This window comes from Lagenorhynchus albirostris, chromosome 2 (genome assembly GCF_949774975.1).
Source record: "Lagenorhynchus albirostris chromosome 2, mLagAlb1.1, whole genome shotgun sequence".
NCBI classification, from domain to species: Eukaryota; Metazoa; Chordata; class Mammalia; order Artiodactyla; family Delphinidae; genus Lagenorhynchus; species Lagenorhynchus albirostris.
This window is the reverse complement of record NC_083096.1, coordinates 133,100,420-134,203,459: the sequence shown is the minus strand read 5'-3', so window position 1 is coordinate 134,203,459 and position 1,103,040 is coordinate 133,100,420. Positions and strand designations below refer to the sequence as shown.

At 40.4% G+C, this 1,103,040-nt stretch overlaps 6 protein-coding genes, 1 long non-coding RNA gene, 1 other non-coding gene and 3 pseudogenes across 31 annotated transcripts in view; 6 read left to right on the top strand and 5 right to left on the bottom strand.

The window, feature by feature from the left end:
- The window catches only part of NFIA (nuclear factor I A), a 393,406-nt gene extending 162,980 nt beyond the window's left edge, over nucleotides 1-230,426 (top strand). The window contains exons 3-11 of one of the 5 annotated variants that reach the window (XM_060139906.1): nucleotides 22,121-22,186; nucleotides 73,446-73,520; nucleotides 95,120-95,237; nucleotides 101,466-101,593; nucleotides 143,909-144,037; nucleotides 165,192-165,355; nucleotides 167,629-167,794; nucleotides 193,013-193,104; nucleotides 223,083-230,426. In XM_060139906.1, the coding sequence (XP_059995889.1) occupies nucleotides 22,121-22,186; nucleotides 73,446-73,520; nucleotides 95,120-95,237; nucleotides 101,466-101,593; nucleotides 143,909-144,037; nucleotides 165,192-165,355; nucleotides 167,629-167,794; nucleotides 193,013-193,104; nucleotides 223,083-223,100 (956 nt within the window). In that variant the 3' untranslated portion in view covers nucleotides 223,101-230,426. Of the gene's footprint in view, nucleotides 1-22,120; nucleotides 22,187-24,535; nucleotides 24,655-73,445; nucleotides 73,521-95,119; nucleotides 95,238-101,465; nucleotides 101,594-143,908; nucleotides 144,038-165,191; nucleotides 165,371-167,628; nucleotides 167,795-193,012; nucleotides 193,105-223,082 lie in introns of those variants that run through there. The other 4 variants (XM_060139905.1, XM_060139908.1, XM_060139907.1 and 1 more) reach the window with 4 other exon arrangements.
- Nucleotides 32,935-47,344, bottom strand: LOC132514737 (uncharacterized). The gene is made up of 3 exons (XR_009538916.1): nucleotides 47,306-47,344; nucleotides 46,541-46,617; nucleotides 32,935-33,022 (listed from the first exon to the last, which is right to left on the bottom strand). It is a non-coding gene; the product is annotated as an uncharacterized LOC132514737 (long non-coding RNA).
- LOC132516460 (protein phosphatase 1 regulatory subunit 14B-like) lies at nucleotides 151,975-155,641 on the top strand (annotated as a pseudogene).
- Nucleotides 230,427-325,001: 94,575 nt separating the features above from the next.
- Nucleotides 325,002-325,837, bottom strand: LOC132515538 (small ribosomal subunit protein uS2-like; annotated as a pseudogene).
- Nucleotides 325,838-330,497: 4,660 nt separating this feature from the next.
- On the bottom strand, nucleotides 330,498-489,411 carry TM2D1 (TM2 domain containing 1). Of its 10 annotated transcripts, none has more exons than XM_060139901.1 (7): nucleotides 489,230-489,411; nucleotides 487,221-487,294; nucleotides 477,195-477,303; nucleotides 467,108-467,199; nucleotides 451,904-451,977; nucleotides 439,224-439,353; nucleotides 330,498-330,562 (listed from the first exon to the last, which is right to left on the bottom strand). In XM_060139901.1, exons 1-6 carry the CDS (start codon nucleotides 489,409-489,411, stop codon nucleotides 439,243-439,245), a joined length of 642 nt encoding a protein of 213 aa, XP_059995884.1. In that variant the 3' UTR covers nucleotides 330,498-330,562; nucleotides 439,224-439,242. The 10 variants fall into 10 exon arrangements, 8 of the variants coding, with proteins under 8 accessions (XP_059995884.1, XP_059995887.1, XP_059995882.1 ...); XM_060139899.1 differs by lacking the exon at nucleotides 330,498-330,562 and adding an exon at nucleotides 433,138-433,716; XM_060139898.1 differs by lacking the exon at nucleotides 330,498-330,562 and adding an exon at nucleotides 434,527-437,323.
- LOC132516156 (putative G antigen family E member 3) lies at nucleotides 402,372-402,713 on the top strand. The gene is given in 1 exon segment (XM_060142561.1): nucleotides 402,372-402,713. A coding segment is annotated over 1 exon segment (342 nt).
- Nucleotides 489,412-495,960: 6,549 nt separating the features above from the next.
- On the top strand, nucleotides 495,961-861,194 carry PATJ (PATJ crumbs cell polarity complex component). 11 transcript variants are annotated; one of them, XM_060139887.1, is made up of 46 exons: nucleotides 495,961-496,096; nucleotides 507,688-507,744; nucleotides 507,843-508,009; nucleotides 509,876-510,070; nucleotides 511,394-511,533; nucleotides 517,486-517,681; nucleotides 519,674-519,802; nucleotides 538,017-538,235; nucleotides 540,507-540,609; nucleotides 542,927-543,018; nucleotides 544,923-545,064; nucleotides 549,251-549,394; nucleotides 552,838-552,914; nucleotides 554,943-554,999; nucleotides 574,532-574,666; nucleotides 579,291-579,452; nucleotides 582,685-582,816; nucleotides 603,473-603,682; nucleotides 607,562-607,678; nucleotides 609,456-609,851; nucleotides 614,911-615,034; nucleotides 620,481-620,655; nucleotides 631,601-631,672; nucleotides 632,943-633,120; nucleotides 645,594-645,704; nucleotides 650,228-650,305; nucleotides 654,293-654,392; nucleotides 702,289-702,485; nucleotides 740,112-740,203; nucleotides 757,728-757,800; nucleotides 767,074-767,154; nucleotides 786,419-786,493; nucleotides 791,716-791,830; nucleotides 794,924-795,057; nucleotides 814,498-814,581; nucleotides 819,229-819,422; nucleotides 821,953-822,100; nucleotides 823,209-823,295; nucleotides 826,946-827,051; nucleotides 827,798-827,835; nucleotides 830,927-831,049; nucleotides 832,012-832,116; nucleotides 851,466-851,572; nucleotides 854,762-854,885; nucleotides 858,791-858,848; nucleotides 860,977-861,194. In XM_060139887.1, the coding sequence occupies exons 2-46, from the start codon at nucleotides 507,723-507,725 to the stop codon at nucleotides 861,015-861,017; spliced, it is 5,655 nt and encodes a 1,884-aa protein (XP_059995870.1). In that variant the 5' UTR covers nucleotides 495,961-496,096; nucleotides 507,688-507,722; the 3' UTR covers nucleotides 861,018-861,194. The 11 variants fall into 11 exon arrangements, with proteins under 11 accessions (XP_059995870.1, XP_059995873.1, XP_059995869.1 ...); XM_060139890.1 differs by lacking the exon at nucleotides 854,762-854,885; XM_060139886.1 differs by lacking the exon at nucleotides 860,977-861,194 and having other exon boundaries at nucleotides 826,949-827,051; nucleotides 858,791-860,778.
- A 32,040-nt stretch (nucleotides 861,195-893,234) lies between these two features.
- LOC132515537 (uncharacterized) lies at nucleotides 893,235-895,240 on the top strand. Its single transcript, XM_060141929.1, is given in 2 exon segments — nucleotides 893,235-893,769; nucleotides 894,091-895,240. Coding segments are annotated over 2 exon segments (1,467 nt in total). The 5' UTR covers nucleotides 893,235-893,452.
- Nucleotides 895,241-930,117: 34,877 nt separating this feature from the next.
- On the bottom strand, nucleotides 930,118-970,286 carry KANK4 (KN motif and ankyrin repeat domains 4). Its single transcript, XM_060142560.1, has 10 exons — nucleotides 970,267-970,286; nucleotides 964,707-964,794; nucleotides 956,507-958,414; nucleotides 955,085-955,196; nucleotides 951,879-952,097; nucleotides 950,316-950,403; nucleotides 948,011-948,230; nucleotides 941,196-941,338; nucleotides 937,569-937,769; nucleotides 930,118-932,009 (listed from the first exon to the last, which is right to left on the bottom strand). The coding sequence occupies exons 2-10, from the start codon at nucleotides 964,720-964,722 to the stop codon at nucleotides 931,905-931,907; spliced, it is 3,012 nt and encodes a 1,003-aa protein (XP_059998543.1). The 5' UTR covers nucleotides 964,723-964,794; nucleotides 970,267-970,286; the 3' UTR covers nucleotides 930,118-931,904.
- Nucleotides 970,287-1,012,029: 41,743 nt separating this feature from the next.
- LOC132516509 (U6 spliceosomal RNA) lies at nucleotides 1,012,030-1,012,135 on the bottom strand. The gene has a single exon (XR_009539343.1). It is a non-coding gene; the product is annotated as a U6 spliceosomal RNA (small nuclear RNA).
- A 49,367-nt stretch (nucleotides 1,012,136-1,061,502) lies between these two features.
- LOC132516154 (small integral membrane protein 10-like protein 2A) lies at nucleotides 1,061,503-1,061,704 on the top strand (annotated as a pseudogene).
- Nucleotides 1,061,705-1,103,040: the final 41,336 nt, after the last annotated feature.

The window sequence follows — 1,103,040 nt, the reverse complement described above, 5'->3', positions numbered from 1 at the left end:
GTACATGTTTTTACAGTTAAAATGCTTGAGGTGTATATGTTTCATAAAAAATTATCCATTTTTTTTAAACTAACCGACCAACTACTAGCCCAAAGAGTATTGGATAGGAATGCCTCTACTCTGTTTCTCATTCATATACTTTTCAGAGATTTAGAGATGTTCTGGTGTTTTGTTTTGTTTTGTTTTCCTAACAAGGGAAATTAGAGGGAATTGGCAGATACGGTTCATATGTTGGGCTATGAGACTTGAAAAGGGCCAAGACCTGAAATTATGATGTGAAAGTTGATATGCTGAGGTCGGTCAGTTCCATAAAAAAAAAAATCAATCCAGCCAGAAGAAGTTCCTGATTTTGGGTGGTAGCTTAGTGGATCAGTGGACAACGTGGAGGTCTAACTGGCAGAAGGTGAGAGTCCCCAGAATTGGGCAGAACCAAGAAATAGAGTCCATGGACAGGTGACACTAATCCAGGCAGGTGGTTAGCATCAGAGAAGTCTGTCATCAGGTAGCAGGGTTCCAGGTGCTAACCTGGATTTCAGGGCCAGAATTTCATTCTCGGGAAGCAGGTAAGGAAAAGCACAGCAGTATCTCCAGTTCCAGACGAGCCAGGGTACTTGACTGAACACTTAAGGTGGAGTTTACCTGTTGGAGAACATGGCACAGATTGCTGGTACCAGAGTTGGAGCGTGAGGACAGAGGCTAGGGGGTGGCTTAATGCTGAGGCCCCTGGGGAAATTTTGTTTCTCAGAGCCCCTCCTGTCTCCGGAGGACGGATGCGCTTACAGATGGGGACTGTTACACTATTGGACATCAAAGGGCTTACCTAGGGGTGGCAGAGAGCCAGGTGACGACTTCAAGTGTTCAAATAAGGAAGAAAATAAAATAGCTCTGTGTCTGTCTTCTTGAAGACAAAACCCAATAGCCAAAGGACTGAGAGTTTTACCAAGGAAACTGCTGTTTTTGAAAGAACGGTAGAAGATGCATCTGCTTCCAGTGTTAGATTAACCATACCTAAATAAGGTAAACTCTTTGTCTTTCATTGTTGCTGTTGTCTGTCCTGTCATTTAGTATTGCCTGGCACCAAAAAAAGCAAGGAATAATTTTTGGCTAATTTGATCTATCTGGATGGCATTTGTAATTGAGATTCATCCTTTATTAAAGCAAGTGCAGGCATTATTACTATTTTTTAAAATATCTACTTACTATTTTTGTAAGTTTGTTTTCTGGGTTTTTTTTTTTTTTTTTTTTTTTACTAGTTTGTTGTTGCTGGTGGTGGTTTGGTGGTGTTCTACAGTGAGGCCTACTTGTAGCTCAGCTAAGGTGTTTGAGTCAGACTTTTTAAGTATAAAAGTACTTTGCATGGTTTTATTTCAAGTGTATCAATTACGTCATTTGTGGCACTGAAAGTGAGATTGTAATTCCCAGAGCGCTGGGACAGTTCATTCAAAGGTTAGCCCACCTATGTTTATAGTAGTTCTCTGTAATATAATTATAACTAATTTCCACTGTTGTTTTTGGAGAAAACTGTAGACTATAATTATGTGTTAGCACTTTTTAAACAGCTCCCTGCATTGTCATATTATTTTAAATGGGCTCTGCTTTAAAATAACCTTTCAGGCTTTGATTTCAAGAATATAGCTTACATGGGTCTGTAGTTAGCAAAATACAAGGATCTAGCAAATCATAGAGAGTCAACACAACTGTAGAAGCATGTGTTAAATGTTTCTAGCACTGCCCTAGGTTTAGAGGGGAAGATATGGTGGGGGGGGGAGTAAAAATTCCTTGTCCTTTAACAGTCGATCAGCCCTGTTGGATAGGCAAGATATTACACAGAATAGCTAAGCCCCCATGTGGAAAAAAAATACATAGTAGTTACACAAATGTAAAAATGCTACACGCGAAACATATTGTATTTCATTTTTGTGGTCCACTCATAGGAATCTCAGAGCAGAATTAGAATAAAGTCCCATGTCCCAGAATTAAGGGCAGCAACACCATTTTATCTCTTGGCAAATGTTGCCTGTATCGTCCTCAAATGGCAGATATCTGCATATAGTTAGTCATCTGGACACACCCTTCCCCTGCTACATTTCATCGCCATATTAGTAATAGAATTTTAGTGTTGGTTTAAAAGACAGGCTGCCTTAAAGCAGATTGCATAGTTTGCACACTGTGAATTGTAATTAAAGTGTAAGGGGTGCTTATTATGTCAACAACTGGCATGAGAACCCCCGAGCAGCAGGTGACCCCGAGCATGTGACGTTTGTGACAGCTAGGATCCCCTTTCCACTGGCTTAGCAATCTGAAAGTCCAAATTGAAAGAAGCCCAGAGGCTGTATATTTCATTAGATCCCAGGGGAAGTGCAGGATACAGCTTCCTTCTGTTTTCCTGGGAGGTCGCCAGAAAGTTTGTGGAGCTCTGTTTCTGTCAGAGACTCAAAAGAGAAAAGCAAAAGCACACACAAAACAAAACAAAACACCATACACACCACAAAACCATCCACCAATCACCCCCAGGACCATAGATTTGACATTTCCCACAGTCTCTCGGAGACCACAGTGTTGCTGTGTCAGCAATATACCCCTTGCTTTGAATTGTTTGAAAGGAAGGCTCCATGTTCTAGCATTTAAAAAATGTTTAAGCTTCCATATGCGGTGATTCTTTGGTATAAAGCCATGAAAAATTATCAAGTACAGATATCATATGATTTGCTTTAAATACTTTTGCATTATGCATTACATTCTCCTCACCTTCTAGGATGGGGCAGAAGTCCGAATTTAGAAAGATGAAACCACACGAATAATAAAGGAAACAGACCAAGGAGACATGCCATATGTATTTCAGTTCTTACTGTGATGAGTAAACCATTTGAAATGTGGTCACATGAAAGGAGTGCTACTTCAGGAGGCTCGGATCCTTTTAAAAGTAGATTTTTATGGTATTCCATAGTGGGAACAGACCCCCACTAAGGTTCTGGTTCTGGTGGAAGCTTTTGATCTTGAGTCATCTTGGGACCTGACTGACAGTTGCTGGAGTGAGCAAAAAGGTGTCTCTTTTTTCACCTCACGTTGGATGGCAGGCTTCTTACTGTCACGGAGTTTCCATAGCACACAAAAATGGAAACTATGGTACTTTGTTGCTTAGTTTTGGTAACCCAGATCTTTTGGAGGTTGATTTTTCATTTGGGACTCAAGCTTCCTACATGAACTGATGGGCTGTGGCTTCTCTGCCCCCAGGAAAGCCAGGTTTAAGCCCAGCAGGAAGTATTGCTGGCCCTATAGATACCGAGCATACCTTTTAATCCCTAAGTGTTATTAAATTTAAACCAGAAAAGAAGAACTCTGTGAACCCAGGCTCCACTTTTTTTGTGCGTTTTATTTTTTGGTCAAGAAAGAAAGGTTAACAAGTCGCTGTTTGTAAACTTGCATGTGACTGTGTGTGTGATCTTATTCTAGCCTGGGAAGAGAACCTCAAGGCTTGAGAAAAAAAGATGCTCCGTTTTTATAAATTTGGTAAATAAAATAAAACCTTCCAACTTTAGAGCTGCATTCAAGTATTGTAATTAAGGGAGTACCAGTTATTTTTTTAAATTATAATACACCTATTTTAGCAAATTTGCAAAGAATTAATTTCTTTGTATTTATGTTTTTCAAGGTCAGTTCCTTTATTCAGCCAGAGAGAAATCCAATATCCTTAGCAGAATTTTACCTCAGTTTCCCAGAGAGATGAGAGAAGAATAGATTGGGCGTGGAATGTGACAGAAATTTGTCTGTCTGTGCTGCCTAAGATTAGCTAACTAATCATCAATTTCTGTAGCAATGTAAGCGTAGCGCGTGGAGGTTAAAAAAAAACTGTCCCAGGTCATGAATTTTCCATTTTTTACTTAACTTCTAAGTGAAGCTTTAAATTTTTTTTCTCTCATTGTGTTAATGTGAATACTACTTCCTTAATCTTTATTCTTAGTTTATCATCCTTTATCATACGTCCTCACCTGCCTTGAAAGTCTGCATTATATTGTTTTATCATCTGTACAAGATCACATCACTTTATGGATATTCTAAATATAGTCTGTTAATACATAGTGCCTGATAAAAGGTTAATATGTAGAAAATAAGCCATTTTCAGAACTTTTGGCTAATTTTAGAAACCGCATTCTCAACTTCAGGCCAGGTTTTAAAAAAAGAATTTAAGAGTATCTGAACTTATGTCTACATCAAGCCAAAGATAAATAGGGTGTGTCAAACTGGCCATAATTCCTATCAGAATTGGTCTTCAGCCTAACATTTTCAACACAGTTTCAATATTGGTCTTCTGAAATGCATGCTAGAATGAAAACCAAAAAGGAATTTTAACATCTTATTTTCGATTATCTAAATGAAACTTTCGATGTCTTTTTTTTTTTAACTGTAGTTACTCTTCTCTTACTGAGAGAAGCTTTACTGATACACCAGTCCAAACATGGTTATGTCACTCCTTCACATACTTAGTAAAGTGTTCTTGCTCTGTGATACATATCAAGGAGTCTTTAATTATGAAATCAGAAATGCAGAAGCCTATCACATACTGCAGGAATTTTCTATAGTAGGAACCTAAAAGATTTACATTAAACAAAATTTGTAAGCTTAGCCTTACTCTTCCTACTACAGATAATAGGAAATGTTTTTAAAGACTCTGGTCCCAGTATATTTGCAAATAATTGTCAGAATTGTCTCATGATTTGAGTAATCTCCTTCCCTTTTAAATTCTAACTTTTTGTTTGTTTATGTTTCAAATATTAAATTATCTGATAAGGTTATCGTGGGCACTAGACAAGCCATTTGCCCATCTCTGATAGAGAGGGGGAAGTCTTTCCCTTATATGTAGCCATTTCAGGAATTTTAGCCTTAATTGAAAAACCCTGCATGTTTTCTAACTGTACTTTGTTTCTGCTAGGAGATAGAAAAATCTATAGACCGTCTCTGGGATAACCCTTGCTTAAAAGTCTTGCCCAGACTAGCCTCTCCCCTCTATTCCTCTATTCAAGGTCACTTATTGAGCCTTTACTATGTGCAAGCCTTTCTTTAAACGTGTGCCCTCAAGGGCTTGCAACTTGTTGGTAGGGCAGGTGGGGATTATACACACGGAGAAATGAAATAGAAGCTGAGCCCTGTTCTTAGTAACCAGGCTGTAGGAAGCCAGAGGAAGGAGGGATTAATTCTGCCAGGAGGAAGGGAAAGGATCCTATCTTCATCCTCTTCTACACTGAATTATCTTCTAAATTCAGGACAGGGATCTGTGCTGTATAAATGTGACTAACCGGCATCGGAAAAGAAGGCAATTACTTTCCGTGCCTAAGTGGGTGTTGACAAAAACAGAGGGTAAAAGCAAAGACAGAACTCTATAAATTGACTGAAATCTTTTCAGATATTTGACAGGAAGCTTTGGGTAAAATGTTAGAGTTTTAATTACTGTATTTTAATGGCAGCTGAGGGTTAATAAACCCAATGGGCACTTGGCCTGGTCATCAACGTGTGGCTGCCATACAGTTGAGAATAGTAGTGTGGGCTGGGCTGTGCAATACCAGTGGGTTAATCAACTTTGCGATAGTCTGTCCCTCATTCCTCAGGCAGGGGAACATTTGAGTTTGCAATAGGTCATCCTGCGTTGCAGTTTTGTGTTTTAAATGTAGCTAAGTTTGAGCCTACAGAAAAAAAATCAAGAAAATGGAAGTGGTGAGTTTTTTTTAACTAAGGGAATTCGTTCAGTCACGGCAGAGGGCCAGTTTGAACAATGTAAGCCTGAGACATCTTTCACAGGGGGCTGTGTGCCCTTTCAGTGTTCTGCTTTGCTTTGCTTCTAAAGACATGATGTCTGTTTTCCGTAAAATTTCTCGGAAAGTATTTGTACCCATTTATTTTCTTTTCTCAAGGAACTTGCAAGCAGATCTTGCAGTGTGGTGAGCACACACACATTTTCTCTCCCCGTTGGTGCCGTCCTGTCCAGGGCAGCGCGCGGACTTGCGGCGGGTGATTCTGCAGAGGATGCCCGGCAGCTCCCAGGCCTGCAGGCTTCCTGGAACCTAGGTGTTGGGAGCCCAGAGCTTGTGAGCCTCCTGTTCATGGCTCTGTCTCCAGGGCTCACAAGAGTGCTGAGCACACAGTAGTTGCTTGATCCATATTTGTTGGTTTTATCTGTGGAATGATATGCTGACTAAATGATGAGAGTATATTATTAAGCAATTTCAGTTGAGTTTCCATTTCCTCGGTTGCTAGATTTGTAATATTTTAATCAGCATATGTCAACATTTTTTCAATTATTTCAGATTTATCAGTGACACTTGAAGTTCCACTTACTCTTTTGCAATCACTAGTTTCTTGGGACGTACAATTCTTAGGAAAAAATGATTTAGACTACAAGAATTTAGGAATTTTAGGGGAAAGCTAGAGCTCATTTACTTTAACAGCCCTAAAGATGAGAAAAATGAGACCCAGGTTTACGGAGCTTTTAACAATCGATTCTGGATCCCAGATTTCCTGATTCTGAACCTGGTGTTCTTTTTTTGGATATTAACCCAAATACCTTAAAGCTTTTCCTCTCTGTTGCTCTCACTTTTGATCTCTCATTTGTGAATACTTTCTTTAGACCAAACAGGGAATAATAAAGTACTCCAGGAGAGGGGAACTCAGAGGTGAACTTCACATGGAAATGTTACAGGCCTGCTGCAAGGTGCAGCCAACAAAAAAAAAGCGAGCTGGCAATCTGCCTTCCACGCAAAGGTTATTTTTCTTATTACAACAAAACTAATTAGTGGATTTTCTAATGTAAGAAAATGTTGCTGTTAGTAAAAGTTTCCTCTGTGCCAGAAAGCAGATGGTGGCAGTGAACAGTGTTTTCTTTTGCCAGGTTTTGTATATGCTTTCTAAACCTGCAAGAGATTTTGCTTTTCCAGATTCAGATTTCTGATCTTTTTTATTTTTAAACAGAAATAGAAACTTATATTTAAATGTACTTGCATCATGTGGTCTGTTTGACATATCATGGTTCCTTGAAAATGTTGAGTAACATTTGATGTTCTGCATGAATTTCTTCTCGAAGAGTCTTGGGACTTCTTAATGTTGTGCTATACTTTCCTTACGGAAATCCAGAGGTCGTGTTTTTGGGGGCGCCACAGTAGGGAGTTTAGGTGGGGTTATGAAAAGCAGTGTAGCAGATTTTCTTTATGTGGCAAAAGAAAAAAAAGATTTTCTCTTTTCTTATTTTGGTTTTTTATTTTTTGCTTCCAATCACTGTGTAAATACCAGCTTTTCTCAGTAAAGTTCCTTAGAGCCTGCCTCTATTCACGATGACGTCAGGGTTTGTATACAATTTTGAATAATTCATTTCCCTATCTACTGCCGGTGAGATGTTACACTCTTCCTGTTAATTTAAAATAGTCTTTTTGCCTAATGTTTTTTATGAAATTCCTTCCAAATAGGTTTGTTCAAAGTCTTCCCCTTTGAAGTCTAAGCATGTCAGGACAATACCAACATGGCGGCATTAAAACAAAGTGCTTTCTGATTTTAAGACCAGGTGGGAGAACATGTGACTACAGTAGTGTGATGTGAGGCTGTTTTGTATGATAAAAACTTAAGACTCTGTTGACTAAGACTTTAGAAAATTTCCCCTTTCTACAGGACAGCCATTTAGAGGAGAAAAGGAAATCATTAAATTGTTAGATGAGTTGCTAAAGTATAGAATAAAGATGGAAAATGAAAACCAGCCCGGTGATTTTTTTTTTTTTTTGGAGATCATTTGGATAAATATAACAAGAAATTATTGCCCCAAATTTACTAAATGGAAAAGAATTATGAAATTCTGTGCTGTTTTTGGAGGTGGTAGCCAGACTTAAAGGAAATAACGGAGGCCTTCATCCCTTCTTTTACAGCATTCCCATGTTAAGCTCTGCTATTGTTCCAACCATCCCCCAATACAAACCTGATAATTGAGAGACACCATGCAGGTATTATGTCACCTTTAATTCCTGAATAAACTCTGATTTTTTTTCTTGTAACTTTCCCCAGATCTGTTGCAAATAAGATTTCCTGTCTCATTTGAAGAGCTGCTATTTCTGACCCCTGTTCAAAGATGCCACTTGTTTTGTTACTGCGATTTGTTTTCTTTTTACTATTTCTTCTTTTTCTTTGTTTTCCCCACTTATAATTTGTTTTTAATCTTTTTTTTCTAGTAACCAAAAAATAAAATAGGACAGTTTAGAAGGGCCACTGAGCCATTTCAACCAAAAATGATTTAGTCACCTTTTATTCTTTGCTTATCTTTCTTATTTATTTATTTATTTATTATTCATGGCTGTGTTGGGTCTTCGTTGCTGCGTGCAGACTTTCTCTAGTTGTGGCGAGCAGGGGCTACTCTTCGTTGCGGTGTGTGTGCTTCTCATTGTAGTGGCTTCTCTTGTTGCGGAGCATGGGCTCTAGGAGCACAGGCTCAGTAGTTGTGGTGCACGGGCTTAGCTGCTCCACGACATGTGGGATCTTCCCGGACCAGGACTCGAACCCGTGTCCCCTGCATTGACAGGTGGATTCTTAACCACCAGGGAAGTCCCGTTCTTTGCTTACCTTAATATTGTAAATCTGAAAAGACAGAGGTGATATTGAAATCACTCTGAACCCCAGGTTTGGGCCTTGGCTGTGTGAATGCTGCAGGGGGTTAAACATTGCTTCAGGAAGCTCAGCAGGGATAGGGTGTAGGGGTGAGTTGGGGTAATAATGGGGTATGATTGGCAGGTAGAACTACTCGATTTTGTTCTGTACGCTGGTGCACCAGCTTCCTCTTGTCTGTAGGCTTCCACCGTGACCAAAAAATTGAAAAAACCATGGAACCCAGAGATTTGTCATTTTTGTTAAATAGAGAACAAACAGATAAACTATTTCCTATTTGTAGAAATCTCCACCTCCTCTCTCCTCCCCTAATAGACTTAGGAAAGTGTGCTCAGAAACACTTCATGTTACCACCCCTGGTGGAGATTGGGGGGTTGGGGGGGAATAGCTACTCTTAAAAAACAAGTAATATACACTTTAATAAACGATCCAGAGTTGAATGAGTGGAATTCTTAGTCAACATTATGAGCTACATCAGAACTGAATAAAAGCTCACAATGCCTTGCACACAGTAGGTGCTAAATGTTTGATGAACTGAAATAAGCTTCTTCCCCTAGGAATCACTAATTATTAGTCATTTTTTAAAGTGACAATGTTTCTTGAAAAGTGAATCAGAATGAAGTTCCAGTCACCCACTTAGACTTTTTGATCAGGAGCAGGTGTTGAAGATAGCACCTCTATTAGAAACTTTCCAGAAAACATGATTTTATTTTAAATCAAAATAAATCCAGGTGGCAAATAAGAAACTTTTTTTTTTTTTGCGGTATGCGGGCCTCTCACTGTTGTGGCCTCTCCTGTTGCGGAGCACAGGCTCCGGACGCGCAGACTCGGGCGGCCATGGCTCACGGGCCCAGCCGCTCCGCGGCATGTGGGATCTTCCCGGACCGAGGCACGAACCCGTGTCCCCTGCATCGGCAGGTGGACTCTCAACCACTGCGCCACCAGGGAAGCCCGAAACTTTTTTTTTTAAAGCACATCCCGAAGATAGTTCATTTGCCTAATCCTATGTAAACTATTACTAGACGTTGTATGGAAGACAGTTTAATTTTAGGATTATTACTAAGCAAATTACTCATCCATACTGAGTTACTGAAATGGAAAATACTTATCCCCCCTTCAACATAACCACAGAAAACAATGTACATTGCATCCTAAAATGAAAATAAAAATGACAGATAAAATGAACTTCAGATGAAGGTGAAAGCACATAAGCTCGACTGGCACCTAACTGGGTTTATGTGGGTAGGACCCCATGATCTGTGGTGAATTTCTGAAAGCTTTTCTGGATTCAAAGCTATGTAAGTAAATTCATGTGTTTTAATTATCTAGGTTCGTTTTTTTCTTTTTATGTAGGGTGTTTGCAGTTTTCTCATTTGTATCAACTCACACATTTTTGAAATTTTATAATTTAGTATAGTTTTGGTTATAGATTAAAGTTCACTGACTAATCTTTTTAGCATGTTTAACTGCTCCATGGTATAAAGATACACAGAACTTGATGGCTTCCAAGTGTGGTTCAAACATCCAAAGCACTTGAGATTAGCACCATGTGAAGAAACTTTAAAATATTGTACTGCAATTAATTTTAAATAACTTAGCACTGCATATGTCAGGGAGAAAGCCATGATAGAATCCAAATGGAAACTCCTAAAAGTGAAATGATTCAGTACATTTAAATCATTTTATCTATCATAAAGACATAGAAGCAAAACATATATGATTATTTCCACTTGCAAAATGCTTGGGTGAATTTCTAGAGAATCAGCTATCACTTGAACTTTGTTATGATGCTGTGGGAGTCTGAGGACCAGTTTTTGGTTGACCAAATGATAGCTCCCTGTTTTCATGCAGATTTGTTAAAAGTCCAGAAACCAAGTTGTTAGGGAAAAGTTATTGTCAATGTGGAAACTGAAAACACATTATTAAAAATATATATATTTTACATTACATATTATAACAACACAGGGATTATGGGCGCCAACCCTACACACAGTCAAAAATCCTCATATAACTTTTACTATAGAAAAAAATCTGCTTATACAGTGAACCGGCACAATTCAAACCTGTGTTGTCAGTGGTTGACTATATATATGAGAAGGTATATCTAAAGTGTTTTTGAGAAAGTATTGTCCTCAATACTAGTCCAAGACCTAAGACCTAGGCTAAATTCTTCAAGGATACCTTATACGGTAGCTCGTGAAACAAAAAGTTTCCTGGTGTTCTGAAGTACATAATGGGTTAAGAAATAAAAAGAAAACACTGTTTATTGGCTCCTGTAGTCAGGACTGGCCAAGTCACTGAAGCTAAACATTTACAATTCATAGTAGGGTATTTGTCATCATTTATAAGGTAAAGAAGAGATAGTCTGACTTATAATGATTATTGAACTCATGTTATTTCTAGTTGTACTTATGATCAGCAGCTAATATCACCCAGTCCCTTTTGATGAAATGTGGGTCCCAACCTTGAATGCAGCCAGAAGACCAACAACCTGATTGCTAATGATGTTTCAAATTAGAACTCTAGGGCTGGAAACAACCTTTACGGGTGCCTAACCCCCCTCATTCTGGTCCTGAATCTAGGGCCAGAAAGCCAAGCCTACGAGTCCCATAAGGTCTGTTCTCACCACATGGGATATACCACCATCCAGTCATGCAGTCTCCCCAAAGCTAGAAAATTTACCCCCAAACATCTGTTGACATCTCTCAAGATAGGCCCTACTGTATTTCATGGCCCTGAAAGAGCAATTCTTTCACCCTCTTCAATTCCATTTCAACAAATATCTGTTAGTACGTATATGTTCTAGATACCATGCTCTGTGCAGTAAAAATAATGAGACAAGGGCTTCCCTGGTGGCGCAGTGGTTGGGAGTCCGCCTGCCGAGGCGGGAGATGCAGGTTCGTGCCCCGGTCCGGGAAGATCCCACATGCCGCGGAGCGGCTGGGCTCGTGAGCCATGGCCGCTGAGCCTGCGCGTCCGGAGCCTGTGCTCCGCAACGGGAGAGGGCACAGCGGTGAGAGGCCCGCGTGCCGCAAAAATAAATAAATAAATAAATAAATAAATAAATAAATAAATAAATAAAATAATGAGACGAAATAAAAGTAAGTAGTCAATGTGATTCTTTAACCGGTTTCTATACATTAGCAAACGTATGCAGTGTACAGTTAGAGTTATAGCTGCTATAATTTACAAGGCATTTTAAGTCATGCCATTCAGGTCTCACAAACTTGAAAGTCAGGCATTTGGAAGATGAGTAAATTGAAATTCAGAGAAGTAAAGGGGCTTGCCCAGTTCCACAAAGCGAATATAAATGGCCAAGAAGGGACCCAAACTCAGGTTTTCTAATACCAAGTCCTCTACCTTTTTCAGTGTACCACAGCTACCTTTGTTAAACAGCCATTTCTGTTAAAGGGAGTACACCAGGCCTGATTAGGAATATTGTCTATGAAATTCTTTCTAAGGGGGAAAAAACCTGATTTTTAAAAACCATTTTGATATTTTACACCATTCCCAACAATGCTAACTATGCAGTAATATACCTTCATCTTTCACTTGAAAGGACTCTGCCTAAACCTCTCTATATCTTACTAGAAAAGTTAATCCCAACCATCCATTCCCACCAACAGTTAGCATCCAGGCTACTGTAAATTCTGTTACAAGGCTACACTTAGTGGTACAGTACTGATTGCGAATGGTAAGAGAATAAAAGCCATTACAAATGTGCACGATAACATGTTGCTGTACATTAACTTCACCAGAGGACAGGACTTAATCAAGAGGGGATGCCACAGAACCTTGATTTTATTATCGTTATTCCGATTGACTGAGAGATCCTTAAGAGCAGAGACCTTGCTTTTTAAAATTTTTATCACCACGTACGCAGGGAGAAAGGCTCATAGTAGATGCATTGATGAATGCCTGAATTAATGAATGGAACAAGTAAGCCCAAAGACAAGGAAGTTAAAAGGAAGCAGTGCTTTTTCAGGAGACTCTTCCAGTAGCATTTTCCCCTTTGGTTAGTAGTCGTGGTCTGAACATTGGAGCACTGCAGAATCCCAGGCTTCTCCAAAAATCTCTAGCTATCGCTGGTGTTAGGACTCACAAACACACTGATAGTCCTGTTTTCTCAAAAGCCTCAAGGGGGGGAAAAGAAAGGAAAGGAAGAAAGAAACAAGAAAACCCAAACTTCCTGATTTACCCAACTGCAGAATCTTCAGCCTTCTCATTAAGGCGTCTGCATTTTTTAGGCAAATTGTTACTATGCCCTTCTCATCATCTTCTTTGACAGCATTATTCTCTGGTTATGGATATGACACGGTCCAGTGATTTGATTTGTGAGAGGTTGGTCGTTTAGTCAGTGGATTGAAATCTCTTCCACCATGCTTTCTCCCTGTGTCCCAACCCTTCCCTTCCCACCCCCCACCAATTCTTAATTCCCTTTCCTCCTTTTTTCCTTTCCAAGCAGGAAAATGTCGCAGTAAACCCCACTACCTTGTCATCCAAAATTCCATGGGAGCCTTCGCTCAGGGGGTCTTCTTCTTGAGGCCTTCACCTTACTTTTAGACAGTTGTCATTATCTTTGTATAAAGGTCATAGCTAAATTGAATAAAAGGAAAGCTGTGTTTTCCTGTCGATGCACAAAGGCAGTATTGACTTCCCTAATCCAGTTTGCTGAGGGGTGAGAGAATTAAATTAGATATCTAAGCACAGAAATTGAGAGCCTTTGAAAACAAAGATAAGGAGACAAGACTGTATTTTCCCTTTTCCTGGGAGCTCTGGGCTCAAGATTTTGCAGGTGTGTCATCTGATCCATGGCTTGCATCGATCAAAACTGTGCCAATGCATATTTAATTAGCAAGGGGACCCTGGATGCATTATAGCCATCATCCCTATATTGAATGGACTGTCAGACTTTCTGCACACTTCTCCACCCCTACCGTCCCCTCAACCCATGCCCCCTCCCTTGCCTCCTTGTTTGGGAAGCTTCTGCATTTTGTCTGAGCAGCTAAAAAGTTTCTTTGTTTTTAGCTGCTGATGCATACAGCACCACTGAGGAGAATACAAACAAGTAGAGTCCTAAAGTGTTTATTTTGTCTAGGAAGACAAGCTCAACCAATTTGATGCCTTTGGTAAGATTTTCAAACCCTATAGAAAACCAACAAGAAAAATAAAAAGAAATACACTTTTCAACTCTTCATGTTTAGATTTTTTTAAAAGAGTCAGTTATATTAGGATTAAAAAAAAAAGAGGATCCCGGGATAGATACTTTAGTAATAAAATAAAAGAATAAACGTTTTACTATTACGATAGAAAAAAGTATATTAAAAAAAAAACCTCCCTGGTCTTGATCATTAGATAGGGCATGTTAGCAAATTTTTTATTTATCAGTCCAAATTGTATGGTAAAATTCGCCATTCTGTCCTGAGGCTATCGTGCCTTTAGGGAATTCAATGAGTGTAGAAAAGTTAAGGTAGAAGGTGAGCAAAAGTTAGAGTTGGATGTATTTTTTAAAAGTTTCAGAGGTTTCATAGGAACGTCTATTGGTGGGGGTCCTTAAAGTGTTGGGAGGTTTGGAGTTTTGCCTCCAACAGGTTATTTCATGGGATTATGGTCACCGTTGATTTTCACACAGGTTACAAAGCCAGACAGAGTGTTGTCTGATAAACAGATGTAAGGAACCAAGTCTGCTTAGAATAAAGAGCAACAGACTGTGAGCACATATTTAGGATTCATTTAAACTCATCAACATAGTCTAGCTCATAGTTCTCTGTCTCTAGTCTACTTTTGAGGTAGCTTCTTGCTGGTAAAGTAACAAGGAATTTTTTTTCCTTACTACAATTTGCTGTGGAGACTCATGGGAAATTCATTTGCATACATCTTGTTACAAAGACTGACTACTTCCTGGCTTAGACAAAGTGTTGCCTGATAAACAGACTTAACACACAAATGTCTGTCTGGAATAAACAACGGCAAGCTGAGATTTAAATTTCCATTATCAGAGATAATCTCTTTCCCAGTATATTGGAATTAAGAACCTTTACTTTAAAACCAGGGCTGTGATGCTGATGTTTTCTACCAGAATCATGTCATGTGTGGGCTGGGGTTGATTTTTTTAAAAGAAACAAAAATGTATATGGATGGGAAGATTTATATTGCAGAGGTAAAAGTACATTTCTTTTTGGGGGACCTTACAGTTTCAAAATCAGGTCTTCTTACATTATTTTATTTGATCCACACAACAACTCTATTAAATTAGGCAAAATAGTCATTAGTGTTCCCATTTTACAGGTGAAAAAAATACGAGATCCAGAGTTAAATTATATAGCTCAGATTTTTTTAGGATTCCATCTTTGTACCTTTTCATACTTCTTTCAATAGTGAAATATGAATGCAAAAAAAGTTAATCCTTAGAATACTAACTGAACTTAAATAGCCATGATTATCCTCAACAGAGATCATTTTATTATTTTAATGAAATTTTTTACAGATATCCAGACACATGAAAATAATGTGTATAGACTATAACTAAATTATGCATCATTTTCATTTGACACATTTGTTTTTATAGTATGAAAGTATACAGGGAGTTTTTCTACTTCCAGTTGTATAGATTGACTACATAAGTCATCTTCAAGTATATTTTCTTCTAAGAACCCCAAGGACTTACTGTTATAATTAATTTTGTTTGTGAAAAAAGTGACTCAAAAGGGGAAATTGAGCACAATTCTGATATGTAATAATGTTATACTCATGGCTTTTTAGGCAGGTCTTTGTTTACTCATGAGTGGGTAGGTAACCAGGTTGACTCACTAATGTGAGTTCTGAATTGATCAACAGATCACCATCACATGTTAACACAGCCCCTGTTATGAGAAAAACAAAATTCAAAGTGGTTATGTCAGTTTTAGTTTATTTTAGTCAGAGACCCTTGTCAAAGAAAATACGAGAAATTATAAATTTATTCAGAGTATCGTGCTTACATATCTTTTATAATCACCACATTCTTGCCATTGACTTCACTTATAACTTTGCTGAAAAACCCGATGATGACTGGAAATCAGCCTCATGCGAAGACTGAAGGTTTAAAGATTGAGTCATTTGGTCTTTACTTTCAGAGTGACTGAATTTGTAATTTTCAAAGCTTAGAAATGATTCCCCCTCAGTGTCATAACACAACAATGGTGAGACCATTTTACTTTTTTCTCAACGTGTTAAAACTGTGTATCATTCCACAACCTCCCTGTGCATGTAGCCAAATAACACGTTTATGAGTAGGTGATAAGACAGTTGAATCACTCTTCAACCTAAACAGTCTCATCATCAGACACAGCCCTGACTAAACAGATGGGCCTTGAATACCAGCATTAATGCCAAAAAATCTAATTCCTGCAAATTTAATATTTCACAAATTCTTCTTCCGAAAGGCATGTAAAAAAAAAGTTTTAAGAAAGAAAATGGTAGTCATCTAGATTATATAATGCTTTTAAGTTCCGACCCCGAAAATGCCATACCCGGGAGTGGCTAAGGGGTGGATCTCCCGAGCAGCTGGCAGCCCCCGGGGTGGTCTGGTGGAGCCCTTCCAAGTCTCTGCTGCGTGAACACAGCCTTCCCGCTCGGATTCGGATTAGAGGATTCAAGGGCCAACGTGTACAAACTAGCCTGGTCCTTTTGGAATTAGGGTTTTCCTTCTGCCCCATCTCCCCACCTCCCTTCTGGTGAAGAAGGATTTGCTGTGCATACCTTGATTACTGCGGTTATCATGACACACGCAATTCTAGCTTACTGGGAAAGTTACACAGATCAAATTTTGTATTTTAAATACAGTAAAGATAAGACTTCCCATTTAAAGAACCATGGAGTGTTTCCATTTTCAAAGATAAGAAAACTTTTATGGTGTGACTCACCTCATAATTTGGTTCAAAAACCAGGTTATTGTGTATTTGTTTTTCATTAAGTAGGCCACAGTCATATACATTAATTACCATTAAATATTGGTTTGATTGTTTACTGAGCTTAAAGGATTTGTCCATTCTCTGAAAATGCTGATGATAACTGAAGATTTTTGGTGGTCCAGATTTAATGATAGTATTACAAAATTCTGTTTGTTCTTTGCCAGACCATGATGGATACTGTTATATGTAGTGGATGGTATTGTATTCATCAGTTTTACTCGTAAGCCCCAGATTGTATATACATATGTGCACCTGTGAAGTGACATTCTACATCTCAAAGGTTTTTAAAATATTTCCTCACACCTCAGTCTTTAAGGTCATGGTGATACTGGAAAAAATAGACAATGTTCCTAAAGTTTATAAAGTACTACAATAATATTTCTTTTATAACTGCAGCTATGAGAGAGACTAATAAGCAAAATGTGACTATTATAGCCATTTTTCTAGATTTCCTTACTGTAATAAACATCTTACGGTACTGAATGATCAAAATAGAGTAATTCTAAGCCTTATACTACTAATCAGAAATAGATTTCTATAACATCATGGACGTAGAAAAATGAATCTTGGATTCTTTGGCTTGACTCTTTCGCAAACTACTCATCTTCCCAAACCTCTGTAAGAAAAAAAGAATCTACCTAAATTTTAAAAATCTTTAAGTGCTACAATCCTGGGGGTATTTATTATATTCAGAGTATAATCACCCTATTCCTTATTGTCTTTTTCCTCAGGAATGTTCCTGACGCTTCATTTATTTGCAGGAAAGTATTCATTCCTAACTTTGCCTTTTCTTTTTCACACTATGAAGAACAACTTCATCTCTTTTTGGCGGCATTTTCACTTTCTTTCACTTGACTAACTCGTCTTTGTTTCTGGATGCCTTCTGATTTCTTCGTATCACCTTTTAATTTGGGAAATTTAAAACTGGACACAAAATTCTAACAAAGACTTTTCAAGCTTCATCCTTAACCAAATCAGTATGCATGTAGGGAGGTTGAACTTAGGTGAAATTATTTTTCCCCTGGAACCTGAATTTGTACTTTCATGGTCCATAGACTTTTGTTGATATCATGTTGACTGAATAGGAATTACATTGGTTTGTTTCGGGGTGGGAAGGGTTCCCCACCACTGCGTGGCTGCTCTTCTTTTATCAGCTGTTCGCAACAGCAGTTGTTAGGATTTTGAGTCCCTCTTCGGGCATCAGAATATGGCAGCTTTCTCTTATCTTTGTGTTTTTTTGAATGTGTGAAATATTTCTGCCATCCATCATTTTAGCCTGCACACATTTCTGGGGGGCCTTTTATGTGTCAGACACCACTCTCAGCTCTTACTATTCTAAGGAGCCTCTTGTGGGTGTGTCGGCCAGGGGCTCAGAGGAGGTGATTGTCTGCAACTTCTAAACGCTGTGCAAGATTTCCTACTCACGAGCCAGAGGGATGTGTCTCTCTCTTCCTTGCCAGGTCCCACGAAGGGGGATATGAAGCAGAAATAAAGACCTTTTCTACCCTCCTTTTTCATTTCATAAGTCCCTATCTGCTTTTAGGTGTGAATTTAGTATATTTTCAGTCACTGGCAGTGGTTCAGCATTAGAAAGCTGAACAACAAGTGAAAATTCATCTCTTTAGTTCAGCGGTTAACAAATCCTTAGCTGGGCCAGGTACCCTTGGATGGTACTAGGGGGTAAGACTAGAGGAAGAAAGGAATTCTTTTCTTATGGAGCTCAAATTCTCATAGGAGATCATTGAAGAGTACCTTAGTGCAACATAATGTAAGTCACATTGTAAGAGATGTATGGCCAATAAAAGAGGAATCAGAGAGGAAAAGTTTAATTCTGGGTCGAGCACAAGGAAGATTTAACAACATTCCATCTTTGCATCACGCCTAGAGAACAGAAAATACGTGGAAGTGATGTCTATATTTTTGCCTGACCAGTTTTACCATATTGACATGCTTTTGTCACTCTTCACCGTACCAAAAGGAGTATTCTCTGAGGTTCCAGGTTGACGGGGAGCAGAATTGAGGTTAGGGGGACTGGATCCATGCATAAGTAGCAAATCCAGTACAAGGTTTCTGTTCCTGCAGTGCACATGCTTATGGAAGCAGAGGCTAGTGTGCAGGCATTAGGATTTATTTTATTCCTTTCCCTAGTGATTATATTGATAGTGAAATATCTTTGTCTGAGTACTCCAGCAATATAGCTGTAGGCGCCATAAAAATGCATAGGTAGATGACTACCAGTTCAATTAAGAGGTCTCAATCCAGCCTCCTATATGAAAACCCTGTCAATTTTAGGTTTAAATTTCTGCTCATAAATTTTTTACAAACCAGAAGAAAAATTGCTTTTCTTTTAGGTTAGGTTGAAGTCTAAGGTTCCTTAAACAAAAAACAAATCCCTAGAAGGAAAAAAAACTGATAATCCTAATATACTTCCTCACAATAGCATTTCCAACTCCATCATTTAAACATATTTTAAATTATATTCTCTTCATTGTAATATACAAATTTTCTGGCTTTCAACCAGGGAACCAGAGAAAGTCACTGCTGTGGGAGACTCAGATACAGGAAGGGCACCCAATTCTATGCAGGTGGTTCTTTTTTTTCTGGGGCCTCTAATTATTTCAGGTGGTGGGAATCAAAAGACCATGTGATAATTGTCCCCAAAAGTAAGACATAAAGTTACCTTGGCTTCTGACAAGTCTCTACCAAGTATTTAAAACAGAAAAGTAAATTAGTTGCTAACCTTCGTGATAGTGTTTTAATGCAAATGCTTAAGAAAGAGATCTTTCATTTGTATCAATTATGTATGGGTAGAAATTAATTTATAATTCTGGTTATCTGGTCGGCTCCATACTTAACAGCACTGGTGACCTTTTGCAATACCAGAGAAAGTATCCATGCGTTCTCAGCATAGAATTGCACCAGCACTGGGTAATTTTGTTCCTTGTTGGTTCAAAATAGAAACGGCATTCAACAGCCCATGGTAGAAAATAATTACCTAAGTCTTTAGATCATTTAACTTTTCTTGTAGATCTTTGGCCTTCCCTATCCATTACCAAGATGGTGTATTTTAGTATGCAGTCCTCCGGTGGAGAACAGTATCCCCAGCTTTTGAATAAAAGTGGAGAAATTAAATTCCGTTTTCAATTTGGCTAGATGCCTTCTCTAGTGTTTGTATCTGAGCTTTCACAAGAGTGCTGCGGCCCCTTTCAGACCAACTCTGAGCTGTTTTCCTGCCACTCAGTCATTTGCTGTTTGTTTGCTTCTTTTTCTGTGGCTTGGAATTTTAAACTTTCTTTGAACGTATCTATTGCCATCTTTTGTTGCTGTTCATGTTTTCTATAATTATGCTACCTTTCTATAAATATAGGGTGACAAACGTAAAAGAAAATTTAAAAGGACAAAGGAGTCCACTTTTAGATTATTAAAACAATTGTTTGAATCACTCATTATTTTTTTACCTTAGCTTAGTATTAATAGTTAAATATCAGAAAAGTAATTGGCTAGGGTATATTTAAATTAATTGAGATAAAAAATATTTTTCTTTTTGCAAAGTGATTAATCGTAAAGATATTACATCAAGAAAAAGAATACTGGCTAAGCTATCATATAGAAAGTTAGGTTTGCCAGTCTTATTCCAAAGAAAATGTTCTATTTGGCAAAATTTTATGTATCTATTCTGGGACATGATCAGAAAGAATTTTAACTTTCCCTAAGACAAACTTAGATATTTTCTTTAATTTTAATAGTGGATATTAATGGTTTAAAATTTTCTAGTACAAAAATAATGAAGGTATGCCTTTCTCCTAAAACATGCTGAATTACTTCTAAGAATGTTGAATTTGTAATTTTTAATGTCGAAATTACAGGATATTCCCTTAGAAAAAGAGAAGGTAGTCCTGCCGTGTTTTTAAATCATTTGCTATAAAAATAATGTTAATTTATGGAGTTAAAATTTCAAATGTAATCCGATATAAATTGTATTTCAATTTTCAGTGCAGATTTTGTATTTAACTTTGTGGTTCATTTTGAAAAATTTGTCTAAAGTTTTTTGACCTGTAATGCTTTTTGTTTGTGTCTTCACTATGGCTATTGTTACATTATGATAAAAGCTATCACTTTGCCAGACAAATAAAAATTCAAATTTTCACATCATTTGCTATTTGAACCTTTGAATCAATCTAGAATTTTTTCTCTAGTTACCAGGTTAAGAACATCTGAAAATTTTTAAATAGACATTTAAAAAATAGTACTTCCCAATAATTAAAATCTTCATTTGCCTAAAAGCAGGGGGCCTTTCTTAAAGTAATAACTTAGCGCTTCTCTCGACCTAGGGTCACTAGTAGTGCTGCTACCTTTTGCAGTATCTCCAAGAAAGAGAATGCTAAAACTGTAACTCTGTTGAAATAGAATTAATATTTTCAGTTTAATCACAGTTAAGTGTCATGACCTTTTGGATCTTGCATTGAACTTCTTGCTGAAATGTGGTCAAATTTCAGGCAGCCCATTCTAACCCTGTGAAGTCAAGGTAAAGTTCAGATCCAGGCTTTCCACAGATACAGAGATTTTTCTGAAACTTTGTTTTGCTTGTTTTTTGATAATGTTATATATTGTTTCAAGTCTCAGAAAATGCTTTACGTAAAAAACTCTCTCCTTGACATATTTTGCCTTTTTTCTCCTTTCCCCCCAAAATGTATCATAAGTATTCCTACTTCTAATTCTGTGAAATTTTTTGATCTAACTTAATTTTATCTCATCTTAAAATTAAATATCACTTTATTTTAAATTATCTCATTTAGAAGTTAATTTGATTGAATCAAATTTTTTCATTTGAAAATGATTGTGTTTTTAAAATAAAAAATAAATGGGATCCAATAAAGGTATGCAAGAACCTGTTTTTGCTCACAAGGCCTGTTAGGATCTCCCAAATGCAGCAGTACAAGAGGAAAATAATACTTATAAAGTGGGGGAGAAAGATATCTTTGAGTGATCCTGTTATTTTAAGTAAATGCACTAGAATATTAGGATTCTAGTATTTAATGGTGTTAGTCTGCATAGTCTGTTGCTGTAATACAGAGCTAAATATCAACAGAACTTGTTTCTGTTGTTTGGGTTGCTTTTATATACCAGCTTCAAAATATGTTTTGACACTTTATTATGTTCTGAATCAAGCTTCAGATGTGTGTAATGAAGGATGAAGTCTTTATCAGACTCTAGTGTATAAATAATGGAGAAGAGCAGTTTGGAAATGGTGTCTCTGTAAGAGGATGGTTTCTGAAGAGTTTCAAGTTATGATCTGGCGCAAGCCAAGCGCCACTGCAGGTGGCAGCAGGCCGAGAGTCATCTCTGAAGGCACGGGCTGCGGCCTCTGCTGCTTTTCACCCCCTGTCTTTTCTCTCTTCTTTTTTCGATCCTCATGTCACTTCTGTAACGTTCTCATTCCTAGTTTCCATGCTGAACCTTTTGAGAAAGTCTGGCACCTCTGATCCACTTTCCTTCACAGACCCTGTAATTTTTGGCTGTATTTTTATGTTTTTCAGATTCAAGTCAATCTGAAAGTCCCAGCCAGCCAAGTGACGCTGACATTAAGGACCAGCCAGAAAATGGTAAGTTTACTTTGGGACTCTTGACTGCTGCTCTGAGAGTCCATGGTAGCCAGCAGCCAACCAAGTACAAGGCTTTTGAGGTCTGCCCCTATGGGCGGCCCACGGTAGGAACCATCTTGAGGACTCAAGGAGTTTTCTGGGCCACTCTAGCCTCCCCAAACCCTTCCCCTCAGCCACAAACCCTATCAGGGTACTCATAAGAACCTTCGTTCCCAAGAAAGTTGATTACTGTGAGAGGCGGTGTTGATTTACCAGATCAGGATCTTTTACAGCGTAAGTGAGGCGCCAATGCCTTTTCATTTCAGTTCCTTTTAAGGTGGCAAGTGACCCACAATCTTCTTCACTAGTGATTTAAGTTTATTGACTGACAAGTATTTTTGAGGCCTTTTCAAAGCCTTTGCTAATTGCTTTAAGAAAATCATCTCTGCCTTTGAAGGATTTTTCACTTCAAATTGTCTAAAATAAAACACTAAGGATACGTGACAGAATTAAACTCATCAGTTGCATAAATATATAAACTTTCCGTGGCAGAAACTTGACTAACCTAGAATACACACTTTATATATGAATATAATAGTATCCACTAAAATACTAACTGTGTGGTATATGCACTCCAAGGACGAAAAAGGTTGTCATAGGTTAGAATTTAAGATTGAGTAAAGCCATCAGTTTCAATAAAAATCAAGAAGTAAACTCGTGATACCCATGACATGCTAAACGTTGTATTATACACTTTCATAGTATCATCTCATAAAATTCCAAAATGATCTTCCCTGGTGAGAGAGCTGAAGACTCTAATGGGAACTTGACCTTGAGGGACCTTTGAGGGGAATACGGCACGGAGGCTAAAAGCTCAGGCTGTGGTGTCAGACCTGTGTTCAAAGTCTGCCTCTACTTCTTCCTGCCTTTGTAATGTTGAATAGGTTATTTACCCTCCCAGAGTATTGATTTATTCCTCATCTTTGAAGTGGTATGGTAATAGTTGTATTGACATGTTGAAGAATTAAATAAGATAATGTGTATAACATACTTAACCATAGTATCTTTCATAGACTTTACACTAAAAAAGCTGGCTGTTGTTCAGTATTCCTTGTATTATTTTTCTAGTCAGTATAGTTCTACCATACATTGTTTTTCACTTACTTAGAATGACCTCATTCCTCCTGACTCTCTTCTTTTTGTTGTTCTATCAATTTTTCCGTTTTGATCTCCATCTGATCTTTTGGAATAGATAGGTAAACTGAATTATGTCAGTTTTGTGGGGTGGAGGATTGAGTTTACCACACTGAATATCCTATCACTGATTTCTCAGGATTCGTTTCATTTCCCAAGCCTGGGAAATTCTCTATAACATTGTTGGGCTCCCATATTAAATATACACTATCTGACTATTCCTCTCCTCAACCTGGTATTTTGGTGGTATTTTCCTTATCAAAGTCATCTTTTCACAGCAGGCATTAAAGAGAGAGAGAGAGAGAGAGAGAGCTCTGAAGGCTTGTTTTTAGTGTCATAAACAGCTACATCTTATTTTTTGTTGACATTTTAAAGAGCGATATTTATAGATTAGTTTCATTCTTTATTTCCCACTTGACTTATAGATGATGCCTTATAGTTTCGTTTTCTTCGTACATTATATCTCTATCTAATCTGCCTGAAGTTGTGTCCAGAGATATTCGTTTTACTTTCACCTTTAAGAGCTGGTGGGCTGCCGAGGTGTGTGGTTCACGTGTTTAGGTCTGGCCGCCCCTCTCGCAGGCCTGCGATTCATCTGTCTTCATAAAATGGCCGACAAGCTGTTCACATGCAAATATAAATTGAGAGCATGAGAGGCCTGGCATGCCTTTCTGGAGCTGCTGTAATACCGATATTGTGCGTTTCCCATTCCAAAAAGAAGCGAGGATCGAGCCTGGATTTTTCGGCCAAAGGCACAGAGAGACTGGCCAAGTTCACTGTTAACCCCAGATCACTTGGTGCCACCTCAAGGATTCACGGTACCATTTGGGAAGGATCGTGTGAGTTCAAAGAAAGAAAGTATTAATATCCAGGAGAGACAGTGATAAATTCCTATGTTTCAAATTTCTATTTATTTCAGAGAAAAGCTGAAGTTGGTTCATCTTAGACAATTCCAACTGGAGCTCAGACTAGAGGAATATCAGCCTCTTCGGTTTCCTCTTTCTGCCTTTTGTCAATCTCAGATGAAGTTATTGGAGGAAATATTTCCTCTTCCTTAAAGTCCTATAATCCCTAAAGGAAAATAAATGAGGATTTCAGGACTAGGTATTTACATGCATTAGATGACTTTCTGGGGTTGCTTTGATAAAGAGTATTCTTTCGTTTTCATTACCCCAGGTTATGGAAGATGAGTTCCTGAAAAGTTCTTGTTTGTTTGTTTATTTGTTTCATTTTTATTTTTAAGACGAGAACTCTCATAAGTATATCAACAAAACTCAAGAACTTTTGAAATCTTGGTGGATGAAGAAGTGACAGACTCTGGTCTTCAAAGTGGGAACTCATTATTCCTTATTTATGTATATATTCGAGGGGAAATAATATTCTTTTTATGCTAGCTCTTGAGGAGAAAGGTAATGGGAAACGAATGGTATTTTCCTAGTAAACCATGGAAAATGAGTAGACAAATGGTAACATGCTGTTTCATCCAAAACCATAAACTAGGCCATGTAACTTTACCTAAAGTGGATGCAGCTGTTTCTTCCCTGCCCAACTAGTCTGTTTTTTTCCTGTGGAATTTTTGCTTTCTTTTCTTGTACTCCCTTAAGACTCAACTGTAAAAGAAAACAAATCTTTGTCCAATTACAGTATTAGATGGGAATTTTGAAGGAATTATCTGAAGTCCAGAGATAAAATATCAGAATCTCTGAAGCTCAAAATTGGTATAATATAATGATTAAAAATTCCACCTCTAGAGTCAGACAGGCCTGATTAAATAATGGCTGGGCAACTCTGAATAAAGTCTTGCCCCAGCCTCAGTATTCTTATCAGTAAAATGGGAACACTAAAAGATCCTTCCTCATGAGTATTAAAATGAGAATATGCCTGTGAAACAGCATAATGCCGGGTTCGTAGTCAGGACTCAAAGAAAGGTAACTACCACCACTCTCCAGTTAAAGCTCGTATCTGTAATGAGATACACATATGCAAGAGGTCAAAAGCTGGGAGCCTTGGAGTGGAAGGGGAGATAATATCAGAAATAGAGCAAGACTCTTTAGATACAGCTTTTGTAGATACCTACTGTGTTCTGAAATGTCAGGCTTAAGTCTCTTAAATCTGTCCATAATCGCCACAGTGGCACATCTATTTCGCTGTTTAGTTCTCTTCTCCACATTCTGTGTACCTCCCAGGAGTTGAGAGCTACAAAAGTGATTCAGAGTTGCTAGAACCTTCAGAATGAATGCTCAAGAAAGTTATTCTGGACAGAGGGGACTCCACTTAGATGTCTTTAATTTTGTCTGAGTTTTTCCTTGGCACAAACCAAGTAGAATCTGGCTTATTAAAACTATAAGCCGATGAAAGATAGGATTCATGACCAATTCCATATGCCTTGAACATGACAGATACCTAGGATTTATTAAAATTAATAAGTAGATAAATATACTGTCATTATCCCCAAGTAGTTTTTGAGTATTTGCTCACTATTGATTTACCAAGAAGTGTTTAAGGAAAAAAAAAAGAAACCCTGGAGAAGTTGAAGTCTAATTTGAGTGTGGGTATAAGTTGTACAGTTGTATGTGTATGACACATGGGCATACATACACAGATATGACTAATACTGCTGGGAAACCAAAGCTATGGGCTATACTAATGACCATAGTAGATGAGAAGGAGGTGTGATCAAAGATATGCAGTACCAACAAACAACCCAATCTAAAAATGGGCAGAAGACCTAAATAGACATTTCTCCAAAGAAGATATACAGATTGCCAACAAACACATGATACGATGCTCAACATCACTAATCGTTAGAGAAATGCAAATCAAAACTACATTGAGGTATCGCCTCACATCACTCAGAATGGCCATCATCAAAAAATCTAGAAACAATAAATGCTGGAGAGGATGTGGAGAAAACGGAACGCTCTTGCACTGTTGGTGGGAATGTAAATTGATACAGCCACTATGGAGAACATTATGGAGGTTTCTTAAAAAACTAGAAATAGAACTACCATATGACCCAGCAATCACACTACTGGGCATATACCCTGAGAAAACCATAATTCAAAAAGAGACATGTACCACAGTGTTCATCACAGCATTGTTTACAATAGCCAGGATATGGAAGCAACCTAAGTGTCCATCAACAGATGAATGGATAAAGAAGATGTGGCACATATATACAATGGAATATTACTCAACCATAAAAAGAAATAAAATTGAGTTATCTGTAGTAAGGTGGATGGACCTAGGGTCTGTCATACAAGTGAAGTAAGTCATAAAGAGAAAAACAAATACCGTATGCTAGCACGTATATGTGGAATCTAAAAAGAAAAAAAGGTTCTGAAGAATGTAGGGGCAGGACAGGAATAAAGACGCAAAAGTAGAGAATGGACTTGAGGACATGGGGAGGGGAAAGGGTAAGCTGGGACAAAGTGAGAGAATGGCATGGACATATATACACTACCAAATGTAAAACAGATAGCTAGTGGGAAGCATCCGCATAGCACAGGGAGACCAGCTCAGTGCTTTGTGACCACCTAGAGGGGCTGGATATGGAGGGTTGGAGGGAGACGCAAAAGGGAGGGGATATGGGGATATATGTATACGTATAGCTGATTCACTTTGTTATACAGCAGAAACTTACACAATGTAAAGCAATTATACTCCAATAAAGATGTTAAAAAAATAAAAGAAGTAAAAATTCCAAAAAAAACCCAAAAATATTTCTTCCAAAAATGATTCTCTTAGTACTTGCCTTGGTCACCTAGAGACATATCAAACTAGACAGCTAGGGGCTTCCCTGGTGGCACAGTGGTTGAGGGTCCGCCTGCTGATGCAGGGGACACGGGTTCGTGCCCTGGTCCAGGAGGATCCCACATGCCGCTGAGCGGCTGGGCCCGTGAGCCATGGCCGCTGAGCCTGCGCGTCCGGAGCCTGTGCTCCGCAATGGGAGAGGCCACAACAGTGAGAGGCCTGCGTACCGCAAAAAACAAAAAAAACCTAGACAGCTTAAAATAAAGAATTCACTTTTTGTGACCTAAGTTTAAAACTTGTCTTCTGTACCAGAAAGAAAGTGAAATTTTATTGGGATAATAAATAACTTTAAAAATTAAAGACTCTTCCTAAAATTATAATTATGCTTATTACTAATATTTCCACATGAATGCACCTGGAAAATTAAGACTCTGTGTTGAGAAGAAAAAAAACTAGAGAATAGATATAATTGAGCAGCATTAACTTAGAAAAGTTACATTCAGGCAGTGGTTTCATGTGTTGAGAACAGCTTTGATTTTCCCCAGAACTCCAGTTACTATTGTTAAAATGTTAAACCTGAAGCAAATATAAGAAAAAATCAAACAATACATTAAAAGTTATTGCAATGTCAAAGACTAAAAAAAAAAAGATATGCAATATCATCATGTTCCTTTATGGTTGATAACCACATAGGGAATGGAATCCCGACAAAGTTCTCAGCTCTGACTGGTATCGTTCATTTAATCATTTTGCATATTACTGAAACCCCCTTTCTGGCTTTTCAAGAGCTGCTGAAGGTTTTAAGCCCTATTTGTTAGACTTTGACTTAGAACACCTACTCAAACCACCTTTGTGAATTCAAGAGTATTTGTGGATATTGGAATGCTTTATATTTGCAATGCTTTCTCGATATTTACAGGGCCTGTGAACAGTCCCCCAGAGCTTGCGTCCTGTGGTGCATCAGGTCAGGCATTACTGCGGGAAAAGCTCATGTGATAGCCCTCCTACTTAATTCAAGGCACACTTCTGTGTGACCACGCTGAGGGAATAGCACAGTCCAACAATGGTACTCTGAAAGCACACTCCCGCACTGGGACTCCCTGTAGATGCACCCTTAACTAAAAAAGGAAAGAAAATGTGGTGTTCCCTTGCTGGAAAAAGAAAAGTTGTGTTCACGTGTGTTTTGGTTTTTTTGTTTTTGTTTTTCCTATTTACTCTCTCTCATCACCTGCACAGGCTGCTAATAATAATAATAATAACCTCATCTTAGTGGTTTTTAAAATGTGATATTTATAACAGGAAATCAGAGTTGGTATTTAGATAATTTTCTTTAGTTTTAATCGTGTTTGCTCTGCCTCATTTATCTGGTAGTTGCACGTATGTCGGAGACATCAGCCCTCAGATGGGCCTTTGCAATCAGTGGAAGGCCATGAATCGTGATGCTTGCCCCAGATTTTGAAAATTTCCAGCTCTACCTGCCAGTGTGAAAATCACCCTGGAGTACTGGTTGAATCTAGCTTTCATGTTCAACATCTTTATTTATGTCATTCCCATCCTGTATCACCAAACTAGGGATTGTTGCTAAAAGTTGCTGGAGGAGCAAGGAATGTACTTTTCTTCAGTCTCAATTGTCACTATCTCATTGGTTATCAGTTAACTCACTTCTGTGAGTATTTTGAATATTTTAGTACTTACGAAATAAATTCCAAGGCTACTGACTTCCTGACTTAAGATTTATATGTAGGATTCACTTTGTAAAAGATTTATATGTAGGATTCACTTTGTAACTTGGAGGTGAGATAAGAGAGCTATAAATTTCTGTTTCTTTTTTGGACACACATTCTTTTATCTGATAATATTCTCATAAGAAAGTGCAGACCCTTTGCTTTAACTTGTTTCACTACCTCCTCAAATATGTAGTAGATACATTGCAATATTATGTTATAATATTAGTACATAGTTGGAAGGCAAAATAAAATTCATAACTCCAAATGCTAAGAATTGTTTCTTACTACTGGATGGACTGCTGTTTTAGGAACTATTTTTAGATTACTGGGTCATTATAGTTGGGTCATTTTAGGAATTTTGGAGGCAATGGGCAGCCGAGCAGTCAGCGTTTTATTGGGAAAGCAGGAGCATTCTAGCACCATTGACTTGTAAATGCAACTTGTCAGTATTTCATAATTTGCATGACTTTCTTTTGCAATTACCTAGCAACAGTTATTCTCAGCCGTGTTTTTTCCAAAAACCCTGCAGGGACAGACACAGTAGAGTGACCACCAAAATAACAGCAGTAACAGTAATGATCAATATTCTAAATATTGTAAAGGTCCCAACTCGGGGAGACATTAAAACCTAAATGCCTTCTGGTTTCCAGATCTGTGTAATTAAATTCTGACTGATGAATTTTCAGCAATGCAGTGGAGCTAGTCTATCTTCTTTTAGAGACTGGGGAACTAGAATTTGGTTTAATCTAAAAATGTCAGTCTGAGACCAGGTGAATTGTGCTTTCTTAAATATTGTTAGCAGATGTGACCCATCATTGTTTACAGGGGCTCTTGAGAAATGCCTGCAGACAAAGGAAATTCTTGGATCCTGCCTTTTGAAAGATGAGGTACCAGCTGAGGCTTCCCCCATCCGCATGCTGCAGCGTAGAGTATGATGAGCTTTACCACAGGATTCAGGGTAGTTAAGGAGCCTTTTCAACTGAAAAAGAAGGATGAAATTTGCAGTCATTTTAAAGAAGTAGTTTTACCTCTAACATTATGGGTGTTTTATTGTCTACAGACAGAGGATAACTAGCTGAACAGACTTTAAGTAGTTGGCTAGTAGCCAATATAGGGAATGTTTTAGACCCCTGTTCCCCTGATTTCCAAATTCTAAAACGGACTGGCTGGGTGGTCTATTTCAGACACAAACCCCACCTCCTCCCCTCTCCCAGTGCCTCACACACAAATAGTTACAGAGGAAAGAAGAAATAAAGAGGTGTCTTTCTGGTCCTCGAATTACTTCATGCCTGTGACTCTTGTTCCAGGAGAGACAACCATTTGGATGTAACATTGCAAATAGAAAAGTGTTTTTAAGTGTTTGTTTATAACTTATATGGGATTGTGTAAATTTATCCATAGATCTCGATTCTCAAAATATGAAGCAAAACAGTTCACGTAGTATTTGAATCGGGCTCAGAAAAGAAATCAAATGCGGTGCCGTCATCACATCACAGTTGCATGGAGAAGGTGTGGTGGAAGGTGTACCTAGTGTTTGGCTGCAGTGCCATCTGCCCTTGTTCTCTGTTCCCTGTGGTCGAAGCCTGGATGGGCTCTGATAGGACCCCTTGACAGATCTCCTTAGAAGGACCTGCAGTGTACTCCTAACGGTCACTTTCACATACCTCTCCATCACTGAAAAATCCGCATGATGAATTTTCAGCGAGGCTAGTTTGGGTCAGGAATAGTGTGTGAGCTTTCCTTGCCACAAATAACAGGGTCTGATTTGACATTTGACTATGAATTTGTTGATTTAAATCCTATATATTATTTTGGGGAAAGAATTATACATCTGTGGATCGTATTAGTAAACTGAATGTAATATAAATAATTTATTCAGGGATTTGGAGTAGCTAACCCAGCTTGATTAGTTGTCTGCTAGAAAAATTCATGTGACCACAAGGATTTTTGGCACCTTTTCTCCCTACAGCTTCCTCATTCTTTTTCTCTTCTTCAGGTTTCACTCAGCTCCAGGCAACTCTGTTCCCTTGGCATTACCTTGTCGTTAAGGAAATCTACTGGGATAGCTCAAATCGAGGTGGTGGAGGGGTAATACTTACTGCAGATTACTCTGCTCCATCTCAGTTGTTAATTTCTATACTTGGTTGATTTTATCCCAAAGGGAACAGGGGAGTCTCATATGCCTTATCCACAGGCATCGTATGGCAAATATCCAAAGAGAGAAGTATAAAGGATGTTATGGTGAGGCCCAGCAAAATAGTAATAGGCTTCCAACAATCTCTTCATGAAGGAAAGTCAGTGTTTTCTTAGATCTCTGTAGGCATTTTTGCAACCAGAGAGCTTCTCAGCAAGCAGCATTTGTAAACTCAAGAGATGAACAAGTAGAAGCCAAATCACAGCTTCCGAATAGGTCAGATTAGCAAAGGAGAGCTGCCATTATAAGCCTGACACTGAGCATCTGTTAAGGGGAAATCAGTTGTCCAAGTCACTTAAAGACCTGTACCTCAATTTTCTCATAAGTAATTTAGCAGATAGTTATTAAGAATCCGCTGGGTACATTTGGACTATGTGCTGGATGCATTGAGGGAATACAGTGATGGATCAGACATCCTGTTCTAAAGGACCTGATAGTCTAGTAAGGGGAAAGAGGCTTCATTCATTCATTCATTCATTCATTCAACAAATGTTTATCAAGTGCATTCCAAGAATCAGATACTGCACTGAGCAAAACAGATAAAATCTCTCTTATTCCTTCTGGTGGGAGGAAACAGACAATAAACCAACTAATATATATAATATACCAAATGGTATGAAATATTAGGAAGAAAAGTAAAGCAAGATAAGGGATAAACAGTGGAGGATATGGGCGCTATTTTACGGAGGGTGGTCAGGGAAGGCCTTTTTGATCTGTGGACTTTTGAGCTAAGACTTGAGGAAGGTGAAGAAGAGAATTATGCAGATACTTGGGACTTTTGTTCTAGAAAGAGGGAACAGTAAGTGTAAAGACCCTGAGGCATGTTGGAGGAACACTCAGAGGGTCAGTGTGGCCTGCGGGGCACAAATGAAAGAGGAGCAGTTGGAGGTAGGAGTAGCAGGAAGCCAAATTATATTGGACCTTGTAGGCCAAGGAAAGGACTTGGCACATGCTTGACAAATTATGATATCCTCTACAAGGTATGCACATACCCAATCCATTCATTTCTTGATGTGGTGGATATGCCCTGAGCCCCGACACTGTGTTAGATACTTAAAGTTAAGTGGTGAATAAAGCAAAAGGCCTAATTCATAGCATTGTCAAAGAAGGAGACTCTCGTCTGCCATGGCAATATCTTTTAGTATCCCCAAAGGTTTTCCCTTATGTGTGTATCACTGAAAGCAGAGTCACTTGCATGGGATAGTTGGCTTCACATACCCATCATGCAGATGATTCTCTTTTCATTTAATGGAGGTCTAAATCTGTTCAGCTGCAGTTTAACCCTTATCTCAGGACTCCATTTAGATTGTAAATCCCCAGGTCTCAAGTCCACGACCCTGAAGCTTGATTTTTCTCCCTAATAGTTGCCAGATTTAGCAAATAAAAATACAGGAGGCCAAGTTAAATTTGCATTGCAGATCCACAACAAATAAATTTTTTTTAGTATTACATGGACCCTACTTATTACAAAAAAGGATTTGTTGTTTATCTAAACTAAGTCCTGTATTTTATCTGGCCACCAGTCCTAGTTCTCTACACACTCCCATGGAGGTTACATGGGCAATAGTAACAGCAGTATAGGAAAAGGTTTGATTAGTCTGTGATGATTTCATTGATCACAAAGGGTCAAACCACTGGAATTTAACCCGCTGAAAATGAGACCTGGGAAGAGTACCACGAAGTTCTAATGACTTGACTGCTTAAATTCCATTCCTCCTGCAGCTGCCGGTACCTAGCCCAGTAGTTATACAATAAGCCACTTGTGTGGCACAGTCAGTGGGTACAATACTGCAGTTGAGAGGCACTCCCTATCCAAGTCAGTGTGTAAGTTTGATTTGTGGGATAGTAATTGAGTAAGGCGTTGGGACAGTGCGTGAGTCACTTCTTCAAAGGAAGTATACCTTGTCGCAAGATCCAGTTATTGGTAGACTGTTGCCTCTTGAAAGATGGTGAAAATCAGTCAAATAATACAGCACTGGAAAATTCCACCTTTAAAGGTGATATAGAGAAAAGACACTTAGATTGACTTGAAAATAGAAGGTGCCGTATTTTTATGCTCTATGGGAAACTAAATACATATGTTTTCACTTAGGACTGTTTTATTAGGAAGACAAAACTTGTCTGAATATGTTACAGAAGCATGGCGTGGTCTTTGTACCCTCCTGCCTTAAGAAAGGATCATGTTCACAGATTTAAGGAAAGCAGTTTTGGAAAGGAGGGTTAAACTCTATTGGGATTTAGAACCAGGTGATGATAGGAATAATGAATTTGGTGATTAACAGTCATGCTAGTAGCTCACATTCGTTGTGGACTTCCTGTGTGCTGGTGTGTTAGGTTGGGTCCCCCAAGAAGAATATGCCCTTATGGGATTAGATGTGCAGGGATTTATTGGGCTATGAAGGGAGGGAGCCAGGCTAGGTTGGAGAGACTTCAGACTGCAATAGTGATTTGATACCTGTGAAAGGAAACAGGAAAGGAAGGAGGATTGGGAAGGAAGAATCCTGGACATCAGTAAGCTTCTAAGAAAGTTTTGTACAGGCCAATGGAGAGTCTTTGAGCCAGTCACTTGTTACAAAGTTTTTTGTCCCACAGGAACCAGTCTGCATTAATATCCTCTTCTTTAGTCATTGACTAGGAGCCTGGAGGAAGCTCCTTGGAACAAACATGGTAATAAATCCAGAGGGGAGCTGTTGGGGTTGTCAGGCAGTCATGCTTCTTGTAACATGCGATATGACTGTCTCATTTTTTATGGCCACCAGAGCGAGGCACTATGCTAAGGGTTCTAGATTCATGATCTTGTTTCACTCTGATACAACCCTATGGAGATAGGTATTCTTAGGTTACCCATTTTACAGATGAGGAAACTGAGATGCAAAGAATTTAGGTAGCTTGCCCACAGTCAAGAAGCAGAAAGGACAGAGTTTTCAAACTTAAACTCCAGAGTCTAATTGCTTAACAATCACCTTGCATTATAGCAAGAATAGTATTCAAACTCTGGTTCTGTAACTTACTGATGATGGAAATTTGGGCAAGTAATTTAAACTCTTGGGCTTGTGTTTCCTCATTTATAAGGTGGAATGTTGTCACCTTCCCAGGAAATGTGTTTTATTTGCTGTTTCGTTTTGAGCTTAAACAATAAGCTCAATTCTTTCCTCGTGTTGTTCCCTCATCTAGGATGGTCATATCTTCCTTTATTCCCCGTCTCATTCTCTCAGTATCTGCCTCAGCCTTGCTCAGGCACCCACAGGCTTAATTACGTCCTCAGAACTAACAGGACTGTTTCTATGCAGATTATGTATATGAATATATCTCTATGGATGTGTGTGTGTATAAAGTGCCCAGAACTTGCAGTGATCCATAGGAGATACACAATAAAGTGTAGCCCACCTTCTCTTTCATCCACTTCATTGCCTCATGGACATGAACCCTGTGCTAGAGGGCAATCTAGAACATGTCTTTTTCTTGTTTTCAATTTTTGGGGCAAAATTACATTCTTTTGGAAAAATTACGTTCTTATTTTTCATATGAACATTCTTTACTCTTTTTTTCTACAGTTTCAAGCATCCTTAGTCTATAGCTCCACAATGGATACTTTGAAACAATGGACTAAATTTTTATTTGATTTTTCTGCTGGAGGTGGAGTGTATAAAAAGAGATTAGTTGTAAGGTATTTATACCAGATGCCATTGTGTTTGTGGGCTGGCATAAAACAATTATGATTGCCAATAAATTGGAAAGTATTTCACTTGCAAAAGATGTAGGAGTGTAGTTTTATTGAAAACATATAAAACATTTATTTCCACTCCCCATTTTTTGTGCAGTACAATAGAAATTTGCACCTCATCCGTTTGATTTTAGATTTCTGAATTATTTAAAAGAATTGGTTAATTCTCCATTTCAAGTGAGTTAGACAAAGTTCATTAGGATATCTGATTCCTAGCATGTCCCCCATTCACAGATCATGTTAACTCCTTAGAGAGGTTTATCTTCTTTTAAAATTGCAAATGCTGTCCAAACTGAAAGCTTTTCAATTTAATGCATTCTTACAGCTTTGGACTATAAGTAAGATCCTTAACAGTAGAGAGGGAACAATGAGGCACCTTGTTGTCAGAGCATCGGCCAGTTCTAAAGGTAGCAGTGCCCAGGACATGCATGTCCCTTGAGTTCTAGTGGATTTGCAAATTAATATCATGAAATATATATAAGTAAAACTCAACACATGCTAACACATGCTCCTGACCAGTGGTTGCCAACTGGCAGTTCTTGAAGGTGACCAAAGAAAAAAAAAAATGTAAAGAAATTATGCATTTTTCCCTAGATAATAAGATGCATAAGCTGACAATTTTTGCTTTTGACTTTGTGAACTCACTGGTTATCTTATACTTACAGAGACTCTGTTTGGCAGTTATAGTTTGGATTCATTTAGTTCAAGGTGGGGGAGAGATGAATTATCCATAATTTAGTAAAAATGGTAAATTAAATACTTTGAGAAATAGGCACCGTGAGAGGAAACTATTACAAGATGTCCTTAATGGTGAAAAGACACAGAAGCCTCTGCTATAGACCAGTGGTTGATAATAGCCTTTAACTTTTTCTTTTGGCAGGAGAGGGAAGAAGAGAAAAGCAGGTACCCGTAAGAGCCAATAAAGACGAGTTGTGCCCAGGGGCTGCTCATCATCTCCACAGTGCCTCCCTCCACTCATTCTTTCAACAGATATTGTTGAACTCACTTCTTTCTGAGCGGAATTGATAGTGAGGGCCAATGAGAAAAGCAGCTCAAAGTAGGAGACTCAGGTATGCACTTCTGTGCATAAATTGACCCAGGAAATCATACTTTTAGAATGTAAGATTTTCACAAAGTATGGCTAGCCTAATCATTCATAATTGTGTAGAACATTTGAGTTCTGGGTTCAGAGCTCTTTCTGTGTGGATTCTGTCCATCACTAGGAGAGGTGAGAAAACTGACCTTGGCACTAGGCACTTTAAATGGTTTGGCTATGTTGTCTTAATTTGTCCTAATCTAAGAGGTAGAGGATAAGGAAAACGAGGTTCAGGGACATTGAGGCACAGATCGCTGGTCAACAGCTAGTGAGTGGCGGAGGACATGCTGCTTTGTCTTCCTGGGGAAGGCTCTGCCATTAAACAGATAATGGATAGTGAGGTGCTTTGAAAGGTTTTGGAATGCTTTACATTCAGCAACTGTAATAATCTCAAGTAATTTGTATTATTAGTACAATAATTGTACTATTTCAATGTATTTTCTCTATGTCCTGTCCTTTCTTCCCAGGGAAATCGTAAACATGTGGTTGGAGAATGACAGTGGTGGGGATAGTGGTGGTGAATTAGTTAAAACTAGATAATCCATCCATTATTTTAAGTGAACACCAACAAATGAATAGAGTAATACGTCATAATGCGATGAAAATTAAACCAATAAGAGAGGGTCTGCAGAATTCCACATTTTCCTAGGGATACTGTTATGTACCGTGGGTGACACGTAACCATCTGACATAGGTACCAAATGAGGGAGATGGCACTGTTAATAACAAATTCATCATTATTTTTTAGAAGATGCAACATAAAAATAAGTAGAAACCCCAGTGTTTTCTTTGGGCCCCCTAATATGTGTTTTGAGAGACCACCCTTGGGGGAGAAAATTAATGTTTGGGTTGTATTCCAAACATAGTATCTGGCAATCAATAAATATTTTTGGAGAGAATGAGTAAGTGAGCAAATGAGTGTATGAATGGCTCTTGCCCTCAGGAGTTTGAAGTCTTTCCCACCCCCATCTCTATTTTGCCCCTCCCCCCATTCCTCTCCTCACTGGTAACCACTAGTTTGTTCTCTGTATCTGTGAAAAAGTCTTTTTCTAAAACTTAGCTACATTTGACATATAACATTGTGTATGTTTAAAGTATAAAACGTATTGATTCGATACATTTACGTTGCAAAAATATGATTGCCAGGCTTCCCTGGTGGCGCAGTGGTTGAGAGTCCGCCTGCCGATGCAGAGGACACGGGTTCGTGCCCCGGTCCGGGAAGATCCCATATGCCATGGAGCGGCTGGGTCCGTGAGCCATGGCTGCTGAGCCTGCGCGTCCGGAGCCTGTGCTCCGCAACAGGAGAGGCCACAACAGTGAGAGGCCTGCGTACCGCAAAAAAATATATATATATATGATTGCCATTGTAGCATTAGCTGACACCTCTATGGCATCACATAATTATCATTTTCTAGTGTTGGGAACAATTAAGATCTAGTCTCTTAGCAAGTTTAATGTTTATAGTATAGTTTTGTAGTCTGTAATCACCATACTATGTATTAAGTTTCCTGGACTGACTTACCTACTAGTTTCAAGTATGCACCCTGAAATAACATCTCTCCCATTCTTTCACCCCCAGCTTCTGATAACCACCATTTTAGGAGTTTAAAGTCTTTTAAGGGGAATAAAGTAATTCTACCCTCTTCCAATTCATTCTTTCTTAATTATACATATATTGCTAATCCTTGCGTTAGGCAATAGTAATATAAAGATAAATGAGATGCAGACCCAATGCTCACCAGATATATATTCTATCACGGGAGATGGATATTTAAATAGGTATTTTCCATAAATTGTGACTGTGATCTCCTGAAGGTAGTTAGATAGTGTTTGGGGCCAATGATGGAGGAAGGTACACATGATTAAAGCTATGCAAGAGGCAGCAATCGTTATAGGTGTTTATAGAAGAGCTTTATTAAACATTTGACCTAAATATTGAAGCATATGTATGGTATGCTGTGCTATGGCTGTGCTATCCTATGGCTTCCCTGCCTCTTAGAATGAGCTCAGAACCCCCATTCCACACTCTGAAGAAATCTAAACTTCGCCCCAGGATTTCTGCATGTTTCTGGGAGGGCTTTCAGGCTACAGTTCCCTTCTGGCTCTTGGTTCCTACACTTGCTGAGTTAGCTTAAGTGATAGATCATCTCTCAAGCCATACAACACTCTCTTCCATGGACTGTGCTCCAGATGTTGGGATCAGCCCCTTCTCCATTTTTCTGTTCTGTGCACACACAGAACATATGTGAGTCACTGAGGTTGGTAAGTTGCGTGGTAACGGGGTTGGGGAGGGAGCACTTAGGTTATGTCTCAGAACACACAAACCACTTCACACTGATTTTACACAACTCTGTCCCTAAAAACACTTAGGCGCCTGTGCCATGTTACCATGGCCCTCTCTTTTCTCCCTCCCCCCTCCTCTCTGAGCTTCTTCTTGTTCTTGTTTAGTTCTTAATGCAGAGGAGTTTCACTATATCTTATTTCCTTGAATTTTGCAAATTGATGTTCCTGGGGGGGGGTCTCCTTTATTAATAAGAAATGTACCACCAGTACATTTTCCTAATCAGTGAATGCTGGTGCTCTTGATACTATAATAAATGGGATTCACAGCTTCTGTATGTGTGAGAGGGAAGATGTAGCATCCTTATTAAGCAAAAAGAGCATTCGACCCACCACATTAGACTCAGTTTGGCTAAGGCATTGTGTTTCTGAACAGTTTCTAATACAGCATAGTCACATCATGTTTAATTCTTGGATGGCCAGTCATCTGCTATGTCTCCCTTGGAGTGAAGCTTGCAGGCTGCCTGTCTGACAGCTAGAAAGCATCCATAAATGAGAGACAGAGTCGAAATTAAAATGTGACTCCTTTGGCATCCACCTTTCGAACTTAGGCCTTCCCCCACTTTAATTCAATTTAGTAGATGTTGGATGGAAACTAATACAGTTAAAAAGAACTTCATGTAATCTCACGAACATTCTTAGAACATGATGCTCAAGGTTTTCTGGTCAAGGATATTTGCATTTGCATTTATAGAACAGTTAGAGGTAGAATTCTGTGCGTGTGAAAAGTCCTTGCTCTGAGAATGACATTTCCAAGCTGTCAAAACCGGATGCACCCGAAGCTAAAATCGAAATTGCCTTTTATTCTGTAAATATTGAAGACAGGGCTTAGCATGGCACTTGTGAATTTGCTAGCCAAGGAACTAGCCTACTGGGTTGAAATCAGAAAAAAGGCTATTTGTTGAGTTTAAATTGTCACAAAATTCAAGCTTGAGGGATGCAGTGAGAAAGTATTACAAGCAGTCCTAGCTCCACATTTTCCTGCCGGCCATTTAGCCCCTGTGACAGTATTTACTAGTGCATCATTTGGGGGTATAAAAAAAATGAATGAATATATGTTGCTTGACTGTTCTTATTTCCAACTTCTTGATGTTTACAGAGAACCACAGAGATAGTCACACTAAATCTTCACATATTATGTTCATCCATTCAAGCAACATTTATTTATTGAACATCTGCTGGAGGCCTGACACTGTTCCAGGCATTAGTTACAGCAGTGGTCCCCAACCTTTTTGGCACCAGGGACTGGTTTCGTGGAAGACAATTTTTCCATGGACCGGGACAGGGGGAGGATGGTTTCAGGATGATTCAAGAGTATTCCATTTATTGTGCACTTTATTTCTCTTATTATTACACTGTCATGTATAATGAAATAATTATACAACTCACCATAATGCAGAATCAGTGAGAGCCCTGAGCTTGTTTTCCTGCAACTAGATAGTCCCATCTGGAGGTGATGGGCGACAGTGACACCCGAAGTGTGTTGCTTATGTCCAGTCTACTCTGTAAGATGCAGCTTCATTGTCACTTGCCACTCACTGATAGGGTTTTTTTTGTTGTTGTTGTTTGCGGTACGCGGGCCTCTCACTGTTGTGGCCTCTCCCGTTGCGGAGCACAGGCTCCGGACACGCAGGCTCAGCGGCCATGGCTCCCAGGCCCAGCCGCTCCACGGCATGTGGGATCTTCCCGGACCGGGGCACGAATCCGTGTCCCCTACATCGGCAGGCGGACTGTCAACCACTGGGCCACCAGGGAAGCCCTACTGATAGGGTTTTGATATGAGTCTGCCAGCAGTTGATTTATTATGGTCTCTGTGCAGTCAAACCTCTCTGCTTGTGATAATCTGTATTTGCAGCCGCTCCCCAGCGCTAGCATCACCGCCTCAGCTCCCCCTCAGATCATCAGACATTAGATTCTCATAAGGAGCGCGCAACCGAGATCCCTCGCGTGCGCAGCTCACAGTAGGGTTTGCTCTCCGATGAGAATCTAATGCTGCCGGTACCGGTCTGTGGCCTGGAGGTTGGAGACCCCTGAGTTACTTCTCTGGAAACCCAGAGAAGTAAAGAGATGCGCCTCAGATAACACACAGTTTAGCCATAGACCTGAGACCCTGAATATCCCAGTCCCCCGTCCAGCATTGTTTCTACTGTATTATTACTCTACTTTTCTTAGGCTTACACTTTTCCCTACAAATAGACTGAAATCAAAAGGTTACTTGAAAGGCTATTGAAGCCGTTCTTTTAATTTGGCAACAAGTTGTAAAGTTTATTTGAAAGTCATTCACTTAGTATTTTGAATCAAATTTTGGCAATTTTAATATTCCATTTATTTGTGGGAATAATGTCTGCAAGGCCAACATCATTATAAAGTGGATTGTAAACTCCATGAAGGCAAGGAGTATTTATCCCTTCCTATTTGCCATTTTCTACTTAGCACAGTGCCTACCACATAGCGTGTGTGGATAAATATCTGTTGTAGATACAGAACTGAATGGCCATCTGATGCCTTAACGGTACTGCTCTTGTCTGGTGTAGTATGCATGCAGCACGAGCTCTCCAGAGAAGTCTGTCGCTGGAAAGATTATACGTGACGTGATCCATATTCGGTGGGCCTCTGCTGAGGACGTGTAGTTCCCAGCCCATATCCTCCTGTTTCAACGCTTAGATGGCCATCAAGCAGCTTAGAGTGTTGCTTGCTGGATTGTGGTAGCAACCTCTGATACCCGGGACACAGCAGACACAGCAAGGTGCTTTTATGGTGAGGCATGAAAAGTTTGCTGCCGGTCAGGGAGGGAAGGTTTTCCCTGGGACTTGGCTGGGGCTGGCGGCATTGCAGGCTCCACATTTGATGGTTCTCTCTGTGCCCCATCACTGCCATCCTCCTCTGCCCACAACTGTCAGCTTTCCACGCTCTGAAGGAAAATCTTGTAAGAGGCCGAGCTGGCTGTAGCTAGTCACAGTGTGAGATAAAGGCATGTTACCTGGCAAAGCTGACTTTGACATGAAGGGATCTTTGCGATGAGAGGTTGAGCAGAGCAAAGGAAAGCAAGAATAAGATAGAAGCGGATTCTGTGTGAGCGCGTGTGACAAGAAAGGCCAGCTCATATGATTTTAACAAGCATCAAACTATGTGGAAAAGCATAAATATTAGACATGGTCTCTTAGTTCACTTTTCTTTCTCACGATCTTTTAGGGTAAAGAACATGCATAAAATTTGAAGAAATAATGAGCTTGATAGTCACTTTCATTGGAGGAAGTTGGTTTTTGGAAGGAAGAGTGAAGTCCTGTGATTTGAGCTTTGACAGGTGCATGGGTGGAAGAGGGATGGGACACCCTTGACTTTATCACCTGCCTAGCTGTGAAATGTTTTTGAAACATTCAGACCTGGACTTCCCACACTTACGAACTGTAACTGACCCTGGAAGAGAACTAACCTCTTCGTGTCTCATCTTCCTCATCTGTGAAATGGAACTAGGTGATTCTTGCCCTTCCCTCCCAAGGATTTAGTAAGGATATAATGAGATAATGTATCTGAAAGCACTTTATGAGCAATCAAGCCATATATAGAATGAGCTATTGTAATAATTTCAGGTCATCAGGAATTCCTTCATTTCCATCCCTGGTTCTCTGAAACATGCTGGGAGGCCACTGAGTATATTCCACAGTTTTTTCCTTCCACCCCAACAGTACTCATTTTCAAGTGCATATGGTCCCAGAGCTGCTGCGTGGGAAGTGAACGCCCCTTTCCATGGGCAGCGTAGTTTACCATTTGGCACAGGGCTTCACCCCCATGAGTACCTACACCTGCAGAGAAGTATTCTTTCTGCATTTACCGTGGCACCACTTTTACCCTCTATTCTGAACCAGGCTGGAATTCTAAAATTTTCAAAGATAATTTTTTAAAAGGTAGGCATCCAAAATTACGTCAAATAGCCTAAAAAAATAGATACGTGAAACCCACAGTTGCTGATGAGATTCCAGCTGGTCCAGAATGCATCTAAGGAATCTTCAGACTATGTTAGTGTATCAGTGTTTGACTTCAAACTGACTCAGGTTTATTCGATCTTAAACTCCCTTGAATCCCCAGACGTTTCTTCTTATTTGCATTGAATATATTCACCCCAGTGGCATTTAAATCCACTTTTAGTTGGCTTTTATGTAAACTTTTCTTTTTCTGGGACAACCAGCTCAGAGACAAAATAAGCTCTGACCCTGTGTATCTGTTGTTTTGGCAAATCGATAGATTTCGCTAGATGGTGAGAGTTATAGGGATATAGTTGTTTCTAATAATTCTTATGTGTATTTAGTGGTCTTAAAAGAAAGTATTAGTGTCCTCATTCTTAAGCCACTGGTCTGAAAGATCTATCAAGCATAGACTTTAAGTTCCCTGACGAATTATCTCCAAGGTTCAGGAAGAAGTTTTGAGCATTTTCTGATTCCAACTTTTATCTCTGCTCTTGAGCCGCCATTTCTACCCACTGATAATTCCTGACCACAAAATATTTGTGTCTTCACGACATCAAAGTTTATTTTTAAAGAGAAAATAATGTTCCGTCGAACGAAAACATCCAGTATTTATTGGGAGGGCTATGATACATTTGCCTTTTCAGGCATTTTTCTGGTTGAACCAAATTCTCTCACCTCCCCTTCTCAGAAGAGTCTTCGACCCTGCCCATATAGAGGTGCAGCAGAACAAACAAGGTTTAGCCATTGCCAAGACCATTTTTTTTTTTTTTTTTTGCTCTGTGGTATCTGCTGAGGACGCTCTTACTTATACTTTGACATATATGACATGAATTGGTGGAGAAGAGCCTCTTTTGTTAAATGGTTCGTTCATTTCACTGGCCTGATGTAAGTTATATGAACCACAGTGAAGCACAACAATTACTAGTTTAATTCCTTTTCTACCCTGTATTCATTTAAAAGGTTTGCTCTATAAATATAGGACCTGTAGATAAAAGGTTTCTGTAAAAATCACTCACTTTTCAAGATGTTTTCATTAGTTGGTATTCATTTAAGCGGGTTCTACTCTGCATACCATTAAAGGTGTGTGTAAATGTTTTTATTGGTTTCTTCCCTATCTTCCCCTTTTATATGTCCTCCATAAGAGGCAATGCCATTAACCTTAGCAGTGCTGAGTGTGATTGTCTTTCGATCAGCCCCATCATTGCAAACCACTGATCCATAGCTTACATTACTTAAACCACTGGTTCCTAAACAGAAAAATAGCCCCATTACCTTCCTTGGAATGGTGATTGGCTGTCTGAAAAAGCCTTTCAAAAAGAAGAGTGAGCAAAAATACTCCCTAGTTCCTTTGGGAATAGTCCTTTCTTTGATAGAAGTGTTTGTAGTAGTGGAACCTGAGTTTCCTATTTTAACTACACATGAAACACTTATTGAGTACCTGCTGTGTTCAGGGTGCTGTTTAAGATACACAGATGATGCCACGATTTTTGGATGCAGTCCTTTAAGAGACATACTTTTTTCCTGCAGTTGATAGACATGTATGCTCCTAATAATAATGCAGGGTAAATATGCTACATGCTCTAAGAGTGAAGCAGACAAAGTGCTCTGAGGATGTAGAAGAGAGAATGCTTTAATTCAGACTTTAGAGACAGGGAGTGGAAAGTTACATTTCACCCAGCAGAGAAGAAAAGTGAGGAGGAAAGAGGAAGAGGCATGTTCAAATCAGTGAAATAGCCACCAGAGTCACTGTGTGGTCTGAAAGTTTGTGGTGAACTTTGAAAATAGCCGTAGTCTGGTATGACTTGTGCAAAGTAAAATGAGGGGTGATGGAAGGCATAGCATCTACAGGGATGACATTCATGTTTTAGCCTCCCCTTTGAGGTTCTCCCTGCAGTGTAAATCAAAGATCCTATCAGTCCACACATGTTGGTGGACTCACTACTATCTTCAGAATTTCACTTAACCCCACTCCATCACTCAACCAGTCAGAGCGTTAGAGGATGCCTTGAATTAGGAACCCAGAAAACTGTGTTCCATTCCTGGTTCAGCCGTTAATTAGCTATGCTCTTGGATAAGTAACTGTTCTTCTCTGAGCCTTGATTTACTCTTCTGTAAATTGGAGATAGTAATAGTACATACTCCATGGTTATTAAAACAGTCTTAAATGAAATAATGCATAAAAGGTGCTTAGTATAGTGCTCAGTATGTAGCTAGTGCTCAAAAAATGGGAACCACTAATTTAAAATGATACTTTGATACCTCATTGCCTATCTTAAGTGAACTGGACTTTATTTTAGTGATTGATAACTTACAGTACAGTGGGAAAAAGCCCTCTGTTCAACGTGGCTGCGTTAATTTGGAAACAAGATCCAGTTTATATTCTTCACAATAAAAATCACACTAAGAAAGTACTCACTTGTATTTGTAGAACAGGTATTTTGAAAATTTTGAGACCTGAAGGTTATGAAATTATACTTTAATGCATATCTAAAATAATCATATAATAGAGCTTTTCCCATTGCTTGACATTTGTTCCTGAGTGTTCCAGTGAGTTTATAGAAGTGAAGAGAAGATGGGCTTCTCTAGTTACATCCCGAGTGCTGAAGTTTTCCTTCTCTTACAGATTCCCATCCTGTATCAAAGGGCTCTAAAGATCCCTCAGATCACTGTTAGCATTTACTGCTGTTACAGCAATTTTGCATCTTGATCTTCTCATTGACTAGTATTTTCCCTTCCTCTTCAATCTTTTGAACTTGCCTCTGAACTTGGAAAAGACACAAGTGTTTGAAAGCTCGATCTTGGTCTGGCTTAGGCTATGGAGTTGAGAGTTTTAACTTACGTTCCCCAAATCAGGCCACTACCTCTTTAATTTTTCTTTTTAATTTAATCTCTATGTCTGTACAAGAAAAATTTTCACTTAAAGCATGACCTTTAAGAAAAGCATTTTTGTTAAAGGGAAATCTTAATGGAGAGAACTATAGATAACGAACTTGAAGAAAATGTCTGGCAACACAGACTTCTGCAAGTTTGAAGCTCTTGGTGAAATCTCAAATAGTCGGAATGGAAAATTACCCAGTCTGTTTCCTCAAGATAGACTTGTTTGTACAGCTACTCAAAGTTTAAATGGCAGAACAGTAGGTACACACGCTGTACTTATAAGCTGTGTTTGTATTACAATGCTGTGTTTTTAACCTCCTTTTAGTTTGGAACACAAGCTGGTTAATGTCTTAGTTCTTTGCTTCCTGGATTATTAGTGAATAGCTCAGTTGTATTTAATAACCAGAAAGAAAGGAAGAAACAGGCAAATAACTTCACTAAGATTTTATTTCTCTCTCATCACTTAGGTTTTTCCTTCGGTTTCATATGAAGACTATTTTCACATTAGATACTGAGTCCCACTCTCATGAGATCAAAGAATTTTCAAATATCTGAGGGTTCTTGTGTATACTCTTATTTTGTAGAGTCCCATTAAAGGTCCTCTCAATGAGCAAATGAACTAAGGATGACTTAAAATAATGATTTTTCTTATTTTTTATGGCTGTCTCGCAGTTATCACCATTCTTAGCAGTAAAATATGGTTCAGCTCTGATGATCATATTTTATATGCTATGGGTAACAGCAATGATAGCTAACATTTGTATTATACCCTGGAGTTTTACGAAACACTTTCCTATGCATCATCTCATGGGATATCTTGCAGATCTTCTTCTAAATATAATTACATGATATTCAAATAGATCTAAACCCATTTCAGTAGAGTCTGAGTAATAAGCATATTGAATTTTGAAAAATTGACACCTGTCTGAAATTTTTGAGAATAAGGCATTTTAGAAATTAGACTCCAAGAACTCTAAATCCACATTTGTATTAGGTAAAATAATATTACAGAAAATGCCATTAAAGTATGATATAGCTATTTCTGTATATTGGTAGATAGCCCACAGAGATTTGTTGAACTTGTTAAAATAATTCTCTACAATGAATAATCCAGTACAGCCAATTTTATTTCTGTTTCATGTAATCGTTCTTTCTCATGAAAATATACTAGTAAAATTGTAATCTTTACAGATGAGTGTATGTGTATAGATTGTATATATGTAATTTGTACATATATGAACTTCCATTTTATGAAGATTGGAAGACTTACAAAGAAAAAGTACAGTAAAATGGAAAATATATTCAAGTAAAAAATGAGGATTGGAAAATAATATAAATCAAAGTAGAAAGATAATTAAATTTGAACAAAGATTCTACTATACTGTTCTACATAGTTAATAGCATTGAGCCATAAGCTTGGTTCTGAACTTCCTCGCAGCCAAAGGAAAAAGAGAAATACACATGATTAATTATGTGCTTCTCGTTACCTATGAGATGATACATACCAGTTCCTCAAGGGAAGAAAGATTTTCATGGCACTTAGTTGTAATGCTTTTTCATGTGGAACTTCAGCAGTAGGACTCTGAGGGATAGAGCGGCATTCAGGACATGGATGCAATAGAGGATTTGGTAAGATAGCTTCTTTTGGGGTCCACTAACTAGAAACTGAGAAACTAATGCAAATGTCTAACTTCATGAAAATTATTTGGCATGATCAGTGACAGAACGTGCTTCTAATCCATCAGAAAATTTACAAAAGCTAGAGAAATTGACATTGTGATCTTTACAAAAATCTATGGAAGTAGGTAGGTCTCAATGTCTTCACATGGTTTTAAATGTTTCTCACAACTAAGCTTTTGATTAAATTTCCCATTGATGTGTTTTAAGAACTGATATTTGCTGAAAGACTGGATCTTTATACGTCACAGAGTAAAAAAAGCAGAGTTTGCCTTTCAGGGTAGAAACTGGCTCCTCAAAGATGACTCTTGCCCGGATGTAGGGGAAACAGGTATTTGCCCTTGTGGTTATTTTTTAAGTATTTTAAAATATTCTCTCTTGGGCTTCCCTGGTGTCGCAGTAGTTAAGAATCGACCTGCCAATGCATGGGACACGGATTCAAGCCCTGGTCCGGGAAGATCCCACATGCCGCGGAGCAACTAAGCCCGTGCACCACAACTACTGAGCCTGCCCTCTAGAGCCCATGCACCACAAGTACTGAAGCCTGCATGCCTAGAGCCCGCACTCCGCAACGAAGAGTAGGCCCCACTCACCGCAACTAGAGGAAGCCCACGCGCAGCAACGAAGACCCAATGTAGCCCCCCAAAAAAGGAAAAAAAAAATCTCTCTCAAGTCCCTCCCCAATTGCTTGAAGATTCATTTAGCAGTAGATCAAGTCTATTGTTGGTTAAAGGAAAACAGGACTCAATGCAGAACCTTTTGAGAGAGAGAGTGAGCACACGCTGATTTCATTCTTCTCCAAATAGAAATGATTGATATCAGATTCTTGTCTGAATGCACTTTTCCCAAGTGGAAAGAACTCTGGGTTCTTCAAGGGGAGTGACAGGGTAGGTTCTGTCCAAGCCAGGTCACCTACAAAAGCAAATGCCAGTGCCGCTTCCTAAGGTGCTTGTTGGCAGTACGCAGTCACCTCTGGCCTGGTGACCTTTCCGTTGAGTTTCATCCAGAGCACTCTCTGAGAGAGAACTTTTCCACTTACAGTATTAAACGCACACACCACTGTTGCTTAGGACTAAAAGGGTTGTTTACACAAGGGATAAAGTGGTAGTGCAAAGGTGTGTATTTTGACAACTGCCATTTCCTCATGCAGTGATCAGATTTTCTTTTGACCCTGTTCATTCATGGCAGAAAGGTGCAGGCTGGTACCCATATCCTCACCTAGGTACTTGGGATGGGGATTCTAGAAAAGTCTTCGCTCCTAGTAGAAACCACATGGAGTGTGGTCATGTTAACAACTTGCTGAGCCATATAGCCTGATGTTATACTGTTAAGCATAACAGTACAAAAAGAGGGTTTTGTTCCCCTAATTCCTGGCTTCAGTCATTTTTTAATGTGTAACTTCAGATTTATTTCATCAGAGAACAACTGGGAGGTCCCAAGACGGTGACTAAGTGGGAATACGCAGCAATGACGAGTGAAAGCTTAGTTCCTAAGAACCTCGGTTTTGTGGAAATCCCCCTTAGACTAATGATGGAAGAGAAAACATGTGGTGTGTGTTTGGTAGATCATTCCCTAACAGGATGTTTTATTTTTTGTGTTTAGTCTTCGTCCATAGTAACAATTATAATGAATGCATCAAAAATAAAGCATGCAGACCTTGCGACCTATCTTGCAATCAGCATAAATTAGTTTGGGGGCAGGATAATCCAGCTGCATATTCGTTTTATTAGATGTTCCCAAACATTTTATTGCAATATTTTGGAAAAAACAGCTACAAACAAATCTAAGTTTTCAATGTGTTTCCTATTCAATATGTATTTTGTTTTTGAGGGATAATTAAATTGTATGTTTATAATTCCTTTGTTCTTAATGCATCAAAATGCTGCCTTTTGGGAAAGCAGTTTCAACACAGGAAGATTATTCCTTTTCCCAACAACCTGTTTCTAGAAAGGGAAATGTATCTTTAGCCCTGCCACTACCCCTCCAAATGTTCTCCGGACTGTAAAAATGCTTTTAAAAGTTCAAACTATTACTTTTCACTTGGTTCTAAAGATATTGATTGAAGTACATTTTTTCCCCTATTCTGATGATCAGAATTGCTACTTTTAATTGAGTGACTAAAATGATCTGAGTACTGTAGGCTTTTCATCTTACTTAATCCTCTTTTTTGGGGGGGGGGGAAACTGAGGCTCAGAGAGCTTAAACACATTGCTCAGGTCATGTGACTACTAAGTGATAGAACAATCATTCCTCCTTTCAACATTCAATAAATATGTATTGAGTACCTACTTTGTGCCAGACACCTTTCTAGTGGCACAGGATATATCAGTGAATAAAGCGCCTAAAACCCTGCCCCCCCAACTATATTCTAGTTGATGGAGACAGAGAATTCAAACATAAATCAGAAAAATGTAGAGTGTGTCATCTGGTTAGAAGTGGAGAAAAATTAAGAAAGGAAGTGGGGTGGGGAGTCACGAGTAGTTTGGGTTTTAAAAAAGATGGCCACACGTGCATTACTGAGAAGCGGACATTTGAACAAAGACGAGAAGGAGGTGAGGGAGTGGGACAGGCACCTATCTGGGGGAAGACTCGTGAAGATGAAATGAAGGGAGTGAAGAGGAGAGTAGAAGGAGAGGGACTCCGGTAAAGGGCTGGGGATGAGGGCAGCTCATGCAGGACAGTGGTTGTCAAACTTTAGCAGCATCACCATCACTTGGAAGACTATTGTTAAAACACACATCGAGGGGCACTCCCCCTAGAGCGTCTAATTCAGAAGTTTGCATTTCTAACAAGGTTCCATGCGATGCAGCTGGTACCCCATCCCTGTGGTCCAGGGATCACACTCTGAGATGCACTGAGGCTGTTGTCAGACTTTGGCTTTTTACTCTCGACGCATGGATGCCATGGGCAGGATTTGAGCATGGGAGAGATAGGATCTCTGTGCCCTGGAGAGTAGGCTGTAGGAGTCAAGGGCAGAAGAAGGGAAACCAATTAGGGCACTACTACAGTAATCCAGATAAGAGATCATGGTGACAGCATTAAGCTCCGTTATCTCTATTCTGAGTTTATTTGAGCTTGACCTCTAAAGTAAAAGTGTACTAAGCCTTAGGTTTAACCTAAAATTCCTTTGGTTAAATCTCTAGCTAGAATGAGCGTATGAATTCCTTTGCAAAGAGCTGCTGGTCTAGAAGTTTGTGAAAAAGACAGAAAATATGGGGAGTTCTGAGTTGAGAGATTTTTCTAATAGAGCTTACAAGGATCTGCTCAGGAACACAGGACTTGGGGGAGTGACCCTTGGGGAGGCATCAAGGATGGTTGGTCGGAAAACACCCAGAGCTGACCTTCAACTGACCCTCTATCTACAAGCTGATCGCTGGTAGGACTGGAGAGGTGAAAGTGCCTAGCGTCCCAAGAAATATTGTTGGTAAGTGGATACCGTTGTTTCCTGAGACGCTCAAATCTATGAGGAATAAATAAGGAAAGAGAGAACTGAAACGGGGCACAGGCTTTTGCCTCCTTCCTGATAGGCAGCATGAGGAAAGGTGCGAGGAGAAAGTCGAACTTGGAGTCACCAGTCTCCAATGAATAACTGCATCTTTGCCCAGGTCTCTTAATCTCATCTGGAAATGGGAAGAATAATAATAATAGTGTTTGTCTCACGGCAGGGGTCAGGTGAGGCTGTAGATCAAATGTTAGTTGTAACTGCCATGATTGTCACAATGAAATTTAAGTAGATTTCTGGGCTTTTCAAGTCTGACACTTCCTGGTTCCTTGTCCAAATTCCCACTGCAAAGGAAAATAGCAGAGTGTAAAGTCAGGGCAAAGGGGAAATGGTGGGAATGCTGTGGATGTTAAAATGCATGGTGGGCGTGGGCGAGGGGGGAGCAGTAACCCCTTTGAAGGAGAGAGGAGGGGAGCAGGCAGGTAGAAAATGGAGATAGGATGGAGAACCAGAGGAGAGAGATGGAGATGGAGAGCAGAGGCAACGTGAAAAGGGGGAGGAGGGCATGAGAAAGCGTGGCAACGTGGAAGGAACCAGAAGTTCCTGAAACTGGCTGTGGGGGCAGAGGATAACATGGAGGCAGCTTGCTTCCAGGGCCCGACAGGCCGAGGGTACCTCACCGAGCCTGCATTACTCACAAGATGGCCATTGGCTGGCCCGGCAGACCTCTCTGTGCTTTTGAGGGGCAGCGTAAAACGACAAAAGAAGTATCAGAGAAATCACAAGTTAGACCTCAGAGACTCTACTTAGCAGCGGTGTCTGTGGCAAGAAGACTCATGAAATCTGATATCCATGCAGACCTTTTAGGCAGATAATCTGAGAACCCAGACAGTTGTTACAAGTCCCCATGGAAGCGTTTGAGGAATCCTTCCTCTGCACATCCTGGGGCCAAACCCGGAGTGACCTGCTCCTCCAATGGGGTGGAAATGAAAAGGCTCCCCCTTATTTTATCCTCCGATGGGCAGAATTAGTTCCATTTAGCAGATGCAGACTCTGAGGCTTAGGTTGGAAAGGGCTACGGCTGGAATTCAAACCTGGCGCCTGGCTCCAAAGGTCTGCCTTTCTGTTAGCCAGACACTGTCTTCTGAGTGTTTTCAGGGACTCATTCGTTGGCCTCTTTGCTTTTCTCACTTCCGTGGCGCTCGGCCTGCCTTTTGGCCATTCACCTCTCACCCTCAAACCCCGGGATCGCTCCTGGATAGGGATCTGGTATAGAGTTCTGTAGGGTTTGGTGTAGCGTTTCGTTGTTTCTTTGGCTTTTGTTTCTAGAACACTTTCTCTTTCACACGTGCCTCTTCTTTACCACTTACCATGATTGATGACTAGGTTCCCCACAAAATGATGTTGGCCCGAATCACCTAGTTCGTGGAGGTTCTTCACTAGCACCAGTCCCTCCTCACACACAGGCAGTGCCCAGGTTTTGGCCTGCGAGCTCTGAGGAGTTGTTCCCAAGCATCAGCAAGTATTCTCTGTTTTGCCACATCCAGGTGTGCACAGCCGGGCACTGCCTGTCCTGCACACCCAGGAATGCAAAACCCTCAGGATATAAGAAGAGTTGCCCCATGCCAAAGTTGGGGAACGACCCTGCCCTGGTGTGTCTTCCTCAGGGCCCATCTTGTCCGGTTCATCTTGCCTTCCTCTACCATATCAGGCACAGTACTGTGCGTACAGGAGGCATCCAGAAAGCACTGGGTTCATTAATGGAGAGTAGATTACCCATTTTAGCCTACAGCCGTGTCTTTAGGAAAAAAAAAAAAAATCCAGTGGGGTGGCATGAATATGGAAGGATCTAGGCATTCTACAATAACCATACCACAATCCAACACCAGAAAATGTGATTTTTCTAAACCGTGATGAAAACCAGTCACCTGGATAAGTGCGCCAAATGCCCAAGTGAATCAGCCAGTGGTCTATAAAGAATCATTTCCAGGACCCGCATGTGATCGTGTTTCCTTTTTGTGTTTGTATTAAGCTGCTCTGGAGTAATACCACTGTGAGTATTTCCCTGGCACAAGGAAGTTGGCAATTGAGTCACCTGTTTGTGATAGCGAAACTTTTATGAACCTTTAGCAGATCCATTTATAGGCATCTTTTAAAGACTGCAGATTTTCCGATGCATCTGAAGTAGAACTGGGAGCTATTCTTTGTCAAGAGTTAGAAAATACAGGCAGTCTTGTCTTCCCTATAAATGTAAGTTGTTGTTGTTGTTATTATTATTATGCCAGAGGTAAACTGCTCCCTGGAGAACTGAGATACAGCATCGCAGAGAGAGTGTGGCTGGCTGTGAAAATGGCAGTAGGAGTATGATGATACTATCTCGTGGTAATGAGTTTACCTTTATGACAGATCATTATCCCCTTCTGTAGCTGAACCAGATGAAGGACAAATCTAGCAGAATAACCTGGTGGTACTCGGGATTTATTGGCTTTAAATTTTTAAGCTGGAAAAATGCAGTAACAGCCAGGTTCTCTCTGTATGAATGTTGCAGAGGGGGACAGAGAAGAAGGAAGTCACATTTTCTTTCTGGTAATGGTAGAAAGCAGGTGGTAGTGACAATCTTTTAACAAAACAATGAATGCAGTTTTTCATATGCTTTGCCATCTTATTGCTTGAGTCAAGGGATTAAATGAATGGAAAAAAATCCATAGGACATCATCATCATCATTGATAATAAGAACTACTTGAGGTCTCAGTGTTACACTACAGGAAAGAGCAAAGATTTATTTTTAAAATGAATGAGATGCGATTTCCTTCCCAGGTGTGTATAATTCGAGTTCATGATTTCAAGGCTATATGTAACATGGGACTATCTTATGTTAGTGAGCTGGTGGGGGGTGGTGTAATAAGTTGTAGTTCTGCATAAAGGCGAGCTGTGGGGTAATGAGGGGGGTGTCCCTGTGGGAAGAAGATGGGCTTGGAATCATATAGGTTGACATCCTGGCTTTGTCTTTTACTTACCATATGACCTCAAGCAAATCAAACTTTCTGGCTCAGTTTTCCATTAGGAAGCAAAGAAGTCAACGCCTGACTCTCAAATTTTTTTATGCTATAGTGTCAAGTACCTAGTAAGTCTTCAATAAACGATCATTGTTGGTGTTCCTGCTATTGTTATTGTTGTGATTGTCTTGGTTCAGGAGCCCTGGTGGTGACACTCCATGCTGTCCAAGTAGGACCCACACTTAATTATTGTGAATGATTGAGAATCAACGTTGATGTAAAGGTCCTCCAACCCTGCATTTCTACAGAAGCCGTGAGAAACCCATCTCACTCTTCTTTAGTAATCTATACTGCAGGGCCTGGCTCTCAAACCATTTCCCATTTGCATGATCATCAGAAGAGAGACCAAATGTTCATTATCTCTTTGTGAATTCTCTATAGAGTTTCCCCATCTTCCTCCTCTTTTCTCTGATTTTCCTTACAAGGCCTTTACTGCTTTCATCTGAGCTCTGACACTGTACATTATGTTAATTATGTGGAACCCAGGGCCAGGCAGTCCTTACAGGGGGGGTTCATCTGGCTTGAATGTGAAGAGATGGCTAATTCGTGTCCCCTGGCTTCACTCCTACAAATCTCAGAGTCTTGAGTTCTTTCTTCAATATCAGTATCCATTATCTTCTATTTTGGGCAAAATGTGAGTGCCCCCCTCACCCGCTGAAAAAGCTCCCTGACCCACAAATCTATACATGATTCTTCCTTACTGAAATCTTTTCATGATTTAAATCTTTTTTTTTTTTTTAATCTCGCTTTCAACTGTGAGACAGAAAGCCAGGAAAATTCACAGGAAGGTTTATGTATGTAAAGACTTGGGTCCAAGTTCTCCTCAGTTCAAGGGGTGAAAGAAAACCTCAATGGTTTTCTTTAGGAAATTTAGGTGGATGTTTCCTTCTTTTCTTTTTTTTTTTTAAAATAAATTTATTTTATTTTTGCTGTGTTGGGTCTTTGTTTCTGTGCGAGGGCTTTCTCTAGTTGCGGTGAGCGGGAGCCACTCTTCATCGCGGTGCGCGGGCCTCTCACTATCGCGGCCTCTCTTGCTGTGGAGCACAGGCTCCAGACGCGCAGGCTCAGTAGTTGTGGCTCATGGGCTCAGTTGCTCCACGGCATGTGGGATCTTCCCAGACCAGGACTCGAACCCATGTCCCCTGCATTGGCAGGCAGATTCTCAACCACTGCGCCACCAGGGAAGCCCTCCTTCTTTTCTATTTCTTAGAATGATTGCATGGATAGAAGCAATTGCTTCCTTTTTACTTTTTAATACAGTGGAAGTCTGTTTTTAAGTCCATTTGCTTTGAACACAGAAGAATGCCTAGAGTTTTCCTGTGACAGAGATGGTTTACAAAGTAAGACCCAGTTGGAGTTGCTCAGTCTAGATGTGTTTCAGGTGAAATGTTAATCCATTCAGTGTTTCTTTGTGTTTTGGAAACCTCTTTAGTGTGCTGGGCTGGTGGCCACATTTCCTGTAGTACAGGTGTGGTATCAGACTTTATTAACAAGTCAGACCTTAACAAGGATGAGACCATGGTACTGACGTAGGGGAAAAACCCCTGGAAGTGGAGGGGCTCAACCTCCTTCCAGTTAGAACTGCCATTTTCACCTTCTCTTTGATCATATTACTGCAAGCTTAGTACTCTTAAGGAGCTCTTCAGTACATGAACCAAGCTCAACGGAGCAGGTAGTGCTCATGCTTTGGGAGGTATTGGTGACAAGTAGAGGGGAAGATGCCTGGGGAAGAAGCATCTTACTGCCCTTTAGTGTATGGGGAATAATAAAGGGGGGAGTTAGGGATGCTAAATACCTTATAATGCTCTGGATACTCCCATCTAATGAAGAACTAACTTTCCTAAAATGCCAGTAGTGCCCCCATTAAGAAAGGGCCTGGGGCTTCCCTGGTGGTGCAGTGGTTGGGAATCCGCCTGCCAATGCAGGGGACGCGGGTTCGTGCCCCGGTCTGGGAAGATCCCACATGCCGTGGAGCGGCTGGGCTCGTGGGCCACGGCTGCTGAGCCTGCGTGTCTGGAGCCTGTGCTCCGCAGCGGGAGAGGCCGCGACGGTGAGAGGCCCGCGCGGAAAAAAAAAAAGAAAGGGCCTGCCAGACTGTTCAGTCTCATCCCTTTGGAATCGCCTTTGAAATATTAGGTGCGTAGGCATAGCATCAGCTTAATATTAGGAAATGGTACCCACTGCATTGGTCTCCCATGTCTACAGGTACTATGCTGGGGTCTCTGCATTATTTCATGCAATCCTTGCTCCAGCAATAGAATAAGAAGCTGGGGCTCAAAGTGTTTGCATAGCTTGCGCACGTGGAGAAGGGCTGGGATCTGAGCGCACGTCTGCCTGTCAGCAAGGCCTAGGCTCTGTCCTATGCTGCCTCCCTGAGGAAGAGAGGCAGCCCACTTCTGTCTAGAGGTTGGCTGCCATCCAGGTGTGGAGAGCCATATGTTACCTCTTCTGCACAGTAACGCCTGCATTCTTTATATCACTGGCAACCCAGTAAATATCTGATAATGATAAGCCTGACTACGTAAACTTGTGGGTACACAATTGGCCTGCACTTTGAGTGTTGGGCAACAGAGTTCATGGAGGTGAACCGTGGCCAAGCAAGAAATTTATAATCTCCTTCATCTTTTGTCTACATCAGACCTTTGTAAATGCAGTGTCCACATCCCTTAATGGGCTCTCAGGTGAAAACATAGATATCAGCATTGCTCCAAGCTTGTTCTTTATTAGAATTCTTTATTACCTAACTTGAATGGCAAAGCCACGTGAGTTCTGAAATTGTGGTTCTTAGTGGCATTCTGTAATTCACTGTTGGTCCCCTCCCCAACATTTTTACTTGAAAAAATTTTAAATTGGAATTTCTTTACAATAAAGTTTATTCAAAGTCTCAACTGATAGAAAAAAAAAAAAACTTGTAACTTTTAGAATAATTCTGTCCCTCGAGTGACAGCTAACTCACAGCTTCCACTGTTAAGTTGGCCCTGCGTTAAGCTTGCACATATGAACAAATATACAGTAAATTAAGTAGTAGTCAAGGATGGATCAAAATCATATGTATGGTGAAGATGTAAGAGGGAAGTGGTGTTAAAGGATACAAATTGTTTTCAGAACTCGTGGTCTTAGTGGTACTGATGTGGAAGAATTAACCTTCCCCCGGGGTTGTTTGGTGAAGGACACTTCCCTTTGACTATAAATCTGGAGTTTCAGTTTGGGTAGAATCCACTGAGTCCACCATCTGGTGGGAAGGAAATCTACTGTAGTCAGATTTGCAGATCAGGGGTTTGTATGTATACACTGATGACAGTGATGCTTATAATCATGTCGTCATCTGCTGAGCCCTTTCTCAGTGCCTGGGCCTGTGGAGTAGATATTCTTATCCATGCAATTACGGACAGTGCCATGGTTGAGAGCATGGGTTCTTCAGTTAGATTGCCTGAGTTGAAATCCCAGCTCTGTCAATTACTATCTTTGTGACCTTTGGCTTAGATGATGTTCTGTGCTTCGATTGCCTCATCTGTAAAATGAGGACAGAAGAGTACCTACCTCATAGCACTTTGAAGATTGTAAGAAAATAGCACATGAAAAGCTGAGAAGAATAGCTGGCACGTAGTGAGCACTCAGTAAACATTCACTAGCGTCACCCTGTTGTTTTTCTCCTGCCCACAAAGAAACTGTGCCACTTTCCTCCACTTCACAGTGTTAATCCTGCTGGTCTTTGGGGATGGTACAGGACATCACTTCCCTTCCATGAAGCCTTTTTTTAAACCCTCCCAGACTAGTCTAGGACCCTCCTCTGTGCTCTCAGAGTCTGCTTCTACTACCAGGGCCTTTATCAGGTTGTGTTGTAATTGTTCCAATATTGGCCTGCCTCCCCGACTAGACTGCAAGTACCTAAAGGTCAAAGATATACACCCGAATGACTCCCATAGTGCCTGGAACAAATAGGTATTCAACATATGTTGTCTGGATAAATTAATGAAAGTTTAATTAGCTTATTCAAGGTCACAAAGCTGGTAACTGAATGAGAACCATGTCTTATAAACATAAATAATAAGCTATGGGCAACATTCCCCTAGTAATAATAATAATACATTAAATTATGATTCAAGACTGACCATTACTTACAGAATATTGTCCAAATTTATTGAAACTCTACAAATTTTGGCCCTATCATCCTTTCAAACCTTTATCTACTGGGCATATACCCAGAGGAAACCATAATTCAAAAAGACACGTGCACCCCAATGTTCATTGCAGCACTATTTACGATAGCCAGGTCATGGAAGCAAAGTAAATGCCCATCAGCAGATGAATGGATAAAGAAGATGTGGTACATATATACAATGGAACATTACTCAGCCATAAAAAGGAACGAAATCGGGTCATTTGTAGAGACGTGGATGGAGCTAGAGACCGTCATACAGATGAAGTAAGTCAGAAAGAGAAAAACAAATATCGTATATTAACACATGTATGTGGAACCTAGAAAAATGGTACAGATGAACTGGTTTGCAGAGCAGAAATAGAGACACATATGTAGAGAACAAACGTATGGACACCAAGGGGGGAAAGCGTGGGGGATAGAGGGGGGTGGGGGGATGAATTGCGAGATTGGGATTGACATATATACATTAATATGTATAAACTAGATAACAAGAACCTGCTGTATAAAAAATAAATTAAATTAAATTAAAAAAGACAACCTTTATCTACAGTAATACTTGCCATCTCCCCTGCTGCCAACATATACGCTTGGCTCCCTACCCATAGGGTTATCCTTGTTGATCCCCATAAGTTTGATCACTTACACTCTTGTCTTCTCTCAGACAGTTGTCAATATTTATTGAGCCTACAATGTAGAGGCCTGTGATGCTCTATGGATACAGAAATGAAATCAGAAGGTGATGACATTTGAATTGGGTCTTGCAGAGGTGAATCCAGTCTTCTTACTAGCTCTTCTTTGAAAGGTATTTTTGCTAAACTGAAGACAGGGAATTTGTTAATATTTGTTCCAAGTTCATCACTTAGACTTAGCTCATAGATTGGCATCAACAGATTTGTTGAATTAATGAATCAGGCTGTAGAGAAAACTTTAGGTTTATAATTAAAGCACCTTAAAACAACAACAACAACTACGTTTAACTTCTCCCTAACCCTTTTGATAGTAGCTGGAACCTCAGAAATTGGCCATTGAGCTTACTGATTTTGTCAAATGATTTACTATGTAACAGAGCAGAATGCTGTTGGCTTCACCAGCTGTGCCCAGAAGAGCTCCATGTACAAATTAGCCACAAATCATGTCCCTCATCGTATTGTTGCTAATGGTGACATTGAAGACCTGAAATGCCTACATTAGTCAAAAATATATTATTTGATGCCCCTGACAGTTTACATCTGAAAAGAAAGTGCTTTTCTCTGTGTTGGTTTTTGAGGGAGTAAACGAAATTAAACACACGTACGTATATGTACAGGTATGCATGCATGCACACAGGGCTCCCACCTGCCCTGTGACTGTTCTGCAACCTGGGAAGATTTTGTAGCTCCCCTAGTGTTAGGGGTAGGAAAGGAGCTAATGGAGTGCACCTTGGTGATCACAAAGCAGAAGGACTTCCATGCCACAGGTACTGGGTAGCTGCCCTTGGCTCTTACTTTTGGAAAAATTCGGTAAAGTATCAGAATGATTAAAGAAGAAAATGAGAGAGCTGGAGGAGCTGCCCTCCTTCAAAACAAACATTTGAGACAAAGGCAGTCATTGCGATTCCTGGTTGGTTGACAGCATGTAGCCTGTTGTTGCTTAGTTTAGTTTATTTTCATAGTGTAGTTGATTTGGTGCTAGCAACAGGGACTTGGGTCATTTTGGCCCTTTGTCTCTTTTTATTTCACCTACATCCTTTCTCTGAGAGCAGAGAGCAGAATGAATGTTTATTTTCAAGCTTTACATGTTACTTCATATTTCTGTAGAGTCTGTGGACTTGAGGTACAGTGACACTGTCATGAACAAACAAACTATTTGTGGGGTTCCTGGGAGTTTATTAACATTGAATGTATCTTCTCGGCAACAAGAGGAGATCAGAGAGGCTTGGCCAATATGTTCACGTACACATACAGACCAGTGAGCCAATATTTGAAATCAAGACTCTTCCAGAAAGGCCAAAATATGTTTTATATTTATGGACCATATATATGAGAGCCCCCCAAACAAAACAAAACTTACAGTATTTCTGATATAATTTAAAAAAGTCAAATTCTAACTGTAATATCCGGAGTAGCTACTTGGATAAGGGTGAGGGGTAGAGGGCAGGACTGAGGAGGAAGTGAAATTTCAAAAGAATTGTAAGAATCAGTCCCTGGCTTACAAGAGTTTGCATTCTAATCATAGAGACAAATAAGTCAGCTAAGTAGAGGGCAAAATTACGTAGTATCAAATACCTAATGCGATTTGTAAGACAGTGTTTATACACTAGAGAATATTTTTCACCAAAGGACCAAATGTCCCCCCTTGAGGGGAGTTCAAAACGTGTGAGGGCATTTTTGGTTCTCACAAGGAGGGGATGTTGCTGGCATTCAGTTGGTGGAGGCCAGGGATGCTAAGTGTCCTACACAGCATACAAGGTAGTTCTGGACATTGGAAGGAATCCCTCTCAAAATGCTGATAACCCTGAGGAGAAACACTGCAGAGATTCGAAGAAGAACTCAGTGCTCTGGCTTAGCTAAAGCCAGGTCTAAGACGTACCTGGTTACTCTGTGAGTCATACAGAGGTTCTGTTTTCCCTAAAATCAAGGAAATGGCCTGCCTCATGAAGGGCTTCAGTGATCAAGGTCAGTAAAGGGAAACATGTTCATCATTCTTCTGCCTAAAAGGACAGATTCTTTTAGCATTGATTTAAAGCTCTAAGGAATTAAGACCCTTCCTCTGATGATGCTTTCTGATGGCTCTCTGTCTATGTTGAAGTAAGGAGCTGAAGTATGGGGGCTCTGGATTGAGGGTAGTTCATTTCCAAAAGGTATTTCTACATTCGATGTTAATATTGGTTATTTTGTAGGCATTTTTAAGCCATCCAAAGGATTTTAACGTTTAAAAAAGTTTAAATAGTTTTCATCTGAAAAATACTGAAAAACAAAATAAGATTTTTAAATACCTCTTTTCTAGAACATGCAGCTTGCATTTAGTTACCAATAAGAATTTTTAGCAAACCAAAATTCTTTAAAAAAGTAAAATGTAACTGGCAAAATAAATAAGTGTGCCATTTTTCATTCTCTCTTTCTCTAAATACTCCTAAATATTGTTTATTGAAAAATTAGGTAAAACGTGATCTACAGGAAAAAAATTGACCTAGGGTCCATTTCTTGGTTGAGTCTCTATAGTTATCACCCCCAAGATAGGAAACCAAAATTTGTATCCCCATACCTAGGATAATGCTCGGCCCATGTAGACAGTTAAGGTGCATTTAAAGAATAAATCTATATTTAAAATTATTTTAGGAATTATAAATAATTATATTTTTACAAATATTCTGAATAAATATATTTATAAGTAAATATAGGAATCAGATTCCTAAAATTTGCACTCAGTTTATTTAGAACAATTGGGAGACTAAGTACTGCTTTTATCTCACTTTAAAAAAACCTGAGAAATGCTAGAGGATTTGTTTTTAATAAGTTTTTTGCTGCTTGCTTTAGAAAATAATTTCATTTCCACTCAAGAATTCATTATAAATAAAATTATATCATTTTTATTTGTATACACAACTTTTATATGGATATTACATTATTTATTATTCCACATCAAAAGAACATAGTTATTTCTACTGGTTTCTTTTAAAATTTTTCTATCTGATCAACATCTAAGATATAAAGAATAGATTTATTATTATAATAATAGCTATCATTTTTTGAACACATTCTGTGTTCTAGGTTCTTGGCCAAATATTTTAAATACATTTTCTCATTATTCCTAGCAGCAAATTTAAAGTAGGTACAACCATTAGTGCCATTTTACAACTACAGAAACTGAGGCCTAGGACATTTAGGATTCTGATTTCTGTAATATTTTCCCTACTACTATATGATATGTAAATAATACCTTGCAAATATAATTTTTGAAAGACACGATGAATGAACATGTTGCCATATTGATCCCTTTACAAGAGAAAAGACACATTGCAAGTTCATCTTGGTTTATACTTAGCCTACAGTGTTTTGTTTTTCTGATCGCCAACAACTAAAAACTATGAAACTGAGTATGTTTGATAATTACTTATTTTACATTAAATATATAACTTATTTAAGTGCAAAAGTAAGTTCGAAGAAGCTTGATAAGTGAGGCAGAATTAGCTTCCTTTTGAGTGAACTTTCAAAGCAATGGTAATAACTCGCTAAGAAGAATGGACACTGGCAGGTTTGAATCCTTGGTTGCAAGCTGACACTTTGAGGGAATGTTCTTAGCAAAACACTCACTTCAAGGGAAATTAGGTCAGGCTTCTGGAACATTTATCATGTGTACCTGTCACCAGCAAGACCCAGTCCTTAAAGTGAACTGAGATCACAAACAATGATCCCTCCTGCTCTGGGTTGCAGAGGACACTCTAAACCAATAGTTCTACAAGTATGTGAGCTTGGCAGAAACTCCCATAAAACTGAAGCCAACGCCCATATAGTTGCTGTGGGAATTGAATTCCTTAATACTCTGTTTATAGAATTTTGAAACAGCAAATGGATTCGGTCTGTTCTGAAAAACAATCTGTCCCGTGGCTTGTTTGGAATAACATCTAGAGTTGCTATAGAAGGATGTAGGCAGACAACGCATGTCTGCTTTGGAAGTCAATTTCACCAGCCTCTGCTTGTCTCACGCTGCACAGCCAGGTTGGTTTTTGCCCAAGTCAGGGTATTATTTGCATAAAGGAAAGGCTCCCTTCTACTGAAGCTAAGGAGTTGCTCATTTGATGTAGAAACTAGAGTCATTAGCAAAATCCAGAGCTAGAGAAATTAGCAAAATCCAGAGCAATGGAAGGTAAGATAGAGTGTATGGTAAAACCAAAACAACATAAATGAATCATAACTCAGTGTCCTTTCAGTAATCATGTGGCATCGTTCGGGTGGTTTCAGAACAATGTCAGCAAGTACGGGGATTCCGCATAGAAATTTGAGATTGCACCTGCATCAGTTTATGTACATTTCAGCTCAATGAATGTCATTCATTGAGGGTCTTATGGACCAAAATGACCACATTCACCAAGCAGTCAAATCTCTATATCTACTAAGTTAAGTTACCTTATCTTTGAAAGGAAGTAATTAACTCATCTTTTTCATAAATTCTTGTTGAGTAAACATACCTAAAGATGTAACAAAAAATTGCTAATTTATATGTGAAAATTGTTGAAGAAAAAGGTGATATTATTAAATGTTTGTGTGGGAACCTACCTTTATATCCCAAGAAGAATAAAAAGAATAAATGGATAAGAATAAATACTTCATTTCTGTGTTCCATTGTCATACAAATAGTGAGGACCCACCATATGCTAATCACTGTATAAATGGTGGAATTAAAAAGATGAGATAGATACAGTTCCTGCTTTCACTGAACTCTCATTTAAGTTGTGTCTGTGTGTGCATGTGTGTGTGTGTGTGTGTGTGTGTGTGTGTGTGTATGTATGACAGATCCTTAAACAAAAAATAATGATACTCTGCGTGAAATGCCAGAGGTTATTTTAAAACTCAGGAGAAAAAGTCAGGAACTTAAAGAAATTTTGTCTGTGAGAGGTATCTTGTGAAACAAAGTTTTGTTTTTAACTATGTCCTTAAGAAAGATGGGGCTGTTATAAATAGAAGCCCAGAAGATTTGAGGGGCTGAAGGGGGAGAGTAGGTATGGAAGAAATCTACCAATGATTTCTTGCTGGAAGAATTAAAAAAAAAAAAACTTTCATTATCACACTCTATTAAGCCAGGACCAGGAAACAATTTCTAATCAGCACTCTGATCTGGGCAGAGATTGTGCAGCCTTTTGTACCAGGCCTCAGATCTGTGTTCTCCATTCACACATGCTCACTTCCAGCTGTTGTCATTGAAATCCCACATAATCTTTCAAGGTCAAAGGGCAGTCACCCATGGCTGCTGCAGTTAAAAGGTTATGCTGATTTCTGTTGTCAAATATTGGCCCTTTTCTCTTCCAATCACTCCCATTCTACTTTTTCTAACAAGAAAAATCCAGGCTAGAATTGTATTACATGACTTTAAAGTCTTAAAAGTGTTCCCCCATTGTGCTAACACGACATGGCCTGAACAGTCTAATTCATTCTGTTATATTTCACAAAGAATTTTCTGCTACTTCTAAAACACTTTGTGTTTGTGCTGAGCCAGCGAACTTCAAAGTCTAGTGGCCTGCACAATTTGTGGCATGCCGTGGTATCTGCAGAAATGTATAATATAGATCCTATAATTTAATAAATGCTGTGAATTATGGCATCAGTAGCTAAGTAATTGCTGGGTGAGTAGGAATTGCACAAAAAAAATGACTTTAAAAAGGATGGAAGCTCTTTGTATTTTGTGGTTCTAAACATTAACTAATTTTATTATATATTTAGAAAATGGGACCTACCTATTTGTAATTTTTTTTTTCTTTTTGTAGTCTTGGACAAGTCATTGCAAGAATTCTTTTAAAATATATTGCTTCAGTTCATCAATGATTTTTCTTTCCATCCTTGGTGAACCAAAATCAGTGTTAAGTGTCTTAAAATTAGCACATGGCCCCTGGTCATCTTCTTTCCTTGTCATTGCATGTGTCCTCAGGTGGTTTAGCAAAGAGGGCTCTCTGTGAATGTTTTCACAGCAATGAGAATTAAACCTAAAAAGGAAGAACAGAATGATGGGCATTAATTTTTTTTTTTTTCTGTTTTACATCCATAAACCAGGGTAGCCCTCGGGTGATACAGTTTCATGTCTGTTTCATTTAAGATAATCAGTTTCTGATGTATTCAGAGAATGCATTTCCTTTTTTTTTCTCTAGTATATGTAAGAGTTTATAAGCAGACACTGAAGCTATTACAAATAGCTTGATCTGTTTGCAGATTAACAGTTGTTACTGTCCAAGTTTAGAGAAAACTTTGATTCAGAACATAGAAACAATAAGGTTGCTTAAAAACCCCTTTTAGTTCAAAACCAGGTTAATTATGAAATACTTTTAAGTTTATGATGCATTAAAAATAACAACATTGGGCTTCCCTGGTGGCGCAGTGGTTGGGAGTCCGCCTGCCGATGAAGGGGACACGGGTTCGTGCCCCGGTCCGGGAAGATCCCACATGCCGCGGGGCGGCTGGGCCCGTGAGCCACGGCTGCTGAGCCTGCGCATCCGGAGCCTGTGCTCCGCAACGGGAGAGGCCACAACAGTGAGAGGCCCGCGTACCACACACACAAAAAACAAAACAAAACATTAATTTTCAAATATTTATAAAATACTAATCTTATTATGCTAATATACTGGAACTTACTTTTTCTAACATGAAGCAAAAATTTGTTTTTTTTACGGTGCTTTGAAAAAAAATTCCCTAAAGCAAGTGTTTCTCTGTTCTTGTACAAAGCTAATTTGTAGCTGGGTCCACTTGCAAAATATCTATTTCTGCTTATTATAGGTATAATATATGTATAATTCTAAATGTTTAGGGGCAACGGGAAAATTAATTTGCTGACATGACAAAAGAATGAAAGGAAGAATGTTTAGCCTGGGGGAGAGAGCGGGGCTCAGGGACTGTCTTCATATATTTGAAGGGTAGCAAAATGGAAGGGAGATTACATTTATTCTGCCTGTTCCAGGGGCTAATGAGGTGAAGTTATAGGAAGGCAAACATATTAATGAATTATTTTTTAAAAACCAAACCTCACTATTTTATTAGTCTAAAATTCTTTATGACACAATGATTACTCCATTACTAATGATCTTTAAGATCCCTTCATTTCCAGTTCATTCTGTGATGTCATGCATCCAGTATTTCTAAACATACAAATAGGTAAAAATCTTTTTTCACTTTTTATTTAGGCGTTTTGATATCTATTAGACATAGTCCTTTAATTAAATGCTTAATCACTTGTAACTCAAATTCATAAACCCTCTTTATGTAAAGTTGAACCATGAAATTTAATTTAATGAAATACTACTCTTCCCTTATTAACTGCAGGAATCGGTAAAAAGATGTGATAAGGCCTCTGGGCTAGATTGGATAATCAAGTCTCTAGCATTATATTTGTTGGATTGAAATGCAATAAAATTCATTATATAAAGATAACTAAACAAACCTGTGTTCTAATCCTAATTCTGCCACTAGCTGTGTGACCTTAGGCAAGTCAACCTCATTGAGCTTAAGCTTCCTTTTCTGTAAAATCAGAATATTGCCAACTACACAGAGTTGCAGGAAGAATTAGAGCTAATATGACTAAAGTGTTTAGCAGAGCGCCAAACACGTAGTAAATACTGAATAAATGAAAGCTATGGTTTTGATGAAAATTAATGCTACCTAGAGTTGTTCTATGGAAAAATTTTCAGCTAGGTAGCTTAACTTTATAATACCTGTTACCAGCTTGATCCATTTCCCTCATGTAGATATTTTAAAGTGATTGCAAGTTAAGACGTGGAATATCCTTGAGCCTTGCCTTAAATGTGTTAATTAATAAGCTCAGACAGTTCAGATTCTGCTTTCCCCTTGGCACATTGGTACATAAACCAAATGGGGAAAATAGGAAAAGGAGCAGAATAGTGTATTAACAGAACAACATTTGCCAAAAACAAATGGTATCTTTGTCAAAGTATTTAGGAAATCGTGAGTTAAATGATATTAAGAAAGTTTGTTGCAGGAACTTTCAGAGGCTTTAATATGTAATTTTTCCTCATCATTCTCCAAGGGTGGGTGTGATAATGTTTTCTGAACTTATTTTACTATGGAAATCTTTATTTAATATGTATTTGTGTCTTTGTTTTTAATTCGTTTGTGGTAGAGCATTTTGGGGGACTATTCTACATAGCACGGTTTGGGAAGTGCTGATATGAACCCTGATATGGAGGATGGAACATATCAGTATTTGGAGAAGAGCAGGTGGGACATCTTGGCTGCAACACAGAGAGTATGTATTTGGGTGGTATTGGAACTACTACCTGAAATGCTGAGAAGGTGTATTAGAGGCCAGATTTTGAAGGGCTTTAAATACCTAGCTAAGAAATCTAAACTTAACTCTCGAAGAAATCATGAAATACTGATGGCTTTATTATCAGACAAAACACACCAACCATCCATGCATTCTCTCCCTATTGTGCTAGTAGATTAAAGTGGAGAAAAGATACCTAGCTGGCGTCACAAATTTCTTTGCCTATAAGGGCCTTACAGAACACTTAAATAAATAAAATACAATGAAGAGTATTGGGGAGTGTGGTATATTTGTAAGCTCGCTCTCAGTTTAAAAACCTTTGTATGCAAAAAAAAAAAAAAAAAAAATTAGTACTCTGCTAGCCAAGCAAAATGTGTTTGCAGACTGAAGTTGGCCCTTGGGCTGCTAATTTGTAGCACTTTCAATTCAAAAGGGAAAGACTGGCACTTATGTTGGTTAGGTTAAGTACTAGGCTGCTATAACAGAGACCAAAAAAATAGGTGGTTAAAGTACATTAAAATCTATTTTTCTTTTTGTAATTGTTCCAGATGACAGGCTAAGTTGGCAGGGGGGTTCCACTTCACACCATCATTCAGGGTCCCAGCTTCCTCTGTCTTATTGCTTTCCCATCCCATGGGCTCTGTCTTCGTCTGCAGACCAAAATATTAAAATTCGGGCTTAATGGATCAGTAGAAATATACCTCCACCCCACCTTAAAAAAAAACAACAACCTGTTTTCTAAGATACTCCAAAATACAAGTATAGAAGGAAAATGTGACTGGACGTAAGCTAAAATAATTTACATTGTGCTTTAGAGGACTACTAAATGAGGGTATCTCAAGGCGCTCATCTGAATCACTGAATCAATATTCATTACACACCTAGAAGCAGAGATTGTGCTGGGCCCTGTGGGCATTGTCAGATCAGGAGACACAGCCTGCTCTTACCTGGTTTGTTGTAGGAGTGCTGAAGGGCAACAGGAAAACAAATCACTGTCAAATAAAGAGAAAGAGCCTATGACAGAAGGCACGTCAAGCTGAAGGTCTACTCAACAGTATTGATTGAGCACAGCTGCTAAGTATGGACTGAACTGGGGGGACGGGGAAGAGGAAGGAGCCACATTCCCTCCCTTCACGCGGCTCATAAGCCAATGGGGAGCTCACCGAAGGAGGAATGAAAATTCCAGGGAGGAACAGTTGATGAAGTCAACTTTTCTTTAGGAGCAGGAGAACGTGAGTTCTGTGAGAGCAATGTCTTTGGGATTTAGCTCAGGGTCTTCATGTCACAGACAGTCCCAAGTACTTATGGAATATAGATGGCCTGACATTGAGGGAGCTCTTTTCTCTTTGAGGAGCCCAGACCCAAGCATGAAAAGTCCCAGACATTGGCCTGGCTTACCAGTGACGGGACCATGTTTACCGTGGGAGAACAGACTAGAGATACACTCGTCCCTCCATATGCGTGGATGTTGGTTCCAGGACCACCATGGATACCAGAATGCTCAGATGCTCAAGTTCCTTGTGTAAAATGGCACAGTTGGCCCTCAGTATCCACAGGTTCTGAACCCCCTATACGGAAGGCGGGCTGTACATTCTTTGTGGTGAAATGACCTGTGTACTGCAGTTGGCCTACATCTACTGGCCAGATGAGGTTTGATAATTTAGAACTGAGAGCTTTTGCTCTTCCGACAGGACAAACAAACATACCACCTCATGTATAAACTTTCCTCCTCAGATACATTAACTCTGTTTCATGGGCATTTCAACTTTCTTTAAAGACCAGCCCTCCAGATGGTTTGTCTGTTCCTTCCCCAACATGTGAAGGTTCTGCAAGGTTACCTGTGTCTCTGCAAATCAAACTTTTTTTCCTTTAAGAGGTAGATAGATGTGCAGTCCCTTCATGAGATAAGATTTGGTTACCATATAATGGCATTTTCCATAATAACTGCTGATATCATCAAGGTAAAGAGAGATGCTTCTCCTAACCACCCATAACAGAATTTAGCTTTTTATATTTCTGCCTCTCTGGAAAGCCTAATCTCTCCCCACTGTGAGTATGACTGACTCCAGGTATTGAAACCTGTACTGTAATTGGAAATTCATTGAACAAGACTTCAGTGAGGGAACTATTTTAGCCATTTTATCTAAAATGAGAAAGAATCTGCTCCTTATTTCAATGTCCTGTACAATTACTCCTGAACAGTAGTTCAGAATTGGAGAGAGTCAGATCAGTGTGCAGTCTGGCTTTTCACCTGAGACATACTTAACGAAAGTACATGTTTTGCATTCATTTCTGAGAGGCCCTATTCAAAACATAAATCTTGGGACCTTTTGGGAATGTTTAATCAGCTTTCTATCTGAAGATCTTTTAATGCTAACGTCTGAATTCTGAATTACGTACTTGAATTTGCCTTTTTATTGTCTTTTCTGTTTTTCTCTCATCTTGCAATAAAGTAGAACATCAAGATTGGTGTTATTTCCCTGAAAGTCATTTTTGTGATTTGGTTTGTGTTAGTAAGAACGAAATACTAATCTTGCTCAGGTTTGCTTAGTAATTACGCTAGCTGTGTCATATTTTCCATCATTTCTCAGGTTTCATTTCTCGTTGCTATCTTCTCCTAGAGTTCATCACTGGGTTTCCAAATAATTGGTGAAGGAACAAAACCAGTTTCATAGTCATTTAAAGTTACATGGACTGTTTACACTGGCCTTTCCTTGGGGACTTATTATAAACATGAAATAGTCAAGGCAATCTGATAATCTCATGATACTGTAAAGGGATGGTGGCTTCAGAGTTTGTGAAGTAATTCTACTCTTTATTGTTATTTTTCTGGTTATTGTACCTTGACATATATTTCATCTTCTAAATTACACATATTCTATTAAAATGGCTTTAGGAGGCAGGTTGCTGGAAGGGAAAGGAGGATCCAATTGTTATTTTTGCAGTGACTTTCAGGGTGACACAAAATCCTAGCTTTAGTGTGGGACTAGATCCTCCCCTTATGTCCATTATATAACGCTGCCCTTTATCTGTGTTTTTATTTGGTCTCCCCAAAATACTAACCATAATCACAACAATAGGACAACCCCAGACATTTCTCATCAGGGAAACTGATAGCACCATCTCGATTGGAAGCTTTGTGTAAGTGGTTTGCCCATCCTGTCCTTGTCCTGTTTAGTTGGGAGGAACTATTTTGATAGTTTATTTTAATAGTGTTTAGGTGCACGTTGGCTTGATTTCATTGCTAGAGGTGAGAGAGAAAAAGAGACAGAAATAAGAAGTTCTGTTAACGTTTTTATAAAAAAGGAAAGAAAGCATATTGAACCCAATTTGAGTTGTGTTCATTCAGAGGCATGTCTGGAGTGCGTACTGCATACCAGACACTGAGTTAAGACCTGAAGGGCTGGAGACGCAGAAGATGCTCTCTATTCCCGCAGAGGGCTCACAGTCTAATGTGAGAAAAAGACAAAATTACAATTCAGTGTGCTAAGTCCTAGGTTAGAGCTTAGTACACCAGGAGAATATTGAGAAAAGAGAAAAGAAGTCTTCGCCAGCAGTGGGGGTAACCAGGGAAGGGTTTTGATAGAGATGACAACAAAGCTGAGATTTAAAGGACAAGTAGGAGGTGGACAAACAAAGGGTATGAAGGACAAGGCATTTCAGGGAGGAGCATGTATTCCTTTCGGCCAAGAGGTAGGGCTGGAAGAGAAAGACAAGAGATAGAAAATGAGCCTGAAGAGGAAAACGGAGGGGGTGTGGAGGTCGTACGCCACGTGAAGGAGTTTGTACTAAACCCTGAACACTCTGTGGGGCTCTTGCAAGATTTCTGACAGGACAGTGAGCTCTGAACACATTGCGTTTATCTCAGATTCCTCAACACCTTGTTCTTTTCTACCTCAGGGCCTTTGAACATGCCAGTCCCTCTGCCTTAAGAGCTCTTCCTCCTTCTTTTCCGGGCTGTCTCCTTAGTATCTTTCAGATGTCAGCTCTTAAGAGAGACCTTCCCTGGCCACTGTTTCTAAAGTTTTTCTTATTTGTTTCCTTCATATTATTTATTCCCTTTATGATTTTTAAAATAATTCATCTGCTTTAGATTTTCAGCTGTGTCTAATCCTAGACTGTAAATTTCCTGAAGGTAGGGACTGTGTCTCAAGCCCTTGGCCCAATGCCTGGCACACGGGAGGTGCTCAAGAAGTATTTGCTGAATAAACCATCAGATTTGCCCATCAGGGAGACAGCTCTGGCTGCAGAGTGGGGAGCAGATGAGAGGAGAAGCCAAGACTGATGACAGAGAATGTAGGAGATTGTCCTATCATGCTGGTGAGAAGTAGGAAGAGCCAGGGCCACAGTTGGAAGGGAGAGATGGAGATATACATGGAGTGAAGAAACAGTATGAAATGGAATCAGTGGAGATTCGTTGGACATGAGTGTTTGTAAGAGGCAAGATTCAGGGATGACACCAAACAGAAAATGAGATGAACAGTGGATGGTTCATTGAAGTAGGGAATTCAAAAGAGTAAGAACAGGTTTTTGGAGAGAAGAAAAGGAACTCGGCTTTGGACATGTTTGGTCTGAGGATACCCGTGGGCTATCTGGATAGAAATATCTAATAAACATTTTGATTTATGGGTTTGGAGCCCAGGAGAGAGATCTTGGCAAAAGATAAAGATTTGAGAGTCATTGGCCTATAGATTCATTCATGCACTGATTCAACAAATCTGCACTTACTAACTGCTGTGTCCCAAGTATTAAATACAGTGGTGAAGCAAGCAAACATTTTTCTAGTTTCACAAATATCACAGTCAGGCTTGGTAGCTGATATCATGGAAATAAAGAAAATAACATAGGGAATATATATATAAGGAGAGATGAGTACAGATGCTGGAGAACACCAGTATTTAAGAGGTGGACAAAAGAAAAGGAACAATCCGGAGAGGATGATGGTTTGAATGGATGAACACTCAGGTTTCCCCCTCCCAAGTCCTTCTGCTAAACGAAACTAAGTTTTCAAAATAGATGGGTTGCTTTTTCCGGTGGCAGGATTAAAGTACGTTCACATTCACTCTGTTCAGAAATTCATTTTAAGTCATCCTTAAAATAAGGAATTTCACAGGTTGGAACTGAAACAAGTATCAGCCCGCAAGCAAGTGACGCAGACAGAGATGAGCAAGAGCTGGAGATCAACCCAGATTTTCCCACTCAGCTCTGAATTTCCTTGCTATTGTTATATGGGTCTTAAGTCAAACTTAATGTACGTTGTGGTTGGATTTCCTTTGTTATGGTCTGTGGGATAAATGTGATGTTAACGTTGTCACAGTAGAAAGAGATATTATGCTGTTTTGCCAAGACTTTGTTAGAAATATTTATTTATTTATTTGCTTGTTTATTTATTTATTTATTTTTACTTCTCAGTTCTTTTAACCCAAGAGACAACACCTCAGGTGCTTACCAAGTAGAAGTCAACTAAATACCTGGGTGTGGGTTGTTTTAAGAGGTGAAATTTCTTAGGCCCTTCTTCAAATGAATTTTGCCTTTTTAAAAAATTGTGGTGTATATACATGATTCTTTTTTTCTTTTTTTTATTAAGATATAATTGGCATAAACATTCTATGAGTTTCAAGTGTACAACACAGTGATTCAATTTGTATGTACTGCGAAATGATCAGCCCAATAAAGTCCAGTTAACATCCATCACCACACATCGTGCCATTTTATTTTAAAAAAGCAAGTTATGATTATTGTATATTCTAAAAATTAGAGCCGCTTCATCTAAAATATCATAGATTGTATGTTTGATATCAAAATTGACTGAAAATTGTCTTTTAATTCTCAGCCAAAACATGTTTCTTATGCAAAAGTCCAATGTAACCAAAAGAAAAAGAATAATTTGTAGGTCCATTTATAATTCTACAAAGCATGGTGATTTTTTTTTGCATGTGTTTATGTGCATGATATTTAACAAATTTATTGGTGCATAAACTATGCCACAGGTAAACTTGCTTCCTTTTAGTAGTGGGCAAAATCTTGCTTTTATCAATAACATAAATCTTATTTATTGATTGTTTGTTGTACATTCAGACTAGTCCTATTTCTTACATTGCGTTTCTTAAAAGTATGTTTCTTATTTCAAAGAACACTTATTTAAAAAAAAATCCCTTCAGCCAACTACTTTTCCTTGACCCTAATTTTAAAGCAGATTACACTAGCCCTATAAACAGATCCCTCAGCTAGATTCTACCTGTGAGACTCAGAATCAGAAGACTTTAGAGGCAGAGAGGGAAATGACATTCATAAATTATGTATTCCTTGCCATTTATAAATATGTTCCTGTATATACCATAAAAATAAATAAGCAGTTGGCAATTAGATGTAATATCAGATATCTTAAAGGAAATTATATCCAGCAAAAATAAAGCAGATACAGAAATCAAAGAGTAAGTCATTTTGAACAATTAATTTATTATCTTTTCTCAAAAAATAAGGTTCAACCCACCCCTCCACAAAAAACTCTTGTCTCAAAACAAATATAAAGTTTTATTTGTGCTCAAAAGAATTTGTGTTTATGTTTCAAGTGTTGGGGCTTGTCTTTTGCAGTCTCACTTCTTAAGGATTCACGCTATGGTGCCTGTAGAAATGAAGGGGGAACATCTTTAAATCTTCTTTGGTTTGAAGGAATGGATAGCTAATCCCGATCAGATGTTTCTTTAGAGAACAATGTTTAAAAACTGTTAGGGAATTTAGCTATCCTAGCTGATTCTTAGGTAGGCTGTTTTCATCCCGGTTGTGAAGGTCTCAGAGGTCAGCCAAGGTAACCATTTATTTTAAATCGTCTTTTGTTTCAGATTTCCTGTTGAACTTCTTTTTTTAACCATTTCAAAAATCACCCAGTTGTTGTGTCGTAGCTTTCCATAAGCTCCAGATTCAAAGATTCAAACCAAAAAACCATCTATGTAACTAAATGACTCTACCCTCCTACGTGACTCTAACTAGAGCAGAATATGAAATTAGACTTCACATTTTTTGATCACAATGAAACTAATATTTGAAATTCTCTTGTCAGATGTCTTCTATTTATGACACTTCGCTTCTTTTGTTTTTGTTTCCCCAGGACATTTGGGCTTCCAGGACAGTTTTGTCACATCAGGGGTTTTTAGTGTGACTGAGCTAGTAAGAGTGTCACAGAGTAAGTATAATTTTGCTTTGATTTGGTACAGATTTGCCTTGGGTTTGTGCTTACCTTTTGCCTAGGCCTCCTAAAGACATAAATACCTTTCAGAATCTCCTTTTCATACTCCCACTGGAAGAATTTTGCCACGTAGTTTGTTTGACAGCCAAGAATTTAAGTCAGGAAAAATTAATATCATTTTAATGTGAGACACAGGGAAAGAACTGAAATCCTGAGTGTCTCACATAGTCCCTAGTCTATAGTGTGAACCTGTTTTAAAAAAATTGAGGCTTCCTGGATTTCTAAGAAATTCTGAGTTTTAAAAGAATTTGGTTTTGACCTTTAAAGAATGCTAATGCCCTTAGCATGAGTGACACCGTGCAGCATGATCATTACCAGCTTGTCAATAATCACCAACAACAGTGAATTAAGAGCACCTGTCACCACCCTGTTCCATTGATCAAAGGGTCATTGATTGTATTTTTGCTATGACATAATCCAGACAGTCCAAGGAGAAAGTATAGGATTCTCCCTCTCCCTCCCTCCACCCCATGTAAACACACACACACCCCCACACACACACTCTTTGTTTTTATTTAAAACCATACCTATATTACCCACAAAAACATCTTTGTTTTTATTTAAAACCCTACCTATATTACCCCTGAAACTAACATAATGTCATACATCAATTATACTTCAAAAAACTAATAATAATAATTTTCATCACACTTCAAACAACTTTGCAGCCTTTGAAAAGATCATAGGCCTTAGGCATTGTGCCTATTGTGCTTAATGGATTAAAATAAAAGTTTCTGGCTCACATTAAAAAAGTGTATCTACAATGACTATGGTGTTCTAGGTCCCAATACCAAGGAAAATCATACTAAATATTAAAATTTTATTTTTTATTTATTTATTTATTTTGCGGTATGTGGGCCTCTCACTGTTGTGGCCTTTCCCGTTGCGGAGCACAGGCTCCGGACACGCAGGCTCAGTGGCCATGGCTCACAGGCCCAGGCACTCCATGGCATGTGGGATCTTCCCGGACCGGGGCACGAACCCGTGTCCCCTGCATCGGCAGGCGGACTCCCAACCACTGCGCCACCAGGGAAGCCCTAAAATTTTATTTTTTATCCCCCTTCAACTTCAAAATACCACTGGTGGATAAAATTTACATTGTTGAAATTGGTTTCAAGCTGCATCAAATTCTTTGTGGAATGAGGTGGAGTAAAAATAAATATTTTTATTTCAAGTTCATACCCTCCATTCACTGTATTACAGTCTTGCAAGCTTGACCGAGTAAGCAAGTCAATCTCATGACAAGATGTCAGGTCAAGCAAGCCCAGCCATCCTGATCTCACAGGCTCAGGTTCTTGTCTGTTCTTATTTCTTAAAAATCCAGAAAGTGGGGGCTTCCCTGGTGGCGCAGTAGTTGAGAGTCCGCCTGCCGATGCAGGGGACACGGGTTCATGCCCCGGTCCGGGAAGATCCCACATGCCGCGGAGCGGCTGGGCCCGTGAGCCATGGCCGCTGAGCCTGTGCGTCCAGAGCCTGTGCTCCGCAACGGGAGAGGCCACACAGTGAGAGGCCCGCGTACCGCAAAAAAAAAAAAAAAAAAAAATCCAGAAAGTGGGATACAAGGTGTGGGCAGGGGATCTGAGGGTGGAGGGAGAGTCTATCCGCCAAGCACTGTGCTAGGTTTTCATGTATGTTACATAAAATTAATCCTTGCAATAAACATGTGAGATTAAGAAATTACTCTCATTTTTACAAATGAGTTAAATCGAGGGTCTAGTTAAGTCATTTTTCCAAAGTCAAACAAGTGGGTAAAAAGTTAAGCTAAGTCTGTGTAGCACTGCAATCTGTACTCTTAGACTAGCCCAAAGGAACTTGAAGAAATCTACAACCTGAGACTAGACAGGGAAAACAGCAGGAAGGTAACCATGGGTGTTAGAATTCTACAGTCGGGAATCCTTGGTTAATGCTGGGATGTGCTGGTGTAGGGGGTCAGAACCCTAAAGAATGAAGCATTATGAGCAGCGAGGTATGACTTGGAATGGCGAAGTTGCTGCCATATGATGAAGTGTGCTTAGAGTACCAACCAGCGAGCTGGAGAGAAGATTGCCTTGTTAACTTGGAGGATATGTACTGCCCTAGCACAGCCGATGACCCAGTTATTTGCCGTAGACAAATAAAAATGCATTTGTATGTATATATTTTTACTTTTTTAAGATCTTTAAAAGGTGATCATCATCGTACATTTTTCTTGCAATTTTAATAATAAGAGTAATATAGAGTATATGTATTAGAGTATAACTGTCCTCATGGCATTACTGGGGCATACATTCATTCATAGAGCCCTTACTGGGATCTAATCATAGCCTTAATGAGTGAAAAGAAAACCCTTTTAAGATTGGTGCACAAGACCTTTTTAATTCTACCCTTGGTGCTGTAATACGTACATTTAGTCTTCATTACCGTCAGTGTCCTGAGGCCTGGGGGTTTGTATGTGAAGGCCTTCACTGCTCAGAACCATCCCCAGAATCTCATCCTTCTTCCACTGTCTCTGTGTCCCTTTAAGGTCTTATATCCCAAGCCTTATCAGTTCCAAACTTGACTAGATTTCCATTCAGTCTACCACACGTGGTTGCCAAGGGAATTCTCAACCTGCCTTCGAGATTGCCAGAGGGTATGGCCGGACCACACACTGAATCTACAGAGGGACCTGGTTTGTTTCCTGTCCCTGTTTAGAGGGCTGTGTTGCTGATGCCTGGCATAGCGAGCATCCTTCGGCCCTTGAATGCTTTTCGATTCTGTACACTGCTGTGTAATTGCTCTAGGACTCACTCACACATGCCCTCATGCTGACTGCAACTGTTTGGCAAGAGTGGGACTGGGCTGCGTCAGCTCAACCATGGCTTCTGGCCAAACTGCCATCCAGAGCCCCCTCCCTCCTACAGATCTTTAATCCAGGTTTGTTCAGGGTCTGTGTCTCGAGATTGCCTTGGCTGATGAGGGAAGGGTCCCCCAGCTCGTGTTTCCTCACCCACACACCTTTCTGAAAGACGTAACACTCAGACCGTATGATGGAGTCAAAATCCTTAACCATTCCTTACGGCGCTGCCCACCTCCCCACATTAGAAGAGCCAAGCATCCATTCTAGAGGTGCAGTGGACACTTTTTCCAGATAAGTGGGGCTGGGGTGTGTTCTGTAACCTTGAGATAGAAATAAGCTAACTGGCATGTAAGTTGATTAAATGCATGACGTTAGCCCTGGTAGGAGCATAATGTAACATATGAAAAATTACAGTAGCCAGCATTTATCAAGCAGACACCAAGTACCAGGCACTGTGCTAGGCACCATTCAGTCCTCCCATGGTTGCTGTTATTGTCCCTTTTTATAGATGAAGGAGTCGGTGATGCTCAAAGTTAAGAAACTTGCTCTTTTCACTCTACTGTACTCAGCTAGCTGCCTGTAGACATTTTTGTCATGACCTCTCCTATAACTGCATTATAGAACTAAACGATCCAAAGATTCTGTGCTTTTATTAAATTATCATTTCTTATGAGAGTTGATAAACTTTTCAATTGTTAATATGTGCATCAAACAAAACGTTTACATGATTTTCAGGTAAACCAAAACAAGTAAAATACTTAATTACAATTTTTTTCCTGGATTTGTTTTCAGGTTTGATTTTTTTTAATGAATAGACTCTCAATATCGCTTCCTCCCCAGTTTCCTCTATGATTAACATCTTTTGTCAGTGTGGTACATTTATTATAATTGGTGAGCTGATATTGATACATTACTATTAACTCAAGTCTGTAGTTTACATTAGGGTTCATCCTTTGTGTTGTACATTCTATGTGTTTTGACAAATGTTTTACAGTATCATACAGAATAGGCTATTACAGTATCATATTATTACACTATTACAGTACCATACAGAATAGTCTCACTTCCTTACAAATCACGTGTGCTCCTACTACTCATTTTCCCACTCCCCCAACAAGTGATCTTTTTACTCTTTCTCATAGGTTAGCCTTTCACCTGGATGTTTCTAATGGCCTCAGTGTCTTAGAATTTCTTCCACTGTGCTGCACATTTCTTCTTAACTTCCTCCTGTCTATCCCAGCCCCACCCAGTCCCCCCAGTCACACCTGGGACCACATACGTGGCCCAGAAATTTCACACTAATGGTGGCCTCAGCTTGAAAATTTTCCCTCTTTCTGGATCTTTCGAATTCAGTTTTTAAATTTGCTAATACAAATATTGACATTCCCGAGGTTTCCCGTTCGTTTCTGTTTTTAGTTTTCCTCCTTTCAAATTTAATAGAGGAGGGAGATGCTATTTCAGTATTTCCTCATGAGGATTCACTGAAATAACTGTGCTAAGTTTGTTGATTATAATCGTGTTACTACAGGGTGGCCATGGCCGAGAAACTCAAGAGAAAGCTGCTGGCTTAGCCTTGCACATTCAGAGGTGAAGGGTCAGGCGACAAGGTTGCTTGACATGAAATCATCCTCCTCAGATGCCTGGGGCTGTTGGAATCAGGGCCTCCTGCTGCAGTCTCCCACCAATTCCCCTCTTACCCTTACCTTCTGCCTGCCTACCTTTTAATTTTTTGCATCATCCAGACTCTGTGAAAGGCAAGAAAGGAGAGTTCTGTTTCTCTTAGCAGCAAAGAGAGTACTGTAGCATAAAAGTAAATGTATATTCATTCTCCTCCTACCTTTTCCCCCATGTGCTAGGACCATCTGAAAGTAGTTCTAGTTATTTATTACTTTGTTCCGGGGGAGGGAGGGCGACATACAGACCACTAGACACGTTGCCAGAGAGAGAGAGAAGTCTTCTCTGCTCTGGGGGAGGGGGTTTATAAGTGCTAACGATGAGGTTCAGAATCATTAAAGTTGTTTTAGCATAAGACTGTGAGGAAAGAGACAGGAACCATCTGTTGAAATGGCTCTTACATGATGCTGCATTTTAAAACAAAGCCTTCTAGAAGCATTTTCAGATGGGTCTCTTTCCCATGAAGTTGCTACAAAGAGAGCCCACTCTACTGGTGGCTAAATTGATGCTGCTTAGATAGCTCTCTGTCAGCACCCTCTCTTGTTTATTTTGCACCAGTGTTTTCCTCAAAGTGTGTGCTTTTGAGGCTGTCAAATATCCTTCCTGGTATGCACCCAGAAAATCCTCCCGAAAAAATCCACTACTTCTGCCCATATCCTTCTAAAGTGCTGACTCTTTTATTTGAAGTTGGTGGAGTGACTCTGAAACCTTAAATACTTCACTGGGAAAGAGGAAAACCGCAAATACACACAGGCCATTGTGACTCTGGCCTGACGGGTTCTAATTTTCTAGCAGTGGTTTGTACACCCGAGCTGGCTGCAAGGGTTAAGTAAACTTCGTGGCTGGGTATGATTTCATGGCCCTGGAATTTTGAAAAGCCAGGGTTCTCAGCACACTGTGGCCAGCCTTAGAGTCTTTGGGTGTGAAAACCACTCTCAGTTACCCAGACTGATTTTGGGTTCCTGTTGCATTGCTGCAGAATCTATTAAAATCCAGCAGCTGAATCGTCCTGGCTCTGCCACAAAGCTAGGCTGCTGGGTGGCTACAGGATTCCCGAGTTGTTTGTCAATGGAGAGTGGGAGTGAATGGAGCAAGGCATATGCCTCAGCCTGGCATGAGGTGGCACCCTAGTGGCTGTTTTCTGCCTTAGAAATGTGCACTCTTTCTGGATTCTCACACGAGAATTGTCATGAAGATCCAGATTGCAGTTCATTTGTAAAATTCTCTCTGAGGTCTCTAGGTCCTTTGTGTGTCTCTGGGGGCCCATACCCACACCCTTGGATTTTCTGACCAGCAATTTAGTAGGAACTATTGTCAATAGTCTAACCTGCCGCGATGGCGCTACTACAACAGAATTAACTGGGCTCCAAGGTGCAATAAGGAAACGAAGATCTTTGGTAGGGACAAGCCCAAACTTGAAAATTATGAAACGTTCCTGCAGAGAAGGACTCATGAGGAAACTGGTGTAGGATAAGGGATTCCGGATGTCCCAGTCCTTTGGGATGCTGTTTATTTGCCAGATTTTAGGTCTCTGTTGTGGAATAGATTTGAAACTTTCTTTTCTGAATAGGTGGCCTGTTGGTTCACCTTTGATCATGGCACTGGAAATTATTTTTAAAAGTAAGGTTATATTCTTACGCAAGCTCTCCTTTCGAAAGAAACCATTTGGGCTTGAGCATTAAAGGAAGAAACAAAAAGATTATAATAAAAAATACACTGCAGCCCTAGCATGAACAGTGGCTGTGACCTTGCCTCTTGTTTGCCATTATACAATTCAATGGCAGTCCACTCAAACTATGCTCTCGATCAATATCCTATTAAAGCAGCACAAAAAGTCTCCATAAACTTAGTGGTTAGCTATGTTTATAAATGGAACTCGGCATAATTAGATGGTCAATAGCAGGCTCTACTAGTAATTTTAAAATGAACATCACACATTTTCTATCTGTAGAAGTCAATGGCACCTCTTCCAGAGTAAGGGTATCGTGTGCAGCAGACAAAAGAGTAGGAGTCCCTTTAAAAAAATCATAATGCCTATCTCCAGAATGCAGTTTTTCAAGAAAATCTGTTACATTGTGGAATAGAAAATACTGATTGGCCCTATATATTTTTTCATTTGCCTGTCTAAGCCACCTTATTCTGAATATATTATGACATTGCCAATGTTTTATTTTCTAGTTTTAATCAACCCCTCATGGAGAGGTAAAATAATAAATATTGCCATACTCTTAGGAAGAAAAATACCAGTCTGGCTGGCTTAATTTAGTGGGTTTCCTCTACTATAATTCAATAAATTTTCAAAATAAATACTGAAATTGAATTACTTCAAAAGGATGTTTTGTTGTATCATTTTTTTTCTTTTAATTTTCTTGACATATTTGGGGTGAATATTTGGACAGTAAAGCTGGCAACAAATGAAATGAACTGGCAGTAGCAGAAATTTTCGTCAACTACTCTTTCTTCTGAATCCCGGCTCACAGTATGTGTGGCCAAACATGATATTTTTTTCTGTCCCACTCTCCTCACCCACTAGAGAAAGAGCCACGTAAAGTAGAAGGTGTTCCCACCCTTACCTACAAATTGAAATGTGCATATACCTTGTGTTTGGTGTGGGCTCTGTCAGCCGTGTTATGACCACCATGTCGGCTGAAATTAGAGCTATGATAAGAACAAGCTTATGACATCAGCAGACCCATCAGCCAATGCTGTGCATGAAGGTCTTGTCCTTTCTGTTACACTCATACCCCTACAGGCTTCCTGGTTAGAGCTGGCAGTGAGTTCTCATAGCAAGATTTAGAGGGCCTCTTGTTTTCTTTTCTTAGCTGAAGCTCCTACTAAATTTACCAGACTGTGAGCATTTTTATTGTAAAGGTTTGACTCAGGGAGAAGCAAAACACATAACACCTTGATGTACATACTATTTTGTTATCACGATCTCTTTTCATATATTTGTCTATTTCTCATCTTTTCTAGGTAATTTTTTCTTTGGGTAATTTATAAAATCTATATGCAGGATGGCATAATGGTATCATAAAATAGTCCAGGATAACAGATTTGGGGATCTGGCCTTACCAAGTGACTTTGGGCAACATTTAACCCCTCTCAGATGTGTTCTCCTGATAGGTAACCATCATTTATTCAATCAGCAAAGATTTATTAAGTACCAGTTCTGTGCTGGATCTAAGTCTGAGTGCTGGAAATATCGATTTCAGAATCGATAGCTAGTGGGAAGCAGCCCCATAGCACAGGAAGATCAGTTCGGTGCTTTGTGACCACTTAGAGGGATGGGATAGGGAGGGCGGGAGGGAGACGCAAGAGGGAGGAGATATGGAGATAATGTGTATATGTATGGCTGATTCACTCTGTTATAAAGCAGAAACTAACACACCATTGTAGAGCAACTATACTCCAATAAAGATGTTAAAAAAAAAAACAACACCTTTCAGGAGTGTTTCAAGGATGAAGTGAGAAAATGTCAAGAGTCTAGCACATAGTAGATGCTCAACAATGGTAACTACTATGATTATTATTGAACAAAGCCTCTGTCCTCGATCTTTCACTCAGCAGATCCTTGAGTTGACCACACTATCAGCAAATTTATTAAAAATGTGTGTGTGGGGCTTCCCTGGTGGCGCAGTGGTTGGGAGTCCGCCTGCCGATGCAGGGGACACGGGTTCGTGCCCTGGTCTGGGAAGATCCCACATGCTGCGGAGCGGCTAGGCCCGTCAGCCATGGCCGCTGAGCCTGCGCGTCCGGAGCCTGTGCTCTGTAACGGAAGAGGCCACAACAGTGAGAGGCCCGCGTACCGCAAAAAAAAAAAAAAAAAAAAAAAAAATGTGTGTGTGTGTCTATATGTGCTGAGTGTGTGTGTGTATGTATAAATTAAGAAGGACTGATTTTAGAATTCATGTTCTAAAAATCAGTTTATTGCAAGGACCATTCTAGTGACCCTTTCAGAGTTAGTAATTCCAATAGAAAAAGAGCATGCCAATACTAGATCTAATTCATCTGCTTTAGGAAGCCAGAAACTTCTTATTCCACACGTTTTCAGCCAAAGCCTATGTTTCTGCATTATTCTTGGAATTTCTCTTCCAGGGTATAGAATGGATAACAAGATGTTTAAAAATTCTCGGTCTAACATTGACACGTTGACAACTTTTTAAGTGGCCAGCCACACCATGGTTATTTTTATCAGAGCTTTTCAAAGTATTTGGTTCTATAGTATTTGAAAATTTTGCTTTCTCTTACATTATGGATGTAAAAATTCCAGTATGCTGGAGGTCATTACTGCCAGTTGGTTTTTAGTAAATCTTCATTTATGCACTCATAAGCCTCAGTTTTTAAAGAGCAGATATTCATATCCAGTAGGTAACATTGGGGAAAAAGGCATTTGGGGGCTTTCCAAAAGCCTGACACAAGAAGCCTGCAAATATTATTGAGATTTTGGCTGGAATATATTGTCCTCACTATAACTCTTTTTTTTTTTTTTTTTGCGGTACGCGGACCTCTCACTGCTGCGACCTCTCCCGTTGCGGAGCACAGGCTCCGGACGCGCAGGCTCAGCGGCCATGGCTCACGGGCCCAGCCGCTTCGCGGCATGTGGGATCTTCCCGGACCAGGGCACGAACCCGTGTCCCCTGCATCGGCAGGCAGACTCTCAACCACTGCGCCACCAGGGAAGCCCCTCACTGTAACTCTTAATGATTACAAAGACTGTTGCTGATGACCCTATAGGCATGTCTAGGATGAGATTGAGGGGGTTCACACTCAGAAAAGCCACATATTAGGTCAAATACTGGAAACTGAGTTAATCCAGTATGTGATTGGTGTGAGGACATATTAGCACCCAGAATTTTTCAAGAGATGGAGGAGAGAAAAAATTAAACAGTTCTTGGTGAAAATATTGAGAAGTATTGCAGACAGCTGGATTTGTAGGTTGTTGAGATGGGACTCTGTTGACATAGTTTGGTTTCCTAATTGCTAATGGTCAGATAGTCCCAGTGCACTCTTGGTTAAGGGGCTTATGTTTAGAAGCCCATCCTTGGTTTATAGATCATTGTGGTGAAAAGACCTCTTAGGCTATCATATCTATTCCCTGTCAGAGAAGACTTAATCCCATGGCTGAAGCTGTATCATATACTAAGCGGGTACCACATTTGACCTCAACCAAAAAGCTAAGAAGAGATGATACTCTAAAATGCAGAAAATCAATTTCAGTCCCAAAGGCAGAAGCCACTAATGCAAGAGATCTGTCAGCATCGCTCACCCCGCTGTGGGTTGCTCTGCAGGACCAGGTGTCAGGCCCTTCACCCAGTGAAGCACTGCCTGCCACTCTAAAGACCTGTAAAAACAAAGAAGGAAGGAGGAGGAAGAGGAGATATTTGTTTTGCCAGTTAAGTGGTAGGTGATAAATATTTCTCTATTTAAATCTTACTGAATTCATCTCCCCAGTAACCAATGGTGAAGGAGGACAAGGAGATGAAAAATGTGGGTTTCCCCTCTGTTTCTTTGGGCAGGTATCTAGAGATATCTGGGTTCAAATCCCTGCTCTGTCACATGTTTAGCTGTGTGATCTTGATCACGTTACTTAACCTCGTAGCTCCCTTTTCACTTCTAAATGAGAAGAATACAAGTGCATATTCCATGTCCCCATGCAAGGATGAACCTATCCCATTGCCTGCCTCTTAATAAATACTCGGTAAGTACTAGTTCTTCACCATCTTTCATTAACAAGCTCATATAATTTTAGTTCAACTCAGTAAACATTTGTTGCATGTGAGTATATGAAGCATCCTTCACTGTGTGCTGAGAATACCAAAATAAGTAGGAGACAGTTCTTTCCTTTATAGAGTAGATATGTACGTTTACTGAGATCCAGGACTGGACTTTATGGCGATAAAGTGCCTGAATACGCTTTATTTACAAATTGAACTCACAGTAATTATCTATCAAAGATAAACCATCTTCATGGCTCATAGTGGGGAGGAAGAGGGTATCAGTGAATGGTTCCCATTTTCGTAAAAGGAAATTATTGTTTTAGAAATAAAAATTCCTCTATTTACCTTCTTTGCCACCACAAATTTACATAATCCTTACCCTGTGTCCTCAAAACGTGAATGTGTGGAAACAGTGCTCTGTGTTAGCTGCTTTTGGCACGTAATGCCACATTTCATAATGAAACATTGCTTCAATCTTATAATAGCAGGGAAGTTCATTTTCACCTAGAGGGAAACCCTTGCTTTGGTTCAGTGCCTTTCTTTTATGTTCCATTCTGGAAAAACATACTCCAAGCCTGCATTGGGTCAGAGCTTTCAGAATGGAAGAGTGGGGAAAGGAGATCAGCACACGGTTTACAGACTAGAAATCTGCTTGGCAAAGGAGTTGCTGAAGACCGTGGCGTAGAAGCTGCAGAGAAAGTACCTTTATGATTGATTTGCATTCAAGTCAGACTGACTGCCGTGTGGTCATTTTTCTAACCCATAACTGCTCACACTGCAGCAGTCTGCTATCTGCAGGGTGTCTGAATTATAGCAGTCTATGTCCGTGTTCCCTCTTATACAAATTACTTACACTAGTTTCTTTTTCCATGCAAATTCATCAGTTTTACAGCCCTTCGAAGCCACAGTCAGGAAACTCTGGCCGAGAGCACAAATTGATAAAATGAGTTAATTTTACTATACTTACTTTTTTCTTTCTAAGAGCCCTCTCTCATAAGCAGTGTTCAGGAAGCATGTTACGGTAAAAGGAAGATAACAAAGGAGTTGAATTTTCTTGCCACAAATTACTTTCCAAGTTAATTCCCTTTAACGATGATTCCAGATTTGCTTGAGTTTTCATAGCATTGTGCGTTTACAACTGTGCCTTTGATAGAAAGAAGAACAAGTATTTTCCCATGTTCACTCCTTTTGTGCCAGTGACATGGACTTTCTTAACAAGATCTGTGCCGCTAGAATGCAAAACAACACTAAATTGTGCTGGGCCCGTAGAACTGTGTGCTGTTGTTGGACGTTTTCCCCCCCAGTCTTAAAGTACAAGTTCCCAAAGTCTCAGTCAGTACATTAGAGTATGTAATCCAGAGAGAAATAAACCTCTTTCTTTTTTTTTTTTCAATAGTTATTTTACAAGTTGGAAATCCAGTACTAAATCCTGATAGTCTTTTTGGGGGGATACCTATTAGCCAATATTCCATCTTCTTTAGTTGCCATGCAAATTTGAGGAAAGACCAGCTATGACTGTTAATCTTTAAAATGTAAACCCCACGAGGGCAAGGGTTTTTATGTATCTTGTCCACTGATGGATCTCAAGCATCTGGAGCAGAGCCTGACATATTAAAGGTGCTCCATAAATATTTGGTGAATTCAACTGAATGCAGCCTCTCAGAGAAGATGTGCCATTAGCCATAGGCTGGCCGCACTAGTCATTCAGTTAATGCTCCCCGCTGATTCCCATTGAACAAGTTGTGAACTCAGTGCACTGTCGTCTCCCAGGCAGAGTAGCTTGAAATTTTGGACAGAGTTTTTTTTTTTTTTCCATCATCTTCTCTTTCCAGCAATGCAAGCCTGAGCAGATTGTCTCTGGTGGATGGCAGAAGTTCAATAACCACAACCTTATCCAACTACGAATGTGTACAGAAGAGCAGGTCATTAAGAGGGTTGGCTACTAAAGTAACCCCTTTCTTCCAATAGCCCACATTACTGTAATGATTCCTTAATAGCAAACAGTTTATTAAGAAATGACACAAAGACTAGGTTCTACTCATGACAGGAAAGAAGGGTGGGGGGAGGAGGATGAATGACTTAGGAATAACATCTTAAGAGACAATTCCCCAACGTTAACCTTTGTGTTTTTTTGATTTTTTTTTAACATCTTTATTGGAGTATAATTGCTTTACAATGGTGCGTTAGTTTCTGCTTTATAACAAAGTGAATCAGTTATACATATTCATATGTTCCCATATCCCTTCCCTCTTGTGTCTCCCTCCCTCCCACCCTCCCTATCCCACCCCTCTAGGTGGTCACAAACCACCAAGCTGATCTCCCTGTGCTATGCGGCTGCTTCCCACTAGCTATCTGTTTTCGTTTGGTAGTGTATATATGTTCATGCCACTCTCTCACTTTGTCACAGCTTACCCTTCCCCCTCCCCGTATCCTCAAGCCCATTCTCTAGTAGATCTGTGTCTTTATTCCCATCTTACCCCTAGGTTCTTCATGACATTTTTTTTTCTTAAATTCCATATATATGTGTTAGCATATGGTATTTGTCTTTCTCTTTCTGACTTACTTCACTCTGTATGACAGACTCTAGGTCCATCCACCTCACTACGAATAACTCAATTTCATTTCTTTTTATGGCTGAGTAATATTCCATTGTATATATGTGCCACATCTTCTTTATCCATTCATCCGATGATGGACACTTAGGTTGCTTCCATCTATCTCCTGGCTGTTGTAAATAGAGCTGCAATGAACATTTAGTACATGACTCTTTTTGAATTATGGTTTTCTCAGGGTATATGCCCAGTAGTGGGATTGCTGGGTCATATGGTAGTTCTATTTCTAGTTTTTTAAGGAACCTCCATACTGTTCTCCATAGTGGCTGTACCAATTCACATTCCCACCAGCAGTGCAAGAGTGTTCCCTTTTCTCCACATCCTCTCCAGCATTTATAGTTTCTAGATTTTTTGATGATGGCCATTCTGACTGGTGTGAGATGATATCTCATTGTAGTTTTCATTTGCATTTCTCTAATGATTAATGATGTTGAGCATTCTTTCCTGTGTTTGTCGGCAATCCGTATATCTTCTTTGGAGAAATGTCTATTTAGGTCTTCTGCCCATTTTTGGATTGGGTTGTTTGGTTTTTTGTTATTGAGCTGCATGAGCTGCTTGTAAATTTTGGAGATTAATCCTTTGTCAGTTGCTTCATTTGCAAATATTTTCTCCCATTCTGAGGGTTGTCTTTTGGTCTTGTTTATGGTTTCCTTTGCTGTGCAAAAGCTTTGAAATTTTATTAGGTCCCATTTGTTTATTTTTGGTTTTATTTCCATTTCTCTAGGAGGTGGGTCAAAAAGGATCTTGCTGTGATTTATGTCATAAAGTGTTCTGCCTATGTTTTCCTCTAAGAGTATGATAGTTTCTGGCCTTACATTTAGGTCTTTAATCCATTTTGAGCTTATTTTTGTGTATGGTGTTAGGGAGTATTCTAATCTCATAGTTTTACATGTACCTGTCCAGTTTACCCAGCACCACTTATTGAAGAGGCTGTCCTTTCTCCACTGTACATTCCTGCCTCCTTTATCAAAGATAAGGTGACCATATGTGCGTGGGTTTATTTCTGGGCTTTCTATCTGTTCCATTGATCTTTCTGTTTTTGTGCCAGTACCATACTGTCTTGATTACTGTAGCTTTGTAGTATAGTCTGAAGTCAGGGAGCCTGATTCCTCCAGCTCCATTTTTCGTTCTCAAGATTGCTTTGGCTATTCGGGGTCTTTTGTGTTTCCATACAAATTGTGAAATTTTTTGTTCTAGTTCTGTGAAAAATGCCAGTGATAGTTTGATAGGGATTGCATTGAATGTGTAGATTGCTTTGGGTAGTAGAGTCATTTTCACAATGTTGATTCTTCCAATCCAAGAACATGGTATATCTCTCCATCTATTTGTATCATCTTAAATTTCTTTCATCAGTGTCTGATAATTTTCTGCATACAGGTCTTTTGTCTCCTTAGGTAGGTTTATTCCTAGATATTTTATTCTTTTTGTTGCAGTGGTAAATGGGAGTGTTTTCTTGATTTCACTTTCAGATTTTTCATCATTAGTGTATAGGAATGCCAGAGATTTCTGTGCATTAATTTTATATCCTGCTACTTTACCAAATTCATTGATTAGCTCTGGTAGTTTTCTGGTAGCATCTTTAGGATTCTCTATGTGTAGTATCATGTCATCTGCAAACAGTGACAGCTTTACTTCTTCTTTTCTGATTTGGATTCCTTTTATTTCCTTTTCTTCTCTGATTGCTGTGGCTAAAACTTCCAAAACTATGTTGAATAAGAGTGGTGAGAGTGGGCAACCTTGTCTTCTTCCTGATATTAGTGGAAATGGTTTCAGTTTCTCACCATTTAGGACGATGTTGGCTGTGGGTTTGTCATATATGGCCTTTATTATGTTGAGGAAAGTTCCCTCTATGCCTACTTTTGCAGGGTTTTTATCATAAATCGGTGTTGAATTTTGTTGAAAGCTTTCTCTGCATCTATTGAGATGATCATATGGCTTTTCTCCTTCGGTTTGTTAATATGGTGTATCACGTTGATTGATTTGCATATATTGAAGAATCCTTGCATTCCTGGAATAAACCCCATTTGATCATGGTGTATGATCCTTTTAATGTGCTGTTGGATTCTGTTTGCTAGTATTTTGTTGAGGATTTTTGCATCTATGTTCATCAGTGATATTGGCCTGTAGTTTTCTTTCTTTGTGACATTTTTGTCTGGTTTTGGTATCAGGGTGATGGTGGCCTCATAGAATGAGTTTGTGAGTGTTCCTCCATCTGCTATATTTTGGAAGAGTTTGAGAAGGATAGGTGTTAGCTCTTCTCTAAATGTTTGATAGAATTCGCCTGTGAAGCCATGTGGTCCTGGGCTTTTGTTTGTTGGAAGATTTTTAATCCCAGTTTCAATTTCAGTGCTTGTGATTGGTCTGTTCATATTTTCTACTTCTTCCTGATTCAGTCATGGCAGTTTGTGCATTTCTAAGAATTTGTCCATTTCTTCCAGGTTGTCCATAAATAAGGAAACACAAGCTTTAAATGATACATTAAACAAGATGGACTTAATTGATATTTATAGGACATTCCATCCAAAAACAACAGAATACACATTTTTCTCAAGTGCTCATGGAACATTTTCCAGGATAGATCATATCTTGGGTCGCAAATCAAGCCTTGGTAAATTTAAGAAAATTGAAATTGTATCAAGTATCTTTTCTGACCACAGCGCTATGAGACTAGATATCAATTACAGGAAAAGATCTGTAAAAAGTACAAACACATGGAGGCTAAACAATACACTACTTAATAACGAAGTGATCACTGAAGAAATCAAAGAGGAAATCAAAAAATATCTAGAAACAAATGACAATGGAGACACGATGACCCAAAACCTATGGAATGCAGCAAAAGCAGTTCTAAGAGGGAAGTTTATAGCAATACAATCCTACCTTAAGAAACAGGAAACATCTCGAATAAACAACCTAACCTTGCACCTAAAGCAATTAGAGAAAGAAGAACAAAAAAACCCCAAAGTTAGCAGAAGGAAAGAAATCATAAAGATCAGATTAGAAATAAATGAAAAAGAAATGAAGGAAACGATAGCAAAGATCAATAAAACTAAAAGCTGGTTCTTTGAGAAGATAAACAAAATTGATAAACCATTAGCCAGACTCATCAAGAAAAAAAGGGAGAGGACTCAAATCAATAGAAGTAGAAATGAAAAAGGAGAAGTAACAACTGACACTGCAGAAATACATAAGATCGTGAGAGATTACTACAAGCAACTCTATGCCCAACCTTAACCTTTGGAGGAAAACTCCTCGGTGGAACAAAGTCCACAAATACTTCAGGCTGGAGTAATCTCAGTACCGCTTAAGAGATTTGGAGAGCCAGTTCTCACTATTTATGTGTATTTACAGATTTCTAAGTGTCATTTTGCACTGCTTAAAGATTGGGAGAGGGGGTGCAAATGGAGAGGGAGGGTAGTTATTTACTCTTCTTAATTCAAAGTATATTTACTGATCATCAGCTGTTTGGGAACATAAAAGAGGCTGTGGGATCTGTAGGATTAAAGGCCATCTGGTATAAGGCCTCTGACTTCATGACCTAGGAAAGTTACTAAACCTCCTTGTGCCTCAGTCCTTCCTAGTGGTGTTGTAGGGATTAAATAGGATGAGGTGCTGAAAACTCTTAGCCCAGTGTCTGCCCAAAAGTGATGCTTAGTAAATGTTAGTCCTTGTTGTTGTGATGGTGATAGCTGTAGCAGTGATGGGTGGTGCTGGTGGTAGTGGTGGTGAATTTTCACTTCTATCATAATGAATATTAGAATTATGAGGTCCAAAGTGTTTAAGTGACTTAACCAAGTTCTGCAGGTGGTTATTGGCAGAGCTGGACTCTAAACAATCTCTCCCAGGCCCTGACCAACACTTTTTCTATGCCCTGGGATGTCTATCTTTACAGAGCTCAAATTGCACTCAATCTAGTTGGGTAGAAAATCTTATGTATGAATTAATTAAAGAATGATGAAGCCTATGGTCAAGTACACATGGAGCAAAATCAGGCTTCACAATATACAGAGCAGACAGGAAATGTTGTCGTTGGTCCAGTCCTTCCTTGACATCCCCACGTTTGACTGGCAGTGGCTATAAATCTCTGCACCACACCAGCAGGAAGTTAGTCATTAGCTTCAGAAGCCCAGCATGACATCCTGGACAGACACCTGACAAATCATTTAACCCTCTCTCGACAACTTGTTTCCCTAATTTGCAAAAAGGATGTAATACCATCATTAGCTAAGAAGCACATTTTGTTATATACATCTTTTTGATATTTTACATTTATTAGTATAATCGTTTGCTCGTTTATGCCCTTCCATAGTGTATAATTAGAAACATGTCTTTTATACCTGTTTACTATCCAGAAAGAGGTGACAGATACCAATTGTGAAAATTCTATTTTCTTCCTTGACAGTGTAGTTTAGGTCTCCATTCCCTTCCACCAGGACTCCGGAATCAACCTACCAACTGACCTCCCCACCTCCGGAGTCTTGGTCCCCTTATGCGCATTCTGTATGCGTATGTTATATTAACATTACTCAGATTCAACAATTATTTTATCACCCCGCTACTCAGAAAATGTCATGGTTTCCACAGATCACTCACTTACCTCCTACCTCCAAACTTAACGTACGTACTCTTTTGCTTAGAAACCCTCTCCTATCTCCTTCTGGGCCTCTTTACATCCCAACCATCCTTGAAGGCTCAGCTTAAGCACCCACCCTTCCTGGAGTATAACCCTTTTTCTGATCCCACAAGCCAGTGGGATCTATTACTCCTTTGAACTTTCCTAACACATTCTTTTCATTTTCCCTATGAGATTTAACACATTCAGCCTTGCATTAGATATTCAGGTATTATTTTATTATTCTGCTAGGTTGTAAACCCTGTGGGGACAGAGATACTACATACCCTTTTAGCATCTCAAGTTTAAGGCCAATATTGTACATGAAAGTCAGGGTGCTGCAGCAGGAAAAGCACAGGTTTCGAGGTCAGACATCCTTGAATTTTAATCCTGGCTCTCTCTCTTTCTTGCCTTTCTCTGATCCAGGACAAGTGATTTAACCTCACTCCAGGGCTTAGTTCTCCTCAACTAGAAAATGTACCTTTCCTGAAAAGATTGTTTTGAGGATTAAGTTAGATAATAAAGTGCTTCTCAAAACATGGCCCCCTAGGTACTCAGAAAAGCCTGCTGAAAGTACACCTTTTGAGTTCTTAGTTACTTGTCAAGACTATTCCTGTTCTTCAGATTAGAGGCACTGAGAATACCCAACCCATTGCAAGGATACTTTGACCTCTACAGTCAGATATAAGGCTTTCTCTTTGGCTGTCACAGTATCACTGAATCAGAATCCACGCCAATAAGCTGACATTCATGCCAAACATACAGACAGACAGCACCGGGTGATGTTTCCTTTCAAGACGCTTTTCAAGAAGGCAGAATTTGGATGCTCTTTTTTAGATTATAGCTACAGTGTACTAAATGGATCACAGGAAGTAAATACACAGGCAAGTTAAGGAACATTTCTGTGGGCTTCATTATTTTTTTATTCTCTCTGAGAAGTAGACACACCACATGCACGCATGTATTTTTCTTCCTTCACCTGTTCTGGCTCCCTTGACATTGTAAAAATATAAGCAAGGTAAAAGATATTTTCCAGGGTAGAACATGATAAAGTGTTAAATGGAAGAGCAGCTGGATGTTCATCAATAGGTGGAAGGCCTCAGACTTCTCTCAGTGGAGTCAAGTCCATCTCACTCACATCTTGCTCTGTTTTTCCTTCCAAGAGGGAGGGAGTGGGGTCATGCAGTTTCCACGGCGCTCCATCCGGCGGAAGCCTCAACCCCATCTTGAAACTTGTGAAGAAAATCTAAATCCAGACCCATGATACTGATTAGCCTTATCCTCTTTTTTAGTTAACGAGAGATGCCAATCTCTAAGCTCCATGATGGCACAAACATTAAGCACCTATTATATGCCATGTTGCTAAAAGGGGTAATGGGTGGTCCATGCCGATATTAGAGCAATCCCCTCCATACCCCATGGCCTATTTCAGGCATAAAATATTATGAAATCAAAGGGGAGATTATGTAAATAAATTTAATATAAAAAGCAAATTTGGGAACGACTAGCAAAATTATTAATTAGAACTCCCTTTACACTTATTGTCAAGCCTAACCATTTGTTTTTGAAGTAAAGGCCTTCCTCCATAGAGCCTGTCATTGAGAAATGTGTCTGAATTTCAGAAAGTATATGTGAATTTCAGAGCCTTCTATTTCTTAGCAGTGACTATTTCTATATAACAATAGTTGCGATTAAGGTTTAGCCATTGCTATTAATCAAACAACTAAATGTTTATTTTAGAAATTGCTGTGTCCTCTCATGCCTTTTCTTGATTCCATAGTTTTATTATGGCTTCACAATTCACCCAGTTTCCCAAGCAGCCGTCCTGGGAATTATCCCATACTCCTCCTTTCCCATTATTACCACACTCAAGAAGTCAGCACATTTTCTCAATTCTAACTCCTAAACAGCGGTCACCAGGCTCCTTTCTATCCCTTGAATTTAGACCACACCCCCATCTTCTTTTATTTAAATGAACTCCACTGGCCTCCACGGTTTTACTGATTATATTCTTTAACTGCCACCCCTACCCACTCCAAGCTTACCCTCCTGACAGGTGGTGTGTCTAGCTTATAAGGGCAAATTTGATGACAGCATTCCTATACTTTGTTGGTTCTCCTTTGACTAACAATCAGTTCCATTTGACCAATGCTTACTGACTGCCTCCTGGTGTCAGGGATTGTATTAGATACTAGCAGTATAAACCCAAAAGTCCCCAATGATAGTGGAGTGTGATAAGTCCTTTAATAGCTTATAAACTTGGGAATTGACTGAACTCAAATTCATGTTCCTTAAAGAAACCTACCTACCCTTCATGACCTGACCTTAAATCTCCCCTCTTTTCCCCATGTATTATATACTACATCATATCAAGTTATCAGAAATCCAATCACATTTTATGTACTCTTACCTTTTTTTTTTTTTTTTTCGGTACGCGGGCCTCTCACTTTTGTGGCCTCTCCCGTTGCGGAGCACAGACTCCGGACGTGCAGGCTCAGTGGCTATGGCTCACGGGCCCAGCCGCTCCGCAGCATGTGGGATCTTACCAGACTGGGGCACGAACCCGTGTCCCCTGAACCCGTGTCTCAACCACTACACCACCAGGGAAGCCCTGTTCTCTTACCTTTATAAATGCTGTTCCCTCTGCCTAGAATGCCTCCATTCCTCTCAGCTGGGTAAATCCTACTTGTCCTTTTAACATTCTTCCATAACATTTAACAGGCATCACATTTACTGAGGCCCTTTTACTCCCTTGAACCTCTTATCCCTCAGCTGGGTTACATACCAACTTTGTGCAGGCTTATCAATTTAGGAATAACTCTAGCAAAGGACAGACTGTATTGAAATTAATCTGTCAGCCTCACTCTCTAGAGCTGTTTCAGGGTAGGGACCATGTCATTCATTTAAGTGCCTTCCTTACCCAGCACAATTCTTAGCAATAGCAGACTCCCAGTAATCATTTGCTGAAAGAATGAAAGTCCCTGGTTCATGATTTTCCTAATTATCCTTTCTTCTTATGGATATGAGCCTCTATTTAATTTATTTATATATCCACTTCTATGGGCTTAAAACTCTCAAACTAATGCCTCAATACGGAAATATATGCATCTATTGCTCCCACCTTGTGTAATCTTTCAAAAGAACAGATTATTTGCACTTATATAGTTACATCACTGATTTTACACAGAATTGTTTTCCAAGATTGATAGATGTTATTTATTCATTTGAAAATATTTATTAAGCTACTCCTGTAAACAGGATATCCAAGACATAAAAAAGTACAGAGAATCACATCTCCCACAGGGGTCAGCTCTGAAAATCATGTGTTGTCAAAGTTATTTTTAACAGTCCCTTAAATCAGAGGTCGGCAAATTCTTCTATATAAATATTTTCTGCTGTGTGAACCATATGGTCTCTGTCACAGCTACTTGTCTCTGCTGTTGTAGTGTGGAAGCAGAGACAGTATGTAAATGAAGGGGTGTGGCTATTCCAGTACAACTTTATCTACAAAAATTATGGCTCAGGGACCATAGTTTGAGGACCCTGCCTTACATTAGAAGGTGGGACAAATAGTAAAGTAAAGATGTATGCAGGGTGCTGAGGTGATTTGGAGTAAGGAGAAATCACATGTTCCTCAGGGCAAGAAATTGGGAATGAGTAGCCTAGAAAGATGAATTTGCAGTTCAGAACTAATTCCAAAATACAGGTGAGTGGAAGCTCTCAGGATCAGACAAAGTTAGAAAAGCCCAGGGAGTATTTTGTCTGGTCATTTAAGAAAAGTTTCAGACCAAAACGTGGAGGTATTTTTGTTAAAAGCATCTAGGAATGTTGCAACCTTGGTGACAATTTACCATTACAAAAAGAGAAAAGATGAAAAGGTATGTTATAAAAAAAGTAAAAATAAATATGCCCTTCCGATGTAGATGATTTTTATTGTCAATATTCTTTTAAGGTCCGAGTTCATTACTGATTATTTTTGATGACCTTACCATATAAATTCAAAAATAAAATGTGTTAAATGCGACACTGAAATATGCTCTCATTGGTCTTTTATTTACAGAACTTACCTGATATTTCTTTCCTTTTTTTTTTTTTAATTCTAGCACCAATAGCTGCAGGAACTGGCCCAAATTTTTCTCTCTCAGATTTAGAAAGTTCTTCATACTACAGCATGAGTCCGGGAGCAATGAGGAGGTCATTACCCAGCACATCCTCTACCAGGTAATTTGATTGATGGCTCATAAAGAGGTCATAATTCATAGTTACATACCTTGATTTTAACTCTGGGCCTGCTAGACACTTAGCAGTGTGTCTGTAGTAGTAGAAGATACTAGAAATGGGTTCAGCCCCAGTGGATTTTCAGTCTCACTGGGGAGAGAAAGCAAATGCATATGCAGCATGCATATATGTGTATACACACACAGACGACACACACACTCACACAAGTCAGTGAAAAATTGTGTGGCATAGGCTGAAAATAGTTAAAGACAGCTTTATCCAAAAAGAGTGACTTGTGCTCAGCTATAAACTGTAAGCACTGGTCGGGGTTGGTGAGATGGAAAGTAAAGGAATGGTGTTCTGGGTGGGGTGGAGACACGAGCAAAGGCATGGAGGAAGGATGGATGATGGACATAGCAAGTTCTCAGGAAATTAAGGACAAACCTTGACTAGGGAAAAGGGGGTGTGTTTGGGCTTGTTTGGCAGAAAGCTGACACTGGTGACGTCAGTCCCAGTCTCCATGCCCACAACAGACATTACAGCTCAGTCCCAGCTCTTTTCCTACTGAGCCCCAACAGGTCTCAAAATCCAGTCTACTGGAGTTGCTCTGTGAGATGCAACCTATTTGGCATCCTGGTGTGAGGATGTAAAAGCAAATGCAGTCCCCCAGCCGTGTGAGGCCAGATCATAAACACTGTTACACCGGGAGCCCTTTAAAAGAGCAAAGCTAAAAGAACATAACCAGATAACAATTCTGGGGTTCTTGATTCCCTTGAGGTCACAAAGCCAAAATCAAAATGAAGCATTTTGCAAGATCCTGTTGTCTCTAGATAACCTGTACCAGAGGGAAAGGGATTAGGCATTTAAACCCACAGTATTCTTTTACAAATTGGCTTTAGCACTGGACTGTGACAACAAAGAAAAGAATGGTGCAGAACAATCTTTAATGTTTGTGTACTTCGCAGAAAAACGTTTGACAAAGGTATATTCCTCCTCAAGCAAGTACCAGAGTTTTAGGATCTAAAACAATGGCCAGATGATAGAAATTTTCCATGGTAGAGATTCATTCTTACCTTGACTTTTAACCATATTTTAAACATATATTTAATCATTACTTAAAAAAAAAATCAGCTTAGTCATTACCAATACCTTGAAGACAGTTAAAGAAACAGTTATTCCTTAAATATAACCACCAGATTCTACCATCATCTTTCTTGCTGTTTAAATGTCCCCCTCAGTTCACTGGGGTATCAGCCCCTCAGGAAAAAAAAGTCTCCAATCCGAAAAAAACACTTATAATAAAAGAATGAGATTGTGAACACATGATTGTGAACACATTTGGATGTTAATACATTTTGAGGATTTTGAATGTTTGCTGATGGAAGAGACATTGGGTGTAACTACACTCAGTGAACATGAAAGAGCTTTGCAAATACTTGTGGTCAGTGATTAATTTAAAAGTTGATGGGCTATTTGTTTTTCATATGTGTGCTGCGTATGTACCATGGACATCCCAAATATCCTTCAACTTCTCCAGCTGTTTTGTTGCCTTTTGCTGTGATTCTCTGTGTGGAAACCTGGTTATTAATGTTGTTTAAAAGGCTAGTGTTGTTCCTATAATCTGCAAATAACTAACCCTGATAAGGTGCTAATTATAAACAGCATCAGTAGTTAATAACTTGGTAATATGTTTGTTTTGCTCACATTAGGCTCTCCTAAGATGATTCTTTTAAAATTATTCTTTAACTATATAGACTCAGCAGAATTATCTGTGTACAGGTGAGAAAATGTGCCCAGAAGAATGCCCCAGATTTACATATAGAAAAGTTCATCAACCAATCAATATTTGTTCATGCTGTGCCACTATTAATTGGTCACCTGCTCTGTGGCAGGCATTGTATTAGGTGCTTTACATCCCTGATATGAGTTAATCTTCACAGTAATTTTACAATATAGACAGTGTTGCCATTTGACAGTGGGTCAGCCTAGAGCTCAGAGAAGTTAAGTAACTTGCCCAAGGTGACAGACCAAGTAAATGGCAGAGTCTACATTCAAACTCAGGTCTGTTGGAAGTTTAAAACCATGCTCTTTTCACACTGAATCCTCTTAGGAATGAGGCTCTCTCTTTTAGTAAGGAACAATAGAATGGGAAGCCCCCAGAAAGGAATATCCAGCATCTCTGCTTTTCCTGGACACTTAGCATTTACTATTTTGAATTATTATTATCATCTTTGAGGTATGTACAGGTCCTGCTTCCCCATCTGGACTGTAAACCCCTCAGAGAACAGTGTCTAAGTCTTCTAAATCAGCAACAAACATTTATTAGGTCCCAAGGATATTGTCCTAGGCACTGTGGATATAAAGTCAAGTACAGGAGCTTTGCAATCTCGAGGTAGAGACTAACGAATGAGTGGAGATGGTCAGTTCAGGGCACTAGGAACGCTCAGGAAAGATGTGTTTTGCTGTTTTGTGGGGACAGGGTAAAGCTTCTAGGCTCTGTATGTAGTAGGAACTAAGCAAATATTTGAAATGAAGGTAGTAGTCTTACCTTAATTTCTAGGTAGAATTGATAGGAACAAAACAAATTCCACACACAAGAGACACTGCTTGGAAGAGTATTTATCCTCCCTCTTATATAGAGATCTTACTGGTCCTTTCCGGGGTCCCTCAGATGTTTCTGGGAGAGTAGAATCAGTGTGTTAGAAAGTCAAGAGCAAGAAACCAAAACGAATGACTGATTCATTTCTAAATTTAAAAAAATAAAGAAGACTGATAAGCATTAACTGTAGGTTCTGTAACCCTTCATAGTAAACATCTGCAAAATCATAGAAGGGTACTGTAAAAATTGGGATAGTGTATACTTTTTTTAATCCCAAAGAACTTCATCAAGATAAATCAACTGCCAAGTTTGTGAAGTCAGTAACCTTTGTCTTGGAAGCCCTCCACTCGTCCTTCCTGGCACTTCTAATTTCCTTCCCTCCTGCATCCTGTTCTCTCCTCCAACCTGTGTCTCCACTTCCAAACATTTATCCTGTATCAACCCTTGACAGTCCTTGCTTTCAAACTAAGGGGTCAGCTAATATCTACAGATTCGTTCACCTTTAGGATTTATTAACTGCATGAGTATTTGCATTTTATTAGAGGACACCAAGGAAACCAAAAGCTTTAGAAACTCAGAAAAGTATTAATAGTGGGAGAATGACGGGCAGTGAAGTTGGCCTTTTGGGTGGGATCTCACTGAGTCATGACACTTGGGCGAATCCTTGTCACAAGTACTCATATGACTGTTTCTAAATCTGTAGCCAAAAAATAAATAAATAAATAAATAAATCTGTAGCCCAATTCAGCAGTTTTTGAGCATCTGTTATTAGTCAGAGATACTGTGATAGGCACTAGAGATTAAAAAAAACAAAACAAAAAACCTGACAGTCTCCTTCCCCAAAGATCTCACAGTTTTATCAGAATATGCATGTCTTACCTTTTATTTGCCAAGGAACATAAGGAAAATATTTATTTTGTTTCCAATTTGTATTCTTCCAACTTCCAAAATTATTTCAAGCGGTTTTCAATTTAAAAACACCACAGATAGTATTAAATATAGAAGGGACAGAAACCATATGGAAAGATAGGAGAGATTATTATATCAGGAACGTGAACCCAGAATTATGCCTTACGTTTAGCCCCGAAATTCCTGGTTGCCAAGGCAAGAAGGGGAAACGCTAGGTTATATCATGTGCATTTTCTAATAAAAGGAAACAGTAGAAATTCATTTAAAGAGACCATATTTTTTCTGGTTTTATGCATTAGGAGGAATTTTTGTGTGTATATCCTTTTATGAAGGACTTCTGTTAGATGCAGTTTTACATAAAATACAGAAAAGTTCTTTGAGTGGCTCTTTTTCATTGAACTTCAAGGAAAGCCAAGCAAAGAACATTAAATAAGCTACTAAAGGTTTTTCCTTTGGGTACTAAGCTAGCATGCTACAGATATGTTGCTTTCCTGTGGTCTGGCTTTAATGAAAATAGAACTTAGAGACTAAGAATCCTGGAATGCCAAATTTAATAACTAGAAATTCGTACCTTGAACTGGGTCCTCTGCATTTTTTTACTCAGGTTGCTGCAATAGCCTCTTAACTCTCTCCCTGGGGAAGGTTCCATCCCCTTCTTTTCCCTTTGCTTTTCAGAAGCCATCATCTGTGCAACTACCAGAGTGACCTTTCTAACAGATGACTCTGATGTCACTTCCTGTTTAGACTTTTTCAGGGAGTCTCCATTGCTTATAGGATAAAGTCCAGACATACAATATCTTCTATCACCCCTATCCCCTTCTTTTGCTCTGCCCTTCCTACTACTTCAGCCATAGCAAACACCTGCCAATTCTCTGCCTGTGTCACACTCTGCTCATGGTGTTGTTAGTGCCTGATATGCACCTCCCTCCTGGAGTGATGTTCAAATTAGCAGATAACCTGTGTGACTCAAGCATACCAGTTAGGACAGACCTGCCCTGCCACAGTGTGAAGTCCTGGAATGCCCCCCTGATATGCCAAACCTTAACCCTTTAGGTTTGGGATCATGAGTCTGTTCTGGTGCAAAGATGGGATGACAAGGTTGGGGGAGATGTATGGGGCATGGGACAATGGCACTTTGCCAACTGGTAAGAAGTATTTCAGTATTTTAAAATCCAGAATGGCTGCCTGAGGGGTGCATCCGCTGAATAACAGCCTGTCTCTGCCCTGTCCTTCTTTCTGCCCCACCTCCTGACACTCTCTTACAGACAGTTCAGGAACCATCTCCTATGGGAAGCCTTTCCTGACGTTCCCTGTGTATCACTTTTCCTAACTCCTTCAAAGAACCCACTATAACCTCTGTGTGGTTCCATCATCATACCTGTATTTCTCTTTGCACAATTTTGTTTACCTCTCTGTCTTCATCCATGAGATTCTAAACCCCATGGAGACAGGGGTTATGTCTGATTTATTTCAATATAGCAGCATTTAGCACAGCACCTGGCATGCAGGAGGTGCACAATAAGTGTTTGATGAATGAACACATATTAAAAATTCTGTACCCTGACACAGGAGGAAGAGATTTCCCAACAAGCACTTGCACCAGGTATGAAATCTACCAATTCTGGTATGTTAGTGTCATAATCAGTTAACACAATGAGAACAACATTAGGACCATGTAGCATTTCACTACCTTTTAACTCCCGAAGTCTCAAATTGGGAGGAAAAAAAATTCAGCCCTTTAACTGGTAGAAAATATTCTGGAAATGTCCCAACCATACCTATGCAAAACTAAAACATCCCCACCCTGATGGCATAGAATTTCATTTTGGTAATTTTGTTGTAGAGAAAGTGCATAAAAGTCACTGGGTCACTCTTTTTTCCATGTCCCTTATTCACACAAGGAAGTGTACTCCTTCCTTCTTTTTTTCTCGGTACGCGGGCCTCTCACTGTTGTGGCCTCTCCCGTTGCAGAGCACAGGCTCCGGACGCGCAGGCTCAGCGGCCCTGGCTCACGGGCCCAGCTGCTCTGCGGCATGTGGGATCTTCCCGGACCGGGGCACGAACCCGTGTCCCCTTGCATCGGCAGGCGGACTCTCAACCACTGTGCCACCGGGGAAGCCCATTCCTTCTATTTTTATCTTGTTTGTTCACTGTTTTATCTCTAGTGCCTAGATCAGTACCTGGATTGCTGTCACTGTGCAATAAGTATTTTTTAAATGAACAGATCTAAATGGAAGATGAGAAAACATGGCAAAAAAACAAACAGCAATCCGAGCTTTTCTTCAAGGGTCATGCACCCTGATTTTTCTCCTTTCTGGGGTACCAGGAGGGACTGAATTGATGTCTAGGGACATTGCTGATGGCTACGCCCCAGCCACTGCTCTAGGAGATGCAAATGTGAGCTTACTACTGAGTCTTCCAGGTGGAGACAGGAGCGGGAGCCAGCCACCCGTTCCTCAAAGGAAAAAGGAACCGGAGGTGGGGGGCAGCAGAAACTTGAGTGACAATAAAAATCAAACCCAGACACTTGGAACAACCAAGACCCAAGACTTTGTTCCACATCCAGTGACTCACTAAACTGAACAAGAGCCTAAAGAGAGACCATGAACTACACTGAGTTACCCAACTGCTTCCTCCCTTGCCTTTCTTTCCACCAGAGATGCCATGTCCAGGAGAAAGGTGCTTTGGATGACTTTTAAACATGTACCCGTTTGTTATTTCAGCTCCACAAAGCGCCTCAAGTCTGTGGAGGATGAAATGGACAGTCCTGGTGAAGAGCCATTTTACACAGGCCAAGGGCGCTCCCCGGGGAGCGGAAGTCAGTCCAGCGGGTGGCATGAAGTGGAGCCAGGTAAGCGGGCTGGGCATTGGGCTTGCAGCCGCCCCTGTAAAGTCTAGGATGCATGGGAGTCCACGCCAGGCATAAAGGGAACACAGCAAGCTCAGAGCAGTGGACTTTTTCCACGTGAACACGTGTTTGTACCTGACTGCTGCTTTTATGAAAGGGTGGTAGCGCAAGGATGCCATTTAACTGAGAAGAGAGACTGGGAATGGTGTGTAGGGTTTTCTACTCTTACATCTTTTCACCTACACTGCAATCCAGCGTTCCATTTGCCTTCGCTTTCATTTTATGCTAATTGCCTTTTGGGTCTGGTTTTATCTTTTAATAATCAAAATAAAAATCTTTCAACTTTTTCAACTACGTTGATAACATTAGAAAGGTAGGATGGGTTCCCTGTGTGATAGCTTGTACTTGGATCTTTATAAAATGAGGAGACTTTTAAATATGTTTTCCTGTTACTGGATTTCATCATGATTCTTTTTCTATTTAAAAGGAACAGCTATCTTTATGCCCCTCTTTCATGGACTAAGCAAATGATGACTGCTAGTTTAACCTCCTGGGGTAGTTCAGTCTTGGCTCTGGAGTCTTGAGTAATGTGACTAATTCTGATAGCAGAAGCTTTTTGAAACTTTTCTCAGTGTCTAACCTCCACATGGGCAAGGGAAAATCTTCTCCAGTGGCTTCCTCGATATGCAAAGTCAAATGCTGTAGAGAATAGAGTGAGCTTTGGAAAAAGACAGGCAGAGTGTAATCCTGACTCCAGCTCCTGCTGGCTGTGTGATTATGGGCAAATTACCTAACCTCTCTGAAACTAATTGTCCCCATTTTTATAATCTGTCAATAATAATAGCTATGTCAGTGCTCTTGAGAATTAAATGAGGTAATATACATAACCTGTCTGTGAATCACACCTCGTACAGTAAGTTTGAAAAAATTTCCCCAACTCGTGCCTCAGAGTAATTCCCTGCAAAAACAGACAAGCGCCAAGAAAATCTCTGAACCCCTTCATCTTCAAATCCCAACTTTTTTCTCTCCTCTCTAACATATCAAAAGAGAATCCTCAGAGGGTGTGACTAAAAAGGAAATAGCACAAGGGAGATTTGGGGGATGATGGAACTCTTCTGTATCCTGTTTGTGGTGGTGATGGACAGGAATCTATACATGTGTTAACATTCATAGAAAAGTATGCCTTCCACTCCTGAACCCCCAGGCAGTTTTGCTATATGATAATTAAAAACAAAACAAAACCTCAGGCCCCACTGTCTGATTCCTTTATCTTGTTCACTTTACTAAAATGCAGAAATTTCACTTTGCCTTACTTCTACCTAATCTTTTCACCCAACTCATTCATTCATTCACTCACACCTTCACTGGGAAATTTTCTCATGATGAGGAACTATGCCTGGTTCTGGGAACTCAAGGATGAATGGGAAGGCTATGGCTCCTGCTTTCAAGGAATTCACAGTGGGGGTGTGGAAGAGACACATAAGAAGATCTTTAGGGGAGATTGGTTCAAGATGGCAGAGTAGAAGAACGTGCGCTCACTCCCTCTTGTGAGAGCACCAGATTCACAACTAACTGCTGAACAATCATGAACAGGAAGACACTGGAACTCACCAAAGAAGATACCCCACACCCAAAGACAAAGGAGAAGCTGCAATGAGATGGTCGGAGGGGCGCAATCACAATAAAATCACATCCCATAACCTCTGGGTGGGTGACTCACAAACTGGAGAACAGTTATGCCACAGAAGTCCACCCACTGGAGTGAAGGTTCTGAGCCCCACGTAAGGCTTCCCAACCTGGGGGTCCGGCAATGGGAGAAGGAATTCCCAGAGAATCAGACTTTGAAGACTAGCGGGATTTGACTGCAGGACTTTGACAGGACTGGGGGGAACAGAGACTCCATTCTTGGAGGGTACACACAAAGTAGTGTGTGCATCAGGACCCAGGGGGAAGGAGCAGTGACCCCATAGGAGACTGAACCAGACCTACCTGCTAATGTTGGAGGGTCTCCTGCAGAGGCAGGGGGTGGCTGTGGCTCAACGTGGGGACAAGGACACTGGCAGCAGAAGTTCTGGGAAGTACTACTTGGTGTGAGCCCTCCCAGAGTCTGTCATTAGCCCCACCAAAGAGCCCAGGTAGGCTCCAGTGTTGGGTTGCTTCAGACCAAACAACCAACAGGGAGGGAACCCAGCCTCACCCATCAACAGTCAAATGGATTAAAGTTTTACTGAGCTCTGCCCACCAGAGCAGCACCCAGCTCTATCCACCACCAGCCCCTCCCATCAGGAAGCTTGCACACGCCTCCTAGCTAGCCTCATCCATCAGAGGGCAGACAGCAGAAGCAAGAAGAACTACAGTCCTGCAGCCTGTGGAACAAAAACCACATTCACAGAAAGACAGACAAAATGAAAAGGGAGAGGGCTATGTACCAGAGAAAAGATAAACTCCAGAAAAACAATTAAATGAAGTGGAGATAGGCAACCTTCCAGAAAAAGAATTCAGAATAATGATAGTGAAGATGATCCAGGACCTTGGAGAAAGAATGGAGGCAAAGATCGAGAAGATGCAAGAAATGTTTAACCAAGACCTAGAAGAATTAAGGAACAAACACCTAGAATAATTAAAGAACAAACAAACAGAGATGAACAATACAATAAACTGAAATGAAAAATACACTAGAAGGAATCAATGGCAGAATAACTGAGGCAGAAGAAAGGATAAGTGACCTGAAAGACAGAATGGTGGAATTCACTGCTGCAGAACAGAATAAAGAAAAAAGAGTGAAAAGAAGTGAACACAGCCTAAGAGAGCTCTGGGAAAACATTAAACACACCATGTGCATTATAGGGTTCCCAAAAGAAGAGAGAGAGAAAGGACCCGAGAAAATATTTGAAGAGATTATCACTGAAAATTCCCAAACATGGGAAAGGAAATAGCCACCCAAGTCCAGGAAGCGCAGAGAGTCCCAGGCAGGATAAACCCAAGGAGAAACATGCTGATATGTGTAGTAATCAAATTGACAAAAATTAAAGACAAAGAAAAATTATTAAAAGCAACAAGGAAAAAATGACAAATAAGATACAAGGGAACTCCCATAAGGTTAACAGCTGATTTCTCAGCAGAAACTCTGCAAGCCAGAAGGGAGTGGCACCATATATTTAAAGTCATGAAACAGAACAGCCTACAACCAAGATTACTCTACCTGGCAAGGATCTCATTCAGATTTGACAGAGAAATCAAAAGCTTTACAGACAAGCAAAAGCTAAGAGAATTCAGTGCCACCAAACCAGCTATATAACAAATGCTAAAGGAACTTCTCTAAGTGGAAAACACAAGAGAAGAAAAGGACCTACAAAAACAAATTCAAAACAATTAAGAAAATGGTAATAGGGATTTCCCTGGTGGCGCAGTGGATAAGACTGCGCTCCCAATGCAGGGGGCCCGGGTTCCATCCCTGGTCAGGTAACTAAATCCCACATGCCTGCCACAACTAAGAGTTTCCATTGCACAACTAAGGAGCCCTGGAGCCATAACAAAGGAGCCCTGGAGCTGCAACTAAGACCTGGCTCAGCCAAATAAATTAAATAAATAAATAAATAAATATTAAAAAAAAAAAAAGAAAATGGTAATAGGAACATACATATTGATAATTACCTTAAATGTGAATGGATTAAATGATCCAACAAAAAGACACAGGCTCACTGAATGGATACAAAAATAAGACCCATATATATGCTGTCTAAAAGAGACCCACTTCAGACCTAGGGACACATACAGACTGAAAGTGAGGGGATGGATAAAGATACTCCATGCAAATGGAAATCAAAAGAAAGCTGAAGTAGCAATACTCATAGCAGGTAAAATAGATTTTAAAATAAAGAATGTTACAAGAGACAAGAAAGGATGCTACATAATGATCAAGGGATCAATCCAAGAAGAAGATATAACAATTATAAATATATATGCGCCCAACATAGGAGCACCTCAATATATAAGGCAAATGCTAACAGCTATAACGGAGGAAATCGACAGCAACACAATAATAGTAGGGGACTTTAACACCTCACTTACACCAATGGACAGATCATCCAGACAGAAAATTAATAAGCAAACACAAGCTTTAAATGATACATTAAACAAGTTGGACTTAATTGATATTTATAGGATATTCAATCCAAAAACAACAGAATACACATTTTTCTCAAGTGCTCATGGAACATTCTCCAGGATAGATCACATCTTGGGTCACAAATCAAGCCTCAGTAAATTTAAGGAAATTGAAATCATATCAAGAATCTTTTCTGACCACAATGCTATGAGATTAAAAGTAAATTACAGGGGAAAAATGTAAAAAACACAAACACATGGAGGCTAAACACTATGTTACTAAGTAACCGAGAGATCACTGAAGAAATCAAAGAGGAAATCAAAAAATACCTAGAGACAAATGACAACGAAAACACAACGATCCAAAACCTATGGGATGCAGCAGAAGCAGTTCTAAGAAGGAAGTTTATATAAATACAAGCCTACCTCAAGAAACAAGAAAAATCTCAAATAAACAATCTAACCTTACACCTAAAGGAACTAGAGAAAGAAGAACAAACAAAACTCAAAGTTAGTAGAAGGAAAGAAATCATAAAGATCAGAGCAGAAATAAATGAAATAGAAACAAAAAAAAACAATAGCGAAGATCAATAAAACTAAAAGCTGGTTCTTTGAGAAGATAAACAAAGTTGATAAACCATTAGCCAGACTCATCAAGAAAAAGAGGGAGAGGACTCATCAATAAAATTAGAAATGAAGAAGGAGAAGTTGCAACAGACACCGCAGAAATATAAAGCATCCTAAGAGACTACTACAAACAACTCTATGCCAATAAAATGGACAACCTGGAAGAAATGGACAAATTCTTAGAAAGGTATAACCTTCCAAGACTGAAACAGGAAGAAACAGAAAATATGAACAGACCAATCGTAAGTAACGAAATTGAAACTGTGATTAAAAATCTTCCAACAAACACAAGTCCAGGACCAGATGGCTTAACAGGTGAATTCTATCAAACATTTAGAGAAGAGCTAACACCCATCCTTCTCAAACTCTTCCAAAAAATTGCAGAGGAAAGAAAACTCCCAAACTCATTCCATGAGACCACCATCACCCTGATACCAAAACCAGACAAAGATACTACAAAAAAAGAAAACTACAGACCAATATCACTGATGAGTATAGATACAAAAATCCTCAGCCAAACACTAGCAAACAGAATCCAACTGCACATTAAAAGGATCATACACCATGATCAAGTGGGATTTATCCCAGGGATGCAAGGATTCTTCAGTATATGCAAATCAATCAATGTGACACACCATATTAACAAATTGAAGAATAAAAACAATATGATCATCTCAATAGATGCAGAAAAAGCTTTTGACAGAATTCAACACCCATTTATGATAAAAAAAACTCTCCAGAAATTGGGCATAGTGGGAACCTACCTCAACATAGTGAAGGCCATATATGAGAAACCCACAGCAAACGTCATTCTCAGTGGTGAAAAACTGAAAGCATTTCCTCTAAGATCAGGGACAAGACAAGATGTCCACTCTTGCCACTATTATTCAACGTAGTTTTGGAAGTCCTAGTCACAGCAATCAGAGAAGAAAAAGAAATAAAAGGAATCCAAATTGGACAAGAATGTCACTGTTGCAGATGACATGATACTATACATAGAGAATCCTAAAGTTGCCACCAGAAAACTACTAGAGCTAATCGATGAATTTCGTAAAGTTGCAGGATACAAAATTAATGCACAGAAATCTCTTGCATTCCTATACACTAACAACAAAAGGTCAGAAAGAGAAATTAAGGAAACAATCCCATTCACCACTGCAACAAAAAGAATAAAATACCTAGGAATAAACGTACCTAAGGAGGTAAAAGACCTGTGCTCAGAAAACTATAAGACACTGATGAAAGAAATCAAAGATGACACAAACAGACACAGAGATATACCATGTTCTTGGATTGGAAGAATCAATATTGTGAAAATGACTATACTACCCAAAGCAATATACAGATTCAGTGCAATTCCTATCACATTACCAATGGCATTTTTACAGAACTAGAACAAAAAATCTTAAAATTTGTATGGAGACACAGAGGACCCCGAATAGCCAAAGCAATCTTGAGGGAAAAAAAACGGAGCTGGAGGAATCAGAATCCCTGACTTCAGACTATAGTACAAAGCTACAGTAATCAAGGCAATATGGTCCTGGCACAAAAACAGAAATATAGATCAATGAAACAGGATAGAAAACCCAGAGATAAACCCACGCACATATGGCCAACTAGTCTATGACGAAGGAGGCAAGGATATACAATGGAGAAAAGACAGTCTCTTCAATAAGTGGTGCTGGGAAAACTGGACAGCTACATGTAAAAGAATGAAATTAGAACACTCCCTAACACCATGCACAAAAATAAACTCAAAATGGATTAAAGACCCTAATGTAAGACCAGAGACTATAAAACTCTTAGAGGAAAACATAGGAAGAGCACTCTTTGACATAAATCACAGCAAGATCTTTTTTGACCCACCTCCTAGAGTAACGGAAATAAAAACAAAAATAGACAAATGAGACCTAATGAAGGTTAAAAAGCTTTTGCACAGCAAAGGAAACTATAAACAAGATGAAAAGACTCTCAGAATGGGAGAAAATATTTGTAAACGAATCAATGGACAAAGGATTAATCTCCAAAATCTATAAACAGCTCATGCAACTCAATATTAAGAAAACAAACAACCCAATCAAAAAATGGGCAGATGACCTAAATAGACATTTCTCCAAAGAAGACATACAGATGGTCAAAAGGCACATGAAAAGCTGCTCAACATCATGAGTTATTAGAGAAATGCAAATCAAAACTACAGTGAGGGGGCTTCGCTAGTGGCACAGCTGTTATGAATTTGCCTGCCAATGCAGGGGACACGGGTTCAAGCCCTGGTCCAGGAAGATCCCACATGCTGTGGAGCAGCTAAGGCCGTGTGCCACAATTACTGAGCCCGCATGCCTAGAACCCGTGCTCTGCAACAAGAGAACCCACCACAATGAGAAGCCCACGCACTGCAACAAAGAGTAGCCCCCGCTCACCACAACTAGAGAAACCTCATGCACAGCAACAAAGACCCACACAGCCAAAATTTTAAAAATAAAATTAATTAATTAAAACAAAAAACACTACAGTGAGGTCTTACCTCATACCAGTTAGAATGGGCATCATCAGAAAATCTACAAATAACAAATGCTGGAGAGGGTGTGGAGAAAAGGGAACACTCTTGCACTGTTGGTGGGAATGTAAATTGATACAGCCACTATGGAGAACAGTATGGAGGTTCCTTAAAAAACGAAAAATAGAATTACCATATGACCCAGCAATCCCACTACTGGGCATATACCCAGAGAAAGCCATAATTCAAAAAGACACATGCACCCCAGTGTTCATTGCAGCAATATTTACAATAGCCAGGTCATAGAACCAACCTAAATGCCCATCGACAGATGAATGTATAAAGAAGAAGTGGTACATATACACAATGGAATATTACTCAGCCATAGAAAGGAACGAAACTGGGTCATTTTTAGAGATGTGGGTGGGCCTAGAGACTGTCATACAGAGTGAAGTAAGTCAGAAAGAGAAAAGCAAATATTGTATATTAATGCATATATGTGGAATCTAGAAAAATGGTATAGAAGAACCAGTTTGCAAGGCAGAAATAGAGACACAGACATAGAGAACAAATGTAGGGACACCAAGGGGGGAAAGCAGTGGTGGTGGTGGTGGGATGAACTGGGAGATTGAGATTGACATGTATACACTAATATGTATAAAATAGATAACTAATAAGAACCTGCTGTATTAAAAAAAAAAAGTATAACCCCAGACTAACCATGAGAAGAACATCAGACAAATACTAGTTGAGACTCACTGTACAATATATTTGACCACTACTCTGCAAACTGTCAAGGTCATCAAATATAAGGAACGTCTGACTACCTACCACAGCCTCGAGAGGCCAAAGAGGCATGACCCCAAAATGTAGTGTGCGGTGCTGGATGGGATCCTGGAACAGGAAAAGGACAGTGCGTAAAAACTGAAAAGATGGGAATCAGGTGTGAACTTACAATAATGTATCCATATTGATTCACTAATTGTAATAAACATACCATAGTAATGTAAAGTGTCTGTAGCAGGGGAAACTGGGTGTGGGTATGTGAGAACTCTCTGTACTGTCGTCACATTTTTTTCTGTAAATCTAGAGTTTTAAAAAAATAAAGCTTATTTAAAAGAAAAAAAAGAAGAAGATCATTATGTGGTGACATGGGAGTCGCAAGGATGGGGAATTAGCCTCTGGTGCTGCCGTTTTCTAAGTGTTATCAACACAGCATTCAAGGTGTGGCGGGTCTTCTACAAAGGCCACACGTCAGCTTCACTCCACACTGATATTCATGCCAGTTTGCTGAAAGCAACTAAGAAATACACCCAGGCCTGAATGAACATGCTGACCACCCAGGCTGCCAAATGCATCATCAGCGCGACCTCAGGACAGTGCCAATGAGGAGCTTATGTGCTATTAAAAAATTTGCAGATCTAAATGTTCTTTGAACTCTTTTTAAAAGGCCAATTAAAGTCCTGGCCCGTTTACCTGCTTTTGTGAAAATCAGAATCAAAATATATAAGTTTGGGACATTGTGCCTGAGGGTCATACTGATGTGGTTTTATACAGACTGAGGTGCTTCATTGTGTCGAGGTACATGAAGTGCCTCCACCATAAGCCTGTCCTGTCAAGGTCGATTCCTTTGGGGCCTATCTGGGGGAAGCGGGAGTACGTTGAATATAGAGTACCTTGACCTAGTGACTCTTTTATTCAGAGTAATTCTGTTCTTCTCTGCATGTTATGATTCAAATGACCATACATTTTAACATCTGAATACCTATATCCTTTGTGGTCATTAAATAACTAAAATTTAATGGCTAAATCCTTTTTGGGAGGATATATATATATATATATAAAAAATATATATAGTAATAATACTACATATTATACTATATGTATATAGCATATATGTACATATAGTATAATATACTGTCTATACTATACATATATATGTGTGTGTATGTATATATATGTATATATATACATGTATATATGTATACATGTATACATGTATATATATATATATGTATGTATATATATATATAGAGAGAGAGAGAGAGAGAGAATAAGTGTATATTTGTAGGGGGGTTCTCTAAGAAAAAAATTTATATTTTTAGAGAAATCCCCCATAATTATACTGTATTCCTGCACGGATGCTCCATTCTCTATCCCTATTTCTTTACAGAAAAATGCAGTTTCATGGTATATGTGCAGGGGGTGGGGGAGGACAGTGAATAAATTTACATTTGGCCATATTCAGCATAGAAAGTCATAATTGAAACATGGCCTGATGGGACATTAAAACTCAGCTGAAGGATGTTGTACATGTTCGTGGTGACTTTGGTGTCATTAACTCACACCAGCCATTTTAAATGGATAATTTATGCTGCCAGATGGTCCTTTTTGGGGATTTTCCATCCAGCCCAATCCCCTTTTTGGCAGAGAGGACACCCTTCTGTTGTTCCCACACTGATCCGGGACTGCATAGCTTTTCCCCAGGGGTACAGTTCATTGAGTAGGAGGCTTTTAGTGATTCACGCATGTAAATTACCTTCAGAACGTGTTTGGCGTTATGTATATCTGAAGGCACCAGCCTCCTCGTAGTTGCCTACATTTGGGATAATTCTCTCAAGCAAGTACTAAAGGATACTTTGTTTATGCCTCAGATGTGACCCAGGAAGCAAGGCCTGTACTTATTCCTCACTCAGAGAGCTTTGCATCTTGTTTACCTGCCCTCAAATGCTTTTTCAGTGCTCCCCGGCCAAAAGAGGGCCGAAGGTTGCCAGAAGAGACAAATTTCCTGGAGCAACAGGAAGGCTTTGGAAAGTAAAACAAACCAGACATGCAGTAAATTACATGGGCTCTTTCAAATGTCTTTTGTAGTATCCTGTTCCCCATTAGTTTATCTCAGCACTTTTAGTGCACAGCTCTTATTATCTGGGAAGAGGGGCATAGGAGATTAAAGATGATGTTAGTTTAAAAACATCAGACAACCTCAAGCTGACTTTTGCTTCTCTTACAATGCTGCATTTGTTCTTTCCACTTAGTTTCGTTTCCCAGTTATCTCAAAACTGGGTTAGATTCGAAGCTTTGAAGCTAATCATGCACTGATGAAATGAGTCCTATGAAATTCTATCAAGCAAAAGTGCACATACCATCAACTCTTGTTTATCTGTACAAATGAAAAATTACAGAGGAACTGATAATGCAAATAAATAGGAAGGAAACCAACAGGCAGGCGCCTACACTGGGTCAGACGCTGCACATGGTGCTTTCATATATATGGTAATGATTATAGTTATAAATTGTTTAAGTACCTCCTGTGTACCAGGTTTTTTTTTTTTTAATTGCCCTAAATCATGCAAGTAGAATGAGCTTGCCTCTGTAGAGATGAAACTGAGAATTATAAAAAATTAGGTGACTTGCCCAGCGCCACAGAGATAGTAAACCTGTGGACCTGAATCCAGATTTCAACCTAAATCTGATTTCGGAGTGTAAGTTTTGTCTTCTGTACCCAGAAGACAAAATAACCTCTTTTACCATAAACATTTATGCTTGTATTTTAAGGTCTTATGTCCTGAGCTTGTATTTAAATATAAAGCATAACAATTAAAAATTTTTAAAAATTACTCATCAGAAAGACCAGAAAAATCCCCCACTTTCCTTATCCCAAACCCTTGTCATGCACCCAGGCCAGAGAAGGAATGTGGGTTTATTAAATACGCATAGGATATAATATATGAGCAAACGGTCTTAACTGTTAACAAAGTGAAATATCTACCATTTTTTGCCCATAAAATCAAACAATCCTCAGCACTGAGATCTTTGTTCAAATAATACCTTATCACAGAGGCTTCTAGTGATCTGAAATAGCTGCTGTTTCTCTTGCATCATCCTATAATTCATAACCCTGCTTGCCTTCCTTTCTTCATACCACTATCTCTTGTTATCATATGTTCTCCCTCTAGAATATACACTCTGAGCAGTGGGGCTGAGTCTGTCTTTTCCACTGCTGTACCCCCAGCGTCCGTGACAGTCTGCCACATAATAGGTACTCAATAAATGTTGATTGAGTGAATGAATGAAGCCTATAAAGCAGGGAACTTGGGTGCTTTCCATAAATCTGAAAGCAGATTTTGCCACCCGTAATTCTCTCAGAATTGATGTTTACTGTATTCTCAATCTGTAGGCTGTTATTCAGTCAAATCCAATTATTAGCAAGTAGTAAGCAAAACAATTGCTAAGGCTCAACCATGGGCCCTGTTGACAAGTGGTAGTGTTATCAAATTTTATTACACGTATTCCTCACGTTAAAGGGTATCCCTTTAAGTGAATCAAACCTTTTTTTAAAAAGATAATACTTTATTGTTTTCTAAGATAATACTTTTTTAAAAAAAGATAATTCGTTATCACAAGCTCTATATCAAGAATCCCAGTAGGGCTTCCCTGGTGGCGCAGTGGTTGAGAGTCCGCCTGCCAATGCAGGGAACACGGGTTCGTGCCCCGGTCTGGGAGGATCCCACATGCCGCGGAGCGGCTGAGCCCATGAGCCGTGGCCGCTAAGCCTGCGCGTCCGGAGCCTGTGCTCCGCAACGAGAGAGGCCACAATAGTGAGAGGCCCGCGTACCGCAAAAAAAAAAAAAAAAAAAAAAAGAATCCCAATAGTGAATCTTTATAGAATGTTTTATGTAGCCTTCCTGATATATGTCTGAAAATTTTAAGATTTCCACGTGAAATTTTCTTTTATACAAGCATAAGTAACACCCATATGAGACACTATGAGATCTGTATCACGTGAGGTCTAATCTTGCTATTCAAAGTGTGGTCTGAGGACCAGCAACATAGCATCACCTGGGAGCTTATTAGAAATACAGAATCTCAGGCTCTACCCAGGCCCACAGAATTTTAGCAAGATCTCTGGGTGATACTTAACACATGTTAGGGATTGAAAAGCCCTGATCTAGGCTCCTGCTCTGATTGTTCCTTTATGTAGGCTCTCACCACTCAATCATTGCCTTGTCTAATGGCACCCTGAACTTTCAGTGTTGCGCTCCCCCAAGCTTTCTCCCTACTTTAAGTAGGAATGCCTTTAACACTCTTCTAGATAGATAGAAATCTAGCCTATTTTCAGACAGATCAGAGAAGATGGTACCCTCACACAGTGATTCATACCTCAGTACAAGAAAGAAACTTCTCTCTTCTGCCTCTCTCATCTTCCTCCATTTGAAGTGCATGGAGAAGAAGAGCTGGTCATCTAATCAGTATAGTTCAAGTCGAGCCAAGTTACTGAATCTTTATTAAGTGCTGACTGTGTACAGTGCAGAGTAGTTACGAGATGACCCCGTCAAGTCCCTGTCTTCAAGGGCAAACCAAATTTCCTCCATTGTCAGTCACCATCTGTAAGATGGGCACTGTTGTTTCTGCCCCATCTCTGTCACAAAGTTACAACAATCAAATGATGAACTTGAACTTCTGTTCCAAATGCCAAAGTCCTTTGTTAAAATTAATGTTCTTTAATCATGTGAAGTATCATCAGAATTATTTTTTTCCCTTTTTAATTTTTTTTTACATCTTTATTGGAGTATAATTGCTTTACAATGGTGTGTTAGTTTCTGCTTTATAGCAAAGTGAATCAGTTATACATATACATATGTTCCCATATCCCTTCCCTCTTGCGTCTCCCTCCCTTCTACCCTCCCTATCCCACCCCTCTTGGTGGTCACAAAGCACCGAGCTGATCTCTCTGTGCTATGCGGCTGCTTCCCACTAGCTATCTATTTTACGTTTGGTAGTGTATATATGTCCATGCCACTCTCTCGCTTTGTCACAGCTTACCCTTCCCCCTCCCCATATCCTCAAGTCCATTCTCTAGTAGGTCTGTGTCTTTATTCCTGTCTTACCCCTAGGTTCTTCATGACATTTTTTTTCTTAAATTCCATATATATGTGTTAGCATACAGTATTTGTCTTTCTCTTTCTGACTTACTTCACTCTGTATGATAGCCTCTAGGTCTATCCACCTCATTACAAATAACTCAATTTCATTTCTTTTTATGGCCGAGTAATATTCCATTGTATATATGTGCCACATCTTCTTTATCCATTCATCTGATGATGGACGCTTAGGTTGTTTCCATCTCCTGGCTATTGTAAATAGAGCTGCAATGAACATTTTGGTACATGACTCTTTTTGAATTATGGTTTTCTCAGGGTATATGCCCAGTAGTGGGATTGCTGGGTCATATGGTAGTTTTATTTGTAGTTTTATAAGGAACCTCCATACTGTTCTCCATAGTGGCTGTACCAATTCGCATTCCCACCAGCAGTGCAAGAGTGTTCCCTTTTCTCCACAGCCTCTCCAGCATTTATTGTTTCTAGATTTTTTGATGATGGCCATTCTGACTGGTGTGAGAGAGACAAACCCTACCCAGCTCATGGTGGTTGGATTAAATGCTATTGGAGTAAAAGGAGAGAGCTGACTTTAGAATTAGGGACACTGCCCTCAAAAGGAGGCAACGAAACTGGGTTTCCATTGGAACCCAAATGAGAAACGCTCACACACTTGAAAGTGAGACATGATGTCTCTTAGCCTTTCAGTCATTGGTATATATATAAATTTAAGTGTTCTTCATATACCTTTCTTTCTAAGATACATGTATCTTGCAAGCCAGCTTTGTGGCTCTCCTGTGAAACTTCTCAGGTTGTCTGTGTCCCCGGAATTGACTCATCCGAGGGTTCAGTGGGCTTCATGGATTACTGAGTTGCACCCCTTTCCACATTTGAGACATACATACCAGTCAATTTCAGCACAGTTAAAGATAGTTTTTATTGTGAAAAAACATGAAGTTATAGGACTTTTTCAGTGAAATTTAGTTCTGTGTTTGAAAATAGGAGCCTCTTACTCCTTAATTTTTCTCCTGTAGGGAAGATACTCAGAACTCTAGCATGCCTTGAATTATTTTGTGATTGTAAAACCTTATTAACAGACACCATTACTTTAGCCAAGATGCTGGAAGTTCTAAACAGTTCAGTGAAAAGTTTTAAAGTCAAATTTGGTAAGTAGTAAGTTTAGCTGTAGTCCTTTCCTTAAAAACTTTCAGAGATAAACTTCTTTCAGAGATAGATTTCTTCCCGAAGGCTTAGCAGTCCTCATTTTTGAAGGTTAAAATTAAGCACTGTGATAGCATACTGTCTATTCTTATCACAATTATTGAGTCAGGAAATACATTTTTAAAGGCATTTGTAGAAGAATATTTGGTAAACATCTCATCAACCAGCAGCCCAGGACATTTAGAACCAGAGTTCAGTGTCACAACTGCTAGGAGCACAGTTGGATTTTGCAGACTTACATTGGTTCATTGTAGTTTTCAATACTCCATAATAAGTTCACTTGGATTCCCAACCCTGATAGTCCTAATTTGACTGTCAACAGTCATTCATCGGTTGTAGGAGTGGGAGAAGTTTGCCAACATAAACTTGTAGCTGAGAAGCATAGGCAGAGCCCCATTATCGATGCCAATAAAAAGGCAGCAGACTAGTAACAGTAATACATTGATCATGGACGCTCAGCTGTACTGGCATGTATTAGGGGAAATGATGAAATCTCCCACAATCTCCTGCTGTCATAGGAAGAGTCACTGTTACAGAACACTGCCATAGGATCAGTGTCTTGGCTTTTCTTCTACATTTATAGAGCAGTGGGAAATCATCATTATGTGACAGCGTTGTCTCCCATTAGCTCTTTAGTATTGGCACTTGCTCTTAGAGGCTGGTGCTCCAGGGAGCACCACTACAGTAACAAGGGTTCCTGCTCTTTAGTGACCCTCTTTTAGCAGAGAAATTTCATCCAAATAAGGTGTTATGAAAGGAAAGCTATATTACAAAATGAGCATTCCTTAACTACCCTTCAAAAATGTCCGAATTTTCTTCATCAAGCCTATTTTTTAAAGCCAAAAAAGGGGCGCTAAAACAACCTATTGTAATTGGAGTCTAAAACGTTACCTATTAGAAAAAAAGAAATACTCGTCTCACATATGTGCATGTAAACTATATATGTGTGGGTGTGTGTTTGTCAAATACGTAGATATGGTAGAACATGGTCCAAAAAATGACCATTGTATACCTGAAGCCTGTTATAGTACCTGGCACATGGTAACCATTCAACCAAGATTTGTTGGATAACTAAATAAAGAATAAGATGGGGACCACACATGTCTTATCTTGTCCTTTGAGGAGGGCAAAGTGCTCAGGAAGCAGAGTGCTGTGTACATCTGTTGAGTGAATGAGTACAGTTCGACTTGCGTCAGAGAACTCAGATGCACGATTTCGTGAATACAGAAGCTCCCAGGAAAACAGATGCAGCATTTCAGCTGGTCTTATCTGAGTAAATAAATTACCCAAGTCGCCAAATTTTTTATTTCATGTTTGAAAATGAAGCTGTGTTAAGTATGCTAGAAAGAAGGAAGGAAAAATGTATCCTATACCTTAGGTTTACACGGGAAATCTTCCTCCTTCCCCTGTTCCTATCACCGTCTTCAGTACAGCCCGAGTCTTAGGTAGCAAAGAGCTGGCTCATTGAGTGGCCTTATTTAGCATATTGTAAGGAGGAGCTTTAAAGTAAATTTCAGGGACTTCCCTGCTGGTGTAGTGGTTAAGAATCCGCCTGCCAATGCAGGGGACACGGGTTCGACCCCTGGCCCAGGAAGATCCCACATGCCGCGGAGCAACTAAGCCCGTGCACCACAACTACTGAGCCTGTGCTTCTAGAGCCCGTGTGCCACAACTACTGAGCCCACATGCAACAACTACTGAAGCCCACACGCCTGGAGCCCATGCTTCTCAACAAGAGAAGCCACCGCAATGAGAAGCACGCGCACCTCAATGAAGAGTAGCCCCTGCTCGCTGCAACTAGAGGAAGCCCGCGCACAGCAACGAAGACACAATGCAGCCAAAAAAAAAAAAAAAAAAAAAGCAAATTTCATTCCAGCCACAACAATCTTCATAGGCTTGCTGGGGAGGGAGAAAATAAGAGAAAAGTAGCATGTATTATAAAGAGGAGAAAAGTACAATTAAGATTCAAAAGCCTCCAATTCTTGGCTTCTGTCATGAGCAAGCCTGGAATTTTTAGCAAACGACTTCTCTGATTTTTCATTTCCTCATATGTCAACATTGGGTTCTATAAAACACCTTGGCCTTCCTAACTCACAGTTTTGAAAAGATCAGATGAGATTATAATAAAAACAGGAACTACCATTTATTAAGCACCAGCTGTGTGAAAGGCACTGTGCACGACACCGGACATAGGAGTACTTTTAATAAATGTAAAGTATACTTATAAACATAAAGCTTTATACAGATATTAGCTATCCCTTTTTCAAAATGCTAAAGTGCTATGTGAGTTTAAGATATTATGAAATTAAATGGAAACCCTAGTATACATGTCTGCGTCTGTTATATATAAAGCACTGTGCAAGATGGTAGAGGGCATATAAAAATAGATAAGACAAACCTTCTAGCCCAGTGAAGGAAGGACAGGTAACTGGTTAAACCAATACCCAGTTCTGCAAGGTATCGAGTACGCTAAGGGTCACGTAGGTTAGGATTTGATTCGTGGGCTTAGACCACCATCCTCTGCTGTAACTGAAAAAGCAGATGCATCAGCCATTCCATTATTAAAGGAGCATCAGTGAACACTGGTCCCTGTTTCCTTCCTTTCATACTATCAGAGTCTTATCTTTCTTTATCTCTGAGAAGCAGGTAGAATGCTGATGTGCTAGGAAACACTCTGGAAGCACACAAGGCAATGCCATCCTCCTGCAGCAAAAGATACAGCTTTCTGCACCCATGGACTCAACCCCTTCCTAAAGCAGTGTTCTGACTTGTAGATAGTGAAAATGGGCAGAATCTAAGCAAATATTTACTTAGAGGAAACAAAATTATTCTGAATTGAGATTAAATTCACCAAAGGGAAAAGTAACCAGAAAGTATAGTTGGAAGAGGAGAAACAAAAGATATAGATAGATAGATAGATAGATAGATAGATAATGAGACTTACCTAAGAATGTCCTGTGTTGATTTTCCTTTGTCTAACAGATTTTATTTATCTAATAAATACTAATAAATATTTGTAGAACTCAAACAGAATGTAGTTTTAACCTCTGATATAAAGAGAAAAAATACTTCTTAAAGAAGTGTTCCTACTTCCTCTGAACACAATGTAGATATTTCATAGACATGAGTAATACCACAATCTGATTAACAATAAAAGATAAATTTACTTGTATTTTGTCATTGGAATGCTGCTGAAAATTTTAATATATAAGTGTTTTATTAGAAAGGGCTAATGTTTATTGAGCACTTACCATGGGCCATACATTGTTCTAAGCTATCTGTATATATTTTTATATATGTAGCTACATATTTATACGTATATATGTGACAAATATGTGCATATATGTATAGATATAATGTGTATATGTACATATATGTTCAATTTGTAAAAGTGATACAGATCACTAATAATACTATTTGCAGACTTACTTCCCTCTCTCGGTCCTACATACTGATGATTCTATTTAAATGTTAAATAATCAAGTATGACACTGTCAGTTTATATGGGAATAAAGTTCTCTCTAGTTTGGCCACCAGTGTTTTTAATAAAATCGGTTTTCATGCTCTAGAATTAAGGGGCTTTCTATGGGGATGGGGGGAGAAAAGGAGGAAAGAAGGCCTCAGGTGCACGCAGGTCTCAGGAGGGAATAGCTTTTCCGCCCGTGCTGTGCAGCAGTTTCTGATGTGGCTGTGCACACCCCAGTCACTTTCCTGCTCGGCGGAGGATTACAATAATGCCTATTTATCCAACTCCATCCATCCAAGGATTTCAAATACATCATAAATTCATCAATTGATCAAAGATATGACATCCATATTGAGATGATGGGTGAATTACATCCTAGAAGATTACGAGAAACGCTCACATCAACGTAGTAAATCAGGGACTGTTTCCTGATGGATTCCTGAACAACCCACCAAATACTAAAACGGAGAGGGGTTCTTTCCTGCACTGAATCACAAAGTATGTCTCTCAAATAGGAGAAAACTTCAGGAATAAAAAAGTCACTTTATTTCTAAGTGATGAAATATTAAACCCTGATAAAATAACTGAACCCATTTCAATACAATTATGCAGCTTGCCTCTTCAGAGTAAAGTATTACTGATCTCCCTTTTGTAGCAATTAAAAATCCCCCTCTGAGTGAAACAGGAATAAAGACACAGACTTACTAGAGAATGGACTTGAGGTTATGGGGAGGGGGAAGGGTAACCGGTGACAAAGCGATAAAGAGGCATGGACATATATACACTACCAAACGTAAGGTAAATAGCTAGTGGGAAGCAGCCGCATAGCACAGGGAGATCAGCTCGGTGCTTTGTGACCGCCTGGAGGGGTGGGATAGGGAGGGTGGGAGGGAGGGAGACGCAAGCGGGAAGAGATATGGGAATATATGTATGTATATAACTGATTCATTTTGTTGTGAAGCTGAAGCTAACATACCATTGTAAAGCAATTATACTCCAATAAAGATGTTAAAAAAAAAAATCCCCCTCTGAAGCTTTTGATTTTTAAATACTGGGTTACTTTGGTTCCTCGTTCTCTGGTCTGTTTGGAGTAAGGGACTCTGTGCTGTGGTCCAGTGTCTCCAGCCACTGTGGGGAAGGGCTTCACAGACAGCTGTGAATGTTCATTCAGATGATGCTCCAGCCTTTCCGGATTTTAATGTGGTCCAGACATCTTATTGTCCTTCATTTTGAAGAAACATGCCAACCTCTAGGGGTTTTCCACTTTGTATCTAATGAGAGGTAAAGTTTTCATTTGCATCCTCGCACTCAAGTCATTAGGAATTCAAGGAATGGCAACCCAACATCCATTTCTAATCTGAAGTGTCCTCTGCAGTACCAGATTATTCTGCAGCGTTAGCTATCCCAACCCAGAAATCACTTCACTGTGATTAGCTTCTAAGATGAATGAATTCTAGGATATCATGATTGCTTGCGACTTAATGCCAGTTAGAATTCGCCATCTGCCTTTCAGCCATTTCGTGAACCTGAGCGAAGAGATGGTTTTCAAAATGGCTGTGCATCACCTCTCATGTTTTAGCACTCTTTAGGGACTTACATAAGCAGCGCTTCATGTTCTGATGTCAAAATACACGTGCGAGGATTAAAAGTAGTATGGGATGCATAAGAATACTTTTCAGGGCCAGCTATTCTTTGATATTTATCACTTCATAGCAGTGACACCTGCTTCTAATTTTAAGAGTTCTTTTTGCCAGTGGGTGATTTCTTTTTTTCTTCAGAAAAGAAATCGTATCCTCAAAAGACTTAACTGGTAACTTTTCCCCTTTTGATGTGCTTGATATTTTTATGAGTTTGTCCATTGGCACTGAAGCCTTAACATGCCTTTAGTTTAAAAAAAAATCTTTATAACACATAATTATTATATTAGGTCACATAAATTTATATCCTAGCCACACATTTAGAGACTTTTGCAGAGATATATTTGTTATAAATGTCATTATCTGCCCCCTTGAACTAATTGATAGTTGTCTGAAGTTGACCAAAGCCAGAGAAATAAACTCTCCCTTGTGGGAGAGGTTCAGCAACTTACATTCAGTACGGATATTTCCTTGTTTTTCACATTCAATTGGTGACAGTTGTCATTTGAGGGTTGGTAAGTAGAACGAAAAAAAGGAGAGGAACCTAGTTTTGTCTGTTTAGATACATATGAAGATAGTCCTTTGGCTTGGGTGTAGCCAGCCTACTTAAAGAGTCCAATGTAGTTTGCTCTTTTGTTTTTATAGTGCGTAAAGACCTTTTCCTAATAAACACTCTATAGAGTTAATTATCCTAGTAGAAAAAGATGCAAAAGATGGTACGTTGCTAGCATCCCATTCTGACTGGCCCGTGGGGAGTTGTCTGTATAAAATTGGATCCTTGTGCTGGGTTCCAAAAAAAGGTGTGAATATGAAGGAGAAGTGCTAAATCATGACTCCAGAGAAAATGTCGGCCATGAGCAGTTTTTAGTTTAAGTGAAAACCAAACTTTAGGATTTGGACAAATAAGACAAGGAGAAAAAAAGGTGAATCATTAAACTCCAATATAAAAGTGTTATGGTGATCAAGTTTCAGCAGACTTGCATAAGACACTCAACAAAGGCTGTGACTGAATGGAACTAACTCATCTACTTAATTGATGTGAAAAGCTTTGCCAAGCATTTATCCTTCACATCAGACAAGTAATTTTTAATAAAATATTTCCAAGATATGAAGACAGTTAAGAAGACAGCACAGTTTTTAATAATTGCACTCCTAAGTAAATGGATCTATCATTACATTGTCACAAAGAATGACAGTGAGAAGAAACATCCTGCTAATCCGTCTCTGATAAGTGTTCAACGTAATTAGACAGACACCGTCTCTTAAGTGTTCAACGTAATTAGATAGACACCGTCTCTTAAGTGTTCAACGTAATTAGACAGACACCGTCTCTTCTGTTGAATGTAGCATTAATCAGAAGTGCAACTTTACAAAGAATACTCTTTTCTAATATGTCATTTTGCTTCCAAAAATGACTCACGTAGTTGTGCACAGCTATTTCCTTTTGATTTTATGTTTTTGTTTGTTTTAGTAGTGTTTAATAATAGTGTGGGCCTTTTGCATCCACAAAGCTGCATTTGAGGTTAGCAGTTCATTTTGTTTTGCCAACTATCAGAATAACAAAGCTACTTGAAGTATTTTGAAGCTTTGAAATGACCTGTTGGCTCATCTCACTGAAATGAAGGCGTGACTCTTTTAGAGAGAGGCTTTCTTATAAGGAAGAAGCCAGACGTTTTCTGCATTAAACAAGAGCTCGAGAGAGAACGTGTCTCAGTGAAAAATTTAATGTTAAAATGATGAAATGTGTTGCCCCCTTTCAGCATCCACAGGCATTGCCTTTTTAAAAAATCCATTTCCTTTTGCTCTGTGGGCTTCTAGCCTGAACTATGAACTACCGCATAGTTATAAAGTGGTATCCGCTCCGTTCATTGCACGGCTCTACCTCCCCACTTTCTCAACGACTCAAAGGCCTTTGAAGGCAAAGAATAGGGTTATTGAAGGATGGGAGGCAGATTTCACTAAGTAACAGGTGGAGGTCAAAGTAGTTTATTTGTGGGGATGAACAGAGTGCAGAGATGAAAAATCAAATACTTTGCCGTAATAAGGTTTAGCAACAAAATGCTGACTACACTAAGCTGAGATTCTAGCTGACAGAACCTTTTCTAGTGTTCATTACTTGATTTCACAGTTCAAGCAATTTGAAGAGACCTAAAATTATATTGCTTTTTTCCCCTATGAAATGTTCCCATCAGTTTCAAATTTTACTTTAAATGAGGTGATGGGTGCTCTGCTTGTATCCAAGGAACATTAGGACTTAATAGATTCCCAGTGCAGGCACATCCCAAGCATGGAACATCGCAGACTGCATCTCTTACAAATTAAATTCTACCAGTAGGAACCTTAAACTCCAAGATTTCAATCATGTTTTAACACACAGACTGAACATATTTTAATAAACAGATAACTTCACATTATCTAAATGAATATTGTAGGTGAAGAAAAGTACCTAGAAGGATATTTACCAAGCTTGAGCACTGGGTTACCCCCAGGTTGTTGAACATAAAGAGGAAAGAGCTTTTGTTTTTTTCCCCTTTATACAATTCTGTATTTGTATAGTGCATATATTTTGCTTTTGCAACTTAAAAGAGGGTTAAACATGCTGAAACAATATATAAAAGTAAGATTTACCTACTGTTCTACAACAGGACCAAAAATGTTATTTGGTGGCATATAGACCAAAGCTATTGAATAGAACTTTCTGCAGTGATGCAAATGTTCTAAATATGCACTGTCCAATACTGTACCAACTAGCCAGATATGGCCATTGAGCCCTTGAAATGCGGCTGTGCTGAGCAACTGAATTTTTAAATTCATTTAATATTAATTAATTTAAATTTAAGTAACCACATGTGTCTAGTAGCTACCATATCGGACAGGGCAGATATAAACCAAACATATGTACGATTGAGTTTCTTACTTTTCATCTGGGTATCTAGTCAGAATGAATAAAACATTATGTTATATTGTACTATATTTATTTTTCATACAAAGAAAATAGTTTGGTTTTCTCAGTAATTTCTTCTTCATTCTCAGTCCTCTGTGAATGTGTGTGATTGCTATGTTGAGCCAAAATCAATCCTTCCCTGAACACATGGAAGGATGAGATGGTTAGGGGGAAGATGGGATGGGTAGGGAATCTCCAACTCGTAAGTATATGGAGCATGAAATGCAATTTTAAAATTTTAACCCTGACACTGGGGTGTCTGTATTTACCCTGAAAGGAGAGGAAATCCCCTAAAAAGTCATGAGACTTTATTGTTGGCCAAGGAACTAGATTTTTTTTTAACATCTTTATTGGAGTATAATTGCTTTACAATGGTGTGTTAGTTTCTGCTGTATGACAAAGTGAATCAGCTATACATATACATATATCCCCATATCTCCTCCCTCTTGCGTCTCCCTCCCACCCTCCCTATCCCACCCCTCTAGGTGGTCACAAAGCACCGAGCTGATGTCCCTGTGCTATGCGGATGCTTCCCACTAGCTATCTATTTTACATTTGGTAGTGTATATATGTCCATGTCACTCTCTCACTTCGTCCCAGCTTACCCTTCCCCCTCCCTGTGTCCTCAGGTCCATTCTCTACATCTGCATCTGTATTCCTGTCCTGCCCCGCCCCTAGGTTCTTCAGAACCATTTTTTTTTTAGATTCCTTATATATTGTTAGCATACGGTATTTGTTTTTCTCTTTCTGACTTACTTCACTCTGTATGACAGTTTCTAGGTCCATCCACCTCACTACAAATAACTCAATTTCATTTCTTTTTATGGCTGAGTAATATTCCATTGTATATATGTGCCACATCTTCTTTATCCATTCATCTGTTGATGGACACCTAGGTTGCTTCCATGTCCTGGCTATTGTAAATAGAGCTGCAATGAACATTGTGGTATATGACTCTTTTTGAATTATGGTTTTCTCAGGGTATATGCCCAGGAGTGGGATTGCTGTGTCGTATGGTAGCTCTGTTTATAGGAACTAGATTTTTTGTATGACGTTTTCCTTGTGTCTATTCTTTTTACTCTCTCTGGTTGTAAATTTTCACTTACAAGTGAACATTTGGAATACATTAGAGAACTCATCATTTCTTTTCTCCTGAATAATCCATATAATTTTTACTCCATTCTCCCAGTTTTTAAAAATTGAAGGTATCACTTGTGTCCAAGCCTTTTAAATTACCTGAACTTCTTTATGATGTGGTAATTCTTTGGGGGGGTCCTTTTAGCTCATTTTAAATAGTTGCATATAGAGCAAGAAGGATAAACCTCAGAAGCTGTATTAACTTTCATTTTATTCTCTCCATCATAAAAATGATTTTAAAACATTTTTATTCACTGAAAAAGGTTAAAAGTCAAAATAGTCTGAATGTTTTACTTTTTTATTGTTGAGTGTGTTAATCATAATAAATTACATTAGGATGAACCCTAATGGATTTTATCATTAGGACACAAATCTAAGATGAATACAGTATCTTGAATTACTTCCTCCTGTCACACAGCATGTGTTGATACCCAAGGAACAGAATGGTCCTTTAACTGTGGGATTAATCTATCCAAGCACAGCCTTTATTTAGCATCGTGGTTGGAGATGATCTCATCATAAGGTATAGCTGAAATGGTCCTAGGAAGGTCCAGTTCTTGCCCGGAGGGCAGCTGCTAGAGAGTGGGGCAGTGCTCTGCATCTGGAAGCCATGAGTCTGAGTGTAAATTTGCTGGTGGTAGGTGACTTGCAAAATACGGTACTGCTCCTCAGTTTTCATCCTGTGCTTGAGAAATGGCACTGCAGTTTATGCCGGCACAATTAGTCTGACAGACCTGACTGGCGTATCCATTCCCCATACTTAGACCTGGAGGTATAGGGGAATCTGAAGGCCCAAATGTACAGAGAACAGTACGACAGCAGTTAGCATGTCATTTAGGCTGGAGAAAAATATTTCCATACCCTTAATGAGCTCTATTTTAAACCAGCTTGTTTATACCAGTAAGATAGATAGATAATGGGACCTTTTTTCAGAAGTAGGCATCTGGGTGGAGCAGTACACTGAAAGGAGGAAGAGTTTTGGCTGGCTGGGTTCAAATCCTGGCTCCTCCCTCTCCTAATCTTGTGACCTCTCACCTTCTCCGGGACTTTGCTCCCTCAGTTATCCTCCCGCCAAAGCATGGCCTTCTGCCCACCTGCTAGACATGCCCATCAGAAGGCCAGCATGCCTTATTGGCTCCCATCTTCAGAAAGCTCTGCTTTGCTTCCCTCCAGCTCCCTAAAGCTACTACCCTAATTTTCTGCTCCCCTCTACAGACCTGTTTTATGAGAGAGTTGACTACAACCATTGTCCCTGCTTCTTCCCTTCCCGTTGATTTTTGCCAGCCATTCTAACCCATCTTCCATGGGCCTCACTCTCCTGGTGCTCATTTATTCTCATTATACTTGACCTCTCAACAGCCTTCACCGCAATCCATCACAGCCGTTTCCTTGAAATACTTCCCTTAGTTTCTGTACAACTGCACTTTCCTCTGAGTAAAATGCCTCAACTTAGTTGCCTACTTTGACACTGATGTTAGTAGCTCAGAGGCCTCCCTTAATGTCAAGACTTACTGAATTCTTAATAATTGTGTGTTAGACTTTACCTATGGTTACATGAGGTATTTCCGCATTATCATATAGACTAGGCTTGGAAGATGTCAATGATTCTTAGAAAAATTGTGATCCTTCTGCTGTCATTCGCAGGAGGCTGTAGAGAAAGCCACTCGTTGAACAGGCAAGCGGCCTATCGTACATATTAAATGTATTTACTCTTCTACAATTTAACATCTTTGGGTCGTTATCTATTAGAAGACTACTTCTAAGTCTGGGTGATATTTTTCCTTTGGAGGTTCTGTGTTAGAATTACTGGTAATACATTGAGTATATTTTAAAAAATACTAATTCCTACTAAGGCCAAGAAAAACCTTTGGTATGTAAGACAAGGTGATCCCTAGTACTGTACTTCAGAGTTGTTTTTATTTTTCACATATTCGTTTGCAGCTGATATAAACTTCCTTTGATTTTTTTCTTTGGATAACCATGTTAGAAACTTCAACTATGAATATATTTTGTTGACTTAAATAGGACACTTTTTATAGTATACAAGGGAAACTACATGAGGGAGTGTGGTATTTTACAAAATATCCAAGCTTTAGAACCAGAGAGACCTGGGTTGGAATTATCACTTAATGGCTGTATGATCTTTTTTTTTTAATTTTTATTTTATATTGGAGTATAGTTGATTAACAATGATGTGCTAGTTATAGGTGTACAGCAAAGAATGGCTGTATGACCTTGAGCAAGTTGTTTGACATCCTTGATATCTACTTTCTGTGACATTTCTCCTCTTTAAAAAGTTATAGGTAGGTAGGATAGTAATACCTACCATTCTGAGATGAAAATGTAAGGATTTGTAAGTACATGGTACATAGTAGGTACTCCTACTATGTAGGTGGCTTTTATTATTCTCAGTCTGTTTTTTGGAAATGATCAATATGTAGGAGTTTGATGACCATCTCTTTAGCTGCCTCCTGGCTCTCTTGAGGTTCCTCGGTGGATGAAGTCTTCCAATAGCCTTTAGGTTTAGTGTAATAGTTGTTCTGGTAAAGCGGTAAAGATAGGTCATTGGGAATTCGATCGTGACAGCAAACAGAAGAATGTCTGAAGTCAAACATGAACAGACGAACTTAAACAGCATTTTGTGGTCCTCTCTAACCAGCTTATATATTGGATTTTAAAATGAAAGTGCAGAGTTTGCTGGTTTCTCCCAAACAGATTGTGACTATAAATGAACAGTATTGAAACTAACCTTTTTTTTTTTTTTTTTGGCCGTGCCACAAGGCGTGTGAGATCTTAGTTCCCCGACCAGGGATCGAACCCATGCCCCCTGCAGTGGGAGCACAGAGTCTCAACCACTGGACTGCCAGGGAAGTCCCCTAACCTTTCTGTTCTTGACTTTGATACTTTGAAGAAAGAAACATATACCAGTTAAATCTTCTCTGACAACTGAAATTGCATCACGCAAACTCCTACAACAGACAAGATAAGGTCCTGCTGTCCTGAGTAGAATTAACCAGGGATCATTTTCACAGGACAGTGGATGTTTGACTAAGTCCTCTAACAAAATAAATACTAACCCTGACTTGTCACCTCCTCTTTAAAAATCCAGCATGTTGTTCCATTGTCATTGGAATAATTATAGTTTATTGTGATCTCTCCCTTCCCCCCTTCCCATTAATACTGTAGCTCCTTTGACTCCTAAAAAAAATCCCCTTTTAGAAGCTTTCTCAAGCAGAGAACAGCATTGTACTTTCTTATCGTTCCTGTAGGATTTGCTTCACAATTGTAACTGTAAAGTTCTTGATCAAAGTGTTTCGTAAATCTCATGATTTGGGTGAGAGGGGGAGTTGAAATTGATTATGATTTTTTCCCCTGTGTATTCTTTTTGTTACATCAGGTTGCAGCAAAAAGTACCCCTCCCCCCAAAAAACCCCTTGATTTGTTATAGGAGACCTCAAGAATTATTTTGAATTTTTTCATATCATTGATCTCATTTTATTATTGATGTTTCTTGAAAGAATCAGGAGGAAATAGAAAGTGTTTACACCATTGGAAATCACTATTTATTAGCCTCTTTCCTAAGAAGGTGTCTTACCATTTTCTCTGGGTGAGTGTAGGCTAATGGAATACCTCACTGCTAGGACAGACTTGCTAAAAATAATGGAAAATTCTGGATGTCTAGAGATTAATTAGTGCATAGTAGGCATCTCTAATACACCCATTCCTAGCATGAACAATAGTCTTGTATTTGAATATCATGTTAGTCTGCTATTGCTGTATAGCAAATTACAACAAACTTAGCTTCAAACAAAACAACACACATTTATTATCTCATGGTTTCCATGGGTCAAGAGTCTGGGCACAGCTTAACTGGTCTCTTTGCTCAGGGACTCACAAGGCTGCAATCAAAATTTTGTCCAGGTTGCATTCTTTTCTGGAGCTTAGGGTTTTCTTGCACATGCCTGCGATTGTTGGTAGAATTCTGTTCCTTGTAGCTTAAAGACTAAGGTCCCAGCTTTCTTAAAAGCTGTCTGTCAGCCACAGCCCCACTTAGTCCCTCGAGGTCCCTACAGTTCTTTGCCATGTGACCCCACAGACCTTTTTATCACAGGGCAGCTTACTACTTCAAAGCCAACAAGATAATCTCTCTGACTTCTAATTCTTTTTTTTTAATTTTATTTCTTTATAAATTTATTTATTTATTTTTGGCTGTATTGGATCTTCATTGCTGTGCGTGGGCTTTCTCTAGTTGTGGCGAGTGGGGGCTACTCTTTGTTGCAGCGTGTGGGCTTCCCATTGCGGTGGCTTCTGTTGTTGTGGAGCACGGGCTCTAGGAGTGCAGGCTTCAGTGGTTGTGGTTCGCAGGTTCTAGAGCACAGGCTCAGTAGTTGTGGTGCACGGGCTTAGTTGCTCTGCGGCATGTGGGATCTTCCCGGACCAGTGCTCGAACCCATGTCCCCTGCATTGGCATGCAGATTCTTAACCACTGTGCCACCAGGGAAGTCCCTGATGCTTCTTTTGAAGGACTCATCTGATGAAGTCAGGCCCACCCAGCATAATAATCCTTTACTATCTCAAAATCACCTGGTTAGGGACCTTAATTACATTCACAAAAGTTGGCAAAATAACAACCTAATCACAAGAATGACATCCATTTTATTCACAGGTACCACCCACTTTCAAGGGGAAGGGATTATACAAAGTATGCAACCAAGTGGCAGGGAACTTTGGGATCTTCTTAGAAATCTGACTACCACAAATACCAATGATGAAGCTAACAGAATCTTTATGAATACTGTATTTGGCCTGTACTTTCACTCACAACTGCCTCCAGGGAACAGAATCACTGAAAGACTAGAATTTCATGTACATTTGTTGCCTTTGTCCATTGAATGCTATTTGAAATGACTCAGATAGCTTAGAAAAATGGCTAATTGGAGAGAAATTCAGAAAGTCTACTTGTTAGAAAGCCAATGGCGAGCCAAAAATCTTCTTGAAATTCATCTCCTATTCTGTTTACCACCATTGGGTTATTATAGCAATCAATAGGAGAGAATGTCCCTTTTTTTTTTTAAAAAACATCTTTCTTGGGGTATAATTTCTTTACCATGGTGTGTTAGTTTCTGCTTTATAACAAAGTGAATGAGCTATACATATACATATATCCCCATATCTCCTCCCTCTTGTGTCTCCCTCCCACCCTCCCTATCCCACCCCTCTAGGTGGTCAAAAAGCACTGAGCTGATCTCCCTGTGCTATGTGACTGCTTCCCACTAGCTATCTATTTTACATTTGGTAGTATATATAAGTCCATGCCACCCTCTCATTTCATCCCAGCTTACCCTTCCCCCTCCCTGTGTCCTCAAGTCCATTCTCTACATCTGTGTCTTCATTCCTTTCCTGCCCCTAGGTTCTTCAGAACCACTTTTTTCTTTTTTTTTTTTTTAGATTCCTTATATATCTGTTAGCATACAGTGTTTGTTTTTCTCATTCTGACTTACTTCAGTCTGTATGACAGACTCTGGGTCCATCCACCTCACTACAAATAACTCAATTTAGTTTATTTTTATGGCTGAGTAGTATTGCATTGTATATATGTGCCACGTCTTTATCCATTCATCTGTCAGTGGACACTTAGGTTGCTTCCATGTCCTGGCTATTGTAAATAGAGCTGCAATGAACATTGTGGTACATGACTTTTTTTTAATTATGTTTTACTCCGGGTATATGCCCAGTAGTGGGATTGCTGGGTCATATGGTAGTTCTATTTCTAGTTTTTTAAGGAAGCTCCATACTGTTCTTCATAGTGGCTGTATCAATTTACATTCCCACCAGCAGTGCAAGAGGGTTCCCTTTTCTCCACACCCTCTCCAGCATTTATTGTTTGTAGATTTTTTGATGATGGCCATTGTGACTGCTGTGAGGTGATATCTCATTGTAGTTTTGATTTGCATTTCTCTAATAATTAGTGATGTTGAGCATTCTTTCATGTGTTTGTTGGCAATCTGTATATCTTCTTTGGAGGAATGTCTATTTAGGTCTTCTGCCCTTTAGATTGGGATGTTTGTTTTTTGATATTGAGCTGCATAAGCTGCTTGTAAATTTGGGAGATTAATCCTTTGTCAGTTGCTTCATTTGCAAATATTTTCTCCCATTATGAGGGTTGTCTTTTCATCTTCTTTATGGTTTCCTTTGCTGTGCAAAAGCTTTTAAGGTTCATGAGGTCCCATTTGTTTATTTTTGTTTTTATTCCCATTTTTCTAGGAGGTGGGTCAAAAAGGATCTTCCTGTGATATATGTCATACAGTGTACTGCCTATGTTTTCCTCTAAGAGTTTTATAGAGTCTAGCCTTACATTTAGGTCTTTTATCCATTTTGAGTTTATTTTTGTGTATGGTGTTAGGGAGTGTTCTAATTTCATTCTTTTACATGTAGCTGTCCAGTTTTCCCAGCACCACTTATTGAAGAGGCTGTCTTTTCTCCATTGTATATGCTTGCCTCCTTTATCAAAAATAAAGTGACCTAGGTCTGTTGGTTTATCTCTGGGCTTTCTATCCTGTTCCACTGATCTATATTTCTGTTTTTGTGCCAGTACCATACTGCCTTGATTCCTGTAGCTTTGTAGTATAGTCTGAATTCAGGGAGCCTGCTTCCACCAGCTCTGTTCTTCTTTCTCAAGATTGCTTTGGCTATTTGGGGTCTTTTGTGTTTCCATACAAATTATGAAATGTTTTGTTCTAGTTCTGTGAAAAATGCCAGTGGTAGTTTGATAGCGATTGCATTGAATGTGTAGATTGCTTTGGGTAGTAGAGTCATTTTCACATGTTGATTCTTCCAATCCAAGAACACGGTATATCTCTCCATCTGTTTGTATCATCTTTAATTTCTTTCATCAGTGTCTTATAATTTTCTGCATACAGGTCTTTTGTCTCGTTAGGTAGGTTTATTCCTAGGAATTTTATTCTTTTTGTTGCAGTGGTAAATGGGAGTATTTCCTTAATTTCACTTTCACATTTTTCATCATTAGTGTATAGGAATGCAAGAGATTTTTATGCATTAATTTTCTATCCTGCTACTTTACCAAATTCATTGATTAGCTCTAGTAGTTTTCTGATAGAGTCTTTAGGATTCTCCATATATAGTATCATGTCATCTGCAGACAGTGACAGCTTTACTTCTTCTTTTCCAATTTGGATTCTTTTTATTTGTTTTTCTTCTCTGATTGCTGTGGCGAAAACTTCCAAAATTATGTTGAATAATAGTGATCAGAGAGGGCAACCTTGTCTTGTTCCTGACATTACTGGAAATGGTTTCAGTTTTTCACCATTGAGAATGATGCTGGCTGTGGTTTTGTCATATATGGCCTTTATTACGTTGAGGTAAGTTCCCTCTATGGCTACTTTCTGGAGGTTTTTTATCATAAATGGGTGTTAAAGTTTGTCAGAAGCTTTTTCTGCATCTATTGAGATGATCATATGGTTTTTATCCTTCAATTTGTTAATATGGTGTATCACATTGATTGATTTGCATATATTGAAGAATCCTTGCATTCCTGGGATAAACCTCACTTGATCATGGTGTATGATTCTTTTAATGTGCTGTAGGATTCTGTTTGCTAGTATTTTGTTGAGGATTTTTGCATCTATGTTCATCAGTGATATTGGCCTGTAGTTTTCTTTCTTTGTGACATCCTTGTCTGGTTTTGGTATCAGGGTGATGGCGGTCTTGTAGAATGAGTTTGGGAGTGTTCCTCCCTCTGCTATATTTTGGAAGAGTTTGAGAAGGATAGTTGTTAGCTCTTCTCTAATGTTTGACAGAATTTGCCTGTGAAGCCCGCTGGTCATGGGCTTTTGTTTGTTGGAATACTTTTAATCACAGTCTCAATTTCAGTGCTTGTGATTGGTCTGTTTATATTTTCTATTTCTTCCTGGTTCAGTCTCAGAAGGTTGTGCTTTCCTAAGAATTTGTCCATTTCTCCCTGGTTGTCCAATAAGTGTATAGTTGCTTGTAGTAATTGCTCATGAGCCTTTGTATTTCTACAGTATCACTTGTTACTTCTGCTCTTTCAGTTCTAATTCTATTGATTTGAGTCTTCTCCTTTTTTTCTTGATGAGTCTGGCTAATGGTTTATCAATTTTGTTTATCTTCTCAAGAACCAGCTTTTAGTTTATGGATCTTTGCTATCGTTTCCTTCATTTCTTTTTCATTTATTTCTGATCTGACCTTTATGATTTCTCTTCTAACTTTGGGATATTTTGTTCTTCTTTCTCAAATTGCTTTCGGTATAAGGTTAGGTTGTTTTTTTGTTTTCTTTTTACATCCTTATTGGAGTATAATTGCTTTACAATGGGGTATTGGTTTCTGCTTTATAACAAAGTGAATCAGTTATACGTATACATATGTTCCCATATCTCTTCCCTCTTGCGTCTCCCTCCCTCCCACCCTCCCTATGCCACCCCTCCAGGCAGTCACAAAGCACCGAGCTGATCTCCCTGTGCTATGCGGCTGCTTCCCACTAGCTATCTACCTTACGTTTGGTAGTGTATATATGTCCATGCCTCTCTCTCTCTTTGTCATGGCTGACTCTTCCCCCTCCCGTATCCTCAAGTCCATTCTCTAGTAGGTCTGTGTCTTTATTCCTGTGTTACCCCTAGGTTCTTCATGATATTTTTTTTTCTTAAATTCCATATATATGTGTTAGCATATGGTATTTGTCTTTCTCTTTCTGACTTACTTCAATCTGTATGACAGACTCTAGGTCTATCCATCTCATTACAAATAGCTCAATTTCGTTTCTTTTTATGGCTGAGTAATATTCCATTGTATATATGTGCCACATCTTCTTTATCCATTCATCCGATGATGGACAATTAGGTTGCTTCCATCTCCGGGCTATTGTAAATAGAGCTGCAATGAACATTTTGGTACATGACTCTTTTTGAATTATGGTTTTCTCAGGGTATATGCCCAGTAGTGGGATTGCTGGGTCATATGGTAATTCTATTTGTAGTTTTTTATGGAACCTCCATACTGTTCTCCATAGTGGCTGTACCAATTCACATTCCCACCAGCAGTGCAAGAGTGTTCCGTTTTCTCCACAGCCTCTCCAGCATTTATTGTTTCTAGATTTTTTGATGATGGCCATTCTGAGTGGTTTGTGATGATATCTCATTGTAGTTTTGATTTGCATTTCTCTAATGATTAATGATGTTGAGCATTCTTTCATGTGTTTGTTGGCAGTCTGTATATCTTCTTTGGAGAAATGTCTGTTTAGGTCTTCTGCCAATTTTTGGATTGGGTTTTTTGTTTTTTTGCTATTGAGCTGTATGAGCTGCTTATAAATTTGGGAAATTAATCCTTTGTCAGTTGCTTCATTTGCAAATATTTTCTCCCATTCTGAGGGTTGTCTTTTGGTCTTGTTTATGGTTTCCTTTGCTGTGCAAAAGCTTTGAAATTTTATTAGGTCCCATTTGTTTATTTTTGTTTTTATTCCCATTTCTCTAGGAGGTGGGTCAAAAAGGATCTTGCTGTGATTTATGTCATAGAGTGTTATGCCTATGTTTTCCTCTAAGAGTTTGATAGTTTCTGACCTTATATTTAGGTCTTTAATCCATTTTGAGCTTATTTTTGTGTATGGTGTTAGGGAGTATTCTAATCTCATACTTTTACATGTACCCGTCCAGTTTTCCCAGCACAACTTTTTGAAGAGGCTGTCCTTTCTCCACTGTACATTCCTGCCTCCTTTATCAAAGATAAGGTGACCATATGTGCGTGGGTTTATCTCTGGGCTTTCTATCTGTTCCATTGATCTTTCTGTTTTTGTGCCAGTACCATACTGTCTTGATTACTGTAGCTTTGTAGTATAGTCTGAAGTCAGGGAGCCTGATTCCTCCAGCTCCGTTTTTCGTTCTCAAGATTGCTTTGGCTATTCGGGGTCTTTTGTGTTTCCATACAAATTGTGAAATTTTTTGTTCTAGCTCTGTGAAAAATGCCAGTGGTAGTTTGATAGGGATTGCATTGAATGTGTAGATTGCTTTGGGTAGTAGAGTCATTTTCACAATGTTGATTCTTCCAATCCAAGATCATGGTATATCTCTCCATCTATTTGTATCATCTTTAATTTCTTTCATCAGTGTCTGATAATTTTCTGCATACAGGTCTTTTGTCACCTTAGGTAGGTTTATTCCTAGATATTTTATTCTTTTTGTTGCAATGGTAAATAGTGTTTTCTTCATTTCACTTTCAGATTTTTATCATTAGTGCATAGGAATGCCAGAGATTTCTGTGCATTAATTTTGTATCCTGCTACTTTACCAAATTCATTGATTAGCTCTAGTAGTTTTCTGGTAGCATCTTTAGGATTCTCTATGTGTAGTATCATGTCATCTGCAAACAGTGACAGCTTTACTTCTTCTTTTCCGATTTGGATTCCTTTTATTTCCTTTTCTTCTCTGATTGCTGTGGCTAAAACTTCCAAAACTATGTTGAATAAGAGTAGTGAGAGTGGGCAACCTTGTCTTATTCCTGATCTTAGTGGAAATGCTTTCACTTTTTTACAATTGAGGATGATGTTGGCTGTGGGTTTGTCATATATGGCCTTTATTATGTTGAGGAAAGTTCCCTCTATGCCTACTTTCTGCAGGGTTTTTATCATAAATCGGTGTTGAATTTTGTTGATAGCTTTCTCTGCATCTATTGAGATGATCATATGGTTTTTCTCCTTCAGTTTGTTAATATGGTATATCACGTTGATTGATTTGCATATATTGAAGAATCCTTGCATTCCTGGAATAAACCCCACTTGATCATGGTGTATGATCCTTTTAATGTGCTGTTGGATTCTGTTTGCTAGTATTTTGCATCTATGTTCATCAGTGATATTGGCCTGTAGTTTTCTTTCTTTGTGACATCCTTGTCTGGTTTTGGTATGACGGTGATGGTGGCCTTGTAGAATGAGTTTGGGAGTGTTCTTTCCTTTGCTATATTTTGGAAGAGTTTGAGAAGGATAGGTGTTAGCTCTTTAAATGTTTGATAGAATGTGCCTGTGAAGCCATCTGGTCCTGGGCTTTTGTTTGTTGGAATATTTTTAATCACAGTCTCAATTAGAGTGCTTGTGATTGGTCTGTTTGTATTTTCTATTTCTTCCTGATTCAGTCTTGGCAGGTTGTGCCTTTCTAAGAATTTGTCCGTTTCTTCCAGATTGTCCATTTTATTGGCATAGAGTTGCTTGTAGTAATCCCTCATGACCTTTTGTATTTCTGCAGTGTCAGTTGTTCCTTCTCCTTTTTCATTTCTAATTCTATTGATTTGAGTCTTCTCCCTTTTTTTCTTGATGAGTCTGGCTAATGGTTTATCAATTTTGTTTATCTTCTCAAAGAACCACCTTTTAGTTTTATTGATCTTTGCTATCGTTTCCTTCATTTCTTTTTCATTTATTTCTGAACTGATCTTTATGATTTCTTGTGCTAACTTTGAGATTTTTTGTTCTTCTTTCTCAATTGCTTTAGGTGTAAGGTTAGGTTGTTTATGTGAGATTTTTCTTGTTTCTTGAGGTAGGATTGTATTGCTATAAACTTCCCTCTTAGAACTGCTTTTGTTCCATCCCATAGGTTTTGGGTTGTCGTGTTTTCATTGTCATTTGTTTCTATGTATTTTTTGATTTCCTCTTTGATTTCTTCAGTGATCTCTTGGTTATTAAGTAGTGTATTGTTTAGCCTCCATGTGTTTGTATTCTTTACAGTTTTTTTCCTGTAATTGATATCTAGTCTGATAGTGTTGTGGTCAGAAAAGCTACCTGATACAATATCAATTTTCTTAAATTTACCAAGGCTTGATTTGTGACCCAAGGTATGGTCTATCCTGGAGAATGTTCCAAGAGCACTTGAGAAGAAAGTGTATTCTGTAGTTTTGGGATGGAATGTCCTATAAATATCAAATAAGTCCATCTTGTTTAATGTATCATTTAAAGCTTGTGTTCCCTTATTTATTTTCATTTTTATGATCTGTCCTTTGGTGAAAGTGGTGTGTTAAAAGTCCCCTACTATGATTGTGTTACTGTTGATTTCCTTTTTATGGCTGTTAGCATTTGCCTTATGTATTGAGGTGCTCCTATGTTGGGTGCATAAATATTTATAATTGTTATATCTTCTTCTTGTATTGATCCCTTGATCATTATGTAGTGTCCTTTGTCTCTTACAATAGTCTTTATTTTAACGTCTGTGTTGCCTGATATGTGAATTGTTACTCCAGCTTTCTTTTTTTTTTTTTTTTTTTTGCGGTGCACGGGCCTCTCACCGTTGTGGCCTCTCCCGCTGCAGAGCATAGGCTCCAGACACGCAGGCCCAGCAGCCATGGCTCACGGGCCTAGCCGCTCTGTGGCATGAGGGATCTTCTCGGACCGGGGCACAAACCTATGTCCCCTGCATTGTCAGGCGGACTCTCAACCACTGCGCCACCAGGGAAGCCCTCCAGCTTTCTTTTGATTTCCGTTTGCATAGAATATCTTTTTCCATCCCCTCACTTTCAGTCTTTATGTGTCCCTAGGTCTGAAGTGGTTTTCTTGTAGGCAGCATATATACGGGTCTTGTTTTTGTATCCATTCAGCAAGCCTGTGTCTTTTGGTTGGAGCATTTAATCTATTCACGTTTAAGGTAATTATTGATATGTATGTTCCTATTCCCATTTTCTTAATTGTTTTCGGTTTGTTATTGTAGGTCTTTTCCTTCTCTTGTTTTTCCTGCCTAGAGAAGTTCCTTTAGCATTTGTTGTAAAGCTGGTTTAGTGGTGCTGAATTCTCTTAACTTTTGCTTGTCTGTAAAGGTTTTAATTTCTCCATCGAATCTGAATGAGATCCTTGCTGGGTAGAGTAATCTTGGTTGAAGGTTCTTCCCTTTCATGACTTTAAATATGTCCTGCTACTCCCTTCTGGCTTGCAGAGTTTCTGCTGAAAGATCAGCTGTTAACCTTATGGGGATTCCCTTGTATGTTATTTGTTGTTTTTCCCTTGCTGCTTTTAATATTTTTTCTTCGTGTTTTATTTTTGATAGTTTGATTAATATGTGTCTTGGCGTGTTTCTCCTTGGATTTATCCTGTATGGGACTCTCTGTGCTTCCTGGACTTGATTAACTATTTCCTTTCCCATATTAGGGATGTTTTCAACTATAATCTCTTCAAATATTTTCTCAGTCCCTTTCTTTTTCTCTTCTTCTTCTGGGACCCCTATAATTCGAATGTTGGTGCGTTTAATGTTGTCCCAGAGGTCTCTGAGACTGTCCTCAATTCTTTTCATTCTTTTTTCTTTATTCTGCTCTGCAGTAGTTATTTCCAGTATTTTATCTTCCAGGTCAGTTATCTCTTCTTCTGCCTCAGTTATTCTGCTATTGATTCCTTCCAGAGAATTTTTAATTTCATTTACTGTGTTGTTCATCATTTTTTTTCTTTCCTTTTTAGTACTTCTAGGTCCTTGTTAAACATTTCTTGTATTTTCTCCATTCTATTTCCAAGATTTTGGATCATCTTTACTATCATTGCTCTGAATTCTTTTTCAGGTAGACTGCCTATTTCCTCTTTATTTGTTTGGTCTGATGGGTTTTTACCTTGCTTCTTCATCTGCTGTGTGTTTCTCTGTCTCCTCATTTTTCTTAACTTATTGTGTTTGGGGTCTCCTTTTCACAGGCTGCAGGTTCATAGTTCCCGTTTTGTTTTTAGTGTCTGCCCCCAGTGGCTAAGGTTGGTTCAGTGGGTTGTGTAGCTTTCCTGGTGGAGGGGACTAGTGCCTGTGTTCTGGTGGATGAGGCTGGATCTTGTCTTTCTTGTGGGAAGGACCATGTCTGGTGGTGTGCTTTGGGGTGTCTCTGACCTCATTTTGATTTTAGGCAGCCTCTCTGCTAATGGGTGGGTTTTGTTCCTGTCTTCATAGTTGTTTGACATAGGATGTCCAGCACTGTAGCTTGCTGGTCATTGAGTGGAGCTGGATCTTAGCGTTGAGATCGAGACCTCTGGGAGAGCTTTCACCATTTGATATTACATGGAGCCGGGAGGTCTTTGGTGGGTCAGTGTCCTCAACTCGGCTCTCCCACCTCAGAGGCAGAGGCCTGACATCTGGCCAGAGTACCAAGACCCTGTCAGCCACATGGCTCAGAAGAAGGGGGAGAAAAAAAGAAATAAATAAAATAAAATAGTTATTAAAATAAAAAATGGTTATTAAAAATTTTAAAGTAATAAAAAGAAAGAAAGAAGAGAGTAACCGAACCAGAAAATAAATCCACCAATGATAACAAGCACTAAAAACTATACTAAAAAAAAACAACAAAAACAAAATCCTGACAGACTTTGAACCCTAGGGCAAATGGTAAAAGCAAAGCTATCCAGACAAAATCACACAAATAAGTATATACATAAATGCTTGCAAAAAGAGAAAAAGGAAAAAATATATATATATCTATATATTAAAAAAAAGGAAGAGAGCAACCAAATCAATAAATCTGCCAATGATTATAAACTCTAAATACTAAACAAAGGTAAACATAAAACCAGAAACAAATTAGATTCAGAAAGCAAACCCCAAGTCTACAGTTGCTCCCAAAGTCCACTGCCTCAATTTTGGGATGATTCGTTGTCTCTTCAGGATTTCCACAGATGCAGGGTACGTCAGGTTGATTGAGGAGCTTTAATCTGCTGCTCCTGAGGCTGCTGGGAGAGATTCCCTTTCTCTTCTTTCTCGCACAGCTCCTAGGGTTCAGCTTTGGATTTGGACTCGCCTCTGCATGTAGGTCGCCTGAGAGCATCTGTTCTTCGCCCAGAAAGGACGGGGTTAAAGGAACAGCTGATTTGGGGGCTCTGGCTCACTCAGGCCGGGGGGAGGGAGGGGTACGGATGCGGGACGAGCCTGCGGCGGCAGAGGCCAACGTGACGTTGCACCAGCCTGAGGCGCACTGTGTGTTCTCCCGGGGAAGTTGTGCCTGGATCATGGGACCCTGGCAGTGGCGGGCTGCACAGGCTCCTGGAGGGAAGGTGTGTATAGTGACCTGTGCTTGCACAGAGGCTTCTTGGTGGCGGCAGCAGCAGCCTTAGCGGCCCATGCCCGTCTCTGGGGTCTGCGCTGATAGCCGTGGCTCACACCCGTTTCTGGATCTCGTTTAGGTGATACTCTGAATCCCCTCTCCTTGCGTACCCCGAAACAATGGTCTCTTGCCTCATAGGCTGGTCCAGACTTTTTCCTGGACACCCTCCCGGCTAGCTGTGGCGCACTAGCCCCCTTCAGGCTGTGTTCATGCAGCCAACCCCAGTCCTCTCCCTGGGATCTGACCTCTGAAGAAGCCGGAGCCTCATCTCCCAGCCCCAACCCGTCCCAGCCAGTGAGCAGACAAGCCTCTCGGGCTGGTGAGTGCTGGTCAGCACTGATCCTCTGTGCGGGAATCTCTCCGCTTTGCACTCCGCAACCCTGTTGCTGCGCTCTCCTCCGTGGTTCGGAAGCTCCCCCGTCCGCCACCCCCCATCTCCGCCAGTGAAGGGGCTTCCTAGTGTGTGGAAACTTTTCCTCCTTCACAGCCCTCCCACTGGTGCAGGTCCCGTCCCTATTCTTTTGTCTCTGTTTTTTCTTTTTTCCTTTTGCCCTACCCAGGTGCGTGGGGGGTTTCTTGCCTTTTGGGAGGGCTGAGGTCTTCTGCCAGCATTCAGTAGGTGTTCTGTAGGAGTTGTTCCACGTGTAGATGTATTTCTGGTGTATCTGTGGGGAGGAAGGTGATCTCCGTGTCTTACTCTTCCGCCATCTTGAAGGTCTCCAGGAATGTCCCATTGAAAATAAACGTTATGGTAAATTTCTGCTTCCAATTCTATATAATTCTTTATTTTTACATATTGAAAGGAACTTTGAAGTAATACTTCGTTTGTTCCAGAAAAACGTGTAGCATTACTTTATAATCTTTTTTTAAAAATCTGATACTTCTAAAAAATAGTTCTAAATCAAAATTTTGACTCATTAAGAGAAAGCCAATCAGTCAATCTGTGCAGTAATTGTGTAACAGTTGTGCATAGCTATTTGGTAAAAGAAATTTTAACAAAGAGTTTCTTTTTAAAGTAACGTACAGAAACCAAATTTGATTTCAAAAATAAAAGGCAGGATTAATGTTGTCTAGCTTTAAACATAAAGCAGTTGACTAGCATTTTAAAACGTCATTTGGTCAATTAAGTATACAAAGCAAATTAACCAAAACATACATTATGCATATGGAGAAAATATAAGTAAATAATAAGGAAACATGCTCAATATGAGTCTTTAAAAATTGAAAACACAAAGTAATTTTGAGATTCATGACAGGCTTGGGGTTCATATTACTTGACCGTGATAAATTTAGAATATTATACAGAGTTTGGCTTGTTCTTCTTGTATGCAGAAAGTATTTCTTCTCTCTTTAACCCTTTCAAAGAGGATTTAAATTTTGATCATTTTGAATCCATTTACTAACCTGATAAGCATTTTGATGCTAATTGTCTATATTTGACTTCCACTTCCCCTTTTAAAAGCGTTAAGTGGTGGGTTTAAATCATGTCAACATTTCTGACGTATTTAGAATTGCATGGGTTGGAAAACATGAACATTTCAAAGAAATGACTTTTCCTTGAGTCCAGCCATTTGCTTTCTTTAATAAGATTAGTTCTGATACTGCATTTCATCATCAATTCCATCATCTGAAAAAAATTCTGCCATCTCAAAAGTTTTGACATTTTCATTTTCTATTCTATTTCTGTTCCATGACACATAATTCAGGCATTTGACTGAGTTTAAATCAGTGGACTGGTTGGAAGCCTAAAAATTGCCTTGCACAGAAGAGTTTTGAATGAATTGGGAGATTTCTTTACATTTGGGAGCTTTTTATTTCTTTCCTTTCACTTTTTAATTTGAAATCTCTCCTGTGATGTAATTACATGATGATACCTTAGGTTAGGTTACTTGTAATGAACGTTGATCCAAAATCTCAATTCGTCCTAAGGATGTTAGGACATTGGCATGCCTTGACTTTGGTTACTGATTCAGCGAGCAAATAAATATAGCTAAATCACTTAGTGATTTGCTTCTAATTCAAATCACACACATATTGATCTGTAGAACGGATCTGATCTGGATTTGTCTAGCTTGTGTGAAATCACACGCCACTTCATGTTGTCCTTATGTCTGACTATGCAAATGTGCTTGCCGATTTGCAATTTGTTTCTTTCTTAGGTGTCAATACCCCAAGTTTTGCTCTGTCCAGGCATCTCTTAGTAAAGCCACAGATAAAGCCGAGAACTGTACAGGTAGTTTACATATCTTTTCAGGCCACTTGATATGTCCTAGACTCTTTGTTAGATAGCCTGAAAATAGAGGCAGGCAAAGCAGACCTGGTCTCTCTCCTTATAGAATCTGTGGTCACACTTGAAGGTTGTCTTGTAGAATTTCATTAAGGAAATCTGTGATTAGAAATAACAAGGACATGTTTAGACAAACTAACTAAATTTCTAAACAGATCTATACCTATAAAGTGCTTAGAATAGTACATGGAATTTAGCAAGTACTCGGTAACGTTTACATGCTAATATCATTATTATTTTTATTACTTATTTTTCCAGTTCACCCAAATAATTCTCTGGTCATAGGCAGAACATAATACATGTAGATATGTATAAGTAAAATGAGATTTGGTTCTTTTAACATGAAATCAGACCAATTTTGTGCTGCAAATTTAAAAGAGCCCAAATCTTTCCTGTGATGTGGAGACTAGGAGTCATTTCCTTTATTTTTATATCCAAGTTTTCATTGTTTTAATTGGCACCCTACCAAACTGATAGATGCCTCTAGTTGTGTGTGTCAGCGTAGTTGCCGAGAACATTACAGATGCAGTAATTACAAGGGACCATTTTCCCATTATTTTCTTCCCAAAGCATTTCCTATGCTGGAAATGCTATGAAAAGTTTAGACTATAGTAAAAATACTATTTTTTTAAAAAACAAGCTTTTATTTTCTTAAAATATATTCATCATAGAAAAAACAAGTAAGCAAAAAGAAGCAGTGAAAATCACTGAAATCCAACATGCAGAGAGAACTACTGTTATAGTTTATGCATATTTTTTCCAGTTCTTTCTCTGTACATAGAAATACATTTTAAAATGGCATCATTGTATAATATCCTATTTTGTAATCGCTTTCCATGTCTTTATTTCATGTCATTAAATATCTTTCCATTGTCATAATTCTTTTACAGTGTTATTTGCATTGGTTATACCTTATTTAACCATTTAACTTTTATTTTTTAACTTTTACCTTTTCTTTTTTTTCTATTATAAATTATTCATTGGATGAGCAACTGAGTTACCATTGATGAGGGTTTTTTAAGTGTTAAAATAGCTAAATTGTATAAAATGTGGAGAGAGTGCCTTGACACTGAAGTAAAGTAACTGGCAAGATAAGATGATTGCATATGAGGTCCTCATATGCTTCTATAACCTTCTTTACAAAGGGTCCGAAAGGCCACTGGCTCGGACAACAACTTCAGGAAGCACTGGGGAAGTGGTGCTCCATAATTAGAGAAGATCAGTAACCCCCAAATGGACTGTGATTTAGGAGAGTAAGTTGAAATCAGCTCTATGCTGATATCAGGGGACCGTTCTGTCACCTGTTTGTTCCTATGACAAGTTCAAACCAATTCAAAACAAATTTTCCCTTTACAGGTAGATTTCTTTTTTAAATTCTTTTAAGTTTAATCTTTTAGGTTGCATAAACTGTTGTTCCGTGATTTAAGTGTGCTTGTCAATCCATCCTTCCTGCCAGGAATGCCATCTCCAACCACACTGAAGAAGTCGGAGAAGTCTGGTTTCAGCAGCCCCTCCCCTTCGCAGACCTCCTCCCTGGGAACGGCATTCACACAGCATCACCGACCTGTCATTACAGGACCCAGAGGTGAGCTGCTCCACAGGCACCCTTGATTGTGCTTAGATCATGACCTTGGGACCAGAGTAGCAAAATGAGAGACATGAGACCAGAGTAGCAAAATGAGAGACAATGAAGGCTCCCCCAGAGTGGTCCTAAAGGCAGCAAGTGTTCCAATTTCTTATCCTCGGGGGCTGCTTTGGAATTGTAGGGACCCAAAAGGTTTGGCATCAAACCCTGATCCTTACCTGTTTCTTTGCTGGTGGGATGTTGAAAAGAGGTGGGAGGTAATTTGAATTAAAGGAAAATCAAACCTGTCCTACAAATTGTACGAGGGGATCACATGCACGTGAATGTGTGTGTATTTGTGTGCGTGTGTTAGGTAGTTTATTTTTGTGTAGTCAATTACCTCTTTTCAAGCAATAGCTTATTTTCATTCTCTCACCCCTGCTGATTCCCTTTCCTTGAAACCTGATTTCAATATGTGGCATTTTGCATTGAGGTTGTCTGCAATCACTGTGTTGACGAGCCATCTTCATTCCCTCCTTTTGAAGTGGTAGATAGTTTGTCTGGTTTTCATTGCAATGTTTTCATTATTTTTGTCTCATGTGCTTTTAAGTTTATTATTAAAATGTGTCCACAAGAAATATGATTTGTATTTCACATTAAAGACAAGCTTTAAACCTCAAGAGAATGTCAGCAAATCACTTAACTTGATCTTATTGCAAGATGAAGATATTTATTAGTTTGTTTATGAAACTCCCACAGTAGGAGTACGAATAATTGTAACCACGTTTGCTTTCTCCCATCAGATTTTCGTTTAGGTAGGTTTGTGATCTACCAGCTGGTATCATAAAACATCCTAGAAAGTTATGGTCTCTTGTCTACTTTGACATACGCCTGGGGAAACTGATGTTTCTTGCATTAATCTCAATGTGAGTGCCACAAATCTGAATCCCTTTATGAATACTCTGTGTGCATCTCAGGGAAATATGGCAGCTGAGAGGGCTGGCCAATGCACACGTGCAGAAATCAGACTGAAGAAAATAAGTATTCTGACTATTGTGTGAAGCAGTTTCTCTCTCCACAATTATGGTTGCTCACTTGCCCCATCTTTGAACATCTTGTGATCATTGACGGAACTTTCTCAAGATCCCTAATTATTTCACTTGTGTGTGAGAGTGTGTGTGGTACAATCAGAGAAGCTAAATATGTATTTTTTCCTAACTTGAAAACCTTGCATCTGAATGGGATTATGTGGTCCCAGAATGAGTCTCTTTAAATGGGCCAGTATGATATTTTCCTCGTTGTCAACATTCCTTAAGCATTGAAACTGTGGTGCGAAGTAAGAAATACAAAGCCCTTTTAGTCAGGAGATTTTTGGTCTCAGGGAGATAAGGCATGTGGCGTTTCTCATCTTTATTATGGTCAGGTTAACATTCTAAATGGTAAATTAATGTGAAAAGCAGACAGTTCTGTAGGGCCTCAGAGGAGGGAACTATGGAGGTTCCTTCATCCATTAAACAAGGATTTGATGAGTACCTGTCACTATACAGACACTGGGAAATCAGTGGTTTCTGTCCTCATAGAGCATATCATCTAGTGCAGGAAAATAAGCATTTAGAAGATGATGTGGAATGCACTGTTACTTATCACTTTATATCAAATAAAGAGACTTCAAAGTGTACATAACATTGAAGTCAAATCTTAAAAGTTACTTACATGAATGGAGGGCATTCCAAGCAAAGAAAAGACTCGTGGGCACAGCAGGGCGATAAGAATTGGGAAGCAGCAATGTCAGAACTCAGGTTAGTTGGTTAAGCTGCCTCTTTCCCTTTCCACTTACCTTCTGAATTTTTTAATATCCTCATCCATAAAATGGGAACAATACTACTGCTGAATGAATATTTTCTCCCAACCTCATATGCTTATACAGAAACTACAATAAAACAATATTTGTAGAGACGCTTTGAGGAGCACAAAGCAAGGTGCATATGTTATCATTTATTCAATAAATACTGAATGCCTTCTGTGTGTCTTGCCTTAAAACCATAGTTCTAGAAATTACTGAAATGATTCTAGCAGTTACTGTGGGTGCCATGACTGGGTGCTTTCTTCATGCTAAACAATCACATTTGCTAAAATGACCCACACTGGGTTGGACCAGAGGGGACCGTCTTAGCCTACAGGACAGTGAGTTTTGATCTGTTCATACTCATGAAATTGTTTATGTGGAAAAGAGAAAGATGCTCAATTTAAGAATTATGGAATTCCAAAGATTCTTTTTTTTTCACCAGAATTCAAGATGGTTCCCAGCATCCTCAGTTCTCCTTTCTGGGAAATCTACTCAGGTACCCATTCTTATTGCATCCTGCCCCACTTAGTGGTCTGGTGAAGGGAAGTGGGGTAGTTGAGATGAAATACTTCAGCAGTATCTTTGTGGTCAGCATCACAGAATTGAGATAGACTAACATGAGACACTCTTGGGCTAAGACCTTTTTAAAGGTTGGTATTCAGGTGCTTATGATTTAAGACATACTTGCTACAGGTATCATAATCCCAGTTATTCTTCTCTGAACTAGTTGGAAAGCTAATGCTTGGAATGACATCACATCTGGGAGTAAGAGTTGATATTTTAGGAAGATGAGGCCGGATTTAAAGGAGGAGAGTCTGACCGAGGGAGCCAGTGTGGAATAAATGAGACATTGGACATAAAGGAGAATTCAACTGCACATGTTCTTTTTATTATAAGGAGTTACCACAGTCTGAAATGATAAATCATTAGAAAATCCTGACAGATGATCCAACTTCAAAAGGAAGAAGAGAAAGGTGTGTCCTTTATCAGGATCCTGGGGCACTGGGGAGGCTGTTTACTGCACTCTTGTTCAGAATTACATGGTATAGTCACCTCTGGATAGCACCTAGATTGCAAGACTTCTGATGCCTTCCTTAAAATTTCTCAGGGGACTACCTTGATGAGACAAACACCAGTTAGTAAGCAGTAGCTTTGTAACGTACCTCAGTGCCCAGGCCAAGGGTGGTATTTTAACAGAGTTACAGAAAAGCAAGGTCTCCTCCCTGAGAAAACAATGACCCCATTTTTCACTGCAAAAATTATCTATGTTTGGAAATTCGGTGGCCACCTTTTAAAAAGGAAACCTCTCTTTGATGATTGTAAAGCTGAGGCAGAAAAATAGAGCCTGGAAGGGAGTGGGTAAGTGCAAAACTTCGGGGGTCGAATGGACTGGTATTTGAATCCTGTCTCTACCACTTTCACCAACTGTGAGAACCTAGCACATAGCTTTCCTTCTTGGAGCCATGGGCTCCTCATCTATAAATTGAAGATCCTAATCTCAACCTCAAGAGAATTGTATTATCTAAGGAGTAGATGAAATCATGTATTTGCAGTCCATAGCACAGTGCCTGGAAGTAGAGTATGTACTCAGGTCATACAAACAATTAAATCACCCGTTTTCCTCCAGGGTTTGAAAATCTCAGGCTGTCCTCCTGCCTTTGCCTGTCCACATATTGCCCAACCTAAGACCAGCTTGGGTACCACCTTCTACCCGAAACCTGCTCAGCTCCACCCAGGCCACCATCATCTCACACTCCACAGACTCCGGGAGACTTTCACACCTGCACATTCCCTCCAACGACATGGTCTTGCTTTGTTAGTTAATGTACATGTCTTGTCCCTCCTCTAGAGCAAAACCTCTGAGAGGAAGGATCTCTAATGTGTGCTTTTGGGTATCTTCATTGTATCTCATACACAATGCTCAAATATGCTCAAATATTGCTTGAGTGAATAAAAAGTACTCAAGTTGCACATAAAGGTACACAAGAGACATTCATCCCCTCCCTGACACTGACAGATTGTCATTGCTTCAGAAGAACAAAGGATGACAAAGGATAATAGATTATATAGTACTTCTTTATGAGGAATGTTAAAGATGAGGAAGAACGATGGCCTTTCATCCAAAGAAAGCTTTTGCAAGATTATGAAGTAAGGCTTTGCTATTAAAGGCTATGTTTTTTCTTAGTTTATGCTATTCCAATCACTTTCCTATTTACCTTGTGAAGGTAGAGACATGTGGTTTCTTAAAATGAATCCCTTCTCTGATATTAGCTTTCTTTATGGCTTTGATAAATCATTTAACCTTGTGGCCTCAGTTTGGCCATCTGTATCATGGGGGTAATACTTTGCCACCTATGTAGTTAAAATTAGGTGAAGGGGTTAAACATTATGCAGTGTCCTAGGGAGTGGGGAAGAGATTAAGTTTCAGTAAGGGCATTTGTATTTTGTTATACATTATTACAATTACTGTGCACTTGAAGCTGAGCGATTGGGCTTTCAAAGACTTTCTTTTACCAGTACTTAAAATTTCAACCATAATAAAGTATTTAATCATGACAATTTATCTTATTCATGATAATGGAGAAAAAAATCCATTTTCTTCCTTTTGCCTTTTTAAGAGTTGTAGGTTTGCCTGATGATTTAAAAGAGCCTAACTCTTTGTGATAATTATTTGGAGTACTCATCAGAGATATTTTCGAACTTCTTGAAAGTTTGTCTTCTTGAAACTTATGTTTCTGCCTAAAGTCTGCTATTTTCAAAAACAAGATAATGAATGATACTTAATTTAAATGCTCAGCACTAGGTAAGGCAACTCTGTGCTTTCGGGATTGAGAAGCAGGGAGGGGCCTGCACTATACACGTTGTGAGGCAGAAGTTGAGAGTAATCGCAAATAAGCACTGATTGAGCTTCATCTAGAGCCATAGAATTTCAGAATAGTGCTCTGAGAATCTTCTGGTTTAATCCTTTCCCTGTATCCACTAAGAATGTGTTTGGCTGTAAGTAACTGAAAGTCGGACTAAGCAGGTTGTATTTTTCTCATATAGAAACAAATACATGATTCAGGACTGTCATGGTGTCACCAAAGCATCATCAAGGACTGAGATTTCTTCTTTTACCCATGCTTTAATGGGCCATTTTCATCCTCATGCTGTGACCTCATGGTCACAGCATGGCCACTACCCTCTTTCCACGCATCTGCATTCCAAGCAGAAAGAAGGGAACCGACAAGGGCAAAAAGTGCCCGCCAGCTCATTCTGCCACCTTTTATAGAATGTTACACGGCATGATCAGAACTATGCCACACAATCTCCTCTAGCTGCAAGAGAGGCTGGAAAATCTAGGTTTTATAGCTGAGCAGATTGCTGCTCTGTATAAAATTGGGGCTTTAGAAGTAGGTAAATAGGGGAGAAATATGCTGGCTAGCAGTCAGCAACATAGTTCCCATTACTCATAGAAATGTGAAATCTGAGCTGGCCAGAGCTAAGACTAGAAATCTAGTCTCCAGTGCTGTGCCTTTTTCACCATATCAGCAGTTTCTACCTTTTTCTCTACCACTGGGAGAAATCAGCTGCATTTATTTAAACAATTAGTTTGTTTGCACAATTTTTATTAGTCAAAAACATGACATAGCCATTTAGATCTTTCGATAAGCATGACATAACCTGTGTTATCACACTGAGTTTTTTTTTAATAACAGCCATAAACAGATCACTTGACATTTTTTATGAGCCCCTGAATCCTTGCTACTGGTAAACGCAGGGTTTCTGGTAGGTGCGAGTCACTTCAAAGACAACTTTGGAGGTCAGTTTGGCTTTTTTTGTTTTCTTTGAATATTGAAATTAGCTTGCAGACTCTCATTACGGGGACCCGTTCTGCAAGTATTTATCAAGCACTTACAGTGTACAAGGTGCTCTGCTACTTGCTTAATAGAGTGAAAAAGAGAAGCTTGGATTCTGGCCTCAGCGTGCTTACTTCCTGGTGGAGGGCAGACAAGAAAGCCAGCCGTTGTATTATTGTGATGGGGACTCCCGGGTGCCGTCAGGGTCGGGGGCAACCTCATAGAGGACTACCATGGCATTCGGCACTGGGCGAGTCCAAACAAGCGTGATTTACCCCTGTTCTCAGACAGAGTACCTCCTAGTCGTAAGCGTGCAAGGCTACAGCAGTCATGCTTTAGCTAAGTACTGAGGAATCCAGACATACAAAATGTGAGCACAGGGCTAAAGCCCCACTTCTTTATGGGTCAAAACATACATATATATATATACATATTTATACACACATACATGTGAAGGGAGTTTAGAAATCAAATTGCCCTGATTCCGAAAACATGCACAAGATGTATTAAAACAATAGCCATATAAACCAAAGATTTATTGTGCAGCTTTCAAAGAATCCTGCCAGTTTCTGTTCAGACGTTTACATGCTCTCTAAACCTCTCTAAGTCCATGATCCTCGTGGCCCAAACAGGGATCTTGCTCTTAGTGATGAAACATCTGAGGGTCTGAAGTTAACATCTCCCAGTTTGGCCAAGAAAAATATACTGCGGAGAATTATGAGAATTAAGATAACCTTCCAGGAAGTTCAGGTCACCAGGAAAGGTTGGAAGAGCGGAGACTCATAGACAATAATAGAGGAGGAAGGAAGGAGAGGTACCACAGGAAGGCAACAGTTATCACTAGATGACAGGGCCCATTAGAACAGGGACCATTCTTTATTCTTCCTCCCAATATCCTGTATCCCTCAGCCTTGTGCCTGGCATTAGGAAAGCACTCAATAAATATTTGTTGAATAAATGAATGAGAACACGGATTTGATTGAAAGCAAACAGAAAGTTCGGGAATAATAGGGAGTTCTTTCCATCCCCCATGTGTGATAATAATACAATATTCAAGTGTGTGTATTTGGCAACATTTAGGGAGATGCATAGCATGGTGAATGAATGCTCGATATACGTTTGCTTGGTTTTAATTAAGAACTTCTACTTTCATGGGCATTAAGAGAAATGCTGAGCACAAAATGATTTGATCCCCTTTTTATGGAATATTTTCTATGGTATTAGAAATGCGTCTGCCCAAACTAAGGATCCTGAAGAAGGAATAGTCCCTGGCGCCTCGTCACTCTCATAACCATGGCACCCTTCCTTGACATAGGCCCTCTACCTAAGCAGTAGTTTCGTTTAGCATTCTCGTATCATATTGGCAAACTTCTTTGCCTCTTAGGAAAACTTCTTAACTTAGTTGTGGAACACGCTGGTGCTCCTTTCAGTGGAGCTGAATCTAATTTGTCTCTCCTGGTTTAGTGCAAGTGAATCATCTCAGGAAAATGAGAAGCAATTAAGTACCTGTTGCTAACAAGGCGCTGAAATAATCTGCCAACAGATGCAAGGTGTTTATTTATTACTGGAGTATGTCATTTGAGAAGACATTACATTGTCTTCCTAACAATCAGAATTGACTTCCAAATGCAGGCATCACAGACCTAACAAGTACGACCTTTGAGGAGCACTAAAAAGAGAGTAAGAGGGCTTGTGAACACTGGGCAAGGTTAGCTCAAGTGCTGGTGTCCAGCCTAATGGGAAACGTTGTCGATGGGCTTTGGAGGAACTGGATGGTAAAGAGAAGCAGCTTTTTAGCAAAGGCCCTTTAAGTCCCAGTTCCGGAAATTATTAAATTCATTAGCCAGATACTTACAACCAACTATTACTGCCCAGCCAAAGGAAAACACAGTTAGAGCAAATGTTTCAAAACTACAACTAAACAAAAGTCAGGAAGCATGTAATTAAAACTGTACCTTTACTGTACTGTAAAGAGTTTCACTGTGACATGGAAAATATTTAAAGGAGAAGGCTGTTTAGCTAATTTGTCTGCAAGTGAACTGGTATCCTAAATGAACTGGAAGGCCACCCACCGAGCAAGCCTCATAAAGGGCCGTGGCGCTCAGCTTGGTTTTGTGTAACCGTTCAATAATTACTAGATAAATGCATAACTAAAAGCTCTATTACACTAATAATTTGTACTGAGGTAGATGTGTGGGACACCCTGCTGGGTTAATTTGTCATCCCAGCAGCAAACTTCTAAAGAGAGCTCTTCTGCAGTGGAATCTGTTAATATGTCGTCCCGAGGAGGACAGGTTAGAGCAGTAAGACCAATTGGCTCCTTATCTCTTAAAGAGGCAAAATGCCTCCCGGGTGAGCACCGGAGAGGAGAATAGGGTGATGGGTGATTAACCACGTGGACCCAGATTTAAACTCATCTGGACAAAAGAAGCTGCTCTCCATCTCTCCATCTCTCCCTCCCTCACTTCCACACCCCTACCCGCCCCCCAACCACAAATCCACACATGAAGCCACAGTGAAGGCGTGGGTTCTGAGCAAGGTTTCTTTGGAATTATGTCACTGATAAGACTTCTGGGTATCACTTGTACTATAAATCACATAATCAGATAAACCCCCAGGTCTTTCTGGTTTAGCTTAATATAATGTTGATTCCATGTTTAGATTGATTCTTTATTTTTCTTTTTTCAGAGTAGAATAAAAAGTCAATATTGGACTTGTATCTCCTCTCTATATGAGATGTTTTCTTCTGTCACACACACACACACACACACACACACACACACACACACACTTGCTGTTTTAAATATGAAGCTCACATTTAAGCTTCAGCACAGGGTTTTCAACCTCATCGATTGACAGAACCATAAATCATGTTAAAGTTAAGTGAATTACTGTAGCATGGAACTGTAGCTTTAACAATGTTTATGTAGTATCAGCTTATCATCCATGTAGGCAAAGGGGGCTGAGCACTGATACTCGAAATGGGAATGTACAGTCCTGTTAATGTAGCTGCAGGATCGCGGAGAGTTACCCATTTCACGCTGCATCCTTTGTATTGTTGAAACTAGCGTATTTAACCACTCAGGTGTATGGAATGTTTTTTAAAATGTGTATTTCCACAGTAAACTTACATTTGCCATATTTCTTAGTACTAAATGGCAGTTGCTTCCCCCAGCCCCAAACAATTCATTCTTCTTATGCACAAAACACATGTGAGGAACATCAGAGTTGCCAGGTTGTATTACGGTAATAAGGGACCTATGAGGCAAATATCATGAAAGGAAATAAGCCATTTGACCTCTGAAAAATAATTCAAATGGGAGCAGCAGAGTGCAGTGAAAAGAGCATGGACTGTAGAGTCAGCCAGGATAGAATGCAAATCCTGGCCAGCCACTTGGGATCTGCATAAGCTTGTGCCAGTCACCCATCCTCTGCTGGTCTCTTAATTTCCCACCTGTACAAAACGTTAAGGTGTTAATAGGAGGAGGAAGTGAAATGACACATGGAAAGGGCCACATATGTTATTAGTATGTTACTAAATGTTAACTGTCTCAGGGACTTACCTGGTGGCGCAGTGGTTAAGAATCCACCTGCCAATGCAGGGGACACGGGTTCAAGCCCTGGTCCGGGAAGATCCCACATGCCGCGGAGCAACTAAGCCCGTGCGCCACAACTGCTGAAGCCCACGCACCTAGAGCCCATGCTCCGCAACAAGAGAAGCCACCCCGCGCACCTGGAACCCGTGCTCTGCAACAAGAGAAGCCACCGCAAGGAGAAGCCCGTGTGCTACAACGAAAAGTAGCCCCTGCTCACCCCAACTTGAGAAAACAGCAACGAAGACCCAATGCAGCCTATATATATATATATATATATATATATATATATATATATATATATATATATTTTAATGTTAGCTGTCTCAGATTCCCCCCCATAGCCATATCATTTTTTGCGGTCTTTCTGTGTGGTTCTCTTGAAAGGATTCTCACTTCCCTCGTTCCTCACCCCGCATCCCCAGTTCTCTCTTTTATCTGCTCCTATGGGTCCAGAAGGAGTGTTTTTTTTCCCTTCACTGGGAGGAGCCTCATAGCCTAGAAGAGATGGGGCCTCAGGGAAGTGAAACAGCGTGGTTACTCCATCCCATTATTCTTGTGTGGTTAGAAGAACGCGGCGGCGGGGGGGGGGGTCTTCCCAGTCAGGCAGGTGAACCCCCTTCCATGATGATTAGCCCATAGCCATGGTGAAGACTGCTTTGGCTTGTCTTCATTCAGGCATGGCTCTTGCTAAAGGGATAAGCGCCAGGACTTCCCTGGCGGTCCAGTGGCTAGGACTTTGCCTTCCAATGGAAGGGGTGCAGGTTTGATCCCTGGTCAGGGAGCTAAGATCCATGCCTCGCGGCCAAAAAACCAAAAATCATAAAACAGAAGCAATATTGTAACAAATTCAATAAAGACTTTAAAAATGGTCCACATCAAAAAAAAATCTTTAAAAAGAAAGGGAGGTAAGCACCACTGTTATTTACGAGAGTCAATTCAGCAAATAATTTTTGAGAATGTATCATCTTCCAAGCACTGTGCTAGGCCCTAACGAGCAAACCAGACAAGCCAGTCCTGCCCCTGCAACCTAGTGGAACAGAAGAACAAATAATTATTGCTCGGATGAGATTCATGAGAGGGGAATTAGCAGGGATCACATAGCACAGGTATTTAAAGTGATTGTGGGAATTTGGATTTATTTGTGTCAGGTTGTATGGGTCCCTTCTATTGGCATACAATACAGATTTAGAAAACCTTGGTATTGCTGAGGGATATCTCTAGATCTTCCTGAAACCTCAAATTCCTGAATACCATAATAAGAGTTGTTGAACTGTTGCATACCCAGTAATGAACAGAAGACATGTTAATAAGCACCCTTTCAAGTGAAATATTCGTACAAGTGAAAGAACCCAGCCAGATTGCTTAATCACCCCTCCAGTCTCCCCAAAAGGAGATAATGGATTGGTTCATGTAACCGAAAAGTCAGAGGGTTTGCGGGTTCAGGTAGAGCTGGATCCAGACGCTCAGGCTATACCTTCAGAAATCTATATCTTTATCTTTCTCAGCTCTGCTGTCCTTTGTGTGAACTTGATTCTTAGACTAAATCTCCTCAGATCATGGCACTGATGATATGAGCAGCTCCAGACTTAATCCCCACCCATGTAACAATCCCAAGGGAAAGAGAACAGCTGTTCCACAAGAGATCTAGGGACGGTCCTACTCCCTAGAGTAGGATGCTTATGGCTCTGATTGGCCTGGTTTGGGTCATTTGCTCACTTTTAAAATAATCTTTATGTTTAAAAAAATAATGGGGTGGAGGGAGCTGCCAGGTGGACAGCCACCCCGCAGGGGGCACAGCATTGGCAGTCCTGGCCCCCAAGCTGGGCAGTGGCAGTGTCTGCTTTCAGAGCCCCCCTGGGGCTGCAGGTGAGGGCCCAGTAAGGTGCCAAGGGAAGGTGACGGCTAAGTATGACCCCGAGGAGCTACGGAAGCGCCTCAACCTGGAGGAGTGGATCCTGGAGCAGCTCCCCGGCCTCTACAACTACCAGGAAGAGGGGATCCTGGAGCTGGAGATTGCTGTGGGTGAACTCCTGGATGTGGAGAGTGATGAGACCCAGCTGCCAGGATCAAGGAGCTGCTGGTGGACTGTTACAAACCCACTGAGGCCTCCGTCTCTGGCCTGCTGGACAAGATCCAGGACATGCAGAAGCTGAGCACACCCCGGAAGAAAGGAAGGGTCCCCCACGCAAGTGAACAGTGGCTCCACAGGACAATCCCTGGCCCCCGCCCTCATAGCAACAGCAATACTGGGGGGCCCTGCAGCCAGGCCTGGTGCCATGAGTGGGGCTCCCCGTGCCTCTGGCCCAGAGGTGTCTTCCCGGACATTAAAAAAAAAAAAAGATAACAGGGTTTCTCATTGGTGTGGCCTGGGTTACCTGCCCACCCACAGAACTGGGGGGAGGGTAAAGTCTAGGCTAATGACAGACTGAGGTGGAGGGAAGGATAGTTACCCAAAGAAACATTAGAGCTCTGTTTCCAGAAGAAAGGGTGCAAGACTGCTGGGCAGCCAAAACTGAGAGCTGTCCAGTACAGGAGATAAGAGCAAAGCTGTCCTGTGTGCTTGGCAGTGGGCTTGGCTCTCCTACCAGCCAAGTGACTTCATGCTGCAGGTGGAGCTTACAGAGCACAGGTCAAACCCCGGTCTTAGAAGAGTGACACTTAGTCCATGCCGGGGACCTCCAGGGCCATGCAAACAGTTGAGCACAGTTCAAGTCTTGATTCCCAGTTATCTCAGGTTGCCACATGGCACTGCATGATCCTGATTACTTTTCGTATATCTGAATTTATCCTAAAAACACAACTCTAAGAATAATAAATAGCCCAGAATCAAGCACGCTGTCTGGCAAACAATATATTCTCAGCACATTCATTTTAAAGGTGTGAGCCCACTATGTACTAGGCACCTAGAATTAGAAATAATTCTAATTTTCGGGAAGATCTCTTAAATTATTGCCAGTTTACCCAATTTACAGACAAGGAAATGCAGGTTTGAAAAAGTTACATAACTTTTCCGAGACTCACATAGGGAGTGAATGATTTCAAACCCAAAATAGTTGAGCTCTAAAAACCATTCAGACATACAATTTCCATTTTGCAGCGGAGGAAACTAAGGTGCATAGGAGGCTGACACAGAGCTGGTTGATACCCAGCCTGGGGTAAATCTTTGGTACCCTGACTTCAAACACTGGACCAATTCTTCTCCTACTTCCTCCCCTTGTGAGAAATCTACCAGCAGTAGGATAAATCCCTAAATCCTGTAGGGTGAATTCAGGAGGCTACTTTGAAACCTGTGCCTTAGTAATCCTGTTGCTCAGAAACAGGGGCTTGAACTGCAATGTATACCTGCCAGTTGGGCGGGGGTAGTGGGGGGAAGGCCGTGAATCAATCATAGCTTTGTTTGTTGTGGGGTTTGTTTGTTTATCTGCTTGGTTTTGCCTTTTTTATTTTAAATGTCAGCCAGCAAAGACTCCCAAACAGCGCCGGTCCCAGGACTTGGTAGGCCTCGCATAGGCTAGAGAACCTCCACGGAGCTTACTTTTGAAATTCTCTTTTGCGGGACTGCCCTTCCGACAGGTCATTTGAGAATTCATTCTCTGCCTGTTTCTGTTAACCTCTGTGATCATCCAATCTATGGTGGTGGTTTTTTCCTTAAATGTTTTTCTTTTATTCATCTCTTGACTCGCAGTATTGCTTGCATATTACGTAGAAGCTCAAGTTCCCTTCATGGAACTGAAGTCTTGTCAACTTTGCGTAGTAACCAGTCACTCTTCATATCTCCAATAATCACAGCTGTTCTGTGGCATTTGAATGCATTGCACATTAGCCGTCGTGGCAGCTTAGGGGATTCGTGCACAAGTATGATCTCTTCAGAGAAGAGGTCCTGTCAGGACCCAAAGGCTGGGCCTCTATCTCACAGAGCTTGAACTGACACATTCCCTCAGGGTTTTTTTGTTTTGTTTTTTGTTTTGTTTTTTTTTTTGCGGTACGTGGGCCTCTCACTGTTGTGGCCTCTCCGCTGCGGAGCACAGGCTCTGGACACGCAGGCCCAGCCACTCCGCGGCATGTGGGATCCTCCCGGACCGGGGCGCGAACCCGTGTCCCCTGCATCGGCAGGCGGACTCTCAACCACTGCGCCACCAGGGAAGCCCCCCTCAGGGTTTTTAAAACTCTAAATATCACAGCCTTCCCAAAGGCACAGGCTCCTAGAGACTGAGTCTAGATATACCCTAGAACCTAATATCCCAGAAACGTTTAAAAAATAATTTCTTTTAAAAACCACATACTCCCGGGACTTCCCTGGTGGCACAGTGGTTAAGAATCCGCCTGCCAATGCAGGGGACACGGGTTCGATCCCTGGTCCGGGAAGATTCCACGTGCCGCGGAGCAACTAAGCCCGTGCGCCACAACTACTGAGCCTGCGCTCTAGAGCCCGCGAGCCACAACTACTGAAGCCCGTGTGCCTAGAGCCCGTGCTCTGCAACAAGAGAAGCCACCACAATGAGAAGCCCGCGCACCGCAACGAAGAGTAGCCCCCGCTCACCACAACTAGAGAAAGCCTGTGCGCAGCTACGAAGACCCAACGCAGCCAAAAAATAAATAAATGAAAATAAATTTTTTTTGAAACCCCACATACTCCCTTGTTTCACATTTTTTAGATTTCAGTGTTGTTACATATGGATCAGTTGTATTGTTATTTGTAAATGTAATCCCAGAGACTGAATTTCATTGAAATTTAAAGCTCGATGAGCTTCAGCAACTGTTTCGTTCAAACTCCTCATTTTGCAGATGAAAGAACCAGAGGAGAGAGAAGTTGCCCACATTTAAAGCCAGGTAGAGACAGCAACAAAATTAAAACCCAAGTCTCTTTATCTAACTAGAAAATTTTCCTAAAAAGTACCCCAGAGCTTCTAAAAAACTTTTTAAGCAGTTAACATATATTGGCTCTCTGATAAGCAACTCCCAATAACTAACACAGTGGGACATTTAAGGGCAGTGATAGAGATCTCCATTGTATGAGGCTATGACGAGACCATGCTCAGAATCTGATTAGGTCAGAAGTGTACCTAGGTAGCAGGGGTCTACATGGTAAAGGGGGAGGTCAGGATGGACACTTAAGGATTATAGGTCTAAGTAAAAAATAGAGTCTAGAGGGAGATAGCCCCATAGTTCTAAGTTTCTAGGTTAAGTCTTAGAGTCTAAGATTTAAGGAAAGGTAGGGATTCAAGGTGTATTTCATCCAAAAAGAGCCTTTACAGTCATTGTTTCTATGGAATCTATGACTTTTACATCAAGGTTGCTTCTGTTGCTTTGGGTTTGCATTTTGTTGTTGATGGAACTTTTTTCAAGACCCTCATGTCATATCCATATTGTTAGCTCATACTCTTTTATCAATATTTATGCACTCATTTGTCCAAGAGACAGATAGGCAACAGGTGCCTCTTACTCCACTGTTCCCTTCCCCCTGTGTATTCTACGATTTGAACAGGTCCCTAGCACATAGGAGCAAATTCCAATTTAGTCATTTCTCATCCCCATACCCATCCTTACCTATAATAGTATTACAAGTAAAAGAAGCTGTTTATTGATGATCACTTAACCGTATGGTCAGGAGCTGCTCCATATGCCTTATATACATTGTCTCATTGAATCCTCAAAACGAATCTATGAGGTGTAAGCCCCATTATACAGATGGCAAACTGAGAGAAGCTTGGAAACTTGAATCACAGCTGGAAATGATAGAGCTAAAATTTAAATCCATGTCTATCTGACTCCAAAGACCATGGTCCTTATATCACTCTACTTTTCTTCTCTTCTCTTTCCTTTCTTTTCTTTTTATTAAACTATAGTTGATTTACAGCATCCTGTTAGTTTCAGGTATACAGCACAGTGGTTCAGTTATACATATATATACATATATATATATAAATTTATATATATAAATATATTCTTTTTCAGATTCTTTTCCCTTATAGGTTATTACAAAATATTGAGTATATAGTTCCCTGTGCTACACAGTAGGTCCTTGTCGGTTATCTACTACTTTTCTGACTCGTATGTTTAATTTGACATGATATACACATGGATGTGGGAAACCAGCACATACACAAGGCATGTTAAATAATGGTGAAAAGGGACAATCAAAGAGTGACAGTGGATAGTTCGTGGAGATACAGATGGCAAGCAGGTTGCTTTGGAAGCCTTCAAAAAAGGTGAGGTTCTAGCAGAAAGGCCAGCTGGGACAAGGATGCAGTTTGGTAGGGAAGAGGTGGAAGGAACAGTGATTGGTGCACAACTCACGAGCAGAGCGTTGCAGGTGTTTGGAGGGTGAACAGGAATTATGTGGGTCTATACCAGGGGCCAGCAAACTATGGCCCACCAGTCAAATCTAGCCCTCTTCCTGTTTTTTAAAATAAAATTGTATTGGAACATGGCTACACTGATTTGTTTATGTAATATCTCTGGCTGCTCCTGCGTTTAGTGGCAGAGTCAAGTAATTGCAGCAAAAACCATGAGGCCTTGAAAGCCTAAACTGTGTCCTCTATGGCCTTTACAGAAAATGTTTGCCAACCCCTGGTCTAGACTATAAACCAGGGCATTTGAGCAAGAAAAGTCTTTCAAGAGCTAAAATTGATCTAAATTAAAATTTTAAAAGACCTTGGCCTGCCCCTCACCCCCTCTCTATTTTTTTTTTTTTTTTTTTTTTTGGTTAAAAACAGACCAAAAGATATTGGAATTTGATCTCTACCCTGAACCTCTACCTTAACTCAAATGGAATAGAATATATCAGTTATCTTGGAAATCTACTGTAACAGCAAGTTACTTTGGTAGCAATAATATAAAAATACTGGTGTTTTGCAAGTCATGTGATGTCATATATTTCTCTTATTTGACATACCCAGGTTCTTTTGCATGCCTCTCAGTGATGTTAAAGATGCGTACTATATGTTTTGAAAACCTTGGCTTGAGTCACAGGTTTGTTATTTAGAAAAGGTTCCACCTCCCAAAGGCTTGAAAACCATTGCCAATTCCTCGTTCCTTGTGTCTCTGTTAAAATAAATCCCATAACTCCAAACTTCTAGGCTTTCATAAATGGCAGGTCTGACTCATGCGTGATTTATAAATTATAGCCATGGACCATTAAGATAGATTTCTCAGCTTTAGGTAGGCTATCATGTTGTTATATATTGTGGTTTTGAATTTCTGAAGAAGCAAACTGCATAGTAGTTGACAACCCAAACAACTCAGGTTCCGTTTGCCCTTATAGAAGGCTTTTTTTTTTAAGCACAATTTTTTTCTTCCACTTTCTGCTCCTTTTAGAGCTCTGCCTTATTAAAATCTTTACTTTTAAATACGAGTAGTCAGGAGTTCTTAATGCCACCTTGTACTTTATGGAAATGGTTATTTTTGTCTAAACATCCTACCACTGAAGACAGATGAGTAGCTTTTTCTTCTAATGGTGCTAACAGAGTGAAACAAACATTTTGGAATCTCACCTGTTGCCACAGACAGTGTCAATTAACAGTAAGACTGAAGTTTCGCAAGTGCCAGGGCTTGGGAGTGGTCATTCATTCTGTGAGGGATGAAGGCTGTGTGTAACGCTGTCTTAAGAGCACGCTGCACCTGAAGGAGGATTAGATTTTATTGTTTGCACTGCTCTCTTGAAAGCTTATCTTTGGAGCCTCCTATAAAAGAGAGACTAGGATCTAAGGGCTGGTGCCGGAAAGCAAAAGCTAACATGAAAAGAATCCAAGTCTCTGTCCAGTCCGTGAGAGTCTGCAGTGGTTCATGGACAAGAAATAAAGGAATTAAGGCAATGTCAGGGCTAAACAGAAGAGCATATTTCTCTTCTTTGAGCTAGAAATGTGTCCATAAAGCCTCCTCCCTATAGTGGACTCTCAGACCGAGAATCAATTGTTGGACCACAAAAAGTCTCTCAACATACACAATAAAACAGTAATGACCTTGACCTTCTCCTTCCTCAGTCTTAATCAATTCTGCCTTAAAGAAGGAAGAATTTTTTTAAGTTAAAAATATATATACTCAATCACATTGAATTTTAAACGTTTTCTCTTTCAAGCTAAAACCAGGAGAGTCCTTTAAATAATCGGGGCCACTGTGTGGGGTGGTGGGTGGGTGGTGTGCAAACAGGTAAACCAACCTGACTGACCTGCTTTCTTGTTTTTAAGTATCCAGTAATATGATCATTTTGCAATAAATAACTGAGCCTACAGCTTTGGGAAATTCTGGGTCTCTGCTTCTTTAACGGTGGCTACTTTGTTCAGAACGTGTAGGTAGGGCCATTCCAGCCAAAGAAACCTGATCAAATTTCCTTCCTTCCCATCCTACTGGTATTCTTTGTGAAAAGCACAAGCAATTGTTTGAAACTAGTTTGGCCTCTGGTTAAAGTTTAAACTAGTAGTGAGATCCATCCAGAATGGAGTGTTTCTGACACTTTCTGCTGCTCCTGGCCTAAGGTATTAGACCCCAGAAGCAGCCAATTTTGTAGTGCCTTTTAATACACAAAATTGTATTAACATCAGCCTGGATACAGATGGATGCATTGCAATAAACTGTAACCACTTGAGAAAAGTCTTTATTGACTCTCAAGTAAATAATGCACATTTTAAAGGATCTAAATATGCATTTACATAATGTGCTATAATTTTTTATTGTGTCAACTACTCACACACACACATCCATAAGAGATGTTTTTCTGCGTCAAAAATTTGGACTCATACCATTTTTTCTGCATTGCATTAGCACCATGCCAGATTCACAATGGTATTTTCTCTTCTCTAGGGCCTGAGCTGACCATCTCAAAATACATTTAATGAATTTTGCTGATTGAATGATTTGTTGACTGATTTAACCCCAGTGACACTTTCTAAAATAATCTGCAACTACTTGGACAAAAACTTAGGCACACTGAAAACATCTAATCCAAGATAAAAGGGAGAAAACAAGAAATAGGGAAGGAGGAAAACCAAATTTAGACATGGCTGAAATCTTAAGTCTGAGCTTTAGAGCAATGGAAGAACCCAATGCAGTCTCATTGTTCAGGAAAAGAGTGCTGCTAGCAGGTTATCCAGAGAAATAGTGGGTATTTACTAATATTTAAGAGTACTTTGTGATGTCTGTAACACAACTGTTTTCTGTTTGAAGAAATTAAAGCTCAGGATCTTGAATGATTTATATCCAGTTCCACAGTGGACTAATGGCTGAACCAGAATGTCCAAGGCATGAGAAAGTAGGGTTTGTGAAGGATGACCCTTTGCAGTGCAGACTCAGCAGTTGTCTAATGTGAATCTACAGGCTAAATGATTTCCTGGTATTAATTAAGAATTAATTGATCCTTATAAATCAACCATTGTGGAATTAACTCCATATAGTACCATGTGTTCTTAGGTCTATGTTAAAATAAACTCTATGACACAGGAAAAAGGTGAATAAATTGTTTTTAGTAAAATGTAATAAAGAAACTAAGGTCTACATTCAAGTTGTTAATGATTTTCTTTTACATATTTAACAACAGCAGCAACAACAGGAGGGCAAGGATGCTTATTAACAATTAAGGGAGGGATTCCACGGTCCTGTTGAATTATTTCCTCTGTCAGGTTTCTCTAACTTTTATCTGTCTAGTCTTTGCTCAAGTGAATTTTTTCCCTTGGGCAGCATTCTCTGCTGGCCACCACAATTTCATAATCTCACAATCATTCATCACTTTCCATTGAGCACCCGAAGCATTGCCACTTTATCATTAAGGTCTGCTTCCTGGGGGCTCTTGACAATGGAGTTGCCCCCTTTGTGTTTGACATGCTGTAAAAGTTGAGTGTATCATTTTGTTGTGCTCAGTACATTCCCAGCCTCATTTGGGAGATGCCACATTCCAGCTCTAACTAGAAACTATTCGGTCAAATGCACGGCACTGGGTCAAAGCTTCTTGCTACCAGCAAAGATGACCATACCATATTAGATGAAAAAATTCCTTGGGTTCTTTAAAGCACAATTTGCAAAGTAAGAGATGACCAGAGCCATTTAACTTTTTAGCTGTAGATCTTAACTCAGACAGTAATGGATTCCAAGACTTACCATTCAGTGTATGAAGCCCAAAGTTTTACCAGTTTTTCTACAAGCTCTCTGGCTGTTTGCCAGGTTAAAAATATTTTTTTAAGTTTACATTTATTTGTATGGTTACTTTATTAATTTCTGTACCACTCATATATTTAATCATTCATTGAACCATCAACAAATATTTACTGAGTGCCAGACACTGTTCGAGGGATATGACAGTGAATCATTAAATGGATGGAAAAGCTATTTACTAATATGGAGAAGAGAGAAGAGCCAGTATGAGGGGTGGAAGGTGACAAGAATTCTAGTTCGAATGGGTTATGTTCAAGATGCCCTCAATTATGTGATTGAACACAAAACTTTGTATTGTCTCAGTGTTGTATCCCAAGCCCATAGTAGGAGCCTTGGAATATTTTTGGATAGGTTAAAGGTTGCATGAATGAAAGGATCCCATCAGGTCATCTGCAACGTATGGACTGGACTCTTGTTTCCACTCCAAACCCCTATTTCTACTCTTTAAAAACTACAGATGCCATTCTGAACCTCAGAGTCCTAGCCACTCTAATTATTAGTCAGAAAATGCTCCAGTCCTACAGCTACAGTAGGGAACAAAAATCCCGTGTCCGGGGATCAATAGAGATGCATCCTTTTTTGACAGATGGGATGGTGGTAGAAAGTGTGGCCGGTCTCACTTAGTTGTTCTTCGTTTTATGAGTCACCCTCAATATTAGGAAAGTCTTACTTTCCAAATATTTGGGTATTCCTTTGTTTTCTCTTTGCAGGGCCTTCTTGAGTTTAAAGATTTAAACTGCAAAAAGTAAAGGAAAAATAAATACTCTCATCTGCTTTTACTTGGCAGTTGTTTTTCTGGCCCTCATTGGGGAGTGAGAGCCGCCACCTCGGCGTTCCTTGGTTTGAGTGTCTTCAGCCCTTCCCATGTGCTGTTCTTACCCTTCAGCAGGCTTCACGAATCACCCTTCCACTTCAAGGGCAGAAATCTTCCCAGGAAAGATTATTAAGCACCTCACATACGTTTTTTAAATCTAATGTAATCTTCTTCCTGTATCAGTGAAACTCAGCAGGGTTCAAATATAAGGGAATGATGGTTGTCTGAGCCTTTCATCAGTTTGTATGAGCAGAGGGCCAACAATTTAGCAGGGGTCACTGCCTACCTACTCAGCCTGTGGGTTCCCCTGCTATAACTAACATCTATGCGTTTCTGAGTTTGGCTTTGAAATGGCCAAAAAAAAAGGCAACATAAACCTTCTATGTAAAGTGAGGCACCCAAATTGCATGGGTTCATTAAGTGATCATTTACTACAGACTTCAAAAAATTTCATCCTGAATTAGTCCCTAGAAATTTCCTTGAAAGGAGTATAAGAGCTTTAACAATGAATTATTGTCTATGGAAATCTTAGCATGAAAGGGGATCCGTATGTGCAAACTAGAATTTGTCATATGTAATGTCAGTTAAATCAGGCCTAATCTACCAAATACATTTTTTATTGCCTGCTTCATTAAAAAGGCTCTTAAGGTAATGAATAATCTTCAGCTTCACCAAGGATTATTAATGCCTTTATAACTCATGTCCACTGAAAATAGAAAGACAGCTTGAAACTCTACCCTCATCTAGCCTCCATGTTTGTCTTAGAGCTTTAAGGAAGAAAATCTATCAGACCTCTCCAGGGTTAAATGCTGTCACACGAGCAGTTACTAGGAATTGGGTCAGGAGAAGAAATTTTAAAAGGAAGTTGAATCCAGTTTAAAAGCTGTGGCAAAACAAGTCTTTCTCTTATTAACTCTGATGTTTTCTTTTCCTACAGCAAGTCCACATGCGACACCATCAACTCTTCATTTTCCAACATCACCCATCATCCAGCAGCCTGGGCCTTACTTCTCCCACCCAGCCATCCGCTATCACCCTCAGGAGACGCTGAAAGAGTTTGTCCAACTTGTCTGCCCTGATGCTGGTCAGCAGGCTGGACAGGTGGGGTTCCTCAATGTAAGGAAACTTCTTTTTTTTTTTTTTTTCAATTTTTTAGAAATATTAACCGAACGTAAAAATAACAAGGGAAGACCTTATGACCATATGACGTTGTGCTCTGATGTTGTGTTGACTGACTGCAGGCAAATGTCATATTTATTCTAGATTGTGGGAAAGTTAACTTACTCTAAGAGGGATTGGCCAGGGTTTAAAAACAGTGTTTGTGTTAACTTTGCAACTGTCAAGTTTATGGATATAAATCATCTCAAGGGTGAACTGTGTAACCTTCTAAGGTCTGTGGGCAGATAATTCCACCTCATGCATACTAACCCAAGGGCTCACGCAGTTAACAAAATAGAAAGACCAAATAGTTTGAAATAATGATTTTGGGTGGTAGGGAGAGGTAGGGGGAGGAGGGGGCACAGATGTTTCAGATCAACTAAGTTGATATTTTTAAAAAATAGTCCTCTAACACTTTACATCAAGTTGACCAGTACTTGAACTCAAGATTCTAGAAGTAGTTTATTATAGTTTGTTATTTCTGCAAGTAGTTATCTTTCCCACTTATCTTTGTATAAAGCTAAATAGTATTCAGTAGTTTCGAATGGAGGTTTTCATTTTTTCTCAAATGAACCAAATCACAATTTGAAACAATATTCCTAATGTAAAAGTGATTTTTTAAAATCACAAATTTTATTTCAAATATAGAACCAAATGTTTGCAATGGAGAGCTCTATCCCAAGGCCAATAATAATAACAATGAATTGGAAATAATGACCAGCATAAAGCCAAATGTGATTTTCCTTTTCTCCTAATAACTGTAATGAAGCCACAGATGGGCCATAATTATTACTGCCTAATTTAGAATATTATATCACACGACCCTATCACCGATTTTCTTCCCTCGAAGAAATACCTGATTCTGCATATCTGAGACAGAACAGGCAGCCTTGACTAATGTCTGGTGATGTGTTAGCAGATACATTTCTGTCTAGACAACAAATCAATGGACCCTTTTTTCTTTTTGCTTGTGTATTCATTTGCTTGGCTTATTCTAAAGCATTCACTTGTGGACTTTTAGCCCACTCAGAAATGGCACACAGGCAAGTTTGTTGGCAAGAAAGCACAACATTCTGACTGTCAGATGAGATTGTCTTTGAGGAACAATACTAAATATATAAGTGAATGTTGATGAGGCAGTGATACTTCCTCTGCAGAATTACTAAGCTTAAACTTAAAAGCCTGGGCCAGCAACTGAATTTTGATTCAGGACTAGAGCCTAAGTAGGAGCTGTTATTGTTGGTTGAATAGTGTCACTGAAGACCAGAGGCAGAAAGGCCACTTGGGAAGCCATGGAAAACTGAAGTGATCACCAGCATCAAGCATCTGACTTTTAAAATTTCTAACTCTTTTAATAGTCCTGACATCATCCCCTATAACTATCAAATGACCAGTTTTGCATTTTGATCAAAATTTTATAGGGTTTAAGGCAGGTCCTTCACGGGACTGTTTCGAAAAACTCAAAAATAAATGGATTTTATTGCTTTCTTCAGAAGGCAACTTTTCTTTTGTTAAAGAGCTGTTACTTGGTTGTTCTAACATCAGGCAGCCAGATAAATATGACTCTTAAGGCATATGCTTATATAATTTAAATCAAAATTAGAAGTGATATTTTTCCTTAGCAGAATTTTGACAGCTGAATTCTAAAGTTTCTGTGCCTGATGTTATACAATATGTGAAAGAAATTTTTTATGTTCACTTAACATATTTATTAAATGTTATATAATATCAACTTTGAAGAGTGAAAATAAAATATTTTTTTAATCTCAAATGCATGTTTAGGAAACTTTGTTATATCTGTATAAATAGACATGATGGAATAATTCCACAATCTATAAAACACTTATATATTAAATCAATATTCAATAATCATGAGAATGATGACAAAAGTCACAGTTAATACAGAATCAAAACATACCAAGCAAAAGTTGGCAGGTCATTTTCTAGAATCAGATGCAAAGAAGGTCAGAGTCGTTCAAGAGGTAAGCTTAGGGTGCATTGAGCATGTGTGCCTAAGACTGTACTTTTGTGGAATGCCTTAAGAGCAACCCACTGCTCTTCATCCATATGCTCTTACGGAAGAATTCAAGTAGCTAGAATACTTAGTAATTTACGTGAAAGGTGCCTAAGGAATCTTTTGTTTTCCGAAGCGGCTAATGGTTCTATCTGTGTCTTCTTTCTCTTGTGCGTGTTTTGTTTGGTTCCCACGCTGGCAGCCCAACGGGAGTAGCCAAGGCAAAGTGCACAACCCATTCCTCCCCACCCCCATGTTGCCACCACCGCCGCCACCACCGATGGCCAGGCCTGTGCCTCTGCCGGTGCCAGACACAAAGCCTCCGACCACGTCAGCGGAAGGAGGTGCCGCGTCCCCCACCTCACCAAGTAAGTATGGCTGAGATGCGGCGCCGGTCGCCGGTCATGCTCTGCACACGTGAATGCACACCTACGCCTGGCCCCTCACTGCATAGGCTTCAGTGAAAGGCACGATCCCCAGCGATGGCTGTAGCATGAGTTTGTAGAACCAAGACCAGATCAGAGCAAACAGCACTCTAGGGTGCTACCAACCACGTCAGGTGTGGAAACGACTGGGTGTTTGGGTGGATGAAATGGTGTAACTACATGCCAAGGGCTGAAGTCAAGATATGAAATATTAAATTTTGCCTATTATTTGAGTGGCTTTGCATGCTATCCTCATGATCATCAAACAGCATCTACTTTTATGGATTCTTATTAGAAAGAGTTCCTCATGCTTCTTAGAGCCCTGCCTTCCAGTAACTTACAATCCAAGAGAAATGCATGTGATGAGGTACCAAGGTTAATGCAACTCATCCATCAAATAGAAAAAAAGTTTAGATCAAAGTAACCAGTTCAAAGGTGTGTACGTTGAACATTCGCGAAGAATAAGAGCCTGGCAGAAGGTCAGAGCCAGTAGCCATGGCAGCTGCGTGGCTAGGCTTGGCAGAGGGAGGAGATGGAAGATGAAACTGGAAGGAAAGAGAAAAGAAATCTTGGCTTGTCTCTGAAAAGTATGGGAACATGTGATCAGACAGTACAGGATTTCAAAACCTTTTGGAATAATGGGAATCATTACTTGATGAATTAGAGGGAGAACAGCTCTCCTGATATTTTAAAGATGACAGGGAATAGAAGTAGCTTAAACACATAAATTTGGCTTTTCTTAGTACCTGAAACAATGACTAAAAGAGTGACAGCTGGAGGCAGAGTTCCCAGGTGATGGTTGGACTACCTGACCTTGACGGGGGTGTGATGACCACCTTCTCTAAAGCTTTACAGAGAGATCAAAGCACAGGAAAGAATGGGAACTGTGACAGTGCCCCTAAGGAGAGGAGATGTTCAAGGAGGTGAGGCTGAATGCAAGGAATCTACTGAGGAAAAGATGAGCATAGACCACGAAAGAAGTGTTAAGATCAAGAACTTGAGCAGCAGTTATAGAAGTTGAATGGAGGAGAGCACAAGAAGAAACGTCTTATCGACATAAGCTTTGGGATTGGACAACCACTTGGATGAATATAGTGAAGGATGAAGGATGATTCAGACTTCTCAGCACTGGGGACACGAGTACAGGACGGAAGGAGCCAAAGAGAAAAAATGAGCCTCTTGTGACACTGTGTTCATTGGATTTAATTTTGGTGACACTGAATCCCAAATGTCTAGAGTCTCTCTTGGGCATGGATGAGCTTTGGGCTATCTAGTACGTATCCACTTTGATAACACATGTAGCAGTGAGTGGCCCTGTGCATGGATTCTGGTTTCATAGCAAAAAGATTGAGGGTCTAGGGCCAATTCTGGGGAGGCTTACCTCTCTTGGTAAGAGGGGGTTCAACACTTTTCAACAAAGGAGAAAACTCTTGAGTGTCCAGTGACATAGGAAGCAAACTAGGCTTGCTCTAAGCATCTTGGAAGCTCAGCTTAGAAAAGAAGCTTCTGAGAAGCAGAAGCTCATAGGCCTGTCCTGCTTATTGTGTATTCATGTAACATCTTCAAAGGAGTCAGAGGAATAATCATCTCCAAACTCTATTTAGATCTAGTCACTGGGGATGTTGACTTACACATCGGCAGCCATGTGCTTAAACTGTGCTCTGTACATGCCTCTGGGTACCACTTTTCTGTTCATCTTCTCTCTGTATGTTCAGGACATTGGCAGAACCCTCAAAAAGCTTTGTTTAATGTTCTTTTTATTCTGTGTAGACATATCCTCACCTCCACCATCAATGTCTCATGCATCTGTAGTGCATTTTCCAGTAACGGGGATGGGGCTTTTCTGAGGCACTGTGGATGAGTGGAAATACCCTGGGCAGCTAGCTGTTGAAGTCTAAAGGATAGGGGCTCAAACCCTCACCTTTCACACTGCTAGCTCTATTTCTCTACCAACCCCAGTTTCCTCATCTGTAGAACGTGGGTGATTATACCTAGCTGTCAGGGTTATGTGAAATCAGCCACGATAAGCACTACCACCAAATAAATTGGAGCATTTTATTATCTGCCAAAACTCTTACCTAGTGGAAGCCTCTAGGCTTGGCTAATGAAAAAATATTCCTGTAGGACATGTAGAAGCTACTCAATCCCTAGATCAGGTTGATACCTTTGGGTCCCTTCCCTGGACTCCACTCCATGGATTGGATCTAATGCCTTGTATAAAAAGATACCCATGGTCCTCTTGTGCCCAGCCTCAAGCATTCTTTCAACATGATGGGAAGAAGTGTGGAGGGGGTCTGGGCAGATCCGGTTATGATTGCATGTTCATTAGCCAGTGTTTAGAGATTTTTGGAAAGAGAATATCAGGAAAGGGGACCCAAAGTTTGATATTTACATAATAATTTGAAACTTACTTTTTGAATCCTAGAATTCTAGGAATGTAGACAAAACAAAGTGTTCTACTGATGGCATAGAAAGGTTTTTATCATCATAAATCTTAGCCTTTTTGGTCTTTTCTGGGGTTTGCTGAATTCACAGTCATATGTTGTTTCACAGCAATTCTCACCTGACCATCTTCTACTTTATTATTAAGACAGTGATATTCTGGGAAACCGGTAATTTATAGCATAAGAGAAGCCTCTCAAGTTAAAAATCTCAAAGCCTACCAGTCCACATTGGGAAGAGATTTAAGAACCCCTGCAAAACAAATCCTCTTCCATGCCCCAATTTCTGAACTAATTGATAAATAAAATACAAGAAAAAAAATCAGATGGAAGACTAGACTATAACCTCTGCTATTAGGAAATTTATTTTTTAGCTACAGGCGAATGTGCTTCCTAATGCTGAAACACAAACAAACCCACCCAGTCGCTGGCAGTGCAGGACCACCGCAGGCCTTCCCATGGGAGGGGGCTGCCCTCCTGTGTAGAGCTGATGGAGGTCCAGGTGGCTCTGTGCTTCCTGGCAGCACCTGTCTCCCTAAGGGAAAGAGGAGAGGAAGGGGTGGGACGAGTCACGTCCAGTGTCTACTTCCAATTGCTACAATAAGTGAGGGAGTGGAGAGGCCCAAGAGTGGATGGGAGGGAAAAGATACCAAGAGTGATGTAGCCCCTCTTCCTTAACATTCATCTTTGATAACTACCTTCTTTCATTCATTTATTCATCCTTCATATATTGAGTATCCGTCATGTGCCAAGGACTGTGTTAGCCCCTGGGGATACAAAGATGATTCATCCCTGCTCTAAAGACATGTGGGATTTATTGCAGGAGACAGCTGGGAAACGGGTAGCTCACACTGACAACACTGGGACAGGGGTGCACATAGGTGCCACAAGAGACTTGGGAGGGATTTGGGTCCAGATGCGGAGCCTCAGGTAAGATTTTTTTGGAGTGAGTGACTTCTAAGCTGTTTAGTAGGAATATCATTCTGGTGTTTTAAGTCTGAGAGAGAAGGTAGAACTTCTCTTCAGAAACCAGCTTGTGGGTGGAAGGAGGGGGTGTCTAAAATTGGATTACCACTGGATAAAAATTTAGAGCAAAAGTATATTTCATAAATTCTGTGCTTTCTTAGAAATTAAAACCACAGGATGGTTGGATCCTGGTTATCTTTGTCAGTTTATTAGAGCTCAACTTTAGCGAGGAGAAACATCACAACAGAGTATTAAGTACAGATGTTCAGTATCCCAACAGTATGTCTGAAACTGAGGCTTTTTCAAAAACACTAACTGTATAACCTAGGACAGCCTTTCCTATTGAGGGGTTTAAGATGACTTGCAATAAAAAAAGATTTAAAAAGTAAAAGTAGGAAATCATACCCAGGATCACCTATATTACCAGCTTTTGTGGGCCTGGACTCCTGTGTCTGTTGGAAGAATACTTTGCTCTACACACTCTCATAGGTAGATTGTCAGGATGAACGGGGGTGACAGATGTGCTGTGCTATAGACAGTTAAAAGTCCAAGACATCATTTTTAATATGCTCTTATAATGAAATACAAATGGATACCAGCCTAAAGCAGAATATATACTTTTAAACTAATCAGTTGCCTCTGGCACCAATATGCAACTTTGCAGCTGTGGCCAGGAAAACAGGGTAAGGCAGATTTGGGGAGGGACATGTTTGCCTATAAAATAAATATATTTTAATGGGAAAAATCTTCACCAGTGCCTTAAAAAACAGAGTAGCGAGGGTGGAAATAAGAGTTCTGCTGTCTCTCAAGGAGGACATTCATACTGTTGATTCGTTTGGAGAAAGACTGATATACTATGCCTGATCTCTTTAGGATACCATGACAAATAGAAAGGATAACTGGTTAAGAGTAATTCACAATGGATGGGTTCCATTCCCGCTGATTAACTGGGTTTAGCTACCCAGCGAGAGATTATCACTTCCTTCATTCATTCAATAAATAGTTACTGACCATCCACTACATGCCAGCAGTGTTCTAGCTGCTAGGATTCTGCAGGAAATGAAAGAAATAAAAATCCCTGATCTTGCGGAGCTTTCATTTTACAGAAGGAAGAAAGGCGATAAATAAAATACTAAGTGTAATAGGTAGGAGTGATGTAAGGTGGTGATACATAAGTGCTACGTAGGAAAATGAAGCACAGAGGGGTTGGGATTAGTGGGGGTGGGATACAACTTAGATAGGATGGTTGGAGAAGGCCCGTCTGAGAGCGGGAGATTTGAACAAAGGTCTGACAGAGGTGAGAGGGTGAGCCATGAGACGGTAGAGGGAAGAGCTTTGCAAGCAGGAGGATCAGACAGTCCAGCCCGCATGTTTAAGGAACAACCCGGAGGCCAGTGTGGTGAGAGCAGAGTGAGTGAATGCGTGAAAGTAGGGGGAGGCCAGGTCTGAGGGGTAATGTGGATGAATGTGGATGTGACTGGGAGATGGCGGGGGCGAGAGGGCGTGGAGGAAGGAGGTTCTTATAGGCCATGGTTAGGGCTTTGGCATTTTCTCTGAGTGAGATGGGGAGCAGAGGAGTGATACTGCCTAGGTTTTTTGTTTGTTTGTTTTATTTTTTTTTTGCGGAACGTGGGCCTCTCACTGTTGTGGCCTCTCCCGTTGCGGAGCACAGGCTCCGGACGCGCAGGCTCAGCGGCCATGGCTCACGGGCCCAGCCACTCCGCGGCATGGGGGATCTTCCCAGACCGGGGCACGAACCTGCGTCCCCTGCATTGGCAGGCGGACTCTCAACCACTGCGCCACCAGGGAAGCCCCCTACCTAGGTTTTAATAGAAACTCTTTGAAGGCTTTGTTGAAAATAGGTTTCAGGGGGCAAGAATTAAAGCAGGAAGACCAGTTAAGAGGCTTTTTTAAAAAAATCAATACATATGATGAGTGTCTTCTGCATGCCAGCCACTATTCTAGGTGCCAGGGATCCAAAAGTGAACAAAGCAGACAATCGCCTTCCCTTGTGGAGCTTAGCTAGAGGGAGGGGACAAACAATAATTAAAGAATAAGTATGCTAGTAATTTAGGGACCAGTAAGTACAATGGAGAAAACTAACACGGGGAGGGGAGGTGGCACACCATTGCAGTAATGCAAGCAAGAGTTGCTAATGACCTGTACCAGCATCCGGGCAGTAGAGGTGGTGAGAAATATTTGAAAGGTAAAGCTGATAGGATTTACTGACACATTAGATGTGGGTTGAGAAGAAAAAAAAAAAAAAAACACTAGAGAAACAGCAGTGACTCCTAGGTTTTTGACCTGAGCAGTTGGAAGGATGGAGTTGCCATAAACTGAGACGGGAAAAATTGCAGGAAGAGCAGTTCTGGGCAAGGGGTGGGGATCAGAAGTTTGGTTTGACTAAGTTATATTTGGAGATGCCTATTAGGTATCTTACTGGTGAGACCAATTATAATAACATCCTACCTACTGCAGTTGTTTGCAGTGTACTCAGTTTTTCCACATGTACCATCTCATTAATTGCGGAGGGACTCCTTTGCAAACATGTAATAAAACAAGTGGATATTCCTGAGAGTCCTGAGGACAACAGCTCCAGAATAGGAGAAATCTCTCATTACGTTTGGGTCTGTTTGTGGTATGATAATTCAAAATCCACTATTCATTTTCTTAATTGCATTGTAAGATTCAATTTTTTTATAATAGGTTGGCACCAAGAACATACTATAAAAATGGGCTTTTCCAGAAAAGAAACTGAAGATTGGCATCATAGCTTAGAATTATAATGAAAAGAAAGAAACACTTTTGAATTATGATGGAAGATAAAACATGCATATTTTCCTTTTTTAAATTAATTACGAACACAAAAACTCAATTTAAAAATGCATAAAAGACTTATAAACAATTTTCTCCATGCCTTCTTAGCCATGAACTTGTGATTTTTTAAAACTAGAATTCTGTTAAATTAGAAGCATGTAATAACAAGTTCCCTTTTTTATTTTTATATCTCTGATGAATCTTGTATATATTCATTATATGAATGAGTTTGAACCTGTTAACCAGAAAGATAATAATCTGACGGGGATTGAAATTTCCTAGGGTAATAATTAACATATGTTCAGTGCTTTTTGGTTAGCAAAGCTCTTTACACATGTATGTTATCTCGTTCTGTCTTCCTAAGACTCCTGTGAGGTCAGGATTTTATAGACAAGGAAACTGAGATTCCAGAGTGGAGGTTACTTTCCCAAGATTATGTAATCCCATGGTAGCTTGGTCCTAGCTCCTACTGTAGCCAAATTACAAAGCAATGGGACTTGATTTTCGGTTACCGAGCAGGCACAACTGTCTGCTCTCGTCTGAAATTAATAACACAACAAACCATTGAGCTTTTATTAATGTGTCAAGCACTTTAAAAAATGTTTTTTATGTATTATCTTGTTTTAATCCTCACATTAGTGCTATGAAGTACGTACTTTAAAAAGTAAATACCCTAACTGAGAAAGACAAGGCACGAAGATATAGGTAACTTTCTCAGGGTCGCTTAGCCAAGGGTAGCAGCATCATGACTCACACCCAGCCACTTTGAACCTGTAGTTCATGCACTTGGCCAGAGCATCCGGAGCCCAAAGTTTCCATGTTTGCAGTGAAGACCCTGTGGGAATAGTACAGAGGAAGATATTAGTGGTCATTTATACTTTAGTGTGGATTGGTTTCTGTTGCTGAGAGTAACTTTTGTTAGCAGGGAAAGGAAGAGAGTAGAAGATCTGGAGGGAGATAAGACAAAAATAGCAAAAAAGGTAGACAAACAGGACCTATAGCTAAAGGCAGATTTTCTTTATTCCCCACTGCTCTCCAGAGCTTGAACTGTTGCTGAATGCTTAGGAGAATTACTTTCTGAGTTTTCACCCACATAATGACAGCTCTCTTTTTCACCAACACGTTTTTCTGTGTAAAACACACAATTTTAATCAGTAATTGAATTTAGAGCAAATCAGTGAATGATATGTCATATTTACACAATTTTTAAATGACTAAGGACTGTATTTCCTCTTTCAGAGAAGAGCCAGTGGATAAGGACAAGAAAGAATAAAAAAAAAAAAAGGGGGGGCTTTCCTAGTGGCGCAGTGGTTGAGAGTCCACCTGCCGATGTAGGGGACATGGGTTCGTGCCCCGGTCCGGGAAGATCCCACACGCCGCGGAGCGGCTGGGCCCGTGAGCCATGGCCGCTGAGCCTGCGCGTCCGGAGCCTGTGCTCCGCAACGGGAGAGGCCACAGCAGTGAAAGGCCCGCGTACCGCAAAAAAAAAAAAAAAAAAGTTAGCGGCTTCCTTTCACAAAACAGTTTTTCATTACTGATGCCTGCACTATTCCTTTAGTCTTTAAATTTTTTTAAAAAATTTACATTCAGTGAAATTCACTCTTTAATGTACAGTTCTATGAGTTTTATAACATCATAGATTCTTCCAGCCAACACCAGACAGGATACAGAACAATTCTAAAGAACTCCCTCCTCTTTCTTATCTACTCTTTCTTATCTACTCTTCAGTTATTGTCTGATGTCACTTAGTGCCAGGGAACTTATTTTACTTTGATCTCTCTATTTCCACGTTGATATTTATTCTTCTGTCAGTACTGCTACTATCCCCATTATATTTTAATTTTTTATATTCATCTGAATTAGAAAGAGACCTACATAACTACAGTACTTTAGTATATGATAATAGTGACATTTCTTATTGGAAGAGGGAAAGGGATTATTCAGTAAAGTATATTGGGATGACTGAGTAGCTGTCCAGAAAAAATAAAATTCCTTACACCAAAATAAATTCCAGGTGGTGCAAAAAATATAACATAGAAATCTTAAGCCTTAAAATACCAAGAAAAAAATAGGAGAAACTTTTTGTGAAATATTGGAGTGAGAAAGGCCTTTCAAATAATACAAAAAAAACAGAATCCATGAAAACAAAACTGATAAGTTCTACTCTAAAAGTATTAAAAATGTATACACTGGAAAAAAAACACTATAGACAAAGTCAAAAGACAATGATAAAGTGGGAAAAATATTTGCAACACCTGTGGCAGAGGGCCACATTATGTAATATATAAATAGTTTTTTTTTTTAACATCTTTATTGGGGTATAATTGCTTTACAATGGTGTGTTTGTTTCTGCTTTATAACAAAGTGAATCAGTTATACATACACATATGTTCCCATATCTCTTCCCTCTTGCGTCTCCCTCCCTCCCACCCTCCCTATCCCACCCCTCCAGGTTGTCTCAAAGCACCGAGCCAATATCCCTGTGCCATGTGGCTGCTTCCCACTAGCTATCTACCTTACGTTTGGTAGTGTATATATGTCCATGACTCTCTCTCGCCCTGTCACAGCTCACCCTTCCCCCTCCCCATATCCTCAAGTCCGTTCTCCAGTAGGTCTGCGTCTTTATTCCTGTCTTACCTCTAGGTTCTTCATGACATTTTTTTTTCTTAAATTCCATATATATGTGTTAGCATATGGTATTTGTCTTTTTCTTTCTGACTTACTTCACTCTGTGTGACAGACTCTGGGTCTATCCACCTCACTACAAATAGCTCAATTTCGTTTCTTTTTATGGCTCAGTAATATTCCATTGTATATATGTGCCACATCTTCTTTATCCATTCATCCGATGATGGACACTTAGGTTGTTTCCATCTCCTGGCTATTGTAAATAGAGCTGCAATGAACATTTTGGTACATGACTCTTTTTGAATTTTGGTTTTCTCAGGGTATATGCCCAGTAGTGGGATTGCTGGGTCATATGGTAGTTCTATTTGTAGTTTTTTAAGGAACCTCCATACTGTTCTCCATAGTGGCTGTACCAATTCACATTCCCACCAGCAGTGCAAGAGTGTTCCCTTTTCTCCACACCCTCTCCAGCATTTATTGTTTCTAGATATTTTGATGATGGCCATTCTGACTGGTGTGAGATGATATCTCATTGTAGTTTTCATTTGCATTTCTCTAATGATTAATGATGTTGAGCATTGTTTCATGTGTTTGTTGGCAGTCTGTATATCTTCTTTGGAGAAATGTCTATTTAGGTCTTCTGCCCATTTTTGGATTGGGTTGTTTGTTTTTTTGTTATTGAGCTGCATGAGCTGCTTGTAAATTTTGGAGATTAATCCTTTGTCAGTTGCTTCATTTGCAAATATTTTCTCCCATTCTGAGGGTTGTCTTTTGGTCTTGTTTATGGTTTCCTTTGCTGTGCAAAAGCTTTGAAGTTTCATTAGGTCCCATTTGTTTATTTTTGTTTTTATTTCCATTACTCCAGGAGGTGGGTCAGAAAGGATCTTGCTGTGATTTATGTCATAGAGTGTTCTGCCTATGTTTTCCTCTAAGAGTTTGATAGTTTCTGGCCTTACATTTAGGTCTTTAATCCATTTTGAGCTTATTTTTGTGTATGGTGTTAGGGAGTGATCTAATCTCATAGTTTTACATGTACCTGTCCAGTTTTCCCAGCACCACTTATTGAAGAGGCTGTCCTTTCTCCACTGTACATTCCTGCCACCTTTATCAAAGATAAGGTGTCCATATGTGCGTGGGTTTATCTCTGGGCCTTCTATCCTGTTCCATTGATCTATCTTTCTGTTTTTGTGCCAGTACCATACTGTCTTGATTACTGTAGCTTTGTAGTATAGCCTGAAGTCAGGGAGCCTGATTCCTCCAACTCCGTTTTTCGTTCTCAAGATTGCTTTGGCTATTCGGGGTCTTTTGTGTTTCCATACAAATTGTGAAATTTTTTGTTCTAGCTCTGTGAAAAATGCCAGTGGTAGTTTGATAGGGATTGCATTGAATCTATAGATTGCTTTGGGTAGTAGAGTCATTTTCACAATGTTGATTCTTCCAATCCAAGAACATGGTATATCTCTCCATCTATTTGTATCATCTTTAATTTCTTTCATCAGTGTCTGATAATTTTCTGCATACAGGTCTTTTGTCTCCTTAGGTAGGTTTATTCCTAGGAATTTTATTCTTTTTGTTGCAGTGGTAAATGGGAGTGTTTTCTTGATTTCACTTTCAGATTTTTCATCATTAGTGTATAGGAATGCCAGAGATTTCTGTGCATTAATTTTGTATCCTGCTACTTTACCAAATTCATTGATTAGCTCTAGTAGTTTTCTGGTAGCATCTTTAGGATTCTCTAAGTATAGTATCATGTCATCTGCAAACAGTGACAGCTTTACTTCTTCTCTTCTGATTTGGATTCCTTTTATTTCCTTTTCTTCTCTGATTGCTGTGGCTAAAACTTCCAAAACTATGTTGAATAAGAGTGGTGAGAGTGGGCAACCTTGTCTTTTTCCTCATCTTAGTGGAAATGCTTTCAGTTTTTCACCATTGAGGATGATGTTGGCTGTGGGCTTGTCATATATGGCCTTTATTATGTTGAGGAAGGTTCCCTCTATGCCTACTTTCTGCAGGGTTTTTATCATAAATGGGTGTTGAATATTGTCAAAAGCTTTCTCTGCATCTATTGAGATGATCATATGGTTTTTCTCCTTCAATTTGTTAATATGGTTTATCACATTGATAGATTTGCGTATATTGAAGAATCCTTGCATTCCTGGAATAAACCCCACTTGATCATGGTGTATGATCCTTTTAATGTGCTGTTGGATTCTGTTTGCTAGTATTTTGTTGAGGATTTTTCCATCTATGTTCATCAGTGATATTGGCCTGTAGTTTTCTTTCTTTGTGACATCCTTGTTTGGTTTTGGTATCAAGGTGATGGTGGCCTCGTAGAAGGAATTTGGGAGTGTTCCTCCCTCTGCTATATTTTGGAAGAGTTTGAGAAGGATAGGTGTTAGCTCTTCTCTAAATGTTTGATAGAATTCGCCTGTGAAGCCATGTGGTCCTGGGCTTTTGTTTGTTGGAAGATTTTTAATCCCAGTTTCAATTTCAGTGCTTGTGATTGGTCTGTTCATATTTTCTATTTCTTCCTGATTCAGTCATGGCACGTTGTGCATTTCTAAGAATTTGTCCATTTCTTCCAGATTGTCCATTTTATTGGCATAGAGTTGCTTGTAGTAATCTCTCATGATCTTTTGTATTTCTGCACTGTCAGTTGTTCCTTCTTCTTTTTCATTTCTAATTCTATTGATTTGAGTCTTCTCCCTTTTTTTCTTGATGAGTCTGGCTAGTGGTTTATCTATTTTGTTTATCTTCTCAAAGAACCAGCTTTTAGTTTTATTGATCTTTGTTATTGTTTCCTTCATTTCTTTTTCATTTATTTCTGATCTGATTTTTATGATTTCTTTCCTTCTGCTAGCTTTGGGGTTTTTTTGTTCTTCTTTCTCTTATTGCTTGAGGTGCAAGGTTAGGTTGTTTATTCGAGATGTTTCCTGCTTCTTAAGGTGGGCTTGTATTGCTATAAACTTCCCCCTTAGAACTGCTTTTGCTGCATCCCATAGGTTTTGGGTCGTTGTGTCTCCATTGTCATTTGTTTCTAGGTATTTTTTGATTTCCTCTTTGATTTCTTCAGTGATCACTTCCTTATTAAGTAGTGTATTGTTTAGCCTCCATGTGTTTGTATTTTTTACAGATCTTTTCCTGTAATTGATATCTAGTTTCTTGGCGTTGTGGTCGGAAAAGATACTTGATACAATTTCAATTTTCTTAAATTTACCAAAGCTTGATTTGTGACCCAAGATATGATCTATCCTGGAGAATGTTCCATGAGCACTTGAGAAAAATGTGTATTCTGTTGTTTTTGGGTGGAGTGTCCTATAAATATCAATTAAGTCCATCTTGTTTAATGTATCATTTAAAGCTTGTGTTTCCTTATTTATTTTCATTTTGGATGATCAGTCCATGGGTGAAAGTGGGGTGTTAAAGTCCCCTACTATGAATGTGTTACTGTCGATTTCCCCTTTTATGGCTGTTAGTATTTGCCTTATGTATTGAGGTGCTCCTATGTTGGGTGCATAAATATTTACAATTGTTGTATCTTCTTCTTGGATCGATCCCTTGATCATTATGTAGTGTCCTTCTTTGTCTCTTTTAATAGTCCTTATTTTAAAGACCATTTTGTCTGATATGAGAATTGCTACTCCAGCTTTCTTTTGGTTTCCATTTGCATGGAATATCTTTTTCCATCCCCTTACTTTCAGTCTGTATGTGTCTCTAGGTCTGAAGTGGGTCTCTTGTAGACAGCATATGTAAGGGTCTTGTTTTTGTATCCATTCAGCCAATCGGTGTCTTTTGGTGGGAGCATTTAGTCCATTTACATTTAAGGTAATTATCGATATGTATGTTCTATTGCCATTTTCTAAATTGTTTTGGGTTCGTTATTATAGGTCTTTTCCATCTCTTGTGTTTCTTGCCTAGAGAAGTTCCTTTAGCATTTGTTGTAAAGCTGGTTTGATGGTGCTGAACTCTCTCAGCTTTTGCTTGTCTGTAAAGGTTTTAATTTCTCCATTGAATCTGAATGAGATCCTTGCTGGGTAGAGTAGTCTTGGTTGCAGGTTTTTCTCCTTCATCACTTTCACTATGTCCTGCCACTCCCTTCTGGCTTGTAGGGTTTCTGCTGAGAGATCAGCTGTTAACCTTATGGGGATTCCCTTGTGTGTTATTTGTTGTTTTTCCCTTGCTGCTTTTAATATGCTTTCTTTGTATTTAATTTTTGACAGTTTGATTAATGTGTGTCTTGGCGTATTTCTCCTTGGATTTATCCTGTATGGGACTCTCTGTGCTTCCTGGACTTGATGAACTATCTCCTTTCCCAAATTAGGGAAGTTTTCAACTATAATCTCTTCAAATATTTTCTCAGTCCCTTTCTTTTTCTCTTCTTCTTCTGGAACCCCTATAAGTCGAATGTTGGTGCATTTAATGTTGTCCCAGAGGTCTCTGAGACTGTCCTCAGTTCTTTTCATTCTTTTTTCTTTATTCTGCTCTGCAGTAGTTATTTCCACTATTTTATCTTCCAGGTCACTTATCTGTTCTTCTGCCTCAGTTATTCTGCTATTGATCCCATCTAGAGTACTTTTAATTTCATTTATTGTGTTGTTCATCGTTGCTTGTTTCATCTCTATTTCTTCTAGGTCCTTGTTAACTATTTCTTGCATTTTGTCCATTCTATTTCCAAGATTTTGGATCATCCTTACTATCATTATTCTGAATTTTTTTTCAGGTAGACTGCCTATTTCCTCTTCATTTGTTAGGTCTGGTGCATTTTTATCTTGCCCCTTTATCTGCTGTGTGTTTTTCTGTCTTCTCATTTTGCTTATCTTACTGTGTTTGGGGTCTCCTTTTTGCAGGCTGCAGGTCGTAGTTTCCGCTGTTTTTGATGTCTGTCTCCAGTGGCTAAGGTTGGTTCAGTGGGTTGTGTAGGCTTCCTGGTGTAGGGGACTAGTGCCTGTGTTGTGGTGGATGAGGCTGGATCTTGTCTCTCTAGTGGGCAGGTTCACGTCTGGTGGTGTGTTTTGGGGTGTCTGTGGCCTTATTATGATGTTAGGCAGCTTCTCTGCTAATGGGTGGGGTTGTGTTCCTGTTTTGCTAGTTGTTTGGCATAGGTTATCCAGCACTGTAGCTTGCTGGTCGTTGAGTGAAGCTGGGTGCTGATGTTAAGATGGAGGTCTCTGGGAGATTTTCGCCGTTTGATGTTACGTGGAGCTGGGAGGTCTCTTGTTGACCAGTGTCCTGAAGTTGGCTCTCCTACCTCAGAGGCAGAGCCCTGACTCCTGGCTGGAGCACCAAGGGCCTTTCATCCACACGGCTCCTCAATTTGGGATGACTCGTTGTCTATTCAGGTATTCCACAGATGCAGGGTACATCAAGTTGATTGTGGAGCTTTAATCCGCTGTTTCTGAGGCTTTTGGGAGGTCTGAGGTCTTCTGCCAGCCTTCAGTAGGTGTTCTGTAGGAGTTGTCCCACGTGTAGATGTATTTCTGGTGTATCTGTGGGGAGGAAGGTGATCTCTGCGTCTTACTCTTCAGCCATCTTCAAGGTCCCCCCTCTGAATAGTTTTTTAAAGTCAGTAAGAGAGACCAATAATCCAACAGAAAGACAACAAAATGATATAAACATAGAGAAATGGAAAACATTTGAAAGATGTCTCATTCATGTAGCATAAAAGCAATACAAATTAAAACTCGAATGGTATTTTTACCTATCAGATTAGCAAAGATCAAAAAGGATCTTGACACAATCTTGGTAAGTGTGTGGGAAACAGGCACACTCCTATACTGTTAGAGGACTGTAAATTGGTTCAACCTCTTCAGAGGACAATTTTGTTTTATATATATTTATATATATGTGTGTGTGTGTGTGTGTGTGTGTGTGTGTGTGTATAAATTTTAAATGTAAGCCATGCATTGTGTTGGACATGTGAGCAAAGTTATACATCAAGTGTTCATTGCAACAGTGATTATAATAAAAGATTGGTAACACCAGTCATATCCACCAATTTGATATACATTAGAAACCCTTTAAAAGTAAGGGTAGGGGGACTTCCCTGGTGGTCCAGTGGTAAAGAATCCGCCTTACAATGCAGGGGATGCGGTTCGATCCCTGGTCAGGGAACTGAGATCCCACATGCCGCGGGGCAACTAAGCCCTTGTGCCACAACTACTGAGCTCCCGCATCTCAACTAGAGAGCCCATGTGCCGCAAACTAAAGAGTCCACACGACCTGGAGCCTCTGCACCACGACTAGAGAGAGAAAACCCGCACGCCACAGCTAGAGAGAAGCCCACGCGCCGCAACGAAAGATACTGCGTGCTTCAACGAAGATCCTGCGTGCCTCAACCCGACGCAGCCAAAAATAAGTAAAATAAGAAGTAAATAAATAATAAATCTTTTAAAAGAAAAAGTAAGGATAGGTCTGTATGAATTCATGGAATAATCTGAGTTATATTAAGTAAGCAAAAGAGAGCACTAAGAAAAAGTATGTATAGAATACCTACTGCCATAGAGTGGAGGATGTATATACACACTTGACTGTGTGTTGAAGGATGGAAACTGGTTCATTGGGGGGTAGTTCTTTAGTGCCTTGCCCAACGAGAATGAAAGATATTATTGAGTTTTAAATCCCCTTTTATGTCAAATATAATGCTTTGTTTAATTTTTAAAGTATTTGTCCAATGAACTAAAATTCTTCTTTATACCCCAACCACTAACTGTAGTGACCAAAACTCACACAGTGGAGGCAGGGAAGGGGGGTGGTCCATAAAATCCTTGGCAAATTTTATACATCTAGTTTTTAGTTGCCCTAACCTGAACTTCGGGTGTGATAGCAAAAATATGTGCTCTTTCTGGTAAAGAATACTATTCTTTTTCCCTCACAGAGAACATGGAATTGAGTACAAAGTTAGCATTTTCACTCTCAGTAGCTATTATTTGGTCACAAGTTCTGCTTTAGGAACCCATTGGATACAAATGCAAACATGCTATATTAAGTCATAATTTTTCATAAATACTTTTTGCAGAGTACTTCTACTTTTTGTACAACCCAAGTTTTTAATGTCTAAATTTGAAAAGGAAAAAGAAAAATAATTATTGGAAATCAGGCACTTCGATAGGTATTTTCATATGCGTTACCTTAGTTGCTCTTGATTGTTATTTTAATCCGCAGAATTGGACTCGTTAGCCCTCTTTTTAAAAAGAGAAAACTGAGACTGAACCAGAATTCAAATCGGGGTCTGTTGGACTCTAAAGCCCCGTGCTTTCTACTCTACCAGGACACTTACTGTGTTTCAAGATATAATATCATACACCTTTCCTCTGAAAATCCTAAGACACGCCATAAAGGACTTTTTTTTCTTTTTTGGCCTCACTGCGTGGCATGTAGGATCTTAGTTCCCCAACCAGGGATCACACCTGTGCCCCCTGCACTGAAAGCGGGGAGTCTCAACCAGTGGACCGCCAGGGAAGTCCCAAAGAACTTTTAAATTATTCCAATAAAAACTCTTGGGTACTTTGAAATGGATGAAAAACAGGAATGAGAGCAGGAAAAAAGAGAGAAGAAATGAACTTTGTAAAGAAGGAGTGAGTTACAAAAGAGAGCAGACAATAGATGATTACATTCATTTAGGTTATCATAACCCATTCAGGTCTTATTTTTGCCTCAGTTTTTTACTTTTTCAGATGACAGAAATGACAGATGAGTTTTAAGATTTTCTTCATAAAGATAACAATGGCAATGTAGGAAACTTGAAAAATACAGAAAAGGATTTTAAAAATCATATTCTCCTATAACCAGCTACTATTAACATTTTGGTCTGGTTTTCCCCCATTTTTTCAGTGCATGTCTATGTGTATATGATTGTGACCTACTGAATATAATATTTTGTATGTTATTTTCTTAACGAGTATTTTACACCTTTTCTTCATAAAAAAATAAAAAGCTAGGAAATGTGATTTTAAATATTTTTACTTATTCTCCTACCATAGACCATTAACTTTTGTTCCAACCTATGGAATATGCTCCAGCATATTGTCGAACATATATTTTTGTCCCCAGCTTGAATAATTTTATTAGGCTAGATTTCTAGAATTGGAATTACTAGTGCAAACAGTATGAATATTCCTCTTGATACACGTTTCCAAATTGCTTTTCAGAAACGTTGTGCCATCTTACACCCTTACAAATTATATTTGAGTCTGATATAACGTTAACCCTTGAGAGGTTTGAGTATTATTTTTTTAATTGGTGGAAGGCAGATATCTCAGGGTGTAATGCCCTTAATCAGATTTTGGAATCAGTAGTCCCTGATTGGATGAGTTTAGCAGTTTTCTTCAACTGTTTTAATATAAAGTACAGTGGGATTCTGGAGATTTCCCATCTTGTTGGCTAAGCCTCTCCTTAGGGATCGCTCTCTGGATTGCTCCTGTGGAGAGGGTCGCCTATTAGACATTCACAGAGTGGGTGAAGCCTTAAAGAGCTGGGAGTATTAGAGTAAATAATATTTACTATGCTGAACTTTTTATATAGAGACACTCAGAGAGGTTAACTGGCTTGCCAAGGTCACATTTCTAGTAAGAGACTGAATGGATTCAATCCAGGATTTTCTGATTCTAAAATTCATTTTCTATTAACTACCTTGCACTGCTGTAAAAATAAAAATATTACTTGGGGCTTTCAGGTTCTGTTTGTCTTTATTTTATTTAAGATTAAGAATTACTGGAAGGTGTTTTAAAATCACTCATAATCCCAGTCTTTAGAGATAATCACTTTCTGTGCATATTTTCAACATAATTGATCATGATATGTGTGTGTGTGCGTACATATATATACACATATATACAGCTTTGTAAACTAATTTTATTCATTTTATTTCATATTATAAACATGTGTCATTATTATATTAAAACATTTTTAATGGCTGCAATATTCCATCAGTTGGTTCCAGTTTGTTGCACTTATAAGTAATGCTGTAATGAACATCTTGGAGCATAAATCTTTATATGTACTTTTAAGTATTTGTTGAGGATATAGTCCCAGAAGTGGTTTTCCAAAGTTACACTGCCTTTGGAGAGGCTGCAGAAGCCTTTCAAGAGGGAGGGATCTAATCTATTGATCTACGTTTCTTTTTTTAGTAAACCCCAGCTGAATCCAGGGTTTATTCCCTGACTCTTTAATATTACTTTCACCTGTGCCTACCCGTCTATGTGGTTGCTTCTGATCAATAAGTATGTTCTATCAGTTGCACAACACGCTGGCATACACGTAAAAATACATGACATAGAATGTGGATTAGTTATTAGAAATAAATTTAAATGAACTGAAACAAGGCTGTATTCCTATCCTTTAAGTTATTACGAAAAAGAATATTATAGGCAGTATAAATAGGTTGTTTACAGGAAACACTCATTGTAAAGTACCTCTTTATCACACAGATTTTGGTAACATAACGTCAAAGCACCTCCAGTTTACAAGTGGCTCTGATCCCCTTCTCTCTGTGTGCACACATGAATTGTCTTATACCTTCCCTTCTGTACATTTTACCCCAAATCATGATGTCACTTGAGCCCCTGCCCCCTATGAAGATCCCTAATACTAGTAGAGAGACCAGCAGAGCAAAGCCATCTGCTTAAATTGATTCTTTTCATGATTTTTTGAGAACTATTGGCACATTAAACATTTCATGCAAATTGTTACCGTACATGTTAAGTAATGCTAATATATTAAAGTTCGAATTCATTAGCTTTTCAGGAAGAAGGCTTGTGGGTATGTTATTCTGTAATAATTTACTAGCGATAAGTAGGCTTTAATTTCATGCCCTGAGGGCTGTGTCTTTTTGTGTTGTTGGTAGCTTGTTTGTAGAGACAAAAGATCTGCAGAGATAATAGAATGAGGTAACTGACTGCACAGATGTGATCAAAGTAATGGAAATTCAGTGTGGTTATCTTCTAGATTCCAAACATCTGGATGAAAACTACAATATCCATTCATTCACGTGGGAATTTCTAAACCTCTGAATACTGGGGATTCATGTGTCAACAAAGGGTGTGTTTCCTTGGCTGTATAATTACATTAATAATGCTAACCCAGGCCCTGTAAACTTGTCGATACTCATAGATTTCTTCGAAGGAAAAAAACTCCAATATCCTCCAGCATTTCTTTTGTGACCTGGCAAGAAATAGTGCTGTTCAAGTTCCCAAATGAGTTCAATTGTAATGGACTTCATTTAGAAATTAGCCAATCTATTTTCTAATAGCTTCCACATTTTTTTCTAGAAATGAAAGTTTTCTCACAGGGCTTTTTTAAAAAACCAGTAACATGTGATAGTGCAGTTAAGATTGCAGAAACTATTTCAATCAGGTATTTAGTCATCTCACTGCTTCAGTTTGCAACTGAATGCGTTCTCATGCACCGTCAGGTGTCACTGATAAACATTTAGAAAATTGCAGTCTGAAGACACAGTGGTGTGTTCAAGTCTGCATTCCTAAACTTGTTTGGATGGCTTCTGTCCAGTAACCAGCACATTCCTGGGCAGGCAGTAAGTCTAGCTGAATGAAATTGAATTTTTGACTAGCATTTTTAAAGGGATATCTGCACATGTGAGTATGTCTGAGTTTCTGAACACAAGGGAACATGTGAAGTGTATACTGATTTTGAGATAGGAGGGGAAAGGTTTAAAGTGTTAGGATGCCTAACGGTCTTAATGGTGTTTAGAATGGAAATCTGGTATCTTTGATAATTTTATAAATTATTTCTTCCTCTTGAAGGAAAAATTCAATAGACTTTTCCTCCTCCATTTTCAAACATTCAAGTCTCTGATCCTTAAACTTTTATCTTCCCTGACCTTATGGCAGAGATATTCACAACGTCCCATCTTTTCTCCTTTCCCTCGGCGATTGACATCCCCATTACCCAACTCTGTTTCTTTGCTCATGCAGCTTCCTCTGTGATCCCCAATCCATCTGAACTTGTCAACCAACACATCTTTTACAGCCCGTCATCACAGCCATCTCCATCTCCTCTACAAAGCTTTTCCTATTCCCCTGCCAGGTGTCACTTTTCTGTCCTTCAACACCCTAAAGATTTTTATTTATATTACTTTTAGGCACTCATATTTTCACTTTCTGTACTCATCTCTCCCCACTAGACTCTAACATTTCATGGATAGCCGTGTGTCTGGCTTATCTTTTTAACTCCCATAAAACTTAGCATAGAGCCTGGCACAGAGGAAGTGTTCACACGAGAGAGAGACAGAGACAGACAAAGAGTAAGAGAGAGAGGGAGAGGATATGAATATATTAAACTATCTTTCCTTGATGCACCACAGCGGTTAGACTTGGTAGAGTTTAAGGGAATGAAGAATTGGTATTTCCTCCTTTTACGTAGTTGGAATCTCTGATGAAACAGATCACAAACTTCTCTTCAAACTTTGTGCCAGGGTTTGGGGAACTTTGTTGCTTCCTGTGTCTGGAAGTAAATTCAGAATGTCAAAACTAAGAAGGACCTACTGCAGAGCACAGGGAATTGTACTCAATAACTTGTAATAACCTATAATGGAAATGTATCTTTAAAAGAATAGGCACATATATATATATATATATATCTGAATCACATTGCTGTAAACTTGAAACTAACACAACATTGTAAGTCAACTATATTTCAATGAATTTTTTTTTAAAAGACAAATGTCTGTGCTCGCTTCGGCAGCACATATACTAAAAAAAGAAAAAAAGACAAATATCTAACGCATACACACACACACACACACACACACAACACACACACACAAAGAATGTCAAAGCTCACTAGCTGTCTTACATTGTCTTTCCTGCCAAGGTGCCTCACCAGGTCATCCCCCCTCCTCCTCCCCAGCAGAGGAGCTGGCCATCACTATCCTCAGGCCGTTCAGCCCCAGGCCACCTGGCCACTCAACCTCCTGGTAGCCGCTCTGTGGACACAGGAGGGGGCTTCGTCCAAAGGTCAGCTCTCCTTTCACACCCAAGCTCTACACAGAAATCTATCTAAATTTTCTCGCTCTTCTGTTTTTCAGTGATTACACGCAATTCAGGGGTCGCTAAATTTGAACTAGATCTTGAGTCTGGCTGCCTACTTTCAAAACAAGCTGATGCGCTCACATTTTCTAGTTTGTCAGATTTGAGTAGTTTTATTGATACCATTTTTATCTTAAAGAAACATCAACTGACATTGATACACATATTTTAATATCTTAATATCTTGTTTTTCAGTCATATTTTTTCCCCCAAACAGGAAAACTCCAAGCATCTTTTATTCAAAACAATCTGACCACTTTCTTAGCACCATGGTCAGGTATGATTGTTGGGTGAAGGCTGTTACAGACTCAAAACTGATTCATCTAGAAATGCCGTGATTCCTCTATCCAGACACATCCCTTATTTCTTCTTATTCAGGAAAACAACACAAGACAAACAAACAAACAAAAAACCAGACAACCTGGGAACAACAAAAGTTGGAATTCTCTTTGGCTTGCAGGCAGTCAGTTACATCCATTTCTGAGGACATAGAGGCAGTTCTCCCAGGGAACACCTGCAGGGTTGTAAAGAGCAGGGCTAATGGGTGATCTCTGCCACTCTCCCTGCCCATCCCACAAGCTCCCTAGAGATAGATTCCAGCATCCGCAGAGGCCCGACTGCATATAAAGAACTGTTCATGAACCGTTTTTCCAGTTGATCATCCTGAGGCCCAACTTGTACTGCCTAAGTGAAGGATTATAGAATTAGCAGTGCATATGTTAAGTGGGCAACACAGAAGGATATGGGATCAAATTCTGATTTGGGATTTTGGTACTTACCCCTGGGGCTAAGGCTAAGAGTCTTGGGTAATCTGAAGAAATATGTTAGAAAGAGAAAAAGTACGATCAGATTAGCCCAAATAAGAGCTGGTGGAAGCTTCTTATAGGAATGTTTTTTCAAAATGTTAAGAAAATGGTCCATGGTGATACTGCTCATGTAGGTAAAATGGCTGCTAAAAAAAAGCAAACACTTTCTTTTTCAGAAACAGGCAAGCAATCATAATTTGATTTCTAATAGTCATGTTTGCCATGAGGACTTTTACAATGAGGTTATATAAGCAAATTGATTTCCCTGTTGACTTTATCAGAAAATCGTAAAATGCCCCTGAATCTTCCCTCCAGAATTCTCAAAAATGCCTACAATAATCTTCCTAGAAAATTATTTTCTGGATTTCATGATGTCCTGAAGCTCCTCCAGCAGCATTTGATTATTGCTGCTGTAAATAGGCAAAAATTATAATTAAGAAAGATAATGAATGTGATATAATAGCATAGTAAACACAGTTGTATATAATTCATTACCACATCTCCCCCTTTACTTGATTTTATATTCATGTTGAAAGCTCTTAACTGGGCATGTGTAATTGATTCACCATGGTATATGTGGTTGTTTTAATAAAAAGTTTCAACTGAGGCTTTTGTTTAACAGGATAACTCCCTCATTCCACTGTTTCTTTAGGAAAATCAAATTCAACTTATGTCATATCATCTCTGGAACTACATCCTGTTATAGGTGAACACTGCCTATTTTAGCTACAATAATGGAAGATGAGTCAGACTTTCTTCCTTCCCTTGTTTTTCCTGTGTCCTTGATTTTTCCCAGAATCAACTTTCTATAGAATAAATTTCCCTGGGCACTTTTTGTTCCATTCGATGGAACTCAGAGACTCTCAGATTTTTGTAGTTGTAATATCCTTTTCTTAAAAAGGCAAACACATTACCACCTCTCTCAGCATTGCTCTCTTTTTTAAAAACCAAAATAAAGTTTGGAGAAGTTTTAATAGCTTGTGAGAGCATTAAAGGCCTTCTGGGATGTTTTGTCTCATGATTGAAGAAGGGACAATAGCCAATTGTTAGCCTCATGGTAATTTTGAGCGGCTCAATTATTTGGATGCTAACCCTACTTTCAAAATGGCAGGGCTTCCCTGGTGGCACAGTGGTTGAGAGTCCACCTGCCGATGCAGGTGACGCGGGTTTGTGTCCCGGTCCGGGGGCATCCCACATGCCGCAGAGCGGCTGGGCCCGTGAGCCATGGCCGCTGAGCCTGCGCGTCCGGAGCCTGTGCTCCGCAACGGGAGAGGCCACAACAGTGAGAGGCCCGTGTACCGCAAAAAAAAAAAAAAAAAAAAAAAAAAAAGGCAAGATAGAGAATGGGATGTAACACACACTTTTCCAGATTTAGTGCTATGTATGGTCAACGAAGAACTATATTCACACACCAAAAAGAAAAAGAAAAAAAAGAAAAGTACCATGTATCCTAGGATCAATCAGCATGCATGTTTCTGACGTCACCAGTATGGTAAAAACGTCATAGGAAATCCTGCTGTGTGTCTGCAGTGACCAGGGCTGACATGCACACACTGCTCCGCTAGGACCATCAAACCAAGGCCTCGTGGTTCAGCATCTGTCATCAGTCATTTAGTCTTAGAACCTCAGCTTACTCTTTATGCCTTTTTGTTCCTTCTCAACCTACCTACCTATTCACATGTGAAAAAACACTTTTTTTCCTCCTAACGGCTAACAGGTTATTTTATCTACTAGCTTCCTCCTTATCTCTCCCACATCCTCTTTGTGCCCTAGAAGCAGGTAAATTCACTGCCAGCTAATTATAGTACATCATTTTCAATACATGACTTTCTGTTGAGACTTCTGAAAGCATATCAAAGTAGAGCAATAGGCTGAATGAAACAATTAATAAAGAGCATTTTACTGAGCTTTTTAAAAAAGCAAATTTCCCCCATACCAGTGAGTGAGAGGCACATACAGAACGGCTAAATGCAGAGGTATTTCTCAAATCTGTTCAGGTTAATCTGACATAGGATAGGCTGGGGAAGAAATCAGTAGATTCACGTTGCTAGACAGTACAGTGTACCATACGTTTAGATCACTTTATATAAAGCTGTTACTGGACGAATTCTTCTAAAACAAATACTACAACAACAAAAAGTTTCTTAATAATAGACATCAGGGGAACCTTATGTTCCTCCTCTGTTCCATGCTGATTTAACACAACCATACCCACATGACCATCACAGCTCTGCGTGGGTGACTTAGCTCTAATGACCAATAGGACTTGGCCCAGATTGGTGGAAATTTTATGTCTAGATGTGCTTAACAAGGGAAACAAGAAGTGTGAGCAGTTTTCTGTGAAACAGAAAATCAAAGGAAGAGAAGCAGATGATGTCAACAAGGGGAAGAAAATCTGGCAAATGAATTTGGTATTATTCCCTCAGTTATCTGTGTTTTTTAAGAAATGCAAATCATTTTCATCTTTTAGATGGTGCATGTCTCGTGTTAGTCCAGAAAACTTATGCCTTTTACAAGTATTGTTAAGAAATTTGAAATTAAGTAATAGTCTATCTAAAAATTTTAGTAAAGAAAGAATGTGAATAAATCCTTGGAGTTTGTGGTAAAGAAGTGAATTGAAGGACACCAGAAAACAAAATGTTCATTTGGATATATGAACCAATGAAACACCAGAACCACAGAATTTTTTCTCTCTAAACTATAGTGAAGCTCTTAAATATGAGTATAAAAACCAACAACAAAACGTTCATGTACTGTGAAAAGGATAGTTGGCTGAAGTGTGGTACCTGAGGTTCCAGGTTTACACGGGATCTTGATGGTTTGTACCTGAACAGAAGGGTTCTAGGGTGGGAAGACTACAAATGTTAGTACTCTAAGAGCATTTTGTGCATCATAAAATTCTAGACGCCCCACTGAGCCTGTAAAGACAGCGTGCTCTAAATGGTTTTCCACCACTTTTCTGGAGAACCCAGTCCCTTCTATAAAGACTCCTCTTCCATATTTAGAGATGGAGGCACAGGAACATTTCATGATCTTTAGGAGGGTAATAGTGTGAAAAGTAAGGTTGTAAAATGAACTACTTTCCTCCCCTTTCTACCTAATTTCTTTCTCCTGTGCTTTTAAAGACTAGGATATCTCTTTCTGACCCCAGAGCTCATGTTTAACTCAGAAAGTATACTTTACAAATGTCCTGCATGTTCTAATTTGTATGATGGAAGGAGAAAAGAGCTCATCTGAGCACCAATTTGACATCGTTTTATTCCAACAGTCTTTGGAAGCCAACACTCCTTCCCTTTTTGACTGTCTAAAATGCCCTTGCTAGCCAGATCCTTTTGCTAGCTACAGTGTTTGCACATTTCCTTGTTAATCAGCCGCGTAGGCTTGGAGACTGTGTGTTTTGGTGTTGTTTCTGTGTGCAATCTCGTGCTGCTTCCTGAACGCATGTGTCCCTTCCCTTCACAGCCTACTCGACACCCAGCACCTCCCCCGCAAACCGATTCGTCAGTGTTGGACCACGGGATCCAAGCTTTGTAAATATCCCTCAACAGACACAGGTGGGCCGCTCTCATCTTTTCTGTATGTGGTGCAGCTTGTTTTATTCATCAGGTGCATTGTAACTCGTCTTTCGGCACAACAGGCTGCATTTCCCAGCCCCTGTTCAGTCCCCTTTCCTCCTGACCCCTACCCATCCTGGCCCTTCAGCCACATTTCCATGTGTTCTTAGAAATCATGGAAAACAGTGCCTGCAATTTTTGCTTCTTGTATTGAGGGGGTAGGAGAGGAGGGCTTCTGTGCTAGAACTGCTTTTGCTATGGGAAGAAAATTTTCCCAGGCTGGATAGCGTGTGCTCCCTCTTTTAGGAATCTGTGCCTCTCTACGTGCAAGCAGACAGAAGTAGGCCCCTATTGAACCTGGAAAGTATACTCTGGCTGCCGGCGACATCAGAGTGCATGCTGGGAATGGGGAGCCAGTCCCTCTTATGTACTCATTATAGGGTCCCCAGGAACCTGGCAGACTTTCTAAGAGAAAGGAAAAGAAAGGGTTCCTGAGCGCTGTTAAGTTGCTGGTGTTGGTACTGAAATAGGAGGTGTTTGTTACTGGCTTCGCTGGCCCCAGTGGGGTGGGAGGGGATTATGTGAATATAATGTCATATTTTGAGGTAGGTGATTGAAAAAGAGTATGCCAGGACATCTAGAGTTTGTTTTTCAATAGATAGTTGTGTTTTGTGCTAGTATAGGCCAAGGAGAAAGAATCTCTCTTAAAAGTTTTGAAATAGCTGCTGTTAATTGAGAAACAGTGAAAGACTTTCGGAATTCAAAGGTAGCATATATAAAGATACTTAGAGAGTTGCGGAATAGAATTAGATGCAAGTTTTGGAAGAATCTGCTCTCTGATCTCCGAATCAGAATGTGACTGTATATTATCAGAATTGACATAAAGAATTTTCTCTTTGAGGTTCTCAACACAGTGTTTGAAAAATTCTCCAAGATATTTTGTGCATGCGCCTTGGTATGTAATCTCCAGATGCCTAATTTATAACTATTCATCTTTGTTTGTAACACTATGAGCAGGTGCTCATGAACGAGATAGATTTGCTTTCCTGGGTCCGCTTGCTTTCTCTGCGAAGGGTTTTAGTTTATTGCTGTGTCGACAGCGTGGGTTAAACAGCATTGCATCTGAAGCCTTCCTTACACTGAAGCAGGGTCACGGAAAGTACAGCCTCAGAGGAGGCAGCTGGGAGGAGAGGGAGAGGGGAAGGAGGGAGGGGAGGGAGAAGGTTAACTCTTGAATTTCCCACTTCTGCTGTTTCTTCTGAAACTGGCAGGTACATGGCATCTGGGATTAACTTCGCCTATTCAGTACTCCCCATAGAATTGTTCAAGTTTATTGCTTATTTTCCCATACCTTCAAATATTTAACTGGTGAATTTGAAGTTGAATAATTACCTCAAAGGCATTACAGTAGAAGAACATTTCTTATTGTACTTCTGACTCACATGATCAAGGTCAATGAGAAGGGGAGAACTGGGGACAGTAGCTTTACATTGGATGATTGCTTTTCTCAAAGCACCAGTGGGCTCAGGTTACTTCATTAAGAACCTCAAAAATGCAGTTTGGAAATGTCCTGTTTTGTATTTTATATAGTATTTTTATATAAGCTGTGATTCACTGAACTGAAACTGTACCCTGCATTCCATTCAATTTGTTTCTCTATAATCAAAACGTATTCTATTCCAACATGGCTTTGTTTCACAAATGCCTTATTTAACCCAGAAACTGAGTCTTCATGATGTTGACCACAAAAATTCAATTCTTAAAAATCCAGATTTTCTACGCATCTGTATGAATGATGTCATGTAGACCCAGTATTGGCATCTGGAACTGAATTTTTTGGGTTTCTGTTAAATATTTGGCATCATAGAGACAAGAGCTTAAATGTTTTTTATCACAGTGACACCTGCCACTTTTGGCTTGAAGAAAGCCATCCCCAATTGTCTTATGAGAAACCACACTAATGGAGTTACTCTTTTTCCCCCAAAAAATATCCTGAGATAAAAGTGTGCTCTAAGTATTTTAATATTTAGGTATATATATTAACTCTTTTTTTTTTTAAAGGAACTACTTTCTGGAACCATTTAAAGTGGTAGGCATATATAGATATAGATCATAAAAATAATATTTTTAGGTAATCTTTTTGAGAGGACATCAGGAGAGGAATTTTTATAGGAATTTTTTAAGACATAATTTGAACATGGCCTGCAGATTAGTAATTTCCTAGGCAAGCTTGCATTTTTCTATATAAATATTTTTGTTAATAAGGCATGAAATTTGTATTAGTTGAATTATGGGAAAAGTTTTCTGGAAAAACAATCTTTTCTTTTCTGCCTTTAAAGAAGTAAAAATTGAAGCGTCACCCAAGCAGATAGGTAAACTTTATAAATGCAGGAGAGGTATCCCGCACAGAAATCCATAAACAAATACAAAATAAAATGGTCTCCCTTTTCCCCAAAGAAACCTCTTGAAACATCAACCTGTAGAAGACAGATTAGATACGGTCCCTGTTTTTTCCAGCAGATAGAATTCCAGCTAATGAATAGACATTTGAAGTAGGCAGCTTTCAGTTTATCATAAGACCTTTCTTTAAAAAAAAAAAAAAAAGAGAGTTCTTTGATTATACATAGCCTCTATTTATTGAGCATTTTCTATGTACTGAGTACCTTAGGTACATTATCCAATGAATCTTGACAGCTACCCAATAGGATATATATAATTATCTCCACTTCATAGATTTGAAACCTGAGATCTGAAGAGATCGTTGATTTTTCCAAGGCCACACATGGTGAGAGGCAGAGCAAGAATGCCTCCCCAGTTTTGTCTGACTCCAAGGCCTATGCTCTCAAACCACTGTGCTGTACTGCCTCATGGGCCGGTGAGCACCTTTCCCTGCAGATATTCAAACAGAGACTGATGCTCAACTCTCAGGAATACCACTGACGTATTCCCTGGTTTTAAAACTGAAATTGCACTAAAATCTAATCATGAGTATATACCCCAAAGAGTTGAAAGCCGGGTCTCCAAGAGATACTTGTACACCCGTGTTCTTCGCAGCATTATTTACAATAGCCAAAAGGTAAAAGCAATCCAAACATCCATTGACAGATAAATGGATAAACAAAATACGGTATATACATTTTATTGTGTATATACCATTTTAATGTGGTATCATACATATTATTCAAAATTGAAAAGAAAGGGAATTCTGCAGTATGTTACAGCATAGATGAACTTTGAAGACGTTATGGAAAGTGAAATAGTCCAGTCCCAAAAGGACGAATACTATACGATTCCACTTATGTGAGGTATCTAGTGTAGTCAAATTCATAGAGACAAAAAGTAGAATGGTGGTTGCCGAGAGCTGGAGAGAGGGCAGAAGAGAGAGTTATTGTTTGGTGGGACAGAGTGTTAGTCTTATAAGATGAAAAAAGCTCTGAAGGTGTATGGTGGTGATGGTTGCACAACAGTGTGAATGTCCTGAATATCACTAAACTGTCCACTTAAAAATGGTTAAGATGGTAAATTTTATGTTGTGTGTATTTCACCACAATTTTTAAAATGTAATCATTAGATAAACTCTTCATGGTCCTTTCTCCACTTGAGAGTCTAAAATTCTGTAAAACAGCCAGGAAGAGTAGACTGTTTACCAGAAAACCCACTGTCATTTTGTGCTCTCGTGTCCAACACATAGTGGGTAGTCAGCAGATACGGGTTGAATCTAAATGATTCATAAGGAAGTTTAAAAATAATGACTTTTTCTTATTACAGTCGTGATACACGTTAATTGTGGAAAATACAGATGGGAAAAATAATAAAAATCACTTGTAGTCCTACTGTTCACATTTCTGTCTAAATCCATCCAGACTGCTTCGATGCATACAAATATATTGCAAAAATGAGATCATATTATATACACTGTTGGGTAACCTGCTGTTTCTTCCCCGTAACAATATATTATGGCCTTCTTTCCATGTAAATTGGAAAAATTGAATATTGGCTTTTATTGCACCTATTCATCATCTGTAATGATTGGTAGGGAAAGATAACATGGATAATTGAAAGCCATTTTTTCTCCTCCTTCCCTTCCAGTCTATCTTTTTTCCTCCAGAGAATTCCTCCCTTCACTGAGACAGAATTGCCTTCTCTTTAGCCTTGCCTCGAGCTAGTTTTCTTTCAAACTGCCTTCCAGTTGCATTGTCTATCTCACCCCAGCTTTTGGCTCTGTTGGAACATTCCTGCCAAGTTATCTGTCCCATTCTTCTGAATCACTTGTCTGCTACCTCTGCTACTATCATGATTTGCCTTTTGTTTTCCTTATACTCGTCCATTTTGTAGCTCATCATTAACATGGGGGGTAGCCACCTCCTGACAGCCTTTAGAACACCCATCTGTTCTAAGAAACCGTGACCACCCTGAATCTCTTATTTTTCAGTATTGTCCACCATGATAGTTGATACTAACATATAGAAAAGTCTCTGGGCATAGAGTATCTACTTCACTTTGGACACTATTAATGTCCCCTGCACGCCCACTGAATGATATAAGAGAGCATGGCATCATCTCAAACAGCAGAAAGCCAATGGCCATTTCAGTTGCATCTCATAATTTAATCTGATCCCTGAAAACGAGAGCCATTAAGAGGAGGCATTTATTTAGAGAAAAAAAGTTAATATTTCATCATGAGGTAATAAATAGAAATACCAGTTCCCACACAGAAGGACTGAGCAAAGAACTCATTTTTTTTCAGGTTCTAGTTTAATCAGAATGTTCAAATAAAATGCTTAACCTGCAGAACACCAATGAAGACTAATTCTTTAAAATGAAAAATGAGTGCAAACAATACTAAAAAACAGGCATTTCTTCCCTGCCACCCAAATCTATCGCTGTTCTACCTCAACAGAATTGTGGTATCTGAAATGCTATTTAAAACCAAATTACCATTTGGGTTATTAGAAGAATCGCTTGGCATGGCATGGGCCTGATTTGTTGACAAAAAGACACAGGTGCTGTAACCTTTGCTTAATAAATCATTTAGCTGCCTGACTGGCAAGCAGCGTGGCTCCCTTTGCCTCATGAAATTTACAAATGTATGCACAAACCACACACTTCACTGTGCTGGAAACCGGCTGATCTGGGGAGGTCCCTGCAGAGCTAAATTATGGGCATAGCACCCGCTGTCTGCCTTTGGTGGGGATGCACAAGGAACATAGGGAGGTGGTGGATATGGAGAGCGTTTGGATCTGTTGCCATTCTGTGTGTCATATTCCTGAAACTCTGCCTAAGAAACCAAAGCTCGGGCAATCTGCAGAATGCAAAACTTCCTAAGTCCCTTTCATCAGTCACTCATCATTTCTGACTATATTCCCAGGACCCAAGAAGGCAGGGAATAACAATTCTCCTCAAGTTGTTCAAAGTCTAATAGAGGAAACAGATGTAAAAAATAATAGTAATGACAACAACGTTAATAATGCAGTGGGATACCAGTTACAATAAGGATTTGCCTAAGAGGCTTTGAGAGCAGAGAGCTGAGTAGAAGAACTTTCCAAAGAGTGGGAGGGACAGAAAAGGCTAGATAGTTTTTCTGTCCTTGTCTAACTTTGGACTGATGATATGGCTCTGGTTCTTATACATTTTACCTTTTTCCTGTACTTTTAATTTTTGCCATGAGCTGGTCGATAAGGCTTTAGCCCATCTTAGGTAGAGAGACACGCTGAGTTCTGTCTTCTCTGGACCAAGCAGATAAAATTAGAATCCTTTCCCACTGCTGGCATATCAGCCAGACCCCCCGCCCCAGTCCCTCATTTCCAAGAAACAGCCCTTCTTGCGTAATGTTCTCACCCAGGACACCAGGCTCACTTGAGATTGCACTGCAGTCAGCTGAAGCCATTCCCTGCCCAGACGCCAGCTGCCTGCCTGTAGGAGGTTAGGTACCACACAGAAGTTCAAGAAGCAGCCTGGATAGTTGCAAAGGCAGGAAACTCAGATTTTGTTAGAGAAAGGAAAATAAAAAATATCGTCCCCCTTCTAGTTAGAATTGGATCTGAGCATTTTTGTTACAAGCCCATACAGCTGAAAACTCCCAGGATTGGAGAGGAATGGCAGATAAAATTCCATTTACTCCTAACTTTGAAAAAAGTTAATTGGCCAAATGGGCATTCTGTATTAAGCGCCAGGGCATGCCGGGTTCTGTGCCTGCACTCCCTACAGGCCTCAGAGCCCTCTGAGATTGGTACTGTTATCCCTATTTTACAGATGAGGAAACTGAAATTTCAAAGAGTGTACTTGCCCCCTGGCAAACGAGGTAGCCAGGGTTTGAACCAGTCTGTCTCCAGAACTGCTCTCTTTCCTGAATACTGTCTTCATCCTTAACCATTTATAATGAAAGGTTACTGGCTGTTTTCTCTTTATGGTCTAAGATTGACTCATCCTCTTACATCAAGGAATAGGACCGACGCTGTACTTGGTTCTTCTGAAGACCTGCCCCAGTTTCCTATTAGCCTGCATCTGTGAAATCAAGACTGAGTTCATTCTGTCATCCTGCCTGGGAAAAAGACCTTTACTAATGACATTAGTCTGCATCTGTGAGAACAACCAGCCTCTGCCCAGAGCCCAGATAGCAGAGCAGCTGAGACTGTGAGCTTTCCTTTCAGATCTTGGTTGGAGCTTTATTTCATCACTTAGCAGTAGTATGTGTACTTCATTTCTTGTAGTTTTTAAAATTTTTTCTTTGTAATTCAATTTTTCTAGCCTGGTTTATTAACTGTAAAATGGTGATGACTGTATTTATCTACCTCCTACGGTTGTGTTGAGTCTTAAATTCTGTTAGTGTAGAGAAAGTAAATGCTTGACACCTGTTAAATGCTCAACAAATAATAGCATTTGTTGTTCAGTTGATAACTAAACTCATATTTAAACAGTATTTTCTGGATTACAAAGTATTTTCTCATTTGATCTTCAGAGCAACCCTTTGAAGTAGGCAGAGCCGTTATCATTATCCCCATTATACAGATTTTAAAACTGAGGTTTAAAGAGAGGGAAGTGACTTCCCCAGAACCACATAGCTGGGGGTTCGTAGAGCCAGGACACAGACCCGCTTCTGATTCCAGAGCCCACACTCCCTTCAGCATGCCCCATCAGGGAAGGACTTGTATGAGTCCTCATGTGCTACTGTGTAGATATGGGCAGAACCTGCCCACCAAACGCTGGATCTAAAGTAACCATCCAGTTAGGACAAAATTAGGACAACACCTCCACAAGATCAGAATCTCGTGGATTCTTCCACTGAGCATCTGCCCTAAACGTACTCCAAAAGCCTCATTCAACTGGGTACATCTATTCTTGCCCTGCACCCCATTTCTTCTCTTAAGCCAAATTGTGCCCCAAGGCAGAGGAGACTTCCCAAGGGGAAATCATGTCTCTGAGCGTGGCAAGGACTGTAGCAAATGAATGTACCCCCCAGAATCTGCGGGGAAAGGCAGTGCCTGGTCATTCTTTTCTCTTATGTTCTCTGCTCCAGCCGTAGGTGTTGAATAGTCAGCACCGCCTCGCGGAGATGTTACCCCTGCCATCTGCTCCCTCTTACCGTGGGCAGGAGCGACTCCCCCAGCTTCCCAGCCCCCACCCCAGCCTGTAAGTTCTTACCACGTTCTCTTCGCAAACACATGGCAGCTGACTCACGGACAGCCTATGAGACACGCTTAAAATACATTTTTCAATAAACAGAACCTTTGTCTTTCAAGTTTTATTTGGGCAGCACACTTTAGTTGTCCTCAGCCACAAATTTCACTTCTGAACCAAGCGAGAGCCTCAGTTCTAGGTACTGGTCTCCTTTTTCTCCCTTAGTTTTTAATACTTCGGAGATCCCATCATGTTTAATGCATATTTTGGTTTGGTTTTAGCCTTTCTGTTTGTTTGTTGCCTTGCTCCAAAAAGATTTGGGGAAGCTTCTTAGTTGAAGCAAATTGATGATCGTTGAAAGAATTAAGGTGCTTACGTGGGATCTGGCACACAGTAGGTGCACAATAAACAGTGGTTCCTTTCATGCTTGCTTCTTTTCCAGTATTTAAATGAGATCAGTGGCAATGGAGAAGGGGAAGAGGAAAGGGAGATTTCACAGGAAATTTTAGATTTCGTGGAAGAAGAAAAAGGACCAAACGTCTGGTATTTGTTTAATTAGCCCTTGGGATTGGGGGAAAAGTGGGATAGAAAATGGGGGGGAAAGTGGGGGGGAAAGATTGAAACAAGAAGCTGTGAATGGGTGTAAAGAGCTGAGAGGAGTTAGATCAGAATTTGATGATAGCCTTACAGTGAAGTCAGAAAACCATAGTATCAAATGCAGAACTGCTGTCAAGATTTCCAGCCCTGAAATGTGTCTTGATAATGATGTTTCCAGTCAGTGGAAGTTTCAAGATACTGAGGGAAATGCTCTTTTTTTTTAAACTGAAATATAGTTGATTTACAATGTTGTGTTAATTTTTGCTGTACAACAAAGTGATTCAGTTATACATATATATGCATTCTTTTTATATATATATTCTTCTCCATTATGGTTTATCACAGAATATTGAATATAGTTCCCTGTGCTATACAGTAGGACCTTGTTATTTATCCATTCTATATATAATAGTTTGCATCTGCTAACCCCAAACTCCCACTTCATCTCTTTCTCACTCTCCCCTCCCCCTTGTCAACCCGAGTCTGTTCTCTATGTCTGTGAGTCTGTTTCTGTTTCATAAAAGTTCATTTTTGTGTCATATTTTATATTCCACATATAAGTGATATCATATGGTATTTGTCTTTCTCTTTCTGACTTACTTCACTTAGTATGATAATCTCTAGTTGCATCCATGTTTCTGCAAATGGCATTACTTCATTCTTTTTTATGGCTGAGTAGTATTCCATTCTATATGTGTACATCTTCTTTATCCATTCATCTGTCGATGGACGTTTAGATTGTTTCCATGTCTTGGCTATTGTGAATAGTGCTGCTATGAACATAGGAGGTGTGTGTGTCTTTTTGAATTATATTTTTGTCTGGATATATGCCCAGAAATGGGATTGTTGGATCATATGGCAACTCTATTTTTAGTTTTTTGAGGACCATCCATACTGTTCCCCATAGTGGCTGCACCAACTTAATTCCCACCAGCAGCATAGGAGGGTTCCTAAGGGAAATGCTCTTGACGCTCATGGTCTGATTTCTTTAGGGGAACAAGGAAAAAGTCATGAGTCGGAGAGTACAATAGACTTGTTTTCACATCTTGGCTGTGCCATTTATCTGAGTGATCTTGGACATGTTACCCTTTAAAATTCTGTTTCCTTATCTATGAAATGAAGGTGATAAAGTATCTACCTCATAGAAGAAAACCCAATTAAGTGTGGCTTCAGCCAATCAGGTTTTCTTTTCTCACATAGCAAGAAATCTGTCAGTGAGTGGTTGTTGGCATTGTTTCAGCTGCTACATGTTGCCAGCAGGAACCTTGCTCTTTCTAACATTCTGCTCTACCATTCTTAGCATCCACAAGCAGGTGCCTCTGACTGCAAAATGACTGCTGCAGCTCCAGGCATCACACCCATATCCTTCCCCCTTATTCCTCTTATATCAGGGAACAAAGATCCTGCCTTATTCCTTCCCTGTTTCCTGTTAACAAATTTCTACTTGGGTCTCATTGACTAAAACTGGTCACATTTTAATCTTTAGTTGCAAAAGATGCCAGGAAAGCCAACACAAAACTATCTTGATTGGCTATGATCATGACTCATTACCCAGGGTTGGTCACATTGTCCTCCCTAAACAAAATTGCAGAAAGAAGGGGCAATAGATAGTGGGTAGATTGTTAACAGTATCTCCCATCTTCCTTTTTCCCCATTCCCTGGTAGGTTTCATGCTGTTTTCAACTCCTGTTCTTGCACTTGACTCCTTTCCTCTCTTGCTGCTTGTCTCCTTCCAGTGCCTTTCCTCCACACTCACTCCCTGTGCATCTAGGAGACAGGTATGCTGTGTGCATGTATGGGTGTACAGTGATCATCTCATTTCAGCCCTCTGTTGGAGTCCAGGATTTGGGCAGAAGTACTGGAGTTTTCTACAGACCAGCTCCCACAGGGCTGGGTCAAGGTTCTTCTGGTAAACGAGGACTCTGAAAAGGCTGCGTTGAAGGACATGTGCCTTTGTAATTGCAGGGGAACTCTGGGAAACAGTGCCCTCCACGTGCCCTCCCAGGTGCTTATCAAACAGTCAGCAATAGGTTCTGGGTTTCTCTTTTATGACTTGGAACCAGATGCTTCCTTTGCAAAAGAAAAGAGCCTGGTTTTGCTGAGCTTGAGTCAACAGAGTTCAGAGAACAGGAAAATGAGTGCATTGGCCCTGCTACATGCTCTGAGGAGAGAAGGCAGTACAGGTGGGGTTCCCACTTTCCACAAAGCCCCTGCATGTGAAAATCCCATACCGGGGAAGAATTTGCTTTACCAAATGTTTCTGCACTCTAAATAATGACTGTTCGCATTAGGAGAGGTTCCTTTAGGACACAGGCTTTCCCAGGCCTTCTAATGAGTCTGAGTCTAAGACCTTGAAGGTTCCACAGATACACATAGTTCCAAGGCCAGAGCCTATTGTCTAATGTGAGATTCTCAAAAATCTCACGTGAGTTCTCAGTGATTCTTCCTGGCCGCTTTTCCCACACCCGCTTGTTTACTTTCCTGTTTGTTTATTGAGGACGAAGACACATTCTTTTATCAGTGGCCTATGTTTTGGGGGTATAGCCTTTCATTGGAGCCTGTTCATTAAGTTACATTCCACAGTGCAGGCTTCCCCCAAAATATTTGCCTGAGAATTTTTCCTTAGGCTTCACATCGCTTCCTTTATAGCAGAGACAAAGTAACTTAGCACTTCTAATTGGCTTTTCACTTTCCAAATGCTTTACACATTAACTAATGAACCACATGATCTTGTGATAAGCTGGATCCCTGGGTTGGAGCTGGGACACTGGGTTAGGACAGGCTGTCCTGGCCCCATGTTCCTCGCCTTCACACTCTCCCTTCCCCCACACATGCTGCCACCTGTCCCACCCCCCTACCCCCCACCCCCAGAATCGGAATGTGTTGGGCTAAATGGAGCTGCAGCCCAGGCACAAACATCCTCAGCACAGGGCAGCCTTGGGCCCACGTGGCTCTGCCTTAACGATGTGGGAAGTGCCCAACACTGCCTTCCAAGGCTGGATATGCTGCATGTTAAAGGAAATTTAAGGCAGCCTTCGTGGAACACAGGTTCTGCCCCTCTGAAGTACAATCTCCCTTCTGTGGATCTATGGCCAAGTGTTATGTATGTGTATTGGGGAAGCAGTAGTACCAGGGGTCAGGGGTGGGGGGAATGGAAGGACAATACAATAGCAAGGTCTAGTAAGGGAACTGACCATAGTGCATCTTGGTAGAGTAAAATGAGCACTGGACTAGGAGTCAAAATATCTGGATTCCTAGCTCATCTGTCCCACTCACCAGCTGTCCTTAGGGAGAAAAAAGAAACCAGAATTTACTGAGCACATACTATATCCCTGGTAACTACCACACCAGGGTACTACTGATATATATGATCCAATCCCTGCCATCCATTGCTCACAGACTTTTAAGGAGAAAAGTAAACAAATTATAGTAAGATATGGTAAGGGAAACAGTTGAAGTATGTATAATCTACAGGTAGTGCAGAGAGTAGATAATTAACCTGGGGGAGAAGCAGGGAATTCATGGAAGATATTCTAGAGGAGATTTCACATGAGCTAGTTTGGAAGGAGACAGAAATAGTTCCATTCCAGGAGAGGGGAACAGCACATGCAGAGAAACAGTGGTGTGTGTTCAGAGAATTCTGTTTCATATGTTGGTTAATGTAAGGTAAATGACAGAGAATGTTGAGTAATGAGGCTGGCAAGTTAAACGGGGTCTAGTTGTGAATACATACATGCCTTTATACAATGATAAGGCACTTGGACTTTATTCTGTGGGAGATGGGAAGCAGGTGAAGGGCACAGTGGGATCTCTATATGTGAAGAAACCTTAACTTAGCTTGGTTTACCATGCATGGGGTCTGAGATTTTACAGGTAGTAGCAGCATTAAGACCTATGGTCATGAGGTACTCTCCTCTCCAAGGCAGTATAACATAGTAGAGAAAATAGAAGCTTTGGAGCCAGATGGACTTGATTTTGATTTATCTCAGTACATGACTCATATGGATTAAAGTGTAACCCCCCCCCCAATTCCATATGTTGAAGCCCTAACCCCCAATGTGATAGTATTTGAAGATGGGGCCTTTGAGAAGTAGTTAGGTTTAGATGAGGGTGAGATCCTTATGATGGGTTTAGTGGTCTTTTAAGAAAAGACAGGGAATTCCCTGGCGGTCCAGTGGTTAGGACTCAGTGCTTTCACTGCTGTGGCCCCAGGTTCAATCCCTGTTCGGGGAACTAAGATCCCATAAGACACGCAGTGCAGCTAACCAAAAGAAAAGAAAAGACACCAGAGAGCATGCTCTCTGTCATGTGAGGACTCAGCAAGAAGGCAGCCATTTGCAATCCAGGGAGATGACCTTCCCCGGGTACCAAATCAGTTAGAACTTTGGTCTTGGACTTCCACTCCAGAACTGTGAGCAGATAAATTTCTGTTGTTTAAGCCACTCAGTCTATGGTATTTTTTTATGGCAGCCTGAGCAGACTTCCACAGTGACCTTGGGGTAATTTTTAGCCTTTCTGACCCTTAGATGTCACATTTTTAAAATTATAAATTAATTGTGCATTCCACTTAGAGTTTTGTGAAAATTCAATATGGTTAGAATGTAAAGCCCCCAGCACCCCACCCTGGCACAGGGAAAGCTGACGTGTGCTGCTGCCTTTTCACTCCTTAGAATGGAACCTCTGTCAGCACCAGAAGTGAGGCAGGATGCATCTCCTTCATCTTTGGGACCAGGGACCCGTGATTGCCAGTAGAGACATAGAAATGTTAATATGGTGAGAACCACAGAGGTAATCTGGTAATTTTTCCCCTGGGCTGCGTCGTCTCTCCCTCCATCCTCCCATGTCCATTTTCCATAAACTGTGCCATTAATTTTCTCACTAGCTAGTGGAATGATATTTATTTATTAAGAACATACTTAGCATACTCCCAAGGAGCAAGTTAAAGCTCAGCTAACAGCTTCAGTTTCTGGTTGTGAGGAAAAATACACTGAGGAATGTATATGGAGAGTTTCTATGTATGGTATAATTTCATATTAAAAAACGATTAAACTTTATGCTGGATGAGGGAGAGAAGAAAAAAATCCCAGTGCAAAAAACAAGTTATGAACCTAGGAGCACAGTTTCTGAATGTTTATTTTGTCAGATACGCAGCTGACATGACGGGCTCTAATGGGGTGGTGATCCTCATTGAATTGCAAATGGCTGTGAGTGACTGAAATACCGCGGGGACTTAAATAAGTGGTGCATACTGTATTACTTAGGCTGCATCCTTTAGCCAAGTTGAAGGCTTCTTTTTCTCCATCCATTCCCAACACACGCATGCACACACGTAACATGCGCACACATGCGCACACACATGCATGCATCTGTCCATTCCAGAAACTCCGTGTTAGAGCCTTAATTTCCCATCTAGAACAATGCTGATGTGCCTTTCCTGACTTTGCCCCTTTGCCCTCTGCCACCAAAGTGCAGCCCCACCACACACACACACACACACACACACACACACACTCTCTCTCTCTCTCTCCAATGCAGATAATGGTGTCTCAGATCAGACTGCTTTGCTGCAGCATCAAGACCCAAATCAATTTATCGACTCTGTCAGAATGGCTGGTACAGTAATTGTTACAAGAGAAGAATGGAAAGTGAGAACGTTTCCACGTGAAAAATAAAAATGACGTTTTGTTCTTTCCTGTCCCCCCCCCCTTTTTTGCCTCATAGATCTTTATGTGTTTACACAGCAGAGAGCACTTTACTTAAGTTAATCAGCTCCTTCTACATTATTAATTGTGACAGGGCGCTACATGACAGGAAGAGTATTATGGGAAACATTGATCTCACTCAGATGGCGTGGACCTGAGCAGGTTTGGTATTCCTTCCCCCATCTCACTGCTTTGGGGTCCCATCAAATCACATTTCCCTGATTGACAACACAGAACACCTCCCATCAATACAATTGATTCTGTGAAAAACGACAAGGAACATTTTTCAGCTGGAGATAGATGAATTATGGTGATGGTAGAGAGAACATTTCAGAAATCTTCTTTCAGTTTAGAAACTTAAATTGGGAACTAAGGTACTATTATCATCCCAAACACAAGCCTAATTTATATCCTCAGAAAAATGCTACTATTAAAAGAAACTTACTACAAGTGAAAAATAGACTTAGTTGAAGCCAGCAGTGAACCTGAAGATATAATAGATGTTTTTAAAAGGCCATCCGCTAATTTTTTGTGGGACATTTTTGGTTAAGTGCACATCTTTGAAAGACATTTCATTAAAGTTCAACTTTCATGGCTTATACCTGTAGACCCTAACATAAATCCTATGTGAATGGACAAAAGTGAGTGGGTGTCATTTGTGACCTGGAAATAAAAGGTCAACCATTGGATTTATAGCTTTTTTAGTGAAAAGAACATAAAGATTCCTGCCAACTGGAGTCAATCCATATTTTAATGTTTCCTAGTTAAGATGATAAAATCAAAAGATTAGGATCATGCTGTTCAGTGAACGTCAAAAATTAAATGTGATGGGCTAAGTGTCATTCCCAAGGGGCAGGAGTTAATATTTTAAAAACCGTTTCTACCACTGGCAGTCAAGAAATGAATTGTCCATGATCATTAACCAAGGTAAGGAGAAATCCCACTATTACTACTAAATTTAATGATGACTATTACACTAATCAACTATATTGTTAAATTACTCTGCTGTTCTCCTTTAATGTCCCCAAACAATAATAGTGGATTGATTGCTGTCAAATAATTCTCATATACAATTGTGAACAAGTCATGATGAGGGCTCGTGGATGAAGGCTTATTTGTGGGAAAAGAAGTTGTGGCTATCTTATGGATAAGAGAAATAACATAGAACCTTACGCTGCATATAACATTCTTCTAAGACCAAGACTCTATGACACTACAGACCTGTTATTAAGTATGATTCACCAGGACAAGTTTTTTAAATACAAAAAAAAAAAAAGAACATGCATTTCTTTTCATTATCTTTTTTTCTGTTTCATATTTTTGCCATCTTTTTCTTTTCTTTGGAGCAAAAGAATCCATTTACAGGTCCTTTTTCTTCTTCAAGCTTGTAGAGCTCTGGATCCCATCTCCTTTGAATTTTTATTAAGGGAGAAGAAAGGTTATTTAAAGGTGTTTATAGGATGACTCAGACACATGGTACCCCATGCCATGTTCAAATCCATTTTAAGATGCTTGTATTTTGGGAAGTTACAGAAATTCAGAATCCTGAAGCCGATAGTTTTCTTAAAGATTGTCACCTCCACATCCCATCATTTTTCAGATATGACTTAAAGTGCATTTTGGAAGAAAGTGTGTATACTTCTGATAAAACAGCCCCTCCAAACAAGAGGGCCCAAGCTCAGGGAGTTGAAACGACCTGTGAAGCCACACAGCTAATCAGAGGCAAAGCAGGTCTGAGAGGCAGGGTTTCTGACACCAGGGAGGGAAGGCACTGGTAGTTTAATATGTGGCTTAGGATATGGGTGCACAGTTTCTATTTTACAGGGGTGTTTTATAGAAGTTCAATATCCATTAGACTGACCCAAGTGCATTGGAATCCTGAGGAACAAAAGCATATACTTCCAGAGTTCACCGTGCAGAATTTATCTTCACACACTACCACCTAGTATTGTGTGCATGTGGGTGTGGGTGTGCGTGGGTGGTTTTTAAACCTGTGCTTCTAGGGAAGCTTTCGGCGGCGTATTTTTCTAACTTCTGTCCTTCACAGTGCAGACAAAGGTTAAAACTCCCATCTACTTTCACAGGCAAATATTTTAAGGTACTTTTATAGGAGGCAGGGAGCAGGGAGGACCTTTGATTTAAAGTTCAACATTTACATCTGTAATTTTGCCTAATTTCTGTGCTCACATTAATTAAATTGAAATCGTTTAATTAGAATAAAAACTGAAATTGATCATTAGGATTAATTTAACCTGATAGGCTTTGTGTGATTTTCTAGACAAATATTATGAAATGTAGTGATAATGACGCAGCAAGAGGTATAATTTCACATCTTATAATGATTTTAATATCTGCCAGTTGTTCTCTCTGGTATCTGGATAGCTCTCAATGTTGCTATTAGTTCCATCATTACCATTCAGCTAGGGCCAGGCTGTATCTCTCTGCTGGCTTCTTCCCAAATATTTTTTCCTGTCAAAGTCTAAAGATGTACCAAATTCTCTTCACCCCTCCCTCCTAATAACATAATCCTTTCCCTTAACCCACCCCTACCATCTTCCAGGAACGCTCTTTGCATGGCTCTTCCCCTTGGCCTTGCATCACAATGACCTTTGTAAAACAAGAATTGCAGAATGACACTGCTTATGGAATTCTCTAGTGTTCCTCAGTTCTGGGGACAGTGATGTCAAATCTGGACTGTCCCTCTGCACCCCTTCCTGGCTGCTTGCTTTGAATAAGAACCAGGCACAGAATTAAGCTCCGTAGTAAGATAAGGCATGGTACCCACTGAATAACTCTAAGGGTGCAGGAGAGACAAGGCAGCTTCTCCAAGGGCCTAATTTGTGTTCAGGCAATTGCTTGCCCTCTTCATCCTGTGTCTTTCATGTAGCTCCATCCAACAAGCATGTTTCCAAATTGGTGGCCTCTGTTTCTAAAAGACAATTGCTGAAGGATGAGACTACGGTTTTGCCCTAAGATTCAGCATGAATGAAATAACATTAGATCTGCATCAGTCTACCAACACACTGATGAATGTAAAACTTTTTGAACTGTCAGGTCAACTATCAAATTATTTTGTCTTCAGAAGAATTCAAAGCTGCATGGATAGATGAAATCCTCAGGAAAATCTGCAAAGCATTTGAGTATCGAATTCCTCCCATCCACCATTTTGCCAGAGTTACTTAAAAAAAAAAAAAAAAAAAATGACATTGGCAGTTATGTTTACTTTGTTTCCTGCAACAACCTTTAAGGCAGAAGTTCAAAGGATAGTGGAGAATGAGTCAAAATTGGATAGATATTTATGAGAAAGAAGAGAAACAAAAACTAACAAAGGAAAGAACATGTGATTCTCAGTAATTTGGGAATGAGTGACCAATGGTATAGTAGAGACTATCACATATGCAAATTATTATCTTTCTGCAGCTTGACCAATTGTTCCTGGCCAAAGGCAGAGAAACTCTCAGGGCTGTGAGTCCTGATTTCATTCAGTCGTCATAAGTTAACTGCCGCCCCCAAAGAAACTAATTTTATCGTTCATTTCTACAGAATGTCATCTGTGTGGATTCTACTTTTATTCATGTCTTTATCCAATAGAAGAAACTTACTACGTTCATAGCAAAGGGTTTTATTTGGACGCATATTCACATTTAATTTGGTTTTTAAAAATCCTTAATGCGTCTAGCATTTGAGCTAGGCTAAGTTCAAGAGATTGAGAGAAAAGAGGATATAGCCAGCATACTCAGGCTGTTACTGTATTTATCCAAGAAAAGTGACTGCCCATTAAGTACCAGGCCAAGAAGCTATGTGGGCTAGCATATAGAGATGAGGTTTCTGTCTTCCCCATGTCAGAAAGGAAGACACATACATAAAAAAAGCATCACCTTTGTTTAACAGCTTAGTTTAACTTAAGTTAAAAGACAAAACGCTTCCATATTTTCATGTATTATTTCACTTCATCCTCACAACCACGGTGCTAGGAAGGTGTTCTTAATCAGAGGCACAAACTGAGACCAGATTCACGATGGACTCAGTCCATCTTCCCTGAGCCAGGTAGTTTCTTCTCTGAATCCCCACAGCAGTGCTTTCTTTTGAGCTATTTATCTGACTTATCACCTGTCACTGTGCAGGGATGCAGCTGCTGAAGCTGGAGTACTGGGCATGCCACACCCTGCAATGCCGGGTATGCTCACCTATCAGGAAACTTCTCCAGGGCCGAGATGCTATAGAGTAACACTCAGGTGTTTGAAGCATTGGTTTATTATTGCTGTACCCACTTTCTTGCCAAACTCAAATTCACAGAGAAGTTGAGTGGCAGAGTTCTTGGTATTGTTTGTCCAGCTCTCCTTCCATTTCTGTCCACAAAGACCATCACTGCTTTCTCTGAACTCCAGGACCCTTGTTTAGCAAGGAAACTGAGTCTTAATCTCAGTCAGCCAGGAAACCAGTTCTCTCCAGATTGATTTCTATGAGCATCTCAGAAGCCCTACTTCAACCCTTCAAGCTTCTAAACCAAAAATAGCCATTCCTTCCTCTCTAGTGTAACTTTGTTGGCTGGAAAATCCCTGAGATCTTTTTGACCTCAAAAATCCCTTAGGTTTTTTCATAAACATAATAAGGAGTCCCTTCTGAGTTGGGGACATTTATCTTCATAACACTTTTTAACTGTATTTTTCAAGTCAGAAAACCAGTTTACACAAACCCTAGGTCTTATATTTGGAGAGAATAAGTATGCATTGACCACTTTCCACAAAGAGTTGAAAATGATTTCAGAGAAATCTAAAGTCATGACTATGGAATTCTAGAATTTGCATCCAGAATCTTTTTAACTGGAATGTTACCACGAAAGCCTTATCGGGAAAATTAAGAAGATTCAGTTCTCCAGGCCTGGCCTTGTCTTTCTTCCCCTCTTTCTTTGACTTTATAGTAGATCTGAGGAAACTTTTAATACTAACTGAAGCTTGCTGTTGCCTGGCCTCTGAGTCTAAAATGCCTGAGAAAGCAGTACAGATTCCAACTGTAAAACATTCCTCCCCCAAGCCTTGGAAACTAGTGTACAGAGGCCGGTAAAGTTCAGAGGGAGCACATGTAAATGAGGCTCAGTTATAAACTCCTGAGGAGTGTTTTATTTAGTTTAAACCTGAACTTGAACTTGTAAACCTGTTCCTGGAGAACAACACAGAAAGCTGATGCAGTAGAACAGGAAGCCATATTTCAGCTCAGACAATTCACTTCTTTAAAAGAAAAGAAAGTCCTCGAGTCATTTTTTTTTTTAACTGAACTGCCTTTAGGATAGCACAAGGTGGCATCTTTGCAAGATTTTTGTGATCGCAGAATCAGAAAGAAAGTTAATATGTGTCATTTGAATTTGCCACCATTCTTGCAAAGTGAACGATGGGATCTCCTAGCCATAGGGTGATTTAACAAGAGAAAAGCATATTTAAAAAGCCAAAGGAACACATAACCATCATCCAATCTGTAACTGGTTTCATTAAAATATAATAAAGTGATAGGTATGGAACTGTTCCAAATCGGCACTGTGTGCACGAGTTCTGAGTTTGTTCTTAAATCTCAGTTACTAGGAGAGCACTACCAAGTAGAATTCATCTGAAAACAAAGTAAGTGATTTTGTTTGCGTGCTTGATTTTATGACACAGTCTTAAATATGTCTTCAGGAATCTTTGCTTATGAAATCACCATCTTTAAAGTCATTACTAAAAGATAAAAATGAATTAAATTTTCTGTGTTAGAATAGTACTACCTCTCTCCCAGAAGCATAGATTCCTGACAGGGAAGCCTAGTAGCTCTGTTGATCCCATATGTTACGTTCACGTCCAAATCGTTGATAAGACCTTTGACAGAGACCCTTCATGCTGTGGGATTTCACCTTTGCACAATCCCCCAACCCAGCCCTACCGAGAAGCTTCCAACTCACCTCCCCTGGAAGAATATTAAGGAAGAGTCTAATTGTTTGCAGTAGTGAATATTGCTTAGTTGTAAATTTAATCTACAAATATAGAAGGAAAAAAATCTGAACATAAAAAGCATTTGCTGTTTCAGCATTAAAAAAAAAGTACTGTCATTTGAAACTGCCAACTCCCCCATGTGGGTTTGTTTTGCAAGTCACGTCTTAACAAAGACAAGTTTTGTTGCCATAAAACCCTAAATCCTACCACATTTTCAGAAGGAGGAGGAAAGCATTGTTCACTGATCCCCAGTTTGTGCTTTCAGGGATGTCACGTAAGAGCTTTGACTGGACTTGGGGAAATCATTCCATTTTTATCCAGGGCAGTTGGCTCCGATGAAACCCTAACCCCGTCGGGTGACATCTAGATCACACCAATGCCTCCCTTAATGATGCTGCTTACATTTTAGGCCAGTATTTCAAAGATCTGTTTCTATGTTTGTTATTTCCTCCCCCAAATAATATAATAATATTATAACAACTGGTATACTGAGGCCTGTTCTGCAGATAAGTAAAGTTGTGACCCCTGATGTCACACAGACTAGAATTTAGGTCTCTGACTTTCTGCATGGTCAAGCTCCTTCTAACCTCAGTGAGGGATATGAACAGTTTTATCCCTGCCAGTATCACATCTACACAGTGAACAAGGAAAAGATGACTCCTGGACCCATACAACTGAAGAGCAGGTGTTCCCAGAAGGTAAAAGTGTAGGAACGGGATCTTCGTAGTGCAATCAGAGCAGCCAAAATCGCAGGGCAGCCAGTGACGGAGCCGAGACTTGAACCCAGGCCCCTGCCTCAGCGTCCGGTGCTGAGTTGTATCTTACTGTACTCTCGCTCTCTCCTCTCAAGAATCTGAGAACCGAGATGCTACAACCTGATCTGCGCTCTGTCCTGATCCCGCCTCTGCGCCTCACTTGTTTGGCTCAATACACAAGCTTCCGTCCCGGCTGCCAGGCGGGTAGTTGCGGTTGCAGTTGAGTGTGCCCTCTTCCTTCCTCTTAATCCAGTGAATGGAGTGGGGAGGGCTGCTGCTTTGCATAGCCTTTGAGAGAGTGGGGGTCTGCCGTCATTCTTGTGGGGGATCGAACACAGGTGGAGAGGGAGAGAGAGAGAGAGAGAGACTGGCTGGAGGGGTGGGTGGAGGGAGGCAGGAAACGGGGACTGGAAAGGACAGAAGGACCCTGGACAGGGAACAGAGAAGGTCCGAAGCAAAGACCTGTGCTCGGGGCCTGGCAAAGAGGTTACCCGCGGGGGTGGGAATGGTACAGGGGGCAAGTACCATCCAGTGCCTAAAGGGCTCCTTGACTGGAAAGGTTCGTTGGGAAATTCGTTTCTGGCAAAGGAGCAGGTCTTCTGTCGTTCTCTTGCAGGAGGTCTCCGGGAGAATTTTTGAAATTACTGAACTTTTCACTTCAATGTTATTTTCTTCCTTACCAGATTTTATCTACCTGCACAATCGGAACAGTAAATCTACATGATAGATTTACTGTGAACCTGAGTCATGTTTGGGAAGAGCTTTTCGGCTCTGGGGGAAGAGCAGGAGTGGGGAAGCACTCGGTGGCGTGATTATTGTAATGTGGCCACGCTCGGCTGCGCGCCGACCTCCACTCCCACGCCTCTCTTTTTAAACCAGAAAGGTTACCTCCCTGGGCCACCATTGGGCCAGCCCCAAGTGTGACCGTCTGCACTTGTTAGACAGCAGGCATTTAATTAAAATTGGAATCTGATGTGTAGAAAACATACATTTTTTTCATTTCATAGCTCCCCAGGAAATCATACTCTCTTCCTGCCCTGTTCCCCTCAACTCTCCCTGCCGCCAAAAAAGAAAAAAAGAAAGAAAGACTAGGGGAAAGATTATTTAATGTTGAAAATCAGAAATTACAAAGGGCCAGGCTGCCTTCTTTATTTTTGCCTTTGGGGCTGACATTAGCCAATAATAAAGCCTGTATTGTATCTTCAGCCCAGAGCCAGCTTTTTTTTTTATGGCTAACTTCCCATACGGAAAAGGGGTCGTCCCTTTTCAGAGCATTAAAATACAGCATTTAATTAATCTGTAACTAAAATCTTTCATCTTACTTTTGTGCAATAAAAGGGGTTGCCTGATGCCTTCTGATATTTGGCTGGACTTTGTGGAATCAAAAAACATCTTAAAGCACAAATAATAAGACACAAGGCCCAAGCTGAAAAATCCACCTCAGAACACCCCGGTCACCGCCTTTTCCGCAGCAGAGCCGTCCAGCGCACCATCCGGGCTCCTCCCAGAGCAGACGCCGTGCCATCGTAGGCAAATAGATAGGAACTCTGGACGATTTCATCGGGTCCTTGTTCCCCTAATCTCCACGCTGCACCTCAGATCTCAAGCAGCTTCCGTGGCGTGGGCTCACTTTAATGGATAATCTATTTTTCATGAAAAAGCAGGAAATAAGCTGTCTCTTTCATAAAAAGATTTACAAAATGTAATCATTGTTGAAATATTCCCTTTGAACTGCCGTGTCCACGGGGGTCTCCGCTCCCAGAGTCGTGCTTCATTAGGACCCCCTCTCAAGCGGCTCCAGAAGGGCAGGTACACTGGTGGTGCCTGGCTTTGATGTCTTGAATGAATGAAAGAAAAGCACAATAAAAAAGAGCTGTTGATCAAGCATAAAATACTCTTTAAGCTGACAGAATAGCAGCGTTAACACACCCTAAGCTGCTTTTCGTTTTTCCCTTTTTTCCTCACATTTTCCTGTGCTTTGTGTACACTGGGGGTTTGTATTTTATAAGAAGTCTCTGATCTATGTAGTATGCCATTCGCTAACAAAAACCAAAATAGGATTGTTTCTGTCCCACTTGGTTGCCTGACTACTCCCTCCCTCCACACCCTCCCCCCCCTTCCCCCCTTCCCTCCCCCCCACCCGACCCCGGATCCCCTCTCCCCCTCATCCCCAACTTCCAAGGCATGCAGTTCAGCCTTGCAAGGCAAGGGCCCAAATGCCTTTCATAAACTTGAGCCAATTCCTTTTGTGCAGTTGGTTTCGCTGCTCTGATTTTAATACCGCAATTAAAGACAGATTTTTATTTTCTCAAGAACTTTCTTCTGCAACTGGGGAAATGGAACTGACGCAACTGCTACCTTTAACTAAGAAATTATATCATTAAATGAGAGAAAGCCGCCTTGTTGATCAATGCCTTTCCGAGGGAACTGGTCCCCCGTAGGTCTCCTGTGGACCTTAAGGCCTGTACACACTTTATAGTTAGAGAACCCGTCTACCCTGGCTTTCGGCTTTTTGGTACTTGTCTCTTTCCAGGCATTAGCTCATTCGGTCCCCACAAAAACTGATAAAGTTGTTATCTCCATTTCCCGGAGTCTAAAGCTGAGACGCAGGGGTGCTAACTAACTTACCTAAGATCACTTAACTAGCATGTAATGGTGTACTAGTTAAATGATGGGATTCTGTTAACTCTGACTCCAGCGTCCCACCTCTCACCACTGTGCACTCAGCCCTCCAATAAGTCGGCAGAGCAAATCTGAGTGAGCCAGAGTGCAGTTTTTAATTCGGAAGTCTTTGGTTTCACAAGGTAAAAGATTACTTGATAAAAACGTAAAGGGAAACCAGAAAAAAAGAACTTTACTTGATGGTGAGGCAGACACTAGGGCAAGTTGGAATACGGTGAAAGAGTCAGACTTTGGAACGACCGTTGGAATAATTGGATTGTGTATGTACTCTCAAGGTTTGGAGGTGCTGGATGGCTTATTGGGTAAAAAGATTAGTGTTTTCCCGTCTTGAGGTTTGAACCAAACGGAGGTCTTGGCCGGGAGCAGCACGGTCACTCTCCAGGGAGTGGTGGTTTGGACAACTCCTCTGCGCTCGTAGTAAGTAGGCCGTGGTCCATGTTACAAAACTATTGCACATGCTACGGCCGCAGTTGGCTGCAGTTGGCCCCGTCACAAGAGCTTTTCCATCAGAACTGCCTGGGGCGGCTTGTGGAGACCTGTGTCTCTCTGGGGAGAGCACCTTCACCTGGGGAGATGTGGACATGAGGCATGAGCATGAATGTGGCACAGCTGTACTAGAAGTCACCCATCTAAATGCCTTGTTGGAGTAACCGGCACCAGGCTTTGGGAGCCTTGGAGATAACCTCATTCCTTCCATTCTTCCTTTATTCAACAGTATTTATTAAGCCTCTGGAGATGCCACATGCAAGAAGACAGTTCGTTTTCTTGAGGGAAAAAAAATAGGTCATGACAGTTCAGTGACTGGGACAGAGGGAATACCCCGGGACTAAAGGCCTGGAGAAAGACCCCTTGGAAGAAGGGACTGATAATCTGAGACAGCAAAGACTAGCCAGCATTAGCAAAGCCAAGGAGAGGGGGACCCCTTCGCCAAGGCCCAGCAGAGAGAAAGTATTTGGCTTTGGGGGATCTGGAAGAAGGTTAACACCGCACGAGTGTTGAGTACCAGCAGTGAAAAGATAAGGCCGCAAAGGTAAGCAGGGCCAGTCGCTGCCCATTAACATTTTAGTAGTTTCCTGTACAATAAACAAGTCTTGGTTTAGTGTTATTGAAAACAGGCTTTCTTTAATTAACAAAGTCACACAAGAAAAATGGCTGCAGAGATCAAAGTCCGTGGCTGGCAAGACCGATAACTGACACCTGGGTACAGCGTGTCACCTTTGTCAGAAGGAGCCAGTGTTAGAAACTGCTTTCCCCTCATGGAATGCAGAATGGCCCTACAGTAGTCCTCTGGGGGCCAGAGGACAGAGGCCTGCTTACTTCAAGTCACACAACTAGTCAGTGGAAAAAGTGGGACTAGGTCCCAGGTCCCTCGGACATTGGATACTCAGCCTTATCAGATGACATAAGTTTTTAAAGATCCAACTGTGAGAAGATCAGGGTAGCTGGTCTCTTGAAGGATATAGAAGTCTAAAATCCAGCGCTTTCTTTCTGCAGGGCAACTCCTTAAGAGCAGGTACCGTATTTGTTGTATTCATTATATCCCCAGAGCCTAGCATACAAAGCACACAGTAGATGCTAGTACTTGTTATGTAAGTGATGAAGTACTCCCAAATGATGTAGACTAACGTGAGAAACCAGGAGTGCACTCCGAGGCCCTGTCCATTTCCATTGGATTAGAAGCGGGCAGGGGCGTCTACCAGACCTCTGGCTGATTTGCCAAGGACAACTCATTTGGGCTAAACGGTGGGCTTGAGCTCATCGAACAAGAGCAGGAAGCCAAAAATGACTAACTGGATTAGTGTGACCCAGTAGAGGTAGCATCTTCTCAAGAGAGAAGTCAAAACGTTGACTGCAACTCATGCAGTACTGGTTGGCAGCATCCTCTTCGGGGGCTGATGGAGTAGGAAGGAGTGGGAACTGGGGCCCGAGGCCTCCCTCCCTGTATTTGTGTGTTTCTGTTTTCTGTGTGTGAATGTCCTGAAATAACCCACCTTGCCTGGAGAAGAAAGCAAAGTGTCACACCCAGTTCTGGATTCCACATTAACAACCTCCTTCCGCAGTGTTCAACTTTGCCCTTGAGGCCTTTTGTTTAACTTTTTAATTTGAAAAACAGATTCTGCTGCGTCACAGTCTGTTACGCCCTCCCCACCCCCACCCCTAGCACCCTCTCCCTTTTTTTGGTTAAAGTGAAATATAGCTATCTCAAACAGACCTGCGTTTCCTTTTGTTTCTAAAATATACATCCTGCCCTCTTAGTGAAAAGTGTAATTAAAAGCCTTTTTAAAAGTCGTTATTTGCATTAGCATGTTTGGTGTTAACTAAGAAGTTGAGTCTTCATCAACCATGTCTTAGGAACCTTCCTGACCAAATTTTGGAAAGTAACCTCAGTTTCCTAATTGCTCTCCCTACAACATAGGAAAGGAAAGAGACTGCTTTCAAAGCTACCAAGAGCCATTTCAGGCTTCCTGCTTACGATGCAGCCGGATAGATGTTGTTTATGGTTCATAAAACCTGACTACTGTGAGTATTCCAGAATCCTGGCAGAATGGGATTCGAACTTTCATGGAGCTGTAAATTAAGGGGCGGGAAGTGTGATAAAACTCCTTAGAGAAAGGTGAAAAAAAAAAAAGTCACGCTGCAATGGTTAAATGAAATTTTATAAGCACATTCAGTGTGGAGCTGTTTTGCATTACATGAGTTGAATACCTTAGAGACGCCACATCTGCAGGCACTTTATTAAATCCTTAGTCAGCACTTTCCAACCTGATGAGATTACTTCTTCATTTGACTGGAGAAGAGGAAAGCTGAGCTCTGGTCCTGGACTGCAGATTTCTTTTGATGTTTCACCTTGAACACTGAGAGAGGACAATTACCCCCCCCCCTTCCAGCCCCCTCCCCTCCTCCTTTAGCACATCCCAAACTGTAGAAATTGTGAATGTAACAGAGTAATTTTACTTAACTCGAGCCCCCGTGGGAGTGTGGATTTATGGACCTCCAAAACTACTATAGCTGAGAGTCCGCAAGGAAAAAAAAAAACAGATCAAAGCTCTGTGTTTACTTCCTTAATGTAAATGTATCAAGATAACATCATCTGATATTGTATTGTAATATTGGAACTCACTGCAGATAAGGGACAGAGATTCCTTTGTAGTCCATCTGGATACAGGAGGTTAGATTGAAGGGCTATAAAATATGAAGGCAGAAACCATAAGAAACCTAAGCTTATGTCAGTAAATATCTGAAGACAATTTTTTGACTCTCCATAAATGAATTTTGTTTAATGTGGCAACACTTTCCCAGTGATTTTCTCCTCAACCCCACCAATTTAACAATCTCAGATTTCTTTAATATTTTTCTTGTACGTTCCAAGAAGAAAATACCCAGAATTATTCGTCAAGTAATGTTTTGAAACTTGCACTCTGCTTGAATAATAGATTTTATAATAAAACATCACAAGAGAAAAATGGGCTTTTCCAAACATTATCTTGTTCACTGGACGTCATTCGTAGTTCATGGAAGTTTTTAGAAGTCGAGTGGCTTACACACGTGTGACGATCACGCTCGTCCGTAACGGACTTAGGAGGGTCTTCAGCCACAAACTGATCATGAGAACATTCGTTGAAATGGATGGATTTTTTTTTAGCATTATAATGGTTTATCTGCCATCTCTACAAATAAATTATTTAATCAAAGAGCCCTCATTCAAAAAAAAAAAAAAAAATCCCTGTGTGGTTCCCCTAACCGGCTGACTTCCCATTCTGGAAAGCTTTGGTCAAGTAGCCGGGTTAATTGTCATGAAGATTAGTGTAATGTGGAAATAAGGACTAATGGTCAAATTATAGGAGTGAAAAAGTTTGAGAATAGGTTTTGGTTTGGGCCTGAAAGGGTTAATTAAGTTTTTTTCACGGGTTCTTAAAGACCCCTAACCCAGGCCTTCAGGAGCCATATTGACACCCCACCCCAGGGCAACTCGCTCCTCTGGTGACATGTTGCTGGTCAGAGCACAATAGCCTTCTGTGTCTGCAAATCATTGCTAAAATCATCCCAAGGGAAAAAAAAAGTTTGAAAGCTTTAACGTTAGACAAAAGCCCAAGAGCTGCAGTGTGCGGCTCCAAAACTAGGAGTCAGCAACTTCTATTGATTAAAAACTAACCTTTAAAGTAACTCTGAGAGTGTGTGGTTAGCATTTAAATTTAAACATGTCATGAGTTGATTTGTGTTACTGAATACCAACTCAGAAGGAGTAACATTCACATCGCATTTTTTTTATAATTCCCTTAAGCAGCTAAAGTATTTCATGAAATGTCAATAGGGCAAAAAGAAAAAGGGGCGGGGGGGGGTGGCCAAGGCTGGGCCTGTAGTTTTCTTTCCCATGCAAATATTCACCCCCCAAAAGAAAAGTGTGGAGAGTGAAACACAATAATTAGTCCTTTGTCTAACTTTCCCAAGTGCCAGAGAAAGACAGATTAATTAAATATACAACAGTGTTGGTTTTTGGAGTGGGGGTCTTGCTTGCTGTGTAGGTCATAAATTAGGCAGAATAAATACTTCAATGTGTTTGCAGTGAGCCTGCTACGTCAGAGCCACTGGAAGGTTGGTGGGAGGAGAACGGAGGGTTTCTTGCTAATGATAGTCACGTCTGGGTCTGTCTGGTTGCTCGTAGCAACCAGACATGATGTAACACCAGGATGAACTTGAACTTGGGGGACTTGAAAAGAGAACAATAGACCAGAGCAATCAATAAAGCCTATTTCAGTGAAGGATTACAGAGCTGCTCTGGGGTAACCTTGTCGGCAAGGCACACACTGAATAGTAAGATGTGTGAAGAAACTTTTTTTTTCCTTTGCTTTGCTTTTTTAGAGAAGCGTAGAGGCACTGCAGATTTTTGTAGTGCACCAAGGTTGTGTCCAGAAACTGTGTATGGAAAACTGCTCCCTCTGCTGACTCACTGGGTCCCAGGTGCTTGCTTCGAGAACTACGACACAGTGTCAGATTTAAGAAGTCTGGAATTTCACAACTGACTTAGAAAGTGTGAGAACAGAAATTGTAAGCATTATTCGCCGCACCCAAAGTTTGAGACTTTTGTTAGAGGGGGACTCGGCTCTAACTAGGATCCACGTCAGCTCACCGGGAAGCCCACTAGAAATAACAGTTTGGAGTCTGCCCTCCCCGCGCCTCTCTTCCCCCTTCTTTCTTTTGTCCAGTTCGATTTAGGCCGTGTGTATTTGCCAGGATGATTTCCTTTCAGTACACAAGAGGCTTTATTGTGTTCCTCAAAGCATGTGGTCAAAGAATAACATCTAAAAGTATACAGGATGAGTAGTTTTTCGGTTTAGGCTTAGGTTTTTTTCAAGTCCTCTGGAGATCAAAGGTAGCTTGTGTGACCAGGAAATCTTATCCCAACCTCCATGTAGCTATCACTTCGCCATTTATCCTGGGATCAAACGAGTCCCTGCTTTACCTAATTGAATCTCTTGGACACGGATGAGCCTTCATCTGACTGAATCAACCCAAATGGAACCCTTTCTGATGCTGTCAACTCAGAGATTTCGGAAGCATTCACTTTTGCTAGAGGTTGATGATTTTTCTGTGAATAATGATAAATGTGGTGAATTTGGTAGGGTATTTCTGGAGAAAAGTTGTCAAAAGCCATATACTTTATTTCACTTGTGAAACTGACTCTGATATTAGACCATAATTGGTCACTTTGTTTAGCTAACATAGAAGAAGTACCAGCATATAGAATGACGTATCATCAGACTATTGCCCAAAGCTAATCACCTAAGGATTTATGAAGGGAAAAGGTAACTGGGCCCAGCAGGTATATGGAAGGGTCTAAATAAATGTCGCATGAACAGAAGCGTGAACGAGGGCTATGCAGGTGACCTCATTTTTTTTCCTTTGGACATCACAGTAGCTAATAGGATGAGATCTTGATACCACATGATTATTTTATGTCATTTTTGAAAACATTATCTTAGAAAGATTGAGCTTGAGAGGAGCATTTTACATCATAAAATCTACCTCATGTACATCTAAGGAAATTGAGTAGAAGAGAGATGCTGTGACTTGTCCTAAATCACCCAGGATTCTTGGTACAGCACTTTTTCTACTATAGCTCCATTTACTCTTATATCACTGCTGATCATCTGTGCCTGTTACAAGAATGTGGCAATAACATGTCATTGAAAAGGAGACGTTGTGAAATTCATCAAAGAAGACACTCATCATGACGCAGAACCTCTCCCCTCGCCCATTCTCCACTCATTCAACTTTTCTTTGTTGAGAACCTTCTATTCCAGACACTGTGCTAGGTGCTGAGGGTTCAATGAAAAACCAGATGATGAAGCTTCCTGCCATCCTATAGCTGCCCGCTCCAGACTGCAAAACCCATATATGTATTTCAAGTGGACATAAATACTTTATTTTGTAAGATACACTCAAAACATTGGCAAACCCCAACAAAGGCATTGAATTTCAATTTCAGAAGAGTGAGATCACTTTCAGTGTCTCAAGATTTACTGTTTGTCATTCCTTTACTTTTCCCAGTGAATCCCCTCTTCATCCCTAACGTAGATCTTGATTTCACCGTTGGAAGGGCAACTTTTAAAATGTGTTATTTTCCAAATTGTGCCTCTAATTGCACTTTTCCTTTTGTCTTCCAGTCCTGGTACCTGGGATAAAAGTCACAGCGTCCCACCATCCACCAGACAGACCACCTGACCCCTTCTCAACTCTGTAACATGGACGCATCCTCAACCCAGCGCAGTTACACCTTCACTGTCACTGGAAGGGGAGAATCAAATCAACTTGTACATGGAAACAGCGAGCATTATGGTCCAACAGCAAAGGCCATAACCTTTTGGGATTTTTTTTTTTAATACTTTAGGGACTGTTGTAATTTTCTCATATGGTGCTGGAAATGGTTGGGCTTTGTAACATTTGAAGTGTTTTCCGTGGTAGCGTGAGCATTAGGCAGTGTGGCTGGAGAAGGTCTACCCTTGCTCACTGACTTCCCGTTGTGACACACTTTCTTTACGGAGCCCGGCTGTTTCACAGTATTTCATGAATTTACCCACACAGGTGTGAGCCTCCTTGAGCAGTCAGGAGACACATGGAGAACTAAGTCTTTTGTAGTAGCTGAGATCTGCAATATCTAACTTACGGGACAGTCAAAGGGCAATGTTTTTCTGTAACATATTGGAAAAAGAAAACGCAGTTATGTTCCTTTTTTATTTTTTCTTTTAGTTTGGTTTGGTTCAGCAGTCAGCAGTAAACTAGATAACATGGCCCGGAAGGACAGTGAATCCACTCACGTTGCAGAATAATTCCTAAAATGGCAAACTACTACTACTACTATTCAGTTTTTTAAAAGTTTTGAAATGCTGCACTTACATTTAAAAAAAAAAAAAAACATTTTTTCAACAATTTCAACAATGACACACAAATTCACATGGAAATGGGGAAGATGGTCTGTTTTGACAGAAACTGACAGGAATCAATCAAAACAATCGAATTTTGAATTGAGTAAAGTGCAATTTCATTGGATAGCTAAATATCTTTGTAAGATAGAGATTGTTGAAAATTCTATTTTTGTTTTTCAAGTCCTTCCACCCCAGGACTCTAAATTATTGGGGTAAAAAACAGCCTTGCAAGAAAAAGGGGAGCTATTTTTGCTTTTTATGTTTTTTATTGTTAAACTTGTATCCCTTTAAAAACTGAAGGAAAATTTAAAAAAAAAAACAAAAAAACAAATCTAATGGTGCTTTTACCACAATATGTTAACTACATTAAATGCTAATTAATTATTTTCTGTTATCAAAGCACATAACTAAAATGAAATCATGGTATCTGTTAATTTTATAAGCTAGAAGTCACTATAATGGATTATGCCAATTCTGAAAATTTTTACATGTATCGGGCAACATAGGATTTATCAGTTATCAGACACTTCATTGTTCCAGAGATTGTCCAGAAATTTTAAAGACCTTTGCGCCCCTGAACTGGGCTATGGGAAAATAATATTAATAATAATAATGAAACCAATACTGACACAAATGCTGGTGCCCATTCAGATCAAGGGTACTTGTTAGGGAAAAAAAAAAGTTTGCACCCCCAAATGTCCTGTATCTTATGTAAAAAAAAAAAAAACCACAAAAAACAAACAAAAAAAGAACAAAAAAAAGTGCAAGTGATTTTTCTACCAGACAGCGAAGCACCCCTTTGCTTCCCATGCAACTTCAAGAAGGTTTCCTATACTATACATATATATACGTTCTGGTTGGCAAGCCCTGCTGATCAGAGAAAGTCTCTGCATGTTCTAGTGTTAGTAACTAATTTTTATATAGCTAATGTAGGATAAAGTAGAGTGCATTAAGACACAATATTGTAATCCCTACTCTAGGCACTTGCCTTTAAACTATGTTTTTCAGCCCTTCAGAAGGGTTCTACTACTGTCCTATACAATCAAGTAACTGAAATTCTTGGGAAGACACTTTGCTCCTCATCTTTCCCCCCCGAAACGATGTTGTTTTGTTTTGTTTTTTTTCCTTAATTTGCACGAAAACAAAAATTCCATATCAATGTGCCTTGCCCTGGATAGCGATTATTTGTGGAATTGTTGCACATGCTCCTCTATTGAAAGGGGTTTTTCCCTAGTCAAGCATTTGGAGACACTTTTTGTAAATGTGACTTTTATGTCAGCCATTGTCAGTTTCAACATCTAGAACTAAATAGAGAGTTAGTTGTTCCGCAGATAGGAGTAGTCTTTATTGTCCTCTGTGGTCAGTGGCAGTGCTATTCTGAGATCTGTAGATGCTTAGAATATCAGTATTTTGGATGTTGCTGCATTTTACAATTTATTTGGAGTCTTCCTTTATTCCCCTCCCCGCCCCCAGATATATGAAAATATGCAATACCTGCTTATATCGTGTAGAAAAGCTTAGCTATGATTAATTTTTCTTTTATTTTTTTTATTTGACCAAAGTCGGTGCTGCACTTGACGCAGTGTGTTTTAGGTGTCTGTCTTTGTACTTTATTTGTGATTTTTGAATGCACGTGCGCAGGAAGGGCTCCTCTTAGAGAAGCAGTCAAACTGTGAAGCACTAAGCTGACCCTGCTTCAAGCAATTTTGTTTTTACAACTGTTCCTTTCACAAGCAAGCCTTAAAAAAAAAAAAAGACAACTTCCCTTTTCTTCAGCTCCCACACCCCATTTTTCTTAGCAGACTGCAGTCAATCCACATTCAATACAAAGTATATAATGCCCATTTTTATATGCACGTTTTTAAACTTCCAAGTTCTGAAAATTGTTTACTGGTTATCTCTATTTAAGGAAAAAAAAATAAAATAAAACATTTTGGATTTTCATATGTGTCTGATAAGTGGTTGAATAGTCGTTTGGCGCTGTTGTATGGTGTGATTGTCAGTATATGGTGTCACTTCCTCTAGCCAGCCAGCATACTTTGCCTTCCCCTATAGCACTTAGCTGGGCATTACTTTATTATGACATATGTGCACTAAAAAAAGAAAAAAGAAAAAAAAAAGAAAAAAAATAGCAGCTTTCAGTGCTTCACAGTGAAGGGAAAAAAGCCTAGACAAACATTTTGTCAGAACCTTGCGATAAGCCAAGGTATTACCAGTAAATTGGTTGTATATACAATAAAATTGCACCCTTTTTTTAAAACAAAACAAACTAAGCAATAGTTTGGGCAGTTTTAGTTGTTTTTAGTGAGCATGTTGTAGTCATGACTGCAAAGAGAGAGATTAACTGCCCACTCAGAAGATATGTAATTTGTATTGTTGTATAGTTTTATTGATTACACTGATTTATTCTACCCTATTTTATAATGCAGGACTTTTGTAATGTTGTTTAAATGAGGAAAAATTTCTGTCAAATTAGCCTAGTGAAATTTCTGATTGTTCATTATAAAGGCAGCGTTCATAGAATGGCTTTTCTTTCTTTCCTGCCCCCCCTCCCTTTGGGAACTGGATTTAAGTTTAAAACTTTCCTGTTTCCTTTTTTTTTTTTTGTAAGTATTTAAATACAGTTATTTTTTCTCTCTCTCAATGGTATAGCATATTCCTATGCTTGAGAAGTATAGGTCTACTGAAAAACCATTGTAAATGGACGTTACAGGTATGCTGTATTTTTGAAGGTATTTTGTTGTATTAAGTTTGATGAAGCTAAAATTAGGGAACTCTGAACAGATTTGCAGGAAAAAAATGTTTTAAAGGCTTTAAAACATTAGGGAGGCAGTCTAGGGTGATAACGAACAAGGGTTAAGTATTAAACACACTAAGTTATATTTTTGTTCATGTTTCATTGTCCAGAAAGCAGCAGGAAACTGTAGTTCAGTTGTGATCAAGCAGGAAAAAAGAAACACCAACAATATGAGTGTTTAACCTTTTTAGACTCAAAGTCAAGCGAAGATTTTTGAGGAAGACTTTGCTACCTGGGGTGTGTAGACTGACAGACTGAGGGCCATCCGTGTTTGGAGGCCCAGCCCTTGATTCTGAGACCCATTTGAATTTTTTCTCTCCCGTCAAATGGCATTAACAATATTGGCAAAGATAAGTCCCTCAAATAACTCTCCATTTTCTTCTTTGGGAACTGAAGTCAGAGGCACAAACATTAAATCATATCATTTTTCTGTATACTTTTTTTTTTTTCTGGCCCGTCCCCTTGCCACTAAAACGCTCCTTGTCTGATTATTCATGGGCAGAGGACCTCTTTCCAATGCCGCTCTATCCATCCCACAGTCGTTTTCTTTCCTTTGAGGTTTGAACTAACTTTTCTGTTTCTTCACACCCTGGCACGACAGCTCCTCCCTGCCCCACAGTCAGGCGTGGGCTACGGGCAAGCCAAGGCACACTTCCCAAAGCTTATATTCTTCATACTCTGACCGGTGAAGTGTAAAGGAACCCAGACTTCCCAGAGTCACAGTATTCAGGCAGCCCATCAGAAGATGCAAAACCCATCTCAAAAAGTTTGTCTTTCACTTTTCGAACCCTTATCCTCATAGGCTTTGAACTCTGTAGTTACAGTGTCATAAAGTATTTATGAAATCTGAATTAAGAAAAAAAATTTTTTTCCTTGTGATTGTTTTTTTGGGGGGGAGGGAGTTTCTAAGAATGTCATTTAATGTACTTGGCATCATATCTGTTTGTCCCTAGTGGTGGTGGTCTCTCTCTCTCTCTCTCATTCTCTTTCTCTCTTTCTTTCTTTCTTTCTTTTTTTCCTGGTAGCAGGCCTCCATAGAACAAATTTAAAACACAACTGGCATGGTAATGTACGGAGAGCTTCAGTGGCACCTCACCACCCACGCTCCGAGATCTGTCCTAAGACATAAGACAGTCTCAGAAAGCTGCACTGCCCCCCAGCACAGCTTTCATTCAAATCAGCTTCCAAGGCCAATCTCGTCCTGAAGTCAATGCATGTATTTACTGTTTGACAGTAAACCCGCTCTGCCTTCTCCACGTCCAAGGCTGTGCATTCGTCTAATTAGTGTCGTGTATGTTTTCCTTTTATTTTTTCCAATAAAAAAGCAGTGGGATGAAAATTGCTTTGATATATAGCAGGTAACATTGAAGCTATTCCATAGCACTTAACTGTAGTGAATACTGTGTCACCAATTCTGAAATCAATTTAATGTTTAATGCAAATCCATTACATGGTGCTATTACAGGCTGACAAAATGATTTACACAAATGTGACAACTTGGGCTCAATTCACTCTGCTTTCCAACAGTGTAAATGCATAGCAGTGTTTATCTGCATGAGAACTATGCACTAATCTATCTGAAGAAAAACTATATCAACTTTGGTATCTACTTTCCGTTTACTTCAATCCTTGCCTTTTTGGTCATTGTTATAATGCCAGCTTTAGGACAGAAAGAATTATAAGAAAACCAGCATAATACCTGATATATTAAAATGTAGTGCCTGTGAAATCTGTATTATATTGCTCTTCTGAAGTAAGATTTTTCTACACCGGTAGCCTTCGCTGTCTGTCAGTCAGGACCTTCTGGTATAGGTGATGTAAAATAACCGTACAATATTAATGCATGCTATTCCATAATGCTTAGTGAACTGTATGAATATTACTCAAAATTATGTTAGTCTTTTTTTCTGACTTGGTTCTTGTCAGCTAGGTTTAAAGGTATTTCACTGAGAATGCAAATTCTGTCTTTTCTTGATTTCGGCTGTTTTCAGTATTTTGGAGGTATACATTTACTTAATTCAGTATTACTTGTGTTTTTGTTTTCGTTTTTGTTTTTTGTTTTCTTTTTCTAGGGGACAAGCATGGGTGTTTGATTTCAGAAATCAGTCCCTGGCAAGACTTTTGTCTCAAAACGACCATTTGAATTTCAAGAACTCTGCTCTGAAGACACCGAGGACATTTCCAAATGAGGGACATTTTCCTTCACCCTCGACAGAAGCTTTGCTGATCCTGAAACGTTTTCTTAATGGACAGTGTTCAGCCAGGTACCCATGCTTGATCCGTCTTCACACCAGACTTCCTCATATTAAAAGAAAAAAAAAAAAAAACGAAAAAAAATCTTTATGAGATCACGTGGCTATTTAGTTTCATGCACAGTTGCAATATTTTCTTCAAAAATAAAACTCTGTACAAACTTTGGGCCCGATTCATAAGAAAAAGAAATTGGCTATTAACACGGGATTTTTAAAATACAACTATTTTTTTTTTTCGGTCTAAATTTGAAATGACTTGCTTCCCAAATGAAATGTTTCATCTCATTTTTTTTTTTTTCCTAAGCCAGCACTGATCTGCCTTTTATGCCCCAAAGGGTTACATAATCAAATTAGGCGGCCGGGGAAATGGGGAGCAGATACCAGAAATGCTCAGAAAGATAAGGGGGACCACCTGCCCTTGAGCATGGTAACGGGGGAGGCAGCAGCATGTGGGGGTCAGGACCTTGCCTGTGTGCCATGCATCATGAATTTCCACTTGTGGACTCCTGAATCTATTTAATTAAAAAAACACAATTTCCGAAGTATGTCTGGACCACAAGCATATGTGGTAGAAGTGCCACCTCTAATCCAACCAGAGCACCTTCAGGGTGGAAAATACTCCCCAGCGTGTGCGATGTGAACTTGTGTCTCTCCACGGTGGTTTCAAGGACAAATGGTGTCCAATGAATGGGGCTATTTTTCCTGCTGTTTTTATGCTCAGCTTCTTAAAATAACACAAGCTTTCTTCCCTTTTTGATTCTATTTGTGTTACTCTTATTTTTTTTAATTTTTAATTTTTTTTAGTAATAGTCTATAATTTAGCGCTTTTTTTTTCAAACATCTCAACCGAAGGCCACAAGGCCACTGGCTACGTTGGGATGGAGGCTTGAGAGAGCTGCCCTTTCTCCCTGGTCTCCGACTGCCTTTCTGCACTGCAAAGGCATTTGGTAGCATCACCACTGAGGTACTAGCTAGACCCAGAGCTGGAGCTTTAGCAGATTCTAGGAGGTCCTTAAGGAAGACTTTCAAAGGCAAATACACGACCCCCTCCCCTACTGCCCTGACCTTTGACCGGAACATAGTTCACCGGGGGATTTTCCCACCACCCTTAGAAATCTGTCTGCTCAAGATACCTCGGTTTTTTTTTCATTTCAAATTGTGCGGGGAGGGGATTAAACACTTCCAGTGATGAGAGAGCTGTTGTGACACTAAACACCCCCGTGTTAATAAGTTGGCTTGACATTTGTTTTTTATGAGCCGGGCCCCCTGTGCCTCTAGTATACTTGTATTGACTTTCATAGATACCCTTTTAGTTTGACTGTGTTCTGTGAAAATTTGTAATTGGTTGAGAATCACTGTGGGCGTCCATTCTTATTCAACTAAATCTCCACAGGTTTTTTGAGCTGGTGTGGATTAGTTTAACTCTTGTATTCAACCATTAGTGCTACCACCTTCTCACATTACAATACAATTACTGGAAGCAAGTACTGCATTTCCTATGCAACAAAAAAGGAAAATAAAAAATTGCTAATGCTATGGAAGCTGTGTCATCATTTGCTTTAAATCATACCTGGGTGGCGGTGTTTGAGTGACAGTTACGGATGTGGATTGGAGTTTCCGCGGAAGACAGACGGTCTCTCTGCACCATGGCGTTTGCATGATCCTTGATGGATGTCAGACACCTTGTGCCCTTCACAGGGTTCTCATGGGCCATATTGGCTTTTTTACCTACTTAGGCAAATGCAAAACTTCACACTCACATAGTGCTTACTATGGGCCTGATACTGTTCTAAGTGCTTTAGATATTGCATCAGTTAGGGCCCCAGGCAGGCACCAGGAAAAGGGTCTAATAGGTTTTCCAACACAAGTATAGCCACCACCCCTGAAGTTAGGGAAACAAAAGTGAAAGGTCGGGTTACTAGAACCTAGGAGCTCCAAGGAGGGACCTCCCACAGATGATGTTTGGATCTTTACCATGAAGGTCGGGGACACCACATGGCTCGTACTCAGACCTCTCAGAGGACGTGGGCAGCTGGTGACCGGCGAGGGGTTCACAGCCAAGGGTATCAGCACTTCTGAGGCAGTAAAGCCTGACTGGTGCTGGGAGAATTGAAAGGAGCTGGGGCTGATCGTGCCTCCGTCCTTGGCAGCTGTCACGTTGTGGGAAGGAACTGAACCCAGAAGGAAGTCCCTTCTTGCTTTCCTTCCTAGTCCTAGACTCCTGCCAGGGTCTCTCACTGGCTAGATCTAACCGGAGCCATCTGGCAAGAGTCTGGAAAATGTCGTGAGAAAACTACCAGCCCCACAGAACAGCATACGGAAGGGTGGGCTTGGAGACCAAAGACAAGTAAATAAATACATATCTTAATCCGTTTAATCCTCCCAAGCACGCTGTGGGATCGCTACTATTTCTAATCCCCCTTTTTCAGATGAAGAAATTGAGACAGAGAGAGATTCGATGATTTACCCAAAGTCATTCAACAAATACATGGCAGGGTAGGATCTGAATCCAAGAAGTCTGGCTCCAACTTCCCTCCTGTAATCGCTACAATATATTGACTCAATTGTTTATTCAACAAATATTTTTTGAGTACCTGTTATGTACCAGGGACTATGCAAAGGGCTAGAGATAGTAAGTAAGTAAAGACTGGGCAACTATTCTTAGGAGGTGTACAGCCTAGGAGAAAAACAAGTACTATTCAAACAAACAGCAGCAAAGGTAAGCATGTAGTTGTGTTAAGTGCTCTAAAGGATACGTACACATTGCTGTGAAAGCCGATTGAGACTGGTAAGACAGAAATTAACCAAGCAAAGGGGTGGGCAGCGGGGAGAATGTTCTGGGCAGTGGCAACAGCATGAGCCCGTAGTAGCCCTAGGAGGGGGTTGAAGGAAGGCCTGTTTGGATGAAGAGGAGAAAAAGAGAGGAAGTATGGTACAAGATGAAGCTTCATGTTTAGGTCACAATATTGCAGGGCCTTGCCAGCATATTAGAGATCTTTGTCCTACCCTCTAAGAGCATCACAAAACATGTATCAGTCAGATTAGGCTAGATCTATGCTGTGACACAAACAGGTCCAAAAGTGCAGCAGCTTACAACAAACAATGAAAGTTTACATCTTATTTTGCTTGTCTGACAAGGGTTGCTGGGACTTCTGTATAGAATCTCCTCATTCCAGGACCCAAGGTGAAAAGCAGCTACCATCTGGACCGTTGCTGGATGTCACATGGGGTGGAGCATGGCAGGACACACACTGGCTTTTAACAATTCCGTCTGGAATTGACACACACCACTTGCGCTCACATTTCATCAGCCAGAGCACGTCACGTGGTTCAGCAGGACCAGGAAGGATAATCCATTCTCAGGGAAGGCTGGAGAACACCACTGCCGATTAGTTGGGGTGGGGGTGGGGGTGCAGTGTGGGGAGTGGGCTGAGTGGAGAAGGCCAGCGAGAACGTGCTGCAGCAACCAGAGAAAGGACGCCTGGGCTGTGGCTCCTGTGATGGAGTGGAAGACAAGTGAACAGATCAGAGAGGTTAATAAGGGTGTTAATAGCTACTGTGTATTGACCTCTTTTATGTGCTAAGTGCTATACGTGATTTATCCCATTAAATTTAATATTTTCTCTCTTATTATTGCAGCTTTCCAAAAGGTACAGTCCATCCTCAAAACATATTTCTGACTCAGGTGAATAGATCAATTTCTCCCATACATACCTTAGAGTCCAAGTTAGACAGAACCAGTTACTACCTTTTGGTTATTACTCTGGCCAGTAGCAGAACTTTGGTCTCTATTATCTGGAGTTAAGACTTGGAGTTAAAGTCACTAACACTGCTCCCTCACTGACATACTCTAGGACAGATTGTTTGTAGGTACCGAGTTTGGGGTGAAGGCAATGTAGAGATCAAATACAGGGTCAGGCGTAAGACTGCCAGGGTTGAATCTTGGCTCTGTATTTTGTTAGCTCTGTGGTGTTGGCGAGTGCCTCAGTTTCCCCATTGGTAAGATGGGAAGAATAACAACAATACCTGACCACCTCAAAAGGCTGCTGTATTTGATGAGTTAATATTTGATGAGTTAACATTTGTAAAATGGCCAGCAGTGGCCTGGCCCATTGTAAATGCTATGTGAATGCAGTAACTAAAAAAATAAGTGATTGCAAAATGTAGAGCTAAGGCATTCTTTCAGCACACTGATGGCATAAGTCTTCTTCCTTGTCATTTCCAGGTCTCTATTTGGCTGAAAATTCTGAGAAAACTTTCATCTAACACCTGCCTCCACTAAGTAGGAAGAAGTAGCATAGAAAGTATTGTTGAAGCTTTGAGGACAGACACACTTGGGTTTAAATCTCGGTTTCTCATTTTATTAGTTCTGCAACACTGGGGGCCTCTGTTCTCCTGCCTGTGAAATGGGCATAAGGATAGTATCTACCTTATGAGATCATTTAAGAGGCTTAAATGAATTAATGCATGAGAGCATCCAGTACGGTACCAACCACATAACAACTATTATTATTTGCAGCCTGGAGTTGGTGCATCCTAAGGAGAGGACCCCTGACACTGGGAGGGCAATATTGTGTAGTGTCTAGAAGCCTGGGCTTGAAACTAGAGGACTTTGGTGTGAGTCCCACTTTCATCATTTGTGGGCCATATGATATTAAACAAGTGACTACACCTCTCCCTGAGTCTCAGTGGAGAGAAAGGCCCAAATGGGTCAATGACTATGGATGAGAAGGTGTGGGGAAGCACAGTTCCAAGCATCAGGCACTAGGCTACATTGAATAGAACCCAGCTAGAGTCTAGGCCCACCTGGCTCTGGTTTCTGTTTCCCTCAACAGTGAATGGCCAGGGAAATCCATTCTCATCAGGCAGGGGAGTTGGTCAGGAGAAGTGGTTCTAGGCATCTTTTTAACCCTTCAAGTTCTAGTTCTTTGTTTTTAAAAAATGGCTAACGTGTAGCAGTCTTACTGGCTTCTGGAGAGAAATAGTGCTTCCCTTGACCTATGAGGAATGAACAAGTTTCCATTTATCTTTGAAACATATAAGGCCATTCTATATTCACTTTCTTTTTTTTTTTTTTAAATTGGGGTGACATTGCTTTACAATGTTGTGTTAGTTTCTGCTGCACAGTGAAGTGAATCAGCTCTGTGTATACATATATCCCCTCCCTCTTGGACCTCCCTCCCACCGCCACACCCCCAGCCATCCCACCCATCTAGGTTGTCACAGAGCACCGAGCTGAGCTTCCTGTGCTTTATAGCATATTCCCACTAGCTATCTACTTTACACATGGTAGTGTATATATGTCCATCCTAATCTCCCAGTTCATCCCACCCTCCTCTTCCCCCTAACCCTGTGTCCACATGTCCATTCTCTACGTCTGTGTCTCTATTCCTGCCCTGCAAATAGGTTCATCTGTACCATTTTTCTTGATTCCACACATATGCATTAATATACGATATTTGTTTTTCTCTTTCTGGCTCACTTCACTCTGTATGACAGACTCTAGGTCCATCCACATCTCTACAAATGACCCAATTTCTTTCCTTTTTATGGCTGAGTAATATTCCATTGTATATATGTGCCACATCTTTATCCATTCATCTGCTGTTGGACATTTAGGTTGATTCCATGTCCTGGCTATTGTAAATAGAGCTGCAATCTGCCACATTCAGTTTGAATTTCAAGTTCATTTCAGGGAGCCTGGTAAACAAGCAAACAGTACATTTATTTCTATCACATTTAAAAGTTTTTCTATTATGGAAGAATACCATTACGTACAACATAGAATTGATTAATGAACTCCCGTGTACCTGCTATTCATCTCTTACAATTAACTCCTAGGCCCTCTATACTCCTTCCACTTCTTGACCACCCCCAGATTATTTCGAAGCAAATCTCATATATCATATATTTCATCCATAAATATTTCAGAATACACCTCTATAAAAAAACAGACTTCTGTAAAATGTATTCACAATACCATTATCACACCTCAAAATATTAATAATTCCTTAATATCAAATAACCAATCAGTGTTCAAATACTCCCAAGTGTCTTATGATATTTTAAATAATTTGTCCAAATAAGGATCCAAATAAAGTCCCTACACTAAGTGGTTGTATGTATCTTAAATATTTAAAGGGAAGGGTCCCCTTCTCTTTTCTTTTCCTTGCAATTATTCGCTGAAGAAACTGGGCCATTTGTCCTGAAGAGTTTTTCACAGTCTCCATTTTGTGGATTGCATCCCTGTGGCATAAACATGTTCCACCACTAAACTGGAAGCCTATTCTTGACCTTGGAAGTTGACCCAATGGGATTCAATCCCAAGGCTGCCTCATACGCTGTTATGGGGTGGATCAAGGAACTCACCTTGTGTTTGTGCCTTGACTCTGGAAGCTGTGCCCAAAATAACTGGGGCAAAGTGAAAGGTGCCCCAGGAACTGTTCTCCACCAACTGCATCCCTAACTGGTTTTTTTCTCTGACAGGGACAGTGGAGGCAAAGGAGAGTCCACCTCAATGGCAAAGAACTCTGTCTCCTTTGCCACCCACTGCTGACAAAAAAAGAAAGAAAGAAAGAAAAAAAAGCCAGCTTGCCACCTTAAGAACAAAATGAATAATTCTGGTTGAAAACTCAGATAAAACTCTTTCTGTTCTTAGCGCCCTGTTCAGTGGGCATCCTCTTCCCTTGTGAATGTATGCCCCTGGGATAGAAGTCGGTCCCAGGGCAGGGAGGAGGGGCTTCCAATCAGGCTCTGTGGGGCAGTGGAGCTGGGTTCTTAGAGTCCTGAGATTGCTTCATCTACCTCATCTGCTACCTTCACTTCTACCATCCTGGATTCTGAACACTGGCCTGGGCCACACTCGGGTTCCTAAAACTACAAAAATCTCGTTGTGCGAAGTCATTCAAAACAAACTCGACCACCATTATTGAGTTCCTCTCCTGTGCCATGTATCTGAGATCATCCCAGAGGAACACAGAGTCTAGCAGAGGAAATAGACATGCAAACCAAATGATTGCACCTTGGCCTTGTAAGAACCAGGGAGACATCATGTGCCAGGTAACGTGGGGTCAGGTATGCCCAAGGGAGAGGGAGAACGGAGAGGGAGCCCAGGGAGGAGATGCACAATGAAGGAATTCAAGGAAGAGAAAGAGTTCAAGACAGTGGCTAAAAGATATAAACAGCAATAGCATAACAATAGTGAGAACAGCAACACGTACTGGGTGAGCCCTTACTTCATACCATACACCTTTCCGAGGGCTTTACATGTGCTCGCACGTATAACCCAACCCCATGAAGGGGACGCAACTGTTATTCCCATTTTACAGATGAGCATACTGAGGCACAGAGTTTCAGTAACTTTCCTTATATTAACAGCTGCCTGTGTGTGACCTTAAAGTGCATACAGGGGCCTAGGGGTGGGGCACACTTCTAACTGGCAGCTAGGTCCAGATATGTCTGGTCCACTGCCCTCTTCCTAGTGCCTGAAACACTGCTTGGCACGTAAAAGGCACTTTGTTGTGTGACAGGACCAGCGATGGATGTGTCAGTCAGCTGTCCTTGCCCCTCCTGGTCTACCCTTCACCCCTCTCCAAGTACTGTCTGCTCAGGAGGCAGACTGTGCGACCTCATCAATGGGCCTCCTCGACCTCAGGTGTCCAGGGATCAGCCAATTGGAAGCCCAGAGAGCAGATGGGGGGGTGGGGGGGCAGGACAGTGATGTCAGGGCGTTTATTTCCCTGGCTCTCTCCCCAGGTCCCCGCTGGCCAGTGGCATTCCTTAACAGAAGGTCACAGCCCTTCTCACAAAGGCCCTCATTTCTCCTTTTGGGTTCTGATAACGTCTCCCTCTCCTCATTCCCTTCGTCAGGAGGTGGTAAGAGGGCACTGCTCTGTCCTTTGTAATTTCTCTACTTATTGCCCAAACCTTCGTCAATAGCCTCTTTATTAAACCTCTCTCAAATGATCTTGCGTTGAATATGCCGTCTGCTTCTTGCTGGAATCTGGGCTGATAGAGTGGTCAAGCCAGAGCAGGCTTCCGGAGTCTTCTTTCTCCTAAACTCCAGCAGAGGCTCAGATTTATTCACAGGATGGATGTCAAAACCATAAATTTTCCCATCTTAGTTTATCCTAGCCTCAGAAGGCTGGACTCAACCTTCAAAGGTCACTAAAGTCCATTTCCCTGCCTCCAGCAAGGAATCCTGCCCCCCCACCATCAACCCCGACTGCTCCTGTCAGAGAGAAGTATATCTTACTTTGAAGATCTCCAGGTAAGGAGATACCATAACTCACTCGAGTGTCTCCATCCTCCCTGCCTGATAAATCTCCCTTCTGTCTAACATGAACCCCTCCTGTTACAGGTGAAGCCCGCTTCCTTTGTCTGCTCCTTGGCAAGAGCTGAACAAAAGATCCTTCATTCTTTGAAAATAGGCACTAAATCATCTTTCCCTTCCTGTAACTCTCAAGTGCAGATCAATGAAAGCAGATATTCTGCCCGTGCTGGTCTCAAGTCGTTCTAAGAGAACACTACGCTGTAACGAACACTTAGAATAATGAGTTCTAAAAGGTTTGTCGGGGGACAGCGGGAAAGATGGAGCCCAACCTCCACTGAAGATGGCTGACTGGGTTCCCGACAGGAGAGATGGGGAATTCTTCTCCTTTGATTGACTTGTCTCCTTGGCCATTTATCCTCTACATGTTTTCCTCACCCTGAATTCTGGAGGGCGCTGGTTTGCGGGTAGTTACCATCCCTGACAACAGCCACTGCTGTATAGACAGCTCTTCAGGCCTCTGTTTCTTCCCTATAATCTCCACCCAACTGGGCTTTCGCTGGGCTTGAACTGAGCCAGGCATTCATGACAACCAAGTGCCAATAACTGTGCTAAGGGGTTCTTTTGAAAGGTAATAAAATAAAATCTCTGCATCCGAACAGAGATGCCACAGAAATATTAATGACACATGCTCCATTCTGCTCCCTGGGGCCACCCGTTGTTTGTCACTCCTCCCCCTCAAAAAGAGAGGAACCAGGAGCAAGAATACAGCCAGGATCTGATAAACCTCAATGCCCACAAACCACTGATTGCAAATGAGTTTTTTTTCAAAATTTATTTCAAAAGTTTTCAAAATGTTCTTCCCCCAAACCTGATTTTTAAAATCCCAATTACATATTTTAAACCACTTACCTAGATCTTTAAAGTGTTTTCCAGTCCAGCACATTGTGTTTACTCTCATTCCTAGACTGGTAAACATACGTACACAGGGCCTCTGTCTCATTCCCACTAAAGCATAAATGATGGCTATATGGGCCCTTACTTATTCCTACGTCAATTAGATGCCCAGCCTGAAACCTGAGTCAGCAGGAGAGTAGGTGCTTGGCTTGTGTCACTGGGTCATCCCACTTAATCACTAATCCTCCCAGTAACCCAGCAAAGGAGATGCTATTAGTCCACTTAAAAAGTGAAGAAATTGGGCTTCCCTGGTGGCGCAGTGATTGAGAGTCCGTCTGCCGATGCAGGGGACGCGGGTTCGTGCCCCGGTCTGGGAAGATCCCACATGCCGCGGAGCGGCTGGGCCCGTGAGCCATGGCCACTGAGCCTGCGCGTCTGGAGGCTGTGCTCTGCAACGGGAGAGGCCACAACAGTGAGAGGCCCGCGTATGGGAAAAAAAAAAAAAAAGTGAAGAAATTACAAGTCACAGAAAGAGGAAAGTCACCCAGCTAGCAATCGTGAACCACAAGGCTCACCTCTGAACCCTAAAAGGGGTGTGAAGTCTATTTAGAGGAAGAGACGTGCCAGCAACTAATACTGTGGAATATTTATACCTGAAGGTGCTCATGATTAGGACTTGTAGGTGCCTTACAACCCTTAAGCTCTTTCAAAATAATCAAAGAGAGATATGAATAATTTTAGCACCACTTGCGTGTGCTAAGTTTTTTAAACAATTCTTGTCCTTTGAGAGTGGGTGGTCAGTACAAACCTTGTCAAGGGAATGATTGGTTACCCCGAGCACCGTTTAGAGTGGGCTGAGTGGGGAGCATGACCCACTCAGGTGTCACTCGTGAGGACACACAACCACATCTGTTACACAAGGTGAGAGGAGTTTTGTCCTCACAACGGATCAGTCCTCCAAAAGCTCCCGTGAAGTTAGGTCCGGGTGAATCCTCAAGCATGGCACAGAAACCCAGGTATCTGCCAATGGCACAGCAAGAGGAAGTCAGAGAGTCACACTCTGTGGCTCACTGCCCCCGCGGGGGACCTGAGCCTCATGGTTTCCAGGGATGGAAAATACACAGGATCTGGACTCAGGGTCGAGTCCGGAGCTGAGAGGTCATGCATTGATGCCTCATGCAGCAGGCCTGGGTTTGAGTTTCTCCTCTGACACTTTGACACCCTGATTCACCTTAACCATCACATCTCAGAATCTCAGTACTCCTTATTTGTAAAAGGCGGGGGGGGGGGGCTGGTTCTCACAGGGTGATAAAAGTCCTTGTTAAACAAAAGAAGATCATATTAAAGGTTGACAGTTGGATTTTAAGGTCTGAGAGAAATGGAGCAGAGATGGTGTGCCTGAATTTGCCTCTGCCCAGGGGAAAGAAGTCGTCAGGATCTTCACCCTAGCTCCCTGCCATCTAATGACCCAGAAAATACAAGAAAGGGCCTCCTGCCCCGAGATGTATCTGGCTTGCTTCTACTGAGATTAATTGGCCAAGCCCTGGTTTTCCCTTCAGAGAGTGGTACCTCCAGCCCACACTGGGCCTGGGACTCTTGAGCTGAGGCTTCAGGCTGTGATGCCCAGAGTCCAGCCCCCTCTGCACCGCAGGCAACATTCCTCCCTCTGAATGGTTCTGCCCGCATGACCCAAGTGTCACAGAACATTCTCTACTCCTGCTTTGTCAGGTTCTATAAAAAGGTCACTTTGGCGTCTTCCACCTCCTCAACTTCCTGCCTTAACCCATCTTATTGAGGCCGTATTCCCAGTAAATTAGTTCGGTGGAGGTGCCTGGGTGCCTGTTCCTTGACCTTGAAACATAAAAAATGGTAATGTCTCTCTGAGGCAAGGGAACTCAGAACCTGGAGTCTCTGCTAGCCTCTTGGGATGGAAGAAGCAAAAATACCATCCTTATTTCTGGATCTACTATAATAATGAGAGCATACCTCAGACTGGTATCTCTGTAAGTTGGCCTGCATTCATGACAACCAAGTGCCAATAACTGTGCTAAGGGGTTCTTTTGAGAGGTAATAAAATAAAATCTCTGCATCCGAACAGAGATGCCACAGAAATATTAATGACACATGCTCCATTCTGCTCCCTGGGGCCACCCGTTGTTTGTCACTCCTCCCCCTCAAAAAGAGACAGCCATAAATTAAGCTAGAAGTGAATTGATTGCTATGAACAGAGCCCATGACTGAAGCCGAGACCTGGTCCCTTACACATAAAACTCAAGGAGTACAGCTGCCCTTGTTCAAATTCATGAATTTTCTGAAGAGGTCAACCGTTTTCTTCCCTTGTCCAGGGAGAAAATGATATATAAGCTCTAGAAAGGGAAAGGTAGAAAGAGTTTTAGAAGAAAGAGAAGTAGCATTGAGAGTTTGCCCATTTGGTGTCCCCATTTGTTTTGAAAGGTTGGGAGGGGAGGCCGGGAAATAAGTACAAGAAAGTCCTGAGGGAACGGGGTGGGGCACACCCCGTTGAGAGTGACAACCCTATGTTGCCCTGACGAAGACATGGACCTTGGGAGTGTGGGCCTGTGTGCCATCCACAAGAGGCCACCTGGTGAGGCCAAGGGATGCACAACAGAAATGCCTGCGAACAGGCCCGCGGGAGTGAGAGAGGAAGAGGCATCCTCCATGTGAATCACTCATACTGGGGACTTCCCAACAGCCAAAGGTGCCCCTAGACAGAGCAACCCCCAGGCATTGTCTGTGACAAGAGAGGAGACCATGGGGACAGTAGCATCTCTGGCAACATGAGAACAAGATGCAGGAGAGACTGGAGCGTTATGCCTCCCTTTACCCACTGCTGCCCAGCTGTGGTCCTCTCAGTGCCCCTGACATTGGAGCCAACTCCAGAGAGGGAGAGGGGAGAAACTGCAAGTGGTTTTGAACTGGAAGTGGACCTAATCATTCTAAACTTGACAGAAATCACCGATTGGCCTGAATTTACCCAAAAGTGTCTAGATTGAGTTGCTGGCCAAAAAACAGCTTAGAAGCCAAGAATCACAAATGAAACAGAGTTACATTTCTTTTTTACACACCCAAATGATGACTGGGAAACTGCAGACCCTCCACAGCTGTTAGTCACCATGAATCAAGGGAGCCTTGACCTGGAACATGGAGGCTGACTCCCTTCTTGGGATGGGAGAAGAAAAATAATCTAATTGTTTTGATTTTCCTGTAGCAGCAAGGACAAACTACAAACAATATCTGAGTAAATTGTCCCCCAAAATAATAAAGATAATAACAACTGCTACCAAAATTGAGAGCTGTGTGCCAGGCATTTACCAATGTTATTTTGTTTAAACCAATGAAAATACTGCCGGCATTACGATAGAGATGTTGTTCCACATGATTTAGGTGGCAGGAAGGACCAGCCATCCAATTGTTCTTTCCTAGTAAGCCCTGTAGCTCAGAGTCCCTATCAGCTAAGGTGAGGAGAAAAGGTCATGACTGGAGACCAGGTGTGTGGAGGTATAAGATTCCTGACATGGGTACTGCCTCATCTCCTTATTCTGCTCTTCTGACAAACAGGACTCCAGAACTCTGGCTCCCAATTGAGGTAGAGTGAACCAAGGGCCAGGGCTTGGACATGGCAAGTCAGGCACTTGCTAGGGTGCAAAATTTAAGAAGGTGTCCAAAAAAAAGAAAAGATGCTCAACACCACTAATCATCAGGGAAAAGCAAATCATACCCAAAATGAGATATCACCACACACCTGTCAGAATGGCTATCAACAAAAAGAACACAAATAACAAGTGTTGGTGAGGGTGTGGAGAAAAAGGAACCCTCGTGCACTGTTGGTGGCAATGTAAATTGAAGCAGCCACTGTGGAAAACAGTATGGAGGTTTCTCAAAAAAAACTAAAAAGAAGACTACCATACAATCCAACAATTCCACTCCTGGTATATTTCAAAAAAAAAAAACAACAAACCCAAAAACACTAATTTGAAAAGATACATGCACCCCAATGTACATAGCAGCATTACTTATAATTGTCAAGGTACAGAAGCAATGTAAGTGTCCATCAACAGAGGAATGGGTACAATGGAATACTACTCAGCCATAAAAAAGAATGAAATTTTGCCATTTGCAGCAACATAGATGGACTTGGAGAGCATTATGCTAAGTGAAATAAGTCAGAGAAAGGCAAATACTGTATGATATCACGTATATGTAGAATCTAAATAATACAACAAACTAGTTAATATAACAAAAAAGAAGCAGACTCACCGATATAGAGAACAAACTAGTGGTTACCAGTGGGGAGAGGGAAGAGGGGAGGGGCAATGTAGGGATTGGGGGGGGGGAAAGGGTTATTATAGGATTATATGAAATCATGTGTGTGAAACTTTTGAAAATTGTAAAGCACTATATAATTTAAAGAATATTTCATTCAACTAAAAAAAAGTTAAAACTAGATTTGTGACATTGAATGCACTTTTTCCTTGAACATGAGGTCAATAAACTTTAAGAAATTTAAGGACTTCCCTGGTGGCGCAGTGGTTAAGAATCCACCTGCTAGTGCAGGGGACACAGGTTCAAGCCCTGGTCCCAGAAGATCCCACATGCCGCAGAACAACTAAGCCTGTGCTCCACAACTACTGAGCCTGCGATCTAGAGCCTGCGAGCCAGGACTACTGAGCTCACATGCCTGCGTACCTACAGCCCATGCTCTGCAACAAGAGAAGCCACTGCAATGAGAAGCCCACGCACCGCAAGGAAGAGTAACCCCTGGTCGCCGCAACTAGAGAAAGCCCGCACGCAGCAAGGAAGACCCAACAAGCCAAAAATAAATAAATAAGCAAATTTATTTAAAAAAAAATAAAAGAGGGCTTCCCTGATGGAGCAGTGGTTGAGGGTCCACCTGCCGATGCAGGGGACGGGGGTTCGTGTCCCGGTCCGGGAGGATCCCACGTGCTGCGGAGCGGCTGGGCCCGTGAGCCATGGCCGCTGAGCCTGTGGGTGTGGAGCCTGAGCTCCGCAATGGGAGAGGCCACAGCATTGAGAGGCTCGCGTACCACAAAAAAAATAAAAAATAAAATAAAAAAAAGAAAAGATATTTTTAAAAAGGTGCCCCCAAACTCATTAATCAAGATAATATTCTAATGAAAATATTTTTAGTAAAAATTAATGCAAAAATATTCAGAATAAACAAAATATCAACATTTCAAATAAAGACAAGGTCAATATTATTAATTTTTCTTTTTGTTTCAGGCTCCAGGATGGCTCAACATGTTACTATTACTGACCCTAAAAAGAAGAAAGAAAACTATATTTATTCACAGGCTGTATGATTGTCTGTGAGGAAAATCCAAAGAATTGACAGAAAAAAAGTTCCTACAACTAGTAAATGAGATTAGCAAGTGTATTTGCCGGCTCAGGGTGCTATAACAAAATATCATTATTTCTCACAGTTCTGAGGGCTGGGAAGTTAAACATCAAGGTGCCAGCAAGGTAGGTTTTGTTCTGAGTCCTCTTTTCTTGGCAACCTTCCCTCTGTGTACTCACGTGACCTCTTCTTTATGTGAGTTTAGGAGAAAGAGAGAGAGAAAGCAAGTTCTCTGGTGTCTCTTCTCATAAGGCACTAATCCCATCATGAGGGCACAACCCCCAAATATCACCAAACGGGTATTAGGGTTTCAATATATGAATTTTAGGGGGACACAAACATTTAGTCCATAACAGCAGGGTCACAGAATATATAGTTAATATGCAAAAATCATTTATATATATATATATATAAAATTTTTTTTTTTTTTTTTTTTTTTTTGGCGGTACGCGGGCCTCTCACTGTTGTGGCCTCTCCCGCTGCGGGGCACAGGCTCCGGATGCGCAGGCTCAGCGGCCATGGCTCACGGGCCTAGCTGCTCCGTGGCATGTGGGATCTTCCCGGACCGGGCCACAAACCCGTGTCCCCTGCATCGGCAGGCGGACTCTCAACCACTGCGCCACCAGGGAAGCCGTCAATTATATTTTTATATAATAGTAATGAACAATTAGCATTCAGTTTTAAAAGCATCATTTACAACAGCATTCCCTGCAAAGTACTTAGGTACAAATCTCATAAAATATGTTCAGGATCTGTATGCTGAAAACTATAAAACACTGGTGAAAGAAATTAGATAAGACCTAAGTAAATGAATTCACCACGTTCTTGGCTTGGGAGACTCATAGTGTTAAAATGTCAATTCTCTCCGAATTGATCTGTAGAGTCAGTGCAACCTCAATAAAAATCCCAGCACAATTTTTTGGTAGATATCAACAGTCTGATTTCAAATGTTTTATGGGAAGGCAAAATGACTAGAATAGGCAAAACAATTCTGAAAGAGAGGGAGGACCAAATAGGAGGTTTCACACTGATTTCAAAACTTACTATAAAGCTGCAGTAATCAAGACAGCACAGTATTGGCAAAAGAATAGATACATAGATCAATGGACCCGAACAGAGTCCAGAAGTAGATTCACATGAATGTAGTGAACTGATTCTTGACAAAGGCAAAGGCAACCCAATGAAGAAAGTATAGTTTATTTCAACATATGGTGCTAGAAAATTGGACGTCCACATGCAAAAAAAAAAGGGGAGGAGGGAGAACCTCGATGTATACTTCACACTTTGTACAAAATTTAACTGAGACTGAAGCATAAAACTAAATGTATAGGGCTTCCCTGGTGGCGCAGTGGTTGAGAGTCCGCCTGCTGATGCAGGGGACACAGGTTCATGCCCCGGTCCGGGAAGATCCCACATGCCGCGGAGCGGCTGGGCCCATGAGCCATGGCCGCTGAGCCTGCGCGTCTGGAGCCTGTGCTCCGCAGCGGGAGAGGCCACAACAGTGAGAGGCCCGCGTACTGCAAAAAAAAAAAAAAAAAAAAAAAAAAACTAAATGTATAATGTAAATTTATAAAACCTCTAGAAAAAAAAAGATTTTGAATTTTGCAAGAGTTCTTAGATACAACAGCAAAAGTGTAATACATTAAAAAATAATATATTAGTCTTCTTTAAAATTAAAATCTTTTGCTTGTCAAAATGTACTGTTAAGAGAAAGAAAAGAAAAGCCACAGACTGGGGAAAATATTTTCAAAGCATATAGTCTAACAAGGAACTTGTGTCCAGTATATATAAAGAACTTTCAAACAGTAATAAAACAATCCAACTAGAAATAGGCCAAAGATTTGAACAGGTGCTTCATCAACAAAGAACAGTAAATTTTACTACATGTAAATAAAAATGCACTTCTTAAAATGTAAGAGATTTAGCTAAATCATACTTATATAACATTTTATACCTTTGGATGCATATCTTAGCAAATAAAAAAGGATGAAGTCAATGCACTAAGGATCCAACTCAAGAATTATTTGTTTTTTAGTTTTTAATTTTATTTTATTTACTTATGTATTTATTTTTTGGCCTCACCACACGGCATGCAGGATCTTTGTTCCCTGACCAGAGATGGAATCTGTGCCCCATTAAGTGGAAGCATGGTGTCTTAACCACTGGACTGCCAGGGAAGTCCCAATAATTTTTTAAAAGATCACTAAATTATGCCCAAAGAAAGTGGAAAGAAGGGAAAGATAAATAGGAAACAAATTGAAAGACGAAGCAAACATACAACAGAGGTCAGCAAGGCCATAAATTGGTACTTTGAAACAAACAATAAGAGTGAATATTCTGAGGAAAATGACCCATAAAAGAGGAGTTTAAATGCACAAATAAGCAATGTCAGGAATGAAAAGGGGGACATAACTATAGATAAGGTAATTATTAAAATAATATAGTAAGAGAAGTTTGTGAAATAGTTTTATCCCAACAAACTAGAAAGTATGGGCCAAATGGATAATTGGACAAATTTCTTTAAAATCCTGACACTAGATAAAATAGAAAATCTAAACTGTCTTATGAAGATGAAAGAAATTTAAAACCTACCTACCAAGAAGAAAACTCCAGGACCTAAATCTCCCAACAGTGACTTCTACCAAACACTTAAAAGGAAGAAATGAGGTTAATAGTTCATAATTCTTTTAGAGAAGAGAAAAAGAGAGACCCCTCTATTTTACCTTGATACCAAAGTGTGAAAAGGATATTAAGGGAAAGAAAAATTACAGGCCAATCTCATTCACGAATATAGATGCAAAATTCCTAAACAAAATGTTAACACTGAATCCAGCTTTATAGTAAAAGGACCTAAAACACAATGGGTTTAATTTTATTTCAGTAATGCAAGGTTAACTTAGCATTCAAAAATAAAAGTAATTCAGCATATCAACAGAATAAAGGAGAAGGTTTGTTTATGATAAATCATTGAACTATAGATTTTTATTTTGTGCACTTAACTGTATTTGTGTTATATTTCACAATTAAAAAAATTACCATAATGAAGGCATTTCAGGCAGACCAGGCTACCTTGAAATTACAACTTACTTTACAATTAAATTACCTTACAACTAAAGATACTGGACAATATGCAATTTTTAAAAGTTCATTGTACGGCTGAGCTTGCAAGGAAGAAAGAGAAATCCTCAGGTTCTAGAAAGACAGCAGAAACTGAGGACAAAGTGGCAGCACCTAATGAATCTCAGGTAGCCTGCTGGTGGGCATCGGGGGCCTCGATGCCAGTACCAGTGTCGGTGCTAGTTCAGGGTGTGTGAAAGTTTAAGAGCTCAATTTTTTTTTTTTTTTTTTTTTTGCGGTACGCAGGCCTCTCACTGTTGTGGCCTCCCCTGTTGCGGAGCACAGGCTCCGGACGCGCAGGCGCAGCAGCCATGGCTCACAGGCCTAGCCTCTCCGCGGCACGTGGGATCTTCCCGGACCGGGGCACGAACCCGCGTCCCCTGCATCGGCAGGCGGACTCTCAACCACTGCGCCACCAGGGAAGCCCAAGAGCTCAATTTTAAGCCATATATTCATGTGACACATTGATGTCAAGAAGGAGGTAGGTTGTTAAATGTTTGAAGCACAGGATAAAAAAAGGTAGGCTAGAGATTGAAATTTGAGAATCTGGCATATTTGTTGGGTTTAAAGACTGTCTTTGCGGCCTTGAACCCCACAGCACTCTGTGTTTCTTCTCCCCCCATTAATATTGGCATTTTTCCACTTTATGTATTAATGATACATAATGAGAAACATTTCTGGGTCCTCAGTGCTGGCTACAGAAAAGATACCGCACAAACAAGCTGTTGAACTATAGGCTGTCAACTGGCAGGAAGCCAAGGGAGGAATTTGGTCAGGCTCCAGACACCATGGAAGAGCAGGTGAGCCTGGAAAGTGGGCAGGATGTGCTGGAAAAGGGAGAGCTGGGCCTCTAAGGAGCCACCTGGGAAGCCTCAGAGGAAGGAGTGATGTTGGGCTTCAGAGAAGAGGAGGTTGGCGCCATCTGGGTCCAGACTGCCTCTTCCTTCTGGGGTCTGATTCTCTGGAAGTTTTGTTGATGGACTGGTTAGGATAATCCCTACGCCTCCTACCACCCACCCTCCTGCACTGGCCCTGCGTGCCCAAGGGGATGTGGTATGAATAACCCATGCCCTAAAGTATGATGGAAATTCCCGCCTCTTTCGTTATCAGAGCTTCATCTGCTGCAGCAAGTCAGACAGTCTTGGTGCCGGAGACCATAAGTCTGCTTTCAAATGCCCAGAGCTGTGTCTCTCTGGATCTGCGAAAGATACCTTAAAGTCCCTCCTTCCAGAGGAAAACAGCCATTCAGCCGATGACAGAAACAGCCCCACTGCAACCAAAGCCCTTGCGCATGCCAGGTGCTTGCTGCAAGAGCCGTTGCCTGACTCACCCTTCTTTCTCAGTGGCATTTGGCATCATTGCCAGCCCCTGAAGAGCCTTCGGTTACACACCTGGACATCTGGGGGTGGCGGTGGCAGGGACACACCAGGTTCCCAGTCCGGGGGGCTGCTTCTTAACCTACTTACTTTTAATCCTCATGGAGGCCACGGCACCACCAGAAACAGCCCCAAACCTGACTTTTTGAAACTGAAGGGAGAATCAGGAAGATCAGTTAGCTACATCCTCCTTTTAAATAACCTGAATATAGCTGGAGGAGGCACAGTTATAATGTTCCCTAAACGGGAGAAGGATGGATAAAAATAAGCCTACCAAGAATATGTCGCAGACTATAGCAATCAAACAACCTCTGCATAGAGAAAAGAAAAAAAAAAAAGGACCTGGAAGAAATTGATCAAGGTATCTTCCAAAGAGTCTATAATGGGCACAGCTATTCTATTTTCCAAGTAAGTCTATTGTGTGTATGTATGTCTCTTCCACCTATGTCTTGAAAAATGCCAATATGCATTTTGTGGAGAACTAATATGGGCATATTTATTACCCTGTTCTCTAATTTGCCAGACTGAGCTGCACCTCTTACTCAAGTGATTACAACAGCAACTCCTTCTACACCAGCCCAGTGCCTGTCTGTGCTAGGCAGGGTGTGGGCTGGGTTGGTACTGTGGAGGTTGTGTGTAACCTTGCTGGCAGCTGTCTCTTGAAGTGCGGGCAGAAGCCAGATTGCCATGGGCTGTATGGCGAGATAGAGCAAGAGAATGAAGGGTAAGTTTGTTTAAGGACAGCTGTAGAAAAGGTTTTCTGTAAGGAGGTTGCATGGCTTTGCTCTGGCTGCCTTTAACAAACACCGCAGTCTGGGGGACTTAAACAATGGAAATTTATTTTCTCATAGTTCTGGAGGCTGGAAGTCCAAGATCAAGGTGTCAGCAGGTTTGGTTTCTTTGGACGCCTCTCTCCTGGCCGCCTTCTCACCGGATCCTCGCGTGGCCTTCCCTCTGCACACACACATCTCATTGTGCATTCAAATTTTCTCTTCTTAGAAGGACACCTGTCACACTGGCTTATGGTCCACCTCAAAGGCCTTGTGCTAACTCAGTCACCTCTTCAAAGGCCTCATCTGCATATGCAGTCAGGTACTGAGGGTTGAGTCTTCAACATAGGAATGTGGGTGAGCACAATTCAGTGGTAGCAGAGTTCAAGGAAATGTTTTTCTTTTACTATGCAAGTGACAACATTTTTCATGTGGAAAGAGCTCACAGAAGAAGAAAGGACAGTTGGTAGAGGAAAAGTGCTGAGGCCAGGGGAGGGCTGGGATGTAGAGCTCAGGGGAAAGGGAGCCCTGGGCAGGAGGAGGGAGGATCTGCCCCAGTAAACAGAGGGAAGCAAGAGGGTGGAGCAGGTGCAATCTGTGTCTCTATAATCTGACTGTGAGAAGCCGGTGAGTCTTCACATGACAGAGGAAGCAAATGTCTGGGAGCTTAAACTGGAGCCATTTTGTGGACAGTTTGGCCACATATGTCAAGAACTTCAAAAATGTGCATGTGAATTGACCTAGAAATTCCACTTCAACGCATTCATCTTCAGGAAATAATTAGGGATGTGCACCAGGGTCTAGTAATACTAATGGGTAGACAAAAGAAACTACAGTGTTGTTTATCATTTTAAAAGGACAGAAAACAACCTCAGTATCCAAACATGGAGGGCTAGGTAAGCAATCTGGTGTATGCTCTTAAAATGTAACCTTGAGGGCTTCCCTGGTGGCGCAGTGGTTGAGAGTCCGCCTGCCGACGCAGAGGACACGGGTTCGTGCCCCGGTCCGGGAAAATCCCACATGTCGCGGAGCGGCTGGTCCTGTGAGCCATGGCCGCTGAGCCTGTGCGTCCGGAGCCTGTGCTCCGCAACGGTAGAGGCCACAACAGTGAGAGGCCCGCGTAACGCAACAACAGAAAAAATGTAACCTTGAGAGTGTATGCAGCCATTAGTTATAGAAGTGTGTTTATTAAGATGGGATGAGGGGCAATCACACAAAGAATGATCATGCTTTTTTAAAAAAGCGATGGATATATATAAAAAAGAAACGAGAGCCCATGTGCGCAGGAGGCGGAGCTTAACTGTGGTGATCTCTGGATGGCGGGATTCAGGGTGTTAATTATTCTCTTTTTCTTACCTATAGTTTCTAATTTTTGCCACAGTGAACGTATTATTTAAGCAAGATGGGGGGAAAAACAACAACAATTTTTTTTTTTTCAGCGTGCGGGCCTCTCATTGCTGTGGCCTCTCCTGTCACGGAGCACGGGCTCCGGACGCGCAGGCTCAGCGGCCACGGCTCACGGGCGCAGCCGCTCCGCGGCATGTGGGATTTTCCCGGACCGGGGCACGAACCCGTGTCCCTTGCATCGGCGGGCGGACTCTCAACCACTGCGCCAACAGGGAAGTCCCCCCCAAATTTTTTTTAATGCGCCACCTGGATTTCTTTTCAGGGCTATTTTCCACAAAGAAACGAAATTTTTATTACCTCTTAAGAGTTGTGTAAATGATGCTGGCAGGTAGAAAATAATAAAGCTGATGTGAACACGCTCCCTGAAGGTCGAGATCCTGTGCTGCGTCCCCGGGGCCTAAGACAGCATTTGGCACACAGTAGGCCCGCAAGTGAATGGTTAAGGACAAAGATGGTTGGATGCGGTGCTGGGGGCAGGGAGGGTTACTAGGCTTCCTCCAAAGTGAGACAATCACTCTGACAGCAGCCTCAATGTGAGGTGTAAAATCATGCCTTAGTAAAATAACAAATGACCACAAGCCATGAAGCCCTGATGTGGTTCCAGAGTTGTCAAGATCTAGACTATTCTTTCTGTGGAGGTTTTGAGCCTGTGGGAATGTGGCCTCCAACTTCCACCCACTGCTCAGGCTGCTAACCAGCCTGGACTTCAGCCCCCATCCGAGGCAAGGCATTTGCCTTCCAGAAAGCCTTCAAGGCCAGAAGGCTCTGGTATTGGAGACGCATCGTCCTCAGATATGTTCCATCTTCTTTTTAGGTCTATTGTCATTACCACTATATCCTGAAGGCATTACTTAGATGTTGTGAACCAACAGCCCTTTAAATTCATCTTATGGGCTGGTATGGCTGTTGAATCTCATTCTTAGATGTAAATGTTTCTGATGCTATGGAGAGGAAGAGAATGAGAGAATATTATTACAGCAGAGGATGAGTCTAATGTCTTCTATCTCCCAGACACAAGCCAAGACTGGAGATATTTATCTACTCAGTATTCAGCAACATGGTATTAATTGTCTCTGAGTGTTTTGATGGGTAGTTCGTGCAAGGGTATTAATGAAAACAGCCCCACTTCATTTTAAAATTAACTTCTTGTCCATTGAGCAACAGGAGTTGATAAATGATGGCAATAAATTTGTGATGGAAATTTATGTCCTCGTAACTCAGAGCAGGGCCATGGACATGCTCAGATGGGGTGGGGAGATAAGTACCAAAAAGTAACTTTATCCAAGAGAGTATTTCTCCCAAATACTTACTGAGCCCGTTAGCTGATACCTTCTTTTGGGATGTCACAGGATGGTAGATACTTGGCTTCCCAGGTGCCGGGGGCAGGTCCCAGGGGAGGTCTCAGGCCATCCTGCTGGATGAGATGCTTCCTGATCTGTGAGGAGGTGTTTCCTGGGCGCCTGTTCTGACTCTGCCCATTTCATCCTGATAACTGGGGAAAAGAGCTTTCACGCACCTGCGCTTCTGCAAAGCAGCTCCTCCCAGGTTGGCGCGGCTGACACAACTGCTATTTCCTCAGAGCTGCCCCTTGCTAAGACAATGGGAAAATCTACCCGGATGGACATAGCAAGGCGGGAAGGAAATATTTCTTGCACATTTGTTGTCAGGCTCTGGGCTAGGTGCCTAATTTACATAATTCCATTTAATCTCTACAGCCATCTTGAGAGGTGGCTCTTATTAACCTATGATTAACTCTGTTTTAGACAGAAGAAAGTTGGAACTCATAAAACTGAAGTGACTTGCCCTGAGCCCGTGCATCGTGCTTGCCTGGAGACAACACAACAGGCAGAACGTGAGTTTTGACATCACAGAAGCCAAGTTTGAATCCCAGGTACCCCACTCGCTAGATTGGTAATCTTGAGAAAACTATTTAACATTTCTGTGCCCACAGGTTTTTTGGTTTTCTTATGCTTTTGCCTGTCTACAAAAGATAATAACACAGTCATCAAAGGATTCTTGAGCAGGTTAAATTAAATAATAAAATGAAAGTCAACCAGGCTGGGATTCCAAGCCAGGCTTTTCAGACTCAAAGTTCTTGTAATTAAACCATAGACACTCACAACCTTGGAGAGACACAGAAGCCAAGGCAGGATGTCACCGCCAGAGCTATCCAGGAGGCAAGCAGGGCACTGAGTGTGGGACCCACTCAAGTGCCATGTAGGGCTTGGATCTGCTGAGGGACGAAACTAGAGCAGGGTTATCCTTGCTGGGGGTGGGGACCATAACAAGGTCAGCATACAAGCATATGGACCAATATATACCTGTCACATGGGAATGACGGAAAAGTACCCCCCAAGAAATTGAGAAACCTTACGGTCTGCGAGAGGAGAAGCCTCTGGAAGGAAGATGAGGGGATAATAGAGAGCCGAAGTTCTGGCCATGGGACATCTCAAAGAGCATAGCCTTGGGGTGACCAGAGGACACTGTCTGCTACCTGAGACTCTGCTGCAGGAAGTCATTGACAGAAGTCATTCTCATTGGAAGTTTTCTAAAGCGGAAGTCATCCAGCTGCTGGAAGACTGGTGGGGGACCGTGATAAAGATCTGGAAAAGGAAGTTCATTTCCAGGCCTTGGGATTAACTGAGGGCTCTCAGCACTAAGGAAGCTCCTGACAGTATGGTTAGGGCCTGGAAGTCCATCTGGAGGTCGAGTACAATCTCGAAGCAGAGAGAATATGGTCCAGTGGGAGATCATGGATGCAGTACCCACTGGTGCAAATATTTAGGATTCAGGAAAAGCAATGGGTAATTGGAATCTGCAGTACAGAGTGCCAAAGAAATGATTCCTACCCTCAGGAAGTCCCTTGGGTGAAGACAGCGAACAGGCATTTATGACACAATGTGGTCAATGTTTGTTCCCAGAGAAGCCCCGAGGAGAGGCCCCCAGGCCATCAGGTAGCAGCTGGTTCCTGGAGGAGCTAGGACCAGAAATGGGACCTCAGAACAATGGCAGCTTATCTGGACAGCAGAGAGGATGTCCCCATCATTGTCCTGCTTCAAATCTTACTCTATTCAGTAACGTGGCTTATATGACAAGCCACATTCATGATTCAGCTCCTACCTCAATCCCCAAGCTCATTTCTCCTCATGCCCTACTTCCCACCTGGTCTACAGCCACATCAATTGCTTGTGGTCACCGACATAGCCAGACTGCTTTTTGCTTTTGACTGTACACTCCCGTTTGCCTGAAATACTCTACCCCCTCTGAGGGCAACTAAATTCTATTCATCCTTTAAGAGTCTCTTAGGACTACTTCTCTACCTCCCCTGTCTGGTATTAAATGTCCCTCGTGGACACCCCTGTCTCTGTCACTGCCTTCCCTACCTTGTGTTAGGTTTAACTATGTGTTTCTCCCTCACTGGACAGTGCACTAGCTGATATCAGGAACTATATGTTCCTTTTTACTGTCAAAGTATCCAGCAGTTAGTTATTGCTTCATAAATACGTGGTGCCACAGGTCACCCAGTTAAACTGGAATTTGTAGTCAAATTTCAGTTTCAGATAAGCAATGAATAAGTATGTCCCAAATGTTGCATGGGATATGCTTATACTAAGTAGCATGTGTCTCAAGTATTTCCTGGGACATACTTATACTAAAAATGTATTTGTTATTTATCTGAAATTCAAATTTAACTGGTCATCCTGTGTTTTTATTTGCTGTACTGGGTAGACGTATTTCTCCCATTAAGTTTCTAAAAAGATCAAAGGATGTGGGCAAGAGCATTCTTACTCTGCCGATGGAAAAATGTTCAGTCTGGTGGGGAATTTGGCAAAATATTTTCAAATATGATTGGATAATTGTACAAAGATACTGGGAATTAATTCCAGTATTTTCAATGACCCAAAGTTTGAAACAACTTAAATGGACCACAATAAAGGCTTTGGTAAAATGAAATAGAATTTTCTGTGCAATATACCATCAAGATTAAGAGCACAAGGGGACCAGTGGTTAAGACTCTGGGCTTCCACTGCAGGGAGTGCGGTTTCTATCCCTGGTCAGGAAACCAAGATCCCACATGCTGTGCGGTGTGACAAAAAAAAAAAAAAAAAGATTAAGAGCACAGTGGGGTCTGGAGTAAAAATATTTGTGTTCAAATCCAGGCTGCACAGGATACTATGAGATGCTGAGGAAGGTTACTTAAATATTCTGTGCCTCAGTTTCCACATTTGTAAAATAGGAATAATACAAATGTCTACCATAGGGTTTGGGGAAGATTAAAGGAGTTAAAATATGTGCAGCCCTTACAACAGGGTCTGGCAGATAGTAGTGATCAAATAAAGATCGCTATTATCATCATCATCATCACCATCCTTATTGTAGAATACTATGGTGCCATTGCAAATGACCTTGTAGATTGGTGTTTATTGACGTGAAAAGATCTTCCCATTATACAAGTGAGGAAAAAATCATCAGAACAGCATACAGCATCCATTTAGCAAATAATTTTTGAGCACCATCTCTGTGTTAGGTCCACTGTCCAGAACTTAGCTGTAAACACAGCAAGGAACGAAGCAGAAATGACCCCTCGCCTCATGAAACCTAGAGGATCATGAACAGAGAGACATCACAGAAAATATACACAAACTATAATGGAACTAACATTCTGATAAGAGCTATAGAGGAAAATAAAGAGAAGAGTGTAATATAGGAAAGACCTAATAATAAAGGGCTAATTTACCTGAAACCTGAAGGATGAGTGGGGTTAGCCAGGCCAGAGCTGGAAGACTTTTTTTTTTTCGGTACGCGGGCCTCTCACTGTTGTGGCCTCTCCCGTTGCGGAGCACAGGCTCCGGACGCGCAGGCTCAGCGGCCATGGCTCACGGGCCCAACTGCTCTGCGTCATGTGGGATCTTCCCGGACCGGGGCACAAACCCGTGTCCCCTGCATCGGCAGGCAGACACTCAACCACTGCACCACCAGGGAAGCCCTGGAAGATTATTTTAAGCAGAGGAAACACTGTGTGCGAAAGCTGTGAGGAGAGGGAAATCTAGATAAGTTTAAGGAACTTGAACAAGGTCAATGTGTTGGAAGCCTAGTGGATGGGTAGGGAGCAGAGCAAGATGAAATTGGAGGGCTAAATAAGGGTTTGATCATATTGAGCTTTGTGAAATATCAAAAGTCACATTAAGTGGGGTTGAGTAGTTGGGTGTTTATGCTAAGGTCCCCCAATACATTCTCACCATCTGTCATTTTTGTTTTGCTTGCTTGAGATTTTGAGCTCTGCGTATTGAAGGAGAAGAACAAAGTTGAAGGATTGATACCACTGGACTTCAAGACTTCCTATAAAGTTACAGTAATCGAGACAGTGTGATATTGGTGAAAGAACAAACAAATAGATCAATGGAACAGAAAAGAGAGCCTAGACATAGACCCACATAAATGTAGTCAACTGACCTTTGACAAAGGAGCAAAGGCAATACAATGGAGCAAAGATTGCTTTTTCAGCAAATGGTGTTGGAACAGCCGGATATCCACAGGCAAAAAAAGTGAATCTCTACACAGACCTTTCACACTTCACAAAAATTAACACAAAGTGAATCATAAACCTAAATGTAAAACACAAAACTGTAAAACTTCTAGAAGATAACGTAGGAGAAAACCTAGATGACCTTGGCATCGGTGATGACATTTTAGATATAACACCAAAAGCACGATCCATGAAAGAAATAATTGATATGCTGGACTTCATTAAAATGAAAAGCTTCTGCTCTGCAAAAGACAATGTCAAAAGAATGAGAAAGCAGGGCACAGACTGGGAGAAAATATTTGCACAAGAAACGTCTGATAAAAGATTCAGAGCCAAATCTCATTGGCTTCATTAAAGTCACATATCCCCAGGGAGGGGACAGGAAGGATTCTCCCTTCAGCTTCCACCTCTGCTATTGAAAAGCTACTACACAGCCTCTGCTGCCCTAGCTTCCTTCCACCCCTGCTGAATCCTGGGACCCCATGCGAACTGTGGCTCCCATCAGTAGCCCCAGCCTCCAGATAGCAGTGGCTACAGCGAAGACGCTGGTGTTCCCCTCGTTGAGGTATTTCTCAAGACTTTGGCAAAGGGGATGTCCTCTGTGCTCTCCTGGGAGACATAGTTAGGGAGTGAAAGGATAAGTTGCACATGATAAATTCACTCTAGCATTTCTATCTCTCAAAGTCTTTGGATTCTTTCCTTTACATGATATCAAGGAATTTATGACATCTCAACTCTGTTTAGTGTTGGCCACCATTGAGTCCAGATTTCTGTCAACCAACTGAACAAACAACGGTATCTACTCCCAGCTGTTCGAACTTGCTGCAAAATCTGGAGTCTCTGCTAAGTGCATCCACGTCAATGACTTCAATTTGGTCTAAAATTATGTTCTTCTGTCCTTAGTCAAGAGCCTATAGAATTCATTCCCACACATATTCCCCAGATCCTTGAAGGTGTAAATTAGCAAAGTTTGGCCAGTTACTTGTTATATGCCTTCTACTTGCAGGTTTAACTTTTTACTCCCCACCTTCCCCGTGGGTATTCAAGCTCTGATCCTCAGGACAAGGGAGGGTTGCTGTAAGGTGGTTCATAAAAATAGTCCTTCCATCAGTGTAACTCTTTGGGGTAAGGGAGTTCTAGTATCTTTGAGCAAAAATGAAAAAGAATCAGCAGTCAAAGGAGAAGGGCTGCTTTGGCTAGCACGGGAGAGTCAGTGAGTTCTCTGAGCTGTTCATATACCCTCATTCCAAGTCTTATCCTATCCATGCCTTAACTATCTCCTGAGAGGCAAGACAAGGCTGAGAACTTGATGATGTAATTCGACAAACCTCAGGTCCCATTTTGAATTTGTTTTCCAGTCTCTCAGCTATGTGGCTTTTAGAGGTTGGACATTCATTTATCAATAGCACTGCCATAGTAGGTTGCTGCGTGTTAATAAATGTTTTAACTGGAGACTTTGGGGTATTTAAACTTGTTCTCTTTTAATAAACTAACCACGGCCAGCAGAAGCAGCCACTCTATCCTGCAGTCCTTGAACTCCTCCTGTCTTATATACTGTCCTGGGACAGTGGTCTTGAAACCTTGCTTCTCATGAGCCCTTTGTACAAATGACCACAGGTGATAATTAAGATGTTTTGCCGCCATGAACCATGGGCTTCCAGGTTCCTATCTCTGAATCCTAAAAAGATGATCATGGTCATCAACTCCCCACTGAGGCAATAAAATCAATCCCAGATTTCTACCTTAAAGCCCTTCTGATTTGAAGAGCCTGCTGCTGCATACTCCTCGGTATAAATCTCTGTACTGGGAAACTGCAAGAACAGAAAGAGTCTGACTAACTTTCATAACAAAGTTCATTGGAAGGTATTGGGTAGCTCACGGGTTTGGAAAATTGTCAGCCCTGCCAAGCAAGGCTAGGCAGCAGGAAAAACTGGCCAGGATGTAGCTACAACCAGTAACAAACAGAACCATCCTGTGGCTGGTCTCATCATCCCTTTGTCTTTGCTTCACTCACTCAAGAGTCAAACTTTTGGGTAGAAGCATTCAGTTAGTGACCATAGGTCACGTGCCCTCACTCTAGCAGGGGAGGGGGTGGTAGAGAGAGGGAACGCTTCCCGTTAAGGAAGTGTTCACCAAAACCCAGATGGGGGTTTGGTTTTGAGAAGCCAAAAAAAAAAAAAGACAAATGACCGGTATCGCGGGATGGTGTTTCATTTCAAGGGTACTATATAGCCCATAAAATTGGCAGAGGGGTACAGGGAGCCTGACCCTTGGTCATTATTCAGCTCCATCTGCTCAGTGAGATGTTGCCACTTCTATGTGGTCTTATGTCATGAGCCCACAGAGGTCACCACGGAATCCTCCTCCTTCCACTGGCAAGAGCTCTGGGCAGCATCTCTCTCTGTGCGTGGGAAACCTCCCTCCACCCCTTACCATGCTGTGCTATGGGGAAACCTGTGGGACCATAGCAGAGCTATTTCTCTAGACAACCCACGTGGCTGTTTCTACTCTGGGGTATTTTCCCCTTTCACAGACTCTCCTCAGAGAAGGAGAGAGGGCTATTGACTTCTGCAATCCTGTCTGGAATTTCTGCTGTCTCCTCTGACTCTGAGCTTGACCTAAGGTGGAGGGTGGGATGCAACACCCCCTCTGTCTAAGCTCTCTGTGTTTCTCCTGTGAATTTCTTACCTTCTCCAGTCTGGAGAATTTTGTCTTTGTTGCTGATGTTGTTTTGTTCTGAAGGTGGAATAGTCTGGCTTTACATCTAAATCGTTAAATCTTTTACTTATGCCCTGACTTTCCTTAGTTCTCGGCTTGGCCATCCCTCTTCCAAGGCAGAAAACACAGAACACACAAGCTGCTTGCCAAATCAAGGGAAGATTGATAAGATAACAGGAAATGCTAAGAAACAAAAAGTTAAAATATAATAAATAACTGAAAAGAATATAAACTATCCTGCAACCTTACTGGCTTTGTCTATCTGTATTTTTGATTTTTTCATTAATTAAATCAGAGTACACTGTAATTTAAAACCAGATTGGTTGCCTCATGAAATAGTGAGCTCTCCATCAATGGAGGTATTCAAACAGAGGTAGGATGACCATCTGGAATGTAGTAAAAGGAATGTAGTAAAAGGAATTCTCCATTAGTTTAGTGGGAGGTAGGATAAAATGATGTCTAAGGTCTTTTCTAAAGTTAGTATTTTATGCTTTAATTTATTTTTACATTTCTTATTTGTTCCATGGATTTTGGCATCTTTTTTTTTTAACATCTTTATTCGAGTATAATCACTTTACAACATTTTGTTAGTTTCTGCTGTATAACAAAGTGAATCAGCTATACGTACACATATATCCTCATATCCCCTCCCTCTTGCGTCTCCTTCCCACCCTCCCTATCCCACCCCTCTAGGTGGACACAAGGCACCAACCTGATCTCCCTGTGCTATGCGGCTGCTTCCCACTAGCTATCCATTTTACATTTGCTAGTGTATATATGTCCATGCCATTCTCTCACTTCATCCCAGCTTACCCTTCCCCCTCCCCGTATCCTCAAGTCCATTCTCTACGTCTGTGTCTTTACTCCTGTCCTGCCCCTAGGTTCATCATTTTGGCATCTTAATGGGACTATTTTTTTTAACATCTTTATTGGAGTATAATTGCTTTACAATGGTTTGTTAGTTTCTGCTTTATAACAAAGTGAATCAGTTATACATATACATATGTTCCCATATCTCTTGCATCTCTAATGGGACTATTTTGAGGTCCCTACTAATTATAAAAACTTAAAATGGCCTCCCTGGTTTCTAATAAATCAATCAACATTTTTAATAGAACTTGTTCTGAATGCCCAGGATTGGCTATTTCCAATTCTGTTGGTTCTGTTGGCTTTGGTACAGCTCTTTCTGTTACAATGGCTTTATTGTTCTTTTCAGTGTCTTCTGGCCTTTTCTCTGTAAATCTTCTATGGAGTGGGTGTCTGCTTATTTTTCCCGGGTAAAGAGGAAAAAGTATAGCTTGACCCAAGTTTGGGGAAAACATCTTTTAAAACACTGAAGAAGTTGTAGACTTGAGGTAAAGGAACATGTATTTCAGTCCTAGACACAGCTCTTTCTAGCTATGGGGACCTGAGAAGTTATTCAACCTCTCTGAGCCTCAGTTTCTCATATACAAAGGGAAGCTAGTCTCTACTATATCAGCTCAATCAAAATTAAGCAAAACTGACACGTCAAGGTGTGAGATGATCTAAAAGTCACACTATCATGGCTGTGTCTCCATTTCTCTGCTATTCCTCCACTTTGCCCTCTTCTCTGCGTCAGCTCCCCTTCCCTCCCCCGCTTCCCCTGGTTGCCTCTCCTGTGGTAGCAAGAATGACAGCCGTGTTTTCAGGCCTCTCCTTCATACACTGCATGCCCCAAAGGAGGAAGACTGGTCTCTTCCAGTTGTTACTGTGGATGGAAAAGGAAACTTCCTTCCTGGAAGTCCCAGCAGATGTCTCCTCACGTCTCACCAGGAAAACTTGGTCCCATGCCCATCCTGAAGATCCTTGTGGATCAGAGTGAGATGAGCCAAACTATTTAAGCCAATCAGAGCCCCCTCTGAAAATGAGGTGGAGGTCATTCCCTCCAGAGAGGGGAGCTCAGCCCAGGAAGGAGCTGCTCTCTGCACCAAGATCTGGGTGCTATTTCCAGGAGAAGATGGAGAAATTGAGGCTGGGGAAGCATCTGCCAAAATGGCCCTATTCTTATACAACTCTCTAGGTTGATACAAAAGTCACATAACTGTGAAAATGGCCGTCCCTTGTACTTGTAGAAAGGCCAGACTCCAGCAAGCCACGTGCCATGAGGGGACCGATTTGATTTCTGATCCTTACCTACCACTTTAGACAATTTATGCAACTTCTCTGAGACTTAGTTTCCCCCTCTGTAGAATGGGGGTGCCACCTAATAATGGGACATGCTCACAAATATTCATTTATTATAAATTGTTTTTAATTGTTTCCATGCTGGAATTGAGTCAGCTCTTCTAAAACCAGTTTGGGCTGGTAAATGTGGCGGTCCTGTTTGCAACCTTGAGAAAACCACCCTCGTACAGACCAATAAGTTTCAAGTAATTATGGCACTGAGATTTCAGAGGGAAGCAATGCTTTGTGAACCAATTTTTTAGTAACATGTAGAAAATCATATTCATGTGTGCATAAGTCATCATGCCCTGAACCATTAATCTCCATATCTCTGATGCAGAAAGATTAATCTTAGAAGGAGTAACTGGCAACCCATTGCTTCATACTGCAGAGAAAAATGAAAATGTCTTCTGCAAATGTGATTCGTATTACAATACTCATGCGCGTTCTGCGCTATCCGATCTTGTTCAAATGAAAGGAACTTGGTCAACTATTCTGTTGGAAGATATACATATTTTTTTCCTTTTGTATCATTCTCAGAGTTGTTAGAAGCTAAAAAAAGGACTGCTTCTTGCTCACACACTCTTATCTATGAGCCAGGCATTCCTAGGGAGGCAGTATGACTCGGTGGGATTTTGTCAGATTGTCCTGTTACAAAATTCTGACTCAACTATTTTCTTAACCTCTTGCAAGCCTTCAGCGTTCTCATTAGGGAAGTTGGGGTGATAACAGCACCCACCTCATTGTTAAGAAATAAGTGAGATAATGCATGTTAAATGCATGAAAAAAGAGCCTAACATTTAATACGTATTAGCCATCACTGTTGGGGGATTTCTGAGAAAGAGGAAATGTACTTATATTGGAAAAAGTACGGTAGGTTGATGCTTATTCTGATTTTGATCTTTGTTCCATCATGGCTGGTAGGTTCCAACATATGAGGGTCCAGGAATAAGAGAAAGGGCCCCTGAATCAAGGCTAACCCTTTTCTTTTCTTACCTCCACTTCAGTGCTACGCTGTGAGGAGTCCTGTGCATGTGCCTGGAAAGCCCAACCTGAATGTCGAAGCTCTGTCTGCATGCCCACTGAAATGCAAACAGTAGCCCCTAGTTTACCCTCTCAAAATTAGGAGTATGTATACCTGTGACAAAGCCTGCCATCACCATTGGGAGATGGACAGGTGAAGAGCCTCTACGAGCCATGAAAGCAGATTGGACCATTTGGGCAGGAATTCCAGGGCGCTTAGTACCAGTAGCATAGCCTATAAGGGGCAGGGAGGAATCTTGGTGGGTGTGTTCTCTTAGCCCCATGGACATTCCGTCTGTGGGGAGGGCACAGCTATAGGAGAGCCAGAGACAGGGATCTCTAAAGTGTAGGGCCCAGGAGAAGAACCTGGGTCTGGGAATGGTACTGGTTTCACCTTTTGGAAATTTATTTTTTTAGAAACGAGTGCCTAGGGCTATATGCTTTTTATTGCTTTTTCTGTTTTGATAACAGCTTTACTGAGATGTGTTACACACCATGTAATTCACCCATTTAAAGTATACAATTCAATTGTTTCAAGTATATACAAAGAGTTAGGCAACCACCACCCCACTCACGTGACTTCCGCTTCAGTAGTCAAGGGGGAATCTACTCTCATTCCACTCAACATGTCTGGCCAGGGGGAGCATAAGAAGGGGACACTGGAATTGGCTTTTTCTCAGGGGATCTGTCTTCCCCATGGCCTCTCATAAAATGTGTTGCTGCACTGAGTTTGATTCAAATATTTAAAGATATGAATTTCTGGTACCACATAGCCTCAAAGTGCAACCCAATATCTTCACGAAGGTTCAGTTATGAAATGGTGATTTTTTTCCCCCATATGGAATAAAAACCTGACTACCATGGACTTACTAAGAGATGGTACGTCAACCTCCAAAATAGTATTTTCCTAAGGGATTTTCAAAGGAAATTTTGATGACATGAAATTTCCACCTTATACACATATCAGAATTTAATTCTCAAGAAAGATGCAACTTCGCTCTCGACGGGAGCACGAAAGCAGCATTTTGTTTGGTCCGGGGCCATTAGATGACCCAGGGTCTTGCAAGCCCTGCCTGGCTGTGACTCAAAGTCAGACCTATCGATGTGGCCGCCTGCAGCACCGGTCTCCTAAATTCCATTCACAGTACATCTTAGTTAAAAAACAAAGGTCTTCCCCGGCGGTCTGGTGGTTAACACTCCACGCTTCCACTGCAGGGGGCATGGGTTTGATACCTCGTTGAGGAACTAAGATCCCACATGCCATGTGGCCAAAAAATAAAATATAATATAAAAATAAATAAAAACCCAAAACACCCCTGTCACCTCCATGATTCAGTATCCTCCAAGGAGAGTGGACCATCCTTCAACTATCCAAATATATCAGTTCTTAAGTTGGAATACAGTATTTGAAGAGTGAGGAATACCAGTTTATCCAAATCAATTTGGCCGCCGAGTTTCCAATAGCACGTAGTAAGAGTTTGGATAACAAAAAATGTATCCTAAAATTCATCTGAATTGATTTGGCTCTAGCATTCTGATAGCAAGAGTTTGGGTAGTAGAGATAGCTATATGTTTATTTAAGATTATTATTATTATTATTTGTGTACTTCTGTACTAATACATGGATATCATAAAAATCACACCAAAATAGTCATTTTTAATAGATGAAACGAAAATAAATGCAAATAGCAGTTCCAATCATCATGCTAGTTTCCTGGGGTGTGTGTCCCGCTTTGGAGATCATTCCAACCGGTCAAGAATCAGGAGTGTCCTTGGGTCACCGTGCAGAGTGGCCATAAAACAGCACGATCTATTTCACTGGTTTTCAGAATAATTCTCTGCTCTTTTATATATTCACAGCTATTAGCCTGCCTCATGCTTGGGGTGACTGCCTTTTCTTCATGTAGCCTCGTTTTATCACTTTATAAGTTTTGATGGTATTAGCAAATTTGTAATAGCTTCTCCCTCTTCTGTTTCACAGTAGGTCAAACATTAGCGTTAAATGGGCAGTTTCTGATTTCTTCTTAAGATAGAATCCTAATTGTGTTTGAAACTACCTTCTCTCTGGGTGGTTTCTCAATAATAATTGCCAAAATGCTGAAAAGTTTCTGTCCTTCAAGAAGGAACAAGCTACATCTGGCCTCCTCTTGCCTCATACTGAATTCCAGAGAAGTGTCTGGCCTTTGCTGACCCCAAGAAAAGCAAGTAGGGGCTTCACCCATGAATGACGGCTGCCAATGTATTTGAGACTTTCAATTCAGTTTAATCAATATTTCTGAAACCTTGCTATGTACAAGGTTCAGTAGTCTGTTTGAATCTGATGTTCCAGGTTATGTTACTATTGGATTAGAGAAAGGCATTATTTATGTGAAAAATGGCTAATATATAAGAACCAGGCCTTCAGATAGCATGCAGATTTTTTGTTTCATCTTCATATCCAGTCGCCAGCAAAAGGAAAATTAGCTTGTCTATTATAGTGGTCTTTAAATGTATTTGGGAAGCACAAGGACTTTTCTCTAAGATTGTACTTGGAACCATCGTGTGTGAAAGAGGGGAGAATATTCTGGTTAATTTAGAGGCAGGAGCCCCAGGTCCCACCTACGTGGCCTTCTCTTCCCCCCAGGTCCTGATTCTCTTCTTTGTAGAAAACAGGAAAAGAGCTGGGGCGGGGGAGAGATGGAAACACATGGACTAAAATCTCTGCTCTGCAAAAAAACAATATGAATGTGTGACTTTGAGATGGGTACTAACCACTCTTTGCCTCTGTTGGCTTGTTTTAAAGATAGAACCAATAATATTTACTTACCGGAATGATTATGAGCCTCAGATGAAAAGCTTGGCTTCTTGCTCTACTTCAGTCCCTCTGTTCCAAGCAGGCCCAAGTTTCCTGAACAAGAATAAGGGCAGCCATTACAATTGCTCTCAACCCAAGCCAAGGTACACAGGTGAGAAGGAAATTCTGCCTGAGGCTCCTTCTAGGCATCAACACCGACGGGTAAAAAAGAAAAAACGGAAAACTTGGTTATGCCACCGTAAGATTTATGATCCATACTGACTCCTTCTGTCAGGGAGAGAAACCACAGGTCTGCGGTACCGCAGATGTTCTCCATAAGGTCTTCCTGACTAGTTCACTTTCTCCTAAATGTATTCATAACTTACTTTGTTTCTTTTTTTTTTGGCTGTGCTGTGTGGCTTGCAGGATCTTAGTTCCCCAACCAGGGATCAAACCCTGGCCCCAGGAGGGGAAGCGAGGGGTCCTAACCACTGGACCACCAGAGAATTCCCTACTTTGATTCTAATAACTCAATTTTATGTCTTTCCCTCCTCCTGTAACGGAGCCCTTTTCCAGATTCTCCTTCTCATCAGGACTGCCCCACTCCATAAAAATGATTGTGAATATGCTTTACAATGATCACAAACTGTTCACATGTGCGTTACTATTCCTGTGTCTTTTATACAAGTTTCCAGTAATTGTACGTATCATGCTTTCTGATGTTCATGAATCATTATCTTAGATCAGCCTTTCTTTTCCTTTGTCTTCTTTCAAATATAACTGACCTCTACCTCATCCATTCCCCTGTAGCCCTGGAAACCTGAATCTAAGACACGCCTATATGACTGGTGGCTCTGGAAGGGAGAACTTGGCTTTCATTGCTCTGTCCTTTTCTTCCCCACCGGCTAGTTTTGTTTTCCCGGAGTAAAGGCAACATTCCACACCAGATATGCTGCTGCCTGGGATTCATTTCACTAACAGGCCATCCGCCACTTGGAATTGTCCATGATGGGCGGCACAGAGATGCCACAGCCCTTCCCAATCATGAGGGCGGTGGGCGTTCCAGGCCTGGACTCATTTCATGGCCCCTCTCTCCTCTCCATTCCCACGGGTGGGTTTCAGAATCTGCATTGTTTTGAGAAGGAGAAAATGGTCAAGGTCCTGAATGGAATTGTTTTGAGGGACAGCCACGGGGAGGTAGAACCTGTGAACAAGGAATGTAGGCAGCCGGTGGCCAGAGCTGTGGGTCTCTCTTCAACCTGAGGAACCTCGTTGGGAGGTCCCACACAGGTGGGGGGGGATGCAGCTCATTGTTCAGACCTGACACTTCCACCCCTACAGCATCAGAGGCGTTTGCCAACAGCCCCGCCCCTCTCTGGAAAGGATAAGATATCGACTGTGAAGGAAACGCAAATAATGGAGATTATTTCCGTGCAGAGACACCATGAGCCAGGGCTCTCATTTAGGTAGTAAGTCTCATCAGCAAAGGCTTCCCAGAGTGCCTACAAAGTGTCTATCCATTAGGGCCAAAGGAGGTGCTTTGATTCTCCCTCGGAGGGGAGAGCAGTTTAATAAATCACCAAGTGGATGCAACATCTAAATTCAATAATTGTGACGTGCAGATAAATCACTGCTGTCAGTGCCGACTTCGGCTTTATTTGTTCAAAACAGTTAAATTCAAACAGCAATACTTCTATCCAGCCTCCTGATACACACGGCTCACAGCCCCCGGCCACTGGGCTAGAATGTCTTCCCAGAGGTGGGCCTCATTCCTGGTTGTCTGTTGGGAAGTGGGGAAGGAGGAAGCAGGTTGAATTACAGCCACAGAGATGACCCATTCGAGTGACAGAGAGATTGCGGAAGCTCAAAGTGAATAATTCATTGTCCTGTCGGCTGTGTGTTAGGTTTCATCCCTGAGCTGCTGATGGAAAGGAGATCAGGCTCTGGCATCTCATTCCAGCTGCACCACTGGGCCTTCCAACACATTATCTGTGGTTGATTTGCTTACCAGCAAGGTGAGGGCATGACACAAAGGTACATGATAGTAGCTGGAAGTTTCATAGATTCAAGTTGAGCCAAGACTGAGAGGATAATTCTATCTCCTCCCCCAGATTCTTCCCCATAAAATACGGGGCTTTTTTAGCCCCTCCAATCAACCCGAGGTACATTTCATGTAAGATGCAAGAAAGTGTAACCCTTATATTTATAAACATGCCAACCTGCAAATGGTTGGATAGGTATTTGAATTATTGATTGTTAAGTATTTAAGCTGAATTCCTCATCCATCAGTTCTCGTGAGAAGCCAGGGGACAGATTTACGATGCTGGAGTTTTTCTGGTTAGTTGGCAGTTGGCATCTCCATTAATTATGGCCTACACGGTAGGGTCTGTAGTGCTCATCGTAGCGCTCAAAATCAGGGTCTCTATGCAGCAAGAGCTGTTGACATGGAAAGGAACATGCCCTCCTGAAATGGTTGCTGCCACTTTCTGAGGTTTCGGTGGGTCTGATTGCATCTCTGACTAGAGTATAGTTGAAAGAGCAACTTTTTAGAGGCAGACTCACCTGGATTTCAGTTCTAGGTCTCTTGCTTTCCAATTCTGTGAACGTGAACAATTTACTTTATTCCCCTGAACCTCAATTTCTTTGTTTAAATAAAAGAGAATGGGGGAGGGATAAATTAGGAGTTTGGGATTATCATATACACACTACTATATATAAAATAGATAACCAACTGTGTAACACGGGGAACTCTACTCAGTATTTTGTAATAACTTATAAGGGAAAAGAATCTGAAAAAGAATATATACAAATATCACTTTGCTGTACACCTGGAACTAACACATTGTAAATCAATTATACGTCAATAAACTTTTTAATAAAATAAATAAAAGGGAACAACCATAACTAACTGGATATAAATATATTCATGTATATACATATATGTGTATAGAAAGGTGGTTAGATAAAGTGTAGTGTAATACCTAACAAATAATATTAAATAGCCACAATTCTTAAGCAATAAAACATAAACTTCATGAGGGGAGAGGTTTTAGTCCAGTTTATTCACTGTTAATCCCCATTGCCTAGAACAGAGAAGAAATTCAATAAATATTTGTTGAATGAATAAATGAGCACATTCCATGTTCCAGACACTGGCATAGGTGTCCATTTAATCATATGAGAACCCTAGAAGGCAGGTATTATCATTTTTTGAGATAAAGTCTCTGAGACTCTGAGAGGTTAAGTAATTTTCCCGATGTCACCCAGCTAGTAGATGCTCAGTTAATGTCAGTTTCTAGCCCCTCTTCTCCTGCTCTCACTAAAAGTTGCAGTGGGTCCTGAGATCTGGCTCTTCTAGGGTTTATGGGTTCTGTGGCCATGGGATCACATGTGGGAAGGAAAGCTCTGTCTCCCTATAGCAGGGAGAAGTCAGAGGCTCCTTTCCCCTTTGAGTTTCACAGATGAAGGCTCAAAACTGAGCAGGCGCCCCCAAACCAGCAGAGCCTGCAGGAGAGAAGATGGGCGCCAACTTGGGACGTTCATGGGAGCTCTGAGGATGGGACAAAGGTGAGAGCACAGTAGGAAAGCCCTTCTTCCTTCTCTGGGCTGAGTCTGTGGCTCAAACACCAACAGCATCCTCTCTTTCCTGAAGAAACACGCTTGACTGGCAGGGAGAGATGAGGAGATACTTTTGGACAATCCTGTTTGCCGACTGGATCCGTGAGAAGGATTCGGGGAGGGGCTACTGTTTTTTCTGATAGATGTTGGGATGGGTGTGTGTGTGTGCGTGCGTGTGTGTGTGGTGTTTAGTGTCGAAACCATGAAGGCAAGGACTGCACTTTATCGTCATTGTACCCCTGCTCTGGGCACAATGTCCAGCACATAACAGGTGCTCAACAGCTCTTCATTGAGTAGACGGATCCTGGTCCTGCCTGCAAGCAGTATAGTTACTATGAATTAAGTGCTCTCCATGAGCCACGCGTTGTGCTCCTTTTCGCCTGAGATATTACCAGGCTCATTTTATAAATGAGGAAACTGAGGCTCCGGAAGTTTAAGAAACACTCCAATGGTCATGTGGCTAGTGAGTAGTACAGGCCAGGGCTTAAACCTTGACTCTCAGACTCCAGCTTGTACCCTTGGTAACAACTATGCCGCTTCCAACACGGTGCTCAGCTCCTCCTGATCCAGGGTTTCTCGACCTCAGCACCACTGACATTTTGGGCCAGATAATTCCTTATTGTGGAAAACTGTCCTGTGCATTGTAGGGGTTTAGTAGCATCCCTGTCCTTTATCCACTGGAGCCCCTGGACCCTCCCCACAATAAAAATGTCTCCAGACATTGTCGCATCTCCCAGGGGGTGGGGGGCAATGTCTCCCCCAGTTAAGAACCACTGTAACCCCTCTGATTCTTCCCTGCCCCTCCATGACAAAGTGTGGAGAAGCCAATCCCTTGGGACTTGGAGCCTATCCAGTTGCCTCCTGGACATTTCCATTTGAATGTCCCTCTGACCCTCAGTCCTAAAACCTAGCTCATCACCCTCTCCTGGCTCACATGCTTGTCCTTCTGTGTTCCCTGCCTCTGTTAATGTCACCACCATGTATCAGTTGCCCAAGATGGAAATCTGAGTGTCATTCTTATTTGTTCACTCCTTCACCATCAACAACCAATCAGCCACAAGTCTTTTCTGTTTTATCTGTCTTGTAGCTCTTGAATCTGTCTATTTCTCTATGAATCCACTGCCACCCACCATCATTTCTCACCAGCCTCCTAATGGGTCTCCCTGAGTCCCTATTTTGCAGACTTTCCTGTATCTAAACATATTCTCCATAGCACAGATCTAATCATTCCCTTCTGCAGCTAACACCCTTCAGTGACACTCGGTCTTCTCAGGATGAGTCTAAGTTTCCTAGCAAGGTTTGTAAGGTACTTGATGAGCTCCCCACTCTAAGCCTGTCCCTTCCCCTTTGTCCTTTTTGCTCCATGCTCTGGCCATGTGGAGCTCTTCCAATATGCCAGGCTTCCTATAGTCTCAAGGAGCAGGGTATGCGACAGGATGTTCCATTTTCTTTTCCACCACTGCCTGCTTTCTTGGGGGCTGCCACATGCTCACCCCTTTCTCCATGACTGGCTTTTATCTAAGTTAAGATGAGAGAGGGTAGTAATTCAAGTAAAGATTCAGAAAGGACAGTCTCTCTTAGCATCATAGAGCACAGGAGATATGCTAAGAGGGCTCAGTTGGACAGTCAGGCAGGATAGGGGGTTCAGGAGAGCTAAGGGGAGGGGTCCCAGGTTGCTATAAGAAATAAGGTGGTCTGAGTAGGTTCAGAGTAGGTCTCACTGGGAAAAAGTAATCTGAGCAGAGATAACAGAAGTTGAGGGAGTGAGCCCAGCACATACGTGGGGAAAGCCTTCCAGACAGAGAGAAGAACTCAAGCAAAGGCCTTACTGTGTACTTGTGCCCGTGCTGTCTGAGGTACAGCGGAGGCTGATGGTGTGAGCAAGGGGAGACTAGTGGAGAGGAGAGGGTAGGTGGTATTATGTCCCCTGTGCCCAGCACAGAGCAGTTATCCAATAAATATCCAAGTGAACTTACCTGACTGCCCATGACGGCTTTAGACATACATCTTCTAGCAAACTTTTTCTCCCAAGGAAGGAATAGAAGTAGGTCAATGGCAACTGGGAGAGCACCTTCTCTCTAATCTTCTATTTCTCATCTATGAAATAACGAGGTTGGGCTATCCTGCTCAAAAATGCCATCACAACAGGAAAGGGTATAATCATTTCCATCATGCCTACGTCACAGGATCATTGAGATGTTCCTTGAGAGGGGGAGGGGACCCATTAGTACACTTGGGTCTCTCTACCAATGAACTTATCTTTTCCGAGCCTCAACTTCTCCATCTGTAGAATGGGAGTCACAACTCCCCTCCCACTCCCCTTCCGAGTCCGTGTGAGGTTCTGATAATGCGTACTTCGTACTTTGAAGGTCTATAGTCATGAAACATTGTGTAAGGTTATTATTATCTTTCTGGTCTGCTTATGCTCTTTCCGATCTCTGTGGCTTTGTTTCATATGCCAAAGGGGGATGAGCATTTTGTCAAGCAATAAAAGACCTGTTGATTGTGGATTATGCTGCCTGAAGACCAAGATGAAATCCAGTTGTGAGTCTTCCACACTGGAAGTGTGGAAGTGTAGGGAGTATTGCCTAGCAAGAAAGAGCGAGGGCTTTTAGTGTCAGGGATAGCTGGGAGACCTTGGGCAAGTCACTTCTCTGAGTTGCTTGATGACATCCTTTCTCTGAGAGCTGCCCTCCTTCCTATCACATAGAAGGAGTCACATTTCTATCATGTGACTGAGCCTCCTCAGCCATCGTTGACTGGACCAGAGCTGGTGACTGACCCTAGCTGGGCCTGTAAGATTCTCTCTCTACAGAAAATATGCCTGGAAGTCAGAACCTGGAACTGGACTAAGAATGGTCATTGGAAGAACTCTAGAACAGAAGGCTTTCAAATCCTGCTGTTACAATCCTGGAGTTGCCATGGTTCTCCCACAGCCTAAGACCTAGTTGTTCAACTTTGCTTTGAATTCCAAGAGATCCCAATAAATCCTTCCAAAAATGCCTTTTTTATTTGAAGTCAGTTTCAAGTGAGTTCAGTTTCTTGCAGTCAAAAGGGTTTCAGCGAGCTCTTAGACAGCCCTGTTCATCCTCCTAGGGATTTCTCGTGACTATCTTCAGAACTACAGTGTAAAGAACCTCCCTGATTTCTTGAAACCTGCTTTGAAATATAGGACAATATTCTCCAGTGTTGTGTTCCATAGAATACGTTCTCCAATGTTTTCCAGTGTGTTCCATAATATACACATTTCCAATGTGTTCCATGAAGTGAATAGTATTACATAGATAATGGGTTCCAAGTAAAAATCCGTTTAAGAACAATCAGTTAAACAAATTATAATAGGCACTATTTATTGAGGGCTTGCTATGTGCTAGACACTGTTCGAGGTGCTTTACATATATTAACTTGTTTAATTCTCACAACAACCCTTTGAGGTATGTACCATTTATTTGGCCCATTTTATAAATGAGGAAACTAAGGCACTAAAAGTTTAAGGAACTTGTGTAAATTCACACAGCTGGTAAAGGGTGGATCTGGGTTTTGAAGTCCTGTGTATGGGTCTAATAGAACTTTCTACAGCGAAGCAAATATGCTATGTCTGCGTTGTTTATATGGTAGACCCCAGACACACGTGGCCATCGAATACTTGAATTGTAGCTGTTGGGACTGAGGAACTGAATTTTAAATTTTATGTAAAATTAATTAATTTAAATTTAAATACCCGCATGTGCTAGTGGCAACTGTATTGGACTGCGCAGGTTTAGACTACACAATCATAGTTGAACAGGCTTCTTTCCTGCAGTACTTCTCAGAGCCTTTAAGCATTAATGAGTACTGTGAAGCTTAAAGAGGGAATAGAGCACACCCAAGGGGATATAATCACAGAAAAGATTTTACCACAGGGTGTCTTAAGAGTCAAGAGTTCTACAGAATACAGTGAGTGACCAAGGAGATGTACTAGTCAGTGACCCCCCTGGAGTTGACAAATGACTCTGCATCCTCAGGGAGATGTCTGGGGGACTGACCACCCTGTAGCCAGAGCAGATGCCTGTCCATGCAATGTGACAGAGGCTACTGGGTCCCCAGATGCTTTCCTGAGACTTCTACCATGGGAATCACCCCTCTGGCACAGACACAAAAACATTTGCTCCCAAGAGCACAAAGGCGGTAATAGATTAGCCTCATCCCAAACACGTCCTTACTTTACACAGAACGGATGAGTTAACTTAAATTACACAGAATGGATACATTTATTTAAACTAATAAAGATATACTTTACAAATTATGTAGCACTTTTAACTTATATCCATTGCTACTCAAAGTGTGGTCCCCACTACACTTTGCAACAGCAGCCTTACCTGGAAACTAGTCAGAAGCCTGAATGCATAAGCCTACTCCAGACCTACTGAGTCAAACCCTGGGGGTGGGAGCCAGCGCTCTGTGTTTTAACATGTCCTCCAGGTGACTCCCATGCACCTTCAGGTTGGAAATCATTTACATGCATTTGTCTAATTTCATCTTTAGAACTGAAGAAAGAGAGGTCCAGGGAATTTAAATAACACGCTCAAAGTTACACAGCTGGAAAATTACCGAGATGGAAAGAGAACCCAGCTCTCAACCAGCAGATTGGAACCAGCCCAGTGGTTTTCCAGATATCCTGGGCGGACAGTCCCAGCTGCTGTAACTCCCTTCTCTGCGCTTGCCCGGGATTCAGAGGGCGTGGGGGCCATGGAGGGCCAGCGGTGTGCTCTCCTGCACTCTCTGCTCTCCTATCTCCACCTCCCTGCCTCACCTCCTGACCCTATCTGGTTTACAAGTACACAGTCAGCAGCATTTTCCATCTTCCCTTCCTTCCCTTCATCCCTCATCCTCCCTCACTGAGGCTTTTGTACATGCCCAGTCTCTCAAGTGGGAAAGTCGAAATCTAATAGGTCTAATGGGGGGTAAATGGGGTTTCGTGGTTAGGAAAGGCTGGATTAAACAAAGTAGCTTTCTTTATCACAGGTCTTCTCAGAGCCTGTACTATGTAGTATGTGAAGCTCCCAAACGAGGACATAGAAGGTGGCATTCACCAGCTCAGATGATCACAGAACCTTTTTATTCAGAAAGGAACATTTCAGGAAACTAGTGTTCTGCAGGGTATGGGTCCTTTCCCCATGGCAAGCAGAGCATGAGCCCTAAGTGGATAGGACATGAGTCAGTTAGATTTGGAGGGTTGTGGTAAAGGATGGAGAAAGTTCCAGAATACAGAATTTCCATTCCATCAGTCTTTGCCATCTCCAGCGCATCCTCAAATGTAGCCCTATCAGACACCTTTCTAAAGTGCCAAGTTTATTGAGTGGACATGAGTAATGTTAGGGAAATATCAGTACTTGGGGTTGAGGTCCAGCAGTGGGCGCCCCACAGCATTGCTCGGGCTGGGTACTGGAGGCCGCACGGGGCCACATGTGCACCCTTTATTTGCTGGATCTTGGGGAGGTGGGGTGGCGGAGGTCTCAGGTGAGGGTACAGGATAGCTGAGTCAGGGAGGGGTGGGTAGGTATTCTGAAGGCTCAGGGTAAGCGTGTTCTGCCAACTATGGAATTATTCCAGTGTTTGACAATCAATACAGCTATTCTTGTTCATGCCAACTAAATATTACCCCTGAATTCAGAAGCAGGCTTCAGGAAGTCTGTATCCCTTCAGGGCTGTATTATCCAAATAAAACAGTATGTATAACATTTGGCGACATGATAAAATGCAAAGCATAGGTCTCCACAAAAACAATGAAACTAATCAACTACACACAGTATTAAACACAAGTTATGGTGCTACCGTTACGTAACAATGTATATCCCAAATTTTGGATGAAGATCAATTCTGTTAAATTTTAGGTATCTGTTGATTCTACCTGGTGGACTCAAAAAGCACATGTTTCTATAGGAGTGGTCACACAGCCCAGGCAGAGACCCCTGGCTTGGTTGGTTGCCCATAATAGGACAAAGAATATATAAATTAAACTTTGAAACCCTTGGTGCTGGTTCTGGTTCTGCCACTAGCTCTATGGCCTTGGGAAAGTTATATACCTTCTTTGAGCCTTTGGAACATGGGGGTAATCCTAAAATTATATGCATGAAGCAGCTGATAGAACAAATGCATGGTACATAACGTGATTCCAATAAAAGTTGCAAGACCTGAAATATTGTTACTAAACCTGGAAAACTAAAAAAAGTCATCTAACAAGTTAACTAACTAAAAAACCACATGCACACATACATACCAGCTCATTTAGGATCACATGACCCATTTGAGGAGTGAACTGCTGGTTTGGATTTGAATGTGGCAAAAGGAACCTGAGACTAACTGCCTCCGCACTTCTGCCCCCTCGCCTTCAGTGAAGGAAAAGCCGATGTACGGGAAGGGAGGTACCAATCTGAACGACCAAACCTGAGCTGGAAGAAAGCTCACGTGATCCCCATGGGTAAGGGCTGACGGACACATAGTATATTAGAAGTATGTGTCAGTTAGCATTTGCTAAGTAACCAACCACCCCAAAACGTAGTGGCAATGACCACATATTTAGCTCATTGTTCTGTGGATCAGAATTGGGGGCTGGGCTCCTGTGGTCTTGACTGGGCTCACGCACGCATGCACAGTTGGATGCAAAGTCGGCTAGGAACTAGCGGGCCTATATGGGCTTTAGTTGAGATGGCTCATCCCTGCTCCACATGGAGGGTCACCCTCCAGCAGACTAGTCCAAGCCTATTCACATGGCAGCTGAGCAGGATTCTATGAGAGAGTAGAAGTCCTCAAGACCTGTTAGGTTCAGAACTGGTGAGACATCATCACTTCCACTGCATCTTATTCGTCAACGCAAGTGACAAAGTCAGCACAGATTCAAGGGGTGGAAAAACAGTCCCCATCACTTGATGGGAGGAACCTGATAGAACTTTTGATCAAAGTCTCCACCCATCCTAGCCAAGAGGTGTCATGCAACCCAGTAGACCCATCTGGGCACTCTCTGCCTGGAATTTGAACATTAAGTGAAAGGAACCAGTTGGGATCTTGGGATTAGCAGATGCAAGCTACTATATACAGGATGCATAAACAACAAGGTCCTACTGTATAGCACAGGGAACTATAGTCAATATCTTGTCATAAACAAGGACCTACTGTATAGCACAGGGAACTCTGCTCAGTATCATGTAACAACCTAAATGGGAGAAGAATTTGAAAAAGAATAGATACATGTATATGTATAACTGAATCACTTTGTGGTATACCTGAAACTATCACAACATTGTTAATCAACTATACTCCAATATAAAATAGTTAAAAAAATATCTTGTGTTAAACCATAATGGAAAAGAATATGAAAAAGAATATATATGTATAACTGAGTCACTTTGCTGTACAGCAGAAATTAACACAACATTGTAAATCAACTATACCTCCATGAAATTAAAAAAAAAAGATGCAGTAAAATTATTCAAAAAAGAAAGAAAGAAAGGAACAAGGAAAGTGACGTTGTGACTACAGAAAGACTCTCCATTTGTTCCTGCTACCTTGCTTGCCCAGTGCAGTCTACTTCCTTTCCACTTCCTTTCTCAAGCCTGGCTGTTAGTTTTACTTCAATTCTGTACATTACCGCCTGTAGGGGATGCTTTCGTGCACTACCCAGATCTCCTCCCAGGACTGGAAGTGTGGCTTGCTGACGGCCACGGATAAGTCGCATCCCAAGAATTGCCCTCTGCTCTGTCACCTCACCCAAGGTTATGCTCCCTCCCTGGCAGGGCCTCCCTTGTGACAATTCTGAAAGGCCATCCCTGTGGGATCACAGTTAACTTCTCCCTCTGCCCAAACCTTCCTTCCTCACTCCCTCATGGGTTTTGTTACTGAGAACACTGTAGAGAAATCTCCAAGAGACTGTTTCCTGGAGGCTCAATGTAAGATATCCTGTATCCCTTCAATACATTCCATTTTGGCCTAGGCGAGTCAGTCAGATTCTGTTACTTACAATCCAAAACTGTTACAAGATATTTCAGTCCAGGATTCTTTTCACTACACTATTTTCCAATTTTTGTTTACTATTAATTGAGTGCCTACTATCCGATCTCTCAAAATAACCCTGCCATGTGAGTACCAGTATCCCCAGTTAACAGCGGAGATAACTTTAACTCAAGGGCCCTATGTCGGGGGTCCCCAACCCCCAGGCTGCAGACCGCCACTGGTCCGCAGTGTGTTAGGAACCGGGCCGCACCTCAGCAGGAGGTGAGCGGGGGACGAGCGAGCAAAGCTTCATCTGCCCCTCCCTATCGCTCACATTACCGCCTGAAGCATTCCCCACCCACCCCACTGCTGTCCGTGGACACATTGTCTTCCACGAAACTGGTCCCTGGGGGCAAAAATGTTGTGGACCGCTGCTCTACATGAATCACCCAAGGTGAAGAGCTGATAAAGCAGAGCAGGTAAGAAGCTTGACTTTGGAGCCAGGCTGCCTGGGTATGATTTCCACCGCCACCACTGACTACTGACGTCACCTTGGGCAAGTTCCTTGATCTCTTTATGCCTCATTTTCCCCCTCTGTAAAATGAGGGTGATAATTGTACCTGTCTCATCGGGTTGCTGTGAGGATTACTTGAGTTAATACATGTTAAATGTTTAGAACAGAGCCTAACAAACAGTAAGCCTTGCATAAGTGTTCGCTATTACTATTGCTATTGTCGATGTTAGTATTATCAGTAGCAATGGTGTTAATACTGATCTTTCCGATTCCAAGGCCTGTGGGTGTTGTGTCTACTATCTCTCCCACGTGAGAATCCTCTTTTTGCCACTTCCCCTGTCCAGCTTGCTCCCAGAATGCCGGAACTCGAGCAGAGAGCCATGCATCTCTAATGAAAGGGCACAGCCACGCCAGCTCCGCTGACGGGGCTCCTCTTTGCTGGCCTTCACATTTTTCTTTGTTGCAGGTTTGATATACTGCCTCCTCCCCGCTCACTGGCTTTGCTGTAAGTAATTGTCTTCTTGGAGCAACCTGAGAGGCGCTCCTGTTTGGGGAGTCCTGGCCTGACAGGGATGTAATTTGTTAAAGAATATTTATATACAGTAGACTCCCAGAGTAAATGGGCAGTGTGCTACCCAAGGAGCTGGTTTAATTATTAGGATCATTCTCCAGTCTTAATTCTTAATCTCAGGCCTGCCTCTGTTATCTGCACATCTTGTGATGGGATACAAAATAAATATCAGAATCAATAAATTACAAGTTTGCAAGGATGGAGGCCAAACAACAGTAACCTGGTTACTGGGTACCAAAGCCAGCTTCTCCTTAGAAACCTTAATCCTGAAATAAGAAGTCTGAGCAGTGGGACATATTCTTGTTATAGGGCACACGCTGTTCTGAAATGAAAAGAACGTAGGTTGGCCTTAAAATCTGGGACCTTGTAATTATAAGGGGTGACTTGGTTCTTAATGAAAACAGGAGCATTCCCAGGCTTCACCAACTTCTGTTTGGAAATCACAATGCCAGGCTGAATGTGAAAAACAAAGATTGACTGAGCATCCCTAAGGGTGCTGTAGGTACAAAGGAAAGGGGGTCCTTGCTGTTCTCCCAGGAACGGAGGTGGGGAGCGAAACAAGAAAAGCATCTTTCCAGGAGGGTCAGAGAGCTGTGGAAGGAACATAAGGAAGGGTGTCTAAAGCCAGCCTGGGGCCAAGGGAGGGTTTCCCTGAGCTGAAGATTCTTAAGATGAGGTTGAGGAGAGCAGGGGCAGAAGGAGCAGAGCAATTTAGACAGAGGAGGACGCTCTCTCAATGGCACCAATGCATAAACAGCTTTGGGAGCTGTGGGAATCTCTTAAATTCACTTCCCCCCTACCTCCTCCCCCACCCTTCCTGCAGTGGGCAAGTTCAGACTCTCCCCGTCTCTCACCTTGATTACTGCAGCCGCCTTCTTACTGGTTCTGCTGTCTCCTGCCCTCCTATAACCTTCCCTACCACAGCCTGCATCCTCCCAAATCCACCCTCTTCTGAGTAATCTCATTCTCACCCCGTTTCCCAAAACCCTTTAAAGAGACCTCCCCAACAGGATGAAACCTACTCTGTGTGAACTAATCCTGCTTCCCCCAAGGAGCCTTCTCTCCCACCCGTCCCCTGTCTTGTGCTCTAAGGACACAAAACAAAAATGTGAGTGTCATCTGCATGTCAGGTACTGCGCTGAATGCTTTTGTTTTGTATATTATGTCATTTATCCTCATTTTACAGATAGGTCTAAAAGGGAAGCCAACCCCACAGTCATGCTCTTCCTAGGGCTGTAGTTTGAATTAAATTTATGTTCAGACTTTTAAACTAATGATTTAAAAACTGGAGAGGGCTTCCCTGGTGGCGCAGTGGTTGAGAGTCCGCCTGCCGATGCAGGGGACACGGGTTCGTGCCCCGGTCCGGGAAGATCCCACATGCCGTGGAGCGGCTGGGCCCGTGAGCCATGGCCGCTGAGCCTGCGTGTCCGGAGCCTGTGCTCCGCAACGGGAGAGGCCACAACAGTGAGAGGCCCGCGTACCGCAAAAAAAACCAAAAAAAACTGGAGAAATAAAACTATATGTTAGTCATATTTAAATAAAAACATTTATTTGCAATTATTAAATGAATAATCCATGTACTCAAGTCCCCTTAAAGACCTGGAATTGACACCTGACACCATGCTTGGCTTCTGATCGCCCGCCTGACCTCATCTCCTATTAGCCCTCCCCCTGCTCTCTGTGCTCCAGCCATGCTGGCCTCTTTGCTCTTCCCTGAATGGGCCGAGCACGCTCCAACTGAGAGATTTTTTATTAGCTATTCCTCTGTCAGGAAGTGCTTATCCATTAAGTTTTTTCATGACTCATTTTTTCACTTCACCGAGAGCTTTGCCCAGATCTCACCTCCTTGGAGAGGACTCCACTGACCACACTCTCTAAGATATCCCCATCATATTTGATTTCTTTCCTGTTGCCCTTACTCATAGCCTTACCACTATCTGACACATCTGCTTGTTTATTTGTTATTTGTCGTCCTTACTCCACAAGGTTCTATAACTGTAGGGTCTACATCTCCTGAACCTAGAACAGTACCTGACATGTAATAGACACACAATTAGTATTCAGGGAATGATTGGAAGAATGGCTCCCAATACTCCAAGGCTTGACTATGATCTGACTGAGAGCATTACAGTGACTAAAACACATGGCTTCACGCAGAAGGTGACCTGGGTTATTGGTGGACTTTGGAAGAACAGGAGAAGTGTGGAGGCAAAGTGGGTAGTCTTCACCTAAAGTGCTTAGGGAGGAAAAAAATGTCTGATAGGGTCATCCCAGGTGCTTTGATGGGTGTCCCATCAGTTATGGAGATGAATACCTTATCTTTTTATCCTGAGCGCCTGGCACAGAGTAGACACTTAACAAATGCTTAAAGTGTGAGTGAATCCTAGAATTTTATGGTTGCCTCAGCCTGCCTCTAGCTGGTACTACTCAAGTTCTGAGCGCAAAGGTTGGTCAATGACTTTACAAGTTGTTATTTCCTAAGTATGCATCTTTTCGATTCTGTCCTTAGAGTGGCAGCATGAGCAATCTGATTTCTGGTTCCCGATAAGGGTAGAAACTTTCTTGTAATTCACAAGGTTGGCTCAGATCCAGCCGTGGAGTCTGGGAAGCTGAAGACTGAATGACTCTTCCAAAGGCCTTCTCTGTAAAAGTGGTTAGTGTTTTGGCAAGCTTGTTGGAGATTCTTCACTACGGAAACCACTTTACTTCTCAGGATGGCTTGAAATAGCTGGATGGTCAGGGGGCACATTCTGTAGCAGAGTTTTTCCATTTACAGGTTTGCAATGAGTTTGTGGTGACCTTTAAACCACTTCAATGCGGTGGTTTGTTAAATCAATGTAATAAGTTACATACAGCTTTTTAAAATAAAATATATTAGAATAGAAACTATAATTGGTACTCTAGAATCAAAAATGTATTTCAGAAATGAAGGCAAAATAAAGACATTTTTAGACAGCAGATGCACACTAAAGAAAATGCTAAAGATGCTCTTAGCAGAAGGAAAATGATTCCTCACAGAAGCATGGAGATGCAGGAAGGAAAGAAAAGGAATAAAAAGGATAAATTTTAGAGAAACAATGTATAAAACATTCAGAGAGTTAAAATACATGACAACAAAGCACAAATTTGGGAGGGTATTAAATGGAGTGAAGGTGTTCTAAGTTTCTTGCATTTCTCGTATTCTAAATAATGTTATATGTAACAATATATAATATATAATATATTTTATCACAGTATTACGGTTATGCTGTTAGATTTAAAAAGTCAAGTATGCATGTTGTAATCCCTAGGATAAACATTAAAATAATAATAAAGGAATGTATAAAAAACAAGATAATAGAGGGGAAAATAAAACAATAAAAAAATCTTAACCTAAAGAAGAAAAGAAAGGAGAGAAAAAGGAACATAGAAGAGGTGGAACGAATCAAGACCAAATAGGACGATGGTAGATTTCAACCCAAATAAATTAGTAATTTATTAAATTTAAATGGACTAAAATTTCTAACTAAAATACAAAGACTGGATAAATCAAACAAAATCCCAATTAAAAGACAAAGTAGGGCCTCCCTGGTGGCACAGTGGTTGAGAGTCCACCTGCCGATGCAGGGGACACAGGTTCGTGCCCCGGTCCGGGAAGATCCCACATGCCGCAGAGCGGCTGGGCCCGTGAGCCATGGCCGCTGAGCTTGCACGTCCGGAGCCTGTGCTCCGCAATGGGAGAGGCCACAACAGTGAGAGGCCCGCGTACCGCAAAAAAAAAAAAGACAAAGTAAAACAAATAAAGAAAATACTGTATGGTGCTTACAAGAGGTACATCGTAAATATAAGCATATAGAAGAATTGAAAATGAAAGTGTGAAAAAAGAAATACAGCACAAAGCTAACAAACGTAAGGGTTTCCCTTGTGGCGCAGTGGATAAGAGTCCATCTGCCAATGCAGGGCACATGAGTTCAAGCCCTGGTCAGGGAAGATCCCACATGCCACGGAACAATGAAGCCTGTGCGCCACAACTACTGAGCCTGCGCTATAGAGCCCGTGCTGCGCAACAAGAGAAGTCACCGCAATGAGAAGCCCGTGCACTACAACGAAGAGCAGCCTTTGCTTGCCACAACTAGAGAAAGTCTCCATGTAGCAATGAAGACCCAACACAGCCAAAAATAAATTTAAAAAATGAATAAAAATAAATAAAATTTTAAATAAATAAATAGGGTGTAGATATACATCATACCTTAGGGTGTAGATATGTATCAAACAAAATAGATTTTAAGGCAAGAAGTATTACTGGAGATGAAGAGTGATATTTCAAAATAATAAAAGGGTCATTCTGCCATGAAGACAGAGTTTTTGTTCCTAATAACTTAAGTTCAGCATATACAAAGCAAAGCTTGACCAAAAAAGAAGAAATAGACAAATGTAGAATCATAGTGGGATAGTTTTTAAATAAAAGATTTATTGAGATATAATTCACATATCATAAAATTCATTCTTATAAAGTGTACAGTTCAGTGGTTTTAGGTATATTCACAGAATTGTACAACCATCACCACTACCTAATTTGAGAACATTTTTATCTCCTGCAATAGAAACAAAGACACATTAGCATTCACTCCCCCGTCCCCTCCCTGCCAAGCCCCTGGCAACTTCTGCTGTCTATGGAGTTGCCGTTTCTGGATATTTCTTTATATAAAAAGAATCATAGAATACGTGGCCTTTTGTGTCTGGCTTCTTTCACTTAGCATAATGTTTCCCTGTGCTGTACAATATAGTCTTGAAGTTTATTTTGTACATAATAGTTTGTACCTCTTAATCCCCTACCCCAATATTGCCTCTTCCTCCATCCTTCTCTCTGGTAACCATTCATTTGTTCTCTATATCTGTGAATCTGTTTCTTGTTTGTTATATTCACTAGTTTGTTGAATTTTTTGATTCCACATTTAAGTGATATCATACAGTATTTGTCTTTCTCTGTCTGACTTGTTCACTTAGCATAATACACTCCAAGTCCACCCATGTTGATGCAAATGGCAAAATTTCCTTCATTTTTATGGCTGAGTTGTAGTATACATATATACAAAGGTATATATATATATATATATATATGTATGTGTGTGTGTGTGTGTGTGTGTGTATATGTATATATATATATATATATACATATACACACACACACACACACACACATATGCCACATCTTCTTTATCCATTCATCTGTTGATGGACACTTAGGTTGCTTCCATATCTTGGCAGTTATAAATAATGCTATGAACACTAGGGTGCATGTATCTTTTCAAATTAGTGTTTTTGTTTCTTTAAGATATATATCCAGGAGTGGAATTGCTGGGTGATAAGGTAGTTTTATTTTTAGTCTTTTGAGAAACCTCCATACTGTTTTCATAGTGGGAGATTTTAACAGTCTGAGTAATGATAGAATTGGCAGACCATAAATAAAATTAAAAAAGATAGGGCTCCCCTGGTGGCACAGTGGTTAAAAATCTGCCTGCCAATGCAGGGGACATGGGCTCGGGCCCTGGTCCGGGAAGATCCCACATGCCGCGGAGCAACTAAGCTCGTGCGCCACAACTACTAAGCCCATGTGCCACAACTACTGAAGCCTGCACACCCTACAGCCCATGCTCTGCAACAAGAGAAGCCACGAGTAGCCCCCACTCACCACAACTAAAGAAAGCCCGCGCGCAGCCATGAAGACCCAAGGCAGCCAAAAATAAATTAAATAAATAAATAAATATTTTTAAAAATCAAAAAAGGTAAAAAAGAAATAAATTACATGAGTGACAAAGTTAATCCAATGGATATATATAGAACATTACAATCAACAATTACAGAAAACACATTCTTTTCAAGTGCACTTTAAACAAATGATTGTAAGTTTTGATATATAGTAGTATAAGTGCTCAAATTTTGCTCTGCAAAATTGTTTTAACTATTTTTTTTTTTTTTTTTTTTTGCGGTACGCGGGCCTCTCACTGTTGTGACCTCTCCCGTTGCGGAGCACAGGCTCCGGATGCGCAGGCTCAGCGGCCATGGCTCACGGGCCTAGCCGCTCCACGGCATGTGGGATCTTCCTGGACCGGGTCACGAACCCGTGTCCCCTGCATCGGCAGGCAGACTCCCAACCACTGCGCCACCAGGGAAGCCCTGTTTTAACTATTTTTGGTCATTTACATTTTTGTATAAATTTTAGAATCAGCTGTCAATTTTCAAAAACACCTTTCTGGGATCCTGAATAGGGTTGCATTGGATTTCTGGATCACGTTGGAGAGAATTGACATATAAATATGATACTGATTCTTTCAATCCAGGAACGTGGTATACTCCTATATATATATTTTTTTCTTCTTTGATTTCTCTAAATTTGTTTTATGGTATAGTGGTGTTTCACTTCTTTCTTTATATGTGTTCATAAATAGTGTACACGTTATCTTTTAGAAATATGGCTTTCTGATTTGTTGTTGCTGCTATATAAAATGGCTACGAATATTTGTATATTGACTTTGTACCCAGAGAACTGCTAAATTAATTTCTTAGTTAGTTTTATCTTAGATTCTTTTGGACTTTCTATGGACACAATCAGGTTGTCTGTGAATAACGACAGTTTTCTTCCTTCACAATACTTCTCCTCTTATCCTCTTGTTTTAATGCACTTAGTAGGACTTTCCGTATGATGTTGAATAAAGTTGCTGATAGCAGGCATTTTATTCTGATTTTCAGGAAGACGCTGTTAATATTTCACCTGTAAGTATATCTCCTTTAGGTTGTTTTAGGTTTTTTAAAAAAAAACTTTGATGGACTGAGGATGTTCTTACTTCTAATATGCTAAGTTTTTTTTTCATTTGTTATCATAAATGAGTATAGGGTTTTATTAACATTTTTACTGGAATGAACCCATCTTGGTTTTGCTGTATTTCATTTGGGGATTTTGCATCTATGTTTGCAGACAAGAGAGAAAATAAACAAGACTATAAATCCAGAGTGTGATGTGCTGACTGGGAAAGGACTTGATATTAGAGGAGAGCATACCCTAGGATACTCAGCCTAGTATAAGAGAGTCAGAAAAGGCTTCATATTGGACAAGAGCTCTAAGTTAAAGGGTTAGTCGGAGTAAGCAGTTGATGGTAAGATGTGTAGGTGATAGATACGGTGTATTCCAAGCAGAGTAAAGAAAATGTTCAAAGGCCTAAAGGTGGAGAGAATTATTTGTGCTCCAGGAATTGAAAGACATTTAGTGTACCTCAAATAGAAGGGAGAGGTGGCCCAGAGAGTAGGGGAGCCCTGTTATGAAGGAGGCTGGCCATATGAAGATTTGTCTGGTTGGCTTTTTCATTTGCTGCTCGCTTTCATTAACAGATATTGATACTGTGACTGATACAGAGGTAGTGTTAGTTCAGTGATTTTTCCCGCCTCTGCACTAAGTAGTCCCAGGAGTTCTGTAGAGATGCCCATGGACCACATTGGGAGGTAAGGTGGGTGGCAGCACAGGCTCCTCTCCCTTATCATCTATTTTTAAACCTCCATTTCAACTACAGCAGTCGTTTCACACTTACCTGATTTATAAAATGGATTTCTGTGTAATATTTCATCCAAAGGCAGGGTTCTGCTGCTTAAAATGATGTATATGTATATATGAATTAGATAGTTCCCACGAAATGAGCTATTATCTTCAGGAACTAAGAAATCTGCCTCTAGCAAAGGACACAAACTCTGTCCTGCAAAGGTGAGCAGGGGTGGGGGTCTCCTTGATAGCATGGCCAGATGTTTCCAACATGCTGCGAGGAAAACTTGACTTCCATGTTCCTGGAGCTGAATTGCAAAAATTAGAGAACGGGGTGGGGATGAGAGAAAGGGGAAAAGTCAAACACGTGAGTGCGAGTGTTTGTAGGGACCTTGGAAAACACTTATTCTGAAAGAAGGGAAGCTGCAGAAACTCAGATGGTATCCTTCTTAAGAGGACTTTCTGAGCTAAAACAAACTTCTCCTTGTTACTTCTGCCTTTATCTCAGGGGCCAAAATGGTGAGCAAAACCGAGCATCTCTCTTCCCACCGAACTTGTCATCACTCTCCCCACATCCCCAGCCCTGACTGCGGAGGAGAGGATAATTTGAGTTTGGCAGAAAATGTGAAAACAGTTCATTTTCCCAGACTTTGAAAAATAGCAATTAAAACCATCCCAAACACCTTGAAAATTAATTAACTCTTTTCCAGTTAGGCTTATCGCCTTGTGAAGACAATGAACTCACCTTGTTAATATACGTTGGAACATTTACTCATTATTTCCCCATATCTACCTGTCTTATCTATCTTTATTCAGACTTTTACAAAGTAGTTATTAAATTATGTGCACCAGTAAATACATTAACTTGGTGCAATTTCGTGGAGATTTATGCACCTGCAAAGTCGAATATATTAAGTTCCCACAAAAGCTTGGCTTTCGGGGTGTGTTCTTTTCAAAGACTCTGTGGGGTACATTTTCAATGTGGAGAGCGATATGCAGGAACCAAAATCAATGGTCTTAAATTATTAAAATTCTAAGGACTGGCTACAGATCAGGTCAGGTATTTTAAAACTTACAGTCCATCAATTTACTTTCAGTATTAATTTTAGCCCTGTGCCTTGCCATGAAAGCCATGAGAATGGAAAGCCTGTAACATCTCACTTAGAGCTGACACAGAAGGGAAGTGACTCTGAAATATAGACCCTCTTGGCCTCTAGGGAAGATTTATGTGGCGAGGATCACTCGCCTCAGAGTAAGACTGCAGGTGAGGGGCAGGTCTGCATTATAAATGCTTGGGATAACTATAAAAACATAAATGGTATCAGGTTATTGATTGTTTTTCTTTCTGGAACCCACAAATTAGAAAAGTCACTGCTAAAAATCACTGGTCTATCCACAAATTTTAATTAAAGCATAAATAAATCATTTTGGTTGCTGCACTTGCATATAAACAAAGGGGGAGATGGCATCCTTACAAATGCTTGTCAACATTTGGTGACTAATGGCTCACAGTGAAAATACAATCTGAAGCAACTGAATTGAAAGCAGATCCTGGAGCTAACTAATATCACATGCAAACCATCTAAAGCTATTACGGCAAGAGGCATTGAAACCACAGATCAGGTTTTGGGTGGTGGTGGGGGGATGAGGATAATTTTGTTAAGTAGAGCAATACTATTTTTTGTTATTAAATAAAATGAAGCCCTGTAATGAGATATTACAGCTGCTGCACTTTTGCCACATGATGGAGAAATGGATACCGCAGCCCTTACGGCAAACGTTAACCATGTGCTGCGATGATTCCAATTGTTGATTTTATTCCTAAATAAATACATAGCAAGGACTAGCATAAATAGGTCTTTAGAAAACAGGGGTTGAAGGGGATGTTCTGAGCATTCCTAGATCCCATTATGTCAAAAAGAAGGAACTGAAATACTGAACATTAAAGGAATTCCCAGGGGATTTCCAACATCGGCATGGGTGCAGGAAGCCTGAACCTGGTATCCATGTTGTGCTCCAACTTTTGGAGAGTCATGTGGAATGGTCCTCTACAGGCATCACAGGAGAGTGCCCTCAGGATTTCTCTCCAGAATCTGCTGTGATCAGGAGGCAATGAGACACTAGGCCCTGTGGCTGCTAGAGGAGGGGGATTTGACAGAATGACCTGTGGCCAACGCATCTTAATACAAGGCTCTTCCTTGTAGGAAGATGTACCTTATGTGAGTGTTCTTGCAGCACTACTGGAAGAAGCTCAGACAGAACAAAAAGTATGTTGTCTACAGTAACATCTTTTTGTCAAATGTTAGTAAAGGAAGGACAATTTGTATTCTTCATTCATTCATTTATTCCTCCAATTAGGCAATATCCATTGTGTACTTAACCATGTGCTGTGCGTGATGTTAGGTATCTGAGAAAATAGAAGGGCTTAATGTGAAGTCTCCATCCTCAGGAAGGATTCAAATTAAAATAAAATGGATTCAACACAATGTGGTAAATACTTTAATAGCTACATCCTGAGAATACCAGGGGTCCAGAGGAAGGCAAGCTTAACTCTGGGAAAAGTCGTGGGGGCCAAGGAAAGTTTCATATAGTGATGTTTAGGCTGAATCTTGTCATATGAATGTGCACTTGCCCAGTAAAAAGATAAAACTTCCAAATAAATGGAACTTAACATTTTGTGTGCTGAAACTTTTCTCTTTACCAATTGCTAAAAGAAGGGAAATCTTATCTAAAAACAAAAACACCGTACCAAAGGCATAGAGAAGCCAGAGTATCTAGCTTTAACTTCCAGCTCTACCCCTTCTGAGCACTGGAAACTTGGGCAGGTTGGTTAGCCTCTCTGTGCCTCAGTTTCCTAATCTTTAAAGTGGGGGTAACAATAGTCCATACCTCATATATTATTTTAAGAAGTAAATGAGAGTTAATGCCTGTAGTGATCTTAGAACAGTGGCTAACATGTAAAAAGCACCGTAACCACACATTAACAGACAGACCCACATTCACACACACGCTCATAGACAACACATAGATTATTATAATTATTATACTTACTTGATAACAAATGTTTATTGAACACTGATTATGTGCCAGTTCCCATGCTAGGCACTAAAAATAGGTGGAAAACAGAAAAAGAGTCCCTGCCTCTAAGGAGCTCACAGGTTTTTATTTTTATTGAAGTATAGTTGATTTATAATGTTGTGTTAGTTTCAGGTGTACAGCAAAGTGATTGTCATACATACTCTATTCTTTTTCAGATTCTTTTCCCTTATAGATTATTACAAAATATTGAGTAGAGTTCCCTATGTTACACAGTAGGTCCTTGTTGGTTATCTATTTTATATATAGTAGTGTGTATACGTTAATCCCAAGCTCCTAATTTATACCCCCTTCCCCTTTGGTAACCATAAGTTTGTTTTCTATGTCTGTGGGTCTATTTGTGTTTCATAAATAAGTTCATTGGAACCCACAGTTTTAAATCACAATGTTACTGACTGCTAACTCTGTCTTCAAACATGAACGCTCCACCTAGTCACAAATGCCACCTCCTTATCTTACAGAACCCTCGCGCTCAACATGTGCATGACCATACACATCTCTTTCTCCCTAAACCCATTCTTTTTCCTTTACTCCCAGCCATAATTAGTAGCATCACCACCCAGCCAGTTGTCCAAGCCCGGAACTGAGAGATTATCCCTGACTCTTCTCTCTCCCTCAGCCCCCAAATCCTATCACCAAGCCTTTCCAGTTTTATCTCGAAACGCTTTTTCAACACTACCTCCTCATCTGCATCCCAACGCTGACTCCTGGAGTTCAAGCCCTCAACACTGCCCTTCTGTTATGACTGCCATAGCCCCTGAATCGGCCTCCTGGTTAGACTGTCAGGCACCCAGCTCCCAGAAGAACTTTCCAAAGTGGAATCTGACCATGGCCTACTCACAGTCCTTCAAGTGGATCCTCATTGCCTGCAGTGTATACCTCACGACACTCGTGGACATTCATGGTCCAGCTGAGTCACATACCATTATATCAAATGGTGCTGAACACCCTAAACCTCATCCTGAACTACTCTCTGCCTCATATTTTATCTTCTATCAAGATGGAGCCACTCTTGTCCCCACTGTACTCAACTCCTTCCCCAACCACTTGTATTCCATCCCTCTGGGAAGGCTTCCTCCTTCTGGCTAGTGCCCCCTTTTGTAATCCCATACCCTCCTGTGCATGAGTCTTTCACTGCACACTTCACATTGCATTGTGGGTAATCATTAATTCTCTGAATCACTCTTTCTTACTGCACTGCACGGTGAGCCTAGCACAGCTGTTAGGCACAGAGTGGGAACATTATCAATATTTATTGAAAGAATACAGTGCTTCATCAACTCTAACATGACATTTTTGGGAGATGCACTATTATTTTATGTTCCACTAAGGAAGAGAAAATGCTGTCAATTAAACTGATACTACATGTTCTTATCACATCTATTATATGACACATCCAAATTGCAGACATGTTAAAACGGGAAAGATGGGCTTCTTAGAATATGTGAACTATGATAACTAAAATTGTCTTTGTGCCTTTGCCAGAAGAGTGCAGAGATTAAGGCATGGGCTGTGGAGTCAAACTATTTATTAGGTGTGTGAATCTGAGCAAGTTACATCCTTTCTCTGTGCCTTGGCTTTCTCATTTAAAATAGGGTTAATAATAGTTCTATTTCTGCTTTGTCCTGCCACACCATTCCTGCATTTTGGACTTTGAACGCTAAAGCCATTGCCTTGGGCTTCCCTGGTGGCGCAGTGGTTGAGAGTCTGCCTGCCGATGCAGGGGACACGGGTTCGTGCCCCTGTCCGGGAGGATCCCACATGGCCGCTGACCCTGCGCGTCCGGAGCCTGTGCTCCTCAACGGGAGAGGCCACAACAGTGAGAGGCCCGCGTACCGCAAGCAAACAAACAAAAAAAACAAATAAAGCCATTGCCTTTCTAGAGTGGCCTATTACGTAACTTGGTAGGTAGATGCTTGTTTGTCCAGTGTCATTCCTTTGGTGAACCAATCCTCAACCCATTCATTTTCCTGTCCAATCCATATGCCTCTGATGGGACCGATGAGATGACATATGTTTCAGCCCGAAGGAGGTGGGGAGAGTGAGGTAAGAGCAGGGGGAGGGTGCGCAGTCAGAGACAGCAGACCTGACCAATCAGAGCACACCATGCTACTTGGCCACAGTGGCAGACTCAAGGAAAGAAAGAATACTAGGGTTTCGGTGAGGGTTGAAAAAGCTAAAGTACAGAAAGCAATTGTGCAGTGCCTGGCACGTGGAATACACAGAATAGTTATTCATTATTATCATTATTACTTTGGTGAATGAGCTATGATATAATCAAGGCTGAAGTAACTACCAAAACCTGTAAGGTTTATGCCAGTATTCTAAATGCACCCATAGATTTTCTGCAGGAACTAGAAAATTGCTTGAATATAAGCTTTTTGAGGACAGAGATCTTTTTTTTTATATAGTTAAAAAAATTTTTTTAACTTGTTATTTATTTATTTATTTTTGGCTGTGTTGGGTCTTCGTTGCTGCGCATGGGCTTTCTCTGGTTGTGGCGAGTGGGGGCTATTCTTCGTTGTGGTACGCGGGCTTCTCATTGTGGTGGCTTCTCTTGTTGCAGCGCATGGGCTCTAGGCATGTGGGCTCAGCAGTTGTGGCTCGCGGGCTCTAGAGTGCAGGCTCAGTAGTTGCGGTGCACGGGCTTTGTTGCTCCGTGGCATGTGGGATCTTCCCGGATGAGGGAACGAACATGTATCCCCTGCATTGGCAGGCAGATTCTTATCTACTGCTCCACCAGGGAAGCCCCAGAGGACAGAGGTCTTTAACTGATTTGTTCACTGATATTTCCTAGAAACCTAGAGTAGAGGCTTGCACATAATAGGTGCTCAAAAACATTTGTTGAATGAATGAACTCTTGTTTTTCTAAGTTCCTCACTATGTAGATGTAAGATGTTATTTGTGTTACTTTCAGGGTGTCTACCTCTGTCCTTCACCTCTCTCTTTCCTTCCTTCCTTCCTTCCTCCCTCCCTCCTTCCCCTCCCCTCCTTCCCCTCCCTCCCCTCCCCCTCCCTCTCCTCCCCCTTTCCTTCCTCCTTCCTTCCTTCCTTCTTTCCTTCCTTCCTCTCTCTTTTTTCTTTCTTTTGCTTCTTTTACTTCTAGTCTGCTATTACCTGAAAAGCAAAAATAGCCATAGTCATTAGAATTGTTTTTCAGCCTAACTTATGCCCCCCATCCCTGTCCACTTCCACTTGTCAATCCCCATGCCTGTCCGTCCCCTCCTAAGGTACAACCTCTGCCCACAGGGAAGCCAGGTGTTTCTCCCTGAGCTTATCACCACATCTGAATTGACAGAATCACACAACGTCAGAGACCTGCCGCTCACCAGTTTCCTCTATGTTTTGTTCCTGGTGGTCTGGCCCTGAGAGATCACTGCCCTCAGAGACGTTCCCAAGAAGGGCTGGGCGTCCTGTTGAGCCTGTTTTGCTTTGGCCTCTCTCCTGATCTGCTTCCATTCCCACCACCCATTCTTTGTTGATGCAAACCTCAAACTGAGATGGTTGATGCCATCACAGCCCCAGGGACCTCAAGGAGGAGCTCCCTCTCTTGTCACAAGGGAGTGCTTCTTGGAGAGAAGAAGGGGTTTCCCTCATGCAGGTCTCATTCCAGACCTGCCGCCACCACTAGGAGGTAACGCGTGGCTCACCCTCACTGTCTGAGGCCATGGGGAGGTTGGAACTGGCCCATTGCTTACTGAGTGTGAAGCCCAGGGAGACCCCCAAGGACAGCATCCAAGGGTAAAATCCCAATAAAACTTCAGTCCACAGGGGTTGACCAGAGAGGTGACAACAGGGCACAATGCACTGGAACAGAAAATCAAAATGCTAGAATAACCAAGTTTGATGGGCAGGAGATGAAGCTGGAATTGTTAAGAATAGTAATAGCTCTCATCTTTGGGTACCAACTACGAGTTTTACCTATATGATCTCAATCCTCACAACATAGCCTGGCAGAACCAGGCTCAAAACCAGGTTGTCTGCTGCAAAGTCCATGCCCTTAACAATGCACTCTTGGGCCTCTACGCTCTGAGATGCTAAAGCACGGCCACATGCGCCTCTTGGAAAAGTCTGCAACTCTTCCTAAGGTTGGGCCTTAGGAATTAAGGGAGGGCCTATTAGGAGAAACTGGAAATCCAGTAATAAATAAGAATGGCCTTTAGACCAAAGAGAGATCACTCAAAATTTGTCAACATCCACCTGGTGCGGAGTGCCTTGCAATGAATGCCAGGCTTACTGGCCTCTTCTGTGACTACACAGCTTGGATGGAGGGTGAATCTGGTGCCGTTTTATATGTGGCCCTCTAGAGGCCACATCAACCCTTAGGTTTGCCTGTACACTAAGTAAGAAGTCACTACCATATTACGGTAACAACAACAACCACCAGAAAATAGTGGTTAAGAGTGCTGTCTCTGCAGTCAAACAGCCTGGATTTGACTCCTGGCTCAGGCACTTACTAGCTATGTGGCCTTGGGCAAGTTACTTAACTTCTCTTCTCTTTCCCTCTTCTATAAAATAGGGGAAATAATAATAGTATGTAATTCTTGAGTTTCTTGCATAGAGTGTAGCTCCTGGAATATTGTGCATGCCCATAAATGTTAATTACTGTTATTATATTGAGCATACATGCTCAATGTAATACGTGTTTGTGTACATTTTCTCATTTAAGCATGTCAAGTCTATGAAGTAGGCGCCACCCTTTTTGACAGATGAGAAAACTAAGGCACAGAGGAATTTAATAACATGTGTAAAGTCACACAGCTAGTAAATAGTAGAGATGAGTTTTGAACCCAGGCTGTGTGCTCAGAACCACTACACTGAACTGTCCCTGGCCTACGGCCAGGCTTTAGCCATGCATACGCCCCACGCAACCCTTGGCGCAAATAATAAATAAGTCGTCCTCTTCACATCTGCCCTAATTTTTTGCAGCCTCGCCTACTTCATCTTTCAGGCCTGATATTTAGCTCCAACCGCATGTGAGCTTAGACCTCTCATCCAGCATCCCTCCTCAGACACACTGAGTGGCAACCCTCCAGGTCTAGCACTCCATCCCTCTGTGTGATTCCTACAAGCAGGCCCTGGAAAGTTTGCTGCTTTCCCAGGTAGCACTGTTTTTTGTACCACCAAAGCCCCTGCCATGCCTTGTGTAACACATTCCATTGTATGGTAAAAATTGTGTCACCTGGCACATTACAGTGTCATGGGGCATTGGTTAGTCCAAAATCCCAGTTAACTAGGAGTTAAATCTCTTCTTCCTACGTTGGGGAGGCAGAAAGAAAACTAACATTCCTGATAGGATATTTCCTTGAGATGTTAATTTTTGTGTTGCTGTGGATATTTGGAGTTTTATAGGGCAAAAAGCAAAAGTTGCATCTGTTGTTGTTAGCATTTGACTCTTTGATCTTATTATTTGGGGAGGGGGCAATCTGGAGGAAGAAGGAAGAGACTTGGAAGGCAAGAGGAGAGGGTGTGCAGAGATGGGAAAAGGCATAAAAGATTAGCAAATTCCCAGCTGTCTTACTGTGGCCAGAGAGGGGGTTAAGAGCTGCTGTGTGGAGCTTTCTAGGAACCTGGATTTTGGGGGCAGTGACCCCGTCTCACCTGGGTTTCCTCTGTTCCAAGCAGAGCACCTGGACCTGAACCCCTGGAAGGGAACAATGGCCATCTCAGCAGTGACCAGAGGGGTCTATGGCCTCACAGAAAACTCCAAGAACTTGTCCACAGACCGGAAGGCTCATGACTGAGACTGAATTTCCTTCCAACATAAAAGGGATGGGAGCTCAGAGTTTTATTTAAGTTGACTTAATAAAATAAAGATGTGTGATATTTCTTGCTTCCTTAATTGCAGCCTAAGATTCAACCTGCTACACACATGAGTGCCTACTATGTGTTAGAAAATATAGTGGCACTTCCAAACATATTTTAGCATTTAAACTTCAAAACAGTTATTCTGTGGCAGTCAGGATTTGAACCAAATTTTGTCTGACTGCAAAGTCTGTGGGTATCTTAATAAAATCAAGAGAACTAAAGGAAATAATTTGTAGTGAGAGTGTTCCAGCATTTATGTTATATATGTAACTTTAAATCCTCACAATAAATGTAATGTATTTTAAGTAGACGAACAATTGCTGAGGTATTTGCTCTGGCTGGGATAATAATTGCTTGCCTGTTCTCTAGATGACTTCTGAAAAGCCCTGTTTGTACCGCATGACCTCACCTTCCCACAGTCCTAAGTTATACATCTTCGTTCAAAGTGACCAACAGCGATCAACAGAAACGGATGGGCTAAGTCTGAGTTCCAGATTTCCAGAACAGAGACTCTTCCTGGTCCGACATAAGTCAGTTGTTAATTCCTGGTCCAATCAGCTATGGCCGGCAGCATGCCATCAAACAACTCAGCCAAGCTAGTTCTCTCTCCCAAGGATTTGTAATTGGGTCTTAGAGAATCTAATTAGCCTGTACTGGCCACTTGAACAAGGACATGTAACTGTGATGCTGGGAAGTAGCCTAGTTGGCTATATGTGCATGTAGAAGCAGAGGATGCCAACTTGTAAAGATGGAAAAGAACAAAGCAGACATATATATAGAGAAAGAGTGATTAGAGACCATATGCTCACCCTCTGCCCTTCATATGCCTTACTAGAGCATCTAGAAAACTCGCTTACCAGGTCCAATTAGAATGATGTCCCTGCAGAAAATATTATGACAGAGAGATCAAGAGAGTCACCATGGCCCTTGGGTGATGTGCATGTGTGCTGCAGGGTTGCCACGTGAAGGCCGGTTGCTTTGGAATCTTTCTACTGATGGGAATCTGGAAGAGGACATTTGCCAGATCAATAACCATACACCAAGTGCAGAAACAGTGATGATCTACTCCAGTAAACATACAAATTTAGCAAAGAAGCTGCAGTTGGGGCTAATACCTGGTTAAACTTACAGTAATTCATTATCACCTATCCGGATCCATCTTTTTTTTTTCCAAAGATGAGACAGGTAACTTAAACAGAGATGTGATGGAGACCATCATCCTTGCAACATTTAAGTCCTTTGAGGATAGAACTAATTTCTGCAATATCATAAGGTGAGGAGGTTAGTTAAAGGGCTTCTACTTGGTACTTCCTGCTGTATGGCCTTATTCTATATTTCAGTGGAAATGAACCAATGAAACCAATGAAGGATCTGCAGCTATTAAGCACATCTATCTCAATTATACACTCAGGGACCAGATAAATAACTGAAGGGTGGATCCTCCAGTGCATTGGACACAAAATGAGGCAGCCTTGGTAGTACTCCATTTACCTCCTGGCTTCCATAAGTCTCACTCTATACAAAAAGCCATGATGACATCTGGGGTACTCTAGTATCAGTATCAGCTCAGGCTCCATATCTTACAGCCCTCAAAAATCTGTCTATCCCCCACCTCCCACTCCCACTACTTTTTATTTTTTATAAAGTTCTTTATTTATTTTTATTTTTGGCTGCGTTGGGTTTTCATTGCTGCTCATAGGCTTTCTCTAGTTGCAGCAAGCAGTGGCTACCCTTCCATGTGGTGTGCAGGCTTCTCATTGCGGTGGCTTCTCTTGCTGTGGAGCACGGACTCTAGGCGTGCAGCCTTCAGTAGTTGTGGCACGGGGGTTCTAGAGTGGAGGCTCAGTAGTTGTGGCGCACGGGCTTAGTTGTCCCACAGCATGTGGCATCTTCCCAGACCAGGGCTTGAGCCGGTGTCCCCTGCATTGGCAGGCAGAGTCTTAACAACTGCACCACCAGGGAAGTCCCCACTCCCACTACATAATGCCAGCACTTCCTGGCAAATGATGCATGTAACTTTGGGGAAGGATTGGGGGATATTTATCGTATATGCTTACAAGGACTTTGTAGGTCCTGCCTCAAGCAGATCCTATCTCTCTAATTAAGGGGCTCCAGGCCTATGAACTGAGATTGAAAACTGGATGAAGAAGCATGATTTTCCATTGTGACAACTAACATTAGCCTTCTGCTTATCAACTCTCATGTTATTTATTTACTGACTTAATTTAAATTTTACAAAACAAGAAAGACCTTGACGTTTGTCCATTTGTTTTTCTCCTAGGAACAGCATGAGCTGTGCACCATCACCACAGATCTCTGTGAGTCAAGGAACCTGATTACTACTTTGGTCTCGCTGCCTGTTATAGAAATTTAACTGCACCTTTCCTCTGATTCTTAAGAGCTGGCACTTGGCCTTGTCCATTTTTGAATTCTGTCATCTCCACTGGGACTCAGAAGCCCAGTTCCATGGTAAATCTTCCCCATCCACCTGTGTCAACCCTGAACTGCAAACTGTCAAAGATGCCAGAGCCCCCTTCTCCATTGCATATCATATAACCTTAGGGAAAGGAGTGCCCTCTAGGCCCTCTTGAGCATCTACAGGTGGTAAATTCCCAGTTCTCACATAGTAAATCCAGTCTAACATTCCTTCTCTATGACTCTCTGGATGTTATTCTGGAAAAATTCTATTTTTTTTTGAATTTTATTTATTTTTTTATACAGCAGGTTCTTATTAGTCATCCATTTTATACCTATCAGTGTATATATGTCAATCCCAATCTCCCAATTCATCCCACCATCACCCCCACCCCCACCACATTCCCCCCTTGGTGTCCATACGTTTGTTCTCTACATCTGTGTCTCTATTTCTGCCCTGCAAACCGGTTCATCTGTACCATTTTTCTAGGTTCCACGTATATGTGTTAATATATGATATTTGTTTTTCTCTTTCTGACTTACTTCACTCTGTATGACAGTCTCTAGATCCATCCAAGCCTCTACCAATAACCAAATTTCGTTCCTTTTTATGGCTGAGTAATATTCCATTGTATATATGTGCCACATCTTCTTTATCCATTCCTCTGTTGATGGACATTTAGGTTGCTTCCATCTCCTGGTTATTGTAAATAGTGCTGCAATGAACATTGGGGTGCATGTGTCTTTTTTTTTTTTTTTTTTTTGCATGTGTCTTTTTGAATCATGGTTTTCTCAGGGTAAGTGCCCAGGAGTGGGATTGCTGGGTTGTATGGTAGTTCTATTTTTAGTTTTTTAAAGAACCTCCATACTGTTCTCCCTAGTGGCTGTATCAATTTACATTCCCACCAACAGTGCAAGAGGGTTCCCTTTTCTCCACACCCTCTCCAGTATTTGTTGTTTGTAGATTTTCTGGTGATGCCCATTCTAACTGGTGTAAGGTGATACCTCATTGCAGTTTTGATTTACATTTCTCTAATAATTAGTGATGTTAAGCAGCTTTTCATGTGCTTCTTAGCCACCTGTATGTCTTCTTTGGAGAAATGTCTATTTAGGTTTTCTGCCCATTTCTTGATGGGGTTGTTTGTTTTTTTAATATTGAACTGCATGAGCTGTTTATATATTTGGACACTAATCCTTTGTCCATTGATTCATTTGCAAATATTTTCTCCCATTCTGAGGGTTGTCTTTTTGGCTTGTTTGTAGTTTCCTTTGCTTTTCAAAAGCTTTTAAGTTTCATTAGGTTCCATTTGTTTATATTTCCATGACCCTAGGAGGTGGATCAAAAAAGATCTTGCTGTGATTTATGTCAAAGAGTGTTCTTCCAATGTTTTCCTCTAAGAGTTTTATAGTGCCCAGTCTTACATTTAGGTCTCTAATTCATTTTGAGTTTATTTTTGTGTATGGTGTTAGGGAGTGTTCCAATTTCATTCTTTTACATGTAGCTGTCCAGTTTTCCCAGCACCACTTATTGAAGAGACTGTCTTTTCTCCATTGTATATGCTTGCCTCCTTTGTCATAGATTAGTTGACCATAGGTGCATGGGTTTACCCCTGGGCTTTCTATCCTGTTCCATTGATCTATATTTCTGTTTTTGTGCCACTACCATATTGTCTTGATTACTGTAGCTTTGTAGTATAGTCTGAAGTCAGGGAGTCTGATTCCTCTAGCTCTGTTTTTTTCCCTCAAGACTGCTTTGGATATTTGGGGTCCTTTGTGTTTCCATACAAATTTTTAAAGATATTTTGTTCTAGTTCTGTAAAAAATGCCATTGGTATTTGATAGGGATTGCACTGAATCTGTAGATTGCTTTGGGTAGTATAGTCATTTTCACAATGTTGATTCTTCCAATCCAAGAACATGGTATATCTCCCCAACTGTCTGTATCTACTTTAATTACTTTCATCAGTGTCTTATAGTTTTCTGCATACAGGTCTTTTGTCTCCATAGGTGGATTTACTCCTAGGTATTTTGTTCTTTTGTTTCAGTGATAAATGGGAGTGTTTCCTTGATTTCTCTTTCAGATTTTTCATCATTAGTGTATAGGAATGCAAGAGATTTCTGTGCATTAATTTTGTATCCTACAACTTTACCAAATTCATTGATCAGCTCTAGTAGTCTTCTGGTGGCATCTTTAGGATTCTCTATGTATAGTATCGTATCATCTGCAAACAGTGACACTTTTACTTCTTCTTTTCCAATTTGTATTCCTTTTATTTATTTTTCTTCTCTGATTGCTGTGGCTAGGACTTCCAAAACTATGTTGAATAAATGTGGTGAGAGTGGACATCCTTGTCTTGTTCCTGATCTTAGAGGAAATGCTTTCAGTTTTCACCATTAAGAATGATGTTTGGAGATGAGGGGAAGATGGTGGAAGAGTAAGACGCAGAGATTACCTTCCTCCCCAAAGATACACCAGAAATACATCTACACGTGGAACAACTCCTACAGAACACCTACTGAACGCTGGCAGAAGACCTCAGACCTCCCAAAAGGCAAGAAACTCCACACGTACCTGGGTAGGACAAAAGAAAAAAGAATAAACAGAGACAAAAGGATAGGGACGGGACCTGCACCAGTGGGAGGGAGCTGTGAAGGAGGAAAGGTTTCCACACACTAGGAAGCCCCTTCGTGGGCGGAGACTGCGGGTGGAGGAGGGGGAAGCTCCGGAGCCGCAGAGGAGAGCACAGCAACAGGAGTGCGGAGGGCAAAGTGGAGAGATTCCCGCACAGAGGATTGGTGCCGATCGGCACTCACCAGCCTGAGAGGCTTGTCTGCTCACCTGCCGGGGTGAACAGGGCAGGGAGCTGAGGCTCGGGCTTCAGTCGGAGCGCAGGGAGAGGACTGGGGTTGGCGGCGTGAACCCAGACTGAAGGGGTTGGTGCACCACGGCTAGCCGGGAGGGAGTCCGGGGAAAAGCCTGGACCTGCCGAAGAGGCAAGAGACTTTTTCTTCCGTCTTTGCTTCCTGGTGCGCGAGGAGAGGGGATTAAGAGCGCTGTTTAAAGGAGCTCCAGAGATGGGCGCAAGCCGTGGCGAACAGCGCGGACCCCAGAGATGGGCATGAGATGCTAAGGCTGCTGCTGCCACCACCAAGAAGCCTGTGTGCGAGCACAGGTCACTCTCCACACCTCCCCTCCCAGGAGCCTGTGCAGTCCACCACTGTCAGGGTCCCGGGATCCAGGGACAGCTTCCCCTGAGGAGCGCACGGCGTGCCTCAGGCTGGTGCAACGTCACGCCGGCCTCTGCTGCGGCAGGCTCGCCCCGCACTCCGTACTCCTCCCTACCCCTGGCCTGAGTGAGCCAGAGCCCACAAGGCAGCGGCTCCTTTAACCCTGTCCTGTCTGAGTGAAAAACAGATGCCCTCCGGCAACCTACACACAGAGGCGGGGCCAAATCCAAAGCTGAGCCCCGGGAGATGTGAGAACAAAGAAGAGAAAGGGAAATCTCTCCCAGCAGCCTCAGAAGCAGCGGATTAAAGCTCCACAATCAACTTGATGTACCCTGCATCTGTAGAATACATGAACAGACAACGAATCATCCCAAATTCAGGAGGTGGACTTTGAGAGCAAGATTTATTATTTTTTCCCCTTTTCCTCTTTTTGTGAGTGTGTATGTACATGCTTCTGTGTGAGATTTTGTCTGTATAGCTTTGCTTCCACCATTTGTCCTAGGGTTCTATCCGTCCATGATGTTTTTGTATTTTCTTAATAATTATTTTTTATTTTAATAACTTTAATTATTTTATCTTACTTTATTTTGTTTTATCTTCTTTCTTTCCTTCCTTCCTTCCTTCCTTCCTTCCTTCCTTCCTTCCTTCCTTCCTTCCTTTCTTTCTTTCTTTCTTTCTTTCTTTCATTCTTTCTTTCTTTCTACTTTTTCTCCTTTTACTCTGAGCCATGTGGATGAAAGGCTCTTGGTGCTGCAGCCAGGAGTCAGTGCTGTGCCTCTGAGGTGGGAGAGCCAACTTCAGGACACTGGTCCACAAGAGACCTCCCAGCTCCACATAATATCAAATGGCGAAAATCTCCCAGAGATCTCCATCTCAACACCAGCACCCAGCTTCACTCAACGACCAGCAAGCTACAGTGCTGGACACCCTATGCCAAACAACTAGCAAGACAGGAACACAACCCCACCCATTAGCAGAGAGGCTGCCTAAAATCATAATAAGTCCACAGACACCCCAAAACAAATGACCAGATGTGGACCTGCCCACCAGAAAGACAAGATCCAGCCTTATCCAACACAACACAGACACTAGTCCCCTCCACCAGGAAGCCTACACAGCCCACTGAACAAACTTTAGCCACCGGGGACAGACACCAAAAACTACGGGAACTACGAACCTGCAGCCTGCAAAACGGAGACCCCAAACACAGTAAGATAAGCAAAATGAGAAGACAGAAAAACACACAGCACATGAAGGAGCAAGATAAAAACTCACCAGACCTAACAGATGAAGAGGAAATAGGCAGTCTACCTGAAAAAGAATGCAGAATAATGATAGTAAATATGATCCAAAATCTTGGAAATAGAATAGACAAAATGCAAGAAACAGTTAACAAGGACCTAAAAGAACTAAACATGAAACAGGCAACAATGAACAACACAATAAATGAAATTAAAAATACTCTAGATGGGATCAATAGCAGAATAACTGAGGCAGAAGAACGGATAAGTGACCTGGAAGATAAAATAGTGGAAATAACTACTGCAGAATAGAATAAAGAGAAAAGAATGAAAAGAACTGAGGACAGTCTCAGAGACCTCTGGGACAACATTAAACACACCAACATTCGAATTATAGGGGTTCCAGAAGAAGAAGAGAAAAAGAAAGGGACTGAGAAAATTTTTGAAGAGATTATAGTTGAAAACTTCCCTAATATGGGAAAGGAAATAGTTAATCAAGTCCAGGAAACACAGAGAGTCCCATACAGGATAAATCCAAGGAGAAATACGCCAAGACACACATTAATCAAACTGTCAAAAATTAAATACAAAGAAAGCATATTAAAAGCAGCAAGGGAAAAACAACAAATAACACACAAGGGAATCCCCATAAGGTTAACAGCTGATCTCTCAGCAGAAACCCTACAAGCCAGAAGGGACTGACAGGACATACTGAAAGTGATGAAGGAGAAAAACCTGCAACCAAGACTGCTCTACCCAGCAAGGATCTCATTCAGATTCGATGGAGAAATTAAAACCGTTACGGAGAAGCAAAAGCTGAGAGAGTTCAGCACCACCAAACCAGCTTTACAACAAATGCTAAAGGAACATCTGTAGGCAAGGAACACAAGAGAAGGAAAAGACCTACAATAACGAACCCAAAACAATTAAGAAAATGGGAATAGGAACGTACATATCGATAATTACCTTAAATGTAAATGGACTAAATGCTCCCACCAAAAGACACCGATTGTCTGAATGGATACAAAAACAAGACCCATATATATGCTGTCTAAAAGAGACCCACTTCAGACCTAGGGACACATACAGACTGAAAGTAAGGGGATGGAAAAAGATATTTCATGCAAAAGGAGACCAAAAGAAAGCTGGAGTAGCAATTCTCATATCAGACAAAATAGACTTTAAAATAAAGACTATTAGAAGAGACAAAGAAGAACACTACATAATGATCAAGGAATCGATCAAAGAAGAAGATATAACAATTGTAAATATTTATGCACCCAACATAGGAACACCTCAATGTATAAGGCAAATACTAACAGCCATAAAAGGGGGAATTGACAGTAACACATTCATAGGAGGGGATTTTAACACCCCACTTTCACCAATGGAGAGATCATACAAAATGAAAATAAATAAGGAAACACAAGCTTTAAATGATACATTAAACAAGATGGACTTAATTGATATTTATAGGACATTCCATCCAAAAACAACAGAATACACATTTTTCTCAAGTGCTCATGGAACATTCTCCAGGATAGATCATATATTGGGTCACAAATCAAGCCTTGGTAAATTTAAGAAAATTGAAATTGCATCAAGTATCTTTTCCCACCACAACACCATGAGACTATATATCAATTACAGGAAAAGATCTGTAAAAAATACAAACACATGGAGGCTAAACAATACACTACTTAATAAGGAAGTGATCACTGAAGAAATCAAAGAGGAAATCAAAAAATACCTAGAAACAAATGACAATGGAGACACAACGACCCAAAACCTATGGGATGTAGCAAAAGCAGTTCTAAGAGGGAAGTTTATAGCAGTACAATCCTACCTTAAGAAACAGGAAACATCTCAAATAAACAGCCTAACCTTGCACCTAAAGCAATTAGAGAAAGAAGAACAAAAAAACCCCAAAGTTAGCAGAAGAAATCATAAAGATCAGATCAGAAATAAATGAAAAAGAAATGAAGGAAACAATAACAAAGATCAATAAAACTAAAAGCTGGTTCCTTGAGAAGATAAACAAAATTGATAAACCATTAGCCAGACTCATCAAGAAAAAAAGGGAGAACACTCCAATCAATAGAATTAGAAATGAAAAAGAAGAAGTAAAAACTGACACTGCAGAAATACAAAAGATCATGAGAGATTACTACAAGCAACTCTATGTCAATAAAATGGACAACCTGGAAGAAATGGACAAATTCTTAGAAATGCACAACCTGCCAAGTCTGAATCAGGAAGAAATAGAAAATATGAACAGACCAACCAAACGCACTGAAATTGAAACTGTGATTAAAAATCTTCCAACAAACAAAAGCCCAGGACCACATGGCTTCACAGGCGAATTCTATCAAACATTTAGAGAAGAGCTAACACCTATCCTTCTCAAACTCTTCCAAAATATAGCAGAGAGAGGCACACTCCCAAGCTCATTCTACGAGGCCACCATCACCCTCATACCAAAACCAGACAAGGATGTCACAAAGAAAGAAAACTACAGGCCAATATCACTGATGAACATAGATGCAAAAATCCTCAACAAAATACTAGCAAACAGAATCCAACAGCACATTAAAAGAATCATACACCATGATCAAGTGGGGTTTATTCCAGGGATGCAAGGATTCTTCAATATACACAAGTCAATCAACGTGATACACCATATTAAAAAATTGAAGGAGAAAAACCATATGATCATCTCAATAGATGCAGAGAAAGCTATCAACAAAATTCAACACCAATTTATGATAAAAACCCTGCAGAAAGTAGGCATAGAGGGAACTTTCCTCAACATAATAAAGGCCATATATGACAAACCCACAGCCAACATCATCCTCAATTGTAAAAAAGTGAAAGCATTTCCACTAAGATCAGGAACAAGACAAGTTTGCCCACTCTCACTACTCATATTCAACATAGTTTTGGAAGTTTTAGCCACAGCAATCAGAGAAGAAAAGGAAATAAAAGGAATCCAAATTGGAAAAGAAGAAGTAAACCTGTCTCTGTTTGCAGATGACATGATACTATACTTAGAGAATCCTAAAGATGCTACCAGAAAACTACTGGAGCTAATCAATGAATTTGGTAAAGTAGCAGGGTACAAAATTAATGCACAGAAGTCTCTGGCATTCCTATACACTAACGATGAAAAATCTGAAAGTGAAATCAAGACAACACTCCCATTAACCATTGTAACAAAAAGAATAAAATACCTAGGAATAAACCTACCTAAGGAGACAAAAGACCTGTATGCAGAAAATTGTAAGACACTGATGAAAGTAATTAAAGATGATACAAATAGACGGAGAGATATACCATGTCTTGGATTGGAAGAATCAACATTGTGAAAATGACTCTACTACCCAAAGCATTCTACAGATTCAATGCAATCCCTATCAAACTACCACTGGCATTTTTCACAGAACTAGAACAAAAAATTTCACAATTTGTATGGAAACACAAAAGACCCTGAATAGCCAAAGCAATCTTGAGAACGAAAAATGGAGCTGGAGGAATCAGGCTCCCTGACTTCAGACTATACTACAAAGCTACAGTAATCAAGACAGTATGGTACTGGCACAAAAACAGAAAGATAGATCAATGGAACAGGATAGAAAGCCCAGAGATAAACCCACGCATATATGGACACCTTATCTTTGATAAAGGAGGCAGGAATGTACAGTGGAGAAAGGACAGCCTCTTTAATAAGTGGTGCTGGGAAAACTGGACGGGTACATGTAAAAGTATGAGATTAGATCACTCCCTAACACCATACACAAAAATAAGCTCAAAATGGATTAAAGACCTAAATGTAAGGCCAGAAACTATCAAACTCTTAGAGGAAAACATAGGCAGAACACTCTATGACATAAATCACAGCAACATCCTTTTTGACCCACCTCCTAGAGAAATGGAAATAAAAACAAAAATAAACAAATAGGACCTAATGAAACTTCAAAGCTTTTGCACAGCAAAGGAAACCATAAACAAGTCCAAAAGACAACCCTCAGAATGGGAGAAAATATTTGCAAATGAAGCAACTGACAAAGGATTAACTCCAAAATTTACAAGCAGCTCATGCAGCTCAATAACAAAAAAACAAACAACCCAATCCAAAAATTGGCAGAAGACCTAAATAGACATTTCTCCAAAGAAGATATACAGACTGCAAACAAACACATGAAAGAATGCTCAACATCATTAATCATTAGAGAAATGCAAATCAAAACTACAATGAGATATCATCTCACACCAGTCAGAATGGCCATCATCAAAACATCTAGAAACAATAAATGCTGGAGAGGGTGTGGAGAAAAGAGAACACTCTTGCACTGCTGGTGGGAATGTGAATTGGTACAGCCACTATGGAGAACAGTATGGAGGTTCCTTATAAAACTACAAATAGAACTACCATATGACCCAGCAATCCCACTACTGGGCATATACCCTGAGAAAACCATAATTCAAAAAGAGTCATGTACCAAAATGTTCATTGCAGTTCTATTTACAATAGCCCAGAGATGGAAACAACCTAAGTGTCCATCATCAGATGAATGGATAAAGAAGATGTGGCACATATACAATGGAATATTACTCAGCCATAAAAAGAAACGAAATTGAGCTATTTGTAATGAGGTGGATAGACCTAGAGTCTGTCATACAGAGTGAAGTAAGTCAGAAAGAAAAAGACAAATACCGTATGCTAACACATATATATGGAATTTAAGAAAAAAAAATGTCATGAAGAACCTAGGGGTAAGACAGGAATAAAGACACAGGCCTACTAGAGAATGGGCTTGAGGATATGGGGAGGTAGAAGGGTAAGCTGTGACAAAGCGAGAGAGAGGCATGGACATATATACACTACCAAATGTAAAATAGATAACTAGTGGGAAGCAGCCACATAGTACAGGGAGATTAGCTCGGTGCTTTGTGATCACCTGGAGGGGTGGGATAGGGAGGTTGGGAGGGAGGGAGACGCAAGACGGAAGAGATATGGGAACATATGTATATGTATAACTGATTCACTTTGTTATAAAGCAGAAACTAACACATCATTGTAAAGCAATTATACTCCAATAACGATGTAAAAACAAAAAACAATTAATGTGTGTGTAGTTTGGAGGTTTCTATCACAATTCAGGGAGTTTTCTCTTTTTTTGCCCCATGTCCTGTGAGGCACTGTAGTGTGGAGGCTCCCTCTCTTATCCCTTCTGAGAGGTACAGCCTTGGGCATTCACACAGGCTTCCAGATGGCCACGGATACGTGTGATTTTTATTTTTAAACCTGGCTTTTTAGGAGTGTCACCCCTGGGTCAGAGTAGCTTATTGCTCAGTCACCACTGGGTCAGAGGCTGTGTTTAAGCCCTTTGTGCTAGTGCAGCTTCTGCCCTAGGTTAATAGCTCTGCGTACAACTTGAGAGACACTTTCAAGTCCACTCCTCATCCCACTCTGATTGTTCTGGATGGTGCAGCCTAGCACATGAATGCATCCTTCCTGACTACACAATTGACTGTGATCCCAGGAGCCACTCCTCTTAGCTGTCTTTCTCTGCTTGCTTCTACTACACTTCTGCTCTGCCATTGTTCTTGTACAATGGAGCTACCAGCCTCCTTTTAATATCTCTCCACCAAGATCCCCATTGGTTTTACCACTGTTTTAGGTATGGGGTGCTCCACACTGTTCCAAATGAAGTCAATCCCTCAGGCAGAGCTGTGGCATTCTTCAGTCCTTATGACCCGCCTTTGCCCTGAGCAGAACCCCTATGCCACTGCAGCAGAGCTGGGGACAGATACTTATTTTTATTAAAATGACACCCTCGCTCTATGAATGAGCACTGGATGAGGTGGTAGCCCCTGATCTTCTTGGCTTTCCCCTCCTGGCATGGAACCTCCACCCTCCAAGCAAGTTGGGATGGGGGTGATAGGACTCCAGTGTTCTCAGCCTCTGCACTCGGAGGAGAGCTTCCATCCTACGCATTAGAGCTGGGTGAGGAAGGGAAACTCCATCCCTTTAGCCATGCTTGCCCAGAATAGATCTTCTGAAACACGGGGCCACGGAAGATAAGAAACGGCAGCCTGCCCTTCCCTGTGGGAAATTTTAGCTCCAAACTGGGGGCTGGAGGGAGAGGGGGCCCCTGTCTTCGTGGCTGCACATGGCTGAGTAGAGCTTCTATAACATGAAGCAGCTATAGAGAGGGGTAAAAGAGTGGGTTCTGGCTCAGATGTCATAGACTCTCACTGTTCTTACCAAGATTAAGTAGATTTTTTTGAATGAATCTTTCTCCCTTTGCTGTATGCCCTTAGGACAATTTTCAGAGATTTTAAATGCTTCTTTTATCATTTTCACCAGTGATTTGTTTTTCTTACTCCTCTATTCTGAAAGTTTTGAAGCCACACAATCTATTATTTGGTTAGAGAGAGATAGACGCTATTCATTCACTTGACAAATATTTATGGAGTAACAACTATGTGGCAGGCAATGATATTGGTACTGGCTAACCTCTAGTAACTTACTGTTTCGGAGGTTTACACATGTCTAGCACTCAGATCTCTAACAGAGGGGAGTGAGCCTCAAGGAAAGGGCCACGTCTATTTGGTCTTTGTAAATCACTATGGTATGCAGCACAAAGGGAAAAGTCTATGCTTTTGTTCAATTCGTTCCTTCCTGATGTCCCTACTTGACTAACAGCACATTTTCAAAACTGCATTTTTCTGAAATGCTCGTTTCCTCTTGCCTTTATTTAGCAAATCATTCTGGATTTTCTATTATTTGTCGCTGATTCCAAGGTCACTGTGTCACCATCTTTGAGTACCCAATGTGGATTAGGTCTTTACATATGCAGTGCCACCAAGGCTAGCATTAATCTCATGGTTGAAGTATTCCTATCCTATTTTGCAGATGGGAACGCTGAGACTCAGACAGCTAAAGGGACTCACCTAATGTTATAGCAAGTAATTGCAGAGCATAGAGCTTCCTGCCACCAAAAGCAGTTGTCTTTCCTTCATGCCAACCTACCCTCATTTTCGACTTCTGAGAGCTTCTCTCAGAACTACAGCAAGTTTAAGAAAAATGGTTTGCAACACCTTGAGTCATCTACAACAGCACATGCTTTGAAAGTCTGCTGATTTTCCCAAAGCATATACATGATCTGCCTCTTCATGCTTGTTGCACACAAAATGACTAATGAAGAACCAAAGGAGTAAAAAAGAGGGACCTCGTTACACCACCCCAAAACCCCCAAATGACCCCAATAAGGAAATGATCTGGCTGATTTACAAACATGTAGCCCACAAAATGGCAAATATAACTCAACCACAACCAATCTGGGCCTTGTTAGCTGAGTTGTAACAAGAAGTTGTATGAATATCATTATGAAACACTTATTTAGGACAAGAATTTTGTTGAATTCAGAATTTTATCCTGCAGCAAAAAAAAAAAAAAAAATCAGTTAGGAATGGTGAAGCATATCTACATCTCTGGTTTTGGGTTTTTTAAATTGATTTGATTTGAGCATCTTCAAAACCCTGCATCCTAAAGATCTTAGTCCTTCTATAGGATTTGAGTGGGTCAGTTGGATCTTATTGGTTGGTTCCTTTAAACTAATCTAATCTCACACCTTCTCCACCAACCTGCAGAATCAATAAAACAAGGAGGGGTAAAAGTGGAAAGAATTTGAGTGGACGCCTCTGAGGAAATGTGGGTTTGTTTCCTTCCGTGGCAGGAAGAAAAGTTGACATTTCAGTAAATTGTATTAGACTATAAACTTATTAGGTGTTAGACTGCTTATCCCCTAAGTTCTATAAAACACCTGAAATAGTATTACTTACCTATCAGGAGGTCTTCAAGTATTAGTTGACTATTGCAGCCCAAATCTCCCCTTCATTGCCATAGCTGATGGAACCAGGGGTTAAGTCACTTTAAAGGTTTGCCCCTAAATCTGCTCTATTACCCGTCTTCACCTGCCATATGGCTTATTCATACCTTTTTTTTTTTCTTTTGCATTTCTCTGGGAGTTCCAACATGGGGTTGGAATGTCTCCCACACAGTCTGAGCTGCTTTCTGGTCATCTCTCCCTTCCCTGTCTTCTGGCTGTTGTTTCTGTTGTCTAGAGTGTGCTGTTTTTCTGCTCAAGCATATTGATGCCCTAGGGGTTGGATTGAGAGGGCCCCAAACGCTAATTGTTTCCCCATGGCGGGTAAGTTGCCTATGCCATTTGGGGCATGGAGAGGTAGACTAGAATTATGGCCCTTGGGGCATCTTACTCTTAGAAGGAGTAAGGGAAGAGTTCAGCTGCCTAGGCCACTTTTTTCTTACTTATCAGTTAAGCTTTTCCAACTCTCCTGGGAGGGAAAAAGGGACAGTGAGTGACTGAGAGTGTGACTTTCACTGAGTTCATTCCACAAAGAAGAAAACTTCAGGAGTGATGGAGAAGCATTTACCCCCTCATGCCCTGCAGTGTTTTGCTGAATGCCCTCAACATGGTAATGCTGATTTGCCCTTGGCCTCTAATGCCACTGGGGCTCCTAGGTCTAGATCCCAGGGATTCACCTCTCTGACCACTTCACCCCTCTCTCCTTCCCCTTTTCATACACTGTTCTTTTCATAAGGAGGAAGCCTACAGCCAAATCAGGGTGGGAGGATGGCTAGTCATAATTCTACCAAGTTTTGTTTTGTTTTCCATTTTATAACCAGTGTGTTGAATGTTCAGTAGAGCACAAACATGAAAAATATTATTTGTTCCAGTGACTGCCTCTAAAAGGAGCTGTTGAATCTCACTCTCTCTTCCCTAAATGACATTTTAGGAAAAACTTTATGCTCATTTTCAGATATTTAAAAAAATGCAATATAATACGATTGATCCAGCTTAAACCTTCAAAGTCATATCCAACTTAATCATCTTCCTCCCAATTCAGGAGACGCATTGTCTACCGTGGACGGGAGTGTGCTTTTCTCTTTCACTTTTCTTCCTTTCTTCCCTTTCTTCTCTAGTGTTTTTGGCCCTTAAAGAAGAGTGGGGAAGAGGGAAGCAAAGTTCTTCTATTTAAGTGGTGCTCTTTGATCCTTCTTCCCTTGGCAGTCAACACCCAGGCACAGCAGAAGCCTAAATGCTGGGTCTCCCATTGGGCTCAACACTTGGAGTTCTTAATGGGATCCTGCAAGGGCCTCACACTGCACAGTGCCTCCTGTGGGAGATGCACCCTGGCATGATTTCTTATAATCTTCCCTCCACCCTGAGTTCCCCTTCTCATTGGTAAATCCCACATTTTTCTGGATGGAATACCTGGAAGACAGCTTAAGACTTATATGGTCACCTTAACTAAACACAGCAGAAGTTTGTTACATTCTCATAAAACAGAATTTAGCTAGGTGAGCTCTCTAGCCTGGGTGGGCTGCTCTGCTCCACAGAGTCATTCAGGAATCCAGGTTTCTTCATCTATATCTGCATTTCAGCCTGCAGGAAGGGGAAAGAGGAAGTCAGACTAAGCAACTTTGTCTGTTTTTTCTTTTTTTTTTTTTTTTGCGGTATGCGGGCCTCTCACTGTTGTGGCCTCTCCCGTTGCGGAGCACAGGCTCCGGACGCGCAGGCTCAGCGGCCATGGCTCACAGGCCCAGCCGCTCCGCAGCATGTGGGATCTTCCCAGACCGGGGCACAAACCCATGTCCCCTGCATCGGCAGGCGGACTCTCAACCACTGTGCTACCAGGGAAGCCCACAACTTTGTTTTTAAAGTGATGACTGGTAGTTTCCATACATCATTTATACTTCCATCCTATTGGCCTGACTTTAGTCACATGACCATATCTAATTGCAAGGGAGGCTGGGAGAATGTAACCTTTGGCTGAGGACCATGTGACCATCTGAAACTTTGGAGGTTTTTTAATTACTAAAAAGAAAACAAAGAGAATGGATGTCAGGGCAGAGTTTAGCAGTCTTTGCCTCAGGCATGTATGAGTACATCCTCATGTTGTACTCCAAACCACTGCCTTCAGGTTCTGTTGCCAAATGTGGACCATGGCACCAGACTCCTTCCTTGTTTCCTCTAGACTCCCAACACCCCTCCTTGCAATGTCTTCCTGCTCTCATTTTACCATGCATCAAACATATCTGTAGATACTGGAACCCCAATTGTAGACAAGTTTCCACATTCTTACTGTGACACATGCAGTTCAAAATCACTGTGGTAAGTGACATAGGTGTAACCTTAAGATGTTCTGGGAACACATAGCAGAGACACATCTAACTCACGTGGAGAAGGCAGAGCTGGAGAAGGCTGACAGCAACACCTGGGAAGAGTTCTGAAAGAGCAGGGGTTCATCAATGCAAAGGCATTATGAGCAACAAGAAGAGCGTGTGCAAAAACCAGGAAAGAGAGGGAGATAGTGCATTTGCAGAATAGCAAGTTTGGGTCAGAATGGGAGGTGTTTTTAGAAGATGAGGCTATGAAGGTAGGCAAGAAGCAAATGATGAAGGCCCTTGTAGACTCCAACTGTATCCTGAAGACAAATGGGATCTAATGTAGAGCTTTAAGGAGGGGAGTGACCCAAATGGATCTGCATTTGCAAAAGACAACTCTGATGGCTGGGTGAAGGGGGTATTGTAGCAGGTAAGATTGGGTGCTGCTAGAACAGTTGGGAGGTGATTAGAGAAATCCAAGGGAAAAAATTAACAGCCTGAAGTAGAGTAATGACAGGTCTGCCTCCAAAGCTCACATTCTTTCCATGCTAATGCTGGTTTTCTTCTCTATTTGTTTGTTTGTACAATGTCTCATTCCACAAAGGATATGGCATGACTTTCACAAATTCACAAGTACAGTTAGTGAATATGAATCCCGGTCTGCAAAGTCAGGTATATAAAAAGTATTGTATTCCTTTGTTTTCTATATGTCAAACTTAATATCTAATCCAAGCCCACTGCTACTGGGTAGGTGGGCTGGCCACCCTTCCCACCTGGCATCTTGCCACTTTTGTGAGCTCTGCTTCCCTCTGCTCTCTCTAAGGCCACAGATCCAAAGACTATGAGAATTACTTTGGCTTCTGGAGGAAATCCTCCTCTTTCCAAGTTTCCCTCAAAAGCCCTTTCTCTCCATGCAGGACACTTAGCTCATCCTCCTTAAAGATTTTAGGCTTTTCTAAATGAATCCAGAAAGGAAAGTCAACCATAATTTTATCACCTGTAAAGCAAGAAAGCACAGAACTTGCATGCTACTTTCAGAGAAGAAGGAAGAAAAGAAAAGTGATGAATTAACATGTCAAAAATGGTCCTGTCATGATATCATGTGATTATTTCACATATAAGTAATTCATGGTGAAGGGAAAATAAAATAAAATGAAATTAGTGAGACAGCTAGTGCTTTGAAAGCCACAACGTCAGCTCTGAGCTATCTAGTGACCAAAGCAAAAATGAAGACACAAACTAATATTGCAACTGCTCATGGCATCCACTAAAGAAGGCACATCTGTTTTTCAGAAGCAACATGGTTTTACCTACCCCTGGGATGAGAGGAAAGCTTCTCCACTGGATCCTTATGGAGTAGACACTGCATAATGCAGGCACCACCATGTTCAACAACATCCTTCCAATAATTACTTTTGTCTGATAACAATATAGGCAGCAGAGACTTAAAAAAAAAACACCTTATAAATGGTCTCTGCGCTCAGCGTGCCCTAGACTAGTCAGGAACACAGGTAAACAGACAATTGCCGCATGTTGTTAAAGTACCATGGTGGAGGTGTTGTACAAAGAGCAAAGGAAACACTTTTTCAAGTTCCTAGAAGAAGGAAGGATAGAGGGAGCCCAGCACCCAAAGATCATGGGGGCTGGGATGAGGATGGAAAATGCTCAGGTCATAATAAATAGAAAAAATACAATCTCACATTCAAAATAAACTTATACAAAGTACTGAAAGGAAGTACACTAAATTACTAGTTGTTATTACCAGGTGATCATATTGTAGATGATTTTTTATATTTTGCCTTGAGCTTATCTATATTTTCAAATTTTATGATAAGAAAGTTATTAATAGTTAGAGACTAGTTTTAGCTGTAACAGAAGACCAAATAAAAGCAGTTTTTAGTTTCTGTTACACATGATGTAATCCAGAATGAAATGATATGAGGTCTGGGATTTGCTTCAAAATCATGTGGGGCAGAGGAAAAGTGGACAGGGGCATAGATGAGTCAAGACTGGTCATGGGTTGCTAATTGTTTAAACTGGATGATGGATGGGTACCTGGGGATTCATTATGCTGTTCTCTATTTTAATATATTCTTTAAATTTTGTATAATAAAAAACTGAAAAAGCAAACAAATAAATAAGGAAAGTGACCTTGGCACATTAACCCCTCCCTGGTTCTGTTCACTCAATTGTAAAATAGAAACAATAAAAACACCCACTGCATAAGATAGTTGTGTGGATTAAATGAGTGAACACGTGTAAATTGCTCATAACAGTACCCAAGACTTAAGTCATAATTATGATTGTATTATGATTGCTTAAACCAGGGACACAATGACCTCTTCAAGATCTCAGTTTCCATATTTCTCCTCTGCCATCTCATGTGTGTTACCTGCTTTCATGGTTATGTGATGCTGAAGCTGTTCTAGGCATCACTTCCTTCTGTCTAGAAGCAGAAAAGAGGTGAGGATCTTTTTTGGTGTCCTCTTTTAAGACTCAGGAAACTTTCCAAGAAATCCCCTAACATGTTTCCCTTTCCTGTACTTCTCATTGGCCGGGATTGCATCATGTACCCATGCCTAAACGAGTCACTTGCCAAGGGGATGGATCTGCCAGGTGAGCTTAAACTAATCAAAAACTTACACCCTGGAGCTTTGTGAGGGCCCCTATAGTATATGGTACACAAATGCCAGAAGGAAGAAAACCATGGCTCTGTTAGGAAGGAAAAAAGTGAAAAAGTGGCTAATGGACAGTCAACAGATAGTAATTTCTCATGCCATGTTAGAAAACAGTGAGTAGTTTTGTGGGTCTGTTGCCTAAGATAATGTAAAGAACAGGAAAAGAGATGGCAGGTGATAGATTGGGTGCCAGGCAGGAAACACTGCATTTTTTTCCTATAGGGAGTGGAGAGCCAGGAATACTGAGGCACAGAAACTAAGGAAAGCACAATAAGGAAAAATATTACTAATTTTATTTTAACTCTGAATTTTCCTGAAGATGGTGTGTAATTCTATGCACATCATATGCAAATGCACTTATTACTCCCTCAAATATTTTACACAATTGGATGTGGTCTTTGCAAAAACAAACAAAACCAAACAAACAAACTAAAACTTGGTGGAAATAATGGACTAGTGGACTCAGCAGTAATATCTCTAAGCAGGGAAGCAAGTTAGCCTTGGATTTGATATTTACATCTTAACTTCATTTTCTACTAAGACCTTTTTATTTTTTTAGCTTCTCTACTAAGTTCTTTTATGATTTGCCTTCAAGGACCTGGTGAATATCCATAGTCCCACCCCAGTGTCTACCCTAGGTGCTGAGTGTAATCATGTGAAGATGAATTCCACATGAGTCTTTTGAAGAAGACAGAGCCTTTTAAGATACCATTTAATTACAAGTGAGAAATGCATTATTTGATTCATTAAAGAAGACCATCAGGCACAGAGGCTAAACTCAAGCTGATGAAGGCTTTTCAAATTAAAATGCTGGGAGCTTCATTATTGGAATAAGTGTTGCTTACTGGAGGGCCTGCACATGTGATGAAATGCAAATGGGTCAGGAAGGAGAAATTAGGAAGTATGCTTGTCACTCATGAGACTTTCTTGTATTTCTGAACAAGAAAGCATGATATCAGCCAGATCTTAGCTGAAAAAGGGAAGCTTATGATTTTTGTCTCCATGAAAGTCAAGCTGCCCCTTCTCCTCCATTGGCAGAAGTAGTGTACAATGAGAAAGGTAATAAGTGCTTCCCATGGATCTGGTATGTATGAAAATGAGGATGTTCTTCTTGATGCACAGAACCTTGCATAAGTTAAGTATGTACTCGAATTTGTTGAATAAATGAATATTACCAACCCTGGTGTAAGCCAAATTCCAAGACTGAGCAACTGAAAAATCAAAGTATATATTACATGGATCGCTAATTTTATCCTTCTTGTTATGTATAGAGGCTTTTAATTTAAAGTCTCTGTATGCAGTTACTATTCTAGGCACTGGGAACACAATATTGAATAAAACAGCAAAACTCTCTTTTCCCTTGGAGTTTACATTCTGATGGAGGATGATATAAAACAAACAAGATAAACATGAAATATATATCTTATGTGTAGGTAGTGATAGATGCTAAAGAGATAAATAAAGTAATTAAGGGGACTAGGGGAATTGGAAGGTGGTCAGGAAGAATTGCAAATTTCATATGTGGCCAGGGAAGGTCTCAGTTACATGATGACTGATAACCATTAATATCATAGTCCTGTTGATCAATATTTCTGGTTCTTCTTCTGGGCACATGATAGATTATATTTCCTTGCTACTTTGGAATTAGAGATGCCCAGTCACTTGCTTTGGCTGATAAAATATGAGTAGAAGTGATTTGTGCCATTTGGGCACATAAGCTTTAAGAGCTAGTATAAGATTCTTCATGTTTTTCCTTCCCCTGTGCCACAGCAATGGTCCAAAAGTGCTGTTCCATCATCTTGGGACCTGGAGTGAGGATAACATGGGGCAGAGCCCAGCCACCCCAAAATGGACATGCATTATGACTTGTTTTAAGCTGCTGAGTTTCAAGGGTGCTTGTTACTGAAGCATAACCTAGCCCAACCTATCTGATACAATGACAATTGATTAAAGACCTGAAGGAAGTTGGGGAGTAAGAAGTGTGAATATTTAGGGAGGAGCACTCCCAGCATGGGTAATAGTGCAAATGCCTCAAAGTGGGAATACGCTTAGCATTTTAGAGTCAAATGAGTGAGGAAATACAGTAGTAGAAGATGCAATCTGAGAAATTATGGACCTCCAGATCATGTCAGGTTTTGTGTACCATTGTAAAGATTTTAATTTTTTCTGTAAGTGAAATGTCAGTCATTAGAAAAGGAATAACATGATCTGACTTAAAATTTTTAAAAACATTCTACTTGGTTGTTGGGGATAAATTGAAGTGGGAGTAAGATAGGAGCAGGGAGAACAGTAAGGAGGCTTTTGCTTTAAATCTAGGTGAGAGAGGAGAGTTGCTTGACTCACTGTAGTAGCTGTGGAGGTGGTGAGAAATGGTTGGATTCTGGATATATTTTTTATATAAAGCTAATATAATTTGCTGGTGGATCAGATACAGGTTGGAAGAAAAAGAATGGAGTCAAGGATGACTCCAAGATTTTTGCCATAAGTAAATGGAAGGCTAGAGTTGCTATTTCCTGAAATGGAGAAGACTATGGTAAGTTTGTTGGGGAAAGCACAGGACCTCAATTTTGGACAATGTTGAGTTTGGGATGCTCTTTAGACTCCCAAGTAGAGATGTTGAGTAGACAGTTCCATGATGGAAACATAAATCTGGGTCCACTGGTGTATAGGTAGTATTTAAAATTATGAGGCTCGATAATAGCACCAAGGGGAAAAGAGTGGAGAGAAAGGCATAGAGGTCTAAGGATTGAGCTTCTTAACTGAATGCTAAGAGATCAGGGAGATGAGGAGAAACAGCAAAGCAGGATGAGAAGGATGCTAATGGGTAAGAAAAACAACAAGAAAGTGCATTGAAGAAAGACGTTCAGCATGTTAAATTCTACAGAAAGGTCAAATGAGATGAGGTCGGAGAATTGAGCATGGGATTTAGAAAATAGTGGTCATTTGTAACCTTGATAAAAACAGTTTGCCTGGAGTGATGTGCCAACAGCCTGATTAGACTATGCTCAAGAGATAATAGAAGAAAAGAAATGGTGACAACTCCTTCAAGGAATTTTGAAAAGCAAGTAAAAAATAAAAAAAGGAGCTTTACTGGACAAGAAATGGAATCAAGAGAAGATTGGGAAACAGATGGGAGAACTAACAGCAATTGTGTAGGCAAATGGAAAAGATCTACTAGAGAGGAAAAGATTGATAATGCTAGAGAGTGAGGGGAGATTGCAGGAGCAGCGTTCCCACATAGACAAGAGGAGATGAGACCTAGTGCACAAACAGAGGGGATAGCTTTTGCTAGGAGTTCATCTGGGAGAAATATGCACAGATGCAGAGAGGTGGTTGCATATGGAGATGGGAGCATGTGGAAGTTATTATCTGAGTGCCTGTGTTTTCTTAGTGACATTGGAAGCAAGCTCATGAGCTCAGAGTAAGGGTGGCATTTAAGGAGAGATGAAAAGATATAAAATGGTGGTTGAGGAGAGTGGGAAAGTGAATGGAATCAGAAAATAGACTGTGACTGCCAGGCAGCATTGAAGTGAGTAAACAAGAATTCAAGGGAGACCAATGAACATGTTAGTGTGGTTTTCTCGGGCCACTTTCAGCTGTGTGGGTAGATAAAGAGATGGGTTTACACAGGGTGGTGGTTTGCCATAGCAGTCTGATGAGGAAACAAAGGGGCAAGACAGCTGAGGATTTATGCAAGGGTGCAATGGTGTCATAATTAGCGATGGAATTTAAGTTGACCATTGAGGAAATAAACAGGGTTAGTTATTATAAAATACATTAGGATCAATGAATTGTGAAAACAGTAGTAGTGGCCACGGCTAACTGAATGCCTACAATGTACCATCACTGGGGTAGGTGCTTAACATTAATTAATGCTAATTTACAACAACCTTGTAAGGTGGGTTTTATAATTCCAAATGTATAGATTGCTAATAGACTGACCTCACATATTGTGACCACAAGTGAAACAATAAGAGATAGTTGAAACTCAATCAGTTATCATTTCAATATCCACTACACAATGCATATATTCAATATCAATAACAAGGGTTATGTGACTCTAGGAACCTGGAAAAAATGGGAAGGTACTTACAGATGTTAAGGTTTTGCCAAAGAAATGCAAAATCCAACCAAGAGACTGACTTGGGCAAGAGTTACAGGCTTCCTAGAGCATACACATAGAAATGTGTATAAATTGACTGCAGGGACGAGAGCAACACAAATAGCCACTTCTTGAAATTGATCTGCAACTATGAATAAAGTTCAACACATCCAAGCAGAGTCAACAGGAATCCAGTCAGCATCCTGGCTGAACTCTGGAGTCTTTGGTGACAAACAAGCAAACTCAGAAATGCAACCCACGTATGACACAGGGAGATACGCTGGTTTTCTAAGTGAGTTGTGAGAGGAGTCAGTCCAGGTAGCTGAAGTTCCAGGTCTCTCAGTTGAAAGAAACCTCAGTGACTTTTGATGATATTTGTCTAAACAAATAGAGAATTGTTAAATATTAGTCTTTAAGGCTGAGGAATCTATGCAAGTTTTACATATTTCTAATGTTTACATGACTTTGGCCAAACAAAGTGACAGACTTGTGAATCCAACTTACATTATGTAATTGAATACCTGATTAAACTTGTGATTTTCATTTGAAGTCTCACTAAGTTTATCTACTGTATTAGAATATCTGAGAGCTACAGTTACCCACATTTCTAAGCTTAATTTATTAGACTTAAGGTTTTTTTTTAATTAAGGAAATTTTATTTGTTGTCAGACAACTGAAATCCCTAAGAAAGGGATGAAATACATTAAACTTATAAGTGCACTTTAAAATATTTGAAGACGTTTAATTAACCAAGTTTGTAAATGAAAGTCAAATGCTAGTCATAGACTTCCTCAAAAGTTATTGTTAAAATTTACCAGCCTTATCTCACTCCCTCTTGAGAGAGCACCAGAATCACAACTAACCGCTGAACAATCATTGACAGGAATACACTGGAACTCACCAAAAAAGATACCCCAGATCCAAAGACATGTTGGGTGACTGTTTGGGTGACTGGTTGGGTGACTCACAAACTGGAGAACAATTATATCACAGAAGTCCACCCACTGGAATGAAGGTTCTGAGCCCCATATCAGGCTTCCCAACCTGGGGTCCTGCAATGGGAGGAAGAATTCCCAGAGAATCAGACTTTGAAGGCTAGCAGGATTTGATTGCAGGACTGCAACAGGACTGGGGGAAACAGAGACTGCACTCTTGGAAGGCACACACAAAGTAGTGTGTGCATGAGGACCCAGGGGGTAGGAGCAGCGACCCCATAGGAGACTGAAGCGGACACAACTGTTAGTGTTGGAGGGTCTCCTACAGAGGCGGGGGGTGGCTGTGGCTCACCACAGGGACAAAGACACTGGCAGCAGAAGTTCTGGGAAGTACCACTTGGTGTGAACCCTCCCAGAGTCCTCCATTAGCCCCACCAAAGAGCCTGTAGGCTCTAGTGCTGGGTTGCCTCAGGCCAAACAACCAACAGAGAGGGAACCTAGCCCCACACATCAGCAGACAAATGGATTAAAGTTTTACTGAGCTCTGCCCACCAGAGCAACACTCAGCTCTACCCACCACCAGTCCCTCCCATCAGGAAGCTTGCACAAGCCTCTTAGATAGATTCATCCACCAGAGGGCAGACAGCAGAAGCAAAAAGAACTACAATCCTGAAGCCTGTGGAACGAAAACCAGATTCACAGAAAGATAGAAAAATGAAAAGGCAGAGGGCTATGTACCAGATGAAGAAACAAGATAAAACCCCAGAAAAACAACTAAATGAAGTGGAGATAGGCAACCTTCCAGAAAAAGAATTCAGAATAATGATAGTGAAGATGATACAGGACGTTGGAAAAAGAATGGAGAAAAAGAATGAGAAGATACAATAAGTGTTTAACAAAGATCTAGAAGAATTAAATAACAAACACCCAGAAGAATTAAAGAACAAACAAACAGAGATGAACAATACAATAACTGAAAAGAAAAATATACCAGAAGCAATCAACAGCAGAATAACTTAAGCAGAAGAAAGGATAAGTGACCTGGAAGATAGAATGGTGGAATTCACTGCCACAGAACAGAATAAAGAAAAAAGAGTGAAAAGAAGTGAACACAGCCTAAGAGGCCTCTGTGAAAACATTAAACACACCAACATTTGCATTATAGGGGTCCCAGAAGGAGAAGAGAGAGAGAGAAAGGAACCAAGAAAATATTCAAAGAGATTATCATCAAAAACTTCCCTAGGGCTTCACTGGTGGCACAGTGGTTGAGAGTCTGCCTGCCAATGCAGGGGACATGGGTTCGTGTCCCAGTCCAGGAAGATCCCACATACCACGGAGCAGCTGGACCCATGAGCCATGGCTGCTGAGCCTGCGTGTCCAGAGCCTGTGCTCCACAATGGGAGAGGCCACAACAGTGAGAGGCCCGCGTACTGCAAAAAAAACCCCAAAAACTTCCCTAACATGGGAAAGGAAATAGTCACCCAAGTCCAAGAAGCACAGAGAGTCCCAGGCAGAATAAACCCAAGGAGAAACATGCAAAGACATATAGTAATCAAATTGACAAAAATTAAAGAAAAATCATTAAAAGCAACAAGGGGGCTTCCCTGGTGACTCAGTGGTTGAGAGTCTGCCTGCCAGTGCAGGGGACACGGGTTCAAGCCCTGGTCTGGGAGAATCCCACATGACGTGGAGCAACTGGGCCCATGAGCCAAAACTACTGAGCCTGTGCATCTGGAGTCTGTGCTCTGCAACAAGAGAGGCCACGATAGTGAGAGGCCAGAGCACCGTGATTAAGAGTGGCCCCCACTCACCACAACTAGAGAAAGCCCTCACACAGAAACAAAGACCCAACACAGCAAAAATAAATAAATAAATAAATAAATAAATAAATAAATAAATAAAAATTAAAAGCAACAAGGAAAAAATGACAACATACAAGGGAACTCTCATAAGGTTAACAGCTGATTTCTCAGCAGAAACTCTATAAGCCAGAGGGGAGTGGCACAATATATTTAAAGTCATGAAACAGAACAGCCTACAACCAAGATTACTCTACCCGGCAAGGATCTCATTCAGATTTGATGGAGAAATCAAAAGCTTTACAGATAAGCAAAAGCTAAGAGAATTCAGCACCACCAAACCAGCTCTACAATAAATGCTAAAGGACCTTCTCTAAGTGGGAAACACAAGAGAAGAAAAGGACCTACAAAAACAAAGTCAAGACAATTAAGGAAATGGTAATAGGAATATACATATTTATAATTACCTTAAATGTGAATGGATTAAATGCTTCAACCAAAAGACACAGGCTCGCTGAATGGATATAAAAATAAGACCCATACATATGCTGTCTACAAGAGACCCACTTCAGACCTAGGGACACATACAAACTGAAAGTGAGGGGATGGAAAAAGATACTCCATGCAAATGGAAATCAAAAGAAAGCTGGAGTAGCAATACCCATATCAGATAAAATAGACGTTAAAATAAAGAATGTTATAGGAGACAAGGAAGGATACTACATAACGATGAAGGGACCAATCCAAGAAGAAGATATAACAATTATAAATACATATGCACCCAACATAGGAGCACCTCAATACATAAAGCAAATGCTAACAGCTGTTAAAGAGGAAATTGACAGTAACACAATAATAGTGGGGGACTTTAACACCTCACCTGCACCAATGGACTGATCATCCAGACAGAAGATTAATCAGGAAACACAAGCTTTAAATGACACACTAGACCAGACAGATTTAATGGATATTTATAGGACATTCCATCTGAAAACAGCAGATTACACTTTCTTCTCAAGTGCACAAGGAACATTCACCAGGATCGATCACATCTTGGGTCACAAATCAAGCCTTGGTAAATTTAAGGAAATTCAAATCATATGAAGCATCTTTTCTGACCACAACGTTATGAGATTAGAAATAAACTACAGGGAAAAAAATGTAAAAGTCACAAACACATGAGGCTAAACACTATGTTATGAAATAACCAAGAGATAACTGAAGAAATCAAAGAGGAAATCAAAAATTACCTAGAAACAAATGACAATGGAGACACGATGACCCAAAACCTATGGGATGCAGCAAAAGCAGTTCTAAGAGGGAAGTTTATAGCAATACAATCTTACCTCAAGAAACAAGAAAAATCTCAAATAAACAACCCAACCTTACACCTAAAGGAACTACAGAAAGGAGAACAAACAAAATCCGAAGTTAGTAGAAGGAAAGAAATCATAAAGATCAGAGCAGAAATAAATGAAATAGAAACAAAGAAGACAATAACAAAGATCAAGAAAACTAAAAGCTGGTTCTTTGAGACGATAAACAAAATTGATAAACCTTTAGCCAGACTCATCAAGAAAAAGAGGGAGAGGACTCACATCAATAAAATTAGAAATGAAAAAGGAGATGTTACAATGGACACCACAGAAATACAAAGCATCATAAGAGACAACTACAAGCAAATCTATTCCAATAAAATGGACAACCTGGAAGAAATGGGCAACTTCTTAGAAAGATATAACCTTCCTGGAAGAAATGGACAACTTCTTAGAAAGGTATATCCTTCCAAGACTGAAGCAGGAAGAAATAGAAAATATGAACAGAACAATCACAAGTAATGAAATTGAAACTGTGGTTAAAAACCTTTCAACAAACAAATGTCCAGGACCAGAAGGCTTCACAGGTGAATTCTATCAAACATTTAGAGAAGAGCTAACACCCATCCTTCTCAAACTCTTCCAAAAAATTGCAGAGCAAGGAACACTCCCAAACTCATTCTACAAGACCACCATCACCCTGATACCAAAACCAGACAAAGATATCACACACACAAAAAAAAATGAGAGACCAATATCACTGATGAATATAGATGCAAAAACCCTCAACCAAATACTAGCAAACAGAATCCAACAACACATTAAAAGGATCATACATCACGATCAAGTGGGAATTATCCCAGAGATGCAAGGATTCTTCAATCAGTGTGATATTCCATATTAATAAACTGAAGAATAAAAACCAAATGATCATCTCAATAGATGAAGAAAATCTTCTGACAAAAGTTAACACCCATTTATGAGAAAATCTCTCCAGAAAGTGGGCATAAAGGGAAACTACCTCAACATAATAAAGGCCATATAAGACAAACCCACAGCAAACATCATTCTCAATGGTGAAAAACTGAAAGCATTACCTCTTAGATCAGGAACAAGACAAGGATGTCCACTCTCACCAATATTATTCAACATAGTTTTGGAAGTCCTAGCCATGGCAATCAGAGAAGAAAAAGAAATAAAAGGAAAACAAATTGGGAAAGTAGAAGTAATACTGTCACTGCTTGCAGATGACATGATACTATACATAGAGAATCCTAAAGATGCCGCCAGAAAACTACTAGAGCTAATCAATGAATTTGGTAAAGTTGCAGGATACAAAATTAATGCACAGAAATCTCTTGCCATCCTATACATTAACAACAAAAGATCAGAAAGAGAAATTAAGGAAACAACCTCATTCATTATTGCAACAAAAAGAATAAAATACCTAGGAATAAATCTACCTATGGAGACAAAAGACCTGTACTCAGAAAACTATAAGGCACTGATGAAAGAAATCAAAGATGATACAAACAGATGGAGAGGTATACCATGTTCTTGGATTGGAAGAATCGATACTGTGAAAATGACTCTACTACCCAAAGCAATCTACAGATTCAATGCAATCCCTATCAAATTACCAATGGCATTTTTCACAGAAGTAGAACAAAAATTTCACAATTTGTATGGAAACACAAAAGACCCCAAATAGCCAAAGCAATCTTGAGAACGAAAAATGGAGCTGGAGGAATCAGGCTCCCTGACTTCAGACTATACTACAAAGCTACAGTAATCAAGACAGTATGGTAGTGGTACAAAAACAGAAATATAGATCAATGGAACAGGATAGAAAGCCCAGAGATAAACCCATGCACCTATGGTCAACTAATCTATGACAACGGAGGCAAGGATATACAATGGAGAAAAGACAGCATCTTCAATAAGTGGTGCTGGGAAAACTGGACAGCTGCATGTAAAAGAATGAAAGTAAAACACTCCTTAACACCATACACAAAAATAAACTCAAAATGGATTAAAGAGCTAAATGTAAGACCGGATACTATAAAACTCTTAGAGGAAAACATAGGAAGAACACTCCTTGACATAAATCACAGCGAGGTCTTTTTTGACCCACCTCCTAGAGAAATGGAAATAAAAACAAAAATAAACAAATGGGACCTAATGAAACTTAAAAGCTTTCACACATCAAAGGAAGCTATAAACAAGACGAAAACACAACCCTCGGAATGGGAGAAAATGCTTGCATACTAATCAACGGACAAAAGATTAATCTCCAAAATATATAAACAGCTCATGCAGCTCAATATTAAAAAAAAACAAACAACCTTATCCAAAAATGGGCAGAAAACCTAAATAGACATTTCTCCAAAGAAGACATATAGATGGCCAAGAGGCACATGAAAAGCTGCTCGACATCACTAATTATTAGAGAAATGCAGATCAAAACTACAATAAGGTATCACCTCACACAGGTCAGAATGGGCAGCATCAGAAAATCTTCAAACAACAAATGCTGGAGAAGGTGTGGAGAAAAGGGAACCCTCTTGCAGTGTTGGTGGGAATGTAAATTGATACAGCCACTCTGGAGAACATTATGGAGGTTCCTTAAAAAACTAAAAATAGAATTAATATATGGCCTGACAATCCCACTACTAGGCATATACCCAGAGAAGACCATAATTCAAAAAGACACATGCACCCCAATGTTCATTGCAGCACTATTTACAATAGCCAGGTCATGGAAGCAGCCTAAATGCCCATCAACAGACGAATGGATAAAGAAGATACAATGGAATATTACTCAGCCATAAAAAGGAATTAAATCGGGTCATTTGTGGAGACGTGGATGGACCTAGAGTCTGTCATACAGAGTGAAGTAAGTCAGAAAGAGAAAAACAAATATCGTATATTAACGCATATATGTGGACTCTAGAAAAATGGTACAGATGTACCAGTTTGCAAGGCAGAAATAGAGACACAGATGTAGAGAACGAATGTAGGGGCACAAAGGCAGGAAAGTGGGGGGAGGGGGTGGTGGGATGAATTGGGAGATTGGGATTGACATGTATACATCAATATGTTTAAAATAGATAACTAAAAAAACCTGCTGTATAAAAAATAAATAAAATTCTAAATAAATAAATAAGATAAAATTAAAAAAAATGTTTACTAGCCTTATAAATGGATTAATAAGATTTGAAGCCGAACTTAAAAGCTTAAAGAACAATTCGAGTTTTCAATTTGTAACTTTAATTTTAAAAATTAATTAAAAAACCAAAACTAAGCCTCTGATTAATCTTTCTATGCATTAAAACTTCCCTTGAGGATGCCAAAAAAACTCCTAGCAACAGAGATGAGGAAACTGTGGCAGGCAGTTACTAAGTGGCAGAGCTGGGATCTGGAGTCCTGGAGCTGCAAAAACTTTTATGCTTTTATCATCACTCTTCATCGCCTTCTCCTGACAAATAATTAGACAACAGTAACATGCAATTAACATAAAGACTTGAAGGGTTCATTCTTTCTCCCATGTCCTGCAATGCCTCAGGGTTATAATCATATAATTATCCCACAGTAAAGAGTGAGGTGGAGTAGGTGTTTAAGGATTGGACTGAATTAGTATGACTTTAATTATAACATACCCTGGAAATGGCTTTTCTTACTAAATCCCTAGTAAGACGGGGCTGAGGGCTTCCGTCTTGTGCAGGAACTTCTGGGCAGGCACAGAGGCACCTGCGCCTTCAGACCCGTCTGCAACCATGGGTAGAATACAGTGAACTTGGGAGCTGCAGCAGTCCATTCACCCTGATGCTCCTCCTTGGCCATGGCCTTCTCAGCATGGCCTGTTCTTCCTTTTCAGTCTCTCCGGCACCTCTGTAGAAGCAGAGATCAGGCGTGACTTCCCACGGTGTGCACACGGGATGGTACCACGCATGTGCAGAACTCCCTGGGCCAGGATCCACCACCTCAGACCCACTGAGTGAACTCCCTTGTTGCTGCAAGGATGGCAGTGTCCACAGGGCTCAGAGGAGAGTCTGTGTTACAGGGAGCAGTGGTAGGTGGGTTCACGTACAACACCTCTGTGAGAGGCTGGTCGTCAGCCCTGGGATCAGTAACCTCCAGAAGATGCGGCCTCTGGAAGGCTGCCTGGATCTGGTTAGTGAAGGTTCCAGGAGTGAAGCGGACAGCAATAGGAGTGGCTCCAGTGACAGCAGCAAACTTCAGCACAGCCCTCTGGCCAGTGTTCCCGGAGGATATGACACTGATCAGTTTTTAAATGGTAACAATGGCACAAGCCATCTGCAGAAGCTTCTCCCAGGTCCCCTTCAGATCTATAATGTAGATGCCGTCACTTTTCCTTTAGGAGATGTATTGTTCCATCTGGAAGTCAAGGTTGGTGCCACCTAAGTGGGTTCCTGCTGCTTGGAATTTGAGGACATCCTCCTCCTTCATCTGTGGGACATCAAGGGTTCTAAACTTTGTGAACGTTTCCCTTTAAGTTACAATGAGAACCCAAGACAATGCTGTACGGACTCCTCTCCGGGTAAGTGAGGAAAGGCTGCATTACCTTTCATTGGCAAGTCTGAAGTTTTCTTCATCCATCAACAAGCATGGGATCTTGAGAGCAAAATGGATCCAGAAGGAAAATGTCACTTTCAGTTATAACATCGTTTCATTGAGCCTAAACCAAAGTTTCAGTCTCACTCCCAAGTTAAAATTTCTGTTTTTCCCAACATCCCCTGATTTGCAACCCTCAACATAGGCCTGAGTCATGGGCAGGAATCTTCAGCAGCGAATGAGAAGTGTATGTCTGGGTGTATTCTCCTCACTTCTACTGGATCTCCAGATTTGGGGCAAAAGAGAGGGGAAGAGGAAGAAGAGAGAGAAATATCCTTTCCTAGTGCTGATGTTAATGTTTTATGTCTCCCTTGGCTACTCCTGCCTGTCTCTAGAGGCTTCCATACCCTGGTCTTTGGCCAGTTGCCTGTGGATTACTTGGAGGCACCCTGAGGACCTACACACTGTGCAGCCCCTGACATTCATGTGAGTGACACACAGTCCAGCTGATATCTTGCCCTCCTCCACTCTCAGCTTTTGCAATCACCTTACTGCCATTTTCTGCTGGGATGACCTTCAAGGGACTTTAAATCCAGTTGCCTTCAAAATATCCTCTGGGCCCATGGAAAACTCAGGCATCCCTCCCATGCTGAATAGTGGCGTCACTGCTCCTCTGTGGCTTTTTCTCCTTACCCTGCTGTTGCCAACTGCTCCTCTGGCTCACACCTTCAGGGTGCTCAGACAAGCCATGCTGGGCTCACATATGCCCCCACCTATAGGGAAGGGATCATGTGTCAAAATCCCAAGAACTTTCTCACTCTCCTCTGCTTGGGAGGCAGCACCTTCATGGGCCTGAGACTGTCTATAACTCAACCAGCATCCAGAGAGGAGTGAGAAGCCAGGTTCCTCTTCTTGCAGGAATCCCCGATTTCTTGGAGTGGTTCTATTAGAGCTAGTCTCATCTGACCTGAGAAGTGAGTAACTCATGGGGAACGGAGGAGTGATGACACAACAGTTCATATGCAGCCAACAACTCATTAGTAAGAAGTTCCTACTTAAGCAAACTGAATTTGAATTTCTTACCTTTTCTTATATAGGTGGTGGGATATTGCAAGGCTATCTGGTCTACCTTTTAACAGCGTCTGCATATGTACCTAGCATCTACATTTTAGAATGTGAGGGTTCTTTCAGCTTTGCATCTGTACCCAAAGTCCATGACAAGAGGAGCCCCATTTAACATCCTGTTAAATAAATTTAAATATATATAATATAATATTTTACCAAATTTGGATCATATATTTTATAAGTTCCTTTTTCTTAAAGATGTATTGCAAAATTTCCCTTGTTACGAAATGTGCTCTGAGATGTTATTTTTAATACCTGTGAGAGGGAGACAGTCTCTCACAGCATCAGTTGTATTCAGGCTGGGTCTAAAAGGGTGAGTCACAGTTTTCTAGGGAGAGAAAAGGGAAACCTCTATTAGAAGACAAAGAATCAAGAAAGAACATCAAATGTTTTGGGAACTGGGAGGAGGAGGAAGGGACTTGATCTACACAATCCTGTGAAATTGGAGGGTAAATACTTATTACTGCTATGATTAACATTACTATTATGATTCATTTTAGTTTCAAAAGAGGAAACTGAGGCTTAGAGTAAGAGATCTGTCAGTGGTAAAGCCAGAATTCAAAGTTAAGACTTCTGGAACCTAAGAGAAAACTGAATATAAGAAGGAAAGTTAGAAATCTAGGAGCCCAAAGTCATGACAAGGAGAAGGGGTACACTAGAAGTGAGAGGGTGAGAAGGGAAGGAAAACCCTCTCTCCATTTCCAATTCAATCCCCTTTGTTCTCAGAGAGGCCTGGGAAGTTGACCACCAACTTCCCTCATCTGATGAGTAAAGTGTAATAAATGTATGCTTTTCCTTTTTGTAGAAATGTGAAGTCATTTCCAAAATTAGCCCTGTCCAACTGTTAAAATCCCCAAGTTCCCAAACTCTCCTAACAGGAAACAAGCAGTGGACATCCAGATGTTTCTCCTCCCAGTGTTTGTGTACTGTTTGCATTTATCTTTTTCTTGTCAAATCATGACATTATGAAATGCTTTATTATGGTGATTGGTCATATGCACAGAAGTCCTAGGAAGGGGAACTGAGGGCAGCCTGTGTACGGGGTGACACGTATCTCCTTAGCCAATGATCCATCTCGGAAAACCATTTCTGAGAGCCACACTTCCAGCAAATGCTCAGAGTTCAGGAATTCACCAAGTATGTGACTCAGTTGAGACTCTGTTCCTTTCCTTTATGAAGAGAATTAGCACAAGGAACAACCCTGATGAACCGCCCTTTGGAGATAAGAAGGAGAAGGATCTGCCTGAAAATAATGCAATCTACCAAAGGCTGTGAATACCAGAAGGACATATTCCTGCAGGAAGAGAGGTGAATGGAAGATGGGATGGTAAATAATAAACAGACTATCAACTTGGGTATCATTAGTTATCTCTCACCTTGTGCCAAGGAGTGGGCTATAAAACGTCAGAATTTTACATACACTGCCTCTGCTAATTCTCAGAACAATCCTAAGAAGGAAGTCCTGTTTTCCTGCCCTGTTTATAGATGAGGAAACGAAAACCCAAGACAGGTTAAGAAACTGAAAATGTTATACATCTAGTAAGTGGCTGAGCTGGGAATCCAACCTAGATCTCAGTCCAAAGAGACTATGCATTTGATTCATCATTATGTTGTGAGTGCAATGGACATAATTCTATCATATGAAAAAAAAAAAGGGGTGGGGACACTTTTTGTTCTGATTCTCCAAGGAGGAGATGGGATTTTGCCTCAGTTTCTAGCAACACCAGAACTGTCTCTGTTTTTCTCTCTTTTAGTAACATTTTAATGAGGGTCTTTCTCTTCCTTCCTCTATGGCACCATTTTGCTTAGGCATTGGGGTCACTTTGGATCACTTTTCTTGTCTTGTTTTTAAGCTGGCATTGTTTCATTATTTCTGTGAATCCCAAAGAAAGATATGAAAGGCAAACAGCACATACCTGACAGGTCACGGCGATTAGCAATGGAAACAACAGACAAACAAAACAGCTACAGGATTGGATCCTAGAAGCCTTTCTCCTGCCAGGTAACTGGTGACCAAAGTGATTGGTCTTTCAACTCATATCACACTGGATTATTTGATCTTTTTTCCTACTTTTTAATTATGATCTTAGCCAAAACTCCATGTTCTTTGTCCCACTAGTAAAGTGAGGGAAGGAAGAAAAAACAAAGATAAATATAACCAACTTTATTTGGATCTGCTATGTCTCATTAGCAGTTTTATGGTTTGGGTATAGAGTAATACTTAGTCCAGAGAAGGCATTTGCTCTTTCTGATTTATTTTTTAAACTAAATGTTTAATTATTTTGTCCCCTTTGGCCTCACTAGAGAAAGGTCTATATCCTCCATGCACATACTGTAAGAATGGGCATCAACAGAAGTCACACATCTGCTCACCAGACCTGCCCCTAAGTCTTCTTCTTAAGCACCAGGGGAAGAATCTCAAGTTAGTCTCCAGTTTGACTTTGCAAGAATGCTGCAGAATCCTCTGTAGTGTTTTTGCCTCTCACCTTTCTTGGGAGTTTATAGGGGGCTTTGAAGTTTCTCTGAACAAACAGGGTCTCTGTGTTTCACTATTGCTGAGCCAACCCTGGGGCCTTGGTTCCATCAGCTCCTTATTAAGTGTTTAGTAATTCCAGTTTCCACCTTTTGGTCTGGCTTGCTTTGCGCACATCTGGAGAGAATTAGCTCCCAGGCCTCTGTAACATACCCATTTTGTGGTTCTAGGGAGAATTGTGTGCTAGGGGATGTTGCTGCCATTAACGAGCTTTCTTTATGGCGTTTAACTGTAAAAGGTACCCTCATTAATATCAACAGACAAAGAGAAAGTGAGGCTGTTCCACCTCTATTTAGCTCTTGCCTTCTTGACTCTGTGTGAGCCCTTCTTGCTGAAAAAGAAAGAATAAATATCACGAAAATGGGAATGAAGTACAAGATAAAAAGAGTACATCATAAGAATAAAAATAACAATAATGTTCAGACACTTGAAATGAGTAGAAGTCTATCCCTGCCCGATTCATGTGCCTACATGTGCCTTTTAAGCTCTTGAAATGTGGCTGGTATATATTTATTAAGGTTTACGGTAAGTATAAACCACACTCTAGATTTGGAAGACTTAGCATAAAAAATGTAAAATATCTCAATAATTTTTACATAGATTATATTTTGAAATGATAATAATTTGGAGATATAAGGTTAAATTTAATTTTACCTGTTTCTTTTTAGTTATTTAATGTGGCTATTAGAAATTTTTAAATTATGTAAATGGTTCATCTGTGTGTTTTGCGTCATGTTTCTATTAGACAGTAGTGCACTGAAGGACCAGACAAATGATTTAACAGGGTATGACTCTGGACTTGCAAGAGTCCCATGACTGGGGCTTCCCTGGTGGCGCAGTGGTTGAGAGTCCGCCTGCCAATGCAGGGGACGCGGGTTCGTGCCCCGGTCCGGGAAGATCCCACATGCCGCGGAGTGGCTGGGCCCGTGAGCCATGGCCGCTGAGCCTGCGCATCCGGAGCCTGTGCTCCGCAACGGGAGAGGCCACAACAGTGAGAGGCCCATGTACTGCAAAAAAAAAAAAGAGTCCCATGACTTGGAATCCATGTGACATCAAAGTGAACAGGAGAGATGTCAAAAGAAGTATTAAGAAAATGTCATCCTGAATCTCAACAAACAGGAAAAGGTGGCTATTGGAAACTACTGACTGGTAAGCTTTTTCTCAGTACAAAATTCTAGAATCAATTATTAAGTACAACATTTATAAGCAAATTAGAAAACAAGTAGATGAGTACAAGAAACCAGCTGAGTTCACTAAAAACAAGGCATACCACATCAAATTCATTACCATTTTTGATGAAATGGTTGCACTGACAAATCTAGGGAATTATATAAACATGCCTGATTTCAGCAAACTATTAGACAAAACTTCTCATGACATCCCTGCAGACAAATTTCAGACAGTTGTGTTGGATAATAGTCATTAGGTAATACCACAACTGGTTGCATATTTGTATTTAGTCTTTAAATTTTACCTCTAGGAAGGTCTATAGGGGAGGTCACAAAACTAAAAATTAATTGAATTAATATGATGGTTATCAAAATCAATACTCAAAAGAGAATGCATCAGTAATAGGAATATGGCATACAACCACCATAAATGTAAAGTGCTTAGCTCATAAAATGAATTGTGTGGATATAGCACTAAGGTAGCCTGGCTTGAAAATAACTAATTAATGACAAGAATTAATTTTTTTAACTAAATGTGAACTATACTTGTGGAAAAATATCACAGGAAGTAGTAGTCTCACTTTATTGTACTTAATTAGCTAAATCCAGAATATTTTGTTCAGCTCTTGGATAACTACAATGGTGGGGGGTGGACAGTCTTAACAATGAGAAAATGAAGACCCTACATGAAGGCTGACAGAGAGGAATCATGGTGGCTGTGACATGAGAGCTGTGCTCAATGCTATCACTTGGAGAGTGTGGACATGCTGCTTTGCTACAAAATACAGGCAGATCCCAGAACAATTAGTGGAAGTTACAGGAAAGGTAGGAACAGACCACTGTGAAGAATTTTTGGAGCTCTCCATGGGGAGAGACTGGGTTCCCATGGCATTCATTAGGAATGTTAAAGAAGATACTTCTACACTGGAGGGTGATCGAAAGAAGTGAGATCTTTAAATTTCCAATTCTAAAATCAGAAATCCTATTAGTATAGGGAGTCTTTAAATACTCTACACATTTCTGCTTTGGTGAGATCAAGCTAAGTATCATCTGGAAGTTTCTTGAAAATGATGAGGCACCAGAAATTAGACTATCAGGAAACCTTGTACGTTCTGGCTCTCTGTGTATGTTTGGGTGCGAGGATGAAGCAAAGCCCTGCTTTATAGGATTTACCAGTGTCTGTGGTGTAAATACTCGTACCACAGCAAATTTTAAGCTACCCACAGTTTAACAACTGGCTCACAAATTTCCTGAAAGTTTAACATGGCTTTCACAGTCAGTATGAGCTGGCTCTAGTTATCGGCTACTAACCCATCACCTGGTGGTCAGAATGTGGTGTCAGCAAGACAGATTCGATCAATCAAATGTTGGGTATTGTTTTTTGTTTTTTCATGTTTGCTGTGGGTCACACACTATGAAAATTGTTAACATGTGACATGATATTTTCCCTCAAAGAATTTAAGGCCACCTAGTAGGGGAGGAGAATGGGTTGGGGGGACAAAGATTAACACACACAGAACAAATAGAGTATTTTAGGACATAGTACAGGAACTGACCATATAGATCTATGCTGGTAAAGCTGTGAAGGCACAAGAGCTAATGTTTATTGAGCGTTGAAATGCTCCATGTGCAGTGCGAGCCACTTTTCATAACTCAAGACTCATAATCTTAACCCTGTAAGGTTGCCATTGTGCCATTATATGAGTGAGGAACCGGAGCTCAAAAATATCAAGACGGGTGGGCTTCCCTGATGGCGCAGTGGTTGAGAGTCCGCCTGCCGGTGCAGGGGACACGGGTTCGTGCCCCGGTCCAGGAAGATCCCACATGCCGCGGAGCGGCTGGGTCCGTGAGCCATGGCCGCTGAGCCTGTGCGTCCGGAGCCTGTGCTCCACAGTGGGAGAGGCCACAACAGTGAGAGGCCCGCGTACTGCAAAAAAAAAAAAAAAAAAAAAAAATCAGGACGCGAACCTGAGGCCACACCACTGGTGGGAACACAAGACCCGCTGAATCTACACATCCAGTTCATTCCACTGTTCTGTCCTTTGCCTCTTCAGGGAAGGAGGAGGTAAGCCTGGGATGGTGTGGCTCCTGGCCCTGGCTGACGCAGAAAGCAAGACAAGGCCGACGGCACGGAGGTCATGCTCCCAGTCTCCACCCACGCACGCTGAAATGCTGCTCCCCTCTGCTCCATCAAACTGCCTGCGATGTCGATTTTGAGTTTTTATTAAAAGTTCCAGCTGTGTGAGTTAGGGCAGTAAATAGCTCCCTGAGCCTCGGCTCCTCTTCTTCCATAAAATGAAAGGAAATACTATCTAATTTACACTTTGCTGAGATTAAATGTGTTAATTTTACAAAACACCCAGCACAATGGCCAGCACAGAGGGAGCATTCCATAAATATTAAAATCCTTTCCCTCTACACAGCTGCATGGTTCTCTCCCTAGCTGGACTGTGGTGTGTGTCTTTATGTCTTCAGCAATTAGCACAGTGCCTGGCAGAGTCTAGGTAAGCCTTGTTCAGTTACAGCAGTGATTCATTCCTCTGGGCCCAGAAATACTTTTTACTTTAAATAAAACAAATATATACACACGTGTAAAGATCTGTTCCAATGCCGAGAAGTCAGTGTACACTTTTCTCGGGGCTGGTCGTTCCATACAAATGAGGACATCCTGATGGTCCGCTCTGCTCAGCCTGAAAGCTGCCTCTATCTCTTTATTAACTTCGACGAGGTGTCATCTTGCTGCCATGATCTTTCCATTCTAGGGAGTTGTTTGTCCCATTACAGTAACAAGGGATGGTGCTAGGTTGCCACTAAGAGTCCAAGGAAGAGTGTCATAATGGAGGCTAGAGTTCAAGTATGACAGCTCAAGGCAATTCAGTCAAGGAAACCAGTGGTGAAGGTCACGGGGCTGTTGGTGAGGCCCTCGGATTTTTACTAAGGACCTCATGTCCATCACTGCAGCCTGAGAGGTCTGACCAGTAATTGCACAGATGGGAGCCGGAAGCCTGAGGCTTGTCACGACTCCAGGGGATCTGAAGAGAACAGAAAAGTGGTTGGCAAGAGACAAACTCCATAAGATCAAGCAAAGGCACCCAACCGTGCGAATTCACTCTTTCCATTAACTCGTCTACCCCTACCCAGAGCTGCTTACCAGGGTGTGCCTATAGGCAGGCGCTGCCTCACCTGTGCACACAGGAACCAACTATGAAATCCACCTATGTGTGTTCTGTGGAATCTGGCTCTAATTTTAGGAGACAGCACGAGCTGTCCTCTGGTTTTTATTAAAATCCATAAGTAAGAGAGTAATTCATACTCCAAAATGTTACAGACTTACTATTTACATAGGGAGACGATTGAAAACTGTTTTGTTGTTTTCTGCTTTTCTCTGTTTGGCAATTGTTCTTTAATGAGCGTGGAATACTTTTGTATTTTTTAAAAATAAACATTTTTTAAAAGAGTAAGAGTTTCATGTCAGAAACAGAAGTATAGACACAAAAATTTCTATCACTAAAGGCTTTGAGAACCATATTCCTAGAGCTCTGATGATCAGAAAGTCGACTTATTGGGGCGTTTTCCTCCACTTTCTGTAAATCTGAGTAAACTTTGTTCTGGGACTGCCAACTGAAGATTGATAAATACACATTATAATTAGAGGGATGGATAATCGGTCGAATTCCCTAGCACCTACTGCCAATTGAGTTCTAGGTGAAGTGCTTGGAAGATGATGGCTTTTCAAAAGCTGGGTTTTCTCAGCATGGAATGACAGGATATGGGACAGGTCGTGGTCCGATGTTTGTCAAGCATCAGCTGTGTGCTGAGCACTATTCTGGACACTGAAGATATAGAGATCATTCATGTCTTCACTCTAGCTAGGAAGGTAGATATGAAAGCAATATCGCAGTACCAGGGGGTGACGTATGTACAGAGGGTGTGGTGAGTGCTCAGGGCAGGTTTCACAGAGCCCGGGACATTTCAAAAAGCTTCCTTTTAGGGTAGGAATTTGCCTAGCAGACTAGACATGGTTGGGTGGTAAAGGAGTGGTTAGAGATACAGGGAATCTGGCAGAGAGAAAAAATGAAGTATGATCAGGACCTCGGGAAAAACTCATTTAAAATTCTCCAACACACAACAGTTCTTGTCCCAAATAAGAACTGAGGCTAGTGGGCCATTCTGAGCCCCGATTCCACCCAACACCTATTAGTCCTGCCATGTACTCAGTATAAGTATGGTGATGATTAAAGAAAACCACGTGACATCATCTTCCAAAGTCACTTGATGATCAGAGAGTTGTCTTACTGTGGTGCTTCCTGTCTTTTTGGTGAATGTGTAGAGCAAAAGTGAAACTCCGAGGCTGCCCATTCAAGAATGAGAAATTGCATATTAGAATTAGCCTAACAAATACTTATGTTTTGTATAACCTATCAGAGATCCTGGAATGGCTTTTCCTGAAAGAATTTACAATCTGGACACTGTCCTACCACCTAGACAGGCGGGAAGGGAAGGGAGTGTTGCCACCAAAGTTGCTTGCTCTGTCATCGGCGGCCTTCCAGCCCAAGAAATAAAAATAATCGCAAGGTAATTTTAATCTTTACTGTGTTCTGTTGAAACATATCAAAGAGAATCCCAAATGCACAGCAAAACATCTTAAAATTGCCTTTCCCATCTCTCTCTTGTCGTATATATCACACATTTATGGCTCTCTCCTCCCAATCCTTTCCTCCTTCTCCCGGTATCCCTCCAAACTCTCTTAAACCCAGCGACAAGAGCACTTGTCTTCTCTCCCCCAGCTCCCATCCCGCCTTTCTGAATTTATTCCTCCTGAGGCTGGTAGCTCCCTCTCCCTTTTCTAAAGTAAATCAATTTCACCTTTCCGGCCCTATACTCCGATCAACACCACAGTATTTTTATATTTGTGGGAGAAGTTTAATAGGCAGAATGGGGGGGATGCTTTGCAGAGGCTAGAATACCCAGGGGAATGATTTGTTTTTCTTGTCATCTGAACAGCAAGCATTTTTAGCCTCTGCTGGCAAAGTTTCTCTGTGGTGGCTCCCATATTTTAGGCCTCGCTCACCCTAGAAACGTAAGCCTTCCCATATCAGAGAAGCTTGATGTAAAATGATCTTCATGAGCCTCTTTTCTGGAACTTGTCTTTCCTTTTTACTGATAGAAAATTTGAATCTCCTCTCCTTTACTCCTCAAAGGTGGCTAACTATAAGAATATTATTCATGATACCACAAAAAAAGAAGCAGACACACATATAGAGAACAAACTAGTGGTTACCAGTGGGGAGAGGGAAAGGGGGTGCTATATAGGGGTAGGGGATTAAGAAGTACAAATTATTAGGTATAAAATAAGCTACAGGGCTTCCCTGGTGGCACAGTGGTTAAGAATACGCCTGCCAATGCAGGGGACATGGGTTCGAGCCCTGGTCCGGGAAGATCCCACATGCCGCAGAGCAACTAAGCCTGTGTGCCACAACTACTGAGTCTGCGCTCTAGAGCCCGTGAGCCGCAACTACTGAGCCCGCATGCTGCAACTAGTGAAGGCCGTGCACCGAGAGCCTGTGCTCCGTAACAAGAGAAGCCACCGCGATGAGAAGCCCGTCACCGCAACTAGAGAAAGCCCATGCGCAGCAACAAAGACCCAACGCAGCCAAAAATAAATAAATAAATAAATTTATTTAAAAAATAAAAATTAAAAAATAAAATAAGCTACAAGGATATATTGTACAATACAAGGAGCATAGCCAATCTTTTATAATAACTATAAATGGAATATAACCTTTAAAAATTGTGAGTCACTATATTGTACACCTGTAACTTATATGATATTGTACATCAACTTCAGTTAAAAAAAAGACACCGTTCATGTAGCGCTTGTCATCCCCACAAACCCCAAGGGCAGGGGCCTCGTCCATTAGCGCTGTCCGTGGAAAATGCCACCACACATTTCTTACTGTAGTTAGTATTTGTTGAAGTGGATCGAACGTGAGCATAAGTTTCTCAAAGGGTCTTTTAGCCTGTTGTCACTGACGTGAAACCTGGAGCACACACGATGTATCTCCCCATGTCTCAAGCCACCCTAAGAATGGGTGACCTGGAAGCAGTCTTCCCCTCACGGGGTTTCCTCCGATATCAGCACTGCAAGCCGAGGGTCTTTAAGGACAGAAAAAAGCCATTTGCTTTTCCTTTCCTCTGAAAAGCGACCAGGTGCAAAGTTTTCCACCCAACTCCTGACTTCTCTGAGCCCACTCTGGCATTTGAAGAGTTAATCTGTTGCCACCTAGTGGCTCTCGGCCAACCTGCGGGACCCCCAGCTCACAGAGGAGGAGGGGCGAGGGTGGTGGGGTGAGGTTGCCTTGGTGAAGGGACAAGGTTCCACGGCGGCTTTGTCTTCCCACCCCCGAGTACTACTTAGAGGGGTTGGCTTTTTGAAAACATATTCCCTTTCTCCTCTCCCTCCCTCCCTCCCCTGCAACTGGGGCCTGTTTCCGCTAGACCTGAGGCAAAGCAGTAGTGCAGGCTAGGATTTCTTGCAAGTTTTCCGCTGTGGGGTGCCGCAACAGCTGTGACCCTGGCTTGATTTTGATGTAGACTTCAAGGGCACCGTCCCCAGCAGGGGGAACATTTTTACCTCAGGAGCCTATTCACATTGGTAGCCTTGGCAGGGAAAGTTCCAGAAGCTTTGATTACACAAATACCTCTGCTAAGTACAGGCCCAGTCTTGGCAACCTGTGGAGAGAGAATGTGCACGTGGGCTGATTAAACCAAACGACCGTTTCCTTTGCTGGGGCGGGGGCTGAGGGTCTTCAGCTTGGAAATGATTTTTTCCTTGGCTGTGTTGCCTGGAAACTTGGAGGGTTTAATTAGGATTGGGGAGGTTTTGGGCTTCTGCAGCTGCCTCTGCTCTCCCCCAGGGTTACTGAGTGTGTGTGTGTGTGTGTGTGTGTGTGTGTGTGTGTGTCCGGCAGTGCAGGCCAAAGCCGTCTGGAGAAGTAAATTGTGTACCACGGCAAATGTGACCCTTTTTATTTCAATTGATTTTAGTTAACAACTTTGAACCTTGTAAACCACAGAGAGGCTGCGTGCGGTTTACATATCGCGTATTGGAGCTGGACAACTAGGTGGAAGTGGTAGCTCTTACCTTCTTACCTACATCCATCAAGGGCCAATCTTTGAAAAGTTTTCTCAATGTTCCCAAGTATGTCCAGGAAGAACAGCCCTGGGTCCATGTCTCCCTGGCTCTGTGAGTTCCAAGGGAGAAGTAAGGCAGAGCCCAGTCTACCCTGATGCAGTTATCTTACTTTGTTAGGAAAAATCAACAAATTAAAATACAATCTATTAATCCTTTATTGACCTCAATGTACTTTATTCATCTCAACATTACCAGTTTATTCTCCCGTTTGGAGATTTTGAAGAATTGAGGAGAAACATTTTCCATTTTTCTTTGGTATGTGTGTATGTTTGTATTTATTTATTTTTCAACTACAAATATTATACATATGTATGTTCCAGTTATAAAAGAGTTAGAGACAGAAGTATAACCTCTCTTGCTCAAAGGAAGATTTTCCGGCTGCAGTCAAGGTTGATCTAGGCACATTTTGGCCCATCTCTTCTTCGTTTCCTCCCTCTTTTCTTTCCTCCCTTCCTTTTCTCCTCCTTTCAGTGGAAGATTCAGAAACATAGTCCCTCCCTTTATTGAGTCCACAGAATTGAGCTATAGCATGCCATGTGTGTTACCTCCTAGGGCTCCCATAACAAAGTACCACAGATTGGGTGGCTTAGACAACAGAGCTGTGTTTTCTCACAGTTCTGGAGGCTAGAAGTACAATATCAAGGTGTCAGCAGGGTTGGTTCCTTCAGAGGGCTGTTAGGGAAACTCTGTTCCATGCCTCTTCTCTAGCTTCTGAGGGCAACATTTGGTGTTCCTTGGCTTGTAGATACATCACCCAGATCTCTACCTTCAACTTCACATGGCATTCTCCCTGTGTGTGCCTCTGTCTCTGTGTCCAAATTTCCCCATTTTATAGGAACACCAGTCATTTTAGATTAGGGCCTACCCTAATGACCTTACTTTAACTTGGTTGCCTCTGTAAAGACCCTATCTCCAAATACGGGCTCATTCTGAAGTAATTTACATTAGGTCTTCTACATCATTTGGGGGACCCAGCTCAACCCATAACACAAGGTAAAGCAACAGCTATGTGTACTTGGTACTGCGGTCAAATCCAGAAGGGAGTACCAAAAAAAAAAAAAAGCCAATAATGGGATATATTAGCATAACTACTTTTTTCTTATCCTCTTTATTTTTTAAATTTAATTAATTAATTAATTTTATTTTTGGCTGTGTTGGGTCTTCATTGCTGCGTGCGGGCTTTCTCTAGTTGCAGCAAGCAGGGGCCACTCTTCATTGAGGTGCGTGGGCTTCTCACTGCGGTGGCTTCTCTTGTTGCGGAGCACGGGCTCTAGGCACATGGGCTTCAGTAGTTGTGACTCACGGGCACTAGAGCACAGGCTCAGTAGTTGTGGCACACGGGCTTAGTTGCTCTGCGGCGTGTGGAATCTTCCCGGACCAGGGCTCAAACCCATGTCCCCTGCATTGGCAGGCAGATTCTTAACCACTGTGCCACCAGGGAGGCCTTCCTCTTTAAATTTAATGTTTATTTTCATTAACATTATACATATATGAAGGAGTCAACTATTTTTATATGGCTTATTATGAAAAATAGGAGTTAACAAGCCATGCAATGCTTCCCACCTCCATTGCACACTCTCCAAAGACAATCTCTTTCAACTTTTCTGATTCTGTTAATATTTAACTATAAGTTTCCAAATAACAGATTTATGTTGCTACATGATATTTCAATTATAGAAGTTATCTATTGGCTTCCCGACATACAAGATGGGGACTTAGCTCTCTATAGGTCACACACACACACACACACACACACACACACACACACATAGTGTTCCATCTGACCAATATAGTGATGTTGTAACTCAGTTAGATCAATATCTAATGTTTCCATCACCATGACTGTGTAAATGCTGCAGGCAGCTAACTTGTGTAGGATATCAAAAATATTTTTCCTTTCCTGCACATTTTTTCCACCTAGAGTGAATAATTGGCTTGTTTTTTCCCTTGCTTGGGTTTTAATGACCTTATCCTTAATCAAATCTAAATTCTGCCCCAGTTGTGTAAAAACACATTAGTAATTATTGATTTCATTTTCTTGAGATCTCTCCCAGAACTTTCCCAACTTGGCACTGGGGGGGTTATATGACTAGACTGTTTCCTAGGGAACCCTCCATGTGGGCCTTTTCTCCTGGACTGGTCAGATGTCCAGAGAAGACTCTTCAATCCCCTTCTTACAGAATATATGTCTGGAAGCTGAGTGGGGGAAGAAGGCTGGAGTCCAAATATTCAGTCAGCCCATCAATATTCCTTGAATCCCTCTGTTTTCAGCACAGTGATCTCCCATACCTCGACTCTCCCTGCATCCCCAGTTCAGAAATCCCCTGTTTACCGTCTCTGGGAAATAAATCTCTGCTGTCATTTACTGCTGAGGAAGTCAAGTGACTGCATGGCATGGGGAGAGTGGGAGTGGAGGCAAGGGAAACTACCTGCTTCTACACCCTTTCTGCCAACCCTCCTGCTCCAGACCCACCTTTACTCTCACTTCCAGAGATCCCAGAAGCACCAGTTCCTGCCCATGCTCTCTGTCCCCAAGTCCCTCTGGGGGTCTCCCCACAAGAGGCTTTGCAGGTGGCTTTGTCCGCCTTGTCTGCTAGCTCAGTCACCAGCCCTTCACAGGTTTTGCTGTTTTTGCCGCTTCCATCCTCATTGCTCTGTTAGTGGGTTTCAGGAAGAAAGGGAGCTAAGTGTGCGTGTCCAGTGTGCCAACTTTAACTCTAAAGCCATTCTTGTCCTTCCACCAGCATGTTCTGGAGACAGTTTCAAACACCAAATGAGTGATCCAATTCCTGAGCTATCTAGAAGGTGTGGGTGACTTTGGGGAGAAGAGAGGACCTTCATCGTGCTCTGTGTGATCTACAAACAGGCACACGTACACACACGGGGACACATTCAGCCCAGCTCTTCACTCTACGTCATCTACAGCCAACCTGGGCTGAGTATTTGGAATCAGCTCCAGAGTCTTATTTTGTTCTCCATGTAATTTTCTTACATTCCCCAATTCTCTCTTTCCCCCATCTCCAATTTATTCTTGTCACTACAGCCAAAGTGTTCCTTTTAAAAATGAAAATCCTATTATCATGTCATTCCCCTACTTTAATGTCTTTACATTACTTTTAATGTCTTCTCTTTACCCTTAGAATAAAGTTCTGTACTCTATTCTTGTCCTATAAGTCCCCACCCAACTGCTTGGGGGGCTTATATTAATCTCATATTGGTCTCCCCTCCCTGGCTAAGCTGTGGCTTCCTTAGCTATTTCTCAGTTCTGTTAGGCCTTTGCACATGCTCTATACTCTTTCTGGAAAGCTCTTGACCTCTGCCCCCTAAAGACTCTATTGGGGAAACATCATTTACCCAGGGACACCTTCTCTGACTGTGTCTCAGCCCCTCCTTACATACACTCAGCTAAATGCTGCATTATACCCTCCCATGATACCCTATACTTTTGCTTTGATAGCACTTTAGTTACATGTCCAAGCTAGACTGGAAGCATCCTGAACACAGGACCTTTTTCTGTCTTGTTTACATCATCACCCTAGTCCCTAGCACCAGATTTGGCCCATAGCATGTATTCATTCCATCAGTACTTATTTAATCAACTGTACTTTTCACCTTAGAGTTTTCTAATCTTCACTCCCATCCTCACCCCAGCATACTCTCCCTTCTAAATGTACTGGTTTAATAGCAGAGAATATTAGTTAAATATTGAAAGTGTTTGGCCTGGAAAGATAGTCATAATTCCCTTCCTGGAAAACTGGGCGTGGTGCCTCTCTGTCTCTCTCCCTTGTGGAAAACAGCTCTCGTCTTCAGGATACTGGAGCAGGTGACCAGGTGTCTCTCAGCTTATTCTGCTGGCTCTCAAAGCAGAAGCTCCCCAAGATTATAAAGAGAAAGGGAAAGACTTGATTTTTGTTTTTCATAGGCAATCAGGGAAGTTGGTCGTGGTCATATAGTGAGCAAAGTCATGAGGGTTCTCATAAAATAAACTGAATGGAGGTCCCCGTTACAGAATTACAGTTGCAGCATGACGTGTAAAGGTTGCCCCCGAGATTTTTCTCATTGCTTTCCTTATATGAGAAAAAAAATGCAGCTCACAGTATGCAATAATTGGAAGTTTGACACTGAAACTATTTGTTTCCTCATCTGTAAAATGAGAAAGTTGAACTAAGTGCCCTCTAAGCTACTCTGAAACTCTGTAACCTTATTCTGAGCCTGTATAAGAGCTGTTCACAAGAACTTCTAGGTTTCTGAAAATACACTGCTCTTGAGGAAATCAAAGATTTATTGGAAGGTTTTAAAAAATATATAAACACCTTCATGAACTTGGCAAAGAATCAGGTGAAGAAAAGTGTGGATTTTCAATCTTCCAACTACGGTGCCATTCTAAAGAGTTCAAAGGTCAGCATTTTAGTACTCACACACAACTACGTAAAGACTAGAAGGGCTGAAGCCTTCAGCAGCAGCTTTTGAACTTTGTGTCATTGCTCAGAGGCAAAATGAAATACCTGCCTAACTGCAAAAGATTAAGTAGCCAAGACCTTTTTAAAAAATAAATAAAGGTACCGTGTGATACTTGGTATTATTAGTAGTAAATATTTACTCCCTTCAACATTCCATCATGGGCCTTCACTTTCCTCCCCCATTGATGTTGGGTTGCTTTGGCCACTGGAATGTTTGTGGACATGAAAAACATTGTGCTTTCCTCAATTTAGCTTCAATCTTGTGCACTGGTCACCTGCCGTGAGATACCCTGGGTAACTACTGTCTGGAGTCCAAAATAAAAAATATGGAGCAAATATAAGCTAAATTCACAGACCCTCCCAGCTGAGCTCAGCCTAACTCAGCTGAATCAGTTGATCTGCAGACCTTTGAGCATGAGAATAAATGCTTGCTGTTTTAAGCCACTGAGTTTTGAGATGATTGTTACACAGCATTATTGTGAAAAAGCTGACTAATACAAGATGCAGTGTGGGTTCTCATGAGATATAACATGACGGTTAAGGTATGGTTTCTGAAATTTGGCACATCTTGGTTTGAATCTCACTTCTGTTATTTACTAGATGTGAAATGTCATGCAATTGACTTAACCTCTCTGAGACTCTGTTTTCTCATCTGCAAAATGAAGATAATCACCAACCTCATAGCACTGTTGTGTAGATCAAATGACCTAATACATATCGAGCAGCTAAGACAGTGCCTGGTACATACTGAGGAGCCAGTAAATGTTTGCTATTATTAACAATAATAATTATTATAATTTCTATAAAATAAATCTTACTTTCCTGTTAACTTACATTATAAAACTAGATATAAAGACTTATTTGGAATATTTGGTGAAGAAGGATGAAGAAGATAAGTATTCTACCTCATGGCTGATAAGTTCATATGATATTAAAAAGGTACATTGTCTTCCAAGCAAGCGTGTCTGTGTGTATAAAAGAGTTTTGAATTACTTTGTAACAATTTCCCAAATCTGAGCTCCTTTTACAGACAGAATTTACATTTCCATGTCCCCAAGTCTAGGATATGAAGTGTGGTGTCAAGTACTAACAATCTATGTCTGACTCTACACTCTCAGCACCCAGAATTGTTCCTAAGAGTTCACATCCAATAGATAGTACATTGCTGTGGTTCCTTGCTTTCATGTACTTAACAAACATTTATTAAGTACTAGGTATTGCACTAGGTACTAGAGGTAGAGAGATAAACAGACATGGTCCTGTACCCATGGCCATCATACTTTAGCTACAGGTTGCAAATCTGTTTCACTCTGGTGTCAACTCAGGGATTTAGAGGGGCTGCTCAGAGCACTAGTTAAAAACAATTCTAGGCAGCACTTGATCTTAGTGGGGAAAAGAGTCATGGGTTTGGAAGGAGGGAATGGTTTCGAATGTTTGCTAATCCAGGTTTCGCTGGGGACAGACACATATACAACAAAATATAATTTAATGCAGTAAATGCTATTTGTGAGATAAGAACAAAGTGGCATCGCACACAGAGCAAGGAGTAATTAATTTTGCCAGGAGGGGAGTGGAGTAAGGAAAGGCTTAATTGAAGAGGTGAAATTGTAGCTGGGCTTTGGTGGATGACCAGGAATTTAGTAGGTGATGAAGTGGGAAAAGATGGTTTCAGGCCAAGAGCACATCATGAGCAAAGGCACAGAGGTGTATTAGTACATGGGGCGTTGAGGGAACAGTGAGTAGTCCTGTTTGGTTAGAACGTGGGGTGTGGGGATGATGCTGGTAGGAATGAGTTACAATAGGGGGTTGGGACCAGTCTGTACTGCTTTATTGTGTAAGCCACAGGAATCCCCGAAGGCTTTTCGGTTAGAGCATGATATGGCCAAATATGTGTCTTTAAATGGTTACTCAAGAAGAACTAGATCGGAGATAAAAAGAGAAAGAGACAAGCAGCAGAGAGGAGGCTATTGCAGTTATGCAGACAAGGGACCTGGGCATTTAAACTAGGGTGGTGTGGAGTGGGGGCCGAGAGAGAGGAAATAACATCACCAAATAGCACAAGGATGCTCTTCTCTCAAAAATGACCTAGTATTAGGGCTTCAATCAATATAAAGCAAATTTAATGGTCTAATTTTTTCATAGCTCTTGTTCTAATGTTACTGTTTGAATATGTCATTAAATCACACATATAAAGGGAGCCAGATTTTAAAATTTATCCTTGAGTCAAGCCTGTAAAGTAGGTACTAAAATTTCCATTTTACAGAGGAGAAAACTGAGGCCCCGGGATTTAAAAAGCCCGCAATCAGTGATCTTAGACTACACATCTTCTAAATGTCAAAGCTAGCATTTGAACCCAGGGCAACTTGACTCCAGAGTTAATGTTCTTAATCACTATTCTATACCATGTGAACAATTAATTCTCCAGTGTTATGGTCCATTTCCACTAATTGTTAAATCTCTCATATACCTCCTCTTTTCAGTCTGATATATCTTGACCCAGGAGACAAGCCAGTGAGTATCAGAGAAGTATTGAAGGCAGGAGAAAAGTACCTCTGAAATACTCCAAATAACTTGGACTTGAAGTCAAAGAAAAACTATTGATTTTTTTTTTCCTGAGTACTTGAGAGATTTGTCAAGTAATCTCGAATCTCTTATTCTGTGGGAATCAATGCATTAATCAATCCACAGGCACTGTACCTAGCACTGTGCTGGGGGAATAAATCACCCTTGACTCAGTCCTCATTTGAAACACAGGGGAAAGAGCCCAGGACTGTGAGAGAGGAGACATAGTTGGGAGCCCTGGCTCTGCCATGAACCTGCCCTTGGCCTTGGACAAGTCACTTCACCTTTCCAGGCCTTCCTTTCACCATTGGAAATAGCCCCAATGATGGCAAATGTCCTTATCATTCCTACATTTTTGCACCTGCCTTACGGGATTAATTGAAGGAAAAATAAAAGAGCAATTAGTATTGGACAGAAAATTGTGGTACTAAAACACACTAAATTGCACGACTGTTTTAGCAATCACTTGGCGTCTTCTGAAACAGCCTCCTAAATATGCAGGAAGAGTGTTTATCATTCCTACTCTTATGGAGCCTGACACTTCACCGAGAGAACAGGCTTTACAATGTCGCGCTTTCTCAAAAATTGCTGCATTTGAAATCTTGCGGGATATTTAAAACTTGTTTTTAGAGGACCTGAGGCACTTTGAGTTTCTCAATGCTTTATCCTTCTTTCCTTTTCATCTTGCCTGGAGAATCCCCAGTGGTGATTTTTAAACATAACTTATGTACTTCATCGAGGTCTTTGGAGTTTGGAGAGTGCAGAGTTTCCTCTGAGGCAAAATATTTTGAACAGTGGCTGCATGGGCTCACTGTTTCCTGGAGCTAAAGACTGCAAATCGATTTCTGCAGCCCACTTCTTCCAGAAGGAGACGGTGGGGGTGAGTGGGAACACGAACTTGCTTTGTCCACCTAAACAGCGCCGTCAGATTTCTCAGTCATCCTCTTGGCTTTCGGAGGAATTGCAGGAGCAATTGTTGAGCCTCGCAACAGTGAGATTCCGCTGCCTTCCAGCTCTAACAATCAAGAGACAAGTCTCCAGAGAGCACAGGCTCCAAGCAGTTATTAGAGATGATGGCATTACCGGAGCGCTGGGGCCGCCTGCCCTGCCCTACAAAATAAACGGTCCTCTTACGGCTTCACACTATGCTTTACTCCCTATATTAAGACAGGAGCTGACAGATCGGGTGAGAAGCTGCAACTTGTATTTTGGAGGGCATAAGAGATGATTGTGCTCGTTCTAATTCCAGAGCTGATCTTTTTAGCAGATTATGATGGATGACTCTCCACGGTGGTCAGTGCCTCCTGTATATATTTTAGGTGGAATGCTTTCTTTTGACACATACTTTACAGAGACATAAGTGTATCCTATTTTAATTAATGGAAGAAATGATTCATTCACAAGTGGAAGGTTTAATTAAAGAAAGGGTCAGCATGGGTCAGCCATGAATTGCAAAATATCTCTGATGTTTATTATACTCTCCACCAACTGTGCATGCTGTCTGGAGTGGTACACGGCAGTAAAGGCAGGCCCTGGAAAGAAAGAAAATGAAGTGTAATTAATTAATTCATTCAACAAATATTAATTGAGCACCTACTGTGTTTTAGGTGCTGTGCTAGGCTCTGCAAATAAAATGGTGAACAATCAGACATGATTTTTTGCACTTATGCCAGGGACAATGCAGTTGGGGGCACAAGAAAATTGAGGAACAAACAAATAGAACGCTATTATTAAAGATGGTAACATGTTTTCTGAAGGAAAAAATCATTTTGGGCTCTTCTCCTTGCAGTGTTTGGGTATTGTTTTTTAAGAATTTTAATACCCCACTTTACAGTGGGTACATTTAACTTTGGAATATATCTCTGAAGCCAATCTGACCCAAGTCTGCTAGATGAAGTATCTTATTCTTAGAAGCAGCAGTTATACATACTGAGTTACAAAATATGTAGCTTGTCACAGTAGCTCCTTCCTATGAGGAGAGAAACTTTATGCTTTAGAATCAGACAAACCTGGATTCAAATCCCGGCATCTCAGCTTAATCGATTTCTGGTCTGTGATATTACTTTGCTTTTCTGACCTCAGTTTCCTCGTTTACAGGGAAGAATAACAATACATAAGGCATTGAGTCATGTGAAAAAAATACATGAATAGTACCTAGGGCATAGCATTCTTATTAATCAGCATTAATATTTGTAATTTATCTTCTTACATTATTATTATTAAGAGTAATATTTTTCCCTCTCTTTTGCAACTTTCTTGATTCTATGTTTGTTCTGGTTGTTCATGTTATTTTCTTATCCCCTCATTTGATGACAGAGGTCATAATTTTTAAAGCACTGGACCCAGTCTGATATATGCTTAGTGATCAATAAATAACTGTTGAATGAATGGATAAAATTCTCTCTCTTTTTGGAACTGGGTAGAGAATAAGCTGATAGTAAACAAAGTCTCTCAAAGGCTTCCCATAACACTTGGAATAAAGTCTATATTCCTTATTATGGCAAACAGGAACCAACATGCCCTGACCTTTCCAGTCTCATCCAACACCATTTTCCCTCCTGTACTCAGCTTGAGCCACCAGCCTTGCCTGGAATGCCCTTCCTCTAGAACTGTGCATGGCTCACTCCTTCCAGATCTTCAGCTCTCTGTTCAACTATTTTCTCTTCCTGGAGACCTTCTCTGACCACCTTGCCTATTCATTTTCTATCTCCTCACCCTGCTTTATTTTTTCTCAAAGCATTATCACTGTCAGAAATTACATGATATATTTCAGAGTTTACGAATTTGTTGTCTATCTCCCCCACTTAGCACATGTGAACTCCTGAGAGCAGGAACCTAGACTGCTGGTGTCCAGCCCTAAGTCACCATGATACTGAATGAATCAAACAAATGAAGTATCTCTTTTCATTTTTGTAGGGAAATATATATATATATATACACATATATATATGTGTATATATATATATATATATATATATATATATATAAACTATCCAAATAGTTTCTATAGTACAGTACTCTACAAAACATAAGAAATCTTTCCCCCCAAATTTTTGCTTGCAGCACTGAATTTAATTTTTCACCACAGAATGACAGGAAGAGGGAAAATCAACTATTCTAGTGGTATGGAAAATGAAGACACAGCCAATAGGAGGTCTCCCAAAGCCCCAATTTTAATAGGATTCCTACACATTTTACTTTCTCACCGTGAGTCTGGCGCTCCTTGTAAGTTGCTTCCTTTGTGCTTAAAAAAGTAGTTACTCCTGTTCTCAAAGCCAGCAAACATAGATTTTCTTTAGTTTTCACATGATCTGGCTCAAAACAGCAGGAAACTTGAATGTTTCGTTTGGCGTCTTTCACTGTCTGAGAACAGAACTGCAAACAAGAGAGGAGTCTCCTCTTGCCCAGGTGGTCCTAGCGCTGGAGAGGACAGGCCAGAACCGTGTCCTCCACCATGCGGTCCAGGGACTGGAGGGAAGGTGAGGACCCTGGAGGCGTCCCTCGGAGGGCAGGCCTGAGCCTGGGTGTGCGAGCGTGGTGTTGCATGGTGTGAGGGCTTTGCTGGCCTCGCCTGTCTCTCCAAAGAGCCAAACAATGCCGGCTGTTCCTGGCAAGGCCGAGCCTGGCTTACTCAGATTCGTGTTTTAGGAGAGGTGCTTTGGGGTAACTGAACAGGCTCCATTTCCACCATGAGCACATCAGCCCTGGTTTCCGCTGTGCAAAAACAAAATTCTCAAAAATGTTACCGTATCAAATCGATGTGGCTTTTGTTTTATAAACAACTTTTTTTTTTTAGTCTGTGGAAACTGTAATAAAGACCAACACCATATCCAGTTGTTTTCCAGAGAACCGACTCCACTTGGGAGACTTTCTCTCAGCATGAGGGGCTGCTCTTTTTTTTCTAGCAGATATTCCTAAAATTTGACTCCGTGTGGTCAAGGGCATAGCAGTGGAACCTCAGCACCTCAGCTTGGAACCATGGGCTTCTTTCTGCTTCTGAAAGAGGGCTTCAGAGCCACTAATGGAGCACTGGTGGGAGACAGACAGTCAAGGAAGTGATCTCACAGAGGAGCTCAGTTCTGCTGGAGAAGGGGAAGACTCCCTTGTGAAGGAGGCCATGAATTTGGGGCCCACACATCCCACAGGCAATGAGAACACTTCACGAAGGCTGTGATATTCCGAGATGCCTGGAAGACTCCCTGAAGCTCATTGCTTCCAAATGCCTTCCTTCTTTCAGTACAATTTCATTGAAGACAATTAAGATGAAAGCTTACAACGGGACGTCACTGATTTTCCAACACAAAACAGGCAAAGGTGATAATATTAATGGAACAAATACGTTTTGGGAGAAAATTCTTATTATTTGCACACATTAAAGTTCACAAAATAGAGTTGAGCACCAGAAACCTTTCCCTTGTGACTGACAAACCATGGGTTATCTGCAATAATCCACTGAGGACGGATCTCATCTAAAACCGACTCCAGTGGAGAATCGACTACTGAGGGAATGTATGTAGTACATTTTCACTCCCAGATTTCATGAAGAAATGGTTAAAACTCAGCCCTTTTCAAATCTGGCTCTGTCACCTACTAGTCATGCCTCAAATCCCACATCTATAAAATGGAGATAATAATATACTTATCTAAATGTTTTGTTATGAAAATTAAATGAGATAATCCGTGAAAGTCCTTGGCATAAGGTCTGACACTTGGTCAAGTGCTCAATAAAGGTTATTTGTAAAAATAACTATTATAATAATTATAATTTATGACATTATTATTAAAATTAACATTTGTTTGTAATGATTCCTATCCATTTCATTCTATATTTTCTTCCATTTTTCACTGCCTTTTGAATTCAGAATGTCTGGTAACCTGCATATTAAGTGGTAAAATACAAAATAACTGTTCCTCAACACGAATTTCTCTGAAAAATACTGTAGGTTATGCTACAGATTCCTGTAAGCATTTTTCTAATTTGAATAGCAAAATAACACTAAAATCAGCATGCTTTTCTATCTAGACTATAAGGCCCTTTTTAGCATCTTCTTTACTATTCTCTCTTCAGCTCCTAGCACATGGGGCTGCTCAAAATATGTTTGTTGAGTAGATAAATGTTCTTTAGTCATACAAGAGAAACAACAACAACAATAAAAACAACTGCTTGAGTAGCCTCTACTTCTCTTCCATCTAACACTTTTCCAACAAAGAAATTTCCCTGGTTAGTATGGAAGTTCTAAGATAGAGGTGATCATGGGCAAAGGAAACTCTGTTCTTGTATTTCACTCTTCCTGGTGGTCTGTGTTAAAAATAAGGTCACTCTGAAGTGACAGAGTGGCATGGACATATATACACTACCAAATGTAAAATAGATAGTGGGAAGCAGCCACATAGCACAGGGAGATCAGCTCAGTGCTTTGTGACCACTTAAAGGGGTGGGATAGGGAGGGTGGGAGGGAGACGCAAGAGGGAGGAGATATGGGGATATATGTATATTTATAGCTGATTCACTTTGCTATACAGCAGAAACTAACACACCATTGTAAAGCAATTATACTCCAATAAGGTCACTCTTAGGAAAAAGCTATCTGATTGCCTAGTGCCCCTCCTTTGATATGTCATTTGAAATACTGACATTATTTTCATAGTGTCTTTCTTAAATTAGGGTTGGAATTCTTTTCTCAGCATCATCCTTTTCTTTTCATCCATTCTAGGAAAGAGCTGTCATTGTCTCATGTCCCCAGTAATTGGATAAGTGATTCTTCCTAACCTTGAAACAGCTAAGTAGGAAGTATACCCAGTGACCTTAAAATGGACAGCCCTTGCCTTTTCTAATTGGCATGTGTATTCTAGAACTCTTTGAACAATACTTTGAGATCCTAAACCTTCTTAGAAAGGGATGTGTGTGTGAGTTGTTGAAAGATGGGGAGTTGGTGATAGAGGGATCTACCTCCTTCATTTCTAGCTAAGTGACGGGGCTTCAACTTGGCCACATGGAGAGAGCAACATGTTGGTACATATAACCATGGCCTGAATGCTGACATCCACTGGGAAATCTAGAAGCTGAGAAACAGAATGACTGGCCACTTTGATGGTGGAATCAGGAGAGGGCTGCTGAGCTGGGGAAAGTCCTGCACACCCTTAATTTGATGAGACAAGGGATGAGTATTTCCCATGGACAAGATGTGGGAAATGCTGAAGAGAGAGCTAAGCTCCAGACCTTTTAAGATCTGTCCAGTTGAACCTCCTGGGAGAAGGGACTCCAGCAAGTGTGAGTCCATGGAGAATGGCCCCTCTTGAGCCAGGGTCAGCAGATAGGAGAAACATCAAGCTAAAGGAAAATGTGCATTGAAGTTGCAGTTGGAAGGCCCAAATGGGAACTTCCAGAAAAGCCCTGGAAAACACTCCACTGGAGAAAGGGGTAGCTTTAAACATTTGTCAGGCCCAAGAGCATGAGGCCAGCCTATGATAGAACCAACTCAAATAAGGGTTTTCTTGACCTTTATCTCTTCTTCCCTCCCTTGCTAACAGACCATAAGAGTCAGAAATTGGATAGCAGGCTGGGGGTTAGGGAAAGGGAGAGCCAGGAGGAAGAAAAATGCAAGGCCTCACAGACCCTATACCCCCTTGCTCAGTATGACATATTTCATTTTTTGTTGGAACATGATCTGATTTACATGTTAGAAAAATTATTCTGTCTACCTTGTGGAGAAATGACAGAGAGACAATAGAGAAAACACAAAGACCAGATGCAGGCCTATTTCACTTGTCTGCAGGAGGCATAAGGATGACTTGGACCAGGGTAACCAAGTGGAAGTGTTGAGAAGTGATCGAATTCAGAATACATTTTAAAGCTGCTAAGGACTTGATGCCTGTGAGGAAAAGAGAAGAGTTTTCTCTGACTACAACGTTTTTGACCTGAGCAATTCTTCGAGTGAATGAATCCATTACTGAGTGAATGAATGAATTGGGAGTCATTAAAGAGTTTTCAAGTAATCAGGTCAGATTTATATTTCAGAAACCTCACTCTAGTGAGGTTTAGTGAAGGATGGATTGGGGACTGAAAGCCAGGTGACTAATTGGAAGGCTATTGCAATAGTCCAGGGGAAAGACATTGAGGTTCTGAGCTCAATGTCTAGGTAGTAGGTATGGAAAGGAAGGGATAGATCAGAGAAATATTTGGGATATTAAATTATTAAAGTGTAGTGATATGATAATTGTGAAGGAGGAGAAACATAATGGCTTCCAGATGCCTGGGTGAATAATAGTTCCACCCTAATGATGAAGAACATGGAAGAAAAAGGTGTAGAGGAAGAAAAGAGAGGATAGATGTTATGATGGTTAATTTTGTCAACTTGATTGGGCTAAAGGATGTCCAGATAGCTGGTAAAACATTATTTCTGGGTGTTTCTGAGGGTGTTTCAGAAGAGACTAGCATTTGAATCCATAGACAGAGTAAAGAAAGGTTGCCCTCACCGAAGAGGATGGGCATCATCCAATCTTTTGAAGGCCTGAATAGGTTGAGGAAGGGTGAATTTTCCCTCTGCTTGAGCTGGGACATCCATCTTCTCCTGCCCTCAGACATCAGTGCTCTGGGTTCTCGGGCTTTTGGACTCAGACTGGGACTTACACCTTTGGCTCCCCTGGTTCTCAGGCCTTTGGGTTTGGCTGGAACTCCACCACTCGTTTTTCTGGACCTCCAGCTTGCAGACAGCAGATCATGGGACTTCTTAGCTTCTATAATGAAGTGAGCTGATCCTTCATAATAAATTTCTTTCTATTATTTATGTGTATGTGTGTGTGTGTGTGTGTGTGTATATATAATATATATATATATATATATATATATATACACATATATATGACAGTTACTCTGTCTCATGCTGGAATAATACTAGCAGATCATACACACTCTAGAGCTCCCTGTAGAATTGGCTGAGGTTTTGTCAGGCCTGCCATCACAGCTGGACTTCTCTCTCTGCCCAATTCTGCTTCCTCACCTGCCTGCCACAGGTGTTGATCCCTAATAAACATCCTGCATGTCAATCTCCATCTCACTCTCTGCTTCCAGAGAATCCAACCTGTGACAGTTGACACCAGGAGTGGTCCAAAAGAGTAGGTGATTATTGGGGTTTGGGAGCTGAATCACTTACTGGCTGACTGGCAAGAAGGACTCCACCACTGGTGGTAGGTAGGAGACAGATAGACTCTGGCAGTGGGTATTGACCCTGTTGTTCACAAGCTCCTGGATTGTGAATTGAAACGATGTATCAGAGGAGGGGTTGGTATTAGCTGGTGTAATGCATTAGGCATTTGAGACCTATGGGGTAATTACTAATTATTAGGACAATGGGATTGGATACTTCTTGCTAAGTGTAATTGATACACTGGAAAAAGATAATGAAAAGCAATGAGAGATAAACAAGAATTGCAAAACCAACTGTGAAAGCCAGAGGGGCTCCCTGGTAATATGATAGGGCTCTCATTTGCTACAGTAGGAGGACAGAGAAAGATGAGGCCTAGGCCCAGGACTTCATAGTCAAAGTGGCTGAATTCTAGAAAAGGTTAAATTACTAACCAAAGCATACATGTTATGCAGGGTTAGGGCCCTGGTTGGAAAAAAATTAAAACCTCACACTTGGGATTGTCTGACTGAATGCCCCTTCAAATTTTGAACTCCTAGACTCATCTGAACTCTCTCCGTCTTGAGAAATGGCCCACTGTCCTTAGTAAGAATGAGAACTCCCCCATGCTTGAAGACAGTACAGAGAATTCTGCCCTGCAAGAAAATAAGTGCCCCCTCAGGACTTTGCCCACCTCCCCTCCTTGCCAGTAGGCCTATAACTAGGATTGGGTCACAGCAATGCAGCTGGAGATGTACTAGGTCTCATAAAGAAAGGAAGCAACTCTTCCCCAAAGGTGCAACAAGACATAACCGATATGTACAGCAGAAGCTGTGGAGTAGGTGTGGAGCTAGATTCTGAGGGTTCATGATCAAGGGGACTGGAACATAATATTGGATAAGGTTGAGTTTACTGATTCGGAAGCACTCTGCTAAAATACAAGATATAATACACTGACGAGGACTCCAAGAGATGATACAAACTCACTTCTAGGACAGCTCCTAAAAGTATTGGAAAAAGCAATGGGCCCCATTAACTGAAATCAAAATGTCAGAATTGCTATTCCAGATGGTTGAGAAAGTTGTTTAAAAGGTTCACAGAAGTAGGCATGCTGGAATGGATATACTAAATAAGGCTAGAAGACTCACCAAATGGTTGTGCTCCATGAGAAGGCCAAGAAGATACACGATTTACCAAGACCAGAAAGAATGTTCTGGTAAGAATGTCAGAATGCCTCAAAGACACAAACGTGACCTTATTACCCACTGCTTAAAAACTCTTTAGTGACTTCCCATTCTATTGGGCATCATGGAAATGTTCCAGAGCCTTGTCCAGTAGGCTAAGTCTCTCAGTGGGAGAGGCCAGTTCAGAAATAGACTCACATAGCAATGGGTATAATGGGATCCCCAAAGCAGTAGAGGTTAGGTGGTGGTGCTTAACTGCTTGAAGTTGAGTGGACACAATTATATTGAGACCATAGTTAGAGCAGTGGCCAAGAGGGCTTGACCTGCAGAGATTTATTAGGATACTTAATAGAATATGGCATCCCTCAAGGCAAAAGAGATGGACAGTCAAAAAGTGTCTTAATCAGATTTTACCTCCAAAGAAATCAAGGATAGATGATCACGGGGCTGAAGGCAGTTACCCTCATTTTAAAAAGGGACAGTATCTTGTCTAGTTTCTGGACTTGAATCTATTTTCAGACCCAGACTCACTAATTCAACAGAAGGCCAGGTCTCCAGGAGGAAGAACCCTGTAACACCCCAGCAAATGGTAATGATTTCCCTGGTCCTTCTCCAAAAGGAATAATGGCCATGTAGGACCTAATTACACACTGAGGAAAAGGAAATACCCAAACATTTCAAGGACTATCAGACACAGTATGAATAGTCAGAGATCTGAATCATCATCATGGAGCCTCTCTTAGAGTAGGGGACTATAGGTGCCAAGTAATAGATGGAATCCTGGCTAAAGTCCAGTTTACTCTGTGTTCACTGGGTCCATGACCCACGAGTGGTCACTTCCCCTGTCCCTGAATTTATAATTAGATTTGATATACTTGGTGCCACTCCCATATTGGGTCCTTGATCTACAGGATCAAAGCTACCGTAGTGGGTAAAGTCAAGCGGAGGTCTCTGAAAATGTCCTACCCCCACCCCATCCAAAAGAGTAAATCAGAAACAATATCACGTTCCAGAGGGATGGCAAAAATTAGTTGAGTAATCTATTGTCATCATCTAGGAGCCATCTGGAGCCATCTCTGCAAGGACTAGAGTGGGGAATTAAATGAAGATATGGTGGGATCTCCATGAGGAGGCTACCAAGCCAAGTGAGAAGTAGTGGCAAGAGAGGAGGCAGGAAACCAGGAGCCACGAAAACCAAGGGGTGAAAGCATCAATACCAGCAGAGAAATATAGTAAGGTCTGAAGGTGTCCACTGAAATTGGTAAATAATATATCACTAATGACCTTAGAAATAGGAATTCTAGCCAAATCAGTCATTTAACAAACATTCATTGCATATGTTACCTACTGCTAATAGGTGGTTGAAATAGATATGATCCCTTAACTCATGAAAATGTATAGTCTAGTGCAGGGGTCCCAAACCCCTGCGCCGCAGACTGGTACCAGTCTGAAGCCTGTCACACAGCAGGAGGTGAGCAGCAGGCAGGTGAGCAAAGCTTCATGTAAGCTCCCCATTGCTCACATTACCACCTGAACCATCTCCTCTCCCCCGCCCCCTTCATGGAAAAATTGTCTTCCACGTAACAGTCCCTGGTGCCAAAAAGGTTGGGGACCGCTGGTCTAGTGGATAGTGGTGAAAGCCAAATTTGTGTGGAATAAAAGGAAAGGAAATAAAGTCAGTAAGTGTGTATTACTTAAGGTTTGGAGATAATAGAAGTATAAAAATATATGGACACTTAGAGCTACAAGTCCACACCCACCTCCATAAGTACATATTCATGAAGCCCAAAAAGAACCCCTTGGCTCATTCCTAGTCGGTTTCTGTGTGAGAGGGGCCAGCTTACCTACCCTCAAACATCTTGATCCTGAGAAGTTGATTCTTGAGCCAAGATACAAAGGATTAAGTGTGAAGTGTTCAGGGGGCTGCGGGGCTGAAGGGGGAGTGTTTCCCTCTTCCAGTTACTTTAGTTGGGAGGGAAGAGAAAATTCTCTGGCATTTATGCCTGATACCTGCAACTTTCTTGATGAGATAGAATCCAGAACCATCTTAATGGTTGGGTGTGGGCTTCACTGTATCTGGGCAGACAGGTCTGGGCTGGCTGTATTCAACCAAAGTAACCACAGGTTTCTTCTCAGCCTTAATGGAAACCAAGCTAGGTATTTCAAACAGAGGGGACTTAAGACAGAGAATTGGTTACAAAGATGATGGAAAGTTGCAAGGGCAAAAATGGCAAGCAGAGGTAACCCAAATATTTGTAACTACAGAAAGCAGCTATGAGTCAAATGCTATGGGAACAAAAGAGAAGAGAGAGGGCCTAGAAGAGGTCAGAAGAGGTCCCCACATACATGCTGGTGCTCAGAACTTGGGGAGGGTGTGGCTGGCTGGTGCTGGTACTTTTAAGAGGGAACAACGCAACTGGTTTGGGGAGTGCCAAATGAAGCTGGGAGCTGAAGCCATAGCTATACTTTGCTGCTGTTTTTCCTGTAGTGACACCAACACTAAAAATAGAAAAAGTCCTTCTACTTCCTTCCATCTTCCAATGTCCCTCCAGTTCTCCCCACTGACGTTCCATCAGCTAATAGGAAGCCACCTGGCAAAAGTTTCTCAGAAGCATAGTTTGCAGACCCTGACCCCAGCATCACAGAGCAGAATGTAGAGGAGTGGTTTTGGAGCTGAACAACAAGAGGTAAACACCACGACCATACCAGAGAAAATGGGTGACTGGAGGGCCTGACCCTTTTGGCTTAAACAAAGAGACTGGTGCACTAGAAGGCCAGTACATGTAGGTGCTTGTACAGCCAGCAGGTATGAGGTATGACCAGGCATTTCTCTTCCTCTTTGTTGGCTGGTACTGGCAGTTGCCAAGATGCCACAGAGCCTGATTACAGTGAGAATATAGCATTGACAAGGGTACTGAGCACATCTGGCTGGTGCCACTTGTGGTCCCAGAACCTACATCCTCTGTGCAAAGGAGTTCAGGTAGACCACCACAGTCTCTTCCTCATAGTTAAGATTTTCCTAGGTAGAAAACCAGTAGAAGAGCTTTCTAGGGCAGCCAGACCATATGAACAAAATTTAGAGGAGAATAAATTATACGGCATGTTTGGAAGATAGTCAAAGCCTCTCCTCCTTTTTAAATTTCCTTTACAAGATGGGAAGGAGACTTTAAAAATATTTTTTAATCTATAGTTTTCTTATGTAGCAGAGGTAGCTAATTAGAAAATACAATGTGAAAAATATCCCATTCTCAATATCAGTTGAAATTATAAATACTTAGGAATAAATTTAAGAAATGTGCATAACTTGTCTATGGAGGAAAACTTTGAAAATTTAAAGGACCAAAAATAACACTGGAATATGTGGAGAGATACAGTCTATTGGAAGTTTAAATATTATTAAAATATAAACTATTCTTCAACTTATCTAGATGTTTAGTAAAGTTATCCCCAAAAAAGCACTTGACACATGCTTAAATATCCTGAAAATTAATCATTCTCATGCAAGTTGATGATGTTTGTACTCATATAATTTGATGAGAACATGAGTTGATAAAATTATTCTAGAAACAACATGGCTGTGTGAATCAAGGATTCTTTTAACTATCTATATATTTTGATCCAGAATTTTAGTTTAAAAATTTATCTAAAGAAATAATCAGACATGCTGATAAAATTTGCCTTCAAGTATGTTCATTATAAGATATTCATAATTTACAAAAACTAGAAACACCTTACAGATCTAGCTACAAGAGAATGTTAAGTAAACTATATACTCAATAGATATTTATATAGAAAATTAAAAAGTATTATCCATGAGTATTCAAAGATTGGGGGAAAGTTTAGGATAAATGTTAAGTGAGAAGAACATAATTCAACATTTTATATAATGAGATTCATGTGTGCACATATGTGTGTGTATATGCATACATATGCTTCTACATACATAGACAAAATTTGGAAAGAAATTCACCGAACAGTTATCAATGGTTAATCCTGGGTGATAAAATTATATGAAATTTTTACTTTACTCTTTATATATTTTTGTTTTAATTTTACCATGAAAACATTTAATAAGAAAAATGAAATCATTTCAAAAAGAGGGAGAGATATTTGACTTCCTCCAATTTTTCTTTCAAAAATTCAATAAGTCCTTAAGTGCCAATATGTGCCAGGCACTTTTTCACAGTGCCATTTGGAGGTTAGACCACCTGGATAAGAGTTGAGTATCTAGATCAGAGAGTGGTAGGAAATGGGACTGGAAAGATGGGTTGGACCAGGTTGTTCATGGCCTTGTAGGTCAGGCAGGTCAGAAAGCTTGGACTCCATCTTGCAAGTTTTGAAGTGTCTGAGGCAATCCTTATGAAGAAAAACTATAGGAGAGACCTTCAAGATGGCGGAGGAGTAAGACGTGGAGATCACCTTCCTCCCCACAAATACATCAGAAATATATATCTACATGTGGAACAACTCCTACAGAACACCTACTGAACGCTGGCAGAAGACCTCAGACCTCCTAAAAGGCAAGAAACTCCCCACGAACCTGGGTAGGGCAAAAGAAAAAAGAATAAACAGAGACAAAAGGATAGGGACAGGACCTGCACCTCTGGGAGGGAGCTGGGAAGGAGGAAAAGTCTCCACACACTAGGAAACCCCTTCACTGGTGGAGATGAGGGGTGGGCTGAGGGGAACTTCGGAGCCAAGGAGGAGAGTGCAGCAACAGGGGTGCAGAGGGCAAAGCAGAGAGATTCGCACACAGAGGATTGGTGCCGACCAGCACTCACCAGCCCGAGAGGCTTGTCTACTCACCCATCGGGGTGGGTAGGGGCTGGGAGCTGAGGTTCCAGCTTCGGAGGTCAGATCCCAGGGAGAGGACCAGGGTTGGCTGAGTGAACACAGCCTGAAGGGGGCTAGTGTACCACAGCTAGCCGAGAGGGAGTCCAGGAAAAATTCTGAAACTGCCTAATAGGCAAGAGACCATTGTTTCAGGGTGTGCGAGGAGAGGAGATTCAGAGTACCACCTAAACGAGCTCCAGAGACGGGTGTGAGCCACGGCTATCAGCATGGACACCAGAGATGGGCAAGAAATGCTAAGGCTACTGCTGAAGCCACCAAGAAGCCTGTGTGCAAGCACAGGTCACTATCCACACCTCCCCTCCCAGGAGCCTGTGCAGCCCACCATTGCCAGGGTCCAGTGATCCAGGGACAACTTCCCCAGGAGAACACATGGCACGCCTCAGGCTGGTGCAATGTCACGTTGGTCTCTGCTGCCGCAGGCTTGCACTGCATTCTGTACCCCTCCCTTCCCCCGGCCTGAGTGAGCCAGAACCCCCGAATCAGCTGTTCCTTTAACCCCGTCCATTCTGGGGAAAGAACAGACGCCCTCAGGTGACCTACACACAGAAGCAGGATCAAATCCAAAGCTGAACCCCAGGAGCTGTGCGAACAAAGAAGAGAAAGGGAAATTTTTCTCAGGAGCTTCAGGAGCAGTGGATTAAATCTCCACAATAAACTTGATGTACCCTGCATCTCTGGAATACCTGAAAAGACAACGAATCATCCCAAAATTGAGGCAGTGGACTTTGGGAGCAACTGTAGACTTGGGGTTTGCTTTCTGCATCTAATTTGTTTCTGGTTTTATGTTTATCTTTGTTTAGTATTTAGACCTTATTATCATAAACAGTTTATTGATTTGGTTGCTCTCTTCCTTTTTTTATATATATTTTTTCCTTTTTCTCTTTTTGTGAGTGTGTATGTGTATGCTTCTTTGTGTGATTTTGTCTGTATAGCTTAGCTTTTACCATTTGTCCTAGGGTTGTTTCTGTCCGTTTTTTTGCTTTGTTTTATTTTAGTATAGTTTTTAGCACTTGTTATCATTGGTGGATTTGTTTTTTGGTTTAGTTGCTCTCTTCTTTCTTTCCATCTTTTTTTTCTTTACCTTTTATTACTTTTTAATTTACTGTATTTTTAATAATTTTCTTAATTTTTAATTTTAATAACTCTTTCTTCTTTCTTTCTTCTTTCTTTCTTCCTTCCTTCCTTCCTTCCTCCCTCCCTCCCTCCCTCCCTCCCTCCCTCCCTCCCTCCCTCTCTCTCTCTCTCTCTCTCTCTCTCTCTCTCTCTCTCTCTCTCTTTTTTTCTTTCTTTCTTTCTTTCTTTCTTTCTTTCTTTCTTTCTTTCTTTCTTTCTTTCTTTCTTTCTTTCTTTCTTTCTTTCTTTCTTTCTTTCTCCCTTTTCTTCTGAACCGTGTGGCTGACAGGGTCTTGGTGCTCCAGCCAGGTGTCAGGCCTGAGCCTCTGAGGTGGGAGAGCCGAGTTCAGGACACTGCTCCACAAGAGACCTCCCAGCCCAAGTAATATCAAATGGCGAAAGCTCTCCCAGAGATCTCCATCTCAATGCTAAGACCCAGCTCCATCACTGACCAGAAAGCTACAGTGCTGGACACCCTATGCAAAACAACTAGCAAGACAGAAACACAACACCACCCATTTGCAGAGAGGTTGCCTAAAATCATAATAAGGTCACAGAAACCCCCAAAAAACACCACCAGACATGGTCCTGCCCACCAGAAAGATGAGATCCAGCCTTATGCAGCAGAACACAGGCACCAATCCCCCCAACCAGGAAGCCTACACAACACACTGAATCAACCTTACCCACTGGGGGCAGACACCAAACACAACGGGAACTACGAACATGCACCTGTGAAAAGGAGACCCTAAACACAGTAAGTTAAGTAAAATGAGAAGACAGATAAATACACAGCAGATGAAGGAGCAAGGTAAAACCCCACCAGACCAATCAAATGAAGAAGAAATAGGCAGTCTACCTGAAAAAAAATTCAGAGTAATGATAGTAAAGATGATCCAAAATCTTGTAAATAGAATGGAGAAAATACAAGAAACGTTTAACAAGGACCTAGAAGAACTAAAGAGCAAACAAACAATGATGAACAACACAATAAATGAAATTAAAATTTCTCTAGAAGGAATCAATAGCAGAATAACTGAGGCAGAAGAAAGTATAAGTTACCTGGAAGATAAAATAGTGGAGATAACTACTGCAGAGCAGAATAAAGAAAAAAGAATGAAAAGAATTGAGGATAGTCTCAGAGACATCTGGGACAACATTAAATGCACCCACATTCGAATTATAGGGCTCCCAGAAGAAGAAGGGGGAAAAAAAAAGGGACAGAGAAAATACTTGAAGAGATTATAGTTGAAAACTTCCCTAATATGGGAAAGGGAATAGTCAAGTCCAGGAAGCACAGAGAGTCACATACAGGTAAATCCAAGGAGAAACATACCAAGACACATATTAATCAAACTATCAAAAATTAAATACCAAGAAAAAATATTGAAAGCAGCAAGAGAAAAGCAGCAAATAACATACAAGGGAATCCCCAAAAGGTTAACAGCTGACCTGTCAGCACAAACTCTGCAAGCCAGAAGGGAGTGGCAGGACATCTTTAAAGTGATAAAAGAGAAAAACCTACAACCAAGATTACTCTACCCAGCAAGGATCTCACTCAGACTCGATGGAGAAATTAAAAACCTTATAGACAAGCATAAGCTGAGAGAGTTCAGCACCACCAAACCAGCTTTACAACAAATGCTAAAGGAACTTCTCTAGGCAGGAAACACAAGAGAAGGAAAAGACCTACAACAACAAACCCAAAACAAATAAGAAAATGGTAATAGGAACATGCATATCAATAACAGCCTTAAATGTAAATGGATTAAATGCTCCAACCAAAAGATAGAGATTGGCTGAATGGATACAAAAATAAGACCCATATGTATGCTTTCTACAAGAGACCCACTTCAGACCTAGGGACACATACAGACTGAAAGTGAGAGGATGGAGAAAGATATTCCATGCAAATGGAAATCAAAAGAAAGCTGGAGTAGCAAGTCTCATATCAGACAAAATAGATTTGAAAATAAAGACTATTACTATTACAAGAGACAAAGAAGGACACTACATAATGGTCAACAGATCAGTCCAAGAAGAAGATATAACAATTTAAAATATTTATGCACCCAACATAGGAGCACCACAATATATAAGGCAAATGCTAACAGCCATAAAAAGGGAAATCGACAGTAACACAATCATAGCAGGGGACTTTAACACCCCACTTTCACCAATGGACAGATCATCCAAAATGAAAACAAATAGGAAACACAAACTTTAAATGATATAGTAAACAAGAAGGACTTAATTGATATTTATAGGACATTCCATCCAAAAACAACAGAATACACTTTCTTCTAAGTACGCATTGAACATTCTCCAGGATTGATCATATTTTGGGTCACAAATCAGGCCTTGGTAAATTTAATTGAAAACACATCAAGTATCTTTTCCGACCACAATGCTATGAGACTAGATATCAACTGCAGGACAAAATCTGCAAAATATACAAACACATGGAAGCTAAACAATACACTCTAAATAACCAAGGATCACTGAAGAAATCAAAGAGGAAATCAAAAAATACCTAGAAACAAATGACAATGAAAACATGATGACCCAAAACCTATGGGATTCAGCAAAAGCAGTTCTAACAAGGAAGTTTACAGCAATACAATTCTACCTCAAGAAACAAGAAACATCTTAATTAAACAACATAACCATACACCTAAAGCAATTAGAGAAAGAAGAACCAAAACAACCCAAAGTTAGCAGAAGGAAAGAAATCATAAAGATCAGTTCAGAAATAAATGAAAAAGAAATGAAGGAAACAATAGCACAGATCAATAAAACTAAAAGCTGGTTCTTTGAAAAGATAAACAAAATTGATAAACCACCTGCCAGAATCATCAAGCAAAAAAGGAAGAAGAAGACTCAAATCAATAGAATTAGAAATGAAAAAGGAGAAGTATCAACTGACACTGCAGGAATACAAAGAATCATGAGAGATTACTACAAGCAACTATATGCCAATAAAATGGACAACGTGGAAGAAATGGACAAATTCTTAGAAAAGCACAACCTTCTGAGACTGAACTAGGAAGTAATAGAAAATATAAACAGACCAGTCACAAGCACTGAAATTGAAACTGTGATTAAAAATCTTCCAGCAAACAACAGCTTAGGACCAGGTGAATTCACTAGCTTCACAGGTGAATTTTATCAAACATTTAGAGAAGCATTAACACCTATCCTTCTCAAACTCTTCCAAAATATAACAGAGGGAGGAACACTCCTAAATTCATTCTACAAGGCCACCATCACCCTGATATCAAAACCAGACAAAGATGTTACAAAGAAAGAAAACTACAGGCCAATATCACTGATGAACTTAGATGTAAAAATCCTCAACAAAATACTAGCACACAGAATCCAACAGCACATTAAAAGGATCATACACCATGATCAAGTGGGGTTTATTCCAGGAATGCAAGGATTCTTCAATATACGCAAATCTATCAATGTGATAAACCATATTAACAAATTGAAGGAGAAAAACCATATGATCATCTCAATAGATGCAGAAAAAGCTTTCAACAAAATTCAACACCCATTTATGATAAAAACCCTCCAGAAATAGGCATAGAGGGAACTTATCTCAACATAATAAAGGCCATATATGACAAACCCACAGCCAACATCATTCTCAATGGTGAAAAACTGAAAGCATTTCCTCTAAGATCAGGAACAAGACAAGGTTGTCCACTCTCACCACTATAATTCAACATAGTTTTGGAAGCTTTAGCCACAGCAATCAGAGATGAAAAAGAAATAAAAGGAATCCAAATTGGAAAAGAAGAAGTAAAGCTGTCACTGTTCGCAGATGACATGATACTATACATAGAGAATCCTAAAGATGCTACCAGAAAACTACTAGAGCTAATCAATGAATTTGGTAAAGTAGCAGGATACAAAATTAATGCACAGAAATCTCTGACATTCCTATACACTAATGATGAAAAATCTGAAAGAGAAATTAAGGAAACACTCGCATTTACCATTGCAACAAAAAGAATAAAGTACCTAGGAATAAACCTACCTAAGGAGACAAAAGACCTGTATGCAGAAAATTATAAGACACTGATGAAAGAAATTAAAGATGATACAAACAGATGGAGAGATATACCATGTTCTTGGATTGGAAGAATGAACATTGTGAAAATGACTATACTACCCAAAGCAATCTACTCATTCAATGCAATCCCTACCAAACTATCAATGGCATTTTTCACAGAACTAGAACAAAAATTGCACAATTTGTATGGAAACAAAAAAGACCCCAAATAGCCAAAGCAATCTTGAGAAAGAAAAACGGAGCTGGCAGAATCAGGCTCCCTGACTTCAGGCTATACTACAAAGCTATAGTAATCAAGACAATATGGTACTGGCACAAAAACAGAAAATTAGATCAACGGATCAGGTTAGAAAGCCCAGAGATAAACCCACGCACATATGGTCACCTTGTCTTTGATAAAGGAGGCAAGAATATACAATGGAGAAAAGACAGCCTCTTCAATAAGTGGCGCTGGGAAAACTGGACAGCTACATATAAAAGAATGAAATTAGAACACTCCCTAGCACTGTATATAAAAATAAACTCAAAATGGATTAAAGACCTAAATGTAAGGCCAGACAGTATAAAACACTTAGAGGAAAACATAGGCAGGATACTCTGACATAAATCACAGCAAGATCCTTTTGACTCACATCCTAGAGAAATGAAATAAAAACAAAAATAAACAAATGGGACCTAATGAAACTTAAAAGCTTTTGCACAGCAAAGAAACCATAAACAAGATGAAAAGACAACCCTCAGAATGGGAGAAAATATTTGCAAACAAAGCAACTGAGAAAGGATTAATCTACAAAATATACAAGCAGATCATGCAGCTCAATATCAAAAAACAACCCAATCCCAAAATGGGCAGAAGACCTAAATAGTCGTTTCCCCAAAGAAGATATACAGATCACCAACAAACACATGAAAGGATGCTGAACATCACTAATCATTAGAGAAATGCAAATCAAAAGTACAATGAGATATCACCTCACACCAGTCAGAATGGCCATCATCAAAAAATCTAGAAACAATAAATGCTGGAGAGGGTGCGGAGAAAAGGAACCCTCTTGCACTGTTAGTGGGAATGTAAATTGATCCAGCCACTGTGGAGAACAGTATGGAAATTCCTTAAAAAACTACAAATAGAACTACCATATGACCCAGCAATCCCACTACTGGGCATATACCCTGAGAAAACCGAAATTCAAAAAGAGTCATGTACCAAAATGTTCATTGCAGCTCTATTTACAATAGCCCGGAGATGGAAACAACCTAAGTGTCCATCATCAGATGAATGGATAAAGAAGATGTGGCACATATATACAATGGAATGTTACTCAGCCATAAAAAGAAACGAAATTGAGCCATTTGTAATGAGGTGGATCCACCTAGAGTCTGTCATACAGAGTGAAGTAAGTCAGAAAGAGAAAGACAAATACCATATGCTAACACATATATATGGAATTTAAGAAAAAAAAATGTCATGAAGAACCCAGGGGTAAGACAGGAATAAAGACACAGACCTAGTAGAGAATGGACTTGAGGATATGGGGAGGTGGAAGGGTAAGCTGTGACAAAGCGAGAGAGAGGCATGGACATATATACACTACCAAACATAAGGTAGATAGCTAGTGGGAAGCAGCCGCATAGCACAAGGAGATCAGCTTGGTGCTTTGTGACCACCTGGAGGGGTAGGATAGGGAGGGTGGGAGGGAGGGAGACGCAAGAGGGAAGAGATATGGGAACATATGTATTTATATAACTGATTCATTTTGTTGTAAAGCAGAAACTAATACACCATTGTAAAGCAATTATACTCCAATAAAGATGTTAAAAAAACACAAAACTACAGTGAGGTATCACCTCACACCGGTCAGAATGGCCATCATCAAAAATCTACAAACAATAAATTCTGGAGAGGGTGGGAAGAAAAGGAAACACTCTTGCACTGTTGGTGGGAATGTAAATTGATCCAGCCACTAGGGGGAACAGTATGCAGCTTCCTTAAAAAACTAAAAATAGAACTACCATACAACCCAGCAATCCCACTACTGGACATATACCCTGAGAAAACCATAATTCACAAAGAGGCATGTACCACAATGTTCATTGCAGCTCTATTTACAATAGCCAGGACATGGAAGCAACCTAAGTGTCCATCAACAGATGAATGGATAAAGAAGATGTGGCACAAAATATACAATGGAATATTACTCAGCCATAAAAGAAACGACATGGAGTTATTTGTAGTGAGGTGGATGGACCTAGAGTGTGTCATACAGAGTGAAATAAGTCAGAAAGAGAAAAAGAAATACCATATGCTAACACATATATATGGAATATAAAAAAAGAAGGTTCTGAAGAACCTACGGGCAGGACAGGAATAAAGACTCAGACCTAGAGAATGGACTTGAGGACATGGGGAGGGGAAAGGGTAAGCTGGGACAAAGTGAGAGAGTGGCATGGACATATATACACTACCAAATGTAAAATAGATAGCTAGTGGGAAGCAGCTGCATAGCACAGCGAGATCAGCTTGGTGCTTTGTGACCACCTAGAGGGGTGGGATAGGGAGGGTGGGAGGGAGACACAAGAGGGAGGAGATATGGGGATATATGTATATGTATAGCTGATTCATGTTGTTATAAAGCAGAAACTAACACACCATTGTAAAGCAATTATACTCCAATAAAGATGTTAAAAAAAAAAAGTATGACTGTACCAATTGCCTCCTGGAAAACCAAAAAAAGATAATTCCATTCTTGTCCCTACCCTATTTGTGGAGGAAATGATTAAGCACCATTCCACTTTTTATATCACTAGGTTGCTCTCTCTAAATTATGATGACTAAATCAATGATGCATAAGGTCTGAAATTCTCTCCTCTCTGTATGAGGTCCACAGATATAGGAGCAAGCTGCATTAAAGCTGTATCAGAAATAACAAAAGTCACAGGAACTTCTGATAATAGGACGGTAGATACAGTAGCCCCACTATCCATGGGACATATGTTCCAATACCCCCAGTGGATGCCTGAAACCACAGATAGTACTAAACCCTATATTTACTGTTTTTCCTTTACATACATACCTAGGATAAATTTAATTTATAAATTAGGCACAGTAAGAGATTAACAACAATAGCTAATAATAAAATAGAACAATTAAAACAATATATTGTAATAAAAGTTATGTGAGTGTGGTCTCTCTCACTCTCAAAATATCTTATTGTACTGTACTCACTCTCCTTGTGATGGTGTGAGATGACAAAAGGCCTTTGTGCTGAGGTGAAGTGAGGTGGACGATGTAGGCACTGTGATGTAGAGTTAGGCTTTTTCTGACCTTCTAACAATACGTCAGAAATAGGATCATCGGCTTCGGGTGATCCTGGATCATCGAGCTACAATGATGTCGATGCTTGGATGTCAGGAGCAGACGATGTTGGTGGTTGCCGAATCCCAGGAGGGACAGCATGGGAGGGCATGAGGTTTCACAACAATGCAGAATTCTAAAACTTATGGATTGTTTATTCCTGGAATTTTCCTTTTAATATTTTCGGACTGTGGTTGACAAAGGTAACTGAAACTGCAGAAAGTAAAACCGTGGAGAAGGGGAGACTAGTGTGTGGTTAAAAATAATTAGATGGCTTCCCTGTTGGCGCAGTAGTTGAGAGTCCGCCTGCCGATGCGGGGGACACGGGTTCGCGCCCCTGTCCGCGAAGATCCCACATGCCGCGAAGCGGCTGGGCCCGTGAGCCATGACCGCTGAGCCTGCGCGTCCGGAGCCTGTGCTCCGCAACCACAACAGTGAGAGACCACAACAGTGAGAGACCCACGTACAGAAAAAAAAAAGAAATTAGAGATGCACTTTTTACTGGAGTGAGGCATAAGGCTCATGAAAAGTCACCTGTCCCCACCTTTGCTGCAGACAAAAATGTTTTGTGCAATATCTCTCATGAGTCCTTTAGCTTCAGGTTTGCATCATGAAGATGACTGTCCAAACCAAAATTCATGACCTTACCTAAAACTTCTGGTTGTTTATATTGGTGAATTACAGCACGTCCTAAACGAGTTTCCAAAGGTAGAAATCTTATAATCATCTCAGACTCCTCCCTTTCTCTCACTGACAATATCCAGTCAGTTGTCAAGTCCTATCAATAATATCTCCTAAATTGCATTACTTAATTAGGTGTTTACCATTCTTACTCAGGTTACTGCATTAGGTCTCTCCCTCAGTTCCTGTGCCTTTTAATCTATGCTCCACATGCTGCCATAAAAACACAAGCTTGGGACTTCCCTTGTGGCCCAGTGGTTAAGAATCCACCTGCCAATGCAGGAGACATGGGTTCAATCCCTGGTCTGGGAAGATCCCAGATGCCGCAGAGCAGCTAACCCTGTGCACCGCAACTACTGAGACAGAGCTCTAGAGCCCGTGAGCCACAACTACTGAAGCCCGTGAGCCACAACTACTGAAGCCTGCATGCTTAGCCCATGCTCCGCAACAAGAGAAGCCACTGAAATGAGAAGCCCGGGCACCACAACAAAGAGTAGTCCCTGCTCGTCGCAACTACAGAAAGCCCGCGTGCAGCAACGAAGACCCAAAGCAGCCAAAGATAAAAGAAAAAAAAAGAAAATTTATAAAAACAAAAACACAAGCTTGATCAAATAACTCTCTTACTTTAAATACCTTAGATCCTTTGAAGTCATGTAGCTCCCTCATAGTGTAGCCCTGTATACTTTGTTAGACTTTTCTCCTGGAATTCCCTAGGAACTGCTGCCCTCCAGCCATTTCAAACTATTTCAAGTTCCTCAAACAGCCCTTATGCTCTGTCATCTCCCTGCTTTCGTTTGTGCTATTTCTACTGCCAAGAAATCTATTCTGCACTCCCCCATTCTCCTGATAAACCCTGTTTATTTGTCCATCAAGACTCAAACAAAAGGTGTACTATACAGGAAACAGTCACTGACTCCTGCAAATCTTGAGTTGTAGGTCCCCACTCTGTGTTCATATAGTACTCTGTGCTTATCTGTAGTATATTAGCTTTTATCTCACCATTGCAGTTGTTTATATGCCCATCTCCATCATCATCCTCAGAGTTTCTTGAGGAAGGGACTAAGTCTTTTATTGTGGACATCAATTCTGTCTCCCCAGGACCATTCTTTCCACTGGGGAAGTACCATGCCTTTATCCCATGTGGTTCTGCATAGACTGTTCTTCACAGTGCCCTGCAGGCGTGGGCATGTGATCCAGGGCTGGCAATTCCTGGTACCGTATAGCCTCTTGACGACAATGACTGATATTAAGCATAGGCATGTGATTGAACAGAGTCTTTCCATGATATTAATATATAAATCCTGGAAAGACAAGATTTCTCTTTTCCTTTTGGATTGAATACTATAATGATACAGGCCTTGGACTTCCAACAGCCATCTTTCCCATTTCATGAAGAGAGCATGTCCGTGGAGTTGAGCTAACTCTAGAGAGGGATGCACAGTTAGAATATGGAACTAGAGCCCAAATAACATAATTCAGCCCCTGAATCTAATAAATGAGAAACAAGTGCATTCTGCATTTCCCAGTTATATAAGCTGATAAATTCCCATCTGCGCTTAAGGCAATTGAGTTATATTCTGATACTTGCGACCAAGAATCCTGATGAATACATCTTTAGAATTTATGTCCCCTCTGAATCACAGTAACTGGCACTTAGGACTCAATAAAAACATGTTACATGGATGAACAAATAACAGCAAAAGATTTAGGAGTTACCTCTGTGTAAAGCGAATTTCTTCTGCCCCCAAACTGCTTAGTGTCTGCTGTTCATCAACAGCACCCCCAGTTCCTGCATCTTGTTGTAGAGGCCACACCATCTGTGTCGACATGCGGTTTCTCCTTAAACAGTATTTGCTTAGTTAGCAAGTGCCTAAAATGTCTATTAATCTGTAAACACTCGGAAAGACTCCAGTTTGTATTCTTATTTTCCTAGTTTAACATGCTAAATGGACCTCAAGTTAGGGAAGCTCTTATCAGAAAAGCCGTGACGCTTGGTCCAATTCACTGAACAAAAGCGATTGAGGAGCCCTCTATCTGACATTGACTTTGTAAAAGGAGCCTTGGCTTCAGTGTGCTTGAGCTCGTGATTGTGGGTCATGGAGTCTGAGGAGTGATTTTCTCTCTTGTAGGAATCGATTGGGTATATCCTCCACTGTGTAGCTACTGAGGACTCTGCCTTAAAGGAAAGGAAGTAGAGCTTCTAAACCATTAGTAGAATAATCCCCTCCTTTGGTTTTTAGAGAATAAAAGACAGTGTTTTTTTAATGAGCAAACTTTATTTGACTTTGAAGCATTTTCTCCATATAAGGTAAATGTGCTATTCAAAGTTCTCTCCCCTTTTTTAAATATAGCAAATCTAATCCTCTTTCAACATACACGTGAAAGTCATAGCATTTTATATATTAAAAACAATTCAAGGTTCTTTGCATCAGAAACATTCCTGCTTGTATCCACTTAACTCATATAAATATTTAGCAAGGTCAGCAAGGATGCTTCTGAAATTTTTCCTTTCAATTATTTCTTAAGGTCAATAATCTAAAATCCCCCAAATAGTGATGTACTTTTACAGCAAAAGATAAGTACATAAAGAAAAATAAAAGCAAAAATTAGAACTGCCTTGTTCATGTGCTTTTGAGTGGTTAGGAAAATGTGTAAGCATCTGATGGCTTCTGCCTGAAAAGTAAGTGTAATGAAAGAGCCAAAACCAGGCATGACCCATCCCCCAGCAGAGAATCAAAGAATATAGTGGTGTGGGCTCTTACATGCAGTGTAAGACGGAGTTCCTGCATTTACAAAGAAAAGGCAGGGATTGCGGGGATTTAGAGTAGGGTGAAGAGGGTTAGATTGCTCTGCATAGATGTTGGGAAGAATTTGAGAAAACCTTTTGTTCCTGAGAGGAAGGGGGAACAGGAGAATGCAGGGGATAATGGGCAAGGAGGTGGAGGGCTAGCAGAAAAACTTTTAAGAACAGGTCTAAGTTTTCTTTTAATCTATCTATATTGCTCTATCTCCCATTTGTCTTAGTGAACTTGAGTTTGCCACATATACAGAGGTCTTTGGTGAATAATGGGTGTATGTATATATATATATATATATATATATATATATACACACACATACATACATTTGTGCATAGTATTATATATACACACATATGTATATATATTATATATACACATGTATATGTATATATATGTATGTATGTGGAAAAGAAAGTATATATTTTTTTTTTTTCTTGGAAGATTTTTTTTTTTTAACATCTTTATTGGGGTATAATTGCTTTACAATGGTGTGTTAGTTTCTGCTTTATAACAAAGTGAATCAGTCATACATAAACATATGTTCCCATATGTCTTCCCTGTTGCGTCTCCCTCCCTCCCACCCTCCCCATCCCACCCCTCCAGGCTGTCACAAAGCACCGAGCCAATATCCCTGTGCCATGCGGCTGCTTCCCACTAGCTATCTACCTTACTACGTTTGTTAGTGTGTATATGCCCATGACTCTCTCTCGCCCTGTCACAGCTCACCCTTCCCCCTCCCCATAACCTCAAGTCCGTTCTCTAAGAGGTCTGCGTCTTTATTCCTGCTTTACCCCTAGGTTCTTCATGACATTTTTTTCTTAAATTCCATATATATGTGTTAGCATACGGTATTTGTCTTTTTCTTTCTGACTTACTTCACTCTGTATGACAGACTCTAGGTCTATCCACCTCATTACAAATAGCTCAATTTCGTTTCTTTTTATGGCTGTGTAATATTCCATTGTATATATGTGCCACATCTTCTTTATCCATTCATCCGATGACGGGCACTTAGGTTGTTTCCATCTCCGGGCTATTGTAAATAGAGCTGCAATGAACATTTTGGTACATGACTCTTTTTGAATTTTGGTTTTCTCAGGGTATATGCCCAGTAAGAAAGTATATTTAAATTCCTTTGTGATCAATACCAAAGTGAAGGAGACAAATGACCAGCCACAAAGAGGCAGAATGGAAAGTAAGAACTGAGTAGAAATATGTGACTGGATTCAAAGATGACTATAAGAAATTAAAGTCCCTGAGAATTTGCACAAATGCTGAGGAGGGCATTAGACTTTCCCATGAGGCATGGAATGTGGTTCAGGTTAATCTTAGGAAGATGTTAAGGGGTAAGGAAGCCCCAGATAACAAAACATCTATATGATATGATTGCCCCCAAACCCTGAGATCTAAGCACTCAACTAACTAGGGATGGGTCATATTGATGATACAAAAGGAGGGTCTTTGTTGTATATTCTATAAATAACACAAGCAATAGAATTGACAGAAATAACCGAAGATGACTGAAGATAAGGCCAGAAAGCAGAGAGGCATAAAAGTGTGGAATAGTAGCCTTTCAAATCATGGTAGAAATAGGAAGGAAAGAGTCCATGAGGGTGATTGTTAAGGGTAATAAAAAACTATAGATAGGCTTGGGCAAAGAAAGTCCAGATTGAAAAAAATCTACATATTCTGTATAGGAATGAAAATGGATTAATACCATATATTATTTCATTCTGCATGTAGACACATCCTTTGTAAATAGAGCTAGAAACTGTAATTATAGAAAACATCTCACATGGTCTTTAATATTTAAGTAGTCTCCCCACTGGAAATCAACCATGTAGAAAAGAAACACTTTCTCAATAGGTTAATATTAATTACTTAACAAACCTGACATCGATATTTATGGAATACTTAAGAAACAAGCATTCACGAAGTGGAAGCATGTTCATCCGTCTACTGGGAGGCTTACAGCATTTTTCAAAGTGTCAAATTCACTTTGCGCTCTGCCTCTTTATGTTGTGAAAATGTGAAATTACTGTTGATTTGAAGGCTCTTCAAAAGGCTCTTTTTTTATTCCTAGCTGAGAAAAAAAATCAAAACAGATTAATCTGGTATTCTTTAAGTATGTCATTTCTCAATCTTGCAAAAAGAAGACAACCATATGAGGAAAGGAAATCTAATGGAGTAGAAGAAACTAGAGAGGTAATAACATCCGTGTATGACAGTCAAAGACACAAAAGTAAAAATTATTTCAAGGCAGCAACCAGCCTTAAGAAGAAATGGAGGAGGAAGGTGAGTATCTGATGTAATTTGAAGAATGTCAGAAAAGATGCTTACCAATAGAACAACCATGTCAGAACCACAAAAAGGTGATATTTAAGACTCTATCTCCTGGGGCTTCCCTGGTGGCACAGTGGTTGAGAATCTGCCTGCCAATGCAGGGAACACGGGTTCAATTCCTGGTCCGGGAAGACCCCACATGCCGCGGAGCAACTAAGCCTGTGCACCACAACTATGGAGCCTGCGCTCTAGAGTCCATGAGCCACAACTACTGAGCCTGTGTGCTGCAACTACTGAAGCCTGAGTGCCTAGAACCCATGCTCCACAACAAGAGAAGCCACCGCAATGAGAAGCCCAGGCACCGCAACGAAGAGTAGCCCGCACTCACCGCAACTAAAGAAAGCCCGCGCACAGCAGCAAAGACTCAACTCAGCCAAAAATAAATAAATAAAATAAATAAATTTATTTTTTTAAGAAAAGACTCTATCTCCTGTGCCTGGCAATCATTCATTTTTTCATTCATTCTTTCAGCATTCATTCGAATCCCCACTCTGTCCTACCTTGGCCTGGGTGCTGGGATACAATAATAATAAAGCCCAGTCCCCATCCTTAGGAGCTCAGAGTCCAGGTGGGGAGACACATGAGTAAGAAACAATTGTAGTTTTCTGTGCTAAGAGCACCACAGAGAGAAACACTGGTGAGAATAGGAATTCTAGGTAAGGAGTGATAACTTTGTATGCAAATGTATGTTGAATATTAAATAAATACACATCTCAAAATATTTTTCTCCCTTAGTACCTGAAAATTCTTTAATTATTTATGTTGTGAGAGCTTATGTGTAAGGGTGCAAGGTGCCCTAGACCCCAAAGCGGTTCCGGTTTTTGCTCTGCCCCTTACTAGCCCTGAGATCTCTGGCAAGTCCCGTGAGGCCTCGGAGCCTCAGTGGCCTCCTTTGTAAAGTCAGAGCATTTGTCCTGATGATCTATAAGCTACGTGCTGAGCTTGACATCTAAGAAGCTTCATTTAAAATGCAAATGTTATCCTCAAGGAGTGATCCATGAAGCCAATGGGACTTTATCGTGCATTAGTTAATTAAATTTGCTAGCCAGTCACCTTGCAGAGCCCTGAGAGAAAAGGACACAGGTAGGATTCGTCTCAGAAATGGGAGAAAGGGCCCTAGATTTGGGTGGGTAAGAGAATAGGAGATCTTGACAAATAGAGTCAGTGAAAGGCATTCGGGCTGAGGAGGATGTATCAGGGAGAAAGGAGAATAATAGACAATATTTTTAATACGTTATAGGAAAGTGTTTTTCAATTTTGTTTTCAGGATAAAGCATTAGAACATGCATATGTTCTATGTGATCAGACTATAGTAGCTGCAGATTATCTACATTGGAAGGACTTAGGGCAACTGCTGGTTGAAAAAGGTTGCTCAGGGACCTGTCTTCAGGGCACGCTGGCACTACATTTGCACAACCGCTCTTAACTGGATTGTGGGTTTATATAGGATAATGGATGTGCAAGGGGTTGGGGATGAGATTATATGGGACAGTTTAGGACCTAACCAAGTGACCTCTTGACACCAAGAGTAACCAAAGAAGAGGAAGAGGGAAACTGGAAATCCTCTTACTTCCCCTTGGAAAGCTCCCTCCAAATCACCACTCCCCTCAAATGTTCTGCTCAACCTTCACACCTCTGTTCCATCTGGGAAGACACGATCACATCATCTAGAGAAAAATGACTCACCCTAATTTCCTTACACACAAGAGCCCCCGTCCAGGTGTTTTATTTATTTATTTATTATTATTTTTTTTTTTTGCGGTACGCGGGCCTCTCACTGTTGCGGCCTCTCCCGTTGCGGAGCACAGGCTCCGGACGCGCAGGCTCAGCGGCCAAGGCTCACGGGCGCAGCCGCTCCACGGCATGTGGGATCTTCCCGGACCGGGGCACGAACCCATGTCCCCCGCATCGGCAGGCGGTCTCTCAACCACTGCGCCACCAGGGAAGCCCCTATTTTTATTTTTTGTCCAGGTGTTTTAGACCAGCAGTCCTAGCAAAAGACAAATGTGAAGGCAGGCTGCATTCTGCCCTAATCACCTGCTTTTGGTCTTCTTACATGACCTAGTCCAAAATGTCTGTTCTTATCCCATCCACTCCTAATTTTTTTGTACATTTTTACAGTGGATATAACCTCATTGTTATATTATTGTATTTTTCTATAATATTGTATTATTTTTGCCAACTAAAACCAATTTACTTTTCACGGGCTTACAAAGGGCCACGCCCACCGTGGCGAGAGTGAAGTGATGGAGACCCACTGACCAGCGGAATGGAGGACTGTGTGTAAGAGCCAGGCCTGAGCAGAGCAGTGTGGAGTCCTGACTGATCCCTTGATCCAGTGTCTGGCAGCAACACACATTCACGAGGGAAAACAAAGTGGTTGTGGAACAGTGCTCATATTTTACATGATACAGGTTGGATTTGATCTGTCCTAAGTAAATATCTTGATAACAAGCAGTTAAAAATATTCGAAAGATGGTTTGACCCCAAATAAGTTCTGCATTTCCAAAAACTGAAACTACATGCACATCTCATCATCTATTTTACACAAAATACTCGTATGACTGAAGTAAACATGTGTTCGCCTATGATCAAGCTCCCTGATCTCTCACACCTGGAGGATCCTTGCATGTGTTAGATCTTTGTGTGTTCAAGGTCCTGGCATGACTCTGTGGAGTAAAGCTGCTTCTCTTTTTGGGGCCAACCCCAAAGTTTATAACCTTGATCCCTCCTTTCCTACCTCTTCCAGACCTTATTAGATCAATTGCCCCTGATGTCCTATTCTAAATCCTCAACAAATCTCTTCTCTACTCTTCCCTCCCCCTCCCCATTCCACTTCTTAAATCTCTTACTTCTAAATAGAAACTCTTTCCTCTGAACTCTCCCACTAATTACCATCTCATTTCTCACCTCTTCATACACAAATTCTTTAAAAGAGTATGCTATTTTTGCTGTTTATATTGCCTCCTTTCCATTAACTCTTCACCTCACTACAGTTTATCTCTGATTTTGCATAAAACAACAGAAACGGACTAACATATGCCAATTTTTTTTTTTTAGTTTTTTGACATACTGAATAGTATCCATTCTAACCCCCTCAGAGACCTTAGAAAGTAAAAAACTACATCTCCCAGACTCTCTTGCAGCTAGGGTTCTGTATTCAACTAAGCTTCTGCCAATTAATACATTCCCAAAATTTTGGAAGACAAATATGGAACAGAGGCACTCTTCTGTTGTTATTTCTGCTAACAAGCAAGCTCATGAAATGAAAACTTGAGTGCCAAGAAGCAGGAGGCAATGACGACCAGACTCAGTGTCTGGTTATCACCTTTATGGGTGGCAAGAAAGTTTCAACGGTGACAGAGGAAGTGGCTTCCTAACCCCAAATACCTGATCTCTGAATAGCATCTGTGATGATGAGCACTGAAATTAATAGTGCCAGTGGTGGTTTCCTGATTCATGCTATTCTAGCATCTCCAACCGTTTTAAAAGCACCCAATTTCCTATATAAAATCCTTTTTTGTTTAAAATACCTAGGGTATTTTCTATCTCCTATACTGAGCCCTAGTATAGTTTGTGAAACTGGAAGTGGTTATAGATAACTGACTCTCAACAACAAGAATTTGGGAGTGGTTATCTTGGTTTGGTTGGATGTGAAGGTAGAGATGATTCATTCCCCACTGAGAAATAGGAACTGGCAGTCCATGAGAGTTGCAAGCAGAATTACTTAAATTATCACATTTTTGGACTTACATTAAGTACCTATTGAAGGCAAGCCTTTTGGTGGATTAGTATGGTAGAAATGGGGCAGACAAGGATGATGGTTCAAGCTGGACAATTCTGAATCCCTGGAGAGCTTAAAGAAAGGCGCTATAAGCTCAGGCCTTACATTTCTTTGAATTCTACAATCTAGGCAAAATTAGAGGATTAGAAAGTTATTGTAACTGCCATCAAACAATATGTAATCTCTTAAAGGCAGTAGGCTGCCATGTCCAAATAAGATGCCAAGGCTGATCATGTGAGTTTTGAAATGAAACTGAATTCACAGCCTCACCATGTCTTTTATGGTCAAGACAGACTTTGATTAAGAAAGAGTTGGACCCCCCCCCAAAAAAAACACAAACAAAAAACAAAAACGAAAAAAGAGAGTGTACCCCTGAAAACTGAAATGGGAACATCTGAGTAAAATCAGATGAATATGAGTCCCTGGAGCCCCCCCAATATTCACTAAGCCTCACTTGCCAGAAGAAGCAGTCCTTCCTCCCCATTTGATGAAGTTGACTCTGCCTTGAGTGGAGACCCTGCACTGACCTTCCTTGAGCATCTAACTTCGGGAGGATGCCACATAACCTCATGTTCCACCATGACAATTTCCACTGTCTCTTGACTTATTAAAAAACAAACAAACAAAACAACCAATATCACATCTCTGGATGAATTACATATAAATATCACAATCAAAGACTTGAAGGACTCACCTGCAGCTTGCTACAATCTGCATTTCCCAAACAGCAATTCCTCTGTTATTCTCCAATAAACTCAATTTATGATAATTTGGGGGAAAAAAGATTTGAATTGGGAAGATGGTGGCAGATCTTGTTGAATCCCCACAGAAAAACTGATATAAGACCAAATATAATCAATATTTACAACAAAACTAGATGATAAATGCCAAAATACAAATGGATGGGGGGAAAACACCAGTAACATACTAACAACAGCAATAATATCTGTATGTTATTGGTGTCTGTGTTGGAGAAATCAGAGAAAAGCAACAGTGAAACTGATAGACTTAACAGCCTTACAAGAGGAAACTTGCACAAGCCTCTTAGATAGCCTCATCCACCAGAGGGCAGACAGCAGAAGCAAGAACTACAATCTTGCAGCCTGCGGAACAAAAACCACATTCACAGAAGGATAGACAAGATGAAAAGGCAGAGGGCTATGTACCAGATGAAGGAACAAGATAAAACCCCAGAAAAACAACTAAATGAAGTGGAGATAGGCAACCTTCCAGAAAAAGAATTCAGAATAATGACAGTGAAGATGATCCAGGACCTTGGAAAAAGAACAGAGGAAAAGATCGATAAGATGCAAGAAATGTTTAACAAAGACCTAGAAGAATTAAAGAACAAACAGAGACGAACAATACAATAACTGAAATGAAAAATACACAGAAGGAATCAATAGCAGAATAACTGAGGCAGAAGAACAGATAAGTGACCTGGAAGACACACGGTGGAATTCACTGCTGTGGAACAGAACAAAGAAAAAAGAATGAAAAGAAATAAAGACAGCCTAAGAGACCTCTGGGACAACATTAAACACAACAACTTTTGCATTATAGTGGTCCCAGAAGGAGAAGAGAGAGAGAAACGACCTGAGAAAGTATTTGAAGAGATTATAGTCAAAAACTTCCCTAACATGGGAAAGGAAATAGCCACCCAAGTCCAGGAAGCACAGACCGTCCCATAAAGGATAAACCCAAGAAGAAACATGCCAAGACACAGAGTAATCAAATTGGCAAAAATTAAAGACAAAGAAAAATTATAGAAAACAGCAAGGGAAAAATGACAAATAACATACAAGGGAACTCCCATAAGGTTAACAGCTGATTTCTCAGCAGAAATCCTACAAGTCAGAAGGGAGTGGCATGATATACTTAAAGTGATGAAAGGGAAGAACGTACAACCAAGATTACTCTACCCGGCAAGGATCTCATTCAGATTCGATAGAGAAATCAAAAGCTTTACAGAATAGCAAAAGCTAAGAGAATTCAGCACCAGAAAACCAGCTCTACAACAAATACTAAAGGAACTTCTCTAAGTGGGAAACACAAGAGAAGAAAAGGACCTACAAAAAAAAAAAACCCATAACAATTAAGAAAATGGTAATAGGAACATACATATCAATAATTACCTTAAACATGAATGGATGAAATGCTCCAGCCAAAAGACACAGCATTGCTGAATGGATACAAAAACAAGACCCATATATATTCTGTCTACAAGAGACCCACTTCAGACATAGGAACACATACAGACTGAAAGTGAGGGGATGGAGAAAGATATTCCATGCAAACGGACATCAAAAGAAAGCTGGAGGGCTTCCCTGGTGGCGCAGTGGTTGAGAATCTGCCTGCCAATGCAGGGGATGCGGGTTCGAGCCTTGGTCTGGGAAGATCCCACATGCCATGGAGCAACTGGGCCTGTGAGCCACAACTACTGAGGCTTCGTGTCTGGAGCTTGTGCTCTGCAACAAGAGAGGTCTCGACAGTGAGAGGCCCATGCACTGCGATGAAGAGTGGCCTCCACTTGCTGAACTAGAGAAAGCCCACGCACAGAAATGAAGACCCAAAACAGCCAAAAATAATTAATTAATTAATTAAAAAAAAAGAAAGCTGGAGTAGCAATACTCATATCAGACAAAATAGACTTTAAACTAAAGAATGTTACAAGAGTCAAGGAAGACACTACAAAATGATCAAGGGATCAATCCAACCAGAAGATATAACAATTATAAATATATTTGGACCCAACGTAGGAGCACCTCAATACATAAGGCAACTGCTAACAGCTATAAAAGAGGAAATCGACAGTAACACAATAAAAGTGGGGGACTCTAACACCTCACATACACCAATCGACAGATCATCCAAACAGAAAATTAATAAGGAAACACAAGCTTTAAATGACACAATAGACCAGATAGATTTAATTGATATTTATAGGACAATCCATCCTAAAACAGCAGATTACACTTTCTTCTCAAGTGTGCTCGGACCATTCTCCAGGATAGATCACGTCTTGGGTCACAAATCAAGCCTCGGAAAGTTTAAGAAAATTGAAACCATATCAAGCATCTTTTCTGACCACAATGCTATGAGATTAGAAATGAATTACAGGGAAAAACACGTAAAAAACACAAACACATGGAGGCTAAACAATACGCTACTAAATAACCAAGAGATCACTGAAGAAATCAAAGAGAAAATCAAAAAATACCTAGAGACAAAGGACCATGAAAACACGACGAGCCAAAACCTAATGGGATGCAGCAAAAGCAGTTCTAAGAGGGAAGTTTATATCTATACAAGCCTACCTCAAGAAACAAGAAAAATCTCAAATAAACAATGTAACCTTACACCTAAAGGAACTAGAGAAAGAAGAATAAACAAAACCCAAAGTTAGCAGAAGGAAAGAAATCATAAAGATTAGAGCAGAAATAAATGAAATAGAAACAAAGAAAACAATAGCAAAGATCAATAAAACTAAAAGCTGGTTCTTTGAGAAGATAAACAAAATTGATAAACCATTAGCCAGACTCAAGAAAACCAGGGAAAGGGCTCAAATCAATAAAATTAGAAATGAAAAAGGAGAAGTTACAACAGACACCGCAGAAATACAAAGCAACCTAAGAGACTACTACAAGCAACTCTATGCCAATAAAATGGACAACCTGGAAGAAATGGACAAATTTTTAGAAAGGTATAACCTTCCAAGACTGAACCAGGAAGAAATAGAAACTATGAACAGAACAATAACAAGTAATGAAATTGAAACTGTGATTAAAAATCTTTCAACAAATAAAAGTCCAGGACCAGATGGCTTCACAGGCGAATTCTATCAAACATTTAGAGAAGAGCTAACACCCATCCTTCTCAAACTCTTCCAAAAAATTGCAGAGCAAGGAACACTCCCAAACTCATTCTATGAGGCCACCATCACCCTGATACCAAAACCAGACAAAGATACTACAAAAAAAGAAATTAAAGACCAGTATTACTGATAAATATAGATGCAAAACTCCTCAACTAAATACTAGCAAACAGAATCCAACAACATATTAAAAGGATCATACACGATGATCAAGTGGGATTTATCTCAGGGATGCAAGGATTCTTCAATATACGCAAATTAAACAATGTGATACACCATATTAACAAACTGAAGAAGAAAAACCATACGATCATCTCAATAGATGCAGAAAAAGCTTTTGACAAAATTCAACACCAATTTATGATAAAAACTCTGCAGAAAGTGGGCATAGAGGGAACGTACGTCAACATAATAAAGGCCATATACGACAAACCCACAGCAAACATCATTCTCAATGGTGAAAAACTGAAAGCATTTCCTCTAAGATCAGGAACAAGAGAAGGATGTCCACTCTCACCACCATTATTCAACATAGTTTTGGAAGTACTAACCATGGAAATCAGAGAAGAAAAAGAAATAAAAGTAATACACTTTTGAAAAGAAGAAGTAAAACTGTCATTGTTTGCAGATGAAATGATGCTATACATAGAGAATCCAAAAGATGCCAGGAGAAAACTATTAGAGCTAATCAATGAATTTGGTAAAGTTGCAGGATACAAAATTAATGCACAGAAATCTCTTGTATTCCTATATAATAATGATGAAAAATCTGAAAGAGAAATTAAGGAAACACTCCCATTTACCATTGCAAGAAAAAGAAGAAAATACCTAGGAATAAACCTACCTAGGGAGACAAAAGACCTGTATGCAGAATATTATAAGAAATGATGAAAGAAATTAAAGATGATACCAACACATGGAGAGATATGCCATGTTCTTGGATTGGAAGAATCAATATTGTGAAAATGATATACTACCTGAAGCAATCTACAGATTCAATGCAATCCCTATCAAATGACCAATGGCATTTTTTACAGAACTAGAACAAAAAGTCTTAAAATTTGTATGGAGACACAAAAGATCCCGAATAGCCAAAGCAGTCTTGAGGGAAAAAAGTGGAATTGGAGGAATCAGACTCCCTAACTTCAGACTATACTACAAAGCTACAGTAATCAAGACAATATGGTACTGGCACAAAAACAGAAATATAGATCAATGGAACAAGATAGAAAGCCCAGAGATAAACCCATACACCTATGGTCAACTAGTCTATGACAAAGGAGGCAAGGATATACAATGGAGAAAAGACAGCCCCTTCCATAAGTGGTGCTGGGAAAACTGGACAGCTACATGTAAAAGAATGAAATTAAAACACTCCCTAACACCATACACAAAAATACACTCAAAATGGATTAGAGACCTAAATGTAAGACCAGACACTAAAAACCTCTTAGAAGAAAACATAAGAAGAACACTCTTTGACATAAATCACAGCAAGATCATTTTTGATCCACCTCCTAGAGTAAAGGAAATAAAAACAAAAATAAACAAATGGAACCTAATGAAACTTAAGCTTTTGCACAGCAAAGGAAACCATAAACAAAATGAAAAGACAACCCTCAGAATGGGAGAAAATATTTGCAAATGAATCAATGGACAAAGGGTTGATCTCCAAAATATATAAACAGCTCATGAAGCTCAATATTAAAAAAAAAACCCAATCCAAAAATGGGCAGAAAACCTAAATAGACAGTTCTCCAAAGAAGACATGCAGATGGCCAAGAAGCACATGAAAAGCTGCTCAATATCACTAATTATTAGAAAAATGAAAATCAAAACTACAATGAGGTATCACCTCATACCAGTTAGAATGGGCATTATCAGAAAATGTATAAACAAGAAATGCTGGAGACGGTGTGGAGAAAAGGGAACCCTCCTGAACTGTTGGTGAGAATGTAAATTGATACAGCCAGTATGGAGAACAGTATGGATGTTCCTCAAAATACTAAAAATAGAACTACCATACTACTCAGCAATCCCACTACTGGGCATATACCCAGAGAAAACCCTAATCCAAAAAGACACATGTACCACAATCTTCACTGCAGCAGTATTTACAATAGCCAGGTCATGGAAGCAACCTAAATGCCCATCGACAGATGACTGGATAAAGAAGATGTGGTACATACATATATACAATGGAACATTACTCAGCCATAAAAAGAACGAAATTGGGACATTTGTAGAGACGTGGAGGGATCTAGAGACTGTCATACAGAGTGAAGTAAGTCAGAAAGAGAAAAACAAATATTGTATATTAATGCATATATGTGGAACCTAGAAAAATGGTACAGATGACCGGTTTGCAGGGCAGAAATTGAGACACAGATGTAGAGAACAAATGTATGGACACACCAAGGGGGGAAAACGGCAGGGGGTGGGGGTCAAAAAAAAAAAAAAAGGATCCAGCATGCCACAAGTAAGACCTGAGGCAGCCAAAAATAATTAAATAAATAAATAGAAAGAAAATAGGATGTTAAGTAACCCATGGCATGCAGTGGCATTCACAATTAATGAAATTACATACCATCTATGGTTGATTATGATGAAGTGTCTACACAAGCACTAAGACATATTCTAGTAAAATTATTGAAATTTAAGGAAAAAAATCTTTCCACCATCTCAGCAGAAAGCATATATGACTTATAAGGGGAAAAATGATATTATCATCAGATTTTTCAACAGCAACATTTTATGCCAGAAGAAACTTGAGAAACAGACTTAAGATGCTCAAAGGAAGAAAATGTGAGCCAAAGATTTTTATATATAGTAAAACTGACCTACAGTTATAAAAGGTGCAGACTGTTACCAACATGCAAGAACTTGAGGAATATTGTTTTTATGAGCCCTTCCTAAAAATTCTGCTTGAGCTGCCCTGAACAATATGGTAGCCACTAGGCACATGTGACTATTTAAATTTTAATTTGAATGAATTACATGAAGTAAAAGTAAAAATTCAACTCTTCTTTTACACTAGCTACATTTCAGGTGCTCAAGAACTGTGTGTGACTATAATATTGGATTGTGCAACTATACAACATTTCCATTGTCATGGAAAATTCTATGGGATGGTGCTGTCTTAGCCAATGAGCTTCAGGCAACCAAAATGACTTGGGAATCATTGACATAAAGACCAATTGTGGGTATTAAATAAATAGTTAACTGAATAAATAAGACTAAATGAGGCTTAAAAGGGAGAGGTTATGGTATATAAAACCTGCATAATTTGACAAGTTACATAGAGTAAAAATGGGTGAGATGGAAATAGTTTATGCAAAATAAAATATTTTTAAGTTATATTCTCAGTATTAATAATTGTTGGTGGTAGTATTACTATTGCTATTCTGAGACTATTGTATATGTAATGTGGGACAAAGCAGATGAATAATTATGGGATATTCTAATTCTATCATGTCCTTGAAAACCAGGATTCCAGTGTGGAAGAAGGAGATGCAGATGTAATACAGAGGAGGTTAAGTGGAAGATCCTATAGCCTGAATTTAAATTGGAAATATTAGAATGAACTAGAACCCCATGATTGACTTAGTAATAACGGTCATCCCTATGGCCCTGACTGTGGTTTTGAACTACCATTTCAAGATGATACAAATAGATGGAGAGATATACCATGTTCTTGGATTGGAAGAATGAACATTGTGAAAATGACTGTACTACCCAAAGCGATCTACACATTCAATGCAATCCCTATAAAACTACCAATGGCATTTTTCACAGTACTAGAACAAAAATTGCACAATTTGTATGGAAACAAAAAAGACCCCAAATAGCCAAAGCAATCTTGAGAAAGAAAACGGAGCTGGCAAAATCAGGCTCCCTGACTTCAGACTATACTACAAAGCTACAGTAATCAAGACAGTATAGTACTGGCACAAAAACAGAAATATAGATCAATGGAACAGTTTAGAAAGCCCCAAGATAAACCCACGCACATATGGTCACCTTATCTTTGATAAAGGAGGCAATACAATGGAGAAAAGAGAGCCTCTTCAATAATTGGTGCTGGGAAAACTGGACAGCTGCATGTAAAAGAATGAAACTAGAACACTCCCTTACACCATACACAAAAAAAACCTGAAAATGGATTAAAGATCTAAATGTAAGGCCAGACACTATAAAACTCTTAGAGGAAAACATAGGCAGAACACTCTATGACATAAATCACAGCAAGATCCTTTTTGACCCACCTCCTAGAGAAATGGATATAAAAAGAAAAATAAACAAATGGGACTAATGAAGCTGAAAAGCTTTTGCACAGAAAGGAAACCATAAACAAGACCAAAAGACAACCCTCAGAACGGGAGAAAATATTTGCAAATGAAGCAACTGACAAAGGATTAATCTCCAAAATTTACAAGCAGCTCATGCAGCTCAATATCAAAAAAACAAACAACCCAATGCAAAAATGGGCAGAAGAACTAAATAGACATTTCTCCAAAGAAGATATACAGATTGCCAACAAACACATGAAAGGATACTCGACATGACTAATCATTAGAGAAATGCAAATCAAAACTACAGTGAGATATCACCTCACACCAGTCAGAATGGCCATCATCAAAAATTCTACAAACAAGAAATGCTGGAGAGGGTGTGAAGAAAAACGAACCCTCTTGCACTGTTGGTGGGACTGGGTAAATTGATATAACCACAATGGAGAACAGTATGGAGGTTCCTTAAAAAACTACAAATAGAACTACCATATGACCCAGCAATCCCACTACTGGGCATATACCCTGAGAAAACCATAATTCAAAAAGAGTCATGTACCACAATGTTCATTGCAGCTCTATTTACAATAGCCAGGACATGGAAGCAACCTAAGTGTCCATCAACAGATGAATGGATAAAGAAGATGTGGCACAAAATATACAATGGCATATTACTCAGCCATAAAAAGAAACGAAATTGAATTATTTGTAGTGAGGTCGATGGACCTAGAGTCTGTCATACAGAGTGAAGTAAGTCAGAAAGTGAAAAACAAATACCGTATGCTAACACATATATATGGAATCTAAAAAAAAAAAAGGTTCTGAAGAACCTAGGGGCAGGACAGGAATAAAGACTCAGACCTAGAGAATGGACTTGAGGACACGGGGAAGGGGAAAGGGAAGCTGGGACGAAGTGAGAGAGTGGCATGGACATATATACACTGCCAAATGTAAAATAGATAGCTAGTGGGAAGCAGCCGCATAGCACAGGGAGATCAGCTCTGTGCTTTGTGACCACCTAGAGGGGTGGGATAGGGAGGGTGGGAGGGAGACGCAAGAGGGAGGAGATATGGGGATATATGTATATGTATAGCTGATTCACTTTGTTATAAAGCAGAAACTAACACACCATTGTAAAGCAATTATACTCCAGTAAAGATGTTAAAAAAAAAAAAAGAAGAAACCAGGGGGAATTCTCTAGCAGTCCAGTGGTTAGGACTCCGTGCTTCCACTGCCAAGGGTGCAGGCTCAATCCCTGGTGGGGGAACCAATATCCTGCAAGCTGCACGGCATGGCCAAATTTAAAAAAGAATAAAACGAAGAGGGAGAAGGAGAAGGAAAAGATGAAGACGAAGAAGAAGAAGAAGGAGAAGAAACCAGTGATTTGGGGAGAAATGACTGGTTCCAGGTCTGGGGTAGGACATATACAAGATGTGCCTGGAACATCATAACATACCAGATAGCAAGGAAGCTCTCAAAGACCACACGGGTCATGTCAAAAAGACTCAGAAGCCAACTTAAAGAGGCTGCTATTGGCCGATGGGAAATTTTCAGTTTCAATAAAAATTGCAATAGATCGGAACTCCTCAAATATGTTTATTTTTTTAATAAATTTATTTATTTTTGGCTGCATTGGGTCTTCAGTGCTGCGCTTGGGCCTTCTTTTTAGTTGCAGCGAGCGGAGGCTACCCTTTGTTGTGGTGCTCGGGCTTCTCATTGCAGTGGCTTCTCTTGTTGAGGAGCACGGGCTCTAGGCGCACGGGCTTCGGTAGTTGTGGCACCCGGGCTTAGTTTCTCCGTAGCATGTGGTATCTTCCCAGACCAGGGCTCGAACCCGTGTCCCTTGCATTGGTAGGTGGATTCTGAACCACTGCACCATCAGGGAAGCCCCTCAAATATGTTTAAATCCATGAGTTATTTATAATAGTAGTAAATGAAAAATCAACTTATTAGTCACCTTCTGAGGATGAAAAGGAACTCAACATACTTCCTTGAGAACTGGATAAATGAAAGGAAAGAATCAAGTATGTATCTTGCTTATTCTACATGAATAGGCTAACCAGTTAATACACATGGGCAAGTGTCCCTTTATAAAATTATTCCAGCTAATATGAAAACAAAATGATAAAATATCACAATTTTGAAACCTCCAATAAGTAAGTAGGTATAGGCCTTGAGCTTCACCTGCAATTGAAATCATAAAAAAGTGAAAATAAGATATATATTATTGTGTCTCCTAATGAAAGAACAAAACATCACCTATAGTATTGCCGAAGTGATTGAATCTGAGTCCAATCAGGCCTTTAGATCCAGCTGCTAATTTGCAGGAAATACAAAGGGGGAAGAAGCATGTTAAATTGCTCCACGAGGACACAATAAAAAAAAAAAAATCCAGACTTTGGGAAACTCTACGGTTCCAACGGGCTGGGATAAATTGCATAACTTCCAAATAGGCATGATAAAACTGTAATATTTAAGAATGCACACTTAGGTGACAAAAGCATAAGAATTCAAGGAAGTGATGACTACATAGAAGTCAGGATGGTCGTTACTTTTGAAGGGAGGAAGAGGGCTGTGATTGGGATGAGGCAGCTGTAGACGCTTCTGGGATGACTGGCCAAGTTCTGTTTCTTGAATCATGTGTTGGTTACAAAGATGTTCACCTTAAAGTAATTCAATAAACTATTTCAAAAATAAGATTTGAAAGATGCTGGGTGGTGATTTTTAACATAGCCCCGTCTAATTCACCACTATAGCCATGGCAGAAGACGTATGGCTTTTGGAGAATGACAATGGATTCTCTTAAATTTAGTCATCTGGCAGCTCTTCAAATGCAATTGCTTTTTCAAAGATGATCTCTTTATTGGAGCAAATCAGCGCAGACCCTGGCGTTTGGTATGCAGTTATCAGTTGGGTAAATTTTTCATTCTCTACACCAGTAAGCAGAGAATATCAAAAGAGTTTGATTCATCTGTCAGGAAAGCAGTTCACCAGTACTGTTTTACCTCAGGGCTGTAGCAACTCTGACTCTGTCAAAATGTAGTTAACAGGACACTGATTGCCTCACCATCCCACTGGACAACACGGTAGTTCAGCACATTGATGATATCATATTCTTAAGACATAGTAAATAAGAAGCAGCTGTAATCCTAGACTCTTTGATAAAACACCTGTGCATGAAAGAGTGTGAGACAAACCTCATAAAAATCCAGGGCTCTGTCACCTCAGTACAGAGATGCTTAGAAGATCTCTTCTTTAGAGGAAACTCGTAACACATTTGGATAAACTGCTGGACACATTTACTAAGTAAGACCTAAGGACTGTCAACTTTGATTAGGTCCCAGAGCAAGCTATGATTCTCCAGCTGGTCCAGGTTGAGAAGCAAGCAGCTTGGACATAGGGTGTAGCAGAATCATGGTGCTCAAAGTGTGTATGGCTGACGAGGAAACTAGACAGATAGTGCCAATAGAAGGATCAGAATACAAGCCCCTAGGGCTTGGGGCAAAGCCACCTACTCTTCCACAAGTGCGTAGTCTCTTTTTGAGAAACACCTCCTGGCTGGTAGAGACTGAATGCTTGGCCATGAGACACCAAAGAACCATGTGACCTGAGCTGCCCATTATCAACTGTGTATTGTCTAATTCATCAAACCATAAAAGTGGGCATACATTGTAAGAGTCCAAAATCAAGAGGAAGTGTTAAATATGAAATTTTACTAATGCAGGTGGTAAAGGCAGTGTAAGCTGCTGCATGGGCAGGTCAACAACACTCCCCAGGCACGTACTCCAGTGGTACTGCCACCTCTTCTTCAACTCATCCGAATAGCTTTATGGGACGTTGCTTATGAAAAGTGACCTGAAGAAGCCAAAAACATCTGCAGGAATATGAACTAGTTAAAAGTGGACTGTGGAAACAGTGTGACCTACTTAAGGACAATAAGGAAAGAATTCTTGCAGTAGGCAGAAACTCAAGCAGCACATATCATTGCCCCTTTGCTTGGAAGGAAAAAGAAGGGGTACAGATCTCTAGAAATTTGTGGGTAGTACTAAATTGTTTAGCTAGATGGTCATAGACTTGGGAGGAACAAGATTGGAGGGTTGGTAAAAACAAGGGTGAATGGGAGAGCGTTGTAAAGTTGGATCTCACAGAATGGCCCCAGAAGGTGAGATTATTTGTGTTCTATGGGGATGCTCATCAGAGGGCACCCCACTGCAGAGAAGGCTCTCAATAATAGTAGGGAAAGATGATCTGATCTGTGAATATCAGCCAGCATCTTTCCTAGTAATGCCAGAGTTTGCTCGATGCGTACAAGAATAAAGTAATTGCCCTAGTGACAGAGACAGTTGTTATGTATGGGTCCAATAACAGAGAAAGACTTCTCACCATGTTGGATCTGGATGGCACTGCTCACTCTTCCAACAGTGGAGTCCCAAGCTTAGCCCCCTATCTGATACCATACTCTGGAAAGATCAGATAATTACCTGGCGGCAGATTAATTGGACCACTGCATAATGGAGGGGGCAACAATTTGTCCTCACTGGAACAGAAATTTGTTCTAGGTATTGTTTTACCTTTCCTGCCTGCAGTATGTAAGTATGTAAGAGTATGGAAGTATCATCACCATACTCTACCTCAAGAAGAATAATTAGTGATGTAGAAAGGAGAGATTAGAGATGGGAAGATCAAGTATCAATACCATTTAAAAAAAACAAAAGCTACTCAAAGTCAGGTTATATCTGCCATGTGCTATCACAATCTCTGTAATTCCCCTGCTGTAGCACTTTTCATGCTTCATTACAACAAAAACTCATGAGAGCAGGGTGGTGTCTATGTTGCTCTCCATCATATTTCCAGCACCTAGCACTGTGCCTGGGACATCACAGAGCTCGACAGATATGTGTTAAATGTTTGTTGAATGTCTTCTACACTTTAATATTTATCAAAATGCCTTAAAAGTATTTTGGCCAAAGTAGGTGCTAAACAGACATTTGTTAAGTGAAAAAAAAATTATGCTCAACTAGATCAGAAGCCAACCAACACCAGCCTGTGGGCCAAATCCAGCCTGCCACCTGGTATTGTATGGCCCATGAACACAGAATGATTTTTACATTTTTAGAGGGTTGGAGAAAACTAAAAGAAGAATAATATTTCATGACACATGAAAGGTATGTAAAATTCAGATTTCAGTGTCCATAGATAAAGTTTTATTGGAGTACAGCCATGTTCATTTTTGTACATGTTGTCTGTGGTGCTTTCATGCTACCGCTTGAGTAGTTGTGACGGAGAACATATGTCCTGCAAAGCTGAGAGTATTTATTATCTGGCCCTTTACAGGAACAGTTTGCTGACCCCTGCACCAGACCTTGCAAAGTACAGAGCACACCAGTTTTTCAGACACTGGTTAATATGGTGCTTGGCACCTTCCTTGGCAGAGAACCACTGCTTCACTTCAATTTCCTCGAAAGAAAACAAACTGTGTTTCTTATACTTCATGGTTTCAGGGTGAGGCTTGTTCCAAGACTTGCCAGAGCCCTTAGACCCCTTCGTGCTATATTTGAAACATGAGATATATAATAGCCAGGAGAGATAAATACACAGAGAGACATGGAAGGAGAGCCATAGAGAACATCAGAGGAAGAGACTTTGGCGCACTGGCTCTGTAAGGGAAGCTTTACTCCCTGTCAGAATCGTTTCAGAACTGTGTAATGTGGCCTTTTCCAAAGCTTCATTCTGTTTTTATTACAGTAAAATGTTTATTGTGATTGCTGAGAGAATTGCTGTCTTAAAACTGATGTTTTCTATGGTAGAGTTTGACCTGTATTTGCTGAAGCTATGTTTTAAAATAATACACTGAAGTTTATGAAGGAAACGTTGACTCTTCCCAAAGACAGAAACTAAAGAGTTTCTTTTCCTGAAATAATGATTTCATTAAATTAGAAAAGTGGACATATCTTTGTTATTTAACTTCTTCCTCATTCTCTATAAAATGCATGCATCCATTTTATCTACTGTTTATCTAGAATAACCACATGCTAGTAACTGACTTCCCTTTATTTTGCACTACACTCCAGCAATTCTTTATCATTTAAGTTTAATACAGGCAGGCAGAGCCTGATCCCGATTAGAATGACAAGGACTATTTCCTTAATTACTGTACATAGATAATAGCATTTATTCTGGCAATTCCCATGCTATTCAATCAGGCAAGATTCAATACAAAAAAAAGAAGAAGGAAGAGGAGAAGGAGAAGGAGAAGCTGATTTGAAAAAAATCAGACATTTGTTAAGCGAAAAAAAATTATTCAGTCACATTCTATTTTTTAAAGTTTATAGCTCTCAGGGAGCACTTCTTATTGGAAGTTCTATTTAAAAATTACGGAAGGGGCTTCCCTGGTGGCGCAGTGGTTGAGAGTCCGCCTGCCGATGCAGGGGACACGGGTTCGTGCCCCGGTCCGGGAGGATCCCACATGCCGCGGAACGGCTGGGCCCGTGAGCCATGGCCGCTGAGCCTGCGCGTCCGGAGCCTGTGCTCCGCAACGGGAGAGGCCGCAGCAGTGAGAGGCCCGCGTATAGCAAACAAATAAATAAATAAATTACGGAAGGATTACAGTACTAGCAACCACTGATACAGGAAAACAAGAAAGGCAAGTGGGCCATTTTAGAAATCATTTTTTTTTAAAAGAATTGTATTGCATTCTTTTAAAAAATTTATTTATTTATTTATTTATTTTTGGCTGTGTTGGGTCTTCGTTGCTGTGCAAGGGCTTTCTCTAGTTGTGGCGAGCGGGAGCTACTCTTCATCGCGGTGCACGGGCCTCTTACTATCACGGCCTCTCGTTGCGGAGCACAGGCTCCAGACGCGCAGGCTCAGTGGTTGTGGCGCACGGGCTTAGTTGCTCCGCGGCATGTGGGATCCTCCCAGACCAGGGCTCGAACCTGTGTCCCCTGCATTGGCAGGCAGATTCTCAACCACTGCGCCACCAGGGAAGCCCCCTAGAAATCACAACTTTTAAACTAATTGCAATTTCTAAAGTAAACCTAATGGTACTGCACAGAACAAAAACGTCTCTAATCTAATCTTGGCAGCATTGTGATTTCAAACTGCTAAACCACACGGTATATTCACTTTTCCTTTGTGTGGGCTTGCATATTTACCTTCCCCAAAGATCTTTCTCTGTGTCCTGGTTGTGTATTGAAGCACTCATGATTGATGAATTATTGTCAAGAAAAAACTAAGGCTCCTGCTTTTTACCAAAACAACTTTTTATGGAACACAAATTTTTTTTCCAGGGGAGACATACAGATTTAGCATTATGTATTTTTGTTAACAGGTTAAAGAGGATGGTCTAATAGAAAATGGTGAACAAAATGAGAGCAAAGCTGGGAAAGCCACTGCCAGTGGATGACTTGAATTAAAGGTAGATATATATAAACTTTCCTGGTCTTAAAGCTCTCTTCTAAGGAAAATGCCAGGGCCACTGACTGTTTTTCAGAAATTAAGATGGCAATCAACCAATTGTTTTGTCCTTTACTGAGATCACTAGAAGGAAATACTTCTAACTCAACCAAAAATGTCACTTCTAAAGAAAAATTATGTATATATATATGCCCATGATGGCCACAGAGCATGGGAATATTTTGTTTCTGAACTGTTAAGACAATGTCTTGATCTCTCTCCCTATACCTCCAACAACCCTCCTCTGCTGTGGATCCTTGTAATCTCACCTACAATATAGACCAGGAATTTTCATTGAGTCCATTTCAACACCTGAAAAGACTTACAACTGACAGGTACTGTAATGCCTGTGATAAGATGCACATCCACTCAATTCAAGCATGTTAGAGTATGTCAGGACTGAATTTACAAATCTCATGAACACCGTGATTTAATAAATGGTGGTCCAGCTTTGGTCCCAAGAAGCATGAGAAAGGATTCATAAAAAACAAAGGCAGGGCCTCCCTGGTGGCGCAGTGGTTGAGAGTCCGCCTGCTGATGCAGGGGACACGGGTTCGTGCCCCGGTCCGGGAAGATCCCACATGCCGTGGAGCGGCTGGGCCCGTGAGCCATGGCTGCTGAGCCTGCGCGTCTGGAGCCTGTGCTCCGCAATGGGAGAGGCCACAACAGTGAGAGGCCCGCGTACCACAAAAAAAAAAAAACAAAGACAAAAAACCGGATGGAAATAGGAAAAAAAAAAGATTATTTGTTAATTCTGAGTGGTGGGTACAAGGTTGTCTGATGTTTGCTCTATTTTCCTATATTTGGAATGCTTCATAATTTTTTTAAATTGTTTTTCTATGGGAAAAAAAGAAAGCTAAAGAAATTCCCAGGTGCTCAAATTCTAAATGAAGAAGGGGAAAATTGCACAGTTTTTTTCTTTTTCAGGGGTAGTAAGTTGAAGAAAACTCTGAACTGCCATTGCATTGGAGGGACAGTGATCTAGGGGGTCCCTGGGAGCAATATTCTTATTCCACTGAAGGAGGTGAGCCAAGATACTTATAAGCTCTAGAGAACCTTTAACACAGGAAGCTATTTATCATAACAAGCTTGGTTGATACTGTTCCCATACTGAACCAATTAGGTTCGCCTATTTCGTCATACTTCATAACTTGGGATGATAGGTTTCCAAGTATGGTACAGCGTAGTAATTGAATTTTGATCAAACACACATGGCCCATAACCCAGTATGTGAAATTTTCAGAACAGTTCACAGCTTTTAAATATCCAGTCAACATGTTGCCAAAAGTACAGGATGTACTTGATGCAAGGGGGAGAGAAAGGGGAGGGCTGAATCTTGGTAGAGCTGTAAAACAAATATTTTTGTTCTTGTTCTCTTCTTATTTTTCAAATGGCAGTGGAGAAAGACCATGGGATATCTATCATAACTCAAGTCTTCCCCTTGCTTGCTCCGTGTGCATAAACAGCTTTGAGTCTCACTGCAGATTACCATTTATTTTTTTGCATGAAACTGTTTTCATGTCACAGGCCTGTTACACATGACTTGCTACATTTCTCGTTGCAGCACTAGCCAGAGTATTTCTTGACAACCTACTATATGTCAGGCACCAGGTATACAGGTCAACTCTTTTGAATAAAGAGACACGATCCCTGTCTTCATGTGATCTACTGTGGATGGAGAGATAAACATAAAATAAATAAAAACATCAATAATTTTATCACTGTAACCTGTGATCCTTAACATGAAGGAAAAACAAGGCACCAGGAGGGACAAATAGTGGGTACCTAATTTATCCAGGAGAGAGGAAGGGGGGAGGAGAAGCAGAGAACACATCTCCAAGAAAGTGCCATTGAAATTGATTTCTGAAAGACGAGTGATCCAAGAGAGAGAATGAGTATTCCCAGGAGAAGTAAGCACAGGGATAAGCTTTGAAGTAGGCAGAACTCTGGCAAGTTCAAGGACCTGAAGGCTAGTATATTCAGTGAGAAAGAGGCTCAAAAGATAGGCGGGAGCCAGACCACACCAGACCATATAAAGGATTATGCTAAGTGCAGCCATTGAAAAGTGGCTGGCCAGGGAGTGACATGACGGGAGTCAGGCAAGACAAGAAGCAGAAAGACTAACTAGAAGGCCTTGGCAATTGTCCAGGTGGGAAGTGATAGTGGCTTGGAATGGCTCAATGGCAGAGATGAAGAACAGTGGACAAATCTGAGAGATATTTTGGAGAAGTGACATGACTTGGAGATAACTGGACGTGGGAAGTGATGGAGAAGGAGGTTCCAAGGACATTTCCAGGTTTCTGGCTTGAGCAACTTAGTGAATAAAGTCTAATGAATAACAACTACTTAGTATAACTCATAAGGCTACATCATTCTTACAAGCTCCTGTATCTGTGGTGATATTCTGCTCTCACCACAGACACCACAGATTTTGTAGGAACAGATGCGTTAATCAGATGGTGGGGATGTAGAAATTTTCCACCTACATGCATATCAAACTTTCCTTACCATAAGCAGAAGAATGTCTCTGAGATATTAAAATCAGACTTTAACATAAACCTAGAATTTTTACTCTCAGCTCTACAGACGCAGTCATAGATGTCTGGCCGTTGAAATAGAAGAACCTGAAAGGAAACAAATTTCCCCTTTGAAAATGTTTTAAGACCATGTCTTTATTCATTCACGAGATTTTTCTCCTGAGCATTTTTAGTGTGAGAGGTATGAGGTAAATAAGACGTATTCCCTGTCTTAGCAAAGAGTATATTCTATCGGGGAGAAAGAGTCATAAAAAATATGCATAATACAGTGTAGTATGTTACATAGATCAAGCAATAGAATTATACTAAACAGACCACAGAATGATTAATTCTACAGGGGGACTGGCACAGGGGCATGGCTATGAAAGACTTCAGAGGGGTTGCATTTGAGAAGTCTTGAAAGACAAGAGTTTGCTAAGTAGAGCAGTGGATGGGGGAGAAATTCCAAGAGGAGGTAACAGCACAAGCCAAGGCATGAGGGTCCTAAAGAGGACGGAGTACCCAGAGCTAGGGTCCTCAGGGTGAAACCATAGGGTGTCTGACCCAGTCTGGAAAAGTCATCCTTCCATTACGAAGTCTGAAAAACACTACCAGTCTAGTCCAATTTATCTGCTCTAATTTGACCCAGGTAGAGAATTCTCTTTTGTGTGGGCCCCAACCAACAAAGACCTCTTACTGTGACTACTGCCTGAAGATTGCCCATGTTTACGTATTGAGATGAGTGGTCCTCTCTCCCACAGTCATAATCAGTCCCATCACTGGGCCAAGGCTACAGGACACGTAGCCTCGAAAGTGCCTAGAAAGATGTGACCGTCAGACTTCCCTGGTAGTCCGGTGGTTAGGAATCCGAGCCTCCACTTAAGGGGGCGTGGGTTCAATCCCTGACTAAGATTCCCTCACGCTGTGTGGCCAAAAAAAAAGAAAAGAAAAGAAAGAAAGAAAGAAAGATGTGGCCATGGCCCAAGGTAATGCTTCTGTGGACTGGAGAATACAGACAATAGAATGGCTGTGACTTCTAGTCTCAGTCTGGCTAATTGGTACAGCTGTCCCTACACAACAGTCAGATGTAGTGAGTGACCGCCACCAAAAAAAAAATGTGCGTGTGTGTGTTTGTGTGTGATCTTTAAATTTTAATAGCTATTCAGACAGTCCTTAGAGAGAGAATTGGCAGCTTGGACCTGGAGGCTGCTCCCCCCACCTGTCTCCAGGCACCGCAAACACAGCTGTGTAAGAAGGAGACAAAGCTTCCAAGGAAAGAAATGGTACAGTCTGGGGGGGAACAAACAATGGAAGCGCCTTTCTCACAAACCCACTTGGGACAAGGCCTGTCTAGCAACAACAAAAATTAGCAAGGAGGATATGATCAGGATATATATATATATATATATATTTTTAAGAAACAAACTTCACCGTGAAGTAAGATCATTCAAGACCCAACTCAGCAGCCACTTTAAAACCATTTTTTAAGGATGAGACAGATCACACCATTCAAGTTGAGGGGAGAACAAGGTAGCACGTGTTTCTGGCAAGTTTCACATTCAGGTGCTGTCCGCGCATGGAGATGAAATGGAAAGACGATTTATGCTCTGTCATAGAACTCGGAGTTCCCCACACGAAACGCAGGAGTCCCTGGGAAAGTGCCTAGAAACTTCTTTATCTGGATTTCTCCAGGCTGCAAAGCGCAGGCATTTTTAAAGTTCAACTCTTTAGAAAAAAGTCAGCAGAGGCAAGATTTCCACAGATGTTAACAGTTCTAGAGTGGTCAAGGGGCTGCGGCTCTCCGAAGAAAGGGAAATTCGAAGAGGGAAAGAAGTCGTTTTGGAAGAAGAAAACCCAAGCAAGGAGGTATTTTCGGTATCATTTAAATCACAAAATAGCACGAATGCGGTCTCTGCCTGTGCGCTACCCAAACGTCGAGCTGAATACCACTGAACGCTGGTTTGAAAATTTCCATTTTTGTAATTTGCTTTCCTTTGTTAAGCCAAGACTTGAGAGAAACCTGGCAGCCGTCTCCAAAGTCTGGCACGATTTCCCCTCCGACGCACTCGGTTGGTGGGGATGTGGAAGGGACCGCACAAGAGAGGAGAGAGAGGGAAGGAGGTGGATTGAGAAGTGCCCGCCGGGGGCTGCGGAGGGAGCGGGCCGCAGCCTCTCAGTCAGGGGGTTTGGCTCCACCTACAGGAAGCCGAAAGCACTCGAAGCAGATCCCTCTGCTGCCACGGAAACCAGGGGTGTCGGCGACTTGGGCAACTGCTGGAGAATTTTCCAGCCAGTGGGAAAGGGGTGTAAGGAGCTGGCGGTAAGGAGTAGGGAGGTAGGGATCTCCATCACCAGGTCCACAGCGGCATATCAGATTCAGCACAGGGGTTCGTATCTGGAGGAAAAAAGACTCCATGCCTCCTCCTGTAACCTATGATTGATTTCACTGGTTACATGTAAGCCCCATTTGAGGACAAGGGCAGTTTCTATTCCCAGTCCAGGCCCATGACATAGCCAGTGTGCTCAACTGCTGAATGAATGAATGAACAAATGAATCTAACCCACTGGATAAACACTCGGTTAAACAACAGCGATCTAACGTGATAACAAACGCTTCCCCCCACCCCCCAGGTATATTTATGAGTTGTCAGGCATTTTGTTAATGGCTGTAATTGCTTAAAAAAAAAAAATCCTGCACCATCTACACTATTCCAGTGTTCTACCTCCAATATGGGTAGCACTAATTAAGTACCACTCATTTCATCTGATGCCCTGAATTTGAAATGAGTAAAAGAGGCTTGGAGAGGTTTCTTTCCCTGGGTCAACCAGTTTGTTGGTGATAGAACAGGTTCGGGGCTAAATTTTCCTGACCTTCTCTCTGGTGTTTTTTTTCTAAGGCAAGAGAATTATTCTGCCGGACTGTGGATTGACCTGCACGGATACGCTTAGCCGATTGGCTCGCTCAGGCGGAAATTGGCTTCCCCACCTGCCTGTTGTCCTGTCCCTCAGCTTCTGTCTCGGCTTCTGCGAGAGGCCAAGGCAGCCGCTCGTGCTGCTTTACTCCAAAAATCAAGTGCTGCCTGGAGCTGGTGCCCACTGGTTGCTAAACTTATGAATCCATTTTCTTTTTAAAGCCTAAAGGACAGAATCTTTGAGCTTGCAGATTTGTAAGCTACAAACAGGCAGGTGCTGTGTTTTAGCAAACCAGGTGTCTTATATCCAATATCCAGCACATCTACTTATCCAAAGTGCTTAATAAGCAGTTATTGAATTTCCCAATGATAGTTATAGACGAAGATGATATTTACCAATTGAAAAAGAATTTTTGCTGTAGGCAGTTAGCACTCAGTTTCCAAATTTAAAAAAAGTGAAGATTCTTCCTGTAAATGAGACTCCATTTGCATTGTGTCAGATAAATGATGATGTAGTGAAAGTTGGAGATCAGAAGATCCAGATTCTAACCACAAGTCATCTATAAGATGGAAATAAATAATACTGTCATGACCTCCAAAAGGATTAGACATGAATCATTATTACAATAATAATCACAGTATTAATAATAGTTTTTTTGTGCTATTATTAAGTGCTTACTACATTCCAGGCTTTCTATTAACCACTTTAAGTGCATTATCTAATTTATCCTTATAGCAACCCCATGAGGGTGACAATTATTATGCCCGTTTTACAGAATGAGAGAACAGAAGCTCATAGACATTAAGGTACTCACCTACAGTGACACAGTGGTGAGGCCAGTATTGGAACCCAACTCCTACCTGACTCCACACTCCTAAATGTTATGTTACACAATAGATACCTATTGGCTGATTCCATGCTGGTGGCATTCAAATCTCTATCTCTAGTTCTTAGTTCTCATGGGAACTCTATACTTTTATTTCCAATTACTAAAATCATATCATTAATTGTACGTTCCACTACTGTTTAAATTTAGAAGGACCTAAGCCAAACTCCTTCTTTTCTTTCATAAGCATTTACTCAGAGCCATCCATATTCAGGCCTCCAAGCTTGGTCTAAGGCAATGGCTCTCAACTGGGGGGGGGGGTTTTGCCCTCCAGGGGACATCTGGCAATGTCTGGAGACAATTCTGGTTGTCACAACCAGTGGTGGGGGGATGCTATTGGCATCTAGTGAGTGGAGACCAGGGATGCTGCTAAACAGCTTACAGTGCACGTGACGTTCCGCCACAACAAAGAATTATGTAGCCCAAAATGTCAATAGAAGTGAGGTTAAGAAACCTTGGCTCAGGAATATGGAGATGAATCAGGCAGATATCATCATTAATCATCTGCTATGGGAGATGCATGTATAAATTTGAAGCACAAAGTTTATGCAGATTCTTGTGTCGTGACAAAGGATAAGTGCCCCAAGGCTCATAAAGAGTTATGGGGTTTCCTAGGGGCTGGGGAAGGCTTGGTGGAGGAGGTGGCACTTGAGCCAAGTGCAAAGAAGAGAGAAGATCTGGATTCTGGATAAAAGGACAAACAGTGTGCAGGGTGTGGGTGTATGTAAGGAGGTTATTTTAATTGAAGTGGAGGAGGTGTGAAGAGGTGTAGTGGAGAAAAGGAGGTAATGTTTTGTTGGGGCCAGATCAAAGCGCCTTGAGTGCAAAGAGGAGGACTTCAGACTTCAGTTGTAAGTAACGGGAAGCCATCTAACATTTTCAAATGGGGGAATAATGTGATCAAAATGTTCTGGGGGGATGAATCTAGCAGCTGAATGGAAATGGATTGCAGAGAATAAGAAGCCGGAGGCAGGAAGACATGTTAAAATGCTACTATCACATGTCTTGCTATTAAAAGGAAACCACTTAGCTCTTTTCGTTTTTATTAGTAGCAACCAATAACTGAGTGATTATTGTGATTCAAAGCCAAACACTACATATACAATCGTACTTAGTGCTGCCTTCTGTCACAAGGATCTCCCCATTTTACAGATAAGGGGATGGTCAGAGTGGATAAAAAGTGGCAGGGCCAGGATCTGGCTACCAAAGCCTGCGATCCTAACTGCTTTGTGTGCTGGGTACAAGGTTGGGATTCTTAACCTCTTGACCAACCCAGACTGTCCCTTCTAAAACAGACAATAAAACAAGCCAGCCCAGGCCCCACTGGGAATGGGAAGGTCTAGGACAAACAGCCTCAGGAAATCTGCTTCTCCTTGGCAGCCAGAGCTGATGGTAGGGAGAAAGGGGGTGTTTCTCTGGGCTAATTTTGGGGGCATGGGGAGCATAGGCATATGCCTTATTACAAATACACCTACAGGATAGATTCCTTTAATTTATTTGGAGGTAAGTTGGTTCCTCCGGGGGGGATGGTAAATGAGAGCAAAAATGGGAACGTCTGAAGCAAAGATCGAGCTTCTCATGTCAGGCATCTCTTGGCTGTTGAGGTAGCAAGCAGAAGACATGAAGTGGGGGATAGAAAGGCTGTGACTCAGAAATTCCTTGTTTACTTGGCTCCTGAACAGATTGCTAACTGGATCCAGGTGTGTGCTCTGGTTTTGTTTTAGAGCCTCTTCGCCACAGGCAGGGAAGGAGAGGAAAGGTGTGGACCATATCCGTAGACAGAGTGGGTGGCAGCATTAGAATTGGTGGAGGTGCTGACAGAGGCATGGCCATATATACTAGCTGGCTATGTGGGCTTTTGGTGACCTGCAACTAGAATGTTGGTCCAGGGCACCAGCTTTTGTCATGAAAAAACATTCACAGCAAGAAGTTAGAGAAGGATACGACCAAAATGGTGGCCACCACCGAGTAGCCAAGGACCAGTAGGTAGAGTACATATGAGAACATCCTTGAAAACTTCCAGGTCTACCTGGAAGGAATTGAGATGGTGGAAACTCTCACAGAGCAGGCAGGGGAAGAGTCAGAGAGACTTTGATGGCCTTTGATGACCATTCATTTCACGGTGACTCTCCATCGCAGGATAATCTTTAACTATTTTGGAAAGTTTGTGATCTACAATTTAAAGGTCAAAGGCTCCAGGATTCCAGAGTTCCAGTTCTTCTTTCTAAAGTCCCACAGTGTTAAACAAACATAAATTCTTGCCACAATCTCTTAGATTTGACAGCCTAATAAATAGATTAAAAAAAAAAATTCAAGACACAATCTCCTCTCTAGACCAAAACTCCTGAAGGTCAAAGATTGAATCTGCACCACCAAACTCAAGAGGTGCTCAAGAAGTATCTGCTGAGTTTAACTCAGTGCAATGTTCTCCTGAAACATCAAGAGCGTTCACTAGACGCAATAATATAATTTTTAAATCCAAATGTTATTTTCACCTCATTAAAAAAAAGCCTAACCTTATGTATCAATATGCCTGTTTTCACAAAGTCTTTGCCCACAGTCTGTAAGTTGTCCTAATACTAAGACCAAATGCCAAAAATCAAATGTTTTTTCCCTGGAGAAAATCTGGAAGAGGCAATTATACTAGACATACTACTCAGAAGGATCTGTTTCAGTGTTTTTGCTTTTGTAAGTAGCATCATTAGGCCTCTTCAAACCAAACATTGTCCTGAGAAAAGAGTGAAAGCCAGAAAGCAAAGTTCTCTAGCCTCTAGAGAACTAAATGGCTCTAGCCTCTCCATTTTGTTACCCTACATGGGATGTTCCATATGGAGATGAGGAATGAGACTCAAAGCACAGCTCTCTGGGCTTGAGGGTCTCACACAACTGAAAATGTCCCAGGTCATTTCACACACACCCCACCCTTCAAACCAGCTACCTTGAATCCAATCTGGTGGATGATGTATTACTTAACCTTGAAGTATCAGGTTAGCTTCAAGTTTTTATTGAGTACTTACCATGCATATGGTGCAGACTTAGAAGATATAGAGGTAAGAAAAAAGACCAACAGCAGCTGTGCAGGGCAGATCGTGTTCCTGCCATTTGGATTCTTCCTTGCTGAATGAAACTCAGCCAATAGATCCTCATAGCAATACTCCTGGGAGTTAAGTTGGGAAATATGAGTGGGCATGTCAGAACAAGATCCCAATCTGCAGGAAGAAGAAATGATGGAGAGTCTTCCCAGCCAGTTAGACCTCTGGTTGCTCAGCAGCTCAGTGATAAACACCCTCAACTAGAAGAACCACAAACTGAGAGTCAGGATATTATACCTGCTTATGACATTGAAGATGAAGGAGCATCTGTAGCTCAAAGGGCTGATATGGAAGCTGATCAGTAGAAACTGGTTCTCTTGAAGACTGTGGATGAGCCTGGAGGTGGTCCTGATGTCAAGAAGGAGATTCTACCAAGTCTAGAGCCTGTTAAAATGCCAGAAGCTGGTGAAGGACAACCACAGATTTAAACAGAGACAGACTGAAGCCAAGCATGCTGTCCTTGTGTTGGAAATTTGACTGCTAACCACCTCTCAATAAAGTTTTACAACTTAAAAGGAAAAAGGAAAAAAAAGGCCAAAATAGGACCCTGGCCCCCAAAGTTTGGCTTACAAGCTAGTTGAACAAAACACAGTGAATATGGATGAATAGAAGAAAATATTTGTTCCTCAGACACTTACTGAGTCCCTTCTTTGAGCCAGGCTCTGTGCCGGACAACAGGGGTACCAAGGCTGAATTGGTTCCATTTTGTTCAGTTCAACACTTGTTATTCATTCAGCAGGTATTTATTGAATGTATTTGTAGTAGACCACTGCTTTTCAAGCCTTAATGTGTATGGAGATCACCTGGAGATTCTGATTCCAAAGGTCTGGGGTAAGGCTTGAGATTCTACATCTCCAGCAAGCTCCCAAGGAGTGCCAGTGCTCTTTGTCCCTGAACTACTCTTTGAATAGTAAAGGACCATACAATGTTTTAGTCCTTTGCTATACAGGGGAAAATAAGATAGCCATGGCCCCTGCCCTGATGAAGCTGATATTCTAACAATGAATATAAATATTAAACAAGGAATCACAGTGAAATACAATATTAATGGATGTTCAAAGTCTTTGGGGGAGCATTTTGTGAGGGGACCTAATTTCACCTAGGAATCAAAAAAAAAAAAAAGCTTTCCTGAGGAAGTGATGTTTAAGCTGATAGGAATTTGCAAACAATAAAGGAGGAAGAATATTTCAGGTAGAGGGAACAGCATGTTTGAAGGCCTGGAGGTGAGAGAAAGCTTAGATATTCAACAAATATTTTGAGTTTTACCATTTCCAGGCTCTGAGTGTAAGACCCTGCCCTGGACAAAAGCACAGTGGGAGAAACGGACATGGAAACAGATGACTTCAAAACAATGCAGCAAGTGTTCTAACAGTGGTGAGCACAGGGTGCCAGAGGAGTACTGAAGAGGATTTCCTAACCCAGCCCAGGAGAGAGAACATTTGAACGGAGCCCTTGCAGATGAGTGGGAATAAGGCAAGAGAAAAAGATGTGGCAAGGTGGGAGATCTGGTCCTTGCTGCTGAGGACACACAGTCTAGTGGGGTAGTTGGCAAGTTGTGTTATATGATCCTGATTTTAATACAATTTAATCATTGTCTGGGAACAGTGCCTGGCACATAGTAGGCACTCATTAAATATGTATTGAAAGGATGAATATCTAAATGCCATGTAAGTGATAGACTCAGGATGTCCTAGACATAATTGGGTACTAAGTTGTTACCAACTCCAAGTGCCCTAAGAGTTCAGAGCACTAGGGTGTGAACAAGAACTGGGCTTGAAGGAAGACTAGAATCTGTGGGATGTAGGGGAGATCAGTAGACATCCATCCTGAAAAGGAAAAACTACCGGTTCACTGCTGGGAGTAAAGGATTAAAAAAAAAAAAAAAGGGGGCTTCCCTGGTGGCGCAGTGGTTGAGTCCGCCTGCTGATGCAGGGGACACGGGTTCGTGCCCCGGTCTGGGAAGATCCCACATGCCGTGGAGCGGCTGGGCCCATGAGCCATGGTCACTAAGCCTGCACGTCCGGAGCCTGTGCTCCGCAAAGGGAGAGGCCACAACAGTGAGAGCCCTGCGTAGCGCAAAAAAAAAAAAAAAAAAAAAAAAAAAAAAGCACAGAGCAGGGTTTCTTAATCCAGGGCCCATGGAGCTTCTGGGGCATCTATGAAGCCCCAAAGATTATATGCAAAGTCCTAGGTGAATATATATGAAGGACTATTTTTCTGGGCAAAGAGACTAGAACTTCATCAGATGGTCAAAGGAGTCCAGTGACCATTATTAGGTTAGGACCCTTGGGGAGAGAACAGGTAGCCTATTCTAGGTAGCCTCTGAACCACTTACTGATTACAGATAATTGTGTCAATGGAATTCCAACACAGAAAACCTCGGTCTGAGTGTGCTGGATGGTTGCAGCACTGCCTTTGAGCGGCATTTTAGCAATGTCCTTACTGCTACTTATCTATCCAGACTTGTCCACATCGTCAGGGTATCCTCAGCAGCTGATGGAGATGCCTCCTTCCAAAGGCTATTTATATGCACCCAAGTCCTTCCCCTTAATGAGTTTCCAGAGGGGACAATGGCCTCTTGTTAGATTGTCAACTGTTGACATTTCTCTGATCTTTTCTCACAGTTTCCGTTGAGCAGCAGTTGCTGCAGCCTCCTGAACATCGAACAGGCAATTAATTGGTACAGATTTAATAAATGTATTAGAGAAGGAAGCTGCATGTTTATGGACTATTTTCATGGTCATGCATACTGGACAAGGCATTTTTCCACCAACCTACTTATGCTACCACAGTGAACACAAAATTTACATATCTGGAAGAAAACAGTATTTTTCTGAAACATTAATAATAAATGCAGGAAATTTGTCTGTTATGGGTAAACGTCTCCATAGCTTAACTTTGCACCATTCTATTTTGGTTAAAAATATCTACAGTGTTGTCCCTTACCATCTTCCTTCGAAAATATACTGGTAATTGAAATGGCCCTTCTTTCATCAAGAACTGGGGTTCTGCAAAATAGCAATGAGCAATCCCTCTGTTTGAGGATGCAGGCAATGTTTAAAGTTCTTAGAATAAAATAACCTTAGAGTAGAAACCTTAGGAACCAGGTTGTACTAATAGAAGTATACTGTTCAAAATGAGGGAAGTGATAGTCCCTGTCTCCCCAGGGCTAGACATACCACGTAAGAAATATTTTTTATTCAGTACTTAATGCCACATTAGAAGAGGCATAGCAATAGGCACATGAAGCTGGTGATCTTGAAATGAAGGCGAATGGCAGTAGCCAACATTCACAGAGTCCTTACTAAGGGCTGGGCACTGTGCTTTGCATTGTACATTTAATCTTCACAACCACCCTACTATTATACTACTATTAATAGTAGGGCACTACAATTATTATCTCCATTTTACAAATCAAGAAACTCAGGTCATGCAGATAGTAAGTGGTGGAGCCAGCATGACACTTGTTCTTTCTGACTCCAGTGGACCCTCAGCGTAGGCAGTTGGTGTATTTTCAGTTAATCTTGCTAGAGATGATTGGTAATCATGAAAATAAAATCATTGCCTGTGTGTGTGTGTGTGTGTGTGTGTGTGTGTGTGTGTGTGTATTAGTCGTTTCACCAGTCAGCACACACACACTGTGAGGGCAGTGACCATATTAATTATGCACATATTTACTTCTAAGGTTTAGCACAGAGCTGGGCACAAGGTAGGTCTTTCTTACATCTTTTACTGAATAAAATAACTAATTTCAACCATCACCCTGATACCAAAACCAGACAAGGATGTCACAAAAAAAGAAAACTAGAGGCCAATATTACTGATGAACATAGATGCAAAAATCCTCAACAAAATACTAGCAAACAGGATCCAACAGCACATTAAAAGAATCATACACCATGATAAAGAGGGGTTTATCCCAGGAATGCAAGGATTCTTCAATATATGCATATCAAACAATGTGATACACCATATTAACAAATTGAAAGAGAAAAAACATATGATCATCTCAATAGATGCAGAAAAAGCTTTTGACAAAACTCAACACCCATTTATGATAAAAACCCTCCAGAAAGTAGGCGTAGAGGGAAATTACCTCAACATAATAAAGGCCATATATGACAAAGCCACAGCAAACATCATTCTCAATGGTGAAAAACTGAAAATATTTTCTCTAAAACCAGGAACAAAACAACGTAGTCCACTCTCACCACTATATTCAATATAGTTTTGGAAGTTTTAGCCACAGCAGTCAGACAAGAAAAAGAAATAAAAGGAATTCAAATCAGAAAAGAAGTAAAGCTGTCACTGTTTGCAGATGACATGATACTATACTTAGAGAATCCTAAAGGTGCTACCAGAAAACTACTAGAGCTAATCACTGAACTTGGTAAAGTTTCAGGATACAAAATTAACACACAGAAATCTCCTGCATTCCTATACACTAATGATGAAAAATGTGAAAGAGAAATTAAGAAAACACTCCCATTTACCGTTGCAAAAAAAAGAATAAAATACCTAGGAATAAATCTACCTAGGAGACAAAAGACTTGTATGCAGAAAACTATAAGAAAATGATGAAAGAAATTAAAGGTGATACAAACAGATGGAGTGATATACCATGTTCTTGGATTGGAAGAATCAACATTGTGAAAATGACTATAATACCCAAGGCAATTTACAGATTCAATGCAATCCCTATCAAACTACCAATGGCATTTTACACAGAACTAGAACAAAAAATTTCACAATTTGTATGGAAACTCAAAAGATCCCGAATAGCCAAAGCAATCTTGAGAAAGAAAAACGGAGCTGGAGGAATCAGGCTTCCTGACTTCAGACTATACTACAAAGCTACAGTCATCAAGACACTATTGTACTGGCACAAAAACAGAAATATAGATCAATGGAACAGGATAGAAAGCCCAGAGATAAACCCACGCACATATGGTCACCTTATCTTTGATAAAGGAGGCAAGAATATACAATGGAGAAAAGACAGCCCCTTCCATAAGTGGTGCTGGGAAAACTGGACAGCTGCATGTAAAAGAATGAAACTAGAACACTCCCTTACACCATACATAAAAATAAACTCAAAATGGATTAAAGACCTAAATGTAAGGCCAGACACTATAAAACTCTTAGAGGAAAACACAGGAAGAACACTCTATGACATAAATCACAGCAAGATTTTTTTTTTTCTTTTTTTGGCAGTACGCGGGCCTCTCACTGCTGCAGCCTCTCCCATTGCGGAACACAGGCTCCGGACGCGCAGGCTCAGCGGCCATGGCTCACGGGCCCAGCCGCTCCACGGCATGTGGGATCCTCCCGGACTGGGGCACAAACCCGTGTCCCCTGCATCGGCAGACAGACCCCCAATCACTGCGCCACCAGGGAAGCCCCAGCAAGATCTTTTTGGACCCACCTCCTAAAGAAATGGAAATAAAAACAAAAATAAACAAATGGGACCTAATGAAACTTCAAAGCTTTTGCACAGCAAAGGAAACCAGAAACAAGACGAAAAGACAGCCCTCAGAATGGGGGAAAATATTTGCAAACGAAGCAACTGACAAAGGATTAGTCTCCAAAATATACAAGCAGCTCAGTATCAAAAAAAACAAACAACCCAATGCAAAAATGGGCAGAAGACCTAAATAGACATTTCTCCAAAGAAGATATACAGATTGCCAACAAACACTCGAAAGGATGCTCAACATCACTAATCATTAGAGAAATGCAAACGAAACTACAATGAGGTATCACCTCACACCAGTCAGAATGGCCATCATCAAAAAATCTACAAACAATAAATGCTGGAAAGGGTGTGGAGAAAAGGGAACCCTCTTGCTCTGTTGGTGGTAATGTAAATTCATACAGCCACTATGGAGAACAGTATGGAGGTTCCTTAAAAAACTACAAATAGAACTACCACATGACCCAGCAATCCCACTACTGGGCATATACCCTGAGAAAACCATAATTCAAAAAGAGTCATGTACCACAATGTTCATCGCAGCACTATTTACAATAACCAGGACATGGAAGCAACCTAAGTGTTCACTGACAGATAAATGAATAAAGATATGGCATATATAAACAATGGAATATTACTCAGCCATAAAAAGAAATGAAATTGACTTATTTGCAGTGAGGTGGACGGACCGAGAGTCTGTCATACAGAGTGAAGTAAGTCAGAAAGAGAAAAACAAATACCGTATGCTAACACATATATATGGAATCTTAAAAAAAAAAGGTTCTGATGAAACTAGGGGCAGGATAGGAATAGGGACGCACACATAGAGAATGGACTTGAGGACAAGGGGAGGGGAAAGGGTAAGCTGGGACAAAGTGAGAGAGTAGCATTAACATATATACACTACCAAATGTAAAATAGATAGCTAATGGGAAGCAGCTGCATCGCACAGGGAGATCAGCTCGGTGCTTTGTGACAACCTAGAGGGGTGGGTTAGGGAGGGTGGGAGGGATATGCAAGAGGGAGGGGATATGGGGATATATGTATACATATAGTTGATTCACTTTGTTATACAGCAGAAACTAACACAACATTGTAAAGCAATTATACTCCAATAAAAATATTAAAAAATAATAACTGATTTCAGAATGCTTCAAAAACCAATTCACCCATCAGATTATTGAGACTGTAGGGGAAAAGGACATTCTGGGGGGGTATAAATTGTTACAAGTCATTTTAGAGGACACTTTGGAAACAATGATCAAAATGTGAAATGTGTAAACCCTTGACCACAGCTATACATCTAGGAATCTATTCAAGCTATTCTACAGAAATACTGATACATATGTAAAAAGATTATGTGTGTGTACACACATACAAAGATATACATATAAGTGCAAAGATATTTATGTATGTATGCATACATACATTTATTTGCAAAGATACATATATATATACACAAAGACATATACATTTATTTGCAAACATATATATATACACAAAAAGATACATGTGTATATATATACATTTATACTTGTGAGTGCACATTCATTACAGTTCTGTTTGTATTAGGAAAATAAAATGGAGACAACCTAAATGTCCATCAATAGGTGAATGATTTTTTAAAATTATGATACAACCATACAATGCAATACTATGTAGACATTAAAATACTGGAGTAGATGTATTAGGTTAACTATATGAAACTGCCAATTCCTTCCTGTTTAGATCTACAGAAATAACAATTTCACATGGTTCAACTTCATCTATGTACAGATATGAACAATTTCTAAGCATATTAGAAACTGAAAAAGGCAAGTTGCAAAGCATGATGTATTTATGTTAAAATATAAGAAACAAAAATATAGAAAATAAACTAGAGATACTCACCAAAGAGTTAACATGATTATTTCTGGGCCTTTTACAATGAGAATTTTCTTTATAATTTCTTTTAAAAATATGTTTACCACAAGTAATTCCAAAGTGTTTCTCTATTTTGTAAGCATTTTTTCTGATCTACAAATTCCAAAACCCATGAACTCACCATGTTTCTCCACTGGCACAGATGAGGAGAGTAATGAAGAATTAGCTTTAATTATTCAGGCAAAGAAACCCAGATTATTATGAGAACAAGGCAAAAGCAGAACTTTGTCTTGGATTATCTCGAGACAATTGCCTGAAATTTTCCTGCTTATTTTTCCTGTTTGAACCTGGCTTTTCAGACTAATGTGAGGTGATCTGTTTTTCTGTGATTCAGAACCTCACAGAACTTGGCAGGCAAAGAAATACAAAGAAAGGAAGAAAAGGAAAGGGGCAAAGTTGCGGGGGAGCGAAAGAAGATGGGCAGAACTTGAGAAGGCTTTATAAAGTAATACAACACACCCCATACCCTCTGGGAACAAAGGAACAAAGCTGATGGGAGACAACAGATGTTCTTCCCAAACCATGAAAGCATAACACTCTACACCCCAAACTCCTCATTCCAAGGAGTGGCTAATACCTCTTACTAGAATATCTGTACAACAAAGGATTTGTTTTTCCTTTTTCCTTAGATGATAGATGTGAAAGGTAAAATCACTGTTACCAGGTACTTATCAAGTGTGAGTTAGCCAAATTGTTGGTTTCTCTCGATTCTTATTTCTCTAAATCAGTTTTATTGAGGTAGAGTTGACTTAAGGTAAAATGTAACCACTTTAATTTTACATATCCATGAGTTTTGACAAGTAATACACTCATAACCACCTCCAAAATCCATTTTGGATGAGGTTCCATCATCCAAAAACGTTTCTTTGTGCCGGTCAATCCCCACTCCCACCTCTGGCTCCGGACAGCCACTCATCTGCTTCTATCATTACAGATTATATTTGTCTTCTCTAACATTTCATATAAATAGAATCATACAGTATGTACCCTTTTGTGTGTGTGTCTTCTTTCACTCAACATAATGTTTTTGAGATTCACCCATCTTACTGTGTTCATTTATAGTTCATTCCTTTTTTTTTTTTATAGTTCATTCCTTTTAATTGCTGATTTCCACTGTGTTCCATTGTCTGGCTACACTATAACAACAGTTTATCCATTCACCTATTGAAGAACATTTTGATTACTTCTAGTCTTTGGCTATTATGAAGAAAGTTGCTGTGAACATTAGGCTGACTCTTACTTTTGCAGTAAGTAAGGGGTGTTTTTTTTCCAATATAAAGTCATTTGTTTTCAAATTAGCAATAAAATAATCAACTTTACATTAAAAAATGAATAGACAACCAAAAACCCTTCAAATCTGATTTGAAACTGATTTGAAATTAATATCTGTCCATTTGGTTGGGGCATAGGGATGGGAGATAAAACTAATATATCTTAGACACCTACTAAGTGCTTATTAATATGCACAGATTACCTCTTAAATCTTCACAAGCACACTACACCGTGAGGTAGCTATTATTCTTATTTTACTAATAAGGAAATAGAGGCACCAAGAAATTAAAGAACTTGCCCAAGGTCACAGAGCGACTAAGCAGCAAAACCAGGAATTTGCACACAGAACTGCCTGACTCCCATCTGATGCTCTGCAACCCTGCTTCTCGTTGCTGCATCTCTGGCAGGAGGCTTGGTAAATAGACTCAAAGGCAGACAGATTTTGGGTTGAGGTATTGTATTGACCTAGATGGGGGAAGCAGAAGAGGGAAGATGGCAGTGACTGGGTAAAGAGAGAAAAGAAAGAGGAAAGAGGATAAAAGGAGAGGAGGGAAAGGAGCATTCTCTCCACTTTGACAGAATAAGAAGGAGTCTGAAGATCCAGCACGAAGCTGGACTCCCTGGAAACCGCCTAAGGCCTGAAACATTTCTGCTCACAATTGAAGGCAAAACCTTATCCAGCCTTGGCAGTTCCTTCCCTCTTCATCTGGGCTGCACCTCTCAACCATGAAGCTCACAGAAAGCCAGGAGGGGGAGCACCTTTTCAGTTGGGTCGGCATTGCTATTTTGCATGGAGCAAATGCCACTCACATTTGTGTCTGAAGTCAAGAAAAAAGCCGTGCTTGGGATTAGAGAAACTGAAAACAAGTAAGATGACTCATTTGAAACAGTCTGAAAAGTGTAGAAAGTTTAATGATTTAGCTCAAAATTAATTCAATGCTTACAAAGAGAGAAAGGAGACAAAGTAAAAGAAGAAATGCAGAGAGTGTGTAGCCCTCAATATGTGTCAAACACCAAGCTAACAGCTTTGCCTGTATTAATTGAGTTGATCTTCATAATCCTATGAAGTATGTACTATTTTTATTTCTACTTCACACATGAGGAAATCATGCCTCAAAGAGGTTAAATATCCTGCCCAGGGTCACACAGTAAATGGCAGAGTCAGGACTCAAACTCACTAACCACTACTCTGTCCTATTCCCAGGGACTATATGCCAGAGACTGTGTATACATTTACACAAAAATGTATAAAACATGGTCCTGACCTTTGGAGAGCTCATGGGTAAACACTGGACAATACTTCCACTTTGGGCAAGTGACCTAATATTTATCATTAAAATAGGAATTAATAATCCCTTTCTTGCTCTCATTACAAGGTTCATTTATTCTAAAATTTTTTACTGAACATCTATTATGTGCCAGGCATGGTGCTGAAAGTCTCTCATGAAGCTTATATTTTAGAAGGAAGAGAAAGTAATAATTATGTAAAAAACAGATACGTAAGTAATGAGAGAGAGAGGTAGAGGGAAGGAGAGGGAGGGAGGGTGGGTGGGAAGGTAGGAAGGAAGGAAAGAAGGAAGGAAGGAAAGAAGGAAGGAAGGAAGGAAGGAAGGGTGGGAGGGACGGTGGGAGGGAGGGAGGAAGGGAGGAGATATTTTGTATAGTAATAAGTGCTATGAGAAAAAGGAAATCGAGTAATGAGATGAAGGATGATTTTAGACTGAGGGGTGGTTGTTATTTTGCAAAACGTGGTCAGGGATGTTCTTTGTAAAGTGATGACATGGAACTGAGACCTGAATAATAAAAAGCAGGCAGTCATGTGCAGGTCCAGGCACAGTGAGTTCACTTGGGGAAGTCAGTGTGGCCAAAAGTTCATGACCAGGAGGAAGAGTGGTGGGAAATAAAATCAGAAGTTAGCAGGGGCCAGATCATGGAAGGATAGGAATTTGGATTTTATTTCAATAACAGTGAGAAGTCATGGGAAGATTTTGAGTAAGGAAGTGACAGGACCTTATTTTCACCTTTAATAGACCATCCTGGCTGCTTAGTGGAGAATGGATTTGGGGAAGTCTAGAGGGGAAGCAGGAAGGGCAGTGAGAAGGGCATTGCAGTAGGCTTGGTGAGAGATGCCAGTGGCTTAGACAATGATGGTAACAGTGAAACGGAAACTAGTTATTGGATTCAGGATTTATTTTGGAGGTATAGGCCATAGGACTTGCTGATGAATTGAGAAATCATGGGTGTCCTTCAGGATTTTGGTTTGGGCAACTGTTTGAATGATAAAACCCTTAGCTGAGAAGAGCATATTTGTGGTTAATTTTAGAATGGAAAAGCATTTGCAAACTACAAAGTGCTTTCCAAAAGCAAGCTGACACTGAAGAAAGAAGCCACCATGAGTCCTACAGCTGCAAGGAACCGAATTCTGTCGACAACCTGAATGAGCTTGGAAGTAGATTCTTCCCTGGTCCAGCCTCCAGATGAGAATGAAGCCCTGACGCCATCTTGATTGCAGTCTTGTGAGATCCTGAGCAAGGGAATCTACTAACCTATGCATGTACTCCAAACCCACAGAAACTGTGAGATAACAAATGGTGTTTTTTCAAGCCACTAAGCTTATGATAATTTGTTACACAGCAAGAGGAAGCTAATACAGGTGAAGAGTAAATTATCGACTGGCAGAAAGCCCCAAAGTGCTGTTGATATAAACCTAAAAGACAGGGACAAATTTGATCCCAGCTGGGCCCAGTCACACCTGGCTCCCCATTCCTGGGCCATGAGCACTTTTACCTTTAGGGAAAGGGGATTTGATGATAATTTGATAATTAATCTTCATCATCCTCTCTTCCTTGCCTATAACAACAGTCTCCCAGTCTCACTGAATTACTCTATTCTTTGTTCAATCACCACATTTGGTTTTGCTGAACTCGCAGAAATTTAAACTCAGAAAAAGCTGTATCTATAAGGCTGGCATCTCTTCTGCTATAGGAATAAGAAGGAGTTCCCTCAAAACTGAGACCACAACACCTACCTACTTCTTGAAATCCTCCGGACCAGAGGACCCCAGGGTTGGGAGAGAGAGTGTTGGTCATGCAGTTAATTCTCCCAGCAGATGTCTGAATCCTCCACAGCCTGTCTGCCATGGCCTTCTGCTTGAATACCTCCAAGGAGGAAGTGTGGAGACAAAACTGATTCCAAATTCTCACCCTGTTTCCTACTACCTGTTGATCATGGACAAGTTTCTCAACCTCCCTGAGCCTCAGTTTCTTCATCTGTAAACTGGGAATAGTATACCTTTACAGAGTTGTTTTGGTTGGTCTAATTAATACATGTGAAGCGCTAACCCTTGCTTCTCTCTCTGTCTCCCTCTAGTGATGAAAAACCCTGGCTCAGTTCACTTTCTCCCTTTTCTGATTTCTTTTATCTTTTAGTCTCTTTACCAGCCATTTTGAACACCTAATCATTTTATTGTTTCTCAATTACTTTGTATGCATGAGTCATGACCTCCCAGGAGGCTGAGGACAGCCAGCCATATTTTATACTTCTGGGGGTCCCCCAAAGGAGTTAGGTCAATCCAGGGCATACAGCGAGCACACAGTAAACCAGTAAAACCTGCCAAATTAAATTAACAGTCCATCATCATCAGAGTAACTTAAAACTGGCTATACGCAATGAACTGTCATTTAATTGGAGCTTCTCGTAAAAGGGTCCCCTTTCTATAATATCCATTTTCAAGTTTAAAAAAAAAATACTGACTGCAAAGACCTTTGCTTTTAAAAAGAAATCTTTTCATGCATCTCACGTTTGCATTTGAAATACAACTTCCTAACCAAGAAAAAAAAAAAGGAAAGAAACTAAAAATGAAGCATCCTAAATTGTACAGTTCAGGCTTTGTTCCCTATCTTTAACACCCACGCATACTGAGCCTCAGATTCTCCCCTTTCCTTTCTCATATACTTATCCATTTTTGCATCCAAGAGTTAAGATTTTTAAAGGTTGACTTTTAAAAGAAATGAATCCCAAATCTCCGTATGAACTGTAAGGTTCTCATTTCAAGTGGATACAGGTTAGAATACATTTGACCATAAAAGTGGAAAGGCTGGAGGAAAGTGCCATGAAGAATCTACTGGAAGAAATGGGATCAGATAGATGTTGTGCACTTCTCTTAAGTGCATATCACTTAACTGCATAATCAACTTGTGCTCCCAAGAATTATGCAGTCTCTGTCTGGCCCCCATTAGACTGAATGTGTTGCTACTCCAGTTAATTGAGTATCAGCAAATTGCAAAATTCAGCTATATGCACTCTGAAGCGAGTTCCAAATGCCATCCGGTACAATATAATCAAACTAGGGAAGTGAAGAGCTGGAATACTTATGAGATTCTGCCCATTTGTCACATTTGGTTTGGAGAGTCTGTTCTGTAAACAAGGCTGCCCACTAGTCACAGGGCTATGTACTTTGGATTCCTGTCCACCCCCTCTCCATCACAACAGAACCTCATGTCCCCATCCAAAAATTAATTTTAAATGGGTCCAAAAGAAAACAGGATGTCAGCATGTGAAAATGTGATTAAAAAACAAAATATCTGACTCATAACTATGGTGCTCTCCTTCCCAAGATTGATGTTATTTACATGGCAGAGCAGAAAAAGCAGGGACTAGTCTTAATTCTGCCATTAACTAGCTGGGCAAGTCTTTTCGTCTCTCTTGGCCTCAGTTTCCTGTTCCGTATTACAGAAAGAGTATTACTAACCTTGTCAGCCTCAGTAAGCTGTTACGAGTGTTAAATGCAACGCTGCTTGGTGACCTACAAAGTAATGTGGGATTCTATTACTAGATGCAGCAGAGGGAGGAGAATGGGCTTTGTATCAAGAAATGCAGAGAGTCTATCAAGCTGACAGAAATCTTCAGTAAGGATCCAGGGCGGCAGAAAGTGGTAAAATAAAAATGAAAAGAAGGAAATGCTACCGACTCCATGGCAAACCCTTCAAGGGTCAGACATTGTCCTTGGTTTCAGTTCTGTTCTTACTCTGTAAAGATTCAGAGCTCTTTCTCATACATGGGTACACACGCCATGCAATGAGATCCTCGTTACATTGACTGTTTAGCAGAAATGGCAGCATATCCACATTATCCAGGAATAACTATAGGGTCTAGTTGTAAAGAAACAAAGCACCCATCACACAATGCTCAAACCTATCCAACTATCACAAGGAGGAGTTTGACCTGCAGGTGGCTACATCTTGGAATCTAGAGGAAATGCTCACATGCCAGCTTGTGATTGGAGGGCAGCCCAGAGACTTCAAAGGTCTCCTTTGCTCTTTGCAGATTTCCTTCCGTAGATGTTTTATCTGCAACTTGTATCTGTTAAGACTATGAGAAATATTTCTTAGCCGTCTTTCCTGCATGTAAAATGGTCCTGAGCCACCGGGAGGAGTCTTTAAGTCAACAGTTGCCAAACTCTAGAGTAGTGGGTGGCTCCTTTGCTGACCGTGGAGTGGTTAAGAGGAGGGGATGCTTAGCTTAGCCCCTTACTCGTTATATTATCCTGGGAAGGGAACTTAATCTCATTAAGTCTTGCTTTCCTTTTCTGCAAAATTGAGCTAATAGAAGCACCCACCTTTCAGGGCTTCTGTGAGGGTGAAATGAGATCCTGTATGCCAAGAAAAGGTACAACGCTAAGCTGTGCTACACTTTATTAGCACACGGCCCGCGGATTACTCAAGATAAGCTAATGTGAATTATGCATCAACGTCTTTACAGAATTCTGAAATAACATTTATTTTAACAAACATGTAGTGGTTTTAGGCAATTTAATCTGCAGGTTTTTGTCTTACTTAAGTGCCTAATAAAGTATTTTTGCCGTGGAATGAGGACATCATAAAGTAAAATGTGAGCACGAATGATTCTAGAAAATTACCAGGGAAGGAAGTGACTCACTTCTACTCTGATCAATATCATCAGGCGCAGGCACATTTCACAGTTTGAGAGGACAATGATACTGTGCCTGCAAGGAGCTTGCCCAGAGAAGGCGCTTAAAGTGTTGGCTGAGTTGAATTAAGGGCAGAACTTCAACTGACCAGTTGTTCCAATTCGAAGCTACTATTTCTCAAGAGATGGGTCAAAAACTGAACAAGCGTTTTAGTCTAACATTCAAAACCTTCCAAAATCTGACTCTTTTATTCATCACTGTAGTCTTAGCACCTAGTACAGTGCCTGGCAGATAATATGTGCTCAATAAATAATGGTTGAATACATTAATGAGTTTGTTAATTAATGATTTCAATGTTTCTTTCTAGCCTCATCTTCCACGATCTTCCAGCATGAGCCCTTCACTATAACCAGGCTGATCTACTAGTGATTTCCTAAACACTAACTTACTCATTCCTACCTCCAAAACTTTGCTCACAAACCTTCCCCACAAGCAATGTTCACTCCTTCTCTTATGCAGATTTGTCCCACTTTTTGAGATGTGATATTTTGAACTGTGTAAACTTGGCTAAGCTAGAATAACATTTCCCAGGATCTCTTTTCCTGTATGTTTCCAGGTTAGAGTTGACCAAAAGAGGAATTTGCAAGAGTTCTAGAAGATTAAAGTCTTGATTAGATGCAGCAAGAGTCAAAAACAGTGGTGCTAGCAGGTTCAAATTTGTCTTATTTCCCCTGCTCCATGACCAGCTCTTCTTCCCAACTGCTGGCCCTGATGACCACCAGCCCACCACCAGATGCAGAGTCAACCACCTCCATGGGCTTCTCCATCAGTTCCCCTTGGTGGTCCCATCTCAGCAGCTAGATGTATCCTGGCTTCCCAGATTTCCCTTTCAATTCCTACTTATCTACCAGTGCCAGTGTTTCAGGAAGATTAGTTAGTGACTTTATCTCTGATCCTCCAGCTCCACTTTCTGGATTTTACTTCCCCAGATCCTCCCACAATTATGTAATGTCTTAATTGCTATAATAAATCCCTTATTCCATAACACTCATAGTGGTTCTGCTTCTCTGATGAAACCCTGACTGACACACAAGGCTCAGTTCATGTAACAGCTGTTCCTTGATGACTTCTTGACCATCCAGAGCATTTCCTCTACATTTCTCTGGTTCAATGTGTTTGTGGTCCTCCACTGGCATTACTCACACATTGCTTTGTATTGCATTTACATCCACATATGCCTTCATGGTGCTCAGAACATGGCTGGTATTCAGTAATAGTTTAATAAGTAAATGAAAGTTGACATGGCATATGTGTCACCATTCTCCTCTCACACTCACAGCAGACATTATTAATTGATCTTACTATGCTTTCTCATCATGCTTGAGCTTAGCCTCACAAACCTTCTCTATGCAGTGCTACAGATGGACAACTGGAGCTGGCCTAGAAGAAGAAACCTATCTGCCATACTGAAACCTTTGAGGATAATGACTTATACTTTTTAGGCAAATTGAATGAGCATAGAAGGTTGCAGTGCATGCACATACTCAGCTCAGTACATGTGAATTCCCTTCCCTACCTCCTGCCCCACTGCACCTGTCTTTCACACAGTAGGTACCCAATAAATATTTGTTGAATCAGAGAATGTCAGTGCAACCTTCACAAAATAAGCTGTATGATCTCTACAAACCAAAGCAACTCACACATATCTAACCTTTTAAAATAATGAATAAATAAAAGGGCAGCTAGAGTGAACTTCCTGCATTTTAAGAAGGCCACTCCCACCATTTATGGTACTTTCAGAGCTAAAGAAGACAAAATACATACAAGCCCAGGCCGCAACCAACAAAAACATGTTAACATGCTGTTAAGTACTTGAAAAGAAGGAAAACCGTTCTAGCTTCTGTCCTCCTGGTATGATTAGTTCACTTCTTAGTAGCCATAGAAGACTACATAAGAGAAAAGAAGCCTGGAGAGAAAGCATGGGTTCAAAGGAGTCAGGCAGAATTATTAGACAGGAAATATAGGGTCTAGAGAGGAATATTTCTTGTACATTTCTGATAAGGGAATCAAAATAAGGACATGATTGACTTGACCCTTGGAAATATTATTTTTGTTTTTTTCTGTTTTCCTGGCTTTGCCTTGGTTCCAGGCTACAACCAAGGCCTATATCTCTAAGAATTCTGGCAGGTACTTTCCATCCCTGTACTCATTCTTCCCATTCCATTTTCTATTTCTGTGTATAGGATGTGATGATGTCCCTGGTCATCCTGGCAATCAATAATCGAAAGCATAGATGTGAAAGAAACAAAAACAAAATCAGCAGTGTGTTTATTCCAATGGGTGAGAAGGTAAATGAAATAAGCTTACTCTATTGGATAGACAATGTCCAAAGCAAATTTTTATCCCTAATCTTTGCAATGTACACATAAAGCCTTGGTGCTAAGCGGAAAACAAAATGCAATATTGTCCTTCCACATTCTTTTTCTCACTTGAAAACTGTGTGCCTGATTCCCATTGGTTTCTCATTAGGAGAGCAATTTCAAGACGACCTCAACTTAATTGACATGGTTTCACACACCCAAACCTAGGGAATGCATAACCTAACAAGTAACATGCTACATCCATTTTCTGCTTCTCCATCAATCAAAATGGCACTAAGTTTTGGGTAACTGTTAAATGTGAGACATTCTCATTTCCCCTCCACATTTTGGGAAGTACCATCATAAGATAGATCCACCGCCTTCAAGGTTTCCCTAGACTAAAAGCCGTGTGAAGAATAGATATTGTTTTTATTTGTTTGCAACACCAGGGACTGAAACAAGGCCTGGCATAGAGTATGTGATGAGTACAATATGTGCTGAATGAATGAATGAGTTTTACTATATTGGTGTGGCAGGCAAAATAAATGCCCCCCAAAGATGTCTCCATCGTAATTCCCAGAACCTTTTTATTATCTTACTGCAGAAGGGACTTTGCAGGTATGATTAAGTTAAGAATCTTGTGGGACTTCCCTGGTGGTCCAGTGGTTAAGACTTTGCACTCCCAGTGCAGGAGGCCTCAGGTTCGATCTCTGGTCAGGGAACTGGATCCCACACGCCTCAACTAAGAGCCTGCATGCTGCAACTAAAGATCCCGCAGGCTGCAACGAAGCTCCCGCATGCCGCAAGGAAGATCCCACCCGTCGCAACTAAGACCCAGCACAGCCAAATAAATAAATAAATAATTTTAAAGTTAAGACTTTGGGATGGGGAGATTATCCTGGATTATATGCGTGGGGCCCAGGGTACTCACAAGGGTTCTCATAAGGGAAAGAGGGAGAAGGGAAAGTCAGCGCCAGAGAAGGTGATGGGACGACAAAAGCAGAGGTCAGAGTGATGGAGGGCTATGAGCCAAGGAATGTGAACAAACTCTTGAAGATGGAAAAGGCAAGGAGACAGATTCTCCCCTAGATCCTCCAGAAGGACACAGTCATGCGGGTACTTTCATTTTAGTCCAGTGAGACCCAGTTTGGACTTCTGACCTCCAGAACTATAAGATAGTAAATGTGCATTGTTTTAAGCCAGGAGTTCGTGATGCTTTGCTACAGTGGCAATAGGAAACTAATGTATTAGCATTAACATGAATAAACCACAGCAGTCTTTTTTTAAATTGAGATATAATTGACATATAACATTGTACTATTTAATGGACAATAATCATAATGACAGCCAGCATTTATTGAGCACTTAGGGAGAACCACAGTACAAGATACTTTCTAGACATATCTTATTAATTCTCAGAAATATCTCATAAGGTAGGTATTAAATTCCACTCAATTCACAGCTAAGGAAATGGAGGCCTAAAAAAGTGAAGTTACTTGATCAAGATCACATAGTTAGCAAGTGGCAGAACAAGGAGTTGAACTCAGGCAATCTGAGTCCATGTCATACTGAGGTAGGAGATAGATGGGCCCCTGGGATGGACAGCCGGTGTTTGTCAAATGGAGTAAAATTGAAGCTTTGTTCGCACCTAGGCACTCCAAAGACAAAGCTAGTGGCAGAAGCTGAGCTCTGCTGAAGTAAAGAGATAAGGTGCTCACTCCTGAGGTCAAGGAGGACTTCCCTGTCTGCACATGTGCAGGAAGTCTCCTTGGGGCTCAAAAAAGGAGGGAGCCCCCCATCCCATTAATAAGTGTGGACATGCACCCACAGGATCCTCTGCAGTGGGATCCAACTTAGCAAAAAGTTGTGCACGCATCTTGGGGAGGGTCCTAGGACCAGTCAGGTGTGAAAAAAGAAACAAGATAATTGGCTAAATGTAAACAAAGACCTGGAAGGACTATCCTATGTAAGTGATTTAAATCACCTCCTTAAAATCACCTCCTTACTGCGCTCCTCATTCAGGATGTCCCCACTCCTCTCCGGGTGTGTATTTCTGTCCTCCTTCTGACTTAAATAAACAAACTGTTTCTCTGTGTGCTGTGTCTCTAATAATACATTTTGTACTTATTTTTGCAGATTTTGCCTCCTTGAAACATTCTTGCTTTCAAAGGGGGTTAGAATCAGGGAACTTTGCTTCTAGCCTCTAGCCCCTGGTAGACTGGTGGCTATGTTCAATCCCTGGACAGGGAAATAAGATCCTCCTTCAAGACTACTGTCCCTCCAAGAACAATACCATCTTGCATGCTCATGCTGAGAAGTGTGGGAAATGATAGAGAACCATAAGACATAGCCCCAAACCTTCAAGTAACTTATAGATAGAATGGGAAGGACGATTCCAACACAGATGCCATGTTAGAGAGAGTATATCACAGATGCTAAAGGATTTATGACCTACATTTAAGAAAGTAAAGAGGACAAGAAAGCTGGAATATTCAGGATTGGATACAGTTGTACCTTGTAGGGCACCTGGACCATGTCAGGCAGTACATGGTGGAGTTTCCTTCCAGTCTGGGGAAACGGAATGAAAAAAGGAACAGTGACGCATGTGAGCTCGGAAATGGGGAAAGAAAATGGAAAGCCCTCAAGGGGGAAAATCTGAGAAAGAAAAACAAGAAGATAAAATACTTAATTATTTTTATGGGAATGGTACCACTTATTGAACACCTATTCCACCCTAAAGGGAACATTCACATTTGTTATTGTATTTAATCCTCACAAAACCTCTGCTAAATGAGTATTGTTAACCTCATTTTTACAAAAGAGGAAATTAAACATCCAGAGAGATTAAGTAATTGCTGAGAGGCAAGTACCCAGTAAGTTTCATTCCAAAATTCATGCTCTGTCCTTTGTTTCCTTCTGCCCCCAGTAATCTCAGCCCTTCTCTGAGGAGCAAATTTCCATTGAAGTGAGAATGACAGGCAGAGAGCTGTCTCGAAAAATGGAAAGAGCTGCTTCGGAAGGTGGCAAGTTGAGGGCGATCAAGCTGAGGCTAGTTTTATCCAGGCAGCTGTTGAACGAGCATTAGAGCATTATTCACAATCCTTGGGCTTAAGCAAGGACAATAGAGAGATCACAGCAAAACGACACACATCTACCCTGCCTGGCCTTATATTTAGCAAGGGAAACAGAAGAGTAAAAAGACTTTTCCACACCAACTTGAGGTTAGTATTTACTTTTAGGAAGGGTTTGGGAGGGGTGGAGCTTTAGTTATATCATAACTTATTATTTCATAAAAGAAAAAAGAGAAATCTGAAACATGTTTGGCAAATTACTAACATGTATTTAATCTCAGTGCTGAGTACACAGATATCTGTCACATTACTTTTCTTCATTAGTTTGTAATGTGTCACAATAAGGCTCAAATCAATGAACTTAAGAAGTATTGTTTTTAAAACAGATCATCATAATCATAAATCATCAGTGCCATGCTAGTGGGAAGCATAGGTTACTACAGAAGGACAACAGAGGGGCATCTAACCCAATTTAAAAAGAAGCTGGAAAAGCCAAGAAAATGGATTCTCCCCTAGAGCCTCCAGTAGGACACATCCCTGTGAATACTTTCCTTTTAGCTTAGTGAGACCTGATGAGACTTCTGACCTCAGCCATGTCTTCAAGAACCTGTAAGAGATACTTGGAAGTGTGCGATCAGAGTGTTTCCAAACGAGGAACAGCAGTAAGCAGACTTCTCAGAGTAAGGGAGAGCAGGGCACATTCCTGTGACCTCCAGGGGTCAGCTCACAAGTCCTGACTGGGCAGGGAGAGGGGAGGGAAGGGGATCGATGATGGCTGGGACTCAATCAGGATAAACCTTTGAAGCCAAGAAAAGGAATTTGGGTTTTATGGTAAATGAAATGCGGAGTTTCTGGGGAGTTTTAAGCCAGATAGAGATGATCAGATTTGCTTTTCAAAAAGATCATTCTGATGGGAATGAGAAGGTAAACTGAGAGGAAGGTGGGACTCAACCAGGTAGGCCAGGCAGGAGTTCATCACAAGATCCTAGATGTCCAGGGCTCTGAAATAACAAAGTTGCAGTAAGGATGAAGTAATGTTTACAGAGTATTTATGAGGCGGAATTTAAGAATTTGGTGATCCATCAGATGTAGGGAGGAGAGAGCATCGAAGGTAACTTCCGAGTCTCTTTCCTGGTAGATGTGCTGCTATTTTATGCCATAAGGAACACAGGAGAAATAATTTTTTTAAATGAAGATGAATTTTCTACAAATGGTGCTGGAAAGACTAGACATTCATGTGCAAAAAAGTGAATCTTGACACAGAACCTACATCTTTCACAAAAATTAACATAAAATAGATCACAGAGCTAAATGTAAAATTCAAAATAAAACTCCTAGAAGATAACATAGGAGAACATCTAGATGACCTTGAGTTTGGTGATGACTTTTTAGATAAAACACCAAAGGCATGATCTATGAAGGAAGTAATAAGCTGGACTTCATTAAAATTAAAAATTTCTGCTCTGCAAAAGACACTTTCAAGGGGCTTCCCTGGTGGCGCAGTAGTTAAGAATCTGCCTGCCAATGCAGGGGACACAGGTTCGAGCCCTTGTCCGGGAAGATCCCACATGCCATGGAGCAACTAAGCCCATGCGCCACAACTACTAAGCCTGCATTCTAGAGGCTGCGAGCCACTACTACTGAGCCCAAGTGCCACAATTACTGAAGCCTGCATGCCTAGAGCCCGTGCTCCACAACAAGAGAAGCCACTGCAATGAGAAGCCTGCACACCACAACAGAGAGTAGCCCCTGCTCGCTGCAACTAGAGAAAGCCCACACACAGCAATGAAGACCCAGTGCAGCCAAAAATAAATAAATTTAAAAAAAGACACTTTCAAGAGAATGAGAAGACAAGCCACACACTAGGAGAAAATATTTGTGTAAGTCATATCTGATATAGGACTGTTATCTAAAATATGAACTCTTAAAACTCAACAGTAAGAAAAATAAAACCTCATTAAAAAAATGGGCCAATGACCTTAACTGATACTTCACCAAATAAGATATACATATGGCAAATAACCATACTAAAAGGTGCTCCATATCATATCTCATCAAGGAAATGCAAATTAAAACAATAAGATACAACTATACACCTATTAGAATAGCCACAATCTAAAACACCGACAACACCAAATGCTGGTGAGGATGTGCAGCAACAGGAACTCTTATTCATTACTGGTGAAAAGGTAAAATGATACATCCACTTTGGAAGACAGTTGAACAACTTCTTGCAAAACTAAACGTACTCTTACTACAAAGTCCAGCGATCATGCACCTTGGTGTTTACCTAAAGGTGCTGAAAACGTATGTCCACACAAAAACCTTCACACATATGTTTATAGCAGCTTTATTCATAATTGCCAAAACTTAGAAACAACCACAGTATCCTTCAGTAGGTGAATGGTTAAATAAACTGTGGCATATCCAGGCAATGGAATATTATTCAGCCCTAAAAAAGACATAAGCTATAAAGTAATGAAAAGACATGGAGGAACCTTAAATGCATATTACTAAGTGAAAGAAGCCAATATGAAAAGGCTACATACTGTATGATTCCAATTGTATAACATTCTGGAAAAGGCAAAACTATGGAGGGAGTAAAAAGATCAGTGGTTTCCAGGGGTTAGAGGGGAGGGAGGGATGAATAAGTGGAGCACAGAGGATTTTTAGGTCTGTGAAAATACTCTATGTGATACCATAATGGTGGATACATGACATTATACATTTGTCTAAACTCATAGAATGCACACCACCAAGACTGACCCTAATGTAAACTATGGACTTTATGTGATAATGATGTGTCAGGGTAGGTTCATCAATTGTAACAAATATACCACTGTGGTAAGGGATGTTGATAATGGGGGAGGCTATGCATGTGTGGTGGCAGGGAGTGTATGGGAACTCTCTATACCTTCTGGTCAATTTTGCTGTGAACCTGCTCTAAAAAATAAAGCCTATTACATTTTTAAAAAAATGAAAATGGGAACAATTTTGAGAATGTTGCATATAAGTCCTGAGAATATATAAGTAGAAAGGTTTTAATGGGTAGTTTAGTATTATTACTTCATCCTCAATTTATAGGAGGAAACTGAGGCTCAGAGGAGTAAAGAATCTTGCTCAAGGTCAAGCAGCACATTAAGTGCAGAAGGTAGAATTTGAACAGTTTAACTCCCAAGCTCACACGGGTAGCCATTGTGAAATGAGGTTTGAGGCCTATCTTAGTTTCTTATTGCTGTTGTACCATTTTAAAAGTGGGAAAAGTAAAGGGACCTAAATGGAAGTAAGCTTTCAATACTTTACTTAAAGGGGTAAACTGTTGATACCAATAGACCATGATAAGTTATGTATGTATGTTATACATATATGTTATATGTGTATGTATGTATGTGTATACACGTACACAATGCACATATGTAATGTATATATGTCTATAAGCATACACATATGTGTTATATGTATATGCCCATGTGTATACACGCATGTGGGCACACACGTACACGCGTGTATATGCATGTATTATATGTGTATGCATGTTACATGATGTGTGCATATGTATGTATACATGTGCACGTATATGTGTGTGTGTATGTATATTATAACACCAATAGCAACCACTAAAGAAAATTATGCAGGGTGATGTATTCAAAAACATTGAAAATACAGGAAAATTGATTTTTTTAAAAAAATTTTATTTATTTATTTATTCATTTTTGGCTGTGTTGGGTCCTCGCTTCTGTGCGCGGGCCCTCTCTAGTTGCGGCGAGCGGAGGCCACTCCTCATCGCGGTGCGCGGGCCTCTCACTGTCGCGGCCTCTCTTGTTATGGAGCACAAGCTCCAGACGCGCAGGCTCAGCAGCTGTGGCCCACGGGCCCAGCCGCTCCGCGGCATGTGGGATCCTCCCAGACCAGGGCTCGAACCCATGTCCCCTGCACTGGCAGTCAGACTCTCAGCCACTGCGCCACCAAGGAAGCCCAGGAAAATTGATTTTTAAAAAAGTTCAGGCAAAACTCAAAGGCATAAAAGACAAAATGAGAAACAGAGGGAGAAAACAGAAAACAAATGATAAAATGGCAGAAGTAAGCCCTAACATATCAATAATTAATTTTAATGCAAATGGTCTAAATACTCCAATTAAAAGACAAAGGTTAGGGACTTCCCTGGTGGTGCCGTGGTTAAGAATCCGCCTGCCAATGCAGGGGACACGGGTTCGATCCCTGGTCCCAGAAGATCTCACATGCTGCGGAACAACTAAGCCCATGCACCACAACTACTGAGCCTGTGCTCTAGAGCCTCTGAGCCACAACTACTGAGCCCATGTGCCACAACTATTGAAGCCCGCGTGCCTAGAGCTCATGCTCTGCAACAAGAGAAGCCACTACAATGAGAAGCCCATGTATCTCAACAAAGAGTAGCCCCTGCTCGCCACAACTAGAGAAAGCCCATGTGCGGCAATGAAGACCCAATACAGCCAAAAACAAATTAAAAAAAAAAAAAAGACAACGATTAGCAGAATGGAAAAAAGGTACGATCCAACAATATGCAGGCTGTAAGCAAGACACTTTTTTTTTTTTTTGCGGTACACGGGCCTCTCACTGTTGTGGCCTCTCCCATTGTGGAGCACAGGCTTCGGACGCGCAGGCTTAGCGGCCATGGCTCACGGGCCCAGCCGCTCTGCGGCATGTGGGATCTTCCCAGACCGGGGCACGAACCCGTGTCCCCTGCATCGGCAGGCGGACTCTCAACCACTGTGCCACCAAGGAAGCCCATGACACTTTAAACATAACAACTTATTAGTTTCCTATTGCTGCTGTAACAAATTACCATAAACTTAGTGGCCTAAAGCAACCCACACTTATAATCTTACAGTTCTGGATGTTATTTGTCTGCAGTCGGTCTTACCAGGCTAAAACCAAGGTATCAGCAGAGTCATGTTCCTCTGGAGGCCCCAGGGTAGAATTCTTTCCTTCTTTTTCCAGCTTCTAGAGTCCATCTGCATTCCTTGGCTCATGGCCCCTTCCTCCATCTTCAAAGCCAGTGGCATAGAATCTTCAAGTATCTCTCCTCTCTGACCTCTGCTTCAGTCGTCTCATCTTTGGCCTTCCTGCCTCCCTCTTTCCCTTATAAGGACTCTTGTGATTGTATTGAGCCCATTCAGATAATCCAAGATAATCTTCCCATCTAAAGATCCTTACTTTAGGGACTTTCCGGGTGCCCAGTGATTAAGACTCCATGCTCCCAATGCAGGGGGCCCGGGTTTGATCCCCGGTCAGGGAACTAGATCCCACATGCATGCCACAACTACGAGTTTGCATGCCACAACTAAGGAGTCCGTGTGCTGCAACTAAGGAGCCAGTGAGCTGTAACTAAGAAGTCCACGAGCCGCAACTAAGGAGACCACCTACTGCAACTAAGACACGGCACAACCAAATAACAAATATTAAAAAAATAAAGATCCTTACTTTAATCACATATGCAAAGTCTTTGTTGTCATGCAAGATTCTGGGGATCAGGACATGGACATCTTGGGGAGGGCTAGTATTCTGCCTTCCCCAAGTCTCTAGGCAGAAAAGACAGGCAGATGAATGATTCTTTCACAAATACAGGCTCAGTAAGAAGGCTGTAGCCTGATGTGTCATTAGACCCTCCTGGGGCTAAATCCTTCCTAAGGACCAGTGTTCCCTGGGGATGTAAATAATGGACATTTCCAGATTCCACTGTTTCTTAGGGAGAGGCCACTCTGCTTTCCAGGTCTGGTTTGTATTGACCCAGGGTTTGGGTGGGGTTGGACCTGCAAATGGCAGGTTTTACTACAGGTGGCAGATGCAAGCAGAGGCTAATATTCCTAAATTTAAAGTGAATGGACAGAGATGGGGAAAATCTGAAAAGGATGCTTGTCAGATATTCCTAAAAGGCTCTATGGAAAATTCCAGTGTGGAGAAAAGTCCATAAGAATTTAAGTTGAGCAACAGCAAAACAACAAACAAATAAATCAAATGACACCACATATATGCAACTCAGAACATGAAATAACTAACTCACTTTGGAAACCACAAACTAATCTTTCCATAGGAGGCTAATCTAGGAGTCAGCTAGGCCAACAGGTCATTTTGACCTCTCAGAGGAAACTCTGTCTAAACTCTCCTTTAGGGAAAAAAATGCTTTTCATAATCAGTGAAGGGTATTATGGAAGTACAAGACTAGGCATCAATAACTTGTATGAAACAAGGAAGAAGGCTGACTTACACATTTCTTCCAGCTCAAGGTTCTACTAGTCCAAGCTCAGAGTCAAAATAGTGTTACATTTGGGGCTTCGCGGGTGGTGCAGTGGTTGGGAGTCTGCCTGCCAATGCAGGGGACACGGGTTCGAGCCCTAGTCTGGGAGGATCCCACATGCCGCAGAGTGACTAGGCCCGTGAGCTACTGAGCCTGCGCGTCTGGAGCCTGTGCTCCTCAATAAGAGAGGCCGCGATACTGAGAGGCCTGCGCACCGCGATGAAGGGTGGCCCCCGCTTGCCGCAACTAGAGAAAGCCCTCGCACAGAAACGAAGACCCAACACAGCCAAAAATAAAATAAATAAATAATTTAAAAAAAATAGTGTTACATTTGGATGGGCCCACAGAAGTCTTATAAACCAAACTTTCTTGATGCCAGGGAACCTCCCTAAATGGACCACAACAAATGGACCTCTGGCTTCTGCTTAAGAGAGAGAACCTATCTATCTATTTTATGGGCCACCTCATGGTAAGAGGGGTCTTCTATGCTGAACTGAAATTATTCTCCAGACCGGTTAGTCTTGTTTTCCTCTTTAAGCTACACTGATAGCTACATTCCATCTTCTTTAAAAGTAGAAGCCAGTTAATGTAAAAAAGAATAACAATATCAAGTGTTGGAGAGGATATGGAACAACTGGAGTTCTCATGTTTTGCTGATGGGAGTGTCAACTGGTACAACCACTTTGGAAATGTTAGACAGCACCTACTCAAGTTAAAGACGTGCCTACACTGTAAGCCAAAGATTCCACTTCTGCACATATACACAAGAGAAGTAAGGGCATATTGCTTTAAATATATCTCTAACAAAAGACATGTGTAAGAATGTAACAGTGTCCATCTCAGCTCTATTTATAATAGCCCCAAACTGGAAACAAACTGACAACAGTAGGATAAATAATTTTTGGCATATTCATACAATGTAACACTACACCATAATAACGATGAGTAAAAGAAACCGATCACAGAAAAGGGCATACTATATGACTCCATTCATATGAAGTTGAAAAACAGGCAAAATTAATCTATGGTGACAGAATCATAGAAGCGTGGTTACCTCTAAGGGGTAGATACTGACTGGGAAGGAGTAAAAGGGAACCTTCTGGAGGGCTAGGAATATTCTTTATCTTCAACTAGGTGGTGGTTAAGTGGGTGTATACACATGGAAAAATCCATCAAGTTTTATACTTAAGATTTGGGCATTCTATGTATACCTCAATAGAATATTTTAAAAATGAAGTCATTAGACCCTTGTAATTTTGTTTCTTCTTTTTTGGTTAAAAAAAAAAAGGCTCCAGGGGGGCAGTTATAAAAGAAATAGATCTATGGTCAGTTGTCCACTCACATGGGATTAATAAGGAGGTGGAAGGTGTAGTGATTAGAATGGGCAATGGGCTTAGGAATCACAGACTTGGTTTCAAGCTTACTAGCTGTGTAAGGATAGTCAAGCCATTTAATCTCTCTAACCCTCAGTCTCATTATGCATAAAATGAGTACTAACCTTACAGAAGTGTTATAAGTACTACAGGAGATAAGAAATATAAAAATCTTAAACAATCATCTGTCATTTATTAAATACATACTATGCACCACACACTATGAAATACCCTACAACAATCATATGAGGAAGATAATATCTCCATTTTAAGAATGAGGAAACTAAGATCCTAAGAGCTTGTCCATAATACGTGGCAGATTTATCTGATCCTGAAGTCCATGAGCTTAAAGCATTACCCTATGTAGCCATTGGTATAATTGGATGGTGGGTGGATAGTGAAAAGTTGAATCAGAAACTAGCCCCAGTTCTGCAGAGGAGCACACTATTTAGCTAAAGCGTCCTGTTAATATCTTAAAGGCTGGCAATCTATACCTATAGCATAAAAGACCTTTATCACTGTAAGGGAAGCTAATTCCTTACAGGGTGACTATGAGGGTTAACTGAGATAATCAGGTCAGGAAAATATTGATACATAATGACACATCATAATATGACACATATTAGGTGATTGAGTAGCCCACCCCTGCCCACTCCTTCCTATTCTTTCTAATAATCTCCTGGCTGGTCTTTTTTTGAGAACTACCTCCAGTAATTACCCATTCCAAGGTAAGAATTCAATGTTTATAAAATTCTTATGTGGTGCCAGGCACTGTTCTAAGCACTGGGACCACTGAGGACATGAATGAATCAGCATAGACTCATTTCCTCACCCACCTCCTGAGACAAGAGTTAGGGTTAGAACCATGCTTGCATGACAACTCCTAAAGTAAATGATCTAAAGCAGACGGTTATTTAATCTCAGGTTAATTTATACTCCTGTTAACCCATCTAGTGTTCCCATTCACTCAAAAAACATTTTTTAAAGCGACTTTTATGTTCCAGGGACTGTTCTAAGCACTGAGGATACAATAATAGATGAAATAAGGTCCCTGCCCTCACCAAGCTTACATTCGAGGGGAGGGAAAGGGAGAATACATAAACATACGTAATTTCCAGTAGCAATAAATGCTGTGAAGAGAATGAAGCAGGATCAGGATTCAGAGAGTGACCAGTGGAGGGCTGGGGTAGTATTTTAGAAAGGATGGTCAGGGACAATACTTGAGCAGAGACCTGAACGAGTGAGGAACCAAGTCATGCAAAGAACTGGGAAAGAGCGCTCCAGGCGAAGGGAAGAGTCAGCATAAAAATCTTGAGGTGGGAACCAATTTGGCATATTTGAGGCACAACAGGAAGCCACTGGAGATTTGGCAGAAAAGTGACATGTTCTGATTTACTTTTATCATTTGGCTGCTGTGTGAAGAATATATAGTAGGAAGGCAGGAAGGCAAGAGCAGAAGGGGGACACAGTAGGTCAATAAATAATTAAGAATTAATAAACAATAAATTCATTTTTGAACACCTTTTTAAAGACGTGCTACGCTTATTTAAAGCAATTTGTGTCGTGTCTCACGCAGACCACTCAATCATAAATCATATAAAGAAGACATGCCATTCTTTCTTGTGCTATAAAAGTGAATTTCATAATTCATTCAAATAAGTCATCAAATTTTGAGGTATATCTGAAAATCAAAGATGGGACTGTGAGCCTTCATAATCGTACCCTCTTAAATATAAAATTAGCTCACATGATTAAAAGTTCAAACACTACACACTTTCTAAAGTGTTCTGCTAAAACATTTTTCTTTGGCATATGCAGTGCAAATAGCTCTAGCCTTAATCATTTTTCAAGTTTTAATCTCCACGTTTGGCATATTCTGATAACACTGACAGGTTAAAAGCAACATTCTGTTGTATGCATAGCGATTCCTTGCAATTAACCTTAATTTAGGCTGAAAGTAGATTGAACAGCTGCTTCATAGCAACATTTCTAAATTTATTAGATAAATATCTCCAGAAAACTTCAGATTAAAGAGCAACAAAAACAAAATCTGCAACATTGCAGCCTTCCCTTAGTAAGGAGAGTCTTAAAGCATTGCAGGTACCAATAAAACTACTTTCTTGAGAAAAGTGACATTTTGGGCCCTTATTACACAGGGTAGCGAGAGATAACGATAACAGAGATAAGAAAAATGTAGGTAAACAATGTCCGAAGAACACATCCTACCTTCCTTCTGTAAAAGGAATTTTTGAGTCTACTGGAATTTTACTAAAGGTGTAACCACACTACAACCCCAGTGTGAGGAACCCCTTGCAAATCCCAGATGGTATGAGTAACCCCTTGCAAATTCCAGACGGCACTCCTCAATGCCTAATGCCATCATTCCATTCCTTTAAAATGTTTAATAAATGGTGACTATTATCTATGTCATCTTAACCTCTCAACATTAACTGATATTATTATCCCCATTTATATGAAGACAGAAGGGCTCAGAACAGTTACAGTAACAAAACAAGTGGCAAAGACAGGAGACAAACTCAGATCTGATTCTGAAGTCTGTGCTTTTCCCATCAAACTGTGCTGCCTGGATGAAAAACCTTTGATATCATGTGTTAGATCTGCCTTTTTCTTTTAAATGCATCTATCCTTTAAAGTCAGAATCATGTCAGAAATCGGGATAAGTGTATCTTGAAGAGGAGGGCAGGGGAGAATAAAATTTTCTTGGGCTCTTTGTTCTAATTTAACCCATACTATTATTTATGGTGTCAAATACATGCATGTTTATTGTGGAAAAATTAGAAAGTTCAGATAAATAAACTGAAAGAAAAACTCATCAAATAAAAATCACCTGCAATCCCACCACCCCACAGCACAGGTGTCTCTAGCTTCATTCGACCTCAGCAAGACGAAGCAGAGCATGACAGTATCATCCTACCTAACATCTCTCCTCTTGTCACACAAACATAATCAGACTTTGGTCTAGAAAGTGCTGCAAATGTCAGATGAGGTAACAGCAGAAAAGTCTTTAGGTTCTGACAATAATCATTGCTCTATCATAGTCTCATTTTAATATTCATAAAACATTTTGGCATTTACATGATGTAAAGTTGAGAAGTTTGAATAAATAAATTCTTTTTAAACCAGCAAACTATTTGTTAAGTAAAAAGACTCAGTATAGGCAGATAATTCCATCTTTACTGAAAACATTAAACAACATACTAAAAAAAATCTCTAGTACACAATCATTAGCAGTATATTTCAAAGAATGAGATGATTCTAACTATCACAATGCAGGAGTATAGCAGTTAATAGACCTGGGTTTAAATCCTAGCTTCACCACTTATTTCATGACCTTTGGGCAAGTGACTCAATCTTTGTGGGACTCAATTTACTTATCTGTAAAGTGGGGATAATGATAGTGACTCTTTAGGAAGATGCTATAGAGCTTAACATCGTGTACATGAAGAGCAGTAAAAGGAAATTTTAACAAGTTCAAATCTTGAAAATTTAAGATTTTAAGCCTTAATTTTTTAATAAATATTTTTTCTTAAAAAATCTATTTTCTGGGCTTCCCTGGTGGTGCAGTGGTTGAGAGTCCGCCTGCCGATGCAGGGGACACGGGTTCGTGCCCCAGTCCAGGAAGATCCCACATGCTGCGGAGCGGCTGGGCCCGTGAGCCATGGCCACTGAGCCTGCGCGTCCGGAGCCTGTGCTCTGCAACGGGAGAGGCCACAACAGTGAGAGGCCCGCGTACTGCAAAAAAAAAAAAAAAAAAAAAAATCTGTTTTCTAAGATAGCAAATACCAATGTTTCATCATCAGACAATGACTAGCTTTAAGAGCATTGCTACATTTACTAAGAATTAAGATATTAGGCTCTATTTTAAAAGATATGGGAATGAGTACCATGATGAATAACTCAACTACAAATGTACTATTCTGGGACTCCATTGGGTACTCAGAGCTGTATAGCATTTTCATTCATTTCTAATCAGCAACTTTTCTTATTTTCCAAATTTATCTCCCTCTTTCCCTCTCAGCAGCTCAGAATAAATACCATTATGAATGAGCTTCCGATGTACTCCTTAAAGCACTCCTCCTCTCATCTAAAAGATGGCAGTTAGATAATTAAACTATTTGACACTGTGCCAACTAACAGATACGCTATCATTCCCCGATACCCACAGCCAGCATCCTTTCTCTAGCAGCTATCCTGTTCTCAAAGTTTGGTTTTTCTTCTCCAGCCTGTGGGATGTGAGGAGCAGGAAACAGCATGGTAAGCAGTGGTCTAACTGCAGAGCAAGGGGTAGTTGCAGGACCCTGCAGCATTTTATCCGCAGTTCATCTGCACTGGAATAATTAAGAGTTGACTGTGGTTTTGTTTGGGTTTGGGCTATTATATTTCATTCTTTCTCTATTACCCTGGTTAACTAAGACTGTATGTATGTAGCAAAAACTTTAATATATGATTACTTTTTGACTAAGAATGACGATTCTAGAGAAAAAAATCAGAAATGTATATATTGTTCATTTATTAAAATAACTTAAATACCACATAACATTATTTATCATTATATAAATGATGATACAGAAATGGAATACTCAGCAGCCATTAAAAATAATTTTGTAAAAGATTATTGAAATAGAAAAACATTTACAATGTGAAGCAGGCTACAAAACAGTATGGAGAATATATCATTTTTGTGAAGAAAAATGAAAATACATGCAAGGAAAAACTACTAGGACATACAATAAAATATTAACAATGTTATCTTAGAGCTGTGGAATAAATTTTTTTTCTTTGTACTTTTTGGTGTTTCCCCAAAATTTATGCATTAAGCTTGTACTAATTTTGTAAATAGAAAAAAGCAAAATGAATGCTGATTTAATGAGAGAAAGGAAGAAGGAAGGTGCCAGAACCCTGGGGAATTATCTACATTTAAGGTATCTGAATGAGAAAGAGGAACCAACATCTTAGACTTGCACTTGTTAAGAACTAACCTTTCTCTTTTGCTAGTTTCTATCTATTTTAGCTTCCTAGCTGCCTATCAGTATAATAATACTTAACTAAGCCTTAAGCATCTAGGTTAAAATAAGGGAAAAAGACATAGAAAGTTTTTGTAAAACAAAACAAAAACAAAAAATACCCCCAAACTAATATTTCTTAGAGTCCTAGTGGTCCCATGAACAAATGCTGGCCATAGACATGACAGAATCTCTGAAATTTTAAAGAGGTCCTTTAGTTTAATACAGTGGTGGTAAGAAATCTTCCTGGGTAAAGAGGTACTTCTGGAAATGGTATTAATCCTTTCAGGCTAAAGTAGTACCATTTATAAATGCTTCTGTAGAACACTAACTGTTTCTATAGAACTGAAAGAATCCTTTCCATTTTACTCTAGAGGGTTTAGGAGTAATCCCAGGAATGACTGAGCTAATCCATCTTACAATTTTGGCCACTGTTCTAAAATCAGGGTTATCATATAAAACATCTCATACAGAGGCCTTAACATATAATTCCTACACACACTACTAACAAATAGCCATAATAATATAGTGCTCTAAGAAACTAAAAAACAAAACCAAAACAAAACTGTATTCACACGCTTTAAACATATTCCCATAATAAATAAATAAAAAGACACAGAAAAACCATCTGTAAAAGAATTACATGTATTAGGCAACAGGGAATTACACAAATTGGAAAAATGAAAGCATTTTTAGGAATTTAGGAAACTATAGTGAAAATTAAGTCTAAAGGTTTAAGAGTGTACTGTGAAGGGACTTTATTTCTAGATTTTACCAAAAACTCTTTCAGAGTACAGCTTATTTGAATAAATACTTTTGAGAAGCACCTGCTTGGAAACAGACTTCCCACCTGGTCAAGGTAACTGTAGCAATTACATAGGAAGCAAGATTTGTTTCAAGATGTGACTGCAGGTATTTCTCATGTAATTGAAGTTACATAGCTGTGGAAACTTACAGACTTTTAAATCTGAGCTTAGGTAAGTAAACTTCAAAGCACTGTGAGCAACCAAAAGGAACTAGGGAATACTAGAAAATGGGCATCTAGCTTAACTGAGGCCAAAAATATCACTGTGAAAAAGTGGATCCCAAAGAAATATAAGCTCCTTAAGGACAGAGATGTTAGTGTTTTGTCCACTGCTGCATCCTAGAATCTAGAACAGTGCCTCCCAAATGATAGACACTCAGTATTTTCACTAATGAACAAATCAGAGACCCTTCCTGGTGTATATTAGGAATCAATCCAAATTCACTTCTTATATCAATACTTAATAATCTCCCATCAACTGGAGAAGCTGTTACTGAATGACTAACATACTATGAAGCTAACTGTACTATACTGTATATTTTTGAGTGAAATGAGTGATGAAAAATTATGTTTTTTACTTTTGAAAAGCCCAGATCCCAGTAATTTTGAAATTGGTATGCCTGTTACTAAAGTAAGAGTATGACAGTATTTTGGGGACATAGCATTTCATGTATTTCCATCTTCTTAAAACCCTTCGAAACACGGCAAGAAAAACTAGTGCTAACATACAGGTGCTGCTTCCTCCAGACACTGGTGCGTCACTTAAGACACTTGTGCCGGCATCTGCCAGGCAGTGCTAACAGATGGAAGACATTAATCATCTGGTTGGTGTTCCCACTTTGTCCATCCAGCTTCAAATATAACTGCACTGAGCTAGATGAGTCAGCATCTGGTCCACCAAAAGCTAGTGCATCACTCCCAAAGCAAAAAGGAGAAAGTTCACACTTCAGAATCCTGAATCAATGCCAAGAGTATCTGCGTTGCCTCAAGGTTTCAGACTCTCTGATGACCTTTAGCTCCCTGGATACCAAGGCAAAGACAGATCTGAAAGCTCCAAAAAACAGGTAGGTTATCATATACAAGACTGCAGCCCCAGGCAATATAGATGGTATTTGTTCGCACCATGGATTAATTGCTTTGAAGGATCAAAATGCAGAAGACAGAAACATTCAACATTTAAGACAGTTTTCTTAATAATAAAGCACTAAAAAATGTGAGTAAGTCATACTTTCATTTTTCAGAAGCGAAAGGGACAAGTGGCAACTTGCCTTTGGAAAACATATTAATATCAGAGTAATAAGCTATCTATCTCATAGAGACAGTAGCCTAAGAAAGACTATTATCATATAAATCTCAAAGTTCTATTAAATAAATCTCAGAATAATGTTTTTAACTAAGACAACAAAACAAAAACATCAGCAACAACAAAAAATTAAACAGAATCTGTAAAGTGGTATATGAAGATGGAAAAAGGAAAATCTGGAAATCTACACACTGAGAGTTCTCTATTAAAATCAAGGAGGCCCAAATCCTAAAACAGAAAAAAGAAATATGTTAAAACACAATCTTTTAAAAGAATCCAATGAGGTTTTTATAGATACACATATTAATGCTTCATTTATTCAAGACATTTTTTTCTTACACTGGGAGCACTTCTGCATGTATTGTAGGAGATTATATGAATGACAATGCAGAGAGATGCCTTCTCAATAGGCCCTTCTAGTTTTAAATTTTAAATCTGAGTCTGGAATCCTAATTAAATGTTTATATGATAGGCTACAGATATTGTTTTTTAAATTACATTTGCTTATTTTTTATACATTATAGTTTTAAAACAATCTATATACTTTAAAAAGAGAAACAACAATTTACAGTGTGAAAATAAGGTTATGTAAAACTACACAACCCTTCTCATAAAGTAGCAGTGACAATTTCCAAAATGAAGATACTTAATAAAAAACAAAGCAGTTAGTGGGGGGGCGGGTAGAAGAGAACCAGTGGAGTGCACAGAAGACCTAGGTTCTAGATTCAGTTTTGCACTGATTGTGTACCTTAGTCTCAACTTCCTTAGGTCTTAATTTCTTCCCTAGTAAGAAGAGGCAGATGGATCTCTATGCTTCATTTCAATTTTAAACACAGAGACTCTTATAGTTTGTAAGAAAAGATCTGAAGAACTTTTTGGACAACGAGTTGAATACGTTCCTCAGATCTTAACAGGAAGGGCCTGTCACCATTCAACTCTCATGGCAATAACTATAAAGCATATCCCATAATTTTATTGTGAGAAAGAAAAAAATCTACCCTAAGGGCAAAATTATACTTCATATCCTATTTATACATTAAACATAGAAAATGAATGCCTAGTCCCTTCCTGGACTCTAGAAGCACTCTCTGAGATAGAGTCAACTAAAAATCCTAGGATTATGATTGTGGCCAAAACATTCAGCCTATGTTTCTCTCTGTCTTCCCTGAAAGCTGCTAGACAGTTCTAAGGCCAATTAATAATTCTCGTGGGCAGGGCCAAACTTCAGCTTAAAATAAGTACTTACAGTAGTTCAGGGTTGAAACTCTATCAACTTTCAGATTTAGGAAAAGAGAAGGAGGTTTAAGGATCATACTGACCCTAAGAAGGATGGACAGTAGAAAAGATATGCTTTATCACCTATAACACATACTTTCATCATAACCATTATATAAAACTATGGGATATCTTTTTGCTTTGATGTTATTTTTTTCTTGTGAACCTTGTCCTTTAACTATATTCACTGCAAAGAAACAGTCTGAATTGAGAACTGCAGGAGCAATGAGCATATACAAAAATGCTTTATAGAAGATTAGAGACCTGCAAGACATGGATGGACCTATAGACTGTCATACAGAGTGAAGCAAGTCAGAAAGAGAAAAACAAATATCGTATATTAACACATATGTGTGGAATCTAGAAAAATGGTATAGATGATCTTATCTGCAAAGCAAAAATAGAGACAGAGACATAGAGAACAAACGTATGGATACCAAGGGGGAAGGGGGGGTACGATGAATCGCGAGACTGGGATTGACATATATACACTATTAATACTATGTATAAAATAGATAACTAATGAGAACCTACTGTATAGCACAGGGAACTCTACTCAATGCTCTGTGGTGACCTAAATGGGAAGGAAATCCAAAAAAGAGGGGATATATGTATATGTATAGCTGATTCACTGTGTTGTACAGGAGAAACTAACACAACATTGTAAAGCAACTATACTCCAATAAAAATTTTAAAAAACAATAAAAAAAGATTAGAGACCTGCCTTTCCTGATAAGCAAAAAGACAGGTTTACAATACTAGATGATCTCTTAAATTTCCCCTGGTTCTCAAATTATCATAATTTTATACAGATAATATACTATAATTAAGATTACATATACATATCACTTACTGTTTCTTTTAAACAATATTCATGGATATAACTGCGTTTTTCTAAATGTCTCATTGGTAATACTCAGTCTTGTAAGTCTGGTTCCATAATAATCTATAATGTAACTACTTCCATCTGAAGGTCCAACAATCTAGAAGAGAAAATTTTCCAAATTACCCATTTTACAAAAGATACTTTAAAAATACTTTGAGTTTACTTTTCTTAGGTGTTAATACAATTATTTCAGTAGCACCAGAAATACAACTCTAACTCAAGCAAAAAAAAGTAATTGTGGCTCATGTAGCTGAAAAGCACACTGGGGAAGCTCACAGAATCAAGAGGGCTGCAGAACTAAGGGCCTCAACGACTGAAACTCCATGCCCCACAAGGCCCTTGGTTTGGCACCCCTGCCTCTTCGTGTAGCTCTGCCTACCTTCCTTCTACAGACAGGCACCCTCAATTGGTTGCCAATAGTTCCAGATACACATCTTCGCAGCTCAGTAGCTCCCAACAGAAAGAAAGTTAAATTTTCTTCCTCAGTGTTTATATAACAATTTCAGGGAAGAACATTCATTGATCTGCTTGGTTTTTACACCTGTTGCAGAACAAATTACTGAATCCAGGGTAATAGGATTAATATTGGCCAGGCCAGGATCCCTCTGGGAGATGAGACAGGATGACTGACAGTCCTACCAGAACCACATGGAATGGAAAAGGAAGAGATTTAAAAAAAAAAAAAAAAAGCTCATCCATGCTAATCACAGCTAATCACAATAATCTTGTCCATTTAATCACATTTGTGACAATTCACTTAACATGATCTCTCTATTATCCTTTAAGATAATAATCTTCACACTGTAGCCTTAGGGGTACACAAGGATTTACTAAGGTATATGTAGACCCAGATAGTTTCAAGGGAATTCATTTTGAGATCCTTAATTCAAGTAAATACTCTTTGTAAAACTGATCCACCTGATACCACACTAGGCTTAGAAGCAGCATGCTAGGTCCCCTGCCCACTTCTTTGCTTTCACTGTGGTCCCTTCTCCAACTTGACAACAGTAAAGCATACCTACAGTAAGGCACACCCTGAATCTTATGATGGCACATTGCCATGAGGTATAAAAGTCTCTGATGTGTCAAAGAAGGGGATAATTCAAAATACTGGATTTCAGGAAATCTCTTTTAATCAAGAGTCCAAAAATATGCTCTGTCACATCTTGTTCAAAAGATGCAGCCCTAGTAAAATTTTACTTTTAGCTTAAAAATAATTTGCTAATATTTGTAACATGTTTATGCTATTTTGATCAACAGTATATCAGTAATTATAATGACAACTCAATCCAGAAATCACAGAACAATTTTTTAATATTTTAATGAATGATATGATCAGTAGAAGATTTTCAAGCATAAAAACATATTGGGGGTAAGGAGGGTGGGAGGGAGGGAGGGAGATGCAAGGGGGAAGAGATATGGGGACATATGTATATGTATAACAGATTCACTTTGTTTTAAAGCAGAAATTAACACACCATTGTAAAGCAATTATACTCCAGTAAAGATGCTAAAAAAAAAAACAAAAGAAGGGGCTTCCTTGGTGGCGCAGTGGTTGAGAGTCCGCCTGCCGATGCAGGGGACACAGGTTCGTGCCCCGGTCCGGGAGGATCCCACATGCCGCGGAGCGCCTGGGCCCGAGGGCCATGGCCGCTGAGCCTATGTGTCCAGAGCCTGTGCTCCGCAACGGGAGAGGCCACAACTGTGAGAGGCTCGCGTACCACAAAAAAAAAAAAAAAAAAAAGAAATATATTTCTAATTTGTATGTAATGAATGTGCATTGTTTAAAATCTGAGTTACTTCTATTTAAAGTTTCTTCTTTCTTCAACTTGAATAGAATAATGTGTAGCAAAACTATGCCCTGAAATTATATTTAAAATAAGCTAACATTCATCATTTTTTTTTTCTAAAGAAGACCTGACATAGGAAACCAGTCGACTGGCCATGTTGCATTCTAACAGAAGAGAGGTTATTTGATTCTTTGCTCTTGGTTGAGCAACTCTCATGGTATTGAACATCTCAAGACATTGTAGAGAGGTTATTTTAATGATAAAAATAGATGATTTTAAGGAAATTTCTATTTTGTATGAGTCTGTGAAAATTTCAGTAGAGGCAATACTAATAAAATTTAAAGTGTATAATATACCGAGTAGAACAATGAAGAACCAAAAAAAAAACGAAAAAAAAACATATTGGGGGTACCTCCCTGGTGGTGCAGTGGTTAGGAATCCACCTGCCAATGCAGGGGACATGGGTTCGAGCCCTGGTCCGGGAGGATCTCACATGGCACAGAGCAACTAAGCCCGCAAGCCACAACTACTGAGCCCTCATGCCACAACTACTGAAGCCCGCGCACCTAGAGCCTGTGCTCCGCAAAAGAGAAGCCACCGCAATGAGAAGCCCGCGCACCGCAACGAAGAGCAGCCTCCGCTCGCCGCAACTAGAGAAAGCCCGCGTTCAGCAACAAAGACCCAACACAGCCAAATATAAATTAAATTAAATTTTAAAAAAAGATTAAAAGAAACATATTGGGGTAAAATTCTGTTGGAGAATGGGAATAGAAATAAAAATTCAAGGAGAAAAAGAAACAATGTAAAAAAATTATAATAGTGAAGGGTTCATTCATGTCTTTTTAAAGTCAATGATACTTTAAATTCTATGGTATTTATACTCTGTTGGATACATTTTAAAATTGATGTAACAGTTTTATTTAAATATGTCAATATTTGCAAACTAGAAATTATATCCTTTGCAACTATTTAAACTTATGACAAAACTTAAATGTCAACTTAAAACATGCAAAGGGTAGGGATTAAAAAAAATTTTCTTTTAGGGGTTATGCAACCAGAGTTTGAAGAACACTGCTGTAGCGCATTCTTCACTTTAAAAATAAATTTGGTTTTAAAAACTATTCAACAAATACTTAATTCCTACAGTCTATGCACTGTGCTAGGCATTATACACAGAACAGGGAATAAGATACAATCTGCCAACAGGGAGTTTATTCTAGTGAACTATAAATGTTAATGTTCAAATAACACTTACAAAGCGCTTATGTTCTAGATACCATGCTAGGTGCTGTCACGCACTTGGGGATTTCCTCCGAAGATCAAATTGCTTTGTCTTGGCATTTATGAATGTTATTTATTAATTTAAGTATAAATTAAAACCTTTTTAATGGTAACGTCACAGACGAAACTACTATGAGTATTAAGCAAAGAAAGAAAAGAATGGATGACTAGAATTTACATGTTTTGAGACCATATAAAGGAAACAAAGAAAAAGGAAAGCCCAGCCAGTAGAAGTAAGTTAAGTCATATGGTAAAAACTTGCCTAATTTGGAATATGTGCACAGATTGGAACTGGGCCTTTTGTCCTATTATTTTTTTCTTCCTATGCCATCTCCTCTGACAATCTCACTTATCCCTGTTGAAAAAAAAAGTATTCAGAAGTTGGAAATAAGGAAAATATAAGATTGGATGGCCTTTTAATATCATGCATTTCTAATAAGCCCACCTGCAGCTCATTTGACTCTCAGGAAACAGAACTATTTAACTAAAAATTGATTAGGACCCAGATGATTTACAATCTTGTCACATTACCAGTTAACATAGAAAAATGATACGGTGTCCTTTTAGTCTTGTTTCCCCTGTCCTGTAGAGAAAATAGCCCCAAAGATTATAGTTTAATTACCTATTAATACATGATCCAATTTTGTATCTAATTTAGCAATCTTATTACAGCATTTCTTTCCCCTCAAATTATGTAATTCTGGCTCCTCAACACCTAGTTCTATGGTGGTAATTCCATCCTCTTTCCACGGGTTTGGTTCAGCCTGGGCATGTAATCAATCACCAATGAGATAATAATCTATGAGACAAGTTCAATGGGAGGCTTATCTGCTTTTAAGAAGATATGTGTGTGAGAAAAAGAGATGTTTTTCCGCCTCTGAAAGTAACTACATAGCAAGTGGTGCTAACCAAAGGAACTGAAGATGGCAAAGAGAAGGAAGGAAGAAGGGAAGAAAGGAGGGAGAGAAGGAAGGAAAGGAGGGAGAGAAGGAAGGGAAGGAGGGAATAATGAATTTGGATCTTTCACTTTGTCTTTAAGCTCTAAATTAACAAATCTTAGAACTACCATATCTGCAGATCCTTGGTATATAATATAATAAACTATCACGTTATTAAAGCCAATTTAAATTGAGGTTTCTGTTACTCATAGCCAAAACTCCAGATAATGCACTTGTCTTCAATGCCTCCTACACACCACTGCCAGATCACCAAAGCATAGCACTAGTTGCTATTCTCTGCTAAAACAATTTGAAGACCTGCTCCAAAGACAACCAAATTAAGTCAGTGTGGTAAAGCATTAGACAGAAAGGAAATCTTGAAGAGAAAACTGTCGATAACTAGTTGTAGGATTAATCCTCTCTGGATCTCCATTTTTCTTAGCTGTAAATTGAGGAATAGAATAAACGAATCTGTATGGTACTTTTAAATTTTATATCTTGTTTGACTGATATTTAAATGCAAACAACTCTACAAGGTATTGTCAACATCCTTTTCTATCAACTATCCCAGCAAAGAAGAAACTGCTCTCCCTACTTAATTTTTAAGAAAACTATCAGCTGTAAAGATTTCAATTATTTAAGTCCATATTCCCTCACCAAAATTAAAAATTAAACCTGTTTTTAAGCATCTATATTATACACTTATGTATAATACAGTGCCAGTTATAAATTACTTTATTTATTTTTGAATTTTATTTTATTTATTTTTTATACAGCAGGTTCTTATTAGTCATCAATTTTATATACATCAGTATATACATGTCAATCCCAGTCTCCCAATTCATCACACCACCACCCCCACTCCCCCCACTTTCTCCCATTGGTGTCCATATGTTTGTTCTCTACATCTGTGTCTCTATTTCTGCCCTGCAAACCGGTTCATCTGTACCATTTTTCTAGGTTCCACATATATGCGTTAATATATGATATATAAATTATTACAAGTATATTATTGTACTGTTAAATATAAAACTACAAATTTTAAAAAATATCTCATACTGAGAAATATTTTACTCAGTTAAATATGCCTATGTCCACTTGTTCATTGACAATAGAGTATGAAACCTAAAATTATGTGTTTATTTCTCTCCTACGAAATAGCCTGAAGCCAAATTCTATAGCATGAAGTATTTGTTTGATAAGCTAGGGCAGATTTTTTGAAATCTATTGGGAAAAGAAAGACCACTTAACAATTAATGGACCAAGAGGTTACTACAGGTCTTCAAGAGGGAAAACAGGAGGGCCACTACATTGTGGGAAGCTATTTCGTACAAAGGGCGTCAACATCTCTTGTGTGAGAAGCCCTAAAACCACAAGAAAACAACTTCATATTTGTCTACATTAGTTTCCTGCAGCTACTGTAACAAATTACCACAAATTTAGTGGATTAAAACTAGAAATTTACTCTCACAGTTTTGGATGCCAGAAGTCTAGAATCAAGGTTATCAGTGCAGTCGTATGACCTACAGAGACTCTAGGGGAGAATCCATTCTAAGGTGCTCCTTTGGCATTGCTTGGCTTATGGCCACATCACCCCAATCTCTGCCTTTGTCTTCACACCACCTTGTTTTCTGTGTGGGTGTTTGTGTCTAATCTTTTGTCTCCTATAAGGATACTTGTCATTGGATTTAGGGCCCATCCAGATAATCTAGAATAATCTCTTCATATCAAGATACTTAATTTAATCACATCTGCAAAGACCCTTTTTCCAAGTAAGATAATATTCACAGGTTCCAGGGATTTGACGTATCTTTTGTCCTACCACACCTTTGTTCTGTGAAGATGGTTGGTGGTGGTTTGGAGGAACTGGGTGAAATTTAATTTCTCCTTTCCTCTCATTTCTGATTGTTTTCACCATGAAATTTTATTTGCAGCCTAAATGCAAAAAATCTTGAATTGTTTACTTAAAGGAGTAGGCTTTTCTATAGGTGCAAAGTCTATAGCAAGAAAAGTAAATCAGAAAACTTTAGAAGTACACATTAAAGTCAAGAATGTTAAGCAGTGATCATCAAATTTCCTGTTTTCCTGTTCTTAATCTTTGATCTCCACTATAATTCTCCATAATCCCACTCACCCACCCACAGGCACCACACAAATAATGGGCATATACTTAACTGGGTATATGACTTGGAAACATATTTATTCTTGAAAAACATGTGATGTTCTTTGAATAAATATGCATTTTAAATTTATCCAAGTGATACTGTTGTGGATCTTGTTCAATTTCAAACGATTTTCACAGTACACTAAGATTTTAAGACATTTCCATGTAGCTGTATGTACATCTAAGAAAGTGCCTGTAATTGTTGCCTAGTGTTACAGAAGATACATCCATTCTCCAATTAGTGTACACATCCAGGTTAATTCCAACTTCCTGCTACCACAAACAGTGCTATAAGAGACATATTTGTACAATGTCCCCTTGTGGACAGGAGTATGAGTATTTTGGGGTAAGTGCCCAGAAGTCTCTTTATTTACACATTAGTTATTTGGGTGATTTTGTGAATCATCTTTAGTTTATGGCGCTCATTTAACTATTAAGTTCCCTATCATTTTCTTGTTGATTTGTATATTCCACATATCAATTCCTGTTGCTAGTATTCTTTAACTCAGTCTATTAACTGTTAACTTGGCCTATGATATTCTTTTTAGAAAAGAATTTCTTAATTTTAATGTATCAAATTCAATGATTTTTTTTTCCTTTATGGTTTATGTTTTTGAGATCTTGGTTAAGAAGACTTAACCCATCTAAGGTCATGAAAATATTTTCTTCAATTAGCTTTCTGTAAAAGTTTTCTTCTCCTAGATACATACCCCAAAGAATTGAACAGGGGCTTAAACAGATACTTATACACAAATATTCATAGCAGCATTATTACAATAGCCAAAACGGGCAAACAGCCCAAGTGTCCATCAACAGATGAATGGATAAAAGAAACGTGGTACATACATACAGTGGAACATTATTATTCATCCATAAGAAGGAATGAAATTCTGAAACATGCCACAATATCAATGAACCTTGAAAACATTATGCAAAGTGAAATAAACCAGACATAAAAAGACAAATATTGTACGATTCCAACTATATGAAATATCTATAAAGTAGGCAAATTCTTCAGGACAGAGTAGATTAGAGGTTACCAGGGACTGGGGGAGAGCAAAATAGGGAGTTACTGCCTAATTGGTACAGAGTTTCTGTTTTGGGTGATGAAAAAGTTTTCGAAGTAGTGGTGACAGTTGCACAACATTCTGAATGTAATTAATGCCAATGAACTGTATACTTAAAAAAGGTTAAAATGGCAAATTTTGTATTGTATATATACTTTACCACACAAAAAAGAGCTTACCTTATTTGAACTTTAACAGTGTTGTAGTTTCGTTTGTAATATATAAACTTTTGATTTTGTTAGTGGAAAATGTATTTTTGTTTGTATATATTTAAGTATCACTCTAGTAACAATAAATTAAAGGAAAAAAGATGGTTACCAGTAACTACTTTAACACCTAAACTTTATCAACAGATATGATCCCTCATTTACTGACACTGCCTTGTTGTTGAAGTCAGACTGCTTAAGTAACTCAAGTATCTTATAACGTTATGAATGAATTCAGGAGTGAAGGGCAAAAGCTAACATTTTATGCAACTCTATCAATGTACCATTTTTCTATCTAATCCACTTATGAGTTTCTTCATATAAAGAATGCAAATATTAAATTAAAAAGAATGCAAGATCATATCTCCTGAAGACTTGGTAAAAAGTAAAATGACACAGCTGCCTCCAATTAGAGGATAATGATGCAACCTGTGTCCACCCCAGTTCCCCAAAGAAGTAAATTCATATTCTCTTAAAAGTCAAATTACATGTTTGTGTCCAGAGCTGACTTCTGTATGTCGTTAATTTTAACATAAAACCATTAAAAACATTTTATTTGTCACATTTTAATTAAGCACCAAAATTCCCACACAATGCCAGAAGTTACACATTCAGATCCCCTGACTTCATCTGATTTAAAGACTGGTTAGTATTAATCCTTAATGACCGATATAAACATCATTCCTCAAGAAATGAATAGGATTCAGCATCATATCTCCTCAGGAAAACACAGCGCTGGGCTCAGTTTCAGGACTACTTTGTTTTTTGAACATTCCTTTAATTCACTAAATAAAAATCTGCCCACAGGTAAGTGAACTAAGTGAAATCTACTGATACTTAATTGAGATGATGTGACAAAGCAGAGACTACCCAAATTATCATTCCCCTCCGTTTTCCAGTTCATTTCCCCAGTAAATCACACCAGGGTTAAATAAATAATACAGAGAACTATTTGAAAGACTTGATATCTAGTTTTTATATATTGCTGTCCTACACCTAGTGAACTATCAAGGACTTTGACCAACTTTTCCAGTAATGGAAATAGATTTAGGGTGATTACATGTTTAGTACTTTTGATCAATGGCATGTATTTCACGGAGCAAGGGCATGGGATATGCCTTTGACAAAACAAACTGGCTTACACAGAAGTGAACCTATTAACCTGAGCCTTATTTATGCTCTAAACTGAAAAGCCTAGGCTTTTAAAATTTTTAGTAAAATTCAAGAAGTTAAACAAGATAAAATCAAGATAACTTTTTATTTTCAGCTTGCAGTTCCAAAGGACATATTTCTGATTATAAGTGGGATGTTATTCTCACACCACTTCGGGGAGGGTAAGATTCTAAGTTCCTTTAGGGCAAGGACCCCAACTTATACCTATTTCTACTTTATCATACCAACTTTTATTTTTGTTCATTACCTCTCAAGTGACCCACGAAATTTAGAACTTTAAAGCCCTAAAGAAGAGCAATCATTTTTTTTAAACTATGATTTTCAGCCTCTCATCTTCCCTGTAATTGGCACAAAGCCACACTTTTCACAAGGTATACTGCATTCAGCTTAAATCAGCAAAATTTTGAGAGCATACTCTATGTTGAGCATACTATTAGTGCTACAGGAGATTAATAAAAATCTTTTTTTCTCAAGAAATTTATGTGTGAAAAATCAAACCTGGTGTGTAAAAGTTAAAAAAAAATACAAAAGCAGTATATAACCCAGGGCTAAAATGAGTTACATATATTAAATACCAAACTAATGAGATATTTAATAAATTTATTTATAAAATTTAAAAAATGTCTTGGAGATTACATTGCTTTGTGTATTTTGCTGCTTATATAGTTATTAGTTCTTTAAGGAATCTACTCTGCAATTTTTTTTTTTTAAATTGGGGTATAGTTGTTTTACAATGTTGTGTCTGCAATGTTAATAGGAATGAAAATAAAAGTAATTTCTTCCACAATGCATAGAATTTTTTAAAATTGTCACGAAGAACCCTGACATACTTCCTTCAAAAACTTTCTACATTCCAATGCATATTTCCATTTTCCCCGTACCCATCTTCATGTTTCTGATTTGTGGCTGTCTTGTCTCCACTGAACACAATCAATTTTCTTTCCTTTTTGTTGGTGGAATACACATCAATTGTTTTGGTATAATTAAAACTATTCATTGTGTGAGTGAGAAAAGAGATTTAAATGAAATCAAATATTCTCATATTTTTTCTGATAAAAGACCAAATTATCTAATCTATCCTTCATGATATATATAAATATAAGCACAAAACAATGAGTATTTTAAAATCTTCAGACCTGCCTTATGAATAACTATATATACAGCAACTATATATAGTTATATACAATGGTTGACTATGACTGAAAAACTGTATGCTATCCATGCATCACTGATTTAGATTTTGTTGAAAACACAAAAGAATTAATTCTATGTATTGTTTTATACCATTCATTCACACAGTGCCATCCGCATATTTTTTAAGAACAAAAAACAAACAGAAGAAACTTCAAAAGTTTACTAACAGATAAATTCATGAAAGTGTTTTTAGTAAATTCAGCTACATTTAAAGCTTACTTACTTTAGTAATACATGTGTTACACTTTATATTGTTTCAGTTCAAAGATGAAATAACTACAGCTTCCCTGGTGGAGCAGTGGTTAAGAATCCGCCTGTCAATGCAGGGGACATGGATTCGAGCCCTAGTCCAGGAAGATTCCCACATGCCGTGGAGCAACTAAGCCCGTGCGCCACAACTACGGAGCCTGCGCTCTAGAGCCCGTGCTCCGCAATAAGAGAAGCCAAGACGATGAGAAGCCACGCGCCGCAATGAAGAGCAGTCCCTGCTCACCACAACTAGAGAAAGCTCGGCGAAGCAACAAAGACCCAATGCAGCCAAAACAAAACAAAACAAAAAGAACAAATAAATAAATTTAGAAAAAAATTATAGGGGCTTTCCTGGTGGCACAGTGGTTGAGAGTCCGCCTGCCGATGCAGGGAACATGGGTTCGTGCCCCGGTCCGGGAAGATCCCACATGCCGCGGAGCGGCTGGTCCCGGGAGCCATGGCCACTGGGCCTGCGCATCCGGAGCCTGTGCTCCGCAACAGGAGAGGCCACAACAGTGAGAGGCCTGTGTACCGTTAAAAAAAAAAAAAATATATATATATATATATATATATATATATAAAAGAAATAACTAGGCCTATTTTTTTAAAGAGCATTTTCCTGGATTTTTGTTATAAACACTGTGAAGCAAAGTATGTTTTTATAGGTCTTGAGTTCATGCACAATATGTTTCTGGGATCACAGCCCAAAAGAAAAACATTGCAACTCACTGGGGAATAATATTTAATGGCAAAAAGAAAAAAAAACTGGGGATGGAGAGAATGAGTAAGGAAAGAAGAATAAACAAAAAGATGATAGAATGTAAAAGGTTTATGAGAAATTGAAAAATATATTTAGGACAAAAATATTAACAGTTTATGATATTTATAGTAAAAACTTATTTGGCTGAAAAAAATTCTCTAAAATTAATGTAGTCAACATCACATGTTAAGTATATTAAACAACATGTAGAATAAGGATACATGTCTTATTTGGCTACTTTTGAAAAATGATTTATTTTTCCCCTAATCTGAAAGCAGTCTAAGGTAGCCATCCCTATTAAAATGTCTTATTTAGGGAAATATACTGTAGAAATTCAAACATTCTAATTCTACCTCAATAATTTGTTGATATAATAGTCTCAATTCTAGATCTTTAAGAACTATTAGTTCTGAAAAGTTTAGGTATACATGTACTAGAAAATAGTGGCTGAATCAAATAAGCTCTGTAATTTGACATAAATAAAGCTACAAAGCACTGACATCATCAAAGAAAGAACGTAGTGTGAAATATTAACTAAATGGTTGGGTTTTAAAGATGTGGAATTCTGTATATCTCAAAGAATCCCAATAATACATTAAATTCCTTGGATCCTCAGAGAAACCCATTTCCAAGCATATGTGCACAAGTACCTTAGCCTCTTCATGCCTGCTTGCCTGTACCACAGTCAGAGAAGGCAGGATATTTGGTTAGGCATATGTTTATGAATAAAGACAGGAAAATTCCAACTTTAAAACCAAATATTTTCCTTGTTTAATTCTGGTATCTTATTGGTCCATATGTTGCCTCCTCCTCACAGTATGGTCCCCTCCTCACAGTATGTTACCAAAAATCTAGATTTTGACTTTCTTTTAAAGCATAAGGATAACATCAAGCAGACTGAATTGAGGAGTGGAAATACTGTCTGAGAAAGAAGAGCAAAACTGATGATAATCTAAATACATACTGACACATTTACTGAAGACATTAGGTGCTCCATAAATGCTTACTGAAATGCTGTTTTGTGACATTTGTTGTGATAAATTCATCTCTTTAAGAATCCTCATGAGTTAACCACAACCAGTTCAGTATAATTTAATAGAAAACATCTGGTGGCACTTTTAAACGCGTAAGAAGAGCATTTCACAAACCACTGCAGCAGGAGAAAACGAGGCTAACACAGAGAAGCAGAGATGAAGAGCAGGAGAGTCCTGAACACATCATTTGATTATATGAATTGGGTCTTGCCTGAGACCAGCCCCTCTCCTAGATTTTCCACAGAGTGCGCAGAAATTCCTTTTCTCTTTTTGGCTTAAGCTAGCTGCATTTCAGTTTCTACAATTTGCAACCAAGAGAACGCTAGTATAGAGTACCTGTCCAGTGCAAAAAAAATCTTGTTTCTGCCTCCACATATTCATATGTAAATATCAGATTCCCATCAGTATCCTATTATAGTAATTGACAATGTGGCTGTAACAGGAAAAGAAACAATAAGCCTGAAATATAACCTCAATCCCACTTAGAGATTCATAATACAAACTATAAAGATTCTGAGTTCTCCAGTAAAGAAATCTCTATAACTCAGCTGAACTCACATTTACAAATCATATTAGAGCACAGAATCCTTGTTAATGAAGCTCTTATGTCTTTTAGAACTGCTAATTGGCACAGGTTGGGAAATGCAACTTGAAAACATGGCCGTGATCCTTTAGATCTAGCATCTGAAGAAACATTGAAAAAGCATTCCTAACTGCTTTCTAACATACATATCACAGAACGCAAATTTGAATGTAAAAGTAGTTCATCTTCTAGATTGAAACTAACTTACCTGCATTGAAATAAGAATGAAATCAATTAGGCTCCCAATTCCACAAAATCCTACAGTGCAAAACTTTAACAAACCTAGAAAAGAAGGTAAAGTCATTTACAACCTGGAAAGTCTTATAAATATTAATAAACTTTTCCATTTCCCAATAAACCATTACATATAACACAAATGCTTTATATCGACAATATAAAAATAACACTTAAAAAAAATCAAATCTTGGGCTTCCCTGGTGGCGCAGTGGTTGAGAGTCTGCCTGCCAATGCAGGGGACGCGGGTTCGAGCCCTGGTCTGGGAAGATCCCACATGCCACAGGGCACTAGGCCCATGAGCCACAACTACTGAGCCTGCGTGTCTGGAGCCCGTGCTCTGCAACAAAAGAGGCCGCGATAGCGAGAAGCCTGTGCACCGCGATGAAGAGCGGCCCCCGCTTGCCACAACTAGAGAAAGCCCTCACACAGAGACGAAGACCCAACACAGCCATAAATAAATAAATAAATAAATAAATAAAGCAAACTGTCAACAAGTAAAAATAAATAAACACTATTAAAAAAAATCAAATCTTCACCTAAAAATATGAGAAAAGTTTAAAGGGCCCTCTACATAGAAAAGCCAAAAAAAATTAATTCACTTAAATAAATAATAAGGACTGAAATAAAAACTCAATGTAATCTTACAAAACTTAAGAGAAAAGTTTTGTAATCTCACAAAACTTCTAAGAAAATAAACCTTTAAATCTCATTACACCAGAGTTACAGCACATCTTTTAGTCTTAAAATCCTTATTTATTTATTTAGACTTAATACATTATGGATCCAAATTTTAATATGCATTTACAGTAGAAAGTTCAAATAGACAGACTGTCAAGGCACAGAAAAAATAATCAGAAAAAAAACACTGATCTTGTAGTTAAACAGCAAAATTCTATCAGTAACCCAATTATCTTGAAGTTATCCTATACTGTACTTTTTCCCTAAGCATCTTATGTTTTTTATTAGCCCAATAGTCAAAATCAACAATTCTGTGAGCTATATACACCTGTCCTTGGTTCCAACCTTAAAGTTAAGGTACTAAAATAGATGATAATAGAGCATAGAATCTAGGACATATACAATGATATAACACAAAAATATAATGATGAAATTAGAAGAGGCAGATTGGGGGTGGGGGTGGGATGAGTAATCTCTCTTCTATATTTAAACTTGAGCTGCTTTCCAGATATCCCATTTGAGATATAAAAATGGTATGAAGCAAGACTGTTCGTGAAAGGGTAGTTCTAAGCATCAACTACAAATATATATCAGCTAAAATTGTAAGACTGGATGAGATCACCTCTTGCACACATTTGGAAATACATAAAAAAGACTGAAATATGTAGGTAAATTAGATGATTTCCACCCACCCCACCACCCCTTATTAGTATTAGATATACAGTAGAACAATGTTTTAAGTACTGCGATAACACATGTTGGAAATGATATTAAAACTTAAAATATAGATACTATATAAAATTATGCACTTAGTTTTCTTCAAAATACTTATTACCTACCTAATATTTTATATTGTTTACTATCTGTCTCATGGAAGCCCTGTTAGGGGAGGGTCTTTTATATGTCTTGTTCAATTCTGTGTCCTTATTACCTACAACATTGCCTGGCACATGGTAGAGGCTCAATATTTGTTGAATAGATAAATTTTCTCAGCTTTTCTGTCTCCTAAAGACCCCTAACTTTTTATCCACTATCTTACATAACAACTCCTTTAATTATTTTTTTCATTCATTGCATTTTACTATAGTTGCCCAAGGAACTTTATCCACTCACTCAGTATATGTACTATATCCATTCACTCACTTATTTTATTTCTGAAATGTATCCCTCTTCACAGAGCATTTTGGAAATACCACAGAGTTTCCCTTCCTTCAACTTGTTTACAAAAAGAATATTAAGAATGGTCAAAAAAAGTTTGTCTTTAATGAACTGCTACTCTATGAAAAAAATGTAACCATGTCAGAGCCTTTGCCCTTGTCATCCCATCTTCCAGTGATGTTCTTCCTGTAGCTCTTCTCATCTCAGGCTACTTCTTCAGAGAAGTCTTTGTAACCCAGCATGCTGCTCCCCGTAGCAGCCCCAGCACTGTTATCACATCTCCCCTATTTATTTCCGTCATGGTGCTGATCAGAAATCATTCATTGGTTTGTTCATTCATTCTCTTTCTTCCTATGCCATGTAAACTCTTAAAGGCAGGGTTCTTATCTGTCTTATTCAAGTCAATTCCTGGAACAGTACGTGACAGAAACTAAGAGTTTAATAAATATCTGCTGTAAGAGTATCAAAAAATTAGAAACAATCTAAGTATCTAACAGGGAGAAATTGTCTCAAGAAATTAAGATAGACCTAACAATAGGAGAAAATACTATGAAGTCATTTTAAAACAATGATATAGAAGTATATTTAATGGCAATGTAACGATAACACACAAAACAGAGAAAGATGTGAGTCAATTAAAGTCTAGATATTCAGTTGCTAAACCCCTTCTGTAAGGATGTTTCAGAAGATTGAACACGACAGGCTCCTGTTCAGATAAAATATTAGATAAATTAGATAAATATTAGATAAAATGTTAGATACATGTATTTGGAACTTTGGTAAATTTTACCTACTCCTGGAGTAACACTTTTCAGAAACTATAGAACAGATCCAAGATGATATTTAAGCATTTAAGGAATCTGCAAACTAATCAATGATGGAAAGCAGGTGAGTGCTTGCTTGGGAAAAAGCAGGACAAGGAGGGCCAAGAGGCAGGGATTACAAATAGGCATGAGGACACTTTGGGGAGTGACAGATATGGTCATTATCTTGATCATGGTGGTTGTTTCACAGGTGTATACATGTCTAACTTATAAAACTGTACATTTTAAATATGTGCACTTTAAGAGATAATGAGTCAAAGTAAAAACTTAGAATAGTACATGGCAAACATATGATAAATGTTAGCCCAGCTGCTACTTGTGCTACCACTATTTCTACTATATTACAATTATTATTATAATTGAGAAATTTATATAGCATAAACCCACATCATTTACAGTAGCATCATCTAACCTAGCCTCCTCTTGCAAATTCCTTCTGTCTGTGTTACAGTCAAACTACCCGAAGTTCTCTTCCAATGGGCTGTGCTCTCATACCTGCATTTATATGTGCTATGCTGTCTTCTGCCTTGCCTCCTCTGCTGCCCCCCACTATTCCCAATCATCTAGCTAACTCTTTTTGGGCCTCTCACTGCTGCGGCCTCTCCCGTTGCGGAGCACAGACTCCAGACGCGCAGGCTCAGTGGCCATGGCTCACGGGCCCAGCCGCTCCGCGGCATGTGGGACCTTCCCGGACCGCGACACGAACCCGTGTCCCCCGCATCGGCAGGCGGACTCTCAACCACTGCGCCACCAGGGAAGCCCCCTAGCTAACTTCTAATAGTCTTTCTTAAAACTTCTGGAAAGTTTTCTCTAATGCTCCCAGGATGAATTTAATGCCATCCCTAGATACTCCCTAGCACCCTGCCCTTAACTTTCAGCAGAGCACATATCCCATGGTATGATTTATTATATATTTATTTGTCTGACTTCCCCTATATCCTTCCTTCCACAAGCAACTTGAAGTCAGGGCTGTGTCATTTCTGTGCCTAGTCAATATGGCTACTGAAGGAATAAAATATATCAATAGTAAATTATCTTATTTGTAAACAAACACTGAGCAACTTGAAAAACACAAAGTAGCATACATTCTAAACAGCATTTATTAAAACTGAAAACGATCAGAACCCTGTGGGGCCCCTGGGCACAGAAGTCTTTCTGTCCCCCGTTTTCTTGTTTGTAGGGAAGAAGATCCAGTCTCCATGACCCTCTCTGAGTTCCAAAGGGCAGACTCAAACAGTTGCTAATCAAGGGAGGAGCAGCCAAGAAACTACCTGAGGCCAGGAACCAGAGAAGCTCATCAAGATTATCTGAGACCAGATTAGAGAAGTGCAGGCCCTGTACACACCCTAATTTTGTCAGCAACCCCACCCTCGAACTATTGCTATAAAACACCTCATCAAATCCTCCTGGGTTGGGACACATAGTTTTCCACTGCAGGAGCCCACTGTGTCCCCCTTTGGCTGGCAAAGCAATAAAGCTATTCTGTTCTACTTCACCCAAAACTCTGTCTCCAAGATTCAATTTGGCACCAGTGCACAGAGGCCAAGCTTTCGGCAAAAAACAATGCAAACCATTACTCTTACAGATTTCATTATTTTGAGCACCAATACCAGTTTTTAAAAGTTGGGGAGGTATTAGTGAACTACCAAAAGTAGACTGACTTTTTTGTCCAAGTAAAAATTTGTTAGGGCTCTTCGTACAGACCCTATTTACTTATCTTATTGTGGAAAGAAATATTATATTTAGATTTTAGAGATTGTTTTCAAATTCCAATTAACAATGTTTCCAATCAAGAAGGATCCATTTTTATCTTGAACCATTACTATTGTAGATATATTTTTCCAAAAAGATTCTGCTGCCAGATGACATTAATAAACCTCATGTTTTTAGTGTACTTTATTTATACTTCAGTAACTTAAACTTTACATTTAAAAGTACACAAATTCAGGGCTTCCCTGGTGGCGCAGTGGTTGAGAGTCCGCCTGCTGATGCAGGGGACACGGATTCGTGCCCCGGTCCAGGAAGATCCCACGTGCCGCGGAGCGGCTGGGCCCATGAGCCATGGCCGCTGAGCCTGCGCGTCCGGAGCCTGTGCTCCGCAACGGGAGAGGCCACAACAGTGAGAGGCCTGCGTACCGAAAAAAATAAAAAGAAAAAAAAACAGTACACAAATTCAATAAAAGAATTTATTTGGGTATAAAATAAAAAGAACAGAGATTCAATTTTGGTATTCTAAAAAATTTTGGTATTTTTTGTTTTATTGCAGGTTGAATCTTGCAAATACTTTTGTTTCTGTATAACTATGTTAGAGAATGCAGATGATTATTTCATACTGAAGTTGCTGTTTGCCAAATCCCAAGCATTCTATAATGATTTGGTAATTAGTTATCACTATTCTTTTTGTATCTATAACTATAAAGGAGAGCTTTCAAATCTTAGAAGAGTTTAACCTACAAATCCCTTTACCTTTATTTGTCCTACAATCTGTGGATATAATACGCCAGTGCAAACTAGTAACTCCAAACTCAAAAAGAAAACAATAATAATATAACCAAAGATTTATACGTTTGGGGCTTAAAAACATGCAACATTTTGTTATTCTCGTAATAAGAAAACATTTACACTTAAAAGTAATACCACTATGAAAAGAGTATCTCTCCCCCAGTAACTGCTCCAAAAGAGCTATTATCTTTGAGAATCCATAATCTTTTAATGCTACAATGGACAAAACATAATATACCAGTTACTGCATATTAAAAAAATCACAGGGCTTCCCTGGTGGTGCAGTGGTTGAGAGTCCACCTGCCAATGCAGGGGATGCGGGTTCTTGCCCCGGTCCGGGAAGATCCCACATGCTGCGGAGTGGCTAGGCCCATGAGCCATGGCTGCTGAGCCTGCGCGTCCGGAACCTGTGCTCCGCAACGGGAGAGGCCACAACAGTGAGAGGCCCACGTACCGCAAAAAAAAAAAAAAAAAAAAATCACAGATGTTAACATGGTTAAAAACACAAGATGGAATATTAGAAAAATAAGGCTTCATGGTGAAAAAAGGCTTCCAGTTAAAGCAGCACTGGAATAAGAAGTCAATTAAAGGAAATAAAGCTATACATAAAGTAATAGTTCTGGGCTAAAAAGAAATTTGAAATACCTAGAAAGAAAATTTTTCTTAAAGGAATGTTTGGATCTTATCAAATTTAATTTAATCTCACCCTCAACACATTTCCCTTACTTAATCCTAAAGTAAAATTTATATAACGAAGTATCACATTCAATACTGAATTACTTAAAAAGAAACCTACTGTATAGCATAGGGAACTATATTCAATATCTTGTAATAACCTATAATGGAAAAGAATCTTTAAAAGAAAAAAATACATATATATTTATACATATACATATATAAATGACTGAATCACGTTGCTGTACATCTGAAACATTGTAAATCAACTATACTTCAGTTAAAAAAAAGAAAAAAAAAGAAATTACTTAAGAGCAAGCTTCATCATATCTGCATTATTTATTTGGTTCTTATAAAATTCCAGTGATCATAAATGGTATCAAAAAGGATTTTAAAAAGCTATCTATAAAGGGGCGGTGTCAAGGTGGTGTACTAGGAGGACGTGGAATTCGTGCCTCCTCACATCTAGGGCACCTACCAGGCACTGGTGGGGGACCACGGAAACCTAAGGGGATTGGAGGAACCCCAGTGACCGGACTGGGGTCTGTTTTACCTTGTTGATTCACTGTTGTTGATTCTTTTATATTTTTATTTTTCATAATAAATCTTTTATTTTTCTAATTTTATTTTATCCTTTATACTTTGTTATTGTTCTCTCTTTTTGGCTTATTTCCCCACCCCACCCTTTTTTTTCTTTCTTTTTCTGTTGTGCTTTTAATTTGTTGTTTCAATTATAGTTTTATTTTGCTAATATATATTTTATCTTTCTAATTTCATTTTGTTTTTTATTCTTTGATATTATACTGCTCCTTTTTTTCTTTCTTTTTCATTTATTTATTTTTTTAACCATGCCACAAAGCTTGCGGGATCTTGGTTCCCAGGCTGGAGGTCAGGCCTGAGCTCCTGTGGTGGGAGCTCCGAGTCCAAATTGCTGGAATAACAGAGAATCTCAGACACCAGAGAATATCAATCAGAGTGAGGCCTACCGGAGGTCCTCATCTCAGCAACAAGACCTGGCTCTATCCAACTGTCAGCAAGCTCCAGTGCTGTACGTCTCAGGCCATGCAACCAGGAAGACAGGAATACAGCACCACCCATTAAAAAAAGTATGAAATGACAACAAATATGTCACAGACGAAGGAGCAAGGCAAAAACCTACAAAACCAAATAAATGAAGACAAAATACGCAACCTACCTGAAAAAGAATTCAGAGTAATGACAGTAAAGATGGGCCAAAATCTCGGAAACAGAATGGAGAAAATAAAAGAAACATTTAAGAAGGATCTAGAAGAACTAAAGAGCAAACAAACAATGATGAACAACACAATTACTGAAATTAAAAATGCTCTAGAAGGAATCAATAACAGAATAACTGAGGCAGAAGAATGGATAAGTGAGCTGGGAGATAAAATAATGGAAATAACTGCCAGGGAGCAGTATAAAGAAAAAAGAATGAAAGGAATTGAGGACAGTCTCAGAGACCTCTGGGACAACATTAAATGCAACAACATTCGACTTATATGGGTCCCAGAAGAAGAAGAGAAAAAGAAAGGGTACGAGAAAATATTTGAAGAGATTATAGTCGAAAACTTCCCTAACATGGGAAAGGAAATAGCCACCCAAGTCCAGGAAGTGCAGTGAATCCCATACAGGATAAATCCAAGGAGAAACACGACGAGACACATAGTAATCAAATTGGCAAAAATTAAAGACAAAGAAAAATTATTGAAAGCAGCAAGGGAAAAATGACAAATAACATACAATGGAACTCCCATACGGTTAAGAGCTGATTTCTCAGCAGAAACTCTACAAGCCAGAAGGGAGTGGCATGATATACTTAAAGTGATGAAAGGTAAGAACCTACAACCAAGATTACTCTACCCCACAAGGATCTCATTCAGATTCGATGCAGAAATCAAAGGCTTTACAGACAAGCAAAAGCTAAGAGAATTCAGCACCACCAAACCAGCTCTACAACAAATGCTAAAGGAACTTCTCTAAGTGGGAAACACAAGAGAAGAAAAGGACCTACCCAAAAATCCCCAAAACAATTAAGAAAATGGTCATAGGAACATACATATCGATAATTACCTTCAACGTGAATGGATTAAATGCTCCAACCAAAAGACACAGGCTTGCTGAAGGGATACAAAAACAAGACCCATATATATGCTGTCTACAAGAGACCCACTTCAGACCTAGGGACACATACAGACTGAAAGTGAGGGGATGGAAAAAGATATTCCATGCAAATAGAAATCAAAGAAAGCTGGAGTAGCAAGTCTCATATCAGACAAAATAGACTTCAAAATAAAGACTATTACAAGAGACAAAGAAGGACACTACATAATGATCAAGGGGTCAATCCAAGAAGATATAACAATTGTAAATATTTACACACCCAACACAGGAGCACCTCAATACATAAGGCAAATGCTAACAGCCATAAAAGGGGAAATCGACACTAACAATCATAGTAGGGGATTTTAACACCCTATTTTCACCAAAGGACAGATCATCCAAAATGAAAATAAATAAGGAAACACAAGCTTTAAATGACACATTAAACAGATGGACTTAATTGATATTTATAGGACATTCCATCCAAAAACAACAGAATACACTTTCTTCTCAAGTGCTCATGGAACATTCTCCAGGATAGACCATATCTTGGGCCACAAATCAAGCCTCGGTAAATTTAAGATAATTGAAATTGTATCAAGTATCTTTTCTGACCACAGTGCTATGAGACTAGATATCAATTACAGGAAAAAAACTATAAGAAATACAAACAAATGGAGGCTAAACAACATGCTACTAAATAACCAAGAGATCACTGAAGAAATCAAAAAAATACCTAGAAACAAATGACAATGAAAACACAATGACCCAAAACCTATGGGATGCGGCAAAAGCAGTTCTAAGGGGAAGTTTATAGAAATACAATCCTACCTCAAGAAAGAAGAAACATCTCAAATAAACAACATAACCTTACACCTAAAGCAATTAGAGAAAGAAGAACAAAAAACCCCCAAAGTTAGAAGGAAAGAAATCATAAAGATCAGATCAGAAATAAATGAAAAAGAAATGAAGGAAACAGTAGCAAAGATCAATAAAACTAAAAGCTAGCTCTTTGAGAAGATAAACAAAATTGATAAAACATTAGCCAAACTCATCAAGAAAAAAGGGAGAAGACAAATCAATGGAAGTAGAAATGAAAATGGAGAAGTAACAACTGACACTGCAGAAACACAAAGGACCATGAGAGATTACTACAAGCAACTATATGCCGATAAAATGGACAATCTGGAAGAAATGGACAAATTCTTAGAAAAGCACAACCTTCTGAGACTGAACCAGGAAGAAACAGAAAATAAAAACAAACCAGTCACAAGCACTGAAATTGAAACTGTGATTAAAAAGCTTCCAACAAACAAAAGCCCAGGACCAGATAGCTTCACAGGTGAATTCTATCAAACATTTAGAGAAGAGCTAACACCTATCCTTCTCAAACTCTTCCAAAATATAGCAGAGGGAGGAACACTCCCAAACACATTCTACGAGGCCACCATCACCCTGATACCAAAGCCAGACAAGGATGTCACAAAAAAAGAAAACTACAGGCCACTATCTCTGATGAACATAGATGCAAAAATCCTCAACAAAATACTAGCAAACAGAATCCAACAGCACATTAAAAGGATCCTATACCACGATCAAGTGGGGTTTATCTCAGGAATGCAAGGATTCTTCAATATACGCAAGTCAATTAATGTGATAAACCATATTAACAAATTGGAGGATAAAAACCATATGATCATCTCAATAGATGTAGAAAAAGCTTTTGACAAAATTCAAAACTCATTTATGATAAAAACTCTCCAGAAAGAAGGCATAAAGGGAACCCACCTCAACATTAAGAAAGGCCATATATGACAAACCCACAGCCAACATCAATCTCAATGGTGAAAAACTGAAAGCATTTCCTCTAAGATCAGGAACAAGACAAGGTTGTCCACTCTCACCGCTATTATTCAACATAATTTTGGAAGTCTCAGCCACAGCAATCAGAGAAGAAAAAGAAATGAAAGGAATCCAAATCGGAAAAGAAGTAAAACTGTCACTTTGCATATGACATGATACTATACATAGAGAATCCTAAAGATGCTACCAGGAAACTACTAGAGCTAATCAATGAATTTGGTAAAGTAGCAGGATACAAAATTAATGCACAGAAATCTGTTGCATTCCTATACACTAATGATGAAAAATCTGAAAGAGAAATTAAGGAAACACTCCCATTTACCATTACAACAAAAAGAATAAAATACCTAGGAATAAACCTACCTAAGGAGACAGAAGACCTGTATGCAGAAAACTGTAAGACATTGATGAAAGAGATTAAATATGATACAAACAGATGGAGAGATATACCATGTTCTTGGATTGGAAGAATCAACATTGTGAAAATGACTATACTACTCAAAGCAGTCTACACATTCAATGTACTCCCCATCAAACTACCACTGGCATTTTTCACAGAACAAGAACAAAAAATTTCACAATTTGTATGGAAACACAAAAGACCCCGAATAGACAAAGCAATCTTGAGGAAGAAAAATGGAGCTGGAGGAATCAGGCTTCCTGACTTCAGACTATATTACAAAGCTACAGTAATCAAGACAGTATGGTACTGGCACAAAAACAGAAATAGAAATCAATGGAACAGGATAGAAACCCAGAGATAATCCCACGTACATATGGTCACCTTATCTTTGATAAAGGAGGCAAGAATATACAATGGAGAAAAGACAGCCCCTTCAATAAGTAGTACTGGGAAAACTGGACAGTTACATGTAAAAGAATGAAACTAGAACACTTCCTTACACCATACACAAAAATAAACTCAAAATGGATTAAAGACCTAAATGTAAGGCCAGACACTATAAAACTCTTAGAGGAAAACATAGGAAGAACACTCTATGACATAAATCACAGCAAGACCTTTTTTTTTTTTTTTTTTTTGCGGTACACGGGCCTCTCACTATTGTGGCCTCTCCCGTTGCGGAGCACAGGCTCCGGACGCACAGGCTCAGCAGCCATGGCTCACGGGCCCAGCCGCTCTGCGGCATCTTCCCGGACCGGGTCACGAACCCATGTCCCCTGTATCGGCAGGTGGACTCTCAACCACTGCGCCACCAGGGAAGCCCACATCAAGATCTTTTTTGACCCACACCCTAGAGAAATGGAAATAAAAACAAAAATAAACAAATGGGCCTAATGAAACTTAAAAGCTTTTGCCCAGCAAAGGAAACCACAAACAAGATGAAAAGACAACCCTCAGAATTGGAGAAAATATTTGCAAACAATGTAACTGACAAAGGATTAATCTCCAAAATATATAAGCAGCTCATGCAGCTGAATATGGAAAAACCAAACAACCCAATCCAAAAATGGGCAGAAGACCTAAATAGACATTTCTCCAAAGAAGATATACAGATTGCCAACAAACACATGAAAAGATGCTTGACATTACTAATCATTAGAGAAATGCAAATCAAAACTACAGTGAGGTATCACCTCACACTGGTCAGAATGGCCATCACCAAAAAATCTACAAACAATAAATTTTGGAGAGGTTGTGGAGAAAAAGGAACCCTCTTGCACTGTTGGTGGGAATGTAAATTGATACAGCCACTACGAAGAACAGTATGGAGGTTCCTTAAAAAACTAAAAATAGAACTACCATTGACCCAGCAATCCCACTACTGGGCAGATGCCCTGAGAAAACCACAATTCAAAAAGAGACATGTGCCACAATGTTCACTGTAGCTCTATTTACAATAGCCAGGACATGGAAGCAACCTAAGTGTTCATGGACAGATGAATGGATAAAGAAGATGTGGCACATATATACAATGGAAAATTACTCAAGCATAAAAAGAAACGAAATTGAGTTATTTGTAGTGAGGTGGATGGACCTAGAGTCTGTCATACAGAGTGAGTTAAGTCAGAAAGAGAAAAACAAATACCGTATGCTAACACATATATATGGAATCTAAAAAAAAAAATGGTTCTGAAGAACCTAGCGTCAGGACAGGAATAAAGATGCAGACATAGAGAATGGACTTGAGGACACAGGGAAGGGGAAGGGGAAGCTGGGACAAAGTGAGAGAGTAGCACTGACATATATACGCTACCAAATGTAAAACAGATAGCTAGTGGGAAGCAGCTGCATAGCACACGGAGATCATCTCAGTGCTTTGTGACCACCTAGAGTGGTGGGATAGGGAGGGTGGAAGGGAGACACAAGAGGGAGGGGATATGAGGATATACGTATGCACATAGCTGATTCACTTTGTTATACAGCAGAAAGTAACACACCACTGTAAAGCAATTATACTCCAACAAAGATGTTAAAAAAAAAGTTATCTATAAATATACTATCACTGCTTTTCATTACCATGAAGAAAGATTAAATAAGATTATAAGAAAAATAGTTTTAGGCTCTACCTGTAACTATTTTCATACCAGTCAACATTGCATTCTCCATTTAAGAATTTTTTTAAATGGCAGTAATCATTTTAATTGAATACCAAAATTCTTTAACCTTGGATTCTTAGTAAAAATTAAAACTTAATTAAAAACATTTAAATGTTTTAAGTTTACAAACACGGTAATTTTACATATTAGATTAGATTAAATTGATAAAACATCAAAATCCTTCACATTTATATAGCTTAAATGTCAGTAAGATAGGGATAAAAATATTTGAATGCTTGAAGAGATATAAGAACTTTCAGTTAAAAATAATGTATTTGACATGTCCTCTTAACTCCTCTCACTCCAGGACCCCATTAAAGGATAGTAAAGGGATTTTTAAAGCCATAAACCCAGCAGAATAAAGAGAATGGAAGAAAATTCAGAAGCAGATGAATGAGAAGTGACAGACTTAACAATCTTGAGAAAGTTGTATCTTAAGCCAACAGTCAAAAAACTTGTTGAATTAATGAACATCCAAAGGTTGTTGTAATAATAAAGTTACTTAAAGATTTTTACACTAAGAAATAAAGACAAATGTAAAAATTACATTTGCAAATTTAGAGAATCTCAGCCTCAAACTGAAAGGTTCTCTTTGACTGAAATTAATTAATAGATTGGAGTAGCAGTGGTTGGAGAAAGGGAGCTCCTGGCAGGGAGCTAACATTCACGAACCAGAGTCACTATACAGAGCTTTATAACCTAGAGTTTTATTTTGTAGGAAAAGAAAATCATAATATACAAACCAACATGTTATTATGTGCTACAATAAGTCAAAAAAATTAACTTAGACCATATGACATGACAGCTCATTTGACACACATCACAGGAAGCTAAAAAGTCACTCATTAAACCAAATATTTAAAATATATTTACTATTCAAAATCATCATAGAATAAACTGTTCAAAGAAATAGTATTTCTCCTTCCCTCAGGCCAGGACTACTGCATCCATCTCTTTTTAGCTTCCTCTGCCACCACTCTTTCTCCGTTCTAAGCCATTTCCCACAATTTCTCCAGTATCATCTTCCTGAAATATAAACCTGACCATGACACTCCTCTGATTAAAAACTTTTATGCCTTCTGATGTTTAAAGGGTAAAGTCCAAACTCCAGAACAAGACACTCAAAGCCTTTTTTTTTTTTGGCCACACTGCACGGCTTGTGGGATCTTAGTTCCCCGACCAGGGATCGAACCCGGGCCCACAACAATGAAATTGCTGAATCCTAACCACTAGACTACCAGGGAATTCTTTCTCAAAGCCTTTTATAATCTGACCACAGGCTACCTCTGCAATCACTTTTCATGTTCTGCCACGTTTCTTCCTACATCATAGGCTAAATTATCCACCATTTTCTCAACACTGCACATATGCTCTTTCACACCCTAGGCTTTTGCACATGCTGTTCCCTGTAATGCCCTAAATCTCTAATCTGTTCATCCTTAAAAACCTAGTGCAAATGTCCCCTCATCCAACAAGTTTTCCCTCACATCCTAAGGCTGACTAAATCAGTCTTTTTTCCTCTGCTCTCATAGCACTTTTACTACACTTCTGTAACAGTGCTGTAGCACAAATTGGCCTACCATTTATTACTTATTTTCTTCTAACCAGTATGAACTGTGATCTCCATCGTTATTTCCAGAGAACTTCATTACTTACTTAACAGCAAGTAAATTTTGAATAAATGTTTGTTAACTGAAAAAATTTCAGGTATATAGTATTTTAAACTATGACTTCTATTTATGACCTTATAACACTGAGTTCCAGTTAAGGTTAACAGAAATATAATTCCCACCAACCCCACAGTGAAAATTCCTCTTTGATCTCTGGTGGGTAGCAACATGGAAAGAATAAGATTAGCTTTGCTAGCTAGAAAGCAGAGCATTCAGAAACTTTAAATTTGCTCAGTGAAGGGCTAATACAGAAGCAAAGTACTACAGTAAATAAAGCATGATCTCTTGAGCCAGAATATTTGGGTTCAAAGTCAGGTCACTAGCTGAGTGTCCTTGGGTAAATCTCTTAATCTCATGACAATTTCGCTATCCATAAAACAGTGATGATAACAACAAATATGTTACAGTACAAAGCAAGGCCTCCAGAGTCAGTAAATCCCTTAACCTCTCTGGTGACAATTTCCCTACCTGTTAAAGAAGATTTAAACTGGATAATAAACTCAGAGAGTTTTCAGGCATAAATAAGGGCAGGCATGTGAAAGTATTATTTAAACAAAAGCTATCATCAAATGTAAGTAGTTTTCATAAGCATTAGCAACTATGGTAAATGTAAAGATTATAGCTAGGAGGAAGGTATGGGGAGGGATGCTAAGGGTAATAACCAGGCTCCACACTAGCTCATGCTGGCTGCTGTAGTTCCAACACCAACTTCTCCTGAAAGAAGTAGTTTCTATTCCAAAATCAACACTTATAGAGGTTCAGGTAGAAGGCAAACATTTTTTGGAGGGATAGGAAAAGATATGCATTTATTCATAAAACATTTATTGAACATCCACTGTGTGCCCAGCACTAGTAATGACAGCTCAAGTCTACTGTTCTAATTAGTGACTACACTATCTTGAGTGTGTGTTTTCATAAAGATGAAAACACAAGAAAAGTCAATTTCTTATCCAAGTTAACTACAGAGCTAACTGCTAGCTCTATACTCACAGAAGAACACTGACCTTTCAACTCCAGCTACATGGAACTTGTAACTATTAATAGTATGCAGAGATTTAATCTATAAGAGTAGGTACATTAACCTACAAGTTTCACAAGAATTTTTTTTAAATGAAACATACTCACCCAAGGCAGGGTATCCAAGGTAAAATCGATCTGCTCCCAACCATCCAAGAAAAAGAGACAGTGCAACCGCCACCTTGTATGAATAGCCATTTCTGCACAGAATTGGAACATGAATGTCACATTCATATATTTCCAACATGTAAACATTTTAGAAAATAAAACTGTTAATTATTATTAGTTGTTAACTGGTTCATTCATCCACTCAATTAATGCTTTTTGGGTGGCTACTGAGTGCCAGGCACTATCTTAGGCTATTGGAATATATTAATGAACAAGAGACAAAGATCCCTGATGCCTAAAGAGCTTATAATCTAGAGTAAGTGACTTAACCATGCCATACCTCTGAGGGAAGAGTGTTCCAGCCAAAAATATCGCTGTTGCAAAGGCAGCATACCTGACAGTGCAGCAGGAGTGGAGTAAGAGAGGGGAAGAATAGTAGGAGACGAGGTCAGAGATAATAGGGGGCAAAGAAGGCAAATCACGCAAGGCCTTGAATATCATCATTAAGTAAAAACTCTGTCTTTTACTCTGAGAGATATGTGAAGCTACTGCAGAGGTAAGTAGAGGTGTGGAGTGTGATCTGATTTAGATTTTAAAATAATCACTCTAGCTGCTGTGCTGAAGATAGACTGTAGGGGAGCATTTGTGAGCTATTGTCACAATAATGTACAACAAACCTTTCCATATCAAGCAGAGAAGAAACCATGAAGGAGCTAACAGTGAGGAAGAAGTAAAACCAAAAGAGTGTGGTATCTTGGAAAGTCAAGTGAAGACAGTGTATTAAGAACAGAGTGATCAACTGTGCCAAATGTGACTGATGAATGACGTAAGAATGCCTGAGAATTTACTACTAAATTTAACCAAGAGGAGATCTTTAGTGACCTCAGCAAGAGCAATTCTGGTAACGATGAGGGCAAAAGACAGAACAGAACAGGCTTAAGAAAGACTGGAAGGGCCACAGTGGTACCTGTGACTCTGCTCTCCCCCACAGCACACCCAAACCTGGCTCCTTCTCCCCATTCCCCCTTCCCTCACCGCTACAGCAGTGCCCACAACCCAGGCAACCCCACATATGGCAGAGGCACCCGCCATCTCAAGGCACCAGTAACCCCAGAGGAACAAGCAGTGATGATGAGGGCACTGACGACGTCTCTGGCAAAGGTGATGGAGGGTGGAAAGTGCCAATTCTCAAATATAGCCAGAAGCACTCAGGTAAGATAAACTGAGCTATAACTTATGCTATAGTGCCACCTACTGAAAAACAAAAGAAAGGACTCATTACCAACCTGTTGAACTGTTAGAATCAAAGTAAATAAAGGTTTACCTAAATAAGAAAGGTATTCACTACTTCAAACGCGCCAGCAAAGGAACTCACCAAGCACTATGAAAAAGCACAGTAACACAGTATCAGAAAAAGAAAATGACAGTTCTCCAGAAACTAAAGTCACAGAAGACTGTGGTCTAACTGACAGAGAATTCAAAACAGGTATCAGAAAGAAACTCAACAAGCTATATATAAGAAAACAGAAAAGACGGTTCAGTGAACTAAGGAATAAAATTAATGAACAGAAGGAATACTTTAACAAAGAGATTGAAACTCTAAAAAAGAACCAAACAGAAGTTATGGAGCTGAAGAACTCAATAAACAACATGAAGAACGGCATTAGAAAGCATTGGAAATAGAGTAGAACACATGGAAGAGAGAATTAGCGAACTCAAAGATAGAAATTGAGAAACGATTCAGGTAAAAGAGGAGAGAGCTAAGATTTTTGTTTTAACTGAAGAAACTCTACAAGAACTATCCAACTCTATTAGAAAGGCAACATAAGGACAATGCGTATCCCAGAAAGAAAAGAGAGGGAGAAGGGAACAGAGAGCCTATTTAAGGAAATAATAGCTGAGAACTTCCGAAATCTGGGAATGGAACTAGATATACAAGCCCATGAAGCTAATAGAACACCTACTTATCTCAAAACAGGAAGACCTTCTCCAAGACACATTATATTAAAATTGTCAAAAGTCAATGACAAAAAGAATTTTACAGGCAGCCAGGAAAAAAAGAAAAAGAAGAAGACAATAACCTACAAAGGTACCCACATGAGGCTATCAGCAGATTTCTCAGCAGAAACTCTACAGGCCAGAAGAGAGTTGAATGACAAAGTCAGAATATTGAAAGATTAAAATTGTCAACCAAGAATACTCTATACAGCAAAGGTATCATTCAGACAGAAAGGAGAAATAAAGGCATTCCCAGACAAACAAAAGTTGAGGAGTTTATCACCACTACACCTGCCTAACAAGAAATGTTGAAAGCAGCTCTTCTACCTGAAATGAAAAGGCAAAAGTACATAAAACATTGAGTAAGGTAATAAATAGACAGAATCAGAAAATTGCAACTGTATATCAGAATAGGTTGTTAAACACTTAATTACAGCAAAGGTTAAAGGGTGGGAAAAAAAGCACTAAAAATAACTACAGCTATGTCAATTTGGTAACAAACTCACAGCATTTTGTGTTGAGACATACTTGTGACAACAAAAACATAAAAGGAGAAGAGGAAAAGGATGAAACCTGTAGAGGCATATTAGGATAAGATACTACCAGCAGAAAAAGGACTATTTTAAATTTAAAACATTTATACAAACCTCATGATAACAAAACAAAAATCTAGTGCAGAGACAAAAAACATAAAAAAAGAGAAAACTAAGAAAAACATCATAGAAAACCACCAAGCTAAAACAGCAGTCAGAAATGCAAGGAAAAAGAAACAATGGAACTATAGAACAACCAGAAGAGAAAAGATAAAATGTCAATACCAAGTCCTCATATATCAATAATCACACTAAATGGGGACTTTCCTGGTGGTCCAGTGGTTAAGACTCCACGTTTCCACTTCAGGGGGCATGGGTTTGATCCCAGGTTGGGGAACTAAGATCACACATGCTGCAGGGTGTGGCCAAAAAAAACACAACAACACAATAAATGTAAATGGATTGAATTCACCAATCAAAAGACACAGAGTGGCTGGATGGATTAAAAAATAAGACCCAACTATATGCTGCCTCCAGGAGACACATCTCAGTTCTAAAGATAAATATAAGTGCAAAGTAAAGGGCTGTAAAATGATACTCTAAGCAAATGGCAGCCAAAAGAAAGCAGGTGTAGCCATACTCATATCAGACAAAACAGACTTCAAACCAAAAAAGTTAATAAGAGGCAAGGATGGACATTATATACTAATGATAAAGGGTACAACCCATCAAAAAGATATAACATTTATTAACATATATGCACCTAACAAAATAGCACCAAAATATATATAAAGCGTTATTAACAGACCTAAAGGGAGAAACTGACAGCAACAGAATAAGAACTTTAACACCCCCTGTACATCAACAGACAGATCATCTAGACAGAAAGAGAAGAAGGAAAAGTCGGTCTTAAATGAAACACTAGACCAAAGAGACTTAATAACAGATGTATGTATACAGAATATTCCATTCAAAATCTGCAGAATACACATACTTAAGTGCACACAGAATGTTCTCAAGGATAAACCATACACTGGGACACAAAACAAGTCTCAATAAGTTTAAGAAAACTGAAATCATATCAAGCATCTTTTTGACCACAATGGTATGAAACTAGAAATCAATTATAAGAAGAAAGCTGGAGAAATCACAAACATGTGGAAACTAAACAACATGCTACTGAATAACTAATGCATCAATGAAAAAAATTAAAGGAGAAATTTTAGAAGTACCTGAAGAGAAATGAAAATGAAAATATGACATACTGAAAATCTAAGGGAAACACACTGCAAAATCAGTACTAAGAGGACAGTTTATAGAAATACAGGTCTACCTCAAGAAACACCACAAATAATGTAACCATACACCTAAAGTAACTAGAAAAAGGAGAAAAAACAAAGCCCAAAGTCAGCAGAAGGAAGGAAAACATAAAAATCAGAGTGGAAATAAATGAAATAGAGACTAAAAAGAAAATAGAAAAGATCAATGAAACTAAGAGCTGGTTCTCTGAAAAGATAAAGTTGACAAACCTTCAGCTAGACTCACAACAAAAAAAAAGACAACTCAGATAAATAAAATCAGAAATGAAAGAGGAGAAGTTACAATGGATACCAAAGAAACATGAAGGATTATAAGTGACTACTATGAATGGCTGTATGCCAGTAAATTGGACAACTTAGAAGAAATGGATAAATTCTTAGAATCATACCACTTTCCAAGACTGAATCAGTAAGAAATAGAAAACCTGAATAGACCTATCACTAGTAAAGAGATGAAACATTAACCAAAAACCTCCCCCAAAACAAAAGTCCAGGACCAGATGGCTTCACTGGTGAATTCTACCAAACATTCAAAGATTTAATACCTATCTTTCTCAACCTCTTTCAAAAAACTGAAGAGGAGGGGATGCTTCCTAACTTATTTTGCAAAACCAGCATTACCAAAACCAGACAAGGACACCACAAGAGGAGAAAATTACAACCCAATATCTCTGATGAACATAGATGCAAACATCCCTAACAAAATATTAGTAAACCAAATACAACAATACATTAAAAGGATTATATGCCATAATCAAATGGGAGTTATTGCAGGGATGCAAGGATGATTCATCCACAAATCAATCAATGTGACATACCATATTAACAAAATGAATAAAAACCATATGATCACCTCAAAAGACTCAGAAAAACATTTGACAAGATTCAAAATCCATTTATGATAAAAACTTTCAATAAAATGAGTACAGAAGGAATGTACCTCTACATAGTAAAGGCCATATGTAACAAACCCACAGCTATCATCATATTCAACAGTGACAAATTGAAAGCTATCCCTTTAAGATCAGGAACAAGACAAGGATGCCCATTCTCATCACTCTTATTCAACATAATATTGGAAGTCCTAGACAGAGCAATTAGGCAAGAAAAAGAAATAAAAGGCAAGAAAGAAGTAAAACTGTCACTATTTGTGGATGACATAATTTTATATATAGAAAACCCTAAAGACTCCACCAAAAACTATTAGAAATAATAAGCAAATACAGTAAAACAGCAGGGTAAAAAAATCAATATACAAAAATCTGTTGTGTTTCTATACACCAACAAACTAGCAGAAAAAGAAATTAAGAAAACAATCCTATTTATAATTGCAACAAAAATAATAAAATACCTAGGAATAAGTTTAACCAAGGAGATGAAAGACCTGTATACTAAAAACTGTAAGACATTATTGAAATAAATTGAAGAAAACACAAAGAAATGTAAAAATATCCCATGCTCATGGATTGGAAGAATTAACATTGTTAAAATACACATTACCTAAAGCAATTTACAGATTCAGTGCAATTCCTATCATACAACTCAATAAAAACAAAACAAACAACCTGATTAAAAAATGGACAGAGGATCTAAACAGACATTTTTACATTTAAGACATGGCCAACAGGCACTTGAAAAGATGTTCAATCATCAGAGAGATGCAAATTAAAACCACAATGAGATATCACCTCACACATTAGAATGGCTATTATCATAAAAACAAGAAAAGACAAGATGTTGGAGAGGATGTGGAGAAAAGGGAACCCTCATATATTGTTGGTGGAAATGTAAATTACAGCAGCCACTATGAAAAACAGTATGGATGGACTTCTCTGGTGGTACAGTGGTTAAGAATCTGCCTGCCAATGCAGGGGACACAGGTTCGAGCCCTGGTCTGGGAAGATCCCACATGCTGCGGAGCAACTAAGCCCATGTGCCACAACTACTGAGCCTGCACTCTAGAGCCTGCGAGCCACAACTACTGAGCCCGTGAGCCACAACTACTGAGCCCGCGTGCCACGACTACTGAAGCCCATGCACTTAGAGCCTGTGCTTCACAACAAAAGAAGCCACCGCAATGAGAAGCCCATGCACCGCAACGAAGAGTAGCCCCTGCTCGCCACAACTAGAAAAAGCCCGTGCAGCAATGAACACCCAACACAGCCAAAAATAAATAAATAAATAAATTTATTTATTTTAAAAAAAGAAAAGAAAAGAAAAACAGTATGGAGAAAACTACCATATGATCCAGCTATTCCACTTCTGGGTATTTATCCAAAGAGTAAGAAAACACTAATTCAAAAAGATATATGCATCCCAATGTTCACTGCAGCATTATTAACAATAGCCAAGATATGGAAACAACCTAAGTGCCCACCAATGAATGAGTGGATAAAGAAGATATGGTGTGTATATATATACAAGAATACTAGTCAGCCATAAAAAAAAAAAAGACAAAAATCTTACTACTTGTGACAACATGCATAGATCTTGAGGTCTATGTGCTAAGTGCCATGTGCTAAGTGAAATAAGTCAGATGGAGAAAGACAAATATGACAAATACCATATGATTTCACTCATATGTGGAATATAAAAAATAAGTAAATGAACAACAAAAAATAACAAAAACAAACACATGGAAACTGAGAACAGACTGGTAGACACAGAGGTGAAGGGGGTGGGAGGTAGGCGAAATGGGTAAAAGGGATCAACTGTATGATGATGGATGGAAACTAGATGTGGTGAGAAGCACCCTGCAGTGTATACAGAAGTTGAATTATAATGTACACATGAAACTATATGTTACAAACCTATGTTAACTCAATTAAAAAAAAAGGTTGGACAAAATTAAAGAAAAGAAGTATTAGATAACTCTTTCAAGGAGTTGCTGCAAAGAGGAGTAAAGAAATAAAAAGGTAGCTGGAGTTATCATTTTAAAGTCAAATCTGATTATTTCAGTCTCCTGCTTACGATCCTGTTTTTTGCATTGACTCACAATCAGGACATTTTCAGGGAGTTAGGGAAGATGGTAAACAACCCAGAGATTCTGTCTATGCATCTAATATTATAAGAACGTCAGATTTTACACTGAGGGCAGTAGTGCCCCTTCTACATTGCAATGGGTCACCAGACTAGAAGTAGAGAAATAAATTGGGAGACTTTGTAGAAACTCAAGCTATAACCTACTGGATAGTAGCAGTGGGAGAGAAAAGGAAACAAAATTAGGAAATACTAAGAAGGCAGAAGCAGCCAGAAGAAATGTGGGGAATGAGAGAATAGGAGAATGACTCCAAAAGTTTCTGCTTAAGAAACTGGGTAGAACAGCTGCATTCACTAATACAAAGGAGGAAATGATTTGAAGGAAAGGACCTTTATATAAAGATGGTGAGAGAAACCAAAGGGGTGGATGAATGAAGCAGAGAAAAGGACCAAGGACATAATCTTGGGAATATCAAGATTTAAGGAAGAAGGAAAGGAATAGGAATCAAAAGAAATAGAAGTGTGTTTTATACTGGAAGTTAAGGAAAGAAAGTATTTTAAGAAAAGGGAATGCCAAATGCTGTAGAAGGATTAAGATATGGACTATAAATATCCATTTGATATAGCAACAAAGATGGCTAGCGAATTTCAGTATGGCCAAAAGCCATACTGCATTAGACTGAAAAATTCATAAAAGATAAATATTATAGAAACAAGCCTCTCAAAAATCTTGGCTGGTAAGGGGAATGAAATCAGAAAAGCAGTTACCTACATAAATAAATCATCCTAAAGGATAATCTAAAAACTGGTGGTGTAGAAGAGATCTGTCTAATTGTTTACCAAATCATTTCTCTTTTTCTCATGTACATACAACGAAACAACAGGCAGACCTTGTTTGGTGTGCTTTGCATTATTGTGCTTTACAGATAAACTGTGTTTTTTACAAGTTGAAGGTTTGTGGCAACCCTGCATCAAGCAAGTCTATCGGCACCATTTTTCCAACAGCATTATTTTAAAATTAAGGTATGGTTTTCTTAGACACAATGCTATCGCATACTTAATAGACTACATATAGTATAAACATAACTTTTATGTACACAGGGGAACCAAATGATTCATGTGACTTGCTTTATTGCACTGGTCTGCAACCAAACTCACGATATCTCTGAGATATGCCTTTGTTTACTGTAGCTAACTTTGCAGTTAAGTGCAGCCATCACTTAGTTTTGGCCAACGGAATGAGGACAGAAGTGATGTATGCCATCATTTTATGTCTGGCCAATAAAACATTCCTGCAGGGGTTTTTTCTCCACTTTTCATCTGCTGGCCGAATGGAAAGGACTCTAAGGACAAGAGGAAGCAAAGCTACAAGATGAAAGCACAAGAGCCCGCATGACTGCATGGAGCAACTACCACTCCCTTCACCCCATCCAGACCCCCAAGGCAACACAAATTGGACTATGATGTGAGTGAGAAATAACTTTTACTGTGTTAAGTCACTGAAATTCTTAAGACGTTTGTTACAACAGGCTGCTCCAACTAATGCAGATGGCCAGTATAAATAGGTGTGTGACTCAGTAACAAATCAGACATAGTTTAGACTTCAGTTGCTGAAGAATACATTATAGAATGGCTATATCTGCAATATTGAGATGGAGTTCTAGTCAAGTATCAATATTATAAAAGGATATGCCTACAGGAGAAGGAAAATATGTAAACTGGAAAAGCCACACTCAATGAATTAAGAATTTGTCAGTGAGTCTTTACTCAGTAGCTAACTAGCAGCTGGCTGTTTGGTAGGCATGTACTGAATATCCTGATAAAGGAAAGTGATATATCAGGTTATGTTACTTTTGTGACTTATTAAAATTATCCATCAATCTAACTCCCCTTGTTCTGATTCAGTGCTCATCAAGCAAATTCTATTTTGGAATTGTAGACTTTACTACAGGAGGGGAATAAGTTGGCCAGTAGACGTGGAGTATCTAGTTTCCTTGATAGTTATATTTCCTATCACAATTGAAATCAATGTCTTGTGAGCATGATTAGTACAGCTCAGTTGCATTGAGCCTAACTACTCAGAGACAGTAAAAGGAAAAGCAGAGTTGATTTGGAAATTAAGTGGCAGATCATTGTGGTGTGACCATTATAGGTAATATGAACCTGCAACGTCCAACCTGAATGGTTAGCTGTTCTTAATGGATGATTTTCTTAGTTGTTGTATTATAACCTTGGACCAACACTTAACAAATTATTTGTCATTTGGAAACATCAATCTATAAATCTAAAAACTGACTAAACCATATCTAAGTACTTTGGAAATAATTCCCTTTAACAATTTTTACTTTACTTATGAGCAATCTTGGAACCCAAGAAGCTTAAAGTGATTGGATTACACAGCAAGATAGAATCTAAAGCCCCTCATTAACTCAGTGAAGTAGGGTCAAAAAAAAAAAAAAAAGACTCTAATAGTAATTTCTAAGAATTCTAATAGAACTTGCAAAAACAGTCAAATAGTGGTTGTTTTTTGATATAACTGCAAAATAGGTGCCATCATATAAAATGCAACAACGTACAGTAAAAGATAAAAATAGAATGCCAACAATTAACAAAAATGGGTAAAATTAAATCATGTTTTCAGGACAAAACGTAAGAATAAACTGTTAGCTTTACTGGAGCAAAAATAAATAGCAAACTTAAAAGTCCTTTAAACAAACAATACTCCCAACAAAATAAAACCATTTGTCTTAATATACCAAACTAACTTTTGAATTCTGTTTAACATTACCATTTATCATCCAAACCTATTACAAATAATGAAACCAAGTTTCAAAATGCAAATGGTTACTAATTAGCATTTTTTTAATACTATAGGTACACAATCCCTTATTTGCACTCAAGAAAGCCCCCAAATTTTGAAAACAGAATTTTTTCATAAGCCATTTGGTAGCAAAACCTGGCTGAACTGACAAGGCATGAAGCCATTCATTCTATTTATCCCACATAGTGAACTACTGAGCTTTACTTGGTTGGTAAACTGCATATATATACATATATATATATATGTATATATATATATATATATATAACGATATGCACACTTAAAATAGAGATTTTCTGACAAAAGCAAAAAGGTATAAATTATATTAGTGCAGGATTCTCCTTACAAATTAACTCTTTTCCTCTTCACTCCATTCAGTCAAGATACAACATAGGCAAGTAATCTGAAAATTTAGCTTCGGTAAGGTAGGTACTTACACATTTCGGCAAGATATGGGCTTGAGAAAACCAATTTCGTTTCCAGTAAAATGTGTTTCATTGCCACCAGAATCCTTACAAGTTATGTTAGGTGCTGGAAAACATGGAACTAAAGGCAGAAAAAAGCAAAAATCCATTATTTTTTTTCTTGTGGAAAAGTATGTAATTATGTTTTTTCCTAAGGCTAGCAATACACACAAGAAAATATAATGTTAAAACAAACCACCTCCCAATATAACATGATATACTTTAATTTAGATAGGAAAAGCTACATTTTATATACATATATATATATATATACACACACACACACACTCATGTACAAGATACAGATAAAAAAATAAAAACAAAAAAAGATACAGATAATTTGATAGAGTAGTCTGAACACAAAAGCATAACAACTGCCACACTGAGTTAGATGCATGACCCATCAAGTTCAATCTCCTGCCTCTGACAAAGGTAACAAGGGAAGAATTGCACATTACTTTACTTTATCTCTAGGATAAAGGATGCTTTACTTTATCTCTAGGATAAAGAATACTTCTCGAATTTTTGTTGGTATCTCATTAGGTAATTCATTAAATTTAACATAATCTGATTTTATATTTTCAGTTTATAAAGTTCTTATAGATGATGGCTACAATAAACCGATTCCTCTTTATTCTAAATAAATTACTTTCATTTATTCTAAATGTATAGAATTTGTTTTTTGTTTCTCTATTCCCTCTAGGATTTGATGTAGTGTATTATCTCAGCATTTAGTAATTTTGATCTTTATTCATACCCCAAATGACATGATAATACGAGGCAGTAACACTTATAGAGCTTACTATGTGCTAGGCAGGCACTGTCCTGAAGTCTTTATGGCACATCATGTAAAGAGCTAGAACTCTGGGGACTTCCCTGGTGGCGCAGTGGTTAAGAATCCGCCTGCCAATGCAGGGGACACGGGTTCAATCCCTGGTCCGGGAAGATCCCACATGCCGCAGAGCAACTAAGCCCACGCGCCACAACTACTGAGCCTGTGCTCTAGAGCCCGTGAGCCACAGCTGCTGGGCCCGCGTGCCACAACTACCGTAGCCCGTGTGCTGAGAGTCCATGCCCTGCAACAAGAGAAGCCACCGCAATGAGAAGCCCATGTATTGCAACGAAGAGTAGCCCCCGCTCACCGCAACTGAGAAAGCCCCACGCGCAGCAACAAAGACCCGACGCAGACAAAAATAAACAAATTTATTTAAAAAAGAAAGAGCTAGAACTTTGGAATGAGAATGACCTATCTGTGCATTGGCTGTTTCAGAACCTTGGATTCCTTGTAGATAAAAATAGCACTAAGATCATAATAAGACTATTGTGGGGATTAAATGATACAAAATACCTAGTGTAAGGCCAGCATTTAGTAGGCATTCAATAAATGTTAGTGCCTTTTCCTCCGTCATTGTTTCTGACTAAAAGGTACTAATGTTTTTAGGCTAGTTTCAGTAAATGTTTATCTCTATGTTTAGCAACAATAATTACAGTGGGGTTTTTTTTGAGAAAATGAAAACAGAACTTGGTCTAATAGTCTAAAACAAACAAACAAAAAAACCCCCACAGACTCCAGAGTTTTATTATGAGAGAAAAATGGTATTTATTTTCTGTCTATAATTATCTTAAGATTTTCAAAAATCACTGTCCTTTTTTATGCCAGAGTAGTACACTGAGAGAATGAGGCCAGGAAAAAAACTCTATAATGACTTTGCACCCTTCTGTGTGTTATTGATAGTTCAAACTATACCGTCCCATAAACTTTATTTATTTAATGTATTTACATTTCCAACACAAGGAGGTGCTTATGCTAAAAGGCATAGATAGGTTCAATACAACTGAGAACCATTTAAACAAGAAAAAAAGTAATAAGATTAAGGGAAGAGGGAGAGTGAAGAAATAATTATACTGGGAAACAACTAAGGGAAGACAGTATAACCGACCACCAATGTAGCTCAGAGGTTCCTGGTAGTTAAGGCAAAAAGCTTTACAGAGCTACTGTGATATAACTGAAAGAAAGCATACCAGTTCACCTCTAAACCACTGTGGGAATTTGGTTTGGTTCATGACACAAGGGTAAGAGAATGTAATAGAGAAGGTCCTCAACTAGAACTTTACTAGAACAATAGAGAAAAGTTTTCCACATAGCCATTTCTCACACTGACTCCAGATATAAGCAAGAGCTTATAATGTTAAGATCTACAGAGATGGAGAAAAAGTTAACACATGATTTATATGTAGTTGTTTTGCCATCTGCCTTGATATAGGGATAAAACTTACTGACTTTTGGGAATGAATTATTATCATGTCCCTTAAGTTATATCTCTCAATCTGCCATCTTAGGTCATGCTTTTGACTGGAGCTATATAGTAGACAACTCAAAGCCGAGATTAACATACGTCTGAAATGCTAATATATATTCTATGTTACCAATTGAAAGGAGATCAGTATGCTCTATTTCTATGATGAGGGAATGATGGAAAGTAATTTTGCTTTCCAGGGGATACTTGGCAACGTCTGGAAACATTTTTGGTTGTCACTACTGGGAAGCTGCTACTGGCATCTAGTGGGTAGAGGCCACGGATGCTCCTAAACATCCTACAATGCACAAGACAGCCTTCTCACAATAAAGAATTATCTAGTCCCAAACGTTAATAGTACTAAGGTTGAAAAACTGCTGTAGATCAGTGGTCTTCAAAAAATGTGGCTCACACGCTCCCTAAAATAACTTTTAAAACCATATACTCCCTCACACATTTTTAACTTGACTTCTAAAATTTTTCACCATGGGTTTAAATTGTTGGGAAAAATATTATTTCCAGCATACTGTAAATACTGCCCTTAGTATTGAAATATTATAGCATTCTTTAAAATGGAATCTAAATACCACAGCAATTTGATAGCCACTATGATCCAACCAAGAATATGAAAGGGCTCTTCTTTAAAATTCAGAAATTTTACATCAACTGTAGGAAAAAATACACATATAAAAACTGAGGATCTGGAAATTGATTATTTTAAAGACACATTGTGGGCTGAATTGTACCCTCCCAAAAAGATATGTTGAAGTCCTAACCCTCAGTACCTCAGAATGTTACCTTGCTTAGAAATAGTCTTTGCAAATTTAACCAAGTTAAGATGAGGTCATTAGGGTGGGCCCTAATGCAGTAAGACTGGTATCCTTAAAAAAGGGAAAATTGAACATACACAGGGAGAAGATGATGTGAAGACATACAGGCAGAATGCAATGTGAAGACAGAAGCAGAGATTAGACTAATGTGGGGCATTCCCTGGTGGTCCAGTGGTTAGGACTCAAGGCTTTCACTGCTGAGGGCCCAGGTTCAATCACTGGTCGGGAACTAAGATCTCACAAGCTATGCAGCATGGCCAAAAAAAAAAAAAGAGAGAGAGAAACTAGGATTGATTAGGTTACAATCCGAGGACTGGCAAGGATTGCCGGCCACCCCTAGCAGCTCGAAAGAGGAAACAAAAAATTCTACCCAGAGTTTGAGAGGGAACATGGCCTTGCCAACACCTTGATTTCAGACTTCTAGCCTCCAGAGACAGTAAACATCTACTGTTTTAGGCCATCCAGTTTGTAACACTATTACTAACAGCCCTAGAAAACTAATTCATCTATATCTGTTTACCTCTTGGAAAGCTTTGTCCACCCCCAGGAGTACATGTACTCCAGTTAAGGCATCAGGCATGTAAATAAGTCAAAGCAATGTCTGGTTTAAAAAATTAAAGTTTTTTGCCTTGGTGAGGACCACTCCACCTCCACAAAGAAGTGACCTGCAGGAAGATCTATAGATAGACGCAAGTTTTTCTTCAAATAACACCTTTAATTTTTTTTCAAATCCTCAAAGTAGTAAGTTCTGGATTGGAAAATTGTGCAATAAAACAGAATTCTATTACTAAATTTTGGGTAATTTTCCTCTAAATGTATTACTACCTTGTACTTGTTCAGTTTGAAGCTGTCACTTTCCTGCCTTATAGCCTTGTTAGATCTTCCTGCAGACTATCTAAAATTAGATCTTAAAGAGATAGTTGCAAATACAAAACACTATGATTCCCATTGGGGTTATTGTCCAATATACCTTGCCTAACAGAAATGTACTATTTTTTGAGATTACAGGTTCCTGTACAAAATTTGGAAGATCAAACATTTATAGGTGAGTTGTAAAAATGCTTTATAAAAATATTAAAAACTAAGAAATCATACCTATTTTTTGGTTGGATACTATTGTTCAAACTCCTATATTTTGACAATTTTAGTTTTCAATGCTATTGTATCATTTCTAATATAAGAAATGATTTGTATTCAATATGAGCTGCTTTGTATTTAATGAGACAGATAAAGGAGAGAAAAATGCCCAACGATCTAGGCTTAGAACCTCAGGAAAGATACAAATAGTGGAAGTACCAGAGTGAAGGGGAAACCACATTGCTACAATAATTCTGGAGAAGTTTGACAGAAGTATGAGCTAATTATTTCAAGGGATGAAAATTATGTACTTTAATGAAGATGGATGAGCTGCTGCTCCCAGTATAGTGAGATAACATGAGAAAATATTAAAGAGCAACATTGAGACTGATCTGATTTGTTTCAACTGATAGAAAACTCCAAAAAGCAATACTTTAGAATGGGACAAATCTGTGCTTAAGTCCAAACTCTGTCACTTAACTAGTATGTTCTTTTGGGCAAGTTACAAAATCTCATTGAACCTTGTTTTGTAATCTGTGAAATGGGAATAAGACCCTTGTAATGCTATTATACACATATTAAAAGCATATGGTATGTAAAGCATGATGCTTGGCTAGAGAAAGCATTCAACTTCCTTACTCTAGGAAATTAGAGAACTTCAACACTGAGAAGACTAAGAGAATGAGCCTGACACGAGGAATGAATATAACACGTGAGTGGCTGTAAATTTAATAGATTTTGTGAAATGAAATTAATCTATTCAATAGATGCCTACAACCCTAGAATTTATTCATTTTTACATATTTTATAATGATTTCATTTGACCCTTATTTTATTTTATTTTTTTTAAAGGAGTCCTTCCTTCCTTCCCGGCTGCGTTGGGTCTTCGTTGCTGTGTGTGGGCTTTCTCTAGTTGCGGCGAGTAAGGGCTGCTCTTTGTTGTGGTGAGCGGGCTCTAGGTGGGCGCGGGCTTCAGTAATTGTGGCATGTGAGCTTAGTAGTTGTGGCTTGCAGGCTCTAGAGCACAGCCTCAGTAGTTGTGGCACACGGACTTAGCTGCTCCGCGGCATGTGGGATCTTCCCGAACTAGGACTTGAACCCGTGTCCCCTGCATTGGCAGGCGGACTCTTAACCACTGCGCCACCAGGGAAGCCCGACCCTTATTTATTAAAAAAACTATTAAGTAGGCAGAACTAGTAATATGCTCCTTTTTCTTTTCTTCCTTCTGCAAACAGAAAAACTGAGGTTCCAAGAAATTAAATGAGCTCACCGAAGTGTCATAAATAGGTAATATTCTACAAGTCCTAGACTAACTCATCACTTTTAATCAGTACTCTTTTCATTACACCATGATAATGCCATGCTTACACTGATATCAGGAACAAGCAAAAATAAATCAATATGATGAGATTAAGGAAGCCAGTTACCAATAAACGTTAACTAGTTGACAAAATTAAGCAACATGCCAGAAGCTTGAAAACTATTCCATTTGCAGTCTTCTTGCAAAATGTTTGGCTCTGGCTAATGTCTAGGATTTAGATGGCATGGTACACTGTTATTTCTCAATTATAAAAAGAAGCACCGTTTTTTAAATACAAAAAAGCTAAACTAGAAATAAAATAATCAATGAAGTTTCATCACAGTAAAATGGACTGACCTAGAGAGGAGGTGGTTTGGGACCCTACTCCAGTTAACATCATGCCTCTGCACTCTGATCTGATCTGTCATATAAGAGGGTCAGACTCTTTTATTTATGATTTCTGTATAACAGGTTATACTGCATAATCACCGGATAATTAAATGTGTCAATCTAGAATTTGGGTGAAAGCAAAAGATAAAGTTGGTAAGAGCCAACCCTATCTTCATATTTCTACTGTTAAAAGACACCTCTCCTCTGGAAGTGCTGGAGGTGGAAAATCATCATTTTGCAACTATCACAGTAAAGAATGATTCGGAGGACTTCTTTGGCGGTCCAGTGGTTAAAACTCCGTGCTTCCACTGCAGGGGACATGGGTTCAACTCCTGGTCAGGGAACTAAGATCCTGCATGCCTTGCGGCGCAGCCAAAAAAAAAAAAAAAAGAATGATTCGGGCTAGAATCATCATGGATGCTAGTCTAGGGGAAATTTTTGATGAGGGATAGGATATTTGCATGGTCTAAATGAGTCTCCCCAAAGACTGTTTATTAGTTGCAAAGGAAAAAATATTTAACTGAAAAGACTGAGTGATCAACACTTAACATCATCAATGAGAGGCAGATGGGTATCACGTCCCTCAGCTGTGAGATGCAGAGGACACGCCATCACTTATGTAATTTTCCATCCTGGGATGCAGAACCTAAATCTAGTTGTAAGGAAATATCAGACAATCCCAAATGAGGAATATTCTGTTAAAATAAAGGGGACTGTAGTCTTCCAACTTGTCAGTATCATGAAAGACAAAGCTGTGGAAATATTCCAAGTTAAGGAAAACTAAAGGCAAAACCTGATCTTGGGATCCTGTACTGGGGGAAAATGCTATAAAGGCTTTATTTGGGTCATTTGACAAAATCAGAATGTGGATGGTAAAGTATGTGCATTCACACTGAATTTACTCAAGTTTTACAACTGAACTGTGGTTATGTCAGGAGAATATCTCTATTCTTAGAAAACACACACAAACATATTTAGGGACAAAACATATATACACAAATTCAGAGAGAGACAGAGAGCATGCATGAGTGCACAATGATAAAGCCAGAAGGATAATGTTTAACAATGGGTGAATCTGGGGAGAGGGTGTATGGGTGTTCTTTGTACTATTCTTGCAATTTTTCTGTAAGCTTGAAATTATCTCCAAATAAAAAGTTTAAAAATAACACATCCTTTGCATAACTAATTTATGCTATTAGAAGTTAGGATAATAATTATCATTAAGGCAGGGTAGTGGCTATAAGAGAGCATGGAGCAGAGTCCTAGCATGTTGATAAGGTTGTTTCTTAATCTGGAAGCATTCACAGGTGTGTTCAGTTTGTGAAAGTTTATTTGAGTTATATTTAAGTGTACTTTTCTGTATATATACTTCAATAACATCTAAGTGAAAAAGACCGTCTGCCAAAGGACCAGAGCAAAATTTCTGGAAATGGAGTTTAAATACTTTCGTATTTCACTACTCAGAAAATTAAAAACTCTTGCTTATGTATGTCTTTATGTATATATATGTTCTAGACAGAACACTCCTTGAGGGCAGAGATTGTCTTCTTTTATGTATCATCTATACCATTTAGCAGAAGCCTGCCATATAATAACTTCTCAATAAATAAATTTCTCAATAATAGTTTATAATACAAATGTTCACTGTTAGCTGTTTTGATCCATTTACTTATTTTAATTTAATTATTAAACTATTACAAATAATTTCTGAATAAATAAAGATGCGTGTTAACTGGTTGGGCTAACTGGTAACCATTTTAAGACCACACAGTTTATTGTCATAGTTGAATCTCCTTTGCCTTTGGTCCCAATTCTTACTCTCTACCTCCAAACTCCCCTCTCTGTAAAACATTCCACCCACTCATTCCTTACTAAAAAGTATAGTTTAAGAAAATTAAACTTAGTTTGAGGATTCTGCAATAGTCCTTCATATACTCAAAAAAACAGAAGAAAAATTTTGGCTCGAGAAACGAGAGAGATCACACTTTTCACAACTCTAATATATTCCTACGTCTACGTCAGGACCAAAAAGCATGTTTCAAGGGTCATTTTGATGTCTTCTCTGATCAGCACTCAGAAGTGACTCACCACAGCCACTCCACTAGTCTTGCATGTTCTAAAAAGGACAATTAAAAGAAGCATCCTGTGGACAGACATAGCCTCATGAGGGCTGGGCTGGTAGAACCTATCCCAGATCTTGGCTGAACACTTCTGGGTCATGCATAAATTATAATCCACATGCAGAAGCCCTGTAACTCATATTTGTCTCAGAAACTTTATTTTCTTTTTAAAGTCATCATAATAATCTAAAGTCATTTATTTATTAATTTATAACATTTTATGTGTGTTTCCAGATTGTTAGGCACTTATGGTTTATTCTCTCCAAATGAATAACTATACCATTCCTGTACATAGAAAGCCTTCCTTTTATTTTTCTGCAGCTCTCCACTTACATCATCTATGATAACTTACCTGACAGGTCACAATGTGACCATAACACCTCCAAGTCCTTTTATACTTCCTAGCAGTCTGATCATTTGATTTTGTAGTTGTTTATAAACTTATTTAGCAATAATTACTTAAGTGGATTCAAACTTATTTTACAAAAGAGACACCTAACTGGAGGGCAGAGCTCTTTTTGGTCAGAAACTATTCTTTTTAGTTGTATAATTTCCTTCAAAATCCTCATACGTACAAAGAATTCTGCAGACTAGAAAAGGCTTTTTTGAGATGGCTGGCTGCCTGATTCCTAGTTTAAAGTGACCTCAGTCACAATAGTATTCACAGATTTCCAACATATTTCATATACGTGGTTGAATATCTGAAAGCCCATTGTTCTTTATGTGTGTTAACACTATTCTCTGTATTCTGAGAGCACAATATAAAAGACTGAACTGTAACACAGGCAAATCAGAATATACTTATAAAGCAATTTAAAAAGGAGGGGATTCCGTGCAAAGTTCCTTTAAGTCTAACACATCTAAATTAAATAAATGTACATATATTGGGCAATATTTACTATAAAAATCATATATATAACCTATTACTGTTTATATGATAAAATTTCATTACTCCAGAATAGTAGCAAAACGTCTGTTATAAAAGTTTAACACAATTTACTTTCAAATATCTCTGCTGAATAGAATGGGGCTAACAGTGTGTCAAAATATAAAGGGATAAAAAAGAGAAGGGACGTCTTTTAAAAATATATACAAATTCATAATCAAGAGGTCAGTTATTTGACTATAATTTTGAAAAACTGAAAGTTTTTGCAGTTAAAAAAAATCCCTTTAATCTGATTTCCAAAATGAATCTGTTTAGTAGCTTTCATTTATAAAGAAAACATCAATTATTGCCTTATTTCCTGTCTAAAGAATAAAACAATCAGTATATATTCAATAGGTGTTCTTTTCTCAAAATATTACTCGGTATTGACCATCATTATGTACCATGTCAAATAAGAATGCCAAATCCAAATAGCTCCAACTTACATCTATCTGCCTCCTTTCCAACATATAACCCTTTAGAAGGCTAAACAACTTATTAATTTTTATCTAGCATTACGTATTTTTTGGAATAACAGGAGCTCCCCCAAATCATTAGGTTGAGGGTGTTATCCATTACCAAAACGTCTAAGAAAAAACTGATGCACACTTCAAATCCTTACCGTATTCTTTTCACACTTAGGATGTACCTAAGTATATTTTACAAGTGCATGATATGGGTGATATAGCTCCTCACTGTACCTTATTGGACTAAAAGTCTCATTTCAAGTTCTCTTTGAGTAATTAAAAGTCTAAAGAAGCATCTTTGTAAAACATAACTTGATAAATAAAGGGCAACAAGAAAGCTATATAAATTATTCTAAAGGTTTTTTAAAAAAATGAATGAAAATAAAAAACTCAGTTTATATAATAGAATAAATTATTTTTTAAATTAAATATTAACAACCCCTAGCCAGTTCTCCAATATTAAGTTGTTCTGAAAACTGAATAATAATAATGTTGTAAATCAAGAAAAAACACATTAATTACTGTTAGCGATCACACATTCATCTATGAAATAATGTTTTAAAAATTATTTAAAATGTTTCTGCAAGTCTTACCATGAGCTGTGTAGTTTGTACAGTTAACTGGTTCTTGTGTAGCATCATTTATTTTTGGATCTTTACAAATATATGTAGAAAAGTTAAGGAAATATGAACTACATTCCAATACAAAACATTATCATCTTGTCTTTAACATGTCATCTTATATATTTATGATTATAGTCACATGTGAAAAGAGGCTGTTAGTTTGTCCAAGTCAACAAGCACAGGTATACTTTTAGTGTCACTAAATAATACCTGAATATTAACTTATTACAGGAAAATTGTATTAAAAACTCTAGCAGAGGGTGCTATGCTTATGGAACATCAGTCAGGGTTTAAGCACAAAGCACACACAAAAAAGAAAATAAAAATCTTTACCAAATTATATACGAGAACTTCAAGTTAAAAAAAATCAGTTCCCAGATATCTGACTGAAATTATTTACAGGCCCCAAGTATTACCATATACATAATTTCATGTAACACAAATAATCCTGTGATGTAGATACTATTATCCCCACATTACTGAAGCAAACTGATGCTCAAGGTTTGAGTGATTTATCCAAAGTGGTATGAGTGATAGGTAGTAAAATCAGATTTCCTGATTCCAAGCCAAGGGTGCTTTCCATCAGACTGCGAGGAAGATGGTTGTTTTAGGCGGGTCTACATGGTCTCCCCAACAGGATTTTAAGCTTTTGTAAATGGATATAATAATTATCTTCTCATAGATGTTCACAACACTTGGGGTCGGGGTTCTGTTTCCTAAAAATTTTATTGACACTAATATGAGATAAGTAAGGTACTCACAGGATGTCTCTGGAGACAGAGTCTGACACCTCTTTAGGGTTTCTGAATCACTACTGGACATCTCATTTTTATGCGAGGAAAAACATTTTCCAGTTAACATCATCTTGTATGCTCAGGCACTTCTAAGTTTCAAAAAGCACAGCTCTTCATACTGCTCAATTATTTTATTAGAAATAATCACCCCGATATTTTTTCCAAGAAAGGGGCTCAACTTACTAGGTCAGTGATTCTCAAACTCCTAGCATAATGGTAATCAGCAAATTAGAGCTATTCTGTAAAAATTTAATAATGGCGGCCTCTCCTCAACTCTTAAAAATACTATCGAATTTTCTTAATTTTAAGATTTCTTCTCATAGAATCTTTTTTATATCTCTGGTTTCTATTAATTTTTCTGTTCTACAACTTGTATAAAACTGTCTAATTTTGTACAAAATTACCTATTTTAATTTGAATATAACTCCCATTTCATATCCTCCTCCACTTATCAGAGCTGCTGCAATGAACAGATCTACTTAACTCCTCCAGCCTGTTTTCTCATCAGTAAACAAACAGCTAACACATATAGCCCCTACTATGTGCCAGGCATTGTTCTAAGTGACTTACCTGTACTAATTTATCACAACAGACCTTTAAGTTGGTAGCACTGTTATCTATATTTTTACTCATGATAAAACACAGTTCAAATAATTTGTCCACTGTTACAAAGTGGAGCAGGAATTTGCCCCCTTGCAGTCTGGGATCTCATGTAGGTCGAGATAGTATAAGGTAATAAATGTAAAGTTAACAATAAATGGGCAACATACATTGGCTATATCGTTATTAATTACTGTACTTGTCTTCCCCGAAGTCGGCAAATTTCCAGGGTAGGGTCCATCAACCTTTTAACTTAATTCCAATGCTTATAAACATGGCCTAACTTCAGTATCAATGTGTTTGAACAAATAAACCCACCGGTTAAAAAAATGAATTTTTAAAAAAGAAAGGGGGATCACAAGAGGAAGCATCAACGATCAGTAAAATCCCAAGGAAATCACACAGGATAGCCTCTGTCCGTCCCAGCCCCACATCTCTCTTCACCGCCTGGGGTCCCTCGGTCATTAAAGGACACAGGTCACCTTTCCTTTCAGTAAAACCTTAGCCCGTGTTGAGCGCCGCGACCCACTCTCGACCCCGAATCTACCTCGCCCCACGGGGGGGGGGGCTCCTCACAGAGGATATTGTCCCACTCTGAGGTCCTCGCACTTAAGTGACTCTTCGCCACCGCCGGCGGCAGCTCCCCAAGGTCCCGTGGTTACTGACACGACCCACAGTACAGCCAGGAGCCGAGCAGCAGCAGTCTCAGAAGCAACCGGCCCGTAGGGCCGAGAAGCCGCCATGCTGGGGACCGGCGCATCCCCCATAACTTCCGGTTCCGCCTTTGCCTAGGCGAAGCTGGGAGTCTGGCGGCGGCGGGAGTGAGGCTCTTAAAGGGACCGTGCATCAGTTGGAGGCAGGTCATCTCTCTAGGCCTGCGGAATCACCTGGGAGAGCTTCGATTGGTCTTTGAGAATCAGAAGGAGGCAGCTCGCTTGGAGAATCAGCTGACCTACGTCCACAGCTTCCTCCCAAGCTAATCCTGCTGTGGCTTTTCCATCAGCAGAAGTGCCAGCGGCGCCCGGCAATTCGATAAACCCTTTATAAACATTATCTCTGTTAGTCTGGTAGGATTTGGGTTTACAGATAACGAACCAGACTCAAAGACGCTAAAGAACGTGTTGGCCTTAGTTACTGAGTTGGAATAGAATTGATGTTTGCCCGATTTCAGAAACTGTGCTCTTACTATGATATGATGGCCTCCTTGTTGTCTTAGAGAAGAACTTTTTGGAAGGCTGGTACAAATTGATCTTGAGGACTGTATCACAAAAATAAGCATTACACCTTTTTTCTTCTAATTTTTTTCTTTTAAAAAATTATATATATATATTTTTTAATTTATTCATTTTTACACCTTTATTTTTAACAGTGAAAATTTAGGTGAAGGAAAGGGCCTAAAACAAGAGGAGACCAAAGAGTTTACGACTAAACTAAGTGAAAGGTTGGAGGGTTTTTCCTCCATCTCTTATTTCTAAATTTCTATGTATTCTAAAGTAATGGGGGTATCTTTTATACGGAACAAAATGTGTACTATTTTTTAGTGAAATTTTAGTTGTTTTTCTCTAACGTAAAAATATTTGAGTTTGAGTGGTGCCTCTTCATCCACAGTAGGACTAATTTTGAACAATTGTGCTGTGCAGTGGTTCTCAAACTTTAGGGAGCATCAGTACCACCTGGAGTATTTGTTGAAACTCAGATGGTTGAGCCTCAGGTTCTGATTCTGAAGATCTAGGATAGGGCAGGATAATTTTCGTTTCTAATGAATTGCCAAGTGATGCTGATATTGCTGGTCCAGAGACCACACTTTGACAACCCTGAGATAATGTATTACAAGATGTATCATTTTTGAATGAGAAGGCATGAAACTATTTGCAATAATATCTTAGTATTGTAACTACATTTAAAATTTTTCTTAAACCAATTTTGCAACATTAGTATGCTATTTTAAAATTAAAACATTTATGCTTAAAGACTTAAGTGATAAGAAATTTGAAATTTACTAGTTCAATTTTTAAACTTCCCGTTTTAATTGGACTTGCACCTTCTCTCCTTTTTCCCCCTTTTCCTCCCTCCCTTCCTCCCTCTCCCGCCCTCCTTTCCTTCCTTCCTCCCTCCTTTCCTTCCTTTTCTTTTCTCTCTTTCCCTCCTTCCCTTCCATAAAGATATTTATCAAGCATTTGCTTTGTACCCAACATAAGATGAGACCCTACAGCCTCAAAAAATAAAGAGGCAAGAACCCAGTAGTTAAACACTTTGTGTTTGCTGGGGGAAAAGACAAACTGTTAAAATACTGCTTGGTAATTGTCACAATAGAAGCATGTATTAGTTGCTGTAGTAGGACAAGGGTTTTGATAAGATAATCCCCCAAACAGTATTTGGAACACAATATTTTGTCACTGACATCAAAATAATTCAAAATCCAGGCCAAACTGGAGGAACAGAGTTGGTTCTTCATAGGATGCATGACCGCCTAAAAATGTACAACCTAGAAAATTAACCATTAACTTTGAGTTTTAAAAATTATCAATAATGTGTATAACATACAGCTCAACACCATCCTTCATCCTCATCCTGAGATGAAATTTAGGAAAGGGGTTGGGGCCAAGGATTAGGTAAAATCCAGGGATAAGGATTGGAATATCTGTTACACGTAGTATCTGGTGATAAAAGATAGTGACTTTGCATTTTGACTACCATTTTGGCACTTTCAAAAAGTTCTGGTTTGATTTTCAAAATACAATCTAAAGAAAATCAGAAGGTGAAAGGAAGCAACTTTCTAGTTTGAATTTATTGAAATTATGACAAAATTAGGTATTTTCCTGCTGACTGCAGGAATATTGCTGATATTTGTGTCATTTTTCATATAGATTTTGAACAATTAACTATTTGAAAATGCTTGTGCTTTGCTGATTAATCGCACTACGAAATCTGTTTTTATGGTTCTACTGATTATCTTTGTTCTCTCCTACAATGTATAAACTGAAAAGAACAAGAGTCTTCCTGTGAAAGTAAAGAAATACAAAATATTTGACTCTTGAAGTGATTCAGGTTGACTTTCTCTTCTTACTGCCCCTTAATCTATTTTCTCATGGCTCAGTAAAATATATTACTTTATATCTTTGCAATTATAGTCTCTGATAACAAGATACTACATTGTCTAATTTTAGTAAGAACGTTAAATCTCAATCTTAGGCATGTTTTCAATGCAAAGTTTCTTTGTCTCATAAAAATTCTATAGGATTCTATGGAAATTCTATAGAAAGTAAAGGATATGAATAGCACAGCCCAATATGGAAATTGCTATGTAGAAACATTAGAAAGAGGTTTGCCAGTGAAGCCTGAAGCAAAGCTTCCTCTGGGATTCAAAGGCTCTGAACATTGGATCTTTTCATTCCTAAAATTCTAGTATACACCTAATTACATTAATAGATAGTTTTGTCCTGAGCAACCTGAGCCCTGTTTCCATGATTAGAACAGAATCATTAAGAGATAAAAGATGGTTACTCTCCCCAAATTTCTTTTTTATTTGAGATGGGCATTTTTTTTCCTCTGGTGGTAAATTCATAGTATCAGGTCCTGGTAAATCTTTATTATAGTCTTCTGCACATTGGGAATTTTTCTACATCCATGCTGTCTCTCAGATATTTCTGTGTCCTCTCTTTGGTGCACCAGTCTAACTGCCATCCAATTCAATTGACTCATCACTTAATAAGGCCTACTCTATGCCAAGTATATTTCATCGTGAATGTCAAATGTAGGATCTAAAACTGACTTTATCAGAGTCCTACTTCTCAAAAAAACAAAACAGAATAAATTGGCTTTTCTAAGTTTCAACACCAACATCCATTTTATCAGTTTCAGAGCTTAGAATCATCTTTGCACTTCAGTTTTCTCCTTGTTCTTCTTTATCCCTTTTTCTAATCACTAAGCAACTGATATTTTTAAGTGCTCATTTTTTAAATCCTATATTTTCACCCTATTTCAGGTATATGTCATTTCCTAGGTACCTTGCTATAGCAACTTCTTACTTCCTCTTTCTGATTCTAGGCCTTCTCCCCAACTTTGTCAATCTATTTTTCACACTGCTTCCAGATTAATCTTTCATTTAGGAAAACATAAAACCTATATCATATCCAAAATTTTATTCAAAATCCTATAAGCTCCTTGTATTTTACCCAAAGGAGTTTGTCCAGATAAAACCTGCACACATGGTCATAACAGCTTTATTCATAATTGACCAGACTGGGAAGCATAAGATGTCTTCTGGTACGTGAACAGATAAGTAATCTGTGGTACATCCAGAAAATGGAATATTATTCAGTGCTAAAAGAATTGAGCTCTTAAACCGTGAGAAGACATGGCGGAAGCTTAAATGCATCTTACTAAAAAGCCAATCTGAAAAAGCTACATACTGTATGATTCCAACTATCTGACCTTCTGGAAAAGATGAAAATATGGAGTTAACAAAACATAAGTGGTTGCCAGGAGTTGGGGAGGGAGGGCAGCAGCAGGGGGATGCATAGGCAGAGCACAGAGGGTTTTTAGGGCAGTGAAAGTATTCTGCATGATACTACAATGGTGAATACATGTCATTATACATTTATCCAAACCCATAGAATGTACACCACCAAGAGTGAACCATAATGTAAACCATGGACTTTGGGTGATTATGTGTCAATATAGGTTCATTAGTTGTAAGACATGTACCACTCTGGTGGGGGCTGTTGGTAAAGAGGGGGGATATGAATATGTGGGAGAAGGGGGTACATAGGAAACCTGTAACTTCTGTTCAATATAGACCCTAAAACTGCTCTAAAGAAATCAAGCATTTTTAAAAATAAACACCAATCATTAAATGTTTTTTTAAAAAGCAAAAAATAAAAATCTTATTCAGAAATTTTCAGTGGCTCTTTAATTTCTTAGAGATAAAGGATAAAGTCTTATAACCTAAAGTTCTCCGTAGTATTTTCAGGTCCTCCACCATCTGCTCTGGCCTCACTTTATTTACGACTACTCTTGGCTTTCTCTTTGCTGTCACAAGTATCTGTCATGTTCACGCCCATCTATGTGCTGCTTCATTTATTCAGTACTTTCTATGTGCCAGGTGTATGCAATACATGTAATTTCTTCATTTAACCTTAAAAACTACCATATGAAGTATTGTAAGTACTGGCACTGAAATTTCACTAATGGGAGTTAGAAGGTTTAAATAACTTGTCAAAGTTGCATATTTTAAGAAATGGTGGAATTAGAATTCAAGCTCAGACCTTCTGACTTCAGAGATGTGTTCTTAAAAACTGTGTTCATCTTCATCATTCTGTGAATAAAATACTCTTGAGGGTTCTCAGCGGTTGAGAAAACAAAAAACCAAAAAAACTCTGTGCCAGAAAATGTTTACCACAGAGTATGTGCCTTAAAAAATGTACTGAATAAGTCAAACATTTTTTAAAATTCCAGGTAAGAGCCAGAGGAAAGCAGAAATTAAAATAACCATACTAAAATATGGAGAAAATGGGATTAAATGTGGTGGAGATGGATGTTTTCTGGGAATGAGCATTGAGGCCCTGGGGGAAGGGTAGGGCTCATAGGACATTCCAAGCATGGAAAAGGGGATGAGTAACCAATGGAAAAGTCATGGTGTTGTCATTCCAAGGGCATAGAGTAGACCAGACCATTTGGCCAGCATCAGATCTTGGAGAGTGAAATGGAAGAGTAGGTTGAAGAGGCAGCAAGGAGAGAGTTTAGAGGGCCTTGGACACTAAGAAAAGGAGTTTGAACTTTGTTTCACAGTCAATTAAAAGTCACATTGTTCTTGTTGTTATTAGTTTTACCCAAGCCACTTAGCCTGTGGGATCTTAGTTCCCCAACCAGGGATCAAACTAGGCCACTGCAGTGAAAGCGCCACTGGACCACCAGGGAATTCCCCAAAGTCACATTATTTTTTGAGAAAGAGGGAATATGTTCATGACCATCATCAAATGTTAGAGTAAGAAGAGACCTTACTCTATGTTTGCAAGGTGATTCTTTCAGATAATTGGTCTCCACCCGTATGCTGCCCCTCCCCTACCCCAAGTTAGGAAGCATTTCCTTCTCCATTTTACCTTAAGCAAATCCCAAACACCTGTTAGACCTGTTTAAATCCTAAGAGGTGCTTTCAGCAAGCGTAATAGATCTCTTTATTTTCTGAAAGTTCTGGCTTCATTATACATATTTGGTAATTTAAGTTGTTGTATAAGTTTATTTCCTTCAATAGTTTGTTCATTCTTAAGAGGTAGAGTCCATGCTGAAATTTTGTATCCTGTGCATCCTTTTACCAGGCCTAACAAGTGATAATTCCTTAACAACAAGCAAACAAAAAAACAACTAACGATAACACTAAGAGGTGTCAAGTGCATGATCTTACAACAGATGTCCTTACATTGCCCCCGTCTTGTACATACCATCTTCCTTGAGGACAGGTAACCCTCATGTTTAACATTTTACAAAGTCAATCACAGAGCTTAACAAATACTATATTTAATGAACACAAACCTGAAGATTGATTCTGTTTACCGTTAATGTGTGGACTGTATTAGACAAAATAAAACGCCTATCATCAAAATCCTATTTAGTTACATTAGTCTAATAAAGCTGTTGTAGGTTCTACACAATCTTTCTCAAAGTCAAGTTATGATATCAAGAACAAAAATGTTAAAACATATACGGAAGTCAACACTGGACTTATAGTCAGAAGATCCCATCTGGGTCCCAAATTTTGGGCAAACTACTTAACCCTTAGGTGCGCAGTTTCTTCATTTTTTTCACAGGGCAAATGAGGTAATGTATATAAGCTAGCGCCCGGCATATCGCAGGCAAATACTGCTAGATTGGTTTCTTTCCTTTCCTCAACTAAATGAGCAAAAAATAACCCCCAGTTATACTTAGAATTTAATGTGGGGTCAGCGGATGAAGACGACACAAGGAGGGATGACAGAACGGGAAAGGTAAGGGACAAAGAGAGACCAAGCAGATTTGACGAAATCCTTTTATGAATATCCTCCTTCAGTTTCCATGATTTCAGTTCTCCTCTCAGCCCAGCCATCCTACACCTGTCCAGCCGGATCTCCCCACCACTTGGCTTTTCTTCTGCCTAACTGGCCCTCAGATCCCACCTTTTTCTGCCTCTTTAACCTTCCCTCGCCCAGTAGAACTTTACCTGCAGAAAGTGGAGAAGCCCACCGCGCCCGCGCCCGCCCCCGCCCCGAGTCGGCCTCCCGCGGCCCCAGGCTCCCTCGCCCGCCCCTCCCGTGCCACCTCGGCGCCCCGCCCCGGCGGAGAGGGTAGGAGGGAGGGGAGGGCCTGCCAGGTGAGGCGCGGTCCTCCTGGGCCTCTCACTTCCGCCCAGGTGAGGGAGGGCTGACGCCGAGTCTGCCCGCCCGCTCCGGGCTCCCACCGGCGCCGCCGCCGGACCAGGTAAAGCAGGGGGCCGGGAGTGCGGGCGTGCGCTGCGCGGCGGGGACCCCTCGCCCCGCGTCCAGAGCCTCCGCCGCTGCCCCGGCGCGCTCTCCGCCCGCCCTCCGGGAGGAGTGGGCACGGGAGACCCAGGACGCCGCCGGGCGCTCGGCCGGGCCCGCGGAGGGTGCGGGGCGCCGTTCGTCTGCTTCGGGCCCGGTGACCCCACCGTGGTCCCCGCCCCTCGGTGCAGGGCTTGCCGGAGGCCGCGGGCCACGGAGCCGCCCCTCTTCGGCAGGCCCTGGCGGCACTCAAATCTCGGCCGGGTCTGTACCAGGAGTGGCCGGGGATCAAACTTTGCACCCAAGTGGGTGCCTGTGCTTCGCCCCCAGAGCTGGGCGGAGTCTTTCCCCAACTGGTGACGGTGAAAGGAGTGACCAGGTGGTGGCCTGTTCGGGGTCCCGGAGGAGGGGGTACTCAGATCCCAGTTGAGGGGTCACTTGGCCCCAACCCCATCTGGGAGCCTGGTGGTTACGTAGACGAGTTCCCAGGCCGACGATCAGGCCTGGGCTCTGCTAGCCTCACTTTATAGATGGGGACGACCAGGCGGAGAGTGCTCTGGCTCCAGGCTTTGGGGAAATCGCTGGATTCCTGCTTTATGTCACGCTCAGGAAAGCATTTTCAAATCCTTTCCCCCCACCCCCTCCAAAGCGCCTCAGCCCTCCTGGGACACCTAGAAGGCCGAATTAATCTCCCCCTGGAGTGTTCTCTTGGCAGTTTGACATTATCTCCAGATGGCTCTTATCACTTTGGATTCGAATTAGTTGTTTACTGGTTTGCGCGATTGAGAGGGTGGCCTTTAAAGGACCTTATTTCCCTAGGCTGCTTCTCAACTGCATTGAGAGTCTGGCCATGGGTAGGTGTGCAATAAACAAGTGTTTCTTAAAAGAACGAAGAAGCCTTCTGGAAACCTAGAAGAAAAATCTGTTACGCCGAGTATGGTAATACTACTAGGCCGTCTAAGCTCCTATTGGTTGCCAGTTCATTTGCGCATAACTTTTTAAAAGTAAAGCTAGGGAGGAATGGAGGTAAAAACTCAAATTGGTTTTTGAGTTTGCCCTTTGCTAATTGAGGTCCTATTAACGGTCACATAAGGTGAGCTTGGTATATCAATAATAGTTGTGTTTAAGGTTGAAGGTAAATTGTATTAATCCCTCATTTGTGTTTAAAGATGCTTTAATAAGTTCAAGTCATGTATTCATAGTTTTTATAACTATAAAACTAACATATTCATTGTAGAAAAATTGGAGAGAATTTCTAGAAAAGGAACTAAAAGCACACCCAGACCCACCTACCATTGAAAATAATCACTAATAAAATTATGGTATCTTGCCTTTCAGTTAGTATTCTTAAAAAGAAAAACCTGTATATTTTCCCATGATGAGTTCACTTTTAGAACCTTGTGACTGAGACAGAGGCTCAGCATTCAGTAATCCTTGTAATTGCATTTTTATTTAAAAGCACTTAATAATTATCCTTAAGCTAAACAACCAAGCAGTCGGAATTTCCTTGCTTTGTTAAACTTTAACAAAAATACATTAGTTTGGGGAAACTAAAGTGGGGTTTAATTTGTTTACTTAAGGTTTTGCTCACCTTGGTAGTAGAGTAAAATTTTGAGAAACAGGACTATTCCACCTTAATTTTTGGGATCACTTGACCATTGCTCTGGTTTCTTTCCCGTACTCTGATGTTTTTTAGTAGACTTGGATGCCTTTTATCAAAGTATTCATTCTAGGTTCTGGTGCAAATGGAGAGAGAAGATGGAAAGCCTGCTTATTTTTTGCCTTTGTACAACTGTGTAGCCTGTGGAGTTTGGAGACATGGGATTAGGTCCACCTACTGTGTAACTCTTGGCAAGTCACTTGACTCTGCTTCTGTTTTCCCATTTGTAAATGATCTACCTCACTGAGTTTGGGGAAGTCAAAACGAAATAATGTTCAAGGATGAGTCTTGTAAACTGTAAGCCACTCTTCGAGCACTTTTTGCTCGGTTCACTGAGATGTTTAATTCTGATAAAACTAAGGAGCTTTGCTGTTTTTATTGGGAAGAACTCAGATTTGGGAATGGTCTCATACTGATAGTTACTTTGATAAAAGGCATAGAGGCTGCATTAGCTGATAAACAGAAGTCTTTGCTAAAAACACTGTACAGGGCTCTTTCTGAAAAGGCCTAGGTTAAAACTGCACTGTCAACATGGTTAGCCAGTTGCCCCTGTGACTAGGCATTTGAAATAGGGCTAGTTGGGATTGAGATGTGCTGTAAATGTAAATACACATCAAATTTTGAAGATTTAGTTTAAAAACCTAAATACCTTGTTATTTTTTATGTTACTTACATATTGAAATGATAGTTTATATAAGGATAATTAAAATATATTATTTAAATTAATTTTACTTGTTTCTTTTTACTTTTCATGTGGCTACTAGAAACATTTTAAATTACATATGTGGCTCACATTTTATTTCTATTGAATAGCACTGGGTTAGGATTCAGTGTATATTTATCCTTAAGAGGGTTTGGTTTACTGAAGCCCTTACATTTCTATTTATAAACCAATTGTTTTTTTTAAAACTCCCAGCTTTATGCCTCCCCACTCCCACCTCCCTTGTATTCATTGCACTGGTGAAATTTTTTGTTGTTCAGTCTTTTGAGAAGCAACCACTATTGATTACAAAGGGAAAATCTCTGCTAAAATAATTATTAGCTCTTTTGAAGCCCCCAAATATCTTAAATAATTTTGATTGAAAAGAGTTATTAATGATAATAGTAGCTACCATTTATTGAACGTTCACTGTATGCCAGGCTGCTTTATATCTTATTTAGTCCTTTCAACTGTAAATATTTAATATTTTTTATTAACTATTTTATAAATGAGGTAACTAAAATATAGGGAGATTTAAACAATTGACCGCAACAACACAGAGCTGGTCCCAGGAGTAGAACCCAGCTCTCTATGATTTCACAGCTTGTAAGCTATAGATTCTGCCATATTTCGAGAATTGGTTATTGAACCAACTGGAAAAATGTTGGTTATCAAAGTAGATATTTAGTTCTAATCCTGTTTTTGTGTTAGTGACCAATAGGAAATGCTCATCAACAGGAGATTAGCTGTGTATGTCATCATGACTAAATCTTAAAAATGTGAAGTTGAGTTAAAAAAAATTGCTGAAGGATAAATATACAGTATAATTACCATTTATATAGTTTAAAAACCTTCCAAACAATATTGTAAACAAAGATAGTGTGTTTTAAGAATTTCAGATTTGAATTCTGTCTATATTGATTGCATGCATTTGTGAAGCTGCCTTGTGATTGAATGAAGTTAGTAAAATCTCTGTGAAATGAGCATTCTCTAATGTTGCTCTTACTCTTAAAAGAACAAAACCAAACTGGTCTTGTTTTTTGCTTTGATGCTGTGCCCACGGTGTCTGGTTGGTAGATAGCTTTGAAGCCCAGGTCTGCAGCCTTTCTGGGACTGTCCTGTTTTCATTTAGCTTTAGCCTTTAATTGATGGGCGTGACTTTGATAATTGGGGCTGGGTAAGGCTTCTGCCTTGAGAAAGGCAGTCCCTCTCCGTATTATTTTCTGAAACTTGAAGCTCCAGGGCAGAGTGTGGTAGAAGAGGAAGATGAGTTAAGTAGATGTTGACAGTCAGGTTTACAAACATTCATTCCCTCTCTTGAAAATTTGTAATATCTGACTCTCATTTTTAAAGTAGTTACCTGCTAAAAATGTCTTTAACCATTTACCGTCCCTCCCCCCAAGGTGAAATTAATTTCACTCAGTTGCACTGTCTTCCTGTCATTACCATTTTCAAAGTGCTTTTGTTTTTTTGAAATTGTAAGAAGTTTAATGCATTTGTGAAATGGAGATTAGACATTTGTTAAGAAGATAAATGAGATATTATACAGAATGATCCTGCAATGCTCACAGTAGACACCAAAAAACTAGTTACTTGAATTAGTGACAGATAAAATGGATTCTGGGAAAAGACCAAGAGAAGGAAGAATGGTGAACATTAGTGGGAAGGGTGTCCAAAGCAGAGTTTGGCCTATTTTGCAATTTGTTAGGATTGTTTTGAATATCACAAGCATGCCAAAAGTGGCATGACTCTATTTCTGGAGAGAAGCTAAGCGCACACAGTCTGCAATGTGGGGAGAATTGAACAGAATATCTGAGGTGGAAACTGATCATTAGTGAGGAGTATGAATGCCTCGTTCTTTCAGTGAGTGACTGGCTACACATCAGAGATCCCTAAGTGTGAAAATTGCCCAGATTTGTATTTTTTGCTGATCGTTGGAGAAAACTGCCACCAACAGGAAAACAAGAGCATATCATAAAACAGTTTAACTTTGTTCATACACAGTGGCCAAGTTACAGGCAGAAACTGATATGCATTGGTTAACTTTGAATAGTTCAATGAGAAAAATTAGTATTTAGCTAATTGGATTATTCTGGTGAAGTGACTCAATTTTCAGTTCTGATTCTGTGTGTCTTTCAGCTTTGATGTCCTAAATGTCCAACATTAAGTGGACTTAAAAGTTGCCTATGGCTTAGGCACATGGCCCCAAAATATCAGGATGGTTTTGGAACTTATATATATCTTTTTCCAATATTCCAGGAGTACAGTGTTTTGGCAGCAGCCAAAAATATAGTATTTTTCACATCTAAGGGGTTTAGAAAAGGCCTTGCCATTTGATAGGGACACAAGGCCAGGACACCTCTCTTGACTATACATTAGGATGACAGCAGATGTGTTTATGTGGAGTTTGAGTGAAGAGCCACCGTTTACTCTCTGGCAAGGTGAGTCTGTGTTCCGTTTAATCAGTACCTCATAAATGCTGAGCTTTGAGGACAAAGCCATGGTAAGTAAACACAATCTGAGCTTTGCACTCCAAAGGAAGCAAAAGAAATTTAAAGTTGGTCATGGACTTCGATTTTTGAATAACTTCTGAAATCATGACTTCATCTACAGTTAATAGCATTTAGATTGTTCAGAGTCCCTAGTTCCCTTGAGCTCTGGGGAATTGCCCTTGAGGAGTTACATGTAGTCTAATTGTGATCTGCGCAATTCACACCTGCAGTTACAGGCTGACTACCTGTACTTCCCCAAACAGATTGCCAGTAATCTTTTCTCTCAATTTTTTAAGATAGAAGTATAAGATGTCTTGTTAAACCAAATTTTCAAGGTATAAGGTATCTTGTTCAGTTCAAGAAAGAAACATAAGATGTCTTAGGGAGTTACATTTTTGTGTGCTACTGGGAGTCTGAAGAGTGTGTTTCTCAGGGTCCTTAATTGGCCTACATTCTTGAACTGAGGAGGTTAATAAATCTTTTCAATAAGTTTCCTCCACCTAGAAATTTGAATCAAATTAAATTTCTAACTCTGCATCAGCTTTTCTCAAATATTGCCTTAATTGGTGATGGCTAAGGGCATGGGTATTTTTTAAAAGCCACAATATTATAATAATTTCCTTCAATCAAATACCGCAGTGAACCAGACATGAAAAATTCATGGCACAAACTCTCTTGATCAATGATGGAGTGGAAGCTGTTAAACGTAAAAAACTACTGGTTCTCTGGAGGCTGTGCAACTATGAGGACAGTGGCACACTGGCATTTTAATGTCTAGGCTCTGACTGATTGTAGGTAGCCTATCTATGACAAGGTAGACTGAGCTTTACCATGTTTAAACAAACTGGAAATTCCTTGCTGTAAGCCCTGTTAGTTTCTTAGCCAGGCCAAACAGGTCAAAATTGTTTGGTTGAAGATTTCCTATGACCATAAAATGAGTGAAACATAGGTTCCTTTTAGTGTACGTGTTACTTCCTGGATGTTCAGCTATAGAGTTAATTGCATTTCTTCTTCTGTCCTCATATACTCTGAAGGCCTTAGATATTACCCAATGCCCTGAAATTGTAGTACTTTTCCAGGCCTGCTTTGTGGACATAGTTTAGCTTTTATTAAATATGAGTCATAGGGTTGGATGGCCAACCAGTTTCTAACCTTAACCCTTACTGAGAGACATCTACTACTATGGTTTCCAAAATGTGCAGGACAATCTACTGGGAGAGTAGGAGAATGACAATAAAATCTTGCTTTTTAGTTTTTACCTTACTCTCATGATGTTTCTATTTTATATATGTTTTAAAACACATATGACATATAAATATATTAATGTTTATAGTTATAAAAAATAAGGTGAGTGGTCAACATACATTTTTACTGATAGGAATGTATGTTTAAAAATGTTTGAAGACCACTAATCTATCCTGTTACCAGAATCACCTTTTTATTTTTTTTAAACAATTTGCATTTTCTTTTTTTAATAAGCAGAAATTCATTTTAAATTATTATTTATTTATTTATTTATTGTCTGTGTTGGGTCTTCGTTTCTGTACGAGGGCTTTCTCCAGTTGCGGCAAGCAGGGGCCACTCTTCCTCGCTGTGCGCGGGCCTCTCAGGGTCGTGGCCTCTCGTTGCGGAGCACAGGCTCCAGACGTGCAGGCTCAGTAGTTGTGGCTCACGGGCCTAGCTGCTCCGCGGCATGTGGGATTTTCCCAGACCAGGGCTCGAACCCGTGTCCCCTGCATCGGCAGGCAGATTCTCAACCACTGTGCCACCAGGGAAGCCCCACCTTTTTAAATAGAAATCTTGGCTCAATACTTCCCTACTTAAAAGCCTTTGATTACTTCCTGCTGCTTACAGGATAAAGACCAGTCTACTTAGCATTGTTGATAAGAACCCTCTCAAAATAGTCTATCTAAACCAGTGTTTCTCAAACTGTCGGTGGTAAAAGATTATGGTTCCCTTCCCTCAGTCTTTCAAGGACTGACATTTTTATAAAATTATTAGAAAAATGAATTGCTGGACAAATGAAATTACAAAAATAAGTACAATGTAAGTTGTGTTTTGTATTCCTAAATTTAATAGATCTACATGACTCTGCCGCATTCCATGATTTCTAAATGCTTATTCCCAGTTTTGGTACTTATCTTTTTGTGGGTCAAGCATCAATCCAGTCCACACTTGTAGTAACACTGGTCTGAATTACTTTTTTGCCCTTTCTGTTGCTTTTAGAGACCTTATAACAGTTTATTTAGAGCTAGTTACTAGTTTCACTGACAGTCATGCACTTTTACACCTTTATGCAGCAGTTCTCAAATTGTGGTCTCTAGACTAGCTGCACCAGGATCACAGGGGAACTTTGTTAGAGATGAGGTTCTCAGAGTTCACCTTAGAAGTACAGAATCAGAAACATTGGGAGTGGGCCCTGCAATTTGTGTTTTAGCGGGTCCTCAAGGTGATTCTGATGCACACTAAAATTTGAGAAGCACTAACTTAGGGCAGCCCTATATGTCATTCAAACTAGAACACTTTTGAGAGTGAAGTGGAGCACTGTTAATAAGGATGCTGGGTAATCTGAGACTATTTTAGGCAAATGAGGACAAATGGTCACTCTGCTTTTACACTCCATTCTTTTTCTATGAGAGATGTCTCTACTGTGTTCTCATTCCAGCATTCCCAAACTTCCCCAGGCAGGGGAGTCACTCTGCTTTTATGATTTCTCTGAGCACATGGTACACACCTTTGCCATTGTATGTATGTGCCTTACAATATAATTATCCTATTGTGTTGTCATTATCTTGCTGTATATCTGTCTTGCTCTCTCATTAGGCCATCTTAGCCATTATCTTTTTGTCCCTTTTACCTTTCAAGTTATAAACATAATACATGCCTTTTAAATAAAATTCAAACACTAGTATCTACAAAGTAAAAGTCTAATTTTTTATTTCCCCATCCCCACTTCTACTTCCTGTAAGTTAGCAGTATTATTAAATTGACTATCTTTCTAAATCTAGAAACGTATGGACACACAAATATGTATTTTTTTCCTTGCAAAAAGGGGCAAATAATGCATATATCCTGTGAAACTTGCTGTCTTCCCTGTTTGGTTGTATATATTAGATAATGTCCCTGTATTACCACAAAGGTTTGGATTGCCAAAGCATCCTCCTGTAAATGAGAGATCTTACCCAACACCAACCTTAGTCATTACTTGAATGTTACAGGCAGGAGGCTAACACGGGAGCTAGGCACCAACATTCCTTGCCGGAGGGGCCCCCAGCCAGTAGACACAGCTTCCAAAGAATGTCACTTTCTCATATAGGACATATTATCAGCATGCTTAAAATACCTACTTATATATAGACTGACGTTAAGTCACTTATAAACATATTCGTAACAGACTTTTACTGTGATTTTTAGTGTGTTTACAGGAGCAAAATTCAACCTTGGGACACATTTTTGTTTGTTTGTTTCGGGTTATCAGACAAGTTGTGAACAATATATACAGAAACATTTTCTTAAAGGAAGCCTCTTCTGTTTGGGGAATCCCAAGGTTTGTACTCCATTAGTTACCCAAATAGAAAATGTCTTTGTGATTACCTCCCATGTTCCAGCCAGCCAAGCTCTATAAATCCATATGTTCTCAGATTATTTACAAAAGCAATTAAGATAGATCAGGTATTTCCTGACATTTTAAAATGAGGACTCTGTTATCTATTAAAAACCTTTAGCTTGTTTGCATGGAGGTCTGGTATCAAGCTGGGAATCCCCAGCTGAAGGATTGAGCCACAGGCTTGCTGTTAACCGTTTCCTACCCGTTCCTGTTTCAGTACTTTCCGACCAACTTTATTATTTTAATGGCTGATTACGTTTGATAGTTGAATTTTTCCAGGAGTTTTGTTATTAAAAACAATGCAGTAAATATGCTTGTACACACATCTGTGTGCCTTTTTGCAAATACTTCTTTAGGAGAGACACTCAGAAGAGAGATTCTGGGCAGAAGAGAATATAAATTTAATATATTGATAGATATTGCTCAGTTGCTCTCCTAAAAGAATGTGCAAATTTATATTCCCACCTGTTTTTCTGTGACATCTGGAGTACAGTCTATGATTAGAAAAAAATGCCAATCTAACAATAAAAAATAGCACCTCATAGTTTTAGCTTACCTTCTTTGATTTAGAGAGGCTGATGTATTAATGATCACAAAACTGCTCTTGTCAGTCCTTTTAGTCTAGTGCTGCTACAGAAGAGGACAGTGACATTGTGACTGCCCTTCCATTATTCACAGTTACCTGTCAATGGGTAGTTTTAAGGGTTTCACAGTTGAGATGCTGAGCACATCAGAAGTGTTTCTGTGATGCTCTATTCAGCAGTTCTTTTGGTAGTTCTCGTGGAATCCCGTGAATATTTTGATGGAATACATGAACCTTTTATCAACGCCAAAGGCATTCCTTACTGGTTTTTAATATGCTTTCTTACTTAATGACCTTGAATTAGAAGGTAAAGATTGTGTTTAGCAACTGTATCCAGAGATGATGTAAGTACATTTTGACTGTACAGTGCTCATATTTCTTAGATGGTTTATTATAACAGTGTACCACTAGTGAAAATGACCACTGTAAAAGTGCCATTTTTGACACAGCAAAGGGTTTGCTAGCTTTTTGAGTTTTTTTTTAAATGAATTTATTTATTTATATATTTTTGGCTGTGTTCTGTCTTTGTTGCTGCACGCAAGCTTTAGCTGCGGTGAACGGGGACTACTCTTCATGGTGGTGTGCAGGCTTCTCATGTTGTGGAGCACAGGCTATAGGCACGTTAGCTCAAGTGCAGGCTCAGCAGTTGTGGTGCACGGGCTTAGTTGCTCCGTGGCATGTGGGATCTTCCCGGACCAGGGCTTGAACCTGTGTCCCCTGCATTGGCAGGTGGATTCTTAACCACTGCGTCACCAGGGAAGTCGCAGCTTTTTGAGTTTTGATTACATTTTAGGCTAGTTTTCAGCAAATCACTGGAATTAAAAAAAAAAATATCCATGGAAAATGCCATATTGGGTGATTACCTTTTGGAGACTCTCTCAGATGACTAGTTTGAGGTTTTTTCCCCCTAATCTCTCTAATATCTTCTTGATCCCTTATTTGTATATTCCTTTCCAGTCTAGAATCTTTTTTAAAAAAATTAACTTTATTAAAGTATAGCTTACATACGATAAAACAATTAAAAATATACAGTTCAATGAAGTACAAATGTGTACATCTGCGTAAACAATACTCCTTTCAAAACATAGAACATTCCCATCACCCCAAAAATCTCCCTCAAATGTCTTCCCAGTCAACTCCTTTCCACCCTGCCCAGGTAAACTAATCTATAATTGTATATTCAACTTCATATGAATGGAATCATACAACTTACATCCATTTTGTCTGTTTTCTTTCCCTCAACATAGTTTTTGAGATTCACCCATGTTCTGTGTGTCAGTAATGTTTTCCCTTTTTATTTCTGGGTATTTTATTATGTTTACATACCATAACTGATTTATCCATTCATCTATTATTAGACATTTGGGTTTTTCTAGTTTTGGGCTTTTATAAATAAAAATTCTGTGAACATTCTTTTTTTTTTTTTTTTTTGCGGTACGCAGGCCTCTCACTGTTGTGGCCTCTCCCGTTGCGGAGCACAGGCTCTGGACGCATAGGCTCGGCGGCCATGGCTCACGGGCCCAGCCGCTCCGCGGCACGTGCGGTCTTCCCGGACCGGGGCACGAACCCGCGTCCGCTGAGTCGTCAGACGGACTCTCAACCACTGCGCCACCAGGGAAGCCCACTTTTTTGTTTTTTTTTTTGTTCCTTTTGTTTTTTTGGCCAAACCCTGTGGCTTACTGGATCTTAGTTTCCTGACCAGAGATTGAACTCAGGCTCTCGGCAGTGAAAGCTCCAAGTCCTAACCACTGGACCTCCAGTGAATTCCCTGAGCATTCTTCTATAAGTCTTTTGCAGGCATATATTTTCATTTCTCTTGGGTAAGTATGTAGGAGTGGAAGTGCTGGGTCATATAGTAAGTGTAGTTTTAACTTTCAAAAAACTGCCAAACAATTATTCAAAGTGTTTGTGCCATTTTACATTCCTGCTAGCAGCGTATCAGAATTCCAGTTGCTTCACATCTTGGTCAACGCCTAGTATTAGATGTTGTTTTGGTTTTTAGCCATCTTAGTGGCTGTGTAGTGGCTTTTAATCTGAATTTCCTGAATGAAGTTTGTTTTTTTTGGGTGGCTGCGTTGGGTCCTCGTTGCTGTGCCCGGGCTTTCTCTGGTTGCAGTGAGCGGAGGCAACTCTTTGTTGTGGTGCAGGGGCTTCTCATTGCAGTGGCTTCTCGTTGCAGAGCACGGGCTCTAGGCGCACGGGCTTCAGTAGTTGCAGCACGTGGGTTTCAGTAGTTGTGGCTCACAGGCTCTAGAACGTAGGCTTGGTAGTTGTGGCGCACAGGCTTAGTTGCTCTGCGGCATGTGGGATCTTCCCGGATCAGGGCTCAAACCCATGTCCCCTGTATTGGCAGGTGGATTCTTAACCACTATGGCACCAGGGAAGCCCTGAGTGAAGTCTTTTGATGGAGAATGTTCTTGAGGTTTTCTTTAATTTTTCTATAGGGCTATAGACTTGTATACACTAATGGGAAATCTTTTCTTTTTTAATTTAAAATTTTTTCTTTAGGTTTCTTTAAAAGTGATTGAAGACAGTAATTCAAAATGCCTGAAAATCCTGCTACAGGTAAACTAGTTATATACTTCTATCACTAAATTAATTATTCAAAAATGGAATATAAGATGGGATTTAACTTGTACTCTTATTATCCTTCTTCAAACAAGATAAATTGCAGGTCCTGCAAGTTCTTGATCGCTTGAAAATAAAATTGCAGGAGAAGGGTGACACTTCGCAGAATGAGAAGCTCTCTATGTTTTATGAGACACTAAAGAGCCCTCTTTTCAACCAGATACTCACTCTTCAACAGTCCATCAAGCAACTGAAGGGGCAAGTAAGTTACCCATCAGGGTTTTACATGTTGATATATTCAAACCAGCAAAGAAATATAGAAGGAGATAGGTGCAAACTGTCTACTCTTTTTTTTTTTTTTCTTTTTATTTGCGGTACACGGGCCTCTCACTGTTGTGGCCTCTCCTGCTGTGGAGCACAGGCTCCGGACGCGCAGGCTCAGCGGCCATGGCTCATGGGCCCTGCCGCTCTGCGGCATGTGCGATCTTCCCGGACCGGGGCACGAACCCGCGTCCCCTGAGTCGGCAGACGGACTCTCAACCACTGCGCCACCAGGGAAGCCCTGTCTACTCATAATTCAGCAAAGAGACTGTATTGGGACTTGTGACCTGTGGGTAGCATTGGCATGGATAGTTTAAAAATTTTGGTAATAAATTTTGTGTTTGGCTTTGGAATATGGTTTTTGTACTTATTTATGTAAAGGTCAGATGCTTTGAGAATTCTCAACATTTTCTTCAAAATTACAGGACTCATAGCACCTCTGCTTAGAGTGACCTAAATTAAGAGTTTTAACTGTCCTCTTGGTTATTCTCTTTTGGGGTCAGGGCTGGCAAATTGATTTTAAATCATCTATTCTAGAAGCTGAACTTGAATAGTAGCTATCTTATAGATTAAATTTGGGCAGAATTTTAATGTAATTGAAGATAATGTAGCAGAGTTGTTATGTGAAAATTAAAATTTGGAAAAAATGCTTTTTGCTGATAAACCAAAATGCCTATCCATAAATATTTAGCAAGTGATTTTTGTATAACTAAGGATTAAATTCTGCACGTATGTCTTACTGTGAATTTCTGTCTTTAGATCAAAATTTATACCAGAATTTTAGCACTCCCCATATTGAAGGTTAGATTTCTGTATTCTGTGATCATGGAATGAGTACATCACAGCAATGAATGCTGTTGGTAGGAATAGAAATTGGGAAAGATCACTACAAATCAATCACTGTTACTGGACTAAGAGTGGACTTAACCAGCCTCTTCATCATAATAACAATCATTTATATAGTTTGCAACTGTTATATAAATAATCATATCGTATTCATTCAATTATAAAATCTCCGTGATTTTTTTCCTGTCATTGTTTTCGTAGAGTTTCTACGGGTGTTGATTTTTTCTATGAAGTCCTGTTGACATTTGTTCTTGATGTTACCTTTGTTCCATTGTGTTGGCACTTGTTTCAGCCAATGATATTTTAAAAATTAACTCTGTTTTCCTTTTTCCATAATTACTGGATTCTCCTCCCATTTTTTTTTTTAAATTAGTGTTTAAGTGGCTCTGAAATTCATCTACTAATCTTGGGCAAGTTACTTAATCCCTGTGTGCCTCAGTTCTCCTGTTCACAAAATGAAATAAGAATATCTCCTAGGGCTATTGTAAGGATTAAATGAGATATTACGTAAGAAAGAGTTTTGGTATAGTACTTTGCTTATAGCAAGCACTTAATAAATACTGAGTTATTTTTGTTATATACCACCTGCAGATCTTTTGTGCCTCTCCACATGGAAATGTATAGATGAATGCAAAAGGGCTCAGTGTCTTACATGCATGTTTATATGACTGAATGTGTCTGTGTATCTGAAGTGTAATAAGCTGTTGAACGTGCTATTAACTTGAGGTAATCGTAGAAGGCAGGAAATGAGAACAAATTAAACATTTTGTGTAATACTAAATAAAAAATTTATAGCCTTATAAACACAGATTCATGTATCTGTATCTTATTTCTTTCGTGTGTATGTATTTAGCATGCCATTATTCATGTGATGAACAAAAATAATATTTAATAAATAGAAATATTTTTGTCTGTAGGTTTCTGTTGATAATTTTCTCTCTCTCTTTTTTTTCTCCAACAGCTCAGCCATCTACCCTCAGATTGTTCAGCCAACTTTGATTTTTCTAGGAAAGGTTTATTGGTGTTCACGGATGGTGCCATTACTAATGGGAATGCCCATAGGTCCTCTAATAACTTGACTGTATCTGGGTTGTTTCCTTGGACCCCAATGTTGGGAAATGAAGATTTTAACTCAATCATGCAACAGATGGCTCAGGTAAAGTTATATCTTGTCATGGGAATATTTAGTTTTATTTCTCCTATTATAGGTTAAAAAAGAAACCTACACTCACTCTTTTTGCCTTTAAAATGTGTTAGTCTGTGTTTTGTTTGCTTGTGGTTTTATATTGTTAGGAGGAATTGATACTATTTTCTAATATGTGTGTTGGAAATTTATTTGTTTAAAATTACATAAGGAAAATATCCATGTGTGTGGTGAGGAGAGTTTTCAAGATACGGACTCCAATTTGACACATCTGTACACTTGTAAGGAAAAAGATTCTTACGGTTTTGCTCATAGGAGGAAAATTAATATGTCTACCAGAAGAGGTGTAACTCCTTTGAAACTATTTTAAATTTTATGTAAAAAAGAATTAATGGGAGTTAGAACTAACATAATTTGGAAAATCTGGGGAAACTTTTGAAAGAGTAATCCATTTTATTCTTAATACCTATTAAAAATTAAATAATAGACAGTTGAATTTTTGGATGTTAGTTTTCTATTTGTTCACCATACCTTCTAACAAGTATCCAAAAAAATGAAACTTGAGTTTGAAAGTTAAAAAGAATCTGTTTAAGGTGTAATAGTTAAATAATGTTCTATACCTAATTCCTTTTTTGATCTTACTGCTCTATACCCTTAATTTGACTAGTAATTATTTTTATGTGATGCTTTTATTAGTTGATAACATTTATGATGTTTTCATGTCATAAGTGCAATTATTAGCCAAAGTAATAAAATACTTGTTTGTCACAGGTAAACCCATTTGAATGGTGGCCTTTCCATAATCTTTTGAATTAACCTAATAAAATGGAATATTAATATATTATGATAGAATTAAAAACAGAACCCTAAAAAATGCATCTTCTTCTGACTTAGGGATCAACACTAGTATATTTTTGATGAATCTAATTTATTTTCCTCGTTTAAAAATTTATTTTGCTTCAAGAGAATTTGAGAAGTTCTGTGTACAAAGTAATTTAGAATTTACTGTGGGAAAAGACATTTTTCTCAGGAATTTTCATCCAGCTAGGAATTCATCTCATACTGTGAATGAAGTGTGAAAATACCTTTCCAATTCCCTGAGGTTGCAGAACACTGCCCATGCCCTCTTATGTTCTCCTGAAAATAATCAAGTGAGAGGATTTCCATAAATAATTTATTACTGAAATGCTGAGTATATTTGGTTTTCTAGAAATGACTTAGGAGAAGTTATTTTGGGGCTATTCACAAAATAGAAACTTCAGTTCTTCAGAAAAAGTGTGTTGGTTAAATGTAAACTTCTCTGACTTTTATTTTTTTTAAATCCCCCTTCATTAGGGCCGGCAAGTTGAATATATAGATATAGAACGGCCCTCAACTGGAGGCCTTGGATTCAGTGTGGTGGCCTTCAGAGGTCAAAATCTGGGAGAAGTCGACATTTTCGTGAAGGAAGTGCAGCCAGGGAGTATAGCTAGCAGGTGAGGAAGGATGTTCATTTTGTGTTTTGCTAATTTTTTTCTGACAATTCTGAAAACATTATTATAAAGAGAATAAGAAACAAGTCATACAAAACAGTTAACAATAGCAGTTAACATTTTCTCTTCCTATGCAGTTTTTAGGCCTTTTGTAGGTATTCTCACATATACTTGTGGCAGCAGTCTAGCTAGTAGTATCATTAGTCCATTTTATGGATGAGAATGCCGAGTTTCAGAGTTTCAGTGGTTTACCTATAGTCACAGAGCTATTAATGCTGGAACCATGATGTGATTCCAAGACTGTCCAATGGCAAAGCTAGTGTTCTTTCTGCTCCATCACACACTCTCACAATTGAACATGATATTTTAGCTATGGTCTGATCAATAAGATAGACATATTGAAATTCACATTCTGCATACTATATTATTTATTTATTAAATTTTTTAAAAAAATTTATTATTTATTTATTTTTGGCTGTGTTGGGTCTTCATTGCTGCACACGGGCTTTCTCTAGTTGCAGCGAGCGGGGGCTACTCTTCATTGCAGTGCGCGGGCTTCTCGTTGTGGTGGCTTCTCTTGTTGCGGAGCATGGGCTCTAGACCCACGGGTTTCAGTAGTTGTGGTGCATGGGCTCAGCAGTTGTGGCTTGCGGGCTCTAGAGCGCAGGCTCAGTAGTTGTTGCGCACGGGCTTAGTTGCTCCGCAGCATGTGGAATCTTCCCGGACTAGGGCTTGAAGCCATGTCCCTGGCACTGGCAGGTGGATTATTAATCACCGTGCCACCAGGGAAGTCCTATATTGTTTATTACACTTGATATTACAACAGTTTTTTTGGTGGTCATAACACACTGTTGATTATTTCACTTATTGTCAATGAAAATCCCTCTCAAGTCTATGTGACACCCCCACCCCCCCCCACCTCCACCCCCAGCCCATTGCACTTGTGTCTGGGCTGTATTTTTTTAAGGGTTGTGTGCAAGACTTGTATTTTGTTTCTATTTGATTTCAGATCTCTAGTTTATTACTCATTTAAAAAGCACAGTATTCATTATATTACTGTTACCTGTTAGAAAACTAGCAGCAGTAGCATAACTATTACAAAAAATTTCTCAGTTAATAATATATTTTTGAATTCACATTATCCATTCATGGGGATCAGAGTTATAGTCTCCCCAACTGAAAGTTCAGAAATAATGGATTTCCATGACTTTGTATTACTCTACCATCTAATGTAGCATTTCCTCAAGTTTGTTCTGAGGAGCCATAGCAATGGTCAACTATATCTGAGAAACTCCTGTTCTTGGAGATTGGTTATACATACTTAGGGTAATCATATAATTTATTGTCCAAGTTGGGACAGTTTTGGGGTGAGAGGGTGTGCCATTAATAGTGACACTCAGACAGCAGGTATAAACTAGGACTATTCTGGCAAACCTAGACAATCCAGGGTAAACCTGGACTTAGAGACACTTAATATTAGCTTCTTTAAGACTGTGAAGTTCCTTGACAAAAAGCCTATTTAACTCTGATTGGCCCAAATTTTCTTTTTAATTTTTTTACCTTAAAAATCATTATTGGGATATAATTCACATGACATAAATGTCACCATTGTAAGGTGTACAATTCAGTAGTTTTTAGTGTATTTTCAATGTTTCAACCTTTTTGTGGTCCATTCTTATGTCTCAGTTACTCTGTACTAATTGTTCTGTAAGTACAAATTGAGATGAGCACTTCCAAAAAGAGGAGTTTCATATTTGAGTATGTAAAGATCCTTGACCAAGGCTAAGGACTCAGGTGGCTTCCCATAGGCAGTGGTGCTTGAAGGGAAATTTGAGAGGTGATAGTGGAGTCCGCAGAGGGCAGAAGGTGTCAGGGAGAGGAACAGACGCTTTACTGGTAGCCCTGGTAAACTCCATCTTTGGAGTATGTCTGGTATTTACCTGGTGTGGGAGCTTAGTGCAAGGCAGTACTAGAAGGGGCTGGAGAGAGGAAGGGGCCAGCCATGCAGGACCTGCCAGATCATCTTAAATGGTCTTCCTTTCTTCTGAGGACTTTCCACATAGAACTGTGTTATTTTATGAGCTTGCCTAACCCCTGTTGGCTCTCAAAGTCATGGAAATCCATCATTTCTGAATGTTGCAATGGAGAGACAAGAGCTGTTTTCCCCTTGAATGGAAAGTGTGAATTCAATTATATATATAGTATGAGAGAGTTAAATTAGAAGTAATAGTAGCAGTAAAATGAATACTATTCAACTTTAGAATGCATCAAAATCATATTTTCCAGGAGACTTCTCCTCTGCAGCTTGTTTATTTGGGGTTGAGTTTATATTTCCTAGGCAGATACTAACTGGAAAGAAATTAGATGTTCTGGAAGTCTACTGGGTAGAGGGAAAGGTAGATTAATATAGATTGATTCCCAGAAAATAGAAAATTTGAGTGTGAGTAAATTAAGGTCTGACTTATGCAAAATGAGTTATATCAAGGTTAAAAAGTTTTAAAAGTAACTTATTCATTTGGGATTAATTAAGAAATTTCCCTTAATGAACAAGCTGTGAATAGGAATTTAGGTGATGAAGTTAGAGAAAGGACAATGTAGGAGATGGGAAAATGGAAGGTATTCCTGGATATTGTCCTGTAGTGGTCACATTTAAAAATAAATGTTTCTGGGCTTCCCTGGTGGCACAGTGGTTGAGAGTCTGCCTGCCAGTGCAGGGGACACGGGTTCGTGCCCCGGTCCGGGAAGATCCCACATGCTGTGGAGTGGCTGGGCCTGTGAACCATGGCCACTGAACCTGTGCATCCGGAGCCTGTGCTCCGCAACGGGAGAGGCCACAACAGTGAGAGGCCCGCGTAACGCAAAAACAAAAAAGCAAAACAAAACAAAACAAATGTTTCTTGGCACAGTTTTTGAAGGCGCTAGCCTCCTGTGTTCCCTCTTTGCCTGGCAAAGAATACAGCTACTCTTTCTCTTTCCTCCTTTAAAAAAATAATGTTTCTTAAAAAAAAAAAAGCAATTTCTTTAGGACTAGGGAAAAGTTTACAAGCAACATTTGCAATTTTAAAAATACATATTTCAAAATGATGAAAATCATTATGAAAATAATACATGCCTATAATATAAAATATAGAAATATAATTACCCTGCCTCCCCACCCCAAAAAAAAAAGCTCTTGGACTTTGACCACCCTGAGACAACTATAGGAAATACATTAGAAAGTTTGTTTGTTTGTTTGTTTATTTGGTTGCATCAGGTCTTAGTCGCGGCAGGTGGGTTCCTTAGTTGTGGCATGTGAACTCTTAGTTGCGGCATGCATGTGGGATCTAGTTCCCATGCCAGGGATCGAACCTGGGCCCCCTGCATTGGGAGCGTGGAGTCTTAACCACTGTGCCACCAGGGAAGTCCCTAGAAAGTTTTCTTTTCTTTTCTTCTTTTTTTTTTTTTGGCCGTGCTGTGCAGCTTGTGGGATCTTAATTCTCCAACCAGGAACTGAACCTGGGCCACAGCAGTGAAAGCGCGGAGTCCTAAGCACTAGACAGTCAGGGAATTCCCTAGAATGTTTTCTTTTTATAAAGACAACATCTTAGAATATATGCAATTTTATATCATTCTTATTTTCTTATATAACATAAGCCTTTCCTAATAGTCATAAAAAGATATATAAGCAACATTTTTAATGCAACATGATCTATTGTGAGAGCCACCCACAATTTTGGCATAAAAAATTGAAATATCCAACTTGTTAGTTCCAAAGGAGAATCTAAAATGTCTGAATCCCTGTCCTCAGAAAACTTAAAATCTAACAGTGAAGGATATAGTTAGCTCTGTGGACAGCATACTTAGTATAAATGGATGTTCAGTGAGTGATAAGTGGCTCAGCACCATGATAATGAGGTAAGTGATGAAGGGAGAGAGACAGACGAGACACTCAGTTGCAACGTGGAGCGTGGATTGAATTTGGCTGAGCAGAGTGGAAGGGCATTAGAGATGGAGAAAACCATGTACACAAAAGCAGGAAATACCAGACATGTTTGAGAGGGAAAGAGTAAATCAGGATAGTTGGAAAAGAGGTTTATATAGGGAGGAAGCCAAGTTGGAAGAGTATTTCGGGGCCAAATGTAGAGACCTTTGAATACCAACCAAGTTTACATTGTGTCCTAGAGGTCAGAAGTTAACCAAATTTGGTCCATGATAAAGTTTTGCTGAATCTGCTGTGACCTGAGAAAAAATAAGGGCAATATAATGGAATTTTCATAATTCTAAATTTATGAGTTAGACTGTTCTGAGATGAATCCCTTCTCAGGGAGATTCTTTTATATTGAAGGTTAAAGATATTCTTCTATAAAATAGTCATGACAAGAGTTTGTTTACTTTCCTTTGACTCTTTTCCTTATTGGTCAACAACTATAGATAATCATTATATACTTTCGAGTTGGGGAATACTAGCATGAAGAGAGCCTAGAAAAATAAACCTTGAGGAATTTACAAGTTAGGTTTGAGGTATTCGATAAGGATCTCAATTGGATGGTTGACATTGGGAATAGAAAGGAGGAGATGGGTGGTGCAAGAGAGATAAAGAAAGATAAGAAAGAATTGTGGTGATAATGAAGAAACAGGAAGAGCAGTAGGGGTGTATAGGAGATAATGAAGTCAAATACAGCAAACCAGAGTAAATCCTACTTTTAGTATGCACTTTAAGAAGTTAAAGAGTAGGGTTTAGAGTCAGACTACTTAGATAAATGCTAAGCTTGCTTTAATTTCTTGCAGGTCAAATTTAACTAAGTACTTTATTTATTTTTTTCGGAGGTACGCATGGACCTCTCACTGTTGTGGCCTCTCCCGTTGCGGAGCACAGGCTCCAGACGCAGGCTCAGCGGCCATGGCTCAGGGGCCATGGCTCAGGGGCCCAGCCGCTCTGCGGCATGTGGGATCTTCCCAGACCGGGGCACGAACCGTGTCTCCTGCATCGGCAGGCGGACTCACAACCACTGTGCCACCAGGGAAGCCCTTAACTAAGTACTTTAAAAGGTGATTGTGAGGAATAAAGGAGATAATGCCTATAAAGCATTTAGCACAGTTCCTAGCTCATAATAAGTGCTCAGTAAATATTAACTATAATAGTACTTTTTTTCTTAAGATTTTGCTAATTTCTTTAAAAAGTTTCTTTTAAAAAATCCTTTTTACGTTGGTTAGCAGTTGGGAAATTTGTGATTGGGACAGAGAGAAGGGCTCAGATACAGATTTGGAAATAATCTCTATTGATTTTCATGGAGAGTTTGGCCTCTGTTGACAAATGTTGGAGAAGTAAAGGACAATGGGGATGGGATGAATCTGTTAGAGAGGAGATTATTGGTGAACATATAGCCCTGTATGGTCCATGCAGAAGTCAGATTGGAAGGGGTTCAGGAGTACAGGGTTTGGTGCCACAATGAGGACAATGTCCATACTTGCAAAACCTTAGCAGTGGGGCCCTATACATTGTTTTTGCTTATTTTTCTAGCCATGTGGCTTTTAAAATGTGTGTGTGTGGCTTCCCTGGTGGCGCAGTGGTTGAGAGTCCGCCTGCCGATGCAGGGGACACGGGTTCGTGCCCCGGTCTGGGAAGATCCCACATGCCGTGGAGCAGCTGGGCCGTGAGCCATGGCCGCTGAGCCTGTGAGTCCGGAGCCTGTGCTCCTCAATGGGAGAGGCCACAACAGCGAGAGGCCCGCGTAACGCAAAAAAAAAAAAAAAAAAAAGTTAAAAAAAAATGTGTGTAGGGATGCACTACTTAATCGGTTAATTAGTTAATAAGTGCTTTAATGAAAAGAAGTCTGAAGAGCTCTTTTATATTATACAATTAAATATTTCAATAAATGTACTAAGTGAAATAATACCATAATATATAAACTACCTGAATAGTAGATTTTAAGAATCAGGCTATTATGTCACTTAAAATTTTCTTATTTTATCAAGGGATCAAAGGTTAAAGGAAAATGACCAAATATTGGCTATTAATCACACACCACTGGATCAGAACATTTCCCACCAGCAAGCAATTGCATTGTTACAACAAACCACTGGATCTTTGCATCTGGTTGTGGCCAGGGAACCAGTCCACACAAAAAGCAGCACTTCTACCGGCCTAACTGATGCAAGTCTGCCTGAAACAGTGAGTTGCAAATTTGGAAAAACACTTAATTTTGAATTATGCCTTTGATTTTAAGAAGTGTAAAGATATTTAGAAAATGTCGTTTTATTTGTTGTAGTTCAAGAAAGATGATTATATCTCCAAATGCAGCATTAGCATGTTAAACAAGATATTTCATGGGGGTTTTTGTTTTGTTTTTTCAATGTCCTATGATTCTCCTTGTTTAAGATTATTATTTAATATAGAGGGCAAATTGTAGTCTTGGGTATAATTTGGTGAAGGAAGGAATTCCTTGGTGATGTGACCACTTAATTAAGTTGGGAGTTTTTATTAGAGATTTACTATTGAGTTTTTAAATTAAGATTTGGTTATTTGTTTCAAAAACATTTTTTAAATTATATTGGGTGTTTATGACTAGATTATGGATACTGCACAATTATAGAAATTTTTCTTTTCGTGTAAGGATGTATACTGAACAATTTAAAAGAGTAAAAGCTTATGTTCCTTTGGGAGTCTTTAAACTTGCTTTGTAACATTTTACAGATTTTGGCCTGCATTTCAAAATGCAAGCTAATAAATCTTATTTTCTTATAACACTAAGTGGTAGCTGATTTATTTAATTTCCATTCATTGGACAAAAGAAAAAATAGACTGGGTACAGTACAAGGTCACAACACTAATGTATAGACATTTTCCCTGTTGTAATCAGTAATATTTATATAGCACAATTTACATAATAAATAGAATGAACAAAGTGGGAAGTTGCTTAGCATAGTGGTTCAGAACAAGGGCTCTGGAGTCAGGCTAAGGTGGGTTCAGGTCCACTTCTTACTTCGTAGGTGAGTCTTACTGGGCAGATGCCTTGACTTCTCCATACCTCAGTTTTCTCATCTGTTGCTTGGAACTAATAACAGTTTCTAGTTCACAGAGATGTTGTGAGGATTGAGAATGCATGTGAAGAGCTAAACACAGTGCCTAGGGCAGAATAAATACTCTATGAATATTAATTGCTGTCCCTAATTTAGGCATTTTTAGCAAACGTTGCTTCCTGGATACTAGGTATTGTTCCAGGTGTGAATTTATTAAATAGTCCCAATATCTCTGGTTATTTTAACATTGCATAGTAACTTTCCAATTTAGTGTAATAGAAGAACTAAGTAATAAGTATGCCCTAATGTCTTGAGGGGGAGACTTTTGCTCTGCAGGCGCATTATGTGAATCTAATGCATACTTCTGATGGAGCCTGCTATTAGAGGAAAAATGCTTATGTCTCTTAGTCTGATTTGTATAATCCTATTGCTAATATCTTCAGTTAGGCCTACCTTTCCTCTCCTTCATCAGAGTCTCTTCATTTATTCTGGTCACTCTGTGTCCTCACAATCGCATGCTTCACATTGCTGCTAGATTAATCTTTCTAAACCACTGCTTTGTTCCTGTCGTTCCCTCTTCTAAAACCTTCAGTTATTCCCACTTATCTGAGCCTAGCTTTGCTCTTAAATTTCCCTTTTGCTTGAATGTCTTTTTTCTCTGTAGAGCAATTAAAATGCTACCTTTTCCTTGAAGCTTTCCATAAGTTTTCATTGGATTTGACCTCTTGTCTCTACATTCCTCCCATCTTTATAATATTTTATGATTCTCTTTTAATTCAGATAAACACTTATTTATTGTTTCCTACTAGGTGCTTGGCACTGTGCTAGGTATCAGGGATAGACTGGGGAATGAGACAGTGTGTTTCTGTCCTCTTAGAGCTACAGTGTCCTATGGTCCAATATTTTGTCTTATATTTTAATTGTTTATGTTTTAGTTTATCTCTCTACCGGATTATAAAATCTGTAAAGGCAGGGACCATATGATCATCTTTACGTATCTCTGAGCCTCTAGAAAGTTGACTTGATTAATTGTATGAATATTAAATATTTTGTCTACCTGTTACCTTAGTAATTTCTGTATTGGTAAGTGATGAATGTATATGCTTTGCTAACACTTTGCTTCTTACTTGCTATTAATTTGTAGGTTAGTTGGGGCCATATTGAAGATGTTGAGCTTATTAATGATGGCTCTGGATTAGGTTTTGGAATAGTTGGAGGAAAATCGAGTGGTGTAGTTGTGAGGACTATAGTTCCTGGAGGATTAGCAGATCGAGTAAGTTGACCTTCTTTGATTTAATTTTGGTTTTATACAATTTTAATTGTATGGCTTGAAATGTTAATTTTATAACATGGGTTACTAGGATATATGTTTCCATGACCAGAATTTAAGTATAGCTAAAAATGTTTTTTTCTATAACTGTTAATATACACTCACTCTGCTTTATTTTAAAAAGCTCCTAAATCAACGTTTTTTGGGGTGGTTTTCTTTTTTTTTTTTGGCCTGTGATTGACAGTCATCTTGATTCTATCAAAAGACAATTTTTTTTTTTTTTTTTTTTTGCGGTATGCGGGCCTCTCACTGTTGTGGCCTCTCCCGTTGTGGAGCACAGGGTCCGGACGCGCAGGCTCAGCGGCCATGGCTCACGGGCCCAGCCGCTCCGCGGCATGTGGGATCTTCCCGGACCGGGGCACGAACCCGTGTCCCCTGCATCGGCAGGCGGACTCTCAACCACTGCGCCACCAGGGAAGCCCGACAATATTTTTTATTGAAAGGAATCATTAATGGGTATTGTATTCTGAATTTCTATATTATTTTCTCCCAGTGTATCTTTCAAGGTCCTAAATGTTAAAATCAGATGGTACAGCGATTACAAACTTTTATCTCAGTATTGTTTGTGGTAAATTTCACTAGAATTACAAATTTCTGGCATTATAAGTAAAAATACTACCCTTTATTATTTAGCAGTGTTCAAACTGAAAGTGGGCCATTTTAAAACTTATCAACTGTTTCTGCTTAGTTTTACGTTGAAGAAAATGTTAAATACTACATTGAGTTTTTAAAAAGTAGTTTAGAAATTTGAAGTTACTTAATACAGTAATGAGTTCATATTATATAGACTGTCCATGATAATCAGAATGATTTGTAAATTTTACTGATTAATGTCTAGTCACATGTAAAAATTTATCCCTTCTAAAAAACATATAAAGTAAAAATGAACTTGCTGTGCACATGCAGCTTTGAGGCAAGTTCCTCAGCTCTCTATTTCTAGTCAAGGTTGCTCCACCTTGGGTTAGGACTCCGTGCTTCCATTGCAGGGAGCACAGGTTCGATCCCTGGTGAGGGAACTAAGATTCCGCAAGCCATGAGGCCAGGCCAAGAAAAAAAGAAAAAAAAAGTTTGCTCTACCTTATACGAATTGTGGAGCTATTAATATTCCTATTATCCTTTCAGCAGCTAAGTGTATTTATTTAGCATAATGCCTCTCAGAGTTTTGTCTGTGGGTCCCTGAGTCTTTTGCAGGGGGTATACAAGATCAAAACAACTTACATAATAATACTAAGATGTATTAGCCCTTTCACTATGTTGGTGTTTGCACTGATGACATGCAAGCAGTGGTAGGCTATACCTGCTGGTGCCTTCATGTGAAACAGGGCAGTGGCACACAACTGTACTAGTAGTCATTGCATTCTTCTCCACGTGTGCTTGCCACTGCAACAGCAACAATGCCAGTCTCACTTAAGAAAGTGCAATAAAAACGAATTTAAGTAAGTGCATGTCTTTTTAATACCATGTGACAAAATCAGATGTACTGTATAGCACTTCTGTCATGTACGGAAGTATGGCGGTTTTCTTGAGGGGAAACATTTGTGAGACAAACTAGCCACGTTGTAATATGGAACGTTTTAATAGGGAACAGCATTTTAATTTTTTTAATTTATTTTTTAATTTTTTGCTTTTTTCCCCAAAGTTTCTGAGACCTAATTTTTTGGAAATGCATTATTTTAGTTTCAAGATTACAGCATAATGATTTGATATTTCCATATATTATGAAATAATCACCACAATGTGTCTAGTTAACATCTATTACCTCATAGTTAGAAATTTTTTTTTCTTGTGATAAGAACTTTTGAAATCTCTCTTAGCAACTTTCAGGTATACGGTACAGTACTGTTAACTCCAGTCACCATGCTGTGGTTTATATCCCTATGATTTACTATTTTATAGCTGAAAATTTGTACCTTTTGATCTTCTTCACCCATTTTGCCCGCCCACCACACCCCTGCCTCTGGCAGCCACCAATCTAGAATACCATTTTTATTTTTGAAAGGATAACTGACAGAAAAATTATGATTATTCAGGCTTGGTTATTTGGTAGACAGTTCCTTGAAATGAATGAAGTGAACCTGTTACCTCAAGGAAAAACAACTGACAGCATTTGTTGCTGATGATAAAATTTGAACTTTCAAGCAAAAATTAGAATTTTGGAAAAATTTGTGTTTTACCATAAGCTTGAAATTTTCCAATATTTAAATACTTCTCTGATTAGATTGTTGGTGATGTTAATAAATATGATTTTTTTAATATTGTATAATGTTATATGTCAATATTTAGAAAATCTGCATAACTCTAGGAATCAGTATTTTCTGAAGATCAATGTGTAGTGTGGCAAAATAATATATAGGTAAAAAATCCATTCAGAATTCAAGATTGATCAATAGATTTTAATGAAACAGTATCTGAAAGTTTATTGATGTTGTTTCAGATTCCACATTGCAACTGATCTTTAAGAAATCACCACTTGTCAAGTTTTGGTGTGTTATCAAAGAATGGGCTGAAAGCGCTATCAAAATACTCCCCCATTTTCCAAATATATATCTGATTAAGACCAGATTTTCTTTATATACTTCAACCAAAGCAACATATTGCAATACACTGAATGCTGAAGCAGATATGAAAATTCAGCTGTCTTCTTTTAAGTCAGATATTAAAGAGATTTGTAACAATTTCTTTAAGAATACAACTCTTCTCACAATTTTTTTGTTTTAGAAAACATAACTTTTTAAAATAAAAAAATATCAATATGTAAAAAGTATATATTAATATATTACATATCTTAAATATTTAAAAAGTTTCTCAGTATTGTTTCCCAATTCAGTTGATATCAGCAGATAAAAACAGAGAGAACTACATAAACAAAAACTCTGAGATCTCAGTAATTTTTGAGATATAATTGACAGACAATAAATTGCACATATGTAAAGAATACAATTTGATGTGATTGCTGGCGAGTCTGAAATCTGTAGGGCAGACCAGCAGGCTGGAAACTCAGGCAAGAGTTGACATTAAAGTCTGGACTCTGGGCTTCCCTGATGGTGCAGTGGTTGAGAGTCCGCCTGCCGATGCAGGGGACACGGGTTCGTGCCCCGGTCTGGGAAGATCCCACGTGCCGCGGAGCCTGTGCGTCCAGAGCCTGTGCTCTGCAACGGGAGAGGCCACAACAGTGAGAGGCCCGCAAACCGCAAGAAAAAAAAAAAAAAAAAAGAAAAAAAAAAGTCTGGACTCTGAAATTTGTATGGCAAGTTGGCAGGGTTTCTGTTATAGTTTTAAGGCAGAATTCCTTTTCCAGGAAACCTCAGTTTTTGCTCATAAAGTCTTCAGCTGATTAGATGGAGCCTATCCATGTTATCAAGGGTAACATTCTTAAAGTCAACTGATTGTAGATATTAATTACATCGACAAAATACCTTCATAGTAACATCTAAACTAGTGTTTGACCAAACAACTGGGCACCAGAGCTTAGCCAAGGTGACACATAAAATTTAACCATGATACCATCTATCACTACAGTCAAGAACATATTCATGACCCACAAAGATTTTCTGTGCCCTTTTGTAATCCCTATTCCTCCATCCTCAATTATTTTTAAGAATGTAAAGGAGTTCTGAGACCAAAAAGGTTGAGAATGCTCGTTATAGGTTCTTCAAAAGACATCTTCAGCACAAAACAAGTAATAATCTTTAAGGATTTTTTTGAAAAATTTTGAAACCTGGAAAGGGATGAGATATTGTGGAGTATTTTGGCGTTTTTTCTCACCCCAACCCGCCTCCTTTAGCAATTTTAATAGACTTATTTGCTATAGTAGCATTTTTCAAGATGCAAAGTGGAGTAGTTATTATGAAGAACAAAGGATCAAATAAATTTGGAAAGCACCAAGTTAAACAAAATCAAATAGATTACTGTACATTAACGTACATTATGAATTTTCACAAGAAGAATATGATGTGCAGAGTTTCCCTTTGTGACACTGTTGGCAAAAGCCCATGTCTGATTTTCACCCTTTCCTGGAAGGGATTGTCACTCTTTCAGGTCTTCAGGATGGGGGGCATGTGCCTGTCAGAGTCATAATGGAGAAGCGAGTGTTTATGCCAGATATGGTCATCTGCCTAATACACATTATTCTCGTGTAATCCTCAGAACAGTCATAAATTTTATTCACAAATCATAGGTATGGAAACTTAAGAAATTGCCCAAGGCTATGCAACTAAGAAACGACAAAGTCAGGATTGAGCCTACATCTGTTAGATTTACTGCTTAAATCTACTTATACAAAGTTGATCCCGATGTTTTCATTTTCCTGGTGTACACCTGTCCAGGGTTGGTCAAGCCTATGAGGGAATTGCCAGCTCTAACAGCAACATTGCTATTGGTCCTTTCCTGTAGGGAATATGATGAGACCTAAACATAGGGGACAGAGCAGTATTCACTTCTCTCTTCCCCTCATCCCAGCCAAATGGCAGATAAAATCTCTTCAGCTAACCCTGCTTTGTTGCTAAATCTTTAGAGTTGTTGCTCACGTAGCCTGATCATAGCTTTAAAATTATTAAAGGGAATATTGCTTTTCATTAAAATGTACTCATATTTTGACTGTTAATGCTCACTGTTGACCATGGCAATCTTCATGGTAAGGGAATATGGAGGTCTTAGGTCATTAGTTAGATGTGATTTAGATTGATCATAAAGTGATACCTACATTCTGCTAAAGGGGTTAACTAATACTACTTTCTCTAAAGACTATAAAATTGTATAACAGAAAGTTAGAAAAGCAAGTCAGTATTTCGTATTTAAAAGGGTTTCATAAAATAGCCCGTTGTATTTTCTTTTGTGTACAGATAAGTCAATATGGGGTAGAGTTGAGGGGGCAAAGAATACCTAACTGAGCCTAAAGAAGTATCAGAAATGGATGCATTTGAGGACTTGCTGTAAGGAAGGCACTAGGCTAAAGCTTTTACATATAGTATTTTTTTAAGCTATTTATTTATTATATTTATGGACTTTATTTTTGACTGCATTCGGTCTTTGTTGCTGCACGTGGGCTTTCTCTAGTTGTGGCGAGCAGGGGCTACTCTTCCTTGCAGTGCGTGGGCTTCTCATTGCGGTGGCTTCTCTTGTGGAGCATGGGCTCTAGGTGCGTGGGCTTCGGTAGTTGTGGCTCGCAGGCTTCAGTAGTTGTGGCTCGCAGGCTCTAGAGCACGGGCTAAGTAGTTGTGGCGCACGGGCTTAGTTGCTTCGCAGTCTGTGGGATCTTCCTGGACCAGGGATTGAAGCTGTGTCCCCTGCATTGGCAGGTGGATTCTTAACCACCGTGCCACCAGGGAAGTACCAAACATATAGTATTGAGTTTAGTGCTCACAACTCAATGAGAGAGGAATTTATCCCCATCTTACTTAAGAGGGATCTGAGATTTAGGTAGGATCAGTAACTGACCTATGGCCCTACAGCTTGATCAAAGTAGTGCCAGCATTTGAACTTGGGTGTGTCTGACTCCAAAGCCTTGTCATTCTGCTGTCTACTGCCTCTACTGTTGTAAAGTAAATGAAGTGGAAAAATAATGACTTATACGGGTTTTTTAGAAATGTTTATTGAGACCTAATTACAGTGAGCAATCAGTAAATGTAATCAGGGCCAATTCCCTGAATAGGGAAATTATATGGTATCGTGTACGGGGAGCTAAAAGACCTATCTACCTGTAATCCTTAGGTACTCTCCAAAATTCACAGTGCCTGAAACATCTTCTGAGAATTCTGTTCAGCTGTGGAAAAAATTTCAGAATTTTTCAGCAGTTAGAAGTTTTGTTTTGTTTTTTGTTTTGTTTTTTGTTTGTTTGTTTTTAAATAAATTGATATGGGCAGTGTAAAACTTTTTTGTTTTGCAGAAATCTCTTTTATGTGGTCTGGAGGAATTCTAGGGAAATCAGGTACATTGAGTTACCCCGTTGTCTCCCAAAGGTGATTATTAAAGCACAACCTACTTAAAAGTTGTCATGAATTATTGACTTTTTGGTATCAGGCAATTGTAATATGAGTCCTATTACCTATCTAGTAACCTTTAATACTAAGAAGGAATGGAACCAACCAAGGATTGGAGAAGTAGGTGTGGACTATGAGGAATTTTTAGTCTAGAATAATAAAGGCCCAGCTTGAGGACACTGAACAGTTCGTTATTCCCAGTAATTTTGCTTTGAGTGTGTCTGTAAACTGGTAGTTTCCTTACCCTTAAAAATCATTGATGAGGGCTCTGGAAATATGAGAAGGATAGGATAGATGTACTTACACTTAGTACCTTTAATTCCTTGAGGGAAAGAGCATTTTTTTATGGTTCTAGTAATATAAATTATATCTTTATAAAAGGCTTGCAATATTCTTACTAGAAGTCAAGATAAAAGAATACCAAATCAAACTAGCCAAGGATCTAAGTTATCCATCTACTGATTTTTGGTCAAAATACAGGATTAGGATTATTTTCCTTTGGAGATTCAAACCTGAGACACTTGCCATGAGATTGACATTTATTTATTTTTTTCTTTTCTTTTTTTTTAATGTGCATTCTTATTATTTATTTATTTAACATCTTTATTGGAGTATAATTGCTTTACAGTCTTAGTTTCTGCTGTATAACAAAGTGAATCAGCTATATATAGGCATACATCCCCATATCTCCTCCCTCTTGCATCTTCCTCCCACCCTCCCTATCCCACCCCTCTAGGTGGTCACAAAGCACCGAGCTGATCTCCCCCTGCAATGCAGCTGCTTCCCACTAGCTATCTATTTTACACTGGCAGTGTATATATGTCAGTGCTACTCTCTCATTTCGTCCCAGCTTACCCTTCCCCCTCCCATATCCTCAAGTCCATTCTCTACATCTAAATCTTTATTCCTGTCCTGCCCCTAGGTTCATTAGAACCATTTTTTATTTTTTATTTTTTTTTTAGATTCCATATATATGTGTTAGCATATGGTATTTGTTTTTCTCTTTTGCCTTTTGATTAAAGACCAATGATAGAAATGTCCTGGAATCAGAAGTGGTAATAATTTCATTTTCTGAGTTGTGGAAGTATTTGGTGCCATTTTTTAATTTTCAGAGAAACAAATTTGATTTCTTTCTTTTGTAGCTCAAGCCTGAAATCCTTTAGGTTTTCAAATATCTTTTGAATTGAAATTATCATCTACAACAGCCTATCAGAGAACTTAAAAGTGCAGAGTACTAAATGTTTTTTTAGCCAATAACTACTAACTTGGATTAAAGTATTTTTTCTTTCAAAAAAAAACTATATGAATGATACTGTTAGTGTTTTCACTGTAACAGTGTGTTACCCTGTTACATCAGCTATTTTAATTTTTTGCCTTCCATACTATCTTTTCCTGTATGCATAATTTTTTCTCTCTTTTGAAAGACTCTATGGGTTAATAAACTTTTATATTTCACTGTTAGATTAGCATGCCATGACTTTGAATCTTGACATAGCTATTTGTTGGCTATCATTGACTTATGATTTCTGTTAAAGAACAAAAAGGACTCTATACCTTTTAGTTTCCTTCCACAGTAGACAGGTTATGAAAGGAGAATATTGATCAGAAAGTATCAGTAAAATGCAATGTTTGGGGCTGCTGGACTTGTAAAAGCTAGCTGTCATTTTGGTGTCTTTCCTATCAATCTGATTATGGTTGTTTTGCACTTATGAATTCCTTAGAACACCTGTTTATCTGGAACAAGAAAATGTTTGACTTTCAGTGACAGGTGCAAATTATCTGCATCATTTAAAATCAAGTTCAGGTAATATAGGAAAACAATAGTGCTTAGGAGGTGACTGTACTTACAGTGAAATGTCCTTTGTCCAAGCCAAGTGTGAAAACACTCACCATATTCTTTATTCTGTGGTCAGGCCAAAATTCTGTTCAAGAATGGTGTATTCACAGAGGCATCTTACCCTTATTTTTCATCATGAACACTTGACTGTCTCTTAAGTAGTTGCTTGTTTTGTTTCAAGTTTGTTGCATTGATAAAAAATAGAACATCAAATTATCAGTGCTTAAAGTAGAAATCCAGCAATTCTTTGTTCCTTTTTCCACAGTAATTTCTTCCTTGCATCTATTTCTTTTCTAAGTCTTTCCAAATGTTGCTGACTTGAATTGCATTTCTGTTTCACGGCTCCTCTTTGCTTGCAGTAGCTTCTAGTGCCTTCTGCAGAATTCACAACAAAGCATATAGTTTTCTACTCACTGTTTTGATCTAACACCTTCTTCCATACAGGTTTCTGCAAAATTGGAGAAAAGGAAGGATGGGGAATAGACTTTTAGTTTTAAGGCCCTCTCTCTTTTGCTCTTTTCCATCCCTCTCTCCCTTCCTTCCTTCCTTTCCACTTTTTTTCTTCTGAGTTCCATCTGGAACTTACAGATGGTGCCTCCCGGAGCCAGGAGTATGAAGCTTAGAACTGTACTAGCCCAGTGGTCATGGCTCTATTCTCAGGTTGTCCTTCTCTCCCAGGTGCAAAATATCTATTTTCATCTTCATTTTATTTCAAGCTTTTTGACAGTTATAGGAAATTTCTTGGAGAACAGGAAACAGTATATTTATTATCTACTGATATTACTTTGGAGATATGAAAGTATAAGACAAATGATTAATAAGAACAGGTCTTCAGTGAGACAACTTGGGTTGAACTTTGGCCCTGCCACTTACTAGCTTTGTGATCTTGGTCAATTCAGTCAACCTTTCTGAATCTCGGTTTTCTCATTTTAAAGCTGTTCTTCACTGAAAGAGATGATATATGAAAAGTGATTTTTTCATCCTGTAAAGTGCTCTGGTGGTGTAATTTTTCATAACTGGTTCTGTTTACATTTTGGAATCTTTAATATATTGTAGTAAAGATAACTAAAGAGAATTCAGACTTTCTGATGAAACAAATTTAGTGAAAATGAAGTGGATCAACTATTCAAAAATTTCACAAACGAAGGTAGAATGGAACTGATATACTTTGAAAAAAATTTTTATTTTTTAAATTAATTAATTAATTTATTGTTGGTTCTGTTGGGTCTTCGTTTCTGTGCGAGGGCTTTCTCTAGTTGCGGCAAGTGGGGGCCACTCTTCATCGCGGTGCACGGGCCTCTCACTGTCGTGGCCTCTCTTGTTGCGGAGCACAAGCTCCAGACGCGCAGGCTCAGTAATTGTGGCTCACGGGCCTAGTTGCTCCACGGCATGTGGGATCTTCCCAGACCAGGGCTTGAATCCGTGTCCCCTGCATTGGCAGGCAGACTCTCAACCACTGTGCCACCAGGGAAGCCCTGATATACTTTTTTTTTTCTTTTATCTAATCTATATGCCTTTAATTTCTTTCTGGTTGTTTTTTTTTTTTAATCTTTATTGGAGTATAATTGCTTTACAGTGGTGTGTTAGTTTCTGCTTTATAACAAAGTGAATCAGTTATACATATACATATGTTCCCATATCTCTTCCGTCTTGCGTCTCCCTCCCTCCCACCCCTCTAGGTGGTCACAAAGCACCAAGCTGATCTCTCTGTGCTATGCGGCTGCTTTCCACTAGCTGTTTTACCTTTGGTAGTGTATATATGTCCATGCCACTCTCTCACTTTGTCACAGCTTATCCTTCCCCTCCCCATATCCTCAAGTCCATTCTCTAGTAGGTCTGTGTCTTTATTCCTGTTTTACCCCTAGGTTCTTCATGACCTTTTTTTTTTCTTAGATTCCATATATATGTGTTAGCATACAGTATTTGTTTTTCTCTTTCTGACTTACTTCACTCTGTATGACAGACTCTGGGTCCATCCACCTCACTACAAATAACTCAATTTCGTTTCTTTTTATGGCTGAGTAATATTCCATTGTATATATGTGCCACATCTTCTTTATCCATTTATCCGATGATGGACACTTGGGTTGCTTCCATCTCTTGGCTATTGTAAATAGAGCTGCAATGATCCTTTTGGTACATGACTCTTTTTGAATTATGGTTTTCTCAGGGTATATGCCCAGTAGTGGGATTGCTGGGTCATATGGTAGTTCTATTTGTGGTTTTTTAAGGAACCTCCATACTGTTCTCCCTAGTGGCTGTACCAATTCACATTCCCACCAGCAGTGCAAGAGGGTTCCCTTTTCTCCACACCCTCTGCAACATTTATTGTTTGTAGATTTTTTGATAATGGACATTCTGTCCGGTGTGAGATGATTTGCATTTCTCTAATGATTAATGATGTTGAGCATTCTTTCATGTGTTTGTTGGCAAACTGTATTTCTTCTTTGGAGAAACATCTGTTTAGGTCTTCTGCCCATTTTTGGATTGGGTTTTTTGTTTTTTTGTTATTGTGCTGCATGAGCTGCTTGTAAATTCTGGAGATTAATCCTTTGTCAGTTTCTTCATTTGCAAATATTTTCTCACATTCTGAGGGTTGTCTTTTGGTCTTGTTTATAGTTTCCTTTGCTATGCAAAAGCTTTGAAGTTTCATTAGGTCTCATTTGTTTATTTTTGTTTTTATTTCCATTTCTCTAGGAGGTGGGTCAAAAAGGACCTTGCTGTGATTTATGTCATAGAGTGTTCTGCCTATGTTTTCCTATAACAGTTTGACAGTTTCTGGCCTTACATTTAAGTCTTTAATCTATTCTGAGCTTACTATTGTGTATGGTGTTAGGGAGTGTTCTAATCTCATACTTTTACATGTACCTGTCCAGTTTTCCCAGCACCACTTTGAAGATGCTGTCCTTTCTCCACTGTACATTCCTGCCTCCTCTATCAAAGATAAGGTGACCATATGTGCGTGGGTTTATCTCTGGGCTTTCTATCCTGTTCCATTGATCTGTATTTCTGTTTTTGTGCCAGTGCCATACTGTCTTGATTACTGTAGCTTTGTAGAATAGTCTGAAGTCAGGGAGCCTGATTCCTCCAGCTCCGTTTTTCGTTCTCAAGATTGCTTTGGCTATTCGGGGTCTTTTGTGTTTCCATACAAATTGTGAAATTTTTTGTTTGAGTTGTGTGAAAAATGCCAGTGGTAGTTTGATAGGGATTGCACTGAATCTGTAGATTGCTTTGTGTAGTAGAGTCATTTTCACAATGTTGATTCTTCCAATCCAAGAGCATGGTATATCTCTCCATCTATTTGCATCATCTTTAATTTCTTTCATCAGTGTCTTATAGTTTTCTGCATACAGGTCTTTTGTCTCCTTAGGCAGGTTTATTCCTAGATATTTTATTCTTTTTGTTGCAGTGGTAAATGGGAGTGTTTTCTTAATTTCACTTTCAGATTTTTCATCATTAGCATATAGGAATGCCAGAGATTTCTGTGGGTTAATTTTGTATCTTGCTACTTTACCAAATTAATGATTAGCTCTAGTAGTTTTCTGGTAGCATCTTTAGGATTCTCTATGTATAGTATCATGTCATCTGCAAACAGTGACAGCTTTACTTCTTCTTTTCTGATTTGGATTCCTTTTATTTCCTTTTCTTCTCTGATTGCTGTGGCTAAAACTTCCAAAACTATGTTGAATAAGAGTGGTGAGAATGTGCAACCTTGTCTTGTTCGTGATCTTAGTGGAAAACTTTCAGTTTTTCACCATTGAGGACGATGTTGGCTGTGAGTTTGTCACATATGGCCTTTATTATTATGTTGAGGAAGTTCCCTCTATGCCTACTTTCTGCAGGGTTTTTATCATAAATGGGTGCTGAATTTTGTCGAAAGCTTTCTCTGCATCTATTGATATGATCATATGGTTTTTCTCCTTCAATTTGTTAATATGGTGTATCACGTTGATTGATTTGTGTATATTGAAGAAGCCTTGCATTTCTGGAATAAACCCCACTTGATCATGGTGTATGATCCTCTTAATGTGCTGCTGGATTCTGTTTGCTAGTATTTTGCTGAGGATTTTTGCATCTATGTTCATCAGTGATATTGGCCTGTAGTTTTCTTTCCTTGTGACATCCTTGTCTGGTTTGGTATCAGGGTAATGGTGGCCTCGTAGAATGAGTTTGGGAGTGTTCCTCCCTCTGCTATATTTTGGAAGTTTGAGAAGGATAGGTGTTAGCTCTTCTCTAAATGTTTGATAGAATTCGCCTGTGAAGCCATGTGGTCCTGGGCTTTTGTTTGTTGGAAGATTTTTAATCACAGTTTCAATTTCAGTGCTTGTGATTGGTCTGTTCATATTTTCTATTTCTTCCTGATTCAGTCTTGGCAGGTTGGCGAGACTTGGCAATTTCTAAGAATTTGTCCATTTCTTCCAGGTTGTCCATTTTATTGGCATAGAGTTGCTTGTAGTGATCTCATGATCTTTTGTGTTTCTGCACTGTCAGTTGTTACTTCTCCTTTTTCATTTCTAATTCTATTGATTGGAGTGTTCTCCCTTTTTTTCTTGATGAGTCTGGCTAATGGTTTATCAATTTTGTTTATCTTCTCAAAGAACCAGCTTTTCGTTTTATTGATCTTTGCTATCGTTTCCTTCATTTCTTTTTCATTTTTTTCTGATCTGATCTTTATGATTTCTTTACTTCTGCTAAGTTTGGGTTTTTTTTGTTCTTCTTTCTGTAATTGCTTTAGGTGCAAGGTTAGGTTGTTTATTCAATATGTTTCCTGTTTCTTAAGGTAGGAATGTATTGCTATAACTTTCCTGTTAGAACTCCTTTTGCTGTATCCCATAGGTTTTGGGTCGTCATGTCTCCATTGTCATCTGTTTCTAGGTATTTTTTGATTTCCTCTTTGATTTCTTCAGTGATCACTTCCTTATTAAGTAGTGTATTGTTTAGCCTCTATGTGTTTGTATTTTTTACAGGTCTTTTCCTGTAATTGACATCTAGTCTCGTAGCATTGTAGTCGGAAAAGATACTTGATACAATTTCAATTTTCTTAAATTTACCAAGCCTTGATTTGTGACCCAAGATATGATTTATCCTGGAGAATGTTCCATGAGCACTTGAGAAAAATGTGTATTCTGTTGTTTTTGGATGGAATGTCCTATAAATATCAATTAAGTCCATCTTGTTTAATGTATCATTTAAAGCTTGTGTTTCCTTATGCATGTTCATTTTGGATGGTCTGTCCATTGGTGAAAGTGGGATGTTAATGTCCCCTACTATGAATGTGTTACTGTTGATTTCCCCTTTTATGGCTGTTAGTATTTGCCTTATATATTGAGGTACTCCTGTGTTGGGTGCATAAATATTTACAATTGTTATATCTTCCTCTTGGATCGATCCCTTGATCATTATGTAGTGTCCTTCTTTGTCTCTTGTAATTGTCTTTATTTTAAAGTCTATTTTGTCTGATATGAGAATTGCTACTCCACCTTTATTTCTTCTGATTTTCATTTGCAAGGAATATCTTCTTCCATCCCCTTAACTTTCAGTCTGTATGTGTCCCTAGGTCTGAAGTGGGTCTCTTGTAGACAGCATATATATGGGTCTTGCTTTTGTATCCATTCAGCCAGTCTGTGTCTTTTGGTGGGAGCATTTAGTCCATTTACATTTAAGGTAATTATCGATATGTATGTTCCTATTCCCATTTTCTAATTGTTTTGGGTTTATTATTGTAGGTGTTTTCCTTCTCTTGTGTTCCTTGGCTAGAGAAGTTCCTTCACCATTTGTTGTAAAGCTGGTTTGGTGGTGCTGAACTCTCTCAGCTTTTGCTTGTCTGTAAGGGTTTTAATTTCTCCATTAAATCTGAATGAGATCCTTGCTGTGTAGAGTAATCTTGGTTGTAGGTTTTTCTCCTTCATCACTTTCAGTATGTCCTGCCAGTCCCTCTGGCTTGCAGAGTTTCTGCTGAAAGATCAGCTGTTAACCTTATGGGGATTCCCTTGTGTGTTATTTGTTGTTTTTCCCTTGCTGCTTTTAATATGTTTTCTTTGTATTTAATTTTTGACAGTTTGATTAATATGTGTCTTGGCGTGTTTCTCCTTGGATTTATCATGTATGGGACTCTCTGTGGTTCCTGGACTTGATTAACTATTTCCTTTTCCATATTAGGGAAGTTTTCAAGTATAATCTCTTCACATATTTTCTCAGTCCCTTTCTTTTTCTCTTGTTCTTCTGGGACCACTATAATTCGAATGTTGGTGCGTTTAATGTTGTCCCAGAGGTCTCTGAGACTGTCCTCAGTTCTTTTCATTCTTTTTTCTTTATTCTGCTCTGCAGTAGTTATTTCCACTATTTTATCTTCCAGGTCACTTATCCGTTTTTCTGCCTCAGTTATTTTGCTATTTATCACTTCTACAGTATTTTTAATTTCATTTATTGTGTTGTTCATCGTTGCTTGTTCCAACTTTAGTTCTTCTGGGTCCTTGTTAAATTTTTCTTGCATTTTGTCTATTCTATTTCCAAGATTTTGAATTATCTTTACTATCATTATTCTGAATTATTTTTCAGGTAGACTGCCTATTTCCTCTTCATTTGTTAGGTCTGGTGGGATTTTATCTTGCTCCTTCATGTGCTGTGTGTTTTTCTGTCTTCTCATTTTGCTTATCTTACTGTGTTTGGGGTCTCCTTTTTGCAGGCTGCAGGTTCGTAGTTCCCGTTGTTTTTGGTGTCTGTCCCCAGTGGCTAAGGTTGGTTCAGTGGGTTCTGTAGGCTTCCTGGTGGAGGGGACTAGTGCCTGTGTTCTGGTGGATGAGGCTGGATCTTGTCTTTCTGGTGGGCAGGTCCACGTGTGGTGGTGTGTTTTGGGGTGTCTGTGGACTTACTATGATTTTAGGCAGCCTCTCTGCTAATGGGTGGGGTTGTGTTCCTGTCTTGCTGGTTATTTGGCATAGGGTGTCCAGCAGTGTAGCTTACTGGTTGTTGAGTGAAGCTGGGTGTTGGTGTTGAGATGGAGATCTCTGGGAGATTTTCTCCGTTTGATATTACGTGGAGCTGGGAGGTCTGTTGTGGACCTGTGTCCTGAAGTTGGCTCTCCCACCTCAGAGGTACAGCACTGACTCTTGGCTGCAGCGCCAAGAGCCTTTCATCCACACGGCTCAGAATAAAAGGGAGAAAAAGTAGAAAGAAAGGAAGAGGATAAAATAAAATAAAATAAAGTAAGATAAAATAAAATAAATTTATTAAAATAAAAAATAACTATTAAGAAAAAAATTTTTTTAAAGAAAACAAAACAAAAAAAACATGGATGGACAGAACCCTAGGACAAATGGTGAAAGCAAAGCTATACAGACAAAATCTCACATAGAAGCATACACATACACACTCACAGAAAGATGAAAAGGGGAAGAAATAATAAATCTTGCTCTCAAGGTCCTCCTCCTCAATTTGGGATGATTCGTTGTCTATTCATGTATTCCACCAATGCAGGGTACATCAAGTTGATTGTGGAGATTTAATCCGCTGCTTCTGAGGCTGCTGGGAGGGATTTCTCTTTCTCTTCTTTGTTCGCACAGCTCCCGCGGCTGAGCTTTGGATTTGGCCCCGCCTCTGTGTGTAGGTCGCAGGAGGGCGTCTGTTCTTCGCTCAGACAGGATAGGGTTAAAGGAGCCACTGCTTCGGTGGCTCTTGTTCACTCAGGCTGGGGGTAGGGAGGGGTGCGGATGTGGGGCAAGCCTGCAGCGGCAGACGTCGGCGTGACTTTGCACCAGCCTGAGGCGCGCCGTGCGTTCTCCCGGGGAAGTTGTCCCTGGATCCCGGGACCCTGGCAGTGGCAGGCTGCACAGGCTCCCCAGAAGGGAGGTGTGGATAGTGACCTGTGCTCGCACACAGGCTTCTTGGTGGCGGCAGCAGCGTCTTTAGCGTCTCATGCCCGTCTCTGAGGTCTGTGCTGATAGCCGCGGCTCACGCCCGTCTCTGGAGTTCCTTTAAGCAGCGCTCTTAATCCCCTCTCCTCGCGCACCAGGAAGCAGATGGAAGAAAAAGTCTCTTGCCTCTTCGGCAGGTCCAGACTTTTCCCTGGACTCCCTCTCGGCTAGCCGTGGTGCACCAACCCCTTCAGTCTGGGTTCACGCTGCCAACCCCAGTCCGCCAACCCCAGTTCTCTCCCTGAGCTCTGACAGAAGCCTGAGCCTCAGCTCCCAGCCCCGCCCGCCCCGCCCGGTGAGCAGACAAACCTCTGGGGCTGGTGAGTGCCGGTTGGCACTGATCCTCTGTGCGGGAAACTCTCCGCTTTTCCCTCTGCACCTCTGTTGCTGCGCTCTCATCCGCAGCCCCAAAGCTCCCCCACTCCGCCACCTGCAGTCTCTGCCCGCAAAGGGGCTTCTAGTGTGTGGAAACCTTTCCTCCTTCACAGCTCCCTCCCACTGGTGCAGGTCCCGTCCCTATTCTTTTTTCTCTGTTTGTTCTTTTTTCTTTTGCCCTACCCAGGTACGTGTAGAGTTTCTTGCCTTTTGGGAGGTCTGAGGTCTTCTGCCAGCGTTCAGTAGGTGTTCTGTAGTAGTTGTTCCACGTGTAGATGTATTTTTGGTGTATCTGTGGGGAGGAAGGTGATCTCCGCGTTTTACTCTTCCGCCATCTTCTTCCTCCTCCCTGATATACTTTTTGATGTATTATGTTTTAAACTTTACAATGAGTGAAATATACAAACATATAAAAGTATATATAATGTCTGTGCACATTTTAAATAATAATCACCAATGTACCTGTAATCCAGTTTATGAAATAGATCGTGTTAAATAATAATAATGATTACCCATATATATATATATCACCAGCTTAAGAAACAGAAGATTGCATATCCTTCCTCTAAACTCATCCAGAGTCATGATGTTAAATACCTTCTATATGCTCATGACTCCCAAATTTAAATGTGTAGTCTGGACTTCTCTGCTGAACTCCAGACTTGTATATCCAGCTGCGTATCTGATATATCCAGTTGCAATGTCTAATAGACATCTCAGACTAGACATCCCTAAAACTGAACTCCTGATTTCTGTTCCCACACACCTGTTCCTCTGTAATCTTTTTTTTTTTTTCAATCTCAATAGCAACTCTATCTTTCCAGCTCCTTAGGCTAAAACCTTAGAGTTTTGATTACATTTTCCCCTCACACCCCATGTAGAAGCTATCAGCAGAGCCTGTTGACAGTTCATTAGAAATACATCTAGAATCTCACTTCTCAACACCCCAACTGCTAATCTAGTCCAGGCTCTTGTTGTCTCTTTCTGGATTATTGCATTAGCCTCCCAACTGGTATCTCTGCTTCTATTGTTTTCTCTCCTTTAGTCTATTTTCAGCTTAAAGGCTGGAGTTATCTTGTTAAAAATAAGTCAGATCATGTCACTCCACTGCTCAAAACCCTCCAATGACTTCCCTTCCCCCTGGCTCAGAGCAGATGCTGTATACTGCTGAGCCCCTGGTAATGCTCCCATCGGTTCTTTTTTTTTTAAATAAATTTATTTATTTTTGGCTGTGTTGGCTCTTTGTTGCTGTGTGTGGGCTTTCTCTAGTTGAGGTGAGTGGGGGCTACTCTTCATTGCAGTGCATGGGCTTCTCATTGTCGTGGCTTCTCTTGTTGCGGAGCATGGGCTCTAGGCGCGCAGGCTTCAGTAGTTGTGGCACATGGGCTCAGTAGTTGTGGCTCGCAGGCTCTAGAGCTCAAGCTTAGTAGTTTTGATGCACGGGCTTAGTTGCTCCGAGGCATGTGGGATCTTCCCGGGACAGGGCACGCATCTGTGTCCCTTGCATTGGCAGGCAGATTCTTAACCACTGTGCCACGAGGGAAGCCCTCCCATCGGTTCTTGACTACTCTCCTCTTTGCTCATTCTCTTCTAGCCACACTGACATCTTGCTGTTCCTCAAATGTGTCACTGGGCTTGTCGGCCCTTAGGGTTCTTCACTTTTTGTTGGTGGCCTCTGATCTGACTTTCTTCCTTTCCTAATGCCCAGGGCTTTCAGGTCACTTCCTTACGTATGTGGCTATTTTTACCTGGTTCTAGGCCATTAGGCATGAAGTGATACCCTCAAGCAAATGGCCATTTTAAAAATCTGGTTGCTCTTTTCCTTTTGAACTCTCCTCCTGTGCCCCCTCCCCTTCTTTTTTTGTTTTACAAGGACTTCCTTTTCTCTGTTGCCAATTCAGCTGTTCATTAAAAGTATTATATTTTATTCAGCATTTTTAGATGGCTTCTTTATCAGCCATTTTGCCACGACTCAAGGTCTGATGAATTGTTATTAACTAGTGAAGTTAGACCAATGATTTCTCATAATAATTTTTTTTTTCCTTGGATTAAAGGATGGAAGACTCCAGACAGGGGATCACATCTTGAAGATTGGTAGCACAAATGTGCAGGGAATGACCAGTGAGCAAGTTGCACAAGTGCTGAGGAACTGTGGGAATTCTGTCAGGATGCTTGTTGCAAGAGACCCAGTCGGTGAAATTTCCATAGCCCCTCCTACCCCTGCAGCCTTACCTGTTGCCCTGCCTGCTGTGGCCAACAGGAGCCCTAGTTCTGTGAGTATACAAATTACTCTTTCATGGTAAATTCAGTACTGGGTGTGATTTACTGCAGGATTAGAAATGTTTTCCACTCCAAGTGTCGCATGCGTGTGAGTTGTGTCTCAGTGCTCAACAGGGAAGCAGAGGAGAGCCCAATTTGTAGACACTAGACAAGTTTGATTTTCTTTATTTTGCCATTTCTCAGGGTTAAGTCATTCAACTTCCCTGAACCTCAGCTACTCATCTGTAAATTGGAGAATAATAATACTTGCATTTCTATTTCATAAGATTGGTGAACAGATAACCAGATAGTGGAGGGGAAACTGTAAATACTCGTCAGCGTATGTGTGTTATCACTGATAAGAACAGACTGGCCAAAGGGAATAGACATTAATAATAATAATTTTTATTTTGATTATTAACAATCATTACAGTTATATAATAATCATTACCATTAATCATTATCAAGCACCTGGAATTGTCTAAGTCATCTGAATTTTTCATAAGAATTTCATAAGAATTTCATAAGAAAATTTCATAAGAATTTTTCATAAGAATTTCATAAGAATTCTGCAATTCATAAGAATAAGATAGGTCTTATCATCCACTTAATAGATGAGGAAATGGAAGTCCAAATAACTAGTTTTAAAGGTCATATAGGTAGTAATTTGCAAAGCTGGGGTTTGAATTTAGATCTTTCTGGTCCATTCCAAGTTCTTTTTTTGGTTTTTGTCTTTCAGTCTTATTAAGATAAAATCGACATACAGCACTTTATAAGTTTAAGGTATACAGCCTAGTGATTTAATTTACATACATCATGAAGTGATTATCAAAATAAGTTTAGTGAACACCCATCACCTCATATACAATTAAAGAAATAGAAAAAAAATTTTTCTTGTGATGAGAACCCAGGATTTATTCTCTTAACTTTCATACATAACATACAGTGCTAATTATATTTATCATGTTGTATATTACATCTCTAGTTCATATTCATCTTATAATACAAGGTACAAATGGAAGTTTGTACCTTTTGACTGCCTCAATCTGGTCCCCCCATCCCTCAGTCCCAAGTTCTTTCCATCCATCTCACAGGCTCTGAATCAAGAGATAATAAGGCAAAAGGAAAGAAATAGTTTTTAAAAGGACAAGGCAGGAAGAAGAAAAGAGAAGTGATTATGGTGAGAAGGGGGTGGGAAGCCACCTTTCACATTCATTTGAGAAACCATTCGGTGGCTTCTGGAAAGCCTTTCCCTACTTGGAACCATGTGAGTGGAAGTTTTCTGTCGGAGATATTAGAATCATTTTTCTTTTCTTCTCCAAACTAGTGAGAACCATTTTCTTTTCCATCCATTCTTCTGGTTTGCTGAAGCCTTCTACTTTGTAGTGAGGAACCAGTGTAGCTGTGTGATAAGTGAGAATTTGATGCAATCGGTTATTTACTTTCTATTATTAATGTTTTGAATTGAAAGCAAGGTATTATGTTTTTAGACACCTTACTCTTTTACAGAAATATTTTAAATTAGAAGACAAGAATGATAATCAGTTTTAGGTCAATATTTTTTGCTTACAATGGTTAGGCTTACCATTTGTTTCTAACTTTTTCTTTAAATTCTTTCAGATACAAATTTACGCTGAGTTTTTTCTAAGTGGCTGTATTAGTTTTCTCTTGTTGTATAACAAATGATCACAAACGTTGTGGCTTGAAGCAGTACCCTTTGTTGGTCCACAGTTCTGTAGGTCTGAAGTCTGGGTGAGCTCTATTGGGCTCTTCTTAGAGTCTTACAAAGCCTAAATCAAGGTGTTGGCCTGGCTGGGCTCTTATCTGGATGCTCTGGGAACAGTCCATTTCCAAGCTCTGTCATACTGTTGGCAGAATAGTTTCTTGTAGCCATAGGACTGAAGTCTCTGTATTAATGGCTGTCAGCCTAGGACCTCTTTCAGCTCCTTAAGTCCCCCTGTGTTCCTTCTCACATGACCCCTCCTTCAAACCACAAGTCCAGTCCTTGTGCTTCAAATCTTTTTCACTTCCCTTTCTGCCATCAATAGAAGAAAACTCTCTGCTTTTGAAGGGTGCCTGCTTAGATTAGGCTTACCTGGATAATCTCCCTTTTCCATGATATAAACACAGGAATGGCACCAGGGATCAAAAGTCAGAGACAATCTTAAACTTCTGCATACCACAGACGCTCAGAAAATACTTGACAAACCATGCACAAATTGACTATGTACACAAGCTAGATAACTAAACGTTATATATAATTAAAATTATTTTTTTCCTTTCAGGACAATTCTATTCTTTTTGAAACTTATGATGTTGAACTCATTAAAAAAGATGGACAAAGTCTTGGAATTAGAATTGTTGGTTATGTTGGAACTGCTCAGACAGGTAAATGAATCATTTCTATTTTACATTTGGAAATAATTGTAAAGGATGTTAAGGTTTCTAGAGAGTAAAATTAAATATCTGCAGATTTTAATTTAAACATTGAACAATAAAACCATGAATCTGTAATAGCAACCAATTACAAAAAATGATTAGAGAATCACAGTTTTATCTCAGTAGTTTTATAGCTGGCTCAATAGTCATTAACAAAAGAATTTAATTTATCCAACATAGTGTATAACATTTGAATTGTACCTCCTCTTGTTTCTAAGATAGATATATTTTGAATATTGAGACTGTTGCATATTATGATATTTTACATGTGATAAAGTAAAATAATTACTGCGTATATTTCATATTGTGAATGTCAAAAAAGTATTATTATTATGTTTAATTATCAAAAGAAGATAAAACAAATGCTTTAATTAGAATTATTTTTCTTTCATATAAAGGGAATACATTGTAAGAATAAATGCATGGCCCAAGTATCTCTGAATAATACTCCCTGAACTCCAACATGCAAAGCTTTGGTAACTTTCACTGTAAGAGTTACTCTATTATGATAAGAAATCACTATCACTAGTAAGGAAAAATAAATCTTTTTCACAAATATTTGCTAGTAAGATGAAAAGTTAAAGTTATGAAATGTTCTAGTTTTTTAAAAATTGCAAGGTTACAGAGTTAATTTTTTTTAAGTTATTATTTTGCATATTTACAGCAGGTGGAAAGATTAAAAGTGCTAATATATTCAAAGTCCTGAATGAAATTCATGTCAGACCACCTTGTGCTATTTTAGCCTAATGAAATAACTGTTTTCCCTTTAGATTTTTCTAAGTGCCACCATTTTTAGGTTCAGAATTTAAATGAGTTCTAAAGAGCTAAGTATGGATTGTATAATAATGTTGCAAAAAAAAATGTACTGAGTAGCTCTTAATATGCTGTCTGGTTAGAGAAATCATAAACTTGTGGTTTATGAACCTTTATTACATTAAGTTTTCAAGTTGTAAACCTAGTGATATATATGCAGAGTAAAATGAAATGAATGATAGATAACAGAAAATTTGATGTTTATGTTACTGAATAGGAAAAGAATTATTTTACTTCTTTACCCTCAAAAGAAGCTTTTGGGACTGGAGCAAGGGCTGGGGGAGCAGTGTTGAACCCAAACACTAGAACATTTTATAACTCAATATGCTTTTTAAACATGTAGTCTTTCAAAATAGTTTTCGCGTTATTCCATTCATTGGAACTTTTGAGCAGTTGCTTTGCTTAGTTTTAGAGGGAGTAGAAAAATGAATATAAGAAAAGTCTATTCAGGGAGATAAACATGTAAATAACTGTCAGTTGTTTGAGGATAAATGAAACGTATGTGTTATCAGAAATGCAAGCAAACTATCATCATATAGCAGATGAAAGACTCATTATGACAGGGAAATGGAGAATTCACAAAGAAAGAGGCATTTGTACTAAGCATGGAAAAGGAGAAGGATTTAGATAGAAGGGTTGAGATCGACAGGAATAAAAAATGAGAAAAGGGATAGAATATAGAAAATCCTTGGTGTTTTGGTGGAACATCATGAGTCTTGTGTGTCTGGACTTTTGTCTTATTGGAGCGGTAGTTGGAAGATGAAGTAAAACAAGAAGTTTGGGGCAAATTATGGAGGTCCTTGAATGTGATTCTATGAAATTTACGTTTTATCATGTAGGCTGTAGGAATCCATTGTTGTTTATGTTCCTTCTACAGACAATATTTTAAGTTCATTTGAAATTGAGATAAAAATATAAAATCTTCCAGAGCTATGGTCTTTCTTTTTCTAACTTTTCTTCCAGCCCTTGCCCATAGGCATGCATACTTTTTATATAGTTGTAATTTTTATATACATTTTATGATATATATAGAAGCTAACATGAGCAGTGAACTAAATGTAGGAAGACCTGTTAGGGCCCTCTTGTCTTAGTGCTGCTGAGAAATGATGAAGGTTTATGGCAAGTCAGCAGTGAGAAGGGAGATGGACCAAGAGAAGAGAGTAAGACTTAACCTGAGCTCTCCTGAATTCCAGCTGATACTGGAATGCATTTCATCAAGGTTCCATTACTGATTATTTTTCCAAAAATAGGCATCAATCAAATCATTTCAAATTTGGGTCACTTGTTATGGTGACAGTTTGAAATAATCCATCAGTTTCTCTGCTTGCATTCAGAATAGTATTTATCAAGCCTTCAGTCAGCCCCTTTAGCTAATTAACCTCTTGATATGAATTTTGCAATCAAGGCCTAATTAGAGCTTTCTTCCTTTTTCCATATGTTTTGTGCACCGTAGGAGAAGCTTCAGGGATTTATGTGAAAAGTATAATACCTGGCAGCGCTGCATACCACAATGGTCAAATTCAAGTGAATGACCAAATAGTTGCTGTAAGTAACTGCCCTCTGTTTTAGAACTGAATCAAGTTGGGGGAAAAAGTTATCATTATTATAATATATATGCAATGGGAATGGCTTAATATAGTCTCATAATGTTTTTAAAAAATTAAGTTTGTTAGTGCAGTGAAATCTCATTAATTTGGACTCTCCTGGTCCTAAATTTTTTTAATTAAAAAGAAATTTTTTTTAATTGAAATATAAGTTGATTTACAACATTGTGCCAATCTCTGCTGTACAGTAAAGTGACTCAGTTTTACATGTATATACCTTCATTTTTTAGTATTCTTTTCCATTATGGTTTATCCCAGGAGATTGGATATAGTTCCCTGTGCCATGCAGCAGGACCTTGTCGTTTGTCCATACTAATTTTTTTTTTTAACTGCCTGTGAAGAAAGGAGTCACTAATGATATTGGCAGGAAAAAAAATACTGTATACATATGTATAATATAATATACATACACATATATTTGAAAGATGCTTTAGCATTCTCTTATAAAACATTTCAAGCACCTCTTTGTGTTCTTTAAATTCATCAATTTTATATGCAATTAATAGGCCATTTACTAGAACTATTTATCTCTTTGTGAAAGTAGTTTTTCTATTAATAGTAATTTTGAGTATATACAAAATTGAGATATTTTTTGTTTTTGAGAATGCAATCATTGCCTTTTATTAATTCGGATTGTAATCGGTATTTCCTCCATTTAGTAGAAATTAGTTAAATTTTGCAGTTTATTTTCTTTTTCTTTTATAAATTTATTTTATTTATTTTATTTTTGGCTCCTTTGGGTCTTCGTTGCTGTGCATGGGCTTTTCTCTGGTTGCGGTGAGCGGGGGCTACTGTTTCTTGCGGTGGCTTCTCTTGTTGCGGAGCATGGGCTCTAGGTGTGTGGGCTTCAGTAGTTGTGGCTCGCAGCCTCAGTAGTTGTGGCGTGCAGGCTCTAGAGCGCAGGCTCAGTAGTTGTGGTGCATGGGCTTAGTTGCTCTGCGGCATGTGGGATCTTCCCAGGCCAGGGCTCGAACCCGTGTCCCCTGCATTGGCAGGTGGATTCTTAACCACTGCACCAGCAGGGAAGCCCTACAGTTTATTTTCATAATAATTTTGAAGCATGTATACACACACATTTAATTTATTGATTTATACAGAAACAAATGTTTGTTGGTATAATTTGAATGTTTGTCCTTCAGGTCCATCTAAGGAAGCACCTTTCATGACCCTTGGCTTTTCTGTTATTGGGCTTAGGAAATGTCTTGTGATTGGCAGTTTGGAGATGAGTGATAAAATTTTGGAGAAGATATTAGGGGGAAAGCTATAGCAGTGGTTTGGCTAGCTTGAGGAAGATTGAGCGAGGAGGCCTGTTGGTCATGATGGACTTAATAAGAATGTGTGATTGGACTTGACTGAGATTAGTAAATACCTTTCTTGCATGTGCTTTTGCAGAATACTAGAAAACCTAATGGAGGGACATCAGTTTCTTCTGGAAAATATCACATAATGATATATAGTAGAGGGGTGAAGTATTGGATGGCCTGTTCATTTTTAGTAATAATGGCTTCTAGTAATACGTCTTGAGAGCTCTGTATAACAACTGACCACCTGTTATGGCACTTTGAATTTTGAATAGCATCAGAGATTAAGACCCTCTACCTTTCTCAGGCTATAAGTTAAGTGTATGACTTAGGAATACAAGTTTCAGTTTGCTTTCTAGTTTCTCAGAAAATTTGTCAGCATGTTTTACTACTAATTTTTCATCCTTATTCAAAAATACTTTCTTAGGTCTAATACAAATCATTTTGGGGATGAAATGAATTGCCTAACTTTATACTGCCTTGCCAGAATTAAAAGTGGTAGCTAACTTGGAACTTCTGTTTAATGTATCTTTTAATGTTTTAGGTCGATGGTGTGAATATTCAGGGTTTTGCCAACCAGGATGTTGTTGAAGTGTTAAGAAATGCAGGGCAAGTGGTACACCTAACCCTAGTTCGAAGGAAAACATCCTCATCTGCTTCTCCACATGAAGGGCCCTCTGACAGAGGTAATTAATGCCTCTGTCCCTCCGCCTACCTTGTCTGGGTTTGGAAGATCAACTCATTTACGGAAGTTGTTCTATAAGTCTGGGAAGGAAAAACTGCCCACCTTGTGAGAAGTAGCAGTGGAGAAGTGAAATCAATTCATTTATGCCTTGAAGAGTTTCCTTTGCCTATTGTAACGTGCCAGTCCAAATGTTAGAATGTGAACACTGACATGCATTAAGCTCTGAGAGCTTCTCTAAATGGAGATGGAAATCATTTTCCCAAAAACCTTCCAAATTTCATTTATTTCTTATATTTGAATAATAAAGCTTTGCCACATTTTGTTCCAGGGGCTCTCAGTTGTCTAATGCTTTGACATTTTGCAAACTTCAGGTTTCATATTACCTCTAATGATGTATTTGATTCTAATATTTCTTGATTTACTTTGTGAACTATAGCAAGAGAAAATAAAATATGGATTTCTATTAAGGACACTTTTATTTATAAAATAATATTTGTTACTTTGATTATAAGAATAGTAAATTTTCATTATGGAACAAATGCAAAATTGTATGCATGACAATTTTTAATTATCAACTTACAAATGTAGATAGATCAACAAAATTTGGCAATCATGGGAACACATTCAATTTAAAATGAATGACTGGGGCTTCCCTGGTGGCGCAGTGTTGAAGAATCCGCCTGCCAATGCGGGGAACATGGGTTTGAGCCCTGGTCCGGGAAGATCCCACATGCCACGGAGCGGCTGGGCCCGTTTGCCACAACTACTGAGCCTGCACTCTAGAGCCCTTAAGCCACAATTACTGATCCCATGTGCCACAACTACTGAGGCCCGCGAACCTGGAGCCCGTGCTCCATAACAAGAGAAGCCACCTTAATGAGAGGTCTGCACACCGTGGTGAAGAGTAGCTCCCGCTTGCTGCAACTAAAAAGAAAGCCTGTGCACAGCAACGAGGACCCAACACAGCCAAAAATAAATAAATAAATTTATTTAAAAAAAAAAAAAAGAATGACTGGCAGGTCTGGGGCCCCGCCCCTTACACTTCTCAGGACTGACCTTCTGGCAGCTGGGCTGCACGCTGAGCCAACATTGACAGGTCCTCGTGATGTGGCCGGACGTGCCCCCTCTCTTGAAATCGTGGTGGCATACTGGCGACAAGCTGGACTCAGCTACATCCAATACTCCCAGATCTGTACAAAAGCAGTGAGGGATGCATTGAAGACAGGATTCAAAGCAAATGCCAAGAAGACTTCTGGCAGCAGCATAAAAATTGTGAAAGCGTAAAAGGAATAATTTACTCTGACTACAGCTTGAAATGTTGCATGTTCAAGGTGAAGATGTGTGGGCACGTGTTATGGCAGATTGAAAACGATCTCCCTTCATGGAAAGAAAAAAAACCTGTCTTGTTCATAGATTGACAATGCCAATAAATTAAAGTACGGTTCAAAAAAAATAAAATGAATGACTAATTATATAACTAGTGGGTAAGAAATAATTCCATTAGAATTTGTCAAACGTTGAGTACATATTTTTTCCCCTCCTCTGAAGATATAATGAGCCTAGAAATGTTTGCTTTCAACTGATATTAAATTGTATTTACATTGGAACTTTTTTTAATTTTATTTTTCATTTATTTATTTATTTGGTTGCACAGGGTCTTAGTTGTGGCAGGTGGGCTCCTCAGTTGCAGCTTGTGGGCTCCTTAGTTATGGCTCATCAGTTCCTTAGTTGTGGTATGTGAACTCTTAGTCACGGCATTCATGTGGGATCTAGTTCCCCAACCAGGGATCAAACCCGGGCCGCCTGCATTGGGAGCACGGAGTCTTAACAACCTCGCCACCAGGGAAGTCCCTATGTTGGAACTTTTTAAGTTTTATGTGGTAGTGGAAATTCTGCTGCTGAAAGATAGATGCCCTGTCAACTGCACTGTGTGTATGAAATTTAAAATTGCCTAAATAGTACAGAATGTACAAATGCTGTATTGACCTTAAAGGTTTACATAAATATTTATACCATTATAATGGTTTTTAGTAGCTGTGATAGAGCCTTTGGCTTTAGTCTGCTGTATCAGATGAACTATGTCATCTGCGAATTAGCAATTCTTTACTGGGCGTGCCTACATTTTAAATTTGTATTGGGATAGGTTTTGACTCTAAATCTGCACTTCTTCCATGGTTTGGGTGTCCCTCCTGTGTGTTTCACTAGCACCCTTTGAAGAGCACTCTACTGTAGCATTTTTCACACAGTGTTGTAATCACCTGTTTTGTGTGTGGCCACTATAATGTAGGGGAGTGGTTATGCCTGTGTCCCCTGCCCCATTGAACACATCTCTGTGTGCCTTCCTCATAGTCAGCATTTAAGTTTGTTTTACTGAAACAAACTGCATGGCTTCTAGCTCTTGTGCAGTACCTTCCTCTGCCATTCAAAATCTTACTGTCTTTTTCTCCTCTAAACTCTTATTTGCATACCTTGTATATACTTATTTGTGTACCAATTTGTATACTACTTGTAGCGTACAACCAATCATGTATTGCTTTGTACTCTGCACACTGTTTAGTGTGTAACTCTTCTCCCCAAGCTACATTAGCAGCTTCTGGCTGGCATTTGTCTTGCTGGCACTGGGCTGTGCATTTAGTGTGTATCAAGAGATTAATGTTCTAAAAAATCCTGTGTGGTTTAAAATGTCATGTTAAGATCATAGGAACTTTTAACTGGTTATATTTTTAAACTTTTTATTATAAAATTTTTTGAACATACAGGAAAATTGAAAACTAATGTAACAGATACCCAAAAACCCACCATTTAGATTCAGCAGTTAACATTTTGCCATGTTTGCATCATCTGTTTACCTTTTTCTGAACCATTTAAGAGTGAGTAGTAGATATCATGACAATTTAGCCCTACATCAGTTATAGCTTCTAAAAATAGTCATGATATCATTATCACACCAAAGAAAATTAATAGTAAGTCCCTAATATCAAATACCCAACACATACTTAAATTTTCCCAATTGCTCCCAAATGTCTTTTGTAGCTCCTTTTTCCACTTCCCTTTCTTCCCCTCGAAAGCCTCATAAAATCAAGATCATTGATTTTTATGCATTGAACCTATTGCATTGTATTATGCTTCTTTGGTTTCTTAATCTAGAAGAATCCCTTGCCCCTGCCTCCATGGCACATAGACTTTTGAAGGGATTTGGCCATTTGTCACTAGAATGGTACATTCAGAATTTGATTGTTTCCTTGTGGTGTCATTTGACTTGTTCCTCCATCCCCTATGTTTCTTGTGAGCTAGGAGCTAGAGCCTTAAATTCAGGTTCGGTATTTTATTTTATTTTATTTTTGCGGTACGCAGGCCTCTCACTGCTGTGGCCTCTCCCGTTGCGGAGCACAGGCTCCGGACGCGCAGGCCTAGCGGCCACGGCTCACGGGCCCAGCCACTCCGCTGCATGTGGGATCTTCCCAGACCGGGGCATGAACCCGTGTCCCCTGCATCAGCAGGCGGACTCTCAACCGCTGCGCCACCAGGGAAGCCCAGGTTCAATATTTTTGATAAGAATGCTTTATAAGTTACATGTGGTTATTTAAAAATAACGTAAAATGATTCTTGTTCAACCTTTCTTGTGTTTAAGAGATACATAATGACTGGCATGCTTGAGATTGAACGCTTACTTAACTCAATTTAGCTAAGGAAGGAAACTCTGCAACCAGGAGAATACTCTCCCCTTTTCTTCCCATTCACAAGGTTACTTATGTAGAGTTGTTTGTGAAACTCATGATGATGTCATGCCAGAACCTAGGATTGCCCAGAGCAACGGAACTGGCTTCTTCTGCATATCTTGCTCCCTGCCCACCACAGCAGCAAGAACATATGGCCCTCAGTGTTCTCCTCCTTCCCCCCACCCCCCAAGGCTATATTGAAAAGCATCTCCTCCTGCTTTGTCATTGACTTTACCTTGCTTTTCTCTTCCCATTGCCTAGTTCCTTATTCTTTTCAATAATACTACAAGTGTATTTTTTAATGAATTGAGTGGTTATCACAAGTGGCATTTTAACTAAAGGAATCATATGTGTAAGTTACCTGAAAAGTTTATAAGGAGGTTGTGAAATGGGATAATAGAGTGGAATAAGCTTACTTAAATATGGCCTTCATCTGATAGTGATTCAAATTAACAATTCTTATTTTAGGAACTGTGGTAGAACCACCGAAAACACCAGCCCTCTTTCTGACTGGAGCAGTGGAAAAGGAAACTAATTTCAGTGAAGATGAGGAAACTGAAGGAAGAATGGATAATCTAAAAAATGACAATATACAAGCCTTAGAAAAACTGGGTAGGCACGAAGCATTCAATTCAAAGCTTTCTCTCTTTATAGTTAATATAATATGAGGAATTTTAGAGGCATTTTTAGAGATATAAAATAAGATATTCTTAATATCAACATCTTAACACTTGTGGCAGTTGAGAATCGAGCATACTGTTGTTTAATCATTGTTTAATTATGTTGTTGTTTTTTTTTTTTTTTTGCGGTACGCGGGCCTCTCACTGTTGTGGCCTCTCCCGTTGCGGAGCACAGGCTCTGGACGCGGAGGCTCAGTGGCCATGGCTCACGGGCCCAGCCGCTCCGCGGCATGTGGGATCCTCCCAGACTGGGGCACGAACCCGTGTCCCCTGCATTGGCAGGTGGACTCTCAATCAATGCACCACCAGGGAAGCCCAATTATGTTGATTTTGAATACATTTTATTAGTGTGATAACTTTTAATCTTGTCGGCATTTTTAATTACTGCATACTTTAGCTTGTATTATTATCATCGATATAGCTATAGATATACAGCTGTCTGTATACATATAGCAGTATTTCCTTTTCACCATAACAATAATGTATACATTTTTATATACTTTATCAAATTTCCAGGTTGCTGTATATTTATTGTTTAATTTTCTTTTTAATTGATGTGCAGCTTTGTCCTTGTGCTTTGTTCTTTGATACCTTGTCTACTCTAGTTGACTGTATTCTGTAAGCATGTTGAGTAACAGTCTCACACAGTTTCCTGTACAAAGGCACTCAGGGAAGCCTTGCCAGTTGGATGAAATGGACTAAAACTTCATCCATGTCCACGTTGGCTTTTGGCTTTGATTGCCTTCTCTTGGGAAAGAATGGCCTGAAGGAAGGAGTAAACTCCTCATTCAAGTTTTAAAATTTCCTATAGTTTGGAAATTTAACTTGTTCTTTTTCACCCAAGTAGATTGCAGTTAATTTTTGCTCTTTAAATTCATGTGAACCCAGAGAGATGTACAATGAACTATCAGGTGAAAATCAAATACATTCTAAAGTTAGAAATATCTGCTCTTTTTGGATCAACCTCACTACCTTTTTTTTTTTTTTTTTCCATGGGTATATATAATTTCAGCTAGAGAGTTAGACCAAATTCTTCCAACTGTTGCGAAGTTAACTCTCTTTTTGCTGTAGGGGCAGAACTGTTTTCCCTTCTTCTCGTCTAGTTCTTTTGGCTGGTCTAATGATTAAATCGACATAAGACAGATTAACACAGGAGAAAAACTAATTTCCTATGTGTAAGAGTCCCATAAAAATATGAGCCCCAAGGGCAAGTTGGGCAATTGAAGCTTCTGTGCTATCCTGAGTTAAGGAATGGGATAGGGGCCTGGGCCTTCCAAGGGGAGGAGAGTAATTTACAGGATGATAAGAAGAGCGGATGTTTGGTAATTAGAAGTTTGCCCAGCCATGCAGATAGGTCTTTCAAATAAAAAAGTTATCTCTGGTAATAACTGTCTTTCTGGTACAGGTTCCCTATCTAAATTCTTTTAGGTAGTTAAGGGAGAGGTGAAAGTTTTTCCTGAGTCTGCTGGGTCTTGATTGCCTTCAGCTGAAAATAATCCACATGCCAAAGTGGCAATATTTGGGGGTGGCATATTCTGCTCCCCTTCATTGCCATTGGAATAATCGTTTCAGAGCATCGTAAGATTCATTTTTGTGTGTGATCATTTTGTGTAGCCAAGGATTTACTGAGCTGCTTAAAATAAATCTCTTTCCTCTGGTACTTAGGCCTTTGTGCTGTGCTTTAAAACTCATGACTGTGATTTCATTGTATGACTGAAAGGTAAAAATATAGTCAAAAGAATTGTAGGTGAAATATCGACATTATTTTATATGTGTATAAAATATATTTAAATATCATGTTTTTAAGCTTACAGTTCAACCAATACATTGCAAATTTTATTCAAATTAGCCTACCACATAGGAAACTGCTGCCTGTAAGAAATTTAATAGAACTCTTAATGTGATTTCTTACGGAAATGTTAACAGAGTAGGAACAAAGGTGCAGAACCTACCTGAATGATATTTTGTTTTTAATAGGATCTTCAGTTAGTTATCCTCGAAATGTAATCTAGCATATCAGTTAATCTAGTTACTTTATGGATATGCTTTTGTAAATCTAGTAATTTTAAGTCCTTTAGTGTTCATTAGTCTTCGTCTCTGATTTTTGAGGTTAGCCTGTTTTACTTAATGATTTGTATTCTGTAATTAAGCATGATATGCATCCGAGATTAGATGTCTGCTGAAGGCTTGAAAAAACTGATATTGCAAGTTATGTTTGATTTTAGGCAGATGGTTATATCAGTTGTGGTGTTTTGTGACTTGTCCAATCTTGTGACAAAATTGAGTTTTTCTTAAAAAAGGTGGAGGTTTGTTTATTTTCTGCCGCTACTGTGGATCTAAATTGAAATTACAGTTTTAGTACTTTGATTTTTGTCTATTAGGCATCATTCAGACTACAGACTTCTGGCTAAGATCATACGGAGGACAGGCAGGACACTTAAAATCTGTCTGCACTCTTTAAAATCATCTGACCCATGCAAAAAAGGCAATATTACCCTTAAGTAAGAAAGTTATAAAGATATGATAGGGCTTCCCTGGTGGCACAGTGGTTGAGGGTCCGCCTGCCGATGCAGGGGACGCGAGTTCGTGACCCGGTCCGGGAAGATCCCACGTGCCGCGGAGTGGCTGGGCCCGTGAGCCATGGCCGCTGAGCCTGTGCGTCCGGAGCCTGTGCTCTGCAATGGGAAAGGCCACAGCAGTGAGAGGCTCGCGTACCGCAAAAAGAAAAAAAAGAAAAAAAAGAAAGATAACCACGTAGCCACAAAAGACCAAAGTAAAACAAAAATTTCTATTATATTAAAGCTCATGCAACTCACTGGTTGAATTAAACCAGAAAAGCTTTTATATCTGCCCAAGTGCAAATTTGATTGGGTCATGTTGATATGCCTTGTTTATAGTAAAGATACTTTGATAAGTTTTTACTTTTCCTGTGGGTGAGTGGAAGGTACTACTCTGAAGTGATTAACATTCACCTTAAATCCTTGTTTGTCCTAACATAGCATAAACCAAAGCCAGATGCATTTTACTTGTAAGCCACAGGATGTTTGTATACAAACTATATAATTCAAATTTCATTTATAACTCATCATTTCCTCTTCCCTTTAAAATATTCCTTAACAGCAAAAGCCCCATCATAATTTGGTCACAGACCAAATTTACATTTTACATTAGTAAAATGTAAAATTTTACATTCTACATTAGTCTTACAAGTCACCTCTGATTTACTTTACCTAATAGACCTAAGTTAATGCACTTTCCTTTTTATTTATTTCCCTTTTACTTACTGAAGCTGTGCTGTTATGGAAGAATTTAGTAGTTTAGTGTGTTTAGCTCACAGTAGTTTCAATGTTTTGTTTATTGATTTTTTTAATCCAGAAGGAGTCCCAGCCTCTTTAGAAAATGAGCTGAAATCCAGATGGGAAAACCTACTGGGCCCTGATTATGAAGTAATGGTATGTTAAAATCTTTCAATAAAAAACACTCATGTCTCATCTCATGTCAATGAAATGTAGCTCTGAATGCTACAATTGAAAGAAATGGGAGAGTCGAAGAATAGCCGGCCCGGCCTTTATTTTTTCCTCCTGTGTTTCTTCCGTACTGGATCAATTAATTGATTTTTTTTTTTTTCATTTTAAGCTGCAAGGACAGTTAAGGACTGCAGATAAGTTTCAGTTACAATTAGCAGACACTCAGTTCATGTGGAAACCATTTAAGTCAACAATAGGCAGAAAAATGTTAGGAGAGAAAGGACTTGCCTTTAAATTTATAACCTGTATCAGCTGCTTAAAATTGCTGGCATTTTTATGATTGCTTTTATGATCTGTTTGTTTTATTATACACTGAAAGGGCTGTGGATATTAGTCCTGTGTTTCACGAAGAATCTTACAGTTTTATGAGAAAAATGAAAGAATGCTTATCAAATGTATTTGGGAGAACAGGAAGTAATTTAGGTTAGGTATAAGTTTATATGCCAGTGGTCCATTAGGCTTCCTTTCACCTGTTATTAGATTCACTGAGTAAGGGATTAATTACATTTCCCCATATGAATCCACATGAAAACAGAAAGCTGCACTTAGAAAAGCCTCTACAGTGTTCACTAAATGTGTTAGTAATAAAGTATTCTATTAAATTTCTTTTGTCTTTCACGTTTTCTTACATATGTTTGTCATTAGTACTTGTTGGCTGGTTGGAGACTTTTTTTTTTCTCTTCTAGCCACTATCTATTGTTAGACATTTTCCAGTGTCATTAAGATGAGTCAAAACAGTGCATACTTCCTCTTCTTACTTGTTTTGTACTTGCATGTCGGTCCTCATGAACTGCTGCTTCTTTACTTCATAGATTTCAAAGCTGTTTTTTCATTAGGTTATCACCTAGCAAGTGACCTTTTCTGCTATCCTGAGTGGTTGATATTTAAAGTAGCTTGGTGTACCAGTATTTTTAAATGGTCAGTTTTGCGATGATCTCTTTTCGGTTAAAAATTTATCCTCTTTATAACCACCTTTCCAAATTTTATTTATCATGTGGTGAGGTCATAACAGAGGGGCTAGAAAGAGGAGACAGAATTTGAAGTTGGAAATTTAAAGTGACAGTTTATTCATTAAGAGTTGTAACATGTTCTGAGGGACGAGGCGACAAAAGGAGAAGCCAGGCAAGACGGATGAATGAATGCATACATGCAAATATGCGTATATACATTCATGCATGTGCTCCAGTGTTTCTTACTTTATTTTCTTCCAGAATCTACTTATCTGAAGTGCAGTACTTTTAGAAGCCTTAGTTGGACCACTGTTTAACTTATCCCCTCCCTCCAGATGCACCATATTCTATTAACAACTTACAGATGCAAATCATCAGTGCAGTATTTTGCTTGCACGGAATTCACTTCTGTGGGTGTCCACCATTGAAGCTCAGAACAATAGTTTTAGGCCAGGATTAAAAGCTTTCAGTGTTCCACGATCTTTCCACCAGTCCAGGTCTTTTGTTTGTGTCCTTGCCAGCTCTTTCTCCTAGGGAAATGGTTTGAGCTTGCTGTAGAAAGTCAGATGCTTCAGTTTTTCCAAACTTCTCTGATTTTTCTGACCTTGAAAACTTTGTTTCAAGGCCTGGGTTTAGAAGTAAAAATGACCATACTCTTGGTTTTGTCAAAAGAATAAAATTTTTATGGCTTTAATACAATGGAGGATTATATTAAAATTTTAGGGGCTATGGATTTTTAAAAATAGTACATGTATTTGCCCATCACCTTCTAGTTCAACTTTTGCATAATTTATGAAAAAAGATTGCTGTGGAGAACAATAACAACAAAAAAGCGAATATACTCTGAAATTTTACATTATGTGTTATGGATTTCAGAAACGTGGAAAAGAGTTTAGATGGAGTTATCAACGTATAGGTTTTATACAGATTTTTTCAGAAAGCCTAGGAAGAAATAAAGTTATGCTTTTACAAATATTGGAAATATTCTTTCATGTGAATTTAGATTGCTACTTTGGACACACAGATTGCAGACGATGCTGAGTTACAGAAATATTCAAAGGTAAGCATTATTTTTTATTTTTTATAAATTTATTTTTGGCTGCGTTGGGTCTTTGTTGCTGCGCGCGGGCTTCTCTAGTTGCAGCGAGCGGGGGCTAGTCTTCCTTGTGCTGCGCATGCTTCTGATTGCGGTGGCTTTTCTTGCTGTGGAGCACGGGCTCTAGGCGCACGGGCTTCAGTAGTTGTGGCACCTGAGCTCAGTAGTTGTAGCTCATGGGCTCTAGAGAACAGGCTCAGTAGTTGTGACACATGGGCTTAGTTGCTCTGAAGCACGTGGTATCTTCCCGGACCAGGGCCCCAACCCGTGTCCCCTGCATTGGCAGGCGGATCCTTAACCACTGCACCACCAGGGAAGTCGCTGTTTTTTAAACTGTTGCCAGTTTTTTGTTGTTTGAAGAACTTTCTCTAAGTTCTTGTCAAAGAAACTAGATTAGTGCTATGATCTAAAGTTTTCAGAATTTAGTTTTAGAGGTTTTCTGGAAATGTAGTAGGTTCTGACTGTTATGAAACGTGATGGTTAGATATGCCTGGGAAGAACGTGGGCCACTTCCAGAAGCCAGAATCCCTGGTGTGACTGCTTTGCCAACCTTAAAGGTAGTATGCAGAGCGGCCTTGTGCAGAGCATGTTAGCTTTTCAGATATTGTAAGTCCTTTTAAAATGTTTCCTAAAATTCAAGACCATGATATAGACTTAAAAAAAAAAATCTTCCTGGTCCAGATGTTTAAGAACAAAAAAGTGGCTTATCTTTTGAGATAGGCAATGCTTTTTCTTGGACTTAAAAAATTTTGTATTGAGACCTTTATTTCTAATGGCAAAATGCCAGAAGGTAACTTTTACAGTTTTTCCTAACATTTTTAGTGACCTCTCACTGCAAATTAATTTCATAGTCCCCACTCTGGATAATCAAAGGCCAGGGTAATTGAAACTTAGAGAAGCCTTCCAGGTGGCTTTCTGAATAAATGATGAGAAAGGAAAGGTTTTCTTGTCCGAATAGTTTCAGAAATTATACTGTAATCCCACCTGAGGTACATGAGCTAAGCCCAGCTTAAACTCTGCTGTCATATGCAGTATTCAGAATGAGTTTTCTGTGTCCCATGTGGGTTTGGTAAGAAGTCATCTCTTTAGATAGTTCTACCATTTCCTTCTTTGGGTATTTGTGATGAATATTTTCCTTCTAAAATTTTATGTTACATGTGCTGTTATTTTTAGGTTGGAATTTTCACAGCCGATGCTGTGGGGAGTATTTCTTTCCTTGTAAGCTAGCCTGCGTTTGGAGTCACTTCCTTGCTGGGCTGTGTGAGCCAACTGACCAGGCTTTCCTCAGATGTGCAGTACGAAAGAACACGCACAGCTTGTACTTAAAACTATTTACAATATCATATTTAGGTTAGATTAGTCACTGATTACTAATTCCATCTAAATTTGTTGAGAGGAGTTTAATTCAAAATAAGAGTAAGAACTATAAATCCCTCATCAAACTTCACATGTTATTAATTACTGCTGTATAGTTTACTGGTGACATGGACTCTGGCGTCAAACTACCTGGGTTCAGATTCTGGCTTATCCGTTTACTAGCTTGTAAAATTATCTAGACTCTATGTTTCAGTTTTGTTGTCTGTAAAAGGAAGATATTAATAGATTAGTACCTATCTCATGGGTTGTATAGGAATTAAATTTAATGTGCCTAGAGTAGTTGCAAGCACATAGGATATTGTTAATATTTTTACTGTCATTCATAAAAATCAATGATGCTTTTCCTGAAAATTGTTCTTTAATTTACACTAAACTCTTAGATAGTAGATATTTTCTATTTACCAGTCTTCCACTTAACTGAATTTCCTGTGCCTAATCTGCCCGTCTATTGAGTCCTTAATTTTAGTTGTTATATTTTTCTATTCTAGAATTTATTTTATCCCTTTTTAGATCATAATTCTTTTGGAGGAGTTCTCAATTTTAAAAAATCTGTAGTTGCCATCTTTTTCTCTATTTCTTGAACATATGAATCATAGCTTATAAGGACTTAAAATAATTAATTCCAATATGTGGATCAACTTTAGATGTGTTTCTGTGGTTTGATGTTTTTCTCTCGTTATAGTTATTTGGTTGTATATCTCGTCATGCCATAATTTGACTGAATGTTCGATATTATGTACGCCAGCTACGAAAGGCGTCAGGTGATGTCATCTCCATCCAGAAGAGTCACTGTTTCTTCTAATAAGGAGATACTCTGTGTGTGGGGTGGGGGGGTACAGGTGGGCGATCATCTCTGAGGCGAGGCAGAGGTACCTTTCGGGTAAGGTTCAGACTCTCTTGTTGCCTTTGCTCCTAACACATGGCCTTCCAGGTATTCCAGTGAGTCTGCGGTGTTTACCAATCCCTTCTCCCTGGTGGGACCTGAACTCCAATTCTCCCTTAGTACTTTGGGACTGTAGAAATCTTTGCTTAGCTCTTCAGAGGTTTCCTGAGGAACTTTTAGCCTCCTTGCCCGTTAGAACTCCAGAGACGTCCTTGGAGGAAAACATGCCCTTGCTCAGGCTCAGTTCATCGTGCAGTTCAGCTTTAGTTGTCCTTACATGTTCAAAGCCGTAAGACCCTGTATCATCAGATTCTATAATGAGAAAAAAGGATCATAACCACACACGGTACATCTTAAAGAATGTCATTGTTTTTCTCCAGGCAGAACATGTTCTCTTTCACCTTCATCCCTAGTTCCTTGCCACCAGTCTAACTTTATCTTCTTCCTGATCAGCTTCTATGAATTATGTCTACTTGTACTCAGTTACACTGGTGTAATGATGTGGAAAGTCTTCGAGTCAAACAGACTTTCAGAACCACCTCACCAGTACATTCAACTGTTCATCCATTCATCAATTATTTATTGATATCTACTCAGTGCCAAGTCCTCTACTGGGTGCTGGGGTTTCAGAAGAGAACAGGAAAAAAAAAATCGCTGTCTTGTAGAACTTACATTTTAGTAGGGGGAGATACAAAATAAGTCGTAATTTCTGTAGTATAGATGATGTGTGCCATGCAGGGAAAATGGATAAGGAATTCAGGAGAGAGTGTGGGTTTGCAATTTTAGATAGGTTGACCAGGAAAAGCCTCCTTAAGAAGGTAACATTTGAGGAAATACTTTAGGAGGTGAAATAAGCAGCCTAATTTTTCTTCTACATAATAGGAACAGTAGTACCTATGTTGTAGAAGGTTAAATATAAATATATTTAATACATGCCCTAATTAATATAGCTCAATGCCAACATGTAAGAACCGTTTGATAAATGGTGGTTTTGTTTCCCAGTTGTATACTTCTAGTACTTTTAGTCTCTGACCTTCTAAAGGCTCCTTTAAAAAAAGAAAAGCTATTTTAAAACATCTAATTGAAATTTTGTTGTAGCACAAGTTTTTTTTTTAAAGTTTTTGCACTAGAAGAGTCAGCCATAATTGCACTATTCTCTTTTCATATTTAGTTGTTGCCTGTATATGTTTACATATCTGTAGTTGGTATACCCATTCTTTTGTGTAACATACATGTCAGAGAAGGGATGTATGCTTTTTCTATGTAAAATTATCACACTTATTTACTCTTTTTTTCTTTTTGCGGTACGCAGGCCTCTCACTGTTGTGGCCTCTCCTGTTGCGGAGCACAGGCTCCGGACACGCAGGCTCAGCGGCCATGGCTCATGGGCCCAGCTACTCCGTGGCCTGTGGGATCTTCCCGGACTGGGGCATGAAGCCGTGTCCCCTGCATCAGCAGGCGGACTCTCAACCACTGCGCCACCAGGGAAGCCCCATATTTACTCTTTTGTACATTGATTTCTTAATTACAAATGTCCACAGATTGATTTGTTGTTGTTGTTTTTTGAGCCATGCTGTGCAGCTTGTGGGATCTTAGTTCCCCAACCAGGGATTGAACCCGGGTCATGGCAGTGAAAGTGCCGAGTCCTAACCACTGGACTGCACAGATTGATTATTTTGATGAACTATAATTTTTAAAAATCCTCTTAAAATTGGGAGTTTAGTTCTTAATTCAGTAGCTTCTAATTTCTCCCTATAATATGTAAAGAAGACTGGCCTGTCCAAACCCATTTCACACGTGAGGATGCTGAAGTGTGCATAGGTCGAATGAATCACCTTAAATTACACAACTGGATAGTAGCAGAGGCAGCTTGCAGATTAGAGAGCTTTCTTTCCTTCCTGAAATATTTACAGAGCTCCTACTCTACGCCAGACACTGCACTACCAACTGTGGGAAGCAAAATAGAAAAGGTTCTTGCTCTCCTAGAGTCTGGGTTCTGGGCTTTGGTCAGGGCATGATAATAAACAAGTAAAAAATAACCTGAGAAGATAGTTATAAACTGTAAAAAGTGATGCAAAGAAGTGCTTGTAAGAAGTGATGATGATTCAAGAAGCATAAACAGGGTGATGAGAATATAACTGGGGGGCACCTTAGAGAGAGAGCTGGGGAAAGCCTTTCCGAGTTTAGGCTTGAAGGATAAGAATGTGGTGAACGGCAGGTACAGGTGGAAAAGAGCTGTCCTGTGGGAGGAATGGAAGTTGTTTGTTCAGAGTGTCTCAGTCAAACTAAATGAAGAGTAGGATGTTGTTAGGTGAGGAAGACCAGGTGCTTACAGGGCCTCGAGATCCATGCTGGTAAGCCTGGGTTTTATTCTCAGTGCCATGTAATACTGGTGGAAGGTTCTAAGCAGGGTGGTGTCATGCTCTGAGGTCAAGGATGTAGGGTTTTTTGTTTGTTTGTTTGCCTTAAAATATTTATCTATTTGGTTGTGCCAGGTCTTAGCTGTGGCTTCTGGGCTCCTTGGTTGCGGCATGCACGTGGGATCTAGTTCCCTGACCAGGGATCAAACCCGGGCCCCCAGCATTGGGAGCGTGGTCTTAACCACTGCACCACCAGGGAAGTCCCAAGGCTGTAGGTTTTTCCTCTGTCCCGACAGATTTCTGATGAGGAAAATCATGTTTCACAGCTATAGCTGGTGTTTCTAAGGGTTTAACTGTCTTTAGTTGGTCACTCCAGTTCCCACCTCATAGCCGCTTCTCTTGAAGAGATGCTGATTCAAGAAGCATCTTCCTATATGACAAGCCAGTGTTAATAGACAAGATTTTCTTTTGAGGTGGATGCAGTTGTACGGAAAGAGAGAGGTGAAAGCAATTTACAGTGGTTTGAACATTAGCTGCACTGCTTCTAGGAAGCTGTTAATCATGACACAAGAAGTTTCCCCGCATCTGGGGAGACTTGCACTTTTGAGGGTGGCTTTCTTGGCAAGTGTTTACTATTAAGATAATCAAAACACTATGAGGGAGAAGCATTATGCTCATGCCAGTGACCTTTCTGCTGGCCGTCAACTGTAATATGAAGTGAGCATTAGTAAGATCTGTGGTGTGGGAAACAAAAGACCAGGCCCTGTTCTCTGGTTTTGACAAGACAGACTGACAAATTTCACTTTATTTCCTTCCTGAATTACATTCTCTGAGCCAAAGGGCATTAAGATGTGAGTTTGCTTCTCACTCTGTTTCAGCAAGTAGAATTGTGAAGGCAGTGGGATGTACTGGGCCCCCACTCAGCGACCAGGGTCAGTGCTTTGCGTTAAAGACATTTTCTCCTTTATTTCCTACAATAACCCTATTGGTCAGCAGCTACTTCCAACTCTCCATTTTTAGTATGTGAAAACTGAGTGTCAGGTAGCTAAAGTGACTTGCCCAAGATCATACACAGCTAGTAAGTGACAAAATTTAGGAAGCAAATCAGGGTTATCTGACTCTTAAGTCTGTGCCATTCTTTATGTTTTTCCTTTTGAATAGATAATACATGGACAAGACACAAAATTTAAAAGTTACAGAAGGAAGTACTGCGAAAAATAAGTTTCCCTCCCACCCCAGTCCCTTTGTTCTCCTCCCCAGTGGCAACCAACCACAGTCACCAATTCTTCAGTGTATAATTTTATACTTTTCTGGTCTCTCTTTTGAGTGGAGAACATAAGATACAGAATCAAATAACTGTAGTGACAGTGGTTATCCACTAGGGCAGATGGCTTTTCAGAAATATCAGAGGAGCCTTTTCAAAATACACATGCCCTATTTTGTTCCTCCTGACTAATATTCTGATTTTGTAGGTTTGGGGTGAGGTCTCTAAAGGAAACTGTGATTGCTTCCTTGCCTCGCTTCATTGAGAATTACTGTTCTGGTATTGCTAACATGCCTTATACGTACAGTTGACCCTTGAACAACATGGGTTTGGACTGCATGGGTGCACTTATACACAGATTTTTTTCAGTAGTCAATACTATAGTACTACACCATCCTCAGATATGGAGGAACCTCAGATATGGAGGGCTGACTATAAGTTATACCCAGATTTTTGACTGTGGAGGGTCAGTGCCTCTAACCCTGAATTATAAATGGTCAACTGTATTCAAGAAGGGAGGGATTCCTTCCTCAAGACAGATGAAGGAGGCTTATTGGGAGGATGAACTATATACTCTTATTGGAGAAATAAGAACAGTGGATATTCCAGGTGGAGGAAATACAATGAGCAAAGGTAGAGGAAGAGTCATAAGTGCAAAGTGTTAGGTTAGGTGTCAGAAGCTCAAGTAGGGATCTAAGGAGCGATTAGGGAGCCGGCAGGGGAATCCTGGAAAGAGAAAGTCTGGGCTGCTGTCGCTGCCCACATCCTGGGGTCTCAGAGTTCTCTGTGACGAGTGTGGCTCACGTCACCTATCAAGCAAACCCCAAACCTCCTCAGTGTGACACCAGTCCCCCTACCTTCCCTGCTCAGAGTCACAGTGAAGCGGTGCCTAGCTCCAGAGGCCTGGCCAGGTTGGGGAATGGAGCTCTGGCCCAAAGGCTGTGCAGGGGTGTGATGTCTTGAACCTTAAGGTAGTTTATTCTGATTTCTGCCTGAAGGCTCTTTCATCAGCCACCTGCCAAAGATTGAGAATCGCACAAAGAAGACTGTCTCAGAGCCCCACGGAAAAGGACTGTACCAGGATGTTTCCTTAGCAATACCTGAAAATGCTTCTGTGTAGGAACAAGAGACCTGAAGTGATCTCAAAAGTTATTATTTTTCATTTGTTGGAGATAATGCCCACCTTTGTGAATGAAGAGGATAGAATTTTAATGGGAAGAATGAGAAAATGAAAATGCTGTACTCAGAGAAACCTGAGGATTATGCAACAGGTTTGTAAAGTGCCTCTGCTTCAGTAATCCTTGCAGCGCTATACTTCTGTGATGATGCTAGAGGCTTGCGTCAGCTTCTCTTAAAGGACTGTTGTTACCATACCCAGCTCTCTCCATTCCTTTTCTCCTCATTCTCAGGTTGACTCCTAAAATTTGTGAACATCTCCCATGCCGTGTGGCTGACAGGATCTTGGTGCTCCAGCCAGGTGTCAGGCCTGAGCCTCTGAGGTGGGAGAGCTGAGTTCAGGACATTGCTCCACCAGAGACTTCCCAGCCTCACATAATATCACATGGTGAAAGCTCACCCAGAGATCTCCATCTCAATGCTAAGACCCAGCTCCTCTCAATGACCAGCAAGCCACAGTGCTGGACACCCTATGCCAAACAACTAGCAAGACAGGAACACAACCCCACCCATTAGCAGAGAGGCTGCCTAAAATCATAGTAAGTTCACAGACACTCCAAAACACACCACCGGCCATGGTCCTGCCCACCAGAAAGACAAGATCCAGCCTCATCCAGAACACAGGCACCAGTCCCCTCCACCAGGAAGCCTACACACCCAGTGAACCAACCTCACCCACTGGGGGCAGACACCAAAAACAATAGGAACTATGAACCTGCAGCCTGTGAAAAGGAGACCCCAGATACAGTAACTCAAGCAAAATGAGAAGACAGAGAAACAAACAGCAGATGAAGGAGCAAGGTAAAAAGCTACCAGACCAAACAAATGAAGAGGAAATAGTCAGTCTACCTGAAAAAGAATTCAGAGTAATCATAGTAAAGATGATCCAAAATCTTGGAAATAGAATGGAGAAAACACAAGAAATGTTTAACGAGGACCTAGAAGAACTAAAGAACAAACAAACAATGATGAACAACACAACAATGAAATTAAAAATTCTCTAGAAGGAATCAATAGCAGAATACCTGAGGCGGAAGAACGGATAAGTGACCTGGAAGATAAAATAGTGGAAATAACAACCGCAGAGCAGAGTAAAGAAAAAAGAATGAAAAGAATTGAGAACCGTCTTAGAGAACTCAGGGACAACATTAAAAGCACCCACATTCGAACTATAGGAGTCCCAGAAGAAGAAGAGAAAAAGAAAGGGACTGAGAAAATAGTTGAAGAGATTATATTTGAAAACTTCCCTAACAAGGGAAAGGAAATAGTCAATCAAGTTCAGGAAGTGCAGAGAGTCCCATACAGGATAAATCCAAGTAGACACATGACAAAACACCTATTACTCAAGCTATCAAAAATTAAATACAAAGAACAAATATTAAAAGCAGCAAGGGAAAAACAACAAATAACATAAAAGGGAATCCCCATAAGGTTAACAGATGAACTGTCAGCAGAATCTCTGCCAGCCAGAAGGGAGTGGCAGGACATATTTAAAGTGATGAAAGGGAAAAACCTACAACCAAGATTACTGTACCCGGCAAGGATCTCATTCAGATTCGACAGAGAAATTAAAACCTTTACAGACAAGCAAAAGCTAAGAGAATTCAGCACCACCAAACCAGCTTTACAACAAATGCTAAAGGAACTTCTCTAGGCAGGAAACACAAGAGAAGGAAAAACACACCCAAAACAATTAAGCAAATGGTAATATGAACATACATATTGATAACTACCTTAAGTGTAAATGGATTAAATGCTCCAACCAAAAGACATAGACTGACTGAATGGATACAAAAATAAGACCCGTATATATGCTGTCTGCAGGAGACCCACTTCAGACCTAGGGACACATACAGACTGAAAGTGAGGGGATTGAAAAAGATATTCCATGCAAATGGAAATCAAAAGAAAGCTGGAGTAGCAATTCTCATATCAGACAAAATAGACTTTAAAATAAAGACTATTACAAGAGACAAAGAAGGACACTACATAATGATCAAGGGATTAATCCAAGAGGAAGATATAACAATTGTAAATATTTATGCACCCAACATAGGAGCACCTCAATGCATAAGGTAAATGCTAAAAGCCATAAAAGGGGAAATTGACAGTAACAATCATAGTAGGGGACTTTAACACCCCACTTTCACCAATGGACAGATCATCCAAAATGAAAATAAATAAGGAAACACAAGCTTTAAATGGCACATTAAACAGACGGACTTAATTGATATTTAAATGACATTCCGTCCAAAACCAACAGAATACACTTTCTTCACAAGTGCTCATGGAACATTCTCCAGGATAGACCATATCTTGGGTCACAAATCAAGCTTTGGTAAATTTAAGATAATTGAAATTGTATCAAGTATCTTTTCCGACCACAATACTGTGAGACTAGATATCAATTACAGGAAAAACACTGTAAAATAATACAAACACATGGAGGTTAAATAATGCACTAATAACCAAGAGATCACTGAAGAAATCAAAGAGGAAATCAAAAAATACCTGGAAACAAATGACAATGGAGACACGACGACCCAAAACCTATGGGATGGACCAAAAGCAGTTCTAAGAGGGACGTTTATAGCAATACAATCCTACCTCAAGAAACAAGAAACATCTCAAATAAACAACCTAACCTTACACCTAAAGCAAGTGGAGAAAGAAGAACAAAAAATCCCAAAGTTAACAGAAGAAATCATAAAGATCAGATCAAAAATAAATGAAAAAGAAATGAAGGAAACGATAGCAAAGATCAATAAAACGAAAAGCTGGTTCTTTGAGAAGATAAACAAAATTGATAAACCATTAGTCAGACTCATCAAGAAAAAAAGAGAGAAGACTCAAATCAATAGAATTAGAAATGAAAAAGGAGAAATAACAAGTGACACTGCAGAAATACAAAAGATCATGAGTCATTACTACAAGCAACTACATGCTTATTGGACAACCAGGAAGAAATGGACAAATTCTTAGGAAAGCACAACCTTCTGAGACTGAACCAGGAAGACATAGAAAATATAAACAGACCAATCACAAGCACTGAAATTGAAACTGGGATTAAAAATCTTCCAACAAACAAAATCCCAGGACCAGATGGCTTCACAGGCAAATTCTATCAAACATTTACAGAAGAGCTGACACCTATCCTTCTCAAACTCTTCCAAAATATAGCAGAGGGAGGAACACTCCCAAACTCAACCTACGAGGCCATCATCACCCTGATACCAAAACCAGACAAAGATATCACAAAACAAGAAACTGACAAGCCAGTATCACTGATGAACATAGATGCAAAAATCCTCAACAAAATACTAGCAAACAGAATCCAACAGCACATTAAAAGGATCATACACCATGATCAAATGGGGTTTATCCCAGGAATGCAAGGATTCTTCAATATATGCAAATCAATCAATGTGATACACCATATTAACAAATTGAAGGAGAAAAAGCATATGATCATCTCAATAGATGCAGAAAAAGCTTTTGACAAAATTCAACACCATGTATGATAAAAACCCTCCGGAAAGTAGACATAGAGGGAACTTACCTCAACATAATAAAGGCCATATGTGAGAAACCCACAGCCAACATCATTTTCAATGGTGAAAAACTGAAATCATTTCCAGTAAGATCAGGAACAAGACAAGGTTGCCCACTCTCACCACTGTTACGCAAGATAGATTTGGAAGTTTTATCCACAGCAATCAGAGAAGAAAAGAAATAAAAGGAATGCAAACAGGGAAAGAAGAAGTAAAACTGTCACTGTTTGCAGATGACATGATACTATGCATAGAGAATCCTAAAGATGCTACCAGAAAACTACTAGAGCTAAACAATGAATTTGGTAAAGTAGCAGGATACAAAATTAATGCACAGAAATCTCTTGCATTCCTATACACTAATGTTGAAAAATCTGAAAAAGAAATTAAGGAAACACTCCCATTTACCATTACAACAAAAGGAATAAAATACCTAGGAATAAACCTATCTAAGGAGACAAAAGACCTGTATGCAGAAAACTGTAAGACAGTGATGAAAGAATTAAAGATGATACAAACAGGTGGAGCGATATACCATGTTCTTGGATTGGAAGAATGAACATTGTAAAAATGACTATACTACCCAAAGCAATCTACAGATTCAATGCAATCCCTATCAAACTACCAATGGCATTTTTCGCAGAACTAGAACAAAAAAATTGCCCAGTTTGTATGGAGACAGACCCAAAAGACCCCGAATAGCCAAAGCAATATTGAGAAAGGAAATTGGAGCTGGAGGAATCAGGCTCCCTGACTTCAGACTATACTACAAAGCTACAGTAATGAAGACAGTATAGTATTGGCACAAAAACAGAACTATAGATCAGTGGAACAGGATAGAAAGCCCATAGATAAATCCATGCACCTATGGTTACCTAATCTTTGAGAAAGGAGGCAAGAATATACAATGGAGAAAAGACAGCCTCTTCAATAAGTGATGCTGAGAAAACTGGACAGCTACATGTAAAAGAATGAAATTAGCACACCATACACAAAAGTAAACTCAAAATGGATTAAAGACCTAAATGTAAGGCCAGAGACTATAAAACTCTTAGAGGAAAACATAGGCAGAACACTCTGACATAAATCACAGCAAGATCCTTTTTGACCCACCTCCTAGAGAAGTGGAAGTAAAAACAAAAATAAACAAATGGGACCTAATGAAACTTAAAAGTTTTTGCATAGCAAAGTAAACCTTAAACAAGATGAAAAGATAGCCCTCAGAATGAGAGAAAATACTTGCAAACTTAGCCACTGACAAAGGATTAGTCTCTAAAATATACAAGCAGCTCATGCAGCTCAATATCAAAGAAACAAACAACCCAATCCAAAAATGGGCAGAAGACCTAAATAGACATTTCTCCAAAGAAGATATACAGATTGTCAACAAACACATGAAAAGATGCTCAACATCACTAATCACTAGAGAAATGCAAATCAAAACTACAATGAGGTATCACCTCGAGCTTCCCTGGTGGAGCAGTGGTTAAGAATCTGCCTGCCAATCCAGGAGAAACAGGTTCGAGCCCTGGTCTGGGAAGATCCCACATGCCTCGGATCAACTAAGCCCGTTCACCACAACTACTGAGCCTGTGCTCTAGAGCCTGCGAGCCACAACTACTGAGCCGGCATGCCACAACTACTGAAGCCTGTGCACCTAGAACCCGTGATCTGCAACAAGAGAAGCCACAGCAGTGAGAAGCCCATGCACTGCAACGAAGAGTAGACCCCGCTCGCTGCAACTAGAGAAAGCCTGCGTGAAGCAGTGAAGACCCGATGCAGCAAAAAATGAATAAATTAAATAAATTCAAAAAAAGAATGAGGTATCACCTCACGCCAGTCAGAATGGGTATCATCAAGAAATATACAAACAGTAAATGCTGCAGAGGGTGTGGGGGAATCCTCTTGCACTGTTGGTGGGAATGTAAATTGCTACAGTCACTGTGGAGACAGTATGGAGGTTCCTTAAGAAACTAAAAATAGAGCTACCATATGACTCAGCATTCCCACTACTGGGCATATACCCTGAGAAAACCATAATTCAAAAAGAGTTATGTAACACAGTGTTCATTGCAGCACTATTTACATTATCCAGGACATGGAAGCAACCTAGGTGTCCATTGACAGATGAATGGATAAAAGGATGTGGCACATATATACAATGGAATATTACTCAGCCGTAAAAAGAAACTAAACTGAATTATTTGTAGTGAGGTGGATGGACCTAGAGACTGTTATACAGAGTGAAGTAAGTCAGAAAAAGAAGAACAAATACCGTATGCTAACACATATGTATGGAATCTAAAAGAAAAAAAAAGATTCTGAGGAACCTAGGGGTAGGACAGGAATAAAGATGCAGACATAGAGAATGGACTTGAAGACACAGGAAGGGGGAAGGGTAAGCTGGGGCGAAGTGAGAGAGTGGCATGGGCATAATATACACTCTCAAATGTAAAATAGATAGCTAGTGGGAAGCAGCCGCATGGCACAGGGAGTTTAGCTGGGTGATTTGTGACCACCTAGAGGGGTGGGATAGGGAGGGTGGGATAGGGAGGGTGGGAGGGAGACGCAAGAGGGAGGAGACATGGGGATATATGTATACGTATAGCTGATGTACTTTGTTATACAGTAGCAACTAACACACCATTGTAAAGCAATTATACTCCAAGAAAGATGTTAAAAAAAAAAAAGCTCAAGTATCACATGGGCCAGACAGGTAACATCAATGATATCCGAAATGAAAAAATGACAACTGATGCTTGACCTTGGTGTTAGGTAGCTGAAGCGATCCTTCAAGATATTTCTGTACAATGGAGTGTGTAATGTGTGTTTTATTTTTTTTTTAGTTTTTTGCGGTACGCAGGCCTCTCACTGTTGTGGCCTCTCCCGTTGCGGAGCACAGGCTCCGGACGCACAGGCTAAGTGGCCATAGCTCACGGGCCCAGCCGCTCCATGGCATGTGGGATCTTCCTGGACCGGGGCACGAACCCGTGTCCCCTGCATCGGCAGGCGGACTCTCAACCACTGTGCCACCAGGGAAGCCCGTAATGTGTGTTTTTTAAACATTCAGAATTAAAATTTTATTTTATTTTTTTTTTGGATGTGCCCTGAGGCTTGTGGGATCTGGTTCCCCCACCAGGAACTGGACCTGGGCCCTCAGCAGTGAAAGCGTGGAGTCCTAACCACTGGACCACCAGGGAATTTCCCAGAAATAAAATTTTAGTTGGGTGAGAAAAACTAATATAAATCAACCTTTACTAGATTGTTTGATTGTCTTGCATAACCTCTGCGTGAACATACCTAACTTTTGAGGGTACTATCCTGTGTTTCACCATTAGTTTAAAAGTTGTAGCCTCATTCTTGAAAAGTTTGTTTTTTATTTGTGGTAAATGTAGTAACTCTTTGTACCTAATCTTTAAATTTAAATGATTATTTAATATCTCCATTGACAGAGAGAGAGACAGAGAGGATGTGTGTGTGTGTGTGTGTGTGTGTGTGTGTGTGTGTGTGTGTGTGTGTGTGTGTTTTAAGAACCAGTTATAGGGTTCTTTCTGCTGTGTTTTATTTTTTGTTCAGATTTTTTAGAAGCATCCTCCCCCATCCCACTGACATAGCTATTCCTCTCCGGAAGTTTTTTCCCCCCTGGAGCAACATCATTTATATTCCTACTTGAGCATTTTGATATCTTGTTTGAGGGACCTAAAAGTAGAGCTTCTAGTGAAATGAATGAGATGCAGCTTGTTTCCTGACAGGTCTCTCCACTCATAGGTTCAAGGCCTCTAGCGTTCTTTATTTTTTAAAAAAATAAATGAATAAATTTATTTATTTTGTCTGCGTTGAGTCTCTGTTGCTGCACGTGGGCCCTCTCTAGTTGTGGCGAACGGGGGCTCCTCTTCCTTGCACTGTGCGTGCTTCTCATTGCAGTGGCCTCTCGTTGCAGAGCATGGGCTCTAGGTGCATGGGCTTCAGTAGTTGTGGCGCTCGGGCTTAGTTGCTCCACGGTATGTGGGATCTTCCCGAACCAGGGCTCGAACCTGTGTTGCGTGCATTGGCAGGCAGATTTTTAACCACTGTGCTGTCAGGGAAGTCTTCCTCTAGCTTTCTTGATCTCATTTGATCTTCATCATTTTAGTGCTGATAGTAAATCACACAGTGGTCACACTTTCCTTGGATGTATTTCCTTGTATCCTTTACTTGTCACATCAGGATCATGAAAATCCCGCTTCCCATTAACTTTGTAGATTTAAATAGGACCCCTTGCAAAGCATATTGAATAAGCATCAAAAAGCATAACGTGCTCTGTGTGTGAAAGCATCAATCATCTGTCTGTTGCACCCACTCCTGTCATTTTAGCCCTTTCTGCTCTCAGAATTCCAAAAGGGTGGAAAACCGAAAGAGACAGATGAAACGGTTGATTTGTTTAGTTGCAAAATGCAGCTGGGACAGGTAATTAAACAGTCCTACTCCCCCAGAGAAACCTGCAGCCATGTAATATGAAGTCTCAGAAACCCAGCTGTATTCAGATTTAGATGCAGAATGAATATTAGGTAGGCATCTTTTAGATTGACAGATTTTGTAAACATCATTTCTGGTTTATTTGTTCAGTGTGATTGAAGATGGGGCATGTGTGTTCCGTTCATGGCGCACATTTCTAGGGAGCATGTGGTGTTTTAGATATCGGGGGGAATAGCCTAGAAGGGCATCCTGTATCTGGTGGGCAAGGGATTCCATGGGTGAGCCTCTGCTGCTCTTCGGTGCTCCAGCCTGTTCCTGACATCAGCTGTTCCATAGATGTGGGGAATAGAGCAGGATTGATTAGTAAGGGGCTGGCAGGGGAGACTGGAATCAGTTCCCTCCTTAATCCTTTTATTTTTTTATGAGGACATGCTATTATATAAGTAGCAAATTGTGTGTACAGCAGTGTCTTTTAATTTGGGCACTTAAGATGCAGAAATTGCTACCACCATCTACTCAGTTGCTCAAACCAAAAATTTTGCAATTACCTTTTTCATTAACCTCCCACAAGCAGTCCCCAAGCAGGCTCTTTGTAGGGCTGACTCATTCTTTTTTTTTTTTAATCTTTGTTCACTTTATATCAGTTGAGATGAACTTTTTCCCCTTAATTAAAAAAAATTTTTTAAATTTTTTCATATGCTTATTTTCCATCTGCATCTTTCTTTTAACATCTTTATTGGAGTATAATTTTTTTTAAAGGGCTTCAAATACTTGGCTTTTTATTTATTTACTTATTTATTTTTTGCTGTGTTGGGTCTTCGTCTCTGTGCGAGGGCTTTCTCTAGTTGTGACAAGCGGGGGCTACTCTTCATCGCGGGGTGCGGGCCTCTCACTATCACGGCCTCTCTTGTTGCGGGGCACAGGCTCCAGACGCGCAGGCTCAGTAGTTGTGGCTCACGGGCCTAGTTGCTCCGTGGTATATGGGATCTTCCCAGACCAGGGCTCGAACCCGTGTCCCCTGCATTAGCAGGCGGATTCTCAACCACTGTGCCACCAGGGGAGCCCTATTGGAGTATAATTGCTTTACAATGGTGTGTTACTTTCTGCTTTATAACAAAGTGAATCAGTTATACATATGTTTCCATATCTCTTCCCTCTTGCGTCTCCCTCCCTCCCACCCTCCCTATCCCACCCCTCTAGGTGGTCACAAAGCACCGAGCTGATCTCCCTGTGCTATGGGGCTGCTTTCCACTAGCTATCTATTTTACATTTGGTAGTGTATATATGTCCATGCCACTCTCTCACTTCGTCCCAGCTTACCCTTCCCCCTCCCCGTATCCTCAAGTCCGTTCTCTAGTAGGTCTGCATCTTTATTCCCATCTTGCCCCTACGTTCTTCATGACCATGTTTTTTTCTTTTATATTCCATATATATATGTTCTCACCTTAAATGTCCCCATCTCTGTGAAACCTACTCTGACCAACTTTTCAAACAGCCACCACAGTTGTGTCTGATGTCCTGACCCTGATTAGTTCCTTCATAGCACTTATCACAGTTGGTAACTTGGGGTTTATCTTTCACTTGTTTGTTGGTGCATTGTTTATTGGCTTACTTGTTTTGCTTGTCTCTTCTCGCTCTCTTGCTTGTTTATATTGTCTGTCTTTCATCCTAGATGTTACTTCCGGAGGGTAGAAACTGTTTCTTTTTTTCATCCTGTAATTCCAGCCCAAAGCTCAAATCCTTGCACATAGTTTTACACTCTATAAATATATGCTGGGTATCATGTCCAAACTAGATTGTAGATCAGTGATATGCTGGGAAATGTCTAGCCCTCAAAAAAAAGAAAAAAAGGCAACCCTAATTTGTAGCATTTACCAATACCCGTGGTATAAATAGTTCCACCATGGCAGATTTCAAGCAACCAAAATGACAGCAGTGAACACTGAGTTAGGTAATGACTCACAGTTGCAGTTCATTGATGCAGGTTTCTCCATGGGAGCAGGACTATATTGTTACCTGACCTACCTGCATTTAGCGCTAGACAAATCAACCATTTCATCTGTCTTTTTCAGTTGTTCATCCCTTTGGTATTCCCTAAATTCTTAGATAGAGAGTGTTTCCACCATACATATATAACAGATAAAAGTCACTTCAAGAACATAGATAAAATGTGGTCAAAATAATTAGGAAGTGATGGATTTTCAGTACTTACTACATTTTTTTTTTATCATTATTATTATTTTTTATGGTACGCGGGCCTCTCACTGTTGTGGCCTCTCCTGTTGCGGAGCACAGGCTCCGGACGCGCAGGCTCAGCGGCCATGGCTCACGGGCCCAGCCGCTCCACGGCATGTGGGATCTTCCCGGACCAGGGCACGAACCCGTGTCCCTTGCATCGGCAGGTGGACTCTCAACCACTGCGCCACCAGGGAAGCCCACTACATTTATTTTTAATATTATTTGTTTAATTGTAATCTTATAATTTCATGTTTAATAATGGCTGTCATTAACAACTGGCTTGCAGAATTCCTGAAAATTGAAAAATCTGCTCTTGCAAGCATACTTTAGCACAGCACTGGGGATGACCTACAGGTGGACCCACTGACCGCTCCCTGCCCTAGTGTTTGGCTCATAAACAAAGGAAGGAAGAGAGTTGGCAGAGATGGGTGGGTAAAGTGTTATTACAGAAACATTTCTCAGAGTTTTTATTCACCTTTTAGTGCTAAAGAAACTGACCCTAATGTCTCCTAGCTTGATATACAGGATTTGGTACAATGACTAAACAGAATGAGGTGGCAACAGTGAGAAATAAAGAGGTCACAGAGAGGCAACAAGAGTAAAAGCAGTCTTACCCTCACGTTGCTAGAATATCTTATTGCCAGAGATGGCTGTAGATCCTGAAGTGCTTGGTGGTCAAGAGCACTTAATTTTTAGAAAATTAGCCCAAGGCCAGGAATCCCTCCTGCCTGTTTTAAGCCATTGAGGCCTTAGTCAGCTGGATGCCTTGCCACTTCACATTTGTCTGTTTGTCTGGAGTGGGATGGAAATGAGCCCCAGGTGGTGTCTGAAGCAAGGCCTGTGGAACTCTGAGGACTCAGAGCAGAGGACTAAGGGGAGGTGACAAGCTCCAGGATAAGTGATCGCAGAGGAAAGGAAATAGGGAAAGAGCCATGTTGTGGATGCATTGCCGCCTTGTGTAGGGTTTTCTCCTTAGCAAATATACAGTTAGAGATGGGCCTGGTATTTTGGATAAACAGACTATTGTAGTATCATTTACCATGTTTGAGTTTATATATCCACAATGAGAAATCATTAATTCCAATTTTGAAAATCAGAGGAATGGAGTTTGGTGAATGCCTTTGACTTTTAGAGCCAACAACACTAAGACACTCATCTTTTTACCTTGACATTGGCTGGAATTTCTTAATGCTTGGCTCATATCTGAACCTATATGAATCCTTCTAAGTCAACAGAACCAATCCTAGAGTGGAATAATGATTGCCTTTCTTATTATACACCCATACCTCCCCCAAATCAGAAATTGTTCTCTCTTAAGCTGGTGAGATGGAAAAAGACATCTTGAAAGAGGTACCATCTTTCATGGATTAGTTCAGATAACATGTAATGAGCCCGTATTCAGATGCTGGGTACTATTCTAGGGCCTGAGGCTATAGAGAGAAAAGATACCCTCAAGCAGTCAGGGGCAGTTAAGAAACTAGGAATTTTTTTTTTTTTTTTTTTGTGGTATGCGGTCCTCTCACTGTTGTGGCCTCTCCCATTGCGGAGCACAGGTTCCGGACGCGCAGGTCCAACGGCCATGGCTTATGGGCCCAGCCGCTCCGCGGCATGTGGGATCTTCCTGGACCGGGCCACGAACGCGTGTCCCCTGCATCGGCAGGTGGACTCCCAACCACTGCGCCACCAGGGAAGCCCAGAAAATAGGAATTTTAAAAGCAGTGTATTGTGAGCTGTGATGGGGATGTGTACAGTGTGATCTTGGACCCCAGATGGAAGCAGATTAGCTCAGATATCAGGAAGGGCTTCCTGGAAGTGATACTGCTTTAGTATTGAAGTGTGAGTGAAACTTAGGTAATATAAAGGAACTAGATGTCCTGAGGGATGGGAAGCCCTGCAGAAAAGTGAAACACAGAATACATACTGGGAACTATAGGAAGTTTGGAGCTTAGAACTGGAGACTTTGTACGTCTGTCTCTCCATTCCCAAGGAATCTGAGAGGACAAGAGTGAGAACAAGATGACAAACGACTTCATGTTGTACTTGAGGCTAGTTTTCCCCTTATTGTCTCTTTTGGGATTTTGGTGATTTGATTCAGGGGATGGGGCTTCTGTGTCAAAAAAATACTTGATAGAGGATTAACAGCCAGATGTATCCTTGTTGTGTTTATATTACTGTTCTGTGTTTTGTTGCAGCTGCTGCCCATTCACACTCTGAGGCTTGGCATGGAGGTGGATTCCTTTGATGGGCACCATTATATCTCTTCGATTGCTCCAGGTGGTCCTCTTGATACACTGAACCTCCTACAGCCAGAAGATGAGCTTCTTGAGGTAAAATTTTTGAGGGGAAAAGGACACAGGGCAGGAATTTTTAAGTTGTAGGAGAATGTGTTCTCACCAGAAATCCACAGAGTTACATCATCAATACCAATGTAATGTGAGCTACTTATATTGGAAAATAATTGGTGACTGTACTTAACAAAACTGTGTTGTGTACTTGAAAGTTGCTGAAAGAGTAGATCTTAAGTGTTCTTACCACACACATAAACAGACACACACACACACAAACTATGGTAACTATGTGAGGTGATAGAAGTGTTAACTAACCTCATTGTGGTAATGATTTCACAATATATATATCAAATCATCACACTGTACACCTTAAACTTTTACATGTTATATGTCAATTATATTTCAGTAAAGCTGGGAAAAATAAAGATGAGGAAAAATACTAACAACTTATGTAATGATAAATGAAGTAGATAACGTACTTTCAGTTCATTTTCCCCATCTTTTGGGACTCCTGAGATATCCTTTTGATAACTGAGAAAGAAGCTAATGTCCTGTTTTAGTTTGATAGCATAATTAGTATTTTTTTCTTCAAAATTCTTTTTAAGAATCTAACCCCTGACCCTTGTTTGGAACATGTAGTCATATTTATTTGGAGATTTTGTTGGTTATTTCTAGTAAGGATTAGAGCTGGATAACCTCAGGCTTATGTGTTACTGACTAGCTTTCAGATTGTTTCCTTGGGACTCCCTCCCCGCCATGATGGCAGCCTCTACCGGGCTCACTCAGGCTTCTCAGCCTCTCTTCAGTCAGAGCAATTCTAGAGCACTTCTGCTGTGACATGACTGCCTTGAGAGATTTTGTTAGATTGGAAAGTTCTATAGCAACACAGCAGACAAACCAAGCAACAACCCTTAATTTTACAGATAAGAAAACAAGACATTGATTTCCCCTAACTTTATACACTGGTAGAGTGATGACTTTAGTTCATGTTTTCTAACTCCCATTTCACTGGTTTTTCAATACATCACACTACTTTCTAAGCTTCTAAAAAAGATACACGGAATGGTCAAACTTTGAGAAGGCTGTGTAGAAGAGGGTTCTCTCAAGTGTTAGATCCACAGGAAGTCCTAGGTTGGGTTTAATAGAGTCAACCTAGTTGCTTGAGCCAAGATTAGAATCCCATGGGCCTTGAAGTAGAGATTTCTTTCTAAAATTTATATTTGCTTAAAGTGGGATGGCAAGAATAGCAAATAGGTTTCTTGTTGGGTTTTTTAAGTAGTGTTCAGTCACCTGGAGGAGTATGTTGAGAATTCCGAGTTGAATTTTGAGGTCGGAGAGAAAAATGCTGTGACTATTGGCAGATTTTATCATAAGCATGGGAGGCCAGGTCCTGTTTTAAGATGTAGTAAATGGCTTATTTTCAGAGGTGTTCAAGTAATGATACTGGAATGCTTATTGTGGATTAATGCCCTAGAATTTACACTGTCACTTACGGGTTTTTTGGTGCCGAATCATGTCTTTCTCTTCTTATTTGCAGAGTATATGACATAACTTTGTGGTGTCACACATGATAATCTGCAGATTGGAGACCATTTGGAAAACATTGCCATAACATGTAGCTATTAGGTATTGAGAAATGAGATATATTTATTTGAGAGATATGGAAATATGAGTAAAAACCAGTTTAGTTTACTTTTTTGTGGTAAATAAACATAAACTGTATCATTTAAAGCATTTTTAGTCTACAACTCAGTAGCATTAAGTATAATTCACTCCTAGTACCTGGTAGGTGATAAAGAAATGTTGGCTGGATCTGAGTAGAGCAAGTGTAGGTGATCTCAGCCATCAACTGAGTCCTTTGTGCCTTAGCCGAGATTGGAATTCCATGGGCCTTCTCTCTTGTAATAGAATGTGATGTAATGAGGTAGCATGAAGGCTGGTTGAATTCACAAGTATAGATTTCTAGTGAAAGAACTTGGGATGGGGAAAGAAGCACAGGTTTACAAGTCAGAGCTGCTTTTGGTTCTGAGTTTGCCACAGCTGAACTGTATGTCCTAGCATGTCACTTTTTTTGAGAATCATTTTCTTCATCAATAAAGGCCTACTTCACTCTATGTTTGTGAGGATCTAATGGAATATTGTCCATGTAAAGATAATGCTTTACACATTATCTCACTGTGAGATACTGGCAACATGACCACCGTGAAAAGACATAAGCAACCTTTATAGGATAGGATTGAACAGGGATTGAATGAAGTAGTGGGACAATACGTGTCCAGTATTATGTACTTTGCAGATGAATACATGTGTATGAGTTTTCTAGTCACAAAGTCTGAATAATTGAGACTTCACAGTACTTAAGAGGTTTGAAGAGTCTAGAAAAATATTGTGAACTCTAAAATAAAAATTGGCTTCTTCCAGCCACATAGCACAGGGAGATCAGCATGGTGCTTTGTGACCACCTAGAGGGGTGGCATAGGGAGGGAGGGAGGGAGACGCAAGTGGGAGGGGATATGGGGATATATGTATATGCATAGCTGATTCACTTTGTTATACAGCAGAAACTAGCACACCATTGTAAAGCAATTATATTCCAATAAAGATGTTAAAAAAAAATTGGCTGCTTCTGAGCAACTGAATACAGAAATTAAAAAGTCTCTGTAAAGTTAGCCAAATAAACTCCTGAACTGTATGTGTGTGTGTGTGTGTGTGTGTGTGTGTGTGTCTGTGTCTGTGTCTGTCTGTCTGTCTGTCTAATATACTCCTTAGAGCTTAAAACTAGGAACACAAATATGCTTCAGGGTTAGAACATTGTGCCAAGTCTCAGCCCAGAGCAGCTATTTACAGCAGCCATAAATTCCCTTAGATAGGAGTTGCTAATGGGAAATGTGACCAATCCCTTTAGCCATATAGAGTGGTGAGGAGGACTACCAGGCATTGCTATAATAATTGGAGACAATTCAAATGAATAAATAATGAGCTAAATAAATATTTAAATGTACACCAAAATAAAAACCTGAAAAGTGATTTTCAAATTTGTTGAAGTAATGTGAAACAGAAGCTAAAATACTTGTGCATGAGTAGCATTCCTGCTTTGATTGTATCTATCCGCTTGCTTTATTTTCAGTATGTTACTCCCCATTTGGTTGATTTTAGAACTTTCTGTGCTCATGGCACTGGTTGGCACCATGGACATGGTGTGACCAGTGGCAAGTACCTCCCTCCCCATTTTTGTGTGAAGATTGACTTGCAGTTCTTCCAGGAAGAACCTTTCATGTGCTGCTGAACTTGCTATCTGCTGGACCCCTTCCTCAGTCATAAAGTCCTGGGAGACAATGTTTACTTTTTAGGACTAACGCCCTGAAACACATGTGGGCTTCTTTACTATGTGGTGATTCCTTTGTAAATAATTAAAAGGCAGGCAGATTATGTCTGGTCTGATGGCTAAGTGCTGGGTATGTTACAGGTGAGAGTGGTTCCAAGGGATGAATGACTCTGGGCTCAGACCACTGTTGATGGGATGCTTCCAAAAACCCACTGTGCTCTTATTCTCTGAGCAGTTTTGACAGATTTAGTGGAAACGTTCCTCCCAGGAAAGTCAACCCTGCCAGTTATCTGGACATTAGCATTGCACCTGTCAGAAATTAAGGCCAGACCGGAAATACTTTTAAAACTAATAATGCTGCTGAACCCTGCCAGGAAGGTAGGAGTCAGAAGTGAAAAGATTATATGTTGCCTGGATTGTGTTTATGCCTCAGCTTTTTAGGAGTGGCAGACAGATGAGAGAGCTCCTTGAGCTAAAGTCATATATATAAAAAATTAGAATAGACATGTTTCTAAATCATCTTTGGTGCAAAGAATTGTTACTATGCACTATATATAATATGAAATTTAGATAATCTTTTGGTGATAAGCATTAATTGTTAATAAGGAATAGTTGATTATCTTTTTGTTTTTCTAAACATGTGGGAACCTTGTATAAAACAATTTGAAAATCTGACACACTTCTTACACTTGATGGCTGTGTCAGCAGAGTACGTAAGAATGGATCTGAGGCAAAGTTATGTGTATTTCTTTTCTACAGAGGTGATTTTTCTAGGATGGTATTAAGAGTTTATGGGATGTGAAAGAAAATTGTGAACTGATGCTAAATTTTGACGGCCAAGTATCCTAGATTTTGTTACCTACACATTGTAAGTTGAGCAGTTTTTAACAGCCTTAAAAATTAGTGTTAATATCTCTATTGATATGCTTACAAAATGAAAAGCAAAAGGAAGCGGTCTTAAGAAGGCTATCATTGATATTTAGTGTGTTTAAGGAGAGATGGGGAGTAGATGAGAGAATAACAACATTGTGGTATAGAAAGGACAAAGCAGGGAGGTGTGAAAAATTAGGCAAATCACATACCCAGTAATAGTTGTACTCTGAGCACATTTTATACTTTATTCACCCAATTTCAGTAAAACTTTAGCCTTAATTTTTATAAATTTTAGGGATTTCTGTTTTTTTGTACTACTAAAATGATTAAATTTAGGCCCTTTGTTTACAGGGAAAATAAAACGATTATCCTGTTTTCACTTTGATAGATTGACGTAAGCAAGAGATTTTTGTTTTTTTTTCATTTGGGGCCTCCTCAATTCTGACTTATCCCTTATCTTTCTAGGTCAATGGAGTGCAGCTCTATGGGAAATCTCGCCGAGAAGCAGTCTCCTTTCTTAAAGAAGTGCCGCCCCCCTTTACCTTGGTTTGCTGTCGACGGTTGTTTGATGATGAAGCCTCTGTAGATGAACCAAGGACCACTGAAACCTCTCTTCCTGAAATGGAGGTACTAAATGAATACTCGCACTGTGGTTCCCATAGGCATGCCCCTTCATCAGGGATGTCCTGAGAGTGTATTGTGATATGAAGGGGGAGGGAAAAACCTTCCTCTTTTGTTTGACAACAGTAGCTCTCAAAGGCAACAATGCATAGCTTTTCAAATTGTTACTATTCTTTAATGTCATGAAACTTTACTCTTTTTTTTGGTAACTTGAAAGGTTAGTAACATTAATGTGCATGCACTTTGATTTTAGAAAACCTTTTTTTAGTAATTACCTGAGCTCCTTACTTTTGGCTCCCAGTTCAACTCAGTTCATCTTAACAAGTTTAAGATGTTGGTAAGTATTGAATAGCTAATGGGCTTCCCTTTTTCAGAGCTTTAAAAACATGAAGATCTATGACCAATTTTGAAATGAGTAAAAATTGCTGTAAGAACCTTCAGAAGGTCAGATAATAAAATAACACTTTCTGTGCTCCCGGTAGTTTTTTTTTCTTTTTTTTTAAAGAGCATTGTAATTATGAAAACAGATTTAAGCACATGCTTTTCTAAATTATGTTTTTGTAACTTTTATGTCACTTTTCCCCTTTCCAGACTCTTTTAGATTATAATTCCATTAACACCAGTTTTGATACACAGGGGCTTCCCTTTTGCTTACCTACGGTCTGATTTTCAAGGTACATAGACCCTAATGTTGCCTCTGCCACTTAATGATTTGAATGATTGAGCAAATAACTTGACTTTCTGTCGATCTTCTTCCTCTGAAAAATGAAGATACTTATTGTACTTACCTCATCTGTGGTGAGAGAAGGAAATGAAGTAATGTGTGCAAAGTTCTTAGCACAATGCCTTGCATAAGGACAGTGCTCAGTAAAAATTAGCTATGGCTGTTCTCAACTCCTCCTGTCCACCTGTCCTTTTTTGTGATTTCCTAAAATACAAGAGTGTAGCACTGTCCTGTAGTCACAGATACTTTAGTGTATATTAAGTTTGTTTTTTCAAGAAGACTGTCAGCTCCTGTGGGCAGAGGCCAAATCTTAGAATTATTTTGTATCTCTTGGTGTTTTTATTCTTTACTGTACATATACAAAGTGCTTAGTAAATTATTGACTGTTGATTGATAATTTTTTTTAATGCTTATCTTTGGTAAACATGTTTCAAGGAAGGGACTCAAATGCCACACTTTTATGATTCTTGCAATCTTTACTAAAATTAAATGTGGGTGATAGCTTACCTCTATTGATAAAAATGCCGTTAATCTAATCTTACAGGGTGTGTAAATCACCAACTCCGCTTGCTGACTCTGTGCTCCCATCTGTCATACTTTACCACAATGGGTAAACAACAGCTTTGAATTATGCTCAATGTCATCCTTGCTGCCCATTAGTTGATTGCTTTCTATTCTGTAAATACAGGATTTATGCAGAATTGATTGTATCAAAGTGATATATTTCTGGTTGGAGTATAATATCTTATATATGTTGGATGCCTTGAAATTTCTATAAACTTGGGTTTTAAAATTATATGTGGTTTCTTAAAATCCTGGCTCTCTTTTCTGTCTTTTTTCATTTATCTCAATACGATCTTAGGTTCTTAGACCCTATATTGTTAAGCAGCTCAGACAAAATTCTAATGCTTATTAATCAGTAAAGGTATTAAATGCCTCAGTAGAACATCAGTCGTATTGTATTACCATTGTAACTTTACTTTTTATTGGAAAGTATGTGTTTTCTTTTTAAATCTATCAGTTCCTCATATCAGACTGATATAAACAGATGTTTATTGATCCAGAACGTTCCCACTAATTTCAAGTTCTGTAATTCAAGAACCAGGAAATCGTTCCCATGTTTAGATTTAATCCACCATGTCCTGCAGGGACAGTTTGAGATCTGGTCCAGCCCTCATTTCAAGATGTTTTTGTATTAGCTATGGTGCCTTACTCTTCCATAATAGAGGGGTCCCTCTGCCTGCCACATCTGCCAGCTTTGATTCCGTTAAATGGGTTTTCTTATACAGGTCACTCAAAATTATATTCATAGGAAGTACTTCATTTTATTTTATTTACTTCCATTTTATTTACTAAGATCGTTCAAAGTGTTTAGAAATAGACTTCTTAAAGACTATTATTTAGTCTATAGCTTTATTTAAAAAGAGTTTCAAGGGAAGGCCACTCAGAGGTGGGTGATTGATTCATTATGTATTGAACAAACATTTATGGAGCGCCTGCTATAAGCCGCGCACTGTTGCGGGTTGAGGGGATAACCATGGTAAACTCTATGACAGCCCACACCATTCTAGCCTAGAAGCCAGGCATTTTATTAATTGTTAGGGCCACAAAGAAAAAGAAGATAATTCTTGAGCCTCAGATAGAAGTTCAGAGTATTTGGGGAAGATAAATCACATGAATATAATCCAACACTATAAATAGTATAAAAGCAGAAGTTTGGAGCAGCTATTCTCCTGCGTAGTCGACTCATTGACCGTCTGTCGTTTAGCTTCCTAGAATTCCATGTGTCAGTGACTCTTTTCCCTGAAAGGAGGGAGCTTGGAATAGGGGATGTGCGGGTGTGGATCAGGGAAAGCAGCTGAGGATCTGTGTACTGAGTAGTTGTGTTGACCTCCTTCCTCCAAGATCAGGTTTTCATTATTTCAACTCTGATTTTTACCTGTTTTTAGACTTACATGATTTCCAAAGACTTGGATTTTTTTTCACCTTATTTTTCTAGTAAAGTTTTTCTTGAAAACTAGGAGCCAACAGAAGTGGTATCTCTCTGTCCTGTCCTGGCCTCTGTGTCGGTGTCTTTCTCTCTGTCTCTCACTGTAATTATGAATTCAGGTATTGCTACTTAAATATCTTAAAAGCTTTGATTTTGTGTGATGTTTTCATATCTTCTTAAATTGCATATTTTTCCTTTTATGCTTCTACTGGGATGACAGAACTCATTTTAGTATAAGAGGTCAGTGTTAATACTTTGAATGAAACAGACACTTTAACGTTAAAAAAAAAACCAAAAACTGTATGAACAACCTGTTTTTTTAAGTGCTTGAATTTTCATGAAGGTTTTATACTAAAGTATATGTGCCCCAGTGCATGCCCCTTTTAAAAAGATTAAAAAGAAAAACTATGCATGCCAAAGAGTATCCTCATTTTGAGAAGAAACTATGAGATTCCTGATACGTTAATTCTTTTCAAACTTGAAAGGACAGTGTATTGAAGCATTTATGTTCTTTGGTATTTCAGGCTGACCACAATATAGATGTCAATACTGAAGAAGATGATGATGGGGAATTAGCCCTGTGGTCTCCTGAAGTCAAGATTGTTGAACTAGTAAAAGATCATAAAGGCTTGGGATTCAGCATTTTGGATTACCAGGTATAAGAACCTGTTCAGAGCTTTTTGGAGCAATTAGTTTGTATTATAGTTATATGAAGTAGTAATTGTTTAAGACATCCACTGACTTAGGCAAAACTGAATTATTTGATGTATAATGCTACTGTCCAAAGGTGGGGTGTTATAATTTCCATTGTTACCATTACAATTGATAGCTTCCTTAGTGAATAAAATGATAGATGATGTAATAAGTGGACATAAGGGAAGGAATAGTTTTATACCCATGGATGCTTTTAGAGACTGGAACTTGATGAATTTTTTTATATGGAGGATTTTTTTCCTCCAGCTTTATTGAGGTATATTTCACATACCATAAAGTTCACTCATTTAAAGCATACAGTTCGGTTGTTTTTAGTATATTTGGAGTTGTGCAACCATCACCACAGTCTAATTTAAGAACATTTTCATCACCCCAAAAAAGAAACCCCATACATATTAGCAGTCATTCCCAATTCTCACTCTCTTCTCCCTTCCCTTAACGTGAGGGTTTTTATAGTTTTGCTTACCTATTAATCTCAATGAGTGTAACTGAGTAGAAATGTTCTTGGTGAAGTTTATATTTAATATAGAACATATAATATTTATGTATTTATATGTACCCCAATTATAACTACGGTAAAGTTACTGATGCATTTGGTTTGGGGGTGGCAATGTGAAAGGTCACAGCAAGACATCTATATGTTATACCAGTTTACCAGTTAAAGTATTTTTAGACCATCTGACTATCATGGGGAATTAAAACTGTTGGCAAGAAATCTCTTCACTTTTAAGATGCATATTTTAATACATTAGTACTGCCTAAAGACACTGTGGTTTAATAAAGCAAAATGTACTCTATCAAAGCACATAAAATGCCAAGTGATATAAAAATCAATTTTTTTTTTAATAAGACAATCAGGAATAGATTGAAAGAAAAATACTTTGAGCATTATGTAAGAACATTAAATTCCATGTTTTGGCAGTGTGCTTTAAGATTACTGAAATAGATTATATCTATTTTATTTTTGCTGGCATATTTCTGTGCCAGATACCCCTCTTCGTTATTGGAAGTTCTCTTTGGAATATTATTGAATTATGAGTTGTTGATTCCAAAAAATGCATATTTTGGGAAATATCTTTTTCAAGAAATATTAATACTGTAAGATTCTGGAAGTTTATATATTGGTTAATTATTAGGGCATATAAATATAAAGCAAATGGCACGTATTGATACTTTTTTTTCCCTCTCCAGTGTTGCTCTATTACCTAGCACATAGTAGGTGATTGATAAACATTTGCAGAATGATTGAATAAAGTTTAGGTTAGCCAAAATTAATTGGGACTAAATGAACATATTCAATGGGTTTTTTTTGTTAACATGTTGAAAACTGGGATTTAGTTTAGAAAACACTATTCAGATGTGGTTTTAGATATTCAGCTACATTTTCATTATCATTGGAATCTATATGTTTTTGCATTCTTATAAATATATCATAATGATTGCTCTTACCCTCTTAAAAAACATTATCTGCAAGTTTTATATTTTGAATATTGCACATGTTAGAGAAGTGCTTCAGAAATTAAAAAGATAAACAAAAAGTTCAGTAAAAGATGGAAAGAAAAACTTGATAGTCTTTAACAGTGTAATCCCTGCTTAAGAGAAAAATTCCTTTATCAGTTCTGAGTTTTACACTTAAAAAATATATATATATATATGCATTGTAACATACCTTTGGTTTTTTTTGGATCTTATTTTTATTTGTAAAATTCTAGATGTCCCCCATCCCATCTTCCTCACAATCACCATCACACATACTGATGTTTATTTCTGCACAGATTATATGAAGTAATTTTGCTGCAAAAGAAGTGTTAGATATTCTTCTTGCTTTTGTGCTTATTGGAGAACTGATAGAAAAAAACTTCATTTTCTAAATGCTACTTTGATTCACATTAAAGGACTCAGCTTATTTATTTCTGCAGCTAAACCTTGGAAGGAGAAACATTCAGTCTTAAACTGAATGTTTTTCTTAAGTCAATCTTAAATACACTTATAGTTGTACACAGCACGTTTTCACCATTTGTCAGTGGTATGTAGAACTGTTATCCCCGTGACATTTAGATGACACGTAAACACAATTAAAAATTTGGTTTTGGGCAAGTTAATTAATTGGTTATACCACCTCTTGTTGTAATTAGGTAATAAATTCTGAAGTTCAGAAATATTTTTTTCAAGGCCAGGTGAAGATTTAGCAGAAGACATGAAAGGCCACGTTCCTGGTTATTATTGAATTTGATGCTTCTTGTATGAATTTATTAGGCATCTGAATAGGGCTGATGCAGAGCTTCACGCTCACCCCCAAGCTTAGAATAGTTTGTATAAGAAGTGCTGTAGAAACATCTTAGCCACAGCGAAAAGATTTTAGTATAGTGGGAGAGTTTCCAGGTTATAAAGGACCTGTATTAGCAGTATTGAAGAGATTGAAAATTTACTTTGGTATTTTAATTTCAGTTAACCACTTTTCTCACTACTGAGTTTTTCTCTAGAAAAATAAGAACTCTGTCAAGAGCCTGACAAAATTATATACAATATATATTTTGTAGGTGCTTTTACAATTTCTTCATCTATAAAATAGGGATAATAATGTTTAGCTCAAAGGATTATTATGGTTTAAGTAAATTAACATGTAAAGAAGTGGGAAATGTTAGATTATTAGGGAAATGTATTATTAGTAATAATCTAATTTAGAAAATAAACACAAAAAGTCTTGATATTGTCCTCAAAGATGGAGCCATACTACAATATGTTTGTGTTCCATCAATTTTTAACTAGATTAGGAAAATTAATAAGTAGATGCTTTTAATTAGTAGATGTTTAGTGAAGTCTAAATTTAATTGTAAAATTACGTTCTAAAATGCAGCCAACTCTTGATGAGCCATATGTGAATTACCCATTTGTGGATTATTGGCCAGAAATTTGCTTTTTACGTAAATTGAGCCAAGCTTTAGGAAGAGATTAGTGAGAACATAAAGGATCTTGAATTGGCCACGGAACGATGGGATGGCAGTCTGGATAGGGGATTCAGTGATCCACCAGTGATGGAAATTGTGTAGTTGAGCAGAGAAAATAAGCAGGTCTGTGTACCTGCCATGAAAGAGCTGAATCTGATATACAGTTCTACAGCTCAGTCATATGGCCAAAGAGGAATGTGTGGCAATTCATTTTCATGAAAGGCATTTAAAATAAATTGGGGCAAAGGAAGAGGAGGAAGCAACAGGGAAGACTTAGTAAATATGATTCAGGTTGTTAGTCTCATTAAATTTTAGGGTGAAGTGATTGTAGCTTTTTTGGCTGTGATTTGAAAGGAGGTAGGATATTATTTGTTAGTCTCAACTGTGCCTAGGCATTGCTTCACGTCATGGCTCGTTAAAGTCTGGCCCTGTAAGTATACCATATTAGAAGAGTCCTTGGTCACTGTAACGTCATGCCTTATAAGATCATGTCATAGAAAACAGAGGTGTGCATAGTTTGTCAAAAGCATGAATATTATGGCTTAATTGTGTACTCTGTTTCTAAGCAATATAGAACTCTTCAGAAATTTGGTTATAACTTTTATTAGTATAGTTTTTTGCCAGTTTCTAGGTATGATTACATACTGTGCCCTAGTTATCTTTGTCTTGATTCCCCATTATTTATGTGTAATGTCTTTATTCCTTGGAATATCACTAATGCTCATATTGATACTAATCCTAATATTAATCCAAATAATTAATACAAATCCAACAATAGCTAACATATAGTGAGTGTCTGCTGTTTGCTAGGCACTCTTCTAATTACTTAATGTTTTCCTCACAAGAACCATATGAAATATGTACTATCATTATCCTCATTTTAGAAGTGAGGAACCTGAGGCACAGAGAGGTTAATTAACTCATCCAAATTCACACAGCTAGTATATGGCAGAAATAGAGTTTGAACTCAAGCAGTCAGCTGCCAGAATCTAGGCTTTTAACCACCACACATACTGCTTCTTTACTTATGAGTGGTATTTCCTTGGGTATTTTATTACAGTGGGTCCCTGTAATAAATTTATTGCAGCAGATCTTCCTGTTTTGTCAGCTTGCAGAACAATTTCATATCTTAAAGACAAGCTGCTAGATACTATCTCATTTTCAAATGCTTATATGAAAGTTTAGTAAGTATTAAAAATTAATATAGTTTGCTTATATGCACTGTGTAAGAGCTAGTGTTTATTGCTTTAAATGAAAATAATTACAAATTTGAGTCCTAAATTAGTGCAAGTAATTTGTTGTGGGCTAATGTTCAGTAATGAAGCAATTATTAGGTAGTCTGATAGTCTGTAATTTTTAATTCCTACCAAGAAGCTTGAAATAAATTTTTAACTATGTGGATTTTACCTTCATTTGACCTTTTAAGTTAAACATCGCAAGTGGATATTTTCTGGTGTTTTGATTTATGTTGAACTTTGAATAACCCCTCATGATTATAATTCACTGGAAATGTTTAACCTTATCCAGTTTTTGAACATTAGCCACGATATTGCCATTCTTGATACTTTTGAATTTCAGTGATTTAGCAGGTAAAATTTATTAACCAGTAATTCTCCTCCCTCCCACATCCCATTCCTCAGTTCTCTCCCTTCCCGATATGGGGACTGAACTCAATTTTTGTCAAAGCAGATATTTTTGAAAGGCTTTGGGTTTATCTCAGACACTGAGAGAGATAAAAATAGAAAGCATAATAGCACAGCCATTGAGAGGTGATTCATATATAAATACTCTTAGTAACATTTTAAAAAACTGTTTGAAAGACCAAAGGCAAAAGATGGCTGATTAAAAATAATAGTGAAAATATTCCTCCCTATAAAAATTAACAGTGATGAATTTTTCTTAGAAGAAATGGGTTATAAAACTTAAATAGTATGAATATAAAAAATTGCAGTATTGCTGAGTCTTGGATATGTTATGCCTCAGTATTTGTGAGAAGAACCTAGTGTGCAGTTTCTGCCTGACTACTCTGTTAAATGGAATTCTCCTTAAAAGATTTTTAAACATCATATGAAGGGAGTGTATACGTTTCATGCATGTGGTTTGAGTTGACTTTTTTCTTATTATGTGCAACAGAATGACTTTCTGTGCGCATTAGAAATGCTTTAAAAATAAGTAATATATACATAGGGCATAAAAATTCAAAGGTACATAATGGTATCCTGTGATGAGTATATCTACCTCTGACCATAATCCCTCATTTTTTATCTCCCAGATAAAAACTCCTGTTTTTATTGTCTATCATCCCAGAGATATTTTATACAGACACGATTATATAAGTGGTAGTTTGCTGGTTGTTTATTTTTTAATACATAAATGGAATATGTCATACACGCTTTCAGCATATTGCTTTTTTCCCCTCAATTATATGTTCTTTCATTGTGGTATTTATAGAGCTAGCTAGTTCTTTTTAATGACTGCATAGTATATTATTGTTGTTGTACAATAATTTATTTAACCAAGCTCCTGTACCCAGTTGGTGGGTATTTCAAATGAGGCTGTATTGGATATCCTTGTCATACTCTTTTATAAAAAGGTACGAATAAATCTTGTGATAACTTCCTAGAAGAGGAATTGCTCATCAAAAGAGCATTTATCTTTGAAATTTTGGTACATTTTTACCAAAGTGCTTGCACATAAATGTTTGTGAGACTCATGTATTTAGACTACTTAAAATTGTTGCCTTCTTATGTAATTTCCTTGTTTAGATACTTCTCCTGAAAAAGAAAGTGTAAGTAAGTGCATAATTCATGGATTTGCTAATGGTTTTCCATGATATAGACAGATTAAGTGATAGCAATATACAACTATCAACTTTGTTTCAACTTTATATTGTCAGTAATTAATTTATTGACCTTTATAGTTAAGAGAGGGCATAAACTGTTTATATTAAGACTATGATATTAGTGCCCCAAAATCTATTCCTATTTTTTCCACCAGTTTTAATCTTCTTTATCAGAAGATTGAGTTTAAAAATGGAAGAAGTTAAGGACTCTAATTTTGCCACAAGATTTGAGATTTGGGGTGAATGCTACTATCATTATATAGTCTTTAGTAACTTGTGGAAGCCCAGTATCTTTACGTTCATGCCAACTGATTAGTTTATAGAATCTGGGATATAGAATTTGATAGGTATTGATATAATTTTAACATGTAGTAGTACCTATATTATTAACATTATTAAGTTGGGTTCAGAATCTAAGATCTACAGGACAGTAATATATTGTAAGTTATGATATAGTTCCACTTTAATGCTCATGGGATCTCATAACATGGCCACCAGTATCTGTTCTTTTCTTTTGTTGCTGCTTTTATCTTCTTCTTTTTCTTCTTCTTTTTTGTTTTAAAGGAGCTCTGGTTCCAGTTCATCCGTGTATGATTAAGATATCGGTACTGAGCAAAATGTAGTCAGTCTGCTACTAATGGCAATATCCGTGTTCTTGGAAATCTATTCTGTACAAACCACACAGCTGCATTTAAAGGTCACTTTTGTTTAATGGAACTTGGGACTGATAAAGTCCCAATCTTCGCCCATCCCTGAATCCTATCCACATTTATTTTTATTAACATCAAAGTACTGTAAGCTCCAGTGCCAACTGGGCTGAAGATTTCTTTTCACAGAGGATTTGCTTCCTTTCCCTCTATGGGAAAGTTCTGTATCCTTTAAATCATTTTAAGCTGCTTCATTTGAAAAATAATTCTTAGTAGTGTGTTCATGGAGTGGATTGATTGTGGCTACTGGGGAAATTCTCTCATGGCTGAAAGGTTGCTTTTCAAGCCTGTGAAGTGGGTGAATGAAGGGGGCCCGCTCCTGGTGTGTGGAGTTTGTAGGATGATGACTGACTTCCAAACACCGCGGTGCAGCAAGACTAAAGGCATCAGGAGACCAGAAGCCACTTAATAAGAGATCAAAGAGGCTATGTGTATATCAGCTTGAAATCCAGATAGTACAGATCAAAAGCTCTCCTTAGCGAGGCAGCTGCAGGGGGATGATATTAGCAGGAGGCCTCAGAGATCTTAAGTCAGGCCTGATGTTGAACTTTGAGGGAATTTCATGGCTCCTCTGGAATACGAATTTGGCAAAAAAATCCCATTGTGTCTAATGGGGGGAGAGAGAGAATAGAGGGCAAGCGGCAAATGCTTGTCAGCCGGGTGGTGCTTTCTCCTAGGGTAGCTCTCCTTTTCACAAATGTTTCGTAAGGACTGTTTCTGCGTCACACTAGAAGGCATTGCTGAGGAGGAGAGTCTGAAAATGATATATTTGTTATATTACCTTTAGTGAGTATTCCAGAGCTGGCCAAACAGTATATACTAGTGTTTGTGAAACGACCATGGAGAGCTAAAATATAGGCATAAAGGTGCTCAGGTTTACTGCAATACCGGTACTTCTGTCTCTCCTATGAAATGCTCAAGATATTCCAGGAAGTTAGTGAATGTCAGGCCGGCTAGGCATCTGTCTCCCATGTAAGGAGAAACAGAACAATAACTTTTTTTTTTTTTAATAAAAGGAGTTGGTCTAAAGAGGAAACAGTCTCCAGAGGTGTTTCATCACTCGTGTTCCTCTATCTCTAGGTGTGGGTGTGTTTTGAAAGTTCCCACTGGATTCTGGTGTCAGCGTTGAGAACCGTGCTAGTAGATGAAAGTCATAGCCCTTCCTAGAGTATGGCAGAAAGTTGGAATCAGATCCACCGACAGGGATTGAGAGCCTGTTTTCCTAAGGCGTGGTTTTTTGTATGGCTCTGACCTGTTTGTGGGTGTCATTGGAGCCAGGCAGTGATCCAGAGGAGCCCTGCTTTCCCCAGTGAGTGCCAGGAGGTGGTGTTGCCTCCTTGTGGTACCAAAGGCCTAATTTGTTAATGATGCATGAAAGGAGATTGGCTGCCTGATCTGGACACACCACTTTCTAGGGCTCAGGTTCCCCTTTCAGGTCTTCCCTCTGTTTTATTTTAATCAGATATTTTGTTCACCAATATGGCACTTTGAACATAGAGTCAGAAAGGATCAGGATTTGCCTTCTGGCTGTGACACCCTACTAGGACTTTGGACAAGCCTATTAGTCTTTCTTATATAATAATCTCTAAAATAGAAATAATATTTTCCTTATAAAGTTATAAAGACTAAACAAAAGATGTATATAAATGCCCTTTTCTGGGCATAAAATAATGTTACTAGTTACTGAAAAATGATGATGGTGATGATGATGATGATTTTTAAAAATAGAATCTGAGCACAGACTTGCTATACCTGTTATTCATTATTTCCTTCCAAAAAATGATTGTTCACTTACGAGCTAGTATGCGGGATTAAAGATGAAAAGATATACTACCTTTCAAGTGTATATTTAACAAATGTATATTGGGCATCTTCTGTGTCAGGCACTGTTCCAGACACTGGGAATATAGCAATAAACAAAATAGACAATAGACCCTGTGTCCTCATGGAATTTAAATTCAATTCGGAGTGGAGAGACAGTGGATAAATAAGCATATGTTAAAATATAATAGATGAAACAGACTTGGGAACAACTCTCTATAGCGGTGGTAGAAGTAAGACTGCGAGATATCGTGATGATTGTTTCTTAAGACCCAGAGAGTCCTGATGGGGAACTGAGGCATGACTTGCACACAAACAGGTAGTGGACATTCCAGGAACGGAAGTGTCCTGAAATTGATAACTTGGCCCTGATTTTATGTCTTGACTTTCTTTAGTAGCTGTGAACTGTTTAATATTAATCTAAGCTTTCATATTTTATTCCTTGTAATGAAAAATCCTTTGAGAAATTTTCAGTTCTAACATTTATAAAATATGACCACCATTTCCCATGATAATAATAGATAGTAATTATGTACTGCTCACACACACTGGTTTAATTATTTCTACAACTTCATGAGGTAGGTCCTATAATCATCTTCATTTTATAGATGAGGAACCTGATGATAAGAGGTTAAGGAATTTGCTCAGGATTATCCAATTGTTAAGTAGTGGAACTGGGCTCCTAAGTCTGTGGTCACGTAGAGTGAAAGTACAGTCTTTAGACCAGAAACAACACTGATTCTTCATAATTGTGGCTCTAGTGAAAGAGGATAAAAATTTCTGATTATCTTTCCAGAGAGAAACACTTACTACAGTTCTAAAAAATTTACTTCATATTTTCCTGAATCCTATGGTCCCTTGCCTTAACCCCTCCCACCTAGTCAAAGCTCTTTAGAGACCTGATGGCCTTTTCACTGCCAGAGAGTAGAAACTATGTGTATTTTACCTTACATTTCCCAGCAGGACTCCTTAGCCTTTTTCCTGTGCAGTTTCAAAGCTGGAAAAGTTTTGTTCTGCATTTTGTGTGCTACGTATCACAGAGTATTGCTTGCCCTTTCAAGGATTGAAAAAAAAAAAAAGTCACAGAATCTTTTCAGAAGAATGAAGCACGTCCTATGTCCTTGATACGGCCGTGGTTGTCAGAGGAGTTTCCGGTGGAGAGATGGCTCCTGTCCCTTAGTGTCGGCTTTAAGGGGGAGTGAGAACTGAGGACACCATGCTGCTCTGAGCCTCTCTTCAGGTGCAGAGGCACGTATCTGGAGAGTAGAGGGTCAGCACTTCATTGTCATGTGTTAACACTTATGTGTAATATCAGGGATGGTTTAGCAATTGATAGCACTGTTGGTCTAAATTACACATGCTCAGTTGAATTAACTCCTCAAACATATATGTCCTATCAAATTCTTTTCCATTATCTTCATAGTAACAGAAACAGAAGGAGTAATAGCAAGAATAAGAGTAAAAGCACTTATGGAGTCATTACTATGGGCCTTCCAAGCATTTATCATGCCTTATCTCATTTAATGCTTTTAACAACTTTACAAAATCTGTATTATTGTTATTTCCACTTACAATGAGAAACTCGAGTCTCAGAGATTCAACAACTTGAACAGTACCACTCAGCTGGTTTTTTTTTTTTTTAATTCATTTTTGGCTGCATTGGGCCTTGGTTGCTGCACGAGGGCTTTCTCTAGTTGCGGTGAGCAGGGGCTACTCTTTATTACGGTGCAGGTGCTTCTTATTGCGGTGGCTTCTCTTGTTGTGGAGCATGGGTTCTAGGCACGCAGGCTTCAGTAGTTGTGGCACAAGGGCTCGGTAGCTGTGGCTCGTGGGCTCTAGAGCACAGGCTCAGTAGTTGTGGCACACCGGCTCAGTTGCTCCGTGGCTTGTGGGATCTTCCCGGACCAGGGCTTGAACCCGTGTCCCCTGCGTTGGCAGGCAGATTCTCAACCACTGCGCCACCAGGGAACTCGCTCAGCTGGTATTTGTAACTGTTTAGCTTAAGTTGAGAGTGATTTCTTTGGAAAAGTAAAATAAATTCCAGAACTAATATTTAAAAAGCTTTTAAAAGTTTTGTGTGTCTATACTTTCCTTGCATCATCATAATAACTTTCAACTAATATAGTTTTTTTCTGGAAGATAATGGGATATGTCTTATTTATAAATTCATTTTCTTCTTACAAATTTTTGGGTAAAATACACATAACACAAAATTTACCATCTTAATTTTTAAGTGCATAGTTTGGTCGTGTTGGGTATATTCACATTTCAACTAATGTAATTTTAATAGAGAGTGTGACTTTGTCCTTGAGTACTACCATCAGCCTGATGGAACCCCAGCCATTTCAGCCAGGTGATGGGACTTTGAGATAAAGGACAGTTGTGTGGTTTGTTTTGTTTTCCTCAAAACTAGCGAAAGTCCTGGGCCAGGAGTGAACAGTAAGTACGTAAACAATTACAGCATGACATAAAATTTTTAGGAGATGAAACATCCAAAGATAATGTTTAGTATCCAAGGAGAATGTCAACTAGGAGACTAGAAGGGGATGAGAGAAAGTCGTGGGCCTCTGCTTGAACCAATTAAATTATTATGATGTTTAAAATAGATTTTTAAAGTATGAAATTATACAGAATAAAATTATGTGCAAGCTTATGTATTTTTTCCTCCATTTTAGACTATATTTTGATCTTTTAGCAAGTTTCTCTGTGCACCTTTTTTTCCATTGTACTTTTAAAATTTTATTTATTTAAATTTATTTATTTTTGGCTGTGTTGGGTCTTCATTGCTGTGCATGGGCTTTTCTAGTTGCGGCGAGTGGGGGCTACTCTGTTGTGGTGTGCAGGCTTCTCATTGTAGTGGCTTCTCGTTGTGGAGCATGGGCTCTAGGCGTGCAGGCTTCAGTAGTTGTGGCATGTGGGCTCAGTAGTTGTGGCTCGTGGGCTCTAAAGCACAGGCTCAGTAGTTGTGGCGTGGGCTTAGTTGCTCCACGGCATGTGGGATCTTCCCGGACCAGGGCTCGAGCCCGTGTCCCCTGCATTGGCAGGTGGATTCTTAACCACTGTGCCACCAGGGAAGCCCTCCATTGCACTTTTAATTGTCTTGTGTGCTGTACTTACTGTGCCACTCAGAGACTGCTTCGTTCTATGTATGATGTGTGGAAAAATCTATTCTTAATGTCTGATAGTATTAAGGAAGTAATAAGACACAAGGAGCCAGGAACCATATCAGTTCAATTTATCTTGAGTGCACTGGAAGTATTTTGTGGGCACTTACTTTGAACGTGATGGTGGTGTGGTAATTGGTATGATTTGTGTAAAACTTGGCTATATTATAAAATAGTAAAAAATGGGGTTAGATTCTGATAAGGTAGCTTAGTCATTATTCATTAGAATCATTTACTTATTGCCTTGCATTCACTATAAATACATTTCTCTTTCCTAAAAGTAAATGCTTAGCTTGTTGGTCAAATCAGAAGATGGTCTTTTAGTATAAATAATTACATCCTGCATTCTTAAACCAGAACTATTCTAGTGATTTAAATTCAAGTAATAGTCTCTGACTTGTCTTTGTTGCTGTCTAAAAATGGCAAAAAAGTTGTTTTAATATTCCTTTCATGAAAAAGAGTACATGTATATATTTTGTTATATCTTTTGTTTTGATGGTAGAATACTCAGAAATTAGATACTGCGTAGTTAGTGGCATTTTTATGAGTTCTTAAAAGACATCACTAACTAAAATTATACTACGTTTGTGACCAAAGTGTAGTCTTTTTCATTGCTGATGCTGTGTTTTGAATTAACTTCTGTCATTCCCTACTTTTTATAGTGGTTTTGTGAATGTTTTGGTAGAAATTAATGACAAATTTGACTCAAGATATTCTGTCAAATTTAGTTACAGAATTTTGGAGTTAGGGGAACAGATCACAACTGTCATGTATCCAACTTTCTCATTTTACAATTGAAGAAACTGACTCAGAAAAATGAAGAACTTGTGAAACTGTACAGAGTCAGGCTGGGGGCTCAAAACTTGTTCCTTGACTTCTAATCGACACCCATCCTACCACTAGTGGATTGAATGGCTGTCTTCCTTGTCTCTCTCTCTTATGTATATTTTCTTCTTTTTAGAAAAATCTTTGGATTCCTGTTTTCTGACTGACATCGTTCACAGTGGACATTTTAATTCATGCCAGCTGTGCATCAGTCCTTCTGCAGATCATTGTTTTTTCCTTAAGATGTGTATGTCTCTGTGTGTGTGTGTGTGTGTGTAAAAGAGCATTTGCTTTGCCCTTCTTTGTACTCAATTCCTTCTTCCACCTACCTCCAGGATGAAATAGCTAGCTGTCTCCCTTTTAAACTTAATGGTTTCTTTCTGTGTTCTCCATTTCAGTAACTTCCTTGGGATCTTATTTTAAAAATTATTTAGCTGTTAATTCATTTAGATTTTAACTTACTACTCTTTAGTTCAAAAAGTAATTGCCACATTTAAGAGTATACTCTTCAAACCTAGAACAAATTCATAGAGACAGAAAGCAAAATAGCCGTTGGGGGGAAATGGGGACTCACTTAATGGATATAGAGTTTCAGTATGGGAGGATGAAAAATTTCTGGAGATGAATAGTGAAATGGGGGAATTCCCTGGCAGTCCAGCAGTTAGGACTTGGCGCTTTCTCTGCGGTGGCCTGGGTTCAATCCCTGGTCGGGGAACTAAGATCCCGCAAGCTGTGCAGCGCAACCAAAAAAAAAAAAAAAAAAAAAGTGGTGACGGTAGTACAACAATGTGAATGTACTTGCCACTGAACTGTACGCTTAAAAATGGTTAAAATGTAATAAGAACCTGCTGTGTAAAAAATAAAATAAAATTCAAAAATACATGGTTAAAATGGTAAATTTTGTTATATTGGGCTCTTTGCTGCTTTCATAGTTTTCTCTCAGTTGACCATTGTTCAGTTGGAGCCATTCTCTTATCAAATAGTATGTGCTAGCTGCCTCATGTTATCCAGAAATTTATGTAGATCTTTCAAATTATCTTTGAAACATAATTCCTCACACTAATGTGAATAACTGTTTGTGGAGTGAAGCTCAGTAGCCCAGTTCTGTACTAATGTCACCACAACATTGAATTCATTGGTTAGGAGATCTGATTTGTAGAGCGCTTTCTGTTTCACAGTTGTTTGAAGTTGTTTTTCTAGTCATTCTTTGGAATCATTTCACTTTGGGGAAGGACTCCTGCGATACAGGAGAGCAGGTATTTTGGTGTGGTGAGCTGTCTAACAGCACAGAACCTTAATGACATAGAATTAAGGCTGTATGAATGAACCGTATTTCCTCTCATGAGTTTACTGTAGGCCAACTTTGTTTTATTGTACTCACTTGTCAATAAGTGTCAACATTATCAAAGGTAAATAATTTGTACCCAAGTTTTTATCTGAAATAAACTATTGCCATCTCTTTGCCATTGTGGTCACTACATTCTTATTCCATTATTTTTTTTAAAGTGAAAATAAGCCTTTTTAAAAATTTAATTAATTTATTAAAAATTTTTTTTTGGCTGCATTGGGTCTTCATTGTTGCGTGTGGGCTTTCTCTAGTTGCTGCAGGCAGGGACTTCTCTTCGTTGTGGTACACGGGTTTCTCATTGTGGTGGCTTCTCTTGTTGCGGAGCATGGGCTCTTGGCACTTGGGCTTCAGTAGTTGTGGCTTGTGGACTCTAGAGTGCAGGCTCAGTAGTTGTGGCGCATGGGCTTAGTTGCTCCGAGGCATGTGGGATCTTCCTGGACCAGGGATCGAACCCGTGTCCCCTGCGTTGGCAGGTGGATTCTTAACCACTGCGCCACCAGGGAAGTCCTCTTATTCCATTATTTAACGTTTTTAAAAGTTTGGGTGATAGAATAGATTTTTAAAACAAGAACAACCCAAAAGTTATCCTTTATTTTATTTTTTGTTTGTCTTTATTTTTTTAAATTTTAGTTTTAAAAATTTTTTATTTTTATTTTTATTTTTTGGCTGTGCCATGCGGCATGCGGGATCTTAGTTCCCTGACCAGGGATTGAACCCACACCCCCCGTAGTGGAAGCGTGGAGTCTTAACCACTGGACCGCCAGGGAAGTCCCAGTTATCCTTTATTTTGAATCCGTGTCGTCAAGTCCTTGTAACACCTTGATTTTTGTTTTCCTTTATTGGAGTAATACTGCAAACATATAAATGTTGAATGTCAGAATTGTCCTTGGTGTATGTCTCATATTCCTCTTATTTTAAAGAATGCCTTTTACTGAGGCATTGGCCAGTTTATTAAATGTGAGCACTTCATGTTCATTTCCTCTGTCTCCTCTTTATGTAACATTTTCTGCTTCATGCCTTTCCACTGAGTTTGCCATGGTTGCTTACCTGTATTTGTAGTTTTAGTTTTGGAGCAGCTTTGAGACTAGAGCTCTCTACATCTTCTGGTTGATATCCTTGTCTCTGAGAGAGCCCAGTTTCAATTGAACCGCCTCTCTGCCCCAGGTGACACCGCTGTACCGTGCTTTAGTTTATGTGAGCCCTGGTCTCTTTGGTCTGTGGGAATGTACACAAATATTCATATAATACATTTTATAGACACTTCTGAACTTTGAATTCCATCCATTTGGGAATAAGGATTGTCACATGTTTGTATGTGTTCATGTGAAGGTGTCTAAAGGACACCAAAGGAATGGATTCTTGAGAACGTTAAGTGTGAATTAAAACCTGGCAAACAAATGCATGTTTAGCTGTCCATGGAGGCACGCTGCACATTCTGTTCTAACTTTCATCAACTAGGTACCAACATATAAACCCCTAGTGGCCAAGTGTGGTACTTTAGGCACTCAGTTTTATACACTTTGGCAAGGTAATAAATATATATTCTAACAATTTGCCTTCTTTCAACATTCATTCATTTAGCAAATACCTAAAGAAGCTGCATGACATAGTGGCTAACAGCATGAACTCTGGGGCTTAACTGGCTGGTTTAAATTCTGGTTGTACTACTTATCAACTGTGTGTTTTAGTTAAGTTATTTAATTTTCCTCTGCCTTAGTTTTCTCATCTGGAAATTAGGGATAATGATGGAACCTACCTCATGTTGGTGTGAGGATTAATTAAATAGGTTCAATGAAGTAAGATATTTAGATCATGCCTGGCATGGCAAGACCTCAGTAAGTGTTAACAGTTGTTGTTGTTATTCACATATGACAGGATGTAGCCTTTGCCTTATAGCTGTACTTATAGTCCAGCAAGGAGAGAGAACCTAAATAGATTCAGTCATTTGATATTTCAACTATTATTCAGTCCCTTCTCTGTGGCAGGCACTGTAGTCGGCCCTGGAAATAAGGTAGCAAATAGGCAAACATATCCTTGCTCTCATGAAGCTTAGTGTTAGTAGGGAAGATGGTTAAAATAATTTCAGTAGAATGTCAAAAAAGTTGTAATAGGAAAAATGCAACATTGCTGTGTATACATCTAGCAGGAGGACCTAACTTATTCTAAAAGGTCAAGGACAGTGAGGAAACTATATTATGACAAATGCTATAATGGAAGATCTTTTTTTAGGTTTAGAGATAACCACAGAGTAGGAAGTGCTTGAGCCTTCTTCGGGAAGTCAGGGAAAACTTCTCATTGGAGGAAACATGTGAGTTGACTCTGGTGGCAAAGATACAGATAAGTGGCAGGAAGAACATTCCTGGCAGATGGAATGGTTTGTAGAATATCGTGAAGCATACCAAAGCCTTCCACAGTCCTGAACTTCAGTAGTTCTGGATTGTTGGGACAATGTGTGGGGCAGATTGGGGGTGAGCAGTGGTACATGTGGGAAGAGCAAGGGGAGATGAGACTAAACTGCAGATCTGAAGGAATTTTCCTGCCAAAGAGCACTTTATCGTGAAGGCAGTGGGTGTCACTGAAATATTTTATGCAGGGGAGGAATTGCAATCCCATTTTTATCTTTAAAAATCATTATTTTCTCTCTGTAGACAATAGACTGAAGAGGGTAAGATTGGAGACAGGTAGACCTTTGGGAAGACTGAAGCAGTTGCATAGGAGAGAAATAATAGTGCAGCAGGAATGGAGAGAAAGGATCGGATAGAAGAGGCAGAAGGGCAGTTGACATGCCTTAGCCAGCAACCCAGTGAAAAGGTGAGAGCGAGCGAGTGAGTGCTTGGGTGTATGGCAGTGCCACTCAGGGACTATGGGAGGAGAGAAGTCTGTTTGTCACCTTGGATTTCCCCCAACATTGAAACTCCCTGTGTTTATAATAACTATCAAACATTAGTATCACTTCAAGAGACCTCAAAAATCCTCATATGAGCTTTTCTTCAGGCATTTTATTCACCTGTGAGACAAAGCAGTTAGACTGGTTCTCTTCGGATTTCATAGCTAAGTAGCGAGGAGAATTCAGGTGTAGAGCTCCTGTCTTCCCATGTAGCATTCTGATGAAAGTTGGCTGTGCCTAATTGATTGTAGGAGTTTTTAAGAGCTATAGGGAATGACTTTCATAAATGGTTGAGTTAAAGCAGACATACAGGATACTGTTAGAACATGTGTAAGAATATAAGGATTTTGAACAAATAGGAAAAAACATCTTTCAGAAGAGGAGAATGGCTTGAATAGTAAAAGATGATTTATCTTGTGTTCTGTGGTTGGTACTTAGTACCCCCTGTTGGCTGTTTAGTCTAAAACAACATCTTGATTCTTGAATACAATGTTCCTTACAGTGTTGTTTACCAAAACAAGAAAAATTAGAGATTTAAAAATTATGGTAAAAGTTGATAAAAACTGATGGGGACTTGAAAAAATCTGGATGGGGTCTAGAAGTTGGGTAGAGGTCTTGAGAAATATCTTTATAACATTTTGTTGGATTTAACATGGGTATGATATTATAGACTACATTTTCAGAAGACAGACTTTTCTGATGAGAAGCAGCCTGGTTTTTAAGCATGTCGTATGTGGCAAAGCCTCAAGAATAGTAGCCGCCCTGGTAGGCAGTAGCAGCTGCTGTTCTTCCATAGGGTGGCTACTACATGTGATGACCATGAAAGGAAACGACTGTTACTCATTAAAGCAACTCCATTTAGCTACGTGAGAGATTACCTGGTCAGAAAAGTCATCATAGAAAATGCAGTGGTGATTATCCGTAATGGGGTATCTTCAGTAGTGGGTGGTTTGTCTTTTTTTAAGTGACAAAGAAGCTGCCGTTGGCTTCTTTCCTCCAGGAAAAGGGATGGTAGATTGGATTTAGTGTTTAGAATAACTAGGAAGCCCAAGCCTGAATAAATTTTAGTAAGCAGGCACACCTGGTACTAGTTTGCGGTCTAAAGAAGGTTGCATTTTGTATAAATAAATGCTCACCATGATTTTTCTATAATAAGGGAAATCTATTAATCTATTTTCTATTTCCATTATTTCCTGGTAATCTTTCTTTGAAATGTTTCTAGTTATCATTTCAACTGGTTGCATTTTGAAAACCAATTCACTGTTTATTTGGGTAAAAAATAGTACTTTTTGCTTAGGTGTTATATGAAACTGCAGAGATGGCTCACACCCACCCAGTGAAATCATTTATTTGCTTTTGGTGTATTTCACTGTTGCAGTTTTCTCTAAGAAAGTTTAGTAATTACTAATATGAAGTAATGCTAGCTGCTTTCTGTGCATTTCATGAAGGGAATAAGCTATTTTATAGTTTCCCTTCCCCCCCAATAAAAAAGCCTTCCATCAGAAACTGACAGCCTAAATGAAGGACATAATTGTACAGCTTATTTATTAGTGTGTCAAACTTCAAATGTAATGGTTTCATATTTCAGAATGAAAAAGTGTGTTGTGATTCATGGTCGCTGGTGACAAAATAGACAGCTCTTTTATATTACTGCACTGATCACTGCTGATATCCCACTGTACTCTTTTTTTTTGGGGGGGGGCCCTTATTGTTCTCTTCCTATGCAATAGCTCCCTCTACTTGAAAATATTGGTGTAATTATAGTTTAACACGGTACTTTATTAGTGAGTTCCCATGACTATTTTTACTTTCAATCCTCTTTATTAGTATGTGGTGTTATTACAACAGAGCATGTTAGAAATTTACCAAGAATCTCTTGACTTGGTAGTGGAAAAGCAAGATTTAGTTAAGGAAAGTAAAATAAGTTGTTTGAAGGCATTTTTCAGGGAATTTGCTCTATAGCCTTTGTTGATTTAAATATGGTATATTTGGTTAAGATTCCATGCAGTATTGAAAATAAGCCTTGATGTCTACAACATAGAGGTATAGAAAACTGCAGCAGAAACCTTCAAAAGAACCATCAGCCACTTCAAACAGACATAGCCTGGAACTTGGCAAATTCTCACTTTACTAATTCCAAAGTCTTACCATTCTAACACAAAACGTGGTAGTTTCTACTTTCTCAGGAAGGGTTTAATAGAAACTAACAGTAGTAGAATCTCATGCTACTACGTTTTGCCTTTATGGAACAGTATGTACATAATGAAACAGTAGGAGCAAAATAGACAAACCAAGCGAGTGATGTTAAGGGTGAGATTTATTTTTTTTCTCTCCCTTACGAAGTTTGAGGTTTAGTAATTGTATCATATACCTCCACCATTAGGACAAATAAGAGATGCTACTCAAACATAAGATTTCCACATAGATGTTTCTTTTCCATTCATAACTCTTTATTTCCAATTTGTTCTGATTATTATTATGGTGCAGAGCACAATGGTTAAGAGGAGGGCTTAGGAGCCAGACTGAGTTTGAATCCTGGCTCTGCCACTCACCAGCTGGGTGATCTTGGCAAGTTTCCTTAACCTTCTGACCTTCAGCTTCCTCATTTGTAAAATACAGACAATAAATCTACCCACATCCTGGAATTTGTTGTAAGGATTAGCTGAATTACTGATTGTCAAGCACTTAGAACAGAGCCTGACACATAGTAAGTGCTATATATCAGTGTTTGGTGAATAAAATAAAAAATAATAGTGTGGCTATAAATTGGTTTTTATTAGCCAAATGTATTTATAGAGTGTCAGTGTTATCTTCCGTGCTTAATGAAGAGAAATATGGGGCCCTCCCAGTGGGTGAGAGGGATTTGCACAATGATTTTGTTCATGAATTAATACTCAGTTCCTCTGTATTAGAATAATTCTCACCTAGGGGTACCTATACCATGTCATAATTTTAGGTTATGTTATTTTTAAACATACTTTTTAAAGGCAGTGGTATATGCCATGGTTTCCATGTCTTTTTGGAACTTAAGTGATTTAGCAAGAAGATTTTATACAGGTGAAATGCCTAAGAATGCAGTATCATTTCCCATCGTACACTGCTTTTGGAGCCTACTTATTGCCCAAGCGCAATAATAGATGGGCTTGTCTTTGGTCCATAGTATGACTATGCTTAAGGATGTCAGAGATTCTTTTCCAACTCTCCCCAGATCTCTTGTGGTCCAACAAAATATCGATCATCAAAACTTTAAAAAAGAAATTTATATGTATTGAGCACTCAGACATGCAACTGAAGTTGTTAAGGTTATGTCTTTATCTTGATACAAGCTGATATTTGTGTGGATGTATAGAGTAATTTTTTTTTTTTTTTTTTTTTTGTGGTACGCGGGCCTCTCACTGTTATAGCCTCTCCCGTTGCGGAGCACAGGCTCCGGACGCGCAGGCTCAGCGGCCATGGCTTACGGGCCCAGCCGCTCCGCGGCATGTGGGATCTTCCCGCACCGGGGCACGAACCCGTGTCCGCTGCATTGGCGGGCGGACTCTCAACCACTGCGCCACCAGGGAAGCCCTAGAGTGATATTTTAATAGATTTTGTTTTTGGAAGAATACTACCAGAATACTGGACACATAAAGTAAATAGTCAAATGAGATTCATGAGTCAGACATACCCTTTTCTATTGTGATTAGCTTTATTTGCACTTCGCAGATATTGCATTTTTTTTACAGATTGAAGGTTTGCAGCAACCCTGTGTCATTAGATGATGGTTAGCATTTTTTAGTAATAAGGTATTTTTAAATTAAGGTATGACATTGTTTTTTTAGACATAATGTTATTGCACACTTTGTAGACTACAGTATAGTGTAAACATAACTGTTATATGCACTGGGGAAACCAAAAAACTTATGTGACTCACTTTATTGTGATATTCGCTTTATTGTAGTTGTCTGGAACCAAACCCACAATATCGCTGAGGTATAACTGTCCATATACTTGTCTTAAGGCTATATATTTGTTTTTAGGGAACTGACTCATCTTTCTTTTTTGCTTGATCCTTAGGACCCCTTGGATCCCACAAGATCAGTGATTGTGATTCGCTCCCTGGTGGCAGATGGTGTGGCAGAAAGAGGCAGAGAACTATTACCTGGAGACCGCCTGGTCTCAGTCAATGAATACTGTTTGGACAACACCACACTTGCTGAAGCTGTGGAAGTGTTGAAAGCTGTGCCACCAGGCATTGTACACCTTGGCATCTGTAAGCCTTTGGTGGTAAGTGTCGAATTTCGTTAATATAGGAAATGATAATACTATATCATTATAGGATATTGATAATATCAGTATTTAAGAACATGGATTTTGCAGACAAATACACCTGGCTTCGAATCCCTGTTCCACTGCTTACTATACATGTGTCTGTGCAAGTTTCTTAACGTCCTTGACTTAATTTTCAGAAAAAAAATGTCTACCCCATAGGATTTTGAGGATTAAAGATGATATTTGTTAAGTGCTTATTAGCACATTACTACATCAGTGCTAGCTGCCAACATTACTAGTCCTACTGCTACTACTTTTATCTTTATACTTTTAACACAGACTTCTAAGTTCTCATTACATTCCTTATGTTATAAATTAAAATAAGTATGTTTATGCGTTTTAACTTTCATTTGGGCATGATGTCGAGATGGCTTGGTAAGTTGAAATCTAGTTAACCATATCTCAGTAAGATTTTAATATGCTTTTCTGACCATCAATGTGCCTTGTAACCCCTAGCATCTAAACTCCGATATGGTCAAGCCATCCTGAAGTCATCTTATTGTTTAATCTCATGTGCTATGTCAGATCACTGTTTGTTTTTCTTTTTCTTTTTTCCTGCAACTTCCCTAGATCACTCTTTCTGACTGAAGTATTATTAGTTATGGTGCTATTGAGGTTCCCCAATGTAAAAAAAATACTTGATGATAATTTTCAAGTGGCATTAAAGTATTATTGAGTGCTTATATATGTCACTCAGTATTTTAAGCTCTTTACATGCACTAATTTAGTCATCACAGGAACTTTAAGAGGAGGTAATCCTCTTATTACCACTACTATGTATTGAGTTAGTCAAGACACAGAGCTGAGTAACTTATGCAAGGTAATATAACTAGTAAGGGGGAGAGTTGGAATATAAACTCAGCAGAGTGGCTTCAGACCCTTAGCCACAATGCTATATGTTCCTATTCTAATTTGTTGTCACAGTTTAGTTTCATGCCGCATGTCTGAAACAGATAGCATGGTTGTAGTAGAGTGTTGGACTGGATTTCAAGAAATCTGGGCTCTGTTTCTAACTTTGCTACAAGTTAGTCCAGTGGGTCTCAAATTCAATGATATGTGATAGACGTAAGAATCACCTTGGAGATGGTTAAAATGCAGTTTCCCAGGTCCTACTCTCGGAGATTCTGACTTAGTGATTCTCGTGTGCTGTTCAGGAATCTGCCTCTTCAGTGAGTCACTGGCGTAGTTCTGATGCAGAAGTTTTGCCCTTTGAGAAGCACTATACCAGTAATTCGATCATAGGTACAGCACTTTTCTGAGCCTACTTTTTCATTTCTGAAAAGACTAAAAAAGACTAGAGAATTCATAAGATCTTTCTTAACTCTAAAATTCTTTTATTCTGTGAAATATATTAGCACACTACAAGTGTTCATATAGATAAATAGGTATATAGATAGAGATCTGTCTATATAGATATTGTTACATATGTTCATTTATAGACATAGAGTCATGTATTACACATAGTATTTTTGCATTGGGGAACCTCACGTGACCTTCATATATTACTTTATTATTCTTCACATATTATACATCAAGATGCCTATATATTACACCTATCAGATACTTTAAACATTTTGAAATGGAATATAGCACATAGCTAAGTCAAGTTCTTGACTTTATACTGTGTATTTGGGGTGTGAGTGTTGCCATAGTCAGTATATACCATGAGATACCCAATTTGATTTTTGGACAAATTAAGGAGGGGAAACTTAATATTTTTATGGGACCTCATCTTGGTATTTTGGATTGTGGCAAGAGCTTTGTCTAGATTTTCCCTGATGATTATTTGCCTGATTATTTGGGTTACCAGAGAAAGTCCCGACTATTTATGATCTATAGGACCTAAGCAGTGTGACTTTACTTTGAAGCAATTGAAGGAAGTCTCAGGCAGTGTAAAGAACAGAACTTAGTAACAACTGGCTGTGGATTCCTGTGCTATTTCTGGCAGAGGTAGAGCTGCACAAACCTCGGGACCTTGGAGCCTTGCTCTGAGAGGATTTTGGAATGCAGTAATTGTGAGGTGGACCTTTGCCTAGGCTTCCCTCAGTGAGTAGAAGGCTGCCAGGATGCTGGGGAGTTGGGAGGCCAGTGAAGGAATTCGAGAAAAGGTCACTTTCAAGACTTAGTGATGATTCCACTAAAAATTTCTAAGTAATTCCTTCTTTAACATCTGGGTTCTTTTAGCAAAACTGTCTGTGAGCTGTAAATAGTGATGCATGGATATTCTCTGAGGTCTCTCTATTTCTCTGTCTCTCTCTCTCATGGTCCAGTTGGTGGTCACTTATCTCATCACTTAATGTTTGCTGAGCATTTGCTCAGTCCTCAGGAGAACCGGAGAGAGAGTATGAATAAGAAGGTCCAAAGTCAAGTTGGAGCAAAAAGACTATGAATATGTAACAGGAGAATAGAATTATTTTTTATTAAGTCTTGTACCATATAGATATATACTATCTATATAATATAGGTATTCTATAATCTTGCATTATAGTCTTATGTAGAAAGTTATTATCTGTATAGTTTCATGTTAACCGGAAATGTGACTTGACTTTCTCTTTTCCACAAACTCACCTCAGATGTCACAGATAAAAAATGAGTGAACTGACTTTAAAAAGTCCATTGTATCTTCAGAACCCACAGGACAGAGCTGGCAATGGAGTTCTTGAGCCAGACATCTGTGGGATTTTGCTTAGTTCTGTGATTTGCAAAGCTGTGTGTCCTTGGGCCAGTTATTTAACCTCACCAGCTCCCACTTGGGATCACAAATCATGGTAGCCGAGATCACAGGCTCTAGAGCCAGACAGCCAGGGCTCATATTCTGGGTGTGTAACTGGCTAGTTATGTACCTTTGAGCAAATTACTGTGCCTGTGTTACTCATCTGTAAAATGAGGTTAATAAGAGCACCTACTTCTTAGAATATGTATTAATATATTAATAAATATATTAAATGAATTGATATATTTAAAGTGCTAAAACCTGTGCCTGTGAGATATATATCTATTTGATGTTATTTTCCTGTAAATATAAAAATCCTGACCTAATAGAATTGCTGTAAAGGTTAAGCTGAGACAAAGCACGTAAAAGTGATTACCATAGATTTTGATACATAGCTAGGACTTGATAAATTGTAACTGTGTTATTACCTGGGACTGATGCTGAGCTGGTAGGAACCATGATGATTGTCCCTCTTCTGACGGAGAGTGGCTACCCTGTACCATTGTTAAATATTTTGAGTATCACCCTGTATAAACTTAGGTGTTTCTTAATATTAAGGTCTCTTCCTGGGAAAGTGATTTTTTCTTTAAGGAATACCTAAAAAGAATAAAAAGTTTGAGAAGCTTTGACCTGAACATGGATTTTTTTGGTTATTAAAGAAAAATTTGGTCTAATAAAACAATTTACATAAATTTTATTGTGTACTTGCATTTAATGGAAAGATAAGAATTAATCTGAAAAGCGTTTGAAACTAAGATACTTTCTTCATTACAAAAGTACTTCTTTGGTTGCCAGAGTTGGGGGCTGGGGGTGGGCAAAATAGGTGAAGGTGGTCAAAAGATACAAATCTCCAGTTATAAGTCCTAAGGATGTAAGGTATAGCATGGTGACTATAGTTAACAACACTGTATTGTATATTTGAAATTTGAGTTATTAACTAAACTTATCGTGGTGATTATTTTGCAACATATACATCTACCAAATCATTATGTTGTACACTTAAAACTAATATAATGTTTTATGTCAATTAGAACTCAATAAAAAAAAAGTTTCATGGTTGACAAAAACAGTTCTTCAGTCATGCTAAAATAATTAAAAATTAAAAGTGCTTCTATTTTCAGGAAGGTGATAAAGAGGAAGAAAATCATATTTTACATTCAAACAATAATGAAGACAAGACTGACATTTCAGGAACAGTTCATGATATAAATTCATCTTTAATACTTGAAGCACCCAAGGTATTTAGTACATTTATTTCCCAAGTAAACAGTTGCTATTATAAAGAAGACAAAAGCTTGTTCTCACTCTCATTTCTTGGCTAAATAGATACAAATCAAATAATCCCCCCCTTATTAATTTTTTTAATCGCAGATATTTATTTATTTATTTTTGGCTGCAGTGCGTGACACGCTGGATCTTAGATCCCTGACCGGGGTCAAACCCATGTCCCCTGCAGTGGAAGTGCAGATTCTTAACCCCTGGACCACCAGGGAAGTCCCTATTAATTTTTTTTAAACTGAAATCTTTTCTCTCTTGTATCACATTGCCTCCATAAATGACATAGCCCAGGTATAAGGCATTTTCAAAGAACAAACGTACCTCATTTTATATCACTAATATACTCTTAAAATTTTGAGGGTAGAACATATTTTTGAAAATAGACCTGCATTAAAAAAAATGCTGTAGAATAAGAGCTATACAGAGCTTCTTATTGAATACTTTCTAAAGAAAAGAGTTATTTAGTCAAACTTTACTTTATGCTTTAATATTAGAAAGTATATTTTGAAGCTTTTCCCTTTTTATTCTTAAAATGAATTGTGTTTATTTTGCTTCTTGAGTTAGAGTATGGTTTTGCTTTACTTGATAACAACTGTCTTTTGATATTCTTTACATAGTTTGTTGACAGTGTCTAAAACTGATATGTAGTCCTATAATGTCCATTATATTTTTGTAGTTTAAACATTTTTTGTTACAGTTTTATAACTGTGTGACATGTTTAAATATGCCTTCTAAATGCAGTTTTTTTTCTTTTTTTGAAATAACTAGATTACAGTATTTGGTATAGTATATTAATTTAAAAGTGTCACTGCAATGATGTCTAGCTGCAAGTGAGGAAGCAGTGGGAAGGAGTAGATTCATTTCAGGAATTTGCATTTATTGATACTTAATGAATAGGACTTAAAATAGGAAATGTCGTTGATCCCTTAGAGGGAATTGGGCCTCATTGTGCCCAGCACCCTAAGGTGCCTTGGAGTTAGGTCAAAGGCTCAGCAGATCCATATATTCCTCAAGCGTTACCTAGGAACTCAACAGAGTTTCTGCTCATGCATGACTGTCTAGCTTCAGTTTTATGTACTTGCTTTTCTGATTAGTGAAGTATGAATTAATTGAAGAGCATACTGTATTCATTCCTTTTGTTTTATATTATTAATGCAGATGCGAAAATAAATTTCCATTAAGTGGTATATTATAAAAGAGTCATACTCAAAGTAGTTGAGACATATTCCCCATATCTTCAGTTTATAGAGAATGTTTTGTAGACATTCAAATAACCATTAATTTCTTTTTAGATAAACCTGAAAATCCTGACCTTTTAAGTCTTTGCTTTCTTAAGTGATAGTAGGAAGCGCATCCACGTTTATGTATTAGTTTTTATATGAGATGCAGGAGTTAAATATTCAATGTAGCAATTTAACAAAATTCCTATTTCTGACTGAAAATTTTAAGGCAGTTGATGTATAGTGAACCTTTCAGACTAGTCAGTCACCTTGCCAAAGGCAGATTTTTGCCTCTTGTCGTTTGTTTCTTTTCAGGGTTGAGGCTTGAGGCTTGTGTGGCAGTGAGATTGTATTTCTTCTCATTTGTAATGGAGAGCTGTCAGGTTAACCATGCATTGTCATGTAATACCGTCATTGCAGTTATGTCAGTGGTTAATTTTCCAGTTAATGTGTAGGGTGCAGCTTTAATACAGACGTAGTTTAAAGTTTTTTTTTTTTTTACAATTTTTATTCACAGGGATTTAGAGATGAGCCCTATTTTAAAGAAGAGCTTGTGGATGAGCCATTTCTAGATTTGGGAAAGGCTTTCCAGTCCCAACAAAAAGAGATAGACGATAGTAAGGAGGCCTGGGAAATGCTTGAATTTATGGCGCCTAGATTGCAGGAAATGGGTGAAGAAAGAGAAATGCTGGTTGATGAAGAATATGAGCTCTATCAAAACCACTTTCAGTCCATGGAATCGTATCCCTCATCTCACATTCAAGAGGCTGCTCCTGTTCCATCCATGAAGGAGCTTCACTTTGGTACACAGTGGTACCAGGATTGTGAACTGCCTGAGCCTCAAGAAGCCAGGTCCGTGATGAGCGTGTATTCCCAGGAGATGCAGCAGTGTGGCTATAGCACTGAAAAGATGGTAAGGGATTAGAACACATCTTCCACATCCTCCCTGACTCCCCCTGAACAAAATTCAATGGATCTTTTCATCATTAATCATTTTTTCCAAAATGTACCATACAGTGTGTTGCTTTAAGTAAACCTCATCATTTCTGTATTATGTAACTTCTGGCTGGAGTCGATAAACTGTAGTTGCCTTGCTTTTATGGTGGGTTTTATTTTTTTTACCTTGATGTTTTAGTGATGTTTTTCTCCTAATTACCGATTTCAAGGAAGAGTTCTTTTGCCATTTGTGATTTTTTTAAAAAAAATTCTCTCAGGGAGACACAGCTCTGTATTTCTCACATCACGTATTTGTCAAGGAAAATCAAGGCAAAATTGATTAAAGATTTATTGTTCTGTCTTGCTTATCCACACTGTTCTCTGTATTATATATGATACTAAATAGAAAGTCACTGAACTCTAGAAGATTATCTTTACATTTGTGATACTACCTGTTGACAGGTAAGCATCACAAATGTAATGCTTTCCTTTGCAGGAAAGCATTATATTTTAATAGGTTTGCCCTTGCTATTAAATCACCAATAAGTTTTTTTAAAAATCAAATTAGAGTTAACTGGTCACCAGTTGGAATCATTCATTAGGGATATTTTTAATGTTTTATTTTTGTTTGTTTATTTCTTTCCCCAAATTAACTTCCAAGCAAATGAAAAGAAAGTTTTTGTATGGGGTACATAGCAGTGTGTTCAGGTGCAGTACGGTGCCCTCCTCACTGAGTCAGCAACTTCCCTGCAGTGATGTGCAAAGTAGCCTTCATTTGCTCTCTCACAGGCAGATAGAGCTGGGTTTTTTCCTTGCCTCCCTTAGATCTTCCTACATTTATCCTTTTTGCAAATGCCTATGGGTCCCTCTGCTATGCAAGATGCTGTATTTATATATTTAAGGAACCCCAGAGGATTACCCCTGGTAGTGGACTCTGGGCAGTCTACAAGTGAACAGATATTTGGGATTATGTGACTAATGTGGGAAGAGGTGACATCGAATCACCTGGTATGTTGCCACTGACATTTGTTCTTTCTACTTCTGCCAGTCCCACTCCTATGTCTGTAAGTGCTTGACCTCAAACAATAGTCAGTTATATGGAGCAAGTTAGTAATTGCAGATTATTGAATATTCATAAATACTGCCTTGTCATGGTGTTTTCTTCCATAAAAATGAATTTTTCTATTTACCCCAATATAAGGCAACCTAAAATATAGGCCCTTTTTTTTTTTTTTTTTTTTTGCGGTACGCGGGCCTCTCACTGTTGTGGCCTCTCCCTTTGTGAAGCACAGGCTTCGGACGCACAGGCCCAGCAGCCATGGCTCACGGGCCCAGCCGCTCTGCGGCATGTGGGATCTTCCCGGACCGGGGCACGAACCCGCATCCCCTGCATTGGCAGGCGGACTCTCAACCATTGCGCCACCAGGGAAGCCCATATACACATTTTTTAAATATTCTTTTCCATTATGGAAAAGAATATAAAATATCATAAGATATTGACTCTAGTTCTCTGTGCTATACAGTGGGACCTTGTTGTTTACCCATTCTATATATAAAAGCTTATGTCTGCTAACCCCCGCCTTCTACTCCATCTCTCCCCCAAACCCCTCCCCTTTGGCAACCACGAGTCTGTTCTCTATGTCCGTGATTCTGTTTCTGTTTCATAGATAGGTTCATTTGTGTCATATTTTAGATTCCACATATAAGTGATATCATACGGTATTTGTCTTTCTCTTTCTGACTTAGTTCACTTAGTATGATAATCTCTAGGTCCATCCATGTTGCTGCAGATGGCATTATTTCATTCTTTTTTATGGCTGACTAACATTCCATTGTATATATATGCCACATCTTCTCTATCCATTCATCTGTTGATAGACATTTAGGTTGTTTCCATGTCTTGGCTACTGTGAATAGTGCTGCTGTGAACATAGGGGTTCATGTATCTTTTTGAATTAGAGTTTTGCCCAAATATATGGGCATTAGCTCTTTTCCTCCCTTCCCCACACCCAGCAGTGATGACAGTGTATGGGAGGAAAAACCCTTTTTCCTCTACCCTCCTAGGTTCTTCTGGCTGAGGCCCTGGAAATTAAACTGACAAAAGACAGATTAAGAAAAGAAAAACCATTTATTAACACCTGCATCATGCATATACACAGGAGAAACTCAGTGATGATTCACTGAAAGGAGGAGTTAGAACTTGGGCTTATACAGCATCTTAACAAAGAACAGTGAACTTGTAGAGAAGTAACAAGACAAAGGAAAAGGGATTTGGGCTTTTAGGGTCAGCAGACTGTGGGAAGGGAAATATATGGGGGGGAATTGATGGAAGATAAGGATTGTTGTAGTAAGGTTTGTCATGTACATCTCTCTTAGTGCCATCTCTGAGCTGAAGAGTCTAGAGTTGTCTCTGGTGATTGAGAATCAGGGGAGGATAGGAAGCTTTTCTGAGTTCACTCTTTTTCTTCAGTCCAAAATAATCCTTATGCCAAAGTGGCATATTTCTGGGTGGAATATTCTGATCCCCTGTAACAGTTGTACCCACATGATCAGAATGGGCTTGGATCTTTATTTGCCTTTCTCTCATTATGGTGGATCCAGTGACGATACTTTATTATCTAATATAATAAGCCCTGAGTGGGTGGATTTTAAAAACACAGTGAAATACCTTACAAATATGTAATTCCCAATGCTCTTCTATTTAGAGGGTGCCCTCCAGAAAGGTAGAGGAACATTATCACTTCTGTCTTCATTGTAATATCCATTTTGGGTTACAGATATAGCTATATTTGTGGAGTGGAAATAGTACCCAATAGTACCCAATAGTACCCAACGACTTATAAGCTTATCATTCTCTACCACCCTGTTACTCCATTTTAGTCGAAGGGTGAAGCCATCAAGATTTATAGATCTGGTTCTTTATTTTTAATTGTGATAAAATACACATTACATAAAGTTGACCTTTTAAGCATTTTTAGGCTTATAGTTCCTGTGGCATTAATACACTCACATTATTGTACAACCATTGCCATCATCCATCTCCAGAACTTTTTCGTCTTCCCAAATTGAAACTCTGTACACACTAAGCAATAACTTCTCATTCTCACCTTCCCTCCTCCTCTGGCAACCAACCACAATTCTACTTTCTGTCTCTCAAAATTTGACTACTCAAAGCACCTCATGTAAGTGGAATCATACAATGTTTATCCTTTTGTGTCTGGCTTATTTCACTTAGCATGATGTCTTCAAGGTTCATACATATATCGTGTCAGCGTTTTCTCACTTTTTGAGGCTAAATAACATTCCACTGAAGGTATATATACCACCTTTTGTTTACTCATTCATCAGCTGATGGACATCTGGACTGTTTCTATCTTTGGCTTTGTGAACAATGCTGCTGTGGACACTGGTATACAAATATTTGTTCAAAACCCAGATTTTGGGTGCTTTACACCCAGAAGTGAAATTGCAAGATCATATGTAATTCTGTTTAATTTTTTTAGGAATCATTGTCCTGTTTTCCATAGAAACTGTACCATTTTCATTTCTGCCGACAATGTACAAGTTTTCTAATTTCTCTACATGCTCACCAACACTTGTTTTCTGTTTTTTAAATAGGTGTGAAGTGATAGCTCACTGTGGTTTTGATTTGTATTTCTCTATTAGTGACCTTGAGCAGCTTTTCATATGCTTATTGGCGATCTTCAAATGTCCTTTGGAGAAATGTCTAAGTCCTTTGCCCTTTTTAAAAATATCTGATTCTTTTTGCCTGAGGATTAGTTACCTGAGAATAATTTTATGTTTTATTTTTTTCTCTATTTAGAAAAAAACTGAATTGATTTTTCTAAAGATTTAACCTTTCATACCCACTGTATTGAAATCTCAGATTTAGGCATCAATTCTTATTCCTCAGTTCCATAATTGCCATTCACTTAAAAAAAAAATCCAGACAGTTCAAAAATTGTTGTAAAATTTCTTCTTTTTAAGTAGTCAGTGGCTGCCATCTCCTCCTGACTCCCTTCTCTAATAAGTTCTTCTTATTTTATTCTAGGCAACTAAGTAGTCATATTTCCCTTCTCACCTCTTTTTTAGTATTTGAGTTGAATTCTTTGTACTGTAGCCTTCTTTGGGTATCTGATACAGTTATATACTCAATTATATTCATAATCTATTTGATAAAACCTAGCAGTATTTGGTACATCAGTTTATGAGAGGTCCTTTTCTTATCATTGAAGTATGACCAGTATAACCATGAAAAAACATGGACTGTTGTAAAAAATATAATTCATTTTTTTGTTTCGAACAACCTAAATTTCCAACAATAGAGAATAACATAGTGTCATTCACCTTAAATGAGTTAAGGTAAATGCCTATGGTGACCATAATGTTGTCATTTAATTTCATGCATATAAATGTTTTTTAAATATCATAATAAAATACATCAATGAAAATTGTATGTTCTGGAAGATTGTAACTTTGGAAAACCGTAAAAGACGTGTGTAAAAGGAAGACAAGGAAAGTGTAATAACTTTTGACTGTGATTACCTGTAGGTTTTAGGTTTGGGGAACAGGTTGTTCACTAGGCAGATAAGAGTGTCGGGGAGGGCATAGCAAAGGCTTAGAGCTATGAAAATTCACTAGGTGTTTCCAGATCAGCAATGAAGCTATTTAAGTTGTGATCCAGCATGATCCAGAACATAATGAGTATCAACCGTTGACCTTGCTTAACTTGATAGATCTTTTATTCCTCTGCCTTGGTGAATGTTTATTTAAATCTACTTATTAATGTTTATAAAACAATTTTTTTTTGGTAAAAAAATCCAGTGTTTGGAAAAAACAGATTTTACTAGCCTATACTCTTACAGATATTAAGTTACTAACATTTGTTACTGCTTACCACAGTATAAACCGTTACTTGAGAAGGCTTGTTTGCAGGGCCAGTTTTCCGCTATCATTATGATCTGGATTGAACAACATTATGGTGTTCCACATTTTGTCATAAAGTACTAATGCATTTCTGTTTTCTTCCTCTTGAGATGAAAGAAAACTTTGGCATCGATTCCCTATCCTCCATACCCTCAACTGAAGGAAACAGTCAACAAAGCAGATTTGATGATCTGGAAAATCTTAATTCGTTAACGAAAAGTAGTCTGGATTTAGGTTTGTGATTTTCGTTTCTCATAAACACAAATTACATTATTTTGCAATCTTTCAGTTTTAGTTCTATATATGATGAATTTTACTGTCACATTTTCATTCATTATAATGTTTTGAATTGAAATCTGCTTATTAATTAATCTGCTTCAAAATATCTGGAAAAATAACGTGAGTCATATTTCAACTTAGAGCTTTCAGATTCTGTTTTCTGAGAGAGCTGCATTTTCCCTGCCTCATTTTGCTTTTTATTAGCTTCAGGGATTAAAACTAAAACTGCTGCCTTATGCCAAATCTGAAATAAGTCTCTAGTAATATATATTAAAATCTCTGATGCTATTAAGTGATACTGTTAGCTCATTGAATGGGGTTGTTAAATATTAATAAAGAGAGACATATTTTAAACATTTATGAAACATTTTTATAGCCATATATTACAGTCAATTTTGGTACATTAATAACTTAGTTTCCATTAAAGAATCCTAAAAGTATAGTGCTTCTCCTTGCCTCTTCCCATATTGATTCTTATATATTTTTGAAAACTTGACTTTAAAAAATAATCTTTCCTCATCTAACACTGCAATATTTAATGTCATAATATTAAGATCCTTAGGTGAACCTGGTAAGTTCTTTCATAGCATTGAGATTTATAGAGCCATTGTTCAGGATTTATGCTGTCCTTCACCTGTTTTGACTCTACTTATAGGAAAAGTCTTTCTCTGTGGGCAGTTCTTGTGTTGTATGGTAATATGCTATTAGGAGAGAGAGATAGCTATAGAAAAGTTATGTAACTGTTTTTTATGAATTCAACATTCTGTCAGGTAAAAATCTAAAGAATGGAATTCTTAATGTGGTTAAAGATTGAAGACATCTATGAGATGATAACAGTTGCCAGTTCCCTGCAGGTCAGAACACATCATGAATAGTTAATTTAAAAAGAAAATTAGGATAGTCAATTTTGAGTATCTAAAATTAAATGAGTCTATTCAATTTTTCATAATGTATAACTGATTGTGACTAGGAGAAAAATGGGATTTTTCACCAAAACTCTCCTGGTATACTATTTTTTTTTTTAATTCACCACATTTCTGTATCCTCTGACTATTAAATACTTAGAGATTTATGGCACAAATGAATTCATAAATGAATTAATGGTCCATATCTGTTTGATTACAGTTGATACTTTATAGCCATATAAGCACTATTTTGGGCCACATAATTCTGTTGTAGAGGGCTTACCTGTGCATTGTAAGATGTTCGCAGCCTCCCTGCCTTCTAACCCTAGATTCAGTGGTATTCCCAGTCATGATCAAAATCAAAATGTCTTCAGACATTGGCACATGTCCCTTGGGAGACAAAATTGCCCTGGTTGAGAACCATTCACTGTTTTATACTATCAGGATTGAAAGGAATAGACTAGAAATATGGGGTGGGTGTTTGTGAGGAAGGGCAGTGGAGTTGGGAAAAAGATAGGGAAAGGGCTTTTGTCCTCATGGGATGATCTAGCCTTCCTCTGAGCCCTGCTCTGGGTATCATCTAAGTGACTCCAAAGTTATTTCCTCTGCCTTCTGCTGCCTGTATGAGTTTCCTAGGGCTGTTGTCACAAAGAGCCACAAACTCGGTGGCTTAAACAGCAGAAGTCAATTCTCTCACTGTTCTGGAGTCCAGAAGTCCTAAATGAAGATTCTGTGCTCCTTCTGAGAGCTCTGGGGAAGCATCTGTTCTTTTCCTTGTCCAGCTTCAGTTGGCTCCAGCGTCCTTTGGCTTGCGGCTGCATCATTCTAATTTCTGCCTCCGTCCTCATGTGGCCCTCTCCCCTTCTCCCTATCCATGTCTTCTCTTCTTCTCTCTCTTATAAGGACACCTGCTGCTGGATTTAGGGCGCACTTGGATAATCAGGGTGGTCTCATTTCAAGATACTTAATTTAATTACATCTGCAAAGCCCTTTTTTCCATATAAGTTCTCATTTATAGGTTCTGTGGCAGAGATATACATATTTTAGTTGGGCCACCATTCAACCCACCATACTGCCTTAATCTAATATTTGACAAGGCCCTGGGAATTTAGTTTTGGAGATTATAGCTTTAGGAATTAAGCTACACTTGTATACCTTAGGCCTGTCCTCACTAGAAGAGTGTTCCTAACGACATGCTGTTTGGAAAAATTTTTGAGAGCTGCCGGAATGCTGTGTGGCAGGTGTGAGTACTTGGGTTAGTGCTAACCATGGGCGGACTAAGAAATTATTGGTACAGAGTCAGTATAATTTCAGTCCCAGGCCCCTGAGTACTAAGCCATTAACCTGCTGTGTCACCAGGCGAGCCTCCCGCTTCTCCAAGCCCCTCCACTTCTTCAGCTGTAAAATGATGGAATTGGGCTAAGTGTTCTGTGAGGCCTCTTTCAAATCTGTAGCCCTTTGACCACTCTGTTAGTAACAGACAATTTTAGATTTACTTATGAGCAATTACATTAAAAATTATTTTTGAGAACCTATGTGTAAAGGGCTATCTTTGACCCTGTACTTAATCTAAAAGTAGGTTTCCTCTAAGAGCCTATGCTCTTCACGGGCTGTGAAACTAAACCTAGAAATTAGCATAATTAATAATGTAAAGCATACAAGATAAATGTCAAATCAGTAATACATTTAGTGTTAAGAGATTTCAGAAGATTTCAGACAGAAAGTAGTTCTGTTTCCCAGTCTTTGACTGGCCCAGCCTGGAATGGGCCTCCAGTGAACCTGGATGAATTTCTGTCATTGCACACAGTGTCAGGCACACTCGCGTATTTGCATGCCTGTCTATAACCATAAGCTTCTGGAGGTCAAGGCTTATGCCTGATTATGTTACCATAGTGGGTGCTCAAGAAATATTTCTTGAATGAGAAGGTGATGTGCTGCTCCTGTGTGGTGATTTAAAAGCATACCGATTCCCTACTTGTTTTTTTCCAGTTGCTTAGTTGTGCCGTAACGCCCTCTCTTCTCTACTTGCATTCTTCTTGCCTTTATTTTGTTTATCTTTCTATTCCTGCACCTCACTAAGTATAAACCTTTTGGAAATTTCCCCCATTTCTCTCCTATAAGCTTTAACTTCCATTTGTCTAGGAACCTTTTTTTTAAACTTCCCTGGGGACTTCTTTCGTGGTCCAGTGGTTAAGAATCCGCTTTCCAAAGCAGGGGTTGCAGGTTCGATCCCCGGTTGGGGAACTAAGGTCTCATGTGCCGCGAGGCAACTAAGCCTGCACGCTCTAGAGCCCGCGCACCACAACTAGAAAGGAACCCGTGTGCCGCAATGAAAGATTGCGCATACCGCAATGAAGATCCCGCAGCTAAGACCCGATGCAGTCAAATAAATAAATATTTAAAAAAGTAAATAAGTAAACTTCCCTGTTTACCTAACCTGTGTGCTTCTGTTGTGGCTGTTACCTAACAACTGCATAGGCCCCGAAGGATGCGATTTATTTTATGGGCTCCCGGGTACCGTGGTGCACTTGATGAACAGCTCTGTAAGTCTGCCTGTGTCAAGCACGGTGAGAGAGGAGAGATGTGTATCTGAGCACTGCCAAGGTGTCCGTGGAGGAGGAGTGGGCAAAGGGTATGGGCAGCCTTGTGTGGAGCAGGTAATGAAAAGTTTTAAAGAAACTGAAGCAACCTATGAAACCCAGTGCCGCAATTTAATAGGCTGCTTTAGCAGCATAGCTGGATGGGAAATAGCTCTGCAAATAGAGCCGGTTCTCTGTTCTTTCAACTCCTGTGTTAGGCCATTCGTGCCAGAAGTTCCATCCCATCCCTGGCCCCTTCTCAAGGGGGAGAAGGTAGACACAGGCAAAGCTAGAGCAGTGCAGCACTGGTATGGATTTGACTGTGCAGGAATGTAGGCCCAGGGGATGGGAGTGAAGCATGTCTGAGGTACCGGAGACTTCCTTTAATACCACCTGAGCATTACAGTTACTTTCACCCCCTCTTCAGATTCTCTGCTGATTAGATCCTGATTCCAGTGTGTCTAGACAAGACAAAAAGCAGCAGTAGAAGTGAGTTTACTAGAAAATTTGTTCAATATGAAGAAATGGAAAGTTTAGGTGATGCTTATAGGAAAAGGTTTAGAAGAGTGTCTATAGCTCTTAGTGATCATTTCCAATATTCTGATGAGCCAAGTCTCAAAAATATACCATAAATGTATGGATTTAAGGGAGGCATTTGATTCACTATTCATCATATTTGTATAACATGATGAAGAAAGATTGGCTGGGAATTTATAATGGATGAGATATAATGGATACTGAGGTATGTCTTAAGAGTAATTAATGGGTTTATGCCAGTCTGGGTGCAGGTCTCTAAACATGTGCTGTAGGACTGCATGCACAGCTCTGCTCTTTTTACTCCTTTTTTCAGTAAATGGGAAAATGACACAGGTGATGTGTCAGGTAAATTTGTACATTCTTTTTTGTTTTGGCTGTGCCACGTGGCATGCGGGATCTTAGTTCCCTGACCGGGGATCAGACCCATGCCCCCTACAGTGGAAGCACGGAGTCTTAACCATTGGACCTCCAGGGAAGTCCCAATTTGTTCATTCTAATTAGTAAAAATTCCTTGACCTGGAATTCCCCACCTATAAAATATGGTTGCTCTTATCTTTTCTAACTCATAGTTTAATGTGAGAATTAAATAAGGTAACAAATGTAAAAGAATCCTGGAATTTATAAACAAAGCCCCTTTAAAAATGTAAGTGTTTTTATTTGGTTATTTGTTATTCTGTGGAATTATTTTTTTTTAATCAGTGAAATGTCATTATGCCTGTAATTGAGACAGCCTAGGTTGATAAAGGGAAAATTTAGTAAAGTAAGAATACCATCGTAGAGGGGATTCTTGATTGAATGAAAGATTCTTTAACTTCTGCAGTGCTTTATGATTTTCAGACGTTTCACATACATGATTTCATATAAGCCCATAATAACTTTTTTTTCTCCCTACCCCTATATTACCCTTTCCCACTTCCCTCTCCCCACTGGTAACCACTAGATTGTTCTCTGTATCTGTAAGTCTGTTTCTTTTTTGTTTTATTCACTAGTTTGTTGTATTTTTTAGATTCCACATATAAGTGATATCATATAGTATTTGTCTTTTTCTTTCTGACTTATAAGAGGGATTCTTTTGATAAAAGATTCATATTGCTAAAATAACATCTTTTCAGTGAGACCATGCTTAAAATTGTAACCCCCTTTCACTGAGCAACCCCTATCCCCCTTCCTTGCAGAATTTTTTTTACCATAGTACTGTCACCATCTGACATATTAAATGTTTTACTTATTTAGTTTAGTATAAATAAGTCTTCTCTCTGGAAGGGGCCTGCCTGTAGTAGATATCCATGACTATTTATTGAATTAATGAAGAATGAATGAGTATAATGAAGAATGAATGAGTATATCGTGTGCTCACTATCATCTGGGTTTACTCTTTAGGCATGATGATTCCAAATGACGTTCAAGGTCCTGGCTTGCTTGTTGAACTTCCTGCTGTGGCTCAAACAAGGGAGCAAGAAGACTTGCCTCTATACCAGCTCCCCAGGGCTCTAGCTGTTTCCAAGGCCTCGGCATACATAGGAATGTTGTCTTCTAGACATGCCACTGATGCATGGTATGATATTATTTCTCTTTGTTTTCGCATTATAAAATAGCTTTCTTTTTGCTTCTATTAAAAAAAAACATTGTAAAGCAATTATACTCCAATAAAGATGTTTTAAAAAAAAAAACGAAAACAACCGGGCATGATTATGGTGGAACATTTGGAAAATGCAAGGAAATATTATGAATAAAACCCACCATACAAAACAATTACTGTGAGAATTTCACATACTTAAAATTGTACCATATATATAATTTCTTTTATATATATACAATTTTGTATTCTTGCAGTTGTCTGCAAAATAGTTTATGGGAGTATTTACTTAGAGAATGGAAGGTTAATTAAGAATTTAACAACTCAAGCAAGAAGTACTCGAGGACAAATTAGGGAGGGACTGGACTTAAGAGTTAGAGCAGCTGTAGGAATTGGTGACTGATAACATGCTGGGGGTGAGAAGGAGTAGGAGGACGACCTGTGTGTCTGAATGGGGCAACTAGATGGATAATGGGACCATTAATTCTTTGGCATAAGATTATAAGAGCATGAACAGGTTGAAGAGGAAAATGATGAGTTCTGTTTGGGACATGTTGAGGGTTCAGGTATCCATAGGACAATAAAGTGAAATGGAGTTAATTAAATACATGACTCTGGGGACTAGTGTTGAGGTCTATCCTGATATGGATAATTGGGAACAAGATCAAGTGTAGGTGAAACTCCTGGATTTGAATAGTCATCCAGGGGAGGCTCAAGTGATAAAAGAAAAGGGCCAAAATTGGAGTCCTGCAAAGCAGCGATATTAAGGGCATGAACTGAGGAAGAACATAATGAAGTGGAATGAACAAAAGGTAGAAGGAAATTGATAAACTAGGGGTTGATATAGAAACCAAGGGAAGAGAGCATTTTAACAAAAGGATCATTGCAGACTATTGTTACATGCTACGGAGAGGTCAAGGTAGATAAAATGGAAGAGTTTTCGTGGGGCTTGATCACATGGTTGCCCTTGGTAAGCTTAGAACAGTTTCATCAGAGTGGAAATCAGAGAGTAGTGAGTTGAGAATTGAACAGGTCAGATATTGGACAAAGTAAGAGCAGACTAATGTTTTGAGGAACCTGATCATGAAAAGAGGCAGAAAGAACACATGTTACCTAGACAACTGAAGGGCACTGTGGAAATGGGACAAGGGGGCAGATATATATATATACATCTACATATGCATCTATATATGCATCTACATATATATATATACACATACACACACACACATGCACACACACATAGATTGTGAAAGATCCAGAAAAGGAATATGTAGATGCTAGAAAGTGGGTGATTAAGTGTAGTCCCTGGAGAGGGTGGAGGGAGAGGACACTGCACACCTAGAGAGATTAACTTCTAATAGTTAGATAGGAGGAAGCTCATCTCCTCCATGGACACAGGTGCCAGGAATGAAAGGAAGGTACAAATGCAGTACTATTAGTAACTTGAGGACTGGAATCCAAGGAGGTTCTTGTCCAATGACCTTGATTTTTTTTTTCTGTCATTTAGGAGAAAGTTTATTTACTCAGAATGATGGGGTGCTAGTCAAGTGGGCCATAAAAGGAGAGGTGTGAGAGTAGAGATTAGCTTTAGAAACAAGGGTAGGAGAGTAATGGCCTAGTGGTGGGAAAGAATTTAGAAAAATATTGACTCCATTTTCCCAGCTTGGCAGGGAGTGAGAGAGTGAGTGTCACCCACTCAAGTGTGGCATCCATGGCAGAGAAGCGGAAGCTGTTGAGAGAACAGAGGCGGTTGAGAGAACACTGAGGGAAGAAGTTAGCATGTGGGGTGGCTTCTTTACTATTCAAGGAGATTCCTTGGAGTGTGACAGGAAGTTTGGCTGGGGGGGGGGCCTTGGGGGGGTATGGGAACAGAAGCACCTCTGAAAGAAACACCAGAACCGTGTAGCACTGTGAGTACAGGACAGGAGAGGCGAACGAAGGAGTTGGAGGTGTTGCAAAGCATAACAGAGATGAGAAAGGGGTGGGATTAATTGGCCTTATTGCTTTATTTATTTATTTATTTTTATTGGAGTATAGTTCACTTACAATGTTGTGTTAGTTTCAGGTGTACAACAGGTGAATCAGTTATACATATATAGATATATATCATCCTAAGTGAAGTAAGTCAGACAGAGAAAGACAAATATCATAGGATATCACTTACTTGTGGAATCTAATTTAAAAAATGATACAAATGAACTTATTTACAAAACAGAAACAGACTCACGGATCTTGAAATCAAACTTATGGTTACCAAAGGGGAAACATGGGGGGAAGTGATAAATTGGGAGACTGGGATTAACATATGCATAGAATAGATAACTAATAGGGACCTACTGTATAGCCCAGGAAACTCTACTCAATGTTCTGTAATAACCTCTATGGGAAAAGAATCTTAATGCTTTTATTGAAACCTTAGTCCAAGAAAGATTTTGTGTTATATGAAGTGTCTCAGACTTATATCACTTCTCTGTTCAGCGGCCTGTGGCCTTTGCCTAGAGTTTTAGATAGAACTTTAGTAAAAAGTTGTCTGGCTTCTGTGTAGCTCATCTCTGAGTAGAAAGGGAAGACCCATAGGCCCAACTAGTTGGAGTAATCTGGTGGCTTTTCACTCAGCAGACCTGGACCAGGGTATAGAGGGGAGGAGCTGACAGGCCCAGGGTCCTCGTGCAAGGGATCTAAGCAGCTCCCAGAGGAACGGAACGCAGTGTCAAACAGCCAGGGTTTGTTTTTTAATACTTTTTTTTTAAATTAAGGGTACTTTTAATTAATTAATTTATTTATTTATTTTTGGCTGTGTTGGATCTTCGTTCTGTGCGAGGGCTTTCTCTAGTTGTGGCAAGTGGGGGCCACTCTTTATCGCGGTGCGCGGGCCTCTCACTATCGCGGCCTCTCTTGTTGCGGAGCACAGGCTCCAGACGTGCAGGCTCAGTAGTTGTGGCTTACGGGCCTAGTTGCTACGCGGCATGTGGGATCTTCCCAGGCCAGGGCTCGAACCCATGTGCCCTGCATTAGCAGGCAGATTCTCAACCGCTGCGCCACCAGGGAAGCCCCAGGGTTTTTTGTTTTGTTTTGTTTTTTTGTTTTTTGCGGTGTGCGGGCTTCCCACTGCTGCGGCCTCTCCCGCTGCGCAGCACAGGCCCCAGACATGCAGGCCCAGCGGCCACGGCCCACGGGCCTAGCTGCTCTGCGGCACGTGGGATCCTTCCGGACCGGGGCATGAACCCGCGTCCCCTGCATCGGCAGGCGGACTCTCAACCACTGCGCCACCAGAGAAGACTGGGAAGCCCCTAGGGTTTGTTTTTTTAAGAGAAAGTCTTGGCAGTGGAAGTGCTGGAGGAGTTAGGAACATGTTTCCACTTTTTTATGTGATCAAATTACTTTTCAAACGAGACACTTTTATTTTTTAAATTTCTCTTGTGCTGAGTGTTAATAATTGAATCTGGCCAAAGAATTCAGAAATGAGGCTGCTTTTCAGGCTATAGAACTGTAACTGTAGATTGGAAAAGATTTAAACAAATTTCCAAGCCCACCCCCTCCTTCCTTCTGCAGAAAGTGAAACATTCTATCAGTGGTGTCTTACTCAATTCTCCCAGCTTCAGAGAGAGCAGATAACACTTTACGCCTGAAGTGAGTACTTTGACAGGCTGTTTTCTTGTGCTGGCGCAGACATTTAAGGGCTCCAGCCTAATCTTTGTCTTGGGAGATCAGTCTTGCATTTGAATGCTGTTTTTTTGGCTTGCTGTCATAGATGTAGGATATATTTAAATCTCAGCAGGCTTCAGAAGAGTTCCTGTAAATCATACTCCCCATTTTAATCTTTCAGGGTATGCCCCATGGAGTTAGGTTCATAGGTGAATATTTATTGCTACTCAGGAGACTTCCTGAGTAATGCATAGATTCTTTTCAGAATATAGTCTTTCAGATCATCAGGGTGTCATCTAGTGCTAAATGCTATATGTTCTTTTACAGTTTCTTCTTTGCATTAATTTTTGTGTAGTGCCCAGCAGAGTTATTCAGTGTGCACTGTGCTTTTGCTTCAAGACAATTTCTCCTTACCTTTGGAGGCAGGACTGATGTTAAGAGGTTAGATGCACCCTGAAACTGGGGATCTCTAGGAAGGGAGGACGGTGGGCAGGCAGAGCATGATAACTCTGAGAGGGATCTAAGTGATCTTGTTCTGAGTATCCTTCTTTCTTCATAACGTCACTTGAGATCAAGTTTTCAGAATTCACCTTGTTTTAGTCTTTTTCTAACTCACTTCTGTCATCACCTGCTACCTGAAGACATGGGTGTGCCCATCAGTGGGGGGCATGGCATTTCTCAGACTAATAGGAGATTTGCAGTATAGATATTTTTTGGTGCTGTTCAAATATGCTCTTTTTTATTTATGACTTCGTGAGCCTGAGAGGGTTTCCCTTGTGTATTTCCTCACTTGTAAAGTAGGTAGTTCTAAGGTTCAGTTAGAGTGAACATAAAGGGCTTCGTATAATGCCTTGAACATAGTAAATGTTTAATGAAAGGCGGCTGGCAGTGATGCTGGATGACAGTGATAGGATCATGGGCCCTGAGGTGTATCTAGGGTATTCATTGTTGCTGAGTTTATTAAAACACTCAAGGAGATTGTAGAGGTTTTTTTTTTTTTTTTTTTAAAGAAATAAAATAGAATCAAGTCACAGTAAGTAAAACAAGGAAAGTGTCAGAGGCTAAAGCCTGGTAGGATGATGAACTTGAGGTGAAAGGTGAAAAAAAAATTCTAAATTGAAAAAAAAAATCATGTTGTAGGTATAATACAGTGCAAATGAAAAGAAATACTTTCGGGTATTGGATACTTTGTTTTGAATAGTGGGAGGTGAAATAGGAGGCAGAGCGTCATAGCTGGGGAAAGGATTAAGTGAGTTAATGTGATATTTTAAGTCCCCAGCACTGCCTGGCATTTAGTGCCTTCTAAGTAAACGGTGAGTATCTAATAGTTTTACCTTTGAGTTCTACTGCCAAAAACTGTGTGTAAATTCAGAATACTGGTAGAAGACTGAGAGTAAGGGAGAGAATAAATGTGTTCATTTGAGAGAGGACTACTCTGGAATGTTTGAGTTGGGAGTAAAAAGGGGAAGTTTCCAAGGAGTTTGTGGCCTCATGTATGTGACACTTTCCTGTTTTTACCATGCTGTTGCATGCTGTTGCAGACACCAGTCACTGCAGGTGAAGATGAATGTGAGAAATTAGGACAAGAGGCACATAGGAATATTACATTAATGCCTATGAAAATATAATTAGATATTTGATTGCTCACCCAGGCTCTACAGGTCAGAAGAGAAAAGGGAGAGACCTAAGGAAGTAACTTCCTTTTATGGCTTAAACTTCTATTTCTTTTTTTAATTTTTTAATTTATTTTATTTACTTATTTTTGGCTGCGTTGGGTCTTCGCTGCTGTGCGCAGGCTTTTTCCAGTTGTAGCGAGCGGGGGCCACTCTTCACTGCCGCGCACAGGCTTCTCCCTGCGGTGGCTTCTCTTGTCGCGGAGCAAGGCTCCAGGCTCAAGAGCTTCAGTAGTTGCAGCTCGTGGGCTCCAGAATGCAGGGTCAGCAGTTGTGGCACACAGGCTTAGTTGCTCCGCGGCATGTGGGATCTTCCCGGACCAGGGCTTGAACCCGTGCCCCCTGCATTGGCAGGCAGATTCCCAATCACTGCACCACCAGGGAAGCCCTAAACTTCTATTTCTTAACAAATGTCTTAAATGCAATTTTACAGGACAATTTTTAAAATTTTGATAAATGTATACATTCATGTTACCAACACCCCAATCAAGATATTGAACATTTCCATCCACCCAGAAAGTTGCCCCTTGCCCCTGACTTCTAATACTGTAAATTATTTTTGCTGTTCTAGAACTCATGTAAATGTTATCATGCAGTAGGTACTTTTTTGTATATGGCTTCTTTTATTGAGCACCATGTCTGTGTCATTTTAAACTTTCATGTACAAAATGCCTAATTTTTTATGTATGCTGGTATCAGGTAATAATTTGCTTTGTAATTTCAAAGTCATAGTGTAACATTTGTATAACTAGCCCTACTAGTTTGGAAAACACTAGTGCCTATTCTGCCTGGTTCCAAATGCTCACATTCCCTGTGGTGTGCCACAGAAAATTGCCATATAGAATCTATATTTTAAGAGGAAAAAGAAATCTTGAGATAGGTACAACCATAACCCTTCCTGCTTACATCAGTTTGGGGTGCCAAGTTTGCTTGACCCTCATGGTTTAGTGTATGGAAGTTTCACATGAAAAAAAGGTATATTCTTGCCATCATTTTGAAATTGTTAAACTGGGCATAGTTCAGAAAGCAAACCTGATGCCTTTATGCGAGGTGGAGCCACATTCGTGCTCTGGGTGGGATCACCTCTGCAGGAGAACAGTACATTTTCTCATAAAGGCAAAAGGCTTGTAGGTTTTGCCTCTTTACTTTGTATTTACTTTTAAAGTTGCACTTGTTCACCTACCAGTGTTTACGAAATCCTATATTTGGGATGCTTTTTCTACAATAAAATATTATCATTTGTGGAAAAATAAAGGAAAGGTCACCTTGGCCATCTAGATTCATCTGATTTTTGTATGATGTTGAAAATTTTATTCTCAAAGACATTGTATATTATGATGAAGTCTTACTATTAATATCCACTTGTTCATTAATGGGGCACTCCATCTTTCCTCCCAAATCTGTAATGAATTATAACTTTGGGCATTTGTTATAAAGGACTGAACTAAAAATAAAAAGCATTGTTTCTATTAGATGGTTGATTCCTTTAGGGAAAAAGTGGTTATAAAACTCTGGTTAAATGTAAAAGGCAAAAGTTCAGTTATTTTAAGATTTGAGATTCTAACTGATTGAGCTATTCACCATGTCTAATCAAAGTGCAAATTATAAAATTAGAGGTTAGAATTCTCTTGTGAAAGATTCAAGTACATTTGTGCAAATTTACACCTTAATATGTGCAGTAAAAGTATTTTACTTTCTCCGTTAAATTTTAATTTGGGTTGAAAGGTATATGCATCTATCAGTGTAAAGTGACTACATTATTTTGTATAGTTGCTTGTCTCCTGTGACTTTATTTCTAAAACTAATCACACTATGTTTTTGAAAGTTTTATCCCTCTTTAGGTATGAAGTAATGTAAACAAAATATGTGTTTATCAATTTCCTGAAAAAGGATAATATGCTTTGAAAAAGTCTCTTCTAACAGAATAAATCCTTTTGTCATACATTTTCTTAAAGAAAACTAAAATTGTCCATATTTTAGACAAAATTTTTCCCCCTTTGCTTAATATTGTATATGAAAGCCAGCAGTTTAGGATATTTTTTATTTTAATTTTTTTTAATAGAAAAGCATATAGCCCATACTAATGTTAAAGCTTGGTTTCCATTCTATTTTAGGTAATTTTAAATTTAAGAATTTAATTCTTATAATGATATTATATATGTGCCATAATAAAAATACTTTTTTTTTCTTAATACCTATCATGAACTCCCTTTGTTCACAAACTGTTGACACCAAATGTATGAGTTTTTTCCTCCACCCAACAACCAATTCTCTGGACACTGTGTACCCTAAAATTCATTTCAATTCTGACATAACTACCTGGAGTTAGTACAGTCCCCGCAGGTGAAGGGCTCAGTCCCGTAAGACTGCCCCAACCTCAGATGCCAGTCACAAATTCCAGGTTGCCAACTCTACTTCTGACCAACTGGCTATAAATTGAGGGTTCCCATAACACCTTCCTAAGGTTTGAGAATTTGCTAGGATGGCTCACAGAACTCAGGAAAGTGCTTCACTATTACTGGTTTATTACAAAGGGTGCAACTCTGGAATAGCCAAGTGGAAGAGATGCATAAGCCAGGGAGGGGGTGTGTGGGATGCAAGAGCTTCCATGCTCTCTTGGGTCACATCACCCTCCCAGCACTTTAATGTGTCCTCCAACCTGCAGGCTCTCTCAACCCTGTTGTTTGGGGGGGCCGGGGTGGTGGGGTGGGGGGTGGTTTATGGCGGCTCCATTATGCAGGCATGATTGATTACATCATTGGCCATTGGTGACTGAGCTCCATCTCTAGCCCCTTTCCCCTTCCCAGAGGTGGGGGTAGGGCTGAAAGTTCTAACTCTAATCACACAACTGCTTCTCTGGCAATCAACCCCCATCCTAAAACTGTCTGTAGTCCTACCTAGAGATACCTTATTAACATCAACTCAGGTATGGTTGAGAGGGGCTTGTTATGAATAACAGAAAATGCTCCTGTCACCCCTATCGTTTGGAAAACTCCAAGGGTTTTAGAAGCTCTGTGGCAGGAACCAGGGACAAGGACCAAATATTTATTTCATATTATCACACCTGTCACAATTAGGGTACAGGAAAGTGGAAAATGGAGAGGAGGAAGGTTTCAGTGTTGGTTTGGTTTTTAGCTTTCAATCTTACTTCAATTAATATCTACGTAAAGGAGAATATTAAAATACAACAGAGCATGAAGATATTCCTTGCATTAATGTCTATATTCCATATAAATAAGACATAACCTAAGTGCATTGTATTTTGGGATAGCAGACAAATTACATGATAGCAGACAAATTACATCAATACCATGGACTATTAAGATGCTATTAAATAAGAAATGATGAAGATTATGATAATCTTGGGGAAATTTTTGGTTTAAATTCAGGTGAAAAAATTGTTAAGGAAATACATATTGGTTGAGCCTCAGTTAAATGCCAGTCGTATCTCATTTAATCCTTGTTACTATTATAAGATAATCAAAATATGAAAGTCTATGCTACGATTACAATTATCCAATGAACATATATGCATACGTGCCAAGAATAATAATGTGATATGATAAAGTGAAGACTTCACTTAAATTGGTGGAATCATGTGTGTATCATTTAGCGATGGCATTTAGCTGCTTATAAACTGAATCCCCTGCCCCCATCTCCCCACACACACTTTTAGTATGGCTTAACTCAACTAGGGCTTAATTTTTTTCATGTAAAAAGGTCCTCAAGAAGCCCTGTCAGGGTCTTAGACATCTTCTTTCTGCTCTGCTGTCGTCAATGTATTGCTTTAGCCCTCATGGTTTCTTCATGATTTTAAGGTGGATGCTTCACCACCAATAATCACCTCTGCCTTCTAGGCAAGAAGAAGGGGAAGAACATAGAGCAAAAGGCTCCCTGTCAGCTGATTCTCCCTCCATTTAGTGAGTTTTCCTGGAAATCTCACCTGGGGACTTTTGCTTCCTTGTTGCTGATCAGAGCTATGGCACACAGTTATCATTAGCTGAAGGGAAGTCCAGAAAATTTATTTTTTTAAAGCTGGGCATAGTGCCACCTGGAATAAAGGGGGGTTATGTTGTTAGGTAAGGAAGATGGGGAGAGAATACATTAGATAAGTAACTGGCAAGTATCTGCCAAGTTGTTTTTCCTTGAATTCTATGATGCTTTTAATCATAAAAAATAGACTGGCTAAGGCAAGAAGGCTGTCTGCAGTGGGTGAGATGTCAGTGATCCCTAATGATCTCAATTCCTTAACTGATTTTTAGATTGTCCAAATTTTTTCACTTTCTCCTTTTCACACAGCCTTAAACCATTATATCCTGGAAAGTTGTAGAGTGGCAAGTAGCTGGAGTTTTATACTTTTTATAGGACTTATTTGAGAGTTCAGAGGAGAATGGAGCATTGAAACTTCATGCAGAAAGAAAGATTTGGATACTGTGGAGAGATTGTGTAGTACATCTGAGCCTCATGGGGAAAATATAGTAATATGACCTGTTAATATAGTAATATGACCTGTTGTGCTTACTTCACAGAGTTTTTGTGAAGATGAAATGGAAGAGGTATTCCCTACATTTTTGTGTAGAGTAATACAACTGACAGTATCACATAAGCCATTTCATTTGGTGGTCCAAAGGCACACACCTATTTTGTGGTACAGGTTAGACTGGAGCTTAGAAATCCTGACTCCTCTTCCAGATAATAGATGGTAGTGTCTCTACCCTATCAGATAACATTACTTTTATAACTACTCTGTAATTCAGCATTTTACAGTATCCCGCTAGGCAGTTCCATATTAACATAACTTGATGGGTGAAAGTATGGTGGTGGTAGGTGGGAGAATCACATTGTTTAAGAAATCTCTGTAAACTGAAAAGTGCTGTGTAGCTACACAAAATATTTATGGAATACAGATGACAGGGAAATTATTTAGGGTTAGAGAGACAGAAAAATCTAGAAAGAACGATCATGTTTACTGACTGTTTAATCATTTCAGCAGTTTGTGTAAGTTTATACTGGACTGTTAGCTGGTCAATCACACCAAATTTTAAAAAATATATTTTATAATATTTAAATGCTGTCATAGAAACAAATGTGAAATCATACAAATTCAAACAGATTTTTAGAAAATAACATCTAGAGTGTCACCAATAAAAGTGTTTATAATCAATGATTTTCTGGTGCTGGGTAGATATTTGTTAAGTTGAATGCTAAAGCAGTATATCTTTGTATGGATAGTTAATTATTGATGTAATTTTTTTGTGTGTGTGTGTGGTACGCGGGCCTCTCACTGCTGTGGCCTCTCCCGTTGCGGAGCACAGGCTCCGGATGCGCAGGCTCAGCGGCCATGGCTCACGGGCCCAGCCGCTCCGCGGCATGTGGGATCTTCCCGGACCGGGGCGCAAACCCGTGTCCCCTGCATCGGCAGGCGAACTCCCAACCACTGTGCCACCAGGGAAGCCCTGATGTAAATATTTTTAAAGCTTAGAAAGTATGAACAATTTAACTACATATAGATTGTGTAATGTAAAACTTTTCAAGAACCTTTAATAATAAGAAGTGTGTTGTAAGTTATATGTGTGTGTGTTTTTTCCTTTCTTTCTCTTCAGTGAATTACCTGAGAGAGAAGAAGGTGAAGGAGAAGAAACTCCAAACTTCAGCCACTGGGGACCACCAAGAATGTATGTTGATGACATTATTGGCTTTCTCAATAGGACAAAGCAATTAGTTGCTCTTTTCTTTAACTTCATAGTGTCATTCAGTCATTCTCTAATGATTGCCATAGTTCACACGTACGCTGGCCTAAATTTTAGTTTCATTTTGTCTTATCTAGAGATTTTTAGCCAGGCAAAATGACCAAAACCAATATTAGGAAAATCTTTGTCGTACTCTTTCAGAGAAAGCAACTTACAAATGTCCATCTGTGATGGATTAAGTATACTTTCTCACTGTATCACTAAGCAAAGCAGGTAGGCCTGCCTTGAATGCAGTAAAGAAGCTCTTTTCTTCAAACAACAACAATAGTTAAGGCTTCTATCACATAGCACCCTCCTCCTCTTGTGTTAGTCCAAGTTTATGCCTCGTTTGCACTAACAGAGTGTGTTGGGCCCATGCTCCCTTGGATACTCTCATGGTTTTAGGTAGTCACCAGGGCTGCACTTTATTAAGGTTATAAAAGTCTTCCTTTAGCTGTTGTCTCTATCTTCATGCATTATTAATTCCACCATGCCACCCAAATTGTTCTTTTCTTGCACTTTTGAGTTTTGTCTTAAAAACTCTTGGGAGCTGTTTTCTGAGTTACTTTTTGGAATTAATTATTGGCCATGTCTGTGCAGTTTGAACAAAATTCATAATATTTTGAGGGGCAAGTTTTATTCTATACTTTATGAAAATGATGTGGATGTAGGAAGAAGAGAAAACCTTTCCAGCCTTTGGAACTATTAAATCTGTCCTCCACATAGAGAACCACAGGTTAAAACGGGTGACTGGGAAAAGCAGTATGGGCAGTGAGCCTGTCAGTGGCAAGTTTATTTTTTTCTGAAGGTTTCTACTTTTTGCCAAAATGATACATGTAACTTTCTTGATTTTTTTTCCCACCCATTAGTTATTTCCTTAATTCATTCTTTGCTAATGTTATGATATAGATGAAAGGGACTCATCACAGAAAATATATGGTGGTGGGAGATGAGAACATTAAGTCCTTGCTAAATCTCTCAATATTAAGAGTTGTATTTGTTGTTTTGGAAATCTTTTTCAGAATTTACACTTTCACATATGCCATGAATTATTGATAGAACCTTATAATTTTGGAGCTAGGTATAACTTCTATAACATTTGTGAAAATATATTTATATAGGATATGAGTCACAAGGATATGGTACACATAAAACACAGTGACAGTACAACAGATTACCTTGTTCATGAGTGAATTTTGTTTTTTTGTTTTTACAGTGTTGAGATTTTTAGAGAACCAGATGTATCTCTTGGTATTAGTATTGTTGGTGGACAAACTGTTATAAAACGCCTGAAGAATGGAGAGGAGCTTAAGGGTATATTTATCAAACAAGTTTTGGAAGACAGTCCAGCAGGAAAAACAAATGCTCTTAAAACTGGAGATAAAATACTTGAGGTAAATAGTGTTAAAATTTTGTTTTTGTTTGAAATGTACTGTAAGACAGTAAAATGATCATTTAACCGGAAGTCCTTCCTTTATGTGTTGGGGTATATATGTGTACAATTGGTGTATTTATTCAGATGCTTTAGTTTGCATGTTTGCACAATTTAATGAGATTCTAAAGCTGAGCTGATAGCATATAAAATGATAAAACAAAAAGCCTCAGCTGACTGAAAAAACACAATTTGACAGAATGAGGCAGATGGTGGACATCATGCTTCTCCCACAGTCTTTAACAGACTCTGAATTGTATATGTCAGTGGGATAGCCGTGCTGTCCTCCCAGAGTTGACCCTGAAAGTGGAAGACTGTATTGGGGGAGAGGTGAATCCATCCTTTATACATGGCAGGCTTTGCAGAGTGGAGTTTTAAGGACACATCAAGGCACTAAGAGGTCTGAATCTGATACATTTCTTTGCATTAGGTTTATTGGATGACATCATATTGAATATTTTAAATCCCAGAATCTGCTTGGTGATTCATGCTTTATGATGCTAAACATCAGCTGTGGTGTTTTAGCTCTGAAAGAATGAAAAGAGCTCTGGAGATCATGGGTTAAAGTCTAGATTGTCCTGTTTGTTTTTTCCTTGTTCTTGGACAAATTATGAAACCTATTTTCAGTTTCCAAAAAAAATGGAAATGAGATTTCAAAATCCATAGAATCATTGTGAGGATTAAATCAAAGAAATGCATAAAACTACTCTGTGTATACAAACTTGAGGTTATATTTATGTTTGTGAAATTTAAAAAAAAATTTTAAACATACTAGGGTTATGGCAATGAAGCAAATGACCAAAAATCCCTTCCCTTATGGCGTTTATATGACAGCGGGGTAGATAGACAATGCACAAAATAAGTAATATATAGAATGTTAGATTGTTATAAGTAACTATGGAGAAAAATGACAGGGAGGAGGATAAGGAATGATGTGTGGTGACGGCAGTAGTTGCAATGAATAGATTTGTTATGGAAGATGATATTGGGACAAATATAAGAAATGAGAGACTGAGCAATATGGACACATGGGGGAAGAGGGCTCCAGACAGAGTGAACTGAAGTGTGAAAACTCTGAGGTGGGAGCTTGCCTGGATGTGTTGAAGGAACAGAAAGAAATCCAGCACTGCTAATATAGGTAGAGTGAACAAGAGAGAGAGTGAAAGAGAAAAGGTCTGAGAGGTAATGGGAAGCCACATCATATAGAGATTAGAAGGTTGTCTACTCTGAACGGATGAGAGTCCATTAGAGAATTCTGAACGCGTACATTTTTGAAAAGGATTATTCTGGCTTCTGGGGCAGGTGTGGTTTCTTTTACTTAGCATTTGCATGGTACATTGTTTTTTTTTCTTTCCTTCTTTTTCACCCTTATTTGTGATTTTGTTTTAGTTGTATTTTAAGCAAATAATAACTGGATACTGCCTTTTAAAAATCTAAATTGATTATCTTCTTCTAATAAATAAGAATCATTTAATTTTTATTTTGATTACTGATACATTTGAAACTTAGAACAAAAGACATATTTAAAATTATGTATTTTTCTTTATATTTTGAAATAGCTGTAGGTTCATAGGACGTTGCAAACAAATGTACAAAGAAGTCCCGCTTACCCTTCCCTCAGCCTCACCCAGTGTTAACATCTTATACAACTGTAGTTCAATAGCAAAATCAAAATACTGATATTGGCACAATTCACAGACCTTATTAAGATTTCACGAGTTATACATGTACCATTTGTGTGTGTGTGATTATAGCTCTACAGTTTTATCACATGTGTAGCCTTGCATAACCCACACAGCAATCGAGAAACTCAATTGAATCATCACCACAAGACTCCCTTGTCTGACCCCTTTATAGCCACTCCTCTCCCATCCCCTCCACCCCCATCCCTAGCCTCTGGCCACCACTATTCTGTTTCTCCATATTTATACTTATGTTATTTTACAAATTGTTACATAAATGGAATTATGCATTTTGTATCTTTTTTTTTGCGGTACGCGGGCCTCTCACTGTTGTGGCCTCTCCCGTTGCGGAGCACAGGCTCCGGACGCGCAGGCTCAGCGGCCATGGCTCACGGGCCCAGCTGCTCCTCGGCATGTGGGATCTTCCCGGACCGGGGCATGAACCCACATCCCCTGCATCGGCAGGCGGACTCTCAACCACTGCACCACCAGGGAAGCCCTGTATCTTTTTTGACATTGGTTTTCTTCACTCAGCGTAATTTCATTGAAGTTCATTCAATTTCTTGTGTCTATCAATAGTTCATCGCTTTTAAAAACTTTATTTATTCTTAACATCTTTATTGGAGTATAATTGCTTTAAAATGGTGTGTTAGTTTCTGCTGTATGACAAAGTGAATCAGCTATATATATACATATATCCCCATATCTCCTCCCTCTTGCGTATCCCTCCCACCATCCCTATCTCACCCCTCTAGGTGGTCACAAGCACCGAGCTGATCTCCCTGTGCTATGCGGCTGCTTCCCACTAGCTACCTATTTTACATTTGAAAGTGTATATATGTCCCTGCCACTGTCTCATTTTGTCCCAGCTTACCGTTCCCCCTCCTTGTGTCCTGAAGTCCATTCTATATGTCCGTGTCTTTATTCCTGTCCTGCCCCTAAATTCTTCAGAACCATTGTTTGTTTTTTTAGATTCCATATATATGTGTTAGCATACAGTATTTGTTTTTCTCTTTCTGACTTACTTCACTCTGTATGACAGTCTCTAGGTCCATCCACCTCACTACAAATAACTCAATTTCGATTCTTTATGGCTGAGTAATATTCCATTGTATATATGTGCCACATCTTCTTTATCCATTCATCTCTCGATGGACACTTAGGTTGCTTCCATGTTCTGGCTATTGTAAATAGTGTTGCAATGGACATAGTGTACATGACTCTTTTTGACGTATGGTTTGCTCAGGGTATATGCCCAGTAGTGGGATTGCTGGGTCATATGGTAGTTATACTTTTTATTTTTTATTTATTTTTAAAAAATTTTTTTTGCGGTACGCGGGCCTCTCACTGTTGTAGCCTCTCCCGTTGCGGAGCACAGGCTCCGGGCGCGCAGGCTCAGTGACCATGGCTCACGGGCCTAGCCGCTCCGCGGCATGTGGGATCTTCCCAGACTGGGGCACGAACCCGTGTCCCTTGCATTGGCAGGCAGACTCTCAACCAGTGCGCCACCAGGGAAGCCCTATACTTTTTATTTTTAAATTAATTAATTTTATTTATTTTTGGCTGGGTTGGCTCTTTGTTGCTGCACGTGGGCTTTCTCTAGTTGCAGTGAGAGGGGGCTACTCTTCATTGCAGTGCGCAGGTGTCTCATTGCAGTGGCTTCTCTTGTTGCAGAGCACAGACTCTGTGGCCCACAGGCTTCAGTAGTTGTGGCACATGGGCTCAGTAGTTGTGGGTACGGGCTCTAGATCGCAGGCTCATTAGTTGTGGCACATGGGCTTAGTTGCTCCGCGGCATGTGGGATCTTCCCAGACCAGGTCTCGAACCCGTGTCTCCTGCATTGCAGGTGGATTCTTAACCACTGTGCCACCAGGGAAGCCCTATTTTTAGTTTTTTAAAGAACCTCCATACTGTTCTCCATAGTGGCTATATCAATTTACATTCCCACCAACAGTGCAAGAGGTTTCTGTTTTCTCCACACACTCTCCAGCATTTATTGTTTGTAGATTTTTTGATGATGGCCATTCTGACCAGTGTGAGGTGATACCTCATTGTAGTTTTGAATTGCATTTCTCTAATGATTAGTAATGTTGAGCATCCTTTCATGTGTTTCTTTGCAATCTATATCTTCTTTGGAGAAATGTCTATTTAGGTCTTCTCCCCATTTTTGGATTGAGTTGTTTGTTTATTTGATATTGAGCTGCATGAGCTGCTTGTATATTTTGGAGACTAATCCTTTGTCAGTGGCTCCATTCGCAAATATTTTCTCTCATTCTGAGGGTTGTGTTTTGGTCTTGTTTATGGTTTCCTTTGCTGTGCAAAAGCTTTTAAGTTTCATTAGGTCCTATTTGTTTACTTTTATTTTTACTTCCTCTAGGAGGTGGGTCAAAAAGGATCTTGCTGTGATTTATGTCAGAGTGTTCTGCCTATGTTTTCCTCTAAGAGTTTTACAGTGTCTGGCCTTAGATTTAGGTCTTTAATCCATTTTGAGTTTATTTTTCTATATGGTGTTAAGGAGTGTTCTAATCTCATACTTTTACATGTACCTGTCCAGTTTTCCCAGCACCACTTATTGAAGAGGCTGTCCTTTCTCCACTGTACATTCCTGCCTCCTCTATCAAAGATAAGGTGACCATATGTGCGTGGATTTATCTCTGGGCTTTCTATCTGTTCCATTGATCTTTCTGTTTTTGTGCCAGTACCATACTGTCTTGATTACTGTAGCTTTGTAGTGTAGTCTGAAGTCAGGGAGCCTGATTCCTCCAGCTCCATTTTTCTTTCTCAAGATTGCTTTGGCTATTCAGGGTCTTTTGTGTTTCGATACAAATTGTGAAATTTTTCGTTCTAGTTTTGGGAAAATTACATTGGTAGTTTGATAGGGATTGCATTGAATCTGTAAATTGCTTTGGGTAGTATAGTCATTTTCAGAATGTTGATTCTTCCAATCCAAGAACATGGTATATCTCTCCATCTGTCTATATCATCTTTAATTTCTTTCATCAGTGTCTTATAGTTTTCTGCATACAGGTCTTTTGTCTCCTTAGGTAGATTTATTCCTAAGTATTTTATTCTTTCTGTTGCACTAGTTAATGGGACTGTTTCCTTAGTTTCTCTTTAAGATTTTTCATCATTAGTGTATAGGAATGCGAGAGATTTCTGTGCATTAATTTTGTATCCTGCTACTTTACCAAATTCATTGATTAGCTCTAGTAGTTTTCTGGTAGAGTCTTTAGGATTCTCTATGTATAGTATCATGTCATCTGCAAACAGTGACAGTTTTACTTCATTTCCAATTTGGATTACGTTTATTTCTTTTCTTCTCTGATTGCTGTGCTTAAAACTTCCAAATCTATTTTGCATAACAGTGGAGAGAGTGGGCAACCTTGTCTTGTTCGTGATCTTAATGGAAATGGTTTCAGTTTTTCACAATTGAGAATGATGTTGGCTGTAGGTTTCACATATATGGCCTTTATTATGTTGAGGTAAGTTCCCTCTATGCCTACTTTCTAGAGGGTTTTTATCATAAATGGGTGTTGAATTTTGTCAAAAGCTTTTTCTGCATCTATTGAGATGATCATATGGTTTTTATCCTTCAATTTGTTAATATGGTGTATCACATTGATTAATTTTCATATATTGAAGAATCCTTGCATTCCTGGGATAAACCTCACTTGATCATGGTGTATGATCCTTTTATTGTGCTGTTGGATTCCGTTTGCCAGTATTTTGTTGAGGATTTTTGCATCTATGTTCATCAGTGATACTGGCTTATAGTTTTCTTGTTTTGTGACGTCTTTGTCTGGTTTTGGTATCAGGGTGATGGTGGCCTCGTAGGTTGAGTTTGGGAGTTTTCCTTCCTCTGTTATATTTTGGAAGAGTTTCAGAAGGATAGGTGTTAGTTCTTCTGTAAATGTTTGATAGAATTTGCCTGTGAAGCCATCTGGTCCTGGGCTTTTGTTTGTTGGAAGATTTTTAATTCCAGTTTCAATTTCAGTGCTTGTGATTGGTCTGCTTATATTTTCTATTTCTTCCTTCCAGTCTCAGAAGGTTGTGCTTTCCTAAGAATTTGTGCATTTTTTCTTGGTTGTCCAATAAGCATATAGTTGCTTGTAGTAATTGCTCATGATCCTTTGTATTTCTGCAGTCAGTTCTTACTTCTTTTTCAGTTCTAATTCTATTTATGCGAGTCTTCTCCCTTTTTTTCTTGATGAGTCTGGCTAATGGTTTATCAATTTTGTTTATCTTCTCAAAGAACCAGCTTTTACTTTTATTGATCTTTGCTATCGTTTCCTTCATTTCTTTTTCATTTATTTCTGATCTGATTTTTATGATTTCTTTCCTTCTGCTAACTATGGGTTTTTTGTTCTCCTTTCTCAACTTGCTTTAGGTGTAAGGTTAGGTTGTTTATTTGAGATGTTTCTTGTTTCTTGTTTCTTGAGGTAGGATTGTATTGCTGTAAACTTCCCTGTTAGAACTGCTTTTGCTGCTTCCCGTAAGTTTTGGGTCTTTGTGTTTTCATTTTCATTTGTTTCTAGGTATTTTTTGATTTCCTCTTTGATTTCTTCAATTTCTTGGTTATTTTGTAGTGTATTGTTTAGCCTCTATGTGTTTGTATTTTATACAGATTTTTCCCTTTCATCACTTTAAATATGTCCTGCCACTCCCTTCTGGCTTGGAGAGTTTCTGCTGAAAGATCAGCTGTTAACATTATGGGGATTCCCTTGTGTGTTATTTGTTGCTTTTCCCTTGTTGCTTTTAATATTTTTTCTTGGTATTTAATTTTTGATAGTTTGATTAATATGTGTCTTGGCATGTTTCTCCTTGGATTTATTATGTATGGGACTCTCTGTGCTTCCTGGACTTGAGTATTTCCTTTCCCATATTAGAGTAATTTTCAACTCTAATCTCTTCATATATTTTCTCAGTCCCTTTTTTTTCTCTTCTTCTTCTGGGAGCCCTGTAATTCGAATGTTGGTGAGTTTAATGTTGTCCCAGCCGTCTCCGAGACTGTCCTCAATTCTTTTCATTCTTTTTTCTTTATTCTGCTCTGCAGTATTTATTTTCACTATTTTATCTTCCAGGTCACTTATCCATTCTTATGCCTCAGTTATTCTGCTATTGATTCCTTCCAGAGAATTTTTAATTTCATTTTTTGTGTTGTTCATCATTGTTCGTTTGCTCTTTAGTTCTTCGAGGTCTTTGTAAACATTTCTTTTATTTTCTCCATTATGTTTCCAAGGTTTTTGATCATCTTTACTATGATTACTCTGAATGCTTTTTCAGGTCGACTGCGTCTTTCCTCTTCATTTTTTGGTCCAGTGGGTTTTCCCCTTGCTCCTTCATCTGCTGTGTATTTCTCTGCCTTCTCATTTTTCTTAACTTACTGTGTTTGGGGTCTCCTTTTCACAGGCTGCAGGTTTGTAGTTCCCGTTGTTTTTGGTGTTCTCACAGTGGGTAAGGTTGGTTCAGTGGGTTGTGTAGGTTTCCTGGTGGAGGGTACTTGTGCCTGTGTTCTGGTGGATAAGGTTGGATCTTGTCTTTCTGGTGGGCAGGACCACGTCTGGTGGTGTGTTTTGGGGTGTCTATGACCTTAGTATGATTTTAGCTGCCTCTCTGCTAATGGGTGGGGTTGTGTTCCTGTCTTGCTAGTTGTTTGGCATAGGATGTCCAGCACTGTAGCTTGCTGGTCGTTGAGTGGAGCTGGGTCTTAGCATTGAGATGGAGATCTCTGGGAGCGCGTTTGCCATTTGATATTATGTGGGGCCGGGAGGTCTGTGGTGGACCAGTGTCCTCAACTCGGCTCTCCCACCTCAGAGGCTCAGGCTTGACACCTGGCCAGAGTACCAAGACCCCGTCAGCCAATATAGTTATAAGAAAATATAGTTATTAAAATAAAAATTACTAACAATTTAAAAAATTAAAAGTAATTAAGAAAGAGAGAGAGCAACCAAACCAAGAAACAAATCTACCAATGATAACAAGCGCTAAACACTATACTAACAAAAAAAACAAAAAACCAAAAACACGTACAGACAGAACCCTAGGCAAATGGGAAAAGCAAAGCTATACAGACTAAATCACACAAAGAAGCATACACATATACACTCACAAAAAGAGAAAAAGGAAAAAGAAAAAAATATATATATAAAAAAAGGAAGAGAGCAGCCCAATCAATAAAAGAAATCTACTATTGGTAATTAGCTGTAAATACTAAACCAAGATAAACGTAAAACCAGAAACAAATTAGACGCAGAAAGCAAACCCTAAGGCTACAGTTGCTCCTAACGTCCACTGCCTGAATTTTGGGATGATTCGTTGTCTATTCAGGTATTCCAGAGATGAAGGGTACATCACGTTTATTGTGGAGATTTAATCTGCTGCTCCTGAGGCTGCTGGGAGAGATTTCCCTTACCCTTCTTTGTTTGCATAGCTCCTGGGGTTCAGCTTTGGATTTGACCCCGCCTCTGTGTGTAGGTTGCCTGAGGGCATCTGTTCCCCTCCCAGACAGGACAGGCTTAAAGTAGCAGTTGATTGGGGAACTCTGGCTCACTCAGTCGGGGGGACGGAGGGGTACAGAATGCGGGGTGAGCCTGCCGTGGCAGAGGCCGATGTGATGTTGCAACAGCCTGCGGCGTTCCATATGTTCTCCCGTGGAAGTTGTCCCTGGATCTCAGGACCCTGGCAGTGGTGGGCGGCACAGGCTCCCAGGAGGGGAGGTGTGGATAGTGACCTGTGCTTGCACACAGGATTCTTGCTGGCTGCAGCAGCAGCTTTAGCGTCTCATGCCCATCTCCGGGGTCCACGCTGATAGCCACAGCTCATGCCCGTCTCTGGAGCTCATTTAGGCGGTGCTCTGAATCCCGTCTCCTTGTGCACCCCGAAAAAAATTGCCTCTTGCCTCTTAGGCAGTTCCAGACTTTTTCCCGGACTCCCTCCCGTCTAGCTGTGGCGCACTAGTCCCCTTCAGGCCGTGTTCACTCAGCCAACCCCAGTCCTCTCCCTGGGATCCGACCTCCGAAACCCGAGCCTCAGCTCCCAGCCCCCGCCCGCCCCGGCGGCTGAGCAGACAAGCCTCTCGGGCTGGTGAGTGCCGGTCAGCACCGATCCTCTGTACGGGAATGTCTCCGCTTTGCCCTCTGCACCCCTGTTCCTGCGCTCTCCTCCTTGGCTCTGAAGCTTCCCCTCTGCCCAGCCCCCATCTCCACCGGTGAAGGAGCTTCCCAGTGTGTGGAAACTTTTCCTCCTTCACAGCTCCCTCCCACTGGTGCAGGTCCCGTCCCTATTCTTTTGTCTCTGTTTATTCTTTTTTCTTTTGCCCTACCCAGGTACGTGGGGAGTTTCTTGCCTTTTGGGAAGTCTGAGGTTTTCTGCCAGTGTTCAGTAGGTGTTCTGTAAGGGTTGTTTCACATGTAGATGTAGTTTTGATATATTTGTGGGGAGGAAGGTGATCTCCGCGTCTTACTCCTCTCCCAACTTGAAGGCGCCTCCTCGTTCATCCCTTTTTATGGATGAGTAGTATTCCATGGTATGGAGGTACCACCGTTTAACCATTCACCCACTGAAAGACACTTTGGTAGTTTCCAGTTCTTGGCTATTATGAATAAAGATCCTATAAACATTTGTATACAAGTTCCTGAGTGAAAATAAGTCTTTGTGTCTCTGGGATAGATGCCCAAGAGTGTAATTGCTGGGTTGTATGTTAAGTTCATTTTTAGTTTTAAGAAACTGTCAAACTATTTTCCAGAATGGCTGTACTAGTTTGTATTTCCACCAGCAATGTATGAGTGATTCAGTTTCTCTGCATCCTCATCAACATTTGGTGTTGTCACTGTTTTTCATTTTAGCCATTCTTGATAGGTATATAGTGATATCATTGTTGTTTTAATTTGCGGTTCCCTAATGGCTAATGAGAAAGAACTTTTCATGTACTTGATTGCCATCCAATACCCTCTTTGGTGAAATGTTTGTTTGTGTTTTTGCCTGTTTTTCTAATTGGATTGTTTACTTTTTAAATCTTTTTGAATTTTGTTTCTTTTTCTCATCTTTCTCTGTGCTCAGTTGAATATAAAGTATTCTCATTTAATCATCATCACTCATACACATACTAATAAGAGTCCACTGTTTTATCTCATATTTAATAATTTATATTTCTTCAAATTCACAACAGCCCTGAAATGTTACACTCTAATACATATTTTGTGAAGCATAATGAGTCATTTGTTTACTTTTTTCTATGAAAAGCATTACTTGTTTGTTTTGTTAGTGAAGTTTAATAATCATTTCTCTTTGTCTTGAAACAATTGCATGAAAGGTTTAGGTCCGTATAAAGAAGAGTTTTTTAAACTAGGAAGTTAGAATTTAATGTAATTTTTAGAAATGGGTCTTCATCTGTGTGAATGAACATACTCTTAAGTTATAATTTTAAAGCTGAGAAAAACTAAGATTATTTTTGTGTTGTAATATGACAGAATACTGTTTTTTTCCTACCTACCCGACTTCGGTGATTCGCATTTAGCAATGTGGAAATCTCTGTTAGGGAAACAAAAACTGATTATTACTAGAGGAGGAAGTAGTTCTCATATAGCCTCTACTTCTCTTACTGTGGAATATTTTGGGGATCAGGTTATTTGAAAGAAGCTTCATCAAACTGTTGTGACAGCTTTTATGTGTCACTTTAATTTTTGTCTGTATTTTTTTCATTTACTATTATTTGTATCCTTCCTCAACTCATATGGGAAAAGAGCTTTCACAGAGCATTAAAATCTTCATTGATACCTATTAGAATAAAAAGCCAAAGTTCTTGCCATGGCCTTTTGGATTTTGCAGGTGGCTTCGGCTGCCTCCCTGGCCTCACCTCTTTCCGCTCTCTCCTCTTTCTCTGTACTTTAGACTCAACCTGGCTTTAAACCCCTCTAACACACTGGGCTCGTATCTCCTACCTTAGGACCCTCGCTTCTGTCTCTCGGCTTCTGGCATGCTCACTTTCTTCCTCACTCTGCTCAAATTCAGTGACTTATCATCCTATCACTCCCTTGCATATACTTCCAACTCCTTTGATCCTCTTTCCTTTCACTGAACTTGCCTGGGAGAACCAACCACATCCTAGTTAAGTGCAACTTTTTGCTTATTTCAGATCTCTAGCACGGCTGGAGAAAATAACCACCCATGCTATCTGGTCTCATTTTAAATTCATGACCACCCCCTCAAGTGGGTCTTTAATTCTGCCCTGTAGCCCTGTAATATTTCCCGAGTTGTTCCATTCTTCTACTTTCGGAGGTAACTACTTCAAACCTCCTATACCTCCTGCCACAGTCTTAATCTCTAAGTTCCTTGTTTCTTATTTCATTGAGAAAATAGAAGCAATCAAAAGAGAGTTTCCCCTTGCTCCCACTGCATACCAAAGCTTTTTTCTGACTGTATTTGGCACAGCAAATGAACTATTTATGTTTCTTCTATCCAGAGCCAGTCTAACTTGTACAGTGGAAGTCATTCCCTCTTCACTGTCCAAGGATTTGCTTCCACGGTCATCACTCCTCTCTACCCTTCATTTTTCCTCTCCACTGCATCATTATTACTGTAATCTATCCCATCTTAAAAACAAAAACCAAACTTGATCCCACATCCCTCTTCACTTACATTCCTATTTCTTTGATCCCCTTAAGGCAAAACAATATTCACCAATTGTCGCTATCAAATGACTGTAAACCACCTCAACTTTTACCAAGGCTTCCTTACATTATCAGTTTCAAAAGTTGGTTCTTGTAAATATATTTGATAAATACGGAATGCTCTTTGAGATTATGGGCATGTTCACAAGTTATGTCCTCCCAGATTTATATAATAAGGAGATGTTTACACTTGCCCCAGTTTTTAAAATTAATTTTTATTGGAGTATAGTTGCTTTACAGTGTTGGTTAGTTTCTTGCTATACAGCAAAGTGAATCAGTTATATGTATACATATATCCACTCTTTTTTAGATTTCCTTCCCATTTAGATCACCACAGAGCATTGAGTAGAGTTCCCTGTGCTATACAGTAGGTTCTCATTAGTTATCTATTTTATGCATAGTAGTGTATATATGTCAGTCCCAATATCCCAATTCATCCAACCCCCCTCCCTTCCCCCCTTGGTAACTGTAAATTTGTTCTCTACATCTGTGACTCGATTTCTGCTTTGCAAATAAGTTCATCTCTACCATTTTTCTAGATTCCACATACTCAAATTTGTTGAACACAGAACTCTTTTAGAAAGAACCTATGGGTGTTTTCATACTTCTTTTTTGATATAATTTGAGAAATGTTCAGCTTCTCAACTGTGATAATGGGCAATTTGCTTAAAATGTCATCTCAGTTTACTTGAGAGAAGGTGAGTCCAGAGAGATCCCCACCCCCTGCCCTCACTCAGAATTGTGTACTGTGATAGTGGCAGAGGTGACATTACAAGTTCAGAAGCTTTTTAAGGTTCTGTTACTGACTGAGCTACCTATTTTGGATAATTATATTTAATCAGGGCCATTGTTATTAAGATATCTACCTTATTTACTTTTCTTGAAGGTGAAACATTAATATCCTTAAACATGATCTCCTAAAACAGCAAAGCTTGTTTGGGTCAATCTTATTTTTTTCTGGCTTTGGTATAATTCATTCGACTCTGGCTCTTCTTGTAACTAGATAATACGCATGAACTTTGAATTAACCTATCCACAAGATCTGCTGCCCTTCTAATTGAAATAAATTGCTTCTGTGCTTTTAGGTGTCTGGAGTAGATTTGCAGAATGCCTCTCACAGAGAAGCGGTTGAGGCCATTAAGAATGCAGGAAACCCTGTGGTGTTTGTTGTTCAGAGCTTGTCATCCACTCCAAGAGTAAGCCACTTAAAAAATATTCTCTATATCTGTGGACCAAGGTTTTGCCTCGAAGTATTTTTCAATATATTTTTACTGTTATTCTACTATTACGTAAAGGAAGCATTAACTTCATTAAAATTTAGTTATTAACCTCAATTTTCCCTTTTTTCCTCTGATTTTGATTTCCTGGTCAAATTTGAGTTACTCCAGTGTGCAGTGGAGTCTAACAGACCCATTTTTGATTCCTTGATTGCCTGTTTACCATTTTTGCTAATTTGGAGGCAAGTTACCTAACCTTTCTGAACCAGTTACTTTGTTTATAAAATACTTTGAATACAGAGTAGGTCAGGGTTAAAAACATTCTAGAGGGACCACCAAATGGTATTTTTACAGGTATGTAAAAATTCAGACGTGTTGCATTGTTGTATGTTCTGTCAAAGATTCTGAATTCGCAAAGAGCAGTATTTAATCATAGAATTTTTTTTCTATAATAAATTACTTATTTGGTATGGAATTAGAACTCTGATACACAGATGTTAGTGGCAGGATGTGTATTTTATATTGCAATATGCAGCCCCGTAAGCCCTGTACCTGGAAGCAATGTTTATTTTTCTTTATTTTGTAATGGAAGACAGCTGTTCAAAACATAGACACTTATGAACAGTAGAAAAACTGCATATTTTTTAAAAATTTGCTTTTCAACTTACTAATGCAGTGCCTTTCAACCTTTTTTTATGTCAGGGAATACAGAAAATAATATTTGTATGGCAAACTGTGTAAACAGATGTCTGGCTGTCCCAAGGGCGAAGGCATCAACATGCTATTTCAGCACGCTTGTAGCCTGCCTGCACACAGTGGGTTGCAGCTTCACCCCACCTGGGCAGCTCTGCTGTGGTGCACTGCACTGCAGCACAGTCCCTTCTAGTCTTAGTGCTCCATTTATACCATCAAGACTAATTGAGAGAGGTAAACTGAATAAGGTCTTCACATTTTTATACAACTTGAAATTCTAGATTTCTTGGAATCCACCTTTTAACTCTTATAATATTGAGAAAGTCATTGAGGCCATCACTTGTATTTCTGGAAACTGAATTCTGTAGGAAAATTGGCCAGATTATTCCCTGCCAAATGACACTTCCAAAGAAATAGTTTTGAGCGAGAATGAACCAATCAGATTATACATTTATGTGGCCACTTGCAAATGCCCCTCTGAAAAATATTCAAAGCATTTTAATAGGTTATAAAGTCAGCCAAAATGGCCAAGATTTTAATCCAGCCTTTGTTGGTGAGCTGAGGTTGAAATTTTCATTTGGAGGACATAAACAGTACAATTTCTTTCAACTGTTCAAAAAAGGGAAAATGTCTTCAGCATCGCCCGATGTTCAAGTTACTTAACCCTCAGGCAGCATCACAGACTGTTACATTGTGCATTGGGTTCATCAAGCATTGAACTATCTGTGATTCTAGCCAAGGGATGGAGATGATACTAATGTCCATGATTTGTTCCTTTTTTTTTTTTTTTAAGAACAAAGTGATTCCAGTTGAATAAGGAAATGAAAGGAATCAAATTTCAAATCTTTGCCAAATGGTGCTCTCTTCGGCTTACTAATTCTTGCAAGTTATATTGGTCATCACAGGAATAGAAAATATAGCCAAATTCTTAATTATTCTTGATCAATTTACATTAAACTTTGAGACTTTCTTCAAAACCCCCAAATAAGTCATTTCCATCAAGGCTCTGTGTCTAAACATGCCTTGGTTACATGGAAATTCTCATCAACACCATGAATTGAGCAGTGGTGTTTATATTTGTACCTTTTTTTTGAGTTGTATTTTATTTTTTTATATTTCTGCTTTTAGCAGGTGGTTTAGGAGGATCAACAACACATTACTTTTTTAAGCTTTTCCTCCTGAATTTCTCAACTATTTTTTCAGCCTGCTAGAAAGAAATGTGTGTATCTGCTTAGATTTACTTGGTAAATGCTTATTTGAGAGCAAAATTCATGATTTATACTGTACACCTCTATAGAAAGTTTTTATGCCAAGGTAACTTTTTCCAGTTAAAATTGCATTTCACAGTAGCATTAGGGTTTTTTTTATATATATTAAAAAACAAACCCTTTTGAAATTGGCATCATGCCTTCAGTTCATTAAATTTATTATCATGTGTCGTTTTATTTTTTCCTGTATTCCATTTGTATTTCCCTAATGTCATTGTTTCATAATGGCACCTAAATTTTTTGGACACGTGTACATTTTGTGTATTAGTCGTATAGAAATATATTTTTTACTTTCATAAGAAACATGTGCTGTCCTACTTTTCTTAAAGATATAGTCTTTTTGGTGGGCCTTTTGTCTTCCAAATTTTGCTAATGGTATGCATACAGAAAGATATTTCTCTGCTCTTTGAAAAGCAAACATTGCAAACTTTGTGAATGGCAGCTAACATTTTGTCCCATCACGAAGCTTCTGCCATTCAGTTTCAGCTGTTTTTTTCAGAGGAGAAAGTAGGTCCAGTGTAGGCAGATATTATAACTTTCTAGAGAGACAAAGTATTTGTTTTAAAATTCTATTTATTTATTTATCTATGGCTGCGTTGGGTCTTCGTTGCTGCGTGTGGGCTTGCTCTAGTTGCTGTGAGCGGGGGCTACTCTTTGTTGCGGTGCATGGGCTTCTCATCGCAGTGGCTTCTCTTGTTGCAGAGCACAGGCTCTAGGCGCGTGGGCTTCAGTAGTTGTGGCACGCGGGCTCAGTAGTTGTGGCTCGTGGCCTCTAGAGCGCAGGCTCAGTAGTTGTGGTGCACGGGCTTAGTTGCTCCACAGCACGTGGGATCTTCCCGGACCAGGGCTCGAACCCATGTACCCTGCATTGGCAGGCGGATTCTTAACCACTGCGCCACAAGCGAAGCTCCTGTTTTAAAATTCTTTAGGACAAGAAACATATACCTGTAGACCCACTAGTTTTTGAACTCTGACTTAGGTTGTTGTATATATTAAGCAGAGAACTTCCCTGATGGTCCAGTGGCTAAGACTCCACACTCCCAGTGCAGGGGGCCCAGGTTCGATCCCTGGTCGGGAAACTAGATCTGTCTTGCTGCAACTAAAGGAGTCCGCATGCCACAACTGAACCCGCATGCTGCATAGAACATCCCGTGTGCCGCAACTAAGACCTGGCGCAGCCAAATAAATATTAAAAATAAATAAATAGAGAAATAAATATTAAGTACAGTGTCTATTTACATAGGAAGCACCAAAAACATGTTGCTTTATCACTACTGTTGGTTTTTACTTAAGTGAAACATTCCTAAGACTTTATTTATTCCAAAATTAATTTCCTTAGACTCTAAGTTAAAAGTAAAGAAGAATTAATCTTAAATTGCCTTTATTTTTTATTTTTTTTAAAGATTTTTTTTTGATGTGGACCATATTTAAAGTCTTTATTGAATTTGTTACAATATTGCTTCTGTTTTTTGTTTTGATTTTTTGGCCATGAAGCATGTTGGATCTTAGCTCCCTGACCAGGGATTGAACCCTCACCCCCTGCATTGGAAGGTGAAGTCTTAACCACTGGACTGCCAGGGAAGTCCCTTAAATTGCCTTTAGAGAGAAGTGTTTTTTTGGGTTTTGTTTTCTAAATTATCCCTAGGCAGGAAGTTCCTTTAATTTTCTGAGAAAGAATATTTATTTTTCCTTTTAATTTGCATGTCTGTCATCAGATTTCATGCCAACATTATTTGTGTTAGCTATTTAAGGATCCTTTTAAAAAAATCACTAACAGTTTTGTATTTTCCTAAGATGTTTTATAGATAGTTTTACAAAAAGAAATGAGTCAAAAAGTAATCTGTGATGTTGGCACCATTAAGAATTAAAATTATTTCTATGAAATTGAACTGTTTGACTCATTTATAAACATTTATTCAACACTACTATGTATTAGGCTTTTTCTGAGCAACAGGGTTATAGTGATAAATAACACTAAATTCCAGCTCTCATTGACCTTTTATCCAGGAGTGTAAATAGCTTTGTAATTTATTTATATGCTAGCAGTGATAGTGAAATATTTATTGAATGTGCACAGTGTGCTAGATATCATACTTGAACTGGGGTACAGTGATGAATAAGGTAGATCTATGAAATAAATGTTGCATTCAGCGTTCTAGGAATTAACTTTGCTTACCCTTAAAAGTGTATTTCACAAAATGAGATGTTTGGATGACAGTAAGTATTGTGACCTTCTTAGTCTTCATCTTCACTTTCTGGATCTACACAAGCCTGTGAATTTATTGCCCCTGGATGCTACACACACACACACACACACACACGCACGCACGCACGCACGCACGCACATTTTGGGTTTTATAGCTTGTTAGATTTCCCAAGTAGTATTGCTTGCCTTGAATTGTACTTCTCGTGTCTTTACTTTTAGGTGAAGTTAGAGAGTTAAGTAGGATTTTAATTGTTTTTTGAAAAAATTAAAGCCACGTAATGATTGTGACATTTAAATGTTTTCCTTTTCCCCCTTCCTTGTTTTTGTGGTGGTAGGTCATTCCTAGTGCACATAACAAGGCCAAAAAAATCACTAATAACGAGGACCAAGACACCCAAGAAAAAAAAGAAAAGGTAACCTAACCTCGCAAGCTTTTAAAAAATGTTTCTGGTTTCTTTTTGCATATCTGAGCTGCAATTAATAAGTGTTTTTTTGATGAGTATCAGGATAGAAGTACTGTAGTTATAATATTTCCCTTCTGTGAACATGACTGATTCTGGCCTGGATGAAGGCCTAGTGGAGTATAGGTGTAAAAATGTCGTGACGCACCAATCAGCCATCATCATCTTTCTCTGTCTTTCCTGTTCAGCTGGGCTGGTTGTCTGTCTATTCCCAGAAAGTTTCTCAGACTTTGATCTTGCTGCTCCCTCAGCCTGGAAGTCCATTTTCCACATGGCTCTTCCTTTTCATTCTCGAAGGAGCAGGTCAAAGGTCATCTCTCCTGAGAAAACGTTTCTTACTGTCAATCACAGTTAATTCTCCACTCCTGTTTCCCCACCTCTATTCTAGTAGAATTAGTTGATATAAAGTTTATCTTAGGGTATGGTGTCAGGTAGGATGGATTTTCATTTTTCCCCATAAAGATAAATAATTATCCCACTCTTTTAAATAGGCCCTCCTTTGCACCACAACCTCTATCATATCTCAGGTTATCAGGGGAAGATTGTTTCTGAGCTTTCTCTTTGTTCCATTTGTTTATCACAGCACAAGTGCTGCCCTGCCTAAATTATTAAAGTCTAATAATAAATCTTGTTTTCTAGTAGAGCAATCTCCTTTACATATTTCTTTTTCTTTAGAAGTGTATTACCTATTTGTCCCCTTTTTCTTTTCCATTTAATTTTATAATTAGCTTGTCAAATTCTACCAAAAAATCTCTTTGACAATTTTGACTAGAGTTGTGTCAGATCTATAAATCGTAAAGAATTTACATCTTTATGATATTGAGCCTTCTTAACCATTAACCTGGTATGTCTTTCTATTTATTAACTTCCTCTTTTATTTCTTACAATTAATTGTTATCATTTTCTTCAGAAGGGCATTGTAAATCTTTGGTTTATTCCTAGAAATCCTTATATTTTGTGTTGCTTTTAAATATTTTTAAATTGCATTTTCTGTTGCTAGTATGTAGATATGAAATTGAATTTTATATATCTTTTGACATCTTGTAACATTATTGTCTTATTCTTTTATAAGAATAAGTGTCCTGGTTCAGGACACTGGGAAAACCAAAATGCTAAAATAAAAAAGTTAAAATCTCTCATAAACCCACCACCTAAAGATAAACTTATTAAATATTTTATGTAGAAGCTTTTAGTGTCTTGATGTATGCTTTTAGTGTCTTGGTGTGTGTACTTCACATATACATATATATATATATATTTAATAAGAATATGAATCCCAAATTCTAGTACTATGTAGATTTTCATTTCTGAATTTTCTGTATGGATAATAATAACCACTTTGGATAAAGGCAGTTTTCGTCTTCCCTTTCCAGTATTTTATCCCTTGTTTTATTATATCTGCTAAGACCTCTGTGGTGTTTAATGCAGGTAATAAGAGCTAACATTCTTATTGTTTTACCTCCTGGTAGTTAGGAAATTGCTTTCAATATTTAACCATTAAATATGATGTGTGCTGTAAGTTTTTATAGATTATCCTTTGGTTATGGAAGTATTCCCTTTCATTCTTATTTTGCTAAGAATTTTTATCACGAAGGGGATTGACATTGAATTTTATCAAATGTATTATCTACATTCACTGAAATAATTTGTATGTGATTTTTTTTTCTCCTTGAATTCCTTAATGTGGTGAATTATATTAATAGATTCTGTAATGTTAAACCAATCTTAAATTAATTTGGTCATGATCTTTTTTGCCTGTTTGCTAGTATTATTCCTTTTAGAATTTTTACATCTGTGGTTTTGAACAAGTTTGGCCTGGAATTTACCGTTTATATACTGTCCTGTCTGGTTTTGGTTATAGAAGACTACTAAAATGAATAGTAGGAGTACTTCTTCTTTTCAGTTCTCTGAGAGTTTGTGTAAGATACTAATTATCCATGCCTTACATGTTTGGTCAGATTAGCTTATGAAGCCATCAAGGGCCTGTGTTGCTGAGCTATTCAGATTTTCTGTTCCTTTTAGAGTCAGTTTTGATTACTGACTCTTTTCTAGGAATATTGATATCACCTAATTTTTGCATTTGTTGGTATAAAGTTGTTTATTCTCTTAACGTGTATTATCTGTGTTCTCTTCAAAGTAGTTCTTTTTCATTATGAATATAGTTTATTTTTTATTAATCTTGAAAGTAATTTTTCATTTAATTCCTCATTTTGAAGAATTAAGTTTTGAGCTGTTAGTCTTCTCTGTTATATCTTTTTTCTGCTTAATTAATTTTGTTCTCATTTTTATATTGTCTTATTTGGGTTTATTTCCTTCCCCCCCACCTAATAATCTTTAGATAGTTGTAAAATTTATTAATTTTTAACCATTCTTTTTTTCTAAAATAGTCATTTCAGACCATAAATTTCCTTCTAAGGTCCTCTTTTTTTTTTGGCCATACGCGGGCCTCTCACTGTTGTGGCCTCTCCCGTTGCAGAGCACAGGCTCCGGACGTGCAGGCTCAGTGGCCATGGCTCACGGGCCCAGCCGCTCCGCGGCATGTGGGATCTTCCCGGACCGGAGCACGAACCCGTGTCCCCTGCAACGGCAGGTGGACCCTCAACCACTGCACCACTAGGGAAGCCCCCTTAATACTATTTTAAAAGCTGGCTGTCCTTGTTCTGAGCATTGTCTTTCACTTAGAATGATCTGGTCTGAGGAAAAGGTTTGCTGAAAATTCATTTGCCTTTATTATTCTTCATTTAACTCACTTTTAAGTTTTTTCAAACAAGAATTAAAGAGACACCATGATCACATTTCTGAATTCTTTTGTTGCTTAACAAGTACTTTGTATTTGGCATCTTCTCTTCCTTCATCACTCTTGCATTTTATTGATTTTTGGATTTTCTATAAATGTACAAAGTACTGTTTTGCTTAGACATTATCTTAAATAAATTTGAGTGTGTGTTTTTCTTTATGGATCCCAAATATTGTTTTCTATTTTGGAGGAATTTATTACATGCCTGCTTTCTGTAATGGACCAGTCATTGTCCATTTACTGAAGTGTATCCTGCCATTAGTGGCTTTGTCCTATAAAGAATAATTGCTTTATTGAAATCCTGTAGCAAAACAAATCTTAATCTGGTTATTTTGGCTTTTGTGGAGTGCTTGTGTGTATCGGCTCCCATTCTTTCCAGCAGCTTGGATCTCTCCATAGTTGGGCATGTTTTATTTTTCCCAGCGTTCAAGAAAATGTCAACATTCTGTGAAGGTAATCTGATCATAAAGTCTACTTTAATTAAGCCTATTTGAACCAAATATTGATGTGCTGTATCATTTGGTGTGTAAATTTAAAGAATACTTATACAGAAATACAAAAAATATTCATCATAAAGCTTTCTCTTTCTTTTTTAAAACATTAAAATGTGTGTTGACTCTTTATAAGTTGTAGATGAATACCGCTTTGGTTAGAAAATCTTGGTATTTCAAGTAGTTTTTAAAGAATGAAATCTGTACCTTCTACAGTTGAATAAAAAGTTTAAATAATTGTAGGATTAACACGTTAGGTAGTTTTTACATTTAGACTTAATTTTGAAATGTTTTTCATTTGAGTTATTTGGTCAGAAATAAAGAAAACTAAGCCTCAACAGTGTAAAGAAAGTACGTATAATTGACTTTCTCACTGGAGAAAGGAACTCATTCTTCTGGGTATGTTAACAGTCTTAAAAGCTGTGCCTTTGAATTCCTGTTTTCTGTATTGGTGTGTTTACATCACAGAGTCACTTTTACATAATAACGTAAACATAAGAGAATGAATTGTATTTATTTTACAATCCTAATGATGTGATGGAAGTTGGATAGAGTCAAAATATTTACAGATTATCTTTTTTATCCTGTTTGTCATTGAGGAAGAGGTTATACAAAGACAATTAACGCTTCTCTCAAATTTTGCATCTTCAGAGGCGAGGAACTGCTCCACCTCCAATGAAACTGCCGCCTCCTTATAAAGCTCCATCTGATGACAGTGATGAAACTGAAGAAGAATATGCATTTACCAACAGTGAGTTCCTTTTCATTATTCGGGGTGGATGCAGAATTTATTATATTATGCTTTAATGATTGTTGTAAATTGCCAAATACAGTGGTATAGCTTCTTAGAAAATGTGCATGAACATATCTTGCTGAAAAAGAAAGTTTACGTCTCCAAAACTTCTGTGACTTTATTTTCCTAAGTTTTTGTCTTTGACACTAATATAACAGAGTGAGTATCAAAGGCAGCTGGGTGGTAAACTTTTATGTACATTCCCTCCTAGTCTTCTATTTGGTTATGATTACACAAATGCTAAGAAGTCCTTGAAATTGGAGTTTGACCCATAATAATAAGAGTTGAATGTAGATTTTAGGCCTTGATTACGTGCCCTACTCAAGTGGATGGTGATATTGCCAATGCAAAATTACAGAGGGCCAACGAAGTCATAATTCTTCCTTTAGATGTCATTTCATGACATCCTTTTACATTAGTTGTATCAAATGTACATTCACACATATATTTAATGGAGGCTTTATTTAAAATAATTTATATATTATGTATATAAAGTATATGTAGTTTAGATCTGATTGCTGTTGTGTATGGAATTTATTTTGGGGTGATGAAAATGTTCTAAAATTAGATTGTGATGATGGTTGCACAATTTGTGGCTATACTGAAACCTACAGGATTATACATTTGAATGGGTGAATTTCATGGTTTTTGAAATTTACATATTTTAAAATAATATTTTTCTTTCTATAATATAGAAAAGGAGTCTGATACAGAAATTGAAAGAGTTAAAATTCTGGCTCCAGTACTTCCTAATGTGTGACCTTAAGCATGCCCTCTTCTATGAAAATAATGGTACCTACTTCAAAGGGGTTGTGATGAAGATTAAAATAAGGAAGGCGATAAGGACTTTAGCCTGGCGTATTGTGAATCTTCAACAAGTATTATAAAGTTGACTATAACTTTATATTTTTCTAAATATAGTAATAGATAAATGAAATATAAAAATAAATATAACTGTATAACAATTAAGTTGACTTTATAAAAACTTGGTTTGTACTTTGTGATTTTACAGAATGCTTTCTCATGCATTTTTATTTGTTCAACAATCTCTGTTGAAAACCAACTGCTTTTCATTAACAGTGCCAAGTGAGTCTTTTGTGAGATAAATGAAACATAGCTCCTTGTTTTCTCTGTGGGGTCACCAGCCTGGAAGGGAGGATACAAAGGCATGGAAACAAAATTTCATAAAGGTACTTGCAGTGCCTTGGTTCTCAACCTCTTTGGAAGAGCAACACCTGATGGATACGATTGATACATGTGTGTGTTTGTGTAATGTAATCCCTTGTTTTGATATAGTTATTAGGGCAGCTGCAGCAGAGTGGAAATAGCTTGTTGATTATTCATAATTTCTGGGATACTAGAATGCCTATATTTGCATGGTTGTTAGGAAACCTGGTTTAAGCATGTGACTAAGATTACATTCTAATCCTAGCTCTACCACTTAGTTGTGAATACATGGATAAGTTTCTTAACCTCTTCATGGCTCACACTTTCCTATCAATATGGAGGAGAGGGAATGTCTTATAATAATCTGCCTCACAGGATCGCTATGAGCATTAGAGGAGAAAGCATTTAAAGAACTTAGTATAAAGATTGTGATACCTAGTAAACACTCTGGTTTACCATGTGCCAGGTCTTCATATGTGTTAATAACTCTATCAACGTAATAACTTTGTGAGGTCTCTAAATGTACAAATAAAGAAACAGGCTCAGAGAAATTAAGGAATATGTCAAAAATTACACAGCTAATAAATAGTGGACATGGAGTTTAAATCCAGGCACTCTGACTCCAGAGTTGGTACTGTCTGTCATCTACTCTTCTCATTACTTAAAACATTACTATCCCAGAAATAGGAACAAAGTGACTTGGGGTTATCTAGTGAATATCACTTTGATACCATTAGATAAGCAGAGCAGTTCCCTGGAGTTCCAAGACCATGTGTACATGTGTATTCACAGCACACATTCACAGCGTTAGAGGGGTTCAGGAAGGACATTGATTTACACTGAAAGCTGATACAGTAAGTCCCCTACATACAAATGAGTTCCATTCTCAGAGCACATTCGTTAAGTCCAATTTGTTCGTTAAGTACAGCAAAGTTAGCCTAGGTACCCAACTAAAACAATCAGCTTATAAAGTACTGTACTGTAATAGGTTTATAATACTCTTCACACAAATAATACATAAATAACAAACACAAAAAATAAACATTTTTAATCTTACAGTACAGTACCTTGAAAAGTACAGTAGTACAGTACAACAGCCGGCATACAGGGGCTGGCATCGAGTGAACAGGCAAGAAGAGTTACTGACTGGAGGAGGGAGAAGAGGTGGGAGATGGTAGAGCTGAAGGATCTTCAGCGATAGGAGACAGAGGGCAAGCTGCAATTTCACTCAGCCCTTACGTTGACGGCACAGGTTCTGGTTCCTTGCTGGATTCAATTCTATCTAACCTCTTGATTCAATTCTATCTAACCTCTTGAAAAAAGATCCAGTGATGTCTGGGTAGTAGCTCTTTTTTTCTTGTCATAAATGACACAGTAGCACTGGATTGCATTCTGAACGACTGTTGCAACCTTCGTGTACCATTCTACGTTCGGGTCCTGTGCCTCAAAACTAACAGTGCCTCCTCAAATAAAATCCCCTTGCCATTTCCTGCGTCGTGAATCTCTTCGGTTCTTCAGTTACTTCTTCCTCTTGTCTCTCTTCATCGTTTCTCTGGGCCTCCAATTCCATCAGGTCTTCATTAGTAAACTCCTTGTGTTTCACAGCAAGGAATTCGAAGAAGTTGTCCTCTTACAGATCTAGTTTGAAATACAGATACTGTACTACTGTAGTCTATACAGTACCTTTCAGTAAAGTACATAAGAGCACAACCACTTGTGGAGGATGCACACACGTGACAGTGTACACAACACACGTGAACTAACTTACGTGATTGGACATGCAAATGCACGTTCACATCTTTGAAAGCTGGCAGCTTGAAGGTTCATATGTAGGGGACTTACTGTATAGACTTCTAGTATCAAATTCATCTCCTAACTATGACATTTCACAAATTCTCCAGCAAATCTGGGCTGTGAATATGACTTTCCATTCATTTTGCTCCCTATTTTTTCCCTTCCCATTGAATTTTCTGTTAACCTTCTCCAGAAGGGTTTGAACCGTATGGAGCTATGAGATGGTTCACATTTAAAATGTAGGTGAACCTAAAGCCTCTAGCTTTCCTGTATTTCTCCTGATATGGATCTGGTGAATTTTTCTTTGCTCCTAAACTCTTATTAAATGAATACTCCGCTCATCTTTCCAAAACTAAAAGCAAATTGGTTCACTGTTTTATCAGATTCTTATTGTCCCAAAACTAAGCATTTCTTTTTGCAGTGGTGAAAGTATGATTACGTAACTTTCCCATGGTCCAGGACTAGGAAGTGGAAGGCTGGAATCCAAGCTGTAGGCCTACCGGGAAGTGATGATTATGTTAGAGAGATCACCGTCGTGAGATACTCATGATTCTAAAGTGTAGTTTAATCTAACTTAGGTGAGCTTTGGCAAGTTACTCATTTACAAAGTTCATCTGGTCAAGAAATATTTATTGAGTGGGTATTTTAGGTGGGCAGACACTGTTTTAGGTGTCGGGAACAAGATCTCTCATTAACTTATATTCTAGAGGGGGAGAAAGCTTATAAACAATAAGATAGTTTAAATATTGATAAGTACTGTAAATAACTAAATAAAGCAAGGTAGTGTGAGAATAAATCCCTCGGAGGAGGCAACATTAAGTGGAATGGGTAAGGAAGGCCAAGCAAGGTAGGACCCAAATGACAAGAAGGAACCACAGAGCTGACTTTTTAGTCATCATATCGATCAGATTTTTTTTCAGACTGTGATCCACAGTAACATATATTTTATTTAACAACCGAATATAGATGTGCACGTACACACGGACACACACACTAACATGCATATATAACTGAAACAAAAGTTTCATGAAATATAACTTACCTTTATAACATATGAAGAAATTATTCTTTTTCTATACTATTTTTTTTTTGGCCGCACCACGTGGCTTGTCGGATCTTAGTTCCCTGACCAGGGATTAGAACCTGGGCCCACGGCATTGAAAGCGCTGAGTCCTAACCACTGGACCACCAGGGAATTCCCTCTGTACTATTTTATTTCACTTTTTAAAATGCTGTTTGCAACTCGTTTTTTTTCTTGATCGACTAATAAGTCACAACCTGCCGTATGAAAACCACAAATCTGTGTTTTTCAAACTTCAGTGTATCTCAGAAGCACCTGTTGAGCTTGTTCAAACACTAATTGCTGACCCCTACCCCCAGTTTCTAAGTTCTTACATCTGGGAGCACCCAGTAATTTGCATTTCTAGGTGACGCTGATACTTCTGATTCAGGGCCGACCTTCTGAAAACTGCTGATCTGGATGGTATTAAACTCGGGAGCAGGTGAGGTAGAGAAGTGTGTGTAGACAGCAGCAAGAAGGGAACCCAGCACATGCCTAGCATAAGAGCATCCTAGCATCAGAACACTCTGAGGAGATTGTAGAATTAAGTAGTTTAAGAGAATGTGTTTCAAGAAAGGTTCTGTCACTGAACCTCCGTGGTCAACTGTGGAATGATTCCAAGAGGTTGGAGACAGAATAGTAACCGTTGAACTTAGCAACATGGGGTTGCTGAGGAAGAACAGAAAGAGGATACTTGGTAAAATAACCAAGGGAGTTATTGTTCAGGTTGTTGTGAGAATTCAGTGTTACAGCCAATGCAGACATGCCTCCTTTTATTGTGATTCGCTTGATTGCCCTTCACAAATGATTGTGTCTCTTACTAATTGGTTTGTGGCAGCCCTGCATTGTCAGATGATAGTTAGCATTTTTTTAGCAATGAAGTGTTTTTTAATTAAAGTATGTACATTGCTTTTTAGACATAATGCTATTGCTTACTTCGTAGATTGTGCTGTAGTGTAAACATAACTTTATATGCATTGGGAAACCAAAAGATTGGTGTGACTCACTTTATTGCGGTGATCTGGAACTGAACATGCGACGTCTCCCACATATACCCGTATAGACAGGGTGTTACATAACAGGCATTTATATTATAGATCACTCATCTTGCATAGTTGAACATATGACATTCTAGTGTCTAATTTCCATGAGAAGTCTTACAACCATCTTAATAATGAAAATTTCTTGAACTTTAATTAAGAATTATGAAACAGTTAAAAATTAAGAAACAATATCCACATAAATGCTTAGCTATTGACCAAACTACTATTGTCAGACCTGCAGGATTTGTCAAAGGGAGGTATCAGTGGTGCAGAACTTTTTACTTTATGGTATAGTCTTTAATACCTAAATTTAAAGCTTGATTGCCCTGTCAGAGGTTTAAGATCATTGAGTGCATGAAATGATCACTCAGTTCACTATCACATGGTGGCTTTCTAATCTTTGTTTCTGGCCTTAAACTCACTCTGATATCCTGACCCAAATTTTCAGTTGGCTGTTGGAAAGATGCCATATCTTTCTTATCGTTCTTTCTACAATGGATCAACACATGTAGATGAATCTTCTTTCCCAATCTCTTCTCGTATTTGTAGTTTCCTTTGTATTTTTATTACCACAATTTTAGTAACTATATGGTAGTAGTTACTAAATTCTCCATAAATTCTCCCCAGATCTTTAAGTACATTCTCAGAAGAGCCTTTGAAAGGAGATATCTCTTCTGCTGATTTCAGCTTCATGTCGCATTATTTGGAAAACCTTGCCCGACTCCTTCTTCTAATACTTATTCCTGTATTTTTCTTTCATCGTATTAACAAAATGTAATTATTTATACATTTATTAGATTAATCTGTCTCCCCCACCAAATCTCTAAGTTCCATGAGGCTAGTTACCCTCTGTTTTGGCCTGGCACATTATAGAAATTCAGTATTTGGGGCAAGTTAATGAAAGAAGGTAGGTGACTCACATAGTTACATGGGGGTGCACTGAAAACCCGGGTGTGCTCCTGGTGCCTCGGAGGTACCCTTTCTCCTGAACTGTACCATCGCAGTTTCAGAGCATTCTGTCCAGAGCAGCTTGACATCTCTTTCTCAATATGCCACCCATTACTTTATCAAAAAGTTTCGATCCCCAGGGGGATTTGCCACAGTCTCCAGAAAGTCTTGCTTTGTTCACCTTCGATCCCAGAAGTTAAATGCTTTTATGTCACTTGGGTGATTCTAACCTGTTGGCGTTCACTCTTTCAATTATGGTTTTAAACTGCAGGGAGCAGAAGGTTTGGAATGACTTTCTGTAACATAAGAGAGTGAAGCAATGAGAATCACACAATAGATATGTCTCTTTTTTTTTTTGCGGTATGCGGGCCTCTCACTGTTGTGGCCTCTCCCGCTGCGGAGCACAGGCTCCGGACGCGCGGGTTCCGGACGCGCAGGCTCAGAGGCCATGGCTCACGGGCCCAGCCGCTCCACGGCATGTGGGATCTTCCCGGACCGGGGCACGAACCCGTGTCCCCTGCATCGGCAGGCAGACTCTCAACCACTGCGCCACCAGGGAAGCCCAGACATGTCTCTTAATGTCTATTAAAAAAATCCTCGGAATTCAGAATATAATTGACTTATTTGACACCTGGCTTTTTAGTGCTGTAACAGAGATGTGAATGGAACCTCATGCGGACGGTCTCTTAAGGCCCTTTTTTTTATCCTTTAATTCCAGAATAGCATACTCTCCTGAGGTATTTTGTTTTTCCACCTTTTTTTTTTCCTCAATAAGGATCTGGTTTAATTATGACAGTGATACATCTTTATGGCATTTTGCTCAGATTCCTCCCTCCCCCCAATTATATGTCATAATATAATATTTGGTATAAGAAATATATTTGGGTTATGAAGCATAATAAAATTAGCCCATGAACCACACCATGCAGATAAAAATTAGATTACAGATACCTTGCATCTTTGTGTTTTACTTTAATTCTTTTTGTTTTTATTTCAGTTGTCTTTAAGGATAGGATACTAGCTAAGACCTTCTGAAATGTGATTTATTAGCAAATCGCTCAGAGTCACACTATGTGTAAGTTTAGAGCTTTTTAAAAAACAGCAACTTTATTGAGATATAATCCACATTACCATACATCTACTTAAAGTGTCCAATTCAGTAGCTTGTCGTATATTTAGAGTTGTTGAACCATCACCACTCTCAGCCACCCCCCAAACCCTGCTCATTGGACGTCACTCTTCTTTACCATATTTATTCAAAAATTCCTTACATTAATGTATAAAATACACAAACTCATATTTTAATTTTTTAAAAAGACTTCATAAATAATCTTCCTGTGTTCCCATGGAGTGGTCTGGGGAACCTGTCCCAAACCTCTCTTCCTCTTACAAAAAATGCCCCCAAAACTGCATTTAAATTTGAAAGAAGACAAAGCTGCCTGCTAGTCCCACTGTCCTCAAGAATCTAGCAGTGCAGTAAGATCACCTCTTCTTCCCAGCTCAAAAAACAAACAAAAAAACAAAACCAGAAAGAGAAAAACAATATTATTCACAGATAATACAGTTGTCAATCTCAAAAATTCAAAACCTAAAATAATCTTTTAGCAAGAGTAAGTCAGGCTATATATTAATTGTGCATATGAAAAAAATCTTCTAATCAGTATTATCTACTTAGGAAATGTGATAGAAATTTCCTAATAGAAATAACAGAGAAACTTTTTAAAAACCCAGTAATAATACAATTAGAAATGCAAATCATGGCAATGACCCATAACTTTTGAGTCATTTACTGTTTGGCAATGTGATAAAAGCTATAAACCTACCCTCAAGAAATATGTATGCAGATACACAGAAACATTGTCACCCACAACCCTCCCCGCCCCACACACACAATTTTAAATAGGCATCATTTTGCCTATTTAGTGCAAGTCCTGAAGCCCATTTAAGGTAATTCGAATCTAAATCCTAAGAGTGTATAGGCATTTTTTTTAAATATGAGAATTTCATTGAACACTGATTTGGAAATGAAATGCTAGTCAATTTTGGAAAAGAAAAATATTGAGAGGAGGGGGACACATACTTCCCTAGTATCTGAATATATTCTAAACTGGTGTTTTTCAAACTCAATCTGGAGCTTTTAGAAATGAGTGGGAGAGTTTTGACCTGTCTGAAACAGTTTTTCTCAACCTTGATTACTGACATTTTAACCTTTAATTCTTTGCTGTGGGGGACTGACCCTTGCCTTGTAGGATGTTTAACAGCATCCTTGATCTCTACTCACTAGACGCTAGTAGCCTCTTCCTCCCACCCCAGTTGTGACAACCAAAAATGCCTTCACACATTGCCAAGTGTCCCCTGGTCTAAATGGATGGGATATTCTACTGTTATTTATTAGTTGAGGTGCCAAGGGCACTGCATTGTATGGGATAATCTTGTACAGTAAAGAATTCTCCTGCTCAGAGTACCAGTAGCACTTCAGATTAGAAATATTCTTTAAAACTACAGTAATTAAATCAGTTTAGTATTTGCATTTGAAATAATCCTGAAATAGACCCAGGTGTCTTATAGAAAGTCTAAGATTTTAAAAAATATACTCTTGGTACAGGGAAAGGGTTTCCATATTATTATAATAACACTGTAAAAGAAAATAGTAAGCTGGCTTATATAAAAATTAAAATATATACACCCATATTTTTGTATACATATATATTCAGAGGACAATAGAACAACAATAGAAATAGAAAATAATAGAAACAATAGAACAACAATAGAAAAACAAGCAAATATCAACCATTGTGTAATAGATTTGAGCAACAAGTACAAAAAGTGTTCAGCCTCACTAACAATGAGGGATATGAAAATTAATAAAAAATCAGATTTTTTATCCCATCAAATTACTTAAGATTTTAAAAATTACTGTTGCTCATTGTTGGAGAGGTTGTAGAAAAAAGGAGTTCTTTTATACTGTTGATAGGAATTTGAATTCATGTTATCTCTTTCTAGAGACTCATTTGGCGGCACATATAAAAAATTTAAATGTGCATATTCTTTGAATAATCTAACTTCCAGTGATATATCTTAAGGAATTTGTTGCCCATGTGAATGTGTGTCTGTGTGTACATATACCTACAAAGAAGTTTGCTGCTGCAATTTTCACTAGTAGCAATTAGATCAGTACATGTTATATGAAATTAATACATACTATAAAATCTCTAAGCATTTCTAGCCATTTGACCTGGAACAAGTTGCATATCTTTCCCTTAGTTTCCTCATTCGTAAGATGGGGATGATAATAGTACTCCTTTCACTGGGTGCTTGTGAGAGACTGGAAGAAATGATGTATATAACATGCTTATATGGGAAGTGACACATACATAGGAGATACTCCAGAATGTTAGCTGCTACCTTTTATTATTATCAATACAGCATTCTTCAGTGTTTGCCAAATATTGCCATTACAGAATGAAATTCTGGCATAAGTATATATTAAAAATTTTATCCAGAAGTTTTTATAATTTTTTTTAATTTTAGAAATCAGTCTTTTGAAGTTTAACATTATTATGTCTGAACATTACTTTATTAACACTGTCTACTACTGACGGTTCCTTGATCATTGTTGACCATTGTGACATGTTATACTTTCACTTTCAATGGAGGTCATTAGAAGAGAAAGATATTTTGGAGTACTTCATTTTTCTTTGATACTTTTGGTCATCTTATTCTTTATTTTCCCTGGACCAAAGGTGGAATTATCATAGAAGGATTTATTTCTGATGTTGTAATTTTTCCTTCCCATGGAATTTCAGTGTGGTGAGGTTGGCATTTTACTTTCATTTCATTCCTCACAGTGTGGGAAGAATACACAGGAGAAATTTTTGAGAAAAATTCATGGTCCAAAATGAATGAATATAACAAAACAGAAACAGACTCACAGATATAGAGAACAAACTAGTGGTTCCCAGTGGGGAGAGGCAAGATAAGGGTAGGGTATTAAGAGGTACAAACTAATAGATATGAAATAAATAAGCTGTTACAAGGATATACTGTACAGCACAGGAAATATAGCCAGTATTTTTATTAACTTTAAGTAGAGTATAATCTATAAGAATATTGAATCACTATGTTGTACACCTGAAACTAATAGAATATTGTAAATCAACTATACTTCAATAAATTTTTTTTAAAATTCATGGTCAAATAGAATTTAAAAACTAAAAATACAACTTTTATTTATTTATTTTTAAAATAAATTTATTTATTTATTTTTGGCTGCATTGGGTCTTTCGTTGCTGCGTGCGGACTTTCTCTAGTTGCGGCGATCAGGGGCTACTCTTCCTTGAGGTGCGCGAGCTTCTCATTGCGGAGGCTTTTCTTGTTGCGGAGCATGGGCTCTAGGCACGCGGGCTTCAGTAGTTGTCACACATGGGCTCAGTAGTTGTGGCTCTCAAGCTCTAGAGTGCAGGCTCAGTAGTTGTGGTGCACGGGCTTAGTTGCTCCGCGGCATGTGGGATCTTCCTGGACCAGGGATTGAATCCGTGTCCTCTGCATTGGCAGGCAGATTCTTAACCAGTGCGCCACCAGGGAAGTCCCTAAAAATACAGTTTTAAAGGTTACTTTGTTTAATATGAGTGCTAGTTTGCTGAACAATCCTACAAAGTTTATGACATAATTTAATCTCATGCTTTGTAGTATTTAAATATTTTAAAAATCAACAATATCAACATTTGTTGATTCACAAAGGTTATAATCTTTGTAGAGGTAATGCTCAATATTCATATAACTGTCAATATATTTTTCTACTTAACCTTTTAAAAAATTCAATAATTTTAATACAAAAATCAGCTTTTATCCTTATCTTTATTTGTGGTATTTTACTCTTGTAATAGTAAACAAACATTTATACTTTGGTAAGCTGATAAAATTTCAACATGTCAAGCATATAAAGAAATTTTTCATTCCAACTTACATCAAGAATGCTAACCTAGCATTTCTATTCTAGTGAATAGCCTTGTTTGAATCACTGCCATTAATACATAGTTTTTTATTGTTAATCCATGTTGCCCCAGGATTATTGATCTATCACTGGTTCAGAGGTGCCTGAATGATACCCAAGTGTCTCTCAGATCTTTGGCCTTCTGGAAGCAAAGCCAAATCGCAGATTTCAGTCAAATTCTAAGGCCAAAGCTGAACTTTATAGAATCCCTAGTATTTTTTCATCGAAAAAAGTCCAGAAGCATGCAGGCCAAACTGCTTCGAGAGGGGAGTTTTGAGAAGAAGCTTCTACTATTTATTTGATCCACTTGAATTTTGTATAACAAAATATGTTTATTTGGAAGAAAAAAAGCATTTTGTCTTACAGCTCAGTAATAAGAAAACAAGCAACCCAATTTTTAAAAATGGGCAAAACTTGAAATGACATTTCACCAAAGAAGATATATAAATGGCTAATAAGCACTCGAAAAGGTGCTCAGCATCATTAATTTATTAGGGAAATGCAAGTTAAGCCACTACACATCCACCAGAAGGATTTTAGTTAAAAAAAACAGACATACAGCTAGAACCCTCATACACTGCTGGTGGAAATGTAAGTTGATACAGCCACTTTGGAAAATGGTTTGACACTTTCTTAAAAAGTTGAACATAAGTTTACCATAGAACCCAGCAATTCTGCTTCCAGGTATACACCTAAGAGAAATGAAAACCTATGTCCACGCAAAGACTCCTACATGAATGTTCACAGCAACATCATTCATAGAAGCCAAGAACTGCAAATCGCCAAATGTCCGTCAACTGGTGAATGGAGAAACAAAATGTTGTATATCCATACTGTGGAATATACTCTTCAGTAATAAAAAGGAGCAAAATACTGATACATGCCCATTATCCTAAGTAAAGGAAGCCTGATGCAGAAGACTACATACTATATGATTACATTTCTATAAAATAAACAAATTTTTAGGACAGAAAGCAGGCCAGTGGTTGCCTAGAGTTTGAGTTGTGTTTGGGCTTGAAGGAATTTTTTAGTAGAATGTTCTGAAACTGGATTGTGGTGATGGTTGCACAGCTCTATAAGTTTACTAAAAACATTGAATTGTGTGCTTGAGTGAATTTTATGTTGTGTAAATTATACTAAATAAAGCCGTTAAAATTATTTCAAAGTTAAGCATCATCTTACACTAAAGAACCACGTCTGTAAAGGATAGTTAAAACTTAGTAATTATAAAAAGGTCTCTGTTAAAGGAAGAGGGCAAACAAATAGCAAATTACTATAAAGAAGGGAGCAGAGGTATCTTAATCAGTGGGTTCCTTGATGGTGATGGCATTTAAGAACCATCAAGTTCAACTGGTCTAACTAATTTTACAGTCCAGAATCCTAAGACCCAGAGCAATTAATTTGCCCCGGGTCACAGAATTAGTTATTGTTGAGGTCAGTACTGGAATCTAGGTCTTATTTCCGGGCCACATTTAGGCTCTCCCTTCAGTGCCTTCCTATGTGCACCATGCTAATTTTTAAAATTATTTATTTATTTGTTATTATTATTTTGGCTGTGCTGGGTCTTCATTGCTGTGCGCGGGCTTTCTCTAGCTGCGGCGAGCAGCGGCTACTCTTTTCTGTGGTGTGTGGGCTTCTCATTGCGGTGGCTTCTCTTGTTGCAGAGCACAGGCTTTAGGCACGTGGGCTTCAGTAGTTGTGGCTCGTGGGTTCTAGAGCGCGGGCTCAGTAGTTGTGGCGCATGGACTTAGTTGCTCTGCGGCATGTGGCATCTTCCTGGACCAAGGCTCGAACCCACGTCCCCTGCATTGGGAGGCAGATTCTTAACCGCTGTGCCACCAGGGAAGTCCCCATGCTAATTTTTAACATGAAGTATACTCATGATTAATGAAGATTTGTTGATCAACTAGTCATTCTTTCTGTTTAAAAAAATTTTTTTGTTTGTTTCCTTGTGGGCTCTGTAGTTGATCTCTACCTGGCCTATAGATGTCACTACAGTCAACAGCAGTTATTACCAAGGATTTAAAGAATGTTAAGAATACTCACCTCATAAGCAAACAGCGTTCATTAGTGGCTTCTAGTGGTCTTTCCATGTTCATTTTACTGCTAAATATATGAATGTATTTGCGCTCTCTTTTTTTTTTGACACTGCAAAGTAGGATGGGAAAGATTAAGACATAAAAGCTAAAATTTAATTTTTCTGTTTTCTATAAATTATTTTTCTCATTTCCTATAATTAATTATCCTTTTCTGGACCCTCCTCTTTATAATTAAGTAAAATAAGTAGAATTCTTATTCTAGCCCCATAATTGGAGACTGGTGAATACTGCTTTCTATTTCAGTTGATTTTTTATTCTGAAAACTTCTGAAGCTTCAGTCCTTGAAATAATTTGGATGCATTTATGGGAACTATAATTAAAGAAATGTATTGTTTTAAGATCTCTTGAAAACCATTTAAATTATGTTCAGGTGTTCTTGACCTTATATTACCCATCCATTTATTTAATCAGTGATCAGATAGATGACTTCTTATTCCACATTTTACAAAGAAAGGTCAGAAGATACTGTAGTGATTGATAGAAAGGTAATCCTGAAGCAATTGCGGTTGGTTATATGATTATATTAAGGTTTGCTGGAGTTGGGGTGGGACAGGCGATGCAGTGTAGCATTTTAAGTGAAGTTGAAGAAACCTCAACCATTTCTCTAGTGATTTCTCTGAAGCTTCTGGGTTTTTTTTTTCCCCCATAATTTTTTTTTTTCCTCAGAAAGCTAACTTGAAGACTTGACTGCTTAAATAGAATCTTTACTGCACGTTTAGAATGTTACTGAGACACAAATGAATCTCGCTAGGGGATATGCGTGTTCAATGTGGTTCACCAGTTTCTTTGTTATAAAAATGATTCGGTGCTGTGAGCAATAGGAGAAAGTTGATGACCGACTCTTCCCTTCACTTCAGAAAGGCTAAATCGACTGCTGTTTCCTTTTAATCTGCATTAGAAAGATGCAACTAATGTGAAGAACTATTTCTCAGCAGGAAAACCGGGTCATTAAAATGATATTAATTGAAGCTGGCCACAAAATAAATGGTTGCGTTTATATTGCCTCCTGCTCTGGAATAGAGCTATCATCCTGATGCGAACAGGGTAACCGAGTGCCACAGTCGACAGCGTGAAGCATCCGAGGGTCAGATGTTGGAAACCCGGGATTTTGCTTCTCCCGGCAGACTTTCCTAGGCAGCTCACCTGCTTGACAGATGTGACTGTTAGCTTGAGGGGTAGCTGGAAATTAGCTTAATTGATTGCTTCTCGTGATAGAAATAGACTGACAACTTGCCCTGAAGGAGAATAAAATCTGAGGGGGAAAAGAAAATAGGCCCAAGGTCGACAGAAGAGAGAGCACAGAGTCCGTGGTGAGGATTTGAGCTGCTTCCAGCACTGAATGTTTATCAGGAATGCAGATACCCTGAAGGGAACACGGGTGCAGCAATGGTCCAAGGGGGTTTCCCAGGTAAGAGATCTGTGCCTCTGTGATCTGGGGTCTTTTGGAATGCAGTCTTCAGCCGTTTTAGTGTTGATGCAGAATGTTGTTTTAAAGGTTTGAACAACCGCAAGCTAAGGCATTTATCTTCAGTCAGAGAGTGAGGGTACATATGCATGTGCAAAGCAATTGTATATTAGAAACAAACCTTTAAAAATTTCCTTTCATGTGTGTTGTAACTGGAATCATCCCTATAATGTTTTTGAAAAGTGGAACAATTTGTCAGACTGTCAGGAATATACTAGTAGTTTCAGTGCCAAAATTCTTAACACTGTGTTCATGCAGTATCCTCTCAGAATTGTAACTGAGAAGTAGATCTTGTGGACATTTATTATTGTTGTTGTTATTTGTGACTTCACCATAATCAGAGGGGATGCTTTACATTAGAACAAGGTTATTCTGATTAATTTTTAAAAAGCTGATCATTCAGCATTTTGTTATAGATAAAAGCAAAATATCATTAAGAAATCCCAGTAGTAAACAGAAGGCTGCTTTTTCTTAATTGTAAGCTAGCACCTTAAATAAGTATTATTTGCTAATTGTGATTGAGGTCCCATTCATCGAAACGTACAAATTCAAATTCATAGGGGTGGGGGCTTAGCACTTGGAAGTATTATCAGGAACTTCCTTGTTAGCATATGGTTCTTGGAGTCATTGCTAGGTTGGTAATATAATTACATGCAGTAACATGCTCTCTTTAGTGTATGCTTTTGTCCTGACTTTTGAAAATTAATTTATTAACATCAGAGCTCCTTTTTTTATCCAAGTAAGATATGGACTGTTTAGACATAATAGGGGTCTTCTTGTCTAAGCATTTATCGCCTAAGGGAGGCAGTTGTAAACTCAAAACATTAGACATTACATTGTAGCCTTTTTCTTTTCAGCAGTGCACACGCAAATTAGGTTATTTCTACTGCAACAGCAGGATACGTGCTATATTCCTGATGTAAGCTAGCAAGCCTTATTCCTGGCTATGCTGTCAGAATAACTGAGCCATAACTTTTCTTTTGTCTAAAATATAATTTAGTGTTGAAGTCCTGAGCTATTTAGTATCCAATTTTGTGATTTTGGTTTAGAGGAAAGGTTATAGCTCTTAAATGGATGCGTCACAGATTCCTTGTAGTGACAACTGTCCATAGTGTGTTTCTTCCCATTCTATAGTTGGAATTCCTTTCAAGTATCTAAATGTCATCTTTTTAATACTATTTCTCAAACTTGTATTGACAAGGCAGCTGTAGGAATGATCCTGAATATCTGTGGACCCTCCCTGCTTTTCATCAGAGTCCCTAGAGCAGTTTGTTCATTTTCCTTTTATTTTAGGATGTTTCTTTATTTTATTTTTTTAAAATTTTTATTTTATATTGGAGTACAGTTGATTTACAATGTTGTGTTAATTTCAGGTATACAGCAAAGTGATTCAGTTATACATATACATATATCTGTTCCTTTTCAAATTTTTTTCCCATTCAGGTTATTATGGAATATTGAGTAGAGTTCCCTGTGCTATGCAGTAGGTCCTTGTTGATGATCTATTTTATATATAGTAGTGTGTATATGTTAATCCCAAACTCTTATTTCTCCAGATTGAAAATACATGAGTGCTTTAGTTTTCTCAGTGTAACCTGCTATCCCTGATAATTTCCTTAATTTCTATCTCATCATTGTGAAGTTGCCACTGTCCAGGCTTCATAAACCCCAGTAGAACCCTCAGGATTCCCCACAGTGGGTTTTCCAGAAATCGAATAGAGTACATCTAGTCAGTAGGAATTTCTGTGTCTTTTGCATTTTATTCAAAAAATATATAACTCAATTTTTAAAGAATGTTATTCACTATAAATATGTCTTATAAATAGACATATGTTTGTGTTATATGTGTTACTTTTCCAGGGTTCCTGCCCAGGATTAACTGTTCTTGATTTTCATAATAAATATATTCAGCATTTATTAAAGGTTCCTATTTCTGTATACACTTTTAACTCCAAAGTATTTTACTGCTTTGTAATAGTCTTTATATTACTTTCACTGCTCAGCATTCAGTTAATTTCAAAAGCATCTTTCTATTTCATGTCTCTTTTGACATGTTCTACAAAAAGTTATACCTAGGATGATAAATAAAGGATGAGGCCTCAGTCTGTAGAGAATTTACTTTTTCTTTTGTACTTACGTAGAAACGTTATTTTAAATGGGTTTGTGCTGCTTTGATATCAGTGGTTTCATGTTGCTTTAAAATATTTCAAGTTTGCATATATGAATTTAGGTTATATACTCATCCTTTTAATCGATCCAGTGTTGAACAAAGAAAGTATTATAATTTTAATTAGAGAGAGAGTGTGTCAAAAATTAAGTAGTATTTAAAGTTATTTCCTTGAGAGACTGCCTCTGTTTTGGTGAATATAATGGGGAGGGAAGCTAAGAAATATTACTCTTAGGTTTCTATTATATTCTCTTTAGATAGTTATGTTATGTGTGTTTTTTTTTATGTCACATTTATCTCTTTTCCTTTACATTTACGATATGTCAAGACTCTTAAGATACTTACATAGTGTGAAGGATTCATTTTGTATATTCTGAACATATCCCAAGTCAGTTAGTCTTATTATTCCCATTTTATAGATAGTAAAACTCTTTTTAAAAGAAGGCTTGGAGTGGTTTATCCATGGGTTGGTAGAAGTATGACATAACCTCAGTTACTATGATGATATAACATTAAAAAATTTTGGAGCCCAATTCAGTCCTAAGCCTATGGGGAGAAACACACTAATCTGATCTCTGCCCTCAAGAAGTTTATGATCTTCCTAAAAAAAGAAAATGTGGATAGGTGCAGAAGCAGGTGTATTGGAAGGCCCTCAGGAAGAGACTGAGCTTGAGAAGTGGGTAGGATTGGCAGGAGTGCGGCAGCTGCAGACTTGCGAGCCCACTAAAAGGCGAAGACGTACCCCAAGCCAGGTGCGTAGGAGGGAGAGGGCAAAGACGATCTGTACCAAGAGGGGATACACGCAGGAAAGCAGGATGGGTGAATCAAGATCAGATGTTAGAGGAATAGAGTGCTAAAACTTAAAGCACAAGAATTTGCTGTTTTCTGAAGTGTGAATTACAGTGATAGCTAACCCATGGAGACTACATTTCAGAATGGTGACATAAAATTTCATTTTATTTATTTACTTTTTTTTGCATACTTAAGTTCTAGGCACTGTGCTGAATGCTTTACATATATTATTTTCTTCAATCCATATACTTTTATGAGTTTCTTTTTCGAAGTCTCATTTTATAGATGAAGTGCAAATCCTGTACTTTTAACAAGTTTTTGTTTGTTTTTTTGTTGGTTTTTTTTTTTGTGGTACGCGGGCCTCTCACTGTTGTGGCCTCTCCCGTTGCGGAGCACAGGCTCCGGACGCGCAGGCTCAGCGGCCGTGGCTCACGGGCCCAGCCGCTCCACGGCATGTGGGATCTTCCCAGACTGGGGCACGAACCCGTGTCCTCTGCATCGGCAGGCGGACTCTCAACCACTGCGCCACCAGGGAAGCCTAACAAGTTTTAATTTTACATATTTTTGAGGATCTTCTCAAGTAATCCATTGCATTGGCAAAGACAAATTGATTACTAGCATTCTTTTCAGTGATTGGGCAAAAGACATGTAATTAGAATTCCAAAAAAAATAAAAAAGAAGTTCCAAATTCTTAAAAATGTTTATTGTATTCTTCAGCAAACCACATTTTAATGTTGAAAGTTCCAATTTAAAAGAAAAAGTCACAAACCAAATGAAGCTGAATTGGGGAAAAATACAGTAATGGAGGCGTGCCATTAGTCTTCAGGGTATACTTCACCATGGTATCACACACAGCACGGCATGAATCAGGCTTCTCAGCGTAAACAAATTTCTTTTCCATTACTGAAAAATTTCTACATTTGGAGAAGAAATAGCAAGTCTCCTGATGCTGACAAGAAGGGAATGGCTAAGTATCTAAGGTTAATCAGATGTTTAGATGAAATTTAAAAAAATTTATGAGTCGTTCAGTATTTTCATGTTCATCCTAGGTGAGATGGGAATGTATTAGCATTTTGGTAAATGTTTTGAATTGCATTTGGGTTTTGGTTCAGTGTTGCCTGTACCTGTTTCAGGTTTTCAATATTTGCTCTCTCAAGTCTTTCAAAAGCCAATACAGATATAAGAGTGTGCTGGGAATGAGAGGGTAGCATTTTTTAGCTTCATGAAGCAAAATACCATGAGGTTTAAAAGGTTAAAAAAAAAAATTTACATTTAATGGACAGTTTATGAGCTTCCCATCTAGGTGCTTCCTTGAATATATCTGATGTTTCTTGGAAACATTTTGATTATACCTGCAGGGATAAAACACGTACATAGTGATAGTCTAATGACAAACAAAATTATATTGGTTATGGCTGTTCATCCATGCCATGCGAAATCTCTGACAATAGCTCTCTGCTTCTGTGCAAAATTAAGTTAAATGCTTTGGTTCCTCAAATGACAGACGTTGCATTTGATTGATTGCCAAGGCACATTTATATAATACTTTGCAAGTTGTTTAGTCTCCTGTTTTGATTGTTCTTCAAGAAGACTTTTTTTTGGCAGATAGATAATCTGTGTTTTCACAGATCACAGAACCTACAAAAACTAGCTTCCAACTCTTCAGTTCCTATGGAGTCTATAACCTTCATAATATGTGTGTGCTCTTATTTCATTCAGTTTGTGCTTAAATAATATCACTTGCCCCATATGAATATGGCTCTTAATGCATTTACAGTGCTGTGTTGAGATTAGGTGTTTAGGTGTTAATCTCCTCCATAGCCAATGCTTAGGTCATTGTTGATGTTCAGTAAATGCTTTTTGAACTGATGTAGAAAAGCCATTTTTGCATGTAACCTAATGAATATGCATGAAAGAATGGCCAGATCTATGCAATTTGTAAAGTGGGCATTCTCCTGGAACCGTGAATCACTAAAGAAAATGAAATAATTCTACCATCTACATGTATTACTAGAAGGTTCTTTTTATGGGCCACATAGTGCAATGATAGTATATAAGAAAAGGACATTTTCACCCAGTGGAACAATGGATTTTCTTGAAAAAATTTTTTCAATAATCATAAAGAAGTTCTTAGGATGGGCACAAGAGTAATGAGCGGACCAGTTTATTTTCCTACTGTCAGTCTTTTTTTCTTTTAATTGATCAATCCATCGTGTTTGCTTCTTCAGTGGTTTCTGAATAAATCGGTAATATGATTTATGCATTGTAATGTGTTCAGGGCAAGTAACAGAATAGTTTCCTGGTCAAGCAGGAAAAAGTAGCAACTTTTCCATTTTGTAACCAGCAAAGCTTTGGTGCAGGGTGAGCTAATTTTAAATTAATCATTTATTCCAGGATTCAGCAAACTATAGCCTTGCACCAGATTTGGCCTGCTACATTTTTCTGTAAATAAAGTTTTATTGGAACACAGACGTACCCATTTATTTACATACTGTCTCTAGCACTTTCGAAATACAAAACCTAGCAGAGTTGATCAGTTGTAACAGAGACACATGGCCCACAAAGCGTAAAATTTTTACTGTCTAGCTCTTTCCACAAAGTTTGCCAAACTTCAACTTACTCTGTAGAAGTTAAAGCTTTGAATCAGGTGTGGATTCAAATCCTGCCTTACAGCTTGCCTCCTGTGTAGCCTTGAGCAAATTACTTATTACAAAATTGTTTGAGCTTTGATTTCCTTTTTTATAAATGAGGATGATAATACCTACCCCATATGTTTTTCCTGGTGATTATATGGCATAAAATATATAACGTTTTTAATGTGCTGATTTTTAACCGGTAAGCACTCTGAAAAAGTTAGCTACATATAAAAAATATGTATTTGTACATTATTTTTCCTTTGTGCAAGATTGAAAGTTAACTTTACTGTGGTACACTCTTACTGTGAAAAAATTGTTTACATGCTTATTGTGTTATATTTTTATCTTATAGATACAATTGGTGATATACTCACTATTTCTAGCTCTCTGTATTTGATGGCATAAATTTTGTCAACCAAGTTAGTTATTTAGATTTTTCCCATGCTGTAAAAAAGTCAACTGTACAAACCTTAAATTAACTTGCAGTTAAAACATGGCCCTAATTCTTCTGGTAAATGGTGCTTCTGTCATTAGGGTCCCAACATAGTCCTTTGCACATAATAATTGCTTAATGTTCTGTGAAATAATAATGTTTTGAAGTTATTTATTCAATATCAATGTTAGTTGTATATTGTTATGAAAGTCTAATATCTTCGACCATATATAATTTTATATAACCCGTAAGTTAGTGGTTGAGAGCCTGGGATTTGGAGCGTCATAATTTTAGTCCCAACTCATTATTAATCTCTCTGAAACTCTTTCCCTAACTATAAACTGAAGACAAATGCACCTACCTCACTGGATTGTTTATAAGACTAAGTGACATCATGTACATAAAATGCATAGCATCCTGCCTGCATGGGGCAGATATCCTGCACATGGTAGTTTTTATCATCATGATCATCCTTTCCCTTGTGCCATCCTATTATATAAATCTAAGCTCATCATAAAAAATTGTTTTAGTATAATTTTTATGGAGAACATTTCACATACCTCTTGATTCTTTAAAAATTTCTCCAAATCTTGATGCCAATTAGTACTCTAGAAAAGGTAACATTATGGAGCATTTTTCTCAGTGTTCTTGGTTTCATTCACAGTTCCAGATGGGGGAGACACTGATTTCTGATGTTTTGGTTTTAACAGGATGGATCTTCACTGAAGGGGGCAGAGTTAAAGATGGAAGCATTGATATCTTGTTAGCAATACCTAAACATTCAGATGAAAAAAGATGGAAAGATAAATGAGGGTCCAAGGATATGGTTAAGCTCTCAAAATGGGCCTGAAAAGAAGACTAAAGTTCTCTTTCCTGTCATGTGGAACATCTAGAACTCTGTATGCCTTTGTGTGAATTGGGAATAGCCCTTCCTTTTGGGAAAACACTGGCTTAGAAGCAGGCAGATGACTTAGCAAGGTGAAGGCCTTTGAGCAAAGGAAAAAGGAATCCCTTAATACTTTGTATACAATCTCTCACAGGATGGGAACTCCATGAGTGGTGCACGGATCAGAAATCAGCCTCTACTTACTATCTTAGGCACTCTTGTGCAGTGCACATACTGTACAATGAAACATGGATGGTTCTGTCACTAAAGTTTCTGAAACTTAGCTTTCTGGCATCCTGACGATTCCTAGCCTAAGCACAAAGCCATGAAAGAAATGATTAGAAGTGGTTTCCAGAGGCCAAAATGAATATGAGTACATTTGCACTCAGCTCATTTTCTGTACTCAAAAATGAATCCGTGACTTGAAGATCTTGTTAGCTACCAATTTGCAGATAAAATTTTTACTTACAACCTATCATATTTTGCATTCATATAGAATGAGACAAAAACTACTTGGCAAAGAGACTTTAGACAGGCCTGCTGATTGCAGGATTCACAAATAAAAAGTATCAACCTGACAGCAAAAGAGGTAGAAAAACTAAAGATACAAGAACTATGAATACAGCAGACTCTATTTAATTGGACAGCAAGCAGCCTTTCACACCAAAGCTCAAACCCTACTTACTGTCTTTTCTTCTTGTTGGGAAATCTTTCCTGATCGTCTCTGCTGAAAGTGTTGTCTTCTATAGCTATTTCTATTGGTTCTTCTCTTATTTCACTTTTATTTTCACAACCTACAGTGATATTATAGTTATTCCTATATGGTTATTCATTGTATTTATAGCTTCAAGAGAATAGCATGTCTTGATGTACGTTTAATTCAGGATGTCTTGTCCATGCCTTGGACAAAGGACACTCTCAATAAATCTTAACTGAACGAGTGAATGGGTAAACATCAGAATATGTAAAATTATTCAGAAGGCATGTGAATGGAAAGGGTTTGGGCATTGACTATATTCTATTTTTTTAATATTTTTCTCTTCTTGAAATATTCATTTCAAATACCCTGTCTGGAGTTTAGTTTTGAGTTACTGGTACAAAACAATTTTACAGTTGACAAAGCAGTTACAAGGCAAATCAACCTGCATGTGTAGAGGAATTGGATAAGGTTTGTGGTGTGATGCTGCAGGGCTTGGGATGAGGAGAAACTTGTGCTTATAGTCAGGAGAGGACTGTTAAAGCTATTAAGGCCGAGAAAAAATCTTCTGACCATAATGTTAAAGGAGAATTAACTTGATAGTTTACAATGAAAGAAGATAGAGAACTACTTAGAAGATACATTAGTCTGTATGAAGTTCCAACTGTGAGCAAAGAAACCCCCCAAATAACAGTTATTCTAGAGGAAAGAAGTTTATTTTTCTCACAGGTCTGCATCTGGAAATGGGCACTGCCTGGTGTCTTGGACCCAAGCTCCTTTTCTGTTGTTGCTCTTCAATGTGGGAGCTCCATTCCGTGCATCACTTCAGGGCCTGGGGGACACTAACTTCAGCTATCAGAGCTTATTCCAGCTGCCAGGAAGGAGAAAAGAGAAGGGAAGGGCAACCTTCTTCCTTTTAATGATAATTTCTAGAAAGTTACACTTACAGCTTATATTTCATTATCCAGAGCTTAGTAGTACAACTAGCTACAAATGAGGCTGAGAAATGTTATTTTTATTCTAGACAAATAGCTAAAAGTATTTGCTTCTGTTATTCAAAAAGAAAGGAATAATGGGTATCAGACCTTATTAACAGAGTTTTTAATGGTGAGGGTTTTTTAATATTCTAGGAAATATGGAGAGAAAGCCATAAGCTAGTGTAAGTAGAACTCTTCTTAGAAGATAAGTGATGCATGCATTCAGTTATTCAACAAGCATTTATTGAGAGTTGTCCTGAGAGCCTAGAGTCGTTCAAGGTGTAAAGGGAGTTATCGGTGTGAGTCAGTGATCAAAGCTGTGAGATCAGCTGTGATGGTCAGGGAGAGAGTGTAAAGGCCTGGCACAAGACCCCTGAGGACCATCAGAAGGAACCTTTAAGAGCAGTGCCCAGGCAGTGCGGGAGAGGTGGAGCGTTTAACCTTAGGTAAGATGAAAAGCACCTCTTTCAGTTTCACAAGAGAAACTAAAGACCTTAGGCCTGTGGACACCTCAGAGAGAGCCCAGCACCTTCACTCTTCTGCCCCATCAGCCTTATAATAACTTCTTTTCTGTTCCATTCTGGCCTTAACCATCATTTTATGTGTATGTTATAGATTTAAAACTTTGGAAATAAGAGTAGGGAAGAGTCTACGGTATAATATTATGTTTCCTCTGCACACTTTCATATTTGTAGAATGCAACCCAAATATACTTTCTACATAGTACTTGAAGAGCTTTAAGAATAGAATGAAAAGCAGCATACCTTATCCCTTTTTAAAATGTGTTTATTTGCTTGCTTGTACTTATCTATACAAACTAGAAGAGAGTGAAAATTTGGGCCTGTATAGTATGTTTTTTAAAGCTTTCTTTTTTGTGGTTCTATAATTTATTTTATAATCAGCTGTTAGTCCTCATCCACATTGGCTGTCGATTTTTTTCTTTTTTGGCCATGCTGCACACAGCCTGTGGGATCTTAGTTCCCCAACTATGGATTGAACCCGTGCCCCCTGCATTGGAAGCACGGAGTCTTAACCACTGCACTGCTAGGGAAGTCCCTGGCCTGTATAGTATTTTATATCTCTTGGAGCTATTTCTAAAGGTTTATGATTTTAGTTGAATGTTGTTTATTCTAATATAATGATTTCTAAAGGTAATATGTATTTCATTATTGTTTATTATAGTTTATATTAAGGTATATTAAAAAGCAATATGATTTCTTATGTGTTCTTGACTATTCTTAAAATAGCCAGTAATATAAAAATGTGATATATTGGCTGATTGAAACTTACAGAGATTTCTTTGACATATAGAAAAGGTATTTAAATTCTGCCTAAGTTGTAATTTGAAAAGAAAATAAGGTAGCATTTACTCTTAAGGGAGTTTGTAAGTTAGAGCTAAAAGCAAATCATGTATAAACCCCCTACTTACATACACTACCTGATCATTTGATTATATATCCTTAGAATCCTATAAAAATGAATAGGATATTAGAAAACTTAATTTTATAATTTAAAAAAATTTAAAAACCTCTACTCTGTGGTTATATGTATAAATAGGGTTTTATATCTTTCCCTGAGTATTAAAATGTGCTGTGCTGGTGAATTCTTTTTTCCTTTTTTCTTCTTCCGTTCGTTTGTTTGTTGTTGTTTGTTTGTTTTTTGTCTGCTGCAAAATCTACATTTGCCTGCTTCTTTGGAAATTAACATTATAGTGTTTTTTATATTTAATTTAACTGTAGTCTTTAAGAAAGCTTTCACTTTCACTTATGACATGGTTGTTCATTTGGATACCTTCGTAGACAAGTCATTCATCCTGTTTGGCTGACAATCCCTGCCCCCCAGTTCGGTGACTTCCCATTGTAATTGTCTAAGGGTTCTCATGGTCTTGCCCTGATCTCTTTACACATCCCCCTGATGTCTTCTGTGCCCCTTACCCTCTGGGTTCCCCCTGTAGTGGTAGTTCCTCCAGAACGCCATCCTCTTCCTTGCCTCAGAACCTTTGCACACAGTTTTCCCCTGCCTAATAATACTTTCTCCATTCTCTTAACTCAGACCTTACTTCCTTAAGGAAGACCTCCTTGATGTCCCGTTCAGATACAGATACTTTTACTATACATGCCCTGTGATGCTTTTTCTTTATACCTTTTACCTGAGTTTGTCTTATGATTATTAGATTAATTCTTTCTCTTCCACTAGGTGATAACTTTCCAGGCCGGGTCTCCACTGTCCATCAGCACCTAGCACCATGCTTGTCAAGTGATAAGTATCACTGAAAACTTTTTCGAGTGAGTGAATGAGTAAGCATAATTTTCAGCCTTTATACTTCGTACTGGAGACCTAAGCAAAGTTCACTTTTATATTACTGATTCTAATCAAGAAAAATACATAAATTTAACTCACTCTTATCTTTGGAATTAAAAAACCCATATAGTATAATCAAAAGCACCTTTTTATATAGAGTCAGAAGATCTGTATTCAAATTTGAGCTCAATCCCTCTCTAGTTGTGCTGTCTCAGTCAAGCCACTTAAACTTTCTGGACTTCAGGTTATTCTTCTTCAATATACACAGCTAATGCCTACCTTGAATATTAGTTTGAGGATTAAATGAAAAGAACATATATGAAGGAGCCTGTTTCAGTGCCTAATATAAAACTCATTCTCAGTAAATATTATTTGCATTGGAGTATAATTAGCCGTTATTATCGTCTGTGTTCATCATAACTGTTTTTGATAGCTCTAAGCTAAAAGTCACATAATTATTTAAGTGAACCCAGTGGTTCTGAGAGTGCAACCCCCCACCGCCACCCCCTCTGCATGTCAGTCAATGGAAACTTTTTTTTTCTATTCTTCTATCTCATGGGATAGAATTGGGGACCTGGGAGTTAAGGAGTTCAGTTGACCAGGGGCAGAGTAAACTAGTGACAAGGGCAGAAATTGAGGAGTAGAAAGGGCACAGCAGTCTGTGGGCTATAGGTAGCCTTATTTTCATGTGGGAAAATTGCAGATGTGGGACGCTCTGGGATTCTGCAAAGTAAAGAAAGTGGAGTGAAAGTGGGAAGTAGGACCAGGTGTTGTGTTATGCTTCAAATGCATTATCTTACATAGTCCCCCAAACGGCTCAAACACGTGGTTACCATAATTATTTTCACTTTATGCATGAGGTGACTGAGAGAAGTAGGAGGTTAAGCAGCCCAAGGTTTCCCAACTGCAAGTGACAGAAGCAGGATCGGAATGCACAATCTGATTCCAGAGCCCACACTCTTAGTCACTAGGTTTTATTGCCCAATTTACTGAGGAGGCATTGCTTTGCATAGTCAGAGTACCAGGGATTTGTACCAGGAGAGTTTGGGAGAGTGACACAGGAAGATGCAAGCTCCCCAGGAGCGCTCACCTGAGAATTCACCCAGGAAAATGTTTTATAGGGTTTAAAGTGCATTTTCGGTGCCCTTTGTACCAGGTCGCTTGGATTTTCTCCTGCCAGTGCCCCATTGTCTTTATTTATTTATTTATTTATTTATTTTGCGGTACGCGAGCCTCTCACTGTTGTGGCCTCTCCGTTGCATAGCACAGGCTCCGGACGCGCAGGCTCAGCGGCCATAGCTCACGGGCCTAGCCACTCCACGGCATGTGGGATCTTCCCGGACCGGGGCACGAACCCGTGTCCCCTGCATCGGCAGGCGGACTCGCAACCACTGTGCCACCAGGGAAGCCCTGTCTTTATTTTTGAATGATAATCTCTTAGGGCCAAAGAACTCCATCAAGATTTAAGCAAAAGTGAATTGCCAGGAAAGACAAACCTGAGAAAATACTCAGTCTCTCATCCTTAAGTTCTTTGAGGCTGAAAGTCAAGTATTAATCATTTAACTGAGTGCTATGTGTCAGATTCCATGATAGGTGTTGGGTACAAAAATGAGTCAAACACAGGTCTGGTTCTCAAGGAGCCCCAGTCCTATGAGGAAGATGAAGTCAGTCAGTTTTCACAGTGGAGGGAGAGCTTTGATAGAGGAAGGCTCAAAGTACCTTGGAAATAAGAAAAGGAAATCCTGCCTGAGGAGTCATAGAATGCTTCTCTGAGCATTGTGCAAAGTCCCTAAGGCATGGAAAGACAGGAGCCATGACTAGGGTGCATCCTGCAAGGGAGCATGGCAGAAAATGGAGCTCCACAGGAGTATTTACTGAGCTTTTTCATGTGTTGTGGACTATCCTGTGTTAATAAGGCTATCGAAAATATAAGGGGTCATTTTATTTTTAGCTGGCTATACTAAATTAAGAACTCTCCTTTTAGTCCTAAAATCTATTTTTTTAGAATTTTTTTCTAAACTTTTGATATTTTTTGTATTACTAATTTTACCTTAAATTATCTCTGAAGAGTTGAACTTCCTGTTCAAGGAAAGAAACTTTAACAAGCATTCAGTACCTGCTCTTTATAGGGTTGACTTGACTACACATTAGAAAAAAGTTGAGTATTAGATACAGTTTCATATTACCTTTTAAAGAAACATGGTGGTTTATAATTTATAAAAGAGATAGTGATTTATGTTAAAATATTGACTCTGCCCTTTGCTAGCTAATGTTTTTGGGCAGTTCAATTAATCCCCCCAAGTTTCAGTGCCTCTTATTTCTAGAAAGGACAATCAAAGTGTTAAACAAGACCATTTATTTGGAGGTAACTGTCCCTCAAAGGGCAGCGTTTGTTATTGTTATAAATTTGAGTTCAGAATTGCTCTTAAGAGATTTTAGATTAGTCTTCAGCAGATGTTTCCTTGCTTGCTTTCCTCCTGTGCCATTGCTTTTGCTTTTCTATTATTCTTGTTTCTTACTCGCAGGTCTGTACCCTCTCATTTATCTTTTATCTTGTGAGGAGGCAATTGCTCAGTGACGTGCAAGATCCCATCCAGGTTCTGTCAGCTGCTTTCAGAGTGTGATCAGTCTAAAGACGAGACACATGGGAACAGACTGGCTACAATGCTTGAAACAGTTCCTTTTTCATGTTATCATCTTCACTGCCTGAAAAAGAGCCAAAAAGATATCAAAGCCCAAGGGGTAAAGTATAAAATGGTGCAGAAATATCAGCACCAGAGAAAGAAACAGGTTATCAATTCCTCTGTGGGAAGGAGATGAATGGCAAATGTTGTCAGTTTATTTTGACAGTCTCTGGTATCTTTCCTGTATTTTTTATAATCATCTTAGCTACCAGTTTTTTAGAACTTAATCTTTTTGGTTTTAAATTTATTTATTTATTTACTTATGGCTGTGTTGGGTCTTCATTGCTGTGCGCGGGCTTTCTCTAATTGCGGCGAGCGGGGGCTGCTCTTCCTTGCGGTGCATGGGCTTCTTACTGCAGTGGCTTCTCTTATTGTGGCTCGCAGGCTTTAGGGCTCAGGCTCAGTAGTTGTGGCGCACGGGCTTAGTTGTTCTGTGGCATGTGGGAACTTCCCAGACCAGGGATCACACCTGTGTCCCCTGCATTGGCAGGCGGATTCTTAACCACTGCAACACCGGGGAAATCCTAGAACTTAAACTTTTTTGTTGGCGTCTTCAGGTGTGTGGAATACATGCTTCCTTTCATCAGCAGCTTTCTTACAGAATGGACTGTGGTTTCCTTCCTAAATCTCAGGTGTTGTTTTGGCAAATGCAGATCTCGATCACAACATAACCTTGAATAAATTTTCACAGGCTAACTTTTTTTAAAAAATAGACTATCTTATTTATTTATTTTTTATTGTAGTAAAAAAGTATTGTGTATAGTGCTTCTACGAACATGGGTATACAAATATCTCTTCAGTACTCTAGTTTAAATCCTTCTGGCAGGAGTGGGATTGTTGGATCATATGGTAGTTTTATTTTTAAGTTTTTGAAGAAGCTCTGTACTGTTTTCCATATCGGTTGCTCCATGTTACAGTCCCACCGACAGTGGACAGGCTTCCACCTTATTCACATCCTTGCTGACACTTCTTATTTGTGGTTTTTGATAGTAACCATCCTAATGGGTGTGAAGTGATATTTCATTGTAGGTTTGATTTTCAGTTCTCTGAGATGATTGGTGATGTCGAACATCTTTTCATATGCTCGTTGGCCATTTGTGTATCATCTTTGGAGAAAAGTCTATTCAAGCCCTTTGTCCATTTTTAAACTGGGTTATTTAATTTCTTGTTGTTGGGTTGTAGGAGTTCTTTATATATTCTGGATATGAATCCCTTATCAGATTTATGATTTGCAAATATTTTCTCCCATTTCATAGCTTGCCTTTCCAGATTGTTGATTGTGTCCTTTGATGAACAAAAGTTTTAAATTTTGATGCAGTCCCATTTGTCTATTTTTGTTTTTGTTACCTGTGCTTTTGGTGTTATATCCAAGAAGTCATTGACAAATCCAAAGTCATGAAGCTTTCCCTTGTGTTTTCTTCTAGAACTTTTGTAGTTTTTGATAAAATACTTTTGTATGTATTTGTTTAAGACTTTTTAATTCAGAGCAGTTTTAGGTTCACAGCATAATTGAGCAGGAAGTTAACAGTTACCATATGCTTCCTGCATGACCCATGCCCCCCCTCCATGTACAACTTCCTGCACTATCAACATCCTCCACCAGAGTGATACATTTGTTACAATTGATGAACCTACACTGACATGTCATTATCACACAAAGTCTGTAATTTACATTAGGGTTCACTCTTGGAGTTGTGCATTCTCTGGCTTTGGGCAAATGTATAATGACATGTATCCATCATTATAGTATCATACAGAATAGTTTCACTTCCCTAAAAAATTCTCTGTGCTCTACACATTTATCTCACCCTCCCCAGTAAGGAGTTAACTTTTAATCAGGAAAATTTTGAACTGTTCAGAAGATACCACCATCAAAGTATTCATTGTCCAAACTGCAGAACTACAAGACACTGATGAAATTTTCAGTCACCTGGTTTAGTAGTCATTGAAGTAAGAATTTAATCAGGACGGTGTTCCCTTTTTGTCAATAAGTCTTTATTAACAAAAGCTTCAAAGCTAAAAACTTTAAGAGCTAAAACTTCTTTACATTATTTTAGAGGATGACACTTTTTTAGGGTAGTTTCACAAGTACTCTTTATTTGATCATTTTAAAGATACTGTGAGACAGTTAAGGCAGGCAAGATTATTTTCATTTAACTCATGACCAGACTGAGGCTGGACAAAGGTAAGTGATTCGCCCAAGATTTCATGGTTAGAAAGTAGAGTCCTGGGAATTCCCTGGCGGTCCAGTGGTTAGGACTCCTCGCTTTTGCTGCCAAGGGCCTGGGTTCGATCCCTAGTCAGGGAACTAAGTCCCACAGGCTGTGCGGCACAGCCAAAGGGAAAAAAAAAAGAAAGAAAGCAGAGTCCAGGTTCTTAACCCAAGGTCTGATTTTTCTCTCCACTACACCATGTTGCCTCTCCTCTTGGACTTGGAAACGAATGTGAATATGCTATCAGCCTATCGCAGAAGTAAGTGAAATCTTTCTAGTGACTGGTTTCTTTGCCTAAACTCTGTTTAAAACATCACAGCATCTGACATGCTCTGGGATGAAATTTTTAAACAAAAGTTTTGCTATTGTTTAAAATTACATGAGCAAAATTAATTATGTATAAATCATTATGACAAATTATAGAATTAGTCTTCTTTCTCATAAAACCTCTGAAAGTGTCATGGGATACTATCTTGTCATTATTTAAAAATTAAATATTAAAATATACAATGTACTTTGCAACCTTATGCCTGTTACTTAAACTCTCTTAGCCTGTTTCTTTATTTTTAAAATAAAGACAATGATAATAATTTTAGAAAGCAATGCTATGTAATTAAAACTGGTTTGTGTGGTACTTTAAGGAGCTCTCCAACTGCAAGAGCTAAGGGAGGAAAGTTGTAGCTTGTTAGGGAACAAAGGTACAATTCCTACTATTACATTAAGCTAGCCACTTTATATGTACTCTTTAATTCTACCTTCTCAAATTCATGGGACAAGTGATTGTTCTTTTTTTAAAGATGGGAATGTGAAGTTGAGTGACTTGCAGAAGGTCAACAGATGCAATGTGGCATTAGTGGAATTCGAACAGTACTTTTTTTTTGACTTCACCATGTGAAGATCTTTCTAAAGCTTGTGTACTTGTTTTTTGATTGACTCTGGCTCCATATACCTAAAAGATAGTGTTTCTAATAATATTAAAACATGAATTACCCAAAAAAGTTGTTCTCAGCTTAATTTTGGAGTCTTTTATTACAGTTTAATTCTTAGGGAAAATAAAACTGTGTTTATTAGAAATTTTGATTAACCTAAATAACCTGTTTCTTGACTAATTCAGATAATGAAGAATTTGTAAGTTTGTGTTTCCATAATTTATTCATACGTTTATGCTGCACCTCCTCTGGGCCAGTAACTCTAACTCGACAAAACAGGTAGTTTCTCCCCTTATGATAGCAGAGGGCACAAACAATAAACAACTGAAGACACCTACACAAAATACTGTCAAATCTCAGCTAGAATTCCACTTCTTCCCTGAATCTTGCTCTGATGGTTATTGGAACTAATATGTATGTACAGGGCCTTGGGCAAACATAACCAGATGGTTTCCTAAGCAGGTAAGCAGAGGGAAATTTGCTTCCAAAGTATCAGTTCCTAAGGGGGCCAGGTAAACTTGGCAAATACTTTGTTATATCCCTTTTTCTGCATTCTACTACAGTTTGCTTTAATTATTGGAAACCCATTTCCCCCCCCTCCAGAAAATATTATTAAACACTTTAATGCTGTCAGTGCCACTGTTGATCACCGTGATCTGTTGCCAGTGTGGAACTTTTGTTGAGCATTATTGCATGACTAGGTAACGACCAAGAAGCAAAATCAGCCCAACTCTAACACGGTTCTACCATGCTATAACCATAATGAACTTGCAACTCTGAGCTTTTATAGTGATTAAAGAACCATATTCTATGTTCTCTTGATATTTAAAACGTACAACAAATGATTGTAAAGAGTGCTTTTTTTTTTTTTTTTTTTTTTTGCGGTACGCAGGCCTCTCACTGTTGTGGTCTCTCCTGTTGCGGAGCACAGGCTCCGGACACGCAGGCCCAGCGGCCATGGCTCACGGGCCCAGCCGCTCCGCGGCATGTGGGATATTCCCGGACTGGGGCACAAACCCGTGTCCCCTGCATCGGCAGGTGGACTCTCAACCACTGCGCCACCAGGGAAACCCAAGAGTGCTTTTTTTAAAATTAATTTTTATTGGAGTATAGTTGCTTTACAATGTTGTGTTAGTTTTTACTGTACAGCAAAGTGAATCAGCTATACATATACATTTATCCCCTCTTTTTTGGATTTCCTTCCCATTTAGGTTGTCACAGAGCAATGAGTAGAGTTCCCTGTGCTATACAGTAGGTTCTCATTAGTTATCTATTTTTTACATAGTATCAGTATATATATGTCAATCCCAATCTCCCAATTCATCCCACCCTTCTTTCCCCCATGTATCCATACGTTTGTTCTCTATGTCTCTGTCTCTATTTCTGCTTTGCAAATAAAATCATCTATACCATTTTTCTAGATTCCACCTATATGCGTTAATATTTGTTTTTCTCTTTCTGACTTACTTCACTCTGTATGGCAGTCTCTAGGTGAATCCACATCTCTACAAATGAACCAATTTCGTTCCTTTTTATGGCTGAGTAATATTCCACTGCATATATGTACCACATCTTCTTTACCCATTCCTCTGTTGATGGGCATTTAGGTTGCTTCCCTGTCCTGGCTATTGTAAATAGTGCTGCAGTGAACATTGGGGTGCATGTGTCTCTTTGAATTATGTTTTTCTCTGGGTATATGTCCAGTAGTGGGATTGCTGGGTAATATGGTAGTTCTGTTTTTAGTTTTTTAAGGAACCTCCATACTGTTCTCCCTAGTGGCTGTATCAATTTACATTCCTACAAACAGAGCAAGAGGGTTTCCCTTTTCTCCACACCCTCTCCAGAATTTATTGTTTGCAGACTTATTTTTAAATTACTTTTGGCTTTTCTCAGTGCTGTTTTCAAAATCAAAACATTACTGATTTGTCTCAAGACTTAGTAAAAATCTGAGGTCAGTAACAATCTCTTTTTATACCTTGTTTTCCAGCATCTAAGTGTCATTAAGGCGTTTTGAGCTTGGTTGGAGACTTCTCTTGGTTTTTAGACATTTTTCTTTAATGTGTTTAAGAATTACATAGAGATATGTTTATAAAAAAAAAAAGTGATGACTCCTTGGCTGTATCACAAGACTTAGATTTTGTAGATGTGACATGGAGCCCAGTCAACTGCATTTTATACACAACTACCTTGGGTGATCTGTGGACCACACTTTGGGAAACACTGGTTTGGGTGTAATGGTGCTGTTGCAGAAAGGTCTCACTGGGCATATCCATCAAGACTGATGATGTGTGATCCAGCCACTATGGAGAACAGTACAAAGGTTCCTTAAAAAACTACAAATAGAACTACCATATGACCCAGCAATCCCACTACTGGGCATATACCCTGAGAAAACCATAATTCAAAAAGAGTCATGTACCAAAATGTTCATTGCAGTTCTATTTACAATAGCCAGGAGATGGAAGCAACCTAAGTGTCCATCATCGGATGAATGGATAAAGAAGATGTGGCACATATATACAATGGAATATTACTCAGCCATAAAAAGGAACGAAACAGTTATTTGTAATGAGGTGAATGGACCTAGAGACTGTCATACAGTGTGAAGTAAGTCAGAAAGAGAAAAACAAATACCATATGCTAACACATATATATGGAATCTAAAAAAAAAAAAAAATGGTCAGAAGAACCTAGGGGCAAGACGGGAATAAAGATGCAGACCTACTAGAGATTGGACTTGAGGATATGGGGAGGGGGAAGGGTAAGCTGGGACAAAGTGAGAGAGTAGCATGGATATATATACACTACCAAATGTAAAATAGATAGCTAGTGGGAAGCAGCCGCATAGCACAGGGAGATCAGCTCAGTGCTTTGTGACCACCTAGAGGGGTGGGATAGGAAGGGTGGGAGGGAAACGCAAGAGGGAGGAGATATGGGGACATATGTATATGTATAACTGATTCACTTTGTTATAAAGCAGAAACTGACACACCGTTGTAAAACAATTATACTCTAATAAAGATGTTAAAAAAAAAGACTGATGATGTGAACCTATATGTTTGAGCATGGGTGCAAATGTAACCATCTTCCTTAATTAAGGTGTATTAACTTTCCTGCATGCTAATTTCATTTTATATTTTAAGCCTAAAGGTAGTCAGTGAGCTTGCACTTTGCCTTTGTAGATAGATCATTTGTCAACTGCATCTGCCTCCCTGAATGATTGCCTTGCCCCACATCCCTCATTATCAGAGGGATTTAGCAGACTGGTCAGTTTTATCATAGCATGAAATAAGGAATTGGGATGAGATTTGTGAAAATGAGAGGCAAAGATAGCCCACCTACAACTTCAGTTTAAACCTGGCCTAATTGTCCCAGTATCTGAGACTTAGAATAGAGAATCTGGCCTAATTAATGAGGACTTTGGATTCCATTCCTGGTTTTGCTGTTTGTTTCCAATTGACCTCTCTCATCCTTGGTGTCCTTGATCATGAATGCCCTGTTCTGGTTTGTTTCCTTCTCCAAACTAAATGTGTTTCTTAAGAGTTTAGATAGCAATTACAGGATCTTTCTATGCCTGCTGTTAAGTGACGGAAAGAAACAGCCCAATCATATTTGGAATTTCTTATGCTTTTGATGGTACCTAATTCAGTCTTTATTCCTTTCTCTTTTAATTCACCCTTATATCCTTAGCAGGTAGCCTAAGGCCTGGCCCAGAGCAGGCATTCAATATTTTTTTTTCTTTAGGAATGAATAGAGTGGAGTTGCTCCTTTCTCTGATTCCTTAAGTTCCCTTTTCTATTCCAGCTGGCACCTTAACCCAGTTTATATCCATTTCCTATCACTCTTGGGTTGCATAGTAATGGCCTCCTAAATGGTCAGGTTCCCCATTCCTCTCCTCTGAGCCATCCTCCCCAGAGTTGAGTGCTAATTCATCCTCAAAGAGCGCTCAAAGTGTTTCGTCCCTCTCTGCCTTATCTAGCAGCAGTTCCAGGCTTACTTCCCATTCATTCTTGAGCTCCAGGCCGAATTCAGCTGCTCTCTGTTGTTGATACCACAAACCAGCCCATTTAAACTAAATCGTCACCTCCTTGTGCCTCACTCCTTGTCTTCAAGGATCGGACCTTAGTTTCCTTGTTCCTCTTAACCTTCCTTTACCTCAGATATACAAATAGTTCATAAGCCTTATTGATTTTTTCTTTCGAATTATTTCCTACCACCACATGCGAGCTGAATTCTAATTTTTTCTCCACCATTTTTTTTAATAGTCTTTCTCTTGGTCTTCCTCTTTTCTCATCTCTCCTCTTCAAGTTGTTCTATGTGTACTGCTGCAAATTAATCTTCCAAAGGCTAGACTATGGGGATTGCCTGTGTGTGTTGTAGGTCTCCCCCTAAATCATGAATTCCAAAAGGACTGAGGCAGGTTTCAGAGTTGCTTCTTGATCTTTCTTATGTGGTGGGTAAGCATATGGGATTTGGAGTGAGGCAGACCTGAATCTGAACTCTAGGTCTGCCAATCCCTAAATACGAGTTTGGGCAAGTTCCATAACCTCCATGATCCTCAGTTTCATCATCTGTAAGATGGGATGATTATACCTTATAGGATTGTTAGGAGGGTTTTATTTTGCTTTTCTTGTAGTTGTGAAAATTTTCAAACATTTGCAAACCTGAAGGAGAATAGTGAGTGAATTCCCATATATTGTTCTCCTGGACTTAGTAATTACCCAAGTTTTGCTGTAGTATTTGTTTTACCTATCATTTATTTTTCTTTTATTTTTCTTTATTGAAATAGTTTAAAACCATTCTCAGACTTGTCATTTCATTCATACATATACATCTCTAAAAGTACAACTATAATATTGTGCAATGTATATTATACAATATGTATAATTGTGTATATATACAATACATATACACACAGTATAACCCAATACTTGTTTGGTTTTATCTAATATATAATCCATAATCATATTTCTTTATTGTCTCAAAATGTAGTTGGCTTGTTCAAATCAGAATTCAAACAAGATTCTCACATTACATTATTTTATTAAGTCTCTTTTTAAAAAATAAGTTTATTGAAATATATACAAAAAAACTGTACCACAGTTTGATGAATTTTCACCCACCAAACAGAACATTACTACCACCCAGAATCACTTCATGCCCCCCTTTGATTCACTGTTTCTTCTCTCTTCCCCAAAGGTCAACACTGTCACTGTCTTGACTTCTAAAACCATAGATTAGCTTTGCCTGTTTTTAAATTTGATAAAAATGGAATCGTGTGGTGTATACACTTTTCTTTCTTGGTTTCTTTCACTCAACAGTATGTTTCTAATATTCAAACATGTTGTTGCCTATAGCAGTACTTGTTAGTTTTCATTATTGAATAAAGTTCCACTGTATGGATATGCCACAATTTGTTTATCCAATTTACTGAGAATGGATGTCTTGAGGACTATATTTCATAATACCAAATACACAAAGGGATCAACATAGTGTCTAACAGAGAAAGTTCAATTGATATTAATACAGTGCCTTATGTTTAAAATTTGCTCATTGCATATTGATTCATTTGAATTTTGTTTCATCTAATGGAAAATTTTCAATTTTCACTATTGAGCATTTTTTTTCTCACACTATGGTCTCTTAAGGAAATAATTGTAATGATTCTTGTTCCAATTGACAGCCTGAATTATGTCACTTTAAAATTATAGTTGCTTTCCTTTTCCATTCTTGTATCTAAAATGGATTGAATTTTTGTGAATGAAAGGAAGGAAATGACTTAACTTTTCTGTTTTCCTTCCGAGTTTTGTATATACTTTTTGTTTAATTCTAGCCCTGACTCTCACCTGAGATTATTGACTCCAGAGCCGAAGTCTTTAGTTTCAGATCCCTATTTTACCACTCACTAGCTGTGTTACTGTGCAGGTTACCTAGCCTCTCTGTGCCTTTGTTTCCTCATCTGTAAATTTGGGGATAATAATACCTATATTACAGGGTTTTCATAAAAATTAAATGAGTTAAACTATAGTAAAGTGCTTAGAACAATGTCTAGCTATTATTTTCATACTTAACTGTAGTTCTCATGTTTTGTGTCTCAATTATTAATTTCTAACTGTAGGTCCACATGATATTATCAAATTTGTATACTGGCAAAAACATCTATATTTAAGAGGAAAGTTTGCTTATTTGTCACGTCAAATACGGTTTCTTTACGCTGACACATTTTCATTATTTTCTTTATTTGGTCTGGAATTTCACTTGAGATTTGCTCCTTCCTGCTAGACTTCACATGCTGTTTCTTCTGATTGGTTATGAGTTTTTTTTCCATATGTTTTTACTTCTTAAATCTGCATGTACTAACAGAGAACTGAAAGTTGGTTACTGTGTAAGAAAATTAGATTAAGAGATACTTCTCATAACCTGATTATTTAAAAGTGGAAAGGTTGTATTTAATGTATAAGAAACATATTTAAGTATTTCCTCTGTATTAAATTATTTTGTGTTGTTTGGAAACAGACCAGGTAACTAAATGCTTCTAAAATTGTATTGGGTCATTATTCTGGTGCGTTGAACATTTGTTATTAAAACACTGGGCATTGACTTGAATTGTTTCTTTCTTGGGAGAAAGGCTCAGTTACTTAGCAACACCTAATATCCTATGATGATACGAAAACACCCTGAGACCATACTGCAGAAATCTTATTGGCTTTTGTGGACAAGGAGAAACACTGATGCTTTGATACAGAATTATGAGCAAATTGGGATTCCTTTCTTCAGATAACATTGTCACAGGGCTGGAAAATCCATGTTTAAAGCAAGTGTGCCTATTCAGCTGAGTCAAAAGACTGTTCTCCCTCTCTAGTTATTCTAGTCTGATGTTCATTCAGAGGTACTTCAGTAAAGCCTGGTGCCAAAAGAAGTGGGTTACTTATCTCCTAATCTTTGTATTTAGAAATGGAAGGCATCTAGGTTATTTGGGATAGGAACTACTACCACGTGACTAACACACTGTGGAAGTCAATGAAAGTCAATATAAAGGTTGGCTGTTTGTTACAAATATTCCTAGGAAATACCGGTAACAGGTATGTTACTAAAAGCTAGTACTTACATGATTTGTGTGTGTGTGTGGAGGGGGGCGGGTGTTTGTGTATAGGAAACAAAGTATGGGTTCTTTGTATTTTTTTTTTCTTAATTTTAGAGAAGAAACTCATTGGCTTCAAATATTACTTTATTATTTTTAATAGTAGTATTATTTTACTCTTTACCCCACCTCTTCAATTTTTTTTAGTGAAATCAAAATAAGTTTTAGGAAAATTGTTCTCTTTATACCTTTTCCCCCCACATATCCTTTTCCTCACTCACTGGTTGCCATGGAAACAACTCCCTGCAGCTCTTAGAGCAAATGCCAGGCAGTGTGGGTTTCCCCTGTAGTGGGATCACATGTCTGAGGCTGTAGAGCAGTTTGTGCTGACTCAGCCATGCACAGGATGACCTCAGCTGTGATTTCTCTCTTAAATGCTGAGTGAGCAAACTTGCTTGTGGTGTCTTGATTTTTCCAAAGATGAGAATTCAGGTCTGCTTTTCCCGCACACACTAATTTTGTTTTCCTTCTCCCCTTTTGAAATTCTAGATCACCTTTTTTTTATACCCACAGAGTAGAAGCAATTGGTAATGGAAGTTACGGAAAACATCTGAAATTGGAGAAGGAGAGGTGCAGCCTAGGAGGAAGGGAGATAGAGGGAGAAAGACTGAGATTGAGATTTCAAAGTAATCTATTGTATAGTCAAGATAAATCTCTTATTTAATCCTGAGGTATGATTATGGAGCCAGATATAACCTCCATATCAGATTAGTTTTGTGTCAGGCATATTTAAAGGCTGCCTTAAATTTGGTATCTGTGAACTTTATGGTTGACTGTCATGTCCGCTGTAGAAAAAAATGTTTGCATTGCATGGGAGATTAGTCTGTTATTTACAGACCCAGCTGCCCGTGAGAATAATCTAAGGACCTTGTTACAAAGAAAACTTTACCCTGTTTCTAAATTCTTCCCCAAACTTACTGGCTCAGGATCTGCTGGAGCAGATCATGGAGCCCAGTCATGATTCTGTTTTATAGGCTCTAAGGGTAATTTTTAGGTAGCCAGCCTGGCAGGTAATCTAAGGAGACTAAGCCTGGAAACCACTGTTTGAGTTCCCCTAAGTGAACTTCTTATTATTTAAAATTCTACCAGTGTAAGAGATAGCTGTGATGTGAGAGTACAAAGCTCTTAGGTTCAGCAGACCTGGCCCAAACACTGGCCAAATCACCTTAACTCTCTGTCAGTCCACTCATCTGCAAAAGGAGGTGTTTACAAAGATGTGGGAAGGATTCAATGACATGATGAACTGCGAAATGTTTTTTTTCATGTAAGGAGATAAACGATAATATGAGTATTCTAAAGATAGCTTCTTTTACTGAGGGAAAAATTGGAAATCATTTTTGTTCTTTGAGGTGTTATTGGGGAAATTTAACATGATTTGGTAAAGAAAAATTGAACTACAAACTAGAAGACCTTAGTTTCTAGCTATAAATTAGCATTATAGCATTATATTCATTTCTTCAGTCTTATTTTTATTTATAAGTTGGGGAGGCGGTGCATGCTGTAAGACAAGGTAGCTTTACATGATACCTTAGTTTCTTTCGCTTGATTTAAAAGTCTCTGGTTTTATGATATGGTGAAAACATGGCATTTAATTTATCTGAAGAGCTGGACCTGTCATCTTTCAAGTCCCTTGTAGTTATGGGTTTGAATCAACATTGTAGGATAACTCAAATTCTGAGGCCTGAAAATCATAATACAAATTTAACTGAAAATTAATGATCATATGTGTTACAGAGCATTTGGCATTTTTTGTGTGTGCATGACCACAATCTCCTTTGTTACACTTACAAATAAAATACTTGTCCACAACATTTTCTTAAGACTTCATTTTTTTAGAGTAGTTTAGGTTCATAGCAAAATTGAAAAGGAGGTACAGAATTTTCCATATACCCCCTGCCCTACACATACATAGCCTCCACTGTCATAAAAATCTCCCACCAAAGTGGTACATTTGTCACAATTGATTAACCCAGATTGACGCATCATATTCACCCAAAGTCAGTAGTTTACCTTAGCATTCACTCTTGGTGTTGTATATTCTAAGAGTTTGGAAAAATGTATAATGACATGTATGTATCAGTATAGTATCACACAGAGTACTTTCGCTGTTCTAAAAATCCTCTGCACTCTGCTTCTACATCATATTGAAACTGGAATGCAAAGTTGTCTTCGTTACTAACATATATTATTATTATTTTTTAACATCTTTATTGGGGTATAATTGCTTTACAATGCTGTGTTAGTTTCTGCTGTATGACAAAGTGAATCAGCTATACGTATACATATATCCCCATATCCCCTCCCTCTTGCGTCTCCCTCCCACCCTCCCTATCCCACCCTTCTAGGTGCTCACAAAGCACTGAGCTGATCTCCCTGTGCTATGCGGCTGCTTCCTACTAGCCATCTGTTTTACATTTGGTAGTGTATATATGTCCATGCCACTCTCACTTCGTCCCAGCTTATGCTTCCCCCTCTCTGTGTCCTCAAGTCCATTCTCTAGGTCTGCGTCTTTATTCCTGTCCTGCCCCTAGGTTCTTCAGAACCATTTTTTTCTTTTTTAGATTCCATATATGTGTTAGCATACAGTATTTGTTTTTCTCTTTCTGACTTACTTCACTCTGTATGACAGACTCTCGGTCCATCCACCTCACTGCAAATAACTCAATTTCATTTCTTTTTATGGCTGAGTAATATTCCATTGTATATATGTGGTATCTGGCATTTTTATTGTCTTACTGCTCTTCCTGTTTCATGATGCACCAAAAAAAAAAAAAGAGAGAGAGAAAGAAAGAAAAGATAAAGTATCAATCTCTTTGCTTTTTGAGTTTCTTCAGTTTAATAGAGTTGATTTTTAAAATGTATTGTATACATAGTCCTAATGGATTTTGTTACTTTTGAATACAAATCCAAAGAAGAAACAAACCATTTTTCTACTTCCTTTAACTGAAAGAATGCATTGTCTTTGAAACAAATTGCATGTGTCTAATGGTTTTAGGTCTCAGATGGCTTTTATGTAGCATTGTTTGGGGTTTTGGCAGAAATGTAGGCAGAGCAATTGAAGAAGACCTTAGAAATCATCTGTCTATGCTTCCAACAGGCGTATATTGTATATGTTAACCACCTAATATATGTCAGGCACTGTTAAGTGCAGAAGACAGCAGTGTGCTACATGTACAAGGAACTTCGTGGAGTTTATATTATAGGATAGGGCAATAGAAAGAAAGCAGAAATCTAAAAAGATACTTTCAGATAGTACTGTGAAGACAGACAAAACTGGGTTTGCATCCTTATTATATCAGTTTCTAGCTGGGTGACCTTTGGCAAGGTCCGAGTCTTATTTCCCACATCTAGATGCAGTGATGATAATTTCTACCTGATAGGGTGGATTTTTAGCATAAATGGAGAAAATTTATTGGACGATTTTAGTGCAGTTTCTGCAACTTAGCAGGTCCCCAATAAATTATTACTGAAACTTCATAACTATTCAAGGATACTCAGCTCTTAATTGTTCTAGGATTTGCTTCTTTGCTGAGCTCTGTTTTGTTGAGCTTACCCCCTTCTCCTATTTAAAAAAAAAAAAAAAAGATAATTTTAAAAGTCAAGGAAAGCTGAATAACCCATGTTTAGGTAAATAAAGTTGGAAGAAGTTGGATGCAGGATTATTGGAAATGTCAGCTAAAATGAGTTTTGAGCATTATGCAGGAGAAGTTATATATGACCAGTAGAATGAGAGTTGGCTAGAATATCTATGACATTCAGTGTAGTTTGCAGACATTAATTGGTTTTCCTGACGACACAGTGAAATGGATGGGTGACTTCAGCTGCTGGTATTTTTCTCATAGTTTTTCTCTCTCTGAATTAGAATTATTGATATATGTGCTTGTCTTCAATGATAGATTTTAAGGTCCTTGAAAACAAATTCAGTAGTGTGCCCTTCACATCACAAGCCTCACATGAATTTGGATTCAATCAATATTTGTTAATTGAAAAAATGGGAATATGCCAGTGTCATAACAAAACAATTGGCCAGAAAAATAGGGCTGGAGGTTTCAGAAGTTTGGGATAACAAATCTACAACTTAGTCCCTTGGTGGAATGTTGATAAGGGAACCAATTTTTTGAAGGGTCTTTTAAGCCTAGAGATAGGGTCTTGTTTTTTTTTTTTTTAAATAATTGTCATAAAATATACATAACAAATACACCATTTTAACTACTTTTTTTTTTTTTTTTCGGTATGCGGGCCTGTCACTGTTGTGGCCTCTCCCGTTGCGGAGCACAGGCTCCAGACGCGCAGGCTCAGCGGCCATGGCTCACGGGCCCAGCCACTCCGCGGCATGTGGGATCTTCCCGGGACCGGGGCACGTACACGTGTCCCCTGAATCGGCAGGCGGACTCTCTACCACTACGCCACCAGGGAAGCCCCTTAACTACTTTTAAGTGTACAGTTCAGTGGCATTAAGTACATTCACATTGTTGTGCAACTGTGACCACCATCCACCTCCAAAACTTTTTCATCTTCCCAAACTGAAACTGTGGAAAGGGTTTTAATTCCACACTTGGCTGGCACACAATTTTAAAGCCACCTCAGTGACCTATGAACCATGGGACGGTCACTTGAAACAGTGCTGTTGTTCCTTTGCTCCTCAAGAAGTTGTCCTTGGGACGCCTCAATATAAGTAACTCAAAGAAGCGAATCCGGGGAATAATGATGCTAGAGCCCCTTCCTCTCCTGATTCCCACTGGAGGACTGTGTGCCTGCTTCCTTCATGCCATCGTGGGGAACCACTGTTTCCTTTCACAAGTCTCAGTTTTCCTCAAGATAGACAAGGTTAAAGAAGAAAAAAGTAGCTTTGTCACCAATTTTAACTTAAAACCTCAGTATAACTAAATGATGAAAATGAAATCATGGTTGTGTTGTTCCCCTAACATTTGGACCCTATATCCTAGGAATTTTTAGTTAACATCCATTTTAAGGTAACAACCTTATTTTACAAATAAGTTAGTAGAGGTTCAGTATTTGGTCCAAGGAACCAGTGGTGTTAAGTGCCTCAGCTAGGACTTGAACCAAATTCTGACCCTTTAGCCCTTGCTGTTTCTATTCAGCCACAAGAATGCATTGATAGAGATTCACCTTTGGTAGCACAGTTTGAGTTGTTCATCATTTGTGATAGAGCCACATTTTACCAAAGGAGGATCCCTCGTGTCATTAATCATTTACATGTCTAAGCAGTTGAATGTATAGTTAATGGCCATAAAGGTTATTTTTTTTCTCTGAAGGTTGAACAAGTCAGACACATTTTGGAACCTGGAAGTCTTTTTATATTAATTTAACACTAAAACCTTTCGCAGCTCATTCTTTTTTTCAGTCCCCAGGGGCAGAAGATTGCACTAAATATAATCCTTCATAGCATGTTACCATCATTGGCCATCTGAGAGTCCCTGTTTGGTTTTCTTTGCTTCCTTGTATTCCTGTCTGTTTACACCCAGTATAATTAACCATACTAATGTGTTAAATATTTGTGTTTTTGTATGTGCACTTGCAAAATATGTGTTGTGGTTTTTGTGCAGAATGTTAATTCGCATAAATATTATTACATAATGATGTTGACCCCGTTCAGTTTTTTCCCCATTTCATTCAGCACTATTTTGAAAATATCTTTATGTTAATACTAACATTAATTTATTATTAACTATTAATTTATGTCAAACACAAGAGAGCTTTAAAGTTATTTTATTTTATTTATTTTTGCGGTACGCGGGCCTCTCACTGTTGCGGCCTCTCCCGCCACGGAGCACAGGCTCCGGACGCGCGGGCTCAGCGGCCATGGCTCACGGGCCCAGCCGCTCCGCAGCACGCGGGATCCTCCCAGACCGGGGCACGAACTATGCCCACTGCATCGGCAGGTGGACTCCCAACCACTGTGCCACCAGGGAAGCCCTAAAGTTATTTTTTGTCATTATAGTTTTTCATAGTTTTATTGCACTATGTCCAAAGGCACAGCCTGTATGATATTGATTTTTTGAGACATATTGAAGTTTCTTTTATGATCCAATACACAGTCTGTTTCTGTAATTGTTCTGTGTGTGCCTCCCCCAAAATGTGTACTTTCTGTCTGTCAGATGTCACAGTCTCTTACATATAATACCTTGAGCTTATTATGTTGTTAGTCTTCAGTTTCTTTTTTTTAAATCTTTTTCTGCTTTATTATTTTCTGAGAAGTATGCGTTAAAATTTTGTTTTATTTGTTTCATTAACTGTGGTATCATTTCTTAACCATCTTATCCTATAAATCCTGTAAACAATACAGGTGAAAGTATAACTGCTCTCGTTGAATCTGGGAGAACAGGTCTTAAATCGAGTGTCCCCCCAAGGCCCCATCCCCAGAGTACCTCAAGGCACTTCTGCAGAGTCCCTAAACTGGAATATTATTTCTTTTTTTTAAAATTTATTTATTTTTGGCTTCATTGGGTCTTTGTTGCTGCATGCGGGCTTTCTCTAGTCGCAGCAAGCGGAGGCTACTCTTCATTGTGCGGGCTTCTCACTGCCGTGGCTTTTCTTGTTGTGGAGCACGGGCTCTAGGTGCGCGCCCGCTTCAGTAGTTGTGGCACACGGGCTCAGTAGTTGTGGCTCACGGGCTCTAGAGCACAGTCTCAGTAGTTGTGGTGCACAGGCTTAGTTGCTCCATGGCATGTGGGATCTTCCCGGACCAGGGCTCAAACCCATGTCCCCTGCATAGGCAGCCAGATTCTTAACCACTGCACCACCAGGGAAGCCCTGGAATATTATTTCTGTAAACAAACTGTCAATTAATCTTTTAACCTTGTATTCTTATTTCTTGTCACCCACCCACTAACCCAAACAATTTTCCGTTCAAAGCCAGATGGGCTTTCACGTTCTCTTCCTCACCCACCTGCATAGATGCTTTTCCCCTTGTCATTACATCTACCAGGACTCTTCTTCACATAACCAAACTCTGTACCTTATTCAAAACCCTTCTTATTTATGTAAACAATGAAAACAGTAACTCGAAAAGATATACACAACCCAGTGTTCATAGAAGCATTATTTACAATAGCCAAACAACCTAAGTGTCCATCCATAGATGAATGGGTAAAAGAGATGTGATATATATACACACAGTGGAATACTACTCAGCCATAAAAAAGAAGATCTTGCCATTTGTGACAACACAGGTGGACCTGGAAGGTATTACACCAAGTCAGATAGAGAAAGATAAATACTGAATGATTTCTCATAAACGTGGAATCTAAAAAATAAAACAAATGAACAAACTAAATAAAACAGAAGCAGACTCATAGATACAGAGAATAAACTGGTGGTTGCCAGAGGTGGGTGGTGGTTGGGCAAAATAGGTGAAGGGGATTAAGAGGTACAAACTTCCAGTTATAAGTAAGTCATGGGACGCAATGTACAGCATAGGGAATATGGTCAATAATATTGTAATAACTTTGTGTGGTGACAGGTGGTTACCAGACTTATTATGGTGATCAATTTGTAATGTATATAAATGTTGAATCACTCTGTTGTACACCTGAAGCTAATATAATATTGTATGTCAACTATACTTTAATTTAAAAAATAAGAGAAAAAAACATTCTCAAATTCTGCTTCTTCCATAAAATCTCTTCTAGCCATATCAATTCTTAGAACTCTAAAAGCAATTATTTCTAGTGCAACTAATTTAATGTTTATTCACTGACCTAATTCACTAATCATTTAGTATTTATTCAGTGACCAGCACTTGTAGTGGTTGGAATTTCTATTTACATAACTGTAGTTGTTTAATATTTGTTGTATTTGTTTGCTTCCCCTATTTTGCTGTAAAAGCATCTTGAGGGTACCATGTGTTTTGTATGCTCTGTTAAGGTACCCACATAGTGGCTTGTTCTTGGTAGTTGACCAACAAAAATACTTTGAGTTTATTTACTTCAGTGTTGATATGAATAATTTTATTTCTAATTAGAGGACAGTTTTATTACATTGCAAGTTCTTTGTTTTATTGTATTTTGCTAAATGTGTTCTTTATTATTAATAATAAGCATTATCAGTGAAAGTTCTTTAAGATTCTCTTCAAAATCCTGGTAAAGCTGGCAGATTTAACCTCTTTATAAAATAAGCAGTCATTAAAAAATAAATAAATGAATAAATAGGCAGTCATTTATCATTCTTTCAATATAAATTTATGCATAAAATAGCTTTTATGGGTTTAAATTTATCTCCTCTTATAAGGCAGTGTTATATCTGGTAAAGTGATGAAATGGACCAGGCTGTCTTCCTTCCCCTACCCCTTAACACTAATTATTCAAGTTAAGTTTTCAACTTGGAAGGTTCCTTCTAAGGACAATGAACTTAAGTCAAGTGTTAGAGCGTAGAGAGTTTCAGGATAGTCACAAGCTACTGCTTGGTTATTCAGCTGATAAGATGATTACATCACACGATGGATTAGTCAGCAAACCTCTGAGCCCTGGCAGCACACCTGGCCTGAGCTGGTGCTGTGTGGGGTACAAGGCATGTCTAAAGCAGTATCATTCCCAACACTGACCTGCCAGTGTGGTTTCGTTGCACAGAATCGACACAAGTGAAGTATAACCAGCCAAATCCTAAAATAGGTAATTTAGAGCATAAAGTGGAGATTGCAAGGTGAGACAGAAGATCAAATAAAAGAATTATAAAATACCTGTAAGTCATGAGCCGTTAAGTTCTTTAACGTGTATTTTATTTAATTTACCCAACTTCCATGAAGTGGGTATTATCATACCCATTTTAAAGAGGAAAAAAGTGGAATTCCATAGAGGTAATATAATGTATTAATTATTGGACATTGAGTAAGTGGTAGATTTGTGTATTGAATTCAGATCTGACAAGTAAATCAACATCCTTAGTTCCCCTTGTTTTTACTCACATAACACCCAATATTGTTTTGTACCCTTTGTATACTTTAAAGAAATGTAATTATTTAGAATTAATTGTTGATTTTCTTTCCTACTGGACTGCAAGTCCATGAGAATAGAACCATGTCTGTTTTGTTCAGCTGGTGATCAGTATACTTTGTTTCCCTTTTTCTTTTTTTGGAAGTTGGTGGGTGGCGGGGTAGTGCAGGGAGGCTAGGGTTTCCACCACATTGTGTTGACTCTCTTAGGTAAGAAAATAATATGTAGAAAGTCTAGGCCAGTGTGAACCTGAACAATCAGGCGAGGTTTTATGGGTGAGCCAACCTTGTTAGATGGAGATAAAATAATTTTTAACTGTAACCTATATATAAGGCTTTGAATGACCTCAAGTAGTTCGCTCTCAAGAAGGGACAGTTCTTTGTAGAGGCATCATCAAAGATGGGGAAATGCCAGTATCTTGCTAATATAGATTCAAGTGCTCTATTTAAATTTTTTTTACCTTTTTTTTTTTAAATAGAAAAAATCAGGCAAAGATATGCAGACCTGCCTGGAGAATTGCACATTATTGAACTTGAAAAAGATAAGAATGGACTTGGACTCAGCCTTGCTGGTAACAAAGACAGGTCACGCATGAGCATATTTGTGGTGGGAATTAACCCCGAAGGACCCGCTGCCACGGACGGGCGAATGCGTATTGGAGATGAACTGTTGGAGGTGAGCGGCATATATTCTTTTCTTTTTTTTTTTTCCTATTAGGCTCATTTGATTCTTCTAATAAAATCTGTCCAGTTACTTTCATTATAATGATCACATAAGGGCAAAATCCATCCATATATTTATATATACTCTGTATCTAATATATCCATCCATCTAGGGGCATATATCCTGAGTTTCTGTTCTGGTGAGATGAAGGGGTATAGAGGATATTGTATAGGAAAATGAAGTGAAGGGGAAGAATGTTATAAATTACATTTTCGTCAACTATTTATTATCATTTTCCTAAGCGAGAACAAAAATCATATTGTTGCTTACAGTTGCTGTTTGCTGCTTGAGTAAAAACTAATCTCACAGGGACTTGCCTGGCGGTCCAGTGGTTAAGACTTAATGCTTCCACTGCAGGGAGCACAGGTTCGATCCCTGGTCAGGGAACTGCATGCTGTGTGGCATGGCCAAAAACCAAAACAAAACCAAAACAAACAAAAACAAAAAAACTAATCTCACAAAATAATTTAGGGGTCCTTAAGTAAAATCTCATGGAAACACATTAAAAGAATAGGGCTTGTTTTTAAATATAAATTCCAAAAGGTTCAAAACTAATTTGTGATTAATCTGATGTTATTAGTGTTTATCAAAATCCTCTTCAGCTTCTGAATTAACCGTAAGTATGACATTTCTTTGTGTTATTGTTGTCAGTTAGTTTTTTGTGAAGGTGTTATAGCTGACAAAACTTTATGAACTGGTTGTCAAGGATTGGTTAATATCTGTGAAGTTGGTGATGTGGTTAAGGCCACAGGTTAAGGAATAAGATTTCTTGTTTAGGAATAGGAGAAAGATAAGAGAAGCTCAGAAGACGACTGATCCTCTGCTACTGCTCTGGATGAGTTCATCAGTAGTCTGAAAAGGTTATCCTCATTTTCTAAGCTTAAAGTCAGGGTTTCTGCTCTGAATTTATCTTAGTTTGATATTTGTTTGCCTGTTCCTCATTCAGCTAACAGTTTTTTGAGCGTCTCTTAAGACTGGACACAAAAAGATGAATACATCCAGTCCCTTCATTCAAATAGCTCACATTCTCGAGGAAGAAAAGAGACATAAAAAGATTGTCGCATAACAAAAATGAAAAAAAATTATAACAACAATCGTAACAAGAGCAATCTGTACTTGGTACCAGACATAGCTTTACTGCTGAAGTCACAAAGTAAATGAGGTGCTGGGATTCAGTATCAGGCAGTTTGACTTCTTAGCTCCTTGTTAACCAGTGTGCTCTAAGGCCTCTTGGATAAAATGCTCCAACACTTGGACATTTGGGGGAGCTGAATCACAGAGGTGCCGAGTGTCAGACTGCTTACTTAAAATGAGGGCTTTACTAATTTTTCATTTTACAGTTTCCTCTTCAGACTCAGAATAGAATTCATGGTCATCCACAGTGTGACTTGCCTAATAATATCTACAGCTAAAGCTGATCGGACACAACTGTGGGGACACTAGTATCGCCCTCTGTCTTCTAAGCCCCAGTAGTTTCTCCCCATCTAAAACCTGTTTTCACGAAGAAGTCACTTCTGGAATTACTTTTCTTTGCTTGTTCTTTTGTAATATAGCATCATGAAAGGGACCCACATCGGGTAGTAGCACTGATTAGCATAATCATTATGTAAATAAAAATCAAAGGTGACAGTGTGTATTAACCAATATAATTCATTGCTTCATGTTCATTTCCTTTGGCTCATGTTTAGAGATTTCTTCATAAACGAAACTGAAGTGATAGTGGTGGTAATAAGATGAAAGTAAAAGCTAATTTACTGAGTTATTCCTAGCATTTTACCTATGTGCTCACACATTTGTATTCAGTATTCTTAAGAGCCCTATATGGTATGCACTGTTGTTATCCCCATTCTGTGGATAAGAAAACTGCGTAAGTAACTTACAGAAATAAATTACTAAGAACCCAGGCTTGCCAGGCTCCAAGAACCATGCTCTAGCCACTGAAGTATACCGCGTTCCCCATGGTGCTTCAACCAAACCCAATCTGTTTAGATCCACGAGAATCCTGATTTATGATGCCCTAGGCTTTAGGACATCATGTATATTAAATCATTCTGTTGTATCATATGTACCTAAACACATACTTCCTGTCTCATGTGGTACATGGAAATGTTCCAAAAGCTATACTTTGGAACATGAAGATTCTAGTTCTATTCTCTCTCTAATTCTATTCTCTCAAGACTCAAGATGGAATGGCCGATGTGATCCAGACCAACAGGAGAGCTGGTATTTTATTTCTGTGTCTGACATTTCATTAGATAGAGGTAACAGATGAGCTGTGGCTGCACTGAGAGTGTTTTACAGGCCATACAGAAAAGTCCACACTCTGCAGGGCAGTAAGCACTGGACTAGGAAGACCTACTTTATCTTTTTTTTTTTTTTTTTTTCTTTTTGTGGTACGCGGGCCTCTCACTGTTGTGTTGTGGCTTCTCCCGCTGCGGAGCACAGGCTCCGGACGCGCAGGCTCAGCGGCCATGGCTCACGGGCCCAGCCGCTCCGCGGCATGTGGGATCTTCCCAGACCGGGGCATGAACCCGTATCCCCTGCATCTGGCAGGCGGACTCTCAACCACTGCGCCACCAGGGAAGGCCCCTACTTTATCTTATCCCAGTTCTTTCAGTTATTAGTTGCATTTCAGAAGGGGCTTAAAGTACATGACACGTGGTTGACTGTTAATTAGATCACATTTCCTTCCTTAAAGACAGAAACTTTAGGTATTTGTTTTCTAGGCTAGAGGCTAGAAGAGCTCTCCTGACTGAAAAAGAATATTAACATCTTGCTATTTCCTATTCCTTCCTTTGACTTTCTGGATTTGGTCTTTTGTTGCTATTCAGTAAGTTCATCTTCGTTCAGAGATGAAAAGAACAAGATTAAATATGATAATAAGTTAATCGCCCTGCACTCTCCACTGAGTCTCTTATTTAAATAAAATAAAATAAAATAAAATATAAAATAAAATATGTTGGAACACAGATTCTAGCATCACAGACCTTTGGCTAGTTATTTATTTTCTCTAACCCTCAGTTACCTCCTTTATCAATTGGACCTTTTTCATTTATTCAGCAAGAACTTTACTGTGCATCTGTTGTGTAGGAAGAAGTATGTGAACACTGTGCGATTTTTTCATTGGTGAACAAAATCCATGGTCCTGTTCTCATAGAGCTTATAGTCTAGTGATGGTATAGCCTCAACCTCAGAGGGTGTTATGAGAATTAATGAGAGAAGATATGTCAAGTTTTGCCACAGTATCTGGCACCTGGTAATACCATAATGAATTTCAGATGATAATATTTATAAAATAATATTTTCATGTGGATTTGTGTATTTTGGTTCCTTTTAGCTTGTTTATATTAATACATTTGTCTATGAAAGTATGTTCAGGAGGGAAGCCACCTTCTTTTTCTTCCATAGCTCCATGCAGCATCTTGAAAAGCTGAGAGAGTAGAACAGTGCACATACTGAATTCTTATGCAGTTATAAGTCATCTTCTCATATGCTTCTGTCTCTAGGTCAGGGATGAAAGGAAAAAATTCATGTGGGAAATATTTTTCTGGTTTATTTTTAGGTCTGAGAAAAACTTTCAATCATTTCTCTATGATATGTGAAAAATTTGTATATAGCATAATATCAAATCCAGTGTGCTTCTGAACTGAGAATAAGACATTGATTTAACGATGAGTACCAGGAAAGCTGGAAGCAGTGTTACAATAGCTGTTCTTTGGATAAGCAGTGTATTAGATTGCAGAAGGACACTGCATCACGAAGGAGGCATTTACAATGGGCTTTTAGATTATGCTTACGAGATTTCTGGGCTAGAGCAAACCTTTTGTATTTGCTTACCCATTCACACTCCATTTAATTTTGTCAAATGAGGTAAAGTTATCCATGTCTTCATTATTCTTCCAACTCCACCATTTGCTCATGTTGTTTCTCATAATTGCTTTGTTTTTATCATTATGTTATTACTTGCTCACAGCTTCTTTTATTTATAGTTGATCTAACTTCTTTTAGACCCTCAGATGAGGCTAATTTATAGAAAGTAGAAACGAGAATGGTCAAACATACACTGTAGCTTCTCTGAAGTGAGAAACTCTGCATCTCTACTCGAGCCCCATCCGTGACTGATTTTTGGCATGACACCCGCCAGCAGTTTTGTTGCTGTGGGACTGCATCGTTACAGTGCTAGAGCAGTCCGCGAGTTCTGTCGATTTATGGCTCATGTATAAAAGAAATCTTACATTGAGCTCCCAGAAGACAATGTGATTAAATCTCAGCTTCTTTCCCCTTTAGTGTGATGCTGGTGTAGGGGTTCTGAATTAATTTCAAAAGGCATTAGCATGTAATTACCATGTAGACTGGAATGAGACTTTCAGTAGATTATTGGCTTTCCCTCAGCAATTAGTCCCAGAAAATACACAGGCCTGGGCATGGTGCTTTCATATGAATATAGGATTTATTTATAGTCTTCCCTACCGTGAAAGTGTGGGCATAGAGAGCTGATCGTGCCCTGTGGGGAATTGGTGTGACTTGTCAGGTGACAGAGGCAGCCAGAAGGAACAGTGTGGTGGCACAAGAAGTGCACAGTGGATGGGGCTAGCATGTCTGGCTCCCACACCCTTCAAGACAGAGGAGGAAGTTCGTTCCCTTTATAACATTTACCTGCGGCATAGTCTAAATTAAATCTTGTTAATTTTGCGCGTGTATAATAGGTTTATTTAAGAACCATTAAAAATTAAAAGTATGAATACTTTCCATATTTGCCAGGGATAAAGACCTAGAACTACAGGTAAACTCAGATCTTTTTGTCTAGTAATACTTATTTTATAAGAGGAAAAAACCGAAACCATAAAAATTAAATGACTGACCCAGGTAGCTATAGCTGCTTTATGACAAAACTCCTGTCTGAGGGTCCCTACCACCACACCAGTCCCAAAGGTTGAGCCTTCACTCTCTGCTTGTTGCCAGTGAATTATATTTGGAAGACTTAGATGCGATTTAGAAGTACACTACAGTAGTGAATAAATCACCAGCTCTTAGGCATCCATAGATAAGATTCTAATTTACAGTCAAACGTTTCTATCATCTTAGATTGGCTCTTTTAGATTACCATACATGGATGTAATTTTATAAAGTACGCTTCTTAATGAAGTCATTATTCCCCAAGAGACCTCATGGAATAAAATATTCCATTGTGGAAACACTAGTTTGAGGAGAAGAAAGAACAGTAAAGGATTTCAAAATTGCAATAAAATTATTTTTCCTATGTTTTATTAACAAAGATAGGTTTATAATAGCTAAAAGTGCAAAAATAAATTGATTGACCAAAATTTTTATTGTGTCCGTGGTGTCAAAACATATCAAATTTTACATTTTAAATAAGTGATTTATTGTATGTCTATTATATCTCAATAAAGCTGCTAAAAAATGAGTTGATCAAACCTGACAAAAACCGTGAGCAGGTCCTGAATATGACCTTCCTATATAGAAAGCTAAAGTCACCCCATTTTCTGACTCTCAAAATAGTCTCCAGCCTAATTCACAGCTCTGAAAGTCAAAAGAAGAATGTGGTGCTGGCTGAGTGGTCAGCCTCACACAGAAAACTGTCCTGGGACCCCTGATGTGTATACATTTTTCCTTTCTTCCAAGTGCAGTCTCCCTGGTCATTACAGCATTATAACCAATAGCTGTCTGCGTTTTGCTGAATCATCTTCCCTAAGTAATCCATTGCATTACATTCAATTTGAGTTACAAAAAGATGAGATTATTAAAAGAAATCAGGGGTAGGGGAGCTCTGTTGGGAATTGAGCTAACATTGAACACTTACTATTTGCTAGGCAGTGCTAAATTCTTTACATGCATTCTCTTTTATAACAAAAGTAGGTGCTATTTTAGTACCCATTGTACAGATAAGGAAACTGAAACATGAGGGGCAGAATCAACATGTAGACACTGGCTTTTCTGGCTCTAAAGGCTATGTTCTTGAGTTTAGTTCTGGATTGATAATGATTCTAGACAATAACCAGTGAATTTCTCATCATTTTGTAGTTTTGGTAGATTTAGATTAATGCAGTTAATCCAATGCCAGTTTAAAATATCTGAGATAGGACTTGGTGGTGCAGCGGTTAAGACTCCACGCTTCTACTGCAGGGGGCGCGGGTTCGATCCCTGGTCTGGGGAACTAGGATCCCACATGCCGTGCAGCGCGGCCAAAAGAAAAAAAAGATAAAATAAACAAATAAATTTTCTATTAAAAACTAAAAAAAAAAATCTGAGATCGTTTCTCACAGTGCAATACCCTGTTAGTCTTTTTATCTTCAAATTTAATGCCACTTGGATTCATTAAAAGAAGAATGCAGTCAGTGAAGTTATAGGCATCTCTTAAGAACCAAAGAAGAAGAAGAATGTTTTTTTTGTTTTGAGATTGTTCTTGCCCAAGTTGAGAGCTTTCCCCTTCAGTGCCATTATAGAGTTCAGATTTTATTTCAGGCCGTAGGAAATATTATGGAAAACCTTGCTCATATAGTTTGCCCTGATTCTTTTCTGTGTTTCCCGGAGAGAAGTCTTTGAGCTCTACTCTTGGCCATTTCTGTTTCTGTCTTTGGCTTGTCGGGGGAAGTGTTTTGAATTATTCGGTCACACGTCATTATCTTTATGCTGCTGAAATATTTAGGCTAAAAATCTATTTTGTTACTGATCTTTTGGAGGAATGGCAATCACTTAATTTTTATTATTGCAGTCCTCGTTATTGCTCCCCAAAAGCTTTGTATGGGATCGCTACAGTGAGCCACGTTGTCTTAAAATCATGGAGAGAAAGTGGCATGAAAGAGAAAGTAAAAATGAGGATATTCGAAGGAACTCAATTACGGTGGAAGATTATAAAAAAATAGGGATAGGAATGTATGCAGGGGAAGAAACATGCCATTTGGAAGGAATCAGTGGATTTCAGCAGTGCCTCTCAAGACTCTCCTTAATGCAGTTTTCCCTCGGACCCTTACATGACATATTGGGATAGTTGTCCAGGCCTCTGGTCTCTCCTTTTTCCAATTTCTTGCCCACTCCCTTCCAGCCCCACTCATTGTCATACTGAAATGCAGGCTGGAAAGACATGCTCTTCGGTTATGGAAGAGTGTTTCCTTATGTCAGCCTCATCATATAATTTATTTCTATATTTTGCTTTATTTGCACAATAGAAATTTCTTACAGTCACCATGCAATCTTAAGACACAAAGCCTGAAAGAAAAGTGTTAATGAAATTCTTATTCCAAGTTTGACTTACTAACAGTATCAAACACCTGCTTGAACTCATCACAAACATGGGTCCTGTATGTGTGTTTTAATTATAGTTTTTAAGAGACAGGCCTAAAATGAGTAATCCAACCAGAAAAGCAGGTGCTCCACCCAAAGCAGTAAGCATATGCCAATTTCTCATTAAGTCAGGAAAAATTATGCATTACATGTCAACCCCAGACCACACATCAGTTTCCTAAAATGCAACTAAGACACAGTAAAGATATTGTATGTAGGTAACACGTAATTATGTTAAGATGTAAAGTGTCTGATATTGCTTCAGAATCACAAAATAATATGATGCTAACACACAGTTGCTTTGTATGCAGTAACATGGCTTCTGTTGGCTCTGCGAGCATCTAAGCTGTACATCCTCCTTGTTGACACTGAGTTTGTGTCTCAAAATATCTTCCTGTGATCCTGTACTTGAAATACAGCACTGACCTTTTCCCTCACAATGTTTTGTTTAAAATCTTTTGCTTTGTATTGGGAGTATAGATATAAATTTTTCCTTTATAAGCATTTATTGAAAAATATTGTATTGAGAGAGATGTAGATTCTATGAAGTTTGAGTATTAAAAATCAAATGGTATGGGAAAATGTTAACTGGGGAGGTATACCCTTATATGTTTTCTGCCCTTTTGAAAAAGCTTTATTATGGAGGGGTTTTTTTTAATCTACAAAATAAACAGAATAACATAATGAAATTCTCTTGTTAGCCATCACATTGATCAACAATTACCAATACTGTCATTTGTGTATCACCTGTACCTCCATATACCCACCCCTACTCAGAAAATATTATTTTTATAGTCCTGTGTGTATATGTATGTGTGTTATAATTTACATAAAATGAAATGCACAGATTTTATCTGTACAATTTTGACAACTGTGTACACCTGTATAACCCAAACACCTATCATTTCCATCTCCCCAGAAACTTTTGTGGAGTATCAATTCTTCTCCTCATTTTTAATTATTTGTCTTTTTATAATTGAATTGAATGTAGGAGTTCCTTATATATTCTGGAATATATTCTGGATACTAGTTCTTTATCAGATACATGGTTTATGGATCTTTTCTCAATCTGTAGCTTGCCTACTTATATTCTTAATGGTATCTTTATATGTATAGAAGTTCTTAGTTTTGATAAAATCTTTATTCATTTTTTTCTTTTATAGTTGTTGTCTTAGCTAAGAATCTTTGCCACCCTTCAGGTTGCAACACTATTGTCCTATATAGGCTTTATAATTTTAGCTTTTATATTTAGTTCTATGATTCATCTTGAGTTACTCTGTGTACGTGGTGTGAGATAGGGAGCGGGGCTTATTTGTTCCCCAGCTGAATATCCAGTTGTTTCGGCACCATTTGTGAAAGACTTTTCTTTCCCATTGAATTCCTTTTTACCTTTGTCAAGAATGAGATGACCGTGTAGCTATACGTATATTTTCAGGCTCTCAGTTCTCTTCTATTAATCTGTTTATCATTTATGCCATTACTGCATTACCTTGATTAAAATGTATCTTTATAGCAAGTCTTTAATTCAGGTTGTGCCAAGTCCTTTGTTCTTTTTTAAAATTTTTTATAGTTGATGTAAAATTATAGTCGATTGTAAAATATTACATAAGTACAGGTGTACAATATAATGATTCACAGTTTTAAAGGTTATACTCTATAGTTATTATATAAAGTACTGGCTATATTCACTGTGTTGTGTAATATATATTGGTAGCTTATTTTATTTTATTGTTAATTTTTGGCTGCATTGGGTCCTCGTTGCGCGCAGGCTTTCTCCGGTTGAGGTGAGCGGGGACTACTCTTCGTTGTGGTGCGCGGGCTTCTCACTGCGGTGGCTTCTCTTGTTGCAGAGAACAGGCTCCAGGCACGTGGGCTTCAGTAGTTGTGGCACGTAAGCTCTAGAGCGCAGGCTCAGTAGTTGTGGCGCACAGGCTTAGTTGCTCTGCAGCATGTGGGATCCTCCCGGGCCAGGGCTCGAACCCATGTCCCCTGCATTAGCAGGCGGATTCTCAACCACTGCGCCACCAGGGGAGCCCGGTAGCTTATTTTATACCTAATAGTTTGTACCTCTTAATCCCCTATCTCCATATCACCCCTCCCCCTTTCCCTCTCCCCACTGGTAACCACTAGTTTGTTTTCTATATCTGTGAGTGCACTTCTTTTTTGTTTTATTTACTAGTTTGTTGTATCCTTTAGATTCCACGTATAAGTGATATCATACCATATTTGTCTCTCTGACTTATTTCACTTAGCATGATACCATCCACGTCCATCCATGTTGCTGCAAATGGCAAAATTTCTTTTTTTTATGGTTGAATAGTATTCCATTGTGTATATATACCATATCTTCTTTTCCATTCATCTGTTGATGGACACTTAGGTTGCTTCCATATCTTGGCAATTGTAAATAGTGCTACTATGAACATTCGGGTGTATGTATCTTTTCAGATTAGTGTTTTGTTTCTTTCAGGTATATACCCAGGAGTGGAATTGCTGGGTCATATGGTAATTCTATTTTAAGTTTTTCGAGAAATCTACGTATGATTTTCCATGGTGGCTGCACCAGTTTACATTCCCACCAACAGTATCTGAGGGTTCCATTTTCTCCACATCCTTGCCAATGTTTGTTATTTGTGTTCTTTTTGATGATAGCCATTCTGACAGATTTGAGGTGATACTTGACTTTGTTGTTTTCTTTTAAATTATTTATTTATTGAATTATTTTTATTGAAGTATAGTTGATTTACAATATTATGCCAATCTCTGCTGTACAGCAGAGTGACTCAGTTTTACACATAGGTACATTCTTTTTTAAATATTCCTTTCCATTATGGTTTATCCCAAGAGAATGGATATAGTTCCCTGTTCTGTACAGTAAGACAAATGTTGTTTATCCATTTATTATTCTAAATGTAAGAGTTTGCATGTACCAACCCCAAATTCTCAGTCCATCCCTCTCCCTCCCCCACCCCCCTTGGCAACTACAAGTCTGATCTCTATGTCTGTGACTCTGTTTCTGTTTTGTAGATAGGTTCATTCATGTCATACTTTAGATTCCACATTTAAGTGATATCATATGGTGTTTGTCTTTCTGTTTCTGACTTACTTTACTTAGTATGATAATCTCTTGTTGCATCCATGTTGCTGCAAATGGCATTACTTTGTACTTTTTTATGGCTGAGTAGTATTCCATTTTATATATATGTGCCACATCTTCTTTATCCATTCATCTGTTGATGGACATTTAGGTTGTTTCCATGTTTTGGCTATTGTGAATAGTACTGCTATGAACATAGGGGTGCATGTATCTTTTTGAATTATTTCAATAATTTTGTCCATACTTCACTTTGTTCTTATTCATCAAAAGTGATTTTGGCTACTCTAGGTCATTTGAATTTCCATATGAATCTTAGAGCCAACTTGTAAATTTTTATTTTAAAAAAAAAGCCAACTAGAATTTTTATTGAGATTATATTGAATCTATAGTTTAATTTAGGAGCACTAGACATCTTAACAATACTGAGTCTTCCAAATTATGAATGTGATATCTCTCCATTTAATTACTTATCTGCAGTGTTGCATAACTTTTGGTGTAGAACCTTTCCATTTTCAGTTAAGTGTATTCTTATGTATTTTATATTCTCCAGCTCTCTTATTGCTAGTACATATATAGAAATACAATTGATTTTCATATATCTGTATATTGACCTTGTATCCTATAATCATGCTTAACTAACTTATTGTAGTAGTTTTTATGGCTATCTTAGCATTTTCTAGAGGTAAACAATCGTGCCATCTGTGTATAGGGAGTTTTATTTCTTCCTTTTCAGTCTTTATGATCTTTTATTTTTCCTTCTTTCCTTCCTGCCTGCATTTCATTCCTTTCCCTCCTCCTTCCCCAACCTCTCCTCCTCTTTTTCCTTTTTAAATCACAATTTGACATTGTTTTTTTGTCAATTACTTTTTCTGCACCTATTTAACTTATTTGTGCATGTTTTAAAATGATATTTAAATATAACACAAAAGGACACACTTGTGGGATAGTCAAAATTCTTTACCATAATATTCAAAGTCTTTCAAAAGATATCTTTAGGGCTTCCCTGGTGGCGCAGTGGTTGAGAGTCTGCCTGCTGATGCAGGGGGCATGGGTTCGTGCCCAGGTCCGGGAGGATCCCACATGCCGTGGAGCGGCTGGGCCCGTGAGCCATGGCCGCTGAGCCTGCGCGTCCGGAGCCTGTGCTCCGCAACAGGAGAGGCCTGCATACCACAAAAAAAAAAAAAAAAAGATATCTTTAACCTACCTTTCCAGCTTCTGCCACTACTTCATCATTCTATGATCCCACTACATTGAACCATTTAAATAATTTCTCAGTACAGATGTGCATTTCTCTCATTCCATTCTTTTGCCCATGTATTTTATTCAGTATACTTTGGCATTTTTAAGACCTAGCTCAACTGTTTTAGCATAAGCTTATGAAATTATTTTTGTTATTATCCTAAATAAAAATCGCCTGCCAATGCAGGGGACACGGGTTCGAGCCCTGGTCCGGAAAGATCCCACATGCCGCGGAGCAACTAAGCCTGCGTGCCACAACTACTGAGCCTGCACTCTAGAGCCCGCGAGCTACAACTATGGAGCCCACGTGCCACAACTACTGAAGCCTGTGCGCCTAGAGCCCATGCTCCACAACAAGAGAAGCCACCACAATGAGAAGCCCACGTACTGCAACAAAGAGTAGCCCCTGCTTGCCACAGCTAGAGGAATCCCACGCGCAGCAATGAAGACCCAACTCAGCCAAAAATAAATAAATAAAATTTTTAAAAAGAAAAAAAACACCTTTAGATCTGATATCTCTTCTTAATATAGAGGGTTTTTCTTTTAATATTTTTTAACTTTAGGTAATTGGCTTGAAATTCAATGGTAAAGATTACAGAATGGAGAAACAGATATTATTAGTTATTATTTGTTGAAAATGTACTTTTTTTTTTATGAGAGATGGCTTCTAGTACTAGATATATTTTTAAGTAACTCTCTTTCTTGTATAAGTCCCTTAATCTCTGATCATCACTTAACTAGAAGGAGAGTCAATAATATCATCGAGAAACTTTCAAACTTAATGTTTTGTGATTCTGGGATCTAAATTTTTGCTTCTCAAATTTCAGCATATAATTTAGCCTAAGGTATTTCTTATCTCTATTCTGGGGAACATAAAAGCTGTAAATCAAAAAAAAAAGAAAGCTGTAAATCCCTTCTCAAAAGGTTTGCAAAATAAATCTCTTTAACTATATAAGTTGCTCTCAACTGAGGTTGTGTATCAGAATCATGGGACAGTTTCACCTAAATAACAACCCTTCACCCCAGCCTACTAGATGAGAATCTCTGATGTTGAAGGCCTAGGTGTGCTTTTTGTAAGTTACCTAATTGATATATGGTATAAATGTAATCAGGAGTCTAGATGTGAATTTTTGCTCTTCTTATAGAACACTGACAAAATACCAGGAACCTCTGTAACCTCACTGTAGAAAATATAACCATTTGCTCCTCAGTTCAGATTCCGTACCAGTTGCATGAAATAAAATGGTGTACTCAGTGATGGGACTAGCAATTTCGACAACCAATTCAAGTAGCATTGAATGTGTCCTTGAATCTGCAAAGGACAAAGGAGAGATCCCTACATGGTCCTTAGTACTTCCTGCCCTTCATTTTGAGTCTCTGTCTCCATCCATTTACTCTAAATGCCAAGAGAAGCAGGACTGATCTAGACATAGGGGCTGTGGCTGGAAAAATGAGGGCAGGAGAGCTGAAGCCTCAAAATTTTGCACAATATTTAAATATAATTTAAAATTATTTTGACTAAATTTTATTGCCCACCCTTGTTTCTGGCTACGAGTCAAAAGTATTAGGTTAGCAAATATTAAAAAATAGAAAAAACTCTAATGGATTCCCTAACATACTGAGTTGTTGTAAAGGTTTTGCTTCTTATTGTTGTTTTTCTCTTTTTTAACTTAGAGAAACTTAACTTTTGGACATGTTTTTAAAGTAACATGTAATCATAAAAAATTGTAATTGTACAGGTAAAAGTAATAATCTTCCCTCTTTTTCCTCTGTAATACTAGTCCTCCAGAAGAAACCACTGTCAGTTTACCATCCTTCCTACTGGTCTCATGCATGGTCGTACACATTTGTGCAAATATAGACTTTATAGTTAATAACCACAAATAGAATCATATTGTACATACCTTTTTTAATGAATGATGTATCATTTTCCATATCAGTACAAATAATACTATAACATACTGGTGTATATGTCTTTGTGCAATTCCTGTGGCATAAATATATCAAATCATCTTTCTTTAGTGTTATACAAATTTTCCACCCCACTACCAGTATGTGAGAGAGTGTTTCCCACCCCCCAAATCTGGCAAAACATTGAATATAATCAGACCTTAGCCAACCTGCCAGTTTTTTTCATTGAAAAAATTCTTCACACATATATCATACACATAAGGAAGTGACTGAGAAGATAGTCCTGTACTCTGGTGAGACAGAGTTTTTAAAGTTGACACTTGAACTGGATTTTTCTAGGCCTTCACCACTGTACAGAGTTTGGAATGAGAATTGGGTGCTGGGAATTATTTTGGACAAGGAGGGAGGTGGTTGGGGATGGCATATGGGTGATTAAGATGAGTATTAAGTAAAGTGGCAGGAGTCCCATGGCATCAAGTTGAATATACATTTCACCCATACCAAAGGCTGCATCCTCACTGGAAAGAGGCTTTGGGACCGGAAGACATGAGTTTGGATTCTGAACTCTGCCACTACCTCACCTAGAACCCTTGCACTAGTTACTGAGCTTGTGAGTCTCAGTGTCCTCGTTAAAAAAGTACAGGAGCACTCTGTATGAGGTATGCTTCAAAAGCGATAAAATGTGTATGATGGAATCCTGCCTCTACAACACTGATTCGCTGATGAGACTTGTGTTTAAAAAACAAAACAAAACAAAAAGACAGAAACTGTGGCTTGAAGGAGGAGAGTTGGGGACTTTGATAAGGTCCTTTGATGACTGATTTTGTGGCTGTAGACACAGCAAGAAAAATGTTTTGAAGTCAAGAGAAAAAAATTCTGGTAGCAGAGGGAATTGGAGTAGAGTGCTAATCAGATCATTTGTTTGAAAGAAGCAACTATTAATCTGGGTCTTACTAGTCTGGGGGGGAAGTCTTGACTCCTAGTATGTATCGATGTTCTTAGAAGAGGAATTCCAGGTCACTATTCACCTGAGATCCTATTTACTTATTTGAGTAACAATACCATTAATAGAGGTAAGCTGTAATGCCTCAACCTCCTAGGAAAGCATGATTCCTCTGCAATATTAATGAGCTGTTCAGAGGTAGATTATACTTATGACTCCATTCACTTATTCCTTTCTATTCCCTGCATGTAATAGGAAATTCCACAGACACCCTATTTCATTTGGTCAAGTGAACCAACCTATAGCAGTTGGGGCTATTTCCACAGAAACACTAAGAATCAGAGCAACACAAGAACATATTTCTCTGCTCACTTCCTTGAAGTTGATATTTTTCAATAGTGTCAGGGTTTAGAATTCAAAGGAATATCTTACTATTTTCCTAATATATCAGATTTGGAGAGATGTGAGCTGCATACTCATACTTTGCCTTCAGAAGGTATTTCAGTTTAATTCGTTTTGTTTGAGAGAAAATAAATCTGTCACGCTTAAACCTTGTAAATTAATGTGTTCCTTTGGGAACAATGTATTTTGCAAGAAATAAATGAAGTTGCAGAAGACCTTATTTCAACACTGTTTATTAAATTTAGTTCTTAAAACCTGCTCTTTTACACAACTATTAAGTTATTAGAGGTTGAAGTATATTATTTTGTCTTTTGAGAAAAAAATTAATGTGAAAATTTATCCAGAAATACCTTTTTGTTATAGTGAAATTTTGTTTTCGTGTGAGTTTCAGTCATCTTCCCTGTTCCATCTCTGCCTTGGTGCCTCTTTCTTCCCTTCATTTCTCCGATGTGCAGAACTGAAGGCAGAGGTTTGGAAAGTGAGGATTGTTTTTCATGGGGGCTGGTGCCCAAGTTTTTTGGAAAGGGAAAATATTCTACAAAGTCTTCTTTGAACAGGATCTGGGTATCTTTATTCTGTTAGTCTATACTCTGCCCCCCAAAGCTATACCTGTGGCTCCTAGGAAGAGAGCTGCAGTTTCCTACCTACATATCTTTTTTTTTAATTTATTTATTTTTTTACACAGCAGGTTCTTATTAGTTATCCATTTTATACGTATTAGTGTACACATGTCAATCCCAATCTCCCAATTCATCACACACACACACACACACACACACACACACACCCCACCACTTCCCCCCACCTTGGTGTCCATACGTTTGTTCTCTACATCTGTATCTCAATTTCTGACCTGCAAACCGGTTCATCTGTACTATTTTTCTAGGTTCCACATGTATGCGTTAATATATGATATTTCTCTATCTGACTTACTTCACTCTGTATGACAGTCTCTAGATCCATCCACGTCTCTACAAATGACTCAATTTCATTCCTTTTCATGGCTGAGTAATATTTCATTATATATATGTACCACATCCTCTTTATCCATTCATCTCTCGATGGGCATTTAGGTTGCTTCCATGACCTGGCTATTGTAAATAGTGCTGCAATGAAAATAGGGTGCATGTGTATTTTTGAATTATGGTTTTCTCTGGGTATATGCCCAGTAGTGGGATTGCCGGGTCATATGGTAGTTCTATTTTTAGTTTTTTAAGGAACCTCCGTACTGTTCTCCATAGTGGCTGTATCAATTTACATTCCCACCAACAGTGCAAGAGGGTTCCATTTTCTCCATACCCTCTCCAGTATTTGTTGTCTGTAGATTTTCTGGTGATGCCCATTCTAACTGGTGTGAGGTGATACCTCATTGTAGTTTTGATTTGCATTTCTCTAATAATTAGTGATGTTGAGCAGCTTTTCATGTGCTTCATTGCCATCTGTATGTCTTCTTTGGAGAAATGTCTATTTAGGTCTTCTGCCCACTTTTGGATTGGGTTGTTTGTTTCTTTAATATTGAGCTGCATGAGCTGTTTATATATTTTGAAGATTACCCCTTTGTCGGTTGATTCATTTGCAAATATTTTCTCCCATTCTGAGGGTTATCTTTTCGTCTTGTTTATGTTTCCTTTGCTGTGTAAAAGCTTTGAAGTTTCATTAGGAACCATTTGTTTATTTTTGTTTTTATTTCCATTACTCTAGGAGGTGGATCAGAAAAGATCTTGCTGTCATTTGTGGCAAAGAGTGTTCTTCCTATGTTTTCCTCTAAGAGTTTTATAGTGTCCGGTCTTACATTTAGGTCTCTAATCCATTTTGAGTATATTTTCGTGTATGGTGTTAGGGAGTGTTCTAATTTCATTCTTTTACATTTAGCTGTCCAGTTTTCCCAGTACCACTTATTGAAGAGACTATCTTTTCTCCATTGTATATCCTTGCCTCCTTTGTCATAGATGAGTTGACCATAGGTGTGTGGGTTTATCTCTGGGCTTTCTATCCTGTTCTATATTTCTGTTTTTGTGCCAGTACCATATTGTCTTGATTGCTGTAGCTTTGTACTATAGTCTGAAGTCAGGGAGTCTGATTCCTCCAGCTCCATTTTTTTCCCTCAAGACCGCTTTGGCTATTCAGGATCTTTTGTGTCTCCATACAAATTTTAAGATTTTTTGTTCTAGTTCTGTAAAAAATGCCGTTGGTAATTTGATAGGGATTGCATTGAACGTATTGATGGCTTTGCATAGTATAGTCATTTTCATAATATTGTTTCTTCCAACCCAAGAACATGGTATATCTCTCCATCTGTTGGTATCATCTTTAATTTCTTTCATCAGTGTCTTATAGTTTTCTGCATACAGGTCTTTTGTCTCCCTAGGTAGGATAATTCCTAGGTATTTTATTCTTTTTGTTGCAGTGGTTAATGGGAGTGTTTCCTTAATTTCTCTTTCAGATTTTTCATTATTAGTGTATAAGAATGCAAGAGATTTCTGTGCATTAATTTTGTATCCTGAAACTTTACCAAATTCATTGATTAGCTCTAGTAGTTTTCTGGTGACATCTTTAGGATTCTCTATGTATAGTGTCATGTCATCTGCAAGCAGTGACAGTTTTACTACTTCTTTTCCAGTTTGTATTCCTTTTATTTCTTCTCTGATTGTTGTGGCTAGGACTTCCAAAACTATGTTGAATTATAGTGGTGAGAGTGGACACCCTTGTCTTGTTCCTGATCTTAGAGGAAACGGTTTCAGTTTTTCACCATTGAGAATGATGCTGACTGTGGGTTTGTCATATATAGCCTTATTATGTTGAGGTAGGTTCCCTCTATGCCCACCTTCTGGAGAGTTTTTATCATAAATGGGTGTTGAATTTTGTCAAAACCTTTTTCTGCCTCTATTGAGATGATCATTTGGTTTTTCTTCTTCAGTTTGTTAATATGGTGTGTCACATTGATTGGTTTGCATATATTGAAGAATCTCTACATCCCTGGGATAAATCCCACTTGATCATGGTGTATGATCCTTTTAATGTGTTGTTGGATTCTGTTTGCTAGTATTTTGTTGAGGATTTTTGCATCTATATTCATCAGTGATATTGCTCTGTAATTTTCTTTTTTTGTAGTATCTTTGTCTGGTTTTGGTATCAGGGTGATGGTGGCCTTGTAGAATGAGTTTGGGAATGTTCCTTCCTCTGCAATTTTTTGGAAGAGTCTGAGAAGGATGGGTGTTAGCTCTTCTCTAAATGTTTGATTGAATTCGCCTGTGAAGCCACCTGGTCCTGGACTTTTGTTTGTTGGAAGATTTTTTTTTTTAATCGATCAGTTTTATCTGCAACTTTTAAATATTTTGACATATGGTGTATGGGTCTCTGGACTCTTACCCCAGTTCTACCAGTATTAGAAACAGGCCTAACTGGTCTCCCTACACCCAGAATTTTTTTTCTTTTTTTTTTTTCTTTTTGGCTTTTGTTTTTGTCTTGGTTTTTTTTAGAATTAAAATTTTTTATTTATATTGCAGTATAGTTGATTTATAATGTGTAAGTTTCAGGTGTACAGCAAAGTGATTTTAGTTATATAAATATATATACATATATCTATTCTTTTTCAGATTCTTCTCCCACACAGATTATTACAGAGTATTGAGTAGAGTTCCTTGTGCTATATAGTGGGTCCTTGTTGATTATCTATTTTATATATACTTGTGTATCTGTTAATCCCAACCTCCTAATTTATCCCTCCCCCTCCCCCACCTTTCCCCTTTGGTAACTGTAATTTTGTTTTCTATGTCTGTGAGTCTGTTTCTGTTTTGTAAGTAAGTTCATTTGCGTCACTCTTTTTAGATTACACATATATGTGATATCATATGATAGATATTTGTCTTTCTCTGTCTGACTTACTTCACTTAGTATGATAATCTCTATGTCCATCCATGTTGCTGCAAATGCATTATTTCATTCTTTTAGATGGCTGAGTAATATTCCATTGTATACATGTACCACATCTTCTTTATCCATTCATCTTTCTATGGACATTTAGGTTGCTTCCACGTCTTAGCTGTTGTAAATAGTGCTGCAATGACACCCAGAATTTTTCAAGACAAACATTAGATCCTCCAACTCCTAAGCACAATGGTGAGACATCAGTGGTGTGTTAGGTTTTACCTCTAAGAATCTTTGGAAACGTGCTTTGAGGTTTTGCTCTCAATTATTCATTTTGTGTCATTTACAAAGATGTAAAAAGAAAGCAGCTACTTTAAATGACTAATTGCATTGGTGAGTCCATCAGCATCTCAAACCAATCCAATTACTAAGGAGTCCAGAAAGCTACATGTGAGCAGAGGGCAAGTAAACCAATCAACCAACCACATTTGCATAAGCCTCCGTATAGTACCTTACCTCATTTAACCCCCATAACGCAGCTAGGGTACTATATCAGTCCCATTTGTGGATGAGAAAACAGGCTTGGAGAAGGTGAGTTAGTAAATTGCCTAAAATCATACAGCTAATAAATGGCAGAGTCTCCTAAGGCCTGATTCCAAACTCTTGCTTCTAAGGGGTACAGGATCCAGACTTACCCTAAGACATACAGTTGCACTTTTTATATTTGGAGAAACTACCCTAGGAAAGTACATTTGGCTTCCACTTCTGGTTTGGCACAGACAAATGTTTCTTGGGAAAGTCATCCAACAGAGGTAGGCCTCAGTTTCCATCTTTGAGATAAAGGAGTTAAAGTAGATAATCGCTAAGGTTTCTTCCAGCTCTGTGGTTCTTTTACAATCTATACCCCAGATTGCTTTTTTTTTTTCATTTTAACATCTTTATTGGAGTATAATTGCTTTACAATGGTATGTTAGTTTCAGCTTCACAACAAAATGAATCAGTTATATATATATATACATATGTTCCCATATCTTTTCCCACTTGCGTCTCCCTCCCTCCCACCCTCCCTATCCCACCCCTCCAGGCGGTCACAAAGCACGGAGCTGATCTCCCTGTGCTATGCGGCTGCTTCCCACTAGCTATCTACCTTACGTTTGGTAGTGTATATATGTCCATGCCTCTCTCTCGCTTTGTCACCGTTTACCCTTTCCCCTCCCCATAGCCTCAAGTCCATTCTCCAGTAGGTCTGTGTCTTTATTCCTGTTTCACCCCTAGGTTTTTCATGACATTTTTTTTTTCTTAAATTCCATATATATGTGTTAGCATACGGTATTTGTCTCTCTCTTTCTGACTTACTTCACTCTGTATGACAGACTCTAGGTCTATCCACCTCATTACCAATAGCTCAGTTTCGTTTCTTTTTATGGCTAATATTCCATTGTATATATGTGCCACATCTTCTTTATCCATTCATCCGATGATGGACACTTAGGTTGTTTCCATCTCTGGGCTATTGTAAATAGAGCTGCAATGAACATTTTGGTACATGACTCTTTTTGAATTATGGTTTTCTCAGGGTATATGCCCAGTAGTGGGATTGCTGGGTCATATGGTAGTTTTATTTGTAGTTTTTTAAGGAACCTCCATACTGTTCTCCACAGTGGCTGTATCAATTTACATTCCCACCAACAGTGTAAGAGTGTTCCCTTTTCTCCACACCCTCTCCAGCATTTATTGTTTCTAGATTTTTTGATGATGGCCATTCTGACTGGTGTGAGATGATATCTCATTGTAGTTTTGATTTGCATTTCTCTAATCATTAGTGATGTTGAGCATTCTTTCATGTGTTTGTTAGCACTCTGTATATCTTCTTCGGAGAAATTTCCATTTAGGTCTTCTGCCCATTTTTGGATTGGGTTGTTTGTTTTTTTGTTATTGAGTTGCATGAGCTGCTTATAAATTTTGGAGATTAATCCTTTGTCAGTTGCTTCATTTGTAAATATTTTCTCCCATTCTGAAGGTTGTCTTTTGGCCTTCGTTCTGGCTTCCGTTGCTGCGCAAAAGCTTTTAAGTTTCATTAGGTCCCATTTGTTTACTTTTGTTTTTATTTCCATTTCTCTAGGAGTTGGGTCAAAAAGGACCTTGCTGTGATTTATGTCATAGAGTGTCCTGCCTTTGTTTTCCTCTAAGAGTTTGATAGTTTCTGGCCTTACATTTAGGTCTTTAATCCATTTTGAGCTTATTTTTGTGTATGGTGTTAGGGAGTGATCTAATCTCATACTTTTACATGTAGCTGTCTAGTTTTCCCAGCACCACTTATTGAAGAGGCTGTCCTTTCTCCATTGTACATTCCTGCCTCCTTTATCAAAGATAAGGTGACCATATGTGCGTGGGTTTATCTCTGGGCTTTCTATCCTGTTCCATTGATCTATATTTCTGTTTTTGTGCCAGTACCATACTGTCTTGATTACTGTAGCTTTGTAGTATAGTCTGAAGTCAGGAAGCCTGATTCCTCCAGCTTCGTTTTTCGTTCTCAAGATTGCTTTGGCTATTCGGGGTCTTTTGTGTTTCCATACAAATTGTGAAATTTTTTGTTCTAGTTCTGTGAAAAATGCCAGTGGTAGTTTGATAGGCATTGCATTGAATCTGTAGATTGCTTTGGGTAGTAGAGTCATTTTCACAATGTTGATTCTTCCAATCCAAGAACATGGTATATCTCTCCATCTATTTGTATCATCTTTAATTTCTTTCATCAGTGTCTTATAATTTTCTGCATACAGGTCTTTTGTCTCCTAGGTAGGTTTATTCCTAGATATTTTATTCTTTTTGTTGCAGTGGTAAATGGGAGTGTTTTCTTGATTTCACTTTCAGATTTTTCATCATTAGTGTATAGGAATGCCAGAGATTTCTGTGCATTAATTTTGTATCCTGCCACTTTACCAAATTCATTGATTAGCTCTAGTAGTTTTCTGGTAGCATCTTTAGGATTCTCTATGTATAGTATCATGTCATCTGCAAAGAGTGACAGCTTTACTTCTTCTTTTCCGATTTGGATTCCTTTTATTTCCTTTTCTTCTCTGATTGCTGTGGCTAAAACTTCCAAAAGTATGTTGAATAAGAGTGGTGAGAGTGGGCAACCTTGTCTTGTTCCTGATCTTAGTGGAAATGCTTTCAGTTTTTCACCATTGAGGACGATGTTGGCTGTGGGTTTGTCATATATGGCCTTTATTATGTTGAAGAAAGTTCCCTCTATGCCTACTTTCTGCAGGGTTTTATCATAAATGGGTGTTGAATTTTGTCAAAAGCTTTCTCTGCATCTATTGAGATGATCATATGGTTTTTCTCCTTCAATTTGTTAATATGGTTTATCACATTGATTGATTTGCGTATATTGAAGAATCCTTGCATTCCTGGAATAAACCCCACTTGATCATGGTGTATGATCCGTTTAATGTGCTGTTGGTTTCTGTTTGCTAGTATTTTGTTGAGGATTTTTGCATCTATGTTCATCAGTGATCTCGGCCTGTAGTTTTCTTTCTTTGTGACATCCTTGTCTGGTTTTGGTATCAGGGTGATGGTGGCCTCGTAGAATGAGTTGGGGAGTGTTCCTCCCTCTGCTATATTTTGGAAGAGTTTGAGAAGGATGGGTGATAGCTCTTCTCTAAATGTTTGATAGAATTCGCCTGTGAAGCCATCTGGTCCTGGGCTTTTGCTTGTTGGAAGCTTTTTAATCACAGTTTCAATTTCAGTGCTTGTGATTGGTCTGTTCATATTTTCTATTTCTTCCTGATTCAGTCTTGGCAGGTTGTGCCTTTCTAAGAATTTGTCCATTTCTTCCAGGTTGTCCATTTTATTGGCATAGAGTTGCTTGTAGTAATCTCTCATGATCTTTTGTATTTCTGCAGTGTCAGTTGTTACTTCTCCTTTTCCATTTCTAATTCTATTGATTTCAGTCTTCTCCCTTTTTTTCTTGATGAGTCTGGCTAATGGTTTATCAATTTTGTTTATCCTTTCAAAGAACCAGCTTTTAGTTTTATTTATCTTTGCTATCGTTTCCTTCATTTCTTTTTCATTTATTTCTGATCTGATTTTTATGATTTCTTTCCTTCTGCTAACTTTGGGGTTTTTTTGTTCTTCTTTCTCTAATTGCTTTAGGTGCAAGGTTAGGTTGTTTATTCGAGATGTTTCCTGTTTCTTAAGGTAGGATTGTATTGCTATAAACTTCCCCCTTAGAACTGCTTTTGCTGCATCCCATAGATTTTGAGTCGTCGTGTCTCCATTGTCATTTGTTTCTAGGTGTTTTTTGATTTCCTCTTTGATTTCTTCAGTGATCACTTCATTATTAAGTAGTGTATTGTTTAGCCGCCATGTGTTTGTATTTTTTACAGATCTTTTCCTGTAATTGATATCTAGTCTCATGGCATTGTGGTCAGAAAAGATACTTGATACAATTTCAATTTTCTTAAATTTACCAAGCTTTGATTTGTGACCCAAGATATGATCTATCCTGGAGAATGTTCCATGAGCACTTGAGAAAAATATGTATTCTGTTGTTTTTGGATGGAATGTCCTATAAATATCAATTAAGTCCATCTTGTTTAATGTATCATTTAAAGCTTGTGTTTCCTTATTTATTTTCATTTTGGATGATCTGTCCATTGGTGAAAGTGGGGTGTTAAAGTCCCCTACTATGAATGTGTTACTGTCGATTTCCCCTTTTATAGCTGTCAGTATTTGCCTTATGTATTGAGGTGCTCCTATGTTGGGTGCATAAATATTTACAATTGTTATATCTTCCTCTTGGATCGATCCCTTGATCATTATGTAGTGTCCTTCTTTGTCTCTTCTAATAGTCTTTATTTTAAAGTCTATTTTGTCTGATATGAGAATTGCTACTCCAGCTTTCTTTTGGTTTCCATTTGCATGAAATACCTTTTTCCATCCCCTTACTTTCAGTCTGTATGTGTCTCTAGGTCTGAAGTGGGTCTCTTGTAGACAGCAAATATATGGGTCTTGTTTTTGTATCCATTCAGCCAATCTGTGTCTTTTGGTGGGAGCATTTAGTCCATTTACATTTAAGGTAATTATCGATATGTGTGTTCCCATTCCCATTTTCTTAATTGTTTGGGGTTCGTTACTGTAGGTCTTTTCCTTCTTTTGTGTTTCTTGCCTAGAGAAGTTCCTTTAGCAGTTGTTGTAGAGCTGGTTTGGTGGTGCTGAACTCTCTCAGCTTTTGCTTGTCTGTAAAGGTTTTAATTTCTCCATCAAATCTGAATGAGATCCTTGCTGGGTAGAGTAATCTTGGTTGCACGTTTTTCTCCTTCAACACTTTCAATGTGTCCTGCCAGTTCCTTCTGGCTTGCAGAGTTTCTGCTGAAAGATCAGCTGTTAACCTTATGGGGATTCCCTTGTGTGTTATTTGTTGTTTTTCCCTTGCTGCTTTTAATATGTTTTCTTTGTATTTAATTTTTGACAGTTTGATTAATATGTGTCTTGGCGTATTTCTCCTTGGATTTATCCTGTATGGGACTCTCTGTGCTTCCTGGACTTGATGAACTATCTCCTTTCCCATATTAGGGAAGTTTTCAATGATAATCTCTTCAAATATTTTCTCAGTCCCTTTCTTTTTCTCTTCTTCTTCTGGAACCCCTATAATTCGAATGTTCGTGCGTTTAATGTTGTCCCAGAGGTCTCTGAGACTGTCCTCAGTTCTTTTCATTCTTTTTTCTTTATTCTGCTCTGCAGTAGTTATTTCCACTATTTTATCTTCCAGGTCACTTATCCGTTCTTCTGCCTCAGTTATTCTGCTATTGATCCCATCTAGAGTATTTTCATTTCATTTATTGTGTTGTTCATCATTGTTTGTTGCATCTTTAGTTCTTCTAGGTCCTTGTTAACTGTTTCTTGCATTTTGTCTATTCTGTTTCCAAGATTTTGGATCATCTTTACTATCATTATTCTGCATTCTTTTTCAGGTAGACTGCCTATTTCCTCTTCATTTGTTAGGTCTGGTGGGTTTTTATCTTGCTCCTTCATCTGCTGTGTGTTTTTCTGTCTTTTCGTTTTGCTTATCTTACTGTGTTTGGGGTCTCCTTTTTGCAGGCTGAAGGTTCGTAGTTCCTGTTGTTTTTTGTGTCTGTCCCCAGTGGCTAAGGTTGGTTCAGTGGGTTGTGTAGGCTTCCTGGTGGAGGGGACTAGTGCCTGTGTTCTGGTGGATGAGGCTGGATCTTGTCTTTCTGGTGGGCAGGTCCACGTCTGGTGGTGTGTTTTGGGGTGTATGTGGACTTATTATGATTTTGGGCAGCCTCTCTGCTAATGGGTGGGGTTGTGTTCCTGTCTTGCTAGTTGTTTGGCATAGGATGTCCAGCACTGTAGCTTGCTGGTCGTTGAGTGAAGCTGAGCGCTGGAGCTGAGATGGAGATCTCTGGGAGATTTTCGCCGTTTGATATTATGTGCAGCTGGGAGGCCTCTTGTGGACCAGTGTCCTGAAGTTGCCTCTCCCACCTCAGAGGCACAGCACTAACTCCTGGCTGCAGCACCAAGAGCCTTTCATCCACACCGCTTCTTAATTTGGGATGATCCGTTGTCTATTCAGGTGTTTCAGAGCTGCAGGTACATCAAGTTGATTATGGAGCTTTAATCGGCTGCTTCTGAGGCTGCTGGGAGAGATTTCCCTTTCTCTTCTTTGTTCTCACAGCTCCCAGGGGCTCAGCTTTGGATTTGGCCCTGCCTGTGCGTGTAGGTCGCTGGAGGGCGTCTGTTCTTTGCTCAGACAGGACGGGGTTAAAGGACCGCTGATGCGGAGGCTCTGGCTCACTCATGCCCGGGGGGGGGGGGGGGGGGGGGGCGGGTAGGGAGGGTCACGGAGTGCGGGGCGGGCCTGCAGCGGCAGAGGCAGGCGTGATGTTGCTAGCCTGAGGCGCGCCGTGCATTCTCCCGGGGGAGTTGTCCCTGGATCCCGGGACCCTGGCAGTGGCGGGCTGCACAGGCTCCCCGGAAGGGGGTGTGGATAGTGACCTGTGTTCGCACACAGGCTTCTTGGTGGCGGCAGCAGCAGCCTTAGCGTCTTATGCCTGTCTCTGGGGTCCGCGCTTTTAGCCGCAGCTCGCACCCGTCTCTGGAGCTGCTTTAAGCAGCGCTCTTAATCCCCTCTCCTCACGCACCAGGAAACAAAGAGGGAAGAAAAAGTCTCTTGCCTCTTCGGCAGGTCCAGACTTTTCCCCGGACTCCCTCCCTCCCTCCCTCCCGGCTAGCCGCGGTGCACTAACGTCCTGCAGGCTGTGTTCTCGCTGCCAACCTTAGTCCTCTCCCGGCGCTCCGACAGAAGCCGGAGCCTCAGCTCCCAGCCCCGCCCGCCCCGGTGGGCGAGCAGACAAGCCTCTCGGCTGGTGAGTGCTGGTCGGCCCGATCCTCTGCGCTGGAATCTCACCGCTTTGCCCTCCGCACCCCTGTTGCTGTGCTCTCCTCCGCGGCCCCGAAGCTCCCCCACTCCGCCACCCGCAATCTCGGCCCGCGAAGGGGCTTCCTAGTGTGTGGACACTTTTCCTCCTTCACAGCTGCCTCCCGCTGGTGCAGGACCCGTCCCTATCCTTTTGTCTCTGTTTATTTTTTTCTTTTGCCCTAACCAGGTACGTGGGGGGTTCCTTGCCTTTTGGGAGGTCTGAGGTCTTCTGCCAGCGTTCAGTAGGTGCTCTGTAGGAGTTGTTCCACGCGTAGATGTATTTCTGGTGTATCTGTGGGGAGGAAGGTGATCTCCGCGTCTTACTCTTCCGCCATCTTCCCGGAAGTCTCTGCTGGAAGATTTTTAATCATAGTTTCAATTTCATTACTTGTTATTGTTCTGTTCATATTTTCCATTTTTTCCTGGTTCAGTCTTGGAAGGTTATACCTTTCTAAGAATTTGTCCATTTCTTCCAGGTTGTGTCTATTTTATTGGCATAGAGTTGCTTGTAGTAGTCTTAGGATGCTTTGTATTTCTGCAGTGTCTCTTGTAACTTCTCCTTTTTCATTTCTAATTTTATTGATTTGAGTCCTCTCCCTCTTTTTCTTGATAAATGTGGCTAATGGTTTATCAATTTTATCTTCTCAAAGAACCAGCTTTTACTTTTATTGATCTTTGCTATGTTTTCTTTGTTTCTATTTCATTGTTTTGTGCTCTGATCTTTATGATTTCTTTCCTTCTGCTAACTTAGGTTTTTGTTTGTTCTTCTTTCTCTAGCTCTTTTAGGTGTAAGGTTAGATTGTTTATTTGGGATTTTTCTTGTTTCTTGAGGTAGGCTTGTATAGCTATAAACTTCCCTCTTAGAACTGCTTTGGCTGCATCCCATAGGTTTTGGATAACCATATTTTCATTGTCATTTGCCTCTAGGTATTTTTTGATTTCCTCTTTGATTTCTTCCGTGATCTCTTGGTTATTAGTAACGTATTGTTTAGCCTCCATGTGTATGTGTTTTTTACTTTTTTTCCCCTGTGGTTGATTTCTAATCTCATAGCGTTGCGATCAGAAAAGATGCTTGATATGATTTCAGTTTTCTTAAATTTACTGAGGCTTGATTTGTGACCCAAGATGTGATCTATCCTGGAGAATGTTCTGTGCGCACTTGAGAAGAAAGTGTAATCTGCTGTTTTGGGATGGAATGTCCTATAAATATCAATTAAATCTATCTGGTCTATTGTGTCATTTAAAGCTTCTGTTTCCTTAGGAATTTTCTGTTTGGATGGTCTGTCCATTGATGTGAGTGAGGTGTTAAAGTCCCCCAATATCATTGTGTTATTGTCGATATCCTCTTTTATAGCTGTTAGCAGCTGCCTTATGTATTGAGGTTCTCCTATGTTGGGTGCTTTTATATTTATAATTGTTATATCTTCTTCTTGGATCGATCCCTGGATCATTATGTAGTGTCCTTCCTTGTCTCTTGTAACATTCTTTATTTTAAAGTCTATTTTATCTGATATGATATTGCTACTCCAGCTTTCTTTTGATTTCCATTTGAATGGAATATCTTTTTCCATCCCCTCACTTTCAGTGTGCATGTGTCCCTGGGTCTGAAGTGGGTCTCCTGTAGACAGCATATATATGGGTCTTGTTTTTGTATCCATTCAGTGAGTCTGTGTCTTTTGGTTGGAGCATTTAATCCATTCACATTTAAAGTAATTATCAATATGTATGTTCCTGTTACCATTTTCTTAGTTGTTTTGAGTTTGTTTTTGTAGGTCCTTTTCTTCTGTTGTGTTTCCCACTTAGAGAAGTTCCTTTAGCATTTGTTGTAGAGCTGTTTGGTGGTGCTGAATTCTTTTAGCTTTTGCCTGTCTGTAAAGCTTTTGATTTCTCCATCGAATCTGGATGAGATCTTTGCTGGGTAGAGTAATCTTGGTTGCAGGTTCTTCCCTTTCATCACTTTAAATATGTCATGCCACTCCCTTCTGGCTTGTAGAGTTTCAGCTGAGAAATCAGCTGTTAACCTTATGAGAGTTCCCTTGTATGTTACTTGTCATTTTTTCCTTACTGCTTTCAATTATTTTTCTTTGTTTTTAATTTTTGCCAATTTGATTACTCTGTGTCTTGGCCTGTTTCTCCTTGGGTTTATCCTGTATGGGACTCTCTGCGCTTCCTGGACTTGGGTGGCTATTTCCTTTCCCATGTTAGGGAGGTTTTCAACTATAATCTCTTCCAATGTTTACCTGGGTCCTTTCTCTCTCTTCTCCTTCTGCGACCACTATATTGCAAATGTTGTTGCATTTAATGTTGTCTGAGAGCTCTCTTCGGCTGTCTTCATTTCTTTTCATTCTTTTTTCTTTATTCTGTTCCGCAGCAGTGAATTCCACCGTTCTGTCTTCTAGGTCATTTATCCATCCTTCTGCCTCAGTTATTCTGCTATTGATTCCTCTAGGGTAGTTTTCATTTCAGTTATTGTATTGTTCATCTCTGTTTGTTTGTTCTTTAATTCTTCTAGGTCTTTTTTAAACATTTCTTGCATCTTCTTTTTTTAAATTTATTTATTTATTTATTTTTGGCTGTGTTGGGTCTTCGTTTCTCTTTGAGGGCTTTCTCTAGTTGTGGCAAGCGGGGGCCACTCTTCATTGCGGTGTGCGGGCCTCTCACTGTCGCGGCCTCTCTTGTTGTGGAGCACAAGCTCCAGACACACAGGCTCAGTAGTTGTGACTCATGGGCCTAGTTGCTTCGTGGCATGAGGGATCCTCACAGACCAGGCCCAAATCCGTGTTCCCTGCATTGGCAGGCAGGTTCTCAACCACTGTGCCACCAGGGAAGCCCTCTTGCATCTTCTTGCTGTTTGTCTCCATTCTTTTTCCGAGGTCCTGGATCATCTTCACTGTCGTTATTCTGAATTCTTTTTCTGGAAGGTTGCCTATCTCCACCTCATTTAGTTGTTTTTCTGGGATTTTATCTTTTTCCTTCATCTGGTACATAGCCCTCTGCCTTGTCATCTTGTCTATCCTTCTGTGAATGTGGTTTTCGTTCCATGGGCTGCAGGATTGTAGTTCTTCTTGCTTCTGCTGTCTGACCTCTGGTGGATGAGGCTATCTAAGAGTCTTGTACAAGTTTCTTTTTTTTTTGCGGCACCCGGGCCTCTCACTGTTTGGCCTCTCCTGTTGCAGAGCACAAGCTCCGGATGCACAGGCTCAGCAGCCATGGCTCACGGGCCCAGCCGCTCCATGGCGTGTGGGATCTTCCTGGACTGGGGCACGAACCCGTGTCCCTTGCATCGGCAGGCGGACTCTCAACCACTGCGCCACCAGGGAAGCCCTTGTACAAGTTTCTTGATGGGAGGGACTGGTGGTGGGTAGAGCTGGCTGTTGCTCTGTACATATCTTTTCATATATGAAAATAACTTTTCCCCAGTGCCAGTGCCCTTCCTGCCACTCAGTTAACTCTGTGCCTGCTAAGCTTCTGTCTATTCCTCTAGACCCACCCACCCATCTCCAAGAAGGGATGATCACGTCTTGCTTTATGCCTACATCCATCATACAGCAATGCAGTTATTTGTTTCCAAGACTATGTCACTTTATTAGAGTTCCAGGTGCTTGAGTGCAGGAGCCAAATCTGACTAAATAAAAATAATACTAGTAAAGTGACTTTCAGAGAATGGGTATCTGGAACATAGTTGGTGCTCAGTACATGGCAGCTGTGGTGATGATGGTAATGAAAATTCCTGTTTCCTCATCAGTTGCACAATGACTGCTGAATAAGTGAATAAATTGATAGATATAACACATAGCTATTATACTTTTACTGGAGTATTTCTTGGTCTGGAGATTCTATTTTGTGAAGCCCTGTTAATTGGATTTAAAATTGCATAGGATCAAAAATAAGTTACTTACCCTATGGCTTTCCCCCTACATCCCCATATCCTTAATAATGGTTTCTAATTATTAATAGGACAGGCTTTTGGACTTAAACAGATTTGGTTATAAATACTGGCTGTAAATATATTGGTCAAATTCCTTAAACTCATTAATCCCCAGTTTCTCCATCTGTATAATGAGGTAATAATGCATTCCTCTACTGATTTGTGTGAAATAATGTATTTAAGGCATATATGTATGTTTGTGTGTAGTGTATATGCCTTGTATGTTGTGAGCATTTATAAATGGTATTGTTACAAAGTAGTTATAAAATATCAATATAAAAAAAACAAAATGGAAATCACCTTAAATCCCACCAAAGATACCATCATTGTTGATATTTAGTAGAGATACTCATAGAGCTTTCTTTAGCCTCAGAAGCTTTTACGTAAATGAAAACAATGTGAAAAATAGATTACATGGTATTTTGTCACTTACTTTTTGCACTCAGTAATGTTAGCTTTTTATGACAATGGATTTAGATCTGTATCATCCTCCTTCACCTTTTTTTTTTTTTTGCGGTACGCGGGCCTCTCACTGTTGTGGCCTCTCCCATTGTGGAGCACAGGCTCTGGACGCGCAGGCTCAGTGGCCATGGCTCACAGGCCCAGCCGCTCCACGGCATGTGGGACCCTCCTGGACCGGGGCACGAACTCATGTCCCCTGCATCGGCAGGCAGACGGTCAACCACTGCGCTACCAGGGAAGCCCTCCTTCACCTTTTAATAGCACAGTTTTCCATTTATTGATGTATTAAGACAACTATAATAAACCTTTTGTTGATAAATGTATAGTTTTTTCTATTTTTTTCCATTATAAGTTATAGCCACGATAGACATTTTGACACCTTGATTTCTTTCTTTCTTTTTTTTTTTGCGGTACGCTGCCCTGTCACTGTTGTGACCTCTCCCACTGTGGAGCATAGGCCCCGGACGCACAGGCTCAGCGGCCATGGTTCATGGGCCCAGCCGCTCCGTGACGTGTGGGATCTTCCCAGACCGAGGCACGAACCTGTGTCCCCTGCATCGGCAGGCAGACTCTCAACCACTGTGCCACCAGGGAAGCCCACACCTTGATTTTTAATCTTTTTAGGATAAATTCTTAGAAGTCGAATTGTAATTAGATGTGTGTTTTTTTTGGTTGCATTGGGTCTTTGTTGCTGCTCGTGGGCTTTCTCTAGTTGCAGTGAGTGGGGGCTACTCTTTGTTGAGGTGTGCAGGCTTCTCATTGTGGTGTCTTCTCATTGTGGTGGCTTCTCTTGTTGCGAAGCATGGGCTCTAGGCACGTGGGCTCAGTAGTTGTGGGCCGCAGGCTCAGTAGTTGTGGCACACGGGCTTGGTTGCTCCATGGCATGTGGGATCTTCCTGGACCAGGGCTCAAACCCACGTCCCCTGCATTGGCAGGAGGATTCTTAACCACTGCACCACCAGGGAAGTCCTTGGAATTTTTAGATTAAAAAATAAAGTGTAAGAAGATCCATCAAGTTATAAAACTTATGATTTGTTTTTTTTTTTCTCTACATGTGTGTTGTAGTCAGTGAGAGTTAATTTAAGAAAAACGTTAACCTGTAGATTCTAATGTCTTGAAATGTAAAGTTTAGAATATATTTACAAGTGAATTAGGGAGGACTCTCAGATTTCATCAGCAATTTCAGTTACCTGAATTCTAACTCAATTTTTTTATAATAATTTATTACTGTTCATAATAAATCATCCTATTTAATAAAAGCATGGGCCAAGGGTGTGTTTTTGAGCATAATTTAACATATTCAAACCTCAGGCAAATCTGTTACTTGAACTAAATTTTAATTTTTGTAGAATTAATATTTCTAATCTAAGCTTAAATTAATTAACTTTTACTTCCAATTTGGTACATTTTTGAGTAGATTTAATTGAGCTGCTCTCCAGCATAAATTTATATTCATGTTCAGTTTAAACTATGGAAAATTAAGAATAGTTGAAAAGCTACCTCTTCATGATATTTTTGAATAATTAATTTTATTGAAACAAATCTCATTAAGGACTTCTAAAGTGAAAGTTTATGTAGTATAACAAAAGGATTTATATCTGTTTACTTTTGCTGAATCGTTGCTGGATTAACCTAATTCTACTTCTTCTACAAACTATAAAATATTGCAATTAAATATTCCATCTCTGTACCTGAATATAGAGGGTTTACCTCAAATCAGTGTTTTTTGTTTTTTGTTGCCCCCCCCTGCCCTGAGTAGCAGAAACCAACCCCTGAGGGGAAATATGGATCAAAATGAAAACCCATTGTAATATGACGTAAGTTTTCCAAATACAGATGTTTCTTATTTGGAGCTATTGTCTTCAGTATGTAGAACTGCTATAAGTTGCTCCTGAATGACATTTCATTCAGTTGGAAATTCAGAACTTAGGAAAAGATGAGCTAACTTACCCATGATAAAATATTAGTGTCACTCGGGACCAGAGATCATAGAGCTGAGATAGAAGTTACTGACCTTGTGGAGGATCTCAGAAAGGCCTTTTTTTGTCAGTAATCAGAAGAGGAAGCCAAACACAGATAAGAAAACCAGAATTGTAGATCAAGAGTATAAAAAGCTCCTTCATACAGAAAGTATATAAAGTATATAAAGCTCCTTTAAACCCCCAAAAAAGAGAGAATCTTGATGGTCCCAGTCTGTGTCATATGTGCTCCAGCTTCAGCCTGGAGTGGCACGACAAACAATACTAACTTGGCTGTCAACCATTATGGATGGCGTTTGTGATGGGAAGGTTGGAAGGACCATCCCTGGTAAAGGAAGTGGTTGTGTGCTAGCAACAATCCCCAAAGTCTCTACTACATCTTTTCTCATTTAGTAATATGGAAATCAAGATGGAGTATCATAAAATACACCTCCCATAGTCATGGCTGGGTGAACGTGGGAAAAGATATTATTTATCACCCAAACTTGGTTACTTTTGAGAGGGAGCATTATAAATAATGGGAACAACGTGCATAAACTGGACTGTCCCAGACTTAGAATATATGGTTACCCTTTAATGGAAGAGTTGTACATCTCAGATTTTAAGATAATAAATAGACTATTTGGGGGGAGTTGGAATAACAAGTCAGGACTAAGGATAGTTCTTCTTGCAATTATTAGATAGTATCAAAGATAAGGATATATCTAAATAATTTATTGTTTTTTCTGTATATCATTGAGTTGCCTTTGAAAGGAGAAACTTTGGGTAAGCACTTAGTTTCTCTACTTCTCAGTTTACTGGAAGTATATGGAAAATAATAATGTGTTTTCCAATCTCTAGATAATCTGAGTGATCACATATTCTGAAAGGATGAAATATTTTAACTGTTTTCCTTTGGCTTGTGTCAGAAAAAAACTTAAAAGTTAGTCAATCTTTGTCTATTTGTATAATGAAGAAAAAGTGAAATAAGTGTATATTACTGTTCAGGGTGTAGCTTGTTTGCTCAAAAGGAAAGGTGCAGTCTTACAGAACTGCATACTGCATTAGGGATTTCAAAAGCCTATCAGGTCTTGCCTCTATGCATTGTGGTAAAATGCTTGATTCTGACTTGTGTATCTCAAAATTCCAGGACCTAAGATGGTAGGTGTTCAGCTCAGAGTTTATTTAATAGACACCTTTACAAAGATGACTTTAGAAATCAGCTGATTTTTTTTTTTTTTTTGTGATACGCGGGCCTCTCGCTGTTGTGGCCTCTCCCGTTGCGTAGCACAGGCTCCGAACACGCAGGCTGAGCGGCCATGGCTCACGGGCCCAGTGGCTCCGCGGCATGTGGGATCTTCCCGGACCGGGGCACGAACCCGTGTCCCCTGCATCGGCAGGCGGACTCTCAACCACTGCGCCACCAGGGAAGCCCGAAATCCGCTGATTTTTATGTGCACCATACGGATGATAATACCTCTAGGTGTGCCTTAGGAAAACAGGGTTTTCAACTAATAGCTAAATCACCTTGGGCATATTACTCAAGGTCTTGGAGTACCAGTTTCATAATCTGGTGAAAGTACATAACACCTGGTTATTCTGAGATTTAACTGAGATCCTGTGCGTCAAGAGCTTTGCAGAGTGTTTGGCACGGAGAAAGCACTCAGTGGCTGGTAGTTATTATTAATTAGAATTAACCTGGAAAACTTCCAGGAGGTACAAGATGCTTTCTTTCTGTCTATGCTATACTTAGAAGATGTCCTCCATCTGTTGTTTAAACAATAGTGCCCTCAGAAAACAGCACCTTCTCAGAAATAGGAAAAGTGACAGTCTGAAGTTAATTTGCATAAAATGCATCATATTCTTTCTAATTACTTACTGAATTTTCTCTGGAATGGGTGTCCTTAGAAATGAAGAAATATAAAAAACCTGCTTATGTCATTGGAAGCTATATACCTTTTGTTTAAATAGTGAAATTGTTTTGTATACAATAAGATCTAAGAAAACACAGAAGAGATCTTCCTCTCCTGAAACTCAGAGGGCTGCTAATGTGACATTTCTGAAGCCAGAAAAGAGACTTTGTCTTGGATTGTTTTTATCCGGAGATCTGCATTTTTCCTTTTAGAGTTAATCCAGTAAAATAAGGTTTCACTCTATCTTGAGTTTCCTGTTCTGTTCCCAGTTTTCCACTGAGTAGCAGAGTCTCTCTAGAGGCCCCTGATCATTGGCAGGGAGCAGCTGCCTTAGCAGTAAATGCCACAGTTGTTGGCACTGGAAAAAACATTGCCAGCAAGCAAGCTGCCTCGCCTTTCTACTGCCAGGGCCTCTGAATATTCAGAAACAGCACCAGGAAAGACTTATAACTTTAGCTTTACTCTTAGGTAAATTGAAATTAATGACTTGCTTTCTTCATTTGGGCTATGATTTTTTTCCTCTTAGAATAATACTGCCATGGATGCTATTCTATCAAAATGGAGCATCACAGCTAAAAGACAGGCATATCCATAAACATGAAGCAGTTCAATTTTCTATATGTTCAAGCTTTTGCTAATCAAAAAAACTTTTTTTTTTTTTTAAACTTCAATCACTTTGAAGGCTGGAGCCCACCTCAGAGAAAGCATACCAGCAGTTGATTAATGGAAGTGTTACTTCCATTCAGGGCTCTGTGATTCAGTGCATCCTCACTGAGCACCATTGTATGCAAGCTGTGTATGAAGGGTGGGGAATACCAAGAAAAGGATACCAGTTCCTGCCCTCAAGGAGTTTAGCTCTGTTCAATAAATGTTATATGCCTGCATGGATGCTTTCCACCTGACAGGGGTTGACTTTACCATGCAGGTGAGGTGCAAATGGAATAAGAGGAATTTTTTTAAACCTAGTGCCATAGAATTCAAAGACAAGAAGGTTTGATAGGTCGTGGTTTAGGAAAGACTTTCTTAAAGCAGAGGCCAGGCACTGTGGGGAAGATATTCACACATAATCACCTGAGTGCCAGGCGTTGGATCAAGCATAGTCCATGCATCGTCTCATTTTAAAACTGTGATTTAAACTTTCTGATTTGCAGTTCATTATCCGTTAAAGAGATTGAAAACTATGGTTAGCAAAAAAGGTGATCATGCTAGACATACTATGTTGTAGCCAGGCTTTGTCACTTAATACATTTTTGATATTTCTTATGTCATTAAGTATGCTTTTTCACATCACTCTTAATGACTACATGACTTTAACTATTTCCCTTATAACCAAGTTAGGTAAGAAGATGTAAATATAAGAAAAATAAAACCATAAAAGTATTAGGAGAAAATATGTTATCTAGAGGGTGGGCGCTTAAAAAATGATTTTTTTTTTAGAGCAGGAAAATTGAGAGGAAGGTAAAGAGATTTCCTATGGACCCCCCTATCCCCAAACATGCACAGCCTCCCTCATTACCAACATCCCCTTCCAGAGTGGTGCATTCGTTACAACTGATGAACCTATATTGACCCATCGTAATCACTCAAAGTCCGTAAGTTTACATTAGCGCTCACTCTGGGTGTTGTACATTCTGTAGGTTTGGACAAATGTATAATGGCATGTATCCATCATCATAGTACCGTACAGAGGGTGGGCACATTTTTAAATACATCATGTTAAAAAGGCAGAAATCTTAACAGAAAAATGAGTAGTTTTAACACATAAAAATTAAAAATCATTTGGGTATCAAGATTACTGTAAATAAACTTTAAAGACATTATTTAATTCTCACAATAGTTTTATGAAATAGGTGCTTAGATTCCTTTTAAAGAAGAAGAAACTGAGACGCAGAGAAATGACAGTGTGGAGATCAGTGGATTTCTGGGAGATTGATTATCTTGGTGAAGAACAAAAGCTGATAAAATGAGAGGCATAGTGAAGCAGTGGTTCAAGTTTAGTCTTTGCAGTAGCCTGTGATATGAGTACCAGCTTTATCACTTTGAGGTGGTGGATGAGCTTCATTTTAGACAGTTAAAAATATTATATTTTCATTCCATCCTTTGAAGGGTTTATTTCCAAATACTTTCTCATTATAGCTGTTATGACAAAAATGATACCTTTTCCAGATGTCTTCAAATGCAAAAGTTCAGAGACATCAAGGACAGACAAATTAGATGCTAATTGCAAAAAGCATAAATTCCTTTTTACTATTCCTTATATAGTGTTCTATACTATCCCTTAAATAATAGAAATTATCAAGGCCTCAGTTAAAAAGAGACAGTATGACATAGATCATTACTTATTGAAGAGACAAGAGAGAAAAAGCCAAAACTGTGTGAGCTCTTATCAAATGGCTGAAATAAAATAAAAGATTGATTATGACTATCATCATACTTTAGCAGTGGGAAAATCTGGAGTGAAAAAATTTAGAATATAAATGTTTTTAGATCATATTTCGGTGAATTCAATCAAATTAAAAATCCCACCACATCTTGGATAAGAGTGGATGCCTCATTGATTGGGTATAGTAAAATGTTTCAGTGCAATTGCTCTAATATTTGACTTAAAATGGGGATGTAATATTTACATCCTCTGGAGTAACAAAATTTATGCTATGTAATAACCTTGACACGTTTACAGAATTATATTTAATGGACACTCCAGAGCTCTGATGAATACCACAGTTTGGTCTGTTTTCTGCATTTTTTAGGAGTCTGGAAAAGCTGTAGGAAATGAAATACCTATCATAAGGTTTTTGCATCTAGCTCAACTGCTGCTGTCAAGTTTAGCAAAAGGGTCAAAAACTGTATGTTCTTTATTAACTGCATTCAAATTAGAATTTAAGAGATTTTAGCAGCTGCTTAGAATTAGTGTTTGAATCTATACTGTGAAGAATGTTAAGATTTTTAGCATTAAAGAGTCCTACATCTACCTACTTAAAAATGAATGAACTTCATTTTTTAATTCCAAGTACATACACATATACTTGTATACCTGTATATATACGTATATATTTTCATACAAAATATATATATATTACAATTTTACAAGTGCATTTGATTTTTTACCCCACAGATAAACAATCAGATCCTGTATGGAAGAAGTCATCAAAATGCATCTGCCATTATTAAGACTGCCCCGTCAAAGGTCAAGCTTGTTTTCATCAGGTAGGATAGATACATCTGGTTTGCTAAAACTTAAGATCTCCTCTTGAGATGTTATCATTTGTGTAAGACTATTTCATCTTTCGTTTGTTTAACAAAATCACTGTATTCTAAAAATATATTTCCCTCTTGAGATTGTCACTTCAAGAAAAGTATAGATCGTTTCGATTGTGATGTGTTCTTGTTACTTACGTTTCACATGATAGAAGTGGTCATTGAGGCTTGTACTTTTATTTCCATTTAAAAAAAATTCTTCCTGATTATCCTCTTTATAAATATGATAGAATATTCTAGCTTCTCATCCTACTGTCACCATCATTTGGTACTTTGCTGAATCATTAATGCCTTCATCAAAGAATATGCAGGAAAAAGAGAACCCAGGAAAATTTTAGAAGCTTCATATTAAGAGTGCTGGTGAGAAATACAGAGGAGAGGAGATGTGAGCTCTGCTGTCTGGAGTCGTGTGGTCCGTTTGGGGCTCCACATTTGCCCACACCTCATCTGCTAGCTGACTGAGCCCTTTTGGCTTAAATGAGTCAGAATTGGGACTCCTCATTGGTGGTGGCCATCACCAGCAGTGGAAGGAAGCTTGATTCCCTGTTATTGGACTGAAATGACAGATGAGTCTGAATTATTCTTGGGGATGTAACTAACCCTGTATGTTAACTGTCATGCTGTTTCTTTTTGCTTTGGGCCTCAGTTATTATCTGTAAAATGGGGGCTATAAAGCACTTACCTCACTCATTGTGGTGTTTCAAAACTTAGAAATGCTTACCACAGTGTCCAGCATGGAGTAAAGGCTTGAAAAAATGTTAGCTGGTCCTTTATGACGGTGATGATCATTGTTTTTCTCCCCCTTCTCTATAGTTACCTGTTAGTAAGACCCGTCCATTCCCAGGAGATGGCTGGGATTAAGGGGGAGTTTTATTCCCAGATATGGGCACTAATGTAGGTGATTGAAATATTCCTTTCCACGCCATCACTTCAGCCTCACAGGCGTTGGTGCTTTGCTCCTGAAGAAATCCTACATCGATGCCCTTTTCTCTTGCTCAGTAACACTTTCTGGATTTCCAGGGGTTTTTACCCTTTTTTCTAGGGGGAGAAACCTTCCTCCTCTCATCTGTCTTTATGTATTTATTAAGACGACCACCTCTGGCTTACTCACCTTGAAGTCCTCTGTCAGACACCAATCTCTTTTTTGGGGTTTCTTGGCCCTTGATGTTGCCAGAGGTTACAAAATTAGAGTTAGATGATGAAAACATGAACAGACTTGAGGAAAGGTCAGCCCCTCAAAAATTTAAGATGTCCATCAAGAGAAGTGCATCCAAGTAAAGAGGTAAAGCCATTTAGGCTTTAGAACTTTGTGTAAAGCTGTGTGAGGATCGCATGAGAAGACGTTACATAGCACTCAGTAGAGTCTGCACGTCAGTGCTCGGCACATGGTGGCAACTGCTGCAAGGGACATTATTAATGATAAACATTACTGTTACCTCTTCAGCATTTGTGGGGCCTTTATTACTCATGCCGCGTCATCCCATTTTAAAGAGAGCAAAAGAAAATTGAGTAGGATCCAAAGGAAATCATTTAATGCAATTAAGTAGTTGGGAAATAGAACCCCCCTCCTTCAAGAAAGAAAGGTTAAACGAACTGAAATTATTTAGAGTACAGAAGAGAAAGCTGAGTAGAATTTTAATAATAGTAATATACTCCCATTAATTTAGTGTCTGGTGGTTTCAATTTTGATTGTTCAGAATCAAGAAAAAAATTTGTTCAGGAAATTAATGGTGTAAGCGTGATTGAGGATGCTGCTGAATACTTATTTACTGGAAGTGATTTTAAGAAATTTAGAAGGATCAAACTACATTCAAAATATGTCATCTAATTATGAGCCTTTCTTACATGGTCATTACATTATAGTGCCTAGCCCATAGTGGGCATTCAGAAAGCTTTATTGAATAAATTTCCTTTCAGCTCCTACTGAGCAATCCAGATTATTTATTCTCCAAAGGCAACAATCATAGTAAGTTAGTTTGACTTATTTTGTGGATTCAAAAATGCATATAGACATATAACTCATATTTTACAAAATTCCTCATACTTTAGTCCCTCTCCCTACTACTTTCTCAAATAATCTAACTTAGGGATATTTTCTATATCTTCTTCTATAGGGGGAAAAATGACGTGGGCTTGATTCTGAACAATCTATCATATCCACTTTCAGACTATCTAAAGGGAAATGAGCTTGAATTGTATCAAGAGACATGTACACACTGCTTACAACCTTTTGTTTCATTCAGTAGATATGTATCTAATAATTTGTGTGCCAGCATTTTATTAATTAATTCATGCTTCAGTTTCCATAGGGAAGGAACTAGTCATTTGACTAAGAACTCTTACCTTGTTTTCTAAAACAAGACTGAACTCTAAGGCTTAGTGATTAAAAAAAGAAACCACAGTTCACCCTGCCTGGCCTTGAAACCTACTCTGTGATATCCCAGATTTGTGAGCTTGGTCAGTTTCCTGAGCTTTACTATGGGGATAATATAGCTATCTCTATATTTATAATGTATTTATACATGTCTAATGTATTTATACATGTAAATTGCCTGGCAATATGGACTCAACAATGGTGGCTGCTATAGTGATGAGGATGCTGGTGATGATGTTGATGGCAGAAGAAGGTGGGGAGGGAGGGAGGACAGAGGTAAAAGAGAAGGAAAGAAGCAGTTAGGGAGAAGGGAAGAGGAGGGGTGAAAAGAAGAACCACTTCTCATATATACTTTGTCTCATTCCAGAATCTTGACCAATTTTTGAGTGAAGCGCATTCACAGTTTTAGAATGCTTTAATTCACATCATAATGATTAAGCCCTGGAAGAGATAGGTACGGACATTATACACAACCATTTCTGGCAAATGTTAGAATAAGAGACAAGGACACAGCCTGCCTAAAATGTCTTTTATTTCCCTGTCTGCTGTTGTTGAGCTGCTGCTGCTTCTGCTTCTGTTTCTTCTCCGTGGTCTTCTTTTTTAAATGATAACCTGATCCTCCAACAAGGAGTAGAACGCTCTTTAATTGAGGACTGTATAAAGAGAAATCTAATTAACATCAATTAATGCCCATGTCAATAAAATGTATTATAATAGATTTTACTGAGGTAAGTGATATCAAGTAGGGTCGGAATTTAAAGCACTTAAGGAAATCAAAAAAGAAAATACTTTATTGCTCATCAGCTCTTTACATCACCAATAAGGGTATCATGGTAGATTGGTGTCCTATTCATGTGTAGTAACCTGTGCATTTTAGGTGCTATCCAACACATCATCCTCGCTTCTTCAGGCTGATTGTCTAGTTCATTACTCATTTAGATACATCTTTCAGCCTCTGCCTATAAAGTACCTCTTTCAGGCTGTTGTTACAAGAACTCTAATTTTGCCTATTTTGGAACCAAATCCTGAAACAATTAAATATTGATTTGTTACCAAGTTTCAGGAATTTAGCACTTAAATCATCTCAGTACAACAGACACAATTGTACTTTTCCTTAAAACGGCATAACTGCTTTGTGTGATATAATGTTACTTTAAAAACTGATTTTTATAAATTGTATTTCTTTGATTAGTGCTTCTCTTTGGCAGTATTTCCTTCCTTAGTTGAAATTAGTGATTCCCTGTGCATTTCCATTATACGGAAAATTTTGGCTTTTATACCTGAGCAACTCTTTTTCAAATTTATTGACAATTCAGATAAAAATGGGAACTGGCCACAGGTTTGGGAGAATGATTAGTAGTAATCCCAGAAAGCTGTTAAAATATGCTGCAGGCAACATTTTAATTAACTAGGGTCTTTAGTCTGTAGTGATGTACATTTGTGTGATCACGTCCTTATATTCTTTTAACACTTGTCTTTATTCATATACTAATTGATCTATAATTCACAAAAGGGGTGTGTGAGTCATCAAGGAAAATTAGCAAGTTGCTGCTGTGTATATATGACTTACATACTCACTTTTTGCCCTTATCTCCCTACATTGCTAGATTTTGGACAATCCTGTAATCATGTAATTGTGCCCAATGGCACATATAGACCCTGGTCTACTAAATTATTCTACTCTAGATCATCTAGATGTATATTACAATCTGGGGGCTTACTGTGTTCCGTACATTCAATTCTGTGAGTTTTCCTGTTCCACATGAGCCCCTCTACACAAGCGCTCCAATTTCAGTACAGGAGGAACACTGTATTAATACAATCAAGAAGGAATTGCTATATTTGGCAGTGCAGGGATCCAAGAAGATTAATGATCTTGCCTGCAGCTCTTGTCATACCTTCCCCCACTATCGAAAATTAAATGTCATGTATAACAACTCACTCTCCATTACTTAATTACATGTGGAAAATGTGTCCTGTTAAAAACTGCTGGGGCTAAAGGAGGCCAAATGAAACTGAAACCCTTGGAAAGATTTAGTGCTAGCTGTCAAGCCCTAACAAGTGAAAGTGGACTCGCCATGGGATCCACCTTACTGTATCCACTGAACATGTCTTGCTTTTATAATTAAAAATATGGTATGGCCTGTTATCCTCTAGCCATGTCCCTAAAAGATGAAGTTGATTTGAAATTAATGTGAATGTCAGAGTAAGTCCATCTGAATAAACAAATTGAATGCCTGTTTTTAAGACCTTTATTGTGCTCTTGATTCTTTACATCTAGTTTTGATCAATAGGAGGGAAAAAAGATTGTGGGAACAAGTATGAATTTGACTTAAGAAACATTCATGCATTTGTATGACAAGTATTTGCACAGTACCTACTTGTGCAAGTGTTGTGGAGCGAGTGACACAGAGAACACAGTCTCTGCTCTAAGAGAGGACACAGAGAGTAAAACAGTCCAGTACCTTATCCAGTGGTGTAAGTACTGTGATACTATAGGAACATATAAGAGACACACCTAACCTGGTCTTTGAAGCCTGTGGGAGGGTGTCACAGAGAAAGACGTTTAACCTCAGACCAGAAGGATAAGTAAGCAAAGTCATAGTATGTATAGAAACCCAAAGATTTCTAGAATTGGATGTTATGCCCAATATACGTGAACATTACTTCTAGAAGAAAAGCAGTCCTTCTTTAGGAAAGTATCATTGGATGAACACAGCTATGTGTGTCATTTGATTTGATTTCTGTAAGCAAGCATCTTTCTCACTCTCATAGACCATTAAAGAATGCAAGGCCCCTTTTCAAGTGCACAATAAAATATCATCCATGGCATATATGACAAGAAGTTTTGAGGAGGAGGCCTGTCATTAGCACTGGACCATGTTAGCAGTTGTAGGAAGTAGAGACTCTCCTGTAGTTTCAAGGCTCTTCTGTTTCTTTGTTTAGTTGGACCGTGTGGTAGAGCCATATAAGTCTCTCAGGTGCTCTGAAATGCTGACTCTTGCTTATTTCTTCCATACTTGTTTCCTGTACTATCCATTTTAAATAGTAATTTTAAATTCATAAGTAGAATTTATAAGACTTTTGGTTCAAGAACAAGGTGAAATTAGAGTGTTTTGTGTTTTGATCTTTTGTCAAAAACATTGGAATTTATATATTGCTCCCTTTGACAGACTGTGGTAACCTTGGGAAGCTGTATATTTAATCCAGTTATCATTCCATCGGGGCATACATTTCTGGAAACATCTTGACAGCCTATGACATATTCTTTTGAATATCCACAGTAGCCGTACATTTTTCTCTTTTGAGGGTGGCTGTAGCTAGGTAGTCTGAAGTAACCAAATATTTTACAGGGCCATTCGTGAATTCAGATGAATTTAGTCAATTAGGTAAAGTGCTGCTACCAAACAAAACCATCTTTCTTGTATGACTTGTAAAGTATCTTTGAAAACCACTGTTATTATTGCATGAATAGAATTGCTAACTTTTTCTTTGCTGCTCCTATTTCTTAACACCAGCTTGTGGGAATCATGACTATATTTGTTTCACTTCTTTTGGCACTCAGAAACAGCTAGTTGTGATAGTCACAGGGATGATGGGATTTATTTTTTTTTTGGCAGTATTTTTACACCTTTCTACACAGTAGAATGCCTGTTTCCTTTGATAGACTCCTCTCCCCCAAACACACACACACATGCACACAATGTATATAGTATGATGGAACAGTAAAAACAGTAAATCTAGATACCTGTCTCCCTCTGTAGAAGCTGAAATAGATCTCTCTTTCACTGCCAAGGTGTGGCCAGTGGGTGGTCATGCAACCTAAGTTTGGGCAGTATGATACCTTAGGCTTAGAACAGGAAGCAAGTAATGTGAGTGACTTTATATGTATGGTGTTTATTCATGGAGCCACAGGGCCTTGATCAGAGGCTCCTGCTATGACATCATTCTGCATCCTGCTTCCTTGTCCTCTGGAAGTCTCTTAGTTCCTGGTCTGTTCCAAGTCTGATCATATAGCCTGCCTATGTTTTGTAAGATTCCAATATCCCTCTAATAAATTACCTTTTGCTTCAGGTGGCCTAAATTCATTTCTATTGCTTGCTGCCAAAGAATCCTAATGAATGGGAAGGATGCTAAAAGTAGAGCTCTCTGAACAAATCATGAGCAACCAGAGCGATTTCTCTCTGCACATATGCTTGTCACATGTAGGCTCTAAGCCTTGATCCTGAGAAGGTTTTATTTTTCAGACTTCTTTAGCAGAGCACAAGACCTCTGAACAAGTCTCTACTGAGGATCTCCAGTATGACAGGTTTCCATTGCCATTGGCTCTTGAAATGAGATTACCACGATGATTTCAGAGAAATCAGGCAAGATTTTTCCCAGATTTATACCTTCAGGAAGAGTCACCTTTCCTAGCACATGGCCTTCCGGTGAGGGCTGGATACCTGAACAACATTTGGGCTTTGCCAGCCGGAATAAAGAGGAGAATGGCTGTGGATATCTACTGTACTAGCTTTAGAAAGAGTCTCTATGAGAAACTTGGTAGGCTGTCATCTATCCCATCCAGTCCTAAAGCTCCCCATATTAACTCTCCTGCCAACCTTCACTGGCAAATATTTTATGAGCCAACTTTTCCTCTGTACAAATGGCAGCCATTATTTAGAACTTACCTGGGGCCACCTTTGTAAAATGTGGGTCTAGATGCTGAGTTACTCCCAGCAGCCCTCAGTTAGTGATTGACATTGTTAGGAATGCCATAAATGGAGTTCATAATTCCACTCACTAGGCATTTATTTCAGATTCAGCATATTTAGCTATTTTGGTGGTTTTTCCAGTTGGAAATTGGAAACTATTTAGTGTATTCATATAGTTAGAAATACCTCCTGGAATCTTTTCAGAAAGGAGTTTTGCTCCCACTGAGATATAATGATTTGCTTTGTTTTATATGTTACTTCTGGTTCATTTACATGGAGGTTTCCTGGCTGAATGTTAATTCAATGTCATGTTCCAATTAATATAGCAAATGTAGAGTTTATTTTCAAGTGTCTCACATCACTGTATTTATTGATAATGCAGTCAGAAAAAATTATCTAGGCCTGTTTAGTTGTGTTCATGTGTTCATTTATTCAGCTTTTTGTATGTGTACACCTAAGCAAGGTGCTAGCCACTAGATTGTAGTTATAATCATTTTAGAACAGGTTGCAAAAAATTAAATCAACGTACTCAGTACTCCTGGTTGACTTCAGGCACATAACTTCTACTTTTGATATAATGCTGTTTTGTGGACATAAAATAAGATTTATGGGTTTAGTGAAAGTGAATTTCCAAGTGGTAAGACCAGAGCAGTCCTGAAGACAAAATGGTTTTAAGTGATATTCTAAATAATTCAAATGTATTCTCATCACACTTGTACTTTGTTTGATCTTAGTTAATTTTTTTAATTGTGGTAAAATATGCATAACATAAAATCTACCTTATTAACCATTTTTAAGTGTACAGTTAAAGTAGAATTAAGTATATTCACATTGTTATACAGCCATCACCACCATCTATCTCCAAAACTTTTTACATCTTGCAGAACTGCAACTCTATACCCATTGACAAATAATACCCCATTCTGTCCTCTCCGCACCCACCCCCAAGCTCCTGGCAATTATCTTCCTACTTTCTCTCTCTCAATTTAACTACATTAGGTATCTCATAAAAGTGGACTCATACAGTATTTGTCCTTTTGTTACTGGCTTATTTCGCTTACCATAATGTTTTCAAGGTTCATCCATGTTGTAGCATGTGTCAGAATTGCCTTCCTTTTTAAAATTGAATGATATTCCATTGTATGTTTATCCATTCATCTGTTGAGAAACACTTGGGTTGCTTCTACCTTTTGACTATTGTGAATAATGTTAGTATGAACATGAGTGTACAAATGTCTGTTTGAGACTCTCAGTTCTTTTCCATATATACCCGGAAGTGGAATTGCTGAATTATATGGCAATTCTATTTTCAGTTTTTTGAAGAACCACTGTAGTTTCCATAGCAGCTACACCATATTACATTCCTACCAACAGTGGACAAGGGTTCCAGTTTCTCTACAACCTCACCAACTCTTATTGTTTTCCATTTTTTTGATAGTACTTATCCTATTGGGTATGAGATGGTATCTCATTGTGGTTCTGATGTGCATTTCTCTGATGATTAGTGATATTGAGCATTTTTTGATGTGCTTATTGGCCATTTGTGTCTTTTCAAGTCTTTTTCCTGTTTTTTAATCAGGTTGTTTGTTTTGTTGTTGAGTGGCAGGAATTCTTTATGTATTCTGGATATTAACTCATTATCAGATATACGATTTGCAGAAGTTTTCTCCCATTCCATAGGTTGCCTTTTCACTCTGTTGATTGTGTCCTTTGATCCACGGAAGTTTTTCATTTTAATATAGTCCAATTTATCTATTTGTTGTTGCTTGGGCTTTTGGTGTCAAATCCAAGATATCATTGCCAAATCCAATGTCATGAAGTTTGTCCCCTATGTTTTCTTTAACAGTTTTATAGTTTTAGCTCTTATGTTCAAGTCTTTGATCTATTTTGAGTTAATTTCTGTATATGGTATAGGGGAAGGATCCAACTTCATTCTTTTGCATGTGGATATCCAGGTTTCCCTGTACAATTTGTTGAAAAGATCATCCTTTCCCCCATTGAATGGTCTTGGCACCCTTGTTGAAATCATTTGACCCTACACTGAGGGTTTATTTCAGGGCTTTCTATTCTATTCCATTGGTCTATATGTCTGTTCTTAAGCTAATACAACATTGTTTTGATTGCTATAGCATTGTAGTACATTGCGAAATCAGGAAGGGTGAGACCTCCAACTTTGTTCTTCTTTTTCAAGATTGTTTTGGCTATTCCGTATAAATTTTAGGATGAAACACACTTTCACTTTTAAAAGAAGGAGAAATTCTGCTTGGAGATATCTCAGACCTTGATAAATGAAAAGTTATGGAATTCTACAAATACACACACACACACATACACACAACCCATTACATCAGATGTCTTTTTTTTTTCCTCATTCAGAAACTGTTGTCATGGGCTCAGTGTGCTTTCCTGAAGATAAGTATGTTCTCCTCATATCTCACTAATCTTTCTTTTAACCACAATTTGTAGCATTCTTTTAGAGTTTACATTAGAGAGAGAATCTCATATTTAATCCTAAGGAATTAGTCAATGATTATTGAATTGATGCTTTAAATAACATGTTATTGAAATCTCTTACTACAACTTAATTATGGTTACAACTTTGATGGGTAAGGAATAAACATAAAGGGTTTTATCAGCAAATCCCTATATGTGACATGTATGTGCTTCTAAGAATGCAGTGAAGTATTCTTAGAAGAATAGAAAGAAGTTGCTGAGAAAAGCCATGTTAGTAGTTTAGAAATTCAGAAGAGAGAGAGATTGCTGTTGTGACAGTGGTACAGCAAGAGCTAGTTAATGCTACCTGGGTAGATTTACATAGGAAAAAATTAAGTCTAAACTGCATGAACAAATTTAATTCAAGTATTTATTGAGTACCTACTGTATCTCAGATACTATATAAGACCACGGAGTTAAGTAAGAAGTTATTCAAGAACTTCCAATACATGCAGATAAATAACTATACGTCAGGCAAAACTAACACCAGTAGAGGGAACTCTATGATGTTGGGTTATTCAGAGTGCATTTGCAGGCTTGGTTACAGAGAGGGGATTTCACAGTTGAGACGGGAGTGATTTGGATTGACTGAGACACAGAGAAAGCTGTTGTCACAGTATAGACGATGTGAAAAGTGCATGAATTAGGATGGGGACATTGAACTAGAAGAAAAGAGAAAAAAGAATGAAATCTTTAGAATGAGACCTTTAGACTGAATGCTTTCTTTGGGTCTAAGAGTTGATGGGTGAATGAATCAAGAGTAACTGAGGACTTAGCACCTGAAAATGTAAGCATCTGAGACTAAACATCATAAAACATTAAATGTTAACTATTGTTCCTATGCTTTAGTGTTATGACATTTATGTTATCTCTCAATTCTGTTAGAAGATATTATCCTAATTTTATAGATTAAGAAGCAAGATTTTTTAAAAGTTGCATAGTATCTTGCTTACATCTTACTGGTAGAACTGCAGATGGAACTGTACATTTACCTAGGTCTGCTTAGGACTGGATTTCTTTCCAGAAGAGCACATAGATGTCTTACACATTATATAATCATGAATTCATTTTTAAACTGGGGTATGATTTACACTCAATGCAATAGATTTTAAGTGTTCAGTTTGTTGGGTTTTGATAATACAAAGCATACACCTGTGTAGCCATCACCCAAAACAAAAATGTAAGAAATGCATTCACCCGGAAAGCTTCCTGGTGCTCCTTTCCAGTCAGTCCCTCCCTGCAGAGCCAACACGTCTGATTTCTGTCACCACAGATTAGTTTTAACTATTCTTGAGCTTCGTGTAAATAGAATCAAGCAAGATCTATCATTCTGTGTCTGGTTTCTTTCATTTTACATAATTTTTTTGAGATTTATCCTTGTTGTCCTATATATCAATAGTTCCTTTAATTACTGAGGAATATTCCAATCTATGAAGATACCACAATTTTTTGATCCATTCTCCTGAAGGTGGGCATTTGGGTTGTTTCCAGTTTTTAGCTATTCTGATTAAGGTACAAGCATGACTTTTCGGAAAAAAATTATTATAGAATAAACTTGTTTAGAACATCTTTGAGTCAGGATAGACTCAATAATGCTTCAAACGTTAACTAACAGCCCAAATGTCAGTCGCTTAAAACGACACAGGGTTTCTTTCTTTCTCATTTTACAGGTCTACCGGGGCTCAGCAAGGGGGCCTCTCTGCTCCCTATGGTCAGTTAGGTACCCAGGCAACAGAGGTTCCATCTCAGCCTGTGTTTCCATGATCACCAAGGCAGAAAAGGAAACGTAGTTAATCGAGAACTGGCTCAACTTTAAAGGTGAAGAAAACTACCAGCCAGAGGATTTAGGAACAGCCCTACTCACTGTCAGAGAAGAGTACTGAGGGAATTACACCCCATCATACTATTCACCATCCTACCTGCACTATCAAGCACAATGAGTATTTTAAAGCATTTTACAGTCATTATATTTATTTGAGGGATGAGTAATGTAGCTGTGATACTCCGAACTTAATTATGAAAAGTTGATCGAGTCAGAGTGCGCAAACTTAGAACCCTGCATGCACCTTTACCCTGAGGAAAATTGTGAAATAGCTTTAAGAGTAAATTGTGACAGGGCTTCCCTGGTGGCGCAGTGGTTGAGAGTCCGCCTGCCGATGCAGGGGACGTGGGTTCGTGCCCCGGTCCGGGAAGATCCCATATGCCGCGGAGCAGCTGGGCCCGTGAGCCATGGCCGCTGAGCCTGCGCGTCCGGAGCCTGTGCTCCGCAACGGGAGAGGCCACAACAGTGAGAGGCCCGCGTACCGCAAGAAAAAAAAAAGAGTAAATTGTGACCTAGTAGAACTTTTCCCCAAGATGGATCTGGGGATATTAGCTTGCATATATGAGAGAAGATATCTGTGGCTTTGGGTCAGGCTATTGAAATGGAAAACACTGTAATATAATAGTTAAAAGAGTAGGTTTTGAAGCCAGATGGCTGGATTTTAATCTGAGCTTGCTATTTATTAGCTTTGTGCCTTTGGTCAGGTAGCTTAACCTCTGTGTAAAATGAAGAGAATAATTATAACTACTACGTAGAATTGTTATGAAGGTTAAATGAGTTAACACATAAAAAGCATCAAAACAGCAATACATGGTAAGAACTCAAAAGTTATGTTTCTGGTGATCGTGTTTTCCAAATCAAAAAGTTTTGTTAGGTATTACTTTTCTCTTGCTGTGTAACAAACTACCACAAACTTAATGGCTTAGAACAACACCCGTGTATCAGCTGACAGTTCTGTAGGTCAGAAGTCTGGCACAGAGGGGCTGGGCTCTCTGCTTAGGATATCATGAGGCAGAAATCAAGATGTTGGCCAGGCTGAGCGCTTTTCTGGAGCCTTGGGTAAAAATCTACTTCCAAGCTCATTCTTGTTAAAGTCTATTTCCTTGTTGGTTCTTAGATGGAGACTTTTCTTAGCTTTTAGAGGCCATTCACATCCTTTACCATGAGGCCCCTTTCATGCTCAAGCCAGAGATGGTACTTCTAATCTCTGACTTTCTATCTCTGACCTCCAGGCATTCCTTAAAATTCATGTAGGTCAACCTACTAATTTCAGAGATCAGGACGGTGAGGCTCTAAGAAGTGAAATCTCCAGATTTAAAGGGCCCATGTGATTAGATCTTGCCCAACCTGGTAATCTGCCTTTATCTTAAGGTCAACTATGCTGTATAATTTGACCTGATCATGGAAGGGAATTCATCCTACTCACAACCTGTAAACCAGGGAGCAGGAATCTTGGGAGCCTTCTTAGAATTCTGCCTAACACATGTTTTGCACGATTTTTACCAATATGAATATATTTTTATAACAAGATTGAATTGAAATGTGGATCCAGAATGTGTCTTTGTCATAAATATAAATATTCTACAAACAAAAAAACTGAATTGGGTGTCTTCTAGCATCCTTTTGGAGAAAAGCTAAATTGACAGTCCCTAGATAGAAATTCCACTATTGTAATTGTCTGTTTACCCTAGCTGTGTTCCTCACTAATTGCTAATATCATCAAAGGCAGGAATCATGTTTTATTCATTTTTGTATTCATAGTATAAATATTTGTTAAACAAATGAATATATTCAAAATGAAATCAGAGCTATATTATTGAGTTTCAACCAATTGAAGTAAACTCTAGCCAGCTTAAATTAAAAGGAGAATGTATTGTAAGAATACAGGGATATCTTGTGGACTCTTAAGAAGAAGCCATACAGCTAAGACTCTGAAGAGAAGGAAGTAGGGCGACTTCAGAGACGTCAGCAGAAGGGAGTTCTGAAGCCCCTGTTTAGCCTTGAGCATTTCCATTAGTATTGTCTAGATACCACACTCTTGATCTCTATGAGTCTGTTCTAGATTTTGAGTCCCTGGGAGAGAGAATTGATGGGCTCAAAATGTGGCTGGCATCTGACCCCTACATCCACTGAGGTTGAGGCCAGCTGTCGGTGTCACACAGTATAGTCCATCCGTGGAATCACTGTGAGCTGGGCAGACACTCCGAGAAATGTCCATTAATGTGGTAAATACCAATAGCTGGCTGACTGCAGGCAGCACATCTTCTCTAACTCGTGAAGTAGCTTGGAAAGCATAGAGCACACTCTTGATAGTTCTACTTCATATCTTTTTCCTGCTTTGTTAAGACCCCTTTCACTCAACAGACATTTATAGTACACCTACTCTCGCTGAGGTATCCTGCTACAAGCTGGGGATATAAAGAAATAAGATCCCATCTCTGTGTTTAGAGAGGGAGAAAGAGCAGCACAAATAATCTTTTTTTTTTTTTTGCGGTACGCGGGCCTCTCGCTGTCGTGGCCTCTCCCGTTGCGGAGCACAGGCTCCGGACGCGCAGGCTCAGCGGCCATGGCTCACGCGCCCAGCCGCTCCGCGGCATGTGGGATCTTCCCGGACCGGGGCACGAACCCGTGTCCCCTGCATCGGCAGGCGGACTCTCAACCACTGCGCCACCAGGGGAGCCCACAAATAATATTGATAGAGCACAGCAAGTCCAGTGATAAGGATATACCTATACAGTGTTCCAAGGTACCCTGGAAACCTCACATTTATCCGTAGTAGAATTCCACTCTCTCTCTCCCAACAGCTGTTAAAAAGAATTACAAAAACACCAACAAACAATTACAATTCCTGATTGTATACCGTGTGGGGCACCAGGACCTAAGAAACTTATGTTGATTATACGGGGAAGAAAAGGTTAATTATGAAGCAAACAGATTTCATTCCTTATGAGAATCATGGACTCTGAGGGGTCAGAGGGTCCCCAGAAGTCTTTCAGGTTAACTGTTTGTGTGAAGTGTAATTATCTTTTCTCCTTTGGTTTCCCTCTTCCCATTTCTTTCTCTTTAAAATTGCTGCCCTGTCAGGTCTCCACTTGCTTAATGCCGAGGTGTGTGAACACTCACTCACTAGTGGATTATAACGGATTATGAACTGTAAATTTTTATAGCAGCTTTCTTCACTCCACTGAGGTTTTCTGTACTGTTCTGTTTTTAAAAAATTAATATGGACTTTAAAGGCCAGTAAAGTCATACTAATTTGGGGAAAATTGTTAAATTATGAAGGGATAACTTGGTCCAGCTAATCATAATTTCTCAACAAGAATTTATGTGTAGCTATGTTTTTTAATGCCGGTAACCTTTGAAAGAGATATGAAAAGCCATCTGCTTAATTACTGCCAAATACGCTCTGCCCCACGGGCTCTGAATCTGGAGCAGATATGTCCTATTGGCTTTCAGCTCTAAGCTAGAGCTGAGCTCTATTGTGTTATTCCATGGGGGAGACTGAATGGGAAAGGGAATTACCACTGGGAAAATGCTGTTACTTACCCATGGGTAATTGATTACTTCTTCTGTGTATGAGCAAATTGCTGAGGAATGGATTGTACTCCCTGAAAAATTATAGCCATCTCTTAACATAATAGTGCATGCTCAGGGCATCTACAATAATGTCAGAAGAAACAGACATGTTCTTCATGCTCTGTGTCACTTTGTGATTTTAGTTTTTCTCCCTTTGCTTTGGTTTGGCTGGCGTGCTAGATAATCTAAGAATTTAAGAAGGTTAGAGCAAGAAATGGTACCTAGACTTCATCTCTTAATTTATACTCTGCCTTATTCCACAAGAATTTTTATCAACTTAGAATTCTTACAGTTCAACCTACTTATTACTTAAGAGATCAGGAGACGGATTCTCTTGGAAGTGATTTCCCCCAAATCCCACAGCTAGTTTAATGGTAGTTCTAGAACTGAAACTGCCTCTGTCTCTTTAATGAAGTGAGTGATCATTACATTTTTAAAAATAACTCTGTTAAGTACAGACTATTTTCCAGGCAATGTGTTTGCCCTAGATGATGTAATAGAGAGTAGGAAGGACATGAGTTCTGTCCTTGGAGTGCTTACATTTGAGGGGAAGACAGATTTGAAGCAGGTGTGCATACAAATCAGGTACATTTTGAAAGAAAACAGATTTATGATCATTGATAGGTGCTGTGAGCACATAGTAGAGGTCCTGGAAAGCTTGTTTCAGGAAATGACATTTATGGTGAGCTATGAAGGAGAAATAGGAAAAAATCAGACAAAAGATTTGAGCATGAAGCATGCAGAGCAGAAGAGAAGGCCATGAGGTGGATGGAGCTTGGCTCAGCTGAGAAACGGAGAGGAGGGCTGTGTAACTGGGTTGGATCAGAGTGAGGAAGAGAAGGGAGAACAAGAAAAGGCCAGAGGTGGGAGCTGGGGCCAGATTGCTCAAGGCCTTATAGCCTCCCTAACAATTTTGAACTTGATCCTAAGTGCAGTAAGGAGCCATAGGAGGATTTTAAGCAGGAGAAAGAAATATAATCAGATTTATGTTTTAGAACCATAATAACTGCTGGGTGAAGAATGGATTGAACAGAGGATGAAAAGTGTAAGTAGGGAGACCAAATAGGCTGTTCTTAAATATATTAATTCAGGTGAGAAATGATCACTTGTACTAGGATAGGATGGAAAGAAGTGCAAAGATTCAAGATACGTTTTGAAGATAGGATCAATAAGACTTCTTGATGGATTAGGTATACAATTGAGCAGTGAGAGGTTTCAAGAATGACTTTTAGGTTCCTGGTTAAACAACTGGGTGAATACTGTTGATATTTACTAAGGTGGAGAGGAAGTTGACTGTGGAACCCTCTGGGAACTGAGCGGGATAAAGAGCTTTATTTTATTTGAGATGCATCTAAGACATCTAGTGGAGATGTAAAGTGGGAGTTGGATATGCAGATCCTAGGCTCAGAAAAAGATCCAGGCTAACTGTGAATTTGGAAGACATCAATATATAGTCTTTGAACTCAAGGGAATAATTCATGTAGTTGAGGTTATTGAACTCACACTGGAGGAGAAGGATGGGTGGGGTATAAATTTTAAAAAGAAAGGCATTTCAGGTAAAGGCAGTGATATGATTAAAGCCTCAAAGTAGGAAAGACATCGACTGATGGATCTTTTTCCAATTGGTGAGACATAAAAAATAAAATGGGTTAAAATGGATTTGAGTGCCCTCCTAAGTCAGATAGTGGCTATCCTATGTACCCCGGACAAGAGATCTGTGAACAGTCTTAAATCTTTGCACACCAGTAAGAAGCTTCTTTGGTTTATATTGTGAAACCTAAAGTCAAACTTCACATAAATCTTGAGATAACTATTTTGGTTGTGTGTCACGAATGAACAGTAAAGGATAGATTTCCCACAGAACCACTGCTTACCTACCATTTGCTAGTAACATAGTGGAAATAGCCCAAATCACCAGAACTGGTATTCTAGGAGCTGTTCTGTGCCTGTCTTCCTGGTAATGAAGTTTTAGCTCCCACCTCTTCTGCTCCAATTAGACTCCTTCTCACACAGTCCGCCCATGCGGGGACTGTCATATACATCCCATCATCCTTCATCTGGCAGAACAAATTTAGAAGGCAAATGAGGAGGCTGGGAACCTTTCCAGTTCAAAGAACAAAATGCTCCAGACATTAATGGGGCCTAGAGGTTGCACACCCCATATGAAAAATTTATACTCCTCGGTGTTGAAAGAGTTGATGCCTTTCCAAAAGTATCCTCTGCAGCACCTGACTTACTAAGCAGAAGTTGGCCAACTTCTAGCATCATCACTCTTTGTCACTAATAATTGTATCTTGGTATCCCTTGAGTAATACATCTGTTTTTGTACCTAATGGCTTTGCATGCTCAAAACCAGTGTATATTTACATTTTTTTTTAATTCTGTGGTGCTGTGAGTGCATTTTCAACTGAGAACTGAGGAAGTGATTCTAATTTGAGCCAAGAACTTAGCGTTTACCGTGTACTGATACTGCCTTTTACTGTGTACTGATTCTGCCTATTTTAACATCCACAGAAATGAAGATGCGGTCAATCAGATGGCCGTTACTCCCTTTCCATTACCATCAAGTTCCCCATCTTCTACTGAGGTAAGATGACTGCTAATTAGCTTAGTGAATGAATTACATGGATTTTCAGTATCTGGTATTCCAAACTCAGAATTTATTAGCTAGGGTATTTCCCTAATTAAAATAGGAAGTATTTGAGGCACTGATTATAAAGTAATATAACAATGTTAAACAAACACATTAGAACTTAACCATATGAGTACTGCCTTTTTCAAAGTTCCTTAAGGTTCATTCTAGATATGCAATTTGTCCTAACTAGGCATTTCAGAATTTATTAGAAAATTATCTTTTTTAGTGACTGAATCATACCTTTCTTTATGGTTTAAAAACACTTTAATACTATGATTGCTTGTGTCTTTAAATATTTTCATCTATTGATGAAGAAATTACTAGTACAACAAGATTGCTAACATAGTAATATGCTTCTAGAGATGGATGGATAGATGGATAGGTAGCTGGCTATATAAATAATCAGCTGAGGGATTCCCAGCTGAGGAACGTTACATTCTCTTCTCATTTTTTACTTATTAAATTATTTTTAATTCCCTAAAATACGCATTTATTATAACTAATCAAACAGTGCAGTTATTAGAAAATTTTATTTTCCTTTCCGTACCTCCTCAAGGAAGTTAAGTTTTATTGTTTAGTATCTTTCTATACTTTTTCCTTTGCTTCTATAACAAAAATAAACTATTTGAATAACGTCTCTTTTAGTAAATATTTGATCATATGATACGTATTCTTTCCATTCAACAAGTATTCGATGAATGCATATTACGCGCCAGGTACTATTTTGGGTATTTAAAGAAATAGGCATGAATAAAACAGATAAGTCTCCCTGACATGGTTCAGCTTACCTTCTAATGAGGAAATTAACTAGCAAATGCATAAATAAACTAAGAGAATTATCAATAGTGTTCAGTGTCTTACAGATAATTAAAATAGGGAATGTGGCTTGGGACTACTTTGATTGGTTACAGGGAAAGCCTCTTGGACAAGGTGAAATTTAAACAAGATCAAAATGATAAGAAGGAGCCAGACATGCAAAAATAAGAGGGAAGAGCTTTCTCTGCAGAGAGGACAAAAATAGCTCTCAAGCAAGAATAAGCTGGGGGCGCATATTGGGAGCCCTGGAGAGCAGTGGGATAAAATGCAAGAGAGAGGGAGGGAATGTGACATGGGAGGGAGAGAGGAGCTTTGTGAGTCAGAGCGAGAAGTTCAGGTTTTAGTCTGTGTGCAGTAGAAGCCACTGGAAGGTTTTTAACAGGGGAGTGAGGTGACCTGATAATATAGTCTACCAGGTGGAGAATGGACTAAAGGAAGGTAAAAGTAATACACTAGACGGCAGAAGCCCAGGCAAGACCTGATTGTGGTTAGATGAGGTTTTGGGGTTGGAAGCAAAGAAAAGTGAGCTGATGATTCTTGATGTTTTGGATGTTGAATCAGACTTGATTAAATGTGGGAGCCGAAGGGAACTAGAGAATCGTGGATAGACCTAGATTTTTGGCTTGAGCAACTAGGTAGATGGTGGTACCATTTACATTTAGGCAGAAATTAAGAGGTCATTGTAGACTGGTTAAGTTTGAGGTGCATATTCTGCATTCTTCTGGAATAGATTCTATACATTAAAAAGAGAAAAGGTGCTTTATTTTGCTTAATCTAATAGTCATATTTAATATGCTGTATTATATATTTTTTCCAATTGACAGACATTCAGATTACTTTCCAATTTTTTGCCAGTAAAAGGATACCAAAATAAACATACATGTGTGATGTGCACACCTGCATACATGTATATGTCAATCATTTGGTACTGGTGCTTTTATTTCTATAGCGTAGATTTCCCCAATGTACAATTGCTGAGGCAAAAAGTACACAAGTTCAAAATTTTAATCTGTATTTACTAGTTACTATCAGAAAAGATTGTAGTGATGTTGACTCCCCACTGATAGCCATTTAGCCACAGCTTTGCTGGCACTGGGTATTTTCATTCTAACTGAGACCAGAGTAGGCAGTTAGCAGTGGTGGAAATGAGGGGCCCCAGAGGGGTGCTACTTCAGTTCAGATCCTAGCACAGCCATACACCAGACATGTGAACTTGGATAGTTACAGTAACTTCTGTCCCCACTTATCTGTAGGGAGATAACAATAATTCCTACTGTAGGGAGATAACAATAGTTCCTACTTCGTAAGGTTGTTAAGATTAAATGAGAGAGGGAGAGGAGAAGATACCTATATCTATCTATCTAGATCTAGCTATCTTGTGCCAGGCACAGGGTAGCTACCCAATAAGTGTTAGTACTTAATTCCTAATTCTTTTGCATTTATAGAATGTCATATAAATCCTTTTTGTTTTGGATGGGTGGGGGTCAGTATTTTAGAATAATTTTTTCTATAGTACTGCTAGTTATGAATGTTCCCATCAAAATAGCATCCACTTGGAACTGAATTTTTCTTTCATTGCTCATATTTTTTCTCAGTGCAGTGAGCAGCAAAACTAGCCTGGCATCGAATTGTAAATCTGCTATGAGATCCCGCTTTTGTGTTTTAGAGTGAGTAAAGGTGTAGTGTTGGTGTCAACATTTAGTTTGAGAAGACCATTTCTGGGGTCCTGTTTGGTTTCTTTTGTTTACTTTCTGTCAGGAGTGACTTCTAGTATTAACTGTGTATTTTCTCTAGTTTATACCCAGCCAGCTGGTTTTCTGCTGCCTTCCTGCTGACAGGACAGCAACTTAGAAAAGGATGATTGAATATAGTATCTACCGTGTCCACTATCTTGGATGCATTGTCCCAAGTCCTATTTACATCCATACCTCTGAGAGACAGTATTTTTATTTACACTTTACAGAAGAGACCGGGGTCTAGAGCAGCTATGTAGCATATGCATATGCCCAGAGGCAGCTGTGTTATTCAGCATTACAGTGTATTAACGTGCTGTGCGCTCCACATACATCTGTTGATTTTCCCCCTTATGCCTTTGTTCCTATTGTTTCTTCCACTTGGGTTGCCTCCCCACTTCCTCTTTGTTAATTCATAACCACTAAGTCCATGGAGAATTGCTTTTTGGAAGCCTCCTCCAAGTTTTCTATGACTCAAAATGAATAAAATAATGTATACAGATTAATAAGCATAGCGCCTGAAATATAAGTGCTCAAAAATGTGAGATACTATTCTTATGACCAACTTCATCCTACACTGTTCCCTTTAATAATCTTTACTCTCTTCATAGTTAAATAATACTCATGATTCATTTAAAAAGTGAAAATTGCCCTTTGTCCTTTATGTGATATCACTTGGGCCTTATAGAAAAAGAGGGACCCATTTCTAAATGGGGTTATCAACTAGGATTCTGTCACTTTTCCTTCCCTCGTTATCTCCATGTTTTAATAATGTAGGACTGTAAACACCACACTAAATTGTATGCTTTTATAGGGCCAGACTTACTGTCCTCCTGACCACTGAGTCCTCAGTGCTTAGCATATAGTACTTGCTTAATAAATACTTGTGGAATAAGTGAATGGCTTTCCTGCTGTATCCTTGATGCTTCATTTTACGGTTGCATACTTACTTCTTATTGATTCAGTTCATTCTGCCATTATTTACCAAATACCTGCTTTGCAAAACGTAAAAAGATTAATTGCACATAGTCTTTACCCTCAAGAGCTTGTAGTCTTATAGGGGAAATAAGACATGTATGTTACTGAAACAAGGTGTCCTAAGAGATAAAGCTTTAGGAGGAGTTCACAGAAGGTGAATAGTATTTCCTAGTAGGAGAACAGCTATTTCTGATGGATATATTGTATTTTAAAATATGAATACGGTTAGATAAGAATGTAGGAATAGCACAAACAAAAGCACAGAAGTAAGAAAAATCTGGGTGTGGGATGGGGAGAAGAATATAATGGGTATGTGAAAGAGAGTAATAGAAGATGGCGTTGGAAAAATAAATTGAGGTCAAATGAGAGAGTCTTGAATTTAAATCTCGGAAGGTTTGGATGTCACGCATTAGGCACTTGGAGCTGTTGAAGACATTTTGAATAATGAAATTGTGTGAGCAGGGCTCTACTTCACGTAGATTAGTGTAATAGCAAAGTCAAAAATGTCTTGAAGTTGGAAACCCAATTAGGAAGTTACTGCTATGGTATCTCCTGAGAGGTATGAGGGCTCAAGTATACTTGGGAGGCAAGATATTTATTCCATTACTCGAGAAGGCAGGCTGAATCTTTTAGAATATCTTTATAAAAGTAAGAACGTTCATTTTTTTCTTTTTTCAGAAGTTGTGCTTTTTTGAATACTAAGTGAAATGGAGCAGGCCTCATACAGAATGGAGAGGTTGATTACCCAAGGATTCCTATTAGCATAATTTCCATTTTATCTTTAATTGTGCATTGCCTTTCTGGAATTCTGAATAGCCTTGAAGATATGCTGATAATTGGGAGTAGGAGAAAGAAATTTAATCTGTCACATCAAGTAAACATGACTTTGCAGAAAGAAATATTTGTGAACTTAGGCTGGCAATGAAACTAATAAATCATTTTGTGATTTTTTTTTTTCTTTTGCGGGGGGGTGGTTACGCCGGCCTCTCACTGTTGTGGCCTCTCCCGTTGCGGAGCACAGGCTCCGGACGCGCAGGCTCAGTGGCCATGGCTCACGGGCCCAGCTGCTCCGTGGCATGTGGGATCTTCCTGTACCGGGGCACGAACCCGTGTCCCCTGCATTGGCAGGCGGACTCTCAACCACTGCGCCACCAGGGAAGCCCCATTTTGTGGTTTTTTTGAAGAGAGTGTTGGTTTTACGACATATGGGGATGACAAAATTTAAACCAACATAAGTTTTATTTTGAAAAAGAATTTTCAATTATGTCAGAGAGGTATAGTTGCTGGGGTTTTTTTGTTATTAATTTTGCTTAGTAAAATCTTAAAAGGAAAACAGTTGTATTTACTCTTTTGTCATGTTAAATGAGGAGAGAGGGTAGGGAACAACACTATGGAATGTTTTTCTGATCAGAAGTGTTTTTCCAAACCACAATAACATCCTTAACTAATTTAACTTTTATTGATAGCCTACTCTCGAGTAAAACATAAATTCCTACTGTCAACGTTCTCACTGTCTAGTTGGAGAAAACTGTAGACAAATACTGGGTATGAAAAAAATAAAGTAGTACAAAAATAAAATAAAATTTATTACCACCTTATGTTGAAGATGTTAGAGAAACCCAGCAGAGGAAGTTTAAAACTTTCAGAGGGTTTGGAAGAGACTTCTCAGTAGGGATTGAGTAGCATTTCTTATCAGTCCTTTTGTGGGGGAGAAGGCAGTAAAGTCTGTGTTCAATGTACAATCATGAGCCATGCCTTTTCCTTTCATTCATCTGTAAAGCGTAATTCACTGTGGAATGTACTGACCACAGTCTTCATGAGGAAAGGTCATTCTCTTTGAGCAGCCTTGGCTGAGCTGGCAGCTTTGGACAGGTGGTTTGAAGATCAGCAACAGAGGAAGGGAACCCAGCCATCCAGATTAGCTGAATCATCTTGGGTGTCAGTGGGCCACCGTCCATCAGCCAGATGGTCTTCAAACCACCATGATGCAATTGTGCTTTGGAAATCATGCCTGCTGACCTGTTTTTCCCTTTCCATCTGACTGATTCCTGTTTTTTAAGCTTCTAGTCAGCAGGGTATTTTATATATATGAGCCATTCTGTTCTCAGAACAGAACCCACATTGTTTTTGTTCAGTGCTTCATTTAAGCATGAAAACTCTTTTATAAACGTTGGCTCTCCTAGGAAAGTAAATACTTTATCGCTAACCTCTTTCAAGTCCAGCTTCCTTTTTACCTGACTCTTCTCTCCATCTAGATTTTGACTTTAAACCCTCCTTATGGAGCTATCTCAGACTAAACAAGTAACTAAAAACAGAAGAAATGCTTTAGAAGGGTCTCAAGGTACAGTTAAAAAGAGCATCAACTTTGAAATGAGACAGACCTAGGATGAATATAAAAATGAATCAGAACAAGGAGATGAATGAGGCTCAGATGGCAGTGTCAGGCATCTTTCCATCTCATCAGGGAGATCAATTCTGTACATACATAATTAGGATACAAATGAGATGATGTATGTGACATAAGGAATTCAGGTAAACTGTTAGGTAAGCTTAGAGGAAGAAGAGACATCTTCCAGCTAAGAAGAAGGAAAGGATTTATGGAGTAAGGGGCATTTGAGACACAGCTTTGTATGATAAATTCTGTGGATGTAGATGTAAAGGGTATTCTTTTTTTTTGTTTTTATTCAGATCTTAAAGGATCTGTAGATCATGTGCAACCTAGACTGCCTTCCCCATGTTTTCTTAAATTTTCTAAGTTAAAGCATCAAACAGCTCTTTTCTTTCCCTCTTTTGTATTCATTTTATAAAGACCAAGAAGATCTCATCTCTTTTACTCACTTTGCTGAGAACTGTAAAGACTTCTCTGATTTTTTAAACATCACTTTCCTTTCCCCAAGGAGACATATATTTAATTAGATGAATGGCATCAGCTAACCACCATCCTGGTGAAAACTCTCCTCTCATCTGGGACAAAGGAGTTGGCCATTTGCAGTGTTACTAGAGAAGCCACCTGTGGATTTGTTTTACAATCCAGTGCTACAGTTACAAGCATTGTTTCCATGATATCCTCCAGTTAGATAGCATAGCCTCCCCAGGGCCTCTTCAGGGCTTCCCACAGCTTACAGAACTAGGCACACTAAGTAATCAAGGCATTAAAGGTTTTTCATCTATTATATACTGATTTTTAAAAGTATAATTTGTTTCTTCAGAATTTTTCTGTCTCTAGAACTTACCCACTGTCTAAAACACTGAAAATCTATATATTTTCAAGCTTTGTTTTTTAACTTCGGCATGTTTATATTATATGGTAATTTCTTGGTTACCCAAAATTCATGGAGAGGAGGATGTATCTACTGAAATTTTCTGGTTAACAAATGCTAAAATGCTTTTTGTTAAAACCATGGTCTAATGACAGTGATTTTTTTTTTTTAAGATTATGAATCCTGTCTTCCATAAGATTAGTTACCAACACTGAGTACTGAAAAGAAAGCATAAGAGAGAAACAAGAGAATCATTTACTTAGGGCCTGGAGCATAGTTACCAAGAGCATGGCCTTTGATGGTACTCTTACCTAGCTGTGAATCCTGGATCCGCCTCTTACCGGCTAGGAGTTCTTTAACAGGTTATTTTAAATGTATCATTTTTATCATCCTTGAATTGGGATCACAGTGGTACACACTTATTTAGCCTTTTTATGGTGACTACATGAAACAGGTCATGGACAAAGAACCTGTCTCAACAAAACGCTAGAAACAAAATTAACTGTACCTAGTGTGCTGATAGACATTTTACATGTTAGTGCATTAATCGTCAAGGCAACCTGATGGGGTAGTATTTTTAATTTGATATTTTTATCTGTACTTTAGAAACAAGCACAAGTTGACCCTTGTAAAACGTGGTTTAAACTGTATGGATCCACCTATATGCAGATTTCTTTCAACAGTAAATACTACAGTACTACCCAATCTGCGGTTGGATGCCAAGGGACCACAGATACAGAGGGCCAACTATAAATTATACACAGATTTTCAACTGTGGGGAGGATCTGTGCCCCTAATCCTCACATTAGGGTCAACTGTACTCAGATGTAGAAAGTAATTTGCAGAAAATCTCATAATTCTAATTCTAGTGTCAAAGTTGAGATTTGAGTTCAGATCTGACCAATTCTAAAGCCCATGCTACTTACTTTCTTGGATTTTTTTCCTTTTAGATATTTCTCATGTCTCTCCTTTATGGTTTTTAACATGCAGTAATACACACTAATTCTTCTATAATTGAACACTGTAGAAATAACTAACGCAAAAATTCCCTAATCCCTCGTCCTACTCTCCAGAAGTATGCAACTTAAAAAGTTTGTTCTATGTGCTTGCACGTATTTTCCCTGCATTTATATCTGCATGATGTATGGGGCTTTCTTCTGAAAAGATTGTGCTAATTTACATTTTTCAATGGTGTGTGAAAATTCCTGTTTCCCTACAACGTTATCAATACTGAATGTTCTCTTTCTATTCTCTTGTCCATTTGATAGATGAAAAAATGCTGTATCTTTGCTTTAATTTGCACTTCTTAAATTACCAGATTGAATGTCTCAAAATCAAAACCATTTCTCTACTAACAACCCCACCTGAATTTGTACTAATCCCAGATGGTGGTGTTTTAAAATAAAAATCCATATAAATACAATGCAAATACTCCATTTATTATCCATATTCTCCTCTATGTGTCCTCAGAAAGCAAAGAAAGTAACTATAATATATAATATATCATAATTCAATTGAGGAGATGCCTAATGTGTTTTGGAATTTTAATGTGGCTTATTATTACCAGATGTCTCATTTACATTAAATAAATATTTTTAGGAATCCGCAGGAAAAAAGTCATCAAGAAAGCAAGTACTGCGTTTATTGGTTCGGCCAGTATTTATCAAGTGTTTTCCATGTGCCAGGCAGGGTGCTAGGTACCTGAGTTTCACAAATAAACAAGATAAACATAGTCTCCCATCAAACAGTTTAACCTTGTGCAGAAGATAAACAAACGTCTGAGAAAGTTTTGGCTGGAGGGAACAGAGCAGCTAACTCAGACTGACTGAAAAAATAAGTAAATAGATTAGCTCTCCTTAGAAGATTGCTAAGAATAAGGCTGGGCTTCCGGTTTGGTTGGTCCAGTGGCCCCATTTTGTCATCAGAGAACCAGTTTTTCCATCTCTGCCTTTGCTCTGTCATTCACAGGCTGCTTTCCTTCTGGTTGTGGGATGGCTGCCCACGGCTATTTGCACTTCATGCTCTCTTGTTAACTTGGGAGGTATGGGGACTTCTTGTGGTTCTTTTAAGATCTACGAAGGACCTTTCCAGAAGTCTCCAGCAAACCTCTCTTGGTGTCTCATTGACCAGAACTGGATCACGTACCCATTCCTGACAAAATCATTGGCAAGAAGAATAAGATTAGCCTTAAGGCAATCAGGCCTTCTCTTGGGGCAGAGAGTAGGGATCAGCTTTCTCTAAGGTGTATCTCTGAGCAACAGGTTATTGTAGATACCATGGGGGAAAAAAAAAAAAGTCCTACTGGAAAGGAAGAAAAGAAGAAACAATATCCACTACAGCAATAAAACAAGCAACTATGATTGAGTATTTGTACTACAGTTCAAGTCAGTGCGAGTGAAGAATGACATCTTTGCCATTTTCTTTTTAATGTCTCATAGGATCAGAGTGGCACCAGTGAGGAAGACAGCAGTCTCGAAGCTTGTATCAAACAATTGCCTAAAAGTGAAAGCTCCAAACTGGTGAGAATACTGGGTGTTTCATCCAATGTTCTTTTTAGGGATGAACTGTATGTATTTTGGATCAGTTGTGTTTGCTTCTCTAGGAATCTTGATCTCTGAGACAGGGGAAGCTATTCCATATAGCAAATGACCCAAAGAACAGTGTACTCTCCTACTTTCTTCATATTTGAATTGTGCTGTCTGGGACTAAAGAAGCAATCTCTTTTAAATCTTGTTTAATATTGGGTTTCTTTAAGGCTAGGGTGGTGCTGAATTAGTCCTAGAGGCACGAAAAGAGATGTTAAATGGATTCCTGTGTTCATAATAAAAGATACTTAAACTTACCCAAGGGCTAGAGCATTAGGAGAGAGGCAGTTTTAGAGAACTCTTCCTCCTTATGTGTCCTAACGTTTCATATCTTGTTATTTAATATTTACGGAACTTTTACTGGGTACCGCGTGCTATCCTGTGTTCTACATTCATTTTCTGATCCTCACAGCTGTGGGTGGCGATATTTTTCTTTTACGTGTGTGGAAACTGAAGGCTTGCTTAGAGATGTTAACTAACTTGCGAAAAGCCACTCACTAGTATGTTCTAGACCTGGAGATTGATCTCATTCGGTCTGACTCCCAAGCCTTTGCTCATAATCTACCTTTCTGTTTTGCAGCCTAGCACTTCCAGGGTTAGACTGCAAGTTCTAGAAAGAAATGTGGGCTTTTTTTTCCCCTCTGTTTCAAAATATCTTATGAGTCTCAAAGAATTAATCACTTAGGTGGGCCACTGTGATTTTATGACAGCACAGAGTTGTTCATTTTACTTCAGGGAGTTTGAAAAATCATCCATTTATCTTCTTTCAACTTTTATGTATATCAGGACTGGCTTAGATTCCATATCCTAGAAAATGAACTGATTCTTTCAGGCTGAAGGAAAAGGACACTTAGGCAAGAGTGGAAATTATAATGGTCCGCTCTTACACAAACCCTATGTGAAGCATCAAGAATAGCGGGACCAACAGATTATGACCATTGTTCTTGAACAAGACGTGCCAAAGTTACACTGTTCCCTTTCCAAAAGACAAACTGCATCTTTGCACTGAAGAGGAATGAGGAACATCAACGAATTTCAAACTCCAGCTCCTTTGTTCATTTAAAAATACTACTGAGACTTCCCTGTTGGTGCAGTGGTTAAGAATCCGCCTGCCAATGCAGTGGACGCAGGTTCGAGCCCTGGTCCGGGAAGATCCCACAAGCCGCGGAGCAACTAAGCCCGTGCGCCACAACTACTGAGCCTGCGCTCTAGAGCCCACGAGCCACAACTACTGAGCCCACGTGCCTCAACTACTGAAGCCCACACGCCTAGAGCCCGTGCTCCGCAACAAGGGATGCCACTGCAATGAGAAGCCCGCACACTGTAACGAAGAGTAGCCCCCGCTCGCCGCAACTAGAAAAGCCTGAGCGCAGCAATGAAGACCCAACGCAGCCAAAAATAAATTAATTAATTAATTTAAAAAAAATTGTAAAAACCCTACTAACTGGTTCTTTTTGGCACTGTTTCTCCAAAGACAGATTAAGGAAAAATCTTTTAAAGCAACAGGACTTTGCAAGTAGAGGCCCCTGATTTCATCCACAGAGGAAATGGTAAAAAGAGTGAGAACACTCCCTTGCTTGTTGGGAGAGGCAGGTAGTCCCACAGAGGCTCACTTATAGGCTGCAGGCAAAAGCCACCCGTCATCCACCCTCTGTTCCCAAGAAGGCAACACCAGCGATGGGGCTCCAAGTGCCAAAATAATTGAAGAGCCCTACCCTCAGGCAGAGGACCTCAAAGACTAAGGATAATGTTTAGATTCTTTCATACTGCATTTTAATAAGAATAAAAGCTTCCCCAAACCCATTGACTGGTATTTTTCTTTCTCCCCTCCCCCCCCACCTCCTTCTCTTTTTGGTATTCTACAATTTCTTTGTCACCATTTCCAATAGAATATCCATGGTCTAGTCAACTGAGGAAAGATAGCCAAATTTGAACAACTTTTATAGCATAAATATAAATATAAGTGGCCTAGCATTGCTTAAGAGTGTGTCTAACTTGAGCAAGCTAGACCTCACCAAGCCTCAGTTTACTCATCTGAAGGATGGGAGCGACCAGGATGTTATGAGAAACAAATAGGCAATAAAGTGTAAACATGTAGTAGAGTATAAGGTACATAGTTGGTGCTTAGCAAGTTCATGCATTAATTCAGAAAATATTTGCCAAATGCCACTATGTTCCAGGCACTGGAGATACAAAAGGGAACAAAATGTACCAGAACGCGTGCCTTCATGGAGACTCATTCATGGGCAGATGGGGGCAGGGAGATAGATAATGCATAAATTAGCAAATTATATTAAATCATGAAATTGCTGTTCTTGGGGTAAAAATTTCATCTGGCTCAACCTAACATATTCATTACTGTCTCATCATAAAGTACAGTTGACCCTTGAAAAATGCATTGGTTAGGGATGCTGACCTGCACAGTGGAAAATCCATGTATAGCTTATAAGGCCCCCTGTGTTCTGGGTTCCTCCACATCCACGGCTCCAACCAACCTCAGATGGCGGATTGTGTAGTATTATTGTATTTACTATTGAAAAAAATCCGTGTGTAAGTGGACCCACATGGTTCAAACCAATGTAGTTTAAGGGTCAACTGTATTAATAACAGTTCCTCATCACTAGTCGTCATTTGCTTGTTTCTGTTATGAGTTTGGCACCAGCTCCCCTGCTTTGCCTTACCGTTCTAGGATGGTTGCTGATGCACCTCGTCAGAGGACAGCATGTGATCTGTATGGGCCTTGACTCCTGTCACCTTAGTTTATGTCCGTTGGAAACAATAAGCTCTAACCCTTTAAAGGTTGAATTTCTTGCTTCCTGTGGGAGCATATATCTCATCAGACACTGCTGGCCCCTACAGGAAAGACCAGGAGAAAAACACAGGTCTTGCTCTTAAGCAGCTTACCCTCAGGCATCAGTGAGGACAACAGAATTTGTACCTAGAAGATCAGACCAGGCAGAAGTGTATTAAAGAGAGAGAAAAAAAATGTTACAGGAGTTCAAAAGTGAAAGGAAAACCATCTCGTTCAGGGATTAAGGACGGTTTCTTAGACTCTTGGCCTTTAAGGTGAACCTTTAAAGATGAGACAGCGATTGACTACTGAGGGGTTCACCAGGTGAATCAAACAGTGTGGGTGATGTACAGTGTGCAAAGTTGAACAGTAGCATCAGATAGAAGTTGAACAGTAGAATCACAGAACTGAAGAGACTATATGCTTTGAATTATAGATTAACATATTCATCTTTTTATGTTCAGTGCTCTATAAATGTCTCCTTAACTACATGGATACACATATATACAAGGTGCTACCTATGAGAAACTATACTCCAAAGGGCTATTAAAGTGCTTCTCCAAGATTACCTGTTTTCCGAGCTAGACTAAGCCATGAGTCTACATATATTCCAGTGCTTATTTCCACTATCCAGTGATGATTGGCTTTCGTCCATATCTCAGGAGTCCCCAGATTCACAGCCAAGCAGTTTATAATAACTTCAGTAGATATTAGATTTCTCTAAAATATTTTTTAAAAGGAGAATGACTTGTTTTTAGACAACGGATCAGGTGATGGTTGGTGAAGCATAGATTCCAATTGTGAGAGACTGGAGACAGGGAAGTGTCTGGAATCTATTTCAGAAGTCTAGGTGAGAGCCTGTTAAGACTGTTTTTTAAACCTTTCGAAAGGAACTTAAAAAAATTTTTTTGCACAGAGCTTTGCAATTTGCAAAACTGCCTCATCTATTATCTCGTTAGCTTAAATATTTTAATATCTATTTTTGCTAACATGATATTAGTTCGTAATTTTATTCAATTTTATCCCCAAAATAACCCTATGTAAGAAGTAGGGCAGGAGTTATTTAATCACTGACTTACAGATGAGATCTTAAGCTGCTTAGTGAAAGACCACAAAACTAGAAATTAGAAGAGCTGCACCTCATCCTGAAGGGTCCTTGTCTCCCTGGTATCTTGACATAGAAGAGCATGAATCCCTAAAATAAGTATTTTAATCTTTTGGGTATAAACCTATGTTTTTATCATGTTGGGGATATCTGTGTTAATATAATACACTCTTTTGGGACAGTATAGCTAAATTATTAAGAGTGCAAAGATTGGAGCCATTCTACTTAGATTCAAATCCTGGTTCCACCATTTACTAGCCATACAACCTTAGGCAAACAGCTTAACCTCTCTGTGCCTCAATTTTTGCATCTATAAAATGGGAGAAAGAAACACAAGGTTATTGTGAGAGAAAGGAGTTAATAACTATAAAGTACTAGGTAGAACCATGCCAGAGTGCTCGGAATGACTGTGTAAGGGGGAGTTGTTGTTAATGATGATGATGATGTTATGCTGATTAAAGCATTAGGCGTCAGCCAGATGAGGATTAGCTGTTCTGAGTGAAGCATTACGTGTAACTTGGAAAACTGAAGTGAATTTTTTCAAACCCCAAAATGCAACTGCTGATAATAGATAGCATCTATTGAATGCCTGTGTGCCAGGCATTATTCTAACATCATTCACATAACAATCCTATGAAGTTAGTACTAGTATTATCTCCATTTAAGAGATGAGGAAACTGAGATACTGAAATGTTAAGTAAGTTGCCTAAATAATCACCTGGTGAAGCCAGGATCCAGGTCCATGCACTGTGAGGCTGGAGGCTGCACTCTAAACCACTATGCAGTACTGCTTCTCGGAGAGATACAGATATAGAACAAAACTGAAGTCAAGGGACAGCAAGAGAGTTACACTGGGATCTGAACTTTGTGATTTTCATTCCCTAAACCTTGAACTCCAATATAGAAAATTATAACATAGAAACAGGTAGATACTGAAATTTACCTTTCACATTGGTAAATGAAGTGATATAGACCTCCAAACCGATGTTTCATAAAATGAAGGAAACTAAAACATTTCAAGAAGCTAAGCTGTGCCAGGCATTTTCATACTGGTTGTCTTATTTAACCCAATGATGCACATGTTTTTAGCCCTACTTTACTGATAAGGTACTGAGGCTAAGAGATGTCAAGTCTGTTCCTAAGGTCTCACAGCTGGTGGGTGCTATGGCTGGGACTCAAACCCAGTTCTCTTTGCCTCTAAACCCCATCTTCTCTTCATTGTGCAGTTCACATAGACAGCCTTTCTTGGAATATCAGAAGTATCACCATGTGATCTATTTGTTCAAACAACAGATATTAATTGAGTATCTCTGCCTAGAGAAGTTATGACAGTTATGACAACGTTATGTACAGGGGATTCAGTGATGAGCAAAACTATTAGCACTTCTTAAAGGGCTTGAGATGTTCAAGGACAGGTGTTCACATCAGCTTGCTGTCTTTAGAAGCTCAGTATTTAGGTGGGGAGGAAGGAGCAAGAGAAGGAAAGGAAGAGATAGTACTGTGTTGTTCCTTTTTTTTTTTTTTTTTTTTTCCGGTACGTGGGCCTCTCACTGTTGTGGCCTCTCCTGTTGCGGAGCACAGGCTCCGGACGCGCAGGCTCAGTGGCCATGGCCCACGGGCCCAGCCGCTCCGCGGCATGTGGGATCTTCCCGGACCGGGGCACGAACCCGTGTCCCCTGCATTGGCAGGTGGACTCTCAACCACTGCGCCACCAGGGAAGCCCCTGTGTTGTTCTTATAAATATCTAACCTCTGTTCTTGCTACCACCTTTGGATCTCTAACCTTGTCTGATTCTATAGTTTTCTGCCTTGATGTAAAACCAATTTATGTTTTCTTTGGTTCTTGTCTGTCTCCTCCTCCATGTTGTTATAGATACTAATAGCCAGTAAAATAATTTCAGAGCTACTAGCTTACAACAAAATAATAAAAGGACAAATAACTCAATTAAAAGATGGGTAGGGATCTGAACCGGCATTTCTCCATACAGATGGCCAATAAGCACATAAAAAGATGGTCAACCTCATTAACCATTAGAGAAATACACATCAAAACTACAATGAGGTACCACTTCATACCTGCTAGGAGATTCTAATCAAATACACAGATAATGTAAGTGCTGACAAGGATATGGAGAAATTGGAACTCTCATACATTGCTGCTACAGACAGTTTGGAAAACAGTTTGCAGTTCCTCAAAATATTAACAGAATTACCATATGACCTAGCAGTTTTACTCCTAGGTATATACCCAAGAGAAGTGAAAATACACATCACACAAAAACTTGTAAACAATTGTTTACAGAAGCATTATTAATAATAGGCCCCGGGCTTCCCTGGTGGCGCAGTGGTTGAGAATCTGCCTGCCAATGCAGGGGACGCAGGTTCGAGCCCTGGTCTGGGAAGATCCCACATGCCGCGGAGCGACTAGGCCCGTGAGCCACAAGTACTGAGCCTGCGCGTCTAGAGCCTGTGCTCCGCAACAAGAGAGGCCACGATAGTGAGAGGCCCGCGCACCGCAATGAAGAGTGGCCCCCGCTCGCCGCAACTGGAGAAAGCCCTCGCACAGAAACAAAGACCCAACGCAGCCAAAAATAAAATATAAATTAATTAACTAAAAAAAAAATAAAAATAATAGGCCCCAAATGGAAACAACCTAAATGTCCACCAATGGATGAATGAATAAATAAAATATGGTCTATCCATACAGTAGAATATTATTTAGCAATGAAAGATAAAGAAGTACCAATACGTGATGCTATAAGAATCAAAATCTGCAGCATGGCTTCACTCCTATTAATAGGGCTATTATTAATAATGCTGTTGTAAACAGTTGTGTACAAGTTCTTGTGTGATGTGTATTTTCATTTCTCTTGGGTATGTACCTAGGAGTAAAACTGCTGGGTCATACGGTAATTCTGTTAATATGGGCACACTTGCCCAGTTTTACTTCAAATTCTTACATTTAAGCACCATTATTTATAGGGGAAACTGAGAGCCAAATATGGTAATGGAGGTTCCAAATGATTATGTGCACTTTGCACTAGAAGACTTGTTAGGAAATTACTAATAAGCTTGCCACAGACATAACAGCAGAAGTGCTTCAGCCACTCATGTGTGTTCTTGTGATTTTAGGTTGCTGTAGATTGTTTAAGACAGCTTATTTTAAAAGTAGAAAAACAGATTTTGTAAGTGCTTGCCATTAACTTGCTACTAAATTCCCAATGTATTGATTAAATCAATAAAAAGCCAGATGTTACCCCCCCCCAAAAAAAAACAGAACCAAAATCTATAGAGACAGAAAGTAAATTAGTGGTTACCTATGACTGGGGGATAGAAAGTGACCCTAATGGGTACAAGCTTTCTTTCAGAGATTATGAAATGCTCTAAACTTCGATTGTGATGACACTTGTATAATTCTGAATGGTAAAACCATTGTATTGTACACTTTAGATGGATGGATGTTATGATATGTTAATTATATCTCAGTAAAGATGTTTTAAAAAATTACAGGAGGAAGAAGAAAGGGGAAGACAGAATATAGACAGTCCACAAACTGAAACCAAATCAGAAATTTGATTCTAGGTAACCTCTACACTGGAAGTTCTGTGATTCTGTTAAAGAACTATAATATGATCCTATGCGAGGAACTTTTAATGTAGTCTCTCCACATTTTGGAATCTTTTTGCAAGTGTTTAATATAATCTGCACTCAAGTAAAAAAGCCCCACTTCTTTGTCCATCACAATTAAAGCTTGACTTTACCTTATAAATTCCTGTGTTCAGCCTGTTGCTACACTCTGTGCTAGTTCCTGGGAAGATGCTACCAAAGGTAAACAGACATAGTCTCTCTTCTTGTGTTGCTTACAGTCTTCATGGGAGAGTGACATCGTGTAATGTTACATATAGCTTGAAATCTCAACTTTGATAAAAGCTAAGAACTAGAGGCGCTTGGTGCTAAGACAGCACAGAATAGGGGGCTTTGACCTTATCAGGGAGGGCTCTCCCAGTGAAAATTGAACTGAGATCTGAAGAAGCTGGCACTACCAGGCAGTGGGGCAAAGAAGAAACAAAGGAGGGAGCTGGGCAACCGTAGAGCCTCTGGGAGTTTGGGGAACTGAAATTCTGAATGTTCACGGTCGCCAGAACTGGTGAGATGGGAACTAAACTGGAGTGGTTGACAGGGGCCAGGCCACGCTGATGAGATGGACTCTATGCTAACGGTAGTGGGAAGCCATGGAGGGCTTTCGGAGGTGACTCTAAACTGTAGCTGTAATGTAGCGATCAGGTTGGACAGGGGCCAGAGTGGATACTGATGGGCTCCCTGGGAGTTTACTGCGGCAGAGGCAACGGCAGTCTGCAAGAGATGGCGGTGGCAGGATATATTCTCATATTCTGTCTTTGCAAAAGTTATAATAAAATAAACAGTAGGGTAATATATGCGTTTACCTGGTAAGTTCCACAGAGAGTTGCCAGTCAGAGAATTTACCTTTCTTGCTCCCAGTATGCAAACCTTCTGCTGGACACGTGCTTTAAAGCTTTCCTCTGAACGCAGGTTTGGAGCTATTAAAATGGCAGTTGTTACACCATCTGGGTCTTGAGAACAAGCATCATCCCAAGGCTTGGCCAGCAGCCCAAGATAACCTTGCTAGGAAATGCCCCCAGCAGATGTGCCCGTCATTCTAGCCCCACTCTATGACACTGCTTAGCAACAGTGCATGCAGTCTGTGTATCGAGTGATCCCTGTCATTACAGACCTACTTCGTGTGCAGCAGCCTCAAGAACATTTAGACTTTTCAAAATGTTTAGGTTTTTTCACACGGTCTGCCGTGTTTGTCTTTACTGTTGTCTTTCATTATGAAACGTAATTTCTGACCCTTAGGGCAACAATAGAAAAATGAGAGTATTCCAGTCAGCTCGAGGTGGCATTCAACCTGTAGTTTCTTTGTGGAGATTTTAGAATTTAGAATTTACGTGAATTAGCAAGATGCCTGGGGAAGCATGAATTGTTTCTGAATTAACTATCATTAACTTAAACGGGCTGTGACATGGAAATTCACGCGGCAGCTGACAGTGCGTTTTACCATTTCAGAGTCCCCACCAGCCGGAATAGCAACATTTTAGGAACACTTTTTACTCTTTCCCTTCATACACTTGATCCACATAAAGTTTTCAAACGTACTTACTGAAAAATCAGTGTTAAGTGTTACAAATAATACCTGTATCTCCAAATGGTCTGATAGTACTTGCTTTCTCAGATGAAAAAGGCTGTCAGATATAAATCGTGGGCTCTGATAGCTGAATGGACATAAACATCCCCCCTGCCGTCACTGGCTCTGACCTAGAAAGTGACTTATCCTGTCTGCCTTCATTTCTCCACCCAAAAATGGGGGAGGAGGAGACCCTCCTATTTTCTGTGAAGATGAAGTGTGATTTTGCACGTGAAACTCTTAATAGTGCTTGGAATGCAGTAAGGGCTCAGTAACTGTAGCTATTGTTAACACCAGATTTTGTCTATATAAAATCAGCGTGTGCTAGAACTCTCGTTATTCAGTACACATTTCCCGAGAACTTGTGATGTATCAAGCTCTAGGAATGTAAAGATAAATAAGACATCTTTCATCTAGGAGTTCACCACATTAGGTCTAATGCAAAGGTTACAAACTGGTTGTCAGGAGATTTTTACATTAAAAATCCTGGTTTCTATTTCCTACTGAAAACAGACCAGCATTCCAAGCTGCCCCTTTCATCAATTATGTACTTATAGTTTATTTCAGTCCCTACCTTTCCACCATTCTCTAACCCCTGCTTAGAGAATGCCTGCTTCCCCGTCACCTGTAAGTACTTGAGTACCTACATCATCCCCATCACCTGTGAGTACCTGCGGCTGCATCCCAGGTCTACTAGCTGTGGCCATGCAGGTGGGCCTGGCAGAAGGTGAAAGCCGAGCAGTAGACAGGAACTGGGTAGTGGAGGGCCTTGTGGACCAGGAGAAAGGTCTTAATACCAACAGAAGCCTTTGGAATGGTTTTTATAGGGGGATTATAATGATGAGATTAGCCTGTTGATAAGATCCTTTTGAGCTCCCTGTGAAGAATCTGCTAGCAGATGTCAAAACTGAAGGCAGGGAGTTTAAAAAGCTGCTAGAGGAAATGAGATGAAAGTTGACAGTGACCTAAACTATGGGGTCTGTCAGTGAGTGCAGATTTTCAATAAATACAGGAGTTAGAATTGGTAGACTTGATGATTGTGTGAATGTCAAAGTTGAAGAAGAGGCAGGGTGAGGCAAGGATTCTCGGATTACATCATGGGTAGCTGGCTGACTGCCTGGTTGGTTGATGCCATTCACTGATAAAATAATGAGGAGGAAGGGAATTCCCTGGTGGTTCAATGGTTAGGACTTGGCGCTTTCACTGCTATGGACCCGGGTTCAGTCCCTGGCCAGGGAAATAAGATCCCGCAAGCCACTTGGAGTGGCCAAAACAAAACAAAAAACAAACAAACCAAAAAACCAGGAGGAAAAGCAGGTTTGTGGGGAAAGATGATTTGTTCCTTCTTGTCTACTGAGTTTTAGGTGTCTCTGGAAGAGAGGAAACTGTTATTTATTTATTTTATTTTATTTTATTTATTTATTTATTTTTTTGCGGTACGTGGTGCTCTCACTGTTGTGGCCTCTCCCGTTGCGGAGCACAGGCTCCAGACGCGCAGGCTCAGCGGCCATGGCTCACGGGCCCAGCCGCTCCGCGGCACGTGGGATCTTCCCGGACCGGGGCACGAACCCGTGTCCCCTGCATCGGCAGGCGGACTCTCAACCACTGCGCCACCAGGGAAGCCCGAAACCATTATTTAATGACTACTTATTAGGTACCTGTCCCTGTAGTAGGCACTTTAAAAGATTATCTTATTTATCCCAACAAAAACAGTAGTAGTAACAATAGTAATAATAATACCATCCACCATTTATTGAGCACTTATCATTTGTTAGGAACTGAACACAGTGTATTATCTCCATCCTCCCCATCATGGAGCATTATTCCCTCCATTTGGCAGACGAGGGACCTGAGTATTCCAGTTGATGCACTTGCTCAAAGGCTTAGGGGCAGTAAGTGCCACAGTAAGGATTCAAAACCTTATGTTTGACTCATAACCTTACATGCCTGACTCGTGCCAGACTGCCTCTCCAAGAGGTATTTGGTATTAACCCATAAAGAAGCTGAAGTTTAGGAAGTCTAATTTGTCATAGAGCTTGTAACCTATAAGTAGAAAAACCAGGACATGACCACTGTCAGACACCAAAGTCCAAGCTTTCTTCTTTGTCCAGATAATACTAAAGAGTTATTAATTAGACCCATGTGGATCTGTGACGGTTCTCACTGGTCAGTGGGAAATATGAAAAATAATAACCATGTGGAGAGTTCTTCATAAAGCTAAGTTTATTCAATTTAAAAGACTGTCCTTTAAGAGTGTGTCCTACCTAACATTTTAGTGTTAAAATGGCTCTTCCTACATGACATTGTGGTGGTAATATATGGTGATAGTTGTGGGGAGAGGACTCTAATAGGTTGACCCCTCTTAAATCGCTGATATTTGACCATTTCTTGACTCATAAATTAGCAAATTCATATACTCCAACCTAATATTCCCTTGCTCTCAATTACCTGGCCAGAAAAAAAGGTAACTCTATAACCTCAAAGTCCTTTTGAAAAATTTCTGGTCTTTGAAATCCCAAAGTCTAAGAAAAATCTATTTTGCTTCATGTTGTGATCCTAGAATCAGGAGTACTTTGGAAATGATTAGATGAAAGCAGGCAAAGACAGAGATTAATAAAGGCTGCCTGTGGTTTTATTTATTTATTTATTAAGTAATTTATTTATTTTTGGCTGTGTTGGGTCTTCGTTGCTGTGTGTGGGTTTTCTCTAGTTGCAGCGAGCGGGGGCTATTCTTTGTTGTCACGCGAGGGCTTCTCATTGCGGTGACTTCTCTTGTTGCGGAGCATGGACTCTAGGTGAGCAGGCTTCAGTAGTTGCAGCACGCGGGCTCAGTAGTTGTGACGCACGGGCTTAATTGCTCCACAGCATGTGGGATCTTCCCAGACCGGGGCTCGAACACATGTCCCCTGTATTGGCAGGCGGATTCTTAACCAACGTGCCACCAGGGAAGTCCCTGGCTGTGATTTTAAACCTGTTAACTGGGAGGCTGATACTGTCACTAATTTAAAAAAAGAGAGAAAACAAAAACATCTATGGGAGAAGATAATGAGTTCAGTGTAGAATTTTAAAGGAATAATATACCACACGACTTCTGATACAGGTTCAGTTTATCAATTTTGACTGCTGTGCTTGATTAAAAATTATTCCTAAGTGTTTTTAAAGTGCTGGCATCCAAGTTTGGGGAAAAAAATAGTTTAAAATGTGTTTCTGATGATTATAGGCTTCTTGTTAAGTCTTACATCCAGGCTGGAATTCTCAGGTGTAATATCCTGCTCTTTTTTTTTTTTTTATTTTTTCGGTACGCAGGCCTCTCACTGCTGTGGCCTCTCCCGTTGCGGAGCACAGGCTCCGGACGCGCAGGCTCAGCGGCCATGGCTCACGGGCCCAGCCGCTCCGCGGCACGTGGGATCTTCTCAGACCGGGGCACGAACCCGTGTCCCCTGCATCGGCAGGCAGACTCTCAACCACTGCGCCACCAGGGAAGCCCTCCTGCTCATTTTTAAAACAAGGTCCTGAACTGTGTGCTTAAAATCCATTTTTATCCCCAGTTTGCTGTCCATCAAGAACTGTAGGATTTCTGGTTCAGCTACGGAAGCCGATGCCACTGTGTGAATATTATTTTCTGTTTCAAATCCAATATTTCAGATCCAATGTGAAAATAGCATCTATAGCAGGAGTGTAGGCGTTCCCTACAGAAGAATGTGTCTGAGTCAGCACTGGCCTCTCTTTTGTGACAGTATGCACATTGCCAATGGCAGAGTTCAATTACATTGAAATATGTGCCATTTTTCACAGCTCATTGTACTTTATGTCTTGTATTTCTGAAAATCACTTGAGATTTGCCTACATGATAAATTTCCCTTTCCCAGTCATAAAAAAAGACAGTAGATCTACAGTCAAGTCTACTTCCTTCACGAAAGTCACGAGAGAAAAGCTTTTGGCTTTTCCTTCCATTCTCTTCCCCTCTGCATCATAATGAAGATAATATAGAGATGTGAGGGTACCCAGTAAAGTAACCTCATGAACTCAAAGACAGCAGAAATATAGGTACACATTTTTAATACAAATTCACATCTTGGACGTCTGCTAGCTTTCTTTCCCAACCAATTTAATGGCCTGCCGTGGAGACTTGTTATTCAACTTGGAATTTCATCTTGCCTAGAAGGAAGCTGTTGCTTACCAGATAGTTCTAAATTGAGAAAGTAATCTTATAATTATTCAGCAAGCATGATGGGCCCAGAGAAGCCCTTAGTTGTGACAGCTCAGAGCCCTGAACTCATACTTTCTTACCTATGTTTGGTGCCCCATAATCTGAATCCCAGAGCTTCTCAGAAATGTTACGATGTTCTTTGCATCTGTAAAGTTTTCACTTCTCTGGGAAGGGCTTATTTGCTGACATAATTTTAAGATCATATAACCTAAAACCTATGTTGATTATCTTATCTTTCAAAGAAAGCAGAAAATAAGTGACTTTATATTGAAGGCCTGTTATATCCCCAGCACTGTGCAAGCCACAGGGCATATCACAGTGAGCGTGACACGTAAGTCTTCCCTTCAGAAAGCTTCCAGAACTGCTGAGAATAATGGCAGCTAACTCTGTCACTGCATTTACTATGTGCTCCAAAAGGCATCATTCTAAGTGTATTAATTCATATTTTATATGAGATCAAGCCTATTATTATCCTCATTTTATGGATTAGGAAACTGAGGCACAGAGACACTCAACTAATAAGTGTCACAGCCTGGATTTGAATCTGACTTTAAATAAATGACTTAGTGTTGATGAGTACTGTTGAAGGGAAAGTAAAGATGCTGTGGGAGCTTTTGCTAATGTGATTTCACCTGATCCAGGTGGGTAGATGAGTGGGTAAGAATTAGGGTGGGGGCTTCCCTGGTGGTGCAGTGGTTGAGAGTCCGCCTGCCGATGCAGGGGACAGGGGTTCGTGCCCCGGTCCAGGAAGATCCCACATGCCGCGGAGCGGCTGGGCCCGTGAGCCAAGGCCGCTGAGCCTGCAATGGGAGAGGCCACAGCAGTGAGAGGCCCGCGTACCACAAAAAAAAAAAAAGAATTAGGGTGGGACTGATCTAGGCAAAAGTTGTCCTTTGACTACTTTTAGGCTGAGCAGCTTTCTTTAGTTTGTTGTCTTGTACTCAGTTCACTTCATCTCTATTTACAGACTCAACTCCAGTGAGTTTGTTATTCTGATCGTTTCTGGGCTCCACCTCATTTTAATCAGAAGTCTCTTGGTTGCAAGCGATAAAACCTCAACTTGATCTTATAGACAGAAGGGGAAATTCACTGATAGGCTACAGGTTCTTTTTACATAATTGCAGGAAGGGACAGTTGGAACCAGAGACCTGGTGCTGGCAGAGGTGACTCTGCACATTTGTCTGACTCTCTTCTACTTCAAACTGGCTTCCTCAGCACGGTATGAGCATGGCTGTCCATGGCTCCTAAGCCTCTCTGCCAGAAAGGGGCTGGCTCTCTGCCCTTGGGTCCACTGTGGAAAATCTATAGGATGTTCTTGTGCGGTTCAGGTGTCCACACTTGGACCAGTTACCGTGGCCAGACAGACAGACATGTTGAGTACCCAGCTTTGGGACAGAAGTCAGCCAGCTTTGGTGATTGTAAGCTGGATATCAATCCATTATTATCTATTATAAAGAACATTCCCAGTGTTGCCTTTTATGTCCAGTCCTCTGAAGCTCCTTCTCTTGATCAGAGTAATTTGCCTGGCCCACCAAGCATTTTCTTTCAGCGGCTCATAGTGCTGCGCTGAGGATTATAACATAATGCACACAGAATGTGTCATATCAGTATGTTTCATGAAATGAGAAGATCTTTCCACACTCCTTCCTCAGTCTTCTAATTTAGAGGTCCCCTGTGCAAAGTCAACACCTTAAACTGTCCCAGAACCTCATCTTTGAAGGCACTAAGAGCTCCCTTGGAGCAATAGCTGAGAGATTAGTAAGTTCTAAATTTAATTGTAAACACGAAGGAAAGTGACTCACCCAAGGTCACTGCAGTGTCAAGTGCCATGAATTTTGTTTTTCCTGCCCAGGCTCGAAATAAGCAGGCATGCCTTGTTCCGACTTGTTGAATCTAAAAATGGAATCATTATGTTGAGGCCAACTCCTGGGAATCTTGTATGAATTGTTGGGAGGAAGTGAGCCTTTCCCTGCCCCTGTGGTTTACCCCTCGGTTAAGGGCAGGGACTTTGGAACAAGATGTGTCTGTGTTAAGTTCTGGCCTGGCGTATACTTTGTTTTGTTTTTTTTAAAATTTTATTTTAATTTTATTTATTTTTACTTTTGGCCGTGTTGGGTCTTCGTTGCTGCGTGTGGGCTTTCTCTAGTTGAGGCGAGCGGGGGCTACTCTTCATTGCGGTGCGCAGGCTTCTCATTGTGGTGGCTTCTCTTGTTGGGAGCATGGGCTCTAGGCACATGGGCTTCAGTAGTTGTGGCACACAGGCTCAATACTTGTGGCGCATGGGCTCAGTACTTGTGGCTCACGGGCTCTAGAGTTCAGGCTCAGTAGTGTGGTGTACGGGCTTAGTTGCTCCGTGGCATGTGGGATCTTCCCGGACCAGGGCTCAAACCCATGTCCCCTGCATTGGCAGGTGGATTCTTAACCACTGCGCCACCAGAGAAGCCCCCTGGCATATACTTTGGATTCTCTGTGCCTCCGTTACTTCAACTCTAAAATGAGAATGATAGAAGTACCTAACACATAGGTCTGTAGTGTACATCGATATCTAAAATATGTAACCTGGGCTTCCCTGGTGGTGCAGTGGTTTGGAATCTGCCTGCCAATGCAGGGGATATGGGTTCGAGCCCTGGTCTGGGAAGGCCCCACATGCCGCGGAGCAACTAAGCCCATGTGCCACAACTACCGAAGCCCGCGCGTCTAGAGCCCATGCTCCGCAACAAGAGAAGCCACCGCAATGAGAAGACTGCGCACCGCAATGAAGAGTAGACCCCGCTCGCTGCAACTAGAGAAAACCCGCATGCAGCAATGAAGATCCAACGCAGCCAAAAATAAATAAATAAAAATAAATAAATTTTTTAAAAATCTCCAGAAAATTGGAAAAAAAAAAATGTAACCTACCTGGCTTGGTAACTGGCAACCATGCTCCGTAAGTTCTAGCGATTGTTTTATCACCATCATGTACTGGCTCCGTCCCTTGGACCAGAGGTTTAAGGGTTATCAGTATAAGAGATGGGACATTGTGGTGGGCCAGATGCTTTTCAGAGCTCTGATTTCATCCTTCCACATTTTTGAGGACAAGATAAGAGAAAGGGAAGGAAATTAATACCTCTTGGGCACCTGCTCTCTGCCACATACCTTCACACATATATCATTCAGTTGTAGTTCAATATTTCCATAATTATTTCTCTAGTTTCTGTCTCACCAGATATGTACATGTCATAAGTGCAAGGCTCCATTAGTCTTCTCACAGCACAGAGCAGGTGCTCAGCAAGCATATGTTGAACTCAACTTTGATGGCAACGCTTCATTCAGGTAGCGGTTACTGCATTCTCACTGTTGGGAGAAATGAAGGTTTCTAAGCACTATTGCTGCTAGTAAGTAGTGGAACCAATCTGAACCCAGATTTTTCTCGCTGCTATTCCAGTGCCCTTTTCATTTACAAGTGAAAATGATGAGGACAAGTTCTACAATTAGTAGTACCCTGTGTCATATGCAAATTGGGTTTTAAAGTGTTTAGCTGGGGAAGTCAGCTCTTCTGTCACATTGCTGGTTAATCTGGGTTTAAACAAAGGTAGAATTGCAGACCTCTGCAGTATCATTTTCAAATAGAGGCACTTTTTGCTCTTCCTAAGGCCATTTGATCCACACTAAAGGGAACAACACCAGTGGTTTCCGTTTATAAGGTAGTTTAGAGTTCTTATTCTGAAAATTCCCATGAGCACCACTTACTGACTTTCCCATGTCTTTCTTCTCTGTTTTCAGCTGTGATCCTTTAAAATAGAGGCCACAGGGTCACCTTCACTGTGTGCCCTTCCTTTCATGGCTGGCTCTGAAATCCATCCAGGTGCATTTAAGATTTAAGTTCCCGAACTTTGATTCATTTAGCACTAGCCCTTTATCAAGCTTATATTCTATTCTGCCATATGTTTAAGAAACAAATAAGACAAAATCAATGATATTAGTATATGAGAGACAAACACATAAGATTTTTAAATATATATAATGTTACAAAAAATAGCGATAAAATAAATTGGTCATGCTGTGAAGGGGCACCACCCAGGGGCTCAGGGAAGAATTAAGGGAAGAGGTAATTTTAAAATTCTTTTTATGTCACATAATCTGTTTAGGAGCAAAGTTAAAAAAAAGAAAAAGAAAAAGCTAGGAATGAGGGAGAGGAGTTCTAGGATCTTCCTTCCATATGGGGGAAATAAGAGAGAATCTAAATGAGAGATAGTTCTGGTCCTAAAAAATGTTACAAGTAAGCAGCTAGGGGTACTCACAGTCATCCAGGGATCCTAGGCTGTAGTCTCAGGACATTACGTGGTGGGGTTAAATCTCTCAGGTTAGAAACTAATAGGGAATTGAGGAGACAAAAATGAAATTATAGCCTAATCTAGTAATAATGAATGGCTGGGCATAGTCTGATCATTATCTATTGTATTGTTGCAAATCTGATGGGAGCCTGTTGAAGAAAGAGTATATCAGGGCTTCCCTGGTGGAGCAGTGGTTAAGAATCTGCCTGCCAATGCAGGGGACACGAGTTCGAGCCCTGGTCCGGGAAGATCCCACATGCCACGGAGCAACTAAGCCCGTGCGCCACAACTACTGAAGCCCGCGCACCGCAACGAAGAGTAGCCCCTGCTCACTGCAACTACAGAAAAGCCCACGTGCAGTAGCAAGACCCAATGCAGCCAAAAAAAAAAAAGAGTATATCAATATGCCCAGAAAAGAAACCAGGGTGGGGGTGGGAGTGGGGGTGTCAAATAGTACACCAGTGTTCCCCAAAGGAGAAAGTGTCCTGTCCAGGTAATTGTTTTCACCAACCCTATAGCAGAGTTAGGAACGTAGGTTTATCATAGGTTGATTTCATCTATCATCATTAGCATCTTTATTAAGTACCTGCTATTTGCCAGGTACCATGCTTAGTGCTTTTCATGTATTGCTCCATTTAATCCTTTCAACATCCCTAGTGTATAACTGCTCTTATTTTTTTCCCATTTTATATACAAAGAAACTCAGGCTTGGAAAGGTCAGATAACCTGCTCAGGATTTCAGAGCTTTTAAGTTGAGGAGCTAGGGTCACAAACTCCTAACACTCTACTATACAAGTCACACCTTTCCTCTCACCTTGAGATAGATTACCTATCTGCCAACTGTGTACTAGACCCTCTGCCTGGGTGTCTCTCAGACATTTACCAATGGCCAAGTAAACCCATCCTTTCTCCTATCCAGATCAGTCTCTCTCTGTGTTCCCTGCCTTGTCCAAGCAAAATGCATGAGTTCATGCCTTAGAGTAAACCATCATATAATAATTTCCCCTGTAAATTGCCTGTAAAAAAGGATGGGATATGGTGGAAGGCAGACAAGCATTCTGGTCAATTTATCACTGTCATCATTTATTTCAACTAACTGTCCTTTAACTATGCATCAGTTTCACATGTGTTTTGATAGTTTGCGTCTCTCCTAAGTCTGAAGTCTGCACTTCTCCATGGAGTTCAGCCTAACTTTTATCTCCCAGTGTCTTTAGTGAGTGTACATTTTTGCCTCTAATTGGATATTTTAAGGGGAAAGGAATTCTAATATCAGGACTTGAACCCTGAAAGGGTTCAAGAAGAAAAACCTCTGGCTGAAATGACCATCAAAAGATATCTGATAGGCTTAAAGCCTGACAGACCTGAAAGGGCAAAAAAGCATTTGGAAGTGACAAGCCTGTGTTCATTTCTGAGAGTTAGTCCAGGTGGATGAATAGAACTCTCCTGCCTGCTGTGTTGGTCATTTATGTAGTAGCTTCAGGCCCCATTAAATGGTGCTTGACTGCTGAATTTGGAGAGTACAGTTGAGCCTACAGTTGTAATACCGATAACTGGCCGTATCTTTTACATTTTAGGAAGACATCTCCCAAGTGGTTGGTCAAGGTGTGGTGGCAGGTCAGCAGAAGGCACTGGAATGTCCAACTGACAGCGTATGTAACTGACCCTTTATGTTTGCTCTACTCGGATGGTGTGTGTTATAAATGGGTTCCAGAAAAAAAGGAGATGGTTGCAATGAATTCTGATCCTTTATTACTCGGCAGGAAGTTAAGGTATGTCTTTCAACCTGAAGTCAACCCACAACTGTATCACCGATCCTGTGCAGGATGTGTGGAAATATCCTTTGTATGTCTTCCTGTACCAACACCCTAAGCAGGTGTTTAAAAGTGAGGCATCTCTGAAAACACACTTGCACCTAAATTCTGAGAGCCCCATGCCTTACATAATGTCATGAATAAAAATTTTAAGAAGGAGAGTTTGTAGTTTTATAGAATTATAAATGCAATAACAAGTGTTCCTTGTATTTATATAGTTTTTCTTCTTAAAAAAACTATAAATTTCTATCTGTCAAATTTTTGTCCTATTTTTGCCATTGAACTTTTTTTTGTGCTGCTAAAATTTATATTATTACTATATTAACTATTTTTATGTTTAAGGAACTATAGATTACTAGAGCTTACAGGAAATATATATTTCAAACATTGCCAAAGAAAATGCCTTTGTAATTAATTTCCAAAATTTACAAGCAGCTCATGCAGCTCAATAACAAAAAAACAAACAACCCAATGCAAAAATGGGCAGAAGACCTAAATAGACATTTCTCCAAAGAAGATATACAGACTGCCAACAGACACATGAAAGAATTCTCAACATCATTAATCATTAGAGAAATGCAAATCAAAACTACAATGAGATATCATCTCACACCAGTCAGAGTGGCCATCATCAAAAAATCTAGAAACAATAAATGCTAGAGAGGGTGTGGAGAAAAGGGAACACTCCTGCACTGCTTGTGGGAATGTGAATTGGTACAGCCACTATGGAGAACAGTATGGAGGTTCCTTAAAAAACTACAAATAGAACTACCATATGACCCAGCAATCCCACTACTGGGCATATACCCTGAGAAAACCATAATTCAAAAAGAGTCATGTACCAAAATGTTCATTGCAGCTCTATTTACAATAGCCCAGAGATGGAAACAACCTAAGTGTCCATCATCAGATGAATGGATAAAGAAGATGTGGCACATATATACAATGGAATATTACTCGGCCATAAAAAAATGAAATTGAGCTATTTGTAATGAGGTGGATAGACCTAGAGTCTGTCATACAGAGTGAAGCAAGTCAGAAAGAGAGAGACAAATACCGTATGCTAACACATATATATGGAATTTAAGGGGAAAAAAATGTCATGAAGAACCTAGGGGTAAGACAGGAATAAAGACACAGACCTACTGGAGAACGGACTTGAGGAGATGGGGAGGGGGAAGGGTGAGCTGTGACAAAGTGAGAGAGAGGCATGGACATATATACACTACCAAACGTAAAGTAGATAGCTAGTGGGAAGCAGCCACATAGCACAGGGATATCAGCTCGGTGCTTTGTGACCGCCTGGAGGGGTGGGATAGGGAGGGTGGGAGGGAGGGAGACGCAAGAGGGAAGAGATATGGGAACATATGTATATGTATGACTGATTCACTTTGTTATAAAGCAGAAACTAACACACCATTGTAAAGCAATTATACCCCAATAAAGATGTTAAAAAAAAAAAAGAAAATGCCTTTGTAAAGTATCCAAAATTATATGCTAAAAACAAGTAGGTGTAGAAAGAACCTTAAAAATAAGGTTCAACCGAAAACAATTTCACTTCAACTGAAAGTTGTAAGCGATTTTTAAAAATTAGAACCATATTTTTTTAATTTTATGTAATATATTTGCAAATAGTATTAATGTGCTAGTACTTTACATACTGCCACTTATCTCAAGACATATATCAAACATCTCTAAAATTTTATAACCATAGAATTTTAGAACTGGGGTAAATCCAAACATTCTCTGGCCTTTCTTTTCCCTGCTGAAAAGTAAGCACTTAAATATTTAAGTCATTCTCCTTTCAGAAAGTGATTATTACCCTTTTCTATAGCTGCAGAAGAGAAATGACCCAGAGATCATTGGGCAACATCTGCAGTGAAGCTGTGTCAGCTCATCATAAACAACTTCCCAACCATTTGAGCTATGACAAAAGGAATGAGATTCCTTGTGGAAATGGAATTTTTCATCCCTGAAGGTTTTCAGTCAGAAGCTAGCTGATCATTTATTAATATGTTATCAGAGGACATAAAAACATTAGTAGCTATTATTAATTGAACTCCTAAGTTGTTCCTGGAATAGTGATAGGTTTATTTATGTACTTTTATCTTCAGTCTCTACAACAACTTTGCAAGGTATAGAGGTATCACCACCAATTTACAGATGAGGACATTTAGGAGGTTGAGTGGCTTGCCTGTGATCACACAGCTGATTAGTAATAGAAAACTTAGTCTGTCTTCTTTTGAGTAGTGATTTTTTTTTCTTACCATGAAGATCTGATGAAGTGTAGACTCTTTCCCCAGAAAAACACTGGTAAGTATAACTTTGATACAACCGCAGCGGTTTTATAGTTCCTAGAATTCCCTCTATAAATCTCTTAGAAACCCATTTATCTTGTGTTAAGAATCCATGATTTAACTAAAAAATAAGTTTCAACTTAAAAAAACAAACACCCTCCCCCAAAAGAAAAACACACTTGACTGAGCTCCACACCCCTAGTGCCAATTTCTTTGGTCTAGAATGGGGGTTCCAGCATTCATAAATTTTAAAGGCTCCCTAGCAGTTCCTGTTATGAAGACAGGGTTGAGAACCCCTGGTTTAGTTAGGCTGGATGACTCCAACTCTGATGTTCAAATACAGTAACATTCAACAGCAAATCCAATCTGTCTTCTTTTTTAAAAAAATTTTTTTTGAATTTTATTTACTTTTTTATACAGCAGGTTCTTATTAGTTATCTATTTTAATATTTATTTAATTTTTTTTATACAGCAGGTTCTTATTAGTTATCCATTTTATACACATCAGTGTATACATGTCAATCCCAATTGCCCAATTCATCACACCACCACCCCCAACCCCTGCCGCTTTCCCCCCTTGGTGTCCATACGTTTGTTCTCTACATCTGTGTCTCAATTTCTGCCCTGCAAACTGGTTCATCTGTACCATTTTTCTAGGTTCCACATATATGTGTTAATATATGATATTTGTTTTTCTCTTTCTGACTTCATTCAGTATGATAGTCTCTAGATCCATCCACATCTCTACAAATGACCCAATTAAAAAAAATTTTTTTACATAATTTTTAAAGGTTACAGTCCACAAATCCAAGTTTTCTAATCTTTCATACTTGGTAGTTTGGTTTTATGTCAATGGATGAGTCGTGGGAGCTATGTTCCTCCATCACCACATCTACCAACAAGTGGTCTGCCTCTAAACATATGTTTGTTTCACTTGGTTTCTATGGACGACTCCCTTATTTTTTCAACCCATATCTATTAGAAACCTACCTAGTATGCACAATGAAATGGATGCTACATGAACTGGGAAATAAAGATGAGCAACAAACATTCTCTGCTGTTAATAAAAGTCATGATGTAGTGATGACCGTCTCTTGTGCTTTTCTGTTTTAAAATTCACACCATTTTTCATAAAAGAGCTCTGTAGCTGGCATTTAGCTTTATTATCAATTTTCTTTCTTGAGATTACACAAAGGAAAGGTGACATAAGTACTGTGAGTTAAGATTATGTTCAATTGCTGCAAGAAGTTTCTCTTTTACCTAACGGTGTGGCTGTGATCAGTTTGAGGATGACATGGTATCTCCATGGTGGCACGGACCCAAGCACCTCTTATCTGATTACTGTACCATTATTTGATTACTCTACCATCCTCAAACTGTAGCATCCATTTTTTTGCTGCTCCAGTTATTACCATTGCATCCACATTTCGTCTAAAGAAGGGGAAGGCAAGATTGTTCTCCTTAAGAAAATGACCTGAAAATTGTACAGTTCACATTTGTTTACATACCATTGATCATACACTAGTCTGTAGTCATGTCTGGCTTCAAGGAGGCTGGGAAGTGTGGTCTTTAGAGTAATTGGATATTTAGGTGGTTCCATTGTTCAGTTTTCTCGTAGTAACCCCTAGTTTGTCATTGTTTCACTTTCTTCTTTTTAAAATCACTGAAAATATATATTCAAAAAAGTCTTTTTAAATAAGTGAATGGTCATTATTAAATGATGGTGATAGAAAAACTGCAGAGAAAAAAAAAAGAACATCAGTAGAATCATAACCTAGCAACTGTTTGATAAACACTTTAAACTTGCAACATTCTTCAAATGCCGACTTTTAGTCCTACTTCTTCCTCTAATTAGCTGTATGATTTCAGATGTCACTTGACGTTTGTGTCTTGGTTTCTTTATCTGTATCTTCCAGCTGGGGATGGGTTTCCTGGCTAACTACAGATCCAGAAGGCAGGCCAGGTCACTACCTATATTTCTTAACTGCCTGTTAAGCAAGCATGGAGTCCTTTTGGTTTTTCTTAGTTTTCTAATACTAATATTCATTAGAGATATTATCAACAAAAATTCAGAATTACAAGTTAATTTTCCAAAGCTTGCACAGCAAAGGTCTCTGTACCTTCAGTGAATTACAGATTTATTTCCTACTCTGAGTTTCCATGTCTTCAGTTTTTCTCTCTGCATTCATTCATTCATTCATCAAACATTTATTGAGGCCCTACTATGTTCCAGGCACTGGGAATCAAAGGTGAATAAGCATTCTTTTAGGTGAATTGAAGTGTAATGATGTACCTGGGTTTGTTGTCTCTTCCTAACCCTAATGCTCAATTAACCTACCTCAGGCATCTTTGACTATGTTAATATGTCCAGAAAAGTTGGGCAGTGTCATGTGCTGAGAACATCTGCAGCACAGATGTTTTTCACTAAACACAGCACAGATATACAGACTTCACACTGATTTCATCCTGTAAAAATGCTTCCTGGCCCCAGCTGCATACACAAACCAAAAAGATAGCTTCTATCCTTCTTCCCTTCCTTGATCCATCCTTCACCGAAGCATTTTAGATATAAAGTTAAATAGGGAAGCATGGGGAATGGGACAAAAATCATCCTAACTTCCCCATGCCACCTCTCCAACTCCAAATTTTCAAGAGGCATTATTGGAGTGCACCATTGTTTTGGTAACAATACACCAATTTTAAAGTCTTCTCTTGTTACCTTTCTCCTCTCTGACATTCATCTAATTTTCCTTTCTTTTGTAGGCCGGCAGCCAAATGAAACAGCAAAAATATTCAACGAAAGTCTCCTTCAGTTCACAAGAGATCCCTTTAGCACCATCTTCATACCATTCAGCAGATACAGACTTCACAGGCTATGGTATGAGTCTTTCTCTGAGCAGAATTGAATCCACTCATCAAACCTTAGAAAAAGAAGGGATTGTGATGTCCTGAAGAGAGCACTGGACCAAGAGTCAGGAAGCCTGGCTGGCATCCCTGCTCTACTTCCTGGGCTTTGGGACGTGGGCAGGTCACTTTACTTCCAAAATCATTTTTTCTCATCTCCACTAGTGGGATTGCCTATTACTTATTGAATATAAAAGTAGTAGCACAAAAAAGGCCCTCAGTAAATGCTACTTGAATCTGAGTCTTGCAGATTATTCTCTAGTCTCTCCAAAATATTGTGTTTAGTTCATGAGTAATGTCTCTTAAAAATCACATTGAACCAAATTGTAGCCTTGCGTATGTCGATGTAAGCTATTTAAAGACTTGATTTTCAGTGCTTAAAGAAATTGTTAATCACTTTCTCTCTTTGAATTCCTGGATTGAATTATGCTGACTAATGGTTGAAAATAGACCTTCAAAATGAATAATGAGTATTTCCATTTTGCTTTTATGGAATGTAAGTCAGTTTTAAAAGAAGGACTATTTAAAACACATGCTCACCAATGGCAAAGCATAACCCTGCATGAATTTAGCAGACCTGACACCTTTATGGTATTTGCATTTTACATATTTTTCATGAATATTAACTCATAAAAAATTTATGAGCAGGTATTATTCTAAAGCACTAGATTTTTTACTAAAATACTTGATGGATGCGGTCAGCAAACTATGACCCCTGGGTCACAGTTGGCCCACCATCTGTTTTTATATGGTCTGCAAGCTAAAAATGGTTTTCACATTTTTAAAAGGTTGAAAAAAATCAAAAGAATGTTTCATGAAAATTATATGAAATTCAGACTTCAGTGTCCATAAATAAAATTTTATTGGAATACTCATTTGTTTAGGTATTGTCTACGGCTGCTTTCACACCATAAGGGTAGAGTTGAGTAGCGGCACCAGAGCCTCTATGGCCTGTAAAGTTCCAGATATTTACCGTGTGGCCTCTTACCAAAAAAGTTTGATGACTCCAATGTAGACCAATTGAGTTTTGATAATATATATCCCATATCTTTACCTCTATAGCAGAAATTAATCATCCCACAATTTAACCTGTGGAAATTGTATTCATTCAGCCATCCACTTACCAAACAGTGACTGGGGGCTTGGTAGGAGTGAGGCTTTGGGCCGGATTCTATGAGAGAAATAAATACCAAGACTGACTCAGGACTGGCTATAGGGTAGCCAGAGGCAGAAGCAGAGGAGGGAAAGAAATGCCTCCTCCAGTATCTCTTACTATGTTTTCTCTCCTCACTCAAGAGACTAAGCTAGTGATTTACATAAGGAGTATAAACTATTTAAAGCATCCACGAAACTATGACACTGTCATACATTGTTTTTATTGGAAATTAGTGAACAATGTAGCATGAAATACGTATGTTGCCAAAAGATCTTGAGTCAAATTAGGTTTACGATTTACTAGCCTTCTGATATGGCCTTTTTAAATTGTTGCGAGGTTGTGTCATTGTTACACAAGAGGCCATTCGATTAATAAATTCCACGTGGTCAGGAGCGGTACCTATATGAAAGCCACACAGTGCCAGTCCCTGGGCTGGGCACCTCAGGCACATTGTTTCTTTAATTCCTCAGACAGCCTCCTGGATAATGATTACGTGCATTTTTCTGATGACGAATGATCCTCAGCTGCACCCACTATTAATTTCCTTCTTGGGAACTCACATCCACTTCTGTACCACCCCGAAACTTGTGCCCTTTGGTCCTGAAGACAATGATTATCGCTGAGTCAGAGCAGAGCCCTCACAGGCTTATTTAGGGCCAGTGTTCTTTTGTTTTCTAGCAAGTGTCAGCAAACTTCTTCTGTAAGGCGTCAAGGAGTAAATATAAGGCTTGCGGGCCACGTGGTCTCTCTGTTGCAGCTACTCAGCTCTGCTGTTAGCAGCCGTAGACTAGATGTAAATGAATTAGCAGGGCTGTGTTCCAGTAAAACTTTATTTAGAGACATTAAAATTTAAATTTCATATAATTTTCACATGCGCTGAAATGCCATTTTTCCTTGGATTTTTGTTTTTCAACCTTCTGAAATAAAAACCATTCTTGATCCTCGGGCCATAGTGTGCTGGCCCCAACTTGTACAGAGGTCTGTGGATCTCAGCTTAGCCCCTGTGCACTAGCAGCAGCTGACCAGCAGATGGGGCCCTTTATTATCAGACCTTTACCAAATTATATCACTGTGTAAGAATCAGTACTCATGATGATCAAGACCAGTTATCAAAAAAGATGACGTTCTCTAGAAAATATTATTTGTATAAGAGTCTCTTGAAACTAACATTTTGAATGTTTGGATTTTTCAGTGGGCTAGGTTTGACTGAAGATGCATATGTGTTAATATTTTTTTCCCCCAGTTTTTAGAAAATCCCAGTCTAAAACAATGATTTTTAAAAGTAAAACAGCAATAACTCTTTTCACAAGCCTTTTCAGTTATGGACCCGGCAATTAATTCTACAGTGTTGTGTTTATAACACTTTTTTTTTTTTTACTATGTATATTTATATTTGGGGATCATTTTTAGGTGATGTTATTTTCAGTTGTGCCATACTTCATTGATTAGATACTTTATACATTTTAATTCATATGATATGCTCTAATTGAAAGTACTTAAGCACTATTTCTTAATTAGTATTTTATAACTGTAGCTCAGCATTTATACCAGTCTTTATTCTCATTATAACATCTACCTATATGTACTTAATCATTTAATCAACTTAAATTTTTCCATACCAGTTTTCATGGTATATATTAAGATTTTAAAAATTTCAAGTATAACTAAAATGGTTGATCGTGTGGGTTGGTGGTAGCTATTGTTTTCATCTCAAAAGTGTCATAGGAAAACGTCATGTTTCATCCCCGGGTGAATGGGCAGTAGTGACCCAGCTTTTCACTTCATGGTGCTTGGGAGGAAAAGAGTGAAATGATAAACACATGTAAGCACTGCACTCCCCGAGCAGTGGAGTGTGCAAGCTGAGCTGCGTCTCCTCCTTGCCAGTCATTCTTGTGTTCACTCCTTCTTCAGGTGGTTTCCATGCTCCTATGTCAGTGGACCCTGCCACGTGTCCCATTGTTCCTGGCCAGGAAATGATTATAGAAATATCTAAGGGGCGTTCAGGGCTTGGTCTCAGCATTGTGGGAGGAAAAGACACACCCTTGGTAAGTTTCTAGAAGTGAACTATATCCACTGGCACAGAGTTAGATGCTGAGCCTTATTATGGCCTTGGGTCACTTCTGTGGAAGACTTCGCTTTTTCATAGTACGTAAGTATATGAACTATTGTTATTATGATCATTATCATCATTATTATATAGTGGACTGCTACATAAAAGTATACATCACTTACTCCACTCCCAAAATTTAGGCTTGGCTTTATTTTATTTATTTATTGCGGTACGCGGGCCTCTCGCTGTTGTGGCCTCTCCCGTTGCGGAGCACAGGCTCCGTACGCACAGGCTCAGCGGCCATGGCTCACGGGCCCAGCCGTTCCGCGGCATGTGGGATCCTCCCGGACCGGGGCACGAACCCGTGTCCCCTGCATCGGCAGGCGGACTCTCAACCACTGCACCACCAGGGAAGCCCGGCTTGGCTTCATTCTGACCATGTTCACGTCTACTCGTAATTTTTTTTAATTGGTCTAGAATGTTAATTTTTACTTGAATTATGGATCTTTGATTATTCAGTATTTTGATTGTCACTGATCAACAGTGCCATTAAAGTGTAAAAGTTCCTGGGTTTTGATTTACAAAAATGTGATTAATCAATGTGCATGTATTACTTGAATAAGTAATACATGCACATTATTCAAAGTTAAACTGACACAGAGGATATAAAGTGAATGGTAAATCTCCCTCCTATCCTTTTGCCCTAGCCTTGCCCTTCAACCCCACCCCCGATCCCAACCAGGGCCTCCCCCTAGAGACAGCCACTCTTACTAATGAATATGCTTTTAAACTAACATTTTGGTATTTCTTTTGCTCATTTTATTTGGTAAGAAGTAAATTGTATATTTACAGTTAAAACAAGTATAGTATCAAAATAATTCTTTCCATTTTTGACATAAATATGTTTCTGTGTTAGTACTGTTGGAGGGGGCAGGGAATCCTGTTCTATTCTTCTGTAATGAATATTAGTCCCCAAAGGCACTAGGCAACTCAAGAACAGCATAGGCTGCAGAAACCAGGGTCTTACCGCCTTCTACATGTTTCCTTGTCATGTTCCCCCTCTCTCCCACTATCCGGACTGATCTAGAGAAGCCTATGTTTAGTTTGACCCTACTAGTGAGCCACCTGAACCTGAATGTGCGCAGCGGCTGGTGTTTATTTATTAAAGGATTTTGTTTCCTTCAGCTCAATTAAAGTATTGTTAAACCTTTTCTCCAGGGTTCAGAATAATTTATTTCCTGAATTACTCCGCCTTGGCCTGTGCAGGCAGGAACTGCTGTGTGTAGCGTCCAGCGTGCACTGTGACGTTTTCATCAGGTTGGGTGGAATTGGGAACACCTGGAGTCAGCCAGCTCAGCCAGTTTTAGCTCCCAGCCCTTTCATGGGTCTTTGGCTCCTTAAGGTCCCAGAACTTTTCTACTTTGTTTGTTGTCTGGCTTGGAATGCTCTCTGTTCAGCTTTTGTCATTGAGGAAAGGGGCAAACTCTTCCTTAGAAGCTTCCCTTCAAGTGATTTGGTCTAGGTTATATTTTCAAATTGTGCTTTTAATAATGCCTTCTAATTATATGTGATCTGGCCTTTGAACAGTTCATAGAATCACTTCAGCCATCCAGCAAGCTCCTACTGTACCAGGAGGACCACCAGTAGAGGACCAGACCAGTGTTACCCAGACCCACATGCATCCCAGCCTCTTAGACTCTCTCATCTCCCCTCAAACTGCTCTCTTCTTGCACCACCTACCCGCCCATCAAGATTCTGTACCTCCTCCAGCCCCCGCCCCACATCTTCCCTTGCTTCTCCAGCCTCCATGATCTCTCCTCAGCTGATCTGGGAGCTGATGGCTGACCATCCCTCTCCTTTAGCTCTCAGCCATACTTCCTCTCTACCATTCCCAGCTGGGGCAGGTTCCTTAACCTCTCGATTTCCTGATCTATTAAAGGGGACTGTAATACCTTGTAGAGTTACCAGGAGGATCAAAGAGATGACCTTAGCCTGGTGCCTAGTACATGGTAAGCAACTGCACAAGACATGTACCTTCTCCAAGCCTCAGTTTCCACATATACTAAGTAAGCCCAATAATCCCAACTCACTTGGTTGTGGTGAGGATCAGAGACTTTGTAAACAGTAGAAGATTTTCTGTATATACATACATATCATTGTTCTACGAAGGCCATCGGGGTAGTTTTCAGAGACTGCTGGTTGACCTTGAACGTTAGAGATGTCTGCCTCCCATAGCCTGTCGCCTCGCTTTCCCAAAGAGATGTTCTTGAATAGTAAATAAATTGAATTTGTATAAAGTTCTGTTTGAAATGAACCAGAGAAATTACGCTTTAAGGAAATTCTTCAGTGAATTCTTTCATAAAGAAAAAGTCACCCTCTGATTTATTTGTTGTAAATATACGTCTCTTAATAACTGGTTAAAATAAGAGAGCATTAGATTTCCCAGAGGGAATTGGAAGACTTCAATCAGCATGTCTGGCCTAGCTGAATGAGTTTGTTGGCTGATTTTTTTTTTTCCTTTCGTTGTTATCGATTTGATTTTTGCTTTGTGTGGGTTGGTTAGATGTGCCTTGTCTGCTCTTGGGTCTTTAATACTGTGTACATTTGTGCTGCTGGCCACCAGCTTGAGGGCTTCCACTGCTTGACATCACCTTCTGCATCCTGCATGAGAGGCTGTTTGAGAAATACCATGCTCTGCTTCTCTTGCTACCATGAGGCAGCCAAAAAAAATTCTTTAAGAGCGTCTTGAGATTCATAATATATGGTTCTGCCTTTTGAAACTGCAAATCCCATTGTCCTTGGAAGCACCACTTAAAAATGAGAAATGAGACACAGCTTTTATTTCCTAACCTCAGGTACCTCATCAAAAGCTGTAAGTTAGACTCACAATATATAGGCATGATATTTTGGTGAGGCTGAACAGGAGGTGGGTGGAAGGTGCTTTAACAAATAAAACCATTGTTTACCACAGTGAGGGTCTTTCTTTTTTCCTTTTCCCCCTGCCTGGCTCCAAATTCTGATATGGGACACATAGCCTAATTGACCCTCCAGGTCACTTTATCCAGTCGGGTCCTGGGAGTGCATCCAGCCAGCAGGAAGTTAGCGAACAAAGATGAGAGCATATTAAAGGAAATCGTGGACAATGTTGAGATCCACTGACAGAAGCACCTTTGCACTTGCTTATTTGCATCCTGATATGCATCCTTATTTTAGCTCTGGTGCTGGGAAAGAGCACATTCTAAGGGCTGGTGATCCTTCTTAAGCATTTGCCCCAAACCACCCCCCCCTTCCCCACGCCCAGTTAGGGTTTCTGTGCCCTCTTTGTTGTGTGTCCAACAGATATTTTTTTGCCATCTTTAGAGGAATTAAGCCTCTGGGACTTGGCCTTGACACCACATAAGTTCTATCTGCTATAAATAGTTTCTCTGGATCCAAGACAGGTGGTTTCTGAGATCACAGAGGGAGATCTCACTTAGCATCTCATTGTATTTGCACCCAGTCATCTAAAATAGACCTCTTAAAATGCCAAGGTAATGCTGAGGGTGACCCCCTTGGGAAGGTTGAGGAGCACACCTGGACCCAATCCTCAGTGACAACCTTTTCTTCTGTTGTTTTAACCATATGATGTGTCCCCAGGTCTGCTTTTGGTGAGTGTGGCTCCTCTGATAGGAAGCATGTGTTTGCTCAAAGGCTGCCCTTTGCTTAGTGCTAAGGATACAAAATTGAATGAAATAACCCTGCCCTTAAAGAGCTCACACACTCATTTAAGTTGATTCTACTGCCTTTAATGTTTGTGGTCTATATAGGGGATCAACCAATGAAAAATCCTAATAGGGACTGTTAAAATAGGGAATTTCTCTGGAAAGTGGAAAAAAGTAAATCTGTAGTATGAACTTTCTAGATTTAATTAATACAGGCTAATTTTTATGTGTTTCTTGTAAGCAGGTGTCTTAGTCTGTTCAGGCTGCTGTAACAAAATACCACAGACTGAGTGGCTTACAAACAACAGAAATTTATTTCTCACAGTTCCGGAGGCTGGAAGTCCAAGATCAGGGTGCCAGCATGGTCGGATGAAGGCCCTCTTCTGGGTTGCAGGTTTCTTGTATCCTTCCATGGTGAAAGGAGCAAGGGAGCTCTGCAAGGGGGCCTCTTTTCTTTTTTGCGTTTTTTTTTTTTTTGGTGATACGCGGGCCTCTCACTGCTGTGGCCTCTCCCGTTGCGGAGCACAGGCTCTGGACGCTCAGGGTCAGCGGCCACGGCTCACGGGCCCAGCCGCTCCGCGGCATGTGGGATCTTCCCGGACCGGGGCACGAACCCGTGTCCCCTGCATCGGCAGGCGGACCCTCAACCACTGCGCCACCAGGGAAGCCCAGGGGGCCTCTTTTATAAGGGAACTCATCCCATTCATGAAAGCTTTGCCCTCATGACCTTATCACCTCTCAAAGACCCTGCCTCCTTTGAGCAGGGGCACTAGGATTTCAACAATTGCATTTAAGGGAGGCACGCAGCCAGGAAACCAGATAAGGCACATTACATAAAAGAGATCGTATATTAATTAATATTTTTAAAATTTCCTTCCATCCATCTATCTAGCCATCTTTTCATCCTGTCTCCCTCCGCCCCCTTTTTGGTCTTGGAGAGGTAATTTGCATGAAATCCTGTGGCTCAGAAGACTTGGCATATTCTGCCAAATGGAAGACCATGGACTCTTACCTCTTATGATGCTTGCATCATATTTCTTACACCTGTCCTGGAATCCCTCAGTGCCCCCTTCTCAGAAATGTTTGCTTACTGATTAGAAGTTTTATTTGCAGTGTCCTCAGAAGAACTAAAATACAGCTCTCCAGTGTCATTTATGGGGGTTATTTTAGTATCAGTCTTGGGAATTCTAGAGAAGAGAAAGAAAAACTTAAATGTTTTATTTAAGCATATTGGCAGACTTGAACTGTTCTTGGGATTGAGCAAATGAAGTGAAGAAAGAATGAGGAGAGTTGCTCCAGAACCCTCACTCTGCATTTTCCTTTCTCTGAGTACCATTGTCAAAGGTCCCAGACTATAGACAGTGTTTCTATTAAACCTAACAGGCAGCATAGCAGAGTAATGATGCTGATTCTGCAGTATCAGAATCCCAGATCTTTAACTGTGGTGGGACCTTGGACAAGAGACTTAACCCTTCTGAGTTAAATCTGCTTCTTTCTTTGTAAAACAGTGGTGATGACCACCAAATCTACCTCTTAAGGTTGGAAGGTTGGCATGGAGATTAATTAAGATAAAGAATATTAAGGACTTTTCTCAGTGCCTGTCTGCACTGAGTTCAGTTATTATTAATTATCGTTAAACATTCGTCTTAAAGTAGATCCTTTGCTCCCTTCATCTGTGTGTCTTTAGTATGTTTCCTGCATATTGAGAAACATGACTCTGTTTCTAGATAATTAGCCATTTGTTTTTCAGCATCAAACTTTTAAAAAGTGACGCAGGTACTGTTCTTAATACATAATTGATAAACATCATCTCATTTAACCTTCACAACAATCCTATAGGAGAAGTAGTAGCGTTATCCCCATTTTATAAGTGAGGAAACCGAGACACAGGTAAGCGAGGTAACTTCTCCAAGGACACAATACTAGCAGTTGGTCCGTTTGGAGTTTAATTAGACAGTCTGACTCAAAAGCCGCACTGTTGGGACCCCTTTTCTAGCACTACCACTCTGTGTCGTCAACCTGCACCTGGGAAAGGGAGTTATCCATCTCACCCACCAGACCCTAAGCTTCTTGAGAACAGACCTGTTTATTTTGTGTCTTTGGTACCCCATATAGAGCCTTGCACACTTAAAAATATGACTCTAACCAGCCTCGTTGTACTCACTCTGAATTCCAGCCATGCCAGCCTTTTGCAGTTCCTTTAATGAGCCTTGTTCCCACCTGATGCAAGGCTTTGGCACATGCCGTTAGATCTGTCTGGAGTGCTTCTCTGACCGGTTTTAGCTATAGCTAGAGTATTCTGTTCATTTCTGGGCATAACTATGTGGTTGACAAGAACATTGTTGGAACCACGTTATCTCAGGAAGAATTGAACAGACTGGAAAAGGGAAGACCAGGAAGGACAACAATGACTTTCTGCAAGCATGTAAGGTTATCTTCTTGTGGATGAAGGATGAGAACAATTCAGGTGCTCCCAAGGTGCCCAGTGAAAAACAGGTTTCACATTATTTTAAGGAAGAACTTCCTAAACATCAGCTGAGCAAAGGTGGCATGAACTGCCTGGAGATAGTGAGTGCCCCATCTCAGGAAATATTTTGACAAAGGCAGGCAGCCACTCTGCAAGGATATTATTATTATTAGACTTTGTTTTTTAATCAAGGAGCAACATTTACATTTATAAATCTCTTTTGCAAAATGATAGTATAAGAAAATTCATTCTCCTCCCACCCCCTTTGCCTTCCTATCTCACAAATTTCTTAAAACTTCAAAGTCCTGAGTTTTTTAAACTAGACAATAAGGCATAATTATTGTTCTGTTGTTTTGTTTTAGGGAAGCTATTAATTGTTATCACTTTTGGAAAGGAAAGTTCATAAATATAAGTCCTAGTTGCTATACTAGTATTCTTCTGGGTCCGGAGACAAGCTTATCTCTTTGCAAGAGGAATACAGTTAGACTTAGGGCAATTGTTTTATCTTTATATTCTTGGTACCATCCTGTTGTAAATGAGGTCAGTGGATTCCCTGGATAGATTGTAAAATTTAGATATTCATAGTATTAAAAAGGCCTGGGAATGTCATATTCAGAATCTTGTCATTTCTCTCCAAGTTGCACACCTGTAACTTTTTCACCACCTGATTTAGTACCAGTTTAATTCATTCTTATTTAACAGAAGTTCTCTAGGGCAGGTCCATTAGCAAGAAGCATCAAGATAGAAGGACTCTCCCATTTGGACACTATGTGGCGAAGTTCTTCCATCTAGAAATTGACGTGAAGAATATCTGTCCTTTAGCTATAACCATGTGTCAGGTTCTGAGGTGACCTGATTTAACACTTCACCATGCTGCATACCATTGTTTAGCTGTTACAGCTTCTGACCATTTAACTGTAGGACTGTGGCAACTTAAAGCACTAGATATTTTTTAAAGTAAGCAGAGTAGAAAACTATTTTACATTTGATTAAGTGTTTTATCTTGCTGTTCTCCTTCAAATGAACTTTGCACAGTCGTTTGTTTCATGAGGAGCGTGGTTTGCTTTGGCGTGTAAACCCCCAAAGCCAAGTTCCTTTTACTGTTATTGCTTAAGTCATGTATTTTTATACAAAACATCTTATTACCTTAGTTTTATTTTAAATCAAAGCAGAGTTTGCAAAAAGTCCATGAATCACACTGAAAGAATGTTAACGAATAGTACCTCTGAATTTCCAGATCTGGGCATTTCTGATCTTAAAGGATATGACTGTAAGCAAAAATATTATGCAAGCTGAGTAAAATTTAGATAAATAAGTACCAGATGGAACTATAGGGACTTATAAACTATAATGCAAATATTATCCCATTTCCTTAAACCTATATTTCAGTATGAAAAATAATATTCATATTGATAAGTATCAACTTTTTGCTAAATCAGACTTGGCAGAGGAACTCTATTTTAAGTAAATATAAAACAGTTTCTTTTCTGAGCTTGAAGAGAAAGCTTTTCAAAGTCTTAAAATGTGAAACATTTTTATATATTCAGAGCAATTTTTTTTTTTTTGGCCGCGTTGGGTCTTTGTGGCTGCACGCGGGCTTTCTCTAGTTGTGGCAGGCGGGGGCAACTCTTCGTTGTGGTGCGCGGGCTTCTCATTGCGGTGGCTTCTCTTGTTATGGAACACAGGCTCTAGGCACGCGGGCTTCAGTAATTGTGGCACGTGGGCTCAGTAGTTGTGGCTCATGGGCTCTAGAGCACAGGATCAGTAGTTGTGGCGCACGGGCTTAGTTGCTCCGCGGCATGTGGGATCTTCCTGGACCAGGGCTCAAACCCGTGTCCCCTGCATTGGCAGGAGGATTCTTAACCACTGTGCCACCAGGGAAGCCCTCAGAGCAATTCTTATATTAGCTGTTTTATTGCTGTGATTTTCATTCCACGTTTTAGTTACGTATAAATAGTGTGCAAGAATTTGCAATCCCTGAGTTTGAGTTTTAGGAAAGCTTACCTAGTCCATTGCTTTGACACACACACACACACACACACACACACACACACACACACAGAGAGAGATTGCTTCCTGTGTAACTGATCATTTAATCCTTACTTTTTAAAAATATTTATTTATTTATTTTTTTGGCTGCGTTGGGTCTTTGTTGCTGCACGCAGGCTTTCCCTAGTTGCGGCGAGCGGGGGCTACTCTTCGTTGGGGTGCACGGGCTTCTCATTGGGATGGCTTGTCTTTGTTGAGGAGCACAGGCTCTAGGCGTGTGGGCTTCAGTAGTTGTGGCTCACAGGCTCTAGAGCGCAGGCTCAGTAGTTGTGATGCACGGGCTTAGTTGCTCCGCGACATGTGGGATCTTCTCGGACAAGACTTGAACCCATGTCCCCTGCATTGGCAGGCGGATTCCTAACCACTGCGCCACCAGGGAAGTCCCTAATCCTTACTTTTACTTTTATGTCAAAAGAGCCTCTATGTCTATTGCTGATTTAATGCTTATTTATGTTATCTATAGTTTATTACGTGAGAATATTTCAGTATTCCAAAGTTATAGGTACTGAACACTGTGATCCCTTTTCCTTCTCTTTGAAGTGTTTGGTAGGTGCAAGTCTTCATACCCTACCCCAAGCATATTAGAATAGATGAATAAATTGAGATTAGGATATATAGAGACTCTGTTTCTTTTGTAGCAGAGTTTTATGGGGATTAATTGGAGTCTTGACTGTGTTCTGAGATTCTTAGAAAATCTGTGTTGTGAACTCTGTTTAAAAGGGAGCAGAATAGAGAATCCAGATTTTAAAAACTGTGATTCCAAGTGTGATAGATAAGGTCCTTTGACTCTTGCTGACTTCCCTTCTATAACTATAGCCCCTTCAGGTTTTCTGAACAGAAACAATTATATATTCAGTCTCTGAGGTTGGCAAGCAAAACTACATCAATTTGATAAATACTATACTTCTTCTTAAGTAATAATCTTATTGTATTCATGGTGGGAAAGCAGTACATTAAATGTACTCCAAATTATAAAATTGTTAAATGAGAAAAAAATCATCTTAGAACAAAGGAAATAAGATAATTATTGACTACATTCTGCCTTGGGTCCTGCATGTTCTTATGAAATATTGAAAGTAACCTCTTAACCTTTTGCTTCTTATGAATAGATGAGGGTATGCCAAATACTTTTTGCATCAAAGAAGGGGAAGAAGATTCTTGGTCTGAAAGTAGGGAAGATTAGCTACTTTGCAACTTGTCTTGGATCATCTTTGCATTTTACCCTTGTAATTGGTTCAAAAAATATAGATCCACAAAACACATTGAGTATAAGCATAATAACGCATGCCACAGCATAAGAAAAATGTGTTGATTCTTCTCACCCTGGGTTAATCAACCCACTGCCTCAGTGTACCAAGGACAGCCAAGAGCTGCCTTGGGCCACATGAGTCCTGCCATCTCTATTACAGATAGCATATGTCTGCATTTCTACCTTTATCAGCTTTCACATTAGGTTTCCCAGTTTTGTTGTAGTCAGGTAACACCAGGGAAAAGCAACAAGAGGAAGTACAGTCAGTTCTTATTCATGGTAATTACGTTATATAAAGTTGCAGCAAACACTGAATTAATGAATACTAAACCATTGCTTCTAGAGGAAAGACAGGGTTAGATTCCTCCTCCAAACCTCTGGTCACAACATTTTTAGCCGATGATAAATATATAACCTTGTTTTATGTGTGTTTCTGATTAAAGATACTTTATTCAGTACATATTGTTGACTCATTAACATTGAATGGCCAACAGCTCTATAACTCATAATCGAATGAAGGTTGTCTACCACATGTAATTTCTCGGTAAGGCACATAACAGCACAAAAATGCGAAACATGTGGCACTAAGAAGACCCTTTAAGGGAAGCTTGTTTCCAGTATGAGAGCTGAAACAAGAAAGCATAATGTTGCCTTGTTCTACCTCAGCTAGGAACAAGTGAATCAAGGCAACTCAAATTTTTCACCACTCTGCTCACGTCTGCAAATTACCGTGAATGCACCAAGAGCATTGATTTGGGGAAGCAGGGGAATTTGCAAATACAGAATCCACAAACAATATGTTTCAACTTGATTGAAACAGAAAAATCAAAATATCTGGGAACAGGACTCTTGTAGTCTGGTTTACATCTTGTTGGCATCTGGATGGTCTGTTGGACTTAGCCCTGAACAGTCCATGACTTGAGAAAAAATAACCTAAAATGTCCTTGTTGCATAATCTTTCTTGAAAAGAAGCAATCAGTTATATTGTAGGATCAGCATTGTAACAGGAAAATTAGAAATTAAAAAAATGGACCAAGACTGGTGTCATTCATCCTTAGAGTTGTGAATTTTGATCGCTCTGACATATATGTGTTCCTTCCTTTATGTGCCACATGTGCCTCTTAAACCTTAGATATATATGTATTGGGAGCCCTCATTAGCAGTTATTTAAAATCTCTTTGGCTGACACTTTGTTTGACATTACATATATAATCTTATTTCATCCTCAAACTCTAACAGGTAGGATTTCTGAGTTCTGTTTTACAGAGACAGAAACACTGGTTCCGACAGTGTTAACTTAATAGAAATATTAAGTTGTGATAGAAATATCACAAACCTATAAGTGGCAGAGCTAAAATCTGAACACAGGTTTATGTGGCCATAGCCAGTACCATTCCCACCATGTGTTGCTGCCTTCCATTGTTGACAGGCTGGAAGATTCCTCTGGCTGACTTGATAAAGTCTGTAGTAGATTAAAATTGACCATAGGGCTTCCCTGGTGGCACAGTGGTTGAGAGTCCGCCTGCTGATGCAGGGGACACGGGTTCGTGCCCCGGTCCGGGAGGATCCCACATGCCGCGGAGTGGCTGGGCCTGTGAGCCATGGCCACTGAGCCTGCGCATCCAGAGCCTGTGCTCCGCAACGGGAGAGGCCACAACAGTGAGAGGCCCGTGTACCGCAAAAAAAAAAAAAAAAATTGACCATAAATTTTGTGCAGTTTTTTCAGATTCCTCGAATCTGAGCTGACCCATTGACTTGCTTTGACCAATAGTAGTGAAAGTGGCATTGTGTGGCTTCGAGAGGGCTTACAGCTTAGCTCTTGTCCTCTTGAAATACTGCCACCTTGAGAACAAGCCGGGAGTGGTCTCCTGGAGGATGACATACACCATACGGAGAGAGCACTTGGAGGGAGAGGGACCCAGCCATCCCAGCTGAGGCCCCCGCCAACCTAACTGCAACCTCACAGGAGAGCCCAACTGACACAGCGTAGAGCGCAAGAACTGCCCTGCTGAGGCCAGCCCAGAGTGCCACCCTACAGAATTATGAACAAACAAATGGTTTTAAGCCACTACATTTTGCAGCAAAAGATAACTAATACAGTCCGACCCAGCCCCCATATCTTTCTGATCTCTCTTAGCCTATGAGAGTTGCTATTCTTCTGGTCTGTCATTTGGAAGGAGGTCTTGGGCTTCCCTGGTGGCATGGTGGTTAGGAACCCGCCTGCCAATACAGGGGACACGGGTTCAAGCCCTGGTCTGGGAAGATCCCACATGCTGCGGAGCAACTAAGCCCGTGTGCCACAACTACTGACCCTGTGCTCTAGTGCCTGCGAGCCACAACTACTGAGCCCATGTGCCACAACTGCTGATCCCGCGCACCTAGAGCCCGTGCTCCACAACGAGAGAAGCCACTGAAATGAGAACCTCACACACCGCAACAAAGAGTAGCCCCCGCTCACCACAACTAGAGAAAGCCCATGCAGGAACGAAGACCTAACGCAGCCAAATATAAATAAGTAAAATAAATTTAAAAAAATAATAATAGAAGGAGGTCTTATTCCTAGGCGGGGCCTAAGCATCTGTGTAAAACAGAGGCTTTCTCTGCTTTGCTGTGCACACGGTATGGGTTCATCAAGGTCTAAAGTTTTGGAGCTAGAATGTCTTTAGAAGTCACATAGTTCAGCTCTGTGCTTTACTGATGATGATAAGTATCATGAACAAAGGGGTTCATGCAGAACCCCTTGTAGAATTGGCTACTGCAGAGCTGTCAGAAAATTGAACCCCTCTCACTCCTAGTCCTGGGTCCTTCTTCCACACCCTACTGCCTTTTTTTTTTTCCAAACCACTTTTTGCATCAAAGTGCAAATCACATTCTAATTGAAATATAATGGGGAAGCTAGGTTTTTAAAGATGTGGTCACAAAGGATTTGGGATAGAAAAAAAAACATATTCTAAGACACTCCATTTATTTATATAAATACAGTTTGGAGCCCTTCAACTTTGCTAAAAGTGAGATATACTTTAGCAGTTGTAACCCACACTTTCTTTTTAAACTGTCTAATGGCAGTAGACATCACAAAGCAGTAACTTAATACATCTGCATGTGTTTTTCAGCGTAGAGTTGAATGTAGTTTTGGTTTGCACATTTTACTACCCCCACTGTATTATCACCTCTCATTGGTTTGGCTTTCCTGCTGAGAAAGTGGTCTACTGTATAGAAGACATGTCTGTATGATTTCTGAGCAGTGACAGCCATAGAGGAAACTTTATTAAATGACGTTTAAAAGTAGCATTAATCCTGTAAGGCTGCAGATCTGAACCACGGTTTCTTCCACAGGGACAAAAAATGCCCATTTTATATATGACATTTTAAATTCTTCTTTTAGTCCTCATAGGTCTTTCTTGTTAGGAGGGATTTTTTTTCCTGTAAAGCAGGAAAACAGGATGTAACACTCTTTGGATCATCAGTAAGTGTGTTTTCCACCTAAATGTGAAATTTAATGGGAAACTTTTATATGGTTAAAATGTCCCTTAGGAGTGGGTGCGGGGGCTTTTATGAGTAGGACAAAAATTGGATTTAATTCCAGAGCAAAATCCAAATTAAGTAAAATGTGCCTTCAAGCAGTAAAATTAAGCCATATATACGTAGTCCTTTATAATAATGTCTATTATACAATTCTTTATCAAAGTTTTGCCCTAAAATGCTTGTTAAAACAATCCACTGAATATCTAGAAATGAAAACTATAAAATCTCTTTCTGTGGAAATAGTTCACCCACACTGCTTATTGGTATCCTTCGGTCCACAGGAGCATCCTTAGTTAATTTTTCTAACACATGGCTTCTTAAAGTGTTATAGGCCTATTGTGACAGCAATAAAATTTCCTTTTGCTGAATGGTTGGTGTGTTTATGAGTTACTTTATCTACTTGTTGGCAGCTTGAACAGTAAAGAAAATGGTGATTGATGGGCTGAAGTGTCTGATGACTCTGACACTGTCGAAGGATACATTACCACGTGTTGTGAAATTCTTTTCCAGCAATTCAGAGTTTAAATCCCCCTGGAGGTGTTTGTGATTTTTGTGGGGCTCCATGATAATTAATCCCTCATACTTGGCCTTTTAAAATTGCTCTCCAAGCTAAAGTAAATCCTCTGGAAATTCAGATGGATTTAATATCCATGTGTGATGGGTATTTTGGTTGTATATCACTTTTACCATCAGAAACTTGTTTTGATTACGGTAAGATTATGACATACTAACCCTGCCAGCTTCCTCTTTCTGGGTCATTTTGATGCCTTTTTCTATCTCCAGCAAATTTCTTGATGATCATTTAGTAAACATTTATTGAGCAGGATACATGAGCAAACACGTATCCTGCTCAGCACCAGGATACAAGGAGGAGTTGGGAACAGTTCCTGTCTGGAAGGGTTCCACTGAGGGCAGGAGGTGGTATAGGAGCTAGATCCATGAACAAGCTATCGTGATACTGTGAGTTCAATAATGCTAAGATATAGTAGTGACCCACAGGACAGGTTGATCCACTCTACCAGGGAAGAGGGTCAAAGAAGGTTTCACAGAAGAGGTGATGCTTACCTGGCTCCAGTAGAATTTCATGAAACAAAGTAGGTAGCAGATAAAAGAAGGCACGACCTTCAAGTATTTGGTGCCCTTAGTACTTTCCAAATATAGATATATAGACTAACTCTGTAAAAATACACAAGAAACTTAATACTGTATGTTTCTGATTAGGGAAATTGAGTGAAGGACAGGTGCTGGAGAGAAAATTCTCAGTGTATACTGTTTTGAGTCTAATACCATGTGCATATTTTATCTATATCTTAAAATAAATAAATACTTATTCTTTTAGGAATGCGGACATTAAGACAGTGGTTCCTTAAACAATATGATGAATTGGCTAGCCAGCTACTTCTTCCTGGCTCTCTATTTTTTTTTACTTGTCCTTAATTGTGGAATAAAGAAATTTTTTTCAAGTTAAACATGTTTCAGATATAGACTGGTGAGGGAGAAGTTTTTAAGCAGAAGATTTTCCTACATCTCTGAAATCCTGCCTTACCCTTCTGCTTAGGGAAAACCCATTGTTTGAGAAACTCTCCAACTCACTGATCAAATTCTTCTCTGGCTCTAGAGTTGGCAAGTAAAATGAGTAATTTAGAGTTTCTAGGGGACACTATTGGTCTTACCTCAGGCGGTAAGTAAACAGACCATCTTACTCAAATTCCTATTGTCCCAGTGAAAGTCACACAACTACCAAGAGGAAATTACTTTTTTATTATATGTCAGTCTTGTTCATCTATAAATGAGTCTGAGGTCTGCCATTAGGAGAAATTAATCTGTTTTCTTGGATTGAACACTTTTTATTTTAAACATCAGTTTATCACTTGTATATAGTGTTGTTCTATTTCTGCTCCTGTAGAAAAAAAATCATTCAGTGAATCATATGGGTACACAGAAAGAGGACTGAAAAGGTGAAAGGAAGGAAAGAAGGAGATAAGAATAACAAGTGGAATTAAGGAAGACTTTATATATGGTGGGGAGAGGGCCTCCCCATCATGCTTTGTGTCGTGCAAACCCCTAATCAGGTACCAACACTAGCAGCTGAGACCCATAGATCATCACCCCACCTCTAAAGCCTAAGGCTTCAATTTTTACTTCAACACTTGTCTGTTCACTGTCTATAAAATGATCGGCTCATGCCCTCAAGGTTTTTGCTGTGGAGCTGAGGAGACAGTATTTCAACAGAATTGATGCCATATGGAAAATCCCAAGTTTTATTTTGCACTTATCTTTATACAAGTGCAAAATAAAATATTTAAAGCAGATGAGAAGCTTGCAATAGTGATAGGAACACAGGCTTTGGTGTTAAACAGCCCCGAGCTGGAATTTCATCTTTTCTACTTAGTGGCTGCAAAGACCTGGTCAAATCTGACCCTTCTGAACCACCTTTTCCCTAACTGTACACGAGACTAATAACACTGAACTTGCTTAGTTGTTATGAGGACTAAATGGCACCAATGGGCAGTATGTGGCCTCTTTGGCACAGAGATGTTAAATAAGTGAGATGTTATCGCTTCCTTACTATGTGCTGGCATTGTACATGAAGCTTTATGTGTAGATAATATTGTTAGAACCATATAAAGATGGGGCAGCTGAGAGGTTAACAGTCTTCCCATGGCCAGAAGTAGCAGGGCCAGGATTTGGATTGAGAAGTCTGATTCCAGAAGCCTAGCTCATAATCATTTCTCTCTACAGCCCCTGTTCAGCATAAGCCAGCAACCCACCCACAGGGAAATGATTAATAGATCGCTTCTAGAAGAGATGCGTTTTAAAAGAAGTCATTGGTACTGGTAGACAGAGTCACTGAGTTATCCAGGGTGGAGTGTTATTTATTTATTTATTTATATTTTTTAAATGAAAGCTTCTTTCTTTCTTTTCTTTTCTTTTCTTTTCTTTTCTTTCCTTTTCTTTTCTTTCCTTTTCTTTTCTTTCTTGCTGTGTTGGGTCTTCATTTCTGTGCGAGGGCTTTCTCCAGTTGCGGCAAGTGGGGGCCACTCTTCATCGCGGTGCGCGGGCCTCTCACTGTCGCGGCCTCTCGACACAACTACCAAGAGGAAATTATTTTCTTATTAGTCTGAGCCTCCAGACACGCAGGCTCAGTAGTTGTGGCTCACAGGCCCAGTTGCTCCGCGGCATTTGGGATCTTCCCAGACCAGGGCTCGAATCCTGGCAGGCAGATTCTCAACCACTGCGCCACCAGGGAAGCCCGAGTGTTATTTAAATACACACAGGTATGAATGTGGGAGGGAGTTGGTGGAGGAGAAGGCACTCAAAACTGTGCCAACAAGCAGCTTTTTTTTAAAAAAGATTTATTATTTATTTCTTTATGTAATTCATTTTTGGCTGCATCGGGTCTTAGTTGAAGTACATGGGATCTTCGTTGAGGCGTGCGGGATCTTGCCTTGCGGCGTGCGGGCTCTTCGTTATCGTACGCGAGCTCTTCACTGTGGTGCGGGGGTTTCTCTCTAGTTGTGGCATACAGGTTTTCTCTTCTCTAGTTGTGGTGTGCAGGCTCCAGGGTGTGTGGGCTCTGTAGTTTCTGGCACGTGGGCTCTAGTTGAGGCATGTATGCTCAGTAGTTGTGGCACACAGGCTTAGTTGCCTTGCGGTTCCCTGACCAGGGATCGAACCAGCGTCCCCTGCATTGTAAGGCGGATTCTTTATCACTGGACCACCAGGGAAGTCCCTAACAAGCAACTTTGCTTGAATAAATAGCTCAAGAGCATTAAAATTAGGAGGATACAATGAGCAGATGAGAATCATGTATATAATCAACTCCAAATTTTTATTTGAAATAGTAAAGGTCAGTCTTTCATCAATGACCCACTATTTCATCTAATCGCAATTTTTTTCAAACCAAGAAAGAAGTAAAATTTTAATATAGCCTTGTCAAATAGATGTCTAAAATATCCCAAACCAGTGTCTATTTTTACTATCCTGTTCTATGCTATGAACTATATAAGTTTTGAAAAATAAATCTTTTTTTTTCCCCAATTCACTAGCCCACATTTCTAATTTGGTCCCTACCTCGCACCTCTATCACCCCCAGTTAATGCAACTGTCCAGAACCACAGTTTCATAGAGCACTTTGGGCACATGAGGGCACATGGTAAGAAATGTGACCTTCTTCTATTGACAGGTCAGAGTGCCTCACATTTTCTTGTATTTTCACTGATGGCTTTAAGAGAAGCCACAACTGTAGTCGAGTAAAAGGAAAGAAAGAAATGGAGTTTTCCATCTAGAAAGACTCATGGACCAAAAGCAGATCATTGGCAGTGAATTCAGCATTTATTTGAGCCTATTAACAGTATATTTATTTTATGTATGATAGTTCATTGAGCACCCAGAAAGTATCTAAGAGTTTTGGATTCAGGCTACTTTTACTGATTAAAAACTCCAGTGGGTCTTTTCCTTCCCTTTGAGTATGAACGAAGAGAAATTTCCCATTTGACTTTTGTAATGTTCCAAGATCAAAGGAGTTTATGCTGAAAATTCAGCTCTGTAAAAGCCATGTGTAGCATAAGTTCAGTCTGACTCTCCCAACTTCAGTGAAAACGGGGCATTTGGCCACCAGGCTTTGAAAACCAGCATTACAGAGGGTGTAACCAGGAGCTTGCATTAATTTCTCCCTGAACTAGCTTCATGAAAATGGCCCTTAGTGTCATCTTGGCAGTGTTGTTGGGATCGCCTGAAGCCACTGACCCAGCAAATTTCCTTGAAATCATTCCCCTGAAACAGTGCAGAGAAACAAACTCTTGGCAGTATAAATGCTCCCTGGGTCTGGAAATTTCATAAGTCAGAGTTAAAGCAAAGAATGGTCTAAAATCTATTGCTGGTACAGAATCTGAAACGTAAATTGTCTGGATCAAGGAACCCTTCCCGGCTCTTTGCAGCTGCCTCTCTAATTGCTATAATAATAAAGAATGTTTTCAGAACTGTGTGGTGATCAAATGAAAGCATTTATTATTGGGAAGATATTTGGAATCCAGATGGGTCATCTGGTTAAAGACCTCTGATTTTCTTTGGTTGTTTCTCTACTAGAGCATTTGTATAGGAAACTTTTTTTTTGAAAAGTAGGTTTGGTTTGGAGGTCTTTACCTATCTTATATTTTTGCAAGAAATATTTCATTTATTTACTTCAAGTCAATTTAATTCTAATTCTGAGACTCCACGCTTCTGGACTGAGGTGGAATCAACCTCAGTCATTTTGGAGGTCCATTGGCTCTCAGGGTTCTGGTTCTGTCTCAAAGCTCCCCAACACTGGGGCCCCTGTGGTCATTGTCATCAGTCCACCCTGGTAATCACCAAGCCCATGCTTACCCAGGCCTGCATGATCTCTTCACATCCGAAGTCCTGCCGCTTCCAGGCCCCAATGCTTGGGACTCAGGACTTCTTTCAAGGTGGGATCCATTACACCTGTAGGCCGCAGCCCTTGACCATTGTCTGCAGGGTCTTGCAACCTGTGTGTGGCCTGGAGGGGCAGGGAATGGAAGGGCACTGGGCAGTGCAGGGCTCAAATCCTCACTTCTCAGGGACCCACAGATCTCTGTTTCTAGTCTCCATTCAAAAGCGCTTTTCCTCTCCAGTGGCCCGCCAAGACACCTAGCATCTCCATTACCACCGTCATTTCAGTGCCCTTCAGTGTTTTTGTTTTTTGTTTTTGCTTTTTTTGCGGTACGCGGGCCTCTCACTGTTGTGGCCTCTCCCGTTGCGGGGCACAGGCTCCGGACGCGCAGGCTCAGCGGCCACGGCTCACGGGCCCAGCCGCTCCGCGGCATGTGGGATCTTCCCGGACCGGGGCACGAACCCATGTCCCCTGCATCGGCAGGCGGACTCTCAACCACTACGCCACCAGGGAAGCCCCAGAGTCAGGATTTGAAACCACAGTGTCTTACACTTAGGTCTGTGAATGCCCTTTCCCCTACTCCATGCTCTGTCCTCCAGGGCCAGTTCATTCCCCTAAGTTCTTACCTTTCATTGCCCAAGTAATGAGGCCTGACCAACCCCCTTCATCAGGCCACACTTCTATGCCAAATCCTTGAATACCAATAAATACTTGAAACCATGTTTCAAAATATACCATCAAATGTAAATAAGAATGAGACAGCGTTCACCTCAAGTGTATACACAGCAGCAGTGTACACAGTTAACAGGAAAACACATGGGGAAGTTTAACTTGAAATATTAGGCAAAACCAGTCCTAAAAGAATGAAATAATAAACTTAGGAAAAATCGATTATACCTCTGAATATACCAAAACTGTGTATTTTGTTTAGGTCAAATAAAATATGGCTTTATTAACAAATAGCAAACTATGGGTTGCTGCCTATGGTTTGGTTGCTGGCTTAAGGAAGCATTTATGGTTGTTAAAAATTAAGAAGGATTTGTTTTTTATAGGATGCTATAGTTATACATGAAGTCTATGAAGAAGGGGCAGCAGCCCGAGATGGAAGACTTTGGGCTGGTGACCAGATATTAGAGGTATGTGATTATGAATTCTATTTTATACCAGCAAATATGGTTCCTTTAGTGACCTTGATCCACAGTTTACCTATTCACTGTCTTCTAGTCAACTATATCCTTATTATTTCTTTCCCAGTGTAACAAAACATGTACTTTATTCTTTTTTTGATGTACATCAAATAACTCATTAGAATCATGACAGATTACCAACCTAAATCTGTCTGTGAAAACTTTCTTTAATTAGAGGGGAAAGTACAACTAAAGGTTCTATAATCAAACGAAACTGTATAATATTGCAATTTGATCTTTTTGCCTCTCCACCTTACTAAATGCCCTTCTAAAAACACATATGTATAGACACACACATAAACATGCAAACCTGATATTTTAAAAGACTTTATTGCAGCTTTAAGTATTACTTTCTTATCCCTAATAAGTATATTTATGTCAAATGGAGGTCCACGCCATGGTACCTTTGTTTCCTAGCTGATGAAAACGTAGACTCTTCTTCCTTTAGGTGGTATATGGTACTTATTAAAAATTGAAATGCTTAACTTGACTCTTTTAAAAGGACTCTCATTTAAGCAAAGGTATTAAAGCCTTTTAAAAAGAGCCAAGGCAGGCAGTGTCTGAACTAGGAAACGGATGAATGGAAAGTCAATGCCAGGCATTCTGGTAGGTGGAACTAAAGAGCTTTTTCAATGGTGTGAAACCTTTAGGCAACATTTATTTCTTTCATTGGATGAATTTAATTGAATAGTTAACATTTTATGGTGGGCATGTGCATTTTTGCTTTGCAGCTTTAATGTAGCACATTATGAATGACATCATAGAATTTTATTTTTCCCTTTGGTGCTTCAAGTCTGCCTCCCAAGATGAAACCAGAGTTATAATTAAAGGTAGAAAACATAGGCAAGAAAGGGTTAAAGGAGAGGCCAGGCTGAGTGCAAATTAAATTCAGGGCAAGTTATAGGGTTTCTCTGCAGGCCTTTACTGTGCTTCATCATTGGATTAGGACATATTCCCAGCACATTCATTAAGGTGCAAGTGTATGAGGTTAGAAAAATAAATGTAACCTCTTTGGGAATGGACTTGACTGTTTTAGCATACAACATCATTTTTTAGTGGTCAGGAGTTTTGAGGGGTTTTTTTTCCTCCCTAGATTTTCTGATTAACTGGTGCTATCATAATTGGCTTTATAGAGGAATAGATTGAGTATTCAGAAGAGTACAGATGCATACATGTCTTGATAGTTAACATAATTTGTAAGCCCACAGATTTTTCTGTAATGGACACGTGGACCTAAATCTAATATGTGCATTTCTTGTTTATGGCGATGTTTGCACAGGTATAAATTCACATAAATTCACAGTATAAATCTTTAAATATGTAGTGTTTATTTTATAGCAGTTATACCTCAATAAAAGAAAAAAAATTTAATTTATCTATCTGTATTGAATAGACCCTCAGCTGTAGCTGCTGTCTTCCATAAAATATATTCATGTATAAGTGAACACTCAGGACAGATAAGCATGAAGAAAGCAAATTTGTTTTAACTGCAAGGAGAATTTGAAAGGTCAACTAAACCATTTCCTGGCATCTGGCCGAATTGTATTACCCAGTGTGAATGGATGGTCTACACTACACTTCTCATTAAAGATAGCCAGACAGGCTCTTCTCTTGCCCCAGACAGGATCTTGTCCACAAAAGCATACTGTGTGTTTAGTTAAGAAATGTAGCTCTCAGGTTGGTCAAGGAACATGTTTCCCTTCTAAGCAGCTTTAGATTCCCCATTTGAACTTGTTCCACTTGTGGCTGCTGTGTGCAGATGCATAATGAGGCATAGTCAGCCTGGGGCCTGCAGGTTGCCTCGAGAAGAAGACAGGCCAGCTTTGGTGATACATTTCGAGACTGTACTTTTTCCAAACAATGGCTTTTCTGCTCATGAGAGTCTGCCTGGTGCAGGCTGGCCTTCCATGGTTTTATACTATCCTCATGTTAAATGAGGACAAGCCAGGTTTTGCTTACAAAGATATAGTCAAATAATTTTTTAGTCTGGTAAGATTTATGATTCTATGATTAACATGGACTGTCTTCTTTCTGGTTCTTTTTTAAGGTTCAGACCCTCCTCTTACCCTACACCTATTCCCGTTATCCCCTTCTATTTTTGTGCAAGTGGGAGAAGAAAGAGTAGAGGGCTAATGCCTGGTTTTCCCTGTGGGGTAAAATAATAAGAACTGCTGCCCTAGTTTGGTTATTCTTTCCTTCCAAAGCAGCACTTTACCCATTTCCCCGAATGCCTGTCCTCGCCAAGGGACATGATATACTCCCATTGACAACTGGGGCTCCCTATGGCCCTTCTCAAATAGGGAACCCTGCTATTACCACTCCTACCCCTCTACAATCAATGTTCTAGATAATGCATCTGGTGCTTATGTAAGGCACTTAAGGTAATACATCACTGCACGATATTCTAGCCACACAGCAATATTTCTCTTACAATTATTGGTACATTTAATGGTGTCTCTTGATAAGCAGAGGAGAAAATGAAAACTGTGAACTTGGAACAGATCACTTTGATCTGAGCAGACATCTTGATGCTGGCATTTAGTGTGAATTGCTTTTGTAATATTAGAGTTCATGACAGTGCTTTTAATTAAAAGCATAATTGTTAGGGCCTTTCAAAGGGTATTTTAGAGGCTTAGAGAATTCACCTTCAATCATGGAGGTAACTTTTTTTCAGTTGAGTAGCAGAAGTGGTCTTGTGTGCCATCTGTTGGAATACAGGAAAATAATCAGCTCAGGCCACATTTTCTGGAGACATTCTTTCCCCCTTGGTCTGTGGGTTTACCTCACAAACAATGAAAGCGCATTCGTGGGCCTGAAGTGCATTCGTGCGCCTAAAGTAACAGTGAACGCTGGTACTGAGAAAATACAGCCCTGACTGGAGTTACTTCAGTTCCTTTTAAAAATATCAGTTCCTAACTTCTGTCAAGCTTAACCGTATGCCAAGCCCTGTGCCGAATGTACTCCAGGGTTTATTTCATTTAATCTTCACAACACTACATGGATATTATGATTATTGTTATTATTATTATCTCCAATTTGTGGAAGACAGAGTTGAAGCTGGCCTTGAGTAATCTATGTAAGGTTTCACATAGTAAGTTAAAATCAGCACTCAAACCGAATTCCATCTATATCCAAAACCCCTGCTTAAACACTGTTATTCTGGGTGTAGTTAATCTAACTGAGTTCACAGACCCACCAAGATATACCAGAAAAGAAAGAGCAGCTTGAAAATTAGGCTTTTAAACAATTTCTTGACTCATAGCATCAGCTTTAAATAATAGCTCAAAAGTCGCCTTCTCCAAGAAGGGCTCATTCTTCTCTTCTCCCTTCTCTGTAACCATTCTTTATGCATGAGTCCTGAGTCTTTGGAATGTTAGAACTGGAAGAGCCTTAGACCAGCCCCTCATTGTACAGATGAAGGAATGGAGGTCCAGAGGTAGGCTTGACCTGCCCAGGACACCCAGGGATGGACCAAAACACAGACTGAAACCAACATCTTGAGAGAACTCTGTCATCCACCTGGCCATGGCCTAGGCCCATCCTTCCCTTGGTTTGGCTCTTTTCCTAGCTGGGACCTTGAAGAAGTGACCCATGATTCCCTTCATTTGAGCCTAGGCTACTCTGCCTCTTAATTTCCCCCTTGTGTCATTGAGTTACCAACATCAATACTTGATTTTTGCTGTGTCAGGGAGCTCCAAAAACCCATTCTAAGAATAAGATGAGGCAGCATGGTATAGAAGCTAAGGGTGGAAAGATAATCTGGGTTCAAATTGTGGCTCCTCCATGTACTAGCTTTGTAACCTTGGTCAAGTCACTTAACCTCTCCATGCTTCAGTTTCCTCATCTGTAAAATGGTAATAGTATCAGACAGTTAGTGTAAGATTGAATGAGGAAATTCTAATAAAGGGCTAATACACAAGCATTTATTAAGTAAATAAATAAGTTGGCTATGATTTTGCCATTTAACAGACAAGGAAATGGAAGCTCACAGAGTTTACATGACCTGCCCAAATTCACATGATTTTCTAGAAGCGGGACCATGGTTTTACTCAGTGCTGCTTCCAGTATAGTCTGCTGTCTAATGCATGGTCCTGTCTATGCTCACTCAGATACAGATTCAGATGAGTGGACTTCAGGGAGTCTTTGACGCTGTCAGAAATACCAGTCCCTCATTTCCTTCTGGCCTGTTCTGAAGTAGTCACGATGTTAGCAATTAAGAGTGAGGATGTCAAATTCAATCAGCAAACTGAGTCCAAGAAATGCTGACCAAATACTAATGTTTATTTCCCCTTTGACCTCAATTAAATGAGCCAGGTAGTCCCTGCTGTCTCATGTTGAGTTCACAGTAAAGTTCACAGCCACCTAAAATTGCATTATCATGCGTACTAACCCACCCTCTATGCTTATTTGGGGTGGAGGTGTGTAAGGATTACGGCCTTTGTATCTGAAGCAGCTATGACTGCTAGTGGTCACTCCCTGTGTGCTTTGGGAATGGCTGGACATTTCTGGAGGTTTTTCACTGGTTGGGTCAAGGAGCTCCCCCAGACAGAGAGGCCTCTGCTGTCAGCAGCGCATCTTGGATGCCCGTCATTCCAGGTTAATGGGATTGACCTGCGGAGTGCCAGCCACGAAGAAGCCATCACGGCCCTGAGGCAGACCCCCCAGAAGGTGCGATTGGTGGTGTATAGGGACGAGGCGTACTACAGGGATGAGGAGAACTTGGAGGTTTTCCCCGTGGATCTGCAGAAGAAGGCTGGCCGAGGCCTGGGCCTGAGCATCGTTGGGAAGCGGTAAGGAAATGCTGTGAAGGTCAGGATTGATTGACCTCCTTCCTTCGGAGTTTTAGGGGCTAAAGCCTATAAACACTGAAAGATAAAGCTTAGTATAAACTAATGATATGATTTCTAAGATTAACATTTTTATGAATACTCGAACGAGATAGGTCATGTTTCTGAGCAAGCCCAAAAATGTGTCATATAAAGATAGAACTCTAAGCCCAGTCGACCCAGACTGTTCAGACTTTTATCCCCATGGAGAGTAAGAATAGAGTTTCTAAGGTTCTTTCAACTTGGATTCACTTAGATGTGTGGCTTGCAGGGGTTAATTAAAGCAACCGTACCCAAGAAACAGCTGATATCAAGAAAGAGATTTATATATACAATGTTGGGTTAGGAGAATTGCTTTGCCATAGAGTACCATGTTAATTTCGTACTCTCTTAAACTAGTTGGGTAGTTCCTGAGACTAGCTGAGTTGACATAGTCGACAGACATAGATTCTTCATGACTACAGTTTTCTGTTAAGACAGATGTCCCCAAAATAATAGCTTGCAGCAAAAATGTAGGTAGATCCTCGTGGCTAGGCTACTCTTTTGAGATCTTTGCTGCTTACCCGTGTGATAGGAATTGCAGTAATTACTCCAGAATAATATTAACAGGTTAGAGAAGTAAGTAAGATTTTGAAACTGCAATTCTAGCTTCCACAGTTTACTGGCTTTAGATATCTAGTGTGTATTTATTCCAACAGGGCTGCAGGATTTTCATGTGACACCCCAATATAGCCTTAAATGGCACCAAACATATTCTTAGGAAGAATTGAAGTTGGTTTTACATATGTTGTGTCATGTGCCCTCACAGACCTCTGATGACTAGCCTAGTGGTTTTTTCCAGCAGTCCAAGCTGTTACTAAGATACTAGCTACCATTTTTGAGCACTGATTTTTGCGCCACGTACTGTGCTCTCATGATCTCTTTTTTACTTCAGCACCATAAAACCGTCAATTTGGAAATGCATTATGAAACAAAGGAGCTGAGACTCATATTTCTAAGCAAACTCAGTGGACATCTGGGTACAGAGCAACTGACAGAGCCCATGTTGAAGTTTCCTTTCTTGCTGTGATGCATACACGTGCCTGGAGAGATTCCATTTAGAGTAATGGTTTTTCCTTTATTGTCTCGTAGTGGATTGATGAAATAATCTTCATACAATACCAGCATTTTAGATTGAGTTTGTAAGGAACATTTACATTCCTTAGCACAAAAGGTTTCATTATAAAAGATAAGATGTAGGGACTTCCCTGGTGGTACAGTGGTTAAGAATCTGCCTGCTAATGCAGGGAACACAGGTTCTAAGTCCTGGTCCAGGAAGATCCCACATGCTGCGGCCCGTGCGCCACAACTTCTGAGCCCGCATGCCACAACTACTGAAGCCTGTGTGCCCAGAACCCGAGCTCCACAACAAGAGAAGCCACTGCAGTGAGAAGCCCATGCACCGCAACGAAGAGTAGCCCCTGCTCACTGCAACTAGAGAAAGCCCACGCGCAGCAAGGAAGACCCAAAGCGGCCAAAAATAATAAATAAATAAAATAAAAAAACAAAAATCCGTCTGAGCTAGAATGAGTTCATTTTTAAAAAACAAAAAAAAAGATAAGATGTATAAGCTCTCAAAATTCACAATTCTTTGCCTAGCAGTTCCACGACTAGGAATTTATCCTAACCATATGCTTGTAGATATGTTATTCACTGCACATAGTTTGCAGTAGCTAAAGAATGGAAATAACCTACTGATATATGTCCACCAATAGTTTACTAATAAATGAAATTAAGGAACATTCATAGAATAGTATGTAGCCATAGAAAGAAAACATTGAGGAAGCTCCAAGTGCTAATAAAGACCAGTTGCTAAGGTATTAAGTGAAAAAAGCAAAGTTAAAGAAAACAAAACTGAAGGGAAAAAAGGAGTGTATGTGCATGTATATCCATTTACAAGCATGTGTACTATACCCACATGCATTTGCTTACGTATACACAGAATATCTCTTGGAGATACCCAAGAAATGAGTAACATTGGTTACCTCTGAGAGGGAAACTTGTGGACAGGTGAACAGAGGTGAGAGGTGAACTTCCCCCCCACCCCTTTTTAACCTCTTGACTTTTGAGACATTTATTTGTTCATCAAATAAATAAACATAATTAAAACCTTAAAGTAATGAAGGCAGGGAAAGAGAGGGAGAGTGAAAAAGAGACTAGAAATAGATCATATGATAATAATTGAGCTGATCTCTAAGGAAATAACCTGTATATTTTAATAGTACTTAATTCTACTTTTTAAAGTGTATTTCCATTTTATTTCACTAAAATTATCCTCTTGCAGAAATTATGCCCTTGGGCCAATGAAAGTGAATATTACAGGCAGTGTAAATAGGTATAAGCTATTTAAAGGGCAAGCACTCTGAGGTTTATCGTTTGGGAAGAATATCAGTAGTCTCTGATTTAATATAGAAATATTAGGTTGTGCCACTACACTGCTTTATGGTATTCACAGAAATGGAAGTGGAGTGTTTATTTCTGACATCGTGAAAGGTGGAGCTGCAGACCTTGATGGGAGATTGATTCAGGGAGACCAGATCTTATCTGTGAATGGGGAGGACATGAGAAGTGCCTCCCAGGAAACAGTGGCCACTATCCTCAAGGTGAGTCCCTAGCTGCTTTCTGTGTGGCTGGTATAACTCAAGTCCACCGGGAACGGTTCTAATCTGGCTTGTTTATAAAATGTGTTGAATTTTATGCTGATTCTAATTTTTTACTAGAGACCTAATACCTGATTATTTTAACCAATCAGGAATAGCCCTAAAAGAAAGCTATTATACTGACTAACAGGATTGAAGGGAACCCTATTTGGGGATTTAAGCTAGTTTTTCATACTTGTGAGAATTCCAAGTATCCTCAATTGTCCTCTAAATGCATTTGATGGGACAGATTCTCCTGGAGTCACAAAATGTATCCTCCTCCCTCTTGGGCTATATTAACATGAATTCATCAAATCCAGCATTTATTGCTTGAAGAAACATTAAAGATTGTTACAGACCAAGTCCTTCATCTCACAGTGAAGTCTGAGAAAGTAGAAGGGCGTGCCCAAGATCTCAGAGCTGCACTTGAGGGGTTTTCCTGCCATCCAAACTGTCTCTCACTGAAGTTGCCGGGAGGCTAAGGCTCAAGGTTCCCTTCCAAGTGTCTTTGCCACATGGACCCTACCTCCCTTGAAAGAAACTGGTTAATAAAAATCCTTGTAAATTGCCATTCAACTATAACCAGGTGTATCTTATTCTGTTTCACAAATACTATAGCTGTAGGAGCTTTTGCAAAGATAAATGAATTTTATTTTAAAATCCTGCTTTCCTAAAATAGTCAACTATCAGTTACTACTCAACAGAGGAATTGTATTAGATTACCTCTGTGTTTGATTTTTCTGTCCTCCTTTTCACCACTTTTTCTTAATCATTTCACTGCTCGCAAATACTTTCATCAGAAGGGAAAAGGAAGAGAAAGGAGGTGAATTGAAATGTAATCCTTTTAACGTGTTTAAAGAAGTCGCAAAATCATGAGATGAATAACATTGAGCTGATAAATTTTTGTGACGTTGTGTGATTTTTTTTGATAACTGAATTTCCTTTCTACCTGCAGCCTTCATCAGCCATTTACAGTTCTTGGCTGCAGAGAGATGAGTGGAGGCACTGCCATGAGAATTTAGAACACAAATCCTACTGTTTTTCACCTCTGTTCTTTTCTTGTCTTCCCAAGTGTGCACAGGGACTTGTGCAGCTAGAGATTGGAAGACTCCGAGCTGGTTCCTGGACCTCCTCGAGGAAGACATCACAGAACAGTCAGGTTGTTGATGGCTTCCCGTTAGACTGGCTCACCTGTCCCAATTGGGAGAAAGTTCTCCATTTCATAAATGATGGTTTGGAAACAATGTGTAATATACAGCATATTCACAACACCAAGTTCGGTGTACTTTAATGTGTTTGAAATAAAAAGTGAAAGGTGGGGTGGGAATTCATTAATCCCTAGATTTTTCTCTCCTTTATTGCCTGCAAATGTTTTCTTAGAACCCCTTTTCTCTCCCACTATTAGTTCTATATTACCTAGGCATTGCATGTACACAGCTGTGTTTATTTAAAAAAGAAAGACGTAACATCTGGTGGCAATTTGACCCTCATTAGCACAACATTGTTCTATTCATTCAATTAAATATTGCTATAAAGTTAACTTGTGAATAGCCACTCACACATGCTGAGAGCAATTAATGGTATATTCCTGGGAGAGCAAAGTGGGGGGTTGTTTCTCCTGTGGGAGGGAAGCCTTAGTGGGTGATATTTTGTGGGTTAGCAAACATCTCATGTTTATTTGCAAGGCTGAGGTAAATGCCACTTTTTTTCAATGAAGTATATTTCACTGTATTTTTTTTTTCATTGTAGTGGCTGACAAAATCAAGACAGTAGAGGATATGTTAAGTCCCATTTGGTACATAATGAAACTATAGAAACTTACATGTGACCCCCAATCCCTTTTGTGGGTTATTAGATGGGCCTTTGTCTGAGGTTAAAAGCATGACTTTTGGTCTCCTTCCTAATTTCCTTAAAGCCACTCCAAGGCCTTTGTTTAGATGATGTTCTGATTTTATGGTTAGCACACAGGTGCTTCTGGAATTAAGTTAGCTGCCCCTTTTGCCTCATTGGTGTTAGAAAATGAGCGAAGAAAAAACAACATTGTTCAGATAGGTTCACAGATTAGCTGGCTTCTTTTAGATAATCATCAGAACAATCAAACCCAATAAACATCATATTAGGTTTGGAACTTTTGGGGGGGGGGCATTTCTGGTTTATGTAATGGGCAGCAAATATCATGTGTACTAAGAGACAGTGGTGCGTTAGGATTCTAGAGGTCAATAGTTGGTGAGGACTCTGACCAGACTTGTATCAAAAGTGGGAACTTGAGATGCAAAATAGTTGTCTTGGCTTCTTCCTTAATGGACGATTCAACTTGAGTGATTTCATTGAAGCCCTATTGTACATAGGGTTTAGAATGCAGAATGAACAATACTGGAGATGAAATTTTTCTTCCTGGAGAGTATGGGAGGGCAACACAGAAGGGGTTCAATTGGGTCTCACTCCAAAAGGAGTTTGATAGATTGAAAAGAGAGAAAAGGTATCCCAGGGCTTCCCTGGTGGCGCAGTGGTTGAGAGTCCGCCTGCCGATGCAGGGGACACAGGTTCGTGCCCCAGTCCAGGAAGATCCCACATGCCGCGGAGCGGCTGGGACCGTGAGCCATGGCCGCTGAGCCTGAACGTCCGGAGCCTGTGCTCCACAACGGGAGAGGCCACAACAGTGAGAGGCCTGCTTACCACAAAAAAAAAAAAAAAAAAAAGGTATTCCAGACAGAGGGTGTAGCATAGGCAAAGGCACAAAGGGGTTATAAGGAATTCCAGTGTTTTAAGAAAATTTTGGACTGACAGGTGAGGTGGTAGGTAGAACTGGATTTCTGTCCTTGAGGAATGTATATGTGCATCTTAGTGATGAATAAACTTTACACTCAGGTTAAATACAAAACTAACAAATTTAGAGGCTCTATTATTAAAGGTCAAAAACCCTCCATGACCATTTATCTGTTATGTAAATGTGAGCTGTCATATTTCAGAAACCTGGAACGAAGTATCAAATACTTTTCTTTAACCTCTTTGCACAGAATTTTTATTTCAGAGGGTAGAAGTTTAATTCAATTTTAAGCAAAGCAGAAAATATATTTTATCCTTACTTTGTTCTTAAAATTATGACCTAGATGATATGAAAGTCTGTACTGATATGTAGCTAATGGGAAGAAGGCTTGTAGCAGACTGTAAAAGAAGTGTCCTCCATCTTCAAGAATTGAATATCAGCCCATGACCCAGATGGAGAAAAAGAGGAACCCATTCCCAAACATTTCCCCTCCAAACCTTTTTAAAGCAGTCAGGACTCTCTAGGGGCACGGATTTCCTTCTGAGCAATTATAAGATAGGGAGACAGATGCCTCCTTTTGAGGGTCTAGGAGAATTTTAACTCGTTGACTTGGCCTAGAGAAAGTGGGTTCATTAAGAGAGATCTTCTAGCCATGGGGCTACAAAGCCTCTTTTTAAAAAAAGTGTTTTCCTACCAACCAGGAAAGAGTATCTTTACTCTGCAGAGGAAAATGTATAATGGTAAAAACACTTGAGAAATCTTTTCCTCAGATAACTGAGGGAGTACCTCCAGGCAAAGTTCATATTTCTAAAGGCCTTGACAAACACAATGTTCTGAGATTTTGTTTAGGCAAAGGTTATAATATGCTATACTTCCTCATTTCTGAGTAGTTATCTATTATAGCACCATTGATATAAATCATATCCTTTCAGGAAAAATATAAAAACACTCCTTTATATATATATATATATATATATATATATATATCCACTGTGAAGTGCACTGATGTCTGTAACTTACTCTGAAATGAATTTTTTTTAAAGGCCAACTGAGTGATGAATAGATATGTAACAAAAAAATAGTAAAATATTAATTGTGGAATCTAGGTGGTGTGTCTACTGTATCATTCAACTTTTCTGTATATTTGAGATTTTTCATATTTAAGGAATGTTAAAATATTAAACAACTTTCAACATACTAAGGAAATGGATCAAATTATAATTTTTCAGGTAATAATTATGGTCTTAGGTTTACCTCAAAATTTTGAGGCAGTTAAAGCGTAACCGTGAGAATTCGGTAGAAAAAATTCTTTATTCATTAGTGGTGTCATTGTTTTCTGCATTGGAAAGCTCCTTCACTGTGTATACGATTTTCATTGCATATGATTTTCATTGAATAGCCACTAGCCAAACATGACTATACATTATCTAAATTTATTTAAATAAACGTTAGATTTATTTTAAAATGATAGTAATGGAGGTATAGCAGATTGAGCTGAATTATTACCAACTCTAGGAAAATCTTTGAGGAAAAAAAATTTTAATATTCCTAAACTAATATATTCCCCGATATTTACTGCTTTTTCTTACAGTTCAGGGTTCTTTCTATTTGATGAAGTTCCTATAAATCTAGATTTTATTATATTTGTTTTAGCAAAATAGATCAGTAATTTAGATAAAAAGAAAATAAATTTTGCCTGTAGTCCCAAATGACACTTAGTGGCATTAACTGATCATATGTAAACACTGTAACAGGCTAGGAAAATGTTTCTGATTTCATGTGGAGCACAAAAAGCTTAAATTACTGCATGTTTTCTACCTTGATGATTGAAACCACATATAAAAGCACATACAACGGAGAAAGCAGTGGAGCAAATGTTAAATGGGATTGTTTAGGGTGATAAGAGAGGGAGTGTGAGTAATTTTTGTTTTCTTTTCTGGCCTCCACAGAATTTTCTATTACATGGTTATGGTTACTTCAGTAAGTAAAATAGTAATAATAAATATGAATTTCTAAGACTGACCACTGAGTTTGCTTTTCAGCAGAGTCAGCACAGCAGCCTTCATCCTTCCCTTGCTCCTGTTATCACCAGCCTGCAAAACCTGGTCGGCGCAAAAAGAGCTTTGGATCCTTCCCCAAAAAACTCAGGTATTACTTGAGACACACCCTCAGCAAAACGATCCTGTTACCCAATTTAAAAAAATTTTTTTTAAATTTTTATTGGAGTATAGTTGATTTACAATGTTGTGTTAGTTTCAGGTGTACAGCAAAAATATTTTTAAATCTTTGAACGTGGCCACATAAGCCCCAAGCTTTCTGAAAGGCCTGTTCTAAAGGAAGGAAAGCCATAGAGATTCGTTTTTGGAATATGCCTTTAACTTTACACATGAAAAAGAGAAAAGCAGAAATCTAAAGTACTTCATAAAGTAAAACCATTTCCAGAGAGAAAATTTTAAAATGACAGGTCCCTCGAGGAAGGTCAGAAGTGCATATCCCATCATGGGTGGGGTGGGGAAGGCATCTTTTTAAGCCTTTCCTTGGGTAAGGTTATCATTGATTAAGGTGGAAAAATGTTCAGTGAAACAAAAATGGCTCACCCTCCAAGCCATTTAATCACCGTATTCCAGGCAGTGGCTGCTACAGGCCATCAGCTTTTGTCAGACCAAATGATTATGGCCACATCTATCTCAAACAGAGAGGACTTGTTTAAAATAGAGGACATAGCCCCTGATTGATGGTCACCAGTTTGGATTTTGAGAAAGGGTATAATGCCTGCTTGCCTCAGTATTCCCTCCTGAAAGACCTAGAAAATGATACCATTTTCATGGGACAATATTATATCCTAAATATATTGTCTCTTACTTTTAAAAAGTTAATTTATTGTTTCTTCATAGGCACAGATGTGGGACTAAGGACCATTGAGATAATCAGGGTAAGTCAGTTATTTTGCTTTTTTTCTAATTTGTGTTGCATAATATGTACATCTTTCCCTCAATATAATATATTGGATTGTTAGTGTGTTCTTTTAAGTTACTGAAGGCAATATATGGTCTATGTAACACAAGCAGTCTTAGGAAAATATAGTAAAGCACATACATGACCACTGTGAACTTTTTGGGGCACCACATTCACTTCATTTTGTGCACTGTGTTTAAGTTTTAAAAAACAAAAAATGGTATCACATTAGACATACTCTTGTAGCTTGTCTTTTTGACTTTAAAGCATGGACTTTTAGCCGTGTGAATAACTATTTTTTGACAGCAGATGGTATGATTTTTGTCAGTTACATAGTATTCCATTGTATGAATGTGCTGTAATTTTTCTTAACCAATGTCCTCTTATTAAACAATTAGCATATTTCTCAACTTTCGCCATCTTTTATAGCAGAATGTCTTTGTATTTTCTTTTTGGCTCATATCATGGGTGATTTCTTTAGGATTAATTCTTAGAAATGAATTGTTGAGTCAAAATCCACACTTGTTTAAAGGCTTTTATATATAATGCCAAATTGCCCTCCTGAGAAGATTGTGCAAAATGCATTTCATTTCATAAAGTTGTCAAATCCTGATTTTCAGACTCCTGATAATCCTGTGCAATTTTTCAGACTCCTGTGTGATATCCAGAATATTGGCAAGCAGTTTTATTTTCCTTATTCTTACCATTAAATTTGGGATTCAAGCAATAGTGAAAAAAATTATGACCTTGTTGTAATCATGGATCAACTTCAGTAAAGTGATATCCAGCTTAACTTAGTTCTCTGGACTCAATTATAGCTGTGTTTAAAGACACTGTACCATTTATTAGCTCTATGACCTTTGTCAAGTTACTTAACCTCAATTTGCTTATCTGTAGATTGGGGGTGATAACCCTTGCCTCACAAGGTAAATCTTGTTGTGTGGATTAAATGAGGTGTAATGCATACAGTATACTTAGCATAGTACCTAGTTCATCATGAATGTCCAGGAATTCATTATTATTAACTACAGCTTTGACTAAATCTGCCTTATTTGTTCCCAGTATCTTTCCACCAGCGTGGCAACTCAAATGTTCCTCGTATGGGGAAGTTAAATGTACCAACATGTGCATAATTATGGATAAACTAAGGAAACATCACAATGGATTTGAACAAAGCCAAATTATTCCCTAAATTTCTCCTCATTCCAAGATTTATAACATATCACTTTATGTTTCCTTAGTCATTTCAGCTGCTTATTTTTACAGGCTTTTATAAAAAGGCCTGCTCCTACCCACCCTGTTCTCCCCCATACAGTCCGAGCAGAAACTTCATAATGAAACGCATCTTACCATTTGCATGTAGGGTTTTACTATTGATGCATTCAGAAAATAGAAGCTAGACACAAACACTTTGGAAAACAGAATATTAAAGTTGCTGTCATTTTGTTCTTTTTCCTTTGTCCAACTTTATCGAGGTGAAATTGAAACACACTAACCTGTGTATATTTTTAAGTGGTCAAGTAAAACTGCAGAAACCTTGCAACCCTGTAGGTCCCTTTTCTGCAACCACTCCCCTAACATTTATGTCATTGTTGTCATACGTTTACATCTACATAAATTGAGAACCCCACCAGACAATGGTATCATCTTGGCTTTAAACTGTCCTGCATATTTGAAAAAACTTAACAAGAAATTGATCGCATTTTACTGGTTCTTTGCATGTTGAGTAACTTAGGGGTTTTTCCCAGCCCTGGTGAATGTTATTGCTGTGTAGACTCTGAAGAATGCTGGTGTTTATGTTTTAGCAGGCATCCACCCAGTTAGGCTCAGACTGAAAGTTATGTCACCTTTTGTAAGTGGTAGTTCAAAACTCAGTTCAGTTCCCGAGTGTGGGTCTGTCCCTCATATGCGTGGCTTAGACTGAACCTGAGAATTCTGTGGATGCATTCACAGAGGGACAGGATCCCCTCCTCTGACTCTCTCTACTCTAGTTTTCTTCCTTCATTCTCCAGCCATCAGGGCTCCTTTTCCTGGTTCCTCTGACCAGAAAGATGGGAGTTAACATCAAAGTTTTAGCAGTTTGCCCCACCTTTACAGCTCCTTGACTGGGTCTCGTCTTCAGGACAAAGCTGCCAGGAAAACAATGGGGAGATACACCCTCTGCTGTCGTTTCTCCAAGTTTTGGCTCTCCACCACAATTTCTTTGAGTTTCTTTACTTTTCAGAAGTCTTAGGTAGTTGTACTTTAAATTTTGACAAGAGGTCTTCATTTTCATCAGTAGGAGAAAGGTGCTATAGAGTGTGCATGCCACCATGCTGAAACTGGAACTTGTCACTTATTCTTTTAGTGATTTTTAAAATGTTAACCCTGGGATATAAATGTGGGGGAAACCTGCACAAAGGCCAGAATCTCTTCACCAGGGTTGGAGTGAACAAACGGCCTCATCTCAATCTCAGAGAACATTTTCGGTCGCATGTTACTTCTCTCTCCAAACTCTGTACTCACTACAGTGGGTGTCTTCAAAGATCCTTTGTTCTAGCATAGTCCTGCAGCTCTTTCAGAGCCAAGTGTGTTTGTTCACACCCAGAAGAGCATGAGATGTGCAGTAATTTAATTGTAAACACCATATGAGGACATACTTGCCAAGTTCTGCATCAAAATTGGCCACTAAACTGAGCAGTAGCATAGGGTTGTTTTTCTTTGTTTTTTTTGTTTTTACTCCTCCTGTTGCCTTTTACTGAGCCCTTTCTGTGGGCCAGGACTGCACTATATGACCTCATTTAATCCTCAGATCAACACTGTGAGGTAGGTGGTTTTCTTCCCACTTTATGCGTAGGGATGGAAGCTCTAAGACGTTAAGGAACTTCTTTAGCACCCCCAGCTAATTAAGTACTCCAGCTAATTAAGAGCTGAAACACTGGTCTTTCTGACTTCAGAGGCGCTATGGTTAACTCCTGTGGTACCGTAGCCTCCTGCATCAGGAGGGATTTTATTCAACAGCTATCTGGGGACAGTCAGGTTGTGGCTCTTTGTTAAACATATAAGCCTTGTTTTCCTTTGTTTTTTAGGAGCTCAGCGATGCCCTTGGGATCAGTATTGCTGGAGGAAAAGGAAGTCCCTTAGGAGATATCCCAATATTTATTGCCATGATTCAGGCCAGCGGTGTGGCCGCACGTACACAGAAGCTTAAAGTAAACAAAGGGGATGGTGAAGTGCTCTCAGCATGTGATGCGGTGGGTGGGAGAGGATGAGGCAGCCAGGGGCGCTGTGTTTAGAACTGGAATTCCAGCAGCTATCAGAGACCCACACTGAGGGCAAAATGCATTGGAGAAAGTTTATACCTGAAATTCATTATGTCCCTGAACATATAAAAGTAGTATCGTTTGTGTCAAAGCTTCTCAATGATAGAAGAAATTGCAGCTCATTTGCAAAGCCTCCCATATCATTTTTAGCACCTCATTCCACCCAAAATTGATTTTCACCTGAGAGATTTGACCTTAGACTCTTCCTTCCACCAAAAGAATCAACATCTATGGGCTTCCCTGGTGGCGCAATGGTTGAGAGTCCACCTGCCGATGCAGGGGAGACGGGTTCGTGCCCCAGTCCGGGAAGATCCCACATGCCGCGGAGCGGCTGGGCCCGTGAGCCATGGCCGCTGAGCCTGCACGTCCGGAGCCTGTGCTCCGCAACGGGAGAGGCCACAACAGTGAGAGACCCGCATACCGCAAAAAAAAAAAAAAAAAAAAGAATCAACATCCTTATGAATTTTTTTCCCGCATCGCTCCTTAATCTTAACTTAGGTAGAAAAAATAAAGCAGAAAACATTTGGCTTCCTCGGTAGAGCTTTATTGAACAGGTAATTTGTACACCCCACTATTATTGGCAAATGGATGTATGCAACACTACCATTACCAAGGTACAAAAGGCCTTTTAATAATCAAGTCTGACCCCTTTCTTGTTTCTCTGATTGGTCTGTATTTGGGGAAAGCCATAAAAATTCCTCATGCTTCTGTAACACGCATACACAGTAGAGACACAGAATCTTCACAATAGCCACAAATGGGAAATATGACTTACAAAGAATTTTAAGCGTTCTTCTCAAATTTAATTTTTCTTAATGATAGTGATTTTTCTCCCACTTTTGTACCTCCAGGTTGGAGATCGGATTGTCAGCATTAATGGGCAACCTTTGGATGGGCTGTCTCACGCGGACGTGGTTAATCTGCTGAAGAACGCCTACGGGCGCATTATCCTGCAGGTATGGCGATCAATGGAACTCGCAGCTGCGAGAGGCAGATAAGTGGTGTGCAAAAAAGATTGAGCGTCACTGGCAGGAGGCATCACCGCCCAGCAGGGTGCCTGCCGATGTGAATTATGAAGGTTGAAAGCAAGAAATTATTATTTGTATTCAGAAATTCTTTAATGCCACCCATACAGGCAGTGAACATGATTATATGAAAGCATAACAAGGGGAGAAAAATTACCCTTTGCTTCACATGATAAATCAACAAGGCTTTTAGCTTCTGGTGTTCTTTTGTAAATCAAAGTTTGCAAGGAATAGAAAATGATTTCTTTTCTTATGCCCCAAAACTGTGTCTGAACTGCCCAAGTGCACTCCTTTTAAAGGAAGGGAAAAGTAACAATGCTCTTTCTCCTGTAGCATAAATGATTGCCAACACTGCTAAATGCTTACCACATAGTAGTCATCAACTAAGGCAGACAATCATTTTTCAGCTGTGGTCCCCAAGAGTATTGTCCAGAGGCACAGGGAAATATACCAGGAAGTAAAAACGAGGTGTGCTGTTAATCACCCCTCCTTCGATTTCAGCACTTTGAGTATCTCTGAGATTAATATCGTGTAGTGAGTGAGAGGCAGCGTACTGGCAGCAAGTTTTGTTAGTGAGTTCCCCCCAAAATGTATGTTTATAATCACCGTACTTCTGCAGGGGTAGTATTAAATGGTTTATAGGTAAAAAAAATAAAACCCACCATTTCGTATCTCAGAGAGAGGGGAAGCCAGCCCCTCCAATCATTCTAGCCTTTAAATAATCAGTTCGAATTGGAAAACCATAACTTTAGGGAGGACCAATTTGTGGTACTTAACTCTCACATCTCAAATGTCTAAGTCCAAAGTGCCGAAACAGACATTTAAGGAAAAGTCAATGGCTTTCAGTACGTAGGAAGGGAATCGTAAAGTACTGCCAGTGGTTTCAAGGGAGTTTATGTGGTAGGCAATATGTTATTCAGTGATCTGGGTCCCCAAGTTTCTGTTGAACACAAACAGGAACGCTGTGTGGACTGGCTGTAGAGTCGACTTCCTTTGTCCTCATCCTCGGGGGTTACCTCTTTTTCCACCTTCCACTGCTCCGTCATCCTCAGAACCTGCAAATCCTTGCTTTTTCTTGTTTGCAGCCCTTGCTCTTCCTTCGAGTTATGCTGACCCCTAGAGGCCGTACAAGTGCAACTCTTCAATCGCAGAGCTGTGGCCCATTAGTTATACAGAATTTTACCAGGAAGTTATCAAATGATAACTATGTCAAGAAAAAAAAAGTGTTTCCCTTAGCAGAATCTAGTATTATTAACATTTTTATATACCAATATAATTTGTTCAGCTCCACCTTCTTCACAAAGAATTGAGAAAACACAGTGTAAAAGTGTAACATTACGTAAAGTACTTTAAGTGGAAATGAACTCATGCTCTCCCATGAAGAATTAACCCTTCATTCAGCCAAATTTGCCACTATTCACATACTTTTGAAGAGATTCCTTATTTTTCCTATTTCTGCATTTTAAGAAAATGACTTTTGGTTTCAAAATGTTCCCGTGTTAATCACGTTAGTTGGTGGTGTTATTTTGTAACAGGTGATGTTAAAAATGGAATCCTTTGGGATTTTGACAGTTGTGATCTACACAACTCTGGGTATGGAGCACATGTGCTTTCAAAGGCTTTAAACACAGAACTCAGGAAATTTCTTACGCCCTGCAACAGACGCCTTTCAGTTGCATAGTCGTATTCACTTTAATTAAAACAATGTGCATGGAATGGTACCAGCAATACAATTATCACAGCTGAGTTGTCAGTAGGTAATCATTTTTATTATCAGGTGAGCCAGCCCATTGTCAGAGTAGTAGAGAAGGTCGTCAGATAGTTGTGCCTGATGATGTGGAAAAGACTTATTGTCGGTGCACATGGGAAGCGGTCAGCAAGTGCTGATGGCACAGGGACGATTAGGTCTGGATCAGTGAACTGGAGGGTGCAGAAGGGGAAGAGAGTCGAGGAGACAACTTCTGGAAGCTTCTCCCCATAGTTTAACTTGCTATTGCTAGGTATAGTAAGGAAGTAGATATTTCTGCCCTTAAAGTCTGATGGTTTCTTACTGTCAATTATAGATTGGTCAGTGGGGATTGATTTGGGTATAGGGGTCATTTCAAATGTTCTCAACTATATTTGCTTCTGTAGTCTGATAGTTTGCCTTGTTTAGTGCTTTTGTCTATGAACTACCACAAAATCTTTTTTGGACAAAATAAGGTAACCCAGACTCTCTTCTAGAAAATTTCATTTTTACCTCTTTCTTTGACAATATAGAAGATAAAAAGAGCACATCAGGGATTTTTGTCACTAAATGAACTTGTGGGGCTTGTTCTGGATCCAAACATTTTAGAATGTAGAATGTGGATGGAGGCAGCACTAACTAAACCAGGGAATATAGGAAGGGCATGTTGGGAGAGAACATTGTATTTTGAGGCATCCAGGTGGAGATATCCAGCAGGCAGAGGAAATGGGCTGCCAATACTCGGGGAGACTTCAGTGCTGGAAACAGGATAAATAAAGCCATCTGAGGCTTCTTGGGGTCAACATCCCCACTGCCTGGCACATTATACTTCATAGATATTGGTTGAATAAGTGAATGTAAACAGTGGAGACAAAGACAGAGGATCAAGGTTTGGAGTCAGCAGCAACTAGGGAGAACAGGAGAAGAGAGTCTGAAGTCAGGGAGATTAACTAAGGGTCTGTCTACAAAGTAGTTTGGAGGTCCTTGGGGACACCCTCCAAAACACAAAAAACCTGATGTAAGAGGGCCCAACTGCTGGTTAGGAGAGAGAGATGTGTCATGTTCAGGATAATATAGAGAAAACAGTGACTTCTCTTGTGCGCCCTCTTTAGAAAATGGAAGAGAAAAAATAAGACACAGGATTAATTCAGGAGGTCCAATATCCAACAACCAGGAGTTTAAAAAGGAAAAGCAGAAAAATAAAAAAGAAATGAAATGAATTTAACTTAAGGTCCATTAGTCAGTGAGCAAAATAAATAAAAGAAGAATAATACCTGTATACTACATTCTAAAACTTTCAAAGAGAAAAGTATAAGCTACTTACAGAAGAACAAGAGATTCAAATGTCCCCTGACTCTTTTTCAGCAATATATTTCTGAGAAAATTACTTTAGGATATACTCCAACAAAAGAGGAAAGTAAGAGAGAGGGAAGCAGGTGGTTCCAACGCTAAGGAACATGGAAGTCCCAGGACAGCTGTGCAGCAGGCAGAGAGAACAACTTGTCCAAATCAGAGCAGGAGAAGAGAGCTCTAAGGGAAACGCCTCTGAATTAGAGGGAAAAAAGAGGAACAGATAGATTACCTTGTACGTTTAACTGAATTGGAGGTTTAAGATCCAATTAAATTGGAAAGTTTGGGGCTGAATTAGTGATAGTATATACAAATTAAACAAAATAAGATCATTATTGACCTTGAGGACAATAAACTTATACCAAAAAGAGAGAGAGAGAGAAATATAATCCTAGTATAGTAGTTGGCTCAGTATGAATAACATTTATATAAACATAAGTCATAATAAAACTGATAGAACGAAACATCGTAATGCATGAAATATTAGTAGCATGGGAGTTTGTGATGTGTTCGTGGAGAGGAAATTATAAGAGAGTTAAATCTTTAAAGTTGAAATAAGGTTTCAGAAATCATTAAAACTACAAAGGTTTAAGTATATCTAAAGAAACATAAGAAAGAAGTAGAACTTAAAAATATAAAAGTTAAGTGTAAGATTTTGGCAAGCTAAATTTTCATCTGTTGGAATAGGGAGTCTATTGATGTCATCAAGATGATAAATTTCAAAACAGTTTTATAAAGTGTATTATTTAGCTTACACCTCTAGAATTGAAAAGAGAAATGTTCAGTGTGTATCTAGGGAATGAGAGTGTTGAATTTTTTTTATCATGTACTGTAATACTTAATTTTTCATCATGTGAACACAAAAGGAAATATACTAGGAAAATCTAATAGAAAAGAACCAGGAGTTAAGAATACAGGTACTAGACCCTAAAGGAGAAAAGAATTTTAAGAATAGCACACTTGAGCAGAAGCAAGAAGAACTACAATCCTGCAGCCTGTGGAACAAAAACTACATTCACAGAAAGATACACAAGATGAAAAGGCAGAGGGCTATGTACCAGGTGAAGGAACAAGATAAAACCCCAGAAAAACAACTAAATGAAGTGGAGATAGGCAACCTTCCAGAAAAAGAATTCAGAATAATGATAGTGAAGATGATCCAGGACCTCGGAAAAAGAATGGAGGCAAAGATTGAGAAGATGCAAGAAATGTTTAACAAACACCTAGAAGAATTAAAGAACAAACAAACAGAGATGAACAATACAATAACTGAAATGAAAACTACCCTAGAAGGAATCAATAGCAGAATAGCTGAGGTAGAGCGGATAAGTGACCTGGAAGACAGAATGGTGGAATTCACTGCTGTGGAACAGAATAAAGAAAAAAGAATGAAAAGAAATGAAGACAGCCTAAGAGACCTCTGGGACAACATTAAATGCAACAATATTCTCATTATAGGGGTCCCAGAAGGAGAAGAAAGAGAGAAAGGACCCAAGAAAATATTTGAAGAGATTATAGTCAAAAACTTCCCTAACATGGCAAGCAAAATAGCCACCCAAGTCCAGGAAGTGCAGTGAGTCCCATACAGGATAAACCCAAAGAGAAACATGCCGAGACACATAGTAATCAAATTGGCAAAAATTAAAGACAAAGAAAAATTATTGAAAGCAGCAAGGGAAAAACAACAAATAACATACAAGGGAACTCCCATAAGGCTAACAGAAACTCTACAAGCCAGAAGGGAGTGGCATGATATACTTAAAGTAATGAAAGGGAAGAACCTACGACCAAGATTACTCTACCCAGCACGGATCTTATTCAGATTCGATGGAGAAATCAAAAGCTGTACAGACAAACGAAAGCTAAGAGAATTCAGCACCACCAAACCAGCTTTACAACAAATGCTAAAGGAACTTCTCTAAATGGGAAACACAAGAGAAGAAAAGGACCTACAAAAACAAACCCAAAACAATTAAGAAAATGGTCATAGGAACATACATATCGAAAATTACCTTAAACATGAATGGATTAAATGCTCCAACCAAAAGACATAGACTGGCTGAATGGATACAAATCAAGACCCATATATATGCTGTCTACAAGAGACCCACTTCAGACCTAGGGACACATACAGACTGAAAGTGAGGGGATGGAATAAGATATTCCATGCAAATGGAAATCAAAAGAAAGCTGGAGTAGCAATACTCATATCAGATAAAATAGACTTTAAAATAAAGAATATTACAAGGGACAAGGAAGGACAGTACATAATGATCAAGGGATCAGTCCAAGAAGAAGATGTAACAATTATAAATATAAATGCACCCAACATAGGAGCACCTCAATATATAAGGCAACTGCTAACAGCTATAAAAAAAGAAATCGACAGCAACACAATAATAGTGGGGGACTTTAAATACCTCACTTACACCAATGGACAGATCATCCAAAATAAGAATAAATAAGGAAACAGAAACTTTAAATGACACAATAGACCAGATAGATTTAATTGATATTTATAGGACATTCCATCCAAAAAGCAGATTACACTTTCTTCTCAAGTGTGCATGGAACATTCTCCAGGATAGATCACATCTTGGGTCACAAATCAAGCCTCCGTAAATTTAAGAAAATTGAAATCACATCAAGCATCTTTTCTGACCACAATGCTATGAGATTAGAAATCAATTACAGGGAATAAATCATAAAAAACACAAACACATGGAGGCTAAACAATACATTACTAAATAACCAAGAGATCACTGAAGAAATCAAAGAGGAAATCAAAAACTACCTAGAGACAAATGACAATGAAAACACAACGATCCAAAACCTATGGGATGCAGCAAAAGCAGTTCTAAGAGGGAAGTTTATAGCTATGCAAGCCTACCTCAGGAAACAAGAAAAATCTCAAATAAACAACGTAACCTTACACCTAAAGGAAATAGAGAAAGAAGAACAAACAAAACCCAAAGTTAGCAGAAGGAAAGAAATCATAAAGATCAGAGCAGAAATAAATAGAAACAAAGAAAACAATAGCAAAGATCAATAAAACTAAAAGCTGGTTCTTTGAGAAGATAAAATTGATAAACCATTAGCCAGACTCATCAAGAAAAAGAGGGAGAAGGTTTAAATCAATAAAATTAGAAATGAAAAAGGAGAAGTTACAACAGACACCACAGAAATACAAAGCATCCTAAGAGACTACTACAAGCAACTCTATGCCAATAAAATGGACAACCTGGAAGAAATGGACAAATTCTTAGAAAGGTATAACCTTCCAAGACTGAACCAGGAAAAAATAGAAACTATGAACAGACTGATCACAAGTAATGAAATTGAAACTGTGATTAAAAATCTTCCAACAAACAAAAGTCCAGGACCAGATGGGCTCATAGGTGAATTCTATCAAACATTTAGAGAAGAGCTAACACTCATCTTTCTCGAACTCTTCCAAAAAATTGCAGAGGAAGGAACACTCCCAACTCATTCTATGAGGCCACCATCACCCTGATAACAAAACCAGACAAAGATGCTACCAAAAAAAAAAAAAAAAATTACAGACTAATATCACTGATGAATATAGATGCAAAAATCCTCAACAAAATACAAGCAAACAGAATCCAACAACACATTAAAAGGATCATACACCATGATCAAGTGGGATTTATCCCAGGGATGCAAGGATTCTTCAATATACACAAATCAATCAATGATACACCATATTAACAAATTGAAGAAGAAAAACCATATGATCATCTCGATAGATGCAGAAAAAGTTTTTGACAAAATTCAACACCCACTTATGGGTAAAAACTCTCCAGAAGGTGGGCATGGAGGGAACCTACCTCAACATCATAAAGGCCTTTTACAACAAACCCACAGCAAACATCATTCTCAATGGTGAAAAACTGAAACAATTTCCTCTAAGATCAGGAACAAGACAAGGATGTCCACTCTCACCACTGTTATTCAACATAGTTTTGGAAGTCCTAGCCACAGCAATCAGAGAAGAAAAAGAAATAAAAGGAATACACATTGGAAAAAAAGAAGTAAAACTGTCACTGTTTGCAGATGACATACTATACATAGAGAATCCTAAAGATGCTACCAGAAAACTATTAGAGCTAATCAATGAATTTGGTAAAGTTGCAGAATACAAAATTAATGCACAGAAATCTCTTGCATTCCTATACACTAATGATGAAAAATCTGAAAGAGGAATTAAGGAAACACTCCCATTTACCATTGCAACAAAAAGAATAAAATATCTGGGAATAAACCTACCTAGGGAGACAAAAGAGCTGTATGCAGAAAACTATAAGACACTAATGAAAGAAATTAAAGATGATACCAACAGATGGAGAGATATACCATGTTCTTGGATTGGAAGAATCAATATTGTGAAAATGACTATACTACCCAAAGCAATTTACAGATTCAGTGCAATCCCTGTGAAATTACCAATGGCATTTTTTACAGAACTAGAACAAAAAATCTTAAAATTTGTATGGAGCCACAACAGACCCCGAATAGCCAAAGCAGTCTTGAGGGAAAAAAATGGAGCTGGAGGAGTCAGACTCCCTGACTTCAGACTATACTACAAAGCTACAGTAATCAAGACAATATGGTACTGGCACAAAAACAGAAACATAGATCAATGGAACAAGATAGAAAGCCCAGAGATAAACCCATGCACCTATGGTCAACTCATCTATGACAAAGGAGGCCAGGGTATACAGTGGAGAAAAGACAGTCTCTTCAATAAGTGGTGCTGGGAAAACTGGACAGCTACATGTAAAAGAATGAAATTAGAACACTCCCTAACACCATACACAAAAATAAACCCAAATTGGATTAAAAACCAAAATGTAAGGCCAGATGCTATTAAACTCTTAGAGGAAAACATAGGAAGAACACTCTTTGACATAAATCACAGCGAGATCTTTTTTGATCCACCTCCTAGAGTAATGGAAATAAAACCAAAATTAAACAAATGGGACCTAATGAAACTTCAAAGCTTTTGCACAGCAAAGGAAACCATAAACAAGATGAAAAGACAACCCTCAGAATGGGAGAAAATATTTGCAAATGAATCAATGCAGAAAGGATTAATCTCCCAAATATATAAACAGCTCATGCAGCTCAATATTAAAAAAACAAACAACCCAATCCAAAAATGGGCAGAAGACCTAAGTAAACATTTCTCCAAAGAAGACATACAGATGGCCAAGAGGCACATGAAAAGCTGCTCAACATGACTAATTATTAGAGAAATGCAGATCAAAGCTACAATGAGGTGTCACCTCACACCAGTTAGAATGGGCATCATCAGAAAATCTACAAACAACTAATGTTGGAGAGGGTGTGGAGAAAAGGGAACCCTCGTGCACTGTTGGTGGGAATGTAAATTGATACAGCCACTATGGAGAACAGTATGGAGGTTCCTTAAAAAACTAAAAATAGAATTACCATATGACCCAGCAATCCCACTACTGGGCATATACCCAGAGGAAACCATAATTCAAAAAGACACATGCGGGCTTCCCTGGTGGCACAGTGGTTGAGAGTCCTCCTGCCGACGCAGGGGACATGGGTTCGTTCCCCAGTCCGGGAAGATCCCACATGCCGCGGAGCGGCTAGGCCCATGAGCCATGGCCACTGAGCCTGCGCATCCGGAGCCTGTGCTGTGCAATGGGAGAGGCCACAACAGTGAGAGGCCCGCGTAACCCCACCCCCCCAAAAAAAATGACACATGCATTCCAATGTTCATTGCAGCACTATTTACAATAGCCAGGTCAGAGAAGCAACCTAAATGCCCATTGACAGATGAATGGATAAAGAAGATGTGATACATATATACAATGGAATATTACTCAGCCATAAAAAGGAACGAAATTGGGTCATTTGTTGAGACGTGGATGGATGTAGCGACTGTCATACAGAGTGAAGTAAGTCAGAGAAAAACAAATATAGTATCTTAACGCATATATGTGGAACCTAGAAAAATGGTACAGATGAACCAGTTTGCAGGGCAGAAATTGAGACTCAGATGTAGAGAACAAACGTATGGACACCAAGGGGGGAAAGCGGCAGGGGGGTGGGGACGGTGATGGGATGAATTGGGCGATTGGGATTGACATGTATACACTGATGTGTATAAAATGGATGATTAATAAGAGCCTGCTGTATGAAAAAAATAAATAAAATTAAAAATTTTTAAAAAATAAAAAACAAATTTATAGAAATTTGTAAAATAACTACCTCAAACCAAACTATATCTCGAGATTAAACAATTGGGGATATTGAAATAATTGTTTTAAAAAATAGCACATTTACGAATGAGGCAGAAGAAAATAAAACTGTGGGAAAGTCATTACAGCTGGCAGATAAATCGCTGGCAATCTTTGTTTTAGCTTTTTTTTATGTTGACCCTTTTTAAAGTCTTTATTGAATTTTTTACGATATTGCTTCTGTTCTATGTTTTTTGGTTTTTTGGCCTTGGGGCATGTGGGGTCTTAGCTCCCTGGCCAGGGATCAAACCCGCACCCCCTGCACTGCCAGGGAAGTCCCGCTAGCAATCTTTAAAAGAATTGATTTCTCTCTTTAAAGTTTGTGGCAAGTCAGTAGAGAGCAAGGGAGTAGTTGGGCGCAAAGGACGTAGATAAAAAGATGGAGATGTTGTTACCTCTGACAAAGAGGATAAGAAAGTTTTCAGGGGAGTTTGAGTCAGATGGCTTTACTTCTAGGATGGTCATTTTCTAAGCATGAATAAAGAAAATATTTTGACATTTGAGAGAAATGCTTCTGAAACCTCAGCATGTTCCAGAACTATCTGGAGGGCTCGTTAAACAGACAAACTGCTGGGTCCCACCCCCAGAGCTTCTTATTGTGTAGGACTGGGGTGGATCCAGGAATTTCCATTTATAACAAGCTGCCAGGTGGTGCTGATGCTGCTAGTTAGAGAGCAACCTGAGACCCACTGGAGTAGTGCATTCCTTAGGGATGAACAAAAATTTGCACATGCTGTTCTCTATGCCTGGAATACCTGTCTCTCCCCACCTGTATCCCCTCTCTATAAAGGTACAACATGTGAGTAGTTCTTAACCTTGGTTGCCCAGTAAAATCAGTGACTCTAGTATCAGTTCCTGGGTCTCACCCCATGGAATTAATTGGTCAGGGATGTGGCCTGAACACTGGGCTATTTTAAAGCTTTCTAGGTGATTTATTATGTAGCTAGGGATAAGACCAGATGATCTGTGAGGGTTCATGATGGGTAGAAATCCAAGTGATGCCAGAAAAAGGGTGGTAAGCTTCGGGAAAAGGATCAAGAGCTAAAGGTTTGAAAGTTGAAGTGAAGACCTGGGGTAAGTTCTGAAGGACATGAAAGGTTTAGTGTCAGAAAGTTGTGCATCTTGAATCCTTTTAACTCTTAAGTTTCCTGTAGGAAACTGGATCACGGCTTCTTTCTTTCAAGGTTGCCGTGAGGGTTAAATGCGGTGTAACACTTAATAAAAATACTGGATTGAAAATGTTAAGCATTAAATAAGTGATACTTTATTACTCTCATTATAATAACATAGTCTTGAAGTCAGAGGATGCTAAAATTCCTTTTAAAATCCTAGTAGTGTGGTGGTTTTCCAGGTGGCATTTGAGGTGTGTGCCACTAGATGATGATGTGACTAGGTCACTTTGCTTCTTCTTACTTCACTCCAAACTTAAAACATTTGACACTTCAGACCATTATATTCTGAAAACAGATAATTAAAATCAAAATATTCTGATGTCAGTAGAATCAGTGTCCCTAGATTCTAAATAAAAACTTTAATCAGATATGCTTTCTAGTTCATTAAGTTACACCAAATGCCAGGCATGGGGACAAAGCAAGGTTTTTCTGATTGTTCTGTAATGTGCCTTCATCTTAAGATGCCAACTTTCTCAGGGGTCACCTTAACGTGACAGTTCTTCCTGTCTGTTTCCAGCGTATCTGTCTATGGATTTAGGATGCAGGCTGGGTGTGAGTGCTGAGTTTGTATTTTGTATTACAAGATTTGGGTCCTAACAAATCTAAAAGCTAATCTCATTCCTTTGCAAGACCAGCAAGTCAGGAAAGTTCTAAGCAAGGAGCTCAAGCTTTTATGCACTGTAATGTCCTACTTACCTGGAAAATATTTTGACTTCTCAATTCTTCAAAACATAATTTCCCAAACCTATTTTTAAGGAAAGGTACTCTTCCTAGGGTCCATGCAATAAAGACCTGTGCTTTATTACTCAATTAGAAAATTTACCAAATATACATGGTTCTATTATAGAACATACACATCTGATTGAACTTAGTTTTGCTTTTAACGTAAATTATTAAATGCCACAAGGAGCCAAGGCACGAGAGAGCATATCAGAACAGATACCTTTCCAAGGAGAAGACAAAATTTAAGGAATTAAATATTGAAGGGGAAACACTCTGGGAGGGGGAAATTCATCTGGAGGGGGAAACAGAGTGAAGGGTAGGTGCAGTTGAAGGGGGAAGCACAGAGGGAGGGGGTAGGTGCAGTTGGAGGGGAAGCACAGAGGGAAGGGGTAGGTACAGTTGGAGGGGGAAACACAGGGAGGGGGTAGGTGCAGTTGGAGAGGAAGCACAGAGGGAGGGGATAGGTGCAGTTGGAGGGGGAAACACAGGGAGGGGTTAGGTGCAGTTGGAGAGGAAGCACAGAGGGAGGGGTAGGTGCAGTTGGAGGGGGAAACACAGAGGGAGGGGAAAACTCACTTGGAGGGGAAAACACGCTTATTGGTTTGTCTTCTTCCAGGGATTCAAAGGTCTCTTGTTCCTTAGGCTTAAAGGATAAGGCTTCTTTCCCATCCTTGTTTTCACAAGCCTCGCCCTGGCGTGGAGAACTTTACTCCTTCCCTTGTTTCATTTCACAAGTCTCCTGCTTCTCAGGGGCAGAGGTCTCCTCCTCTCCCTTTGGGTCAGCAGCCTGCATCTGCTCAGGGAGGCACTTATTAAATGTTTGATCGTAACAAGGTTGGGGAGATAGGAGAAAACAAAGTTCTTTCAGTCAGCGTCTGGTGAGTCTAAACTGATGAATCACGTGGCAGCTCAAGAAGCTCCGTTAGTTTACTGCACGCATCCCCATCACCCAGCAGTTCCATATCTAGGTCTCCACCGTGAAGAACCTCTCGGGATTTCTGTCGCAGTACTGTGTGCAACAATGAGGAGGAACATAGCCTTACACAGCTTTTGAGCCAGGTTAGTGATTTTGAAGGGTGATTGGGAGGCAAGGTGCAACATCTGCTGCCTCCAGGCCCTGGGGATGAGGCATGAGAGGAAGGGCTGCTGATCTGAGTGATGTAATAAAGCCAGACCGTAGGCTGTGGATCTCATGAGATGGAGCTGGTCCTAGCCGGGTGGAAGGACTCCAGACACCATGGCTCTTTCAAGTTGCACAGACCTTAGTACCATCACCTCAGGACGTCGAAGGCTGTCTGCCTTCCCCAGGAATCCCTGTCCGTCCCCTCCCCTCTCCGTTTAGAATGGCGTCCGTATCTGCCTCCCCTGTTAGGTGACAGCAATGGCAAGCCTGCCTGTGGGAGAGTGGGGAACACATTTGCTTTCCCTGGGTTTCCTCTGCTCCCACCCATGTCCTCAGAACCTACCACAGAAGTTTGCACCCAGTAGTTCAAAATTTACTTTAAAAAAAAGTGACCAAACTTTCCATTAGCCTTTTTGCCTTCCCCCTTCCTCAAACAAGAAATAGACCTCTCCCAGCCTCACCTCCAAGCCTAGTCCCCGGTATTGCTGGGCAAAGAGCAGGGCTGAGCCAAGACTCCTAGACCACAGCTCTGTCTCCTCAAACTTGTATCCAGCTGAACATGCCCTTCCAAGATCGGATTATCCCCTTTCTCAAGTCATGCCTAGGAAGGCCAATCAACTCTGAGACCAAGAAGGTTGATGCAAATGCCTTGGGGCTGTAGAGTTATCCTGGGGGTGATGGGTTTGTCTCCTTGCTTCCCTGCAAAAGACCAAACTATCAGTGAAAATGCTTCACATTTCCCATCCAGCCCTTTGTATTCCACTCCTACAAAATAGGCAGGAGCTCAGGGATCCTAGCTTTTAATATTGTCCATTATTGTGAGGCCCATCTTATTTCAGGGTTGGGGGAGAGCAAGAGGCCTTCAGATTTTAGAAGGATATGACTTTTTCTGTAAGGTGGTGCTATATTAGTGTTTTTACATTTTATAGCTAGATAAAGAAATTTAATTTTTACCCAAATAGAACTATAGCTTTGGTTTTACAGTTTATATGGACTCCTGAAAGTTAATTAAAATTCAAAAGCTTTCTTCCTAGAACATCCATGGGGTGTATATCTCCTACCTCCCAACCCCTCTCCTTGTAGTACTGGGGGGAGGGATGCGTTTTTCCCACCTGTTGCCAAGCACAGCCATGAAGATCACCTCTACTTGCAGCTGCTTGTTTGACTCTCTGCCCCTCTTTCTTCCCAGCTCCATGTCTAGACTGTACTTCATTATATGCAGGGTGAAGCAGATCTCTAGGTGTGAGGGTCCAAGACCAGATCTGTACCCTCTCACTAGGTGATTTGCCTCACACTGAATTCAATTAAGAGCACAGGGTTCCAAAAAAAGAAGACAGAAAAAGAGCACAGGATTCTAGAGTAAAATGGCATGGGTTTGAATCCAGCCTTCACTCCTTTGCTGAACGTGAGAAAGTTACTTAACGTCTCTGCTCCAGGTTCCTCTGTCTGTAGTACGGGAATAATTATTCTACCTGCGTCTGTAGGGACTCAGAAGAGTGCTTAGCATAGAGGAAGTGCTCAGTTTATATTCAGTATCATGGTGCTGTTATATGTTGAATAAATGAGCCAGTAAAGAAAGGAGCAGGTTGCCATCAAGTCTTGGCTTTTGAAGGTATCTTAGAAAAAGTAATATTTTACTGACTTTCTTCTTCAACCCCATAACAGATGGTCTGGTTCATGGACAGCTGAGAGTACATGTCCAGATTCCCATCAAGTATAGGAATCCCCCTCTCCATATCCCAAATCGGTAGAGTTTTGAGTCTCTGAGTCCTTGCTTTGTGGGGGGCTCATGCCCTAACAAGTTGAGCCATTCCATTCTGTAACTGCCTTAGTTATTAGATTTTTTCTTCTTAAAAAGACCCAGAACCAATCTCCTTGTAACCTCTATCAATCTCACTCTGCTCCATGGAAATTCAGAATATTGAACTCTGTACGCCCTATTCCTTAGGAAGGTTTTAGGTTCATTCATTTATTCATTCCACAAAAGCTTATTAAGCAGTTGTGTGCCAGGCACCTTCACATTGAGAAGCTGTCCTTATCCTCATGAATCCTGTGATTGGGTGGGAAAGACAGCTAACAGTCACACAAATACATATCATGACGATTTGTAAGGAATACTTAGAGCGCTACAGAAAGGAAAACGGGAAATTAATTTGAACATGGGTAGTCAAAGAAGGCTTGTATAATGGAAGTGACCAACTGGTTTGGTGGAGGGGAGGGGGCGGGAGTCCATGCAGAAAGAACTGTGGAATGTGGGGTGGAGTGGAAGACATAGATGGGATTAGAGGGGTAGGCTAGGAAGGACATTTGTGTGTATAGTTAGGGAGTCTTAATTTTATTCCAGGTACAAAGAAAGACCACTGAAAGGTTTTAAGCAGGGGAGGGCCATTATCCATTTTATATTTAAAAAGATAACTGGACCATTGTAAAGCAATTGTACCCCAATAAAGATGTTAAAAAAAAAAAAAGATAACTGGCTGTTGTGTGGAAGAGAGATTAGAAGAGGGTGAGTGGGGATTCCAGGTAAAAGACAGCTGATGATGATTGATTGAATTAGGATGGTCACCAGAGAGATGAAAAGGAAACAAACTTGAGAAGTATATTGGAGGTAGAGTCCAGAGGATTTGGTGGTAGATTATTCAGAATAAGCGTCAGTTAGGTTAGCATTCTAGTACCTTTCCAGCTGGGCAGTCACCAGCCAACAATCGGGTATTTTCAATATAATACCTAGTGGGTTTCTAATTAGGCAGCTGGAGGTGCCATCTCTAAAGAAGAGGAAACCTAGAGGGAAAATGAATAGAAGGGATTTGGTTGTTGGATCAAGAATTTGGATTCGGTTGTGTTAATTAGGCTTTGAGATATTAAAATGCAGATGTTGAGTTGGCAATTGGATATAACAGACTAAGCTGGGAATTGTTAGCACGTTGTTGGAATTTAAAGCTGTGGGAATGTGTATGCTGTGACCTAGACCCTGAGTGTGCAAGTGGGAAGTGGGCCAGGACTGAGCCACGAGGGGTGAGTAGAATAGCAGAGATGGAAGCTTCAGGAGAAAAGCCGGAGAGTGGGTCATGGGAGTCTGGATCTGGCAACAGGGATGGAAACTGGAATGGAGTGGGGTTTTGAAAATGATGTAGGCTGAGAGTAGGTAGGATTACATAGGTCACATGCAGAGACAACTCCTCCACTACATTTGCTGAGGAGGAGAGGAAAAAAAAAACAGAAACTGGTGGTAAGTGCAGAGGAGAGTCTATCGTTTTCTTTTTTGTTGTTTATCCTACATATTCCCCCAATTTGTTCATTCTTTATATTATAGTATTTCCAGAAGATCCTAAAACTTATAGATAGAAATGTTTTCCCCCAGAATAGGATGCTTCACCCAAAATGTGTTCTGATCCAGCCAGGGCTGGGGCCAGGGCCCGCCTGTGGCTTTCCTTGTCTAAATACTCTATTAATAGATGCAACTAAGCTTAACTATTTAGGTAGTCATGCCCTCTGTCGGCTTATTCTGAAACTGCAATCAAATCAAGGTCTTGCGTTGTTGTCAAGCTAAGTCCCTTCACTCTGTACTTGAGTGCTCTTATCTGGAAGAACTGTTAATCAGAAGCAGGGGAAGACCAGGAGTTCTTGAGAAAGAATCTCTGATAACTAGTTGAGGTGGAAGACAACTCCAGGATAAGCAGACAAGGCAGGCTATTTATGATTCCTCTTTAACAGATGAAGAAACTGAAACTCAAGCCACAGTATCATTTAAGTGGCAAAAACTGAACTTCAGATCTTCATTCTGACAGAGCAATACCATATTTCTTCTTAATTCTTTGGAATGTTTTTGCAGAATAGAAATATAAGTGAATGTTTAAATGTTGGTTGTTCTATACTTTTGTCTGGGACCCTCTAAAAGGCAAATCATAGGAAGTAAGAGATATTCTTTCTTTCATTCACCAAATATTAATTGAACACCTACTATATGCTAGACATGTTCTACATAAGGGGCATACAGTAGTGAATAAAACAGACAAACTTCATGCCCTCACATTCTAATATGAAGTGGTAAGACAATAAATAAGGCAAGATATATAATTAATTAGATAGTAATGGTAGTAAGAAGGAAATATAAAGCGGGGAAGGAAGATGTTGTTAAACAAAATGCAACTGAGTGAGTTTGAAGATCTATTTGGCTTTATCCAATGATTCATGAATTGGGCAGCATCCCATTTAACAAGTAGAATGGAACTCCAAGGATCTATACAATATAGAAGGCTTTTATAGGGAGACGGAGGGTGGGACAAGGAAGTTAAAAAGTGGATTATTTCAGGCAAGGTCACCTTCCCTTCCTGGGAAGGCAGGGGGTCTTATCAAGCAGATCCCCTCACTGGTGTTGATGAGGAAATTCCAGACTGATTGTTTTAAAATTCCACTCCAAGGAGGGGCTGAAACTGCAGTTAGGTTAGGTATTAATTCCTAGTAGGGCTTAGCATACATGACTATTTTGGGCCTGTTTCTTTTCTTTTTTTTCTTAATTAATCTTTTAATTAAAGTATAGTTGATTTACAATGTTATATTAGTTTCAGGTGTACAAAATAGTACTTCAATATTTTATGGATTATACTCCATTTAAAGTTATTATATAATATAACTATATTCCCTGTGCTGTACATTACATCCTTGTATTTTATTTATTTTGTACCCAGTAGAGTGTGTTTCTTAATCCCCTTCCCCTATCTTGCCCCTTCCCACTTCCCTCTCCCCACTGATAACCACTAGTTTGTTCTCTGTATCTATGAGTCTGTTTCTGTTTTGTTATATCCACTCATTTACTTTATTTTTTAGATTCCACATGTAAGTGAAAACATACAGTATTTGTTTTTTTCTCTGTCTGCTTACTCCACTCAGCATAATTCCCTCCAGTTCCATCCATGTTGTTGCAAATGGCAAAATTTTTATGGCTGAGTAATATTCCACTGTATATAGCCACCACACCTTCTTTATCCATTCATCTGTTGATGGACACTTGTGTTGTTCTGTACTGTTTTCCATTACGGCTGCACCAATTTACATTCCAACCAGCAGTGTCCTAGGGTTCCCTTTTCTCCACATCCTTACCAATTTATTATTTGTGGTCTTTTTAACAATAGCCAGCCTGACAGGTGTGAGGTGATATCTCATTCAGTAGGTTGTTTTTTTTTATTTTGTTGATGGTTTCCTTCACTGTGCAAAAACTTTTTAATTACTTCCCATTTGTTTATTTTTGCTTTTTGTTTCCCTTGCCTGAGGAGACAGATTCAAAAAAATATTGCTAAGACTTATGTCAATGAGTTTACTGCTTATGTTTTTCTCTAGGAGTTTTATGGTTTCCAGTCTTGCATTTAGGTCTTTAATTCATTCTGAGTTTATTTTTGTATGTGGGGTGTGAAAAAAAATGTTCTACTTTCATTCTTTTACATGTTCTTGTCCAGTTTTCACAGCATCACTTATTGAAGACACTGCCTCTTCCCCATTGCATATTTTTGCCTCCTTTGTCATAGATTAATTGACCATAAGTGTGTGGGTTTATTTCTGGTTTCTCTATTCTGTTCCATTGATCTATGCATCTGTTTTTGTGCTAGGGGCCTGTTGTTTCTTTGTAAACAATATAAAATGTTGGGCTGGGGTGTTGGTGTGGGACTTTTAGTTAGGGTGGCCAAGGAGGGTGACTTCAGAGTAAAGACCTGAGGGAAGTGAAGGAGCTGCGGGCAGAGCATTCCAGGCAGAATGCACAGCACTCACAAAGCGCCAAGGTGCAGATGTCTCTGGCATGTTAGAGGAACAGCCAGGGGCCAGCATGGCTGGAGCAGGGTGAACACAGGGGAGAATGTTTGGAGACGAAAGTGGAGACATAACTGGGCAGATCACCTACAAATGACCTTATAGACCATCTAAGAACTTCAGCATGTGATCCAGGGGGCTCCAGATTTCCCTTGGATGGTTTTAAGCAGAGGACTGAAATAATCTTCTGTATTTTAACAGGAACATTCTAGCTGCTATAGACTGAGTGGGGGAGGGGCTGAAGCAGGGAGATGAGTAAGGAGGCTTTTGTAAAACTCCAAGCAAGAGATGATTTTATAGAGACTTCCCTGGAGGTCCAGTGGTTAAGACACCTCGCTTCCACTGCAGGGGGCATGGTTTTGATCCCTGGTCGGGGAACTAAGATCCTACATGCCACGTGGCACGGCCAAAGAATAGAAAAAAAAGAGAGAGAGAGAGAGAGAAAAAGAGATGATTTTATAGAAAGACCAGTTGAATTTTTTGAGGATTGAAAGTGGGTCGTGAAAGGAAGAGTCATCAAGGATGACACCAAGGTGTTTGCTGAGACTGGAAGAATGAAGTTGCATTACCTGAGATGAGGAAGGCCAGGGAGCAGAGGAGGGGTGGGGGAGTGGCTCAGTGCTGGACAGGTTAGATTTGAGATACCTGCTGAGCATCCCATTAGGGATGTCAAATTGGTGATTGGGTGTGTAGGTCTGGAGTTAAGTAAGAGGTGGTGCTGGAGAGACAGATTCAGGAATTATCATTACATAGATGATATTTAAATTCATAAAGAGGTATGAAGTGAGATAACTAAGAGGATGTTGAGATGGAAAGATAAGAAGCTCCAGGAGTGAGCCCTGTGGCACTCTGATAGAGTTTGGGGAGCTATGAAAAAAATGGCCAGAAGGTGGAAAGGAAACTAGTAAAGTGTAGTGTCATAGAAGCCAAATGAAGAAAATAGTTTGAGAAAGAATAATCCATTGTGTCAAATTCTGTAGATAGATTAAATAGAACTGAGAACTGACCATTGGATAGAGTATGGTTTCTCTAATTCTTCCCTGACTTATAATGGATTGTCTTGTTCTGACTCCCCCCGCTCCCCCGCCCAGGTTGTGGCAGATACCAATATAAGTGGCATAGCAACTCAGCTTGAGAACATGTCTACGGGCTACCCCCTTGGTTCACCCACTGCCAAGCACCATCTGGAGGACACAGAGTGAGTATTCTAGATGCAGAGTGCCTCTTATGTGTGTGCGCAAAGCTCAGTGAGACCTTTTCCAGATTGTAGAGTGTGCTCCCTAAAGGACAGGAATGGGACAGTACACGTTACCCTTTCTGACTCCTAGGGAATCTCCAAGAAAGCAACAGGGTTGCCCTACTTCTCACAAGGCTTTGCTCCACCACGTGAGTTCTTCACAGACTGTTACCACAGGGCCTGCACACACCGCACCTGGCCGCTGGAACTGGTGCCTGTGCCCTCTCCCCTCAGATTTATAGCCCAGATGCGCCCTTCTTCATTACGCAAGGAACCAGGTTTCCTCGGTTTTCTAAGCTAAGATCTTGTTCTGAGGTTAAATCCTCTCGTCCTACTTGCTGGCATTTTTTACTAAAACCTGTCACTGCAGTTAAAGTTGCTCATTAAAGCAGTGTTTCTCAAACTAGGATGTCCATGAGAATAACCCAAACAGCATATTTAAATATGCTAATTCCTCTGGCCCATTCTCAGAGATTCTGAGTAGGTGGTCTAGGGTGGGTTCTCCAGGACAGTGTTGCTGCAGATAGGCCGAGGACCCACACTTTGAGAAATGCTGCCCAGAGTTATTCGTCTCAACTCTACCAGTGCCTGGTCCCTAGCTGGTGCTCAATAAATGTTTGTTGGCTGACCCGAACCCTTTATTGGAAGGATCTGATGGTCACAGCCATTCCCAACTTTTTCCTGATTGCTCATTAACTTAAATGACAGCTTTGAGTTTGTCTTTCTTGAGGAAAGAATATTAAAGTAGGCTCATTTTACTTTTTTCTCATTATGAAAGTAATGAACACTTGCTATTAAAATGTGACAAATACATGAAAGTATAACATTTTCAGGCTAGAATGGCCATATATTAAAAAAAAAAAAGAAATCAGGACCCTTATATGAAGAATAGTATACACTTAGCATCCTTTAACGTGTCCATGGAACTACCGAGATGCCCTGTGATCTTGGGTCCTTTGCTGTGATTCCACAGCTCCTGGCAGGTTGGGAACTACTAGGATAAAAGAATTCAAAAATGACTTATAATCTGACCACTGTTAACGTTTGGAGTTTTTTTTGTTTTTTTTGTTTTTTTTACTAGTCTTCTAAGCAAAAGTAAATTAAAACTAACTGGAAGTGTGAGATAAATGCCAGTTGAAGAGTGAAGCTGCATTCCTCCCTCTCCCGGAGAAAACAGACTCTAATTGTGATAGGTACAATTATGACGGTCTCTACTGATTTGGTGGCCCCCAGGGGCTAGCTCTAAAACAATGGCCTTGGACATCTAGGTTCCCATTTCAATATCCTTGGCAATAGGGCTGACTGTGTTTGAAAGAGGAGACATGAATCAAGTTCATGTCTAGCCGGTGGCCTATTACTGAGAGTGCTTATAAGGCCACAAAGTGATGAAACGTAGAGCCTTATTCATGACGTCATTACCATTCAGCCACAGGGGATAATACTTCATTATTTCAGCAGATATTTATTGAGTGCCTTCCTAAGGCTAGACACTACAGGTGCTGGGTCCTGAGGACTCAAACTTAGAAATGTAGGTGAAGGCATTGCCCCAGTCCTCATAGAACTGCCAGAGGATTGGAAAAACAGACCCATAAATCCATGGTTATAAAAGAGTTAGTAAGTGTTGGAGAGCTTAGTTCAGTGAGAGAGAGAAGTAAGCACAGAGTCCTGTGAAGCCATGGAAGAGAGGCATAACTCAGCTAGGGCGGGTACTTGGAGGCACTAATGCTTAACCTGAGTTTTTAAATAATTGGAAAAACCAGGAGTGGCATTTAAAAGAGGTAATAATATATACGGTATAGACGTTCAGCAATTACTGTGGATGCCTGCTGTAAACCACCAGCAAGTGCCTAGCAAACAACTGGTATCAGTGGGAAGCAGCTGAAAATCAAGCTTAAAATAAGCCAGGCAAAATCGAGGAGGAGGAGAGGGAAGAATATTCTAGTCAGACAGAACAGCATATTCAAAGGTTGCTCATATCCCAGTTTTGCAAATTTCTCTGAGTACATGAATGGCTGCATTTATATCAGGCGGCTCTGCCTCTCGGACGTGCATGCTGCCGCAGAACAAGTGGCCCTACCGGGATACTCATGTAAACCTCCTGCCGATGAGACGACAGGGCCCAGGTACCAGAGTTCCTTTAGGTCTTTACCCTTTGGACAACCACGTATGGGAAGAAGAAATTGGCGTTAGTTAAGCTTAGCTTTAACTCCTTGAGCCCACACGTGTAATTTAATTTTTACCCATGTTGTTTCTGAGAGAGATGACTTCCACACTGGACAAAGCTTTGAAAATCTAAATTATACATTTGAAACAAATTGTCTTTATCCATTTTGCTTCACCTTGGTTTCTCTCTTCTCTTCTGGATTTCAGTTCTCATTTACGTAGTCGTGATTCTGAGGGTGTGATAGGCACAGCGCTTGGTGCTGGGAATGCCCAGAGGGCGGAGGCTTAAGGAGTTGATAATCTGGTAGAGGAGAAAGATGGTTAAGAAATCATGATACAGTATGACAAGTGCTGTATGGAAATCTGGACCAAGAACAAAGGGAGCACAGAGAAGGTGGGGGTGAATGCTTCCAAGGGAGTCAGGAAAGTGTCGCATTGGAGATTGGAGGTGGGTTTTGAAGAATGAGTTCCCATGCTCAGTGGAAGTGGGGATCAGGTGCAGCGAGGATATTCAGGCAGAATAACAGCAGCCGTTACTGAGCTCTAGGGCTGCCGTCACCTGTTCTGTTCAGAGGTCCACCTGTGGGCTGCGGTGGACACCAAGCTCAGGTGATACCCCGCCTCTCCATCTCCATGCATGTTCTTCAAAGATAAAGACAGTTCCGTTCAGCTTTAGACAGTAAGTTAAAAAGTTAAAAACTAAGCAAAAAAAAAGAGTGCTTTGACAACTTCAGCATCATGACTTTATTTTCAGTTAAAAAACAGTGGGTTTTATGAAAGAGAAACCTCTAAAACATCAAAAATATTGGCATGATATAGGAAATTCAAAAATAAGTTTCTAGATTGCTTTCTGACAGTTTGATTTGATAAACTGACCATCATCATTTCGCAGTATGAAAGTCTCTCTCAAATCTGTGTTCTTCCATTAAAATGAAATTCCCTCTCAATATCTATTCTTGAATTAAACAGCGTGCATTGTGTTTTCAGAACACCTCCACCTAAGATTATTACTTTGGAGAAAGGCTCTGAAGGATTGGGGTTTAGTATTGTAGGGGGTTATGGAAGTCCCCATGGAGACCTGCCAATTTATGTCAAGACTATATTTGCAAAGGTATTTTTTTCCTTTTTACTGTACTTTTTTTTTTTAAATAAAACTTAGGTGAGATTTTTTTGTGTTTTGCTTTGCTTTACTTTGGGTGATACCTGAATGTGTGCATGTATGCTTGTTTCATTTTCATCTTACAGGAAATTCCCACACCACACTAGTGCAAGAAGTGTTCTTTTATAAAAGTGGAGTCACAAGAAGTGTAATATTCTTTAGACCCTTTTACAAAAGTAGATGCTAACAGATTTTAAAGAGTGTCTTCTTTCAACAACCAGTGTAAGGAATATGGCATGCTCTTTGCAAGAGCTCTTTGGCCTTGGAGGTATTGTTCTTGCGAGAACAAAGATTTAACTTTCTACTTTAAGATATTGCAGAGGGCCATGGCATAAAGCTTTGTACAAGCCTGCGATCAGTGCAGCATTAATGGCTGCCCAACCTCAGGATGCTTTAGCTGAAGGTGGTTTCTCTCTTCCAATAGTCTGCCATGTACTTGCAGGATTAACCCAGTGAGTTAGACTAAGACTGGATAACAGGGGACTTCCCTGGCAGCGCAGTGGTTAAGAATCCGCCTGCCAATGCAGGGGACATGGGTTTGAGCCCTGGTATGGGAAGATCCCACATGCTGCAGAGCAACTAAGCCCGCATGCCACAACCACTGAAGCCCGTGCGCCTAGAGCCTATGCTCCACAGCAAGAGAAGCCACCGCAATGAGAAGCCTGCGCACCGCAACGAAGAGTATCCCCTGCTTGCCGCAACTAGAGGAAAGCCCACGCACAGCAACGAAGACCCAACGCAGCCAAAAATTAAATAAATAAATTTATAAAAAGAAAAAAAAAAGGGGTGGATAACGGTATCTTTCAAGAATTGAGTAGTCCAATTCATCCTACTTAATACACAGGTCATAGTGTAGGTTTCTACTGCTGCCACTAGATAGCTCTTAGATAAGTTTTTAATTTCATTATTAAAGTTGGAATTTAAATTTGTTATAAACTTTTAAGATCTCTGAAAGTATTTAGTTTTGATACTACAACTTCATTCTTCATTGCTTTTATCACAATCATTTGTTTATTAATTGATCCAATTGCCTCCTAGTGCTTTATTTTCCTAAAGAAATAAAGGCCTTCCACAGAAGAAATAAGACAGATTCTTTCTCTTTCCAGAAGGCTGTACTATACACTATATACAAGTTTGCTTTTACCTATGCAGAACTTATCACCTGTTAATTGGGTGTAACCATGACCTGACATAAGCCTCAAGTCGTTTGGCGTTTGCTTTTGGAACACATTAGGCAGCTACAGATTTTTTTTTTTTTTTGCGGTACTCGGGCTTCCCACTGTTGTGGCCTCTCCCGTTGCGGAGCACAGGCTCCAGACGCGCAGGCTCCGTGGCCATGGCATGTGGGATCTTCCCGGTCCGGGGCACGAACCCGTGTCCCCTGCATCAGCAGGCGGACCCTCAACCACCGCGCCACCAGGGAAGCCCAAGCAGCTACAGATTTACACACCTGTTTCCATCTTGCTAGGATGCCTGTCAAGGGGGCATGTTATTCCCATACACACATCTGTTGACCTGATGGTGGATGAACAGGGAAAGGAAAGGCAGATCAGAAACATTCTGGATGACAGTGCTGCCCCAGTCTGATAATTCCCAAGGTGGACAAACCACCTACAGACCCTCCTTTTCCTAGGATAACACCATAAGTAGCTGTGATCATGATTCTTTGGGAGGATTGTTATACTTTGCATGTAAAAGAGCCAGCTATGGAGATAATGACAGTGGAATGGCTGCAAAGTGAGCCCCCACTAAGCTAAAGATTCCCCCCATAGGAGTTTTGATCTAGGAACTACAGCTATATGTTTTTTGTTTTTTTTTTAAACACTGAACATACATTCTTTAAAATGTTTATCTCTGATTCAGGTTTCTGGACCTCAGATGTCCACAGGCTGGACACAGGGTGTGGATTATTACGTGACCTTTTTGGTGTCCTAAGCATCTTTTAACAGTTCTCTTGCTCAACTAAGAAATGATTGTGGCCCATCCAGGTCTTTTCTTCCCCTCCAGAAGTAGGAAGGATCACAGACACTTAGGGTGTGTAGGATTTGCGAGGCTTAATCCGTCTGATTAACTGGCCGGCAGGGCCTTCCATTTTCTTTCAGGTGTTTGGTTGGAAACTTCAGAATCAAAGCCAACTTTAGATCTTAGTCCCTTCAGCAGCCGAATTTTACCATAAGCCAACAAGAGATTGGCCTAAAGACTTCAACAGCCCTGAAAATTGAGGGAGCAATTTTTTGGAGCCTGTGAAATCTGAAAACATGAGTTTGATCATCATTCGTTTCATCTTATTATACTACCGCCATGATTGAGTAAATACGGTGTGCCGTACCCTTAATCCTTGGAACAGGGCGAAAGATAGATAATAGAGCCTATATAACAGCGTAGGGAAGGCGAAGTGACCAAACTAGGACACAGCAAGTGGATAAGGCCACGTTTCCAAGCTAGATGGAGGCCTCTCTGTGAGCCATTTATTTCTTCCTTCCCTTGTTTAGTCTACAGATGCCACATTAATAACGTAGGAGAGGAGATTCAGGTCAGTGTAATTATCAGGCAAGCACGGCAATACCTGAAATAGTGTACACATCCTAGAAAGCCGAAAAATCGACCTTTTTTGCATTAGTGAAAATGAAAACTTGAAGAGCTTAATGTGCTCTTTAAAGAACTAATTACACAGGTATCTGAGGTTAACTGAAACGCTTAAATCTCAGCATGTAAAATTTATTAAAATCAAGTTAGATTTATCCATTAGCACTACGTGTTTAATCCTGTCTTCGGTGCAGTTAACACACTTTCTTAAAAGAAAAAAATTTTTGAACAAAGCTGCAAATTATTTAATCTTGGTATTTTCCCCCCAGTATAGTCCTGGTTTTGAATATTCTTTATTACATCTTTTTACAGGAATTCCATCCTTTTCACGGCTTTGAAATTCTAGATAATTCACCCACCACCTCAGGACCTCCATGCTGTAGGACACAGGTCTCTGGAGTGTTAGTGCCTCTTAGCTCGGCTTCTGCAGGAGGCCATCAGCGACCAGGTGCCCACGGGCCTTGGTTAATTTCCCCAGTAGTTCCACATCATTTAGAGGACTTTTTTGGCACTAACTTTTCAAGGAGTTCTCACAATTACTCCAACAGATGGAGAAAGCTTCCTGTGAATCATTTTCTAGGTCTCTTATTTCCTTACTCGTCCAAAGTATTTCTAGTAATATCATGGCGTTTTTGATACTCAGCTTTAGAAGGAAGAAAAGCCCAAGTTTCACTTGCTTTGTGCCATTCTGAAGAGCCATGCATGAATGAATATGTAATGAAAGTAGTCATTTAGAAACCTATTTAGGTGGATCAAAGGTAAAGTTGAAGCTATTGAATATATTACAAAATTTTAGAAATGCTCCACTTCTGTGTATTTTTATATTTATATATATATGTATTTAGAACAGCTTTATTGAGATATGTTCACATACCATAAAATTCACCCATTTAGAGGATAAAACTAATACCAGATTCAGTTCTGCCTTTGTATGCTACATATTCATGAATGTGACATGATATGACATTCAAATTCCATTCAGTACTGAATATTGAAATAAGGTCCTACTGGTATTAAAAGAAATGTGAATGTCAGGACATTTGTACTAGTATGTTATGTAAACTATGCATAATTATGATTACTATTCAACCATTATTCAAATAACATATCCTACATTTTTCTTAGTTTTCTTAATTTAAAAATATTACCTAGAAATAACTTTAATTGGTAGTTTAAAAAGTTTTTCTTTTAATATGCACACCATAATATTAATATGATTTGAATATTAATTGCGTCATCCTAGATTAAACTGGAATGTTTCTTGTTTGCAGGGAGCAGCTGCAGATGACGGCCGATTGAAGCGAGGTGATCAGATTTTATCTGTTAATGGTGAGACTCTGGAAGGTGTTACACATGAGGAAGCTGTGGCCATTCTAAAACACCAGAGAGGAACTGTAGCCTTAACTGTGCTGTCCTGAGCCTTGGGTCCTGATCACAAGATAGATGTGGTTGTAGAATATCCATAGGAAGACAAAGTTCTGAGGATGAAAAGCAGCCTCAACTAAAACCCACCTTCATTCTTACCATCTCAACCTCTCTGCTTGGGAGAGATAGCCTAGGTTTCACGTGAATTTCCCAAGTTGACAATCTAATGTTTCCCAGATTCTCTCACCTCTTGGTGAGGTTAATTTCTAACAGCTGAGTCTTATGCATTTTGCATTTAACATCAATGTTTATCAACTAGTAGTAAGTGGTTCGGATTATATTTGCTGAAACGGAAGTTAACAACCTCTCATTCCTTATGTCCTTCTCTCCCCGTCCCGACTCATGGAGGCTAAGCAGCAACCAGAGCACATCCACTGAACAGAAACAAATGTTAAGCAACTTGTCATCTCACTCATGATTTACATATGCTAATTGTCTCTTCAGATACACCAGAAAACATTAGCAGTGTAATTAACTTAGCAGTGATGCCCATGATGAAATACCAGATTCTCCTGTGGGAAATTACTGTGCTCTTTTCTGTACGATTTATCATCAGATAAGCCTCAAATTCATTTCTCTGGGTGGATCTTTATAAGTTAGTCATTGGTGATTATGATGAGTCAATTTGCAGACTGTAATCTAAAAATTCTGAATGGCTTTCTAATTGTTTTCTTAGCTACATAAGTGCATACCACTGAGAAAATGCACCTTCTTCTCAGCAAGAACAATTAGCATCCATGTTCTGAATTCTAACAATGCTAAGTTATGCTCAAGTCTGGGAAGTTCATCTGGAGTTAACAGCATTTCAGTAGGCAGGCATCATTCCCACACCTCAGGCTTCAGACGAGGAGGTGGAAGCCCCAGAACCACGCTGCAGAGGTCAGCAAGTTTTTACTAAAGACAGCCAAGGTCTGGATGGCCTTGGCATTGTGCAAAGTGGAGTGACCAATTTGAGTATCCCTCCGCTTGGCTCCGTGCCTGTCCATCGAGCAGCACGCAGTGTAGGAACGTAGATGGAGCAGCGCACTTAGCCACAGAGTGACTGAACAAGTGGACTGAGCCTAGGAATCAGTGATGGCTCCCTGGAGACTGTTTCCTGGTCTCCAGGCAGCCTCCCGTTCGCTGAAGCATTCATACTAAGAAAGCAACTACAGCAGAAAATAAAAGAATACCTTTAAAGTTGGTTAGGGGCCTTCTTATTCAGGTATTAGCAGGAAAAGGGTGGGGGGAGATGCTTATCAATGAATGTTATAGGTTCTTCTGTGAAAAAATGCACCACAAAAGATGAGTACCAGAATGGGTAATAGAAGTAGTGTGGCATTATTTAACTAAAACACAATGCTGCAAATGGTTCACAATAATTATCAAAATGTAATGGGCTCCAATTTAAAATGTTATTTAATAAGTATAGATTTTAATTGAGAACTATCTTTCAGTAGATGTAATCACAAAGTGCATTAACTCTTGTTGGAATATTTTATGGCTATTCCAAAGTGTAGAGTGCCTAAATTTCATGTTGAAAATGTCTTTCATTACTGGTATTAAGTTTTCTGAATTTACACATGGCTTTTGAAATGTCTGATGTATCCTGAGATACGCAGTGTTGTTAGAAATTACTTTTCAATGCATGAGAGCCTATCAGCCTCAGAACGTTCTCTGTTAATTGTATCTGCAAGAACACCTCAAGCAGCCAAGAAGAAATAAAGCCCAAATAAAACTTGAAAATGCACCTTAAAAAAAAATACATACATACGTTATATATATATATATACTTTTGAAATGTGATTCTGCTTGATTTTGATGGAATGGGCATTAAATACACATTTTGAAGTAACATATCATTGTTTTGTCTCTTTACACATTATCCTTTTAGGACATGCTACAACAAGTCTCTTGATAAAGGAATTGTGGTGCTTTATACTCCTTGCTGCAGTAAATTGATATAACTATTGCTTCTCATAACTGGTTCTGTCTCTGCTTGCATGACTAGTAAATAAGTGCCTTCCCTAAAACATTTTTTTTTTTGCATCAGAACTTACCAAGCTAAGAGGATATGAAGATGGGAATTTGTGAAAGGAGTAGTTCTCTCGTAGCCACATATATTGTTTTAGCCTCATCATTTGGGCCATTTAAGTATAGTAATGATACCATTTATTAGAGTTAGCATGAGAGGGAAGTAAACCAGGAAAGATAAAACTGCTGAAAGTTTGTATGTATAAGATATTTCCAAAAATTCTAAATAAATGTAGTTACCAAGGAGCAAATGGAGTTTTATTATATATGAAAAAGTTTAATTTCTGCATCTTGTTTTGTGTTTTCATCAGCTATTTTGTTCCCTAATAGAAAAAGAATCAACTTTTCACAAAGTCTAGTATCCTATTAATATCTAGGATCCATTAATAGCTGTCTCGTATTAATTGCTGCTGTGTTGTCAGGCACTAGAAGAGATGCTTTTCAAAGGAGGCGGTATAGCAGTCCAGAAGGTGAGTCTTGGCATCACACTGCCTGAGTTTGAATCTTGATGTAGTAGCCATGTGACCTTGTCCAAGTTATTTAGTTTCTTCAATCAGAAAGGGGGGAGAGGAGAGTTCAAAGCACTATAATGAATAAAATCCAAGTAGAACTCTTAGTCTAGTGCCTGGATCATAGTAAGTACTACATAAATAAATATTAACAATAAACCTCTTATCCCGTTTATGGAGATGGTCTGAAATTAGACACATGCTGGAGATTAGTGGTTTCAATCAGTAATGACCTTTAAAAAGAAAATATTTCCGAGAGTGGCTTAGCTCTGAATTGTTGCCCCAAGTCAGATAACAAAGTGTGTAACTGATTAAAATGCTGTGAGCTTGTGTAACTAGAGCTTGTGTTATCAAAAAGCTGAAACCAAGGCTTCCATTGTCAGCCATGCCACTGGGATATAGCTGGATGGGGAGTAATACCAACTCCATACGCCTACTGCCCACCTCCAGAACCAGGCAAGGCACTTCAATTACCATCAACCCTCGGCAAGCAATTTTAACCTGGTACGTTCCAGGAATTTGGAATTGTAAACTGTTGTTTTATTCACCCAACCACACTCCCTTTCTTCCCTTCTTCACACCCATCCACTGTCAAAGAAGTCAGACCCCCCCGCCCCCACCAGATGAGACACTTCTTTGAAAACAGGGACTAGGTCACATTCACCTTCATGTTAATTTCATCCAGTGTACTTTTCAAATTCTGTATGTCCCATCTTTAGATGTTTTATTTGGGTCTTTTTAAAATATCTTCCATTTCCCTCCTCATGGCCATGTTTTCCTTTACATCAGAGGTTAACAAACTTTTGATGTGAAGAACCAGATAATACATATTTTAGGCTTTTCAGGCCTTTGTAATCTTCGTCATAAGTACTCAACTTTGCCATTGTAGCGTGCAAGCAGCGGTAGACAAAACATAAATGAACAAGCTGGCTGTGTTCTAATAAAGCTTTATTTACACACACAGGCAGTGAGCCAACTTTGGCCCACAGGCTATACTTTGCCCCTGCTTTATATACGTGAATATATTTTAAGACTATAGTAGTTAAGACCCTTTTCTACTATAGTATTCCATCTTTGCTATTCCTAGAGTGTTCTGTTGATTGAATTTTCTTTCCTGATTATGGATGGGTCTTATCTTTTGGCTTCGCATGTCTGATAATTTTTTATTGGATGCAAGCATTGTAAAATTTACGTTGTTGGGTGATGGATTCCATTGTATTCCTTTAAATGGTAGTGGACTGTTCTGGCATGCAGTTATGTTAACTCATGATCAGTTTGATCCTTTCAACTCTTGTTCTCAGGCTTTCCTAGGGCAGATCTAATGCAGCCTTTAGAGCTAATTTTGTCCCACTGTTAAGGCATTCTGAAATTTCTATCCAATGCCTGTATATCATGAGGTCTTTCCACTCTGACAGGTGGAAACCATCCACAGCCCTGTCTGAACTCCAGGTGATTCTTTCCTTGAAGAGTTCCCTCTCGTGCATGTGCAGATTCATATTCCAACCAAGACTTAAGGGCCTCTATAGCTGCAGGGCTCTAAGCTCGTACTCCATGCAGCTCCCTCCTGGCCAGCACTCTGCCTTACAGCTCACCCACCATGGCCTCCCTGAACTTTGATCTCTCTCTGCAACTCATGGAGTCTATTTGGTTCCCCTTCCCTGGGTTGTAGCCTGGGTACTGCCTCCAGGCAGTAAACTGGGGCACTTGTAGACCTTCCCTTGTTTCCCGTCTTTTGGGCTTTAAAATCCTGTGCTACCTGTTGTCCAATGTCTGAAAACTGTTCTTTCATATATTATATCCACTCTTCCATTGTTTACTACAGCAGGTGCTAAGGGCAATTCCCATAGCACTTAATTCATGGACAGAAGCAAAAGTCCTTTATTCTTGATCTAATCAAAAGGATTTGAGATGGTAATAAGAATCAATTTCTCACAATATGATGATTCAATTTTCTGTAAGCATTTTGCACTTAAAGAAACACTATCCCAGTAAGCCCCCTTGGTTTCTCCCAGTTTCTGGAACTGACAGCCCATTTGACTCAGTCCTTGGGCTCCTTCTCCCACCCCTGCCCACAGCCACCCCTTCGCAGGTGACCTAGGGAGGATATCCCTCTTCAGGAACACACTTTTTCAGGATGAGGACTCCCACCATCTTATCTTGGGAGATGGAGCCACATTGCCTTTCCTTAGTGTTGGTTTTCAAACTTTATAAGAAACTGAAACTTTTTGTCCCCAATTCCTCTTCCCAATTTTATACTTTATTTATACTTCTGTTTTCCTATTAAAGTCAATCGGAATAGTGAGACTTTTTTGAACACACAATTTTAAATTTAGGTAATAGTTCCAGTTTTATGTCAGCCTCCTGCAAATGTAAAATTTTTGACAGCTTGACTCTCAAACTTCAAATTCTCTATATTTAAGTAAAGATGAAAAAAGAAACATTTCACTCTCTGCATAACACCAAGATAAACTGAAATTTGGAAGAGTTCTCTGTGTGTGTGTGTGTGTGTGTGTGTGTGTGTGTGTGTGTGTGTGTGTAAGAGTCTGTAACCTGCACCCATTCTGAGCAGTGCTTCCATTTCCAGTCACTTTAAGGAGGAAGAAGCTGCTTTGGTCTTGAGTCCCTGAGATGATGCTGTCAAGTATCAGGACCTGTGCTGGGCAAAGCTATATAGGAGCAAATATTTTTTCTGATCCTCCTTCTAGAATCAGATTTTAGAAATTGTGACAGCCTCAGAATTGGAGTCTGTCCTGCTTGCCACAATGCCACTCTCATTTCACAGGTGGGAAAAACATGGCAGAGGGAGTAAGCGGCTTGCCCAGTCCATTCAGCTAATTTGCAGGCAGAAGAGTCTTCAGTAAATCTCGGTGGAAATTCATCAATTTAGCAAACTGTCGTAGAGCGCCCACACATGGCTTCTAAATTAGCCCCAAATTTTTAAAGCTTATTTCAGTTCTCCCTAACTTAGCTCCACAACACAAGGCACTTGCAAGACAAAAATAAAGGCTAGGAGACCAAGAAAAATAGACGTATCTTTTGGATGTTGACAAAGAAGATGCAGTCTGTCAACTCCCCATACAGCTCTACATTCTGGGAGGAATTCCCATAGCAGTTTAGGCATTCTTCTCAAGGCAGCCATAGCTGATGACAGGTGCAGTGTCACCTGCCCCTCCTGCCTAATGTCTTGACTGGGCACGTGCCCTGCTTTCCTCTCCTGGGAGAGCAGAAGAAATGTGATGGAGTAAGGGGTACCAGCCACTCCAGAAACATTTTATTTCCTGGGAAATAGCTGTTTGAAATAGCTTCAGGATAGCTGTTTGAAAACAGATTCCAAGGACCCCCACACCCTGAGGGATGGGATTCATCTGTTTGTAAAGGTTAGGAGCAGAAATTTCCTGTCTGACATTTTATTGGTCAGGGTTCTCCAGAGAAATAGAACCAATAGGATGTGTGTGGAAAGAGATTTATTGTAAGGAAATGGCTTATGCAATTATGGAAGCTGGCAAGTCCAAAATCTTCAGTGTGGGCTGGCAGGCTCACAACCCAGGAGAGCTGATGGTGCTGATGAGGTCTGAAGGCTGCAGGAGAATTTCCTCCTGCTCAGAGAGGCCAGTCTTTTTGTTCTAGTCAGGCCTTCAACTGATTGGATGAAGCCCACCCACGTTACAGAAGACAATCTGCTGACTCAAAGTCTACTGATTTAAATGTTAGTCTCCACACTATGGCGCCTGCCAGCACCACCTTCCTCACGGTAGAATCAGCTCCTAGGAATGGACGCTGCCAGTGTCTATGCCCCCAGGGTGAGCTGCAGCAGCCCCCCCACCACCACCTTCCCTAAAAGACTCTCCAAGACCAGCAGCCGTGTGGCTGGCAGAGTCTTGGTGCTCTGGCCTGGTGTCAGGCCTGACCTCTGAGGTAGAAGAGCCAAGTTCATGACACTGGACCACAAGAGACCTCCCAGCCCCATGTAATATCAATTGGCAAGAGCTCTCCCAGAGCTCTCCATCTCAACGCTAAGACCCGGCACCACCCAACGGCCAGCAAGCTCCAGTGCTGGACACCCCATGCCAAGCAAATAGCAAGACAGGAGCACAACCTCACCCATTAGTGGAGAGGCTGCCTAAAATCATACTAAGTTCACAGACACCCCAAAACATACCACCGGATGCAGCCCTGCCCACCAAAAAGACAAGATCCAGCTCCACCCACCAGAACACAGGCACCAGCCCCCTCCACCAGAAAGCCTACACAAGCCACTGAACCATCCTACCCACTGGGGGCAGACACCAAAGCCAACGGGAACTACAAACCTACAGCCTGCAAAAAGGAGACCCCAAACAGAGTGAGTTAAGCAAAATGAGAAGACAGAGAAATATGCAGCAGATGAAGGAGCAAGGTAAAAACCCACCAGACCAAACAAATGAGGAGGAAATAGGCAGTCTGCCTGAAAAAGAATTCAGAGTAATGATAGTAAAGATAATCCAAAACCTTGGAAATAGAATGGAGAAAATACAAGAAACGTTTAACAAGGACCTAGAAGAACTAAAGAGCAAGCAAACAATGAAAAACACAATAAATGAAATTAAAAATTCTCTAGAAGGAATCAGTAGCAGAATGGCTGAGGCAGAAAAACAGATAAGTGACCTGGAAGATAAAATAGTGGAAATAACTATCACAGAGCAGAATAAGGAAAAAAGAATTAAAAGAATTGAGGGCAGTCTCAGAGACCTCTGGGACAACATTAAACACACCAACATTCGAATTATAGGGGTGCCAGAAGAACAAGAGAAAAAGGGGTCTGAGAAAATATTTGAAGGGATTATAGTTGAAATTTTCCCTAATATGGGAAAGGAAATAGTCAATCAAGACCAGGAAGCACAGAGTCCCATACAGGGTAAATCAAAGGAGAAACACACCAAGACACATATTAATCAAACTATCAAAAATTAAATTCAAAGAAACAATATTAAAAGCAGCAAGGGAAAAGCAACAAATAACATACAAGGGAATCCCCATAAGGTTAACAGCTGATCTTTCAGCAAAAACTCTGCAAGCCAGAAGAGAGTGGCAGGACATATTTAAAGTGATGAAAGGGAACAACCTACAACCAAGATTACTCTACCCAGCAAGGGTCTCATTCAGATTTGATGGAGAAATTAAAACCTTTACAGACAAGCAAAAATTAAGAGAATTCACCACCACCAAACCAGCTTTACAACAAAAGCTAAAGGAACTTCTCTAGGCAAGAAACACAAGAGAAGGAAAAGACCTACAATAACAAACCCAAAGCAATTAGGAAAACGGTAACAGGAACATAAATGTCGATAACTGTCTTAGATGTAAATCGATGAAATGCTCCAACCAAAAGACGTAGACTGGCTGAATGGATACAAAAACAAGACCCAGGGCTTCCCTGGTGGCGCAGTGGTTGAGAGTCCGCCTGCCGATGCAGGGGACACGGGTTCGTGCCCCGGTCCGGGAAGATCCCACATGCCGCGGAGCGGCTGGGCCGGTGAGCCATGGCCACTGAGCCTGCACATCTGGAGCCTGTGCTCCGCAATGGGGGAGGCCACAGCAGTGAGGCCCGCGTACCGCCAAAAAAAACAAGACCCATATATATGCTGTCTACAAGAGACCCACTTCAGACCTAGGGACACATACAGACTGAAAGTGAGGGGATGGAAAAAGACATTCCATGCAAATGGAAATCAAAAGAAAGCCGGAGTAGCAATTCTCATATCAGACAAAATAGACTTTAAAATAAAGACTATTACAAGAGATAAGAAAGACACTACATAATGATCAAGGGATCAATCCAAGAAGAAGATATCACAATGGTAAATATTTATGTAAACACCATAGGAGCACCTCAATACATAAGGCAAATGCTAACAGCCATAAAAGGGGAAATTGACAGTAACAAAATAATAGTAGGGAACTTTAACACCCCACTTTCACCAATGGACAGATCATCCAAAATGAAAATAAATAAGGAAACACAAGCTTTAAATGACACATTAGACAAGACGGACTTAATATTTATAGGACATTCCATCCAAAAACAACAGAATGCACTTTCTTCTCAAGTGCTCATGGAACATTCTCCAGGATAGATCATATCTTGGGTCACAAATCAAGCCTTGGTAACTTTAAGAAAATTGAAATCGTATCAAGTATCTTTTCTGACCACAACACTATGAGACTAGATATCAATTACAGGAAAAAAACTGTAAAAAATACAAACACAAGGAGGCTAAACAATACACTACTAAATAACCAAGAGATCACTGAAGAAATCAAAGAGGAAATCAAAAAATAGTTAGAACAAATGATAATGAAAACACGATGACACAAAACCTATGGGATGCAGCAAAAGCAGTTTTAAAAGGGAAGTTCATAGTAATACAATCCTACCTCAAGAAACAAGAAATATCTCAAATTAACAACCTAACCCTACACCTAAAGCAATTAGAGAAAAAAGAACAACAACAACCAAAAAAAACCCAAAGTTAGCAGAAGGAAAGAAATCATAAATATCGCATCAGAAATAAATGAAAAAGAAATGAAGGAAGCAATAGCAAAGATCAATAAAACTAAAAGCTGGCTCTTTGAGAAGATAAACAAAATTGATAAACCACCTGCCAGAATCATCAAGCAAAAAAGGGAGAAGACTCAAATCAATAAAATTAGAAATGAAGAAGTAACAACTGGCACTGCAAAAATACAAAAAAATCATGAGAGATTACTACAAGCAACTCTATGCCAATAAAATGGACAACCTGGAAGAAATGGACAAATTCTTAGAAAAGCACAGCCTTCCAAGACTGAACAAGAAGAAATAGAAAATATAAACAGACCAATCACAAGCCCTGAAATTGAAACTATGATTAAAAATGTTCCAACAAACAAAAGCCCAGGACCAGATGGCTTCACAGGTGAATTCTATCAAACATTTAGAAAAAAGCTAACACCTATCCTTCTCAAACTCTTTCAAAATATAGCAGTGGGAGGAACACTCCCAAACTCATTCTACGAGGCCACCATCACTCTGATACCAAAACCAGACAGAGATGTCACAAAGAAAGAAAACTACAGGCCAATATCACTAATGAACATAGATGCAAAAATCCTCAACAAAATACTAGCAAACAGAATCCAACAGCACATTAAAAGGATCATACGGCATGATCAAGTGGGGTTTATCCCAGAAATGCAAGGATTCTTCAATATATGCAAATCAATCAATGTGATACACCATATTAACAAACTGAAGGATAGAAACCATATAATAATCTCAATAGATGCAGAAAAAGCTTTTGACAAAATTTAACACCCATTTATGATAAAAATTCTTCAGAAAGTAGGCACACAGGGAATTTACATCAACATAATAAAGGCCATATATGACAAACCCACAGCCAACATCATTCTCAATGGTGAAAAACTGAAACCATTTCCTCTAAGATCAGGAACAAGACAAAGATACCCACTCTCACCACTATTATTCAACATAGTTTCAGAAGTTTTAGCCATAGCACATCAGAGATGGAAAAGAAATAAAAGGAATCCAAATTGGAAAAGAAGTCAAACTGTCACTGTTTGCAGATGACATGATATTATACATAGAGAATCCTAAAGATGCTACCAGAAAACTACTAGAGCTAATCAATGAATTTGGTAGAGTAGCAGGATACAAAATTAATGCACAGAAATCTCTTGCATTCCTATACACTAATGATGAAAAATCTGAAAGAGAAATTAAGGAAACACTCCTGTTTACCACTGCAACAAAAAGAATAAAATACCTAGGAATAAACCTACCTAAGGAGACAAAAGACCTGTATGCAGAAAACTGTAAGACACTGATGAAAGAAATCAAAGATGATAGTTACAGTTGGAGAGATATACCATGTTCTTGTATTGGAAGAATCAACATTGTGAAAATGACTCTACTACCCAAAGAAATCTACAGATTCAGTGCAATCCCTGACAAACTGCCAATGGCTTTTTTCACAGAACTAGAACAAAAAATTTCACAATTTGTATGGAAACACAAAAGACCCCAAATAGCCAAAGCCATCTTGAGAAAGAAAAATGGAGCTGGAGGAATCAGGCTTCCTGACTTCAGACTATACTACAAAACTACAGTAATCAAGACAGTATGGTACTGGCACAAAAACAGAAATATAGATCAATGGATCAGGATAGAAAGCCCAGAGATAAACCCATGCACATATAGTCACCTTATCTTTGATAAAGGAGGCAAGAATATACAATGGAGAAAAGACAGCCTCTTCAATAAGTGGTTCTGGGAAAACTGGACAGCTACATGTAAAAGAATGAAATTAGAACACTCCCTAACACCATACACAAAAATAAACTCAAAATGGATTAAAAACCAAAATGTAAGGCCAGACACTATTAAACTCTTAGAGGAAAACATAGGCAAAACACTATGACATAAACCACAGCAAGATCCTTTTTGACCCACCTCCTAGAGAAATGGAAATAAAAACAAAAATAAACAAATGGGACCTAATGAAACAAAAACTTTTGCACAGCAAAGGAAACCATAAGCAAGACAAAAAGACAACCCTCAGAACTGGAGAAAATATTTGCAAATGAAGCAACTGACAAAGGATTAATCTACAAAATATACAAGCAGCTCATGCAGCTCAATACCAAGGAAACAAACAACCCAATCCAAAAATTGGCAGAAGAACTAAATAGACATTTCTCCAAAGAAGATATACAGATTACCAATAAACACAGGAAAGGATGCTCAACATCACTCATCATTAGAGAAATGCAAATCAAAACTACAATGAGGTATCATCTTATACCAGTCAGAATGGCCATCGCCAAAAAATCTACAAACAATAAATACTGGAGAGGGTTTGGAGAAAAGGGAACCCTCTTGCATTGTTTGTGGGCATGTAAATTGATACAGCCACTATGGAGAACAGTATGGAAATTCCTTAAAATACTACAAATAGAACTACCATATGACCCAGCAATCCCACTACTGGGCATATACCCTGAGTAAACCATAATTCAAAAAGAGTCATGTACCACAACGTTCACTGCAGCACTCTTTACAATAGCCAGGATATGGAAGCAACCTAAGTGTCCATCAACAGGTGAGTGGATAAAGATGTGGCACATATATACAATGGAATATTACTCAGCCATAAAAAGAAACGAAATTGAGTTATTTGTAGTGAGGTGGATGGACCTAGAGTCTGTCATACAGAGTGAAGTAAGCCAGAAAGAGAAAAACAAATACCATATGCTAACAGATATATATGGAATCTAAAAAAAACAAAAAAAGGTTCTGAAGAACCTAGGGGCAGGACAGGAATAAAGACGCAGACATAGAGAATGGACTTGAGGACACGGGAAAGGGGAAGGGGAAGCTGGGACGAAGTGAGAGAGTAGCATTGACATATACACACTACCAAATGTAAAATAGATAGCTAGTGGGAAGCAGCTGCATCACACGGGGAGATCAGCTTCATGCTTTGTGACCACCTAGAGGGGTGGGATGAGGAGGGTGGGAGGGAGACGCAAGAGGGAGGGGATATGGGGATATATGTATGTATAGCTGATTCACTTTGTTATACAGCAGAAGCTAACACACCATTGTAAAGCAATTATACTCCAATAAAGATGTTTTATATATATATATATATATATATATTTGTTGAACAACAACAACAAAAAGTGTTAGTCATCCAAAAACACCCTCAAAGTTGGTACATAACAATAACTATCACAGACATTATGGGACACTGAACTGCAACTCCTCCAGGGACTGCCTTGCCTTTCAGTAAGCACAGTAGTGTTCTCCGTCCTTGTTCTCAACCCTTTTCTGCCTCCTGCCCCTCTGGTGTCCACAGCTGTGGTGCCATTGCCATCACCACTATCACCTTCCCAGAAGCCCAGGAGCAGACAGCTGAGGCCTTGCTCCTGCCATCCTGCCACCAGGGACCCCCTAGGTATTCATACCTAATTAGGTAGCTTCTTATTGCAGTGAGGGTAAAGTCCAAACTCAGCATGTTTTTGAGGCACTTCATGATTTAGTGTCTATCTAAACGTCCAGCAATAGTATTAACACTAGTGACACCAAATACCTCCCAGAATAAGCCAAGCTCTCTCGCCCTTAGGCCTTTGCACACAGTGTTCATTAGCACAGCGAGCAATGCTGCTCAAGGTTTAACCACTGACAGGCATCAATAGCATTGCCTGGGAGAGACGCAAATGTGTGCTCTGCCCTGGACCAACTGAATCAGGATCTCTGGGGTGAGGCCCAGCACCCTGTGTTTTAATGGACTCTCCATTTGACTCTGATACACACTAAAGTTAGAGAACCGGCTAGGCTGGAGCACTCACCTCCCTTTTCCTTCTGATCTGTGGTCAGTTACAATTGCGAAGTTCTTTTTGGTAAATATCAGCGTCCTCCAACTGTTACCAGCAGACAGGAAGACAGGCCTCCTCCCTCACCGCCTTGCTATCTGAGGTATGTTACACTGAGACAAGTCTGTGAGCTGGCCACCTGTATAAACATTCATCGGGCGGGCAACACAACACACAGCCCCACCTGTCCAGAAAGCTCGGTGAGCTGCCTTCTCTTTTTAAGCCAATGGTTCCGAACTTTGGCTGTACATTAAAATCACCTGGGGATATTTTAAATGCCCAATGCCTGGGCTACACCCCAGACCAATTAAATGGGGACTGGGTGGAGAAAGGGTGAGATCCAAGAAAATTTTTTTAAAGCTTCCCAGAGGATTCTAATGTGCAGACAGGGTTAAGAACAAATGTTTTAGGTCCTCCCACAAACACCTGGTTTGAAAAGTTTCAGTCCCAGGCAATTGCAACAACATTCAGACTTTCTGTCCCACCAGATAAACCCTTCCTGAGGAGGGGGTGGAGGTGTGAAGGGACATGCAGAACTGAGGGTTCCAGACCTAGAAGGCTTCCCTGAAGGTGTTGGGCTTTAGATCACTAGGTCCTGTTTAAGCAAGGGGAGAGGGGGTGCCTCTTCCATCCTCCTACCAACCACAGACTTGTACACATTCATTTCATTAACTTAAAAATTAACCCTAGGTAATGAATGCACTCTTTAGTGTAGTTTTTAGATGATGATATTTGAAGCCATTCTGGAAGTATGTCATCTTTCCATTGCTGTTGAAGCCATTCCAGAAATATATGGTGTTTCAAATACTAATTCTCCATCTTTGGACATAAGATTTCCACTATGGGTACAACTTCAGTGTTAATTAACCACCCTGAGGTGTAGAGTAAAGCTAGTTTATGTGTGCATTACACTGTATTACAGTAGTTGTAGAGGCTATCATAAAGTCTCCTTTGAAATGTCACTTCCTCCAGAAAGACTTCCCCGACCTCACAGACCAGGATAAGTCTCTCTCCTCTGCTTGGGGTTCACACTGAGCTTCCCCTATCATGTCAACTATGGGAGAGTTGGTATCTGTTAACCTGTCTCTGTTCATGCCAAATTCTGAACACCTTGAGGACAGAAACAGTGTCTTTCAGACTTGTATCCCCAGCACCTAGCACAGTACTGGCACGACGTAAGTGTTCAAATACTTGTTGAATGGAAATAGCCAGGCACTGCCAGATACAATGTTTTTTAATCTCTCTGCAATTTCCTTTGAAATGCATTTTTGAAAAGATGGATTCATGGGTGAATAGATGGACGGATACACGGACAGCTGTGTGATAAAACATTTTAGTAAAATGTTAACGCCAGTCTTGGTGGTGGATGTTCTCTGTGAAATTTTTCAACTCTACTGCATGTTTGAAGTTTTGCATAATGAAATATTCCGGGGTGGGGGGGAACCCAGTGAACCGTCATAGTCCTTCAAGATAGGTATTGTTGTCCCCACTGTTTACAGAAGGTGGAAACTAACCAAGTAAATTAGAAATCTGCTCAAGGTCACACAACGGGTGCGGGGATTGGGGGGGCACAAGCAAAAATCGCATTGTCTCTTCCAAGCCACCTCCCCATCTGCTCCGGGAGAGACTCCCTTTCTGGCTGCCAAATAGAATGCGGATCCCAGGGCCAGATAGACCAGTACCAACCCATGAATTAAACAGAAGTGTTTGGTTTCCAGGACTGGGAAAGCCACAACATGCTTGTTTCCGACCAAGGCAGAGAGTGCGGCCGGGGCTCCCTGTTTCCTTAGGGGCTAGAAGACTCCCTTCCCCGATCCCCTTCCCGGAAGTGTCCTGACTGCTCAGTGGACAATACCTTACCTGAAAGTTCTGCAGCCACAGCGCAGGCTTCACAAAGCCATTATGTGTGATCGCTTGACACGACAAAGATGAATTAATTAAATGTGGCTTAGAGAGCACAGCAGGGGATCAAGGGCTTTGAAACACTACTGTGACTTCTCTCCCACAGCTTCGAAAATTTATGTCCATAGTTGAAATACCAGTATAATTATAATCCTTTCAAACCCTTCCTTGATCACTCGTTTTCTAGTGACATGTGAAGATTCTAACCAGGTAGCTTTGCCAGGCGTTTGGTTTGTCGCACGCTGGTGAGGACAGGAGGCTCGCTTCCCTGGCACATTGATTCTCTTTCACCTGCAGAGGCTGGAAATGAAATCCTGGCTCCGGGCCAAGTGCACCCAAACTTGCTCTTGTCCAACTCCGTGCACACCTCAGCCGGCGGCAGCCTGCGAAAGCGCAGATGGGCACGCGGGGGCGCACAAGAGACACTGCGAATCCCAGGAGTCTATGCAATCCCAGGAGTCTATGCAATCTCAGGAGTCTATGCAATCCACTCATTTTCCAGTTTGGAAAAATGTACATGTAGGGCTTGGCTGAAAGATACTGGGGTTTGCTCAGTTGCAGGAGACTGAGTGGTCTGCGCTGAGTGGTTAGGTAAGAGGAAGGTCTGATGCTTTTCCTCATTTCAGCTGCCTTAATAGAATTTGTCGGGATAAAAGTGAAGATATTACATGAGAGCTTTTGCTCCGAAGAACAGGGAAAAGACTCCTCCCGCAGTTTACGGCTTTCTCAGGCAACTGAGAAATATACGGGAGTGGTGAAGGCAGAGTCCTCATACCGTGCAGTGAGTGGTCCCATAGGGAAATCCACGCGTTAATTAAAACACTTGCTCGACTGGGGGTCGTGGATAAGAATTGGCCATTCAGCAATCCGAGCACCCACGGTGGTCTTAGACCCCCCAAGGGAGAAACCGAGACACGTAAGAGGGCTGAAATGACCCCAGGGTGATGCCTAGAGGAGTTAAGCTCACTAGCAGCACACGGGCCCACCACACAATTTCACTAGTAAATTTTATCCCTGAAAAATTCAACTTTAAAATGGGGAATAGAGCCTCTCAAACACAGAAACTGGGGACGTCAGAAAACCAGCCCCTGACCAACACCTCAGTCAGGTTTATACTTGCAAATACCTACTTAATTGGGGAAATTATACTAAAGGAGATCTCAACCTAAAATGGCCAAATTGGGGTCTTCTGATATTCCAAAATTGCTATTTTTGTGCACACAGTTAGAAAAAGCCGACTGGAATGCTTACTTTGATTGGTACTAGGAGCTTCTAAACGAAAAAAAGGCTGCTAGCGCTCTCTGACTCTGTCTTTCCCTTCTATCTGAACCGCCTGGCCCAGATGCTATCTCTTCTCTCCCAACTCTTCTGCTTCCAGCTGCTCCCCTTTCCCCAGCAAAGGAGGATAAAAAATCAGAAGTGATTATAGTTCCCTTTAAGGAGAAACCTATTACAGGGAGAGATGAACCATCCTTGGTGTTTATGTACACACCTTGGACCCAAGCAGAACTTAGAGCTGTGGCTAAGGAATTTCCCAATCCAAGTCAGGATCCATTGGGATTTACATCTCTGATGGAGTTAACCATGGGAGATATAAGCTCAGTTTTCAGGTCTATGTCAATTAATACAGCTATTAGTTTCTGAAAACAAAGCAAGGGAATGGATAAAGAAAGCAGAATAGAAACAAACACCCCTTAGTGGATTTTTGAATCATAGGCTCACACTGAATGCAAGGAATTAGCTCAGAAATAACTCGAAGTTATCCCAGAGCTTTTCCCAAACAAACCGTATACTGGACAGAGATTCAACAGTGCAAGCAAAGATCGGATGAATAAATTCTGGACTGTTATGAAAGGTTAGAAAAAATCTTTCAAGCAATATTCTGGCTTGACACCTGAGTCATTCTCTAATGACCAAAATGATCCTTTGCTTAACTCTGCCTTTTTAGAAGGCTTAGATGAGGATTTAGCTACTCTAGTCAAAAGACACAATCTAGGTTGGTCCACATTACATACAAACACCCTTGTTACACTGGCTGACCAACTTTTCAAGACCATAAAAAAAATTTAAAAAAAAAAGAAGAAGAAAGAAAAGGGGCTATCTACGAAAATTATGAACCTTCAATTGTGCCAATTAACTACCCAATGCCAGTTGAAGTTTAACCGACCCCTGTTTAATTCCCAACCAGTAGAGAAAGCTAGCTTGAAGGAGAAGATAAATAAATAAAATTAAATTTAAAAAAATTTCTTCAGAATTCTAACCCTGAGGGAATAAGTCCTACTAGGAGAACCTGATTTTCTCTCCCTGTGCCTTGAGACCAGAGCTCTAAGGATTACTTATCTTTTCTAGATCATCTCTAATTCCTGAGACTGGAGGGGGAAAAAAAAGGATAGAAAAAATTCTTTAACTTATTCCAACTGTTATTTACAACTAGTGAGTTTTATATTGTGATATCTGGTTCATGACAGTTTAGAAAATGAAGTTATGAGATCTTTCATTGTGCCTGTCTATATGTTTACGTGTGCATTATTTTTGTTTTTACCTTTGGATGGTATTATCAGAATTAAATTGTGAGTTCTACTTAATTGGACTAAAGGAAATTGTTTATATAAATTCTCAAAAAAAAAATGCAGGAGGTAAATGGCCAGAATTAGTTTCAGTTTCACGTGAACTGGGAAATACTCAGTATTAAATTAATACCCGGTATTAATGTTTAAGTTTGTTGATCTAATTAACATAGACATGTCTTTAGAGTCATCAACATTAAATGTAATACTTTTATTGCACTTAGGTCTAATATAAGTTAAATAAAATCTTGTTATATCTGTAGCAAATTTGTCAGCAAGGAAAGTAACTTGATGTGAAGAAACTTTTAAGGAAAGAAAATGTAAATGAGATAAGAGATTTTTAGATAAACTCTGTTAAGAATAATTTTGTCTTAGGAATGTCTGTCTAAAATAGTCTCTCCAGATTTTGGTAACTTGAAATTCTAGAGCTGTGCTAAGTTAAGTGATGGAAGTTTGTTGAACAGTTAGGTCATTCCCAGATAAAATAAGATACTGAAACATTAATTACTGAACATTGGCTTCCTTTTACAGAGAAACAAAAGGTTTAGAACTATTAATAAATATGTTTGGAGCCACACTGAGGTATTTTCTATAAGAAAGCACATTTTTCAAGAAATTATTATTTGGATTTATGTTTACCAATCTACAGAGTGCTGATATAGAGGACAGTTCATGGTTGCTTAAGGAAAGTAGGATGTGTGTTTTCAGTAAAGAACACATGAGGAATGGAATTGCAGTTTATCAAGGGAAAAGGAAATAGGTCTGATTCACAGCTATCTGTTTCTGGATGGAAAAAAAATAAAGTGATGGTACAGAACGTCTTGAAAGGTTTATGGAAAGTGGACCCCAAGAAAAGAGTTTTGTGCATGGTCAGGATTGACTAAGTTTAAAATTGAGTAAATGAATTTTAAAAGTAAGCTGGTGCAAAACTTGAATTTGGCTTTTTCTCTCTAGAGGACAAGATTTCTTAAAATGTTGAAATGCCTTTGATAACAGATTTCAAGTTTCTTTACCTTTTAAGTGACCTGTTCTGTATTTGCCTTTGAAATCTTTTACTGTTACTTTGGCTAAGTGAATAACTATTGTTTCACAGTGACCTGTGATCCTATCTGACTGAATGTTCTAAACCCTTTTGATATATATTTTTTTTGACAAAACTTCCTAAATCAAATTCTAATGAAGTCCTCTTGACCTCTAGCTAACTTTGGGATGCTTCAAGGGGCCTCTGAAACATCCCAAAGAGAGATATTAAACTAACTAGGTTCATTTGTTGTGTTAAATTACATAGGAACTATTGTCAAATGAGTCATAAATCTTCTTAGGTTATATTGTATGGTAAATGTTACTAATATAGATATCCTAGAAATTATATAGAGTTCCTAAAGTTCTGATATGTCCTGGTAAAATGTTATCAGTCATAATTCTAGTTATTATCTTAAAGTGTTGTATGTCATAACAGCAACCAAGTTTCTCAGTTAATTGCATTTAATCAGATTTTAAATGTGCCTTCTTAAGTCTTTTGTTATTATAGACAGTTGTGGTTTTATTCTGAGGCCTTTGCAAAAATGCTTCCTCTTCAAGAAGATTTATAGAAAGGACCTTTGGATAAATACAAATTTCTGACTTTCAGACCATAATGCTGAACTGGGTAAGAAATCAAAGAATTCTAATGGGAAACCTGATGGCTTCATAAAACTGTTAACAAAAAGTATTAGTTACATAGGACTGAATGAATTGCTGAATATGGTTATAATTCTTATGGTCTATCTGGAAAATTACTGGCTTAAATCTGTGTTTTCCAGGTATAAGGAAATCTTCCACTCAAGCTAATTATAACTTACAGTAATTTGGTAAATTATACCTTTGTAAGCAGAATTGAAACATTTATCTTTTCTCTCTATCTGCTCCCTCCAGAGACTGGAAACTCTTTGGTTCCCAGCAGCTTTATCAGATAAATTAGGAAGGCTACCTCACTAACAGGTACAGAAATCTCAAGGTATTTCGGGAACCTTGAAAAGGGAAGAATTCACCTAAATATGGGAGGAATTCACCTAGATAAATCTGTGATAAGCCCTTGTCGTGACTTTCCAAGCCCTAAGAGGTCTTTCAAAAGTTCAGTCTGGGACTCCTTATAAAAATTTCAGCAAAGCAAAAAAGTCTATGTGATCAATTATAGTCACATAAATCATCAGGCCAAGTTTTTTTGTTTTGGTTTGGTTTTTTTTACATCTTTATTGGAGTATAATTGCTTTACAATGGTGTGCCAAGGCCAAGTTTTTGAGACCAGATTTATTTTGCAAACAAATTAGTCTTAATTTGGTTATATTTGGTAGAAATGAGGATAATTTTAGAGAGAAAGAGATGTTTCAATGAATGTTAAATCCCAGTTTTGTTAATGGAGGTCTGTATTTACTAAGGCTCACTTCCTGGATAGTTCCTTACTGTTACATTATATTCATGTAAAGTTTAATTGAATTATTAAAAGGTCACTGTAAGTTTGTTCCTGAAGCTTATCTCAGTAATCTGTCTTTGGATGAAGATCAGATGCTCCATGATCTGCAACCAGGGGATTATGCATACTGGAAAAGACATAATTTAAAGGACTATCTCCAACCTAGATGGAAGGACCCTTATCAGGTACTCTTAACTTGCTCAGGGACAGTGAAACCGAAGGGAATTGACCCTTGGATTAATTTCCACTCACAAAGGGCCCCTGCACTGGATTGGCCTATAAAGAGGACGGCTGACCTCAAAATCACTTTAAAACAACACTCAAACAGAGGAAAAACTACACTCACACCAGGACGAGAAGAAGACGACATCAGAAGTAGACAGCTAGCCCAAGATCCTGGACCTGAGTCGTATGATCATTTATAATGTTTTCTGGACTTCCTGGATGTTTGCATATAAATCAAATATTTTTCTATCATGGGCATAATCCTATGCTAGTTTTAAAAATCAATCCAGGGCTTCCCTGGTGGCGCAGTGGTTGAGAGTCCGCCTGCCGATGCAGGGGACACGGGTTCGTGCCCCGGTCCGGGAAGATCCCACATGCCGCAGAGCGGCTGGGCCCGTGAGCCATGGCTGCTGAGCCTGCGCGTCCGGAGCCTGTGCTCCGCAACAGGAGAGGCCACAGTGGTGAGAGGCCCGCGTACCGCAAGAAAAAAATAAAATAAAATAAAAAAATAAATAAATAAAAATCAATCCAATTCTTGGGTTTGTAGGTAAGTACCTGTGTCTAGTACTTCTGGGTTACCTTGGTGAATTTCTTCCCTCCAAGGTTCTGATCGGTTGGCCCTTGGGAAATTTATTTTAAAAGAAAAAGTTTATAGTCCTGTTCAGGCCACTACTGATGTTACTAGATGGGATAATTTCACCTGGCCAATTAATAATACCTGCTCTGACCCTGGCCATAAATATGAATTCTCCTTGAAAGTTACTCAAGCTCAATCAGAGCAACAAGCAAATTTCAGCCAAGGAATAAAACCTCCCACAGTTATGGGATGGATTTATGTGGTTAACACCAGGCTATGGTCATTTAAGTTTAAAAACTCCTCTATGTTGGGAACAAATGAATCATACTAAGGATGATCAGCCTAGTAACATTAGGAAATTAGGCTGGGTGCCTTATGAACAAGGCCTACATATTCTTACCCTTAGAGACAGTGATTAGTATGGAACTGACTGGGTTAGAGGATCAGAGATTCACTGGGTTGCACCTAATGGAACTCAGTGGATTTGTGGTGCTAATTTATGGCCTTGGCTTACCCCAGGATGGATAGGAAAATGTACCCTGGGATTCCCTTGGAGTCAAGGTCATATACGTAACAATTTAGAGATGACCCCAGCCAATCTACCATTGGTACGAGCCCAATGGGTCAAGAGATCTGTATTATGATGGCATGACCATTTAACAGCAATTTTTGTGCCTTCAAGAGGATTGGAGAATGTAATTGGCCATATTGAAGCCTTAACAAAATTCACTCAACAGCCTTTAAATGATAGTTACCAGGCTATTAGCTTACTGAATTCTGAGGTCTCCATGATGAGAAGAGCGGTGCTACAAGACTGCATGGCCCTTGACATCCTTACAGCATCTCAGGGAGGCACCTGTGCCATAATTCAAACTGAATGCTGTGTTTTCATACCTGATGGATCCTCTAATGTAACACGTTTAATGAAGCATATGAAAAATCAGATTTCTGCCTTAAGGGACCCACTCCCTAGTCTTGATGAACTCTTCAAAAACTGGTTAGGCGTAGGAAGCTCTTGGCTTAAATATTTACTTATAACTCTATTAATGTTATTAGCTATGTTATTTGTATTTTGCCCTTTTTACAAGATTGTTGTTTCTTGCATTACCAAATGTGTGACTGAGCCACTGACAAAAATATATGGTTCTGTGTGAGATCAATGATTGCAGTAGTGTAGCTCTAGATATGGGAAGATGCAACAAGAGGGAATTGTTTCCTGGATCATAACAGACTAGTAAATAAGAGAGGTGGTCCAGAGACCTTTGACTATTGTTTACAAGGTCTAGTCTAGTAATAGCACATTGAGTGGGCTATCAGAAAAATCTTCATTAGACCTAGGAATGAGCCTTCCTACCACCAAGGGATGAAATGGTCATGAAATGGCTCCCAAAGCATGGTCGAAATTATGCCTATGAGGGGGCCCTATCAACTACAAATTGACACTTGCCATCTACCTCTACAACGATTAAATCATATGCTGCTACTGAGCTGCTGATTTTCAACACCTCCCTGAAAGGAGTTCAATGTGGAGAGCTAACACGAGGCACTCTGTGCTCTGAGAAAGAACTGGCAGAACAGGTCTTCAGATAGATATTTTCAGGAGCTGATTTTTTTTTTAATAAATTTATTTATTTATTTATTTTTGGCTGTGTTGGGTCCTTGTTGCTGTGTGGGCTTTCTCTAGTTGCGGTGAGCGGGGGCTACTCTTCGTTGCGGTGTGCGGGCTTCTCATTGCGGTGGCTTCTCTTGTTGCGGAGCACGGGCTCTAGGCGCGCGGGCTCAGTAGTTGTGGCTCCCGGGCTTAGTTGCTCCGTGGCATGTGGGATCTTCTCAGACCAGGGCTTGAACCCAAGTCCCCTGCATTGGCAGGTGGATTCTTAATCACTGCGCCACCAGGGAAGCCCTCAGGAGCTGATTATATGAGCCCAATTCTTGCATCTCCTCATATTTGGAAAAGAACTAAAATCCTTCATGGTGACATCTGCTCCTCATGACTAGCAGAAACCTTCTGCAAAAATATGTGCTTGATTGCATGAACTCCCCCTTCACCAAAATCACATATACTGACCTTCCTCCCTACCTCTTTGAGCAATGTCTCAGAGCTATCTGAGATGCTGTCTTCTGGGCTGCAGCCCTCATTTTGCCCCAAATAAAACTTAACTCGCAATTCTCACATTATGCATTTTTTTTAAGTTGACCACTTCTTCCATTTGATGTGGGTTTTAGCATCTGTAAAACAGTTCAGGAAATGTGCATCAAATACTGTTATCTAGGTACTTCAGAGAGGAACAAAAGCAGAGGACAAATTGGGAGGGTTCTCTTCTGGAAGGCCGCACAGAGTCCAGCATGGTTACAGAGCCATGGAGAGAGAAAGAAGTGGACAAATCCAAGGGTTTGGGAATGATTAAATGTGGGGATTGAAGGAAGGAGAGAAATCAAGGTTGACACCTGGGGTTATGTCTGAATAACAGGGTAATTAGTGGTGCCTTTATTGCCTCAAGAGCCTGGAGTCGTGGCGGTGGGGTGAGCGTCAGACATGCTCAGCCGGAGGTGCCTGAGAATCGGAGCTGGAGGTGGAGCTCAGGAGGTTACTGGATCGGAAGTCAGCAGTGGCTTCAGGCCTGCATGAGATGTTCGGAGAGGCAGCGAAGGGGTGCAGATTGAAAAGGGATTGGGCCTAGGAATTTGCAAACTCTGCAAGGGGAGGGAGGAGCCAGCAAAAGATTGGGTCAGTCCTCCAGCCTCCTTCCTCACTTTGCTCAGGGCTGCATCTCAGGCTGGAGGCCCTCTCCAGGTAAGGCTGGCAGAAGCGTGGGGCACGGGGTGGGCGCTGTCCTGGGGCCCCCTAGCTTTACAACCTGCTCTGTCCCTCACTGGCCCGTGAGAAAGGCACCTTCCTAGGCATCCCTTACCTTGAAACTGGGGACATTAAAATAGTAGTGCCATGAGAAGAAAATGAAGACCAGGAGGAAATGAGGAAGGTCTTAGGTACTAACTTTCAAAACGGAGTCGGGAGGTGAAATTGACAGTGTCTTTTGGAAGCAATGGTATAAGTGAGAGCTTTAGGTCTTCGGGGACCTTCTCCTCCATTCCCTAGATGTGAGGTCTTGAACTTTATCTCCAAAGTATTTCTTAAGAGTATTTCTGACTGGGGATAGATTTGGAAGTAGTAACTTTTTCTGCATTTCCTTCATTGTTAGAAAAATTGATTGGACTTCTTTTTTAAACAACAAAAGGAATAACATGTTTACTGTTATAATCATATAAATTTAAGCAAACACATAGCTAGAGAAGTATCTTTGTGTGTGTGTGTGTGAGTGCAAAATGGGGTACTTTTCTACATACTAAACCTTAAATTTCGAATTCTGTATCATGGACTTTGCTTGAATTCTAGACTCTGAACGCAGCTGCACGGGAGACCAAGTCCTGCTCTGCAGAGAACTCATCCTCCTTCCAGGACAAGGACCCTCAGTGGGTGAGCTGTGGTAAAAAAGAAAATTCAACCAATTTGAAGGTTGAATTGGACAGCATCCCATCTAGCAACTAGAAGGGTGCTCCCAGCAATTACACAAAATGGAAGGTTTTTAAATAAGAAGAAGGGTGGGACAAGGCAGCCATTAGGGAAAGAAAAGATTATTTTTAGGCCAGATCATCTTTTGAGGAGAAGGGAATGTCAGTTTTATCATGCAGACTGCTTCTTCCTCTGGGGGTCAGGCTATAGAGAGGACCCACATGACAGACGACCTCCTTGGTGCCAGTCAGAAAATTCCAAACTGGTTGGCTAAGATTGCATTTCTGGGGAAGGTGGAAACTGCAAGTAAGTCAAGTATTGAGTCTAGGTTTGGTGTTCTGGGCTTTAGCATAAGTGATGCCATTCGGGGCCTGTGGTTTTTCTTTAGCAGCAGCTAAGACTTGGTAGTTGAGTGGCTTGGTAACTGGAGGAGTGGAGAGGGGTGTGGGAACACACATATTTTACAGTGAAATCAGGGGAATTGACCTTCTGAACACATGAGGAATGATTCTAGGGTGGGAACCCTTAAACTGGAACTTTGGTAGTCTGATATTATTAGCAGAATCCATGACTTTGTCAACACTAGAAATCACAGGTATTTTCATATTACAGTTTTGCAGGTATCATGAAACAAAGTTTTATACTCTAAGTCAAAATTCAAATATAGTTTAGATCTGCCACTCAATCTTGTTAAATAATAGATTAAGCAGCTCACATATTCTATATCTCAAATTATTGTTTTGATAACTGTGTCATGCTAAATTCCATTCAGATATGTATGAAAACAAATGTGGTCTCTTTCCTACCCAAGATCCTAGACACCCTGAAATTCTATCCACTCCGGGTTCAGAATCCCTAAATTAAGCTGGACCAAACTTGGCCAGTTTCAGGCCAGGCTTCAGGATCATCAAAAGGGGGTTCGCATTTAGGAAGACTCCGGAGTGTCGACCTAAAATAAAGGCACAACGTGAGAGTTGCGAGTTAAGTTTTATTTGTGGCAACATGAGGACTGCAGCCCAGAAGACAGCATTCCAGAGAGCTCTGAGACACTGCTCCAAAGAGGTAGCGGGGGAGGGTCAGTATATATGTGATTTTGGCGAAGGGGGAGTACATGCAATCAAGCACATATTTTTTTTGCAGAAAGTTTCTGCTAGTCATGAGGAGCAGACGTCACCATGAAGGATTTTTGTGCTTTTCTAGATATGAGGAGATGAAAGAATTGGGCTTATAAAATGAGCTCCTGAAAATACACAAGTGTCTGAAGATCTGTTCTGCTAGTTTTTCCCAGAGCACAGAGTGCCTCATGTTAGCTCTCCACCTTGAACTCCTTTCAGGGGGTGTTGAAAGTCAGCAGCTCCAGCAGCACATGATTTGATCCTTGTAGAGGTAGATGGCAAGTGCCAATTTGTACTTGATAAGAGGCTTTTAATCAGTGCGGTGATGAGTGCGGCTTTATGCTCTAACAAAATACAGCAGGAGGGCGAAATTTGGAGGCAGGAATCAGGAAGGGTGAGAAACGCTGAGCAATTCACGCACCCAAGGCATTGCGGGCGGGGAGGGCTGGTGGGTGGTTAATGTTTTGATGTGCCTTTTAATCGTGTGATTCTTACTCATCTTGTACGACTTTAGGCTGTGTTAAGTAGTTCGAAATGGAGTCACAGTGGCCAATGGGCACCTCCATGATGATTATTGTTAAACAGTCGATGTTAGACTGTGAGTGTTTAAGTGTGGCATTTTAGGAATGTTAATGTGGGTACGGAATTTGTTTGGTAAGGTCCAAGGAGAGACATCACTGGAACAGGAGCTACTGATGTAGTTACGACCCCCTCAGCCCCACCCAGGGCTAAACTGGTACTCCCTACTGGCTGCTCCTTACAAATGAGACCACTGGGCTGAGCAGCTGGAAGGCTCCTGTCTGGGGACTGAGTCTGTGAGGCTGGAGGCTCTGTGACTTCCTGCTCACCCTAGTCTTAAGACCCGTTGTTTGGGGGCGCCACTCATGAGTGCTGCCTCCTTCCGGAGGCAGTAGACCAGTGGTCAGTGACAAGGCCCTGGCCCTTTTGGCTTTGCAGAAAAAGAATTTCCACAAAGACGGAAAGTAGTGAAACAAGTGAAGTATTTATTAGGAGGAAAAAGAGTACAGTACCTGTGGATAGACACACGGGCGGACTCAGAGACAGAGAGAGAGAGAGTCGCCCCCTTGTGGCCGTTTAAATCACTTATATGGGAGATTTCTTCCGGGTTTCCTTTGGCTAATCATTTTGATTTGCCTTGTTCAAAGTCCCTATTTGGTATATCTCAGGATCCTCCCATGTATGTGTGCACATCTCTTAGCCAAGACGGATTTCACCAAAGAGGCCTATGGGGAGACTTGGCATCACTTACTATGGGGTGGAGCCCCCTCCCTTTTGACCTCCAGGGAGCCTTTCTGCACATGTGTAGCCAGGAAGGTCTCCTGACTTCAAGAATGAGAAATATGTGGTCTCTTATCTTCTCTCTGGGCAGGGCCCGGCCTCCTCTCTCAATTGTCCTGTTATTCTCCTCTTGGAGTATCGGTCCACAGGGAAAGAATCTCCAACCGTTTGCCCTGGGGGACCATCTGTCTCCTGCCTCAAATGGAGCAAATCATAAATTGAATTTGGCTGTGTTTCGTAGTCTCCAATTCCGGGACTCACCTGGCCTTCCTGCAAGGCCGGGCCACCATAAACCAATTTCCCCTTAATCAGGGGTGGAAAACAGCTTGCTCTGATTTTCTTGGCTTGTGACTGCCATCACTTCATATGTTTATTATCTACTTGCATTTCCTCTATGCTGAATTAACTTTTCAGAATAGGCAGGCTGTTCTTAGTGTGATGTGTTTTTTTTCTGAATTTGCTGGCGGTTTTGTGGACTCCCTTTTCTCGAGAGAAAGAACAGTTCATCTTCCCGCCCCGCTCTCTGTGACCACCCAGCGTTTGACATTACTGTATACTTTTCACATTTTAATTACCCAAAAGGTCTAACAGTTCCTGCTGCCCCTCTCAAGGTGGACAGGGGGGATATTTGGCCCAGAACTGGCCATCATCAGCTTTCTCCAACACTGGAACCAGTTTTGTTAGCATTCCCTTGACTGCTAAAACTGAGCATGTTTTTATCTGTTTACTGCCCATTCTCATTTCTGTGGTTTTGTGTCTACTTACAAAAACGGGACTGTCCTATCTGCATTCTCTGCAGCTTGTTTTTCCTCTGCTATATTCAGGACATCCCTAACCAGTGCATTGTGTCTCTGATATAGTCACTAATAGTCACCTACCTCTGACTCCTCAGTGGGCATAGGGCTTCTTTGGCTCAATCCTTCTCTTATTAAAGGGCATTGATTTCTGAGTTTTTGTCACAAAAAGCTCAGTGCTAAACTTTTTTTGTGTACTGTTAAGTCTAGGTGGTTTTACTCCTGGTGTAGATTCTCGAGGGGAGAGTATATGTATTGTTTCTGATTTTAATAGGTGTTCCAAGTTCCTGAAACGTTATAACCATTCCCACTCCAGATGGGTAAAATGATCCTATTTATTTCAATTATAGCCACAGTTTCTGGGTTTGGGCAACTCTTCAGGTTTAGTATTCGTTGCTTTCCAATTCCCTCTTTTTTAAATTTTAGTTTATCAATTTACATAAACTTTTACTATAAGAAACGTTAATGATTTTTGTGGTGATTTAGAATTTGTTATTCTCTCTTCTGTGAAATACTTCCCTGTTTTAGCTTTTTTGCAGTTCACAACTCTTTAATGAAAACTGTCTGTTCTATATGATTAAATGGAAAGTTCTGGACATGGAACCTTTTATTAAATGTTGAGCATTTAATTGACTTTTCTATATACTCATCTGATGAGGACTTTGTGTTTGTTTTTACTTTTTGGATCAATATTTGATTATTTTACAGTTTTGCTAGGATATTTATTTCATCTAGATTTTTTTCTATATTACTATACATTTGCAAATTTATCTTTTAAAATCCTCACACTGGGTCCTTCTCCATGCTTAACTTTGCACATTGTAATTTTCTTCTCTTTAAGGAAAATTCTTACTGGTTTTTGATTTTATTCTTTACAGCTTTCTTTTAAATTTCTACCTTTATCGCAACCTTTTGTCTTTTCTTTGTCTTAGCCATGTTGTTTGGAGCACAAAGATATTTATATTTGGAGATTACTGTAACTGAAAATTTTTTCTTTGCTTCATTTCATACTCTTGACCTGAATTATGCTTTATTGGTCAGTACTACCTTCTTTGTGCTTTATTTTTGTCAGCATTTATCTGTACAACTTTGCCCTTATTTTCAGTTTTCCTTGGTATTTTGCTTTAATAGTATTTGTAGGACATATAAAGCAGTCTTGTTACTGAACGGAACTTGGGTTCATTCACCTAACACACAGCAGTCAATCTACTGACACTGGGTTGTGGTGAAGGAAAGAACAGCATTTATTTGCAGGGCACCAAGCAAGGAGTATTCTAGGTAGCTAGTGCTCAAAGGACCTGAATTCCTTGCTTGGCACCCTGCAAATAAACACTGTACTTTTCCTTCACCACAGCCTGGTGTCAATAGATTGACTTTGTTGTAAGCGAACCTGAGTTCAATTATGTAACAATTTTGGTGACCATGAAAGGACCACAATCCCAGCTCGGTGTCTTGACTGTGGCACGTTGGTCCCTGACACAAGTGGCTCTAAGATTCTGTCCAACAGCTTTCTGAGCACCTTTGTCTCAGGGACAGCCCTTAGCATCTGCCACCACCTGGGTGTCGATGGTCCTCAGTGCTTTCATGGTGAAGGAAACAAGGCACTTGCTTGAGATGTCTCTGCTAAATAGCAGAGCTCATGTGTGATGGAATCAGGGTAAATTTTCTTTAGGCGCTTGGCTCTGTCTGTGGCAGGGCATTGATTTTGGGGATTTTCTGTATTGGACTAAGGAATCTGTAACCTTGAGAGCTGCCTTGTGTGTGTTTGCTTGCTGGCCTCCTTGATATTTGACAGCAAGAGCTGTGAACAACTAAAGATGGGTAATCAGAGCTCTGTTCCATCTTGTAGCCTGTTAGGGTATATTCAGCAGAACTGGGAAATTTTTAGTTATGCACCTCTGAAAAGAAAAAAATAATGGTGTTCTATAGTAACATTTGTTGGCCTCAGTACTCTTTAGGATCTGGAGAACACTGGCCCCCAAAATCTCTCTAAATTATGACACTACCTTTCAACTAGAACTATGCTGTGAAGGGGGAGTATAGTATATAATGTGAAAATGGGATGATATTTCTTAGGAAGAGTCTTTTATACCATTGTATCAAAGTGAACCTATTCAGAGAAAAATGTATCATGCATAGAATTATGATACACAAAGGAATTTCTTCCAGTAAGATGATATTAGAAGCTTTACCAGGTTCTCAGAAATCAAGAGACAAGGAATTAATTCATCAAATAAATGCTCCTAGAGTTCTGCCACCACTACCCCTGTATGGTAGGCAGAATGGGGAAACAACCACCAGGCTCCTATATTCCACAGTAGCCCACTCACCCCCACCTGCTCTGGCAGGAGCTGAGGAAAACAGACTGGTGTCCTTCTTGTACCTGACAAGGCACCAATTTTGGCCAAGGAACTACTATTGTTCAGGCAAAGCATTTCCCACTGAGGCAGATTCCTATTGGAGGAATAAATGCCCAAGATCAGCCAGCAGGATTCATGTGGATACACTCTCCCTTTTCAACCTCAGATTTGTTTAATTGGAAAAATAATATACCAACCTATTGGGAAGACACTACCAGGATGGAAAATCTATTCTCCATCTTGGCAACCCACAGCCCAAATTGGGCTGACGTTCAGAGTTTGCTAGCTACCCTGTGGGCTGAGGAAGAGAGGAGGATGGTGATAGAAAAGGCTAGAGAAGAGGCAGATAGAATGCATGCTTCTGCCCCTAACAAACCCATCCAAGCACCAGCAGCAAATGCAATTCCCACCACAGGTCCAGGAAGGGATGAGAATGACATAGATGAGATAAAGCTCAGAATGAGCATTACACGGAGTGCATCTTAGCAGGGCTCCGAAAGAGAGAGCCAACACAGGAGGTTTCATAAGGTGCAAGGAGTGTGCCAACTGCCACAGGAGAACCCCTGAGTCTTTGGAGAGACTGTATAGGGCGTATTGCCAAAATATAGATGTGGATGCCAATAATCCAGAGAATTTCACGTTGGTTAATCAGACCTTACGGCTCAGACTGCCCCAGCTGCAGAACGTAGAAGGGCTTTTTGGCCGGCCCATATCTCATTTGGTAGAAATTGCTTTCAGTTTTTCACAGTCGGGAGGAAATACAGACCAAAAAGAGACCCATTAAATGAAGCAGCAGATGGCCTTTTTGGAGGTGACACTCATGGGAGAAAGGGAGAACAAGACATCTGAGCAGAGGGTAAGATCCCAGGAGAGTGAAGGGTGACCCCCAGAAAGGAGACCCCAAAAGGAGACATGTTAAAGTGGGTCCCCAGCAGTGCCTATTGTAAGCCAAGAAGGAAATTTTCTGCAGCTCAAAAAAGAAACTGGAGGAGGAGGAAAAAGCATTGTTCATGCTGTGGATAAACGAAAGTGACAGAGTGAGGAAGGCCTGGCAGGGAGTCTGCTTGGGGAAACAGGCTCCATCTCACTTCCCAAGAGGAGCCTCCGGTAACCCATTCGTGGGAAACTAACAAACTGACTTTCTGATTGATACCGGAGCCACTTGCTCTGCTTTGGACACTCGATTAACTAGTTAACCCAAAAGAGCGCAATGGCGAGAGGAGTGTCCAGGAAGCCTCTCCAAAAACTGCTTGTGCAACCTCTCGACTGTCAGATTGAGGTACTAACTTAAAACACAGCTTTTTGTACATGCCAGAGTGCCCAGTCCCATTGCTGGGGTGAGACTTATTAAATAAATTCAATACTAAATTGACTTTCACACCTGGACAACTGGATATAGAGGTACCACCGGAACAAGCCTGTGCCTTGCAGGCGGCGCTCTTCTGTCAAGGTATGGAGGAGTCACCACCAGCATTCATTCCTGAAGACATCTTGCAGCAGGGAAGCCTGGGACCATGGGCTACTGTAGGCCAGGGAGAGCCATTAGGGCTGTAGAGTAAAGGTGAAACTGAAGCCAGACACTCAGGCTCTGAGCTTAAGGCAATACCCCTTAAAGGAGCAAGCAAAAGAGTGATCCAGGCTTTTATAATTGCCTGTTTGAAATGCAAGCTTATTTGCCCCCCTGTCACCATATAATGCTCCCATCCTGCCTTTAAGGACCTACAAGCCATAAATCAGATAGTGGAAGATATTCACCCTGTTGTCCCAAATCCCTATATTCTGCTCATTGTCTTACTCGGAGACATTTGTTGGTTCACTGTGCTAGGCTCAACAGAGTCTCTTTCTGTGTCCCTGGGAGTCCTAAATCCCAAGAGTCATTTGCACTTGAATGGGAAAATCTAGAAAACAAAAGCAAGCAACAATACTGCTGGACAGTATTGCAAGGACTTTAAACCCCACCCCACCCCATGTTGTTCATGAAAGTGCTAGCTAAAAACGTAATGGAGCTCCAGCTACAGGAGGGAACTCTGCTCACATATGTGGATACCTTCACAACTAGCAAGGTGAAGAACTCTGGTAAAAACACTGGGACTACTTTAAACTCTCTGGCCAAATGACGCTATAAAGTCTCAGGGAAACAAGCCCAAATTTCCCAACCATCTGTGAAATATCTAGGATTCAAACTGACAAAAGGCCAGAGGAATTTGCTCCAGGACTGCTGGCAGACAGTTGCCTGGGTGACGGTGCCCACCACCCAAAGACAGTTGCGTGGGTTCCTGGAATGGCAGGATTCTGCTGCATTTGGATCCCCAACTTAAGTTAATAGGTAAGCCACTGTATGAGGCCCTAAAAGGGGCTGACAATAAGCCCTTAGTGGGGACAGGAGAATGTCAAAGACCTTCCAAACAATGAAGAAAAAACTACTGACTGCCCCTGTTCTGGGTTTGCCAGATTTGAAAAAGCCATTTGATCTTTTTAAACATGAAAAACAAGTAGTGAGACTGGAGGCATTGACGCAGAATCTGAGAAGCACAAAATGCCCAGTATCCTATTTCTCAAAGACTTTGGACATTATAATCCAGAGATGGTCAACATATTTGAGTGTCATAGCTGCTACTTGAGATTTGTTGCAAGACGCAGAGGATTTCACTCTAGAACAGCCAAGCAGGGTGCCTATGTCCCACTATGTGCTGCCACCGTTGGAACAAAAGGATGGATATTGGCTCACATCAGGCCACCTGGGAGGATATCAGGCCATTTTACTTGATAATCCTAATGTGATTCAAAAGGCTGTGTCTTCCTTGAACCCAGCCACACTGCTCCCCACCCCTGTGGGTGGCCCATGCTTGCAGGCCCATGTACGATTTATGCAGGTCATTGAGCAGCTGCTCAGACTTGATTAATGTTGGCGAGATCCAGACTTGGAGGTGTTCACAGATGGAAGTAGCTTCATGGACCACCAACACTAAAAAACCAGATACTCATAGGTAACCCTTCAGGAGATCCTAGCAGCAGAAGAAGCTTTGTCATCAGGTACCTTGGCCCAATAGGCTAAAATTATTGCCCTTACTTGACCTTTACATCTCAGTGAAGATAAGAAAGTTAACATCTATACTGACTCACAATATGCCTTTTTAGTTGTGAATGAACATGGGGCAATTTGGAAAGAGAGATTGCTCACTTCTGAAATAAAAGAAATCAAACATGCCCTCAAGAAGTTTTGAAACTGCTAGACACAGTGCTCAAGCCAAAGGAGGTGGCAGTGGTGCATTGCCCAGGATAGCCAGGACCAAAACACCTTTGGTTATAGTTCTGTTCCTAAGTATACACCTGACCCAATTTAGCCTGACATACTCACCTGAGAACTTCGAAAGTTCACAGAATTGGGATTTGATTTTACCCTTCTAGGATCAAATGGTAAATGATCAAAGAGTGTTTTCAATTCCTGAATATCTAATGGAGGAAATAATTGGATCAATATACCTGAGCACCGATTATGGGTAGCCAGTGGATTCAGGACTACATTTAAAGACCAAATACGCAAAGGACAATTCAAAGAATATTACGAAAATGTAAGATTTGTGCTAAAAATAAGTCCAGCACTGGCACTCCCCCACCCTGCATGGAGTCCAAGTTAGAGGGGAGAGCCTGAGAGAAGTTTGGCAAGTAGACTTTACAGTCATGCCCAAAGTTAAAGGAAACTTTCACTATGTACTAGTGATGACGGACACCTTTATAGGCTGGCTAAAAGCATTCCTTTGCTAGAGTGAAAAAAATTCAGAGGTAGTAAAGGCCTTGCTCCAGGAGATAATTCCTAGATTGGGCTACCCAGCTCAATTCAGAGTGAGAATGGAGGTGCCTTTGTTGATAATGTGATTCAGGAGGTATCTAAAATATGTGGAATATAATGGAATTTGCATGCATCTTGGAGGCCTTGATCGACAAGAACCACACCTTAAAAATGATGATAGCTAAAATCTGCCAAGAAACTAATTTAACCTGGGATAGAGTGTTGCTGGTTGAACTGCTTAGAATTAGAATGGGTCCTAGAAGTAGACTCCAAGTGAGTCTTTATGAAATATTGTATGGGAGACCCATCCTCTATTCTGAGCAGTTTGGTGGCCAGACGTCTGACCAAAAGGTAAAAGAAGTAGACACTGTAAGATACGTGCAAACACTGGGGTTAGTTTTAAATGCTGTTCTTAAATTTGCTACTAAAAAAAATGATGATTCCCACAGATGTCCCCCTCCAGTGTTTTATTTATTTATTTTTATTAATTAATTAATTGATTGATTGATTGATTTTTCTGGCCAGGAATATCATCCATTTATTCATTCTACAAATGGGATATGTAAGCAAAACAAGTACATATAAATCCTTGCATTCTTGGAATTTGTACTGGTGGAATGGATGGAAGACAGGCAATAAATAATAAACAGAGCAAATAAGTAAAATATATGACATACTACATGGTGATAAGTGCTAGAGAAAAAAAACAGCAGAGTCAGCAATATTGGGAAGCAGGAAGTGGTTTGTGGTTTTAAATAGGGTAGTTGGGTGAGCTTTTTTCAGACAGCAATATTTAAGGAAACGTTTAAAGCAGGTGCACATACAACCAGGTGGGTGTCTGAAGGAAGAGCACAGATAATGGCATCTGCCTCTAGTGGATCAGGTGGCCAATGCCAAGGTCCTCAAGCAGGAGGTGCCTGTTAAACAGGAGAAAGATCAAGGAATCCAGAGTGAACAAGGGAAGACTAATAGGGAACAATGCCAGAAAGACAGAAGTGCCTCAAGTGTTTTAGACCTGGAGACTGGGTGCTCTTCATAATGTGGAAGGATGTATCCCCAAAGAACCAACGCCAGCCACGGTGGGTGGGGCCTTACCAGGTTCTGCTAGTAACTTGCTCATCTGTTAAATCAACAGGAGTCAAGCCGTGGATCTGCTGCATACAGTTGAAGCTGGCTTCTGACCCAACTACAAGTCCACAGTCCTCGGCAGTTACAGAAAAGACAACCACAATGCTGACTGAAAGCCAGTGCTCCTTCCTACAAGTCTAGACTGGGGCTTCAGTTAAAATTAAAGAAAGTATCTTAGATAAGTAGTGAATGACTTGTGGCCATTCATAATAACATTTGTAATTGGCTGGAGCATTTTTCTGATTTATTATTTGCTTAGGTCCCTTTGCTTGCTTCTTGATTCATGTAACCATTGTACCTGTGATTATATTGCAGTCAATCAAACCTGTAATTTGTTGTGATATTACATAACGCTTGCTCTATTTTAATTTAACCCTTGTGATAATAGGGTTAATACCAAAGTTTAGGGTTACTGCTATTTTCCCAGACAAGCTGTTGGCCCGAACTCTAATGATGCCTCTTGCTTTTCTTTACTGTCTCATCCCACTGGTGTCTGCTGCTTCCTGGGAGGAAAATACTCTCATTAGGTTGTCTCAGAGTTTAGCCAGAAGTAGTAATTTAAGTAATTGTTGGATATGTCATTTGAAATCTGAAACCATCCAGGAAAACTATGTCCCATTTGTGATCCCTGTAACTGAGTTTTATACTGTGCCAGAACCCATAACCTACTATAATCTTCCTCCTTCAGGCCTCACATTCCAAGTTAATCTAATTCAGGCAATTCAGAATATGCCAACACCTTGCTTCAACCTGTCTGAAGTAATTTCCATTGGAGGGCAAGTTACTACAGGCCCCCCACGTTCCCTCGATTTTCTCCTGAAAAAATGTGATGACCAAAATCCCGTGAATTGTACACTTGACAAATGTGTAAGGGCTAAAAATGACACGAATTTATGCCAGAAAGCCAGACAAGTTGGATATCATGTAAACGGAATATGGAAGGCTTGCAGTGGCACTGACCCCTGGCTTGATAACGTAATCTCTGAACTCCCCAAAAATGAAAGAATTGATGACACTACCATGGGAGGTATAACTTGCTCCCCTCCAGGATATATCTTTGTCTGTGGCACAGGGAGTGACTCACCAACTCAAGGATGGGCATTTCGCTGCTTAGACAGCTGGGAAATTGAAGGGTCATGCCTACTGGGATATTTTAGGATCCCTTTCTCCTTGCACAGCGTGGAGAGCATCACTTCCCTCTCTAAATCAAACACACATCTTAAAAGAGAGATATTGGAAGGGTATGAGGACAATATAGGACAAAGTATTTTTGGCAGCCCCATACCATCTTCCAGACTTTATGTCAATAGAGATATGATTCATAACCTATCTGACACAATTGGGCAAATTGCTGAGGACATAGCTAAAAGTATTGCAGCCCAACAAACATCTTTGAACTCATTGGCTCGAGTGGTCCTGGATAACAGAATAGCCCTTGACTTCCTGTTGGCAAAACAAGGAGGAGTATGTGCAGTGGCTCATACCACATGCTGTACATACGTCAATACCTCTGGAGAAGTTGAAACCCGAGCCAACAGAATAATTCAAAAGGCTACCTGGTTACAGGATGTACGTAAAGAGGACATGCACCAGGACTTATTTTCCTGGGTACTATCTGGAATAGGGGGACTCTTTTGAGTACTGTTCCAAGGCTCCATTTGATCATCATCCTCTTTTCAATGTGTTTATTAATTTTCAAATATTTGTCCAGATGCTATGGCAAAGTGGTCAAAGAGAGAGATAATGTGTTCATAATGCAAAATACTTATGTTAGGCCTGGGACTTGAGAATTCTTTGAAAACAAGGTCCAAGTCTTTCTCTCCTCTAATCCTGAAGAATTGACATCGCCCCTGTTCAGCAGGAAGTAGCCAGAGCGGTCGTCGCCCCATTCCCCTCAGGATTGAGGATTATCGAAGAGAAGAGGGAACTGAAACGGAGTAGGAACCTGCAGGGCCTTCCTGGGTATAATCCCCTCTTGTCCCCACAAAAAGCTTGAGTTTTTGAGGCCTTCCCAGAGTTCTAAAGAGCAGACTCAAGCAGTTAATGATTACAGAAGTGAGGAAATGCAGAAACAAAGGAAAAGCAATCAAGCAAGAAAAGCTCAGCCATAAAACAGAATCATGGGACTCCTAGTTCCTCCTCAAGGGATATAGATAACAATCTGATGCAACGTATCTCTGAGTTGTTTTACAGAAACCAAGACCCCATGATGAAACCTGATGACCACAGCTAAGGAGACCTAGACAAGTTGGAGCCAGAAGAGTGATGATCAAGATGCCAGATATCACTTTGTTGCTTAACACCCAACCAATCAGAAGAATCCATGAGCTAATTACATGCTTAAGACCCTTATCCTTAATTTTAGTCTTTAAAAACACTTGCCTGAAAGCCATCAGGGAGTTCAGGTCCTTTAAGCATTAGCTGCCCATTCTTCTTGCTTGGCACCCTGCAAATAAATGCTGTACTTTCCTTCATCACAACCCTGTGTCAGGAGATTGACTTTGCTGTGCCTCAGGTGAGCAAACCAAAGTTTGGTTCAGTAAAACCTGTGTTTCCATTGGGAGAGCTCAGTGGTTTTTCTTAATGATTTTTCAGTTTTTATGAATGTTAGGAGCACTTTCAAGCATACAAAAGAGTAAACTCTCATACCCATCACACAGATTCAAGAACAAGCATCTTCTTCATTTACCTCATGTATTTTTTTTTTTTTTTTGCTGAATTTTTTTTTTTTTTTTTTTTTGCCGTACGTGGGACTCTCCCTGTTGTGGCCTCTCCCGTTGCAGAGCACAGGCTCCAGACGCGCAGGCTCAGCGGCCATGGCTCACGGGCCCAGCCACTCCGCGGCATGTGGGATCCTCCCGGACCGGGGCACGAACCCGTGTCCCCTGCATCGGCAGGCGGACTCTCAACCACTGCGCCACCAGGGAAGCCCTTGCTGAAATATTTTAAAGTAAATCCCAGACATCATGCCATTTCACCCTTAAAAACTTCAGTACCTATCTCTTAAAACATAAGGATGTTTTCTCAAATAATCTCAATATTATTATCCCAGTTAATAATATTAGGGAATATCATATTCCCTAATATTTAATACTCAGTCCATATTCAAAATTTCTTGCTCTTCAACAACTGATTTATTCAATCCAGGATCTAAATAAGGGGCACACAATTCTCTCCATCTGCTAAAGTAGAACAACACCTTATTCCCCAAGGCATTAAAGTATTGGAGCCCTGTTGAAAGTGCTATCCAGTGGACTTTTCCTGTCGCTTCCTCATAGTCACCTGGACAGCTTCAGGTACAACTCCTGTTTTTAAATAGTTTGTTCCATTTAGAGGGATAAAACTAATACTGATCACTTTTTTATTAGTAGTCATTTTTATGCTTTCTCTTTTGACTTTTTCTCTGACTTAAGATCTTTAGTGTACATTTTTTCTTCACTTCCTGTCACTCATAAATTGAGTTATTTTATCATAAATGAATGCTAAATTTAAGGCTTTTTAATAACCACTATAGGTTTTTAATGTAGTTAATGTAGTGAATTATGTTTATAAATTATTTGCTTTTAAACTTCTTGCATTTTTTTAATGTGGTAAAGTATACATAACACAAAATTTACCACAACTATTTTTAAGTATACAGTTCAGTGGCAATAAATATATTCCCATTCATGAAACCATCACCACCACCCATCTCACAAGTTTTCCATCTTTCCAAACTGAAACTCTACCCATTAAACACTATCTCCCTATTCCCCTCCTCCCCCCAGCCCCTGGTAATACCATTCTATTTTCTTTCTCTCTGAAGTTGACTATTTTAGGTACCTCGTATAAGTGGACTCACACAATACTTGTCCTTTTGTGACTGGCTTATTTCACTAGCATAATGTCTTCAAGGTTCATCAATGTGGCAGCATGTGTCATATTTTCCTTCCTTTTTAAGGCTGAATAATACATTGTACGTATATAACACATTTTGCTTATCCATTCGTCCTGTGAAGGACACTTGGGTTGCTTCCACCTTTTGGCTAATGTGAATAATGCTGCTGTGAACATGGGTGTACAAATAAATAACTTAGTCCCTGTTTTAAATTCTTTGGAGTATATACCCAGAAGTGGAATTGCTGGAACATGACAATTTTATAGTTAATTTTTTTAGGAACTCCCTTATTTTCCATAGTGACTCTCTTTGCACTCTTGAATAAACCAACTCAATCTTGGTGTATCTTTTTAAATAACTGTTGAGTTTGATTTGCTATTATTTTTTAAAGATTTTTGCATCTCTACATATTTCTGAGTTGTCTTCCATGGTCCTCTGGTTTGTTATTGAAGTTAGCTAGCCTTCTGGAGCATATTGAAATATTCCCTTTTTTGCTGTTCTCTAGAGGAGTCTGGGTACTACTAAGATAAAAGTTGTGTCTCAGTTTTCAAGTTTAATTATGAAAGTTTGATAATATTCATGTTTTGTTTATCTGTGCCTCCCCTTTTTGTTCATAGTGTTATTTATTTGTACATTTTTTTCTAGCTAGGTCAATGCCACCCAGAGGTTCAATGTTTTCAACTTTCTGGGTCCATTTTGTTTGTTTGTTTCTCTCGCTATTTAACTCAATTTTCACCTATTCTACTTTTCTAATATTTTAAGTCTATAAATTTCCCTTATTTTACCACTTTTACCACAAGTAATTATTATGATTGATATCCAGTATTTTCAAATTTCCCTTATTTTTGGCTGATGAGTTATTGTAGAATTTAAATAACTGTATCTTTTAATATTTAATTACCAAACATAGAAACCTTTATCTTTTAATTTTGTGCTCTCTTAATTTTTCCTGGTTCAGTTTTTATACAATGAGAAATTTTGAACTTCTTGATTGTAAGTATACATCTTTCCTTTGCCCTCACATTAATGTTGTGTTAGCTGTTCCTATGAGTCTTACATCACAATCTTTTTTTTTTAACATCTTTATTGGGGTATAATTGCTTTAATCACAATCTTTTTATAATAGAGTAAGTTCCCTACATACAAACGAGTTCCATTCCGAGAGCACATTGTTAAGTCCAATTTGTTCATAAGTCCAACCAAGTTAGCCTAGGTACCCAACTAACACAATCAGCTATATAGTACTGTACTGTAATGGGTTTATAATACTTTTCACACAAATAATACATAAAAAACAAACACAAAAAATAAAGAAAACATTTTTAATCTTACAGTACAGTACCTGGAATTGTACAGTAGTACAGTACAACAGCTGGCATACAGGGACTGGCATCGAGTAAACAGGCAAGAAGAGTTACTGACTGGAGGAAGGAGAGGAGGTTGGAGATAGTAGAGCTGAAGGATCATCAGCAGTAAGTGGTGGAGGGCAAGCTGCAATTTCACTCATACCTGACATTGATGGCACAGGTTCTGTTTCCTTGCAGGATTTGATTCTATCTGCTTGCTTGAAAAAACAATCCCATGATGTCTGAGTAGTAGCTCTTTTTTTCTCTCGTCATGTATGACACAGTAGCACTGGATTGCATTCTGAATGGCTGCTTCAACCTTCATGTACCATTCTATGTTCGGGTCCTGTGCCTCCTCAAATAAAGAAAATCCCCTTGCCTTTTCTTGTGTCATGAATCTCTTTGGTTCTTCAGTTACTTCTTCTTCCTCTTGTCTCTCTTCGTCCTTTCTCTGGGCCTCCAGTTCCATCAGGTCTTCATTAGTAAGGTCCTTGTGTTGCATGGCAAGGAGTTCAATGAAGTCGTCCTCTTGCAGATCTAGCTTGAAATAAAGATACTGTGCTACTGTACTCTATACAGTACTGTACAGTAAAGTACACAAAAGCACAACCACTTGTAGAGGGTGCATGCACGTGACAATGTACACAACACATGTGAACTAACTTACGTGATTGGACATGCGAATACACGTTCATATCTTTGAAAGTTAGCAACTTGAAGGTTCGTATGTAGGGGGCTCACTGTAGTCTCTAAAGTTCCATTTTCCAGGCTTCAGCATTGCAGGTAAGATATACTGATTCTTAAAATATTAATAAAGTTAATTTTTTAGAGCAGCTTAGGTTTACAGCAAATTGAGTGAAAAGTATAGAGAATTCCCATATACTCCAAGCCCCTACACAAGCACAGCCCATCCTACACAAGAATCACGTTCGTTACAAGCAGTGAACTTACATGATACATCTTATCACCCAAAGTCTCTAGTTTACACTAGTGCTCACTCTTCATGTTATACATTCTGAGTTTTGGCAAATGTGTGACATGTATCCACCATTGTACCATACAGAATGGTTTCACGGTCCTAAAAATCTTCTGTGCTCTGCCTATTCATTCCTCTCCCCACAGTCCCTGTGAAGGACTGATCTTTTTACTGTCTCCACAGATTTGTCTTTTCCAGAATATCATATAGTTGGAATCATACAGTATGTAGCCATTTCAGATTGGCTTCTTTCACTTACTAACGAGCATTTCACTTCCACGATGTAATGTAGTCTGTCTTTGATGAAATGGCCTCTAATGAATGACTGGTGTCTTTATAAGAAAACAGAGGACATAGGCACACACACAGTGGGAAGGCTATATGAAGACAAGGCAGAGGTTGGAGTGATGCATCTACATGCCAAGAAAGACCATGTATTTCTGGCAACCATCAGAAGCTAGAGGAGACAAGGAAGGATTCTTCCCTAGATCCTTTGGAGGGAGCATGATCCTGCCTATACCTTGATGTCAGACTTCTACCCTGCAGAGTTGTGAGAGAATGTGTTTTTGTTTTAAGCCACCTAGTTTGTGGTACTTTGTTATGGCAGCTCTAGGAAACTTAATATAGTAGTCATGAACCCATGTCAGCTCCCAAGTTAGTGCTGTCCCCTAGACTAATAACCCATTCCTGTGTAGATATGAGAGGTGAAGGATTGGAGGAGGTCAAGCCACAGGAGTCTGCTGACACATTTATTTACAGTGACTAGATTGAGAGACAAGCCTGCACTTCTGCAGCGTCCTCCAACAGGGATGCTTACATTGATATAGCCACACAAACTCAAGCCTCCCTGTCTTGTGGGATTTACTTGGGGATAGTAATTAAGGTGGTTTTTTTCCAAGGCTGGGGGAGAGGTAAGAATCTCTACTGTAAAAAGTAAACAGTTGATAGTATCCTTTAGTCTCTGCTCCTCTATCATCAAGTCTACACAAGGTCCCTCTCCATTTCCACTTTTATCCACTGTCCTCACTTGTACTCCCCATCCTCAGAATTCACCCACTCTAATGTGTGTCACGTAAGTCCTTGGATATATGATTTTCTTCTAAAATATATTATTTTGTGGATGATTATGTCCTTAGTTTATATAAATAGAATTATGCTTTAGACCTCATTTATTTTCTACAATTTATACTCGACATCCTTTATTAAAAGATCTGTGCAGGTTGTCATGCACGTAGAATTCATTGTTTCCAACGTGAATTTCACCGTATGCACCCACCATATTTTATTTATCAGTTTCTCTAGTGATGAACACCAAGCTGCCTCCAACTTCCCACCACTACAAACAATGCTGCCGATGACCATTCTCACCCCTGTCCCTTTAGGGACCTGGGTGAGAGTCCCTCTGTTGGCTCCTAAAGTAAGCTTATGTTTAATTCTGCTGAGTATTGCCAGTTTGTTCAGAGTGGTTCTAGTATTGTGAAAATAAAGAACCACCCAAATAACTTCTAGCTGTGCCATCTTGGGGAGAGGTTTGCCTCTGCCAGGTCCAAGTCACCCACCACCAAGCTCCTCTCCATTTCCAAAGGCTTAAGCCATTCAGGAAAACTGCAGGTCCGTCAATTTCTCTGTTTTTGTGTGCAGTGAAGTATGTGTAGACTCTTAGTAATGGTTACATTTATGACCTAGAAGGTTGTTAGCTTAAATACAACAATGTTATTCTTAAATATATATATGTGTGTATCTATTGTACATATATATATACACACACACACACTATATGTATATATATATATATATATACACACACACACACACACAAATGCCTCCATTGTTGTAGATTTGATAAAAGGAAAATATTCATTTCCCATCCATAAATTTTGTTTACTGTGCTTGTAAAATAAAAAACATGTCATATGAGTGACATCATCAGTATTTATCCTTTTGTAACTGGCTTAATTCACTTAGTAAAGTATCCTTGAAGTTCATCCATATTGTAGCATATGACAGGATCTCCCTTTTCAAGACTGCATGATATTCCACTGAATGAATAGGTAATATACCACATATTCTTTATCCATCTGTCAATGGACATTTGGGTTATTTATATCTCTTAGCTATGAATAATGTGCAATGAACATTACTGTGTAAATATCTCTTTGAGATACTGTTTTGAATTTTTTTGGATATCTACCTAGAGGTGGGATTGCTGGTTAATATAGTAATTGTATTAAAAAATTTTTCCGGAAGCTCGGTACTGTTTTATATAGCAGGTGTACCATTTTACATTCCCAACTACCTCCAGAGTTTTAAAGAAATATGAACACCTTAGGGGCTAAATCCCCCCACACAAGGTGTCCTTGTCTTTATAAGGACTTTACAAGCTTATGAAGAGAGTTAGAAGGTACCTGTGGGTCTGAGCATCATTGAATGGTTTGCATCCATTCTCAGAAATTAATTGTTCCCCGCAAATTTGCACAGTCTCGGGAGTCAAAGAAGACTTAAAGGACGTGATACCCACACTAAGCCATGAAGGGTCCTAAGAGTTAGCTGGGGCAAGACAAGAAGAAGGGCTTTCAGGTAGATAGCGCAGCCTGGAAAAACCCAGGAAAGAGAGGAATGGACTCATGCAGAGAATTCCTGTCCCTTCGGTATAGCTGGGGCTTAGAGATCTTATAAAAATCTGCATTTTTGACTTGCTGTTTAATTGTTAGTTTTTCTTTGGGAGTGTGCAGACGTTTAAACTTTTTATGTGGTAATCGCCCCAGGCAGGCAGCAAAGGCCAGCCTGTTAGAGACCATCATGTCCATCTTTCTTTTCATTGCAGCAACAGAAGATGCTAACTGAATACCAAGGGTCTGAACATCTTCTTTACTCTAAGAGGCACTCCTTGACCTCATAGAGTTTATGGTCGTAGTGGGAAAGCCAGGCATTAAAAAAGGAATTGCGGGTTATATAAAGGGAAATACTGTGTGCTCTGGGAACCTGTAGAAAGGGGATAGAGGAGGCTCAGAAGGTTTATCTGAAGAAATGGAGGCAGATAGGGTAGGGGATCCTCAGAGGAAAAGAACCTGGTAAATCTTTCTGACATATGAGAAGCCATTTTAGGGCATAAGCCATTTTGTGATCGAAGGCTGACCACAGTGCTTGCCCTTAAACAGGTCTCAGTAACAATGATTTTAGGGGAACAAAACAAACTACTATTACCAGGCAAGAGAAGTAAAAATAGCAAAGACAACAGATTAGTTTTAAAGACTCCCAGTTGTGTTTCAATGGTAAAGATTAGCCTGAAGCACTTTCCTGAGCTTTGTTGTGGAATTTTAACCCCCCTCCAGCGGTCAACCACTAGATCCATAGGAACCTAAGAGATGGTGATGTTGACCTTTCCTGACCTTTGTGACTTCAATCAACTAAAGCCTGGGACTCTGTCAACCTTTGCCCCAATTCTATGCCGAATTCTCCTCTGTCCAATCCCCTTCATGAATATGCATGTAACCTTACTTAAACCTTCCCGAATTTTGCTTTTCCTGGAGACGCTGCTTTGGGAAAGATCCATGGTGTTCTCCTTATTTGCTGGAAGTAACATATCCTTCCTTCTCCTGATCTCTGTTTCGTTGTGTCTTTTTGCTCGAAATCCACCAAGAGGCAAACCCAGTTTTGGAGGTAACAAAGGGAAGGGGGAACAACCCCTTATTTACCACCGAAACATCACAGCTGTTATTAGAACATTAAGTTTTTAAAAAATGATTTGCCTTATATACCTTGTATAATTTTAGAGCATAGTGAATTTTATTTTTTCATATGTCCCTTAATAAATGGTATCTTGGGACTTCCCTGGTGGTACAGTGGTTAAGAATCCGCCTGCCAATGCAGGGGACACAGGTTTGAGCCCTGGTTCGGGAAGATCCCACATGCCACAGAGCAATTAATCCCGTGCGCCACAACTACTGAGCCTGTGCTCTGGAGCCCACGAGCCACAACTACTGAGCCCATGTGCCACAACTACTGAAGGCTGTATGCCTAGAGCCCGTGCTCCGCAATAAGAGAAGCCACCGCAGTGAGAAGCCTGTGCACCACAACGAAGAGTAGGCCCTACTTGCTGCAACTGGAGAAAGCCTGCATGCAGCAGTGAAGACCCAACACAGCCAAAAACAAATAAATAAAAATAAATTAAATAAATAATAAATAAAATGGTATCTTTTCATTAAAAGACTTTATAACCATAATTTTAATTGCTGCATAATTCCTCAAATAAATGCACCATGATGTGTTAAATCTTTCTCCTACCTGTGGACATTTGATTGTTTTAAGTTTCTAACCAACATAAATACAAAGACAGAAAATTTTATGGATAGTGTAGGGGAGCAAATTGTGCCACCACAAAATGTCTTTTGGGCATGAGGATTAATTTAGGCTGATTACTTTTAAGGCCCAAAAGACCAGGAAGAACCTTTTGTTACAGGAAAAAGTGGGGCAAGAGAGGATGGTCACATCCCAGATCTCTGGTGAGTCCCTGAACAGGCTGCCAAGGATGGGTCCTTGGCTTTGCTCAGGAAAGAATTCAAGAGCAAGACATAGTAAAGTGAAAGCAGGTTGTTTAGAGAGATACACCTTACATAGATAGAATGCGGTCAGTCTCAGAATGAGAGCAGCCTTGTGAGAAACCTGTTCCACAGGAAGAGTGTGGACCATCTCAGAAAGCGAGAGGCCCCGAAAGGTGGGGTGGTTAGTTTTTATGGGCTGGGTACCTTCGTAGGCTAATGAGTGGGACGATTATTCCAACTATTTTGGAGAAGGGCCGGAGATTTCCAGGAATTGGGTCACCACCCACTTTTTGACCTTTTTTGGTCAGCCTTGGAATTGTCATGGTGCCTGTGGGTGTGTCATTTAGCAGCTGATGTATTACAATGAGTGTATACTGAGGCTCAAGGTCTAGTGGAAGTTGACTTTTCCACCATCTTGGGCCTAGTTGGTTCTAACCAGTTTATGTTGTGTCTTCAAGGTCTATGTCGTTCTTTTCTGTTTTTTTTTTTTTTTTTTTTTTTTTTGCGGTACGCAGGCCTCTCACTGTTGTGGCCTCTCCCGTTGCAGAGCACAGACTCCAGACGCACAGGATCAGCAGCCATGGCTCACGGGCCCAGCCGCTCCGCGGCATGTGGGATCTTCCCAGACCGAGGCACGAACCCGTGTCCCCTGCATCGGCAGGCAGACTCTCAACCACTGCACCACAAGGGAAGCCCTCTATGTCATTCTTTTAAAGGTTTTGCCCTGCCCCCTTCCTGTCTCACTTTGACTTTTCCCCTGACTGCCTTAAAGAATGTAGATAGAGGGTAATTCCCTGGAGGTCCAGTGGTTTGGACTCTGCCCTTCCATTTCAGGGGGCACAGGTTCAATCTCTGGTCAGGGAACTAAGATCCCACAAGTTACGTGGATTAAAAAAAAAAAAAAATTGTGGATAGGGGAACTATTCCAGGAAGGGAGCTGTCACCATACATAAAACTATAGTGTGAACTAAGTGTGAAGACAGGGAGGAACCTAGTAAATTCTGTTAAAATTTTGCTCTGTGTCCCACTGTCTCCAAAGGGCCCAGCAAACATTTGTTTACCAAATATTTGCTTTCCTTCTCCATGTAAATTGCCTTCCTCGCCTTTGAAATCCCAATCCAATACCCCTAACATCCTCTTTTGTCTTCAGCTGAAGATGATATTTAATGTGATGGTTTTGGCCATTTTGGTGAGTTACTCAGTTTTTCTGGGTTTCTCTCATGTATACATATCACTAAATTTTTTTTTAATTGGGGTATAGTTGCTTTACAATGTTGCTGTACAGTGTACAGCGTTAGTTTCTGCTGTACAATGAAGCGAATCAGCTATATGTATTCATATATCCCTTCTCTTTTGGACCTCCCTCCCACCCCACCTCCATCCCACCCTTCTAGGTCACCATAGAGCACAGAGCTGAGCTCTCTGTGCTATACAGCAGGTTCCCACTAGCTATCTATTTTATACACGGTAGTGTATATATGCCAAACCTAATCTCCCAATTCATCCTACGCTCCCTTCCCCGCACTGTGTCCACATGTCCATTGTCTATGTCTGCGTCTCTATTCCTGCCCTGCTAATAGGTTTGTTAAACTTCTGTTTCATTTTCTCCTGTTAATCTGTCTCATGTCAATTTAATTCTTAGAAGAGCCAGAAAAACCTAGAAGGGTAGAGGAAATTTCTTCCTCCCCATCAATCAGCATGTGTCCTTTGTTCAACCCTACCCCCTTCATCACAGAACTCCTACCATAGGACAGTCTAGCGGGAACGGAATGAATGGATCAAAAATCATGGTCATGTTATGGCTTTTGCTAAATATTACCCACATGATCTTCAAAAACTGTTAATGATTTAGATTGCCTTGACTGAGAGGGCCAGTTTCTGGCCTCTGCCTGCCAACAAAGGTGTACAGTAGTCCCCCTCATCCATGTGCAATACGTTCCAAGACCCACAGTGGGTGCCTGAAACTGCAGATAGTGAAACTATGCCCCGTAGAGTTAACAGAAGCTGATAACTAATAGGAATTCTTGAACTTGTCTTCCAGAACAATATATAAGGGAACAGCTTGTTAAAACTCCTTTGCTTGTAAATTGCCTTCCCAGATTCATGCAGCTCAATTGTTTTACAGGAACCTGGAGTCAATTCCTGCCCAGTTTGAGCCAGCTGGGGCTTGTTCGGACCACCAAACCTAAAACTGGGCCTGCGCCGGTGTCCAAAGACTAGAAAACTCCACCCTCAGGTCAGCTGAGAGCCTCCATTTTGAATATTCAGAAGTTGTAACCCAGAGGCACCTGCACAGAACACTGATTCCCTCGCCTTTTTCCTGCCTCCAATCACCTTTCCTCTCACCTAACACCATCATGAGTATCCCATAAACACCCCAACTCCTTTGCCTTCAGGAGCGGGTTTGAGAATTATTTCTACCTTCTCCTTGCTTGGCTGCCTTGTGAATAACTCTCTGGGCTGTAAACCTCAGCATCTCAGCTTTTGGCTTGCTGCAAGGTGGGTAAATTGACCTGGTTTGGTAACAACAGTACTAAACCCTATATATACACTTAACCCTTAAACAACACAGGTTTGAGCTGCACGGATCCACCTATACACCTATACATTTTTTTCAGTAATAAATACTACAGTACTGCACAATCGTCGTTGGTTTGAATCTGTGGATGTGGAGCTGCGGATACGGAGGAACTGCAGATAGAGAGGGCTTGACTACAAGTTATACTTTGATTTTCGACTATGTGGAGGTGCCCCTAACCCCCACGTTATTCAAGGATCAACTGCATTGTTTTTTTTGATATGATAAAGTTTAATTTATAATTTAGGCACAGTAAATAATAATAAAAGAGAACAATAACAATATACTGTAATAAAAGTTATATGATCGTGGCTTTTTTCTCTCTCCAAATATTTTATTGTACAAATTTAATGCCTTTACCATCTTAACTATGCACTTACCATGCACTGTGGCTATAACTTTTGTAATTTGAGATGCAAAAGCCAAACTAGCACAAATTTCTCTTTCCTTCTTTACAATTACATGGATAAAAGATTCGTTCTTACTGTAGATCTTAGGAACTTCAGCGTATGGATTTTTTTCCTTTCCTTATTAAGTCAAGAACTTTCACCTTTTCACTTAAAGGAAGCACTTTATGACTTCTCTTTGGCGTATCCAAAGGGCCAGCAGCACCACTCTAATTTGGGGGACATTATTACAGAAAATAGGGTCCCTTGAACACAAGCATTGCAATACTGCAGCCAGCTGTCTGATAACCTAGACGGCTTCTAAGTGGCTAACAGACAGGATACACTGGACAAAGGGATGATTCATGTCCCGAGTATGACAGAGCAGGACGCACAAGATTTCATCACGTTACTCAGAACAGTGTGCGATTTAAAACTTATGAATTGTTTATTTCTGGAAACTTCCATTTAATCTTTTTGGATTGAGGTTGACCATGGGTAACTAAAACCGTGGAAAGAGAAACCATGGATTAAGGGGTGGGGGGGAGGACTATTGTAATTAAAAACACATTTTAATAAGAAAAAAGTTGTGCCTTGTAACATAACTTTCAATGTTGACATCTACTGAGATAACAACAGTTCTGTTTGCCTTATTTCACTGGGTATTATGTTCAGGCACTACACCCATTTATCTACTTGTAGACTGTGCTTTTACTTTTATAAATTTAAGTGCTCTTTATCTCATTTCTCCTTGTAGGACTAAAGAGCTGGGGCAGTCGTCTTATCTTTCTACCCACTAAATCTTTTATCCCCTCTAGTTTTGTGTTTTTCACTTCTTGTATTGGTTTTAGCCTTTGAATCACTTATGTTAAATATCCTTTATCATATCTCCTTGGGGTTTCCAGTGCTAATTTTTGAATTTTGTTTCTTTTACCAATATTTACCTTTTTCTTATTCTTAATGTAGTTAATTTTAGTCACTTCTTTCCTTTTACCCTCATTCTCTACTTCACTTTAGAGTTGTATTTGATTATGTGTTTTTTCCCTTGCTCTCCTGTGTTTCATTTTAGTTTGTGTTTAGAGCAAGGGCTAGGGAAACAGTTCCCCAAGGAAGAAGTATAGAGAGGACCCAGTGTGTTCACAAGCAAACTTGGAGGCCAGCACTGTCCTAAAACTCCCCCTAATCTAAATCCCTGTCCCACTGGGTTCTCCAAAGCTCCTCACCCCTTGGACCCTCCTCCCACCCACAGGACGAGTCCAAGGAGCTGAGTGAGGGGCCCACATAGAGAGTCTTCTCCTCCCCCCACTGTCTAGCCAAGTTCCAAGAATTTCCAGGCCAAGCAGCATGGATCCCCCTGTTAGGGCTTTCCAGAATCACTCACCCACCTAACCTCCGGAGCATAGACAGCCAGTGTGAGCATCCCTGGGCCCTAAAGTTGGCTGAGGGCTGACTTTTTGAGTGGAGCTGCTTGGGGAGACGTGTGGATGAGTCTGGATGTCCACCAGTGTATTATGAGAATCCTCCAAATTGAAGAATGTGCAGGGGGTAGGAAGAGAAAGAGGTGGGCTGTGGGCCAGAGATGACCCTCTCCCTGTCTCCAGATTCTAATATGGAACTGTGAGGCGTCTGAGAACTCTGAATTTGAACTTGGCATTCTATGTCCTCATGAAGGCACATTTGTAGTAGTTTGTTAGCTTTATAATTTTTAGGTGTTTAGGTAGGATAGTGGGCCTCCATTTTTACTCTTGCTTCAGAGTTAGGGATGAGCCATTCTGATTTACTGGAACCTGGGAGCTTTTGAGGGTTTATTTCAGGGGAATGTCATGATGAAAGCTATGCTCAAAGATTTAGGTGGTAAATTTTTTAAAATAGGGGATCAAACGAGAATTTATCAGGCAGGATGAAGAAGGAGGTGGTTAAAACTTAGGGGAAGCAGACTCCATAAAAAAGATACAAAGTCCTTTTACCTTTAATTAAATTAAAATACAAACCAATTATTTTTACCTTTAGTCAGAGGTAAAAAGAGAGTAAGAAAACAAGGGTAGACGTTTAGAGATTAAGAGGACAAAAAGATGTACACAAACTTATACACAATATATACATAGAATGACATTGTATATGTCATATATTGTATACACATTATACAAATATAATGACACATATGTCATTATATCACAATAAATTTTTTTGTCCTGAAAATGGTAAGAAAGAAATAACTTTTTAAAAAGGACAAAGTTCAACTGAAATAGAGTTAGAAATAGTGGAATGCATAAAGGTAATGCGCTGTGATGCACCGTCATTTCCTGGAGTTCAATCCACCAACTACCAAGCTTTTCCCTGAGCCACTGTGTGACCTGACCTAACAGGGTTTAGGCTGCTGTAAAAATCGAGGGCCTAGTATGTAACACTGGGGAGGATAGGTATTGCTAGTAAGTTTTATATGCTAGTGAGATTTTGAGTTCATCTTATCAATGATGCTGTCACCAACAAAGCCTATGAACAATTCCCGGGAAATAAAAATAGAATCTGGTAATAAAATAAGGTCTAAGCTTTTTCTCTATGCTTCATCTGGTGTCACTTGCTCATGGGGGGCTGCGTGCAGAGGCCTTGCACCCAGCACTTCAGACCAGAGTTCCGGGTGCAAAACACCTGCACAGAGACCTCAGCTCTGCAGGCCATGTGCGTGTGTGGAAGTGACGCCCATGACACCTCAGATCAAGAGGGTGATGATGGGCCGTGTGCAGGGATGCCGCGCCCGCCCCTCGAGAGCTCTTGCCCCTGCCCCAACCAGATCTCTATAAAGCAGCCCCGCCCACAGCCTCAGGGAGAGGGTGTTCTCTAGAGCTTGAGCTCCCACCTCTCTGTGCTTTGATGGAAGATTAAAACTTTCCTTTGCTTCTGAACTGAACCATTCTATTGGCGGGAGGGACACCAGGCAGAAGGACCTTTATTGAGGGCCTACTCAGGAGGGTTGGTAACAATGTAAGTACAGATACTCTGCTTTTGAAAAGAGAAAGGCCTTGGATATCACAGGAAAAACAAAAAGAACAAAAACGAGATTATTATTGGTGTATCCTTGTGGGGAGATAAAGAGCTAGCTTATTACTTCTAACAGTGCGTTGGGTGCGAGCTGCTCCTGGAAGACCCGGCATGCTTCCTTGCCAGCCGGCCCGGCCCCCCACGCTCCACCCCCAGCCCCATAACTGTGCCCGGAGGCCCGCATTCAATTGATGGTTGGATGGAGCTAAGTTTGAACCTATGGAGCTTTTATACTAAAATATTGCTGAGGGGCAGTTGGGGGATGAGGAAGAACATTTAAAACAGAGGGGAAAATGTGGACATCTTTGGAGAGGAACTGGTCCATTTCTCAGTGGAAATGGCTTTCCTGAGAAAATACTTTTCTTCTCACAGCCAGATCCTGCAAGATTGGGCCCAGCCTTTGTGATCCATCACTGCTCAAAATCAGGCTGCTTGTAACTAAGCCATTATCAGCTATTTCACCAAAAAAACCACAATGGAATTTGAAAGGTGCAATGTGTGGGCAGCCCAGAGTTTGGGGCCAGATTCTGCTTCTCCAGGGTTCTGGCTACAAGGAGACCATGAGTCTCGGGCCATCCACCCCAGGACCCCCACCGAGACCTCTCTTGGAGGGGACCTGCATGGGCACACAATTCCCTATCACCCTCTAGAGATGGTTGTCGTATTTGGGCCTTGGAAAAGGTGAGGTTGAGGTAACGTGGGCATGCAAGGTAGGGCCAGGTGGCCACCTAGACTCAGGCCCCCAAACCAACAGCGTGTCATGAGGTCTGATCAGCAGCCCCCACCTCCTCAAAGCCAAAGGCCTCACACGCCTGACTTCTTTTCAAGAAAAAGATGTTTATAAAATTTCCTGTTATAAAGTTACCTATGCCGAGCTTTGTGCATATTTAAACTCCTTGGGCTTACAGCTCCTATACAAGTATAAAATGGAAACAGACTTACATCTGAATTACAAATAGAGCTGCAAAGCCAATGAAATTCAAAACATTAATATAACCCTATCCACGGTGTTGTTTTTCCGGAATAGAGTACTTGCTCACAGCACGATGATGGTCCCGCCCTCTGCACAACAGGCTCTCTTGAATCTACCCGTTCTGTGGAGACAATCCTCACAGGACATTTCTCTCTTCAGACCAGCTGGAGTCCCTTCTTTCTCGCAGGTGCCAAGGCAGAAGCAGCTCTGACACTGTGAGGCAAAGACCCAGAAGATGCTTAGAGCAAGCTTTGTTCTTATCCTCTCCAAATTAAAACAGAAAATCAAATTGTTCCTGAGACCACATGGATTTCTCCCAACACACTGTTTGAAAAATTCTGAACTCTGCTGCCAAATTTTCAAAAAATTAACACAGCAACTTCTGACACAGGAAGTGATCCTCTCAAAAGCAATATCCTTGCTGTGTCACCCAGAGTGAGGGGTTTGGGGCTCTCCCCCCTCCAGCCCCAGAGCTCCTCTCACCTCTACCAGAGGCTTAGAAGCAGAAGCCCCTGTGTTCCAAACCAAGCCCATGTACACCAGGGACAGAAAGCTTACAGGTCTTTAGGACATTTATTATTATGTGTTCATCCTTCTGATGATTCCAAATTTGGGCATGGCTGCCTGGCAATAGGTCTCTCCAGACTAGGATAGGGCTCTTCTGGGAAGAAAGGTATATGTCAAACGCTCTGCCATCCAAGAATTTATGTTCTGATTAGGGAAATTTTAATTTAAAAAATTATATGTGCTCAAGAGACAGCCAAAGGAAGTTTAAAAATTAAGACAGCATAGATTGTAAAGAGATTACCCGGTCTCTCCATTCCCTCCCTGCACTTCTCCATCCAACTGTTACAGGAAAGAAAGTAGGACGTGAGAGGATGGTCACATCCCAGGTCTCAGGCAAGTCCCTGGGATTCCCGCCAATTGTGGGTTCTTGGCTTCACGCAGGAAGAAATTCAAGAATGAGCCATAGTAAAGCGAAAGAAGTTTTATTCAGGGAGATCCACGCTCCATAGGCAGAGTGTGGGCCACCTCAGAAGGGAAGGGGTGCCAGGGTTCGGGGTTGTCAGTTTTTATAGGGGTGAGTAATTTCATAGGCTAATGAGTGGGAGGAGCATTCCAGTTATTTGGGGGAAAGGGCAGGGATTTCCAGGATTTGGGCCATCGCCCACTTTTTGACCTTTTATGGTGGGTCTTGGAACTGTCATGGTGCCTGTGGGTGTGTCACTTAGCATGCTGATGTGTTACAGTGAGCATATACTGAGGCTCAAGGTGTAGTGGAAGCTGACTTGTCTGCCATCTTGGACCTAGTTGGTTCTAACCAGTTTACGTTGTGTCTTCAACAGCTATGTCGTTCTTTTAAAGGTTGTGCCCTGCCCCCTTTCTGTCTCACAACCTCTCAGGACCAGCAGTTCTCTGTATGTGCTGTGTTCTCTTTTCCTCTGCCTGTCCATCTGCTGTCCCCACTCCCGCAAAAGTATTCTCCTTGTTGTCATGTCCCACTTAGCAGTCAGCTTTGCCCCCTCCAGGAAGCTGTACCTGTAGCCGAAGGCCTGAGACCATACGGCCCTTTCATTCTCTTTAAGCCCCAGGTTGGAAGCAAATACTTAGTGTTGGGGCTCAGCGTGGGCCACCCCAAAATCTGCCACAATGGCATATTGATTATTCTGATTTGGAGTTGCTTGAGAAGCAGCCGATGCAAGAAGGAATCTCTGACCCTTCTCTGTCTCCCTGAAAAGCAAGAGATAAACCTCCCATGGGAAAGGTGCACTCTCTGCATCTGGAGGTAAGAGGACACCCTTATCATCAGAGATAGGGAATACGTAGCTGAGAAGCTTGTATAAACACACCTTGTTACCTCTTTTAATTTACTATCCCAAGCCCAAACTCTGTTCAGATTCTTCACTAATTAAGCACCCAAAGCCTGTTTCTTTGTTCTGTCAATTCCTCACAAATTTATTGTTTCTCTGTCTGAAAAGTCTGAAAGCTGCCTACTTTGGCCACTTCTTAGGTCCCTTTTCTGTGAGACTTCCATGTGCATGAAATAAAATTTGTTTCTTTTTCTCCTGTGAATCTGTCTTGTGTCAATTTTATTAATCGCCCAGCTGTAAGAACCCAGGAAGAGTGGAAGGGAAAATTTCCCCTTCCCTGGCATCAGTAATGGAAGGGCCATGTTGCCAAGCCATGAAAGATTGACGGTCCCTTTTAGACAGCAGAATACTTGGTTGGAGCTTCTTAATGCTGCCTGAGGTCAGGATTGGCCTCAACCTGGCAAGTGGCTGAGATGGCAGGTGAGAGTCAGTTGGCCCAACCAAAAGCTTGCCAGCCAAGTGTGGTTTGGTAGTGACAAGCTATCAATTTCCTAGAGAAGCACTTAAAAATGTAGATTCTGAAAATGGAAAGCCCGTACTCTCACCCACACTTCCAACCTGATTTCTCCAAATTCCATAAGAAAAAAAAATCAAAATTCTGAGGTGTTTTAGGGAGTGCTCAATTTAAAACAAAAATTTTTTTTGATGTGGACTATTTTTAAAGGTTTGTTTTGAATTTGTTACAATATTGCTTCTGTTTTATGTGTTTGGGGCTGTGAGGCATGTGGGATTTTAGCTCCCTGCCCAGGGATCGAACCCATGCCTCCTGCACTGGAATACAGAGTCTTAACCCCTGGACCACCAGGGAAGTCCTGGGGAGTGCTCAGTTTTCTTGAGCAATGACTTTGTCCCTGACTCGTGAGACTGTATAGTCCCCTCACAGCTTCTGTGTCTTTGCCCCTTTCCCCACCTCCCGGCTTAGCCTTAATTCCATCTCACGGAGCCAGAGCAAGAAACTAAAATCAGTTTCACTCAGAGTAAAGTGTCACAGCAGAATCTGTGTACTCTGTGTGCCCGATGAGGCAGTTGTAGGCGGGGACACTGGTGACCTTTTCCAAACCTGCTGCTTGTCAGGGAAACCAGCAGGCCTGGCTGGGGTGAACGCTAATGAATGCTGGAAAGGTCAAGCTGACCCAGCAGCACACACATGACATCGGGGGCGCTGGACATCCTGGGCTTGAATGAAAGCAACGAGACAATTTTCCAGCAGAAAGCCCCCAATTCAGTAAAGTTGGAGTGAGGCAGGCTTTGCCTGGCTGTGGGTTCCCAGGAATTGGAAAGTGCTTGGGCACAGTGGGTCTGAGCCCAGCCTGCGTAGCTGGATCCTTGCGCCAGTGCTGGGAGCGGAACTGTGGCTCCCCAGGTCAGTGGATAATCCCACGCCACTGTTCTTGATTTTGCAAGGCAGACGCTTAGGTTTTAGGCACTAGGTTTACTATTGTATATTTTTCTAGAAAATTAAAATAAGTTTGTCTTCCCAGTTCCTGGTATGCAGAAATGTGTACCCAAATTAAATAAGCTCATATATGCAAATTATTCTGCATACTGAATTGGGTTTGAATTTATAAACAAAATGTAAAGGATGGCTGTTGAGTTGGAATTTTAAAACAACAGACAAATCCGGAAGCAATTCACCATGGAAAAGGCCCTGGGCAGCCTTGAGGGAAGGGCGTAATAGAACTTTTTCTGTGCTTCCATGAGGGCCACGACCCCTTCCAGCTATCCCTTCATCTGCTGAGCTCTGGATGGAGGGACCAGCATGGCCTAAGGAAACAACCGTCTTCTAGGTAGAAATGGATTGAGGTCCCTCCACAAACCCTTCTATTAGAAACTCATATTTAGGAAGTGCTGTTGGAGTGCATGATGGCACCTTGACATCCAGGCATCCCAAGGGGGAAATCGCATCAAATGGGCAGGGGGAGGTGGGGCCGTGGAGGTGGGTCCACGGGGATCTCGTCTAGGACATTGTCGGAGAGAACAGATGCTGGCAGAGCAAGTGACTAAGGCTGGAAGCCTTACTGGCTTGAGTCATGCTGGTAGAGCGTCACCTCCTATTTATGCGTAACGGTGCTGTTCTTTCTTTATCCACACATCTCAAGTGTATTTTAATTTCTCTTTTAGATTGTTCTAGTAGCTTTACTTCTTCAGGAATGTGTAGATTGTCCTTAAATGGCCTTGGGCTTCCTCCCATGTATAATTCTTGCCCAAGAGATTTCTACTCATGTGACTTGTCTTGTGGGGGGTCTCCATTTGGGGCAACTCCATTTGGTTGCCTCTGCTTGGGTCCTATTCTGGGTTCCCTGACTCTAGATAATTTTTTATGTTAGTGGATTGGCTTGGATTTTGCTATTTTGAGGATGCAAGTCCCACATGTATGTGGTGCAGACCGACTATTCCAATTTCATGGTTCCAGTCTGGTAGGACTAACTCTATCTTCTTGCTGAGAACTTGGGTGAGTGGAAGGACATTTAGATTCCCGTTTGTGGATGGGCAGCTTGGTCCTGGCTCCAGCTCCAGGTCCTTATTAAATGCCAGGCCTGTGGGCATTTTAACCCCAACTCCTACAGCCTGTCTCTGTCCCTGGTCCTTTTGAGGGCTATACACCCTCAGCTACTGCTCTATATACCCAGCACCTAGGAAATCCCCTTTTCTTGCCTTTGAGACATGTATTCTTAAACTATTTTAATATTCAAATATTTTAAATAATATTTTGTAAAGCATTTCTATGTTTTAGGCAAGGAAGTGAGTGTTTTAGAATGTGCCCAATCTACCATCTTGACCTAAAATTTTAATAGAAGTTATTTTTAGTAAAATATTTGTTTTTAATTTTAATTTTGTAAATAATCTCTTTACTCACCTCTTTTAATTTTGTAGCAGATTTAAGCTGTTTCTGGGGTTTGCTTTTTTTTTTAGATGTACAGTCATATGATCTGTAAATAATGACAGTTTTTCAACCTCCTTTCTATTAATTACATACTTTACATCAGTCCTTTGCAATTACATTTTAATTCAGTCCAGTTGCATTAGCAGGAACTTCTAGAATAATATCCAATAATGGTGGTACTATCAGGTCCCCTCTTGTGTCTGACTTTATTAGAAATACTTATAGTGTTTTAGCATTAAACACATCCTGGTGGCGCAGTGGTTGATAGTCCGCCTGCCGATGCAGGCGACACGGGTTCGTGCCCCGGTCCGGGAAGATCCCACATGCCGCGGAGCGGCTGGGCCTGTGAGACATGGCTGCTGAGCCTGCGCATTCGGAGCCTGTGCTCCGCAACGGGAGAGTCCACAGCAGTGAGAGGCCTGCGTAACGCAAAAAAAAAAAAAAAAAAAAAAAAAAAAAACACACATCCTGGCTTTGAGAAATGTTTTCCTTAAGATAAGGAAATACCTCTACATTTTCATTTTATTAAGAGGTTTATAAGAAATAGGTGTAGGAATTTTACTAAATGCACTTTCAATATTCATAAAGGTTCATTCATAATGGTTTTGCTTTTTACTTATTTAAAATTAATTTATATAATTAAATTTCCTAATATGTAACCATCGTTAATTTCTTGATTCCTGAAATGAACCTCACTTGGTCTTCGTGTGTTATTCTTTTTTTTTTTTTTTTTTTTTTTTGCGGTACACGGGCCTGTCACTGCTGTGGCCTCTCCCGTTGCGGAGCACAGGCTCCGGACGCGCAGGCTCAGCGGCCATGGCTCACAGGCTCAGCCGCTCCACGGCATATGGGATCTTCCCGGACCGGGGCACGAACCCACGTCCCCTGCATTGGCAGGCGGACTCTCAACCACTGCGCCACCAGGGAAGCCCCGTGTGTTATTCTTTTAATGTATTTCAGGTTTGATTTGATACATATAATTTATATGTGGAGATATATATTTTTTAACACTTTTTAAAAAAGTTTTAATTTCTAATCACAAGTAAAATTAGTTTGTAGCTTTGTCTTTATTAGGCTACTAGATTAATCCACTTTTCTACTATTAATCTACTTTTAAAAAATGAATTAAGATTGTTTCCTATGTGTCTCTGCTCTTGAATAGTTTAAACAGCAACAGAAATATCTGTTTGTTCAATATTTGAAAGATTCACATGTGAAATGATCTGGGACTAGAGTTTTTGAGAAGAATTTTCTTAATGTCTTCCATGTTATTAACTTCTTTAGGTTTTCCATCTCTTTCCAATCTGATTTTGGTAATATATATTGTTATAAAAGAGCATCAATTGTATTTGGGTTTTCAAATATATTAATTATAATAGTATACAATAGTCTCAAACCTATCTATATTTCCTCTGTATATAGGGCAAGTTTCCCTTTATCCTAATTTTGTGTTTTTTGTGCTTTCTCCTCCTTCTGTTTCTTCTTTAAAGCTAGCTACGGACACCCTTATTGTTCAGTAATCCAGCTTTTAGACTTACAAATCCGTTTCTTTGTTTTCTTAATCATTATTTTCTGATTTTAACTTTATTGCTTCCTTATTCTACTTTCTTTGGGTTTATTTTACTGTTTTTCTAACTTCTTGAGATATTGAGGTGACTCCTCAGGTATTTTTTCTGTAATGGCGGTTAATGTACCTGGATTTTCCTCTGAGGTAGCTGACATGCGCCATCTATCGACCTTCCAGGATATTACACCCACTAGAGATGGCCTTTTGGGATGTATATACTTTCCAAGATATTTTGGAACCTTAAACCCAAAGGACTAGATAAGGCCCCTAGGTGAGATCTGAATATGTAGAAATTGGGCATGAAAAGATTGTAATAGCTGAGGAAAAATTGTAAGTAGTTCTCAGATGTAGGGAAAGAATAGGGGTATTTTCTAGCTGGAGGGTATGACAAATAGGATGGTGGTAGACGTTTGGAAGCCAGAAAACACTGGTTCTTGAATCCAAGGCTAAAGTTTAGAGAACTTCTATAGGCTCTGGGGAGCCCTTGATGGGCTCTTTTAGGGTAGAATGCCATGAGCTCAGAAGGGGTTCTGGCAGATGCCAGGACCAGGGTGTCAGACACAGTGAACAGGGCAGGACACCAGACACACCTGCACGATCTGAACTCAAGTCAGGTGGGATGAATGAAGCTCGAGGGGGTCAGGGCAGACATGCAGGATGGAAGTGGTTTGCATGGAAGTAATCATAGAAGTCCTGAGTGTTCTAAGGGAGAGGGGGAAAGAGAGGAAAAGTCGCGGATGAATCTTTATATAAAGGAATTTAAAGAGCAGAGCCCGGCATGGGGATCTGGAGAGGAGAACCAGGGAGAGCAGTCATAGGAGCCAAGGGGCAGAGCCACGCTGAGCTACAGGGAATCACGAGGGCGAAAAGCTGCCAGCAGGGGGAGGAGGGGCGAACCTCGGTGAAGACTCCTCGATCTAGAGGGCGCCCTCATTGCTAATACTAAACTAGTGAGTGTTACAGAGCAGAATGGAAGCGCTGATGGGACGTAGGTTCTGGAGAGAATGGGCTCTTCACCCTTCAGATCTTTTCATGTTATTCACAATTAACAAACGAAATATTAGACAATTGTGGTTTCTGTTGTTGGGACCGGGAGGTCAAATTTAACCTTATCTATCTGGGTAGCATATATTCAGCGGAAAATATTAACTGGTGCCTTTTTTCAGATAACAGCTTTTGTCAAAGAGAAGTCCACTAGAGGACAAAACAAAAACAGAGGATGTAGCCTTCATTTTAGAGAAGATTTGCTACAAATTTCTTTTAAAGAGAGGTCTGTCTTAGAGTACTGAAAATATTATTCAATTTACTAAGATTGAGGATATACTGAGCTTTCCCATGAAATGATGTGTAAAAAATGCCTTGCAGGCCCTCAATAAATGTTAGTTATCATTCCCCACCTCCCACTCCCAATACATTTCTAGGCAAATCAGACCTGGTGTTCCGTCACAGGGAGCTATGTTCTTCCTGCTTAGAAATTAGATCTTCTTGTCTGGGGCCAGCCGTGCCTGTCTTTCCCAGCCAGAGACTGTGTGCCCGCCAGCATTGCTTGACCTTTCCGACATGCATCAGCATTCACTCGCACTAGGCCTGCTCATTTTTCCGGCTGTCTGCAACAGGATAATCACTTTGGAAGCTGCTGGGCAGGTCTCCTGCTTCCAGAGGGGTGTGGAAAAGGTCACCCATGCAGTCATATGTGACTGGCCTACCAGCAAGTGCTCACACTGGCCATGGTGGGCTCTGGGAGGAAAGGGGAGCCTAACCAGATTTTCGGCACCTAGTCTAGCCCCATGATTGAGTCAAGGCTATGCCAGGGCCAGAAGGAGAGGGAAGGTGGAGGAGAAAGACCAAAGGGCTTCCCCTGGGGTCAATGACGAAAAGTCAATGCCAAGAGAACAGTGAGCGTGCATACAAATGACGTTTTTTTGCTATGTGGTTATGAGGGACAGGAGTTTCTCCTTGCAAGATTATTTTTTAGCATCCTGATAAGCAATTGATATGTGTCTGTGCCCACCAGGTCTGAGCATCCCCTGAGCTCTCCTCCGTCAGTTGGGCCACCTGACTCAAGAGAAGTGAAACCATCTACACCCACAAAGTAACTATTTATATTAACCTGACTTTCCTATTCCACTCTCTGCTTCAATATAAGTTGACTATTTCAGGAAACTCTTGCCCAGAGGATGAAAGTTGAAGTAACTATTGTTTATTCCTGGAAGTTTCCAAGAAACTATTGAAATGATCATTCAGTTGTTTAACTCTTCAACAGAAAACATCAACTGACAATTTACTCCCCAAGATTCTTTGAACCCTTGCTGCTTCCCTTAGTGGCCATCAATCTCAAACTCTTATTTCATGATCCTTAATCCTAATCAAGCCCCTCATTGAAAGAGCTTCTGAAACCAGACTCCAAAACCTTGTAGATCTCCCAACTTTGCCTTCCCCTCTCCAAGACACTACTAAGACTCCATCTTACTGAGAGAAGAATGAACACAGTCTTGTCTTAACAACAGGTTGTCCTGGTGCTATTTGGGGGGAAGGCAGCATTCAACGACAATTTCATCTGTCATCTCAGCCTTCCCCGAGTTCTGGAACCCATTCGGACTTCAGACAAAGAGGTTATGGGTTAGAGGGACTCTGGTCCAGTAGGACAAAGGCCCTAGTCTTATGTTCAACACACATGGCCCTAGGTGATCTGCCTGGGCCTACGTGTACATTCAATGTATTATTGTCTACTATTTGTGAGTTCAGAAGCTAGGCGATGGGAATTAAAAGCTGAAGAAATATGGAATCACCCTGTCTGCCTTCAGTCTACAGCTTAGTCGGGAGAGAGACATTTAAACAGATAAAGTACATTGTGTCGTGTGCAATGATATTATGCAGAATAGTGCTTCTTAACCAATATGTGGTTAAGAATCGATTTTTCCTACCAAATCTACTGTGGATCAATGCATTTGTAAAATGCCATTGTATTCAGGTTCTTTGGCTGCTGCAACAAATTAGCGCAAATTGAGTAGCTTAAATCAACAGAAATGTATTCTCTTGCAGTTCTGGAGACCAGAAGTCTGAAACCAAGATGTTGGCAGGGATATACTCCTTTGGGAGCTTTAGGGGAGGATAGTTCTTGCTCCTTCCAGCTTCTTGTGGCTCCAGGTGCTCCTTGGCTTGTGGTTGCATCATTTTAACCTCTGCCTCCATCTCTGTGTGACTCTTTTAAGGATTCTCAACATTGGATTTAAGGTTCACCTGGATAATCCAGGATGGTCTCATCTTGCCATCCTAATTTAATTACATCTGCAAAGACTCTTTTTCCAAATAAGGTCACATTCATAGGTTTCAAGGGAATAGGACAAGGACATCTCTTTGAGGACCACCATTCAACCCACAACATCCATAAAAATGAATAAGTAGGAAAATGAAATTAAACACAATAGAAGCCCACTGATTGCAAAATGTCAAACTACTGTAAAGTTCCTAGCCACACTTTGAGTGGCACTGACGTGGAGTGTACCAGGGCTGCACACCATCCCTCCAGCTGTGTGGGTATCTGTAGTGGTGCTGGGGGCAGAGGTCACAGAAGGCTTCCCAGAGAAGTTTACACTGGGTTGCAACTTTAAGAAAAGCTAGGCATTAGCTGTGAGGAAGGGTGAGAGCTAGAGGGAAGAGCATCTTAAGAAGAGAGGAACAAAAGCACGTGATATGTGTTGAATTGTGTCCCCCTTTCCCCCAGTAAAGATATATTGAAGTCCTAACCCCTAGTACTTCAGAATGTGACCTTATTTGGAAATAGTCTTTACAGAGGTAATCCAGTTAAAATAAGGTACTTAGGGGGGCCCCTAATCCAACATGACTGACATCCTTGTGAAAGAAAAAATGTGTTGTGTTTTGTTTATAAATTTATTTGTTTACTTTTGGCTGCATTGGGTCTTTGTTGCTGGTCTGGGCTTTCCCTATTTGCAGCGAGCGGGGGCTACTCTTCGTTGCTCTGCGCAGGCTTCTCATTGCGGTGGCTTCTCTTGTTCCATAGCATAGGCTCTAGGCACGTGAGCTTCAGTAGTTGTGGCACACGTGCTCAGTAGTTGTGGCTCACGGGCCCTAGAGCACAGGCTCAGTAGTTGTGGCGCATGGGCTTAGTAGCTCTGTGGCATGTTCCTGGACCAGGGCTTGAACCCGTGTCCCCTGCATTGGCAGGCGGATTCTTAACCACTGTGCCACCAGGGAAGTCCTAAAAGAAGATATCTGGATGCAGAGATAGACATGCACAGAAGGAAGATGATGTGAAGACACACACAGGGAGAAGGCGGCCACACGAAGGTGGAGGCAGCGACTGCAGTTATGCTGCCACAGGCCAAGAAGTGCCTGGGGCCACCAGGAGATGCAGAGAGGCCCCGGCTGAGCTGATCCCTCAGGCCCCATGTCTGCTCCCTGCTGGGTTGTGAGTGCTTTTAAGCCTAGATTGTGTCGATTGGGGGTGGCACTTGGGTGGCTTTATAATTGTGCCATCCTGAATTGTCACGCTCCATCCTCCCTGGCTGGGCCCCTCCTTGGACCACTGACTCCCTCCTCCTGATTCCTGGATGGGCTCCTGGTGTGCACACCTTGCCCCTTGGTATGGTCTTATTTACTTGCATGTCTGTCCACCTGCCTGCCTGACCAGACCTCTGAACCATGAGACCTGGATGCCCCAGATTTCCCCCCAGTGAGGTCCTGTCCTACCTCACCCTGACCCAGGGCACCCTGTTCCAGCCCTATCAGGGGCACCATTGTGCCATCTGTGAATGGCAGCTCCTGGACACAACAGCAGAAGGTGATATTCACGAGAATGCAGTGAGATGGCGCCCCCTGGAGTTGTACAAGTGAAGCGACTAGTATCACTGCAGGCTCAGACAGACTTTGGGTCTGGCAGTGCCCCCTTCAGGCAAGATCCCTTCATCTGCCTATGTCTGCCCCCCCCCCCTTTCCACCCCACTTCACCAATAAGATCAGGCTGGGCCTCATCCACAGGATCAATGTGCTGACCAGGGAGTGTGGGGGGACCTGGGGGAGGAGTGCGGGGACAATAAATACCATTACTTTTCTCATTTCCAAAGCTGGGAAACCACTGCGAGATGAGACACCAGAGATGTCAACTTTATTGCTGATCACAGCTGGAAAGAAGGACGTGGCTTAAATGTACACAGCGAGTATCTCACACCTGAGCCCAGAATCACAGGTTCACGCTGGTCACAGGCAGAGCCACAGTGCCCCCTGCAGTGTCCCTGTGATATTGTGATTAATAATAAGAAATATATATTTGAATTTTGTCCTGTTTCTGGCACAGAGCTCCTAAAACCCTTGGAATCTCCTAAGCGATGAGAACCATAAAGGTGTCTTTTGTTTTGTTGATGACTGACCTGGGACAGCACCTAAGTTTGGGGACAGATTGCCAGAAGAACCAACCATGGGATTAAAGGGTTGGAACTTTCAGTCTCACTCCTCTGACATCCAAGGAGGCGAGAGGGGCTGGAGATTGAGATCAATCACCAGTGGCCAGTGATTTAATCAGCCATGGCTGTGTAGTGAAGCCTCCATAAAAACCCAAGGACCAGGGCTCAGAGAGCTTTCCTGTTGGTGAACACGTGGAAATGCAGAGAGTTGCATGCTCTGAGAGGGTGAGGAGGCTCTGCTCCCTTTTCCCACACCTTACCCTATGCATCTCTTCCATCTGGTTGTTCCTGAGTTATATCCTTTTATGATAAACCCATGACCTAGTAAGTAAGTGTTTCCCTGAGTTCTGTGAGCTGCTCTAGAAAATTAATCAAACCCAAGGAGGAGGTCATGGGAAACTCTAATCTATAGCCTGTCTATCAAAAGCACAGGTGCCAACTTGGGCTTGTGATTGGCAACTGAAGTGCAGGGCAGTATTGTGGGACTGAGCCCTTAACTTGTGGAATCTGATGCTGTTTCCAGGTACACAACGTTGGAATTAAGTGGAAAGGTAGGACGCCCAGCTGGTATGCAAGAATGGCTTAGATGAGGGGAAAACCGCCCACACTGGAATTGGTGATCAGAATCTCAGTCCCCTAATGAGGCATGGCCAGGCCTGTCCTGCTGAGCCAACAGGGGGGTGGAAAGCAGACCTGCGTGCATTCTCTCTGTGGGCAGGCAGAGCACAGACAGGGCCTGGGCTTTGCTCCCATCCTGCTCCGGATCTGACTGCAATGACACTGGAGGAGGGTATCTAGTTTCTTCGCATAGCTTTCCCTTCTGGGGAGAAGAGTGGAAATTTCCTCACTTCTAAGGCAAATGAGGATTGAAGAATATTTCCCCGCTCCCTACTCAGCAGTAGGGTGGCTGTTTGCTTCACTGCGTCTGGATGTGGAGTTGAGGTAGAGAGGAAGGCAGGTGGGACCCCCTCCATCACCGGCTGGGCTCCTCTGTTCCAGGACCATCCCTCTCTGGGATGGGACAGGGGGTGAAGGAACTGATTTGGAATCATAGGGAGTTCCCTACTGAGGGGGCAGTTGAGGCAACGTGAGTTCAGACTATCTGTACCCTGCACAGAAGGCTGCTTTCTTCCCCAGGAATGCTGAGTGCCTGGGGGTCCTGACCCCTCGGCTGTTCCAGTCCCAAACACTCTGCCTGTTTGTCTCCTCTGTCTTGGGACCACCCAGCAGGACCTGCAGGTCAGCCACCGACTGCTGCTGGGCACTCGTCCCCAGCCTGGGTCACTGGTAAGGGAGCAAGGAGAGCTCCAGATATATGGCAGGTGGTGGAGTGGAGTCACAGAGCCAAGTCCACTGCTTAAAATCCCAGATCTGCCATTTAGTAGCTGTGTGGCCTTGGATGAGTTACTTAACCTCTCTGTCCTTCAGTTTCTTCATATATTCAGCAAGGATAATATTAATGCCAACCTCAAAGGGTTATTGTGAGAGTAAATGATTTCATACAACATCCTTAAGACTCATGCCTGGGTATTTCTAAGTAGTCAGTGAAGGCAAGCTTCTATGTTTTTGGGGCCAGGTCTAGAGGAAAAGATCAAATGGCCAGTGGAAAGGGGAAGTACTCTTCTGTATATTGAGTTCTGTCACTGGGGCCAAGCGTTAAGAGGATGCCTAATCTAATTAACCTCTTACGAGAACAGAGGGGGAACTATCATCCCCCAGTTCACAGATCAGGAGCCTGAGTGGCCAAGTGGTCTAGCTGGGCTTCAGCACCAGAGACAGCCAATTCCAGACACCATGGTCTGGCTAGCCTCCCACCACGCTCCACAGCCCCGAGGGGAGACTGGGAAAGAAAGCAAGTAGGGTAGTTATCTACTGGGGTCTTCGGAAGGAACAAGCGCTGCTCTGGTGAAGCCAGGAAGTCTGTTTCAGTCTTTCTGGCTGAAGAGTCACTTTTTCTCCTCAGTGCACAAGGTTGACCCTGGCCACCAGCAGCTTCTGAGATCAACATGTTATAACCCAGACACCCAGAAGGAGACTGAATCTCTCTCCTAAATCCCAGCTCCAAAATTCCTTGGAGGAGGCCTGATTGGCCCAGTCAGTTCCACTGTCCATCCTTCAGTGGCCAGGGGCCAAGACTTCATGTAGGAACATGGCTGCTCCTGCTACAGTCATGTGGATGCTGGATGGGGCTGGGAAGGGGAGGTTCCTAGGACAGGAGGACCTGGCAGACAATGCAGAGGTGTCTACTTGATAGACTTTGCTCTCCAACTCTTCTCTACGCGTAGCTCCCTGTTGCTCATACTTGTTGCCTGGCTTGACCTCTGTGCGTGCAAATTCTGCCTGTCCTCACACCTCACTCCACTTCATAGCTTCTCTCTCTTCTCACTCCCCAACATGACCTTCTACTCGTAGATAAAACTCTACATGTTTCTTCATTCAAATTTCTCAGATAATTCAGTGGTCTTGCCTATATTTCCACACCAGGCCAGTCTTGCTTGAGGCACTGTCTTGCTTAAGGACTGGCTGCCCTGTGGCCCAGAGCCTGTGTTTAGGAATCTGCTATAGTGATACGAGGCCTCACCTGCAAGACTGTGAGTGGGGTGTTTTTACTGTGGGCATGGAACAGGGGCCTGTATCTTGAGGACATATCCATTATACTTAGCCATTGAGAGGATGCTCGTTCTGAAGGCCTTCCTGAGCTTTTCCTCCTGAAATCCACTAACCTCAGCTTTATTTATTCGTATTTTTTAACTTTATTGAAGCATAGTTGCTTTACAATGTTGTGTTAATTTCTGCTGTACAGCCAAGTGATTCAGTTTTACATATATGTATTCTTTTTCATATTCTTTTCCATTATGGTTTATCACAAGATATTGAATGTAGTTCCTTGGGCTATACAGTAGGATCTTGTTGTTTATGCATCCTATATGTAATAGTTTGCACCTGCTAATCCCAAACTCTCAATCCTTCCCTCCCCCACCCCCTCCCCCTTGGCAACCACAAATCTGTTCTCTATGTGTGTGAGTCTGTTTCTGTTTCTTAGATAGTTTCATTTGCGTCATATTTTAGATTCCACATATAAGGGATATCATATGGTATTTTTCTTTCTCTTTCTGACTCACTTCACTTAGTATGATAATCTCTAGGTCCATCCATGTTGCTGCAGATGGCATTATTTCATTCTTTTCTATGCCTGAGTAGTATTCCATTGTGTGTGTGTGTGTGTGTGTGTGTGTGTGTGTGTGTATATATATATATATATACACACACACACACACATATACATATATACCACATCTTCTTTATCCATTCACCTGTCAATGTACATTTAGGTTGTTTCCATGTCTTGCCTGTTGTAAATAATGCTGCTATGAACATAAGGGTGCATGCAGCTTTTTGAATTATAGTTTTGTCTGGATATATGCCCAGGATTGGGATTGCTGGATCATATGGCAACTCTATTTTTAGATGTTTGAGGAACCTGCATACTATTTTCCACAGTGGCTGCACCAATTTATATTCCCACCCACAGTGTAGGAGGGTTCCCTTTTCTCCACACCCTCTCCAGCATTCGTTATTTGTAGACTTTTTAATGATGGCAATTCTGACCGGTGTGAGGTGGTACCTCACTGTAGTTTTGATTTGCATTTCTCTAATAATTAGCAATGATGAGCATCTTAACATGTCCGTATTGGCCATCTGTATGTCTTCTTTGGAGAAAAGTCTATTTAGGTCTTCTGCCCATTTTTCAATTGGTTTTTCTGTTTTTTGTTATTGAGTTGTATGAGCTATTTGTATATTTTGGAAATTAAGCCCTTGTGGGTCATATCATTTGCAAATATTTTCTCCCAGCCCATATAACCTCAGCTTTCGACCCTTAAGACTGCCATGGGATGCTGAGTGCATTTGTCCAGCTCCTCCTGCAACAGAGATCCCAAATGTACAATGGTGTAAACAAGCTAAAGAATTGTTTCTTGCTCACATATCAAATGAGGAATAAACAACCAGGGGCAGATTCGATGGCTTTACAGTGTTGGGGGCCTAAGCTCTTTCTGACTTCTTATTCTATGATCCCTAGAGAGCTGGCCTCATCTTCATTGATCAAGATGTATCGCTACCACATTCCAGCCAGTGGGAAGGGAGAAATGCACTTTTTCCTTCTTTAAATGCAGGAGCCAGAGTTTGCACACATCGCTTCACTCACGTCTCAGTAGCCAGAACTTAGTTACGTGGCCACATCAAGCTGTAAGGGAGGCTGGGAGATGGAGTCTCTACTCTGGGTAGTGATGTGTCCAGCTAAAAGTTGGAGATTCTATTACTAAGGATGATGGAAAGAACAGATATTAGGGACAGCGACACCATCATTTTCCTGTCACTCATTTTAGACCCTTCTCCACCCTCCAGTTTGTCATCACATCCTGGCCCACGCCCACTCCTGATGCCTTTCCCATAGGGCCCTATTCTTTATCCCTACTGACACCAGGGCGAACGGCCCTTACAGATTTATACCTGGTGTATTATTAGAACTTCTAGCACACCTTTTGCCTCCAGTCTCTTTCTACCCTCCCCCGTGATCATTCTAAAGTGCACATCTGATCACGTGGCTCCACGGTTTAGAAATTCCTCAGTGGCTCCCCACTGCCCAGAGCAGTGAGATCTTAACTGCAGATTTCTGAATCCCTGAAATTACATGCATATTTGGCACATATGTGCATTTTTCCAAAGAGAGCTTCAGAGTGTCCAAGGACTCTGTGATTTCCCCTCAAGTTACAGGCTCAAGTTCAAATCCCTAATGTCAACATACATGTCAACAAGTGAGATGTGTCTCCCGACCTTCTTCTCAAATCTCCTCTCCAGTCATTCCCCTGTGCATCCTAAACCCAAGTCATCGTGAAATGACTCTGAAAGAGCAGGCCGTGCTCTTTCACACTCCACATCTTTACACCTGCTGTTCTATCTGGAATGCCTGGGCAAACTCCTATGCATCCCGCTGGCTTAGCTCAAAAGCCACCTCCTCTGGAGGCTTCCCTGACTCCCTCTGGCCGAGTCAGTCTCTGCAGCATGACTCAGACTTCCATTATTCATCCTATCGCATAGCTGCTGTCAGCCTATGCCTGTCTCCTCCACCAAACCATGAACTCTGGAACCTAGGACCCAGAATAGATAGTCCACAGACGTTTGTTGAATAAATGTCACTCATGCCCCCCAGAACTCTAGTGTTATTTCTGAAATGTAAATCTGAGCATCGCTTACTATATTCCTATTCCCTTCAAGTCTTGTTACAGTGGCTTTCTCTCTGGTCTCATCTTGCCATCCTTCCTTTTTTCTATTCCAGGAACACTGGAGTTCTTCTAATGCTCCAAGTCAGTGTTCCCACTTGTCTTGAGGATTTATGCATGCTTCCTCAGCTCCTCTTTGCCTGGCTACTGCCTAGTCATCCTTCAGAGAGCTTAAACATTCCGTGGGAAGCCTTCTTCAACTCCCTCCCCACCTTCCAACTACGCTGAGGGTCCCACATATGTGTCCCCATCACACCTTGTACTTTCCCAGTTGCAACATGCATCATTCTGGACCAAGAGGACTTGTTTGTCTTTCTTCCCTGCTAAACTGTGAGTTCCTTGCCTAACTTGTCTACCAGCATGTCCCCAGCCCAAAACACAGGACTTGGAAGGGAGTAAGTACCTGACAAGTCTGTGTTAAATGAAGGTTAGGTGAATGAATTTCTCAGTCATAAATCAGTAGGCTTTCATTGCCTTTAGAACAAAGAGTTATCACAGATTTCAGGCCCTTTTTGATCTGGTCCTCAGGTATTTTCAGTCTCATCTCTTCCAAATCCACCCTTTGATCTCAGCGTCCCTCTCAAACTCTACATGGCAGGTCTATCCAACTGAATGAAGGTCCCCAAATGCCAGCCCTCAAATCTTTCATCCTTGGCAACACTGGTCTCTCTGCCTGACACACTCTGTCCTCTCCTCACCTCTCAGTACTCTTCCTTTTCTGGCTAACATCCACTAATCTTTACATTTTCAATTAGACCCCTCTTTCACTAGAAGCCTCCCTTGACTTCCTAAGGCCGCTCTAGTGCCCTTTATTGGTACCCCTGTAGTGTTCTAGGCTTCCTTCTCACGTTCTGTTTCCCCAAGTAGATGAAGTGGCCGTCTGAACTGTGTCACTATGATGTCTCTAATTCAAGCCCAGCACTTGCACACAGTGGGCACTCCAGAAATATTTGTGGAATAAACTATGTTGTCTGGTTTTATTCTTTACTATTAGCACATGTGTCCTGTCTTCCAAAGCAGATTGCAAGCTCCCTTGCAGGCAGTGAGGGAAGCTAAAATACCTGTGGGTCTCCCCCCAGGCCTGAGCTTAATTCCTGTCTCCAGTGAGCCTGACTTATGTTGCTTGGAGGCTGTGCTGTCAGACACTTGATAAATGTATTAATCAGTGGAACCTTGGCTTAAAGTCCTGGAAAGCCTGGGATTGGGATCATGGTAACCTTAGACAGTGGTTTTCTAGAGGGGACCACAGCTGCTTTCCAAAAGCCAGCGCTGGGAACAGTGTCAGGCACAGGGCCGGTTTCAGCAGATTTTTGTGGAAAGAATTCTAGAGCAGTGACAATGACAGGGAGGCAGGCTGTGCTTGTTCATCTCACCATGCTCTGGGCTCAGACATTCCAATGGAATGGAATGGTTAAGTGATGAGATCATGTATTCACGTTCCAAACTCAACATGAAAAGAAACTTATTTAAAATCTCAGAAAGGGTGGAAAAGTCTTTCTCATAATGACTCAATGGCCTCAAACTCTAGGAAAACAAGTTTGCCTTCTCTGGTCAATAAGCAATTTTTTAATAGCTGGATTCGAATGAGATAATTATAAGAAATACGACCAAATAAAAGTTGCCACCCCAATATGAGATGCAGAAACAGACCCTAAATTGGCAACACAGGACACGGACCCCCTTACTGCTCTCTGCAGAAACACAATAGAAAATAAGACCCACATTGCAAATTCCCAAGATCTGAGAGCAGAGAAATGCAAAGAAACTTTGAGACAGAATATCAAGAGGCAGCATTTTAATATATAAATGGTCAGGATGGGCCAGAGTCTTGCTACTGCACGTGTGGTGTGGCCCGGCAGCGTCAGCATCCCCTGGGAACTGGTTAGAAATGTAGACTCTCCAGCCCCTTCCCTCGCAGACTGACTGCGTTCCCACAAGCTCTCCAGGTGGTTTGTATGCACGTCAACGTTTGAGAAGCACCCGGCTAGAACATTTATTAATGTGGGGTTCTGCTCTTAAAATGTGCTGTGAGGTCAAAATAAACCCACTTAAAGCATTTTAGATCATTATTTGCTGCATTCTCTCTGAGCAACACCTTCACACATCACTGTCCTGCTCTGGGACTTAGAGCCTCTCTCATGCATCACAAAGTTGTACTGAAGTTTGCTGTGCCATTTCAGCAGACGTCTTTATGGATTACAAATTGGATTCCAAAACTTGCATCAGCTGTTCCTTGCCCAGCACCCCCAAGACAAACGTTGTATGATGATCTCCATTTTTAGAGATGATGAAAGGGGGCCCAGAGAGGTTCCATGACTCACCCAAGGGGCACCAAGCAAATTGATATCTGAGTCAAATGAGAACTCGAGCTTTTGAGTTACCAGGGTGAGGCTCACCCAGCTTTGATGTCTTTCCTTTTTATACATGAGAGATTTTTTTTGCATAAGAGATTTTTAAGAAAGAACAAATTCATAGACAAAGCCATGCACATGTGGGCCCCTGGGATTGTGGAAGTTTAAGAACTAACTTTCCAGTAGACAGATATGTCAGTGCAGAGCGGGCCCTGCCCAGCCCAGCTTCCACATTCCTGCTGCAGGCTGACAAGCTCTGCTGCTAGGAGCCTCAGAAACCTCAGAGCCACATGAAGGCTCATAGTCTGCTCGTAAGGGTGGAGGGGAAAGGAGCCAGGATTACCGTGAGTCCACGGGTACTGCTACAAAGGAACAGTGGTGGCTTCTGGATGATAAAAACCCATCCCAAGAAGTATGCTCACTCTGATTCATTTGTTTCTTTCACAGATTCAGAAGAGCTGACGTAACTGAACTCTGCCTACATACATGTGGTGTGCTTCACTGGATTGGATAACTTCCTGATTAATTCCAATTTCCTAGAGCAAAGCAGAGCCACTTGGTGACTCGGAAATGGTCAAGACCGTATATCTGGCATTGATGCCAATGTGCTTCTTCCTACCTCGTCTGAGTTTCAGATTTCTTTGTCAACGCCAACTAAACAAAGGCCCCAGAGGGGTTTGTCCAGTTTCACCTGCCTGCGTGGTGATTCTCCTAGGGTCCTACAGAGAATGACTGCCAGGGAAGCTGCTTAAATCCCACCCCTTCCCCACCCCCTCCTCTCTAGACATGCATATTCAATGGGATATATTCATATATAATTGATTATAAAACAGAAAGATGGCGCACTTTAAAATTCCACGTGAAAAGTATTGCTTTGCTACTGTGCTCCTGCCTGCCTGGTCTCTGCACGGTGCTACAAAGGGTAGAGTCGCAAGGAACTCGAGGCTGAAGATAGCCGGGATTTTTTAGCCAACACCAATGCACTTTGTACCTTGCACCCCTCTGCAGCCCGCAGTTTTGGGGCTTGGCCTAAGGCAAAAACTACAAAGCATCTTAACGAGCAGAATTATACAAGAGGAATGTATGTGCGTATTTGACATAGTTTCTTCTCTTGCGGGGCGGCCCCCTGGCTATGACCCGTGCCCTCTCCGAGGGCGAGGGAGGAGTCCAGAGAAGGCCCCTTCTGTTCCCTGCTGCCAGCTCTTCTGCAGCCCCTACGGTCCCAGGGACCTGCCCTGCTTCGCGTGGGCCCGTAGCAGCCCTGCAATTTCCACATGGGCGGGCGATTTCAGAACGATGGACAAAGCCGTTCGGCCAGCCTACAGGGGAGAAAGAAAAGGAAAAACAAATTTTTATCCCATTTGCCTCCCACCGCAGAAAGGAAGGGTGAGTTGGGAGAAAGGGGTACGCATGGGACATAGAAGTCTATTCCAAGCATTCACAGAGGAGAGGAGGAAACTCAAATGGCATGAGGATCAGAGAAATGGGCCCCCTTCCACGGAAACATCATTCACTCCTGGGAAATCTGTGCCAATGAAAATAAAGAAGTGTTGCTTGGTTTTTAATACATTTTTTAAAAAATTGGAAAACAGAGGAATGAAAACAACTCTTCCATTATTCCATTACACAGACCTAAATGAGAGTTAGGATTTCGGTAAGTTTCCCTCCAGTCTTTTCTCCTGTGCAAATGTGGTTTTTTTGTTTGTTTTTTTTTTTGTTGTTTTTTTGTGGTACGCAGGCCTCTCACTGCTGCGGCCTCTCCCGTTGCGGAGCACAGGCTCCAGAAGCACAGGCTCAGCGGCCATGGCTCACGGGTCCAGCCACTCCGCGGCATGTGGGATCTTCCCGGACCGGGGCATGAACCCGTGTCCCCTGCATCGGCAGGCGGACTCTCAACCACTGTGCCACCAGGGAAGCCCTGTTGTTGGTTTTTAAATAGAGGAATGATAATGTATATCAATTCTGCATGTACTTTTATTTTTAACTCACCATGATATGCTCTAAGACTTTCCCTGCTCTTACATAGTCATCAGGACATAAAGGTTTTTCTTACTGGCTGTATAATATTCCATTATTTACTGAACTATTTTCCTTTTATTGGAGATTTAGGTTGTTTCCAAGTCTTCACCATGATAAACTTAGTGCAGAAAGCATCCTCCCATTCCTATTTCCTAAGGACAAACTCTTTGAAGTGGGCTTGCAGCCCAGAAGGACACACTCATTTTTACTTCCCGATGCGTGATACCACGCTGCTTTTCTCACCATGGCTGCTGTGCAAGAAGCTTCCCATTCCGCTGTCTAAAGAAGCTGCAAACAGAGCGGCTCTCAGCAGGAAGCACCAACCATTCTCTACCCAGAGATGAGGGGAAGGACCGCCATGATGCAGTGGATGCTGAGCTCCGAGGGCTCAATCCCGAACCCAGAATTCTGACATCTAAACAGCTCTGAAAACCACTTTTTTGGCAACTCATTTTGAGGCAAAACGTGAGGTTATCTCTGGTCCTTACTTAGCTCATTTAAGTATCAATACTTTTACATTTTGCTGTATAAATATGAATGGGTTTGACACATGGGGCCACCCAAGACCCCGCTAGAGTGTTCTCCACTCTACTGCAGATGGGGGAAATTACTTTCTAAAATGTGGAAACTCCAAAGAAGCAGGTGGGAAGTGTTCACGCTCAGCTAAAAACCCTTCAGTCTCTTCTCTGTGCTCCAGGATGGAGTCCAGCTGCCATCGGGGCTCCACACACATGTAAATAACTATAATGTACGGCCGAAGGCCAAACAAGCCAGCAAAGGAACAGAGTGAGCTCAAGGGACGGGATGACCACCCTGTGTATATGGGGGGAGGGCAAGGGGTGGGGAGAGGAAGGAAGTGGCATTTCAGCAGACAGGCTTCACAAAACAGATGAAGTTCTTGCCCTGAAAAGGCCCCATGATTCCTTGTACCCGCCTTTTACCCGTCTTTGTAAGTTGGTATTTGTGGGGTTATTTGATAAATCTCAGTGTCCACAAGGTCAGACACTGGATCTGGCCTGTTCTGCTGGCCTAGCCCCTGGCTCCGTGCCTGTAGTCTGGTCAGCCCTCAATAAGCACTGTTGAAAGAGGGAATGCTGGATGATAACAGAGTATTCATTTCAAGTTGATGATGAACCTGAGCCCCTAAATCTTAATGAGTATGTTCTCAGATTGGCCAAGTCTGGAAGAAAGCAAAGATTTTCCACAGAAGATTCTTGCGAAAGCCCCACCGGAGGGGCCTGGGTTTATTTAGGCCTGTCCCCTGCTGCACTTTGTCAACCCTGACGCTCCACGTAAACAAGGAGACAGTGTGATTAACGTTATTATGGGAAAGAGCCACAGGGCCAGTCCCAGGGGACATTGCACCCTTGAACAGGGCCCACCTGGAGATGACAGCCTGCATCTGTGGGCTCTTCAACTACACACGTGGAAGGCGGGGGGCCCCATTCATTTCAGAAAGTGTGGCCAGCGAGACCACCTAGGGAGGGTGTGCCCCCGAGATGCCTCTGCCCGAGCCCTGGGAACAAGCCCTCGGCCCGCGGCTCCGGTGGAAGCCAAGCACGGCAAGTCCCTGCTCGGCAGCACTGCAGGCCCAGAGAGCCCGAAGGGGTCAGGCAGCCAGCACACCTTGTGTGCGAGGGTGTGTGTGTGTGTGTGTGTGTGTGTGTGTGTGTGTGTGTGTGTGTGTGTGTGTGTGTGTGTGTGTGTGGTAGGGGGTTATCTCTCAATATGACAAACACTCACCAAGAAGCCACTACGTATCAGGGAAAGATGAGCAAGGCATAGTCTGTGCCTTCAAGAAGCTTTCGCTTTGACGCATGCTTTGGAGTCACTGCCCAAACAAGTCCTTCAAAGGGTAAGCCTTGGGGGCCAGGAATCAGGTCTCACCACCACCTCCTCGTTCCCGTCACTCTGGGGGTCCCAATAGGCTGGGTGACCAATTTCCCGAATTACCTTCTAAACGTGGGGAAGGTGCCTTGCGGGCTGCTCTGGGGGTTCTGCATTTATAGCAACCTTTACATGTTGGTAGGATGAGAGAAACCAATTTCAGGACATGACTTCTCCTTCGGTTTTCCAAGGGAGCACCTAAGTCTCCATAGGAAAGTGAACGCTGAAACGAGACGGTGGTCACGATAAGGGCTGGACTCCACCCTTCAAAGCAAAGCTGGAGGCACAGGGCTGGGTGCTTGCCAAGACCCAGTCATCGGTCCCCATCTCCCACTGAAACTTTTCGCCCAAGTCACCTTTGGGAAGTTTGGGTGTGACTCCTGAGTCAACCCTGTCCCCAGCAGGCAGCAGGTGATTGGGCCGTGAGCAAGGTCTAGAAACTTCTGTGGGCCTGCCACCTGTATCGCTTGGGCACCCCTGTGCTCACTGGGCATCCCCTAACGCTCTCCACCTTCCCCTAAGACAGGCTTCCGCTACCATCTCCGGTTTAGCTGCCTAGTACCTTCTTCTCAGGCTGCCCCAAACGGCAACCAGCCTGTCCTCAACCTCCAGCACTTCACTGGGACAGCATTTCATCCCACCTGGATTTCAGCACTCACCTATACCAGGGTTTCTCAGTGGAGGCACTACTGCCATGTTGGGCCAGATAATCTGTAATTCTTCACTGTTCCTGTACTCTGTAGGATGTTTAGCAGCTACCCCGGCCTCTACCCACTAGATGCCAGGACTGCCCCCCACACATACTTATGACAGATAAAGATGTCTCCAGACACTGCTGAATCTCCCCTAGAGGGCGCAATCACTCCCAGATGGGAGTACTTCTCCCTTTGGGCTCCAGCCTCCTCTGAATGGCTCCTCTAACTCCAGACCTTCATCCTCCCTACTCCCTCCAGACACTGCCTGCAAATGCCCAGGTCCCTACTCATTCGCATGGTGGCTGCCTCGTATTTGCTGTCGTGGTTCACCTATTCCCAGCGATAACAGTTGCCATCAACTGAGTATCTCCTAAATGTCAAACAGGGGCTTTACAAATGTACCGTATTTAGGTCTGGTCTATTACTATCCTCATTTACAGACGAGCATGCAGAGGCTCAGAATGGTTAAGTGACCCGCCCAAAGGCACACAGTCACAGAACGCTGTTTCAAACTCATGCGTGTTTCATTCTAAAGTCCATGCTTCTAGACACAAGAGAGAAGAGATATGGGCACATATGTATATGTATAACTGATTCACTTTGTTATAAAGCAGAAACTAACACACCATTGTAAAGCAATTACACCCCAATAAAGATGATTAAAAAAATAAAATAAAATAAAAAATTAAAAAAAAAAAGTCCATGCTTCTAACAATCACTTGATCTATCCAAAGTTCAACAGAGCCCTACCTCCACCTACTGAAAGCAGCTACTGAGCTCTCTAATCTGTGGCGGGAGACTCAGTCTCACTCCTGATGACCCCCGCTAACCAGGGACTTCCAAAGCTCCCGCCCCCGTCCCACAGGCCTGCCCTCTCAGGCCTCCCCTGGCCAATTGCACTGGTCACTCCTCAGAGGGCCCTGGGTCTGTTCCAGATTAAGGGGCCACCTCCTTCTGCCCCAGGGTGACCCTGCAGGGAGCTCATTAACATAGAGCCTTTATCTGACTGTATCACATTTGCAAAAGGAGGCTCTTACTTCCAGAGCCCACCACTGTTCCCACAAGCATTTCAAGAGGGTCTGTGCTCTCTAATGATCACAGAAATGGCTTTGGGCAGAGCTGGAGTTCATGGGACCTGAAGATACTGGGCCTGGGTGCCTGCTGCCTGGGTGCGGTACAAGGGACCCAGCAGCTTGAATCAGTGATGGGACAGTGGCAGGGCGTTTTCAGATGTGGCTTGGTAAGAGGGGCTGTCCCTGGGCGGGGAGGGGGCCCCTCTTTCCCCCCTCAGGCCTTTGTTCCTTTTGAAATGTGGATGTTAAGAAAGTACAGAGAAGTCTGTTTGAAGCATTAAATTACAGTGTCAGCATTAAGTCAGACCTGGGCTCGAATTCTTGCTTCAAGAATCAGCAGCTTGTGACCTTATGACGGCTATATAAACGCTCTAGGCCTCTGCTTCCGTATCAATACAAAACGGGGACGGCAGTATCTACCTCCCTGGATTACTGAGAGGATTCGTGAGGTAATGCATGGAAAGAGTTAGTTCCTGTGAGTGTCCTTCGGAGTTTGATGGAGCTGGTTCCACTTGCTGTGTGATCTTGGGTATGTTACTTAACCACTCAGGGCCTCCGTTCCCCCATGAGCAACAGAGTCAATCTAATAGGATTGTTGCGGGATTTAAACTAGAGAGTCTGTGGTAACTGCTTGGTACAGTACCTGGCACCAAGCCAGCATATGATACAGGTTAGCTTTTATTACTATTGTTATCTCATCACTGTCACCACCACGACCACCACCATCATCACCATCATCATCATCAACGCCATCGCCTTACGAGAAGCATGTATCTGGCAATGCAACTTCAAGCAGGGTGGCTTGATGCAATGGGCCACTCTGTAAGGTAGGTCACTGTCCAAGAGTGGACACAATTTGTACTTGGTTCCTTCATCCAGCCTCTGGGAGCCCCATGGACAGCATAGCCTCCCTACTCAAGCTGCCGCCTCAAAAGCCCACATGCTGCCATGACCAGATGCGGTTCAGGGTCAAGACCAGGCCTGAGCGCAATCCCTCAGCATGGTGTGAAAGGCTAGGGTTTGGGGTTTCTCAGCTCCAAGTCTCCCAGCATTTACATGGGTCATCTCATGTAAATCCAACAACGGCCTTATGAAGTCAATTCTGTTCCTAGTGCCACATGGTCCCTTGAATTTTGCTGGCTGGCAAGGTACTTTTCAGGAAGGGAAGTGGAACACCCACTTGTTCATTGCCTATAAGTCTCACCTTGTCAGTCAGGCTGCTGTCACAGGCCGGGTGTGCCAGGAGCAGCCGGACCATGTCGACGTTGCCATGGCGACAGGCCAGCATAAGGGCTGACGATCCATCATGGTCCTGCAGGTTGACATCTGCCTGGCAGCTCAGTAGCGCTTGGACCATGTCCTCCCGGTCGTGGCTGACTCCCAGCATCAGCGCAGTCTGGCCTCCCTGCACACAGAGAGCAGGGGTGTGGTGAGGCTGGGGCTGATGGGAAGGACCCCCTCCGCAGCCTGGGTGTAATCAGGAGAGACTTCTCTGGAAAATGACAGTTGACCTGAATCTCTGTGGTAAGGGACACATCGTCCTTGGCCTGGTAAACTTCTACTCCTCTTCCAAGACACGAGTCAAATGCTGCATCCTCTCTAAAGCCCTCTACTAACACCCCAGGCACAGGGTTCATAACACAGCATTCACCACTTGGCATTTCAACCTGTCAGCCTGTCTCTTTCTCATAGACTGTGACATCTTTGATGGCAGGAACTAAGTCTTTTTCATCTCTGTCTCTCCAGTGCCTAGCACCAAGTACATGCTGATAAGTGCTGAATGATGGAATAAACGAAGGGTTGAATACTTCAGGACCATGGCTTCTGAGTCCCCGCCCCAGCCTAACTTCCTACAGGAAGTCTTGGGCTGCTCTGAACACCTCTGGTATTTTCAGTTGAATGATACCCAGAAGCCTCTTTTCTCAAGAAGCTCTCTGTTTACATGGTCCTGTGGTCATTTCTAATACATAGGCATTGACAACAATCTTTCACAACCCTGTAATCATCAATGCACATGGCAATGGATTAGAGTCAGAAAGTAAGACCAAGCTCTGGTTCTGCTGTTTCCTACGGCGGGACCCTGGCCACGTCCCTTCGTGTCCCTGAACCTTGGTCTTTCTTTCTTAAAAATTAATATAATTATGATCCATCCTGTATACCTCACAGGGCTTTTGTGAAAATCAAATGAGATAAAGGGTATAAATATAAAAATGTGTGGCAGTAACTTTTCTGATTACAAATTGATCATCATTTTTCCTGGATTTTCCTGTATATACATAGTCCTCTTATGCGACTTGATTATATATTTTGCCCTCGTGGTTCTCTCCTGGGTTCCAGGCAGCTCAGGCATGTCTCTCTGACTGTCAGGCTTTGTAGGGATGTGAGAAGAGGTAAGGACTGGTTTCTTTCCTCTCAGATCCCCTGTGGCTCTGAACACAGTGTCTTACACGTAAAATATGTTGGCTGATGAGTTCACTGATTAAAGCTCCGATCTGCAGTCACTGATGGATTATGCTTCCCTGCCCGGAAGGCTGGGGCTTAGAGAAAAGAAAGGGGGTTGCAATCAGAAAACTCCTGGCTTTGCCGCATTCTGTACTTATGTGAATCTGGACGAGTTCACCTCTCGGTGACTCTTCCTGATCTGGTAAAGCAGGAATGCTTAACGACATTACCTCCCTTCTGGGGCTGGTGTGAGGCCTGAGCGCGGCACAGATGCTGTGTACACGTCAGCTATTATTGCATTTATGAGCATTAGAGATGAGGTCTGACCATCGCCTGGGACGTGTGAATGCATCGTTAGGTGTCCTGGTTCCCCATTTCTCTGGAACCCAGACAGATCTTTCCAGAGAAGCTTGTTTGCTCTTTGGTTTGCTTATGCTCAGCCCTGAGGTAATGCTTGTTTACTGCACTAACCAGACCATAGGTTTCCCTCCAGACCCCTCTCTTTGAGTGGTATTAAAGCCAGATGACATATGCAGATGTCTTCCTGTCTGCCTCCTGCCTGACTTGGGGCCCCCTCCCTCCTGGTCTGGCTCCATACAATTTAATTCAACAACCATTTACAGATCACTGCTATGGCCCGGTGCAGCGCTGATCCTGGAGATACAGAGAGAAATAAGTAGTTTAGCCCAGGAGACTCCTGGCCTCCCAGCTCACTCCTATTTAACCTGGTACCTGCAGCTCCCCTCATACGTAAAGCCCCAGAGGGTGCTGAAGGCTGCAGCTGTACTACGAATTCCCATCCCTCCCTTGGTGACCTGGGATGGGTCCCTTACTCTCCTAGAGCATTGGTTTCTCCTGTATAAGAAGGGCATTGATTTTGATCATTAGTGAGCACTCCCCCTTCAAGAGGACCAATTTAGAAAAAAAAGATTTGATATGTTTCTGGAAAACATATTATTTAAAATGAAAACAGCTTTACTGAGTCCTATGGAGTAGGTGGGTGAAGATACTTTGAAAACTAGAGAGTAAGCTACAAATGTCTGTTTCTTGCCACCAATAGAATTGCTAGTATGTGACATGTGCAAAGAGACTTTGCCATCAGGTTAGGCTACTGTCTGCAATCACTTTGGGGTCGGGGTGGTGAGCAGAGTTAAATAGGTGGTTGGGAGACAATTTTCTATTTTCTATGGGTCTCTTGGCTTTCTGCATATTTAGTGAGTCAGGCAATATGTGACCTTTTGTTCTAGACTATCTTTTTAAGAATGAATGTACAATGAACAGCGTTGGAACTTAGAGACAGTGTCCCCTCCAGAACAGAGGGCAGACACGCTTACTATCCAGTGTGAAAGATTCAGGTTCCCTAAGCTCAGGGTTCTTCCCCAGTAACACAATCTACTCTGTGTGCAGGGATCCGGCCCTCCTCACACCGCCCTGTGCAAAGTGGGAATTGGGACTTGGGGAACTGGTATAAATACCAATGCTCTGACTACTGTCACCGCTGTGAGTAACACACTGTCCTTTGTCTCTTGCACAAGAGTCCTGGGTCATCTGCCAGCATCCACGACACATGTTAGCTTTAAGGTAGAGTAAAATCTCAGACCCTTTACACTTCTTTTTTTTTTTTTTTTTTTTTTTTTGCCGTACGCAGGCCTCACTGTTATGGCCTCTCCCGTTGCAGATCACAGACCCCAGACGTGCCGCTTAGCGGCGGCCATGGCTCACGGGCCCAGCCGCTCCACGGCATGTGGGATCCTCCCGGACCGGGGCACGAACCCGTGTCCCCTGCATTGGCAGGCGAACTCTCAACCACTGCGCCACCAGGGAAGCCCCCTTTACACTTCTTGAGAGTTAGGCTACACTGATGATCACTCTGGGGGGAAATGGAGAGTGGAATGCACTCTGCTTGTTCTTCTATTGGTCAAAGATGGATAAGTGGCCTTTCGAGGAATGCCCACTGTTCCATATGGAGCTTTGTCTACTGGCTACGGGCCACACCCCTACTCTGTGTTCTCAAGTGGAAGGGCCCAGAAGCTGAACAGAGACATCCCAACCCTCTGGACTGCTTTGTAATTTATGAGCGAGGTGGATCTCCTGCAGGGGCTTTCTAGAGCACAACTAGCAAACGCCTTCTCAAGGTGCTAACATTCGGTTTGAGGAGTCAGACCCAGATAGATTACAAGCTCATGACCTCTGTCCCAGCCTGTCTGGGTCTCAGGAGGCTCTGAGGAAACGGAATGTCCAGTCTTCGGACAGATGCCATTTGGAGGGCCCAGACTTCTCGGGTTAAAAACTCTACATGGATCTGCATGGAATTTCTCACCCCAGTGGCAGAATAAAACTGGGAGGTGCCCGTGTTCATTAAAGAGGAGACCATGTTCACACCTCCTACCTGAGTAGCTTGGATGTTCACATCTCCTTCTCGTAAGAGTTTCCAGACAACAGCCATGTCTTCATCGGTCTCTGCAGAAGCCAGGGGAGTGATCATCACGGCGGTGTAGCCAGCTTTGTTCTGATGGTCCACGTTGCAGACGCCTGCAAGAGAAACACCGAAGCTGGAACAGCTCCCGAGAGGCTGGAAGCCAGGCTTTAGCCTGTTCAACAGGATGCTGCCAGCTGGTTAAAGGGCCACAGGATAGAGCAATCCTTTCCCAGTGGTGGAATCTATGTTCTACATTTTTAAACAGCCTTTAACAGTGGCCACTTTTCTTTACAAGTTTTCTGAGGATACCCAGCAAGAAAGGTCCACAGGAGAGTCAGAGGTGGCCAAGGGGGCCAATGACCTTGACTTTATTTCCTAAAGTGGAGGACAAACATTATTCCTATTTTACAGATGAGGACCCTGAAAGTCAGTGAAGCTTATCAACTGCCCAAGTGAAGGAGAAGTGAGACCAGGACTCAGGTCTATCCGGCGCTAGAGCCCATCACTCACATGGCCTCACGTCACCCACAGGTGTGTATTTCAGGTCTGGTTCTATGTCTATGTGTAACTCTTAAGCAGCTGTCTATGGTTGTAGGTCTTTTCAAAGGCTAGTGATATCTTGTGCAATGGACCAGGGGACATGAAAAACACCCCAGGATAAACATGGGAAATCTTCCGGGAATAACCATTTTCATTTGAAAAGCAGAGTGGAAAATAAAACACTCCACAAAGTTTTATATTAAAGCAATTAAGAATATACATTTCATAATAGAATGAAAAACTGGCATATTTTTAAGATGAAGTATTAAATGAGAACTCAAAAGAAATTTCTGCTTTGTAACCCTGGGGATATGCATTCATATCCTTTCCCACCAAAGGAGACATAGGAGATCTTCAGCCTGTTATCTGTTGTCTGAAGGCTCCCACTTCATAAGGGCGGTACAGTGTGGAAAACCAAATCTTCCCTGTACTGTTGCTCATGCAAAAAATCTATGTGTCTCTTTGGGACAATAATAAAACTATCTCAGTAAGGCAAGTCTGAGATTTTCTTAGCATTTCTTCTGTAAAATGGGGATAATAACAGGACCTATAAGGTTACTGTGAAAGTTAATGAGTTAATGTATTAAAAGCACTTAGAACAGTGCCTAGCACATAATAAACACTCAATAAGTGTTAGCTGTTATTACTATTATTGTCCAGAAGGTTATTCTTGTCTTTACATCCTTGCTACTTGCTCTTGAAGACTTAGAGCTTCATTGTAACAAATCTGGTTTACGACAAAATGTCAGGGTTACTTATAAGTTCTGTGCAAGGCCTTATCTTTGATAAAGGAGGCAGGAATGTACAGTGGAGAAAGGACAGCCTCTTCAATAAGTGGTGCTGGGAAAACTGGACAGGTACATGTAAAAGTATGAGATTAGATCACTCCCTAACACCATACACAAAAATAAGCTCAAAATGGATTAAAGACCTAAATAAGGCCAGAAACTATCAAACTCTTAGAGGAAAACATAGGCAGAGCATTCTATGATATAAATCACAGCAAGATCCTTTCTCATCCACCTCCTAGAGTAATGGAAATAAAAACAAAAATAAACAAATGGGACCTAATGAAACTGCAAAGCTTTTGCACAGCAAAGGAAACCATAAACAAGACCAAAAGACAACCCTCAGAATGGGAGAAAATATTTGCAAATGAAGCAACTGACAAAGGATTAATCTTCAAAATTTATAAGCAGCTCATGCAGCTCAACAACAAAAAAACAAACAACCCAATCCAAATATGGGCAGAAGACCTAAACAGACATTTCTCCAAAGAAGATATACAGATTGCCAACAAACACATGAAAGGATACTCAACATCACTAATCATTAGAGAAATGCAAATCAAAACTACAATGAGATATCATCTCACACCAGTCAGAATGGCCATCATCAAAAAATCTAGAAACAATAAATGCTGGAGAGGGTGTGGAGAAAAGGGAACACTCTTGCACTGCTGGTGGGAATGTGAATTGGTTCAGCCACTATGGAGAATAGTATGGAGGTTCCTTTAAAAACTACAAATAGAACTACCATATGACCCAGCAATCCCACTACTGGGCATATACCCTGAGAAAACCATAATTCAAAAAGAGTCATGTACCAAAATGTTCATTGCAGCTCTATTTACAATAGCCAGGAGATGCAAACAACCTAAGTGTCCATCATTGGTTGAATGGATAAAGAAGATGTGGCACATATATACAATGGAATATTACTCAGCCATAAAAAGAAATGGAATTGAGCTATTTGTAATGAGGTGGATGGACATAGAGTCTGTCATACGGAGTGAAGTAAGTCAGAAAGAGAAAGACAAATACCGTATGCTAACACATATATATATGGAATTTAAGAAAAAAGAAAAATGTCATGAAGAACCTAGGGGTAAGACAGGAATAAAGACACAGACCTACTAGAGAATGGACTTGAGGATATGGGGAGGGAGAAGGGTAAGCTGTGACAAAGTGAGAGAGTGGCATGGACATATAAACACTATCAAATGTAAAATAGATAGCTAGTGGGAAGCAGCTGCATAGCACAGGGAGATCAGCTCGGTGCTTTGTGACCACCTAGAGGGGTGGGATACGGAGGGTAGGAGGGAGGGAAACGCAAGAGGGAAGAGATATGGGAACATATGTATATGTTTAACTGATTCACTTTGTTATAAAGCAGAAACTAACACACCATTGTAAAGCAATTATACTCCAATAAAGGTGTAAAAAAAAAAAAAGTTCTGTGCAAGGGAAAAAAAACCCAACAATATTTGTTTGACATTCCCTCCACTCCACCCCAAACAATTTTTCAGAAATGTGTCATAGTGAACCAGAATGCCAATGGATACAGTTGGGCTCATGTATCAGCAATTTCCTCGCCTGAAGCCTCTCTGACCACTGTCATGACAAGCTGGGCTATGAAAGCCGAATAATAACTCCATGCATCGCCTCACAACTCTGTTCTGATAAAGACGGGAATATCTGCGTTGCCACGTTAATGACTTTAAAATTTTTACCCCGTGACTATTTTATGTTTGCTTTTAAGATGCATAAATGAGCCTCAGGTTACGATTCTCTATACTCTCTTCAGAAACGTGACCTATAACTCAGTAGAGTGAGAACTAACTCCTACCCTGGGGCTCTGAAAAGGGGCTGAGGACCCCTGGCTTTCACAGCAGATGTTTCCGAGCAGCTCCAGGGAGCAAACCAACCTCCCCGGAGGCGAGGAGAAGGCTCTTGACTGAACATCCTCCAGCTCGGCCAGCTTCCTCTTCTGCAGAGGCGTCCTGGCGAAATAGAGGACAGATCACAACGGACTAAAGGGGTGGAGGTGCACCCATGGCTCTCTTCTCAATAATGATGTGCTTTCCAGATGCTTCACAAATGGCTGGGAAGGGAGCCCAGTTTGGAGTGGGACAGATCTGCCCTCCTCAACACCCCTACTACAGTGAGGGAAAGGAATGGCGCTTTCAGACCGTCTCCCCAGCCCCCTTCATTCTTTATGCTTGCGGCCGTTGTGCTATTTCAACATGTTAAAGGGGAAAGCTTCCAAACCACTTTAGGGTTGATGAGTATTGACTGGACCTCAGACAACATCAGCAGAAATTTATAACAAACAAATCAAAGGTTGTCTGTTCTCCAGCCTGGCCTGGCCCAACCAGAGGACTTCTAACAGGCTGCAAGCCTGTGCGCTACTTAGAGATGAAGGTGCTACATTACCGATCTTTAGAGTTTTTGTGCACATAATAGGTGCGCCTAAGGTCTCACAGTGTCCCTGGAACCTAGCTTCGGGTAGTAGAAAAATGCCCAGGTTGGGAGGGTGACAGATCATGGTTAGAATTCTGGCTTAGTTACCTACTGGCTCTGTGACCTTGACCACAGAACTTGACCTCTCTGAGCCTCAGCTGTCTCACTTGGAAAATGCATTAAATATCTGCTTCACAATCCCCGCAAGGACTGCATATGGCAGTATTGCACTGTGTGTGGGCTGGGGAAGGCACTCAACAAACAGTAGGTGGTGTTGTTATTCACCTTCTATAATGAAAGGCCCTAACATTGAACACAGTAAATGCAACCCAGAGGCATGCTCCTTTAATGATGTGCCTTTCTCAACAGAGCTACCATTTTTAGGGTATCCATGAATCCCTGAAGAATGTTAGAATTGTAACTTCGTCTTCCTCTGAGATGCAGAAAGAACTTCGGGCTGTCATTATGTACATCACCTTTCCATGCAGGTAAGGAGCCTCAAGGCTGCTTAATGGAATTTTGGAGAATGAAAGTTTACTGGAATTTAACCTAGCTCCCAGGAATCATCCGTCCACTCGTTCATCTGACAGATATTTTCACTCGACACCCACCATGAGCCAGGAACTGGTCTAGGTGCTGGGGATACTGAAAGGAAGGGGACAGACAAGAGCCTCCCTCGGGTTAACTGCGTTCTGTTAGACTCAGAGAGAAGTGACAAGCAAAGGTCACCTGAAGAAGAACTTGGTGTACTGCTAGAGGGAGATGCGACAGCCACTTTAGACGGATCACCAAGAAGCCTTCTGTGGTGCCGTTTGAGCTGTGACTTGAATGATGAGAAGAAGCCAGTTATGAGAATAGTTTCAGGGAAAAGGATCCAGATGGAAAGAAAATGCAAACATCCTAAGGAGGGAATGAGCGTGGTGAGTTTGAGGCCCACACGTGGCTGGAGTGGAGGGAAGGAGGGTGCATGGTGGTGGCAGAGAGAGCAAAGGCAGGCAGGCCCAGGCCATCTGGGATTCCTGAAGGCCAAGAGCAAGGGGAAGCCGTGGGAGGGATTTAAGGGGGGGTGGGGAGGACAAGATACAAGTTGGGGGGAAGCTGTTGGATCCAAACTTCAGACTTCCTGATGCCTGTTTAAACTCCCCCTCCAGCTTCCTAAGTAAGGGTGTACTGTTCTAGCATGTGCTCTAATTCCTGGTTGCCACGGTATCGACTTCAAATCCCAGCAACACATTTAGTCGTTGCATGATCTAGAGCAAGTATGTTGACTTTTCGGAGTGTCACTTTCATCACCTATAAAACAGGAATAATCGTCCTAATAACAGGATCGTTATGACGATTAAATGACATCTCAGGTGCCAGGTGCTTAGCAGAGGGCCTAATCCGTGTAGATCATTTGCGGTTTTATACCTCTTGTAGGTACCCTCCTAGATATCCCTCATACAGCCCTCCTAAGCTCACTGATGACATTCGACTGGGACCCACACACCTTCAGTCGGTCCCATCCCCCGCCTGTCCACACTGGCACTCCTAGGCTGCTTGGTGTTGTCACACGCTCTGCAGAAAGTCCACTCTAAGCCCTGTGAGGTGGTCTCAGCAGACATAGAGTTCTTTGTTTGACTATTAACCACCCTTTCCAGCCCCTAAGACGAGCAAGACCATTTGCAATGATTCTCCACCAGAGGGAAGAGTCTTCCCTTCCTCCAGACTTCCAACAACTAAGAACCTAATGCTCACTTCCCTTCTCTCCTCCTCAAATCCCTCTGGACCTTCACCCACTCTCCCTTCCTTTTGCTTCCATCTCGGAGGAATAAATATCCCAGCAGCTTGCCTATGCTGACCTCGTCTGCCTCTGCTGTGGATTCCAGGTTTTTCCAGCTCCTCGAAAACCTTGCTCCATCAAGCATCTTCTCTCCTTTGTATCTTTAATCTCTCTCTCTCTCTCTGTGTCTCTCTCTGTCTGCCCCTTTCTCTGTCTCTGTCTCTGTCTCTCTCTGTCTCTCTCTCTCTCTCTCTCGGATTCTTCTTCTCAGCCAACAGACATATTCAGGTCTCCTCCATCCCCATTCACTCAAAAATAACTCTCCCCATCCTCTCCTGCTTCCTCCAGCTATCGTGCTACATCACTGCCTTCCCTAGCCCATGAACGTCACTCCTTTCACTTCTGAAATCTGGTTTCCTCCCAACAGGCCCCTGAAACAATTGTTTCCAAAGTCATCAGTGACCCCTTCCCAAATCTGCCAACCAACCCCAGGCATCCTCCTTCAGGGACACTACAGTACAGTATTTGACCCAGTGGACAATCTTCTTTCTTCCTGACATTTTCTTCTTCAATGGCCTGGGACTTTTCTCTGTCTGCCAGAACCTACACGCCGCAGTGCACATTTCCTGCTCTCTAAACAGGGTACTATCTCACTTCTTTTGAGCCCTGAAATCCCATTCTGCGCCTCTCTCTGGTGAGCCATCATGCCGTCCATCCTGACTGTCAGGCTGTAAGCTCCTGGGGAGGAGGACTCACGCCTAGCTCACCTTTGCATCTCTGGTGGTAGTCAGTATGGACCTCATACGTAGTTCACAAATATCTGATGAAGGGTGAATGAATCAAATAGAGTCAAACTGATCAAATGGAGCCGTGACTCTTGTTACAAAGTACTTATGAAGACGGAAAATGGGACCTTTCCTAGAGGCAGTGTGGTATAGACCTGGAGCTGGACAAACTGAACATGAAGTGCGACTCTACCACTTCCCAGCATTGTGACCTGAGCAAGTTTTATAACTCTCTCAGCCTCAGTTTCCTCAACTGTAACATGAGAACAATAATACCTACATCACAAGAGTGTTGTGAAGAATAAATGACATAATAAAGGAAAAAATGGTCTAGCCCAGCTCCTAGAACACAGGACGAACTCAGAACAGTGAAGAATCCCCTCGCTGGACAGAAGTGGGAACAAGAAGTGCCTGTCACAGAGGGACCCAGGCGGCACAGATGCAGCCATTTCTGACCTGTTTCCAGCAGCAGCCTCACGATGGAGAAGCTGGAGTGGGATACGCTGTAGTGAAGAGCTGTGTTGCCATTGCCATCAGCCAGGTTGACAAGCAGCTTTAGCAAGTGTGGGGAGTGAGGCTGGACCCCGCGGAGGTAGGTGGCCACCACAGCAGGGCTGGATGACTTCCGGCTGGAGACCCGGAACCACTCTTGACTGATGGTATTTAAGCTCTGCTTCTGAAAGATCAACAGATTCCAGTTCCAGGAGGTTACCTACCTGGGTGCTCCGGCTGGGGTGTTAATTTCCACTAGGAAAGGTCAGCTTAGGATGCTTCCACTTCTATCCCTTCAGCTCCCTCCAAATCTCCATGTGATTCACTCCTAGAGGGCTCAGAGCTAGTGGGGTCCCCATGCAGCAGCACACTTTGAACCCGTGGGATCGGTCCCACATATGAGGTAGACAGGAGGATTGGGAGAGCAACACAGTAGCCAGTAACACAGCACATTACTCGGGGACAGTTTGAGTCTACTGTACGTTTCGATCACATCCCCCATATGCACAGGATAACCATGACCCGCTCTTTCACGCATCTACACCAGCCTATGTGACCCTAGCCCAGACTCTACCAGGGCATGTGCATGTTTTTAACAGGCATAGCTGGAAAGTCACAACATTTTACTACTGGGAAAAATGCACACTGAAAGCTAAGACAAACAACATGCCCAATTTATGCTTGAAGTAAAACCCAAACAGATGTGCTTGAATTATTTTTGGCTTTTAAGTTTTGCGAGGACCTTCAGACAAGATGGTGTAACAACATGGCAGGACCGCACCATCTGCAGTATTCAGCTCCTTTATAACCATGAACGCAAATGACACCAACTCTGCATGTGACATGACCTAAGTGTTAAAATGGAACCTGACTAGATTATTTTTCTAAAGGGGAGCAGAAACGATGAGGCTGTGACTATTAGAGATGATTTCATATTCATTCTGGAAAGGGCACTGAATTAGGAGTCACTACACCCTAAGGGCCAGGCATAAGTCCTGGCTCAGCTGTGCGACCTTGGAAGTCCTATAACCTTTCTGAATCTTTCCTGTCTGGTCTATAAAATGGCAGTGAAAAAACGGCTGGGTCCCTAACTTCCCATGCTCTACAGAGTGAGGTCCTTGCACAACCAGCTTTGTCTCTAAGGTGGAGAGGGGGTGTCCTGTGCTTTGATCCTAAAGTGGGTGTGATGTCAGGTTTGTATGCCCTCTGATCGATCTTCTAGGCAGAAACAGCGGAACCTTTTGTGGCTGAAACACTTCTTATATATCAGAATATCTCCTTTACCCATGGAGTCTTCAGGAGAATCTGGAGAAAGTTCCTAATATTAAGGAACATAGTGGTAGATTTTAAATGAAGAGCTAAGAAACAACTTAGCTCTGTAATTCATTTAAGAATAAGAAGCAGGAGCTTTAATCAACATCCACCTCACGTCTTGGTTCTTTAACAATCTGGGAACAAGTTATTCGCCAAATCAGGGAAGATAAAATACTCATGAAAATGGGCTAATCAATCGTTTTTACTCCTAAGGCTCTTCCGCAAAGGAGAACAAAATGGGCTTTAAAAATGCTTACAAGCTGTTACACGTTGGGTCTTATCAGTTGCTCTCACGACTTGGGAAAATGTGTCTGTGCCAGTGCCTCTTGCTTCCAGCAGAAACTAATCCTTACATGTTTAAATCTCCATGGTCCATGATGGTGTTAAGGAACAAACAGGTGTATTTTCTTGCTTTTGGTCTCTTGACCCATAGATGCACTTTCAAGAAAAACAGTAAAGACTACAGAATGAAATGCCAGGGCTTGAGGGTAGTGGAGACATGCGGTCCACCACCTTCCTTTTATTAATGAGGAAAACACGGCCCTGAGCGTTGAACTGACTCACCCAAGACCTCACCGCTATCTAGCGGTCCTGGGAATAGAACCACGGTTCCCATTCCACCCGCTCTTTTCCGCTTTACTCACGGTTCTCTCAAACTGCAAGGCAATTTTGAGCCTAAGCCACAAAAGTTCTATGACACATTCAGGTTGGGACGCCTAATAACACTTGGTAAGTGCCTCTGAGCCGCAGGCCTGGTTCCCGTGCACATGCATGGGTTCCGCTTTCTCAGCACAATCCATCACCTTGGGTAGCAGAGTTGGGGCAAATGAGAGAACAGCCAGCGGACAGGGACCCGTGCACACCCACACCGCTGCCTCAGGCACGGCACCCAAGTCACCCAGGTGAAACTTAAACAGTATAGAAATCTTTATATGATGATGAAAAATCAGAGTACCAAGAGCTGGTCAGTGGTCGTCCCGGTTTCTGGCAGATGTTGGCTCAATGCCCGGCATGCATTAAGGAATTCCTCTGAGGGTTTATATCTAAAGAAAAAAAAATATATGTATGTATGTGTATATATATATATATATATATTATATCAGTCTCCATGTGGATAAAAAAAAAGTCCCCTACCTTGACTTTCACTCTCATCTTTTACCTCTCAGTGACTCAAACACCCAAACTGGGCAACTTCCCAGGGTCAGGGGCATTCCTCAGAAATACTGGGTGAACACAGCCTCCTGACAAGGAGGCTTGGCTTCTGAGCTCTTCTGAAGAGTGAGTTAAGGGCATTGCCCCTTGGATCTTGCTGTTTTCGGGGGGCAGGAGCAGACCACCAAAGCATTTTGGGGGCCACGGGCCCAAATGCCATTCCTGACATGCTGGGAAAGGGAGAGTTATCTTTCCGACTTTGGAGCCAACATTTTCTGCCTGAGTGATTTGACAAATCCAAAGGACTCAATGCACAGCAGCAAATTTCTTCCGGTTACTCTTCCATGAAGGATACAGTAAGTGCTAATTGAGTCAATAAAATGAAAATCGATTAAGCTGGGGGCGCTCTCAATGATATGCACTCCTCCTGTGCTAGTATAAGGGCAGACTCAGCACTGAGAGGCCTAGGTTGGGAGTCAATGGCATGGGTCACCGAGAAGCTCCGCTCTCATCACGTCCTTACAGCGCCGCTATTTCGGAGCAGCCCTGCGGCACTGCTGGACGATGAGATGCCATTCACTGCTCATCATTCCTTCAGCAACCAGGCTGGGGATGATGGTAACGATAATGAATGGTACTTGTTATTCTCATTTCTCCCATTTATCAAGAGCCTACCATGTGGCAGGCACTGCAGGAGGCATTTTGCATACTTTTTTACCTACTTTTTCTCATCCAGTCCTCAGATCAAATCTATCGGGTTGCTACTATCCGCATTTTACAGATGAGGAAACTGAGACGAATGCAGCTAAAACACACCGTGGCAGACGTAGGATTTGAATCCAAGTGTGTCCAACCCCAAAGTCAGTACTCTCTTCATCGTGCCATGTGACCTCCCATCACTTTCAAAAACAGGGTTATGTCAGTATGGCCAAAGGGAAAGGCAGAAAAACAGGTGGGAGAATCACAAAAGACGTGCGTTGAAACACCATCTCTGCTGGCTGCGTCACTAACTTCTCAAAGCCTCTGTTTCCACATCTGTAAAGTGGGGCTTATAATAATTTCTACCTTACAGATTGTTTAGAAGGATTACATCAAGAGAATACCTGTAGAGTCCTTCACACTTTCAGTGCTAAGGCCATGTTAGCTTCATATGCAGAGCTCTGTCTATGACAGTATACCCCATGAAGGCAGAAGTTAGATCTGTTTAGTTTAACCAATGCACTGTACCTGGCATAGATTGGAAACTCAATAAATATTGGTGAATGGATAGATAAATGAATTAACAAACAACCAGATGAAAGGGTGAATAAATGCCCTTGCTCTTTCTCAGAGGATCAAGTGCCCCATCTGTCCCCATCTGACTCACCTCTCAGCCTTGGGATGGGGAAGCTCTTCCCCAGGCCCGCTTTGCTGGTCTGTGTCACGAGTGCCCTCGGGAATGCCCTGCCCCGCCTTGTAGCTGAGGTGGGCATCCTTGCCCCGCCTAGATTCTGGGCCATCACATTTCTTCTCGGCCTCGCTGTCAGACAAATCTTCTGGGGAGGTGTCCTCACTGCTGGTCTCCTCACTCGAGGTGGTCTCATAGCTGGGAAAGGAGACAAGGTCACTCGTTCCGTGCTTCCTGCCTGATGCTCGTGTCAACACTAATGAGAACTCGGTGGGCTTTAAACGACACTTCCGTGCTTGCTAACCTCGTCCTCCATTCTCTACACTTGCAGTGCTGGGCAAGGGGACTCCCAGGAAACCTACTGTCAGAGGAACATGCTTTTAAGAGCTCTGTACCTTTAACGCTGGAGGCCATTTGGGGAAAAGGGTAATTAACTAAGCTCTTTGCAACAAACACACAAACAGCCCATGGCCTAAGTGGTCGAGGCATTGAGATGATCCAGGTATCCAAGGCTCTCATGGAAGAGTTTGATTCTGGAACCCTAATGTCCTGTCCTGAGAGAGACCCAGATCTAGGCAAACGTCCCCCACCCTGAGTTCTCTGAATTGCCTAACAAATCTTCACATCTCTGGGTGACTGTGAAGCCTCCCTTTGGCCGCCCTGTTCTATCCCAGCTTACAGCTGACAAGGGGGGAGCCATCTGTGTTCACTCCTGGCAGGGTTCCATGGGACACGTGAACAGTTGGGATACTTGAACCTAGCACCTGCCTTTCTCAGTTGCTGTTTCAACCACGGCTTAAAACAGCAAAAGTGAGGGCGTGGGCCACTTGAATGGCCTTCCCTCCCCAGCAATGATCCTTATGTTCAGTCATATGCAACTCTATTGAGGTGGCAGGCCAGAGACCAGAGAGGAAAGTTCTGGAAGATGTATTGACCCCTCTGCTGATGGTCAACAGGAGACCTCCGATGGAGGATGCTCCAGTTAAGGTGAAGATTTCGGGTTCTTGGCCTACTGGCACTGCCACAGAGACCAGGGGAGACCAGTGGCCACAGCTTCTACTGAACCCCCTCCTGCCCTTTATCTGAATGGTGGTCCCTATGTAAAGGCCCTGTGCTCACTGGATTTGCAAACCCAGACTGCTCCCTGGTACGCTCACATTCTGTCTTGTTCAAACCCCAGATATTTCTTCCTCTACTGTGCTTGGCACAACATTTTGCTTTTGTGATTAAGAAAACGGGACATGTTAAGTTTATCAAACAGTTCTTATCTTAGAATTGCTTCATAAAAGCTCCACCTGGAAGTTCATTCATTCATTCAACAGACATTTATTGAATACCTACTATGTGCCAGGCGCTGTTCTAAATGTTATAAGCAAAGTCCCTATCGTAACTGAGCTTAAACTCTAAGTAGGGAAAGGCAGAAAATAAACACGTAAACAATATATTCAGATAATGATAAGAGCAATGAGTAAACTAATAACGGGCCATGGGATAGCGTGATGCGAGGAGGGGCTACTTTCATTAGAGCAGAAGTTTTTAACGTTGGCTGCATGTTAGCATCACCTGAGGGTGTTTAAAGTTCCCGATACCTGTACTGCACCCGAGACTAATTAAACCGGAGTCCTCCAGGAGGGGGAGCCAGGCGTCAGTATTTTTAAGGCTCCCCCAGGGTTTCCAAGGTGCAGTCGAGGTTGAGAATCACTGCACCAGACTGACAGATACTGAGGGATATCTGGGAGAGAACTTTAAGTGGAGGAAACAGCAAATGCAAAGGCCCCAAGAAAGCCTGACTGAGCATGTTTCAGGGACGAAAGCCCGGAGCCAGTGATGGGGGATGAGGCCGGCTGGAGTCACGAGATGGACCTCCAGGTTTTGGTACAAAGTTGGCACTTTGGGGGACTTCCCTGGTGGTCCAGTGGTTAAGAATCCATCTTGCAATCCAGGGGACGCCAGTTCGATCCCTCATTGGGGAACTAAGAATCCACGTGCCATGGGGCAGCTGAGCCCGTGTGCCGCAACTACACAGCCCAGGCGCCCTGGAGCCTGCATAGTGCAAGGAAGAGCCCGTGCCGCAACTAAGACCCGACGCAGCCAATAAATAAATAAATAAATATTAAAAAAACAAAAAACAAACCTGGCACTTTTGCAAGTATTTAAGCAGGGGAGAGACGGGACCTGCTTTAGACTTTGAGGTTAGTCTGATTCTGCTTTCTGTCCACAAACTGGGGAAAGCTCAGAAAAAAATGGTTTCTCCTCTGGCCACAGTGTCTGGCGTCAGCAGGCGTAGGAACAGCAACCCTCCTATAACATCGCATTTCAATCTTTCTGACGTTTCCCTCACAGAACCTGGCACAGTAGTGACGTCACCCTTGTCTGAATTGGGTGTCTTCCTTCTGGTCTCACCCAAATTAGCAGGGGTTCCGACCTGTTCCGGGCAGCCTCCTGGGCCCACCCCTGGCTGGGTCTGGTGCCCCTGCTTTGGGCTTTCCCACCATCCTCCACTTCTTTCTCTACTAGAGTTCATCTCATCCTGTCAGAATTCTCCCTTTACTTCTGTCTTATCTCTGCCCATGTCCAAACTATGAGTTAAAGGCAGGGACAATGATTTATTTGACTTTTTTATCCCTACCACCAAACACATCATCGGTACTTAATAAATGTTTGTTGAATGACTGATTTAGAAAATATTCTAAATCCAGTGATTTACTCTCTACACTATATAAGGTCTGGTTCACGTTCTGAGTCAATAGACATTGATCGTTTTCCTTCATCCTAAAAAAGTTGGTCTGGTTTGCCGAAAGTTAGTTAAAGGAAGGAAAAAATTAAAAGGATGAAATCTGAAGTTCTACAAATTAAGAATTTGTCCTAGGTTCAGTGTTATGGTTCAGATTAAACGCCTTCCTTAAAGGGCTCATGTGTCCCCAAACTAGCAGAAGGCACCAGAATCCTGGCCCCAGGGAACACCAAAGCCAAGACATATTAAAAGCACAGGATCCAACAGACTACCACAGCTGGCAAGGAGCCAAACACATGCAAACCCGAGAGGGAGTTTTAAAGGGCCGTTGAGATTAATTCCCTTGAAGAAGAATGAAAACCAGATGCTTCCCCTAGGAAAAGAGAGTGCTCGGGACAACAGCAGGAGAGGTAGTGTGGAGGTTAGGCTGGGCTTCATGAGCGATGCTTACCCACCGTTAACCCCAACAAACTGAAGGTTCTTTTTGGTCCCATTACCTCCTGCACGGAAGCCATAGTCTTTCTTTTTCATTATGGATTTAAGGCTGGTCGACGGGGAGATCTCTAGGCAGACACAACATCACAGGTTAGCATGATCTTGGGGATGCCCCAGAATGCAGCAGCACTGGGACTCTTGCTTTGAGGGCACATGGGCTGAAGGTGTGTGAAGGGGCAGAAAGGGAACTAGATAATTTAACTCAAATATACTGAGGGTCTTTGAGGTGCCCCAACCTTCTGGTCAATGCCAGCCAAATTGTTCCGGTTCACAAACCCTCTACGTGTGGATTACAGAGTAGAGTTATTGGAGCATTCTTGAACCATGTGGTGTGAGTGCCACTGTTGTCCCTATCTCAGTCTGGGGAAATCTGAGGCTCAGGTGTGCTCAGGGAATGGCAGAGCAGGAGTAGAATTTGGGCCTCCCGACCCCTGGTCCGGCACCCACTTCTGCTCGAGGGCACCCCAGCGGTCCTTCCTGACTCACAAGCCAGATGACACTTGTGATGTGGGGTAGCCACGGAAAACACACGAGCGACAGCACGAGTCTTCTTTTGCTGGGCTTTGCTGGGCTCAAAATTACAGGAGGCAATTCACAATGAGTACGACTAAAACTAGCACCGAAATAACGAGAAAACAGCCAATTTGTGAGCTGCGGCAGGAAGCAGACTCACACGCTGCTGCCCGTTGAGCAAAGCAAAATATGGTTCCACTTAACTCCAGAGTGTGTGATCTGTTATAGGAGGAAGAGCCGCTCCGCCAAAGGGTCGACTTCCACATGTATCGCCCAATTTCTCTCTCTCTCTCTCTCACACACACACACAGACACAGAGGGAGAGAGAGAGAGAGAGAAAATAATTCAGTAAAATATCTCAGCTCTCAATATAATGATCCTCCAAAACAAGGCTACAAAAAAACCTCTTAATGTGCAAGAACTGGGCAGGACCACAGGAATGCAAGAGCCCAAGAAACAGTTAAGGGAGGCAGAGGTTTAAAGCACTCACAGCCAGGGCCTTTCTTCACCCTAGACATTGCCTTTGCACAATGCAAATGAGAAAGAGGCACCTCTCTGGGCAGACACACAGTGCTGCAGGCTTGGCAAGTGTGGGCTGGGTTTCAGCTCCGTTCACCCTCTGGCATCTTTGTGCCCTGTGCTATGTGAACGGCTGTATGTGGTGGCCCTGCAGTCGGTCCCAGCGTTAGAGCAAGGACAAGAGCAGAGGTTCCAAGCCTCCACTGTCGCAGAGATCAGTTTTTATTCCACCGGGTTCCTGGATGTGCTTAAACCTTTTTAAAAAACATATGCATGCAATTAAAACCCTTTTCCCCTTTGACTCGTCAAGGAGCAATGGTTTCCCGTCGCAGGCACCAGGATTTACCCGTCGGCGGGGAGGAAGAGGGGCCCGGGGGCTCCCTCTGGGGTGCAGCGTGGGCCGAGTAGGCGGACAGCAGCAGGTTGAGGGAGCTCTGCAGCTGGCTCTGGATGCTGCTGAGCTTGGAGGCGGGCTGCTTGATGGCATGGGCCAGCTCCGGGTACCCATGCTCCAGGCAGCTCCACTGCTCCTGCAGGAGCTCCTGGATCTTCTTAACGTACTGCCCGATAGTGGCATCGGTGGTGGGCGAGCTCGGTGGCCTTCCTGGGCGCTCCTTCCCCGGGAGCTCTGAACCGGCCTCCTTCCTCCCTGCTGGGGGAGCTTTTCTCTCGCTGCTCCTTGGAGAGCCTCTTGCTCCCCTGACTGGACCCTCGGCTCCCACCTGATGGCCTCCCTCCTGGTCAGAGCGTCCTTCTTCGATCCTGAGCTCAGTGGAGAGGCAGCTATGTAGAGAGGGGGTGAGGACCATCTTGGATCCCTGTGGCAGTGACACCTGGGATGGTGACACAAATTCTGCTGGGCTCCGATCCCCCCATTTGTGACTCTCCTGCCTCCACAGGACGCCATTCCCCTTTCCCCAGGCCCCCCAGCTTTCAGATCTTGTGCTGCCCGTAAGGTTGACCCCAATGCTCTTGTCACACGACTCCCTGGTCAAGAGTCCGTGCAGAGGGTCAGTGTTGACCATGGCATCAGTCTGGCCCTGAGCATCTTTGGTGTTCTCGTGGCTAAGCTTTTCTGTCAGTTGAGCTACAGTGCACTCTAGCTCTCGAATCCTCTGCCCCCTAGCCTTGATTTCCTCCTCCTGCCGCTGGAGGGCAGCTCTGACTTCGGCTAGTTCCTCAGTTCTTCCAGACAACTCGCCCTCAAGGCCCGAGAGCTGCTGCTTCAGGCTGGAGATGCTGCCAGGATCCACGGAGGTAAGGCCCAGGCTTTCCTCCGTGACCCGGATACCGATGCTTCTCACGTCTACTTCTACAGGTGGCGGCGGTGGGATCTCGATGATGTTGAGCTCGATTTCTTCTAGGGGGAGCTCATTCTCAGGGACGGGTGATGGCAGAGGTGGGGGGCTTGGTGTTGGGGAACCGGGGGTCGTGACCGCCACCTCGGCTTGTCTGCTTTCCTGTTGGTCTTCTGCATCCTCTAGAACTACAAGTGATGAGAAAGGAGGACTTGAGAAAGGGAGGTGATTTGCAGCTGCTTCTTCACCCTCTGGAGGCTCAGGCCCCTTCAGGATCAGCTCCGGTATTCCTGGCACCAGGTCTCCAGACTCTCTGACTTCTAGTTGGGCCGCTGCTCCCTGGGTGGAGTTGGAGAAACCTGCAAATCCTTCCGCAGGACCAAAGGCGCCATCACAGACACCGCCTTCGCCCTGAAGTGGGGGGAGGGCGGGCGGGGTAGGGGGCCCTGAGTTTAGGCTTGGGTCCTCTGAGGCCCTGTTCTGCAGCAGCGTGGCCGGCATGCTGGATGCTCTCAAGAGCTGGGGCCGTCCACTCCCGGGGGCGACCTCAGCCTCCAGCTGTCTGGCGGTCTCCGTCAGCAGGGCCTTCCGGTGGTAGCTCGCCTCGCTCCCGCCAGCGGCTTGGGGGTGATCACCGAGCGGCAGTGGCTGGCCTCGCGCCTCTGTCCCGAGCGACACCTTACTTGGCACCACTGGGGGCCAGTTCGGGTGGGAAAGAGCAGCGTGGGGGCGAGCGCCGCTGTCGGGAAGGCTGAAGTTTCGGGGCAAAGTGCTAAACTTGGCCTGCTTGGCCCGTCTGTGGATAGGAATCCTTTTGATGGTGTTTCCCTTCTCGATGTCATCCACATACTTGAGGAAGTCCAGGTCTAAATGGAAGCCATATGGGGTCTCCACGGAGTAGGGGTGGCTTTTTGGAGGGTCTTTCTCTTCATCCCCCTGAGAGGACTGGTCTTTGGCTGGGAGACATAAGACATGTGAAAAAGAAGCACAACGTTAATGAGAAAGACAGGCGGTGAGACCTAATATCTCTCGCATAAGCGTTCTCCTAAATGTTCCAGCCTCTGAATTATGCTGAGATGCTCACCGTCTTTTGGCTGGGCTGAGAAATCCTGTTATTAAATCAATGTGGACTTAGCCAATGTCTCCAAGGAAATAGGTAGAGGGAATAGTTTCCAATTTGCAGTATGGCATTTCAGTTACCACTGTGGCCAAGAATTTGCCAAATCAGGGTACTAATTGGTAATTATGAATATGGACGTTTCCAAAGGATGAGATACACGATTGTCTCAATATTAAAAAAGGACCCTGCATTATTGCAATAGGTCCTAGTAAATCTTGCTAAATCCAGAGATATCAAGGAGCCGTGCTTCCTGCATCATTTAAGCTTCCTCTGATGGCTGAGCCTCTAGGTACGTGAAGCTCAGAACGGGCAGCCATAATCACGCACAGCCTACGCTCTTTTCCACTGGAAAACGGCGTAGTGCTTAACAAACAAGTTTCCCTCTCAAAAACTCATGCCAGGTAAGGAAATACCACTTCTTTCACAAACTAGAAAAAAAGGTGGTGGAGGAAAATGGGACAATCCATGTCAAAAGGGACATTGGCAAACATTCCTCCAAGAGGTGTGGGACTCATGATTTTTCAGAGCAGCCCAAAGTATCAGGAGAATATCACGATGAGAACATTCTCCATCACACTGAGGCACCACTGATCTTGACCCCAGCAGAGGATGCTGAGAACAAGTCAGTCCTTTGATTATTTGAATCCAATTAGCTCCTTCCTCAGGTTAAATCATCTTTGTTGTTTTCATGTTCCTAATGTGACACCCTTTATGATCTCTGTGACATTCTGCCAAACGTGCTCTGAAAATGTTGAGTTCAGGAGAGGACATTAGTGGAGAGCACAGAGGCCAAGGATACAGAGCCTGGAGCCCAGTCTATATTTCAGCTCTGTGACCTTGGGAAAATTACTTAGCCTCCCTGTGTCTCATCATCCATAAGATAGCAATAATAACAGGTAAGATGAGATGGTGAGGACTGATTAATACATATGAAGTGCTTAGAACAGTGCCTAGCACATGATGAACATTTAATACACACTCAATATTATAGTTATTAGCTTTGTGGAAGTCCAAATTGCAGAGAACTGAAGCCCCCTGATGGAAGCTGACTTGCTGGGTACATAGGAGGGGATCCTCAAATTCTTTGTGTCTGACTGATTGCTTGACTCCAAGAGTAATAGGCCCTGGGGGAAAAATGACAATATAGCAGTAATTGAGTTCACTTACCTCAACCACTATTTATTGAGCACCTCTGTTGGTTGCTAAGATAGATCTTAAGGACACAGAGATGAATCAGGTATAGCTCTGCCCTCAAAAAAAAAGTATGGTCAAGTAGGAGAAACACCAACAGGTACAATGCAGTGTGACAAGGATGGTAACAGATACATGCTCAAGGACCAGTGTTCCTTCTTGACTTATTTTCCTAGTTTCTCAGAAAAACTTTCTTGGACTTAGAGGCTAATTCTGCCTTGGTTGGAGAGGGATGACTTCATAAGAGCGACATATAACTGGGTGTTAAATGAATAAGTAGCAGTTTGCCAGGAGAACACAAGAGGGTGAAAGACATTGTAGCTGTTCATCTCCAAGATGGCCATTATCAATTCCCACCTTCTCTAGACAGGCAAGGGAATCTTATATTGAGAGGTGGGGTCCATTTCTCTATGCTTTTGAATCTCAGCTGGCCTGTGACTGCTTTGACCAAAAGAAAATGGCAGAAATGACACTGAGAGAATGCCAAGACTAGGTCATAAGAAGCCTCTAAGTTCTACCTGCGTCTCTTAGAGTGCACACTCAGGGGGAAGCCAGATGCCATATGAGGAGTCCAACTTCCCCGAGACTGCCATACTGTGAGGAAGCCCAAGTAGCTCCAGAGAGAGGTCATGTGAAGAGACGGTGAGAGATGCCTCGCCAGCCTGAGCTGTTCCAGACATCCTAGCCCAGGTGCCAGGCATAAATAAAAGAACTTCAGATGACTCCAGCCTCAGCCATCATCTGATTTCAATGAGAGGAGGGACTCCAAATGAGAACCACTCAGCTGAACTTGTGTTAATAATGCATGATTGTTTTAAGTCACTAAGTTTTGGGGCAGTTTGTTATGCAGCAATAGATAGCCAGGACAGATCAATTATGTCAGAGGATGGGCAGATGCATTAAGGTGTGACCATCCACAGTAATTCAGGGTTCTATAAACACAGTTGATATTGTTGGAACTTAAAGTGTGGAAGAGAAGGGTGAGGGGTAGAAAAAGACAAAATTGGAAAGGTCAGCAAGAGCCAGATCAGGGAGCCACTTGTATGCATGCCAACAAGCTTTGACTTTACTCTCTAGGCAGTGGGAGTCATCAAAGGGTTTTACACAAGGGAGTGACTTGGTCAAATGTGATTTCACAGTGAGCATTCTTACAGAGGATTAGAAGAAGAACAGACCAGAGGCCTGAAGACCAGTTGGGAGATTGCTGACATGGTGAAGGTGAAAGAAGCTAAGGGAATGGAAGGAAGGGGCAGGTTCAAGAAGAGGTGCAAATGATGGCGTTACCTGGGGCACATATAGGGCTGCTTTTTCCCTAAGAGTGATGACATATTTGGACTGAGCTCTTCCCACTTGCCTGTCTGATCTATCCTTCTGGCCAGTGCTACATGCTTGGGGCACAGGAGCTGTGCTTAGGGAAGTACAGTTATCTCCAAAGAACTAAAGAAGCCAAGTAGACACATAAAGGCTGAACCCTTGAACACTGACACAATCGACCCTACCAGCCTCAGTGCTAAGTAAAGTTGCAGGGCCTGTGGGTGAGTTAAGTCACAGCCTCAGCAGGGAACACAGCAAGACATTGGTGCAGATCCACAGGGTTGGTCCAAGTTGGGTTCCAGAGCTTCTGTGCAGATACCTGGACTCCAGGCAGATAAGGCGTAAACACTCCTCCAGCACCCAAAAAACTCCAATAAGTTCCCATTCACCCACATGATTTTCTACAAACCTGCTTTCTCCCAAAGAGGCACACTGGTAGTCTCAATGACAGCAATTGTTCTCTGTTAGTTTCCCAGCTGCACTTGGCTATACTCTTAGGCTTACTGGCCGGTTCAGCAGCCTCCTGGATTATAGGAACAAGCCAAATCAGAGAGGAGGTATTTGTCTAAAGTTAAATAGGGAGCAGATTTATGACCCAGAAGGCAAAGAACACTCCAAAGGAGAGACTGCATTATTTATCTGCCTATTGCCTCAATTCGGTAGAAATGAACTGATTTGCCCATCAGCCTCTGAGAGCAGGTCCAGAGCACAAATACAATAATAGCATCAAATGAGGAACAGCAGGTTCCAAGGGAAAATATTCCACAAGGGAGACTGAGGTGAATCAAAGAAGTCTGTGAAACTGAGCAGTTATCCAGGATGATGGGTTTAATAGGTGCTTTCCTAAGCTACACTATGGGGTCTCTCTCTCTCTCACACTCTCTCTCTCTCTCTCTCTCTCTCTCTCTCTCTCACACACACACACACACACACACACACACACACACACACACACATTGTGCTGCTGTGCCTGCCACCCACCGTTCTGCATTCCTTCTCTTTCTCCCAGTGCAAGAGGAATGCTGGACCTTGAATGAGGGAGCTTGATCTGATATGCTGGGAGATCTATGCTCACATTAAGTTCTGCTCCTTTTAATTCTACCTGGTGATAGGTATGCAGGAGCTCAGAATTCCAGGCATTGGGCCAGGGTAAGAATTAATTAGGAGGACTGTCTCTGCTCAAAATGAAGTTCAGATCTGACAAACCAACACATAACTGGCTGGAGTTGAATCCTGCTTCTGTTACCTCCTGCCTCTGTGATTCTGGGCAAATTATTTAAATTCCCTATGCCGCAGTCTCTTCATTTGTAACGTGGTGATAAGAATACCTAACTCACAGAGTTGTGATTATTAGCACCGATGCAGTAGAGAACATGGCATAGGTACTGAACAAAGGGGCCAAAAGATGAGGATGGGCTACCTCTGAAAGGGGCAAGGGGAGATTCACGGAGAATGTGCTCTTTCTTGAATATTTAACTCTGTGTTAGGACTACAGCATCAAGGGGGAGTGAGAGTCCAAGAAAATAATTCTGGAGAAACTGGGAAAAACGAGTCAGGGGAGAAGAAAAACGTAGGATATATGAGGCTCAGAGCTACCTAGAATTCCCTACAGAGTCTCGGTCTGAAAGCACCCCAGATCACTAGACCCTTGGAAAGGACCTGCAAACACAGTCATGAGCCTAAGACTTACAGGTAGGCATGAGAAAAGGGATTAGAAGGAGACAAGGGAAGGAGGAAGGGGCCACAGTCATTACCCTGAGGGAAAAAGTGAAGTGGGGGGCAGGTAAGGGAACCCATCAGAGGCATTTAAAATGAGGGAAAAAGTCCAAAAGCCTATACTCAGTTTCTGAAGGAAATGGGAAAAACAGAAACTAGAGAGAAAGTGGCCAAAAATACAACCAGAAAGAAGGGGAATTAAATGAATGTCTTCAAAAGGCCAAGACAGTGGAAGCTGTCTTTTCCCTCCTCTGCCTTTATCTTGTGAGATGTGTGTGCTTGAAGGGAGGGGTGCCTTTCTTAGCTAGTTGTGGGTGATCACGTGGAAAGCAGCCGTGCCAGGGATGCTGAGCGGGGACAAATGAGACAAGCAGGAATGACAGGCCCCCGGGGCATTAAGGGAATTAGCTGGTGTTCTGCGGGACCACTTTCAGGGAAGCACTGAAAAGGCAGCTCCCTGGGGAGAGAGGCAGACTTTTGAAATATATGGTAACTGCATTTGGAAAGAAGGATAAGGCAGGGCTGGAGCTGCTGTCCAGTCCTTGAGTCCTGTCCCAGTGAAGGGCCATATAGGCTCTCCTGTTTCCTGACATTTGGTAAATCTGGAAAAAGCATTTCATTAGAAGTCAGGGGATCGGGGTCTAGTCTATGATGCTTGGCAAGTTTCCTGGGGAGGGAAAGGGGAACATTCATCAAGACATTCGTTGGGCTAGATAGTTATTACTCGACAACCTTACATGCATTATCTCATTTAATCCTTTACCAATCCTGCGAAGTAGGTATTAATACCTGCTTATAGACGAGGTGTGGCAGACTGTTTGCAAAAATAGCCACAATTATAACCCACCCTTATGTACTTCCCTCCCACACTGACCCTAGGCTTGGCCTTGTGACTTGGTCAACAGCAAATATGACATATGCAGATTTGAAAGTTGCTTGCATATTGGAGTTTGTCTGTTCCTGCTGTGCTTGGAACCCTTCTGTCATCATGTGAACAAACCCCAACTAGCCTGCTGGGCAACAAAAGACACATGGCCAAATCATCACCGATGCCCTAGGTGACATGGAGTCAACCACCAGACATGTGAGTGTAACCATTCTAAACCATCAGGACAAGTCACCCAGAAGACCACAGACATGTGAACAAGTCCAGCAGAGATCACTCAAGCTGGCCCAGCCCAGAATAATGGCTTAGCCAACCCACAGAATCTTTTAAGAAATAATAAATATCTTTAAGTCAATACATTTTTGAGTGATTTGTTACACAGCAAAGCTAACTGATATAGGAGGGAAGTGAAGCTCAAAGAAGTGAAATGCCTGGAAAATCACACAGGTATGAATGTAGGCTCTTTTACCAAATTGTGCCTCTTTTTTTTTTTTTTTTTTTTTTTGCGGTACGCGGGCCTCTCACTGCTGTGGCCTCTCCCGTTGTGGAGCACAGGCTCCGGACGCGCAGGCTCAGCGGCCATGGCTCACGGGCCCAGCTGCTCCGCGGCATGTGGGATCTTCCCGGACTGGGGCATGAACCCGCGTCCCCTGCATCAGCAGGCGGACTCTCAACCACTGCGCCACCAGGGAAGCCCCGTGTGCCTCTTTTTTAGACCTCTAGCTCCTCATCTCTAAAGAGCTTAATGAGTGAGATCATCCTGCTCCCTTCTTGGTGCTTGGAAGGGATGAGAAACACTACAAAATTACACAACTCCAACATAAACATAAGCCTTCATTTTCATTCCCTACTACCGTCTCTTGTTCATGTCTGAAACACACAGTTTGGGTTTCCCAGCACCGCCTATTTGGGGACAGTCTCCCGTAGGCCTCCCCTGAGCTATTTCCAGGATTTATGGTAATAATTTCTTTCCAACCCAAGTGCTCACTGTAGAACAGGGAATACAAGGGATCCTGCCTACCGTCTGTCTTCTCCATCTTAGAGAATGCTGACCGCCAGTCTCTTGGGCACTCTTCTTCCGATAAGCCTGTAAAATTTGTTGGAGTGTTCTGAAAGAAAGAGGATGGAAAAGTGGAGAGTCTCATTACAATTAGAATAAGTATGGAGGGAACATAGCACCAAGAAAAAAAAGTAACACCCCTCCTTGCCTTTCTCCCAGGGTGCCCGTGTGCTCGTAGCTCTCCAAGGAGGGAAATTAAAAGCCTATACACACTCCTAGAGTATAATCTTGGGTGTGTCTTCATGGAATGTTAGCAGTGGTTGACACCAAAGGAAGCCTCTGGTCCAACTAGACAGATGAGAAAACTAAGGCTTAGAAGTTAATTATTCTGTGCAAGGCCTCTCAGCACGTTCGTGAAGGAACTGGACCCAGGGCTCCGACAAGAAGCATGGTGCTCTTTCCAAAATATCAAGAGCTGAAATCAACTCACTTCCCGTCATGGTAAAAGAATTATAATTCATGTTTTTGGAAAAGCTGGAATCAGAGTACCTATAAGTGATCTGTGACATCCCAATCAGATTCAAGAAAAAGATGAGCTAATTGGAAGGACTGACTAGGAGCTAATAGTTTGGGGTGATTTCTAACCAGGGGCGGAACAAGGGGGAGCTCAAACCTGGGAGCCAGAAGACGTCAGTAACTATGCAAGCAGCGTACTCTCCTGACTCTGAATTAGGGTGCCTTGAGGTTTGATCATAAATTCTCCCCAAAGTTTCAATCCTTTTCCAGCACTATTTCTTCAAATGGTAAACACCCTGGATCCTGCCCCCAGTCCAGTAAATCACCCAGGAAATTGGTTTTTATGATTTAACTCCACACACATCAGAATAATAAATCATCTGTGACACCGCAGCAGTGGAAGCGGAGTCGTTTTAGGAATTCCAATGTGCTCGACCACGCACTCCAGATCAGAGAAGCGTACCAGGGATGAGGGAAAGGTTGGGAGGACATGGGAGTGAGAGAAGGACAAGGGGTGGCCCCCAGCAACCTGGGATGGAAAATGGGGGAAAAACAAGCAAACTAGGGAAGAGGTCTGGGAAATATCAGGCCTGCCAAATAAGAGGAAGTCTGAAGTCTGCCCGACAGAAAGTTTGGTGTACCCTCTTTCTGGGAGCGTTGCTGCCGCCTCCAAAGCTAGCACCCTGCTCCTGTCTCGGTTCCCCCATAACCACGTTCCACGCAGCGGCCTTTGCCTATGCAGGAGTGGCAGAGCCTGGAAGGACAGGCAGGGTTTCTATAGGCAGAGACACTCCTTGCAGAAAGATCACAGACGCTAAATACCTCACTTACCTTTGTGGCAACAAGTACTTGAGTTTGGAGCCGGAGTAGAGAAGAAGTTAGGGAGAAGGAGGGTGAATGTGGATGGTCCTGGAGGCTAAAAGCGGCCACTGAGGAGGCCGACAGCGGAGGGGCATGGAAGCTTCTAATCAGGGGTGAGGGTGGGTCGCCCTTGTTAGAAAGAGGAGGTTCTGAAACAACCTAAGTGTCCATTGACGGAAGAACGGATAAAGAAGATGTGGTACATAGTATATATACATAATGGAATATTACTCAGTCATAAAAAAGAAGGAAATCTTGCCATTCGTGATAACACGCACGGACCCTAAGGGCATTATGCTAAGTGAAATAAGTCAAAGACAAACACTGTATGTGAAATCTTTATTAAACAAAAGAGAACTCATAGATATAGAGAACAGATTAGTGGCTGTCAGAGGCAGGGGTTGGGGGGTGACGGCTGGGCAAAATGGGTGAAGGGCATCAAAAGGTACAAACTGCCCATTTTAAGATAAAAAGTCCTGGGGATGTAATGTACAGCCTGGTGACTATAGTTAACAATACTGTATTATATTTTTGAAAGTTGCTAAGAGAGTAGATCTTAAAAGTTCTCGTCACAAGAAAGAAACCTGTAACTATGGGACACAGTGGATGTTGTGCAGTCATTTCACAACATATACCAATATCAAATCATTACGTTGGACACCTGAAACTAACACGATGTTATATGTCAATTATAACTCAATTGGAAAAAAAAAAGAAAAGAAAGAGAAGGTTCCTGGGCAGAGGACACAGCTGCCGATCTCAGTGCCCCAGGTCTGCAGTCTGCAGCCAGGTGTGGGGCCTCCCAGGTGCTGGCAGGCAGGAGAGGCCCGGCAGCTTCGAGGTGAACACTGGGGAAGAAAAAGGTGAGGGTGCAAATCCTACACATGGCCCCTCCATCATCACGGCCTCTCCTCTCCCTCTGCTCCCTTCCTCCGCCCCCCTCAAAACATTACCGAATAACAGGCAGAGCTCGGAGCACTTGACACACTCGCATTACCACGCGCAAGCCTCACCATAACCCCAAGAGGATTATTATTGTCCCCATTTTCCAGGTAGGGAGACTGAGGCTGAGAGAGTTTGAAGGCCTGCCCCACATCATATAACAAGCAAGTATTAGAGCAGGATTTGCTCTCAAGTCTAGTTGACTCCAAGACTGTGCTGGGAACAGAACTGATCTGTAAACATTTTTCCACCCCTGTAAACAAGACTGGTGCTGTGAGTGATCCCCAGCTCTCTTTGTGAGGGGAAACGTTTCTGATTCCGATGCTTCTCTGCTTTCCCCCCCAGTACATGTGATGCATCTTCTGGGCGTGCAGAAGGAGAACCGCTCCTTTTGTAAGTCAGTCCTCCTGACCAAAGTGCGATCTGCTTCTCCGAGGCTGGACACTAAGCAAGAAAGCTCCTCCTAAGGAGGAGGCGGCCCCCTGGGTGCAGATGGACCCCTGGCTGCACGAACTCACCATCACCTCAGGGAGTTCAATCACACCCACTGCCCTTGGCTAGAGTTACAGTTCAGCCCTTCATATATCAGATCATAGAGCTTCAAATAATTCTGCAGCACCCTTGGGGTCAAAGTTCATTAAAAAGAACTCTATAGAGAACTCTAATCGTTCTCTTAGACTTGAATTTTTCTAAAATGAATTTTTCCAAGGCTACAGAAATTAATGAGTTGATACGCCAACTCTCTGAAGAGGGCCAAGCAAGATTTCACTGTAAATGGCTCTGCAGGAAAGGGGGGACTATCATGCCCAAGTTATGCCACTTCCAGCTCCACGCACCCCAGCCTTCTCCACCTTGGCCCGGGGTCCTTCGTGCGAGTGGGTGGACGTTTGATGTGTTTAGGGGAGTGGAATCAAAGACGAAATGCTACATTGACACATGCTACTTTGTTTGCAATACAACAGAATATGAACAATAGCTTTGTTGGACACAATTTCCCTTTAAAATGGAATTTTGCAACCTCCTGGAGCATTTAAAATTTTGACTTAGAAGCAATTTATGACTCGTTCTGTTAAGCTGTATCCCCAGTGTTCAGAATTGTAATACCTGGTGGTGTTCTGTAACTTTTCATTTGTTTATGGCCTATCCCAGGATCAAGAATGCCCCATTGGGTCCCAACCTCTCTCGTGAGCTCATCATATTCTAGATGTTTTGAGTACACATAGCTGGAGCTTTCTCTAGTTCTTCTCCCCTATTAAGCTTGTGAAGGTCAGAACTCCTACAGGACTCATTTCTGTGGCCACGTGTCACCCTCACCCACTGCCCAGCTACATCCTAACATGTGGCAGATCATCTTCAAGTTCCAAATGAGGAACAAAGACACAAAGAGGCTATGTGGCCAATCTAAAGTTACCCAGTTAATTAGGGGCAGGACAGTTTGTGTGACTCCATCACTCCACACTGCTTCTCAAAGCCAATGGGCAGTGAAGAGGTGAGGACTGAGGCTGCCAGCACAAATCCACCAAAGAGGCAGTTGCTGGGAAGACAGCAGTGTTAGCCCATATGTAACTACCAGGCCACGTTAGGAACGGTTCCAGCAGGGTGCATGCCCAGGAGCGTGGATTTCCCTGGGCCAGACCAACTCCGGCAATATATACCCCCACCCTCTCCCTCTCCCCAGTTATTCTTTTTATGATGCCATTTTCAATCTCACTTTTAACCTCAAGTCCAAATACAAAGAAACCTTCCTCTACTTAGCCCTGAAACTGAAACCTAGTTCTGTACGTTTGTCCTCTTCAAACCTCTCTTTATTCTGCAATAATAAAAATGCCATATTTCATCCCAGAACAGGCTGCATGCCAAAATAAATAGCACCTTGGATTTCCTTAAAAAGAAAGCTTGGCTCAAAGCACAGCCTTATTGCCATGAGAATTCTTGGAGAATTCAACCTTACAAAGTCAAATATTTAGCCAGGTAGCACACCAAACAGCCAACTGTCAATCCCTGCAAGACCTCTTGCAAAGACAAAACGCTCTTTCGGAAAGAGAGGAAAAACATTACTTATACCTCATACTGATCTCCCCAGATGATGAGAGCTTCCCGTTTCCCCACTCCAGGGCCCCATGCCTCCAAGTGGGAACGTCCCCTGTGCTAAACAGCAAGAGGCATCTGACGGCACTGCTTAACGTTAAGAGGGCTGAAGTCCAGGCACTGGGGAAGTGAGATGCACTCCCGGAAAGGATTCCATCAACCGAGTTCTCCAGCCAGCTCACTTCCCACCAACCCAGGAAACAAAGAGATAACTCATGCTCGATAAATGACACATTAACACAATCTCATTAACTCCGTTCCCACATTTTTCTGCAAGTGTCTGTCATTTTTGCCTGCACTGCAGCAGCTGAATCTGGAGCTTCGTGAAGAAGAGAAAACCGTCGGGAGGAAAGCTGGGACCACATTACCTTCCCTTGGCATCCTCCCCCTGCCATAGCCTGGAGCTGGGGGAGTCACCTCCTCCCGGAAAGCGGGGTTCTGCTGCTGGACCCGAGCTGATGGCTCGTGAGTCCAGCACAGCAGCACTGGCTCCCCAGCTGTTAAAGATTTGGTCAGGTGATCCGTGACCTTGCTGGAAAAGCAAATACTGACTTCCCTTTCGCTCCCGGGAAGAGGGGACTGGGGTCAGGAAGGAATTCAGTGCTCAATAACCTGATACTGGATCTTGCAGAAAGAGGAAGAAAGCTCAAATCATTCAGTCGGAAAGTTAGTTCCCAGAGCTGCTCCCAGTTCAGAGGGACGCATCTAAAGGTGCTGAAACGGTGCACGCCTTCCTCTGCACACTCCCCCAAAGCTAGGCGCTTATCTGGGGTGTGGGGGTGCTCATAATTAATTATGCTTTTCCCCCTCCTTCCCTGCAGCTGAGTGGCTCATTAATAAATTTGCTCCTAAAGAGAACTCAGCGTCCTAAGGAGCTGAAACCCTCCAGTGGTGCATCTCCTTCTTCCAGGCTCTGCCTTAGAAACGTCCTCCCCCGCCTGCCTCCTGGGTCCCACGGCCAAGCAAAGCTTCTGTGAGCGATCCCCAGACTGCGCGCTGCCCTGATCAATCAGTGACTGCAAGTCTGTCGGGGCAGAGCTAGAAGAAACAATGACCAGTGAGTTCCCGGGGCCAGACTGGCAGCTCCCGCTTCCTGCCGCTATGTGAATCCGATGCCCCAGCACCAAAACACACCCAATTCTGGGAGAAAGAGAAAAAGCAAGGAAGTACCTACTGTAAGGATCCAGCTCCAGGCAGGGCTTCTAACTGCAGAGCAGACCAGTGACTTCCGAAGGGCGGGTGCAGGAGCCGGGGAGAAGGCAGCTGTGGAGGAGGACAGTCCCAGAGTATCCCAGGCAGGCGCCGTGAAGTGTCTCAGCCAGCCCACTGCAGCCGCAGCTCTTTGGAACAGAGGCAGGTGTGAGGTGCAGGCACAGAGGCTCCGGGCTCTGCAAATCCAGCAGCACTACTAGACCTGAAGGAGATACAGGGGGGGTGCAATCAAAACGGGGCCAGGAGAGCATCTGGGCTCCTGTATGCAGGCTCAGCAAAAGGATGAGAGGACCTTATCCCCTTGACCTCCTGTGGCTCTAGCCAAACGAGGGCTGTCCTAGGAAATGAAGCCCCATCAGCAAGACATGTCGAAGCAGCTCTGACCTTTACAGACACTGCCTGTCGAGATGTGCTCTCAGAGGCGAGGGCAGATTCCTGTCTAACCCACACTGAAATTGATGCCAGAGCTGAGTGTCACCCTGAAGTGCTGACTGCATCCAGCCCGGGACACTTGGAAACACTTCACATCCAGGGCCTCACACCAGCTTAAGGCAGCCAGGCAGGGCTGAGCATCCCCATTGTCCAGGTGAAGAAAATGAGACAGACTCAGCGAATTCCCTTGGCTCACCCAGGAGTGAATCTGGATTCAAATGAAGATGTCAGGGGGTAGAATTCTGTGTTCTTCCCACTACACTGGATCAAATTTCTTATTTTCCTTGGAAGACTCCGGAGCATCTTGCTCAAGACGGAGGTTAACAAATTTACCGAAAGGCATGGGGTGATGTGATGGACGAGATTATGGACACCAACATTCACTTTTCTCAACTGCTAAAAGTATTTAACTAGTACACAGACCAAACCACCAGAATTTTTAAAAAAAATCAGAAATGTACCTTGAACTCTGAGGTTATATTTTAAAATATACTGAGGAGCAAACTGTCTTTCTGTTAGATTCTAAATGATCATCGACCATCCCCTCTGAATTGGCTAGAGAACGGCTAGAAGCATAAGACATTTCACCAGGAAGCTGAGTGAAAAAGAACTCTGCATTTCACCAGGTCCCGTGACCTTCTAGCCACCCACTTTTCCTCTCTGCTTTATCTATATGATAGAGGTAAGCCTTCTCATTTCCTCTCCCAGGATAAGTTCTTCCTTATCCAAGACAAAATGGTGAGAGGCTTCCTTGCAGAGCTGAGCCTCTCTTGAAACACCCAACATTCTTCCAGGAACACTGGCCAGCTCCCGCCTGTCCCCCAAGCTCCACTCAGCATCCCCTCCAAGTGCAGTGGCCAGCCTTCCTGCTTACACTGCTCCTGTCAGCCCTCAACTGCCACAGGTGTCACCTAAATTCTAATTGCTGCCACTGTGTCTCCCTGACCAGGATCACAGGCTAGATGTTCAGTAAAGTTTGTGAAACTGAACTTATCCACGATACCGACGACTCCAAACACAAGTGACCTCTCCAGATACTCCCGTAGGTACCAAGAAAGCACCTCTCCTTTCCAACAGGTGCCAGGCCTCTCATCAGATTGAAAAAGACAGCAAGCAGAATGAGGGAAGGAAATACTAGCCCCTAGCAGTGCCATAGATCAGCTTGGCTCAGATGCCAGGACAGAAGATACACACACACACACACACACACACACACACACACACACACACACACACACACACACACACACACCTCTAACCCTCCTTCTTCAGCTCTCTTTCTGAAGATGGGTAGCATTTTCAGTTCTCTGAGCTCCACGTGAGATGAAGGTTCAGGCACTGTGCTGACTGCCTATGTCTCTAATAGAAGGAGAGATTCTTCTGTCTTTTCTGTCTTTGCACTTACCAGTACTCTCAATTAACTCCATGGTCAAGCAGGGAGGTGAGCAGAACCGAGAATGTTACCCACCATCTTCCAGATGAAAAAACAAAGTTGGTTCCCAAGGGTATAAAGCTAAGAAAAGGCAAAGGTTCAACTCAAACCCAGACGTTCTGTCTCCCAGTCTAATATCCTTTCCTCTAAACCACGCAGCCTGAACTGGGCATGCAGGTGAATGCAGGAGACACGCAAACTCCAGGACGTAAGCTTCAATGCTGGTGCTGTCCAGGCAGAAGGTGACCTCACATTTAGGGAAGGTCTCCATGAGAAACACCAACAACTTTCTCTAGGGGAGTCTGAGCTTCTTTGGGGGCGATCCCCTCCATAGCCTCTGGCCCTTGCCATGCGGGGATACTGGCATGTCTCTACCCTTCCAACTCACTCATGCATATGTCTTAATATTAGTAGCCAATTTCATGTTACCACCTACATACCCAGAAAATTCTCCTGGACCAAACACACTTATCCACCAGAACTTTTTTGGCAGGAATCATTTAGCCGAGGGGAGGTTTGACTCCTTTCGCAATTTAGAAACCTCCAACTTTTATGGCCCAGGTCCCTTCTGCCCCATGATGGGAAAAAGGTGGACCACCTAATTCAGGCAAGATGGCGCCAAGCAAGAGGGAGAAGAGGTGGAACTATCTGAAGAATGTGCCCTTTATCTAAGCGGTCCCTGAGGCTTTTGCACTTTGCTCAGGGAGGTCAGCTATTACGCAGGGCCGGGGAGCAGTGCGCTGCTTAGGTACACGTGCTGCTGAAACAGCCTCTCAGAGCAGACTGGTTACAGCCACTCTGACCAAATGCAACTTCACTGGACAGAGAAAGAAACCACACATGGGAGATCTGTGGGTGTAGGTGTCCAGTGGGAATGAGCTATTCAAATGATTGACCCTTTAAGGCAGATGAAAATTTCTCAGGCACGAAACAGGGCCAGTTGCAGGGAGAGAGGAGCCTGCGCTAACCAGTGAAAAATGCTCCTTGGAGAAAAAGAAAGGCATCAGGCCCACGGGGGAAAAGACCTCTAATCCTCATCCCTCCCCTCACTTAGACCCTTCCAGAATGCTCTTAGTCTTTGACTCAAACACTCTGTTAAATAAAGATGCCAGTAGACAAATGATGAAGGGGCACAAGCAGGCAATTCAGGAAAGAAGAAATACCAATGGTTAATATTAAAAAAAAAGTTTAATTGCATGAATTAATAATACAAAAGATGCTAGAAAACATCGAAATGCCATGCTAGTTATTTACCCTACACTGCACCAGGCACTATAGGTCCATTCCAAAACCAGCCAATTTAATTCCCACAATGACCCTATAAAGGAGTATTGTTATGTCCATTATCTGAGGACAAAGCCGAGGCTCAGAGCAGTTGCCCCATTACTGAGACCATCAGTGCCAAGATTCGAATCCAGGTAACGTGCTGCTCTTAACCATGGTATGACACAGACTCTCTTACAAGTTAGAAAACACAGATTTTTTTAAAGAAAGGGCCTCAGTGTTGATAAGAATGTGATAAGGGGACACACCCTCCGCAGAAAGTCGCAGCAGAGTCATGTCCATCTATTTTGCCCATTTTAACATAATTGAAGAGCAAGATCTAGAGTGGCTAAGAGTCTGGACTCCAAGTCAAGAAGCCAGGGCTAGAATCCCAGCTCTGCTAGTGACTCTGTAACCTTGGACAAATTATTTAACCTCTCTGTGGCTTAGCTGCCTCACTGGTAAAATAGGAATAGTAATACACCTTACACATCATGGATCTGTCAGGAGAATTACATAAGATGACAATACATGTCAACAACTTAGAACAGAGGCTGGTATACAGTCTGTGTTCAATAAATAATAGATACATTAGTTAGTAACATAATGATACAAATTCAACTTTGAATTCAATTTTGTATTTAAAATTCCAATCACATAACATTTAGAAAATATACCTGCTTTATAATGATTACTATAAATGGCTGTGCAAGATTCCATGGACTTAGGCCTTATTTTCCAAACCCAATCCCTCCTAGAGGTCATTTCATCTCAAGTTGGACTCTCCCTGTAATGCTACTAGATCAGCCAGCCTGACAGACAGGTCTCTGGGCAGGTCTCCAGGGAATACCCCAATTCCAGGTGCTGGAACCCAGCTACCACATATAACGATGAATGATTAAGAGCAAAGATTTCAAGGTAAGATAGACCAGGTTCAAATCCTGGCTGTGTGACCTTGAGCAAATTTCCTTATTCAAGAAGAGCCCAGCTCAGGACACGGTTGTGAGAACCGCACGAGATAAGGTACAGTAAGTGCTTGTGCCAATGCTCAGTATGTAATGAACACTCAGTAAATGCTAGCTATGATTACTTCTTAAAACCCACAGTTTTTTAAGCAAGGAAAGGCTAGGGATTGCATTTATTTTATTTATCACCTTATTCCTAACTGTTGGCGTGGTAGAAATGCAACAAAAATATGTTGAATTAATGAATAAATAAACGGATTAATAGATAGATCATAGAGACTGCTAGAGCTGGAAAGGATTTTTTAACAGGCTTATTTAGATATAATCTATATACCATACAATTTACCCATACAAATTGTACCATTCAATAGCTGTAATATACTCAGAGTTGTGCAAACATTGCCACAACCTAATTTTTTAAATTGTGGTAAAATATACATAACATAAAATTTACCATTTTAACCATTGGTAGGTGTAGAATTCAGTGGTATTCACAATGCTGCGTAACCGTCACTACCATCTATACGCCAAACGTTTTCATCACCTCCAACATAACTCTGTAACCTATAAAACAATAGCCCCCCATTCCCCTTTGCTCCCAGCCCTGGTAACATCTATTCTACTTTCTGTCTCTATAAACTTACCTATTCTAGGTACCTTCTATAAGTGGAATTATGCAATATTGGTCCTCCTATGTCTGGCTTATTTCACTTAGCATGTTTTCAAGGTCCATCCAAGTTGTAGCATACATCAAAATTTTCATTTCTTTTTATGGTTGAGTGATATTCCGTCATATGTAAGTATCACATCTGGTTTATTCATTCATCTATCAATTGACACTTGGGTTGCTTCCATCTTTTGGCCATTGCAAATAATGCTGCTGTGAACATTGCTGTGCAAGTACCTGTCTGAGTTCCTGCTTTCATTTATTTTGGATGTATATCTAGGAGTGAAATTGCTGGGTTATATGGTAATTTTATGTTCAACTTTTTTTTATATATAAATTTATTTACTTATTTATTTGTTTATTTGACTGCATTGGGTCTTCGTTGCTACGCATGGGCTTTCTCTACTTGCGGCAAGCGGGAGCTACTCTTCGTTGCGGTGCGTGAGCTTCTCATTGCAGTGGCTTCTCTCATTGTGGAGCACGGGCTCTAGGCACATGGGCTTCAGTAGTTGTGGCATGCAGGCTCAGTAGTTGTGGCTCACGGGCTCTAGAGCACAGGCTCAGTAGTTGTGGCGCACAGGCTTAGTTGCTCAGCAGGATGTGGGATCTTCCCGGACCAGGGCTCGAACCCATGTCCCATGCATTGGCAGGCGGATTCTTAACCACTGCACCACCAGGGAAGTCCCCTACGTTTAACTTTCTGAGGAACTGCCAAACTATTTCCAAAACAGCCGCACCATTCTACATTCCCACCAGTAATACATGAAGATCCCAGTTTCTCCATAGCTTCACCAACATTTGTTATTCTCTCATTAAAAAAAATCATTATAGACATCCTAGTAAGTATAGTAGGTGTGTAGTATTATCTCATTGTGGTTTTGTTTTTTATTTCCCTAGTGACTAATGGTTATTGAGCATCTTTTCACGTGCTTATTGACCATCTGTATATCTTCTTTGGAGAAATGTCTAAGTTCTTTGTCCATTTTTTAAAAAATTTTGTTTGGTTATTATTTATTAGGATGAAAAAGTATCATATATTTGTCCGTAAACATCATCCATCTAATGAGATCATCTAAATGATCCTAGTTTTAATTTCATACATGAGAAAATGGAGACAAAATAATTTCCCTAAAATCACCATCACATTTTTTTTATACAGCAGGTTCTTATTAGTTATCTATTTTATACATATTAGTGTATATATGTCAGTCCCAATCTCCCAATCCATCCCACCACCACCACCAGCAACACCCGCCCCCGCTTCCCCCCTTGGTGTCTACACATTTGTTCTCAACATCTGTGTCTCCATTTCTGCCTTGCAAATTGGTTCTTTGTCCATTTTTGAATTGGGTTGTTTGTTTTTGTTGTTGTTGAGTTGTCAGAGTTCTTTATATATCGTGGATATTAACCCATTATTAGATATGTGATTTGCAAATATTTTCTCCCATTCTGTAGTATGTCTTTTTGCTTTCTTGACAGTGTCCTTTGATGCACAAAGGTTATTTGATGAAGTCCAATTTATCTATTTTTCTTGTTGTTGCCTGTGCTTTGGTATCATATCCATGAAATTGTTGCCACATTCAATGTCATAAAAATTTTCTTCAATGTTTTCTTCTAAGAACTTTACAGTTTTAGCTTTTAAGTCTAGGACTTTGAACCATTTTGAGGTCATTTGGTTTAAGATAAAGGCCAGCTCCATTCTTTTGCATGTGACTATTCCCAGAACCAGTTATTGAAAAGTTCACAATCAGATTTTAGAACATTTTCATCACCCTCAAAGGAAACTTCATACATGGGATTTCATTTTTATAAGGAATTAGGAATGTAATGAGTTATTGAGAATTAATAAACCTTGGCATTCATAAACAAAAATTAGTTTATTAGAGTTTACTGAGAATATTAAGTCTCTGTTCTATAAAAATGTGTGGCCTCCATCCACTGGTAAACAACACTGCAGAACTAGGGCAGGAATTCCCACAATTCTCAGGAAGGGTGCTTTGTTATTACTGCAAAAGACATTTGTCCTGCTATTTTGGGCTACCCAGAGCCATGTGAACACCCTTCCTATGTCTGGGTTATTTCCTTCCTTAGGAGTTCCACCTCCTCAAGGTTGAAAACAGAATTTACAGTGCCAGACTCCTTTACAGCTAGGACCCAGTCGTGGGACCTGCACTCAGCAGGCAGAGGCACCCAAGCCAGACCTCAGATTGGAAGAAAGTGCCCTGGAAAAGGAAGGGCTGCAGGCAAGTGATTCTGAGGAGGGTGTTGGAGTGACCTGACATCCTCTGACAAATTCCTCTTTTACGTAAGCTTGCTAGAATCGGTTCTATTGTTTGCAACTGTGACCCTGGACTGCTACGCTGCAGCATCAGCGTCGGCTTGGTTTTTAATTGCTCTATTCCATGAATTTACATTACTTGCAGAATTACTCTTTGGAGTTTCTGTTGATTGCTGTGTCCTGAGGATTTGCTGCATGACCATTTCGATTATTTTTCTCTTCCCCTTTATCCTTTGTTATTACCAAATTCTTTCTCACCGGAAAGTGGGAATCCGTGGGCTCGGTGGGCCACAAGGTCTTTTGCTTAGCTGAACTGGGCCACAGTCCAACATGCTTGGGAACCACAACTTGGAGTAAACCAAGGAATTCAGCCTCCCCTCCTCCCTCCTGGGTCAGTTCAGTGAAAGCATCTTAAGGGTAAGCACATACACACCCTCTGCCGTGGGGCACCCCTGCACCCACCCTCTTTGGGCAGCCCCCGGTCCCAGCATCATGGTCCTGGTCAGAGTCCAGCGGAAGCCTTCACAGGCATCAGGCTGGCTTCGGAACACGGCTGCAGGTGCAGACACTTTAGGGCTTGCGTGGGCTGTGGCATCTGCCTTCTGGGTTGGGAGGAAGATTTTTCTTGGCGCAGGGAAGTCAGTTAAACCAAATCGAACCTGATAAGTCATCTCCAGACACCTGGGTGAAGGCAGTGATGTTTCTAGATTTTTCAGGCAAGTTGGAAAGCTTTTTATTATTATTTCACAAGGCCCCGCCTGGCCCTCTAGCAAGCACAGTCCAGAGAGGAGCGGGCATAGGTGATATGGGTCAGACAAGATGGTGAACACTCAGCCTCAGCAGGATGCGACTGAGGGAAAGTCGGGCATCTTTAGAGATGAACCAGAGAGAGGCAGTGAGAGAAGAAGGTCTCTAGAAACTTCTATCAACCTCAAATTCCCTTAGAGATAGGGTTCGCTGTCAGTGTACCACATGGCAATACAAAGGAAGGTCATACACTATTGTGGTTTAGGTTTTGTCTTGTTTTGTTTTAATGTGAGTAAAGTCACTAAGAAAAGATGTTTCCAAAACTGACATCCCATGTTTGTATCACCCCATAGTGGTTGCGAATTGGTAGCAGAGGACAGGCAGACTTTCATTAGGTAACTCCAATAAAAAAAATAAAGATGCTCACATCTTTTCTTTCTTTTTTTATATTTTATTTTATTTTTTTATTTAAGCATAGCTGATTAACAATGTTGTGTTAGTTTCACGTGTACAGCAAAATGATTCAGTTATGTGTGTGTGTGTGTGTATTCTTTCTCAGATTCTTTTCCCTGCTCACATCTTTTCTTCCAGCCAGATTTTAGGGCTTTTTTTTTCAAGTTGAGGCCCCTGTTTCATGCTTTGGGGTATCCTTTAGGTCACCAGCCCATGGCCTTGCAAGTGGCGAATGTTCAATCAGTCCTGCTGATTATCTACAGTTGGGAGCAGGGAAACATAACACAGGACTTTGGACCTTATCTTCACTTACTAATGGGGAAACTGCAGCTCAATCAGTTGCCCGTACCATACAGCAGGGCCAAGGTCAGATTCTGCTTTCTAGACTCCTGCTTTCCTTTATAAATTTCATGCTGATGGCCCTGGTCTGCAGTAGGCATTGGAGGGCACTAAACTGATGGCTTCTTTGAAAACAATGTGGCTGGTGTCCCTAGTTTAAATGTGGGATAATAGCCTGATGTTGGTAAAGAGAGCCAGAGAACTGCTCATTCTCCTAATGGTGACCTTTGCTTGCAGCTTCTGGAAACAGACAAAGTATGATGCACATCAATGGAAATAGTTGCCAATGGCAATTAAGCACGTCTTCTGTACTGAGTCCTTTACCCATCCTCAGCCCTGGGATGGTCCTATCATGATTTCCCTGTAAATGAGGTAAAGATGGCCATCTTATGGCCCAGCCACAGCTCAGGGTTGTGTTCAAAGAAACAGCATTTAAGTAGAAAAAAATGAATTGGAGGCAATCCAAAGCTTCACTGCAGTCTCTAGAGAAAACACAAAAGAGGAAGTGCATTCTTAGCACAAAGCAAAAGTCTTAAATTTTTCCTTTCCTATCTCTGCTACTCTCAGTATCTATTTCCAGCAAAGTAACTGCTCCAGAAGCAGCGTGCTCTGATCCCCAACATCCCTTATGCAATCCCTTCTGCCTGGATCTTCACTCCCTCAGCTCTGGCATCTACGCACCCATCCTCTGCCATCTCTCTCTATCCTCGTCACAATCCCAATATTGGCTCCATTTGTCCAGAGCTTTCCCATCACTGGATGACCCCAGTCGGCATAACAGTGGAGGGGTAACAGCCAAGCAAGCTATGCCAGAAATTTTCCTAGAAGGGAATTACTCGAAGGCTCTACGGGCAGAGAAGTTTTGAATACTCATGTGTTTATGCTTTCATTCCCCGTCACACCCATTTTACAGATTAGAAAACTGAGGTGGCATCATCATAACAGTGACTACTCGTATTGTTATAATAATGATATCATTGTTAGCCAGACACTCTCCAGTATTGTACAATGATGACGTTTAATTTCACAATGATCATACTGGATAGGGACTGTTATACCCTCTTCACAGATGATAGGCTCAGGGCACAGGCTAGTCAGCTGCAGGACTGGAATTCAAATTGAGGTGTGTCTCACTCCAGAGACCAACCTCTTAACTACGGTGTTCTCTGTCTCTCAGGTTCTAGTTCTGCAACTGTCTATGAAGTAAGTTGCCAGTGGAGTCAGAACAGAAAGAGAAGGAACGAGACAGGATTTAGCAAAGGAACTAATTTACCGTTAAATTCCATCACCAGCCATGCTCGTTAAATATCAGATGATTATCAACATATAAACAACATTTGGGAGGCATGCAATAGGACTACAAATAAGATAAATTTATTTGCAAAGGAATAGACTAAGGAATGCAGTGCCTTTCTGATTAACTTAAAATTATTTAATCAATACAACACAATTACTTTTCAAATAATCTTTGAAAGTTCCAAGGCGGCTTGAGCTGTTTAATTGCTATTTAACCAGATAGCAGCAGTCAAGTCACAGAGATGTGAATTTTAGAGAAAATGCTCTTTGCAGATCTATCGCTCTGTCAAATTTTCCATTAGAAAGATGTATTTTTCAGGCTTTTAGGTTACAAGTTAATTTCCTTTCTTTGTTGTTCAAAGGGGCAGGGAGGGTGGTGTGGCTGCCGCAGGGACCCATGGCTCCTTCCTCCTACAACTCAGGAGAGAGATGTACTTCCCTGCCAGTGGGGCGGTTTCCCCCAAAGCAGAGGGATGCCGCCGCCAGTGACTCAGTGCAGGCCCCAAGTCCAGCCCAGATTTCCCTTAATGGCTCTGCATACATAACCCATGAGCAGCCTTGTGCCAAGACTTGAGGCAGAAGTTTGCCTGGATCCTACTCACATCCGCTACACCTACACCGAGGAACCCACGAAGTGAAGGCAATAGATAAGAATGGAAGGAGCAATGGATACAAAAATCAGAATCTCCGGGGCAGGAATCAGTGTTTTAACGAGCCCTCCCGGAGATTTTTATGCACTCTATAGTTTGAGAAGTCCTTTTCTGACTTACTTTTAAAAACACTTTAGAAACTCAGTTCAGTGCTTCTCAAATTGTATTATGCACGCACAGCGCCCAAATAGCTTGATAAAATGTAGATGCTGATTCAGTGGGTGTGGGGCGGGGCCTGAGAATCTGCATTTCCAATGAGCTATCAGGAGATGCTGATGCTTCAGGTCCCAGAACCAAGAAGCCAGGCCTGTGATGGGCATCTGTCTGGTTGGGAAGGGATGGGAAGGGGTCCAACAGACCTAGGCACAATTCCTCATTCCGGTGCTTGCAAGCTGTGTGACCTTGGCCACGTCACTCTATCTCGGAGCCCGTTTCCCCAGCTATGAAAGGGTATAAGAAAGAACCAAGCACTTTAGAGGCTGTTCTGATGGCGCTATGCCTGGACTTAACACAAAACTTGGCATGTAGAAAACACTCAAACAGAAGCCGTGGTTGCTGTTGTTTCTGAGGGAAGGATGAGACTAGTAAGTGCTCAATAGTTGTTCATTGTTTGGTTATTATTAATTGGGAGCTGCCGTGTGGCAGGAGAGGCGTGGTGCCAGGCAGTACAGTGCCATTTCCTCCTCCCAGTGGCTCTGTGTGTGAGGCCAGGTATCATTTGTTCTGGTTTGCAGATTAGGAAGCCGAAGCCCAGAGAGCTTGAGTAACTTGGTGCAAGTCACAAAGATAGTGAAAGGCAGAGCTAGGGTTGAATCAGGTCTTCCTGCTTAAGTTTCTAACCATCCAGACTGGGCCATGGTTCTGACCACACCTGCCTGCAAGGCCTGGGTGAGGGTAGGGTGGCGGCCTGATAACACGGTGCCTCTGGGAGGTGATACAATGCAGGGCCAGGTCGTGGAGGTGGAGGACAGGCAGGGGCAGAGGCCTCAAGGCAGAGTCTTGAGTTGCAGAGGGACATCGAGCCCCAGAGAAGGAGCAGGGCCAGGGTCCACAAGGATCTGGACACCCAGCAATCCCGAACTGAGCCTCAAAGGGACAAGGGCTGTCTCCCCCGTGCCCAGTACAGTGCTGACCCCTAGCAGTGCTCCTTGAAGACACAGCAGTCACACGAATGAGTTGATGGATTCGCAGATTGATTAATATTTCGAAGGCAGCAAATGATTTGGAATTGGTGGACAGGATGTGTTGGAGTGGGAGAGAGATTTGCACTTCTGGGCTTTTCCCCTTTAAAAAGGGAGCAGTTCAAAACAGAAGAACAACAGGAATGTTTCCCTTGGAGCGCAGCCAGCGCACACAATGCCTCCTTTTCTTCCCAGGGCAGGAGCCGTTAGGGGCCCAGGCCCTCGGCGGGTGTGTGCAGCCCGGAGCCTGCCCGACATACTTACACACTTGTGCTCTGGAACACAGAGCCCCCTGCCTGCCAAGCCCAACACAAAGGCCTCCTTCAGCACAGCCCCTGCTAGGTATGGTGTCAGTGGCCGCTGATTTTGAAAGTCCCCCCTCCAGGGCTACAGTGAGGCTCTTGTGGCGGTGTGTCCCCACTACTGTGTGGAAAGAGGAAACAGTGATGCTTTCTCAACCATCCAGTCTCCTTCTCAGGCCATGAGGCAAGGAGTTAAACAGCCCAGCAGCTTGAGAGAAAGCAAGGGAGCTTCCTGTTCAAAGATCAGCCATTCATCAGAAACTATTGTTCATGCTCAGGGCTAGGTTCTGTGGATTCGTGGATGATGAAGACAGGGGATAAAGCCCCTTTAAGGAACTCATGGTTCAAAACAGGAGGTAGAGACCTAAACAAGGACACATGGTGTCATAGGGGTGGGCAAAGGCATGATAGAAGACCACGAAAGCATCACAGTGTGGTATCTGAGCTGGGCTTTGAAGGATGCACAGAAGTTCACTAGGCAGGCTGGGTAAAGCAGTCCTCTAGCCAAGAGATGAAAACAGGTACAGTGGGCTTGAGGAATGACCAGTGCACCAGGCCTAGCATGCAGGGTGGGGGGCCCAGGAGGGAGAAGGCAGGAGCTGGAAGTCAGCTCATTTTATTCTATAGAGTAGGAAACCCACAAAGGTTCTTCAGCAGGAGAGGAACCAGATGAAGGCTGGGTTTGGGATACAGCTCTGGCTGCAATGAGGGAGTGTGTGTGTCCCAAGGGCCTGGCTCATCAGTAGACAGTAAGTATTTATGGACTGATTTCGAGAGGGAAGAGAGAGTCGCAAATCTGACGAGAAGTCTGGCCAGACAATGCTTTTCACTAACGGCTCCTTTTATGTATTTTTTTTTTCTTTTAAAAGAACAGCAGTTTTTCTTCTCCTTTATTGAACCATCACCAATGGTTCAATAATCTGAGATTGCAGGCATAATTACATAATGTCTTATACTGCTGGTAGTTTCCTGAATGTTGGCTTGTTTTCCGGAGTAATTTTGTCAGCTCCTTGACAGCTGGGGCAATGCCTCCTGTGCTCTCTCTGCATTGCCCACAGCATCTATCACGTGCTGAGCATACAGTAGGCCCCAGGTAAGCAGAAACATGAAACAGATTCATGGAGCCTAAGAGCAGGACAGGCTCTTGCAATTAACTTGTGCAACTCTCTCATTTTACAGATGGGGAGCCTGAGACCCAAGAAAGGGAAACATATGTCCTGTTGGAAGATGTGTTCACATTCCTACTTCTAGGCTCTGGCATTTCATGGTGGGGACCTGGGCTCAGTGAAGGCTTTCAAGTGCTGACACTGAGGGTCAAGGCACAGACTCTGAAATAAACCGGCGATGAGCCTGGGTAACAGCAGGGTATATAGAACACCAACACGCAAACAATACAGGCACAGAAGGTTGTGTTCATGTACATACACAATACATATTCAATTCTGAAAAGAGCATAGCCTGGTACAGGAACTGCTAGAGGCAAGAGAGCATAATAGGAAGGTGGGCTTTGGAGAAAGGCAGGCTTGAGTCCGAATCCCAGCTCTGCCGCTTACCAGCATATGTTTAGCAAATTCCCTAAACTCTGCCAGCCCCAGTGTCCACGTACATAAAACAGAAAAAAACACAACTTCTTCCTTACAGGGTTGAACAGATGAATTTGTTCATCATATACTTCAGTATAGCAAATGCTTACCATAGGGCCTATAATGGGAATTGAAAAGTGATGAACTAGAGAGAAAGTAAGAAAAGGGCAGGACTTGGCCACCAATGGGATTCACTGATTATAACCTTTGGTTACTAAACACTTATGGTAAGTCCCCTACATACGAACAAGTTCCATTCCAAGAGCACGTTTGGAAGTCCAATTTGTTCGTTAAGTCCAACAAAGTTAGCCTAGGTACCCAACTAACACAATTGGCTGTATAGTACTGTACTGTAATAGGTTTATAATACTTTTCACAAAAATAATACATAAAAAACAAACAAACAAACAAAAAAGAAAACACTTTTAATTTTACAGTACAGTACCTTGAAAAGTACAGTAGTACAGTACAACGGCTGGCATCCAGGGGCATGTTTGCACCTTTGAAAGTTCACCACTTGAAGGTTCGTGTGTAGGGGACTTTCTGTACTTTAGTTCAGGCACTGGATTTGGGAGAAGGAAGTGTCAAAAACTGCAGGGTTTCAGACCTGGGTATCTAGAGAGTGGCGGGAACCACAGCCGAGTTAGGGAGGTCAGGAGGGAGAAGAGATCTGAGAGTAGGAGACTGGACTGTTAGTGTCCTCGGGCACGAGTGTGCCTGCCTAGGGGTTCACCCACAGAGAGGGGTTTATCCTGTGAGGGTGGCCCAGCAGACAGTAGAAAAGGTGGGCCTGGGGCAGAGGAGAAGCCTGAAGACGAGAGTGTAGATTCTAGAGTCATCTAGAGTCATGCAGAGGTGAGGGGGGTTGTGAGAAGCTAGAGCGACATTAGAGGAGTGTGGGGAAAGTCACAGCGGGGAGCGGGGGGCGGGGAAGAAGAACCAGTGTGGCTCGCAGCCCAGAAATCCAAAGGAGGGTGAGTGGAGAAAACCAGTGAGCACAGTGTCAGTAGCGCAGGGGGAAGATGCCTGGGGTTGACAAGAGGGTAGAGGCAACAGGTGGGGCTACTCTTCGATACTTCAGTGGAATTCAGGAGAGAGATGGGCAGCCGCTCAAGGGAGGGATAAGGTGAACTGCTAGGACAGGGAGTGTGTTTGCAGGCCAAGGGGAGAAGCCAGGGGAGAGGGATGGACTGAGACACCAGAAAGAGAAGGGGACATAAGAGTCAACATTTACGCCAGGCTCTGTGTTAAAACATGCCACGAAACTGAATTTCACCTTCGCCACCACCATAGGCACTAGGCGATCTTCTGAGTCATATTAGTCGTATTTTGCGATGAAGAAACCAGGCACAGAGCACTTAAACAACTTACCCAGGTTAGCAGTAGGCAGACCTGAGATTTGAAGGATCTGAAGCCAGAGCTTCATGGCCAGTTTGAAGCAGAGTGTTTCTGGAGGTGGGAAGGGAAGGTTTTTAAGGCTCTGGCCAGGGAGAGAAGAGCACAGATGAAGAGAAACGGCGAGGTGGAGATGAAAGCATTCAAGCCACATGACCTCCACCTTTTCAGTAAGGGAGGAACTGCCCCCGTGCTGAGAACGAGGACGTGTGGATGGATTTGAGAGCTCAAGGGAGCAGGTGAGGTTTGCAACAGTCAGCGAGGGGGATGAGAGACAACTGAGACAAACGTGAGGGTGACAAGTAGCAGCTGAGGTCAAAGGGCATGGATTTAAAATGAATCCAGCAGTCCCAAGGCAGGATCAGAGAAAGGGCACAGTAGAGTTAAATATAGGATTGGGGTTTACAAAAGTCAAAGGTGTCAAGGGGGAAGACGGGAGAGGGCAAGGGAGGACACAAATAGTGTGGGTGGTGGCACAGTGGGCGAGGGGAATATTTTCAGCATCATGTCACCCATGACAACAAGCACAAAGGTGAGGACAGGGCAAGTAGCCACGATGTGCTGTAACCAAGGTCTGCTGATGGGCCGTCCCGCCCAAAGACACCCTGATCACAAAGGGGCCCAGAAGCACTCCATTACCCATCCCCAAATAAGCCTTCTCGGTTTAACAGTGAACGAAGCCTCATAACTACACTGGCCAAAACCATCGCCACAAACTATTCAACACATGTGGCTACTGAGCATTTGAAATGCGGCTCGTCTGAATTAAAATGTGCTGTGAGTGTAAAATGTGCAATGGATTTCGAAGACTTACGATGAGAAAACCAATGGAAAAATATCTCATTCATTTTTTTGTTAAAATGTTAAAATAATGATAAATTGGGTTAAATAAAAATATATTATTAATGTCACCCGTTTCCTTTTTATTTTATTTAATGTGCTGCTAGAACGTTTTAAATGTGACCCGCGTTACGTTTCTATTGAGAAGAGCTGGTCTGTAAGGCTACTGTGATATTACACGTGTGCTAGATAAATGTATCCTGCCAGCAGCTCATTAAAGCAAATAAGGTTATCTGAATAGCTCTCTCAGCTGTTCTCTGAGAGAATGGGAAACAGAACTGATAAGTTTTGATTTGTTGGATGTGGAAATAGAGGGCCAGGGAGATGTGACCTGAATTAGGAAAGGGTTCCTCTGTGGGGTATGGGAGAGGATTTTACAGCATGCTACTAATTGAGGCAAAAAAAGGGCCGAACCTTCAAAATGAGACCAAATGTTGGAAAAGCCCACAAACCTGCCAGTGACCACAAAGGCCAGCCTCCCTTTTGGTGTCCAAGCTCTGCACCAGGCCATTCTCAACCTCCCCAGCTCCCGGCTGCCCCCTCCACTGACCTTGGGGTGACCTCCAAACCCGTCCCCTTCGTCTGCTCTCACCAGTCTCTCCCAGCACCCTAAGCCCTACAACCTCACGCATTCCAAACAGTCTTCCCCACTGGCCAGAACGAGGGGCCCTCCTGTAGCCCTCCCTTTCAGGAGCTTCCTGCCAACAATCAGAAAAGGAGGCAACATGATACAGCACGACTAGCATGGCTTGTGAGCCAAGAAATCCAGATCTGTCCGAGTTTTGCTGTGAGCTTGACTCTTTTCACAGCTCCTCTGGGCCTCAGCTGCTTCATCTGTCATATTATAATGGACCTAAATCTATTGACTTGTTGGAGGGTTCAATGAGATATTGGAGTAAGAGGTCTTTGTTAAAGACGTGTTACACAAATGAAAGAGAACATGGTACTCTAGCACCAGAAGGGGAAGGAGAGAAGTGGAAAAGGGAAGGTCCTAGCAGGAGGGGATGCCATTTGCGAAGATGAGGTATGAATCCCCCCTTGTACTAAGAGGGGCAGATTTTCCCCACTGGCAAGAGGGCGCCTCTACGAAGGGCAGGCACAGGTCACAGCCTTTCTATCAGACATACCTTCCTGCTCACATACCTGACTTCAGGAATTTTCCTGCAGCTGAATAAATAAACGTGAGTCCGGAGAAAATGTCCTAAACAAAACCGAATGCATCTGTTAATGAACTGCTCGAGATTTTAATGATACTCAGCACTGAAAAGAGGGTTTTAAACTCCATTGAGAAAAGCTGTAATTTGCCCCAGATTCACCCTCACCCCCCAACCCCCCACCACTCCTCTCCCAACGGGATGAAGGGTGGAGAATGAAGAATCCAAGGAGTGAAAGACATTTTCTCGATGGTATAATGGGCTCTGATCACCCGATATCCAATAAGCTGTGCTGAGTACATTTGCATTCTATTTAACCCTAATTCTAACGAAGGAAGAATTATCCCCATTTTACAGAGGAGAGTACTTGAGGCTAGGAAGAGAGCAGGGAGAGCTCAAAACTAGCCCTTTCTATCCAGCAGTCTTTTTCATTGTACTCTCCTTACATAGGCCCAGAGGTGATGTAATGACCTGTAATATGTGCAAGATAGAGGATTAGGAGAAAAACATAGCGGAACAGTATGCAAAACCTCATTTTTATTAAAAAATTTCTATCCAGATATATATGTGAGCGTACACCTAGGTCTATGCAAGGATATAGCTATATCTCATTTAGGTATAGTGCCAAGTCTAGAACAATACACTCCAAACTCTCCCATATGCCCTAAACACCAATTCTTGACAGTTTGTGGGGTTTACTCCTTCATACATTCTTATATTATTCTGAATGTTTGCTACTAACTGGTATAATATTTTAAATAATTAATTTAAAATTTCCCAGTCGGGTTTATTGAGCCTTTCAAACTACAAAGACCAGCCACTCACATACACACACACTCCAAAAATTATTCAAAAAATAGAAGAACTTTTCTCCTTACCATTATTTTCCTTATCAATTAAAAAAACCACACAAATTTCACCTTGTCCTTCAAGAGTCCAATTTTTTTTTTTTTTTTTTTTTTTTTTTTTTTTTTTTTTTTGCAGTACGCGGGCCTCTCACTGTTGTGGCCTCTCCCGTTGCGGAGCACAGGTTCCGGACGCGCAGGCTCAGCGGCCATGGCTCACGGGCCCAGCCGATCCGCGGCATGTGGGATCTTCCCAGACCGGGGCACGAACCCGTGTCCCCTGCATCGGCAGGCGGACTCTCAGCCACTGCGCCACCAGGGAAGCCCAAGAGTCCAATTTTTTAAGCTTAAAAGTCAATAAAATAGGTAGCAAATGTCTTACAATGCAATAAATATTTTTATTTATAAAATAAATAAAAAGGACAGGTGTTTCGGTGTCCTTCCCCAGCAGACAGCAGACGTCACGGCTGAGAGGAGCGGGCACAATGACTCACCACAGGGCCCCGCCATCTTATCCTCATCTTTCCAGGTGTCCACTCCCACCCTTCACTTCTTAGAGTTTCCATCTCAAACCATCATGCATCAAGCATCCCATTTTCTCCCCCTAACTGCTACTCCCCGGTTAAAATTTACCCAAGGAGTAGTAAAATTCATCCCCTAATCTAATAAAGGAACTACAATGTTAATGGCTTCGAATTTTCTTTCTGCTTCCTTGTAATGTATTAGCATTTTATTAGGAGCTTTCTGAACATAACTGTATTAACTCGAGAGTGATTTGAACAGTGGAGAAGTCAAGCTAATTCGCCAGTGGGAGATGCAACCTGTGACTGTGGGCTACAGTGACATCCTGAATGTCTACCACTCACCTTCCAGCCAGCTGTTGCCATGTGGGGATTAATTCAAGGCTAGTATTGCCAGACCTGATTTTTTTCAAAAGAAGCCAGGAATGTGGATTTATGTAAAATCTGATCTTTTAATGTCGACTTAATTCTTTTTGTTTTTTAACACTGCGCAGGTCCAATAAACCCACATGCACACCAAATGTTGCCCGTGTGCCCACCAGTTAGGCATCGAAGTGGTCTCAGCCCACCTTTCCAGCCTCACCCCCAGCTCCTCTGGCCCTGACAAATGCAGCCACACCTCGCTTTGCCTTTGCTCACTGTACCAGCCCCTTAAGATGCCCTTTTCTGTCTTCTCTACCAGAGTCTTTCCCACCCTTCCAGGATCTTCTTAAATTGTGCCAACAATTCCTAATTCTCAATATCAATCTCAATTAGTATTGCTCATCCTCCAAAAAGCTATAACCTGCCATCGTATTTCCGTTGACTCCAGCACTTTGCACGTTCTGCCTCTCATTGCCATTATTTCCACATGGTTAAATCTTTCTGGTAAAAAATAAAATACATTGGAAAAAAGGAAGGAAGGATTGTGTGTATGTGTGTGTGTGATAGCTATGACTTTGGTCCTATTCTCACTTTACAGGAGAGATAACCAAAACTCAGTGAATAAGTGATCTTCTTGAGCTTTCTGTATATCCTCTAGCTGTGCAGCTTCTGGACTTCCTTCTGCTCCCGCTACCCAGGATCCTACTCCTTCCTTCTCCAACCGGTAACTCCTGCTCAGCCCTCAAGATGCCTTACCTACCAGTGTCTTCCCCTTCTCTACACACCAATCAGGATGGGTTTCCCTCCCCCACATTCTGTGTTCCCACAGCACCCTGTAAGGACACCTGTCAGCACACTCATCAAACTATCCTGTCATTAGCTATCTGATTCTTGTCTCTGTTGAGCTGAAAGCTCCTTATCTAGCCTGGTACCTGGCCCAGAGCAAGTGATCAGTCAGTATTTATTGGATGGCAGGAGGGAAGGGAGGGAAGGAATGATGCAGGGAAGGAGGAAAGAGGGAAAGAGAGGAAAAAGGATAGTAACAGCCCACAGGCAATCAACGAACGTGAGGTATAATGAACTGCAGGGCTCCAAGCCCCGCTTCTGGGGTGAAAATGACGCTGGCCCTTTTGTGCTCCACCCCAAAGCAGATGACTGGGAAGACTCCCATTGCACCCCCTTCTTCTCCACCCCCAGAGTCGGGCAGGCAGGTGGCAGGTTGCTGCTTGGCTTCGGGGTGCCAGGAACCAGCATTCACCTCCACTCTTTGTTCCAGGCCTCCAGCTCCAGGGAATGTGATTTTCTGCATTAGTCAGGCTCTGCTTTGGAAGGATAACGATGGATGATGGTGGGGCTGAGTCTTCCCCAGAGGCTCCTCACCACTACTCGACCAACGTCAAGCTAGGGAGGGAGGCCAAGGACACCATTCCTACAGGGAATTCAGAACCTCAGAGAACTCACCTAGAAGGCAAACGATCTGGGGAAGGGTCACAGGATCCAACCTCTCCAAGGGCTGGGGCAGGATTCCCAGGTCCCCTCCCACCCAGACTCGACATCCAAGCAGCTGGGGCAGAGGAAGCAGGGTTCCCCTCATTTCCCCTTTCTCCTCCCTCCTCATCCCCTATTTCCTCCCTGGGACCCACCCAGAACCTCCCCCCAACTCCCCAAGGGCTTTCGATCCCCACCTCCAGGTTAACTCAGAATAGCAGGCTCTCTGTGAGCGCCTTGGGCAGGCCCGGCATCCACAGTCAGCCCTTTAGGCTCAGTAAACCCTCAATAAACCAATAAGGTTGGATCTTTTACCCTATTTTAAAAGTAAGAAGATGAAGGTCAAAACCATCTTATAATTAGAAAGGAAAAAAAAAATCTTAAAACAAAAGGAGACGACATTAAAACAAAATACTTAAAAAAACAAACTAAGAAGACCCAGAACTTCAGCTAGAGAACTGACCAAACAATCCTGCAGTTTTAAAAAGAAAAAAAAAGCTAATTTTATTGACTACTTATTATGTGTCCAGCGCTTCATGTGCACTATCTCATTTCGTCCTCGGGGTAACCCCGTAATGCAGTCTCTTATTATCTCCATTTTACAGATAAGAAACTGAGGGCCAGGGAGGTGGTGTGACTTAACCAAAGCCCAGACATTCTTCTCTTCCAAGCGGCCACAGTACTGGGGTAACAGGTTACCGTGTGGGGTAACATATTTGCATTTTAACAATAGCTCTCTGGAGAAGACAAAGTAATCCAAAGGAATGAAATGACTCTAATGCCAGGAATTTCAGGCCTCGGCTCTCCCTGTGGGCAGAGTTCTTAGGGCAAGAACCTCTGGCACCACCGGGCATCACCCGAAGGTGGCCACCCACGGGCCCGGCTAACACAGGGCTCCATTCAGCAGCTGGCAAAGCCCAGGGCATGGGGTTAGAATGAGAGAGAAGAGTGGGTCAGAAGGCTAGCCCCGAGGCAGGCACAAGAGCGGAGCCAGCGAGCAACTGCGGAAGCACGTGATTCCAGGTGCTCCACGTATGTCCCCTGACGCAAAAGTATCAGCCTGCTTACCAGTGTGGAAGAGGCACTCCCAGCATTAGTGTCAGGGCCAGGCAGTGTGCTCGTGCAAGAGGCCTGGGTTCCCGTTCCAGCTCAGTTACCTACTCCCAGGCCACCAGGACCTGCCACCTATCCTCAGTATACTCATCTGTGAGACTGGAGAAGGCGCCCATGTCTAGGTAACCAGTGAGGTTTCCTAGAGACAAACTCTAGGTGATGGGACCCAGAATGGGTGCCAAGGATGGGCAATGGGGGCCTGAAAGGACACTGTTCATTGGCTTTTATCAAGGCTCTACTGAAAAGCACTCCACACCAGATGCTGCACTAAGCACGGGGGATAAGGACGGGAGCTTATACCCAAGAGAGGACAGCCTCCCGAGTAACGCTCATGAGTCCTCCACTAAGAGGAGTGATGCCTGCTGCCCACGGGCCGGGTTTGCAGGGGGTTCAGGGAAGCCCTCCCAGAGCAGTCCGTGTGTGTGAAGAAGATGGGGACGATGACTCTCTGTAAGCAAAGAGTGGAGGCACTTATCCAAAACAAAGCACTAGAGAGAGGACATGCAAATTTAGGAAGGGCGCGTCATTACCTCTGGAGGTAACGGGCATGGTCAGAGCCAGGTGACAGAGCCGGAGTTAGGACCCCATCCTGCCTGACCCCACAGCTTTCGCTCTTAATTTTTATCCTGTCCTCACTCCTGCAGCATGTGTGCCTGTGAGTGGATTCAGGGTGGAGAGGGGAAGGAAGGAGGTGTGAGAACAGGCAGAAAGGCTGGAGAGAAGGGTGGGGAAGACAGGAATGGATAGTAAGCACTTTCTTACCAAAACAAATTGGCAGCCATAGTTTTTCTAGACAGACTCTCCTGTGGTTGCCTATCGTGGTTTTTAAGAGCACGGGGTTCTGGGATCAGGCAGGTCTGGGCTGAGGCCCTGGCTGCACCATCTAATACCTCTGTGACCTAGAGCAAGTATTTAACCTCTTAGAGCCTCACTTTACTCACCAATACAATGGGAATGATAGCAATTATCCCTTACTGGGTACTCGGTAAAGATTATATCACTGCTACATTTAAAGGGCTCGGCTTAGTGTCTGCCACATGGTAAGAATTCAATAAAAGATAGCAAAAAACCAACCCCTATTTTAATGCTGCTCCGGGGGGGCTCTCATCTCTCCAGGCATCCTCCTCAAAATCAACATCTGGCCAGTTCTCCCACATCCTCACTGACTCCCTCCCTCCTCCGTTCAGCCTCCTTTTCATTCCCGCCATTTCAGAACCCACTTCAAAGCTATTTTTCCCTGTGGTTCTCTTCCCTCCTAGGATTCTAGCTTGCATTTGATCAAGTGATTCATCACGTAATCTACACAAGCTCTTTAACCTCTCAAGAACATAACTGCCTATTCTGTGGCTGTTTCGATGGACTGGATTGCATGGGATTGGCAATCAACGCAGAAGCTGATGGGTTTGCAGGCTGATAGGAGTTACCGAACCAGTTGCCCGTGTGTGCCCGTAATTTGTAAATTTACTTCTCGATATATATTAAAACCTTCTACCCAAACTACAAATTATGTGCTTTTGCAAATTTGCCAAACTATTAAATGAAATTTACTACTGCTCAAGAATGTCTTGCACTAATTGGACAGAGATAGATGGGTATATGAAAGATTAGGGCGAGGGACGGTGGGAAATTGGGAACTAAAGCTCACTGACTTTCGGGGGGGAGGTCTTAACCCTTTTTGTGCCATGGACCTCTTTAGCAGACTGATTAAGTCTATGGACCTTTTCTCAGAACGTTTTAAAATATATAAAATAAAGTACATAGCTTGACTACAAAGAAAACCAATTACATTGAAATATAATTATTACTTTTTCAAATGAGTGTGTAATATAGTAGTATATGTTCCTTATTAATGCATTAAATAATAAGCTCTAGCAGCAGGTATAATAACTGCTGTAATTTCAAAGCTGTGATGGGCATAAATCATGTTCCAGATATATGCAGCAACTGAAATTTGATATGAAAATATCTGTGATTTCTACTGGTGACAATGTCACAGATACTGCAAATACACTGTGGTTTGTTGCCTACATTCATAATCGAAGAAAACGCTAAATAAAGATGTTATTATTTTCCCCACCCAAGTTCACAGACTCCTCTGAATTCTACCTATGAGCCCCCTGGGGCTGTTAACCCCCAAGTTAAGAATCTCTGTTTGATCCTTCATAACTCAGTAAGCACCTGAGTAAGCACTGAGCAGATTCCTGAACTCCAGCTCACTTTCATCTCTTTCTCAAGGAATCTCCACCCTCAGCCCTTCCTGCCTAAGAAGGTCAAGTTCTGCACATATGACCCTCCTCTGGCCTCCCTTCCTATCTGGTTAGCCAAAGCTGACCAGAGACTGACCTGGAGAGAAAACCTCAGCTTCTAGAGAACCAAGCTCAGACAATAGGATCCTCTCTGGAACTTGAACTCAGAGACAAAGGAGAGTGTGATAGTACAGTGAGGTGGCGGGGAAGGGGGGGGGGCGGGCACAGGTGCTGAGTTGAGCCAATGGTACTCAACGTGAAGACCAGTGACCACTTGCACCGGTGGAATATCCTCGGACTCAGAACGCTCTCCCTGCCGCCTCAAGGATGCCTGGCCTCCTTCCAGGCCTCTGCTTAGATATCAATACTGCATTTTATAGCTCCTCACTCGCTTCATTAGAGCCAGCTTAAGGGAGTCTCTGTTTTCTGTATCAGAAGAACCCTGAGTCAGTATTACCAACAGCATGTACAGGTGAGGAACCTGAACTTCTTCGGTCAACATGAATCACTTGCCCCGGCCCACAGGGCTAGTAATCCTTCTTTGAGGAAGAGAGGAGTGATGACCTTTATTATTTATTTATTTAAAAATCATACAAATGGGGCTTCCCTGGTGGCGCAGTGGTTGAGAGTGCACCTGCCGATGCAGGGGACACGGGTTCGTGCCCCGGTCCGGGAAGATCCCACGTGCCGCAGAGCGGCTGGGCCCGTGAGCCATGGCCGCTGAGCCTGCGCGTCCGGAGCCTGTGCTCCGCAACGGGAGAGGCCACAACAGTGAGAGGCCCGCGTACCGCAAAAAAAAAAAAAAAAAAATCATACAAATGATACATGAAAACGATCTCTTAAAACACTTAACCAATTACTAATGAAATGGCCCCCTGCTACACACTTGGTATCGCACCTAAGAAGTGTAGACCATGATCATACTAGGCTCTACTCAGCCGCTACCCAACGTGACGTTCCTTGTCTTTTAAACCTTTCCCCAACTGTAGGATGGCCACATTTTTCAAGGCGGATGGGAGTGGGGTGGTAAGGACCAGCCGATGAACACAGCACTTGGAAACACTCAGCCCTGATGTCTGGTGCCCTGCTATGAAAATCAAAATTGATTTCACTGAGAGCCAGCATCTCTGGCTTCTGGGCAGAAACCAGGCTGTGGAGGAGAACCAGCACCGAAGGCTGGAGCAAATTCTTCCCAAAGCCATATTTCTCTCCCCGCTGTCCCTTGACGTCAGAGCAACAAACACCTCCAGCCAATAAAGTTTATTTACTTTGGAGAAAATATCGGAAGGGGGGAGGGAATCAGGGTTTGTGTCTTCTTCCACAATGCCTGTGTCCCCAGAAAGTTAAGTGAGGGGCAAGGCCCAGGCCCCAGAGCCCCGACAAGACAGTGAAGCGTTCCTTTTGAAAACAGACTTCTTTCCCTTGGAGAAGGAAACTTCAGCCAGCTTCTTCAGACACCACCAATCTATAACTGCCTGCATATCACATTAACCATCTACTTGAGATCTTAGGGCAGCATTTATTTTATCAGGGAAACTGCGACAAGCCTATTTTTACTGGAAGGGCCCCTCTTCTTTCCTTTAATCCTACTTTGAAATATTATCCATGTAGCCTGGAAACTTCACAGAAAGGTCTATTAGAAGCCTCTTAGTCTAAACTCTGGGTCTGGAAGATTAGCATTCTGAAGCACAGAGAGGTTAGCAGTCCAGCTGTTAATCACACAGCTAGTTAGCAGTAGATCTAGGCTCCAATCCCGTGATGCCCTGGCTTCCAAGCCCGGGCCTCTTCCCACATAGTCTACTACAGAATAGCACCAAGTGGCCAGCTGTCTGATCCCCAGAGACAGAGAGCTCTGTCAATCCCAGTTTTATCATTTATTAGTTCCATATCCCCAGGCAAATCACTTAACCTCTCTGAGCCTCATTTTTGTCATCTGTACATCTGAGATTATGATTGTAACTATCTCTAGGATTACTGCACGCATGAAATGTGCCAGGTTTGACACACACGGACCCTGTTATTATATTGTACTGCTCCTGCTTCACATACTGAAGTGAATGGATCTGCCATGTGAAATGTGATAACTGCATCTGCACAGCTGCCCAGAGATAAGCAAGAAAAGATGGTTATCAAACCCATTTTACAGTTAGGAAAATTTAGTCCCCCGCAAAGATGACATAACTTGCGTGAGATCAGAGTTTTAAAACTGAGCACATTCTTAGCTGCCCTAACTGTCCTCCCTAGCACACCATCCGAGGAATGGGTTGACTTAGAAGTAAAGGTTACCTCTTTCCCCACCCTCCACAGAGCAAAACCGTCTATCTCTGGCTCACACTCCACGACCCTTCCTTATCAACTGGAATCAGCACAGTGCCTGGCACAAAGAAGAGACACGATGCAGTTTTGATGAATGAGTGAATTACTGTATCATTGAAGATCCTGATCTGCAGATAAGCTGGGCACTGCGTGGGCCCAGCTGCCTGAAGCATGCGTCTCGTTGCAGAAAGCTGGAGGCAGGCACGCAAGAGCTCCAGGAGTGGCGAGCGAGAACCCCATTCTCTCCATGCCTTCCCATAGCCTGCTGTACGGGGAGGAAGACTTTGACAAGACCGAGAGCTAGGCCCCTGGCCTCAAGGGTCCCATCCAGAGCGTTTCCAAACCTAGCCCACATGGCTCAATCCAGGGCCCACAAGACAACTGTGAAGCACACGTGACCCTCCTCCAGCTAAAACAGATGTAATAGCATTGCAGGCAAGGGGCAGTGAACAGGCCAGGGAGATGGCCCATCTGTCTTCCTAATTGTCAACTCTGCCCATAACAAAATTTGTCTCCCTGTCACACCTTAGGCTGCTACTGAACTGAAGCAAAACCAAGATATCCATCTTCCAGCCACGAGCAGCAGCCTTCACAAAGTGCGAGGGACAGAAAGAGGCTGTTTGACTAGGAGAAGCAGAGAGAGCTGGAAGGAGCCCTGGCCTGAGAGTCAGGAGCTGGGGTGGGGAGAGGGTGTGTCTGTGTGTTGCAGGGGTTATTGGGCAGTTACTGCACCTCACTGGGCCTCTGTTTCCTATAAAATTAAAGTCCAAAGTTCTAGAAAGTAGGGTCAATGGGGGAAGAGGAGGGCTGTGAATCATGTGACATTGTATGCAAAATATTTTAGGTTATATGCATTTGGAAGAGAGTATCCATAATTTTCATCAGAATCTCAAAGATATACGTAACACTCCCCCCCCATAAAAAAGTTAAAAAATACTAGACTAGATGGTTTTCTAGTCTAGTAAGCATTTACTGAGCACCTTCTATGTCCTTCTCTGTGTTAGGTACATGATAGGAGAGTCCTGCCTTTATGAAGCTCAGGTGCATTTTATGCTCGCTGTGATAGAAGCCTGTCAGGGGAGCTTCAGAAACAAAGAAGAGGGAGCATTTGACTCTCTGGTCAGGAAAGGCCTTCGGGGTCGTGGGGGAACCTTACGTTAAATGTTGATGTTGAAAGCTGAGTGCGCATTCACTGGGTGAACAAGGAGGAAGTGTATTTTAGAGAAAGGGCAGCATGTGCAAAGGCAGCAAGTGTTCCAGGAACATCCTGAAGGGCAATTGTGAGTAGAACATAGGAGATGCTCACTGGGGGCAGCGGGGGGAAGAAGCCAGAAATGAGGCTGGAAAGGCAAGCAGGGCCCAGATTAGGAAATGCCATGCAAGCCACCCTAAAAAGTATTCCGTTGTAGGCAATGAGTTCATTCTAGTTTTAAAAGCCTAGGGTGAACCACCACGCCCAGCATGAATCTTTCTGATTTCTGGCAGAAGCCTTGGTCAGTCATGAACACAGTGGGCAACAGGGAACAACTGGAGGAAAGAACTGCTGCCTCTTGGCGCCCTGAGTGGACATGGGCTGTCTGCAAAGGTGCCAGTAGTAAGTGCGTGCATGGGGCGGGTGAGTCCCGCACCAGCATGTTAGTCTCTCCTTCTTCTCTCCCAGCCAGGGGGACTCCAACTGCCCGTGATTATGGATGAGAAAGGAAGGTACTGATTGGCCCAGGTGATGGGATGCAGAAGTAAGGCACATGCCCATTTGGGCCCCTGGTCATCACTTGGTAAACAGTCTTTCAGTCCCTCCAAAGGACTCTGCTACTTGCCTCAGGGCCCTCTCACATGCCGTTCCTTCTGCCAAGAAGACTCTTTCTGCCCTATTGAACTAGTTACTTCTTATCAGCCTTCCGACTAAGCGACTACTGTATGTATCACAGATTCTCATAGCACCTTATCCTTTCCTTTCAAGCAATTCAGCACTGTTTGTAATTCTATATTTATTTGAGTGAGTTGATTCAAGTCACTCTTGGCCACTAGACTGCAAGCTCCACGAGGCCAGACAGTGCCAGTTTTGTTCATATCTGTATCCCACTCCCTCGCCTGGTGCCTGGCGCAGAGCAAGTATTTGTTGATTGAATGAAAGTCTGGTGTGGACCCTGAGCCATTCCCCATTCTCACTGCCCATTAACATTCCCCATAACTCAACTCACATTACGGTCCAGTGAGGAGGAGGTTTGGACATGCGCGGGAGGGTTGGACTTGAAAAGGCAATATCAGAGTGAACTCTGCCTTTATTCCAAATGTAGCTCTGTGTTCTCCTGTGTCCTGTTTTGAAAGGCTCTAAGGGAACCCACATTTGGTTTACCCAGGCAAGTCCTTGGGAATCGTGTTCAGGATGCTTTCTCCCCAAGCCTCAACCGGGTCACCGGCTGCATCTGGTCCTCCCCTGACCCTACTTGGTCAATAGGACTTTGCCCAGGCTTCGCGGGGTCATCCTCAGAAAGGAGGAGGAGCCTCCATCTCCTTCTCCTGGAAAATACCTCCTCCCGGCCTTCCAAGCCCAAACCCTAGGGCGCCTGGGAACCAAAACCACTGGTTCCTGCAGTCCTGGCAGATGCTCAGGGCAAGTGCAAATGCAGACCTGGTGTAGGGACCATGGGGCTCGACTTTCCAAATCCCATGCTAAGTAACTGGCCACTCTGCAGGGACAAAGTACTTGGGGTCAAAAGTTTGACCTTAAGGGAGAGATGACAGGGAGGGAATCTCACCAGTGGCCTGCGTGCTCAGCAAAAGCGCCCTCGGCGGGGGCGGCCGCCAGCACATCCGGCCCCCCTAGAGGCCCCCTTGCCTCCACCCAAGGTCGTGGTCCAACAGGAGCGCTGGAAAGTTCAGCCAGGGGCCGAGGGGTACCCGAGTAGGAATCGGGGGCCGGCTTTTGCGGAAGAAGGGAGACTAGGAGCTCGATTCCTGGTAGTCCTGGGAGCCGGCGGCAGGGTGCCCCAGTCCCGCAAGCTGCATCCCGGACCGCAGCGCCGGGCTCGGAGGCTCTGGGCTCGGAGGCGCTGGGCGGGGGCTGCACCATCCGAGCCGCAAGGACAACGCGGCCTCCCCGCTCCCCAATATCCTCCGTCCCCGGCACTAGGGCGCGGGGAGCGGGTGGGGCGGAAGGCGAGTGGCGCCCGCCCTTGGGCAGCCCCCTCCCCGCGCGGGCTCGGACCCCGGTGGGGGGCAGGGGGCGCCAAGTCGGCCCAGGCTGCCGCAGCCTCTGCTTTAGGGGAGCCGGGGATGCGGCGCGGGGAGGGGGCGAGGCGGGTGGCGGAGGCAGAGGAAAGGGGCCGAGCGCCGGGGCCAAGACCCGGGTCGCGCCGGGCCGGTGCGGGAAGGGCCAGGGTGGCGGAGCGCCTTACCTCGGCGAGCCGCGGGAGGCCGGCGGGGGGAGCCGGCTGTGCCTCGGACTTCAGGGCGCACGCAGCCTCCGGGAGCACAGTCCCCGTCCCGGGCGCGCTCCACCAGGCTAGCGCACCCTCGTCGTCCGGGGCGCGCACCGCCTCGGGCGCCCTCTCGCCTGCGGGCTCGGCCTGAGCCCGGGGCGCACACCCAGCCGGGCACACCCACCGCGGCCGCTGCGGGACTGGCCAGGCGCGGGCGGCCGAAGCTGCGCCCGGCGTCGCCGGCTGCCAACACCACCCGAGTCCCCGCCTTCGTCAGGGGAAAAAAAGACTCCTGGCGCGGCGCGGGCTTTGGTGTGTAGGAAGCGGCGGCATTGCGAAACCGAGGGGAGGGTCTTAGACTTGATAAACTCAAAAAGCTTTTGGATGGAGTTTGGAGGAAAAACTTTTTGAAGAAAGCAAACTCCTAACCTGTGTAGAGCGCTTTTCAGATTTCCAAAGTGCCTTCATATGCATTTACTTTAGTTCATCCTTACTACAACAGTAACTAACTGTTGAGGCATTTCTATCCTCTTACGGATGGGAAGACATCATCACACAAGGTAATGATTTGCCCAAGCCAGGACTAGAACCCAGTCTGGGTAACGGAGTCCGAGTGCAGTGAGGGGATGTACATCGCCCCGGGGATTTTTTCATTGCGGAGGTGGATGCAGGGTAGGGACGGATGTAACCGACCTTTTCCTCTCTCCTAAGCCATTTCCTTTTCCTTTTGCTTTTTTGCTTCCCACCATTGCTTTAGCCCCACTAAGTCACTTCACACTTTCATCTCCCACGACGCCTTTTATCAGTTCACAATATTTGCATTTCAGTCACTAACCTTGAACGACCTGCTCACTGCGTGCCATACCGTGCACGATAAAGTGCACAATAAACTTAGGAGCAAAGAGCTGGTACCGCCCCATTTTACGGATGGGGACAAACAGGCATGGGAGGGGTAGAATGCATGGAACCTGCAGGACTCCAGACCCCAGCTCTGACCCACTATGCGCACCTTTCAGAGGGTCCATTGGTGCCAGGTAAAACCTAACCAAAGGGATTTCATTTTTAACACTGAAACTGTGAAGAGGGGAGATAATTTGGGGCAAGGGACACTTCGGAGACTTTCCTTTTCCCATTTTGATGGAAACATGGTTGTTATAATGAGTTACTTCCTCTAGGGCACCACTAGAAGCAAATCAATGGCCCTAGAGCCACAATAAATGGCGCAGAGTTTTGGCCTCAGTATTGGGAATAATAGGGAGCGGTGGGGACTGTGGTGCACTTGAGGGCAGTTCCAGGCTCCTGCCCAAGTGAAGGGGCTGCTGCTACCCAAAATTGCTCTCGCCAATTTTCGCCATTCAGGGCAACAAGTTAATATGACCAGATCGACCCAGTTTTCAAGAGAAGCTGTAAATCCAGATCTCCAAGTGAAGTTTCCCCATTTGTTGACAACTCATTTTTAAAATGCGAAGCACTTGATATATAAGTCAATATTGTTCAAGCCAAACGAAATTAGTTTATGGAACAGATCCAGCCCATGGAGCAGGGGTTTGTGCCCTTGAGTTTTGGGTACTTCACACTATTTCATTTGGGCCTCCCATTGCCCCTACAGGATGGACCCAGCATGGATTACTATTTCTGTTTTATGGAAGAGGACACCCCTGTTCAGGAGGTTTCCCTCACTAGCTCAAGGTTGCACAAGGTAATTGCTGGAGCTGGAACTGAAAGCTAGGCATTCTGATTCCTGGTCCTGAAACCTTTTCTCTCTGCATCCTCTGATCTCATTAAGATTGTGTTTCTTGGTTTCTAGGCATTGTGAGCCAAGTTAGGCATGGGGCTGGCGCTGGGGTGTGGAGACAGAGCACCTTTCCTGGGAGGCTGGAGTGGGAGTGCCAGACTGCTGTCCTCGAAAGCTCAGCCTGATGACTCAGAGGTGAAGCTGTGTCTTGAGAGTAAAGCTGAGTCAGAGAAAACAAGGTCTGAATTGGGGCAGCCGGGGCTTCTGAATCCCAGATGAGTGTATTGAGAAACAGGATGAAAAACAAACTAAGCAAATACACTCACCCCCAGCCCCTCACAAAACCAGAATCCATGGACGCCGAGACATGGGCTAGAGCATTGCCTATTTTTCCTGTCATGACAGGAAAGCAACAAGAATTAGACTGGAAAGTGGACCCTTGGGCGGTCCTGAGAAGAGAGAACCCTTTGCAGACAGCAGGTCTTCTAGAATCTCAGGTTTGGGCATCTCCACTGCAAGACTCAGCCTGGGCCTTTCAGACAGAGTGAGTCTGATAATCCAATTTAGAATGACTGCATCACACTTCTGGAGCCTGGAGCTGCATAATCAAGGAACTGAGCAGCAGACAGAGAGCGCAGTGCCTCCTTGCCTCCACCTTTTCCTGGAATTTGGGGTAGAGTGTAGGAGGATTAACAGGTATTCACCGTCTGCCATGTATGTGCCAGGCACTGGGTTGAGGATCTTACATACATGATCTCACTGGGACAATAAAAACTGTGAAATGGCTCTTATTCTCCTTTCAAGGATGGGGAGGCACAGTGTCACTTGCCTGCAGGTGCACAGCTAGTAAACTGGGGAGGTGGGTTCAAACACAGGTCTTGGTGACTCCAAAGACTGAATCTGCTCTCACTGGGGGCCTAGAAATTACGGCCAATGTGGAGATGGGTTACTCAGATCCTGCTTCAAGGAAGGACACACCAGTCAATGGTGTGTTGGTAGTGTTTAATAACTGGCTCCCAGGGGGCAAATGTGTGCATAGGTACAGTCAATGCTCATTATTGCAGGAAGTTTTATAAAGCGGCAGCAAACACTGAAATTGCTAATACTGAACCATTGCTCCCAGGGAAAATACAGGATTAGGTTCCTATAAGCCTTTTGGCACATTTTCATCAACTGATCAATACATAGATTTGTTTTATGTTTTTGTTTAAAGAAAAAAAAATATATATATATACACACATTATATTTTTAATATGTATCATTGTTTCAGTAACATTGAACTAATGGCCAACCGTGTCATAACTCACACCTGAACAAAGGTTATCCAACACACGTATTTTCTCCAAAAAACAGCCTTCTTATGCTTAGGAACGCTGGTAGCACTTCAGCAGTATGCTTTGGGGCTGCCTTAAACAGTGAAATCACCTGCAAAAAGTGTGAACATGCAAAAGAGTGCCACCAAATAGACCACAAAAAGGACGTTTGTTTACAGCAAGAGGCTGAAATACGAAAGCAGAGGGTCACCTTGCAACCTCAGCTGGGAAGGGGTACACGAGTTGACTCAAACTTTTGGTAAAAATTTTGCACATATCCACAAATGACTACAAACTTGCTGCAAGTATTGATTTGGGGTTACAGATAAATTTTAGCAAAGTAAGTGAATTTGCAAACACAGAATCCACACGTTATGAGGAATGGCTGTGCATATAGGTATCCGTGTACGCCTTCTGGGGCCCTTCATATCCGCTACCTATCCCTCCAGGTTTATCCCCCATTATCCTCCAGCCAGACTGGACCCTTAACCATTCTCCAAACATGTCCCACACTTATCTAGCTTATGACTGAGTGCAGGCCACTGCCTATACCTGGACTCTTTCTCCTCTGCCTCCCAACACGCACATGCACATGCACACACGCACACGCACGCACACACACACACACACACACACACACTGTCTTCTCATGTCCAAATAATTCTGCCATGCAACTGTACCTTCTCCATAAAGGCCTTCCTGTTGCCCCAACAATGGGATTTCTCCATCCTTGGGACCACCGTGGCATTTTGAAGCCTGTGTCAGACACTGCTCATGTTCTACTGTATGGTCAGGGCCCTCAAGATGGCTGTTGTCTTGCTCTCTGTACATCCCCTGCTGTCCAGTCCCTGCTTCACCTACACCCTACTCACACTGACTATTCAATCCTCTTAATCATAGGGCTTAATCAGTAACGGCCTATGGCGCTTGACCTCCACCCCGGCTGCTGGTTTCCCTGGTAATTGATGAGCCAACCTGACGTCAATACCCCCTATAACTGGTAGATTCCACCCTCTCCCCTCTAGAAGACTGCTGCTGGGTCCTGCCACTGTCTGCTGTACATGGTGAGGTGTCACTCCAGGACTTCGCTTTGGACTTGTAAGATTCACTATCCAATATATACTTAATGTCTCTGTCGTTGTCTCCAGGCCCTTTCTTCGGCCTCGCAGCTGGACTCTTACAAGGTTTGCAGGTCTGTGGAGTAACAGCTACCTTGCAGGCCTGCAGCCTAACATCTACCTTGTATTACGAGGCAGCCTTAGTGATCTTCAAAAAACACAAATGTGATCATGCCCCTCCCCTGCTTAAACCCTCTGAAAGGCATCCCATTGCTCCTGGGATAAAACCTGGATTCCTTTAAGAAGGCTTACAAGTCTAGCCCCTTCCTACCTCTCCAGCTTCATTTTGTGTCCACCTCACCCTCACTTCTCTAGCCACGTGAGACTCCTTTAGTATCTCTAACATGCTGGATTATTCCCTACCTGGAGTTCTCTGCACATGCTGTGTTTTCTCCTGCCTGGAATTTTCATCCCTCCAATTCTTTGTCTAGATAATTAATATTCATCCCATGAGTCTCAAGCATCACTTCTGTGAGGAATCTCTCTGATGTACCCCAACCTCCCCCTGGACTAAGTTAGGAGTTCCTGGTCTCCAGTAGCATCTCTGCTTTTCTCGTAACACTCAGCATAATCTACATTACGTGTTATTGCCCATTCTCCCACAAGATTGTAATTACATGAAGAGAGGCCTATTTTCAGCATCTAGTTCAGAATCTGGCACACATAAATGTAAATCTCTCAATAAATGTTTTATGAATGAATAAGTAACTAATTCTCCATTGTCTTCAGACCTATTTGGGGAGTGATAGGTTAGCAGATGGGTAAAATAATTATGGAGATGTCAAGTTTTCTCTTGCTTACTTGTGAGGTTAAATTACTACTATGTTGGTGTCTTATACCACGCTGAATTTTAAATTCAAAAAAGTTACTATTATCATTAAATTCAAAAGGAATATGTCCCCACTACATTATATCATACACAAAAATCATTCAGCTAATGTTGATTAAAGTGTGAAAGATAATCAATAAGCTTCCAGAATATAACATAGAGAAGACTCATGTCCTAGAAGGAGGCCAGTTGGTCTTAAACAAGGCACTAAACCTAAAGAAAAGTATTGATAAACTTGGAATGCATTAAAATTAAGAACTTTTGTTCATCAAAACTTATTGACACAATGGGAATTCCCTGGCGGTCCAGTGGTTAGGACTCCACGCTTCCACTGCAGGGGGCACGGGTTCCATCCCTGGGGGGGGAACTAAGATCCCACATGCCTCATGATGCAGCCAAAAAAAAAAAAAAACGTATTGACACAAACAGCAGTCATTTTTTTCCCTCTTATGAAGGTGAGGGTCGGCTGGCTTAGCTGGGCAGATGCTGGCTGGGGTTGCGTCATCTAAAGCTCATCTGAGATGGAACATCCAAGATGGCTCTTTTACATGACTGGTTAATCAATGGTGGTTATTGATTGGGAGCTCTGCTAGGGCTGCTGACTTAGGAGTACCTCCACACGGCCTCTCCATATGGCTCGGACTTCTAACAGACTGGTGTCTCAAGAGCAAGTCTTCCAGAGAGGGAAGAAGTAGAAGCTGCCCAAGCCCTCAAAAGTCAGGACCAGAACTGATGCAGCATTGCTTTCAACATGTCTTATTGATTAAGCCGTCACAGGGCAAGCCTAGATTCAGAGGGAGGGAGTAATAAACACCAATTCTCAATGGGAGATTGAAAAAGAATTTATAGTCACCTTTAATCTACTGCAATACTATTGAGAGAGTGACAGCAAACCGCAGACTAGGAGACTAATGTTCAAAAAACGTTATCAGTTGAATTGTGTCCCTCTCCCTCAAATTCATATGTTGAAGTCTTAACCCCTAGCACCCTAGAATGTGACTTTGTTTGGAAATAGGGTCATTGCAGATGTAATTAGTTAAGATGAAGTCATATTGGAGTAGGGTGAGTCCCTACTCCAATATGACTGGTGTCCTTATAAAAGGGGAAATTTGGATATGGAGACACGTACAGTGGGAGAATACCATGTGAAGATGAAATCAGAGATGTTCAAGCCAAGGAATAACAAAAGTGGCCAGCAAACCACCAGAAGCTAGGAGAAAATTGTGAAACAGACTTTTTCTCCTAGCCCTCAGCAGGAGCCAACTCTGCCAACACCTTGATCTCAGACTTCTAGCCTCCAGAATTGTGAGACAATACATTTCTGTTGTTTAAGCCACCCAGTTGACGGTACTTTGTTATGGCTCTCCAAGGAAATTAGTACAATATATAAAGAATGTCTGCAAAGCAATATGAAAAAAAATCCAATAGAGAAATGAGCAAAAGTTTAAGCAAACACTTCATGATAGAAGACATTCAAAGGTCAACCATATGAAAAAATGCTCAATATCACTACTTATTAGAGAAATGTAAATTAGTCCTCAATAAGGTCTCACTGTACACACTTCAGAATAACTTATAGTAAAAACGTTAATATCAATAATACAAAGTGTTGGCAAGGATATAGAGCAAATGGAACACATAAACATTGCTCCTGGAGTGTAAGTTGGTAAAAACCACCTTGGGAAACTGTCTGAATCTACTAATGACCCAGTAATTCCACTCCTAGGCATAGACCAAATAACAATGTGTACATATGTACAACATGGGGCATAATCATGAATGGTTATAACACTACTATTCTTAATTTCCCCAAACTAGAAACAGTCTAAATTTATATCCAGTGCAGAATGGAGAAATAAACTGTGTTTTAGCACTGCAATGTAATACTATACAGCAGTGAGGATGAACCAGTCCCTGCTACATTTAAACAACATGAATGAATTTCACAAAAATGAATAATGAGCACCAAGAACAGAGTACAGAATATACTATTCCATTTAATAAAGTTCAAACACAGGAAAAACTGCTCTGATGAGAGAAATCAGGGTAGTGGGTATCTTTGGAAAGGAGTGAGCGACTATGAGGTAGCACAATGGAGATTTGGAGGGGAGAGTGATATGGTTTTTTTTTTCAATCTGGGTGATATTTACTTTGTGAAAATTCATTGAATTGTACTTTGTGGGCTTTTCTGTGTGTTATACTTCAATGTAAAATTTTATTTAAAAATTAAATACATTCCAGAGTGTCAAGTCATCTTTACCCACTGACAACTGAAAATACTAGTCATGCTTTTCACATTTGTAATGATTTATAAATGTGTCCTACTGGAATATCATTCTGAGCATCTTTGAGGTTTTGTAAAGAAAAAAAGAGATTTCAAGTTCAATTTCTTTATCTTTTTATATAATGAAGCTTTGTTGTGTATGTGAAATATTCAATGTTGATTAACTATTTAAAACTTGGTTAAATCATAGAGTGGACAAAAGCATATTAAGCAAGGATTTGACACTAAGTTGGGAGGCACAGGTGATCCATTGGATGACAGAATTGGTCATCAACACCAGCTTGCATTCTAATCTCCATATGGATGGCAGCCTCCACTCCAACCTTCCTGAACATGTAATTCCTCCAACTCCAGGAGCTCTCCCTCCCTTCCAAGTTATTTCACATATAGCATTCTCTGCCTAGAATGGTCTTACATAGCTCTTCACCTATCTAACTCCTTCTGAGTCTAGTTCAGATATCCCTGACCCTTATGATAGACCGTCTCTGAGATGTTCCCCAGCAAGTGCCTCATCCTGGTCTTCATGCCCTGTGCAACCCCTTCCCTTGAGTGTGGGCTACACCCAGTGATTCACTTCTAAGAAATAGAATATGACATAAGTGATGGGATATCACTTATAAGACTAGGTTACAAAAAGACCATGGCTTCCATCTTGGGCTCCCTCTCCTCTTGCCTTATTCTCACTCTTTTTCTCTCATAACCCTTGCTCAAGGAAGTCAGGTGCCTTGTTGTGAGTAGTCCTAGGGAGAGGCCAACATAGCAAGAAACTGATGCGTTTGGCCAAGAGCCAGTAAGGACCTGAGGTCTGCCAACAGCCAGGTGAGTGGGGTATTGATTCAGAATGAATCCTCCCCAAGTCAAGCATTGAGATGACTGCAGTCCCAGATGACACCTTGACTGCAGCCTTGTGAGACCTTGAGCCAGAGGTACCAACTAAGCAGTACCCAGATTTCTGACCCACAGAAATGGTGATCTAATACATGTTTGCTGTTTTAAGCAGCTAAAGTTTGGTATAATTTGTTACACAGCAATAGATGACTAATACAGCCCCCACCTTCACTTCTCCCACCCCCAGTTGGACTCATTGCCCCTGTTGTACCCAATGCTTCTCAGAATCACAGCATTTATCACACATTATAGTAATCTACTGCTTACTTGCCAATCTCTTCCATGAAAATGACCAGGGACCATGTCATAACTTTTTTTTATTCCACTTCCTAGAGCTTAGTTGTACTCAATAAGTGTTTGATTAACACATGAAAGACGAAATAGATGCTAGCTGTTTAACCTTGGGAAATAACAACCTCTCTGATTCTCAATCTTTTCATCTGTAAAATGATAACAAAATTTGTAGAATGATTTAAGAGACAAAAAGAGCATGACTTGGTAAGTAATTAGATGTGAAAGGTGAGGGAAAAGGAAGAGTCAAAATTTGGACAACTGGGTATTCCTAAGAGAGAGAAAGAATACCAGAGGAGGAGACGGTTTAAAGTGGAAGATGGTGAGTTCAACTTTGGAGACGCTGAAATTGAGGTATTTATGAACACATCAACCAGGCTGATGGGTATATAGTCCAATGCTTAAAAGGTCTGTGTGGGATAGATTTGGGAGTTAATGGCATGTAGATGGTAACCGAAGCCATGGGAGAGAAGCCAAAGAGTGAGATAAGCTGTGGGCTGAGAATAGACCCTTAGGGAACATTCTCATGAAGGGGAAGATATAGGCAGAGGTCTGTCTAGAATAGGAAGACTGTGGTAACCCAGATGGATGGATGTAGACAGTTTCACAAAGCAGGGAATGACCGGCAATAACAAATACAGTAGCGATCAAGATATTAACATCCTTTGGAATCGGTCATTGGAAGATCATTGAAGACTGTTGCAGATTGTATCGTTCAGAGATGACTGTAACAATATTTCCCATCCCATATGCTCTTCTACAATGTGACCTTGCCTCTGTCCCATTGAGAGATGGGGTCTATACTATCTCCCTTTGATTCTGGGAGGGCTTGTGACCACTTTGATTAGTGATCATGGTGGAAGTAGTGCTATGGGACTTCTGAGGCTATAAAAGTCACAATTTGTGAATCATAAAAAGCAATGCTTCTTCCACCTAATTTCCTGGAACACTAGGGCATGCCATGTAAGAAGCCAGACTACCCTGAGGCCACCATGCTGTGAGGAAGCCAAACCACATAGAGAGGCGTGTCTAGGTCTCTCTGGTCATCATCATGGAGCAGAGACAAGCGATACTTTGTGACCGATCTGACTTCCAGACCCTCAGAATGCACAAGCATAATAAAATGGTTGTTTTATGCCACTACGTTTTGGGGTAATTTGTACTTTATTACACAGTAATAGTACCTAGAACAATGACTTGAGGGAAAGCAGTTTCCATGGCATGGTTAGGACAGAAGCCAGAGTGCAGTGGGTTGGGGAATGTGTAAGAGAAAGAGGGGACACGTGAATAGATTATCGCAGGGGAAGCTCAAATTGGACATTGATAGAAATGACTTAGGAGAGTTCTTGTCAGATGCAATAGACTGGACAGATTTATAGGGCAAGAGGAAAATATCGGAGGAGTGAGAGTGTTGAAGCAGAGAGGAGAGGTTGTAACAGAGGAATCAGCAGGGGAAGTCCCAGGCACAGGTTGAAGAGCAGGACTTGAACAGTCTCCATGGAGGCTGGAAGAAAATAACTGGAATTTGTTGGGGCAGGAAAGCATAGCAGGTTAGCATGCAAGGAAACTAGTGGTACTGGTGTGAGTGCAGTTCACATGATCACCTACCAAGTCTGGACTTCCAGCTGGGGGGACTGATAGACTGGAGGAAATAGAAAGGAACAAAGAGCTGGGGTCTCTTGGAGGTCAGAGTACAGGTATCATGGGTATGAAGGCTTGAGATAGCCAGAAGAGTGGAACAATGCAACCATGAAGGAGGTTACTAGAATCCAGATGACACAGTCCTGGGTCACGACAAGATCAAGGGTGGGGTCTGGGAGTGGTGGCTGAAGCAGAGTAGAGGTGAGGTCCCTTGGAGTTAAAGAGATCAAGGAAGTAACAGTCCAGTCAGTTGTCTGCCTGGGCACTGAAATCTCTTAGGGTGACACAGGACTTGAGCAGAAGAGGAATACTGAGAGCCAGGCCATGAATGATTCAGTGAATGAGCATTGGACAGTTTTCAGTATTGGGGAGGAGAGATGTTGGATGGCATGAGACTCAAAGAAAGCTGTGAGTCTGGACAAGCAATCGTTGTGGAAGTGACAGAGGGAAGCCAGGAAAATCCAGCCACCACTTCTACTTCAGAGGTGTAGGATATGGGCCTGAGAGGGTGAGCAACTTTCTCCTGAAGGGCTACATAGAGAGTGAAGACTTCTGTTAAAACAAAAGATGATGAGAGCCTTCTAACGAGGATCCGGGGATAAAGGGAGTGTGTGTCCACAGTGGATGGAGGGTTCCTGAGGGTGTAATGGCTAAATAGCGTTTGGAAGTGGGATGAGTAAGAAATTCAAGGAGGGCAATAATGGTGCAGGTGGCGGGGTGTGGAATTTGAGGTCACGGAAGGGACTTTTTGTTGCAAGGCCCTTGTTCTAGGCAGAGACCCTCTTAAAGTATTTAGAACTTCAGTATTTAGAGCCTGAGCTATGCAGGTGGTGGGGCCTTGTTCTAGGCCAAGGTTCTTGCCCTCCAAGTCCAGTGCCCCTCCCTTGGGCAGGCCCCTCTCATTGGAGCCAGGAGGCCCCTATGCCTGGCAGATGGCTGTTCTTGAACTCTCCTGAGAGGAAGACAATAAAAGCAATTTGACCACCCACCTGGAAGCTCATATTAAGTAACTTTCTATGGCTATTTTAAGACAGAAATGGACACGGCTCCTATTAATAAGCCTGGCTAAGTAAGGCCTGTCTGCCGCCAGAGTGACTCTGAAAGCCTCTCTCCCCACAGAGGCCCTGAGGGGGGACAAAGAGAAGGGGTGTGCTCCTGTCATCGGACAAGCCCACGCTGGTCACTGCAGGTAGAAAATTCTACAGGGAAAAAGAGTCTTCAGCCTCTAATCTACCTCTTGCCCTTCATGGAGGAGTTTACGCACATAATTATAGCATCTAAAGGAGAGACCAAGCATGTTGCTTTCCAGGCAAACCCCATGAGACCCCCAACAACCTGAGGGAGGAGGTTCTGTTCCATGCCCATTTTACAGATGTGGAAACTGAGACTTAGAAGAGTACATTTACGACCAGGTTCTCACAGAAAAAGCAGCTGAGATTTGAGGCAGTCTAGCTGCTGGATCCCTGGAAATAACCACTCCACCGTTTTCCCTGCCTGCCTGAGGCACGATGTAGTTGTGTGAAGGCTTCCAAAGTCAACTTCCTCTTGCTTCACCTCAGATGTGGTCGGGAGGCAGCTGATCATCACGTCCACTCTGCTCCTTGCTCACACCATCCTTCAGTGTTCTGGCTGTAATCTGCAAAGCCACTGTGGACTGAACATCAGGTCTCCTTCAACCCAGACGCCCCCAGCCTCCTGCAGGGAGGTCACCCTGGCCATCAGATACTCGGGATTCCTGGTTCCATGGAACAGAGGGCCCCTCAGGAGAAAGGGGGTCAGGGCTGGAGCTGCGACTGAGGGGCCCTGGGGATTCTGTGGGTCGTGGTGTCCACCTCCGTCGCTGCCTTTCTCGCCGTCTTCTCACTTCTCGCTGCACACCTTCTCCTACCCAGGTCTCTGCCTGCCTCCTCCTGGCCTCTCCCCCTCCCACGGCGGCTCCAACTCCGCCGGGTGGGACCTTCCAACGCATTCCCGTGGCCCCCAGCCCCTCTGCTAACTGCCTGCGCATCTCAGCATTCTTGGTTCAGATTCCTGAGGTGGGAATATGATCGGCCTGGCTCCGTTTTGGGGCTAGACCATAGGTCGTAGGTTGCTGGCTGGCCTGAGTTGGCTCAGATGACCTCCCGACTGTACTGGACACCAAGGGTGGGACAAACACAGCTGAGGAATGTCCCTCGGCTCTTTCAGCTGGGGCTCTCTGTTGAAGTGTTCCTTTTATTTTTATTTTATTTTATTTTATTTTATTTTAACATCTTTATTGGAGTATAATTGCTTTACAGTGGTGTGTTAGTTTCTGTTGTATAACAAAGTGAATCAGCTATACATATACATATATAAAAATATGGAACGCTTCACGAATTTGCGTGTCATCCTTGCACAGGGCTGTGCTAATCTTCCCTGTATCGTTCCAATTTTAGTCTATGTGCTGCCGAAGCGAGCACGAATTGTTCCTTTTAGAAGAGATGATGGCCAACATTTGTACTGTACTGCTAAAAACCTCCACCCGCCCTCAGGCAGGAACACAGGCTTTTGGAGCATTTATAAATGAGGGCTTTTAACTGCCAGAAATGATAACATACAGTAAGCATACTCTCACTCCAGCGTTCACGAGTGTGTGACCCCGTTCCCTTTCAAACCGCTCCCCCTACCAAAATATCTCTGTCTCTGAGAGCTCCCAGATAGTGACTCGTGTGTGAGCAATGGGCCCAGTCTGTCGCCAGACGGCATCTGCATGCTGTCCTCTTGCCACACACACCGCTGGCCCTGCCACCTCCGGCACTGGCGTTTTTGCAGCTGTCACTGTGTCCCCCAGCCTCTGCTGATCCCCTCAGCACACCTAAGCCCTGCGGTGATTTAAAGAACAACCCCAGGAGGAGTTCTTCATCTTGCTTTTGTCACTTGTTATTAAGGGGCATCACCAGGCTCTGACCACCGATGGCTTGGGGGGGCTTGAATGAATCTGCTCTTCCACTTTGTCCTCGCCAGCCTCTTTCCCCAGGACCCAGGCACAAGGGCATGGGGAGAGGGGCCGGGGCGGTGGCTGACAGGCTGGGGCAAAGTTGAGGAGAGACAGCAGGGCTGACCCTGCAACGGCCTCCATTTGGTTCCCTGGGGTTTAGGTATTCCCCAGGAAATTCCTTGTCTCTCAGGCTAGTAGACTTGGGCCAGACCTACCCCAGAGTCTAACCCTGATGGTGGAGGTGGCTTAGAATCGAGGTGGCTGTAATGGGCACAGCCTCCCAGGATCAGCAGGACGGAGGATTTTGGGGTGAAAAATATACCAGATCTGCTGGGTAAGCAGATGGGCAGAGGGCAGATGAGCCCTTAAATTTACACTGGTCTCCTCTCTATACCTCTCTCTGCCTAATCTTGGGGTGAGAAGTAGAAAAGGGTAAGAGCTGTAGGGAGAGGAATGGGGCAAGTGACTGGGCCCAGACAGCAGTGGACCCAGGGCAACGGGTGAAGCAGTCACACATGCTAGAGCACCAAGCCTCTCAGGGGCTGATTGCTCCCTGGCAGCCGGTCCTTTACAAGGGACGTAGCCTAGCCCTGTAGGTCAGTTGGGAACAGATGGTATAGACTTGATGCGACACTTAAGAGCACATTTTCAGGAGCCAAACTGCATGCATGAGAATTCCAGCCCCACTCACAAGCTGTGTGACCTTGGACCAGTTACAAGTCTCTGTGAGATGGAAGTCACTATAGGACATATCATGTAGGGTCATTGTGAGCAGGCAACCAGATGGTACACACAAAGTGCTCAGAACAGTGCCTGGCACTCAGCATTGGGTTCACTATTGTTGCTGAACTCATCTGTGTCTTGCCTTCTCCAAGATTGTAAGTCCTTCAGGGATTTCAATATTTTTCTTTTTCTCCCTGTACATCAGTGTTGACAATGGGAAAATAAATGAGTGAATGATTGGAAAATAAACTTATTGACAAATGTCCAGGGAAGAAGATCTTGTTAACAATGCTTAGACCTGTGTGATTTTATGCATCTGCTGGGCTTATCCCCTCAGTGTGATGACTCAGGCCCACTCTCCTCCCCACGCTCTCCCCCATCCCCATATACCTACCCACATCTGCACACCCCTATACTCAACCTTCTCCCCACACGCCTCCCACACATCCACACTCACCTTCTACACTCCCCACAAGCACAATACAGCCTCTCACATGCAGCCACACCCACTTCCCTCCCAGACTCCCCTCTCCACATACACCCATCCTCACAATCACACACACACACTCACACACTCACACTCACACTCCCATCCTGACACAATGTAAGGAATATATTTTCCTTCTATACCCTTCTTTAGGGTAAGTCAGGAAAAGAAAATGAGCCTCCTGGCTGCTTTAGGTCTTCAGCCCTTATCCCTTTCTGTCCCCGTCTCCGCTTCTCTCTACCTGTTCCTCTCTCAGTTGAAAGAACAGAGCCCTGGGAAGCCTGGACCTGAGTTTCTCAGATGCCACTGAAATTAAGCCATAGTTCAGAGGTCACTCAGAGTCAGAATCACCTTCAGTTTCCTCATGACAAGGGGAAACTCATTTTCTCTTTGGCTACCTGAACAGAAACGAGTCTTTTCTCAATCCCAGAGGAATGCAGCTCTACATGCTCTGGAGCGACTCAGCTGTATCTGGAGTCTTCCCCCCACAGGGGAGTTTCTAACCACTCTCAGCTCATCTCTGCAATGGTTTTCACGTTGCCTACATGACAGAGAGGAGAAAACTGACTTATATTTAACACAAATATTTGTTTAAAATATTTAACAAATATCTCTATTCGAGCAATATAATGTAAACCTCACAGCACTATTAGGCTGGCTAGTCCTCCAGTTTACAAATGAAGAAACTGAGCACAGAGGTGTTCAGTAACTTGTCCGTGGTCACACAGGAAGTAAATGGTGGAGCCACTACTCAGATTCTTCTGACTGCAAAGCTGCAACTAAAAATTGAAAGATCCTCCCTATAATCTTGTGTTCAGGGAACAGCTTTGCCATCACATGGCCTTGTCTTGCACTGGTCTAGTGACACGCGTAGCCTTTTCCTGTGATGAGCTTTGATATGAAACCAAATGTGACTTGGCAGCTCTGTCTTTTGGGGAAGATACAAGTACTTTCTCTTGTCTGTGGCAAGAAGCCTCTCCATCCATCCGCTCAACCATTTGTCTGTCTATCTATCCGTCCATCCATCTAACTAAAAGCTTTCTGAACACAATTTATTCATCTATAAAATGGGGATAGTTGATGTAAAGTTTGAGTGTTACAAAACATGTTAAATACTTGACATATAGTGGGTGCATTAATATTTATTCCATGATGTCTTTGCCTTGTTAAGGAGTCAGTTTCAGGGTGATTTTAATTCTTCTTTGGAATGTCCCATTCCTGCAGCTGGATAATGTTCAAAGAGCTCTATCCTTTGATTTATGGCTCTGGGGACCTGGGGTTATGGGGATGCATTGGGTCCTTTTTATTAGATGTGTCTCTCTGGCTTCCACAGAGAGCAGTAGGAAAGTCCCGCAAAGGAAAACCGTGGGCAGGGGGATCATGAATGATATAAACAAAAGTCAGGAGCAGCCTATAGGCTTCATCTTAAAGGAGTCAGGCATGGTAGGGGGAGGGGCTGGAGAGCAGGAAGTTTAGATTAGCTTCCCACCTTTTCTTCAGACTCCTTATCTCTCAAGAAGGAAGTTTGTGCAACATTGAACTATAAAAATCCTCCGTTGGGCCTTTGATGCGTCTTCTCTGTAAAAAGACTGGCCTGGCCCTTAGGGAGAAGGAGATGGAAAGCTTAAGGTCTGGGTTTGGACGGCAGTGAACAAAGCTGGCAAGCCGGCAGCCTGGACAGTTTCCTGGAGATAATGATCATGGGACTATTTATGCATGATATCCATACAGTACTTCACAGTTTGCACAGTTTCCATATGTGCCATCACATCACAGCCCTGTATGTCAGGAAGGACAGGCATTTTTAGACTGTAGGGGATCGAAAATAATGCCACCTCAAAATATGCCACTTTGGCAGAAGGATTATTTTGAGCTGAAGACAATTGAGACACAGTAGACACACAAAAATCTCTCCACCCTCACCCCCTATTTGCCTAAAAGCAGAACATAAATTTCCATTTGCAGAGGTGTCTCCTTCTCCTGTACTAGGAAGATGAGGACCCAGGAGGACAACTCTTAGACTCTTAATTGTGGGAGACAATTCTACACTCTTATCAGCCCAGAGGTGGCGCCGCGAGGACTCTCCATAACACATCTTACTAAAATAATCCTTATCTTCTATTAGTTTCCCATGTATTTTCCTACCCAGTCTTTCCTTTGTCTTATCACTGCTCTACCAATTTATCGTTTTTCATTAAGATGCTATATAAGCCCATTTGAGGCAATCATCACCTCATTTCTCCCACATGTATGCCTGCTGCACTCATTCATAAACTGTGCTTTTTTTTTTTTTCTTGTTAATCTGTCTTTCTTCAGTTTCCAGGCCCCAGCTGCAGAACCTAGGAGAAGAGGAAAAGGCTTTTTCCTCCCCTACAATACTTATTCTACAGATGAAGACACTAACATAGCCGCAACTGTGGCCCAGATCACCGAGGCTCCAACCCTATCTTCTGACTCCCAGTCAGAGCCCCCTACCCCATTCCAGAGCACCCCTTTTCACAAGGTCCCTAGACGGGAAAGTTATTTCACCATGTCTTAGGCAGCTGTGACTTCCAAAACAGCTTGGAGAGACTGCTGTTAGTTTTTTGTTGCTTTTAAGTTTTTAATTCATTCATTCAAATTGATTTTACAGAGCACCTGCCTCGTGCAGAGAGCTGCCCTCCTGGGTAAGCGAAGGCCATTGCAATTCAGTAGGTGAGGGGCATGGTCAGGAACAGTTTGCCCCAGGAGCATCAGGTTACCCTGCCAATAACCTCTTGGAGGAAGTGACTCAGCATCCCAGACATAAAAGATAAGTCAGAGAGACTCAGACCTACTAGAGAATGGACTTGAGGATACGGGGAGGGGGAAGGGTAAGCTGTGACAAAGTGAGAGAGTGGAGTGGACATATATACACTACCAAATGTGAAATAGATACCTAGTGGGACGCAGCCACATAGCACAGGGACATCAACTCGGTGCTTTGTGACTACTTAGAGAGGTGGGATAGGGAGGGTGGGAGGGAGACACAAAAGGGAAGAGATATGGGGACATATGTATATGTATAACTGATTCACTTTGTTATAAAGCAGAAACTAACACACCATTGTAAAGCAATTATACTCCAATAAAGTTGTAAAAAAAAAGAAATAAGGTAGAGAAAGTTACTTTGTAAAAAAAAAAAAATATATATATATATATATATATATATTAGTGGATAGTTGAAGACACTCTTCTAAATTAAAACCAGTTCTCTTAAAAAAAAAAAAGGGGGAGCCAGAGGAAACGGTTCTGGGTAGAGGAATCCCCACTGCAAAGAACAGGATGCAAAGAGCTTGGTGGGTTTGGGAAAGTGAAGAGGTTCAGGAACTGGGAGGGTGGAGGGGAAGGAGGAAGAAGGGGAGTGGTGAAGTGCAAGGCTGTTGAGGGGTGCAGGACAGAGGTCAGGGGATTAAGCAACAACGTTGAGGAGTTAGTCTTCATCCTAAGAGCAATGGAAGCCTTTGGAAGGTTTTAGCAGGGGCTTCAGAAGGTTACAATTGCATCCTACTGAAGTGAGACGAATAGGTTGAAAAAGGTGGGAGGTGAAGAGTTAAACTTGGGGGATTTTGTTTTTCGGTGTTTTTTCAACATGTTTTCACCACTAGACCGAGAACTCCTGAAAGGCAGAAGAAGAGTCAAAAATATGGTCCTGAAGTTGCCAGTGCTCCCACAGAAACAAGCTTCTGGAAGAAAAAAGCCTTTATTAGTATCACTAGACTTTGGGTGCCCACCATGAGCCAGGCAGAGCCTATATAGACCTGGGCCTGCCCTCAGGACCCCACAATCTAGTGGCATATAGACATGTAAACTCCACCTAGGTGTCTGCACCAAGTCCTACAGGAGTACCTTGGGGGGCATGGCTGGCTTTGTAGAGATCAGGAAGGCTTCTCAGAGGAGGTGACATCTGAGATGGGTCTTGAAGGATGGAAAGGAGTTTGTTGGGTGGCTAAGTTTTGATCAAAGAATAAAGATCTCAACTTTCTTAAAGGACAGTAAAGTGAGACATTAAATGTCTCCTTGGGAGACATTTGTCAGGACTGCCTCACACCTGCTTCCCTGCTCTTGCCTGAATCCCCCACCCCACCTCATCCCCCAGCTGCCCACTCAACAACACTGGGACTTCAAAACTGTTCTGTTTTCTCACATTTTCTTCACATAAAAATGTGAAGGAAACTTGGTATAGTATTGCCATTAGAACAGATGGACCTGGCTTCAAATCAGGGTGCTGCCACATCAACTTATTAGGCAAGTGCCCTTGACTTCTCTAGACCCTCGGTTCCTCATCTGTATAATGGGAGTAATAGCAGTTCCTGCATCGCAGCATTGATGGGCAGACTCCTGTACCAGTTATGACACCATGGTGTCTCAGCTCCAAAACCCTTCTGTACTCTTCTTTGTCACTTCTGTCATTTGAGTCACTGCAAATTGTGTTTTTGCCTGGCCAGCTGACTTCTACTTAAGTTCTGACGTTAAGGGTGCTAGAGAGGGCTGGTGAGGGAAGACAGGACTTTCTCCTTACTGTCTGCTTCCTGTGGGTTTCCTATCTGAAGAAAGAGATCAGGAAGGCTTCTAAGGGGAAGTGATATCTGAACTGGGTCTTGAAGGACGGAGAGGAGTTTGTCGGGTGGCTATGACCATCACCCCGGCCATGCTTTTTTACCCTGGCAGCAGCAAGGCCTCCCCATAGCAGTAGCTGAAGCCATTTTGCAGTTTTTCAACACAGAATTAGCTTCATCACATCCAATCAGAGACATCAGCACCAGCCCAGCAGTGCTCCGTCCTCAGTGGTCTGAATTTCAGCTCACAGCTTCCTTCCACTGAGCCTCTAAATTTTAATAATTCTAACTTTTTCCCCTGCACTCCCTCATACCTAGGGTGATAGCTGCTTTCTGCAGTCGCTGTCTCCATTACACCTTATAGTTCTCAATTTACCCTTTCAGTTATCTAGTTAACAATGTTATTCCTAGTTAACAATCCTTTATATTGAATTCATTCTTTCCAAGTAACTGGTGTGGTTTGTCTCCTGGCTGCACCCTGACTGTTAATAATTAATTAAAAGATACGTTACCAACCCTTTTGAGTTGGTCTCCAACAAGGGTCCTTCTGCCCGGTGTTGCTCACCCCAATAGAACAAGAGTTCAGTTCAGAAGCAAAGGAAGGCTTTGTTCTCTGATCAAAGAAGGAGAGGTATGAGCTCTAGACCACACACTCTTCCGGACAGGCTGTGAGCAGGGCTGCTTTATAGGGATCTCCCATGGGGAGGGGGCAGGGCTCTCATGGGGTAGGTGGAGCCATCCTGCTCACGAGCCAGATCACAGCGCCTAACACAGCATCTCTGCGCACAGTCCGCCACCGCCATCTTGAATTGAGGTGTCGGGTGCAACCATCTTGCTCTAGGAACCCTGGCCTGAAGTGCCAGACCAAGGCCTCTGCCCGTGACACCCTATGAGCAAGTGACACTAGACCAAGCACAAAGGAAAAGAAAAAGGTCAGACTTAATTCTATCACCCAGATTCTATCTTTATTTCCTGAGAATTGTTAATGGGCTTTGCCGTTGACAAATCCCTCTTCTCTTGTTTGTCCTGCTCATTCTCTTTTTTTTTTTTCGCGGTACGCGGGCCTCTCACTGTTGTGGCCTCTCCCGTTGCGGAGCACAGGCTCCGGATGCACAGGCCCAGCGGCCACGGCTCACGGGCCCAGCCGCTCCGTGGCATGCGGGATCCTCCTGGACCGGGGCATGAACCCGTGTCCCCTGCATTGGCAGGCGGACTCTCAACCACTGCGCCACCAGGGAAGCCCCTGCTCCTCATTCTTGAGGGGAACTGAGAAGCAAGGGTCTGTCTTTTGCAACTGCTTCCTGCTGATTTGGGTGTCGTCATAACCCCAGGTAGAGGAGCAGAACTTCTCCCCAGCTGCCTTTAGTTATGTTTGATTGTCACCAGGACATAGCCCTAACTCTTCGTATCTCTGAGTGACCACCATTTGTCTAACCCTTTGGAGACAAAGGACACCAGACAGTTTTTACGTGGCCCAAATATTAGCAAGAGAATAATGGTCACATGTCAAATTTTTCCTAAAAATGAAGGTCTTTTGCCTGTAGGTAGAAGTGTACCCTGATATCAAGGATCACTGCCAGGGCCTGAATAGCCCCAGTCACACTTTTGGTTGTTTTTTGGAAGATAAACTGCAGGTAAGAGAGAGGCTCACACGAGTAGTCAAGGGGACCCTTTGCCCCAGGTTGTCTCTCCAGAGGCTGGGGCTTGGGGTCCTCTTCACTTGAGTGTGATGTGTCCACAGATTGATCCCCTGCAACTTCAGGGCAGGATGGGTGGTTAGGGCCACCAAGTGGGGCCCATTCCACTTAGGAGTGACCTGATCCCTCGGGCTGCAGGTTTTCCAGGTTTTAGGTTCACCCAGTCTCCTGGTTGGAGGGGGTGGAGGGCTGGGTAAGTGGGTGCAGGCAGCACCTGGTTACCATATTCCGTGAGAGCTTTCATGGTTTCTCTTACCTGAAGGGCATACTGAGTTGTTCCATTTCCAGAGAGGCTTGGGGAATGAATCTACCACACCTGAGTTCAAACGTACTTAACTTTAACTTATCCTTTGGGGCCAACCACATGGGGAGCAGGGCAATGGAAACATCGGATTTTCTTGGGTTTCCTGACACAGCTTGGCTAAGGTCCATTTGAAGTCTGATTGGATCTTTCTACTTTCCCTGATGATTGGGGTCTCCAGGCTGAGTGCAAGGTCCATTTTATGCCCAGGGCACTCGTTATCCCCTTCATAACGTGAAGCACGTATGCTGGACCATTATCGCTTTGTAAGGATCCTGGGAGGCCAAACCTCAAGATTATTTCTCTCAGCTGCCATTTCAGTTCTAGTGGAGAATGCTTCTATTCACTCAGAAAATGTGTCTACTAGCGCCAGGAGATGTCCTGAAATTGCCCAGTACTCTCAGTATGCCACTGAAATCAGTCTGCCAATCTTCTCCAGGATAGGTCCTTCTAGTGTGAATGGGACTTATCTAGGGGTCTCTGGGGAGTCCTTTTATACAGGGCTTCCCTCCTGTAGTGAGTTCCTTGTTGAGCCTCCTTGATGACTTGACAAGCTACAGTTTGGGGAAAGAAGTATTCCCCATGTTCATTAACTAGCCCCCCATGGCCTCCTAGATCTCTATTGAAGCCTCATTTTCAGGCTTTGTCTAATTCTTCCTTAGTGTAGATTGGGGGATAATTGGATGGATCTGGCCTTTGAGGTATGAGGGGTAGCTGCCAAGTTATTGGGTTCTAGGGCTGCTCTTTAGGCAGTTGCATCCACCTTGTTTCCCTTTATTACCTCTGCATCCCCCTTTTGGTGACCCCCAACCATGAATCACTACCACCTTTTTTGGAAGCTGTACAGCTTCTAAGAGCTTCAGTATTCTTAAGCCATGTTTCACCTGTTTGTTCTCTGCAGGAAGCAGACCTCTTTCCTTCCAAATATCCCCATGTGTTTGTGTGTGTGTGTGTGTGTGTGTGTGTGTGTGTGTGTGTGTGTAAGATGGCATACGCATACTGGGAATTTGTGTAAACATTTGGGCTCTTCCCTGCCCCGAGCTCTAAGGCTCAGGTGAGGGCAATCAGCTCTTCCTTTTGGGCTGAAATCCCTGGGGCAGGCTTTGTGCCTCTATGACTTAGGTCTGGGAAGTCACTGCATACCCTGTCAGGCTCTTTCCCTCTCTCATAAAACTGCTTCCTTCTGGGAACAATTCTCTTTTGCCTTTGGCAGAGGCTCACTTCCTAAGTCGGGGCAACTAGAATAGATTATGTCTATGGTTTTTATACACCCAAGCTCCAGGGACCCCGTTTCTGTAGGTAGCAGGGTGGCAGGATTTAGTGTGTGACAGGATTTTATGGTAGCCACTGGGTTGTCTAAAAGCACAGCCTGAACTTGAATAGACCTTTGGGGGTTGAGCCATTCTGTTCTCTTAGAACTTACTAAAGCCTGAACCTGGTGTGGAGTCCATATAGTGATTGGCCAAATGTTACTTTTCAATTAAAGGAAGGTTGTTGCTGCTACCACCCATAGGCAAGGAGGCCATCCTTTACTGGTTAATTTAATTATTTAGAGAAATAAGCAACCACCTGAGTCAGGGGCCCCAGTTTTCTAGCTAATACCCTAAGGGCGATTCCCCTTCTCTCTTGAATGTAAAGGTCAGAGGGTTTAACTAAATCTGGGAGGACCAGGACAGGGGCCTGAAGTAATTGCTTTTTACATTCTTGAAAGGTCCCTTCACATTCTGAATTCCATTCAAAAAGATCATCATCCTTTCCTTTCCACTTTTCATATAGAGGCCTATCTATTAGATCAGAGTTAGGGATCCAGGTGCAGCAAAACCCAGCCATCACCAGGACACCCCTAAGCTGTCTTCTAGTTTTATGAGGGACAAGGCTGCAAATGGCTTCTTTCTTTTCCTGGGGTGGGATTCTCTGACCTGTGAGAATGAAGACGAGGTAAGTCACCCTGGTTTGTGATATTTGAGACTTTTTCTTGGATAACTTGTATCCTTTATCAACTAGGTGGTTCAGAATGGTTACGGTATTTTTGTCAGAGGCTTCCTTAGTAGGACTGGCGATCAGAATGTTGTCTGGGTACTGGAGGAGGATTCCCGACTCCAGATGCAAATCTTTTAGGTCTTTAGCTAAAGTTTCCCCAAAGATGGTGGGGGAATTTTTGAAACCTTGGGGCAGGATTCTCTAACAGTATTGCTGTTTTTTGTTGTCTTTGGGTCCTGCCACTCAAAAGCAAATATTTATTTAGACTCTGGGGCTAATGGAATACAGAAGAAGCCATCTTTTAAACATAATACAGAATACCAGGTCCTGGTGGATGGCAGTGTGGCCAGCAGAGTGTAGGGATTTGGGGACTACTGGATGTATATCCTCAGTGCCTTCACTGACTGACTGCCCCAAGGTCCTCTACCATCTGGTATTCCCCATTGGGTTTCCTTGTGGAGAGAATGGGGGTATTACAGGCTGATCTGCATGGTCTAATAAGGCCCTGTGTAACAGGGGCAATGCCCAAGAAGGCCTCCCGACAGAGAGGGTACTATTTTCTATTGGGCCATGTATGTCTGGGTTTTAGATAGACTATCATGGGACTGGTTCCTACAGCTTGTCCTACCCATCCCTGGGCCCAGACCTGGGGATTTACTCCAGGGAGGTCAACTTGCTCTGTTCAGGGAGGTTTGTCCTCAGCCATAAACATTATCGTCTTGTACCCCCTGTCTAAGGGAATGCCAATCTCCAGCTTGTCTCCCATTAGGTGGATAGTAGCCCCCAATTTATTTAATATATCTTTTCCTGCAGAAGTATAGGGCATTCAGGGACATACAGGAAAGAATGGGTGAGTATGTGTTCATCCAATTTACATTCTAATGGCTTTATGAATGCCCGTTCTTGGACCTTCCCTGATACCCCCATAATTTTACAACTCTTGTGACTGAGTTTGTCTTATCTGGCTTTCAGAATCGAGTAAGTGGCACCAGTATCAACTAAGAACTTGGCAGGCTTTTCCCCTACGTCCAGTGTCACCCAGGGCCCTTCAGGAGTCAGTTGAAGTACCAGCTTTGGAGCCCTCTGGCCCCATTATTCTTCGTCTCTTTGGACCATCTGCCTTCAAGGGTAGTGGCCGGGATCTGCCTTTTCCGTCCCCCTTCAGGGCGGTGAGGGCATTCTCTCTTCCAGGGTCCCTCTTGTTCACATATGGTGCACTGATTGGGTTCTAGTTTCCTTGGCGTGTTATCCCTCAATGGGGGCCGGGAGGTCACTCAACGGAGTCAAGAGTCTCTGTGGGCGGTTGGTCCAGATTCCTGTGCCAACTGGTTGACATTGGAGCATGACAACCAGTAAGTGGGCTTGCCTCCAGGTCTTTTTATCCTCTGACTTTTCCTCCTCTATATCTCAGTTATTACCCAGTAGGCAACCATGATCAGGTAAGAGGAAAGGATATCTGGTTCTATTTTCAGTTTCTGAAGTTTATGCCTAGTATCGGGGGCACTTTGGGAAATTCAATACAACCTCAGGATTGCATTTCCTTCCAGTGACTCGGGGTCAGTGGTAGTATAGATTCAGAGGCATTCCCTGAGGTGCTCTAGGAACGCTGAAGGGTTTTCCATTGGCTCCTGACTGATTTCCTTTATCTTATTCCAATTGACAGGTTTCTTTCCTGCTGCCTGGATTCCCTTTGGGATCATATTTTTATAGTGGCTCAGCCTCTGTCTCCTACCCCATTCTCCATTGTCTCAGGGGTCCCAGTTGGGTTCATTATGGGGCACCACTTGGTTTCTCAGTTTGAAAATAGCATGACCAGCACTGTTTCCGTTCTTTGTCTGCTTCATCTCATGCTTTTGAAAAGACCATGGCCTTTTCTGCCATTAGGAATACATTGAGGAGGCTATGGCTGTCAGTCCAGGTGGGGTCTTAGGTCTGAAAGATTCCCCTAATCATATTCAGGAACACCTCTGGATCTTCCCTCAGCCTCGTACTATGACTTTTCCAGTTATACGGATGAGAAGTGGTAAATGGGTCATATACCTGGATGAGCCCTCCTGCCGCAAAGGGAGTACTTTTCCTGGCGGGTTGTTGGACCCTGGCTAATAATTAGATCCACTTCCTGTAGTTGCGGGACTGGGTTCCGGGAAGGGGGGCTGGTATGCAGGGGGCCCCTCGGGCCTTTGGCCCAAATTGGGACATATGAAGGAAGGGGGTAGGGAGAGAGCAGTAGGAAGAGGGGAGGAGGAGATCAAGAAGGTCCTCAGAGGGAGGGTGAAGGACGAGTATTACCTCAATGGAGGAAAGCCCACATCCCTTGTGAAGGCCTTTGTTTGGATATAAGACCATAAAAAACTAGGCATAGGGAATTTCATCCCTTTCTTTTTGTCGCTGGCAGAGCAGGTCCAATTGTAGAGTGGTGTTGTAATGTAGGGACCCATCGACAGACCAGCGAGTCCTGTCTCCTAGCTGGTATTGGGGCCAGACTGTATTATATAGGGAAATTAAGTGTTTTGGGGTCGGGGGTGATACCCCCAAATCTTCCAGTTCTGTAAGATGCACCCTAACCGGCTATCCTTTGGTAGGGTGGACCTTTGGTTTCCCCATACCTTAGATGTTCTGTTTTGGATTTGCTTCCAACTACCAAGGGGGCTGTTGGAGGAATTTGTAGGCACACAAATGTCACAGATTTGATTTCTGGTTTGAGAAATTTGGAACCAGCGCCATTAAGAGGCATCGAATGGCAAGAACTCTGGTAGAGCTGGGCGTCCCCCTTGAATTTGTAACAGCCCGGGCTTGAGACAGTTAGACCCTCCTCGTCAGGATGCCCCACAGGAGGGTACAGGGGCTGCCTCCACGTCACAGTAACTTAGCCATACTAGTTCCTGACCAACTTGGTCCATCAGGCATTGGCACAGCTGTCTGAGGTAGGGGTTGTCTCCTTCCGCCTTTTGGCTGAAAAGGAAGAGTTTCTGGACTTCCTGCCAGGTGAAAGTGAAAAGTATGAGGGATTCCCACAGAGTAATCACCAGATCTCTGGAGCAGCTGATATTCTGTGCTGTTACAGGGAGGAGAGCCCGTGAACCCTTAGTCAATAAAGAATTACCCAATGTTCCCCTCAGAAGCAGAGGGGGAGGACAGACGGGGTGGTGGTGTTTCCTATTATTGTCAGCAGCTCACAGGGTTTCCTGATAATGGGGTTCCTGGTCTTATGAGTGGCTCACAAGGCTCCCCAGCCCACTTCAGAGAAAAGAGCACTGACCGAAAGAGGTTACCCACCTTTGGAGCCTTTCCCACTCGGGCCTCCTGGTGCCTTTTCCTGAACTCTGATGGAGCGTCCTCATCCTGTTTTGTCAGGTGGTCCTCATTACCTGGGCCTCTTCCTGGTCTCTCCTCTTGACTCACAGGGCTGGCCACTTTCCTTTACCAAACTAAAAGTGATTATGGAGAATGTGGCTGGCAAGGAGGGCAAAAAGCCCTGGTGTGGCCATTACTGCCTTGTAGAGGGCCAAGAGGACAGCACTACTGGTGAGACAGTGGGCAAGACTTCCATGCTTCTTCCCACCCACAAGACCCCACTGTCCCCTCCATCCCCCCACCTCCACTGGGCACTGTGGGTAGACCAGCCAGAGACAATGGGCAGGCTTGAGTGAGTTTCAGTCTCCAATTCCCAAAGATGTTGCAGTATGATCCGCTCAAGGGGGTGCGGTCGAGATTATTCTGGGGGCTGTGTTGTGTGTGCACCACACCTGGGTATCAGGTTGTTGGGCAGAGTTGCTCTGAATTCGCCTGAAGGCTTCCATTGTTCTACCCCAGAGTGAACTTAAATACCAGAGTCAGTCATCCTCACCTGAACCTCCCAAAGCCTCCGCCATCCTCCTGCTGGAGCTGGGACTAGCCTGGAGCCTAGTGGATAGGTGCAGGCAAAAAGGCCATGATCTGTCCCTTCATGGTTTCCAAAATTTGTGATTGACCCTTTCAAGTTGGGCCCCAACAAGGGTCCTCCACCCAGTGTTTTTCAAGCCATTAGAACAAGACTGAGTTTGGTTCAGAAGCAAAGGAAAGTTTTATTCTTTGATCAAAGAATGGAGAGGTGCGGTCTCATACTTTAGAGTACATGCTCTCCCCAACAGGCTGTCAATGGGGCTGCCTTATGGGGTTCTTGTCGGCAGGGAGGAGGGCGGGGTTCTCATGGATCAGGCATGGCTGTGCCGCCTGTGGCTCCAGGCTGAAGTGCTGGGTGCAGCATCTCTGAATTGTGATGCTGTGGGCAGCACTTCTGCACACAGCCTGCTGAGCGGAAGTGCTGGGGCAGTCATTTTGTACTAGGAACTGAAGTGCTGGGTGTAAGGCCTCTCTCTGCACACGATACCCTATGAGCAGGTGAAACGAGACTAATCACAAAGGAAAAGGAAAAAAAAGTTAGACTTTATTACCCAGATTCTATTTTTATTTCTTGGGAATTGTTCATAGGCTTTGTCAATGATATATGTGTGTGTATATACGTGTATGTGTATATATATATATAAAATGTTTGATACATACTAAACTCTCAATAAATGCTTCTTCTTATGATTCCTTATGGGTTCCTAACATTCATTTATTCATTCATTCATTTATTCAGCATATGTTGTTTCCTACGATGTGTCAGGCCCCATGTGAAGTATTGGGGTGCAGAACTGAATAAGCTACAGTCCTGCCCTCAGGGAGCATACAGTCTGAGGGGAGGAGACCACCAAGGACAGGAGCCCAGCCCAGGAATCACTCTTGGCAGCTCCTCCAGGACTCCCCCATTGCTGATCTCACTGCCCAGCTACTCCATCTCCCAGACCACCCAGAATCCTCACGTCCAACCACACAAGCACTCTTCATCTGGCACATTTTCAAACACCTGTTTTTGACAGACCTTCAGAATTAATACTTATGGTAAGGTTAATTTGATACTATCTTATTACTTATTTGCATATCTTACCATCCTTAGATGGTAAATTACTTGAGATTGGTTTCCCCAAATGGCTTGGTTCTGTATCATTTTATAGGCCTAGTACAATGCCTGGGCCATGATAGGATATCCAAAAAAAAGATGATAAGTGAATTAATTCATCTAGTCAGCAAATATCCCTTGAGCTCTTACTATGAAGCAAGCATTGGACTAGGTACTGGGAAGGCAAGGACAAAGAAACCAAGAGCATCCCAGCCCCCAGTGAATGGATGTCTGATTCAGTGACTGAAACTGGACAACCTCTGAGGACCCAGACCTTCATGAGGCTGAAAGTGGTTCCATCAGCCTGGTATGACATGGACTTTGCAGCGCCTTCTCTGCTTTCTTCCTGACGAACCCTCAGTGGGAGATGGCAGCCAGCCTGCTGTGGTTTACCTTATGTCCTGAACACTGGTGGCCAAAGGCTATATTTAAATAGCAAACATTTGCATTTTTAATGTTGACTAGAATTGGAAAGACTGATATTGGTTTTTACATGATTGAAATAGGCCTGGCTTCAGGCATTTCTTAAATGGAAAATTGAAAGTATTTCCAATAGAGAGGGCAGAACCATCTCAGAACACTGTGCCCTGTTTGTATCCTCAGAAAATATCACCTTGGGATTTCCTCAGTGGTCCAGAGGTTAAGATTCTGCACTTCCACTGCACGGGGCACAGGTTTGATCCCTGGTTGGGGAAGTAAGATGCCACATGCCATGCAGCGTGGCCAAAAAAAAGAAAGAAAATATCATCTCCCTCCCCTGAGCACACTTGGCACCGTTGCCTTGTCAACATTTCAGGATCCTCTTAATCTTCACCTGGTCCTCTTCACCTTTTTTGGAGCGCAGACAGCATGAGAACTACTAGTCCTATCTCCTTGGGGAGGAAACGGATCCTCAGAGGTGCAAACTGCTTACCTCTCTAATCTTCCTTTTCCTCATCTGTAACATAGGAATAAAAACGCTGCTTCACAGGTTTGCAAACGTGGTAATCTGTAAAGAAGTTTAACATCCCATGCCTGATACTTGGCTAATGCTCAGTGGACATTAGTTCTGTCCATCCCCTGGCAGTGACCTGTCTAAGGTAATCCATCAAAATCAGCTGAGAACCCTAAGCTCCTTGGCTCCCAGGTCTCTTTCCAAGAGGCCCACTGGACACGAGTAGGCTGAAGCATACATTTCTGGGTTAAAAGCAGAAAGACTCATTTCCATCTTCACTCTATTCTGACTACTCTCATTAACAGTATATGCCATGACAGCCTGTCTGAAGATTTCCTGACATTTATATTTTCCTTCTCTGTTTTTGTTGTAGTAAAAGTCACTGCATGGTCCAATATGGTAGCCAATAGTCACATGTGGCTATTTAAATTTAAATTAATTAAAGTTAAATAAAATTTAAAATTCAGTTCCTCAGCCCTAGTAGCCATATTTCAAGGGCTCAGCAACCACATGTAGCTAGTGGGTACCTTCTGCCTTCCCTAGTTCTGCTGGTCTGATGTGCTTCTGTGTCCAGCATTTTATTCATGTTCTTCAGAGGATTTGCCCAGTCGTATCCATGTCTCTTCACTGTATCTCCCCACAGTGGTGATTCTCAAAATGCATGGAGGAAAGACCAGCATTTTTCTGTTTAGTTTTTGTTTCTGTAACTATCCAATCTATTGCAGGTGGGTGATTTTGTAAAATAAAATGAAATTTTAAACAACAGATATATAAAATATGGACCTTAGTTATTGTATTGTTAGATTCAAATTGCTATAAAGGTTTCTAAGCTTTTACTCTCAATTTCTATATTTTTCTCATCTTTAGCCAGTAACAGTTTTCAGGCCACCCTTGGAAAAGCAGTGCCCTCCAGCACCTGCTTGAAGTCTCTGCATGTGGTCATCGCTTGATGTGCTTTATGGAATCCATTGGAAGTTGTCTGTCAGTGTTCCTCCAGATGTCTGAGGGATGCAGAGGAGTGTCTTTGTGGAGATGCCATTAGAATGAATAGGCCCCTCTGTGGCTGCGGGCAGATTTGGGTGAGGACACCAGTTCTACTGTCTAAGTAGCTTCATGATCCTGAACTTCTTACCTGAATGTGGTCTTGACCTGAAGCTAGACCAAGGTTCTTAAACTCTTTTTGGCCATGGCCCTAGTTGATAGTCTAGGGAGGCCTATGGATCTCTTCTCAGAATGTTTTAATGTTCGATATTTTAAATGCAGAAAATAAAAAACCACAGGATTTCAAAGAAAATCAATTATTCTCAAATACAATGATTAAAATGTATGTTGCACAAGTGTTTGTCAACACATTAAAATAATGATATCTGTTTGTATTTGATTGCTTAGTAGCATGGAGCCTCCACGTGGAGGCTAAACAACATGCTGCTAAATAACCAATGGATCACTGAAGAAATCAGAGGGAATCAAAAACTACCTGGAGGGCCTCCCTGGTGGCGCAGTGGTTGAGAGTCCACCTGCCAATGCAGGGGACACGTGTTCGTGCCCCGGTCCGGGAAGATCCCACATGCCACGGAGCGGCTGGGCCCATGAGCCATGGCCACTGAGCCTGCGCGTCCGGAGCCTGTGCTCTGCAATGGGAGAGGCCACAACAGTGAAAGGCCCGTGTACCACAAAAAAAAAAAAAAAAAAAAAAAAAACTACCTGGAGACAAATGAAAATAAAAACACAGCAATCCGAAATCTATGGGATGCAGCAAAAGCTGTTCTAGGAGGGAAGTTTATAGTGATACAAGCCTCTCTCAGGAAACAAAAAAAAATCTAAAATAAACAACCTACACTTACACATAAAGGAACTAGAAAAAGAAGAACAAAACCCAAAGTTAGTAGAAGGAAAGAAATCATAAAGATCAGAGCAGAAATAAATGAAATAGAAACTTAAAAACAATAGAAAAGATCAATGAAACTAACAGTTGGTTCTTTGACAAGATGAACAAAATTGATAAACATTTACCCAGACTCATCAAGAGAAAAAGAGAGAGACTAAATCAATAAAATCAGAAATGAAAAAGATGTTACAACCAACACCACAGAAATACAAATGATCATAAGAGACTACTATGAACAACTATGTGCCAATAAAATTGACAACCGAGGAGAAATGGACAAATTCCTAGAAACATACAATCTCCCAATACTAACCTAGGAAGAAACAAAAAATATGAACAGACCAATTACCAGTAATGAGATTGAATTTGTAATTAAAAAGCTCCCAACAAACAAAGGTCCAGGACCATGTGGCTTCACAAGTGAATTCTACCAAACATTGAAAGAAGAGTTAACACCTCTCCTTCTCAAACTATTCCAAGAAATTGCAGAGGAAACACTTCTGAACTCATTCTATGAGACCAGCATTACCCTAATAACGAAACCAGAAAAAGATATCACACATACATACAAAATTACAGGCCCAATATCACTGATATGCATAGATGCAAAAGTACTCAACAAAATATTAGCAAACTGAATCTGACAATGCATCAAAAGGATCAGACATGATGATCAAGGGGCTTTATGACAGAGATACAAGAATTTTTCAATATCTGCAAGTCATTCAATGTGATACACCACATTAACAAATTAAAGAATAAAAACCATATGATTTAAAAAAAAAAAACCATATGATTATCTCAATAGATTCAGAAAAAGCTTTTGACAAAATTCAACATCCATCAAAAACTCTCCAGAAAGTAGGCATGGAGGGAACACATCTCAACATAAAAATGGTCATATATGACAAGGGCAAAGCTAACATCATACTCAACAGTGAAAAGTTGAAAGCATTTCCTCTAAGATCAGGAACAAGACAAGGATGTCCACTCTCACCACTTTTATTTAATATAGCATTGGAAGTCCTAGCCACAGCAATCAGACAAGGAAAAGAAATAAAAAGGAATCTAAATTAGAAAGGAAGAAGTAAAACTGTTAGTTTGCAGGTGATATGATACTATACATAGAAAATCCTAAAGACACCATCAAAAAACTACTAGAGCTCATTACTGAATTTGGTAAAGATGCAGGATGCAAAATTAATATACAGAAATCTGTTGCATTTCTGTACACTAACAATGAACTATCAAAAAGAGAAATTAAGGAAACAATCCCATTTACAATTACAGCAAAAAGAATAAAATACCTAGGAATAAACCTACCTAAGGAGGTAAAAGACCTGTACTCGGAAAGCTTTAAGACATTGACGACAACACCACAAACAGATGGAAAGATACACCAGGCTCATGGGTTGGAAGAATTAATATTGTTAAAAATGACCATACTACCCAAGACAGTCTACAGATTCAATAAAATCCCTATCAAAATGCCAAGGGCATTTTTCACAGAACTAGAGCAAATAATTCTAAAATTTGTATGGAAACACTGAAGACCCCGAATAGCCAAAGCAATCTTGAGAAAGAAGAACAGGGCTGGAGGAATCATGTGCTCTGATTTCAGGCTATACTACAAAGCTACAGTAATCAAAACACTATGGTACTAGTACAAAAACAGACACATAGATCAGCGGAACAGGATAGAAATCCCAGAAATAAAGCCATAAACTTATGGTCAATTAATCTACAACAAAAGAGGCAAAAATATACAATGGAGAAAAGACAGTCTCTTTGATAAGCAGTGCTGGGAAAACTAGACAGCTACAGGTAAAAGAATGCAATTTGAACATTCTCTAACACCATATACAAAAATAAACTCAAAATGGATTAAAGACCTAAATATAAGACTGGAAAGCTCCTAGAAAAAATATAGGTGGAATATTCTTTTACATAAATCATAGCAATTATTTTTTTGGATCTGTCTCCTAAAGCAAAGGAAACAAATGCAAAAATAAACAAATGGGACCTAATTAAACTTAAAAACTTCTGCACAGCAAAGGAAACCATCAACAAAACAAAATTTGTTTTCAACAAAACAAAAAGACAACCTACTGAATGAGAGAAAACATTTGCAAATGATATGACTGATAAGCATTATATCCAAAATATATAAATAGCTCATGCAACTCAACAAAAACAACCCAAATAAAAAATGGGCAGGAGACCTGAATAGACATTTTTCCAAAGAAGACAACAGGCACACGAAAAGATCACCAATCATCAGAGAAATGCAAATTAAAACCACAATGAGATATCACCTGTCAGAATGGCTATATCAAAAATATCACAAATAACAAAGGTGAGGATGTGGAGAAAAGAGAACACTTTGTACACTGTAGGTGGGAATGTAAATTGGTACAGCCACTAAGGCAAACACTATGGAATTTTCTCAAAAAACTAAAAATAGAACTACCATGTGACCCAGCAATTTCACTCCTAGGTATTTATCAGAAAAAAATAAAAGCATTAATTCAAAAAGATACATACACCGCAATGATTGTAGCAGCACTATTTACAATTTCCAAGGTATGGAATCAACCTAAGTGTTCATCAATAGGTGAATGGATAAAGAAAATGTAATACACACACACACACACACACACACACACACACACACACACACACACACACACACACACACACACACTGGAATACGACTCAGCCATGAAAATTTGCCATTTGCAACTATATGGATGGACTTGAAGGGTATTATAGTAAGTGAAATAAGTCAAACAGAGAAAGACAAATACTGTATAATATCATTTATATGTGGAATCTAAAAATTAAAAGAAACTAGTGAATATAACAAAAAAGAAACAGACTTTCAGATATAGAGAACAACCTAGTAGATACCAGTGGAGAGAGGGAAGAGGGGAGGGGCAGGATAGAGGTAGGGGATTAAGAGGTACAAACTACTATGTATAAAATAAATACACTACAAGGATATATAGTACAACACAGAGAATATATCCAATATTTTATAATATTGTAAGTGGAATATAGCCTTTAAAAATTGTGAATCACTATGTTGTACACCTGAAAATTATATAAATTATACATCAACTGTACCTCAATTTAAAAAAATAATGATATCTGCTTGTAAGCAAAATACCTACTCTAATTCAATGTATTGATGAGTGTAAAACTATATTTCAAGTTATCTACACAACTGTACTGTGATTTGAAAATACCAGTGATTTCTATTGTGACCATTACAGATACTGCTATTTCTCCCTTGATTTGTTGCCTATATTCGACTGAAGGAACTGTTCAATTTCATTTTGAGAATAATGAAAATAAGGATGCAAACACAACACTGTAAAGCAACTATACTCCAATAAAAATTAATTTAAAAAAATAAAAATAAGGCTTCTCTGGTGGTGCAGTGGTTGGGAGTCTGCCTGCCATTGCAGGGGACACGGGTTCAGGCCCTGGTCTGGGAAGATCCCACATGCCGCAGAGCAACTAAGCCCACATGCCACAACTGCTGAGTCTGCATGCTGGAGCCTGTGAGCCACAACTACTGAGCCCACGTGCCACAACTACTGAAGCCCATGCACCTAGAGCCCGTGCTCCACAACAAGAGAAGCCACTGCAATGAGAAGCCTGTGCACCACAATGAAGAGCAGCCCCTGCTCGCCGCAACTAGAGAAAGCCCGGGCACAGCAATGAAGACCCAGTGCAGCCAAAAATAAATAAATAAAATAAATAAATTTATAAAATAAATAAATAAAAATTTAAAATCTCAGGATAACAACAACAACAAAAAAAGATGCAATTTTTCCCATCATCTAAGATCTGGACAAGGTGTCTCCTAACTCATTCATTCATTAATTCAACAAATGTTTATTGAGAAATTACTATGTGCCATGCATTATTCCATCATAGGCAAAGTTTCTGCCCTCACTGAGTTTTCATTCTTGTTGTGAGCCTGATAACAAACAAATAATATAGTTGATTCGCATTATTTGTAGTAGTTATGTTGTATAAAGTCACCATGAACATTGAATTACTGAATATGGAATCACTGCTCTTAGTAGAAATAAACGGTTAGGTTCCTGCTAGCCTCTGGTCACAATATTTTCATCAATGGATCAAACTTGTTTATGTATATTTCTGTTTAAAGACATTTAATGTATATTGTTGATTCATTAACATTGCACTCATGGCCAACAGTACTCTATCAACGTGAATGGAGCTTATCTAACACAGGGATTTTTCTCTGTAAGGCACATGACAGCCTTCTTGCACTTAGGAAACTAGACAGCACTTTGGGGGCCATTTTAAACAGTAGAATCACCAAAAAAAAGCACAAAAATACAGAAAAAGTGGCACTAAATACACTGTGACAAAAAGATACCTGTTTACAGTATGAGATGAAACAAGAAGACAGAGATAGTGGAAGTGTAGAGAAAGGAATTGATTTGAGAGCCGTTTATTTTCCGTTTTTTGTTTGTTTGTTTGTTTGTTTTTGCGGTATGCGGGCCTCTCACCACTGCGGCCCCTCCCGCTGCGGAGCACACGCTAGGGACGCGCAGGCCCAGCGGCCATGGCCCACGGGCGCAGCCGCTCCGCGGCATGTGGGATCCTCCCGGACCGGGGCACGAACCCGCGTCCCCTGCATCGGCAGGCAGACTCCCAACCACTGCGCCACCAGGGAAGCCCGAGAGCCATTTTTGATATACAGTTGACAGGACTTATGATGCACTTTCTCCCACCTTCCCATACACATTATCTTCCTGGAAGGGGGCTACAGGGGTGGGCTGGGAGTTTAGGTGACTGTGAAGTTTCAAGTTTGGATGACTAAATAGATGTTGATGAGAGAGGAGATGTGGGAAGCAGAGTAAGCTAAGGGCAAAAAGATGGTTTGGACAGTCCCAGGGGACAACTGGGAAGATGCCCAACTTCAGCTGCAAATATGTCTGATGCTCAGGATAGTGGGTATGAGAGTCATCAGGATGTAGGCAGTAGTGGAAGCCATGTGGACGGAAATCAACCTTCAGGCTGATTGAGGAAGTGAGGGTGACCCACACCAAGCAATTAGAAACTAGCATCTGATAAACTAGATACAGAAAAATGTTCAAATAAGTGACAGAAATAGTAATGTCAGGAAGAAGAGATAACAGCTGGAATTGCTAAAAAAATTTCTTCCTGGAGAAGGTGGCTTGAACAGACATCAGGATATGCAGGATTAGGGGGCCAGAAGGAGGGCATTGCTGGTGGGAGAGAACAGTGGGCGCAGCTATAGGGCAGGAAGGAGGTTAGCCTCAGAAGTGCATTCCCCATGATGGGGTAGCCAGAGGAAGAAACAAGGAACCGTTGCAAAACCACTTTGAGGAAGCTGGTCACCAAGGTTGCCTCTGGGGAGGGGAACTGGGAGACTAGAGAGAAGGGAGGGAGAGAGACACCTCTTTATACCCTTTGGGATATTTTCACCTTGCTCACCAATTACTTTTATTATTTTTTTCAGTGGTGTAAATAAATCATTTGGCTTTGGCAGAGTAAGAGATGAGTCTGGTGCAGAAGGGAATCCAACGGATCCTATGTCTTAGGGGTTGATTCTTCGTCTGCCTTTTAGGCAGGAGTGCAGGATAGTCTCTGAAGGACTAGGACTGGCTGTAGCTCTGAGTCTCTGCCCCAAGGGGATCTTTTATATGGATTTAGTCCCTGGGGAAGTTGAGTAAGTGAATAAGTCCTCTAGAGAACAGATGAGGACAGAATGAGAAGAGACTGCACAGCAGAGCTGGATGGCTTCCAGGGACATAGAAGTGTGCCCCCAAAGGTGGGTTGATGGGTCAAGGCTGGATTCTAATCTCAAAACTTTCTCTTATTACTTGTGTGTCTAGGGCCAGGTTATGCTGCAGTAGCAGTGCTGACATCTCAATGGCTTGACGAAACAAATCTTACGTAGAGTTCTTTTGAGAATTAAATGAGATCATCATCAACATCACCATCATCCAGCCTTTTTGAGGACTTACTATGTGCTGGGCTATGTAGCTCACATAATATAATCCCCATAAAAACCATATAAGGTGGTTTCCATTATTATCCCCATTTTCTAAATGTGGGAAATAGGCACAGAGGAGTCACTGATTTGTTCAAGATCACACAGTGAGAAAGTACCAACTGGGACTGAAACTGGCTCCCTAACTCTAGAGTTTAAGCTCTGTGTTAAAATCCTCACTTAGCCCAGGGAGAGACACATAGCATTGGTCAAATTAGGCTAGGTACTGCTGCAGTAACAAATAATGCCAAATCTCAGTGGCATAACAAAAAAGAGTATTCCTCCCTCACACTACATGTCTAGTGCAGGGCAGCAAGTATGGTTCATTGTAATCACTCATAGACACAGGTGATGGAGGCTTCATCTTGTCCTGTGCTTCTGCAATCACTGAGGCAGGAAAAGGGAAGGGGAATACTTTTGCCCAACATGACACACTTTACTTCTGCTCTTCTTTCATTTGCCAAAGCTAAGGCAGTGGGGAAATAAAATTTGACCTCATGTTCTGAGACAAGAGCCTTAATATTTATCAACAGCCATAATGACTGCACATAGGTGCTCCTTTAGTGTTGGTTGAATTCAAGTTAAATGACCAGTTCTGACCATATTAGTGAACTCTGTCTCACTAAGCTCAATTTATAAAGTTTTTGAGAGTTTGCAAACATACGCACTATCAGTTCTGCACAGAAGGCCACCAGAGAACCACTGCATCACTAATTCTGCATGTCAGGCATTTCTCTATGCAGTCCACATGTTGCCAGGAGACCACAGAGAGTTCTGGTTACAAGACTCAAAGATTCCTGGAAAATGTAATTACTGTCTTCCAACCACTGCCATTCAACCCCTTGCTCCATTCCATACCACCCTTTTGCGATTGGTTTTTACTTTTCCCCTCTAATAGTTTCCCTTGTCATGTTCTTCCATGAACTCACATGAGGCACACACAGAAATATGGTAAGCTTGCAAGGTAGGAAATTTTCGGAACCGCTTTAAAGTGTGCATTTCAGGGGCAGTAATTCCATTCAGTGTTGTGCAATCATCATCACTATGTATTTCCAAAACTTTGCATCTCCCCAAATAAAAACTCTGTACCCATTAAGCAATAAGTTTCCACTAAGGTGGAAATTTTTATTTTCACTCTTTTTTTTTTTTTTTTTTGGCCGCACTTTGAGGCTTGCAGTATCTCAGTTCCCCAACCAGGGATTGAAACCGGGCCATGGCAGTGAAAGCCCGGAATCCTAACCACTAGGCAACCAGGGAACTCCCTATTTTCACTTTAAAGACAAGGATACTTAGGTTAAGCCCTGTGCCCAGAGTCACCCATGAACTAAGTTAACAGAGACAGGATTTCTGACTTTAGGTATCATGATTTTCTTACTACATTCTGAAGCCTCTTTATTATCTTATCACTCATAGTAGAGTGATACCAACCATCTCCTGGAGGTGGGGTGCAATTTCTAAACTTGTGAGTGCCCCTTCAGTGGTCTGGGGAATAGACCGCCCTTCGTTCCCTCAGCACATTCTGCATGTTACTGAATACTGTTAAGTGCGGGAGATTCAAAGATGAGTGCTGCGGTAGTTCACAGCACAGTGAGGTTACGCAGAAGCTGTTCATTTCCCCCCAGATTTTGTTTCCCTTCTTCTCCAGTAAAAAAAACTCAGATTTAGGGCTTCCCTGGTGGTGCAGTGGTTGCGAGTTTGCCTGTCGATGCAGGGGACACGTGTTCGTGCCCCGGTCCGGGAAGATCCCTCATGCTGCGGAGTGGCTGGGCCCATGAGCCATGGCCGCTGAGCCTGCGCATCCAGAGCCTGTGCTCCACAACGGGAGAGGCCACAACAGTGAAAGGCCCGCGTACCATAAAAAAAAAATTTTTTTTTAAAACTCAGATTTTTAGCTGAGCTAATAGGTCCCAGAAATAAGACTACACTTCTAATCTCTCTAGCATCTGGCTCCCGCAAAGTGACTAAGTTCTGGTCAATGAGATGTAAGAATAAATGCTATGTGTAACTTCTGGGCAGTGTTTGCAAAGAGAAGGAGCATACTTTTCTTCCACCACTCCCCCTGCCCTGCTTCCTCCTCAGTAGAAATTATGCTGCACCAGCTGGAGCTTGGGCAATCATCTTGGATCATCATGTGCAAGCCTTGGACTGAAAATGGAAGAAGCTTTAGTCCTTGACACAGTGGAGTGCTATGCCACCCCTGAGCTTCATATCTTTCATTTATAACAGAAAGAAAACAAGTTTCTACGTTGTATGTATCTGTTACCTCTTGCTGCATAACAAACTACTTCAAATTTAGTGGCTTAAGACAACAATTACCTAATGTAGCTCCTGATTCTATGGGTCAGCTGGGAAACTGGAGCTGGATGGTCTAGGCCAGGTTTACATGTCTGGTTGGTCTAGGGGGTCTCACTTGGGATGGCTCATCTTTGCTCCATTTGGTTTATCCTACAGTAGGTTAGCCTACTGTAGGTTAGCGTAAGCATCTTCACATGGCAGTCTCAGGGTTCCAAAAAAAAAGAGAAGGCAAGTCTCAATATGCAAGTGCTTTTCAAGTCTCTGCTTGTGTCACATGTGCTCCTGTCCCATTGGTCTACTCAGGTCACTCAAAGGCATAGTTACAGTGGAGAGTGATTTGTTGGAGGCCATTATTGCAACTATCTCACTGTCTAAGCCACTGGTATTTGGGGATTTTCTGTCATTAGGACATCTGTTGCTTCTGGTCTACACATGACCAGCCATGGAAAGGGTAGGAGGATATGAATCAAAGTTTGTCCCTTCTGGTTTGCTCTAATCCCATTTTCTCACTTGCAAATGTAGGTCAAGTTTCCTGATAGAATCTGGCTCCAGACACTTGGTGTACAGTTGGTTTAAATTAAGGATATTATATAAATAAAACAATTGCAGCCACTCCAATCAGGCAGAGAAGAAGAAAGACATGAGGTAGGGCGAGGCAGGGGAAGAACAGATGGTTTGTCAACACCTACCAAGGTAACCAGCTTAGGGCCACAAGAATTTCCCGTTATTTTTTGTTTCAAACATGTACTTCACACTACTCTAGGAGGCAGTTAAATACGAGCCAGAAAACTGACTGTCTTAGAATCCAGACCCTGTGACTTACTATTATGGGGTGTAGGCAAGTGACTGAACGTCAGTGTGCCTGCTTCCTTATCTATAAAATTACCACTTCATGACATTTGGCTGTTGCAAGGACTGCACGAGAGAAACAAGTTAGCTATTACTGCACTAATGTCATGTGCTGGCCCTGAGCCAGTCGGGGCTTCCAATGACGTAGGCAGTCCTTGACTCAACATGGTAGCTCAAGACAGCGAGACGGTGATGGTCTCACGAGAAAGGAAGTTCTATGAGGGCAGGGTTGTTTGTTTGTTTCTGTTTGGTCTCCTATTGTATTTCCAAGGCCCAGAATGGAGCCTGAAACATAGGAGAGGTTCAGTACATTTTAGTCAAGTGAATAAATTTAAACAATTCAGGTGCTATGCTACATCATACAGGATTCAAGTGGGGCACAAAGGAGGGATGTCAATAAAATGATTATAAAAATGAGATCAGAGAGACAGGTAAGGAAATAAAATGCGTGAAGAGCAGGAAGAAGTTATAGTAAAGTTTCTAAAATTTGACTGAGTGGAATGACTTCTAACTCATAATCAAATCATAAGAAAATTTGAGGATTTAATTAAATTCCCATCACTTTAAGGCAGGGTTAGGGAGATGAACGTGAGTAGCAGCAGGCCAGAAGTACTGTCCAAGTTGCAGGCCAGAACCTCTGACTTTGAACTTGAATCTGTAACCCCAGTCTCAGGCCAATCCCTCAGTTGGCCTGAGATGGTATACCTGTTCCCGGCCATTGGCAAAGGAAATTTGCTACTCAGGAAAGTTATAATCAAGTACAGAGATGATAAAGTAAATTAAACCCACAGGATTAATACTTTCATGTGATGTTTAAGAATAAGTTTTATAAACATCATGAAAAACTGTGGGTAATGGTTATTTATGGTATATGAAACTTTTAGGAAAATTTGACATGTTAATTGAATACTTTAATTTGAAATATTTAATTATTATCAAGCCTCATTTTACTTTTAAAATGCATGAAGCTTTGTTTAATTTTGTAAACTGTATTTGACTATCTGAAAGATTGAAATGTTTTTAGGTCTTTTCAGGCATCTTAAATTTCTAACTAGAGTTTCTGTGCTAAAGAAGTTTTTGTTTATCTTATCAGTAAATCAGCCTTATCGGGCATCTTGCTTGAGAGAATCATGCTTAAGAGAATCAAATATGTTAAATTTGGGCTTCTAATTTTAAAAGTTTAAGGGAATTTAATTAACTATGACAGTTTAAGGAAATATCTGTTAAACTTAACAGAATATTAATTAAAGGACAAATGAAAGTGATGTTATTTTTATACAAAATTACTAGATTCATCGATAAATTAGCTAGATTGGTACACTGAGCTCTACAACTTAAGAAAAAGCTATGTTTTAAACTTACAACTTTATTTAATTGAATATCCATGAAAACCCTTCACGTTTTTGAACCCGAGGACCCTGCTTCTTCTGCAGCCCTGCCTCCTCCTATCACTGGGCCCACAAGCCAGCAAGTGTCTATTTCCTCTTTCATTTCAGTTCCAGACCTTTGCTCCATCCTCCTCTCTGATAATCCCTAGCATTGAAACTCATAGCCTCAGACAATAGCACTGATTCTTACTGCAGACAAGTATCTTTAGACCCCCGGGTCACTGGTCTTTACTCCTTGAAGATTGTAGCCCATGTTCATTGTCATTCTCTCCAACAGCAGCCTGCCTCAATTCTTGGTGACTTCAATATTCATGGGGACAGCGGTGATATTCAGGTAACACATAGGTGGGCATCAATCAGAGCAAAGTTTTTCCCCTGAAGGGCCTCAGCCTGGGCCAAATATTATCCTATAATTTTGTGGGGAGGTACTGGGTCCTGGGGCAGGGGTCACGGGCCAGTGTGACCAAGGCAATGGGAGAACATCAGGGGACGTAGGCAGTGGTCATTAACCAACTGGTATAAAAGAATTTCAACATTTTAACAATTGAAATGGACATACTTTTCCTACCAGCTGACATCAGCCCTGAGTGGATATGATTCTCCCGAGTTCCTTGCCCTCCTCTCCTCATGTGACCTTGTCCTCCACTCTACCTCAGCCACCCACTCCCATCTGTCATACACTAGACCTAAAAACAGTAACTGCATCCCCTCTGTGATCTAAACTGTAAGCATCCCACTCTTGGGCCACCACCTCCTGTCCTTCAAGCTTACTCTGCCTAGAACTCCAACTCCAACAATTCTGCCATCTTATCAGAGCCTACAATTCATTATTCCTCCCAGTTTTCACTATGTTTCACCTCCCTCATGCCTTTTATTCTTTGCACCAGATTAGATTCTACAGCACATCACCGTAATCATCCTTTCATGCATACAAAACCCCCTTACCCTAGTCTTTCCTTTTGTCACCAGCCTGACAAAGCCAATCTATGGTAAATCCAAGCCTTCACCTGCTCTAAGATGGCACTATGCACTTGAATGTAGCTGCAGAAAGCCATACCACCACACTGACTGTCCTCACTTTAAATTTGTGATCAGTAACCCTGAGTGGGCCTTTAGTGGACAATGGTACTACATTGCCAGCCCCAGTCACTTTCCCACTCTGGTAAATAACCAGAATTATCTCACACCTCTTCTTGTCTCTTCAAACCTCCAGAACTCTTCTGCCCTCCTTACTCAAATCTAGTTGTTCTCAAAATATTTTGGTCTCATGACTCCTTTAAACTCTTGAAAATTGAGGACCCTAAAGAGCTATTGTTTATATATAGGTTATATCTACTCATATCTATTAAAATTAAAAACTGGGACATTTAAAACACTTTATTAATTTTGAGCTGTGACAAAGCGAGAGAGAGGCATGGACATATATACACTACCAAACGTAAGGTAGATAGCTAGTGGGAAGCAGCCGCATAGCACAGGGAGATCAGCTCGGTGCTTTGTGACTGCCTGGAGGGGTGGGATAGGGAGGGTGGGAGGGAGGGAGACACAAGAGGGAAGGGATATGGGAACATATGTATATGTATAACTGATTCACTTTGTTATAAAGCAGAAACTAACACACCATTGTAAACCAATTATACCCCAATAAAGATATTAAAAAAATAAATAAATAACAATAAATCCATTATACATTAACATAAATAACATATTTTTATGGAAAATAACTATATTTTCCAAGCCTAAAAAATTTTAGAAGCACTGTTTTACCTATTTGTAAAATCTTTTTCATGTTTCGTTAAAGAGAAGACAGAAGACTGGATTCTCATATATGTTTCTGCATTCAAATTGTTATAATATATAATTTTGATTAAAGTGTATCACGAAAATCCTGGCCTCACACAGATACAGATAAGTAGTTGGAAAAGGGAGTAGTATTTTAATAGCTTTTTCAGATAATTGAGGATATTCTTCTTTGATACTACACAAAACTTGACAAGTGATCATTTCTTAAAGGGCGGTTGCAGTGTGAATTTTGAAACCACATCAATCTTTTCATACTCTGTTACATTAAAATGTATTGATTTATCTTGTGCTTTAAATGGATATTTTACCCATGCATAATTGTGTAACACCATGCATTGGTCCTTTGGAAAGTATTGATTCACAGTTATGCAGATCTTCTAAATGTTGACATATTCACATATGTTAGTATTACCACTGATCTCATCAAAAGTCTTTAAGTATTGGGAAGATGCCAAGCTCATGGAGACAGAAGTTTTCCAAAATTCTAAGTTTTGTAGCAAAGCTTGAATGTTATCACTGTCAAGAAATAGCTCACAAGTATCTCCTGTCAAACAGGCTCACTTTGTTCATTTTTTTAAAAATGTCTGCCAATTATGTACCCAAGTCTGAATAACCAGAGTTGGTCTGCCAGTCATTCTTTCAACTGATGTTCCATGAATAAAGCAGCAGGGTCAGCTCTCATTTCAAATTGAACAAGTGCTTTTCCTCAAGACAGCTATCATACTTTGGTATGCAGCAGAAGTGCTTTATATGTACTTCCCATTCAATATTAAAAACATGTATACTCAAGGGATGAAATTTTATAAAATTAATAACTTTCACTGCTTCATTAAAAACGTTCTTCAGCAAAACTATTTTTTTTTCCCTGCAAGTGCTTGATGGTGAAGATGCTGATGACTACTAGTATAATTTGGCACTCTTGCCTTGACACCAGCAATTTTACCCACCATTGCTTTTACATCATCAGGACAAATGTCAGCACAGTTGTTACAGGATAAACCAAGTAATTAAAAAATGTTAACACTTTGAAAATATCAGTACTACTTGTGTTAACTGCATTCACATAAAGGAAGATCTTTGATGATTAGTTGGTGCTAATCTTGAACGAATACAAGCAAAACTCGAAGTCTAGACACATTTGTAGATTTGTTCGTTTTAAGACAAAAGTTCAGTTCTACAGAGGCGATATTAACTCAGTCTTTTTGTCTGCAGCTAAATTTTTACTCTGAGTAACTGAATCATTGAAAGGTGGCAGTTCTGTGGTTCTTTTCATCCAACAGGCATTCAGCAATGTCAACTATACAAGATTTTATTTGTCCCTCTACTATTGCATGTACTTTTCTAGCCAGTGCAATATGGTAACTTACCTTGTAAGGTGCTTCAGTAGCTTTTTCTTTTCTAGTTTGAAAAGCTGTGACATGCAATTATTGGATTTTAAAGAGCTCATGATATGTATGTTTAAAATATTCATTTTTCTTTATATTCTGTATACTAGCCCCAATATGATGCTGTAGTTTAGGGGTCACCATATGTTATTAGAAAATGCTCTGATGCATAAAAGACACTAAGGTAATAATTAAAATTTATAAAGCTTAAGAAAAGATAGCATTTGCCGTATTTTTGTTTCTTATCTACAATTTTGCCAGTGTCTTTGGAGTACATTCCTCCCTTCCATGAGTCAGAGAGCTCACTTTTTTTTTTTTTTTAAGCTCTTTAGACACGGACTATGTAGTTGTGGCTTGAGAAAGTAAGTCTTCTAATCTCTCCTTTTAAAGTCAACAATATATCTTAAAATATATATATGTTTTAAATAAACTACTTTTATTTTAGGAGAAAATAATAAATTCTAAAATAATAGTTTTAGGTATCTAAACATTTCAAAAAGTTAGGAAAAAATCAAATATTATGCAAAACAAGACCAAAAAATGTACTTCTTACTGTGTTTTCCTGCAGGTGCAAGGAAAACTTTGGGTAGTCACCCACAATGCCTTTCTTAGCCCCTGAAAGTCTTGAGGTTCAGCTCTGTGTTGGATCCCCTCTTTCCTCCAAGCCTCTTGCACATCATCTGAGATGACACCACTCCAGCCCTCATTCTCACATGTCCAATCTGCATGTGATCCAAGGAAAACGCTTAATCATCTTCTTCCCAGCGAACGAACTCCGAGAGTGCAAGCCATCCCAACACAACCCCTCCTGTTCCTCCAGCTCCTAAAGAGCCACTAGCTAGGCTCTCCCCTTTTAAACTTCTCAGGACACTAGTTCACCTTCTTTGTGGCCCTGTTGAGGCACATTTCCCCTACATCTGAGGTGAGGTAATTCTCATTCTTTCCCTCAGAAACTCATAACACAAGGACAGTTTTCTCTAAATATTTCCACATTCATCCATCCCTAACAGTAACAAAATAGATAAAAATTCCTGCTTTCATGGAGCTCATATTCTAGTGCACAACATTAGACAAATTCAAGAAAATAAAACTCTCCTCTTATCTCTTACTATACTTTTCTTGGCACTCCAACCTATTTTATAGGCTAGAGATGTGTGCTGAGCTTAGATGTGTGCTAAACCAACTTTCTGAAACCTCCTTTAAAAGTTCTTCATGGTGTTCTGACTCCTTACTTTGTTAATATGACATCTATTATCTTGGTGTCCCAGCTGAAACTGAGATAAGAACAGACCCATTTTCAACACGTGTTACAGTTTTATCTAACACATTACCTAAAACACAGCCTCCCAGAGCTGAGCCATTGGAAGGTCAAGTAATATTCTTGATAAAGTCCTCTCTTCCAAGTCTAGGAAAACCAACATCTTTGCCATCATCAACATCATCATTATCATCCCTACTTCATTCACAGAGCTCTTCACCCAGCTCCTTCTCCAAACTGCCAAACTCGGCTGGGGCAAGGGATGGGGTAAGGAAGCCTGGCACTGATTAGGATTAGGGTGCTGTAATTTCATTCCTTAAACCTTCCTCTGCTTCCAATGAAGCAATGACAGATAAAGTTATATATATATTATATATTAAAGTTATATATTATATATATTATGTTGTTATATATATATATATCTCTCCATATATGTATATTTCATTTATAAAGATACAGCTACCCTCAATAACAAAACAATACCAAAAGCATTTCCATGGACATTAAATGGAACAGATAAATGATAATGGAACAATAAGTGGAGGCAGAGTGTAAATTTTCTGGATTAGAAACTGGTAGAGATGACTGGAAGTTTGACGCTTTCCCTCAAAGTCAAGTGAAGCGATTAACACCCCACACCCCCACCAGTGGTATGGACAGGAGCCAGCACATTGTGTGAATCAAGTAAGTAATTGTATTTGACCCACAGGAAGAGGCTAAAAGAGGCTGAAACCCACTACTGGAGCTTGTAATAAATGGTTTAAAGAAAAATTCATGCTAACTGGTCCTGGGCTGAGATACCTACCAGCTCAGTAACCAAATTTTGAATAATCCCAATATCATCACAGGAAGAAATATAAGAAACAAAGCAGTAAAAGATTCTAGTAAATTTAAATAATTATTGACTTTTAAAACGACAAAATTTTGTTATAAAGATATAGAACTAAAATTCAAGACAACAACAGCAATAAGAAAAAGCAGCTAAAACAATCTAAGATCTTTATTTTGTTCAAGAAGGAAATACAAGAAGTAGAAAAACTTTAGACCTTATAAAACAGATACAGTTATATATATAAATGTTAAATATGAAAAGGTAAATTCTGAAAGGATAAAAAATAGAATCTATAGCTTTGAAACCAGATTTTAAAAGGGAGAAAAATACCACCAGTTCAATCGAGATTTCATATAATGATAGTGTGAAAAGATTGACAATTTCCCTCTGCAAAAAATAAATACATAACTGGATGAAATTGTCAAAAATAACAATTTTGGGGCAGTGGAAGTAAACCAAAGGTAGACAACAAATTGAGAAACATTTATTTTTGAAAAATTTTTAGAGCAAGAGTCTTTGGCTTTCTTGCCTGGGGCTACTGCTGCTGCCTTGTTTCTTGCCTCATCCCCAACTCATTAGGCAAAACTGTAGCTTTACCAGTCTATGGCTAGCAGTGAAGAGCAGCTTTGCTGCCAAAGCAGGGTGAGGTTGTGGAAGGCACTCTACTTGGGTTGAAGTAGGGGACAAAATCTCACAGTTTTGCCAGCTAACAGTGGGGTGCTGTAGGGGAATAGAAGGAGAAAACTTTGCTAGTCTAAGGTTGTTGTCCCAGCTGGAGTGAGGAGTGGACCAGACATAAATTTAACAAAGAGATTCTGAAAATGAGAGAGCCACAAAAGGCCGGAGCTAAACTCTTCACACACACACCTGGCTGATAGAGGAAACACACATGCCTAGGAGAGACTTCAGAGAGCCTGGTAAAAAGTGAAAGCTAGGGGAGGCTTGGAATTGGTTGCAACTTTAAATGGATTCTCCAGTTCACACACAGATCAACAGGCAGAGGCTGGAAGCTTTACAGGCCTGAGGTGTTCAAGAACAACTTCTGTGCAAATCATTCGCCAATCACTGAGCTACCTAGACATGGGGTGACCCCAGGAGGCCAGGTTGAAATAATTAAAAGTAGAATAATAAGTTGAACAGACACATCAGTGTCTCCACACTATGGAAGAGAGAGATTCCACAGTACACGTGCAGACAATTTACAAAAAAGATAAAGACTCAGAAAAATAAAACAGAATTGAGTCATTGCAAAATATTATCTAAAATGTCCAATTGTTAACCGAAAGTTACTAGACCTATAAAATATAGGAAAGTGTGATCCGTGCTCAGGGAATAAAGCAACCAATGCAAATTGTCTCTGAATGGGCCAAAATGTTGGATTTAGCAGAGAAAACTTCAAAGCAGCTATTATAAATATATTCAAATAATTAAGGGAAACTATACTGACACTGAGTCAACAAATAGGGAATCTCAATAGAGGAATTGAAACTATGAAAAGGAATCAAATGGAAATTCTAGGATTGAAAAATAGAGAAACTGAAATGAAAAATTCACTAGATGAGCTCAATAATGATTTAAGAGGAAAGAAGAAAGAACTAGTAAACATGGAGCTAGAACAAATAAAAGTATCCATTCTAAAGAATAGAGAGAAAAAAGATTGAAGAAGAATAAACAGAGCATCAGAAACCTGTAGGACAATGTGAATTATTCCAAGAAGGAGAGAAGAAAGGAGAAGAAGTAGCAAATTATTTGAAGAAATAGTAGCCAGAGATTTCGCAAATCTGTTAAAAAGTATTAACGTACAGATCCAAGAAGCTCAATCAACCCCAAACAGAACAACTACAAAAAGGACCACATCTAGACATTCTGTAGTTAAATTGAGGAAAGACAAAGGTATAATGAGGAAATAAAAATGCAATCAATGGCTGACTTCTCATGAGAAACAACAGAGGCCAGAAAGCAGTGGAATGACATACAAAAGCTATCAGTGATGAATTCAACTTCCAGGAAAACCATCCTTAAAGCTTCTATATCCAGCAAAACTATACTTCAAAGATGAAGGTGAAATGAAGACACTTCCTCATAAATAAAAACTGAGATGATTCATTGCTAGGAGACCTGCCCTAAAAGAAATACAAGAGAAAGTCCTCCATTCTGAAAGGGAATAACATCAGACTGTAACACAAATCCAATTGTATGCTGGTTTAAAGCAATATTTATAACCCTGTATTGCTGGGCTTATATAGATATGATATATGTAACAAGATAAGCACACAGGAAGGCAGAAAACATGAAGTTTTACTGGAACAAAGTTGCATTTTCTGCCAGAAGTAAGTCAGAATTAACGTAAAATAGATTGTGATAAGTTGAAAATGCATCTTATAATGCACTCACACACACAATTTTTTAAAAAATAAAAAAATAAAAAATATTTGCTTAACACAGAAGAAGGTACTTAATGAGGGAAAGAGAAATGACAGAAAAATGACAAATACAAACAAAAAGAAAAACAGCAAAAGTAAATCCAACCATATCAATAAAAGGTAGAAAATGTGAATGAATTAAACACTTCCATCAGAAAGCAGAGATAATTAGAATGAATTTTATAAAAAGAAATCCCAACCATATACTGTCTACCAGACACACTATAAATTCAATGAATTCAGTGAAAGTAAAAGGATGGAGAAATGTATACTATGCAAATATTAAATAGCTATATTAATATCCAAGAAAATACACTTCAGAAGACATATAATTAGAGACAAAGAGGGATATACCCTAATGATAAAAGAGTCAAAATTCTAGCTATACCCCAGCAGTATGACCTTACGAAATCTAAATATACTTCCTGAGGATTTTTTTTAAATTTACTTTTGTTATCTTTTCATTTGTAAAATGTTTCTACTGTAAAATTAAATGAGATATTATATCACATTCTTGACATATTAACCGATGTCCTTCCATCCCTTGTATTAAACATATGTAGTAAAGTTTGCTAAAATCAGTTAATGAGGTTATACACTGTGATTATATTATCTGATGATTTTTTTTCATAAATTCTGTCCAGTGAGCATTACTGAGTGTCTGTTATCTGTCAAGCTCTATGTGAGGTAACATATAAAAATAAACACAAATAAAGCATGAAAAAAAATAAAATAAAAGAGTCAATACATCAGGAAGATATAATTATAAATTAATATAATATATAATCATAATAAATAATATAAATTATAATTATAAATGTTTATGTACTTAACAAGAGAACCCCAAAGTACATAAAGCAAAAACTGAAAGAATTGAAAAGAGAGATAGATAATACAAAAAATTGTAGTTGGAGATTTCAATACTCTTCTGTCAGTAATTAATACAACAATTACATAGAAAATCAGTAAGAATATAGAAAATTTGAATAATGCTAGCAATGAACTTGAGCTGACACATGTATGGAAGACTCTGCCTAACACCTGCAGAATATACATTCTTTCCAAGTGTACACAGAACATCTTTCACCATAGACTGACTATATGCCAGGCCATTTTAAAATTTCAATAAATTTAAAAGAATCTAAATCTAAATCTAAATTAAAATTTCAATAAATTAAAAAGAATCTAAATCATTTGGTCACAAAGTATGCTTTGTGACCAAATCAACAACAGAAAAAAATCTAAAAAACTCCCAAACATTAGGAAATTAAACAAGGCATTTCCAAATAACCCTGGGTCAAAGAAGAAATCACAAGGGAAAAACTTTTAAATACCTGAATTGAATAAAAACAAAATCACAGTCTATCCTAATGATTAGAATGCTGCTAAAACAGGACTTAGAGGGAGATTTATACCTTTAATATTTATTACAAAAGATCAAAAAATCAATAATCAAAGCAAATCAACCCCAAAGTAAGTAGAAGGAAGGAAATAATACAGATCAGAGGATAAATTAATAAAATTAAAAGCTGAAAGACAATAGGAAAAATGAATGAAACTAAAAGTCAATTCTTTGCTAGGATCAATAAAATTGATAAACTTTTGGCTATACTGACCATGAAAAAGATACAGAAGACACACATTACTAAAATCAGGAATGAAATTATAGACCCTACAAAAATTAAAAGGATTATAATAAGATATTATTAATAACTTTATGCCAATTAATTAAACAAAGTAGATGAATTAGCCAGATTCCTAGAAAGACACAAATGACCAATTTAAGAAGTCGAGAAAAGAAAAAAAGAAAAAGTGTGGTTAACAGAAAAACCAAATGAAATATTAGAAATAAGTCCAAGTATATCAGGAAGAATAATACAGTAATTGTAAATGAATTTTATTAAAAGACAAAATTTCAGGTTGAATTTTAAAAACAAAATCCAGCTGTATGTTGCTTGCAGGAGTAATGGCTCAATAAAATGATAGAAAATGACTGAACATAAAGGGATGGAAGAGGACATACTGCAAATATACTAATCAAAAACAAGCTGGTATACAAATATTGATATCAGAAAAATTCTTTGAGATGAAGAATTTAATAGTGGTAAGAGGATCAGTAATATAAGGGAGAGTCTACCAAAAAGATGTAATGATTATGAACTTGTATGTACTTTCTGCTTGTTTAGGAAATCTTGCACTACTTCTGCATTCTAAAGCTATTTTTCTAAATTTTCTTCAAATGGTTCTGCTTTCTTTTCATGATTAATGCTTTAATATATGGAGAGCTTTTTTATTTTTAATTGTGAGAGGAAGGAACTAAGTTGATCACTTCTAATATTTTTAAAAAATTAACACCATTAATTAACTCCATACTACACTGTCTTGAGTCTAACTTTGTGTCTTTTGTTTAACTGGCAATGGCATAGATCAGAGTATGTTTTAAATATTGATTGCATTTATTGAGTAATTGTGTATTCTCTGTTTTGTTTTTGCTATATTTTAAAAGTAAATTTGGGACCATTTTCCACTTAATGGAACCAGGTCTCCTGAGAGAATGAATGATTCCAGGGCTGGGCAGAGAAGTCCAGGTTGAGCTTGAAACCTCTTGTTATCTTACAGAGAAAGATAATGCTCAAAAATAATGGAACATGTCAAGAGAACATGGGAGCCTAATCTGAGAGAATATGCACACCAAATAAATAATGATATTAACATATTATCACCCCAACGACTAAAGCAATAATTGAAGCCCACGCTGATATAAATAAATGCATCAATAGATAAATAGAGGAGAATGAGAACAGTTTTCTAATAGGAGAATGCCAACCAACAAATGCAGAATGAATGATGGAGTTAGACTATCACTATTTGGCAAGTATGTTTATAACTAATTCAAGCAAGAATTATCATTGGATGCTAAAATTGGCAGGTGAAATTTTGGGGATACTTACATGGCCCCAAAGTATCTCCCTACAGAATACTTATTAACTACAAAGGGGAAATTGCAAAGGGGAAAATAGTAACTTTACAGCGGAGAAACCTGACCAACACCACCTTACATATTAAGTGATTGACGTTAGCATCACCAGTAATGGAACAAACTCACATCTGTGTCTCTTGATATGATGCACAGCAAGAGACAGAGCATCACTTATCTGGGGATGCTGTCCAAGATGCAAAATCTGAATGTAATCCTGAGGGAACATCAGATAAACCTGAATTGAAGGACATCCTACAAAATAATTGGCCAATATGCTTCAAAAACATTAAGGTCATGAAAGAGTAAGAAAGACTGAGTAACTGCTCCAGATTGAAAGAGTATAAGATATAAAAATGCAATGTGTAACCCGGGATTGGATCCTTAAAAATTATTTTTCTATTACTGTATAGAATATGATTAAAATAATGAGCAAATGTTGAATAATGTCTATAGATTAGAAAATAATATTGTCTCACTGTTAATCTCCTGATTTTGACAATTGTATGCTAGTTATATAAAAGAATGTCCTTGTTCTTAGGAATTACACACTGAATTATTTAGAGGTAAAGGGGCAGCATGTCTGCAGCTTACCCTTACATTTATATTTAAAATTAAGTGTGGCAAATGTTAAAATTTGGGGAATTTGGTTGAAGAGTACCCAGGAGTTCTTTGTATAACTTTTGAAACTTTTCTGTAGGTTTGAAATTATTACAAAATGACACGTTATCGAAAACTGGTGAATTCTCTTCCCTAAAAATCAATGCGTTTTAAAAAATGTGAGCCCTAGTTCTTTTTTTTAAACCACTCTTTGGTACCTTGATAGTGCTTATTTAGTATATATTTTTGGCATCCACTTTGTGCTAGAGTCTAAGGACATAGAGGTAAAAAAAAAATTAGCTTTGCCCACGTGAAGTTCACAGTCTTGTAGGGAAAACAACTCTTATACAAACAATCTTGTAAATGTAGCTATTATGTGATCCATTCCTGCAAAAACACGTACCTCACAAAATCTCACCTATGTGCAGATTGCATTACATTCCTTCCTTATGAAAATACAGATGCAATCTTTTTCTTTCTGAATGTCCTTTCTGTCCCACAATAGAGCTACAACCACAGGAAGCCATTAAGAGTCCACCCAACTGACTCTTTCAAGTGTGTTTCTGTCAGAGAGATAGGAATTAAAGAGGGAAATGGTGGTGGTTGTTTTTTGTAAGCTAAAATGCTTTCCATCTTGAGAAGCAATAAAGTCTGCTGTAGAAGCAGGGCACGTTTTCAAACCTCCTGTTCATTACAGAGATATGCATCTAAGGAACTTCCAGCCATGTTCTGGGTGACATTTTTGAAATTCAAACAAAAAGGAGTTTGTTACAGAACTCACAAGGGCAGTTCTGAAAGCTTCATTGATTCCAATAATAATTTCCAATTAATTCATTTAGTTACTTCCTGATATTCTGAAATCAAGAGTTTTGAAAGCTGCTACCTTTAACCTTAGGTGAAATTTAAAATGCTATGACTTTAACTGATCCAACCTAAGCTAAACTTTTAGCCATTTATAAAAATGCAAAACAAAGTCTGGGCCCAGGTCTGAGATGAGTGATTTGCAATAATATTCTTCATTCGTGCCGTCTTTGGAATGATGAGTCCTGACACTCCGAGGGGATATTAAGGATTTAGTGATAAATAGAATTACACCAGGTGCTTCTCCTGGCTGGGGCCTGAGGCCTGATAACAGAGATATCAATAAGGCCATAATGGGAACACATCCAGAATTCTCCCACTCAACCTGTCCAGTGTAATTATAGCTCCCCGGTGGAGGGGTGACGGTGGGCGCCCTAAGGAGATGGGTGGGCGGGAAAGAGAGGCTTTCAGTAGCTTTCCCCCTGCCATCATACCTTGCTAACAGCTGCGGTCATTAGCGGTCCCCCACCCTGTGTGTGGGGTGCAGCTATTCCCTAAGGTGCTCCCTCCCTGCTCAGATCTGGCCCCCTGCCATGGCTGTTGCACCCTCAGAGCTAGTCTGGAAGCAGCCGGTGCTGCCGCCTCCTTACCCCCATCAGCCACCGCATGTAGTTTCTAGCTTTTAAATGCAGGTCTCTCCATTTTTAGAAAACTGGCCACGGAAATACCTCAACCCACAGGCTAATAATTGAGAAATGAGGCTGTGTTCTATAAAAAGATTTCCCAGAAACTGAAAACTGAGCTTTGCTGATAAGCAGAGGCAGATTTACTGTGACTCTGACAAAGCCCACACTACAAGGTCCCACTACAAGGTCCCTGGTCACAGAGTTCCTACCACTGCCTTGGGAGGACCCCTAACAATGTGTTTATATGGTCATACGTTTTTTACAAATTTGCAAAAGCGCAATATTTTAACTGCAGCTGGTTAAGCCTCTTGTCTCTTTCCATGGTACCCCCCCCTTCATACCACTCTCCCCGATGCTGGTGGTTTGGGGATGTCTGAGAACAATTTTAGGGTCCAGGTAAAGAAAGAATGAGTTGGGTCTAAACTCATTTAGTCTGGATTTAATGAGACATATTTCCATGGCTCAAATTCACTTTGGCATATAGTTTAGTTATTGCTAGACATCCTGATGTAGGAACGGCTCTCAGGAACATCCCTGCCAACCACATGCTGACCCCCTCAGACTCACAGAGGAGTGATGCTCATATATGTATGTGCGTAATGGAGAAGGAACATGTCAGAAGGAAGACTGGCTGGAAAAGCCTTTCCTCTCACGAAAGACCATGGCCCAGCACGTCTCAATTTCCCCACCAACTCATCTCCTGTTGAATTCTAGAAGCTTCTTTCTGCTCAAGGAGGCAGGGCGCTCCTTGGTGTGCGGGGAACACTGCCTCTCCTTCACTGCTGTAAGGTGGAATTAACACTGACTCTGAGTTCCAGCTCTCAGCAGATTCTCTGTGCTGGGCTGGTAAAGACCACCACTCCTCTTCTCAAGGCTGTAGTAGACCCATTTCTGAAAAACTATATTTTTGTAAGTGAAATATTAAATACCTTGGAGGATCTCAATATTAAGAAGGATCTCGGGGAGAATTTTCACATAAAACAGATACTTGATTCCAAATTATTCTGATCCAACTTTTAGGGTTACAAATAATAGCTAATATACTTTGGACACTTGCTTCATGCTAGGCACTGTGTTAAGTATGTTTAATGTGCCTTATTTAATCTTTATATTAACCCAGTGAGTCACTATAATTATTCCAGTTTTAGAGATGAGTCAGTCAAGGCTTAGTAAGTAACTTGCTGAGGGCTTCCCAGTTCTGAAGTGATAGAAGCAGCCTTCAAAAGTTATATTTTTTTGAGTTTTAAGGATGCTTTTAATTTAATATGATTTTTATAATTACATAAAACATGAACATGTTTCCAAAGTCAAATCTATAAAAATATTGCCTCTATCCTCCTCCTCTCCATGCTATTTCATCCTTTCCCCACAGGTAACCACTTTTTTATGGTTTATCCTTCCAAAATTTTTATATATGTAAGCAAACATCTTCTCCACTTCGCTAAATTTAGAGAAAACAAAACCAAGTAATGTACTTGAACCTAATCATGTAGAGTGGAAGGCATAACCATGTAAAAATGATTCCAAAGTGACTTAAAACACAGTTATTTGATTGCTTTGATTACTTTGGAAGACAACAGGGGATCATCTCTCAATACACATCTACACACTACGTTCTGTCTTGGAGCCTGCTTCCTGAAGAACCCAAATGGCAACAGTAATAACACATTGAAATGCCTGGCTTTACCAGCAACTGAGGTGCTTCATTAAGGCTTCAATCATTCATGTCTTTGATTAGTAGCTCAAAACCCTGAGGCTGTCTTGAAAATATTTCAAGTAGCCTATACTTAAAGAAGTCGACTCTTCTTTTTTTGTGGTCTATGGATATGAGCAAAATAGTTTGTCTTGAGCATTTAGGATCAGCTGGATTCGTGTCACAGATCCTAGACCTGAAAAGTGATCCCAGAGCACAGGGAACGTTTCCTGGTTTTCTTCCTTGCAACTTTTTCACCCCAGGAGACAGATAGCAATGTTGCCAAATGCTTCACTCATCAGCTCATGGAAGGAGACCCTGCAACACCACTGATGTAGCAATCGCTCTGTGGATGCAAGTTTGCCCTTCAGAGAAATTCTAGGCCTCACATATATATTTGTATATTATTCCACATTGCCAAAAATTTCACACTGAGTGAACTTGAAGTACAGATCATTGCAAGTCTTGTTGTAGCTGCCATGTTTTTCCTACAACTGGGTTGTGAGGAGATACAACAGGCATCTGGGTTGTTAGTGACTGAGGATGGGAAATGCCACAGCTGGTCTATTGAGTATAGAGTCTCTACTGGTTTAATTTTAGAAAAGATGAATATGTATAAGGGCTTTTGTGGCCTTGTTCATTACTTTGGTCCCTTTTCACATAAGATCTTGTATTCCTCAACCATGAATTCTATTAATGAAGAGTTTCCATGGTCAGAGAAGAAGTATTGTATAAATCTTAACCGTTCTATTCATTTGCAGATGATTTCAAATTTGATCTTTATGTTAGAGCCAATGGGTTATTTTTTCAAATGGCAACTTCCAATGGGTCTACCTCATGTGGTTGTCGGAAGGATTAAATAAGATGCTGCAGGTAACGTCCTTCTCATGGAGCCTGGCACATAGTGGGTGCTCAATAAATACTAGCTGGAAGCAGAGTGCACCACAGTTAAACCACTCTGGTGTTGGAGGGCTTGAGGGTGAATCAGCTCTACCACTCACTATTTTTATGACCTTGGGCAAATAAGTTGACATCTCTGTGCTTCAATTGTCTCATCTGAAGAATAGAGAGAATGATAGTCTCACTTCAGAGGGTTGTTGTAAGGAAGAAAACATTTCCATCGATGAACATCAGAAACATATGTTTGCATAAGTTAACATGTAAAGCACTTTTTTTTTTTTTTTTTTTTTTTTGCGGTACTCGGGCCTCTCACTGTTGTGGCCTCTCCCATTGCTGAGCACAGGCTCCGGATGCGCAGGCTCAGTGGCCATGGCTCATGAGCCCAGCCGCTCCGCGGCATGTGGGATCTTCCCAGACCGGGGCATGAAGCCGTGTCCCCTGCATCGGCAGGCGGACTCTCAACCACTGCGCCACCAGGGAAGCCCTGTAAAGCACTTTTATTAGGAGAAATGGGATAATAAACTAAAGTGATCAAAATGGTTTTATCAGACTATGCACACAAAGTGTTTATTTAAGGTATTTATCATTTGTATTATACTGCCTAATTTTTTTTAAGATTACAAAAAGAACGTTTAATAAGGTATATCACAGAGTATTATCAATTTAGGAAAAACAGTGAAATGGCAATAAATAAGAAATGAATTATATTATGGCAAGAGGATTGGTTTGGAGTGAAGAGAAGGCCAAAGAGTATAAAATGGCTATTAAATGTTGGAGTTAAAGCATGATGCATTTCATTTTATACTATGGAATCTCTAGTCTGATCTTTTGTGAAAGTCTTCCTGAAAGAGTTGAGGTAATGACAATCTCAGGCTTCTTGGCTTATCTTCCCATAAAGCCTTCTCTCAAACTTTGAATATCGATTGTCAACCCATTTGGTAACCAACTTTTTTTTCAACAAATATTTGTACTGCTTAATTTTTATTGTTGTTGTTGTGTACCGTTAACACTTATCAGATGCTTACCATCCACGTCCCAGGCACTCTGCTGGGCAATTCCTAAGCATTGCCTCATGTAATCCTCTCAACATTCCCCATAATAACAGGTAAGGCAACTAAGACACAGAGCACATCAGTGACTTGCCCAAGGATCAGCCACTTGAACCACAGTGTGTCCTAATCCATACCTCTTGCCTCACTTTATTCTATATCTTATGATAGTTTAAAACCATTGCTAACAAAAACACATGTACAATAGAATGCTAAAAATAAATAAAGCCTCTGGGAAGGGGGCCAATAATTGAGACTGGAGCCTCGGATAAAATAGTTATTGCATCAAGCATTAATTTAGAGCTAAGCTTCCCAACAACCAAGGCAAAACAGAGTACACAATGCTTCATACGGCATCTGATTTTAAAAACAAGCCAAGCTCTTCCTTCCCTCACCCTGAACCTGGAGTACTCCTACTCGTTTATTCATCAATAAAATCTAGTAAACCTCTACTTTTGCCATACACATTTCAGTCCTTCAAAAGACACACTAGTCCCTGACACCAAACTCTCAGCTAAGCTTATGGTATGGTTTTTCATAGGACAGATATGGGATGATCTGTTGAACAATGTCTTCATAAGAGCTGGTGCAGGAGCTGCATGACCACAGTCTGAGTGACCACTGCTGGTGTCAGCCCTCAATAAAAGCAGATAGTGAAACCGAGCGGGGCCCTGTGGGGCTCCTGGCACGGAGGCCTTTTTGTCCCCCGTTTCTTGTAGGCAAGACTCCAGCCTCCATGACCTTCCCTGAGTTCCGGAGGGCTGATTCGAACAGTTGCTAAACAAGGGAGGAGCAGCCTACAAACCACTTGAAGCCGGATTAAAGGAACCAGAGAAGCTCGTCAAGATTAGGAGACCGGGGCTTCCCTGGCGGCGCAGTGGTTGAGAGTCTGCCTGCCGATGCAGGGGACACGGGTTCGTGCCCCGGTCCGGGAAGATCCCACATGCCGCGGAGCGGCTGGGCCCATGAGCCATGGCCGCTGAGCCCGCGCGTCTGGAGCCTGTGCTCCACAACGGGAGAGGCCGCAACAGTGAGAGGCCCGCGAACCATACAAAAAAAAAAATTAGGAGACCGACCACCTGAGATGAGATGAAGGGAGTGCAGGCCCTGTACACACCCTAATCTTGTCAGCAACCCCACCCTTGAACTATTGCTATAAAACGCCTCATCAAATCCTCCTAGGTGGGGACATACACTTTTTCAGGGCAGGAGCCCTCTGTGTCCCCTTTTGCCTGGCAAAGCAATAAAGCTATTCTTTTCTTTTTTTTTTTAATTAATTAATTAATTTGTGGCTGCGTTGGGTCTTCGTTGCTGCTTTCCCTAGTTGCGGTGAGCAGGGGCTACTCTTCATTGTTGTGCGTGGGCTTCTCATTGCAGTGGCTCTCTTGTTGTGGAGCATGGGCTCTAGGCGTGCAGGCTTCAGTAGTTGTTGCACATGGGCTCAGTAGTTATGGCTCGCGGGCTGTAGAGAGCAGGCTCAGTAGTTGTGGTGCACGGGCTTAGTTGCTCCACGGCATGTGGGATCTTCCCGGACCAGGGCTCGAACCCTTGTCCCCTACATTGGCAGGCGGATTCTTAACCACTGTGCCACCAGGGAAGCCCCAAGCTATTCTTTTCTACTTCACCCAAAACTCTGTCTCCAAGATTCAATTCAACACTAGTGCACAGAGGCCGAGCTTTTGGCATCAGTAGCAGCATATTCAATCCATGGGTCATGGTAGGGTTAAGTACCACAGGGATCTTTGTAAGACCACGAAGTACTATGATCTGTTCAACTGAAAATAACGAATGATGCCATTGTGTAAGATAGTGCATTGCTTTATACTGGACTTGAATATGTATAAGGAGTAGCAGGCCCAAAGATTTAAGAGGAAATCGTGGAAGAAATTAAAATTTTTTAAGTGTTAAATTCTATCCATTGAGGTAATATATTTTCCTGAAAATTGGGGGAAACTAGATATCAGTAGCAGAACATCTTGACATAGCCATAGAAAAGTAGTGATCATAAAACAAGATTACAAGTGAGAGGACAGAACTCCTTGATGCCTCCCTTGTTCATGTGAGTGTGGCTGAAGTTTGGTGGTCAAAGCAGGGAATGAGGAACTGGCCAAGCCAGAGGAGTCCAGAGCGTTGGGCTGCTGCCCTCCAAGTCCCTGGGGTGGGGGAGGGGCATCTGGACCCAGAAGTCAGCCTCCTTCCATAGAAGGGATTCCTTGCTATGCCATCATCTAGGTATTCTATTTCTTACTCTGCCTTTGGGCCCAAAAGCAACAGGCTAATGTGCCTTCTGTATTTCCAAGACAGGGTAGCATAATGCAGCATTTCCCAAACTTTGATGAGAAAAAGCTTTGTTGGCAGCACACCTATTAATATCTCCAGAACAATGTTCCTCGTGACACACTGATCTAATGTAATGTGTATACATAAGTGAATAAACTCTGGCCAATGTTCAAGATAAGGGAAATAATCCTTGTATTATGCTTTCATCTTGCTTTCAATTTTAGACGTTGGTTTTTCTTTAAACAAGGCCTTCTGACTCACTGAAGCTCTTTGTGCAAGGAGGTATGTTTGCATTTCAAAGTCTCATGTTTCCTAAGAAAGCCAAGTTCTGAAAACACGTTTTGCTGTGATAAAGACTTTTCTGAGATTATAAAGCTAAACAAAAAGTACAATGAATTTAAAAGTTCTTTCTTACCATGGATTTAGCAACAAGAGACCCCAAAATACTTATTTATACAATCTTCTTTGCCTATGAATCCACTGGGCAACTACATAACCAACAGGTTAAAGAAACACATATAGTTGTACATATGTGGGTGGGTTCATGGGTAGTAATTGTAGGGTATGTGTTCTTCAGGAATATTAACTGTTCTCCTCCAGCTGGGTGACTTTGACAAACCGCTTCCTATGTATATTTCAATCTTGCCATCTGAAAAATGAAGGTGTTGGATTATAGTGTTTTTAATACTTCCCCAAAGATGAGAATCCCTAGAAGTAGTGGTTAAATATTGAGATTATTAAACCTTCTATTTGAACTTCTGATTAAATGGACCTAGGTTGTTTGTTTATTTTTTGTTTGTTTGCTTATATGCTTGTTTGTTCATTTGTTTTTAAACAAAGCCTCTAGGTCTTTATCTTCAAGGAATTTGAAAACTTGATTAGATGACTCAGGGACTTTCCATCTCTGCCATTCTATAATTCTGTGACTCAGTGAGGTGGGAGATCCACTAGCCCCCTCAACAGAAGCTTACTGTAGTTAAGATGAGACCTTGGGCGACTTCCCTGGTGGCCCAGTGGTTAAGAATTTGCCTCCCAATGCAGGGGACGGCTTCGATCCCTGGTCGGTGAACTAGCTCCCACTTGCATGCCGCAACTAAGAGTTAGCATGCCACAACCAAGACCCGGGACAACCAAAAATAAATAAATTAATTGATTAAATAAAATAAAAAAAAAAAGATGAGACCTTGGGAAATTTCTCTTTCTTAGGTTCTCCCCCATGAAGAGTGACATCCAGATAAGTTTGTGTGAAATAGATACCTACCTCTCATAAGTCAAGGAGATGATAAGCCCTATGAAAACAACAAACCCTAGTTATGCGGTGGTTATTAAAACTGTGAACACTCTCCCCCTTATCTCTCCTGATGTGTTCTCTTAAATAAATGTCTCACTCAGGGTCCTAGTGTCTGTCCTCCTCACCAAGCCTCACGCTGATAACTTTCAACATCCAGAAATGGTTTGAGAACCACCTAACTCCATGACCTGTTGTCAAACCTCAAACTCCTAGAAACACCAAGTCTGATCACTTACTTTTTCTTCTCTGGAAGCCAATTGGTCCCCCTGAGACTGACCCAACCATTTCTGGGAACTGGTTGGAAAAATGAAGTCTGGTTTTCCAACCAATCCTTTGAGATAATCAGAAGACAGAAGGATAAAAGGTCCTGTGACTTTAGCTTCTCTAAAAGAAAACCTATAGGACAGCACCCAAACACAATCATCTCAATGTTAATTTTTAAAACTGAAGTTGCACCTTTCCCTGTCCAAATCAATGATTCATGCAGGGAGGAAAGCAGCATCGTGTTTTGCTGCTGAAAGACTGTAATCTCTTTCTCTGAACATCCTTAAGAACAGTGCTGGGCGGTGGCCCGAGCGCAGCCGGAGGAGGCGGAGGACGCCCGCCCTGCACCGCAGCTCGCATCTGCGGCCGCGCGATCCACCTCCCGCGCCACTTCTCCCGCGTGCGTCCCTCTGGCCGCGGAGCCGGCGGGAGGCCACAGCAGACCGATGGCGGCGGCCCTGTCCGGCCTGGCGGTACGGCTGTCGCGCTCCGCCGCGACCGGCGGCTCGTACGGCGCCTTCTGCAAGGGGCTCACACGCACGCTGATCATCTTCTTCGACCTGGCCTGGAGGTCTGCGCATGAACTTCCCCTACTTCTAAGTCGTGGCTTCGGTGATTCTCAAAGTGCGCCTGCAGGTACATATTTAGAGCAACTAACTTGTGGCACTCTGGGAGGGGGGTGCCCAGCAGGATGGCTGAGCTCCACCCCCGACCTCGCCCGCCCTAGAGCAAAGCGACCAGCTCGCCCCGCGCACACAGACTTGCCTGCCGGTCTTGCCATTGCCCCATCTTTTCATATAAATGGGCTGCTAGAAATCATTTGCTGAAAGCCTGCAACATAACCAAAAAAGCCTAAGATATAATTAAATGTTGAATCTCAAGGAAACAGCTAATTCAAAGAACAGAACTTAAAAATCTGAAAATCCTCAGAAATATTTGAGAAGTTCTTGCATCCATAAAACAAAAGACAGCACCGAATGTAGGGAAATGACAGTAAGCACAGGATGCCCTAAGGGGGAAAAAAGGAAAAGTTACTAACAACTTAAAAAAAGATAAACTGTACAAGAATGGTCCAAATAGGAGACAAATCTTGCAAATTAGAAAAAGAAGAGAAGAGACTTCCAACTGAATGGAATCGATTCTAGGCAACAGATGGATGGAGTTAGACGGAGGAAATTTACAACATGATCTGAAGGCAGACATTTCTTCATCCCCAAAGAAAAAACAACGGCAAACAGAATCTACTGGGAAAAACAAACATTTCAAACTGTACAAGGAGAGCATGCTTCACATATGAAGCAACCTCAGATGTGGCCTGTTTTTCAACCGTTGCCTGGAGTGTGAGAAAGGGAATCTGAACACTGGCATGTGGATCAAAACTCTGCAGTCACAGAAAATCCAATCATAGCGTTCAACTTTGCCATTCAGTGAACAGTGTTTAAATAATCATTGCAATGGAAATATTAGTTACGCATTTTCATTTTTAGAGTAAATCTCTAGGCAAAGCAGGGGAGACAGTTATAGAAGAGAGTGGGAATGTTAACCAACTTTGACAAGTACAGGCAACAAGTTGGCAGGCAAAGAGGAAGAAATGGAATAGTGGTGTTATTCTCCTAAACTAGGAAGTCCAGATACTGTCTCTAGTTGAAAGAATAAGACAGATTTAGGGGTTAGATTTTTTAAGTGAACAAGGTAACCAACAAAAGAGTTAAAAATAGTGATACAACCAAATGGAGGAGGGAGGAAAACCAAGGGGATAGCAGGAAGTCAGCAGAAAATGCCTCATGTCATCAAGTTAAGAAATAGTAAGAAAAACATATTATTAGGAAAAATGGAGTTAACCTCTAAACAGACATGTAAAAGTTTTTGCCTCTGGGTTGGGAAAGCAAAAGTTGAGAAGGTGGATGGGGATTTACTGCTTTTCATTATATGTCCTTTTGTACTGGTTGATTTTCCTAAATCTCTTACATGCATGTATTACTTTGATTAAAAGTTAAAACTTATTAAAAATGAATTTACTGCAATTAAAAAAAAAGAGTGTTGATCAGAGTGAAAGAAAATAATTGACACCAGGGAAAGGAAATATAGATATGAGACTGATGAGGTTAAGTAAAAATCCTGAAATCCTGAATTTGAAATGCAAGTATCGGTATGAACTCATGATATATATATATATATTTTTAATAAATTTATTTATTTTTGGCTGAGTTGGATCTTTGTTGCTGCTCGGGGGCTTTCTCTAGTTGCAGCGAGCGGGGGCTACTCTTCGTTGCGGTGTGCGGGCTTCTTGTTGCGGTGGCTTCTCTTGTTGTGGAGCACGGGCTCTAGGCACGCGGGCTTCAGTAGTTGTGGCTCACAGGCTTAGTTGCTCTGCGGCATGTGGGATCTTCCTGGACCAGGGCTCTAACCCGTGTCCCCTGCATTGGCAGGCAGATCCGTAACCACTGTGCCACCAGGGAAGCCCAACTCATGATATATTTTATCTTAAAAAAAAAAAGTATTTTCTAGCTCTTTCCATGGAAAAGGCCTAGAAACAATGAACCAACCAAGTAGAATAAAGACATGTAGTACACAGACTGTGATCCTTAAATCCTATTTTCCACCAAAAAGAGCCAGGGCTCCTTGGAGGAATGGATGATTCCAAATCTAGGGTAGAAAATTACACGGCAAGCTTGGATTGTGTTGCCATGCTAGAAAGCAAGGAAACTATTAAAGACCACTAAGATTACGTCAGAAGGACTTGGGAGCTAACTTAGAGGATCCCACTAGTCAAAAGATGGGACAATTTGAACACTAATAAGAATAATCACTGTAATGTATGGAAACCATCAAACATATTAAAAATCCATGAATTTATTATGATGTGCTTAAGTCTTCATTAGTCAAAAAAAAAAGTGCACTGGTCATATGTGGTGGACCCTAGGGAATCAACTCATTATTTTGAAAACTTGTAAATAAAGGAAAAGAATCAAGCACTTAGCCTGTTTGCTGTACAATCTGTGATTCAGCCAAGTAGTGGATTAGGAGAAGTTTCTCTTTATAGAGTATTTCAGCTAAATACATTGTAAAGGAATGACATAATTTGACTATTGTCAATTTACACTTCTTAATGGATCTATATAATGATCATCAATAGTTGCTAATATCACAAAGAAACAACCAGACTATGCATCTCCTGATGGAAATATACACCATCCAGGAAGTATTCTTGCCAACAAACTCAAATTGGAATCTGATTAAGTCTCTAGATCTAACCACAAATTTACAGGACATACAGGGGTCAGAGAAAGATGAAAGCAGGAAAATACAGACTATATGGAAAACTTTATAAGACACTGACCCAGTTTCCTCAATGAATAAATTGCAAAGAAAAGAAGAAAAAAGGAAAGAGGGTGACTTTTAGGTTAAAATGGACAAACATATCAACTGTTCAATGCATGGATTTCATTTGGATCCTGATTCTAACTAAAAATAATAAATAATTATGAGACAATCAGGAAATTTGAACACAGGCTAAATATATAATGCTATTAAGGAATTACTTTTTTTAAGTGTAGAAATCATTCTGGTTGTTTTAAAAATAGTTCTTAGATTTTAAATACTCACACCTATTTATGGAAAAGTGATATATACCTGACATTTGCTTCAAAATAATCCGGCTTGTGGGGAGTAGAGAGTATAGAGGGAAACTAGATGGCTTATGAATTGATAGTTATTAAGCTGGATGATGGTTACATGGGGTATCATTATGCCAGTCTCTCTACTGTTGTATACAGTAAAATTTTTCCAAAATAAAAAAAAGGATTGATCATCCCCTCTCTTGGAAGGATTCACCTTGCACATTCTTTTTTTTTTTTTTTTTTTTGCTGTGTTGGGTCTTCGTTGCTGCACATGGGCTTTCTCTAGTTGCAGCGAGCGGGGGCTACTCTTCATTGTGGTGCGCGGGTGGGCTTCTCGTTGCGGTGGCTTCTCTTGTTGCAGAGCACAGGCTCTAGGCGCATGGGCTTTAGTAGGTGTGGCATGCGGGCTCAGTAGTTGTGGCTCGTGGGCTCTAGAGCGCAGGCTCAGTAGTTGTGGCACACGGGCTTAGTTGCTCCAGGGCATGTGCGATCTTCCTGGAACAGGGATCGAACCCGTGTCCTTTACACTGGCAGGCGGATTCTTATCCACTGCACCACAAGGGAAGTCCCTACCTTGCATATTCTTGAAGGTGGACAAGGAAGTCACCCTTTGTTCTCATTCCTGTGGGATGAGCTATACATGGAGATGGCAGAAGCAGGATGACCCTGCTTTATTCTTTCACCATACTGAGGTGTTTCAAAATAAGTGATCTGAATAAACATTCAAAAGCAACTTTTTCCAACATCAACTTAGTGCAGTTATTTGAGGTGGGGGTGGAAGGCCACAGAGGACCATGATGTCAGACTCCAGAACACAACTTTCTTCCCCCTAACATGATTTAAAACTCAAACCATCTTCAGATGCCTTTCTGAGGCCAGAACAACAATCCTGGGCTCTTGGCCAGAACCAACCCCCCACCTTTTCAGCACCAGTGTCTTTCCTCTCACTTCTTTAAAGAATGGAGAAGAGAGGAAAAACCTGGAAAACATTATGCACCTTTGACAAAAGTAAACTAGAAACATACTGTGTCAATTTCTCACAGACACTGTAGTCAGAACCTCACTTTATTTTCAGATGTGTGGGAGGGTCTTCTGTTAGATGCTCAGTCCAGCACAGCAGGGAGAAAACAGGATACACTGTAACTAGGTTGTAAATAGATTTAAACCCCCTGGGTCACCCTGCCTTTAATTTCCTAATGCCCTGCCCCACAACGGAATGACAGGGCCAATATCCTCAATCTCAGAGGTTTGCAAAATTTCCTTCTTCACACAACTCTGGAATTCCTTATGTGCACAGACTAAATAGAAACAAAACCAAATTCATGACAAAGGACTTTTTTAAAACTTGAAATAAAACAAGCATTTTTCTGAACAGGAAGAGTAACAGACACAAAGAAAGCCACTCAAATTGTTTTCTTCACATGCTGAGCTTCATAGCTGTCCCTCACACTTATTCCTGATCCACGGTGCCCTTTTCATTAAGTTGCTGTGGATTTGAATCCACTTTGATTCCCATCCTTTCCATAAAACCTTCAGTCTCTCTTGAGAACCAAGGTCTAGGCTGAAGAAGTTGCAGTTAGAAACAAAAGTGAGTTAATACCAGGCAGAAAGTATTAAGTAAAGCCTGCTAAACTTCCTTCATGCCTTCTTTCTCGTAATGCTTGCATGACCCTCTGAGGAAGCTGCTCTTATTTCCTCCATTTCACAGTTGAAGAAACCAAAGTTTCAAGGGGCTACAACTAGTAAGAGACTCAGCTATGACTGGAACAAATTTCTGTTTTACTCCAAAGCTGAAGCCTGTAATCACTGTGATAAACCTTTTACCAGGAAGCTTTGGAAGGGACTTAGCTATTTATGTTAAAAGTAGGGCTTCCCTGGTGGCGCAGTGGTTGAGAGTCCGCCTGCCGATGCAGGGGACGTGGGTTCGTGCCCCGGTCCAGGAGTATCCCACATGCCGCGGAGCGGCTGGGCCCGTGAGCCATGGCCGCTGAGCCTGCGCGTCCGGAGCCTGTGCTCTGCAACGGGAGAGGCCGCAATGGGAGAGGCCACAACAGTGAGAGTCCGCATACTGCAGAAAAAAAAAAAAATGGGCAAAGGACCTGAATAAACATTTTTCCAAAGAAGACATATGAATGGCCAACAGGTACAAGAAAAGGTGTTCAACAGCACTAATCATCAGGGAACAGCAAATCAAAGCCACAATGAGCTACCACCTCACAGCTGTAGGAATGGCTGTTATCAAAAAGATAAGAGATAAGTGCTATTGAGGATGTGGAGAAAAGGGAATCCTTGTAGATCGTTGGTGGGAATGTAAATTGGTGCAGCCATTATGTGCCAAAACAGTACAGAGGATCCTCGAAAAATTAAAATAGAAGTGCTATATGATCCAGCAATCCCACTTCTGAGTATATATCCAAAGGAAATGAAATCACCATTTCAAAAAGATATCTGCATCCCCATGTTCACTGCAGCATTATTACAATAGCCAAGACATGGAAACAACCTAAGTGTTCATCAGTGGATGAATGGATAAAGAAAATGTGATACACACACACACACACACACACACACACACACACACACACACTGGAATATTATTCAACCGTAGAAAGAAGAAATTCCTGCCATTTGCTACAACATGGATGAAACTTGAAGGCATTATGCTAAGTGAAGTAAATCAGACAGAACAAGACAACTAGCATATGCTCTCACTTATATGTGGAATCTTAAAAAAAATCTTTAAAAAATCATAGGAACAGAGAGTAAATTTGTGATTGTTGAGCTTGTGGGGGAAGAAATGAGGTGAAGGTGGTCAAAGGTACAAGTGTTCAGTTATAAGACGAATAAGTTCTGGGGATGTAACGTACAGCATGGTGACTATAGTTAACAATATTTGAAAGTTGCTAAGAGAGCAGATTTTAACACATTCACACAAAGGTAACTGTGAGGTGACGGATGTGTAACTAACCTTACTGTGGTAATCATTTTGCAATATATGTGTATATCAAATCATCACGTCGAGAATAGATCATTGCTTATCTTTGCTAATAAAATCATGCAAATATTTCAAAAACAATTCATCACGTTGTACACCATAACCTTACACAATGTTGTATGTCAATTATATCTCAATAAAGCTGGAAAAAGATTAACTCATTCAAGTTAAAAAAAAAAAAAGATATCCAAAATGGAACTTGTGCTTTTGACCCTTAATCTGCTCTTCCCCAGTCCTGTAAAAGTCACCACCATCCACCCAGCTGCTCAAATCAAAAGCAAGTCCTCCCAACTGTGACCTTCAACATTTATCCTTACTGTGACCTACTCTCCCTACTTCCACTGGCTGCTGATCTGTGTGTGTCTGTGTGTGTGTGTGCATCAGTGGGTTCCATGTGTTATATTTGTTATTCATGCAGAGAAATTGTTTTGTCTTTCAGTATGTGAGTTCCAGTTTTCCTTTTAAAGCCGTTTCTTCAGGGGTGGGCCCTAATTACCAAACTGCTTTTATTGCTCTCAGTCTCAAAACAAAACAGACAATCTTAGTCCTGCCTTGACCACAAGCGTCTTGAAGGAGTTTGTCTCTTCTCTTACCCCTACTTCCTTCCAAGTCACTGACTATTCCACCCACGCAGTACCCTACTCACACTATTCTTGTTAAGGCCACCAATAAGCTCCTAATTACCAGATCCAGAGGATTATCTGTAGGTAAAGTATGATTATCCTAATCATATTGGACCTCTCTGCTCATTGGAAATCGCTGGACTTTCCTGCTGCTGTGGGTCCTGCAGCCCCCGTGGGTCCTGAGGCCCCTGCACCTTGCACTGCTCCCACCTCTCTGGCTGAAAGGGGTCAGACTTCTTTGGTGACTCTCCTTCAGACTTCACCCTTAATCCTCCTCTCTTCTCAGTTTATACCAGTGGTTCTCAAACTTCTCTTTTTCAAGAACACCTTCAAAAATATGTTGAAAGCTATGAGACACTCTTTCCTGAAAAAAAAAATTGCCTATGTTCATGGATATGCAATATTTTAAGTAATTTCAGGGTTCCCTCACACCCTGAAGGCAAGTTCGACCCCCTGCTCTACTTTCTCAGCCTGGAGGATGCCAACAATTCCCTGAGCTTCAAGGGTCACCGTATGTTGATGTTTTTCAAATGTGTACCTTGAACAGCAATTATTCTCCAAAACCCTAATCTCATATCCTCAATATCCAACTAAAATATCTCTGTTTATCCCAAAGCACCTTATGCTCAATGTATCCCAACCTAGCCTGAATATTTGGCAGTCCCTGTCTGATTTCTCCTCCAAGTGGATGACATCGCCATGCATCCCAATCACCAAAAAGAAACCTGCTCTTCCTCTCCCTCCTCTGGCAACTTCCCAGGCTCAAGCCCTTCTCATCTCTTACTTGGATTACTGGAGGAGTCTTCTATTTGGTCTGCCTCTTTCCCACATTGCCCTCTTCCAAGCCACCCTCTACACTGCAGCTACATTTGTCTTTATGGACCGCTGCACCGCTCATGGCAGTACCTCCCCAAGTGTGTTTCCAAGAATACAGTCTGTGTGATGTAATTGGTGTTATAGGAAAAAGAAAAGTTATCATGGTCAATTAAGTTGGAGAAAAGAGTAAAAATTAGTTAGGTTTAATTACCTCTCAGAATCTTCAACATGCTAAAACACATTTTGGAACTCCACCTGGGGGGTGTGAAATAAAGCTTTTGTCAAGCGTTCTGGCAACAAAAGCCTAGGGTTCTTTGGATTATACTTTCGATAGGACTGGCCTACAAGTTGAAATTTCATTTCCTTGTCTATCTTTTCTTCCAATTTCCAGCTGCTCTTCTTGATAATGTCGACAATGGGAGGACAGCAGTGTTGTACTCTGGATTCAGGAAGACCAAGGTTTAAATTTCAGCCCAAGACTTTTGGTCAAATTATTTAATCTCTCAGAACATGGGCTGGCTGGTCTCCATGTGCCCCTCATGAGGCTTACCTCTATAGGCTGCGTCATCCAGGCGTCCCTGTCCTCTGGTTTCCAGTTGGTTTTGGCCAGTGGAAACCAGTGGTGGCAGCCCAGTGAGTGGAGCAGTGGGAGAAGAGAGAACAGGGTATTCAATTCCCCCACCCCGACCTCTCTGCCCTGTTGTAATGCAGTGTTTTGGCCCTCTGACCCTCTCCTGGCTCCAGCTGTCTCCTATCTGGGTCAGTCTCTCCCCCTCCTTCCCTTTAGACCCTGGGGTGATAGAGGCTTCCAGCTGTTGCTAATCCCCCGTGGTTTCATCATCGCTTGTTAGTTCCTTTAACTCTGTTCACACCTCTGTAAATAGTCTATTCCTTAAATAGTCTATTCCTTAAACTCTCTTCAATTAACCCCCCTGAGTATACCATCTGTTTCCTGCTGGATCCCTGACAGTATAGAACTTTAGTCTCCTTACAAAATGGGGATTGTGACACCCGCCTCACGGGGCTATTGAGAGCATTCGGTGAAAGTACATGAGTGTGTAAAGTCCCAGCACAGAGCCTGGCACGCAGCAGTGCTTGCTAAAGCAGAGAGGACTTCCCTGGTCCTGCTTCCTCTGCCTGCCCCCCAGATAGCCACATACATGGGAATCTTCCTGCTCCCTTGCCAGTGACCCAGGCTGAGATGGGTAAAGGGAAATAGTGCCAAGCCCCAGTCTGAAAATGCAAAGCTGCCACAGGGACCCAGGTTCCACTCAGCAGCCACAGAGCAGGGCTGACCTGCAGGTCCCATTACCCGGCTCTGGAACAGAGAGGGTCCTAATAACTAAAACAGTGAGGGTCAGGGTGCCTATGTGCTCAGCAGTCCTCTGGGAAGAAAGCTGCTTCTGTACTGGTCCCAGATGGCCTGTGTCCCCACACTGGCCAATTGTTTCCCAAGGAGGAAATCCTTCCAGTTCCAAATCTATTCCCTGTCCCCCATTAAAGTGATTAAAGTGGCCTTGAATGGGGGATGCTCTTTGGAAGGGGAGGTCACTTGAACTAGGTTTCCAGTACATTTCCCAAGATGCATAAATTGGGAAAATTTTAAAGGAGTGATAGTAGAAATAATATCTTAGAGAAGATTTAGTGAGTCTGCAGGTAAGTGAACTGTTTCACTTCAAATTTAGTCACGCTGAGCCCTCATAAAGGAAATTCATGTATTGGGTATGTTGAGCAAGAGAAGCCCAGCTTGTGGCACGTAATCAGAATGCAACTTAATTTTGTTTGCTACCATCTCTTTAAATGGTTTCAGTGGGAGAATTCTCCCCATGCCTCTTGAAAACTCAGGGAGTTGTTCTGATCACTCTTAAAACCCCGTAGAACACAGAAACAAATTCAGAAATAAAATCATCCAGTACGTTATGCAACATTCAAGCTTTACTCAAAGGCAAGCCTCCTCCCCACTCCAGGAGTTCTCAGAGAGAAATTCTCTACCAGGACTACGGTACATCCCGTGGCAGAGGTGCCAGCTGCAGGAACTTTGAACCCTCCCCAAACCCTGGGGCCTGAAAGATTTCAAATGCAAAACTTCTCCTAGCATCACGGGGCCCCCATATTGGTCTACCGCAAGGCGATATGACCGGAGGAATGGCTCCGGTGCCAAAATGAGGACACAGAAACAAAAGCCGAGCAAGGAGAGGAGGTGGGACTCTGCATGGAGGGTGAGCAAGGAAGGTTTCATGGCCCTCTTCCCCTGTGGCTCTTTGCCTTCCCAAAGCAGGGCCAAGTGCCCCCAAGACACTGAGACTTTCCCAGGGCTAAGGAGGATCCGGCTTGGATAGCACAGGATGCCCTAATTTCAAGCAGTCCACCAGGAGGAGAAAGGGGGTTTTAAGTCTCAACAACCCATAGTGAATGCAAGTTTGGGGGGTGGGGTAAAAAAGGAGAGGGTGTCACAGGGCAGCTGTCAAATTAAATGTCTCTATCCTCCAGGCCACTCTCCAGGACTCTCTACGGTATGCTGACAGGCTGAGGCATAGCTCCAGAAGCTTATTTGGACAACTGCAGATCTGCAGAGATGGTGAAACTGCAAGTCTAAGCATATCTCCCTGGGTCAGGTAGGACACAGGTAGGTCATGAATGGCATCCAAACACCTGGGCTACAGCTATTTGGGAAGTAGGGTGTGAAGGAAGCCCTAGGCCAAGGTTGGCCTGAGTATATTTTCTAGACTTAGGGTTGAGAGGGTTGTGGTCACAGCCGCTCCATTTGATGCCACCCTTTTCAACACACCCCCACCAGACCCTACCTAGGGCCCCTACTGTGGCAGGCAGAATAATGATGCCTCAAAGATGTTCACGTCTTAATCCACCAGACCACATACTATATTACCTCACAAGGCAAAAGGGACTTGCGGATGTGATTAAATTAAGGATCTTAAGTTAGGGAGGTTTTCCTGCATAATCCAGGTAGATGGGCCCAAAATTATCACATGGGTCTTTATAGGAGGGAGGCAGGTATGTCAGAGTCAGAGAAGGAGATGTAACAACAGAAGCAGTGGTCGGAGTGATGCATTTACTGGCTTTGAAGAGGAAAGGGGGCCACAAGCCAAGGAATGTGGGCAGTCTCTGGAAGCTAGAAAGGCAAGGATTCTCCCCTACAGCCTCCAGAAAGAATGCAGCCTTGACAAAACCTTGACTTTAACCAGTGAAACTGATCTCAGACTTTTGACCTCCAGAACTATAACATAATTTGTGTTGTTTTAAGCCACTATTTTTTTTAGTAAATTGTTACAGCAGCAACATGGGAAACTATAAATGTGGCAAGAGAATATTGAGATGATTCTTTCAGGATCCTAAAGCCCCAGTCAAAAATAATCTTAATGAGACCACAACTCCCCACCTCACCCCGTCCAATGATACCATTTTTACGGCAGGAGATCCCCCTTCCAAATCTGGAAGTTTCACGGCTGTTCACATCCAGACTTTAGTCTCTATCAGGAACACCATACTGTGTCTCAGCAGTGGGCATAGCTGTCCCTCTTCATGCGCCGATTCCCAGTTCTGGAGTGGATGTATTTTTGATACGAGGAAGGGTCCCCTTTTGGAGAGAAAGCCCCTGATGGAGGATTCTCCCTCGCCAATGATGGCATTCATTCAAAGATAATGGTGACTCATTGGGTGGTAGTGGGAATAAATGGCCAGTCTTCATAATTTCTGTATGAGAAACATCGGCAAGTGCTAAATAGTATTCAAGTATCCCTGGAGGAAGAGATTAGGAATTAGAAATACTAGGGTTAAAAAGACACCCCAGCCTAGGGCTTCCCTGGTGGCACAGTGGTTGAGAGTTCGCCTGCCGATGCAGGGGACATGGGTTCGTGCCCCGGTCCGGGAGGATCCCACATGCCGCGGAGCGGCCGGGCCCGTGAGCCATGGCCGTTGAGCCTGCGCGTCTGGAGCCTGTGCTCTGCAACGGGAGAGGCCACAACAGTGAGAGGCCCGCGTACCGCAAAAACAAACAAACAAACAAACAAAGATCCCAGCCTAACATCAGTACTCAATGTTAACATTATTAGAACTATGTATTATAATTAACTTTATTATACAAGTTTTGGTTTTCTCTCAAGTTAATAATTGCCTTGGTTTTGTTTGTTTCGTTTTCTAGGTAACCATCACTTTTTAATTTTCAAACTCTGGTACTGAAGTATAAATCTCTCAAGATGTTCAAACACATGAGGCAATTGCCCTGCTTTATTTTTTTCTTGGTTACATGCCTCCTGAGTCCCTCCAGCCTCCCACTCCCCTCTGAACTGGTTCCCCTCTAGGCTGACAACAAGGGCTCTTCTGCTGGATTAGCTCTATTTTGGGGTTACGAGTACTAAATTGGCTGAGAGGTACCCTAAAGGAAACAGCCTTGGAGTATGTGCTGGTTCAGATTTTTTTCCTGAAGAGACTTTATAGCCCCAATTCATACAGGGAACATTCTCAGTCATATTGGACTTAACACCAACCCCCAATCAACCTCCCACATTTTTTTTTTTTTTCCGCTGTACGCGGGCCTCTCACTGTTGCGGCCTCTCCCGTCGCGGAGCACAGGCTCCGGACGCGCAGGCTCAGCGGCCATGGCTCACGGGCCCAGCCGCTCCGCGGCATGTGGGATCCTCCCAGACCGGGGCACGAACCCGTGTACCCTGCATCGGCAGGCGGACTCCCAACCACTGCGCCACCAGGGAAGCCCAACCTCCCACATTTTTAAACTGTTAGTGTGTCCCACATTTTTAAACTGTAAATCTGACAAACAAAGATGGCTAGCAGGATCTCAAGGTGGAGATAAGTGAACACAGACCTGAGAAGAAGAAGCTGTTAATAGTGCCAGGATAGTAGCCCTGGCCCCTAGTATACAAGGAGGCTTGAGGTCACACTAGTCCCTGGCCGGTCACCTGGAGGGGCAAGTGTTCTAGAGACTTTGACTGAAGAAGGGAGCCACAGTACCAACTGCATTCTGGACGCCAGATAAAGAAATGGGAGCTATGGATGAAAAATAACGATCTCATGTTGAATAATCTTTTCCCTAGTTTCCTAATTTCTTAGCCAATTGTCCTAGAGCATGTGTTCTCAAATGAAGGTGACAAAATTTTAGATGTTACAATGGTTCGTGGCAGCAACATGATCAATCAATTATCAGTACATAAACAGATATACAGTATATCTGTGATATTAAAATTTTATGGGGGGCTTCCATGGTGGTGCAGTGGTTGAGAGTCCGCCTGCCGATGCAGGGGACACGGGTTCGTGTTCCGGTCCGGGAAGATCCCATATGCCGCGGAGCGGCTAGGCCCGTGAGCCATGGCCGCTGAGCCTGCGGAGAAGGGTGACTTGGAAAATTCACTAAAAAAGTTCCTTAGGAGGGAAATAGCAAAAATAATTTTTTTTTAAGGTTGAGAAATGCTCTTCTAGAGAAAGTTGGTTTTGACTACTGGTCTCTTCAGAGTGTATTTTTTAATATATTTTATTTGATTATTAAAATTTGAGTGAAATGGAAAAGTGGATTGTTTCCTGTTGTGTTCATGGCTGGAAAAATAATTCCTACAAAGCCTGCATCATATCAGGACCCATTAATAGTACGGCACAGGAAGCAAAGGTAGAAACAAGGAACCCAGGGTTACCTATTAGTAATTGTCCAGGTTTATAAAAATTAGAGAGTGGGGGGATACCTTGTATATGAAATTTTCACCCAGGCATAAGGTAGGGATGGTTTGTACTTGCTTCCAGGACCAACTTGGTGGTGAGGCTACTTGTGTTCATAGCAGTTGCCTGGAATAACATCTCAGTGCTAATGAATGGACTTCCATTATAAGTTTGCATTCTTAATGCCTTAACGACTCTAATAATCAACTATTCCACCACCTTTGAAAATACTATAGTGAAAATTGACTGAGAATAATTCGAATAGCCTCAGATATCAGAGGCAAACTTGGGAGCCCTGTGGTAAAACATTGGGTACCTTGAATCTATCAATTGTTCGAAGAAAGAGGTCAGACTGCTCAAACCACAGATCCAGCATCTGGGCTGGGAGTGACTGGGATAGAAAGTGGGATTTAAGTGGGCCCAGCTGGATAACTATTGTTCTACTTGATGAATGCTTTTAAAGAATAGCTCCAGGACTTCCTTAGTGGTCCAGTGGTTAAGACTCCGCGCTTCCAAGGCCGGAGCCGTGGGCTCGATCCCTGGTCGAGACAGTAGGATCCCACATGACACGCGGCTGGGGAAAAAAAAAAGAAAGAAAAGGATAGAGCCTGCAAAAAGAAGCTCCCAATTTTCATTCTCACATTATTTCAGATTCCAGATGCAGAGGATCTGAATGTGTACAGCCCTCTTAAGTTCTTGTTCTGTTCGTGAGAGGAATTGATGATAATGATGAATCTTTCCTCCCATCTTCTGTTCCTCCGCCCCTAGCTCAGTGTTGGTTCTATCACCTGCGCTGCAGCAGGAGCCTCAGATGAGGCTGGGCTTCCCGGAAGTGCTTGCAGCTGAAGTCACCACGTCGCTGAGCAGGTTTTTCTGGAGGGAGAATGACATGTGAGTACACCAATGACGGTCTCCATACACGCAGGCCTGTGGGCAGTCAGAAACACAGACCCTGCCGTGTAACTTCTAAAATAATTAGAAACCAAACTGCCCTGGCGGGATGAACACTGACATGTGTGGGAAGGTCAGGTAGGCCCAGTACTTGCTGGCTCCGTGGGGACGGCTTCACCTCTTCTGGCCCCAGAGGAACCTGATCTCCCAGCGGATAGGACTGTGAATCCACCGCTGGACTTAGCAACGTGGAAGAGGTTTCAGTGGTGACCTGGGACAAATCCTGAATGGAGTGGGTGGGAGGGAGAATGAGGGGAGAAGGAATTGGAGATGGTGAGAACTACTTTTTCAAGTATTTTGATGCAAAAATGAGTAAAGAAATGTGACAGTAGTTGGGGCAGAGGGAGAGCTGGGATCAGGAGAAGATGGAAAATGGAAGAGATAATTGTTCAGTTGTATGCTCATGGAGAGTGGCAGGGGCCAGGCTGATGATGTCAGCTGTAATGGATGATCAATCAATTCGATGGAAGGCTTCAATGGAGTTGAAAGATTGCTCAGTTGGGACATGAGAGGCAGAAAGTTGGAAAGTTATAGTTGAGATGATGAAGAGCCCAGACACTATCTTAAACCCACAGAAAGGTATCCTGCAGAGGGATGCAGGATACTGCCAGAGTGAGGGAGCCTTATTAAATTCTGCTGAGAAGGCTTCTAGTTCCATGGAGGACCATGAGGCTAAGGGCCTGCTGTGTGGATGGCTGGGTAGCAACCCTGGAACACCTAGGTCCCCAAGGACCTGGGAAACGGCCACAGTGTCAGCCCTGGGCTGCCTATCTCAGGACTTCCATGTAGGAGAGAAAAATCTTCTCTCACTTAGGTTACCGTTATTTTGGTTCTCAGTTCTTTGCAGCTGAACCTAATTCTAACTAATATAAATAAGTAATTTTAAAAAGCCTGTGTAGCAAAATTACAAAATTATATGTTAGATAAAACAGAATTGGGGGCTAAAAGTAATGAGCAGTGAGAAAGAAGGGCAATACCTGATAATAAAAGGAGCATTTTGCCTCCCCCAAAATCGTGAACTTAAAGGCATTTATTAACATAGTATGTTATATAAATATGTATATGTGTTTAAATAGACTTCATTTTTTAGAGCAGTTTTATGTTTACAGAAAATTGAATTTACCCCCCTACCTCCACACATGCATAGCCTCCCCTATTATCAACATCCCTCACCAAAGTGGTACATTAGTTCCAATCAATGAACCTATGCTGACACATCATTATCACCCAGAGTCCATAGTTCACATTAGGATTCACTCTTGGTGTTGTACATTCTATGGGTTTGGACAAATGTATAATGACATGTATTTACCATTACAGTATCATGCAGAACAGTTTCAGTGCCTAAAAATCCTCTGCTCCACCTGTTCATCCCTCCCTCCCCACTAACTCCAGTCAACTATTTATTATTTTACTATCTCCGTAGTTTTGCCTTTTCTATAATGTCATATAGTTGGACTCATCCAGTAGATAGCCTTTTCAGATCTGGCTTCTTTTACTTAGTACTAAGCATTTAAATATGCTTGATGTCTTTTCATGGCTTGATAGCTCATTTCTTTTTAATGAGGAACATTTTTCCGTTGTCTGGATGTACCACAACTTATTTATTCATTCACCTACTATAAAACATCTTGGTTGGTTCCAGGTTTTGGTAATTATGTATAAAGCTGTTATAATATCCATGTGCAGGTTTTTGTGTGAACGTAAGTTTTAACTCCTTTGGGTAAGTACCAAGGAGTGTGACTGCTGGATTTTTATGGTAGGAATATGATTATAAAAAACCACCAAACTGTCTTCCAAATTGGCTGTACCATTTTGCATTCCTACCAGCAATGAATGAGAGTTCCAGTTACTTCACATCCTCACCAGCATTTTGGTGTTGTCAGTGTTCTGGATTTGGGCCATTCTAATAGGCGTGTAGTGGTACCCCTTTGTTGTTTTAATTTGCACCTCCCTGATGACATATGATGTGGCCCATCTTTTCATATACTTACTTGCCACCCTTATATCTTCTTCAGTGAGGTGTCTGTTAAAGTCTTTGGCCCATTTTTAAACCAAGTTGTTTGTGTTCTTATTGCTGAGTTTTAAAAGTTCTTTATATATTTTGGATAACAGTCCTTTTTCAGACTGTATTTTGAAAAGCCTGTGGCTTGTCTTTTCATTCTTTTGGCAGTGTCTTTCACAGAGAAGAACTTTTTAATTTTAATGAAGTCCAGCTTATCTTTCTTTCATGGATTGCGCCTTTAATGTTGCATCGAAGAAGTCATCACCAAACCCAAGATCATCTATATTTTCTCCTATGTTATCTTTTAAGAGTTTCACAGTTTTGGGACTTCCCTGGCAGTCCAGTGGTTAAGACTCTGAGCCTCCACTGCAAGGGGCAAGGGTTCGATCCCTGGTTGGGGAACTAAGATCCCATGTGCCATACGGCATGGCCAAAAACAGCCAAAAAACGGTTTCACAGTTTTGCATTTTATATTTAGGTCTGTGATCCATCTTGAGTTAATTCTTATAAAGAGTATAAGGTCTGAGCCTAGATTCTTTTGTTTTATGTGGATGTCCAATTGTTCTAGCACCATTTGCTGAAAACACTGTCTCTGCTCCATTGTTTTGTCTTTGCTCCTTTGTCAAAGATCAGTTGACTATATTTATGGGGGTCTGTATCTGGGCTTTTTATTCTGTTCCATTGATCTATTTGTCTTCTTTTTTCCCCCCTTTTTTTTTGCCAATACACACTGACATGATTACCGTAGCCTCATAGCATATCTCGAAGTCGGGTGGTATCCATCCTCCAAATTTGTTCTTCTCTTTCAATATTGTGCATGTTATATTTTAATATACTCCTATCAGACATGATAGCTCAAATGGACTAAAAAATTAGTACTAAATAAACAGAGTATAAATATACAAAGAGTGACCATGTATTATGTCCTAAAGTTTATTCCTACTGGCAGACAACAGAATCTACTCAAGCTAATTTAAGCAGAAAAGAACTAATAAGATATTAGGTACCTCCTTGATCCTCCAAGAGGGTCAGAGAGCCAGGCTTGTAGACCATGTAGCCGGCACTGAAGTGGTCAGGGCCCCACTGGTCAGGGCACAACCAGGAAAAATGCCTAACCACATCATGGACCGCCCCAGCTGAAACTTAACAGCCATCACCTCTGCCACCTGCACTCTGCACTTTGGACAGTAGGGGGAAGATGCCAGTCAGTGCTCCCTGCGTGAGGTTCAAGTCTGGTTCAGCATGTCTTCTTGGGGAAAGCTAGTTAGATAAATTCTCTCCATACTCGGAAAGTCACCAGCCCAGACAGTTTATAGATAAGCTCTCCCAAAACTTTATAGGATAAATAAGCTCTTACATGTTTTTTCAGAGAATAGAAAAATAGGGAAAATACCCAATTTATTTTATGAGACTAGTACAACTTTGATATCCAAATAATTAAGAAAATAAAATTATAAGCCAATCTCTCTTATGAATTAAAAAAATTAAATTAAAAAATTTTTGTCAAGTTTAACACTATATTAAGAAACACAAAAAACTAATAACATTTATCATGACCAAGTAGGGCCTTTGGGGAACACCAGGCTGAGAGAAGTAGCCTAGTGTATAATTAAGACAGCAGGTTCTGGAGCCAGTGTGTCTGCTACTTCCTAGCTGTGTGACCTTGGGCAATTTGCCTAACCTCTCTGTGCCTTGGTTTTCTTACCTGCGAAATGAATGTGATAATAGTTCCTACCTCATAGGATTTTTATGCAGACTATATGAGTGATATAAGTCAAGAACTTACAAAAGAGCCTCAATTAGTTTTCATTATCTCATCAAATGCAGTGGATACAGTGCCAAATAAAGAAAGATGAGACACAAGACTGGCATCAGAAGCAGATACTGGCCAAAGATGACAACCAATCAGAAATCTCTTATCCCTGATGCCCAGATGCCAACCTAGGAGGACAAAGGGTGCCACTCTGGGATGGGTAGAACCCAGAATTAACTGTGTTTTGAACATAAAGTGACAAAGAAATTATTGAATTGGACTGAATTTCCCTGAATGGGAGCAATCAGATTTTTGCATTAGGCAGAATAGGGGCTCAGAGTCTGAATTCAAAAACACGGTTACATTTTAGCGCTCCTGAGTCAAGGCTGTGAACAGGGCCAGCTGCATAATTTGCATGGCCCAGTGCAAGATAAAAACGCAAGGCTCCTTGTTCAAAAAGCAGGAATAATATGCTGTTAAACGTCCTAAAAACATAATGCTTTTTCCTTTCTTCCAAGGTCTCTCTCTCAACTTGCTATGGTACTTTTAATTTGCTATTTCATGTCATTCAAGTAAAGAAAAATTAAAAATTTAAATTATTAGCATGAATTTTACCATACATCTTTATATTGCACAATGGCAGTTTTAAATGCAAATTTAAGAACATTTAACTTATATGTGAAATCACTGAAATCACCCTATTCATGTTTCAAAGCTCACACATGAATGTGTATTTTGTTCTTACCAGGACAGCGGAAATGCTGCACAAAACAAACTTAACTGGCTTTATTTCACTGCATGATACACACATATTCTACCAACACTCTTCACCTTACTAAGTAAGGAAGGACTTAAAGCAAAGGAACTATGGATTGCCCTAATTTTCCTTTTCCTTCTATAACAAGCAGCATTCATAACATTCCTTATATTCACTTCAAGTCTTGCTGAAGATCCATGCATCATGCGCCCATCAGAAGCCATGGGAAGGAGTGTTATAAGAAGGTTCAGTGTGGAAAGAAAACATGGAGGGTAACACTTCCCTTAGGGAAAACTGCTTTGAGGGAGTAATGGAGGTGGGAGCCACACTGAAGAGAGTAGAGCTGTGAGGGGGAGGTGAGGAAATAGGGACAGCAAATATTAACAAATCGTAATTGGCTCTGAAGACTAGGAAAGGGCAGCACCTAGAGAGTTATGTAGGGTTTTGAGGAACGATTTTGTTTTTTGTTTTTTTATAAATTTATTTATTTTATTTTTGGCTGCATTGAGTCTTCATTGCTGCACACGGGCTTTCTCTAATTGTGGCGAGCGGGGGCTACTCTTCGTTGTGGTGCGCAGGCTTCTCATTGCGGTGGCTTCTCCTATTGTGGAGCATGGGCACTAGGGCACACAGGCTTCAGTAGTTGTGACACGCGGGCTCAGTAATTGTGGCTCGCGGGCCTAGCTGCTCCGTGGCATGTGGGATCTTCCCGGACCAGGGATCGAACCTGTGTTCCCTGCAATGGCAGGCGGATTCTCAACCACTGTGCCACCAGGGAAGCCCTGTTTTTTTAAATATTATTTTTAAAATTAAAACAGTTAATTAAATTTTTTTAACTTTGTTTTAATACTCCCATCTGAATCTTAAGTCATTTAACACAGTTTTCCAGAGCATATCATTTTCATTTCCAGTTAAGTTGTTTGAGATACAGCATTTTTAAATCTGTGGATGATGCTGTTACTAAATTTTTAAAAATGTTTGTTACTTTTTTTTTGAGACATAGTTCATTTACAATATTTTTTAAATTTTTAATTATTTTTTATTTTTTAATTTTCTGGCTGTACCGTGTGGCTTGTGGGATCTTAGATCCCCTACGCCGTGGAAGCATAGAGTCCTATCCACTGGACCACCAGGGAATTCCCTACAATATTATACTAATTTCAAGTGTACAGCATGGTGATTCAGAATTTTTATGGATGATACTGATTAAAGTTATTATAAAATATTGGCTATATTCCCTGTGATGTGCAATTACCCTTTTAGCTTATTTATTTTATACATAGTAGTTTGTACCTCTTAATCCCCTACCCCTATTTTATCCCTCCCCTATCCCTTTCCCCGCTGGTAATCACTAGTTTCTTCTCTATATCTGTGAGTCTGTTTCTGTTCTGTTATATTCATTCATTTGTTTTATTTTTTAGATTCCACATATAAGTGATGACATACAGTATCTGTCTTTCTCCATCTGACTTATATCACTAAGTATAATACCCACCAGGTCTATTTGTGTTGTTCCAAATGGCAAAATTTAATTCTTCTCTATAGCTGAGTAGTACTGCAATTTTTTAAAACTGAAGTTTAGTTACAGTGTTGTGTTAGTTTCAGGTATACAGTAAAGTGATTCAGTTATATACATATATTTTTTTCATATTCTTTTCCATTATAGGTTATTACAAGATATTGAATATAGTTCCCTGTGTATGCAGTAGGTCCTTGTTTTTTATCGCTTTTATATATAGTAGTGTGTATATGTTAACCCCAAACTCCTAATTTATCCCTCCCTGTCTTTCCTCCTTTGGTGACCATAAATTTATTTTCTATCTGTGAGTCTATTTCTATTTTGTAAATAAGTGCATTTGTATCATTTTTTTAGATTCCACATATAAGTGATATCATATGATACTTGTCTTTGTCTGACTTACTTCACTTAGTATGATAATCCCTAGGTCTATCCATGTTGCTGCAAATGGCATTATTTCATTCTTTTTTATAGCTGAGTAATATTCCATTGTATATATATACCACATCTTGTCTATCCATTCATCTGTTGATGGACGTTTAGGTTGCTACCACGTCTTAGCTTTTGTAAATAGTGTTGCTATTAACATTGGGGTGCATGTATCTTTTCGAATTAGAGTTTTTGTCTTTTCCAGATATATGCCCAGGAGTGGGATTGCTGGATCATATGGTAACTCTATTTTTAGTTTTGTAAGGAATCTCCATACTGTACTCCATAGTGGATGTACCAATTTACATTTCCACCAACAGTGTAGGAGGGTTCTCTTTTCTCCACACGCTCTCCAGCATTTATTATTTGTCAACTTTTTGATTATGGCCATTCTGACCAGGGTGAGGTGATACCTCATTGTAATTTTGATTTGCATTTCTCTAATAATTAGCAATGTGGAGCATCTTTTCATGTGCTGGTGGGCCACCTGTATGTCTTCTTTGGAGGAATGTCTGTTTCAGTCTTCTGCCCATTTTTTGATTGGGTTTTTTGTTTTTTGATATTGAGCTGTTTGAGCTGTGGTATATTTTGGAAATTAAGCTCTTGTCAGTCACATCATTTGCAAATATTTTCTCCCATTCAGTAGGTGGTCTTTTCATTTTGTTGATGGTTTCCTTTGCTGTGCAAAAGCTTTTAAGTTTAATTAGGTCCCATTTGTTTATTTGTCCTTGTGTTTTCTTTGCATTAGAAAACATATCCCAAAAATATTGCTATGATTTATGTCAAAGAGTGTTCTGCCCACATTTTCTTCTATGATTTTTATGGTTTCAGGTCTTACATTTATGTCTTTAATCCATTTTGAGTTTACTTTTGTATATGGTGTGAGAAAATATTCTAATTTCATTCTTTTACATGTAGCTGTCCTGTTTTCCCAGCACCATTTATGGAAGAGACAGTCTTTTCCCCATGTGTATTCTTGCCTCCTTTGTCATAGATTAATTGACCACAAATGTGTGGGTTTATTTCTGGGTTCTCTATTCTGTTCCATTGATCTATGTGTCTGTTTTTGTGCCAGTACCATACTGTTTTGATTACTGTAGCCTTGTAGCATAATCTGAAGTCATAGAGCATGATTCCTCCAGCTCTGTTCTTCTTTCTCAAGATTGTTTTTGTTATTCAGGGTCTTTTGTGTTTCCATTCAAATTTTAAAATTATTTGCTCTAATTCTGTGAAAAATGCCCGTGGTATTTTAATAGGGATTGTACTGAATCTGTAGATTGCCTTGGGCAGTATGGTCATTTTAACAATATTAATTCTTCCAGTCCATGAACACAGTTTATCCTTCTATCTGTTTATGTCATCTTCAATCTTTTTCATCAGTGTCTTATCGTTTTCTGAGTATAGATCTTTTACTTCCTTAGTTAGAATTATCCCTAGGTATTTTATTCTTTTTGATGTGATGGTAAATGGGATTGTTTCCTTAATTTCTCTTTTGGATAGTTTGTTGTTAGTGTATAGAAATGCAACAGATTTTGTATATTGATTTGGCATACTGCAACTTTATTGAATTCAAAGATGAGCTCTAGTAGTTTTTTGGTGACCTCTTTAGTATTTTCTATGTATAGTATCATGTCATCTGCAAGCAGTGATGGTTTTACTTCTTTCTTTCCAATTTGGATTGCTTTTATTTATTTTTCTTCTCTGATTGATGTGGCTAGGACTTCCAAAACTATGTTGAATAAAAGTGGCAAAAGTGGACATCCTTGTTTTGTTCCTGATCTTAGAGGAAATGCTTTTGGCTTTTCACCATTGCGTATGATGTTAGCTGTGGGTTTGTCATATATGGCCTTTATTATGTTGAAGCATGTTCCCTCTGTGCCCATTTCCTGGAGAGTTTTTATTAGAAATGAATGTTGAATTTTGTCAAAAGCTTTTTCTGCATCTACTGAGATTATCATATGGTTTTTATTCTTCAATTTGTTAATGTGGTATTTGGTCGATTTGTGATATTGAACAATCCTTGTATCCCTGAGATAAATCCCACTTGATCATGGTGTATGATCCTTTTAATGTATTGTTGGAGTCAGTCTGCTAATATTTTGTTAAGGATTTTTGCATCTATGTTCCTCAGTGATATTGGCTTATAATTTTCTTTTTTGTGTGTGTGATCTTTGGTTTTGGTATCAGGGTGACGGTGGACTCATAGAATGAGTTCGGAAGTGTTCCTTCCTCTGCAATATTTTGGAATAGTTTAAGAAGACTAGGTGTTAATTCTTCTCTAAATGTTTGGTAGAATTCACCTGTAAGGTCATCAGGTCCTGGACTTTTGTTTATTGTGAGTTTTTAAAATCACTGATTCAATTTCATTACTGGTAATTGGTCTGTTCATATTTTCTATTTCTTCCTGGTTCAATCTTGGGAGAGTGTACATTTCTAGGAATTTGTCCATTTCTTCTAGGTTGTCTATTTTATTGCTGTACAGTTGCTAATAGTAGTCTCCTATGATCCTTTGTATTTCTGTAGTGTTGGTTGTAACTTCTCCTTTTTCATTTCTGATTTTGATTTGGGCCCTCTCTCTCTTTTTCTTGATGAACCTGGTCAAAGGTTTATCAATTTTGTTTATATTTTCAAAGAACCAGCTCTTAGTTTCATTGATCTTTTTTATTGTTTTTTTAGTCTCTATTTCATTTATTTCTGCTCTGAAATTTATGATTTATTTCCTTCTACTAACTTTGGGTTTTGTTTGTTCTTCTTTTTCTAGTTCCTTTTGGTATAAGGTTAGGTTTTTATTTGAGATTTTTCTTATTTCCTGAGAGTGGCTTGTATCACTACAAAATTCCCTCTTAGAACTGCTTTTGCTATGTCCCGTGAATTTTTTATTGTTGTGTTTTCATTTTCATTTGTCTGCAGGTATTTTTTTTATTTCTGCCTTGATTTCTTCAGTGATCCATTGGTTGTTTACTAGCATATTGTTTAGCCTTCACATGTTTGTGGGTTTTTTTCTTGTAGTTGATTTCTAGTCTTATAGCATTGTGTTCGGAAAAGATCCTTGATATGATTTCAATTTTCAATACATACTTGAAAAGAATGTGTATTCTGCTGCTTTTGGATGGAATGCTCTATAAATATCAATTAGGTCCATTTGGTCTAATGTGTCATTTAAACCCCTGTTTCCTTTTTGATTTTCAGTCTGGATGATTTGTCCATTGATGTAGATGGTGTTAAATTCCCCTACTATTATTGTGTTACTGTCAGTTTCTTCCTTTATGTCTGTTAATATTTTCTTTATGTATTTAGGTGGTCATATGTTGGCTGTATCTATATTTACAATTGTTGTATCTTCTTCTTGGATTGATCCCTTGATCACTATGCAATGTCCTGCTTTGTCTCTTGTTACAGTCTTTGTTTTAAAGTATATTTTGTCTGATATAAGTATTGCTACTCCAGCTTTGTTTTGATTTCCATTTGCATGGGATACCTATTTCTATCCCCTCACTTTCAGGCTGTGTGTGTCTTTAGATCTGAAGTGAGTCTCATGTAGGCAGGGTCTTGTTTTTGTATCCATCAGCCACTCTATGTTTTTTGACTGGAGCATTTAGTTCATTTACATTTAATGATAGATATGTACTTATTTTCATTTTGTTAATTTTTAGGTTGTTTTGTAGTCCTTTTTTTGTCCCTTTCATCTTTGTTCTCTTCCCTTATGATTTGATAACTATCTTTACCATTATGTTTGGATTCCTTTCTCTTTTTATAGATTTTTGGTTTGTGGTTACCATGAGGTTTACATATAGTAATCGCTATATATGTGATCATTTCAAGTTGCTGATCTCTTAATTTCAAATGCATTTTAACCACCCTGCATTTTTACTTCCCTCCTGCCACAATAACTGTTTCTGACATCATATTTTACATCTTTTTCTTTTGTGTATCTCTTAACTGCTTGTTGCAGATATAGATAATTTTGCTACTTTTGTCTTTTAACCTTCCTATTAGTTTTGTACTTGGTTGGCTTACTATCTTTACTGTGTATTTGCCTTTATCAATGAGCTTTTTCCTTTCATAATTTTCATGTTTCTAGTTGTGGCCTTTTCTTTTTCATTTAGAGAAGTCCCTTTAACATTTCTTGTAACGCTGGTTTGGTGGTGCTGAACTCTTTTAGCTTTTGCTTGTCTGTAAAGTTTTTGATCTCTGCATCAAATCTGAATGAAAGCCTTGCCAGGTAGAGTATTCTTGATTGCAGGTTTTTCCCTTTCATTACTAAATATGTTGTGCCACTCATTTCTGGCCTGTTGAGTTTCTGCTGAAAAGTCAGTTTATAGCCCTATAGGAGTTACCTTGTACATAACTTGTTGCTTTTCTCTTGCTGCTTTTAATATTCTCTCTTTATCTTTAATTTTTGCCATTTTAATTACAATATGTCTTGGTGTGTTCCTCTTTGGGTTGATCATGGATGGACTGTCTGTGCTTCCTGGACCTGGATGTCTGTTTTCTTTCCCAGGTTAGGGAAGTTTTCATCTATTATGTCTTCAAATATGCTCTCTGCCCCTTTCTCTTTCTCTTCTCCTTCTGGGACCCCTATAATGCAAATGTTAGTATGCCTGATGTCTCTGAGATCTCTAAAAATGTCCTTATTTATTTTTATTCCTTTTCTCACTCAGCTTCAGTTATTTTCATTACTCTGTCTTCCAGCTCACTGATCTGTTCTTCTGTATCTTCTAATCTACTGTTGATTCCTTTTAGTGTTCTGTTTTTTTTTTATCTCAACTATTGTATTCTTCAGCTCTGTTTGGTTCTCTTTATATCTTCTAACTCTTTGTTGAACTTCTCACTGTGTTCATCCATTCTTCTCCCAAGTTCTTTGATCATCTTTATGACCATTACCTTGAACTCTATTGAGTAGATTGCTTATTTCCACTTCACTTAGTTCTTCTGGGGTTTATCTTGTTCTTCCATTTGAAACATGTTCCTCTGTTGCCTCATTTTGCCTAATTCGTTATATTTATTTTTATGTATTTGGTAGGTTAATTATGTTTCCTGACCTTGGAGAGGTAGCCTTTTGTAGGAAATGCTCTATGCATCCCAGCAGCACATTCCTTTCTGGTCACCAGAGCTATATGCTCCAGGGGTGCTCTCCATGTGGGCTGTGTGGTTCTTCCTGTTGGGGCAGACTGACTATTGTGGGCTGTCTGGTAGGCATGGCTGGCTGGTCTGGTTGGTTGCCAGGCCCTGCCTTGTACGGAAGCTGCCAGCTACTGGTTGGCAGGGCCAGATCATAAGACAGCTGGCTGTGGAACCCCAGGAGGTCCCAATGCTAGTGCTGGCTCACTGATGGGCAGACCTAGTTCTGGGGTAGGTGGTTGCAGGGCCAGGGTTCCTGATCTTGTACTGGTCTGCTGGGGCTGTTTTCTGATATAACTGGCTATGGGTTCCAGGGTCCCAAAGCTGGGGTTGGCCCACTGGTGAGTGGGGCCCTAGGGATCCTGGTGTGGCTGGCTGGGGAGTTCCATGTATCTCATAGCTGGAGTTTGCTTGCTGGTGGGTGGGCTGGGTTCTGCCATAGCAGGTTGTGGGGCTGCAGTGGTCCTGGGCCTGGTATCTTCCTGCTGATGGGTAGGGCCAGGGCCCAGAGGGTCCTGGGTCTGGTGCCTGTTCATTGGTGGGAGGATCTGAGTCCCAGGGTCTCTGGCTGCAGGGCCCTAGGGTTTCCTAGTCTGGTGCCTGCGCACTGGTATGTGGGGCTGGGTTCTGGGCCCTCTGATGGACAGGGCTGTGTCTAGGGGTAGCTGTGGGCTCAGGGGGTCTTAAGGCAGCCTGCCTGCTAGTGGGTAGGGCTGTGTCCCTGTCCAGCTAGTTGCTTGGCCTGAGGCATCCCAGTATTGGAGCCTATAGGCTGGTGGGCAGGGGTGGGACTGGGTCCCGAGACTGAGAAGCTAGAGGGAGGATTCTAAAATGGTATTTGACAGCACTAGTATCTACATGGTAGAACGAGCTCTCAATAATGGCTGCTGCAAGTGCCTGTGTCCCTAGGATGAGGTCCAGTTGCCTCCTGCTTCTCCAGGAGACTCTCCAAGGTCAGCAGATGGGTCTGACCCAGGCTTCTTTCAAATTACTACTTCTGCCCTGAGTCCCAGAGAGTATGAGATTTTGTGTGCACCCTTTAAGAGTGGAGTCCCTATTTCCCCCAGCCCTGTGGGTCTTCTGAAAGTAAGCCCTGCTGGCCTTCAAAGCCAAGCAATCTGGGGACTCATCTTCCTGGTACAGGACCCCTAGGCTGGAGAGCCTGATGTGGTACTCAGATGCCTCGCTTCTTGGGGAGAACTTCTGCAATTGTAATCATTCTCCTGTTTGTGGGTTGCCCACCTGGTATGGGTCTTGACTGTACTGCAACTCTACCCCCTTACCCGTGTCATCATGGTTCCTTCTTTATATCTTTAGATAGAAGATCTTTTCTGGGAGATTCTGGTCTTTCTGATCAATAGTTGCTCTGGTGTGCCTGTGAGAGGAGGTGAGCTCAGGATCTTCCTACTCTACCATCTTGGACCAGAATAAGGAAGAATTTGTTTCTAACTGGTAAACTGGCAAGCTCCTACCTCACAGGATTGTGTGATGATTAAATTACATAATCCATACAAAGGGTTAAGCCTAGTGCCTGGTACATAGTATGCACTCAACACACATTAGCTTTAAAAATAGTGTGGAGTAGTATTAATATCCCCATTTTACGTAAGTGTAGATCTGCCTAATTGCAAACTTTCAAACACTTCATGAAATGACTTCACATCATGCTCAGCTGCCACTTTTAATGCCTTTATCTCTTCTAAGCAGATTTTTGATGAAACCACTCAGGCAAAGAAACTTGCTGGAGTGTCTAGAGTACTAACCAACAGAAGTTGGGTAAAATATTAACAATACTTATTTTTTAATACAATACTTATTTTTTTAATCTTTATAGCGATTACCTACTCTGCCCTTAGCTTCCATAATGAATGCAGGGAACCACACTTTTTCATTGCCAAGTCAATATCTTTTGGAAAACCAGCAGGTTAAAGACCAGTCAACACTATGATGTGAGTGCCACCTACTGCTGAGAAGCTTAAAGGCACTCTCAGGTAATCTTAATGTCTCAATTTGGTTCACGGCATGACTTGTTCCTTCAGATGGATGAAACTTAGATGATACTTATTTCATTTAGGTAGTTAAAAAGTTAAAACTTAAACAATTCCCTTTAACTTTTAACTAGTTAATTAGTTAACCAACCAACTATTTGTGCACAGGCCCCCTTTTAATTGGAAAGCTCTGTCTTTTAACTGCTTAAGAAGTTTTAAATTTTAAATTATTTTAACTCTGAGTGATTTAAGTAATTATTTCTAAGACGAGCTCAGTGGGCTTGTATTTATGAGCTACTACATATAACTTCAATTCTACTTTCACTGAACACTTTCTTTGAGGAAGGCACTAGACATGGGGGAAACAGAGTTTTTTAAATTATCTCAATAAAGAACAGCAGTATAAAAATACATATGATCAAATGTTAAGTGCTAAAATGTAAGTCTATATGAAATCACACCAGAAAAGAGATGAGGGAGCAGTCAGTTCTGTGTGAGAGTCTACAGAGGTAACCTTTAAACTACAGAATGTCAGAACAGGTGGGAACTTATTCATTTGTCCGTTCACTTATTAAGTGCCTACTGTTTGCACAAAGATAAATCATATAGGGTTCATTTTCTAAAAGAGCCAACAGCCTAGTAGGGGAGGCAGAAGTATAAGCAAATTATTTATTTCCCCCCTTCTGTATAAAACCAGAATAAACTTTGGTAGTTTGGAATAGAAATAAAAACATCATCTACCCATGCATACAAAGAAATCAATGCCCAGTGTAAACTACTATAATAGGAGTAAGTACAATGTGCAATGGTAACATAAAGATGGCATGATTAACCCCACCCCTCAGTGAGTCCTCCTACTGGAATATGAGTTCCTTGAGGGTAAAAGTTGGTCTTATTTATTTTGTAACCCTTGGGCAAGCACAGGACATGCAACACAGCCACCAATCAAGGCTGGGTGAATTGTGTTCAGGGGAGGGAAAGGACCAAGAAGGTTCATCAAGGAGAAAATTGAGCTGGGTGTTAAAGTTAAGAAGGAGTTTTAGGGCTTCCCTGGTGGCGCAGTGGCTGAGAGTCTGACTGCCAATGCAGGGGACACGGGTTCGAGCCCTGGTCTGGGAAGATCCCACATGCCGCAGAGCAACTAGGCCCGTGAGCCATGGCCGCTGAGCCTGCGCGTCTGGAGCTTGTGCTCCATAACAAGAGAGGCCACGACAGTGAGAGGCCCGCGCACCGCGATGAAGAGCGGCCCCCGCTCGCCACAACTAGAGAAGGCCCACGCACAGAAACGAAGACCCAACACAGCCCAAAATGAATAAATAAATAAATAAAATTAAAAAAAAAAAGAAGGAGTTTTAAAGGTTTACAAGGGAAGAGGGGGTTGAGGGGAAAAAAAGAGGCCAAAGAAGAATATCTGAGCAAAGGAATTCACATGGAAAAAGATAGATTTGTGAAACAGCCTAGGCCATCGGGAAACTGCAAATTACTTGCTATATTTGGAGTGTAGGGTAGGAACAGAGACTTGATGGGATATTAGGCTGGAGAAACAGGAAAACACACACACACACACACACACACACACACATAATGGGAGGCTCTGCATGCCATATATGGGAGTTAGGACATTACTGTGTACAGATATGTGTGTTAGAAAGACAACTCTAATGGCAATGGAGAGGCTGGATTGGAGTAGGAAGGAGACTAAATAAGAGAAACTTGGCAGGAAGGTGTACAAGTAGAGAGTGCAGACTGAACTAAGGCCCTGGAGACAGAGAGAAAGGGACAGACTCCAAAGATATTTGAGACCATTTTGGCAATATGGAAGACTAGAGATTCTGAAATTCTTCTGCTGGATATCATCTAAAAATTCTCAATAAAATACTAATACACACACTCTCTCACTCCTTTACATGATTAGATGAAATATGGGAAGGAAAGGGAAACCTGATGAAGCTAGGGGTGAAATTGGGAGTTTAAGGCCAGGGAGGGGAGCATGCGGTTAGGAAAGGCGGATGAAATAAGTGAGGGATGTGAATGATAAAGGCTTCAGATATACTATAGACATACAAGGACCAAGGGCAGGGGTGCCACTGCACAGAGGGAGCTGGGGATAAAGCCTTGGGCCTACCCAGGGTAGATGACAACAGAGAGACCATGCTAGGTAAAGCTAGGATACAGGAAAGGCTATTCCCAGGAAGCCACAACAGTGAGAGGCCCGTGTACCACAAAAACAAAAACAAAACAAAAACAAAAAAAACCACATAAGAGAAAAGCAAGGGTCATGAGCAAGAGTCAACCAAAAAAGAGAAAAAGCAATAGAACTAGACTCACAAAAGTTTCAGATAGTGGAATTATGGAATAGAAAATATTTAAACAATATTTTATTTATTTAGATAAGTGAAAAATAAATTTAAAACATGATTAAGGAGCAAAAGATCAACAAAATATACAGGCAGATTAAAATACATATACATATAGCTTTAAGAAAGGAAAAATATCACAAAGGAAATGAAAAACTCAGTGCTAGGGTAAACAGCAGACTGGATGCAATTAAAGAGAGAATTGATGAAATGAAAGATAAGACTGAAGAAATGTTGCAGAATACAGACTGGATGTCAAATCTATGAAAAATATAAAGAAGAAATTAAAAGACATGGAGTGTAGAAAGAAGACAAGTTTATCAGGTATATTTTCTATCTTTCATGTACTACAGATGACAGTATGGCCAAACACTGCTCTTCAGGCAGGCTTTTACCTGCTATATAAAAACCACCCCAAAACATAATGCCTTAAAACTACAACCATTTTATTTGTTCATAATTCTGTAGGTCAAGAATGTGAGCAAAGCTTGGGTGGGTAGTTCTTTTGCTCCGCACGGCATTGGCTCATGTTGCCTGCCAGATGATGACTAGTGCTGGAGCATCCAAAATGGCATCACTGCTGCTGGGGGAAGATGGCAGAAGAGTAAGACGCGGAGATCACCTTCCTCCCCACAGATACATCAGAAATACATCTACACGTGGAACAACTCCTACAGAACACCCACTGAACGCTGGCAGAAGACCTCAGACTTCCCAAAAGGCAAGAAAGTCCCCACATACCTGGATAGGGCAAAAGAATAAACAGAGACAAAAGAATAGGGACGGGACCTGCACCAGTGGGAGGGAGCTGTGAAAGAGGAAAAGTTTCCACACACTAGGAAGCCCCTTCGCGGGTGGAGACTGCAAGTGGCGGAGTGGGGGAGCTTCGGAGCCGCGGAGGAGAGCGCAGCAACAGGGGTGCAGAAGGCAAAGCGGGGAGAGATTCCCACACAGAGGATCGGTGCCGACCGGCACTCACCAGCCCAAGAGGCTTGTCTGCTCACCCGCCGGGGGGGCGGGGGCTGGGAGCTGAGGCTCAGGCTTCGGTCGGATCGCAGGGAGAGGACTGGCAGCGTGAACACAGCCCAAAGGGGTTAGTGTACCACGTCTAGCCAGGAGGGAGTCGAGGGAAAAGTCTGGACCTGCTGAAGAGGCAAGAGACTTTTCCTTCCCTCTTTGTTTCCTGGTGCGCGAGGAGAGGGAATTAAGAGCACTGCTTAAGGGAGTTCCAGAGACAGGCGCGAGCCGCGGCTAACAGTGCGGACTGCAGAGACGGGCATGAGACGCTAAGGCTGCTGCTGCTGCCACCAAGAAACCTGTGTGTGAGCACAGGTCACTATCTGCACTTCCCTTCTGGGGAGCCCGTGCAGCCCGCCACTAACAGGGTCCTGGGATCCAGGGACAACTTCCCGGGGAGAACGCATGGCGCGCCTCAGGCTGGTGCAATGTCCCGCCGGCCTCTGCCGCCGCAGGCTTGCCCCGCATCCTGCCCCTCCCTCCTGCCGGCCTGAGTGATCCAGAGCCCCTGAATCAGCTGCTCCTTTAACCCCGTCCTGTTTGGGCGAAGAACAGACGCCCTCCGGCGACCTACACGAAGAGGTGGGGTCAAATCCAAGGCTGAGCCCCGGGAGCTGTGCGAACAAAGAAGACAAAGGGAAATTTCTCCCAGCAGCCTCAGGAGCAGCGGATTAAATCTCCACAATCAACTTGATGTACCCTGCATCTGCGGAATACCTGAATAGACAACGAATCATCCCAAAGTGGACTTTGAGAGCAAGATTTATTCTTTTTTCCCCTTTTCCTCTTTTTGTGAGTGTGTATGTTTCTGTGTGAGATTTTTGTCTGTATAGCTTTGCTTTCACCATTTGTCCTAGGGTTCTGTCTGTCCGTTTTTTTGTTTTTTGTTTTTACTTTTTAAAAACATTTTTTTCTTAATAGTTATTTTTTATTTTTTTATTTTAATAACTTTATTTTATTTTATCTTTATTTTACTTTATCCTCTTTCTTCCTCCCTCCCTCCCTCCCTCCCTCCCTCCCTCTCTCTCTCTCTCTCCCTCTCTCTCCCTCTCTTTCTTTCTTTGTTTTTTTTCTCCCTTTTATTCTGACCCGTGTGGATGAAAGGCTCTTGGTGCTGCATGCAGGAGTCAGTGCTGTGCCTCTGAGGTGGGAGAGCCAACTTCAGGACACTGGTCCACAAGAGACCTCCCAGCTCCACGTAATATCAAATGGCGAAAATCTCCCAGAGATCTCCATCTCAACACCAACACCCAGCTTTACTCAGCGACCAGCAAGCTACATTGCTGGACTCCCTATGCCAAACAACTAGCAAGACAGGAACACAACCCCACCAATTAGAAGAGAGGCTGCCTAAAATCATAATAACGCCACAGACACCCCAAAACACACCACCAGATGTGGACCTTGCAACCAGAAAGACAAGATACAGCCGCATCCACCAGAACACAAGCACTAGTGCCCTCCACCAGGAAGCCTACACAAGCCACTGAACCAGCCTTAGCCACTGGGGACAGACACCAAAAACAACGGGAACTACAAATCTGCAGCCTGCAAAAAGGAGACCCCAAACACAGTAAGATAAGCAAAATGAGAAGACAGAAAAACACACAGCAGTTGAAGGAGCAAGATAAAAACACACCAGACCTAACAAATGAAGAGGAAATAGACAGTCTACCTGAAAAAGAATTCAGAATAATGATAGTAAAGATGATCCAAAATCTTGGAAATACAATAGAGAAAATGCAAGAAACATTTAACAAAGACCTAGAAGAACTAAAGATGAAACAAGCAGCGATGAACAACACAACAAATGAAATTAAAAATACTCTAGAAGGGATCAATAGCAGAATAACTGAGGCAGAAGAATGGATAAGTGACCTGGAAGATAAAATAGTGGAAATAACTACTGCAGAGCAGAATAAAGAAAAAAGAATGAAAAGAGCTGAGGACAGTCTCAGAGACCTCTGGGACAACATTAAACGCACGAAATTATAGGGGTCCCAGAAGAGGAAGAGAAAAAGAAAGGGACTGAGAAAATATTTGAAGAGATTATAGTTAAAAACTTCCCTAATATGGGAAAGGAAATAGTTAGTCAAGTCCAGGAAGCACAGAGAGTCCCATACAGGATAAATCCAAGGAGAAACACGCCAAGACACATATTTATCAAACGGTCAAAAATTAAATACAAAGAAAATATATTAAAAGCAGCAAGGGAAAAACACAAATAACACACAAGGGAATCCCCATCAGGTTAACAGCTGATCTTTCAGCAGAAACTCTGCAAGCCAGAAGGGACTGGCAGGACATATTTAAAGTGATAAAGGAGAAAAACCTGCAACCAAGATTACTCTACGCAGCAAGGATCTCATTCAGATTTGATGGAGAAATTAAAACCTTTACAGACAAGCAAAAGCTGAGAGAGTTCAGCACCACCAAACCAGCTTTACAACAAATGCTAAAGGAACTTCTCTAGGCAAGAAACACAAGAGAAGGAAAAGACCTATAATAACGAACCCAAAACAATTAAGAAAATGGGAATAGGAACATACATATTGATAATTACCTTAAATTAAATGGACTAAATGCTCCCACCAAAAGACACAGATTGGCTGAATGGATACAAAAACAAGACCCTTATATATGCTGTCTACAAGAGACCCACTTCAGACCTAGAGACACATACAGCCTGAAAGTAGGGGATGGAAAAAGATATTCCATGCAAATGGAAACCAAAAGAAAGCTGCAGTAGCAATTCTCATATCAGACAAAATAGACTTTAAAATAAGGACTATTAGAAGAGACAAAGAAGGACACTACATAATGATCAAGGGATCGATCCAAGAAGAAGATATAACAATTGTAAATATTTATGCACCCAACATGGGAGCACCTCAATACATAAGGCAAATACTAACAGCCATAAAAGGGGAAATAGACAGTAACACATTCATAGTAGGGGACTTAAACACCCCACTTTCACCCATGGACAGATCATCCAAAATGAAAATAAATAAGGGAACACAGCTTTAAATGATACATTAAACAAGATGGACTTAATTGATATTTATAGGACACTCCATCCAAAAACAACAGAATATACATTTTTCTCAAGTGCTCATGGAACATTCTCCAGGATAGATCATATCTTGGGTCACAAATCAAGCCTTGGTAAATTTCAGAAAATTGAAATTGTATCAAGTATCTTTTCCGACCACAATGCCATGAGACTAGATATCAATTATAGGAAAAGATCTGTAAAAAATACAAACACATGGCGGCTAAACAATACACTACTTAATAATGAAGTGATCACTGAAGAAATCAAAGAGGAAATAAAACAAATACCTAGAAACAAATGACAATGGAGACACAATGACCCAAAACCTATGGGATGCAGCAAAAGCAGTTCTAAGGGGGAAGTTTATAACAATACAAGCCCACCTTAAGAAGCAGGAAACATCTCGAATAAACAACCTAACCTTGCACCTCATGCAATTAGAGAAAGAAGAACAAAAAACCCCAAAGCTAGCAGAAGGAAAGAAATCATAAAAATCAGATCAGAAATAAATGAAAAAGAAATGAAGGAAACAATAGCAAAGATCAATAAAACTAAAAGCTGGTTCTTTGAGAAGATAAACAAAATTGATAAACCACTAGCCAGACTCATCAAGAAACAAAGGAAGAAGACTCAAATCAATAGAATTAGAAATGAAAAAGGAGAAGTGACACTGCAGAAATAAAAAAGATCATGAGAGATTACTACAAGCAACTCTATGCCAATAAAATGGACAATCTGGAAGAAATGGACAAATTCTTAGAAATGCACAACCTGCCAAGACTGAATCAGGAAGAAATAGAAAATATGAACAGACCAATCACAAGCACTGAAATTGAAACTGTGATTAAAAATCTTCCAACAGACAAAAGCCCAGGACCAGATGGCTTCACAGGCGAATTCTATCCAACATTTAGAGAAGAGCTAACACCTATCCTTCTGAAACTCTTCCAAAATATAGCAGAGGGAGGAACACTCCCAAACTCCTTCTACGAGGCCACCATCACCTTGATACCAAAACCAGACAAGGATGTCACAAAGAAAGAAAACTACAGGCCGAGATCACTGATGAACATAGATGCAAAAATCCTCAACAAAATACTAGCAAACAGAATCCGACAGCACATTAAAAGGATCATACACCATGATCAAGTGGGGTTTATTCCAGGAATGCAAGGATTCTTCAATATATGCAAATCTATCAATGTGATAAACCATATTAACAAACTGAAGGAGAAAAACCATATGATCATCTCAATAGATGCAGAGAAAGCTTTTGACAAAATTCAACACCCATTTATGATAAAAACCCTGCAGAAAGTAGGCATAGAGGGAACTTTCCTCAACATAATAAAGGCCATATATGACAAGCCCACAGCCAACATCATCCTCAATGGTGAAAAACTGAAAGCATTTCCACTAAGATCAGGAACAAGACAAGGTTGCCCACTCTCACCACTCTTATTCAACATAGTTTTGGAAGTTTTAGCCACAGCAATCAGAGAAGAAAAGGAAAGAAAAGGAATCCAAATCAGAAAAGAAGAAGTAAAGCTGTCACTGTTTGCAGATGACATGATAGTATACATAGAGAATCCTAAAGATGCTACCAGAAAACTACTAGAGCTAATCAATGAATTTGGTAAAGTAGCAGGATACAAAACTAATGCACAGAAATCTCTGGCCTTCCTATACACTAATGATGAAAAATCTGAAAGTGAAATCAAGAAAACACTCCCATTTACCATTGCAACAAAAAGAATACAATATCTAAGAATAAACCTACCTAAGGAGACAAAAGACAGGTATGCAGAAAATTATAAGACACTGATGAAAGAAATTAAAGATGATACAAATAGATGGAGAGATATACGATGTTCTTGGATTGGAAGAATCAACATTGTGAAAATGACTCTACTACCGAAAGCAATCTATAGATTCAATGCAATGCCTATCAAACTACCACTGGCATTTTTCACAGAACTAGAACAAAAAATTTCACAATTTGTATGGAAACACAAAAGACCCCGAATAGCCAAAGCAATCTTGAGAACGAAAAAAGGAGCTGGAGGAATCAGGCTTCCTGACTTCAGACTATACTACAAAGCTACAGTAATCAAGACAGTATGGTACTGGCACAGAAAGAGAAAGATCAATGGAACAGGATAGAAAGCCCAGAGATAAACCTACGCACATATGGACACCTTATCTTTGATAAAGGTGGCAGGAATGTACAGTGGAGAAAGGACAGCCTCTTCAATAAGTGGTGCTGGGAAAACTGGACAGGTACATGTAAAAGTATGAGATTAGATCACTCCCTAACACCATACACAAAAATAAGCTCAAAATGGATTAAAGACCTAAATGTAAGGCCAGAAACTATCAAACTCTTAGAGGAAAACATAGGCAGAACACTCTATGACATAAATCACAGCAAGATCCTTTCTGACCCACCTCCTAGAGTAATGGAAATAAAAACAAAAATAAACAAATGGGACCTAATGAAACTTCAAAGCTTTTGCACAGCAAAGGATACCATAAACAAGACCAAAAGACAGCCCTCAGAATGGGAGAAAATATTTGCAAATGAAGCAACCGACAAAGGATTAATCTCCACAATTTATAAGCAGCTCATGCAGCTCAATAACAAAAAAACAAACAACCCAATCCAAAAATGGGCAGAAGACCTAAATAGACATTTCTCCAAAGAAGATATACAGACTGCCAACAAACACGTGAAAGAATGCTCAACATCATTAATCATTAGAGAAATGCAAATCAAAACTACAATGAGATATCATCTCACACCAGTCAGAATGGCCATCATCAAAAAATCTAGAAACAATAAATGCTGGAGAGGGTGTGGAGAAAAGGGAACACTCTTGCACTGCTGGTGGGAATGTGAATTGGTTCAGCCACTATGGAGAACAGTATGGAGGTTCCTTAAAAAACTACAAATAGAACTACCATATGACCCAGCAATCCCCCTACTGGGCATATACCCTGAGAAAACCATAATTCAAAAAGAGTCATGTACCAAAATGTTCATTGCAGCTCTATTTACAATAGCCCAGAGATAGACACAACCTAAGTGCCCATCATCGGATGAATGGATAAAGAAGATGTGGCACATATATACAATGGAATATTACTCAGCCATAAAAAGAAACGAAATTGTGCTATTTGTAATGAGGTGGATAGACCTAGAGTCTGTCATACAGAGTGAAGTAAGTCAGAAAGAAAAAGACAAATACCGTATGCTGACACATATATGGAATTTAAGAAAAAAAAATGTCATGAAGAACCTAGGGGTAAGGCAGGAATAAAGACGCAGACCTCCTAGAGAACGGACTTGAGGTTATGAGGAGGGGGAAGGGTGAGCTGTGACAGGGCGAGAGAGAGTCATGGACATATACACACCAACAAACGTAAGGTAGATAGCTAGTGGGAAGCAGCCGCATGGCACAGGGATATCGGCTCGGTGCTTTGTGACCGCCTGGAGGGTAGGGATAGGGAGGGTGGGAGGGAGGGAGACGCAAGATGGAAGAGGTATGGGAACATATGTATATGTATAACTGATTCACTTTGTTATAAAGCAGAAACTAACACACCATTGTAAACAAATTATACCCCAATAAAGATGTTAAAAAAATTAAATTACTTTTAAAATTCTTAATTGGCTTTTGGGGCTGTAGATGAAATACACACACACACACACAACACACACACACACACACACATCTATGTATAAAGACTTTTTAAGGTAATGTTCAACAATGAACTGCTTTAGATAAAAGATTTAAAATGACACTAGGAAATATATATTTGTATATAAAAACCACCTATAGTTAAGGGGACATTTAGACCAAATCTAATATAAAATTCTGTGTCAATATTAGGTCGTCTGTCTGATACATCCATGAGAAGTAGGATTTATACTTTAAGATAATATTCACAGAAGAGTGGAGTAGACTGTAACATTAATGACCCCAAAGATTCAGGCTCCCCACCCATATCCATGCCCTTGTGAAGACCTGCCCTACACTGACTTTGGGCTTGGTCTTGGGATTTGCTTTGGTCAAAGGGAGTGTAATGCAGTAATACAGGCAGAGGCTTGTTAACAGGCTTGCACACTGGGTCCTGCCCTCTTGGAACGCCGCTGTAGACGCCTAACGGGGAAGCCCCATGCAGCCTCTTTGAGGAGAAGCGACCACAGGGAGTGGGCGGCCCACGGGCCCGCTGGGCCCAGCCCCCAGTCGACTGATCAGCTGAGTGCAGCCACCAAGAAAACCCAGCAGGAGAGCCAGTGTCCAAGCCATAAAATGGTGAGAAATAAGTTGTTATTTTAGGCCACCAAGTTTTGGGGTGGTGCCATACCAAGGGCTGTTTAAAATCTAATTCCAAATTAGCTGGTTTGAAAGAAGGGGAAACTACATCACAGTTATCATACATTCTCCACGTTAGAACCACCTGTATTCTTGTCTGATTGAAAAATACATGGACTCTTTTCAAAGCCGGAAATGAAATGGTAAAATAATGTAAGGTGAATGGTTTAGGACATAATAATATTTTTTTAAAAAATCAAAGCTTATAAACCTTTAATAATATTGTGGTAAAACAATGTATTATACGGTATATTCAAGTTAGTTAGAAAATATTTTTAAAGAGGGACCTGGAATTTTCCAGGAGGTAAGGATGATTTTGGAAATGTTGAGAGGACCTGGAAGTCAGTTTAAAGAGTCCACATAGGTTAAAAATGTGACAGGTTTGCTTCAAAAAGGAAATAAAAATTATGCTTAATTTAATAAAAGACTGTAAAAAGCCATGTGTCCATAATTATACTCAAAAGAAAAAAATTAGAACTTATTTTCCCTTCAAATACTTAGTACTTTATTCAAGTAAATTTTATTCAGAGAAGGAAAAATGTTGTTGAGTTTACATGTAGGGCTTTTTACAGGATGGGTTAAACATACAAAAGATAAGAGAATCTTAGTGGCATGAGAAAGACAAGACTCTCTTCCCGTGAAATATAAATAGGCTCATGAATCTTCCTGCCACCTCCTCAGCACCCACCCACTTACCGGACATTCATCTACTAAATTACTACCAAACATTAAGGAAGTGGGGCAAGGCATTCCTTTCATAGGTATGGGAGGACCTCCCACCTGACCCTGGGGCTTTAGGTTGTGGAAGAGGATTTAAAATTCTGAAGCCAAGTGGATTTTACCTTTTAAATAGACTTTAACTTGAGGGAGTATTTTAAATTTAAATTTAACTACTGGATGGAGGTTCACCAGCTGTTTTGAGGTTGATTGCTTTTTGCGATTACTAAAGATGCTGGATAAAGGCCAAGGATTCACATACTGAGCCTTCCTTTACCTTGTACCCGGAAGGTGAGGGCTGCAAGAATTGTCAACCCAAACCCACCTAATGCACTCCTGTTGAGCCTGTTTGCTCTGACCTTTCCCAGGGGATGAAATCAGAAAACAGTTCATTTACCACGCTTTTTTAAAAAATTTAAGTTTTTTGCTCTTTTCAAAGTTGTACATGATTTGAAGAGTTAACTAGTTTCAACAAGACTTCCCGTTCCCTCAAGGCAGCCACTTTCAATTTTTAGCTCATTCTTTGGTATTTACCTCCACCTGTCTAGATAACATGTTCATATTTCTACTTCTTGATATTTCGGTTAGCCATCATCTATTGAGTTCCCAATCGGAAGGTAAGGATTTAGCACACTCCTCTGCACTTCCACCGCACATGTACACTCTTAGTCCTTTTATCCTGATACAGTTATAACATATTTTGCTCAACCTGCCCAATCAGCAGGATGTCATTGATGTAATAGATTAATGTGAAGTTCTGAAGGATGTCCAGAAGGTCCAGATCTCTCCAGACTATTTTATGACAGAGGGCAGGAATGTTAACATAGCCTTGGGCTAAACTGTAAATGTACACTTCTGTCTGTTTCATGGGAATGCCAACTGTTTCTGATCTTTTCTTATGATTGGAACAGAAAAGAATGCATTCACTAAATCACTGATGTGTACCAAATACCTGGGGCTGTATTAGTCTACCCTAGCAAATATGCCACATCTGAGCATAGCAGCTGCCATCAGGGCTACCAATTGGTTGAGCTGGCAAGAAGGGTGCTTGTTAAGCAAGGATTGCTTAGGGGAGAACTTGAGACCACAAGGTAGCAGCTAGCAACTGCTAGCAGATATTATTTTGAAAACATGTGTCCTTGAGTTTGCTACAGTTCAGAAAATTCAAGTTCTCTGTGATGCAGGAACATGTCTGAAACAACATATACAATGGCCACCTGGCTCCATTTTGGTTGCTTGAATACTAGTTACTTCATTTTGCTTTTTAAATGATCTTAAATATGTCATCAGGAGCTTTATAAGTTTCTATTAAAATGAGCATTTGGGATGGATATTGATTCTAAAATGGGTAGATTAAGGAGCAGTTTTCTGGGTTTAGAATTCCTGGCTTGGCAAGGGTAGAGGTCATCAACGCCCTGCAGATTTTTTTAGGATAAATATCATTCTAGGTGATTGCTTAAAGTCTTGTGTATCTAAATACCATTTGGTGACTCAAATTATATCTCCTGATCTCAATTCTCTGCTGACCTCCAAACTTGAAATCTATTGGCTCAGTATCTCTATTTGCATGTGAAATATGCATCTCAATCTTTACGTCTAAGAACAATGGCCCCTCCCACCAAGCCCATCATTACCTCAATGTAATGAGGACAAACCACTATCCAACTGCTTTGGTTAAAAAAAAAAAAAAAAAAAAATCCTTGTCTTTTTTTGTCTCTTTTTTCCCCATCAGCAGATCCTGTTGGCCTTACTTCAAAATACATCCTGAATCCTACCCGTTCTCAACATTTCCACTGCTATCACCTTATTCCAGGGCACCCTAATTTATTCCCTGGGCTGCTGGAAGAGCCTCCTAGGAGATCTTACAGCTTGCACTTTTGAAGGTCAACAGTCTACCACCACAAGCAGCCGCTTTACAAATTACGCCATTCCCCAGCTCAAAACCATCAAATGACTCCCATCTCCTTACCCTGTTTAATCAGAGCCCCAACCATGTTACTAATCTCATTTCCCACAATCATCACACCTATACTCACTGTGGTCTAAGCACCCTGGCTCCTTGCTTCCTCCCAGAACACCAAACACGTGAACCTTGAGGACTTCGGTAGCTTTTGCTCTTCTCCCTGTCTGGACCGTTCTTCCTGATTCCTCCAAGGCTGGCTGCACTTTCATTCAGCTCTCTACTCAAATGTCAAGA

Coding starts and splice junctions, on each gene's coding strand:
- KANK4 (XM_060142560.1), bottom strand. Junction 950,404..951,878: donor CCCCATCCCAAGGCTGAGAG/GTGAGTCAGATG, acceptor TTTTTTCTTTAG/ATATAAACCCTCAGAGGAAT. Junction 948,231..950,315: donor CGACCACTGACCAGCTCTTG/GTACTCTGATTT, acceptor TTGATCTTTCAG/AAGCAGAGCTTAAATACCAT.
- TM2D1 (XM_060139896.1), bottom strand. CDS start 489,387: ATGGCGGCTTCTCGGCCCTACGGGCCGGTTGCTTCTGAGACTGCTGCT. Junction 487,295..489,229: donor GAGGACCTCAGAGTGGGACA/ATATCCTCTGTG, acceptor TAACTTTTCTAC/ATATATTTGTAAAGATCCAA. Junction 467,200..477,194: donor CCCATATCTTGCCGAAATGT/GTAAGTACCTAC, acceptor AATTCTGTGCAG/AAATGGCTATTCATACAAGG.
- PATJ (XM_060139885.1), top strand. CDS start 507,723: ATGCCTGAAAATCCTGCTACAG. Junction 508,010..509,875: donor TCAAGCAACTGAAGGGGCAA/GTAAGTTACCCA, acceptor TTTCTCCAACAG/CTCAGCCATCTACCCTCAGA. Junction 654,393..702,288: donor AGAATATGCATTTACCAACA/GTGAGTTCCTTT, acceptor TTTTTTAAATAG/AAAAAATCAGGCAAAGATAT.